General features: G+C 38.3%; 12 protein-coding genes and 1 pseudogene across 20 annotated transcripts in view; 7 read left to right on the forward strand and 6 right to left on the reverse strand.

The window, feature by feature from the left end:
• LOC127631589 (roundabout homolog 1-like) overlaps positions 1 to 115,749 on the forward strand; it is a 296,494-nt gene extending 180,745 nt beyond the window's left edge. For 2 of the 3 annotated variants that reach the window (XM_052109827.1, XM_052109828.1), the window contains 27 exons: positions 41,986 to 42,143; positions 47,331 to 47,451; positions 51,053 to 51,191; positions 51,551 to 51,678; positions 56,770 to 56,894; positions 57,546 to 57,717; positions 64,335 to 64,540; positions 67,841 to 67,922; positions 68,306 to 68,474; positions 70,382 to 70,548; positions 72,399 to 72,520; positions 73,556 to 73,790; positions 75,811 to 75,932; positions 78,712 to 78,883; positions 83,609 to 83,809; positions 87,424 to 87,450; positions 88,938 to 88,980; positions 92,790 to 92,944; positions 96,398 to 96,772; positions 98,159 to 98,269; positions 100,887 to 101,019; positions 101,706 to 101,939; positions 102,256 to 102,728; positions 103,819 to 103,986; positions 112,292 to 112,522; positions 114,149 to 114,360; positions 114,515 to 115,749. In XM_052109827.1, coding sequence (XP_051965787.1) covers positions 41,986 to 42,143; positions 47,331 to 47,451; positions 51,053 to 51,191; positions 51,551 to 51,678; positions 56,770 to 56,894; positions 57,546 to 57,717; positions 64,335 to 64,540; positions 67,841 to 67,922; positions 68,306 to 68,474; positions 70,382 to 70,548; positions 72,399 to 72,520; positions 73,556 to 73,790; positions 75,811 to 75,932; positions 78,712 to 78,883; positions 83,609 to 83,809; positions 87,424 to 87,450; positions 88,938 to 88,980; positions 92,790 to 92,944; positions 96,398 to 96,772; positions 98,159 to 98,269; positions 100,887 to 101,019; positions 101,706 to 101,939; positions 102,256 to 102,728; positions 103,819 to 103,986; positions 112,292 to 112,522; positions 114,149 to 114,360; positions 114,515 to 114,529 — 4,496 coding nt within the window. In that variant the 3' untranslated portion in view covers positions 114,530 to 115,749. The remainder of the gene's footprint in view (positions 1 to 41,985; positions 42,144 to 47,330; positions 47,452 to 51,052; positions 51,192 to 51,550; positions 51,679 to 56,769; positions 56,895 to 57,545; positions 57,718 to 64,334; positions 64,541 to 67,840; positions 67,923 to 68,305; positions 68,475 to 70,381; positions 70,549 to 72,398; positions 72,521 to 73,555; positions 73,791 to 75,810; positions 75,933 to 78,711; positions 78,884 to 83,608; positions 83,810 to 87,423; positions 87,451 to 88,937; positions 88,981 to 92,789; positions 92,945 to 96,397; positions 96,773 to 98,158; positions 98,270 to 100,886; positions 101,020 to 101,705; positions 101,940 to 102,255; positions 102,729 to 103,818; positions 103,987 to 112,291; positions 112,523 to 114,148; positions 114,361 to 114,514) is intronic. The other variant, XM_052109829.1, reaches the window with a different exon arrangement.
• A 26,347-nt stretch (positions 115,750 to 142,096) lies between these two features.
• Positions 142,097 to 697,859, reverse strand: LOC127631839 (roundabout homolog 2-like). 2 transcript variants are annotated; one of them, XM_052110210.1, is made up of 33 exons: positions 697,757 to 697,859; positions 693,970 to 694,044; positions 691,210 to 691,341; positions 358,294 to 358,620; positions 230,139 to 230,296; positions 229,590 to 229,710; positions 228,933 to 229,071; positions 221,191 to 221,327; positions 219,417 to 219,428; positions 216,064 to 216,188; positions 214,547 to 214,718; positions 209,144 to 209,349; positions 204,284 to 204,365; positions 203,991 to 204,156; positions 203,395 to 203,561; positions 202,624 to 202,745; positions 201,438 to 201,669; positions 195,712 to 195,836; positions 194,889 to 195,060; positions 191,191 to 191,379; positions 190,891 to 190,917; positions 185,426 to 185,468; positions 173,175 to 173,299; positions 170,305 to 170,580; positions 168,925 to 169,050; positions 160,967 to 161,126; positions 158,902 to 159,165; positions 156,821 to 157,029; positions 149,261 to 149,446; positions 148,012 to 148,170; positions 147,265 to 147,528; positions 144,631 to 144,825; positions 142,097 to 143,607 (listed from the first exon to the last, which is right to left on the reverse strand). In XM_052110210.1, coding segments are annotated over exons 3-33 (4,806 nt in total). In that variant the 5' UTR covers positions 691,328 to 691,341; positions 693,970 to 694,044; positions 697,757 to 697,859; the 3' UTR covers positions 142,097 to 143,605. The 2 variants fall into 2 exon arrangements, with proteins under 2 accessions (XP_051966170.1, XP_051966171.1); XM_052110211.1 differs by lacking the exon at positions 149,261 to 149,446.
• Positions 697,860 to 701,155: 3,296 nt separating this feature from the next.
• Positions 701,156 to 713,383, forward strand: LOC127631708 (short transient receptor potential channel 2-like). Its single transcript, XM_052109961.1, has 13 exons — positions 701,156 to 701,170; positions 701,939 to 702,631; positions 705,345 to 705,548; positions 705,983 to 706,147; positions 706,719 to 706,893; positions 708,476 to 708,676; positions 710,441 to 710,603; positions 710,691 to 710,783; positions 710,866 to 711,058; positions 711,194 to 711,321; positions 711,439 to 711,508; positions 711,578 to 711,710; positions 713,016 to 713,383. The coding sequence occupies exons 1-13, from the start codon at positions 701,156 to 701,158 to the stop codon at positions 713,381 to 713,383; spliced, it is 2,601 nt and encodes an 866-aa protein (XP_051965921.1).
• Positions 713,384 to 717,681: 4,298 nt separating this feature from the next.
• LOC127631709 (protein sel-1 homolog 3-like) lies at positions 717,682 to 724,604 on the reverse strand (annotated as a pseudogene).
• Positions 724,318 to 782,556, reverse strand: LOC127631840 (stromal interaction molecule 1-like). Of its 3 annotated transcripts, XM_052110214.1 has the most exons (14): positions 782,274 to 782,556; positions 780,772 to 780,902; positions 769,421 to 769,551; positions 761,520 to 761,634; positions 755,462 to 755,573; positions 755,075 to 755,190; positions 746,990 to 747,167; positions 737,619 to 737,796; positions 733,565 to 733,732; positions 733,057 to 733,157; positions 732,399 to 732,628; positions 731,164 to 731,244; positions 729,788 to 730,166; positions 724,318 to 727,483 (listed from the first exon to the last, which is right to left on the reverse strand). In XM_052110214.1, the coding sequence occupies exons 2-14, from the start codon at positions 780,890 to 780,892 to the stop codon at positions 726,961 to 726,963; spliced, it is 2,433 nt and encodes an 810-aa protein (XP_051966174.1). In that variant the 5' UTR covers positions 780,893 to 780,902; positions 782,274 to 782,556; the 3' UTR covers positions 724,318 to 726,960. The 3 variants fall into 3 exon arrangements, with proteins under 3 accessions (XP_051966174.1, XP_051966173.1, XP_051966172.1); XM_052110213.1 differs by lacking the exon at positions 731,164 to 731,244 and having other exon boundaries at positions 730,103 to 730,166; XM_052110212.1 differs by lacking the exon at positions 731,164 to 731,244.
• Positions 782,557 to 796,697: 14,141 nt separating this feature from the next.
• rhoga (ras homolog family member Ga) lies at positions 796,698 to 798,524 on the forward strand. Its single transcript, XM_052110228.1, has 2 exons — positions 796,698 to 796,829; positions 797,574 to 798,524. Exon 2 carries the CDS (start codon positions 797,595 to 797,597, stop codon positions 798,174 to 798,176), a length of 582 nt encoding a protein of 193 aa, XP_051966188.1. The 5' UTR covers positions 796,698 to 796,829; positions 797,574 to 797,594; the 3' UTR covers positions 798,177 to 798,524.
• Positions 798,525 to 802,143: 3,619 nt separating this feature from the next.
• chrna10a (cholinergic receptor, nicotinic, alpha 10a) lies at positions 802,144 to 809,597 on the forward strand. Its single transcript, XM_052110216.1, has 6 exons — positions 802,144 to 802,261; positions 804,625 to 804,770; positions 805,763 to 805,917; positions 806,600 to 807,132; positions 808,906 to 809,130; positions 809,365 to 809,597. The coding sequence occupies exons 1-6, from the start codon at positions 802,213 to 802,215 to the stop codon at positions 809,595 to 809,597; spliced, it is 1,341 nt and encodes a 446-aa protein (XP_051966176.1). The 5' UTR covers positions 802,144 to 802,212.
• Positions 809,598 to 812,630: 3,033 nt separating this feature from the next.
• LOC127631844 (sialic acid-binding Ig-like lectin 14) lies at positions 812,631 to 819,248 on the forward strand. Of its 2 annotated transcripts, XM_052110217.1 has the most exons (8): positions 812,631 to 812,655; positions 812,749 to 812,828; positions 813,366 to 813,734; positions 814,108 to 814,398; positions 815,210 to 815,335; positions 816,412 to 816,556; positions 816,685 to 816,739; positions 817,240 to 819,248. In XM_052110217.1, exons 2-8 carry the CDS (start codon positions 812,771 to 812,773, stop codon positions 817,423 to 817,425), a joined length of 1,230 nt encoding a protein of 409 aa, XP_051966177.1. In that variant the 5' UTR covers positions 812,631 to 812,655; positions 812,749 to 812,770; the 3' UTR covers positions 817,426 to 819,248. The 2 variants fall into 2 exon arrangements, with proteins under 2 accessions (XP_051966177.1, XP_051966179.1); XM_052110219.1 differs by lacking the exon at positions 815,210 to 815,335.
• A 2,306-nt stretch (positions 819,249 to 821,554) lies between these two features.
• LOC127631851 (40S ribosomal protein S5-like) lies at positions 821,555 to 825,950 on the reverse strand. Its single transcript, XM_052110227.1, has 6 exons — positions 825,905 to 825,950; positions 825,291 to 825,398; positions 823,590 to 823,799; positions 822,059 to 822,187; positions 821,802 to 821,900; positions 821,555 to 821,671 (listed from the first exon to the last, which is right to left on the reverse strand). The coding sequence occupies exons 2-6, from the start codon at positions 825,396 to 825,398 to the stop codon at positions 821,603 to 821,605; spliced, it is 615 nt and encodes a 204-aa protein (XP_051966187.1). The 5' UTR covers positions 825,905 to 825,950; the 3' UTR covers positions 821,555 to 821,602.
• A 3,043-nt stretch (positions 825,951 to 828,993) lies between these two features.
• Positions 828,994 to 839,894, forward strand: LOC127631846 (calcium-binding protein 39-like). Of its 2 annotated transcripts, XM_052110222.1 has the most exons (10): positions 828,994 to 829,147; positions 833,919 to 833,984; positions 834,069 to 834,225; positions 834,312 to 834,476; positions 835,723 to 835,841; positions 836,431 to 836,599; positions 836,730 to 836,789; positions 837,049 to 837,114; positions 837,415 to 837,558; positions 838,691 to 839,893. In XM_052110222.1, the coding sequence occupies exons 3-10, from the start codon at positions 834,112 to 834,114 to the stop codon at positions 838,877 to 838,879; spliced, it is 1,026 nt and encodes a 341-aa protein (XP_051966182.1). In that variant the 5' UTR covers positions 828,994 to 829,147; positions 833,919 to 833,984; positions 834,069 to 834,111; the 3' UTR covers positions 838,880 to 839,893. The 2 variants fall into 2 exon arrangements, with proteins under 2 accessions (XP_051966182.1, XP_051966183.1); XM_052110223.1 differs by lacking the exon at positions 837,049 to 837,114 and having other exon boundaries at positions 838,691 to 839,894.
• Positions 839,895 to 842,122: 2,228 nt separating this feature from the next.
• Positions 842,123 to 852,853, forward strand: LOC127631848 (integral membrane protein 2C-like). Its single transcript, XM_052110225.1, has 6 exons — positions 842,123 to 842,729; positions 847,800 to 847,943; positions 848,089 to 848,277; positions 850,226 to 850,336; positions 850,431 to 850,581; positions 851,897 to 852,853. The coding sequence occupies exons 1-6, from the start codon at positions 842,634 to 842,636 to the stop codon at positions 851,986 to 851,988; spliced, it is 783 nt and encodes a 260-aa protein (XP_051966185.1). The 5' UTR covers positions 842,123 to 842,633; the 3' UTR covers positions 851,989 to 852,853.
• A 3,094-nt stretch (positions 852,854 to 855,947) lies between these two features.
• Positions 855,948 to 857,725, reverse strand: LOC127631847 (lysophosphatidic acid receptor 4-like). The gene has a single exon (XM_052110224.1). It carries the CDS (start codon positions 857,617 to 857,619, stop codon positions 856,678 to 856,680), a length of 942 nt encoding a protein of 313 aa, XP_051966184.1. The 5' UTR covers positions 857,620 to 857,725; the 3' UTR covers positions 855,948 to 856,677.
• Positions 857,726 to 857,966: 241 nt separating this feature from the next.
• LOC127631845 (lysophosphatidic acid receptor 6-like) lies at positions 857,967 to 869,298 on the reverse strand. 2 transcript variants are annotated; one of them, XM_052110221.1, is made up of 2 exons: positions 869,101 to 869,298; positions 857,967 to 863,194 (listed from the first exon to the last, which is right to left on the reverse strand). In XM_052110221.1, exons 1-2 carry the CDS (start codon positions 869,129 to 869,131, stop codon positions 862,191 to 862,193), a joined length of 1,035 nt encoding a protein of 344 aa, XP_051966181.1. In that variant the 5' UTR covers positions 869,132 to 869,298; the 3' UTR covers positions 857,967 to 862,190. The 2 variants fall into 2 exon arrangements, with proteins under 2 accessions (XP_051966181.1, XP_051966180.1); XM_052110220.1 differs by having other exon boundaries at positions 857,967 to 863,197.
• Positions 869,299 to 870,000: the final 702 nt, after the last annotated feature.

Below are 870,000 nucleotides of genomic sequence, written 5' to 3' on the forward strand. Positions count from 1 at the left end.
GAACAATGGTGGATTCATAACCAAGCTTGCTGTCTTGTTTTCTTGAAAAGCTTTGCAAGAAAATGACTGAAGTGTGCTGTCAACACCTGTGAGCAAGAATGATTATTATCCTTCTTAATTTCCTCTTTGTTTGATGGTTTGTACATCAATGTCACATCAACAGGTTTTTTTTTTTATTTCTTCACGGCAGGCTCCTCCAGGGTTCCTGGAGGGTTACGGTTTACAAGAACAGCTGAGAGAGAAAAAAAGATTTTTGAGTGACAGATGGAACATTCTGATCATGTTTGCAACATTGTAATGGCTTTTTAATTCCTTGTTAACTTCCTGTTCGGTGTTCGTAAAATGCAGCAGCTCCTTCATTCAAACATAACCTTGACACCAAACACACTTATTTCTCTCGTCTTTCCCCTGCTAAATAATAATAACAAAAGCCTAAACCTGGCTAGGATTGTTTGGTGGTCTTAACTGGTCTCCCAGCCTGGTCAAGCTGGTGTGCAGCTGGTCTAGATGGGAGGCTAGGGGGTCAAGCTTGATGGATGATGCGATGGTAGCCATAGTGCACCAGTAAACTCACCATTCGTTAGTGGAGAAGAGATTGATTGAGCCAATTAATGGATGGGGATTAATAGGAGGCCAAGATTGAGGGCATTTGGCCAGGACACCAGGGTTACACCCCTATTCTTTTATGAAAAGTGCCCTTTCAAGTCAGGAGCTCAGTTTAACATTATACTGCAAAAAGCACCATTTGGGTACAATGTCCCCATCACTATACTAGGGCATTCGGGCCTACAAAGACTACAGAGTGAGCACCCACTGCTGGCCTCACTAATACCTCTTCCAGCAGCAACCTTAGCTTTCCCCAGGAAGTCTGCCATTCAGGTACTGACTAGACTCAACCCTGCTTAGCTTCAGTGGGTAACCAGTCTAGAGCTGCAGGATAATATGGTATAGTTGACACACATTCTTCATCTGAAGCTCTCTTGTAGATGAAATGAGATGAACAATTTTCGTTCAAAAAAATGTGACTTTCAAAATGATAAAATTACATTGGACATTCCTAAAAAATTATAAGTGGTTAAAATGATTTTCCTGATATTATGTAGGTATCCTTTGCCAGCATATAACAATGAAGACCACTCCTAACAGCTCAAGTAATCTGTTTATGCAATATCTCATGCTAGTAATGAAACATTGATTAGACAAAGATCACCACATTGATTTTGGCTCACAGAGACTTACCATATTCATCGCAGATGGATTCTACACTGACAGTATAGATGGAGATCTGTTGTCCTTTTCTATTTTGTTTGTCCAAAAAAACAATTCTTGTTTTTGCTTATTTTGATTGCAGCATTGTCAGAGTAGTTTTGTATGGCTTGAATTTTCAGAAATGTATCTTTTTATGACTAACATATAAAGGTACAGACAGTATAATTTCTCAGCACTGAATTATGATTCTATGCTTTACAATCGCTGTTTGACTGCTGTTTGAAGCCTCATGAATCTCACAGATTGTTTCATCTATCAGCAAATTATAAAACTCATTTCCAAGATTGTTGGTTCATGCACAATCTCTTATCTTTCACTTTCACTTACTTAAAACCAGCCTAATATAGTTAACTGGTCATAGCTGGTCTTCTGTCACGGTCAGGCGAGTCTTGTTTGCTGGATTTAGAGGGAATTTTGTCATTTGTAAGCTGATCAGGCTTGAAAACCAGCTGGCCAACTGACTAAACCAGTTAAAGACCAGCTTGGCCAGGCCAGTAGACCAGCCAAAGACCAGTTAAGCCAGATAAGAACCAGCTTGGCCATGTCAGGAGACTAGATAGACCAGCTGAGGAAAAGCCTTTCCAGGTCAGGAGATCAGCTAAACCAGCCAAAGACTAGTTAGACCAGCGCAGAATGAGCTTGGCCATGCCAGGAGACCAGATTGACCGGCCGAAGATTAGTTAGACCAGCTGAGGATGAGTATGCCAGACCAGGAGACCTGCTAGACCAGCTCAGGAACCAGCTAGTCCAACTGAAGACCAGTTGGGCCTGCTGAGGATGAGCTTGGTCAGTCCAGGAGACCTGCTAGACCAGCCAAAGACCAGCTGAGGATGAGCTTGGTCATGCTGCAAAACTAACTGAGACTAGTTTGACAATTCTGGGAGACAATCTTAAACCAGCTAAGAACACCAAATGATCTTAAACTGGATTAAGATTTTTTGTTTGTTTTCCCAGCTGGGTCTTGTTCTTTTTCAGCATTTTAATTTGTTATTTTGCCTTGGATATAGTCAATCTAGTATTTTCTCTCTTTGAAAAAAGAAGACATTAGGCCATTATATGGTCTGCAAGAGTAGCTTTGAGACGAGTAGGCAGACGCGGTTTGCTGAGTGCTACCAGAGATCGGAATGAGCCAAGAAAGAAGGCAGGGTGGAGGGGCCAAGTAAGGAATGGGATAGACAGGAAGAGGTAGGAAGAAATAGAGCAGCACAGATGCATTATGCGTGCTTGCTGACACACTAAAGATGTGGTCGTCACAGCTGGTGTAGCCGTGCGTCGCAGGAAATGCGCCCTACAGCGGACTGCACACAGTTCATCAAATACATTCTGATCTTGATTTCTCTTTCCTCTCTCCTTGTGCACTAGGGTTGTCATGATATCAATACTAGTGCAATTTCATGATTACTTTTTCAATGCAAATATAAAGAGACAAATTCCAAGCAATTGGAACAAATTAAAATAATCTACTAAAGTTATATTGTCTAGAGCAGTGAATTAATAGTGTCTATACTTCAAGATCTCACCAAGACAGGCATTTTGGTCAAATTTAGAAGTGTATTTGACTATTCAGGCCCATATTAATGAATTTTAACATCAACTTCATACTAAAGTACCGGTACTTTTAATGTCCCCGCCGTGTAGGAAAATGGTAACATTACAGCATACCAAAGTGATATGCTGTTCTATTCATTTAACGTCATATCTTGTCTTAGAAGACTTTGACGTGCTCTCTGACATGAAACATCAGTTTTCCGCCATACAATCTGTTTAGTATTCCCAGGCAGTTGTTGATTGGTTGACCTGAAACCATTAAAGAAGGGGGGCAGTGCTGATTAGCTTGGCCTTTCGTCATCGACTTTTAATTCTGACATTGACATTCTAAAAATTGCATCTCCTCGCGGTTCGTCGTAACACCATCGTCCAATCGCATGACTCTTTGGTGACAGACCATCAATAACGGCAAAGCACTGATCTGGCACTAAGAATTCTCCCAGGTCAAGGGCGGGTTACCTTGTGGCCTTATTCAGCTTACCTACAAATAATGATACATTAAGAAGCAAAAGGAACCTAATAAGAGGACATGCATTAAAAGCCAGTCGCTCAATGAAGGGCAACCAAGGACACACCCTGCCTAGAGATTCCACACAGGAGTGGCTATTAAACAAAGGTCAGAGGTCAAAGTGAGTGTGTGGTGGGGCATTGGTGTTAATTGTGTGGCGTTGAAGAGTTATCTGCAGTGTACTGCAGCTGTTGGGTATAAACTTTGGCCTTCAGAGCAGGCAGCATACTAGTACATGACAGGTGTTTCTCGAATGTAGGACCCCATCTCGAGGATAGAGATCTCATGGATTGTTTTTTTCTTTAGAGATGATTTAAATGTTTTGATGAATTTTTTGTGGATATTTAATTGATAAAACGCATTGCTCCATCTATACAATTTGATTTGGATGAGCCACGTTCAAAGTCATTGTAAAATTGATTATATATATACACACTTGTGTCCGCACATCATAGTCTTTATTCTTTTGCAGAGTGAATGATCTTTGATGGGTATGTAATTGTACAACTTTAAACTTCTGGTTCAAGTACATATTTCCCCATAAAAAAAGCAAAACCCTTAACCATAGTACAACCCCAATTCCCAAAAATGTGAGACAGTTTGAAAAATGCTAATAAAAACAAAAATGAGTGATTTGTAAATTATATTCACTCTTTGTGAAAGCACTACAACTACAAAGTTTTACCTTGTGATTTTTATAGTTTTTTGAAAATGTACAGTCATTTCAAATCAGATGATTGCAACACACTCCAAAATAGTTGAGACGGGCAATATAAGACCAATGACAATTTGACAAGTTGAAAAACAAGGCAATGTGAAACAGGAGATGTTAAACAGGTGAGGCGATTGTGTCATAGTAGTGTATGAGGAGCCTCCAAAAATAGCCTAGTCCTTCAAGAGCAAGGATCGTTCAACACTTGTCAATTTGCCAACAGATGCTTAAGCAAGTAATCTAGCCCTTTGAGAACAATGTTCCCCAAAGAAGGATTGGAAGGATTTTGGGCATTTCACCCTCTACAGTGCACAATATAGTTAAAAGATTCAAGGAATCTGGTCAAATATCTGTGCGTAACAGGCAAGACGAAAACCACTTCTGAATGCGTGTGATCTCTGATCCCTCAGACGTCCCTGTCTTAAAAAAACATCATTCATCTGTAATGTATATCATGAATATGGCTTGGGATTACTTTAGTACACCTTTGTTAGTCCACACCACTCACCACTGCATCCACAGATGCAAGTTAAAACTTTACTATGCCAAGCAGAAGCCATACATCAACACTGTCCAGAAGCACTGCTGACTTCTCTGGGCTCGGTCTCATCTTAGATGGAAAGTAGATCAGTAGCACTGTTTTTTGTCTGAAGAGTCCACATTTCAAAAAGTTTTTGAAAAATAAAGCCTTTGTGTTTTCCAGGCCAAAGAGGAAAAGGGTCATCCAAGCTGTTATTAGCATCAGGTCCAAAAGACTGAGTCTGTATGGCCAGGGGTGTGTCTGAGCCCATGACATGGGTAACTCGCACATCTGTGAGAACACCACAAATGCAGACAGATATGTGCAACATGTACTACCATACAGCACCGTCTTTTCCAGGGACGTCCCCTGCATTTTCCAGCAGGACATCTTCAAACCATATACTGCCTGGATTACTAGTGCATGGCTGTGTAAGCAGAGAGTGTGGGTGCTTGACTGGCCTGCCTGCAGTCTTGACCTGTCTCCAATTGCGGATGTGTGGCTCATTATGAAGCACACCATATGGCAACGAAGAACCCGTACAATTGTGGAGCTGGAGAACTGCATTATGCATGAATGGGGGAAAATTCCACTTTCTAAACTTAAACTTGTGTCTTCAGTGACCAATTACTTAATAATTTTTATTAGTAGAAATGGTGATGTATCACAGTGGTAAACACTCGACTGTCCCAACTTTTTTGTAGAGGGTTGCTGAAATGACTGTACATTTAAAGAAAAACAATGAAATTCACAGGGTAAAATATTATTTATTGTGTAGTTGTAGTGATTTCAATATAGCAAAGGGTGAAAATGGTTTACAAATCACAAATTTTTCTTTTTATTTGCATTTTTCATACTGTCCCTTTTTTAAATTGGGGGTTGTAAATCACTGTAATGCATCGACTCTTGCAAATTGCTTTATTTCTGAATACCTAATTACATTCCTTGACACGATCTTGAACTCAATGGCACCGAAAATGTCACAACTGGTTCCAAACATTCCTAGTTGTCAAATCGAGATGGATTTCACAAATTTTCAGTAACATTGTTTTTTTTAAGGATTCATTGGAGGTTTTTTGGTTAGCAAAAAAACTTGGCTTTCAGCAGCACAAAGCCAGGATCTGATCACTGCTTATTTCCTGGCCTGGAGTGACTCCTATGCCAATTTTTGGTCTCCTGAGAGAAGGAAAAGTGAAGGCTGTTGCTTATAAACTCGGTCTGCATAGAGTACATAGTCTCCATTTCTGCGGTGGTTGAAATCACAGACTCTGACTGCAGGCAATGAATCGCAGAGCGCTTCCTCTGTTTGAAAATGTTACATGATACAGTTTGGAAGCAAAAGGCTTCAATTAGTCTCAATGTGAACACAATGTTTGGCATTCAATAGGTGATCCACGAGTAATGATTCTTTCAAAAGAACAAAAACTGAACTATAGATTTGGTGACATGGTGTGCGATTTGGGAGGGGTTTTTATTGTATTTCTTCTGTTTGAAGAAGTGCATTTCCTGGAAGGTTTGTAGCATATGTGAATGCCATTGTGTGGCTATTATAGAAAGGTGTGTTTGTGTAAAGTATATGAGTGTGGGTGAGTCACTGGAATTAAAAGCACTTAGTAGGTCGCAGACTGTTAGATAACTATTTGTTAAACAATTATCACACAAAGACTCTTTATGCATGAGGGCAAGTCAAGACTGCCAGGAATTTTTTTCTTTTTTTTTCTTGATGTCTGCTCTACTTTCAGTTTACATAATTAAGAGAGATGCATTGGATTTGAATACGGCACCTGAGCTTTTTCAAAAAGGCCCTCTCAGCAAACCAATAGCAGCGGCGATGATTGATGCACCTAATTAGATCATTGATTAATACAGAACATTAGCCATATTTGCAATTAGAGGAGGTGGAAGGTTTTAGAATAGGACGAAGAATGTCTCATCGTTTGGTTCAGATTGGCGAACCTTTTTTCTTGTCAGATGAGCTGGAAATGGAAACCCTCTGTATATTTCACTACAAAGTCAAAAGAAAAAAAAAGGAATTATATTTTGCATAAACTGAAGCCTATTTAAGACCATTATGAAGGTTTATTTATTTATTTATTTATTTGCACATTGTGCTGTTATTGTCATAAATAATGGTCTTGAAATGTTCTTTTCACAAAATCTCATTTCTAAGAATTTATTTTAATATTGAGGTGAAATATTACACATTTCTAGGCAGGCTTCATGCGATTAACTCTAGTTTCAAAATACTTCTTCAAATCTCTTTATCATACTTGCCATCTTTGTTTAGTTCTGGAGATAATTATGGCAAAACTTGCTGTGGGATGTTTAATGAGAAGATGACTGATAGAACTGAATGAGGCCATTAAAAAGAAATGCTATGCCCTGTTTATTTAAAAAAAATATATATATATATTTCTCAGACCGATCCACATGCTTTCAGGAATGTGACTTTTTAAACTCATGGAAGATGGAACTGGTGAAAAGCAGAAAAATGCAGATGTGTATTCCATAGAGAAGGAAAGTTGCTGGATGGTTTTCATCTCTCTGTGACTGAATATTCTGGTTCATTGCTCCAAATTAGACTCCTCTACCAGGCACATTTGTTTGTTTGAGTTGACCTGTGAAATTTCCCTGCCTCTTCCACCAAGTGGCATGTCATTAAAACCAACAAATCTGGCCCTGGTTTTGGCTCCTATCCAAAAACAATGGGACTCTCTGCCAAAAATAGCCATGCCACTTGGTAACTATTTATCAAAAAAGTATTGAGGAATGCAAGATAGATATAATTCACTTATACAGTGATGTGGTGTTTTTATTTTTTTATGTTCTATAAATATGGTACACTGTAAAATTATTTTCCAGTAAAATATCTAAGCATCCTGAAAAATTAGAGATGCAAAATTTGATATGAAAGCATGACTTAATAGAATTTGTCTTGAATTCATAAATTTTTCGTACCCCTTTTGGCGAAAAAGCAGTTTGCCGTTTTCTTATTTTAAGCATAAAACTCACATATTTTTGTGTCATTTATGCTTAAAACAAGAAAATTCATTTATTCAATATGTATTCTATTAAAATAAGTCTTAATGTCTTGCATTCTTGTAAATGTATCTAGTTTTATTCATACAAAAATAATAAAAAATACAGAATTTTTGTAGTGTGTAGGTTATTTACATGCTCCATATTCCGACAAATATGAAACTGTAAGACGTCCTTTGTGGGCAGCACATCCAGTTATTTTAGCATTGGTCCTGTTTGGAATTATTCATACTGTATTTCCAAAAGGAGAATCAGCATATTTCGTACATTCATCTTCTGCAGTAAAAACAGAGCAAGCCTCATCCGTCACAATAGACAGATTTTGTGCAGTAAATGAGCATGAGGAAAGACCCAGACTTCAACGAGACTACGTGCAGTGCTGACAGAATGGTGTTTGTTTCCGTTAAGGGTCAGTTCTTGGGTGGAATCTTCTAGAATGCGATGCTCTTGACCTCTTGTGTTTGGCATAGATGGCTGCAGACTAAGTGATGATGTCATAATGTCATATAGAACTGTTCTATTACAAACACGCTGCATGCCTGAGTGCACATGATTATGAGATATGCAAAACAATCCAACTGGTGGGTGGAGGTGCTATTTCCCACTAAAACACACGCACACACCTGAAATTTTCCTTTGTATACAGTGGCGCTGTTCCAAAGCCTAGTGACCTACCTTGCTGTATAATGCCTATTTATGCTGTTGCTTTATAAGGTAGCATCCTAACTTAAATGGAACCTCACAAGTGACCAATTTGGAATGCACTAAAATAAAATCGTGGCTAGCGTTAGACCATTCATACAGTAAGTTCACCCAACACTGCTGTGCAAACCTCAGACAACTGTTTGCATTCCTTTAGGATTTGTTATAGTTTACTTTAGCTTTCCTTTCGCCGAGCAGCGGGCGGCAGACATATCTACCCCATTGTGTCGGGGCAACAGGGGCCAGTTTGTGATAGTCGCTCAATTAACTCCTGTTTGCAGAGGGAGTGGAGGTGGGTTCGAAGAGGTCTCCTACATCGTTAGGGAGTAGACCCGAGAACAAGCCTCGAAATGAAAGAAAAATAAGCACACATTTCAGGAGGACAATGTCCAATCCTCCAAGCCAGATGTGTGTATCTGTCTTCACCCTGATTGTCATTGTCTTAGACAATCACTTGTATCAAGGTGCTCCCACAAGATAGCAGTAGCATTTTGTGTGGAGTAAGGGGTGCGGGGGGTTGGGTGGGGTGGTGTTGATGTTTGGGCAGAGTGAATGGTGACTGACAGTCATCAGTGTTTCCGGTCTAAACAACCTACTCCAGTATCACAAAGTCATTTTGTAATCCAGATGTAGAGTATCAGTGAATAAGCGCTTAGGTCAATTCTTGTCATTGTCACATTTAAACATGGAACAAATGAGGTCATGGTCCAAGGAGGCTCTCTAGAAACAAGTTTCTCCTTGGAGAGGTAAGATGGATCTGCCCTGCACTGACTCCCGTCCAAAGGCTCAAATATCTCAGATCAAAGATTAAAGCCAATGAAGTACTCCAAGAAAAGTGTGTGGCCTCCTTTTAGGAATATAAACCCAGGCATGACCTCAGTGCTTGTAGCTCCCAGAGCAGCGACACAGCCGCTGCAGCGATCACCTGCTGCGGTGCATTGAGAGGCGAAGCATGTGTTACCTTACGATTTGTTAAAAAAACACAGGACACCAAAACTGGTCTCTATTTTAAAACAGTTCTCAAATATCATTTGATCAAAAGTTACTCAAATTACATTTGTACAATTGTAGATTTGGATCGAGTGTACTTTATAAGATACCACAGTTGTAGCTCAATCTGAGCTCCAATGGAGCGCAGTTCTAAGCTAACAAATATTTTGTTGAGAGCAGTCCACTGACTAACAAAACCAGACCTATAGGTTCCGGAAGTTTTCTTTGTTCTTGTGGGAATTGATTTTGAAACTATAACTTATTAACCTTTTGAGAAAGAACTACCGCAAGATCCGAGGTTGTTCATTGATGGTGCATGCTTCTCTTGAAGCTAACAGTCCACATCATTTTAATTTCAATAAAAAATAATAATGTTTAATAGCAGAATTTATGTGCTACATTAACCATGATCCTGAAGAGAACCAATCTACCAATCACAGAATTGTGGCAAACAAAATGCACCAAAAGAGCTCTGCAGCGACCTCCGACTCGTATGACACATTGTGAATGATGCGATCGAACTGGTCTCGCTGCATTCTAAAGCTACTGGTTTGTATTTGTCTGAATATTTTGCAATAACTTTAAAACATCTTGTTTATATACTTATAATGCTTTTTTTTTATTTTTCTATAGTTTTTAATCCACTTACCTCATTCACAATGAAAAGTTTTTCAAACAATGTTTTTATTATTATTAGTTTGTAATGGTATGATGTTTTTTTCATGGCTTGGGCAGTGGTGGCTCAGTGGTTGAGACTCAGGGTTACTGACCAGAAGGGGGTTCAAGCGCCAGCACCACCAAGATGCCACTGTTGGGCCCCTTGAGTAAGGCACTTAACTCCATGTTGCTCCGGGGGGATTGTCCCTGTAATAAGTGCACTCTGTCAGTTGCTTTGGATAAAAGCGTCTGCCAAATGCATAAATGTAAAATTTAACTGTTTTAGGTCCCACTTTATTTTAGCTGTCTATAACTCCTGTGTAATTACATTACAATACATACAAGATATTGTATTTATTGTGTACTTAGATGTTGTTCTGCATAATTCTCACACAATTGACATTTGCTGCTACTGAGGTTGAGTTACTCTACGGGTAGGTTTATGGGTAAAGGGGGGTTTGTGTTAAGGTCGGGATAGTTTCAGGGTTAGGGATAGGGCAAGGGTTAAGATAACTACAAATGAAGATACACAACTATAGTAATTTAATGCATACTTACATTTCATACTTGAAGCATGCATCAACATGTATGTTCATAATAAGCTAATTGTATTATAATGCATTGTATGAAAAACAGATGTACATAGTAGTTAAAGGTTATTCGTTTTTATGATGGATTTTTATGGTGGAAAAGAATTCCAGGCAGCTGAAAAATTTAGTGGGCACTTTTGCACTCTATACCAAATCTCAGAATATATTAAAGCCCCTATTATGCATTTTCAGATTGCATTTCAGTTGGTTCGTTTGTAAAAATCAAACCTTGGCAGCTGTTTTAAAGTAGCCTGCTGGAAATCTGCAGACTAGGCAAACTTGGACATAATTAAATATCATTTGATAACCATAACTTTGTACAATTTTGCAAATTACTGTTTTATAAAAACATTAGAAAATATCATTGCAAGTCCTGCAAAAAGTCTGGCATAAGTTAAAGTGAAACTGAGCTTCAATTGGTTGCATTTCCTTTTTTCTATAACCTTTTACAACGCCAGCTGGTTTTATTTTCATTCATTTAACCATATTCATTCTGATATTTTAGTATCACACCAACAGATTGCATTTCACCCCAGTCAAGTGGAACACAGACCATAGGGTCAAATGAAGCTGTAACTACATTCACACACAACACACACTAATTAAGAGCAACTGCTGGTATGCATTTGAAATGCCAGCAAGAAATTTAGGGAAACATAGGGACTTTGGATGCTAAGCAGTGATGCTCCATTTAGAGTGAATCGGGTTAAAGGATGCCTGAAATCACTCATTTTCTCTCCTCTGTCTCTCTCCCTCACTAATGCTTTATCTGCATCTCTAGCCTGCTACAAATAATGCCTGAGTATCTCTTTAACATTGAGCTCTTAATGGATGGACTGAATGGAAGTGAAGGTGCAATAAAGAGGGGAATAAGTGAATAAAAGAGTGAGGGCTGTTAACCAAATGGTTGATGGGGAAAGGGGTCAGTGAAGGAATGGAGGGGTTGATTTCCTCAGATAGATCCGTATGGCCCACAAACCCATGTAGGGTCACTTGATCGGGTACACATTATGCGAACAGACATATGCCAATTGTTTGAATCAGTTTAATCACTTCCTGACTGGGGTGTGTGTGTGTGTGTGTGTGTGTATGTATATATATATATATATATATATATATATATATATATATATATATATATACACATTTAATTAAAAAACATGATATAATATATAATATTAAAATATTTATTTTATAAATAAAAATGTTACATTTGAGTTTTTTATATTTATTATTATCAATGATGATAATAATAATTGTTCAGATTTTTTATTATTATGTAAACACAATTGTTCTGGAATAATTTGTAATTTGTTATATTATGGCTACAAACAGAGATATTTATGAAGACAAAAGAGACATTTGGAAATGGGATCAGGTGGAAACATTAAACATTAAATTAATCACAAACAGTTTTGTATGTTTGCACGACAACAAAGTGAGCTATGACATTAAAAGAGAACATAATAAGGAAGTTTATGATGTATTTCAGCTGGTACACAGATATACACACACACAAACACAGCTGTTTGGCACAAACACGCCGACACATGGTAGAATATAAACAAATGCATGCCATTGTGATTCAAGGACACCCTTGGTCTTTTCCGCCCATTCCATCAGACCGAATCAAACCTCACTGTGAGCCAGTGACCAGATTCATGGTTGTATTCCATGAAAGAGTGTCACAGGTTTTCTTTGTGATCAGGCAGGAATGCACACATGCTGATATGGAGTTGTTTCCCCATTGGGTATTTGCACCTGGATGTGAAGTTTAATTGGTGCAACATCCTCCCTTCTGGATATTTCAAACAACCCCAAAGATTTTCAAATACACAAAGAACAACAAGAATTGTGAAACTAATTTTTTGCATTTTCTTTATACAGTGTGAGTGGTGTCATGATGCTGGCTGTATGCCATGGCAATTCAATGTTATTGCTAATTTGTTCTGAGTGATTTTAGTGTGTTGTCATGCAGCTACTAGGATGTTCTTGGTGGTTGTGAGGCCATAAACCTTATTCACGCTAGCGCCATCTTTGATTTTTAACATAAATGGCAACGAGGCTGCGAGGGATTGCCATCTCTTCAATGGCACAAATGGTATAAAGCTGTATAAAGCTCTTAGATCACATCTGATTTTCCAGAACTCATGTTGTCTGGAGTTTTTTGTATTCTGAATGTTCTTCAGAATACAAAACATTTTATATAAATGTTTTTTTTTTCAATATTTTGTCTGCAGAACGATGCAAATACACTTTAAACTGCAGTACCACCAGTGAAGAGAGACTGCGAGTATATGCCTCACAGCCTCGTTGTCATTCCCATCAAAAATCAAGGATGGTGCTGCTGTGAATAAGTTCTATTGCTAGGAGGCTGTTGGGTTGCTCTGGGTTTTGTCTGGAAATTGCTTGGGTTCTGCTTTTAATGCAAGTCTATGTTTTTCTTTTTTCATTGTCTACCAAGTCTGATATTTTAGAAAAGTAATAGAACACTTCTTCTTAACAAGCCACATTATTTCAAATATTATCCATGTCCATAGCACAAACTGTGAAGGACGAATTACATGCTAAAGTTTAATACTTCTAGTTAAGGGTATTCAATGGTGTTGCTTGTCTTAGGCGTCCTTGGGTGTTGTTGAACACATGCATGCGATGAACTGCTTCCAGCCATATATGGTCACAAAAATAAACAAGAACAGGTGTGAGAGAGAACAAAATATTGACACAAATGGCTCCTCTGTATCACTCCCATGATAGATGTACGCACGATAACACATGACCCAACCCAATTAAAGTACCTCTGATCAACACACACAAACACATTGTGCACACAACTGTCATTTCTCTTGGCTTAATAGAACCAATTACTGTGTGAAACACTTGCAACACAAAGCGTTATGTCGAGCTCATTGAAATGGTAATTCAGTTGTTTTTAATGGCTATGCTTCATAATGAATTAGGCGTGAATTAATTCTACCCAAATTACATGGCTTGGTGGATTATGCTAATTTCAGATCTTGGGCGGAGATGGAAAGTGAGAGTGAAACGGAAGTGATAGATTTGATCAAATCAGATGGACTTTATTTAGTGTCTGCAAAGTTTTTGGTAAATCTTCGCTTGACTATCAAGTTTACAGGTTTTACTGTATAATTGGTTAAAGGAACGTTCCGAGTTCAATACAAGTTTTGCGCAATCAACAGCATAATGTTGGTTACCACAGAAAATCATTTCAACTCGTCCCGCCTTAATAAATAAATAAAAGAGCAAAAATCTTGGTTTCAGTTGACATTTACAATGGAAGTGAATGGGTCCATAAACGATAAAATACACAATGTTTTAAAAGGATAGCCACAAGGCGTAAACAGTAAATGTGTTTGTCATTTCAGAGATAAAATCCCTAAGCAATCTCATCAGTATAAAGTTATATCCAATATTACAACTTCGTCGCCAAGATGACGAAACGCTGTTAAATCATGTAAGCAATTTTACCACACTAAAGTCACGAAGATCATAGATGTTATCACGCTAAAATAATATTAGCATGCTTAATGTTTTCAACTTGTGGCTCTGCTTTTGAAACAGTCTGTATTTTATGTTTGTGGATTAGCCCCATTCACTTCCATTGTAAGTGCTTTACTGTAACAACATTTTTTTTTTTTTCTGTGGTTATCAACAATGTTCTACAAATACTGTCATTTGAGTTTAACTTCTACTGAACCTAGACAATTTATTTAATAAACCTCACTAGCAAAAACATGACAAAAGTACCATGTACCATAGTACACAATGGTTTTTGGACATGTGCCTTGGTAAAACCATAGTGTTTATTTATTTTTCAAATTTCAAAATTATTATTATTTTTCAAATTTCAAAATAAAAAAACTAACTTTTTTTTCACATTTTGAAATATCTGAAATAAATAGTTGACCCCAAAATGAAAATTCTCTCATCATCAAATCATCACCCTCATGCCATCCTTTCATCTGCAGAACAAAAACTTTTTTTTTCTTCCCATTACATTTTTGGAAGAACATTTCAGCTCTGTAGGTCCATAAAATGCAAGTGAATGGGTGGCACATTTTAAAAACTAAAAAGCACATATAGCCATCATGGAAGTAATCTATACAGCTCCAGTGGATTAATTCATGTCTTCTGAAGCGAAACGCTTGGTGTGTGTATGAAACATTTTTTCTAAAGTGTCTGTCATGCAGCCTGTCTTGTGACGTAAGTGTGTTGTCAACAGAGGAGCATAGATTATCATGCATAGATGCTCATTCGGCTGGTTTGGATACGTCAACAGCGACACCATCTTTGAACAGTAAAAAAGGAGAGCTGTTTGAATCGGTTTGAATTCAAGTAAATGGAGGCGATGTCTCAGACCGAGATCCTTGCTCAGACCACTACATAAACTGCTTTTGTGTGGAAACAGTATTGCGGTCCATAGAAAGAGCTGCTAATAAGGGATCTAGATATGAATAACTATGCATAGGAGGCTTACACACTAAAGTTTTAACTCACATACAAACATCAAGCTGGCCAGAAGCGAACATTTTTAGTAAAATGTTTTAATCTATTTCTTACACACACCTAGCGTTTCACTTCAGAAGAAATTAATTAATCCACTGGAGTCGAATGGATTACTTTTATGATGGCTATATGTGCTTTTTGGAGCTTTAACTAATTGGCACCCATTCTCTTGCATTTGGGGGAAACAGCCTTCAAAGCCCATAGCAGTCCAAATATATGTCCTCAGTATTCTAGCAGTTCTAACACTCACTACCCTGCAGACTTGTTTGACATGACTAATAAGTCCTTAGTGGTCCTCCCTACATGTGCACTTGACAGTGACCAGAGCAGCTCTTGACTGACTCCATCCAGATCTTCAGATCCAGTTCACAGGGAGGAATAGAGATTATTTCTTCAGTAGAGCACAAGAGGAGATGTAACACAGAATGTTAACCTCAGTCAACATTCACTTTCACTGTATATTTTCCATACAATGAATGTGAATAGTGACTGGGACTAACATTCTGGCTGACATCTTCTTTTGTGTTCCATACAGGTTTAGAACTACACAAGAGTGAGTATATGATGACAGAATTGAAATTTTCGCGTGAACTATCCCTTTATCCACGTTACTGTTAAGTGAAGTTCATCACTGCCCAGAGGAGCAGCAATAGTGGAGAGTTGAAACAGGAAAAAGAAAGCATTCCTGAGCGGAGGAGAGTACAGATCGGATGACACAGGGAGAGAATTGGGGCTTGTGGTGACACCCGCAGTCATGGGTGTTGGGTTCCAAGCCTGGGAAACAATGACTCTGGCATCTGTCTGGCGTGGGGGATTCAGAACACCGATGGATTGTGTGCTCAAGCCGGTGCTGAGGATGACCGTTTGCTGCATCGGAATGTCTTTAATGTAATCTGGTATATCCACCTCTCACCCTCCGCTGCTCATGTGAAACCTCAGAGTCTCTTTAATTAAGAAGTTTACACAAAACAACCTCTCACGCTGCCTCAGTTAAACACGAGGGCTCTTAGGCACGGGGAGGATGCTGGGAAGACGTTCAGAGGAGGTGAAAGCTAGAAGATGCTCTGCCGATTTGGCCACCTCTGTTGGGCAGATGTAGTTACAATGTGTGTAGTTACAACAAGGCGGTAGTTGGAATGTCTATGCTAACAGCCATTCTTTTGCAAGAGTGCTGTATAAGGGTATTTGACATGAAATTTGAAGCAGTTTTCAATGCAATAATTCATCTAAAACTACTTAAAAGTATGAACAAAGTTTTCCCCCAATTATTTTGTAATTATAATGCATGCATTTTTTATAACCCTATATTAATTATGTGATGTTACAGGAGGAGAAGTTACAGGACCTACAATACATCTTACATCTTAGATTATTTAACTGGTCACATTTTTTAAGTTTTTAACCATATTTTAACACCTCTTTGCCTTTGTTTTGTCTTTTTAAATGGTGTGACACATTAATTTAAAAAGTACAAATGTCCCATGTAGTCTCTCAATTAAGATGAGGTCATAAAAGCAGCATGCATAACAATTATGGCTGTCAATCAATTAACATTTTTAATCAAATTAATTACACAGTGTCCCGATTAATTAATCGCGATTAATCGGATATACAAATATTTGCTGAGAAAACCCATCATATAACAATAATTCAATATATAATGATTATACATATTTATATCAATATATAATTATACATAGTTATCTTTAAATATTTAAAAATATATATATATATATATATATATATATATATATATATATATATATATATATATATAAATAAAAATATTCAGATAATTAAAATGCATTACATTCCTGTAGCAGAAGAGTTAATCATTAATAAGACAATACAAAAAGTGGCTTTATAATACAATGTATTGTTTACTACCATATTATTGATCACAAGTCAATCATTGGCACACAGTTCACAGTAATCCATTTCACAAGTGAATTTGTCAATCAGTTTGAGATTTATTATGAGGGCTTGTTTAAGGACCCGTCAATGTACACCTATGTCAGACATGCTTGTGTAGCGTCTCGGGTGCGTTGTGTCATAAACATAAAATGTTTAGGTCACTGTGTCAAGTTAAATATAGTTTAATACTCAATCTTTAAACACATCTTGATATCCCTTAGTTCGGATTTGCGCTCCATCAAGTGTTTTGAACGCAAGAACATAACGCATGTTTGTGTTGTTCTGCCTACTGAAGTGTTTTCTTCACTGTATAAACTGTGCGTTGCTCATACAGCTGAAATTTCACTTACTGCCCTCTGGAGTAAACAGGTGGTACTACAAGCTTGCATTTCTCAGGAATCTTCCTTATTATGGTCCGGGGGCATGAGATTAATTGCGTTAATTTTTTTAACGTGTTATTTTTTGTAAAATTAATCACACTGAATTAACTTGATAAATCGACAGCCCTAATAACAATTATAAAATAATTAGCTGAATTCTGTTTAAAACCATTTTAGATGGATGCAGTCACACTGCAAGACTTCCCATCTTTCATGAAATGGAATGGATGGAAATGCAGGCATCGAATAGGCATCTGGATTACATATGTTGTGTGCTATCAATGACTTTCTTGAAGAAAATATTTTTGTGCAGTGAGTTTATATTTAGTGTCTCTGAGTTACCAGTTTGTTCAGGCTTCTTCAGCATCTCACATTTAAAATCTTCTGACATTCTGACATGCGTTACGCAGCATTAACCATCCACCGACAAACTGCTCAATCAACATCCGATCTGTTGGGCTGGTTAATGACAGTTTGTTGGTGGTTCCTTGAGAATATTCTCTCTCAATTCCTCCTTTTACACTGATGCAGGAAGTGAGTCAATTAGAGGGCAATTGCTTTAATTTCAGGCCAATTAGATGCTTTTCCCCTCCCTGAGCTGTACTGTATCTGTGCAGATGGTATCTGTGGAGATGGAGGGAGTGAAGCACTTGGGAACGCTCCTCAAGACCAGAGAAAGACTATTGAGTATGGAAGTCCTCAATTTCAGGGAATGGACCAATGTAAACATGTAAAATGGACAATGGAGTGGGCAGATAAATAGCATTATGTTTTGTGGCCGATATATCGCAGAGGCCATTACATTTTCACCTTCGGCCGGTTTGTTTCTTGAGGGAAATGAAAGTGCAGCTCCTATCTACTTGAATGGAGAATGACCAAAATCTCCAAAACGGTTGGTCAAGATTACGATCAAAGAACATATTTCAAATAAGCAGCAAAATCTGACAACATTGGTATCATATATGGTGATTCTATATCTTGGATTACAATAAAAAACTACATTTTCCCAGCTTTTATAGCTAATGCGCATGCACATTCTTGAGTTGATTGACAAGCAATTTCTGTATCTAAAAGGTGATTGGATCTTTTACCCTCAAGGTTGTACTTCCTTACTACATCCGTTGACCACTGGCTGCAGTTGGGCATTGTAATACCCATTCATTTTAATAGAAGTGGCCCGTCTCTGCTAAATACTCTCTGGTGCAACTTCAAAGTAAAAGCGCTTCACATCAGCTAAAAGTAAATGTCTTATTCATTATGCACTGTATGTACAATTGGTTTGATTCTGTTTTTGTTTTTTTTAGAAAATGTGATTGCTAATGTGGACATGCCATCTATGGTTGCTGGACTACTGTGTGTACTGTTATTTTCTTCTTTTCTTTTTTTTTTTGCAATTTATTTGCATCCACTGATAGTGTCATTTAATGTTATGGGTGTCATATTTTTACACCTGATTTATAAAAACAATTATGGAAATCAAATGCTTGATTCTGATTTTCGCAACATGTAAATCGGGCAGTTGACTGTGATAAGCAAATTAGCTGAGCAAAGGGTCAATTTTCGTGACTTTTTTATGATCCTTGCAAATAGCTCTGTTTGTTTCTTTAAGTATGTGAAGCTGAATATATGATTTAGAACGACTGCATAAAACTGACTTTGTGACACTAAACTGATTTTAAGGTTTTACGATTTTGTAACAGACTCTCTGGAAATCGTCATCAGAGAAGTTGGATCTCTCATCCTTTGCAATTGTCTTTGAGACACGGATATGACCGTGGTCATATACACAGAGCAGGTCAATGTTCTGCTTCAGTCGTGGGTTTTGAGCCAACAGCTCAAGGGTCAATCAGTGGAACTACTCTGTTCCATCTGGCCCTCATTGAACTTGAGAACAAGAATATGGAGAAGCTTATTAGCCAATGCTAAAGCCATGTGCGGACAAGAACTCTTTTGAGCATCTCAAACCTCAAAAATCTGATTTTAAACATAAAACAAATTATATATATATATATGTCCCTATGACTTTGAAATAATATACTTGTTAACAGAGTAGTCACACAAGTCATGACAGATATTTTCTTTCCCAAACTTTTGCACGTCTTTGATTTGAATTGCTTGTTTCACTTCACTATCCTTCTTACATTGCTAATATGAGCCATATTGCAGTTGCTAATGGCACGTTTTATTTGCTTGCCAAAGCCTGTTTACATGCATTTGATGTTTTGCAAGTATTAAAAGAAATGTTCTCCAAAAATTTAAATTCTTTCATTAATTATTTACCATAATGTTGCCCCAAACCTGTATGATTTTCCATGGAACATAAAAGTTAATATTTTTTAAAAGGCTTCACATATTTTTGCTATAGAAAGGAAATGAACACTGAATCAGACAAAAAATAAATAAATAAAAAATCAATGAAATCATAGTAAATGTTGATATGTTTTGTGTGGTATATTCCAAGTCTTCTGAAGACGTACAATCACTTTGTGTATGAACTGATCAAAATTGAAGTCATTATGCACTCTTGAATAATAGCAAATCAATGATCAATGGCATGAATATGGCAAAACTTTAATTATATTAAGCCTCGTTGTCTCTTGTGTTATGAAGTCATGACGTTTGGTCACGAGATGCGCAAAAACCAACGTGGTTTGATACGAAACTAAAAGAAATGGATCTACACGAGTGTAAGAAATTACAAATTTAAGTCTAGTTTGACATATCGCACATGAGAAATATCATTCAGCAGGTGATATCGTACCCTTCTAAGTACTGCCCAAAATAAATGCTCTGCTGCTTGAGCAAGTATGTCTCTTTACCTACATGTAAGTTTTTTTTAATTAATGTTATCCCGCATTCATCTCGCTGACTTATTAAATGTTTCCTCCATTACTCTAGTTATTGCAGTAAAAAAAGAAAACATTGCAGGTCAGGAAATTACTTTTACATGTTTTTTTTTTATCTTACATGTCTCTCACTCTTTCTCTACTGTAGACCCATCATCAAAGTTCGATGATGGAGTAGGTTGAATTTCTGACCACATCAGCCCAAAAGGAAACAGATCTAAAGATGCTGATGAATCCCAGACTGCTCCAGGACTCTGTAATATAATGGAGGTTTGAATGAGCAGTGCTGACGGGTAATATGTGGACTTCCATAGCACAAGCAGACAAATAGTGTTTGTGTTTGCTTGAGCGTTGAAATTGAAGGGCTGTGATCTCAGGGAGACGGGTGGTCTTACTGTGCGGCGCTCAGAACAAAGTGAAGTTGTCAGTCGGTAACCAGCAGAGAGATGACATACACTAATAACTGTCAACAGAGTTCAAAAATTGAGCTACGCACGCAGAACTCTTAAACACCATTATAGTGCTTCGTGACTTGACACCAAATTTGTGTGTCGCAGTGTATCATTTTGGAACAAAAAGTGTCAAAAGGTTTGACAAAACATGAGGAAAGAGTTGGAAACAAAGGATTCTTGAAGTTATGAGGTCTGAGAGTGTGCTATGGAATTCTTAGAGCCCTGATGAAAGATCAGGATTTTATACACACTTTTTACACATTGTAGTATTTCTAGTCTCTGCTTAGACAGAGATCTCTCAACTGATCAAAAATGTTTGGTTTTCTGATGCAAAATCCAGCTTAAGCTAGTATCTGTGTTTTGGAGCTATTATATAGTTTCTTGTTGGTCCAAGCTGGTAATTTGCTGGTCGACCACCTACCATGTTACAAAACCAGCCTCACCACATTAACAGTACTGGAACACAAACAAGAGATACAAAATAAATTTGGATTAAGGACATAGGGAGAGAAAATTATGATGGATATCTAATTTTTGGGTGATTTATCCCTTTAAGATGCTATGCCCAGTTGGTAGCTGGGTTGTTGCCGAATCTGATCCAAGATGGTCTACCATCTTAGAATGGCTAATGACCTGCTTTTACCAGCTAGAAACCAGCTACCAGATCAAACTGGATTTACAAACAGGGAAGGTTCAGGTTGTTAGGTTGCCTCTATCGTTCTGCCCCATCAGATGTGGAGACCATTGAAACCACTTTTCATTTCATGTCCTTAATGCAGACAATTCTGGGTGGTCAAAACAGCATACAGTACGAACGAGGCAATGATGAGTCTGCCATTTTAGTCGATTAATGCACAGCTTATGCATAATCAAAAACCATAGCTCTTTATAATAAAATTGTTCATGGTTGGGCAACGTTAAAGAGGGAAAGGTTGGAAGCAACACGAGTAAATCCTACTCTGGGGGCGACGCCATGGAAATGCAGTGCATTCGGTGATCCCGATCCAAGACAAACAGAAGTTAAGTCATCTTCAATTTGCTGTCCTGCTAAGAGAAGTACGCTAGCTAGCCAACACAAACAACACTGCCTGTGACCTCTGGTGCCTGTTATTTTTAGCCAGTTCCATTTTTTATAGCCCCTGTTAATCAGCCTCAAAATCAAGTAAAATATATTTACGTTGCCTCCGTGAGTTATGTATTTTGTAGTGTGAAGTCCAAAGAGGCAGTCCAAAGTGGTGCTCCAAAAGTTGGTGATCGAGCTAGTTTCTCCAAAATATGAATTTAAGAGTTTAAAAGTTGTCAAGTTATCACAAAATGTAGGAAAGAATTGGAAAAAAAGGATTATCGACAAAACTAGTTCAGAGCGCGTGGCAGGCACTCCAAAATATTGCTTTAGAAGTTGTTGATTGAACTAACAGACATGGGGTTTGAAATATGAAAATAAATGTTGAAAAGGAGGTTGAGTTATCACTGCAGTTAGGGAGAGGAAATGACACTGACATTGAAGAGGTTCCTAAACAATACTTTAAAGATGGTGAGATGGTATTTTAGTCCATTTGACATGAGAGCTGTGGCAGAAGGGAGGATTTTCAGGGAATAATGCGTAAGTTAGTGTTTGGAATTTAGATTTTTAGAAAGTTTGACCAAACTAGTACACGTGACCGCCAAAATACGAAAGTAAATGTCGAAAAGGAGATTGAATTATCTGCTTCAATGTCAACTTCAACTATAACAACTACAATTTCGATGTGTTCAATTCATGATGCTGTTGTATGGCTTTAGAAAATCATGAATTTAGTATTTCAGGTTTGAAAATCAAGTTGCAAAAGAATTCAATGAAACTAAAACACGTGTCGTCAAAAATACGAACATTTTAAACGTAAAGGAGGTTGAGTTATCAACTTCAATTTCGACTTGATGACATGATCTGATAACAGTTTTAATTTCGGTCTGTTCGTTACTCAAAGCTTTTTTTCAGCCTTTTAGTGTTCAAAGTTCATAAATGGCACCTCAAAAGTTGTCGACCAAACTAGTGCATGTGACTTTAAATAAAAGTCAAAAGTCTACACTGCGGTAGCTGCTTGACATTGTTAAGCCCTTCTTGAAGAGGTTCCTAAAGTTAGTGAACAATACAATAAAGAGAATTACGACTTCTGTTTTGACTTCAGAAAACTTGAAAAATAGCATAGAAATTTCAAAAATGATGCTGCAAAAGTTACTTGTACACTAGTACACATAAAAATATGGAAATAAAAGTTGAAAAGTAGGTTGAGGTATTACTGCGGTCATGTCGCTTGATCGGTGTATCATTTTGGGTCCCCGATTGAAGAGGCCTCTAAAGTTCAACAATACATTAAAGACCTTGCTCGCTGTTGAAAATTTGCCATCTCACGTAGTCTGTGGTTGACCGTCCTCTCCCGTGACCTCAAAAACGTCTCAAAAGCATTCCCCGCTCAAAGGCTGAGATGAAACCACACGATTGTGTCTGAATGATGGTGGAGAGGTTCTGAGGGCCTATTCACTCAGCTATTCACACATCAAAGGTGAACGTCAATGGGCCGCTTCGTATTGTCATGCCCTTTTGTACTGTGCAGGTGTGCTGCTTTTCTGCTGCAGATGTAGAGCTCCAACTCTGGGCTTTACAAGAGGAACATCGAGAACGTTGCCCCCATGGAACGTTGTTATTTTGCCCACATTTGCTTGACTGCAGGGTTGGGTTTAGTCTTACTTTGTCTTAGTGTAGAGATAGTGGATGTTGAATCTGCCCTGCTCGAGCATGTCTTGTCACATCCTCTAGGCCAAAAGACGAGTCTAAGACCGGAATACAATGTAGCGTTTTAGGTCACTGATGCATTATCAGTTATTTGTTGTCATATTTTGGTGCATCTTTTTGAGTTTCTACATGAAACAGTTGGATCCTTGAACTGTGTTTTGGTCTCAGGCGAAATTGTGGTCTAATCTTTGCAGTGTGTGGAACGCGGAGAGCGTTTATCTCTACTCTTATCACACCGTTTGTTCTATCTGCACTGTGTGTTGACTGAAGGGCCCTTTGGTGTAACTGTCTTTGGGTGGCTCTTCATTTGACTGTAAAATTAGCTATGAAAAATTCTAAATACAAAGAACTTCCTGTCCAGCTATCTCCCTGGCATAATTTCTAAAGCAGTATTTTGTATTGAGGAGCATTTTTTGTTTTTTCTTTAAGCATAAATTTGTTTTATCTGAAAATAAAATCAGATTATTTTGATAATAATCTGATAATTATGCTTCTGAAGTAAAATTATATTGTTTTAAAAATGTTTAGACGTTTCTACTGGAAAAGAAGTCAGACATACTGGTTAAGAAATTGATTTTTGCAGTTAAAGTGGACATGTTTTCTCCAATATAACCGACTAATTATTTTTTAATAATCTAAATTATTTTGTCCCTTCAGTTGATAAATCCGTACTCAAGACTGTCGACAGCATACTTACAGTACATCATCTGCTGCTGCAAATAGCCTACTACTTTTAGCAGTCGCTCAGTCCTTGTAGCCTGGCATTTGTGCTATTGAAAGTGGTAGGGTGATCTAGAGGTCTTCCACTTTAAGACCCCAGAACCACCTGCACAATGATGATCCAGCATGCAAAAACAATCATGCACATCTACATTCAGCCATGCTGATACATAGTAGCTATAGCCAGCTTCTAAAGAATTTCAAGTGCAAACAATGCAAGCAAACCATCAATAATAATAATAATAATAAAAATGGTTAAGCCGCACTATTCTGGGGATTAACGTGAGTATAAAGCTTGTTGGATGTTTTTGTAACTCGTTACAGAAAGGGCTTGCAATCTCTTGCCTTGAGCATCTTTTATATTACCAGTTTTTAGCCTGACCCGGACCTCAGTAGAGCTAAAAAGCGGTCAATATGGAAGATATTTAAATGTGCCCATGCCTCAGTAATACTGTTTAATAAAACAGCCAAACTTGAAGAGAAAAATGAATTAATTCGAGATACAGCCTATTCTTTGAATACAAGTCTTAATATCTTACGCAATTGCTTCTTAAGTAAATGATTTATCTAATCAGCCAATTGTGTGGCAGCAGTGTAGTATAGAAAATCATACAGACAAGGGTCAGGAGCTTCAGTAAATGTTCACATCAACCATCAGAATGGGGAAAAATGTGATCTCAATGATTTGGCACCATGGCACGATTGCTGGTTTAGGTATTTCTGTAACTGCTGATCTCCAGGGATTTTCATACACAACAGTTTCTAGTGTAGGGGTTCTCAACGTGGGCATTCAAAGGATGCCAGGGGGCACTGAGAGCAAATTAGTAGAGAGGTATTAGAGTGCGTTAGGTTACAAATACGTTGGGGGGGGGTTATCAGACATAATAATCAAATCTATCGTCAAGTTCCTCTTTGAATTAAAACATTTATCTAGACTTGGAGTATATCAGTTGGTTCTCAATTAAAGTGGTTGGTATGCATTTTTACCATGGTTCATCTGAATTTGAAGTCTAGTGACGCATCTCAAGTATCTGGATTGGCAGCATTAAATACACAGGAGGAGGTACAACCTCGGCTAATGCACCTGTATGGCTCTGTAGATGGATACGACTCAATAGACAGATTAGCACGAGCGCAAAGCTCTTAAAGCTCGAGCTCTTATACTCACAGCTTTGTTGAGAATCAGTGAGAAGCATGGCACGAGAAGCAGAAACCATTTGAATTCGGCACAGAATTCTTCATCACCACCCTTGAATTTACTATAGTAACACTTACTGTACTTTATGCAGAAATAGATTCATAATACATACTATCATATCAATATTTTGATTAATTACTGAGGTAAGGGAATGAAGTAAGGGGGCGTTCATCAAAAAAGGTTGAGAACCACTGCTGTAGAGTTTATTCAGAATGGTGCAAAAAATAAAGAACATCCAGTGAGTGGCAGTTTTGTGGTCGGAAATGTCTTTTTGGTGAGAGAGGTCAACAGAGAATGGCCAGATTGGTTTGAACTGACAAAGTCTACAGTAACTCAGATAACCACTCTGTACAATTGTAGTGAGAAGAATAACATCTCAGAATGCTGTTCTGAGATGCGGATTGGCACTCTTTTGTCAGTACGAAGGGGACCTACACAATATTAGGCAGGTTGTTTTAATGTTATGGTTGGTCAGTGTGTGTGTGTATATATATATATATATATATATATATGTTATTGATAAAACAAGACAAAAATACTGATTAAGACAATAAAATACAACATTTTACAGTGAAGGAACTAGGCAGCCTCAACTACATAAATTATAGGAATATTCTAGAATTTAGTAGTTCTGCATTTTGGCATTTTTCTTTAGTGCCTGTGGGAAAAACATCATAGATCATATGGCAGAATGTCTTTGCAATGTCAACAGTAGCAAAGACCGCCATAAAACAAAAAGAGGAGAAATATATTGCTTTCTTCAATGGCAGATTCTGAAATGACCAGTTAAGTACAGTTAAGTACAGTCTTGCAGCAGTGTTTTGCTTTTTTCAGTGCTTTGGGATCCAGGGTTATTATTTTAATTTATACGACAACGAAAACTTGGATTGAAGCTATTGATTTAAAAAGTTAACTTGAAAAAAAAAAAAAAGTAACTTGCAAAGTAAAGGGGAAATGACAACAAAATAAAAGTGCAAACACAGTGGTTGAAATTTGACAAAAAACAAATAGTCAAATTCGTTACCATCGATCTTCATATGACGACATATTTATTTATTTATTGGAAGCATATTTGAAAGTTTATACCAGTTCTTCTAGATTCTTCTAGGTATCTTAAGTTCAAAAGTAAAAATGTGTCTAATGTGTCATAAGGAACAATTCAAGACTGAAACTTAAATATAAAACTGAAAATATAAAATAAATTGAAAATAGTATTTAAATAATGCAATTTTGGAAAAAATAATAATTTCAGAAAACATTAAAGTAACATTCATAACAGCTTGGCTTTCTGTTCAATCTGGTTATCACCAGAATTAAATTATGTTAGTCTCTCATTCTTAGCTCTTCAAAAGCAATTGCTCCCATTTTTTGTCTTTTGTCAGGAATGCTTACTATGCTACCAGCACTGCAGTTTCCATCTTTCCTCAATTTCCACATTGCTTTGTCTTTCTCTCTCTCTCGCTGTCTTATTCTTCCTTTTGGAGTTTTAGATCCTTCTTAAATAGGGGGTTATGAGCGTTGTTTCATCTTCCCCTGTCTCATCTGGTAGATGTTAGCGGCCATGTGGAAGCAATTGGGCAGAGGACCCAAGCTGATCAGAGAAAGATGTGCCCCACTGGATCTACTGGTGCACATGTTTGAATCCCAGGACCCTTATTTGCTCTGTCTCGCTTTCTTGAACATTCCTAATCCAATCGTTCTCTCATTCCCTCTCCAATTACCCCATCTCTCTCTCCTGTTTTTCCTTTCTGTCTTTGTTGGAGGAGTACTAACAAGTTTTGGTGGGGATGTTTAGTAAAATTGCTTGTGGAAGCAGCTGTGATTTCCGAACTGTCTGACAAATTGTTTCGGACAATGATAGTCATGTCATATGAACTGGTTTTAAAGGGATTGTTCACCCTAAAATGAACATTCCGTCATTATTGGCTTTTCTCTCACTCACTTTGTCACTCTCTCTCTCTCTCTCTCTCTCTCTCTCTCTCCGTTTGTCTGACAGTGCTTTATAACTGTAAAACAGCATGTATTGTGTTTCCTCATGTGACTGACGTAATCGCAATGTCTCATCTTATTCAGTACATTACTGTCACTCTCTCTCGAACACACACACACACACACACACACACACACACACACACACACACACACACACACACAAAATCAGCACAGAAAATTAAACAAAAAATTCCATCTGCAATTTCTGCTGACAAAACGCTCTTAAACCAGCCTAAGTTGGTTTGATGGTCTTAGGTGGCCACCAGGCTGGTTTCCATTGTTGAACTGCCCTTGTTTGATGGTTTCTGTTGGTTGGGGGCTGGCTGATCAGCTGAACACCAGGTTTGATAGGCTAGGACACCACCTAGACCAGCCTAAACCAGAAAACCACCCTAGACTGGTTTAAAATGGTCTTTCCAGCATGGTCATCACTCACTACTTTATATTCTCCCTGTGCATCCATCACCATTATTTTACTAGTAACAATCCAAACTTTTTTTTTGATAATTTGGTGTCTTTTTAATAAAACCCAACTGGTTGATGTTCTTAAAGCCCCGGCACACACACACACACACACACACACACTGAAGTGCTTCTTTGTTTTTTGCTCGGAGCCAAAAAGAAATTTGAAACAGCTGAGCAACGATGTGCTGTTTGCGAACATTCAGACACCGGCCACGCCGCTGGGGGGTATGAGTAAAACAGCATATCACACAACACAGTGTACGTATATGCACTTAAATTATATGAGCAAATTTGATTCCTATTGTAGACTCATTTAAAAAAGAAATCACAGGACATGTTCTTGGAAAATGTCTATATACGAACGATCGTACAGATGTAGGTATATTTGCAGTTTGCTAATAACTCTCCGTCTGTGTGTTTATGTTGACTGATCCTAACACAGTGAATGGGAATTAGCTGTCGGCCTCAAAGTAGATGGACCCCCAGGTCACACCTACCAATTATGTGGACCAATGGCAGTAAGAAGGTGTTTAGCAGCCGGTACAAAGTTTTCCTGAAGATGTGTGCTGTGAACGGTTATGAACTACCAAAAATAACTCAACAGATTTTGTTCTAAATAACGTCACACTTTTTCGTTCTGCGATTTTGCATAAAATGTGCCTGGGCCTTTAAGGTACTTGAGATATTTCTACTGTTAAAAGAAGAACCAACAAAACAAAGTTTAAGATAAACAAACCTTTTAAAACAGCACCAATTCTCCTAGGTACACCTGGACACAGTTATTCTTGGTTGTTGGCAGATAGGATGTTCCAAGCTTCTTGGAGAATTCACCACAGTTATTTTATCTATTTTGGCTGTTTCAATTGCTCCTGTCTCTTCATGTAATCTCAGACTGATCGATGTTCAACGGGGGGCTTTGTGGGAGCCATGCCATCTCTTGCAGAGCACCCTGTTCTTCTATTCTAATCTGTTCTATTTGCAAAAGTAATGTTTGGGAGTCTAAAATGTATTTTCCCTACTGACACAGTAAAGCTGAAGATATAAATAACCATCTTAAGACAAATGTTTTTGTGAAACATCTTAAGTGCCTAAATCTTTTGCACAGTACTGTATGTACTCAACTTACCACCGTCCCCATCTCCAGACCTGCATCTCCAGGGTTTTTCATTGAGAAACCAGAAATGGCATTATTCTAGATCGGACAAACCGACAAAAGACAAGTCAGCCAGAATATCCCCACTGCTATGGGCCATTTGATTTACATATGTGTAAGTATTTATGTTCTTTTTCGTGGATTTATGAAGATGTGCTTGGTGTTTATGGCTTTGGCAATGCCTTCTGGCTCCCACTAAAGGGAAATACATATCTATATCTGTGATGATGACACCAGTACACAGACCAAATATCAACTCCAGCTGTTGGGCTTTCTTTGCAGGGTCTCACTTTCTCTCTGGCTCTCACATACTCGCACACACACACACACACACACACACACACATATATTGTGTAATAGTTGCTCTGTGTTGTAAATATGTGGAGATTGTTGCCAAAGACTTCTAGCATTTAAGTCCTCACTCGATTTTTGTCTATTTGTTTATGCATGAAAATCAGACTGTTTATGCAAGTGGCAAATCACAATTTTGGTGAAAAGCATAGGAATAAAGCTTAAGATCAAGCCAATAAACAATACAATTTTCTTCCAAATAAAGGAAAACCAAACAAAGGGTCGGTTGTGCCAGTCTGACTCGTGTCTACACCATTATCTTTACCACAGAGCAAAACGTCCAGAGTAGTACATTGTGTATGTGTCAGTATGAAGACCTGAGGCTGCTAGGTTAGTAGGGGTTTATGTTATGGCCCTGGGGGCTGATGTGTACACTATGGAAGCAGGGCTACTTGCGGGACCCTAACCAATAGAATAGAAAAATAATTGCTTGCATGAACAATAGTAGGCCTATGCTTTTGCACTGGCATTAACTTCTATTTGTTATTGTACATTGGTAACACTTACAGTAAGGTTCTATATTTTTACAATCTGTTTTTACAGCAAATATTAATGTTAGTTAATGTGTTTATGTGTATATGTTAAAATTAGTAAATGAACTAACAATGAACAAATGTATTTTTATTAACTTACATTCACATAAGATGTATAAATACTGTTATACTGTAATATTTACAGTATTATATATATATATATATATATATATATATATATATATATATATATATATATATATATACTGTATACATTTGTACATGACATTTGTGCATTAATTAATGCATTAATTAATGTGGTCTGTTTCTCACCCAAAAGTGATCATATAACTTCAGAAGACATGGATTAAATCACTTGCCTGTACTATATGTTATTTTTGTAGCTTGACAGTTTTGGACCCCATAGACTTGCATTGTATGGACAAACACATCATAATGTCTTTCAAAAAGATATTTGCTCATACTAAAGGTTAGGGTTTTGTTTTTTCAAAACTTCATCAAGTAACCCATCCTTCTCCATTTGTGCTATTACATTTCTAAGCAATAACCCATAACATCCTAGCAACCACATAGCAACACCCTGGCAACACCCTAGTATTGTGGCGGGGACTTTTGCATTCGTGAGAACCTTTAAATTAACAGATTTTCTTCATCCAATGTAAAAATCTTGATTAGTTTCAGACCGTGCAATTTGCAAATTTAAGCCATTATTCAGCTGTTGTCCATGGTGGAAATTTACCCACGTCGCTACATGAGAACCTGTCAAACGCTCGGCTGCACTGCTCTTGACAAGCCATTTTAAAAATATCGCACAATAAACAACACGCCTCTCAAGTGGCCCAAAATGATTTTTTAGACAGTGAATTTGAAAGCTTTTTTATTTTTACAGCAGCATTTGAACACACTCCCCGTGGCACTTCTCTTAATGACAGCATCAGCCGTGCACTCTGGGAAATGTGACAAAGGCTTTATCAAATTAATATTAAATGTCATGTTTTGCTTGCCTCTGTGGTTCAAAGGAAAAGCAATTGGTGACGATGATTACGTGTGTTGTTTCCAAAATATGTGAAGTGTATGATGTTAGTATAATAATAATGCTGAAATTCATATTAACATTTTATGGTATGGAGGCTGTAGACAGCATAACCCAAACCTTAAAGGAATAATTCACCCCAAAATGAAAATTATGTAATTTACTAATCCTCATAATTCCAAATACTACCACCAGGAATGTGTATTAAAAAGCAAATAGGGTCATTGATTCCATGTTGTGCTGTATTGTCATGTGAAATAAAGTATGTGACCCTAAAGTGTTAGTAAACCCCTGCCACTCTTTGAGTACCTACGAACAACTCTAACCATGTTAATAAACAGGGAGTGTGAATAGGCTCTCTGTCTGCTGCGCTTTCAGGGTCTCCTGTCTAAATGTGGTGGGGGACTTTTCAATAGCTGTTTCCTCTTAGGTCCTCTTCCACTAAACGTGACAAATTAGCCCTTCTCTTAGTGCGCCACCCTAAAATAACAGGTCACTAAAATATGTTGAGTTCTATTAATCAAGCAAGACCTGCTCCATTAGATTTCAACTTGACCATTGTTTGGGATTTTGACCCACTTTTTTTATTTGTTGTTATTGGAGTAAGTTTTATTTTCAGTGCATTCAGGTCTAGCGGACTTAAACAAAATAAAGGGGCTATATAAACATATCTGACCATTTAGCAAAATGCTGTCATCATTTATTCCCCATCATGTCATTTCAAACCTGTATGATTTACTTTCTTTTGCAGAACACAAAACAAATAGTTGTAAGCTGGGTGTCCCGATTGCCGTTTTCAATACACTGACAGTTAAATTGACTCACATTAAAGGTTGAAAAAGGAACCAAAAGTAACATAAATCTAGTCCATGCCACTCTTGCATCATATTCCAAGTCTTCTGAAGGCATACGCTATGTTTTGGTGTGAAAAAGCAGAAATTTTGACTTGCTGAGTGAAAACAGCACTTTTTTCTGTCAGTTTTGCTTACTTTTTACTCATGAACGTCCAAAATAGAGCTATGGCATAAGGAAAGATTTTCACGGTAAAATAACCATTTATAATTATAGTTAATATATCTTCAGGGTACTTGGAATATGAAGCACAAGCTGCATGGATTACTTTTATGACACTTTTTCCTTTTATGCCGTAGTTAAATCCCATGGGCAGCTGTGGCTCAGTTGGTAGAGAGGGTCGGCCGCTAATCGCAGGCGTTGGCGGTTCGATTCCCGGCCCACATGACTCCACATGCCGAAGTGTCCTTGGGCAAGACACTGAACCCCAAGTTGCTCCCAATGGCAGGCTATTGCCTTGCATGGCAGCTCTGCCGCCATTGGCGTATGAGTGTGTGTGTGAATGGGTGATTGGGACACAGTGTAAAGCGCTTTGGTAACGTATAAGGTTAAAAAAAGTGCTATATAAGTGCAGATCATTTACCATTTTACCAACTACGATTTGTATTGAAATCAGTGAACTAAACATTCTTATAACTCCTTGATTGGAACAACATGGGGGTGAGTGAATGAAACAATTTTCATTTTTGGGTAAACTATTCCTTTAACGATGTTTGTCTCTTATTCGTTCTTGGAGCTAGTTTGGTCGAATTTCAGACAATTCCGGTCTAACAGACTTACAAAAGTCGCCTATATACTTTAAGACAGCTTTAGCAGCAGTTGCATTTAAAGTTCACTGAAACAACATTTGTGGCTTATTCATCTGATTATTGATAATGTCTTAATGTTTATATCTCTTGATTAGAGCTTCCTCTTTTTTCCTATGACCCCATCTGTTCTAAAAACTGCCCAGTTGTCTGTGTTAGGAAAAGTTCAGAGAAATCAATTTTTTTGTTCCACCAAATGTATTTTCTTTTCTCTGTTAACACTCTTTAGCTGTGAAAATCACTCCCAAATGAGTATTAAGAGCTTCTAAATCACTGCGCTGAAATACACTACATGTCCTGTACTGTGTCTACCAGCCCTTAAAAAAACAGGTCATTGGGTAATTGAATAGTTCGGGGAGGATTTGTCCTTCATCAGCGGCAAGCAAAGCATATGGCAGTAAAATCATGTGCCTGCTGTTTCATTTCCACAGGCCCCCTCAAGGCTAACAGGCCGTAGATGAGTTGAAAAGATCCCTTTCTTTCCACACACACACAGAGGCACATCAGAGAAAGAGTTGATCTTAAAGGTCATTGAGAGAGAGATAGGGTCTTTAAGTAGTTTGTAACAGTTCTGTTAAGGCTCTTTTCGAGTGCCGCTCTGGTATCTCTGCTGAGAATATCAGCATGAATTTACATGCTGGCCCCTTGTGGGTTTTTCTTGTTAATGTTGGTTTGATGCTGGTCTAGCTTGTGAATTAGCAAAATTGTCTTGTCATGCTAGTTGAGCAAGGAATTCTTGATGTTGTTAAAGGAATAGTTCACCCAAAAATGGAACACACTCCCCATGATTTTCTGACCCTCATGACATTCGAAACCCATATGACTTTTGTTTTTCCTACATGAAACACAAACGGAGATATGTTTAATAGAATGTCCAAGCTGCTCTTTTCCGTACAATGGAGGTGAATGGCTGTCAAGCTAAATTTCCATGGCAAGATTTTCAGTGAATAACAGCTTAAATGTGTCTGTTCCTATCTTAAAGCCGTCAGAAGACTTGGAGTATGGTGAATGAGCCATATTGAACAGCCATATGCCTTTTTAGGGCTTGACAGTCACTGGTCACCATTCACTTTCATTGTGTGGAAGAGCACAGTGTGAACATTATTCAAAGCTTCTGCTATTGTGTTACACTGAAGAAATATTATCAATTCGGGTTCAGAATGACATGAAGGTAAGTAAAAGATGCCTATATTTTTGGTGTTTCTTCACTTTCATTTCCAAGGGGGTTCATTTCCCCCTCTTTCTATCGTTTTTGTTATCTGAAGGACTCATTAAAACTGAATTGGAAACTCTTAGTCAGGCCTTATTTTTCTTTTTATGTATAGACTTTGTTGTTTTTCCCTTGTCCCATACCCATATTTTAAAGGACTTTGAAAATCCATGGTTTAATAATGACTGTTCAATCGAGCTGTAATTTTGGCAAATTACACAAAACGTGTGAATATATTATTTAATTGTGTGCATTTAGGAGTCATAATTAGTGGTCGACCGATATGGGTTTTTTAATGGCCGATATCCAGAAAGCAGAGTGGCCGATAGCCCGAGACTATGCCGATGTATCACACAACTTAATATAATATAAAATTGCAACAAAAATTCTAAACTCTTACCGTGCGTTCAGAGGCGACGAGAGCGTCAAATCGACCGGAAGTCATTCATTTTCTATGACAGCCAGTGTCTCTCGGTGGCGAGAAGCAGCGCAGCGAGTCTTGGGCGGTGTGGGCATCAGAGGAAAGTTCAAGTGCAGCCAACATTATGGTAATGAGCTTTGATGCGGTTCAGCTGCAACCTAATGGAATATAGAAGTGCTCCTCTCTAGCGAAGTCTAGAGAACACAACCGTGTAAACTTTGGTTCCCACCAAACAATAGTTCCGAAGACAAAATGGAAGAGAAACTGATTATTGATGTGGCGGGTTTTCCCGTAATATTTGATCTGTACCCGTTTGCCTACAGGGATATAAATAAAATTAAAAAAACGATGTGTGGACAAAGGTGTTTGAAATTGTTGGTGTGCCAGGTGAGTTGATGAAATGGATATTATGGTTTCTATAATATTATATAATAATATATTAAGATATGCTACTTGTGATATGTCGTCAAAAAGATACCGGTCGACATGTCTGGATATTTTGTGGCCCCTTTAAATATAGTTCACGAAACCAAGCATTCTCAACGAACATTGCCGCCTATTTCAAATACGTCAGAGCGAAATTTCGATAGCGTTGTTGGCAGGGTATCCAGAGTGAATTTTGACGCTCTCGCCGCCTCTGGTCTGAACGCACGGTTACTTAGTAAAGTAAATTTTGTAAAAAATTATCTTTAAATAAATAAGATTGTATTTTAAATAATAGATAGCATTTTTTTCTGATTTCTGTTTAGTCATAACATTTGAGTAATTTCTGCATGAAGAACGTGTTAATATAACAGCAAGAAGGAAATAACAGCACACACAGTAGACTAGCAACCATGGATGGCATATGTATCATGTATGATGGCAATCACATTTTCTCACAAATGACCGAATCAAATCAGTTGAACATACAGTACACAGTGAATATGGCATTACTTATAGCGCACGTGAACCGTGCAGATCCAGGAGTGCAGCAGCAATCTACTGAGAGTTTAAACAGCATGGATCGTCTGCTTGGATTGTTAAGGACTGACCGTCATGATTTGTGAATTATTAGAGGGACTTTAGATCCTGATCCAGAGGTTTGGTTCTGGCTGATCTAATTTGCACTTCAGAGGAATATATTAGAGTGCATTATCATCGAGGTTCGTGAATTACATCTGTTTAAACGAGATATCCACATATTTTCAGATGGTATAAGATATCAATTGTACTGATATTTGCCTTTTTATCAATAAACAAGAACATTTTAAGTTACAGGAAATTACTGAGGAGAGGCGGATCAAAAACACTTTAGAGGGAGAAATATGAGAGCTCCACAGGATGCTGGATTTGCTCAATTTTGTGAGGTTTGTGTATTACATCTGTTTAAATGAGGTATCAGCAGACGGTATACAACATCAGTTTTATTGATATTTGCCTTTTTAATCATTAGACAAGACCGTTAAGAGAAACAGGGAACTGTTGAGGAGAGAGAGGGAGAATGAAACAGGCAAGCACATTAACATTTTGAGCCAAATGCATCTATCGCTGCTCTGATATATGGACCGTTTATGAGACTGTGTTGCACAACGGTCTATTGTTAGTAGCACGATGGCACATAACAATAAAATGAACTGTGATTGGTTGTTCACATGTCTCATGTGTCTCCTTTACATGCAAGCATGTGATGTTTGGCACCCTCGCGGCCTTAAGAAACAAATCGGCCAAATGGGAAAATTGATCTGCCGATGTCGATAATTTTAATAAACAGAATATCGGCCGATTATCTGTCTATGTGCCACTAGTCATAATAATGTAGCTATGAAATTTGCCTTAGAAAGACCAAGTAGTTGGCCATCACCACGGAATTCTATACAACACAATAATGAATTTATAATGTGCTGGACGTGACAATGTTTTCTATGACTTTCTGGGAAAAAAATTGGGGAAAAAATTACAATAATCTCCTTGGGTGCATGCACAGTACATACACTTCTTGACATTGTTAATAGACATCTTTTAAAACTTTACTTTCTAGAAATACACAGAGCTAAAAGTGCTGAAAGTTGAAGAAACACCCAATTTGTCTTAACTATTCCTTTAACTTAGTATGCAAGATTCTTTCATCTGGTTTTCTGTCGTAGTGTACCCACTTATGAAGTTCATTGTTGCCATTCGCATAACGTCTGTTTATTTCTGCATAGTTGAAATGTACTGCAATATTTACCCCATTGCCAGATGCCTCACATACTCAAACTCACAATGAAATCCTTCTTGATTTCAAGTGAAAGATGATGATATTGGCACTGACATAGATTGGTCCCTGCTTTCGTTCTTTAACTCTGAGATCATGCATCATGTCTCGTCTCATTAGACACCTTATCCTTGACCGTGCTGCCACACAAGCAAGGGTTAACGGACCATAGCTGAAGGCCTTCCTTTGAAGTTGAGACTTTTGGAGCTCACCAAGACAGGAATATCAGCTGCAGAGAGCGAAATAAAGAGCAAAAGGTGTAAACCCCAGCAGACGCTGCAGCTCCAGGCAGGGCAAGTGTCTTGTGAATGCGCTAGCATTGCAGAAGTACCTCAGGGTTGAATGCTACCTCTGGACACCCCACCCCCTCCCTTCTACTGTGAGCTCTTTGCTGCAAATGAGAGCTGAGTATCGACCCATTCCTGGACACTCAAGGCAGGTACTATATAGTATGTCAGAGCTCTAGTATGCATTTCCAGAGGCTACTCATGGTCCACACCAACCTTGGAGAATCTTCAGACAGCAAAGAGGGTTTGGGATTCAGGCATTGATGAATGAGGAGTAGACTTGTGATGGTTTGGTAGATGGAGCAAACAAATGGAAGGAAGGGGAGAATGGAAAAGACATTTGGTGAAATGGAAGAAGGATATGGGAGGACTCCTGATTGCGTAAATTTTATTGACAAGATGTTTGGCTAGCAAGCAGTTTGAACATTAAAAGTGATCTTGCAGATTGGTCAAAGGCACTAATGAACACGCACACACGCACTCTTTTTGGTAGCAAAAAGTACCATGACACTACTATGTTTTTTGGACATGGTGCCATGGTAATACAAAATTTTTTGGACACCCCCAGACTGGACACTATATATAAATATATTTTTTTCTCACACCATTTGGTAAAATAAGGTTCTTTATCAGCATGTTTTGTTCCATGAAGAACTTTTAAAATCCATGAAACCATTTCAAAAAAGGCTCTTTGAAGTGGGGAAAAGGGCTTATAAGAACCTTTTATTGAAAGGTTCCTTTGGCAATCAATAAGTGTTCTTCTATGGCATCCCTGCGAAACACCCATTTTGTAACCTTTATTTTCAAGTGTGTGTATATATATCTTTTTCTTTTTTGCAGTGTATAAAGTTAATGGCGAGAGCATAGCTCAGATAATTTGGTCTTGGACATATTTTATGTGAAATATTTGAGGTATAGTGAAATCAAGTTTGTTGAAGTTGTTTTCATGATGTTTTGAGCCACCCGGCTTTTTACACACATGCATTTACAAAGAAACAACACACATATATATTGCACAAAACTAGAGGAAAATATACAAAAAATAAGAATAAACTAAAAAACAATGACATGAAAAGGGGTGGATATCAATGTCTGGATATCAAAATTTGGGCTTTTAGGTGCTAACATGTCTATCATGATGGTAATGCCGTGGAATTCTACAAAGTACTTTGGAATGTAATAATGAACTAAATTAATGCATACTGTAATCATAAAGTACCATGGTGTTATCTTCTAATTATACCATCACAGTACTTTTTGTAAGATGCAACATCTAATTCGCTTTTTTGTTCTGGTCTCCATTCTTCAAAACGGTTTCCTTTAGCAGATGGTCTCAAGTGTTGGACAAGCAGCCATTGGCATGATTCCAGTTTCATCTGCCCTGCAATGGCGTGTTGACCTGGGTTGCAGGGAGCCTTCTAAATGAGGTCTCTCTATAATTTGTCATCCCTCATTTTTGTATTATGTTTAGCAGGCACCATTTGGACAGATGATCCACGCAGAGAGGGAATGAGTGTTGGCGTACAACGGGTTCACATCTGGGAGCAATTGCATTCATATGTGCATTGTTCCTGTGGAACTGTTCTCTCCAACCTGCTGTTCGCTTTCTCATTTGTGTTTCACCAAATATTCTCACGATTCCGTAATTTCGGCCAGTGATATTTAACTTTGTGTGTGATGCTCATGCTCATGCACAAATGCAAGATGGGGATTCTTGCATTGATTCCTTTTTTTTAAACAGGTAGAAAAAGGGATGATCATAGTGGTTAAGGTCATGAGTTTGATTCTAAGGAAACATGCACTTTTCAAATGGATAGCTTAAATGCACTGTTAGTCACTTTGGATAAAAGCATCTACCAGATGCATAAATGTAAATGTAAGTTAACACATTTTCCCTTTTTTTCTGTCATTACCCTTGGTTGCTTTACAAGGGTGACTAAAATCCTGGTGAAAAATGGCCCACAGTCTCAGCACAGCTCCCTGCGTCTTTGCCAGCTCCTGGTTTCAATGTGCTTTTTTTAGCAAATCTCCAGTTCCCCAATGGCTCCAGTAAAACACTCCAGAAACCCTCAGTGGTGGCTCAGCAAAATCCATTTCATTTCCGCCCACCAGAGCTCATACGATCATACCTCTGTAGCTGCTGTGTGGTATTAAATATTAATTTTCATTAATGTCGTAGGTATATCAGCGGAAGTCTCATTTTAATTTGACACAACCACATCTGTTTCTAATTTCTACCTGGCATAAAGTTTGCAAAGTTCTGCAGACTGAACGGCCACTGTTGGGTTGCCATGTTTTGATGCCAATGCAGTAACTACATCTTCTGCAGAGGCTGTCCATAATTCAAGTACATACGTGTTGTATGCTTTCCACGCACAAGCAGATGCATTTAAGCTCCAGGGCCTTTCAAAAGTGCTCATCCAAAAACAATATGGCCTGTATTTTATAATCAGTCCCAAAATGAAGTCATATTACATTATGTTTTTGTTTATGTTGAAATTGTATCCATGTCAGTGCATGTTACACTTTGTCTTAAGGTTAATGAAAAGTGCTTGGCTTCAGTGCTTACCATTGTGTTGTCTTACTCACTGGCTTTCTTCTAAAACCTAGTCAGCTGCATAGGCAATACTTTAAGGCAACATGTGTTCTCTTGCTACACAGTCTATTCCAAAAGGTTGGCAGCGGCATTAATACAATGCATTGAACTCTAAACCTATTCCAGGTTTCGGAAGAAGCGATAGACATGTTTATTATAAATATGCGTTTAATTCATTCAATACCGAAAAATAGTCATTGAAAATAGTAATTGTACAAATTAATACCAATTTCACTCAATATTTGTATTTTCAATGTATTTTTCTATTCAGTAGAGTTTCATTCCGCTAGCCTAACAACATGCTAATGCCAAACTTGAGTCAAGTTGCCTGTGCGCTTTGCACGAGGAGCGTTATTTGTATCACGCACAAGTTGCTGCCGATGTAGTGCTCTAAATTGGTCACTTCTGAGGTTCCATATCAAATAGGATGGTGACTCAAGGGCCTTTCACACTAAACACATCCTTGCAGTAAAAAAAAAAAAAAATAGCAGAACGCAGGTATTTTGATATGCATATTTAACAGTTCAAGTTCTTATTAACATGACACGGTGTCTAAAAAAGCATGGTACTCCTGCACAAGATGCTAAAAGAACAGCGAGACAGTGCAATGGTCAAAGACTTCCGTATAGTACATATGCATAGGAAAACAATAGAAAAACAGTGAGGTAAAGTACACCAAAAAATACATTTGGTGTAGGCTGTGGAGAGTTAGACAGCTCACTTGGAACAAACCCCTCTCTCTCTATCTCTCTCTCTCTCTCTCTATTTGATGCACTCCAGTGGTTTATTTTATTGCCAGGACCTCATTTTGTAGACACATGTTCAGAGCAAGAGACTTATGCACACATCCTCCCCCACAAAGCCCTGTTAAAAAGAGTGAATGTTATCAAGTTTCTCAGCTTAAGAGTTCAATTAAAATTGAGGGCTCGTTTCACACAACTGTGCAAACTCCATCCCAGATTGTTGGTACTGCGTGAAAACCAGCATCCCTGGTGGTACACAGACAGTATCCAGTGATATTCTAATGTGTACGTGTGGTGTGCCTGCATAATTATGTTGGTCAAGGAAAACTAGAGGCTTGTTGAAATACTTGGCTGGAAGAAACAAATTGCTTGAGAGATGTTATAGAGAAAAGATGGAGAGAAATGGAAAAAGAGAGTGAGAGATTATAGAATAATTAATATTGTATAAATAATTTCCATTTAACTCACAGTTACTTTGCTGAAAAAAAAACACAGGTTAAACCAAGCTAAAGGTGTTTGCTGGTCTTAGCTGGTTTAAGCTGGTCTTCAGTTAGTCTAGTTGGTCTCTCAGTCTAATAGTGCTGAAACCCCCTCTAAAACCATCAAAATAGACCAGCCTAACTAGCTTGACCAGGGTGGGACACCAGTGAACCACTAAAGGCTGGTTTAAGGTTGTTTAGAAGTTAAAGACAGTAGGGGTATGGTCTGGCTGGTCTGAACCAGTGTAAACTAGTTTAGCTGGTTTTTCCATCCTGGCCAAGCTGACAAATGCCCAAAGACCCTCTAAAAACAGAAAACAGACCACCTTAAACAGCTTGGCCAGGCTGTAAGACCAGCTTTCTACTTCAGGCTGATTTAAGCTGTTGTTGTTTTTTTCTTCTTTAGGGAATCACCTTTCTTGGACTTTTCAGAGGGGTGAAAGGGGGATTTTTACCTGCTGTGACATTACAAGCAGGAGAAACTGGAATCATATGGCCAATTAAGTGCTTAAGGTCTTAAAGGAATTTGGAGGCCGTCAGAAGTTCAGGTTACCTTGAGCATCCCGCTTTGATCTAATGCTGAGGTTAACTGCGCCGACAGTAACATGTTGAGGGGCGTGAGAGCTGAGAGAAGTGTGCATTTGTCGACTTAAACATAACTTTGGAAAAGGGCAGAAATATTGGGATCTGGTTAACTCAGACATCTCTCTCTGTTTATTATAGTACCATTATGAGCCTCTGACACACTGAACTGTGGCACTTGTCCAGGTAACTAGACTCAATATTTCTCATGTGAAACGAAAGGTAGACTCGACTCAGAGTTGATTGCGATAGTGTTAGCATGTTGCTAAGCTAACAACACAATACTCTAATAAACAATTAAATATATAGCACACAAATAATGGGTAAAATAGTCAAGTTGCTATGTTTCACCAAATGTGCTTTTCCCATGTCAGATGTATATAGTATAATGGAAAGCTTTCAGACTAATCTATTGTGTTGATGTGATGTATGTACAGCAGCCTACATGATACTGAAAGGAATGTTGTCTCAGATTAATAGGATTACTTTAAGCAAATCTGTCACAGTTCAAGATAACTGGGTTGACTGACTTGAATCTGAATTACGTTAGACATTATTGCACACTTCAACATGAAGATCAGGAGACTGGTTGGTGGTTTGGATGAATGTGCAATCTTTGCTGCTGACTAGCATTCCACATTAATATCACTTACATGTTGAGATGCCAGCGTAACAAGGTCTACTCAACAGAAAGAGAGCTTCCATGTTTCATGTTTCGAACTCTTTTGTGGGTTTTTAGCTAATGTAAACAGATGTGTTAGGCTTAATCGTTGTATGTTTGAAATAGATTAGAGGTGCTTTGCGCCAGGCAAGAGAAGAAATATGTTCCTCTGGTGGTAAGTAATTTGTTATTGCTCGAATGGTTTCCTGTTTGAGAATCTGCCGTCTTAGGGAAATGCTGTGCATGTGTTTAATACCATTTTCTTTTTCTCTTTTTCAGTTCTCCGTGATGACTTCAGACAGAACCCTGTGGATGTAATGGTGGCGGCGGGTGAGCCGGCGGTCATGGAGTGCCAGCCGCCCCGTGGGCACCCAGAACCGACCATCTCCTGGAAAAAAGATGGAGTCACCATAGACGACAGAGATGAAAGGATTACGGTAAGAATGACATTTGAGTGTAGTACCAGCTTAGACTAGCATGAATATCTATGCTGGTCCAAGTGTAGCAATCATCATGTTTGGAAAGTCCTCTTTCTGGTTGGAATCTGGTGACCACCCAATCAGTTGTCATTTTGGATAAAAGCGTCAGCTTAATTAATTCATGTAAATGTAAAGATAGACCGTTCTATATGATGGGATCAGAAGTGTTCTGATCCCATCATAATTCTGGACTTCTTTAAGTAAACCAATATATTCCAACTAACCATTACTAATGAAGGCGCACTGATTTGTTGTCTAATAAACGACACAGCACCACATAGAAGGAAGTACCCTCATTTAATGCGTGTGGATAACAATTGCTTCTGCTGCATTTTTCAAGCAAATGAAGGTCGATTAGGGCTATTGCCCTAACAGTGTTTAAACTGTGTCGTGGCCAAAGACTCTGTCAAGGAAAATTAATAGAGCCCACTCATTTGATTGGAAAGACATTTGGGAATGAAAGTTTGCCTTTGCAAGTCGAAAACTCGCCACTGATTTAATGCAGTCTTTAAACCAGGGGCACAAATTAGTTTTTTCTAATTAAATGTGGGGGAAATTAAGTAACAGAATCAATCAGCTCTCTTTTGTCATTTAAAGAGTGACTTTTTCTATGCACAGCGCTGCTCCTTTTCCATTTGTCTAATTCGTTGCGAATAAAGCTAAAGGTGGTTTTGGAGCTGTTATTTTTAATCAGACTGTTTGCAGCAGTTTTTGGGAATACAAATTTAGCATTTAGTGGCTAAAAAGGAAATTATAATGAGTTACGCATTCCAAGGTTTGGACAACGTTTTATCGTGCAGTCACACTAGACTTTGTGTTCCATTCACTTCCATTCAAGCACAAAGTAGAATCAAGTACATGCAATGTTGATTCCTCTTTCAATGCATTCCAAGTTCAGGTTTGGTGAATACTGACCTGCAAATTCACATATTGTCACATAATTGATGTTTGATTCTGGGTTCAATACAAGTTAAGTTCAATCGACAGCATTTGTAGCATAATATTGATTACAACAAAAAATAATTTTTGGCTTGTCTCTCCATTTCTTTAAAAAAGCAAAAATCTTGTTTGCAATGAGGCACTTACAGTGGAAGTTAATGGGGGCCAATTTTTGAACATTAATATAGCCACAAGACATAAACAATATGCATGTAAACATGATTTTAGTGCAAGAACATCACTTACTAACCTTTTCTGTGTAAATTAATAGCCAATTTTACAACTTTGTTGCCATGATGATGTAATGTCAACAAACCTTAAAATGACTATTAAAATGACAATTTAAACAACTTTACAGCTCAAATAATACAGGAGAATGAACAGTATTTTTTAACAGCATTTAATCATTTTGGTTAATTTTAATGAATGGAAATACAATTGTTCATTGCTAATTCATGTTAGTTCATAATGCAGGGCTGTCAATCCCTAAAATTTTTAATCGAATTAATTACATGGTGTCCCAATTAATTAATTGTAATATTACCATAAATAGATTTCCTCACAAAATGATATTCAAAACTAATATGCCTTGAAACATTGGATCAACTACGGATAGCTGCATACAATAATGAGCATCAGCACACTTATTATGCATTTGCTTTGAGCGCCACAGATATCTCTGAATTAAAAAGCGCCAATTTCGCCATTAATTGCTTTTCAATAGTAATTTCTGCAGTCTGCTCAATAATTAACTGGGGCTCACAGTTTGTATTGTCTTCTTGCTGTTTGTTCGGCATTTGTACATGATTATCTGGCCTACTGAATTACTTCACACAGCAAGCACCATACTAGCACTTCTGCTCAACAACTGTTGTCAAACAAAACAAGACAAAAGGCATGTGGATACGGCAATCTCCCAACGCTCCGATTGATTGCATCCTCGACGGCCTTCCTGCTGTTACCAGAGAATGGAGAGAATGAGGGTGCTTTCATTGACGCTGGATGGACAGTAAAGGGATCACGCCTTGATGGAACTCAAAATATTAGTTTGTGTGTATGAGACTTGAAGGATGTGAAGAAGAGTTAGTATGCTAGTGTCTAGTAGAGTTCTGTTGGATGTTACTGGTTGTGTAGAATAACCAATAGATAGTATATTTGGTCCCTGGTTCAATCCCCACAGCCACCACCATTGTGTCCTTGAGCAAGGCTCTTAACTCCAGGTTGCTCCAGGGGATTGTCCCTGTAATAAGGGCTCTGTAAGTCGCTTTGGATAAAAGCATCTGCCAAATGCATAAATGTAAATGTAAATGTATATCTCCCAAGCTAGGCAACATTTCTAAGCATCATTTAGGCATGCTTTTGGCCTAAAGGCTGCCAAAAGTAGGCATCACAATTATACCTTATTAAGGGGCGTTCACACTGACAGCGATTTTATCATGGAGGTCCCTCAATCACAAACATTCATTAAAAATGATTGACTTCTGGACATTCTTTGCTGTAGCAAATTTTGTCTGTGTGAACGGCACTTAAAATACCACTTTTGGTCATAATTTAAGTAAGCATGTATCTTTTATTGGCAAGGCAGTCTCAGAATGCATTGCAATATGTACAGGGAGCATTTTCATCCAAGATGGCGGATGGAGTCGATTTTAAATATATATTTTATTTGGGATGCCCACTAAAATAAATGTTGATAGAAAATTATTCCATCTAAGAAAAATACACTCTTTCACCCAATATGCGTGTGTTCAATGGATTTGTGTAGATGTTGAGCGAACAGAATTTTTTTTAATTATATCATAATTTACCCTCATGTCAATCCAAACCCATATGACTATTCTTCTTGGATAGAATAATACAAAGTATATATCACAGACTGTCCTCTCAACACCTTGACAGTGGATAGTGACTCACTTTAAAGCTTTAAAAAGGACCCCAAAAAAGTCATATGTGTTTAGAATGACAGGAGGGTGAGAAATGATGACATCATTTTCATATTTGGGTGAACTATTCTTTTAAATGAAAGAACTTAGTTCAACTACTTGAGATTATGGACTTCATTAATGGAGTTTCCAATCAGTCATTTATGAGATTCCATTTCAGATTGAATGCTGCCAATGTAAACAGAAGTCAGCACACCAGTTCTCTAGAACAGAGCTATTGTGTTTCTCCAAAGTTTTAACTTTTCTGAAGCACATTCTCAATTTTCCTCTGTATTCGTTTCCTCTAAACATACACAAACGCACTTAACGTGTGACCTGACCTTGTCTGCTTTGTGTGTCTCGTGCCATTTCAGCCGTTAAGCTCTCCCTCAAACAAATAGTAACATAATGACACTTCAAACCCTCTCCAACACCACAGGGTGTCTTAAATAAACTCGGCCTCCTTCCTCTCCCCTCCACCCCACTCCTTGGTTTAAAGACTCTTTTCCACCATTAATATTTAGTAGAGGTGACGGGGCTCAAGAATGCTTCAGAAGATCGTAGAACGTGTCCGGATAGGAAGTGCTGGAGATGTCCCATGAGACACTGATGGAGACCTGTGGAAGATTTTGTTTTGATGTTCGCTGAGGTTTAAATGCCTTTTAAATGTAGATCTGGACAAAAAACAAATCTGGACAATCAGGGCAACTCTCAATTTACACCTTTGAGTCTGTGTGAGCTGATGAGAAATGAAAAATATATATCTGTCTATCTATCCATCCATCTGATTGCCTGTTGTTTGTTTGTTCATTCATTCAGTCATATCTGTCTGCCTGCCTGCCTGATGTTTGTTCATATCTGTCTATAGTTTATTAATTTGTTCATTGATTTGTTCATACAGTATCTATGTGTCTACGTGTCATACTGTATCTATTTTCTCATATCTATGTTCGTTTGTTCAGTCATTTGATCAATCATTTTATCATTATTTCATTATTTCTACTCATCTATCTACCAGTTAAATACTTATTTTCCCATTAAAATTACATTTAATTTCTTAATTTTTTTGTTCTTTTTTATCTTCTTTACTGACAATTTATGTACACTTTTTATATTTTACATATGTCCTTTGTGCACATGACCTAGAGAGTGTAATATCTGTAACTAATTTGTGAATTATGGGCTTTACAGCTAATATATGTTTGTTACACCTCTGGTCTTTATCTGAGACTCTGTTTACACATTCCACATATTAACACACTGCTGGATTCAACATTGTCAGTGAATGATAACCAATGAGACATGACATGCTCTGCCATAAAGTGAACCCACATGTTGACCTGTTTAAGTGCAGGCATGTAGGGGGCCGTAGGAGAGCTGCCACATTCTGCTCCCCATCATTGACTCTCACCGTGTGGTCTCCTAATGCATGGATCAGATATGTTGAGCATGCATGTGTGTGTGTGTGTGCGTTGCGTGTGCGTGTGTGCATGTGTGCGTTTGCATGTGCGTGTGCGTGTGTGCGTGTGAGTGTGAGTGTGATCTGTTGATATGACAAAGGCCCCCCTGGCCTGTAATCAAATCCTTGGGAAAATATAAGCTCACCTGTATAGCCGATGCACACATTCACACACATTGACGTGTATTCATATATGGATCTAGATATGCATGTACTGCAGGTATTTCAAGGGTTGTTGACAGGGGAGATAATGGGAATGACATTTGACAAGGGGGGCCACTCTTAAAGAATAGATGTCCAAAACATACAATAGATGACAAAAACGAGTCATATTTCTGCTAAAAATCAATATTTGATATAAAAAATACTTATTTTTTTTAGAACCAATAAGAATTGTTGTATTTTTGCAATATTTTCATGACAAATAAGCCCACAACTCATTCTCATTACTGTGAAATAAATGGGAAATAAATTATATAATGATTCATATATTGTTTTATTTATTCATTATTTAGTATTTATTCATAATGGTGTTATTGATTGTTCTTTCTTTAATTCATGCTGATATAAACACTATATCTGCATTGTAAAGAGAATCTAATGACACTATTGAAAACAACAAAACAAAATATATCTATATATATTCTTTTGATTTCAGGGTGAAATGTAACCTGGACATGGTGTTCAATAAAAAGTGAAAGTATCTAGTACAAAAGTTTCCTCGTTAAATTTGAACTCAGTTATTAAATGTAAATATTTTGAAAAAGTGAATATAGAATGACTATAATTTATTAATTTAACTCTCTAATCTTTTCTTTCTTTTAGATACGAGGTGGAAAACTAATGATTACGAATACCAGGAAGACAGACGCGGGAAAATACGTTTGCGTGGGAACCAACATGATGGGCGAACGAGAGAGTGAGATTGCAGAGTTGACTGTTCTCGGTACGTATTGACTAAGTGTCACTTCTTCTGAAAAAATGTTACATATATGCAAAATTCTTTTAAATGTATGGATTTTACCTCGTCAGATAACTAATTGGCAAAAACATGGGCATATGATTTGTCTTCATCCAGACATGCATGTATACAGTTGAAGTCAGACATTTACATACACTTAAGTTGAAGTCATTAAAACTCATATTTTAACCACTCCACAGATTTCATATTAGCAAACTATAGTTTTGGAAAGTATTTTACGATATCTACTTTGTGCATGGCATGAGTAATTTTTCCAAAATTTGTTTACAGACAGATTGTTAGACTTTTAATTGACTGTATCATAATTCCAGTTGGTCAGAAGTTTACATACACTAAGTTAACTGTGTCTTTAAGCAGATTGGAAAATTCCAGAAAATGATGTCAAGCCTTTAGCCAATTAGCTTCTGATAGGCTAATTGGAGTCAATTGGAGGTGTACCTTTGGATGTATTTTAAGGCCTACCTTCAAACTCAGTGCCTCTTTGCTTGACATCATTGGAAAATCAAAAGAAATCATCCAAGACCTCAGAAAAATATTTTTTGGACCTCCACAAGTCTGGTTCATCCTTGGCAGCAATTTCTAAATGCCTGAAAGTACCACATTCATCTGTACAAACAATAGTACGCAAGTATAAACACCATGGGACCACGCAGCTATCATTCTGCTCAGGAAGGAGACACATTCAGTCTCCTAGAGATTAGCTTAGTTTGGTGAGAAAAGTGCAAATCAATCCCAGAACAACAGCAAAGGACCTTGTGAAGATGCTGGAGGAAACAGGTATACAAGTATCTATATCCACAGTAACACAAGTCCTATATCGACATAACTTGAAAGGCTGCTCAGCAAGGAAGAAGCCACTGCTCCAAAACCACCATTAAAAAAAGCCAGACTTCAGTTTGCAAGTGCACATGGGACAAAGATCTTACTTTTTGGAGAAATTTCCTCTGGTCTGATGAAACAAAAATTGGTCCTGGAGTGCTAAGGGGGAGAGATTGAAACTGCACCCGGCTGATGCTCTGTTGGGGGGCACTCGTCCCTTGAGCACGTGCCCTTGTTGTAGCTAGATTATAACGTGATGGCGTGATTTTGATATATCGATTATCAAAATAATAATTTGTTGCAGCCCTAGTAGCTATCACAAAGCCCTGACCTCAATCTGATAGAAATTGTGTGGGCAGAACTAAAAAAGCGTGTGCGAGCAAGGAGGCCTACAAACCTGACTCAGTTACACCAGTTCTGTCTGGAGGAATGGGCCAAGCTTGTGGAAGGCTACCCAAAATGTTTGACCCAAGTTAAACAATTTTAAGGCAATGTTACCAAATACAGCAAAGTGTATGTAAACTTCTGACCCACTGGGAATGTGATGAAAGAAATAAAAGCAGAAATAAATAATTCTCTCTACTATTATTCTGACATATTCTTAAAATAAAGTAGTGATCCTAACTGAACTAAGACAGGGAATGTTTTCTACGATTAAATATCTGGAATTGTGAAAAACTGATTTTAAATGTGTTTGGCTAAGGTGTATGTAAACTTCTGACTTCAACTGTATATGATCAGGTTCCCACACAAACCCTTTGTGCATTTGTAAACACATGCAGATGGATTCACTTAAGTACACACAAACACATCGTATGAAGTGTTTGTTTATGGACAGCGAAAGAGAGAATCCAGATGTTTCAAGTTTGTGTGCATAGCTGTAGGACGACTCAAGCGTGTCATTGACCCTGTTAGGACACATGTACCCATAAACCTTATTTTTTTTGCTCATTAAACAAATACCAGCTCACACCTCACACTTCATACATCCTTCATTCAAAAACACACACATACTCGCATAGAAATATACATTCATTTGTGATCCTCAAACTTACCATATCAGTTTGCATCATGCAACATCAGAATTTTGTTCTAAGAGTGAAAAAAGGCTGTGACAGTTCCTCCTCAATCTTCGTAATTGGGGATTTTATACAGTATATATCATATACAGCATATAATATACAGAATGTTTATTTACAACTGGCTGTATATTGTATGTAAAATATATACGCATCATCATCATCAATATCTTTATTCAATGTTTTGACTGTTTTAGCAAATCTTACCAACAATACCAAGTAGCAAATCATGATTCACAGTTGTGGCATAAGATAAAGAGTATTGACTGTTTAAAATAAGGGACGAGCACTTCTATGTGCCCCGGCCAACTTCCTGTTTCAATATAAATTACATCAACACAGGAAAGAAAAGGGGCCTTAATAATGTATCCTCACATCAATGAGTAAGATAATATCAATATTATATAATCTTAATAAACAGATCTAAGCAGAAGCTTGCTTTAGAGTTAGATGCATGCACTTATAGGCTCTAAAGAGGTCTAGCTGAGGGAAGAATGAAAGGCAGATTGTTTGTTAGAGGAAAGCCACTAAATGTCCCTCATGTAGCTGTTATGAAAGAGTGAAAGAGAAAGTGAGAGGAGAAAGAATAAATAAAGGTCAATTGGTGAGATGTTGCGTTCAGTAAGTGCCTAACTAGCCAATCAGATTAGAGTTGGGCAATGACCTGTAAAGATCTATTGCATGTCATGTGTTTCCTAATAACAAGGCTGTCAATCGATCAAAAATGTAACATATGTAAGACATGCTGAATAATTAATTAAATTAATGGTGAATTATTGCATGTACAAATATTTACTTATGAAAATCCCCCAAAGTCAACAAAGGCCAATAACCGGCCTGTTGTTCAGAGCAATTTATTTTGCAATTGAGTTTCACCTAAAATGTGTGGATTCAATCCAACATTTTTTGTTTCTTTGGTCATTGCAGTTCACACCATTAGACTTAAGATCATCCTTAAGATGTCACATCTTTGTACTACATTAAAGGGATCGTTCCCCCAAAAATAAAAACTCTCTCAACATTTTACTCACCCTCATGCCATCCCAGATGTGTATGAATTTCTTTCTTCTGCTAAACACAAATTAAGATTTTTAGAATATAATTTCAGCTCTGAAGGTCCATACAATGCAAGTGAATGGTGACCAAACCTTTGAAGCAAAAAAAGCACATAAAGGCAGCATACAAGTAATCCATAAGACTCCAGTGGTTAAATCAATGTCTTCAGAAGTCATATGATAACTGTGGGTGAGAAACAGATTCATGTTTAAGTCCTTTTTTAGTTAATATCTTCGCTTTCACTTTCACATTCTCCTTTTGTTTTTGTCGATTCGCATTCTTTGTGCATATCACATCCTATTGTCCAGGAAGACTCATATTGATTTGTTTCTCACCACACCTATCATATCACTTCTGAAGACATGGATTTAACCACTGGAGTCATATAGATTACTTTTATGCTGCCTTTATATGCATTTTGGAACTTTTGGCCACCATTCACTTGCATTGTGTGTGCCAGAGCTGAAATATTCTTCTAAAAAGGATTCATTTGTGTTCAGCAGAAGAAAGAAATTTACATGCATCTGGGATGGCATGAGGGTGAGTAAATCTCTTTAAGCATATTGCTCTACTAATAATATTTGTGGTTTTATATTTGTGTGCGTGTGAAGAGAGGCCCAGTTTCTTGAGGAAGCCGAACAGTCAGTCTGTGCTGGTGGATCAGATCGTTGAGTTCAGGTGTGAGGCTCATGGAGACCCCGTGCCCACCATTCGCTGGAGGAAAGAGGATGGAGAACTGCCCAAGGCACGGTACGTACACTGCATGTTTGTGTGCACACAGTGGAACCTTCATAAACCTACTAAATAATGCCTTAATATGATTTTATTGCAGCTTTAGGAATGCAGAAAGTATTGTAGGTTAAGGATGGGGATTGTAGTTTGTACGCTTGCTAATATGTGCATTAAGAATAATGATCAAGTCGTTACTTGTTCAGACGTTTTTATCTGGTGTTCAATGAATTGGGTGAAAAAGCCTCCTAGACTTTCTTAGAAAGAGGGACTCCAGCCATATCTATGGGACGGTTCTCATACTGCAATCACAATGTTGCCTGTCAGGAGTTAGTGAGACTCTTGAGGAACCTCTGTTTGTGTATGTTGTGTGTTGTCAGGCATGAGATCTGGGAGGATCACACTCTCAAACTGAAGAGACTGACATCAGGAGACGCTGGTACTTACACCTGTCAGGCCGAGAACATGATGGGGAAGACAGAGGCCAGCGCCACCCTCACAGTCCACGGTAAGGACACCTTGTACTCTCATCTATCATACTGCATTTGATAAGCTGATACTGTAAATGTCCACCAGCAGTTTTCTTTAATTTGAAGTTGCAAATGTCTTTCATAGATGGATATTTGTGTCTGTCTTTTGGACCACTTCTTCACAGCTGTTAGTTTCGATACGTTTAGGGGTTTGACAGGTTGTCACGTTGTTTTACCCGAGTGGATCCTTGATTTTGAATATCCCTCCATAACTCTGGTGGAACTAGAGAACTGCAGCATGGACAGCCTGAATCTCTTCTTTTTTTTTGTTTACGCAATCTTAGATTTTTACTGAATGTTATCTCAAAATGTACAGCTTTTCATTAAAAAAATTCCATCAAATTAAATTGTGTAATGTTTAACAAAATTAAATTAATAAAATGTTATTGTATTTGTAAAGATTAGTCCATTCAGTTTGATGATGTTTTCTTATAGAATTTAAATGTGTAAACCTTAAAAATAATAATAATAATAATTGAGTGTAAAATATAGGTATTATAATGAAATTTAATTTAATTTCATTGATTTGAACCTCATTCCAGATTTTATTGTTTTAAGTCAATTAAAATAATGTTAACAAAATCAATTTGTGAAATGTCTGATAAAATTAATTATTAACTATTTATTATTATATTAACATATATATATATATATATATATATATATATATATATATATATATATATATATATATAAATAAAAAAACAATAATACTTATATAATTATTATTATTTATTTATTTTTATATAATATATATATATATATATTTATTAATATAATAATAAATAATTAATAATTAATTTTATCTGACATTTCAAAAATTGATTTTGTTAACATTATTTTAATTGACTTAAAACAATAAAATCTGGATATTTAAAATAAATAAATCAATAACAATAATACTTATATTATAATAATTTTATATATATATATAAATTTGGACACACCTACTTATTCTTTTTTATTTTCCATATTTTACAATAATAGTTGATCCATTAAAACTAAGAAATAACACAAATGAAAATCCAATTGATTTATTACATAAAAGACAGTTATCCATTAATAGGAACAATTCATATTTGTTTGCAAAACTACAAATCAAAATTAATATAAAAAGTGAACAGAAATTCAGTCAAGTGGGTACAAAGTTTTGTTCATATAACTATACATCAGGACACACCCCTTTTACTCATGAAGTAAATTCAGGCACCTTTGTTTTTCTTCTTTTTTTTCACTTTAAGCTTGAGTCACTTGAGTTAAATTTCACACTCTTTGAGCTCAAGTCTTCAGAGAACAATGTCCACATTGTGTCCTGACACCCCTGAGCAATTTTCCCCATCGTCTCTCTCCTTCCCAAATCTGCGTATTGCTTTTACTCATTTTACTGCATATAGAAATGACTGAATTATTGTTGTGCAGTACATTTATGTTTGCCCGGCATTGAACTTTGAATCCAGACTTATAAACAAGTCTACTTCAATAATCCATCTATTCAGTGAAGAGATTATATCTAAATATTCTGTTGGCACAGATTTGATCTTCGAATGGCAGAAGAATGATATTTATCAAACATGTTTGCACTAGGAAATAACACTTTTACAGAACGTCTTTTGTCTCAGTAGTGTTTTTGGTGAACAAGACATACAAGGGCTTTGTCTCAAAACCTAGTAAGAATTTTTGCTTGAACTGTCTTTTAAGGCCCAGAAATGCTGTCTAGGTAGGCGTCTGACTATGACACGGCCATGAAAACACACATATACTCTACACATTCAAGTATTTTAGAATTAGAGTCAGTTCTCTCTTAAAAGGCCATGAAAAGATAATGCTGGCTGCAAACGAGGCCTCTCAGCTTGTGATTTAGTCATTAGTATTGATGTATTTGAGGAGAGTGCTAGAATGCGCAGCGAGTCCCAGGAGTAGCTGTGCTAATGGGCCATGGAAACCAAGTAGAGTGGGAGCTGAAACCATTGCCAAAAGAGAAAACCGTGCCAGGCGAGTTCTCTGTACCCAGCTGCTCACGATTCAGAAATATACCTCCTTTTCTCTCACTCGCTTTGTGCCACTCTGTCCATCTACTTCAACAGCCACAAAGTCATTGTGTTAAAATAATGTGAAATCAAAATTGACCCTTTTAGCTTTCTTTAGAAATGCCCCTGGTGTCAGTGCTCATTATTCTAAAGAAGAAAGAAAAAATCAAAAGAAAAAAGTTTTCAGAATATTTTATAAAAATGTAATAACTTACTCTGAAACAACGTGTCTGCTGGCTTAAGAATAGTTCACCTAAAAATGTAAATTCTGTCATCAGTTCATCACTCTCATGTTGTTCCAAACCCATATATGACTGTCTCTCTTCTGCACAACACATAAGATTTTTTCATTAATATCACATGCCTTCTTTTCAATACAATGGCAATGGAAAGTGGCTCACTTTAAAGGTTAAAAAGACCTATAAGTATCATAAAAGTAGTCCATTCCACTTACTGTATGTGTCATATTCCAAGTCTTCTGAAGGCATGCAATACGTTTTGGTGACATCTAAAAATGTAAGTATTTTTTTGGTGTGAAATTCTGATGTCTGCTGCACATTCATGAGTGCATTAGAGAAGCCCGTTCACAGTTGTAGCAATAAAAGTTGTGTTGTTTTTAGTACCAAACAACATGAGAGTGAGTAAATTATGACCACATTTTCATTTTGGGTTAACTGTTCCTTTAAATAAGGCCATGAGGTTAAAGGAATATGCCAATGGGTAAAATCAAGTGGTGTTGTATTTTAAGTCAATATGATGCATTATCAGGGCATCCAATGTGAAAAAATGTGGGACTTGATTTATTCCATCAGTAATGTGAACAGATAAATCGTTCAAAAAGAAACGTCTAGTGAGAAATAAAAATTTCGAACATGATCATACTTTCATTTAATTTGAGGCTTTCACTCATTACTCATTTTTACTCATAAAATGCTGCTGTAAAGTGTTTCTTACATTTTTGAGAATATGTTTGTTTCTTTAAAACCGTCCAGACCCCAGGTCCCTTCGTTCACCTCATAAAATCGATGGCCAGACTAAAGGAACAATACCTCCATTCATGCATCTTGCTCAGTTCCACAATTTAAGACTGTGACATAATTGTTTCTTTGTATATTTGAATTCTTAACACCATATACTCCAACCCACATGGTATTTCCAATGTGTGCTTGTGCATGCCACACCTTATGTTTGTTTTTAAATGTTTTTATTTCCATATACATCACTGCACTGATTTTGTTGAACGTGCATATCCTGTCATTTTTGCCTCATGTTTTGTCTGGTTTATTTGCATCTGTGTTTTAGCATTCTTCTATTTTTTTTTCCTCTTTCAGTTGTGTCTGGTAAGTTGCAAATGTCACCCGTCACCATTTTTGCTGCATTGACAGCAACAGGAAGTTGTCAGAACCACCATTCATCCACCTTCCATCCTTCCACCAATCAGCACACTTGTCTGCGCTGTCACCGGCAACAGTGACAGCACAGCTGGCCTGGGTAAAACTAATGCTTGTTCTTTGAGCGTACAAGGTAACATCACAAATTGCTTCCTTTTATTGCTTTGTGCATCACTTGCATTTAATTCCCTCTTTATACAGATGGGTCCCCCTTCCACCTTCCTTATTATTTAAAAGTGGAATAAGGATAAAAAATGCACATGTGCAAATGTGATTCAATGTAGCATATCAACTGTTACATTTATATATATATATATATATATATATATAGATATATATATATATACTGCTATATATATATATATATATATATCTACATATAGATAGATTAAAACTGCTATTATGCAGTATATATATATATATATATATATATATATATATATATATATCTCAGGTCCTGTGAACAATCCCGCTGACCTGCACCTTGCCCTTTCAATTCGATCACTACTTAATGTCTCTGAACACATTACATCAGTATATGATTTTAAACATTTAAGATTGGTTTATTGTTATACTGACACTCTAATGGAGGATGTGGTGCTCCCCATCAAATAATGGCCACACTTTCTGTCACATTATATCAACATATTCATCCTTAACACAAGCTAAAAAGGCTCAGAGCCTTTATGGATGTGTTGTGTCAAACAACAAGGGCCCTTGTGATATCCGTGCATCTGCTCTGAGATGGAGTTTGTCATTGAGATACATAAAAATCAGCATCCCACACGACTCCGGTGCCATATCAGAGTGTCAGTTCAGGACAGATGTCCCAAATGTATCCCCCATATCCATATAAATGTTATTGCTTTGTGTCCTTGCACATGCAAATGAAGTGAACGCAGGGGTCGTGCATTTTTTTTTTTCAGTGTACGTCTGTTTTTATACTCTGCAATACATGCACATCTCCCTCCCTGCCATTAAAGATGACTATGACTTATGGTTTTATCACCTCCTGTTAATGTAATGATTAAGGCCTGAGCTGTCAGCCTTCCCTCATATTTTCAGTAATGCTCACACAATGGAAGTCTATGGGGCAAGGCATTGCACCGAAAAGTACATTGAAATTTCAAAATTATAGCATAAAGCCTTAAAGCTGAAGTATGTAATTTCTGTGACACTAGCGCCACCAAACGGAATTGCAAAATCCCCCAATAGCTCCAAACATACATTTTTCATATGCCACAGAAAGAAAATTAACCTATGAATGGCTTACTAATAGTTACATAGTTAATAGAAAAAGTTACATATATCAGCTTTAAATACGATACGCATGAGACTAGCTTGTGTGCAAAATTATAACCAATTTGTCAAATTCTGTCATGACCATGTAAAGCCGGTAAGCCAGGTAGCGTTCACCCTATATACGGGAGGACTGTATACATGGAGAAAATCCACCCATAGGATTTGCGATGATAACACACAACCAGAGTTCATCTGCTTAGAAAGTAGCTCCCCTTTTTACTTGTTTTGAAGACAGTACATTCCTTTAAAAAGACTTTTGGAAGGTTCATTCAGTATAACAGTGATTGTTGTGACTGTATTGTCACAGAGCCGGCAGTAATTGATGTTTGTTTAACTCATTGTCCTGCAGTTCCTCCAGTGTTTGTGGTCAGACCCAGGAATCAGGTGGCCGGGATGGGACGCACCGTGACTTTTCAGTGTGAAGCAACAGGAAGTCCTCAGCCTGCCATCTTTTGGCAGAAAGAAGGCAGTCAGGTAAGAAAGATGTGTTTCCTGAACATTCTTTTATAAGAACGTGTAATATGCATCACACTCTACCCCATTAAAGTCAGCCAAATAAATACACACACACACAGACACACAACTCTAGCAGGCCCTAAATACACTGCAGCTCTGTAACACACTTTACTTTGTGATTGTTTGATCACATGGCAATATTATTTATCACGTAGTATGCTTTTTCAGGGGCCAATTTATTAATTTATTTTGTATTCGTTCAGGATTTACTACATACTGTTTGAAAAGAAACTTGATGCAAAGCATGCTTAGCAACCTTTATAACGATACAGTGATAATGACAAAGAAGCAAAATGCAGCGCAACAAATACAACAGAATGCAGGTGCCCCGAGATGCATATTTAATAGTTGAAGTTCTTTTTAACATTTAAATATAGATATGTCATCTAAAATAACACAGTGGTCCTGCTAGAGATGCTAGCATATATTTACATAGGAAAACAATACATTTTTATTTATAAAATTTGTTGCCTGGGACAATTATATGGTCAATTATATCGTTAGATGTCATTATACTAAAATATGCTATGATTGACAAATTTAGAATCAAGCATTCAAGAGAGCTATGTAATAAATGTGTGTATTTCATTCTTCATCTCGTTCCTCCAGAACCTGCTGTTCTCCTCCCAGCCACCACCTCCATCCAGTCGTTTCTCCGTTTCTCAGACGGGTGATCTGACCATCACGGCGGTCGAGCGTTCAGATGGAGGCTACTACAGCTGTCAGGCTCTGAACATCGCTGGAAGTGTAATCACAAAAGTCCTGCTTGAGGTTACAGATGGTGAGACAGAGTCAGAATCTAAATGTTTACCTGAATCCATAATTTTGCACCAAAAAAATTATAATATATATATATATATATATATATATATATATATATACAGGTGAAACTCGAAAAATTAGAATATCGTGCAAAAGTTCATTAATTTCAGTAATTCAACTAAAAGGTGAAACTAATATATTATATAGACTCATTACAAGCAAAGTAAGATATTTCAAGCCTTTATTTGATATAATTTTGATGATTATGGCTTACAGCTTATGAAAACCCCAAATTCAGAATCTCAGAAAATTAGAATATTGTGAAAAGGTTCAGTATTGTAGGCTCAAAGTGTCACACTCTAATCAGCTAAACACCTGCAAAGGGTTCCTGAGCCTTTAAATGGTCTCTCAGTCTGGTTCAGTTGAATTCACAATCATGGGGAAGACTGCTGACCTGACAGTTGTGCAGAAAACCATCATTGACACCCTCCACAAGGAGGGAAAGCCTCAAAAGGTAATTGCAAAAGAAGTTGGATGTTCTCAAAGTGCTGTATCAAAGCACATTAATAGAAAGTTAAGTGGAAGGGAAAAGTGTGGAAGAAAAAGGTGCACAAGCAGCAGGGATGACCGTAGCCTGGAGAGGATTGTCAGGAAAAGGCCATTCAAATGTGTGGGGAGTTTCACAAGGAGTGGACTGAGGCTGGAGTTACTGCATCAAGAGCCACCACACACAGACGGGTCCTGGACATGGGCTTCAAATGTCAAACGTCTTACCTGGGCTAAAGAAAAAAAGAACTGGTCTGTTGCTCAGTGGTCCAAAGTCCTCTTTTCTGATGAGAGCAAATTTTGCATCTCATTTGGAAACCAAGGTCCCAGAGTCTGGAGGAAGAATGGAGAGGCACACAATCCAAGATGCTTGAAGTCCAGTGTGAAGTTTCCACAGTCTGTGTTGGTTTGGGGAGCCATGTCATCGGCTGGTGTTGGTCCACTGTGCTTTATTAAGTCCAGAGTCAACGCAGCCGTCTACCGGGACATTTTAGAGCACTTCATGCTTCCTTCAGCAGACAAGCTTTATGGAGATGCTGACTTCATTTTCCAGCAGGACTTGGCACCTGCCCACACTGCCAAAAGTACCAAAACCTGGTTCAATGACCATGGTATTACTGTGCTTGATTGGCCAGCAAACTCGCTTGACCTGAACCCCATAGAGAATCTATGGGGCATTGCCAAGAGAAAGATGAGAGACATGAGACCAAACAATGCAGAAGAGCTGAAGGCCGCTATTGAAGCATCTTGGTCTTCCATAACACCTCAGCAGTGCCACAGGCTGATAGCATCCATGCCACGCCGCATTGAGGCAGTAATTAATGCAAAAGGGGCCCAAACCAAGTACTGAGTACATATGCATGATTATACTTTTCAGAGGGCCGACATTTCTGTATTTAAAATCCTTTTTTTTATTGATTTCATGTAATATTCTAATTTTCTGAGATTCTGAATTTGGGGTTTTCATAAGCTGTAAGCCATAATCATCAAAATTATATCAAATAAAGGCTTGAAATATCTTACTTTGCTTGTAATGAGTCTATATAATATATTAGTTTCACCTTTTAAGTTGAATTACTGAAATTAATGAACTTTTGCACGATATTCTAATTTTTCGAGTTTCACCTGTATATATATATATACACACACACATGTTTTAATAATACTTTAATAATTACTTTACAATGTTTACTTAATTGAGAGAGTGCAATGTTTACCTACATGCTATTGTTTCATTTATTTATTTGTAATTACTATTATATTAAACAATACATTAACCCTTTCATACGTACCGTCACACATATGTGATGGTTAATAACTTGGCCCTGCAGAATAGCGTCACACATACTTTCGTGCCGACACAGGCTATGCTGGTCAAGCGTCTGTTATTTATATTTGCTCAAACAGTTACTCATACAGTCTTTTAAAACACATAATAAGTTTATTTTATGTACATGCATCCAACTCGTCACCAAAGTACCACGATAAAAAGTTTATAGCTCTTATACGCATAGTCAATACATCAAACACAGTCTTCCTCCAAAGTGTGCTGCCATTTGTTTACATTAGTAGCGTTTGTCATTCGTCAAACAAACAGCTGCTCAAAGAGTCTTTTCAAGCACATGATGTTTATTTTATGAAACAAACAGGCAAATTGTCACCAAAGAACCACAATAACGGTTCTCAGCTTGTATATGCACAGCCATCATATCTAAACGCAATCATCCCATGCACACAAACAGCAGCTCATTCACACAAACAGCAGCTCAAACATCCTTTTCAGGCATATAATACATTTGTTTTCAGAAAGAGACATCCAAACTATCACATAAACATTACGATAACAGTTTAAAACTTGTATACTCACAGATGCTGATCGAGTGTGATTATCCATGCATGCAGCCAAGTCTGTTTACATTAGTGCTTGACACCCACACACACACACACCCACACACACACAATGTTCATCTATAAAAACAAAATAAATAAAACAAAACAGTACAGCAGACATAACCCATTTGTTCACATGTTTACAATATTATATGCATTTTTTTTATGACAATAAAAAAAAAAAAAATACTCGTCTACGCTCTGCCCCCCTCTACTGGCTGTGCAGTGTCATGTGCAAAAATAACTCACTCCAGGGGGCACTGCAGAGGAATTTAGACCCTACTCATGAAAAGGTTAAAGGAATGTGTATCGTATATTAGCATAAATTTTGCTTTGATATTGAAATTGGTGTTGAGAATTATGACGTTTCACAGTAACGGTATTGAATTTTGACATACTTTTCTATTCTGTAAGTGTTGTGAAATGTACAAAATGCTAATATTTTCATCTTGCAAAACAACCTGTAAGCAAATACATTGAGTGCCATTAAGGCTTAACTCTACAAACTCTTAACATAGAATTGAACAAAATTTCATTAATGAGCAGGTACACCAACAATCCGTCTTCAAAACCATGTTTTTGCCTTACCCTGATTCACTAAGCCTATAATAATTATTTATATTTTAGTGCTGTCGGGATGGATTTGACGGGAAATTGCATACTTCTGTCAGTCATCCATGCGTGTTTACGTCATGTCCATAAAATAAATAAAAGAACTTCCAGCTACCTGGAACCGAGATTATTCTGCAAGCAATAATGTAAAGAGACAGAGCCTTTAATAAAATACAAATCAACATCGGCTTGGCTTTTTCAGAGGTATAGAATGGTAGTTCATTAGATAGCGTTAGCCACTCTAAGGGGGCATGGATTGTGGTACTACAGTGTTTGATTTCATTTTCGAGGAAGGACAACTGGGAAAAAAAAAATAACTTTAACTACCTTAGTCTATTTGTCTGCCAGCTAAGTTAAAACCTTGTGCGACCCTGTGGCCTCATGCGAGGACTCGTTATTTTGGATTCGCTTTATGTAACACATAATTTAAATTAATTTAAACCCATTACATACTGTTCAGGACACTCTAAAGTGTCATAAACTTCTGATGCACGGAGTCACGTGACGAAATACCATGCGATGCGATTTTGGTGCTTCTGTGGGCGCAGCGCCAAGAAAAGTGCCTCTGGTAAGAAATCTCTTCAAACGTCTTACTGAAACCTGTTAGAGAGTTCCTAGTTCTCTAGTTGATATGCTATATAAACATTTAGTTAATTTTTCGCACTTTGGCACGCTGATAAACATGAAGTACTCGGATGAGTGCTATGGAGCGGTTTTCTGACAGACGTTCCAAAAACATGTTTGTTATTTTAAAAACTTTTCACATTAACAAATCTGTGGGTCTTTACGCTTTATTTGAATATAAATTTAGTTATATTTATTTTGATCACTGTACAATATGGTTCTATTCATTAACATTAGTAAATGCATCTATAACGTCTCAAAAACATTCGTCTCAAAGTAATCAACACTCAAATATACAATTTGATGAAAAAAAAAAAAAACGGACATTCTATAGCTTGGTATTACTTAAAATTTAAGTCCTGCTGTCCACATATGTGGACATCAATATTTAGTAAAACTATTTGATGCAGAATTATTTTATTTTTGCATGTTTATTAGGTGCTACTATTTACAAATAATGTGTATTTGTAAATGTGGCATTGTGTTATTGTTTGTGGCATTCGCTCTGATAAGCTGATCACCTATAACTAGGGTTGTTTCGATACCAATATTTTTATTTCGGTATGATACCAGCTCTGGTACCTCGGTATCGATACTATAATCAACATATAAAAAGCTTCAGATTTTTGATAAAATTACACTGAAAATTACTTAAGAACTGCATAAAGTAATGACATTTTATACGAAAACTCACTGTAAATACCTTTCCACAAAACTAGTGTAGGAAAGGCCAGAAAAGTCTGCAGATTCCATACAGAACGAGACAAAGAGAATGAGATGTGCAAAGTAATAACAGTTATTTTAACGACAATCTGCCCTCTGGCCTTCCCTCTTACTGCGGGCACGAGATCGTAATTACAGGTCATGGCTACGATGATTCACTAATTACAACAGCATCCATGCAAGGCCACAACTCTGCGTGTACGAGTGTGCAAGTGTCATCTGATAAATAATTCATCCTTTCAATGGTCCTCACAAAAAGTGTTGTAGGGCTTTGAAAATGTGCAGTAGTAGCGCTTATACAAATTGAAGTCGTAAAATTGGCTTCTAACGGTGCCGAACACAATCATGTGGAAGTAAACATGTATCGTTTACTACAATCAGACGGCCTGGGCCTGCTTTTAGAGAGAAGAGGCCGCAGTGGGGGATGATTTTAATAGACGAGGGGCATTTCAGCCCGATTTTTATTGTGGTGATGATAGCTGGGATTGGGAGGGAATGGTTAGAGCGAGGGAGAGGAGTATAGTGGTGTTGGTATTAATTGCTCGTCTCTACTTTGGCTTCATTCATGCTGTTGACTGATTAGAAAATTGCTTCCAGTTGAAAAAATTGGATTCCGTCTCTCTCTTGTTCTGAAAACATGTATTCAGCTCGTTTACTGCCAGAAATTCCACTCTCATATTTTTTTTCTTCTTGGTTACATTTAGTTTTATTTCTGTTCTTCATTCTCTTTACCTCTGACCCTCTGGGCATTTGCTTTGGTGTGACTATTCTATTTTGAATATGGGATGAGGTCATTTTTATTATAGTTATTATAATGATATTAGTCGGCTTGAGATGTTGCACACTCGCTCTCTATTTATCTGTCTCTCTCTCTTTGCCTATCCCCCCCCCCCCCATTGACCCTAGGTGGCGCTATAATATGCACTGCATTTTCGTGAATATCTTCGCAACGGTATATGGTCTAGAATAATTTTTCTTTTCCTTATTCCTCTGATTCATTTGATTCACTTTTTATCAGGGGCAAAGTAACTTCATCACAAAGTACTCTAGTTACTTTGTAGGTATGGTGTATGCAGACTTACAAGGATTAGCCAAACAAAACGCAAATCTCTTTCTTTTCCATCTGACATTTTCAATTTTCCAAATAACTTTTTCCAACTACTAGAATTTTTGCATGTATCATCTAGAGATTTTTAAATCAAAAAGTTATCAAATTAATTTTGATTTGTCAAATCGTTCAGAAGAAAAAGGTTGATAAGTTAATTTGGGCCAAGGACAAATTATTTGGAATTGGAATTGGATTTGGATTTTGCTATGTTGCACCAAATCTCAGCCTCAGACTGCACACCCACACTCTGTGCACTAACCTAACTTGCTGTAGTCAAAGGTCTGGCTACGCATGACTATGTTTAACCTAACAAAAAGTATGGCGGAAAATAAAAATAGATTTGGAAAGGAAAAGGATTTTTAATATCCTTTCTGTTGATAAAAAACAACAAAAAATAAACATGAATTCTAATCACACATAGCACAGATGCACTAAAAAAACTTTTGTTAATATGTGCTCATTGGATGAACTGCTGGTAGTCTTAAAGAGACAGTACCATGTTAGCTCTTATTCTACATTTCAATGTAAGTACTTGTAAATAGTACAAATGATGCATGTAAACATGTACTAAAACATATGTATGCAATATATTATTTGCAATTTAAGACATAATATTTATTATTTTGGAATACATATAATTTTTATATTTTTAAAAAGCTAAAATGTGACCAAAATTATGAAAAACTAATGATAATATACAATTTGTAAAAAATAATATCTTGCAGTAAGGAGGCCCCCTGTATAATTATCAGCATTAGCTGTGAGACACCTCCTTTCATTTGTAGGTGACATGACAATATAATGAAAATATACCAAAATCAATCAGAATTGAATCGGAATTGAATCTGGAAATCTTTAGCAATACACAACCTTAATGGCTATTGCTAAAAAGATGACAATAAATCATACCAATATTGATTGCTTAATATCAATCAATATTAATGATAATGTTAAATTATATTTAGTCTTTTTAAATCTTTGATTTAGAGCATTACTGATCATTTTCTCCACTTTCTCAAACTGTGTGGTCGTTGATAATTGCAGCTTGTAGCTTTATTATTATATATCTCTCTGTCTCTTTCTATCTCTTTCTATTGTCTGTTTCTCTCTCCCTCTCTCTCTCTCTCTCTCAGTTATCTCAGACCGACCTCCACCAATTGTCCGCCAGGGTCCCACCAACCAGACCGTGGCCGTAGACGGAACAGTAGTCCTGGGATGCCAAGCCACCGGCACCCCGACTCCCACCATCCTGTGGAGGAAAGATGGAGTTCTGGTGTCCACCCACGACTCTCGACTCAAACAACTCGACACGGGATCTCTGCAGATCCGTTACGCTAAGGTACAGTGACCCAGGGAGGTCAAAATCTCCTCTGTGACAACTTCATCAAAGCCTGACATATTTATCACAAAGCTAAGCTTACAGAGGACATGACTTTTGGATCATGGGAAAGTTTTCCTTTAGTGGATTTATAGCTTTGTAACTCCACTCATTACGTATTAAAAACCCTCATTTATTGAGGTTTGAACATACGTTTGCTCGGTGCACCAGGGCTGATGCTGGTTTTCTGCAGACTTGTTCTCGTAAAATACGGTTTTCCTTAGAAACAGATTTTTATAGTATTTTCCATTCCAAGCACGTCACGTAGAACAACATTTTACAGGGAATCGTGAGCAGTTATGTGCTGCTGATCTCAAACCTTGCGCCTTTGCAGCTTTTATTAATATTTAATTTATAGAGGTTTTTGAAAGGAGAGTGCTTTGTTGGATGTGGTTAGTCTTAGTGCTGGATACATTTGTTTGGGCTGAAGTTGGCAGACAGCAGCGGTTTTATCTGTTTTCGGGCATTGAGCTTTTTCAATTCTAATATATAAGGAAGCACAGCAGGTATTTTTACAGAGAGAATTAAAAAACCAGACAGCTACCCTTGCTGTGCATGTTTGGAAACCATTGCCAAAAATTTACAATATATTAGATGCAAGTTTGTTGCAAATAAGTAGCTTTCGTAAGGGTCGCTCAAATTTGTGTATCTGAATACAAAATATAAACTATGATAAAAATGTGACATTTTGTCTCTGTAAAAGCCTTGTGAACTGCATTGCGGTCTACTGCCTTATACAACAGCATCCCAACTGAAATGGATCCTCATAAGGATCCAACAAAACCTAAAGCTTTCTTTCGAAAACACAAAATTCCGTGTTTGCTGGGGCCTGGGTAGCTCAGCAGGTAAAGACGCTGACTACCACACATGGAGTCGCAAGTTCGAATCCAGTGCGTGCTGAGTGACTCCAGCCAGGTCTCCTAAGCAACCAATTGGCCCGGTTGCTAGGATGCGTAGAGTCACATTGGGGTAACCTCATTGTGGTCACTATAACGTGGTTCTCGCTCTCGGTGGGGTGCGTGGTGAGTTGTGGGTGGATGCCGCAGAGAATAGCGTGAAGCCTCCACACGCACTACGTCTCCACGGTAATGCGCTCAACAAGCCACGTGATAAGATGCGCTGATTGACTGTCTCAGACGAGGAGGCAACTGAGATTCATCCTCTGTAACCCGAATTGAGGCGAGTCACTACACCACGAGGACCTAGAGCACATTGGGTATTGGGCATGCCAAATTTGGGAGAAAAATAAATAAATAAAACCATGTTTGCTGTGGACAACTACTAAGTGACCAATTTGGAATGCTGTACATAAGCATAGAAAACAAAGGGGGTGTCTCAATCAGCTCCCTATGTTGTGAAACAGTGTATTGGGAACATGAATTCGGGCACTGATCCACCAAGCATTGGGATACTTATCACTTATCACAATTACCAGCGACACAACATCGCTGTATAAATTGGAGTGGTGGTGGCGTAGTGGGCTAATGCACACAACTGTTAATCAGAAGGTCATTGGTTTGAGCCCCACAGTCACCACCATTGTGTCCTTGAGCAAGGCACTTAACTCCAGGTTGCAGGGGATTGTCCCTGTAATAAGTGCACTGAAAGTCACTTTGGATAAAAGCGTCTGCCAAATGCATAAATGTAAATGTAAATGACACTATCATGTGTTTTCAGTGTAGATGTTATAACGTACAGTGTTATCGTGAAAGAGAATGAAATAAATATACAAAAGGGTATTTAAAAGATTGTTTCACTTTCATGAACATTATGGATGAAGATCAATCTCTTTTAAAGAGAAAATAAAGTTTTGACATCATATAGTTACACTTGTGCTCATCTTGAATGACTTCAGAAGACCTGGCTCCATTTGCAGTAAGGGGACATAGTGAGCAATGATGCTCCCTGGTTTTTACGGTGCATTGTGGGAATTTTTAGGGAGCAATTGTATGTTTTATGTGCATTAATTAGTCAACACTAGGGGTTTCTAATACAGATGCTGAGGGAATGACAGTGAAATTCCCATCTTTATCTCATCTGACTGCCATTATCCACCTCTCTCTTTTTTGGTTGGTGGATATATAAAAGTCCTTTTTTCTTTTGCTTATGTAGCAAATGGGAACGCAAAAAAAATATTTGCTGTAGTCTCTCATTTGCCGCTATAGAAGTTAACCACACTATAGTTTCCTACCACTTTCCAAACCTAATTATGCTTTCCTAATTATGCTGTTTACGTTTTTGGAACAGCCTTTCCCTCGGGAGAGCTCCTATGATGCCTACTCGCTAGGTTACTGAACAGAGCGTTTATTTGCATTTTAATAAAGTCAATTAATTGTTTAACATCCGCAATGATTGTAGAGTAATTATATTACCTTTGTGATCTGTGTGTATTTGTGTATAGCACACTGTCGTACATGCTAACCTTTCATCCGTCACTACGCCACAAACATCATCTCACACACACCGCCAGACACTCAGAGTTCAGAGAGCTGTCAGTCAGCATGCAGCTTTTGATGTGTGAACACACACTCCAGCTGTCACCCCCCGTCAACCGTGCAGAGTTACACACACCCTGCCAGAGAGAATGGAGGAGGGGAGGGGGATTGTTTCCTGTTACAGCACACAAACATGAACGTAGGGTCCCCCTGCACAGGGGTCAAAGGTCCCTGCCATGTGGGCTGTCAGAAAACGTCTCTAATTAACATAGACGTCTCACTTGAGGACATCTCAGGTTTTTCATAGTAACATTGTGGAGAGATAAAGTGGAACAGGGAGATGCAGCTCTATCTGTGGCACTTCGGGCGATCTACATTAATGAACACACACTCACGGCAGTAGCTGAAGACAGACCGTCTATTAATGAAGACTTTCATTCCTGCGTATGTAAACTGAGTGACGGATCGGCTGAAGTGCTCTTTTTGCCTGCTTTTTTCCCTTCATATTTGAATATTAGCATATGCTCAAGCTACAACTATTCGTTTGCATTGGGAAGAATTCTCTGGCAGGCGATTTGTTGTTCCTTTCCCTGTTGTTCTAAAATCTGAAAGAACGAAAATGAGCTAACGCTCTTAAAATTACAACTACCAGATGAAAATGCAAACAACAAATAGACATTTCTGTGTTGTACATGCAATGTATGTACAGTATGTGTGTTCAATGACAGCAGAGCTTCAAAGATTTGTCTGAATGCAGGATAATCGTTCTTAATATATGCGTATTTGTGTGAATTTGCATTTATAGAGATTTTTTCCTTTCTTTCAGCTGGGAGACACTGGGATCTACACTTGCACCGCGTCCACCCCCAGTGGAGAGGCGTCATGGAAGGCTTACCTGGAGGTGCAAGGTACAACTGAGAAACACTAAAATAAAAGACAGTAGACAGGAGGTGTGAAAGAATAGGCGACAGGAAATTAAGTTTGAAATTAACCTTCGTCTGGCTGTAATTGGAATTTATTGCTCATTAATGCAAATTTAAGCCAGCCATGCAAAGTTTTTGAATACACTGCATAAATGTTTTCCAGTAAATATATCCAAACATCCAAAAATAAACCTATTTCAAAGTATGTTTTAGATCAAATAAGTCTTAAAATCTTATGACGTCTTGTTGGTTTTTGTATTATTTTGATATTTTTTAGTGGACTGATTTTGAAAATTATTTTTGCACTCCAAAAATAGGTGAAAGTTCAAATGAACCAGAAAGATTGTGTTTGTATGGCTTTGTTGCAGAGTTTGGTGCGCCGGTGCAGCCCGGCAGACCCACAGATCCAAACCTGATCCCCAGTGCCCCTTTCAAACCAGAGGTCACGGATGTCAGTCGCACTTCTGTGTCTCTGTCCTGGAAGCCCAACCTCAATGCCGGGGCCACTCCCACCTCTTATGTAATAGAGGCCTTCAGGTGAAATCACACAAACATTCATACATACAGACATGTTTTTTTTTTATTCCTAGTGTAGATGATCTACTGACAACTGTGGTATTTAACTGGTTTTGCTTCAGGATTATACACTGGTGGCCAGAAGTTTAGAATAATGTACAGATTTTGTGGTTTCGGAAGGAAATTAGTACTTTAATTCACTAAAGTGGCATTCAACTGATCACAAAGTATATACAGGACATTACTGATGTAAACAACAGCACCATCACTATTTGAAAAAAGTCTAGACAGACCAACACCTTATCCCTTAGTAATCATGCTAAATTACCAATATGGTACTAGAAAAATCACTTGCCATTATATCAACAGTTGAAAGCTGTTTGGTTCGATAAATGAAGCTTAACATTGTCTTTGTGTTTGTTTTTGAGCTGCCACAGTATGCAATAGACTGGCATGTCTTGAGGTCAATATTAGGTAAAAAATTGCCCAAAAGAAACAGCTTTCTCTAGAAAGTTGTCAGTCAATCATTGTTTTGAGGAATGAAGGCTATACAATTCTTGAAATTGCCAAAAAACTGAAGATTTCATACAAAGGTGTACACTACAGTCTTCAAAGACAAAGAACAACTGGCTCTAACAAGGACAGAAAGAGATGTGGAAGACCAGATGTACAACTAAACAAGAGGATAAGTACATCAGAGTCTCTAGTTTGAGAAATAGACGCCTCACATGTCCTCCGCTGACAGCTTCATTGAATTCTACCCGCTCAACACCAGTTTCATGTACAACAGTAAAGAGAAGACTCAGGGGTGCAGACCTTATGGGAAGAATTGCAAAGAAAAAGCCACTTTTGAAACAAAAAACAAAAAGAACAGACATTGGACAACAGATAATTGGAAAAGAGTGTTATGGATTTTAACCCCATTGAGCTTTTGTGGGATCAGCTAGACTGTAAGGGGCATGAGAAGTGCCCCACAAGACAGCCACATCTATGGCAAGTGCTACAGGAAGTGTGGGGTGAAATGTCACCTGAGTATCTGGACAACCTGACAGCTATAATGCCAAAGATCTGCAAAGCTGTCATTGCTGCATGTGGAGGATTTTTTGATGAGACCTCTTTGAAATAGTGTAAGAGGTTCTGAAATTTGTTTTTAAATTGTAATAGTAATTTCTCACATTATTAATGTCCTGAGTATACATTTTGATCAGTTGAATGCCACTTTGGTGAATAAAAGTACCAATTTCTTTCCTTAAGAGCATAATCTGTACATTATTCCAAACTTTTGGCCGTCAGTGTACATTGGACATCAATTGGCAACACAATATAGTAACAAAACGGTTTAAAAAAATCCTTCAACTCATACATGAAATTCACATATTAGCATAAAGTCCACACGCCCAGAAATATGCAAGATTAGTTTCATGATTTTTAAGGAATACTGGCAATCTTGTTAATGTATAACCGAAAGCAAAATTGGAACAAACACCTGGCATGATGTTGTGTTAGTATTAGTCATATCACCAGTGACCAATGAATTGGTGCAAAAAATAACTTTGAATGGCCTCTGTCAACAAACCAAAAGCATTTTCTCCTCCCTTTAAAAGTTGAAAAGCATATTTATTTTGCTATCCTATCTATACACAATTAAATGATCAGTTACATTTTATTAATAACATTTAGCCTAACTTTTTTCTCCTGCTGTCTGCAACTTTATCAGAACATACTTGTGAACGATGTGTGGGTTGTAACCCACCATTTGAGAACCACTATTTTAATAAATGTGTTTAAATACATTTGACAAGCTGTATTTTGCGGTAAACTGATTGTTTGAATAAATAATGATTATAATGATGATATTTTGTCAAATTTGCACCACAGTAATGTGCAGCATAAATTCTTAAGTTTGATGTGTATGGTGTGGATGACAGCCATGCGGCGGGCAGCAGCTGGCAGACACTTGCAAATCACATAAAGACGGAGAGTTTTGTTCTGAAGGGGCTCAAGCCCAGTGCCGTCTACCTGTTCATGGTGAGAGCGGCGAATGCATATGGCCTGAGTGACCCAAGCCCCATCAGTGACGCTGTCAAGACACAAGGTCAGTTCACCTTTGACCTCAAACCAGTGTTTCCTGTCATGCGGATTATCTGTTCCTCTTGTTAGAATGACAAAACTGCAACTGAATGAATTTATTCCTCTTTTTACGGTATGAACCTGATTGTATTTGAGTCCGTCCTATAGGAAAGATCTTTTTAATATCTCAGTTGTTTCTCCTAGACAACACTGGGTTTTTGCTTAAAGCCTGTTAACATGTACCCCCATTTTGAACTCAAACCCAAGAAATCGCTTGCAGTTAAAATGTATTGCAGTTTATGAACCCTCTACACTGCAGCTTCAGAAGAGTTCTCAACAATGTCTCAAACTATTCTCAAGATTGCCAAGATACCAAAGTCTGCAATCAAAAGTCAATTTAATTTCAATATGAACTCAAAATATTTCTTATCAAATTCTTATATGCAATCCACATTAATTTTATAGCTATTCTCTCTTAAGCCCAAGACGATCGCAAGGCTGTCAAAGTATTCTCCATATGACTGTGCGCACTTACACGGGCATTTCACGCATGCGTGCTACGACTGCTATGAGACATGGGACTATTTCTCTTCAGGAGTTTAGACCCATAAAGATGTCTTTATAGTCCTTCGGACTCAAGTTATACAAATGCAAATATCTCCTGACCTCTTCGTACACACTTTCTTAATGTGCACATCCACTGTTGTGGTTTTTCCTTTGTCTCCGGCTGTTTACATCTTCTAGAGTTTCTTCGCGACAACAATGGCTCAAATGTGAGTGTTGCCACCTTGTGAACCCACTAATTAGTGCAAGTAATTCCTGGTGCATTCTGCACTTTCAAAGACGCACGTTAGAAAAACCGTGTGCTCGAGCACTCTGCTGATGATGAGATTTGCGTCACGCGTCCTGTACGTGATTGTGCGAAGTATACTTTGGGCTTTAATGTATGCCAACTATTGACTCCAGCATGATCTTATAAATATTGAGCGACCGTGGCAACATTTTGCAATGGGGGCAGAAGCAAGTAAAATGGGTTCGTAATCAGAAAAAGTTTTTAAGGTGAATATTTCAAGCTTTTAATGAGTAAAGTGTACCTTCCTAACCTTAAACTTTAACCTAAACCAAACCAGTAGTGATCTAACATAGAATGAGAGGTAAACAAAACAGACACTTAACAATGCCTAAACCTAACCAATAGTGTACAAAAACAAAATGAGAAGCAATCGCGTTACTTTGCGTCGCTTCTATGACACTTTTGTCTTATGTGTCAGTTTGCGTGCTTGGCTGGTCTCGAACCGTGGACTTCCAAGACCAAAGTCCAACACCGCAGAAGCTAATCGCATTGAAATAAGTGTGTAAATGTTGGTGAGTCTGTTAGAAAAGCTTTGAAATGTATAATTTTTCAAATGATGCGTTATAGTAAAAGTGTTTCGATATCATAGCATAGCAGTGTACAAGTAGTAGAGCGAAACACTATGTGTTTATAAAGTCATAATCAGTCGTTATAGTCATGATTTGTGAAAGTGAATAAAATGCACTGTTGGTGTAGTGCCTCTAGTGTTCATTTTGGCAGGAAACTGCAACTTAACCTAGAACACGGCATGTAAAAGTCAGTTTGCAAAAATGTTGTTACAGTATTGTTAATTTTACGAGACTAGTTTGATCGAGTCATTTGTCTCTATTTTTATTTATCCTATGGAATTTTAGGAGAAACTTATAAAATTAAGGTGGTGCCCCATTAAGTCATTAAGTTTATGTGTTTATAGGAATGTCTAATGCATATTTTCTCTGTGTGTGTGTGTGTGTGTGTGTGTGTGTGTGTGTGTGTGTGTGTGTGTGTGTGTGTGTGTGTGTGTGTGTTTGTTTGATAAGCAGACATCCCACCAACGAGTCAGGGTGTGGAGCATGGGCAGATCCAGCGGGAACTGGGGGATGTTGTCATTCACCTCCACAATCCCACAATCCTCTCCTCATCTTCTGTCAGAGTACAGTGGACAGTGAGTGCCGCTACATTTCTTACAAGTGCTTGCAAGACAAAAAGACAAAGAATACCGATTTGTTTCTCTGTAACATTTTGGGCCGTTTGTACTTGCATGCATGTTTAAAGGGATAGTTCACCCAAATATTTAAATGCTGTAACATTTACTCGACTTCATGCTGCTCTAAACCTGTATGGCTTACTTTTTTATGCGGAAAACAGTTTTTTAATTACTATCCTGGTCTGTCTATTCAATACAATGGCATTTGTTGTTGACTCACTTCAAAGCTTAAAAAAAACTCCCAAAAGTATCATAAAAGCAGACCATGCAGCTAGTGCATCATATTCCAAGTCTTCTTAAGGCAAACTATAGGTTTTAGTGAGAAACAACCCCAATTTTAAGACATTTTTCAGTACAAATCTGTCTGGATGCCCACTAAAGCTAAGCAGGGTTGAGCCTGGCCAGTACCTGGATGGGAGACCTCCTGGGAAAACCAAGGTTGCTGCTGGAAGTGGTATTAGGGAGGCCAGCAGGGGGTGCTCACCCTATGGTCTGTGTGGGTCCTAATGCCCCAGTATAGTGACGGGGACACTATACTGTAAAAAGGCACCGTCCTTCGGATGAGATGTTAAACCGAGGTCCTGACTCTCTGTGGTCGTAAAGAGTAGGGGTGTAACCCCGGTGTCCTGGCCAAATTCCCCCCATTGGCCCCTATCTATCATGGCCTTGTATTAATCTCCATCCCTGAATTGGCTACATCACTCTACTCTCTCCTCCCCACCAATAGCTGGTGTGTGGTGGGCGTTCTGGTGCACTATGGCTGCCGTTGCATCATCCGTATGCTATGTAAAGCACTTTGAGTGCCTAGAAAAGCGCTATATAAATATAAGGAATTATTATTATTATTATTATTATTAAAAATCTCATTATTTTTGCCATTCTGTTTGGTGACGCTACTGGCAGAGAAATTACACCCTTCAGCTTTACACTGCTCAGCTTCAAAAGTCTTTGCTGCTGTATGGTTCCTAAAGTTTGTTGTCAACTTGCCCTCAGGTGGAGCAGCAGTCGCAGTACATTCAGGGTTATAAGGTGATGTCCCGGCCGTCCCTGGAGGGTGGTCAGCAGCATGTGGAATGGGCCGTGCTTGAGGTTCGAATCCCAGGGGAGCACAGCGCAGTCGTCACGCAGCTCAGGAAGGGCGTGACCTATGAGTTCAAAGTGCGACCTTTCTTCAACGAGTTCCAAGGCACTGACAGCGATATCAAAGTGGGCAAGACCCTCGAAGAAGGTAAGGAGAGCTTTCATTTGTTTACATTATTGATAATTTTTTTAATTTTTGTGTCTTCATTGTCATTATACAATGTGCCCACATGTTTGTCCAAACGTTTGACTGGTTGTGGATGCAATATTACTGGGTATGTTTATTTGATCTGACAAAAGACACTTCTTCATAATGCTCCTGCATTCAGACGTTCATATTTATGTTAACATGTGGTCTGCGGCCCACAAGGGAGGAAAAAGCAGGCTTTTAAAAAGCTCCATGAAAGCCAAGCAGCCAACAAGAAGCCAAAATCGAAAGCTCAAACAACCACTGTGCTAATTGTTCTGAGGGAGTGGCCGTCTGTGCCTCTGGAAAATGGCATGGATTTGGTTTGCTCCCAGAATTCCTGGCTTTATGTGTGTGTGCGTGTGTGTGTGCCCGCATGAGGGTGTGCAAGGTTTTGTGTTTGAAAGACGAATTGAAATGCAGAATGCCGGAGACAGAAAACACAAAACAAATGTTGCACTCCAGGGCTTTCTTTTAACGTTCATTTTTGAATTAAGTGGATAATGGTTATTAAAAGTGAAGTACAGTGACAGCATTCTGAGCTAAAGTATCAGATTGGTTCTGCTGGCAGCTGGCACTTAGACGGCCGGATCGTGCAGCTTGGCAGTCTTCCCTCATTATTTAAGTGCACTGACACTGCTGAGTGTTATACTATTAAAATGAGTACTTACATGTGTTGCTGAGAACTCAAACATGCTAATACGCAAATGATTCACAAGATGAAATGTTTACATATATTTACATTATATGTGCACACTTATATAAGTAAATAATAAATAGTGTTTTAATATATTTATGTGTGTGCACATACATGCATATTGTAAGGTATGTTTAACCTGTGCATATACACATATGTCCACGTATACACACATACTGTATGCAAAATGTTAGGTGTGTAAAATTTTTTAAATGTGCACACACACATATGCTCATGCAGACACATTATACAGATACAGTACAGATACATGCACACTATGTGTGTGGGTTGTTAACACATAAGGTTGTTCAAGATGATAAAAATGAGAAATCTTAAAAAATCTAGTTTAAAATGTGTGTCAGTTTTATAGAAATGTAATGTATATATCGGTTTTAAAAATTTTAGAAAAAAAAAACCCCAAATAAAACAGCATTTTCTGCAAAACATTTTTTAAAAACTATTATTTAACTTTGTTAAATTTCATGTAGTGTAACCATCAGTAAAATGTATTAAAACGGTTTCATTATTTATTTATTTATTTATTTATTTATTTTTATTTTCCTTTAATTTCAAAAAAGTTTTCAAACATATATTTTTTTTCAAACAATTATTATAATTTTTTTTACAAATATAATACATTTTTAAGTCGTGAATTTCAAGAAGTTTGTTTAAGGTTATATGACCTGAACAAATTGTGTCCTAATAAATACATACAAAAATCATAAAAAATTCTAAATATCAAGAGGGTCTAATGTGGTCCTCTTTGTGTGTGTTTTTATCTCACAACAATATAATGGCTGCTTGCATGTTTGTTATACCACATGACTTTGAGATGGTCAATAATTTTTTTTTGACCAATAATTAATATTGAAAATTTTCTAAATAAATAATAATTACACATGATTAGTCCAGTACATCTATACCATTTTTTTTATTTATTTATTTTTTTTTTACAATAATTTCAGCTTTTAGTGAATTGTACTTATAATGTATTATTTTAATTAATTCATTAATTTATTACTTTGGATGGATACTTTGTTTTTTACTTCAAGCCCCAGAGAAAATATAAAAATAACTTTGAACTCAGAAACTGAAAACATCATTATTCAAGTCATTGTTTTTGTGAATTGTATTTTAATAGCTTAATCAATCTAGACAAAAAATGTACATTTATATATGCGCACATGTGCATTCATAATGTAAGCACACATATATACTGTAATACACCTGCATATTGTAAGGTGTGTGTGTAACATGCTTTTCTGGGCGTGTCTCTTATCGCAGCACCCAGTGCAGCTCCCAGGGGGGTCACCGTAACGGGAAGCGGAGACAACGGCACAGCCATCCTGGTAACCTGGCATTCGCCCCCAGAGGAGGAGCAGAACGGCGTGGTGCATGAGTATAAGGTACGAACGAGAGAGAGAGAGAGAGAGAGAGAGAGAGAGAGAGAGAGAGAGAGAGAGAGACCAACAGAATGTGCAAACAAAAAATAGAATGAAGGATGGAAGTAAATGAAGGAAACAGGAAGAGGCGATTAAATTCACTCAGTGAGACTCCGCCATGAGCTGGTGAATGAATTCAGAGTGTTGAGTGGTTTGATTTTCATTGAAGTAAATTGAGATGTGGTGAAATGCTGCCACCTGGTGGCCTCTGTAGGGAGCTACTTCACGTCAGTACAGACAGATGTGCTTTTGTTTTGGGAATGAGTAACATTTGTAAGTTTGTTTTGTAACAATGTGTCACATTGACCTCATTTACTTGTTATTGTTCTTTATTTATATTTTACAAGAGTCAGACATTGTTAAGACCATGCTGATTTCAGACAAACTCTTGTTTTGACTGACAACGTGGCAAAACATTCCCTCATAAATATGCAACCTTATTTTTCACATTCAGTTTATGATTTCAGTTCTGATCACTTCAATTTAAATCTTAAATGTCATTTTGATTTAGTCCCTTTTGTGTATAATTTGCATGTGCAGCCGTACCTAATCGTACGTGCAGCAAATATAATGAGGGCAACAATTTCCAATTGACAGTTTCCATTCTCTCTATTTACTCTTGTGACTTGTGTCTTTATGTGCTATTCATATATATCATTGTGTTTGCAAGAATGTTTGAGTGATATTTGTGCATTTTTATACTTTGTATGTTTTGTGTCTGCTTTGCATTACATTGCATGATTATTATTATGATTATTATGATTATTATTGACTTAAGTGCAATGGCATGCCTGCTATTATTGTTATGACTTGTCTTGTTTCAGATGAAATCTTATATTTGGCTTGTTAGCAATGTGCCAAATCATTCCCTTACAAACATAATAATTTTCTTAAATGTTTCTTCATTTTTGTTCTTCTCTTGCTATAATTTCAGTTTTAATCTTAAACTAAATGTTTATGTAGACACTTCGTATTTTGCATTTGTATTTCAACATAATTGTACATTGTAACTATTATTTCCTAGCAACCTTCCATTCTTTGGCTTTATTCGCTTTGTGTCTGCAAGACTTTGTGCTTCATTTCTAAGCAAGATAACATTGCTCATCTCATATGGTATTCCTCTCAGGTACTACACTTTTAATAGGTTTGGGGTGTTTCATCATTTGGTTCGTAGGGAGTGGGTAACGGGAACTGGCACGGTTTGCGTTAAGTCCCATTTCATTTTCCAGGTAAATGTTTTCAGGCAATGGAAGGGAAGGTGGTGAATAATTTCATGCTTGTTAAATTGGGTGGAGAAGTGATTTTTCCGCTAATCACTGTTCTTGTACACTTATCATTTTGCCCCATTATGCCTCAGGAGAGGTTTAGAATATACAGAACGTCTCTCTCTCTACCCACAATTAAATTTTTTTCCCCTGCAAAGCCTTTGGGGAATGTCTGAATCTGGTTAGCGTTTAACGAAAAAGGGGATGTCAGCATTGGGAAATTATGCAAAAAATAAATATATTATTTTGGTTAAATTTTATTGTGAAGCGTTTGCCTTATTCGATGCTAGATCTGTGTGCTGACCCTGTAAGCGGAATTTGGCAGCCAGAAAGGAAGCTATATCACATTTCACCGCAGCGAATGGGCCCCCTGCCGGGCCTGCGATTGTGTTAGGTTGAGGTTATGTGATCCAAGCTCCGGTCACGCACAGGGTCTCGCGCACACATTGACGCTCACTTTGGCAGTGCATCTGGCTGAGGTTCCCGAGAGGAGGAAACAGACCAGCGATCACTATACACAATGAAAACAAAGATAACTGAATTTTCATGTCAGGAAAAAACAATGGAATTATGATGGAATGAAGATGGAATTATTTTATAGAATATTCAATATATATAGAATAATGGTTCCAGCAATTCAGTAAGAGAACTTTTGTTTTTGTGATGCAAAGGATCACTCCACTAAGTGTTAACAAAATATTACTGAGTGTGCCTTTAAATTAAAGGGATAGTTCAGTCAAAAATGAAAATTCTCTCATCGTTTACTTGCCCTCATTCCATCCCAGATGTGTATGGCTTTCTTTCTCCAGCAGAACACAAAGAAAGATGTTTAGATGAATATTTCAGCTCTGTTGGTCCTCACAATGCAAGTGAATGGTGAGTAGACCTTTAAAGCTACAAAAATCGAATTAAGGCAGCATAAAAGTAATTCAAAAGACTCCAGTGGTTAAATCCAGAATGTGAAAGTTTAAGTGGAGCTTGATAGTAAAACAATTACTTAAATATTGATCTGTTTCTCAGCCACACCTATCATATAGCCTCTGAAGACATGGATTTAACCACTGAAATCTTATGGAATAACATTATGCTGCCTTTATGTGATTTTTTTGAACTTCAAAATGTTGGCACCCATTCACTTGCATTGTGAGGACCTACAGAGCTAAAATATTCTTCTAAAACCCTTAATTTTTGGGTGAACTATCCTTTAAAGTTCCATTTATTATGACAAAAATGGAATTGAATGTAATGAAAATAATTTGGTTCCAGTATATTTTTGTTGGTCTTATATATATATATATATATAACACACATATATAAATAAGAGCCTGTTCTTAATCACCATTCTAAGAATTCAAAAGGGATTTTCAGCAACAAAAATTGCATTCGTTTTGTTATTGCTCTTTCAGTTATTCAGTATTACTTATTGATTTGCCAAACACTTGTTTTCATCAAGTATCCTAACTTTTTGCTGTCCTCAGATCTGGTGTCTTGGAAATGAAAGCCGATACCACATTAACCGCACAGTGGACGGTTCTACATTCTCGGTTGTCATTTCGGGCCTGGTCGCTGGGGTCCCATACAGGTTAGAGGTGGCCGCTAGCACAGGGGGAGGTCCCGGGGTGAAGAGCGAAACCACATCCTTCCAGCTGGGTGAGTTCAATGGCTTTCTCCAAAATACCAGACAGCGTTTGACCTGACACAGCTGTTATTTCAGACCTATGCCCAATGAAGAATTAAATATAAAAGCTGAATTATTTTGATCACTGGAAGGGTTTGCGATAATAGCCATCATTTGAGTCTTTACTTCAAACTAGGTGATATTAAAGGGCACCTATTATGCCCCTTTTCACAAGATGTCATTTAAATCTTTGGTGTCCCCCCAAATGTGTCTGTGAAGTTTCAGCTCAAAAGACCCAACAGATCATTTATTATACAATGTTGAAAATGACAATTTTTGGGTAAGAATAAAAACAAGCTGTTTTTGTGTGTGTGTCTTTAAATGCAAATGAGCTGGTGCTCCCTGCCCCGTTTCCAGAATAGGGTGGAGTTTTTACATCTCTGCTTTGGATAACTAGACATCATAAGCTTATGACTGACAGCGAAAATATGTTTGAACAGAATCAGACACTGATGAGGGAGAGACTCGGTCAGAAGTAACAACTTTGAGAATGAACCAGGAAGTTTCCGAATGGTTATTTGATAAATGTATTTATTTGTGGTAGAGTTTTTTCGGCAGTTTTGCAACGATGGATGAGCAACACAAACACACAAATACTGTTACAAAGTTCGCTATGTGCTATAACAAAACAACACACACAAACAAACATGTCCGTCAACAGTTGTGGGCGGGCCTGTACAAGTGGTCACTTTGTACAGAATCAGCAAACGGCTTGTTCTGAGACAGTGCTTATGATTAATGAGGATTAAACAAAAAGGACTGTGTGTATTTTTATCATTATTGGGTGGTTGTGCACACACACTGCCAACACACACTTATGTTCAAACACCATGTAAAAGTGAATTTTGCATAATAGGTACACTTTAACAAAGTTGTTTATTGCATTATGAGTAATTTTATATCACAGTAGCCATAAAAAATACAGGTGTTTTTGCTGGAAATTAAATATAAACAATTGCCTGTATATTAAATACTAAATTGGTATTTAATACTGTAATACCAATTTTAAAGACTGATACAAGTAACAAGTACCTTCCAAGTTCCGGGTTCAAAATAAGGTTAGCACAACTGACGGCATTTGTTGCATTATGTTGATTACCACAATAAATAAATAAATAAATGTATTAACTCATCCCTCCCTTTCTAAAAAAAAAAGAAAAGAGCAAAAATCAAGGTTACAGTGAGGCACTTACAATGGAAGTGAATGGAACCAATTTTTGGAGGGAAATGTGAAGCTTATACTTCTGTAAAATTGGTGCATTATTTGAGCTGTAAAGTTGTTTAAATCATCGTTTTTATGGTCGTTTCACGGTTTTAGACGTTACATGGCAATGAAGTTGTAAAATTGGATGGAAAAGGTTAGTTATCACACTAAAATAGTGTCAAACACGTATTGTTTACATCTTTGACTATATGATTTAAAGTATTTTAACGGTTATGGATTGGCCCCATTTCCTTCAATTGTAAGTAGGGCTGGGACGGTTACCGCATTACCGCAATACCGCGGTCACGTGACTCCAACCGTCACCGCAAAAAAACAAAAAAAACATTGGCCTGCACATGTGTGCACGTTGTGTCTAATGACATGGATTCGTTGTGTCTAATGACATGGATTCATTGATTCTAATGATATGGATTATGTCTAATGATATTAGCCTACATGGATTAAAGGTTTTCTAAACAAAACTTATCAAAATATGGAGCAAATCCGACCTTTCGCGAGTTGGGGAGTGCAATGTTCCATGACACATAATAACATTCCATTTGTATTAGAGATGCGCGGATGGGCTATTATTATTTAATCCGCAACCGCATCACAAAACTCATCTGTCCGCACCAACGTTTTTGATACATTTTCAAAACCGCATCCGCGGCGCTGACTGTTTTAAGGTCTGAGCGATGCAAGGCGCTGCTGCCGCGAGGCTAGAAAGCTCTTGGCTGTTCTAGAAAGGAGACTGATCCAATGCAGCAAAGATATTTTAAAGGCTAAAGTCCCTAGTAGGCTATAGCCTATTGGCTATGTTGTATCCCCAGAATATCAGCAGTGAAGTCCGTCTTCTCTGATCCAATGTAATGTATTTAATGCGGTTTACCGCTATACCGCGGGAATATCTTGCTTTTCAACCGCGGTTAGAAAAAATCCATACCGCCCCAGCCCTAATTGTAAGTACCTAACTCAATGTCACATGACAATCAAAGTGACATTAATGACTTGATTAAAGTCAGTCAGTTGATGCAGAAAATTGAAATATTACTTTGAAGTTCTGGTGGTTGCAAAAAGAAAGAGAGCAACTCTTAGAAACAGTAGATGTTCTTAAGATTCACTGATTGTTGTTGTAGCTACACTGCAGTGATATTTAGACTTTATTAAGAAAGAAAAAATGGTTTGGACTGTAACCATACATATAGCTGGAGATCAGTAGATTTGCTGGCAGTCTGTTTGCCCCTGTGCAGCGTGGGTTGACAGATCTGCATCCATTAACCATGGCTGATTCCCCCGCTGAGTGTGTTTCTGTGGCCTTGCAGACGCCGTAAGCAGAGGACGCTGGTCTTAAAAGCATTTGTCACACAGTGGGCTTTCTTGCATCTCTGCAGTCTACACACCTGTTCTGCTCTGGCCTCTCAGTGGACTTTCTGTCACAACCAAACAACAAACAAACTTCTGAGGGAGGAAGTACAGAGACACATCACAGACAGAATAGACAGGCTAAAAATGGAAGAGTAGAGTATGAATAAAGGGAAGAGGAGGTGGAAGAGGGTAGAGGTGGTAAAGGCTTCTTTTCCACTCTTTTTTTATTAAATGAACATGAAAGAGTTGTATTTACATTGTTTCCAAACAAGATATATCATAAGATTCCATCGATAAGCAATTTGTTTGTCCTCACTGAATGTGATCTGTTGCTCAATGCATATTTGATGTTTAATCAGGAATTTGCACCGGCACGATGCCGGAGTAATAGAAAACAGACAGTTGACAGAATGTTCTAATGCTTGTTGTGATCGTGGCTGATTAGGCCAAAAACTAGAACATAAACTTGTATCAAGTGTTACTTTATCAGTGTTAATATTTTTCATTTTTACATGCACCAACATAACACATAGTAACAAACAGCAATATTTCTTAAAATATAAAAAAATATATTTGACTAAAACATTTGAACATTTGTAAAAATGCCACATGGAGACATCCATAAAGGTACACAAATCGAGTTTTGAATATAATCTCTGAAAATGAAATTTTGAACTGATAAACAGAAATTAATTAAAATTGTAAAAACATCTCTGACTTAACGCTCTCATGTTTGTGAGTCGCAAGGCAATGATGAATCATAAAACTAGTCTAACGGCCTTTGGAAATCGAGTGGAATTGAAATCATTGCTGTCTTGATGTTGCTTAGTTTTTACATTGTCAAGAATGGGGCGGCTGTGGCTCAGGTGGTAGAGCGGGTCACCCATTAATCGCAGGGTTGGTCCCAAGTTGCTCCCAATGGCAGGCTAGTGCCTTGCATGGCAGCTCTTCGGCCACTGTTGTGTGAATGTGAATGTGTGTGAGAATGGGTGATTGGGACACAGTGTAAAGCACTTTGGTAACCTCTAAGGTTAAAAAAGCACTATAAAAGTGCAGACCATTGCCATTTACCAAGAAAGGCATTGCGAATATATAGCGAATATTCACTACATCACCCCTAAAGGAAGTTTTGGGAAGCCTGTTTGCCACCCACATGAAACAGAAGGGGGTGGGGGGGTGAAGAATGAAAAAAAGAAGACAAGAAATAAGTCAACAGAAAGACATTCCTTTTGAGGGACAACCGAAGCTCTCTTTAATGTTTACAGTTCTTCCACACAGCCTTCTCTCATTCATAATACATTTTCATAAAATATAGAAACAGAGCTCTCTTTTTACTTTGTATTCAACTCTTATTCCAGTTCATTGTTTGAGACGTTAATTAGCATAACTCGCTACATTAATCATACTGTATATACGACTTATTATAGCAGAAATAAACAGCTCTGAGCAAAACAGTGTTTTGATCGCACCGTTTCTGCCAAGGACTCGATACCTCAAACTGTGTGGCTGTAGCAAGCTAGCAATGATGGGCAGATGAAGATGATGATGATGTGAAGAACCCAAGTGCAGTTTATTACAGTGGCATCCAAACGTAAAACATAAACCTGGACTGGACTTGACTTGACTTGACTTGACTTGAAATGACATTACACCAACAATACCTGACCAAACACAATGGCAAACATGAGAGTTTAAATATACAGACATTGGGTAAAACAATAACAAGAAAACCAATCACAAGACTGAACTAATAATAAGACAATTAAACATAAACCAATGGCATAACAGAGCTGATAATGAGTTAACAAGACAATAAACCAATGGAAACAAGACACATGAACATGGAGGGAAACAGGATATCACATGACCAGGAAACAGGAACTAAACATTTAAAATAAAAGACATGAACAAAAACACATTTAACCGTGATAGTGGCCTGTTGAGGAGAAGTGTGCTAAAACATATGTCACAAGTGCTGTGACTTTTTCACTAATCTGAATTAAAATTTTCATCTGGCGGATAGGAAAATGTGAAATCAATATGGTTGAAAACATCAAAATCAAGAGTATATGAGAAGAATATTTCGACTCTTATCTCATATGTACTTCTGTTCACGTCTTTGTCGCAGACTCTTCAGGCCGAATTGTTTCGCCGCTGGATGTGGAAAACACGATTTCTCAGCAGATCTCAGATGTGGTTCGGCAGCCGGCGTTCATCGCGGGCATTGGTGCGGCATGTTGGATTATTCTCATGGTCTTCAGTATATGGCTGTACCGTCACCGTAAGAAGAGGAACGGCCTCAGCAGCAGCTATGCTGGTATCCGCAAAGGTCAGTGTATGTACAGTACGTTTCTACTGGGAACAAAAGTGAACATGAAATAAAAATATACCCTATTTACTTTCTTAATACACTTGTTCTAATTGTATGATTTGTCATTGCACATTATAAAAAAAAAAAAAGGTTTTGTAAACATGCATTAAAATGCAATAACTTGCTCTGCTCTGAAATGTCTTTTCTTTTGCCGCTGACATTACCAGGGCTGTGAAGGCTATTTCTTAATGTAAACCAATAGCCAAATAGCGATAAAGACATTGTTTAAAGTAAAGCAGATTTTGTAGGTCATTGTAAAATATTGACAATGGTAAGCACAGTAATTTAATATTGGTTAAATAATAAAGGTTACGGCAAAGGTTCCATACATTTTTGGGGGAACTATCCCTTTGAGGGAAAAAAATGTGTTGCAGCTACGTTTCATATTGACTTTAAAGACTATGTGGAAAGGGTTGGGAATTATATATATTTTTTTGCTGTGCAATGGTGATAATTTAAATGAAACATCATGTATGAGTTGAGTAGCAGGTTAGTCACAAAATTATACACTGGCGGCCAAAAGTTTGTAATAATGTACAGATGATGCTGTTTTGGAAGGAAATTGGTACTTTAATTCACCAAAGTGGCATTCAACTGATCACAAAGTACAGTCGGGACATTACTGATGTAAAAAAACAGCACCATCACTATTTGAAAAATGTCATTTTTGATCAGATCTAGACAGGCCCCATTTCCAGCAGCCATCACTCCAATAACTTATCCTTGAGTGATCGTGCTAAATTACTAATTTGGTACTAGAAAATCACTTGGTTCATTAAATGAAGCTTCTTTGTGTTTGTTTTTGAGTTACCACAGTATGCAATAGACTGTACTATATTCTGTACATAATTCCAAACTTTTGGCCACCATTGTATATTGGTTACATCTTCTCTTGTTGTACAGTCACCAAACAGCTATAATAGCCTGAATGCAGTTCAGTCTTTGAAGTGTCTCTGATTTAAAGTTTTGACCTGAGCTTTACAGCTGCTTGTGTTTGCACTTTGTAGTCCCAGGTTTAATCCAAAATATCAGGGCCTTTTATTAAACCTAGTGGGAGAATACTGTAGGATTTTGTAATATGTCCCATTTTCCTAAATTAGATGAGTCTGAATGACCCTTGCCTTCAGGGTCACTGCCATAGAATTCCGTATTTGTTTCCAAGTTTCAAACCGCAGTTTCCTCTTTTGACCCCAATGAATCACAGCTGAGCCATGCCAGTCAGAATTCAGAGCCATGTTTGCTTTCATTCACTTTTCTCATTTTTACTTGAAGAGTTGGTGAACAGAACAATGGCGTTTTGTCTGATGTGTGCTAGCTAGCATGACTCAAGGACCTGAAGCAAATGGAATGTTCGTTGGCATGAATCTGAATGGAAAAGATCCAAGCTATTCATTAGCGTTAGCATTCAAAGACTGGCTGGGCCTCATTGAAGCTAATTGTACATGTCGACCGCAGGAGCACATAGAAAAACTAAATGAATATGTACATTTTTCAAGGTTGAGAGGATCTGAATTCATTTAGCAGGAAGACTCGTCAACTCAACAAACACACAAAATTGATAGGCGGCTTGTTTAGTTCGCATAAACGTCAGTGCCTACCAAACGACCGTACTTATAATCATGAATGATTAGTTATTTGTGTTCATTATAAAAGATAAGTTATAAAACCCAAATCAACATCGGCTTGGCTTTTCAAAGGCGGCGACAACTGAAAGAATTTAAAAGCAACCCATAGATTGCTTTTTTCTTACTCAACAGGCAAGATATTTTATTGCTATGGTTTATGTATAGTTGTGTAATCACACACACACACACACACACACACACACACACACACACACACACACACACACACACACACAGTAGTTCATTGTAGTGAAAAACAATAATTATTTTGTAATCGGTGCAGAACAATTCTCTTGCTAGCACACGTGTCTATTTGTCTTTATAACGGCAATAATTTATATAAATAAATCCTTTAGTCCTAGGCTTGCAAGGACATGTGAGTCTTGAAATGATGTTGACCACTGGTTGGAAACAATGACAATCTATAAATTAGTTACTTCAGTGGTCTATTTGACCAGAATATCCTGCAGGTATAAAAACTTCACAACAGTTATTTCAAAACATCAATGTTTCCAATAAGTCAAAACAACAGCATAAGATATGGCAGTTGCCTGCTCAGATGACATGTTTCCAGATATCAGTCTTTTCCTTTCTTTCGTTATTTATTTGTCAATTCGCTCTGATGAGATTTCCTGTATCCATGTGTACAGCGGTGCCTCGAACCGCATTCATCCATGCAGAGGAGCAGAGCCGAAGCACAACCAAAACAATGACACATGCAGTTTTATTTTTTAACCACTAGAGTGCCAAAAGTTACATAGTGTAGCTTTAATTTAAAACACATTCTCTGAAAACAAGCCTTATTGAGTTATTGACACAATTTTGTTTAATTTTAGGGATATTTATTTATTTACTTTTCTGGAAAACAAGACAAAAATAATGATTAAGCAAACATTTTTTTGCACTGTAGATAGCTAAGTAACGGTGTGTTTGTATGTATTGGAAGGGTATTCAATTGCCTACAGCAGCGAGATCATCTCCAGACGTCTCCTTACCAGCCCTGCCAGTCATTTAGTTTCCTCCAAGATTTGATTTATTTATCGGCCATCGCATTATTATTTTTCCATGCAGCATTTGGCCCGCCGAGCGTCAATATACTTTGATTCAAAATCTACTTGTGCACGGGAAAAATCATCAAAACTCCTCAATCTATTAGATACATCTTTTCTCAAAGCACCGCCGATAAATGTGACATTTTAAAGGGATGACGGCAGCTAACAATTTTAAACTGTGTTTTCCCATAAATAGACAAAAATAAGAAGGTGAAGATAGCAGGTGTTGAATTCTGATGTTTCGGGTGTAACAGCCCCAAATAAAACAATCTGCAGGCAACTATTGAAACTGAAATGAACTAGTCAAGGCAAAAAGGAGATAAATACTCCCTTATACATTCATATATATTTGAACATCTTTTATGTTGCTAAAAAGTCAATGGGTTATATATATATATATATATAACTACAATTATATAATTATGAGCTAAATCTGTATGTTAATTGTGAAGTAAAGGTTTGGACGCGTCATTTGTTTTGAACCAGCAACGGCAGATTATGATCCACCACGTAATAAAGTAGTTCCATGCACAAATGTGTTTTTATGACCGTACTCAGTTTTTCCTAATTTGTTTTAAATGTACTTGTTCATTGAATTGTTGTATATAAGCAATATCACACTCGCAATCGTGCTATATGGCCCTAAATCAGCACTGCTGTGATTACCTACGGCACTGTTCTGAATAATTGGTAACAGATGTGTTACATTAGACAGTGTAAAATATAATGAATTACAACTGCCTTTTGAAAACTTCTTATAAGGACTGTTTTTATGCATAAAAATGTACGTTTAATGCACTGTACTGATATTATGAATTATTAATGTTTTGAATCATGATTAGGAATTTGAATATCATGAATAATTAATGTTCTTTTTTGTCTCTTTGTTCTGCAGTGCCCTCCTTCACCTTCACACCCACAGGTAATCAACCTTCCTCACTGCATTCAACACCCATAATACTACAGTACCTAGAATGTGCCCCTTTCCCATTCTCATTCATTATATGGAAAAGAGCGGCCAGGATATTATTCAGAAATTCACCTTTTCTGTTCCACAGAAGAAAGAGAGTCATACGGATTTTAAATAAAACATGAAAATGATTACATTTAAATGTTTGTGTGAACAGCTGAATGACACCAGGAACAGTGTGAGAGGTACAGTCTCTCTCTTTAAAAATACATCTTCCACCACAAGAAAGGAACCTTTAAACCAGTCTGAGGTTTACAAGGATAATCAAAGAGAACTTTAGCAAGTCACACAAAGTCATCTGCATAAAAAGACGTAAAATGTTTAAAGTGGAGAGTGCTTGACTAAAGAGGGCTTTTAGAACTGGCAGAGGAGTTGATCAAAGCTCCAGCGCCTCCCTAACGCCTCGGCCTGGAATGGAAGAGGTTACATCAGAAGGCTTGTGACCAATTAGACACATTGAAGAGAAGACCCGTCCCAGCATGTTGATTGGGTTTGAACCTGAGTTTAACATACCAGTGAATGACAAAGAGGCCATTTCATATATTCATTCTTTCACACACAATGCAATAGTCACAATAGTAAATGTTTCTGATGCCACTGTTGACTCGCTTTTCAGCGGTTTTTATCAAAGCGAATAGAGAAGGGAGGGGTGGGAAGGATTGTTAGAGAGAGAGAGAGAGCATGGGTTACTTTTTTCTCCTTGTTTTCAGTTGTAAAAGAAGAAAAAAAATGCAGGAAATGCTTAAATACTTATTTTACTGTCCTCTCTAAGAGTGTGTATGTGTGTGTATATATTTATCACTTTGTGGGGACCAAATGTCCCCATAAGTATAGTAAAACCTGAAATGTTTGTAAAAATGCAGAAAGTTTTATGTGAGGGTTAGGTTTAGGTTTAGGGGATAGAATATAAAGTTTGTACAGTATAAAAACCATTATGTCTATGGAAAGTCCCCATAAAACATGGAAACCCAAAGAGTGTGTGTGTGTGTGTGTGTGTGTGTGTGTGTGTGTGTGTGTCACCCCCCCACATTTCTGGTCAAAATGTTAGTGAATGAGTAGTTCATCCAAAAATTAAAATGTTGTCACTATTTACTCACCTGTATGTTGTTCCAAATCTGTATGACTTTCTTTTGTGAAACACAAAGGAGGTGTGTTTTATATATATAATACAACAGTGACCTGGGACTGTCAACTTCCAAAAAAAACACCATAAAAGCATCATAGAACTAGTTTGTATGACTCGTGTGCTATATTCTATGTCTTCTGAAGCCCGACGATTGCATTGTGTGAGGAACAGACTGAAATTGTAATAATTATTAGCTGAATATCTTCAAATCTCATTTGCCCTTGCACATATTTAAATAACGTAACAGTGATACATTGTTACATTTATTTATTTAGTTTTTTTCTTTATGAATATACTTTTATTTGTTCTACAGTGTCCTATCAGAGAGGAGGCGAGGCTGTGAGCAGTGCTGGAAGGTGAGATGTTACAAAAATACACATTTAGTTATTTAACACCTTAAAATATTCATGTTTATTATCAACCACTAAAATCCACATGGAGGTGTGTACTTTCAGTGTAGTTTCATTTTATAGACACTAGAGGGCGTTTTTGCCTTTGCAATGATGCTTTGGATGTTGTGCACTGAGACAGAGCCCTGCAGAACCCCAAATGAGACAAAAGCCCTCCGTTTCGACCCTGTTAATGAAATATTTTGTGACATTGTACCACTTTTAACAAATTACAACAAATTACTCTGGAATGTATGTATTTGTGTGTGTGTGTGTGTGTGTGGGGGGTTGTCTTCCATGTTTTGAAGTCTGCCTTTTCATTACCTACTGCTTTGCCCTTGACTACAGGAATGATTTGAGCATTTTTGGAGCTAAAAGGCTCTGTTAGGTCATGTTAGAAAGAGGCAGATGCTGCTGCAGGAATACAGCAAGAGAAGAAGCCGTTTACGGTACTTCGAAGAATCACATTGAAGATTCATTGCACAAAATGTTGGCTTTGATGAGATTTTTGTCTTTGATGCCCATCCCAGGGAAAAAAATCTGCACTTCCTCTTTTTTTTAATCACTCTAGTTCAGGTTTCTAATGTGAAGAAAACATCTAAAACGTTACAGGGCTTAATAATAAGGATGCCCTTGTTGTGAGAGTATATTGGGCAAGTTGATGCAACTTGTTTCAAAGACCTTACATTCATTGATGTGTTTTAATAACCTCCAAACTTTAACATTAAGTTATCTGTGATGTTTTGAATGTTGTTTTGCAAATTCTGCAGTCGTGAAAATGTCACCAAGGTAACATTATCCAGCTGGTTGGCATAAATGAGGTTTTGTCGGAATTGCGATGGTGACTTGTGAGTTTTGGTAACATCAGTTAGAACGGGATGAAAAATTATAAATTAAACCATTTAGTATAAATAAATGTATAGTAAATGTATAATTAAACCTCAGAAAAAAATCCACAAAACAAACAACATTAAGTTGTTCTTCAAAGCTGTTTTACATTTTTTACTTTTGATCTTTCTCTATGTCTGAATGTGTTGGGTGCTCTGACATCACAATTCGTGAGAGCCTTCTCCCATGCACCGAACACTGCGTGACTGTTGCAACATATTTGCAAAATAAAATAATGCGGTTCATTACACATCTCAGGACAGTTCCGAAGTGAAATGTCCACTGTGGGGCGCTAAAAGGGAGTGAAATGTTATCCGAACAGATGAGGTTTTTAAGGTTAGTGTTCTATTGAGATTTAAATCAACAAAACCAAACTTCCTACCCTAAACCTTAAACCTAAGCCTGACCGATAGTGTCATAAAAAGCAAATGTAACATGAAAAACCCAATTTCTGAAGAAAACATGTAATTTTGTGGTGCTACTATGACACTTTCAGCTCAAGTGTCGACTTGTCTGCTCTTCAGGTCCTTTGTATCACATATGCAACACTATCAGTTGAGCTGCCGTGCAATTTGATCACACTCGAACAAGCTTGTAAATGTAGTTGGTTATGTAATGCAAATGCTAAAATGAGTCATATGTAGAGTAAAAGTGTTTATATGTCATAAGACAGTATTGTTTGAGGAACAGAGCATAAAGTACAACCCCCATTCTGAAAAGTTGGGACCGTATGAAAAATGCTAATAAAAACATAAAGGAGGTATTTGTAAATTATATTCACCCTTTGCTATATTGAAAGCACCACAACTACACATTATATGATTGTTATATGAGCTTCTCCAGCTCTTGAGGTAACAGTAACAGTGACTGTAAAACACTGGCATGTTTTTTTCTTCAGCAATGGCTCGGTTGATTTGTATTGTTCTTTCCAGGCTGGAACAGAAATGTTCACTGGCATTTGGGTAATACACACAGAGATCTAACGGTCATGTAGCCTCGGGGAAACGGTGTCATCCGCCATGAGCAAGTCAAGCAAACTCAATCCATTTAGCACAGATACATCATTATGCCCAGAGAGATGCACTGAAATAGAAGAGGAGGGTGCTTCGTGTTCAATGAAATTGTGTAATGCAGACCATTGTCACAAGAGATTTGTTGTTAGAACATCTAGTTCCCATTTCTCTTAAGCCATGGACACAACAGGCTTTGAGAATACAAAATGATTTATTATTATGTGAAATATGTATTTTGTGTTACGTTTCGATCTTCTATTGGTCAACATTTTCTCTTCATTCAGATTTGCATGTCAAAGTCAAGTTGAACTTTTGTTCATAGTGAAATACAGAATTTCTTCACATGAGCTTGTATTTCCAGTCTCCCACGCTTGGATATGTTTGAGCAGGAGTGAATGGAGCGCAGAGTGTAATGTGATCGCACCTTTAAATTAAATTTTCCACTTATTTCTAAATTCCAAACGAAACTGTAGCTGTGACTGAATGATCAGCACACGTGCTCTAACACATTGGGCTGTGGTTAAGGTTATTTTTTGGTCTTGCATGGCCCAAGGGCACAAGCCTTTTTAGAGAACCCTTCTTTTCATAATTTTAAATTACAGCGAAAATTACAGCAAATATGATACACAATGTTTGGTGGCTCCTGTTACACTCTCTTTTCAAGTTAAAGGGCCAACGACCTTTGGCATGTAAGTTTCACATGTTTATGGCACCATCTAGTGGTTATTTGTGAAAAACAGTGGATTCAATGTTTATATCGGTCCATTTAAAATGGTGGCAGACTTGCTTGAAAAATAACTTTTACGTTGGGATAAAATACAGCCGAATTTAATATAGTAAAAGTAACAGTGATAATTGTTATTGATATTTTAAGAGTGGTGGTGGTGTAGTGGTCTAAAGCACATAACTGGTAATCAGAAGGTTGCTGGTTCGATCCCCACAGCCACCACCATTGTGTCCTTGAGCAAGGCTCCAGGTTGCTCCGGGGGGATTGTCCCTGTAATAAGGGCACTGTAAGTTGCTTTGGATAAAAACATCTGCCAATTGCATAAATGTAAATGTAAATATATATATATATATATATATATATATATATATATATATATATATATATATATATATATATATATATATATTTTATTTAATTGAAAAAGTCAGTTGAATTTACATGTATCAAATATGATACAACAGGCTTTTGAGATATCTCTCAATTACCTTTACATTTCATTCATGGCCCCAAAAATAAATAAATAAAAATCACAGAGCTTTGAAAATTCACACGTATACTTTTTATAAGATATATTTAAAGTGTGAACTAATATTTCTGTGTATTTTCATACATGCAGCCTGCTCTGTCATTATAAAGATCTCATTATTTTACATTACAAGCTATTATGATGTCATCTTACCATAAGTTCCTGATACCCATCGAAAACGTCCTCTGATAATACCCCAAGATTTACCACTGTAGTATGTATGGGCTAAGAAAAATTCAATAACAAATGTCCTATACAAAAATGAATTGCTGGGCCTCAAGGGGATAATGACCTTTTAAAGCCTAATGCACCAAATATGGTACATAAAATATTTTAATAGTTTGTCTAGTGGTACTAAAAACAGTTTACTATTCAAAAATTATAATTTTCTTACAATTCATATGCCAGGCTTTACAGGGTTAAAAACAGTCCCGCTTTAAAACCAAGTCTCGAGACCCCTGCATTTTGTTTTATTATAGGAGATCTATAGAATATGATTTGAACCGAGCATGGACACTTCTGATCTTCACCATGGGACCCTCTTGGACACTGTGCCTTTTGTGTTTACCCTTTCCATGTTGAAATATGTAATACATCAGATTGTATGTGTGTTTTTCAGGCCTGGTTTGTTGAATATAGGTGAGCCAGCCACTCAGCCCTGGCTAGCGGACACCTGGCCAAACAGCTGCTCCAATCACAACGACTGCTCCATCAACTGCTGCACCGGCAGCAATGGCAACAGCGACAGCAACCTGGCCACCTACAGTCGCCCAGGTGAGTGTGTCTATGATTAGTGTGTTATTTCGTACAAAGACGTAACACTGTGTTCCATTCAAAGTCAGACGTTGAAAGTTCCTATTTGTTATCACCGACATCCATACATAACATTTCGTAAAATCCTCTCAACAAAGTGTCATGATTTAGTGTCAAAGTGTCAAAGTGTCATTGATGTCATGTTTAGGGGTTTAGGGATATGAACATGTGTACATGTTTTGTGCTGCGGAGATAAATGCTACCTCAAATTGTGTGGATTGTAGAGAATAGAAAAAAAGTCCCCCTGAAGTGCCTTGAAATACATTTCCTTTTGAAGTTGGGATGGGACTTGTCGATAAGCACATGCATTTTTTTAAAAACAGCCAATCGCAGCCCCCAGCAACGCAACACACACCTGATGCTTCTCATGTCAGAGAGAGCTGGTGTTCAGCCGGGGAAGCGATCTACCGAAGTCTGACCGCTTTTACGCTGACTTAATTTGAGGACCAAAAGATTATCTAACTGATCTTTTTCTACATAAACCAATCAGTCAATCAGTTCACCTATGCCTAGAAATAGCCCTGACATCAGTGCAGATGACAATGAGAAACAAGCGAAATATCACAATATCGATGTTTTAAATCATATTACACTAAACATAAAGAATAAACAACACTTACTCGTGCTGTACATCCCAAGAAACCTCAGAACCTGCATTAAACATATAAATAAACTCCAGCAAGTTTCCTTGCATCGGACTCCCTCGTTGGCATGTCCCATTCAGCAGAGATCAATCATATGCCCTATTCCCTTCAAGGGCAGTTACCCTCCACTGTAAGAGCTTTGCAGGGCTGAAAGGTGATAACTGTCATTTACAACTAAATGTTTAAGTGACTCTTATTGGAAAATTTGTTTGGAACAATCCTCAGCATGGATTGTGCTTCCTTCATAGTGCCCTGAGAAGTGATGACAGCCAGACACGTTGATTAGATGTTGGGGGAGGGTACGTTCTTGTTCTAGAAAGCATTTGATTGGACAAAATGAATGCAGTTATTTGTTACTCATACATTTTTCTGGGTTTGTTTAGCTGGAAGATAGAGACTGCGGATTATAAATGCTTATATCTTTGGAAAACAAATATTGTCTAATAGTTCAAGCTAATAGATATGAACTAAAAGCAGCTAAATTATTTTAAACAATAACTTGTCTAATTAGTTACAACTGGCAAACAATAAGCGGGTAAAAAAAACCATAGACTTAAACACATAAGCATAATAGTATTGTGGCAGCGTATTTTGCACGGCAAGCGCAAACATCATAGACCTGCTTTTCTGTAATTTCCTTTCAGGTTTTCAACTTGGAAGTCTGACATTTTCTTTCCAAGTTGGAGGTTGAAAATATCGTCTTTGTCAGTTGAATGGAACACAGCATAAGTATTGTATTTTTTTTGTTTAGTTTTTTGTCAAAGACAACTGCATATGTGAGTTGTTTGATTGTATATGTTTTTGGATAAATATTGCATAAGCCCTGCAGGCCATATTCCAGCCAATCCAATCAGGAATGGAATGGTATGGAAACTGATTTCCATACAACCAACAGAACACTTGAATGCAGTTTCTCCTAAGTGCTCACTCATTCATTAAACCGGGAGCAGTTACAGAGGTCAGAATAGACCTGAGAGAGAGCGAGAGAGAGGAAACTGAAAGAAAGGCAGTGATGGAGCACCTCCAGATGGCATTAGTTAAGGCATCAGCAAGTTACTTTGAAAACAAAAGAAGCCAGGTTGACTCAAGAGTCCCAGGATACACAAAGACTTACACACTGAAAGTGACAAAGTGGTGGCAATATACACTGTCACCCCATTCTCACACAGTCACTACGAATAGCTTTTGTTCTGAGATATCAGCTGGTGAGACTAAGCTTTTGGCTAAGAGAATTTCATTCATAAAAGAACGCTTAAATGTATTCAGTACCTTTATGAAATGCATTTCTTTTGAAGCTATGAAATGAGATGCCATATTCACAGTTAGACCAAAGGGTTAGGCATTATGTTTGGACATACCATGAAGATTTTTGGATGAGGCTTCAAAACAGCTTTGCTTTACCTTTGATATTCTTGTTTATGGGTGTGTGTTTTCACTAACACTAGATTTTATCGATGTCGCCTTCTTTAAAGAAGGAATGAAAGATAAATGTTGAGTGGTTCTCATGGCATGATGTTTTGAAAAGCTTGACAGCCGCTTGCCTGGTGTGCCAAATACTAATAAATCTCCAGGATATTAACCGGATCAGTACCCACAGGGCTTCTCAGGAAAGACGACTTAGTTTGTCTCATTTCGGAGAATCTTTTATCATTGATACGTCAACCTTTGAAGCGCAGAGCCGTTCCTTCTTATAGAAACATGAGCTACACAACATCCATCCAATGGCAGGCCGTGGTATTTACTCGCCAAGCTGCTTGCTCAGATCCTGTGGAGGATTTGAATATTTTATGAGCCATGGAAAATAGGATCTGTCAGAGGATGGTCTTTCACAGCATTCCTCGTTTCGGAGGGTTTTGATTCGGACGTGTTAGAACATCTTGCTTGATGAGGCGGGCTGCCTTTCTTGTGGCTGCTCAGGAAACTCAAAGAGACACGCTTGGCTTATGTCATTGGCGAGAGAATGAAGCTGTTGAAATAAAAGAAAAATCATACAGTGTGAGCACTTAGAAGTTTTAGCGAGAGTTTTATCTTCGTTTTTGAGTTTGAAAGTAGTCCAAGTGATCCCAGAATTTGTGGTTTCCAGTGTTTCCATTATGTTTTGATTTTAGCATGTGTGTCTCCCGAATACATCATTCTCTTTTAAATGCAGGCATGGTAATTCGCATATTTTTAAACCAATCTAGTGTCAACCATAATGTCTTTGCTCATCGCCTACCTTCTTAGTTTCAGTAAATGTTCCCTTGTTTAAATCCACCTTAGTTTGACCAATGTTTTGAACACTTTGTTCTAAAACCTAGTGAGCTGCCTGCAGAGGCTGCATTTTAAGGCATCATATGTGTGCTCCCAAAATGAGTGATATTTGAAGTTACTTAGTTTTGACCAAATTGTAAAGCAGCATTACAATCTCCCATGCAGAGTGCCATTTCTTTGGCTCTCAAAGTTGCTGCCTATGTAGGGTGTTCCAAAGTGGTTCCATGACTTTAGGATGCTGCTTTAGAATATAGGCAGTGAGGTTCCTCACTAGGTTTTGGAACAGAGCTTCAGAATCAGATTGACTTCAGAATTGCCCACAAGCTTGGATTGCCAATGCAAAAATTCAGCCAACTAGCATCAGTTACCCTGACAAGTGCATTGACTTAGAGGACATCTTAAAAATCTAGCCACATGTGATAAGATCAGCATTATACAAGTCACAATCAAGACTCTTTGCCCAGATTTATCAGTAGATCATTTGGCTGTCAAAATGTCTTATGCCTCTTCTATCGTCCAGCCGACTGCATCGCCAACTACAGCAACCAGATGGACAATAAGGCCAGCAATCTCCTGGCTCCAGACACGGGTCTCTACAGTGACATAGACCTTTCTAACAAGATCAATGATATGAAGACATTCAACAGCCCCAACCTGAAGGACGGGCGTTTTGTGGGGCCCGGTGGTCAACCTACGCCCTATGCCACCACCCAACTCATTCAGTCCAGCCTGGCCAACAACAATGTAAACAGCAACAGCGTAGGAAGTGGAGGAGGAAGTGCCGATCTCAACGAGAAACAGAGTTGGAAGGGCAGCCAGGGAACACCTCAGAAACAGTCTGACATTAATGCACCTCTTCAGTACAACGTCATGGAACAAAACAAACTGAATAAGGGTGAGTTTGTGAAGTTACTTGAGGTCTGGGGGTGGGAATCAGAAGGCACCTGGTGATACGACATTGTATCAATATCTTGGTTGTGTTATGATACAACTGTGATTCTTTGTTTAGTGTGTTGCAATCTTTTACTCCCTTTTTCTTTTTATCTTTGGACTTAGGTGCTTAGAGCAACACATGCTAAACGTCCAGTTTCACTTCGTTGTAGAGCCATACAATTAGCATAGGGCATAGCCATGTCCGAGTCTGTAATTTGATTAGAGCGTGTTTATTTATACACAAAAAACACTTGCAGCGAATCTGTGTGGACTATCTGACATTCTTACAAATAAAGGGGAGACTTAAATATTTGTTAGATTCTTAGCTTGTTACGAATTAAAATTTTGGCCATATAGAAATAATTGTGTTTGTTGACCTAATGTTGTAGTACGTTGCACTGCCACATTTCCTGGCAGAATGTTGGTCAATTTAATATTTCAATAATAATAATGTGAAAAATGTATTGATTTTACAAAGAATCATAAAAATATTGATTTGTAAGCATTTTGATACAAAATCACAATAATTTCAAACATCCAGGGTTTTTTCCCCCACATCTAGCAAAGACTATATTTCAAACCCTCCAAAGAAACACCCCAAAAACTTTCTTTGTAGTTTTTCATTGTAGTTTCCAGTAAGAAAGTTTGTTAAGAATCCCATGTTTGGTCAGCTTTCCTTTGTTAACTACAAAGGTGCATTGCCAAATTGCTATTCTTCTCTTCTTGCTGTGCTATAGTCATTTCATATCCAGACAATAATAATAGTGTTACATTATGTTCATTTGTAATAGCCTATCTGGCATCCTTACTAGTGCCCTTTAAATTTCTCACCTCTTTTTACGTTTTACCTCTTGTTACGGCCTGCTCGTATTGCACATCTTTGTAATTCTACTCTACACACTGCTTGTAAACTTTATCCATATTTATAGCTGTTGTTTTAGTGTTTGGGCAGCAATGAAGGTAAAATGGAGGTTGAGAAGTGTTGGATGTCTCCATAAAGTGTGAAATCAGAGATAGTATATTACTGTACAAATAAGGGGGATGTAACTCAAGCTCAAAGCTTTCTATTATCTGTTGCTTCATGTTTTGCTACTTAAAAAGGCCATTGGGTTTTGCTTTTTGACTTTACTTGCATGAATCTTACTGCATGTGGGTGTGATATTTCACACTTGGTAGTCAATTGAAACCAGTCACAAACAAATCATAACAGCTTGTGACTAAACCCTCTTGTAACCTTTAATTCACTGTCAGATGTTCCACTCTGAAACTTTCTGTTCTAAATTGTATGCTTTTATAAAAACCTTTTATTTGTCTATTTCACAAAAATGTCTTGTCTGTAAACCTTTAGACCACTACCGAGGTGAGGGCCATATCTCGGTCACCATCCCCTATAACCAGGCTCAGGACACCCACACCGGAGGCACCTACAGCAGCTCGGACAGGGGGAGCAGCACCTCTGGTAAATATCAGTCAGTCTGTCTGTCTGTCTGCAATATCTTTCTACCTGTCTGTCTATCTGTCTGTCTGTCCGCAATATCTATCTGTCTGTCTGCTCTATCTATCTATCTGCAATATCTGTCTACCTGTCTGTCTATCTGTCTGTCTGTCAGCAGTATCTATCTGTCTGTCTGCTCTATCTATCTATCTATCTGTCTGTCTGTCTGCAATATCTATCTCTGTCTGTCTATCTGTCTGCAAAAATCTGTCTGTCCGCAATATCTATCTGTCTGTCTGTGCAATATTTTTCTATCTGTCTGTCTGTCTGCAAATATCTGTCTGTCCGCAATATCTATCTGTCTGTCTGCTCTATCTATCTATCTGTCTGTCTGTCTGTCTGCAATATATATATCTGTCTGTCTATATTAGACCTCTCCAAATGATCCAGAATGCAACAGCACGTCTGGTCTTTAATGAACCTAAGAGAGCACATGTTACACCACTCCTTGTCTCTCTCCACTGGCTGCCGGTTCATGCACGTATTAAATTCAAGGCCCTGATGCTGGCATATAAAACAGTCACTGGGTCTGCTCCAGCATACCTAAAAACATTTATGCAGAGCTACGTTCCCACCAGAAGCCTGCGGTCGGCTAAGGAACATCGCCTTGTTGTACCAAAACAAAGAGGCACCAAAACACTTTCCCGGACTTTCAGTTTCATCATACCACGGTGGTGGAATGACCTTCCCAACTCAATCCGGGAAGCTAACTCACTCTCTATCTTCAAAAAACGGCTAAAAACACATCTTTTCCAAAAGCACTTAACCGGTCACAAAAAAAAAAAATTTAAAAAAAAAAATTACATTTTTTGTTGCACTTAAATCTGTTTTGTATACTATTCTGATGATAGTGAAACTTTGTAGTATGGCACTTTTTGTACCACTGTCTCCCTAAGATGATTCGCTGATGTTTTCCTCTTTTGTAAGTCGCTTTGGATAAAAGCATCTGCCAAATGAATAAATGTAAAATGTAAATGTCTGCAAAAATCTGTCTGTCCGCAATATCTATCTGTCTGTCTGTGCAATATTTATCTATCTATCTGTCTATCTATCTATCTGCAATATCTGTCTGTCTGTCTGCAATAGCTATCTATCTGTCTGTCTGACTGCAATAGCTATCTATCTGTCTCTCTCTGTCTGTCTGTCTGTCTGCAATATCTGTCTGTCTGACTGCAATTTCTATCTGTCTGTCTGACTGCAATATCTATCTATCTATCTATCTATCTATCTATCTATCTATCTATCTATCTATCTGACTGTCTGTCTGCAAATATCTGTCTGTTTGTCTGTAATATATATATGTCTGTCTGCAATATCTATCTATCTGTCTGTCTGTAATATCTGTCTGTCTGTCTGTAATATCTATCTATCTGTCTGTCTGCAATATCTGTCTGTCTGCAATATCTATCTATCTGTCTGTCTGTAATATCTGTCTGTCTGTCTGTAATATCTATCTATCTGTCTGTCTGCAATATCTGTCTGTCTGCAATATCTATCTATCTCTCTCTCTCTGTCTGTCTGCAATATCTGTCTGTCTGACTGCAATTTCTATCTGTCTGTCTGACTGCAATATCTATCTATCTATCTATCTATCTGACTGTCTGTCTGCAAATATCTGTCTGTCTGTCTGTAATATCTGTCTGTCTGTAATATCTATCTATCTGTCTGTCTGCAATATCTATCTATCTGTCTGTCTGTCTGTCTGTCTGTCAGGACATTCACAAATCGCTTCCTCATTGTCACGAAACTCATGGGAACAAAGAGAATAATTTGTGTTAAACAAAAGAGCTGATTCTTTCTTCTCACAATTTCTGAGGTACACAGCTGCATATCTTAAAAACTGAGCAACAATCACTTCCTAATTCCAGCAGTTAAAACCATGTTCCCTGCAGATCTTTCTGATTTTGGGGGGTTATCCCCCTTCTTTTTGTGATTCGCCACACCGTCATTAATTACTCTGGCTTTCATCCATCTGACTCAAAGAAAGGGGGGTATAATGTTGTCAGAAAGCTGGTGTTTCTTGCGGGACAAAGATAAATGAGCCCCATTTTGCGGTGTATGCAAGGCTGCCGGCGTATTGAATCATATCTATTTTTGTAATGTATTTGAAGTTCAGGTAATTAAAGCAAGGGGCCGAGTGCATGGTGGTCCTCACAGCTCATTGACTCTGAATTTTAATTTGTCTGTTAATTGGCCTCCGATGTTTCTGCTTTAATGTCCTCTCTCTCTCTCTGCCTGTCTTGGCAATGGAGTTTCGTCTTTGAAAAATTACAAATTCTTTTGACGGAGAGAGCGACGTTAATTACAAATAGAGAGATGCGCATAAGCCTTTTAAACCACATAAATTATGGTGTGGGTGTCATTAATGTCACTTCTCCTGAGTGTAAAAGTGTCACTTATTTCACACATGCATCAAGCTCAACAAACAAACAACCTAAAAACCAAACAAACTAGGGGTTATTAAACATTTTAGTTAGCAATAAAATTAATTGATGAATTTTGAATATATGGGCTGAGAGTTGCTATAGCTGTTTTGTTTATGTGTGCACTGACTGTTTTTATGTTGCTTGTTACCTTATAGGAAGTCAAGGACAGAAAAAAGGGGGGCGAACATCTAAACAGGCCAAACAAAACACAATGAATTGGACTGAACTACTGCCTCCTCCAGTTAATCCACCACCATGTCAGGAATACACCCTACCGATGGACGACAGGTGAGGTTACACATATACAGGTTTGTACACATAGTGTGTATACCTATAGTGCACATATTATATTATGATTATCATCTGTACCTTACTTAATTCCTTTTAGAGGGAGAAACTACAAAAAATTTGATAAAGGTGATGTGTGAAATTTTTTTCAGTGTTAAAATACTTTCTCGTAAACCACCTTAATATGACAACTATAAATAATCCATTTGTAGGTTGATATTCCCAAATAAGTGTAACATTGTGTCGATGTGGAACTATCAAAACACTGGTTTGTTTGTTTGAGCATCAAGACCAGCCCAACATAGCAACATTGACTCAACCAATAGCTTGAGACTATCTGTTTGCCCCAACCAATGAAAGATGGGGGGAGTGTTCAGGAAACCGGTTTTGGCAAATACACTGGATATTGGTGCAGAAAATACACACTTCACCTTGCAAAATGTTCTTTAGACTACTACTAAATAATATAGTATATAACAATATAACAGTATAATATAGAATTGAGTCTACTACTAAATATAATATATTGCCAATATCGGTTACAAACTGATAATCTGTATTATTATTATATATAGTATTATAAAATATGATATATCTACTACTATATAAAAACATATGTGATTAGTATGAAACATCTTATGCTTGACATTCACTGATCTAAGTTTTGGTCCTGTCCATCTTTTCAGCTATGACACAGATCTCCAGTGCCCCCTCCCGCCCTCTCGGATGTACCTGCAGCCTGACGAGCTAGAGGAGGAAGAGGTGGAGATGGAACGGGGACCCACGCCACCCGTGAGAGGAGCGGCCTCCTCCCCTGCCGCTGTGTCCTATAGTCACCAGTCCACCGCGACCCTCACCCCATCGCCGCAGGAAGAGATGCAGCCCATGCTGCAGGACCCAGATGGTCTACATGAGCGCAGGTACGCCAATGTTTGCTTTGTAGCGACAGCAGGAGGGTTATTTACATAAGGTAAATGTTGACCTCCCAAATTGTAGACTACATTTCTTGATGACTAGTCAAAATTTGTCATGCAAGCTGCAAACAGCAGCATGGATGTAAGTTTTAATCTCAGATGTAGGTTTAAATCTCTCAATACTTGATCAAGTAACTATCTCCACTTTCTACAACTCTGTGAACAGATTAGCAATGTATATTTTCATCCGTTTATAGTTTCCTCATCATGTTTTTTATTGAATTTTTTATCATTGAAATTACTGTATCTTTCTCTCTTTTAGACGGCTCTTGGTAAGCCCTCCGCCTCCGCCACGCCCCCTTTCCCCTCCGCACACGTACGGCTACATCTCCAGTCCCCTTGGTTTGGACACGGATGGCCTGGAGGAAGAGGAGGAAGAGGAAGAAGGTGACGAGATGGATGCAGAGGTGGCTCGGGTCCACCAGCACCACACCCACCCGCACCAGCAGCATTTAGCCCAGCAGAGGGCTCTATTGCGGGGGCTCGAGCAGACCCCGGCCTCCAGCACCTGTGATCTGGAGAGCTCCGTCACAGGGTCCATGATTAACGGCTGGGGCTCGGCTTCAGAGGAAGATAACGCTTCATCGGGTCGATCTAGCGCCATTAGCTCATCGGATGGGTCTTTTTTCACAGATGCTGATTTCGCCCAGGCAGTGGCGGCTGCGGCCGAGTATGCTGGGCTACGAGTGGCAAAACATTCTGGGAAAGGCCATCATCAGCTGCCAGTCTCTGGAGGTATTGGAAATACATTTTCACAATTTTAAGGTTTAAAATGAAATATCCTGGGTTATTTTCAACTTGGAAAAAAAAAATATATATATATATTTATAACAAACTATCAAACTGTAAAATGTTTGATTACTTCTACGTCCTCATTTTAAGCAGTATGTCTGTACTTTTTTATGTTAAATACACTACTTGTGCTTATGCTCTTTAAAGGTGTCATGACATGCCTTTTTTATTATTTTAATATGTTCCTTGAGGTTCACTTATGATATTAATAAAGTTTTTTGCACAAGAAAGCAGTCATATATTTGTCAAATATTATGATTTTCCACCCTCATTCTGACCCTCTGTCAGAAACACTCAGTTTTGGTGCTGCTTCTCCTTTAACGCCCGTTTCACACATACTCTGCATGCGGTGCGTATTGCGGTGCGTATACGGTACAGGAGCAGCACGCGCTATAGTGCTATAGAAACGATCGCTGCACTGCTGTATACGCACCGCAACTGGAACGGATCGACGGACTGCATCCGCGTGCAGTTTGAAAGCTCTAACCTGTTAACATGGGCACAGAAAAAAATACGCACCGCATATGCACTGCAAATGGAGTATGTGTGAAACGGGTGTAAGACTTGACAGTAAACCCTCACTGTTATGATTGGCTCTCTGCTCTTGACTGACCTGCTCTCTCCTTGCCATCACACTGCTCACCATTACTGAGTGGGGCTACGGAAGTGATGAGGTAAGGTACAGTAGGTTTTAATGTGTTGGTGTGGAGTTGGTCAGATGCATTGTCTACCACAGTGTGACATCACAATGTGGAGGAAGTAGAGAACAAGTCAAATTGGAAGCTTGGGTTAGGGGCATAATAGGTTTTATTTTCTGTTAATTACAGGAAAATGTTATAACATCCATTGAGACTTCATTTTGAAAGTTCCACTAAGCCTATTAAAGCGATTTCATATTTACCTAAATAAACACTAATGACTTTTGTTTTCTTGAACAGATTAAGAATATAAAACAGTGGCTGGTTCAATTTGTATTCAGATCTGCAGCTTTTGATTGGGTTAAACTAAGCAAAACCTCTGTCCTCTAATATAGCAGCAGCACGGAAATACCAAAACCTCCCTCCGGGACACCGTCCAGGCAGCCCAGTGTCCACAGACAGCAATGTTAGTGCAACTCCAGGTCAGAGGAGGCCCTTAAAGAGACAGAAACAACATCCAGCTGCTCAGACAGGTTACCAGCGCAGAGAGGTCTACACAGAAGGTACGTCAACTGAAGAAAGAGAAAGAGTATGATTATTGTAGAGGAGAGGTTTGCGATTACTTTTCTACTTGGTGAACAATAAAATTGGTGAAACAAATAAGGGTTTAAAGCCATATCTTGTGACCAGAATATTATAGATACTTATAGATATCTGATTTTGAAGTCTAGCGACGCATCTGAAGTATCTGGTTTAGCAGCGTCAAATACACAGGCGGAGGCACAACCTCGGCTAATGCACCTGTATGGCTCTTTAGATGGATACGGCTCAATGGACAGAACATCATATCAATACTTCAGCTCTATTCAATTTATCATATGGGAGTGAGGGAATATAATAATGTTTTGATACAACTTATAAAGATTACAATTTTGTATTAATAGTTTTTACATGTGTTTAGAGTAGGTCTACTGTTTTTAATTACAAAAGTGCCATAGTTTGTTTTATAGAAATCATGTTACATCTTACCATGGTAGTGAAGAAGATCCATGCTTCCATGTGTTAACTATGGTCTTGTTACAAATACCACTGTTAAAACTATAAAAAATAAATAATTAATAAATTAACATTTTCATCGAAGTTGCATCGAGCAAATTAAATAAATAACACAAATATGGAGTTTTGGTGTAAGGGAATGAAGTAGGGGTCGTTCATCAAAGAAAGGCTGAGAGCCACTGGTCTAGCGCATGCTAGACAGATGCATTCCTAGTGAACGGCCCCCCCTGAGATGGAGATCTTTGGCAGTAGTGGATTGACTATGTCTTGCTCTCTTATCAGCGTTTCGCTGCATAAGCATTAGGTACGTACATAGAATTGTATTTAATGAAAAACAATCTGGTACTGCAGGTATTATAAAGCTTGAGTCTGTGGCAGTAGGCTACTATGGCACCTGTATAGGTACTGCGTGAACAAGTTAACACAGAACCGTCTTTTGAAGCACTTCTTTTCCTGTTTTTACATTTGATTTGAGGACATAAATTGGCTAAATCGTTTGACTTTATAATTTTACACACATTTATTAACAGCCAGTTATGTTCTTTGCGATAAACAATCTCTAGACCAGTGCCGAGTGGTTTATATTGATTTGTTGCGCCCTCTTGTGGACATAGGAGAGAACGTCGATTTAAAAATCAGAATTCTTGGAGATTTTTACCACAACCTGGAATAATTTATTTTCTCCGAATTTGGAATGCCCAATTCCCACTACTTAGTAGGTCCTCGTGTTGGCATGATTACCTCAATCCGGGTGGCAGAGGACACGTCTCAGTTGCATCTTTGAGTCCGTCAATTCGTGCATCTTATCACGTGGCTACCCGTGCTACCCGTGCATCTTATCACGTGGCTACCCGTGCATCTTATAACGAGGAAGCTCATGCTACTCTACGCGATCCACACACAACTTACCATGCACCCCATTGAGAGCGATAACCACTAATCGCATCCACGAGGAGGTTACCCCATGTGAGGCCAATTTGGTTATTTGGTCGCCAATTTAGGAGACCTGGCTGGAGTCACTCAGCACGCCCTGGATTCGACCTCGCGACTCCAGGGGCGGTAGTCAGCGTCAATACTCGCTGAGCTACCCAGGTCCCCCTATTGGAATTCTATTTGAATATTCCAATTCAAATAGAATTGGAATATTGGAAATATTTCAGTGAAAAATTCAAATTTACATTCTCAGCCCTGTTGAAAGCAGTAGAATGTGTTATTGTAAAAGTGTTTTGATATCATAGCATAGCAGTGTGTGAGTAATAGAGGGGAAAAGTATAAAGTCATAATCAGCCACTCTATTCATAATTTGTGTAAAAATGAATAAAACATATAGTTGGTGTAGTGCCTCTAGTGTTTATTTCACCAGTAAACTGCAAAGGAACATACAACGTGGCATGTAAAATTCAGTTTGCAAAATTGTAGTTTTAGTCATGTTAATTCTATGAGACTAGGTTGTGCAAAACACACACACACACACACACACACACACACACACACACACACATACATCAGCATACCACATTGCCAACACCCCCGCATGTACCGGACATTTAATCAGCAGATATATTGAGCAGGATCATAAAGACAGAGAGAGGATGGAGGAGTCAGTCTCGTGGGACTATACTGTCCAGCTTCAGTGTGTCATGAGGAACGATTGCTGCTCCAGTCTCTAATGAAATTGCAGCAGGTGCCAATGCCTTCAGAAAGGTCATTTTATGAGTATGTGTGTGTAGGGATGAGAATCAAAAGGAATTTAAATGAAGTTCACCCAAAAATACAAATTCTGTCATCATTTAATCATCCTCATGTTTTTCCAAATCTGTTTGTGACTTACTTTCTTCCGTGGAACACAAAATTAGATGTTAGACCAAAAGTTACAGCCTCAGTCTCCATTCACAATCATTGTGTGGAAAATAATGCAATGAAAATGAATAGTGACTGAGACAAACATTCAGTTTTTTAAAACATTTACAGTATGTGTAATTTGCAAGTTGAAATGGAAAAGCAAGTGTTCACACAAACACACACACATCCAAACTTTTATAATCCCACACTCTCTCTGCACACACTCTCATCTGCTGTGTCTCATTGCTGTCTTTGTGTGTTTACAGTAAGATTTAATATCAGACACACACAGACCTCGGCCAGCTCTATCAGATCAACTAGCCCCTCTCATCTGTCCTTCCCCCCCACCCCCCCGTAATCTCTTCCTCCTCTTCTAATCTCCTCATCGCTCCCTCTCTCCCCTCATCTTTGTTCGCTGTGGGCCACTGAAGACACCCAGATTGATCTGTCTGTGTCAGCTCGAGTTTCTGTTGAATGAGTGATTTGATTTGATAGGCCTACGTTACACTGTGGGAGGTAAATGCAGTTTTTTACATGGTGAAAAAGAGAAATGTTGTCTTTAGACACACAAACACACTCGAAACGAAATGATGTTGAAACACAGATTGCCTACCAACCCCCAAATACCAGGCATCAAACACACACCCCGCCCCCGTCTCTGTTAATTTTGCTCTTGTTTGCTCAGTGCTTTTGGTGACACCAGGCTTACTATCTCGTCCTCCTCCAGCTCTTCTCCAGAAGGCCCCATTAACCTTTCATCTGTCTCCACTTCTGTCTGGAGAGAGAAAAGCCAGCCTTTATCCATCCATGGTCCTCCCCCTTTTTCTTAGTTTTCTTCTATGTAAATGTAATTGAGGATTTAAGGACAACTCTTTGTAATTTGGGATTCTGAAAGATGCTGGCTGGAGGTTTTTCCATTACAAGCATTTGTTACAGGGGTGCTTCTTTAACTTTAGGGATTTTCTTGTCACAGGGGAGGCTTTTTATTCAGATTTTAATTTCTTTTTTATTATTATTATATGTAGGTTACATACAAACTGACTTCATTCCATCATTTATTTTTTGGTACTTTTCAAATGCCTTTTACGTTCAGATTTCACCGTTTTAGCCTTTCAATATTAAACTATGAAAATCAAATCTAAAAAAGAAATTCAAATGATTGCATCCATTATAAAAGTACTGATTTATTACATTTTTAAAAGCCATGATAATCTAAACAGCATAAAATTATCAAGCATTTTTTTATATTTGTGTAAAAATGATTCGTCAATTAAAAAAAAAAAAAAAAAAAGTCGTCCGACAGTTGTGGTGTGATTTCCAACACGCCAAACAATTTTGCACCTGAAAGATTTATTTCAAAAGTTTGTTTACTCGTTAACAAAGTCAGCAAACGTATTTGTGAAGAGCATGCTTAAAATGAAATATGAGAAAATTGGTAAAACTTAAATATCACCTGTAGGAAGTCAAATGGAAGACTGCAACACTGGCTTAAAAATAGGATCTCAAAAAGGCACAGGTGCTTAATGCAGAGTGGGCCCACTTACAACATCGAAAACCCAAGGTTTATTGGCAGACGAGATGCCTGTGGCCCAATAAAGCAATTTTGTCTATCATTGTGCAAAATATATATATATTTTTTTTATTTAAACATAGCGACCAGAGCATTTGTTTAGGCATCATTTCTAATCAGGCTGTTATTTTGTCAAATATTTCATTGTGTATTTAGAATACATAAAAAGTTAGTTATAAAATTAGCCTTAGTAAGACAAATGAGTCGAACATTTTATTTCAGAAATAATAAAAATGTAAAGTCATTTCCACCACAGAATTATAATAAACAATTGCTGGAAATTACACTGTGGTGGGAATTTCCATGACTTTCAGAAAAAAAATAAAAAAAGACATATCTACTGTTATGCATGTACATATGCTGTTGGACACACCCTCACAAAAAATTGTGAGGGTGTGAAAATGTTTCTATTGAGTGCTTAAATTACCCAAAGGTGAAGAAACACCCCCAAATGTTTAATTTTTTTTACAAACATCAAATAATTTGTAAAAAGGTTGACCAGGAATACAATAAGGCTAAGTGGTTAACGATACAGAAAGATATAATTGTTAAAATATTAATGGAAACAAAAGCTAAGAACAAGAATCAACACAAGACTTGTCGCCTGCTGCAGAAGGAAGAAACAGGAAACTATTCCCTGAGAAACAGATGGAAGCTCGTCCTGAGTCGCCGCTACATTTCTACAGCACCTCCAGCCATAAAGTCTCCTCATACAGTGTTGAGGAGGGAAAAGTAATAGCACACCTCCTCAAGCTGTGAGGTCTTATTTCTAAGATGTCTCAGGAAATATCTCTGACCTTCATGTATGTAGCACGGGACAAGTTAGGGGCTGCAAAGATTAGAACAGAACGCAGGTGTCTCGAGCTGCATTTTTAAAAGTTATTTTAAACCACCAATAGTACCAGAAAATACCAGAAAACATTAATAAACAGCATTCAACATTTGTTTTTTGTCACGCCATAAAAGAAAAAAAATATATAAATGGAGAATAAATACATCTTTTTCAATGTTTTATTTTACTGAAAATTATAGAACATGCGTTCTTGATGCAGAGGAACAAATTGAACAGAAAGAAAGAATCATTTTTAAAAGTTTAAATTGTTTTAAAGTTGACAGAGTCTGAAAACGTGGCACTCCTGCGTAAGTTGTTAAAAAAAATGCAAGATGCGGCGCAAATGTCAAAGATGTCCATCTATGGCAGGTTTACCGACATTTTGTGTTTGGTGTGAACAGCCCCTTATGTTATTAAGTTTAATACATAAAAGAATAGTTCACCCAAAAATGAAAATTCTCTCATCATCTACTCACCCTAAGCCATCCCAGATGTGTATGACTTTCTTTCTTCTGCAGAACACAAATTAAAGTTTTTGGAAGAATATCTCAGCTCTGTAGGTCCATACAATGCAAGTAAATGGGTGCCAACATTCTGAAACTCCAAAATCCACATAAAGGAGCATAAAAGTAATTAATAAGACTTCAGTGGTTAAATCCATGTGTTCAAACATTATATTATAGATATTGATCTGAGAAACATAAATTCTCCTCCCTGCCTAGTAGGGGGCAATATGCAAGGATGTAAATAACCAAAAATACAAGAAGAATGATAAAATGAAAGTAAAAAAAAGACTTAAATATTGATCTGTTTCTCAGCCACTTATAATATCGCTTCAGAAGATATAGATTTAACACCAAGTCGTCTGGAGTACTTTTATGTTGCCCTTATGTGGATTTTGGAGCTTCAAAATTTTGGCACCCATTCACTTGCATTGTATGGACCTACAGAGCTGAGAAATACTTCTAAAAATGTTTGATTGTGTTCAGCAGAAGAAAGAAAGTCATACACATCTGGGATGGTAAATGAGAAGAGAATTTTCATTTTTGGGTGAACTATTCCTTTAAGGTTAGGGGTTTGTTAAAAACCCTAAACTTCAGTATAAGCAAACAGAAGATGTAAGAAGAATGTAAATATGACACTGCCTTGCAAGCGCTGTACTCATGTTATGGAGAGTGTTTTGAAACTACCATCTCATTTCAAGTAATGGACAATTTCATAAATGACTGATGCATTTCCAAAGATTTGTACACATAAAAATCCAACAATAAAAACACTGTCATTCAGAATACACCTTAGCAGGAAGGACAGGTTTTACCCTACTAGGGATTTCACGGCAACATGGGAAACTACTCACACAAATGAGGACAGTACCGGTGAGCTGCTGTATAATGCAGACCTCATCGTAAATCTGACTGCTTCTTTCTCCTCCTGTGAAACGCATCTCTCTCATCCTGCCATCGATCCACCGCAAGACTCAACCAGGGTTATAAAAACCGTCCCTGTCCACGATCGACTGACCCCTCTCGTATTTTACTGAGTGTCAGGGCAGCGATGAAAGTGTGCTAAGCTCTTCCCCACAAAACGAGGCACGCGCTCAGTGAAGACGTTTAGTCTGCTGTGACCTTGAATGTGTAAAAATGTTGACGCAGCATCCAACGATTGTTTTAGCAGTTTTTTCTTTTGTTTTTTTGCATTAACTGATCAACAAGCTTCTTGAGGCTGCCGGAGGGTGTTAATGGAATAGGTCACCCAAAAAATTTACAATTCTCTCATCATTTACTCTCCCTCATGCCATCACTGATGCGTATGACATTCTTTCTTCTGCAGAACTCAAATGAAGATTTTTGAAGAATATTTCAGCTCTGTAGGTCCATACAATACAAGTGAATGGGTGCCAACATTTTTAAGCTCCAAAATCCACATAAGGGCAACCTAAAAGTACTCCAGACGACTCTGGTGGTTAAATCCATATCTTCTGAAGCGATATCATGTGAAGTGGCTGATAAACAGATCAATATTTAAGTCTTTTACTCTAAATTCTCCTCTCTGCTCAGTCAATCTCTTCTTGTGTTTTTGGTAATTCACATTCTTCATGCATATCACCCCCTACTGGGCAGGGAGGATAATTTATGGTAAAAAAAGAAAAAGAAAATCTTGTATATTGATCTGTTTCTCGCCCACACCTATCATATCGTGTCTGAGCACATGGATTTAACCACTGGAGTCTTATGAATTACATTCCCCCATTCACTTACAATGTGAGGACCTACAGAGCTGAAATATTCTTCTAAAAATCATAATTTGTGTTCTGCAGAAGAAAAGTCATACACATCTGGGATGCCAGGAGGCATCCCAGATGTGGGTGAACTATCCCTTTTTGAACTATCATTTTTGGGTGAACTATCCCTTTAAGTGACAAAAAGTTACTATGTGTAGCAGAAAATTATGGGTTTATAGCACAAGTGTTGGGAAACTACAGTGAAATTCAAAAAGAGGAGCATTTATGACACAAAAACAATGGGGCTCTCAATTAGGTTGACAGAATTTGAACAGATCAATTGTTGCTAAATACACCAATAAAAGTTTACATTACACAGATTGATAACTGTAGACCAATTATATGCTTATGGTCAATGATACAGAAATAAAATAATGTATTGTAAAAGAATATTATAATTTTTTTTAGTAAATATTATTTTATTTTTAAATGTATATTTTTCAAAAATGATATAAAATATATTATTTTTGTCTAATCATTGCTTTACTCATCCACCACAATAATGTAATCGATTTTAATTATCTGAATTATAATATTTATCAAATAAATGTTACATTTTCTAGCTAATTTAGCTCATTATTAAAAAAGCTTTATTGTTTTGAAAACAGCTGAACTGCTGTCTTGCTACTCAAAAATGCAGTTTAGTTAGTAGCGGCACTAGTTTGAGTTGGTTACTCCTCATTACTGGTAGTTCTATGTACAGTATATTGAATCAAAAATAAAACATTTGTTATTTGGAGTTTGTGAATCAGGTCTGGCCTGTACAAGTGTAAATGATCCATCACGCACATCGCTCGGAAGACATTTGTGTTTTGACAGTATTTAACAAGAATAACAATTGTAAACAACCTTGAATAACTTGCAGGGGAAGTGTGTAGACATCGAGTGACAGTGATGAACCGTCATTCACAGTTTCACGACTGACTCGTGATGCCTCAGTGGGAAGGAGTTCCCGCATGCAGCTGTTTGGAGGTTTGCGACGCAACGGCACAGCTGTGTTTCCATGGCACCTTCTGGGTGCCAGACAAATGAGTTCTGGTGTCAATTAGCACTGTGTCTGGTTCTGAAGGACACGAGTCTGTGTGAATATAGTACATTGCGGGCTAGCAAAACGTTCATTTGAAATGTTTACAATAAATGCTAGCATCAGTACATTGATACAAGGTATTGTCAAACGTACGTACACAAGTCAACAGAAAAATACTTTAAATGTGTAATCTTTTCAATGTTAAAATACTACAAAAATTACACTCGTCACCTTTAACGTCCCATCTCGTTTCCTTACAGACCTGCCTCCTCCTCCCATTCCTCCCCCAGCCATGCTGAAGTCACCTACACACCCAGCTAAAATAATCCCTGAGGGCCCACGAGGGGCCATGTCCCCCATATCCAGTTCTGCTGATGTCAAGGACAGGCGAACGGAACGGCGAGAGGCCCAGGACTTACAGAGGGGTCAGAGAACAGGCAAAAGCAGCAAACAAGAATCCGGTGCTGCTGCGAAGAGCCGCCAACACCCAGGTACTGAGCAACATTTTTGATATGCAGAATGAACTGCAAGTAAGCCAATTGGAGATTGATTTTACTGAAAAGTTTAACACTGTGGCGCTACCAAAACAGTTTGTATGCGTGACCCAATTAGTCTGACACAGCAACGTTTGCTCAACCAATACTGTTTGTACAACGGAAGACGAGAGTTATTATTTTTGTAATTCCATTAGGTGATGCTACTGGCGCTGGAATTACACCCTTTAGTTTTAAAGTAAATAAGGTAAATAATTACGGTTGGCAATCAAGAACCTTTTTTTATTAATTTAAACTTTAAAAACCCTGAAAACCTTGTGTGACTGCGGTGTGCATTTTCGATTACCCTTTTGATTTGGAACTAGTAGCACCTAAAAAACTAGCAAAAAAAAGGTAGCTGGGTAGCTCAGCGAGTATTGACGCTGACCACCACTCCTGGAGTCACGAGTTCGAATCCAGGGTGTGCTGAGTGACTCTAGATAGGTCTCCTAAGCAACCAAATTGGCCTGGTTGCTAGGGAGGGTAGAGTCACATGGAGTAACCTCCTTGTGGTAATAATTAGAGGCTCTCAATGGGGCGCGTGGTAAGTTGTGCGTGGATCGCAGAGAGTAGCATGAGCCTCCACATGCTGTGAGTCTCTGTGGTGTCATGCACAGCGAGCCTTGTGATAAGATGCAAAGACTGATGTTCTCAGAAGCGGAGAGGCAACTGAGACTTGTCCTCAGCCACCCGATTGAGGTGAGTAATCGCACCACCACGATGACCTAGTAAGTAGTGGGAATTGGCCATGCCAAAATTGTGGAGAAAAGGGGAGAAAATTAGAAGAAGAAAAAAATTCTAGAGCAAATATTTTTCCTAAAAATGTATGTCCACAACATGTTTGGCAGTGATTGGATCATGCTGGTCATTCCTTTTAATCAGAATTATTTATTTTATTATGTCGTTTTTGAGATGTTACAGACATTACAGCTGATTATCTATAACGCTGAATAAATAATTCTAATTATATGTAATGGCCAGCATCATCAAATCACTGCCAACCATGCTAAAATATCATTTTACATTGTACAATTCTGAATCTATGTATTTATTATCATTGTCCCACGTCTGCCAAACATGTTGAGTGGTCCAAAAATCATCTGAAGCCTGAAACTGAACTTTTGGTTGGATTTTAGGAGTGAATGCACTTGGTTGCATAGAAAGCTATTGGATGCACCCTTGCTCCCCATTTAGTGAATGACCTCCAGTGTGCTGTCTGTCTGCACTAGGAATGCATTTACTAATGTTAGTGAATAGAACTTTATTATACAGTGATTAAAAAAAAATATATATATATATATATATACACACACACATAAATGTATATTAAAATTAAGTGAAATGATCCACAGATGTCTTCTAGTTGAAAATTATTCAAAATAGCCAAAATGTTTTTTCAACTTTTGAGGGAAAATGGTCACAAAATGTTAACAGTTTTATGTGTATTAAATATCCGTGAGATGTAAATCATGGTTGTAAAAAAGACTGGTTGTTCAAGTATTTGGTAATCTTTTAAATAAGTTAATAAACGGTGTAATAAACAAAAATGGTAATTTAATTTTGTCTGTTATGTTTCTCTCTTAGGCTCGGAGGAAATTCTACCTTATAGTCGTCCCTCTTTCCCAGCAGTCCACAGTTCTCGTGGAGAAAGGGACCCTAGTTCCTCTAGTTCACTGTCCTCTCGGGGGTCCGGCGGGCGGCGACGAGGAGAGGGGCCTCCAGGGGCCCGCAGAAACCCTGCAGACTTTGGGCTGAACACCACAGGAGCCTTCCAGATAGGAGGGGACGAACTTGAGGTATGTCTCCCATTTTTATGACACACCCAACAGCCCAAAATGTCTGGAAAAGAGATGCCAGAGCTATCCATTTTATAATATACCTAACATATCCATTTACTGGCTGTGTGTGCATGATGTCGACAGTGATGCTAAAATATATGTTTCTTTTCAGATGGTGGAGAGCTGAAGATGATCAAAAAGATTTTGCTGTCCAAATTTTTCCAGCAACCATCTTCAAGCGCAGTTTGACCATCTTGACTGTCTTCTGCTGAAAACTACCGAGCCTGACTTACACCACATTTGGAAAACTGACCAACCATTAAATACATTTCTTCACCTTAATTTCAATGTGCATTTAAAGAAGAAAAAAATAATGCTGAAAATAAAAAAAGAAGGGTACGTTCGAGGGGCTAAAACTGTTTTGATTGTTTAATTCCAATGCAATATGTTGCGTCTGTAGCCCCAGAAACTGATTATGGGTTTGTTCACCTTGGTAAGAAGGTTGTCAGTCAACTGTTACTGTAATGAAACTTCTGGCACAAAGAGACTGACTGACATGTACATACACGTGTATACATATCTAACTGTCTTTTATAATCCATTGTGGTACATTAAATTTGTCTTCCTTGGCTTATTTGAATCATTTTAAATTTCTATTACGCCAGTTAATATAATTTTTTATAGCCTCCATCCTGGTTGTAAATTGTCATAGTGTTTAAATGCCCCAGGAAAAGTGCCACATTCTGAGAGTTAATGTTTGTTTGTTATTGTTTTTTGTAATGCACTGTTATTCTTTTATTGTCATTGTCAATGTTTGTTGTTATTTGTTTGACTTTGGTTTTAAAAGCACAATCACTAAACTTTATTTTGAATCATGTTATTGATTTAACCTTTTTGTCTTGCGCGAGGAGAGCGAGCACTCGGTACGACAAAAGGCCTCGTTAAACCTGTCGATGTAGGGTTTTGAGAAAGAAAAAAAATGGATAAGCTGTTTACAAAGGAGTGAATGAATGGAAACGAATCCCTGCATCCCTACCTTCCGTTTCTTTTCCAGATTCTCATTCCAGCTCAAGATATCCTGTGAAATGAAATAAATGAGATTAATGCAGGGATTTTATGTTTACGAGAGTATTGGTCCATCTCTGCACTTTCGTTCAAAAAAAGAAAACGTTTTTTCGACTGACGTATGCACTTAAAGAGACATTTGAGAACAGGAAGTGAGTGTCGGTTTGAGAATCTGGAGCGGTTGTGATTGGCTGGCTGAAGGCCCACCTTTCTAAGGTTGGTCGTGTCAGTCACGCACTAAAATGGCTGAGGATGTGAGTGTTATTTCATTAGACATCTGCAAGTATTTGTTTCTTAAAACAAAAAAGCATATAAAAATGAAGAAAAATAAATAAATCAAAATTCTGAAACTGACTTTGTGTTTTTATTTTTATATGCATCTTTAGATACAAATATTGTGATTGATCTTAATACATGAACCCTAACCCAAGCAATAACCACATATTTGAAATACTATTGATGGATATATGTTGTTACCTTTTACATACTTTTATTGTCTGCATTCTTCTGGAAATCTATGTACCTAATTTACCAAACCAATGTTTAGCTAATAGAAATTGCAATAGTTTGTGTAAAAGAGAAAAACTTCAATATTTAATAAATATTTCAATAAAAATAAGACTGTGGCGCTAGTAACTAGTAGCACCTAATAAACAATAAAAAAATACAATAATAATATAATAAACACATTTTCTAGAGCAAATATTTTTCCTACAAAAGTATGTCTACATATGTGGACACATGTTAGAAATGTAACTTATTTTCATCCTAACTCCATATAAACATCTGAAAGCAACATTTTCAGCTTTTGCATGAAATCATTAATTCTCAATGTGAAAATGCACAGTAAATATATAGGAATGCATTTACTAATGTTAATGAATAGAACAGTATTGTACAGTGATTACAAAATAAAACAATAACAAAAGGTACATTAAAATGAAGCGAAATGACCCACAGATATTTTAATTGTTGAAAAATGATTAAAAATAACTGGGTTTTTTTCAACCTTTGAGGGAATGCGGTTTTAATTTCCACATATGTGGACTTCATTTTTATCAGCACGCTGACACGCAAAACATAAATTGATTTTTTTAAAGCGGCATATCAAATGAAACTAGAGACACTGCAACCAAACAGATAAAAAAAAAACAAAAAGTGGTTTCTTACCACAGGCACTTTTGTTGGGTATGCGCCTGTAGTCTGAAGTTTAATCCTTAAATGACCATGTAGAGTCTTGTGAACAGTATTCAGTAGGTCTTAATTCTTTTAAATTATGCATTGCGTATAGCTAAGCCAAAATACAATGCATACACATGTGGACATTGGGTTGCACAAAGTTAAACGCAGTAGTTAATCCTTGCCCTAATGTGTGCCAGTGTGGTTTTATTGTGTTCACAAGATTCATTACAAAAATATTATATTTAAGTTAAAACTATAATTATAAAATAAATTCCAAGAACAGTCTAATAATTGATTAACAGCTAGGTTTTGGTGGCAGTGGTGGCTCAGCGGTTAAGGCTCTGGGTTACTGATCAGAAGGTCAGGGGTTCAAGCCCCAACACCACCAAGACACCGCTGTTGGGCCCTTGAGCAAGACCCTTGAACCTATCTGCTCCAGGCAGCCGTATCATGGCTGACCCTGCACTCTGAACCCAGCTTAGCTTAGCTGGGATATGTGAAAAATAAATCATTTCACCATGTATATGCATAAATGTATGTATAATGTGTGACAATTGATCAATAAAATTAAAGCTATCCAGAATACTTCATTCTGATTGGTCAATGGCACCATCTAGCAGTCTGATATCTCTGAGTAACAACCGCACATTCATGTGTCAGACCGCTCATCCGGGTATTGTGAGCCATCTTTCCTGCTTCTCAGATAACTGTGCGATGTCTACAAGTGAGCTAATTGAAATAATTTCAACTCAAATCAATGTTTCATGTGCATTTAATTATCTATTTTGGCATGTAATCTTTTAATAATATACATAATAGGACTGAAATGATTAGTTGACAATAATATTTACGTAACATTTAACATAACATGAGAACAAATTAAACTCTAATGATGACGCGAGAGAGCCGCACTGCGGTTCGCCCCTGACTGACGAGAGGAAGAAAACAGCTCACTGTCCAGATGCACTCTAAACTTTCCAAACAGCTTCAGGTGATGTAGAGTGCAAAGTATGAGTGAATTATAATGCAAAAATACAAAATAAGTAAATATGCTGAATCAAAACGTGTTGAGTGTTTTTAAAGGAAACACCCTGACATTACATCTTTAATGCAATTATATTTAATGCGTTATAGCTTTAATAAAGTTCAAATAATATGGAAGCATGTTGTGTAATTAACTACAAACTCCTAAACTGTGATTTCTCTGTGCGGTCAGCGCCTCTTCTATGAGTTGTGCGAATGTCCCGATCTAAGGGGGAAGAGTTTGAAACTGTTCTTATTGTGAAGAAAATTGGCAATAAGCAGCCTTATTAATAAGAGAGAGTTTGTTTTTTTTGTGAGATAAAGATGAATCGAAGTGAACAGAAAGGTGAGAGAGGAAGTCTTTGCCTCATTATACACAAAATACGTTTTTGATTTGTTCATTTTTTTGGCTTGTTTTCCAATTTAAATATCTAAAACTTCTTTAAAACAATGTACATTTACTTTAGGAGCTATACTGCAGAAGCAATATCTAAAAAAGCCTTTAAAAAATGCATTCAGCTGAGAAGCAGCATATAAGATATTTACACTTTAAATACATCTTGAATACAAGTATACTCTATATTAGGGTTAAGCCTAATATAGTAACAGCTAAGGTTTGGGTTGACTAACATTAAAGTTAAGGTAAGGTGAAGTCTTATTTTTTATTTAATACTAGGGTTTAGAAAACAAGCATTTTTGACATTGTTACAGAAACAAGCCCGTGACAACTAGTTCTGGTCTCACTTGCATGCTGCATATTTAAATTCAGTCATATATTGGGATATACAGACACTAATATGTCAAATAAACTAATTTTCCTGTGCATCTGCCAGGCATCTTGGTCTCTGACAGAAAACAAGAGCATTTCCCTACAGGTGTTCCCCAATTAAGCACCTTTTAAATGAGAACAAATTTGGAGCAACGGAGAGCTTCCCCTCTGGCTCTATCCATCATTTTAATGAGCTAAGATGTGTATGCTGCTCACAGGTTATTAAAGGTAGTATACATAGATACACACAGAGACTGTGCTTTTGATGGAATGAATATATGTGAGCCAGAGATGTGACCATACATCATGGTCAATATTATAAAAAAAACACACCTGGTGACTCTGCAAGACCATTCTGTCCATCTTTGCTTAAAAAATAAAATAAAGCTCTCTACACTGAATTCAGGCCAAGAAGGGAAGTGGTTTTAATTTATTTGAAACCAGCAAGTGGTTGACTACAAAATGCAACCTTTCTTTTCCTTTCTTTATTTTAATAAAACACTAGTAAAGGCAGTAGAAAATGTTTTTGTTTTTCTTTCCTTCTCAACCTTCTTTTCTTTTTCTTCATTGCTTTACTCATTTCTTCCATACCATTACCTACCCTCCTTCTGCTATAACCTTTTCTCCATCCTTCCCACTTTCCTTCCAACATTCCTTCCCTCCTGCTTTTTCTTTGCTCATTACTTCCTTCATAAAGCACATATACATTCAGTGCTCTCTCTCTATTGTATTAATGTGTAGAGTTTAACCTAATATCCTTTGTTAGGATATTCATGTCTTACTTTTCACCCAAACTTGTTTAATTAACCCCACACATATAACGGGAGGTAATTAAGAGTAACAGCTGTATGCTGTCAGGAAATGCGTCCTCCTGTCTGGTGCTGCCCACAGGAGACCCGTGTAGACTCTATCCACCTGCTCACTGCCACCCTTATTCAGTCTGATTACAGCGATGGGAGAACCCTTATCTTCCTTCCATTTCATTTGGAACATCTTCTCTAGAAAAGACAGGATTTTAATTTGTGGAATAATTTATTTTTCTTTCTTCCTCATCTTCTCTCCCCTTCTTCCTTCATTTCTTCCTTGCTTCCCTTTCTTTCTTTCTTTCTTCCTTCCATCCCCCTTCCTCTTCTTCCCACCCATTCTTCCTTCCATCTATCCCCTTTCTTTTCCTCCTTCCTTCAAACCCTATTCTCTTTCCGTCCTCTCTTCCTTCCCTCCTTCCGTCCTTAAAATTCTGTTCTCTTCCTTTTATCTTAAATTCCTAGCTTTTTTCCATTCCCTCCATCCATCCTTCATCCACTTTCTTCTTCCTTCATAGCCTTTTCTCTTTCTTTCTTTCTTTCCTTCCCACCTCCTATTTTCCTTCCCTTTCCTCTTGCATTCCTAGCTTCTTTCCTTCAATCCATCCATCCTTGATTTCCTTCTCTTTCATCCTTCCTTCAAAACCTTTACTACTCACTCACTCACTCACTCACTCACTCACTAATGCTAAAAGTGGTAATTCTTAAAATAACTGCTCATCACCCTGGAAAAAATTAGCAGAAATTGGTAAATCAACTCATTAAATTCAATAAACTGACTGCCTGAAATCTGTCTCTCAGCTTTGGCATCACTTCTGCCCCGAGTCTCTCATCGAACCAAAATTCCTCTTTTTTAATAACTCCATTTTAATAAGTCCTTACAGTGCTCAGCTCAGCAGAACTCACTCCATCCGTGCTCAGACCTCACAATTAACCTGAAATAACTTCACCTCTCCTACCAGCTCTTCCCCATAGTCATTCCAGCACACCTCACATGCTGACGTAACCCAACACAGACAGTTTTTCATCAACTTTATTATTAATTCTCATCAATTATGTTATACGGCCCCATATCTCTGCACTCTCGTTCATCAGGATGATGCTAAGTCAATTTTATGCAACCATTGCTCTGCCAAATTATAACGCTGTAACGTGCCAAACCGGCAGAGATCGACAGGAAATTTGTCATAGTGCCCATCGTTCTGGCCAATTTCTGAATAAATGCGAGAAGCCGCAGTTAACAGTTGCTGACAAAGACATTCTCTGCCATCAAAAAGATAAATGAACACATGAATTATGTGTTGAGATGTCTTCATAACGGCTGAGTAAAAGGAACGACGTGCCATGCTGATAAATGGTAAGATTCCTCAAAGACCTACAATGCCACATGTTAGCAGTTAGAACTTTAAGTGAACCTTTGAAATTTTACATTACTTTACATAAACAGCTTAACGGTGCAGTTGGTATTGTCGTAAAAGCAGCAGGTTACACCATGTCTAGCGTTTTTAGGCACAAGCAATGCGTCTTTTTACACTGAGTGCAGAAACTGCTGTGTTACATGAAAACAAACACATTAAATCAGGAGATTTTCAATGTTAATGTATGATTATGTGGGCAGCATACAAATTAAGCAATCTGCAAAATGTCATGTCACTTCTCAAAGTTGGGTAGGATAAAACTCAGATTAACATGTTAGAGATGTTAGGATGCTGATATTGTTTTCCACTTTATCACATCACACTTGGATAGGTCAAAGATTTACTGTACACTTAAAATTCACCCATCTACGTACAGTGCAGAAAACATAATTCATGGATTAACCACTGCAATCCTTCATTTGATTCTCTATTCATACATTATGAAAATTGATGGGTTTACCTCTAAGTATTCATTTTTAATTATGGAATAAAGCAAAAGCAGCCAATTCAAAAACTCACCTGAGTCTTTAATCACAGGTTATTGATGGTAGTATCCATAGATACAGAGTCTTTAATCACTTTGCTTTGTTTAGAGTTCAACAGCAACATACCTTAACTTTGAAAATTACCAAGCTAAAATGCAACGATGATTGACCATGTCCAAACAACATTTGAAGATGTCCGTGGATGAACAATCGGGCTAAATTGAAATGTTTTCGTAGTTAACTGACCCGCTGAGCAGACACACTGTGATTGGAGCATGATGAATGATATGAGGTGAAGATGCGGGTGAGTGGTCAGGATTGGCTTTTGTGAGCAAAGACAGATGACTGAGGTTTCTTTCTCAATTAGTCTGTTGCTCAACCTGCCTGAAAAAACTTTCCCTATGTCCCATGCAAAACAGAACTTTTGAAGGGATTTGGGACCACCCTTAGCTCTTTCACCATATCCTCTTCAAACTGACACACTACAGATAGACAACTTCTTACAAAAACCCTTTGACGTCACATAATATAACTTTCACAATTCTTCTCGACACCTTTTTCTGCTTGCTCCCTTACAGAGACAAAAACTTACAATATCAGTGACCCTCATCACAAACATCACCACAAAGCAGAACTGAAATCCTGACGTCCCCCTCCGGTGGTCTCTGTTTATATTCACTGCTTGCTGATTAAGTGTTCTCTTCACTCCAATATGTCAACGCATTGAACACCACTTCATGTGCCGACGGCAGTATCCGTCAAATGAATAGTTCAAACAAAAACAAAACTTCATTAGTTAATCACCCTTATGATGTTCCAAAAACATATAACTTTCTTCCATGGAAAACCAAAGGTGAATTCCAAATAGACAAAAAAAAAGTGGACAAAATACATAATAAAAGTGGTTCATATGACTTGTGGGCTATACTTGAGTATTAAAAATTGAAATGTGTATGGATAACTTTTAAGATACTTTTGGGGTTCTTTTGCATCTTTCTTAAAGCTTGAAACCTAAAGTCCCCATATTGTATGCCTTTTGTACATACACCACAAAAGAAAAAAGAAAAAGCAAAATGAACAAAAAGCACAGGAGTAGAAGAGCCTGACACCACATGGTGATGGGTTTGCTCTAGTTTTGCTGTCAGGGAATAGATTGGATAAATCCATCTTCATTAGGCTGAAGGGACAATGAGGTATAGGGAAGGTACATGTGTGCATGCATATAGGTGTGCAAATGTGTCTACAGAGTGTGCAACATATTCTGATAAACATGTCATATACATGTAAACTAAAGTTGGGAACTTTTTCAGAACAGGTTCCATAAAAACTAAATAAATACCAGCAAAACATACAGTGCAACCAGTGTAGTCTGATTACTGAACAAATGATTCTTATGATTTGATTCTTTTGAATCTACACCGCAAAACATACAGCGCAACCAGTGTAGTCTGATTACTGAACAAATGATTCTTATGAGTTGATTCTTTTGAATCTACACCCGAAAACATACAGCGCATCCAGTGTAGTCTGATTACTGAACAAATGATTCTTATGATTTGATTCTTTTGAATCTACACCGCAAAACATACAGCGCAACCAGTGTAGTCTGATTACTGAACAAATGATTCTTATGAGTTGATTCTTTTGAATCTACACCCAAAAACATACAGCGCATCCAGTGTAGTCTGATTACTGAACAAATGATTCTTATGATTTGATTCTTTTGAATCACATCGCAAAACATACAGCGCAACCAGTGTAGTCTGATTACTGAAAAAATGATTCTTATGAGTCGATTCTTTTGAATCTACACCCAAAACATACAGCGCAACCAGTGTAATCTGATTACTGAACAAATTATTGTTAGGAGTCGATTCTTTTGATTCTACACCCCAAAACATACAGCGCAACCAGTGTAGTCTGATTACTGAACGAATGATTCTTATGAATCGGTTCTTTTGAATCTATAGCCCAAAACATACAGCGCAACCAGTGTAGTCTGATTACTGAACGAATGATTCTTATGAGTTGGTTCTTTTGAATCTACACTCCAAAACATACAGCGCAACCAGTATAGTCTGATTACTGAACAAATGATTCTTATGAGTCGGTTCTTTTGAATCTACACCCAAAACATACAGTGCAACCAGTGTAGTCTGATTACTGAACAAATTATTGTTAGGAGTCGATTCTTTTGATTCTACACCCCAAAACATACAGCGCAACCAGTGAAGTCTGATTACTGAACAAATGATTCTTATGAATAAGTTCTTTTGAATCTACACTCCAAAACATACAGCGCAACCAGTGTAGTCTGATTACTGAATTAATGATTCTTATGAATTGGTTCTTTTGAATCTATAGCCCAAAACATACAGCGCAACCAGTGTAGTCTGATTACTGAACAAATGATTCTTATGAATAAGTTCTTTTGAATCTACACTCCAAAACATACAGCGCAACCAGTGTAGTCTGATTACTGAATTAATGATTCTTATGAATAAGTTCTTTTGAATCTACACTCCAAAACATACAGTGCAACCAGTGTAGTCTGATTACTGAACAAATTATTGTTAGGAGTCGATTCTTTTGATTCTACACCCCAAAACATACAGCGCAACCAGTGAAGTCTGATTACTGAACAAATGATTCTTATGAATAAGTTCTTTTGAATCTACACTCCAAAACATACAGCGCAACCAGTGTAGTCTGATTACTGAATTAATGATTCTTATGAATTGGTTCTTTTGAATCTATAGCCCAAAACATACGACGCAACACATGCTTGAGCCCTGTTATAAAGTTCCTCTAAGAATGCAATTCTGTAGTGCTCGCTCTATATAAACAAGCACACGCTGTAATTGTCCAGCAGGGGACAATGTCAGAACTAACAGGCTCTTCTCTGATAATGTGGATATTCTGATATTCCTGGTAAAAAAAAAAAAACTTGAAAATTGAGTGATTAGTAAAGTGGTGAGCTGAAAGGAAAAAATACACTGTAATCTGCACTACTAATGTCTTAGTTTTGTTACATCTATTATAATTGCACTTTTCCTTTTATTATTATTTATGTTTGTATAAAATAAGAGGCTCTTAAGTTTTGTTTTGTATTTTCGTTGAAGAAATATAAATGAGCCTTCACAATAAGTTTAATAATTGTTGCCCAAACTACCGTAAATCATTTATAGAAAGATTCTTTGATTTCCCTGCTGTACCGTAACCGTACCGAAACGTGACCCCAAATCCGAAGTACATACCGAACCATGACTTTTGTGTACCGTTGCAGACCTAATCTACACCACAAAACATACAGTGCAACCAGAGTAGCGCAATTCCTGAGCAAATTACTCTTATGCATCTGTTATTTTGAATATACACTGTAAAACATACAGCACTTCCTTCCTAACAAATGACTTTCATCAGCCGGATCTTTCAGTGACTCAAAAACGTACTAATCCGCAAGTCATTCATTTCATCATGTCTGATATATCATGCAATTGAAATGAACCAAGAATTCAGAATAATTCCTCAATGGTTGTTTATATGACAAAATGTACTGTAGTTAAAAATAAACATTGAGTTTTGTTGAAATAAGTGAATTACAAAGTCTGTGTAAGCAAATCATTTGCAAGAATCTGTTCTGTTAAAATATTAAATGATCTCATAATTTGGAAACAGACTGCTGAGGGCATTATATGCAATAAGAATTGCTTTTCTTACTAAAAAATATTACTTCCTCCAAAGATATAAAAAATAACATTTATACTCAAGTCATAAGCTTTCTTTTACAAAATAGTAAAACTTGGAAAACAATGCTACTGTATACAATATATCTTACTTTTAACAAGCAATGTATGTGCTCTAAATTAATCATACTTGACAATATTCTATTGTACACTTAAGTGCAACTGAGAACAGACAACAGGCAGCCGTATGTGTGTGTGCACAGTGGCATGACATTACACAGATTTCTGTGCTTGTTTAGTGCAGTATTTGTAGTAGGGATGCTACAGTAATCCAAGTTCAAGATTTCTCTGTCAGATAAAGAGGGTAACATCAGTGGGTTCACTGCAATAACGATTATCTCCAGTCTTAAGCTCTCAAAAAAAGACAACAGTAGGTCTTCTGGGGATTACTGAGATGATCTCAATATGTTCTCACGTTTAACAGATTTCAAATCTCACCCTCAAGAAATTCCAAACATGTAGGCTGGATCACAAAAGGAGAAATCTTGCATCATGATGAATCTTTACGCACTCGTTTACATACAAGACAGTTCATGGTGACCATATCTGTCAAGCTGCAAAAAAAAAACAACAAAAAAAAAAAACATATGACTAACTTGCTCAAGGGTTCATATTGAATACATCTGAATATAAATTTAAAATATCTTTACAAACTATAAACATCAACCAAATTGAAGTCAAATTTCATGATACATTCCTGACCTAGCAAAAAGGGAATGCAATTGACGGAAACCACTAATAGTGAGTGACGCATCCCACTATTGAGTTTTTAGCATTATCAGCAAACACTGTGAACATAGAGGGTCTCATTTTTGACATCAAAATGTATTCGGGTGTAAAGCCACACAATTGCTTTCAGATTATAATACTGTCATACACACCTATACTTTCACAATATATTCTCACAGTTGCATTATCAGCAGACATGCCCTTCGTTTGTGTTTTTTTAATTAGGGACTGCGGTGTACAGACTCAATTGAGATAATCTCCTCTTTTCGGTCTGAGATGGGGGGAAGCCGAGCATGAAAGTAATTGGCGACTGGAACACAAATTGGATGGTAACGGGATGTGGTTTTTATTCCTTCGAGGCAAAATTTGCACATCCATTAGAACAATGCTGTTCATTGCACATTTCCAAAACATTTTATTACTCACACATGTATTTGTTTACAATCAAATGCTTAGCAGGTTTAGTGATAAAAGCCTATGTGAAGGGGTTATAAACCAGCGATAATATTAAACACATTGGCTGCGTGTAAGTGCAGGTGTATTTATGATTGTTTTACAATGTGATATAACAAATGTATGTTCTGTCAGGGGTTGAATGAAACAAAGTTCAAGTCGCTTCAGGACATAAAGAGCTTTAGGATAATGCGACAGGAAACACTGAACACATCAACCATAATGTTATATGTACATTGCATTCATTTCATTTACACTTTTTTAAAGAATTACCATCAAAATAGGGTTAGATTATCCATCCATCCATCCATCCATCGTCAACCGCTTATCCTGTGTACAGGGTCGCGGGGGGCTGGAGCCTATCCCAGCTAACATTGGGCGAAAGGCGGGGGGGGTTAGATTATGTTTGGCAAAAAAAATTCAAAAATGGAAACTGATAAAAATAAATATTTTAACTACATAAATTATTAACCGGTGAAGTATTTACGTAAATATTTGTTGTAAAAATTGCACAATTAAGAATACTATCTTCTGGGGCCTGGGCAGCTCAGTGAGTAAAGACGCTGACCTGGAGTTTGCGAGTTCAAATCCCAGGGTGTGCTGAGTGACTCCAGTCAGGTCTCTTAAGCAACCAAATTGGCCCGGTTGCTAGGGAGGGTAGAGTCACGCGGGGTAACCTCCTCGTAGTCATCATAATGTGGTTCTCTCTAGTTGTGGTGCGTGGCGAGTTGTGCATGGATGCCGCGGAGAATAGCGTGAAACCTCCTCACACACTAGGTCTCCGCGGTAACGTGCTCAACATGCCACGTGATAAGATAAGAGGGTTGCAGAGGCAACTGAGATTCGTCCTCCACCACCCGGATTGGGGTCACTATGCCACCACATGGACTTAGAGCACATTCTGAATTGGGCATTCCAAATAAATCTACCATTTTTTTTTTTAAAGAAATACTATCTTGTGCTATTAAATGAAGAACTGTGCATGCAAAACAAAAAATGTAAGTGTTTAAATGTTTTTATGTGTTTAAAATAAGTCTGTGGATTTAACGTGTTAATTTCGCACTAATAATTCTATGAAAAATAATGCACTCTAAAAATGTACGCAAATAATCATGCCTCCGACCTGCACGTAAATTCCCTAATTATGATTCATGTCTAATTGTAAGGTTCCGACAATCGGAGCTTGATGTACCACCTTGATGCAGAAGGGGGCAGTCAGTGCGCCAGCTGTACAGGCAATACGCATTGTATATTAGAGGTCCTTGCATCAAACCAACGAGCATACAGACAGACAGCATACAGCATACAGCCTTCCACAGATGCCATTTTGCACTCAAAGACAGCTGAACAGAGCACAACAGAATGAAGGGATTTCGAGACACGATTTTCAAAGTTTCAAACGATGTTTAACTTAATGTATCAACCTAAAAATACAGCACTAATGACTAGAGGTACTGAAAACTAGTGCTATGTGACGCACCCAAAGTTAGATGCGTGATGAGTACATAGACCAAGAATTATACAGAACATACAACATTTATTAAACTCTATATTTAAAGTCATTACTTTCTAAATTATCTTTATTTGGGGGCCTTTCTCAGTAAATATCCATATGCGATTGATGTGAGTAATTAATTTGCACATCATGTAATTAATTTGATTAACAGTGATGCTTCTGGAGGAGTGCATTCATTTAGTTCCACCAAAAGCAGTGTAAATGGTTGCTTGCCTCATTGTTTTGAGAGTCCCTGCAGCATCTCAACTAAATTTCTCATGCTCCTCTTGACTGCTTTTTTTATTATTCCAGTCATCTCACTTCCTGCTTCTATAAAACAGAGTTAAAAACAATGACATAATACACACATATCCATTACCAGCAAACATATTTTGGAAATGACATCATAAGGCTTTACAAAAGCCACTCAGGAAGCCTCAGATTCACCTAGATTTGACCCAGAGGAACCATAACACTCAGCCATACAATAAATGAACTTTATCATCTTAAGGAAATGGATAGTAAGCATGAGGACATTGAATCCTTAATTGCTTCATTGTGTAGCGGAAATGATTCAATCAAATATCTCATACTGGAGGTAGAGACTGAACATTTCAAAAGTATTCTGCTAGAAATTCATTTTTGCCAATCCAAGCCTCGACCCGCACAATTCAACTGGATTTGTTTCTGTTTGGCCCTCAGGAGAACATCAGCCTCAGTAGATGTTGCATTAAATTGGAAACAAATAAATAAGAAAATAACTGAAATGTGTTGCCTCCAGATTTTGGAGACATTGTTTAAAATATTGCACATCTGTAGATGGAATAATTGCATACAGACCAAAAGTTTGCCAACTAAATTAGGCGTTGTTATGGATTTATGAACGCAATTTCAAGCTGATTGAATTGCACCCCCGTTTAAACTCCTTGAAAGAGTGTTTTGTATACAGACACGCTTTGCGCCTCAGGTAAAACGTTCTCAGTTACCAGAAACGACATTCCACACGAGGATATGTCAACACTTGAACAGATTGTGAGATTAAATAAAGATATTGCACAGTAGGGGGAAATAATGTGACAAGAAACATAGGAGAGGAGAGGAGGTCATCCCTGCCACATATATATATATATGTGTGTGTGTGTGTGTGTGTGTGTGTGTGTGCGCGTGTGTGATATATAATATACACACACACATGTTGTGTTTCCATGTTTTATGGGGACTTTCCATAGACATAATGGTTTTTATACTGTACAAACTTTATATTCTATCCCCTAAACCTAACCCTACCCCTAAACCTAACCCTCACAGAAAACTTTCTGCATTTTTACATTTTCAAAAAACATAATTTAGTATGATTTATAAGCTGTTTTCCTCATGGGGACTGACAAAATGTCCCCACAAGGTCAAAAATTTCGGGTTTTACTATCCTTATGGGGACATTTGGTACCCAAAAAGTGATAAATACACGCTCTCACACACACACACACACACACACACACACACACACACACATATATATTATATGTTAACTGACTAAAAGTTTTGCGATACTCAGTTAACTACATTTTGTTGTGGTGTATCAATAGTTCAGCTATTTCGACAATAACATAGTTGTTTCCAGGAGTAGCGGTATAAAACGCTATGTTGCTGTTTTTATGTTACATTGTTTAGTACGCTGAGCTGCCTTGAGCATTAATCAAACGTGCTCAACAGCATCGCCCTCTTCATTGTGGGAGGTCCAAAACATTCAAGTGAATCGGTTCTTTCGGACAGCGCATGTAAATGAATCGGTGACAATACACGATTCGCCATTTCTCAGCGTTGGGAAGTCTGATTCATTTTAGTGAATCGGTTCGTTTGGACGGTTCATGTAAATTAAAAGGTTAAAATAAACAATTTACCAATTCACAGAGCTGTGAAAGCGCAATTCATTTCAGAGAGTTGGTTGGGCGAATGGTTCATATAAATGAAGAAGTTGAAATAAAAGATTCACAGATTCGCAGAAGTCACTGGGTCTTTCTTTTTTCTTTTTTAAGCGAAATATGAAATATCAGCTGTTTATCGCTGTTACTGTTTCCGACTCAGTTGTATAAAAGGTTTTTTTAGTTTAGTTGTATTTAGAGTACATCTATTTATGTTCAATGTACAATTTAATAAGCTGTATTTTGTTGTATTTACAGTAGTTGGTTATAAACGTATATGCTATCACCCTAATTGAGATCAGTTTTATTGACTGTAGGCTATAGTTTTGATACTTTAAGTTACATGTATCTTAGCTTGCAACTGTTTCAAAGTTGCTTCCCGAACATTGCTCATTTAGTTTCAAAACTTGTACTGTTATTTAAACAAAAGGAGATATATTTAGAAGAATTTTCACACAGCTCTTTTTCATATAACAGTGATTCAATGACCATGGCCTGCTAACCTTAAAAAAGGAAAAAAATAATCACCATAAAAGTGGCCAACACAACTCTCGTTATATTCCAAGTCTTCTGAAACCATACGATAGTTTTGTGTGAGGAGCCTACCAAAATTGTTCTTCAATGAAAATCATCCCCTCCACTCTTAAAGTAATAGTTCACCCAACAATGAAAATTATCTCATTTTATTATGTTATTAATTATCATTTACTCACTCTCATTCTGTTCCAGATTTCTTTAACTTTCTTAAATCTATGTCTTCAAATGCAATAAGATATGTGTGGGTGAGAAATAGATCAATATTTAACTCCTTTTTTAACTATAAATCTCCACTTTCATTCTCACATTATTCTTGTTTTTGGTTTTGGGCAGGGAGGGAGGACAATTTATAGAAAAAATTTATTATTTAATTATTTTTTCTCACACACACATATCGTATTGCTTCTGAAGATATAGGTTTAACAACTGGAGTTGTATGGGTTGCTTTTATGCTGCATTTATGCTCTTTTTGGAGCTTCAGAATTTTGGTACCCATTCACTTGCCTTGTATGGACCAACAAAAGCTGACATATGCTTCTAAAGATCTTTGTGTTCAGCAGAAGAAAGAAAGTCATACACATCTGGGATGGCATGAGGGTGAGTAAATGATGAGAGAATTTTCATTTTTGGGTGAACTATCCCTTTAAGTCCCATTCTCAAATCCATATAACACAAAGCGGTCATATATTTTCAAAAGACTTGGAATATAGGGTGAATATAGTCATATGGTCATTTTTATTTATTTATTTATTTGTAGCTTGACAGATGGTCACTTTTGTGAAATGTTATGTTCCACAGGAAAAAACAAACAAACAAAAAAACAGCATACTGGTTCAGAATGACATAAGGGTGACTAAATAATGACAGAATTTTCCATTTTGGTTGGATTATTCCTTTAATATGTTGCCATATCTTTTTGTTAATTTGCTGCTTCAGTGAAACGATACATGGAAAGCGCCATGTCTAATAACTTCAGCCGCATTCTCACACTAAAAATGCCTCTGAGTCACATGCTCAGGTGCCACTCAAATTATAAAAAATAACCTCCACTATCATGCGTCCCTAAATCAGAGATTTCTACCAGACATACATGACATGATTGTGCTCGGTGAACTGAAGCTCTCACTGTCTGAAGGGAAAATTGATGAGAGAGTCATCTTGTTGCTCCTGTTCATTTGAACTTTGAGACTGAAACCCGGGTGTACAGCTCACATTTATGCTTTTTTTTCTTCTTCTCCAAGATACAAAGTAAGATAAGGCAAACTCAGTGTCATTTTTAATCTCCAGTTTTTAAGTATGGTTTCTGGAAATAGGAGGATGTTTGGCATGTCTGGCTTTTCAGACTAGTTGAAGTGCCATTATGTCACTAGCATCTCCAAAGAATTTTGCAATAATAATGTTTTCGAACAGGTTTCCTGATCGATTCCACCATCTGTATTTTTAACATTTAAACAATTACACAATCACACACGTCACGAGCCGACCGGTTGCAAGCCAAAACCCCAAAAAGTTTACATATATATAATTTTTACATATTACATATGCTGATCCTGACCCGAAACCTTACAGTCTTACGGGTCCTGACGTGCTCGAGCAGACCTCTGGATCACAACAGTGACTCCATATTCATGACATTTTTACTGGCCTTACTTCATCAAACATGTTTGTTTGTAAACTTGTATGTCATTAAAGCTGGTCAAACATTCAAATTTAATGTATGCTTATTTGTTATTTTGGCTGTGCCTTGCCTATATCAATAAAAGTATTTGTTCAGTATTGGATTTTACAGATTAGGTTAGGGAAAATATACATTTGAAGACTTATTGAAGGAATAATTCACACATTTGTGTCATAATTCACTCACTTGATAACTTTTGTCATCATTAACCTTAACTCTAACTCTAACTAATCTTATTTACTCACTCTCATGTTGTTCCAAATACGTATGTTGTTATTTTTTTTTTGTAATATGTTTTATGCAACACAAAAGGATCATTTTTGGAGTATATTTATGTAACTCTTTTACTTTCAGCATCAGTTCATTCATTGTGACCACAGCTTTCAAGCTCTAAAAAGGCCAAAAGAACAAAAAAATAACACCATTAAAGCACAATAAAAGTTCATTCATACAGCTAGAAAAGTAGTTAATGTTCTATATTTGAAGTCATCTACAATATATTTGTGTGAGAAACAGACCAGAATTTCGATCATTATTCTCTGATAATCTTCCCCTCTTCACCACTGAAGCATTTTTTGCCGCCTGGTCTCATGGACATTTCGTGACTTTGGCAACATTTTTGAATGTTACATTTATATAATGCTTTTCTGACACTACACACAAAGCACTTTACATGGTGAACAGGGGACTCTCCTCAACCACCACAAGTTATATATATTACATGCAATTGCGTGCCTTATTACATGTTTGGCTGCAGTTTCCCAGTACTGTAGAAATATCCAGCAGGGGGCGCCAAAAGCGAGTGAAATGGTGTCGTAACCACACAAGGTTTTAAGCTGATTATTAGCTGGAGGTTTTAATGAGTAAAATACCTATCAAACCTAAAACTTTAATCTAAACTTAAATAATAGTGTTCAAAAAGCAAATGATAGGTAACCAAAACAGACATCCTTACTCTTAACCAACACCTACACCTAACAGATAGTGTCCTAAAATAAAATAATTTTGTGAAGCAACCATGTCATCTCATGTTGCTTCTATGACACTCTCGTCTCACATGTCAGCTTGAGTGATTGGCTGGTTTTGAAAACCGCAGAATCCAAAGTCCAAAACTATCAGGTGAGCTACCTGAAGATTATCACATTGGAGTGTAAATGTAGATGAGTCTGTATGAGTCTGCTGCATTAGAGTAAAAGTGTTCCGATATCATAACAATGTGAGAGTAATAGTGCGAAAAATAAATATTTATAAAGTCATAATCAGCACTTGTACTCGAGATTTGTGAGAACGTGAATTCTATCAGGAAGATTCGCAGACTTGAGTGAAATTTAAGATTACATTTATTTGATGAATATAAAACAGAAAAGTAATGTCTCTCTTCTGCCCCTTCTGGCAGTATGGAGAATTTGTACTCAGATCCGTCATATCCTGCCGCAGGGGCGAGGAGCCTACCTCTGGGCAGAACGGGACTCAACTGGTGGTGGTGGGGTGGTGGAGGTTGCCGTGTTAGCACACTGAAACAGCAATGTGCACAGTTGTTATAGCGCCACTAGTGTTCATTTCACCAGGAAACTGTGGCGAAACATAGAACAAGACACTTAAAAGTTAGTTTGCAAAAATTAAGTTATAGTAAAGTTCATATGTAAGGTATTTTTGTCACTTTACAGCTTAGCACAGTTTTAAACTCAATGCAACTTTAATATTTTAAGTCAAATATCTCAAGTCAAGTCAAGTCAAGTGGTTTTTATTGTCATTCAACCATATACAGTTAGTACAGTACACAGTGAAACGAGACAACGTTCCTCCAGGTCCATGGTACTACATAAAACAACACAGGACAAACACAGAACCACATGAGACTACAGACTAAATAACATTCCTGTATAAAATACCTATATATACCTATGTACCTATATAAAGTGCAAGTGCAAACATGTGCAAAAAGTACGGGACAGTACAATATATTACAAAAAAATTAACAGGACAATAGGCACAGTGAGAGACAGTGCAGCACCGACCAGTACACCGTAGTGCAAAAAGATGAGTTTCTAAAAATGCCAAATGTAAACATAACATACTATGAGATAGTGTTCTATGCACATAGCAGTTATTGAGGTAGCAGCCAGGTATAAAGTGACAATAATTAAAGTGCAACTCAGGACACATGTGTGTGTGTCAGTCCAGTCTCTGAGTATTGAGGAGTCTGATGTTTGGGGGAAGAAGCTGTTACACAGTCTGGCCATGAGGGCCCGAATGCTTCGGTACCTCTTGCCAGACGGCAGGAGGGTGAGGAGTTTGTGTGAGGGGTTGTGTGGGGTCATCTACAATGCTGGTTTGCGGATGCAGTGTTTTTTTGTAAATGTCTTTGATGGAGGGAAGAGAGACCCCGATGATCTTCTCAGCTGTCCTCACTATCCTCTGTAGGGCTTTGCGGTCCGAAGCAGTGCAAGTCCCAAACCAGGCAGTGATGCAGCTGCTCAGGATGCTCTCAATAATCCCTCTATAGAATGTAGTGAGGATGGGGGGTGGGAGATGTGCTTTCCTCAGCCTTTGAAGAAAGTAGAGACGCTGCTGGACTTTCTTGGTAATAGAGCTGGTGTTGAGGGACCAGGTGAGGTTCTCCGCCAGGTGAAGACCAAGGAATTTGGTGCTCTTGACGATCTCCACAGAGGAGCTGTCGATGTTCAGCGGAGAGCAGTCACTCTGTGCTCTCCTATGGTTGAAATCTCCGGCGACAATAAACAGTCTGTCAGGATGAGCGTTCTACAGTTTGCTCATAGCCACATACAGTTCACAGGGCACTTCCACAAGCTTTAGCGCTGGGGGGAATGTAAACTCCGGTTATAATAACAGTGGTGAACTCCTGTGGTAAATAAAAAGGTCTTCATCTAACAGTCACAAGCTCCACCAGCGATGATCAGTAACTAGAGACTAGCATAGAGTAACTGCACCATTCCATGTTGATGTAAACACACAAGCTACCACCGCGAGTTTTACCGCACAGAGCTGCCTTTCTGCCGGCACGAAACAAGGCTAACGAACAATTCACCTTTCTTCTTCTATTAGGGTGTTTGGGAAATATTTATAATTGAACTATTTGTCATAATGGTTCAATATCCTTTATCAATAATTAATTTCATTCAGTTAGAAATTTCACATAGGCCCACCGTAGCTTTATAATTATCAGTCACAACGAATGAACTCACAAATAATTTTAAACACCAGAATAAAGAAAATCGCCTATTGTCTTGAGGCTGACTGTGGGCTGCTCCTTTGTTTCCTGCCTCATTGTTACCCTTTAATTAATTAATTTATTAATGAGCCAATGAGTCGTGGGGGTGGGCGGCGCCTCCCTCGGTGCGACTGTGCACACATTGTTAATCTGGGCCATTCCCATTAGCCAGGTCACCCGGGGTCATGCTCAAACAATTACAGCTTGATTAAGAGATGTTCATCAGGAAATCCCACCTGAAGATAGGCCAGACAGTTAGACATCTCTGACCAAACCCGTTTGCCTTTCTCTACCCTCAGATCCCTCAGAACAGTTGAAGGTGCAGGTGAAAACGAGTTTGAGGTTAGATAAATGGCTATTCTATTGGTTCCTAGTAAGGACAGGTAACAGTGGTTGACTAGATCAGATGAGACTAGATTACATTCAGCTTTATTGTCATTGTGCAATGCACAAGACAAATACACAACCAAAGAAGTAGCATCCAGAAGTGCAAGTATAGCATATAAAAAAATTATGGTAAAGAACAATTAACAAATGAGGGAAAATTGCAGTGATAATAATAATAATAATAATAATAATAATAATAATAATAATAAATAATGTAGAGACATAAAGCACAAAAAGAATATACAGTCTGCAATGGTGCATAACTCCAAAGTGGTGGCGTAGTGGGCTAAAGCATATAACTGGTAATCAGAAGGTTGATGGTTCGATCCCCACAGCCACCACCATTGTGTCCTTGAGCAAGGCACTTAACTCCAGGTTGCTCCGGGGGGGATTGTCCCTGTAATAAGTGCACTGTAAGTCGCTTTGGATAAAAGCATCTGCCAAATGCATAAATGAAAATGTAAGTGGTGTTCTGGATTGTGCTGTGAGGATCTGTATAGATGCACTTCTTTGATTTAAATAATGCAGTGGTAATATGTTAAGAAGTAATTGTTCTGTATTCAGATGATGGAAATTTTATGAATTCAGTTAATTAGACATTTTTCAGATTATAAAATTAAATAAAAAAAACAGAATTTGGAAAATAATTTAACTAATTTCATAGGGCCTTAATTCAACCTACTGACTAGTTGATTTTGAGAATGTGTCATTTTATACATCCCTAGGTTTTGGTTGAATGGAAGTTATTTTCCATAGAGTTCCTTCAGTTCCTTCATTCAGTCTGAAGATAATGTCATGGCCACTACAAGATTGGCCTTTTGGCTCTTTTACTCTGACAAAAGAAAAAGAGCTCCAGCAAGGGTTTATGCAATTACAGCACTTTAGACTTCAGCTAACCGTAGGAGGAATGCTTATAAAGATGGCAATGATCTGACATAGAGAGCTCTGTGGATCTGACTCTATGAAAAGATGGGTGAGCTGAAAGATGATAAGTAAACCCAGACCTTGGAGTGAAAAGTGAAATGAAAAGAAAGGACCTCATTTGAAGGAATCTACTGACAAAATGAAGGAAATCTAGAACAAACAGGAGAACTAAGATTTAGAAATAGAAAAAAAAAATATTATTATTAAATGATATTATTGCAATACAGGTGATGTGTGGTCTCAATTTATTATGTTATATTTATTATTATATGTTATGGTCCTAAATGAATGGTGAGCAAAGCCAAGAAAAAAAAAACAGAACTGTAATTTTTTAATAAATATATAATGTCTTGATATCCAACAGAAATTAGTTTCCCAGTTAAATGATAACAACATTACAATTGAGGAAGTGACAAAAAAGGCTAATGAAGGAGAGAGAGAAAGAGAAAGAGAGAAAGCAAAGGGGGTAGAAATGCTAATTTTCTATGTCTGTTCCGAGCAGCTGGTTTTGGTATGGATGACATGAATGATGAATTATGTTGTACTGGTTCCACTGGCCTCTCTGATTCCATTCCTCGAGACAGAGAGAGAGAGAGAGAGAGAGAGAGAGAGAGAGAGAGAGAGAGAAAGAGCTAAGAAAGAGTGTAGATAAAAAACAGCAAAGCAAGAGCATCCAGGGATGTTTCCTTTAATTAAACTGCATACCAGCACATCACCAGCAACCAGAAATGGTGGCAAAACACACATTTATCTGCTAGCAGTCACAGGAAACAAAGAAATTGACAAAGCATATTAAACCAATATGGTATGAGAATAAAGTGACTAGCCATGGCTAAAGGGTGTTTTAAGGCCTCGGCAGTCATACTAACGTTTTTATAGTATTTAAAAAAAGTATTTAACTCATATTTAAAGTAACTTATATGCAGTGTAATTTGTCATGTTTACATTCTGCATTCAGTGCACTAATGAAATTACTGTACATGTTATGTGTGACCGTAATATGTGCCGGATATGCAAAGGTGGGTGTTTAATATATGGGTGTTATTGGTCAGAATATAAACAAAAGAACAATTATTTGTTTTGTAGACTAATTAAAAACAAAAGCAAATTCATGACATATTCTTGGAAATTTCTCTACGTGAATAACCATATAGATGTAAACAGCTTGCAAGTAACTCTGCACATCAGCATGTTCAATATGACTGATCCTTAGTTCACACCTACCGATGACGTGGACCAAAGGCAGTAAGGTGTTTAGCAGACCGTACAACGTTTTCCTGAAAGTTAGCACCGGCGAGCTGTTATGAACCACCGAAATGAACGCAAAAGCACATTTGTTTTGGACACATATTGTTCTAGATGATGTCATACCCATTTGTTCTACGATTTTGTATGTAAGTAGGCTATGCCAGGCCTTTAATTGGCATGACGTACAGCAGGGGGACTGTATTCACAATATAGCACTGCCTTCAGGGGCTTATAGCTTTTATAACACAATAACTTAACCATACAATTTTTTGGCATTAAAGATTTCCATTAAAACATTATCTTAGTGAATAAATTCATTATGTGCCTTCCGCTCAAACAGTGGTTCTCAACTGGTTGTTCTAATACAGGACAGTTGGGAAAAGGCAACGCTAAATGTAAATAATAAAATGCAACTATATGATTGTGCATACAGTAGTTTAGATTGCAAAACAAATAGGCTTATCTTTTTTTGGTTGAATTTTTCTTAAAGGGAGGAAAAACTGCTTCTCATATCTAATTGTTAATATCAAAGGTTGTGTGTCCAATCAAACTCTATGGTATTTTGCAGTAAATTCAACTGTCACTTTGTTTAATGCAGCCAAGGTAGATACTAACATGGACTGTTTGCTGATTATATTCTAACTTAATTCAGTTTTTAATTCAGGATTTTAAAATTGAATTTAAAAGGTGTCCTGAATGGTGTGCAATCTTTGATTTCTTTATGTTGCAGCTCTAGAGGGCAATCGTTTCCCAAATAAACTAAAATGAGAGAAGAAAATGGGGGGAAATACATTTAAGCGAAGCAGGTGAAAAATGAGAAGGAAAAAGCATGAAATTGGAGGAGAGCGGAAAAGTTGCTTTACTGGCAAAATAAACGGGTTTTTCATTATTTTTCAGCCTTGCAGGCATACAGGAGGCAGCAGTGTGTGTGTGTGTGGTTTACTTAGAGGGTCAGAGTGCTGAAAAATACAAGTCATAAACACAAACACAATCATTTTACTTTGAACACAAAGCCTGGGTAATGTTTTGCATGCTCTGTATATATCAAGATAGGCTGTAAAAAGACTATTATATTAGTGATTTTACCATAAACAAAAGGTATATCTCATTTTATTATATGAAACCTCTTAAATAGGATTGTGAATTGAGAAACGGTTGAATTTTTCCGACTTTGAATCAGAACCAGAGCAGTAACGTTCCTTACAATTCCCATGCCCCAAACTCTATTTTCTCTTTATATCCACATCACTCTTTGGAAAGAGACATAACCCAAGAAAAATGATCATTTTCATTAAGAAATGATGTTGTATAAAGACTAGGAATTCTTTAATTATCATTAAACCTTTCAGTTTTCATAGCTTTAATCTATATTTCTGGCAAAATATGTTTAAGCTATCTATCTATATATATATATATATATATATATATATATATATATATATATATATATATAGAAAAAGTAGCAGAGACAGATTTTGGCTGATCTGGCTTTTTTTTCAAGTGCATGTCCCATCTCTGTACAGGATTGATGACTTTTGTCATAATTTTTACACTTATCATTCTTCACAAATCTAGCTGGTTCAGCCCATGACAAAAACAAAAAAACAAAGATTCAGTGTTAAAGCTGAAGTGTGTGATTTTTAAAATACTTTCTCCTTTCCCAGCTAAATATGCAAAGACAACTATAAGTATGCCATTCATATGATGATTTCCCCGAAAATGTAAACACTGGTGCAATTAAAACGGTGCCCTGTTTGAGCAGGACTTTGACCAGCCCGACAGCGACATTGGCTTAACCAATGGCACGAGTTTGGGGTGGGGCTATCTGTTTGTTGACCAACGGCAGACTGGAGAATGTTCACAAAACAATATATTTCTTTAATGTAAATGTATGTGGTGTAGTTCTAGTGGGAAGACTAGCAGCTGTACATTATCGCACCATAAGCGGGTTAATTCCCAGCCAATCACATGTAAGCCATTGCTTTATAAGTCTGCTCACAATCTATCACATTACTGTTTCAGTGTGCTAACATGGCAACCTCCACCACCCCACCACCACCAGTTGAGTCCCGTTCTGCATGGGGGTAGGCTCCTCGCCCCTGCCTCCTATCTCCAGCAGGATATGACGGTTCCAAGTACAACTTCTCCGCACTGCCAGACGGGGCTTACGCCAAAGAGAGAAATTACTTTTCTGTTTTATATTCATCAAATAAATGTAATATTAAATCTCACTCAAGTCTGCGAGTCTTCCTGAAAGAATTGGAGTTACTAAATCTAGAGTGCCACAGAAGAATTAGTGGCGTAGAGCGTGTAATCATCTTTAAGTTGCTGCATGTGTAAAAGAAGGAAAACACATTTTATATTCCACAAAGCTTTTTGCATTTTTCACAATATACCTTTATTATCTTAATAAATACAAAAAAACAACAACACTGTGATGTTCAAAGAAACAAGTATTAAAAAAGACACTAAAATGCATTAGACATAAGAAATATCAATATTAATTTTGGTATGTTCTGTAAGTGACATCTTTGTCTTATGGACATTTAGTGTACCGGCACGTTTTCAGATGGAATAGAGAAGAAATGGAAATCCACTGTCGACAGGGCCAAAAAGGAAGAGAGCATAGCAATTTATCATGTACAAGGGGTGGAAAAACATCTCAATGGCGAACATGGAATGAACTCTCTTTACGTGAGGATGCATATGAATATATACATTTATATACACCCACATTAACACCACCGATATAAGATGTAAAATCACCTGAGATACTCGTTCGCACCTCATTATTCCAAAACAGCTGGACACTAGCATTGAAACGATGTCAATTGCAGGAGGAAAATTGACGTGAACATGTCAGAATGACGGCACGCTCGGTCATGTCTGAGCTGTCTGCAGTGACGTTATAGATAAACCAAGACCGAAAAGAACAAAATAAAACAGTCATTTCACCAGTAACTCCTGAAGATTCCATAGTAAAAAATATCCTTTTATGAGCAGCCTTTTGTATATTTTGTTTTCAGGATATATTTATATTTGTATAATTTCACCAAGCAAAAAGAACCAAAATGGACGTCAAAAGAAATAATCGCATTATTTGAAAAAAACAAAACTGTGGTCGTAAACGTTGACTTGATGTGTATGTAGTCTGTGCACTGCAAAATTTATTTTCTTAATCAGTAATTTTGTCTCGTTTTCAAGTAAAATCATTTAAACATCCCAAAAAAAGTTGAATTTACACGAGAAGCTATTTGTGATAAACTTGTTTTCCAAGCTTATTTTTTATTACCCCATTGACAATTTGTTTTAAGCATAAAACTCACTAACTTTTACTAGATTTACATTTACGTAAAATAAGAAAAAGCAAAACAATGTGACAGTGGGGTAAGAAAAGTATCTTGAATATTTTGTGCAATTTTGCTTCTGATGTGAATGTATCTTGATAAGGAGATTTAGATATTTTTACAAAAAAATAAATAAACAAAAATACTGACTTTTTTTTTGTTGAAGTGTAGTGAAGGTCTGAAACAGTGGAAACTGGAGGTTTGCTCCTTCACACACACTTCACCCAATATGGATGTGATCGACATTTTACAGCACACTGATGATGTGGAAAAACAACAAAAAATTTGCTTTAGCTATAATATGAGACAAAAAATCTGTCAAAGTCAAATGCGACATTGAGCACAAAGCGTAATGTAATTGGCTTTTGCTTGATATAGTCATTTTGAGGCTTCTCTTTGTGGAAACAGGACTAATCTGAATCAAAATACTGAAGTGTGTGGAATCAAATCTGACCAAGCGTTTATGGATCCGAGTGATTCAGTGCTCTGTATAGGCAAAGTAGAACTTGAAAAGGAAAACAAGGATTTTGGACATTGTCAGAAATATAAAAAAATTAAATATATTAAGTGCTAAAACAAAATGTAGTACTTGACTCTCCACTCGTAATCTGAAACGCAGATTCTCATGACAAGCACTGGATTTAACGTCAACAAAACCTCTAGAGTAAGGTGGAAACTTTACAAGAAGGCAGGGGCGTTGTAGTCTTGTTCATATGGCTTTTAAATTGCTCATGTTTCAAGTGCTTGTACTGTAATTTTGAGTAGAGACCAATACTAAAAAATTATTCTGAAAAGATTTCTAAAAAAAAGCCAATGAGAAACTTACTTTATCCTCCAAACTTTAGCCATGTTGGTGTCTATTAAAGGTGCTGTAAGCAATTTCCTTATTGGAATATCACACATAAAATATCCTCGGGAGACCACACTAGTGTCTGTGACAGCCCTAGACATTGTAAACAGCAAAAAAGGGTCAGGGGGTGTGGCCCACAATTTTTTGGCCAATCAGAAATCTTATAAAGCAAAAATGCTTTCTGGCTATGAATCACACTGTCCATTCTGGATTACTGATGATAGGGTCGGCTAACATGGCTTTGGGGGACATCGTTTTGGAAATAAGGGATGACATTGTTGCAAAATGTCAGAAGTTAGCAAAGAAGCAAAATCCCTTACAGCACCTTTAATTTTGCTATGCTCAGATAGAAAGAAGCTTGCAGTACATGTATATATATATATATATATATATATATATATATATATATATATATATATATATATATATCAATTATAATAATATTAAAAGAATCAGCCTGGCATGTAAACAAACTATGCAAGCAACAAACAAAGAGAAGCAGGAGTGGGGAGAAGCAAAGTTTGTTACCATTTGTCCAGTGTAGATAAAGAGATAGTTCACCCAAAAATGAACATTCTGTCATCATTTACTCAACCTCAACAACATGAGGGTGAGTTAAAAATCACAGAAAAGTAAGTGCAGTGTAGTTCTAGCGGGAAGTCTAGCAGCTGTTCATCATCGCACCATTAGCTGGGTAATTCCCAGGTCATTGCTTTAAATGTCTGCTCACAATCTACCACATTACTGTTTCAGTGTGCTAACACAGCAACCTCCACCACCCCACCACCACCAGTTGAGTCCTGTCCAGCACAGTGGTAGGCTCCTCGCCCCTGCCTCCTATCTCTGGCAGGATATGACGGTTCCGAGTACAACTTCTTCGGATCGCCAGATGGGGTTTATGCCAAAGAGAGACATTACTTTTCTGTTTTATATTCATCAAATAAATGTAATCTTAAATTTCACTGAAGTCTGCGAGTCTTCCTGATAGAACTGTCATTTTTGGGTGAAATATTCCCACAAAGAAATCTGGTCTAAAAACATTCCAATTGGACTAAGTGGACTGGATTTGTGATAATTAAAAAGATCTAGAAGGGGCAGTAGGATCTGTTCAAAATAGGACCACTTAGGATACATTTCCCTGCAAACTTTTTCTCAACCCATCTGTGACTATTTTGCCCATCTGCAGATTGGAGTGTGTCAAGTTCCTCTACTGTAAACTAAGAGGAATCCTACTGTGAAAGTTCATAACTTACATTTCCATATCATCAGAACTGCAAGTCATAACGCCAGCATAGGTGCAGGCATATCTTAATATCTCTCTGTACACAGTTATATATTTTTTTTTATCTCTAGTTACAGTACAGAAACTCCCCTTCCTTACCTCCAATTCTTCAGGTCAGCAGGAGCTATGGTTTTGTGCTTATCACCAAAATTGCAGTGCAAACGAAAATAATTAATTATAATAATTATTATAACGACAACAATTAATTCATGAGAAATATTAACAAATGATGGATGTCAACATAATTTCTATGGCACCACAGCCCATCAATTCACATATCGTACAAACGACCAACAGCGTAAGAGGGAGGAGAGCGGAAACAGAACTCGGCTTGCATAGCAATGCAATAACAATAATGTCATTTTCAATCTCCGACGTCAAGAATATATTTACAGGAAATTAGATTCCCTTTTCGTAAGTTCACCAAAGTCGGGTGACTTAGACGGCCTTCCATTTCCTGACATTTTACTTTTTTCGTGAATGAATAGTTTAAGGAGGAAGGTGAGGGATGTTGTGGAACTTGTGGGTTGCATGTCCATCTTTACAACACATTTACAGATTGTTGTTTTCATATTTTTTATCATTTTTTTCCTTCTTCCTTTTGAGCTTCACAAGTCCATTGCACCAATCAGGTGAGGCATTTCCAGAGCAGATAAAGGCATTCTTCAGTTTCCATCAAAAAGGCTCACTCTGTGAATAATAAAATAGAGAACACAACCAGTCAGTATTGGAATATGAAATGAATTAGAATTTGGTGTGCTAAACAAATCTTTTAGTTACATTTTAAAACTATGTAATAACACTTTAATAAACCAAATCAAACAAACAAATTTTTTTACAAATAAACCATAAAATGTATTATTGCATAGTTTCTCAGTTATATAACCTCTTTGATGCTTTATATGCAATTTTGGGGGCAACATGTAAGAGTAAGACATGTTATTACAAGTCTACAAGTTAGGTAACATTTTTAATTTGAACTTACATCATTATTTCCATTAAAAAGGAATGATTTAACGTTATCAGTTCCATTTATTAGCAGTAATGCATTTGTGCATTTCTAAGTTTAAACTTAAAAGCGATGCATCCACGCACGCACGCACGCGCGCACGCACGCACACAAGTCATGAGATGTTGCTTCAATATATCCACATAATTTTCCTTCCTCGTGATGCAATCTATTTTGTAATGTGCATCAGTCCCTCCTGCACCCATGTGCACTTGCAAACTGTAGTCTGGCTTTTTTATGGTGGTTTCTGAGCATTGGCTTCTTACTTGCTGAGCAGCCTTTAAGGTTATGTCGATATAGGACTCGTTTTACTGTGGATATAGATACTTGTCTACATGTTTCCTCCAGCATCTTCACAAGGTCCTTTGCTGTTGTTTTGGGATTGATTTGCACTTTTTACACCAAACTACGTTCATCTCTAGGAGACAGAACGCTTCTCCCTTAGTGGTATGATGGCTGTGTGATTCCATGGTGTTTATACTTGTGTACAAATGTTCGTACAGATGAAAAAGATGAAACACAATCACACACACACAATTTATATGGGTAAATATGTTCGTGTGTGTGTGTGTGTGTGTGTGTGTGTTTATATGAAATCTATACAATACTGTATATGAAACATGAAAAACAAAAGCATTTGAATTAGACATCTGGACATTGTATCTATTTTTGTCTGTTTATTACATAAAGAATGGTAGACTTACATAACTCTCCAGAGTACTGCATGTTGGTCCCCATATAACTGCTGTCTGACTGCTCCATGGTGGAGCGCTGGTGCTGACCCCTTGACCCCTCTCCTTTACGAGGACCCGTTGACCCTTTCGAGGAGGCTGTCCCAGATGAGCTGTGGCCACCAGGGGAAGGGAACGAGGGTTTGTTGTATGGCAATATGACCTCTTCTGAAAGACATATGAATATCAAGACCATATATTTAGTCCTGTTATCAGACATTTTGGAGAAATGTTAATAAGGTGAATATTATAAAATGAATAGTTCTGACTCTAAATTCTGATATAAAGAATCACTTTCAAAGCCATGGTACAATAACTAATGAACTATATTACTTTTTGGAAGAATTGTTTATTATGTGCATTCTTTTTACGAGTAATAAATGTAACTTTTTATTGAATACTGGTGTCTTTTATTATACATTATTGCTGTTGCCACCATTTTATTAAAGCAATAAGCCACTCGAGTCCTTGCGTTACAGTAATTTTACCATGGTCAAAGTTTTAGACACTCGCACCTTGCATTGTGCCAAAGAACACCCCTTATCCATGGTAAAATCGTTTTAATGCACGCCTCTCGTGGCTTATTGCTTTATTTATTTATTTATTTTATTTATTTATGTATATTTTTATTTATTTAATTTATTTATTTATGTATTTTTTATTTATTTAATTTATTTTTTGGCTTTTTCAAGGTTGGAATATATGCATAATTGGTTTGTGTCTGGTACAAAGTTGGCCAACTCTTGCCAGTTCTAACCAAAACTTACAAATTAGCAATATGTTCAGACAGCTAAATGTTTCTCCAAACCCAAGTTTAAGGTGAAAATGAAGACAGCGAGCATCTGTGGCTTCAACCAGAAGGGTTGCCAGATCCTGCTCTGTATCCCCTTTGTGACAGATTCAGGCCTGGTTATCTGTATTTCGTTTGGGCTGGAAACTCAGAACCCTGGATCCTAATGATCAGACAGGCACAGATGGAGCCAGGCTTCATTGCGGCATGTGTGTGTATACAGTGAAAAATTAGGGCTGGAGCGATTAGGGTACATCTGTGCAGCTAAGTGTGCCTCCTGTCTGCTGGTTTCTGGAGAAGGCTGGTGTTGGCCATGGAAGTGCCCACTAAGAGGGGGAGACAAGGCAATCTGTTTGCTTCAGACTGGCCTCCTTACAGCAGGGCCAGTAAATGAATGCCAAGGGTCCACAGCTGGCACTGTCAAACATCTGCCTCTGGTGACCACGATAGCAAGATAATATTTTACAGACCTACTCTACCTAAATTAAGAGAGTGTTTACTGTGCCAGGCTGATTTGTCTAATTTGGACAATATGTACACATGTAAGATTGTTTTCCTATTTCACAAAATCTTATTTAACTATGTGCTATTTAAGAAAACCACGAGGGCTTTCCTGATGGCCATCTGTAGACTTAGATTAGCAAACATTTTCATGACTTGTTGATTCATGTTTTGGTTCTGATCAAGCTGGTAAACCAGTATAGCCAAGGGTTCACTAGAAAAACAAAAGAAGTTGGTTGACCAATGAAGTTTTCCCGTGGACAAGCTAGATTAGTGTCAACAACAGCATAACTAAATTGAAGTTATTTGGCCATGAAAATCAAGCTGGACATGCTAGCTTATTAGGGACATAAGTCAAATTTAGTTGAAGTTGACCAGATAAGTATTGTTGGTTATACTAGCTCATTGGGTACACCAGCAAAACTTAATTGATGAGGTTGGTTGACCAGGGAAGTCTTGCTGATCAAACTAGCTTGGAAGGGTTACCAGAAAAGCTTAGTTGGTAAAGTTTGTTGACCGAGGATGTCATGCTGTTAAAACTAGCTTTTTGGGGTTACCAGCAAAACATGGCTGGTCAATTTGGTTGATCAAGGAAGTCAAGCTGGTCAAACTAGCTTAGTGTGAACACCAGCAAAACTTAGTTGGTTGACCAAAGAAGTCTTCCCGTGGACAAGCTGGCTTAGTGTGGACAAAAGCATAACTAAGTTGAAGTTGTTTGACCATGAAAATCTATCTGGACAAGCTAGCTTAGTAGGGACATAAGCAAAATTAGTTTGTTGAACAAGGAAGTTAGGTCAAACTAGCTTAGGTGTGGTTACAAGAAAAGCTTAGTTGGTAAAGTTGGTTGAACAGGGAAGTCTTGCTGGTTAAACTAGCTTGGAAGGGATACCAGAAAATCTTAGTTGGTGAAGTTTGTTGACCAAGGATGTCCTGCTGGTCAAACTAGATTTGTGTGGTTACCAGCTAAACAAAGCTGGTCAAGTTGGTTGATCAAGGATGTCATGCTGGTCAAATTAGCTTAGTGTTAACAACTTAGTTTGTGAAGTTTGTTAACCAAGGAGGTTTTGCTGGTCAAACTAGCTTAGTGGGACATGGGCAAAACTTAGTTTGTAAAGTTGGTTAATTATGGATTATATTTGGTCGAGCTAGCTTTGTGGAAACACCAGCATCCAAAACACAACACATGCTATTTTTTTTTTTAGCAAGGTATATTCTGATGTCTGCTTTTCCCATGTATATGAGTGCACCATGAGTGCAAGGGTTCAACAGTGTTAGAGGTCTGTCACAAGAACTTGATAAATAAACATTCGTCCTACCTGAAACAGGACCATTTTTCTGTCCTCTTCTACTGTCCTCTCCTCGCTCTATGGACTCCAGTCTGTCCTGTGCTTGCCGGTGATGCTCCAGTGAGGTTCTTGCCTGCCGGTCCAATGAGCTCTTCATCTCCTCCAGGCCCATCATGGGCTGCCTCTCAAGCGAGGAGGCCTTCCGATCAGAGGGGTTGGGCATGTTATTTGCACTCCTCACCCCCGGGACTCGTGGTGTCTGGAAGGGTGGAGGCTCTGGTGGTGGGGGCAAGTCTAGGATACAAACAGAGAAGTGTAAGTTAGCTGCCATTCAACAGATACAACATACACTTTTTAGCATATTAATTTTCCATGTACAGTATGTCTTTTGTATCTTCTTTTGAATACATTTCTGAGTTCATCCTCTTCATGTTTTGGGATATAATATAATATAATTCTGCCTTTCAACAAATAGGCTAGGTTAGGACTTCAGTGATTAAATGTCACATCACATAATTAATATTAATGAGAAAATCAAATAAGCATTCTGATTGTTTTTACGTCCCTGGCAAAAAGTATTTACTTATGACCCTATCTGTCTCCTTAAATTAATGTTTACCACCATATTAATCCAGTCACTTTTGCATTAATGTTTCTCTACACCTGGTCAAGTCCTTTTTTGGTCTTTAAAAGGGATCTAAACCAAACCGTTGTACTACTGACTCAATCAAGTTTTGGTATCATCTGCTCATTTAAAACTGGATCAAACATTCTCACCATCAGCGCTGGCATCCCGGCGGTGTGGGGCAGTGCCAGGGCCTTTGTGTTTGCGGGTGGGCCTTGCCATCCGCTGATGACCCAGGCTGTGGGTGCCCACCGTGCTTCCATCTGTGGAGAACGGGCTGGCAGGACGATGTCTTTGAGGAAGACCTTTATCTGCAGGAAGTGAAAGAGAGAACCATGGTTACAGATTAGCCTGTAATGCTATTGAAATTCACAGAGATGACAAATTATTCTTGAAAGTGAAGTATTTCAAGATGCTGAGAGGGAAGGTGGATAGCTTGTTAGTTTGATTCAGAAGCAGCAGGACAAAATTCTGTTGAAAAGCCTGTTGGAGAAAACATGACTCAGAGAAGATGATTGTGGAATTGAAGTGGAAAAGGCCCAAAAAGTCAAGATGAATATGGAGGCGTTTATTGTCAGAGAAAAAATCACAAATGAGATCTCTTGAATATCTCACTAGTTTCTCCTAGAAAGCAACGCAAGTCTTTTTTTGCTTAAATCTTCAGCTTCTCAGATACTTTTTCTGAGAATGTGAGTTGTCAATGCCACATGCATCTCCTCTAGAGTTTCAGAAGAGATCTCGACAATGTCTCAAACTGTGCTCAAATTTGCCAAGATACTATTTTTTGCTCATCCAATTCTTCCAAAACCAAATTATCTGAGCTATGCTAACTGCATACATTTTAAAGGTCTATAGTCTTAACGTACTGTATGTCAACAATTGTCTTATTTGTGTCTATTTTTATTTCTTCTTAGGAATTTTAACCTTAAAAAAAATGTATACTTTAATGAAACATAACTAAGAACTCCAATTAGTTTCATGGACTAGGAAAGAGTAACATCTAAACAATAAAATAATCCTCTTGAACAAAAAACCCCCAAGTCAAACTGGAAGGGCTTAACAAAAGAATGTGAAGACACTAGCGCATGATATGTTCCCAGTTAATTCATTCACTTAGACCACAAACTGAGTAATTTTTTGAAAGCATAGGGCTGAAACTCTGCGAAGTGAAAACAGCCATCACCGAAACCAACCAAGTCCATAAGATGTTAGTATCTGCACCATGCTGCTTTCAAAAACCCTTCAGTTGAAAAGCAAGAATTCTCCAGTGTAAAATCAGAGAACAGCCACAGAAACAGCCACAGAGGGAAAAGAAGCATCATTCCATTAAAAGTGAACCATTTTCCAGTCAGAAAACTCCAGACTTCTCGACTCAAATTCCTCCTTTTCCTCCAAACCGACCTCTTTTGCTTAAGCTGGTGCCGTCCAGACGGTAGCCAGCCTTGTCTGCGGCCGCCACTAGAGCTTGCGCAAAGCTGCAATGGGTGAAGAGCGAGCCGTCAGAGGAGCTGGCGGCACTTGACCTTCGGCTGGAGAAGTTTCGGTCATCTTCCTCTGAAGCCGAACCCCAGCTATTCACCATGGAGCCTGGAGGGGAGCGGCGGCGTTAGAATGAACAGGGTTGCCAAATCCAGTAAAATCCAGAAAAAAATAGGATTCACTGAGATTTTACTTAATAATTAAAAGCTAATGAGGCTTTTATGAGGGCAATTTCAGATACAGGATGAATGAATTAACAGAATATAATTGGGGGTTTAGTTGTGTGCTGGGACAGATTAGCCTCTTATCTGAATATGGTTGTGTTGAATAATAATAATGAACATAATAGCACAGGTGTGTTATATTTGATTAGAAATGACTCAGCCACCTTCATAATTATTATGGACCTTTACATTTATTATGAAAAACTGAGTATTCACAGTGGACAAAACAAAAAGGCAAAGCAAAGCAAAACAAAACCACAAAACCAAAGCGCACAAAAATAAAAACAAACAAAACAAAATCAAAACAAAACAAAAAGGCAAAGCAAAGCAAAACAAAATCCACAAAACAAAACCTCAAAACCAAAGCGCACAAAAAAAAACAAACAAAATAAAATCAAAACAAAACAAAAAGGCAAAGCAAAACAAAATCCACAAAACAAAAGCGCACACAAAAAACAAAACTAAAAAAAACTAAAAAAACCAAAGCAAACATTACCAAAAATAAAATTTTGGCTTGGGTCAATGAATCAGTGTCACACTACAGTATGTAAATAATTTATTGTCTGAAACTTTATGGTTTAATTTTATTTAAAATCTTTCTTGGTTCATTAATCTGAGCCAGTCGATTTTTCATCCTCCACAAAATTTCACCACACAGCCAGCCAACTGACTACAGATCAACGGCGACCTCACTTCCTTTTGATTGCTCTGATGGCATGGAACAGATGCACCTGCACATGGCCTCAGGTGAAGCGGCTGATATATTTATATATTACACGGCAACATGCAGCATGATCAAAGCAACCACACGGTTTCATACTGTTCCTCTTCTTTGGCACTTGTCAAAATCATGGCATCGGCTTTTTTGATTGATGGCAAGCAGGACAAACATCCTCAGGGAGTTCATGTGAGATGATGGGACTATTGTTTAATGATTTGGAAGTAAAGTTGAGATTACAGTGCATCTTGCCTGTTGTGTTTCTAGATTCAGCCCTGCGAAGGCAAATACATTTAAAGATTTAATGTGAAGCTAATACATTTCTGGCAATAGATTTATCTCACGTATTGTTTATGGTAATGTGTGTAATTTTTCTATGCTATAATATTATTCCAGTTTAAAATGTTAAGTCATTTATAAGTAAGCCATTAATAGGTTGCATTTCCAAAAAAGTGTTAACACTGTGGCTCTGTGGCACTATCAAATCATTGCTGTTTATTTTTAGTAGCCTGCAACATTCCTGTAGACTCAACCAATGGCTATTTTCCAACCAGTAACATATTTGTAATTCAGTTTGGAGCAACTAATGATGCAGAAATGACACACTGCACATTTTAAAACTTTTTTATGCATCCAGGTTTTATTTAGATAATGCATGGAATATTTGTACTTTTAAAAATGTATTTGCTGAACTGTTTGGGCCACTTAACACATTTGTTATTGAAAAGGTTAAAAGATATGCACTTTCCATATATAAATTCATATAAATTGTCTCTTCCAACTTTTAATTTCCTCAGAAACTGCATATAGCTTTGTTTCACTTAAAAAAATGTCCTCGGAACTGTCTCTCAGGAAAACAAAAGTCTGAATATAATGAACTGATTGTGCTGGTAGAGGCAGAGGCGGGTATAGAGCTCCACATCAGAGGGGACAGCTCCTGCAGAATACCTGAACTACGCCTCAGCACCTCCTGCATCCTCCTCTCCTCCAGAGACAATATCCTCTCTAACAATCAGCCAGCTAAAACAGATCCTCAGAAATACTAAGCTTTCAATGTGCACAGTATAATAACACTGGAAGCTGTGAAACACCAACAAATCCACAGCCAAAATCAATTTTGGAAGGCGTTCACAAACCATACTCTGTTTATACAACGTGGTGTACCATGAAGCAAACTTCCCACAAATTGTTGCTAATTTGGAGTTGGCAGTGGCAAATAGCAAATGTTTGAAGCAAGAAAACTGTAGCTACTGTAAATATGGAGCTAATCCAAAAAACTGACATGATTTTTCAACATTTCATGGACAAGGACCACCTTTGTAAGCCAATCTTGGTTATTTTTAATATAAATTTTGCAATATGTTATCTCATGATACTGTATTGATATTCACATGCTAAGAAATTATATTTCTGTTACATTTTACACATTTATATTTTTGGAAAAATAAGAAATGGAACACCTATTTGGCCTAGGCCACCTGAGCAAAATGTAACTTCAAAACAAGTCTATGAGCATGTTTACATGCACGATCTAACACAGGTTATGCTTAATAAACCAACAATGTGCGTGGTCATGTAAACAGCTTAAATGTTTTTCTTTTAGCCCGTTTTCTGTTTGCCCATTACCCCAAATTCACATGGTATTTAACTAGGGATGTGCACGAGTAGTCAAATATTAAAATACTCTAATACTAAAAATATTTTTTTTTGCTTTGCTGGCCATATATACAGTGAGATGCATCCTGAACACACAAACTAAAGCTGGCAGTTATAACAGAATGCACTGGGTGGCGCTGTTGAGTGTGGACACATTTGTTGACAAACGGTTCTGTCAGTACGTTCAGATGGACACCAGAAAAGCGGGTTATGGTGAGAATGTGGCTAACTGTGAGAAAGCTGGGTTCCTGTTTAAATGTTATGGATAAACGGTGTACACTTTACTCTCGTATGTGTGCAGCTCGTCAGAAAGCAGCGTCCCCGTAGCAACGTAATACCCGCGACGCTTCTGTAAACAACAAACATGGCATCTGAGAAAGACTATGCTAGCTGAGGTAAGGGACATTCCATCATTTAAACTGGTGTGTATAAATGAGTGTGGTTGTTTTATACTTGTTTTTCTCAACAAAAACATAACATGAGAAACAATATAAACATGATAAATATTATATGCCTAGTGTTTATACTTGTCCTGTATGTTAACTGCGTCAGTCTACTTCATTAGCGGTTACTTTTTTGTCGCTTTGCGTGAGTTTAAATGCTTTCATTCTATTACTTTTTTGTTTAAATATAAATAAAACAAATAATTAAATAAAAACACCTTTTTAATGGTGACGCAACCTTTATGACTAAAATTTTTACATTATTTTACAATGGCTCTCTCTCATTAATTACCTTCATTTAAATAATAGAATATTAGAATATTCGTTTTTTTATGAGCTTAAATATTCAAATACCAAATTATTGATGAATGCCCATCCCTACATTTAATCATCTTTACCAATATTTTTACTGGCTTATCCAATGTGCCCAAGTGTTGCGCACATGACTCTATACATTTTGACCTAAAAAGCAGAGATTAATTAGATGATTTCCAGTCTCTAGTAAACATGGTTTTCTTGCATTATCAGATTTTTTTTAATAAGCTGAATTTTGGTTATCAGTGTATTGATGTACATGTAAACGCGCTCTATAACTTGTTTCACTTGTAAGGATGTTGTACAGATCTTAGGGACAGCTAGAATGCTAGGGGGAAAAGTACACTATTCCCTTACATTATTACCTACTCTACTTTTATGGCTCAATGATGAAGTAAAGCAGGAAGTTTATCACATGTTGCGCAAAGCACTAATGAAAATGAATCGTAAAAGATTGCAATATCACAGTTTTGAACCGCAACACAATAAATATAACATTGAAAGAAAAATTGCAATATTACCCAGATATCGACATAATATTATATCACCAGGTCCCTGTTGATTCCCACCTGTAGATCCTATTTTCCTTTCCCCAATCAGACTCTATTAATTTCATTAATCCACAGTTAATATTCATGGCTGGTTACGCAGGACCATAAAGCTTGACCAACATCCTACAGCCATTAAAGCTGATTTACACTGCTCTGAGCCCTCATCTGCATATCATTAAACATCATAATCATTCCCCTTGACGAATGGGCGGAGACATCCGCCTCAGGACACGTGACCTCGCTTGCTGCAGCCGGAGCTAGGGTTTATGGGAGCAGGGAGGACTAGGACAGTGAGCTCACCACTCAAATTAGAACACTCATAAAAAACTGCTACTCTTACATACTCACCAATCTTCTGAGGGTTGTGTATGCAATAAATAATTAAACATGAAGAAAAAAAACATTCATCTTTAATTCAGTGATCAGTACCTCAACTTTTTAAAATGTTTGTATGTTACAGTAAACGACCCAAAAGTGTATTCTCTCGTATTCTCTCAAAACAACAATAAACAATGTTCTACTCTTCTTAACATTTTATTAAAACAAAGATACATTATAAAAGTTACGTTTGTTAAGACAATCTTGGATGAAATTTGAATATAAAATAGGTCTTAAGTACTTTTAATACTTATTAAAAGTATATTTAGGGTCATATATCTATCTGTTATATATACATACTGTATATCTAAAGCCTGATTTATAGTATAAAGAAGCCAAACTTTTTTCTCCCGGACGAACTAAAGCACCCAAGGCGTTCGAAGCCGGCGTTTATACGATGCGCAACTTTGTTTTAAAATTAGTTTGTGGTGCCTGGGTAGCTCAGCGAGTATTGATGCTGACTACCAACCCTGGAGTCACAAGTTCGAATCCAGGGTGTGCTGAATGACTCTAGCCAGGTCTCCTTAGCAACCAAATTGTCCCAGTTGCTAGGGAGGGTAGAGTAACATGGGATAACCTCCTTGTGGTCGCGATTAGTGGTTCTTGCACAACTTACCACGCGCCCCACTGAGGGCATGGATCGCGGAGTGTACCATGAGCCTCCACATGCTGTGAGTCTCCGTAGTGTCATGCACTGCGAGCCACGTGATAAGATGCACAGACTGACGGTCTCAGAAGCAGAGAGGCAACTGAGACTTGTCCTCTGCCACCCCGATTGTGGTGAGTAACCGCACCACCACGAGGACCTACCAAGTTGTGGGAATTGGGCATTCCAAATTGGGAGAAAAGGGGATATATAATAAATAAATAATTACCCGTTAATTTAGGGTCATGTCACAGTGTTTAACATACTGTTAAAGCCACAAGTAAAGCCAATAATGCAGGTTTTTCTCTTTGTGGACCGCCGATTTTAGTGTTGTGTAGCTTCTTTGCTTTAATAAACTTGGTAAGGCCCCATCCACTTTTAAAAACTCCAATCTGTCTATACTCATTTGATGTGGCCACACTGTCTTTGTAGTGTTTGTGTTGCAAATCTTGTACTAAAGTATACTTCCACACCATCTCTGAGAGACTTAAGAAAGTTATCCATTTTAACAACAGTAACCTAGGTAACAACACCTCAGCTGGCACACGCGATTGTAAATATAAAACGTTACGTCCAAACCCATGATTACCGTAACCAATCATCAATGTTCTTTGACCAGCAAATTCTCCTAGGTCAAGAAGTTCAGAGATGAAATGTGAACAGGACAAATATTACCAAATAAACACTTTGTTAGAACATAAACGTCACTGCATTTCGTCATCATTTGTAGGTGAACTAAGCGAAGCCTGTTCACCCAGTACATATAAATTAGCCTTCAGGGATCGTATTCTGTTTGAGGTCACTCTATTTGTGTCCTCTGTTGACCTCTGCATTTCTTCTCTTTGCTCAGAAATTGTTGATGTACAATTGTGAATCCAGGAATGGTTTCTGAATAACCCCATCAAAGGGGCAACAAGATCAGATAGAACTGGTTTCAGACATACAAAAGGATGCAAATCAGTCATGCACAATGATAATGCATGGAAGATCACTGTCCAATTTGAACACAGTCCTGAGGTAAAATGGAAAAAAAGAGGACTCTTAGTTTTCAACCCTGCAATGTCATACCCTTCACGTGTCCTGTATGACAGACGGCCCATAAAACCCTTTCAATATGTTGTAAAATGGAAATGGTGCCTCCTGTCTTGAATGGGGGAATGGAGCCATGAACGTGACATTTATTCAAACTCTTCATGGGAAAAATGGGCATCAAGGTCTGTGATTGGGTGAAATAATTTTATAACATCTGTGTATATTATGTATGTGTATGTACAGTAAAGTGTGTATATAACCTGAGAGGATATCGAATGGGGTCCAAAAGTCAGGTGCATCTATTTTGTGTTTATACAATTTTGCAATAATATCAATTAATACTAAATTAATTAACACAATTAAGTATGTAATTATCTAAATTATTTCTAATTAATTATATCAATATATCTTTTATTAAATTAATAAATGTTTTAGCAGATATTAGCAGATTAACACTGAGTGAATATAAAAAGCATGAATTTTCAATGTGGACTCATTATTTGATGTTCATTTATCCTTAGGGGCGTAGGTGACTCAAATGTTCAGTGTATCCCCAAATGCCTGAGCAAACTAGATTTAAATGCTGCTATATTCAAGTGAGGTGGAAATAAACACCCCGCACACACATAATGACAAAATGATGTAGCTGTTTACACACAGGCAGTGGGCGAATCACAGTATTTCACAGTGTCTTTCTCAGTAGGCAAACAAAGCTGCCACATGTTGTTCACATGTGAATAAACCATGAATGTTTTTTTTGCTGTTTTTTTGTAAACATCAGCAATACAATCTCAAAGTGCATACTGGACTCAAAATATACTGCTTTGAGATTAGAAACTGTTACTGACATTTTATCTTATCTTTGCGCTGCACATGCGTTTGCATTGCAATTTGATATGAGGACAGATCATATCGTTTGTAGAATTGCACCAAATGCACTGTATTATAATTAAAAAAATTTAAAAACATTTTTATAATTATATTTTTCCCCTTTGTCCATACACGAATCCTGCTATGAATTAAAAAGATAAAAATCCCAGATTATTAGAACAACCGTTATATAACATGCAAATGAATTGGAGTGAATGCATAGGGAAAAAATTTATCTGCATTGACCATCTAACAGTGCTCCAAACCGAATGAAGTTTCAAGGTGCACTCAGTATATATTTTGAAGTATATAAGTTTTACCCCTAAAGAAATCAATTAAGGTTTAAAAAATATATTTCAAATCATAACCACTCACATGAGATGAAGAATCTCATGATACATAAAATCAGTAACCTAATAAAAGCTGTTTTGCACTGCATTGCATCCACACCACTAGGTGTCAGTGCAACTCTGAGAGGAATATCGCACTGGCCAGCTCATCATAAATAATCTTTAAAATAGGTCTTTTTGCTCTTTTAAAGAACAATGAAATGTTCAACATGTAAAATAATTAGTTATATAATTTGCTATTCGTTATTCCAGCTTTGAATTATTGGTTGTGTATGACGATAACCAAAAAATACGCTTACCCGTAACCGAGCTGTCCAAGTTGTCTATGCTGGAGCCTGGCGTGTGTTCGATGCCCCTAATTGGTGGTGACATCTCGTATCCTTCGTCCTCCTCATCGTCGTCATCTTCATCAGGGATGTCTGTCTCGATATCAGACACTAGGGTGCTGGAGACGTAGCCCACGGGCGGCGCTGGGGCCTGGGGCGGGTAAGACCCACTCTGCATGTGCCTGCACAGAATTCCAAACGTCAGACACAAACATAGCATGCTTTTCATAGCATGCATAAGCAAGTGAGCGTTTCAAGAGATGTCAACAGTAGACAAAGGGTGTCAATGAGCGACAAGCCTAAATAAAAGAGAAATGCGTGGGGTGTGCACACTGTCAGGTGAAATTTGGTAGTCCTAGAACATTCCTTGTCATGTCTCCAATGAATCAGAACAATTCGGCTAATTCAGGAGCACTACAGTTTGCATGCTAACACAATGACCTGCTAATTGCAGCTTGAAGAGGATAGAATGGCTACGACCACAGGCATGTCTTTGCTGTGGCTGCCACCCACTAGACAGCTAGGTTCGATTACAGCCCGACTGTGTCTATATATATATATATATATGTGTGTGTGTGTGTGTATTGGTGTGTTTGTGTAGCGCTGTTGCTTTGAAGTGGTCTATGACAGGATTTGGATAAAATTATGGGCTCTTCCCAGTTGTCAAAAACACATTGTGAGCTACGTACTTATTATGGAGGTAACATGACATATTTCTCCTGACAAGAGAAGCCTGTTCCCTCAGTGCCGACTGTAATAAGTGTAAGTCGGTTTCTTCGAAAAGACAGGCTAAAGCTTGGGCTTAGCAAGGGGGCTTTACGAAAAACACAGTTTGGGGTGGATGACTGAACAATTGTTTTGATTTTTAATTCAGCTACATTTAGTTGTATTCGATTTGAATATGCAGAGGGAGGGACAATGTGTCCCTTATTTTTCTTTGTCCTATCCCAATTAAACTACAGAAAACTACAGTGTCCTCTAAACATTTTGAATACGTAAGGACACTTTAACATTTATCAATGCCTTTGTATTATTTGACACAATTTCAAGCCAAGTGGCATTTGTTTTAAATACATATTGAACTAATACATTTTAAGCAACATTTTTACTGTTTTTTTCGGTGATAAACTTGATAATAAAAGACATATATTGTTCAAAATTAAGACAAAACGTATTGGAACACGTCGACCGTTAAAGGAATATTCCGGGTTCAGTACAAGTACAGCTCAATCGACAGCAGTTGCCACAAAAATGAATTTAATTTCCTCCGTTTCTTTAATAAAAGCCCAAATCTGGGTTCCAGTGAGGCACTTATAATGGAAGTCAATGGTGGCCAATTTTTGAACATTGAAATACTCACTTTTTCAAATGTATAGCCAGAAGACATAAATAAAGAATATGCATGTAAACATGATTTTAGTGTGATAAAATCACTTAGTAATCTTTTCCGTGTAAAGTTATAGCCAATTTTACAACTTCGTTACCATGACGATTTAATGTCAATAAATCCTAAAACGGCTGTAAAAATTATGATTCAAAGCACTTTACAGCTCAATTAATACATACGTTTTAACAGAAAAAAATAAAATAAAATAATGTAATGTAAAAAAAAGATTATATGCTTCACATATCTGCCTTTAAACCCACCAAAAATTGCCCCATTCACTTCCATTGTAAGCGCCTCACTGTAACCTTGATTTTTTCTTTTTTAAAGAATTCAAAATAAATCTTTGTGGTAATCAACATTATACTACAGATGCTGTTGATTGAATTTAACTTGTGTTGAACCCAGAATATTATTTATTGTGATGAACTACAGTACACCTGTTGTTACTCTGCTAGGGCACCTGTGTGAACTTGAGGGGAACTGACTTCATACATCAACAAAAAAATCACCCTTAAAGTCATTAAAATTTATTGCAAAAATGGGTCAGTTAGTTAGTTAGTTCTGAGAAAGGCTCTAGCCTTATTTGTTAGTTGGGGCAGTTGGAGGTAGTAGAAGATCTTGGGAAATCTATTTGGAAACTGATGCTTTAAGTTCAAGAGTATCTTACCAAATCTGTTTGGCCATGTCCAGCTGGTAAGCACGGGTTAGTTCATCAAGGTGGGCCTGGAGCATGGGCTGTATTTCCTCACGTGGAGAGGGGCTCAGTGTGGCTGTGGACTGTTTGCCAAATGACACAGCTGCAGGCGAAGAGGCAATGCCCCGGATGGGAGGAGTGGGCACCCGTTCTTCTTCTTCCTCCAGCTCATCATCTAAACCCTGGTGCAAGTACGTCTGCACAGGCAATGGTGGGCCCCAGCCATCACTATCATAGCTGGAACATATGAGGATGGAAGAAAAATTCAACCAAAGAAGGACCGAAGACGGATCCCTTTTGCACTTCATTACTAATAAAAATTGCTTACTATACAAAAAACGAAACAAAATCCATTTAACACCTGGTGGTAATAGTGAAACGTTAATGCAATACGAGCAAACAGCATAATTTACACAGACAAGAGGTGTGTTTGCAATGAGAAAAACTTTAAAAAACTTTAATCGAAATACTCTCAATGCAGTGCTATTTTACCTAGTTACACAGGATTGTGGGTGGTTAGGGAATAAGACCCATGTTTTAGAGTTAAAATACCATGTGCAAAACAGCCAAAACTGTTACACGGCAAAAATAATATTTAATACAGGCAGTTGAGGCAGAATGACTGCATTTTTTATTTCCCTGAACTGTGCTTATACTTGGTGAAATAATACATGTCATAAAGCCAATGTTCATTAGAGGAATTTGTCAGTGCACATCTCATAGGACATAACAGTTTTAATCTAAGCCATTAAAGACAGTGGTGAGATTTACAGTGCAGGAGACTCCTCATTTGCCAGAGAGCCTATTAAGGCAGATGACTCTCCGAGATGGAAATTAACGGGGTTGAAAGGCAAGCACACCTCTCAAGGCAAGACATTTAATTTGTTTCACTACTTTCATGTTTTCTTGTAACTGTACAGATGGGCTGATGCTCGTATCACACCAGGGTGCGGTGCCGTCAGAGGCGAAAGTGCATTAAAAGATGCTGAGCATGAACAGTTTGTCAAATCCAGTTTTAATACTATCGCACACTGGCAGGAACATCCCATCTATTGATAATAAACAATAAATGAATCACTCAGTAGTACTGTGGCTTGATGAACTCTCTGAGGAATAAATATATGCCACTAGCTGATTTTGGCTAGTACTGGCTAGTACTGGCTGGTAAGAACAAGTTGCTGAATAAATCCATATGGACATCATCTTTAAAACCACCATTTGCATCATTGATTCAGGAAATCCAATGTTTAATTACATGGGTCATCATCTCGAGATATTATAAACATGACCAATGAATTTGCAATTTGCAATTATAATTGGGGAGAGTGGGGTAAGATGTGTCACATCCTTAATCTAGCAAACCGTGTGCAATTTTTGTCACGTGACCATATTTTTAGAAAGGGGAAATCACATACATTTGCATGTGATTGAAAGATCCACATAAGAAAAGTAATGCACATTTATATTTTTTATCCTAAAAACAGTAACGTATCCAGGTAAAAATATATACAATATGCTTTTTGGTAAATTGCCATTGCATAGAATCAAGTACATTTTTGGTTAAAGATTTTCCATGAACAAATGAAGCATTTTCCCCAAAATGGTAGCTGTGGGGTAAAGTGTGCCAGTGGCTCGACAAGTATTGATAGTGATCTTTATATCTAAATACCATCAATAATATTACAAAATGTTGAAAATGGTTTTGCCACATTAAAATATGTTAAATATTAAACCTTTTCCCAGCTGGATATCAGATATTTCAGATATTCCCCAATGACTCATCTTACCCCTTCACATGACACAGTTTACCCCTAACATTGGGCAATTTGTGTCACTGGACTGCTTGTTTTTATTGGCCCTATTTCTATTGCCCTGTCATATAGATGTTCTTCCCTCTAATTTCAGTTTATTTAATCAAAATTCTAATTCAGTGTTTTAGTTTGACATCTTTCTTATATTTTGTCAAACGTGGCACAGCTTACCCCACTCTCCTCTATCGACTGCATATATAAGTTTGTATAACTGGTTGGGTCCATACCCTCCTCCATTATGGTGTTCTGATGTGTAGTGGTCCATCTCTGTGCCCGGAAGAGGGTGGACAGGAGGGGGTGGCAGGGGGACGTTAGCCCAGCTGGATCCGTTCATCTTGGAGGGCTTGGCGTTTGCTTTGGTCTTCTTTTTCTTACCGCCTTTCCCACCTACAACAGCAAGAGTGGAAGGGATCTGTTAAAGTTAGAACACAGAATAGGCATTGCCATGTGTCATGATTAGCATGTTTTCGCCTTACAAGAACATTGATTCATTCACTACATGTTCCTGAAATTCTTTATGCTAATGGAAGGCTTTTGAAATGCAACTGTCAAACTCAATTGCACACATTTTCGCATTTCGATGTACATGTCTGCTGCTCCTGAAATAGTTGTTCTTTCTAAATTCACTGCACACAACTGCTTTCAATATGTTCCTGAGCTTGACACAACCATAAAAGCAATCTCAAGGCTGCATGGTGAAAAGGAACTGTTTACAGCATGTCAACGGCTGAAATGCTTCAGGGTGTAACAGAGCGCGGAAACACAGAATGAAAAATGACTTTATAGACCTTCACCATACTCTTTTACCATGATTGCATCACATGTAACTTGGAGGAATGTCTTTGCTCGCGACTTCGGAAAGTATGCCCTTCATTTTCTTTAAACAAAGAAAAAAGTACAGAGAAAGACAAAGAAATGAGTGAAACTGTTCGGGAAGCTACTTTGAAACTGCGACTTGGCAAGCTAATCATAATTTAAAGTAGTTAAACAACAGTGAAGCAACTATAAATGTATTTATGGTGTGTTCATGTCATGTCAGAATTACTGCAATTACGAGATAGCAACTTGTAGGTTCTACTCGAAGCAATTCACGTCCTCATAACACCAAAACAGCTTTGTTTTTGATTACAGCTAAATGTTCATCACCAAATTAATTCCTTAATTGAGAGTGGTGAGTGGTGAGTGGTGGTGGCGTAGTGGGCTAAAGCACATAACTGTTAATCAGAAGGTTGCTGGTTTGATCCCCATGGCCACCACCATCATGTCCTTGAGCAAAGCACTTAACTCCAGGTTACTCCGGGGGGATTGTCCCTGTAATAAGTGCACTGTAAGTCACTTTGGATAAAAGCGTCTGCCAAATGCATAAAGGTAAAATGTAAATTCACCTCTATATGTTCTTGGAAAAAGTTGAAGAACTAAATATATGCTCCAGGCATCAATGGTATGCTGCCATATTGGTTATTTTTACATGAATCAACGAGTTACGAGTTCTAGGAAGACGTGAATGCTTTTGGTAATTCCAACATGACAGGAATGCACCAATTGTTACACTACAAGTTACTGACAAAAAGTAGATTAAACTAGATTAAAGCTGTTTAAGGGGGTGATATCTTTTTAGATATATAACGATCCTTTGACAGTAACGCTTTACAATAAGTTTGTATACATAAACATTAGTGAATACATTAGGTATCATTAATTAACAGTGGACAATGATTATATAGGTAAACATTTAATCCAATAATGTAGTGATTTTGTCACTCTACACAGCAATTTGTTGAGAAATGTGCAAAACAGGTTGACATTAAATATTTACATTTATGCATTTGGCAGACGCTTTTCCAAAGCAACTTACAGAGCTCTTATTACAGGGACAATCCCCCCGGAGCAACATGGAGTTAAGTGCCTTGCTCAAGGACACAATGGTGGTGACTGTGGAGATCGAACCAGCAACCTTCTGATTACCAGTTATGTGCTGTAGACCACTACACCACCACCACTCCATATATATAATATAATATAATGATGTAGTCTTTTTGCCGCGCAACGCCGCTATTTGTTGAAAAAATGTAGCTTGTTTCTGAAAATCAAGTCATTTTTATTTGTATAGCGCTTATCACAACAATCATCATTCAAAGCAGCTTTACAGAAACTTACATTGTAACAGGAAAAGCTACAATATTATGAAAACAGCTGAACTACAGTCACATTACTGAAAAATGCAGTTATAAGCGAACTAATATTCCTTAGTTACTACACCCTAAAACTAGTCCAGCATCCGAGGGCATGAGAATACATTTGTTGAGACCACTATCTCTTTGGGTGGAAAATTTGGCAAACTGTACACTTAACCAAAAATAATAGCAACTTGATCACGCTCCAGTGCGGTGTTGTAGGTATCATTGTAATTGATCACCCTTCTGTCATGATTTCATTTACAAAACCATCTAAATGTAACAGCCATCAAAGACAAATTAAGACATTTAGGGACTAGGAAGTGATGTATATGTGTGTCCTCCGCCAGCGGCATGCAGAGGCGGCAGGATTCATTACTGTAAATTATTAATGGTGCCGCTGGCAATTTCTACATGACCAGTGCATTTCGGTGTTTTGCCAGATCCTTCCACGACTTAAGCCAGGCATAAAATAGCTGAGGCTGATGGAGCTAGACACACAGCCAAATGGAAATGGGGGGGAAAAAAACCGTACGTCTGTTGTATGGGATCCTATCTGCCATCTCCTGCCTCTCTCTGCCAATGGCCTCTAATCGCCCCTGCCACCGCAAAATGTTCAGATTCAGGCAGCCCTGCACCCTGTGGCTTCAAGCATCGTGTTATTTAAAATGATGCCAAGACTTTGACATGGCTATAAATGAAATCCAAAAAACTCCACATTAGCATTGGGGATGCTACTTTGAAAGTAGCTTTTAAAGCTACAAGCTTCAGTCAAGCTATGCTTTTGATATCTCTTATTAGGTATAAAAAATAAAAAATTCTCTATCGTTTATTTTTTTTAAATAACTATCTGTATCTTTGTGGTACAAAAGCAAAGCAGGTTTTTAAATGCATGAAGTATTACAGCATTCATGAAAGCATTAAACTTGAACAGATACATTTACGCTAAATACAACTACAAAAAAATCTAGATTACAGCCTAATTTCTAATGTATTGATTAATTTTTTTTTTTATCAATTAAACTGATTCACTAGGATGTATCAGACTTTCCAAAGCTACAAATGAGTGAGGAGAGTGTGCTCGATTAGTACCTCAGTCCGTTCACTTTTAAAGGTAAAAAAAAAAACGTACTGGAAAAGCGAAACTGTTTGTAGTGTTGGGTATCGATACAGATTTCACGTTTTGATTCGGATGCAGAAGCTCTTGATTCAATTCTAATTTTGAAACAATTTAATTTGATTCTGATTCATTTTGGTATATTTCAGTTATAATGCCATTTTTTCCTAGCTAATGCTGTAAATTATTCTAGGAACTTGGTACATGAAATTATATATTTTTTTTTAAATCCTCAACAGGGCCCAAACTGCGCTATTCAATTGCTATTTTAACAGTTATAATAATATATGACCAAAGTACATTTTAGAGTAAAAGTAAAATCAATTTCAGGATTGTTCAAATGAAGATCATGATTAATCGGAAAAATCTATATTTCTATGCATCCCTACTGTTTTTAAAATTGAAAAACATTCCTGGGGTTACTAGCGTTGCCACTCTCCAACACTGATCCAAGTTCAGGGCTTGTTGTGGGCGATCAAATGATGGCCTGCCCTGAATCTTGGCCAAAGCAGAGAAGAGAAAGAGAGAGAGAGAGAGAGAGAGAAAGCGAGAGAAAGACAGGAAGAGGACTGTAACTATGCGCTGCTTAAGGCAGATTTGTCATACGGCGGCTGACGTTTATGATACTCTCGGCAGCGGGCCTATTAGAGAACGTTCTTATCGCAGGAAATTCTCGCTGACGGTGCGCTATTGTTCCAGCTAGCGAGGGAGAGCAAAAAGCATTAGGAGTCTTGTGGAAGAATGGAAGTGTCAAACGAAGATGAATAAAGCATGCTAGTAATAAAAAAATAACAACAGGCTGGAGGCAGTAGTGGCTGGAGTGGATGTGTAGTGAGGGGAAGTAATTGGGTTTTCTAATCGTTCCTCAGGGTGATGCTGGGCTTCAACCAATAAGTGGAGAGATGGTGTGATCGCTCAATCAATCCCTCACTTCCTCTTTCCCTCTCTCTTCCACCCGCTGTTTGTCGAGGAGAGGGCATCAATAATGTAAACGAGTCTCTGTTGAGGAGCCCGAAGAGGTCTTGAAATTACGAATGTATGAAATGCGAGGAAAAGAGAGAGACTGGTTGCCGTTGGGCGGCAGTGACTCGACTGACAAATATGAGGTCGTTTCCTGAACTAGGCCATGAGTGCACTGAAAAATGGCCTTGGATTAAGTCTAAATACTGGTTGAAAGTCTCTTCACGTCCTGATAGAAATCAATAATTTAAGTGGTCTAAATATAAAAAAATATACATATCTTCTGTGGAAGGGACAGGACTAAAAGATGATCGACCAATCATTGCATTCGGTCTGAATGTAATGATAGGATGTCCTTCCTGTCTGTCAATCTATATTTGCATACCGCCAGACAATCACACGTCATCAGCGCGGGTTCCTTGACGCTGTGCAGAGCGAGCGTGAGAATTCCGTTCATTATTATTGTACTGTCTAACCTGTGAATGAGACATGAGGTAATCTGAAACCGTTGCTATCGATTCCACCAACTCATCTCTACTCCTTGCGCTTAGACTCTGCTATGTGTGTGTGTGTTCATGTGTGATAGAGGAGGCGTAGCTTTGGAGACACCTCTGAAGCGAGGGTGGACTCTATGCTTTCAAAGCTAGCTTGCTAACCGCTAGCCTCTCTGGATTACACACCCTAGCTTTAAGGCAAGTCAGGTCAGTCAACAGCCATATTTGTAGTCTACTTTTAATCTACTTCTGTATTCTAATCTACTTCTACTTATTTTAAATCTTCAAAACTGTTGGTCAATGTTACATTCAAAAAAGGTACTTTTCAGGCTGGTACACCTAGTGCACAAACAAGTTCTCAAGTAAAACATTAATAAAAAAAATAGACCATTGGCTAACTGCAAAACACGAATTTCAACATTGTGATGCCTCGATCTAAAATACAATTGCCTCTTTTAATTGAAAAGCCAGATTACAGTTAACCATATTTAGTTTAATGATTCCTCCCATTCATATTCTTTCAAGTAGCCTGTCTCATCCTTATAATGTCTATATTGTGTATTTTGTAGAATGGTGAAAGAGCTAGGCAGGTTTCGGAGATTGAGATGAATATTTCATAACTCTGGCTGAGTAAAGTGCCACGGCATATGATCTTTATTAACACGTCAGCGAGAGTTTGCTCATCTCTGATCTGTTCTGTCTTGTACAATGAATTATGGTCTTTTTTTATGGTCTGGTGAATAGATAGTTTAATAACAGTATTCAAACATAATTGCTATTTAATACTCATAACAAAGACTTTGTTTGACTCGTGTTTTTCAGATTTAGAGACAAAATTATATTACCGTTTAACAGTTGTTTGATTAAGTGCCATTGCCTTCTGAAGTGTAGGATGGTAGACCAATTTAAAAAGTCCCAACTGCAAAACTTTCCCAATAATTTCATTTCTGGGATATACAATGAGGAAATATTTTGGAATTACTTTGGATTGGAGCCCAAAATTACTCACTGAAAACACATTAAGTGCATATGCTAGATTGGAAACAATCCAGTAAAACTTTCTTTTTGACCTTATTTGACCTTTCTATAAAAAAAATGCAAATGCACTCCTCTCCTATCCTTCATCCTATCCTCTCTGCCCTTCTTTTAAAGTCCAAAAAGATTCTTTAATTTTCCTCCTCCACTAGGAAGAGGCTATCAAACTTTCATTTATTGAGATGGAAAATCCAATAAGGGAAGCGAATAGATATGAAGGCCATTTTTTCCTCAAAGAAAGTTTTAAGAAAACATAACACATTGCATTGAACTTCAGATATGTAATTCCTGTGTAATTTGTCTGCATGTATAAAACAGTTTTATGTTAATCGAGTTATTAAAATCAGACCCACCTACAATGCCAAAGTTTATGAACTTAAACATTTCATTACATCTTCTAAATGTTATATGCAACTGAACAAGGTCTGATTGATTTAGTTTGGTGAACCGATCTCACTCTTGTACAAAAACCCTGGCCTGATGGAGGTTGATTTGTTTGACCTAAATCTTCCCTTGGAGTCCTAATTGTCATCCATCACACACTTGAGCCACATCCTTGAGATCTTCCATCTAATGTCTGATGCTTTGTTGAATTACTGCACAGTTAAAGTGTTGGCATATAACTTGATAAGAGGCACATACTGTATACAGCGAGACGAGAGGATGGGGTCGTCTCTGTGTCCTATAAACGACATTGTAATTTTCAGTACATGAATTTTATTGTAGCTTGTTACCATAAGAGGAAGGAATGGGGAAAAAAGCGAGAATCGTTTCAAATCAACTCACTCATGTGTGGTGTATCTGTGTGTTTGTGCTCAAAAAGCAATAGTAAATGTATCTTGCAACTTGCATTTAAATTAACACTCTGGCTTCATAAACACAAGGTTAACGACTATGTTAAAAGATACTGAACTGAATAACATCTTGAGCAAACTGGTGAAACTAAATGCAGAATATCACAGTTTGACCAGATATTGTCATGCACCGTTCTCCTTTGTGTAAGTTGAGGAACCCAAGCATGGGATAGGAAGGCATTAAATTAAATTAATTCAAACTCCTCATTATTTTGTCAATTGTGCAGTAAAATATGGTGATTAAGGTACAAAATATCCAATCAACTGGCTAAAAAAAGTAATCAATCTATTAGCAATCAACCAGCAAATCAATTAACTCCTAAAAATCTTCAAACCTGTCTATGTCTTAGGTCTTAAAGTTAACATAAACTTAACTTTTTTATTGCATGTTCCTAGTCTTATTGTGAATGATTTGCTCCCATATTGGGTGGATTTGCTGTTGATTTGCTGTTGTTCTTGTTATCCCATATGAGTACAAGAATAAAAAATGCATTTTGTAATCCATCAAAATGTAATAACTGCATTGTTTTTGCACACTAATGCACACTTTTCATGAAATACAATAGAAGCAAAAAGCTTCTTAAAATTACGGAAGTAAAATGGGTTGTGAACTGTGATTCATGTTGACTTTAACTTTTCTACACTTGAAAATCTATTGATTACGGAAACAAAATGGGCTCAACATTTCCTGTTGACATTAAACTCAACTTTTCAACACTTGAAAATCTGTTCAATTACAGAAGCAAAATGGGTTGCGAATTGTGTTTCATGTTGCCTTCAATCTCAACTTTTCCACACTCTAAATCTTTTTGATTATGGAAACAAAATGGGTTGCGAACTGCAATTCATGCTGACATTAAACAACTTTTCTACACTCGAAAATCGGTTTAATTATGGAAACAAAATGGGCTGAGAAGTGCATTTCCTGATGACTTTAAACTCAACTTTTTACACTTGAAAATATGTTAAATTACGGGAATAAAAATGGGTTTCAAAATGGGTTGCAAACTTTTCTACACTTGATCATAGGTTAAGATTATGGGAGCAAAATGGGATGCAAACTACATTTTATGTTGACTGTTAACAAAGTAGTTACACTTCAAAATAAGTTAGAATTAACATGTGTTGTGAAATGCCTTTCATGTGGACTTTAAATTTAGGTTGTCTACAATAAACCTGGTGTGTTAAAACATCTTCATGAAAATTCTTTAGAACCACATTTAATCTTCTATCCATCACATACTGACTGGTGTTGCTTTAGATACCCCCCACCCCACACACACACACACACACAGATAAATAGAACTTTTCAAAGCCATAACACAATGGATGCAAATGGATAATGTTACCTCCAGAAGAGTTCACAGCTAAGGAACACATAGTTATTCAACAATAATATTCAGAGTATCTGCAAAAACCAGCTGCCAGAGTATCATATATATACCAAGGTTAGTGGAGGTAAAAGGGGAAGGGTGGGCTGAAGGAAAGATGGTGGGTGTTGGTGGTGGTGGGGGGGGTTAACTGCTGATCCTAGATCTGTGAGATACCAACCTGACAGGCTGTTGCTCCGATCTGAGCTGTTGTGGGAGCTGGTGGTGCTGAAATCCTGTGATTGGTTGTGGGGCATTCTATTAGACAATCCATCAGCCAATCGGTAGTCAGGAATGAAAAGGAGTGCTAGTGGAGGCGAAGGGCAAAAAAGTGGCATCAGGTGCAGGGCAAGATGGCACAAGCTCATGCAAGGACGTGCAGTAAGAGCGACAAGCAAAGCATTGATCACACGCAAGCATACCCATATGGCTGTGTTCGAAACCAAAGGCAGCTCTATTGTATATAGGTGCCTTTCTAAAGGACTGTTCAGTCCAACACATTTTGGCATCCGTCGGCAGTTTTTCTAATGTTTTTCAATGTAAACATGTGCCAGACCGACATCTTTGTCATAGCACTGTGTCGGACTGTACACTGTTTTTTCAGTGTCTCACAAAAGAGAACCGTGTTTTTAGATGCTGTGGCATATTAAAAAGAACATACACTTTTAAAAAACATATCTTGAAACTCCTGATTTCTGTTCTAATCATTGTGCTGCATCTAGATTTGGTAAGCGCAAGAAAGCGTTCAGTTTAAATGGCCCCTAAGGACACTGGTTTCAGACAAAGGCAGCATTTTTTCAGGTTTTCAGGCACAGCAGAAGTCTTTAAAAATGCTATTATTTTCACTTCTTCCTTGTTGGAATCGTGTGAACAATGCAGACTCATTACTTGATTTAGCTCTTAATCACTTTAAAATATCTCATTATGTCAAGTGTCTTGGCAAAGTGTCACGTTCAGAGGTTAACAATGCACATTAGTGCTAATTTTCCTGGAATTAATTCTATTTGTTGCAAAGTTAAACAGATCATGGAAACATTTATTCATGTGATTTACAGTCATTTCAGAGGTTGAGGTTTATTCAAGTCCAAATGAAAGTGGAAATGGGTTTTAATTGTGTTATAGAAAGTCTTCAATTTATCATTCTGTTAAACTATGGAGAATAAGTCCATTAATATGGATAGTAGTACTTTTTCGATTAAAGTAGCCAAGTACATTTATTTAAAAGCTTTTCAAAAAGATTAAATCTCGTATAATGACGTTACATTCATTTAGCCTGAAGACAATTTGAATAATTGGTCTGAAACACATTTAAGAGTCATGGATTTTGTTAAGGGCTGAATAATACACATTCTTACAGTTCTTGTATGTCAAAAAAATGCAACATTAGTTCGATGTCGGTCAAATTAACATTGATACACACCCCAGGCAATCTGCAGAAATAGAGAAATTGGCTTTGTTTCAAAAGACAGGAGATTTTGTACTGCTGATGGCTTTTTAGAAGCGCGACACACACACACACACACACACACACACGAACCCCTGGCCCTTCATCCTGACTCACTGTTGTTGCAGGAGTTCTTGTCTGGCAGCGAATAACCCAAGCTGGCCATCTCCTGTTTGGCCTGCAGGGAGGTCTTCCATTGGGCTTCGGGTAGATCGACGGCAAGTTCGTGAATGCTGCTGGAATGGAGGATCTGGGTGGTGGCATAGGGTGTCGCCTGGGAGGCGGGGCTTGGGCTGCCGAAGCCCCCTTTGGTGGTGAAATCGATGCTGCTGTAAATGGCTCCATCGGAAAGCATGGTGCCCGTCTTATCTGCCTGGGCACTGGGCATCACATCTGAGTGGCATACAAAGAGATTGATTTGAGATTAATAAATTGTTGAAGAAGAAGTTGGCATGGACCACTTTATACTTTGTGTTCCATTTACTTCCATTAATTTGCATCCGAACGCGGAAGACTGGAAATGCAAATTCATATGACGAGAAGACGTGACCAAAAGAAAATTAAAATGTCACACATTGACCTCAATACAAAGAATACATATTTTAAAGTTGCATTTATTTGTCGTTGCAGGAAAGTGACATGATGGTATATTATAACATTTTGAATAGAATAGAATTTGTTCTTTGTGATGTACTGTGTATTTATTAAAAATTACAAGACCTTGTGCATGACATCACACCCTGTCCATTGTGGTGTCCGATGTAAATTCACATGCTTAAAGCCTAGGATGATTGTGGTTTAACATTGGGCACCAAGGCCTGGAAGTATTTTTAGCACAAATGACATGCATGACCAGCTTTAAAGTCAATATCAAATCCAAATTGACCCTCTTCACATTCTTTATCCACATAAAATTTTGAAATCAAAACAACGCTCCATTTTCATCTGATGTCACAAATCCCTCTTACTTCTTTATTCACTCTTATCCAATCACCTTGCTTCTTGCAACATTTCTTGTAAGTATGAAACACCCACTTTTCACAATTAAATTCCCGATGGAGAAAATCAAGCACCGGCCTACAATTTTTCTTGTAGAATGTACAACTTTTTTACTTAGAAATAACTAATATTACTTCAAAAATTTGGATGTGAATAGGGTTTAACGTTGACTTCAACAAAGATTTAAAAATGAAACAAAATAATGCGTTTTTACAAACTCCTCCAGACAAGTCTGAAATATTTTACTGTAAAGCGTTGTACCATGCGACAGTTTTCTCGTTTTTGTTATAAAAGAAAATAATACGCAATGTCACATTTTAACCCATTCGAACATGTGCGAATGTATCGTTTTCGTCAACGAGGAGTGCTGATGTCTGATTTGGTATTACGAAATCTTGATCATTCGAACTTAAGCAGGTTGCCATTGACAAGTAGTCATGATCGTGGCAGATGCTGGTCCGATCTATAAAACATGAGAAGATATTATAATGTTTGCTACAAATTCTTTGGTAGTGGGGGCAAATGACCAGTCAAGGAAATTACGATAGTTTTGCAGCACGACTTATCCTGTGATAAATATTTAGAGTAATAAAAGTAAATCATTATATTATTTTATTGGCAATGCATTTAAATTGTAGAGGTAAATAATAAAAATAGTAATAAATAATAATAAAATTAACAATAAAACATTTTCCAGCATCCTCTGTGTGCTAATACATTTTAATTTGTGCTGATCATTTTTTGTTGTTGTTATTTTTACTATACTTAAGCTAGGTCAAATTATTAGCTGTTTGGATACCAAATAATTCAGTCATCTTTTTAAAGAATGATGACAATTTGGTATCGGACTGTGTCAATAGTTGTGGTCCAAACATGTTTTTGCACATTCTTTTTAACTTTTTTGCTGTTTATTCACACTGGACTTAAACAAGTCTTAACTTTTTTCCCTTTCTCCTCCCCAAGACTGGTACTACTCTCTTTTCTTTGTACTTTTGGAGGAGGAATGAATCTATAACTCTGCATGTGTGTGTGTGTGTGTGTGTGTACTCAGGGGGAAATGATATACAGTGGCTGCATCTACACCACTCAAGCATTGCCTGTCCTTCACGACTCACTGCTCGGCTACCATCTTTTCCTCACACCCCCAACGCTCTCTCTCTCTCTCTTTCTCTCTCTCTCTCTCGCTTTTCTTCTCTGCTATCGTCCCATCCTCTGTGTGACAGCAGGATGCGGTTGGTGATATAGTTCTGTCGCCAGTGCATGATGAATAAATGTGTGTCCAAATACGGAAGAGGCAATCCACATACAGGTGTACATCACCAAAGCAATCTGAATGAATCATTCTCCAGAAATACCCTTCCGGTCAAAAGTTTGGACACGCTTGACTGAATTTATGCTTCTCATGACACGTGATGTAATTGTCGTCAATGTAAAAATAGTTTATTTATCACAGCTTAATACACAGAAATTATGCGGAAAATATGCAGAAATTCATGAAATGAGTTTAACAGACAAACAAACAAAACTACGTATATATATACTGTATATGTATTTATTTACATTGAAGAACATAAAAAGTTGGATCGATTTTTCCGATAACTTGTCAAAATAAAGAATAAGTGTGTCCAAAATAGTTTTGATAACTTGCTATAGTAAAGAATGAGTAAGTGTGTCCAAACTTGTAGTGTATGATGGGAGCTTTTGACTGGTCTCTTAATAAAATCTCTTGCTTAATCTAATTTGTATTCAAATTTCAGCTTCAAGCATTCTTTCACTATCATTTTCTGCAACACATAAAAATAAGTGTGGATGAAGTCACTCTTGACTTGACTGATTCTGAGACCCTTCCCTGCTTCCCTGAAAGTTAATTTCAAGATTAGATTACATTTATAACCACATCTAAAATCAATTTTGGCAATTCAGTCCTAAAGTCCTAAATCTAAGTCCATTCCTAGACAATGCAGTAATGTGTCTTGTGGTAGATTCACCTCCATGGCTGAAGTTGAGGTCATTGGGTCCTCCAGAACTGCTGTTCACGGGCAGACTGGTGGTCGGCCAGGAGTCTGCAAGCCACGGGTACCCTGAATCGCTGGCATTGAGTAGACCGGGACGACTGTGGGAAAATACAGGATGCATGTGAGACTTCTCTTTATGTATCCCTTCACCATGCAGACGATCTCATAATGTACTGTGATGAGCTTGGTGCAAAAATAAATAAATCCAAGATGTCGGATGAAGCAAAGGAATTTTCTAAATTAAATTCCATTCAATGCTGAAAACTTTTTTTCCCCAAAATGTGTGTGTGCTATGCGGATTTATGCTCAGAGTATTGTGTCTTTCCTCTCACGTCACCTGTATTGATGAAATCAGTAGCGAGACGAGTCTACAGCATGCGGTGTGTAAAGAGTGGTATTTGAATGACGCGCGGAGTAGCTACATACAGTATGTAAAGTAATCCAAATCGGTCTCTTATGAGGCTTCATTTAAGTTAGGATGCTGCCATGGAAGACAGCTGCCTATGAAAGCAGGAGACAGCAAGGCAGCTCACTGGGTTTTGGAACAGACCTGATATCATCTACAACATCTCGTCTTTAATTTGAATACCACAGAAAAATCTGTTGCCACTTCTAAGTATCACTTTATTGGAAAATGAACCGACGTTTATCTTGTATGTCTAAAGTACCCCACCCCCTCTAGGACGCCTGTGGTGACACACATAAATGTATGTGGAACATTTCTTAAATTGAAAATAAAAATAATGCAAAATATGGTTCCACTGCCAGTAATGAAAATGTTAATTAATTAATTAATTTATTTCACTTGCCATTGGTAGGTGTAGCAAAATTAGTATTTTGGACCCTGCCCAAAGAAATATGAATATAGAATTGATTGGGCTCTTTGAGGTGTGAAAACAACAGGAACTTGATCGCATTATAACCAAAATGGTAAAATACATCAGAACAAAACTTTCCCTAAAAGTGCATCTGCAATGTAAAAGATATAACTCAATGAAAGCATATAATGAATGTCTGGTCTCGATATGTCACAATGTAAGATTTTCAGACAGGATTGAGAAGTAATGAATAAAACACATGACAGTGGTCTGTAGGGAGTCCAAATAAAGCCATAAATGCAAACAGATGGCTGTGTGTGTGTGTGTGTGTGTGTGTGTGTGTGTGTGTGTGTGTGTGTGTGTGTGCGAGGAGTACAAACACAAGCGTGCATCATCCTTATGGATCAGTCTTATGGATTTTCTTTTCCTCTTCTTGTTTCAAGCATGAATCTTACAAAGTTTAGGGAGGTTTATGATCCAACTTTTCCCAACAGTGTAAGAAAAATTAATTTAATTCAACACATATTCTCTTATATTCTCATATTATCTTACACAATTTTACTTCTCAAGTAAATTTATCTTGTTTAAAGAACGTTTAGATGTTTTTTTCAAGACAAAAGAAAAACAAGACAAAAATAGATAAATACAATTATTTTGATACATTCTTTGTCATATCTATCTGCATTGGAATAAACACAAACCTAATACCCTTCTGTGCACACACACACACACATACACACACACACACACACACACACACACACACACACACACACACACACACACACATGTTGTGTTTCCATGTTTTATGGGGACTTTCCATAGACGTAATGGTTTTTATACTGTACAAACTTTATATTCTATCCCCTAAACCTAACCCTACCCCTAAACCTAACCCTCACAGAAAACCTTCTGCATTTTTAAATTTTCAAAAAACATAATTTAGTATGATTTATAAGCTGTTTTCCTCATGGGGACCGACAAAATGTCCCCACAAGGTCAAAAATTTCGGGTTTTACTATCCTTATGGGGACATTTGGTCCCCACAAAGTGATAAATACACACTCACACACACACACACACACACACACACACACACACAATGCATTAGGGTGGTTTAGGTCCTATTTATCAGACCGCTACTACTTTGTATGTGTAAATAAGGAATTGTCAAATCAAACAAAAGTTAAGTATGGAGTGTCACAGGGATCAGTTTTAGGGCCACTGCTTTTCTCCTTATACATGCTTCACCTGGGAGATATTATCAGGAATCATGGAATATGTTTCCACTGTTTTGCAGATGATACCCAACTTTATATTTCTTCTTAACCTCCAAAAAATTCACAATTCTCCAAATTAGCAGAGTGTATCAATGAAATCAAAGACTAGATGGCCAGAAACAAAGATACTAATTATTTGACAAAAAACCTCTAAAAATAAGCTGCTAAAATATAATTTGACTCTCGATGGATGTACTGCTATGTTATCTTCTACAGCAAAGAACTTAAGTGTTATATTTGATACCATTCAAATGTACAATGTTTGTAGAACAGCATTCTTCCACCTCAGAAATATTGCTAAGTTACGACACAGGCTCTCTGTTGTTGATGCCGTTCATGACCTCAAGACTAGATTATTGTAGTGCATTACTGGGAGGATGTCCAGCAAGATCAATAAATAAACTCCAATTGGTTCAAAATGCAGCAGCTAGAGTGCTTACGAGAACAAAGAAATATGATCATATTAGCCCCATTTTATCATCATTACATTGGCTACCTGTTAAATTCTGTATTCATTATAAAATTCAGTTAACTGCATACAAAGCTTTGAATGGTCTAGCTCCGCAGTACTTAAGTGACCATCTGACATGCTATATTCCATCACGTTCATTACGATCACAAAATTCTGGCTTGTTAATAATTCCAATATCAAAATCCACAAAAGGAGGTAGATCCTTTCATATTTGGCTCCTAAACTATGGAATAGTCTCCCTAACATTGTTCGGGATGCAGACACACTCACTGAGTTTAAGTCTAGACTAAAGACTCATCTATTTAGCCAGGCATACACCTGATTTATCCATCAACTCACAGTTAGACTGCTTTAGTTAGATCTGCGGGAACCAGAAACATCCATCATGATCTATAAATCTGCATAAAATTGAATGGCATCTAAACTAATATTATTCTGTTTGTTTCCAAGCTCAGGATAACCTCATATCCTGAGGTTACCAGAACCAGTTGGATCCAGCTCCATTCCTGCTTGGTGTTGGACTCCACTGCTACGTGTCCAGACATCACTTCAGTCTTTTGACTTCAGAGGATGAACTGATGCCAGCTCCAACTGTAAGACATCTGATACTTTATATGCCACTGCCAGAACCTTGGATTTAGGATAGACCCCACCTAAATGGCCTGCCGGTTGAACTGGGACGCACCTCATTGATGTATGCCTGCATCAACTTTGTCTATTGATGGACTACACTCTTATAATGGAATACATAGACTATCATTTAAAAGCCTTCATCTGCCAACTAACAAAGGACAATTGCATCTATGTGAACTTCTGCAGTTAATCTAGGATGGGCTTCAAGACATTAGTCATTAAACTTACTTTATTCACTTACTTATATATTATTTTATCATCATTTTAGTTTTTTTAACACTGGACCATAATGCTTACTTAATTTAAACATGTTGAAATGACTTGCACTGTACACAGATAACTAATATTGTCATTATATTCATGATGTCAGCCAGAGGGGAACTGGCCCACACAGTGAGTCTGGTTTCTCCCAAGGTTACTTTTCTCCATGAACCAACATCTTATGGAGTTTTGTGTTCCTTGCCACAGTCGCCTTCAGCTTGCTCACTGGGGTTATAATACAATTATTATTTAATAATTTAATTTGTATACACAATTTACAATCATATAACAGTTTCATCTTTTTTGTTAAAGCATGATTTCCTGTAAAGCTGCTTTGAAACGATGTGTGTTGTGAAAAGTGTGACTTGACTTGTCACACACATGAATGAAAATCGGCTACTATTGTCTGGATAAAACCCAACTCCTGTGTTGTGTGATACACTCCTCCAGATCTGACAATTGTCTGTGTACGACCCAACACATAGTAGGTTTAATTTAACAGGTGATGTGTCTCCTACGGGTGTGTGTGTGTGGGGCGTAAAGGCGCCATTAATACGCTAACCTGTCATGGGTGAGTGCTGCGGCCCATTACGACCACTTTACTGTGCAATCACCTCTCCAATGCTCGTTGCCATTGGCAACAGACGCCGAAAAGAGCTTGTGTTCCAACCTCCCAGTTGTATTTTCCCCTATTACTTCATTTGTGCTGCTAAAATGACTTTTCACACTGCCACTGTAAAAATGGCTGTTATTTCTCAGAAAGAAAGAGCTGTTGGTTGTGGAAGGTTGGGAATGTAACAATAGAAGAATGGAGAATGAGTGGAAAGATGGATGAAGCGTTCAAGGATTGCTCAGGAATTATTTTCTCTCTTTTTTACTTTTTTTCTTCGCCCCACTCTCTCTGTGTTTGCTTTTATCAGTGTTAGAGGGGCAATTTGTATTCATGGTCATGAAAACAGAACAAAACCAAAGCAAACCAGAGCATTCAAATAAACTCAAACAGACAGGCACAAAGCAAGTGCCCTTTAAAGTAAACATAACATCTAACTTTACCACATTTACTTTCTTAATGTTCATGATTAATCTGTGCACGTAAAATAATAATAATAATAATATATATATTCATTATTATTATTTCATCAAATTACTTGTTTTTACAAACTGAGGTATAAGTATGTGGTGTAGATAGTAGCATTTATCCAAAGCAAAGTTCAGTCCATTCAAAATAAACATTGATTCAAACCTATTACATTAGCATTGCTAGTGCCATACTCAACCAGTTGAGCTACAGGAACAAACTTTAATTGTAAGGCAGACATATTGAGCGTCCTGATGTCTCCCATTCATTTTTAACATAAGTAACTGCTTATATGGTTTCTGGCACAAATAATTGGTTCCAAAGATTCAAGTGTAGATGTGTATCAAGACAGACCAGCTTTCTTTGTCTCATTTCTCTCCTCCCCTCTGAGTGGAGGTATATTTGCCCTGAGGTGGCTTGTCTCCCTCTGACTCTGGCAGCAGTGTGAGGTTTTTGAAGCCTGGGTCAATATGCCTGTAATGGCAGTGTAGCAGCCAGTCGCTTTCTAAGCCACAGGTTTTAATAAGACGCAGTGCAGCCCGAATGGAAGGTGGCAGGTTGAGGAGGCAGGGGTCCTGACAGACTAAGCACCCCTGATGTGGCAGTTGAATGCCAAAACAGGCCTTCAGGGGGGGGGAGGGCAATTCAATTTGATGACTCCACCTCAGGATACATTCACTTCTTATAGGGTTTAATATCGAGGACTTGGCAACCTCCCCCTTTACTGTTGCTTTTTTCTTGTATCTGTCTGAAATATCAATACATTTTCCCTAAACATTACATTTGTGTTTTTTCTGTTGTTTGACTCCACAGATTCACTCTTTAGGTTATTATTTTTCTGTTATTTTGCCTGATTTATCATTGCTCGATATTATGAAGAAAAAACATGCTTGTTTCATAATATGTAATAAAAATTGTATTACTTTCTCTGCCTCTGAAGCGGCATTTCTTCCAGGGTGTGTGGTCGGGACAAAAAATAATAGCCAATAATAACATATTCTAAAATGTAATGATCCAATCTAAGCCAGTAGATAAAATGAAGCCCCACCCTAAATCTTTTTCTTGTTGAATATTACGATTCGCTTAAAAAATACATCATATTTCAGAAGTTAAATGTGTTGTGAATGTTATTGTATGTGTTCTTTAAACTCTCCCTGTACAAATAACTTTTATTTGTTTGAGTTATTTGTTTACTATTTTATTATATTATCCCAATTTAAATAAAGTGATAGAGCCAGGGAAAAATAGATGCTGGTTTCTCTTGTAAACTACTACACGCATACACACTTTAACATCACACATACATATTCTTTCAGCCAGCCCTCTCGGGGATCATTTGTAAGTGCGGGTGATGATGATGTTGACTGTGGTAACGGCAGCGCTGTCCTTGCATTCATCTTCCCCCGTGCAAGATGATTAGATTGAGAGATATCGCTTGAGCGGGCATATTTCTGCCCTGAAAATCACCAGGAGAGGGGCCAGGGGCCTCATCCCATCCCTGACATCCTGCACTGAATCCCTCTCGACCGACAGTAAGAAGACGAGATAGATTTGATTTGGCTCCATTTTTCCCTGCCACGCTCCCAGACACACATGCGACAGTGAAATACAACCTCGCAGCCCGTCTGTGAGGATCGCCGTAAACAAGCCGAGTGAGCAATATTAATCCCAATCCTCCTTCATAAATCAGGCGTGTTTTACAGGCCCACACACCCTCCAACGCAACATCAGAGAAAGAGTGGCCTGAAAGCCTGCACATCAAATTACACTTAGGATATGTTAAAACATGCATTTCCTTTTATATTTACATTGGCTGGTGAATGCTGTCACTTAGTTTGAGTATGGTAAAAATATAATTTAAAACCAAAATGCCCATATAAACACAAATGTCTGCATGTGTATAATAATGGAGGGAAAGAAATAAAGAAAAGAAATTGGGAAGAATGGAAGGAAGGAGGGAGGAAGAGAAGAGAAGAGAAGAAAGAATGGGCAGAGGAAGGAAGGAAGGAAAGAAAGAAAGAAGGAAGGGTGCAGGAATGAAGGAAAGAAAAGACAAAGGAAGTAATTAAGGAAGGTAGGGCAGAAGAAAGGAAGGAAGAGAAGAAACATTGGGCAGAGGAAGGAAAGATGGAAGGAAAGAAAGATAGAAAGAAAGAAGGAATGAAGGGTGCAGGAAGGAAGGAAAGAAAAGACAAAGGAAGTAATGATGGATGGTAGGACAGAAGAAAAGAAGGAAGGAGGAAGGAAGAGAAGAAAGAATGGGCAGAGGAAGGAAGGAAAGACAGAAGTAAAGAAAGAAAGAACGAATGAAGGAAAATAGGACAGAAGAAAGGAAGGAAGGAGGGAGGAAGAGAAGAAAGAATGGACAGAGGAAGGAAGGAAAAATGGAAGGAAAGAAAGAAAGAAAGAAGGAATGAAGGAAGGTAGGATAGAAGAAAGGAAGGAAGGAAGGAAGGAGGGAGGAAGAGAAGAAAGAATGGGCAGAGGAAGGAAGTAAAGAAAGAAAGAAGGAAGGAAGGGTGCAGGAAGGAAGGAAAGAAAAGACAAAGGAAGTAATGAAGGAAGGTAGGACAGAAGAAAGAAAGGAAGGAGGAAGGAAGAGAAGAAAGATTGGGCAGAGGAAGGACGGAAAGATGGAAAGAAAGAAGGAATGAAGGAAGGTAGGACAGAAGATAGGAAGTAAGGAGGGAGGAAGAGAAGAAAGAATGGGCAGACGAAGGAAAGATGGAAGGAAAGAAAGCTAGAAAGAAAGAAGGAATGAAGGGTGCAGGAAGGAAGGAAGGAAAGAAAAGACAACGGAAGTAATGAAGGAATGTAGGACAGAAGAAAGGAAGGAATGAGGGAGGAAGGAAAGACAGAAGGAAAGAAAAATAGAAAGAAAGAAGGAAGGGTGCAGGAAGGAAGGAAAGAAAAGACAAGACAATGGAAGTAATGAAGGATGGTAGGACGGAAGAAAGGAGGAAGGAAGAGAAGAAAGAATGGGCAGAGGAAGGAAGGAAAGACAGAAGTAAAGAAAGAAAGAAGGAATGAAGGAAGGTAGGACAGAAGGAAGGAGGGAGGAAGAGAAGAAAGAATGGGCAGAGGAAGGAAGTAAAGAAAGAAAGAAGGAAGGAAGGGTGCAGGAAGGAAGGAAAGAAAAGACAAAGGAAGTAATGAAGGAAGGTAGGACAGAAGAAAGGAAGGAAGGAGGAAGGAAGAGAAGAAAGAATGGGCAGAGGAAGGAAGGAAAGAAGGAACGAAGGAAGGTAGGACAGAAGATAGGAAGGAAGGAGGGAGGAAGAGAAGAAAGAATGGGCAGAGGAAGGAAGGAAAGATAGAAAGAAAGATGGAATGAAGGAAGGTAGGACAGAAAAAAGGAAGGAAGGAGGGAGGAAGAGAAGAAAGAATGGGCAGAGGAAGGAAAGATGGAAGGAAAGAAAGATAGAAAGAAAGAAGGAATGAAGGGTGCAGGAAGGAAGGAAGGAAAGAAAAGACAAAGGACGTGATGAAGGAAGATAGGACAGAAGAAAGGAAGGAATGAGGGAAGAATAGAAGATACTGTTGAGTGAAAAGAAAAACATTGCACTGGGTAAGGCAAATAAAGTGACATGATAAGTTTCCATCAGTTCCAGGCCTGACCAATATGCCGCCTATTCATCTTCCATGAATCATTTATTATGTGATCGATTTAGCATAGTAGCTCAGCATGAGCAATTTGGCAGCATCCAATGAGAAGCTGAAGAAACAGACGTGGCCTCATTTGCTATTGTCTATTTAATGCAATAAACAAAGACTGTAACAAATTAACACATTCTACCCCGTTCGCCCATCAGTTCTATAGGAAGATCGGTCACTGGGATTTTTCCAGAAGAGCAGATAAATCCATTATCCAATGCATATATATATATATATATATATATATATATATATACACACACACACGCACACACACAGTATATTTAAGAATTTCCTTCTTATGTCAAATCTACAGGGATAAGTGCTTATCGACTAGTCTCATGGGTGCTATAGGAAAAGACAAGGTATCACTATTACAAAAATGTAATTGGATGTCCTCTTTGATTAGATAGGAGACCCCTGGGATCTAAAATGGAATCATCAAATGAATTGTGAGTAGAACTTCACTTGAGCAGAAAATCTTTCAGAGGCAATCAGGTGATAGTGTCTACTGCTCATGACACCTTCAGGGGCTTTAATTCACTCTACTGAAACACCTTTATCTATAGATACAGCAACAGACAAAAAGAAGAGGTAAACGTGTGCCCTCTCAGAATTTTGAGCGAACACTGCATGAAAAGAGTAAAAACTGGAAAAATGTAGGAATAGTAAACTTCAAGTTTGCCAGACACAGCCAAGTAACATAAAAACATTAACAGCCACAAAAAGCCACATACCTCAATTCAGCATGTACAGGGAACCGCGAAGGTCAGTGTAAATTTACAGCTAAAATTTGGCTGGTTGTGACGACTGATGGCAGCCCTGCTAAGACGGCCTTTTATACTGTAAGTTAATGACGCAATTGTGCAACCTGATCTCATAGTGAAAACGTGACTCTATATACATTTTTGCCAAAATTGTTCGGTATGTCTCCAGGAACATTTCCCATCAGTTTCCAGGTGAAATAAACTCTAGAGGTGCTACAACTGTGTGCTTTATTCACTTTCAGTCAAATCATGACTTTAATGGCTGATTATGACTTTATAAATACTTATTTGTCTCTCTGTTACTCAGAACCTGCTATTTTATGATATCCACACACTTTTACTCAAACACATCTTTTTAAAACAATACATTTGAATGTATTACGAGTATTACAGACTCGCATATAATATATACACTTTTCCCAAATAAATGAGCTTGTGCGGTAACTCACCTCATAGGGTGTTGGACTTAGAGTCGGAGGACCGTGGTCCACCCATGAACTCAAGCTGATACATGTCAATACAGAGTCATAGAAGTGACACAGAATGATGTGTTTGCTTCAGAATATTTGGTTTTTCATTTCACTTCTGCATTTTAAAACACTAATGGTTACATTTAGGCATTGATGAGGTAAGGATGACAGTTTTAAACGTCTCATTTATATTTTTAAACACTATTGATTAGGTTCAGGCAAAGGTTTTAGGTTAGGGAGGTATGTAAAAAAAATTTATATCCAAAATTCACCTCAAAACCGCGTCTGAATACGACACTATTTTACTTGCTTTTGGCGCCCCCAGCTGGACATTTCACTGTAAACCTGCAGCCAAACGTGATATTCAGCACGTTCATTTTGAATTGCACAAATGTAGTCATGTTCACGTAAATTTCATGAGACCAGGCTGCAATTGTGAGTGGAAGGTGTTAGGTGACTGCTGTGTTTTCAGAGCACAGGGGAAGGCAAATAACTGAATAACTGAAAGTTTGGCTTATAGTAGGCCAACTACTAGTTGAACAACTAGTAGTTGGCCAATAAAAAACTAAATAACTAGTGAACTACATTACTGTACAGACAAACATGCTAAAATAAACACACGGAATGTACCAATTGAAAACAAATTTCTCCCAAATTTGGAATGCCCAATTCCCAATGCGCTCTAAGTCCTTGTAGTGGCGTAGTGACTCACCTCAATCAGGGTGGTGGAGGACGAACCTCAGTTGCCTCCTCGTCTGAGACCGTCAATCCGCGCATCTTATCACATGGCTTGTTTAGCACATTACCGTGGAGACGTAGCGCATGTGGAGGCTTCATGCTATTCTCCGCGGCATTTCACCACACACCCCACCGAGGGCGAGAACCACATTATAACGACCATGAGGAGGTTAACCCAACGTGATTCTACCCACCCTAGCAACCGGGCCAATTGGTTGCTTAGGAAACCTGTCTGGAGTCACTCAGCACACCCGGGATTCGAACGTCTTTGCTATTTAGATTGAATTATTATTGTACAAAATAAAATTGTTCATCTAATCTAATCTAATCTGCTGTGACATAAATTAAGTTGACTGTCAAGTTCAACTTCAATCTTGCTTGTTTAAAAAAAAAAAAAATCATTATTAAAATTACATCTTAAAATGTTTACATTTGGTCAGGATTTAAACCCCAGTTTCCATACTTGCTAATTGAAAACACAATATCTCAGCTGGATTAGTAAGTTATTAAGTATTTTAGGGTGGGACTGCCACTCTTGCCCCTCAGAATATATATATATTCATGACACCCCTGAGAAGAGGTGTAGGCAAGCAGAATTATTGTAAAAAGCTCCACTCTCTGCATTTGGCCTGTCAGGTATGATAAAAGACTCTAAGACAAGAGCTCCCTTTTCGACCGATTCTTGCAATCCAGTGGGTAACTGGTGTCATTCAAACAAACCTGTCCTATTCTTTTTGCCCCCCTCTAAAAAAACGAAGCACAAACCTGCCAGTAGATTCCGGAAGGGTTAGCCTAGCTTCTCCCTGGGGTAATTATATTTACATTATTACACATGCTCATATTCCATATGCCCAGCTGAGGTGACAGGCAAATTTATCACCGTGGGGGTCCGCATATGCAGTGGGGATGGGGGGGGGGACTGACAAATGATGAAATAAAACCTCTCTCTGCTTAAATTGTTCCTGCTAATTCTTTTTGGGGGTGAGATTTATGAGAGGCTAGCCGCCCGTGAAGGGATATATGCAGAGATTTGTGTGCATACTTGCAAGTGTCTAGTGTGCGTTTGTTTGAAGGTATGCAGGGTACACAAACAGGCAGAGCTCATTTTTGCATCCATCAGTCACATGGTGATATTAGAACCAGCTTGACGCATGATTTAACGGAGAGATGCCATCCAGACTCACTGTCGGTACTTTCAAATATGATAAAACTGTGTGATCATGGGGAACGGAACATAACGGAACATTTTTTCCACAAATTACGACTGTCCCTCAGTGCCATCATTTCCACCAGAACCAAAAATGCTAGCTATGAAATTAACCTTAACAAGACAAAGAAGTCCAAAAACGTATATTGTAATTCCCATTAGCATATGTATTCATGTTTTTAATCACAGAATGTGATCAAACAAAACAAATAATTTGAGATGTGATGGAAATGACATATGTTGGTTCAGAAAAATGACAGATAAATTAATACATTGGTATATCCACTGTTGGACACTGTTAGACATTGTTAGCAGACAAATGACATAAACAAGAGAGTTTGAGAAGTGTATTTTAATGCAGTTTATTTTCTAAAAGTCCAGAAGGTCAAACATGCCAATTGTTGAAGAAACACCCTTGTGTTACATGGCATGCAAAATTTTTTCCAAATTGACGGACTCTACTGTGACTTTTAGAAGGTTAATCAAGCTGTTGACCCGCCAGAAACGGTTGTGTGCACCCACAAGTAATCTCATGGAAATCTACGAAAAAAACATTTTATTTCTCCCATCTGCAACGTCTCTTAAGATGAATTTCTAGCAGTGCAGAGATGGTGCGAACCTGTTAAAAGTAGAGTGCGGGGCGGAAGATGACTGCCTTGTAGAGGATAATGGTTTTGATGACCTTACAGGGGTTGATGGACAGAATATGAATGAGGTTTGGAATTGAGGAGCCGGTCTTTGAAGGTTAAAGGCAAGTGATTGGCACAAAGATAATAACCGGGGATGTTTTTTGGCACTTCGAGGAAAAACAAGGGAAAACAAGAGAGTGGATGACAGGAATCTTACCTCCCGTTGCTCATCAAGCCTCCATCAACACGCTGGAACGTCACTGGGTTCAGGAAGAGGATAAAAAACAGAGAGAGAGAGAGAGAGAGAGAGAGCTAAGTATGCAACATCATAACAAAATCATAACAAAAATGCACATTTTTGACCGTTCAGATGGATAATTCTTGTAAATCTGCTACAGCACAAAAATAACTAAATGTTTACATTTCTGAAGATAATGTGAGTGGTGCTTGCCTTTGCAAAACTCGCCGCCACAATGGTATGCAGTTGCTGAGGTGTTCTGAGTGGTTGTCAGCAAGTTGTTATGAGATTGCTAGGGTTGCTAGGTTGGTTCCTAAGTGGTAAATAGGTTGTTTATGGGGGGCTGCTTTATTTCCCAGTTCAAAAGAGCCCAACTCTAAGTCTCTTTGACATTTTGGTCCCTAGAAATAATGTTGTTCCCTCCTACAATGGGTACTGGAATTTTTTCTGTCCATTTTTTGTCCACCAGGCAAAAAAAAAAAATGGATGTAAGAGTATGTTTGTCCGTTAATAATAAGTAATAGCATATCTCTCTACAAAGAGCCTTATATTTTGAGGTGTCTTTCATGTCTGTAGAACAAATGTGTGGGGTTGATAAAAGAGGTCTAAAGGTAATTGAGGCTACAAGAGTCCAAAATGAATAAAATCCCATCAGTTTATTGTGCAATCAAAATCCCAATTATATATATAATGAAAATTTGGTGCATAACGCATGCCTTTTAACTATAAACAAGCTTGGAACACACATACATATTTTGAGATGATGACCTACATTCAATAGATTAAAACTATTGCCAACTATTGGCATAGATTTTTGCAGATAACCGATAGTTCCAAAAAGAGCAAAGAAACCCAAAAACAAAACAACAACAACAACTATATATCGGCCTACTACTAGCTGATAAGGAAATGAAATGTTTTATTAATCAATCTTTGTAATCTTATACAAGAGACTAAATTGCCTAGAGCATAACGAGTAAATAAACAGGCACAATAGATTTTTCAGTTAATATCTAAGCATATTGTCCTTTTTTCCCTCTTTTCTTTCTCTGCCTTTTTCTTGTTCATGTACTTGTGGCTACATGAAAAAGGGGAAGTGGTTTGAAAAGGAAAGGGTACAAAAGAAACATTGAAAGGATGGATTAATGATGAAAGGTGTGTTAAGAACCTTAGTCAGTTGTCCATATTTTATCCAAAAGCTACTTCAAGTGGCTTAAAATGGAATCTACAGACTTTATAGTTTCGCATTTTCTGCGCTGATATTGGGGGATGTAAAGGGATTAATGGAAAGGAGGAGGTGAGAACCGGCTTGATGATATAAATCATATTTTAATTATAAACTGAACCAAAAATACAAACACACACACTGGTGCCGGGCAGCTGCACGTAAATCTCTCTCTCTCTGTCACACTGCTATCTCCAATCGGCCCTTATCCCTCTCAGACTAATCAGCCTGATTAGGGGCTGGGTGTGCGGAATCACGACCCGGCCTCGATCTCTGCCCTGCCACATTCATCCCACTTTCTCTCAGGTGGTGGTGGTGGGGGTGCATGCCTTTCGCCCTGTCTGCCGGCAGGTCATTCCTGTCTACGTGGACCATAGGAGGGAAACAAAAATAAAAGGCCAACACTGAGCGGCAGTGGGAGAGGAGAGAGAGAGAAAAATAAACACTTACTCCGTAGCTTGGTCCTCTTCCACTCCTCCACCCTCTAATGGATGAAAGCCGCGCATCCCCGGGCGGATCGGAGGCAGTCCTCCGGCCCCTGGTGGACGGAATGCCCCACCGCGTTTTTGGTGGACGGTAGGGGTCTCCCCCTCCTCCCCTCGCGGTCGGTGACCATTTCTCCGCTTCCAGGTGGCCGGGCTCCTCCGTCCTCCGACGGATGGCCGTGGCTGCTCCTTTGGGGTGGATGGTAGCGGCGAGCCCTCTACCTTCCCGGGTTTCAGCGCCAGTGTAAAGGGATTGATGGAAAGGAGGAGGCAAGGACTGGCTTGACGATATAAATTATATTTTAATTATAATCTGATCCAAAAAGACAAACACACACAGGTGCCAGGCAGCTGCCCGTAAATCTCTCTCTCTGTCGCACTGCCGCTCCAGTCGGCCCTTATTCCTCTCGGGCTAATCAGCCTGATTAGGGGCTGGGTGTGCGGAATCACAACCCGGCCCCGCCCTCCGCCCTGCCACAACATGGTAAAATATGTTTTGGTAAAATGCACCTGAAGATGCACTTCAATTTGAGGCTGAACGCATTATCAAGTTAGTCAAAATACTTCTAAAGAAAAGTAAACAAGACGGATAATGTGCAGAACGTGACGGGACAATGATGCAAGTTTTAATTTTGTAAAAATGTGCCCCCACTTCCTCCTTGCTGGGCTTGAACCAAAAACCAACATTACATTGTATCTAATCCAGTCACAATGTAACATATTTCTAATAGCAATTAATTTGACTGTTCAGACTGCATGTAAAAATGCTGCGAAGTGTAACACATTTATGATGTTTAATATAAAGTACAGTTATGTGCAGCAGGATTTTGGAGAAATGAAATATTGCAATACAACAGAAATATAATCACACCTAGCACTTCTAAATATAGTCACTTTGCGACAATAAGCAACTTAGGAATGGAGAATCTAAACTGGGGTTTTTCATTCCCTTTTATCCAGCAAGTAGCAAATGCTCTGACCAGAGTGACACTCAATCTGTTTACACAGAGATTTGCAGAGAATCTGAATTAGATTTGTGACATTTTCGTCTCCACTGTTAATAATCCATCACCTCTTTTAACAAACAGACAGTTCAAACATTAAACTTGATGGACACTAACCAGGGGTGGTCTTTTCTATGAGCACAATGTTTGTTGAGATTTTTTGCATTCATGTCTAGTTCCAGAAACTGGCATTTCAGTAAATTGAAAACAAACACTAAAGGTGTTTTCTCTCCCCAAGGGACTCTTTTTATGTGTCACTATGTGTGTGCGCAGGTTTGTTAAGTGCCTATCTACAATAGGACACATTGCTGACTCTTTGATGTGCCCGTGGACTGGCACTGGTCGGCTTTAGGCTTGGCTCCAGATAAGCACTCTCTCCAATATGAAAACTGATTACTCCTCTTTAATAAGCATTTACTGCGGCACGACAAAATCAGCGTATAAAAATACCATCAAATCTTCCTTCCTGCCTGAGCAGAATTTAATTTAGCCTTGTGGTGATGACAGCTTTAAGAGAGAAGAGGAATGAATATGTTTGTTAGCGTGTTTGTGTGAACAGGTGCATTTGGATTGCGCATTTACCACTTATAGACATCGTCAACACCCCCCGGCCTCGATTAAATACAATACTGCAAAAGCAGAGATGCATATCTTAAATGTCATCTCCTTTCAGAACAGAAACGCCTTGACACTAATGTCTAATTTTTTTTAGAAACCATCCGCTTTATTTGTTCTATAAACCCTGAAATGCTGGAGCGTTCACAAGATTTGCAGTGAACCGTATTAATAAGCCAAAGACAAATTGGCTGCAGGAAAAAGCAAATACACAAATCTCCGGTTAGATTCAGAAGCTTCTCGTTCTATAAAAGAAACAACCTTCTGCAAGCATGGACCAATGTTGCTGCAAAAGTACCTATACACACATGATATGGCATGTTGGTACTGAGCCAAAACAAAGGTCAGAAATGAACCAGGGCTCAGGTTCATTTGCCACTGAAATGGACAAAAATGCCCCCAAAATTGAAAATGTGGGGGGAAATTGTTTTAAATTAATTTTATAACACCTAATGTCATTTTATTTCATATTTAATTACATTTTATTTTATTTATTGCCTCTTAATGGAAAAGTTTTTCTGACACTGCTCTGAACAGTGCACTTATCTGCTTAGCACATGGTCACTGGGAAACCGTGCAAGATGTGCTCCTCTGGGACTAGAGAACCCTGAAGCCCACTGAAGCAGTGGAGATGAGGGACCACTGGAGTGCATTAAAATGGGGAGAGCGGGGGATATCTAGGCCATAAAACCTGAACACCTGTCTACCACGGTCTTATCTTCAAGGGAGAAATAAGAGAAAGTGGAGTACAGAGGTGTCTGCTTTAGCTGGGAGACTGATTTCATTGGTAATGAAGTTTGGAGCGAAACCCTCTAAAATGATAAAAGCGCACCTCAATCCACATACAATCCCCAAGAGACATGAGGTGAACCTGGGCTAGCTGAGGGATTTTTTTTCTTTTTCTGTTATCAATACAGTGTGTGATTGTGGCCGACCGTTCAAATAGATCAGGTCATCGCTGGTTAACCTCTGTAGGCCTGTGAATCTCCTTTATGTCACACACCTTGCAGATAAACCAACCACTGAATTCCAAACATTTCTAAAGCTATTGTTAAAATGAGTAGAAAAATCAATGGTGGCAAGACCATTATTTAGAACTGGGTGGTATTTGGTGTGATGGTACAAATATGGTTTGCAACCCAGAATTTTGCCAATAACTATTTAAGAAATTGTATCAAATAAGATAACCCCCAGAAAACATATATACCACCAAATATTTTGCTTCAAATTTTCACATTGGACTCGAGTAGCTTGCCAACCCTTAAAACAGTGTTTTAATACAAATTAATTAGCAGTGTTATTTCTTTAATGATATTAATAAACCAAAATACCATAAAGTTCGATTTGACACATGGCCTTGGATTAAAAACAAAATAAGCATTTTCTACTCCATTTTAAAAGTTGATAAGAAATGTAGTTTGCTGTCCTAACTACACACAATTATATAGCTTGTTGCACTGTATTATTTTGCATTTAACATTGTTTTTTCCCTGCTGTCCGTGATCCAATTAGAACAGACCTGCAATCCATTTCTGAGCTGCTATCAAATAGTTAAGAACCATTGATTTAGACAGCCATGTAAGTTTGTTCAAGCGTTTAATAACAAAGGCAGGAATCAAGAATAATGAAGGAAAACTTAGATATAGAAAAACTAAAAAGACATTTGCGACACCTGCGCAAACCGAGACACCCAAAAGGGTGGAGAAAAGAAAAGGTACATGAAGATGACGAGTAAACGACAAGAAAGAAACTATGGCAGCACAGATGACACCGCTCAAACAAACGGCCTTAAAAAAGAACAAAGAAACACAAGCCTAAGTGGAGAACCCACCTGCCTCTGTTAAGCACCAGAGTTAGTACTGACACATTCAATTATCTGACCTTATCAAATAGCTTCACAAGTATACTTTTCTGTGTTGACATGAGCCAAAAGTTACATTCATGTTATATATACAGTATATCAGGAATTGTGCATCTAATGCAAAGTGGAATTCATCTGAAGACTAGCTAGATTAAATCATAGAAAGCTAGACACTAGATTGTGAGCAGGAAATCAAGGTAAAGTGCAGAAAGTAGGAAATGGGGGTTCATAAAGATGGGACAAATGAACAGTACCTGCAGGAGTGAAGGTGAACGACTGAACTGCAAAACAAGAAGACAGAGAAGAGTGTGTGTTAAAAGGCCTGCAGTGCTCACTCGTGCTGTGGAAGCTTGTTTGTGTGTCTGCTTCTTTGCAGGTGAATGATTATTTTAATGCGTGTTTGTGTTGTGCCGAGTCAGAACAGCAAAGCAGCAGCCGGCGGAATCAAGGAATGTGACAAGACAGGCAGTCTAACACAGAAGACACACAAACACACTTAAAAAGAACTGAAACGAGATTGTGTTTCTGTAGCTGTAAGTGGAGTTTGTCTCTACCTGCGTAATTGCTCAGACCCTTCCTCTTCTTCCTCCTCCAGTAGAGCCAGATGCTGAAGCCCATGAGAATGACCCAGCATGCCCCTCCGATACCCGCGATGAAGGCGGGCTGCTTCACCACGTCTGTGATCTGCTCCGTTATGCTATTATTCCTGTTGCCGCTCAAGATGACATCCCGAAAGTCCTTACCTACATGAGATACATACAGTACTCTTTTTTTAGTACATAGACCATTATGGGTAGATTTTGTGTCTAGTTTAATTGCACAATGAAAACATTTGTGCTCCAGCAAACAGCATCACAAAAGCATTTAATCAACTCAACTAGAGCGTTAAAAGCACATCACTTTAATGTTTAGCATCACTTCAGTGAGCAGCAGTGTTGGGGAAGCTACTTTAAACAGTAGGTTACTACAGTTAAGCATGCCACATTATTACTATAGCAGAACCATGGGTCATTTAAACAAATAAGATGACATCATTAAATGTAACATACATTTATTCCTAATAGACACTAATAATACTAGGAAACACATATTTAAAATAATTGATTTATAGTGATAAACAGCAGCAATTACCAAAAAAAAAAAACCTTCAAAACAGAAGGCAAAATCCCTTTAAGGCTGTGTGGGGCACAAGTGAATCAGCGAATCATTTATGCAAAGTAGTTGCATAAATGAACCATCTGAATGAACCAACTGAATGAACCAACTTCTCGATGCAAAATATAAGGGATTCGTTTTATCAGTGCATTTAAATCAACTGCCTAAATCTGTATTATGTATACATATGTATACATCTAGGTGAAGTATGTTTGATTACACCCTCGCATCCATTTATATATTATAATATTTGTATTAATTTTAAAATTCAGTTAACTACATACAAAGCTTTGAATGGTCTAGCTCCGCAGTACTTAAGTGACTTTCTACCACACTATATTCCATCACGTTCATTACGATCACAAACTTCTGGCCTGTTAATAGTTCCTAGAATAACAAAATCCACAAAAGGAGGAAGATACTTTTCATATTTGGGTCCTAAACTATGGAAATGTCTCCCTAACATTGTTCGGGATGCAGACACACTCACTGAGTTTAAGTCTAGACCAGTGATTCCCAAACTGTGGTCCGGTACTCCAGGTGGTCCGTGGAAAGGCAAAATAAAATATAAAAGAATATTTTTTTACCTTAATTTTACCAGGAAATTCCCATAAATAAAAACTAAAAAGAAAATGTAGGCCTATATTGATATAAAATTTTAATTAAATTGTCAAGTTATTGTGCTTATACTAAAATGAGCTAGTGGCGCTCGGCCGTGACGTTCAAGTTCAGTGCCGTTAGAACCACAATATGGATCGGTGGATAGAAACAGGTTCTCTGAAGAGAAAAGAGGCAACCAATAAAGAGATTCACAGTGAGTCGGAGGCATCTACGAGCCAGATTCCAAATAAAAAAACTAAGAAAAGTAGGGTGAAGAGAAAATACTGACGAAAGCTACTTAGCATTAGGTTTCAGCTACACCGTTCCCGAAGACGAGCCGTTGCCCGTTTGCGTTTGTTGCTACGAGGCACTGGCTAACGAGAGCATGAAACCATCAAATCTTCGCCGGCATCTGGAAACCAAGCATGGGGAATTTAAGTCCAAGCCAGTCGAAGTTTTTCAAAAGCAAGCTCCAGGAATACCGCACAAGCAAAAAAGTTATAGAATCGACATCTGCAGGTGGTGCTATTGCTAAAGCAGTGGAAGTCTCGTACCGGGTGTCCCGAATCATAGTAAAAAAAGGGATGCCACATACACTCGGGGAGGAGGTGGTGCTACCAGCAATTAAAGAGACTGTGGGTATCATGCTGGGTGACAAAGCACGAAAGCAAATGGACTTGATTCCATTATCAGACAACACTGTGCAGCGCAGAATCGAGGAGATGGCCAGCAATGTGAACGACCAGCTAATATCGCGGATCAAAGCCAGTCGATATTTTGCTCTTCAGCTGGACGAATCCACTGACATAGCGAACCTCGCCAACCTGCTCGCCTACGTAAGGTTTGTTTGTTTTTAATATAGGCCTATATTAGACAGACAGATGATAAAAAGAGGAAGGGAAAGATGTGGAGGGGGACAAAGGGGGATATTAGCCTACGTTCATATCGGGCTAGCAAATAGACTCCAATGGCTTTTCCTTTTGACAACTTTTATTTTTATTTTTAACCTGGAGTAGGCCTACTGTGTTTTCATTAAATGTGTATTTTGTAAAAAAAAAAAAATGTGTGTGCAGTAAACGTTCTTTTAACAAGCCTGTTGTACTGATGTGATGACCAGTTATAGTTTTAGTGCTAGTAAGCCTATTTAGAGGTGCGGATTAATTCAGGTAGGACTGTGTGTAGACATATTTTATTATGTGTATTATGAGGTGGTCCGCGAAAATTCTTGATTAGAAATAGTGGTCCCCACACACAAAAAGTTTGAAAACCCCTGGTCTAGACTAAAGACTCATCTATTTAGCCAGGCATACACCTAATTTATCCATTAACTCACAGTTAGACTGCTTTAGTTAGATCTGCTGGAACCAGAAACCAGAAATATTGATCATGATCTATAACTCTGCAATAAATTGAATGCCATTTATTTTTATTTGTATCCCTGTCTCAACCTCGGGACTCCTATCTGGACTCCACTGCTACGTGTCGCTGTGTGATAATGACTGAATGAAGCCGGTGCCAGCCAAACATCACTTCAGTCTATTACAATGGACTTCAGAGGATGAACTGATGCCAACTCCAACCATAAGACATGGGATACTTCATATGCCATTGTCTGAACCTTGGATTTAGGATAGACCTCACCGAAATTACTGGCCAGGTTGAACTGCGATGCACCTCACTGATCTCTATCTGAATCACCTTGGTCTATTGATGGACTACACTCTTATAATGGAATACATAGACTATCAATTGCCAACAAAAGCCTTCATCAGCCAATTAACAAGGACAATTGCATCTATGTGAACTTCTGCAGTTAATCCAGGATGAACTTCAAAGACATAAATCAAATACAATCTAGATTTGATTGGATACCAACATGTTAGTCTTTGATATTATTGGTTAATAGAATGTTTCCCCGCCCATATGGCCTTGCTTACATCATCAGACTAGTAAAGTCATTTCGGAAGAAAAGAAAGCTATTATATTTTGAAGAAAAAACATTAAAATACTTGTTTAGAATAACATGTACTGACGAATCTTGCACAATAACACCAGGGAGAGTTATTTACAAAAAAAATAGATATACATTTTGTCTTTCGTTTATTATTTTGAGGTTCTGCCTTGTATTGCTTCAAAATATGGTAGTATACACACAAGCCACAGTCTTGATAAACAGCTATCAGCCTCTGGCTGTGCGTGAAGATGAATAGTGAGCTTGACATTTGGGAATAAGGGCATGTCACTGGCCAAATCATCACTTATGGGTCAAACCAGTCACAACCTGCAACAAATCACATAACTCATAATCTATACACCCAAAGCATTGGGGAAAAAATAGATCAGTGGCCTTGACTGTGATTTAATATTCATTTTGGTGACTGCAATTAAAGTGGCCCAATGAATAGCTATCATTTAGGGCATCTTTGACAATCACCACAAAATGGCAGAAAGAATGGGACAGAAAAGGAAAATCTCATGGCCTCAATGCATCTCTTACCTATAATAATGGGTTGTGGTTCACTCTTCACCCCCACTCCTGCACTGGTGCTGGCGGCCACCTCCACCCTATACAGGACCCCTGCCTGTAGACCTCCGACCACCACTGAACGAATGGCTGCATCCACCGTCTTATTTACATGGAAACGGGTCTCATTCCCTAAACACCAGATCTGAGAGAAAGAGAATTTAAAATTGTGATAAAAGATAAGAAGCCACACTGTTGCTGTCTGTATGAACATTTGTTCATTATGCTCCAATAATACAGGTTATAAAATGACATACTACACAGTATATGTCTTTAAATAAAGTGCCATAATACTTAACAAATACATAGAAAAGTCATCTCTTTTTTATGTAACCTAGTGAGGTGCCTACATAGGCGGCATTCTTCCAAGGTAGCATCCTAAGTGAAATGGAATCTCATTAAATTTAGAAATTTCTACAAAGGCAGCACCTCTCTCAATTTTAATAGCACTTCTCATGCAAACTGCACAGGAGAATCAATTCTGAATTAACTCTAAATGTATTTCAATAGAGTTTTGCATTAGCATATTGCTAACCTACTGCTATGATTCTTTAATAAGCATAAAAATACACAGCACACACAAATATTGGGTAAAATAGTCCCAATATAATGAAATACAAGTATATTGACATGTTCACTGAGCTTCTTTTCTGCAAAGATACATGTGATGTTGCCCGAAGTATCTTTGCATTTCACACTGCCAAGCTTTTAAGAACAGCCCACACATCAGGAATGTGCCTATGATGCCTATATAGGCAGCTCACTAGGTTTTGGAACAGAGCTTTTTAATGTTTACCTTATATTCTTGGATGATGCCGTTCTGATGTTCCGCTAGAGGAGGGTCCCAGGAGATACTGATAGATGTGCTGTTCTGATTGCCAACTGTTAGTATGGTCACCTGCTGAGGAGGGGCACTCGGTGCTGGGAAAGAGAGAACCAGAAAAAAGAGAGAGATTTACATGTAGTCTTAGGGGCCATCCAGACTAAATGTATTTTTGTGCTACAAAAAGCAAAACACAGCCCAACGTACAGAACAGAATGCATTTATCTCGACACATGTTTTTAAAAGGTGAAGTTCTTTAAAAAAAATGCTGCTCTCCTGTGCAAAAAGCTGAAAGATTTTCAGTCAAACAATCAAAGATGCCTAGCATGTCTGATGCATTCTGCCTTTCAATCATTTTGAGTGTTCTCCTAGAATTGTAGTTGCAGTGACTTTTAATGCGTCTTAATACCAATTTGATGCCATGTTGCTCATAATAGTTTTCAGTTAAGGGTGCTATTTTGCTGCTGTTGTTTTAGACAAACATCTGCTTGATGTCGGTTTCAATAAAGCTTCTTTGGTATGTTGGGGTGTAGATTTTTGGATAGAGGGGGCGTGCCTAATCCAACGGCTCAGTTTGTGGAAATTCTAGACCGCCTAAAATCGCATACAGCACCTTTAAGGATTGCTAGCCGATTGCTCGGGTGCTCAGAGTTCATTGCTAGGGTATTCTGAGTGGTTGTTATGTGTTTTTAGACGGTTGTTAGGGTGTTGCTATGTGATTGCTGAGGTGCTCTGAGTTGTTTCTATGGCATTGATAGTGTATTCTGGGTGGTTGAAGGGACGTTGCTGGATGGTTGCTTGGGGGTTAATCTACGGTTGCTGAGATGCTCTGAGTGATTGCTATGACATTGCTAGTGTGTTCTGAGTGGTTACTATGGTGTTGCTATGCAGTTGCTTAGGTGCCTTGAGTGGTTGGTATGACATCACTGAGTAGTTGCTAGGGCATTGCTGGAAAGATATATGAAGTTCAGTCCCACTGTAACAACATGAGATTTGGATCAAGAGTGTAATGGATTCATGGTGAGGGTTCGAACCTTTAACTTTTTGGTAACTAGTGCAAATCTGTAACCACTGATCCAAACCACCCCCATCTGTTTCCCTTTTGGTTGATAGGCAAACTATTTATGTACATCACTCACCATGCACAAAGACACGTGCCTTCTCATTATGTATCCTCTGAAAGAGTCTGTTGTAAGCCGCTGTGGTACATTGAGCACTCAATGTGTGTGTTGAGCTTTAGAACATAAGGCAGGTGGCCAAGCCTGACACAACACTCCCGCACATTTCACTACGATTTCAAATCCTGGCCCTAAAATATATTTACTGATAGACAATGAGATGGTGAGCCACACGAACCACTCTGCTTTCTTGGCAAATCGCTCTTGACAAGCATGTGAGTTGCTGAGCTCGGAGGAATGAGCCAGGGAATTTGAGGAACTATGGTTGACAGGATACCAAAATTTCAGTTGTCGATAGCAATTCCAGTGAAATTTCACAATTGTCGGAATCAACTTCAATACAACAGCAAAAAATAAAACTAATTTAAATCAATGGCATATGAAGAATTTCTCAATTAAGTAAATATTACTTAAAGTTAAAGTTAATTATTCAAGTAAACAGTTAGTAATAACCAATAGAAAAACAAATTGAGGATCTTTTTTAAATTTTTGTATTGACTTGGTTCTAACTCAAGTTATTTTTTATTTATTTATTTATTTATTTTAAAGAATCGATCGAAAAGAAAAAGTAGAGAATTTTCCACTGGGTAAACATATTGACAGCCACAAGTCACTCAATATCGGCCAGTTGTAAATGGAAGAGACTGCTTTGTTTTTGGCTGAAAGTACAGCTTGTGATATTGTGGCGAGACCCTGGGCCTCAGTTTTATTAACCCCATCAGAGCCACTCTAATTGAGACACCAGAACTCCGACAAAAAGGAATGAAATAAATAATATGGGGCTGTCGTGAAATATATATATATATATATATATATATATATATATATATATATATATATATATATATTTTTTTTTTAATGTTTTTCTCACTTCTGTGTTGGCAGACTGAGGTGCTGCAACTCTGCAGAATACTGACAGCTCAATTACTATAAACAGTGCTTACTCGCTCTCTCCCTCTCGTTTCTTTCTGTGCCCCCTGATCCCTGCATAAATGGCACACATCCGATAGCTGCACTCATCGCTCACACTGGGTGGCTCATTTGAATCCCCAAAAGGCCTGACAGGACAAACGACAGCTTGACTTCATCAAACATCTGGAGCTGAACAGAAATAAAAGACCATTCGGCTGTTTCAATTTCGCTAATGTGCGTAGCGTTAACTCAGCACATCGCAGGTGACAAAATCCCTCCCATAACAGTGCAGCCAATGTCATTAAAAGTTAATGCAGCAAATCATTTAGAAGCTTATCAATATGCACATTTGAGGCAAACAATACATATTCCTCATTTGTGGTGCGGTGGTGCAGGCGATGCTAATAGCACCATTAGCAATGTGATGTACAGCTACGAGAATGTGACCTCTGTTTCACAGTCGCTACTGTAGCCTGGAGGAGAACACAGAGGAAAATAACACTCTCTTATTTAAACACGCTACTATTGAGACTGGATGCGGATGACAGGGCTGTAGCATATGCTGAATATGAAGAAATGCTATGTTGGCGATAATGACGATAAGGAAAAGGTTTCAGTGGAAATGCTGATTATTGACCATAAAATGGATTAAGATGACATACGATATTTTCTGAAAGTGTCTGTTTCACCTTTTCAACCTCTATTTAAAAAAAATAATTTTACATAATAATAATAATAATAATAATGCACATTTTCAACCAAAGAGCTACAATAAATACAGACCAGAGTGACTAAAATTGACCATGAAAACAACAGCAAAACAGGGTAAACCAGCCTAAGGCATTAACCAGCGTAAAACAATCTAAGGTTCCCTGTCAAAAAGGAAACAAGCCCAAGTTGGTTTCTTCGTTGGTTTAGCTGCCTCGTATCCTATTATAAAAACAACCTTAAGCTGGTTTTAATATTTTTTTTTTTCTTTCCTGGCCAAGCTGAGAGACAAACTGAAACACCAGCTAAACCAGCATAAAAACATCTTGGCCAGGCTGACTGACCAACTAAAAGCAACTAAGACAAAATAGTTACCGTTCCTTCTGTAAAACCATAATAACAAATTTGGTTATCATAATTAATTTCTTTAAGGGAAAAAGGGTGAAATCTTTGCTAGAGTTAGATAAAATGCAAATACTTTTCCAACGCTGCCTTGGAAAAGCAGGAGAGAAAAGAAAAAAGAAACAGAAACAGGGAGCTCTAGAGGGATGCTGTAATTGTCTAATCAGACAATGGCCAATAAATCATCCACTTCTTTTATTTTGACAAATGCTCTCAACTACCACGTAGAGTAAAACATGAAACAAAAGGGGGCTATCTCAGCTCGTCTGCCCCATGACGCTGCTCTGCCAGGGGACCCAATGTTTTGTCTTGCACTGGTAATGGCCCTGACATGCAGGTGTAAGGTGTGAAGACAGAGCAGTGGGGCTTCAGGAGACAGAGCTGGTGCTGTGTTGCGGAGATACGACTCTCTGTGGACAAATGAGCCTTTCATAGTGCTAAGAGTTTTAATCAGGAACCTTCTGTGCTAGTGTTCTAGTGTGTGTGTGTGTGTGTGTGTGTGTGTGTGTGTGTGTGTGTGTGTGTGTGTGTATGTGTGAGCGTGTATTTATCACTTTGTGGGGACCAAATGTCCCCATAAGGATAGTAAAACCCGAAATGTTTGACCTTGTGGGGACATTTTGTCGGTCCCCATGAGGAAAACAGCTTATAAATCATACTAAATGATGTTTTTTGAAAATGTAAAAATGCAGAAAGTTTTCTGTGAGGGTTAGGTTTAGGGGTAGGGTTAGGTTTAGGGGATAGAATATAAAGTTTGTACAGTATAAAAACCATTATGTCTATGGAAAGTCCCCATAAAACATGGAAACACAACATGTGTGTGTGTGTGTGTGTGTGTGTGTGAATTTATGTCTTGAAAGTTCCATCTGCCATTTAAAGCACTCTCAAAAATTCATTTTTTTGTACAAGATTTATGTGTAGCTGCATCCATCATTCACACCAGGGAAAACAACTCAAAGCTTTACTGTGAATCCTAGACATGGTCATATGTGACTCAACATTAAGTAACAAGCTATCTGTCTGAGCCCCCATGGGTTATATGCAGGGTCCAAAGTTAACACAAATTTAACAATATATAGCATGAATAATATAAACAATATATATTATATATTATATAGGAGTGGTGGTGGCATAGTGGGCTAAAGCACATAACTGTTAATCAGAAGGTCGCTGGTTCGATCCCCACGGCCACCACCATTGTGTCCTTGAGCAAGGCACTTAACTCCAGGTTATATATATATATATATATATATATATATATATATATATATATATATATATACACTGGCGGCCAAAATTTTGGAATTATGTACAGATTTAGCTGTTTTGGAAGGAAATTGATTATTCGGTACTAGATAATCACTTGCCATTATATCAAACACAGTTGAAAGCTATTCGGTTCATTAAATTAATCTTAACATTGTCTTTGTGTTTGTTTTTGAGTTGCAACAGTATGCAATAGACTGGCATATCTTAAGGTCAATATTAGGTAAAAAATGGCAAAATAGAAACAGCTTTCTCTAGACACTCGTCAGTCAATCATTGTTTTGAGGAATGAAGGCTATACAATGCTTGAAATTCCCAAAAGGTGTACACTACAGTCTTCAAAGACAAAGGATAACCAGCTCTAACAAGGACAGAAAGAGACGTGGAAGGCCAGATTTTGAGCGCACATATTTTAATTATTTAGTTAAGTTACATGTGCAGATTTACCGAAATGCAGTAGAATAAATGGCAAGAGTGAGTCTGTATATATTTACAGAAGACCATGGCGGAAAAGAAGGAGCATGATTAAGTTTGTTCGTATCACATGAGCAGGAATACTTTATGGAGCATTAGACCTCTATGGAGCATTTCAACTTTAAAAACATTTATATAAAACATTTTTTAATAAAGGCTTAAATAATTTCCTTAATCGGTGATGTGGATATGTGACCAACACTAGAGGATTTACGAGCCCCACTGTAATATCATCACTTCAGAGGTCAGGAATTCAACATCGCATTCAGGTTGGATATGAATGCATGAATGGGAATTCTTAAGCGTGAATCATGTTAAAGTGTAGCAAAGACATTACAAGAAGTGGAAAATGTATATGATAAAGTTTGTAAGTTAATGTTAATCTTGACAAGCTTAAGACGTGCACAATAAACGGAGACCGCAAACGGAATGGAGACCACGGCCATCCGATTTTCGTCTGTAATGTTCTTTAACACTTGCTTACATGCACTAGACAGACATCTTTGACCGTTTTCTAGTATCTTAAGCCATGAGCGCCGCCTTTTTAAAATAGCGTGTCATGTATAAACAGCTTTTTTTTTTTTTTAAATGAAAGAGACGTGTGAATTCTGTTGAACCTCAACTAACTGCTTTAGAATGCGAGGACGTGTCCTGAGCAAACACCACCCTAAGAAGTAAAACAAATCAATTACAAAACTCTGTGACTTTTAAGTCAAACTCTTATTTCTTTTATCTAATCAAAGAAATCCATGTATGTACCTTCCTCAGTTGTTCTGGCTGTTCGAGACTCACTGTCCATGCCCTGGAACTCATTGAAGTAGGGACGGACTTTGATCTCATAGACAATGCCTTGCTTCAGTGCAGAGAGCACAACGCTCCTCTCAGAGGGGATCTTTACATCCTGGCTCTGCCACGGCCCAGGGGAGGAAAGCCCTGACATCTGCCTGTACAAAACCCTGTAGCCCTGGATGAACTGAGACTGACGGTCCACCTGATGAGGTAAGAAAGTGCAAATAAGACTCAAAAGAGGACAAACAGGAAGAGAGGATGACAGGACTGCATGATTCAGACAAAATGTAAATAAAATACTACTAAAAACTATCATGAAAGCAACCAGCTGCAAAGAAATAAACACGTTTAAATACAAATACACACAAAACATGCTTATGCACACTCATGCTCATAAACATCAACAGAAATCACGTCAACATAAAGATCAAAGAAGAAACACAATTAACAATTCATAGAAGTAAACAAGACTCCTCATTCGTTGAAAGCCTCTGCTGTTTTATTCTGTAATTTGGCTGAGAAAAGTTGTATTTACAGAGTGAAAGAACGTTCATAACTCACATTAATGTCTACTTAACACCAGAGTCTGGCTTTCAGAGTGAGATATTAAACATCTGCTTTTCCTTCCTACACGTGGTGTAAATCAGCCCGATGGGCTTCCTTCCTAAGCTTTTTAACTTCCATTAATTGAATGATTCAGGATCATAAAAGCTTTCTTGACACAACCCATGTTTACAGCCAGAGTGCTGGTGCATCGAGAGACTGTGTGGGTTGTTGATTTATGGATTATTCATATGAGAAAAATACCTCTGAAACAGTCTATCCGCCATTTAGACTCAACAGATAGACGCTTATATTCGTCACCGTAATGACTGTTGATAGCAATCATTAATATACCGCAGGAGAGTGCTTACGAACTAATGTGACACAGGCAAAGCTATAAAACCTCAATTGTAATGCAATTCAACACACAACAAACACATTGAGAGAAATCATATCAATGCTGGAAGACTGCGGTAGGAAAAGGCAAAGGCATGCAAGAACTCTTTTGAGTTTGTTTGTTTGTTTTAACTCTAGTTAATGCTAATGCTTGGGTCTCTTTGGGCAAATCACAGTTAATGTGCTCCAACCTCTGTCCAATCACAGAGGGTCTTACCGTCCATGTGACCTGTATGGTGGTGGGGCTGAGGACCACAGGGTTGTGTAGCCTCACAATAACCTCTCCCAGCTCCTTCTGTACATGTCTGTGATCCACACCCTGAGCTGGGGGACTTATATCTGTCAAGAGAGTAACACAAGCCAATGCCATTAACTCTTATAGTGCATTGACAATGCTAAATCACAGATCAGTACAACATAATCCCTTAAATGCAATTTAATCCTCTAAAAGAAGACAACGAGGAGTCATTCTCATTGACTCAGTAGCAGAAAACAAAGCTTCATCTCAACCTGTGAGGTTACATCCACCCAGGGTTCAAGAATAACTCACCCCTAATGAACATATGGAGGGCTCTGTAGCACCTTAATCGAATCTTTTATCCAGTTCAAGGCTGGTCTTTTTTTTTCTTTAGTGATCATTAAGGTACCAGCCAGGGCACTAACTCAATTATACACTCCAAAAGTAGATGTTTGCTCTACATTATACTCTGTCACTGGAACTAATGAGCTTGTGGGACCATCAGGCCATTTGGTACCTACACTAGGCTTCTTTTTCCATGAACAAAAGCCACAATTTGAAGAATATTGACTTTAATTCATTGATATTGACTTTAAAGAAGCACCAGGTCAGAATTCTGATAATTAGGCTTTCAAACCATAAAAAACATTGCCATAGAGCTACAATGTAATTTTTTTTTAAAGGAAATCAGTCAATGAATACTTTACTTATAGCTGTTTCTGCATATTAAGCTGTGAAATGTCAGAATACCTTGAGTGCGGACGGGTTCGGACATTGGGCTGGGGTCACTCAGACCCTGGATATTGACAGCTCGCACCATAAACAGGTAGATGGTGTTGGGTCGGAGGCCTTTAATGGTGTACTGTGTGGTCTTCACGTGATCAGCCACAGTCTGCCAGCTGTTGCTCACTGATTGGCTGCATGAGAATGAGGCAGAATGATGTTACGTATGTTTGTAATGTCTTTATAGACAATGGTCAAAGAGGACATCTTATTTAATTCTGACGCTGATAATGTTTTCAGGGACATACGTACAGTCCATTCATCTTGTATTAATATCCTAGGTCATGACTACAGATTTTTTGTCAACTTCAAATTTGTGGAAAGACCAATTGTTTTGTTGGCTTATGGTATGACATTTTGACTGGACTATACTTCAATCCCTCCCAGGCTTTTTGTGATAAAAATTGAAAACAGCATCTTCACTGACTGAAGTCTTTTTTTGCTTTGCGTGAGAAGTTGACCAATTTTTTTAATTAATCTTGTGTGAAGAAAAGTTTAAGTCAAATCAAAAAGTTTTCATCGAAGATTCTGTCAAAAACAATGTAATGCTATAAAATGTATACCTGAAAGCTTCAATAATATAAGACGAGATGGGTGACACTCCAGGGAGGCCAGGTTGCCAGGACAACGACACACTGTTTTTAGTGACATCGGTAACTTGAGGTTTGGACGGGGGACCTGGGAGCTCATTCTCATCTCTGACTTTATCCACCACAAGACTACCAGACTCTGAAGAATATAAGAATAGAGTTATAAGCACATCAGGAGTTATCACTTTTCCCAGAAATAATAATGACTGTAAATTTACAGTCAGTCAGAGTGTGGTTTTGAAAATTGCACATAAGTGCGAAAGTACCTTTGACTTCCAAGAAAGCACTCCACGATGTTTCCCCACTGGAACTCGCTGCCACGCAGGTGTAGATACCAGAATCAGTGAGCTGAAAGAAAAAGAGAGGGTTATTATCAGAGTTTTTATGGTAAACTAAAACCAAGAAAAGTACTGATTGACTTAAAAACATTAACATAAACTGAAATGAAATAATGAAAGCTAAGTAAAAGAATAACTAAAACTACATTTAAATATTTTGCTTGAAACTTTATTGATTTTGCAACATTTAAGCATCATCACACTGGCATTTTCCACAGCCAAAAACATCCAAAAACACTCAGTAGTACATAATACTTTGGAAACTATAGCGTTAGGAAACACAAAATAGAGTTTTTAACGTGGCCTAGAACTAAACTAAAATCAGTGGTTGAATGACCAAAAAACAAATAGTTGTTTCTTATTTATCAATATTTTTATTGATACTTATTTTTAAATACATTTTGGAATATTCTGTGTATATATACACTCACCTAAAGGATTATTAGGAACACCTGTTCAATTTCTCATTAATGCAATTATCTAATCAACCAATCACATGGCAGTTGCTTCAATGCATTTAGGGGGTGTGGTCCTGGTCAAGACAATCTCCTGAACTCCAAACTGAATGTCAGAATGGGAAAGAAAGGTGATTTAAGCAATTTTGAGCGTGGCATGGTTGTTGGTGCCAGACGGGCCGGTCTGAGTATTTCACAATCTGCTCAGTTACTGGGATTTTTCACGCACAACCATTTCTAGGGTTTACAAAAAATGGTGTGAAAAGGGAAAAACATCCAGTATGCGGCAGTCCTGTGGGCGAAAATGCCTTGTTGATGCTAGAGGTCAGAGGAGAATGGGCCGACTGATTCAAGCTGATAGAAGAGCAACTTTGCCTGAAATAACCACTCGTTACAACCGAGGTATGCAGCAAAGCATTTGTGAAGCCACAACACGCACAACCTTGAGGCGGATGGGCTACAACAGCAGAAGACCCCACAGGGTACCACTCATCTCCACTACAAATAGGAAAAAGAGGCTACAATTACAAAAAATGGACAGTTGAAGACTGGAAAAATGTTGCCTGGTCTGATGAGTCTCGATTTCTGTTGAGACACTCAGATGGTAGAGTCAGAATTTGGCATAAACAGAATGAGAACATGGATCCATCATGCCTTGTTACCACTGTGCAGGCTGGTGGTGGTGGTGTAATGGTGTGGGGGATGTTTTCTTGGCACACTTTAGGCCCCTTAGTGCCAATTGGGCATCGTTTAAATGCCACGGCCTACCTGAGCATTGTTTCTGACCATGTCCATCCCTTTATGGCCACCATGTACCCATCCTCTGATGGCTACTTCAAGCAGGATAATGCACCATGTCACAAAGCTCGAATCATTTCAAATTGGTTTCTTGAACATAACAATGAGTTCACTGTACTAAAATGGCCCCCACAGTCACCAGATCTCAACCCAATAGAGCATCTTTGGGATGTGGTGGAACAGGAGCTTCGTGCCCTGGATGTGCATCCCACAAATCTCCATCAACTGCAAGATGCTATCCTATCAATATGGGCCAACATTTCTAAAGAATGCTTTCAGCACCTTGTTGAATCAATGCCACGTAGAATTAAGGCAGTTCTGAAGGCGAAAGGGGGTCAAACACAGTATTAGTATGGTGTTCCTAATAATCCTTTAGGTGAGTGTATATGTAGTGTATATATATATATATACAATGACTGCCAAAAGTTTGGAATTATGTACAGATTTTGCTGTTTTGGAAGGAAATTGGTACTTTAATTCACCAAAGTGGCATTCAACTGATCACAATGTATAGTCAGGACATTACTGATGTAAAAAAACAGCACCATCACTAATGACTAAAGTCATTTTTTATCAAATCTAGATGGGCCCCATTTCCAGCAGCCATCACTCCAACAACTTATCCTTGAGTAATCATGCTAAATTGCTAATTTGCTACAAGAAAATCCCTTGCCATTATATCAAACACAACTGAAAGCTATTAGGTTCGTTAAATGAAGCTTAACATTGTCTTTGTGTTTGTTTTTGAAAAACTAAACAGATATCTGATTAAATTAAATCTAAATTAAAACCATAGCTAATACGAAACTGAAATTTAAAGGTGAAAAATGTAATTTCTGCATTACTAACATCACTAAACAAAATTGCAAAAATATGTTTGTTTCCTAAAACGTTTCCAAAACAATCAAATCGTCTGCCTGTCGGTCAAACAGATAGTCCCGGCACAAACTCATGCCATTGGTTGAGCTACTGTTGGGATGCTCAAACAAACAGAGCACTGTTTTGATAGAGCCACAATGTTCAGGGAAAACAACATATTAATGGTTTACTTATAGTTGTCTTTGCATATTAAACTGGGATAGGAATAATAAAAAAATAGTATTACAATAAAAACTAATATAGAAAAAGCAAAAACTGTCGAATAACTCTTGAATCTGGAAGCATTGAAAATTCAGTGAACAGCAAATCAATTTTATCTGCGGTTAAAGCATACAAACCCAATCGTTCCCTTTGATGGAAATACAAACATTGAGGCACGTCCAGTTTAGCTTAAGTGCTGACACTAATGCCAGCTTTTACCCTTGCTGGCAAATTCACAGACCTAACCGCAAAGTGAGGCAGACTAATTCATTTAAAGGGGCAGTTGCTAAAACCCTGGACTGATGACAGCTAGCGTATCCCCCTATACACACACCTTTCCGGGACCTTCTCCCAGTTGTTCTTTCATCAGAGTGCCTTGCCTCCATTTATTAGATAAAATGTCAGAGGTGGGCAGCACTGTCATCCGTAATGGCTATTCCACACTGGTAGGGCAGACTTCGGGACTTCAAATTTAATATGGCACTCAAAGTGGGTTTGTTTGTGTATGTGTGTGTGTGTGTGTGTGTGTGTGTGTGTGTGTGTGTGTGTGTGTGTGTGTGTGTGTGTGTGTGTGTGGGGTTGGGTGGTTTAAGAGGAAATGTTTTTTAGGTGACAAACTGGTAATTACAAGCCTATTATGCTACAAATGTGGTTTATAAGGACAATTCTAGTGTCCCCAATAATTCAAATCGCTTAAAAATCATACTAAACAATGTTTTTTAGAACATGTAAAAATACAGAAAGTTTTTTGTGAGGATTAGGTTTAGGGTTAGGGGACAGAATCTATAGTTCGTACAGTATAAAAATGATTATGTCTATGTAGAGTCCTCATAAGGATAGCCACACCAACATGTGTGTGTGTGTGCGCGCGTGTGTGTGTGTGTGTGTGTGTGGCTGGAGAACGTCAGGTCTTCCATAAATGATTCTTGGGAGAGCTGTCGTATCCTTAAGTGATAGAATCAAACAATTTACCAAAATCAATATTTCCCATTCATCCCCGTAATGCAATATGATTCCCTCTGCCCATCTCTGTTATGTCTTACCAATATCTGATTGAATTCTGCTAAGCCTATACCTCACACTTACACACAGATGGGTTCTGGCAGCTGGGAGTCACACACACATACACACACCCTTGGAAAGACAATGACAGACACACATCTGGACATAGAGCTTGTGCCTTCTACTATGTATATTGATAGTGGCCAATATTAGTGCCTTTTAAATAATTTTTACATTTTAAATTATTAAAAAAAATAATGATGTGTCTGATATTGGAAAGGGACAATACTGAGGCTTATTCAGCTCAAACAATATACTCTTTTCAGTACTTTATATAATAAATATATATATATACCTGTATATTATCTATTTATATATATCAGTGGCAGATTCTCAGGGCCAGCATAGCCTTCTCTGCTGGCGTAACATGCCAAAAAAATTATATAATATAGCTTCAAGTTCCTCTGTGTCCACATCACTGAGGAACTCACATGATCCGTCCACACTGAGGCCGTTGTGAATAAGGCTCACCAGTGCCTCTTCTTCCTGAGACAGTTTGTAATGAACCACCACATCCTCACACGGTTCTACACCAGCACCGTAGAGAGTATCCTGACAAGCTGCAAGCCCTGCAAATGGTTGTGTGAACTGCCAGACACATCATCGGAGGTGAGCTTCCCTCCAGGACATCTATACCAGGCGGTGTCTGATAAAAGCTCAGAGGATCATCGGAGACTCCAGCCACCCGAGCCATGGGCTGCTCTCACTGCTACTATCAGGCAGACGGAATCTCAGCATAATGACCCGCACCAGCTGACTACATGACAGCTTCTTCCCCCAAGCAATCAGACTTTTGAAGTCTTGATCGATCACAATAATTATATCAGCACCGCACTTTATTAGCCTCAGACTGGAGTCACATGTTAGACATCTCTTAATAACAGAGATGTTATTTTTTTTATGACATAATGTATGATGCCCAAAGGCATTATTCATTGTGAAACTTTTGCATGAATCACACTGAAGGCCTAGACTTAAAATGCACGGCCCACCACTGATATATAAATATATTATATATATATATATATATATATATATATATATATAGAGAGAGAGAGAGAGAGAGAGAGAGAGAGAGAGAGAGAGAGAGAGAGATAGATAGAGAGAGAGAAAGAGAGATAGATAGATAGATAGATAGATAGAGAGAGAGAGAGAGAGAGAGAGAGAGAGAGAGAGAGAGATAACACCCAAACTTCCATTGTGTTATTTCTTGGTTTTGATGACTTAAACTTTAGTCTAAAATGTGGGAAATAGCAGTAATGAAGAAAATTAGGTGTTTCCGAACTTTTGATTGTTAGTTTAGATTTTTGCTAGATTTAAACTATGAACTATTGGTCCAAATTTCTATAAACATAAATTATTCATAAAATGAAATATTAATGTTTAGGATTACCCGTAAGCCTTTGATCTGCAGGCTGCCCAGGTCTTGCAGGGACATACGCGGGTCTTTCCCCAGAAGACTGACGCTGTCTTTTAGCCAGCTGATGGTGGGCACAGGCTCCCCGGATGCATGGCACCTGAGAAGAGCCACACTGTCCACACCCAGAGTTTGGTTAGCTGGACCCTGTCGGATGATGGGGGGCGGACGATCGGTCAACACTGAAAGAGAATAAGAAAAATAATTAAAGGAACGTTCCGAGTTCAAAGGAAGTTAAGCACAATCGACAGTATTTGTGGCGTAATGTTGATTTTCCATAAACAAATAATTTTTCTCATCCCTTGTTTATTAAAAAAGAAAACAATTTGGTTACAGTAAGGTACTTACAATGGAATTGAATGGGGCCATTACATCAACACTAAAAATACACAGTTTCACTATTATAGCCTTCAGGCACTATGTTGTCTTGACAATGAAGATGCAATATCAGACATATATTAACACAGATAATGTTAGTAAGTGACTTTTATAACACTAAAAGACTTGTCCATCTAAACAAATTAATTCTCAACATATTATTACATTATGAATTTTACAGCTTTCTGTTGTGTTATCCATTTGTTTTAGCATAGGACAACAAGAGCATGTTCATCATTAAAAGTGTCTGGAAGCATTAACATTGTTAGTGCAGTGTCACGTGTGGCACAGAAAGCTAGAGGAAGCCATGATTTCCCTATTCCTGGATGTAACAGGGTTACACGCACATTTTGTGGTTGCACCACAGGGCAGCTTCTACCCCCAAAACATTTTTGGAAAATGGGAAAAATGCTGAGTCTTTGCTTCTCGAGATCACTGATGTGGCAGAGAGGTGGTTTTGAAGCTTCCATTTAGTGCTTGTGTTCCTTCATTTAGGAACCAGAGCTTGAGTAAATTTTAATGCATTACCATACATCCGAGTGTGGTTGGGAAAAATGCCTCATGCTGGTTGCAAGAAAGTTTCTCTGAGGGCATAGTGATGGACTCATAAACTGTTTCTTAAAACTATGGAACCACCATAGTACAATGGATTATTTGCTCTGTGTCGTTTGACTTGGGTCAAAATGGTCACCCTTTTCTGGGTGACCATGAAAAGATTTGCATCCATAAATTCAAGGAATGCTGCTTAGTTCAAAACAAGTAAACCAAAAGATAACCACAGAAATTAATTTAGATTTGTCTTTTTTTTTTTTTTAAACAAAGTTAGTGTTTAATGTAATGCACATACAGTACAATTACATTTTATTGGGAAATGCATTGCACTGGGATGAACGTTAAAAGGCACACTTTTGAAAATACCCATACATAAATATGATATATGGCCTTTTACGAACATATATACACCAATCAGCCACAACATTAAAACCTCCTGCCTAATATTGTGTAGATTCCCATCGTGCAATAGCATTCTGAGATGTTATGCTTCTCGCCACAATTGTACAGAGCGGTTATCTGAGTTACCAACACATTCTCACACCCCAACTCGTCACATACGGACGCTCGGGCAGGACCCCTTGGCGTCGCTTATTGACGCCGGGTGTACCTTTGGCGTCGTTTTACGACGCGTCCGGTTTGGAAACATAAAAAACCGGTTGGAGGGCCATTGTAGCGTATTCCTTTTGATTTTTATTGATCGCGGAGGAGTTACTGTAGACCTTGTCACTTCGAATCAGTCTGGCCATTCTCCACTGACCTCTCAAACCAGCCCGTCTGACACCAACAATCATGCCATGGTCCAAATCACTGAGATCACATTTTTTCCCCATTCTGATGGTTGATGTGAACATAAAATGAAGCTCCTGACCTATATCTGCATGATTTTATGGATTGCACTGCTGCCAGATTATTGGCTGATTAGATAATCGCATGGATGACAGTTGGTGCCAGATGGGCTGATTTTAGTATTTCTGTAACTGCTGATCTCCTGGGATTTTCACGCACAACAGTCTCTAGAATTTACTCTGAATGGTCAATTAAATCCCTAAAAAGTAAGAGAGTCATTGCATGCTTTTAGAACTTAGCGAATGATGGGCATTAGGATACTGAAGAAATCTGCAGAATATTCTGTGGGTGAAGATTCCGCACAGATCTAGTGATAATTTCTGATGAGTGGGAATCCAATGACCCTGAAGAAGCTCTAACCATTTATTCCTCTGACTAATAATAATACAATAATAACATGTGTGTGCTGTCCCCATGCCTCTCTGAGGACACATTAATTAGCAGGTGTGGAACAATGAGAAAAAGCCAGAGGGTGCTAATTACGGTCTGCACCTCTAATTCTTAAATACAGCTTCAAACAAAGCATCTTCCATCCCTCTCTCTCTCTCTCTCTCTCTCTCTCTCTCTCTGCTGTGCGTTAGAATTTGTCACATTCTGTATAAAGGATGGTATTTTGACTTTCCAAATCTCCATCTGAATGCCTCATTTTGGTTCAGGGATGAAGAGGTGCCATCCTAATTCATCAACGAGGATTACCCTGTGCCAAGGTTAAACCTCAGAGTGCTTTGCCTGTGCATCCATCAAGCCAGAGTAAGCCCCAGAGATGCATGAGCAGACTCATTGAGTCTGACGAAGCATAATGGCTGTATTTGGATTAAAACTGCATCCTCTGGTGGAATGAGTCTTTCAGTCTTTAACTATATTAATCTGTTGCATTTCCACTAGAATGGGCCGAAGTTCTTTCAAATCGGCCAGATCTCAGCTCAGCTTATAGGACACACAGATGAGGCGGACGTTTCAGAGAGTTCCCATTGGTTTCTTAACAATCCTACAGAAAACAGTTAAGAAAAGGCCAGTTCAAATAAAGATATGTTCTCAACTAATGTTCATATTCATGTAATTGAATGAATTGCTCTGCCTTCGATTTTCATTTCTGGCTAACATCACAAAGACCGCTTGGTTTGAAAACAACCCCTCCTCATCAATTCACTTTTCTCAAAATTGTATATTAAATGTTTCTCACAACCTGATTTACTCGTAAACACATCAGATTGCTGAAGTAAAATGAATCGTGAATGGCATTTCACATTGACTTTAAAGATCTGGGCTATTAACTGAAAGGTTGTTTGAAACCTGCAAGGGTCCATCATCGTTGCGCCCTTGAGCGAAACACTCAACCTCAGGTTACTTCAGGTGCACTAAACCTGTAATAGGTGTACTGTAAATCAATTTGGATAAAACGCATCTGCCAGATGACTGTTTATTTATTAATGAAACCAAAAACAAAGAGTGTATTGTAAGTGTAAAAGATTTCAACTGTGGTTGATTTAACCTGAGTGTCCACTTAGGCTGGTGGGTACGCGTTGTGTGTTTAATAACTATGTGATTCGTGTGTGTCAGTCTGACATGATGGAGTGCTGTTCAGCTCAGAGGAGAGCTGCGGACAGCGTGAAGGCCTTGATACCGTCTGGCACCAAATATTTTTCATCAAATCTCTCCTTGAACCTGTCCAGTGCTCTCGCCACCTCAATAGCCACTAAATCACTCTCTTCCTACAGTGCATGTGTGGCCATGACCTCCGTCTCTCATCACTTCCTGTCACCCTCCAAAACACTTCTCGAATGCTCCATTCTGAGACAGAATTGTTTGGTGGCATTGTCCATGAATAGAGTACAAAATAAGTTTTTCCCCCTTTTTCAAAAGATGTTCAGAAAACTCCCAACATCCTCAAGGGAGTTTTATTTTTTATATTTAATGTTTGTGAGGTTTGCCATTTTTGCAACCCTATTACCAACATTTGGGAGAATTGAATACAGTTTATAACACTGATTTGTTATACAGTTTATGTATCAAGAAAAAAATATTAAAAATAAATAAAATAAATGCCAGAATTGGTAACAAAAGTACGTTTTACTGGCTTAAAAGTAAGATTTAAAATATGTCTATCACTCAAAAGGGGCTTGCTAGTTTGGGACCAAATGCTGCTTTGAAGTTACTGAAAACTTGTATTTCCCATATATTAAAGAACATGTTGATCATTGATGTTTGATAATTTGTTCTTACAAATACTTTGGAGCTATTAATTGGTAACATGGTTGAATAGTTAAGCATGACAAATGCCTTTAATTCTAACGTTTCTGTAAAAATTGGGAAACGTAGTGAACTTATTTAATTGCACTCCCACCATGCTGCATGAATGGTCAAAATGATGTTACTTTAAAAAAGTAATGGAACACCAATGTGCACCCTATTCATGGAAAACATCTGCTCGGGTTTGGGTAAAATGTTGAAGACGAGATTTCATAATTTGTATATTTTGCTGTCAACTACAGCAGCTGTCACCTTGTAAAAGATTTACATTTTACTCTTAGACTGAAGATGGAGTTTGAAAGTTCACACAAACAGATTTTTTGCTTCTTACTCCTTTAAAAAAAAAAATATATATATATATATATATATATATATATATATATATATATATTTTTTTTAACACTCTTACACAACTTTCAACACACTATTGTTGCCAAAGACATTTTTCCATCATCAGTATCTGAAGTTTTCAAGGACACTTGTTCTCTCTCCCTTCTCAATCTAAAATGAAGTTTTCCTGCTGTCGGAAGAAGTTCACAGAGACGTGTTCCTGTTATATTCAAACACGAGCAGAATTCAGGGTCGTCAGGCTTGCTAGTTATTGCACATAGCGCGGCTGAATCAATGCAGCATGGAGAGAGCTCAAGGCCAGATTCCAATTCAGCTCTTAATGTGGATCTAAAGGCAACTGAAGTGGTTTTCTTATTACAATTATCTTTCTACCAGTGGTTTTGTGTAGGGGAATCGAGGACTTTGTTTGTGAAGGATATAAAAATTGTAGGCTAACTTTTGATTGAGAGAAAATGAAAGAGAGCTGAAAGGGAGGGTGGGATGAGAGAGAGAGAGAGAGAGAGAGAGAGAGAGAGAGGGGGTAATAAATAGCCTTATTCAGTTAAACATAACCAGTTAAAAAAAATACATTAATTGTATTAATTAATAATCAGGGAGGGTTTGGAAAATACAACAACAACAACAACAACATATTAGCAAAAAATCACTGGTAGGGTTTAATTAGCTAATTTTAATAGATATTTACTGTATATATAATTAAAATATATACTGTAAATTTTACAGTAGGAACTGAAATTAACATATGAAACACATATTATAATGTGAATATTATAATATTTAATATATATAATATTATAATGAAAAATAACATTTGTGGCTGCAGGATGATCTTTAAGAAGGAGCTGAAATGCACCATAAAACCAGATATAGCGAAGACAAACAAATAACAAAACAGTTCTGGAACTATAACCCAAAAAGCACAGAAGAAACATTGGCTAACCAAGAACCACTTCCACATTCCCGAAGCCCCGTCGCGCTCCGGTCTGCCCCACTGCTTACCATCTGTGACTTCAAGCTGGGCTTTGGCCAGGATGCTGCCTGCGACTGTCAGGGCCTGGCAGATATAGTACCCTGCGTCGGCCCGCTGGACTGCGGTGATGGTGAGATCTCCACTGGGCGACACAGAGAATCGACTGTTGGGTTGCTGCGGTTGATTTGGAAACAGTAGGTTCTACACAAACGAAGCAAAGACAAAAAAGTATTTAGGAGAAATTTGCTTGGAAACTGCAGTTCTTGAATTGTTTGGGCCAAGCTGTTATCTCTTTTAATCAAAGCTCTCTAGAGATGACATTCTTGTATTAGAGCAAGCAAATTATCACAGTATAATCAACACTTTCCTAAAGGAATTAAGACGGCTTTACTTTCATTTTGAAAATTGCTTGACACAATTGCTCACCGCCGAAAGAGCTTATGCTAACAGTTACGCTAACCCTGACTGTGTATCCCTGACTGCAAGTATCCATAGTGTCTAAATGACTTCCATAATTGCTCTGGGCTGCGTTGTTTACTCACTATGTCTGACATGGCTTTTGTGTTTGAAATGAAATCTGTTGTAAAGGGAGGCAGCCAGAAGATTCAAAAATAATGAACCACCAGCGGTCGTTTAGACCATTTGCTAATTACAGGAGATAACGAGAGGGGTTCATTAACGGCCTTCATCAACTGAGGCCTCACATCCACCTCAAGGTTTTATATCCTGGAGATCTCGCCACCCATCCTTTAATTTTTTCTAATTCTCTCACTCTCTCTTTTTGAGATGAGTCCTCATAGGTGACCAACAAAAAAACGAAAGGCATTAGCCGGATTCAGTTACCACGTAATGACTTTAATGCTCCAAATTCTGCTCCAAATGATGTTATTTTTTTCTTTCTTTCTGGCTGTCTTTTTTATTTTAATTAGCCTCTCACAAATGATAGATGCCGGGTCCATTATCCTCAAGTGTGTCAGAGAGGCTTTTTCTCAGCCCTCATAACTCAATAACTGCTTTAATTTTGCCTTTTGCTAAATACATTCATATTTTACTTAAAGGTGAAATGTGTAATGTTCTCAATGTTAAAACACTTTCTCGTATCTCAGCATATTTTGCAGTTACAAGCCAGGTTCAAACCCTCATTTCACACATAATAAACTCAACTCTGTGTGCAAATCAATAAGCCATAGTTCCAACAACTATTTAAATGTGATTTAGGGGTGGGCGATATATGCAACAAAAAAAAATTCGGTAAATAAAAATATACTGTATATTACGACATGCACATTTTCACATTTGAAGTGATTCAAAACCTAAGAAACAATAATGAAAGTTTCCAAGACCAAAGTAATTGTAGACCTGATATGTCCATTGCAATGAAACTTTATCAATTAGATAATTAATTATCGAGGTAACGTTTTATAAATTTTATCTCTTCAGCATGTGCAATACTCTAAAAATGTCTACCATTGAACACATGTCAACCAGTAAATCGATTTAAACTGTATATCGCCCATCCCTAATGTGATGTGTAGGGCATTTTTACCTGGCTGCCCTCTTTCTGCCAGAAGACCGCCGGCTGCGGGTTCCCTTTTGTCTCACAGGGGAAGGTGGCGGTGCGTCCCTGTGCCACAATCTGGTCTCGCGGCCTGATCACGAACTGCGGAGCGGCTGAGTCAAGAACCGAAAACATGAATGTTACACTACCACCGAAACACACACTCTCAGATACAAAAAACACACTGACACACACACGCTAATCACTGGCAGTCATAGGAAATGTCAGGCACCCACAGGCAATGGCTGCCAAGGACACTGAGACAGAGCTTCCATGCATCAGCCCATTTCTGACAGTATTCAACCTCTCAGTTTATCTGTTTGCTTTGACCACAAACAGCAAGGAGGAACAGCAACAGGAAGCCATTCATCCAGGTGAGGCCATGGTTGGCAGTACCGAATGAATGACAAACAGCTTTCAGGCATGGTCACAACATCAGAGGGAGGGGTGGATTCATTCCGATTAGGACACATGGAAGAGAAGCTACAGTATGTGAGGACACCACACCCTGAACCTGCACAGAAACTATCACCTGTTGTAAATGATAACAGAATTTTCACTTTTGAGTAAACTAACCCTTTAAATGGCCTACTCTATCCATTTGAAGAACATGAAGTAGCTCATACTCCATATTGAACCTTGCCATTGTTATCTTATTGCAAACTGTAAAATACAAGCAAACACCGCAAGCTGGACACGGTTGGAAAACGTCAAACATGTTTCTATTGAAATGGAAGTCATCCAGCCAACTGGGTCAAGTTCTCACAGAATAAGATTTTCATTTCGCTTTATGCGTCACACTTTGCCAAGTATTTTAACCTCTCAAGTCACACAGCACAGAAACCCAGCTAACATTCATGCAGAGCAAATTCAAATAAACCAATTAAAAGTACCATCTTCCTTACTTTCCCTGTCTAACCTGACCTTAAAATGACATCAAAATTCAGAAAGAGAGATCCAAACTTTCCCCTTGACATTGAGTCACCTATACTTTCTCCTTAATGAGAAGGTTAGGGCACCAATAGTCAAAAAAAGTTGGTTTCTCTGAGACTTCAAAGGCAAGAAATGGCAGCAGGAGCATGTGAGAAGATAAAATGCTATTCCAGAGCAGTAGCACTTACTGAAACATTAACAGTTGGGTTTAAATGATATCGCTAAGGTCTTTTTATTGAAAACATTTTGTATTTTTTTTGCTGACCTATATAAAAGATAGATTTGCTTCTGTTAGCAACTCTGGACTACAACCCTACAATCAATCATTTAAGCCAAAAAAGCAAACACAGTATGTACTACTATTAAAAAAATTATACTTTGCAGTCATGAGGTACAAAACATGTTGAGATATTGGACCAAAAACAACAACCATCATGAAAATTGATAATTTTGTTGTTGTGTTAGTTTTAAACTGGCAGCCACAACAATAAATCTAGTCGCAGGACTCCAAGCAGTTCAGTTCTTTAGTGGGGGAACCATTACTCATGGTACGCCTATCTACAGAAGAAAGGGGACTGACCGCAAAAAACATTTTGCCCTCTATTTCGATCTCTAAATGAGCCCCGGTACAGTTGGTGCAGCTGGCAACTGTGGACAAGGAAAGTCTGAAAGTGTTTGTGATTTATGTGGCTGATCCCTCTTTTGTCAGGCTGTACTTGACTAAGGCTGACACATTCGGGCAAGTTACAGATGGTGGCAGATTTACAGGCTTCCCAATCTGGGCATGCGGTGGCATGGGCACTTCTGTGAGTTTGGGCGTCACACTAAGGCTTTAAATCACAGTTTGGCCCAGTTTCATTCTGCTCTAGAGCTTTCTTGCACAAGGCACGAAAGATGGCTATTTACTGATGCCACTCACTCAAAGTGACTGCTTAATGACTTGGACACACCACTTCATCATGCAGTTGAGTGTTAAAGCCCTCTTTGGCTGGCATTGTGGGAAAGGGTGAAAACACACACTCACATACACATACACAGACCTAAGTGGCTATTTTAGTGATATTTTAACTTCTCATATACACAATGGTTTTCACACCAAGATAATAATATTCACTATAACCAACACCTTTCCCTTCGAATGCCCTATTAAGTCGGTTCTTGACAAGATTTGCCATATTTGAGGGACATTTTTAAACATTTGGCCCTGACAGGAATTGACAAACCTGTGCAGACACTAAGGCCCCAAGCATTTTTGTTACAAGCAGGGTTATAATGAGAAGAACAAATCTTGTCTTAAATAAACTGTGATTAATTACATTCTTGTATGTTCTTTATGTCCAATCAATGGGATTTTTCATTGGATAAAATCTGCTGGGTGGATGCAGCTTTCTGAGAACTGAATGGCTGGGCAGCTCCTATATTCCATTAATGACTGATAACATCTGTCCTGTGTTAAGGAAAGTTCACAACTAAACAAATCCAAGAGCTGTATGTAAACACTAGCAAACATATATGAGAACAGGAAACACACGTGTTCTCTCTCAGATGGAAAAAGCATCAGGAACTGATATGAGAAAATGAAGACCCTCTGAAGTATTTGATTAAAAAAAAAAACACATACTGATTATTCATAATATTAAAAACTCAGGAATTTTTAACTCTGTCCATGGCAAAATGTATGTCTTTATAGATGGCTGTGCTAGTTTTAAGGGGAAAATGCTGTATTACAATCAGTGGATGCCACAAATCTTTGAGCAAAACACACTCAAATGCACAAACACACACACACACACACACACACACAAACACACAAATGTTGGTCTACCTATCATTATGAGGACTTTCCATAGACATAATTATTTTTATACTGTACGAACTATAGATTCTATACCCTAAACCTAACACAACCCCTAAACCAAACCCTCACAAAAAACATTCTGCATTTTTTAATTTTTATAAAACATAGTTTAATATGTTTTGTAAGCTATTTAAATTATGGGGACACTATAAATGTCCTCACAAACTACATTTATAGCATAATAACCTTGTAATTACCAGTTTGTAACCTAAAGAATTGTCCTCGTAAACCACATAAACATGCCCCCCCACACACACACACACACACACTTAATAAGCAATATTGGCAGAACTATCAAGATACAGCCTTTTAAAAGAGGTAGTTAGTACATCCACAGGTTAGAAAGGTATCTGGTGCTACACTAAACAGTACCTGAGAAAGTACATAAGCATGGGAAAGGGAGTAATGAAACATCATTATGAACCACAACAAGGTTAGTTCAAGAGTTGAGCCACTGCTGTGCATGTGTGTGCAGCAGGAAAGGAGGACGAAGCACAGAAGGCAGAGGGAAAACATGCATTATGGAGGAGTGACTGTGATGGGTACTTACCAACAGGGCGGGCTGAAGACACAACAATGGTGGAGTGAAAAAAAAAATATTCAGAAAATGAACAAAATACAGACACACAAACAGAAAAGACAAACAAAGAAGAAAGTGAAAAGGAAAACAAGTAAGAACAAAATAAATCAAATTCAGAATGAACAATGGTAATGTGTTTTTGGGCATATCATTTCAGCACAGTGTTGGTGGTAGAGACAGATTTCACAGCAGAGATGCAAGGAGAAGTGGAGATAACATTCACATTGCATAGTTCCCTACACCTTTCACTTGAATCTCTTAAAATGAGCAATTCTAATCTGGATAATCACCACCTTGTGGCCATGTAAGACATAATCTTTTTTTATCGTGTCAGCAATGTATTGAGTTTTTGCTGATTATTGGTTTTGCTGATGTATTGGTTTTGCTGAGAAAAACAAAACCAATAGTTCTATGCTCTTTCCTCCTTGACAGGTGACTCTTTCCATAAGAGGTCATTACATTTGGGGGCTTGTCCGGGATACAATTCGAGCACTCTACTATGAAATCTGTTTCACCTGCATTAATGAAGTCTATATATACACAGCCCTCGGCAAGGAAGTTGAACCAGCAAGACAGAATTTGTGAGCAATATTGACGGAATGGTTGAGAGAGAGAGAGAGAGATAGAGAGAGAGAAGGATCGAAAGAAACCAGCTGACAAAGAAATGCACCGTTCATATTTAATGCAGTAGTTCAGCTGTCGAGGGGGTTGATGCCATATTGACATTGAGGAGCAATCACGCTCAGCGCTGTCCTCTCTTTTCTTCATTCTCTCTCTCCTTCTCTCAAAAGCAAGCCTTTGTATAATCCCTCCACTCTGCATCTCCACACATCCCTTCATGGCTGAACTCTGCCAGCTTGTAAATCCCACTTTTAAAAGGGCTGAAAATTGACGTTGGTTCCCATTGGTGGTATCTGCCCCCTCATGAAGGCCACCAAAACCCCCCTGTGAGATTTTAAAGCCCTCCATGGAGCATCTAAGCAGTTTGATTTAATGTGGTGAGGAGAGAAGGTAAATGGAGAAGAGGTAGAAGGCGAAAGAGGGAGATTACTGTGGGAGGAAATAAAATTATTAACATTGCCCAACCGGGCTGGGCTTTGCGAGGTTGGTCTGCACCAGTAAACTGTGAAATAGTTTTGCTGGTTTGGGCTCCAGAGCCATGGTGGAACAGTAGAGATAATGTGTATGTGCAGAGGGGGGTTGGTGGCCTCCATTCTAGGGGGTGTAAATAATAAAAAGGAATCTTGCTCAGGGCAAGATCAACCCCCACTTAAATTACACTTCAGGAGTTCATTTGCGGCCCATCAGGAGTTTATCTCACTATGTTAGGCAGAGACTAACCCAAAACACATTATGGTTGATTTCCAGTTAAGGGAAGCCTTACAATAGTCAAATAGCCCAGATCAGCACAAAAACAATGTTGGGTCTCTGTATGACACTAATGTTAGGTTTTGTTTCCTTCTCGAGGAAAAGTAAATGAAATATAGATTAGTAACTCTCTCAATAGTGGGCAAATTACCAAATATATGCTTCTGATTCATATGAAAGGCAGGGTTAGGGTTAACCCTGCCTTTCATCTAACCTTAACCCTAACCTAACCCTAACGTTTTGAAAATCTAACATTTTGAAGCTTCAAACGTTGTGACGTTTGGCTCCCTCTTGTATGCCACCAAACCCCTAGTGTAGTTTTGAAGATGTAAGCAGTGTGATTTAACCTGCATAGGGGTCTCGGACATTCACTGACCTCTAACCGTGAGGGTGGCGGATGCCTCCATTTTGCCCACTCGGTTCTCGGCCACACAGGTGAAGGTTCCTTCATCCCCGGCTACTGCCTTCTTTATCCTCAGCAAAAAGTCCTCCTTGTCATATTTAATATCATACCTGAAATACATATGAACAGAAGATTGTACCAAATTACATATAGAGAAAGTGGGGTTGAACATTAATAATCTGGTATTCTTTTCATTTAAACCTGGAAACAAACAAAGCGTTATTGTTTTGGGAAGAAAATGTTAACTCCACCATTCGAAAGGTCAGATTTACTTGCTTCCATTGAAGCACATAAAATGCTTTTTGGCACATTTACAAATCATGCTGGGATAACATCAGGTTTTACACAAACTTTTGAAGTCTATGCCAGCTCAAGTGCATGCTGTCATTTAAGCAAAACAGTGACACACCAAATTCAAATAACATTTTGAACTCAACATTTTACTCAAATTGTCCTGCTGACAGTATAATTTAAAATAGAACTGGACACTGTATCGAATTAGAAAAATGTAAATCAAAAGCATTTTCAAAAGTGGACTCAGACTTTTGAACCCCACTGTATTATATGAGTAATTTCATCCCATGGAGTAAGAAAACAAATGGGCACCAGCTCACATTTCATCCATGGTCAATGTTTAAATAAGCAGCAAATGTGGAACCATGACACTTGTGTGCCCATTAAAATTGAGAGTGCATCATAGCAGAGGTTATTTAGAATTCCAGATGAGATAAATCTAGTATATTCAGAGGCACAGTAAAGAAAAAGCTAAGACAGCGCAATATCAATTATTCAACAATGACACACTCTACAGAGAAGGAGGAGGCTTTCAACTGGAACCACAGATGCTTCCAATATTTATGAGACATCCAATGCATCCGTGTGTTGTGTGTGTGTGTGTGTGTGTGTGTGTTTCTGTATGTATGAGAAGGAGGAGTATCTCCAAGCTAATCATAGAGACAGGCCGATTCCAGGTCAGAGAGGGATCTGAGATGTTGAATCCAGTCTTATTGATCTCCACCTCTCTGGCAGTTCCCTGGTACTTCAGGAGGACAATGTACTGGAGACTGACAGCCAAAGGTGAGGAGCTGTGCGTGAATGTGTGTGCTTGAGGTGAAAGTGTGGTTGAGAAGTTGACAGGCCTTGCAGATTGGTCTTCTTTATAGTATGTTGCTTTAATTGGGATTTCTTGTGTATGTAGGAGCTGTGTCATGGCAGTATTTGTCTGACAGCTAGACAACACTCTGTCTACTGTCTGTCACTTGAGATCCACCTTTCCACCAGAAACAGGGCTGAGAAAACATTTGGCAAAGTCGACAGGATGATCCCTGATGCTGGCTACCAATAAAACCATCACCATTATTAAATATGTTGCCACAGAAATTGTGGCATTCTTAATGTGTGAGTCACTTTGGACAAAAGCTACAGCTTGACATTTAAAGGAATGCTCAGAGTTCAATAAAAGGTCAATTCATTTGACAGCATTTGTGGCACATTGCTGATTATCACAGCAAATAATTTAGACTCATCCTTCTTTTATAAAAAAAAAAAAGCATTTACAGTGGAGGTGAAGGGTCAATAAACCAGTCAAGCAGTCAATAAACGTAATCATCATATGTGTTGACATGGTTTTAGTGTGATAAAATTGCAGACAAACATTATCTGTATATAGTTACATGTATATCCATTACCTGGATTAAAGGGTTTTGTTGCCATGACAACAAAATTGTAATATTGGATACAACTTTACAGTAATTTGTTATTTGCCAGTTGGCTGCAGGTGGTTTTTGGTGGAGGGATATGCTAATTTGAGAGAGAAATTGATTGAACAAATAATTTAAAAATGCAAGGTGAGACAGCGTTTATCTATTATGTCACCTGCAGCTGGAACCAGGTCCTAGAAGAGGTCAGGTGTGGCCCAACAATAGCCACATTTAAATCCAGACCGAAAACACACGTTTAACTGTGCATTTATTCACTGAGCACTGTGCACAGTGAATAAATGTATTATTTTTCTTTTTTATAAATGTTTTTATTTTTGTATTTATTACTTTGGTAACACTTTCTATTAAGCCCAAATGTATAATGTATAGTAAAGGCATTATACATGCAATATACTGCATTCATGTCTCATAACTTCTCCTATTCATATATTTACATAATAGTATAATGCATTATAAAACAAGCAACATCCGATTTTAATGCTTTAATGAGGTAATATAGTTCATTCTATAAGTGTTGTATAGAGTAAACAGTCAATAGACTTTATGACATGATCATATTATAAGTGGTCTTTGCCTGCTTTAAGTTACAAAAGCAATATCTTCTTATAAACAGCAATGACATAAACTTTTAACCTAAAATGCATTTCAAGTCAAACATGAAATGCATTTTTCTGATCAATTTTAACCTTGAAGCTTTACAAGAGTTTTTTGTAATATCTCAAAATGTACACTGAATGTGTGTTATTTTGTATTTTGTGCATGGGTAATGTATATAATTTCTAGCATGACTTGAAATGTCTTATAGCCACTTAAAAATATATTATGGATGTTTATAAAAAGACATTGCGTTTATCACTTTACTTAAAGCATAACTATTACATATATCACAATTACAGTATATACAGTATAATACATTATAACTTCTGCAGATAAAATTGGATGTTGCTTGAGTTAAAATGCATTTTACTCTAAGGTATAACTATGAATAGGTAAGTATTATAATGCATTATAAATGTGGTTACAATAAGTTATTAAAAGTAATAACATGTTATAAGGTGTATTATGAGTCATTACTAATGCATTATAATGCCTTTACAATGCATTATAAATATGGGCTTCATAGAAAGTGCTACCATTACTTTTTATTCTTGTTTATTTGTTCTTAATTGGTTTTGAAATGTATTAAATCTTGTATTTTCTTTATTATTTTTATGTAAAGCACTATCAATTGCCATAATGCATGAAATCTGCTATTTAAATAAACTTGCCTTGCCTTGAACAAATATCTGTGTAGTTATCATGAGTCATCAATATTTTTGCTCTGTTTTCACTAAAGAGAAAGACATTATATTTTAAGTCTGTATATCTGCTTAAATATTTTAGGAGTGCACTAGCATACAGGCTTCATGGACTAAAAAGCCATAAAACTCCAATTTATATTTTTAAGGACTTTTATTGGTTTTGCCCTCCTGCTTGATATGAGCTCTGAAGAAATTCACAAATGTTTGCTGCTGTCAAATCGCCAGTGCGGTTCACATTTGGTAGGTGTAAGATACAAACTCATTAACTCCTCAAACTAGCACCACGCCATTTGGAACAGACTTTCACGGAAACGCTGAGCTCCAAAGTACAAATTAACTAGGAAAAGACACTCAGAGCTGTGTCTGCAAATGTTTACACCCCAAATCTGTCAGCAATACACCCCACATAATTTGCATATGCATGCTTTTTAGAGGCCAACAGAGTGTACTGTACTCCTCAGCATTGCCTTTTTCCATGTGAAATTGCATTCTGTTGCTAATAGAGAACAGATTCTGCTCTCAGAGGAAGCACAGCGATAGAGCTACTGTTAATCTGTGTGTCTGTGTGTATGTGGCAGTGGCTTGTTTTATGCAATATTTAGTGTTAGTGGTTCAAAATCTGATTTGCATTTGTTTATGTGGTTTCATTAGTCTCTCTCTCCCTCTTTCAGTCTCCAATCACGCCATACTTTGCCGAAGGCTCTGTCAGTAAGCTATTTGATACATTGGTGTATTTAGTTCTGCAGTCATTCTCCTAATGCTTTCATTCAAACATTATTAGCTTTATTCCAGTTAACCTGACTTTCCCTTACAGAAGTTGCCACTTGCAACTGTAGAGAAGGTTTAAAGAAAGTTCCACTGCTCTTTTTCTATGCAATGAAAGCATACTGTGACCAAGGGCTGTCAAGCTCCAATATGAACAAAAAACTAGGACTGACCTAAACCTTAACCCTGACCTAACACTTAAGCCTAAATATGATTTGAAAGCTATGGCCGAGGGAAGCATTTTCAGTGAAGATGGGTTTAGAACAATATCATAGTAAATGGCACAGGTTTCCTTTTTAGGAAAAAACAAAGCAAATGTATAAATGTATATATATTTCACAGAGCAAAGGCTTTGCATGCAGACAAAGCATAAAACCATTTTTTTTACCTGTATCTTCTAAAATGTGTCACTCCCCATTGTCACTCCCCCTAATAAAATGACGTGTGACGAGTTAATGTGTAGCGCCACTTCTAAGCAAATACTTATCTGGGTGGCGCGCTTCTCTGTGTGATTGTATAACCTGAAGGTCAACTGGTTTCCAACCCGTTATCTACCAAATATGCAAGCTCTTTGAAGTCAGACATCTACATAATCAGTATAGAGAGAGGGAGAACGAGAAAAAGAGAGAGAATACAAGTGATTTTGCTCGACGGGCGATGGCTGAGAATGTCAAAATTAAAATAATCTGCTTCTTTAGAGTCAGGAAAAAAAAAAGTCCACCAGACATGTGTTTTGTCTAGTCTGGGACTTGTGCTAATTACGTTCCACATTGCTGTGAGTAATTTAATTATTAGATTGTCATTGTTTCTTTCTCTAAACCTAATTAATTTCTTGATATGCTTCTCAGAAAGAAAAGAGAAGAACCGTGTTGAATTATTACCTGACAGATAGTGATTGCACTGCTCGCTTGAATTAATTACTATGTGTGTTTTAGCTGACAGCTGAATAATGTAGATTAATCTAATTGTTTCTTACAAAACTAATAAACCAAAAAAACTCTTCACTCAAAAGTGCGAAACCTTCATTGACAACATTTGCAATCTGAAGAAAAGGAACATGGGAAAGTAATTATATCTTAATATTATGAAGTTGTACAGTTTCACAAACACAATATAGGATTGGAAAATAATAATAATGGATGACGTCAATTAACTAACAATGAAGTATTGTTAAAATATTAAAGGAACAGTTTAACCAAAAAAGTTTGAATATGCGTTGGTTGAAATATTTCATTCCGTTTCTCACAAAAAACTGTCACCCAATTTTGGGTGAACTCCTCATTTAGAAAGTATTGATCGAAAATAAACAAGGGGTGTGTTTCCCGTACAATTACGTAACTTGCTGTGTAACCACCACAGTACGATGCATTGATGGAGAAATTAACCAGCTATCACAGCGGTTTCCCGAAACTGTAGTAGCACATCCATCGGTCGAACCATGTGGGTTCATCAACATAGAGCTGTCGTTGATGCCCCGTTGATTACTCAGGGGGTGAACTTATAACTAAATACTAAATTATACTAATTAATTTAAACATATAGAACCCTCAGTGAAGACAAATGATGTCCACACAGCAAACTAACAAGAAACTATGCTTCTGACCACAAGTAAAAAGCTTTAGTTCCAAATATTCGTTGGAGCTACAGTTTCGGGAAACACCAAATCGTTGAACTATGTTGGTAACAATGGAACATGTGACCATAGATGGCTAACGATGCCTTTAGGAAACAAACCCCTGATTTGTTCTAGAGCTCACATAACAATCCAATATACTCTGAATAGGAGTAGTCTGAAATCTGTGCAGATATGGAGGATGTGGGAAAGGTACACAGAAATGGAGCAGTTTATTTTGGCTGTGTGTGCTTGTATGAGTTCGTGGCCTGGTGACCCGTACCATATCAGAGACAGGGGCAAACAAGCAAAGCATGATAGCACTCAAAAACCCAGCCGCTGCCTGCATCCTTATCTGTCGACTGAAGACACACACAGGCATGTTTGGAGCAGTCTATCTTTGATGCTGTTTTGATTCAATGACTGCTGATCTCTCAGACGTCAGAACTCTCTTCTTACTGTATATACTGTATATCATCACCGATCCAACGGAGACCTGGAGAGGCCTTCAAGCCACAGTGTATCGCACCTACTGTGAAATGTGGTGGAGGATCGGTGATGATCTGGGGGTGATTCTGCAAGGCTGGAATCGGGCTGAACCTTCTTTGTGAAGGACGCAGCAACGGTCAAGGTTATCCTGGAAGAAAACTAGCTTCCTTCTGTTCCCCAACTCTGAGGATTTGTTTTCTAGCAAGACAATGCTTCATGAAACACAGCCAGGCCAATCAAGTTGTGGATGGAGGACCATCAGATCCAGACCCTGTCATGGCCAGCCCAATCTCCGGACCTGAACCCCATTGAAAACCTTTGGAATGTGATCAAGAGGAAGATGGATGGCTCAAGCCATCAACAAAAGCCGAGCTGCTTCAATTTTTGCACTAAGAGTGGCATAAAGTCACTCAACGGCAATGTGAAAGACTGGTAGAGAGCATGCCAAGATGCATAAAAGCTGTGATTGAAATTCAGGGTTATTCCACCAAATATTGTTTCCTGAACTCTTCCTAAGTTAAAAAATTAGTATTGTGTTGTTTAAAAATGAATATGAACTTGTTTTCTTTGCAATATTCGAGCACTGAAAGTACTGCATCTTTTGTTATTTTGACCAGTTGTCATTTTCTGCAAATAAATGCTCTAAATGACCATATTTCTATTTGGAATTTGGGAGAAATGCTGTCAGAAGTATTTAAATGTTTCTCAAACAAATACCTATAAATAGTAAATCCAGAGAAACTGATCATTTTGGTCTGGTCTCTTCATTATTTCCAGAGTTATATATATTCCTTCATTAAATACATTAAGTACACAGTCTTGTACCTTTGTCATTTTGTCTGATTTTCAAATATCTTTTTTATTTGTATACAACTTTGAAATGGTGCAATTCACCACAGAGCAGGCAGGTTTGGTTCATGGCTCAGAATTATTTTATTAAGGATTTTGTGAAATACTTATGGGAAAAAAAATGATAAAAAAATAATGGGAAAAACGTACTGTGCAAAGTTTTTGTCACATGAACTCATCATGTTGGATTTAGGTATCATCTTAATAAAGAAGAAACGGCTATTTTGCGTTTTTTGTTCAATGATATGCATAAATGTTTTAACCATTGTCAGTTTGATCAAATAATTAGAAAAAAAAGTGCTTTGTTATAAACAACACATTTTTGTCAATCAATTGTCATTGAATTTTGTGTAGTAGGTCATCTGGGTATTATATGCATACAGAAAAAAGGGATACTGTGCATACATACTATATACTGCAAAAATAGTATGTTAGTATGCTATTCCAAACTAAGACTAAATGTTGAAAAAAAATTATTGTTTCCTTCTTAACTTGTCTTTCATCACTGAATTCGGTCCTAAATGTATTGCTTTTGACACAATGTATCTGGTACATGACTCATTTTTATTTTTTTTTTGTACTGCCTGAAGGGTGATCTTTGTCAAATACTGTTTTCATCATTTACTTCTCTCTCTCTTTATCACCACCAGAGTTTGAATGAAGAGGCCTGAGGCTATGTGACTTCTCTTTTTCCATGCCAGAACCTCACCTGCATTGGTCCACCTGCAATCTCACCTGAATATCTGTTAGCTCACCTGTTTTTACCTAAGGGCCTCAGCACGGAGAAAAAAAAAGCCTACCATTGAGGCCCATTGTGCAGCTCAAGCATATATTATCAGCAGGAGGGCCCCAGGACAGAGTTTTCTTCAAATGGACTTCAGCATGGGAATCAACACTTATGTCACAGGCTGCTTGAAAAGAGGGTTGAACTAATGCTTTTGATTGGCAGATGTTTCTGCCAGCATGTCCCTGTCTCACCTCCCGCGGGGGACGTCACTGTCATCTTTTTTCCAGCGAACGGAGGGCGGCGGGTCTCCTTGCACCTGACAGCGAAATTCCACTGCCTCCTCCTCCAGAACCACCTGGTTAATGGGGCGCCGTAGAAATGTTGGCCTCTCTAGAAAAGACACACAGATGAGAAAAGTACATAAGAATGACTCTTTCGGGTCCCCTTTTTCACCCAATTTGGAATGCCCAGTTCCCAATGCGCTTTTAAGTCCTCGTGGTCTCGTAGTGACTTGCCTCCATCCGGGTGGCAGAGGACGAATCCCAGCTGCCTCCACATCTGAGACCGTCAACTCACACATCTTATCACGTGGCTTGTTGAGCACGTTGCCACGGAGACATGATGCATGTGGAGGCTTCTGCAGCATCCACGCGCCCCACTGAGAATGAACCACATTATAGCAACCACGAGGAAGTTACCCCATGTGACTCTACACTCCCTAGCAACCGGGCCAATTTGGTTGCTTAGGAGACCTGGCTGGAGTCGCTCAGCACACCCTGGGATTCGAACTAGCTAACTTCAAGGGTGGTAGCCAGCGTCTTTACCACTGAGCTACCCAGGCCCCCGTCGTGACCCAGTGCTGACTCAATCAGACAAAAAATAAGACAAAGATCACAGATGATGCATACCAAACACGGTGACCTGGGCTGTCTCGCTGTCCCTCTCACCGACCATGTTGGTGCCCACGCAAATATACATGCCAGCATCACTCTTTCTCGTGTTTGAGATCATCAGCTTCCCACCACGGATCTGAAGAGGAATGCCACAACATTACATCAGTGCTACACATCCATCCATCCGTCCATCCGTCCGTCCTTCCGCCCGCCCGCCTCTCTCTCTCTCTCTACTCTCTCTCTCTCTCTATATATATATATATATATATATATATATATATATATATATATATATATATATATATATATATACACATTTATCTATCCATTGTTCATCTATTGTTTAAATTATCAATCTATCTATACATAGTTTAAACTATCTATCATCCATCCATCCATCGTTTAATTCACCTATCATCCATCTACCGTATCATTCATCCATCCATGCATGAAACACTTGTTGGCATTGCGTTTGACTTGTCTTTACTAGTTTAGTTTGGAAACATTTAGAAGTTGAAAAACGACTGTGTGTCTTATGTGTTTTACCCTTTATACGGTTCTCACCTTAATCCTGTCATCCTTCTCATCGATCCTGACTTTGTCTTTCTTCCAGTAGATGGTGGGTTCTGGGTGTCCACGAGGGGGGACACACTCCAAGATGGCTGGTTCTCCAGCGGCTACCACCACGTCTGTGGGGTTCTGTCTGAAATCATCTCGTAATACTGAGAGAGAAAGAGAAAAAGAGGAAAAGAGAGAGAATTAGCTACTCATACATTCACTCGTTCTTTAAACCATTTGCAAATTTAGTCATGCTTACAATCCCTGAGGCACACATAAATGTTCTTTTATGCTGAAACAGATGTCATTTCATTAAATCCTCTAAACTGCTAACACGCTCCAACAGCGTTTGAATGCTCGCTTACATCTAACAGGGGTGTGGAAAGACACCTGTTTGAAAGTCGCGCTAAGTATTTTAAGGTCACGGTGATGACAGACGGCATAAATCTTGCTGTGTGTGAAGGCAGCCATCTGCAGGAGTGTGTGCTTGTGAGTTTAATTTGATGGGGTGACTAAAAGAAAAACTTAATTGGACAATGGGGTTCCCAATCGAGAGAGAAGAACAAACAGAGAGAGAGAGATAGATTATGCCCTTCAGCTTTCTGTCACTCATATGCATTCAGTAGAGGAACACACACACATAGTCGGTGGGTGTGTGGCTAAATCTGTGCAAACTAATCACCCCTGCTCACCAATTCATCTCTACATCTATAACTAATAGCAATGAACCCAATACCGTAAAACATTCATAAGGTCACCTCATTATCAGCAATAAATAAATACAATGAATTTATCAATAACCTGTATGCAACATCTTCACATCTTAAACCCATCGTATTAATAAATAAATACTGTACAGCCTGATCTCATTAATATACATAGCTATATGTACATTTATATTTGTAACATTTAAACATATGTTATACATGTTTGTACGTTTGGATAGAAACTAAAACGTACAATATGGATGTTTGAAAGCATCTAAAACGTAGACATTTGTACATATTTACAGCTTTGGAAACCTCTAAACATAACCATATTTCAACAATATAAAAACACGTAACAAGTAGATTAACAGTATCAATAATGTTTGTTACAATATATTAATTTACATATATTTTAGAGCCGCTAATCCCACACCTAATCATAAACCTAACCATAACCATTTATTAAGCATATATAAAACAAGTAACAGTCAGATAAATGTAATCACAATAATGTATTTAGAAAAATGGCAAAATTCAGAACAAAAGTAGTCCAAAGGGAGATGCGCTGCATCCGATGTGCTCACTGATGTCATACAATAGCATTGTGTGAGTTGGAGAGTAGAATTAAAATGATTAATTGCTGTAAATCTTCTCCTGATGCACTCGCAGAATACAGCATGATGCAAATGGCCACGTGACACTTGAGAGCCAATGAGCATTCGACATCACTGACGTAAAACCGCTTGTCTTAATGCTTGAGGCAGAAATTTTTTAATGAAACCAACGTGGGTTGACGGTTACAGCGGGCCCGACGGCGCTATCCGGATAAATTCAAACAGCACATAGACACTTGTAGGTTTCTATAGGTGTTAATACGTAAAATGATGACATTTAGATGTACATCAGTACATCAATATTGTACGTTTCAGAGTCTAGTCAAATGTAAATAGTAAATGGTCTGCACTTATATAGCGCCTTTTTAACCTTAACGGTATTCAAAGCACTTTACACTATGACTCATTCACCCATTCACACACACATTCACACACGCAAGGTGCTAATCTGCCATTGGCTATGGGTGACCTGGGCATGGGGTTCAGTGTCTTGCCCAAGGACACTTCAGCATGTGGAGTCGTGTGGGCTGGGATTCGAACCACCAACCCTGCGAGTAGTGGCCGACCATCTGAGCCACAGCCGCCCCAAATGTAAGAGAATGTACGTTTGCTAAAACCAAACTTTACGTAAGAATACATACGAATGAGATCGCATTGTACTGTAGCATTGACTTAGCATAAGTGAGATAAAATTAGGTATTCGTCAAACGGTCTTGTGTTAAACGATAACCATTTACACAGCAGTAAAATTTGTGACTTTAAAGTAACTCAATAAAAATAATTAAAGATATATATATATATATATATATATATATATATATATATATATATATATATATGTATAGTTATAACTCTGAAATCTGATTGGATGAGCTACATTCGAGGCAGCTGTAAAATCGCCGAAACACAGTATACAAACCTGTGACTGCACTTCAATTGAATTGTGTATTTATTAATTGCACCAAATTTATTTATATCTACAATATTACCTATGGTCAGGCTAATTACTTATATTAACTCCCATACATCATTGCTAATATAAACACCCAATATGCTTTTCTATACATATGTAAATATGCTTATCCCACCAACAGATTCATCTGATTGGTCCACTGTTTTAAAGCTGACATTGATTCCCTGTGCTTTGCTTTAACATTTTTACTATTTTTTACTTGACACAGCCTTAGTCACCATTTGTTTTCATTGTACAGATAAAAAACGCAATGTAGGTGAATGGTGACTGAGGCTTGTAGCAGCCAATAATGTAATAACTACCTTTAATGTAATAACTGGCAATATCGTAACAACATTTTGAACAACTTTTTGCCCATAATGTAATAAGTTCATTATTGGCCGGGTTTATAAAAAAATTATAAAACATTTATTACATTATTGGCAGTTATTACATTAACGGTAGTTATTACATTATTGGCTGCTACAAGCCCCAGTACCTGACATTCTGCCTAACATTACCATTTGTGTTTAATGGAAGAAGGAAAGCCATATGGGTTTGGAACGACAAGAGGGTGAGAATATAATGAAATAATTTTCATTTCAGAAGACCTATACTTTTACATTTTGGTCAAAGAGTAAATTATTTTTAAGCATTCATTTAAACAAAGTGAAAACAGTGAAAGAGTAACACTGTAAAATAACTGTTGTGTGTCAAATTTCTAAACATCATGACTTTCTCTGGCCTCAGGGCGTGTTCAGACATCCAGTATGCATAATTACATTTTCATTCCTGCCTCAACTTTCAACTTACTTCCATCTCTCTCTCTCTCTCTCTCTCTCTCTCTCTCTCTCTCTCTATCTCTCTCTCTGGGAGTGATGTGCCTCTGCGATCTTCCATCATTAATATTTATATACCTGTATTTCTCCTCTCCCTCCCCCGCATGCGGGCAAGTGCAGCATCTGCCTGTCAGGCTGCAGGCTAAAGGAGAACCTTATCTGTAGAATATTCCTTTACCACCCGCTCCATCGCTCCTGCTCTTCCTTCAGGAGGATTGGTGGTGGAGGTGGGGAACGGGTGTTGTGGGCTGAATTGGCAACTCTGAAGCCTTTTTGGCGAGATTTCAATATTTTTGCCGTCAAGTCGAAGGTTTGCAGTGAGCGTACCATTTATTTAGAATTATAAAAAAGTAAAGGGTTGTTTTTCAATTAACTTTTGTGCATTGTGTTTGGTACATGCAAAAGCATGCTATATACTAATATACATACACTGTATATATATATATATATTAGGGCTGCAACGGTACACAAAATTCACAGTTTGGAGTGTAGGCTTCCAAATTGTTCCAAACTGCAGAGGAACAAATCTTATCAAGATAACTACGTGATAACACAAACACACCTATGGAAGATATGTCTGAATGCTTAATATGCTAATTTGTGCATATGAATCTATTTATGTTTACCCATCATGCACTATGGTGCTGGAGTTTGTGTCTGTACCAGAGGCAGAAAGGTCAAAACATACTGTGGTTTTACAGCACTGCGCTGGCCTGGAGCAATATCACACTACTACTGCACTTTATAACAACATACTGAGTGTGTGTGTGAGAGACGGGAGGTACAGAAAAAATGAGAGAGTCTGCAAATAGATGAGTGTTTTCCCAGCATGCTATAAGCAGTGATAGCATTTCATTTGAGTGCCTCTCGAAAGCATATGCCACAGTTGATGCCGTTTGTGATGTGGCTCTTGCATGAAAGAGTGTAAATATGTCACTTTGAGAGAAATATCCCATTTTTTTCGTCTCTGCACTGCCCCTGGCTCTGTGTGTATGAGTGTGTGTGCATGTGAGTATCAGGCTAGTGAAATCTGAAAAATGTGCCACAGTCCGTTGTGGGTAAAAAAGGTGCTCCATTTGTTTGAAGGGTGTATCAGTTCTCAAATGAGTTAGAGCCCCATTGACCCCTGTAAACCCCATCTACACACTGCAAATAAAGCCTTCCAGTCACACACACACACACACACACACACACACACACACACACACACACACACACACACACACACACGCTGTCTAAAGATACATTTCTTGCCTCATCATCATCATCATTACCCTCCTCCTCATCCTCCCTGCGGTCTAAATGCAAGTGCTGACAGCTGCGCAAACAATGTCGCCCATATCCTTCAGGCACACACACACTATTGCCACTCATATAATATCCACAGATAATCTCAGACCCAGAACTTCTGACTACCTGGTCATGTGCAAACATGTTTATTTTACTCTCCAAGTAGTGATAGAAAGTATGCGTGTGTGTGTGTGTGTGTGTGTGTGTGTGTGTGTGTGTGTGTGTGAGTCTTAAAGAGCTACAAATTTAAGTTTTATAGCTTTAAGTCCATGTCTGTAAGCTCTGAGACCGTCTACATGCTATTGTACACCTAAGAGGTTAACAAAACACATTTTACGCAGACATACAAATCAAAAATGTATGGTCTTCCGCTTCCAGGAAAACGGACCAAAAATATTGATGACTCATCTTGCACTAAGAGGTTTATATGCATGTTTGTCCAATTAAATGCCCACTAGAATGGGAATGGGAAGAAATACTAAGTAGAAAGTCATGTTTCACCACTGTGACATAAATTAAAAGCCTATTTGGCGCTTATGAGAAAGGGCAAACCCTCTGATAAGTCCTGCTTTAACTTCCTCATTCAATAGGAAATAAGTCTTTAAGGATAGTAAAACCGGACAAATCCACGATTGTGTGGACTGTTAGAAAACAGCTCCATAATAGGACTAAATAATGTCCTGATAGCACACAAAAATGATAAAGGTTTAGGGTTAGGGTGTAGTCATTATAATTAGGTCAATATCTGAGCTAAAATACATTTAAGAATGTAGAATTTAAAGGAAGGTTCCTATCATGAAACTGTGCACACTCCTGATGACCAAAAGCATATCCCCTTTAAAGGCCACACCTCAGTTGTTGGTGTACAAGATCGCTGCTTGCCGACCCGCTAATGACTTCTGCCACATGCTAAAGCCTCCAACTGGACCCTTGTCTCTAGAACACAAGCTCATCTCAAAACAATATAATTGTCTCTTAATGAACCTCTCTGCTCGCTCCCATGTCCTCTACATGCACTTTGAAAATTCAATTAATGCGAGCTTTATGGTAATGTATAGCTCATTAAAATGTTAGTTAAAAACGTATACAGATTTGCTTGTTGGAATAATTGCTTCATTACTGCGATATTGTTGAAAAGAAAAGACAAAAATGAGGAAGACTGAGAAAACGAGAGAGGGATGAGGAGAAAATGACATAAAAAAGACACAGATGACTTTCCAAATGCTTAATTGTGATTGAAATCAGCCGGCATTTGCATAATAAACACATGCACTGTGCGGGTAATTTTCATTGACTTAGTAGCCTAATTAAACACCCATCCATAACTAAACAAGAATTTCTCCCAAAATCATTAAGGGAGGCAATTCTGTGTCATAAGAGATACCAACTGTGTCCGTCTTCCTGTGTGAGACTGTTGCTTTGAAAGACATCTTGACTGGCTGTGAAGCATGGAGCATCAGTGGGTGCTAATACAACACTAATGTGTGTGTGTATATACAGTACAGTATGTGTGTAAAACCCAAGTTCTTGAAAAATATTTTCTCAAAGTTGGCCTACATTTACTGCTGAGTCTCATGATTTGGTGCTTTAGAATGCAAAGAACACACAACAGAGCTGCATGCAACAAAACGCCACCATCAATAATTGTTATTTGAGTTGTTAATATTTACTTTACGTCTGGTTATTCTGCTTTTCATATCTTGAGCCCAAATGGAAGCATTCCAGGCCTATAAAACCCTGCTAGAAAACAGCACAAGTTGTGTTTTAACTAGCTTAACTAGCTAGACTAATTTGTACAACCACTACTAGATAGATATTCTCTGTGAATATTTAGTTTTGTTTAGAAATATGTCAGATCAAGGAAGTAAAATGGGTTATGAATGGTATTTCATGGTGACTTTTATCTAGCTTAACCAGCAAGACTACCCTGTTCAACTAGCATCATTCTGCTTAATTGGGCTAAATTAAATGTACAGAAGGAAGAGCGTCTAGATTTAGCCTTGAAGTACACCAGCAAAGTTTTGCTGGTTAACTGGATGGCTATGCTAGTCCAGCACAGGCATTTTCCAGGCTGGACCAGCATGGAAATTCTGCTAGTGTTTTTAGCAGAAAACAGCAGGAACCCCACACTTCACAGATCGTCAACCACATCAAAAGCCACCCACGTGTTCCGGAGAACGTTCCAGGAACCCAACGGTGAGCCTGATCCACCGTAATGAACGACTCCTGAGTTTTGAAGCCTCTGCGACGTGGTGAGAAACCAGCTCCAACGAAAGCTTGATCAAAAGCCAAGCCACTGTCCTCGGGAGCTCACATCTTCTCTTTCTACACGGTTTGGATTCACACAGACTTCCAAAGCAAAGACAGCAAGCTAGCAAGAGAAAGAGATTAATACACTGAAGGCTGCTCCTAATTTCAGAGATATCAAAGATCTCCAAGGGCTGTTGAAGGCAGTGTCTATTTTTATGTGGCAGAGGAAAACCTGCAGATGGCTTTCCTGAGATCTCCCTCTGTAGTTTCCCCCTTTCTGCTCAATTCGTTCTCCTGCTCTTTAATTAGATTGTCAAGATGTGGAACGTCACTATGGCCCTGAGGGGAACTCTTTCGCAGAATAAGAGACATGGTCAATTTATACTTTTAGATATATATATATATATATATATTTTTGAGGGTCAGAAGTAATTTTAGCACAGCTGCCTTTTGGATTTTCCCTGTGCCTGCGTGGTCTTAGCAGAGAGCGCTTTGCTAAAGATGAGTGGGGTTTAGACAGGATATGGCTTGAAATCAATCTCTCATCTCTCTCTCTCTCTCTCTCTCTCTCTCTCTCTCTCTTTTCCTTTTAAATGTTCTCTTCATCCCTAAATACACAAAATTTAGCACTAGATGCTATGAAGACAAAAATATAAGGAGAAGCATAACACTTTTCTGAACTAGGCACAATTCCAGAAGTTTCCAATCACAAAAAGGGTCTATTCTATATGTTGTGCTTACGAACACCCTTTAATCGTGGTAAAATCACTACAATGCATAGCTTTGAGTGGCTTATTGCTTTCATAAAACGCTGGCAACAGCACTGACAAAATACACAAATTGTCAATTAAGTCTGAAATGAATCAATTTTAATTTGCAGCAACATGCAGAATTAATGCAGAATGTGCAGTCACAGGTGTGTATCATTTAATGATATTTAGTATTTTACAATGTATTCGAACACAGTTTATCCAGTCAGATTTCACAGTCAGTATAGTTATCTGTTCTATAATTGCTATTTATAATACAATTGTGTGGAACAGGATTTTTGACCAATGAGATTTCAGTGTGGGTGGGGCAGCATTTGCCACAGAATATAAACCATTGACCAACAAAATATGGTTGCCAACTTTTGGCTAATATGAGAAAAAGGGTTCCCCTTGAGTATTTTAAAGCTTAAATACAGGACAATAGGTGTCCCATATGGGATGTCTTCTTTTTGGCCAAAATATGGGGCATCCCTACTAGTACGGGACAGTTGTCAATCCTACGACAAGCTGTTAGCCCATGTAATATTTATGCAACTCCTCTGAAACAAACTCCCACCAAAACTCATGCAATGTGTTTTGGTGGGACTCATTCATGCAGAAGTGATGCATGGTGATGCAAAATCTGCTGGGTGTGACATTAGCCAGCTGCAGTGCAAAAACGTTTGAACGCACACACATACACAGAGAGCATTTCAATACACTAACCACAGGAGACACACTTATACAGTTCTTATCAACGTACATCTTGTAATATTGTTAAAGGACCATTCCAGAAGATTCTGAGTGTGATTCTGGGCTCTGCACCAATGACATTGCAGGCATGACCTTAGAAAAGTGAGTCTCATGGCGGAGCTCCATGAGGAGGCCTAGCGTAGGTGATCAACAGAGAACACTTTCACTTGCAACACATGTGCACACAACATGCATGCATGTACAAAGACAGAATGGTAGAAAGAGGAATATCTGTCTCTGTGCTGATTGCCGTCAAATATCTCTAATGCTTTGCATCAGTTAATTGAACTGGATGGTAGTTTGGGAAAAAGGTGTCTCATTTCAACAGTGTCCCTCATTTAATTAAACTCTCTGCTGGAGACGCAGTAGTAATGAACTAGCGCTGTGCTGCTGAGTGAGTGCAAATGTGTGTGTCGTTTCTGACAACTCGCAATGGCATTAGTCTTTTGACTCTGTATCTGTCTATCCTTTTATTTAATCTTTTCTTTGCAGACTGTTACACCTATTTAAGTATACTTTGTACTGACCAAGTATGTGAGAAAGAGAATGAATAAGAGAGAAAAAAGAAAAAAGGGGGTATGATTTATTGATGTTTTTTGATTTATTATGGATCTTAACAGGAGATGAAGAGTGAAAATTACACTGGATATGCTAATGACCTTTACAGAAGTCTGTGCCATGAATAGATTGAAAGAGATGTGTGGGTGGCTGAAAAAGTGAGTTTAAAGAGGAAACGTGATACATAAAAATGTTGTGCATCTTTCTGCAGTCGTTTGCGGTTGGTTGAATGTTTGTCTGTGTGTGTTGCTTCACAGGACAAGATTAATGGCCCTTCAGATTAAATGAACCAAACTAAAAGAGAAAAAGAAAACAGAGAGTGTGTATGCGTACCCTGTACAACTAAACACTTGAAATAAATTAATTAGTACATTTGCAAGCTCAGCATTTCTGCAACATTAGGCACCACTCATCAAACTCACACACACGCACACACACACACACACACACACACACACACTCATGTTGTGTTTCCATGTTTTCTGGGGACTTTCCATAGACATAATGGTTTTTATGCTGTACAAACTTTATATTCTATCCCCTAAACCTAACCCTACCCCTAAACCTAACCCTCACAGAAAACTTTCTGCATTTTTACATTTTCAAAAAACATAATTTAGTATGATTTATAAGCTGTTTTCCTCATGGGGACCGACAAAATGTCCCCACAAGGTCAAAAATTTCGGGTTTTACTATCCTTATGGGGACATTTGGTCCCCACAAAGTGATAAATACATGCTCACACATACACACACACACACACACACACACACACACACACACACACACACACACACACACACACACAGTTGTGTTTCCATGTTTATGGGGACTTTCCATAGACATAATGGTTTTATACTGTACAAACTTTATATTCTATCCCTAAACCTAACCCTACCCTAAACCTAACCCTCACAGAAAACTTTCTGCATTTTACATTTTCAAAAACATAATTTAGTATGATTTATAAGCTGTTTTCCTCATGGGGACCACAAAATGTCCCCAAGGTCAAACATTTCGGGTTTTACTATCCTTATGGGGACATTTGGTCCCCACAAAGTGATAAATACACGCTCACACTCTCACACACACACACACACACAAACACATTTCATATGGAAAACAGAATAAGAAAAAGATAGAGCTATACCACTTGTTTTGTATCATTTTCCGACCAGGAATCGAAGTGGACAGTATTCAATGGAACAGAGGACCGCCAATCTGTTCACTGTACTGGGAATTATTTATGTGTACCAAAAGTAGACCAAAATTCTAACTAACAGCATTAAATCTGGTGCATAATATAGCTTAAAACGTCCATAAACTATTCACTCAGATATCAAGGGCCCATTTGACTGACATGTTAAACCATAAACAGTATATATAATATATATATATATATATATATATATATATATATATATATATATATATAGGAATGTAGGCTAATTATGACTAAATGTGTGTATATATATATATATATACACACATTTAGTCATTAATTAGGCCTACGTTTCCTTAAATGCATTAAAAGGGTTAGTTCATCCAAAAATAAAAATGCTATCATGATTTAATCACTCTCCTGGCATCCCAGGAGTATGACTTTCTATCTTCTGCAGAACACAAATTAAGATTTTTAGAAGAATATTTCAGCTCTGCAGGTCCATACAAAGCAAGTGAATAGGTGCCAAGATTTTGAACATTCTCTGACATTCACATAAAGGCAGCATAAAAGTAATCCATATGACACCAGCGGTTCAATCCATGTGTTCAGACATGATATGATGTGTGGGTAAGAAACAGATAAATATTAAATCATATTTGGTCATAAATTCTCCTCCCTGCCCAGTAGGGGGCGATATGCAATAACAATGTGAAGGAAGGTTTTCTTCTCACCCACTATCTTCATTTGAGTTCAGCATAAGAAAGAAAGTCATACACATCTGGGATGGCATTAAGGTGAGCAAATGATGAGAGAATTTTCATTTTTGGGTGAACTAACCCTTAAAGTAACATTCTGTGAAAATTGTCCAAGTTATTGTACTCAAATGCATGTGCAATCAAATTAACAAAAGTTAGGATAGACGTAATCCAAAAGTAATCCAAAAATAATCAGATTAGATTATGAAAAATTTGTAGATTGTTATTATCTATAATTTCAGTCATATAATTTGTAATCAGTACTTGATTACAATTTCAGTGTAATCTACCCAGCATTACCAGTGACCCGTTCCATTCTATACAGTCTCTAGCTTAATAAATTGAGGGTATTTTCCATTTCAAACACTGTTTCAAATAAAAGACTAAAGTGTAGTTGAAAGAATGAATGTTATTCTGTATGTGAGAACACAACCAAGCTTGTGCAAACCTGCAGATATTGGCACATCACACACACTTGCACAGCATACAACACCTGCTGCATCCATAAAAAACAAATAGCAAACTAAAGAAAAGAAAACGAGGTTTGATTCTGTATTTTGCCATTTCTTTAATTTCTTAGCGATAAATGGAATGCTCTCTCTACAAATGAATGTGGGCCTGAATTGCTCAACAATACGCAGCAAATCAATGCATGAAGACAAAAAAAACCATACATCAGCATACGACCCACTCTTGGTGTTAATTGCATCATAGTCTGCAGGAGGTAATTGTGTTTGTCGATGCTGCAATTGGTTGGCTTCCACAAAGCAGTGGCAACGAATCGTCTAACACTTTCACAAGGGGGCCTGGTCTTTATATAAAGCAATGGATCACGTTTCAAAATGTGTTTTATGGGGAAAACCCATCAGCCAGATCTGACACAATGGTTGAATTAGTTTTAGATGTGAAATGGCCCCCCTATGGTGCCACAACACATTTGCCTGGAAGTACGTCCAGCTATATTTTCATGCAAATGTGGCACACTACTTTCCACAGGTTTGCATGCATTCCTCTCTCAGTAAAAGGATTAATTACTGTATTTAGCAGACTTGATATATTAGTACTTGCTATTTCTTCAGTCTTAAAATCAATAGCTCAACCAAACATGAAGATTTGCTCTCTTTCATGGCATCTCGGATTGGGTGAACTATTCCTTTAAGGTCGTTCCAAAATGGGCAAAAATTTTTAAATAAAATAAAATAACAAATATGTAAACTAAATTTAAGCAACCACCCAATGAGAGCCCCTGCCGAGCCATGCATGCCATTCTGCAAATAAGTCGAAATGCTTATTTTGTGTTTTTGGAATCCATATTATAATTAAATGGCAGAGCCAATTCAGTTAGTGGCCTACTATAGAAAGCTATTAACATCAGCAACTAAAAAAAACACTGCATAAATACAATTTTACCCACTGTTAGTGATAATTTAATGAACCCAGACTACTGCTAGAGTCTAAAAAAGCGATGAAGGTTCGGAATGGTTTGGACAGTAAAATTCAGTGTAGCTCAGAATCCATGAAAAGACAAGAGTAAACGAATATACTTATCTTTCTTCTCTTTTAAACTACAAGAAGTTACAGCGGCCACGGTGAGACCGGCAGACCCGACAATCGTTATCTGCTGATGAGGCTCTGTTTTACTGTCATTACTTTTCATCATCGTCTCATTGTCTTCCTGCACTAATGACCTCCATGACTGCAGCTGACAGAGTGAACGGTCAGAGATCACGAAAAAGAGGTGGGGCATTCGGTGAGAAAAGAAAAGTCCTTCCGTGGATAATGTGAATAGTTCAGAGTCCCTTTAGGAACTGTATGAACTACAATTGGAATGCATGTTATAAAATACACTCTGTTACTCTACTTCAGTAACAGACCGACCTATCAGGCAAGGTGATTAAATGGCACTTATTTGACCATTTAGTATATCCCAATACACAGTATACACAGCATACATATACATCATCATTTACTCACATTCTTGTGATTTAAACCCATCTGACTTTTACAAGGGAAAACAAAAGGAAATGGCATAATTTTAGTCTTGAATAGTGACTAAGTCTGACATTCTGCCTAGTATGCCTTTTTTTACATTCAACAGTTAATTCTTACAAGTCATTTGCTATGATTACATTGTATTGTTTATACATGTGCACTGTATCGCCCATTGGCCATCTTATCTCTATATATAGATATCAGCATCAGCCATTTCAAATCCCATTACCATCAAACAGAGACATTTGTGAGATATCTTGCTTGAAACCCAATCTTTGTAAAGGCCTAAAAAAATTATTGAATATGAAGATCAAAGGTCAAAGTGAGACACTTGTTGTCTGATTGTTTCCAGGTCTTTGCATGGCAAGCATGATGTAATAACATTTTAAATTGCCAGTTTTAACACCAGAAAGGGGGCCATTGAGGTGACGTTTAGTAGGGCAACCTAGAAAATAAAATTTTATGGAAACACAGAGCCACACAACCATACAATTGTTCTGGCTGGTCTCCCCAAGACTTTTATGAAACTTTGAGAGTTTGAGAAGGCCAGTGGGAGAGTTAAGTAAAAGACAAGAGACACAACCACACATTCAAGTTAGAAAATAGGCAGACATGTGCACAAGCCGTGAGCCACCAGCCCCTGGTTCCCCAGGGTAATGAATCTCCATCGCTGGACTGCAGACCGCGGTAAAACCCAATTAGTGTCAGTGTGTTATCTACTGCTCACAGATATCCAGATAACCCTCAACATAATGCATCAGAGCGAGAACCATGTGTCCCAGCAGACAGAGCAGTAGGCCGATAAAAAACAGCCACCGTTCCACACCTGACCTCTAATTCCTAAAACCTTAGTTTCGGACGTTAAATGTGCCTCTCACAGAGCAGCCATGACAAATTCATCATTCCTTGCTGGGAATCTCAGAAAGGATTGGCACAGCAACTCTAAAGCACGTAATCATATTGAGAAAACGTTTTCCTTTTTATTAAGCTTATGTCAAAGTCAGCAGAATGTATGTAGCTCCCGTTTTTTAATGCATCAGTCAGACGTATCCTGAGACGGGAGACTGCGGATGTCGGAAAACATACTCGCATTCCTTCCGCTTCAAATGCCTTGGTTTCTGATGGAAACATGAAAGAGCAAAGGGGCAGATGTGTGGCAATCGTTCCTTCTCTGACTCATATCTCTTCATCTCACTGCAGAAGTGAGCATGGCTCCTACCTTACTTCTATCACTCGAAAAAAGAGTGAGATAAAGAATTGAAGAGAAGAGGGTTCAGATTTTTTCCACAAATCTGGTGTTTAAAGGTGGATATCAGTGATGGATGAGGCTGTCGAGCTCCAGGCCTCAAACCCACACCTCTACAAGAGTGTGTAACCTTCTCCACTAGGTTCACCTAAACTAAACCAGACATCAAACAGAGTTGCATCAGAAACTGCTACTTATTGCTGCATTGTTACTCATTACATTTTCAGAAAATAACTAGTTTTAGTTAGTAGATATATTTTGGAACATGGTCGCTGGTTTCTAGCAACTATGGGTGGAAAGAGTATTGAAAAATCCTGTAAATTACTGTAAATTACCAAAAAATGTAGTGTGAGTAAATTATAAGTACTAGTCCTAAAAACAACTCAAGTAAGAGTAAAGAGTAGCTCATTTAAAAGTACTCATGAGTAGTGAGTATTGAGTACTGAGTTGCGAAAGCTATGCCCCATTATTATAATAAACACTGTATGCTGCAATTTAAAAATGTAGCACAAATACCATAAATTTACATTCCCTTTTATGGCTGTTTGCCAGAAAGAATACAAAATCGAGGTATTTTATATTTATTTTTGACTGCCAACTTTTAAAATACATCACCTCTGCTTCTGAGACTATCAGTCTGCGCATCTTATCATGTGGCTAGCTGTGCATGACACCGCGGAGACTCAAAGCATGTGGAAGCTCATGCTATTCGCCGCGATCCACGCATAAATTACCACGTGCCCCATTGAGAGCGAGAACCACTAATCACAACCATGAAGAAGTTACTCCACATGACACTACCCTCCCTAGCAGCTGGGCCAATTTGGTTGCTTAGGAGACCAGACTAGAGTCACTCAGCACACCCTGGATTCAACTCGTGACTCCAGGGGTGGTAGTCAGTGTCAATACTTGCTGAGCTACCCAGACCATTTAAAATTGTAATGTATTAAAAAATTATTTAAAAATCAATTTACTGTATGTGTAGGGTCTAAAATGGCCTTAATGCTGACAAATGGTGCATGTAAAACGTGTTCAAAACAATACAAGGAATGTAAAAAATGCTAAAAAATCAGGGTCACTTGGTGTGACATGTCTCGCACAATAGAGGAGGTAGGGCGTGGGAGGAAAAGTTGTTTGGGGCAACATCGGGCTTTAAAGGAATAAAATAAAACTTACAATTCTCTTATCATTTACCTTTATGCCATCCTGAATGTGTATGACTTTCTCTTTTCAGCAGAACACAAATTAAGATATTTAGAAGAAAACCTCAACCAAGATATATAAAAAATAAAAAATATTTAAGTCAATTTTATTATAAATCCTCCTCCCTGCTCAGTCAATCTTCACTTTTACTTTCACATTCTTCATGCATCACCCCCTACTGGGCATAAGAATTTCTAGCAAACAAGGACTTTAAATATTGATCTGTTTCTCATCATATATCTTTTTGAAGTCATAGATTTAATCACTGGAGTTCTATGGATTTATTTTAAGCTGCCTTTATATGCTTTATGGAGCGTCAACATTTTGGCACCCATTTACTTACCTATTGACTTGCAGAGCTGAAATATTTTCCTAAAAATCTTAATTTGTGTTCTACAGAAGAAAGAAAGTCATCTGGGATGGCATGAGAGAGAGTAAAATGAGATCATTAAAATTTTTAGGTGAACTATTCCTTTAAGTGGTACATGGGGGACCACATTGTACTCCTTTTGAGATACAATGAACCACATAGATTTAATTATTGTAGCTATCTTTTAAGCCCAGAAATAGTTGTGTTCTCATTCTAATCTAATGCATGATGCACAATTTTCTATTATTTGTGACTAATAGGACTATTCTGCCCGAAGTATTGCTCTACAAAGGTTGATACTTTTTTATCAGGCATTAGAAAAAACTTGATAAAGTTTAAAATTACATTCCTGGTAATTTATTATACAAATTAACACACATTCTACATCAGGGGTCGGTATAATTAAAAACCTAACAATATTATTCATATATATTATTAATATTAAAATGCCACTGTTTTATTATATTAAATTAATACTTTTAAAGCTACACACCAAGATGGGCACTGCGGAATTATGAAGTGTATTTGATCGTTAGGCGCGTACGCAATAGCGGTCTCGGAACACACACACATGTAAAGCGCAGCAACAAACATAACACTGGGTTCACACATCTTTATCAGCACACTTGGTTGTGATTGGTTAATGTTGTGTCTCTACTGTGCACATATATACACAGAATGGCAAACGGTCCTGTGTTCTGACAATCTGTGCTACCTGTTCAGGATGTGCTACCAGGTAGCACACGACTGGGAGGCACGGGAAAACCCGTCGGTATGTACTAGAACAGCATGAAATGTGTTAAAATCCTAAGTAGCACATCTTGTCAGGCAAAAAATACCTATCAGGATGTGCTACCGGCATAACTATCAGATAGTGTGATATGATGCGAGTCTGTACTAAGCCCTAATCCTGCTCCAACCCCAACCCTAAAACTATACGAATATAGTGTTGGTACACATCCTGATAGGTATCATATGTTATTAGGACACTGGCATTTTATTAATTCTTTCCTTAAAAAAACATTTTTTGAGTTTACTTGCATGCAGGAATATATATGTAGTGTACTATCGGTTTGATTTGAATAACAGTAATGTTGAATAATAGTAAATGATGATATCTGGCTTGAGCAAGCTAAACTCACATGACACGATCGAGCAATTGTCCATTTTCAATGTGAAAAGACCTTTCAGGTGTTGAACTAATGTTTGAGGCATAGTCCACATCCACAACAGTTGCCGCCAGATCTATAGCTGCCGTTCCAATTTTCTATGCGTGTTTTGATTTGACGGGAGTCGCGAGACTCTCGTAGCCAATCACGTTGATGGATAAAAATAGAATCAGGACAGGGAAGTCACAGAGGGAGGGAAAATAGTGCCATAAAAGTACAGTTACAGCACTTAAAATAAAAGTATACCATTTTAAACTACATAAAAATAAGTACAATTTCTGGTATAAACTACTTAAAGTATTTGTTTTAGAGTATTTGTAATTTGTTACTTTACACCCCTGCTAGCATTAAACCACCTACTAACTTAAAAACATGCAGTTTGTTTAAAAAAATAAAGTTTCACACAACAAGAAACGTTTAAAAAAAAATACGTGATGTCAAAAACAGCAACTATACTTTGCTTCCCGAGGGTGGAATTGAACACTGAATGGCAGTGAAGGGTGGAAGTCGAGATCTATTGTGTTGGCGGAAAAGTAATTTATTCCGCAATGCCATTTCCCAAAACCATTTTCTTGCATTTTCAAGCCTGTCTAATGTCTTGAATGACTGCACTCTGAGAGAAAGTGGGATATGAAGTTTGATTTTTCATAACAACCATTTGAATGGAGTAGAGGCGGAACCAAAAGCAAAAAATCCATCTTCGAAATCTGAAGGGTGAAGAGTGGTAGTGGTGGTGGTGGTGATGGGGCTTGGGGGGGTGGGGTTCTTTCTTTAAATTCAGAGATTGCCTCAACCCAACCGTGACACTTTTACATGGCCCTGCCTCAGTCTATGCGTGGGCTCCTTAACAGAAATAGGACCAGAAATTTAACACGAGTGTAAAAAAAAGTCCCTCGTTTCCGTAGCGTGGCGCCAATGAAGCGATGAAGCAAGTTTAATCAATCTTCAAAGATGGCTATTATTATTCAGGCTTGATTTAGACTGAACAGAGGCAAAACAGAGGCTTTACATTTTCAGAGCCCAGGCACTTTTGATAGCCACTGACCCGAACAAGGCCCCGGTTCATCCGCTGAATAATTAATGTTATAAAAACGGTTCCGGTCTTGGAAGGGATGGGGGTGACATTTCAGAGCTGGTGGGAGAGTGAGTGAAGGAGATGAAAGGGAGTCCTAGAAACCTGTGACCCAAGCGTGATGGCTCCCTGACAGCCACCCCATTAGTATTCTCGGCATGGGCGGCTATGGAGGCAGGTAATTGTGACATGTTTTACATCAATACGGTCCCAGAAGAGGCTCCGCAGCAAGCTGAGCATGCCACAGTGAAGAGTTATGCACTCGCTCACTCGGAGTATCCCATTTTACCCCACACTTTAAAACACCCAACCATTACACCGGCAAATTCCAGCTTTGAATTTTGATCCGAATAAGGTCGCTCGAGTCGTCCGAGAGAATTTGTGGTTAAAGGAAGCTTTTGGGGCTTTCAAACACACAGAGATTTCCATAATCAGTTCATGGCTCAGGATGTTTTGTAAACGCGGGTTAGATTAATGCCTGCAATTACCTAGGATAAATCTAAATAGGATGCCATGCTGTGGAGCTGGACATGAGAGACAGACATCGATCTGAACGTAGATTACACTGAGAGAGTTTTTGTAGGCAGATTCAACAGCTTCTTTAATGGAATACATCCTATGCATTAACATTCCTAGCTCTGTCTCATTTATATGGACACCTCTCCATCAATCGAGTCTTATTCTAAGCTTATACGAGCAGAAAAACTTGATCGGAAAAACTAATTAAACTAAAACTAAACTAAAATTAAGACGTAGAATGAAAACCCTAAATCCTAACCTTAACGAAAACTAAATTGCAAGATGAACATAAAATGTATAAATTCAAAACTATAATAACCATAATACAGATTAAGATTAAGCACTCAGAGAAGAATTGACACCAATGTTTAGCTGCATTGCATGTAACCAAAGAAAGATACACCTCCCCTCAGTTAAAGCGATGGCCTCTTCTGCCAGATCACTCTGCAGCAAGTCTGCAATTTATTGTCAGGCCAACACAATTCACCTTGCATTAACAGAGCCCACTCAGGCCTGCCTTCAATTAACATGAGGCAATCAATTAGCCAGGGGAGCAGGCAGCCTGTGGCCACAGACGCTAGAGACAAGAGATGAGCATGTGTGCGTGTGTGTTGGAAGGAAGTGCTCAGATCTAGGCAGTGAAGTGGTCGTAACAGATCATAACTCTCTTGCCCTGTACCTCCTGTACACACTCTCTTTGATTCTGAAGTGGGGTGCCCTTCCCTATAAAGCCCCTCAAATGAAGATGAGCATAAGTTCTATAAGTTCTGCGGTGGTGCCATGGTATATCTACACTATAGTTCTGAATCATCACCAAATTCATATACTATGGCATTTACATGGTACTCCAAGGTACAAAGAACACCACAGTATTACCTTGGTGCCATGTACAAAAATCATAGCCATATCATGGTACTTTGCTACAAGTGTCATTTCCACCTGTTTATTTCTCCCTTTTTTGTCTACCTTTACATCTATTTCTGAGATGTTAATCACTGTACCTGGCCATGTGTCGTGGAGACCCTTGTGACCTGAAGTGAAACACAAGCTCCTCTCTGCCACACACACACACACACACACACACACACACACACACACACACACACACACACATACAAACTGTCGATGCGCTCTGCACCAGCCTGTCAGACGCGATCAATACATCATTCCTTCTGTAACGAGCCAGCGTCTCTCCACCTCTCCCTCTCCTTTTTCCATCTCATGATTATTCCTCCGCTCTTCTCCTTCCCTATCGATCCGACGTTCCATCTCTGGCCCAGTGTAAGGCACACCACAATTAGAGCGCCTTCTAATCTTCACTGCTGTCTCGCTCACGTTCACTGCCTTCCATTATGTATGAAATAAAACCCTCCTCACCAAAGCTAATGAAATCAAACAGGATTCAGAGGTATTAAGTCACTTAAGCACTCGACAGGAGGGAGTGAGAGCAGATCTTGATGGAGCTTGATAGATTCCAGATATCCGTTAAAGTTCAGCATGTGTTTTCATATGGTGAACTGGCCGCAAATTGTGAATGTCATGTGACTGATCACTCTGGGTCAGCAGGAATATAATAGCATATTGTAGTATAGTATAGTATCGTATATTATAGTACAGCATAGTACAGTATAGTATCGTATAGCATGATATGATATGGTATAGTGCACTATAGTTTGTATAGTACATTATAGTATAGTATGTGTGATATGGTATGGTATAGTGTAGTTCAGTACAATATAGTATAATTTAGAATAGTATAGAATAGACTGGTAAAGTACAATATATAGTATAGTATAGTATAGTATAGTATAGTGTAGTATAATGTAGTACAGTGTAGTACAGTATAGTAGAGTACAATATAGTATCGTATAGCATGATATGATACGGTATAGTGCACTATAGTTTGTATAGTACATTATAGTATAGTATGGTGTGATATGGTATGGTATAGTGTAGTTCAGTACAATATAGTATGATTTAGAATAGTATAGAATAGACTGGTCAAGTACAATATATAGTATAGTATAATGTAGTATATTATAGTAAAGTATCGTATAGCATGTAGTACAGTACAATATAGTATGATTTAGAATAGTATAGAATAGACTGGTCAAGTACAATATATAGTATAGTATAATGTAGTATATTATAGTAAAGTATCGTATAGCATGTAGTACAGTACAATATAGTATGATTTAGAATAGTATAGAATAGACTGGTCAAGTACAATATATAGTAGTATAGTGTAGTATAGTATAGTGTAGTGTAGTGTAGTAGTGTAGTGTAGTACAGTATAGTAGAGTACAGTATAGTATCGTATAGCATGCTAAGATATGGTATAGTGCACGATAGTTTGTATAGTACATTTTAGTATAGTATAGTGTGATATGGTATGGTATAGTGTAGTATAGTATAGTGTAGTGTAGATTAGTGTAGTGTAGTACAGTATGGTGTAGTATAGTGTAGTATAGTATATTGTAGTATAGTGTAGTATAGTGTAGTTTAGTATAGTGTAGTGTAGTATAGTGTAGAAAGAAACAGAATAATAGAATAGAATAGTGTATTGTATTGAACACACTAGAAATGACTTTTTCTATTGCTCAATAACAGGAAGCACTAGAGGAGCTCTGTCTAATGAAAGCTAAACGGTGATGAGCTTCTCTTGTAATTGGATCTTATTTGGCAGGCGACGACTTTATGGCACTTTCAGCATTGGATCCGTCAGCTATTTTTAACAGCCATGTAATGAAATCATATTTTGCCAAATCATCCATTAAAAATGTCAATAATCAAAGACTAAAGTTGAGTATTTAAGATTTCTTATTTCTAATGTGAAATCTATATTGGCATTTCTGCACCATTATCTGCACCAAACAACCTACACATGGCTTACTTATAGTTGTCTGAGTAAGTCATTACCTTGGCTGTCAATAGTTGTCATCAAAACTAAGAATCTTCAATTAGAACAGCCTTTACTGTACATCAGGAGTGCACATATGATACAAAATATACTGTGGGCAGCTCACTAGGTTTTGGAACAGACCTAACATTAGCTGAGGGGGAACTCAAAGACAGCAAATCTGGGCCTGTTTTGTTTGGCTCATTTAGCATCAATGGACTCCTTCCTCTACATTTCTAAGAGTGATCACAAAGGCGTAGGAGAATGAGTTTTACTAAGGAATATCTTCCAAACTATATTTTATTGTTCTAATGTGCTTCTGAGTTTGGATAATGGCACTTTTTTATTATTTGGATTCCACTGAATAGCACATGTGACTTTATTTGATTTGAGTGCTTGTGAATATCTGCTATCTCTGAAAATGAAGGTTGGCAGTCCAATATAAATGCATAACCAAACAGACAGTAAACATGGGGAAAAAGCTTTTAAATGTTTAAGCAGAGTGACAGGGGAGCAGTAGATACTAACTGTCTGAGTGGAGAGAAAGAAAGCAAGTGAGAAAGCCAAAACATCGTAAACATCTCTTTCTAGCCTTTGAGAGGGATTTTGAGTCAATTTACGTTTCATAAGAAAAAGCTAGCGTTAACAACAACATAATCATCATCCAACAAAGAAACAGACTTACAGTATATAATACATAAAAATAATGGCACATTTTAAGCCCAAACTAAAACTATAGCAAAGACTACAGTGAAATGCAAAACCTAGTGAGCTTCCTAGTGAGCTACTGCCTACAGAGGCAGCTGGCTTTTAAAGGCCAAAGTACACCTCAGTTTTCCATGTACCATTATATCTCACGCACAATGCAGGAATGCAAATGACATCAGCAAAGTGTACACATGCTATCCCCTTGCAGCCTAGTTTTTCTAGACACATGGACAATCCGCGTCTTTGTGAGCATCGGCAGTCGTGGTGTGCATGAGTTGAACGCATGATAGCACAAGATGAAATAGTAAGCTGAAAAATTTTGTATACCCTAACCTTAAAGGGCCTTTCATACCCAATGTGTTCTTGCACATACAAACATAAAAACTTTGAAGCAGCACAAAGAAAACAGAACGCATTTGTCTCGAGACACTTTTTTAAGAGTTGATGTTATTTTTGATTTGACACAATGTCTAAAAACGTGGTGTTTCTGCATGAGACACTGAAGAAAAAAGTAAGAAGCATCAAAACATTCAAAAACATCTGTTTACAAAAAGCACATATGGACGCAAACATGCATCCGGTGTGAAAGTCTCCTATGGCAGCATCATAACAGAAATGTAACCTCATAAGTGACTGTAACAGTATAAAGATGGGCAACGAGAAGGCGGGAACCAGCTGAATATTAAACATAAACTTTAATGAAATAAATGTACTTAAAACAACATAAAACATAAGGACACAGACACACATGCAGCACGGTCAAGTGCGTCTCTCTCTCTAACGGCATCTCCGGCTGCCCCTTATCTCGCTCCATCACGGCCTGGCCATGCCCTCCTCCTCATAACACTCCTGCCCCATCATGTGATTATCACATGCTCCATCACAGCCCGGCCACACCCTCCTCCTCGTCACACTCCTCCCCCGTCCAATTCAGGCTGAGGCACCACCGGTCTGACACAAGCAACCCCCCCCATCTCTGGGTGGGAGATGCTGCCCTTCCAGTCGTTCTGTCAGCTGCCTCCTGTGAACCTGGAGGCGCATCCCTCCTCCCTCACGGGTTTCGGCACCACTGTTACAGTATAAGAATGGGCAAGGAGGAGGCGGGAACCAGCTGAACAATAAACATATATTTTAATGATATAAATGAACTTAAAACAACATAAAACATAAGGACACAGACACACATGCAGCGCGGCCACATTTGTCTCTCTCTCTAACCGGCATCTCTGACTGTCCCTTATATCGCTCTCCCGCTGATCAGCTGATTCAGCGCCGGCCGTGCTCCATCAAGGCCTGGCCATGCCCTCCTCCTCGTAACAGTCCTGCCCCCATCACATGCTCATCAGGCGCTCCATCACGTCAAATGAACTTAAAACAACATAAAACAGGACACATACTCTCTCTCTAACCGGCATCTCCGACTGTCCCTTATCTCGCTCTCCTGCTGATCTCGCTCTCCCTCAGCTCCATCACAGCTGGCCATGCCCTCCTCCTTGTCACAGTGACTGATTTAGAACACACTAAATAGGGTGTTAAACTGAAATCGTCTTCTTGGGGACCATAAAGAAAACAGCTTAATAAACATACTAAATAATGTCTTAATAAAAATGTATAAATGCAGAACTGTTTCTGTTAAGTTCAGGTTGAGGGATAGAAAATATAATTAGCTCAGAATAAAAACAAAGGAAGTCAATGGAAAGTCCCCACCATAATAGAAAAACAAACGTCTGTGTGTGTTTGTGTATGTTTGAAGGAGCAGTTGATCAGAGACAGCCTGCCATGTCACGCTGGCTAATCCTTGCAATAAGGTCTGTGCTGAGTGAGATGGCACAGCGGAGTGCTATAGACGACCCTTTAGCATGCTGTCTACACATCAGGGGTGCCTCAGAGGTGCGCACACACATATGACACGTTCATAATTAGTTGAAAAGCCATCATTGATGTTTTGTCCACATATTAAACCATACAATATAAAAAGTAATGATTTTATTCATTAATATTTTTCCACGCCCAATGCACAATATGATCAGGGATATTAATTAAGGTAAATAGGGTCAATTTTGATTTATCTTGAAAACATATATGTCATAATACCTAGTCAGTTACAGAATGACCGATAGCTTAATCATCACTACAACTAATGCCACTGATCCTCTGAAATCAATTGTGACTCACTTTAAATGAACAAACTGTGGGCAACTGCCAAACCATTGTTTAGAGAGGCCTTATAATAAATAGTTTACTGGAATCCAAGACACTAAACAATCTGAACTTGGGCCAAATAATGCATTCAGATGAAAGGACAAAGGCGAACAGATTTGCTTTTGTGTGCATGTGTTTGCAATGTCATTGCATTATGGCTCAAACTACTGCCAAATTTAGGTGTTCTGTAGGTCAGCGGGATTTGACAGTACATGGTCAAGAATTTGATTCTGCATTTGTGTATTTGCATGAAATATAGCAACTTTTTAATTAAAAAAAACATAATTTATATTTATTTCACTTCTGTCAAATTAAGAAAATATCATATTGTGTCAGGCCTTTAGAGCATTTGCTGCCATCTGGTGGAACAAAATAAATAAAACATGACATGAAATAACACTCAAAGCCAGTAGGTGGCTTCAGTGATCCACTGATTTAGATGGGTCTACTCCAGGGGTACTCAATTAAAGTTCCAAGAGGTCCGATCTCTACATTTCCTTTCCAGCAAAGGTCTGGATAGCATGTAGCTTACATGGTGTCAGTAGTTTTATGGCTAGGAAATAATGTATCTTATTTTTAATCTGCCAATTGAGTACCCCTGGCCTAGTGTCTATGTAACTCAATGTTGAAACTAACTTTTCACAAGTTATGAATTTGGAAATATACTTACACATTATTAAAGACTATTATTTGTCAAATATTAGCTTTAGCTTTTTATTTTTATTTATTATTTTTGACTTGCATTACAGCTTCACGAACACATTTATTTGTACGTGTGTGTGTGTGTGTGTGTGTGTGTGAGCGTGTATTTATCACTTTGTGGGGACCAAATGTCCCCATAAGGATAGTAAAACCCGAAATGTTTCACCTTGTGGGGACATTTTGTTGGTCCCCATGAGGAAAACAGTTTATAAATCATACTAAATTATGTTTTTTGAAAATGTAAAAATGCAGAAAGTTTTATGTGAGGGTTAGGTTTAGGGTTAGGGGATAGAATATAAAGTTTGTACAGTATAAAAACCATTATGTCTATGGAAAGTCCCCATAAAACATGGAAACACAACATGTGTGTGTGTGTGTGTGTGTGTGTGTGTGTGTGTGTGTGTGTGTGAGCATGTATTTATCACTTTGTGGGGACCAAATGTCCCCATAAGGATAGTAAAACCTGAAATTTTTGACCTTGTGGGGACATTTTGTCGGTCCCCATGAGGAAAACAGCTTATAAATCACACTAAATTATGTTTTTTGAAAATGTAAAAATGCAGAAAGTTTTCTGTGAGGGTTAGGTTTAGGGGTAGGGTTAGGTTTAGGGATAGAATATAAAGTTTGTACAGTATAAAAACCATTATGTCTATGGAAAGTCCCCATAAAACATGGAAACACAACATGTGTGTGTGTGTGTGTGTGTGTGTGTGTGCGTTTTGTATTGTGGATGTGGTAGAGTCTCACCCCATCATTTCTGTTTTTGTGTGTTAAACATTGTGGCTGATTGACTGATTTTATTTGATAAATAAAATAAAAAAATCTCCATGTTATTAATTTCCTATGAGGGTCAAATTTGACCTCGAACAGTAAGAGTGTCACTTTTGTTGTTGTTGCAACCACTTAGACTCATTAAATCAAGTCAATGTGTGTGTGTGTGTGTGTGTGTGTGTGTGTGTGTGTGTGTGTGTGTGTGTGTGTGTGTGTGTCACAAAGCCTTGTACTGTTGCGATGAAGGGAACCATTTTTTTATTTAAAAAATAAAACTGTCAAAAGGGTAAAAATGACCCCAACAGTAACGGAGGGTTAAGTCCAACATCAAAATGTCTGAATACTGTTGCATTAGATACCAAACATGAAATGAAATGGCATCTGTAATCAAATGCTGCTAGACCTTTTCTCACTTTTAACTTTTAACCAACTGGTGTCAACGTGGGTTTAAGTGGATGAAAAGTATTAAGTCATTTCACCTCAAGTTTACACAGGTGTAACAGAGTAACCACAGCTGTAGTTCATCACATCCCAGTAACTACGAACATGTTCCACTAACATTTGTGAAAAGCATGTTTGTTCTCTATTTAGTTAAAATAAATGGCACTTGATTTTATATTTTGTAGCACAATTAAGTTTGACTTAAGCGTCCAAATACTTTTTTGGGCCTCTGTATGATTCAGGCCAAAATGTTTTCGAATAGGGCAAAGGTGGGGTGAATAAGCTGACAGACTTACACTGCAGGACGTTACACTTACTCTACTGTTTCACTGACAGCCATGCTGCTGAGTGACTGGTAGAAAAACCAGGCCTGGCCTGTAATACAACACACACTCTCAAGAGACGGCAAAAGTATTTGAACACAAACACACTAGAATACTTCCACACAGACACACAGACACACACACTGGTCTATAGTGTTGACAGGCCCATTAATGGGGCCCCTCTCTGGGATTCCATGACCTCGAACTGATGTGAAATATACTGGCCTTCAGAGTTCTGACAGTGAGATTTACACTGTAAACACACACATATTTACATATTCCACACACCGACTGGGAACAATGGAGTCTGTTCCTTGATTTCATGTGTCAATTGCCAAAAAGGCACACCATGACAATAATCAAATGGTTAAATTAAAACCTAACGTTGATGAAAATAATAACCAGAGTGTGTCGCAGTGACTAACCTATTTCTTGCAAGTTCTTTGAGACAAAGTATAAAGTAAATATTTTAAAGGAATAGTTCAGCCAAAACTGAAGATTCTCTCATTATTCACTAACCCTGATGCCATCCCAAATGAGTATGACTGTCTTTCTTCAGCAGAACACAAATTAAGATTTTTGAAGCTCTGTAGGTCCTTATAAAGTAAATAAACGGGTGCCATCAGGCTGCTGGATTTTGACAGTGAAAAAGGTATTTACGTAGCATAAAATCGATAGTTTGGCGTGAGAAACAAATCGATATTTAACACATTATGCCACCTAGTGTTTGAAATGACCCAACTCTTGCATGACGTTCGTTCCTCGGTTGTATACAAAGCACACGATTCCGACTTCTCGTGTGAACGAGCCATAGCGCTTACATCACTGATGTGTCGACTTCTGGCAGGAAACGATAAGTTAATAAATTGATTACTTTTATGCTGCCTAAATATGCCTTTTGGACCATCAAATAGCCAGCAGCCTGATGGCACTCGTTTACTTACATTATAAGAGAGAGCTTTTTTCTAAAAAAATCTTAATTTATGTTCTGCTGAAGAAATACAGTTATACATATCTGGGATGATATCAGGGTAAATTAATTTTTATTTTTTCTCTGTTCAATCACAGAAATTGCAAAACTTTCAATTGATTACTTACATTTTGTATCTATTCACAACCCTAGTAGATGTAAAACATCCATGACATACAGAGATTAACAAGTATGACTTGATAATTCCAATAAAGATACAGATCACTTGACTAAAACACAAATGTCATGATGCAATAAAACTACATTTAATGTTGCCATAAAACTATCTGATATGTTGTCAGAGAACAACATCTTATGCTGTCATACAACTACACCTGATCACGTAACAGAACTACTTCTGATGTAATCAGGTCTGGACTGGGAAGATATATCAGCCCGGGATTTTACATAGCAACTGGCCTAAAAGTTGTTGAGCGGGGTGGGGGAGGTTGTGGAGTGCTGCATATCACTGCGCCGTTTTGTGGTCCGTTCTGCATAACGCGGCGGCTCATTTAAGCTTATCGCGACCCATTGATTGGCCCCAAAGTGCATCGGCCCACCGGGAAATTGCATGATATGCCAAATTACCAGTACAGCCCTGGATGTAATTAAACTAAATCACATCATGTAACTGAACTACATCACACTAAGTCATAGAACTGTGGCCAGTGATCTTTTAGAATTACCTCTGATGTCATTAAACTACATTGAACGGCATCACTGAACTGCATCTGGATGTAAAAGAACATGACATCATATTACAATGTCTGATGATGCCATAGAACTTCAAAACGTCTGGGATGAAATGAGGGACAAAATGTTTTCATGAGGGGTGACCAAGAGGTCACTGAGATTATAAGGTCAGCTGGGCATTTACCCAGACAAAACTCCCCTCTACTAGACACAGATGAAGACAAATAGGAATCACCTCCATATTGCTTATGTAGCCTGAGGAAGTCGGTTGTGTTACAGGGGTGGATGCATCCTAAACGATGACATGCCCCCCTCCCCCCCAAAAGATGGACTGACTGCAAAGTCAATCCATCCTGACCTTAAGGTCAAAGGTTGTGCCACCAGGCAGCAGAAGGGACAAGGTTGCTATCTCAACCACATCTGCTTATCTGGACAGATTGTCCTGTCCTCATAGAGACAAGAAAGGGATGGCGATCAAAGCTAATGGCTGTCAATTAGCAGCATTTACGTTTTTTTGTGCTCATCCAGAAGGACACTACTGCAGCGGGAGAGGGACATATATATATATACACACCCATTGAAGTCAGAAGTTTACATACACTTTAGCCAAATAAATTTAAACTCAGTGTTTCACAGTTCCTGACATTTAATGGTAGAAAACATTCCCTGTCTTAGGTCAGTAAGATCATTACTTTATTTTAAGAATGTGAAATGTCAGAATAATAGTAGATAGAATATTTATTTCAGCTTTTATTTCTTTCATCACATTCCCATTGGGTCAGAAGTTTACATACACTTTGTTAGTATTTGGTAGCATTGCCTTTATATTGTTTTGGGTCAAACGTTTTGGGTAGCCTTCCACAAGCTGCAGGAATTTTGTCCCAATCCTCCAGATAGAAATTCTGCCCACAAATTTTCTATTGGATTGATGTCAAGGCTTTCTGATGCCCACTCCAATACCTTGACTTTGTTGTTTTTAAGCCATTTTGCCACAACTTTGGAGGTATGCTTGGGGTCACTGTCCATTTGGAAGACCCATTTAGGACAAGCTTAAACTTCCTTGCTGATGTCTTGAGATGTTGCTTCAATACATCCACATAATTTTCCTTCCTCATGATGCCTTCCTCATGCTTCTACCCCAAAGCTTCACGGTTAGGATGGTGTTCTTCTATATCTCTAGGAGACAGAATGTGTCTCCTTCCTGAGTGGTATGATGGCTGCGTGGTCCCATGGTGTTTATACTTTCGCACTACTGTTTATACAGATGAACGTGGTACTTTCAGGCATTTGGAAATTGCTCCCAAGGATGAACCAGACTTGTGGAGGTCCACAATTGTTTTTCTGAGGTCTTGACTGATTTGTTTTGATTTTCCCATGATGTCAAGCAAGGAGACACAGAGTTGAAGGTAGGCCTTAAAATACATACACAGGTACACCTCCAGTTGATCAGAAGCTAATTGGCTATTTGCCTAAAGGCTTGACATAATTTTCTGGAATTTTCCGTGCTGCTTAAAGGCACAGTTAACTTGTGTAAGTGTATGTAAACATCTGACCCACTGAAATTGTGATATAGTCAATTAAAAGTTCAACAATATGTATGTAAACAATTGTTGGAAAATCACTTGTGTCATGTGATTTCTATCTAAAGATGGATGGATGGATAGATAGTTGAGAACATGCTGACATCAAAGCAAAATGGAAAAAAAAAATGTTCACCTTAAAATTGTTATGCTGATAATATAATTTGTACTGAAAATTGTGCATTGAAATAGAAAAATGCAACATAGAAGCATTTTCACATGTGGTCTTAAACTTTTGAACCTCACTAAATAGCTTAAACAAATTCGGCTAATATGCATTTTGGGGTGTAATATTTCACATTTGCTATATTTAGGTTTGAGTGAGAGCAATAACATTTCCAAGACAATTTAGACCCCTCGATATATACATAACAACTCAGAAACAGCAAAAAATTGACAGTTTAAGATGGAGCAATCTGGCCCTTTGTCCACCTCTCAACATTATACATCCTGGTTTTGCATGTGTTAAAAGTGAAAAAAGTGGAGAAAAATATGGGTTGGGAGCATAATCCCTGGAAGGATTTGAGAGGGTAATGCAGGCGAGTGCTGTGCTCTTTGGCCTGTAGAATCAGCTAAAGAGAGATCGATCAAGATGCTGGGTGAATATCTAATCAGAGAACGGGTTTACTTTTGCACCATATCCCAGAGCCAGGGCCTAGGCATCAGTACAACACGTTAGAGATGGAATTATTCAACAGTTTTACCTCTTTAACATTTCAATGACTGTGGAAAATCATTATATTGAGAGAATTGGAGGTTGAAAAAAATAAACAGCGCAACGGAACGATTTCAGCTGTGGTCCATGACCTTTAGGCTGTTGAACTTTTTGTTTGTTTGTTTGTTATTTTTATTTTATTTACTTATACTTCAAAAACAGGAGTTCATTAATTCAAAGGACGAAAACACAGTGACAAATCACATCATTCATTCTCCATGACTGATCATTTGGCATGATAAAATTTGGGGGATTTCTGGTGTGATCAAGTCAAATAGGTACCTGGGGTGTCAGGCTGTTGCTTTATGAGTATAACTGTCTCTAGTACTCACACTGAGGTGGTAAGTGATGACTGGCTGAAATAAAGGGGGGACTTAATATTTGGGCGTTGTATGAAATTCTCTGCTGCCAACCCTGTCATTTACTACCTTAGCATCAGACAGAGAGAGAGAAATATTATTATTTTGTGTGTGACTGAGTGTGCAATATGAACATGTGTGTTTGAAATATAAAGATGTGCAAACATTTTTATAGCACAAACCAAAATCAACAAAGCAAAACAAGTCAAACAATAAATAATTATTTCTAAGTGCATATTATTAGCTTCACCTTCCTACCTCAGCTATAATTAGCCAATAAACCTGTAAGCGACCAAAAGGTAACATTTTTTCCCATTTGTTTTCTTTCTCTCCCCATATTGATTGCACCCTGTGCTCAAGATATCAATCTGTTTGCTTTGAAAAGCCTGGTAAAACAAAGCGGGTGGCACAAAGGACTCTGTATCAAACGACAGTAAGAAGGTTTATCTAGCGCTGCCATGAGGGAATGTTGAAGATGATCTAGCTTGAAAAAAGACACTTATTCTTCTGAAATGCTAGCCTGAACCTAATCCAGTCTAATACCCACTGCGATAGGACAAAAAGCTTCAAACTGACACTTTGAAGATGCCATTTACTTCAAAAACCAAGTGTTTTGTTTGTGCTTTGTCACTTAGTTCAAACGTTTTTATCTTTTTTTACAAAGTATTCTATCAGTCCAGGCGAATTCCATGTACATGCCCACCTTCCCATGTCCCCTATCTACCCTTTATTCTTTCTCTATCCATCCATCCATCCATCCATCCATCCATCCATCCATCTATCTCCACATATTTTATCTATCTATCCATCCATCCATCCATCTGTTCTGCCATCTGTCCATCCATCCATCTGTCCATTTTCACCCCATCATCTATCCATCTATTCATGCTTCTATCCATCTGTTCTGTCATCCATCCAATCATCCATCCATCCTACTCCCAAACCATCCATCCATTCATCCATATATGTTTCTCCTCAGCAGTCTGTCCTTCCATCCATCCATCCATGTTTCACCCCATCTGTCCATCTATCTGTTCTGTTGTCAATCAATCCAAACATCTAACTCACAAACCATCCATCCATCCATTCTTCTCCTCAGCAGTCTGTCTGCCATTCCATCCATCCATTCATCCATCCATTCATCCATCCATCCATCCACCCATTCATCCATCCATCCATCCATCCATCCATCCATCCATTCATCCATCCAACCATCCATCCATTCATCCATATATGTTTCTCCTCAGCAGTCTGTCCTTTCATCCATCCATCCATGTTTCACCCCATCTGTCCATCTATCTGTTCTGTTGTCAATCAATCCAAACATCTAACTCACAAACCATTCATCCATCCATTCTTCTCCTCAGCAGTCTGTCTGCCATTCCATCCATCCATTCATCCATCTATCCATCCATCCATCCATCCATCCATCCATCCATCCATTCATCCATCCATCCATCTTTCCATCCGTTTCTTTCTCATTTTTATCCCTCTTTCCACAATCATCTTCAATCAGTCTTCTTGATTTTCCCTCCTTGAACTGTAACTGTGAAAACCTGTCTTTCCACCTCTTTAAACACCTTCGATCCATCATGATGGGAGGTCTGGACAAAACTGCCCCAAAACCAGCCACCAACTCGCCCCACCACTCCAACACCCAAATCATCAGTCATCAGTATGAAGTATTGCAGAGATTAGGTGGGTCTATTTGGGCCACAATAGTCTTTCTCATTCTCACTAACTCCCTCGGCCCCAGGTGACGGGGCTAAATACTGTTGTCTCTAGGCAGGGGAAGTGAATCACCTCTCCATTTATTTCATAAATGAGTCCTGTCTGCCTGTTTGATTCAATCTGAGAAAGGCTAGGCTTTTTCATTAGTTTTTCACAAACTGAGAAATGGCAAGGTTTTTTGCAAGTGAGGAGACCAAAATCCATCACGAGGCTTGGAGTGAAGAAGCTTTATTTTTATGTTTAGTTTTTATGTTGAATCCTAAATATGTTTCTGTACATATACATTATGCATATATCAAAGAATATTTTGGGTTCATTAGACATGCAACAAATGACATTAACACCAAAAAGATGGCACATAAATGAAACTCTAGCCCACCAAATCATATCATATAAAAAATAAATAAAACACAGTTAGGCTCCAAAACGTCTTGTGCTGCCAATGTAGACAGCATTGTTAGGCATTCTCATGACATGAAGGGTGTTCCAAAAGATAGCCTCAAGTGTACTGCTTTCAAAGCTAACTTATTTATTACTATTATTGATTATTATTATGAACAAATCCATTCAAGTTGGATCCAAACTTTCTCTTATGAGGTTTTTAGTCAATTACAGTCTTTAATGGCAGCTGCCTATGTAGTCAGTAGACAGCAAGGCAGCTCACCATGATTTGAGTCTTAAGGTGCATCCCAAACTGCGCACTTCTGCACCATACTACATCATTGTGTAGTGTAAGTAGTGTGAGTAGTATGTTTTCATGGAAAATTCAACAAAAATGTGTACTTTTAAGTACCCGGATGATGCACTTTTTCAACCGTCAAAACGGAGTGTGGAATGTTGGACACTTTGTGCACTCAGAGCTTGCGGTTTGCCATACATAGTGGAAGGGGTGGAGATAACTGGCTGCGTTGCTGATCTGACAAAACAGTGGTAAATAATGAAGAATGTAGCAGCTAGTGAAACTTCTGTGAAGACCATGGTAAATGGTCTGCACTTATATAGCACCTTTTTAACCTCACCGGTATTCAAAGCGCTTTACACTGTGACTCATTCACCCATTCACACACACACTCATACACCAATGGCGTCAGAGCTGCTATGTAATGTGCTAGCCTGCCATTGGGAGCAACTTGGTGTAAGTGTCTTGCCCAAGGACACTTCGGCATGTGGGCCAGGATTCGAACCACCAACCCTGCGTTTAGTGGCCGATCCGCTCTACCACCTGAGCCACAGCCGCCCCCAATCCATCACTGTGTGAACCGAGGTCCACTAATGCGCTAAAGCTAGTGGCAACACATCATGTGCGTTTGAAACATCACTTCCATCAGCTGTTAAATGGCGAATATTTCCATGTAGCAACAAAGTGTTAAGTGTTCCATTTGGGACAATACTACACTTGAAAATTCATACACTACACGATTAAGTGTATATTTGGTAAGTGCATAACGTATTGTGTGTCATTTGGGTCACAGCTTTAGTGACCGTATAAAGACTGGATAAAACTAGAGGAAATATAGGAATATGATATTTCAATGTGACATTGTGGCTTCCTGTGTGTTTACAACACATGCAGTTGCCAAGCAAAGCACTGTGTCCCCAGGAAAAGCCACCAGTTCATGTCCTTTGAGAGTGACCTAATTAATGTTTGGAGAGCTGTAACGAGGGGCGTTCATGTGACGAGATGGGTGGAGCTGTTGCCTGGGGAGCAATCACTCCTGTTTCACACCTGATGCTTCTGTTATCTTGAATGTTTATGAGTTTGTTTATCTACATCAATCATAATATTAATGTGATAAATCCATAATATTCTAAAATTCTCAAATGAGTTTGACACCTCTCTTCTACACTGATTTATGAAAACAGCTAAAGCAACACAGCCAAAACAAAGATGGAGAATATATATATATATATATATATATATATATATATATATATATATATATATATAAAAGAGGCACAAAGTCTTCTTTTCTTCATAGCAGTCTGCTTTGGATCTAGTCCTCTTCCTGTAAGTCCCTCCATCTGCCAAAATACACAGCACACTCTCTCAAAACCCTGTGCACCAACCCCCAAATCCTGATCAAACAAACACAGCACCACAGAGCGAGAACGAGAGAGACTGGGAAGGACAAATAGGGAGGACATGAAGGGCACATCAGGATTATTCAGGCCTCTCCACACCTTATTAGGCAATATGTTCTAATTAATTGAATTGTGGTCCGGTTGGTACACTGTGCAGCTCCGCTGCAGCACATTTCTCATTAGCGTAGAAGCCCTGCTTCTTCACCAAATGAACAATAACAGCACTCTCCAACACAAACGCCATCAGGGACACGACGCTTGAGGGCCCCGTGCTGTAATTGTAAAAGTGCAGGGTTATTGTAAAATATATATATATATATATATATATTTTGTTTTTATTTTCAATTTGGTTTTGGTTTCATTCATTTTCACTCTATGACTGTTTTATACTATTTTTCTGTGTTTTGTCATTTCAGTTTAGTTTTCATTTTCCAGTGAATTTAGTTTTTATTTAGTGCTTTAGCTTTCAAAGAAATATAGACTTCATCCATCAGAAGGCAAGGAAATGTCTTGCTCTCCTTAAGAAATTGAGAACTTTTAACATTAGTACAAATACCTTAAACATGGTTTATAGATCAATTATTGAAAGCTCTCTAACATTTAATATTGTCTCATGATATGGAAATCTTAGTTCAACAAAAGAACAAACGATTGCATAGTTATTAACCAGGCAAGTAAGCTCATAGAACATAAAGAATTTACACCCCAGGACTAATTTTCTTATTTCATGGAAAAAGGCAGTTGAGATATTTAAGGACCATACTCATCCCCTTCACTCTACTTGTGAGATGCTCCCATCTGGCCGTAGACTTAAAATTGGCCTATTGCCAGAAAAAATATCTAAAAATGTTTTTGTTCCAGTGGCATTGGTAATTTTAAATAGGACTATTTTTAAATGGAGTCATTATTATTATTAAAGGTTTAGTTCACCCAAAAATGAAAATGAACCCATAATTTACTCACGCTCAATCCATCCTAGTTGTATATGACTTTCTTCTTTCAGCCAAACACAATCAGAGATATATTAAAATATATCCTGACTCTTCCAAGCTTTATAATCGGAATGAATGGTACCTTAGATTTTGAAGCCCAAAAAAGCACATCCATCCATCAAAAAATAATCCATACAGCTCCAACTATAACCTCTGGCTTCCGGTAACGGCCGTCCGTGCATTCACGAGAGAGTAGAGTTCCAGCATATGATGTAGGCGTAGTGTAAGCTCTGGTGAGAAGTGACAAACGTGGAAGCACAGAGGATAGAGAAGTCAGTAATTATAGTTTATAAAGTTATACATTTGGATATTTTTCTCACAAAAACGCATTACTTCACTTCAGAAGGCCTTTATTAACACCCTGAAGCCGTGTGGATTACTTTTTTGTTGGATGGATGTGCTTTTTTGGGCTTCAAAATCTAAGGTACCATTCACTCACATTATAAAGCTTGGAAGAGCCAGGATATTTTTTAATATAACTCTGATTGTGTTTGGCTGAAAGAAGAAAGTCATATACACCTAGGATGGCTTAAGTGTGAGTAAATTATGGGATAATATTCATATTTGGGTGAATTTAAGGATGATGGTTGGCATCATGATATTATTCTAAACTTCTGTTGTATAATTAACTTATAAAATATTATTTTGTGATGCTTGGAAATAATTGTTGTTAACTTAATTTATACACATGTCATCTATGTGTACCTACGCTTGTAAGAAATGTGTGGGTTTTGTGTGTGTATCTGTATTATGTTTGTCATCTTTTTATGCTAGTGTCAAAGACAAATTTCTGTTCTGAGAAATTGATTGGATAAAAAAGTTCAAACTAACTAAACTAAACTAAACTAAACTAAACTAAACTAGTATTTTAGGGCTGCAATACTAACACATATTACAGATATGATTAATATATGCTTAGTGTCTTGTATTATTGTGTTTGCATATTATCTTGCATTGTCATGTTTAATGAAGGTGTGTTGTAAAGTTTAAAATATACTGTGTACCAAAAACTAATGCATTTGTGGTCTTTTTATTTGAGTTAGTTAGAAGTCATGAAAATATATTTAAATGAATTTCCTTCTTTTTTTCTCTTATTCTTAAGTTAGTTATATTTCAGTTATTGTTTTTTTTTTTTTTTTTTTAGATTTTAATAAAGAGGTTTGGTGTTCATCATAAAAAGACAATACATTTAATGTATTTAGCTTTTATTACTATTTCATTTTCATGATGGCTTTGTTTTCATGCTATGGCTATGTACGTTTTAGTTATTTTTCTAGTTTCAATTTAGATTTATAGTTAATTTCTTTTTTAATTAATTTTTTAACATATTTTAGGGCTGCCATAATGACAGAAATAATTTAAACAACATGCTTAATGCTCGTTTTATTGATATAACCTATTGCCATTGTCATGTTTAAAATGGCAGATTGTAAAGTGTGACGAGGAGGAGGGTGGGGCACTCATGGTCTGGCCCTGCCCTCCTTCTCGTCACATAAAGCTTAGCCTAATTTTTGCTCATAGTTTTTTTTTTTTTTTTTTTTTGAGTCAAGATAATGTAGTACTATTTTTTAGATAAAATACTAATTAATTAGCATTACTATTTTTCAAATATGTTAGTTTTATTTCAGTTAATTACATGTTTTCTTTTAGTTTCCATTAACAACAATAACACAGGTTTAAGTGGTGTCGCGGTCATCTTAAAAAAAGGCAATAAAGAAGCATCAGACGAAAAATGCATGTTTCTCTTAAAGTTCAGCAGGGGAAAAGTCAACAAAGTCTAAGAGAGTTCGCTGCCGGAATTTGATTGAGCAAGGAAAGGAAGTGGGGTTTGTATTTATTTTTGAGAGAGCACAAAAGATCTTAACAGGAATCGAATGGAAAACAGAAACGGTTCCATTAAGCTGAGGTGTGCGAGAGCTCTCCCAGCGTGTGAAAGACACATCTTGACGCTCAGCCAACCACTGCGTGGAAGGATTTTCCTCCTCATTTACTCGCCTTTCTCTCTCTCGCTCGTTGGTTACTGCTGTTTGCACTGCCAACAATCTAAACTGTGAATCTGTCGTGGCCCAGAATACTATGATGAACAATTATCTTCTCTTGCTGTGAGTCAGATTATTTATGGCTAGCACGGCATGTTGCCATACTGTACCATACAGAAAAGGAAAGCTGTAGAAGATGAAATGAGCTGGACATCTCATAAATAGACACAACATTGTGTCTGAACGTTCAAAACGAAGGAATCTCACGTCTTGACAGTTGAAATCAAATGATGACAGCAATACAACTTTGTAATAATAAATAAACGTTTTGCAAATGTGTTGATTCATGCTGGTTTAGGTTATACTTTCATTGCATCTTTTTCCATACAGTGGGGACTGGGGCTAACATGGATAAAATATACCTTTAACACAAACATACATACTGTTGCTGGCTAACTTGGAGTCACCATTGGGAAAAGAGTCCCATTTAACAATGTTGTGCTTTTAGACAGGCCATTAGGAATACAAAGTACTTCAGCTGGCTTCATGTCCTACACAAGCTCGATCGAGAGAGAGAGAGAGAGAGAGAGAGAGAGAGAGAGATTATAGATTATATACTGTATGCAAAGTCCACATGTAAAACACAGAGGAGAGGAGATCAGTCATTTCCAGACACTTTCAGTTATTCAACAATATCCAGGGTGGATATTTTGAGGTTAGTGTTCTCTGTTGAACTCCTCAGTTAGTGCACTTCAAAGCCCCCACAAAAGTCAGAAGGCATGCAAACCGCAGGTGCAAACAAACATGGCATGTCCTGGCAGACATGCAGTAATTAACACGCTGCTTTTAAACAGGGTTCTGCCAGTCACACATGAGTTTTCACACTTTGAATTATCCTTAAAACATTAAAATAGCTGGACAGCTTTTGGGTTGAAATGCTGCACGTTGTTACAACACTGTCGTAAATGTGAAATTGGGGTGTGTTCCATTCGTTCCATTCGTAAAGTTCATAATCATACCTCAAAATCCAGGTTTCCCATTCTTGCTGATCTCTCACCAAAACTCCTGATATACTTTAAAATGGTACCATTAAGGGCAGTATATTCTACAGTGTCCCCAAAAGTAGTTGGACACTTAATCCACACTTAAAAAATGTCTGAATGTTATTGTATTAGACAACAAAAAGTCAAATCAAGTGGCATTTATTAAAAACACAAACAAACACTATTTTCAAGAAGAAGAAAAAAATAAGTTTGATGGGTGTCAAATGATAAAACAATAAATAGCTATATAGTTATATAGTATATAGTATCACAATGAGGGCAAAATATTTTTGGACAATTTCAGGTTTCATTTTATTGAAATTTGTTCTTAGTCAATGAGATGAACAACACTTACGGTTACTCTTGGCACCTGCAAAGTAAATAAAAGACATTAAAATGCCATTGGGACCAACTGGTTAAAAGAACTTTAAAAAAAGATGGTTCAGAAAAGTGAAGCATAATTTGTTTGAATATGCCACCTGTTTTTTAAATTCATGAAACACTGTGAATAGTGATTTCTACAAAATCAACTACAAGATAATATGCATAAAAAATGTGTGAGTGCACCTTTAAGTAGTAAAATGCTAGTGTGACCCACTCGTTATCATGGTGTAAACACATAAACACCTGTGTCAGAGTGAAATAAACACATCAAGCTAAATTAATGTCAATCACACTTAATACTGTGGAGGAACATAAATCACAACTGTTCTTAGAAGAACACACACACATACTAGCAATCATACTTCATATGGACATATAGTTGTGCAGGTTCTGATACCAGATAAGTGTGTGTGTGTGTGTGTGTGTGCGTGCATGCATGTGTTTGTGTGTGTGTGCATGTGTGTGTGCATTTGTATGTGTGTTTGTGTTTGTTTGTGTGTGTGTGCATGTATTTGTGTGTTTGTGTGCATGTGTTTGTGTGTGTGTGTGTGTGTGTGTGTGTGTGTGTGTTTGTTTGTTTGTGTGAACATGTGTTTGTGTGTGTGTGTTGTGTGTGCATGTGTATGTGTGTGTGTTTTTTTGAGTGTGTGTTTGTGTTTGTGTGTGAGTTTGTGTGTGTGTGTGAGTTTGTGTGTGTTTGAGTGTGTGTTTATGTGTTTGTGTGTGTGTGTGTGTGTGCACGTGTTTTTTTGTGTGTGTGTGTGTTTGTGTGAACATGTGTTTGTGTGTGTGTGCATGTGTTTGTGTGGCTGTGTTTGTGTGTGCGCGTGTGTGTGTGTGTGCATGTGTGTGTGCATTTGTATGTGTGTTTGTGTGTGTGTGTGTGTGTGTGTGTGTGTGTGCGTGTGTGTTTGTTTATTTGTGTGTTTGTGTGAACATGTGTTTGTGTGTGTGTTTGTGTGTGCATGTGTATGTGTGTGTGTTTTTTTGAGTGTGTGTTTGTGTGTGTGTGTGTGTGTGTGTGTGTGTGTGTGTGTGCGTGTTTTTGTGATTTACGAGGACAATTTTGTAAGTAACAAATTAGTAATTACAAGGGTATTATGCTATAAATGTGATTTATGAGGACATTTCTAGTGTCCCCATAATTCAAATCGCTTAAAAATCATACTAAACAATGTTTTAGTGAAAATGTAAAAATGCAGAAGGTTTTCTGTGAGGGTTAGGTTTAGGGGTTGTGTTAGGTTTAGAGGATAGAATCTATAGTTTGTACAGTATAAAAGTCATTATGTCTATGGAAAGTCCTCATAATGATAGGTAGACCAACAAGTGTGTGCGTGTGTGTTTGTGTGTGTGTGCATGTGTTTGTGTGGCTGTGTTTTTTGTGTGCGTGTGTGCGTGTGTGAGTGTTTGTGTGTGTGTGTGTGTTTGGTTATGTGTGTGTGCGTTTGTGTGAACATGTGTTTGTGTGTGCGTGTATTTTTGTGTGTGTTTGTTTGTTTGTGTGTGTGTGTGTTTGTGTGAAAATGTGTTTGTGTGTGTGTCTTTGTTTGTGTGTTTGTGCATTTGTTTGTGTGTGTGTGTGTGTGTGTGTGTGTGTGTGTATGTTTGTGTGTGTATGTGTGTGTGTAAACTGAGAACACAGAAGACCCTCAGCAACTGTTATCAGACTGCTGAATAAATGCTAAAGTGTGTGTCTCAATCATCCCTGGTAATCCATGGCAACGACCCTGAAGAAAGATAAGTCCCTGTGTGGGGAGAATGCTTTGTTAAGAGAAAGAGGGAGGACAAGACAAGAGGACTTGACCTTAAAATCTTGCATTTTTTTCTTACTAAGGGGCTCCAGAAAATACTTTGAGCTCATTCTAAGGTTATGTGACTTCCTAATGTTTTTTTTCTTCTATACAGTGAAAGTGAATGGTGACTGAGGCTAAATCAAAATAATGCCATTAGGGTATAGAATGACATTAGGTTGAGGAAATGATACCTTTATGAAACAACCAAATGTATTTTACATTCAGTCAACTTATCCTCTCACATAAACGCAATGCAATATGGGAATGTGGAGAGAATCCATCACTGTCATCTTTACAAGACCAAAAATTAGAGGCTGTTAACAGCCACTTCTCACCGAGACGTGTGTTTGACAGCAGGTCAAAAAGAAAGATCTGTTAGATTCAAAGTCATATAGCAATGACACATCCATTAAGCTGAGTTCAAGCAACTGAAGAATCCATGGCTAAAATCAGCCAGTAAAAGTCCGTGTGAAGCTCACTAAAGTGTTTGTTCAGTCTAAATATGTTCTCATACGTAAAAACAAATGTTTGGGTCACTGTGTCAAACTAAACCTTCATCTGTTTCCACCTTACCAAGAAAAATCTATGAAACAGTGTCATTCAACCTGTTCCTTTTAACCGAGACGGGTCCATTTAAGCCAATTAGACCCACTCTTGTCCTTTATCCGTTCCCTCCATCTCTCTCAAGTCTTTAGTCATCCCAGCAGGCCTTAAACACACACACCAGACCTCTCCGAACAAATATTAACTCCACATACTCACAGCGATAGAGTGGGTGTTTTTTTTTTTTTCACATTTAGGAAATCCTGTTAAGAGCTTTGGACAAAAGTGTACCTGTTTATTTATCTTTCTCTCTCTCTCTGTTTAGTTTCGTGGTCGGACGTTATTTTCATTGAAATCTCCCCAAACCGACAGAGTGAAAGAGTGCAGATATTGATGTTTTGATTTTGAGCACCATATGTTGCTTATAAGGATGTGAGAGCTGGACATTTCACAATTATTCTGAGAGTTAATATTTGCAGAAAAATCCACTGTAATCCCATTAAAGCTAAAACCAACTGAAGCTTATGCTAATCAAAGTGAAAAAGTGATTATTATGATGGTTTATGTTCCTAAATAACTGACTATGACACTCTGTAAATATGAATGATCAAAAGAATGAACTGCTATACACTGGTAAGAAATAAAGCAAGGTAAAGGACATGCTGCTTTTGGTTTGTGGAAGTGTGTGTGTTATATTTACAATACTCACCTGTGGATGTAGAGAGGTAGACAACATCAGATCACACACACAGGCATAACAGAGACCCAGAAAAAAGAAGAAAAGAGAGAGAACATTTTATGAATAGATATGATTTTAAAACATGTATATATTCCCAGTATATACTATATATATATATATATATATATATATAACCAGAATTTGTTTTTTTTAATATAATTAACCAAAACATTTATCAAAGACATTATATATGCGCACACACACACAAAATCTGCAATTTGGGAGATCCCGTGTTCTGAACTTTATACCAGGAAGTAATCATGTTTGCATAATCAGTGACGAGGCTACATTTTTACTTTTTCTGATGGTTAGGTTTAGGTTTGGGGTTTGGGTTGGGGTTTATAGTTGATAAAATATGCATTCCTCTTCATTGTATTACAGCTGAAAATTACTAGCTCCACAACGCGCTTTTGGCGCACCTCTGTGGACAATACACCTGAAAAATAGAGCTCACGCATGCCCTTACCACTTTGGCCACCGGGGGCAGTGTTTCACATTTCAGAAAGAACAGACCCATTTTAGTTTAAGAAATGTAAACTATATTATATATTTGTAATATTTTATATATATATATATAAAAAAAAAAAGTGTCATCTACATAATTCCCATTCTTTCATTTGTGTTGTTTCATAGTTTTGATGACAACATTAACCTGTCTGAGTTAACTGAGTGAAAACAGCTTGCAGCAGTTTTTTTGGAGGTGAGTCACAACCTGAGAAGGCTGACCTTAAATCCAAATGTGCAAACACCCATTAACATCTTAATTTACACACACAAACACACACACTTGCAGTCTTCGTCCAGTTCTCACACAAACAGCTGCAAGTACTTCAACCTCTGACTGGAGGAGAAATTCATTCTCTCTTGACCATCCCTCTGAGCTTCACTTTGCCTGGTGGGTGTTTTACAGTTCAATATTATTATTTCATTTCTCCAGCAAAGAAAAACAAACCATATTCATCTGTGGATGCATCAGCCTCTAGGCTAAAGCACAACATTTGAATAGAGGTCATTAAAGCACGAGTGTGTGTGTGTGTTTGACATACTTGAACTTCTATTACCCTGAATTCCAAATGATCACAGTACAACACTGATTCAGAGCACACACACACACACACACACACACACACACACACACACACATAGACTCTTCATAGACATAATAATTTTTATACTGTACGAACTATAGATTCTATCACCTAACCCTAACACTACCCCAAAACCTAATCCTCACAAAAAACTTTTCAAAAAATAATGGAGACACTAGAAATGTCCTCAGAAACCACATTTATAGCCTTATGTACTTGTAATAACCAGTTTGTAGCCTAAAACATAAGTCCTTGTAAACCACTCAAACCCTCCCACACACACAAACACACACACACACACACACACACACACACACACACACACACACACACACACACACACACACACACACACACACACCCACACAGTTACATATCCTTCATTAAAACAAAGTAACACAACTAGAGCAAACCAGATAGCTTTTTGTCTCTAAGCATTCTGTTCGGAGTGACTAAATTAGTTCGTCAATGTCCCCAAAATGTCACCAGTAATCAAGGGAAAGAGACTTCATAAGTGGCGGCATTAAAGATACATCCAGAAGGCAATGACTGCAGCACAGATAAATGAACTGCATCTTTAAATCCTACAGCAGAAATCTCCGTTCTTTGTGCAGATGATGATTGGAGCATTAAGGCACCTGCTCGAAAATGATTCAGGCAGATTTGCAGACGCCCCTCTGAACGAGCGGCAAGTGGTTGAGATGATCACGTCTCGTATAAAGTCACTGGATGGATTTTTAAAATACAGTATATTCAGTATAATACAGTTGAATTCTAAGTACATATGGTGTGATTAAAGATGGTTTGACATACTTGAACTTCTAATACTCTGAATTCCAAATGAGTATAACTATTATTGTATAATAATTTTTTGCATGAAGTAATCAAAGTCTATTTTAAGGAGCATAATGCATTTTTGTTTGTGTGTGTGTTACAACATCATTGTCATAACAATTAAACACACTGTCCCTCAAAAATACCCACTACTGTAATGCTTATGGATTTTTACTTTTAAGTTTCTTGTCATTTCCATAATTCTTCTCAATGTTGATTTTCATAACTGGTATATACAGTATATATATATATATATATATATATATATATATATATATATATATATATATATATATATATATATATATATATATACATATTACACATGTATATATAATATATACCTGTATATCAGGGATGGAAATCACCATTGAGAATATATATATATGTCATGAAAAGCTTGTTAAAATGCAAAAACGTCCTATAGATAAGCTTCATTTTCACTTATCAAATGTCTTATTTGATCTTTTGATTTTGGGGCAAATTATGACCTGGACATGTTCCTGACAAGTTTTGGGAGATTCATCCGGAAATATTATTAAACAGGTGTGTGTGTGTGTGTGTGTGTGTATATATATATATATATATATATAGATAGATATATATATATATATATATATATATATATATATATATATATATATATATATATACAGAATATCTGAGAAACAAGACTTGTGATTGGATGTCATAGATATCAACCGGCCACATTGTTATACCTGTAAATGCAATTATATCAGAAACATTAAAATACACAAATATCAGAATATTAGTCAACAGACAGTATAGAAGCAACCTGCACAAAAGGCACAATGTGATCTTGCCACCTAAATCAGTCGTATTGTAGACTAGAAAAGTCCACTACTCTGTAAGTGCATGTATCTAGTGTCAAGATGTAGTTGTTTTGTTTAGGCTGCCACATGGCATAAATCGGAAACAAACAGGATGTTGGAGCAAACAAAATCGCTCAGGAAGGGATACTGTTGCTTAGCATGACAAAAAAAAAACAGAATGAGAGAAAGATGGCAAATAAAGACAAGACAACCAATAACTAATCACATTCGATTCATATTGCAAACTTATGAATAAGCCCAAACTAGTGATACAACACTACTGCTGAAGAGTTCTGTCCATATCGACTATAAATAAAAACATTTAAGAACCATTTGATTCCCTACCCTTAAATCAAGACTATCAAGAGTTCACTCCAATGGTTCCTAAAAAGTTATTTAAATCTGGAGCTGAACTCAAAATGAAGCAGCGCTATTTGACAAACGATATTGGCTGAACGCAGAGAAAGACAGCTCATGAGAAGAGTTAATCATACATGCAGCACACGTCAGACGGACGATTGGGAGTCTACACCACACTTACTTCAACCGTGCAAACATTACTTGAAATATTAATCTCTGAAGCTAAATCGTCAGCATAAAACAGATTTCTGTGGGGGTGGCAGAAATTGTGCACAGTGGACCGATGCTGAAAAACATGGGAACGATGCATTCAAATACATTTTTAGAAACCCTATTTTTTTTTTAACTTGAACAACATCAAGTGACCCCAATGAAGTGCAGTAATTCTATGTGATGTAATCTGCATCACTCTGTTCCATTTCCTTGTTGATTATTTCCATCTCCTTGGCAACACGGCCCACTTCAGGCAGGCTTTGACCATGCTCTGACTGGGATTGGGTGTTTGTTTTGGAACAGGGTTGGTAATAATTCAATATGCAGATGCCAATTTCAGACCAGTAATAATTACTTCCTCTTTGTTCTCTGATGTTATTTCTGTGTCACCGCTGGCCAGGACTGTATGTTGCTGACTTGGCCCAAGGGGGAGAACTCAGCCTGGCTGTGGTTCCTGGCCAAGGGCCCCTGAGGACTGGAAGCCAAAATCTCAACCTCATGGTGCATTAGTTTTGAACAGAGCAATGCACTACTCTCTTTGTTGTCTCCTGTTTGCAGACATTGTGTTCCTTCCGTCTTCTTATATAATGGGTGTTTTCCCCAGACTCTACAATTTCTTGTCTGCCTCTATGAGTTATTTTTCAGTGGATGATAAACCTCAGAAGATCTGTGTTGTGAGACACAGGTGTGTGTATGTGTGATCATTGATAAAGCAAAAGCAAATGTGAGTGAACAAGAGGACGGGGCTTGAGTGAACAAGGTTAAATGCTGCCTTCAATTCCTACTGGGAAGTTCATACTTATGAGAATATAACATCATCAGGTCCTTGGAGTGGTGGTGGCGTAGTGGGCTAATGCACATAACCGTTAATCAGAAGGCCGCTGGTTCAATCCCCACAGCCACCACCATTGTGTCCTTGAGCAAGGCACTTAACTCCAGGTTGCACCAGGGGGGATTGTCCCTAAAATAAGTGCACTGTAATTCGCTACAGTTACTGTAAATGTAGTTGTCCTTGGGTATAACATGCAAGTAAAGGCAGACGTGGAGTTTCTGGTGCCCCCAGTTACATGCGTATAAGGAGCAGCAGTACTGGTTATTGACATGAATGGTATGTTAAAATATGTGGCTAAAATGGGCAAAAAATTCCCATACACTTACACTGAAGGAAGGACAAAACCCTGGCAACTACCCAAAACACCCTTGCATTGTGGTGGTTACTTGCATGCATTTTATATAGCAAATGTAAAAATCAAAGTAGATTTGTCTTTACATTCAAGACAAGTGCATGTAAATCCTATGCATCTGAAACTCTCAACAAAACAGCACTGGATGGTTTAAACAGCAACAGAGCAATTAAATGAACTTCAAGGCCACTTATTGATTCTTTAATGTTGCCATGCTGTGAAACTCTAAAAGCACGGAGGCTTTCAAACTGCACTTATAAACAAGCATGCAGACAGACCCTTGAAAAGCATTCACATGTGTGTGAACAAGGAAGAACACAGAATTATCATTCCAAGTCACTCCACATCTGTTAGAACAGGAACTAGACCTGTCTAGATCTTTGACCAGATGATATTTATTGATGTCCCATATCTACCTCTACCATTCCTTCTAACTTCTTCAGAACATTCCCACAAATAATAAATTGCTCTGCCTATGAAACAACTTTCCTTTTATGCTGACATCACAAATCCCTCTTACTTTTGAACCCTTCCCCTCCAATCACCTGGTTCCATTTTGGTACTGTATGTAACAAACGATTTTTCCCAATCTGTTAATTTCCGATGGATAAAATCATGTACCGTCTTATATTGTTTTTGAATATTCCATTTCACAAAAAAAAAAAAAAAGTTTGAATACAGAAGTAAATTGGGTTGCAAACAAAATTTCATCCTGACTTGTCCATTAATAGAGCATTTTTTTTGCCATTGTTTTTATATAAAAGCAATTATAAGGACTTAAAACTGTTGTTGCATGGAATAGCAATAGCGTTTTTTCTTTTTTATTATTTACCAAAATATTGTGTAGAATTTACTGTAGGTTTACATTTAGGAATGATTCCCAGGTCAAAACCCAGCAGTGAAATGAATTCCCTCTTATGGATAGGGGTATCAGGGGATTTTGTTTCTGTGGTGATAAAACTCCTCTCGCCGCATGGCATGAAGGCAAGGCTCCAGCAACCCTGCAATTACACATAAGCCTTTGCTGTGTCGCTCTGGTCTACGGACCTTCAAGTGAGTCTTGCTAAGTGCTCAGAGCTCAGGACCTGGCAGAAGTCAGAATACGGTACAATTACAGGGCTGCGGACCATTGGCCTGCTTCACCAAAATACCAACTATCCTCTACCCTCTCCTCCACCCCATTCTGCCCACATGGCATCCAGCTGGGTAAGATGGTAACGGGTGCACTTGAACCTCATATCTGTAACTCGTAGAGTGGAGGAGACTTTGAGAAAACAGACAGGAAGTAGAAAAGACAAGGGACAAGAGAGTTGTGTAGCAATGCTGAGTCTGGAAAAACTGGAAATTCATTATGACTGCCTGAATTAAAATATGAACTTTCATAAAAATGATTTGATTCAGGAACATAACAATACAATACATAACAAAACAATACATCTGTATGTGTGTGTGTATATATATATATATATACATTTTATGTCATCTTTGTCACTTTTGGTGCAATTCTTGCTAGGAGCCGTAGTAATTGTCTGACCCTGCATCTATAAAACATACTAGTTAAATACTAGCAACTGAAAACAAACAGAAATTAGCAACAATATTTCAGCTTTTCAGTAAATTAGTCATCACCTGGGAATAAGTTTCCATAATGGAAGTTTTTCAGTTCAGTTTTATGGTAACAAAGGTTAAATGTATGGTAGTTGGAGAAGTAACATCGTAAAATATATGGTATTTTGGCAGACCTATGGTTACCATGGTAATTTTTTGTAAACACTCAAAATAATAATAATAATAAAAATGCAAAATTCTCTCTGCATATATTTAAGCAATTACTGTATGTTTGTGAAGACTAAATTAATTTCAACACTGATCGCATTTTGTTTCGAGGTGACAGTGTTTTATTTCCCTGTCCAGAGGGAACATTTTTCCTCCAGAATGTAAACACACTCCAGATGCCTTGTGCTTTTCCAGTGTAAATAAAAAGGGCTATCAAAGTGGACATTTCCTCCATTCCCGACCATTTGCCTAATCCCCGATGAGCCACTAGTGAAAGGAATACATTATGTGTGTGTAACCTAGCAGGTGGTGTGTTATAAGTGTGTGTGTACTATAGTGGGGTGATGTGGGGGGGGGGGGGGTTCATGTGCAATTGCTTTGCTGGCATATGTGCATCTGTATGTGTACATGTGTGTGTGCATTTGTTTTTGTCAATGCTATTATGAATGGGAACTAGAATGAAATGTCCATTAATTGAAATAAAAGTGGAAACTATTACAAAAACAACTCCCAAACTAACTAAAATAAAAATGACAATGGATCATTTGGTTTTAGTTTTTGATATGCAGTGTATAATAAAATTTGAAACCTTTACAACCCACTTTCATTAAACATGAAATTGCCACTAGATATCGCTAACACTAGGTGGCCCTGTGAATTTTAATGTCAGTTGTCAGTTTCCAAATGCCATAGAGGAAAACACCATCTAGTGCAGATGAGAGGTGTAAACTTAGCTAAATCAATGCATTTTCAAATGAATACATAACAGTGCGGACATGGCCTATAATAAGCACTGAATTTAGCTTTTAACTTTTTTTTCTCCACTTTTCTCCCCAATTTGGAATGCCCAATTCCCAATGCATTCTAAGTCGTCTCCAGGGGTGGTAGTCAGAGTCTTTACTCGCTGAGCTACCCAGGCCCTGAAAAAATTAAACTTGAATACAGTGGGGAAAAATAGGATAATAATCACAGAGCGAAAACGGATGAAATCTAAAGTAAAATTGAATAGACATCTAAAAGGCAATATTGAAATAAAATAGATAAAAATGTAATTAAAAAAGCTCTACTATCCCGCTGATTGCGTGTACATGCACATGCTGTTTTGAAAGTCAACACGCTGTACACAGACCTTGTTATTGGTGTCGTAATGATATACGAGTGCAATTTTGCTGTGAAAGCATGAATGTCTGTGGGTAAATGTAGTGGTATTTAAAAAATCTTTGCAAAGTGCATATCTTTTATGAGCATGTGTGCATGAGTGTGCGCGAGCATTTAAAAGCGTATTAGAGTGGCTCTTTCTACCCCTGGGGAGTTGACCGAGACTCTTGATGCAGCTTATGGCGGAGGATTATTTCATCCAGTCTGCTCTAATAACAGATAAATGCTTCCCACTGCTCAGGCGAGCTGAGGACCCACTCACTCCTGCCTCTGAGGACCACAGGAGATCAGACTTTCCTATAAACACACCAGACACACCGTTTCACACATTCTATGACAGGGAATATTCCTCAAGCGAATATGGGCGTCTTAAGAAGCAGCGACATCCATTTTTCTTATTTCTTCATTACTGGAATAAAATCCTCTTACTATAAGAGGGCAGAGTGGAGAAGTGTGTCTGGTATAAATCAACAGTCTACACAAAACATTTTTTTATTATGTTAAAGGTAAAACTGCTTAAACTCGTAAAATGGTTTAATCAATTCAGTTTCCTATTGTAAAAGGAAGCTGGGGCGGGATATATTGAAGGAGCTTGACATTTTGTTAAAAAATAGCCAATAACCTTTAGTTTTCATCACATTCCAGCAATACCACAAAAAAAGATCCTTGTGTTAACCTTATGCTCCACAAAATCTAGCGTGCAGCCATCTCGAAAATGGTATATAGGTGGTATATAGGTGGTATATAATGGTATATAGGTGGTATATAGGTGGTATAGGTGGTATATAATGGTATATAAAATTGTATATATGTACCTGTGGTATTGATGTCTAAGTGTAATTAGCTAGCGAAGCGGATTTACAGGTTGTAGAGTTGCCAAAATTTATCAAGAGCATTTTAAAGTGTCCAAGGGATGTCATAACAACTGGAAGCAGAGTGGGAAGATTTTAAAACAAGAATATTTCATTCATAAATACAACCAAAAATTCCAAAAATGTTCATTCATCATTTGAGACTTACCAACAATTTGGAAATGGATATCATGAACATGAGCTTGGATTATTTTAGTAAACCTTTGTTAGTCAACACTCGCCGCTGCAAAGCAGAAGCCATACATCAACACTGTCCAAAAGAGCTGCTGACTTATTTGGGCTCGGTCTCATCTTAGATGGAAAGTAGAACAGTGGAACCGTGTTTTTTGGTCCAATGAGTCCACATTTCAAATAGTTTTTGAAAAACACAGTCATTGTGTTCTCCGTGCCAAAGAGGAAAAGGAATATCCAAGCTGTTATCAACGTTAGGTCAAAAAGCCAGTGTCTGTATGGGCCAGGGGTGTGTCAGTGCCCATGACATGGGTAACTCGCACATCTGTGAGGGCACCATTAATGCAGACAGATATGTAACGATTTTGGAGCAGCATATACTGCCATCCAGCACTGTCTTTTCAGGGACGTTCTGGCATTTTCAGTAGGACAACTTCAAACCACATACTGGCCAAATAAGCAGTGTGTGTGTGAGTGTGTGCTAGACTGGCCTGCCTGCATTCCCGACCATCTCCATTTGAGAATGTGTGGTGTATTATGAAACACAATACGGCAACGAAGACCCCATACAATTGTGCAGCTGAAGACCTGCATAATGGATGAATGGGGGAAAATTTCAATTTTACAAACAAAAACTTGTGTCTTCAGTGAATAAATGCTTAATAAGTGGTATTGCAAGAAATGGTGATGCTTCACAATGGTAAACACTAAACTTTAAAAAGAAAACAATGAAATTCACAAAGTATAATATCATATGATGTTTAGTTGTAGTGCTTTCAATATAGCAAAGGGTGAATATAATTTACAAATACCTCATTTTTGTTTTTATTATAATTTACATACTGTCCCAACTTTTTCGAATTGGGGTTGAACACAAGATCCTACCTTCAAGCTATGGGCATACTGATATGCCTCTGGTCTCATTAAATTCCAAGAGACAACACAAAGTCATTAAAAATATCACTTCTTCTGACATTCACCCTTCGTGTTTAAGTTATTCATTTTAATCGACTCTTCTCAGTATCTTCAATACAAACAGGAAGTTAGATAACAAAATTCAGAAGCGCAAAGCTCTGAAAAGGGGCGGGCTGAATAAGGTAAATAGCATCAGGCTCCAAAACCCTGTTAGGTTCTATATAGATTGTGTAGTGTTATAAGGGATAGTTCATCCCAAAATGAAACATCATACAGGCTTGGAACAACATAAGGGTGATTAAATGATAACTGATGTTCATATTTGGGTAAACTATTCCTTAAAGTGTGTGCGGTGGAGGAGTTTACCCTCATTTAATCAACAAGGGAAAGGATAATGCTGAGAGAACAGGCTTTTTATATGCAAAATAAGAACATGACGTGCAGCTAACTCAGGACTTTTGCCATAACTCTGTGAAGACAGATCTGACTCTGCGGTGTGTCAGAGACATCTAAAAATGCAGTATAGATTACAGTCAGAGCCATCCAATTCTGCCTCCACCTTTAGCAGGTCTCAGCTATTTCATGTTCACAAACTGACAGGCCTTTAGGCCTTGGGCAAAAAGAGGTCCATCGGCAGCTTGTTAAACAGTGAGCAGAGAGTCAAACTGGGGCAGCTCATCAAATCCAGTCACTGGCTTTACATTAGTCCAGTGGATGTCTGCCAGCCCAAGGCAGGGGAAAAGAAATGCATATACTCAGTTCTTGCAAGTGCAGAATTGGTCTGTCTAATGCTTACAGAACCAATTTTAATGCTAGAAATGAATTCTAAACTGGACGTGCCAAGTCAACAGAAACATTCTTTTTGTCCCTAGGCTTTGGTCAAGAAATCACACACTGTTATGATCCTGAAGTTGTACTAGTGCCATATGATGTGATAATGCTACAGTTTGTGACCTGCTCCAACTTTTCACACCACAAACCTAACCTACTCACATGTCACACAACCTGATAATACCATGATAAGTGACTTGCTACAACTTTCCAAGCTAGTAAGTCCTAACATCACTGAAACATTTAAAGATAAACCTTAACAAAGAGTGTATAGTGCTATAGAAAACAAAACAAATTCGCCCGTGATGTGGCACAATAACTGTCGGTTACCTCCTGCTAGTAAGAGGGAGATTTCATTACTTTCTGGCTAAAGATCTTGGCAGAGGCAATAAATACTCACACAGAGGAGATGAAAAGTAAAAGAGAGAAATATAGAAAACTCATTGGCTGACATCCAGGGCCTCTACTTTGCTGTTCTTCACAATCTTGCCTGAACGCTTGACATGGCAGCCCGCCAGCAAGAGCGTTATCATTCCACCTCCCCTTTCCTCTCATTCTTCCTTTTGTGTTATTCTTGTATTTTCTTTTCTCTTCTATTGTTTTCTTTCTTTCTCTCAATCAGCTGTGTTCACTGAACCATGTTCACCGCTACAGAAGTCTTCTATCAAGCCAACAGTTTAATCTGTCTCAATTAAATGGTTTGATCTGATCCAGAACCAGCTGGGTTTTGAATAAAGCACTTATGGCACTTTTCCACTGCATGTTACGGTTCGACTCGCCTCAACTCTACTCGCTTTACATTTCTGAGCTTGCATTACCACTGCAGTTTAGTGCCCCTCAACATGGGTGGGATTATAGGATAATTGTCATAGTTGAGCCGCCTCTACTGCCGTGACATCATCTTAAACATGAAACAAACTGACCAAAACAATAACACAACCACTGGCTGTTAGCTACTAGCTCATTGTGCTGCATAAAGCAGTTGTTTGCATGGTGATTTTACACAAGTGTAACAGTTAAATAGGCCTGGTTGTTTTAGAAGCAAGCTTCCAGTAGCTGGTCAACTAAATAAAGTGAAGCTCACAAGCAGAGTATAGAGTTAACTTAACAAAACGTACCATCTCCATCGTGGCTGAGTCCAGGGCACTCTCCCTCCCATTGCTTGCCGGTTTAGATAGTGTCCATTTGGTCGAACCACTTCCACTTTTCTTTGATGGTTCTGTAGTCAATTTTAAGTTTTTTTTTACTTTTCTCTACACTGTTGGTAGGTCAAGTGGTAGCCATGTGCGGCAAACAGCTGAGACACTTCCTGAGAGACATTTTCTTTTCGCTCATCACTAACGAGTGGACCGTCTGCACCTCGTTTATTGACCATGGTGTGGTTTTGCACACAGCCATTTCTTTTTTCACAATTCGAAAGTCTCGTGAACAAATGATACTGTTATCGCTGTTACTAACTTTAAAACTAGCGGTTGATGTCGCTTGTCGGAAATCCAGTGATGCTAGTAGTGACGATTCTCCCTGACCAATCAGTGAGCTGCAGGATTTTGACGTCACATTTTGTATCGGCTCGGCTCGCTTGGAACCTCGACCGAGGTGGTACTAAAAAAAAGTATCAAGTACCAGGTACTAGCCACAGTGGAAAACCCAACAAAAGCGGGCAGAGTAGAGTTGAGTGGAGTTGTACCATGCAGTGGAAAAGCCCCATTAACTATCACTTAACACACCATTGAAGTTCTTCGAAAAGTGCAAGGCATAAAACAAAGAGCTTTGCTAAAGTATAGCACCATTTCGATATTGGTTCTTTTGAAGAACTGGGAGCCGGTGAATCTTGAATATGAATCAGAGATAACACTATTTACCATGTACTGTATGTTGGGACTCCCAAAAAAACTGCATGGTCAGTTTGAATGGATGATCAAATTGAATTGGTCTCTCCAAAGATAAAAGTGACACAATAATACACAATAAATCTTTAAAACATATTGCAAAGTTACGCATCATTAGAAAAAGTCTTGTAAATTTGAAATGAAGAAGTATACAACCAAATTCGATTTCCAAAAGCACAACTGAACTCACCTGAAATTCTTATTAGTAAACAATGGGTGTCTATGTCAGACTGTTTTGGAGCAAAATTTTATCTCCACTTTTGTTGCATGAAACTCTTTCTACCCATCCCCACTGAAATCAATAGATTTGCAACATTCTCTAGCCTGTAAGAATCCTTAAAGTGGACACTGAAAGTATATATAAGTTTAATATATATATATATATATATATATATATATATATATATATATATATATATTGGCCTTTAGGAACAGTAAGAGACAGGAAATGATCGGGATAAGTGAATATTGCAAGCCGGATTTGAATCCACATCGATCACATAAGCATTAAGGCTCAATTTGTCTGACAGCATGCATTAACCACTAGGTTATGTCTCTGACCAAAATCAGTTTTAATGAGGCTGAAATAGTGGTGTAGAATACAGAGGGCCCCTAACTAAGCAAGTTTGACTGACAGGAGGAGACAAAGAGGCTCATCTCTGGGCATCTCTTTGTGAGCCAGATGACAGGTAATTAGCCTGAGCTCTGTTGCTCGGTGCTGGTGGAAGTCACAGACAATTCCACCCTCATATGAGGCTGGCAAGATCACTGGCACGCACTGGGCATCTGTCGGCCAATGGCAAGAAGGAGCGTCTGGTGCTTATCTGCACAGGATTTGGGAGAGAGAAGGAGAAATGGAGCAGCGGAGTTTGGAGGGTTTGGGTGAAAAAACAGAAAGAAAGAAAAAAGAAAGAGAAATAAATAACAGCATGATGGGAAAAGAAAAATGAAGAACACAGACAAAGAAGAGCAAGAACACACTGATATGATTAAAAGAGCAAGAACATATGATTAAAACACTCCTACAGATCCAGACAGAATGATCAAGATTCATCTTTTATCCTGGCTTGGGGCAACAACCCACAATCCCTTCCCACTCCAGCGGGAGTTTGAAGAGCCCTGGCCCATCTGAGCAAGGAACAGATCATGGGGCCAGAAGCAGATAGGTTAATCAGCCTCCCAGACATTGCCTCTGATTAGAGAATTACGCCCCATCCACCATTTATCACACTGAGGCCTGGCGCTCAGACCTGCAGGCAGTAGATGAACTGAGAAGGGGGTATCAATACCTCCCCTGTCCCAGGAGGGGTAGACACTGAAGAGAAGGAACAGTAGAGAAAGAGGAGGCAGCAGGTGCAATGGAATCCGGCTCTTATTGCATTATGCATGCCAGCAACAGTGAGACCAATGGTTGAATGATGATAGATGCACCCATGGTACGCCAAGAGGGGTGGAAGAGGAGAGGGGAACAAGGGATGGGGCAGGAGAAGAGAGAAAAGTTGGGAGGTGGGATTCATTGGTAAAATAGCCCAGAGCTGAGGTTTAAGGTTTAAGAACGTAATCATGGGATCATTTTAATCAGATGTTCTTCTCTGTCAGAGTAGCGTTAACGCAAAATACTCTACTTAGAAATAGGATACATTTAATTTTTGTATAGTTTATAGACTTTTTAAATAGTTTATAGACTTTTTAGATTACATTATTGTAGTCAATGATATTGACACTTACTTTCTTTGTCACATTTGTTCTCTCTTATTCTACAAATGAGCATCTTTAACCAACTGTGTCTAGATAATTTAGTGTGTGACACAGATGGTGGGGTCAACTCTGATTACATTGAGAGATTTATTATGAAATACTGACAACGAAGCCAAAGAGAGAGAGACTGAGAGAGAGACAGAGAATACCTCTTCCCCCTACTAAGCAGCGTAATAACCTCCTAAATCAACATTTGACATGTCCAAGGTAGACACAGAAGCTGTGCTGGCCAATATATGAGGTCCAATATAAAAGTTCTCCTCTGCCTCTAATCTCATTGCTTTTGTTTGACAATCCTCCATATGAAGTTCTGTCCATGTGACCTTCCTCCACCCCTGCGGAGGTCTTCGTACTCCCAAGGGACCCCCATCCCATCCCATTTGCCCCTCCTCTCTTCAGCTCTCGCCCTGACACCGGTTGCAAATGGGGCCTGCTTCTGAAGGCGCGCCACCGGCTACAAGAGGATGCCGAGACCCCTTCTGTTGCATCCTGGTTAAATATGCACATGTTTTGCCGAGTGAGAGGCAGATGAGCAGGGCTCTTTGTACTCTGTAAACAGTACAGATGATGTTAACTGTCTCTGGGCTAATCCGCTAGACTCCAGCTGCCCGCCTGGATCCATTAGGGCTGTCGGGCCGGGGTCAGAACACAGAACCCAGACACGGAGAATGGATGTGAGCAATCTGCACTGAGGAGAAAATGAGAAGAGGGATGATTCTGCTAGCTTTTGGGGTCTATCAAGGCCAGACGTTTAGCATATTGCATCGCTAGTGGGTTGAAATGGATGTTTTTCTAGTTGCAGGCAAGAAACCAAAATGACTATTCTCTACAAACTTCTTCATATAAAAAATCATATCATGATGATCCATTGTTTTTAATTGTAGACAAGATTTTAAATCATAATAATAATAATAATAATCGTCTGAATAAAGAACAATTTACTCAAGTTTTCAAAACCTCTTACCCTAAGAATTATATCAACATAAACTCATACACCAGCCCCCACATTTTTAATTTTTTAGGCATTTTTGTCATATTTGGTCTAATTTTTGGTGTCATTTTTGCCACAAGCCCCTGTTAATTTATGACTCTGCTCATGTCACATCAGATTAAATGAATGCAAGCAAGCATTACTTTATGAAAATTCGAATTTCAGAAGATGTTACAACATCACCCAAGTCAGTGGTGGTGTAGTGACTGACCTCAATCCGGGTGGCGGAGGACGAATCTCAGTTGCCTCCGTGTCTGAGACCGTCAATCCTCGCATCTCATCATGTAGCTTATTGAGCGCATTACCGGGGAGACCTAGTGCGTGTGGAGGCTTCACGCTATTCTCCACGGCATCCATGCACAACTCACCACACACCCCACCAAGAGTGAGAACTGCATTATGGCGACCACGAGGAGGTTAACCCAACGTGACTCTACCCACCTTAGCAACCGCGCCAATTGGTTGCTTAGGAAGCCTGACTAAAGTCACTCAGAACTTGCGCCTCCAGGTGTTGTAGTCAGCGTCTTTACTTGCTGAGCTTCCCAGGCCCCCTCACCCAAGTCATAGTTAAATATTATAGAGTATTATATATACAAATCTATTGCTTTCCCGTGAATAGATTCTGGGCTTCATTGGTGTATTTTATGAATGGGAGTTTCGGACACAAAAGATAGATGTAACAACAACAGCACACACACACTGCCCCACCCAAGTTGAGAGTGTTTTCAACAGTACAAAGACCTGAATGGTGAGTCGTTCCCCTGAGTTTAGAGGCCAAGAGACCAGAGACTGAATAGAGGAATGGAGGAGCCCCACACAACAGGGCTTTTAATTAGTGTAGCACACACTGAATAATAATGAGCACTAATTACCTGTGCATGACACCGGCCATACGGTGAAAGAGAGAGAGACATGCATGAGCGTGGGACAATGGTATGACACCAACTGTGAGAGGCTATGGACCAAGTGAATAATAGCTTGATGAAATATCTATCAAGCTATTAAGCATAAATTCAAAGCAAAACAACATAAATTCAATCAAAAACAAAACATTTTTGGTACATGTTGTGAAATATGGATTATGCAATTCTGACAAAAGTGATTGCTATTGTGATGGTGTCTAAGTGGAAAAGGAGATGAGAAATGTAAAAATAGTGAAAGCTAGTGCCAGTCTCTCCATCTCTCTTTCTCTTGTTCTCCCCAGCTCTCTTGGGTCTAACTGCTCCACTGGGCACTTCCAGCGGCTGAGGGAGAGGACTTGACATGACAGCTTTCTCCTCTGGAAAAAAAAAATTCACCCTCCTTTCCCTCTAATAACACATCTCACCACAATCACAGCCCATCCTGTTCAGCCTTAATTACACTGAAAATTCAATTCTGCCATCACAAATTTATGATCATAGAACCAAACCATAACTTCGTATAAACATTATGTAAATACAAACAACAAAGGTTTCATTTTAAAATAAAATTTTACTTTAGTCTGAAATATTATATTAATTACTAGCTGTCTGTCTATCCATCCATCCATCCATCAATCCATCCATCCATCCATCTGTACATACAATATATATATATATATATATATATATATATATATATATATATATATATATATATATATATATATATATATATATCCATTTATCATCCATCCATCTATCTATGCATCAATCCGTCCTTTCATCCATCCATCCATCCATCCATCCATCCATCCTCTGTCCTTCAGTCCATCCGACCATCTGTCCAACCATCCATTCACCTATCTATCTATCTATCTATCTATCTATCTATCTATCTATCTATCTATCTATCTATCTATCTATCTATCTATCTATCTATCTATCTATCTATCTATCTATCTATCTATCCTCCAGTCCATCTGATCCATCCATCCATCCATCCATCCATCCATCCATCTATCTATCTATCTATCTATCCGTCCTCCAGTCCATCCGTCCTTCAGTCATCCGACGATCCATCCATCCATCATTCATTCATCCATCCATCCATCCATCCATCCATCCATCCATCCATCCATCCATCTATCCATCCATCCATCCATCCATCCATCCATCCATCCATCCATCCATCCATCCATCCATCCATCCATCCATCCTCCAGTCCATCCGACGATCCGTCCATCCATCTATCCATCTATCCATCTATCCATCTATCCATCTATCTATCTATCTATCTATCTATCTATCTATCTATCTATCTATCTATCTATCCGTCCTCCAGTCCATCTATCCTTCAGTCATCTGACGATCCATCCATCATCATTCATTCATCCATCCATCCATCCATCTATCTATATATCTATCTATCTATCCGTCCTCCAGTCCACCCATCCTTCTAGTCTATCTGATCTATCCATCCATCTATCTATCTATCTATCTATCTATCTATCTATCTATCTATCTATCTATCTATCTATCTATCTATCTATCTATCTATCCGTCCTTCAGTCCATCCGACGATCCATCCAATCATCCATCATTCATCTATCTATCCATCAATCCATCCTCCATCTTTCATTCCATCCGACCATCCATCCATCTATTTATCTATCTATCTTTAGTAATTTATTTAATAAGATTGCTCTTTATAGTGTGATTACCCATAATCACGTGGAAATAAAATGTGCCAAAGACAGCTTGCATAACCAAGTCACTTAATGTAATTAATCAACCCTCATGTAATTACTTCACATAATATCAATCTGTGATGTTTTTGTGGGTCAGCATGGTCTCAGTGTATGTGTGTGTGTGTGTATGTGGGCGGGGTTAAGCTCAGAGCAACTAAAGCTTTTAGATGTTTCAGTAATCATCCCACACTGCTCCCGCCTCCTCCTCCTCTTTGACGAAAACATGTCAGCACACGCAAACAACCAACAGAGCAACAACTGTCACAAATACACACACACACACACATGCGCATGCATGGCATGCACTCACGAAAGCACACACACGCACAGAGAGAGAGAGAGATAAATGAACACACACGCAAGGAGATTTTTATTTTAGGCTCTCTGGTGTGGCGGGGACCTGGTAAGCATATTGCCATTAGGCAGAACAGCTTGGTGAGAGGTGGGCTAATGTCTCTGAGGTTCATCTTAAGAGCTCTGCTGTAGCCCTCTGGAGTGTCATTTATTTACTACACAATGACGGTCCTCACACACATGCAAATGCAGACACACACACACACACACACACACACACACACACCAAATAACATATTTTAAAAACAGAGCAAGTGTGCCTGAAAAAGACAGGCATGAATGCAAATGTTGGTGTTTGTAATGAAAATCTTGGGGAAATTTGACATATCATGTGATGTATCTAATTAGACATATATAACTGGAGGAGGCGAAATGTAATATTTCAAGAAACAGCCAAATAAAAACTCACATTGGACGACCACTAATCAAAATATTGGGAGGGCATCTGTTCCTCAATGTTTATGGTGGTACGGCCCTGACTAAAGTCAAAATGGTGATTAAAAATGGTGGAAAAGTCATAATGGCATAACATCACAGCTCCATAACTATCTATTTTCACTAACACATCTATATTCATTTCAACTTAAAATCTTGATGTTGGTAAAAAAAAAAAAAAGCTTATATACATGAACTACCACTGTACACATGGACACACGTGCACATGCAGTGAGACAGATGTTTGTTTTGCCGGATTAGATTGAAGACTGAATATTGGAGCAAACTACATTTCCCTACGTTCCCCTGCTGCTCAGGGGCACCCAAATAATGTTAACTAAATTCTCACTGCATGAGAGGGAACGCAAGAGGAGGTATGCATTTGTCATTGATTACAGTGTTGTTCTATCTCTCTCTCTCTCTCTCTCTCTGCATTTGGGGTAAATGGGGCTGAAGGACTGTCTGGGTGGTCTAAATGGAAAGCAATCAGAAAAAGGCTGGGAAGGGTGCTTTTAGGTGTGTGAGCATCTGTGTGTGCGCCTCTATGTTCCTGGCAGATGAACAATAGTCTGTGAGGGTCTCGAAAAACAAGGCTCCGCTGTTCCCCATTTTATTTCTTTTCTCCTCTCTTTTGCCTTCTTGAACTGAAGTTTGCCCTTATTTGGGGACTTCACCGTATCCTCCTGCTTTTGTCATCTTTTCATCGCCAAGAGAAAGAGAAAAAAAAACATCCTCCTTTTGTCTGTGACATGTTGTTGGAAAATCGTGCATGAGACGAATGCTGAGTACAGATATTCTAGAATTGGACATGAGGGGTGAAAGACAATGTTTGTTCAATGAGAATCTAATGTTTGATGCATGGTTTTAACCAAATTTATGAAAAATCACAGCATCACGCTTTTATTGGCGTCTAAACCAACTAACTAAAGTACTGGGTAACATTAAAAAAAATTATGTAATTGTTATTCAAGCAGTATTACATACATTTTTCTCAAGTACTGGGAAAATGTACTTGAAAGTATTTAATGTTTTCAATGATATTAAATACTGCTCCTTGGTAAGACATTGAAATGGCTCTTGAAATAATTCTCCATTCAACAGTTTTCAAATCACTTAAACAAAAGTTTCTTCAGTGAACATGAAATGTCATTCTTCTTTTGAATGGACAAATTCCCCCTATTGGCCCTTCTCAATCATGGCCTCCTAATAATCCCCATCCATTAATTGGCCCTATCACTCGACTCTCTCCTCTCCACCAATAGCTGGTGTGTGATGAGCGTACTGGTGCACTATGGCTGCCGTCGAATCATCCAGGTGGATGCTGCACACTGGTGGTGATTGAGGAGAGTCCCCTAAACACTGTGTAAATCACTTCATAATGCAACTTCATTCATTCACAACCAATTTTACTTTAGTAATCTGACATATTTCTGAGTGAAGCAAGACATTCAATTTATGAATTATGAATCAGTAATGTCAGGTGGCATTTTTTATCCATTGACAACTAATTATATTTTGAAAATTGGGTTTTGAAAACGAAGGGTTGAAAAAGCAAGAGGGACTCGTGACATCATACGAGATGGTTGTTTCAAAGGAGGAGCATGTTTTTACATGAAGATCTGGTCAACCGGTGGCAACTGAGAAAAGCATGACAAATCTCTTTTGTGATGGGGACTAAAATAAGCATGTCTAGATTATTTTGAGAGATACGTCAACAAACGCAGGCGTACGCTAGAGCGGAGGTCTGTAAAGAGTGAGGAGCTACAAAAGGGCTGGGATTATTTATGAGGTACTGTAAAAACAGCACTTAATTACAGTGTTTTGAGCTTTATAAATGACAGCCTGGTGAAGTGGAGTGCTATAATTAAGGCAGGAGAAGCAGAGGATGACGGAAGACGAGAAAGAGAGCAGCTCTGTGGAGATCTGAGCTCTGATGTGGGCCCTTGATGTGGTGGGGGAACCAGGGGCTGGAACATAGCCAATATAGGGTGAATTACTGCTCAGGGTGCCCATGAGGAAGTGTGTGTGTATGAAGACACACTGCAGGACATGTTAGGGGACCCTAAATACTCCAGCAAGGTATACCATTATAGATTAGAGATTGATTGATCAGACAATGAATCGACAGATAGAAAGATAGAGAGAAAGATTAAATATACTATAGAAAGAACAATAGAATGATACAGCCATAGATAGAATGCTGGAACGATAGACAGACAGACAGACAGAATGATAAATAGAAAGTTAGACAGAAGGATAAATAGAATGATAGATAGATAGATAGATAGATAGATAGATAGATAGACAGACAGACAGACAGACAGACAGACAGACAGACAGACAGATAGATAAGCCACAGCCACATAAATGCTTCAAGGGAGGTCATATACCTGACCTTTGGACAATCAAATTCACTCACACACAGCATGGACGTAAACAGATGATTTGAATCTGACCAGTCTCCTTCACTAATGCATATAGATGATAGAAAGTGCATTATGGCAGGCTAGTGGCTTGACCTCTGAACTTAGGGACACTGCCCCAGGGCAATGGGACATCAGTGGGGCCCCCTCTTTGCCCTAGCGAGCTACAGTTTGCATGTCCTTTAGGACACTGTTAGATGAACTAATGACAGGCCCATATTGAGCTGTCCTATCCTCCGCACAGTACGCTAAGACCCAGTTTAAATTAATGGACAGCACTCACAGTGCAATCAATAACAGTGTCTGACAAAAGAGCCGCCAATCTAGTGCTTTTAGAAGGGCTTTCATTCACACAATGCAGGATGCACCAATCCATGAGTGTGTGTACATTTCACTATACTTATGAGATACAAGTTTCAAAAACTTGAAGATGGTATTCGCAAGAAAAAAAAAAAGGTTTCAAAAGGGCTAACTAATATCCGCTTTAACACATACAGGTCTTGCTGTAAATTTAACAGCATTTTTTTAGTTGGTTTAAAGGTGTGTGTGAACAGGACTTGTTGTTGAAATGCCTGCAAATATGCTCCAGCAATTTTCAGGATTAAGATTGCCAGGTAAGTTGTGTATTGATGTTTTGTGTGTCAAAGTGCAAGTGGCCGTGGGTGGGAGTGTTTGCGCTATCTGTGGATTTATGCACGCAAACTCTGGGAGTATTGTATGTTGATAAAGTATAAAAAAAGCTCAATTTGCTATTTTCCTTAGAAACTATCTATTTAGGATGCCCCTCTGGGTACGACTACTGTCAGCTAGAACAGGAAACTGAGGCTGCAGTGGGCACAGGCTCACCATAAATGGATGGAAGACGATTGGGAAAACATCACCTCTGATGAATCTTGATTTCTGCTGCAACGTGCAGATGGATGGTCCACTGCAGCCTCAGTTTTCTGTTCTTGGCTGACAGAAATGGAACCCAACGTGGTCTTCTGCTGTTGTAGCCCATCCGCCTCCAAGTTCGACATGTAGGTGCTATTATGCTCACTACAACAAGAGGGGTTTTCTGAATTACCTTAGCCATTCTCGAACCAGTCTGGCCATTCTCTGTTGAACTCTGTCATCAACAAGGTGTCTCCATCTGTAGAACTGTCACTCAATGGTTGTTTTTTGTTTTTGCCACCATTCTGAGTAAACACTAGAGACTGTTGTGTGTGAAAATCCCAGGAGATCAACAGTTACAGAAATACTCAAACCAGCACATCTGGCAACAACAATCAACCACGGTTGAAATCACTGAGATCACAGTATTTCCCCATTCTGATGGTTAATGTGAACATTAACTGACCCGTATCTGCATGATGTTATGCATTGCACTACTGCCACACGATTGGCTGATTAGACAATAACATGAATCAGTACATGTACAGGTGTTCCTAATAAAGTGGCCGGTGAGTATATACTGCATCTACTCTATATGTATGTATACAAAAGTTTTATTGAAAATAAATCTATATACATTGCATTTTCATTTTGTCACTTATTTAATAAATAAAACATAGCAGGATTAGAGTTATGGTCAGTGTAAGCACATTGTAATTAATGGACAGTAACAGAAGTTAGCTTCATTTACAAACAACAGAAATAAGTGCCGTATATCGCAAGTATACTGTATGCACATACATATATGTGTGTGTATGAGAAAGGAAGCATTTTTTTTATTATACTTTCTTTGGTTGTCTTTCTGTATTTGCTCTGTTTTTTGTTTATGTCTCCTGTGAGAATGGACTGGTCATCAGGGAGGCCATAACTGCTCATCTAAGACTTCATCACTTTACACCTCGAGCTCTTACAGACACACACACAACCAGACAGACAGAAAACCTCCTACAACACAAACAATTACTCACCTATACTGTGCAAAGAGAATAAAAACACATGAAGGGATGCCTCAACAAGCCAAATGAACATTTTCACAACATTGTTGATGCATGTAGAACTAAATATCAGTTGTGATACTCCTTGACTAACTGTACTTTAATTACACTCTTTTCTAGTGGTACAAAAATGACTCTTCACACGTCACCTTTAAATCCATTCAATAAAATCAATTTTCTTCATTATCAGTGATGACAAATGTAAAAAGTGCACAACTTCTATGCGGGCCTATTTGAAATGGCATTATAACTATACAGCATCTATAACAGGTGTTATAAAATAAACTGCCTGTAATGTGTGTTTATTTAAACTCAGCCTTCGGGAGACAGGCAGACAGAGAGACAGAAGTGGTGTGTGATCATTATGGGATGTGTGGTGGCATGCGGGTGACAGGAATGTGCCGTTGGCCTTATGCTGAATTCCTAATGGTGTGTGTGTATGTGTGTGCAGGGACAGACAGATGCCAGCATCAGGATCACGTAGGACACAACCCCACATTTGCTCCTGGACACACACACACACACACACACACACACACACACACACACACACACTCACTCATTAGGTGGGCTGACAGCACCCATTCTGTCCTCATCATTAAAGCATGTAAATGTCCCTGTCACTCTCTCTCACACACACATCAATGTACACACGCAACAAACACACATGCATCCCTCAGGGGTGCACACATATGCTCTCCTGGAGATGTCTTGGGTGAGAATTTGTCCCTAATTAACCCACCTTGTGTGGGTGGAATGGGGCAGGAAGAGCCCTCCTAACAAACAGCGTGCGGTCAGTCAGCCATCACAATGCTTGTGTTTGCAAATGTGGACGAGCTTGTGTGTATAAATGAAGATGGAACAATGGTATAGTTCTGGAAAGCGAAGTTCTGCTCGATTCGATAAAGTCTGCTAGTTTAAGAAGGCTTCTGATTCTGAGCATGCACGACTGGTAATAACATAGATTTGCATTTCCTGAAGCAAATGCCAGTGCATACTCACCTGTAAGAGTCACATTGGAATGAGGTGGATGGCAACAGCATGAGGGAGAAAAAGAAAAAGAGATAATATCAATTAGACAACACCACACAAACCCACATTTCACTACATTAACAAATAGTTGTTTCCTGGGACCGGAAACGTTCACACAGGAAACATCTTTCACAATCATTGCATGGAGAATAAGAAATGTGATAAATGTGTATGGTGACTGAGGCTAACATTCTGCCTTACATCTCCTGTTGGGAGTTTGGAATAACATAAGGGTAATAAATGGTAATTGTCATTTTTGTGTGAACTGTCTCTTTCAGAAAAGGAGCTATAGTGTGTCTGTGGCATATCTAGCAAACGGTATTCAGAATTCAGTGAGCACCGTCTGATATGGTTTGCTCAGAAGAGCTTAAACTGATTTTGATCTGAGCACTAAATTCCAACACACTCTCAACAAGAGGCATGGATATGAGGTTACACTACTAGAGGCATAGAGAGAGAGATGGTTAATGTAAATGTATGAGGAGCAGTTCAGTGCTGAATGAAGCAGGTGCTCTAACGCATGCAAATCCATGTCTACATGAGCTTTATAAAAAGCCTGCTGAGACCTTATCAAGCACTGATTTGGGAGTTTGTTGGAGTGTGTGTGTGTGTGTGTGTGTGTGTGTGTGTGTGTGTGTGTGTATGAGAGAGAGAGAGAGAGAGAGAGAGAGAGAGTTTGCACCATGATAAATGCGATGGAATAGGTCCACCGCGTATGTCAATAGGTAGATTTGTGTTATTGGCGTATGTGCGTTGTGTTTATATGCCAACATGGTGAAAATATTTTTTACCCTAAATCCCTTGTTAAACTCTGGATTCAACAAAATGTATTGATATGATATAAAAAAAACTTTACATTACATTAACTTTATATATATATATATATGCACATACACATTTATACCCATTTATGCAATTAAAAAGCATACAAAATATATTTACTGTATAAATATATAATTATAATTTTTTCTGACATACAGTATGTAAAATAATAGTATGTTAAGCCAAGTCATTTTTATTTGAATAGCGCTTTTCACAACACACATCGTTACAAAGCAGCTTTACAGAATATGATGCCTTTTAAGTCTTTATTGTGCAGTTTAAATGAATAACGTGATTGTACATTAGATCTTAAAAATATTATTTTTCTTTAGTGCCCCAGTGAGCAAGCCAAAAGCGACTGTGGCTAGGAACACAAAACTCTCTCTATATGCAACTGGGTTTTGTAATCACACTTTTGATTATTTCACAGGGTAGGTTCATTTTTTTAAATCCAATTCCTGCATAGCCTCATACCTTAAAGTTTTGGCAACAAAAACCCTTTTAAACATTTTCCGTTTTTGCTCAGGAAAAAAATACAATTCATTGAACACTCATTGACCTTTTGCAACATCTTGCCCCAATAAATGGAACCTGCCATTAAACCAGTAGAATATGTTACATACGAACATTAAGGGGAGATGCATCCCCGTAAACCCCCAATCACAAGCACCAAAACTAATTCTATGCCTCTCTTTACATCTACACCTGTAATAAACAGCCTATGTATGTTTTCAGCAAAATTGTGAGAAGTACAACAGTTATGAGGCATGCAATGATTCATAAAAGTACAAAACAAATGTATTTAAAAATTTTTAACATTAATAAATGGTATATATTAAAGACATTTAAAAAAACATGCGATAACCTTCCCCAATGCAAATGTGACAACATGCCCCAACCTGACTGATTAAAAAAGTGATTTGTCCTTAGAACACATATAAAGTTAAACTTATAACTTTCAGTAAAAATCTGTCTTTATTATATACATCATTGCCTGAATTTATGCCGGTGTGGTTTGATTATGTTAGCTTGTTAACCTAGGAGTTATACCAAAAATATGATGACAGCCCTTATGACAACTAGCCCAAGTCTCCCTCATATACTGCATATAACTCAGTATATAATTACACTGCATACTGCCTCATTGCTATAAAACACAATGGATTCACACCTGAAGACACATGCTCATGTCTTTCTAGGAATGATAAACAAGTTAATGATGCTCAGCACTATAGACCAAACCCCTGCCAACAAGCCTGCTGAAAACCAACCATGACAAAGCATTCCATATTAGTCTAACATCAACTATGTGTCAAGAACTTTTTAAACACTGGCTTAACTGTGTAATCATTCACAGATTGTACACAAGTGTGTATTTATGGAAGACTAGCCTATTAATGGCACCACAAACACAGACACAGCTCAGGCAGGGTGCTGAAAGCCAAACGGACCGGCGCTGGGCCCCACGCGGACACCCGACAGAAGCTGTCAGCACGGCATCTCAAACTAACAGCCTCGGACAGAAACTCGATGGCCTTGGAGAGCGGCGGCGCTGTGCTAATGACATTATCTGCATATTAGCCCGAACTCTCAGAAATAGCCGACTCTCTCTCTGTATTAACCCTTCCCTCTCTATTCAATCAATATCGGCAGTTCAGTCAATGACATGAATGGATATGAAGGACAAGATGCATCTGATGAGGGAATGCATTGACCTTCCTCTATTTCCACAGTGACCTACTTCAAACAGGAGAAAGGACAGGGATATGAAAAGGGAAGACGATATGGATGGATGGATAGGTGGAATTAATGAATAAATAGAAAGCCAGGGTGCATTTTTATGACAGCAGGGGATTCCCAAGGAAAACGATCTGAAATTCAGCCTTATATTAAACTAAAATTGAGAGGAACCAGCAAAGAACCACCTCTCGGCCAATCAGATGCCAACAGTAATTGCTTTGGACAAACATAAGCGCCTTTAGTAATAATTACAGGGTTGGCAGCTCTTATTGGTATTATCTTCTTTAATTGCGCTAAGCTTGAGGAATTTCAAAGAATTCAAGAGGGATTTAGAAGTTGTTTGCTGCTTGAAGACAAAAGCTCAAGCTAAAGTACATATCGCTAAATCCAAACAGATTAGCATCAGGTTGTGAGTAAACATGGAAAAGTCTGGACTGTGTTGAATAGATTGCAAAAGTTGGCTTCTGTAAATAAAATCCCATACATTTTCTTAGTAGAGATCGATTTTTTTACAGTAACATATAAACCTTTCTAGACAGACCTACCTTGAGCTCAGAGGTTGCTAAGTAATGATTCTGTAAAAGATAAAAATGTGTGTAATTTGAACATAATAATAATCAAAAAAAAATTGTGTTTAATTGAAATTTGCAGTAAAGAAATGCACTTGGGCTATTCAATTAAAGTTCCAAGAGGTCCGATCTCTCCATTTCCTTCCCAGCAAAGGTCAGGATAATAATAACTTAATTGTTGTCAGTAGACAGTATGGCTATGAAACACACACACACACACACACACACACACACACACACACACACACACACACACACACACACACTTTTTATATACAGAATACATACCTATGTATGGGACATCCATCCATCCATCCATCCATCCATCCATCCATCGTCAACCGCTTATCCTGTGTACAGGGTCGCGGGGGGCTGGAGCCTATCCCAGCTAACATTGGGCGAAAGGCGGGGGACACCCTGGACAGGTCGCCAGTCCATCGCAGGGCCACACATAGACAGACATACACTCACACTCACCTCCACATCCACATCCACACCTAGGGCAATTGTTTTGGAGACACCAATTAACCTAGCCTGCATGTCTTTTGGATGGTGGGAGGAAGCCGGAGTACCCGGAGAGAACCCACGCAGACACGGGGAGAATATGTATGGGACATATATAAACAAAATACTGTATGGTGGTTCACGGGTGTCACCTGAAAGCAACTGAATAAAATGTAATTCTGAAAGGACATTTGCACCATAAAAATACTGTTTGCTATATATATATATATATATATATATATATAGGCCATAGGTATAAATAGGCTGACTATGAAATAAAGGAAATGTTCTCAACAGCAGAGAACTCTACTAGGATAACTAGTCATTTCTAAGTTTCGGTTGTCTTTTTTTGCCATCCATGCCTGAGATGATGACATGTTTGATTAATTGTCACAAATTTAGAACAAAATGTAGAAAAAAAAACATTATAGGCGCCATGTTAACATGTCCTTTCAAAAATCTGTTTTAGTCATATATCAGACAGATAAAAATAGTTTCACTTGGCTTCATTATTGTTTTCTGCAATTTGTTTAGGCGAAAGATGCTAGTATACATCTATTTTGCTGCTACTTTTAAAATAACCGCACCTGCAACTGTACTTACTAGGGTTTATGCAGCACCTTATGTCTATAGCAGGGAGAGAGAGAGCCAACGTGTGCTGAGCGGGAATAAAGTGCGTTCGGCAGTAAAGAAAAATATTAATTAGCGTGGTGTGTACAGCTCTGTATTTTTGACACATTGTTCACTTGTGCAACCATTGTCAAGATGCCACGTGGTCTGGATGAAACCAAGCTAGGGTCCGGTCCCGGACCATGGTCCACTAATTGGTGACCACTGAACTACACAATCCATAATCCTGAAGAGTGATTCACCAATTAGAGAAGTTGCTGTTACCATGGAAATAAAAATGATGCCAAAAGACTCAGCAGTCACTGCAAATGATGACAATAGAGTTGGCCTCCCTACAATCTCCTTAAATAAATTTTATATATTTGAATATTGGAAATGTATTGTTGAATATTGAATATACAGCATATATCGAATATTTGCAATAAACTAAAAAAAAATATATATATATATATATATATATATATATATATATATATATATATACACACACACAGTTAACAACAGTTAGTTCCGGTCCTCGATATCTGATTGGACGAGAGACATTCCATAAGCACTGATGGTCTGACACGTGTATCACGCCGCTTGTGTTCGTGCCGTTCTAAACTAAAGTGTTAGAGCAGTGCAGATCTGTTAAGAGCTATGGTTTGTCTTTTCTTTTTTTTTACATTGCATATGTTAGCCAGCAGGTGGTGGCAAAAGATTATTTTTGTGTGATATGAGCCAGTTAGGTGATATGAAGTGAATCCACATCAGCTAATGTTTACATAAAACTGCCCTTCCTTATTGCTTGTATTACTACTACACTACTAAATCTAGGAAATAACTTTAAACGGCTTTAAACGAATAACTTGCGGCTCATCACAGCTGATGACACAACAGACTGATTAATTACAAAATGGGCGTTGATTAAAATGGTGGAGGACATTTAGGTTCCTATAGTGATCGACTCTTGCACACCGGCTACCGTGAAATAGGGAGAAATACCTCTGCTTGGACATTATTTTTCCACTGAGAAAGCTGATCTTCAGAAAGCTGACAGCATCTCTGCTTGGGAGAGGCAACAGGTGATTGCACACACTCCATCTCTCTCTCTCACACACACACACACACACATCCATCCTTGTTTATCCAATAACTTGTTTGAAACAGCACAAGCCATGATACTATTTATGAAGTGACATTATTAAATTACTAACAAAAGCTTGGACTCATCATTTGTTTTGAACCAGCAACGGCAGATTCTGATCCGTCACGTAAGAAAGTAGTTCCATGCACAAATGCGTTTTTTATGACCATACTCAGTTTTCTTCATTTTAAATGTTTTTTCTTGTTCATTGAACTGTTGTATATAAGCAATATCACACTCGCAATCATGCGTTATGGCCCTAAATCAGCACTGCTGTGATAACCTACGGCAATCGGCCTGTGACCGAATCACAACAGTGCTGATGTAGGGCCATATCACACCCTTGCTTGTGTGATATTGCTTAAATATATATATATATATATATATATATATATATATATATATATATATATATAAGCAATATCACACAAGTAATAGTGTGATATGGCCCTACATCAGCAGTACATATACCTACATATCTACATATACAGTACTGTGTAAAGTCTTTACATAAGATGTATCACAATGTGTCTTTAGATCGTTAGTTATATCTTCAGCTTGATATGTTGATATATATATATATATATATATATATATATATATATATATATATATATATATATATATACTTATAATAAATGGCTAGAATTCAATAGTTTTTTATTATACCTTCATTTATTATTAGAATATGTAATTTGTAATGCTTAATGAATGAAAGCGTAGTTCATTCCCTGATTAAAGAGTGCAATTACACAGTCTTGTTCCTTTGTCTTTTTATTTGATTTTCAAATGCTTAAAGAAATTTTGGAATGGCATTCAACTCTTTATTGAAGATTTGTTTGAAAGCTCTATGGAGGAAATGTATGGAAAAATACTTTTGGGCAGTAACTAGTACACTTTATTTGAGAAAACAATTTTGGACTAGAGATTCCACGTGTCTCGGTTAAAATGATTAGAGAATTGTTGATAGCAAAGCCTGCAGTTTCCTCTGAATATTTGATTCTCACTCTCTCTCCCTCTTGTTCTCTATTGACCTTGAATAACTCCTTGGTTGGGCTTTTTGCTGTAGGAATGTCAGCAAGAAATAAAATATCTGTCTGAAGTTGAATGAAGGGGAAGAGATGGGAGACGAGAATAAAAGAGAGAGAGAGATTGCCTATTCAAGCACAATCCCACCATAGGAGTCCTGGAACTGAAAACTGGATTCCAGCCCAAAAGAACTGCTTTATCATTTGTCGATAGTGAAAGTATTTCCTATGCAATCCACACACATTTTTTAAATGACTTTGAATTCATAAAGGACATTTGAAATTGCAAAGCAGCTCTCCATATTTAGATTAAATGCCATTGGGTTGTACAACACGTTCATAATACATACTGTACATGTAGAGATCAGGTTTTAAACTAAAGATAAAGGTCAGGAATGAGGCAGAGAATGGCAGAGCTCGAAAACAATTCAATTTTTAGCATTTCTGATTCACTCCAGTGGCTCAACTAGTAAATTACTGCACCAACAGCTGCAAGGTCATGGGTTTGTGAAAAGTTGCGAAAGCCTCTGCCAAATGCATAAATGTTTCACTTGCTCACGTCATTGAAAGATATGATCTGTGACTCTACGACACCAATCATTAAAATGTTTTTTGATGTAAATGTGTTTGTGTGGATGTAATGACTATGTATATATTTATTTATGTAGTATTGCCAAAATCTACGGTAACTCATATAACCTCTCTGTAAAATTGTGGTGAGAAGAAAAGAATCTCAGAATGCTATTTTGAAATGTGGCTTGATGCTGTTTTGGAGGCACGAGGGGGACCTACACAATATTAGACAGGTGGATTTAATGTTGTGGCTGATGTGTATGTTTGTAGAGACTGAACAACCACTCTAGAAGAGGATGTTGACGATGGGAAAGCCATTTAATGCTGTTAGCTTAGCTAACTTAGCTGTTGCCTTTCAAAATATTAGATTAAAATCTGGGATGTGACAGCTGTGCGTCACTCATCTGGTTTGATAAGCAAGAAGTCATAAAGGATCAGAAATGTAATGTGACAACGCTTTACTTTGTCAGAACTGAATTGCTACTTTCATATGGTGGAATAAAAAAATACAAAAATAATAATAATATCAAAAAACCACTGAGCAAATAGCTCTTTACATTGTTGCATGCAATGTTAAATTCTCTTTCTGTGAAAACCAGAGAATCGGTAATTAACATTCCCTCCAAGCCATCGTTCCAATAACTCCACAGTAATGAAAGTTGAAGATAAAGACCAGAATGGTCTTCTTTTTGTTCTTTTAATTTGCTCTTTCTTTCTTTAATTTTTTTATTTGAAGGTCTCCATTAAAATTCTTTCAGAGAATGCCAGAGTATTTTACCTGTCACAATATGAAAATGAGCATGACTTCCGTCCAGAAGACAGAAGAAATATTTGTATGGCTTCATTCTGGAGGGTCCTGTACAGACTTCAGGCTTATTGGAAAAAATAGAATAATAAAAATGCAGTTCCAGCGGTCAGTTTCTTTCTTCTAGGGACCGTGACCAATTGGCTATGTCTTAAAAAAAAGCAGAGAGGCTTGTGAGGGGGTCGTGGTTGGTTGAGCAGCAATGCAGGAGACAGGGGTGCAAGAATGGCCTGTCAACTTCAGGTGAAGGCTGCATCTCAGACCCTTCAACCTCCTCCCAGAAAACGTGACCTTTGTGATTTCAGTAGACGACAGGTTGCAAAAATGCGTTGGAACTCATAATTGCTCAAGGAATGAGATGCAATAGGCAGTCATTGGTTTCAAACAGGATGCGTTCGGTGTTTCAATTCCCTCCCCCTACCGCTCTAGAGATTGACGTCCTTCAAGGTACGCCATGGTCTAATCTTCAAACACTGAGTGCGTGTGTTTCCATTAGCAAAGTGTGTCTTCGCCCCATCCAGGGACCTGCTCATGAACCAAACCCTGTCTCTCTCTTTCTCTCTGGAGATGGGGAGGTTAATATTACATTTGCGAGACACGTTCTCCATTTTTTATTTATTGAAAGGCAGTCATGCGTGAGAGAGTGCCAGCATGCTGGGCCACTGGATTAGCTGACCCTCACTAGACACTTCATATCATTCGCCCGTCTCCACGCCCGGCCCCCAAAACTGCATGTCACACAGGGTGACAAACAGAGGTGAGAGGTTGAACTGTTTTAGTCGTCCCTGACATTGTCTTCCTTTCCATCAGAATAGATGGCTTTCGACCAATCAAAAAAATATGTCAATAGGGTAAAAAAAACAAGCTTAATTCACAGGGAAACCACGCTTATTTGTCTTACCCCTTTGTCAAATGTATCTTGCTTTAAGGATGTATAAATATTTTTACTGGCCAAACAATTGCTGCCTTCAGTTACCAAAAAGATCAAGCTGGATGTTACACAAACATACGATTCGGACATGCCTTCACTGCCATGTTGCCTGTCTACCTCTATGGTCTGACTATGAGGGCAGCATTTGTCAGCAGCCAAAGAAATCACAAAATGGAAACGCTCCTTTATCCACCCCTCTGCCCTTTGTTGACATTACCTGAGAAAATTACAGTAACAACCTCTTCTCTCTTTCCTGTGGTGATTCTGAGGGCCATCAGCTCCCCGGAGAGCTGGCCACAACAGCCAAAAGAGGTGAAACAGGCACGCCCATTCGAAGGGGAAAGGAAGAGGACAATAAGAAAGTGGGCAGAGAAATGGACAGCTTGAATCTTCAAAAACAGAGATAAAGAGGATGGTTTGAAAAGCAGAGCGTACCACAGACCTTTGGTGAACCGTGTCTTAATTTTAAAATGATGAGAGAAAACAAGAGAAACAGAAGGTTGGAGGAGATGAAAAAGCTTGCCTGAGACTCAGAGCCATCCTTCAACAGGATTTATAACGAGGAATAAAGCGTGACAAAAAAAACCTTGGAGGACTGCAGGAACCCAAGGTCTCTCAGACCACAAGAACACTTAATCAGGTGCCATAACCGTCCACTCTTCTCCAGGACAAATAGAGGACAGCACTTTGACCAGAGGGGAGAACAAACAACACATGTGCCAAGTTGAAGGGCTATTTCACCTAAACATTCTGTCTACATTTACTTACCATCATTGAAACTAACATCATGACATGAAGTTGCATTTATGCCCAATCTGTTTTTTCTTTGTTTCTCACAAAACCAGACACATTTACAGAGAATGCTTTAGGGTTCAAACACTGTTTTCTCTTTGTGCCAATTACGGCTTGTTTTTTGCTTAGCATTAGCATGTGAATCAAGGGGAATCATGGGGGAGCGCAATCGGTTCAGTCAGCCCTGTCCGGCTGCACTTTAATCCGCATGCAGGAATTGCATTTAGATGCTGGTGTGACCTGGGGTTTTATCCACTTACTGTTATTAATTCGGCTGTTCTCAGAGGGGGCTGCTGTGGACATGCATGTGTGTGTGTGTGTGTGTGTGTGTGTGTGTGTGTGTGTGTGTGTGTGTGTGTGTGTGTGTGTGTGTGTGTGTTTGTTGGCGGGCTGTGAGTTTCACATGCAGCCCAGCGGATCCGCTCACAGACTCTAATTGATTTATGGCGGGAGAATGCACTTCTGATAAGGCATTGTTTTATAATCAGGCAGTGTAGGGACAGATGTCTGGACCTGGCTAGGTTTAATGGATGAGAGAATGAAGGGTAGGAGATGGAAGAGGAGGGTAAACAGCATGTCCTTCATTCTTTTACTCCTGAATTTTATGTTCATCGCATCAGTGACAGAGGACAGAGTTAACATGCGAAACAGGTCTGAATTTCACAGTAAATCCAAACACTATTACTCTCCATTTTGGGGTAAATACAGGCACCCAATTTTGCAGAATTCACAGCTAGGAGTTGGCAGTATGACCAATGTAAGATATAGAGCTTGGACGTTTTTATAAACAAATTATTGTGAAACCCCAACCCAAAAAGATCTCTCTATGGAGCAGGAACCCTGGAGCCTGCAGTCTTCTACAGCAGCACAAACAGGGAAATAGAGACTCTTTTCCAATTAGGCCTTTGTGTTCAGTGTGGTGGTGTGATTATCATGTAATTTTTTATGCTTTTCTCTGTCTCTTACTCCGTCTTAACGCTTGGCCTAAAGCTCCAGACTGACAACAACATGACACGGGCAGCTAGACAACCCAAGAGAAAACACACACACACACACACACACACACACACACACACACATAGAGGAGTAACATTAAAAAGTAGAATATTAATATTTTTTAAAAGGTTTAGTTTTTTTTTTAATATTTGAATGTAGTGATACCAAAAAGTATTTGGAAAAAGTGATAGCATAGTTTAATAGCAATAGTTTATATTAGTATTTACTGTATTCTGTATATACAGTATTGTACTGAATGCAAAGCACACTATCACAATTGGTTGAGTCACTGGCACAGTTTACCCCACAGCCAAAAAAAATTCGAATCACACTTAATTTAATAATACATGACTAATCTTTGAACAAAACAGTTTATGGTTTTAAGTGATCCTCACTTTTTTAATGTGCACCTCTAAATCACAAGCACAATTACAAGTAAAATGGGCTATATACTGTATGTGGTCTAGTCTACACTTTATGCTTTCTTTCTATATACTTTATATGGTCACATGAAAAATAGTATGCACAGTTTGCTAGATTAATGGTGTGACAACTTACCCACTGACACATCTTACCCTACTATACCCTACACTTGAGAAGCACACACAAAGACAGATTCCCGCAGTAGAACACGAAAGACCCCCATTACCAAGGAGGGAAAACAATCACAACCGCCTATCAAACAATGCACCTTGATTTCTATTCATCTGTCAAAGGCAGGCAGACGTCTCACATTCCTAATGCGAGAGACTGAAGTTATTCTGACAGCGTGGAGGAGGAAAGACTTCTGTTAAAGCTCCTGAATGCAAAACAGATGACACGCACTTGATATGCAGGCAATATTCCAGATGTCTGACTCTTAATAGGGGGTAAATGGAAATCAATCTTGTCTTTTCACCCACCAACCAATCACAGGTCTTTGTTATTATATAGAGACACTTTTGACTGAAAAAATCTCGAGCATGTTATCAGCTCCCCCATGTCTTTAACATAACTATCCAGATGTATAAAGATTAAACATACATTGTGTGTTAATGTGGGACATTCTTTAGAGGAAATAGGACACGGACAATCTTACTATCCCAAAAAAAAAGCGCAATTAAAATTACGATACTCATCGCAGTGAAAAGTGTCAGTCATCGCATTCAGCACAGTAAGACATCCGCCAACACTGTTAATGAAATGGTGGGATTTGCTGATGAAAAACATGAGCTTTTGTGGTTTGACATCAAAGAGACAGCTGTCTGGAATAGGCGTAAAAAGTGAAATCTGCTGTCAAAATCTAAATTATTAAATAAAAGATTTAAATATTACATGAACACAATGAATAAAACACCAAATATTTTTCTTAATTACTTAATGTCAGTTAACAAGCCGTCAATAAATTACATTTTCCAAACATGATGCTATGTTTATAAAAGGTCAATCACAGCATGTGTTTTTCTCTGTTCAGTCAGAAGGAAATATCACAGGAAAAAAAGTGACAACGATTCTACTAATAGAAACTGACACGACATGCAACTTCTTGCCACCAGAGACATCAGTGCAAATTAGCAGCATTTTTTTTCTCTTCCATTAGGGAAACAGTGAAGTAATAAAGTAACACCTCCCCTTAATGTCTTCATCTTCCCCGAGACCACACAGCCCACCAGTTCCACCATGACCGGTGCCTCTCACAAACAATTGAAGATGGGATCAGCCATTGTGGCAATAACTCCAGATAATATGTCCCTAGTTACTGTAGGTTCATAGCTGGATTTCCAGCGAACACTCAGGCTCTGAAATTGGAACATTTGAAAAGGCTACTGAGAAATGAGAATGACAAGTCAAGAGGCATAGGTACCCGAGTACTTGGAAATACCAGCTGGCAGTAAAGATTGAACATAAAAAACAGCATAACAATAATTGAGTTTAATTTCAACTTTAAAACATTTTAAAATGATCATAATCTATATTTAAATCATTTTTAATTGATACATTTTGTTTGGGTGGTGTCGAGATTAGACAACAATTTTATGCTCTTATGTCACAATGATCAAATTCTAGTAACAACTATAAAAAAAATTCAACTTTAAATAATTTCACAATAATCAAAATCCAGGCTAACTATATACAAACATGTCGAAAAGATTGTTATTTAAAATTTTGTGATTGTTACATTATATTCGATGGTACCTTGCAATTAGACAGTAATTTATGTAAACACTGTACATGGGAACATTCAGTCAAATATTTTCAAAGTAAAACTATTTGGGCCTGAGTAGCTCAGCGAATAAAGACTCTGACTACCACCCCTGGAGTTGTGAGTTCGAATCTAGGGTGTGCTGAGTGACTCCAGCCAGGTCTCCTAAGCAACCAAATTGGCCCACTTGTTAGTGAGGGTGGAGTCACAAGGAGTAAACAACTCGTGGTCGCCATAATGTGGATCTCGTTCTCGGTGGGCTGCGTGGTGAGTTGTGCGTGGATGCTGCTGGAGAATAGCGTGAAGCCTCCACATGCACAATATCTCTGTGGTAACGTGCTCAACAAGTCACATGATAAGATGTGTTGATTGACTCTCTCAGATGTGGAGGCAGCTGAGATTCGTCCTCTGCCACTCGGATTGAGGCAAATCACTACACCACCATGAGAATTTTAAATTTTTTAAAAGTTTAACTATTCATAACTTGACATACCATTTTAAAACTGGGGTGCTCATTTCAAGAGATGCTGAAAAGAACAGCAAGGCACAATTCTATTGCTAGTAATGTCCATTTGATGCATGTTTAAAAAGACTAAAAATCTAAAATCAAATCCCCTCTACTCTGCATTAATTTCTCTGATGGCATGGCGATCTGGAGTCAGTCAAAAGTTAACCAATTCATATGTAGGATCTAATTAGAGCTCACAGCTCTGTCTATTAAGTGTGCACCGGCAAATATAGCAAAGGATCATGGGAGTTGAAGTCCAGTTGGGAGCGTATGCTGTGTGTTGGCAGATGAGTGAGCCCAGACTCGCTCGACTAAAGGATTGTGATCACACAGCTGTTGATAGCAGTATTATCTCCCCAGCTGCTGGCCACGGCCTACTACTGACAGGAGAGCATGACCCCACCTTCATGCTCACTGATCCAAGTAATTAACCCCCACAAGCACACATACACACACATGCTCAAAAACAGGCATTCCATTCCAAAAAACACCTGCACTGAGAGCCCATTCCTGCATTGCAGCAGGAATAACCACTGGAGTCTGAGTAAGCAGACATGTTCAGGTTCACTTTGTTTAGATTTAACATCTAGATATTATTGTAAAACAAAGGATAAAACCCTTTTTTAAACACCATTGATTTAAATTAAAATGAGTCGTTAGAGGAGATCTACAGGAATCTCTCACTCTTGAAGTATCCCTTATTTAGATGAGGAGAATATGTAGCAAGAAAAGGCTCGAGCGGAGAAAAGCAACTAAATGCTAAATGCAGCCTGTCCCCTGCAGGGCAGAAGAAACCTTCAATCTTGCCTGTACTGTCATCAGGAAAGCTGGGCTTGTAATAAGAGCTATCCTCAATAAAGACAGACCCTTTTTTTCTTCACACTCCTTTCTGGAATCCCTCACTTCTTGTAGAGGGTGCAGGCAAAGAGGCCCTGATGACCAGCAATTTCACAGTCGACAGCAGTTGAAAGAAAGAAAGAAAGAAAGAAAGAAAGAAGGTTCTGTAATACACTGGGAAAACTTAAAATGATTTGGACGGCCCAGAGAATTGTGGCTATGAACAGGAAGTGGACAATCTTTCAGATATCCTGAAACACGGTATCCATGCCTGGAGCAGGTTTACTGTATTAAGTGTATTAAAATACAGTAAACCTGCTCCAGGCGTGGATATCTTGTCTTTAAAATCATAGCTGAACATGCAAATTATATTTCTATCATTAAACACAATATCACTGAGATTTTTCTTGCAGTCACCCAAGCATAAAATGTGACCTTTACATTCTGGTGACATCTGGATAAAGCTTCAAAAGCTTTCTAGAATTACACCCCATTGGTGTTTTCTTCTAGTGTCAGCAAATTCAAATCTGCATTCGAACAGGAGACCCTTCCCTCACAACATCTGCTACACTCCTGCACCTTCCGGCTGCTGCTGACACTGTGCCAGGGGCTTGATCTCAGTCCTTCTACTTGATAACCAATGACCTGGACCACCCCCATACCTTACCTTCTCCCCGAGGGGCTGCGTCAGCTGTGGGATGGGGTTGGGATGGAGGAAACTGTAGTATCAATGACAGTGGAAACAGCCTTATAATGGCATGGATTAATGATGAGAAATAGGGCGTCATCCTACGAGTTCCCGAACATTAATCACAATGGAGGCCACTGCCAACTGGTGGATCTTAGACCCTGTCTGACCCCAAGTGCTGGATCAGTGTGAACCCACTCAAACTGCTACTACTACTGCATTTGTTTCCGCTGGTTCACCCTCTCCAGCTGTGCCACTGGGAGTGGTACATGATCCCAGGTCAAGCGCCTAAAATAGCAAGGATACGGTTACACTATGTAGACGCATATGCCCTGGTCACTCACTGCATGCTATGCTCAATGTTCTCGGTTGGGCCTGGTCAGACAAAACGTTGGTAGGAGCTCTCTTTGAAGACACTCTTTCTCATTTTTTCTCACAGTAATATTCTTTGTAAAAAAGATGAGTGTTATTTGAGAGTGATTATGTGAGAGAAAGAAGATACAAGAGAGCGAGAATTGGGTGAGAGTTGCAGCCATTTTCCCATGCCCAGACAAATAAGCATCCCTAAAAGCCGAACGTATGCCTACATTTTCCATCTCCTTCAGCCGTGGTTGAAACAGTCTTTGTCCGCATGTCCCATTCCAAAGGTAAGAAGTGCTTTTCAATGCACACCAGGGATGAACCCTGCACATTACAGGAGCCTCCCACTGACTGCCAGACATAGAGACAGGCCCATTAGGACACTTTCAGACAGGAGAGAGGTCTTGATAACTATCCATTTTTAGGACCTAAAGTGTTTCCAAATTACCTCTTAATGACTGTCCTGACTGATGCAACCGTAAGTAGTTAAGGGATCAATAATGGGTTTGGGTTATGTTTGAGAGGAAAACATAGCAAAGGTGACATTAAGACTGAGCAGATGTTTTGAGGGTGAATTTATTCAAATGTTTCCATCTGCTATTCTGTGGAAATCTCTCTAAATTATATTCATTAACCCCTGAGTGAGCTTAGTCATAGTCCTGTGCATTTCAGGAATAAGATCACATTTGAAGGCCAGAAGATCCTCTGGTGCATATTCAGTATGGAATGCTTAACAGCTAACAGCTATTAGTCACCTCACTATGACCCCAGCCAAGGGACTGTCTACCTACTAGCCTGTCTGCTGTCTATCTGCCCGTGTACCTGACAGTCTCCCTAACTAAGACTGAGACTTTATTAAATTCTGCTTTGGTTTGCAAGGACTATTTCATTAGGCAATAAGTAGAATTCACCTCTAGCTTTATGTAAATTACTTTCTCCTAGTGGTTAAGGACTCCAATCAACCTTTTCTTTAGGTGTTGCTGAAATTAGTCAACTAGTCCAGTTGTAATCACTGAAATGTTACACTTAAAGGTAACTGTCTCCTTACGGGCAGCAATACATGGCATCTACAAAAGAGGCACAGACAATGTGTTACCCATCACTGCAAGCCACATGGTAAGTGAATCTAAACAAAAATGTTTTCAGTTTCATTAATAGACAAGGGAATGTGAGTCATAGGCAGATATTGGCAGGAGGCCTAGAAGAGTGAGGTTTAAGTAGGAAAGCAATTAGGAGCACCGCACCATAAGGCCTGCAGGTGTGTAACACAGTGATATGGACTGAGGAGTAACCATTTCTCAACCTCCTCAACACCCACATCTCTTTCGTCTGGACCACAATGGCAAATAGCCTCCCTACCAACATCTGAATCTGGCAACTTGTGAAAGGTTTTTCTGGACCTGCGTGTAGTAGGGTTGGGGTGGAAAAGAAGCAGACAGATAGCGGGTTAAATGGGGGGCTTGTAATTCATCAAATCAAGCATGGAGAATGGATGAGAAAAGAAAATCGAGTGTATGCAATTTCGCAGGGCAAAGTCGTTTAGAGTAATGACGTGAACTCTCCAGGCTGCTCCAACTGGCAGGCAATTAAGATTAATTAAGTGTTTGCTGGGGCTATTTGTGATATGGATTGCACCTTTTATTATGGCTAAAGGCCCACATTAATAGGTTATATGGCATCATTATTTAGGAACTGTTTATTTACAACACATGACGAATGATGTGAGATAAACGAAAGAACAGGTTTGGAATAAGCCAGCGGTGAAAGAAAGAGAAATTTTCACTGCTGGCCATGATATAGGATCTGTGAAATGACTGTGACTTTACTACCAAATAAACAAACACGAAATATTTAGATGAACAAAACCTATAACAGAGGAATGGAATGTTTAGGCTTAAAGGATAGTAAACCCAAAACTGATGTCAGAATGTTTGTTTTTTTTTGGCTGAAATATCACTTTAAAACAATAATATACAACTCAGCAGGGATATGGAGGGTGAGGCGTAGAGGGTAAATGGAACAAGAGGGAGAGGATGGCATCATGCTGGGCATCTGTGATGACACAGTGATACAGAAATCACATCCTACTCCGTCAGCACTTCCCAGCATGGGTCCCTGAGCTCCTACAGTCCTTCTCCACTTGCCTGCAGATCTGTGTGTGTGCACCAAGGTGTGAACATGCATAAAGATGTGCAGGTCCTTGCACTTGACACCATATTGAGACCTGAGCATGCTGGAGGGGTCGTAAGGGGACGTTGCCAAAAAGGGCATCTCTCTGGCATGACATGCACATTGTTACGAGTGACATTTATCCCTGTCACTGTCAAATGTAAGGGCGTGTGTGCACTGCAACTTACCCTCTATTTAACACATTCAGCCCAAAGTAGCACACATTCCACACATATACGGTCTATGAATATAGGCATAACAATAAAAAAAGCAAAGGGTTTGAAGAAAAAATACACATAGGGGCTACTATAAACTGTTTCTGTGCTACACTCTCCTATCCTTTCACTTAGAGCTACACCATGCTGCTGATCTCAGCATTCTCTTTCTCTTTTCGCCCCGGCTTTTTGAAAATGTGTGCTAAGCTCAGGCTGGTAACAGCCCCATAGAAATCTCCCCAAAAGCAGTTTAAGCTATACTACACTTATCTGTAATTTATTGGACCTGCAGATTTTGTTAATTGTACATGACTGGTAGATCATGCAATTCAAGTTGAGAAGTACTTTCATTGTCTCAAATTAGCTAAACATGAGCTCCATTTTAAGAGATTTCCTTGCTGGAAAAAAAGTTTATTTCCACTTTCATTTTTGTTTACAAAATCTTAAACTTTCACAGAGATAAGAGTGATTTCTCAGGACACATATTTCAGAAATAAATGTCAGGTAGTAGAATCATTTTATGAATGGTATTTTAAAAACCCTGCAGCACCTTTAACCTAACCATGCAAACAAAGTCATGCTAACATGCTTGCTAACATGCTACGATGCTTAGCTCTGAGGCTCAGGTTGGTTCTCAGGGAGAACAATGCAAGTGTTTTTACAGTCACTCCAACATTGTCCCTCTCTCCATCACCTGCCTGGCTCTGAAGCCACTTTAATTAGCGGAGAGTAATCTAATGTTTGGAGATTAGCGAGAGGAAAGACACAGTAGCGTAGATAACCAAACACGACACACTGGAGAGATGCTAAAGCCTGCCATCCTTACAAACAAATGAGCACATTTGTATTTAACGAGTTGATGACTGAGCGAAGAGGGAGAGAGATAGAGAGAGAGAGAGAGAGAGAGAGAGACAAAGAGTGCTGGCTAATTTACAATTCCCCCAAAAACAGAGGGTCCAGTCCAGAGAGAGAGGCAGACGGATGTCTTCATTGACTTGAACAGACAGTGCAGTGCAGTAATTAGCAACTAAGCTTCTCTTATCAGCTCTGTGCTGCTGTCAATAGCAACTTCAGTCACAACGACAACCAAACAGAGTTCCACACACACACGATAACCTGCTGTATGTATTTAATCCTAAGAAGATAAAGATGGGGTCTATGTTGCGTAATGCATAGACGCACATAAATGCACAAAAAATTATTTTTATAATTAATTTTACAGGCACCAAATGTGGGATGAATTATGTCAAACATCAGAAGCCCCTTTCACATATGCTACCTGGCAAATTGCAGTAAAATGCTTGGATATCCTTTACTGGTAAATGGACCACATCTGCTATTCATACAAGCAACGGTTTCTATTTTTATTTTTCTGTTTTGCGACCATTCACACATCAGCACCAAAAAGCCATTAAACTCTGAGATGTAGTTAGTTATTATAGCAGTCGACAAATTTCATTGCGGTTTCTAAAGAATCCCTGACAGAATCCCAGACAGAATCTAAAATTAGCATTTATACGACTGGTCTGTTGAATGCTTGATCTGATTGTTTGACAGATATTATGAGGTGTGCAATAATTTTCCATTAAATGCACGGCTATGAAGTAGTTCAAGGTGTTAAACGCATAACGGTTCCATTTCACTTCAGCAAATTATTTCAGTTATTTCAGAGCCGTACAGACTACCACAGTAAAATAACCAATTAATACAAAGACATTGGCAAAGTACATTGGATAAGAATGACAAACAATGTCTATAATAACAAGTTTATATTCATATAATAATATCAAGGTTACTCCGCTGCACGTCGTGGCCACATTACCACCTCGGGGTGTGCATTATTTTTCAATAATTCAATGGTCCGTCATCAATTATTCCTTACATATAACACACTTACAGATTATGTCAATTGGTACAGACAAAAACTTGGCATCACACACTAAACGACTGTGGATCACTTCAGCTGTCATGTCAATCCGATCCAATCACAAACTCACGTGGAATCACATGCCCCTGTTCTAAGAGACGCATGACAGATGTCAACAATCATGGAAGCACGGGAGTGCTGTCGTTGATGTGGCTGGTACTCTGTTCCGAGTACCAATAGAAATGGACTGAGTGTATCTGAGTGTGGTCTTGGGTGGAGAGTGGAGACTGCAACACTAATTGAAAGTGATTGGCATTAAATGTTTTCTTCACATTGAGCTCTTGTTTGCCATCTCCATTTCTTCGTGGTTCAGTGTTGTGGTCATGCGTAGTCAATTTCCACAGGTTGCTCACTGTATAACTTCATATTTGAGTCGTGGAGCATCAGACACTACGTTCATTTCTCTATTCCTCTATAATCAGCTCTAAAATATCAAATGTGTTTATATCCTCTGACTAAATGGAATAATTTCACTATGTGTCCAATTTGATGACATTATTTAGACTCCGTTAATCTTCCAACTCCGTTCACACATAGCATAAAAACTAAACTCTTCGGGTAATATTACTACTTCTCATTCAGGATAGCCAGTGTAAAGTTTACCAGTATTTTCCAACAGTAACAGAGTTCACCCATGACCTCTAAACTGAAAATTACTGGTAATTTACTGGTAAAGAAATGTTTACATACTTTGCCGAAGCATCTGTGAAGCACGCAATCTTAAAAACATTGCATTCTATTTTGAAGTTAAGATGAATAGCAGTTTGCAACTATTTTTACTTCTGTAATACCTTCCAAACATCTTAAAAAAACCAGGGGCTGTATTACTAAAACAATCAAACTCTAGAATATTTTCTGTTAGTAACAATTGATCTCAGATCTTAACTTCAATGAATATTCCAGGTTCAATACAAGTTAAGCTCAATCAACGGCATTTGTGACATAATATTGATTATATAACAAGAGTTAATTTTGACTTGCCCATCCATTTCTCTAGAGTGAGGAAACATGCAGGTAGAATCACTCTGGACCCCACACACTCTGGACTGCCCACTCCCTCTTTGAACCCTCTGGACAGTGCCTCACTGCAAAATCGATTTTTGCTTCTTTTTTTTTAAGAAAAGGAGGTAAGAGTCTAAATGTATTTGTGTGGTAATCAACATTATGCCACAAATGCTGTCAAATGAGCTTAACTTGTCTTGAACACGAAATATTCCTTTAAGACATAAGATATAAGATATATTTTGAATCATGAACATCTTGAAAACATCTCCTGAATGTCGCTTCAGCATCTGATAGGGAATATCTTAGCGATGTATTGCAGATGAGCAAAGATTCTAAAAATAATATCTTTCATCTAAGGTAAGCTCGTATGTGCCCATGTGCAAATGAAAAATGTGCAGCTTCTGACAGGATGGCCAGGACAGCGGCAGTGCAGTCTTCCCTCAGGGGAGTTACTGGTGTCAGGCATCTCATGGTCCAGAGCCCTGGGGCTTTCAATAGAGGACACAGCCAATCAATACCTAAACCTTTTCAGCAGAGACAGTGTTCATTAGCCAACAGAAGATCTAATGAGCAACCACCTTCTCACACTTAGCAAAGAAAGACAGAAGACAATCCAAAGGGGTTTGGAAAGATGTAGAGCTTGTGCAAGGTTTACAACTAATGTATCAATGGCAAAAACAAATAGAAACATCTTAAAAATCCAAATCACATATACAAGGATAAGAGAGATTTGTTTCCTGGAATATTATGCTGACTTTTGCCCATTGTCAATATGCTTTACTCTGGGGGCGAGGTGTGTGTTATACACTAAAGCAGTAACCGACTGTAATAATTTAAAGGTGCTGTAAGCGATGCTTTCACGTGACTGAGACGTTGACTTAGCCATGCCCCCTCATTCCAAATACCCACCCTCCAAAGATAATTTTGAGACCAAAACCAAGCAAAAGAGCAGCATTGTTTGTTTCAGTGGCTGTCACTTTCAACAGTGGCACAATAGCATCCTCAACTGACAAACATTATGAATCATAGCCTCCACTTCAAATACAACTCTATAGGAACGAGCAAAATGATTTACAGGTGAAAAGCATAAATGTTTGTGGTCCATAGACACATTTTTATTTGCTATTTGCAAATCAGTGTTGTAGTACTCGACATCGGTCTTGGTCTTGTGACCGGAACTATTTGAAAGTCTCTGTCTTGTCTTGGAATAGATTGCATGTTTACTCTGTGTGGTCTAGGTCTCAGACAAAGACGACTCATGATTTTATGTCAAGGCCACAACTGCGGGGATATTACTAAATTGCCTGTGCATTGTCTGATTTATTTGTTAATAGCATTACTGTGACTGGATATAAAACTTCCTGCTTCAAATGGAAGCAATAACTTGACTCATTTGTATTTTAAATTTTCGTTACTGTTAACGGCTGTCACCCCTCCCCGCCCCCCTTCAGATGCACTCCAAGAAAGTGAATGCGAGAGACAGGAGAAGAATCTGTGGCTGAGAGGTGTCGGCCAAATCTTCTGTAATACAATGTGGCTACCTAAACCAGTGTTTCCAAACCACTGTGACCAGGAGTGTGCCGTGAAAGATTGTCAGGTGTGCCATGGAAAATGATCAAATTCCTCAAAATAAATTAAGTATACTTTGTTTTCAGTATTTCAGTGAAGGTATATAGACGGAAGATGGTTGCCAATTCAGTATATTTTCCATAACAAAGTATTTTATGCAACCAGTTTTAATATTTTGTCCATCATAACATGTTCTAACAAACTCTAGTCCACTGCCAAATGCAACTCCTGACATGCCCACAAAATTATGCTTCATCATCATCACACTTGTAGTAAAAACATTCAGTCAGTGAACTGAATGAATGAATAGAATGCAACAGGTGTATTGTTTTATTCAAAGACTATACTGTGCATAAATAAACAGCTTTTAGAGTTACAGATGTTATGAACAGATGTGGCTTACTTGTTGCATTTCTCTCATGAAACATAAAAAGAATATGAGAAACTGTTATATACGATTTCTAAAAAAGACAGTGATACGATATGTAGATTCTGAGGTACTGTAATCTTCATGAAGCGCGTTTGACATTTGAATCTGTGAATGGAGACTGGGCGGCTGCTCCTGGGTCCTAATGCCTGCCGGTTGCAACCTCTGTCAGTACGACTTATTCCGGGGTTTTCTCGCTATCAAAAACGCGATTTTGACCCTGTGAGACTTATAGTCAGATGTGACTTTATTTCCGGAAAATACAGTAAATATATAAATAAATAAAAAATATATTTTTTGCAAGAATTAATTTGGAAGGACAAATCTGCAAATTGGAAAATACACAAATTTGTTGGTTTTTCATTATCCAATTAGCGCTCTTGGTATCTGTGACCTCATTATACAGCATACCGTACCGATGTTACTTGCATTTTTTGCATAGCCGAATTTCAAACATTATGAGTTCACGCTACAAAACAGACAGAAAACATGGACAAGTTTTTGAACAGGAAAACTATCGCGATGGTTATGTGGTTACAAAATAAGAGTCCTTGTAATCATAACAGGGATTAACTGTGGCAGAGGTCAACTGAGCGACATCAACCTTTATGACATGACAAATTCTGCTTCATGATACTTATATAATAATACTGACTCGATACCCAACCAATGGTACAGCAACTTGGTGACCTCTAGAAATTGTAAATCACACATTTAAGGTTACTCTGTTTTTCCTCTTTCTTCAGGAAGGAAGTTAATTTTTAGATAATCAATTTTATGAAGATTTTTTAAGAACAACAAAATACCAGGGGGCAAACTTCAATGGATTGGGCATTGCTTATGTTGAGTACAGTAGGTAACTAATGGTGGCTTTGTTTTAGTTAAGACTCAGGGTGCAGGAAGATGCTTTGTTGCTTAATGTTCCAGCCTTTGATGAGGCTAATTATGCTGTGCACAGAGCCTGTGGACCAGAGCATTCATTATGCATCCACTACCCTTTTATGAGTCCCAGAGCACCACACAGAAACAGGGCCCACAGCCCAGTGCTGTCCCCACAGACAGAGCACCGCTACAGGGCTACAACACTGCCGTCTACCCCTACTGCCCCTGGAGCTCCACATCAAACTAAATAATGCCATGATACTTACGCAAATGCATGCAGAGAACACACACACACACACACACACACACACACACACACACACACACACACACACACACACACACACACACACACACACACAACCATGCACATTTCTAAGCAGTTATTTAGGAATTCAGCTCTCAGTTCAGACAAGACTCCTTAGGCTGAAAAAAATGGCTCTTGGAAAACATGTTTATGTTTATGATTAAAAAAGTTTTAAAATCTTCCAATGGAACAAGACAAAATACATATATATTCAATGTATTCAATGAAAACAAGTCTTGTTTGTTTCTCAGGTGATTTTATATGTTTTTTAGGAAAACAAGACAGAGACACTTACTAATACTAGGGTCCAAAGGTCTAAAACAATTAATTTAATTAAAACCTGGAAATACACATCATGTTTGAGGATTTTAAAACATTTAAACAACATATTATAACATAAAATAAGGAAGGAATATGTAGGATTCTGCTCTGTTTCTAGGTCACTCGTCAAATATACAGTAAAAAAAAAATATACAAATAAGTGTGACCTTGACTATGTTAACTCTCCACAAAAGGTCAGATTTTCTTTAAAATGTCTCCAATATCAATAACATTCACTGGCAATAGCGTGGATCAGATTTGATCAAATACATTAATGTAAAATGCAAATGTTTGTTTTAAATTAGAAAAAAACAACCACTAGTTGTCTCAGACATTTGGACCCCAATTTATAAAATCTGCAGCTAAAACAAGCTAAAACAGCTAAAAAAATGCATATCAGGTGTTGAAAGTGTTGCATTGTAAGATCATTCGTTTTTGGTGCATCATTGACTGGAGATTGTTGGAGTCAATTTGCCAATAAAGACATTGATTATCTATAGTGTTCTGCCACAAAAAATTGCCCAGACTAAGTTGAAATTGAAGAGAAAGTCTCTTAGGAGCTGATACAGTCCATTGCACTGACAAGAGGAATTTAGAGTTAATTCATTTTAGAATAAACAGAATGTCAACTCTAACCCTGCATGTCAACATACGAGAATTAAGACGAGAACATGAAATACAGTTTGAAATCAATTTTACTTCCTTTATATGATTCCTTTCTTAAGTGAAAAGGGATATTAGACTAGCACAAATGTAGGGCGGGGCTTTATTTCATCCACCGGGAGTTGATTGGATCGTGAAAAGCGGGTATTACACACCAGAATGGAGTCAGATTCTTGGAGGGGAGGAGTTAAAAAGTTACTGGGATTTGTGATGTCATGCAAGAATTTAATGAGGGAGAGTGGGTCCCTTTGTTTCAGATTGGGGGGGTAGCTATTGCTGTGTAGCTGTTGCATAGACTCAACAGGGTGGGCATTTGGTGGGGTGTGTGTCATAATGGTTATGGGTCTCTTAGTAATTTCACAGATACTCTGATCTGCCTCATGTGGCTTCATATTTTGTTTTGTTTTTTTGCACTCCTATTCACTGCTGCTGAATTTTAAGAATAAAAAAATTAAGATTTTTCCCAAGTTGTAAGAAAAAAACACAAACATACTAAACAGACAGCACATCTTTCTTCTATTAAGGCAATGCAAGTTGATCGTAGAGACCATTGGCACCAAGACTGGCACCATTGGTTTTTGGGAAACACAGACCAGATATTTTATTTAAATCAATCAAAAAGACTATAAATCAATCAAAAAGACTTAAGTTATTGGTTTTATTAGCCCTATCCTAGTACATATTAAAAACTACAGTATATACAATATATCCAAAGACAATAAATAGAAAACACACCTTTCTATTGCACTGTCTTCGCTGGCAATGCATCGGCAAATGAACAATGTCACTAGCGTAGTTTAATACACAAACAAATTACTCTTGCAAATTCGTCTTTTTAAATTAATTGTTCAAAAAGACTCACAATTTATCGGTTTGAATCAATCTAATGAATTACTTGCTGATTTTGTTTGAGTAGATCTGAAATAACATCTGACTCAGTGTAGCTAGAGTTACAAAATGCTATAGGAAACACACACATCTTAAACGAACTGTACATATTTCAAATTAAATCTTAAACTGCCAGACTCTGACCGGTGGTGGTGGGCTAAAGCACATAACTGTTAATCAGAAGGTTGCTGGTTCGATCCCCACAGCCCTCACCATTGTGTCCTTGAGCAAGGCACTTAACTCCAGGTTGCTCGGGGGGGATTGTCTCTGTAATAAGTGCACTGTAAGTCGCTTTGGATAAAAGCGTCTACCAAATGCAAAAATGTAAATGAAGAGTGTCATGTATCATAAAAATGTTGATGAGGAACCCAGATGAAATACTATCCACTTTACTCAGAGTTTGTTTAAACTAAGTTTAAACTTATCTAGCTAGCTGCTTAATCCCGCTTTGTGACATAGGCCACAGGAGGAAGATTTTTGTATTTATTCATATATTCTCTTCTTGTTTTGCAAGAGGGGGATGAGGCAGAGCTAGAGACAGTTTGGGGGATGGGGACAGGAAGATAGCTATCGTGTGGGACTTGATTTAGGATTCGTCTGCCATCTTGCCTGTAGTAATAATTAGCCTAAAATGGAAAGTGAATGTAGATGATGGAGATCATAAGCAAAAGCACTTATGAGATTGGATTTTGTAGTATCCGATATGGACAATTTATAGGGTATTTATTTTTCTCTTCCTCAACCAAAGCCGCTGACAAAAAAATGTGCGTTCACTGTTGCACTCTAAACGCATGCACATACGTGCACAACACCTCTGGCACCATAGCTGGACAAACATCTGTGCTTTCAAAACAACCTCTCCAAAGTGATTTCATTGGCCTTCATCATCCACATAAAAGCCCAGATGTCAAACACTGAGATCCTAACATCTGCTCCATAAACATCCCCATGATGTCTCCATAACATCTCCCCTGAACGTCCTTCCACCAGTTTGAACACTGAACTCATCTCTGCATTTTCTAGCTGCCAGGGCATCTGCATTCAGAAGAGGTGCCATCCAGCTTAGACTGCAATGCCACTTGTCCGTCTGTGCTGCCCATCTGTAAATGGGGTAACACTCCCTCCTGTTTCACACACAAACACACTTTATCACATGGGGAGGAAGGGATTCCGCTGGCATGATTGGCATTGCACTGAATGTGGTGCCAGACGCACACAATGCGATGATATTCCTGAAAACCAGCACGTGCCTATCTGACGGATTTCCAAAGATTCTACATGCCCTGTAAATCAACCCGTGCAAGAGGGAATTAACATGCACGTGCTAATTTATGAATCTGTAGGGTTAATAGGCGGAGCTCCATGCTCATTTATTAATATGTAGGAGTTAATCGGCAGAGCTCTGTGGTAATTGTGTGCTGGATTCAATTCATGTCTCTGTATTTGAATCATTAAGCGAGTTTGGCATCTCAAATGGACAATGAATTAAGACAAAATGATGATTCCCAGTGGCTGCTAGAAAGCTTGAAAACTGGTACAAAGGCAGCTGTGTACTCATTTAAAAGTGTCCCCGAATGGCATTTGCAATTGGAGCATTTGGTTTATGGACATATCATGTATACATTTCATTGTCTTTGATGTTTGTAGGTACAAGAGCTCAATGATAGCGTTCTCATGTCTGGACACAAGTGCACTTGCAAAACCAGACTCGCCGGGCCAAGAATATAAGGCACTTCAGAATTTAGCAACTAAGTGGATCTGAGATTACCTACAATCTTTTTATGTGTGATTTACCTCATTTTGCGATTTCCATCGTTTCACATTTTTGTGAGTGAAAATCTGAAAATGAATGAAGATAGAAGACAAGAACAAAGAGATCTAGTCTAGTGCAAACCTTTACACAACAGAGAAGTGTCTAAAAATTAGGCAATAAAAATCGGTATCAACTATACAAGATCAATTAAGCTAACATACACATTGACATAACAGTTGTGTTTTTTCTTCATATATACAAGTTTCTTAGGTATTCTTAATTAATCGGCTTAATCTCATATTTGGCCAAGATAAAACAAGACATACAGGTGTCATTACAACAGAAAATCTCTTCTAATACAGCATGTCATTTTGCTTCCTTGGAATCACTTGTATATCCTTCTGGAAATCAATTCATCCATCTAAATTGCATTTTAATCACTCTGATTCTCCCTTACCCCCTCCCAGAGAATCAATTTACCAAAAAAAACGTTTACACTTTTAAATACTTTTGAACTAGTTCACACTATTCTTTTGCTGCCCCGTATGTTTTGGCATTTGCTTTAGGAAATGCAAATCCATTTTGACTGTTGACTATTTCCATTTCGATTAATGAATCAAATTATGCCACACACAATGAAAAACAATGCTGCAATACAGACTGTCTTCAGCTGCTTTGTTCATGACAACATTTCTCTAAAAAAGATGCAGTACTTTCAGTGCTCGAATAATGCAAAGAAAACAAGTTCATATTCATATTTAAACAACACAATACTAATGTTTTAACTTAGCAATATTTGGTGGAATAACCCTGATTTTCAATCACAGCTTTTAAGCATCTTGGCATGCTCTCTACCAGTCTTTCACATTGCTGTTGGGTAACTTTATGCCACTCCTGGCACAAAAATTCAAGCAGATGGACAATGTTTTTTGACTTTGTTTGATGGCTTGAGCCATCCATCTTCCTCCTGATCACATTCCAAAGGTTTTCAATGGGGGTCAGGAGCTCTGGAGGGTCTCAATCCAGTGGTTATCCATCCACACCTTGATTGACCTGGCTGTGTGGCATGGAGTATTGTCCTGCTGGAAAAACAATCCTCAGAGTCAGGGAACATTGTCAGAGAAGAAGGAAGCAAGTTTTCTTCCAGGATAACCTTGAATGTGGCTTGATTCATGCGTCCTTCACAAAGAAAAATCCGCCCGATTCCAGCCTTGCTGAAGCACCCCGAGATCATCACCGATCTTCCACCTGTTTGTCTAATGGTTACACAGAGACCTGGAGAGGCCTACAAACCATAGTGTCTCACACCTACTGTAAAATGTGGTGGAGGATCGGTGATGATCTGTGGGTGCTTCAGCAAGGCTGGAATCGGGCAGATTTTTCTTTGTGAAGAACGCACGAATCAAGGTTGTCCTGGAAGAAAACTAGCTTCCTTCTGCTCTGACAAAGTTCCCCAACTCTGATGATTGTTTTTTAAAGTAGGAATATATATATATATTATATATATACACACTGCATATATAAACTTGTTATTGTACGATGGCAATGCCTACATTCCCTCATAAATTAGTTATGTTATCTGTGTCAACATCAATTGCTCTGTTAGTTATCCACTTTCAATCACTTGAGTGATGTGAGTCAAAGGATGGTGAGAGAATGATGAGAAGGAAAAGAAATATCCCTGTATACCACCCTGCCGCTTTCAGCATGTCTCTAATGAGCATTTCACCTGCAGAACACAATTCATATTGTTTAATTGATCCCCTCATCAATCATTTAAAGACCCAATATCTGGCACTTTTAATCTTCACAGAACTCTAATCATAACCAAGGCTCACGCATGCTCACCATTCATGGAGAATAATCTTGCCTAGCCAGACTTTTGACCAGCAGCATAAAGTCTGGTCCATATTTGAGATTATTCTAGGTAAGTACTACTCATTTAGACAGGAAGAGACTGTCTGATTGACATGTAATTCAACCAATCCCAGTTCATTTTGTTTATACGTGCAGCTTGCGGACTGGTAAATCTGAAATATATGATATCACAATAACAGACTGCCATTGAAAAGCATATTCAAAATATGGTGCAGCAGCTTCCATGAACGTTTATACAGTAAAAACAAACACAATTATTATGAATCCGGCACTTTTTAATGATTAAAACCATAAGGAGCCTAAAGTAGAATGAGGTGTATGTTTAAACACTCTGTGGTCAACTGTCTTTTCCTCGACATGTAGTCTGTCCTCTCCATGTCAGCTTCACATAACTAAAGGCCCCGCTAATGAAGGTTTACTAATTGATTGAGGAGAAAACAGCATATTACTCACGGAATGATGGCGGGATCCAGGGGCGAGCGGGACAGTTTGTCAATGTCCACTGTTTTCTCATTTTGCATTCAATGGTAAACACCATTACAGTCGAATGACGTGTAAACATGTTGAGAAACTCAGATCAAACTTGCAAAATAATCAAAAATGCCACCGTTTGAAACCAATCCTGACATGAAAACCTGCTAAACATGTATGAAGAAAATTGTCCTTCACCATGACCAACAAAGAGGCTTTTTACAAGTTATTAACAGAGAAATTGAAAGCAATTCATTCGGAAAGCGAAAGGGAATGAGAGCGGCAGTCATAGGCCTACCATTGTCTTTCACAAGCAGTCGCTCGCTGACCTGTTTTTCCGCACAAAGCCGCTAATGTAAAAGCAGCTAACATGCGTGGGTAGGCGCTGCCTTTGATTAACTAATTATCAGACATTATTATCAAGACTAAACAGAATCCATTATGTGCTGGTCTGCTGGAGAAATCTGCTCATTTCCCTCAGGGACGACACATGGCCCTCCCCGCTGCTCGATCGCTAGCGTTACACACATACTTCTCCTATCAAATCTATAACAACTAATTCCTTTCTTTAATAAGCCTCTAATTGACTTTTGCTGGTCGAGGACAATAAGCAACTTAAGGTCAGTTTTAGTTTTTTCTGATGATCGTACACATTCACATAGCTATCTAAATGACAGTTTCACATTGACTTCTTTTGTGCTTAAATAAAGCTAATTATAATTACCATAGATTAAACTGAACCCAAAACTTCATCTTAAACATTTAGCATTTTTAGAAGTGAATAGAGAATTATTTCACTCATTTTGCCCTTTTAAAGATGTCCCCAAATGTCTCAAAGCAAAAAAAATTAAAAGTTTCCTAATCAGAATATGTGTCAATAAAATACTTGAATAAATTAATTAATGCAAAATTGAATAATATAATACGATTTTTTTGTTACTTTTATGCTTAAAATAAGAAAATAAAATAGTTTGCCAATATGACAATTCATATAAAATTTCAATTCAGAGACATTTTAATATCTTAATATATTATTCAGTTTTGTTTCTCATAAATGATCAGATATTTTTGGTTTAATTTAATTTAGTCAGATTTGGAGAACATTTTGCAAAGTGCTCTGTAGGCCAAAATCACCTTTTCACTGTTAAAATTTTATAATATTTCATTTTGGAGTTTTAAACCAATAACCCTTTGATTCCTTGACGGTTAACCTTGAATTAACCACTAAGCAAAACCAGTTTTAAGAGTCATTTTTAGACTAAATTAATATTTATATGTGATATATGAGATTAAGGATCTGACATTGCAAATCCAGTCGAATCAAAGCACCCTTTCCTGCCAAAGCATCACACAAATGATTGTCCCCAAGCACGCTGGAATGGTGGAAACATAGTCAGGGACGGATGGCAGTTTCATCAAATTATGACTTCAGGGGAATGAGGACAGGTCTGCGCTATCAGTGATGATTAAAAACAGAAACGGCTTAAATCACTGATTCAAACAGAGACAAGTGTAACACTGTCCTAATCAGATGCAACACAGTAAAGCAACAAGGAACAAAGTATCTAATGTACAGTATCAAATGGAAAGTGTACCTAACCTTTGTTTAAGCATTGGAAACTTGCATTGCATGTGATCAAAGTACCACATATATGATAGTACACAATGCAAATACAAACTCAAGCACAAAAACAGAAAAACGTATGCATCTGTGCAAAAGTGTGTGGTCTTTCCTTAATAAAATCACACATGGCACAAAAACTCAATCGGACACAAACTCCCTCACCCTTTGTCTATGGGTATGGTTAAATGACAGGCAGTGCAATTTATTGGGCAGTATGTGTGCAAGACCATGTTCTGCTTTTCAGACCCCAGCTGTCGTGCTACATCACAGCAGGTAGAAGCAGGAGGGAGGAGAACTCGCATGGAGGAGAGACAAGGAAAGGTAGAAAGAGTAGACCTCTATTACCTCTAATTGAGTCCTGTGGGCCATGCCTCCTCAGATCAGAGACCTTGTTACAGGAATCCGGTTTCATGCTTTCCTAACAATGGGATTTGGGAGAAAGGGATTTATTGTCCTGGGGGACACTCTCCTAATATCACTCCGATACTCCCCCTCCGCACTCCTCTTATGTTTGTTATTCCTTTTTTTCCTCCCCGATGTCGTTCCTGCGATTTAAATCCAATCATTTCAACAGGATAAACACTGGTTGTTAGCCTGTTAACGGCACGGGATGAGATATAGAAACAAGGGCTTAGATAAACGCAGGGGACCTCACATACGAAGAGAAAAGCATCAAGACGATTCAGAAAACGAGAACTGATCTTGTTAAGTCAATATCCATACATTTAAGACTTCTGAAACTGTTTGATATCTAAAGGAGGTTGTAGGTATTATCAAACTTATTTCCGAGTGAAACAGAGAATTCAATAAAACAAATTCCTGGACTTGATTTTATTCATCAGAATTTGACTGGACTGTGAAAAGCGGGTGTAACAAATTAGAATGGGAAGGATTTGTGATTTCAACGAAAAGGAAAGTAATTTCAAAGGTGAATGATTTCAACGTTTTTCCCTTTGGAATTATTGTGCACTGAAAGAGATGGGTAGAGTAGCCAAAAACTGTACACAATTATTTGAAAAAAATAAAATAAATACTCAAGTACAAGTAAAAGTACTAACATTAATAATTGAGTAAGAGTAAGAAAGTATCCAAGTATTGCTCAGAAATGAGTAACTCGTTACTCTCACAAATGACATAATGGACGTTAACTCCCTTATATTCATTACATAATACACATTTAACATGTATTACAGAATTATTATTGTTATTCTGTCAGGATTCATCATTATGTTGTTCAAAACCCATATTAATTGCTTTCTTCCATGCAACACAATAAGGATATATTAGACAGAACGTTTGCCTGAGTCACTATATATTTTCAGTGAATTAGTATTTTTATATATATATATATATATATATATATATATATATATATATATATATATCAATATATATTGAAAGTGAATGGTGACCGAGACTGTCAGTCTCTAACGTTCAGTCTAACATCTTTTGTGTTCCACAGAATACAGAAGGTCACATGGGTTTGGAACAAAATCAGGGTTGGGAAATGATGTCAGAATATTAAATTATGGCTGAGCTATCACTTTAAAATGATCTCATCATTTACTCACCCTCCTTCCATCGCAGATGTGTATGACTTCCTTTCTTCTGCAGAACACAAATTAAATCCATATCTTCAGAAGTGATATGAAAGGTGTGGATGAGAAACAGATCAATATTTGTCATTTTCTGCTAGACATTCTTCTCCCTGCCCTGCAGGGGGCGATATGTGAATCACTAAAAACACAAGAAGAATGTGAAAGTGATCCGTTTCTCTGTTTCTTATCCACACATTCTCATATCACATCGCTTCTGAAGATATTGATTTAACCACTGGAGATTTATGGATTACTTTTATGCTGACTTGTTTTATTTTTTAAGATAAAAATATTGCCACCCATTCACTTGCATTTTATGGGCATATATTGTGCCATATTTGTTAATTTGTGTTTAGCATATGAAAGAAAGTCATGAACATCTGTGAAATAATGATGAGAGAATTGTAATTTTTAGGTGAACTACCCCTTTATGGGCTCTTGTCAGATCTGAATGAATTTGTCAATAAGAGAGGTTTGAACACCTTTCTAGTAATTATTAGAGTGAAAATGTGAAAATGTCCCACAGGGACATTATATATAATGATGCAATATAAACCAAAGCAAGATTATGATATAGCTTTTGCTATACAGTTTAAAGTGTCGAAAAAATTTAGATCATTACTTCTGTACAGTAGTACTGCCGCTCTCTAGATGCAGAGTACACAACCTACATAGGGAACTACCTTGGTCACGGAACACATGCTGTGTCTGAAATCGCCCTCTATCCACTATTTTGGGTGTCCGCCATTTCGTAGGAGTGTCTGAATTCTGAGTGAGCCACTCGTTCCCTACTTTTGTTCACTCATTTTCCACAATGCACTCTAATTTTGAGTGTACATTCGACGTACACTCGACAATGGTTAATTGCCCATAATCCACCATGGGAAAGACTTACGAGCTAGGAGTTTACTGCTTCCTATGTATTAAATGTATCTTTTTGACAAATCATTACTTGATTAACATAATAACATATAGAGAGGCAAAACATACGGATACATTTTAAAATGTACTCTTTATTTATATTTATACAGAATTTTTCCATTAAGGGAGCCCCCGGCCTGGGGGAAATGTCCCTGGTCTTATTTTGCACAATTACTTAAAAACAACAAACAATAGGGTGGCATGGGTGGGGAAAGGTTATTTTACCCAATAATATCACGTATAGTAACAAGGACAGTATTAAGTCCCATATTTTTAAATATGTCACGTAATAATTGTCAAATGTTATTTTATGTTGTCTTAAAATATTTCACATGCTAATGCAAATTATCTCAACAGATCCTTCTCTTGAACAAATGTCTGAAATATTAGAATATTGCATCTAATCTCTGTTTTCGTGTCAAAGACCTTCCTGCAGGATACAACAAGATACAACGATAATAGCCCTAACTATTTTCCTTGCTCCATCAAATTAAACAAAATGGGAATGTGCAGTCTATTAGTTTCCTAGGTAGTAGAATCACCTGCAGCTCCATCATGGATATTCCTTAAACACAGGTACACGAATAACAAGGGAGAGAGGCTGGTGTGGTCTATGCTTTTGAAGAACTGCTGGAAAAAAAACAGTTTTTAATGCTTCGCAGTCTGGTGATGAAAGCATTCATTTTGTAATCAGTCTCAATGAGACTTTTAGGAGTCTGTGTGTGTATCTGTGCATGCTTTGTTGAGCAGAAAGGAAATGGCCATATGTTTTTAAAGAGCTGAGTTGAATGACAGACACACAAAGCTGTTTCTGAGGCCACAAGAAAAAAATGGCTCTGTTCCAAAACCTACTGAGCTGCCTCAATGTCTGACTACATAGGTATCTTCCTTCTAAGGCCACGTCTACACTAATCCATTTATGTCTGAAAGCTCAGTTTTTATTTTTCTAACAACATTGTTTACCAAAATATGCGGTTATGTAGAGTGTTTTCATAAATCTCTGTTTTCGGAGGATGAAAATGCAGTTTCAGTGTGGATAAAAGGTGTAAAAGTAACAAAATTACTTCTTTTAAACAAAAACACAAGTGTGGACAGAAAACAAGCAGCAAAGAAAACCTCAAAAGTGAGAATCAAGAACACCCTACACATTGGCAAAAAAATCCACACATCTTAAAGATAGCGATCCTCAAGCAAAGTGCATGGGAAACTCAACTCACAGTTGAATTCAATTTATCATAAAATTTATCATACAGCAAACAGCATGATACACTAATAAGCATAGAGATATCTTGAATTGATTTATATTGTAATGCCTTTTGGAATTGCCTTCACTGTATACATGTATACCTGTAATAGTGCCTTATAATTTGGCCAAAAGATGGTATCTTAGGGTGCTTTCACACTGGCTGTTTAGTTTAAAACAGAGCACGGTTCACATAAAAAATTGGTAATGTAAAAGCTGTCATGCGGACCGGGGTGCACACTGCGGTACCGAGCCCAGGACTACCTGTAGGATTTGGTCTGAGTTCGGTTGTAATGGAACTTTAGCGTGATTCGAGTGAATGTGAAAGCAACTCAGACTCGGGTGGGCACTTAGTAAAGTAACACGACATCATTAGTTTCGACAAATAATGAGGATCCACACATTCCTGAAAGTTCCAAAAAAATAATGACACCACAATGACATTCAAGTACAATCAACACTATAAATACTGTCTGTCTGTTTGACTATCTATCTATACACCTTATAAATACTATATAAATATTATTATAGGTTATAAATATAGGGTATAATAGGAGATGACAGTGGCGATAACTTCACCTTGGACACAAGCTTGAGTAAGCGGGAAGTGTAAACAAAGATGCAAATGAATTCCTTGCAGTCAGTTGTCTCTTAAATGCCATTTGCGAGCTGCAGCAAGCCGCCTTCCCCTGGACATCTGATGAGTTACCCCATGAAGCGCACATATATGCAGTTGTCGTTCACTCTGCTGTGCATAATGGCAGTGTGTTCACCATGCGTGTTTGTTATGACGTAAGATGAACGCAAATAGACCGGGGTTCGATATAAACAAGTGAGTGTGAAGCCAGACCTACGCAGCGGGGGGCAACGGGAACAATCGCACTCGGAATCGTACCACAGCAAAAATGCCCAGTGTGAAAGCCCCCTTAGAGGGCAACATAAGTATTCTGCTTGTACCTTTTGGAGCAGTCCTCACATCTGTAGTGCATCTATAATGGCTTAAAATACTGGCTACATGGGCAACTCACTAGGTTTTGGAACAGAGACATTAAGTCTCTCTCTCTCTCTCTCTCTCTCTCTCTCTCTCTCTCTCTCTCTCTCTCTCTCTCTCTCTCAATCACACACACACACACACACACACACACACACACACACACACACACACACACACATCCACAGTAAACACAAGAATTTAAAGTGAGTCATGAACACTCAAGTGTTCATATATCAAAGGGATGGGACTTGTGATAACACAGTGACCAAACACACACACACACACACACACACCAGAAGAGGTTGTAATCACTACATGCAAAATACTTGGAGACACTGAGACAGACAGAGTAATGTGACAGGACAAGAGACACACGGAGGGATAAGAAAGATGAAAAGAAGAAAGACATGGTGAACAGCTGTTCCAGTGTGTCTGTGATTGTGTCGTTCGTATAGATGGTTTTAAATTGCTGTTACGAACCATTCAAAAACACACACACACACACACGCACACACACTGTGGGAGACAAACTCTTTAGACAGAGACTAAGTCTATCCACCTGATGCCACACTGTAGTCCCTTGTGTGAGCATGTGTGTGTTTGTTTGTAAATGAGAAGATAGACAAAGAGCAGACAAAGCTCACCACAGGAGAACTCTACACTTTCTCTCTCACACACACACACACACACACACACACACACACACACACACACACACACACACACACACACACACACACACACACACACACATGTTGTGTTTCCATGTTTTATGGGGACTTTCCATAGACATAATGGTTTTTATACTGTACAAACTTTATATTCTATCCCCTAAACCTAACCCTACCCCTAAACCTAACCCTCACAGAAAACATTCTGCATTTTTACATTTTCAAAAAACATAATTTAGTATGATTTATAAGCTGTTTTCCTCATGGGGACCGACAAAATGTCCCCACAAGGTCAAAAATTTCAGGTTTTACTATCCTTATGGGGACATTTGGTCCCCACAAAGTGATAAATACACGCTCACACATACACACACACACACACACACACACACACACACACACACACACACACACACACACACACACACACACACACACACACACACTGCCAATGCTGGACACAGCGGTTAGCTTCTGAAATCTTGTTTTAAAGGGATAGTTCACCCAAAAAGTATAATTCCGTTATCATTTACAAATAATTTATGTTCCGAACCTGTATTTCATTTCTTCAGTGGAAAATGTTCAAAAGCTGCTCTTTTCCGTACAACAAAAATGAATGGGGATGGGGCAATCGAGCTCCAAACATGACATAAAAACACCAAAGAAGTACTTAAGCCATGCCACACCAGGTTTTGAAGTCAATGATGTAAAATTGTCATTGTTTTCTTTCAGTCTGTTTCTTAAACACAGTTATCGTATGACTTAATTGGACTTAAGATATATCACGCATATTAAAATTGACTAAGTTTATTGTGCTTTTCTTGTCATATTGGAGCTTGAAAGCCGTAGTCCCCATTTGTTTTCGCTCAGTACGTATTCAAGCACTACAAAAGTTGGATTTCAGTTGGATTAAGACAATAATTTTTGTCTTTTTGAAATGTGATGTTAACGCTCTAATCTGACTGAAAATGTGCATTTTTTGCAAAGTCGGACAAACAGATTTAGATAATGCAATTGCATGTATTTACTGTATGTTAATTGGACCAACACTGGCTTCAGCGTTGTGTGCATGCTACGACAGACATTTCATCAACAGATGTCCTTCCTTCAAGTATTGGATTACACATTGTGTCATGTATACTTGGACAAAACAATGAAATAAAAAAATGAAGGATGTAGCTTGACTACACAAAAAACTGATTGCAAGGAAAACGACAGCTTTGATATTCTTCTAAATATCTTCGTTTGAGTTCCATGTAAGAAACTATGGGTTTGGAATGACATGAGGGTGAATAAATACAGAATTCTTTTTTTTCTGATTAACTATCCCTTTAAACCCACTGCAGTTCGTTATACACAAAACGCACACACAAAATAAGAGGCGCTGCAATTAACAACACCTGTTCAAATCACTGTCTATTCAGGACCTTTTCAACTGCCATACAAGCAATAACTGGCTTCTCCAGAGTGTAATAAAAAAAGATTTGTTTTGGAACTATGAGTGTGTGATAGTGTTTAACCACAAAGCACACACCAACCAAATTAACTCAACTGAATATTGCAGTAAAAGAATGTAGGTCACAAGGAAGAAAGATCCAACAATGGGGAACAGGCAATGTTCAATAAAACCACACAAGCACACACACGCATATACGCATGCACACACACACACACACACACACACACACACACACACACACACAAACTCACACTTGCCTGGCAGCCACCTCTGGGGCCTTATAAACAAACTACAGTGATGGAGTGGTAATGAGAGCGGAGAGAGAGTGATGTGACAGCCTGTCCTCAAGATACGGAAGTGTTTCTACTCTGCACAATGTAATTATGAGACTTTAGGCGACATATCTGCACATTTCAGCACACTTTGCAATATTAATGGACAGGCAGAGCAATCACACAAATAAATATATATTAAACACATAATTCAGTCTTTACGGGTTTCAAAGCATCCGTCATGTAGATTTAGCTATGATCATTTCTGCCTCTACTTTCCTTACACAATCTCCCTTTCGACACAAGAATTATAATAGCAGATTTAAAAAAAGAAAAATCATAAAATATGTCATGTTTTACAAAACTCATGGCCATGATGCTAGGATGTTGTAAATGGTTGCCAGGGCTTTGTTATATGGTTGCTAAGGAGGTCGCTAGGTGGTTGATTAGTGACCCAAGATAAAAGAGCACATCTCATGTCTCTATGATATTCTGGTCCCTGGATATGACACAGACACCTTCAATACAAGTCTGTGGGATTCTTTTTTTTTACCCATTTAATCGTCTTTAAAATTCTCTCTCTTTTTACATTATCTGTTCAAAGACATCAGTTTAGGACCTCAGAAGCCAGCAGATTTGTTTTGCCATTCAGCAGAATATGAGGGGTGTGTGTGTGTGTGTGTGTGTGTGTGTGTGTGTGTGTGTGTGTGTGTACGTGTGTGTGTGTGTGTGTGTGTGTGTGTGTGTGTGTGTGTGTGTGTGTACATATTCTTATGCAGATGCAAAATAAATATGCAGGTATTAGTTCTGGCTTTGTAGCCAATCAGCATAAGCTCCTTTAGTTCAAGCAGCCAAACAAACCCATTTGACACTGTTCACCACACACACACACACACACACACACACACACACACACACACATTGGTGCAGCTATTCTTATGAGGACTCTCCATATACATAATGATTTTCATACTGTACGAACTAACCCTACCCCTATTTTTACATTTTCCAAAAAAGCATTGTTTAGAATGGGTTTTTTTAAGCGATTATAATTATGGGGGACACTAGAAATGTCCTTATAAACCACATTTATATTCTAATACACTTGTAATAACCAGTTTGTAACCTAAAATGTTTTCCTTGTATACCACCAGAACCAGACCCCCCCCCCCCCACACACACACTGTACAGCCAGGGACATGCATACAAATGCAACTTAATGGAAGTGCTAATGTGGAAATTTCCATATATACAGAAATAAACACACACGGTTGCATTACACAATACATACACATAGAGGCTTACAGATCATGTGACATAAACACACTTGCAGATGTATTGTAAACAAACATGTACATGAAAATGCAGAGATGTTACTATGGTACACAAACACACATTTTAGTGTAAAGAGCCCATTAAATAGTTGATGTTTTTGTTCAAGTGTTCAGTATTTTCCATTAAAACAGAAATTTAGCAGCATACATTTCAAGGGGCAGCTTTCTTTTTATTTTATTTGCTAATGCTAGTCAGAGTCAAGTGGAAATTAGCATAAGGGGCATACTCATTCTAGAGAGCATTTTATTGGACAAAACATATATGCTGTTGAGTACAAGATGAGTCATCACTATTTCTGGTTCATTGTCCCTTAAGATAAAGATTTTTAAATATAAATCTGCTAAAAGTTAGTTTCGTCAACTTTTAGGAAGATGCTAGCATATAACCAGCCTCAGAGCTAACAGACATGGACTAAAAGCTGCAAAATGCTAATTCTGACTCCACAGGGTCTTTTAGAGAATGACAAATAGTTTGCTAAAGTGATGTTAGTAAGGTTTTAGAAGCCTAGACTGAGAGATGTGTGTGTTAGTATGTTTATTATAAGTAATGACAGTTCACCTATGTGACCAACATGAGAGTCTTCACTTTTATTACCAGTCCTCTCTGAGGGGAACAGACCCCTAAACAACCCCTGGATCAATCAATACAATTATCCTCACATTATAGTCGCATCAAGCAGATTATTATTAAATCATTCTACCCATCTACGTGTCATTTTCATATCTATTTATCTGTTCATTTTCGTCAGCCCTGCTGACTCCATATTTTATTTCTGTGCAGTTATATTTCATGCATTTACCTCAATTAAGTCACAATAAATACCCTCAATGCCCTGCAAAACATGACACTACATGTTTAGAAAAATGTACTTTCCCTTTAAACAGATTTGTTATCTGTTTTATATTTGTATTTAAAGCTATCATGTGAATCAATAAGGACTTATATGGTGTTTTTCGTCATTTACAAAGCCCTTGTCACCATCCACTTTCATTGCATAGAAAAGAGCAGTCCTGACAATCTATTTGTCCTCCTTTCATGTTCCATGAAGAAAAATAAAATGTTTTTTATTTCTTTCAGAAAACATGAGGGTGAGTAAAAGATGATATAATTTTCATTTTCAAAGAGAGAGAGAGAGAAAGAGAGAGAAAGAGAGAGAGATGGCCAGCAAAAATGAACAGGGTGAGCATGACCCTTTATGCCCCTAGGGTGTTGACCCGCCCTAATTAGGCATAAAGTGACAGTGTGCCGGTGTGTTCCTGACAAAACCGGACCGGACTGAATGCTAATGGCTCCAGCACCCCTATATCCCCTGTTCTTCCACAATAACCCACTGTGCACAGGGGGGAGGCGTTTGACTCTGACAGTGATGTCATGGTCGGCCAAGTCGCTGACATTTGAGCCTGTCAAGAGTTGCCACAGTGATCTGGCAAATCTATTGACCCCTTCTGGCCCCACGCGGATTGGAGACTCGGTGTGGTGTGGCATGGTGTTTATGTGTGTGTGTGGGGTGTGAGACGGGTTGTGGCGGGCACCAGGTTGCAAACTCTAAGGGCACTATGTTGATGCATCCATTAACGAAGCAAAGACGCCAGCTACTGGCAGCACTAGCACTGACCGCACTGGTGTAAAAGACAACAAGCACACAGCATCTTCTTGCACAAACACACACACATACTGTATAATGTAGTCACCTACACAGCCAAAAACTCAAGTATCAAAAATAAGGATAGTTCGGGGCCAGACTGAAAAAGTTTCAGGAGAGTTGACAGAACTTGTCCTATCAGGCCAGCTAGCCAGCTGGTTGAAATTGCAAGAAAGAATTCTTATAGTGTTGGAAGCATCGTTTAGAATGGGTTAAAAAATGATAAAGTAATGCTTTGCTCCATATGACATCATTTATTGTGTTCATTATGTTAATGGCAGTTAACTTCCATTTTACCATATAGCAGTAAAATGGCCCTGCCGATATTACACATTACAAACACAATATTTTTTGGGGGTTGTGAAATAAAAAAATACATAAACTTATTGCATTATTTATGTTTTTTTTTTTTATTTGGAAAGAAAATAACAATATACTAATATTACTAATCCTCCTCCTACTACTACTCCTGCTAATAATAATAAATAATTTAATAATGATAATAAATATATATTTTACATCAATATATATATATATATATATATATATATATATATATATATATATATATATATATATATATATACACACACACACACACACACACACACAAACATACTGTATACATAATGGGAATAAACTAAAACAATAAATATACATTGCTAAAAAAAGAAAGTTATCCTTTTTAGAGGCCATTGAAAAATTATGGGCAAGTGAACTTCTAGCATGGCCTGGCATGCCAAAAAAATAAATAAAAAATCAACAGCACAAAAAAAACAGTAGTGTAAAGCCCTGCACGCCTTCTCTCTATTTCCTGTTTGTGGCAGAGTTCAGGGCAGGAATACAGCCGACTGGAAACAGGCACCACAGCTGTCAGCTTCAGTAAGATCAGTGCACACTTATCCGTCCTGACTGATTACTCTCAGCTGACTGGCTGCCCTTAACTAAGCCCCGCCCCCAGTCTCACTCCAATTCGTTCTCTTAGCTGTCAGTCATCTATTTCTCATGAATCACTACAAGTTGGGGTCCAAAACTAAAGACAACTGTGTGTCATTTATACATCACTACTGTCACCAAACAGAAAAATGCTTTCAAACTTGTTTTTTCAGATAGTGAATAGATAGTTCCGCCCCAAACACACAGTATTGGTTGAGCCAATGTTGCTGTGTCAGGGCTTGTTGGGATGCTCAAACAAATAGAGAAATAATTTGATTGCACTTTTCAGGGAAATCAACCTAGGAATGGCATACTTATAGTTGTCTCTGCATTTTACTGTGATAGGAACAAAAGGGGGACTAAATTCACCATATAGATTTAACCATTCCATGATAATCAAATACTTTCGACTCCGCCTGTGATGCTGAGTTATTTGCAGATTGCTTACACTTATCCGGCACTTTCTGCCCAGCATGAGGTTTCTGCGGAGAAGCAGCGGGGATCGGGTTCCGCATCGGGCCAACGTCTGTCACTCCAGGCTGGCTGTCTCCACTTCCCCTGATCCAAGAAGATTCACCCGAGCCACGGGTGTCTGGAGTATCATCTCTCCAAGCAGCTGAGACCCAAAGAATCGCTTCCACTCTGGGGTGAGGCGATGACAGGAGAGAATGATGGAGGGAAGGGAGGTGGAGACTACTTCTCAGCAGGGGGGTGGGGGTGGGGCTCAGCCAGCCTGACGGCTGCCAGTCAAGGAAAGTTAATGACAGTACAATGCTGGCACCATCCCCTCCTCACGCTTCCTCGGAACTCCCTGCCAGAGCTTCCGAAAGCACCTGGCCCTGGAAGGAAGTGTGTGGAGTGGAAAAGAGGTATGTCGGAGCGCAGATTTTGCCTGAGGTATCATTGTGTTTGTGGGCTGGGGATATTCATGATAATCAACACCCTGGTTGGCACCATCGGGTGAGTTGGAGATTCACTGTATTTTTCCAACATCCCCCTCAAATCACATCCTTAATCTAGTCAAGTGACTTATTTAAGCGTTTGGGCAACATGGGGCTAATTTCATTAGCTGCCTGCCATGGCTCTGCTACCTGATTTGTGTGTGCCTAGAAGAGGAGGGGTCTGGTTCAGAGATTGAGGAGGAATGGTTATCATCTGTGGACCGTTAGCACCACAGCAATTAAAAGAGGGGGATGAAAGGGAGGGAGGGGTGCCAGAAAAGAGGGAATGTCATAGGAGAAAAGGTGAGATGAAGGTTCGGGTGTTAGCTCATAGCAGATCGCGACACAGATTTAAGGTTTAAGTAAAAATATATCGTTGACTATATCGGTATCGGCCAATATATGTTTTATATTTTTGATTATTATTATCAGCTTGATTAAGCCAATATTAGAAGTCAATAAAATAATGGCTAATGTTTTTTAACTCAATTTATGCTCTGATATTTGGCAATATTGAGATTATCGGAATCTGCCGATAACTCAAAGTATTATTCCCCCCTTTGGTCAGTTCCAAAATATATAATCAACAACATTTTAGTAGTAAAAATTGAAAAAGTTTGAGCAAAATATGCAAATAAGTGAAACATTTTTTTAATCTAATTTGCTATCAATAAATTATGCTTAACAATATATTTAAATTGTATCGGTATTAAGTGAACAAATGAATAATATCAGCAAATATTTATTGGTTATCAGAAATTGTAAAGAAGCTATCAGCTATCGCAATAAAACTTTCAATTAATCCCTAGTTTAAATGGATTTCATCTGTCCTTTTTCTTTACAGCACAAAAGCAATCTAATGTTCAAGATGCCTGAATTCCACTGTATCACCCACAAACAGACTTCCACCGTCCCTCAAGTCTATTAGCGAAAGAGTTCAATACCTGGTCAATCAATAGCCCATCGGAGGTCATTTCCAGGGAATGACCCGCTATCTTTTCCTCCGTTAAAGAGGGCCTGCTATCACCCCGACACACTGGACTCTGAGACCCCTCAATGACTGTCCATTCAGAGAGGGGCCAATCTGAAACCGGCTTACCATACAACACATGCTTTACACTGCAGAGATAAGCATTGTGTTTAGGATTAGAGGCTCAGCTCCAGGAAATCATTATCGGCCTATACTCATTTCTCTCGTCCGGTTCACAGACTCTAAATTCTGTGAGGCTGTTCGATGTGGTTTTATACAGTACTGAAGGCCTGAGTTATTGTATTGGGTTAGACATTAAGAACTAAGACTTGTCATTTCGTTGTTATCTGCCTGCTGGGAGAGCACTGTGGTTTATTAATATTATAATTTGGCACGCTGTGAATTTCCTTATGGAAAAATGTTTACAATTTGATTTGAATAGATCCTGGATAAAATGCGTATGTAAGCCTAAATCTGAATTAATGTGAGTTTGTTTGTGTGGCAGCATCTCAAATAAACGTTTGAGTAAGTGACTGTGTGTCTCTCTAGCAGAATTATAGGGACCATATGTTGTCATTGTCCATATGTCTCCACCTGAATTACAGGGTCTATACAGTATTTTTGCATGTGTGTGAATATCCCGTTGAATTACAGTGTCTATAAGTGTGTAATTATTAGTGCTTACGGCACTCTAATTGCAGACTGCTTTTCTAGAGTGTGGCATGCCTTCCTGCAGTGCTTATTTGTCATCCCTGCCATGCTGCTTTAAACAGCCAAATCAATATTCATTTTTATGTATCAGTGGTGATTTATTTGTCTCTAGGTAAAACACTCTGCTGCAATCTTCAAAAATAAATGGACAAGGAAGAACGAAGCAAACGGAATTCTGAAGTGAGCGTTTAAAGCGCAGCAATTATCCTGCTCCATGTAGTGATGCAGGTATGGTGCATTATGGGCATTTTTCGTCTCTCATTTAGGTCACCTGCACATAAGATATCAGGGACTGACTACTGTATAACATCTTAAAACTACTGTATATATATATATATATATATAAATAAGTAAGAGAGAGAGAGAGAGAGAGAGAGAGAGAGAGAGAGAGAGCAATATGGGCTATTTATACACAAAACACTCAAAAGGTGATCACTCACTGTCATTTTCTTTCATTTCCTGTGTAGGTCAGTAATCTGATATTAGACTCCGACTCTCCACCCCAACACATACGCGTTAGAATGAAACACTGCACTGATCTCAAAACACAACAAAGCCACAACTATGTGTCAAATTAATGTATTTAACCCTGGATAACAGTGTGGCAGACAAATTAAAGTGATTGATCAGGACAATTTAGAGCTTTCATTTTAGAAAGCATCTCTGGGTCTGTCAGGCACTATACATTAGGACATAACGGATGAAAAGTGGCCCCCCTGCATGGCCAGCCCCTCTGGGTGGCAATGGCTGAATATTGGATACTTTGATCAAGTTAGCATCATGAAAAATGTGTCTGATTATTCTCATAAAGGTTCAGCTTTTGTGCTTAGAGCTCAGCCACTGCAGGGAAAAATACACCAGTGGAAACCCATGAATAAAAACTTGCTATGAAAATATTGTGGAGGAAAAAACCATGAGGAAGTAGACCTTAACATTGAAATTCACATTCATGAATGCTCTAGGTGCAAACACACATATGTAAAGATGTGGTACACAGGGGCTAGTTGTCTCACTTTTTACTCCAGTAAATATATCTCAGGGTATGTTTATTTTTGAAAGTCAATTTCTGTGTAACCACAAACTCTGAATTCTTGGCAACAAAAATGCTATTAAATATTTCTTCAGTTTTAGCCCAGGACAATGAATCTGACAATCTGACTTTAGTTGCCCATTCATTTGGACTGTTGAGGGATTCTGAAGAAATTTTGAAGGCCTGAGGGGGTGGAGCTCAAACTCACATGCTGCTTTGTCTTCGGGCCTGTGACTTGTGAAACAGCTGTCACGCTTCACTTGTAAGCATCAAGGAATACATTCTGACTGGATAAACTTTAAATTGTTCTCTATTTGTTTGTATATTAATTAAGAGTGGATAGCAATAAAAATACATAGGCAAAAAGGTGATTGTTTATTAAATTATTTATTAATTTGGCATGTTAGTCCAACTGAGAAGGCTTTGCTGGCCCTGAGAATTCAGCACTATATATATATATATATATATATAAAGAGTGTTTAAGGGTTTTCAACATCTTGAAACCAACATACAAAACCTGCTAGAGAGGGGAAAAAAAAAAAACATTTGTGCAATGTAAAAGCATAGTTCACCCAAAGTAGAACACGCACACAAAAAAAATGTTTTAGAAACATATCTCAGCTCTGTAGGTCCATACAATCAAAGTGAATGGTGCTCAGACCATTGTAGCTCCAAAAATCACATAAAGGAAACATCAAATTAATCCATAAGACTCCACTGTTTAAATCCATATCTTCAGAAGTGATATGAATGGAGTTGTCTGGGTGAGAAACAGAACAATATTTAAGTCCTTTTTTACTCTAAATCTTCACTTTAACTTTCACTTTCAGATGTGTAAGTGAAACTAAACAGGCATCACAAGTGACTTTCAGATGTAAAACTGAAAGTGAACCTGAAGATTTAGATCTGTTTCTCACCCACACCTGTTTTATTGCTCCTGAAGATTCCACTGGAGTCAATGGATTACTTCTGTGTTTCCTTTGTGTGATTTTTGGAGCTTCAAAGTTCTGGCCACCATTCACTTGCATTATAGACCTACAGAGCTGAGATATTCTTCAAAAAATCTTTATTTGTGTTCTGCTGAAGAAAGAAAGTCATACGCATCTGTGATGGCATGGGGGTAAGTAAATGATCAGAGAAATGTAATTTTTGGGTGAACTATCCCTTTAACTTTTGACTTCAAATCTTATACTTAATAAGATATAGCCCTTGTGACAAACTCTCTGTGTGACAACAAGCCCCAGTCTCAACTTTAAGTTATGGTATGCACGCACACACACACACAGATCCACTGACATACAAACACCTCCAAATAATAGTTTTGCCCTGAATGGTGTAGAGCAGCGAAGAGCAGTCTGTAGATAAGACTCTGCTTTACATTTTAATGGAGCTGTTCTGATTTCTATGCACATGGCCTTTAGCCACACTACAATGTGTTTGTGTGTGTGTGTGTGTTTGACATATACCAAGCCAATCCATGTGTCCCTCTGTCTCTCACTCTCAAGTTTAAAAGTGTGTGTGTGTGTGTGTGTGTGTGTGTGTGTGTGTGCGTGTGTTGTGTGTGTGTGTGTGTGTGTGTGTGTGTGTTTTTACGTATACCAAGCCAATCCATGTGTCCCTCTGTCTCGCACTCTCAAGTTTAAAAATGTGTGTGTGTGTGCGTGTGTGTGTGTGTGTGTGTTTTTACGTATACCAAGCCAATCCATGTGTCCCTCTGTCTCTCACGCTCAAGTTTAAAAGTGTGTGTGTGTGTGTGGTGTGTGTGCATGTGTGTGCATGTGTGTGTGTGTTTGTGTGCGCGTGTGTGTGTGTGTGACATATACCAAGCCAATCCATGTGTCCCTCTGTCTCTCACTCTCAAGTTTAAAAGTGTGTGTGTGTGTGTGTGTGTGTGTGTGTGTGTGTGTGTGTGTGCACGCATGTCTATCAGTCCATCTGTTTGTCTCAATAGCAAGAGAAAAACCTTGGCACATAAATAAGAAATCACACTTTGTCTAAATAAACTCAATATTCACACAATTCTGATGCAGAAACATTGACCTAACATTATACAGTACACTGCATAAACTCAATTTCTTCATGATTTTTACTTGTTTTCAAATAAAAATAACTAAACATCATTAAATCAAGCTACATTTACTTTAGAAGCAAAATAGCCTATGTTAATAAGACCTAATTTCAGTGAATATATCATAAAATATTTTTTTGCCATTTCTAAGTGGACTAGGTGGAAATAAGTGTCGAGTATGGCCCTGTTAAAGTAAGTAATCATGCAAAGCAATTAATACATACTAGGCAATTACAAAACACAATTGATAAAGTAGTAAATATAAGGGCAGAGGTCTTCACTACTGACAAATGTTCTCATTGACATCGACCCATGGACTGCAGTGCAGACAGAACGTCCAGTGGCCGCCTCCAGCTGTTCTTTAGATCATACTCATAAACTCTTAACCCTTGTGAAGGACCCCACACCGCTTATCAATTTCAAACACCAGCAGGAAGGAGATGAGGGATGGAGAGAGCTCAGATTTCACCACCCTACACACACACTGCAGCACAGGAAGCTTAGGTTAACCCCCATCCTCTGCAGCAGTCCAGGGTGGCAGTAAGACTCGCACTCCCAGAGTAAGAAGAGTCAAACTCAATAACTGCACAGATAACACCACACGGTCACAACAGCAGCGGACGCACTATTACTCCTGCACAGGAAGTACAGAGGAAAGCGGCACACAGTGAGGGTATTGCAGTGTCACAACCTAAGGGCTTGTTCCCACTGCAGATGCCATAACTACTCTATTCTGGTTGCAAAAGTCATCTTTCTCTATTGACGTACATTCAAAAGTATTCAACCTAGTCTCATAGAATCACGCTACTATAAATACATTTTTGCAAATTGATTTTAGTGTGGCTCGTTGTACATTTTGCGGCAGTTTCCTGGTGAAATGAACACTAGAGGCGCTATCGCGAGTAAGGAGACAGATTATAAGTTCATAAACCCTTTTCGCTGTGTTCCTCACACAATGCTATCTTATGACATCAAACCAATTTTAATTGAGAGTCGCGTCATGCCATGAGGGGGTCGGACGTGTAAACGGCGAGCTCTGTGCACTTTGCTCATTTTTAATTCTTTGTATGTCATAAACCGGTGTGATTTGATACAACCTGCTACATAACTGTTTTATGAAGTCAACATGTCAAAGAATTCAAAATCCTTGGTCTCTGGAGACATTAAAAGACACATACATGCTCAAGCTGATACCCCAGACAAGGCTGCACACCAGGGACTCAATTTGGATGGTGCAGCAGGACAAATTAAATGCCAACTGTCCAGTATGTCTATAATGCTGGTGAAGGTTGTGGCGGACTTGGAGGATCTTCCTGTAATACGTCGATTGATTAATGCAATGGAGGCAAAATTCACTGAGTTGGAAACAAGAATCGGGGACATCAAGAATTAAAACGATTATCTGGAGTCATCAGAGAGGGAATTAGCTGCTAATCCGCTAGTGACAATGTCCGAATTGTTGGAATTCCTGAGCATGAGGAGGGCAGAGATGTGGTGAAATTCCTAGACAAGCTTTTCCTGATTCTGCACGACATAACAGGCCATAAGCTAGAAATCGAGTGTGCTCACAGGGACCCGGTTCAGAGATCTGCTGAGGAAGAGAGGCCCTGATCAATTCTGGCCAAATTTCAGAGATCATCCGATAAAGATCACGTGATCAAGGCATTCGTGGAAAAACAACAGCATTTTCTTGTTCCCAGAATTTGCGAATTCGACAAGAGAGAAACGTGACCAATTAAAGGAATGCAAGAAACTCTTACATAACCGGAAGATCGCTTTTGCACTGATGTAGCCATCCAAATTGAGAAAAGATACTAAGGATGGCTGCAAAATATTTACATGCCCACAGCAAGCATTGTCTTTTGTAGAGACAATGGGGTGAGTAAGCAATTTGGTGTTTCTCAAGTTGCCCCCAAGTGAGCTTGGCTCACTGAACATTCCCTTGACTGTCTGAGGAAGCTGGGCGTCATTTTGTTTCTTTTTGTGCTGGCTCCACCTAGTGGCTGGAGTTTTTTTTGTGTAGTAACACTCCTTTAAGAAACTCTTGCATCGGCGGAGGATCACATTTGCACTGATGTCTCTGAACAAATTGAAAATAGATACTAAGGATGGCCGCAAAATATTTACATGCCCATAACAAGCGATGTCTTTCATAAAATCAACGGACTGAGGAAGTCACAGTGTGTTGCTCCCAAGTGAACTTGACGCACTGAACATTCACTTGACTGTCTGAGGAAACTGGGCATCTTTCTTGTTTCTTTTTTTGCTGGAATAACACTTCTTTGGGACAGTTGTGGATGTATCTGCTTGTTCTTTGTGCTTATGCCTCCTATTGGCTAGACTTTGTTTTGTGGAGTACTGTTTGCAGTACATTGGAAGGATTATGTCATCTGCTGCGCTCATGAACAGCCATCTCACTGAACATTCGTTTGACTGTCCGAGGAAACTGAACGGCATTTGTTTTCTTCTTGTGTGCTGGTTCAGCTGGAATTTGTTTTGTGGAGGAGCACACCTTCAACGCAGTTTTGTGTATGAATCTGCAAGTTCTTTGTGTTATTCTGCCTATTGGCTGCAGTTTGTTTTATAGATTATTTTCAATTATGTAATTCTGTCTCACCAAATGTGTACAGAAGCACCTGACTTGAGCGATCTGACAGCAAAGTTGTCACGGGGGATCTCGTAGGCGTACAGGGACTGTTTGAGTTTCGAGGGATGGACGCCGGCTGGTGCTGTCGAGCGCAGGGTTAATGCGGACGTATTTCTTTTTTCTGTTTATTTTGTTCGGGGGAAGTTCGGGATTTGACTGATGCACTAATTTTCTCTGGCACTCTTGCTGATGTGTTATTGTGTATATATATATATATATATATATATATATATATATATATATATATATATATATATATATATATACTGCTTTTTAATATAGTATATTATAGTCCAGTGACTATAGTATATCCAGTGACTGATTTTTTTTTTACTCTTAAAAGCACGAAATGTATGTGTTTTTCCTGTCTGCTGCATTTGACATCAACTTTGCCAAGGACTTGTGCATGTGTGGAATCTTTTGGTGTATTTTTGTTGTTGGGATGTAATTATCCTGTGGCTCCAGAGTTATGGCATTTATGGCTCAGGTGACTGGCTCTAAAATCAAGCACTCATGAGCAAAGATGACACAACCATGTTGCTCACTTACAGGGGTTCACATGCCAGTCAAGCAAATGCCATTGGGATGAAAGGAAATGCTAACACTATCTTTTTGAAGGTATTCCAGTGGCAAAATGGCAGTTTCACTCCTGCTTTTCTGGAAACAGCTGATGTCATATTTCTGGCAAGATAACTTCGAGTGGCCAGCCTGATTGATTTGCATGTGTGTGTGTGTGTGTGTGTGTGTGTGTGTGTGTGTGTTGTAAGCGTACAGAGTTCAAAAACACACCATCCATCAGAGGAACTTGGAAGCATTCTCTGATGATGACACCCAATAACGCACATGGTACTAACATACTGTTTGTGTGAGTGAGAAAGAGTTGCACCATCAGCACTCAGCACCAGCGCTTTTTTGTTGAGAAAATAATTGATTGATCGCTTCAACAGAGAGCTGAATCAATTTCCTCTGTCCTCATTTCAGGGCAAAGCAGAATTTGAGCCCTTACATGCGTGCACACACACATATGATGGATTGCAGGCCTTGGTGGGGGTCCCAGGGGACTCTGCTTCAGGGTTACAGCAGACAACGGTGGCAGAATTGTAGGGTGTGGGGTATCTTGTCTATGTAAAGCACTGAATGTTAATAAATTACGATGGAGTCTGCATGGAGCTAGACATTGGGGGTTCAGAGGGGTCTTTAGGGGTCATCGGATCCAATCACAGTCTGAGCAGTCAGAATGTGGCGACCTCCTAGAAATCAACCCCATTGTCAGATGTTTATTTTCCACATAACACTACAGGAAGGAACCATTGAGGAACCTCTAGCAGGTAAACTTTTGCTGCAGGACAGGTGTATAAACATGTCTGCTGAGGTTTGGGAATGCAAATGAAAGGATTGGAGTCAATAGTCTAGACTTTGATTGGATTTAAATGACCAATTGGAATGATTCGACATAGCTTCTGGCTCTTTGTGATAGCAGGCAATCATGTAATGGAGTTTTAAGTAGTTTAGGGTCATAGATACTAGACTGAATCAATGTTACACATGCAAACACACACAAACATAAGCACATGTAAAAACAAACACATACAAATAGCCACAAACAGATGTGATCTAATTTACGCACAAATGGCCAACACAAACACAAATCAAGGCATCTCAAGAAAATCAAGGTCTGAAAAATGAGAGAAAAACAAAAGATCTGTTCTGTAAATTTTTGCATTACTGCAATGACATTCAGATCAAGTACAAGACCTGACTAGTCTGGACAAAACAAACTGAACAAAGCAGAAACATTTGTTTGCTGAAAAAAAAAAAAAGATTAAATCCTTCCTGCTAATCCATGATGGCCATCTGATCATAATGGATTTCTATGTAAATCTGTTCCATTGTACATGAAAGCCACTGAGAGCGGCAGTGCAGATTTCTGTTAAGATCTATCTATTATTTTATGCTATTCTGATATAAATGGGGAGAAAGTACAATAAATAAATAAATCTCACGAAAACATGTCCAGGTCACATATCACCACACAATCAAAAAAGAAAGAAGAAAGATATGATATTATGTCTATAGAAAATAAAGTAAATTTTTTAGGAACACTTTTTTTGTGTGAAATTATTTGTGACAATTAAGCACATTCCTCACCCTCGCAATGGTGAAGTGTACCAGTCCGTCCTGCAGCAAAGCACCCCCACGACATGATGCTGCCACCCCCATGCTTCACGGATGGGATGGTTTTCTTCGGCTTGCAGGCCTCACCCTTTATCCACCAAACATAACAACGGTGATTTTGGCCAAAAAGTTACTATTTTGTTACATTAGACCAGAGGACATTTCTCCAAAAAGTGAGATCTTTGTCCCCATGTGCACTTGCAAACTGTTTTCTGGCTTTTTTTATGGCAGCTTTGGAGCAGTTGCTTCTTCCTTGCTGAGCAGGCTTTCAAGTAATGTCGATCTAGGACTCATATCACTGTGGATATAGATACTCGTCTACCTGTTTCCTCCAGCATCTTTACATGGTCCTTTGCTGTTGTTCTGGGATTGATTTGCACTTTTCGCACCAAACTATGTTAATTTCTAGGAGACAGAATGTGTCTCCTTCCTGAGCAGTATGATGGCTGCGTGGTCCCATGGTGTTTATACGTGTGTACTATTATAGAGATGAACGTGGCTAGTTTATTTTAGATTTTCCCATGATGTCAAGCAAAGAGGCACTGAGTTTGAAGGTAGGCCTAAAAATACATCCACAGGTACACCTCCAATTCAGTAAACCTCCTTTCAGAAGCTAATTGGCTAATTGTCTAAAGGCTTGACATAATTTTCTGGAATTTTACAAGCTACTTAAAGGCACAGTTAACTTAGTGTATGTAAACTTCTGACCCAATGGAATGATGATATAGTCTGTCTGTAAAAAATCAGTGATTTAGACTGTGGCATGATTGTTGGTGCCAGGGGGGCTTATTTGAGTATTTCTGAAACTTCTGATCTCCTGGGATTTTCACACACAACAGTCTCTAGAATTTACTCCGAATGGTGCAAAAAAACAAAAAACATCCAGTGAGGGGCAGTTCTGTGGACATAAATGCCTTGTTGATGAGAGAGGTCAACGGAGAATGGCAAGGCTGGTTCGAACAGACAAAGTCTACGTAAACTCAGATAACAGTTCTTTACAATTGTGGTGATAAGAATAGCATCTCAGAATGCTATTTTGAGATGCAGGTTGCCGTTGATTTGGTGGCACGAGGGGGACCTACACAATAATAGGCAGATGGTTTTAATGTTGTGGCTGGTTGGTGTATCTATCTATCTATCTATCTATCTATATAAATATATATATATATATATATATTACATATATATATATATATATATATATATATATATATATATATATATATATATATATATATATATATATATATATATATATTACATATATTATATATTATTTTTATATATATACATATCCCAAACCCAATGGTTTTGAAACTGAAATATAATTAATTATTGCTTTATTTAAATTTCTGGGTGAAATTCTATATGAACCAAACATGTTTTTGACTGGTTTCATGAGATTAGAGACCTAGACATTGACAAATCGCTTAATATCATCTAGCCATTGAAGTGAGCGATTAGTCACACACACCAAGATATGACAGTAAAATAATCTCAAAATCTGCATGTGTCCATCTCATTGCAGCAAAATGTGTGTGTGTGTGTGTGTGTGTGTAACCTAACATATGGCAGATAAGAGGTTGCTCTTTATGGTGTTGCATCTGACTCCAGCATTGCAGATATACACCGTTGACACATTCAATCAGGGATTTTATTCCTTTCTCCTTTATCATAGACTAGAGATCCATCCTACCTCCACCTCTCTGCCCGCACCTCTCCCTCCCTCTCGCTTATCAGAGGCGAACATTCCCTGTGGGCTGTGGATGCTTCCTGACACCCGCCTGCTTTCAACTTAATCACCAACCCCTAGAACCTGCAGCTTCCATAGCTAGTATCCAAGGATAACACGGAGCAAGCATGGGTCAGAGGACGCTGACACTGGCATTTACAATCTTTCAGGAGAGAAAGAGTGTATGTGAGTGTGTTTGATTAATTTAGTCTCTCTCTCTCTCTCTCTCTCTCTCTCTCACTCACACACACACACACACACACACACACACACACTGTAATGTCTGTAATGACTCAATTGTCTGTAATGAAAATCGTAATGACCTCAGATGATACATAAAAGCCAAACAGATTGCTCCTGCTATAACTGTGTGTTAAATTCAAAGATGTGTTATATTCCTGGAGAAAGCCATCCACTGGCATTGCCATTCATTTAAAAAGTAGTGAAATAAGTATTCTGGAGCTGCAGAAAAGTTACATCATAAGAATGCTAATTGGTTGATGACACTACAAGAACAAGCACAGTCACAGGCCCTTGACTAGCCATATATTAAAACTCTTTGCTCCAGGCTAGGTCATGTGCTGTGACATCAGAGGCTCTAAACATGGAAAAATAAGCATATTTCATGCTGTTAAGAGCCCTCTGAACAATTGAGGACAGGTAAATCATTTACTATGATAAAATGAAGTCTTTATGATTTATATGTTCCTTGAAAAAACATTTATTTTGCCAGAATACATGGCTAATTTGTATGGTCGTCAATAGAGAAGCAGGCTTTTGCCTGCATAATGGTGTAGTCACCGCATCTGCTTGCAGGGCTAACTGCCAAAACTAACAAGCCAAAACCTTGTCCAATCAGATTCATCTTCGTTTATTAAAGTTTACTGAAGCTGGACACATGGTCAAACAGCTTCAGGTGCATCCCAGACACTTTCCACAAGAAATCGCAATTTTTCCACTAATTACTTCATTTTACCACTTCCAAAGTCCGTGTAACAGTGCGCTAATTGCTGAAGTGCCACATTGGAGCTCATTGAAAGAACACTTTCAAACATGCCAACCAAACCCATGTTGGTGGCCTTTTAACAAACCAGCCACAACATCTGTTTCCATGGTCTCTCATTTGCATAATTTTAAAGGTTACAAATGAACGCAAAAGCACTTTTATGCTAAGACGCAAAATCACTCACTGTAATTAGCGCAGACTATTACAAACACATACGCAAACTTTCTGACCAGTTCACACTGCCATGCTCAATTAATAGCCCCATGTTCAACAAGCTTGTTGCCCCCAGCCTTTTAATACTCACAACCCTTTGCACCCGAGAAAAGATACAGGCGGCCAATTAACATTTTCCTGAATGACTGTTCGCCCCAGGTGTGGCCTGTCATGCGGGGCCCGTACATAGGCCCAACCAGTGATTTCAACGCTTTGGCAAATTTATTCAAAGCAGGGTTTGCCTGTGTCTAACATACTCTTCACAATGATTTATGAACTCACTCATTGACCCAGTTTATCCCGATAAAGAAAAGAGAGAGATAGAGAGAGCTAGAAACAGGCAGTAAAAACTAACAATAAAAGAACAACATATCACTCTGAGAAACGTGAAGTGCCACAGGGATCGAAAAGAGAAAGAGAGACTGGTCATCACGGGGAATTTGAACTAGATACAGTGGAATTAAGGTTAATATAAGAGAATGGGTGATTCACATACAATCACATACACTTTGCATACTATAGGTCCCATAGCTATAGTATGCAAAATTGGGATTAGAACACCTTAAACTATAGTACGTTGAAAATGGAACACAACAGTGCCCGCACTCTGTTCAGCCATCTTGGTTCGGGAAGTATTTTTCCCATTGATTTTCTCCTTAGGAATATCATGATATCCAAACCTACCAGTGTTGAGGTGAATCACAAGATTACAAGCTTTGGTACATGACTGCATCCTTAATGTTTTTCATGAGATCATGAACTACAATCTCTCAAAGCATTACAAATGATGCAATCGAACGAAGAATCAAAAACAATGGAAAAATATAAAACTATTCATTTTAATTTTTGATTGTCAGTATGTAAACTATATATTTAAATGTTATTGCAGAACATTCAGATACTGTATATGCAATTATATTAGAAGTTTAGGAGTGTAGGGGGACTGATTTATCTTTGTTTTGTTTCTTGTATACTTTTTTAGTGTGTGATGGCTTCAACAGAAGTATAGGCCATCGATGAACAATCTCTGACCTCACGGTAGGTCTGCCTTTAAAGGTATATAAATCACCATTAAAATGTATTATATTATGGAGAAAAAAATAAATGAATAAAAATTTAGATTTTTACTTCCGGAACCAGACTGTTGCGCACTATATTTAGCAATAGGTGCCTGGATGGTAGACTATCCATCTGTTAAGTTTGCATCCATCTGCACTCACAAAATTGTGACACCTGTCAAAAAATTAAGAAAATTTCCTTCCGATGCATGTTCATTTATTCACTTTTTTTTCCTAATTTGATGATGCTTTTAGCTACCAATAAGATTATAAAACTCTCAGCTCGCTTCAGTACATTTTACCATGTTTAAATCCCATTTGAATTAGTGCAGATACTCAAAAAGTGTGCAGATTCTGAATGACTTGGAAATGAGGTCATATGAAACAAAGAACTGTTTCGGAAAAATAATAGCTTGACTGAAAGTGCCTTTTTAATACATTTTAACACGCATCAGATTAATCAAAACGCAACAGAACTAGCTCTTTTCACACCATCTCTTTCAACTCTACAGGACACAAACATCCACAACCAGATCTGTGTATTACCTTTGTTGCATTACTAATAGTAAATTGTTAAAGACTAGCATTTGAGATAATCCCACTTCAGTGGACACCTCCCTAATCTGCCCTGTTATTAATAATACAACGAGCTCTTTTCAAAGGCTCTGTTTCCTGCTGCCCAGCTTGAGGTCTCTCAGATCGGGCGGCTCCAGTGGTCCACGGCGAAACGCCTGCCTGCAATCTGTTTCAACAGAGCCATTAAATCTACTTGCGGGGGTGCGTTTTGACCTTGCGCAAGAGAGAGAGAGAGTAAGGGATGTATAATGCGTCGGAATAACAAACTAAACTAAATTTTCAAATTTTTCCAACAAGTAGCTATGTTGCGTAACCCAGTACTACATTGCAGTTTTCATGTTTTTTTGTACCTTTGGAAAGGATGATTTGTTTTCATTTGAATTGTTTGTAAAAGGGATTCATGATTTAAGTGTCTGCTCAGCATTTTAACTATACTGTACAGCATTTAGCTTAATACTGCTGTCTGTTATCACTATGTTTTTAACGCAACTTGTCTTTTTGGTTGTATATAGTATAGATGTAGGCCTATGTGTTTGAATTTATTGCAGTTATGCTAATCGAGATTTATTCACTCATTCAAAAACACCTTTTTTGCTTTTCTGTTCTAGGTTAATGCTGCTCTGATAATTATACATCAAGTAATCTGACAAAAGATATTCCTACTTAAATAACATCAAAGAAGCTTGCTTCTTTTTGTTAATAGCTTGTATTGAAGCTAACTGCTTTTTCAGAAGACTAGCTTTTTCGTTATTTGGACTACTTAAAATTAGAAGAAGCTTGAAGCTTAGCAAGTCACAGTTTTCAAGTAGCTTCCCAACACTGTATTGCTAAATGAAACTACAGATGAAAAAGTATTTAATTTGCAGCCTGTTTTGAAACCTCTATTACGAATGCTGCAAAATAGTCTATATTGTTCAAAGCATTTTTTAGCTTGTCACACGCTAAAGGCCAGCTGTTTGTTTTGGAGGTATCCTTTTTCTTCGTATGCATGTCTGGGACTATTTTATATAGATCAGATATACACAGCTGGCCATAAAATCAACATTTACTTCTTGAAAAACCAGCACCACTTCACAATATTTTCTACGACATGACAGATGAAACATATTTTGTTTGGAGCTATACAAGAGCTGCATTGGTTTAGATTGGCTCCACTTCTGTGATCTCCCACCAGTAAAGAGAAGTGTTATGCGTGGAAATTGTTTAACATAACACAACTAAGTGTTATTTCTTGCTGTAGCTTGAGTATCCACTGTCCCGCTGACATTTGTGACCCTTGGCCTCTCACCTGATGGTCGTAAAACATCCTACAGCTCATTTAAAGTCTTCCATTGGACTTAGACTTAGAGCTGTGCTATAAATGTAAAGAGGAATGGAAAACGAATTGGGGGTTAAAAAGTAAGATCAGGAAGAGGAAAAAAAGAGGAATAATCGGGGACTTCATCAATTTTTCATGAATTTTCATTTAGGCGAGGAGACCCCTCTTAGTGCGATCGATAGATCAAGCTGCTGTCACACAGTTAGCACCTGGGGGCCGCCACCAATGCCTTAGAAGAACCGAGAGAGGATCAGAGAATCTCCTCCCCTCTGCCAGCTACACGATTGAATCTAAACACACACATTTAAAGGAATAGTTCACACCAAATCTTTGTGACCAATCGTCATTGACATAAAATCTGGATTGACACATTTAAAGGCGCCACATATTAGGATGGGTAAATAATAAGTTCATTTTCATTTTTGGGTTAAATAGCTCTTTAACCCTAATCACCTTTGTACAAAATATTATCAATTGCAGATGAAAAATAGAACATGTATTAACAAATATTGAATTCAAAACCTTCCTACAATTGCTACCTATAAAGTTACCCTTTCCAACAACTAAACACACATATCATCTCTGCATTTCTACCCTTTAACCCACATCATCGTCCTGTATCATCAATTACAGGTTAAAAATAGAAAATGCAGCAGCATTCACATTTTTACTGGCTCTCAAAACCGTCCCACAATCCCTTCCTCTAGAGTTTCAGCCAAACACGCATACCCTCTCATTACTGCATCGGGTCTTGGCGGCAACACACAGTCAATTTAGTTATCCAGTCATTCAATATTTATCATCATATCCTTATTTCATGATGGATTGCCCCTATTTTCATAACAATGCGTAAGAGAGGCCACTGTATTGATCACCTTGGGGTTGAAACAGACTTTAAGATAGCAGTTCACTTAGACTGCAGGTCTAGACTACAAATCCAACAGAGCAAAACCAATACTCCTTAATCCCTAATGACTTCTGCCTTAGAATATTGGCAAAGCAAGTGCAGTCAGCTTTTATGTAGCAATAAGACAAAAAAAAGGACCAAAAAGCAGCTTTGGATGTTAGAATGCATTAACTAAATCACAAATATTGCAACGTTCCAATAGCAACGATGTAGTAACAGATGTAACGCCTAATAGCAATGGTATTAAACAGACTATTAACAATATATCAAACAGATGTACAGTTAAAATAGTAAAAATATAGCATTTTCCCGGTGGGCCGACGCACTTTGGGGGCGATCAGGGGCGGAATGGCTATCAGGAGAACTGTACGGGCCGGTGGGCCGGCTGAGAAATGGGCAGAATGGGCTGCGATAATCTGAAATGAGCCAATACGTTATGCAGAATTGGCCACAAAACTGCGCTGCTATATACTTAAGGGGGCAACTACACTCACCTAAAGGATTATTAGGAACACCTGTTCAATTTCTCATTAATGCAATTATCTAATCAACCAATCACATGGCAGTTGCTTCAATGCATTTAGGGGTGTGGTCCTGGTCAAGACAATCTCCTGAACTCCAAACTGAATGTCAGAATGGGAAAGAAATGTGATTTAAGCAAGTTTGAGCGTGGCATGGTTGTTGGTGCCAGACGGGCCGGTCTGAGTATTTCACAATCTGCTCAGTTACTGGGATTTTCACGCACAACCATTTCTAGGGTTTACAAAGAATGGTGTGAAAAGGGAAAAACATCCAGTATGCGGCAGTCCTGTGGCTGAAAATGCCTTGTTGATGCTAGAGGTCAGAGGAGAATGGGCCGATTGATTCAAGCTGATAGAAGAGCAACTTTGCCTGAAATAACCACTCGTTACAACCGAGGTATGCAGCAAAGCATTTGTGAAGCCACAACACACACAAAATTGAGGCGGATGGGCTACAACAGCAGAAGACCCCACCGGGTACCACTCATCTCCACTACAAATAGGAAAAAGAGGCTACAATTTGCAAGAGCTCACCAAAATTGGACAGTTGAAGACTGGAAAAATGTTGCCTGGTCTGATGAGTCTCGATTTCTGTTGAGACATTCAGATGGTAGAGTCAGAATTTGGCGTAAACAGAATGAGAACATGGATCCATCATGCCTTGTTACCACTGTGCAGGCTGGTGGTGGTGTAATGGTGTGGGGGATGTTTTCTTGGCACAATTTAGGCCCCTTAGTGCCAATTGGGCATCGTTTAAATGCCACGGCCTACCTGAGCATTGTTTCTGACCATGTCCATCCCTTTATGGCCACCATGTACCCATCCTCTGATGGCTACTTCCAGCAGGATAATGCACCATGTCACAAAGCTCGAATCATTTCAAATTGGTTTCTTGAACATGACAATGAGTTCACTGTACTAAAATGGCCCCCACAGTCACCAGATCTCAACCAAATAGAGCATCTTTGGGATGTGGTGGAACGGGAGCTTCGTGCCCTGGATGTGCATCCCACAAATCTCCATCAACTGCAAGATGCTATCCTATCAATATGGGCCAACATTTCTAAAGAATGCTTTCAGCACCTTGTTGAATCAATGCCACGTAGAATTAAGGCAGTTCTGAAGGCGAAAGGGGGTCAAACACAGTATTAGTATGGTGTTCCTAATAATCCTTTAGGTGAGTGTATATGCAGAATAGAGACCAACCCCTAGCTCAACAAAAATTGGGCTAGATTCTATGTGAAATCTATGGCTAATTTCTCTTCCTAGTCCACCCCTGAATATAGCAAACATGTCTCATTAAATAGTAATGATATATCAAACAGACTTACTTTTCAAATAGTAACAACATAGCAAACAGACCTTTAAAACAGGAATGATATAGCAAAAAGATGTACCATAAAAATAGCAACAAAATAGCAAACAGATCTAGTGTTAAAATAATGACAATACAGCAAAAAGACATACCATTATAAAAGCACAGATATAACAAACAGATGTACTTAAAATAGTTACAATATATCAAACAGACCTACCAATAAAATAGCAAAAGTTTAGCAAACAGACCTGCTGTTAAAACAGTAATGATATAGCAGACCTAGCATTAAAATAGCATTATAAAATGGATAGTTCTAGTTGTGGATACTGATTGGTCAAAACAGCATTGCAGCTGTTGTTATATCGTAACAGCTACAATGTGAAACACTGGTTCACCTACAGTAGCTACTGTGTATATCACTGTGCAGCACCAATAGAATAACGTTCTGTAATTGTTTACCTTCCAGAGACTATATTGTCTTGTGGAAAGATCAAGCTTAGCAAAAAATGCTTATATCAAAATGTGTGTCCATATTATTTTACTGAACACTGCACGATGCGCCAAGCATGCACAATATCGCATGACCTCATGTACTTTATTGCTTAATTATATGTACAGTTTTAGAACTGGCTGAATAAAAATAAATACAAAAAAACACAGGTGAGCTGTCACTCATGCTGGTCTCAGATTGGCTTGAAATTTTGACCACAGGGGACATGTCCTATCAGAATATGTTAGTCAACTTAACAGAGACACATCTTCAAAGCCAAACCCATCTACAGGTTGCCAATAAGTCCCCCTCCCAGATATGGACTACCCGTGTCGAGAGTCGACACCCTACCTTCTACTTATCCAAGTCTGTTGTTCCACCTTCCTTTGTCATACATTCTCATTTCTGTTGCTGTGTTAAATGAAAAGCTAAAAGTTTGGCAGATTGTTCTGAAACAGCTTGACAAATAAATCTAATATTTGTAAAAAAAGAAAAACATATGTAGAGCTAATTCAACTCTGGAGCCATATGCAAAATACTTCCTCTCTTTTATTTTGGATGAAGTAAATCTGTCTCTTTCCAAAATCCTTCAGATGCAATACCAAAATCACCAATATCAGCTAAGTTCCCTCATGTAAACACTAAAAGGAGACTGCAGAAGTCCACACTTACATGCTACTTCCAATGATGCATTGCGACTGACTGCTTCTCCCAAGTAGTTGCGTGCCACACAAACATACGCCCCCTCATCTGGTTTGCTGCGACGGCCGTGTACAATACGCAAGAAGAAGAGTGAGCCAGTGGGTAGGAGCATCCGGTGTGATCGAGGGTCATCTTTGTCGGTTTCAACTCGTTCTCCATCCTTGTACCACTCCACGGTGGGGGTGGGCCGCCCTTCCGCCTTGCAGTTTAGGGTGGCGGGCTCTCCCTTGGATACGATCAGATCAGAGGGGTGTTCAACGATGCGGGGCGGGGAGTCTTCTTGCCGCAGACGAGATCCTGGGAGAAGGCAGAAAGCAAGAGACATCAGTACTGACATAACAGTCATTTTCAAGCTCCTATGAGACAATGTCTCATTACGGTTGCAAGGTTACACATTTCTGTAGAGATCATGAGCTTTAGCAGGACTGAAAACAAATAGACACTTTTAGTATCAGCCCCCGGAAACCAACACAAATTAACACTCACCATTGGAGTCACTTCAATGTTTGAACCTTTGAAAAAAGTCAACACGAAATGATGTTCGCAAGCCATTTTACTTCCGTAATGTGACATATTTTTGAGTGAAGTAGAATATTCAATCAGTAAAAAATGCAGGGTGGGACTTGATTTTATCTATCAGGACATGGTTGGATAATGAAAAGTCGGTATTACAGACATGAATGCGAATATTATGTCAGCAAAAAACAAAAGTTGTTTCAGAGGAAGTGCAAGTAACTATTTTTCAATGAAAAATTACAAAGGCAAACATTTTTTATATATTTTGTATAAACATGCAATGATAAACCATTCATAATAAGACCAGGAATAAAGAGGGTCAGTTTTGATTTCTTGTACACTTTAAACCTTAAACGTATATTTGAAGGATATTTTTTCTGAAGTATGCACTCTAAATATTATTGTCATACAAATAAATGCATCCATAAACAATGCTTTCCTTATCTTGTCAGTTGTACATCAAGCATTCAAACATGGCATTTCCGTCAAAAACACAACACGGCTCTCATATACAGCACACTAATTTAGGGTGCCACATAGTGAGCTGGCGAGCCATTGGGGACTTGCCCTCCATGACAGAAGGGTTCAGGAGTTTAGACTCACACTGTGTTAAAATGCTAATCCCCTCAATGTTTCCCTGCATGGCCCAGCCTTTGGTATGGATAACGCTAGCAGCCCTTGCTAGGAGTCTGGCTCTTATGATAATAGCTTGTGGAAAGAGCAGTGTGAGCCTTAACCCTAGAGATAAGGAGCCAGAGGCCACCCTAAATTTACATCACTAAGGCACGGGCCAACGAAAGACAAAAGTGGCCCCTGATCCCCCCACAAAACCCAGCCAGAAAGCGAGGCTAAGCCCAATCTCTAGCACTGCAATCAGATACTGTTAGCTTTAAATGCTTCAATAGCACATGGCTAGCGTGGCGACACCCTTGCGATTATTAATGCTGATTTTCCACTTCTTTCACGGATTTGAATCGGTTAACTCTTGGAGTGACTTTCCAAACTACAAGGGGGAAGGAGGTATGGTTTTAGCATGTGCATGTTGAAAATAGTAAGGAATCGGTTTAATTTTTGTGTTATCATGTCAGGTTTTGCTATGCCTGGAGGGGGGGGGTGTAATACCTAAAAAACTAAAAAGTTTGGTGTGAATACGCTAAAGCATTGTGGAGATTTAGCCTCACATTCTCTACATCAAATTGGTTTGCATGTTATTCGACAACCGTCTGACTAATCAACTTGAATTCCATAAGTTTTGTCTGTCTGGTCTGAAGATGATCTGTTTTTATTTTATGGCAATGGGACGAACAGTCTAGGATAAGTTCGAAAAAGAAGGTTTTTCGAAAAATTCTAAATGGCAGAAACATTTTTAAGATGGAAAATGACAACAATCGATTCGTTTCGAGTCAAGGAATCAGAGGAAAAAGGAGATTTTTTCAAAATGTATTACAAATTTGCTCCAATTAATGTTCAGACTGTCCTCTATCTTTGTACCAAATTTCACAACTTCCCCAGATACGGTTCTATGGGCTTCCATAGACTCAATGGCGGAAGAAGAAGAAGAAGAAGAAGACTAACGATTACAATAGGTGCCTATGCATTTTCAGTGCTTGGCCCCTAAGAATAAAAGGTTTGCTGGTCTTAGCTGGTTTAAGAGGGCTTAGCTGGTCTCCCAGTCCAGTCAAACTGGTCTTTAGCTGGTCTTGCTGCTCTCCCTGTCTGGCCAAACTTGCTGAATAAACAGCTTCCAGCCTAAGGTGGTTTTCTGTTCTTAGCTGGTTTAAGCTCGTCATCCAGCCAGGCAAGTCTTCTTGGCTTAACAAGGAGGTCAGCTAACCACATTAGTCTGGTTCGTCTTTTTAAGCAAGGGTAATATTTACAGTTAGCATTATTTAAGAACACAACTCATTGTAAGGTCCCTACAATAAACACAAAAGCATGTCTAGACATCTGCTTTTATCAGTAAAACAGAAGCATATGTTGGGTTATTATGATTGTTGACGGAATATAAAGACTATCCAGCTACAGCTATAAATGACTATATAACAATGAACGAATGTTGTTTAGAAGGAAAAACTAGCTTTCATTAGCCTTTAAAGTTAGCATATGGCATTGCTAGTGGCTAAACCTCCCATTAGAGCAGTATGATACCATGCTCAGCACAGCTCTGTTTGTTTGTACAACATAAAACAGCTGGTCACTCGCTGTATGTTCATCACAAACCACCGCAGAGCGCAGTATGGACCTCCTACCCTACAAGAGCTACAGCATCAGCTAGCGAGAGCTGAAGGTGGCCGCGTCCTCTCCAGGGACAGCAGGTGTGCAGTGTTGATGTACAAGGGTTCACTGCAGAGCTAAGCTCTTTCATCTGCTGATGTATGAAAGGGAACTGCAGTGCAATGCTGAAGAGTGTTTGTTTACAGTGTTTAGGGCATCGCTAAATTAGAGAACCACACTGTTAGTTCATACTGCTGGGACCAGGACACAACTTATTGGACAAACAAGCTCATCTGCTAGTATGCAAACAGGTTACATTTTGTATTTGCACTTTTGCTAAATTGATATGCTAATGTGCAAAACCAAGCCCTCATGCTAATGTTGGCAATATTTTGCCAGGAAAAATTATTTTGTGGACTGCTTTTTTTTCAAAGTGAACTTGAAGTAATTTTGATAGTACAATCATAATGTGAAGGGAACACTAACGACTGCAGGACTGTGACCCAAAATTTTGGATAACATCAGGCTAAGACTCAAAATTGAACAGCAGTCTGTGGGTATAATCAAACTAAGTGATGTGGGACTGTCGATTTTGAAAAAATTAAAAAATTAAATTCTCCAAATTTGTCTCAGATGTCAAATTGTGGACACAATTGTACAACAGTGTGAACCCAGCTTTAGTGTCTTTCCAATGTTGATTTTTTTCCACGGTGCTGTACTTACTCTATAGACCATATTCAAACTAGCACTATCTTTGATTTTTAATGGGAATGACAAAGAGGCTGTGAGGGATAGACTTACAGTCTCTTCAATGGGCTGTACTGCAGTTTAAAGTGTTTTTGGATTGTTCTGCGGACAAAACATCGATAAAATATCTGTCCAAGAACATTCAGAATTTTGCAGATACACTAATTGCTTTTCACCTTTTTTTCTTTGTCTGCCGTTTGCACTTGTTTCTGATTGGCTGCTTCAGTCTGAATCCCCAAAGGAGGGCCAATCAGAAACAAGTTCCTTTTTTGACATTATTAGTGACTAAATGACCCACTAATTAACATTATGACATTGATAAATGGAGGAGGCTGAGATATGGAGATGATTTGAGGAACTCTTTCCACCAAGAATACATGCAAATACATTAACTGATATCTCAAAGGTGCATCTGTATAGCCTCCAATCGACAGCCAATGGCGGAAACTTTCAAATGATGGAGGTGATGACATTTGTTCTTGTCTTGCAATACAGTTTTTATTCGTCTAATTTCTTTTAATCCAATTTGTATTCCAACCTGCAAACTCTAATCGTCTGAACCTTGAGGCGCCATCTGTTAGCTGTACTTTTTTGATGCTTTTTGTTTTTATCCAGGGAAAAATGTTGCTGATGCTTTTGCAATTGTGCTTTTCCCTGTTAAAGACCCATGAAATGGTATGATGCAATTTCTTGACATTTCAAAGGGCTTGTCACTTTTCTGAAATAGACAAAAGCCATTAGTTTATGTCAGAGTCATGAACTATAATTTGGTACTTGCTTTTGCTAATCAGAGGAAGGTGGTGTAAGAGGGAGGGAACATTGTTATTTGAATTGTATTGGACAACATTTTTTATAAACCCTTGAGTGCAAGATAATGTCATCAATAGTTTTGGCCCATTTTACCAGAAGAAAAAGACTTGTGAATTTGGTAAACCTTTGGAGAATACTAGCCTACAGACAACCTGAAAGTTCAAACAGACATGGACTTAAAAAGCCATAAAAATGATTTTGGGACATTAAGGGAATGGATTGGTGGATGAAAACACATAGGATACAGCAATACTTTTGAAGTAATTATCTTCAAATCACAAAAATATTATTTATTTTTTCTTCTAAATTATACATAAAATCATTGTTGCAGTGTGTTTTGGTTCACACATACATGTCAGCAAACCCACAAATACACTTGCAGATGTGGCATATCGAAATGAAAGAATAATTTCTCATATATTTTCATCCATCAGCGGACAACGCCACTGGCAAAGTCAGTTTAGGTCCTTCCCTTTTCTCTCCCTTTTTCAATCTATCACTTTTTGTTTTCCTCTCTTGCTCACTCTCTCTGCTACCCTCTCTTAATGCGATCATTGCTTGTTGCACAATCAAGTGCTCTCGGCCGCTTGGTAGAGTGCTCTTTACTATTTCTCTGAGCGCACACCATTCAAAGACACATTTCCTCTTTCCTAAGACACCCCCCCCCCCCCCACCACCACACCCAGCCAGCTCACACACACACACACATGGGTGTTTATGCATATGCACACACAAATTCACACAAATGCTACTCTGACTAAGAAGTTCATATACATGGAAACCTCTTACAACAATTTACAAAGAGGATGTCAAACCAAACATGTGGTAAATAGGATATGCTGTATTTAAAAGAAAAGAAGAAAATTAAATCATGTAAGCAGATAACATTTTAGTCGTGCAATTAATTGTCACTTAAAGTCTGGTTCTCTCCCTTACCCTCCCTCTCCTCCTCTCTGTACACAGCCTATAAAATTGGTCGAGGAGGAGGATGTGGTTTCTATGGATGAGAGAAGCTTGAGGGAGTGAACTGTCATGTTAGTCATTGTTTACAGGCTGGTTAAGAACAATAGCCATCATGCAGAACCTCCCCTGGTATCCTGCATGGGTAGAAAACTAATTTCATCCTTTTACATCTTGTCCTTCCAATTGAAGTCAATATGTAATTCAAATTTACCCTATTTTAGTTTTGTGATTTTTTTATCAAACTGCAACAACTTACTGTAATGAACGATAATGAGACTAACAGACCCAAGAGCAGAGGAACAGTTCAAAGGAATTATTAACAATAAAAATGAGCAGTCATTGGGTTGAGGAATGTAGAAAATCCCGACACTGGCTGCAGAAGCGTGAAGTGATCTCCAATGGTGTGCACATTGCAATCGCGCAAGGGTCAATCTGTGAAGAGTGTGCTCATAGGATGGGTGTGTGCATTTTGGAAGTCAGGAACAGATTTATAGGATCTTCCATTGAAGCTAGTGAGATGCAGAACAACGACCATCACAGATGAGCGAACTTAACTCCCGACATGCGGGCAGAGATGAGGTAACCTCTGTGGAAGACCAACTGAGACGCAGCAACACACACGAAGGCTACCACACACCCGACACGTGGGCAACCAACAGATACACGAGATAGGACCAACTAGGCAGAGAGAGTGATGTTAGAACTCAACATCAAACAACAATCTAGCAAAGACACTGAGAACACGACGGGCTCAAGAAGGGAGTGAAATAGATGTGAACAGTTGTTGCTCGGCACGCTAATCAGTGGCATGATTCGCGTTCCTCCGGGAACAATCAATATTCCAAAGGAAATGCCGATCATGCATGTCGGCCATGCCTGCGAGATATGAGGGAGAGAAAATGATAAAAACATACAGTACAACTCACTGGATCCGTGACACTTAGACTATGTCTGAATTTACTTACATTCTCAGATGACATCATCAATCCCTCTTACATTTTTTTAGCACATGCCGATCTTCTCTGTAATGCCATTTTGAATGGATGAAATCTCCTAGGTTTTTCAAACTTAGAATCTCCTGAGACAATTTCTCCTGAGAAAAGGACCTCAGTAATCTCACATATGCTGCCATTAGAGTTACATAATAGATCTCAATAATGTCAAAGAAATTAGCTCATATTTGCCAAGACACAAATGTATGCCATCAAAAGTCAGAGATTTCAAAAATAATTTTAATATTTTATCTGAGCTATGTGATCCACATTAATTCTATATCTCTATACTATATATACTCTATATCTCTATGACTGTATGCTAACCATTGTCTCATTAATTTCCATTTTTTCTTCTCCTAAAGGGAATTTTGATGAAACATCAGAGGCAATGTTGATAAATGAAACATAATTGAGAACTTCATGAATGTCTATGTAAGTAAGGAACTTAACTTAAACTAAAAGAACAAAATTAGCAATAAAAGTCGCTTTCTTCTGACTACATCTGGCCATGTATGCCACCTCCACCACCCTTCTGTTGGCTCTGCCATGTATTTTTTCATGTGCAATGCAGAAGGTTGCAGAGCTTTGATGATCTTTTTAGTAATTATTTTTATGAGTTCCCCCGAGATTCATCAGTCCACCAATCAAATCAATAGCCAGAGCTGCTACCCACCCACTGCAGCAAGACCAGAGAGCTCCCGGAGGACACATCAGTTATTCTCTTGTGTGTATGTAGGGGGGGTGTTGGTTGTGGGGCAGCCTCCCAAAGGTGTTCTAATTACACAGTTCCATTAGCAATAAATAAAGTCGAGATCGAGGTCAGCGTTTGATGAATGGCATTATCTCATGGTTTTGATTTGGATTATGGTTAATTGAATTAGTATGTGCCTGAAGGAATTTAGATTTTGGCGAATGTTGTTGTAGATAATCGTTTATGGGTTGCTAATGCTGAGAATAGATGACCCCCCCCCCCCCCCCATCCGCCACCTTTTGATTGACTATTTATGACATATTTGCCTTAGACGTATAGGACAGCAAACAGCAGAAAGTGTAGGGTCGAAAAAGGGGGAATGGAATTGAGACTTTTTTTGCTCGGTACAAGGGACAATGCCGGTGTGAAATTTTATACCACGTAAAAGGGGGAAAGATATTTTGAATGGCAGTTCTAATATCAAAACAATAGCCTAGTAGTGGGCTAAAGCACATAACTGTAAATCAGAAGGTTGCTGGTTCGATCCCCACAGCCACAATCATTGTGTCCTTGAGCAAGACACTTAACTCCAGGTTGGGGATTGTCCCTGTAATATTTTCCACCTGTTGTCATAAATGGATACTTGCATGACGGTAAGTCATATTTTAAATTGAATTTTTAGTTTAGTTTGAAGTGCAATTTGGATTTAGAAATGTCTTTGGTTTAAGTTTTTCATTTCAATGCAAAATCACTAAAGCATACTATTACCTGATTCCACAGTTGGGTGGTTGATGATATGATTGGATATTGTGATATTTGTTTTTTCAATAAACATATTGTGAAATTATTTCTTCCATATCGGCAGCCCAAGGAGGGAACACAGCAAATGTATTCACACACATTCAAAGTCATTACCCTTCCGAAGCAGCTAAACTGGTTCCTGGGATGAAAGGTAATAAAACACCAACATTAAACCCGCAACAACCCACAATAAGTAATGTATTTGCCTGGACAACAAAATACCCAACTGGTAGCCCATGATTTAGAGAATGCACGGATGAGGTAGGTTTGTTGCCAAAGAGATGTTGCCCTTCACAACTGTTGAAAAGCCATCTTTCAAAAAGTTGAACAACACACATTTTAATTTTCAATTTAATTTACATTTTTAGTTCAAAGTTTGAAATCAAGCTGCCATGCGTTATTTTGTAGGATAATGCTTAACAAAAATTACCCCATAGTACCACTTAGCGTCCAATCAGCAGTAATACTGGTGTTAGTCAGTTTGAACATAAACGTGGCAAGTCTAATGTGTATCTGACAAACTTGGAAATCAGCACAGATCACAGCTGTGTTTTATGGTGGCCCTTTAACCCTAACCCTGATACAGTTTAAAATTCAATTCCAGGCAACTGGAAGTTCTCTCTCTCGTGCTCTGAGATGAATATCTTCACTCTGGCTAGTCTGACAGGGACTCATTCATCATGTCATCAGTGCAGTATATATATATATATATATATATATATATATATATATATATATATATATATATATATATATATACACTGGCAGCCAAAGGCTTGGAATAATGTACAGATTTTGCTGTTTTGGGAAATTGGTACTTTAATTCACCAAAGTGGCATTCAACTGATCACAAAGTATAGTCAGGACTTTACTGATGTAAAAAAACAGCAGCCATCACTCCAACACCTTATCCTTGAGTATTCATGCTAAACTGATAATTTGGTACTAGAAAATCACTTGCCATTATATCTAAAACTGCGGGAAGCTATTTGGTTCATTAAATGAAGCTTAACATTGTCTTTGTGTTTGTTTTTGAATTGCCACAGTATGCACTAGACTGGCATGTCTAAAGGTCAATATTAGGTCAAAAATGGCAAAAAAGAAAGAGCTTTCTCTAGAAACCTGTCAGTCAATCATTGTTTTGAGGAATGAAGGCTGTACAATGCTTGAAACTGCCAAAAAACTTAAGATTTCATACAAAGGTGTATACTACAGTCTTCAAAGACAAAGGACAACTGGCTCTAACAAGGACAGAAAGAGATGTGGAAGACCAGATGTACAACTAAACAAGAGGATAAGTACATCAGAGTCTCTAGTTTGAGAAATAGACACCTCACATGTCCTCCGCTGACAGCTTCATTGAATTCTACCCGCTCAACACCAGTTTCATGTACAACAGTAAAGAGAAGACTCAGGGGTGCAGACCTTATGGGAAGAACTGCAAATAAAAAGCCACTTTTGAAACAGAAAATCAAAAAGAAAAGGTTCGAGTGGGCAAAGAAACACGGACATTGGACAACAGATTATTGGAAAAGAGTGTTATGGATTTTAACCCCATTGAGATTTTGTGGGATCAGCTAGTCTGTAAGGTGAGTGAGAAATGCCCGACAAGACAGCCACATCTATGGCAAGTGCTACAGGAAGTGTGAGGTGAAATGTCACCTGAGTATCTGGACAAACTGATAGCTAGAATGCCAAGGATCTGCAAAGCTGTCATTGCTGCATGTGGAGGATTTTTTGATGAAAAAAAAGTTCTGACCATTTTTTGTAATAGTAATTTCTCATGTTATTAATATCCTGACTATACATTGCAATCAGTTGAATGCCACTTTGGTGAATAAAAGTACCAATTTCTTTCCATAAGAAACATATTCTTTCCATAACCTTCCCTCCAGCATCCTTCAGAGGTCTGGGCATAGTCTTACTTCAGCCAGAATTAAAAATAGAAATCACGTGGTTTTGAATTCATATTTCTGTAAAAAAAGAACAGATGGGTCATGATGGTCGACTGCTCAATAAGTCGTTCATAAAATGACTAGTTTAAATATATATATCGATGGTCTTGAAAACTCTTTAAAATACTGCATATGACAGAAACAAAACAACAACCTTGGTGCACCTGAGCACTGAAAAACATATGAAAACAAACATGAGAAAGCCTGATAATTCCAGGAATCATATATGCTGAAAAAACTAAAACAAAAAAGCTTCCCAGATATTGCCTTCTTCTGTACTTCTCTGTCTTTTACACACACTCAGTGAGTTATTGACTTTGTATCAGTGTACGCTTCTTGAGTCTGCTCCCGCAGTGAGGTATATATAGACTCAACTGCAGGAATGAGGATTTAATAATCAACAAAAATGGCTTTGAACTGTAGGGTTCAAGAGTCCACATTGGAAATCTGGGATTCAAAATCGAATTTTAAATATGGAAGGTTTTACATTCAAATATGAATCAAATACTAATCAAATTAACAATTTTGTGACAAAGGAAACATTCAACTCCCTTGTACAAAAAGTAAAATTTCCTTGCTTCCATTGAAGCACACCATCAGGACATTATTTGTCAAACCTTTGAGAAGATAGATGGAAGGCGTGTAAGACAATATTCCAGAATCCGAGGAGGGCACCAACCCTCATCAACACCCTTCCCAGCACCTAAAGCCTCTTCTTTTTTCTTTTGGCTTCCCATCAAGTATCTTGGTTTCTCTAAGGTTCATGAATGGATGAAAGGAATCTAAAGTCTGACTCTTCGGAGTTGGGAATGTCCTGTTTTCAAGGATGTTGGGTTGTGAGATACTGACCTAAATGGACTCTACTCCAACACCTGGTGCAGTCTCTTTCTGCACATCAAAAGACTCAGAAATACTCAGTAAAATAACAGTCCACCAAACTGTGGATTCTAACATTCATACAATTTAATTCCATTCCGTTATATTCCAAAGCTAAATTAAATTCCCAAATTGCTTCCAAATTCAATTAAATTCAATCCATATCATAAATCTATTCCAAATTCACTCCAATTCAAATCCCCAAACCCAAAAATCTTATCCAATTTCAATCGCAAACCTATTCAATTTACTGTAATTATATATCCAAATCAATTCTAAGTCTAAATTCAATTTAACTAAACTCAGTTATGTTCACAAGTCTTTTGAAAGTAAGAATATCTTAGATGTATACATCCATTTCTTTGTTTCTCTAGTTGAAAGCCCTTGTAAGCACACACTTTAGTACATATTTATCCGACATCTAAATAAAATTGCAAATACAGATTTTCTTGTAAAACAACATGGATCAAGCCCTTTTAAATTGGCTCTTGTAGATTCAAGTTTGTTTGAATTTTTGTAAATGTTGTGGTGCAGGGCCTTTTATAATTCCTGTGTTTGCATACATGTACTAACATCAGAGCTATAGGGCGTGCACACACACACACACACACACACACACACACACACACACACACACACACACACACACACACACACACACACACACACACACACACACACACACAAGCTCTCACACACACACACACACACACACACACACACACACAAGCTCTCACACACACACATGCTTGCACAAACACACAGACACATAGGTATTCTCCAGCATACCTGATCTATTCTTTACGTCCTAGAGACGTTCTCTGAACAGTTCTAGCAGAGAAGGCTTTGAGGAGTGACATGAATAGCGGTACAATTGTCTTCCTTCATACAGTAATGTCTTTACCTTTCACCCTCATGACCCAAGAGTCAGACAAATTCAATAGAGGGAAAAATAAATAAGCCCTTTATTGAGTTCAACTGTGGCCGCCCACTTTTTCTGTGGCCTAGGTTCAGAAAGTATGTTTTTTTTTTCATTCATTTTACAAACATTCTCAAAAAGGAGTTTTAAGCCATAAACCAAAAAAACATGCTCTGAGATCACAATATTACAAACATTTATTTGCAGCTAAAAAAATTATATGAATATCAGAAACAAAGAGAAAGAAAGAATGAAAGAAAGAAAGCTATAAGTGGCCACATTTGTCATTTAAGTTGAGAGATGGCTGTTTTATTTAAGTTTTAAGTGGCCGCTGCTGAACACATCGGTATGTCACTGACTGGGCTACAGGTTTAGTGAAAGATAGCGTGTGCCTGGAATGCAAGTTAATGAAAAGGTTGAGCCCAGGGATCAGCCTGAGTCTGTCTTAGTAAGAAAAATCATGTACATAGGTACAATGAGGTTTATTAAAGTCTCATTTCATAGAAGTCTTAATCAGAATATCTCTGCAGATGGCACAGAAAAGAGGTTTCAAGTTTAAATCAGAAAGGGTTCTCCTCTACATGAAGAATGTTACATTTACAGTTGGATCCAAAGGTCTAAACTTATACTGAAAATCTGGAATTCATAATCTAATTCTAAGGTCTCAGACTTTTGACACCACTGCCTATAGTATTAGTATAGACCTCATTCACGCTAGCGCCATCTTTGATTTTTAATAGGAATGACTGTACTGTAGTTTAAAGTGTTTTGGGGTTGTTCTGTGGACAACACGTTGATAGAATATTTGTCCAAGAACATTCAGTACACAAAGAACTCCCAACAACATGAGTTGTGAAATATCATTCATGCCTCGTTGTCATTCCCATTAAAAATCAAAGATGGCGGTAGCGTGAATATGGTCTATGGGCTAAAACAAGGGTAGACAATAGTGCAATTAGTTAACAAGAAAATTCAAGTTTAGATGTTGTTTTCGGATTGTCTAATGGATAAACAAATATTTTATGTTACAGAGAAGTTAAAGTAGAAGAAAAGCTGACGCTTGACACCATGCTGTAACTCTGTCTTTCCAAGGATCATCCATGTGGAAGTATTCAACTAATGCCTCTCATTCGAAGTTTCATGTTCCATGTAGATACGACTAACGACACAACATGTTGTCAACCAGGTCGAATTCATGATGGATGCACACCTATCAAATTTACACTGAGCGGGAGGGGTGACCACCTCAGCTATGTGTTTGAAAGGTCATTTATAGACTCAGGTAACCAACAAAACTCATCGCCAACCCTAACATGGACTTTGGCCTTCGAAACCAAACACTGATTTCAAGCATTGTTTGCTAACAGAAAACATACTATTTATCCAGATGTGTTGGCGAGTCAAATCTAAATTTACTGTACAATCAAAAATGCAAACCTGAAAGAATCTGAACCAGCAATCCTGAATCACAACCTAAATTATTCTAATTTGTGACTCTAACATTTTTGACTCTAAACCCAAAATAATTCTAAACCAACAATCCCGAAAGTGAACCTAACTGAATCTGAAACTTTGATCCCAAATCTAAACCTACAATACTAATTTTTAAAATGACTGAATTTAAGCCTATAATCTTGCATTTAATCCAGATCCAACATAAACCTACACTATTATATCTAAACTTAAATTAATGCAAAACTATGATCCAATTTCTAAACCTGCCTCAATATTATCCCACACAGTACATCTATGAAAAAATCCGGGAAAATCATCTCAGATTAACTTTCTCTGTGAAAATCAAAAGGCCCTGTCGCTTGCACGCAGCGGGTGGTCTGAAGTGCAGTGTCAGCGCGTGCCATGATGCATGAGAGTGAAGGTGGCAATGTGGAGGATTTTATACACTGCCCTGCTCCTCTCTGCATTACTGCCCTGCACTGCTCCTCTTTGCATTACTGCCCTGCACTGCTCCTCTCTGCATTACTGCCCTGACGGGCTTGAAAGATGCGAATTGGAGTGCCAGCCAGTCTCTCTATCTTCAGCTGCTCTGTTGCGACTCATCCATTTTCATGACCAGCAGAGCTGCTTTTAATCTCACTGTCTTCTCCGCAGTCTCTTATGAATGAGAAGTCCCGTGCCGAGTGGAAAACAGCAGCACTGGGACTTGATTATTTTCAAAAATAGCGTTAGCAGAATTTCATTTAAATTCTTTACCTGCAGTTTAAGCCTGTGTGTGCGCATTCTTATCTGTTTGTGTTATTTTGAATCATTCAGCCTTGACACAGATCCCTTCTTATCTAAGAGTTGCCAAGACAATGGAACAAGGGCAAGGTGAAGCCAATGGATGAAAGAGCAAATTTCTCTTTCTCAAACATGACTTTGTGGACCGAAGAGTGAGTGGCTTGTACAAACTGTATTCGGTAGAGTCTGTTGAATGTCAAATTGAGAGGGTGAGAGAGATAAAGGCCATGCTATATCTCCAAAGAACAACCTCAAGCCTTATATATTGTCCTGAATGCTTATCGCATCGTAGTTTCCTTTCTAACTGGCAGTCTGGGTTTGGGCAGTAGTAGTCTTAGCTTAAAGTGTGCAATAATGACATCGAAGAGTTTTAACAAACGCAAGGGCAAAATTGGGCCACGTAAGGATTTCAAACTGTCACACCAAGTCATTTTCCAGTTCATAACACAAAAACTCCACCAACGAAAGAAGTCTCATGGCACTGCATCTTCTATCTAGAAAATGTCATAGGCATGCTTGACTGAGAACGAGCCAAGCAGATGAAAACTCTTTGCCCCCCCAACCCCCTCTTTCTGACTCTAATGTATCTAATCTCCTGACTGTGAACTGCTTGTGACATTTCCATTGAAAGAAACCTCAAAAACATGGCTCGCATAGAGCACTGTGCACATTGCCCAATCAACAGCAAACCAATTGCACATTTACAGCTGTTCTGGGTGTGAATCAACTAAACACTACCCTCAACAGAAACTGTAATCTAGCAAAATACATCTTTGTCACACTTTCTCAGACTGAAGGAATCTCTGTAGCATTTGTTGTGTGTGGACTGGAGAGAGTAAATATCCATTACAAGGCAAATTTGGATGCCTCTCAATGAATGAAGAGAGAGGTTTAGACTGTTTTAAGGCCAATAGCATCACCAAATGGAATCGCAAACAAATAAATTGCAAAGAAACTTCCAATGGTCATAAAAATAGATAGTCCCACCTCAAACTCATGAAATTGGTTGAGCCAATGATGCTCTCTCAGGCTGGTCGGGATTCTCAAAAAACAGCAACATTTTGATAGTGTAACAATTTTTACACTTTTTGGGGAATTCAACCTACAAATGGCTTGCTTACAGATGTCTCTGAATTTTTAAGGGATAGTTCAACAAATTCTGTCATCATTTAATTTGAAGCAAGAAAGTTATACAGGTTTGGAACAAGAGGTTGAGAATATTTTCACAGTAAAACAATGTTTTAAAGTAAAAAAGAGATTTGATGAAGTATTTTAACATGGAAAGAAATTAAACATGTCACCTATAAGTGAAGCATAGAAGCGTTATATAATCCTATCTGAAGTGTAGCCAACATCCCTCACTGAGATACTTGATGCACTTACTAGCGTATACTACAACAATGTCAGCAAAGTACTTGCATGCTGACCCTCATTTTAAACCTCATTATAGATTCTCTACACCATCCTCACTCTCTTGCTCATCATCTTCTATCTCGCTCCAGCTATCTGTCACATTCTCTCCCATCCTTGTTTTAATCTGAGCGCTAAACTGAGAAACACAGTTCCACATCTTAACGCACGCACACACATACACGAATACACCCTGACTCCAATGTGGCTGCTTTGTGGTTTCAGATGTGTACGCATCATTACCGCAGGCTTCTCAAAAATTAGCCACAATTACAACAGCGATGCATTACAGCCCGACCAACTAATGCAGAACAATCCCATTTAAACCCTAAGTAGAGCTTTTTGACATCTCATCCACAACAACCCCAGATTAGCCCAACCTCGCAACCATGAGTTTATGTGTAGATAACATTCAATTATGCTGAGGATGTTCGTGTGACTGCTACACTATCAAACACACTACAAATTTGAGCAAATCGAACACCAGAGAGTCTGCTGGTGTTGGAAATGCAAATAAAAAAAAAAATGTTTCTTATACAAATCAATGAGATTGAATGGAAAACAAATGGACACATCTGCTTTCAGATTTGTGACTTGAGAAAAAGAATCCAATAATCCCCATAATTCTCATCAAGAGTTTCAAAACAGATCTCAATGTCTCAAACAGTGCTCAGATTTGCAAAGAAACTAGAATCTGCAATACAATGTAGGAGATCTCAATAAGAACTCATTTATCATCCAATTCCTCCAGGACTACAGTATCTAAGCTATGCTATCTACATTTGGCCCCATTCATGAGACACAAACATAATTGAATTTAACCAATTTTGAGGGTTTTATGAACAATTTACACATATCCATTCTGTTTCATGAATGAGTCCCATTGATTGTATTGCATCTATATTCTCTTACTGAATGTCAACAACTGTCAAAAGTGGTTGTAAATGTATTTCACCCCAAAAAATTTAAAGAAACATCTGAGACAAAGTTCATTATTTTCCCAAAACATATCTTAGAACTACAATGGTCTCCTGAGCTTTAAAAGAACATCGGATCAATACATTTAAAAGTAAATAAAAAATGATGGAGCATGGAGCTAGCAGACGGAAGGGCACTCAGATGTATAACATGAATTAGCTTTGGATGAAAACATCTACCAAATGTGCAAATGTAAACACAGCTCTAGTTTGTCTTTTATCCTCATCACACACTCAAATGATGCATTGACAGATTGATGCAAACATATTTAACTACAGTTTTTCCATTTGATCTCATTTTTGAGTCCTACAGTTGCAGATACACACACACATGCTGGTTTGGGTTCAGTTTTTCCTGACAGTGCAGAAGTAAAACCTCAGACTGCAGAAAGATAGAGTGATGTTGTCAAAACTGGCTCATAAGGGACCACTGACAATGTGCATGTCTTTTCACCTCCACCAGGGGAGCTTGGGAGTGGAGAATCATTCTCTGCTCTCACTTTTCAACACACCACTGAGAGCTCAGAACTAGACTGTAGGACCGGACCCCAGATAATAAAGAAAAACTATGTTGAGGGGATATGAGGACAGCAACTTTTAACTTAAAGTAATAATGCTGCTTCAAGGACAAAATACTGCAGCTTAGTGGAAGTATTCTTGAAAGTCAACATGAAATTATGTTCACAACCCATTCTACTTCATTTTTGGAGTGTAACGGAATATTCAACGAGAAAAAATGCAAGGTGGGACTTGATTTATTCCAATGGGAATTGATTGGACCGTGAAGAAGTGGGCGTTACATACCAAAATGGAGGAAGATAGTTGGAGGAAAGGGGTTGAAAAAAGCAAGGATTCGTGATGGGAAGTTGTTTCTGAGGCAACACATATTCATAACACAAACACAAATATATCTTATAAGATTAATGATCTAGTCAACAAGAATGAACAGCCTTATTTTATGAAAATGACATGACTGTGGTGACATTTTTACAAAATAAATTAAAAGGTTCTTTACATATTTCGCAGCAGTTCTGAGGTGAAATGTCCACTGTGTGGCTCTTAAAGAGAGTTAAATTCTCTCCCAAACAGATAAGGTTTTGAAGGTTAATGCTCTATTGACTTTTAAAAACATACCACCCAACCTAAACCTAAACCTTATCAACAGTGTCATAAAAAGCAAATGTGAGGTAAACACAATCGCTGATGCAACCAAGAATCTGCCATGTTACTCATGATTGAGTCAAAGGGAATACAAATCATTGTTATTTTAGTGCCTCTAGTGTTCATTTTACCAGGCAAGTGTTGTGATATGTATAACATGCCTTGTTTGTAGGTATAGTAATGTGTTTCTATGAGACCAGGTTGGCCATTACAGTTGGTAATACAGTCCAATGGCTGGATTTCAACATTAACATTATTGCATTTGGCAGATGCTTTTTATCCAAAGTGAGTTACAGTGCATTCAAAGTTCACATTTAATGAGTTTGTGTGTTTCCTGGTAATTGGACCCAGGACCTTTGCATTGCTAGTGCCATGCTCTACCAGTTGATCTACATGAACCACTTGGGTTTTAGGCATTATAAAAACAAATAAGCATTGTATAAAGAAGAACCAGAGATTCTCCACAACTTTTTTGGTTCTCACCCACTTTAAGCCCTAAAATTCTCATTCTCACCCCTCCCTTCACTGACCAACATTAATCACCTCTGACTGCAGCCATTCAAGCTCAGGACAGCTTTGTTACAAACACTGCCTTTTCTCAATACATCTCTCCAGCTTTTTTTTTTGGTTTTGTTTTTGTCTGCCTGTTGAGACCTTCTCAAGACCAGACTCCTCCTTCAACTAGAACGCCCGGATTAGCTCACGCACGCTGACGGACAGCGAAAGAGGAGGGTTGACGGGGCAAATGGTTTGCTGGGTGATTCACAAGCATCCAGACCTACCACCCCTCTCCCTCCAAAAAACTAAGAGCCATGCCTTCAGCCAGTGCCTGGCAACCGACAGCTGGGGCGACACAGAAATGGGGCGAGACAGAGAGTTTGAGTTAAATTGGGCGAGACTAGCAGGCTCCATGCTAGATACACGGACACAAAAACAGAGAAAACAGAAGTGAAGGCAGTAGCCTGAATCAGCCCCTCATCAGTCACTTTAACATCACCTTATTCTCTGTAAAGAGCCAGAACAAAACCAGAGCAAACACTGTTAAGTGTGAAACGGCCCTTTCAGACAAAGACGCTCTTGACATAGCTAATGTAATGTGTATGTGACTGTCTTGTATGGACTATTCACTCGCATTAGGGAATAAAAGGACCCCAAACAGTACACACGACCCAAATACTACCCAGGTTTGCTATATATAAACAAAAATACACTACAAGGAAGGGTAGTTGACAAGAAATGTCAAGTTTCTGTAGTGTCCAGCAGTGTGACGTGCTATAATTAATCAAAAAGTAATGCATTTTAAATATTTCTCTCCAATACTTATACAAATATTATGCAGGCAGTTTTATTATTTCATTATAACCAAGAGACTACATGCAAAATTTTTACTTTTAATAATGAATCTGTCACACCACAGAACCATTTAAATTGAACTAGAAGGCAAAAGGGTGATTAAAAGTGGTGACATTTTTTTTTTTAATTGTTAGCAGTTACAGCACCTAAAAAATACACTTTTCCTTAAACGCATACAAAATGTTTAACTTTGCATAATTGATACAATTAAATACTTAATATTATGTTACATCTAAATAAACCCACCATATGTTTATAACCAATAGTCTGCTGTAACTCCAACTAACAATATTAGGAGAATTCTTTGGGGAATGAAAGTAAAATGATACGGCAAGTTTTTATGCTGGTTGCCCACATGTGATTCTTGTTTGGGGTGAATATGTGCAATCATTGTACCCTGCCTTGCGGACCCACAGCAGGTGTCACACCTCATTCCGAGATGCATATGTGAGGTACCTGCTATGAAAAGCTAGTGGGTATACCTAGCCACACTGCTTTTTAACACTAGACCAATGCATATGAATAAGACCAGATGTTTTCAACACAATTCATGTCCAACTACACCAGATTAAAAAAAATTCTACACCTAAGAGAATCTCTTAATGTCAAATACTGTAAAGCCTTACAGAAAAATGACAGTGTGTTTGACGTAAAAATGCCAAACACAATATCCAAATACTCCTCAATTTTCAAATAAAGTACATAGCCTAGATATATGCATACATGTATCCATAAAGAGTGACATCAAAGAAATCAGGTCTGATTCAAAAAGTGTAATACAATCTCAGAGAACTTCAGCATTTCCAAAAAGACAAAACTCGTATTTCATCATAACTCATCATCATCATATTTCAAGAAATAAAGTAACTCACCATCCACTTGGTTAAAGTACAATAATCCACAGAGTAAAAGGTGCATTAGAGGGGTCATTCTGTCCACATAGTCCACATCCACACCTCGATTCTCAAACACTGGAGAAGTGTCTCCTCGTTAAGTGTCTGGAGTATTTCTCTGCTCTTTTAGTAGCTGCTCAAATCCAGCTGAAATCTCAGTGTATTTACGGGGCTCATGATGTCTTTCTGAATGTAGAATCAGATCCACGCACACGGGTGAGGGAAAAACTACTGTCTCTCCACCCGTGGGTTATACCATGCCAGTCTTATGGCTGTTTATTTATTGCTCTAACAGATATAAAGCCACTAGAACCGAGTCGGAATGAGCGGTGATGACGCGCAAAAGCGCACAGATGTGTCCAAATGAAACGCGTGGCGATCGCTTAATTTTGCGTACTCCGGTTCCCTCAGGATCTTCTTCGGCACCACGCTTTCCACGCTCTTCTCTGCAGTTCAAATTGTTAAGATGTTTTCGCTTTGCACTACAATCTAAATGCCGTCTTAGGAAAGCCCGTGAGCCCGCACCCAAAGTTCTGCTGCGCGCTGTTAATACAATGTAAATCGGTCGGGGTGGCGCTAGCCCCGTGCGATTGCTCTGTGCGACTACAGCAGAGTGAATGCGAACAGCCTTGGGTATGGCAAGAGCTCCGCAGCGCTCCTACAGCTCCATAACTGACACCCCTATGCGCACAGCTCCCAGGCCGAGCCAAGACTGACGCTCATACTGAAGGAGGAAACTGGGAGGGGGAGGAGGATGCTGTGGAGAGATGTGGCTGGGGAGCGCTCAAAGGTTCACTCCGATCCTCGCTCACAGCTTTTCTTGGTGTTACCCACAAAGTCGACCCACAGTGCCACACGGAGAGCACCGCACCAGCGCATCAGGTCACGGAGCAAAGGGACAATACGACCACCAATATTTGAATACAAGATAATTTGATGTGGGATTTGGATAGATAGATAGATAGATAGATAGATAGATAGATAGATAGATAGATAGATAGATAGATAGATAGATAGATAGATAGATAGATAGATAGATAGATAGATAGATAGATAGATAATAACGTATTGTTAGTCTTTGGATTCTATATTTCAGCCTTTTTTATTGCATAGTGGAGGTGCACTGGCAATTATTGTAGCCTATAATTGACTTCATTAAAATTTGATGTGCTAGCCTGCATTAACGGAGAATATTGGGGTGAAGCACACAAATCTAATTTCCTGAGACATAATTAACTTACCCACTGACATTAAAAAGTAGTTTTGGAGGGAAATGTGCTTGGCACAGCTTTGCATTATTAAAAACAAATAAATGCTGTTTTTCATAACCTTCAACTTCTGTTATTTAAGTTCATTTGGCCAGGGGTGCCTTTTTGAAAATTGAATTCAAGATTGAGTGTCAGACAGGGTGAATAAATGCTGTAAAATGTGGCACAGCCCGACTGAACAGGGGCAATGGCTTGTTGTCTGTATCTCTCCATCGGAGCGTGAACACACTGAATGCAGCCTGACTGCCACAATGATTTGCGTTGACGAGTCTTTAGCGCCCTCTTAAGGTTACAATACACAAGGCCGAATCAAACAAAGGCATCTGAGCATTCCTTGTACTTCCAAATTTTGGCCCATTTGTAAGTGTATCGACCCTGAATAAAGAGAAGGTATGACGTAAAACAAAGAAGAAATATTTAAGATTATGCACTGTTTCTATGTCACTAATTAAACTGAAACTGAACATGTTAAGTACTATGTAAAATATACATACATACATACATACATTAAAGGTTGCATTTCCTTGCTTCCACTGAGTCATAAAAGATTGAAAACTTGTGGAGTTCAGGCTTTCATTAAAGCAGACCATAAACTACAAAATTCTGTATATATATATATATATATATATATATATATATGTATATATATATATATATATATATATATATTTTTTTTTTTTTTAAAGAAGCATTTTCACAAGTGATCTCTATATTTTTTATGTTGACTGAGCCTGATGAAAATTTACCATGATAGAGTACTTGCATTGTCCTCAGAATGTGGCATTTGTAGTAATAGCATATAAACTGCAGTTAAATCATGGACGGCTCATCATTGCCATCGTTAGATAAATATAACTCGAAAATATACAGTATGGTTTGTATGGTAAATATGGTGAAAAAAAATGTGGCCAAAAAATGTCTTTGAAACATCCATACTTGTAATACAAATGAAACAGATTTTCTCACTCTCCTAATAAATTAGAATATGAATCCACAAAATGTTTACTAAAATACCTTAGTTCCTACAGTTAGATTTCAGTAAAGCATAGCCTACTCTATTCCCCATCAGTGTGCTGAGAAAACACATAAACCACACTGTGAATGACTAAGAGTGAGAAATATTTTCCAAAAATGCCTCAGCGTGCATCATGTCTGACTCATTCTAGGTCTAATTACAAATGTGTCGATTAACTGAATTGAGCCATAACAGAGTTCATTTCAGACCTATATAGAGATTGACTATGAATAAAAGAAGCTTTGAATTTGATGTGAAACCATGAATCAATAGCAGTCAACCTGAGGCTGCGAGGCCGATAAAAGCAGACCTGTAAAATCATCAAACAAGGCCCTGGGTCCTCAGAAGTGTGCTTGGACTTGTGCAGGCAGCACAGCGGCCGGAATCCCTGCTGGGATCCCCCCCAATTTCTGACATAAAAGCAAAATAAAAGCCTTTCTATGGAAATCGTTCAAAAACAGACACTTAAAAACAAATATCTGTTCTTGTCTCGTCCCCTTCTTGCAGTCTCTCTCACACACCGAACGCCTGCTGTGTCTCACATACATCTTTGCTGTGTCATCACAGTGCTTCTTTTAAAAGAGAGTTCTCAGTAGGTACATAATGATAGCTTTGACTCTGAAGCATTTTCCACCTCCTCTATTTGTTTGTGTGGTGGCCTGTTGGGGCTTGTCATGGTTTGTGCTGCTGTAACATTTAGTTTGCGGTGAGTGCTGTCAACGAGCCTGACTTAGCGATCTGTTGTGATAGTTTCAGCATGTGAGCCACACGGTCAATGAGAATTCATTATTCCTTTGTTATGCCCAACAGATAGATATGCATGTAGCTGCTTTAAAATGAAGTGCAAATGAATTGCATGTGATGTGGGTCACAATTGCATAGGGCATTAAAAGGCTCAAAGTTTGTATATATGGTGGATGCCTGATAGAGTCTTCATCAAAAAACAAGATTCAGTAGCTTCAAAAATATTATTTTTGTTGCTGGTGCTTGCTAATGTGTACATAGGGAACAGAACAAATCCCTAAAACTCGTTCATTCACCATTTGTTCCCTAGAAACACAATATACCTGAAATTGTGTGATTCGTTAAGGAGAGGTGTGCTATTACTTTCTAAACAATTAGACTCAGGATTTTACCTGGCAGATGATAAAATGGGCAACAAATTTCAAATGGACTTACATTGAAGCCACATCTATAAACAAGAATATAATAAAGACTCTTTTTGAGGGATTAAGAGACTGGTGAGTCTCTTTTATGAGACTCTGTTGACTTGGGCTAGTTAGCAACCACCTAGCAACATGCTAAAGTCTACTCAGAACACTTTAGCCACCACATGGCAAAGTTCTGGTAGCCAACCAGAACATTGTTTGCTAATCTTAACTAGTTTAATCTGGTTTCCCACTAGGAATGTGCACGAGTAGTCGAATATTTGAATATTCGTTCTGCTATAATTATTAGAATAGTAAAAATACTATTTAAAGTTTTGCTTTGCTGGCCATATATACAGTGAGATGCATGTTAAATCCTGAACACACAAACTAAAACTGGCAGAATGCACTTGGTGGCGCTGTTGAGTGCGGACACAAGTTGATCACTTCTGTTGAGCAAACGGTTCTGTCAGTATGTTCAGATGGACACCAGAAAAGCGGGTTATGGTGAGAATGTGGCTAACTGTGAGAAAACTGGGTTCCTGTTTAAATGTTCTGGATAAGCTGTATACACTTTACTCTCGTATATGTGCAGCTCATCAGAAAGCAGCGTCCCCATAGAAATGTAATCCCTGCCACGCTTCTGTAAACAACATGGCATCCGAGAAAGACTATGCTAGCTGAGGTAAGGGACATTCCATCATTTAAACTGGTGTGTATAAATTAGTATATTTTTATAGTTCCTCAACAAAAACATGTCATGAGATACAATATAAACATGATAAGTATTATATGCTGAGTGTTTATACTCGTCCTGTGAGTTAACTGAGCCAGTCTACTTCATTAGCGGTTACTTTTTCTTCGCTTTGCGTGAGTATATATATGTATATATATATAAACACAGGACATGATATAAGCTTGTTTTGATTATAATTAGAAGCTTGTTTTTTTTATGGTGACGCAACCTTTATGACTAAAAAATTATTTTACAATGTCTGTAATATTTTTATGCACAAATCAGCGAGATGTGAAAAGTTGAAAACAATATAAAGAGAAATAAAAATGTTGCTATATGGATGGAGCACAGTAGACAGATGTATGGGGGAAAAGAACATGAAACAATATTTATGTCTGAGCCACATTCTATTCTCAATGTGTTTGGCAGTATTTATGTGTTGTAAACTGATCTAAAGTATAGTAGACCCATGTGGCATCTCATTGAGAATGCTGTTCTATGCATCCATAAACAACGCATGTCTCTTCTTTACGGCTAGATGAAGGAACTCAATTTCTCCCCTCATATCTCCACCACAAATATGCACGTATCTCTGTTCTAAATCTATACACTGTATCCCTGTACCTCGGAAGGTATATGCGTCCTTGAAGGGTGCTAAATATTGGCTGGGAATATGGATTTATTTTAATTAAATTTAGGACATGTTTACCCAAGCCTGCGAGACAGTGGGGTTAGGGTGCACGCATGAAGTGTTAAGTAAGAGTACAGGATTCGCATAATGTTTGACCAATGAATTTCCCAACATGATTACATGGAAAATCGACATGCTGCTTCCAAAGTTCATGTACCCTGAAATTAACCCCAATTAGCTGAATTTTGACAACAGCATCTCCATCAGACAATTTTTTATCAATTCAAGTTTATACACATTTCCCTCTAGCGCTACTGATCTCTGAGACGTGGATTCTGGTCTAGTGGGAACCAGGAAGTAATTGTGTTCACCACTGTTGATATGATTTGTAGGCTGCATTTTCACTCTAAAATTATATATTTACTCCACTGACGGTTAGGTTTAGGGTTAGAGCTTGGGATAAGGGTAGACTTAATAAAATATGCATTCCTGTTGACTCTATAACATAATTTAAAACAAAATTTCAACTTGCTTTAAGTGCCACTCTGTGGAAAATTTGAGACATGCATCTCTGCAGAACAAAAATAGGCGTTTTCCAATCAGTGGGCATTTTCAAACCGGGATGGGCATTTTTCAACCACTTTACATGATTTGCCTACTACATTAAAATTCCCAACTTTCAGTGGATAGTTCAGAACACCCATCCTGGTTCAGAAATACCCACTGATTACTACATTGAGAATACCTCCTTTCATTGGATTGTTAAAAATTAGTTTAATTGGATTGTTAAAAATGAGACATCCAATTTTGCTAGACAAAGACCAATTATAGCAGCAAAACTTCCGGCCTACTATCGACTGATCAAACTAGAATTTCCATGAATTTACCAGTCATTAGTTATAACTGGTGAAGGACTTTGCAAAATCATGTGGTTTAATGATTCCCTTATATTCCCGGTTTTCCATAACCGTGACAAAAATTAAACATTAATGTAATTCAGTGTCTGTTGAATTCAAATGCACACCATACATACATTTCTACATATCCTTTGTCTCCTGCAAATTTATTAAACAGTTTTGGTTTTCACCCATTTTGGAAAATTCCGCAAATTGTCCCCCACACAATCAGTGAGGAAATTGTCTGTTGGGCTTCTAATATTTCAATGTGTTTATAAGGTTTATGACTGAAAGCTTCCACATTCATTTCTACCCTTGGTCAGCCAATCAAATCAATGTAGCATAAAACAAAATGAAATGTATTACACATTCTCCTTACATGGAACGTTCAAAATGTAAATTACCTTAACAAAGGCTTTCAAAAGAGCTTAAAAGCAGCAAAATTACAGCATGCAGTCAATCACTAGAAATAACAGAGATTAACATTCATATGGTTGAATAAAACCTTTACCATTACAAGCTTTCATCTGAGCCCTATGGAAGGCAAACACATTCATGTACGTGAACAAACCCGCCTCCAACATCAAATTATCCCTCCTCTCCTTCCATCCCTCCATCATCTCCCCTGCCAACAATGGCAGAGTCACCACCCGTGCTCCACAACATGCTCCAATCCTTCGTTTGTTTCCATCTAAACCAATCACGCGCCTATTGCTGTCAACTCATTTGGCCAATTATGTGTGTGTAATCTGATCAAACCCAATCATCTATCAGGAGCCTTCCTGGGTTTTTGTCTGTGAACCATCTGGTGAGATATCATGTACCAAAAAAGGTCAGATCATTCTGTTCCTGATGGACTTGACTTTTGTCTGTTTTTGACATTGACATGAAGAGACCTGGGAGAAGATTCATTTAATCACAGTGGTATTCAGGTGGAGGCAAGCAAGGTTTCCTGAAAAAAAGTGAATAGCAGAATCGAGTGGTTATTGTGGAAATACCAAACATCACATAAGTTAGGTACAGTTTTCTGGTGAACAACTCTGGTTTGGTCATAAGGTCAGCAGTTATTTAAGGTCTAAATGAGTTAAATGACCACACAGTCTTGCCAATAATCATTAAAGAGGTTTTCAAGGCAACCGTGCAGGCAATCATACCTCTAAATCAATTTCCTCTAAAACAGCTTTGGACGTGGCTGGGACTTTCTTGAAAGTTGTATCCCTTGGATTTCCCAGGATTTCCAGAGAAACCTTGGTTTTACAGTAAATCAAGTGTAGCGTCAGTTCATGTGAGTCAAGCTCGCAATCAGCTGACGCTCAGCTGATCATGACATGTATCAACACAATTCAGATGCTTACCAGAGCAGTCCTATTTAAGTCCTCGATTTATTCATTGACTTAGCTGCCTTTCCATTGCATGGATGCAAGGTGCCCTTAACACCCTCCTCCATTCCCAGCTCCACCATGTATGGCAGCTTTGCTTTGTAGTTTCCTCTACATCTGTCTTTTGTTCTGTGTTCTAAGACTACAATTGTTTGCCAGTTTGGAATTCATATCTTCAATGTGTTGTTGTGCCTTGTTCTTGATTTACCAACTTGATATACAGTATTTGCCGTTGTATAAGTGTCCATTTAATATATTATGCAATGAAGGATCATAATACATTGCCAAAATTGTCAGAATGTAAAGAAAATTATAATAATTTTTTAATGATTCTGTAGGATCTGCTAGATGGTGTAATACAGTCAGAAATGCATATTTTATAAACCATATGCCTCAACCCAAACCCCAACCCTAGACCTAAATGTCAGTGGAGTAAAAATGTAATCTTAGAGGGAAAATGCAACCTCCAAATCATGCTCACCAGTTTATGTAAACGCAATTACTTCCTGGTTTCCGTGGGACCAAACTTGTTTTTCTGCCATGCGCTGCTAGCGCAACACCCTAGTTAGTATCAGTATCAGTAGTGCCACCAAAAAAAAAAAAAAGATAAACACATTTGAATCAATGCAAAAATGTTTGATGGGAGATGACACTTGTCAGGGACTTGGCAGAATGGGGTCGATGTCAGGGTACCAGAACGCTCGGTAGCAACTTGTTGACAAAGCAAGAGATTATAAAAACATTGTACCAAAGTTGTTTTGTACCAAAACCTATTGAAAAAAGTATTTTTATGCTATTATTGTTAGCTAAGCAACATAAATTATAGTCAGAAGTTTATATACACCTTAGCCAAATACAGTTAATCTCAGTTTTTCAAAATTCTTGACATTTAATCGTCTTACGACAGCTAGGATCACAACTTTATTTTAAGAATGTGAAATGTCAGAATAATAGTAGAGAGAATTATATATTTCAGCTTTTATTTATGTCATCACATTGCCAGTGGGCCAGAATTACATACACTTTGTTAGTATTTGGTAGCATTGCCTTTAAATGGTTTAACTTGGGTCAAAGATTTTGGATAGCCTTCCACAAGCTTCTCATAATAAGTTGCTGGAATTTTGGCCCATTCCTCCAGACAGAACTGGTGTAACTGAATCAGGTTTGTAGACCTCCTTGCTCGCATCACGCTTTTTCAGTTCTGCCCACACATGTTCTATCGGATTGATGTCAGAGCTTTGTGATGGCCACTCCAATACCTTGACTTTGTTGTCCTTAAGCCATTTTGCCACAACTTTGGAGGTATGCTTGGGGTCATTGTCCATTTGGAAGACCCATTTGCAATGAGCTTTAACTTCATGGCTGATATCTTGAGATGTTGCTTCAGTATATCCACATAATTTTCCTTCTTCATGATGCCATCTATTTTGTGAAGTGCACCAGTCCTTCCTGCAGCAAAGCACCCCCACAACATGATGCTGCCACCCCCATGCTTCACGGTTGGGATGGTGTTCTTCAGCTTACAAGAATCATCCTTTTTCTTCCAAACATAACAATGGTCATTATGGCCAAAAAAAGATCTGTGTCCCCATGTGCACTTGCAAACTGTATACGAGTCTTATATACTGTAAATACATAGAACTGTATATGAGTCATATATCACATAACCACAAAAAAGCCAGACAATTTTTTATGGCAGTTTTGGAGCATTGACTTCTTCCTTGCTGAACAGCCTTTCAGGTTGTGTTGATATAAGACTTGTTTTGCTGTGGATATAGATACTTGTATACCTATTTCCTCCAGCATCTTCACACGGTCCATTGCTGTTGTTCTGGGATTGATTTTCACTTTTTGCAACAAACTATGTTCATCACAAGGAGATTTTTCTGAGGTCTTTACTGATTCTTTTTGATTTTCCCATGATGTCAAGCAAAGAGGCAATACGTTTGAAGGTAGGCCTTAAAATACATCCACAGGTACACCTCCAGTTCAGTACACCTCCTATCAGAAGCTAATTGGCTAATTGTCTAAAGGCTTGACTTCATTTTCTGGAATTTCCCAAGCTGCTTAAAGGCACAGTTAACTTCTGTAAACTTCTGACTCACTGAAATTGTGATATAGTCAATTAAAAGTAAACAGTCTGTCTTTAAACATTTGTTGGAAAAATTACTTGTGTCATGCACAAAGTAGATATCCTAAATTACTTGCCAAAACTATAGTTTGCTAATATGAAATCTGTAGAGTTTTAATGACCTCAACCTAAGTGTATGTAAACGTCTGACTCCAACTGTACAGTACTAATGACAAACTCTACAAACTCTGTGAGTACAGCACTGTGTATGATGCATGGTAGCTGCCAAGTAAGAGCCTTCCAAATCAGCCACTAATGAGGTTTCAGTTAGGATGTAATGTCTTTTTAGGCAGTAGACCCCTACTGAAACGTCAGACTAACAATATTTCTTGGTCTTAGCTGGTTGAAGCTGGTCTACCTAGTCTCCCTGTCCTGTAGGGACAGCAAGGCAATTCGCAAAACTTTGGAACTCAGCTGGATCAAAGCTAGTTTTCACTATTAATACAACATACTAAAAGCCCTCTCGTTATTCCATTACTCTCTACATCTAACTGAACTATGTGATCAAACACATCACTTAAGTGGTTCACTTTATTTACTAGCTAGCAATAGAACAATGGAAACGCTGGGTCCCTTGACTCAAATGACGACCTCTCCAGTCCAATCACCCTGATTAGCACACGTTTCCATCGCAGCAGATATCTATGATGCAACTCTAGTGTTTACACATGCAAATCGAGTGCTGCACAGCCGATTTTGTCATTAGCAATAATTAGCATGGAGGTGGCTGCCAATCACTACTGCAGGTGCACGGTTGTTGTGTTTGTGTCACGGATGTTACGCTATTCTCTGGGCATGCTTGTAGCTTTCAAAACGGACTGAAATGGTGGTGTTGATGAAAATAATCCCGTTTTTTAATTTACAGCTATAGACGTTGAGATATCTCCTGAGACTGTTTAGCCCAGAGATGGACAGTATATACAGTATATAATATATATATATATATATATATATATATATATATATATATATATATATATATATAGTCATAACGTAAAAAAATATATATCCTGACCATTCAATTATTTGTATTCATTTTGCATAATGTTTTTATTAAAAGCTAAATATATGATGATAATTATTATTATTATTATTATCGTCATCATAAAATAAAATTGCCTTGACTGGATTTGACTAATAAAATTTGTATTTGTGTTTTGCACTTGTTAAGCAGTAATTCTAGACCCAGTTCATTCTTCTTCGTTCTGAAAAGGTACAGATTGTGAAACAATTCCCCAGCTCTCTTAAAGAGCAACATGCAGGTTGAATTTATAACTGAATTAATACTTTATATTGTCTGCTGAGGTCTTTTAAAAACACATATGTAGAAATTACTAATGAAATCTCATTTGATGTAGAGATTTTGATGAAAATGTGCTAGGCTCTGGAATACGCCTTTCCCGCTATAGCAACGCGTCATATGACGTAGGGCGAGGCAAATAAAAGAGCTCGCGGTCAGTTCTCTCATTGTTGGGTGTTGATGTAGTTAGAGCAGTAGTGAGAGACAGAAAGTTTTAGATCGAGTTTTAGAGAAGCCATAATGGTAAATTATTGTGTTTGTGCTGGTTGCACGAATTCCAGCCTGTCAGGACATCGTGTCCATCATTTTCCTTCTAGGAAAAACGAGGCTTTTCGGTCTTGGGTGCGTTTTGTGCAGGTGAAGAGAGCAGACTTCACTGCCGCGTCTGTTACCACACACTCGGTCGTTTGTGGCGCACATTTCACTCCGGAGAATTATCGACCTGGAGATTTGTTGGAGTCTCGGATGGGATTTCGGAGTAAGGACCACGTGAGGCTGATTACTGATGCTGTTCCCTCGGTGCACTCGATGGAATCAAGTCCACCGTCAAAGTTTACACCGGATTTTGGCGCAGGCGGGACTGGAGGACCAAGTGCTAACGTTAGCAGACATTCTGTGCAACGAAAACGAGCACTTAGCAGAGTAAGTCTTACTTTTAATTATTTTAACTCTTAATTTGTGTAATTTCGTAATAATAATAGTATAATATTTTTATATAATATATTTTTTATAATATTAAATATTTAATATTTATTTAGTATAATAATACAGAGAGAGGGAGAGAGACTGAGCTTTAGGACAGGTTGTCGTAACGTAATTGTCTGCCTTCTGAAATGAATTTAGTAGTTTGCACAATGCTATATCTATTGGCAGGAAGCTAGCCCAACTCTCCCGTTTCCCCCGCATTTCAATTCAAACTGTTCTCCCGCCGCCCTCCCGTCTGATTTTGTATCCCCGTATGCTAACGTTATACTCTCCAGTAAATTGCAAGGTCCAAATGTATTACTCAATATGTAGAAATTTATTGCATAACACCAAGGTACTAGCCCTACAGTAGATGAACCAGCGTTAGCCACGGTGCTAACTTACATTAACTCACCAAGTCACTTGCCCTATTCGCCAATGGTTTTCTTGACACCACAACTCTACTTCTCTCCTCTGCCCATTGTTCCTCCCCCTGATCTCCCCCTGGCTTCTATCTCGCCTAGGAGGCTCATAATTATAGGCCTGTGGGCCATCATAGGCATGTTCGTCCACACCGGAGAACTCGGTTTCTTCATTCGCATCCATTGTAACCTGAGCTTGAGCTTGACCAGACTCCCTCGGCCATCGTCACTTCCGGTTAATGCTTTATAGACGCGGAAGTTATTTTATCACAATTTATTTCAAAATATTGTTAATGGCTAAATATATATTACTCCAGTTCAGAAAATCTAGTTGTTTTATCATCAACATACACTATGATATATAGGGGTGTCCAACCTGCATGTTGCTCTTTAAATCTTTGTCCCTTAACAAACCAAAAACATTCATCAAAACTGCTGGAATTGAAAGACGCAGAGTGACAGGCTGTGACTGAGATAAAAACAATGGCGCAGGGGTAATTTGGGGATTTAATTCATCCCAGTGAGTGAAGGTTTAGATATTTAATTGTGTGGCAGGTCAGGGAGGTACAGAGGACCTCATCAGTCACGGTCAGGTGTGAAAGCTGAACAGGGAACAGTTTAGTGGACATCCTTCATGCAACTGCCGTATCCTCTCTCTGCCTCCAAGCACCCGAATTTGGATGATTAGGGGTGGGTGGCCAGTGGGCATGGGGGTGTTGGGGGCTTTGAGTTTGATTAATGTAGGTGTCAGAGGTGTGGTACCACCTTTAAAACCCCCATTAGCATGGGTAATGACACCTGGGTCTGGCAGAGAGTGGCTTCCTAAAGCACAATGTCAACAGGCATGGCATGATTCCTCCTTATGATCTTCCCAGCCCCCATGTTATCAGGCCCCCCAACTTATTAATGGCTCCAGCCTGACACCGATTTGAAATTAAGCTGTGCTTTGCAATACAAGCACTAACTCATAGATACACATATGTACATATGCATGTACACCTATGGAAGTAACAAAGAAATATGTACATATTCATAAAACATACTTGACTACACAACAGAATTGTAAATGAGAATGCTCTGACAAATCTTTTATGAACAAATGCAAACTATGCAAAGACATGCATGTGCATACAGTACCAGTCAGTGTTGTAGTACAGGAGTCCAGGAGCTGGTTGCATAAAACTGTTTTAGACTGGTCTTACAAGTTAGTTGTGTAAAATGTTGGTCTTAGCTTTTCTTGTCAGTTGCATAAAAACTTAGATTGTTACAATTAAGACCAAAATGTAAGACGGCACACCCCTACGCAAACATTTATTTACATTCTATGCTGCCATGGAAAATAAGTGTCAGCTGAGCCAGAGGGGCTTTCAGATGAGGGCTAAAAGGGGCTTCAGTAGATACTTTGTTGAAGATTTGACTTCTACAATGGTAACACAAATACTATGTAATTGTGTATAATAAGTGGTTATTATTATTATTATTGTCTGGGTTAAAATCACTAAATTTGTTCATTACAATTGATTTTGAAGCACTGTATTCCTATAATAAGCAAATATTTCAGACGAATGTAAACTGTGTTGAGCTGGTATAGCGAGTGAGAACACCAGAGTTTGAGGAATCAACTCACCATTTGGTTGGTGCTGCATAATACATGGTTAAAGTCATACTGTAAGAACGATATTCTGATTGGTATTTTTTCAAAATATACTATTGAGTATGTTGTTTGTTTGATTGTAATTCATGCTGAAAAATTAAGTGCAATTTTGAAAACTAGTTAAATGAGCAGTTAAATAAATTGCTTTGAATTTCATTCCATTTTAATTCTACTTCTTTAAATTTAAATACCAATTCTGAAACACGCATCCTAACTTAAAGGGATAGTTCACCCAAAAAAGACAATTCAGTCATTGTTTACTCAGCCCTGTATTGTTATAACCCCATAGAACTTACTTTCTTTTTCTTAACACAAAGGGAGAAATTGTGAAAAAAATAGTGCTCAGTAATGACCCTTGCTCTCCTCTGCTCAAACAGCCTCTGCTCGTGTAAAGGGGCATTCAAGCAATAACTCGTTTTGTTTATCTAAAACAGGTCCACCACAACGATAGAAACAACAGAACACAACACAGCCACATGCAAACCGGAGAACAGAGCTTAATAAATATGTATGATGAGTATGTGGTCAGAGAATAGATGCATTTCTATGCCCAGCCTCATTTGTTTGAAACAAAGTACTCAATCAAACTGAGAGATAGATGTAATTTTCTCAGCCAAAATCAAGTAGTTTTAACCAGCTAGTAAGATACAGGCTTCAATATATTGTACTGTTAAGAGAAAGGTGCCAGTTCATAGCGGGTGGTGTTTCCCGCCGTGATGGCGATGCCGAAAATAGAAACCAAGTGATCGACAGCACATTCAAATCACAGCTGGTTAGGACAAAAACTCTGATTAACATTGAAAATATAAATTTTATGATGTGTCATTTGTGGTCAGGTTAGGACATGGTGTGACTGTAGCTGCCTTCAGCCTCCTCTGTCTATCTCTCTCAGTTTGATTTAGAAACTTTGTCAAACGTTTTTCAAATAAATAAGGCTGGGCACAGAAATGCATCTATTCTCCAACTACATATTCATCAGACATATTTATTAAGTTCTGTTCTCTGGTTTGTTTGCAATTGTGTTGTGTTCTGTTGTTTCTATCACTGTGGAATCACTGTAAATAAAGGTAACAAGTTTTCACTTGAACAGCCTATTTTCTGAGCGGAGGCTGTTTGAGCTTGCTCTTGTGCAGTCTCATGAACGCGCAGAGGAGAGCAACGGTCGGTCAACCGGTGAAGAGGTGGTTACCATAAACCGCCATTGTATGACATCACTGTGCACAAAAGTTTTTCACAATTTCTCCCTTTGTGTTAAGAAAAAGAAAGAAAGTAAAATGGGGTTATAACAACGCAGGGATGAGTAAACAATGACTGGATTTCATTTTGGGGTGAAATATCCCTTTAATTAAAAACCCAAGAATTGTTTTGAAATTTAAAAAGCATTCTCAATAGTGAACAGCGCACAAGCCTGGAACAGAACACTAAAGGACTAAAATTAGATTCCCACTGGGGTGGAAACAAAGATGACAGAATTTGGCAACTGAATAATTTCCATCTCTCTCTGTTCTTTCTGAACAACTGCGGAGTAAATAAACTGCAGGAGAAAGATTGAAGAACTTGTATAGCCACAGTTGCAGCGCAAATAGAAATCCAGTTATAAAAGAGAGTTTACCAAAAAATAAATACAAAAATAATTCTTAAAGCAGGCATTTTCCTGAGCATAGATAATTTATAGGTGAACTTTCCCCAATCTAAAATTAATATTCATAGACAACTATAAGTAAGCCATTCATAAGTTGCTTTTCCTGAAAAGTGTAAACACTGTGGCTCTATCAAAATATTGCTCTGTTTATTCGAGTATCACAAACATCCTGAGACAGCAATTTTGGCTCAACCAATGGTGTGAGTTTGGGTCTGGGACTGTACCAACAATGAAATGAGGGAGTGTTTGGTAAACCAGTTTTAAAATAGGCATTATTTCATTTAATTAATTTAATTATTTCCATTTGGTGCTGGTAGTGGTGCAGGAATTACACACCGTGCCTTTAATTAATGCTAATTATTTTTCCTTTAAAAAATATGACTTATAATAAACTGTATTTAGAGTTCAATCAAATTCCATTCAATACAGAACCATTGTCTCTAAATAAAGAACACAAACTTTCAGATAAAACAACTAAAATCTATAGAGATCTGTAAACTGGATAGAATCTCTTCAAACTAGCTCTGGAAACCTCAGCCCAAGGGTTCTACTGGGGCTGCTTTTCTCATTTAAGAGAGGTGGAGAAGGATTTGTTACTAGCAGAGTTGGAACTCACAGACCACACGTCCTCACATCTGGTTTTCTCTCAATAAATCTGAGCAGAAGTACTATCGATAAAAAGGATGAAGGATTCCCGTGGAGAAGACAGTGCAGAGACAATTCAGAGAGTGTCTGAGAGTGGTTTCACAGTACAACTATTGTGTTCTCCTGTAGGGAGCATCTTAAAAACAAAAAACAAAACATAACTGTGCTTCAGTCAAATGCATTGACTCAAGAGGGACTATATATCAGGGGAGTTATTGCACAAAACTAACAACAACGAAACCCAGTCTTATATTTTGGAGGCAAGCTACTACCATCTGTAGATTCTACATAGAACACAAAGCTTTTGTTTTTTACTTTTAAAGGGATAGTTCCCAAAAAATTTTAATGATCATTTACTCACCCATATGTAGTTTCAACCCCATCTTTTCCATATAATGACTGTGAAAGGGTACTGGGGCTGTCATTTATGTGATATATTCCTAGCCTTCTGAAGACATATGGTAGCTTGTGTTAGTAACGGATTGAAAATTGTGATTCAATGAAAATGCATTTGTTTGGTCATAGGATGAATTTTGTAGTCCATTTCTGAGGGAAAATGTCAGTGAATAACTACATACATATCACTATGCCCCTCACACAAGCTATCGTATGGCATCCGAAAACCTGTATCACTCAAAACTCATATGGACCACATTTATGATACTTTATGGTGCTTCTTAGCCATTTTGGAGCTTGACAGACCCGGTCCTCATTCACTTTTACTATATTCAATGAAGCAGCCAGGATATTCTTAAAAACATTAAAAATAAAATATGTGTTCAAAGACACCAAGTCATTTAGGTTACGAACAAGAGGGTTAGTAAATTCTAACATAATTTTTTGGATAAACTACTTCTTTAAGGTTGCACAGTGCATGATAGAAATGTGGTTATCCAAAAATAGTTTCTGAAAGCATTTCTACCTCTGCAGACTTCAATCAACCACACTGCATCCTGGAGAGACACGGAAATAATGTAGATTGCCCTGTTAAAGACAGATGGTACCACCCATCCACCTGCCTAGAATACCCTAGAGACCCTTCGGTTGCTGTGCGATCTCCGTAGCGACAAGACAACCACCAGTGCTTGGCAGCCCAGGTGAGGACGGTGGGTCCTGAGATGAAACGCAACATAAATAACAAAGACTTTACGGATTTCCCCAATTACTGTTTTCTGTAGGGAAATCCCAATTTCAGACTCCGACTCTAAGCTAATGAGATGCTTCCACACATAGCAGCCATACCTCAGTGAAATGGCATGGAAACGCTCCAAAAGACCTCACAGGAAAACATGGCAACATACAGGATGAAGAAAAGTAAAACCTGTGGAAACTTGAAGGATCTGAGAATTTGACTTTGACACAAACATTTGTCAGGGTTTAAATAAAACAAAACAAAGACAAACTTTTTAAATATAATGACAAAAACAACCAATGAATAGAAAAGAAAATATATAATTCAGCAAATAGAACACAATTCCAATTCCAGCAATAATAATAATAATAATAATAATAATAAAACAGAACAAATTAACTCATTGTAACAGCAATTAATTCAGCAACAGTAGGTTGAAAGTTCTTTGGCTGAAATCGGTCTGTCCTTACCGAAATTTAAATCACTGCACCCCAGTGGCCAAAGCTGGAAGTGTTGTGGAATGTGTGGGCACGTGCGAGCTTTATTTTTAGTTGTAAATTATGTAATAAAGTCAACAGGAAAGCATATTTTATTAACTCTACCCCCTAATCCAAACCCCAACCCAAAGCCTAACCATCTGTGGAGTAAAAGAAATATTTTAGAGTGAAAAGGCAATCTCCGAATCACAGTCACCATTGTTTCTGTGAACGCGATTACTTCCTGGTCCTGATCTTTGAGGTTGCTTGCCCAACAGGCAGTAAGGTGATCATGTATCACAAATCTATGCAAAAAAAGTCTGATGGGGATGGCACGTGTCAGTAATTCATCAGAATGGGACGAATTTCAGTATACATGAATGTCCAGGAAGAAATATGTTGATTTCGTCAATAAATATAATAATTAGAATAATTATTTATTCATCCCAACAGGAAATACACTTATAAGAAATTAGTTTTTGTGTTGATGTTATGTTTTCGAAGCCTTCCTGTGTATATATAATTAAAAAAATACTGTGGTGGTACAGTCCAGTGATGGTAACATCCAGGCACTTTTTTGATACAAACAGTGGTACTTAATGACTGCCATATTCATATACTGTACCAGTGTATTTATATGGTGCTCCAAGGTACTTCAAAGAATATTATGGTAGCTACTGTATTACCACAGTACTTTCACCAAAGGATCATGCACATTACATACAAGAACATGTATTCAGAAAGTAAACAGGGTCATGTTGACTTTAAGAGACTGTTGTTCACTTCATTTACACAGTGTACAGATAGATAGGCCATGTAGGCCTGCGCACAGCTTGACGGAATCATCCAGATTAGCTGGCCTTCAAACCCTCACCCTGGGACCAGAATGGAGCAGCTTCAAACATTCATCTTATTTTCATCCACAGTACTCGTTTTATGTATCTCTCACCCTCTCTCCCTTTTTAAGCTCCCTGGAGTCAGGATGTGCCGCCCTTCCCCCAGTCCCTAAATGTCAACAAGGGAGTCAAGCTCTTGTCTGGGAGCTGTTTGTGATTTATGAGGGAGATGTTTGCCCTCTTTTGCTGGAAGTTCAGCATTCTTCAGGATAAGACTCAGGCGAGACATCCCTCTATCACAACCGTACACAAGATTAGCGCTAGCTGACTGCAAACGTCTTAACAGTGCTAAGCTAGAATCTTGCGAGGGTGCCCGCTCATATTTTTGAGAGAATTTATTGGCCTATGACAGCTAATCTAAAAGTTCCCTTTAACATTTTAAATATCAAAAAGATGATTAGTGACATAGAACTGCATAATAATAAATATGCAGTTTATTAACTGGATAATCGTAAATATATTTCTTCTTCACTTTAGGTCAATATATTACGTCAAAATCATAAAACCTCTTTTTAGGTTTAAAAGAAAAATTAGACATTTAAATCCCATATTTCCAATGTGAACAGGTAAAAAAAAGTATTTATTATTTTTATAAATCTTAAAAAAGCCTATTATGGTTTGCTGGTTTTGGGTGGTTTAAGCTGGTCTCTAGGCCTGACAAGCTGAAAAGTGCTCTAGTTCAAGCCAGCTGACCATCCAGACCAGGCTGGGAGACTAAGTTTAAGCAGTTTTTTCCAACAGGACTGCCTTATGGAGAAATGTGGGAGTTCAACATCTGGATATTTGCCTCCACCCTATCCAAAAATAACCACAGTCCTCATCACACCATTAACTGTCCCATGGAAGCAATTCGCATTGTGGGGGGTGGACGCAGGACACTATGAAGGCAAGCTGTTTTCCACCTGTGATGTGGGCTGGGAAGAACAGAGCGGCTTTATTACCCTTCTGGCTGTAATGACAGAGAGGAGAGGGGCAGTGCCTGCTGGGTAATTGTGCCATAATTCACACCTGAGTAACAAGGGAATTCCCACAGGTGAGGTGCAGCGTCTGGCCAGGGCCGTCCCAGCTGTCTGCCTCAAACAGGTATGCCGTGCCACACCGCCGTCAACTGCTATAAAAAAATATTTCAGCCCTCAGAAAAACCCCAAGCCCTTCCAAATCCAGACAGACTGCGCGTAATTTCAACCACAGCGGGACGTTAAATTGAGTCGCAAAAGAAATTCGGTCATCATGAGTCACACACCTTCTTTCAAGACTCACATACATACAAACCATCTGGATCCTAATTCAAACCTGATACCATTTGAAAAAAGAATGCAATCATCAGTGTTGGGGAGTAACTTACTAAAAGTTAGCATAACAGTGGCTCAGGAGCTTTCAGAGTGGTTCTCATTAACAAGCAAATTTTTCCTAAAAAGCAGCAATGTTGCGTGACAAAACACTATATATATTTTGTAAAATATAAATACTACAAATATGTAATATATATATATATATATAGATAGCTATACATATACTCTTATTCATGTGATTATCTAATCAGCCAATCATGCAGATATGGGTCAGGAGATTCAGCTAATGTTCACATCAACTATCAGAATGGGGAAAAATGTGATCTCAGTGATTTGGACCGTGACGTGATTGTTGGTGCCAGACAGGCTGGTTTGAGTATTTCTGGAACTGCTGATCTCCTGAAATTGTCATGTGCAACAGTCTCTAGAGTGTATAGAGAATGGTGTGAAAAACAAACAAATAAAACAACCACCAATGAGCGGCAGTTCTGTGGACGAAAATGTTGATGGCTTAGGTTAATGGAAAATGGCCAGACCGGGCTACAACAGCAGAAGGCCACATTGGGTTCAACTTCTGTCAGCCAAGAACTGAGAACTGAGGCTGCAGTTGGCCTACCATTTGTGCACCTCAGCAGAAATCCAGATTTGTAAGATCTGTCAATGTTTTTCCAATCGTCTCCTGTCCAGTTATATATACACTATGTACCAAATTTTTTGTTTGTGGTATCTTAAATTATTATAAAAAATACTCCTTAATAGTGATCCTGTTTTTATGCCATATACTACTCTGGTTGCCAAAACAAATGATATATAAATAAAATTATTTATTTATTACTTAAGTGTAGTTAGTTACAAAACAGTAGTTTTATTACTTAAGTGTAGTTAGTTACAAAACAGTAGCTTTATTACTTAAGTGTAGTTAGTTACAAAACAGTAGCATTATTACTTAAGTATAGTTAGTTACAAAACAGTAGCTTTATTATTTAAGTGTAGTTAGTTACAAAACAGTAGCTTTTGGTGTATGTAATTACTTTTTCAAAAGAGTAGCTATGCTGAATGTTGGCTGTACGTGTAGCTTGACAAGTAACAGTTCAAAAGCATTTTCCCCAACACTGGCAACCACAATGCCCTATTTTAGTGCATTTTTGCATTCAGATCCCCCAGAATCCATAAATCAATTCTTCCTTTATGCCTTCATGTCTGTATTTTTGATGAATCAGCTTTCTCTTTCCAGTGCCTAGTGGAGCAGCCGCTCATTAACGAGACACCTTTCCATGGAGAACCACAGGCCTATAGACTCCGGCATCTGTTGCCCGGCTCGGCCCAGATAACAGAACACCAGCCGGAGCTTCTGGCAGGTCTCGCAAACACAGAGGCCCAATGAGTGATGGCCAGTAAGCGCTAATGAGTGAGAAACGAGTGCGAGCGAGATAATGGCAAGAGGGAGAGAGCTAGACAGCACCAGGAGGTGGAAAAAAATTTGAGTGTGGGAGAAGTGGGTGAAAGAGCCTCCCCCATCTTCCTCACGTCTTATCGGGTTGGGCCGTTGACGAGCCGTTCTACTGCCGGAGTCGAGCCAAAGCCATCGTTCAAATCCTTTTGAGCATGTAAGCCTTCTTTAAAAACCACTTTCTCCTAATTACACGCCGGTTGCAGAAACCGCAGGGCCTCTGACTGGAGGCCAAAGATCTGAGAGGAGACTCGTAACACAAATAAACACTTGCAACTATCTGTGAGCCTTCAAATGGACGGGAGAAATGACAGAGACAAAGAGGAAAAAATGAAAAGGGATTGAAAAGAACTAAAACACAACAAACTGAAGGGGAATTTCAGCATGGATGAATTGCACCCATTTACTGTATTATTTATTTGCACGCACTGTCTGATTCATATTCATTCTGGTATTGGTACATCCCTAATTTCTATGAACTGTAATGAAAAAGGTGCATGCATTAACCAATTTGCACACTGCACACTACCCTGATTCAGTATTGCATGAAAACACCTTTACAAATGCTGGCGTTCTTGTAAAAATAATACACTGTAACCAGTCTAAGATGGTTTGCTGGTATTAGATGGTCTACAAGTTTGCTGGGTTTTGGGGCTTAAGAAACCAGCTAGACCTTCTTTTTAATCAGCAAAATGAGTGGCTGTTTAAACTGGGTTGCTGGTGGTAAGTGAATGAGACAGGTTTCTGCTGAAATATAGTGCACTAAAGTGCTACAGTGTCAGTGCAGGCAGATACACATAGGAGGGATGTAAGGAGAATGACTCAGACAAACAAAGAGAGAAACATGTCATATGGTTGATGGATCAGCCTCTCAATCTATACAATCAAAGGGAAGCAAAGCTCCACTTTAGTACTCCAGGGTAATTAAGGGGCTTAATTGTTGTCAATTCCATTGAGAATGCTAATGAGGGTCTGGAGCCCATCCCAATTTGTGACCTGTTCGTCCAACCAGACTGCCCTACTGTAAAAAGAAAGAAAGAAAGAAAGAAAAGGCCAAAACCAGCCTTAGATGTCTGGATGGTCTTAGCTGGTTTAAGGTGATCTTTCAGGCTGGTCAGTTGGGTCAGAGGCATTTTCAACTAAACCCAACAACTTTTTATTATAGGATATATAGGTTATAGGATGGTTTAAGAGCTGAGGTTTTCTTTCTCCAATCTTTCAGTTTCCATCACTTATTCGTAATTTATCTCCCTAGGTCACGTTATACTTTTGCATTTCATACCAATTTGTCTTTCGCTCTTACTTTCCCTCATACATACTTTTCTCCACCCATTTGCTATCGTCTGCCACATTCCTTGTCTGCAACTCCCTTCATTTCTTCATTCAAAAGACACAAAAAAAAAACTCTCCCACTCTCTCTGCAGCTGAAAATCTTCAGAGCTTCAAGGACTTTATCTCTGTCCTTCAGCTCTTCCATCCGCTCTATCTCTCTCTCAAATATCTTGATGAGAATATACATACTCTTGCTTATTGAGCAGAAGAGCTCTAGCCCCCTCAGACTAACTCATGGTTCAAACAACAGGCGGATAAACGCTGAGAGGGGAAGCGTTTCGATAAAATATGAGGCATGTAAATGTGGAGTAAAAGAGGGTCATTAGTCTTGCCTCAAGTTGAAAAACAGACTGAACGGCACTTCATATGGGAGAACAATTACCTCAGAAGAACCACGATCTGCATAAAATTGACTTGTGCCCTTTGATTTTTGTGAGAGTATCTGAAAAACATTTGGGTTTGTGTTGATAAATAGAATGACATCAATCTCTTTGATTAATGTTGAGTAGACAAGTACAAAAAAAGAAAAACAATAAAAGACTATATAGAACCAGGCTTGTTCATCATCTTGCAAGGGCCCTGGACTCAGGTCTTTGGAGGTCCCATGCAAACCATGCTACAGCTAGTGGCATACCCTATATCATACCCCAATTTTCTTATGTATACTTCATTCGATTTACACTAAACCCTGCTGAGAAAACCAGTTTTAAGCAACCTAATATGGTTTGCTGGTCTAATATGATGGTTTTAAAGGGTTTTGCCAAGTTAAGGTAAGCCAAATAGGCAAAGTTGGACAATATTAACCTACTTGAAGCAGATCACTACTAAATGGAGACAAGAAGGTCAGTGCTATTGAGTGTAGGTCTGGTTTTGTATACAGTACGGCCTTGGAAGCCTGAAGGACAAAATACCTTTATGATAGCAGTGCAAAAGATGATGCATGGTTTTGTTCCCTCCTGTTTGTCTTAGATATGAACAGGAAATTTAGAAGGAGGGAAGGGGTGAGACAGAGGGGGGGTGTCCATCCATGCTAAGCATAATTCCTCTTAGGACCCCTTCTCCATTACCCCTCAACTATGCACTGTTTTGGACTAGGGCCCAGATCCAAACCCATTACCGCTCATCTCCTCCCCTCCACTCATCTGTGGATTGGCTCCAATCACGACTGGGGAAAATGATATTCCAACTTGAGCACATTACAGTGTCTGATATTTGTCCTTCACTGAGAGCTTTCACCCACACACACACACATACAGGGTGAATCCAATTTAAAAACTAAAGCGCACATAGAGGCAAACACTGTTGGGATGTATACGGAGGTTGGAATCAAGAAAGGCACATCACGTCTACTATGATCTCTACATTTGGTCGGTTATTGAAAGCAGCATAGATGCATTCTTAACAACCATGGATATCCTACAATCTGATGTGTCAATATATAAAGAAAATTTTATAAACAATGTCCATTTTTCTAACTTATGATTCCATTTCTACTGAAAATAAGGCTTTGTAGTCATTACATTTTCACTTGGTTATTTGTAGGGGATGTGTTTAGGAAACCTGCTTGATAAATCATTATTTTTGCAATTCTGCTTGGTGCCACTAGTTACAACTTTCTTTAAGTGCCAGGATTTTTTTTTATTATAAATAAATCATTATGATTATAAAGTCTTATTGTTTAGAGAATAATCTCATAATAGTCATTTTATCAGTAGCAGATCCTGGCATAGGCGATATAGGTAGGCGCCTAGGGCGGCAAAGATCTCTGGGGTGGCATGACAGGGTACCTGATCGATTGCCCCTGCTCAGAGCTTCCAAGATCGCAATGGGAGAAAGGTGCCCCAAATCGTGCCATCCCGTCCCCACACAGAGCTTGCAAGATCGAAATGAATGAAAGGTGTGTGTATATGTATATATATATATATATATATATATATATATATATATATATATATATATATACACTTCATGTCTATATTCATTGTCTAGTTATACCCAAAAATGCAAATTCTCACATCAGTAACTCACCCTCATGCCATTCCAGAAACATGGCTTTCTTTCTTTTTCAGAATGCAAATGAAGATTTTTAGAAGAATATGTCAGCTCTGTAGGTCCTTACAATGCAAGTGAATCTTGGCCAGAAACTTGAAGCTCCAAAAAGCACATAAAGGCAGAATTAATGTAGTCCACAAGACTCCAGTGGTTAAATCTATGTCTTTAGAAGTGATATGATTACACCTATCATATCACAAGGGTGAGAAATAGATCGATAATCCCTTTTTACTCTAAACCTCCACTTACACTTTCAGATCTGTAAGTGAAACTAAACAGGCATCACATGTGACTTGGAGATATAGAGTAACAAATTTACTTAAATATTGATCTGTTTCTCACCCGCCCCTATTATGTCACTTATGAAGACATGGATTTAACCACTGGAGTCTTATGGACTACTTTTATGCTGCCTTTATGTGATTTTTGTAGCTTCAAAGTTCTAACCAATATTTACTTGCATGGTATGGACCTACAAAGCTGAGATATTCTTCTAAAGATTTTCCATTTGTGTTCAGCAGAAGAAATAATGTCATACACATCTGGGATGTCATGAGGGTGATTAAATTATTATAGAATTGCGATTTTGGGGTGAACTAACCCTGAACACATATTTTGTGTTAAAGCATAGTTCTGTAAAAAAGTTGTTAACATAGTAAAGTCAAAATTATATAAGAATAACATCGTAACATTGTGAGATTAAAGGAGTAGTATTTTGAGAATATAGTAAATATTACAAGAATAAATGAGAATAAAGTAGTACTGTTATGAGAATAATGTTGTAATGTTAAGAGAACAAAGTCATAAACTAGGAGTGTCTCTGATTTTGCTTACAGGGCAAAGCGTCTAATAGTACAGGACTACAACAACTTAAAAGGGCCAAAGAGGAACAGTAATGGACTTGTAATTGTCCATTCCTGTAGGAATGAAAGAAACATGGCACTGGGGTTAACCTGCCCCCCCGGTCATCACTGACCCTCATAAAAATCAACACATTTGATAGTGGGTGGATTTCTCTGAGCTCCAGTGACCCGGGATAAGACCCTCTGACGTTGCTTACAGCCCACCTGTGACCCAATGCCTCTGGGCTACAAATCACCCTCTATCCAGTCCCAATCCCTCCACAGACTGTATGGATCTGATGAAACCCGGTCCTGAAAGTCAGACATAAAGCTCCCCCAGGGCACAATACCACCCCCATCAACATCCCTGATTCCCAAAAACCCCCCATTCTATCAGTAATTGTTGCCTTATGAGCATCCACGGCAACAAATTCCACTAACTAATGTCCTGTATTGATTCTGAACCCTCGAAATGTCGCACATATCCACATCAGAGCATTGGGGTGAGGGGGTTTCTAAAGTACGCAATAAAGAGAAGCAGGAAAGCAAGAGATACAATTTGGCACCTTCAGCCCTAATCCAGTCAAGAGGAACATTGCACAGGCTGAGGAATATGCCTGACCTATTCAATCGGTTTCATTAGTGACTGCTGAAGAAGCACTTTTCACCAGATCTCTGAGGGGCCATTACAGAACAGTGGAAACATGTGCATAACTGCAGCGTATCTTAGCAAAGAGCCACAAAACATTACGACCTGCATGGAAGCCTTCATTTAGCCACAGCTCGCACATGCATAGGGCTATCATGAAATCACTACATTTACAAGTAGTTATAATACTGTCAGTTTGAAAAAAACTAAATCACAACACAGGCAAGTAACGAAATGCATGAGAATTGGTTTGGACGATATATCAAATATTAGCAATACATTTGCAATGATTTTGCTGGCAATGTAAAATGAAGCAATATTGTAATGATTTGAATGTGCTTTTTATTTGTCCATTAAATTATAATATATATAATCGAATTACTTTTGCAATCCTATCTTGCCTCGCGACTCACAAGTTTGCAATTTCATAGCAAATATGTAAATATCCAGATATGTATTTGGTTTCGTCCAATATATTTCAGCAGTAGCAAAAACAGTGTTGGCATTGTTCATTTTAATTCATCAATGTGGCAGGGCGGAGGGCGGGCCGGGTCGTGATCGGGTGTGTAGGATCACGACCGCCCCGCCTCTGCCCTGCCACACAGTTCAAACTGTCGGTTTCAATAAATCAATTCAAAACTTTGATACAGCAATTCATTTGCATCAACATTCAAAATGAGTATGCAAGTCAATAGTCAATAAATGTCATTATTTTATGTATTAAAATGTTTAATAATACATTAAATATGGCAGTTTTTTTATGATGTGCTGTTATATTGAAAAGATATGAAATATTACACTTTCTTGTGCTAATCTAAGTAATTTAGTGTGGAAAACATGCCTAGATTATTTTAAACTTGAATATTAATATGTTTTGGTACTAAACATATTAATATCCGAGGCTTTAATGTCTGTTTAGTCAAAATGATTGGATAAAAGAAATTTCAGAGCGCAAAGTACGCAAATGTAGAGCTATGTATAGAATATCAAAAAGCTGAAAAATAAAGGGTGCTCAAATATCCCCTTACGTTCAAAAACACTTCCAGCTTCTGCTGCTGGGAGCACTGCTTTAAATTTCGGTATGCACAGGCCGAGTTTAGCCCAAGAAAAGTCAACCTTTTTTTGAATTTTTCTGAATTCACTGTGAGTTTAGCCTAAAAGAAAGCTGTAGACAATTAAAGTTGGTAAGTTGTATAAGGACACAAATAATTGGTGACGTAAGCATATCTATGGCATATTTGAGGCATTATTGTAGCTACACATGAGCTACATGGATGCCTTGATTTAGCCATAGCTTGTAAATACTGCACAAATCATGATCATTAAAATGCTGCATTCACATGTAGTTATGAAAATGAGTCAAAAAACAGAACTGCCACAAAATGTCCTCTTAAACATTCAGTCATAAAACTTGCTAATGGAAATTTTAGAAGCAGAAATGGCTTGATGAATTACAAATGGAGAGATGGGTGGAAATACACAGTCAAAATGAATTTCCGTGCTCCGAAATATCAATGCAGTATTTGGTAATTACAAGGCAAGACTTTGACCTGTAGTGAATAAACAACATACAATCTTCAAGAGGAAACATAAAACATAAAAACATCTACACAGCTTCATTAATAGTTTAATATACTAATTATCATCCCATTTATGCTTTATGAGAACATTATGAATGTCGCTTTGTGGTGCACACCAACATCTTTCAATGCTTTGCTTCAATAAACCCAAACTTTTAGAATATAAATTTCATACTGTTACTTGATCCAAAGCCTGAACTCTTCTGTACTTATTGCTTCACAAGATTTTGTCAATATTGCAGGCCTTCAACACTCACAAATATTCTCAGTTCACAGAAAACTTCAAATAAACAGAACCACATTCTCAACACACAGAAAAGGCTTTGGCTTTCTCTACATTGATCCTACACTCATCTACTCATCTACGCCATCTCAGCAGCCTAATTGGTCCCTCTGCAGCCTTATGCAATCCAGGTGTAAGGTAAAGTAGTGCACCGCTAACCCAGTCAAATAACAAAATAGCTAGGTATAGTTTGGGCAAGTGCATTTGGTATACAGTGCACACCGAAACAAGGATGTAGACACTTAGTGTTGGGAAGTTGGATAAGGACACAATATTGAAATGAAAGGCCAGTTCTGTTGTGAAAACCACATAAAAGCACCAAGCATCTTGGGTATAACATGCAAATATAGCGACTTACTTTATAGGGAGCACATTTGCCAAGGTTTTGCAGTCTCCCACTGCCTACTTGCAGGACCATTCTGGCAAAGCGGAAATTTCACAACCGAAAAAGTCTCCATTGGCCTTGTTATTATGTAATTGATCTATTTATTCATGCAAAAGGGATTCTGGCAGTAGACTACAACTTGAGTTTATAACAGTGTGACAGGACTTCATGACTGCCTCTAGTCTGAAAACAGTTTATAATATATATATATACTGTATCTATCATCAGTGCAAGACACAAAAAAGCACCTAAAGGACTCTCAGACTCTCAAACTCTCTGGTCGTATGAAACTTCAAACTCTGCAATTTCAAGCATCATGTATGGAGGAAACCAGGCACCGCTCATCACCTGCGCAATGCCATCCCAACGATGAAGCATGGTGGGGGTGTGTTTTTTAGCAGCAGGAACTGGGGGACTGGTAAGGGTTGAAGGAAAGTCTGCAGCAAAATATAGAAATGTCCTTAATGAAAACCTGGTCCAGAGCACTCAGGACCTCAGACTTCACCTTCCAACAGGACAATGACACTAAGCACACAGCCAAGACAATGCAAGAGTAGCTTACGGACAACTCTATGAATGCCCTTGAGTGGCCCAGCAGAGCCCAGACTTGAACCCACATGAACATCTCTGTAGAGACCTGAAAATAGCTGTCCACCGAAGGTTCCCATCCAACCTGCCAAAGCTTGAGAGGATCTGCAGAAAATAATGGCAGAAAATCACCAAATACAGGTGCGCAAAGCTTTTTGCATCATACCCAAATAGACTTGAGGCTGTAATTGCTGCAACTAAGTATTAAGTACTTCAACTAAGTACTGAGTTAAGGGTCTGGATACCATGTCAATGTGATATTTCACATACTTTGTAATACATTTTTAAGGTTATCAAATATCTGGTTTTTGCTTTGTCATAATGGGGTATGGAGTGTAGACTGAAGTGATTTTTTTTTTTTTAAAGCATTTTAGCATAAGGCTGCAACATAACAAAATGTCAATAAAATTAAGGGTATATACTTTCTGAATGCACTGTATATATATATATATATATATATATATATATATATATATATATATATATATATTATACAAGAATACAATTATTTTCATGATTTCTGTTTTATTATTAATATATAGGACCAATCATTGGACTGCATTTATGCCAGAGACTATTTATTTATTAGATGAGCCACTTCTATTAAAATGAATGGGAGAAATTGGAACGCCCAACCAAGGAGCTCTAGTGCCCAACGGTCAATGGATGTAGAAAGGAAGTCCCACCTTACAAGTAAAAGAGCCAATCACCTTTTAGATACAGACATCGCCAACGTGCATGCGTATTAGCTATACAAGCTGGGAAAATGTTGCCTTTTAGTGTAATATGAGTATGATACCAGTGTTGTCAGATCTGACTGCTGATTTAAAATGTGTCATTTAAACATTAGCTTGGCCAGCTTTCGGTGTTCACCCATTAGTTCACCCCAGGTAATTTCTCCTACTCACCCATAATCCTGGATTGATGATGCCAAGACATATGAAAGGATTGATGGAGAGAATATGGCACTGGTTGTGTGTGGCTCGCCGTCTGATCCCTGTCTTTTAGTTTGTCTATTTTAATGTGTCTTTTGTTCTTTTTATTCCAAGTTGTCTCGGCATTTATAGTATATGACCATTAAATGCTGTTGGATCTCCAGGTTTTTACCAATGAGACAATTAAACAAGTTCAGAGAGACCAACAATACTCTCCTCCTCCCTTCCTGGTATCTCTACCTGCATGTTTGCGCCGCCCTCCATGCTCTCTACTTGGGAAAAGAGGGCACAAATATATATATATATATATATTATACAAGAATACAATTATTTTCATGATTTCTGTTTTATCAATAATATATAGGACCAATCATTGGACTGCATTTATGCCAGAGACTATTTATTTATTAGATGAGCCACTTCTATTAAAATGAATGGGAGAAATTGGAACGCCCAACCAAGGAGCTCTAGTGCCCAACGGTCAATGGATGTAGAAAGGAAGTCCCACCTTACAAGTAAAAGAGCCAATCACCTTTTAGATATAGACATCGCCAACGTGCATGCGTATTAGCAATACAAGCTGGGAAAATGTTGCCTTTTAGTGTAATATGAGTATGATACCAGTGTTGTCAGATTTGACTGCTGATTTAAAATGTGTCATTTAAACATTAGCTTGGCCAGCTTTCGGTGTTCACCCATTAGTTCACCCCAGGTAATTTCTCCTACTCACCCATAATCCTGGATTGATGATGCCAAGACATATGAAAGGGTTGATGGAGAGAATATGGCACTGGTTGTGTGTGGCTCGCCGTCTGATCCCTGTCTTTTAGTTTGTCTATTTTAATGTGTCTTTTGTTCTTTTTATTCCAAGTTGTCTCGGCATTTATAGTATATGACCATTAAATGCTGTTGGATCTCCAGGTTTTTACCAATGAGACAATTAAACAAGTTCAGAGAGACCAACAATACTCTCCTCCTCCCTTCCTGGTATCTCTACCTGCATGTTTGCGCCGCCCTCCATGCTCTCTACTTGGGAAAAGAGGGCACAAATGACAAGGAAGGTGGGGAGGTGCTGCCGTTAAACTCAAACTCCTGGTGTAATCAAACACGGAGGTCCATCCTTGTTTGGTTTTTCCTACTCGTGATGTGGATTATAAACGTTTTATCAACTACCGTTCCTCAGATCCAGATGTTATCCAGATATCCAGATGCTCTATGAATATAATCATTTTTCCTCCTACCTATGATCAACGGCCCCGGCACCGCTCGTGTTGTCTTCGCCGTGGCGGTGTGTGTGTGCCTTCTCCGCTTGTCCGCTGTGCCGGACCTTACAGTCGACTGATGTCCCAGTGTCGGTAAGGATGGCTTTGATCAATTTGACATCAATGGTAAATAAAACTTGTATTCTTAATGACTTCTTCACTTCACGTGCCTTAGACTTCCTATTTGTCACTGAAACGCGGCTTACTACAGGGGATTTGAGCCCTTTTTCAGAACTACTACTTGCTAATTGCAAATTTTTCAATTACCCATGAGCTGCGAGACAGGGTGGAGGGCTAGCCTCTATTTTCAAAGACAATTTCTCATGTCAGCTTTTAACGAAGATGCATATAACTGTTTTGAGTTACAACTCCTGGTTCTGGGCTATGTCAATCCCTTGGTGATTGCGCTGGTATATCTACCCATGAAACCTCACTGAAGACTTTCTCACTGAATTTTACTGACAAAATGTAAGTGACATTTTGCCTAAGTTTGTATTGTGTTGGCTCATGGTCTCTCTGTGCTGGACATTGAGTTGGGTGATTACAGGTTCTGAGATCATAAACCCATATTATTTACTGTTCCTGTGTCATCTCCTGCTGTCAAATCCTACAAACCCGCCTGTTTGACTCGGAGACTGTCCTCTTCCACCAGTGCTACTTTCTCTTCAATGTTTGTTTAACTCCTATCTCTCAGATAGGTCCTTCGAGGTAGCCTGGAGAGGTGAGGTATCCAAGCCACATCAGTTACTTACTGGGGTACCTCAGGGATCAGTGCTTGGGCCACTTCTCTTCTCCATATACACAGCATCACTAGGACCCATCATTCAGTCACATGGTTTCTCTTACCACTGCTACGCTGATGACATGCATCTCTACTTGTCTTTCCAGCCCAACGACACCCACAGTGACTGCTCGAATCGCTGCCTGTCTGGCAGACATCTCGGCCTGGATGAAGGAACACCACCTGCAACTCAACCCAGCCAAGACCGAACTCCTTGTCTTTCCAGCCAACCCTGCTGTTGAACATAACATCACCGTGCAGCTGGGTGCAACTACAGAAAGACTGCAAGATCATGTAGATTTACACAGGAATATAATACCTTTCCTCTCTGTACATGCCACACAACTGCTTGTTCAGTCACTTCTCATAATTAGACTGGACTACTGTAATGCTCTCATTGCAGGCCTTCCTTCATGTGCAGTTAGACCTCTGCAAATGATCCAGAATGCAGCAGCACATCTGGTCTTTAATGAACCAAAGAGAGCACATGTTACACCACTCTTTTTCTCTCTCCACTGAATGCCGGTTGATGCACGTATTAAATTCAAGGTCCTGATGCTGGGATACAAAACAGTCACTGGGTCTGCTCCAGCATACCTAAAATCTGCTAAGGAACATTGCCTTGTCGTACCAAAACAAAGAGGCACCAAAACACTTTCCACGTTGGTGGAATGACATTCCCAACTCCATCCGTGAAGCTGACTCACTCTCCATCTTAAAAAAACAGCTAAAAACACATCTTTTCCAAGAGTCCAAGAGACCAGTCACTAAAAAAAATTATAAATAAATATATTAATAATTCTTGCACTTAAATCTGTTTTTTATACTATTCTGATGCTAATGAAACTCTGATGTAGTATGGCACTTTTCGTACCATTGTCGCCTTAAGATGATTCGCTTATGTTTTCCTCTTTTGTAAGTTGCTTTGGATAAAAGCATCTGCCAAATGAATAAATGTAAAGGCTTGCAGAAGGGCTGAAAGAAGATGGAAGAAAGACTCCAGATCTCATATGAAATGTTAAAGGACTCCCTATCTCAGTATCAGAAAGCAGTCAGATTGTCTAAGTCTATGTACTTATCTGATCTTATTGATAAAAATTGTTGCAGACCTAGAACTGTTTTCAATACTATAAATGCTGCTGTGAATCCACCTATTTGTAATTATCCTTCTGAGTCTACAGATACGTGTGAAAGGTTCTGTCAATTCTTTGTTGATAAGATAAGGGAAATTAGTCAAAATATTAGTCCAACATCCTATGATCCTGCTGTGTTTACACTGTATTGGTAATTTTAGCCATTTCAATTCGGTTTCCTTTATATTTTTACTGGAGATTGTTAAACAACTTAAGCCTACGGGGTCTCCATGCGGGGTCTCCATGCCCCCCACGTTTTCTTAAACAAGTTTTTGATGTGGTTGGGCTCACTCTTCTAGTTTTTATCAATAGGTGCCTGGAATCAGGAAATGTACATAACCGTTTGAAACATGCTACTGTTAAACTCCTTTTAAAAAAATCAGAATCTGGATTCTATAATATTAACTAATTTTAGGCCCATCTCTAATATTTTGTAAATTCATTAAAATTATGGAAAAATGATTCTTCACCTAATGCAGAACTTTCTGGTTGATAACAAGGTCTTTGATATATTTCAATCAGGTTTTAGAAAACGTAATTCGACTGAGACAGCACTTTTAAATTATGTCTTTATAGCCACTGATTCTGGTGACTCGGTTGTCCTGGTTATTTTAGATTTAAGTGCTGCATTCGATACAGTGGACCATGATAACCTTTCTTGGTTGGAGCATGCTGTGGGCATTAGGTGAACTGCCCTTAGTTGTTTCCAATCATATCTCTTTAAATAGAATAGAAGTTTTACAGTAAACATATTAAAATTCCAATCAAGGGTAGCTCCCCGGATGTGTGGGGTCCCCCAAGGCTCTATTTTGGCCCCCATACAGTTTTCTCTTTATACACTTCCCTTAGGCTCAATTTAAAAAAAAAAAAACATGGCTTAAATTATCACTGCTATGCAGATGATACACAAATGTATCTGCCCCTGCAAGATAAAAATGTCTTAGACTCTCTCGATGCCTGTCTGTCTGATATTATGGCCTGGATGTCTTTAAGTTTCTTAAATTTAAATGAAAGTCAAACTGAAATCATTGTGTTTGGCTCTTCAGAAGCCCCCAAAACCTCTCATTTAAATGTTGGTGTCTTATCGTCTTTGGTTAAAACTTGTGTGAAAAATTTGGGGGTCTTTTTTGATAGTGCCCTTAAATTTGACAAGTAATTTAACTCTCCAGTTTTTATCAACTAAGAGTACTTGCTAAAGTGAAGTCCTTTCTGTCCATCAAGCACTTCAAAACAGCGATACATGCTTTTATCACCTTGTGGCAGTGGGGGCGTGGTCAAGTGTCCGTCTGGAGAGAGAAAGAGCGGTAAGGGCGCTTACACCTGAGCTAAATTATGCCTAACAGCTGTTTCTGATTACAGTGAACACGGGGAGAGTGGCATAAGAGGGCGACATAGCCAGCAGTTAGGGAGTGAGAGACCAGGAAGCCGACAGTGCATACATGTTGTTTTTGTTTGTATAAAGTGAAGAAAATAAACCAACCTCAAATCTGCTTTGCTGCCTCCTGAATCCTCCATTGCCCGAAAGAAGAGTGTAACACACCTCTAGACTGGACTATTGTAATTCCCTATATTTGTGAATAAACAATTCTTCCATACCTAGATTATAGTGTGAGACTTTTAACGGGTGTCTGTAAAAGTGAGCACATTACTCCTTTATCAGTGTTTTTACATTGGCTTCCTGTCTGTTCTAGAATTGATTTTAAAGTGCTCTTGCTTGTATTTAAATCCTTAAATGGCCGAGCCCCTGCCTACCTCTCCGACCTTTTGTGTGTACAACATCCAGGAAGAGTTCTAAGGTCCGCCAACAAGAGTTTATAAACTGTTCCTAAGTCGAAGCTAAAATCTAGGGGTGATCGAGCGTCACTTTGAAAGACTTTGAAAAGGCCTAGAAAGACTTTGATTTATGCTGCCTCATTGACAGCCTTTGAAAAGAAAAAACAACGACAACAAAAACTTATTTCTGATTATTTGTTTTATCTGACATGTTGAAATATGAAACTACGGAAGGCAGTAAATCCAAATATAATAGTAATAATTATTATTATTTAATAAAATTAAAATATTATAATTGCAATATTTCTTAAAAGTGCTGAAAAACATTGTTACTGGTTTGAAAATGGAAATGATCCTTTTTCCGATTGCAACTGAAACTATTCTGGATCCTTAATGGGATGGTAAATGGTCTGCACTTATATGGCGCTTTTTTGTAACCTTAGAGCTTACCAAAGCGCTTTACGCTGTGTCCCATGCAATCACCCATTCACACACACCAATGGTGGCAGAGATGCATTGCAAGGTGCTAGCCTGCCATTGGGAGCAACTTGGGGTTCAGTGTCTTGCCCAAGGACACTTCGGCATGTTGAGTCATGTATCGAACCACCAACCCTGCGATTAGCAGCCGACCTGCTCTACCACCTGTGTCACAGCTGGTCAGTGGAACAAAAGGGAGAATGTTAGGGCCTCAGTCGCCATTCACTTTTGTGACAGAACATTGTGTTTAAAATCTCCTTTTGTGTTCCATGAAGGAAAGAAAGTCACGTGGTTTAGAAATACATCAGGAAGAGTAAATCCAAATTTTTGGGTGAACTATTTCTTTCAGGAAACAGCATCACTGGGAATTCCCATTCCTGAAGCCGAGGTTGCTAATCTTACACTTATCATTGAAGGAATATGTAAATTAGCAGGTGGGAATGTTGCAAAAAAAGAGAGGCAAGTCACAGTAATTCTCAGAGGAGCAGAACCTAGCTCTTTAGAACAGACAGGAAACACGGGACAGATTTTCAGAACGGTTAGCACATCACAAAAGACTACAGTGCAGCTGGGGCAATTAAATAAGGCTGCTAATTTGGTCATTTACATAAGAAATCATTACACTGTCATCAAATCAGTTTTCTGGCACCTTCCCTATTTCTTTCTCTCACCCTCTTTCTGTGCCTGAGCTTTCATACTCATTTCTCTATTCAACCGAGTTCAAGAACTGCTAAAGGAAAAAACTAAAGCTCTCTTGGCAGACGTTACAGCCCATCTCAATATCTCAATACCCCACTTTGAGACAGATTACTGGTCGATTTAAAACTCTTGACAATGTTTGTGATTTGCAGCTGCTAAGAAGACTGAAGAATATTCCTTCTCTCAGTGAATTCCTTGTGCTAAACCCTTTCCATACTTATTTTCCCTTTTGAGTTTAATTAGCTGTGTTTGCTCAGGCAACCAATGGTATTACTATTGCTCATACTTGGGATTAGAGTTCTGCAAAACACCTACAGTGACCCTATAGTCAAGTTACTTTGATGCATAATACAACTTGACTGTTGCGTTTTTAATTATGCCACACAGCCACAGTGTTTACACTCTTGGGGAAATCGTCTATCTACATTGAAAGCTAGATACAAGAAAGTACATAGAAAATACATCAATAAAATAAAATACATGGTTTTATGAAACCATCTAGATGTAAAGTAAAACATAATGTGGCATGCCTAAGAATTTCTGGAACTTTAAATGTGATCGATTCTTTGGGGTGTTCTGAATCAAGATTGAAACATAATCTAAAATATAGGAGAAAAAAGAGAAACAAAATGATATCTTCAGTTGTCTACTAGAAACATCTGTTGCTGGTAAGATGTGTGTGCTGTCAGACTTCGTGAGGTTGGAATGAATTCAGCACAGTTTTATTTTCACTTTGTTTTTTCCAACTCCTTTTTTGCCTTTCTGTCATAACACCTAAAATATCTGAACAGACAGTCATTATCTAACTGCCTCTGGGATCCAGTAGCGGTCTAACACTCAGATAATGACATATTTAAAACCTAGAGAGCTACCTACTATTTGTAGTCAGCATTTTAAGGCATCACATAAATACTCTCCGGCCTACTAAGACACCTTGTTTGGCAAACTTTTTAGGCAGCATTGTGTATCTTTCACAGTGAAGACAATGCAGGTAGGTATCATTAAGTGAAAAGAAAATCCATAATGGCAGACGAAACCTGAAATGTTGAAAATGAAATACTTATATTTCATTCAATACTGAAAAACATTTCTAAAAATAGTTCAATTTAAATCAAATTAGACTATTTTGCACAATCTCTGTGGGTGTTATGTGTTTTTATGTTATGCGTCATTAGCTTGGCAACATGCTAATGTAGAACTCTACTGAAGTCAAGTAACTCCAGAATCGTGATTTTGTGTAGGCACGCATAGTTGTAAGAAGAAGGTGCAACATAACTGATGGCCACTATATGGCATTATTTCCCATTTGGATTACCTTTTATGGTCAGTAGTTCCTGTTCCCATTAGTTTGTCAATCATCACGCACACCTGTGTATAATTTTGAGCTTATTTGTCTCTCTGTTTACGATATCTTGGTATTGTTTCATTGCTCAGTCTTGAGTTTGCATTCCTTATGCTTTGCTAGTGCTTATGTAAGGTTTCGCTTCATTAAAATACATTTGAGTTATATATCTCTGTGATTTATCTGCCTGTATTTGGGTCCAGCTTCTCCAGGACTGTGAATTAGCTCAGTGTTTAGAGAAACAGTTCAAGACCAGTGTTTCACCTAACCCTACAGCAAGACTGAGCCAAGAAAATGGACCCAGCAGCGGTTTCTCGGATGCAAGATGTAATGGACAGACATGAAGCAACACTTCAGCATATTCTGACCAATCTGCGAAGCCTTGGTGAAGCCATTCGACAGACGTAACAGACTTTTCTGAGTCAACTCAGCAAAGACAAAAAGCTTCCAGTTCACAGACTCCACCTCAGGCATCCTCCCAAGCCCCACAGAGCCCTCCACGGCTCCTAAAGTAGATCTGCAACTACCAGTCCCTGACAGTTATGATGGAGATCCTGTTAAGTGCTGAGACTTCTTGACTCGGTATCCCCTTGCTGTAGAGCTTCAAGCAACAAAGATTTCTGATGATTGGGCCAAGGTGGTTTACATAATTTCCCTGCTCACTGGGAGAGCAATATCTTGGGCCACTGAAGTGTGGGAAAAGCAGGACTCAATGTGCTCCAAAGTAACTGCCTTCAATCAAAATTTAAAGAGAGTGTTCGACCATCCTCTCCAAGGTCAAGATGCCTCTGTCCGTCTCCTTAATCTGCACCAAGGAAGTCACACTGTGGCTGAATATACCAATGAGTTCCAGACTTTGGCCACAGAGAGTGGATGGAATGATGAAGCCTTGTCTTCAGCTTTTTACCAAGGGCTGTTGAGTTAGCTAAAAGATGAGTTGCTGTTAGAGATCCCATCAAGGATACAGGAAAACTTACTGCATTAGCCATCTGCCTTGACAACCACTTGAGAGAGAGGAAGAGGGAACGACAGGGTGAGCAATCTCAAACCTGGTGCTTACAAAGGGCCACTCTGCAGAACCAGATCCTAACCTCCATAGTCTCTGCACCAACAATCCAAGATGAACCCATGCAGCTTGGGAGGGCCCGGCTATCCAGCAGAGAACGTGAGCAACGCATGGCAAATGCTGTCTTTACTGTGCTTAATCAGGTAATTTCTGTGCATTCTGTCCTGAGATGTTGGGGGAAGCCAAAGTTCATCCAAAGACTTTTGATAGCTCTACGGTTCCTCCCAGACCTGTGCTTCCTAGTGTCCTGATAAATGTATTTATTCTGGGGTGAGTAGAAACATACCCTTTCAGCCATTGGTACCGGGCCAGCAGGAACTTTCTTGGATATTCATCTGGCACAACAGCTAAAGATACCATTTATTAAGGTGAAATTTTCTTTGAAAGTTACTGCATTAGACAGAAGGCAGAGTCCATGAGACATTCACCATGTGACCGCTCCCCTACACATGTGCATTTGTGAACACCTAAAGAGGCTCTCCTTCCACCTCATCCACTCCCCAGAATTTTCACTTATTCTTGGTTTCCATGGTATGACACAATCCCTCATCAGTCATATAACTGTGCAACAGACCTTTTACTGGTTAACTGCCCTCCAAGAGGAAGACTTTTATCACTTTTAGCACCAGAAAGGAATGCCATGGAGGATTATATCAAAGATTCTCTCACCGCTAGTTTCATCTGTCCCTCCACATCTCTCTGCTAGTGCCAGTTTCTTTGTTGGCAAGAAAGATGGGGTCTAAGGCCATGTAATGACAACAGGGGTTTAAACAAGATCACCATCAAGAACCTCTTCCCCTAATGACAACTGCTCTTGAGCTTCTTCAAGGTTCCACCATATTTACCAAATTGGATCTTCGCAGTGCCTACAACCTGGTCCATATTTGACAGGGACATGAATGGAAGACTGCCATCATAACATCGATAGGCCACTATGAGTATCTGGTAATGCCATTTGGATTGGTAAAGTTCCCTGCAGTCTTCCAGTCTTTAGCGATGTTCTCGGGGAGATGCTCAACATGTTCACATTTGTATACCTCAATGACATCCTCATCTTCTAAAAAAAACCTCCAAGAACACATTCAACATGTCCACCAGGTCCTTCACCAGCTCCTGAGTTACAATCTTTTCATCAAATTTGAAAAAAAGTGAATCTCACTTTTCCACTGTCTCTACCTTGGGGTTCATCATTTCTAGTGGTCAGGTTCAGATGCACCCAAATAAGGTTAATAATGTCAGAGAATGGCCCCAACCAACATCAGTCAAAGAAGTTCAGTGTTTACTTTGATTTGACAATTTTTACAGGAATTTCATCAGGAATTTCAGTACCATTGCTGCTCTGCTCAGTGTCATGACTAAGGGTTTTCCCAAAATGATTCAGTGAAAGACAGAGTGTTGTGTAGACAGAGTGTTGAAACTGATTGAGAGCGAGTTATTATTGTTAGTGAATAATTGTGGTTATATACTTGGTTTGTACTAATTTTAATTAGTGATCCATTATCCTAATAACGTTGATTCCTCTGATTTTGTCCTAATCTATCTGTTTGCCTGTTTGTACTTTAATTGTGGCAAGAGAGTTGCCCTTGAGTGTAAATATTGTAAATGGTATATATAAAAATTCCTTTATCACCAAAGCAGTAGCGGTTGGGTTCCTTTTTCTCCTGTTTTGTGTACAGTCAGGAAGTTAGGGAAGACCAATGTATTTTATTTAATTTTTGCCTGAGGTAATTGTTTTGATCTTGGTTTAGCCAGTGGCAGTTTGTGTTTATTATTTTGGCCCAGGCTCAACCCTGAAGAGTTGCATAATTTGTATCTGTGATGCATTAGAGCTAAAACTAAAACAAGGAAATGGTTAAAAACAGTTTTCTGAACTCTTTATTTATGTTACCTCCCTGACCCCAGAATGGTCGTAACACATTCAAGAAGAGGTTAAATTCCAGACATACTAGGTGAGCTCTGTTTAAATGTTTTGACTTTTTCTATCTTACAGACAAGGTATCAAGAATGGGAAGCCAGATGCCCTTTCAAGACAGAGCAGGAGAAGCATGCTGAACCCATATTGTCACCATCTAAAGTGGCAGCACCCATTTGGTGGGACATTAAAACAACTGTTCAGAAGGCTCAAAGACATCAACCTGACCCAGGTAATGGTCCTTCAAGCCACCTTTTTGTCCCTAACACTGTTCGTTCTAGTGTATTGTAGTGTGAACACTCATCACGTAGGGATATGAACTTTGGATTTCATCAAGGTGTTTCTGGGGTCCCACAATGGAAAGACACAAGATCATTCATCCCAGCTAGTCTGAGTGTGTGCTCAAAACAAGGAATCAATAGCCCTTCCACAAGGTATGTCACATCTCCTATATCTTTTGTTACATCCCCTCATGTCCTTAGTCTCATATCTCTATAGACTTTGTTGCTGTACTATCACAGAAGGAAATGTGGTTGTCATGGAAATAGTAGACCATTTTTCTAAAGCATGTCACTTTGTTCATCTACCCAAAATCTCATCTGCCCAAGAGACTGCTCAATTAGTTTAAAGACATGTATTCAGATTACACGGTCTTCCCACAGACATTTTCTTTGATCGTGGTTCACAGTTTACTTCCAGGTATTGAAAGGCCTTCTGCTGGTTGATTGGGGCTTCTACCAGCCTGTCATCTGGTTTCCACCCACAGTCTAATCACAGATGGATAGAGTGAAACAGGAGATGGAGAGAATTCTGAGGTGCCTGGCTTTGTCCAATCCATCCACAGAGTATGCTCCAAACACCCTTCATCAGACTTCCATAGGTATGTCCTGATTTGAATCTTAGTATGGTTATCAACCACCTCTGCTCCCAGAACAGGCTGGAGTACCATCAGTAGAACGGTTGACCCAGCAATGCAGATGAACCTGGTGGAGGGACTGAGCAGCTCTCCAAATAGCCCAACTTCAACAACAGCATCAGGCTAACCGCCGCACTGGCTGAAACCATATCTCTGCATCCTGGGCAACGGGTATGGCTGTCGACAAAGGACAACCCTCTTAAGGTGGAATGTAGAAAACTGGCCCCTCGATTCATCAGCCCCTTTAAGATTCTTCGCAGAATAAATCCTGTCACCTATAAGCATCAGTTACCACGGTCACTGAGGATCCATCCCACCTTCCACATTTCATGACTGAAGCCCTTGCTATGTAATCCCCTGTCTCCCACTGTTAAACCTCCACCAGCTCATTGGATCATTCAGGAGCAACCAGCATACACTGTTTGATGCATCTTAAATTCTCGGCAGGTACAAGAAAGACTACAATATTTGGTGGACTGGAAGGGCTATGTACCTGAACGTCAGATGAGGTCATGGAAGAAGACCCAGATGCAACATGACTGGAGGCATTATTATTTCTCATTTGGGTCTCAATTCTTTTATAGTCTGTAGTTCCTGTTCTCATTAGTATCCAATCATCATGCACACCTGTGTTTAATTTTGAGCTGGTTTGTCTCTCTAATTAAGTTAACTTGGTTTTGTGTTTCATTGCTCAGTCTTGAGATTGCATTCCTTGTACTTTGCTAGTGCTTATGTAAAGTTTATCTTTTCTGTTCATTAAAATAAATTTTAGTTATCTATCTCTCTGATTTACCTGCCTGCGTTTGGGTCCAAATTCTCCAGGACTGTGAGTTAGCTAAGTGGTTAGAGAAATAGTCTCGTAATCTTCAGACCTAGGTTCAAAACCCATGTTTTACCTAACCCACGTTACAGCAGTTGACACTGCCTGAATGTACAACATTCAAAATTAGTCACTTTTAAGGTTACATCTCAGATAAGGGCTTGTAAAGGGATCAATGGAAAGGAGGAGGCGAGAACCGGCTTGACAATATAAATAATAGTTTTAATGACAAACTTAAAAGACAAACACACATATGACGGACATGTCCGTAAACGATCTCTCTCTCTCACACGATCCTCTGCAGTCGACCTTTATACCTCTTGGAGGCTTGATTAGCCTAATACGGGACTGGGTGTGTAGGATCACGACCCGGCCCCGCCCTCCGACCTGCCACAGGGCTTTTCACACCGAATGCCTCCTTGCGCTATAAAAATCTAGATGCATTGCAGTGACTTGAGCAGAACACAGGTGCCTACGATAGATGTCTTTAACAATATGTTTTTAAAAGTTGGACTGTAGCATTCAAAGATGTCAGTGTAGGACGTGTTTACATGAGAAAACAATTGAAAAGCAGTAACGAATGCAAAAAACAAAACAAAAAATACGTGGTCTGTGTGAACGGCCCCTGAGAATGCTCTCCAAGATGAAAGCAGTCAATGTACGCAGTAGATAGCAATGCAGATTGAAGTTCACTTATTTAGTCAATCGTTTGTGAATTAGAGTAGCTGTATCACTTAAATCTACAGCATTTTGAAACTCTTTGGTATTGAAAGCTAATTACAAGCCAATAAAAAGTCAGTCAAGTACACTGGGTTCCTCAGGAGCATTTTTTTTATGTGAAAGGTGGCATACTAGAAAGGTCTACCTTTTATATTAAAGTACAAAACCAGGAGGGACTTTAATTGTGAATAAAACTAGCAATTAAAAAATTATGCTTCACAATGCTCATATAAACAGGACCTTCTGGATAATTCACAGATGAGTCTCGCCTTAATGCCTTCCTTCCTTCCAGGTTATTACGACTGATAGTTTGCACTCTGCTTGGGGGGTGGGCAAACACTGATTGTGTGTGGGTGCACTGCTACTCGCGAGTCCTGGGTCAACCACGCCATTCGTTTCCTTTTACAACACATGCACATCTATGCAGCAGCACTGGCCTTGAGATTTTACTGTGGGCTGTTAATGTTATGGATATAAAAACTGAAAAAGGTCATTTTGGCACTAAGGATACAGCAAGGTATTTCAGAGCTGGTGGCTTTATATCTCTGTGGTGTAATGGGGGAATGTAAAATGAAGCTCAAAATGGTGTGGATGTATTTCAGTGTTATAGCTGCCTGCATACATGGAAGCTGGTCAGTAAGTTGTATCTGTAAACAACCAGAGTCCATGTCTCTGTTTGGACTTAATAAAATGTAATGGCAGAAACATACTCCTCCTCACAGCTGAGCAATGTCCCTCTAATTTTTGTCCTTGCTGAGCAAAACCACTACATACTGTGTGTTATTTAATGTGAAATGGATAATGATATATACTGGTGGTCAAAAGATTTTGCTCTTATTGAAAGAAATTGGTAATAATATTCACCAAAGTGGCATTCAACTGATCACAATGTATAGTCAGGACATTAATAACATGAAAAATTACTATTACAATTTGAAAAATATATACTTCAAAGAGTTGGCAGTCTCAACATCCTCCACATGCAGCAATGCCAGCTTTGCAGATCTTTGGCATTATAGCTGTCAGGTTGTCCAGATACTCAGGTGACATTTCACCCCACAATTCCTGTAGCACTTGCCATAGATGTAGTTGTTTTAGTCAGGGACTTCTCATGCCCCTTACAGTCTAGCTGATCCCACAAATGCTCAATGGTGTTAAAATCCATAACACTCTTTTCCAATTATCTGTTGTCCAATGTCTGTTCTTTTTGTTTATCTGTTTCAAAAGTGGCATTTGCTTTGTAATGGCATGAAACTGGTGTTGAGTGGGTAGAATTCAAGGAAGCTGTCATCTGAGGACATGTGAGGCATCTATATCAGACTCTGATGTACTTATCCTCTTGTTTAGTTGTACATCTGGTCTTCCACATCTCTTTCGGTCCCAGAGCCAGTTGTCCTTTGTCTTTGAATACTGTAGTGTACACCTTTGTATGAAATCTTCAGTTTTTTTGGCAATTTCAAGCATTGTACAGCCTTCATTCCTCAAAACAATGATTTAGAACGAGTTTCTAGAGTAAGCTGATTCTTTTTTGCTATTTTTGACCTAATATTGACCTCAAGATATGCCAGTCTATTGCATACGGTGGCAACTCAAAAACAAACACAAAGACAATGTTAAGCTTCATTTAATGAACCAAATAGCTTTCAACTATGTCTGATGTAATGGTAAGTGATTTTCTAGTACTAAATTAGTAATTTAGCATGATTACTCAAGGAGAAGGCTAGGTAGCATAAGGTAATATTTCATGTTTTATAATATTTTGTATAACATATAACAAGTGAACTGTCTTTAACATAAAAATGATACGTATGTATATAAATACATTATAATTGTAAAATAATATTTATAACATTTGTGTATGTAAAAAATTTAGATAACTAAATTTGATGTGTTATACAAAATACAAAAAACATAAAATATATTTGATTAAATCATATGTCATTGAAAATAAATAATGCTATTTAGAGCCCCTTTTTTACTGTTGAAAAACAAAAACAAATTTAATCCTTTTGCTAATTAAATTTCCATTAATTGTAAACCCCATTCCATGGACATCCTAAGAATAGATTTTTTTCTTCTTATTGTTTTTTCAAGTTATAGACAAGTCTCAAGTGAATGTTTCTCAAAAAATATTTCAGCAGCTAAAAATGCCTCTTTGTGAGTGCAATCATCAACCTTATTCGGTCAAAAGGAGCAGGATCCCTGTAGCAGGCACACTGCAATGTTGAAGTGACATTTCTGCTGCTAGAATGAATCAACCACCTACAATCTGAGGGTTGTACCATCCTAGGATGAAGATGGTTGGGGTGACTGATGATTTGAATGATCTGAATCGATGCATCGATCCAATGACCAATGATCCAATGTTATCGATACAATGCGTAAATATCGATGTAGACATTTTTTTTAAGATGTACCTTACTTCTGTACCTAGAAGTATTTTAATACTCTAATGTCAGCCACATTCTTACGCATTTCCGTCAGCTGATGAAGCAACCTTATTATGTGACTTTATTTTTTTATGTTATTTATGTGTATATTTCTTTTCAACATCTGAAGTATCTTATTTTGTTGTGGATGTCCCAATGTGGATACAGAGAGCTGAATAAAATAATCAAATTATATTTTGATTGCATTTGAAGAAAAAAACAATTTTATAGATTGTGTAAAATAGGCACATAATATCAGAACATCGATCACAGGCCCGTGAATCGAATCGTATCGCGGTAGACTTTGAAATATTGGCAAATATCGGATCGTAGGCTAAGAGAATCGATACAAGATTGTATCGTGATGAAATGTCCAATTTACAACCTTAGCAGATGGCAATATAATTCACCTGGATCATCCTCATTAAATATCAAGAAACAAGGTGTGAACATTGATTACTTAATCTAATTAAATATTTCCTAAAGCCTCAGCAAGGCTACGACCTGCATTTTGAATGGTACAGTTATAACCAATATCTATTGTAGAAGAACCTTGAAGGGTAAGAGTACTTTTGTCAAACAAATTTCTCCAGGTTCACTATGCCCAAACCAAATCCAACCACACCTGCTGTGGGTACTCATCTGTGAAGCAGTAATGGAATGACCCGAAATGTTCCACTAATGTAGTAGTAATGGCCCACTATCCTCCAAATCGCAAAAGCCCACAGCAAAAACGAGTGCAAAATGGATGGTTGCAGTTCTAACAAAGAAGATCTGTTGCTGTGCACTTTAATGATTTCTGGAGGTGAGTATTTCTTCTAAACATACAGTGAAAGAAAAAAGGGTCCGGTTATAATAAGGTCCATTGTTTGGAGAATACTTATTGATTTTTATGGTAACTGCATGTGTGGGCCTGGGCTCTGCTCTTCTGGAGCTCGGCAGAGGTAAAGTGAGCCATTTAGAAGCAGTGAGTGCCTTTTGGGTTATAGTTTTTTTGGGGGGGCTTTTTTTTCTACTGTAGTCTGTTGCCTACTAAAAAAAGCAACTCTAATTTAACCACATCTTTCAGTAGCATGCTACTTTTTCCAACAATTAGTGTTATAGTGTGAAAAAATGCTAATTTGCAAATCAGTTTTAAGAACGATGTGTTGGTTCTCAAATATTTCTTGACCAAACATGTCGAATGAGAATGAGATTTTAGAACTAAATTTAATCTGTTCATCACACAAAGGTACCATATGGCTTTAGAACAATTGGAAGTCCTTTTGGAGTACAAAAAAGTACAAAACAAAGCAAACAGTGAAAAACACAGCTGGTTGGTCCAATCTGCCACATCCCACTCATGACGCCAACCTGAGAGTGCCTCCACTAACCAAAAGATGTCTTAATAATAGAACTGCTAATTCCCTTTCTCCTCAATCAATTCATTCTAGTATTTAAATATAAACTATAATGATGAGATTTAATTGCTGCAAAAGCCTCCCAAATCGATTTGCCTCATTTTCTACGACTCTGCACATTGCTGAAGAAAATAACAGTGTTTAAGAAGAAGCATCTCACATACCTGACAAAGATCTTGACTAATCATAATTAAAGGGAAGTGCATTTATTGTCCTGATAGCGATTGTGCCATTGTAGCAGTTATATTGCTATTGTCAGTGCTAATTGGGTTAGCGTGGAGTAATGCGCATTTAAAGCTGTGATTATTAGAACTAGCTTTATTTGTTTCCTTATATTACTGAAACAACTTGGAGTGAAATCTCCAATGGGATTAGTACTTAAAGTGAATTTAAAAGAACACAATCTGACAGAGCCCCCAGACTGAAGCCCAATGGCTCTTCAGACACACAATCACATAAGCACACACAAAGCAATGGACCCTAAAAAATAACCTGATTTAATATAAATATGGTATTGCTGGATATAGATAAACTGCTAAAAATATATATATTGTATATCTAATCACATAGGCAAATTGTTTTACTTGTTTGAGGCAAACCTCATGAAGTTTAGTTAGATTTACAGTATGCTAACCATTGAAAACAAGAAAAAATGCCAATGTGGAAAGAACAATAAATTAAACTAAAGAGATATTCTCTGAAATCAAGTCTAAAAGGAATGTTTTGGATTCAATACATGTTAAGCTTAATTGGCGAGTCAAAATGATTTTTGTGATTATCAACAATATGGCACAAATGCTGTTGATTTATCTTAACTTGTATTAAACCCGGAACATTCCTTTAATATTTTGAAGACAGTTTAAGTTGATGTTGATGATGATCAATTAGTAGTCATTATACAAACATATTTTACCTCTGAATGCTGCGACTGACCAATCAGTGAGCTGTATAATTATAGCTGTTATCCTTAGTTGTATTGCAATAAGGTATGTCCGATAGTATGCCAAAAAGTAACTATTTAAAATGATATCATAAAAATAAAAAATGGTTAATCTTTACATTCAATAAAATTTTTTCCTGTTTCATCTCTTTTCAATTGCTCAGTTAATAAAAGAAGCCAGCCTGCTGTAGGTCAAGAGGTTACTGATACTGACAACACCTCATACAGTTTCAGGAAATTCCAGATCACCTTGTCTTCAATGTCAACAAACTGAGCTTTCACCTCTCTAACATTGAGTACACACTGACTCCAAGAGAGAGGTGGCGGTGCTGAACTCCCGACAGAACGAATCCATGGCTGAACAGGCCCCTTTCTCTTCACCTAAAGATACAAACTATACAAGCTTCATAGTTGCTTTCAGAAGTGCAGTATAGAAAAATAGGAACGGGAGAGGGTAATAAATGGACCTTCCTTGCTCTGGAAATAGGATGTCACTGATAGCACACATTTCCAGCAAATAACTAGGCCATTTTATTTATTTTTTTTACAAATGGCAGTAAAAAACAAAACAAAAACATGTTGTGTGCGAATTGAAAGAAGTCGATTAATTCAAAATCGCTATGATGCATTCATGATGCTATGAGTGCTGTAGCATATTTCACTCTCAAAAAAAAAAAAAAAGACATTTGTTTGCAGGGAAATCAATATGGCTGATATGTTGGTTTGGTATGGGTGTCTGGGATTTGATCTGGATGTGTGTGTGTGTAGGCTGGTTTGGGTGGTTTACGTGGAAATTTTTAGGTTACAAACTTGTAATTACAAGGGTATTATGCTACAAATGTGGTTTATGAGGACATTTCTAGTGTTCCCATTATTCAAATCGCTTAAAAACATTCTAAACTATGTTTTTTTGAAAATGTAATAATGCAGAAAGATTTTTGTCAGGGTTAGGTTTAGGGGTAGGGATAGGGGATATAATCTATAGTTCATACAGTATAAAAAGACATAGTTACTAATGTTGCTGCAGCGGCGTTGGGTGTAACAACAATGTAGATGTGCATTTTTTCATGCGGACGACCTTGGTTCAAATGAGCCTTTTGTCAACCTTTTTCGATCCTGTCTCCACCATTTAAAACTACATATAATAATAAATTAAAAATAAATATAAAAGGTTGATTTGGTCATAGTGAAGGAAAATTAACCCTTGTTTTACTATAACAATATTATTGTAACCATGTTTTTTGGCAGAAGCCATAGTTTTAATACAATTATCCATGGTGTTACTACAGTAATGTTAATATAGTAACCATGTTTAATTATGTGGTTACTATGATTTTACTTTGAAAAACTATGGTGATACTATGGTTAGTGTAGTAAATCCATGGTTAATTTTTGTAAGGGAAGGTTGGGGATAGGTTTAGGATTGATGTAGGGTGTTTGTGGAACTCTAAATAAACATAATAACCACTCCAATGATGTCCCTGTACTGTATTTTAGTATTTAATAAGGGGACCAAATAGTATTTGCCACTATTTGCACTTAGTGCACGCAGTGCAAATAGCATGCTTTTTGTTGCTATTTACACTTAGTATAAATTGCATCTGTACTATTTGCACTTAGTCCAAATAGCCTCTGCCTTAAATTTATGTTGTTAGATAATTGTAGAAGAAAAATCTAAATTATTCAGATGAAAACACTTATTTTTATTGTTGTTCTAAACCTGTATGACTCTCTGTCATCCTTGCAACACAAAAGATGATGTTAGACAGAATGACAGCCTCAGTCATCATTCGCTCATCTTTATTTTTTTCTTACAATGAAAGTGAATCACTGCAGCTAGAACACTGCTGTGGAATGCAGCTTCTATTTGAGTTATAAAGCAAGCAGAGCTATGAAGATGGATGGACAGAGAGATGGGCAGGCACTTTGATAGCACCTAGAGTCCCCAATAGCAATAATTGATTAATCATGAATTTTTAATGTGCTATAATTGGATAAACAGAAGGGCCACAACTCATTGGAACTCAATTATTCATTATGCATCCCTTTCATTTTTATGGCAGTGGATCAGGGATGGTTTAATAGGTTCTGGTACACATTTCTTTCTCTCCAAGCTCTCTTTATTATGCTGTTGTGAGTAAATATGCAGCTGTAGATGCATGCTGAACAAAGCACTATCAAAATGCACTGGATTTAACACAAATGCCCCATCCACAGGGAATGTGCCATTGTTTTAAGATTAGATCACAGGTGAAAATTATATGTATTTTTCTTTATTTAATATTTTAATTTTATGCTATGTTAAGGTATTGTGATGTGGAGGAGGGCGTTGCCGCGCTGTGAGGGTGCATGGTCAGCGCTGAGTCACCTAATCAGTGGGAGAAAGTGATAAAGGGGAGCCAGAGACACCAGTTAGAGAGAGAGTGACACACACATATGGCCGCTGTTTGTGTTTTTGCATCTATGTGTTTTATGTTGTTTTAAGTTGAGTTTATTAGTTGAGTCATAAAAATTTACATTGACTGTTTTGCCAGTTCCTGTCTCCTCTTTGCCCATCCCTTGCCTGTTACATTGGTGCTGAAACCCGGTATGGTGGAGGGATGTGCTGTCGTGGAGTCCTTGCCACTGCCGTCCGCCAGGGGACCGGGAGTCGGAGAAACCGCTGTCATCTGCCAAGAAGGGGAGGATCGTTACTGTCCACCAGTGGTTGAAGGACTCACTGGTGTCCACCAGGGGAGGAGTGTCTGTCATCCGCCAGAGGGTAGAGGAGTGGCTGAGGACCAGGCGACGGCATGTCCGAGGACCAGCAAGCAAGTTTTTCTCTCTCTCTCCTCTCGCTCTTTCCCTCTCCCCATCTCACCCAGCACTCCAGAGAGGTGGGAAAACCTGCTGGCAGAAGGATGGCCGGAAGGGCAAGACCTCCCCTCCATGAAGGGAGGGGAGAATGTTAAGTTAGAGGCTTCCCCAGCTTGAATCTTGTGCTGGAGGAGTGTGATGAGGAGGAGGGTAGTTTATGAATTATTTATTCATAAACTCAGCAAAAAAAGAAATGTCCTCTCACTTTCAACTGCTTTTATTTTCAGCAAATGAACATGTATAAATATTTGTATGAACATAAAAAGATTCAACAACTAAGACATAAACTGAACAAGTTTCACAGACATGTGACTAACAGAAATGGAATAATGTGTCCCTGAACAAAATCAAAAGTAACAGTCAGTATCTGGTGTGGCCACCAGCTGCATTAAGTACTGCAGTGCATCTCCTCCTCATGGACTGCACCAGATTTGCCAGTTCTTGCTGTGAGATGTTACCCCACTCTTCCACCAAGGCACATGCAAGTTCCTGGACATTTCTGGGGGAATGGCCCTAGCCCTCACCCTCCGATCCAACAGGTCCCAGACGTGCACAATGGGATTGAGATCTGGGCTCTTCGCTGGCCATGGCAAAACACTGACATTCCTATCTTGCAGTAAATTATGCACAAAACGAGCAGTATGGCATACTGGAGGATCAAGTCAGGATGAGCCTGCAGGAAGGGTACCACATGAGGGAGGAGGATGTCTTATCTGTAACACACAGCATTGAGATTTCCTGCAATGACAACAAGGTCAGTCCGATTATGCTTTGACCGCCCCAGACCATGATGGACCCTCCACCTCCAAATCAATCCCACTCCAGAGTACAGGCCTCATGGAATGCTCATTCCTTCGACAATAGACGTGAGTCCGACCATCACCCCTGGTGTAACAAAATAGTGACTCTTTAGTAAAGAGCACTTTTTGCCAGTCCTGGCTGCTCCAACGAAGGTGGGTTTGAGCCCATAGGTGACGTTGTTGCTGGTGATGTCTGGTAAGGACCTGCCTTACAACAGGCCTACAAGCCCTCAGTCCAGCCTCTCTCAGCCTATTGCAGACAGTCTGAGCACTGATGGAGGGATTGTGCGTTCCTGGTGTAACTCGGGCAGTTGTTGTTGCCATACTGTACCCATCCTGTGCAGGAGTTGCTACACATGGTCTGCCACTGCGAGGACCATCAGCTGTCCTTCCTGTCTCCCTGTAGTGCTGTCTTAGGCATCTTACAGTATGGACATTGCAATTTATTGCACTGGCCACATCAGCAGTCCTCATGCCTCCACGCAGCATGCCTAAGGCACGTGCACGCAGATGAGCAGGGACTCTGGGCATCTTTCTTTTGGTGTTTTTCAGAGTCAGTAGAAAGGTCTCTTTAGTGTCCCAAGTTTTACCATATGTAAGCTGTTAGAGTCTTCACGACTGTTCTACAGGTGCATGTTCATTAATTGTTTATGGTTCATTGAACAAGCATGGAAATCATAGTTTAAACCCTATACAATAAAGACCTGTTTTTTGTATGTTTACCAAATTATCTTTAAACTACAGTGTTCTGAAGAAGGGATGTTTCTTTTTTGCTGAGTTTAGTTTATTAATCAACATTAACCTAAAGTTCATAAAGCATTAACTAATGTTAACATACAATTTTTTCTTTAAAAATGTATTAGAATATGTTGAAATGCACATCAACCAAGATTCATAAGTTCTGTGTTGTTTATTGTTAGTTCATTTTAACTAATGTAGTTAACTAATTTTCACAAATACAACCTTATGGTTAAGTGCTATATTATGTTATGTTATAATATGTTATGTTATGTGTTATGTCAAAGTTTTCTATGACTACGTGAACCATGTTGGATATATTCCATACTGTGGCCATGTGGGCATGGCCGAGAGTTGTCTGTGGATGGGCGGGAGCCGGGTAAACAATCCACATAAGCTTTTATTGCACACACTTTTTAGTCTAATACACTCTGTTTGCTTGTCTCTCTCCTCCTCCTGTGGTTTGGATTGCCCTTTTATCCCTCTCTAGCTCACACTGCAACCCAAAACAGCTGTTAGATGTGATTTCCCACAGGTGTCAATCCTTACCATTCTTCCTCTCCCAGCCTCGCTCTCCACAGATGTTGCTCGGCAACACCCACATCACGACAAATATATTGCACTCCAATGTATTTCAATCATAATAATAATAAAAAAAATGCCGGTACTATGGTACACATCCAAAAAAGAAAAATGGTCATATAATTGTAACTTTTGGCAGTGAACCTGAGTGTAACTACATTTAATCCTGAGTATGGGCTGATATTTCTGGTTCTGGTATTTGAAAGGACTGGAGACTGTGTAGTATTGGAACAAGACCCTGGTTCTGGTTCTGAGCCCTCACCCAATCTTCATGTCTGGTCCCAGGGGCCTTCAGAGGAATGTGTGGCCCAGGTTTTGGCACAGAGGGACTTGGCAATGGAGCCACAGGCAAGGCTACAATCATTAACACTGTTCAATTTGCCCGTAACAGCTTTTCTCCGTCCCAGCCCCTCAGTTTCGTCTCCTGCCTGGCTGCCTGCAGTCCCATAGCTCACGGTGCCTGTAATTAATCCATTCATCTCCCATAGCCTGGATCAATGTGCCCTGACACTGAGACATTACTGAACCAAACACTGTCTGCACATTGTACACCCTCAAAATTATCCAATCAGTCCCTCATGTTTGCTGCATGCAATAAAACATGTGCATGTAAAGAAACAAGAGTCAAAACTAACATATTTGTACATACAGTATAATATAGTGACCATATTGATTGCTGGCCTGGAGGTTTTTCATAAACAGTTTTACAGTGATTTCTTTTTTTTTTCTCTCTCTCTGCTTGGAAATGTAGCCACAGCAGGACTCAAAAAATTATGATTGTGCCTACTGTATGTTCCAACAATCTTACATTTGTCAATCATTTACATGTGTTTTTATATCTTGCAAGCCTAAACATTATATATATATATATATATATACACATATACGTTCCGGTCCTCAAATCTGATTGGATGAGAGATGTTCCATGAGCACTGTTGGTCTGACACCATCAGCACTCCGTCGCTTCACTGTATGTGTGTATCACTCCGCTTGTGTTCCTGCCATTCTAAACTAAAGTGTAAGAGTAGTGCATATCTGTTAGGAGTTACTGTCTTCATTTTTGAAATTACATATGTTAGCCAGCAGGTGGTGGCAAAAGATAATTTTTGTGTGTAATATGAGCCAGATGGTGACGTAAAGTGAATACGTTAGTCATCTGTTAGCTTGTATTACCACTACATTACTTAAGCTAGGACATTGTTTTAAACGGCTTTAAATGAACAATTTCAGGATTAAGGCTGATCGCAGCTGAGAGACACAACAGAATGTTTGATAACAGGACTCAAGGTGCTTACCGAAGTTTTCACATTGGATACATACTGTTTAAAATGGCAGAGGACATCGCTGTTTCTATAGTGAATGACATTTGTACACCGGCTACCATGCAATAGGGAGAAATACCCCCGCTTGGACGCTATTTTTCCACTGAGAAAGCTGACCTTCAGAACACTGACAGCATCTCTGCTTGGGAGTGGCAACAGGTGATCACACACGCTCCATCTCTCTCTCTCTCTCTCTCTCTCTCACACACACACACACACACAGAGACAGAGACAAAGACACGCACACACCCATCAATCCATACTTGTTTATCCAATCACTTATTCGAAACAGCACAAGCCGTGATACTATTTCTAAAGTGATCTTTTTGAATTACTAATAAAGGCTTGAAAGCATCATTTGTTTTGAACCAGCAACATCAGGTTCTGATCTGTCACGTAAGAAAGTAGTTCCATGCACAAATGCGTTTTTATGACCGTACTCAGTTTTTCCAAAAAATTTTCAATTTACATATTCATTGAACTGTTGTATATAAGCAACATCACACTCGCAATCCTGCTACAGTATATGGCCCTAAATCAGCACTGCTGTAATACCTACGGCACTCGTCCTGCGGCCGAATCACAGCAGTGCTGATGTTGGGCCATATCGCACTCCTGCTTATGTGATATTACTTAAATATATATATATATATATATTGAATTTTTTTTCAAATTGTGCTGATTTGGTAACGTTATTTAGCAGACTAACAAAGATGAGGTTTTGTTGAAATTGCAAGAGTGTACAAATAGGGCTCTCCTGATGATTATTCAGGGGAAAGGGGCTATTAAAATGTTTTTTGGCTTGCAATTGATTTATATTACATGATCTCATTATAGTGAGAGAGGCAAAATGTCTGTCTATATTCAAACAGAGTGCCATGAACTCTCTTTCACATGAACAGTGGTCCTGTCATTACCCGACCACTCTAAATCCCTCTCCGTGCACTGCCACGAAAGATCAATAAGTAATTTTGGGGGGGCTGATTAGTTTGCAGAGGTTAGGGAGAAGCCACCCGCCTTTTTTCCTGAGGATATAATCATGCCCTAAAAATCAGCCTTATCGGCAAGCATAATGATAGGAATTGATGAATGACATGATGCTATGATGCAAGATTGGTGGCAGGCACAAATTGGGAGTATTTTGGGCAAAGCCAGATGTGTGAGGAAAAAAGTTCATAAACACCTACTTTTCGCCCTGTTCTTCACACAATGCTATCTAATGACATATACACACTTTATGACTTGTAAGGAGATACATTTGAATGTTTGTATCAAATAATGAACTACATTTACTGTACAAGCTTGTTTGAGGACGATCAAATTGTGTGGTAGCTCAATTCATAGAGTGTTACACTTGCAATGCAAAGGACCGGGATACAAGCCCTAAAGAGTCGATATGTGAGCCAAAAATGTTATAGAAGCACCACAAAATGACATGGTTGCTTCAGCAGTTGTGTTTTCATTTCACATTTGGCTTGTTATCACTATCGGTTAGGTTTAAGTTTAAGGTTTTGGCTAGGGAGTTAGGTTTTGTTGATTAAAAACTTGAAAGAGCATTAACCATAAAAACATTTTACTCACTTTTAGCATCACACAGTGGACAGTTCACCTCGGTAATGCTGTGATACAAGAACGATAGCTTGTAGCATCATTTTGCAAAAATGTCGCCACAGTCTCGAAATTTTCATGAGATCAGGCTGCTTTTTAAATACTTTCACAATATCAAACTATTTCTACTTTTGAAAGATGTCCGGCACAGAAATTGGCTGCCAAATGGCAAAAACATTCTCACTCAGACAAGTTTTACAGAACTTCTCATAGGAATTTCTAAAATGAGCTCATTAAATGTACTGTAATTGATTTTAGTATTCTGGAATTTTCACGAGACTGAGCCATTGAATTAGCCACGCCCCCTCTTTCTAAAACCACGCCCTTAAAAGATAATGTTGAGACTGAAATCGAGCAGCAGAGCATCAATGTGTGTTCCCATGGCTGCCAAATACAACGGTATCACAATAACATCCTCAACTGACAAAGTGGCATTAAACCTCAATGATCTACTTCAGCTACATCATTATGAGAATGCGTGAAATGATTGACAGGCACGTAGCATCAGAGATCCATTTTAAGGACACATTTGTGTTTGCTGTTTACAGAGTCCAGTGCTTTCACAAAGACTGATATCTCAGGACATTTATTTCATCAATATCTTACAGGGAGTAGGACAATTTTTTGCATAACTTTCCATAAAACAAATCTCTTCTAGCACCTTTAAGTGGTTAAAATGTAATAGATTTTATTAGTGCAGTAAAACTTTTAAGTAAAATTACACAGTAATGTAACAAACCTGCTGAGACTGCAAATCAAAATCACAAAATCACCAAAGTGTCCTTTGGTAGCGACTGCAACTGACAGTAGAGCATGTGAACAGAAATGTTGCTAACGTTTCTACAACATACTCACACTGATACTGCTAATTGTTTAGTTACCATCGCCTCTACTATGAAAGAGCAAACACTTTCCTAGCAATACAGAAGATGGCAGAGGCGGGATTTGTCCGAATAATTTTTAAAGGGACAGTTCACTCAAAAATGAAAATTATGTCAATTATATACTTGTTCGAAACCTGTAAGTCTTGATGAAAGTGAACGTTGCCCATGGCTGTGCCTGGTCCCCATCCACTTTCATTGAAAGCAAAAGAGCAGCTTGGACATTTTGCATAATATATATCCTTTAGTGTTCCACAGAAGAAATCAAGGGAACAACATTATGGTGAATAAACAATGTCATAATTTAAATTTTAGGGGGCTGAGGGTCAATTTAAGATCAACATAGCTCAAATTCACAACTGTAAAGGCCAATATAAAGGCAAATCTGCAAAGGGAAAATAAAGAAGCCATTTACAAGATGTTATTCCCTGGTGAGGACGGTAGTAATTCCGCAGTCTGTTGCCCTCAGAAAGACTAATGGCCATGCTGAAGATTTGAGGGCAACATTAAGTAAATATATGACTCTCTTTAAACATGAATGGTGTTGCTACGGCAACAGTGCCGTACGGAACAGTTGACGTGGGGAAATCTGGTGGAGTGCTGTGAGTGGATGCGGTTGCAAACGCGTTTTTGAAAAATATCAGTACGTCTCCTCCTGAGAGGTTTAAATTAGTGGCACGGACGATGTTTGTGCTTTTTCCACAGGAGGTAAGATGGATGTGAAAGAATTTGGGTGACATGGAGATATTAAAGAGTGAATTGCTCTACTGATTCTGTTTTTTACACTGGGCGATTGAGAGAAAGAGAAAGAGAAAAGACCATTTGAAAGGAAAAGTTCACCCCTCAAACATTTTGGAAATTATGTTTGGTTTGCTTTTGGTTTGATGTTTGGAGTGTAACACTTGGATGCATAGGGAAGCTATAGGATGTTCTCTTGCTCTCTGTTTAGTGAGTGACAACCTTCAGTGTGCTGTTAGTCTGCATTGGTCTCAGAACAGTTCGAAATGAACCTTATTTTCACCCTAACTCATTCATATTCCAAATTGAATGGTGACTGAGACTGACATTCTGTCTAAAATCTCCTTTTGTGTTCAACGGAAGGGTTTAAAACAATATGAGGGTGAGTAAATCATGACAGAATTTCATTTTTGGGTGAACTATCCCTTTAAACCTGAGGGTGATATTCTCATCCAAATAAACAGCACCCGGTGGTGTTATCATACACACGTGTTTGTGCTCAACATTGCAGAAAATTACAAAGGGTAATTTTCAAAATAGCACTTGTGCTGTATCTAATGGGCCTCATCTTAGGAGGGTTCATAAGCAGAAATTTTGTTCTCTAATAATAATGTCACTGGTTAGTAACTTACTCAATAAATTATACAACACAAGCTTTCTTTCCACTGCTAACCGCGTCTCACGCAAGACCCTGGGGTTCAAATAAACCCTCATTCTTGTTTTACAATATTTTAGAGGAGAGTGCAAAGTGAGTTTTGCATGATATTCTGTCACTATGGCCATATTATGAGTCCAAAAGAACTCCTGAGGGTCATATAAAGTTCCACCCTGTAAATTCTTATGGACAAGAGGGAGGTGCGACCGTTCCGAAGGCCTGTTTGCGTGTATGTGTGTGTGTGTGTGTGTGTGTGTGTGTGTGTGTGTGTGTGTGTGAAGATACCATTATTCCCTCTCTCTTTGGCAAAGATTGATTAACAGCCCAGCCATAAATGGTCAGTTGCACCAAAGCATGAGACGAAAATGAATTTCACCCCCACATTCAGAAATATAACATACCCTCATTCTGCCGCAAAGCCTCCCTGGACCGTACGGCAGTGAAAACTTCAGTCTGTCCATCAATTACGGCTCTGCGGAGCAGACAGGAATACGAAAAAAGGTGCAGGTTTTATTTCAAGAGATGAGACTATGCATGTTCTTGGCAGCCAGTAAAATGTTTCAGAGGAAGGGCTCCCTCTAGTGTAAAATATACAGAACTGACTTTACAATTGAGTCTGGTGTGCACAGACAGCAGACTACTCTAATGTAGTGTCTGTTGCAGAAAATAAAACCTTTCATTCCATGTTTTGTTCTATTCAATATTTAAATAGATTAAATGAATAGTTTCTCACCATTTATTCATCATTTATTAAATTAAAGGTACATACTTTTTCTATAGACAACGAATAATTTACTTAAAGAAACTGCTATCTTTTAATGTCCACAACAAAATGCTTCAGATGTTTTATTGTGCTTTTATTGAAAGTGTTTTGGCATTTTGTATAATTTGCTGGTTTGGAAACACAGTCAGAAAAATGGTAACAACGGCCAGTAAACTGTTAGGGATTATGTTTCCAAGTATGGAATGTATCTACAGAAAGAGAGTGATAAACAAGGCAAATTACATTGTGGGTGACAAATGGCATCCCCTTGCCTATTCATTTGAACTGTTACCATCTGTTTGACGATACTGCCCTCCCCAATTTACTAAAAACAGATCCAAATGATCATTTGTTCCCCAAACCATTAAGTTTTTAAATGGGTAATGCAAAAACAGATAGGATGTCCATCTGGTCATAGTTTGTTCTTAATTTGATCTTAATTTGTTGCAAGGTGCACTGTAAGTGTGTAAGTGAATGTCCATTGATGACTAGTTGTGATGAAATACCATGTGACTATGCTGCAAACACAATTTCCCTACGGGGACAAATAAAGTCTAACTAAACGTTGTTGTGACTATAACCAAAGTCTTTCTAGCAAGTCAGTCCACTGTCGGACATCTTTGGAACACTCTCAGGAGGCTATTTCCTGTCAAACCAGTGCAGCTCCTATCTACTTAAATGGAGAAAGACCTAAATTAAACTATGAAAGAACATTTTTCAAATCAGCAAAAAAAATCTGACATTACTGGTATTGTAAATTGTGATTCTTTGCCTCATATTACACTAAAAAACAAAATTACAGTTTATACAGTTTGTATAGCTAATACGCATGCACGTTCTAGAGTTGATTGACAGATGATGTCTGTATCTAAAAGGTGATTTTTATCTGTAAGGCAGGACATCCTTTCTACATCCTTAGACCGTTGGGTGCTCAGAGCTCCTTGGTTGAGCGTTCCAATTTCTCCTATTCTATACATTTAATAGAAATCTCTGCTAAATATTCTCTGGTATAACTCCAGAAGTAATAAAGTTATCTTAATTTCCTCTTATGTTATGTGTGATAATTGTATACTTAATGTATCAATGTACTTAGAGGGCTTGTATGTGAGGAGATAGTTATGGAGAGCTAAATGTTGGTATGAATGTGAAGTATTATGTGATATATAATGTAACCCGTTGTCTGTATTCATGTTTGTTCCTAGGACCCCCTCGAAAAGGAGATGGTACATCTCAAGGGGCTATCCTTCAAATAAATAAATTTCAAAATAAATTTCAAATCTTAGATTTTAGTTCATAACAAACTTTCCTTTTGGTATGCTCATGGGCCTTATGTGGTTAAATCTATGGGACACTCAATGTGGCTCCATACGGAAATTGTTACATTTCACATTTTCAATGGTAAATAAACAATTGGGTCAGTGAAATGTGAAACATACTGTATATTTTTGGGTGCAGTAGCATTTTCTTGATGTTGCATATGCTGCCGCCAGTCATACCTATAAAAAATAATGTTGTCTAGATATGCAGTGGTATATGCCGTATGTGGTCTGAAGATTTTGTCCATGAGGCGCTGAAACGTAGCCGGGGCCCCGAACAAACCGAGTCATGAAATGGTGTAATCCGAACGGAGTACAAAAAGTTTTTTTTCTCTGGATATTGGAGTTAAAAGGATCTGCCAATAACCCTTTGTCAAGTCCAGCATCAAGTAAAATTGAGCCGCGCTCAACCAATCGAGTAACTTGTCAATTTGCGGCATTGGGTAAGCGTCACATTTGGACACCACATTCATTTTCTGGAAGTCCACACAGATCCGTACTGACTCATCACTTTTAGGAACCAGACCTTCCGGGCTGGACCAATCACTGTGCGACTCTTGTATTATGCCCATCTCAATCATTGCTTCTAATTCTTTCTGAACAAACTTTTTTTTCAGGGTGGTCTCAATATGGTGCTCTACGAGGTTTGTGGGACTGGGAAGGGGTGAGAACATGTCAGTGAATTCTGCTTGCAGCCAGACTATGTCTGTAAGCTGCGACGGTGAGATGTGGTCTCCACAAGGGACCAGAGTGAATGGATTTGGATTGGGAGTCACCTCCGGCCTGAGCTCTGTCCTCTCTGGAACTACAGTCGCCAAGGCTACAGGCATCGCCTCTCTCCATGGTTTGAGGAGGTTGAGGTGGTTGATTTGATGTACCTTACCCTATCTGTTCACATAACCTCATAATCGAGATATCCAACTAGTCGTGTGACCTCAAAGGGTCCTTGCCAATTGGCAAGCAATTTTGAGCTCGAAGTGGCAGCAATACATGCACTCTATCTCGCTGTGTGAATTCACATAGTCGAGTGCCCCTGTCGTACAGTCTCCCTTGACGTTCTTGCGCTTGAAGCAAATTCTCTTGTGTTACCTGCCCCAAAATATGGAGTTTTGCTCTAAGATCAAAATCGTATTAAATTTGGTTCTTACTATTTGAAGGTCCTTCCTCCCAAGCTTCCTGTATGACATTGAGAATGCCAAGTGGCCAACGCCCATACAGTAGCTCGAATGGGGGAAACCCTGTGGAGGCTTACAGGTCCTCTCATACTGCAAACAACAGGAGTTCTAGCCACTTATCCCAATTTTTTGCATCTTTGTGCACAAACTTACGAATCACGTTTTCGACCAACCCTTTGGTTTTCGGGTGGTAAACACTGGTGCGAATTGATTTAATGTCTAGTAATTCATATAGTTTGCGAAGTGTACGTAACATGAATGTTGTGCCTTGGTCAGTGAGGATTTCCATAGTAATTTTGAAGAGTGCCTCCGCAACACCATGTGCAGAGATGTTGGGTAGAGGCACTGCTTGCGGATATCGCATTGCATAGTCCACCAGAACTGATACAAAATGATGGCAGCGTGCAGTCCACTCTAATGGTTGGACAAGGTCCATGGCCTTTCTCTCGAAGGGGACCTCAATCAGCGGTAGAGGGTACAATGGTGTTTCTGGGGTGGCCGGTGGATTCACCAACTGATATTCACGGGATGCCGAACACTATTTGCTTATGTCCCCATGAATGCCCAGCCAAAATAAATGGGCCATTATACAGTTTAAAGTCTTTTCGTGACCTATGTGGCCAGTCATTGGGTTATGATGAGCCACCTGGAAGAGTGTTTCCCAATGACGTTTTGGTACTAATAGCTGAGTTGTGTTTTCTTTGGTCTGAGTGTCCTGCATCACTCAATAAAACTGCTCTTTAATAATGGAAAAGTACGGATATGTGAGTGTGACATTAGGCTGGAGCTACTGACCATCAATTACTTTCATCTGGTCAAAGGCGTGCTTGAGGGACTCAACATGCAATTGTTCCAGGGGGAAATCCCCCTCAGGGAAGCCCCTGAATATGGGAATAAGGGGACCCCTACACACCATACACACAGACATTACCCTCACCCATTTATACTAACCCAATGCCCCGCCTTGCACCAAGCCATCCACCAAATCCGCCAAAGCTTGATGTGTATCCCCTTTAACTCTTACAGGTGTCAAATACGCCCCTGCCCAATTGGGGGCAGCCAGCAGAGCATCAGAGATCTGGATAAGTGTCCCCACCTCCATCACCGGACATTGATCCTGGTAGTGCCCGGCTTTCCCACAGCTCTGACAGACTGGCCCAGGCTTTCCTTCCATACTTATGGGGTGGTTTCGCCAACCTGGGGAGGAGTGCGGAGGTACAGACAAGGGGAGGGGTCCCCATAACCAGGTAAGTGGTTTGTGCATTTTGGGCACCTCATTTCTCTGAGGCAGAATTGCATTCATTCATATTTCATGTTGTTTCAGCAGTATTTTGGATTCATCTCATTGTCAGTCATCCGTGTATAATGTACAAGCTTCCTCCATTAGACGGATGAACAGAACAAAGATGCAGAGACAGTGAACTCACTTAATCAAACAACAACTGTATCGTCTTTTTTTTTATCGAGAAATCAAGATTTTGCTAAACATATTGCAAATGCTAAAGTTAGACACGTTGTTAAATCCACCAAAAGGCTGAATAAGGAAGAGAAAAATTATTAATAGCGGTTGTCTTTATACCACTCCTGATCTGAGCTGCATGTGTGTGGTGCGCTCCAAATGTACATGGCAGTTTAACAATACGGAGACTGATATAAAAGACGGCGATAATATTTCCAGTACAATTGTACATAGTGTGATTGTAGCTCAGCTTCATCCATCATGCAGGTATACACCAGCCTAAGATCATAACTGGCCTCAGCATGCACATGTTGATGAACGTTCTCCTTTCTTTTATTTTTACCCATAATACAGCGTTAGTTATGTGACAATTATGGGCGCTTCGTTTCAAATCATGGAGAGGCTATATATGGGAGAATCAAACTTCCGCCATTTCTTTTGCCATGATGATTCAGATAGATTGGTAATTATTGCTTTGTTCTGCATCTAAAGACTACATTTGAATTCATAAATGATTTCATATTGCTGCGCTGCTTTGTGTGAATCACTAGAGGGGGTATCTCTATCTGCAGGGTTATGAATATCCACACAAATTGTCTGATATACAATCAGTACTTTCTAGATAAACTTGATAATTTATAGATATTGATTTCTAGATAATTTTCTAGATAGACTTGGTTTAGATAAAATCATTACCTACACTGGCTAAGAATTATTTTGCCATTTTTTTTATTCTATTATTTCTGTACATCTGGGCTTATTAGATATTGAAATATTTAACTTTTACCCTCTGTTGACGACTTCCCCCTTTGGTGCATTTTCAAATTTTTCTTGCACACCTTTGTTTCCTATAATGGAAAGAACTTGTATTTCCCTAACCAGGTTGCCTCTAATAAAGAACATACAATTTGAATCATGTTAGAGAACATTTAAAAGTTAAAAAAATGTAATCGTCCATAAGTTTGATAAACATTTAGATGTAATTTTGTTGCTATATCTCCAAGGCCTACGTCACATATATCTGAAAACACTTCACAACCTCTTTCATTGTTATGAATTGGGCGACACTGAATTTTGTTAATGAAATACTCAAACCAGCATGTCTGGCACCAAAAATTATGCCACGGTCTACATCACTGAGATCAATGTTTTTACCCATTCTGATGGTTGATGTGAAAATTAACTGAAGAGCCTGACCCGTATCTGCATTATTTTATGCATTGCATTGCTTCCACATGATTGGCTGATTAGATAATCACATGAATAAGTAAATGTACAGATGTTCCTAATAAAGTGGTCTCTGAGTGTGTGTGTGTGTGTGTGTGTGTGTGTGTGTGTGTGTGTGTGTGTGTGTGTGTGTGTGTGTGTGTGTGTATATACAGGTTTGGAGAGCAACGGAATAAATGTAATGAGATTACGTATTTAAAATTCTAAATATAAGTAACAGTATTCCACTTAGAATAAAGTTGTATTCAAAATGTTTTTTGATTACTGAAGAGATTACTTTGCATTTTATTTTATTTAGTCTTTTCAGATGGAAACATTTATACATATAAATGATGCGATCCAAAGTGCATTTGAACAGCGGTGAAACACTTTCTTATGATGTGTCACATTCATATGCGCAGACGGAGAAGTACGTTTGAAGTAAGTTTGGAGTAGAAGAAATATAAATAAACCTTGTGTAAATTGTCAGCTTTATGCTAAGCTAAAATGCTATTACCAGCCATTTTACATGCACTTAAAGGCACAGTCATATTTTCTTTATCAATAAAATTCACGTTGCATCATAATTTCTTATTTTCTAGTAAGACTTTTAATATTAGGGCAAAAATCATATTCTTGATAATAACTTTTGTATTGTTTTCCTGTTTAAAATACCTAAAAATCCTTAAAACAAGATAAATTAGATTGATCTTGTTTTAGAAACAGCAATGCATAAGATATTTAGGTTTTTCAGAGAATGTGTTTCTAACATGTGTATTTTGTCTTACTGTACTGGAAGAGTTATTATAGTCAAAACAAGCGAAAAAATCAACCAGTGCTGAAGAAGTAATCCAAAGTATTTAGAATACATTACTGACCTTGAGTAATCTAACAAAATACATTACAATTACATTTTACAGCATGTTTATACTGTATATATATATGTGTGTGTGTGTGTGTGTGTGTGTGTGTGTGTGTGTGTGTGTGTGTGTGTGTGCGCGTGTGTGTGTGTGTTTGTGTGAATACATTTCCAGTCCTCTCAATATTGTTAAAGTAAACAGTCAATGAGATGCTGACCACAATCCATGACGATTAAAAGAGGGTTTTTTACAGTAAATGCATGGCAGTAAATGTATTTATTGTTTTCAAATAACAAGTACTGATGAATCAATTCCAAAATGACCAGGAGTGTGCATTAAGTAAGTAAAGAGGGTCAGTTTTGAAGTCATGTTGACTTAAGTACTAAATAACTAACCATACCATACTGTCTACTGTAAAATATTAATATATTATTCTATTATATATGACATACATGCTTGTGTGTACAAAAGATTTTGGTTATCTGTTAAATTGATTATGAATCCCATTGGCCAGTTTGTAGAAGGCCACCCTTCACTCCATCCTTTTTCTATACCCAACCCGGTTTTACAAGCAACAGTCCGATTGCAGTCATTAGAGAGCAACCTGCCCCATAAAGCCCACTCAGAGAGAGCTCATTGAGGGGTAAAATGACAGAACTACATTTCCACACCTCTGCTTTAAAGAAGGGATATTCAAAGGGCCATTAAGGAAAAATGAAATGAGCGTCTTGGGTCCATCCCTCCGAGATTAGCCATCTTTCTCTTCCATCTGTGCAAACGAATCCTTCTTTCCATTCCTTCACTAACATGTTCTGTCACACATACTCCATCAAGGGAGATCGCTGTGACAAACAGGATTTCTCAGTCCATAATCCACTATTCTCACAGCCAATTAGCAGGGTTAATTAGCTGCGTGAGTGCCAAGTGTCGCCAAAGTGGGCGAGGTTCTCCGTACTGTAGAGTTCTGGCTCTTTTGTATTTCCATTTGGAGTTCATTTAAGGTTTGTATGCATATTTGCTTGCTTTTCATAAAAGCGTAGTGTCCATTAAAAAATTGGTTTGTCTTGCGTTTTCTATCTACTCTTCTATCTATGTTATTTGCATACATACAGTACTTCTGCTCATACATTTAATAACCCTTGCAAGATGTTTATAATACAAATAAAATGTAACAGACTGATCTACAGTCAGAAAGGCATTATCACAAAATATCCCAAAAGGGTGGTCAAGATACAGGTCTTGTAACACCCTGAAGGGACTTATTTTGCAATTATGACTGGCTTACTGAACATTCTCCAGCTTATTACATGGACACTTACAAAATAAATAATTATATGGACATGAAATTATTATCAATGTTTATTATGAGATGAAAGAGAGAGTCTCCAGAAACAGTTCAATTCAACCTCTGCTTTTGTGCAACCTAGTCTCACAGTATGAATGTTACTATTTGGTGAGTTTGGGGTTCGCTGTGCTTTTCTGCATATCGCAGCACCGTTTTGTGGTCCGTTCTGCATAACGCGGTGGCTCATTTTAGCACATATCGCTGCCGACCCACCGGCCCGCTCGGTTCTCCCGATGGCCAGTCCGCCCCTGATTGGCCACAAAGTGCGTCGGCCCACCGGGAAAATGCCCGGTATGCCAGATTACAAGTCCAGCCATGGGTTTAGGTGTTGGTGTAGAGTAAGGATGTCTGTTTTGTTTACATCCCATTTGCTTTTAAGATACTATTGGTTAGGTATACACATGTGAGCTCCAGTTTCTAGGTAAAATCTCCACTGAATTGTGCCAAAAAGAGAGTTGTATGAATGCATATTTGATTAACTGTACCTCTTAACCAAACTCCAACTTTAAACCTAACCGTTAGTGGAGTACAAATTAAACTTTAGGGTGATCTCTGAATCATGCACACCATTTTTTATGTGACCGCAATTACTTCCTGGTTCTCATAGAACCAGAACCTGTCACAAATTTTCCTTAAAACAAAAACATGGTAGAAACTAATGTTCAGATTTCCGAACACAGATTGCAAATTCTCTGACTGACTTCAGGTGCAATATAACTATATAACACTTTATTAGTGTGTGCGGTTCTACTCGTTCAAACAACCAAGTATTGTAATAACTTAAATATACAAAGTAAATGTGTTCTGAAACAAAGGGGGTCTACAAATTTAGTGGATCTAACCTGAACATGTTGGGGGGATGTGTTTGCACAAAGAAAGCTGCTCATTGTCTGTGTACTGTATGGAAAAGGAGCAGGATCTTGTCATTACAGAGAAGAGTTTGGCCTTTGACGGACAGGTGTAATCCCTGCATGCATTCTGCCATGAGCATTGGCCATTGAGTCCACCTCTATCCCAGCTCACCTTGCCCTTTGGTTCTCACAGGCTAAATGGCAACTATAAACATGACAAGCCATCAAAACAATGACAAAGCAACTGACAAAGGCAGACCACTCTCCCTGCACAATGTGCTGTCCCTGAGAGGCAAGATTATCAAAACATCACGGACAAAATCCTTTGTGTGCTTTTGTATGAATGTGAATGTGTGTGGTTTCAGCCTCCCAGATGCCCCTAATTGTTTTCTTATTAGTATTGAGAAAATTCATTAAAATTAGACAGTTTACTATCATTTTCATTTCACAAATAAAAGCAATCAGAAGAGGGAACAGTTGCCCTTCTGATAGGACTGTAATATTGGTCCTGATGTTGCACCTATCGCAGGTTGGCACCGGTTCCAACCCGAAAGCGGATCGTCATGGCCCTGTTCAAGCTGGCAACCTGCACCAAGTAGTGGCGGAAACCTTCTGTCTCAGTATAAGGACCATCAATCGATGTGTCTATGCTGTGTGCACAACTATTAAAGAAAAACTGATGGTGTAATATCAGGGTTTACATATGATACATTCCTGATATTCAATATTTTGAACAATCGTCTAATCAAAAGCATCGCCATCACAACTGCATTATGTCCCGCATATTTCTCCAGCAACTTTTAATGACCAACTGAACTTGATTATCAACTCAAATTTAATATAGCTTAAAAATGCAAATTTATATTTTCTGAAGAAGCAGTAAATGCGATCTGAGGTAAAGAGGGTTAGCATTTTTATATTTAAATGTTTTAAAATGTTCAAAAGCTTGTTTTCTGAAAGTGAACTCAGCATCGGAAAAATAGTTCTGATATTTTATAGTCTTGAAAAAAGTGCAGAACATTCTAAGAATCATTAATTTGTTCAATGTGCACAAGATATTTGTATTGGCACTCCTGGAAGTGTCACGTTTGCAGATCGGCTCTATTTGCCATAAAGATTTATCCAAAATCACATACAATAAATTGGCTTTCAATACCGCCGTCATGATTAACACAGGCTAACTATTGGGGCAAACTCTGTCATGTGCTACCACATTTTTGCGTTAATGCCAATTTTATCGACAAAAAGTGTTTCCAAACCATTTTTTCGCGACATTTGATGTATCGACATCAAAATGAGTTTATGTGCTTGAGTTAAACGGAAAAATATTATGTCGACATTTGTGACATTTTAGCGATAATGTGCGTTTCTATCAGCTTTATTTTGATGCGCTAAAACTTTTATTGCAAAAAATCCTTGGATAGAAAGTTAGTTATTGACATCCGAGAGAAAAAGTCTTATAGACATATTGCAGACGGGCTAACAATTTAAAAAAAGTGCAATATTCGTGCCAGCGAAGTCGGCGTGGGTGGGAGTGTTTGCGCTATCTGTGGGTGTATGCACGCAACTGTGGGTGTATGCACGCAAACTGTGGGTGTATTGTACAGTATATTAACGAAGTTGCGCAAAGCGCAATTTTCTTTTTTCCTGAGAAATAGGTCATTGCGCTAAGATGTTTCAAAAGCAGGTCTGTTTTCAGAGCAAAATTTAAACTCACTTCCTGAATTTGTTTATATTTTGGAGATTTCACCAGTACTCCAAACTCTGAAAATATTGCGAAATAATATAGTCCCTGACAATCAATGTATGAGATTTGTGTCAACTATCTATTTTTCAATTATTATTATTATTATTATGTTTATATTTACAATTGTTTTTATGATCTAATAAAATTTTTCAAAAAGTGAAATGTGTTCTGATAAATCACTGTTAACACTAGCCATGATATGTGTGTCAGTAGATCAGAATGATTAATAATACTTACATTCTCTATAATTTAATGGAGCATACATCCAAATCCTGATGAGAACCACATTTTCCATGTGTATAAAAGGAGCATGTTTCTAGTCCTCTAATTCACATACAACGCATTTACACTGCCAACTTCGTATGAATGTGCCGTCTTAGTTTATATCACTGTTGCCTGAAAGGGAATAGACTATATAATAAGACGCAGACGAAGCAATAACCGGAGAAGAACCTCAGAATTAAAATGCACTTGACTATTAGATTTGACTCATGCTTGCAAGAAAAACCAAAACTCCATGGCCATGCCCATTGACTTTGCATCTAGGACATATGGCATAGTGCTGTGCTTAACGCTCTTAAAATAGGGCACATAGTGTTAGGGGGTAAAATCACCAAACCTAAGCATGACATTTTTTTTTAATACCAAACACCACTAACTTACATGTATGCGTTTATCAGAGGCTTTTATCCACAACGACTTACACTGCAATCAATTAAAAGTTTTATAAGTATGTTTTCCCTTGGAATTGAACCAATGACCTTGACATTGCAAGCACCATATTCTACCAGTACACTTATAAGGAAGAAGAAATAAGACTCAAGTCTTTTTCCACCTAGCAACACCACACATTCTCTTCCACCTCTCAGACTCCAGGAGTTTTCCAGCAAACGAAGGCAAAATCTTCTTGCGAAAGGTCCCTCTGCCTTCGTTCCAGACGTATTACATTTCTGCTCATCTAATCTATGTCATGCACAATAAGACCCACAGCAGATAGGGGCTACATTTCTTGCTGCTCCCATTCACACCAGGGCCTTATCAGGCTGCAAACACATTTCAGAAGTGAGTAGACCTGGCCTGCTGATTCCAGGCTTGTGTTGGCTTTAGCCGAGCTTAGACGATCAGGCAACTTCCGAGTTTCCACTACCACCTAACATGCGCACACACACACACACACGCACGCACACACACAAAAAGAGTATTTGCCCAAGGCTGTGTCAGGAGTTATTAAACTTTAATCTGGGTAAGAAGAGCATATTTCTGCAATGAATTATAGATGACACAGGTTACAGTCCCTGCGTGACCCCTGCTTTCCCCACAAAGATCAAACGAGGTGGCTTTTTTAATAAACTGTATTATATGCTAAGCGCCAGGGCCGCTGCCACCCAAGATGGAGTTTCAAATAATAGAAAAGGAATTTGAGGTCCTGAAATGGAGAGACTATAAGCCTAAAGTAAATTATAGCTGCTTCTGTCCGGGTATTAATACCTGTCTGGGAGTGTGTGTTCGACCATATTTACTGGATTGCACGGGTTTCAGTTGCACATTATTTCTCAAGTATTGAAGATGATACGGTCCACATCTGGTCAATGCTTAAGTGTGTTTACGTGTGAGTTTATGTGTGCAAAAGGCATGGGTGGTTTCGCACATAGCCCTGTTTGAATTCTCTTCGTTCGGTATTATTTCGCTCCGTCAACTGACACCGAAAGGCCAGGAGAAACATCCTTTATCCATAAAACACAACAACTTCCCCTTTTATAGTGAATAGTAACAAAACGTAGTTGATCTGGTAACTGGCTGATTCATTTCACACTAAATGATGAAAAGCTTATAAAACTGTGACAATTTTAGATGGCATTGCATAAATTTAGTCAACTTTAAAGGTAAAGCATGACATTTCTGTGACACCAACACCAACTAACAAAATAGGAAAACTTATGACACAAAGGCCACAGTTTTGTTTTGTTTTTACTTTTTAACTTAACCTTTCCTGTAAACTTTGATTACTGGATAAGGATAAAGTTAATAATTCAATTAAATAATTCAGATCGATTTGTGAACCACTTGAATGTTTTGTAGAAAAAGAACCGGCTCAAAAGAGTGACTGGCATACTCGCAAGTCATAGCGATGGCTGGTATGTCTGATTTACTTACAAAAGAGCAATATTTAAACAATTAAATCATTTAGAGCAGGCCATAACTAGAAAAATGCCTATTCATTGTAAAAATTTCCATTAAGTTTTTCATGACCTTACGTTTTAATTAAAGGAATATTCAGTGTTAAGTTAAAGTTAAGCTCAATCGTCAACATGTTGATTAGCTCAAAAAATTATTTCCACTTGACCCTCCTTTTCTTTAAAAAAAAAAAAAAAAAGTCAAGGTTACAGTGAGTCACTTACAAAGGAAGTGAATGGGGCCAATTTATAGAGAGTTTATAGGCAGAAATGTGAAGCTTAAATTGTTATAAACACACTTACACACTTACTTCTGCTGTTAAAACACATGTACGTATTATTTGAGCTGTAAAGTTGTTTCAATTATAATTTTTTCAGCATTACATCATCAGCGAAACAAAGTTTTGAAATTGGATATAAACTTACACAGAAAAGATTAGTAAGTGTTTTTTTTTTCAAAATAAAATCAGATTTACACACATATTGCTTATGTCTAGTGGCTATACTTTTGAAACAGCAAGAATGTAAATGTTTATGGATTGGCCCTATTCACTTCCATTGTCAGCGCCTCAATGTTAATCAACATTATGCCACAAAAGCTGTTGATTGAGCTTAACTTGTATTGAACCCTGAATATTAATTTTATATCTCTGATTTTTTTAAGCTTGTGCAACTATATTTGCAATTTTTAAATTTCCTGAAAATCTGATAACACCAGATTTCCATGACTGAGGAAACCCCGAAGACTGAATACTAACAAGAATCTTTGGCCTTTTTGGGATTCTGCATGCTTTATCCATGCATTCATTATTTTTGCAATTCCTTAGAAATGACACTTTTAATATTTCCCAATAGTTTCCAATCAAAACATTTCCACAATAAACAGCTCATTGGGGGAGACAAGAACCAATCATACAACAACAACAACAGTGGTCTATTTACGAAGCATCTGTTTGTCTTATATACCTCACAGTGATGTCCTTCTTCCCTTAAGTCACTCACCAGCGAGAATAACCAAACACAAATATAAGCCATGTGAAAAATGATCACCAGTGGTTCTTGAATGCGTTCAACATTGAGGTTTTCTTTCCTGCAGGTTTGGTCAAATAGACTTCCATAAAATCTACTGCAAATTGCTCTTTGATGAGAATGTCAGCTGGTCTGAGCAATGGTATATCGCTCGACCCTGCAGTCCAGCACACAGCTATAAAAGGGGCAGGAAACAGAAACATAGGGAGAATTCTGAGGCCGTAAGTCTTCCTGACACTAACTAGGCACAGGTCACTGTGTGCTGCTAAGAGAGTCACATTCCTCTTCCTGCTTACAAGGAGGAATGACTAGAGGTGAGTGTGGCTTGCTTTTGTGGGATTTCTAATTCTTGGATCGAAAATGGGCAAGGAAATATGCTGAGCAGGAAATATGATTCATTATACAGCGGAGCTTCTACTTGTTGAAATGGGGTCTTCCTCTAAATCTGTAAACTATTCAGATGCCCTACAAAACAATTTGGACAAATTTAGAGACTTGCATTACACTTAACCCTTCTATTCTGTAAGAAAATTTCAAACAACCAATTTTTTATTTTATTTTTTTTCCGGGTCAAAAAGGGTCCTGTATAGAGTACAGTCAAATATACTGCACCTTCCTTTTGATTATAACAAATGAACATTTCCAGAGGCAAGCAACCATCTTGCAACCATTTGGTAATGCCCTATCAACACCTTAGCAAACCCCTATTAACATCCCAATACACTGCACTGCATACATATAAACAAGTATAGTAGAAAGGTAAAGGTGTCATGCATTGAGAAATCACATTTTCCTTGATCTTTTGACATATAAGAGGTCATAGTACTATAAAAACATACTGTAAGTTTTAGAACACATTTTTTAGTCGAAAAAAGGCTTTATTGAGACCATTATTCTTAAACAACTTGTTTTCTACTTCCTCGTCTGTATTACGTAATAGCGATGAATACATCAGCACAAGTCTGCCTCTGCATAAACAGGTCAACGCCTACATCATCGCCTCTTTGGCACGCCCACAGGTTAGTGGTTAGAGCAGTGATAAGAGTTGGCACAGCAGGGACATCTCTCAATGGCCAGTCTGCCCCTGATTGGCCCAAAAGTGCATCGGCCCACCGGGAAAATGGTATGCCAGATTACCAGTCCAGCCCTAAACTATAAATTACTCATAATTTGAAGTCAAGTTCATCTATTGAAAACGTTTTACAACCAGCTACTAACGAAAGGAAGCTTACTACATTAAAGCTTCTTAAGGTGAAAATATCTTTGTAATTAAACCAATTCATTACCATGAAAACTATTAGAGTTACTGGTCTCGGTATGGTTCTTTGCAATATTGGCCTTGATAGTACTTGGTATAGGATAAAAATAAAAAAGTGGTATGGTCGAAAACTTTGACTACTTTCCTTTGACTGTTTTCTCAGTTATATAAAGAGATTTTATAGGCAAGACATGACCTCTTTAAATATACTAAGAAAACAAAAAATAAAAATGTGACAAAGAGGAGGGCGTGGCCGGGCTGAGAGGATTCGTGCCCGGTGCTGAGTTGAGATAAAAGGAGGAGCCGGGGATGCCAGAGAGATAGAGACGCACGCAGCAGTGTTTTGTGTGCGTGCTTTTCTTTATGTTAAGTCTTTGTCAGTGTTTATTAAAGTCTTTTTGATTGTTAATCCAGTTCCTGCTTCCTCCTTTCCCGATGAAAGATAGGCTTGTCTGCCACAAAAGTAAAAAACCCCATCAAAACCCAAGTGAACATGTTAGTCTTTTGGATCAGCTGTCTCAACAACAGCTTGAGAATCTTCCTGCCACGAAAGTCTAAAATCACCTACCAGTGGAAGCACAATCAAGGCTTTCCCAGGAAACAAAAAATGTCTTTTTTTTTTCAAACATGTAATGTGAAACAGCTTGAATGCTTGGATTAGGATGGTTGAGGCAAAACAACGTGGAAGACAGACAGTAATTACGCAGTGAGAGGTGGATTGTTGCGATGTAGTATGCCAGAAGTGAACATGTGTGCATGACCCGAGGTGAGCCTGACACAGGTTATCAGATTAGCAAGAGTAGCGCTGTAGCATGTAAACCCAGCGAGAGACTGCCTGACTAGCATCATTATCTAAAGTACTTATTTCACTACAAATCCAGCATGCTGCTTGCACAGCGGAGAGTGTAATCTGTCTCTCGCTATTTAGATCATACAAAATAGGCCATTTATAGAGTTTTATGCAAGGCAGTTGGGAGAAAACAACACCTACAGAATATTTCATGGATGTCAGATTCATCTCATCAGTGGCCTTAATGGGATATTTAGTGACCTTAGAATAACGTGACAAATGCAATACACATTTCAGTGATGTTGGATGCTAGATACAATTTCCAGGTAGATGATAATAAGAACGTGTACATTCTAGCCTCTAGAAATGAGTTTAAAAAATGGAATCAAAACCCATGGTTTTTACTGGTTTTGCTTCAAGTCCTAGATTTTCCCAAAATGGTTAACCGTCCAAAAGTAAACAAAAATGTCCTCAAGGGGAGCCTGGGTAGCTCAGCAAGTAAAGACACTAACTACCACACCTGAAGTCGGGAGTTCGAATCCAGGGCATGCTGAGTGATTCCAGCCAGGTCTCCTAAGCAACCAAATTGGCCCTGTTGCTAGGGAGGGTAGAGTCACATGGGGTAACCTCCTCTTGATCACTATAATGTGGTTCTCCCTCTCGGTGAGGTGCGTGGTATGTTGTGTGTAGATGCCGCGAAGAATAGCGTGTAGCCTCCACTATGTCTCCACGGTAACGCGCTCAACAAGCCATGTGATATGATGCGTGGCCTGGCGGTCTCAGATGCGGAGGCAACTGAGATTCCTGCTCCGCCACCCAGATTGAGGCGAGTCTCTGCACCACCACGAGGACTTAGAGCACATTGAGAATTGGTCATTCCAAATTGGGGAGAATTTTTTTATATATATATATAATTATAAATGTCCTCAAAATCAAACACTGAAAATTATTAATATTACTAAATTAATAGCAATATTAACAGCATAGGCCGAACAACAATTGCTAAATTATTACTATGAAATAGGCCATATCCACACTATTCTGTTTTTGTTTGAAAACGCATTGATTTTGGTAAGTTTACACCTCTCATCCTCACTGAAACAACTTTTTCTTAACCAAAATATTTGAAAGCGCTCTCCATAACCACATACTTTGGAAAATGAGGACGTTAGGAAACTGAAAATGGAGGTTTCAAGTGGATTAGTATGGGTTTTAGGAAACATTTTACATAGATTTTCCCCTGCAAAAGAAAGGATCTACTGGTTGAAACCGTCCAGTTGAGAACCACTGATCTAAACAACAGTAAAAGTGACTGGGGGGACGGTAACAGCGTAGGGATTCTGAAGTAGTAAGGCCCATTTTCTTTTATTCTGATACCTCTTTGTATCAGGGCAAGGGTCTGCAGAACAAGGAAGGTTCTGACCTACACCCGTGCACAGTGAAGCCAACACAACCCAAGCGGCAGTAATTGGTTCAGATGGAAGACCCTTGAGTGTGTGAAATCTGTGATGCACGGGGTCACTCTGTATCTCCTTATAGCTCCTCCTGAAGAAAGTACAGGTCCCGCATGAGTCATTATAGGAACACCAATTGCCAGAGCATCCATGACCTCTTTCCAGCTCAATTCATCACACTAGTCAGATTATCATTATGGTAACTACGGTAACCTTTAAGGGTAACATTTTGAACATAAAAAACCCAATGTTTTCTCAGTCTGACCAGCTGAAAAGCACCCAAAACCCTTCTAAACCAGCACTGGGTAGGCCTTTTTTTTTTTTCAGCCGGGTCCTCTGATTTTATGAGCATTCAAGGCACAGAGTTTCCCAAGCAGTTACTGTATTAGCATAGTTTGGGGAGGGACGAATGGAAAAATTAAACAAGGCAACAAATTAATTTGATGTCGCATTAGCTGACAGGAGAGAGTCATTTATCAAATGATTGTATGAAAGATAACATGAGATACAGTCTTCATTTATAGCTTGTGTGAGAAGTAGCACAGTTAGCATTTGCATACTGAGTGTTTGACAGAAACATACTATCCCTCTCCATAGGGAGAGAAATTATGACTCTTCTACAAATTAGAAGCAGGCACAGCTAACCATTGACATTGCTACTGCATTTGGATTTATTATCGCACCACAGACCACATCATAACTGATGCCTTCAATTCCCAAGGAGTCACTGAGGAATTTACAAGGTAGGGAATGCTAATAAGATGAGAACACGATCTGGAGACAAATCGTCTCAACAATTTAATTGGAAAATGAGTTCGATCAGGAAGACTCGCAGACTTGTGTGAAATTTAAGATGACATATATTTGATGAATATAAAACAGAAATGTAATGTCTCTCTTTGGCGTAAGCCCCATCTGGCGGTCTGAAAAAGTTGTACTCGGAACATCATATCCTGCCGGAGATAGGAGGCAGGGGCGAGGAGCCTATCCCCATGCAGGATGGGACTCAACTGGTGGTGGTGGGGTGGTGGAGGTTGCCATGTTAGCACACTGAAACAGCAATGTGATAGATTGTGAGCAGACATATAAAGCAATGGCATACATGTGATTGGCTGGGAGTTACCTAGCTAATGGTAAGATGATGTACAGCTGCTAGTCTTCCCACTAGAACTACACTGCGCTTACATTTATAACGTTTTGCTGCTCTCAGCAGAAATGAGAGACAGCAGGGCTGTGGGAACCAAGGGTGTTCTAATGTCAAGCACACACTTTGAGACCAGCTTGTTGACCTGTGCAGATTCACAGACTCAAAGTTCCTCGTCTTCTGTCATGTCTTGGAATGGAGTTTCAAAAGTATAGCCACAAGACAAAATGTATTTGCATGTAAACATGATTTTAGTGTGATAAAATCATTAACATACCACATTCACTTTCATTGTCCCCACTCACTTCTATTGTAAGTGCCTCACTGTAATCTGGATTTTTGCTTTTTTTTTTAAGAAAAGAAGAAACATTATGCCACAAATACTGTCATTTGAGCTTAACTTGTTTTGAACGCAGAACATTCCTTTAATTCGGGACCTGCATTGCATTGATGATACTGTATGTATTTGATTCACTAAAAAGAGCCGGCTCATTAGGATCATTTGTTCAGGAAACGGACTACACTGGTTGCGCGGTGTGCTTTGCACTGTAGACTCAAAAGAACCAGGTCAATACAGTCATTTGTTTGAAAACTGAACTACACTGGTGACACTGTACATGTATGTTTTTGATTCTCTAAAAATAACCGGCTCATAAGAGTAATTTTTTTAGAGAAATTATTTATTTAGTAAATGGAAAATTACATTTATTATTTCACTGGTTGTGTACCAAAGCTTAAGCTTGGGATACAACTAGTCAATAAATCTTAATTAGAGAGCAATAATGAAGTTTAGTGCTATACACAAACACAAAAATAAATTTCCTATATGAAAGCTGCATTGATCTGAGCCTATAAGGTCATTACACCAGACCTTGGCGCATAGCTCAGCCACATTACCAAAAACAGAGTCGGCCCCAAATCTCATTATGCTCTCATTACCAGCCAAGGCCTTGGCCTGCATCTCAAACTGTTCATTTAGACTATATTCCTAGCCAAAGATTAGCCCCCAATATCAGCAGCAGCCTCCTGCAGGTGTGGGGGCAGGGAGAATTGACCCTTAGTATTGGCGACCAATGGAGGCTAAATTAAACAGAGGCAAAAAAGAGCAGAGATCACACGCTACTCCTGGCAACGAGACAATCTGATAGCACAGTGAAGCTTGTTTGCTGTAATGGTGCCATAAGCATTCAGGAACTGAAAGACAATTTGACTTACCTTAATGAGCCAGGATGGTGTTGCACGAAGAGGCAAGCAGAGAGAGAAGAGAAAGATAAGAGATGATTAGATTATTTTTGCATATTGGGAGTATTAGAGGTCATGCAACTATAATGTCATGATATAGACATCAAGAAACAGATGTAAGGCACTCAGAAAAGAAATGAAATAGTGTGCTTCATTCTTTCTGTATTCCAAAACTCAACTGGTTCTTCTGTTCAGAGAATTCTAAATACACAGAATCAAATGCGACTAACCAAATAATTGGATAACAAGTAAATATATACCTATCAACTTTCAAAAATAGTTGATTCAAAAGCAAAAATATGGGTTACAGTAAGGCACTTGCAATGTAAGTGAATGGGGCAAATCCGAAAATGTTAATTTACTTGTTTCAAAAGTATTGCCAATGTGGTATTGCTTGCTAACCTTAAAGCTCTAAAACGACTGTAAAAAGGAAAATGTAAACACATAATACACAATTATTATTATTATTATTATTATTATTATTTTTTACAGAAGTATTGAAGTAAGTGCTTTTATAAAATTATAAGCTTCAAATTTCTAACCACCATAGATTTTCCTGGTTCACCTCCATTGCAAGTGCCATTTTAATCAACATTACGCCACACATGCCATCAATTGAACTTAACTTGTAATGAACCCCGAATATATCTTTAATGCCACATTTACTCGTGTATCTGTGTAATTGGTTGAGTCACTAACTCATAACAACTACTTGACAACATTCCATTGATTCTTCAGTAAATCAGCCTAGTGTGGGTGACACTAATGTTTCACTAGCAAATAGACTGTCAGACATCAAAACCTAAAGCCTACAGCATCTTAAAGGAATTGTTTTCCCAAAAATGAAAGTTCTGTCATTAATTTTTCATCCTCATGTCTTTCAAAACCAGTATGACTTTCTGGTTTTGACTCAGAAGAAGGTTATTATTTACTGTGGCAGAATGCCGAAGCTACTATGAAATACTTGAAATATAGAGCAGAGGTCATACAGACAAGTTTTATGATGGTTCTTCGGTGCTCCCTTATAATTGTGGAGCTTGATAGCCCCTGGTAACCATTCACTTTCATGGGTAGACGAAAGCTGCTCAGATATTCTGCTAAGCATCTCCTTTTCTGTTCTACAGAAGAAAGAATGTCATACAAGTCTGGAATGACATGAGGGTGAGTAAATGATAAAAGAATTTACATTTTTGGGCGAGCTATTACTTAAACTCCAATCTGAACTACAAAACAACACTGGGGAATAAGGTTTGCAACATTGAAACAAACAATCCGCCTTTCCCTCATTCCCAGCTGATCATAATTCCATTTTTACGACTCCCAACAATCTGTTAGCGGGAGTTGGTCTACTCTAATGAGATGTCATTTGATTTAGAGCTGTGAGAGTAACAGGCAGAGTTCGGAGGCAAAGAGCCATTCCTCTGTGCCTCAATGGTCCGACTGCCAATAGAAATCAATGCAGTCGATACAGTTATTAATACAGTCCTGCGCCGCAAGAGCGGGCGAACGAAACGGATGACATTAAGCTAGATTGATCCGAAGGGAAATGGATTTCATAAAGCGCTTGAATGAAGTCATTATACAAGGGACAATGGAGCTCTATTTACAAGCCTGAGTATGAGCATTTGTTTCATTTGACAGCACTCTACGATATTTCATCAAATGGCACGACACACGGCTAGCAACAACACCTGACTCATCCAATGACAGCGATTAAGATAAACCCATCTATCTATCTATCTATCTATCTATCTATCTATCTATCTATCCATCCATCCATCCATCCATCATCCATACATCCATCCATCATTCTATTTATCCTTCTGTCTGTCTGTCTATCGTTCCGGCATTCTAACTATAGCTTTATCATTCTATTGTTCTTTCTACAGTATATTTCATCTTTCTCTCTGTCGTTCTATCTGTCGATTCATTGTCTGATCAATCAATCCATCTATCATCCATCCGTTATTCCATCCATCCTTCCATCCATCTATCTATCTATCCATCCTTCTGTCTATCTTTCTATTTATCCTTCTGTCTGTCTGTCTGTCTGTCTGTCGTTCCAGCATTCTATCTATAGCTTTATAATTCTGTTGTTCTTTCTACAGTATATTTAATCTTTCTCTCTATTGTTCTATCTGTCGATTCATTGTCTGATCAATCAATCCATCTATCATCCAGCCGTCATTTCATCCATCCATCCGTCATTTCATCTATCTATCTATCTATCTATCTATCTATCTATCTATCTATCTATCTATCTATCTATCTATCTATCTATCTATCTATCTATCGTATGTCATTCTGCTTATTTTTTTTTTTAAGAATGTTTCAATAATTTTACTGGAAAACTAAAATACTCAATAGGATTATTTTTTTTCAGTGTGTTAAAGGATGCATACTGGTTAGTACATTTTCATGTAAATCATTTTCCTCACATTAATGAGGGTCAGATCATTCACAATTAAAATGGTGCAGTTCCCAATAAAAGTGTATTTACTTGCATTTTACACATAGCACATGTTATTTTTGGACCCTAAAGATAAGTGAAAACAAAAATCTCCCATATACTCCCATAAACACGTGTATTGAATGGACATCAATGTCAGAGACACAATGGACGTCAATATCTGCTGGGGGTTTGAGGTGAGAACAATCCAACTACATTTCAACTGCTGCAAACTCTCCATTTAATTAACAGCAGAGCTTTGGGATCCCAGCCTGCCTTTGTGCAAGATTAAATACATGCCACAAATGGCTATTGTTCTCATATGTACTTACACAAGAGATGTTCATATCTCTGAGCGTTCACTGCCCAGTTAAATGTCATTACAGGGAGACCAACGTGTTACATTTAAATACTAATGAAATGACAATGGTGAACAGCTCGCAGGCATGCAGGAAAAAGACAAATGTGGTTTGATTTAGTGAATGACAAAAGCTTATATTTACATAGTCTACCAAATAATGAAACAATATGCCTGGAGAGTCAAATAAGCTCTGATAAAACCCAATGCTTTGTCTCACGTCATCTGGGACGGGACCAGGTCACTTGCTCTGGGGTGCAAGGGCTTTTGTCTCAAATGAATATTCTTTGGGCCAATGCAAAAGACAATAAACTTTAATATGAGAGTATGCATATTTGTCTGTAGGGTGTGAGGCTATTTAACTAACCTCAGAGAATAAGAGGGGTCAGCCATCTAATAAGGACTGCCTATAGTCATTAAATTGCATTTAGGTTTATTGAGTATAAGCATGAGCTCTCCAATATTGCACACAAGGGGACCCACCTGGTCTAAAAAAAATGATTTTTATTTTTTTGCCACAATTTTAATATCTTCCTTAGCTTGGGGATTTATTTTTAAAGTGCAAAACTAATTTAGCATCATGCATTAAACATGTGTATACAGGAAGTCACTGCAGAATATTGTTGTGGTTTTAGTATTTCAGAATATGTATTTAGAGAGCTCTGAAAAGCCACACACACCTGTTCAAAACCAAACACTAAATTCACATATCCATACAGTATGTAGCCTTGTGTCGCCAGACTTTTGACTAGAGGCATAAAATCTGGTCTGTGTTAGAACTTATTCTAGCCAAGAACCGTCCATTTAGACAGCCAACTACATTTATTTATTTTTTACGTGTATTTATTTATCTTTTACCCATTTTTTAAATTTATAATACCAAAATAAAAGACCAAATATTCAGCGGGATGCTGAAGCAACAGTGAGACGCGGTGCAACAGTCAAAGACATTCATACAGCATGTGTTTACATAGGAAAACAATGGGAAAACAGAACAGACATGCACAAAAACACATTCAGTGTGAACAGCCCCTAGCTCATCTGTTTGCGCATGTCTGTGAGAGATAGCGAGTGCTTGAAACAAGTTTGTTTGGCCTGTTTAGTTTGTCCTAAATAACAAAGCCGACCAGAACCCGAAGTCCTATTAAAAAACTGACCCGATCCTGGCCCTAAACCCATTGGGTTCTCGTGTCCCTTTGAGCCTCGGTTGGGTTGCAGACCTCTACCAAGCCAATGCCCTGAGGCCCAGTGCCACCCTATGCTAACGCTCACTTACTCCACTTTATCAGAATTGTATCCCTTTTTTGACTTCAAAGAGCGTTTGAAGTGTGCGTGCCACTTTGAAGACCACACGGCGGCACACACAACAGCCTCCAGCGCCCCACAGTCCTCAGAGATGTGTCATTAGGATATTCAGTTTCAATTTAAGGCCAGATTAGCAAGCCGACATATTAATGTCCAAGCCTGGCCACGGAAAGCTGGATTTATCTCATATAGATGGTTCCAAATAAATGTAACAGGATTATATTCACAGTAACTCATGCTTACAGCTAAGCTGGTATGAAAACATGTTCAAAACTTTGTTCATGACTGTGTATTGTCATATTTTGTGGTCTTACGATGAAAACCACTCCAATGCATTTCCAAAAAAAAAACTTGATGTTGATTTAACAAATAGTTTTCAGAAAAAAAGGTAGTGACTGGGGCAAGTTGTCACACTTTGAACCCAATAACAGGGCATGTTGTTGCACTATATGGGGTAAGTTGTCCCAGTAAAACATGTCATTAAAAAGTATTTTATAGACTTTCAGCCAAATGTAAACAGTTAAACAATAATGGAACTAAAATCATTAAAGAGCAAAAATCTAAACAGTAACACAAAAATAGTAAACAATTATCACAAACTAATATTACTATTAATAAATTGGACAAATGTATAATAGTTCAATTATATGTAGTCATTATTATATAGTTGATCTTTGTCTGAATGTATTCCAGTGTGGTTCAGTTGTGTTTAATTGTTTACCAAACAAGTATTACAAAAAGTGATATTGAAAGTTTAGTTTGGAGGACATAATTCACTCAAGTTGATTCTTTAACCTGAATGACTGAGATATATTCACCTGTTCAACATACACTGATCTGTGGAGCCACTCGTAACTTAACATTGAAAAAAAAGTAACTCTAACCTCAGCTATGAATCATTACTTTAATTATAAATCAGCTTCAGAGATATTTAAATGGAGATAAAATAGACATGGACAAAACCTTTCTCCTTTTTAATAAGTGTGTCCTCCTCAAGAGCACTGTTAATCATTCTTTAATTAACATGTTGATTGGGGAAGAGAGCACACAGCCTCCTCTCTCTCTCTCTCCCTCTCTTCCTCTGTCTCTCTCTCTCTGTATTTTACACAAACACAGAATGTAGATAGACTTCTAAGTTTATCTAAAGAGGCTGCTGCCTAAACTTGCATTTCAGGTTGACTGAACAGCAAACGGCACAATATAAAAAAAGATATAATAATAAAATAATAATATTATTATCATTATTATGATCTTTGAACAATAATCATAATAATCATAATAAAAGATAAAAGTGTGATAGAACATATATCAATGAATAAGCTTTACATCAACTATAAAAATTTGTAACTCAAAGTTTTGGTCCCAGTGGCGGAGCTAAGGGGTGGCCAGGGGTGTTTAGTGAGTGTGTGATAGTGTTGGGGAGTAGAAGTAACTGAAAGTAGTGATGCTAATAATTATATATATGTTCAGTACCATGACATTCACTCACAACAGTGTTTGAGATTTTTCAATAACAAGCAGGGCTCAACACTAAGGATTTTTCTACTGGCCTGGTCGGGCCAGGTGTTCCCATTTCTTACTTGCCCTGCCAAAATTTTCACTGGTCCCAACAAAAAAATTAAAAACAACTCTTAATACCACCATGGCTTTACAAAATGTGTCTGAAGCTAAATACGTTTTAAATATATTACGTTTTAAGACAATTTCCCCCAAAATTGTTTCACATTTATAATTTGCAAGATATAATTTATACCTTATGTAACCCCATATCAGTGCTTTACAGATATAAATTCATCATATTAACCTCTATTAACATTTGATTGTTGGCTTAATGTAATAAAACACATAAATCCCTGTGAGAGGAGACTTGCTACTAAGTCAGTTGGGACGTGTAATATACAGCAGGTAGATATTAGGCCTAGTGTGGCAATAAACATGAAATGAGGCAACCCAAACAAGACCAAAATTGACTGATACACAAAGCACAGAAAGAAAATACATGTACAATACAGAAATGAGAAATGAATCAGGTGTGTTATGAAAAGTTATGAAGTAGACTATTTTAAATAGTCATCTTCACCCTGCAGCTAAACAGCTTATAATAGCCATAGTGATTTTGCTTCTATTCATATCAAACTCCATCAGCATGTAGAATTAATGTTGACATTTTGAAACATAATTAAATGTATAGCCTACTTACATTTTAGATACTGAGCAGCTCAGATTTCCAGCCACATGTATAACCGAGGTTTAACCAAGTTTATTACATGTCATTTACCGCATTTCATTCAAGGTGAAATAATGAGAGACAAAGCTTGTTTGTTTGTTTTTTACAGTGGGAACAAAACTTGTGCTCGGTCTGTCCATTTACGAGAGCGCATGCACGTTAATCATTGTCTACACTGCACGGAGAGATGAGAGAGAAATGCATGGAGAGAGATGGATTTCCAATCTTATAGAAATGAGCTGCTGATTTCTTGTGTGGATTACTAATTTTCAATAATATGTTAAGACAAAAAAATTTGGGAATTTTGCACACTGTAACATAGAATGTGTGTGTGGATGCTTAAAAAGCTGCTTAAGACGTGCAATCCCGCTCCAATCCTGCAATTTTCTACATATTGGTAATTGATGCTGCTAAGACACTTGGAAAAGTGTGAGGACAGTTCTAGAAGAGCCCGCTCTGTGTCTGCACGCTGTTGTGCACTTATGTGACTCTACATTGGCGTGTCCTGGATATTATGCGCTTGTGCGTGTTTGCGAACTAAATATAATTGTACTCGCTTGTCTCTGAGGGATCGGTTAGAAGAATGTGTTCGCTCTATGTAATTTTTGTGCTCTCTCGCTTGTTTTCTGCTTACACAATTGTTATAAAATCAGCAATGGCCCAATCAGGATCTTGCAACTGGCCCGAATCTCTCTCACACTGGCCTCGGGCATTCGGGCAGTCCTTACTGTTGAGCCAAGACAAGCTACTTTTTCCATTAAATAGAAATTGATAAAAGTAAAAAACAAACAATATATTTATGAAAAAATAATTCATAAATATATGTTATGTTTCTAAAGCTGTAACTACGTCAAAATGTTTTTGTTATGGATGCTGTCAATACATCCATATACTATATAAACCTATCAGCCACAACATTAAAACCACCTGCCAAATACTGTGTAGGTCCCCCTCGTGCCACCAAATCAGTGCCAACCCGCATCTCAGAATAGTATTCAGAGATTACATTCTTCTCACAACAATTGTACAGAGCGGTTATATGAGTTATTCTAGACAGTTTGAACCAGTCTGGCCATTCTCTGTTGACCTCTCTCATCAACAAGGCATTTCTATCCACAGAAAATCCACTCACTGGATGTTTTCTGTTTTCGGCACCATTCTAGAGACTGTTGTGCATGAAAATCCCAGGAGATCAGCAGTTACAGAAATACTCAAACCAGCACATCTGGCACCAAAAATCATCCAGATACGGGTCAGGATCAATCATCAGAATTGGGAAAAAATTTGATTTCTGTGATTTGGACCATGGTATGATTGTTGGTGCCAAATGGGCTGGTTTTAGTATTTCTGGAACTGCTGATCTCCTGGGATTTTCACCCTCTATCTAGAATTAAAAAAATCTAGTGACGGTCAGTTCTGTGGACAGAAATGACTTCTTGATGAGAGAGGTCAACAGAGAATGGACAGACTGGTTCGAACTGACAAAATCTATGGTAACTCAGATAACCACTCTGTACAATTGTGGTGAGAAGAATATAATATCAGAATGCTATTCTGAGATGCAGGTTGGCGCTGTTTTGGAAGCAAGAGGGGGACCTACACGATATTGGGCAGGTGGTTTTAAGTTATTTTAATTAATTTTATTTATGTATTTTTTTTAATCTATTTTGCTTCAAAACAAAGTTTGTAATGTTGTGATTCACCTCGGGCCTGGCTGGTTTGGTTACTGGCCTTAGAACTCTTTTATGAAATCCCTATATATATTTTATTTTATTTTTTTAAATAATAATGAGAACAAATTGTTAACTTTGTTCCCTAACCCAAATTATAAGCAACAGTAAAATCGATGTTCCTTAGCAAACACCAGTAATAAATCATTTCTTTATCAAAAGGCAATGTCATTTTCCTATAACAAAATAATGCTACTCTTTTCTATTTTTGACAGATATTTTCTTTGTTGACATATATTTTTGATGATAGAGAGGATAAAAATATGGACTGCTTTTAATTAACAGTAGGATGACAAATTAATGTTATTGGATTCTTTCCATCATTGAAATATTCCTGGACATGCAGTCCAGATTTTATTTCATAAATCAAATCTAGAATATTACATTTGATCTCAATGTAGCCTTTGGGTACCAAGTCGACTGGTTTTACATTATTATAAAGTTAATATACTGTATATACTCAACACACACACACACACACACACACACACACACACAAACACATGCACACACACCCAAAAGGCATATAAGTAGGCTATATTATATATAAACTAATATGTGCTGGATGAATTATTTAAAAACCTGGAGGAATAAATGGCCTCGGTTATCAAAACAGACTTAATCTGAGTCAATGTGAATCAGTCTCAGAGGCATTTGGTGATACCTTTCCATTCTTTGTTCCTTGTGAATAATGTCTATTTATCAAACACTGTTGACATCAAATATTATATCAGCCTCAAAGTAAAAACAAATACAAAAACAAAACAACAACAACAACATTAATGTTCACTCTATAAGGGTTCATGAGGTTAGCTTCTGCCAGAGGCTAGTTCAACTGACATCAAGTATAATCTTCAAAGAGAGCCCAAAGGTGAAAGGCTAAATTTAGCACTCACAGCTATCAATTAGTGTTGTTGTAAATAAATAGCATAAAAAATATATATTTTAATGGCTTTTCTCCACATTTAAAGAATTACATACATTTTTGGTCTGTTCTTCTATTTTGGAATTTTGGTTATAAAAACACAATATATGTGTATATATATATATATATATATATATATATATATATATATATATATATACACACACACAAGCAAGACTGTGATATTACTCTACATCAGCACAGGTCATAAAAACGCATTTGTGCATGGAACTACTATATTACGCGACCGATCAGAATCTGCCATTGCTGGTTCAAAACAAATGATGCGTCCAAACCTCCGTTAGTAATTCAAAATGTTCACTTCAGAAATAGTATCAGGGCTTGTGCTGTTCTGAACAAGTTATTGGATAAACAAGGAAAGACGAATGGATGTGTGTGTCTGTGTGTGTGTGTGTGTGTGTGTGTGTGTGTAGAGAGAGAGAGAGAGAGAGAGAGAGAGAGAGAGAGAGGGATGGAGCATGTGCGATCACCTGTTGCCACACCCAAGCAGAGATGCTGTCAGCTTTCTGAAGGTCAGCTTTCTCAGTGGAATATAGATGGACAAGTGGGGTATTCCTCCCTATTTCAGGGTAGCCGGTGTGCAAATGTCATTCACTATAGAAACAGCGATGTCCTCCACCATTTTAAACAGTATGTATCCAATGTGGAAACTCACAGAGCACTGTTCTATGTAAACAATGAATAACGGATTCACTTTACGTCACCATCTGGCTCATATTACACACAGAAATGATCTTTTGCCACCACCTACTGGCTAACATATGTAATTTCAAAAATGAAAACAGTAACTCCTAACACATATGCACTACACTTACACAGCACGAACACAAGCACAAGCAGAGTGATACACATAGTGAGTGCTGTGATACACACAGTGAGTGCATCTGAGTGCTGATGCTGTCAGACCATCAGTGCTCATGGAACGTCTCTCGTCCAATCAGATTTGAGGACCGGAACTAACTGTGGTATACATATATATATATATATATATATATATATATAAAAGAGGTAGAACGTTGTTTACTCTTATTTCTTGTCAAGGTTCAAGGCAAACCAGAAATAAGACTAAAAACCCATGTAAGCTCCAGTTTTCCACTGCCTCTGATTCGAGAAGCCTTCAGGCTAATACTCCAATGCTAATGATGCTAAAATACACAAACATTTTCCAGTGGTGAACGTGCTTCACCGTAATTGTGAGCTGCAGCTATGCTACACAACAGACACGCCATCAATCACAGCATTGAGCTCCTAAAACCAGCACTTGTAGACTGTATTTTTTCCCACTGGTGGTCTGAAGCCGCCCCACGCATTCAAAGACCAACACATCACGGCAAGCCTCCCCACAGTCCTCTCTGCATGCTTGTGGAGCGCCACGTACATCCACATTCTAAAAAAAACAGAAATTCCAGTCCCTGATTAGAGCTAATGCCTTTCAGATGGTTTGCTCTTCCTCGGCCCGTATCGTGCGGCTAATCCAGACCGACTAGTGAGTGGTTTTCCCAGTCTGAGGGAACAGGGAGCCTGAGGGTGCATCTCCATCCACTCCAGACCTGAGTGTCTTTTTTCAGAAATGTGGAAATAACTGCTTCAAACAACAGGTCTGTATTGTAATATAATCTGTGGATTTGTTATAAATAATAGCAGGGCTGGGAATTGCCACAGACCTCCTGATTCGATATTACAACAATATTTCCTGGCTGATTCGATATGTACTGCAATATTGTAATTCTGTAATTATTGCGATTTGATGTTTTGATATAAAAACTTTTATATCTTTTTGTTATCTCCTTTTTCTCAGAAAGAAATGTCTACTAAAGAACAGTTGTGTCTAAAATGCAACTGTTTTGCTCTGTAATATATAACTAGCAGGTAAAATGTAGGGATGTGCAAAACTACCAATCGACCAATCAGTGCATTGTCTGGACTAGTTAGTGCAAATGAACCCATGAATAAGTTTGCATTATGTCCGTTTGTATTCAACAAATTAATATATACATACAGTATATCATTTAACTTATCAAACTAATTTTGTTATTTTAGAATCTGAAATATATCATATATTACCATAGGCTATTACTATTATCATAATGATAATTTTGCAACATACAAATGGAGGCTAAAGAGTAAACTTCTGAAGAGCCATTTCTGATGCTGTACTGAATAATGACACACATGACAATTCACCTGCAGTCCCCATGTTGTTGCATGTTATTTGCATATGCATCCTGAGAAAGTCTGAGATCTTATGCAGCATTTTCATAGACAGCTCTATTCTGACAAATAAGTGCAAATAAACTGAACAAAAAAAGCAAATCAAACATGTGCATCACCGGCAATTCTTTTGTTTGTTCTTCAAAATATAATCAGGTGTGTTTCCTCAAGCACGCGTCTTTGTGTCTAGCAGCTTTTCTTGGGTGGCCATGGCCACCATGGACCGAAACCTGGCCACCCATTTGCAATTGCCATTTTGAAACTATTCAAAAACTTCTACTGACCTTAAAGATAAAATGTAATGCAGTGGTTCTCAACTGTTTTTGTATAATTGGGTGTTTCTTCAATCCCAGCCACTTTTAGCACTTGGGATTGCTGGAAACTCTTGTTCAAACACTTTTCATCACTATTGTTTTATCTATTTCTATTTTACTTTGTTTTTTATTTGTATTTATTTATCATTATTATTATTTTTTATCACTATTATTATTATTATATATGTTTATTTCACTCTTTGTTTAGATTATTATTGTTTAAGCATGTAATAATTTTTATTTTTAATAGATTTTCATAGTTTAATACTAAAAAAGGCATTTGAAAAGTATTCAAAATAAACGATTAAGCCATATATTTAATATTTTTGTATTTATTTATTTATGTAAAGTATTTTAATTGCATAAAACTACCCAAATTAGTTGAAACACCCAGTACCAGAGTTGCTTATTTTACAAAAGTATGCAAAACATATCCTTAACATCAAACCATTAATATTATCATGAACTGGATTGGATCAACAATATGCAAAATTATTAACATGACATGAAATGTACAAATTTAATAAAAAAAAAATATTTAATTAAAATAAATAAATAAAAGCTTTGTGATTTACTAGCTAAATGCATGGAACAAACACCCCAGAAAACACAGAACGTTCCACTAACGTTAGATTAGGCCTATTTGGTTTTTATTTTATGGAAACAATTTCTAACATTCTACAAACATTCTTTTTAGGTTAAATTATTTGTTAACAACCATAAACTAACATTCCCAGAATGTTCTGGAACACTAAATCTGGTTGGGAATAAACAAGAAAAAAGTCTCACACACTGCTGCGTGTGAATAGTATACAATTTAAGTTTTGGTCATGTGACCTTCGTCAGGTATTTAAAAGCAAAGAGTGGATCATGGGCAATATATATAAATATATATATATATACCTCTCATGATTTGAATACTGTAGTTTATATGGATGCACAGCCTTTCATGTCAACCAAGGTTTTATTTTGCTATGCACAATTATATGGTTAGTTGCATTTAGTTTTTTCCTGCTGTACGTGACCCTACAGGAACAGTCCTGAAATTGTGTGCTTTTGACCCACCAGTTGAGAACAACTTATGTAGTGCACTCTGCCAGCCAATAAAAAATGAGTATGACATTGCTGGAGTTACAAGTGAAAAAATAAATAAAAAATTGCATAATAATATGTCTAAATAAAGATGTCATGATTTTATCTAAATGTGTATTTTTCAGGCTGGTTTTCCCACACAACACAAGAAACACAGTCCGAATGGAGGATTCCCAAAATTGGTCATCCTTTGTCTTGTGTGTCAGACACTTCTGAGAAATAATTGCTTTTAGGAATGAATTATTTGGTACAGTGGGTGATCTACTGTATATATTTTTGAAATTCATTTTTCCACTCAAACGCAGCCGAGTATTTAAAAAAAGACAAATGGTTGGAGTTCAATAAATGATTATGAGACTTTTGCACACAGTATTTCAGCACAAACAATCTGCATTTTAATGACTAACCACCGGCAAATGCATTTTAGAGATGTTTAGCAGAATGTCAAGTCAGTCACCATTCACTTTCATTGTGTATTTCACTGCCTAACATCTCCTTTTGTGTTCCATGGAAGAACTACAGTCATATATAGGGGTTGAGAATAGAAGTGTGAATCTTCACTGGCCTCACGATTCGATTTGATTATGATTCAAAGGGTAACGATTCGATTATGAAACGATTTAAACTGAATTCAGAATCAATTCAGATTATTTTGAGAATCGATTCAGAATCGTCTGAGTATGAATCGCGATGCATCGCTGAAATGTTTTTTTCTCCCACCCCTAGTTGAGAACAACATGAGGGTGAGAAATCTATGACAAAATTATAATATTTGGTAAACTATCCCTTTAGGGTAATAGGTCATCCCTGTATCATCAATACAAAAATGATGGTGGGTCAGAGGTCAGAGGTCATGGAAAACAAAGCAAGGTGGAAAGATGTGACTGCAGATGACTGCGAAAGATTTGTGCAAGCCGAACTAAAACAAAGCGAGCGGTTTGAGAGTGACCTCAAGCATAAACTCGTGGAAACAAAAGGCATCGACTGTAATTGAACATCTGGCCTTGAAAATCTCTCTGACCGGCTCAGTGGAGAGTCCCTGACCTGGAAGGACAGTCCTCGATCCTCTGCCCAGCCTTCGTTAACCATATCAAATTGCTTTTTGCAATTAGCCCCCTGATTTCAGTCCTGATGTGTTAACAGAATTATTCATCTTTCCCAGAGCCCAGTGGTTCGCTCGGTCACCCTCTGGTCAGTTGGCCTGTGGCCTGGACCGCGCGAGCCAACAGGAAGATGATTGTCTGGGTCCATCATCCCCGGCACAAGGGGGGTTAATTGACCAGCTGTGGAGGAACAAGCAGGTCACCATGGCATGGATATGAAACTAAACTTTAGAGTGTCACTTTTGAGAGACTTTGGGCCTGTTACAAAGTATCTCTATTGTAAACTAAATCACCTGGTTATAAACACCTGGTCCCTTATCAGGCTTATCAGGTCCTTATCCCAGAGGGATAAAGGCCGATTGCGGACAGTGGTGCGAAGAGAGATAATTTATGGACATGACATAAGCCCCCCCTTTCCCTGGGGGAGGGCGTGCCCTAAGCCCCATCTGCCGGCAGGTCATCCCTGTCTACCTGGATGAGGGAGGGGACAAGGGGAGGGAAACAGAAATATTAAAAATGGGGGGTACTTCCTGTAACAATTTAGTACCCCCGCTCCAGGCGGTCAGCCTCCGTGTTTAAGCGGCCGGTAGGGTACTTCTCCGCCCCTGGCAGCGGCACTGACTGCTCCAGGCGGTCGATTAGGTGCCCCTTCTCCTCTAGCGGCTGCTCCGTTGGGGTGGATGGTAGTGGCAAGAACTCTACTACGGCATATCCCTCCTCCTTCCCGGATTTCGGCACCAGTGTAAAGCAGTTCTATGGAATGGAGGAGGCGAGAACCGGCCTGGCGATATAAACAATATTTTAATGATTAACTTAAACAAAAGACAAACACACGGACATGTCTGTAAACTATCTTTCGCGAGTCGCACCACCGTCCGCAATCAGCCTTCATCCCTCTCGGAGGCTTAATTAGCCTGATAAGGGACCGTGTGTGTATAATCAAAAAATAAATGATTTAAAGAAATTATATATTCACTGTTTCAAACATATATTACTTTCTTTGTTACAGTATTTGAAACACAAAAGGAGATGTGTAATGAAGATCGCCATCTGTCTTTTCAATGCAACGGCAGTGAATAAAGCCTGAGAACAGAATCAAAAGATTTGCCTCACTGAGGGTGAATCAAAATCACAACCATTAATCTTTTGTAACCAGCCTGATCTCATGAAATTTACATGATCATTGCAACATTTTTGCAAAACCAAAATTACATGCCACATTACACATTCGGCTGCAGTTTCCAAGTGGAATGTCCAGCGGGGGGCACCAAAAACAAGTGAAATGGTATGGTAATCACACGGGGTTTGTAAGATGGATGTTTTAATGAGTAAAACGTACTTCCCTAACCAAAACCTTACCTAAACCTAACCAATAGTGTACGGAAAGATAAATAAGAGGTGAACAAAACAGATATCCTTACCCATAACCAATGCCTATACCTAACCGATAGTGTTTTAAAAGCAAATTCTACACGAAAAGCAACTTTTTCTGAAGCAACCATGTTATTTGATGTTGATTCTATGTCACTTTGGTTTTACATTCTCTTTGGATTTAAGTGGCCTTGGCTGGACTTGAACCACAGCCCATCTGAATTCAAAGTCCAACACTCTATGGCTGTTGTACTCATAATAGGCTGTTGTACTCATGATTTGAGTGAAAGTGAATAAAACGCACAGTTGTTTAAGCGCATCTACTGTTCATTTCACCAGGAAACTGCAGCGAAACGTAGAAAGTTGCACGTAAAAGTCAGCTTGCAAAAACGTAGCTATAGTAACGTTCACTCTATGAGACTAGGTTAGTTGTAACTGCAATTGGTCAATGGCCACAGCAGAAATCATGCTAATGTCTAAAAATGTAAATCTCGCAAAATGTGGTTCTGCTACATTGCAGTAATGAGTATTTACTGAACGTATGGGTTCAGTGTTTATGTGGTATGACAGCTGTAGCACTGAAAGAAAGACTCAGCAGAAGTTTAGCCAGGAAATGCTTCATCTCCTCACTGGGTTTGTTGGACTCAGAAAGGCGAGGCGAGAGCATCTGCTAAATTGGTCTCTCATTTTTTTTTAAGATAAGAAGAGAGGAGGCTAGTACTCATCAGAGAGGATATTACACGTAGAAGAGCTTTGGCCTTGTAAAACCTATCACTTTGAAACAAAAAGACGTTTTGGAGGTGTGATGTTTGTTCTGGAATATGCTTTAAAACGATAATTCACCTTAGAATGAAAATTCTATCACCATTTGCTCACCCTCATGTTTTTCCAAATCAATACTTTCTTCCGTTAAACACAGAATGAGATGTTCAGCAGAATGACAGCCCCATTCACCATTTATTAAATGGAAAAAATATGAAGGTGACTGGTGACAGTTAAAAAAAGATAGAAAGTCGTAGAATTTTGTAAAAATGACGAATGATTTTTGGGTGAATTACCCTTTTTGTTACGGGGTTAACCGAAGATGCATGTGCATAACACACACAACGCAGAGATGCATGCTAAACAAATGCTGCGGCCCTGCCAATGGATCCTAAATGGGAAATAGAGTTTACAGCAGTAGGACCATCTGGCTAGGCCGAGCGCTGTTGAAATCAGCCATAAATTAGGCGAGCAGCAAAATTGAAAGCAATGTGAATATGAGGTGAGGGAGCGCTCCCTCTGTTTCTGTGTAATTTAGTCAATTTTATCAAAGCTGATGTTTTTCGTTGATGGACTCATTGTCAGGCAGATATTGATAATGGAATCTCAATATCGCACACTCTCTCTCTCTCTCTCTCTCTCTCTCACTACTGTAGGCCATCTATAATACAACACAAATGGGAAAATAAGCAAACACAAACAACTGACATAAATACTAATATGCTGGTGCCTCCTAAGGCCTAGACATCTGTCACTCATTAAAATATGCCATCTAATAGCAGAATCAGAAGTGGGCACATCATTTTTACAGAAAGGTCTTAGTTTGACACAAGTCAAATTAGGAATGAAGGTGATACCCTTGTCACCCAGCTCAACAGGCCCTGTTTACATCTGATATTAATATCCATCTAAGATATCAGCAATAAATGCAGTTGTAAACGGCGACCAAAACTTTTTGTGATTTAACCACTTAAACCACATTTGGAGGAGGTTAGAAATGCATGTGATCGCATTTGTATTGTAAATGCTAATATTGTAGGTCCTGACGCATTCCAGCGAGCAATGCAGCACCACCTATTCACTTGTCAATAAAAATAAGGTGAGGGTTTTACCCTTTCCTGGTTTTGTGCACCTTTAAAATAAAAAAGAAATATTCTGTTCAGTAAAAAACAGCCATTTGGCTAAAATAACAATCAGCATTCTGCTTGAATTATCATGTTTCTGGCGAGATTAATATTCAAGTATTTTTTCAGAGCCACAGCTACTGTTATCTTTTATTTCTATACCTTTAATTTTTTTATCTGTTATGTTTTCACCACACAGTGATATACTGACATAGTAAGGGATGTATGCCATCATGAAATCTCAGAACCTAACTATGACATACTGTAATCCAATCACAAGTAGACACAGGAGACCAGAGTTATTATTGTTATTGAAAAATGTAACAAATTCAATCATTCAGTAACTGTAAAAAAAGAAAAGAAAATAACATAGTTGGGGGAAAAAACTGAAACTGAGTTAAAAAAATAAACTGAATCCTTTTTCATGACTTAAAGACCTCAAAATAATACACACAAAAACACTGTATTGTTTATACAGTATATATATATACACACACACACACACACACATGCATTTATACTGTATATATAAACACACACACACACCACACATATTTATAATGTATGTATGTATGTATGTATATACATACACACACACACACACACACACACTAGTTATACTGTATATATATATATATATATATACATACATACATACAGTATACAGTGTATCACATCAGTATATCATGTGAGCAGGATGTTATTAACATGTTTAAACAGTGCAAAATACACAATGAGAAACAACAATCTCAAACACATAAAAAAATTGCTTTAAAGATTGTCGCAAATTCCTGTATGTCAATATAGATACTATCTAATATGTTGATATCCTTGTAAAAGACCTATATAACATAAAAAACATGTTGAATGCAGAGGAACCTTGTCTGTGAAAGAACAATATTTAACCCCCAAAATAGCCGAAGCTCTCAAAGTACCCAATCCCAGTAGAGACAGAGTTGCAGCACCTAACGCAATAACGCTCTCTCATATGCACACATGCACCCCCAGCATACTCAGCCTTTAATCTCCTGTGCAGGCCAAATTGTGTTCCCACAAACTAGATTTAGTCAGGAATCTGATTTCCTTCCTCTGATGTGCACACAGAAGCGTGTGCTGTATATATCTGCACAAAGTGTGAGAGCAAGAATGCATGCAGGTGTAATGACATCCATGTGCTTATGCGTGTATGCGTGTGTCTAATTGGCAGGCTTCTTAATGACAGTGTACATTGTGATGATAAATACATGCATACAGTGTTGCAGAGGGCACAAACCCCACTGAGAGAACCACAAGGAAGAGGAAGTGTGATCAGAGAGTGTACCCGATGCATCTGTCTGTTTTCACCCTCATTTTATTGCCTATTTTTAGCTTAAAGAGATAGCGCACCCAAAAATGTTAATGTAGACATCATTTACTCACACTCATGTTGTTCAAAACCCATAAGGCTTTCTTTCTGTGGAACACGAAAGGAGGTGTTTGGCAGAATGTTAGCCTATTGCTTAACAAAATCTCATTTTGTGTTCACTTGGTTTGGAACAACAAAAATGAGTATAGGCACGTCCACACTAATGTGTTTTGTTTAGTTTGAAAATGTATTTATTTCGCTACATTTACGCCTCTCATCCACACAGGAATGGCACTTACCTCCAAATAAGACAAATATGCACATCATACATTACATCGCATCCAAATAATAATAACAATTGACATATTTAAAACACGCCCACACACAAAACCAAAACCAAGGAGGTCTAATACCTGGAAGAAGCTCTCGAATAATTTTTGCGATCTAAATGTTGCTTGCAATAATTTGTTTTGTTAGGGTACATGGTTACTTTTCAAAACCTAAATTGACATTGAGTGCTCCCACCAGCCTAATTTAGACTTAGAAATCTCTTGACCTTTCTATAACAATGCAAAATGCACTTCCCAATTTACTTGAAGTGAAAATCAGTCCTCCTTTCCAGCTGACTCGTCAGACAGATCTGGCACTCTTCGCTTTCAAATTACATACATACAGCGTGATTGCATCACTAAAGGCCAGCTAGAAGGCCTCAACTGGGACATATCCTAAAGACCACACCCACCAAGAACAAAAAGATTTATCTGATTGGATGATGAATCTGACAATCTGACTTTAGATGCCTATTCACGGCAGTGTTGAGGGATTCTGCAAACATTCTGAAGGCCTGAGGGGGTGGAGCTCAGACTCACGTGCTCTGCTTTGGGCGTGCGATTTGTGAACCAGTCATCTCACTTCGCTTGAAAAGACCAAGGAATAAATTCTGACTGGATAAACTATCATTGTTTGCTATTCGTTTTTAGATGAATTAGGACTGGAAAGCATTTGAATGTGAGTAGGCAAAAAGGTGAATGAGAATAAAAGGAGGAATAAATATTTCTTTATAAGACATTGATTAAGCCAACAGAGAAGGCTTTGCTGGCCCTGAGAATTCGCCACTGCTGCATACCGTGGAAGACAATGACGCTAGGACACTGAAAACTGAGTTTTCAAGTGAAAATGGATTAGTGTGGATGTGGCCTGAATATGGTTTGTTCATGTAATGACAGAATTAATTTAATTACATGTTTAATTACAATTGTAAAAAGTAACCAAGTCTTTGCTGAACTCGTAATTACAAGTTATAAACTTAGAATTCTATAAAAAAACACAAAATGAGATGTTAGGCAGAATGTTAGCCTCAGTCGCCATTCACTTTCATTATATGTTGTTAAAGACATAAAAAACAGATACTGTAGGCTTTAGGATGCTCTCTCTCTTTCTCTCTCTCTCTCACACACACCATGGCTGCTTCCAAAAGCACTTGGCAACATGTGTCATGTTGTCTTGAGTCATTGATGCTATTGACAAATGCAGTTCCATCAAAGCAGGGAGTAAACAGCCTCTAACGCCGGGCAACATGTCCAATTAAAACGGCTCGTCTAAAGCTTTTCCCTGCCACTGGGCTGACCTTTGCCCAAACTCTTGTCATGTGACTGTTGATCTAAAACAAGATCGTTTCAGATTAACTAATCAATCCAAAACAAAACGGAGTAAACAACACACGTTTGTCCGCTCTTGAGGATCCAAACATATTTCTAGCCACCCATATTGCATTTGGATGGTGAAGAGACAGTGCTTGGAAATGTACATGTTACACATGTATTGGTATAAGTAAATCTAAATGTCATAAATGCATGCCGTTTTTAGGACACAACGGCTCTGTGCCAAAGGGCTGCCTAGAAAGCACTACAACAACACACTATTTGATGTTTTACATTGTACATTGAATTACTTTATTTAAATTCACATTTCAGATCACATGTTTGTAACATGCTCCAAAAAAGGTGGGACAGTCGATGTTTACCATTGTGTGACAGCACCATTTCTTCTAATAACACTTAAGTGTTTGGGCACTGTAAACACAAGTTTGTTAAGTTTAAAAAGACCAATTGCCCCATTCATTCGTTATGCAGGTCTTCAGCATTATGAAGCAACTATACAGAGCCTTCGTTGATGTATTTTGTGCTTCATAATGCGCCACACTTTCTCAAATGAAGACCGGTCAGGACTGCAGGACTCTTGAGAGAGTGCACTTGAAATGTGGACACTTCAGACCACAAAACACGATTCCACTGTTCTACGTTCCATCTTAGATAAAACCGAGCACAGAGAAGTCGGTGGCACTTCTAGATAGTGATGACGTATGGCTTCTGCTTTGCATAGTAAGCCTTAACTTGCATCTGTGGATGCAGTGGTGAATGGTGTTGACTGACAAGGTTTACACAAGTATTCCTGAACCCATGTCATGATATCCATTACAGACGAATTACGTTTTTTATGACATTGTCATCTGTAGGATCGGAGATCACATGCATTCAGAAGTGGTTTTCGTCTTGCCTGTTACGCACCAAGATTTGACCAGATTCCTTGAATCTTTTAACTATATTGTGCACTGTAGAGTGTGAAATGCCCAAATCCTCCAAATTTGCCTTTGGGGAGCATTATTCTCAAAGTGCTGGATTATTTGCTGAAGCATATTTTGGCAAAATTGACATTTCCTTGCTTTTCAAGGACTAGGCTTTTTATGGAGGCTCTGGTAACACTTTAGAATAATGGTCCATAGTTAACAAGTAGCTATGCAGGAAGTACTAGGTAGTACTGCATTAACACCGAACTTAATACTATTAACTAATATGGAAGCAATATTAACTAAGCAGTAAGTAATAAGTAATTTAGTACAAAGGTAGTTCCTTGGTAGGTATTTGATTATTACTAAAGAAATATATCCTCATTGAGAACTACTTGTGAACTAAGAAATAATAACCAATTAATTGCTAATCACAAAAGTAACATGTCTAAAAGTGAACAATTGTGGGGGTATGGTCATCATGGTCATAACATTTCAGAAGCATGTGCCTCAATTGGGTTCTTTGTGGAAACCAGTTTATGAATATTATCTCCCCCCAAATACATTAGCTACAGGTTGAGATTGTGACTACTACTCTTGCCAAAGGATGGACGTATGTTCTCTGTTTATTTCAAACTTAAACATAGAATAATACTAATAATGATATATTTTTTTAAATCTTAAATAATTAGGAAGTGATGTTGACACTCTCATGATTGGATTAGTTCACTATTATGAGCTCTATTGAGTGTCAGTTCAATATATCTCAGACTCCAAAGACCTACCTTTATGTTACAGTAGCTGCCTGAGGAGGACTTCTCTTTAGGATATGAATATAAACATTGATGTTCTCTTGTCAAAAACAATTTGCATCTTTAATGAAGAAATTGGCTGCATTTATGTTGTGATAAGCGCAAAACCACATCTTCCAGATTACAGTGTTTGTTATAGTGCCTCACAGAACCTGTACAGTATGAGTCAAATATAAAATTAAATAACTTGGGTAACACTTTAGAATAATGGTCCGTAGTTAACAAGTAGCTATGCAGGAAGTAATAGGTAGTGCTGCATTATTCACAAGTAGTTCTCAATGAGGATATATTTCTTTAGTAATAATCAAATACCTACCAAGGAACTACCTTTGTACTAAATTACCTATTACTTACTGCTTAGTTAATATTGCTTCCATATTAGTTAATAGTATTAAGTTCGGTGTTAATGCAGTACTACCTATTACTTCCTGCATAGCTACTTGTTAACTATGGACCATTATTCTAAAGTGTTTCCAATCTTTATATACTATACACGATTACCTCACATGTCCAGGGTTGGGAGGGTTACTTTTGAAATGTATTACACTACAGATTACAGAATACATGCAATAAAATGTAATTTGTAACATATTTCAATAGATTACTCAAGATCAGTAACATATTCTAAATACTTTGGATTACTTCTTCAGCACTGGTAGATTTTTGCCCTAATATCAAAGGTCTTACTAGAAAAAAAGAAATTATGATCCAATGTGAATTTCCTTGCTAAAAAAATATGATCGTGTCTGGTAACATGTGCATGTAAAATGGCTAGAAATAGCATTTTAGCTTAGCGTAAAGCTGACAATTTACACAAGGTTTATTTCTATTTCTTCTGCTCCAAACTTACTTCAAACATACTTCTCTGTCTGCTCGTATGAATGTAACACATCATAAGAAAGTGTTTCACCGCTGTTCAAATGCACTTTGGATCACATCATTTATATGTATAAATGTTTTCCATCTGAATGGACTAAATATTAAATGAAACAAATGACAATAAAATGTAAAGTAATCTCGTCAGTATTAAAAAAACTGTTGATTAGGTAAAATCAGGTCGAAGTATGGCATTTTGCATACAGTACAAGATTTTTGGGAATTGGGGTTGTAGTTCAAAATAATTATAAATTGACAATTGCACGCAATATTTGTATGTGCTGTGTATTTTTTGGTTATTAGAGTATTGAGTTGGTAGCTTAGCAACATGTCAGCAACAAATTCTGTTGAAATCAATTGTGAGTCCAGTCTCCCATGCGCTTTGCGTTTGGAGCGCTGTTTGCAGGGGCATAGATTTCGGGGTGCATTTATACCATGATCAATGGAAACATGGGAAATGCTTCATGCTGCGGCCTGTGAAGGTATGGCAGAATGGATCCATCTGCCGTTTTAAATTATTACCACACCATTAAAATTTCATCTGTGCTAAATGTCTCCCATTTCTTAATTATGAGACTCAAAGCAGTGTCTGATAACATGCTGCACTGCAAAATAATACATAAATGAATAGAACTTTCAAATGTAATATCTTATCTGTTGATTTCCAGAAAAAAATACTGTAAATATCCTTGTACTTGTACATGCACTTTAAATTGAATTTACTTAGTTCACCCAGAAACCATATGGAGATGTTAGTCCCAGTCACCATTTACTTTTATTATATGGAAAAGGTGCAATGAAAGTGAATGCTGACTGAGTCTGTCATTCTGCCTAATATCTCCTTGTGTGTGTGTGTGTGTGTGTGTGTATATATATATATATGTATAGAGAGAGAGAGAGAGAGAGAGAGAGAGAGAGAGAGAGAGAGAGAGAGAGAGATATTACAGAATATATTATGATGGTATTTCTTAAAATATTCCTATACATATAAATTAAATAGTAATATTATAATGTATTAACCCAATGGCAATAAGACTAAATAATACATTTATTTATTTTGGTTTATGCCTGAAACAAGAAAGAAAAACATGTAACATGAACAAAGGAAGGTAGATAAGGAAGAAACCCTGCACAAAAGCAAGTGTTACAGTGTAATCTGTCCTAAAACCAATCCAGCTCTTATTATGTACATGTTTGCTTCCCCCTGGTGGTAGGCAGGAGCTTCACATCTGTGGTTTAGTCTGTTTTTCAAAGGCTCCCCAAATAAAAGCTCTGTTACAGCACCTGGCGTGGTTCATAGCCTATGGCTCCGACTGCAGTTCATCTGTTGAAAAGAATTTCTGTATTGGCACCAAGGCCTGAACTAACAGACACGTTGACCAGCTGCATTTTGATAGGATTTAGAAGGTCATCAAAGCAAAGGCCTTTGCAAAAGCAACGCAGATGCTGTCCTCTCTCCGTCTCTCCCCACACAGTGACACACACACTCCTTCTTTCTCAGTAGCATCAATCAAAATGGCTGCTCCAGTAGGAGAAGATAATGGCTTTATTTGTCATGCCAACCGCAGGTTTTTGGCTGTGACACCCATTAGCCGTGATGTCTTTATCAGGGAAAGTGACAGAAGCCCAGCAACTCCTTTCTCGTCCATGTGGAACATTGCCAGCCAATTAAGCGCCACCGCTTTGCCTTCGACGAATGCCATAACGAGGGACAGCTTGTGCATTAGACCAACTGCACCCGCGCAAAAGCTAATCACGCTAAAGTGGTCCAGTAAACATGTTAGCATAAAAGTCAGAGGGACATACAAAATAATTTCACATCCAGTACGTCTGTTCAGACTAGATTAGTCTTTGAAATGAACCGGGGCCCTGATTTCAGCCCACCCTACAGCATATTTTGAGATGCAAAACCAATAGCCAGTCAAACAGGTAGATGGGATTTTATTTATATGGCAACATACAGGCCAGCTGTGGTCATGATTAAATTTCAGTGCATTTTACTGGTGAAAATAATGTGTCAGCAGAAAGAATGTAACTAATGATAGTTCTACAGTACATATTAAGTAAAAGCAGCATGGTACTGTATACATTTACATGTATTGTACTTTATCCAAAAACACCTAAAGCCTGGTCTACCTCAGCTGAAATGTCTTGTATTTGTTATGTAGCATATAGTACTATGTATAAGTGGTGGCATTAGCATCTAGTGATGTGCCACAAGTCAATGGGTTGCCTGAATTAGGGGTTTTCATAAACGGGTCCAGGGACATTGAAATCAATAATTGAAAGCATGTTCATCATAGAAGAGTTGTATTCAAGTAGCCTAATTGATTTGAGTGAATTGCATTTTTTATGTATTTTTATGTACCCTAGGTGTATATGACTTCCTTCTTTCAGCCAAACACAATCTGAGTTATATAAAAAAATATATTGGCTCTTTCAAGCTTTATGATTGGAAATACCATTATTAATGGTACCTATAGATTTAGGTAACGGCCGTCTGCGTATTCACTGGCTTCCTCTATCCTCTGCGCTTTCACGTTCGTCACTTCTCACCAGAGCTTGTGCTACAACTTCGTCATACGCCGGAACTCTGCTCTCTCATGCCATATGGATTACTTTTTTGATGGAAAGATGTGCTTTTTTGGGCTTCAAAATCTAAGGTACCATTCACTCCCATTATAAAGCTTGGAAAAGCCAGGATATTTTTTAATATTACTCCGATTGTCTTTGGCTGAAAGAAGAAAGTCATATACAACTAGGATGGCTTGAGCGTGAGTAAATTATGGGATCATTTTCATTTTTGGGTGAACTAACCCTTCAAAGGGTCATGAAACCCTCTGTTTCATCACAGTTCAGTTCTCACCATTTTCAAAAAAGCCAGGAACAGTGGGCGTGGTCAGCAACGGAGTGGAGAAAGGGGATGAACACCACAACATCTATCTGATCCAGACAGCTTTATTTCACCTTGATTGTGATAAACTGCATAAATAAATTCTACACTGATTTATAAGCTTACAATAATATGTTGATTCGCACATACTGTTTAAGCACTTAGATTGGTTAACACACTCACATTAAGGATGGATCGATAGCATTTGTGACTATCTAAGACCATCAGTGTAAACCACGCATCAAACGAGCCCCAGTCCACCTCATTGCATATTTCGACACTCTCACATTTATAAATATGTGATGCGTGAACATTTAGAAGGTTTCACCATTGACTGAAAGCCAATCCCTTTATCAGCATCGCGGGAAATTGAGCAGCCTTGAACATTGATGGCCTGGGATCAATTCACTCACTGAAGGACCACTTGAGAGTTTGAAGCGCTCGTCTAATGAGCCTATCACGTGGTGTCATAAATATTCATGAGTTGTAGTTCAAAATAATTATAAATTGACGATTGCACCCAATATTTGTGTGTGCTGTGTATTTTTTTGGTTATTAGAGTATTGTGTTGGTAGCTTAGCAAAATGTTAGCAACAAACTATGTTGAAATCAATCGTGAGTCCAATCTTTGGATGAGGCAATGCAGTCTCATGAATAATTATGAGACATTGATGATGCGATGATGCACTATAGTGTGTAAAAACATTTGTGATGTGTATCACTTCCTGTGACGTTGACTTTTGATGTTGATTTTAAAATTAGGTTTAGTGTTTCATGACACTTTAAGGAATAATTAGTCTGATTTTGGGTTTACCTGACCCTGATTGGGTTTGCGCCTCTTGGGGAGCCTTATATGAGATGAATTCTTATGTTCAAAACCAACTTGACTGTGTGCAGTGGAATGGAACAGAAAACAGGTCTCAAGACGCATTTTTAAAAGTGGAAATATTTGTAACTTGACAGTTTGAAACATGTAGCTCATGGCGTGAGGTGCTCAAAAAACACAACAGCCAAAGATGGTTGTTTGCATATGTATGGTGGTGGTGGCAGTGATTTAAAAGGGAGTGAATCTAAAGACGCAACTTTTCAGAGAATGTTTTATCATACAAATTGTCTAACAGCTAAAGCTCCTAAAACAGCATGCTGTGAGAAATTAGGAAAAGTGGCAACAGAAACAAATTTAATACTGAAAACAAAATCAACAGTCAGGTTGTAGGACTATTACTCGACTATTTGATCATTGCAACCTATCCGTATATTGACAGTATAACTTTGGGCTTGCTGGGAGGTTTATGAATGAATTAAATACTCTAAAAATAAGACATGATTCTCTGGAATGTTTACTGGAGATGGAAGAGATTGAGGCGTGGTTATTTACTCTCCCGGGGGTCTATTTCATCAAGTCTGTGGACATCAATTTGTTTAGCTTTGCTGGGGATAAAAAGCAAAGAGGCTAACGATTAAGATCTGCCATGGAGTAGGAGAGAGAAATACGATTTGGCCGACCTCTTATGGATGAAAAGAAAATAATAAATTCCTTCAATCGTGTAAAGAGTGCATTTCCACAGAGATGGCCCCCAAGGCAAAGCAGAGGAAAAGCAGGCAAGGTGGAGGCAAAGACTCTAAATCCTGTTACCTGCTGCCTGTGCACCTTCAGGGAAATACAGATATGTATAATATACATAACCCATTTGTCTAAGATTGATGTAATTTCATCATACAATATGATGCTATTCTATAAATGTTCCAGGTTCAATGCAAGTTCAGCTCATCTGGCAATATATGTATCATAAAGTCCCTTATTTGTTGTTGCTTTTTTTTAAGAAACAAATGACAAAACTTCAGCCATGAAGCTCTATGTGGGGCAATCTGATGGTTCTTTGAACTTGTTATCTGTTAGTCAAGTGGCTAGCTCACATACATGTTAAGCCGAACGGCTTGCATGGTGTAAGCTGATTGGTCTTTTGATGTAATTGTGTAGCCAATCAACATTTTAATTACTCAGTTTTGCAGATAAGCTGATTTCACTGCAGCGGGTTGCAAGTGTTTTTCTCTGAAAATTATATTTGCTCAGGTGGTTGCTGGGACTTTTCTTCTATCAGCTTGCAAGGTAAGGTCTGCTTTTGTCCATGAAACATTTCAAGCTAGGCTTACCTTGTTAAAGACATTTAACAATGTACTGTAAGGCATAGCCAAAACTGTTTGCCACACATCACTAACTTACACCATTAGATTAAATAAATTCACACATAGTTAGTCTTAAGTCAGTAGTTAAATGAGGGGCTTTAAAGCTTGGGGCTTTCCTGGTCCAGGTGCATATTATGGGTTAGGTCACCAGCCGTTTAAGCCATTTGGCCAAGCAGTCCCAGGCACACATAGAAATTTAGTTCACAAATTTTAAGCCATTTGGCTAATGGCCAAGGCACACCTAGCTAGCACACACTAGGTGCACATGGCTGTGCGGAGCATCGTAACTCAAGCATTGGTGATCAATCTGCTTGTTTAAGAGAATGTGTTTTTTTGCAACTTCCCTGCATTGTTGAGGGATTGTTTGCATGTCTATTTGTGCAGCAGCATGTCCTATATCAGGGGTTCTCAATGGGGCGGTATTAGTAGAGAGGGGGCATTAGGTTACAAATGGGGGTATTTATCAGTTATGCTAATCAAATATATCATCAAGTTCCTGTTTGCATTAAAAGGCCTATCCATTATACAGGTAAATATGCATTTGTACCAAGGTTCATCTGATTCTGAAGTCTAGCTACATATCTGAAGTATCTAGTTTAGCAACATCAAATAGACAGGTGATGTCACAACCTCTGCTAATGCACCTGTGTGGCTCTGTAGGTGGATATGGCTCAATGGACAGAGCAGTACGAGTGCAAAGCAGGTGTGTTTTTACTCACAGACCAGTCTTGAGCTCTTAAACGTGCAAATCAATGCGGTGCTGCGAGAACCACTGAGAAGCATGTCACGAGACGTGGAAACCATTTGAATTCGGCACAGAATTCTACATCACCAACCTTCATTTAATATCTCCACACTCTTACTGTATGTCAAAAATCATCTCATTTGTGTCTATTTCTATTTTTTATAAGAAGTTATGAGAAACATCTGAGACAAGTAGATACTTTAATTGAATGCAAATGAGAATTCCATAGGTTTTCCAGACTACGATAGAGCAACGTCTGAGTAATACAATTTTCCTCTGGGCACAAATAAACATATGCAGAGTATCTAAGACAAACAATCACTTCCATTCCGCTGTCATATCAACATTATTTAGAGCTGAGCAATAGTGAGAAATGCCCCAGATATGATCAGAGACCTGTTCATATAACCACATGCATTTACATTTTGCATTTTAACAAGGTATGATGTGAATGATTAATTACCAGTGCTCGTGAAAATGTCCATAAATAGTTATTTTGATATTTTATGATGATGCGAATGGTCTCTGCCTAAGCAAAACTTGTTTTCTGGTGGTTGCTAAAGTGTTATATTTGCATTGTAGCATATTTAGGGCATGCTATGCAGTTGTCAAGGTGATCTCTGCTGTGTGTTTGCTACAGTATGTGGTTGCCAGGTTGTTACTATGCTGTTGTTAAGTAGTTTTCTGTGTTTTTAGCACATAGCTCTGCAGTTTACATGGTGTTCTGGGTTGTTGCTTATTGGCCCAAATGAAAAGAGCCCACCCCCACAAGTTTCTGTTCTGGTCACTAATATGACTCAACTCTCTCCTTCAATGTTCCAATTTTAATGGACTGTGGTGTTCATTTACGCTCATCCCATAAATATTATCATTCTGATTAGACTTGAATGGACCATTAAAGGGATAGTTCTTTTAATTTTCTTACTCTTATTCGATCCAAGATGTGTATGACTTTTATTTTGTTTGTGCAGAACACACACACACAAACACACACACACACACACACACACACACAAATGACTTTCAGAAGAATATCGCTGTTATGTAGGTCAATTCAATGTAAGTGAATGGTGGACAGAACTTTGAAGCTCAAAAAAAGCACATAAATGCAGCATAAGAGTAATCCATAAGACTCCAGTGGTTTCAGCCAATGTCTTCTGAATAGATCCAACTAGTTTTAGGTGAGAATAGTCCAAAATATAACTCCTTTTTCAACTATACACCTTTACATTAGCGGCCTCCTTGGCGATAAGGATTTCAAGCTCAATTACACTTCCTCTAGTGCCATCCAGGGCTCTGCGCATGCATCAAGCACTAGAAAGTGAAATCAAACTTGAAATCATGATCATGCCTAGAGATTGTAATGCAAGATATTCAGTGAAAATGAGTTACAATTTGGTTTGTTCTCACCCAAAACGAACTAAATTGCTTCAGAGGACATTGATTTAACCACTGTAGTAGTATGGAGAACTTTATGCTCCCTTAATCTGCTTTTTGTAGCTTGAAATGTCTGGCCACCATTCACTTGCATTAAATTGACCTATAAAGCTGAACTATTCATCTAAAAATCTTTGTATGTGTTCTGCAGACGAAAGAAAGTCAAACACATTTGGGATGGCATGAGGGTGAGTAAATGATGAGCACCACCAATCAAATAGGTTTCCATGGGTTTAATGCAATCTTCTGTAATGCATGCAATGTAATTTTGATACTTAAGTACATTTAATATCAGTTACTTTATTACTTTTACTTAAGTCAGTTTCCATGAAGGTTACTTTACTTTCACTCAAGTATGACAAATGGATACTTTATACAACTCTGTTCCATTCTAAGTGTGATACTGTAACCGTGATTTATGTGAGTCAAAATGATGTTCTGTAGTAGTCAACATTATACCGCTAAAGCTGTTTATAGGGCTGAATCCAAAATGTCCCTTTAAGAATCGTATTTAAAAAGCTATAAATGATGATCCCAGGCATCTGAATAAAATTTCAACCTTGATATTTTGTAGGACAGCTCATTCTCGGCAGTTTGAGTTTCTGTCAAGCATATTAAAAGGGCGTTTTTGAGAATGGCACAGTCATGAAAACATCAGGCCGAGCGGGCCCATTAATCACGTTATTTTTGGACAAGTGCTCACATTTTTCCTGGCGGAACACAGTCTGTGGCGTGAGGAGAAGCTGGCATTTAGCTGGAGGCCGTTAGCAGCTGTAAAGTGAGCTTGCAACACCGTGTGCACCGGCACGCCGTACTTGGATAATTAACTCCCCATCTAACACATTAGACAACTGTTAGATCTCACAATTAGGACAAATCAGCATAGAACTGCAAATATGGCGGTGCGCAGATGCTGCTCGGAAGCTGCACAAGTAGAGGAACAAGAAATATTACCACAGTGTTGAGCTTTACAAACAGGCCAGATGAAACACATCACTTGTGATAAATTATAGCACATTTCAAAAGCTGAATTTCAAGATTTTTGTTGTTGTTGTTTTTTTTGCATTATTTGTCACAGGGACCCATTAAATAAGCATTAATCTGCTTAAGTGGTGCAAACAACACTTAATTTTTAAGTATCTTTATGTGTTAAACAGCCATAAAAAAACAAACTTAACTGAGTTAAGGTATGCATCCTCTGTTGAATTAAATGGAGCCTCAGTTACAGATTTCTCTCTAAATCCAGAGGTTCAACAACATTTACATAATTATTGTCTGTTTACCGGGAGCCATTTCTCCTCCCATCCCCTGCTCATGTTATTTATATTACTCAGTATTTGCAGTTGCTGCTGATAGATGGCAGACGCCCGGCCATGGGCTGATCATATCTGGGGCATTTCTCACTATTGCTCAGCTCTAAATAATGTTGATATGACAGCGGAATGGAAGTGATTGTTTGTCTTAGATACTCTGCATATGTTTATTTGTGCCCAGAGGAAAATTGTATTAGTCAGACGTTGCTCTATCGTAGCCTGGAAAACCTATGGAATTCTCATTTGCATTAAATTAAAGGATCTACTTGTCTCAGATGTTTCTCCTAACTTCTTATAAAAAATAGAAATAGACACAAATGAGATTTTGATGTACAGTAAGAGTGTGGAGATATTAAATGAATGTGGAAAGCTCAGATAATTTGAAGGGAAATGATCAAGTTCATATGGAAATCTCTGAATTTTATACATTGGCAAATTCAAGCAGAGTTTGTAACAGTGTTGGTATATTCTCTGAACCTCTAAAAGAAACATGAGAGATTATTGGGGACTTTTGCTTATGAAAAAGCAGGAGACTTAAGCAAGAGTTGCCATTTGCTGTCTAGGAAAACCAATTGAGATACTAAACATGAAATGCTGTTCACAATACAGTTGATTTTTATTATCTGGCATATGAGTGAAAAGAGAAAGAAAAATCTTGGCTGAAACATGGGGAATTGATTGGGTCATTAAAATGAATATGGGTTTTTGTCAACTATGTCCCAGGGCTTGATTTATATTCAAACAAATAGTGTTCTACTTTTCTCTTTTTGTAATATGAAGGTCATATCTAAGCTGAATTTAAAACTCCAGGCCTTCATTATATATTTTTGAAATACTTTGCAAATGCCTTATGTATTTACTGTTTAGCCTTGTCCCAGACACAGGTGTTCAATGTTAAAGTATATAAAACAGATGAAATGTTTAAAACTGATAATATAATCGAAGAATTAAAAAATACACAATTTCAATCTTTTTTGTGTGAAAATCATTTCTGTCAATGATTCATAACATTGACAACTGTTCCACGTCATTTTACCACACAAAACCATTTTTCCACAATAAAGTTTATACTTTATTGTATATAATAAAGTATATTTATATGTGTAATTATTATTATTTTTTTCAAAAGTTAGTGTTCTTTTTTGAAAAAGTATCAGTGAAGCGAATGCTTGAGATGAAATTTAAGACAAGTGATGTTTGAAGAATACAAAGAAAAATCAAGGTAAATATCACTTGTGAGCAGAGTATTTTTCTATCAGGAAGACTCGCAGATTTTAGTGAAGTTTTAGATTACATTTATTTGATGAATTTAAAACAGAAATGTAATGTCTCTCTTTGGTGTAAGCCCTGTCTGGCAGTCCGAAGTTGTTGTAATCAGAACCATCAGATCCTGCAGGAGATTGAGGCAGGGGCGAGGAGCCTACCCCCTTGTAGGATGGGACTCGACTGGTGGTGGTGGGGTGGTGGAGGTTGCCGTGTTAGCACACAGAAACAGCAATGTGATAGATTGTGAGCAGACATATAAAGCAATGGCTTACATGTGATTGGCTAAGAGTTACCTAGCTAATGGTGTGACGATGTACAGCTGCTAGTCATCCCACTAGAACTACGCTGCACTTACATTGAATGGCCGTAATTTCCAATCAAGCAGTAATTTTGTCGAATTAAGCAAAAAGTGTGTCAATATTATTCAATCGTGTGTATTTATGATACATAAAATGTTAGCTATGAAATCAGCCTTAGCAAGACAAAAGAGGTTAAAGAAAATTTAAATAATAATAATAAATAAAAGAAAAAGTTTAATTCTATTAAACACAGCTGTGTTTGAGTGTTTGTGAATTTGAGCTGTGGTGGGAATTTCCATGATTTAAAAATAAAAAAATTTTTTTAAACAAATTGCATAAATCTCCTGTTATGCATGTGCACTGTTGGACAACGTTAGTATATAAATAAATAAAAAACAGAGAGTATATATAAAAAAAAAATAACAAGACTTAATTTGTAGCAGTCCACCGTGCTAAAAGTGCCCAAATTGATGAAACACCCATATCAATACAGTGCACTGAGAAAGTAAATAGGGTCAAGTTTTTATATCACATTGACTTTAATGGATCTCATTTGTGATTGTTCATGTGTGAGAGTGAAAAATACTGACTGAGTGTAAGTGTCAGATGAAAGGTAAGAGAGAGGGATAGAGTTGGGAGAGAGCATTTACACATTACATGTGGCTTTACATAAACTCACTGCCAGTCTCAAGAGTATCTTGAGGGAATGCTGTTGATAATCTCTCATATCTGTATTATATAGGGCATGTGTCTGTCTCTAATATTAAAATCTTCAGTATTGGCTAATGATTGATCTTCTATCCAAGCTCGTTATTTACATTAGCACCTCAATTACTCAACACACATTGCCCCGGGGCACAATAAAGCTCCCACGCAGCAGGAAATATCATCAGCCCACTTTCTCTAATGTAATATATGTTTCCAAACAAATGGCACACGATACACTAAATGCCCATCTCCCTGTGTGCATTGCATGTGATTTTCTCTCTCTCAATGAAATAGATTGCAATCATTTTTTTTCCCACAATGTCTAATGTGTCATTTGCACAATGTCATTAAATGGTAAGAAACTGACGTGAGCTGAGGTTAACGTACCCTCCTACTCAACCTGATGCCTTTAGGGTCTAAAACAAGTGCAGTAATTCAGGTGTGGGCAACTGTAGTAGCTTTGCGTCCATGCAATCATGATGACCTTGCTGCCTACTACCTAGATAGGCAGCTGCCTTCAAGGCAACATAGTAACTGTAACAGAACTATAGAGTCAGGCAAAGTTGTAAAGGTTCTATGGCCCCATCCTGTGGTGTATCTTAGTCTAAATGTCTTTTGCTTCAAATAACTCTCTCTCTCTCTCTCTCTCTCTCTCTCTCTCTCTCAATACCTTCCATACTCATTATTTGGGACAGAAACAGAGAAAACAGTCAGACAGAAAGAAAATGAGAGTTGGAAAATTCAGTAGTTTCCCTGAATTCGTTCCCACACAGTAAGATTTATCGAGCCAGCTGAGTTGAATATGTCACTGTAATGCATACCAGCTAATATCCCAGTCCACACTGCACTGCACAGCATTAGGGCAGGCGTGAATACATTTGGCTGGTTACAGCCCTTGCTAATCAATCAACCGCACATGGAGGGTGTTTCTTGTTCAAAGAGCCCCACTTCGTTCTCATTACATCCACAACTCATACATTAGAAATTTTTTTTACGATACTAAATCCATGGTTTACTCCTTCCAAGGCTCGTGAAACTGAAAATACACAGTCAGGATATTAGTCAGGGGAGAGATTTGGAAAAACACACCTTTGAATGAGAAGCTTAGGTTGACGTATGTGTATCGTGTGGATAGGGAAAAAAGTAATTTGGAATTGAAGTGCATATTTGCACGTGCCTAACAAAACAGCTACACGGCAAATACACATTTCGATACAAGAGGAAGACGAGGTGGCATGAATAAAATTATATTTATTGTCAACATGTTTTTTTGGGCTACATAAGCAAGAAACAAAGAAATGGCAAAAATGGGTTTTGTTTGTGTCTGTATTTTCCCAACACAGACACATTACTAGCACGAGAAACCTGAAATCACCCTGGAAAAACAGATATATCCACATCACCCGGGGCAGATGTTGTTTTTGACAGTTTCTAAACAAAATAATGCTGCTGTCAAAATATTAGGTTCGTGGGTGGTTGCTTGGAGGTTGTTATGGTTGGTTACAAAATGGTTAACCAAAGTGCCCACCTCCAAGTCTTTATGATAATCTGATATTCTCCTATAAGCATATCAGAGTATATCATTCATAATGTATAGGTTCATATTGAAAGACATATATATATATATATATATATATATATTCATTCTTTTCATATTTGTATTCAATATTCTCATAACTTCATGCATTTGTGTAGATGCAGTTATGCCACCTCTGTGCAGCTTTTAGCATAAATGCAACTGCAGATCTAGCTTGTGCCACCTTTGCAGAGTAAAGATGGCCTCAGTCACCACTTATTTTCAATGCATCTTTTTGTTTAACATTCAATGAAAGCGAATTGTGACAGAGACTTACAGGACATGAGAGTGAGTAAATTATGACATAATTTTCACTTTTGTTCGAATAATCCCTTTAAAAACTGCTTTTATATTCACAGCACCATTAACGAAGAAGATCAGATGGTTACAGAACGCTTCTAGAAGGAAATGGATTCCCTGAGAACACATGAATGAAAGACAAGACTTCAGATGGTGAATCTGAGAAAATATCTGTCTAAAAATAATATAAAAAATGAGAGCTGTGTTACACAATACCTTGCGGGTTTCAAACATCCTTGTACAGCACAACAGCCGAAGACCTTTCCAGAAAACTGGACTGTGATGTGACACAATTTGTATTCGTAGTGCTGCCGGTGCAACTTCAATTAACATTCAACAACCAAGGTAGTTTACCTTACCTCACTGGAAAAACTAGGACACTACACTTATCCACACTTAGTTCTGTTACACACACACTTTTACAATTTTCGAGGAATCTTGTCAGGCCTGTCTCCAAGGCTGATGTTTCTATGGCAGCCCATGCTAAAGTCCTTAAACGCTTTAAGCAGCTTATAAACTTCGGAGGAAATAAACTTCTATATCCCTCCACAGATTTATAAGCCTTTTAAATCCAGTATAGTTTGATGTACAACCCACATGTTACTAATATCTAAACTGATTACACTGAAAAATCTGCACATTGCAATTTTATATCCTTTAAACGATCCAGTCGTTCATCAATTAAATGTCTGTCATATAATTTGATTTTATGTTTTTTATATGTATGTATTTTACTGGTTGTCATGCATAAATTGGTGGTGTAACACACGATTACAGTCACAGCTAACTGGAAAAGACATTTGGTTCTTCATATGTGCAGAAAGTTCCGCCGAAAAATACGTTGCTAATTGCATTTGTCGCTGAATTGTAATAGGCTTTGGTAAATCAAATGCTTGCTTGAAACTGGAAACTTTCCAAAATAATATTTAATTGAAGTGGACACATCAATGCAGATTTAACCCTTTAATCCTAGTGATTTCATAGTTTATATATAAAAATGTTATGTTGACCCTCAGTAGAAAACATCAGTCTTCACGCCGCTGTTGTTTCGGTGCTTCTTCATCAAAGGGACAGAAGAGACAAACATTTGCTCAAATACACAGATGTAGTTGACACTGTTGAGCAATTTCAATCAAAGCAAACTCCTGGTCTAAACCGATATCCTGAAGCAAATCCTTGAAAAGTACACCATATGTACTAAGCAGCAGTCGGAAAAGTGACACAGAGGACAAACAACGTCAGTGACTTTGAAACAGACAAATTGCTCTCTAGTGCTTCAATGGAGTGAAATAATCCTTTTCTAAAGGCTGTATTCATTCCTACGTGTATTGCACACAGATGGGTATAGATTTATTTTTTCTGTCAGCATAATACACTGAAATATCGACCATGTCAAACTAGGCGTTTGAAGGAGGTCGTTTTTGTGATGGACCCATTTCAAACCTACCAGCTTTTGCTTTTACCAAAAGAAGATTTCTTAAAATGCAGCATTCTAGCAAAACATGCTATGTCTATGATGGCTTAAAAAGTGGCCTACATTGACAGCTCACTAGCTTTTGGAACAGAGCCAATGTTTTCAGCTATAAAATGCTTCACTCTTTCTAAAATTCCTCAGAATTCTGGCACTATCACCTTCCCCCAAATCATAGCAATAATCCTTGCATGAATCTCTCAGTCAATTATGGCTATCTGGTGGGGATTACAGAAGAGATGGCAGCTCATACTCTATCTGCTGAATTTGTGATATAGAGGGAGCAAGAGATGAGAGGAAAGGAAGGAAGGAGAAGAAAGGAAGGAAGGAATAGAGAAGAAAATGAAAAAAGATAGTAAAAGGATGGACTAAGGAATGAATGGAAAAAAAATAAAAAAGGGAGGAAGACAGACAGAAAGAAAAAAGAAAAAGAAAGAAAGAAGGGAAGGAAGGAAGAAAGAAAGAATGAAAGAAAGAGAGAAAGAAAAAGGAAGGAATGGAAAATAAGCATGAAGGAAGGAAGGAAGGAAGGAAAAAAGAATAAAGGGAGGAAGGAAGTAAGGATGAAAGAAAGAAAGAAAGAAAAATGAAGGAATGGGAAATAAGCATTAAGGGAGGAAGGAAGGAATGAGAGAAAGGAAGGAAGGAATAGAGAAGAAAATGAAAAAAGATAGTAAAAGGATGGACTAAGGAATGAATGGAAAAAAATAAAAAAGGGAGGAAGAAAGACATAAAGATAAAAGAAAAAGAAAGAAAGGGGGAAGGAAGGAAGAAAGAAAGAGAAAGAAAGAAAGAAAAAGGAAGGAATGGAAAATAAGCATGAAGGAAGGAAGGAAGGAAAAGAATAATAAAGGGAGGAAGGAAGTAAGAAAGAAAGACAGGGGAAGGAAGGAAGGAAGAAAGAATGAAAGAAAGAGAGAAAGAAAAAGGAAGGAATGGAAAATAAGCATAAAGGGAGGAAGGAATGGAAGAAAGAAAGAAAAAGAAAGGAATGGAAAATAAGCATATAGGGAGGAAGGAAGGAAGGAAAAAAAATAAAGGGAGGAAGGAAGTAAGGATGAAAGAAAGAAAGAAAGAAAGAAAGAAAGAAAAAGGAAGGAATGGGAAATAAGCATTAAGGGAGGAAGAAAGGAATGAGAGAAAGGAAGGAAGGAATAGAGAAGAAACTGAAAAAAGTTAGTAAAAGGATGGACTAAGGAATGAATGGAAAAAAATTAAAAAGGGAGGAAGAAAGACAAAAAGAAAAAGAAAGAAAGGGGGAAGGAAGGAAGGAAGAAAGAAAGAATGAAAGAAAGAGAAAGAAAAAGGAAGGAATGGAAAATAAGCATGAAGGGAGGAAGGAAAAGAAGAATAAAGGGAGGAAGGAAGGAAGTAAGAAAGAAAGAAAAAGGAAGGAATGGAAAATAAGCATGAAGGGAGGAAGGAAAAGAAGAATAAAGGGAGGAAGGAAGGAAGTAAGAAAGAAAGAAAAAGGAAGGAATGGAAAATAAGCATGAAGGGAGGAAGGAAAAGAAGAATAAAGGAAGTAAGAAAGAAAGAAAAAGGAAGGAATGGAAAATAAGCATGAAGGGAGGAAGGAAAAGAAGAATAAAGGGAGGAAGGAAGGAAGTAAGAAAGAAAGAAAAAGGAAGGAATGGAAAATAAGCATGAAGGAAGGAAGGAAAAGAAGAATAAAGGAAGGAAGTAAGAAAGAAAGAAAAAGGAAGGAATGGAAAATAAGCATAAATGGAGGAAGGAAGGAAGGAAAAGAAGAATAAAGGGAGGAAGGAAGTAAGGAAAAGAAGAATAAAGGGAGGAAGTAAGAAAGAAAGAAAGAAAGAAAGAAAGAAAGAAAAGAAAGAAAAGGAAGGAAGGAAAGGATGACAAATAAAAGCCCAAAAAGCCTGTCAGCCCTCAGCAGAGCTGTCATGCATGCAGGGCCCTGCAGACACATCCAGAGGGTGTGTTAGTGTGTGTGTTGTGTTACTAGGAGGGGGCTGAGTTGAGATCCAGCCCTGGACCGCTTTACTTTGCAACTAAGAGGAGATGTAGATGAAAGAGAGGACAGGACAGTGACAGGTGTGACGTGTTTCAGAGCACAGGGTCAACATTTCCAGAGCCCCTGAGAATAATATCCAGCACAAATAGACAACTTAGATGAAATGACAGAAAGCTGCAAAGACATTGAACAAAAGGCAAGACACACTCACACTTTTTGGGGTGTAACCAACTACAAGCAGCAACGCCAGCAATGCTACTAACTTAACCATCATTGTATATGTCTGAATCAACTACAATAAGTTACGGTACCAGCTGTATATTTTTTACTGCTTTTTACTTTTTACAGTGTATGATAAGCAACCTAAGCTGAATTAATTACAGAAAAGTCTGTGACAAAGAAGAAAAAAGAAGTATGAAGTATTTCAATACACTTGTCACCTCATAAGTGCTGCAATTATGTGCAGCAGCAGCGGAGATTACAGAACAAAAATATGCTACTCTATTTTATATCTGACCTAAAAGGAGCGGACAAGGCTCCTTTTATTGTGCTGGAAAAGGATGAGCCTGCACACACGGAAGCAAGGTGACACAGACACACCTAAACACTGTAAATAATAAGTGGAAGGAGACCTGGGTGGCATGCTATGAACTCCCCTTTCTGAGGGCCTGGGTTTGTCATTCTGCACACTTCTGCTTTCAAAACTCGGACTCCTTGTCTCCTCAGCGGGAGAATGTCTCCCGTGTCGTCTCAAACTCCAAAAGCAGAGTGTCTTGGACACTCTGTTCAGCATGCATGGCGGTGGGGGTAGAGGAGTTAGCCTGCCGAGAGTAGACATTCTTCTCCCTCTCAGTTTCTGAGGGGATACATACCACTTTGCCGTCAGCTTGAGTTCTGGAGAATTGTTTTGTGTGACCCTTCAACATACAAACACACAGTCACTCACTAGAAGCCAGCCACAGAGGTAAAGTGTAAATTTGCAGAAATCAGTGGAGTTTGCTGATAACAGAACAACAGTGTTTGGCTTAATCAGTCCATAAAAGCAGTAGCTCTTTTCTGCCACAGTAGTACACCTAATTCTATACTGAAATTACAAGAAACGCTGGGCACCAAAATATATTATTATTTGGAGTCTGGTCCCCAACATGGGATGATGGTGTGCTGGTGTCCCAATCAGGCTTCTTAAATAGCTTAACCAGCTTGACAAATCTAGGTCAACCAGCTTCACCAGAAAGACCATGCTGGTCAAAAAACTCCACCAGAAAGACCATGATGTTGTCTAGTATCAATAGAAAGACCAGGCTGGTCAAAAAACTCCACCAGAAAGACCATGATGTTGTCTAGTATCAATAGAAAGACCAGGCTGGTCAAAAAACTCCACCAGAAAGACCATGATGTTGACTAGTATCAATAGAAAGACCAGGCTGGTCAAAAAACTCCACCAGAAAGACCATGATGTTGTCTAGTATCAATAGAAAGACCAGGCTGGTCAAAAAACTCCACCAGAAAGACCATGATGTTGACTAGTATCAATAGAAAGACCAGGCTGGTCAAAAAACTCCACCAGAAAGACCATGATGGTTGACTAGTATCAATAGAAAGACCAGGCTGCTAGACAAGCTTCACATGGTCAACCAGCTTCACCAGAAAGCCCATGCTAGTCAACAAGCTTCACCAGAAAGATCAAGATGTTTGAATAGTATCAACAGAATGACCAGGCTAGTCGACAAGCTTCACCACAAAGATCATCATGGCAAACCAGCTTCACCAGAAACAGCATTATGGCTGACCAATATCACCAGAAAGATCATGCTGGTCAACATTCTTCACCAGAAAGACCATTATGGTAGACTAATATCACCAGAGAGACAATGATGGTTGACTAGTATCACTAGAAACCAAATTTTGGTCAGGCTACAACAGAAAGACCATAATGGTCAACCAGCTTCACAAGAAAAAACATGCTGATTGACAAATTCCACCAGTAAGACCAGGCTGATCAACAAGCTTCACTAGAGACCATAATGGTTAGGCCTAAATCACATCACCAGAAGGATCATAATGATCGACAAGCTACACTAGTAAGACCAGGCTGGTCAACATGCTTCAACAAAAAGTTTTGCAGGGGAACAGCACGTCTATCTAGTCCAGCTCAAAACCAGCATGACTCAGCCTGTATGCTAACATACAGTAAGCTTCTCATAGCAGGGGAATTTTGCACACATTCACACTACAGAACGTATCTACTCCTCAAAGCTATAGTTATGGATTGAAGTTTATATTTACAAAGATTGAACCTAGTGCTCAACTGAACAAGTTGAATTGGATTTGAAAACACTTTCGGAAATGGGCTCCATGCGTTTTCAGCTTTCCAACAATAAAGGCCCAAAGCTGTCAATCCTATGTCCATCTCTCTCCTCTCTTCTGGCTGTAATTTTGAGACTTGTATTGGACATAACTGCCACTTGAGGGGTACTTGGCACCCAGCATTCTTGTCTCGACTGAGGTCATGTTTAAAACCCATTGAGTCAATAGGCTGTGCCCAGCAGCAGGGCTCCATTATAGGAGACATCTTTAAACAAGGGTGTAATCATTCCATGCGTAGTCAGCTTGATGGCCTCTTGTGGCTGTTGAAGTTGGTGCAGTGGGGGGCACAGGCACAAACGGCCCCTTCCTGCTTGACTTTACAAGTCAAGTGTTATTGCTGTAATAAGCAGCTAGGTTTCCGGGTTTCCAGTCGATGGCTGGAGGGAATGTTTTATCTGCCAGTGACCTACAATCTTCTCCTACCTTAGTTGGGGAAGGCACTATATTTATTTGACTCAATGAAAATGAGCCGGTTAAGGATAGACTTATAGTCTGTTTTATAGGCAGTGTCTTAAATTTCACAACCCATGTTTTCACAACTCGCAGTTTCTACTGTTAAACAATTCAAAAGGGTTTTCTTTGTTGACATGCCACAAATCCAGTGGATAAATATTGTATTTAACCCATACAATGCAAAAACATTAAAAAACACAATCATAGTAAGGCAAAGAAACCCAGATAAAAGATGGCTGTAACTTTGTCTGCTAGTGACACTGGCAGAAATTCAATGCAGAAAAGAGGTCAATAAGCAAATGTCAAGATTTTATGATGTAACCTTCGCATGATGGCAGCATAGCATTCTCTGAAGCAGAAGAAATGCGACATGTGAAGACTCGTGACATGTATGTATGACATGATTTATTGATGGCTGAAAAAAAATAAAGCGGTCCTGTAACAGTTGTCAGCAGATGAAGGTTTACCCCCCCAACCCACCACTCCCCATTTAAAGTCCATATTGTGTTGAACCATGGTCATAGCCAAACATATACTGTACCTTCACATAACTGAATAGCAAAAAGTGAACTGAAAACATTTATTCTTTAGTAAATATTACTTGCTTTTATTACTCATGTTATTACTGAAAACCCCTAAAAATTAGAATGAAGCATATTTCTCATCCCAAACCGTTTGTACTGCAGACATGAATGATACATCAAATCATGCAATTTGTTGCAGAGAGATGTGCTACTACTTTTCTAAGCGATCAGATCATTGGAACATGATAAAACAGGTGAACCATTTCCATAGGCTTACATTGAAGGAGGGACTCAAGCCTTGTCTAAGGGCTTAGGGATGGGGCCTTTTGACTTGGGCCAGTGAGTCAAAAGAACCCATAACACCCTAGCATCATGGTGGTGAGTTTTGAATGAGCAAAAGCCACTCACATTTTCTTCAGAAGTTACAGTACTGTCTAATTATCAAAAATGTATAGCATTAAGGCATAGATGTTGAGGCTCAAAAAGCAACTTCCATATACCGTGTATCTGGTATACTTCTTTTCTCATTAACCTAAATAAATTAAGGCAGAAATCAGCATAAAACTCATCTATTTTTATTTTCTCAAAGGGCACACACACAGGCAAAATGCATCATATCATGTTTAATTACCTTGTTTGTTGTCTGAAAATGTATTACCCTTTAAATTAGATATATTTTGTCTTCTTACACAAGATGATTTGACAAAACCTGTCATATTCAATATTGCTACATACGCTGGCAGTTTTGCTTGTTTTCTTGTTTTGTGGTGTCATTTTACAATGTGTATCTCTATGTTGACTGCACAACAGATTTCATTTTCTTCCAACAATGTTTTTCTTTTTGTTGAAGTGAGTGGCAGAGTTATCCCTGAAGGGAAAAGAAGTCCTTAAACTCAACAGGATGTTTATATAATGGAGACAGCACCTGTCCTGTCCCAGCCACTCGTTACTAAGAACAGCAGCAGTGCATTCTGGGTAGAGGCAAGATCTTGTACCACTGAGGTAGCATTCTGCCACCAAAACATAGCGGAAACCATTAAAAAGGAGGAAAACTGTGTGGTGTACGTGTGTGTCCAGACACCTTTGACATTTTGACAACCAATCAGAAACACTAACATTCCTCATAACACAGAATTCACTCAACTCAGAGGGAGAAGCAGATGCCAATCATACACAATATGTCAGTCAAACACGCTGGCACCCACACACACAAGTTGGTTTCATTATATTTGTAACCCGCACAAGAAGAGACAGTCACAATGTCGAATACAAAACAGCTTTATTAAACACAAAGCGTGCAAAGTACAAAAAAGGGCAAATCCAGTGAAGAGGCGTCAAAGGGGAGCGTGATGTCGGAGCCGGGGAATCAAGAGGAAGGAAGGGGCAAATCCGGGAGAGAGTGGTCAACGAGAGCGGGAGGTCGAGCCGGAAAACAGTTAACAACTATGGCGTAGAACAAGACGGGACTAGCGGGATCAACGACAGGGGAACAAGGGAGCTGGCAAGCTAAGGGGTAAACAAGAGGAGTATCAGAACTAGGCGAGACTAGCGGGGGCAAGGACACGGAAACTAAATACAATAACCAACCCCGTGAAACGGATGTGCTGTGGTATTTATAGGGGAAGGTGCAGGTGTAAACCATGACAGGTGATGAGACGAGTGCAGGTGAAACTAATGTGCAGGAGTGCAGATGACGCGAGTGCAGGTGGTCATAATGTTCTGGGGGATTGGAAACGCGTGAGAAACTAGAGGACAGGAGATAACCTACGAGCATGTGAGCGAGTAGGAGCAAAGTGGGCGTGAGGGCTCGAGCGAGCAAAAAGAGCGTGAAAAGCTCGAGGGGGCGGAGCGAGGGAGTGAGGTCGAGGGAGTGAGTGTGTGTGTGACGAAGCGTGGATGGGGCAGAGGAGCGGGGTTCGTGACAGTACTCCCCCCTCTAAAACGGACGGCTCCTGACGGCCGCTCGGCTGCGAGGAAGTCCCAACAAACAAAAAACCCTGAACAGACAACCCACAAAACACACAAACAAAATTGAGGGCAGTCCAAGGGGCACAGAGGGAAATGAGACAGTCCAAGGGGTCAAAGGGCAGTTTCAAGGCAAGGTCAGGGGGAACATAGCGGACAGGCGGGTGGTCGGGAGATCTAGGGGGCAGCCGTAGGGCAGAGACAGGGTCAGGGGGTCTGGAAGGTGACTGAAGGACAGGGACTGGGTCCGGGGGTCTGGAAGGTGACCACCGGACAGGAATAGGGTCCGGAGGCCAGGGAAGAGGCCACAGGACAGGGAGAGGGTCAGGAAGTCCGGGCTGAGCCGTGAAAGGCGGTGCCATCAGAGGCGGCACTGTAGGCGGCTCTGGAGGTGGGGCCGAAGGAGGCTTTAGGGGCGAAGGCCTGAAAGGCTCTGGAGGTGGAGCCGAAGGAGGCTTTAAAGGGGGAAGGCCTGGAAGGCTCAGGAGGTGGAGCCAATGGAGGTGGCGCCGTGGGAGGTCCCCGAGGCGACGACCTGGCAGGCTCTGTAGTCTCGGGGGGTAGAGCCGTAGGAGGCCCGAGAGGCGGAGCCATAGAAAGCTCTGGAGTCTTTGGGAGCAGAGCCGTGAGGGGCTCGGGAGGTGGAGCCGTGGGAGGCTCTGGAGGGGGAGCCATAGGAGGCTCGGGAGGCGGAGCCATAGGAGGCTCGGGAGGCGGAGCCGTAGGAGGCTCGAGAGGCGGAGCCATAGGAGGCTCGGGAGGTGGAGCCGTAGGAAGCTCTGGAGTCTCTGGGAGTAGAGCCGTGAGAGGCTCGGGGAAAAAGGTTGTGGAAGACTCGAGAGGCTCTAGAGGTGGGGCCCTGGAAGGCTCGAGAGGCTCGAGGGGGGAGCCATGAAAGACTCAAGAGACGGAGCCCCGAGAGGCTCGGGAGAAGGAGGAGCCCTGGAAGACTCGAGAGACGAAGCCCTGAGAGGCTTGGAAGGGGGTGGAGCCCTGAAAGACTCGAGAGGAGAAGCCCTGAGAGGCTTGAGGGGAGGAGGAGCCCTGAGAGACTCGAGAGGGGAAGCCCTGAGAGGCTTGAGAGGGGAGGAGCCCTGAGAGACTCGAGAGGCAGCTGAGAGGCTTGAGGGGTGGAGCCATGAAAGACTCGAGGGACGGAGCCGTGAGAGGCTTGAGGGGTGGAGCCATGAAAGACTCGAGGGACGGAGCCCTGAGAGGCTCGAGGGGAGGAGGAGCCCTGAGAGACTCGAGAGGCAAAGCCGTGAGAGGCTTAAGGGGTGGAGCCATGAAAGACTCGAGGGACGGAGCCCTGAGAGGCTCGAGGGGTGGAGCCATGAAAGACTCAAGGGATGGAGCCCTGAGAGGCTCGAGGGGAGGAGGAGCCCTGAAAGACTCGAGAGGGGAAGCCCTGAGAGGCTTGAGGGGGGGAGGAGCCCTGAGAGACTCGGGAGGAGAAGCCCTGAGAGGCTTGGGAGGGGGAGCCCTGAAAGACTCGAGAGGAGAAGCCCTGAGAGGCTCGAGAGGAGGAGCCCTGGGAGGCTTGGGAGGAGGGCCTTGGAAGGCTCGAGAAACTTGAAAGGCAGAACCCTGAGGGGCTTGGGAGGTAGAGCTCTGGGAGGCTCGAGAGGAGGAGCCTTAGGATTCTCGAGAGGAAGAGCCCTGGGAGGCTTGAGAGGAGCCCTGGGAGGCTTGGGAGGAGGAGCCTTGGGAGACTCGAGAGGCGGAGGCCGTGAGGGCTCTGAGGGGCGAGCAGAGGCTGGCAGAGCCGTGGAAGACTCTGAGGGCGGAGCAGAGGCTGGCAGAGCCGTGGAAGACTCTGAGGGCGGAGCAGAACCCGGCAGAGCCGTGGAAGACTCTGGGGCGGAGCAGAACCCGGCAGAGCCGTGGAAGACTCTGGGGGCGGAGCAGAACCCGGCAGAGCCGTGGAAGACTCTGGGGGCGGAGCAGAACCCGGCAGAGCCGTGGAAGACTCTGAGGGCAGAGCAGAACCCGGCAGAGCCGTGGAAGACTCTGAGGGTGGAGCAGAGGTCGGTAGAGCTGTGGAAGACTCTGAGGGAACCTCTGCGGTCTTGAGCACAAGACGAAACTGGGGAGAAGGGGCCCTCTTCCTTCTCTTGCGTCCTCGGCCAACAGGGATGTGGCCATGGGGACGGTCGAGGCTACAGGCGCTGGCTCGCCGACCATGGCGGGCATGGGCGCTAGCTCGTTGGCCGTGGCAGGCATGGGCGCTGGCTCGTTGGCCGTGGCGGGCATGGGCGCTGACTCTCTGGCCGTGGCGGGCATGGGCGTTGACTCGCTGGCCGTGCCAGGCTTCGAGACTGGGGCCCTGTCAGGCTTCGGGGCTAGGGCCGTGTCAGGCTTCGGGACTGGGGCAGTGACAGGCCTCGGGACTGGGGCCGTGACAGGCCTCGGGACTGGGGCCGTGTCAGGCTTCGGGACTAGGGCCGTGTAAGGCTTCGGGGCTAGGGCCGTGACAGGCTTCGGGACTAGGGCCGTGACAGGCTTCGGGACTGGGGCCGTGACAGGCTTCGGGACTGGGGCCGTGACAGGCTTCGGGACTGGGGCCGTGACAGGCCTTGGGACTGGGGCCGTGTCAGGCTTCGGGGCTAGGGCCATGTAAGGCTTTGGGGCTAGGGCCGTGTAAGCCGCATGAGGGAGAAATAGCACACCGTTTTTTTCGCAGCTTCTTTGTCTTTTCTGAATTTGTTGTGGTTTATTATCATGCAGGAAGACACTGACATAGTAACTGATGTATGTAGTCATGAAACAGAGTCTCTCCCATCCAAATCCGGTCAGAAGTGGTCAAATAGGACACATTTAAACAACCAGGTGTAAACAGCAATTTGTCTAACCTGACCACATGTGATCTGATCACCCGAGACACATCGTAATAGCAGGTGGAAACATGGTTTAGATGGCACTGCCAATGTAGGCAGTAGAGAGTAAGGGTGTGTTCACACTTGTAGTTCGGTTCTCTTGGTCCTCTTGGTCCAGACCAAAAAGAAAATGATACATTTAGTCCTGGTTCGCTTAGTGTTCACACTGGCATTTTTAACACCGAACCTAACGATACAAAACCAAAGGCATCAGGAAAGAGTCACAACCTGCTTGGACAGGTTTTATGATGTATATTTTCTGACGGAACTTGCAGATTATCCAAAACAATGCTGGCTGCTGGGTGAACTATGCACGTTATATTTATATATGTATATATGGTGGCATTTTTACCAGCTGAGAACAAAAGAAGAGCTAATAAAATGTGTAAAGGAGACAAAACAGTGCCAGGAATTCCTCTATTGCACACACACACAAACAAAGATATGCTGTAAGGACGGCTGACGGTGGTTCCGACACCTGTACCAAACTATAATGGGCAACATAGCTCCTATGATGAGAAGAACCAGGTATGCTTGAGGTTAGTATTAGGCAAATTACTTCCTGTTTTAGGTCCATTTAGACGTCTTTGCTCCAAGTTGCATTCATATATCAATCAAATAGCACCAGAGTTCATTTGGAAGCAGACCGAGATCCGCTTGTTTGGTGCGCACCAAGGTTCGGGTGACAGCGTTCACACTTGTTCAAATTAACAGCACTAACAGAGCAATCGCACCAGAGTTCGTTTTAATCGAACCAAACCTGCCGAGTGTGAACACTCGCTAAGGTAGCTCACTAGGTTCTGAAAGCGAGATATTGTATCACACTACTGTTTGTTTTCCTGTCACCAGGTTTCAGATCAGCTGTTTCAAAATCATATTTGTGAAAAAGATGTTTTGGGCTCCTGCATGTATTTACATAATTTCTTCTTTTTTTTGGCCTTATGCATGTCAGCCTTTTAATTCCTTATATCAGCCCTAAATGACAAATGCGCCAAGGGGAGAATGAGAATCAGCCATACAGCAAAAACCACAGAGTCTTAGTATCAGCTAAACGAACATGCATTGAGTGGAAAATTACAGAGCCAGCATACAGCATGCTTAAATGTAACAGTACGTTTGGAAGACAGGTTTGTGTATGTGTGTGTGTGTGTGTGTGATGGAGGAAAGAGAAGGAAAGTAGAAATGCAAACGCATAGCATATAAGTACTGTAAATTGTATTCCGCTCCGGTGCTCATTAAAGGCAGGTCTGAGCCGTAGAAATAAACGGATAATGTATAGTTTGTCAAAACAAACTGTTATTGCAGGTAGGGCTGAGTGTTTATGTTGTGCATTCAGGGCAGTGGAAAGAGTTGTTTTCCTGCAATGGAACACAAATCACAGCATGAGCACAACAAGTTAATGTATGTGTATAGTTTTTTGTTGCCCGCTGGTCCCCTTGTGTGTTCGTTTATTTGTGTGCCTGAGTTTTTTGTGTGTTCCTGTGAAGTATCAAAGGAACTTGCAAAGGCAGGAATATAACACAGCCCCACCCAGTCCACAGCGCTCTCACACTGGTAGATAAGGAAATCTGGGTCAAGCATAAGTTATGGAAAGTGCTGGAAGATCTTGCCTCTTCCAAAACAGATGAGATGAGTGGTGGCACAAGGGATACCAGTCGCTGTTGAAATATAGATGCTTTAGGACCACAGTCTATAGTCACTACAGATCTGTGCTTGGATGCATAGCGTGAGTAATGTTATAAACACCCTTATGTTGTTTACAAACACATATTACTTTTTATTTCTTCTGCGGTAAACTGAAATAATGTTAGACAGGATATTATGGATTAATAGCCTCAGTTACCATTCACTTTCATTGCTTCTTTTTTTCATACAATGAAAGTGAACGCTGACATAATGCATATTCTGCCAAACATCTCCTTTTCTGACCCATTGAAAAAAGAAAGTCTTTTAAAATGTCTTAAAGGCCTAATACAGTTTGAAGGGACAGAAAAGGGAAGGTGACTTTAGTAACCTTGTCAAAGGGTAAATACGTAGCTATTTATGTTAGGTGCAAAAGTAATTAAATAAAGATACTAATGCAATCATAATGTAGAACAACACTACTGACTTTTCTAATTTCTGCTAGAAAATCAGTTAGCCCCGACAGCAAGCCATGTTTCTGTGAAATGAACACGCTTTTTTTTCCTCCAACCGTTGCCCTAATTAATCCAATAATCCAAACCTCCCCACTTCCTTTCCTTTGCATGTAAATATAATTTTTTTTCCAGGTGCCGGGTCCTGCTTTGGGGCCACAATAATCCCAGAGCCAGCTTTAATATTTCATAGAAGTGTACAGCCATAAAACTAGAGCTGACAATTTAATTAGATGCCAATGTCTTTGATAAATAGCATCGGGAGGTATGCATCTAATCTCACATTTAACAGTGAAATCAATATCTGCATAAATCATTCAGGGCCTGAGTCATTACCAAGTGGTGTGAGGTAGAGGAGTGCAAAATGTATATTTAATAGGAGAGCTGACATGAAAACAAGCAAAGGGGAGGAAGGGCGAGGAGAGCAAAGAGGACTAGGCTCGTTCCCACCCTGCAACAGGGTGCAATTTATTCTCTGTTCAGGTTAGGTTCGTTTGGTGGTGTAATTTGACATCAGGCAAGCGTAAATTCTGCTAACTTGTTTGTTCAGGGAGCTCTTTAAGCGACTGCTCTTTGGCAAATTAAATTTGCAGTGCAGCACTGTCACAATAGGACACATACACATGAACACAAGGAAACAAAGTGCAATCTGGGACGGAATTCAATAGGTGTTTCAAATATGGAGAGTTATGCAAATAACTACTGCCTTGGCCTGGATGAAATTAGCAGTTGCAATGGTATACTTCATAAATCTTTGAGCAAATGAAACCATCATCCAGTTTTCTACTGGTCTGATACTGGAAAACTGGTTACAACCTCAGGAATAGTATTTTGCATCTCGTTCATGACGCCAACATGTTTCTCAGCACAATTCCCCTTCAATCTGGCCCAAAAATGCTTACAACGCCAGTGCTGTATTTAAATCGGCTAAGTAAGTCAGTTTATCCAAAAGCTCTCCAAAGCTAGATTTGAGCTTAGACAGAACGGATAACCGAGTGAAAAAATACTCCATTCATCCGGAGTGATTCTTACTCAGCCCTTTACCTCTCTCCTCCCCGCTGTGGTTGGATTTACATTTCTATGAGGAAGAATGCATACTAAAGCATCGGATGAGTGCACCGCCACAGTTGAACATCTTGGCCAGTTGTTACTGGGGCTCGTTCTTTAGTGAAATATTAAAGGGAGCCCAGAGCCCAGCCACTGTATGGATGTGCAACACCTGGCCCAGCTGGGTTTCAGTTAGAGGGAGGAAATATATTACTCAAGGATGTGGCAATCCTTTTGTCTATGTTATTTTTGTGGCTCTTTGTTTACTTGAAGGAGGTCTTGCAGAGGAGTGGTAGAATAATGACGAAGAAAGGATTTTGTCCAGGTTGCCAGGGAAGGTTTAAGTCAACATAGAATCAAAATGTACCGTCTGATATGTTCCTAGCTCAACTCTGAGACAACTTTCTTTCTAAAACAAATCCCTCTTACTTTTGTCGCCCTCTTTTCACAATCCATGAGTAGACTTCCCTTTTCAAGTCCTTCCATGGAATGATACCTGATTTCTTCAGTACCAAGCTGGGTGTCAGATCCAGAAACCATGGATTACACAACCGACACAGTGCTTGTCCTTACAGACACTGACATTCCAATTCAACTGGGAGCAATATCATTAACCGAGGGAAATAAGGAGAAATTAAGAGGTTTAAAATGGCACTTAATTCATTTATTTATTGCACATAAAAGCATCTTTGTGGAAATGAAAGACAGTCGGTGACAGCAGGGAGAGTACATTCGGCGATGACGTCTACTCCACCATTCATCGCATTAATTAGAAATCCAACTGTTTTTGTCATAAACACCCTGAGCATTAATCTCCAACCCCTCAACACCACCCAGCTGTTCATTCAGTTATTACTGTAAGTTTGAGGGGGTATTCGACATGGGAGGCATGCAACTACATTTGACCCCATAATTCAACCCACACTTCACCACCGCAGCCTAGGAAAGAATCTTTCAAAGGTGCTTTCTAATTTCTTGTTAATTTGTCATGCTTTCTTCCAGTTTAATTAAAAGTAACACATCAAATTCGATGTTAGACGGGTGGGTATTAACATGATGACCGATAATGTACACTGCCAAATAGGGCCTGGCTTCCACAGAAAAAAAATCGGTAATCTCTGTGGGTTTCTAGTAAGCACGCATAGCGTCAGGGCTTAGACTTAATCCCCCCTGCCAGTCATAAGAATGCATTTTCCTAATTGCCTTTCAAGTTTAGCAAAATTAGTACCTGCGTAAATCAAATCAAGATGCTATGGTGAGAACAAAAGAGGGAATGTTACTGCCATAGATCCGCTTGAGGACTCATTTATTCCAGCGTGGTAGACGAGTTCTCATAGATGACGGAAAAAGAGCTCTGGGGCAGGAAGTAAGAATGTGAGGGAATTTTGGAAGGACTTTGTGGAAGAAGTAGTTCTCCTCTTTTTCCATACAGAAAAAAACTGGGTCTGATTCGCTAATAATCGTGTACAAGTTGCATACTTTTAGCATATAGCTTGGCAATATAGCGAAATATATTTGAAATGTCCCTTGATATCATTAGGAAATGCTATTAAAACATCCGTCTTCTCGCTCTCATATAATGTTATGAATATTATATATTGTATATTTCATAATATTTTATATAATAATTCAATGTATTTCAAGCCAGCAGAGATGTCATTACTCCATGCGTCTGCTGATAGAATTGATGATGTTCATCTTGTTTATGGGCTGCGGTTGGAGATACAAACTCATGCATAGTTAAACATTTGGTGCAGCATGCAGAGCAATCGTTTGCAATGGGTTCAAATAGACATTTATTGGCCAAATAACAGCATGCTGACTTTCTCTGGATGACCAGATTGATAATGACAGATTGAGATGTGAGTTTGGACAGCAGGGCTAATCAGCTTACTGAGCTTGTGCGTAGAGAGGGACCTTTCTGGAACAATTAGTAGGCCAGCGGAAATTACTTTGGTTTACACATCTTTTGTTCTCACACACAAGTTTTATGAGGATAAGATGGAATTTTTAACTGAGTTTGAAAACACTGAAAAAGGATATGTAATGATAACAAGCAATATAATAGTTTTGTTATATATCCTTTAATTTGCCTGATGCATGTTCATCGAGTTAATTTTACACAATACATTCTCAAATAATGTTTGATCCAAGGACACTTTGTGGTGATAGGCTTACCACACATTGTATTACCCAGGTCCTCAAACTATCTTTTCTAATGCCATCAAAACTGAATCTATAGTGAATGATTTGTAAGCTGATGCATTTAATGTCTTCAAAATTAATTTTTTACTCTCTATTTTTTCCCTTTCAGCTTTTTATTTAACAGCTGTTTTAAAAATAAGAACGAGTCACATTACATAAACCGGCCTTTTACATGTATATCGCGGTGCCGTTTTGTGGTCCATTCTGCATAAAGCGGCGGCTCATTTTAGCTTATCGCGGCCCATTCGGCCCGTTTCGCGGCCGACCCACCGGCCCGTTCAGTTCTCCCAATGGCCAGTCCGCCCCTGATCGGCCCCACCGGGAAAATGCATCGGCCCACCGGGCCCACCGGGAAAATGCCCAGTATCCCAGATTACCAGTCCAGCCCTGGCTATGTGCGTGGGTTTGTGAAAGAATTTCAGGATCGTAGTTTCATTCGGGCACAAATGATCCTGTGTTTGATACAGCTGGTCTGCAAACAGTCGTGTTTGTTCACTTTAGTGTATGCACTTAACTTGCGTCTTTGTTTCTACATCTGCCTTTGGCGAGCACCACTGCTCTGCCGTGATTTAAACTGAACTCAGAACCGATTCTGATTCTTTTGAGAATCGATTCAGAATCGTTTGAGTATGAATCGCAATACATCGCTCTACATACAAGCACCACACAATTATGTGGTTGCTTCAGCAATTGTGTTTTTCATCTCATGTTTGCTTTCTATAACACTATTGGTTAGGTTAATGTTGAAGGTTTAGTTAACATTTCAAACTTGCTACAGCATTAACCTGAACATTCTCATCTGTTTGAGATACCGTTTAACTCGCTTTTAGAGCAGCACAGCTGACATTCCACAAGCAGTTTGGGCTTAACTAAACAAAGTGAGAAAAAATCTGTACTTCTCTTTCATCGTGTGTGGATGACAATCATATGCAAACTGTGTAAAAATAGAAGACAATCACAGTTTGACAGACACTTATAGTTCAGGGCCATTTGCATCCACCTCTATTCTTGCTGGTCCTCCGAGCAGTTTGTGGAACTCACTCTCCCCGTCTACTTATCATGCTTTACAGCTCAGCATCCCATCATCATCCCCATGGCAACAACTTCAGCTGCTTATCCTAATCACTTGAAGTTAACCTTGATATGAAAACGTTCCCAGGGGACCACTCACGCCATTGTGTCAGCTTCTGAAGGCAAGCTCTTCCAATAATAACCATAAAAGACATCACTGCCTGAATGTGAGTGCGAGAGAGGCCAGAGGATAAATAAGAGAGAGAGAGAGAGAGAGAGAGAGAGAGACTCAATTAGATAGAACATTTTAAAAAGGCTATGAGAGTTGCTGTCCAAGGTGCTGAAATATAGCAGCACAGCTACAACGCCAATAGAACTTTGCTTTAAAGAATAGTTCACCTAAAATTATATTAACTCACCCTCATGCCGCTCCAAATGCTATATGAATGCTATATTCTGATACTTCAGAAGCCATATGATAGCTTTGTGTGATGAAGAAACCAAAATTTCAGTTGTAATGTTCTTAAAATCTTAGTCCCTCTAAGTCCATGGCTGCATTTCTCAAATCTAATTCTCCATTTCACATATTCAAACTGTCAAGTCACATGCACTTATGAGAAACAATGGTGTTGTGGCATCAAAGGTGTCAATCCTGTCTCAATGTGTGACATCTGAACATGATCTCAAATGACATTTCAGAGCTTTAGAGGAGATAAACAAATTATCAGTGACAAATGACATTAATTTCTGGCCTGATTCTCACACTCTAGCTATCAAATGACTTCAGAAGACTTTAAATATAGCATATGAGTCATATAAACTATATGGTTATTTTAGGGTGGTTAACTGTCCCTTTAGGAGCTTGTCAAATCCTATGGAAGAGCAATGTAAAGATTCTTGAAAATCTTTATATTTGTGTTCCACTGAAACAAAATGGCATATATTTGGAACAACATGAGGGTGAATAAAAAATAACAAAAAAAGAGTGATACATTTCGGATAACCTGTTCATTTAAGTAACATTTTAAAAGAACATTTTCGTTTGAACCAAAATTATGTCTGTGTGGAAGGTTTTTCTTCCTTTTAGACCAAACGAAAAGGAGGATCTCTGAAATCTACTAAACTGCAATTCAACCCAGAGTTATACAAACCATTCTTTGAAAAACTCACAGGAAGGCATTTACCCACAGGCGACCTCTTTGCCAGAAAGCAGGCGCTGAATTAATTAATTCTGCTGTGATTGAACACATTTAACAGCCAAGGAGTTTTTGTGTTTAGCCGAATCAGACATGCACTGCTCCATCTCACTTGTTAGTTCAAGGGCCTGAATTTTTGAAGTTAATAACATTGACGAGTCAATTAATCCTCTTAAAAGGTGTACGGCAGCTTACATAAAAGCAGACAATTTCATCCCAAAATTAGTGACCTTCTGTCAAATCCACCCATGTTTTCATAAACGTGTCAAATAAATATCGTCCCCTACTCTCACTCACTTTCTCAGGGTCCTTCAATGTTTCGGGTAGCAAATGATTGCAAATGCAAAACAAGACATCTCTTCAGCAATTAATGCTTCACGAAAGAAGTCACAGACACAATGTTCCTTTAAAGACCCTCATTAGCCATCTCCCTCTGAGGCTTTGACACTATCAATTATTATTAGCCGAGTAAACAGTGTGCTAATAATGATCAAGTGCATTAATCACATGCAATAAAAAGAACGGAACTTCACACATGTCAGTTAGGAACATTTAAATTCACACCCCAAGACACGAACTGCCAGTACAATTGCTTAAAAAGCATTTTCAGTTTCTGCTATGACAACATCTTGTCTTTTTTTGTTTACATTTTTTTATAGACCATGTAATATTCCAAAATGTCGACTTAATATTTTCATCAGATAGCTGCTATTGCCTCCAGCACTAAAGTGGATGAAAATGTTGAAGGCTGGAACACTTGAAATGGGAATGAGTGGAACATTTAAAAAAAAAAAAAAAAAAGAAAAGAAAAAAAAGCCTTCAGTCAAATAGGAAAAAAAATATTAACATTGGACTTAATGCTTGAGTGCATTGGAATATTGCTTTTTAGTTTATGGGGGTGTTTTGTCGGGGGTCATCGAACACGTTTAAAAATCACCACTGGGAGAAGATTAGCCTGGATGAAAAAAGATTGAGGTAACCTGGCTCCGTTTTTATGTGGCCCTCGGGCTGGCAGCCCAGCTAATTACGAGTGACCCGGAGTGCATTGGGAGTTCTGCTCACCTTTGGCCCCCCTTTCCTCCATTAAAACCAATGATGCAAGGCCTGGATGGACTTTACCAAGAGAAGTAGACACACTCACTTACACAGAGGCAGGCCAATGACTCCTGGAATGATTTAGGGGAGGCCGGTCCAGGGCTAGTTGTCAGACATCTTTACTCAAGTAAATAGGTAGAGTAGGTTTGTTTTAAAAAGTCCATTTGTAAAGAGGCATATAGAGAAAATGTGCATTTGTGCAATTGGACTTTTGATTCAAAGCCTTAGTTACTGAGATATAGCCCTTGTAACTCACCGCATCTCATGTCCCCTATAAATGCGTTATGTATATAAAAGAATGATATAGAAAACTATAAAAGAAATGCAAACTGAACTTTAAAGGTAACTGTATTTTTATAATAACATTTTTATAATTTTTCTAGCTAATATTTAAAAGAAAAGAATCTGGTCAATAACTGCTTAGACAGATAAACTTTTAATACTTTTTTTCGGTAAAACCGACTGTTTATTATTACATATTCTGTTTCTACTCATTCTTTAGAGAAACTGACACTTTAGACATCATTAAGTGCCTGCCGTCTGATGCAAAGAGAGAGTGGAGCAGACCTGGGATGAAGGCTTTACATCAGTGAATGTGTTCCAGAAAAGTGTCCTGTCGATACCGGCAGTCCATAAAGCTGTGGATTATACACCCACTTAAACGACTGCATAGAACACAGTTTTAATCCTGTTTTTGTAACACCCACTTCACTGCGCTCTAGTCCTGACAAGACTTTCCAAACCACAGGGTCAAAACAGTAGCTGACAGGCTTTTTTAGTTTCCCTCTGTCCAGCTGTTATCGTAGAAAAATCCTATGATCATCACAAACAAATCCAGTGTTAAGTGGTATGTTATATACTCAATAGAAAACCACAGGGTAGGATAATTGTTTTTTTTACAAAAGAAGAATAAACAAACAGCAGGCATGGCCACAGGCATTTAAATAAACTGTAACTGATTTCGCATGAGGATAAACAAAATCCATGGCTCTGTTCCATTACCTAATAAGCTCCCTTCATAGACAGTATTGTAAGGTGTAGTAAAAACTTTCGGTTTTCAAGCTTTTTTGCCTCCTTTTTATAGAAAATAATATATTTGAGTAAATATTGCACAAAATAAGTGTTTATTTCACTTTAGAAATTCTGTGCATATCTGATTTGCTGTTGTTAAATTGTACTTGGTTTGGGTTTTTATCAAAATTTGGGGCGGCTGTGGCTGTGTCAGGTGGTAGAGTGGGTCAGCCACTAATCACAGGGTTGGTGGTTCAATTCCCAGCCCACACGACTCCACATGCCAAAGTGTTTTTGGGCAAGACACTGAACCCCAATGGCAGGGCCTTTCAATTGTTCCCAATGGCAGGCTAACACCTTGCATGGCAGCTCTGCCGTCATTGGTGTGTGAGTGTGTGAATGGGTAAATGAGTCACAGTGTAAAGTGATTTTTAATACCGCTAAGGTTATTATCAGTATATAATGGCAGACCATGTACCATTTTACCATTTAAACCAAGACCAAATTGTCCAACATTAACCCCTAGAACTTTTTAAAGCAAAGTTTTCCAAACTTGTTACAGACCATGAGGAATAGTGTGCTATGTCTTTTCTAACTGATCGCACTAATAGTCCTCACACAGCGGACGATCAAAACTTTAAAAATCCCATAAGTTGTGTCCCAAACTGCATACTTCCATGTCATTTTGTAGTGTTAATAGTGTGAGTAGTATGCTACAATGAAAATGCAACAAAAAGAAGTGTACTAATAAGTACCTGGATGATGCACTTTTTCAACTGCCAAAACGAAGGGTCATACAGTATGTAGTAGAAGGGCTGGAATTACCTGGATGTGTTGCTGGTCTGAACAAACAATTGTAAATAATGGAAAATGTAGCAACTTGTGAAACTTCAGTTAAGACAACACCTTACAAATGTAAGTTAAATGCTTTATCATCACGCAACACTGTGTGAATATGTATGTAGTTTGAGAAATAAGCATAAACCACCGCTCGCCAAATTGATGCCCTACGTGGGGGGTGGGGTGGGGTGGGGTGGGTGGGTTGGGTGTGTAACGTATACTTATACTTGAATAACGTATAATGTGCGAGTAAGGGCAGCCGGTGGACTTTCTGGTGCCCTCCTAAGGTAAAATGGTTCCCCCCTAGGGAGTTGGTGCCCTACGCAGACTGCGTAGTATATGTATAGGGAGCGGCGGTACTGGAAACAAGTGTCGAACTATTGTTGGCTAATGCTAAAGGCTAAAGCTAGGGGCAACACATCGCATGCGTTTGAAATGTCACATCAGTTAGCTGTTAAACGGCGAATGCTTCTATTTAGTAATTTTAAGTTAATTTAAGTTTTCCATTTGGCAAGATACTACACTTTGAAAATGCATACATTATATGGCTGAGTGCATTGTGTATAGACCATTTCAAGGAATGTTTGTCAGTATATAAGGAAGTGAAGTCTTTGCCCCGTGTACATTTCCTGCTAGTTGTCAAAAGCATTAAAAACAACAGTGGATGGCACTTTATTCATAGTGACTTTAATACTATTAATGTTTCTAAAGTTATCATGATTGCAATAGAATGTGATTTTTAAAATGTGGACCCTGTAGTTTGGTGGCTGGATGGTCCCTAGATGACTAGATGGTCCCTAAAAGTCAACAATATCTGCAGAATCTGAAAAGTTCTCAGAGTAGCTGGAGTAGTAAACTGAGCTAGCACAGAAGAAATAGACAAGAAAAGTATTTTTATAATTAAAAAAATGAAACCCTTACCTTGTCCGCTGGTCATGCAGACAGCTTCATTGAACGGTTTCATGGATTATAATATGAGCGATCCAATATTCACAAAATTTCCGCTGAGGAAATAATTGTGAGTATCTGATCTGCGATACAATTTAATTGCCTCTCTAGACGCTTGGTATCAAATCAGTAGATGCATAGCATCAACAACACATCTGAATAAGTCACTTGAGATAAACTTTGGATGATCTTTGAGAAAATGTGAAACTCAGAGCCGGATTTAACATGATCTGGTAATGATATCGGAAATGATTCAGGGTCAGTAGCTTTCTAATTCCTTTGTTATGGTTTACATACAAAAATTAAAATGTAAACAAACCCACACAAGGCATTTGATTTGCTTTAAGTTGCTCTCTCTCTCTCTCTCTCTCTCTCTCTCTCTCTCTCTCTCTCTCTAACTCTCACACACACACACACATACTCTCTCTCTCTCTAACTCTCTCACACACACACACACACATACTCTCTCTCTCTCTCTCTCTCTCTAACTCCCTCACACACACACACATACTCTCTCTCTCTCTCTCTCTAACTCTCACATGCACACACACACATACACTTACTCATGTTTTCTGTCAGTCATAATAAGAAACAACACAGCTGCAATCATCACAAAAATATTGGTCATGCACAAGATGGTCTCTGAGTATCTTGGCTCCAAAAAAAGCACCAATAAACAGTAATAAAACAATTGCAATATGGATGTAATAAGAGACAGAAATATGAGTCAGCTGGCCCTCTGGGTGCTGACCTGTTTTCCTCGCCTCTAAAACAGAGGGCAGGGGACAAATTATCAATAATATATATAAACCGTCTATTTCACCACAGACTGCAGCACTTCCAGACTTAGAACAAGGTTTCATTAAAGTTGCATTATTTGGTCTCATACTCACAGGCTGAAAATGTGAACATCCCAAAAAATTTGGTAATTAAAATAACACTTCTTAAGACAAATGTCAGTGTTTGCAAGGTAGCAAAAGATACGTGTTAAAGTTTTAGGTTTTAAGTTTAGGTCTTACACTTTGTTTCTGTGCATTGGAAATGCTGCATAAGAGTATGCAAATATTCTGATGAAAGCAATCACTGAATGCTACATATTAAATGCTGAGTTCGAGATCATCTCCTTTTGTGTTTTACAGTAAAACAAAAAGCCATACAGGTTTGCAACAACATGTGGGTGATTAAGTGAAATTTCCCTTTAAATCTGAAATTACACATATCTGTGTGTGTGTGTGTGTGTGTGTGTGTGTGTGTGTGTGTGTGTGTGTGTGTGTGTGTGTGTGTGTGTGTGTGTGAGCGTGTATTTATCACTTTGTGGGGACCAAATGTCCCCATAAGGATAGTAAAACCCGAAATTTTTGACCTTGTGGGGACATTTTGTCGGTCCCCATGAGGAAAACAGCTTATAAATCATACTAAATTATGTTTTTTGAAAATGTAAAAATGCAGAAAGTTTTCTGTGAGGGTTAGGTTTAGGGGTAGGGTTAGGTTTAGGGGATGTGTGTGTGTGTTTTACATTGCATGGTGTGGTGGACAGGTGGTAAAATTCATGGTGTTTAAACATTCAAGCATATATGAGAATGTGTGCTGCACCGGAGACAGATGGTACATTTATTCTTATGTAACCATGAATCTGTGAGAGTATGTGTGTGTGGGCAACACAGAATGGAGAAACAATGTAATCAGCACTATAAAGAAAGCAATACAAGACAGGAAGTGAGCACGAGAGGCAGCTGATTGTACAGTTTCACCACTTTCATCCAGCAAAGAACCAAATATCACTGTCAATGATAGTTAGTTTCATATAGCAATTGGGACAACAACAAAAAATTGGTAAATTATACATGGATATACCTACATCAGAACATGAAGGTATACATGGCATACATTAGTATATATCAATATAAATCTCCAACACATTTTTTCCATTTTACTTTACTATATCTACAGTAATACAACATGTTACATGCTACAGTAATAGAAAACATGGTATATGTTTTTGATTATTGCAGTTGCTTTTGCAACGATGATGGCACTATGACATGAGCCACAATAATAATAATAATAATAATAATACAATAAAATTAAAACTTGAGGGTTGCGTGATGAGTGCTTTTATTTTATTTATTCTACAAAATGCAAAAAGGTTATTTTTAGGGTTAAAGTTAGGATTAATCTATAACAATTAGAATTAACTTTATAGAACAACCTATATTTGTCTATGATATGTCCCCATTTAAAAAGATAAGTTAACTTGTATTTCTTTGAGATACTCTGTGAGAACTCAAGCTGTGTTCAGCTCTGTGATCTTTCTTTCTTTCACTGTAAAATCAATAGAGACTGTACATCATCACATAAAACTAAAGTGAGTTTTTAAGTGTGTCAGTACCAAACTATCTTCCTTTTCCACAGTGGAGACTCTATATATAGACTATTGTTTAAAGTGTGCTTTTAATACATGAACACAAAGTCCTACAGTCACTTTTATTTACAGAAATACACAGTGGCCCAAAAAAGTTTTTGGACACTTGCGATACACTTAAAACTGAATGTATGTCCTTGCATTAGATAACAAAATATCAAACGAAGTGGCATTTATTTAAATGAGAGACAGCAGATGCTCACTTTTCAAGCAAAACATTCACAAAATAAGTTTATGTTTTAAATGTGAAAAAAACAACAACAGTAGATACAAGTATAACAGTTCAAAATGACAGTAAATTGCAATAATGGCAGCAAAATGTGAAGTTAGTTTTGAGAAAAGGTCTTGCATCATTTGTTTGTAGATAAATCTTGGTTAAATACTTTGTTTCGAATGCAATGACTTTCATATATATTTAACTGTTTTCTGCATCCATATGTGGAACAGACTATAGGCTGTAAAAAAAGATGGACGACGCCCCTTCGCTCTTTTCCATTGGTGAGAACTGAAGCCACCAGTGTCCCTAAATGGCGCTGACATCTTGGGACTTGAGGCTGCGCAGTTGCGATTTCAGGACCAGACCTGCGCAGTAGTGAGCAGGAATTAAAGCCGCGAAATCAAGGCCCCGCCCTCTCACTGAATCAATCGCAAGCACACGCCCCTGCACTTTTGACTTATGATGGTGTAAAATAATTAATTATAGAAATTTAGATATTAAATTTAAAGCTCCAATCTCCTCAGTCCTCCGAAGATCCCGAAAAAAAGTCAGTTGGTGCTTCAGTGACTACTTCGCTCAGAGAACCTGTCAATCAAAGCTGTCAATCATGATGTCACAGCACCGTTTTTATAGCACCAAATAACTAACTAAAAACAAACTTATTTTGAAAACAAACACTTGATCATCAACGTGATGAAACTACAGTAAATGACAGAAACTATCTTTGGAAAAAAGATTATGTGAAGTGTAATTTAATTATTTAGTTGGTCTCATGTCCCATTGAATAACATGGGGAGGCGGGGTTAAGACCTATACTAGGACCAGTCACCGGGGGGCGATCGAGACGTTTTGGCTTCACTTTTGAGGGCTTGTGCGGCACACTTGGAACAGACTAAATGTAGGTTGTTATCCACTGTCATCTGATCTTCCCATTCCATCAAATCTCATTCTCCATTTCACATTTTCGAACTGGCATGTCGTGTTACGGCATACAAGAATCTATGGCATTTTAAGGTTACTTGCATTCAGATTTTTTCATTTGAATATGGACGTAAAAAAGATGTCAGAGCTTCGGTGAAGGTGAAGATTATCAGTGAATTAAGACTTTGATTTTGGTTTGTTCTTCACCCAATCATATACCTTTTTTGGAGCTTGACAGAGATGGTCACTATAAAAAAATGCTGTAAAATATAATAATAATAATAATAAAAAAAAAACGTATTTTGTGTTTCACAGAGAAAAGAAATAAGAGCATGCAGGTTTGGAACGATGACATGCATTTTCATTTTTGCCTGCACTATTCCTTTAAATGTCCAAATACTGTTCTTTTAGGGCCACTGTATGTGCAGCAAAACAACACAAATTTTCTTCATGTATGACTCCTTTCTCTCTCGCACACACAAAGGACCTTTCAAAAGGCTCCGGGTGACATTCTCATCTCACATCCTTTTAAATTATCTGCTCATCAATAATGCACAGGCCTTTATTTCTCTGAATCTGAAGCCCTATATCACCATCAGTCTGTATTCTCACCTCATACTAAGCGAGAACAATTACCCCTCCATTCACACTGCACCATCTCAGATCCATTTTTCCTCCCTTACTCTCATTTATTTCACTCCTTCCATTTATCCATACAGTAATCTGCCTTTCGAAGCATGACAAGACAAATCATAGCTGTTCCGTCACTCTGCAAAGAGAAGAAATAAAACAGTGGAAACATAGCAGACTTTTGACTTTCTGCATCATGTCTGGTCCAGTTCGCAGCATTTTCTGGCCAATAACTGCCTAGAACCAAGAACCAGCCACTATCAGTTTTGATTTTATGTGCCATTTAGAGGCAGATTCATCCAGTGGCATACAGCCAATCTTGCAGCTATAACTCAGGAAAGAAGTGGAATATACAGTGACTGACTTCTAAAAACCTTTGCACCATGACAATCTGAAACCCTCCAGCCAATCAGTTATGAGCCAATCAGATCGCTGTTTTTGAGTACAGGATCCATAGGCATCCCTTAGCAATGAAATGAAAGACAATCCTTCGAACAACAAATGATAAACATTATGTATGCTTGAAATTAATACTGCCTTGAGAACTGTGCAAATGAGGCAGAAAAGATTGCCAAATTCAAGGACTTTTCAAATAAATTATAGTAAGAGACTAAATGAGTCAACACAGGGGACTGTGAGTGGGAGTGACTGTACGTAACCACAGGTGGCCTGACCTCTCTTTCCTTATAAATTCACTCTTGTTTCACCAAGTGAGTCCCAAGCTCCCAAAACAACAGCTCTCCAAGCGCTGCTCTGAGATCAGTTTCCTCCCATAATGTTTAACATCAGCCTTATTACGAGTTAAAACAGAAAACTGTTCTTGGATCAGTATCTCAGGGCATTTTCTCTGGGATGCTGACATCCATCAGTGGCTGCATGATTTATAGAGGTAATATAAAGTTAATTCACAGCACAGTGGCCTGCTGTTTTTCACCGTTTGCGCCCCTGTCAACAACCATGACGCAAGCAGAAAACTCCATGATTGTATTCGAACCTCTGCTCAAGACAGCTAGCCACAAAGCACAGGGTTTGGAAATGTGTTTTACATGGGGATACATTAAGGGGTCAAGTTTTGGCAGTTTAAAGCTAGTCCCTGCTGGTAGATGCCATAACTGCACCAAAGGCATGTTTCTCCATTCATGCCCATTCAACTAGCCAGGTATATACTGACAAATGTGCATTTTTGCAAGTATTAAATCACAAATATTTAATTATAGAAAACATTTGATCAGTAACACCATAAACATGAATGATAAAAATAGTGCTGTTACACTTCAATTTGAGCACCGCTTATCCAATCAGATCATTGGACTGAAACAATGGACTGTTGTTTAATAAATTCTTCTTTGCATTATCAGTATTATTCATTATCATTAAGGCTGTCAATTTAACACATTAATTCAGTGTGGTTAATTATTTACAAAATAAACTTGTTAAAAAATGTAAGTATTTAATCATGTTCCTGGACTGTAATAAGAAATGTTACTTCAACAGGAAGGATTTAAGCGTGAAGTTCTCAACATTTTCAGCAGGGGGCAGTAAGCGAAACTCCAGACATAAGAGCCATTTTTGTGCTTGTGGCATGTGTGAGAGTGAGATATGCGGGTGAGAATGTGCGTATAAAATGTGTGAGCATGTGTAACTCTTGAGGAAAAGAGCACAGTGCAGGGCAGATGTTTGAGAGCATTGCTAATGCACAAACTGTGCCTGTAGTGATAATAGTTTTAACAGTTTTTAATGCTGACAGAGGTCAAGGGGACAATATATGAAGAAGAGGAAACTTCAGATAGTGTGGAAGAATAGAGGGAGACACAAATAAAAGAAGGAAGTTAGAAGGAAAGATCATAAATCAAGGCTGTGTATTTGAGTCTGTCTCTCAGTATGTATGACTATTTACAGATCTTCTGCCACTGGAAAGTGAATTTATGCTAAAGTAGAATTTAATATCTCAGAATTCAGAGTTAGACTAGAAAAGTGTCTAAACTAGGCCTGCCGATTTAACACGTTATTTAATATTATTTTTTTAACTATTTATTTTATTTATTTAACTTAATTAAATAAAATTGATCTTGTTACCTGACCTCAAGAACAAAACTATTGAAGAAAAAAAACTTACTAGACCGAAAGCAAGAACAAATTGTGTGTGAACGACCACTCCATTTCATTTGGATAGATTTGCGAGCTTAATTGCAATATATGGATTGTTGTGGACTGTAGACAGGGCTGAACTGGTAATCTGCCATACCGGGCATTTTCCCGGTGGGCCGACGCACTTTGGGGCCGATCAGGGTCGGACTGGCAATCGGGAGAACCGAGCGGGCTGGTGGGTCGCCCACGCTAAAATGAGCCGTGATAAGCTAAAATGACCAAAAAAAACGGCGCTGCAACATGCAGAAAAGGACAGTGAATAGCAACATACTTAACAACTTTTTTAACAGTTGCTATGTAAAATACCAGGTTGATTTCTCTTCCTAGTCCAGCACTGACTATAGGCAAGTGATGGTTATATTCAATGATATGAAATGAAAACAAACAATGTATAGACTTCTAAATAAGGATGGGACAATTCCATTTTTCTTCCGATGCGATTCCAATACCTGAACTATCAGTATCGGCTGATCCCGATCTCGAACAAATACTAGGGATGTGCACGAGTAGTCGAATATTCGTTCTGCAATAATTATTCGAATAGCAAAAATACTATTCAAATTTACAGTGAGATGTATGTTATATCCTGAACACACAAACTAAAACTGGCAGTTATAACAGAATGCACTGGGTGGCGCTGTTGAGTGCGGACACAAGTTGATCGCATCTGTTGAGCAAACGGTTCTGTCAGTATGTTCAGATGGACACCAGAAAAGCGGGTTATGGTGAGAATGTGGCTAACTGTGAGAAAGCTGGGTTCCTGTTTAAATGTTATGGATAAGCGGTGTACACTTTACTCTCGTATATGTGCAGCTCGTCAGAAAGCAGCGTCCCCGTAGCAACGTAATCCCCACGACGCTTCTGTAAACAACAAACATGGCACCTGAGAAAGACTATGCAAGCTGAGGTAAGGGACATTCCATCATTTAAACTGGTGTGTATAAATGAGTATAGTTTACGGAGCATGTGGATATGCTCGTTTTTCTCAACAAAAACATGACATGAGAAACAATATAAACATGATAACTATTATATGCCTAGTGTTTATACTTGTCCTGTATGTTAACTGCGTCAGTCTACTTCTTTAGCGGTTTCTTTTTCTTCGCTTTGCGTGAGCTTAAATGCTTTCATTTTATTCTTTTTTTGTTTTCACACATTGCTTGTTTAAATATAATTAAAAAAAAACAGGACATGATATAAGCTTGTTTTGAATATGATTACAAGCTTGTTTTTTTTAATGGTGAACCTTTATGACTAAAATAATAATTGTACATGTCTCTTTCTCATTAATTGCCTTCATTTAAATAATAGATTATTAGAATATTCGTTTTTAATGAGCTTAAATATTAAAATGTTAAAATATCAAATTATTGATGAATGCCCATCCCTATCCAATACCAGTGTTGTTTTTCTTAATGAGTTTAGAACATCTATAATTCACCACGCAGAACTGATTGGGAGTACTTTTTGTGTAAAGAAACAAAAACCTCTAACTATACATTATTTATACATTATTATAAAATAGGAAAACAAAAACAATTGCATAATACCATTTGCAAAACTTTATTGTTAACTAGTCTGCAGGATGCAGCAGCAAAAATAACAGTAATTCCAGTGAAAGTCTTCAGTCGAAAAGAAGCCAGTTTCTTTACACATATTAACTTGTATCTGGACTTGTAAATGGTTTCAGATCTCTCTCTCTCTCTCTCTCTCTCTCTCTCTCTCTCTCTCTCTCTCTCTCTCTCTGTTATTTATTTAATTATTTCATTTTAGTTTTATTAGTATGTCAATTCACTTTTCAATCACACAGTCATTTTTGGTACCCAATGTTTTTTTTTTTGTCTAATTTCTAACAATAATAATAATAATCATCATTTTACATTACATTGGTAATACATTTCAGTTGCAATTTCTTAAGGCTTTTATTTTGAATGGCGTTGAGCGCTCAAGAAGTCTGTGTTTGAGTGTTTGTTTGTATGCTAATTCACAGTAGTGTAATACGCTTCTTATTCAACATCTGGCAAAATGCTTGTCCGGTGCCGTTCTCAATGCATGTTATAGGCGGACTGAACTATTGATCATCTACATCTGAGATGGAGTTTGAGTGGAGAAACACATCATGAGCCTCTGCGCGTGTTTATGTGTGTGTGTGTCATCAGAACGCGTTCGTTCAGTAAAGTGTGGTGCCAGAGCCTACTTAGCTGTGCATGTTGACTGTATATTTATTATTAAACACAGACTTTTGCAATTCAAAAAGCTTTTGGATGACTGTAAGAGCCTGAATAAAATGCACGAGTTATATGGACTAATTTATTTATGTAAATATAATTTATTTATGTAATTGTTTGAGCTTGACTGTAACTTCAATGACCAACATGCGGTATTGGATTTGGATTGGGCTCGTCGGATCGATACCTGATCAAGGTAAAAACGTCAGTATCGGACACGATACCGATCCAGATAATGTCTATTCGATTATTTTCTCGTTAGTCACAAAAGGGTCTTTTATTACCAAATATTGATATATGTGATTAGTATTGATTAAAAATGTATAACCTTTTTATTCACTTAAACAGTTTGCCTCCTAGTCAATAACACATTTCCAGTCCTCTGATTATCCATCAGGCAGCTGTGTAACTATAATCCAACAAAAGCCAAGGGAAATAGCTGGACTTATTGCTGAATTTGCATAGAGAGTCAGAGTTTTGAAATTAACCTAACTAATTGCTCAAATTGCACTAAAAGGTTCCATCTATTGTCAAAATTAGTATGTTCATTAGTGGCACTGAAAATGATTGCAATAAACAGCGTGACTGTGCCAGTAATCATTAACAAGATGTCACTCTGCTCCTGTTTTCATCAAGTAACCATATCAAAAAGATATGAAAGACACATCTTTTGAGACTACATAGTGAGGTGTGAGGCTCCCGAGGTGCCACAAGTGTCCAGACACGATTAGTTTACTGACCAAAAGGGCTTATTTTGAACTGATGTCCAACCTCTGAAGATAGTTTAAAGGGATTTAAACATTCATCATTTACTCACCCTCTTGTTGTTCCAATCAATATGACTTTATTTAATCTGTGGAATATGAAAGGAATAGTTTAAAATGTCCAAGCTGCTATCTGCCATAAAATTTAAGTGGAAACATCCTAAAAAGGACAAAAAAGCACCTTAAAAGCATAATAAACTAGTCTTTACAACTTGTGCGCTATATTTCAAGTCTTCTGAAGCCATATGATAGCTTTTTTGGGGAACAGAATGAAAGTTATGATGCACTAAAAAGCTTGCCTTGATCTCTTTTCACTGTCAATGTATGGACATTAGCAGCTTGGACATTCTGCTATAAATATATTCTTTTATATGTTCCACAGAAGAAAGAAAAAAAGGTTTGGAAGACGTAACGGTGAGCTAATGAAGACAGAATTTTCATTTTGGGTGAACGTTAAGTCTCTGCTGCTTAACAAATGCAAATCTGTTCAACAGAGATTCTCTTTAAGTGCCTTTAAAATAGATCTCTTTGCCCTGCAGTTCAAATCTAACTTTGTTAGCAAGCATACATTCCATCAGTGATATATTCAGAGAAAAGGCAATGATGCACACAAACATTATACGGTACATACACACAAACACAATGTGTGAAGATAAAGAAAAGGCCCCTGGCTCCTGAAATATAGAAACCAGAGAATAGAAGTCATCTATAAAAGTTCAACATGAGGGATGTGGTTTGCTGGAGAATGTAATGGAAACAATGAAAGCCTTACTCAGGCATACAGAAGAAACAGGCAGATAAACACACCGAGAAAATTGTGATTTTTGAGTTTAGACATTTGAATGTAAGTGGTTGCACATAATTGATTAATTTAGATAATTTCTATATATTACTCAAAAAAGATTTATGTCAAGTAATCTGAAACTAGATTTTGTCATGTTTAATGTACTTTAACAGGATGCAGATGTGGAAGTGACTAGATCTAGAATTCTCATTGTTCAATGAGAATGTTTTTATTTTACTGCATATATACATATCTGATTATTAACAAAATTCAACTTAGAGCGTTTTTTCATCATCAGTCCAAACAGTTCTCGTTGCGGAACTCTGCCGTTCCATACCGGTCCAGGCTAGTTGTTATGGTTTCAGCTTCTTTTCGCACTAATAAGGATGTGAAATAAGGATTAAGCCCCATTCACACTACTATGAAGAACTTTGAATACTATGAAGTCGGTAGCGGGCGTTCCTACCGATGTCCTCTCATGATATTGGTGGACTGCACGTCTGGCCATAGTAGCTTTTGAAATGCTGATTACAGATGATACTGCTGGTCAAACTAAGATATCATCCTAATTTAACAAGGAATCCGTTCTCTTGCCTCTACAAATTAACATTCTGCAAGGGAGAGTGTTTTATACAACCTGCAGCAGTGCTCGTTGCATCATATCATTAAACAAGATGAACAATCTATTAAAATATAAATGAAACTCACTCAGAATGCCAACAGTACCTGACACTGTTTTCCATGCATCATTGTTTTATTACATCCATTCATGTGGTTACAGACAAATGATATAGAGCAGTGAAATCCCTCACAACATTCTAACTTCTCTGTCTTGCCTGAGCTCTAATTGTAAATGGCATCTTGTCGATTGTCGCTCTGTGATGCTTGCGGTGTGAACTAGAGCTTTGGAATGGACAGACTGGTCAAGTGAACAATCGTGAGTTGCCATGACACTGAAGGCATTCGTCCAGCACGGTTCTCTGTCCTAAATACAGTAAGTTTGCTGTACTGAGACTTCATGGCCAGAAACGGTTTGTAATTGTAAATGATACTGAAACCGTACTCTGAACCGTATGGACTAGTAATTTAAAGGAGACCTATTATGCCCCTTTTTACAAGATGTAATATAAGTCTCAGGTGTCCCAAAAAATGTGTCTTAAGTTTCAACTAAAAATACCCCATGGATAATTTATTATATCATGTTGTAAATTCCTCTTTTTGAGTGGAATATAATTTGCGCTGTTTTCATGTGTGTGTCTCTTTAAATGCAAATGAGCTGCTGCTCCCCGCCCCCGACATAGCTCTGGTCTCAGTGAATACAATCAGAGACAATGCTAACTTTAGCTGCATTAGCCGTGGAATCAGCTAACAAGCACATTCGGAAAGGCGATTTGCAAACATTCACAAAATATAAAGTGCGATACTTACATCTTCAGGATATAAAGCTGGAACACGAACGGTTGGTACTGATCCATGCTTGAGAATCAAATTGTATTGACACTCATTCACAAAGCAGTCCGGTGTAAAATGAGCAAGGAAAGTATTATTTACTTCATGGTTACACCACATGACATTTTCAATATTGTTAAATGATTATTTTTATTTAATGCTATAAATGTTATTTACATTCCTTTCTGCCATTACTTCCCTGGCCTACTTAATTAAATATTCAGGTGAAAGAGCCAATGGTCATTACTACTGATCTGAAGCAACTTAATTTTTTTAGTTTGACTTAAATTAATTGACTTAGGTTTGTTCGAAACACAGATCATATTTTTAACCTGCCTATTACTATTTAGTAACATGAAAAACATTTAAAATTAATCAGAGCAAAAGTTGATAGCATAACATTTACTTGGGGCTAAATTCATTATTTTCTGTGTAATCTGTGAATTGGCACTACTGAAAAGCTTGCAAGGCTGCGTAAACAAACACTCAATCTTGCACCCGATAAATACACGTACACACAGTGCCGAAATGCCATCCGCAATAATCGCTCTCTTGTGCCACCTCGCATATCAGTCCTTATTTGCAATTAAAGAGTTGATGACAATCACTTCAGAGGCACTCTAATTCAGCAGCTGTCTCGCTACAACACGCCACCATTTAGCTGCTGATGAATCGGCTGACTTATCTGTGTGTGTTCACCAGATGAAAGGCCTATTCTTCCACCCCCCACCCATCGTGTTTGTTCCTTGTTTATCGACTGACATCCGGTTTGCACACACCAAAGTTGGAATTGTTGAGGTTCAAACAAAATTAATTCTCTGCTAATTACGCACAATTTTTCATCTCCACTAGTCGATTCCGCTCCCCACAGCTTAAACATGCATGTATTTGCATATTAATGAGAGCTGTCCCTTCGTGGTCCATGAATAACTAGTTGGTGCTGAGCTGGTTGTCCTATTTCCAGAGTTTGTTAGAAAGCGGTATGCAGACAATGTAGGTATGCCTCTAGGGGTAGTTGCTCTAGGGTAAACACACAGAATGGCATTAGACTGAGAGCTAAATGTGGGCGTCTCTTGACAGGGAAGAGTGTTGGTGTCAGAATACATCAAAGGTTAGCATGACGTGCCTACTACGGAGAGAGAAATGAGCATGCTGTGCACTTAGGGTAAACAAGTACACACACTTTCTTCAAAAATGTACTGTTTGTGATTCTCATTTAAATCATATCAGATATCAAGAATGTACTATAAAGAAAGTACAGGTAGAGAGTTGAAAACATATATCAGCTAAGCAGAATTAAGATAGCTTAGTAGATTCTCAGAATTTGAAAAGTTTTATATTCAGAAGAAATCAGTCAAAATATAAAAATAAATAAAATACTTCAACTTCTTTTGCGACTTGATTACTTGACTTTATCCATAGAACACATACATTATGTCCCACTCTAGAATGCATTATCAGGTCAAAAAGGCAATGTAATGCATATTCTAGCATATTTAAATGCATAAAAAAAAATACATAAATATTCCTATACATTTTAATGATACCTTGGATTGTGTTTGTGTGTTACTACATGAATCTTACTATTTGCTTTCTTACTATTTTATTTTTCTGTTTTTAAATGGCAAGCTAAATGTCTAAACAATAAGGTTCACATGATCAAAGATACCTTAAAGCAGGGCTACTCAACTACAGAAAGGTCAGGGGCCACAAAGCTGGATCCCTGTATCCTCGAGAGCCACACTTCACATTTTTATGACCTATTATCTAACTTCTGAAGACTTAGATTTAACCACTGGAGTCGTATGGATTATTTTATGAGGTCTTTATGTGTAAATGATGAGAACATTTTCTTTATTGGGTGAACTATCCCTTTTAGTAATTATTTTAAACATAAAGGGTGTAACAGTTCAATTTTCTTATATAGATCAGTTCTGTCGTCACTGTGATTGTCAACTAACAAACACCACGAGTGTTCAACATCACATACACCAGAGATGTGTTAAAAACAAGAGCCATTATATAATATCCATTATTAGCACCAAAAGTCCTTCAGTGAAGTCAAAACGATATTTTTCGCCCCCCTTAATGCCGAAGTAGATCACTAAAAAGCATTTGCATGAAGGCTTCTCAATGCCCTCAATGCAGGAAGAACTGTTATTTTTCTTTAAATACTGTTGTCCTGACAAGTATATAGTATATCTGATGAGCTATGAGATTGGACTGATTCGCACAGTGATGAGTGACTCAAGCAAGATTTAGAGCGCGCAAGTATGATGGATGAGCACGCATGTACTGTATATGAATGTGTGCAGTCCGACCGCCGCTCTCATAACATCAGCCATGCTCAGATAGTAATTGTTTGTTTTATTTATAAAATAAATTTTTGCAGTCTTCCGGCCCCTGGTGGACGGAATGCCCTGCTGTGTTCTCGGGAAACAGAAGGGGTCTCCCCTGCCCCTGGCAGCGGTTCTCCTGCTCCAGGCGGTCGGCCAGGAGACCCTTCTCCCTTCGTGGTCGGCGGCCATTCATCCACGCTCAGGAGGCCGGGTTCCTCCGTCCTCCGGCGGATGGTCGCGGCTGCTCCATTTGGGTGGATGGTAGTGGCGAGGACTCTACATGACACATCCCTCCTCCTTCCCGGATTTTGGCACCAGTGTAAATGGATTCATGGAAAGGAGGAGGTGAGAACCGGCCTGACAATATAAATAATAGTTTAATGAACTTGAAGGTGTCGGACAGCTGCCTGTAAATCTCTCTCTCTGTCCCACTGCAGTCTCCAGTCGGCCTTTATCCCTCTCTGAGGCATGATTAGCCTGATAAGGGGCCAGGTGTGTAGCATCATGACCCGGCCCCACCCTCCACCCTGTCACAATCATATATTCACCCTCATAGGAGGTTGTTCCAAAACCATATAACTTTCTTTCATCTGTGAAACACAAAGTTGATATTAGGCAGAATGTTAGACTCAGTCCCCATTAAAGGTGCTATATGTAATATTTGTACTGTAGGCCTACTAAATCATAAAAATTACCATAATATGTCATTAGAGAATTAGAAAACAAAAAATTAAAACTAGCTTCTCTGATAACAATGCTACAGCCAGTTTATTCTACTTTGAAGTTTCCATTCCTGGGCTGGAATTTCGGTTTATGTTTTGGCCCGTGTGATCCCGCCCACTGCTCACTCACCAGTAGCATTTAGACACCACCGGGTTGCCAGATTTGAACAAGTTTGCAGGCAAACAACACTGTGTGCTGAAGCCATGGAAGTCACCAAACCAAATGGATCAGAGATAACAGATTCCCTCTGACCTAAAAAGCCTTGTCATCCATCTAATAACCAGAGGCGTAGTAAAACAAGGATAACTATTTGATATGCCTTTGGAAGATAGAGACAGCTTAAAGTCCAGAAATCCTTTCAAACGGATCCTGTTGCATATCCATTCTGGCAACCTGCAGTTGCAGCTTCGAGTCTGGGGCGGGGCAGACAACTCTCCAATAGTTTGAATTTGGACTGCAGTACCCATTTTAAATGCTTCTTGTCAGTTTAACATATAGCACCTTTAATTTCATAATGTGGAAAAAAAATATGTAATTATCTAAATCATTTTGGGGTGAACTATACCTTAAATTGAGGAGTTCCTGGAATGTAAAATGAAAACTTAATCTGGAAATAATTAGCAAAAAAAAAAAAGTTTTACACTTTTAGAGTTAAACATCTCTAATGCAAAAGCAAGAGTTGATTGTCATTATTCTGAGAACCTGATGTCAAAAGCTTTATAGCTACACAAAAGCTTGAATTGTTTCAGAGTAGCAATAATAAGGCATGATGGGAAATATTGTAATTGTTTGAATCAAAAGGCAAAATCATGTAAGAACATACTGTGTGAAAATCTGCAGATATTCTCTCGTGATTCTATAATGTAACACCGAACACAAATTCTAATCAAGGTAAAGCCAATTTATTAACCTGACTATTATTAATGGTGACCTATGCAACTAATGAACCCAATGCTGTCTTCAGCCCTTTTACCGGCCATCCTTTTGTGAGTCTGTGTGCATCTTTAAAACGATGTGCTTGTATCCACGCTAGATGTGCTTACCATTGAGCAAGTAATAAAAAATATCATAGCAGGTTAATGTGGATTGTAATATGCATACGCTGTGATGGAGGTTGTTAGATACTTAATGCTTTTAGAAAAAGGTGACAACAGCACTATAATAAAATACACCAATGTTCAATAAAGACTTGCGTTTACTATTGATAATTATTGGAATAAACATACAGTATGTTCCACCAAGTAGTGTATATGATTCATTATCCTTACAGTAGGCTGTTTATGGTTGCCTAGCAACATAGCAACATGCCACATTAATACCAGGGGTGGGCAAAATTCAGAATTTGGGAATTGGCTTTGGAATTTGGATTGAATTGGCATCTTCTCACAGGAAGTTGAATTGGAATAAGAAGAGGGATTTACTGAACTGCAATACAAAGAAATTCAACACAGTCAGTCAATAGAGGAATTTCAAGATGTTTCAATGCAGTGCACATTTTGTGACAAACAGTTTCATACATTAAGTGCAAATAAATATGGAGTGGTGGTGGTGTAGTGGTCTAAGCACATAACTGGTAATCTGGTAATCAGAAGGATTCTGGTTTGAGCCCCACAGCCACCACCATTGTGTCCTTGAGCAAGGCACTTAACTCCAGGTTGCTCTGGGGGATTGTCCCTGTAATAAGGGCTCTGTAAGTCACTTTGGATAAAAGTGTCTGCCAAATGCATAAATGAAAATGTAAGACAGAACAGATTTAAGTTAGCCATACAGCTCTAAGAATTTCTACCATATATATTTATTTTACTTAGATAACATAATAAAATAAAGTTGTAAACATTTCATATGAGTAATTTGTAATATATTTAGATAATTTGAACACTATGGTAAAATTATTTATCTATCTATTTTTTATTTAATTTTTTTATTAAAAAAAATTATAAAATATATTGTAATAAATTTAAGAGGACATTCCAAACAATGTCTATTAATATTATTTAATGTTTTGGAATGTAATATATATAATTTATTTGTATAGCGCATTTCACAGCAGGCTTTGTTTCAAAGCAGCTGTTTAGGAAATTACACTGTACCATAAAATTAATGGATATAATTCCAATATTAGTTATTTATGTTTAGAACAATTAGTGGTTAAAATTAGTAGATTAAGTAAGTGTTGTGGGTCAGTGGTAAAAAAAAACATTTTCATTTCATTTTAATTCCTTAAATGTAAATTTAAATTGCAATTCTGCAGCCAGTTTTCTCCCTTAATTCAAATTAAGGAATTTAATTGGAATTGAATTAGCATCCTCAATTAAATTCCGAATGGCGCACAACCCTGAATTATGTAAAATGTGTGATCTCAGGTGTCCGTTTGTGGTCATTGTACAATAGTTTCCAATGTGGCTCATCCAATCACAATTTAGAGTTAGAACTATCCATTTGTATATTTTTTCTCCATTGAAGAACATTCAAAAGGACTTTTTTATTCCGCTATTGTGACAGCCTTGGGACTGAGCACGTTATTGTGGCAGTGCCATCAGCCAATCAGCATTGTCAGGATGTCATTTTCCTACAATACCAGAGTCACATGGCATTTACCACTCAGGTGACTGGCTCAAAATAATAACTTATATCCAAGTCGCAAACTTCTGGGGTGGTGGGGGTGAGCGTGTTCACGTGCTTTGCCAAGCAATTGCCATAAAGATGAATGGGAATGCTAACAGATAGCTCTCTCCAGGCATTACAGACCTCCATGGTTCACCTCCATCACACTGCAAGATTTAGCAAAGTAATTCATATAGGGTCCACTTATAAAATGGACCAGGCTGACACCAAAAACATGAGTGGTTATAAACACGAATGAGCCTGGCACTAAGGTACAAGCAGAGGACTAAAGCTGTGCCACTTCAATTGCTTTCGCAACCATTAGTCAGCACAGAACAGCTCTGTCGCAAGGACAGATCAAAAACAAACTCATTTTTACAACACCTGCCTGCTCTGGACTGTATGACAGCACAGACCGACATCATGTTCAAAAGTTCATTAAATACTGAAAGACACATGGCAAACACACATGGCTGATATCATTAGACAGTGTGTCTTGTGTCAACTCACTGCAGATAAATACAGTCCCACCTCTTTCGACAGCTAAATTACACAGTTGTGTTAATTCACCCCCAAAATTCAGGTAGTGAAAAATGCATTTGCATGAAATTATGCACCTATACGTACAGTATGGCTAATTATATTTATCAGCCAATTATTGACCAGATTAATACGTTCAGCATATCGATCATAAAAGCATAAAACACCTAATATGAAAAACCAATTGATAGAATTAATTACATAAATTTAAGTTTTCTTAAAAAGTGTGTAACAAAGAAACACCTGCCAAAATAAATGAAACTCAGAAAGGTAAAGCATATGCATGATTTAAATCTTCTATGTATGTAAAATGTGAGTTCTTTTGTTTAGAACGGCAAAATTAGAAGAGCAACAATGTTTTAGAAGTGCAAAATAACCATTTCCCCATCAACTGTCATGTAAACCATATTTGTTTAAATCTTATTTTCCTTTAGATCTCTTTATCTTTGATTTATCTTTCATTGTGGCTCTCTTATTTTTATTTATTTATTTATGTATTCAAATTTGTTTGATCCAATCCATGTTCAATAGAAATTATTTACTGTTAGAAAGAAGAAGAATAAAGCTTTGCACATTTTTAAAGCATTCCCTAGGCAAAACTTTGATGTCAATTTTGTGGTGTGTAAGTGTTAAAATGAAGGGTATTGGCCTATTTATTTTGATAAAAAGTGAAAATTCTGTCTATATTTACTGACCCTGATGTCTTTCCAAATCCATATTTTGTTGGATTTTTACTAAGTGGGATAATGTTGAAAAATCCCATTACTCATTATGAATGTACACATATAAAGTAATTTTTGAAGGCCTCTTTAAATAAGGGGATCTGCTAAATGCCTTAAATGTAATTATTACACAGGTCTCTGGAATACATGATTCTGATTGGTCAATAGCCCCATCTAGCAGTCTGATATTTCTGAATAACAACTGCACATACAAAGATTAAGATGTACCAAACCAGTCATCCGGGTATTGCGAGTCATCTTTCCTATTTCTCAGCTCACTGTGTGATCTCTGCAAGTAAGTTAATAAAATAATGTTTCATGCCCATTAGTATTGTATTTGGCAGATAGTTTTGTAATAAACTGGATATTGAACAGTCAGCCAGTCATCATTAACAAAAGAAACACCAACAGAACTCCTGTTGGGGGTTATTTTGTGATAACAAATGGCTGACTAACATTATCCCTTACAAATCTAATGCTTTAGTCCAATTCCTTTACAACTATTCAGTTTTATTGTATATTTACATTTACATTTATGCATTTGGTAGACGCTTTTATCCAAAGCAACTTACAGTGCACTTATTACAGGGACAATCCCCCCAGAGCAACCTGGAGTTAAGTGTCTTGCTCAAGGACACAATGGTGGTGACTGTGGGGATCAAACCTACAACCTTCTGATTACCAGTTATGTGCTTTAGCCCACTACGCCACCACCACTCATATAATCTAGAGTGCATTGCTCTTTTTATCAAAAGAAAACTAATGTTTTGTAAAAATTACTCATATGTGCACAACTTAGAAACTATCTCAGACTCATTTCACCAGATAGCACAAGAGTCGTATGGGTGGCTTTTTTAGTCTTTTTATACAGATTTTTGTCATTTTGGAAGCTTGACAGCTCCAGTTTCCATTCACTTAGATAGGAAAAGAGCAGCCAGGTCATTTTTCAAAATATCATGTTTTCCATGTAAGAAAATCCCTTGGTTTGGAACAAAATGAGGGTGAATGAATGATGACAGAATTTTCATATTTGGTGAAATATTACTTATTTAAATATAGACACAGCCAAACACTCGCTTGGAAAAAAAGACCTCATAAATGTTCTCATTAAGTTTGCAGACACCAGAGCGGCAAGCTATACTAAAGGTTATGAAAGAGCAAAAAATCCATCTCTTGTGTGACTTTAGCCGACTTCCTTCATAGTAAGTTAGGTCTCTACTGCACAGAAAACCTTTAAGAACCTTTAAGCTAAGGGGCTAAACTCAATTAAGGCAATAGTAAATGAATAATTAGACGAAGCCTGAATTTAAGGAGACACTTGGCAGAATTAATGCATGTTACATGCTCACCATTAAAAAGCGTTTTGATGCGATCCTTGGATAGAGATGAAAAGATGAGGAAGCTATATTTTACCATTCCAATCACCGCTAATGACAAAACATGAATATCTTTGATAGGGGCCTTGTGGAGAAATCTGCATTTTCTCCTTTTTACTTCTTAATTGATAAATAAATCTTGGTAAAATAGTTGATGATAAAACACATCTTGAAGGCTACAAGAGCTCATAACAAACCTCATTAAAAGCTCGTTAAGAAGTCTGAAATTCATGATGCAAAACTAAAAACTTCAGAAATGTACGACTGATACATTGAAGCTTGAAATCTCCATTATTTAATATTACATTTAAAGGGAGGGAACGGGTATCAATAAAATACAGCTTGGGGCTTAAAATATATTGCACGTTTGAACGTTCATTGCTCTTTGACTTTTCTAAACAGACTTTCTTAAAATCAATAGCTTTTTGCTTCCTAAATGGTCCCTGTATAACTAATATATATATATATATATATATATATATATATATATATATATATATATATATATATATATATATATATATATATATATATATGTGTATGTATGTATAACAGAAAATAAGTTAAAGTCAAGAGCCTTTTGAGGTGTAATTAAAGTTTGAATTCACCAAGCAATCACAAAAGGAGATGCAAGGCAGTAAGTTAGGTCTCAGACACCATTCACTTTCATTGCATCTTTAGTCCATACAATAAAAATGAATGGAGACTGAGGCTGTCAATCTGCCTAATATCTCCTTTTTTGTTTCATGGAAGTGGTTTATATTGACATGAGAATCCGCAAATTATGACAGAATGTTAGCGTAAACTGTCTCTTTAAACCGGTGGAAACGTGGGTCAGCCAAACACCAGCTTGGCACCAGTGCCATTCTAGTGGAAAAGGGGCAAAAGAGAAGAGAGACAGTCCCACATTCAGGTCTCTCTTCAGGGGGCCGTTCAATTCTGGTCATCCCCCTCCACTAGAGCCTAAACACTAATCTAACTATCATCTTCCTCCCAGCACAGCTCAGTTTGGCTCTAATCTCTCGGGCAATGTGCTCCACAATGAGCTAATATCATTCGACACACTCAAACCCCCAACACACACACACACACACATGGACGGTGTAATATGTGTTTGGAGAGGGTGGGCAAACTACTCAAACACACTCTGAATTAGGATCAAGAATTTGAGAGCAGGATTAGCCCAATGAGAACATCTAATCTTCAGCAGTCATCAAGATTAACGGGGTAATGATATGTGGGTTTAAAAAGAGATAGATAAATACACAAATTTAAACATAAATTCCAGATGAATTTATGAAATGATTGTAGTAAAGTGTTCCAATACTTTCATCACTCGATTTAAAAAATAAATATGTGCAAATATTAAATTAACTGCACATCCTTTGGATAAATAAAATGATGAAGAAAGACTAAAATCCCATTAAAATTAACAAAACTTCTTAAGATAAATGTGGGACAAAAGCAACTCAGTAGTGAACTATTCTTCGATTGTATGTGTTATCGAACATTTTATATGTTTAATGATATTCATTTTTAATAGTGAATGTGTAAGTAGCTAATATGAAGAAACAATGTAAAAAAGAAAGTAATTTTTCATAACATCATTTTTAAAAGTTCTGAAAACACTTAATTTAAAGAAAACACTACCAAAAACTAAAGAAATTAAAACAGGGACTACATCAAAATGTATTGTTATGTTCAGTCCAAATTAGATTGATTAAATTATAATGAACAATTCTATTAAAAATAGCAAAGTTTTATAAAAACGTTTGTGATCAGTTTTAGGTCAGTTTGTAAAAAGTACCCCATTTAATTTGACTGATTAAATTATCGAAAAAGTAATCACATTACTAATTACTTTTCTTTTGATAGAGAAAAAAGTGCAAAAACTTTCTTTTATAAGAAAAGTTCCTTTTTTTTTTTTTACAGACCCAAAATACCAATCAAAATACATTGGGACTGGCACAAAAGCAAAACAATGTGAAAAAATAAGTAAATAAATATAAATATACACCCTTCATTAAATGAAATAAAAATAGGCAGTCACAAACATCACTGGAACTCTAAATCAAAGCAAAGCTCCGTTGGCTGCATTTCGTTCCACATACACCTACTTTCCTTGTTGATGTTGTTTTGTGCACGCTGCTCCGAAAGAAAACTGTACCCAGAGGGAATGTTTAGTTCCACTGGTGAGGGCATATTCGCATAAAAATATATATATTTTCCCAAAACTAGGACATCGCCTCTTGGCAAGCAATGATATGAAAGCTCACTGCTTAGTACACTAAACTGCTCGAAGTCGTGATAAATCTGGCCTATTCAAGCTCCCTTGAATGAGATTTTTGACAAGGTCATAAGCAGATGACACAAGCCGATAGGAGAGCAGCCCGGGTTGATGGAAACAGACTCTCTGTGTCTGGGGTTGTCTGGAACTTCGCCATGATCACGTTTAATCATCATGACCTCTCTCTCCACAAACCTATTCTCAACAGGGCTGAGATGAGACCACAGATAGATGAGAAAGAGATCGTTTCAAATGCTAGGAAGAGAGAAAAGAGATGGGGGAGAGAGAGAGAGAGAGAGAGAGAGAGAGAAGGAAGACTGGCCACTCATATGTCTAATTGCATGATCACAATTTTGTTCAGCTTTAAGAATATAATATAAATGTTATAACCAATTTTTGCATGTTGGAAATACATCAGCTTGCCTTCTATTCATGTTTCATGACATTTTAATATTTTGTTTATATTATATGATAAAATATTAAATAGTAGTTATGGAGAATTGTCTTCTCAAAGCACAAACGTTCAAACCAATTCCCACTTTTTCTAGAATTACTCAGCCATTCTTCCATCAACCAATCATATCGCTCCTCCCACCACTTCTAATGCCAACCCACACTTATACATTGGAAAAAAAAGTCTCCATGACTTCTGAGAGGCAATTATGGATGAATATAAAACTGTCACCCATGTCATCAAAACAAAAGCGTGACCTCATTACCGTGCCAAAAGTTTTAATGCCTCTCAATTTAAACATCACAGACGACTCCTAAATTACATATTTTTGCTTATGGTGCCATCGGAGGCAGAAATGGTTTGAATAGATTTCTGTAATATCAAACTTGATGCAAATATGTCGAATTTGAAGCTCTGAGGAGAAGTCAGCACCACTGGAATGGGATTTTTGTAGATTTTTTGATAAAAGATGTCTGCTTATTACCTAAAAGGATAGCTCATCCAACATAAATTCTATATTCATTTACTTACCTTCATGTTGTTTAAAACTTGCATTGACTAACATTGAGCTAACAATGCCTATGATCTCCTTTTGTGTTCCAGTCAATGGGGCGGCTGTGTCTCAGGTGGTAGAGCGGGTTGTCCACTAATCAGCAGGGTTGGTGGTTCGATTCCCGGCCCACACGACTCCACATGCCGAAGTGTCCTTGGGCAAGACCCTGAAGCCCAAGTTGCTCCCAATGGCTGGCTAGCGCATTGCATGACAGCAGTGTGTGTGAATGGGTGAATGATATGCAGTGTAAAGCACTTTGAAAACCGCTAAGGTTAAAAATGCGCTATATAAGTGCAGACCATTTAAATGATGACAGAATTTGTATTTTTGGGTGAAATATACATTTTATTATTCGTAAATCTCAACAGCTGAAATCATCTGCTTACAAGTTACTTTAAAACATCTTTTTTTTCCCAAACGTAATCACAATATTTCAACTCTATTACTATGTTATTAATATATAATAGCTCATTAATAAACAACAATTGTACAAATATCAAGTTTACTCTTGGTTCGTGAAATATAGCTCATTGGTGATTATTTAGACATCAAGACGCCTCAAGAAAACTGAAATACGTTTGCCATTCCAGAGGTCTGTCCTCACATAACATCTCTCCCTGAATTTGTATGCAATACATTGTGAGTTCAGGCCGATCCCTAATGATCCCTGCTCAGCATCTGCCTGCTTTCACACCACAGTCTCTGTTTAGATGGTTGCGGCGCAACAGACCCAAGCAGGCTGCATTTGCATTCAATGGGCAGGAGGTTCTGCTTCAAAGCCATAATGAAGTGTGACAACATTTAACAGTTAGGCAGGATCAGTTGATCTGCGTCATTTCCAACTCTACCTGACAGGTGACGTTTGGCTTTCATTACACCTAATGTCCAGGCAGACATGTGAGACAACGGGTGGCTGGGGAGAGTGATTTGAGCTTCACGCAAGACAAATTCAATTCCAGGTAAGCCCTTGCATGGGTGAGTGGCACGCGAGACACTCCGGGCATGTAGTTTTGGAGTGATGGACCATGGGCGAATGCCAAGCTGTGTTCGAGAGCATAATGTTTATATACCTCAGTCATCTAAGGTAGTGTCTGAATCACCCATACCGGGCCATGGTAGCTGACAAACAGAATATTGTTTTCACAGTTTAATCACAGCCATGCTAATAATCAAGGACAACCGCACATATTGCTTTTATACAACAGCTCTGTAAACAAGAAGCTAATATATACTATACAACAGTTAGTTCTGGTCCTCAAATCTGATTGGATGAGATACGTTCCATCAGAACTGATGTCTGAGAACGTCAGCACTCGGACTCTTCACTGTTTGTATCACTCCACTTGTGTTTGTGGCATTCTAAACTAAAGTGTAAGAGCAGCGCAGATGTGTAAAAGAACTACAGTATGTGTGCCATTTCATTTTTCCCAGAATTATAATAAGTGGGATAATAAGCAGTCAGGCAGTCATTTCTGCCTTATACACAGCAAAAGGTTAATCAGAAATTAGAGGTGTAAATCTGCAATCTCTTCTCACATAATAACATAATTTCGATGCAAATCAATATTTCATGTCCATTTATTTATAAATCTGGTAAGCCGTGTAATAAGCTAGATGATCTAATAAACTCTTCAGGGTGATACAAAAAACAATCCGTTTTGGGGTCCTGATCACCCGGCCGGGGTTTATAACGTGATGACTGGCTGATTGTACATTATCTCTTACTTAACATTTCTATAAACACAGTATTGCTGATTAACAAAAATATTTCTAAATGGAGCTAAAGAAGTATAAAGTGTTTCGTTTTGACTGGTGGAATATTCTAATAAACATAACAATGAATAGCACACACAGATATGGGATAAAATAGTCTTTTTTTTTTATTAAGATTCCAAATCAGTCACTTATCAAATCAGTCCTTCTCAGTTTGCTACCAATGTAGGCAGTAGACATCAAGGCTACTCATTAGGTTTTGGAAAAGAGCCTATCTCTCTATCCTTGAATGATGTCACAGTGTAGTTTCTATCTCTGCTCTCTGAACAGTCCTGTTTAACAACAAACACACTTCTGGGTCGGCTGTTGACCCTGGTTTCATCCGTTCGGTTAGCTCTTAAATTACTCTCAGTAAGCACCCCGTCCCTGTAGCACACTCAGAGTCATTATGCCATTCAGAACATGAGGGTGAGGGTTCGTGTGCTTGATGTGTGTGTGTGTGTGTAATAAGTATACGCTGTAATTGAAAAAGTGTCATTAAAGGTGTCTCCTAGCAAGTATATATCCTTAAGTGTTGAATATTGATGATGGTAAGTGTGGGGCATGCTGTTAATGTATCTATGTGTGTGCGTGTGAAGCACCCAGGCCCCTTGTATCCTCTCCACCTTAGATTACCTCTCATTGGCAGCGGAAAGCTAATCACAGGTCTGTCAGAGTCAGCATCCTGGGAGCATTTCAAGATGAACAATCCCTGACCTGCTCACTTCAGCTGATTTTGCCCATGTGAGAGACACACACACACACACACCGCACTGGTGAACAGATACTTGTAAAAACGACTATAGCACTGTATACCCCAGCATTTCTTACATAAAATTAGGCTTCATAGATGTAGTTTAACGATACAAAGCAATCAATGGTGGTTAATAACATAATAATCCACTTAAAGTGTACCTATTATGCAAAATTCACTTTTACATGTTTGAACATAAATGTGTTGGCAATGTGTGTGCACAACCACCCTATAATGATAAAAATACACACAGTCCTTTTTGTTTAATCCTCATTAATCATAAGCACTGTCTCAGAACAAGCCGTTTGCTGATTCTGTACAAAGTGACCACTTGTACAGGCCCCGCCCACAACTGTTGACGGACACTGCCGACAGACATGTTTGTTTGTGTGTGTTGTTTCATTATAGCACATAGCGAACTTTGTAACAGTATTTGTGTGTTTGTGTTGCTCATCCATCGTTGCAAAACTGCCGAAAAAACTCTACCACAAATAAATACATTTATCAAATAACCATTCGGAAACTTCCTGGTTCATTCTCAAAGTTGTTACTTCTGACCGAGTCTCTCCCTCATCAGTGTCTGATTCTGTTCAAACATATTTTCGCTGTCAGTCATAAGCTTATGATGTCTAGTTATCCAAAGCAGAGATGTAAAAACTCCACCCTATTCTGGAAACGGGGCGGGGAGCACCAGCTCATTTGCATTTAAAGACACACACACAAAAACCGCTTGTTTTTATTCTTACCCAAAAATTTTCATTTTCAACATGGTATAATAAATGATCTGTTGGGTCTTTCTTTTCACAGACACATTCTGGGGACACCAAAGATTTAAATTATATCTTGTGAAAAGGGGCATAATAGGTACCCTTTAAGGCTGCAAGGTATTTTACCAAAGCAAGGGGTGTTTAGGCAAAATGCAAAGTTCAGACTTTTTGACAAGTAAAATAATTAATAAGCCTAACTGTAGTTTATTTATGGTTGTGGCAATGTAACAGTTGCAGGTTTTATGAATAGTTTAACTTGGTGCACAAATATGGGCTTAATCTTATACAGTACATTGGACCCAAAAATTATCTGGACACTTTTCCTCGACAAAACAAAAACAAAAAAGTAGTACACTTTAGGAATGATTTTAAATTATGAAATATACATATACAATCATCTGTACTTACATGAGTATGAAGACTCCAGTCATTTCAGTAAAACACTGTTAAAATCTACATGGAAAGGGTCCTCTCATGGGGGCTGCCATTTTGAGATCACATGACCAAGCAAATAAAACTCACTTAATCTTATTAACCTCCCTTTTTTGGGACACTTTCGCTTATGGATTAAATGAATCATGGCTGACTGAATTTCTTCAATGTTATCAGTAACTGAAAGATATTGTGTTTTGTTTACTGAATTTTCAAGTTTATGAGTGTTATTAATAATTATCAGTATTCATAATCATTTAGTAGCATTATTGATAATTTGTATTACATTATTACACTAATGCTTTTACGTTTAATATGCATGCTTAAGTCTAAGGCAAGTCAATCTTTATATACGTTTTTATGTAAGTCATATATAAGTTGCAAACATTTGTATGGTTTGGATGTAAAAACACATATAGATGTGTTTTGAATTATGGGGGTAATATGAGATAATTTTAAACAATGGAAGGATGTGTGTTATTTTCTTCCTATGAATTTACTTAAATATGCCCTGTACAGTTAACTTCATCAGAGCAAGATTGAGAATAACCAAGCAATATGAGAAGACCACCATATGAAACCTTTCTCCAATTGAAAGTTTACTTTCTCTCCTATGTCTGGTAACTTAAAATAATTAATACATTTGCTATTTATTGGCAAGCAACTGGTGTTTGGCTCCGTGACTTCACAACGGGGAAAAATACATAAATGTAATGTCTTCAGTTTGAATGATACTGCATCCATACCCCTAGGTGTCACTGGCCCCTTTCACACATACAGCCTTTTCAGAAAATGTACTGCTTTTTTCAAGTTTGAAGTCATGTGTGAACACAGCCTTTTTGAAAATACTGGTAAATTTTTCTCTGGCAATTTCCCTTAATAAGAAGTTGTATCATTTACTATTAATTTCCATACTGATGGTATGTGTGAACAACACATGCGGTACATTTACCAGTGAATGCTACCCAATGATTTTCCAGTAATATATATATATATATATATTGTATATAGTTGAAAAGTATTATAATTGAATTTGATTAAAGCTGTGCATTATGTATTTGATTAAACACAATTTGATCATAACATTTAATTGAAACATTTAAACTAAATCTTAAAACAGAAAAGGCATAATTTGTATCTATAAGCCTTTATGCAGTTCTTTTGTCTATAATCAAAAACTGGATTTTTTTTTTTTTATCAAAGTATCAAATTAGTATTGTACCGAAGCCAAAATGTTGTTATCGGATCAACCCTATTCCATAGTGAAAATAATTTTGTAAAAATGTAGGAATAGTAATGAGACCAGGTGTGAAAAACAGTGCAAAAACATGTTCAGCCCCTTAAATGTCCAAATAATTTATGGGGTCAATGTATACAAGGTCTTTAGTGTGCATTTATCAGCTATTTTACAACAGCTTTACACATTGCTCATCCAATCTGATTTTAGAGCCAGAACTACGCATTATTGTTGACAATAACAATCTAAATAAGGTCGACAAAACCAATTTAAAATGTTTACTGGCTAGTAACTGTTGCATTGTAGTTTTGCAGTGAAGTTTACACATTTGTTTCTTCTTTTAAATATTCTCTTTCCTATCCAAAAGGGCTTTAATTTTCCATCATGTTGTCTACTCGTGTTTTTGTTTATTTTGCCCCAGGCACAAGGATCTCCCTACCCTCAGGTGGAGGATTAGTCTTGGTGGGCATCCAGCTCGCCCCTGGTACCCTATGCACGTGCCACCTCTTTCAAGTCTGTCCCTTTGCAAGCTGTTCCTGGACCATGCAGCACTGCCCTATGTTTTGCCCCCTACTGTGTTCATTTATCTCCATACACTCCTCTGACAGCCCCTGGTCTTAAGCTAGCATTGCAGGCAACCACTTTCCCCAGCCAAATCCACTGCGGTCCTTCCATCTGTTTGGCCCTGGCCGTGGGCATCTGCTGAAGGCCATTGTTGGGTACCGTCATGTGCTGGGCCAAAAGACCCCCAAGGGAACCACTGTTGTCCTATGTGTACATATGAGGTTGTGTGAGTTTGCCCCTGGCATGAGCTTAAAGAAGCCGTGGCAGGTCTTGGCCCCAGTCAGGGTCTTTGTTCTGGAGCTGTTCGGAAGCAGGCATGCTGTGAAGCCCCACGCTGCCCTGGCAGAGTGGTTGGAGTGCCCTCCTGAAACGGAGTTGACATTGGGTCAACACACAGTCGATCTGCAAGAGGAACTGAGCATGACTCAGAGACAGAAGGAGTTTGGAGACCACCACATAAAAAAACCATCAGGAATTGTTTAATCTTCCATGTATGGTGTTCTTCCATCTTATTGACTGCACACTTCACAAACTCGAGCCGCAGCTGACACTGTGTACTGTGGAAATGTGGGAGAACATAAAATCCCTCACGAGAGTCAAGAGAAACAAGAATGATGCTCTGTTTCCTGAAAGTGGCAAGTAAATACATTTTTAAAGGCCCCCATATAATAGGAGTGTTGTGGCTTTTCGTCAGTGTCTGCGAGTTTTGTAGCTGTCTATAAGTCAGTGCAATCTATAAAGTTTACAAAAGAAATGTTTAGCTGATATACATTGTTTACAGTTACAACTTTACAGTCTTTTGCTTCAGGGAAAATGGACCAAAAAGTTACTAGTCTTGTTTAATTACATAAAAGTGACGTCGGTAAGTTTAAAGGTTGGTGTTTACATTTTTTTTTTTTAGAAAGGATGGCATTTATTATACAATTTCTCCATATAAAGCCTAGGCTTTATTCAAGCGGTCAAACCTGCATCTGCATCTGCATCTGCCTGCAACACCTTTGTCTATTGATGGACTACACTCTTGAAATGGAATACATAGACAATCATAGACAACTAACAAAGGACAATTGCACCTATGTGAACTTGTCACGATTCACTGTTGTCTGCACTGTGTTTTGCCTCTGTCATCTGTTCCCCATGGACTACACGTCCCATAATTCCCTGCCCTCATCACTTCACAGCCTCGTCAGCCCGGAGGAGACTAATGAGTAGATGAAACACAGGTGAGGACAATAGAAGACAGCTGCAAGTGATGAGGGCAGGGAATTATGGGAAGTGTAGTCCATGGGGAACAGATGACAGAGGCAAAACACAGGGCAGACAACAGTGAATCGTGACAGAACTTCTGCAGTTAATCCAGGATAGGCTTCAAAGATATTAGTCATTCATCTTACCATTCATTAAAAAAAAATCTTTTTTAAACGCTGACCCTTAACACTTACTTAATTTACAAATTGTATACCATGACTTGCAATATACATAAGTAATATTGGCATTATATTCATGATGTCAGCCAGAGGGGAACTGGCCCACACAGTGAGTCTGGTTTCACCCAAGGTTACTTTTCTCCATGAACCAACATCTTACAGAGTTTCGTGTTCCTTGCCACAGTCGCTTTCAGCTTGCTCACTGGGGTTATAAATGCAATTATTATTTAATTTGTGTACACAATTTACAATCATATTTAATCAAACTACACAATGATCACTCTAAGACATTATAGATATTACAGTTTCATCTTTTTTGTTAATGCATGATGTTCTGTAAAGCTGCTTTGAACGATGTGTGTTGTGAAAAGCGCTATACAAATAAAAATGTGTTGACTTGACTTGATTGAAAAGCTCCCTTTACACAATGCATCTTCTAGCCTAAAGTCAATCATGCATGACCCTTGATAATGAATTGATTCAAATGTAATTGATTTTAAATGGAAAACTATGAAAGTGGCGCAGCAACATTTTTAGCAGCCCGCTGAGTTGTAGCTGGGCAATGCCAATAAATGCCGAGTGACAGCTGTGTAATTCATACATACAAAGAAAACAATATTTCTAATTTTGTGAGGCTGTGTCATCTGCCAGACATGTCTGTTTTGCAACACCCTTCAGTAGCTTTAGATAAAACATTTTTTATCTAAATAAAAATATACACTCAAGGAATCAATTTTGTGACCTTTGAGGCATCGTTATCATATTTAATTGGCACTAGAGCAACCGTGCATGTGGCTGGACGGCAGATCACGTAGCATGCACAGCAGGGATAGCCAATGTAAAGATCAAGGCACAACCATGAACTAAAGTTCAACACACACAATCGCACACTGTTTCAACCGTTCCCTACTGTTGCACATCAGTGGATGACAGTCAAAGAATCCTTCAGTACCTGTTCCCTGCTATGCATTCTGCCACTGCACATTAATATTTCATTAGGTAATTAAAGCCAGCAAGCAGCCCAAAACCTCACATGCCATTACACCATTAATGACAATGCAGAGAGATAGAGATAAACTGCTTTAAATCTATCTATCTATCTATCTATCTATCTATCTATCTATCTATCTATCTATCTATCTATCTATAAATATATAAATATTTATAGATAGATAAGATTAGACAATTATCATTATCAAAAGGGTAATCGTATACATTAAACTGAATGCTAGGGATGGGCGATCAGTTAATTTTCGATATATCACAAACCAAAGCCATTAAAAATCATATTGAGGCAATACTCAACATTTAGAAATTTTAAACATTGTTTTCTGTTCATGTGATCATAAATGAAATTACCTGTCAAAACATCATAATCTCTCTATTGCTTGATTTTACCCTTACTGCACTTTTTTCCGACACTGTTTTACAGGGTTCACACAAGGTCTTTGAAGTGCTTGAATTTAGCTCTTAACAATTGAAGTACTGGAATACCTGGAAAATCACCTTGTTTTGTTGAAAAGTTCTTGAGATTAAAATGGACAATTTCTTCTGTGTAATTTGTGTCCATCAAAGATGAGATCCCTCACTATATTTTCGTTGAATAATGTGACTTTTAATATCCTTCCTGTTCTGTACAGCCAGATAAAAACTTAAGTCATTTTTACAACAATAACTTCAATAACAAAATAGACAGAGAAGAATATGAGAAGCCTTCAGCTTATCGTCTTCCTCAGGATGTGTGTTCTGTCAATTTGCCTTTCATATCTTTTCCTGTTTTATTCCTGGCATTTCTTACATATCAAGTTTTCTTTTGTTTGGAAGCATTGTATAATTGACAATGTTAGCTCCCAAATCATGAAAGATTAATGTATGGAGGATGCATAATTAAGCAGTTTAATTCCTCTCTCTCTCTCTCTCTCTCTCTCTCAATCTCCTTCACTCTCTCCTTCCTCTTTTCCGTCCCCCATCCCCTTTTATTCTGGTTTGAAGATAATGGGAACAGACAGGGGCCTTTCATCTGAGCAATGGAATAATCTGAAAGTGGAGTTGTCTGTTTGGCTAAAACAAACCATCTCAAGTGTATTTGAGAGGGAGGAGTGTGTATGTGAGTGCGTGATAATGTGTATGAAGATAATTTACAAACAAAGTAAACAAAATCCAAAAAGCCAAGAAAACTGAAGTGCAATGTAATTCACCAACAACTGTCCAGCAACAACCTGCTGAGACAAGACCATAATAGCAAAATAAGAGGCCACAAACAAACACTTTGTTAGAATTAAGTCTACTTGAAATCAGAAAGTTCTGACAGCATTTACTTTTTTAATGCATGTTATTATTATTGGTCTTATTCTCCATGATTCATTGTTGCAGGCTATTTCAAATAATATATATATATATATATATATATATTATATACTGTATATAGAGGTACTTTGAGCATCCAAACCAGCCTGCAACAGCAACACTGGCTCAATGGCATGAGTTTGGGGCGGGGCAATCTGTTCTCAACCAATGGAGACAGAGGAGTTTTCAGCAAACCTGCTTGAAAACATTTGCAATTCCATTTGGTGAAACTAATGCCGGAGAATTACACACTTCAACTTTAAACCCTACAAAAAACAATGGCTATAAAACACATTTTTAAAAACATATTAGCATAAACAATTCATACACAAAGTATTATTTGTAAACAGTGTCATACAGTCAGCATAAAGCACACCCTTTCCCAACAATGCCTAATTTTCACTTTGCATGTAAACTTTACTGCCGTTATTACTGGCTTATAACATGTGTGCAAGTGTTGTTCACAAAGCTGTTTACATTTTAAAGTCAAAAGCAGATAACTATAAGTCTCATGAAGTTGTAGGTTCCTTACATTGTTGGTTTTTTTAATAACCTGTTTTTTGATAGTTATGACTCATAACTTGAGCTTCTTGCTGTGAATGTCACGATCAGTGTCGGCTGGAAGAGGCGGCTGTTAAATTTACTGCTGCTGTTTCTGCCTCTCAAATCCACAGATTGCCGAGAATGAGATTTTAGAGCTGATTGACACAAAAAAGTTATCGTATGGCTTTAAAAGACAATGACTTAGTGCACAAGTTGTATGGACTACTTTGGGGCTTCTATGGAATTTTATGGAAAAGAGCTGCATGAAGATTTGTCCAAAAAACTCCTCCTTTAGTGTTACTACACTACAGATGGGTGAGCAAATAATGACAGAAGGTTCATTTTTTACAAAGTTTCTTCTCCGATTACAGGCACTATCATAATCATAAATAATAATGAATTACAAATTGCTTACAAAATCCTTACTCTACAAACATTCAGTGTAGCAGAGATGCCTTTGAGCATTGCAAACAACCATGTGGGTGTTTTAAGTCCTTGGTAATATTTGAATCTATGTAATTGTAATATGTTGCCTGAAAAACAAACAAAAAAAGATTTGGACATGTCTGTATCAAAAATGAGCATGTCTTGCAAATTCTTCTACCCTGGGAGAATAAACACAGACATGGCGTTACTACTGAGGCATAAGCAAAAGGTTTTTGTCCCACATTAATTAGAACCCAGAGGAGGACGAGGAGAAACTGAGATACTGCACGAACGAAAGTGTGAGGAAGCTAAGCTGGAAGGTAAATAAAAGCACAAGATCTTTTAATGAAGACTCAAAATATCTCAAATGAATAGTTTACACAAAAATGAAAATTATGTCATTATTTACTCATTATCATGTTGTTCCAAAACCACACTCTGCTTTTTTTTTTAAATGTTAGGCAGAATGTTACCATTCACTTATGATGTATGTAAAAAGATGCAATGAATGTGAATGGTGACAGACAAGTAACATCTTTGGTGTTCCACGGAGAAAAGATCATATGGGTTTGGAACAACATGTTCCTTTAAAAATATCCCTTTAAAAAGATTAGGAGGTTTTCTAGCCCTCAAATCTTCAATCAGCCTAGAATATGGATCCAATCAGATTAGTATCTTCTAATACTGTTAAAAACAATAATCCACCCTATGGAAGTTGAGATGACTGTCATGCCAACATCAAAAGAATCAAATGCATCTTAAATATGATTATCAGCGCTAAATTTACTCTTAAAAATCTAATTTGTCCTATTTCCTTTTAAATATTTTAGCAGAACCAATCAGAGCATACAACAAGATTCTACACGGTGACCCGCTTGATCTCGCAGAGGCGGGGCTTCCCTTAAGACAACATCGTGAACATGTAATTAAGGTCAGCATTATGCACACTGAGACTGTTTCTCTACTAATTATCACCTTTAGATGTCACAGGCGTTCTCATGCACACCCACGCCCATGAAAAGATCTCACACCATACTATTAATCGCATCAACTAACATGCCTTGACATCCTGCTGATTTAACTGTCTATGAAGTTTAAGAACGAATAAGTATGCAAAGAGGAAGCACTTATGGAATGACTTAATCCCAAACATTTGAATTTCCAATCTGCACCACAAAACTGAAGCCACAGAGTTGAGCTTTATGCAGATATACTACCAGTCAAATATTAGGACACTTGATTGAAATTGTTTTTCATGATCTTAAAAACCGTTTGATCTTCAGACTTATGCTTAAATACTTTAAATTAGTCGTGTAAATAAATAAAAGCTGTGCCTAGATATGAACTTCTTAACAAAACTTTAACAATCAGATTGGACCAGATAGTGATGGAAAAGCAGCATCAAGTGCCCTACATACATGGGAACTCCTTCAATACTGTTTATAAAGCATCTCAGGATGCACTTTAGGAAGTTAGTTGAGAGAATGGCCAAAGTGTGCAGACTTCTAAGAAGTAAGGATTGTGTTAACCATTTTGATCTGATACCAAGTGTTATTTGATTTATGAGGATAAATGGCTAATATTAGCAACTTAAAATTAGTTTTTAAAGAAATATTTTTTCCCAAAATGTACAGGGCTAAATGGTTTTCTTTATCATTTATTAATCACAATCAAATTTTCAAAAACAGATTTAACAGATTTAAATGAAATAAATTCATAAAAAAAGAGCTGTGATGTAACACTCTTACTGCTTGTGTCTTTAAAATGTATTTGTTTATATTGTTCATTTTGTTTCACTCTGAATCTTATGAAATGCAACCGTTTATATGGTAAATATATACATCAAAATAACTACTTAAGTAAAAATCTTTAGTATCGAAATTTTTAAGTCAGCATCAAGCCAATATGAAGTGTTGATACCAAAGGATCGATCCGCCCATTCCTAAGGCAATTGGTGGATACGCTGAAGAAGTTAAAATAAAACATTTATAATGCCTTTACTATTTTATTAAAATCTGGAAAATAGTAATCCAGAAAGAATAAGTATATGTGCCCAAACTTTTTACTTTGGTAGTGTAAGTCTACAAGACAACCTTTCAATCACCAAAGAGTTTTCAACAATGGAAAACCCTCAAACAGTTAGTCTAGGTTGTGAACTTCCCTTGACTGCAGGAGAAGGCGGGGGATAAAGCGAGGAGCAGAGCTGCTGTCAGGAGGGAGACGCAGAGAGAGACGAAGTAGGTGATGTCTGATTGTAGTTTTGGAGAATTTCTGACTCCAAGACTCAACTAATTCCTGCAATTTACCAGCTGTGATCCTTGGAGAATTTTTGGCCACTCAAACCATTCTCCTCACCGTGCGTGGAAACAATATTGACACACGTCCTTTTTCAGGTGGAAATGGGTATTTTCAATGCTTTAGCTATTTTCTTATAGCCACTTAACATGTTGTGACTAAAAAAAAATCCAAAATAAATCAAAACTGTGTTTTATTTTAGCATCCTCAAAGTGGCCACACTTTGCCTAGATTTGACAGAAATGTACTCTTGGCATTTTCTCAACCAACTTATTGAGGTATCAGAAAAAGAGATGCTTTATTTACTGAAGGAATTCCCATCTATATTCTGGGCACTTACTGGCTGCTTTTCTTAATTATTCGGTCCAAGTCATACATTTAAAAAAAGTTTTATAATTAAATAAATGTATGTGTTGCCACAATTATATTTTTGTCTACAAATCTAATTTCAAACATTTAAGCATACACCTTCAAATCAAAAAGGATTTTAAAATCAGAAGAAACATTTCAGGCAATTGACCCCAAACTTTTGAGCGGTTGTATATATATATATAAGATGCTAAGATATATGGTTTTCCCTTCTTAGTGTGAAGGGCTAAATGGAGATTGGGTCTCTGCAATTTACTGTCCTCTGGCAATTAACTAGGAGGATTTTGAATGCTTTTTGAAAATGAGTGAGATAAGAGACCGAGGTCCCAGTGTCTGCTTTAGCTTTTCTGCCCAAACCCTGGCTGCAGGCTGGAAGAGATAGCAGGAACTCTGTTAGTTTCCGTGGGCCTAGCTAGAGAGAACGCATGGTGAAGATCCACAGATAATACAAGCTGCCAATCACAGTGAGAGAAGATGTGGAAATCTTAAGTGAAAACTACGAGAGGGACATCAAGTAGAATTAAGACAGAATGAAATTCAGTTTCAGGGAAAGCCAAAAAAGCTGTTCTAAGCTGAACAACTGCAGATGTATCTTTGCCCTTGATATTGATGTTGTACAACGATTTAATATGCTGGTGTAACATGTAGCAGCCAGTTAAGTAACAAAATGCTTTTTTTTTTTTTTTTGGCTTACTAAATCGTTCACCCAAAATAAATATTTACTAAGCTCTTTTCCATAAAACAGTAGTTTATATTGAACAAATATTTCAAGCTGCAAAAGTAAAATAAATAAATAAAATACAATAAAAAATGTGTCCTTATTACTTGTGTGCTTCTTAAGTCACACGGTAGCTTTGTGTGAGAAACAGACGAAACTTTGAGTCATTATTCACTAAAAATCTTCCCTTTCACCAAACTCTGAAATTTCATTTACATACATGTCAGAATAAAAAATGATCTATCAATGTGTTGCACCAGGTTATACCAAATAGCACACAAGTCATATGGACTGCATTTATGTAAGTAAATAATGTTTAAAACTAACAAATAAACTGCAAATAATATTAGAAATGCATCTTAATACCGTGATTCCTTAATACTGTGGTATTTATTGTGACGGTATCATACCGTGTAAATCTCAAACCATTAGACATCTAGAGTGGATGTGGCCTTAATCACCAATGATGGCAATATTCCATATGCAATTAAAATAGGCATTAAAATACACAATGTAATCTGTAAAAATCAGATATGATAAAGAGAAAATACTATGATACACCAAACCATGCCTGTATAACCTTTCACATTTTTAGCAATCCTCAAACTCACCACATTTCATTTTTATTAGCTACACCTCATTGATGGGTCATGGACACATTTCCCACTGTCCCCACAATTCAACAGAAGCAAGGATGCAACAGCAGCTAGAGGGGTGCATTGATCTGTCTAAATCCTTTCCCAGCACACCCCTCCTTAAACCACTAACAGTCTATGAAGGATGATACCTTCAAACTACAAAAAAGGATCTTTAGAAAAGTGTTTCTTTCTTCAATAAAACAACCGCTTGTTTGGAACCAAACCAGCCTCACCCCTTAGAATCCAAGGAGAATTGTTTTGAGAATTGTCTTTCATTTGAGACGACACCACACTTTTCATACACAATACGACCGTATGCATAAGCATAGTGTAAGTGCACAATGTAGAGTGTGTCATTTGGGACACAGCTTTCACATTTAATCACCAATGTTGGCGAGATTTCGATTTTCTATTATGTTTTTTAAATAAAGCTACACTATGTAACTTTTGGCCTTTTAGCGGTTGAAGCATAGAACTACAAGTTACTTGTGGAGGCAGACTATTTTGGTAATTACGTCAGTCGGGATTTGGCTCTGGTCTGCTATTCTGCGCGGATGAATCTGATGGAGTACCAGTGTAACCATGGATACAGATGATCAACTTATCAGAGCGAACTTGAACCCTCACCTCAAAAAAATTAAATAAAAATAATGAATGGAAGAAAAAAGACAGATATCCAGAAAACAGCAGGTAAGTAGCACATTTTCCGCTGTTGTTTTGACTTATTGAAAACAATTGTTTTAAAATAAATAACGTTATAAAAGTTGGGCAATGATGACATTATGATTGCTAGTCATATCAAATGAAAGGAAACGTTGGATATTTTAACTTAGCTATCAGGCACATAGACCAAGGTAGTAACTGGTTTAAAGATTGGCGTTGTTACCAGCATAAAGTTAAAAATGTTCCCATTGTCCTTCCTTGAAAATGATACTGAAGGCACTGCAGTACCACGATCCATAATAAAATGCCCTATTTGAGTGGCTAACGCTATCTAAAAAACTTCCGGGCCAAGAGACGGTCCAATAAAACAGTCCTGACATGTTCCTTAATTTTATTGGACCAATAAAATATCTTAGGAAAAACTCAATTTTAAATCCGTTCTATGAGTTGTCGCCACCTATGTAAAAGCCAAGCCGACGTTTTGTTTTATAATGGGCTCTGACGCTTTCCATGTTTGTTTGCAGACTCTTCTCGATTTTAAGGTTACTTTATTTTGAAAATGGTTGATTCCCCAGAGGGTTAAAATGGTAAATGGTTTGCACTTATATAGCGCCTTTTTAACCTTAGCGGTATTCAAAGAGCTTTACACTGCGTCTCATTCACCCATTCCCTCACACATTCACACACCAATGACGGCAGAGATGCCATGCAAGGTGTTAGCCTGCCATTGGGAGCAACAAGCGGTTGCCTTCTTGAATGATCCATGGTCAGTGTTGCTAAAAAAATGCTGACATAGTGTACCTTTAAAGGGGTCATATAATGGTACATGCACTTTTTCAAGTTGATTGTACTGAAATGTGTGTTGGCTGTGCCTGTACACAACCATCCTATTATGATAAAAATCCATCCAGTGTTTTTGTTTTAATCTCCTTATATATTTTCCCCTGCCTCAAATCGACGAGCCGTTCGTCGGCCTCAGGTTGTTGACAGCAGTGTTTCAACACAGACTCGCCGTGGCAGCTGTCAATCATAGTCCGTCATCATTGTTGATACACTGGAGCAGAATGGCCCTAAGCGATTGTGGTGTTCTGTTCTTCGGTGTAATAACGAACACAGCAGTCATTTTGATGTTCCTAAATCTGAACCGCTGAAGACGCAGTGGCTGAGTTTTGTTTACGATGGGAATATTCCCCACGAGCAATGTCAATGCATTCATGTTTGCGCGAATCATTTTTCACCAGACTGCTTTATAAGCGAGGGTCAGTATAAAGCTGGTTTTGCTAAGAAGCTGCTGAAAAAAGATTCGGTACCAACTATTTATATTCCCTCTGCACCTCCAGAAGAAGTAAGTGTAACGTTTTATTAACCTTTATATTAATCTTTGCAAATCGCTTGCACGCTTCACAATGAATGTGGCTAATGTTTACACTCAGGGTACATTACGGCATGTTTTCCATAACGTTACGACGTTCTCAATATAATTCATAATCCCACGTTTATAATGAACAACGCGTTATGGTTATTGTGTTATTAAAAACTGTGTACGCAGGTGTTACAGTTAACATGGTAACACTAAGTTACACCTGGTTTACTTGTATGTTACTGATTAAGAAGTAAGGTCAAAAAAACAGTTATAACTGCATGAAGATGAATGGTAACACAATACTGGCAAAATACTGTTTACATCTTGCAAATGCATATGATTCAAGACTATTAATACTCTAATTGATGTTATCTGATCACTTATTTTTGCTTTCGTATAGGCAAAATGGAGAGGCGGGGTGACCAAAGCTCATTATCATTTAAAGTCATATGCACTGAAACGGCGTGCTGAAAACAGAGCTGTTTTTGAGCAGGTAAAATTTGTGTTTTCTTAAAATACTAATGAGAATTATTAATACAAGTATATTACAAAGTTTTCATTTAGACCCTAAAGATTCATATTAACTTGTACAAAAATGGCATTATATGACCCCTTTAAATAATTGTGCAGCCCTAAAATCTACTTATAACTCATACAATACTAAAAAATTACTGAAAACAGATCTAGTTTAATCTAATTAAATATTAACTATTTTATCCAATATATGTGTGTTATATGTTTTTTCTGCGCTTTGGGTAAGGAGCATTATTTGTAAGACAACACAGAGTTTTTCCCTATGTACTGTAGTTTGCCAAAACGGTCATTTATGAGGTTCCATCTGGGTTTGAAGACAGCTGCCAAAGTAGGAAGTAGACAGCAAGGCAGCTAACTAAGTTTTGGAACAGAGCCTTTTTCTACCTGCCCAGCAATGTCTGTTTTCATCTCTCTCACTAGCCCTCTGGAGCCAATTTTACTGCAATGAAATATAGAGATAAAGCCAACCCCTGCCTGCTCTTATCTACAGTCTCTATGTTTCAGCTGTGTTTGTGGGTGATGTGAAGGAACCCTATGTTTTCAAGGACCAGTCAGATAAACCTGACTGCAAGATGAAGATCAAGAGCAATGATTCTCAGGATAGGGGCACAGAGACAAAAAACAAAAACAAAAAACCACCATCCGTCTCCCCTCACTTTCTGCCCCGAGGGTGCTAGCAGGCTGTCATGAGACAGGGCGACAGCAGGGAGGTATGATGACAAACTCCAAAGCGAAAAGAAACAGGGGTGACAAAGAAAGAAGTGTTTTCTTCTTCTTGATTGAAGCGGTCCCATCGAGTTCCCCAGACTAACACACGCTGCTTCCTTTTGCCTTGTGCACTTAAACATGCACACTATAGCTTTGAATTATTTACCACCAGGTATCCTTTCCTTAAACTCTGAGTGGCTGCCTTGGCTTTTATGATGCACTTTTTCCATTTTTTTACCCGTAACACCAGGAAGAGGGGGTTGGGAAGACAGAGAAACAAGTCGCTCGTCTTCCTGTTAGCATGTACTCAGTGTGCATCTCCCACCATGTATGGTGCGACTTTAATCATACGTGTAACAAAGCATGCTGTTTGATGCAACCATCACCTTTCATTCTCTGACATGCGACTCCTGCAATGTTTGGCTAAATCATTGTCTTGCATTTGCAGAGGTCTGGTTTTATGGCTTAATCAAATGGCTAGTGTGACAGTAATGAGACTGTCCATGTACCAATATCTACAGTATATGTATAATGTTTACTCTCTGCATACATTACTCGATGCTGAACATATCAAACCTTGGCATCACAGTAACTACCATACAAGCCATTTTGTCTGGGACAGGTACAGTATATTAAAAGCTTTATTTCTAGTTATTGCTAGGTTATTGGATGGCAGCAGTAGATTATCTGGTGTTTCCATTTGAGTTTTATTACACAAGATGCCTCGCTAGGCTGCAAACTATTACACACAACAAAAGATCATCCTGACCCATTAGCTTTCACAGTTCGACAAATGCATGAGGTCTAGCCTTGAGCGCTATATTGTCATCAGTGGATGTTCTACTCGACAAGTTCCACTGATTCCAAGATGCATACCATCAATAACAACAATGCAGCATCAATGAGGCAAGGCTAGATGAAGACATCACTTGCGATCGGCCCATATTTCATGAGATTCATTACCCAATACGCTGTGTAACACACTAATTGCTTGTTGCCTCATTACAAATTCGCTTTGATAACGTAGAGATTTTGTCTCCATTAATTAACTGTTGTTCAGTGCATTATTCAGACTATCCCAAGTAGGGGAGAAGAAACTTGGCCCTCTCTCAAAACACCCGGCTGAGTGATTGCGGTGCAAATGGGACCATCATGGGGTTCTGCTTTGCACAATGCCAGTCAGCAACTAGCCATGCACAATCGAGACTCGGGCTGCCCATCAAAATGTGGTGAGGCTGTTTTCAGCCTAGGCTGTTCCTGAGTAGAGTTACACCTCTCCTAAGCTGGTCCTTATGAGAACTGACAGGCTCCTTCGGCTTTTCACGGCACCTCGGAGACCCTGATTTTCCTTGTAAGTGTGTGCAGTCAGTAGGTTCAGTGATTTTGTGCAAACTGTGCTAGGAAAAGCATCCCTTCTTATTACCCGCTCATCAGCAGCTATTTACTATGCCTCAAACTTCAGAGAGGGCTTGACTTCTCCAATATCCCTGGTGCTCAGAGAAATACAGGATAAATATATACATCAAATACAGTATGCCATCTTCAAAAGCATCCATTCTCGTTTCCTGCTCATCAGCAAGTATTTGCAATGTGCAGGCTTTGGCGAGAGCTTGACTTCTCAAGATCCCTACTGCAAAATGAGGATAAACATACAGTATACATCAAATACAGCTTGAGAGCTTGGATGATTTATCGCATATCTTGTTGCGACATTAGACCTGTGAATACTGTCTAATTAAGATTTGATAAGTCACCTGTCAAATCAAATTGTTTTTACGCAAATTTGAGACAAAAACAAGTGTTAATATTGTCAACGAAATTACTGACAAAAATATGATTTGACTCAGTGGAATACGAGACAAAAGATATGTGTCATGATGAAAATTCAACTCTTGTTATTATCTACAATACTGCAAAATATTACCAATGAACTAACAATGTTTTTAAAAGAAGAAATTGCTAATTCAGATGATCCAATCATAGTATTAGCAGATTTTTCTGCTTGAGCTGAGGTGAAACACCTAAACACCAGTAAACTGAAGGGCTTATTTAGGTAGGAGTGGTGGTGGTGTAGTGGGCTATAGAACTAAACTGGTAATCAGAAGGTCACTGGTTCGATCCCCACAGCCTCCACCATTGTGTCCTTAACTCCAGGGGGGATTGTCCCTGTAATATCATCTTTGGATAAAAGCGTCTGCCAAATGCATAAATGTAAATTTACTAGCCAGTTAATCATCTTCCTCAAATGTATATAGGCTACATAAGATTAATCACCTATATCAACAATATAGATATAATATTATAACATACTGTACATCTGCACATCGTTGAAGTGAACACATATCTGAACTTAAACCATAATGTATATGCCAATCAGAATGCGTTTCTCGCAGCCATTGCCGTCATAATGCGCTTTACACATAGCAAAATCCTAAACAGTCTCTAAAACACAGACAATTAATAACACTGAAGTGTAGTCTCTTAATTTTAGACCCGTCCTTTTGAAATGCTGACAAAATTTTAAGGACATTTTCGTCAAAAGACAAAAATGATAACTAAATCAATAAACTGTGTAAAAGTTAATACTTATAAAGTGTCCTAAAACTGCTCATTACTTGTTGTAATTTTTTCACAATTTTTAATCACCTTTTGCCTTCACTATTTCATCATCCAGTTGTGTGACAAATGCATTTTTTGAAAGTACTCATGAAAGTACAAATATTCCATGTAGTGTCAAATATTCCATGCATGTTTATTAACAATAGAATTGGAACACCGTTATATATTTTAACTACCCAAATATACAAATATACAAATATGAAAAATGGAAATACAGAGTTGTCTTGCAATGCATGTTTTAAAGCAATTCTAGCTTTGCAAAACTGAATTTATCTTTATCTATGTTTTCTGGTAATTGGGTTTCTCAGCACAGCTTATTTTTTCTATTCAAAGTGACACAAAAATCAAATAAATAAATAAATTAAAAACTTGAGCTCAGGACCATCCTTTAAGTACAATTCAATGGAAACAAGGACTCTCCTTTAGGATCGCCATAATCTCATGTTTAAAGGGGAAGTATGTAATGCTTTCATGTAGGGCTGAGTGATAAAACGGTATCGGTATTTATTGACGGTACACCTTTATCGATAACGATATAAAAATTGTTCGATATAACGCTCGACAGTTTCATATAAATGCATTCAAATGTAAATAGACATGGAGTTTGCTTGTGTGAACAACCCTCCAGCATGCGCCGTCCCTGGATCATAAACAGCCTATCATATGGCTTGATAAAGGAGTGTGCTACGAGTGACAAGCAAACAGCCAATTACAAGTTGCGTTGCTGTGGGGTGTGGTTGTGCCATCGCCATGTGACATCAGAACACACGAACACATGCGAAAATGACTGCCGTGCCTGCCGGCGATGAGGAGATTATGAATAAAACAAAAAAGGACATGTCACCTCGACAGTGTGGCAGTTTTTTGGTTTCTTTATGTCTGACCAACATCAGAACACCGTTATGTGTAAGCTTTGGAAAAAACAAAAAAACGTCCCGGCCAAGTACGGAAACACAAACAACTAATTATGGAATCACTTTAACCGCTTCCACCCTTTGGAATATGCAGCATGTCGACAACAATGCCTTATGAGAAATCCTCCAAACTTTTGGCCGCCAGTGTATATATGTATATAAATAGCAATAGGGGCATGCTACTCTCTTCCAAAAAATTTTTTTAAAGTGTATGATGTTTTCAAAAATCTAGTGTGTTGCCAACAAGTGCAGCATTTTAAGGAATCATAGGCGTGCTCCTAACACAAAGTCTGTTCTAAAGGTACCTTCTTTTGGCCAAATGCAACATTGTGAGGCCAAACTAACCTATGAAGAACATTGCAATTCATTCACACAAGCATCCATATCAATAAGACTTAGAAGGCAGCTGCCTGTGTAGGCATTAGTCAAACAAGGCAACTCAATAGGTTAGGAACAGAGCCAGAACATGTGAAAATTCATCCTGACAACTCCATCTAAAGGCTTGGTTCTTGGTTAATTAGTTATGGATAAATCACATCACAACCTGCATGTACAGTCACAATATATAGTTACAGTAGATCAAATTTGCTGTACTAAATGTACATGAAATGCAAGATTTACAGTCTTAATTTCATCAGGTTCAGAACAAAATAACAGCCTGAGCAATTAACTGTGTGCCACAGTCCTTGAACATGAGAAATCAAAGAGTTATGCGTCTTGTTTCATGGATTAATTTAAATTATTACATTTAAATTGCATTTTTACTGCCTGGTTTAAATGAGGCGTCAGTATGTAATTCTGATACAAAGTAGGTTCTTGCACAAAACAAATAGAGAAGTGACAATAAAGTGCCTCTAAATCTGGAATGAACAAATATGGATCAAACTGCATATCTGAATAATAAAAAAATCCATTAACTCTACTTGATGCTCTGTAAAAATTGATGTATGACTCTCTGACCATTGCATTGATACATTATATATCATCTGGGAATCAAACTGTTTGCATATCTCAAAGCCCACGGCAAAGACCGATGCATTTTCAGACAGAGCTGTCATGATCTTATAGAAGGAAAAATGTCTGGGTCATATTTCAAAATCAAAAGAAATTTTCTTAAAAAAAGAGAGGGCTATTTTCAGAACCATTAAGATGAATAAATAACTCATAATTAGGGTAGAACATAATAATTTAGCTTTATAATTTGTTTGTTTTTTCAGCTACAATAAAGATAATTGGGGAAAGTGTGCTTAATTGTCATGAAAATAAAAGTCAAAAATCAAGCAAAAAAATCTAAATGGTCATAACAACAAGCTTCATATGCCTTTAGAAAAGACTTGAGCTATTTTTATTGTTATTTTTTGGAATAAATCATAAACCGGTCATGCTCGGCAGGTTTCATAAGGCTCACCCTGGAATTACTTTTACAACTTGCTTTGTAGATAACAAACAAGAATAAAAGGAAGCATATTCACACTGGCTATGAAGAAACCACCATAGCGCTTTATATTATTACCATTTATTTTCTGTTTTTGAGTTTATAATTCCACTGAGGCATGCTGACCTGTGAAAATATGTTATGTTTAATTTCACACTCTCATTCGCAGCGTGTGACTCTATATTCATTTGAATGCAGATCACATTACAGCATGTTACTGAAATTACTTTGAGTGGACTAACCTGTGCTGTCTTTAAAACACTGCTGAGCTGAAAGGCACTAAAACAGCAACTCAGTGGCGCTTGAGTAAATGAGGCCAACGTGTGGGAATATTTTATGAGTGAAGAAGCGGGCACCTGACGAGAATCGCTGGGATGTTTGGTGGGGGAGGGGGGGTGTACTGTAATTGCCTTTGCTTCAAGTGCTAATGTCTCTGAACCTCCAAAACAGCAGTTGACATGAGACACTGCTCATTTCAAAGCCCCCGTCAGACGCAATGCCTCAATCAAACAGCAACTTCATTTCATTCAAACTGTTTGAAAACTCGCCACAGACAGGCCTCAGGAGTATACAGCACTCACGTACAACAGAGCCACATGTAATGATTTACATTCTTTTTATAGAGTTAATTTGCTGATGTGGTGTCTCAATTTAAATACCAATTGGTTTGATTTGTTTTTTAATCTAATACAATGAAATTCATACATTTTAAGCATGTCATAATGTCCAAATCGTTCTGTGTTTATATGTAAACAAGCTATGCCAGCTGCTACCCGTTTGTTTGTTAATTGTATGCATGCAAAGTTACAAAAGCTTTCAAATGTGTGCAGTGTTTTGACAAGCATGTAAAATATTTGACATGTTGTCTACCTAAAATAGAACTGCAATTATATAACGATATCACACTGCCACTCATCCAACAATGCTGTAAACTTCAGCATGGACTTCTTGTATATTGAACACTAAAGAACACATTTAAGTAAGGGATAATGTAAAGTTAAGTCAGGACCCCTGAATACGAAACAAATAAATCAATGGAAATGTATTGTTAGTATTCGTTTGAGTTTATTATTTTATTATGCAAGAGAAAGACAGCGCAGAGTGATATGAAACACATGAAACCAGCACAGCTATTTAGGAAATCGGTATTGGAGCAACAGATAATTATTCGTTTATTGGTCATTATACATATACGGCTGTAAATTTGACTGAAGAATATTATGTTTGCTGGAAGCTACTTTTGAACTGTAGCTTGTAGCTTTAAATTATCTACATCTACTTTAAAGTAGTTATCTTGGCTTGAATAACACATTGAGCTGATTAGGGTTTTTTCCAAAATCCCTAAACCAAGATCGAAATTTCTGACTATTTCACCTCCTAGAGCCACCAAACTCAGTACAGACCTTCAGAATATTCTGGAATAGTGTGCTATGACATTACTAACTGATTCACTACAATTAAGGTTTTCGCACAGTGGATGATGAACAATTCCAAAGACATAGACCACACCCACACAAATCCGTTTTCGTCTGAATTTTTTTATTTATTTATTTTCAAGTCGTCATCGCTTTCCAGACTATGCACTAATGATTTTAATAATGGTTTTAAAGTCATTTTCGGTGGAGGAAAACTTTTTTTATTGTGGATGGGAGGCGTAAAAGTAGCTAAATCAATGTTTTCAAACCAAAACTGTGTGGGTGAGGTCATACGCAGCATTAATATCGTGTAGGAATTTCTGCACTTACGAGATGGCGGCTCTTGGATTCTACTCAAAGCTGTTCTTGGACCTCGGAAGTTATTTGTTTCCATGGCAACACTCATAATGCCAAAGCGGCATTTTCACTAAATGAATGATTTTAATTCACCTCTATATGTTCTTGCAAAATGTTTAAGAACAAAGAAAGTGCTGCATGTAAAAATGGCTTATAAAATGGCATATCAAGCTGAAATATGGGTTCACTGCCTTAAACTTACCATAAACGTGCTTTAAGCTGCTGCCATATTGGTTCATTTAAATGACGTCACAACTGTCAAGTCAGAGTTTTCATAGATTTCAGAGTTTTCAACATGTAATTACGAGTTCTATGAAGACGTGAACTCTTTTTCAAAAAGTCGGAATCTCGTTTTTAAAGGTAGTTCATTGACGGAACGTTCAAAAGTGTAGACTATTCAAACTATGTCAAAAAATAAAATAAGAAAAAAACAAACCCACACAAGGTCTTTTAAAGCCATTTTAAACTTTCGGACAAGCTTTGACAAGCTAACATCAACGTCTGTTTTGAGAACCTACTTAATCTGCTTAACTGGTAATTTCACTTATTACACAGCTACTTATTCGAAAAAGTGGCAGATTTCTGGGAAAAAACAATACTATTTTGAAAACAGCTGAACTACTGCTATCTACAACAAAATGTTATTTTAGTTGCTACTACTAAGGATGTAACGGTTTATTATGGCATGATGTATTACAGTTAAAAATGTGACAATGTGCATCATGAAAATTTGACTTTTTATTATTATTATTTTAACATCTATTCGATCCAATACGTGCAACATCCTACGCCTATGTAAAGGGTCGGTCACACTAGGCTTTGAGCATGCAAATTTTTTTTAGACGACGCAACAGACCAAGCTAGGCTATGATGACACGCGGGAGGGTTTCTGGTTTTAGTAAATAACACTTCACAAACAACAAATAATATTATAGTAATAATATAAAAATATGCTGTCTACTCACTTTCCGGCAACAATAAAAACACGCAGCTTTGAAATATGTATATTTATTTGATTGAGCCATGAGGTCAGTGTGACGTTTCGATCTTCTATTGGTCCCCTCGTCCTCTTGTCGTGCAGACTAGCAGGTCAGAGTTCACCGAACTTTGGCATGCAGAGCCGTACGACATTTCTTCACATGATCTTGTGTTTCCGGTCTTTTTATCAATTATCTGATAAGCATTCACTTCATTTACAGTAAATATGTATTTTCGAAAATAATATTTAGATGTAATCAGAGACAGTATTATCTGTATTTTCTGTATGCAGAATTATTAGCTAATAGTTCCATTTGTTGTCACCATTGTCCTGTTCTGAGTTGATTTTTAGTCCCAGCACATCTCTGATGGATCATTTAGCACTTTTAAGAACAGTACTTTTAGCTAAATGAGAGGAACTGTTTTGTAATTGTTTATAATAATTATAATAACAAAAGAAAACTTTTAATCTTCTTGATTCAGGATTAGTTTATAGAATCGTGATCCGTACTTTGAGTTCAGTGTTGTGATGTGAACCCAACCAAATCGTGAGATGAGTGAGTTGTTACACCCTTAGCTACTACTGCTACTTTTTGTTGGTTGCTGCCAAAACTGGCAGTTTCTCTCTCTTGAAAAACACCACGTCTGAACACTCACAACAGGTGAAAAGCCCTTGACACCTGTGAACTAGAAACTCATTCTGGGTTAAACTGCTTAGGGAGAGTACAAAAAAGCGAGAGAGGTAAGATCTGTGACATTTAAGGTACTGTGAAGGTGAGGTTGCTGCGAGCGGCCAGCATGAGTGACTGCTGATAAACACACCGGCCAGCCTGCAGTGCTGCCTCACTCACTAATCCTAACGAAGCCTTTCACAGTCGTGTCCCACCTGCCACTACAATCCCAATCACCTCAACTCCATCCACCCTGTTGAAAATCACACTTTCACCATCAGAGTCAACGCGAAATATGTTCGCAACCTATTTAACTTCCATAATCTGATGAGTAAAACACAACAGTCAACGAGAGACAAATGATTTTATCCATTAAGAACTGAATGTGTTGTGAAAAGAAATAGGGGAGGTGACTCAATTAAGCCCACCCAAAAAAAAAAAGTCTTCCAGTAAAGTGAGCATTATATCAAATCTTAATCTCTCATGTTATGTTTGACAAAACTGACAAAATTAAGTTGTTATATTTGATTGCAAATGTGAAAAGTCCGGAGTGGGTTAATAAGAAACATGTGTACCGTTTAAGTGTTCTTAAAGAGCCGCTATGCTTTTATAAAAACATTTTTTTTTCACATTTTACGAAATAAACACAGTTTAGATTTAGACCTCAAACATCATAACCATTAATTAAATATGTAATTTCTGAATCCAGCAAGCTTTAATCGTGTTTAGACAGTCCTTACGATTTTTCCTCAGCCTATTCATTTTCTCCCTGCAATGAAAACTGTAATTCAGTATGGAGAGTTGACAATAAATTCAGTTAGCAATGTTTTAATGGGTTATTTGCTCAGTGGGCTTTTTGGGAACAAAAGAGGACAATGTAAAATAAACCTCAATAATTTATAGTAGAGTCAAGCTAAATACACATATACATATATATATATATATGTTTGTTTTTTCTTCATTATTAAAAAACACTATATTTTACAATGTAGAGTTTGTTTTTGGTGTAAAAAAAACATTTTTTTTAAAGCTTTTAAACTATGAGCAAACAAGCTTTTCAAAGGCACTTCACAAAGCCCACATGAAAAGAAAGCTTTATTTATGGATTACAATTACAGTCAGAACACTAACGCTTGTTTGAGCTCAAGAAGCTTCAAAATATTTTCATTTCATGTGGTTATCAGCAGGTTTTATTCAGTTTTTCTTTTTCTTTTACAACATATAACTTTGTGACCATCAGCTCCAGATATTCATGAAATCCATTTTTTCAAATACAAAGTATTGCTGTTCAATACAAAGAAAATAAATCATATCAAGTTGCAATCTATTTATTCATCTCTTAATTTTATATATATATTTTTAATCATTTCTCACCCAGTTTGTTCATCTAACTCCTAAAAAACACATTTTTTTGTTTTGTTTAGGTTATCGAACACAGTGAAGTTGTTTACAGGGGTAAACCTGCCCCTTCATAAGCAACTTCAAAAATGGCCTCCAAACAGTGGTAGCACATGGTCCTGAATAACTCAAGAACGAAACGTTTAGTTGGCTCCAAATACAACATAAAATGATCCCAACTGTAACGTCGCTAAATGAAGTGACGGTGACATGAAGAACCCAAGTGCAGTTTATTTAAACAAAACGTGAACTCCAAAACTATAAACGTGAACTAAACTTAAACATAAACTTGACTTACTTGGCATGGCATGAACAAAAGACAAAGATACATTCACATACATCAATACAAGACAAGGACAATGGTAAACATGAGGGCTTAAATACATGACATGGGTAACAAGACAACCAATGAACAAACAGAATTGCATAACAACATAAATTATGCAATAAACAGCATAAACCAATTACATGAAAGAACCAATAACAAGACTAAGAACCAATGACAACACATATTTCTCTTGCTTTCTGTCTTTTTCATATTTCACAATAAGTCCGTAAGTGGGTTTATTTGGTAGGTGGGCTTAATAGGGTCATTTCCCCTAATAAAAGTGGAAAGGTATTACATATATTTTGTTGGGGCCAGCTCCAACCAATTATAGAGGTGGAGAGTGTTTGGGAAACCTTTATTTTATAATTACTATTATTAAGATATTATTTTTCCAATTTCATTTGTGATGCTAGTGGTACAAAAATTACACACTTCACCCATTAAGTCTTAAACACACTTTTTTTTAAAGTTTTGTTTTCTGTTGAAACAAATGTGTCCTCCTTCACTTTCTGAGGTGCGTTTAAACTGATCCTGGGGCAACCTTTTTATTTTGGGTTTTTGTATGTATTTGTATGTGCCCAAAGCACAAAAGGAACTTCCAACAAACAAGACATCCATCAACTTGACAGACAAAACTAATTACACACGGAAGAGAACCTTAATGTGTCACCCGGGCTAATGGTGTCAAGGCAGGTTGCGCGTGTACCTGCGCTTTCCGCTGCATCTGTTCATCCTCTCAGACTGCTTTTAGACTCATGGATTACAAATTTGCAACTAACCACAAGCCATTGCAGTAGGCACAGCAAGCAAAAGCACTTCAGATGCACTTGACATTAGGACATGACACACTGTTTCTTTTTTGTGTGCATTCAGCCCTTTTGTAAGACACCAAGGATGATTGCAAAAATAGTTTGCGGAGGCTGTTGCTTCAAAGCTATACATTTAAAATGACTCTCTTTTTTTTCCATCACAAGAAGTCATTTAGACATTTATAACAAAGTTTACCCACAAATGAAAATGTTCTCATCATTTACTCACTCTCATGCCATCCCAGATGTGTAGGACTTTCTTTCTTCTGCAGAACACAAATTAAGATTTTTAGAAGAATATCTTAGCCTTCACTTTCAAATTGTGGAAAGTAAAAAAGGACATAAATATTGATCTGTTTCTCACCCACACGTATCATATCGCTTCTGAAGATATGGATTTAACCACTGGAGTCTTATGGATTAGATTTATGTGGCCTTTAAGTGGTTTTTGGAACTTCAAATGTCTGGTCACTATTCACTTGCATTGTAAGGACCAACAGAGCTTAGATATTCTCCTAAAAATATTTGTTTGTGTTCTGCACAATTGTACTTGTGAACCAATACTTAGTTTGGTTTGCACAGTGCCAACGAATAATCGTGATCTATAAGCATTCCACCACACAACCAGGCCAATGGGATTGTGGAGTGGATGGATGGATACTGTGGTCTTCTTAAAGCCAATAAAAGTGTAATTACATGCTTTCGGCTTTGGTGACAATGCACGGGGGTGGTAACAGTCACCAGTGTTGGGAAGAGGCAGGAAGGATTACCATCACCCAGCCTCTAGCTCTGCTTATAGGCCCTGTCACTTCAGAGGGGGTCACCTTGAATGCAGCCTTACAATTTTACCAGTCATTAAGCACTAAATCCAGACTCCACGCACACCTTCCTCGTCATCGCTCAAAACTGACAAGGCCGTCACATTAGAGCCGCAGCGCCACTGAGCATCTCCCGCTAGCGAGCTAGACAGTCAGAGACACAGGGTGAGGTGTCTGCGTTGCTAAGCTGAGCTAAGGAGTGTTCTGTAGCTAACTCTGTTTGACATAATAGCCTTGTGTACTCAGCTCCAGGTTTAACTGTACTGCTTAAATCCTGCCGAGCAGATTAGCGTCCTGAGTTTCAAAACAAGCCCCATTTATTATAATTTAGGCAATGAAATAGACATTTCAAGATCAGTGTCTAACGCAGTGTTTGAATTGCATCAGTTCTTGCAATATATTCATTTAGAAACATACTTTTTTTACTTTTGGATAATAAAATGCAACATTTTACATTTAGGGGTACAACAGCATCTCACTGGAGCAATACCATCAAATATTCAACCACTGTAACTACTTTGTACCCTGTGGGTACAAGTGAGATACAAATACAATCTGGTTGACATGTAAAGGGTACAGAGGGTGTACCTTTGAGGGAACTGCCCCAGTGACAACCCGTTGTACCCCTAAAGGTACAATCTTTGATCTCTTTTTCTATGGATCTAATGGGGCTCCTTTAAAGGAATCATTTACCCAAAAATTTAAATTATCTCATAATTTACTCACCCGCATGCCATTACAAATGTCTTTCTTTCTTCAGCAGAACACAAACAAAGATTTTCATTTTTGTCCTTTTTGGACCTTCTGAGTTCCGGTCACCATTCACTTGCATTGTGAGGGTCAACGGAGTAGAAATATTCTTCTAAAAATCTTCATTTGTGTTTTGCAGATAAAAAGAGAGTAAATGACGATTGAATTTTCATTTTTGGGTCTACTTTAACTCTTAAGCCAGGACACATTATTTTGCCGGTGATTTTGCCATAGGAGACAAATTCTGTAAAATACTTTGCTTGATTTCTCTTGTCGTAGGGCACAATTGGCATTCTTCTTCTCATGAAATCTGACAAGAAAATGCCCTGGTCACATTTAACCCCAAATCAATACAAAATAAATAAATCATATTTTTCAAAAAGTAAATTTAGGACCTACATTTAGAACCACTACAGGATACATAGCCACATTTTAACCCCCAATTCTCATTAATAAAAGTGAATCCAGATGTTTTACTGTTCCCATTGTTTTCAATGATGGTTCTCATTACTGTAACAAAGTCATGTATTTACAGTATAACATTTGTTATACATTTGATTGTTTAAAAAATGTAAATAGGCATAAACTGATTTAATGAAAGGCAGTACCAAAGGAGTACTACTATGATGTATAAAAACTTCACCATTTAAATAAATGGCATTTTGTTTGTCATGTTGTGGTAATGAGGATATCATGTTGGCCATCTTTTTTCAAATTGCCAAAATGAGTATTTGGGTGTCATCAACTATCATGACAATAATATCACAATGGGGAAAAAAAAACTGAATGGCCCTAAAAACAGGCTTCATTTTTATATGCAATTTTGATTTATTTATTTTGAATTTTGGAGTAAAATAGGACAAGGATATTTTCTTGAGAGTTTTTGTGAGAATCACCGAATCGCTTAGTATGGCATGTTCACCGATGGCCATTTGATTGCCTTTGCGATGAATCTTGTCATTCAATAAAGTTTTGGCTGTCATAAATTTAGTGTCACGTTCCTGCAGTGTGACTGCTCCTACGATGGCCAGATGTACAGTCAATCAGGACAGTACCGAACATGGCACAGGATGTGAAGATCTCTCTACAATTAGGCTATATCAGACAGACTGACTAGAATAATTTGGAAAGGTCCGTAAAAAATCAAACAGTATGCTCCCGGTTTTATGGGGGATCCGGGGCCCAATCAGCAACTCCTTAATTCAAACACTATTGTCAAGTCTCATACTCAGCAATACTTTATTTATTTTTCTTCATTCAGCCAGCAGGTACTCTCCACAAAAATATATGTTGACATAGTTAAAGGTATGTGTTGATGTTGCTTACTTAATATTCCTTGTGTTCAATATCTAAAGCGCCGAGCCTTACATACTCAGCAATAGAGAGATATTTTTCAGGCCAGATAAAGCGTCCATGATAAATTGGACAATAAACACTCTAATCTAATATGGCAGACGTGCGCAGGAGGCTAATGGGCTGGTGAATATGAGTATGGTGTACACAGGGACGTCTCCCTTGAGAAGGCTAGCTCAGGATTAGTACAGCACCACAGTTAGCACCATTAAGCCCAGACAGTCATTCTACGAGGAGAATTCTTTCATTAATTCTGATCTGGGATCAGTAGGTAACAAAAACTGATTTGCTGCTGGTTTTGTAGGGAGTAGTTCAGCCAAAATGGAACATTCAGTCATTATTTACTTGACGTTATGTCCTAAATAATTTACTTTCATTTGTGGGGCACAAAAGTAGTTATTTTAAAGAAATAGACCTTTTATATACAACAACATACCCTAGTAACCATGGCTGTAAAGATCCAGAAAGTACAAATAAACACCATAAAATCACCATAAAAGTCCATGCGACTTATTTATGAACTACATATAGCGCAGACATAAGACTTCTGAAGCCATAGATTATCAACCTATAGACTATTCAGACCTTCACTGAAATCTCATTTGCAAACGGATTTAAATAATAATACAAAAATTATCCATCAACAAAGTGCACCCAAAGAAAACCTTTTCAGAGCTTGAAAACTGTGGTAACTGTGAATTTTCATTGGACTGTAAAGATTTAGGTAAACATTCTTCAAATTTTCTCACTTTGTTTTTCAGGGAAAATGGTCAATAGGTCAATAATGACAAAATTATCATTTTTTTATTGAACAAGTATATTTCTTTTAAAGATCAAACTCTAGATAGAAATATATAATGTGACAGTTATATTTAGATCTAATAGCTATATTTAGAGAATTCCTTTGGATTATTTTTGGATGTAGGAATTGAAAAAAAAAACTGGATGAAGGCGCAGCAGAACTGTTTCAAACACAAGAAAAGAGACAAAAAGATCTCTTCAACAAAGCACTTTAAACCTGTATTTATTTATTTCAATTATTGTGATGAATTTAGCCTTTACTCTGCCACATCAATGCAATGCTAGTTTTCTTCGTCAAGCTAAAGTTTTGTGATACTGCTAACTTCCACCAAGCCTAATCGTCCTTCTAAGTTGAGTGCTGACTTCAACAGAAATGTTTCCTGGAATGTGTGTATCATGTGAGTGTTATATAACATTCAACATCCTGGTTATACAATTTCTTGGGGCAGATTTTTTTTAAATGAAATTCATTAGCCTGGTGCAGCAGTTCCCTTGAGCGCATGAAAGCTTTCAATAAAATAAATTTTGACTGCACAATACCCAAAATAATCTCTTTAATACCAGAGGTGTGTTGACTGTTTTGCTTTTAACTGGTAAAAAGTTTTATACCCTAGCGAGTCTTTCCTTTCTTTACTTGAGAAGAAACAATGAATTTAACTATGAATTTCAATCAATTTCTTAACAAAGGGAAGTGTGAAATGACCACATTTTATGAATGTGATTTTGTATGTATTTTTTAATTTCAGAAGTTACTTCAAGTCTACAGATTAGCATTAATTCAGTCCCAAATTGCCAAACTACAGTATAAAACCATGATAAATCCCCTTGAAAGCAATGTAAGATAATATAACATATCAAATATTAATGATAATAGGTCATCTTCATTTATCAATGTGACCACAGATAGCCTGAAGTTATTTTATCATTATAGTCTATTAGTGCGTAAATGAAGGTCTTAAGGGTTAATGAAGAGTGAATACGTTTAGTTAATAATGCAGAAATATCATACAATAGATAGGACTACCTTTGGGTCATGACATTGAGATAAAACTAGATTTATCTCTGTATTTCTTCCTATCTTTATAGTATGGTCAAATTAGATAGGATGCTACTACAGTTAGCTTATTTTTTTATTATGTTCACTCAGGCTATTTCATATTCACTCTCACTTTCTGCCACAAATTCATCCATCACTTTGTTAAAGCTAGTCAAATTTGGCAGATGGTAACATGGACAGGTTGTGTTACGTGCACACATCCTAAAAACAAAGATTCAAACTACACACGGTAAAAGAAAATGCGACCCAGACCACATTACGGGATTACTTCCAATTAAATTCAAAAGTTATTTAGAAACCAAACACTTACTATAACAACTAGCAACTATTAAGAACAAGTAAAACCAAATAAATGTTGCTATTCCCATGGCCTGACAGACCTGTTAATAATTTAGCAATTGTTAGGCCTATACAGTTCATCATATTATGAATCATTGTTGATGCCCAATGTAAAATATGCATCCTGAAGCAAAACCAGTTAAGATCTGGTGATCTAGGAGAATATGATGACAACAATGGAAATGTACTTTAAGCTGTCCTGTCAAAATTGCATTCCCTGTTTGATGCATACTGATCCCTCCAAGTCCAATTTCCCCCAGTTGTACACATCTTTATTCTGGGCCTGGTCTGTTCAGTGTCCCACCATTGCTTCCCAAATTTTATTGGATGAGACAGCAACAGAGCATTTGGAGGAAGAACAGACCACACCAACTGCAATAACAATGTATAATTTAATCCAAGGCTGTGTTCCGACCCTCTGTAGACCTTCAGCCACTCCTACTCGAGCCTTTGCATTATTCAAGCTAATGGTGATCCTGAAATAGAAAAACAGCTTCTTATCTCTTCAAAGTTTTATAGTGTAGAGCATTCTAAGAGTAGAGAGGGAGGTGCACGATGCAAAAAACGGAGCGAGTGACATGTTTGCTCTAATGGATACTGAAGGATGTTTTTGGCCTAGAGAGCGCCAGCCTCCATGCCGACGGTGGTAGAATTCCATTGGATGGGAAAGTGACATAATTCCTTGAGGGATCTTCTCGTGGTCTTTGTCCAACAAGAGCTGGTGAAGTTGCAGCCTTATGACATGATTTGGGTTGTGACATCATTTGAGGAACTATGAAGTGGGTCATTGGATGTTGTTGATGCTGTAGGGGCCATTTTGTTAATGGGATCATGAAGAAGGGATTACTTTTTGGATCCAAGTCTTAGACACATCAAAATAATGACTAGATTTCTTTCACTACCCAGTCTAACTTAAATATCAAATTAATTAATACTGTGATAGAAGACTTTGGTCATATTACCCACATGTAGTCTGTTGGTAGCGCAAAATGGAGTCTAAAGCAATGTGGCTACACAAACTTCTCAGTTCTACAGTACAGCAAAGAGAGATCACACTTGATTAGACCAGTAGTCTGACCATCTGTGGGACCATCACCCTGGACAATCCAACAGATCAGAAACAAACTGGTCAATTGGTGCATTCATTATTGTTCATATGGAAAAGTTTAAAATTAGACCGAAATTCATATTATCAAACATGAAAATACAAGCTTTTATCAGAGTTTTATCAGAGGAATCAGATTTCTTAATGTTTGAAAGACCCTATGGAGGTTTCCACATTTGAGTCTTCTTTACATCTGTGCTTGCTTGAACGTTATTTTTCCACTGTGCAGGCTTTTTCAAGCGCAGGATAGCCGCCTCAGCGGACCATGTCGACGTGTTAATTTTGCACATCAAAATATTTATGCTTTTGAGTAAGTAGCCTAGAAAATTATTTTCAACGAGGTGGCGACTGATTAATGGGTTAAATTATCTTTTATTCTGTGCGTTTGAGTTCTGTGTCTTTTTTCTACGGGGGGAAACGGCAGCATGCCTCAGATCCTCGGCGGCAGGCAGTGACATCTCCGTTCCTGGGCGGATGGCTGGTAGTGGCGAGGACTCCACGACACCACATCCCTCCTCCTTCCCAGGCTTCAGCGGGAACTGGCTGAACTCTCAATATAATAGTTGAATGAAAACCTCACTTATACCTCTCCTCAGCTGATTATCCTGATTGGGGGCCAGGCGTGCGTAGTCATGGCCCGGCCACACCCTCCTCCTCATCACAGACTGGCATTCTAGAAATGTCTAGTTTATTGGTGTCCATTGCAAACAGTGATTTGTCAAGACCCAATCCCTCCATGCAATGTAATATGGGTATGCAGCAGCTCTCCTGCTGAAATCAGTTGGTCCAGATAAAAGACTTTGTAAAATCTGTAATCGGAAAGCTGCTGTTCTGCTTTGTAAATGAATGAGTCCATGTCCCCCTTCATCCTTTGGCAAGTAAAGCACACTCTGTGGCAATCAATGCAGTTTATCCCCAAAAAAGTCTACAAGATCTGCCTGGATTCCTGCTAAGAGATTTGGATGAGGATCCACACAGGCCAGCTTATGCCAGAGCGATGATGCCACCAGGTTATTAACAATTAGTGCTTGGCCTCTATATGACATATTAGGTAACAACCATTTTCATTTTCCTAATCAAACTCTCACTTTTTCAATAACCCCCACCCAGTTCTTTAATACAGTAATTTCATCTCCCAAATTTTTTACAAAGTATTTAATACCCAATTCTTGTTCCAATTCACTTTAGCAGAGGAATTCATATTAAAATCTACAATTAATTTCAATAAACAACATTCCAGACAAGAAACAACATTGTCGAAAACCCCTTAGAGCTTTAAAAGGAGAGCATAAGCCACCATTTATTTTAAGTATATTCTCAACATCACTATACAGAACCATGACCTAATCAATCAATTATTTTATTATATATATATATATATATATATATATATATATATATATATATATATATATATATATATGAATGTATATTTAGCCCCTTTTGTCCCAATTTGGAATGCCCAATTCCCACTATTTAGTAGGTCCTCGTGGTGGCGCAGTAACTCACCTCAATGCGGTTGGTGGAGGACAAGTCTCAGCTGCCTCCTCTTCTGAAACCGTCAATCCTTGCATCTTATCACATGGCTCGTCATGCATGACACCACGGAAACTCAGCATGTGGAGGCTCATGCTACTCTACACAATCCATGCACAACTTACCATGTGCTCCATTGAGAGTGAGAACCACAACTCGCGACTCGGTTATGTGACTTTACCCTCCCTAGCAACTGGGCCAATTTGGTAGCTTAGGAGACCTGGCTGGAGTCACTCAGCACACCCTGGATTCGAACTCGCAACTCCAGGGGTGGTAGTCAGCGTCAAAACTCACTGAGCTACCCAGGCCCCCCATCAATAAAATCATGGCAAAAACAAAAACCTGTTAAAACTCTCCACAAATGGGGGGCCTGGGTAGTGCAGCAAGTAAAGACACTGACTACCACACTTGGAGTCTCAAGTTTGAATCCAGGGCATGCTGAGTGACTTCAGCCAGGCTTCCTAAGCAACCAATTGGACAGGTTTCTAGGGTGGGTAGAGTCACGTTGGGTTAACCTCCTCATGGTCGCTATAATGTGGTTCTTGCGCTCGGTGGGGCACGTGGTGAGTTGTGTTGGATGCCGCAGAGAATAGCTTGGGCCTCCACACACGCTACGTCTCCGCTGTAACGCGCTCGAAAACCATGTGATAAGATGAATGGATTGATGGTCTCAGACACGGAGGCAAATGAGATTAGTCCTCCATCACCCAGAATGAGGCGAGTCACTACACCACCACAAGGACTTAGAGCGCATTGGAAATTGGGCATTCCAAATTGGGGAGAAAGGGGGAGAGGAAAAACAATTTCACAAATGAGGGTGCTCAATTCGATCAAATGCCTTCTCTTGATCTAATCTAAATCTAAATCAAACCAGCAGCCAAATTGAATAACTTGGAAACATCTAGTATATCCCGTACCAAAGAAATATTATAAAAAATGGACCTACTGGGCACACGGTAGGTCTGATCTGGATCATTTACATTTATGCATTTGGCAGACGCTTATCCAAAGCGACTTACCTTATTACAGCACCAGCCCTTATTACAGGGACAATCCCCCCGGAGCAACCTGGAGTTAAGTGCCTTGCTCAAGGACACAATGGTGGTGGCTGTGGGGATCAAACCAGCGACCGTCTGATTACCAGATTACCAGTTATGTGCTTTAGACCACTACACCACCACCACTCAAATAGGTTAGCTGATCCAATACTTCAGCTAACCTATTTGCCAAAATTAGAAAGCGGTTTATAGTCGCTGCAAAGGAGAGCGACAGGAAGCCAGCACTTGATGTATGTTAAATCACCCTTTTTTGAAAGGAGAGTGAGGACCGCTCTATGGCAGCTCAATGGCAGCTGCCCTCCAGCTAAACTTTTGTTGAGCACCAAGATCAAATCCTCCCCCATCACATCCCAGAAGGACTTATAGAAATCGACTGGAACCCCATAAATTCCAGGTGCTTTCCCTGACTCCATGCCTTGGAGGGCCTTATGCAATTCTTTCAGTCTCACAACGCCACTGAGTTCTGCATTTGTTTCTTCCAAAACATGGGGTAAATAAAAAAAAAATAAAAACATTATTACTGTGCTTCTGTAAAGATGTTTGTAAAAACAAAGATCTCTCTTCCTAATATCTGTTTGGTCAGACAACATTCCTCCAGCCTCTGAACGCAAGGCATGAATAAACCTTTTATGACCATTATTTTTCTTTAAAATGAAGAAATATTTGGTTGGTGCATCCAACTGGTTTACACACAAAAAGCGTGATTGTACCAAAGACCCCTGTGCTTTTATTCCCAGCAGGTCAGACAATTGAATCTTTTTTGTTGAAAGTGTTTCCAAATAATTTATATCTCCCGTGGATGTAATTAACTCTTACTACTTTACTATTTTGGTCTCTAAAATGTTCATAGATCATGACATCTCTTTAGTGACATTGAGAGTATACTGCTGACACAATTGTCTAATCTGCATCTTACAAAAATCCCACCATTGTTGAATAGAGCGAAAGGTCGTTTTTTTTTGGCATTAAAATTATTTAAAAATAAAAACTTAAAAGAATACAAAAAAGGAATATCACTCAACAATGAAGTATTAAAATGCCACTATGCACTTTTTAGTTTGACGAAACTTACAATAAAGGAAGCCTGCACCATACAGTGGTCTGAAAAATCTATTTGAGTAATACAACATCTTCTAAAAATATTAAGAAACCATAAATCCTATCAAGTCTTGCTGATGACCTAATACTATCACAGTTATGAAACCAGGTGTACTTTCTATTACTTCCATTGCCATGTCTCCAGATATCGCTTAGATCATGTGTATTGATTGTATTCTGTCTTTTTTCTTTTTTTTTACAATTTCTTTCCCCATTCAATTTCAATGTTGCCACTTGAACTTCACTCTTAACATTTGAAAAAATTAAATAAACACAACTTTAAAGGTAAGAACAGACCATTATCCCTTATTTGATTATGCTTTTTCACTGCCATTATCGTTCATTTCAATGATAAGTTTTCTCAAAAAAAAAAAAAGATAGTTTGTGAAACACACCTCAGCTATCATTTACATTTACATTTATGCATTTGGCAGACGCTTTTATCCAAAGCGACTTACAGTGCACTTATTACAGAGACAATCCCCCTGGAGCAACCTGGAGTTAAGTGCCTTGCTCAAGGACACAATGGTGGTGGCTGTGGGGATCAAACCAGCATCCTTCTGATTACCAGATTACCAGTTATGGTGCTTAGACAACTACACCACCACCACTCTTTATCAAGCACCTGTTTCGAGTCAGGGAAGTATTCATTAACACGTGCCCCTCTCCTATTCTTGGTTGATCTAAGAAACAGTTTAATATCGTCCACAACATAATTCTGATTCGAGCACTCTGAGTTCCCTCTCTGAGAGAACGTGACACTAGAGTCAGATAATTCACTATCTGTGTCATCTTGTTCATCCATCTCTTCTCCATCTGATTCCTTCACTAGTCTTGAGTCATAGACCTTATCACTTTTATTAATTTCAAGGGAACTTTAAACACCTCCATTATATGCCATCATCACCAATAATAGTTCTTAACATCAGCTTTAGTTCGGCATGTTTGAACATCTCTCACACATTCCAAAGACTGAGCCCTATTCTTCAAACTCTCTGCATTATCAGGTGATTCTGTGTGCTTTGTACCTGTGTTCATTTTGTCTATCAAGGTCATCCTGGCCTCAGCTGACTTACTCATGGCCAGCTCCTCTCCGCATGACTCCGCAGCAGGCTCCACTTCGGTCGTGTCCACCCTAGACGGCTCTACCGCGAGCAATGCAGTACTGTTATCCTCTCCATCTTCCCCATCATTTTTACTCTCTGCTGTAACATTCGTAAATTCTTTATCTCTGTCAGGACAATTTCAGACTAAATGTCCCCTTTTCTCTCAACTAAAGCACTTCATCTTCTCTGTGGTAGCAAAGACAATATAGTCAAACCCATTTATACAAAAATGAAATGCCATATCTAGTTCAGCATCGTCTTTGACTACCATATATGCAAATCTTCTGAAAGAAACGACATGCTTCTAAAGAGGGAACTTGCCACCAATTGAGATCTTTTAATCAGGGAAACCAATTTACAATGACGAGAAAGAGCCTTTATTAAGATATCGTCACTAATAAATGGCAGAGAATTGGAAAAGGTAACTTTCTTTGATGGCATAGAAAGTGGAAGAACAGGAGTGAACACTTCGTCAATGACAATACCATGTTCTACTAAATCATTAGCGTTTTCAACTGTGTTAAGGAAAACAACAGTGGCATTGTTCACTTGGCCCAAAAATACAGAATAATCTCACAAATCCAACCAAGCAGTGAACACAATTCAACCGAAATCACAAAAAGTAAAAATAGAAAGTATAAATTTAGAAGGTATAAAATTGAACAATAGCCACAGCTCACGCTCACACTCACCATGCTCCGCCCTCTCACTCCCAGCATGCACTCAGAGAGAGAGAGAGAGAGAGAGAGAGAGAGAGAAAGACATACTGTAGAAGGAGAATGGTAAGGAATGTAAGCTAGAGGTGAGAGGGTCTTAGGCTGTAAAATCTATGTCCTCCCATCCATCAGCCTGTGCTGTCATCTAAATGGCATAAAACATCCCATAAAACACTGTTACTGTTGGGAACGCTCCCCACTGCATTTAGACAGCAGCTTCATTAGGAAAAGTGAGACGGAAATGGCAGCGATCACAGGAAGGGCCAGTGCGGGGCAGATGTGCTCCGCTCATAAAGTCCAATCTGGACAAATATTTCATCCCCGCTGTCCATCAAGATCCCAAATAGAAACTAGCATGGTGTTTTCTATGATGAAATACCTCCTACAGCAGATCTGAGCATGTACTATTTGTCTAGAGACACAAGACATCCAGATAAGATTGCGACAGTCCAGATTTTACAGGCCATTTTCAGAGTTACAGACTAACAGTCAGGATGCAGTAGAAGAAAGTCGAAGTAGAAGAAGAAGAGCTTAAAAACAACTGAACCTACTTACTTATGGAAATCAGATGTTTATGATAAAAATGTACAGTATTTCAGCTCTTAACTTCGTGCAATGAATTACAACAAAAACATCAACTTAAATCACAAAAGGCTGGATTGCAACATAGGTTTATACACAATGAACACACACAATGGAATTTCCTCATTTAAAATGGAATACTTTGCATCAGGCCCATGGTGCACATGCTCTAAACTCATTGGAGTCCAGGTGCTCAAAAGGGCAATGTGGATTTGAGTCCTCTTTGTATCCACTACTGCATCAATTCAATTAAAAAGTGGCAAAAGACACCCTAATATATATAAATAAAAAGATGAACCTGTTTCCCCCAAAGCTTCAGAAAGAGAACATAATTCATTTTTATCAAAATTCTCATTTCTTTTGGAGTGTGTAGGTGACTCTGCAGGCACGTATGAGTGTATCAGCCCCCCATAGTCCAACACACTTCAGCTTCCCGGAGAGACGTTATTAGCCATTATGAAAGCAGCGGTCTGGTTGGGGGCGCTCTGTCGTGATGTTGCGACATTTAAGGCGAGGGGAGAGAATAACAGAATGTGCCATTGTTGCGCGGCACAATGCGAGCATCTTGTAAAGCAGACTGTTCAGGGGAACAGAAAAATTATTCTTCTCTCGTGCACAGTTGGTATCACTTGTCTCGCAGGCACATAATGGAGCACAGGCCCACGTGAGTGTCTGAAATCCAATTCCACACAAGCAGCAAGTTGTGAGAATGGTTAATTGCTTCTCCTATTCTGGCCGCTCTGAAAATCTGTTCACCCAGGATCCCCAAGACATAGCAGATATTATCGTTAACTAAAACTCAATGAAAAAAATTTGTGTTAAATGAACACTAGAGGCGCTACAACATCGACTTTTATTGCCTTTTCAACAAACCACAAGCAAAGCTGTAGATTATTATATCATATACACTTACTATTTGCCCTGCTCCTGACACAATGCTATCTTATGAAATATAAACACTTTTACTCTAGTATAGGGCATGACTTGTCAGGCGATACACTTTATTATTTGCATTACATAACCAGCTATATTTACAAGCTTGTTTCAACACAATAAAATTGTGCCGTAGCTCAATTGTATTTTAATTTAACAATTGCTTTTTGACCTTATCGGTTAGGTTTAGGTTTAAGTTTAAGGTTGGGAGGTAGGATTTGTTGATTTAAAAACTTAAAAGCATAAATCTTGAAACCTTTAACTTTCTGGGAGTACATTTAACTCACTTTTAGCACCTCACATATGACATTTCACCTCAGAAATGTTGCAGTATGTATAATGAACCACGTAATATAATTTTGCAAAAATGTGGCCACAGTCATTTAATTTTCAAGCGATCAGAATGAACAATTTCATTACACAAAAACTATTTAAAATAAATAATGACCATAATTACTGTACATATTAGTTCTTGATACACAGTATATCATAAAATTTGACACCTTTACAATCTTCATTGTAAATTAAAATGCCAATAGATAGCGACAACACTTTACAGCCCTAAGAATTTTTATGCAATTTAAATTTTTACAATAATTTAATATAATATTTTTTTTTATACAATAAAAAAATATATTTCGAAAGCGTGAAATATAGCCCTGGTGCAAATAATGATAGATACTAATTGCTCCTTGGTGCAAATAGTGTCAAATACTATTTGCACCCATATTAAAATACTAACATACAGTATGGGCATGACTGCAGTGTGTTTATTGTGTAAGAGTCCCATAGACACACTACATTAACCAAATCACTGGAAAGAAATCAACATTTATATTCAATTTGATCTATTATTTTAAGTAGTCTTAAAGGAAATATTAAGAGTGGAAACAGGAAATCGGATGGGAAAAAGAGTGGGACAACACACGGAATCGAACCGCGGTTGCAAGGGCAACACTAAACAATTACACAGCATCTTTACTCCCCACGCCACTGGAGCCACATCTTTGTTTAGTTTGTCATATATTTCTGTGATTCCACCAGACTATTGGGGTGCAAATAGCTGCACTGTGTGACAGATGCTATTTATACCAGGGTTCAAATAGACACATTTTAATTATAGTTTTGTTTAGTTTGAAATGTCATTTGAATTACAGATTTTTTCATGTTCCAATAACATAATTTTTAAAGCAAAATCGACTGGTAGAATTGCAGTGCATGCAAAGAAAACAAAACAAACAAACAGCCTAAACTGGAAGGCAAATACAATACTAGCCATGATTTGTGTCACTTGATCAATATGATTAATATACTTACATTCTATATAATTTAACAGAGCCTACATTAAAATCTTGACAAGAACCACATTTTACATGCATCTAAAAGGAGTATGTCACTATCATAGAAATATGCCTGACATTCAACAAGGAAGCAGTCAGTACACAAAAGAATGTTATTCCACATATTTATTCTTCTAATTTATTGCATATAGAAATTAATTTACACTACCAACTTCTTATGAATTGTCTTTGGTTCTATTTCTAGTGCATGAAATTAACTGTATACAGTAATAGGACGCAGATGGTGGAATAACCGGAGAAGAACCTTAGAATTAAATTGCACTTGACCCAGCCCATTTGCTCTTTGCACATGCAATTTCACCAAACCCACTTGTGCCTAGACTTCGCACATGCTTGCAAGAAAATACCAAAACTGCATAGACATGCCCATTAACCTTGTACTTATGATTTAACGTAAATTGCAGCGCTTAGCACTAGCGCACTTAAAACAGGGCCCCGCATCAGAGAATAGCAGAAAGGATTGCAAATTTGGATCCATAAGCAAGCTACTTCTTTTCTCATTAGTCTCAAGGCAGCAGCTTGCATGACTTGAAAGAAGGTGCTTCTTAGCCACATGCAGATGGAAACCCTAAAGGGAGAATTACACTTCTGAGCTTTGGGTTTATGTTCATTTTCATGGACTGAACTGTCGTGATGGAACCAGACAGTCAAGCACATTAGAATTCAGCTCCATTTCTGAGGTTGTGTCAAACGACTCCACACAGCGGGCGGTCTGCATGTCTTCATGCAGTCCGGCATCTGCCATATAGAGGAACAGCATTTCAGGGGTTCAGCAACCATGAATAATGGGACAGGGAAATAATATCTGGTGAAAGATGCAATGGTGCATATTTTCAGGTCTGAGTTTAAAGGTAATGTTGGGTTATGGCAAGGACATCTATGGTAACTAGAGAGAGGTCAGTTATACATTTTTCTAAACTCCTAACCATCAGTGTTAAAGTCCTGCAATTAATTCAGAACAGCTTCACATAAAGACTCAAAGTTCAAACTTGTTTTTGTAGATAATTTCAGCCTTTCCTTTTTTTTTATAATCTAACAAAGTTTGAGTGTAACCACCAGCAATGACAAAATCATAATATTTGCACATTGGAATAGAGTAGTGATCTATTTGGATACTGGATTGTGATTGGTCTTATCTCACTTTCATATACATTTGTAATTTAGTTTGTTTATTTCTTGCAAAAATTCTACTTTTGAATGGCTGTCAATGAAGAAACAGATACAATGTTGATATTACAAGTTCTACCAGTAGAGGTTAACTGCTGAACCTACCCAGTCAAACTCAGTCTGAACCCTTGGGTTATGGTCTGAAACAGATGGAGGGTGGCATTGAATGAGTTCGGTTTGCCCTCTAAATACCACAGCCCTCAGGTGGCCCAGGAGAATAAACTTCTATTAGGATTGAGAGATTGACTGGCACATTCAAATTTAGTGAGAGCATAGCTGTGTGAGTGTGTGTGTGTGTTATGTTATTTTATGTAATGTCTATGGAGAGAACAAGAGATCAAGAGAGAGCAAAAGATAGTGCAGAGGTCCAGCTTGGCCCCTGAGAATTCCCTGCTATCAGAAAATTCCATGGTGACAGTCACATTTAAATACATGAGGGAGACGACATGCTTGAATTTCATTTCAGATAACCTGGGTGACAGTGGAAGGACAATCAAAGGCACAGACTTGGAGAAAAAGTACGCTAATAGGGATCAGGGTCGCATGAGTTGGTCCACACACTTCCCATTCAATGCTTTCAAAAGCACTGAAACAAAGTATGAAAATATTCAATGTGCAGAGAATCACACAAGGATATTTTAAACTTATCACTTTAATAAAAAGTCTTAATGTGGCACAGAATTACTGAAATGCTTTTACTTTGCCTTGGCTATCTTATCAGCCCTAAATGATTAGCACTTTGAAATGATTTTGCAAGTTAAGTGTGTTATTTCTGTGCTACTAGTGTCACCAAATGTAATAAAATTTTTTAAAAAAATGCAGTTTTCCCAAACACAACCCCCATCTTCCATTGGTTCCAAAAACAATGTCTTGAAAGCACCACTGAGTTTACACTTTTGGGGGAAATAAACCTACAAATGGCTTACTAAAAGTTGTCTTTGTATATTAAGCTGGGATCTAATAATTTTTTTAGAAACATTACCAATAAATAAATCACTACTTTAAAGCTGACTGAAAAAATAGATAACTAATTCTGGTGAAATTGCATTGCAAATCAATTGAAAACATATTGAGGAAATACAAGAAGCTTAACCATTAATGTATGCAAAGGAAATTCGAAATACACTTCCTACACCATCTACAATTCAGTAACAGGACTTATGCTAAAAATATAAGCCATTTTAATCCAATGACGATTGTGTGGTATATAGCACAACTGAAGAGTAAACACTGTTACTTGGCAAATACTGGTACGCACACATGCATGTTGGCACACTAGAACCAGGAATTGTTGTAAACGATGATAATAACAGTGTAGCAACAAATATTCATCCATGCTAGGCTGATCTTCTCATATCCACAGGTAAAATTACACCTTTTCATGTATGTCATGAAGGGGTAATTGGCCGTTCTGTGTCATCTTCACAGAGCGAAAAGCTGGAGCCAAATCTTCGAAACTGTTTAGAATGTGCCCTAATTGCTGCATGGAAAGCCAATGCCCTCTATCTCACCAGAGGCCAAAGATTACAAGGATATTATGATATTTATTTCCCTCTGAAATACATACAGTATAACCATATTTAGAATGTATAGAGGCTAATAGTGTCTGAATTTCAAATCAGAAATGGTCTTAAACAGGAGGGAGGGGGATCAGGTTGCACAAAGCCACAGTGCTGGCACTTCCACGAAAGCTGCTCAAGGAAAACATAATTGATCTCTACAAAACATCAGCTGACATCAGCTTCATAATGTGTTATCACCAAATAAAACTGAAATGAATGGTACTGCTGCAAAAAAGTATATTAACACTGAATTAAAAGTCAACATTCTACGCAGTTCGCAACCCATTTTATTTCTGTAATCTGATGTTTACGCGAGTGAAAGAGGATATTCAAAGAAAGATTATGTAGGGTGAGACTGGACTTAATTCATTAGGTATTGATTGGATTGTGATATGTTGCATTGTGTAAAGAAATTGAGCCAAGTGCTTGGAGTGGCTGGATTAAAGTAGAGGGATTCGTTATTCGCCAGATTCGCCGAAAAGGAAAGTTGTTTCAGAGGCACAGTAAGTTGACAAAAAGAAGACAAACAGCCTATTTTATTGGAATAATGTGCACTGAGCAACCATGCACAATATAACTAGAAAAAGTGCATTAAGTAAACAGTTAATTTTGACTGCATGTTTACTTTTAGGACCTTTTAGGAGTTTGATAAAGTAGTATATTTCACTTAAAGCATTTTCCGCCTAAAATATGTCTGGAACAGAAGTGCAAATCTGTCTGAGAAGACCCCTGAGTCAAATTTCAACCATTCAACTAGACAACACTCAACAAGGAGTGAGTCAGCTTTGAAGTCCATCTGACACCTGTTAAACACATGAGGTGCCAGAAGAATACACCCACTAGCACCATCGCGGCATGAAACGATCCGAGTAAAACAAGGCTGGCAGCCGTAGGAACAGCGACTGGAGTTGAGGGTTTAGATTCAACAGGGAAGATGAGGAACAGCCATTGCGGGGTGTACTTGTTCGATAAAGGCACGCAGGAGCTGTGACTCTTTGAAGCCACGAGTCTGCAACGCCCATGGGGTTCAGATGTGCATCAATGCGCCTCTGCCAGGACCGGCCATTATGATTACCGCTCTTCCTTTAATCCCACAAAGGGGATTCGATGCTGCCTGAGAAGGGGGGGGGGGCATCTCACTTGGATTAGTGGTCAATCATTAACACTTTCCCACAGCCTGGTAAAACAAGACTTTATCCTGAAATCACAGCACAGACACAGGAAGAGTGGCTATGGTTTTACACACTCACACATATTTATACACACAGGATCACAGTCATGGGTGCACTTGCTTGCTTCCTTTTTCCTTTGGCTTCCTCCCCCCTTCCTTGGCTCTCTATTTCCCTGTGTCTATTTCCAAGAGCCCAATAAAGACAGAGCACAGAGGAAGTGAAATTATATCAGAGTGGTGGGAAAGCTTTTAGCTGAGTAGCGTCTGCACACAAATCGGAGAAACATAGTGCTGAAGAGTCAACAGGACCTGTTTTCACAGGATTGTAAATGCAACACAAACTGTATTATAAACAAAATCAAGACATTTTACAGATTCAGTAAAGGGGAAAAAAATAACTGCACATGTCAAAATAAAAGCTTATTTATTGATTAACATGACGATAAATAAGCTTACATTTTGAGTTGTGTTTTATGTATGATTTCTTCATATACTGAATTTATGCAATAACTTGCACCTCCAAAGGTGTGTTTACTCAATTTAATTTTCAAAGGAACAATATCAGTTAAGTGTGTGCAGAATAAGCCCGCTGTGTAGGCATTTCAATCTAACCTGTAAGTAGGCTATAAACCTATGCTCTTGTTAAATAGTTTTCGTTTTATATTTTATGATTTCTCTCGAAACAAGATTAGCATATCTTTCATCTTGATTGACGCACACACATATGACACTGGCTGAGGAGATGATGATTTTAAGCTAGAACTTTGATTATGGTGCAAAAGCGAATTTCAGATGTTTTTCAGATATTGTAATTCTAAATCAAAATATCCCAAACAGAATAGATATTCAGATTTTTTTTAATTTCCTGTTGCCATGCAGGCTCGCTTATTTTACATGACAGGATAAAATAGAGCAATTTGTGTTCATTTGACTTCCGATGTTTAGGTGGAACGTTACGTTAAGCGGTAGCTGTCTCACTATTTTCTATAGTGAAATGTATATAACGTTCGTGCTCCATCTGTTTAAATTAGTGTTTTCATGGATATGTTTGTTTGTTTGTTTGTCGTGCTTCATTGAGTTTTAACTAGTTTTATATATGATTTTTTTTTTTTTATAATATATACGATGTGGTGAAGATGACATAACACCCCAGTTAAGAACACAATCAGAACAGACCTCCAAACCACTGCTCTCCAAAAAAGAAATTTCAAAACGAATCATCATGACATGAAATTAATAGACCAGTGTCATGCTTATACATCTAAAGGATGAACTTCACCTGTACTATAAAAAAGCATTGTTCGTAAGTGTCCCCTGAGTGGACGTTTCATGCTTCAAATACTGTCCTGACACTCGCAGTTCAGCATACACACACACCCAACCAGCTGAACAATCAGCAAAGACCTCACAGTAGAAAATGTGCCAAGTTACTACAGTGAAGTCCAACACTCCAAACTTACCACCTTTATTCCATCTGCCCTTATTCCTGCCCTGGAGGGACTGATGGGGAGCGTCCAGGAAGACCAGCAAAAACAAGGTGATTCTCCAGGGAGAGAGTAGGAGTCCAGAGGTCCTGAAGAACATCTCCAAAGGTCTGGAAGTGGGCTGAAGGTGAAGGTCCTTCACCTGCCCGTGTGTCTGCTCTGCGGAGCACGGGGGGCGCAAGGAGCCTGATGCGTACGTCCGGTCATCGGTCACAGTTCAGAAGCAGGCGTGGAGTGTGCGTGTGTGTTTGCCACACTTCCTAAAGCTTCTCAGTCAAGCTCCATCATATACCGAACGTGAGCCTTCATCATCCGAGGGTGAGTGAGAAGCCCAGCGCAGCTCAGTCTACCCTGCTCAGAGGCACACACGCTCTGAGCCGATACATGCGCACGGATGCATGCACACACATACACACACGCTGCTGTGCTGCCACCGCTGCCCAAAGCCGTTGCGTCTGCTCTTTTCCAGATCTGCTCTTTTGCAGATGCTGAGTGGATCTGTCCCTGTCCACAGAGGGAAATCTCCCACACGGTGTGCCTCTCCTCTCGTTCACTTGTTCTTCCACTCTGCGCGCCAGCAAAGCTTCCCAGCACGTGTTCGTCCGTGTGGAGGAGTTTCCAGAGAGGGGAGGCAGGAGGTGGGGGGAAATTATAGCGTAACATGCACCATGGGTCACAAGGGATACACCAGGAGAGAGATGCGTTGTAGTGACAGTGCTAATCCTGGAGCTCTGATCATAGCAGATGTAAAAGCAGTGGAAGCGGAGCAGCTCTTTAAACACTCATAACCCTCTCAGCAACTCTCTCTGAGTGAGCGGAGAGAAAAAGACTGAGAACTCCTGGAGGATGAGAGAAAGACGAGATAAGAAGAGGGGGAGAAGGAGTGATGTTAGACCCTGCCGAAGTCAGCAGGTTTGCTTAAACACCTCAGTTGTCACCTCAGCTTGGGGAAAGTTAGAGGCATTTAACACCCTCTGGGGGCACTCATGCAAATGAAGACTGCCTGAGACTTCAAAGAGACTCAATCAGTCATAAAATGCTTACGTTGAAAACTGTTATTTTTACCAAGAGGACGAAATCTCGCTGGACTTGGGGTTTAGAGTGTGCAAGACCTGTCTGAGATTTATCATCATTTGGTGAGGATAAAAGCGTGTAAATAACGCCTGTAGCGGCAGCAGTGCCATTAGTGACAACTTGGCTGACATTTACAGCAAACAATGACATAGGAAACATTTCCTGTCATCTACATTAATAAATTACGATTAACAATGAGTGGCAGATTACCTTCCTTCTACACTGCAGTGAATCTATAAACCAGGTGATTGTGTGTGTTTACTGTCAATCAAAACGCCTTGACTTGTACATTAACCCAACTACTCTCCAACAGGCTCTGTGTCATATGAATTAAAAATGCTTGTAAAAAAAAGTTGTAAAAAAAAAAGCTCAAAAAGTACATTTTCTTTACAGAGAAGGTGGTACTAATTGCATTAGGGATGTCTTTTGGTATCTACACAAATACTATATGGCCATTATATGGCAAAAATTTTGTTGATTCCATGTTTTAGTCTTTTCAAACAAAGGAGTTCAATAGCATATTAGTTTTTGTCTATTGACTATTTTGCCTATACCAAATTTTGGTCCATTATCCACAGTTTTCCTGACTAACCAATGGATACCGCCATGATGATTCTAGATTCGGTCTCCATAAGAAACTACCACTACGAAAGTTCCAGATGAAGAACAAAAACCACCAAGTGTTAATAGGGGTAAAACAATTGTTCAACCTCACTTGTGCAGTTGTTGGCTCGCATAACACAAAGTAATTAATGATATCACATAACTAGCCTAACCTCGGTTCATACAGGTAGTTTCACGTCATCCACTCACTACTTAAACTTTGACTAGTGAGGCATGACTCTCATCAGTAAAAGTATCAGTGCTATGAAGCTACATGCACAAGTTTAATGCACTAAACATCACATTATCCACTAAGAACATTTGCCAAAGCTCATGAAAACACTGGAGGCGGAAAAAAGAAAACAGGCCTCCATTAAGAAGCATGAAACACTTAATAAAAATAACATAAATATACCATTCATTCTTACTGCTTAGCTCATACTTTGTTTACCCTGAAAACACTTCTCATTGTGGCATTGAACCTTGATACATAAATGATTCACTGAGTGTGAAAAGCTGTTTCTCTTTGACTTCTTTTGAATGCCAGTGTGTCCATGTTCTTTTTTTGAATGTTAGTGACTCTGTGTTTGTCATGACCACAAGGATGTAAACACAGACTATGTTCATTTAATGCTCCACATTGCATCATGCCTAAGAACCCCAATAAAAATCACATGAACACATGGCTAGGGCTGCAACAAACAATTATTATGGTAATCGATTAATCAACGATTATTCAAACAATTATTCGACTATTCAGCGATTATTGCAATGATTAATCATTAGCTCTTAACCGATTATTCAGTTTGTGCCCCAAAATAAATGTTGCATTAAACATAATGAGGACAAAATCATCTTTTAAGAATACCTCTAAATGACATTCACTGAATTAAATGGAAAAAATAAATTGTATTAAGTTTAACTGAGTAAAGAAATTTACTGCAACAAATCCTGTTTTTATAAAGTGTTTTTTTTTTTTGTCTTGTTTTCCATTTAAAATGGTCTAAAAATCCCTAAAACAAGATACATTTACCGCAACATATAAGATATTTAGACTTGCTTTAACAGAATGTATATTAAATATAAGTGTATTTTGTATATACGTGTATTTTTTCACTTGGTTATACTTCTGCGAGTGCAGTAAAGAAAAGATATCCTTATATTCAAGATCTATTCTCTAAAAGCATGTCTAAATATTTTTAAATATTTCTATTTTTAATAATATATTCAACATTCTCAGATAACATTTTTTTCTTCTGCAAAATAGCTGCTAAAGAAAATGTACATTATTTAAAGGAGTTTTAGATATTTATATTGGAAAAAAATCCAAAACAAAAACAAATCAAAAATGTATTTTGTTGCAGTGTATAATGGGGTGAAGAGTTCCTCCTCTCACCTTTCTGTTCACTTCAATCAATCTTTAACTCAAAAAAAATAAAACTCTCTCTTATTAATAAAGCTGTGTATTGCCAATTTTCTTCACGATAAGAAATGAGTGACATATATTATGATTCAATAAGTCACGAGCCATCACGTTATAATCTAGTTGCATTAAGCGTGCGCGCTCAAGGGATGAGCGTCCCCGTGACAGAGTGTGCATCAGCCGGGTACAGTTTCAATGACATTCGTGCAACTCATAAAAGAGGCGCTGACCGAACAGAAAAATGCCAGTTTCGGAGTTTGTAGTTATTTACATGATCTGCTTCCGTATTATTTGAACTTTAATAAAGCTATAACACATTAAATATAACTGCATTAAAGATGTAACGCTGAGGTGTTTCCTTTAGAGAGCTCCAGATCCGCATATTCCACAACGAGAGTGCTTCTGTGTTTACTTATTTTGTATTTTTTACAATTCCTTCATACTTTGTGATCTACATCACCTGAAGCTGTGAAAGTTTAGAGTGCATCTGGACTGTGAGCTGTGTAATTCTTCCTCTCCTCAGTCAGGCACGAACTGAAGTGCTCCTCTCATGCGTCATTGTTAGTTTCATTTCTGATCTCATGTTACGTTAAATGAGATCAAATCTCGTGGCTTATTGTGTTAACTTATGTAAGAATGGAATTATGAATGATTTACATATCGAGGCCCATTACGTGGAATCAGAATTGACATCAAAATCATCATAACTGAATTCCTATTTTTTCTCTGTTCCTAATAAACACCATAGTCTCCATGTCGTAATGAAAGAGATATTCTGTGTTTAATACAAGATATGCTCAATTGACAGCACTTGTGGCAAAATGTATAGTATTTCCTTTTCTTTAAAAAAAAAAGTAAAGTGAGGAACTCTGTAAATACTCACAGTTTCAAAAGTATAGCCACAAAACTAGGACTGGGCATTAGAATTACATTGATATTTATATAAATATGAACAAAAAATCAATATCGATGATAAACTTTTGAGAAATTTTCAATATTTTCCTCCGTCCTCCGGCTGCTCCTTTCGGGTGGATGGTAGCGGCGAGAACTCCACTACGGTGCATTCCTCTTCCTTCCCAGGTTTCGGCACCAGTGTAAATGGATTAATGGAAAGGAGGAGGCGAGAACCGGCTTGAGAATATAAATAATATTTTAATAAGAAACATAAACAAAAAGACAAACACAAAAAGGTGTCGGACAGCTGTCCGTAAATCTCTATCTCTGTTGCACTGCCGTCTTCGGTCGGCCCTTATCCCTCTCGAGGGCTAACTAGCCTGATTAGGGGCCGAGTGTGTGGAATCACGACCCGGCCCCACCCTCCGCCCTGCCAGACTTGTAAAGAAACCAGAATATTCCTTTAAGTCCCCCATTATTTTCTATTAGAAAGTGAAAATCTGTATGAAACTACATAGAATCCTTCAAAGGGTCAAACCCTCAAATGTGCAACTGGAACTATCGGTAAACATACTTACACATGCAAACACACTCATGTCAACTTTCATGCAAATCAAATGAAGAAGCCCGGTGCCATAATTAAATCCTCAGTTCTGGGAAAGAGCATCTGTTCCTAATGCAAACATGCAGTAAAACTGAAATGAAGACAGATAAATCCAGTCCAGAGACACAAAACCTGCCTTAATTAAGACAAACTAGTCTGCAGGCTAATTCCAAAAAAAGATCACTTTTGTGGCAACAGTGAATCACTGAAGAGCCAAACCATTATGAAGTTCATAGGGTCTCCGTGGCAACACCTGAGCCTGTGACCACTTGCATGAATGAGAGCTAAAACTAGTGCTAAGTGTACTGACTTGACCACATACATTTGAATGCCTTTAAATCAGCTCTGCTATTGGCTGCTGTGAACAATATATCTATAAATTAATTAAATCCCTGGTATGTGTTTTGTGTGTGTGTGTGTGTGTGTGTGTGTGTGTGTGTGTGTGTGTGTGTGTGTGTGTGTGTATGTGTGTGTGTGTGTGTGTGTGTGTGTGTGTGTGTGTGTGTGTGTGAGCGTGTATTTATCACTTTGTGGGTACCAAATGTCCCCATAAGGATAGTAAAACCTGAAATTGTTGACCTTGTGGGGACATTTTGTAGAGAGGAAAACAGCTTATAAATCATACTAAATTATGTTTTTTGAAAATGTAAAAATGCAGAAAGTTTTCTGTGAGGGTTAGGTTTAGGGGTAGGGTTAGGTTTAGGGGATAGAATATAAAGTTTGTACAGTATAAAAACTATTATGTCTATGGAAAGTCCCCATAAAACATGGAAACACAACATGTGTGTGTGTGTGTGTGTGTGTGTTACGACTGTAAAGCTGAAGGCTGTCTTTCAGCTGTAGGGACTCTTCAGTAGAATTTCTCAGAAACCACTGCACCTGTATAGCACTGTGAACTTTAGCAACACACTAAACATGGGAAAGATTGCATAAGAATTTGTTCACATTGGCATGCTTTAGATTTCACTTTAGGACTGCCTAAGAGTGCTGTAAATTATTCTAATGTCATATTTCACAATTAAATTACATACTGTATAATTGAGTCTCATTCACTAACTATGCATAAGCACATAATTGTGGTATAACTTGTACGCATCACGCAGATATCATGACTCAATAATTTTACACTTAATTATGCTAAATTTACAACACAATTTGGAACCAACTCAAACCAGACACAAAAATCACAGACTCATAGCAAACTTGGAATATGCAAGTGATCCTACTGTACCATAAATATTTTTTTCAGAGAAACAAATATATATAGAGTACCCTGCAAAAGATGTTTCACAAAAACATTTGTCTTAAGATGGTTATTTATGTTTTCAGTTTTAGTGTGTCAATAGGAAAAATAAATGTTAGACTCTAGGGCTGCCCCCTGATAGTCGACCAAACGTTGTCGATGAGAAGAGCCTTGGTCGACCAAGTTTTGATTGGTCGGTTGGTCGCAGGAAATAAAAACTCTGCAGGAAATCAATGAACACCAGTGTTACCGCTGGTTGGACGCTAGGTGTTACTATGGGGTAATTTCGTTAAGCAGGGTTAGGGTTAAGCCTACAGTACACAATAAACCAAGACACCTTGATTTCAAACTTTGAACTTTTTATTTATTTTAACTAAAAGTTCAAATGAAACTGGAAAAAAATTTATGAATATCCTTGCTTTAGTGATTTTGCATTGAAAATGTAATTAATATATTTAAAAAAAAAAACGTAAATTCAAATTGCACTCCGAACTTAACGAAAAAACAATTTAAATAACGAAGTGATAAAAGAATAATATATATATACACCTTTCCATTCACCGTCAGTCAATAATCCGTCTTAACATTATGGCGGAAAATTACTTACACAAATGAAGGCATACATCAATTATAAATGTAAACATAATAATTATAATAATGATAATAACCACTGAAATATAAATCGTGGTTCGAGGTGAATGTGTTTGTGTCATTTTATGTTTTAATCACAGATGTACAGGCTGCAGAGTCGGTCACAATGAACTGCTCTGTGGAAATAAAGTGAACTGAACTCAAAGCACCTCCTGATCTGAGATATCTGAGGTCATTTGTAGCACTTATAAATGATACTGTTCTTGCAAAACAAAATAAAAAACAAAAAAAATAAGAAACAAAGAAAGAGTGAGAACCGTTTACATGCGTGTGTTCCACGAGACTACACACCTCCGTACAAACATACATGCTCATAGACGGCTTTATGTCGTAATAATATAACACAGTGTGTTTCAAGTGCATGTCTATGACTCTACGGGCAAATTATTTGTAATATTAATTTGATAATAATAGCCTAATAATAATAATTATTATTATTATTTAATAGATTAATGGGAAAAAGAGCCAAATATCATCTTGACATTGTCAAAGGCATCAGCTATTGGCGATCACTCTGACCATCGTTGATCCCCGAGATCATCGTCTGCCGGCACAACCCTAATGTGCATTTCTCTCTATAAATTAACTAAATGTTCAGACAGTCTCTTTGCTGGTTTTTCCGACACATTCAAAATCGTTCCCGCTTTTGCCGGTGTCGCTGTGGCTTGCTTCATGCGTGCGCTTGTAAAATGTATATTTTAAAGGCTCATTATTACGGTTTAGTATTTCTCTGTAATGTAGAACAGTGTTAGCAATATTACTGATAACAGTCTTTCTCAGTCCTGGAACTTATGATGCCCCACAAAACATGCGACTAGTCGACTAATGGCTTAAATTAACTCCTAATGGTCGACTAGGAAAATCTTTGGTCGGGGGTAGCCCTATTAGACTCCCAAACATTTCTTTTGCAAATAGAATAGAATAGAAGAACAGGGAACCCTTCAACAGATGGCATGGTCCCCACAGATCCCCTCCACTGAATATCGAGTTAGTCTGGGATTACAAAAAGATACAGAAGCAATTGAGACAGCCGAAATAGATAGAAGAACTGTGGCAAACAGCTTGGAACATCCTATCTGACAACAACCAAGAAAAACTGTGTCCAGGTGTACCTAGGAGAATTGGTGCTGTATTGAAGGCAAAAGTGGTCACACCAAATATTGATTTAGCTTTATGACATTAAGTGATAAATGAAAACTATTTATGGCATTATTTTCTATCCTCACTAAGGAACATTTTTCCCAAGTGCCTAAAACTTTTGCCCAGTACTGTATATATATATATATATATATATATATATATATATATATATATATATATATATATATATATATATGTATAGCTTAATATACAATGTGTGATAGGTTCTGCATACAAATCCAGTGGATAATGTGTAGTCTAGGCCAGTGGTTCTCAACCAGTGGGCTAAGGCCCACTTTGGGGCCTCAGCAAACTTCCAAGGGGGCCTCAAAACTTCTTAAAATTATTTAAAATAAGTTAGTAAGCTATAATATAATTATCAAACTAGATTTAATACATCTAAAATTGTCCTAAACAATGTTTTTATTGACAAACATGTCGTTTTTTAAAACTTCTGGAATAAAAACATTATTTTGATGTAGTTACATTCAGAATATCTGTTCATTATGTAAGGATTTGCCTTTAGAGAATGATGAATGGCAGTACAGTTGAAACAGGTGTAACAATGTTTACATGGGAAAGGAAGAGGCGGGAACTGGCTGAACAGTCCAAATAATATTTAATGAAACAAAAAGTCACACAAACGCACACACGGTAGCTGCATGTGGCTCTCTCTCTCGAACTGCCGCATCCCGCTGCACTTATCCCTCTCCTCGGCTGATTAGCCCGATTGGGGGCTGGGCGTGCATAGTCATGGCCTGGCCCCGCCCTCCTCATTACAACAGGTAATAGGTGAAAGCCCTTATAGACCATTCAGACTTAAACATGCCATAGTTAAATGCGGACCATGTTGTTCGGTGGCTGGATGCTCCCTGGATGACTGGAACTAACAGAAATTAAAGTGTTTAGATCTCCACAAATGGACCCATGAACCACTGCAGTCAGGGCTGGACTGCTGATCAGGCATACCAGGCATTTTCTCGGTGGGCCGACGCACTTTGGGGCCGATCAAGGGAGGACTGGCCTTCTGGAGAACCGAGGGCCGAATGGGCCACGATTGTCACACCACGGTCTGTCCAGCAGAGGGGAACCTAGAGCACAAGTCCTTCCACAACTTCCTCCTAATTTCCTGTTCATTATTAGCTCAATGATATCACCTGTGCCTGGTTTGTTAGAGTGTGTGTGTGTGTGTGTGTGTGTGTGTGTGTGTGTGTGTGTGTGTATGTGTATATATAAGACCTGCTTTTGTTTGTATCTTTGCTCAGTCTTGAAGTTCTTTTGCTTAGGCAGATCTTTTGTAATAACAACCTACTTTTGATTACATTGACAGACGTTCTCCCATATCTTTTGACCTTCTTGTTTGGGAAGTTTGATCTATGCTTTTGGACATGTTTTGCCAGCATCAAGCTATTGAGGATCTGTACTTTCTTCAGCCCTGCTTTTGATGATTGATCTTTTGTGTTTATTCAAGAAGAACATTAAGACAGTTTGTTTTCCCCAAGTCCTGCCTCTTGTGATTCTCTGCAATTTGGGTCTACACAACTCCATATTATAGCGGTTAGTGCTCTGGGTTGCCAGCAGCACACTCTGTGTTCGAGCCCCGGTCGTGACAGTGATAAGCTAAAATGAGCAGCCGTGTTATGCAGAACAGACTACAAAATGGTGCTGCGATATGCAGAAAAGGACAGTGAACATGTCCCTGTCTCTCTCACATAGACACTCAGTATCAATTACACATCTATACAAATCATTTTAGGTAAACGTTTTGAAGTTATTGGAGAAAATATGCTCAGAAACTTCATTATAGGATCCAGTAATGATGCCTGAAATGCTTCAGGGTCGGTAGCATTCTAATTCCTTTGTAATTGCTTAATTTCTTGAAATGGTCCATATGGTAGGTGTTTTGGGTGTATATCATGCTTATTACTAACTGTGACTAAACACTTCCTTATTTAGAATAATCTGGATTCATTATCATTAGAAAGAGGGTAAGAACACATTTATTATAAGCACCTGTTGTGAATCTGTTCGACAACTTTTTATACGAAATCATTAAAGAATGAAACCCATTGTCATTATGTCAGTTTCCTCTCAGCACTGCCTAGTTATGTGAACAATTCTAATGTCATTTCCACAATCATATTTCCAAACCGGAGTCTTCACACACACACACACACACATCATATCTGACAAAAGCTAATGCTATCAAAAGCCAAGGCCTTTTGATGTGAGGACAAAGTCTATGGCAAAGCCAATGAAAAGCGGCATAAATTCTCTCAGCACACTCTGTAATTTAAAGAAAAGTGATTGTCTGATAAACGAAGTCTCATTTGCATAAGCTGCTAATTATTGCTTCAGTAAAGCCCAAGATGGAATATGAAGATCTCAGGATGAGAAAAGTAGAAACATTATAAATAAAAACTAATTTCCTTGGTGCTAACACACTTAAGAGCACTTATGATGCAGATATAATGGCAGTGAGGTCTTGTGTAACATTAACGCATTGAGCAGCATAAATCTTGTGAGGAACGACACAGTTAGGATTGTGTTGTGAATGACAACTTCACCAAGGGCCTATTAGCCTAAACTGTATGTGGTAGAGGATTTTCAATTGTGAACGACTCAGTATTTTTGAAAGAATCTTTAAAGGAATAGTTCACAAATTATGTTTTGATTTATTTTTCTCAAGTCTTTGCAGATTTGCATTCATGTACATTGGTGGCCAAAAGTTTGGAATAATGTACAGATTTATGGAAAGAAACTGGTACTTTTATTCACTAAAGTGGCATTTAACTGATCACAATGTATAGTCAGGACATTAATAACGTGAAAAATTACTATTACAGTTTTTCTTAAACTACTTCAAAGCATTCTCATCATAAAATCCTCCACCTGCAGCAATGACAGCTTTGCAGATCCTTGGAATTCCAGCTGTCAGTTTGTCCAGATACTCAGGTGACATTTCACCTCACACTTCCTGTAGCACCATAGATGTGGCTGTCTTGTCGGGCACTTTTCACGCCCCTTGCAGTCTAGCTGATCCCACAAAAGCTCAATGGGGTTAAGATCCATAACACTCTTTTTCATTTATCTGTTGTCCAATGTCTGTGTTTCTTTGCCCACTCTAACCTTTTCTTTTTGGTTTTCTGTTCAAAAGTGGCTTTTTCTTTGCAGTTCTTCCCATAAGGTCTGCACCCCTGAGTCTTCTCTTTACTGTTGTACATGAAACTGGTGTTGAACGTGTAGAATTCAATGAAGCGGTCAGCGGAGGACATGTGAGGCATCTATTGCTCAAACTAGAGACTCTGATGTACTTACCCTCTTGTTTAGTTGTACATCTGGTCTTCCACATCTCTTTCTGTCCTTGTTAGAGCCAGTTGTCCTTTGTCTTTGAAGACTGTAATGTACACCTTTGTATGAAATCTTCAGTTTTTTGGCAATTTCAAGTATATCCTAAAAACAATGATTGACTGACGAGTTTCTATAGAAAGCAGTTTCTTTTTTTGCCATTTTTAACCTAATATTGACCTTAAGACATTTTATTGTATACTGTGGCAGCTCAAAAACAAACACAAAGACAATGTTAAGCTTCATTTAACAAACCAATAGCTTTTGTGTTTGATATAATGGCAAGTGATTTTCTAGTACCAAATTAGTAATTTAGCATGATTACTCAAGGATAAGTTGTTGGAGTGATGTCTGCTGGAAATGGGGCCTGTCTAGATTTGATCAAAAAGGACTTTTTAAAATAGTGATGGTGCTGTTTTTTTACATCAGTAATGTCCCGACTGTACTTTGTGATCAGTTGAATGCCACATTGGTGAATTAAAGTACCAATTTCCTTCCGAAACAGCAAAATCCAAACTTTTGTCTACCAGTGTACATTTTAATAAAGCAAAATAAGACTTGTGTTTGTGTATTGAATGAATGATTCAATGACACATAATCCTCAAAAAGACACTCACTAGGTACAACCTTGTGGCGATACGGAAAAAAATCCATACCGTCTCTTTCACTTTTCCAAATGGACGGAAACCAATTAGGAAGTAAGAAAGAAATTATATAAAAGAGAGAGAGAGAGAGAAGCGGAAACCTTCCTGACCTGAAAACCTTCAATTTGTGAGTATAGATTGAAGACCATATTTTATGTGCTATTGTGGGTATTGGACTGCATTCATTTTGTGTATCGGTGGTTTATGAGCTATTTAACAGGAAACTGAAATTGATTTATTTTTTGACAAGTAAAAACTTGTCTGGGGCCCAAACAATTTGACTCAAGTTACCAGTTATTAATTCTTTGAATTTATTTGGGACAGCCACCGTTACATTCTACTGTAACTGACAGAACAGGGTATCCGCGAGGGTCTTGAAAAGTATTAATAGGTGATAAATCAATTTTGGGAAAATTTAGACCCTTAAAAAGTATTAAAAATTCTTATCACGGCTTTATAAAGTCTTAAATTTTGAAAGTATTTTTTCTGAATTAGCTGTCCAACAGTTTGAGTCCCAAAAACATCGTAAAAGTGTGTGAATTTAGTCATTTTTATTAAAAAAACGAACAGGTACATAAAAAACTAGGCTATTGTGGGTGTGTTCGTAAATTGCCTCTGAGAGCACCAGAGCGGGCAGGCGGGCGGAAGTTCAAAAGCACAATGTACGCTCTGGCGTTCCCAGTGCATATTACAACGCACCGAAATGTTTTAAGAGAAGGTTGGTGAACTCATGAACAGAATGGGGAAGTGCAAATTTGCAGCGTCCTGGATGGAAATGCCGGACTTCAAAGAGTGGCTGCAGCCAGTCGAGGGGAATGTCAGGGAGGCATATTGTACATTATGCAAGAAAAAAATAAGTATTGTGTCAATGGGCATTAACTCGTTAAAGTCCCACATGTGTTGTGCTAGCCACAAAGCCGCTGCTAGCCGCCGAGAGCGGCAGCTCTCCATCGCTAGCTTCTGTGGTAATCGCGTTGCACCACCACAACCTAGTGCCAACGTCGTTACACCACCGGCAGTCGCACCTGAAGCTACAGCTACGACCGGGCTGTCTCTGCTTCCTCATCTTCTGCAGCCGACATCAGAGTGGCTCTGGGCGGCACAGCAACACTGCGTGCTGAGGTGTTGTGGTGTCTCCACACAGCGGAGAAACACCATTCACTGAACTCAAACGGCAGAGGGGAAATCTGGGACATTAATGGCACAACTGATCATGAAGTCCAACATCCTCAGAAGACGTAGTAAAGAAAAACGGAACGAATTGGTCCAAACTGAGAAGCTGCTGGGAACAAAATCAGAAGAACTGAGGCACATGTCAGCATGATTGTTGTTGAGGGTGGAGCAAAGTTTTGTTTTGTTTTTTAATAAACTTTGCTTTGATTTACTATCCCAGCCTATTTGATTTTTTTTGTATCAGAGTGGTCTATAGTCTTTTAGTTCTCACAAACTAAAACTGTTAAGTTAAAAGTATCACTGATGTAAATGGTTACAGCTTGAAGTGGCGGTGAGGTATTAAAAAATATTGAGAAGTTCTTGAAAAAGTCTTGAAAAGGTATTAAAATTAACGTCAAGATTCCTGCATATACCCTGCAGAATGAGTCACTAAATATATCAGTGAACAAATTCACTGGGATAAATCAAAATCCCCATCACTGGAATGTACTTGGGTCTATTCAGACTGATCTGAACATTTCAAAAGCAAGTGGCACCAAAAGAGTGGCACCAAAAGCAAGTTGTAAGTTGTTTTCAGATGTAAATTTTGTTATACCTTTTATTGTATATTATATGCCCTAACCCAAAACCCAACCCAAATCATAACTGTCAGTGGAGTACAAATGAAATCTTAAAGAGAAAATTCAACTTGTGGATCAAACTTAAGCGGCAACATTGATTATGTGAAAGCGATTACTTCTTATTATTCATGGGACCAGAACCCTGTGTCTCTGAGGCTGCCATGTATGTGTAGCATCACAGAAAAAGTTAAACTCATTCAAATTGATGTAAAAAGGTCTAACGGGAGATGCCGCTTGTCAGTAATTCGGCAGAATGGGGTCCATGTCAGGGTTTCAAAATATTTGGTAGCAATATGTTGAGTTCCAGAGTGATCATGTTGGTATGTTACCCAAACATATTTTACCTCTTTATTTCACCATTGAAGAACAAATGAAGAGAAAGAGGTAAGTCATGTGGAGTATGATAGATAGACAGGGGAGGCACAGTTACTGGGAAGTTGTACCTGGCCTCTATGTTTGAACGGTGGGGAAATAGAGAGACTCTGAACCTTGGATCCATGTTGGGGAGAGCCTGACGTCTTATCACCCCCAGACAAGAGCCCCCCGGATAAACACTGGCCGAACGGGAGTGGGGTGCTGAGCGGTGATAAGCAGAGGACGTTTGGTAAAGCAAAACACGAAAGGAAGGCGAGAGGAGGAAAAGATATAGAGAGAAATGGTGTGAATAAGTCCTGGGAAGAGAGTGCCAACAGTGCTAGTTTTGCCAGGAATGCCTTTCCAGTGCTGTACGGCTAAACCTCTTTTTGCACATAGACATTCACCAGAAGCAGCCAATGTAGGTTATCAAAGGCACAAGTGTGTGTGTCGGGGTTTCTTCAACTAAAGGACCTTTTTGCAACAGGTTGATTTTTATTAAATCAAATTTTCCTTTATGTTATATGTAGGTCACATTAAAGCTGACTTGGAAACATTTTAATAGGCCTTCATCATTTATTTTTGGTACTTTTAAAATAGATTATATGTGTCGTTTTTAACTACTGTCCCAGACACAGACTTTAAATTTTAAACAAAAAAAAATCCATTTGAATAAATAAAATGTATTAAATGTTTAATAAAAACTATACAAATCTAAACAAAGAGTTACATATTTATATGTAATGTGTGAAATTGATTTCTATTAATTTCCAACATCACTTGTGAGCAGCATATTTTTGTTGGATGTCATTTCCAATTAAGGTATGATTTGGCCAAATTATGCCAAAATTCTGAAAATCTAATTGTGTGCATTTAGGATACACAAAATGTTACTTACCTCAAAGACAACAGTAATTATATTATGGAAAAAAATTTGAGATGTGGTGGAAATGACACTGTAGTAGGAATTTTCATGACTTTCTGAGAAAAAAATAAAGACATAAATCCAGCCTGACCTTATGATATTACGTGACCATGAAAAAAAATTTGCAATTCAAAATGCACTACAGGTTTGGATGCGGTTTTCTAGTGAAATGTCCAGCTGGGGGTGGGAGTTGAATTTTAGATGGATGTTTTAATGATTAAAACATACCTCCCTAAACTAAAACTATTAGCCTAAACCTAACCAAGTGTCATAAATTGTTAAATGAGACATTAAAAATGACAACCTTACTCAAAAACACCTAAACCTAACAGAGAATGTTTTCAAATGCAGAAGCTAAATGAAAAGCACATTTTCTGAAGCAACCACATAATTCTTTGTCGCTTCTATGACACTGTCGTCTAGTGTCAGGTTGTGTTCTTAAACCGTTGTTCTCAGAGTCCAAAGATCAATGCTCTATGACGTGAGCTACAGTGCAAACGCATTCTAAGCAAGCTAATCAAGCTAATTGGAATAAATGTATACATGTAGGAGGGTCTGTAATGCAAGCGTTAAAATGTATAATCTTTCAAATGATGCATTAGAGTAAAAGTGGGTTGATATCATTACATAACAGTGTGTGAGTAACAGAGACAAAAATTAAGAATTTAAAAAGTCATTATCAGCCGTTGAAGTCGTGAGATTAAAACACAGTTGTTGTGGCACCTCTAGTGTTTTCACACTCTTTTAACAAGACTTCACTTTCTAGAATTCCACCATGTTAAACGTGCACAAAATTGAACAAGAAGTATAGAAAAGACTAAAGGGAAAGCCAAAGTCCTTTTCTCCCAAGGCAAGGCCTGGCTCTTGATGGCTCACCATGAAATGTGCTTCAAACACAGAAAGCAGCACCGAGCCATAAAATATCCCCTGATGGCAATCTGCCTCTTTTGTAACTAGTTTTTTAGCTCGGGCAACTGCTCTACAAGATACTAGCTAATCTATTCTCCCTCTGTCTCTATAATCCAAACATCCGTCACTGCTTTTTCTACTCGTATGACTGAAGCATGGTTTGCAAATCCGTACCGGACCCAATTTGGTTGTTTGTCTTTGTATAGATGACTGTTATGCAGCACTGAAATAATAATAATTCTCCAGCATTATACCATCTGGCTTTCGATTAACATTCCAATTAGAATTCTCCGCAATCAGAGCAACTTCCGACGCAGGAACTAACAACAGCTTTGACAACAGCTATTTGCCTGAAGTACCCCAGCTTATGAATTTGAATCCTACAAATGGACTTGTTCTTATACATTGCTAAAACTGGCAAACTCAACTTTGGAAACAAACTGCCTGGATTTCCAAAGCAGCCCAGGGCCCTTTGAAACATGACAAGAAATGTATTTCAGCACAAATTGAAGAAGTTGTGTTGAACAATGGCTGAACTGAAATTCAAACTACACTCTGACTTGTTTAGCCAAGAGCTCAAGAAGGAACAATACTGCTTGTGCCTAACTAAGTCGCTCAGTCTTAATGGGTTATGCAAATCAGTATTTACAGTAGCTTTCATATACTGTCATATTGAGCGAGCTTTGGTCCATGTTGCTTTTTGTTACAAGGTAGAGCAATTTTTATGATTACATCCTTTGGATCAAATATTCATATCAGATATTTGCTGACAAAAAAACTTACATCAGCCTTAGATGATTTGCTGGTGTAAGCTGGTTTAAGCTGGTGTTCAGCTGGTTTCCCCAAGTTGCTCAAACTCCTTTTAAACCAGCAAACCAGACCAGCCTCAGCAGGAATGGAATACTTGCTATAAACTACTAGTACTGTACACAGCTTTTATTATTATCATTATTATAAATGAAGCGGTATGCATTATGCAACAATAAACATTTCAAACATTAGTATGTTACATAGTTGTCATATGACATCATTACAACATATCCAGTATCCATACCACAAATTAGTAAGAGCAGTATGGTAGTACACTACTCCAAACATGAACTGACCGACAGGTGACACTGCCAAAGTGTGTGTGTGTGTGTGTGTGTGTGTGTGTGTGTGTGTGTGTGTGTGTGTGTGTGTGTGTGTGTGTGTGTGTGTAGAGAGAGTGAGTGAAAGCGAGATATGTTCCTACCACCTGACACTCTAATGCCGCAAACGTGGAAATCTGTCAACAGAGCTTGCTGTGACACCTGGTATCATCGCAAAACAGAAAAATACATTGAATACCTAGAAGAGGATTTTACTACCACTGCATGGCTTCAACAGCCAGTCCACATTAATAAGGCATCAAATCCACAATAAAATATGGACTACTGCTCTTGCAGCTGTCCATAACTGACATGAGTGGAAGAGACACCAGCACATTAGCTTGCTACTTGCTGTAGTGCAAATACAGTATACCTATATTCAGTGGCGTAACTTGGATCTTGTGGGCCCCTGTGCAAAGAAAACTTGATGGGGCCCCCTGCTACCCCCACCCACTCGTAGCCTACAAGAATTAACTTAAAATTTGTTTGCACAATATTGTTACTAAATGTCTCAAAAAATGTGATACTCTCAAGGCACCTTTTCAGAAATTATGAGAAATATCTTATTTATCTTAAACCACTTTCTTAAATTATTAAAATTGAATTCCACAAATGAGTTGTGCTATTTATTCTGAAAGGCTGTATTTTATTAAAAAAAAAAGAAAAAGAAAAAAAAAACATTTAAAATGAAAACATTTATACCAGTAATCCAGCTGATCATGGCCATGTTTTGGGGGCTAGATTAATTTAGTCAATTTCTTTATGACACTATAATCCGCTTTCACCTGAACAAAACGACTTCAGTTTACCTGACATCACAGACATAGTTTGCTTGATCAGCTGAGATGCCCAATAATCACTGTTGCTTAATGCTCCTTCTCAGCACAACTCTCTCCGCTTTGTACTATAATTAAATATATTATGTCTTTGACCGTGACACTGCATCATCGATACTCGGCAGCTCTTTACTCACACAATGCAGGGTAGAGATGATGGTTTCTCGGGGACGGAGAAGTGAGTTCGGGACTGCAGAGACTAATGAGGTCAGAAGAACGACACTGGCTCAGCAAAAGTCGAGCAAAAAATGCAGAGAATTGTTGAATGTATACCTTAAAATTAGTCCTTTCTAATTAAATATTCCAGTTAGTGTTACAGTAAGATGTTATGTTAATAATAAACAATAATTTATAAGTTTTTAGATAAAAGAAAAAAATGTCACCATGGGTGAGATGCATAGTGTGTAGTGCAGCTATACAAAGCAGTTCCTATTCATATGATTTCTGCATGTATTGTATGTTGACAAAACTGTAGACAAATTTAAATTTTAAGGTAGGGCCTGGTCATCACGGGCCCCCTTATAACACGAGACCCAGTGCAGCTGCCCTGCCAACACTGCTGTTAGTTACGCCACTGCCTATATTGTACACAATGGCTTTGTTTGGAAATCTAACTGCTAGCGAGCTTCTTATGTAGACAGTATTTTTGGGGTATCAAGGGCATGCTAAGGCACAAAGGCTATTCTGAACTGTAGGCAGCAATGCACTGCCTTCTAAGATACCTTCTTGTGACTGTTTACATTGTGACTGCAGATGAAGCGAGAAAAATATACTTGTATTTATTCAAATCGCATTTTGTATAATTTAATTCAACAGTAAATATTTACCCAATATTTGTGTTTGCTATGTATTTTTATGCCTATTAAGTATTGCATTGTTAGCTTAGCAAAACAAAACTCTGTTAGCATAAATTGAGTCTACCGTGCGCTTTACTTTAGCGAGGTTGTTTTTGAGCCAAATCAGTCACTAATGAGGCTGCACTTCAGTTAGGATGTTGCCGTAGAAGGTGTGACAGCAGTCTCCTCTTTGGCGAACTTATAACTAAAGATTTTCACATTAATCAAAAGAATTATCATATAATATAATGACTGCTGTCAAAAATATTAAACATTGGTCCAGTCAGCAGAACCAAAAAATCAGAGCATAAACAAATATTCCTTAATATCAGTGTCAAATATGATCTTCCCTGTACAATTTCAGAATCTTGTCATCTCTCTATCCACACTGATCTTTTTACTTCCTCCTTTTTTTTATTTGTATTATTACAGGGACAATCCCCCCGGAGCAACCTGGAGTTAAGTGCCTTGCTCAAGGACACAATGGTGGTGACTATGGGGATCGAACCGACAACCTTATGCTTAACATTTTTGTGCTTTAGCCCACAATGCCACCACCACTCCCACTTACTTAAATATAAATATATATATAAGTAAATTGCGTTAATGAGCTTGCACAGTATTTTTATCGTGGGCACTTAAAAATACTGGGAATACTTCTAGATACCTTATTATCCGATTTGTTTAGATTTTTAGAATTAACCAGTTAAAATGTATAACACTGCGTGTATGCTGTTTAAAAATGCGGTCAGATTTTCACATTGATCTAACAAAAATGGCAGACGGGCTGAATGAAAATGCAAATTCACTCTCTGACAGTAGGTGGCGCTTATGCAGCAGAAATATAGCTGTTACCCTGGTAACGCCTGTACACAAACCAGCCCTGTCCATATAAACAATACTTTATTATGTGGCGGTAAGATGAAAAGAAAATGCCATCGAAACTTTTTTGAAGACAGTCTATGAGAGCACTTGGATTTTGTCACGAGTCATTCTGTATATTTTATACTACTTGTCATGTTTAAAATAAAGTGTTGAGACTGCAAATCTGACTGTTATGTTTTTATATTGCCAACAAAGGGTTATGATATATTTTTGACTGTTGACAAGGTTCAGAAAAGGCGCACACACATTTAGATGCACAATATCAACCTTGTCGCTCTACAAAACATGAGATTAATCGTGAATAATTTTAATTTACTGACAACCCTCAAACATTTGAACAGTAATTTTACATATTAATCTTTCTGGATAATGAAATGATAACAAAATGATTTACTTTCCTTTTCTTGTGGTTTTTGAGATGTCTGATGAAATTCGAGGTTGTGGTGGTTGTATCAGGTATTTTTGTGTTGCATATTTTCCTACTTTTTTATTCACACAGTCCAATTTGAAATCTTTATATCCAAATGAGATTATTTTGACAACTCGACAATACTCTTTCATTTTGGCGTGTTGTGAGCGCAGCGTTTACTGCGCAGATGCAGATCAGTGGTGCTGGCAGGCTTACATTTTTGCAGATTAATTAATTGATGTTGTTGGGGGGGTAGTTATTTCTAAAAGGGAGGGGGACATGTTCCCCCCAGTTAAAATGCTTACAATGCCCCTGATAAAACCTCATGTTCCTTGTTCGTCTTTCAAACCTCTCCCTTTTAGAAGATCCCCAGAGCCAACTAGATTTAGTGCAATGCTCGCCTTTCTATGCATGGGTCCGTAGATGTGATTATAAACAAGAAAAGAAGTTATTCAATCCAATTCTGCAGTGCTTGTTAAAGGCACAGTTACACCAAAGCCATAAATCTCTTTGCTATCAGAAGTTTGGTCCGTACAGAAGAGCCGGCACTGGGAGTGGCAGGCAGGCCATCGGCGGCATTCGAGAGGCAATAAGAATCAGAATGAGTTAGTGATAGCTGTCGTAAAAAATGGCAGGATGTCTATTTACAGTCGGCAGTAAAACTGCCGCTGGAGCAATTTATGGGCACACTTGGCCCACGACGCCAAGCCCTCTTTTGCCAAGGGCACACCAATACCATCCACACTACATTAGTCTACATCTACAGATGGATGTTATGTCTGACTGCGAATTGGAAGAGTGGACGATGAGCATGAAAAATTAAGCATGAAGTGGGCGGTGCTGGACAACCATTTTCTTTGGCACATTGAGTTTGTGTACTGTTATGTGGATGCCTCCTACATGGTTGTACATCTTGTATCACAGAAAAAAATATTTCAGATCTTGTCTACAATAATATATATATATATATATATATATATATATATATATATATATATATATATATATATATATATATTTAAACAAGCACTGCTGTGATTCGGCTGCAGGCACGAGGTCGCAGGCCGAGTGCCGTAGGTAATCACAGCAGTGCTGATATCTGTTCATTGAACTGTTGCTTATATAGAACAGTTCAATGAACAAGTATATTTAAAACATCTGGAAAAACTATAAAAAACTATAAAATAGTATCATGGCTTGTTCTGTTTTGAACAAGTAATTGTACAGACAAAAATGGTCTTTTGCCACCACCTGCTGGCTAACATATGTAATGTAATGTGAAAAGACACACATACAGTAGCTCTTAACACATATGCACTGCTTTTACACTTAAGCTTAGCATGAACAAAAGCGGAATGATACACACAGTGAAGCGTTAGTGAAACACAATTGTGCTGATGCTGTCAGACCATCAGTGCTCATGGAACGTCTCTCATCCAAACAGATTTGTGGACCGGAACTAACTGTTGTGTGTGTGTATATATATATATATATATATATATATATATATATATACATACATACACACACACCAATCGGAGTAAATTCTAGAGACTGTTGTCAGCAGTTACAGAAATACTCAAATCAGCCCATCTGGCACCAACAATCATCCATGCGATTTATCTAATCAGTCAATCATGTGGCAGCATTGCAATGCATAAAATCATGCAGAAACGGGCCAGGAGCTTCAGTTAATGTTCATATCATATGATCTCTGTGATTTGGACTGTGGCATGAAAGTTGGTGCCAGATGGGCTGGTTTGAGTATTTCTGTAACTGCTGATATCCTGGGATTTTAACACACAACAGTCTCTAGAATTTACTACAAATGGTGCCAAAAACAAAAAACATCCAGTGTGCGGCAGTTCTGCGGACAGAAATGCCTTGTTGATCAGAGAGGTCAACAGAGAATGGCCAGACTGCTCCAAATTGACAAAGTCTACGATAACTCAGATAACCACTCTGTACAATTGTGGTGAGAAGAACAGCATCTCAGAATGCTATTCTGTGACGTGGGTTGGTGCTGATTTGGCGGCACGAGGGGTACCTACCCATAGGCTGGTGGTTTAATGTTGTGGCTGATCAGTATATATATATATATATATATATATATATATATATATATATATATATATATATACTGTATATGTACACTGAACAATATGAGAAAATCCAGGTTGACTGATTTACTAAATCTAAAATCTTAATTACAAAATTGTCATCTTATAAACTCTTTTTTGATTAATGGATTTATCTAAAATATGTTCTCTACTAGATTACATTATGTAGGGTAAATGTGAACCAATGAACCATGTTTAACAACAATGCAAAAAATGTACTTAATTAAAATGAGCTAATCTAACCCTATTCGTGAACATTTTGTCACCACAGTTTCATTGCATTCAGTATACTTAAATGTTTTAAATGGAAGTTTACTTAATCCATTTGTGTTTGGACTAGAGCAGGGTTTGGAACTCTACGAGGGTGAGTAAATTATGACAATATAAAAAAATTTGATTGAGCTATCTATTTAAATAAAGCAACCTTGGTATGTCCAGACAAAATTGCTCGATGCCATGTGGTTATTCCTATTTTTTTAATCCAAGGAATAAAAACTTTACAAATTAAAGGTACATCATTTTCATTGAATTATTACTTCTTTTAATTTGAAACTTGATGGATGCAAAACAAAATATACAATTATTCATAACAAATAAATAGGAATCACACACATAATAATGGCTTACTTATAATTTTCTCTGCACAAACTTGGATAAGAGCAAGTATTTTATCATTATTAAAAATTCCACTCTTCAGCTTTGATAAAAATAAGTTCTTACTTGTCTTTACTTATTTGGGACACATCCCGAATTGCATTTTGACCTTACTCCCATAATTCTTTACTGCTCTCACATGTAAATAATGTAAAGCAATTCTGCTTATTGATATCCATGCAAAAATCTCTACCGTTGACTCATTTGTTGCACAATTTACAGTGTACCGTAATATCGCCACAACCCTGAGTGTGTGTGTTAGTAGCTTATCCCCTCCACCTTCACACCCTTCAAACACTCTTCTTGTCAGGATGGCACCACCCACAGTAAAGAGTTATTAACACCTTGACCGCACCTTTAGATAATGGCAGAAAATATGCTTTGAGTTATATGCTGTGTATTTCAGCCTCTCAGCTCCTGTGTCGGCTCCATCTCTTTGAGTTATGCTATTGATTTAAGAGCTCTGATCTTGAGCTAGGCCAAGATGAAGCTGGTGTGGCCAGTGGAGAAGGAGAATACTCATGGCAAACTTAAAATTTTTTAGAGCTCATCTGGTTTCAAGACCCAGAGTTTATACTGGATGTCATGTGGTGACCCAACAAAGTACCAAAATTGTTTATTGTACAAAATATAAAAATGTCCTTTATGCTAAAACCAAACATTTAAATGTACTATAATTTGGTTTCTAATTTGTTTCTAATGGTCTCTTGATTATCAATGGTTTGATATGGCTTTTTGGCTTTTTATGACTTTACATTTTGGAAAACTGAATTTAAGAAATGTTAAGACTTTTTAAGGATCGCCGGGAACCCTGCATAGCCAGTCCATGTTAGCATCTGTCTAATTTTTGGCTAGTTTCTACCAAGCGTCCGATGATTTTGCGTAAAAATATCATAGAGTTTGATTGGACGGACAGCCTTTAAGTGTTTTCTACTCCCTTTGAAAAGTTGTAAGGTACTTTTGCTATCTTAATGATGCACAATTAAACTGTTGCCTCTTGAGAACAAGGTGCTTTTTGATCTGCTAAAGGATAGTTATAAGAAATAAGGATGGTGAGTAAGAGCAAGAGACACCAAGTAGAAGAGAAAGTGAGAGATTCTCAGATTTGAATACTTTGTGATGTGACGTGATCACCATCTCTGTGGACAATTAGATCATACACTACATTACTTTAACTGTGAACAAATCAATGTCCGTTGAGAATAAGGCTATTATCATGTAAACAAACTCAAAAAGGAGTTTTATTTAGGGTTGCAAATTTTAAGATAGACATCATTAAATCATAACAATAATAAACTGTAAATGGTATACAGCTTGAAACTCAAAAAATAAAAATGTTCTTCAATTAAAGCCTTATTTATACTAAGGGTACGTTTACACGACAACAATGTACTATAGTTTTTCCTATGCATTTTTTAAAAGTTTTGTATACTGTTGACAACGCTGTCAAAACGATCCCCGTTCACACAGATCCAGGAAAACGACGTATGTAAAAGAGCCATGCGCTGAGCCGTGTACGTGATCCGCTGATACAGGAGCGAGCAGGTATTCCTACGTGCAGAACGACCAACTGTATCAGGCTGCACGTATCCTTCCCCAATGCCCCATTTAAGCCATCAGGATTCCTTATCGTTACCCTGGAGGGGGGAACAAGGTGACGGCCGCCAACATGGGAACGGGCCAGCCTGGCTGGGCCTCTTTTCTCTCTATGTTTCTCGCATAGAGCAACTACGGTCGGGGCCCTTACACGCATTGAGGGAAGGGGGTCTTAGCCCTTATTAGGGCGGAGAAGACCCTGCGGAGGCCACACCTACCCGGGAGGGGAGGCAAATTTTGAGTGGCAAATACATCGCATGGCCTATACTTAGGTCTTATGTGGAACAGTAGTGCGGTGGTAGATCCAGCCTCGCAGAGGGGGGAAGCATACAGCACGGCACCCGAGGCAGCTGTAACTGCCTAAGGAAAACACGGAGTCAACTCTCGTGAGGGGACAGAACCGTGGTTTTACACACAGGGGGAGTCCGAACAGGAGGCCTTACCTGTGGGGCACCTATACCAGTACAGGGTAGCTAGTGGTACCCGCAGTGGTTTGGGTCGGCAAGTTCCTCCGCAGAACTGCGACCCACGAGGGATAGGGAGGGGTCAACCAGTGTCCCAAACCTGGGATCTCCTGGGAAAGAAGGCGCACTGTTTCCCCTGGTTAGGGGGAAGGGCGCTGGGTGCAAGCAATTCACCCGGTCAGATCGTGGACGTGCCACCGAGTTCTACGGGCTCGGTACCTGAGAGAACACGGGACGATACTGACTCAACTCGGAGATTGTAGAATCTCGCAAAAGTGTTAGTTGTTGCCCAGCCCGCTGCTCTACAAATGTCTGCTAGGGCAATGCCCCTAGCCAGTGCCCACGAGGATGCAACACTCCTGGTGGAGTGGGCTCGGACCCGCAAAGGGGGGGGGCACGGCCTGGGTGTGATGAGCCAGGGAAATGGCATCGACAACCCAGTGGGCGAGTCTCTGTTTGGAGACAGCATTCCCTTTCTGCTGTCCCCCAAAGCAGACGAAGAGCTGCTCAGAGCGTCTGGTGCTCTGTGTGCGGTCCAGGTAAATACGTAAGGCACGTACTGGACACAGCAGTGAAAGGGCTGGGTCTGCCTCCTTCTGGGGCAGCGCTTGCAGGTTTACCACCTGATCCCTGAAGGGTGTGGTAGGAACCTTGGGCACATAGCCCGGTCGCGGTCTTAGGATCACGAAAGTGTCCGCCGGACCGAACTCCAGGCAAGCGTCGCTAACAGAGAACGCATGCAGGTCCCTGACCCTCTTGATGGAAGCAAGCACGATCAGCAGGGCGGTCTTGAGAGAGAGGGCCCGGAGTCCAACTGAGTCAAGCGGCTCGAAGGGGGGTCTCCGGAGTCCCATAAGGACGACCGAGAGATCCCAGGAGGGAAACAGGTTAGGCCGGGAGGGAGTCATCATCCGGGCACCTTTTAGGAACCTGAAGATTAAGTCGTGCTTACCAAGAGACTTGCCGTCTACCGTGTCGTGGTGGGCCGCGATAGTGGCAACATACACCTTGAGGGTGGAGGGGGACAGCCTCCTCTCCAGCCTCTCCTGAAGAAACACGAGCACTGACCTAACTGCGCACTTCTGCGGGTCTTCGGCTCGGGAAGAACACCAGTCCGCGAACAGACGCCACTTCAGGGCGTAAAGATGCCTGGTCGAAGGGGCTCTGGCTTGGTTAATAGTGTCTATGACGGCCGAAGGTAGGCCGGCTAGATCCTCCGCTTCCCGTCCAGGGACCAGACGTAGAGATTCCAGAGGTCTGGATGTGGATGCCAGAGCGTGCCCCGTCCCTGAGAAAGAAGGTCCTTCCTCAGGGGAATTCGCCAGAGAGGGGCTGTCATGAGGAGCGTGAGATCCGAAAACCACGTCCGGTTGGGTCAGTAGGGGGCCACCAGAGTGACTTGCTCCTTGTCCTCCCTGACCTTGCATAGCACCTGTGCAAGAAGGCTCACTGGAGGAAAAGCGTACTTGCGCAGCCCCGCAGGCCAGCTGTGCGCCAGAGCATCTGTCCCAAGGGGAGCCTCTGTGAGGGCATACCAGAGCGGACAGTGGGAGGTTTCCTGGGAGGCAAACAGGTCTACCTGGGCCTTGCCGAACCTGTCCCAAATCAGCTGGACCGATTGGGGGTGGAGCCTCCACTCTCCGCCGGGCAAGTTTTGCCTTGACAGCGCATCCGCTATCACATTGAGGTTGCCGGGGATGTGAGTGGCGCGCAGTGACTCCAGTCGCTGCTGACTCCAAAGGAGGAGACGACGGGCGAGCTGTGACATGTGGAGGGAGCGTACTCCGCCATGGCGGTTTATGTAGGCCACCACCGTGGTGCTGTCTGTCCTGACTAGCACATGCTTGCCACGAATCAACGGAAGAAATTTCTTCAGGGCAAGAAAAATGGCCAGCAGCTCTAGGCAGTTGATGTGCCAGCGCAGTGGGCCTCGGTTCCACTGGCCTGCGGCTGCGTGCCCGTTGCACACGGCGCCCCAACCCAATTTGGAGGCGTCGGTTGTAACCGGAACACGACGGGACACCTGCTGCAAGGGTACTCCTGCACGTAGAAAGCAGAGGTCTGTCCAGGGTTTGAAGGTTTGGCGGCAGGTGGGGGTAACTTCCACGCCATGCGTGCTGTGGTGCCATGCTCGTCTCGGGACTCGAGTCTGGAGCCAATGCTGAAGTGGTCTCATATGCATCAACCCCAGTGGCGCGGCCGCCGCAGAGGATGCCATATGCCCCAGGAGCCGTTGGAAACGTTTCAAAGGGACCACGGTGCCTGGTTCGAAAGAAGCGAGGCATTCCAGCACTGACTGAGCACGCTCGTTGGAGAGACGTGCTGTCATTGAGACTGAGTCTAACTCCAAACCGAGAAAAGAGATGCTCTGGACCGGGGTGAGCTTGCTCTTTCCCAGTTGACCTGAAACCCTAAACGGCCGAGGTGCTCGAGCACCTGGTCTCTGTGTGTGCATAGTAATTCCTGCGAGGAGGCCAAAATGAGCCAATCGTCGAGGTAATTGAGTATGCGTATGCCCGCTCCTCGTAGCGGGGCAAGAGCTGCCTCTGCGACCTTCGTGAAGACGCGAGGGGACAGAGACAGGCCGAAGGGGAGGACCTTGTACTGATACGCCTGGCCGTCGAACGCGAACCATAGAAAGTGTCGATGTCGAGGGCGAATTGAGACGTGGAAGTACGCATCCTTCAGGTCTACCGCTGCGAACCAATCTAGATGCTGGATGCCAGATAGAATTTGTTTCTGGGTAAGCATTTTGAACGGGAGTTTGGACAAGGTCCGATTGAAAACTCGCAGGTCCAAGATCGGTCGTATGCCGCCGCCTTTCTTGGGTACAACGAAGTAAGGGCTGTAGAAACCCTTCTTCGTTTCGGTCAGAGGGACAGGTTCTATCGCGTCCTTGATTAGAAGGGAGGCGATTTCCTCGCACAGGGAGTGGGCATGTTCGCCGTGCACTGCGGAGGAACGAACGCCCACGAAGGGGGCGGAGACCTGGCAAACTGAATTGCATAACCGAGTCGGATGGTCCGGTGCAGCCACCGTGACGAGCTGGGCAGTGAAAGCCATGCCTCTAAGCTCCGTGCTAGGGACACCAAGGGGACGAGTATTTTGGACATACCCGGCGGGGCTTCGCAGCGGTGCAGAACGGGTAACGCGGCGTCGGGAGGCGCTGTGGCGTCCCGAGGCTCTGGTGCTGAGAATAAACTCAAAGCACTTACCTTGTTCCGCGCTCCCGGCAGGGGGCGGGTTCGTGACTGAGGAGGAGGTCTGATGCTGGCGTCCTCTGGACTCGTCTGAACCGGCCAGCCGGGGAACAGTCGTGGGGCTGAGGGCGGAAGCACCGCATCCTGGGCGCCAAGACTGTTGAGGCCTGAAAGCAAAGTGCCGTGAGAACAGCATTTGCGGGCCATGTGACCCAGAGATAAAGGAAATAGCTCTTTTATTGAGAATTTGGGTACCGCAGCCCCCGTCAGGGGGTGCGTCAAATGAAAAAACAAAAGATTCTCCTCCTACAACCTTACCACCTCTTACCACCTCCGGAGCTAACTTCTCGTCCTCTGGGTCCGCTGTCTCAGGGATGCTTGGGAGCCTTCCGGGTCCTCGAAGGGGTCCGTGAGGCAGGGGGCGTACGCTTCCTGTGGTATGCTCGACGCCGGGGCTGAGAGCTGGACCCAGGTTGGGGCGGAGCAGAAGTTCTTCTGGCCACGGGAGGACGCCCTCGGCGAGCAGGTGGGGCCTGGGCCGTGGCGGCAAGCTTGCGGCGTGGCATGATATGCAAAATGGCCTCCGTCTGCTTCTTCACCAGGGAGAACTGCTGGGCAAAGTCCTCAACGGTGTCGCCGAAGAGGCCGAACTGGGAGACAGGGGCATTGAGGAAGCGAGTCTTGTCAGCTTCACGCATCTCAACCAAGTCCAGCCATTGCTGACGTGGCGCGTCCGGTAGCGCTGTAGGCCTTCACGGTGAGCGAGGATGTTGCTCTACAGGACCGGGAAGGGAGTACAGGGCGGCCCCGCCAGGTGGTAGTGCTTCCGGGACATAAGTGGAGCGCAACAGCTCTATCCACCTGGGGGATCTCCGTGTACCCGTGGCGCGCTCCGCCGTGGAGGGTGGCGAGGGCGGATGAGCAGGTGGCGGTGCGACGAGTGGAGAGGAGTGCTCTCCACGAAGACGTCAGCTCATCATGCACCTCCGGGAAGAAAGGAACCGGGGCGAGGCTGTGAGCGGCGACCAATCGTCCACCCGTGATGGCTGTGGGGAGGATGGAGGGTTCCAATCCAGGCCCACGCTGTTGGCTGCCCGGGAAAGCATATCGGACATCTGTGCGTCGGCCTCCTCCTGGGCGTGCAAGCCCGAAGGCGGCAGCCCAGAGGAGCCCTCAGCATCAGAGCCCATGCCCTCCGATGTCGCGGCGAACTCATCTGCTTCCATCGCAAGATGGTATGCAGACTGGCTGTGAGGCGAGTCGCCGCCACCTCGAGCGGGGACGGGAGTCAACGAGTGGGCCGTGGGCGGCATCGTCAGCCGCATCGTCCTCAATCCCGTGGGAAGAAGGAGCGACGCGGGGGGCGGCTGGAGTGGCTTGCTTACGGTTGTAAGCAAGCCGCGACCGCAACGTTGTCATGGTCATGTTCTCGCAATGAGAACATGAACCATCCACAAACGCAGCCTCAGTGTGATCACTGCCCAGACACACGAGACAACGCCTGTGGCCGTCGGAAGCGGAGAGTACTCTACCGCATCCAGGAACAACACAGGGGCGGAAAGGCATCTTTATAAAGACGCGTCCTTAAAAGGATGTTCAACGCCGCTGTGTTTTTTGCTCTTTTAGAGGAAATTACTCTTTTAAATAAAATCACTCTTTTATGAATGAAAGAACTCGTGAGAGATCTTTCTTATCTGCAACTGTCGATGCGCTCAGGGGCAGGAAGTGCACAGCCGTGCAAACAGGAGAAAGCTGATGTTGTGTGCCGTAGAATCCAACAGCATGCAGCAGAGGATAGCAGGAACTCGGTGTGTAAAACGCAGCAGTCTGCAAACACGACCATCGGCTCCGAAGAAATTTTCTGAATGAACTCCCGTATTTGCGCCGCTTAAATACCCGTATGTCCGGGGGCGGGACATGCAAATACTGGTTGCCAACTCTCATTGGCCTTTTTTCATAGTTCAGAGGTGAATATCGTCGCTCAAGAGAGACCCCTAGTGTTGCTTCTCTGACACAACGTGGAGAGAGCGACAGAAGGGGAACTGGTAATCAGAAGGTCGCTGGTTCGATCCCCACAGCCACCACCATTGTGTCCTTGAGCAAGACACTTAATCCAAGTTTCTCCGGGTGGATTGTCCCTGTAATAAGTGCTCTGTAAGTCGCTTTGGATAAAAGGGTCTGCCAAATACATAAATGTAAATGTTCCAACTGAGCTACAGCTGCCCCTCAAGGGACATTTTTCAGTAAATAATTTATATTTCGATTCATACATCACACAAAACAGTTTAAAAAAAAAAAAAAAAAAAGCATGACAAATAAAGGTGATATAATTTGATTAATAACTTTAATTAATGAATTGATCTCTCATTAATTATGGTTATATGGACAATATAAGTAGAAAAACCTCCACCCTGCAACAATCCTCTCTCTTCATGAAATGGCACGCCTAAACCCCACAATCTGACAGTAATCACAAACACCTTCAATTTAACACACTAGACCGGAACAGCCTCCCTGCATACTGAACTTTATCTGCAAGGCTCCCTGTGGAAAATATTGCCACGCTACATGCTGTGTTTACACAAATGACATATAGCCATGTTTTTCTTCTCTGTTAAATAGCAGCTCATCCAGACGGTACACATTCAGCAAATCAAACAACTACCATTTGTATAACCTTACGGCCCTCTGACCTCTCTTTGTAAATGGGTCAAGTGCTGACTGAACCCAGTAGTCGCCTTACTGTTTTTAAAGGTCAGAACCTTGTTTTGACCAAATATAATTTATTTTTTCATTGCATATATCACTTTGAAAGGAGACTATGAGTGAAAACATTGAACTGTGAATTGTCACTAATAGGCTACTTTCACAATGCATACCAACATGGCAAGTTCTGATATTCTGCTTTTCAGCATAACATTAAATGCGCACACAATCACTGCTGCGTGCGTCTCTCTCTCCGGCAGGTTTGGACTGCCCTTTTATCCCTCTCCAGCTCTCACTGCAACACAAAGCAGCTGTTAGAGACGATTTCCCACAGGTGTCAATCCTTATCACTGTTCCTCTCCCGGCCTCACTCTCCACAGGCGTCGCTCGGCCACACCCACTTCACCACACTGGGCCTTTTAAATATGGACTTAATCATCAACTGATATTTTGACTCATCCACTACAGGGGCGGTCACACTACACTGCTCCATTCACTCCCATTCAAATGCATCCGAATGCAGCAGAGCGAAAACGTAAGCTCATGCGATAAACATTCGTACTACGCTACGTGCCAAAGTTCAAGCTTGATGACTAGAGGATGCGCAACCAATAGGAGACTGAAACGTCACACTCTGACCACTTGGCTCAAGTCAAAGGATACATATTTCAAATGTGCACGATTTATTGTTGCTGGAAAGTAAGCAAGCAATATATTTTTAAAAAATGTAATAAAATATAATTTGTTATTTGTGATTCTTTATTTACTTAGACCAGAAGTTCTCCCACGTGACATCATTTCCTGGTTCACAGTGTTCTCAAAGCCTAGTGTGAACACCCCCTATTTTGTCCTGTCTTTTTACATTTACTTTAATTCAAATGATCAGCACTACACAAATTAGGTTGTGACTACACAAATGTCCACAATTATATGTTTTCCTTTGAAAATGCATCTTTTTCTATCGTTTTAGTGTTCCGTGTTTTTGACAGCGAAAACTGAGCTTTTCAGAAAAGCTCTCCCAAACGATTAAGTATTTGTTGTCATGTGACGCGGTATGCAATACATTTCAAAGCAATCAAGATGGCGGCCCATGTTTTAGCAGCATTGTTGTGCCTCATATCCACTTTGATGGCGTAAATGGTACTTTGTACAACCTTAACATTGCATTCCTTCAAAGGCGAAGTGTACTCAAAATTGTTGTGAAACGCCAGGATAATTGCGTTTTCATACGTTCTGTTGTGGACAAGGAACTTTTCAAAAAGATTTGAAAACGGCAGTGTGGACGGAGAACGTTTTGAAAACGGCGTTTTCAAATTTCTCCCGATATATGTGGACGTACCCTTCATGGATTTGGTAACTTTATTTGTTTTGTAACAATCAAGAACATATTTAAAATAAGGCCAAAACCACACTAATCCGTTTTTGTTTGAAAACTCTGTTTTCAGTTTCCTATTGTCATAATTTTCCAAAATGACATAGTAATGGAGAACATTTTTAAGATTAAGATTCAACTTTATTGTCATTGTGCAAAGTACAGGTACAGAGCCAATTAAATGCAGTTGTTTTTGCATATCCCAACTAAGCTGGGGTCAGAACACAGGGTCAGCCATGAAACAGCACCCCTGGGGCAGATAGGGTCAAGGGCCTTGCTCAAGGGCCCAACAGTGGTATCTTGGCAGTGCTGGGGCTTGAACCCCTGACCTTTCAGTCAGTAACCCAGAGCCTTAACCGCTGAGCCACCACTGGCCCGAAAAGCCCTTTAAGTTTGGATGGCATAAACGTAATGAAATCAATGTGTTTTCAAACAAACATGTACTAGTCTGGAAGTAACCTAAGACGAGAATCAGATGCTGTTTATCAGTTCTATTCTCTTCTACTTTCAGAGCTTTTATTTTCCAGTTTTCAGCTTCCATTTTTCATGCACATTTTGCTAAATAATGCTGCTAAAACCTTTTTTTATTTATTTTTCCCCTGTCAGATCAGTGGCTTTGTGTCTATTTTCTGTTAAATCTGTTCAGGACGTTGCTTTTGAAGCCTTTCCTGGAATAAATTAATAAACAAACAGAGAGTTTTAGCTGAATAGACAGCCATGGATTTGTCATTTGCACTCAAAGGGAATCAGACGGGTAATGACAAAAAATGCAAACACAGATCTAAGCTGTCACTCTATTTGTGTTGTGCTATTACTGTGTTTGAGTGAAACTCTGGCAGCAGCATCCCTAAATAACAAAATTATCATTTATAGAGAATATCTGAAAAATCTTGTAGATGAAAGCAGACAGGTGCACCCACTTTTCTTTGATCCAATCCTTTCTTGATGGATATAATTAAGTTCCACCCCACATAGTCAGATTATATTCTTTCTTCTGTGGAACACAAAAAAGAGATCTTAGGAAAAATGTTAGGCCTCAGTCACCATTCATTTTCACTGTATGAAAAATAATGAATGTGAATGGTGACTGAGAATAACATTCTGCCTAACATCTCCTTATGTGTTGTGTATGAAATATGGGTTTGGAAAAAACGAGGGTAAGTAAATGTTGACAGGATTTTCTTTTTAGATGAACTATCCATTTAAATCATTTTCATGCAGTTCTAGATTTATCAGTCATATGGCATTTATGATTCTGCTGATTGCTTTAAAAAATGTTACACATCAAGCAAAGATGGCAGCATCCAAGTCGTGTATTTCTGGAGATGCATGTGCCAGCTAAGCAATTACCATTGAGATGAAAAGAAATGCAGACAGGACTCTTTTTCCAGGTATACTAAAAAAACAAGTTAAGGACAAGATAAGAACAGTTAATGGCTCTCCAGCACAGCTAGCCAAATGTTTGCATTCAGCCATCAGCAACTTTATCCATAATTGAAAGGCATTACAAAGAACACTTAATTGCTTATAGAGAGACTACATCAACCTAAAAAGGCGGTCCAGTCCTCCTCATTTGGCTTGGAGGAGTTCACCTGAGCGCAGAGCACTAATTAAAGCCCATGTCTGCGCTGAAGGTCATCTGCTCCTCAGACAAACACACTCCACGCTCCATCTCACTGACTCAATTAACAGGCCTGTCTAATAACTTCCTGTGGTCCCTCCTTGCCATTGCAGTCTGTACCTCTCAAGCATTTTCTCACTTTTTTTCTAATTTCTGCCTGTCCTTCTTTCTCAGCAACTAGAGTGAGAACTCCATTACAACACACGGTGGTCTGCTAAATGACCAGGCTTTCTCGTTTCTTAACGAGTATGCAGAAAGCAGATTTGTAGAACATAATGGTAATGAAGTTTTGCAGGTGCTGGTAGCTGTGAAAGGAACCACATGGTTCCAGGGTAATGAAACCTGAATTTTTAAGACACCGTAAGTGAGCTTGATGCCACATTAAATTAAAAACGAAGAGATGAAATGAGGTGAACATGTTTTTCCATTTAGTCTCTTCGTGTTTTGATCAAACAGCTTAACGTGAAAACGGTAAGAAGTTCTGGTTTTGTGAATCTGTTTGTATCTCATTACTTCGTACCTACACTTATTAAAAGACTTATATCAAATATCATTAAGGGACCTTGATAAACCTTGTAATGTAAAATTATGACTTTCATTGAGCACATCTACATGCAAGATCTTAATTAGCTTAATTAGCAGTCATGTAAACACCTTCATCAGTTTTCCTAGATCGGGTGAGGTCATAAAAGATTTAAGCACAAATGATTGACACATGTTGATTTTTGCCCATTACCTCAATTTCGTTTTTCATTTACCACTGTTTGTACTGACTCAATGTGCGCAAATATTAAACGTGGTTTTCTTACATTGTAGTGTTTATGGAATAAGTTGATAGGGTAACACTTTATTTTACGTAGTCCTTGATACAGAGTAATTACTTAGTTAATTACTTATTAATAAATGTTGTAATTACATGTACCAAAATGTAATTAAAATGTAACTAAGTTATGGTACAGCCTGTACTTACAGATTGTAATTACACACATGTAATAGGCAGCTACTGTTACACATATGTAACAAGCCGAGTCTGTTACATACGTGTTACAAACTTGGTACACTGTAATTATGTAAGAAAGTACTTAGTACCACACAATGTAACAAGAAGTACTTAAATATATTAGGCTACTAAGGTCTGCAGTTACACATGGCAAATATGTACGTTTTGTAGCATTACATGTATGTAACATAAAATAAACTGTATCAAGATTGTACTTGAGTGCAATTCATGTGTATCTACATACCTTATCCATCTTAAATAACCCACTAGTTCACCGCTAAAATACATGCATTAGCTTCTTTATTACATTAAAATTACAGAAAATTACACAGGTATAAGCTACGTAAAATAAAGTGTATCAAGACTGTACTTAAGTGGACTTCATGTGTATCTACATACCTTGTCCATATCTACCTTAGTTTGAATTAACTCACTAGTTTACAGCTTAAATACATGCATTAGCTTCTTTATTACATTAAAATTACAGAAAAATACACAGGTATAAGCCACGTAAAATAAAGTGTATCAAGACTGTACTTAAGTGGACTTCATGTGTATCTACATACCTTGTCCATATGTACCTTAGTCTGAATTAACTCTCTAGTTCACAGCTTAAATACATGCATTAGCTTCCTAATTATATTGCTAATTATATGTTGTATTTGAAGGGGGAAAATACATTTACAATTTGACTTGTCATTTTGATAATGTCACCTTTTGTGTGCAGGCAGGTGGATGGAAAGGGTAACCACATCAATTCAACTCTACACTATTGAGTTAAAATACAGTATTCTGTAATTGTAATGTAGTTGGGAAGCTACTGCTTGTATTTATGCTGTGAACTAGTGAGTTTACCCAAACTAAGGTACATATGGACAAGGTATGTAGATACACATGAAGTCCACTTAAGTACAGTCTTGATACACTTTATTTTACGTAGCTTATACCTGCGTAATATTCTGTAGTTGCAATGTAATTTGGAAGCTAATGCATGTATTTAAGCTGTGAACTAGAGAGTTAATTCAAACTAAGGTACATATGGATAATGTATGTAGATGCACATGAAGTCCACTTAAGTACACTTTATTTTACGTAGCTTATACCTGTGTAATTTTCTGTAATTTTAATGTAATAAAGAAGCTAATGCATGTATTTTAGCGGTAAACTAGTGGGTTATTTAAGATGGATAAGGTATGTAGATACACATGAATTGAACTCAAGTACAATCTTGATACACTTTATTTTATGTTACATACATGTAATGCTACAAAACGTACACATTTGCCATGTGTAACTGCAGACCTTAGTAGCCTAATATATTTAAGTACTTCTTGTTACATTGTGTGGTACTAAGTACTTTCTTACATAATTACAGTGTACCAAGTTTGTAACACGTATGTAACAGACTCGGCTTGTTACATATGTGTAACAGTAGCTGCCTATTACATGTGTGTAATTACAATCTGTAAGTACAGGCTGTACCATAACTTAGTTACATGTTAATTACATTTTGGTACATGTAATTACAACGTTTATTACTAAGTAATTAACTAAGTAATTACTCTGTATCAAGGACTACGTAAAATAAAGTGTTACCGTTGATAGTTATCAGCATATTGATGTGCATGTAAACGCACTCATTGACAATTTTTTATTTTTTTTGGTCTTTACAGTGCGTAGATTTCATCGATCCAGATTCAAAATGAATTCTCCACAAACAGTTTTTTTTTTAGCTTGATTCATGGTAGGCCTATAGCAGTCTGATTGTATGTTCAAATGTAAACAGTGTATGATTGAAAGCGAAATTGTAGCTCTGGATTTCATGTTTAATATCTCAAAATGTTGTTAATGAAATAATTATTTGGTTGTGTTATAGTGCAGCCATTCTAGCCAGTCCAATATGCCAAATTGTCTTTACTAACCCAGTAATACTAACCACAGTCACTATGCCTAGGCTAGACCATAAGATCATCTCTAAGTTTCATTGGCTTAAGTAAATCTCCATAAGAAAGCATCTGTAGATGAGGGCCAGTTTGGCACCAAACGATGCTCCCACTACTTCCATTAGCACTATCAACTTCCTCGATTACATCAGGCAACATACTAACTCGGGCACCGCCTGGGCTTCTAAGCTCTTGCTGGCAGCGTCTGGCATCCAGGCAAGCTCTATCAGCCCTGGCACCCACACCTGACACCTCAATAACCCTCCTGATCACGGCAAATCCAATAAGCATAATAAGGTAGTCAATAGGTAATTTATGGTCCCATAACAGGCTGGAAATATGGCTTCTCAGGGATTAGGAGGAGAGAGGCAGCACTCAGAGTGGAGTCATATGGATCTTAATGAAATATTTCTACTCTTTCTCTCTCCCTCGCTCTCAGAAAATAGGATTGCTTTTCATGTTAGGCAGTGAAATGCTTCTGGATGCATATGCCAATGTGGCTGAAGAAGTCTTTTCTTTGACTATTTTTTATTTTTACACTGTTTTTGCAATGTGCAAAATTGGACAGTTTGCAAGTGCACATGGGGACAAATACATCTTACTTTTCGGAAAGATGTCCTTTTGGTCTAATGAAACAAAAATTGAACTGTTTGGCCATAATTACCATCGTTATGTTTGGATGAAAAAGGGTGAGTCTTGAAGAACATCATCCCAACCGTGAAGCATGGGGGTGGCAGCATCATGTTGTGGGGGTGCTTTGCTGCAGGAGGGACTGGTGCACTTCACAAAATAGATGGATCTAAATAGATCTCAAGACATCAGCCAGGAAGTTAAAGCTTGTTCGCAAATGGGTCTTCTAAATGGACAAATGTGGGCAGAACTGAAAAAGCGTGTGCGAGCAAGGAGGCCTACAAACCTTACTCAGTTACACCAGTTCTGTCTGGAGGAATGGGACAAAATTCCAGCAACTTATTGTGAGAAGCTTGTGGAAGGCTAACCAAAACGTTTGACCCAAGTTAAATAACTTAAAGGCAAGGCAACCAAATACTAACAAAGCGTATGTAAACTTCTGACCCACTGGGAATTAGAGGTGGGGAAAAAATTGTTTCAGCGATGCATCGCGATTCATACACAAACAATTCTGAATCGATTCTGAGTTCAGTTTAAATCACGATAGAGCAGTGGCACATGCCAAAGACAGATGTAGAAACAAAGATGCAAGTTAAGTGCATACACTAAAGTCAAGTGAACAAACACGACTGTTTGCAGCCCAGCTGTATCAAACACATGATCATTTGTGCCCAAATGAATCTACAAAACCGAAATTTTTCACAAACCCACGCTCATAGCAATGGAAGAGTCTTCATGGTAACAACCCAACAAACAACATGAAAGATGGAGCTCACACCCATTATTGCACTGATTTGCACACAACAGGGGAAAACACAGAAGAAAATAATGACGAGGCAGCGGTTCGGGAGATGCTGGTGATGTTTTCGTTTAATTCTATTTATTTCCCCTGATGCCTTTCTCTACTCTTGCGCGCTCTCCATTTCATTGGCTTTTGCTTTATTGCCGGTCACTCGCTTGTCGGGACAGTGGGCACACCTGATGATAAAGGTTTAAATCCATAGTAGCTTTTGCAACAGGGTCGTACGATCTTCTACTCGCAGAGCAAACAGATGGAATAGTGCATCGAGATGCTTGATACATTCTGAAGCAACAGCTGCGCTATTCAAACCACGTTACTATCACCTGTGCAGGTGAGGAGAGAAGCTGCACTCTCATAGAAGCAGAAATATCTGTCATCTTGGACCAGCAACTTCCAGTTGTGGTTAAAAATGAAAATGAATAGCATGGCATAGATTAATTTAAATAATAAATAAATGCTATTAAAGGATTTACAATGCTTAAACAAAAAGAAAATTATGATGTTTCAGTAATATTATTCAGTGTGTTTTGATGGAGAAACAATAGTTTTTTCATGTGCTTCTAAGAGATTCTAAAATGTTCTAAAGAAAGAAATTGAAAACTATAGAACCATTTATTAAATCATGTGGATGTTCCATGTTTTGTTCACAGCTCATACTGAATGTAAAAGGCCAGTTTATGTAATGTGACTTGTTCTGATTTTTTAAAACATCTGTTAAATAAAAAGCTGAAAGGGAAAATATAGAGAGTAAAAAATTAATTATGAATAAACTGAAAAAAAAAGAAAGATATTGAAGGACAAGATGCAACAAGAATCAATTTATAATCAAATCGTTACCCTTTGAATCGGAATCGAATCATGAGGCCAGTGAAGATTCACACCTCTTTTGGGAATGTGTATATATATATATATATATATATATATATATATATACACACACACACACAGTACTGTGCAAATGTTTTAGGCACTTAAGATGTTTCACAAAAACATTTGTCTTAAGATGGTTATTTATATCTTCAGCTTTACTGTGTCAGTAGGGAAAATACATTTTAGACTCCCAAACATTACTTTTGCAAATAGAACAGATTAGAATATAAGAACAGGGTGCTCTGCAAGAGATGGCATGGCTCCCACAAAGCCCCCCGTTGAACATCGATCAGTCTGAGATTAAATGAAGTGAAAGAAGCAATTGAGACCACCTAAATAGAAGAACTGTGGTGAATTCTCCAAGAAGCTTGGAACATCCTATCTGCCAACAACCAAGAATAACTGTGTCCAGGTGTACCTAGGAGAATCGGTGCTGTTTTAACCCAAAAGGCAAAGGTGGACACACCAAATATTGATTTAGCTTTTTTATGTTTACTGGACTTTGTAATTGATAAATGAAAACTATTTATGTCCTTATTTTTGAAGACATCCTCACTGCAATGTTCCCAAGTGCCTAAAACTTTTGCATTGTACTATATACAGTATGTATATATATATATATATATATATGAGGAACCCGGGCATTGGTTACAATAGTAGGGAACACTTGCCACAGGCAGAGTGTATCAGCACTGAATTTATGCAGCAAATACGTCCATCAGGGAGAGACAGACTGAGTCTCAGTCAATGGTATGAGACCCAAGAACACCTTTTGAAATTTCAGCTGGTTAACAAGTTTCCTCCAGCTTGTGGTGCAGGGTAACAGGGGTGAAATGCTTCAATCATAAGGGCAGGTGAAAGTGTGGAGAGATGGTAGAGGGACCACATTTGACATTCGCCTGATTTAGGGCTTGTGGAATTTTTAGATTTAATAAACTGTCCAGCCCCTGAAAATAGGAAATCTTTGCAGTTAATAAATATGGCAAAAGCTAAAATAAATTCATGGCAGAGCACCATTAATTTCTCCACCAACTGGGGAGAGTTGACGGCTTAGGGTGTTGGGGCTGGTCTGAAAGACATCAGGGGAAAGGCTGTATTTATGTGTAAGGCAAAGACCCACGGTAAAACATGCCTTGGATAGTAGCTGTCACTGGGTCTCTTGCGTTTGTTTCAGGATGAAAATGAATCCATTGGAGATAACAAATGGCCTGCCGTACACCACCAGCCACCAGGGTGAGGCGGCCGTACACCCATGTGTGTCTGTGTATGATGTATGTTCATTTTCAGTTGAGTCCTGCTGCATTGCTCACTCCTGTTAACATCGTCTACTACGGTCAATAATCAACTCCCGTCGGTCCATATTCCACTGTGCTTTTGACACGCATCAAGTCCCACGCTGGGAGCACAAGCTTCAGAGGAAAGGAAAGTTAATGTGTTTGATAAAATACACATCTAAACCAGAAGACCAGTGGCATATTGCGATATATCGATCGGCCATGACTGATTCTCAGAAGAGAATCTGACATGGATCAATTTTGCATTAAGAATGTATGTTCTTGAGTCGTACCGAGCAGTCTTGATACAGAGATCCATTTATTAACAGGGGTAATTGAAGTATAGCAGTAAGTAACAAGGAAACGTACCTTATCAGCAAAGCACTGAACGATATCTGCTTTGCCCAGATAGTTGCAAAAAGTGAGGGAGAGTGGAGGCGAAAGCGAAGCAGATGAGATGATAGCAAACCCTAGGTCATGGGGTCAGGGATGCTTGGATAATGACTGAGAAAGGGTGGGCACGGGTCAGGCTTCATCGAGGTTAAAGGATCTTTTTGATAAAGCTGCTTTTAATGATGCTTGGACACTTGCATGCACAAACCCGAGTGTTAACAGAGATGCTGGTCAATCAATATAAGTGAACTTTGAGGAAAGAGAAACATATGAAATTGGATGTTTAACATATGTGTTGAATGACATTTTAAAAACGCACATGCATACTGGATTCAAATCAATAGATGTATGTCATTCTATGCATGATATAAGACTTCACTATTATATAAGGCTTCAGGACCCAGATTTCACAATGGATTGGCGAACTAACACAGCACCAACCATTTTTAATTGTGCAAACTTTTTTTTAAATATTGCCATGAACTGCAAACTAATGTGTTTTGAATTTTGAATTACTAATATACTAAACACATTGTGTCTGGTACAAACCATGTTTATCCTCGTTGCAAGTGAACCTCGTTTTTAATGTAGTCTGGGCTGCATTTTCTTTTACTTTGTATTTTTCATTTTTTTTGGCCATGTAAGCATTAGCATCTGGCAAATAAGTCTAGCTTCTTCCAAGTTACAGACAAATTCGCACCTAAATACGATAAATGAGTTTAACAGGGTGAACAGCTTTTAACATCAACAACAAAATTGAAAAGTCTGTTTAATTTTATGTCTAAGCACGATTATATTGTTAGTTTAATTTTAGCATTGTTTTTTCCCTGTGGCCCTTCCAGTTGAGAACCACTGATGTAAGATGCATAATGTGAAATAATACAACAACAATCGTCATTGGAATGTTATAATTCTTGTTATATTTCAGCAGGCTATTCAATGATGATCAATGATCTGCCTTCAGGGAAATCTAGCAGGACTTGTGACAACTTGTTATTGCTGATGGGACAGGTCTTCCAATTGATGCCTATGATAAAATATTGTGAGCATTACAGCTTTTGACCTCCAGGCTAACCCCACTGACCCTCCTTTATCCTCTCTTGTATATCTGGCTGCTGAGGGGCAGGAAGGGGCAGTCATAAGCTTTAAAACTGGGGTGGGCCTGTGTCCCATGGGTGCCCATATAAATATAGACAGGCGAGAATTTAGTGAGGGCCGTTTGGACCGTAACAATGAGGAACTGCAAAAGACATCCATACTGACCCATTTGAAGGGGTAAGGCTGTGGGTTGAGTGCTGGTAAGGTGTCTATTAGGAAGACTGACAGTCCAATCAGATCAGCGTTAATCACTAACGAACAAGTCATTAATCAGGGAAAGTGTCAGGACTAACGATCAGACAACCGGGAGCAGGAAAATGTACTTCCATTAATAATTTGGAGCTTTTCCAACGAGTGAGTTTAAAAGTTGAGCAGTCACAGTTCTGCCGAGGTGGCTCAGAAGTTTCCGGGAATTTCCACTCGATGCAGCAAATTTGCAGGCGGCGTTTGAAGAATATGAGGCGTCACTGACTTAAAGAGAAGTTGAAATGGGGCCGATCCCGTTTCATGTGATTCATGTAGTGCGTCATGAATTAAAGTATGAATTGGCTTGCTTAAGCTCCCTTGAAGTCATAAGAATTTTTTTCTGTTGCACGCCTGTAAACCAGCTTGAAATATCTGCATTGATACAGCGCCTTCACTACAAATACAAATAAATGATATGGTAATATTTGTAGAGGAGAAGATATCATTTCAGCGTCTGTAGTGGTTTAATTCACATCTTGGTTTGTTTAGTTGCATTTGCTAATCAAATAGGTGCATATGTATGCGCACAGAGACACCCATACGTGCAAACCCACACACGTGCATTTATTAACATCAGTCTGCTTTTACACACCATGTACTATATGCATAAACACACACAATCGCACCTTACCATCCTGTTTTTCTACCCACACAAACACACACTTATCATTGGAATGTTAAACGTATCAGTAACATGTAATTCCCACATAAACGCTCTGACACGCCAATAAAAACTTAAAAGGTCACTATAGCGCAATGTACACAAGTGTTCCTCACAATGTATGAAAGGCAAGCAGGTTTGTCTTCTTCAGCTGAAGTGATTTGTCTAGCCAGACCCATACAAGGACATTTAACATTTCAGTCCAGATAGGGGGAATTGATTACCCAGCAATATATACATGGCCAAGAGAGATTGCCTGTGTGGAATCTTAAAAAGGTTTTTCACTGGCATGCAAAACTTGAGATTGGAATAGTTTGTTGTCGTATTGCACCGTGGACAGAAAGCCTGATGCCGTGTCCTAACCAGACATGTGATTTGTCTGTCCACACTAAACACAAAACTGTTGTGGGATGTAACACAATAACAGCCAGTCAGGAAATATTTCATTATATATGGGATTTTGGACCAATGAGAGAGTACATGGATGGCACTGATAACCAATGGGGTGGCACAAAAATATAAACCAAGCAATTGAAAAAATATCTTGTTATTCACTGCTGCTGATGAGGACAAAAACAAATTTATATGGAAGAGATAGCTGTTATTGTTAATCAATTTAGTGCGCTTTTTGAAAAGAAATGGTAAAAGACATTGAAACATTTTTAATTCAATATTTTATATTTAACATTTTTGCTGAAGAAAATGTGAGTGGTGCTTGGCCATGCAGAACTCACCACCATGATGCTACATTTCCATTTATGCATTTGGCAGACGCTTTTATCCAAAGCGACTTACGAGCCCTTATTACGGGGACAATCCCCCCGGAGCAACCTGGAGGTAAGTGCCTTGCTCAAGGACACAATGGTGGTGGCCGTGGGGATCAAACCAGCAAGCTTCTGATTAACAGTTATGTGCTTTAGCTCACTACGCCACCACCACTCATAGGGTTAGGCTTGTTGCCAAGGTATTGCTCCAAAACCTTTAGCGAGCATCCTTCGGAGGCAGCATTTAAAGGCATCATATGTGTAGCCCCAACGCAAAGGCTGTTCGAAAAGGTAAGTATCTTAATTATGCTGCCTTCTAAGATATCTAATTTCGGCCCAATTCTAAGGTAGCATCATATGCATCCTTCCCCGGATAGTTGATCCCAGAATGCACCGTGATGAGCTCCGCAGATCAATACATCCAAAATAGCGGACAAAGCAAGATACATTTTTTATAAATATACATATAATCTATTCAATACTGAAAAGTAGCGATAAATAACAGTTTAATATGATGCAAAACCGACTCTTTGTTTGGCATCTTGCTGGCTGACGTTTTCAGATGGTCCCTTATGAGTCTTTTTAGTGTGTTGTCATATAGTTGCAGGGGGTTTTGTGAGTGGCTTTTAGTGTGTTGCTATGCAGTTGCTAGGGTGTTCTGATTGGCTTTTAGTGCATTGCTATCTTGGGGTGTTCCAAGGGATTTTAGTGTATTGCTATGCAGTTGCTGGGGTGTTCGGAGTGGTTGCTAGGTGGTTGCTCACTGGCCCAATTTAAGTCATGGCTCTTCTAAACCTATGGGATTTTTTTCACCGGTTTTATCATCTACCAGGTGAAAATTGTAAGTCTGATTGCTAAGAAACTTAATAGCACATCTTCAACAAGCAGCACGATTTGAGGTTTCATTCATGCTCATAGTTCCTTAACTTAAATACTTTTGTATAAAGTTATAGATTACTCAAAAAATTAAAATTCTGTTAATAATTACCCAACCTCATAATGTCCTAAATCCATCTGAATTTCTTTGTTTCATGGAAAACAAAGGAGATGTTAGGTGGTATTTTGGTATCAGTCACCATTCACTTTCATTTCATATTTTTTCAAACAATGAAAGTGAATGGTGACTGAGGCTGTCATTCTACCTAACATCACCTTTTGTATTCTGAAGAATGAATAAAGTCATACCGGATTGGAATGACAAGCGGTTAAGTAAATAATGTCAGAATTGTTATTTTTTTGGTTAACTATTCCTTTAACAAAAATGGTGACCAGCCCAAATTTACTGCACAAAGGAATTCTCTTTTGGATGTTACAATTTGCCAGTTCAATTTTCAGCATTGAGGTGAAGGACAACAAGAGTGCAAGTCACTGCAGGGTGCAAATGGTCGAGCTTCATTTAGTGGCTTCATTTAAGAGCTCATCAGTGATTTGATGTGAATGCAGAGTGAAGGCTGACTGGTGCTACTGGCCATGCTAATGCTAGAGTTGATTTGGGCTCTATTTGTTCTCTTGATGAACTCTTGTGTTAATGTGTGAGCAGCTCTGTCGTCCAATCAGCAGGGCTGGCTCTCTCCATCAGAATCTAATCCTCCACACACAGCTGCTCCTGTGAGATTAACACACCTCGAAAACGCCATCGTTCCCCATACGCCAACAAATATGGGTTTCATCCAGCCAGAATCATGGCTGAAATGAATAAATTAGAGGACGAGATTAATGCTTGTTTGTTGTTTTCTTTAACCCCCTTTTTGCTGTTGGCAGGCGTGCTGAAGAATTGTAAGAATATATATATATGTTTTATTTTTTTTGTGAAGTGCTATCGGGTCTCACTGTTCTAGTACTGGAAGGGCATATGAAAATGTGGATTCCTAAGGGTGTTTGGAAAGAGCATGCTTTGATTGATTTCAAAGGCGAGGAAGGGTGGATGCTCTTATTTTTTTTGGCAGCATAAATGTGCAATGACTGGTTCCATTTGAAGGTGGCATTTCGAAGGTTAATTTCCCAAAGTGTAAACACTAACACAGCTCAACCAATGGTTTGGGGCAGTACTGTTGGTTTGGCCAACCAATGGCAGAAGGGTGGGGGGGAGTGTTCGGGAAACCTTATTGAAGACTGGCACACTTCACCTTTTACACATTCCTTACGTTGATGAGGCGGTCTGAGGTTATTTGGAGGCTTCATGGGACGCAAAGACAAAAATGTTCACACAATTTCAGTTTTCAATTAAAATGTTCTTATTTGTATCGCAATATGTGATTGAATGTACTATACTCTAAAGTGCACAAGGATCAAGGTTATCTCAAATAATTATGCAATAATCATGACAGGCTTACTTGGGGCGGCTGTGGCTCAGGTTGTAGAGCAGGGCTTCTGCCAATCGCAGGGTTGGTGGTTCGATTCCCAGATGACAAGACACTGAACCCCAAGTTGCTCCCAATGGCAGGCTAGCACCTTGCATGGCAGCTCTGCCACCATTGGTGTATGAGTGTGTGAATGGGTGATTTTGACCTCCTAAGGTTAAAAAAAGCGCTATATAAGTCTAGACCATTTAGCAACAGCAAAGGATATTGAACACTAGAGCTGGGAAAATTTGAATTGATTCCAATTCATACGCTTTCGATCCGATATGTTTTGTTTAGATTCTGATTCATTTGTGTATATTTCAGTTCTAATGTCATTTTGCTTACACGTGAATTACATTTTCCCTCTGCTAATGCTGTAAATTATACAGGGTACCTTCTAACTTTATACATTATGAATATATTCATTTTAAATTCAATATTTATATGAAATTATAACAGATATCTGTAATAATCCACACAACCAAAATTAAAGTTATCTTTGAAGTAAAAGTAAAATAAATATCGATCTTGTGATTTTAAGGTTTCAATATCAGGATCGTTCATTATTTATTTTTACCTTGACCTATTGAAAATTAGATATGTAAAAATAATATTTTCAGTCTGTCTCACCATGAAATGTGTTGACGGATGGATATTTATACTTTTTTTCTGCAAAGACTAAAGTAATAACTTATCTGTTTAACACTTTGGCAAAAAACCTTTTGTGAAAGCTAATAAATATTTGAATGTTCTCGCATTACTCACAGTACGTTCTTCTTTGGATTAAATGCTTTCGGCTCTCAAAGGTCCAGTATTGCAGGGGCATATAAAAAATGTGGATTTCTCAGCGTGTTTAGAAAGTGCATGCTTCAATTTCAAAGAAGACTGGAGAGAAAACGTATTCTTTGGGTAGCATAAATGTGCGATGACAGGTTCCGTGCTTGCCTGTACCTTCCCTCACTACTATGAGCTGCTGAGAGTAAACAGAGGCTAATCAATTCCCCATCATGCCCCATAGATCACTGTCCAACGCTGAAGACGTGGCTGGACTGTTTATGGACTCTGATGTGCCAAAAGATTATTGCTCTTGTTGTACCTAAGGCTTTATTTCATGCCACTGCCAGGTAAAGTGGGGGAAACAAATTGTCCACACACTAAAAAAATTATTACTGAAGTGTGACTCAAGATGGTCGCAAGAGGAGGAAACGAAAAATGTGAACTATTTTGCAGTGTTAGTGTAAGTCCTTTTGATAGCTGTAAGGAAAACGGCAAGTCAAAAAGCATTGTAGAGAAAGACGATACATTAGCACAGACCGACTTAGCGTTTACTGCTTAAGCAGTGTGACTGATTCATTATGTTTTTGCAGGGATCATGAATATGTTCTATACCATAAATGAACTTTATGCCCCTGTGGTGAACTTTCATGAAAAATAACAAGGCCATATATTTGGTGTTAACATATCACCCTAAAACACAACAATTAATCAATGCAAGTTCACATACAGGCAGCTGTGATAAATTACTGTGACATGAGGTCACTGAAGAAAATGAAAACACACAGCATCAAAGGTATACAAAAAATATATAAATAAAAGCGCAAACAACACACTGTGAAATCAAAATTATATTTGGCCTCAAAAAGTGTTCGGACACTGAAGGGGATAGTTCAACAATATTCTGTCATCATTTACTCACCCATATGTCATTCCAAACCTATGGCATTCTTTCTTCCATGGAACACATACGAAGATGTTTAGCAGAATGTTAGGGACTGATATGTTTGGCTTGGAAATTGTGCTTGTGCTATCTTTAAAATCAAAGACACTTGGTTTGATATTTTGTAATCTACGGCTTATGTGGCTAAATATTTTAGGGAGTCACTTTAAACCATAAAGCATTATTTTTACATTTAAATGAAGGTCATAAATTTTCCAAAAAGAAGAAAACCAGTCAGCTTATTATTTACATAAAATTTTTAAAAAGCAGTGTTTCCAATCAACTAGGTTTGTGTGACTTTCTAACGAGGTGTCGGTCACAGAGTTGAGCTTAATATAATTATACTGAAACTTTGAAAATGCTGATGACTTAGCAATTTAGCGTGTTTAGAGATGGAGGGCAGGTCGACCCTCTGAATCAAATATGGAATATGACAATGTCTCTCTGAAGAGTGAAGCAAACTGTCGTGAAAAGAAAAGTAACAACTGCAGGATTTTGATTTTATATGACCTTCCGTCAGTTTAGAGTCTTTGAAGCAAATGTGATGAATATGAAATCTTACTAAAATAATCATTTAAAAAAATTGTTTATTTTTGAATGCTTGGAGCAATAAATTCCAAACTTGACCATATGGGATAGCATAATGGAGTATCAAATATGGGATTCCAAATTCTCTTTTTGTGTTCCACTGGAAATCATAATCGCACACATGGTTTGGAACAGCAGGGCAATGTTAAATGACAGATTGTTCATTTTTGGTGAACTTTGACTTTAAGACTGCTTAAGCATGACTGTGAGGGAGAAAATACTTTTCATTCAAACCAAACCACAATAAATGTTCTGTCAGCAGCTACAGAATTAAATATTCTCCCAGAGAACTAAATTAGATCTTGTGGGTGTTTATTTACCAGTGCTGATTTTATAGTGTATAACCACATACTGAGAAAACAAGGTTTGTCCTAAATATGTCAACACTGAAAGTGAGTAGGTTTGGGAACCAAGAACTGGTTCTTGTTCAGAACCGATTCCATTCTTTAAAAAAATACTGGAATCGTATGATCTTCGTGACTTTCGGTTTCATTAACGGTTCTCCAGTGTGCAATTTTCCACCAGTGTGGCTGAAACACCATCCTCAAATACTCTGACACTGACTCTACAGCCTAAAAACACACAGTTCTACCCATGTATTTAATTCCCAATCGAACGAGTCTCGAGCCAGATCTTTTAACAGTGGAAAACATATGCGCTTCTGGTACAGTTCGATTCCTGAAATAATTACTCATTTTTAAATAATCCTTTAACAAAAAGTACTAAAAGAATTACTGGACTCGTTACTGGAACCGTTAAGGAACCGGAATCATTAAGAGGAATCGGAACCGGAATAGTAAAATTCCTTACGATTCCCAACCCTAAAAGTGAGTCTTGTTAATACCTTGATAATAGATTCAGTATGACATGTTAATTTAACAATGCATCTCTACAACATTGTTTATAAATGCTTTCAGCTTAAAATCAATATTAAATCCTGTTCATCACGTAAGTGTAAGCATAGATTGAGAGCAGTGGCGGCTGCTGGTCTTTCAAAGAGGGGAAGCTCATTTTCGGCCTACATTATAAACTTATTTACCCTATTTTTTGCACTAAATCAATCTTAGGTGTTGATCTGCCCTGCTGTTTAATTCAAATTTTTTCCTCGTAAGGAAGACTTTCAAATGGCTTCGCCAAAATCAGGTCGACAATATTAGCACCGTCTGCCATCGTGCGCAGTTTCACCCGTACGACGCTAGCCTAGCCTACTGTATGAATGAATGAACGAACGAACGAACGAACGAACGAACGAACGAACGCTCTAAAACAAAATATATTAAACTTGGTAAAACTGAAACAAGGAATGTGGTGTATAATTGTGTGAAATGTATTATGCAAATTGACTAGCAATTTCGCCAAACAAATATAAAGAAATAGGTTGCAGCAGTTTGTCTTTCGACTACACTTGAGAAATCCGCGATGGGACTGAGCGCGAAATAGCTTCAGTGACTTCTTATAGTACAGATTCGCTGTCAATCAAAAGGAGATGCAGTCTTTCGACAGATCCTCCAATCATCACGCGGAAGCCCGGAGTCCGGGCCAGCCCACTCCTCATTCACCCCCAGAGACGCTGAGCATCCGTGGGCGGACATAATCGCAGCATTTATCCAATGACCGTCTATTTTCGAGCACTGAAAAAACTGTTCAGAGCAGCCCCATTGAAGTCAATGGACGCTCGGCTTCAACAGGGAAATGCACTGACGCTACGGGAATGTATGAGAAGTAAATCAAGTCAGCCGACCTGCTGTATGTAATGTAGCTGATTCTGAACGAACTCGTCTTCGAGATGAACGTGTTCTAACGCATTTTTAGTCAATAAATTGTTTACACAATAGTACATATTTGACCATTATTTTTTTGACATTATAGGGGAAGCTGAGCTTCCCTTGCAGTCTTAAAGAAATCCCCACTGATTGAGAGACTCGCAGCTGTAGATCATCACACCATTATCTAGTTAGCCACTAGCCAATCATATATCAGCCACTGCTTTAAAAGTCTGCTTAAAATCTACCACTTTGCTGTTTCAGTGTGCTAACACGGCAACCAGTTGAGTCCCGTCCTGCATGGGGGTAGGCTCCTCGCCCCCTGCCTCCTATCTCCAGCAGTATCTGATGGTTCGAGTTGCAATTTCATCAGACCACCAGATGGGGCTTAAGCCAAAAAATAAATAAAAAATGTTTTCACTATTATTTCATCAAATAAATGTCACATCAACTTTACATAAGTCTGCGAGTCTTTCTATAGAACCCATTTTCCCAACGTAATCTGACATATTCAGTTGTTTTGTTTTGTTTTTCTTTTGAATACTATTTGTGTTTTTGGAACATTTATGTTTGATTTATGATTGGAAAGTAGTCTTGAGCTGTGAAAAGGTACTACATAGATACAAATTATTATTATTTATTATCGAATGTTTGAACATCCCATCCTACCCAACTAATGCTCAACCAATGGCTTGAGTTTGGGTTGGTTTATTTACACTATAGTTAATATCCTATAGATTTATATTATATATGTATACCATAGATATATATATTATGAATGATTTATCCTATAAATAATAATTTATTTATATAGATGTATTTATAGTATATAATTATTTATTTTATTTTTACTACATAATTAATTAAAAAAATGTATAAATGTATGGGTTTACTACTATGTATTTATTTATGATTGGAAATAAAACATATTTGTATATAGATTTATCAAAAATAAATAATAATAAAGATATGGTTCACCCAAAAAATGACAAAAGTTATTCAAGTTTAGTATACAGTGCCAGAGTTTGGAGTGCCACAGTGATCAGTTTTAGGGCCTCTGCTTTTCTCCCTATATATGCTTCCCCTGGGAGACATTGTCAGGAAACATGTAATTAGTTTTTACTGTAATGCCAACATTACACAACGTTATATTAAACCCGACGAAATTTCACAATTTTCAAAATGAATTTTAATTAAAATTAAGAGCGTATAAATGATATCAAAGAGTGAATGGCTAGAAATGTACCGCTACTCAATTCAGATTATTAGAATAAGTACTAATTATTGGAACAAATACCTGAAAAAAATAAGGTGCTAAAATATAATCTGACTCTTGATGGATGTATGGTAACGTCAACTTCAACAGCAAAAAATGTAGGTGTTACATTTGATAGCAATCTAAACTTTTAAAAACAAATTTCCAATATTTGTGGAACTGCATTATTCTACCTCAGAAATATTGCTAAGTTACGACACATTATCAGTTTCTGATGCCTGAAACACGAATGTATGCATTCGTGAGCTCAAGACTAGATTATTGTAATGCATTACTAGGTGGAAGTCCTGCAGGTTTGATAAATAAACTTCAGTTGGTTCAAAATGCAGCAGCGAGATTGCTAATTAGAACCAAGAAATATGATCATATCAGCCCAATTTTATCGGCATTACATTGGAACCTGTTAAGATTCGTATTTGAATGGTCTAGCTCCAAAGTACTTGAGTGACCATCGGTCATGCTATATTCCAATGCCTGTTAACAATATCGAGAATATCAAAATCCACAAAAGTAGGGAGATCATTTTCATATTTTGCTCCTAAACTCTGGAACAGTCTTCCTGGCAGTGTTCAGAACTCAGACACACTCTCCATTTAAGTCTAGACTAAATACTTATCTAGTCAACCAGGCATACACCTAATTTATCCCTCAATTCATAGCTATGCTGCATTAGTTAGGTCTGCCAGAACCAAAAACATTTATCTTATTCTTTAACCCTGCCTTAAATTAAATGGCATCTACGCTGTCTAAAGCCTGCCAGATCCATCTCTGGTCCTAACCGAAGTCCGATTCCAACACTCACTGAGTGATGATGACCAACTGCAGTATGTGCCAGCCAGACTTTACTTCAGTCTACTAAGACTTCACAGAGGATGAATTGATGCAAACTCAAAGACATGTGATTCTTAATGAGCCACTGTCTGAAACATGGGCTCAGGATAGAGATCACCAAAATTACCTGCCATAAGCTTCAAGCTGCACTGCGATGCTCCTCACTGAATGATACCTATATCAACTTTGTCAATGGAGGCACAACACTCTCTTAAACAACATAGAAAATGAACTAACCACTAACAAAAGCCTTCATGGGCCAAAATCAAAGGACAATGCATCTACGTGTATTTCCTCAGTTAATTCGGGATGACTTCAAGGACATTAACACTGAAACCTATAATTCATAAAAATAATTTTGTTTAATAATTGATAGGGGCCTGGGTAGCTCAGCGAGTATTGACGCTGACTACCACCCCTGGAGTCGTGAGTTAACACGTGCGGAGTCTCCGCGATGTCATGCACAACGAGCCACGTGATAACATTTACATTTATGCATTTGGCAGACGCTTTTATCCAAAGCAACTCACAGTGCAAATATTACAGGGACAATCCCCCCGGAACAACCTGGAGTTAAGTGACTTGCTCAAGGGCACAATGGTGGTGGCCGTTGTTCAAACCAGCGACCTTCTGATTAACAGCCCTGTGCTTTAGCCACTACGCCACCACCACTCCATGATGGTGATAAGATGTGTGGATTGACTGTCTCGGAAGCGGAGGCAACTGAGACTTGTCCTCCGCCACCCAGATTGAGGTGAGTAACAGCGCCAACCACAAGGACCTACTAAGTAGTGGGAATTTGGCATTCCAAATTGGGGAGATGAAATAACAAAATAAATAACTGACCCACAAAACTTACTTAGTTTAATAATTTTAACCACTAATAGTTCTAAACATAAATAACTAATTTTCAAGCATCAGCAGTGATGCAGAGAATAAGAGAGGCTCAGGACCCAATCGCAGAGTTCACAAAAACAGGAATTTATTTACACAGAGCATAAAAGGCAAAAATAAACAAACTCCCACGAGGGGGAAAACACATAACCCAGACAGGGAAAAGATCAATCCAGGCTGGGGCAGGGGAAACAGGCTGCAGGACCGACTGGACCGGGTAAGGGCAGGGAATAAACATAAACACAAACCAACCAACAGGTACCGATCAACAGACAAGACTGACTGGATAGCACATGACCGTCCAAATACACAAGAAGAACTGGCACTGGACAGCACACACGAGGAGACTACAAAAGGGAGAAAAAATCAACAGTTTAACAAGACAGGGGAGGTGAGACTAATGAACTAATAATGGGCAAACAAGGACACGAGGTGATACAGAAACAAAACAAAGCCACGTGCTCTCACAAGACAACGAAACACCTGAATGGCATGAGAGCACATCGTCAAGAAAATAAGGCAATAAACGCTCATGCCAACCGACAAAAACAGACGACAACTGTCTGAATTGATATGTGTATCGCATCACCAGGGGTCTTCTGATACTGAGCGCATAATTGACACACACAACATTAACCCTGCGCCAGCTGCAGAGAGATGGTACATTACAGCACGAGTACAGAACCCTCTCCAAATTAACTGTGAATTATGAAAAGGAGATAGTGAGGAGGAGGGAGAATGACAGCGGAGAAGGACAGAGAAGGGCTGCCAGTGCCGCTTTAGACGGTGTTAGGAAACACAGACTGACAGGTGGACCCGGGAGAATTGATCAGCCTGGATCCAGCTGTCAGAGGAAGAGCTCATCTGGCACGAGCTGAGTCAAACCACATGTCAAACAGTCCGAAGGAGAGGAGAGTTACATATGTGCAGGCTCATACAGCTGTGTCCCTCACCTTTACATACACTGTTTCACTCATTACTGTAAACTTGCTCTCCCTAGAGTTAAAGTAAAAAGCTGCTAATGTCTGATGAGATGTGAAGGATTCTGGGTTCCAACAATCCTGAAAATATCAATGAATTTTACAATTGTGTTTCCCTGGCATGGATAAGACATGGAAATTTGTAAGCGAATTAATAAATTGATAGAATCGGTTTATAAATTGGTTCAACAATTGTTAATTTGCAAACCATATGAATCAAAATTATCCTTATTCAGTAATTATAAATGACTACGACGGTCATGGAAATTTATTGGACAAAAAGTGTGGGAAACCTGCTGATTTTGTCAGTGATTTGGTGGATATATTGTTGTACCAGCCTCTCTGCTGGGCTACTCAATCTGTCATGAAGGCAGGTGTGCATTTGGTGGGAACAAAATATGTCACCAGTGCTGATAGGATGTCAACCACCATAATCCTGATTTCCTACTAGACTGTGGACATTTCTTAAAAGCATGTCATTTTATTCACTTTAATATAATTCCATTTGACTATGGTAATAATTACACATCTTGATTTTGAAAGAAATCATTCATTAATTTAAAGGGCTGTCATATGTGCCCCTTAGGTTTAACCACTGCAATTAATCAAGCATGCCAACATCTTTCACACCATACACACCAAAAAAAATTATATTTCTGTATTATCAATAACCTACAAGATAACAAGGCAAAAAAAACAGTCTGTGTTACCACAGGGCATCGGGTTGGGGGAGTGGGTCAGTAGTATTTCACAAAATACAATTAAGTCCTTGTAAAAGAGGGGAAAGAAGACAGATTTTTATTCATCTAAACAGATGATCATAAACAGGCGGTTTTGAGTAGAAAATGAACTTAAGACTTCACAAAACAAGATGTTAACAGCTGTAACAACAAAATCAACTATAAAAATGGTGTACTTAAACTTGAAAAACCAATAGTGAAACCAAGCTCATTAATTATTCAAGTCCGATGCATGCTGGGAACACCAGCTTTGAAAAGTTACATTAAATGTACTTGTTGTGACCAGTAAAATTTGCATATAAATTGCAGATGCATGATAACGCACTGTAAAGATATCAAACAATCATAAACAACCTTTACTTACAGTATAAGCTAGATCATTCATTTTACATGTTGGAATTGAGTGCAACTATAGAATTGAATTAGAATGTAAGTTATTTTATTTTACTTCATATATAAGTTCATGCTTAAACTTACTTATTTAAAGCAGAAAGTACTTAATCTTTTGTGCAAAATCTTTTTTTTCAGTGTGGGTGTTTTACAAGATTTCATCACGATTATGATTGTTGTTTTTGGAAGTGACTGTTTTTCTCATGTATGCAGCTGAATCCTACCTCATTTCCTTTACATCAATACTGTGAAAGAACTTCACTGATGATAACACCTTAAGATGGAATCATGTAACTCCACACAAAGGGATGTGAAATACAATCCTTCTGAAATCAGTGGATTTTGATACAATAGTACACACGAGCTGAGATAGGATGACTTTGCTTCTCTCTTCCCTCTTCTGTCTCCCTCTCTCACTCTATCTTTCAGTGTTGCTGACCCACCAGGGGGCCGTGCCAGAGATGAGAGAGACTAAATTAAAGCTTTACTCATGCCAGGGGCAAAGAGTGTGATGAATTGCTCACCTGGAGAAATCCACTGAAACCCTGCCAGTAAACATGTAACAATGACTGGTCTGATGTTACATTTTAGTTTCCTTCTATCAGTCTATCTCTTCCTAGTATGCATTACTCACAAAAGTACAGGCAGTGAGTCATTGCTGCGCAAATATTTTTTTTTCCCAGATACAACGGAAAAGGCGGAGCACAGATTTTGGGGCAGATTGTCCAAGTGACAAGCTTGAATCCGTGACTGTAGTGAAGTAAATTAGCCGATAAATTAAGCCATCATTCGTTATTACATTAAACAAACATTTCCCCCAAAAATGATATCACTGCTTACTCGCCCCAATGTCGTTCCAAACCCATTTGCTTGTTCTGACATCACTGTTGGAACAAACTCAATCACTAAAAAATAACAATCACTACAAACACATTTTTGGTATTTGTCCATGCAAAACTGGCCACCACGATTCTAGTAAGTTCTTGATGGTTGCTAAGGATTAGCTAAGTTGTTGCTAGGGTGTTTGTTCTGAATCTGTTCTGAGTGTTTTTAGTACATTGCTCTGTAATTACTAAGGTGATGTCCTGAAGTCATTGTTGGAAAAAATCGGCTCAAGTTTTTCCACCCCTGAGAGGAAATGGTATGTACATTTAAATGAACTATGGTAACACAAACATACCAACTTTAATGAGATTTGGGAGAAAGATGGATTTTGCTATCAAACAGCAGCTGGAGACTTGACCTCTTGGTCAATACAGCATCTCCCTCAGGAGAAGGACAATTGTGGTCATAATTAGCTTACTAATGAACAATAAACAATTTCTAACTAATGATTTTTTTAATCTCACCACCATTGGAGAGCTGAGGCATGTCTTGGTAACCTGGAATGTCAAGACACCTGAGGAAAAAACTTAAATGAAGTAACTTTCGGGAATGCCTCTGGGTAATTAGCCAGAATGTGCAGAACATCAGCCTCAGAAAGCCAATGCGGCGAAGGAAAGTAATGAAGCAGTGTGTGATTGTTGTACTTTTTGCACGTCCAAAAACCTCACACAAGCCTTAATCGCCACACTGCAGCTTCTCACACTCAAACGGCACCACGGCATATGGAGGCGCATTATTCTGATAGTCTCCCCAAAGTGTTTGTGTGTGGATGTGTGCACATAAGCAACCAAAAGTGTGTACTGTCACGTGTGGATGTGTCCATGTGTGAAATTGATTCGTTATACAGGCGACCAGATCGCTTGTATCAGGCTGTTACAGAGGGACAGTAGAAAGCAGGCCAATCCTCTCAACAGAAACATTCAGGAACAGGCTGTTTTCAACAGATATATACACACTCACACACTCGCTCATAGTCAGCACATTTGCTCTGCTGTTTACGGTCCTGTGCGACGTCCAGGCTACAATACAGGCCAATTAAAAAAAGGCAGAGAACATGTCTGGACTCCACACACAGCATTTCTAGAAGAGGGGCAGAGCAATCTGCTGTCATAACTACAACACCAGAACTCTCAGTTGTCACAGTTACATCAAGGGTATACTCAGCAGATCTTCTGGTGTGGAACTCAGTTCATATGCTGCATAAACAACTCTTCTACTGACAAAAAAATGACTAAAAAAACACTGTAGAAAAGAAATGTAATGAAATATTGATTATTGATGGTCACGGCATCAATATATTACCATAAGCCAACATTTTTAGAAGCCTAATTTGTGTGCTTCAAAATTCACTGGTAGGTGGACTTCCATTTAATTTAGACTGGTGTAATAGCTTTGTGAGACCACAAGGGAGTGATATAACATTTACCGTACTTAATACTGAAGGATGATGCAGTGCAAGTGGCAGTCCAAAGTAGTGAATCTAGTCACCATACACAAAGGTTTTTGTACTCCTTCAAGAATTAACAAAGTGACATTGATGTGTTTGCAGGTTAGTATATGAGACTGGTGTAACTGCGCAAACTGAACGATTAGAAATGGCAATATTTATTATGAAATTTGTCTGTATGTAGCCTTGAACTGGTTCCATTCAAGCTGTCAAACCACAAAAAGATATTGTAATTAAAAATACATCGTGTAAGCGAGTTGCGTTCAGTGACGCTGCAGAAATTTGAGCAACTTTTAGAGTCATAGCTGGGCACCTTATTTATATCTGGGAAAATGCTAATATACTATATATATAAATAATCATTGGGAATATTTATTATCGATGCATCAATTCCCAAAAAGGCATCCATCCCAAGCCTACTGTCTTGCAACAGACAAAACCCCAAAAAGATATTATGAAAGTACATATTTTGATGGAATAGTCTAGGTTGGCTATAATGCATTGATTGCTAGGATTGTGGAATATGGTAAATTAAGAAAATCTGGTCTTTCGGTAGAAACATAAAGAGTTTTAGCCATAAGCCCCCTGCTGAAAAAAATAGGCTAAAATAATTTGCTGGTATGTTTACAAGATTTAAAGGGGTTTTTGGGCACTAATCAAGATGTCCTTCTTGTAGACTAGCCTATTGCCTAGCTAAACACTAGCTTGACCAGGCTGGAAGACTAACTAAACCAACTGAAGACCAGCTTGAAGGGGCTGGGAGACCCACTTAAACTATGTAATGTAAGACGAGCTTAAATCAGTTTAGACCAGCAAAGATGGCGTATGAAAGACAGGCAATGTCTGTCAAATGCTGCATGCTTCTATCCTGTTGCATATATATATATATATATATATATATATATATATATATATGATGATCATTATATTTAATTTGAATATAACAGAGCAGTTTCCCTTTCAATTGTGTAAGATTACAAGGCCAAAAATCCATATTCGTAACTAACGTTTGATTCCAACAGCGAAGGTGAGACAGGCAGAGAGAGGAGGTGTTTTGTACTGCCAGATACTCCATCACCACATTCTCCCCAAAAAGTAAATTATCACAATTTATCAAAAGCACAACGTACGCTAATAGGCTAATTTGTCTGTTTACGGGCTTCAGCAAACAAACACGCAGATCATTTGTATCCATAACCAAATGTGTGCCTATGATTTTACTTATTGATATGGACTTCCCAACAGCAACGGTAATTAAGGTGAGGCCACGCACTCATTACTGGGCACTGATGAGGGTGAGTCGTCATTTACGGGCTTGGGTTGGCACTGCAGGCTGCATGCCATGGGGGGTTCGACCCCGGCTCTAATGACTTTAGAAGGATATGTGGGTGTTTTCATTTTGCAGTCAGCATGGAAGGACAGCTTTCGACAGATGTGCCGTCCATTAGAGCAGCTTCACTTCCTCGCTCTAGCTCTCCTGTCCGCATGTCCCTCCTCTCAAATCAAGCCTGTCTTCCAAGCTGTCTAAGGGAATGTCAAGGTAAAATTATGCCAGCATGTAAACACTGCACTCGGAGTGGAATGACATTATGCAAGACGAATCTTTGGCATCTCATAATCCTTGCATGTTTACAAGATAAAAGAAAGTTACATTTTTACATTAGAATCCCTTTTGAAGTGATTCAGACCATTTTTGCAGTCGATCTGTTAGATGCCAAGCTTTGAGTGATGCTTGTTTGCAGGGATGGGCAATACCACCTCTTTTTGATCATACACCAAGCACTATTAATGCCAATATCTCTGATATCAGTACTAATACCAATACCTCTATAAATGGAAAGTTCTTGTGATTTATGTAGACAATAGGGATGACAATCAAACGAATTACTCTGAATTCTTTGCTTATTTAAGTTGATGTGACATGATGAAATGAATGACTTAAAGGTTCATTACGTTTTTGATTCACTATAAAGTACCAGATGATAAAAGTTAATCATTCGGTAGGAAGCAATGTATGTTTTACGGTGTAGATTTAAAAGAACCATCTCATAAGAATAATTTATTCCGAAATCAGGTTACATTGGTTGAACTGTCCAGTATGTTTAGCGCCATAGTTTAAAAAGAACCAACAAAAATCTTTAATTCGGGAATCGGGCTACACTGGTCGTGCTGCATGTTTTGCACTTTGTCTTTAGCAGTGTTGTAGTGCCACTGAGTGGTAGCAGGAAATTCTGTCAGAGTAATTTAGCACTGTGTTGAGCCCGCATTGGCAGAATAATGCACGTTTTAAAGAACCTTAACTGAACCGAAATTCATAAAAATGGTCCAGTATTTAAAAAGAACTGGAACCAGCTCTGAATGAGAACTGGTTCTCGGTTCTCAACCCTAGAAGAAAAAAAAATTGTTTTACATTTATTAACAACACGTCTAGAAGATTTATCTTCTAAAACCTATTAGCCTGTAAAAAAGTAACATTTAGATGTATCATTATTTAGTGTGAAATAACTGCAGGTAATGCTTTTCAAACTAAATAAATTACAAAATCATTAGTATTCATTATCATATAATTAGTATATATGTTTCAAGACTTTATCTGCCCAGCCCTACTCGTTAGCAACAATGTTTAAATTGTATTTGCTAAAATAAACAAATCCTTCTGTAAGGATTTAAATGGTAAATGGTCTGCACTTATATAGCACCTTTTTAACCTTAATTCAAAGCGCGTTACTCTGTGTCTCATTCACCCATTCACACACCAATGACGGCAGAGCTGCCATGGAAGGTGCTAGCCTGCCATTGGGAGCAACTTGGTGTTCAGTGTCTTGCCCAAGGACAATTCGGCATGTGGAGTCGTGTGGGCCGGGAATTGAACCACCAACCCTGCAATTAGTGGGCCACCCGCTCTACAACCTGAGCCACAGCCCAACAATTATACAATTTTAAGCCTAATCGCAATCTCAAATTAAGCACAAATGATTACAAAAATGGAAATAACTAGCCCACCATGCAGTCATCAACTCTACACCTGCCCTCTTATCAATTTTTCTAATACACCTTAGGGGTGGCTGTGGCTCAGTTGGTAGAGTGGGTCGCCACTAATCGCAGTGTTGGTGGTTCAAATCCTGGCCAACACAACTCCACATATCAAAGTGTCCTTGGGCAAGACACTGAACTCCAAGTTGCTCCCAATGGCTGGCTAGCACCTTGCATGGCAGCTCTGCTGTCATTGGTGTATGAATGTGTGTGTGAATGGGTGAATCAGTCACATTGTAAAGTGCTTTGAATACTGTTAAGGTTAAAAAGGTGCTATATAAGTGCAGACCATTAACCTTCTGTTCATATATTGTTTTCTAATGTGCAAATGTGGTTATTTTCACTGACATTACCAAACAGAGGGAGGGAATGTAGCCAACACATAAAAACTGTTTTTTAACATTCCCTGAAGAATTGTTAGTTGTGCTTGACTGTACAAACTTTCCACCATGATGCTAGGGTGTTGCTTTGTGGTTGCTATGGTGTCCTGAGTGGTTGCTATGGTGTTCTGGGTGGTCTCTAAGTGGATAATAATGATGTCTATGCATTTTTACCTGCTTTATTGTCAACAATTGTAAATTAGATAACTTAAAACAGTAATAGTACACCTCTCCATAGTGTTAGATATCTGTAAAACAAGCATTGTACATTAAAAACATTTTGTCGCGCTACACCACTAATCGTTGGAAAAAGTAGTTGCATTACAGCTGAACTATTGTCACAGTACTGAACAAAGCAGTTAAATTAGTAGCATTGCTCATTTTAGTTATTTACTACCCAATACTGGATCTTAAGGCAGGTGCAAACTGTACGATTCTGCCATTTGAGACAAATTTCGGGAATCCTAAAGGACTTCTCTCGTCGCAGGGCAAAATCAGCAATCTTACAAAGTTCAGTGTAACTTGGTAAATGGTCTGCACTTATATAGCACCTTTTTAAGCCTTTACAGTATTCAAAGCACTTTACACTGTGACTCATTCACCCATTCACACACCAATGGCAGCAGAGCTGCTATGTAAGGTGCTAGCCTGCCATTGGGAGCAACTTGGGGTTCATTGTCTTGCCCAAGGACACTTCGGCATGTGGAGTTGTGGGGGCCAGGATTCAAACCACCAACCCTGCGATTAGTGGCCGACCCACTCTACCAACTGAGCCACAGCCGCCGACATGTTCGCAGATGGAAATTTAGCATCACAGCCGTATAGTGTTACTGCTATTACGATGGCCAGATGAGACATTCAACTCCTCTCTTGCTCCCGAAAGAAACCTGCTCTGCGTTTGCACCATAGTAACATTTGTGCCCAGTTATCACTCTACTCAAGCACTTTCAATGTTTTTTATTCTTTTCATTTTATATCAAATGTTTGAATAAATAAATGAGCAGAAAATACTTGGAGAAAAGTGTAACACGTCAGCAATATGAAAATAATTAAATAAATACAGAGTTTAGGCTACAAAATTAAAATAAAGAAATTATTGTATTTTTAAAAAAAAAGTCTACATTTATCATGCATTTTCTTTACAACGCTATTTTAATGACTATTTTACTTTTAATAAATTTACTCAAAACGTCTGTTAACTTCTTTAGTTAAGATTCGTATCACTCCAATTTCATTTATAAATAAAATGAAATAGAAAGACTGAATAATTTATACTGATTAAGTATTTATGAGATATTTAAATCCAAATCAGCAAATCCAGTTGGATACAATTATAGAAATCTATGTCATGTTTATGCATCATCCATAGGGTATTTGCAATATTTGCGTGATATAACATCAGACTATTTGAATTTCCAAAATTTTGCTTGGCCTATAGGTTACTAATCTAAAAGAGGAGAAAGACGTAGTATAACCCACCTTTTTTGTTTTCTCCAATGTGAACAGAGAACATGAATATTTGCATTTGGTAGCTCATTATTACTGTAGGCTACCTCCCGCACTCACCTTCATTCTCAACAAGCTGTCTTATTATGTGCCTATTTGACAAAATCCATATTTCTTGTAAATGTTACCCTATGCTCGTGATGGAGTGGTATTGGAGCAACGGAAATGCTGATGTCCTTACTTCCTGAGAGAGAAACCAAATGCTCCTCCGTGGTGGCCAAATCCGCCGTTTTGCTTATTTACACTCCCGTACGTGGGCCACGTTCACTGATCAGGACGCCTGGGTCCACAGCCAGCTACGATATGCATCGTGCAGTCTGACATAATGTCGCACAGTGTGCCATGGCGATATCAATGCGTTCATACAATCGTAAAGGACTATTATAAATCGTACAGTGTGCACACGCCTTTAGCGAGACTCTGGTAACACATAAAAATGGGAGACATAAAGATATGTTTGTGTACTGAAAGAAAGCCTACAGCCTGCTCATTTGAAAGGACAAATGATCTGTCAGAGTGTAAAGCATGTAGATAAAATGGACAGTCTGTGAATGAAAAAAATATTTTGTGGCCTTTTGCCCTCAACTAGACAGCTCTGATATTCTGAATCGTCTGCTTTCTTTCCAATGCCCTCTTCTGCTCTTTCTTCAACAATCTCTCCTTCCTCACATCTGTGAAAGACAGCAGAGATCCCTCCCTTGCTCCCCTTCTCTTTTGTGTGAAATATGAGTGAGGATCAATCCATGTCACAAGGCAAAGAATTACGAGAGAGACGGTTTCCTCCTTATGACCTGTATTGGTTAACCTCTTGCTCCCCAAGCTCTGGGTTCTAAAAGACAGCTGAGGGTGTGTGTGTGTGTGTGTGTGTGTGTGTGTGTGTGTGTGTGTGTGTGTGTGTGTGTGTGTGTGTGTGTGTGTGTATGATCCATGTCATTTCTGACACATTTCAAGCAGAAGCAGACTTGCATGTACTTTGATAGTGTGTATCGTCTATTTGTTTGATGCTGCAGTAACAACCTCTTTTCATCAACCCACTGTATATCTGAAGGCTACACCTGCAAACATGAAAATCTGCATGCATTTTCACCCAATTTTACTTTACCTTTATAATGTAATGGAATAGTTTACCCAAAAATTACAATTCTGCCAGATTTTAATCACATTCTTTTCAATGTTCTCTCTTCCATTGTACAGAAAAGCAGATGTTTAGCAGAATGTCCATGGCGTTCTTTAACATACAGCAATAGCATATAGTGAAATGCACCATAAAAGTTGTCCATAAGATTTGTGCACTATAACTTGTGAAGCCATATGATAGCTTTGTCAGGCCCTGGTCATTATAAGCTTTCATTGTATGGGAAAGAACAGCCTGGATAATCTGCAATAAACATCTAATTTTGTGTTGTACAGAAGAAAGTCAGTCAGAGGGTAAATAATGACATCATTTTCAATTTAGGGTGAATTATACCTTTGAACAACAGTACATACTGCTATTTTGACAGTAAGTACTATTAATATTTCAATACTCAGACACCAGAAATACTGAATTAATTTAGTAATGTTCAGAACATTATTCAAAGTGTATACCTTGTAAACATTAATGACTTAACTAGTGCAGCATTTCTCTCTTTTTAATTTTTTTTTGGTAACAGCAACCCTTGGAAATTAAAATGTATTTGCATGCCCCAACCCCATAATCTGATAAATAAAAAAAAAGAAGAATGTTTAAAAAAATTCCAGTAACTCTTGCAAATGAACAATGAAGTGTTGTTTTAAAAATACAATGAAAATTGTGTGTTCTTTCAGTTTTCAATGTTTTGCTTAAAAAATGAAAAATTGCACTCTTCATTTAAATAGTTTTTTTTTAACTGTTAGTCGCTAGGCCTGTATTGTTCTGCTGTTTTCTCTATACTTTCTGTGATATGAAAAATAAAACATTTTAATTACACTGTAGAAAAAAAATCTAAAAATTTTAATGGGAAAAAAATGGAAAAATAGTATTGATTTAAAAAATACTAAAAAAATAAAAAACAGGCAGTTACCGTAACATATTTGGTAAAAAAAAAAAAAAAAAGATAATACATTTAACAAGAAAATACATGTCATTTTACAGTATATTTTACAGTACTTGTTTTTTTTTTAGAAGTAAACAGTTTGATTTTGATTTTACAGTATAATTGCATTGAAAAACAATAATGCATGTGTGACCCATAACATTTCATTATATGTAACATTTCATTATATGTAACATTTCATTATATGTTATGGAAATATGTTTCTCCATCATTTTTATGTCAGTTATTAACACTGGGGGGAGAATTTAAAACATGCACACAAAAAAAAAAAAAAAAAAAAAAATCATATTATACAAAATAAATAAGGCATCATGTGCTCTGTTGTTTTTTTTTTTAGACATAAACTGAACATTTGCCTACCAACAAAATAATTAGGCATGATACTGAATGGACTAAAAAAAACAAATATACAAACACAAATGTACGAGTAAACAAAGAGAAGTGGCAGCATGCAGGGAAAAAATGTGAAAGCCTACATACAACTTTAAAAAAGTCACAATGATGCCTAACCAACTAGTATTCCCATGAAATAATAGGACAATAATGAGTTTAATAATTTCAGAGGCTAAACACTGTATAAAAACAAATACTTGGCAAGCATAAGAATAACAATAGCCTAATTAATTTTGGCATACCTTTTCACACATCTTTATTTTGTTGAGGGGGCTACTTATGAGTTGAAGGCGTCAGAACTTCCAGAGATGACAACAAGAGTGAAAGGAGATTTGGCACCTCAGCTTTAATTTTCCACAACAGTGAAGCAGTGCATTTAAGCGGTTTGTTCTGTATATCAGGACTAGAGTGGCATTTTGAGGTCTTTAGTCTCTTTTTAATGCTTGGGTCATATCTCACAGTGAGTCTGAATATTTCCAAGGCATGAGGTTCCAAGGTTAAGGAATAACTTTCTGTAAAGCTGCTTTGGAAAGATGAATACCTTAAAAAGCGCTCTACAAATGTAATGACTTATTATATTTGTTCCTATGTTCCTAATCATTTTCTCTGTGCCTCTGAGGTGAGATCTCCCATTTTGTGCACATCATGACAATCTACAGTACCAATCCGACCAATTCTGTTGTCTTTGGCTGTTATAATGCTCACACTTACAGGCAGACTGCCATGCTAATGATGTTTCTAGAGGAGTTGGTTGACTGTCAAACTCTAAAAGCACATAAAAACACTAGAAAAGTCATCTACGTCAACCGCTGCATTCAAGACTTCTGAAGCCAAACGACAGCTTTGTTTCAGGAACAGAACAGACCGAAATCATCCCCTTTATTTTAATATGGCGCACATGCGACATCGTCATTGTTTACATACACAAGCACAACGCAGTGAGTGCACAGACGCAAAGGGGGCACCATTCGCAGCATCCGTCACCCTATTCTCCCCCGTCTATGTATCAGGAAGAGCACATTTAAACACATTCAGCAGGAGACGCTGATATAAACAAGGAGACGGTGCGCAATAGTGAAAGCCTTCCGTGCAGTGTATGTTCATTAAATAACCGTACCCCCCAAACTACCCAGTGGAACAGTCAGCCAATAGGCCCTAAAGTACCTTAATGCACCAATGAGCACCTCTGACACCATATAAGGAGAAAAAGGAAAAGAAAATGTCTACAAACTATATTGGCAGTCTTACCCTACACTATATGAATCACTGAACTAGGGGTGACAAAGGATTTGTCAAAGGTTTTGAAATGTATCTACACAACCATAGCCGGTATTCGTCGATAGTTTGCACACTCCACACTGCCTGAAATGAAGTTGACTGTGCATGTTGTGAACTTGGAAGTCAAAGCTCACTATAACTTGATCTTACTCTAGCTAGGAGAGCTTGACAAGCAATCAAGTTTAGTAAACCGTAGAATGTTGGCCCTTGCTTTAGTATGTTGCCTAAACTTACTGAACCTTCAGGATGTGTGACAAGACTTCTCTGCCTGCTGTTTCCATAACATATTAAAGTCAGTCTTCTCTCTCACTCTCTGTCTTTCATTCTGCACGACCTGCCCCAATCAATAGCTCGCTAAAAATGCTATTTCCATCTACAAGTCTGGGGAGGCCACATATCATTCTAGCTCTTCTACGGCAACAGATGACAAATCGGGGCCCGCTGTCAGCTGGTGATATTGACTACGAGTGAAAATGTGATCATTTTGTATTAACGTGCCTCCCCAGTACCCTGTTCTGTCAGGCCGAGCCAGGGAAATTAATGCCTTCATATTGCACTTAAGAAAAATATAGAGCCCCTGCTCATTCGCCACCTCCCGACAAAGAGGTGCATGCCACTCACAGCCTGGTAATGACTTTCAAAAGGGGCATATGATCCCAGGAATTAGATTAAAGTCATTATTTAACATGAAGGCTTTTTTTTCCTTGTGCTTGAATCCTCCCTCCCCGCCTTTTCAGCCTATTTATTACTAGTGGAGACATTGTTTAAATGAAGCACAAGATTTGGCATTTCAAATTTCATTTTTTGCCAATTACACTTATAGTGCTGAATGGGAGTTGACAAAAGGGGCGCCAGGGAGAGCTTTGTATGATTGGATCTGAGTGCTATTATAAAATATATTGTTTAGCTCAATGAAGGTGAGGCTAGGAATTGTTTGAAACACACTTATAGCTGAGCATGTGATGATTTTCAGATATATCACCTAAACAGAATTTGTTTCCACAGCCATAATGTGAAGTCGGTTCAGACAAAAATGGAAAATTGTCATTGTTTACTTATTATGTCGTTTAAAACCCGTATGCTGTAACTTTCTCATTAAAGACAATTTACACCGATTTTTGAGATAAGGGACAAAAAAACTATTTTTTTAACAGGTTTTTATGAATAAAAAATTAAAAACTTTTTTTTCTCAAGAATCACATTTATTCATTTCATAACTTACATTTAACTTTCATTTGTGTCAACTCCGTCAGACACACCAAAAATCATGCTATTTTAATTTTATCCATCCAACAAGAATGTAAAGTCTTTAATTATGTAATAATGGTGTTCTCTAAAGAAGTTAACTGATAAAAATACATTCTTTAAAAAGAAATCTGACCTTTTTTATCATACTATTCTGGAAATTCTGACAGATTTGAACAAATTGAATAATTTCCATCTTAACAATGTGTTGTTCATTGGAGACATTTTCTCCTCTGTTAAAGCTGACTAAAATCTAAACTAAAATGGCAAAATTTATTTTTTAATTAATTTATAAATTTTTTACAGAAATGATCACAATGAGATGATGGAGTTGACATGTTAAACATTATTTGTTTAAAATATAAATAAATATCAAACTTACCATCCTACGTGTCCTACTGTTGCATCCACCGGGAGTAGGAAGTGGGAATGGGGTACTGACCATGACATTGTCTGATTTATTCAAGATTTTAAAGAAAATCTGACAGTGTTGATGCAAAGTCAGGACACAACTTTAATTTACACATCTTTTTTATGGAAAATATCATTTAAAATTTACTTTATGTATTGTTTGATATCTTACAGACCCCCACCTTTGATTTCATATTTATATTTATGAATTTGTAGCATTTTTAAACACTTTGTTTGGCAGTTTAACATTGTGACCTCTTCCTGAGGACAGGTTAAGTTACATGTGCTTCCAAGTATAGAACAGGCATTTAAAAAAATTCTAATGGAATTGTTTAAAAATATAAGTAATGATTACCCCGAGTATACACATTTCCTTTAGATTGAACTTTTTCAGTATTTTTATTAGCATGAATTTCTTGATTTTTAACATAGTGGGTCATATTTTATCCCTTTTCTCAAGAATCAGTGTTTAAGCAGATGTTTAAAGAGTTTTCATGCCACTCTTTTCCAATCGACAAAAAGCTCCAAAAAAGGTTATATAGAAATAAATAAAATAATAAATAGAAAATTAAAATCAAGAAAATCTCCCCCTCCATTGCCGCTCTAAAATCTCATTCTCCTTCCTGCACATTTGAACTGGCCTGTCACATTCGATGATGACACACAGGTCATTAACCAGTAGGGTTTTTTTTTGAGATTATAACATTTTGAAATCTTTTAAAAATCTAGTTTAAAACATTTCAAGTTCTTAGAAATGTCATCTTTGTGTCCATGTTGGTTTTATACATTTTAAAAGACATTTTAAATGTTCTACAAAATAATTATTTAAAGCCATAACATTTACATATATGCATTAGGCAGACGCTTTTATCCAAAGTTACTTACAAAGCCCTTATTAGGGACAATCCCCTTGGAGCAACCTGGAGTTAAGTGCCTTGCTCAAGGACACAATGGTGGTACCTGTGGGGTTCGAACCGACAACCTTCTGCTTAACAGGTTAGTGCTTTAGCCCACCACCACAAAAAATGTCATAAAAGAGTGGTGTACCATCAAAATAAAAGGTATCCAAATACTTTCCTTGCACCCTGAATACACATGAGAGTACACCACTTAATTATTCATTAAAAATATTAATTATTAATGAAAATATTTTTTGACAAATATGATGTTTTGAGTCACAAACATCAAGAAGTTTTCTTACTCCACTTGACCTGAACAATTGTATCTTTCATAAAAAACTAAAAATATTTGATATGTATAAATATCAGTTATGAGTGTCCAAAAGGGTCCTCTGTGTCTTATACTTTTCACATGAAAACAAAATGCCTTTTGAAAAATATTTTCAGATATTTCAGTTCATAAGACTTTTTTACTGTCTCCACATGGTTAAAGTCCCAGAAAAATGTCAACCAAATAAAGATAGTGATTAAGAATAAGTTTTTTGCAGTGACACATTTGAATAATATACACATACCATTTTTTGTCTTCTTACCCAAATCAACATAAATGCTGTATTTATGATGCCGAAAGATGCAGTAAGGGTGCAAGAGCGACTATAGAATCTATAGCATTAGCTCACTTGACAGGCAGATTTAGAGAGCTGCAGACCAATTCTAACCACTTTCCCTTGTCTAGTGTGACAGTGTTCAGTACTGTCGCATAATTTTTGCCTGCAGTCAGAGTCGCAGAACAAACCTATGCATCCCCTGTCCACAGACTCCGTTCTCTAGAGATGCCTGCCATGATTAAGCATTGCTCCCTTGAGAATAAAAAAAGAACCTGTGGTCCTAAGTTATGAGGTGAGATTTTTTCCTTCCTAATGAATCCTCAACAAGCTTTCCACAATACTTAAAGTCCACAAGAAGCATATTCCTGGGAGCAGGGCGACGGGACCACATGAACAGGTGGCACAAACCGCAGTCTGGAATATAGTGTTTTTTTTCTGCTGGTCATGGCTGCGTTTCCCAAAAGCATCGCAAGCTTAAATTGATCGTAGAGACCATTGGCGCCAATGGCTTCTGCGATCTACTTAGGCTTACGATGCTTTTGGGAAACGCAGCCCTGGCCTGCGTAAAGCTCATAAAATGGCTAGCTTAGTATACAACTTGAATGAATAATAAATGGACAGCTGATAATATACACAATAATTGTTTGGTTGCATAAAAGATGCACTTATGAAAAATAAATGGACCGGCTCATTTGCTGCTGAAAATTCTTTTTATTTTTTGTCGGTTCTCAAAGATTTTTGGCCAATGTTAATGCGGTTTCACTGTAATTTAATTGGTTCACTCCAAAAATGTTAATTATGTAATTATTTACTCAGTCTCATGTTGTTCCAAAACTGTTTCATTTCCATTCTTCTATAAAACACAACAGGAGAATGTGATTCATGTTGCAAAAATAATTTGTAGTACACAGATTTGTTTATTATGTTATTTATAGTACACACAATGCTGTTCGAGTATATAGGCACACTGTTTGCAGGAGCGTGAAAGCCTTATTACAGTATGTATGTGTGTGTGTGTGTGTAGTGTGTGTGTGTGTGTGTGTGTGTGTGTGTGAATGAGAGTTTATGTGCAATGCCCCAAGAGCAACAGAGTATATCAAGCTAAAGGCTATTTCACCCAGACCTTTTCAAAGGGTCACAGTGGCAACACAGTCATCAAGGCTCAGCTCACACTCACGCAGTTCCCGCGGTCACGCAACACAGATGTCACAGCGCACCTCCATTCTCAATTTTCTCCACACTGTCGACAAGTGAGAACGGCTCTCCAATATGCTACAAATCAGCCACTGGAGGTGAATTAAACTCAGCAGAGACAGTGAAGGAAAGTCCAGTGCCTTTCAGATGTCAAGCTGCTGAGGTGTCGGGTAATAAAAAGCGATATCCCACAATAGTGTTTCTAAGAGTGACTGAACTGTAATGAACTCGGTTCAGCTGACGTTTGGAACTCATAAATTTAATGGAAAGGTTTAGGGATATATTTTGAGCTTTAATACAATGAATCTAAAAGAAATCATGAATTATATTATATAATAATGTTACTGTTTTGATAATGCGTATGTCCTTTTGGAAGAGCTGGTACAGTATAATCAAAACAACCAAATTTCAGAAATTCCCTTGCTGGAATTTTTTATTCCATTACTATTTTGTCTGAAGAGAGAGAGACAAAAATAATCCATTAATTTGCAGAGGTTGGTCAAAATGACTAGTTTTGCCAATAATTTTGTAGCAAAAATGTACTATAAAAAGGCGCACCATTCCTTATTTTATTTTTACAAAGAGATAGGTAGGTCTATTACTAAAATAAGATGGCATCAGCACCCAATGGTGTGCAAATGTCTCCAACACTTGGAAAAAAACACTTTTAGTGCATACGACTCAAGGAGTATGAAAGATATCTTAATATCCTTTTAGTTTACAGTTCAGAACAACTTTCCTTTTGGTATTTTTATATTTAAGGACCAATTTGGTTAAACTCAAGAGATATGGTGCTCTCATATGGGTGTATTTTTATTTTACTCTTTTTTTTTTTTATCTATAATTTTGCCCCAAAATCATAGGTTTTGGGGCAAAAGCCTATGTTGTGTTTTGGACTCGGATATGCTGATGTCCCTACCAGGTTACTTAACTAGTTTAGCCAGCAAGCCTCCCTCAGTCAACCAGCGTCATCAGAAATGCAATGCAAGGTTAACAGCATTTTATTGCTGAAGAAAAAATGCTGGTCAACCAACTAGACCAACACCAAACCAGCATGGAATTTCACACTGGTCCAAGCTGTTCTTTGAGCAAGTCTTCAATCCACAGAAATACATATAGTCACTGCACGTATGCATGCATATAACATCTTCATGAATATTTTACAAAGTCAAGAAAGAGATTATAAAATAGTTAAGATATAAAAGAGGAAGAAATATAAAAGGGCGACATACCACATATTAAGTCATTCTGAAATTCAGAATTGAAGTCATAACATTCAGTTTGTGTGTGCGCGTATGCGTGAATGTTCAATCATAACAAAATGTGTTGAGTGGTGTTTTGGTCCAGCGTGTGCCACTAAAGAAAGACTAATTAAACAATCATTGTAAAGTTGTCCCTTTGGAGCCCTGTGTCTGCTGTCCCGTTGACATTGTCACGCCAGTCATCTTAGTCTCCACCACAAAGCAACTCTCCACACACTGGATTCAGAGAGAGGCTTTACCCATAAGCCCCTGCCCTCTGCCCATCTCCACAGAAAGGAGAAAAGAAAATAGACATCAAAGCAGGAAGCCTTGAGAGCATACGACTGAGAGAGTCAGCTTCACAGTAATTTACCGTTTGGTTTCACAGACACAGAGAGCTATCTGCACTGTGAATTATGAAATGCTGCCTCAAAGACAAAGACGTGTTAAGATTGGATGACAAATGTGCCAGCCGTAAATTTTAAATGGATGCTGTGTAAGCAGTAATGTGTAATGATGACTGAATGAATATAGCAAGGTGAATCTGTGGGACTTCAGGTTACCTCAATGACTGTTAGCAGTTAGGTTTAGCATAAACTGAATATACACTACAGAGGAGCATGATAGGAAATTACCCTTACTACGTGCTTATTATTTGCCTTACTTACGTGCTTATTATAAACTAAATGTTCACCCAAACATGCTCAATTTTACATTACATCTCACCTTATGTCATTCCAAATCTGCATGACTTTGGTAGCCTCAGTCACCATTCACTATAATTGTATGGGAAAAAATATACACTGAAAGTAAATGGTGACTGTAAACATGTTGAGAGTTGAATTACTTGCTTCAACTAACTCGCCTGGTCTATTTTCATTTTAAAACGTATAAATCTTCTCCCCTTTTCTTCACTTCTAATCAATATTAGCATCATTTACTGTGGGAATATTTCTAAAATAGAGAAGCAATAAAGCGACAATAGAAGCAACAGTCTGGTTCCAGAGTAGAAATTCCATTAATTTTTTCCAAAGAGGAATTAATGGTTAATGTTATATTAAACTTTTAAAGAAAGACCTACCATGAAGCTCCAAGGTTGTTAATCAATGGTATATGCTCCTAATAAATAAAGAAAAAGAGAATTTATTTAACCAAAAACAAAATCAAACATGAAAAACCCCATAGGGGAAAATAATCCAGGCATGTACCCTCTGAAGCTGGGCAGGGGAAGAGGCACTGGAACAGGACTGACAGGAATCAACTGGACCAAAACAGGAACTAGGGAAAACTAAACTGGCATACACATGATACAAAACAAACTGGTACTGGACATCACACAAGGAGACTAAAATAGGGAGAGAAATCAAACAGATTAACAGACAGGACAGGTGTGACTAATGAACTAATAATAGGCAAACAAGGAGGCGGGTTATGACACAAGACTGAGAGACACGTGGCAATACAGAAACAAAACAAAACCACGTGCTCTCACAACACACAGACACCTGAATGGCATGAGCGCACATCACCAAGACAATAAGCCAACACATGCTGATGTCTACCGACACATAAGACGAGATAATGCATGGTCACACTAGAAAAAGCGTGAGCGTACATCGCGAGGCAACAAAACAAGACAGCATACCTGTGCAAAAGTTCGGCCACAAATAAACATGACACCTCAGACTCAACTGATCAAACCTCAGCACAACACAAAGACAGACCATGACCTGGGCATGCCGCACAAATCGAGCGCAATGCAAAGCGAGTCCGCGGTCATGAGAGACAGGCACAAAAGTGCATGCCGCCAAGATGGCATAAGCGCAATGCACTCACGTCAATAAAAGACAAAACATGGAGCATGTGTCCGGATCCTGACACCAAAACGGAAACCGAACCAGACAGGGAAGTCAGGATCGAGACACCATGCTCCGGACATGAAACACAAGACCGACCGAAGAGCGCATGGCAGGGAAAAGCCGTATGCTCGCATAAAGACAGAAAACAAAACAAGACAGACAGGACCATGACACAACCGTCCACTTCCATGATATATCCAAGTTGGTCTCCCTACACTACAAGCTACTTGTAGGTCACGTTCACACAGCAGCAGGGGACTGAATTTGGGAGTGAATTTCAAGGGGGGATGCCGTCCACAGGCGCTTTGCCCTCCTAGGCTGTGGTGCCCTCTGGAGAAAGTAGTTTTATTATAATGTATAAATTGTTTTTGCTGACGCTTTTTATCCACAGCGTCAAAGCTATTTATACAGTATACGATGAATAGTGCAACACTCTCTGCTTAAATTTTTGTGTTGTTGTTGTTTGTGTAAACATGCGCTAGATGGCCATCTTTGTATGTTGCGTTGCATCTGTTTCTCAGGGTTAGTAATCAGGAGTGATATGGGGGAAGTAAAGAGGGGTCCTGAGTGAGTCGAAGACAAATGCTGTGGTATGGACTTGGTTAAAAAGCCACTGTTAGTGAATCTCGGACATTTCCAGCAGTTATGTTCGGTACATACGGTTACGTTGACACACAGTTTTGTTATTTACGAGAGTGATAACTGCATTCTCTAACCAAACTGACATATGTACATTTTCAGGATTTTCAGCAAACCTGTGTTGTGTGAACAGAACTATAGGCCAACTGGACAACTAGTTTTCAGTCCCGACATTTAATGAGAGCCATGCTGCATTGTATATGTGCGTGTCTCATGTTAATCATGAGGGATTTTTTTAACTCATGGAGAAGGAGACATTAGCTGTGTGTCATCCAAAGTTCCAGATGCTGTTTTCTACCGGAGCTGCTCACTGGTGCAAGCAACGCGACACAAATGCTGTGCTCTGCACTCGGTTTGAAAGCATTTAAAGTCACTGTCTGTTAATTATGATCTGATAAATTAACTCATGCCTCAATTTGACTTGTGTATTAAATAATACAGCATCAATTGATATAAGACATGAATGTGTTATGGAAGTTACAATCTTCAAAATTCACATTAGTCACTGTCACTATGGTTACAGGTGTTAGAATAAAGGCTTGACTTTGGTTGTTCGTTCATACAGCATTCAAATATTTCAAGCCTTAACCCTACATGTAAGTCAATGCAGTTGCGAATTCCATACACAGACTGTGTTTATAATGTTGTGATTCATCCAGTAGCTGGTTGGTCTGGTTGATGGATGAGAACTTATGAAATCCCTATGGAGAATAATACATGGGTAAAAAAACTTCTGGAACAAGATGACTGAAAAAGCGGATGCACTCTATAAATGGTAAATGGTCTGCACTTATATAGTGCCTTTTTAACCTTAACGGTATTCAAAGCGCTTTACACTGTGACTCATTCACCCATTCACACACACATTCATACACCAATGGTGGCAGAGCTGCCAAGCAAGGTGCTAGCCTGCCATTGGGGGCAACTTGGGGTTCAGTGTCTTGCCCAAGGACACTTCGGCATGTGGAGTCGTGTGGGCCGGGATTTGAACCACCAAACCTGCGATTTGTGGCCAACCCAGTCTACCAAATGAGCCACAGCTACCCCACAAGTCAAATTTAATTATCCACAAATTACTGATTTCTTTCACTCAACACCCCCTTGAATAATGCATCAGTGGTGGAGATCACATTGTAATGCAAGGTGCAAATACAATCCAGCTAAAAATATTGAGATACTATTTGGATAAAAAAAAAAAATTGATCCAAAATGGGCCAGTGTGTCTTAAACAGCACTGAAGAGCCCAACATCAAATGGACTGACAATCTTTCAGTCTTGCCAAAAATGTCCATTTGTGTGAATTGACCTGTTAGTCTTGAATACCCCCAAAAACATGCTATAATATCCCCATCCTAGTAAAGTAGAGACCAAAGATCAGTCATTGTCAAGCAAAGCTTTCCTGTCCCTTAGCAGGAAATGCTTAACTCACATGCTTAGCTGAGCACACAGTATCCAAAACATTTGTCAACAAGCACTCTGTGACAGATGTATGTATTACATGCATTCTCGCAAAGCATCCATAAGATTTGAATAGCAGGTCAGATGGAAAAATAAACCTAACCCCAGAAAAAGGTCTGCTGTTGGCACGCAGGAGTGGAATTTAATGAAAGTTTGTGAGCAAATGGCCTGAGCATTGCCACACCCTGGTATGTGTCATTGTGTGGCAGACACATGCGGCAAAACTGCTGGAACTGGAAACAGAGGACGAAAAAGAGAGAAAAGCGGAGGGAGGAAGGGAGATACGGTGTGGTGAAAGAACAGCTCACTCTCTCGCTCAACTCAGGATGGATGTTTCCCATCATGCAGCTCAATCACCCACCCAATGATTCATTTCACAGACACTTTGGTAATTATAGGAGTCAGCTCTTCACCTCCGGGGAAAAGAGAATGAGGGAGTGAGTTAGTGAGGCTTTGTTGCAAAACCTAGTGAGCTTCCTACATAGGCAGCATTCAAAGATTTGAGCAGATTTGAACTTTGTCTACATGACATGTTGAGATGCAACATATCTCCACTAAGTATCTCCACTGCATGTCATCTCAGAACGCTCACCAACGAGCATGACGCTACACATCAACAACAGTAAAAATTTAAATAAAACGAGTTAAAATAAAAACATAAAATAAATTCCTATTTTGACTGAAATCCACTTGTAATCAAATAAAACTGGCATTGCTTATTTAAGAACAGTGAAATATTGCTGACTACCACCCTCTCAGTGGGGCACGTGGTGAGATGTGCCCAAATGCCGCGGAGAATAGCATGGGCCTCCACACGCGCTACATCTTCGCTGTAATGTGCTCAACAAGACATGTGATAAGACACGGACTGACGTCTCAGACGCGGAGGTAACTGAGATTCATCCTCCGCCACCCGGATTGAGGTGAGTCACTACGCCACCACAGTGAAATATGTTTTGCATAATTTTAGTATTACTAACTGCATATTCATTTGGTTTAGGGGTGATATACCAGTTAAATCGATATACCGGTACAAATGTTTGAACCAATTTAAATTTTAGTCTCGTTTCAATCACATTTCTATCACAGTTATCCAAACACTGGTAGGGAAAGTGCATTCCATTCAGAGCAACCCAAATTATCATAATATTATAATTTAATTATTATACTTATGCATCATAAGTTACATAATGCATTATTTCTGCATTTAAAAAAACTTTATCTCACAGTCTTGGATAAGAGTACTCTCTTTTGTTTTTGTTACATTTAGTTTTTAATTATATTAGTATTTATTTAATTTTATATATTCATTCAGTTTTTCATTATTATTATTGTATTTTTGTTTAATTATTATTTTTAATGAATGTGGCAGGGCGGAGGGCGGGGCCGGGTGCGGGTGCGTAGGATCACGACCCGGCCCCGCCCTCCGCCCTGCCACATTCCTCCCTCGTTCTCTCAGGCTGGGGAGCCCCAGCCGTCTGCCGGCAGGTCATCCCCATCTATCTGGACGAGGGAGGGGACAAGGGGAGGGAAACAGAAATAATTAAAATGGGGGGTACTTCCTGAAACAGTGTATTACCCCCCAAAAAACTGTAAAATTTAAAAGAGGGAAAAGGCCAATGCAGAGCGACAGTGAGAGAGAGAGAGAGAGAGAGAGAGAGGAGAGAGAGATGAAAAAAAAAAATAAAACTCTTACTCGTCAGTTCTCCGATACGTCGCAGCTTGTTCCTCGGCCACTCCTCCACCCTCTATCGGACGGCAGCCACGCCTCTCCGGGCGGATCCGAGGCAGTCCTCCAGCCCCTGGCGGACGGAACACCCCGCCGCGTTCTTGGGGAACAGAAGGGGTCTCCCCCGCCCCTGGCAGCGGTTCTCTCGCTCCAGGTGGTCGGCTAGGAGCCCCTTCTCCCCTCGCGGTCGGTGGCCATCGTCCTCGTTCAGGCGGCTGGGCTCCTCGTCCCCCAGCAGATGGCCACGGCTGCTCCGTTGGGGTGGACGGTAGTGGTGAGAGCTCTACTACGGCGTATCCCTCCTCCTTCCCGGGTTTTGGCACCAGTGTAAAGGTATTCAATGGAAAGGAGGAGGCGAGAACCGGCTTTTCAGTATAAATAATATTTTAATGAGAAACTTAAAAGACAACATAAACACACACATGACGGACATGTCCGCTAACGATCTCTCGATCCTGCACGACCCCCTGCAGTCAGCCTTTAACCCTCACAGAGGCATAATTAGCCTAATACGGGACCGGGTGCGTAGGATCACGACCCGGCCCCGCCCTCCGCCCTGCCACAATGAATTAAATACAATTAAATATTTATTTATTCATGTTTTTTATTTCAATGGACATAACATGTCTACTATTACTTTGGACATTGTTTTCAATTAAAAGTGACATTTGTTTCAAGTGAATTTACTTTTTTTTTTACTTCCCATAAAATGTGTATATTGTGATATGTCATTGTCAGCCCAAAATTGTAAGAATATTGCTATATAAATGTTTGCTCATAGTAAAACACTAAAGCCGATTTAAACAAGAACAAAAACACCACAAAGCTGGCATTGATGCAAAATCTCCAAACCAGCAAACCAAAAAGTATTGTTTAAAATAACAATAATAATAATTTATGCAATATTTGTGTGTTCTACTTATTCTTTATGCTTATTAAAGTATCTCATTGTTAGATTAGCATCATGGCAATGCAAAACAATTGAAAATCAATCAACATAATCAAACAGGAATTCGTATTGTTGCTATCGAATGTTCCATTCCCCTCACAACGTCTCCATTATGCCAAGTTACTGACAAGGGGCATCTCCCATCAGATATTTTTGCATCAGTTCAAGCGTGTTTGCCTGTTGCGCAACCATTTAAAAAACCCTTCTCACTTTGAGCACTGGGGGCACATACAGAGTTTAACTCAATAAAAGTCAACCTACTGTGTCCAAATTCAATATGAGATCAGTCTTAATAATTTGTGAGTCGAGTCTTCAGTATGTGTGTGATGCACAAAGTTTCTGCCTATGTAGATACTGCAGTTACTAGTAAGTAGTTGGAGAGGAAAGCGAAATAGACAAGTGTGGATGAATGATAGTGGGATAAGTGACATACAGAAGTGAGAAAGTGAGAGTGTGAAGGAGAGGATAAAAGGACACTGAACAGCACAGATGTTCTGATGATGTAGATGACAACATGTTGAAAGGCGTGCTTGGCGAATTCAAACAAACAATGATTAGTTTTTTTTTTTTTTTTTTAATGCTGACCTTGTTGTGGTCATTAGAATGATAGAGAGCCATTTTTCACTTCAGCTTGTGTGAGTGTAAAATCCACATCAAAATAATTACTGAGAGGGTGAAGGGAGTAAAATGACAGATGAGGAAACAGAGAGACAAAAGAAAAGAGGGAAATAGCAAAAGACGTGAGGGCAAAAAATGTGTGTGTGACAATGGACAGAGTGGTATGAAGCGGAGCTGCTCTGAGGGACAGTGAACTGAGACTATTTCAAGTGCAAAAGCTCCTCCTGTTGGCCAGACATATAATTGTTTCTGAGTGCTGAGAATCAGTGTCAGATATTAACTTTATTTAATTATTTATTTATGTTTTAATGCAGAGTTAAAGGGTTAGTTCACCCAAAAATGAAAATGATCCCATAATTTACTCACCCTCAAGCCATCCTTGTTGTATATGACTTTCTTCTTTCAGCCAAACACAATCAGAGTTATATTAAAAAATATCCTGGCTCTTCCAAGCTTTATAATGTGAGTGAATGGTACCTTCGAAGCCCACAAAAGTGCATCCATCCATCAAAAAAGTAAACCTTATGGCTCCAAAGGGGTTAATAAAGGCCTTCTGAATTGAACCGATGCATTTTTGTTAGAAAAATATCCATATTTATAACTTTATAAACTATAATCACTGGCTTCCGGTAATGGTCGTCTGCGCGTTCACGAGAGAGTCGAGTTCCGGCATATGACGTAAGCGTAGGGTAAGCTCCGGTGAGAAGTGACGAACGCGGATGCACAGAGGATAGAGGATGTTGGCACGAGTAGTGCAGAATACTCATTTATTATTATTTCTTAAAAATGCAGTGATTGTGATTAATATTTGAAAAACTTTTGACTACCAAATTAAAGTCATATGGTGTAACCAACATTGTAGGTAGCCATTTTGTTGTCATGTGACAATAAATAAATTAGAAACCTAAAACTCCTTTTGCGAAACCAGCATGGACTCAAAGATTACATTTCTATGAACTTGACACTTGTCTTCAACAATTTTTTTTTTAAATATTTCTAATTGTATCACCTCAAACAACCTTATTTGTCCATGGTCCTAATATAGCTCTACACTGTCTATTGTCACAACTTTGATTATTGAGTTATTGGGAGGGTTTTCAGAGCTGATGTATTTTCCTTTCCTTTTTAGCTCTATATTCAATTATACTCATCTGTAGGACAACAAATACAGATATCTGACAGTTGCAGGTCACTACAGTTTCTGCAGATGAAATATAGGCCTAGAAAATAATATTATAAAATATGTCAGAAAAGAAAATATATTGAAAATATTCAAAGCCTATTTGACACTTTTACTTAAAAACATTTCCTAACCCCTGGTTAAATGGATAGTACCTGATAGTATCAGCAGCACCTGGGAAAGTGTGAACGAGTACTAGTCAGGTGAAATCACTCTATCATTCTGATTGGATTATAAGAGAAGACTGATTGCTATAAAAGGAGGAAAGACGTGCTTCCAATCATTGTGTTCTTGTTCGCAATGGTTACCTCTAAAGAAAGACGTGCAGCCATCATCACTTTGCATCAAAATGGCCTCACATGCAAGGAAATTGCTGTAAAGAATATTGCACCTGAAAGAACCATTTATTGGATCATCAAGAACTTCAAGGAGAGAGGTTCAACTGCAGTGAAGAAGGCTTCAGGACGTCCCATAGTGTCCAGCAAGCACCATGACTGTCTCCTCCTGAGAAGTCAGCTACGGTATCGTGTCACCACCAGTGCAGAGCTCAATATTGGCAGCAGGTTGGTGAGAGTGCATCTGCAAGCACAGTCAGGTGAAGACCTTTGGATACTGGCCTTGTGTCAAGAAGGGCAGCAAAGAAGCCACTTCTCTCCAAGAAAAACATCAAGGACAGACTGAAATTCTGCAGGAAGTACAAGGATTGGACAGCAGAAGACTGGTGCAAAGATATTTTCTCTGATGAAGCCCCCTTCCGACTGTTGGAAAATCTGGAAAATTGATAGTCCAGAGAAGAAAAGGTGAATGCTACCATGAGTCCTGTGTCATGCCAACAGTGAAGCATCCTAAGACCATCCATGTGTGGGGTTGCTTTTCATCCAAGGGAGTGGGCTCTCTCACAATTCTGCCCAAAAACACTGCCATGAATAAAGAATGGCATCAAAATGTTCTGCTAGAGCAACTACTCCCACAATCCAGGAGCAATTTGGTAATGATCTGTGCATTTTCCAGCATGATGGACCACCATGTCACAAGGAAAGAGTGATAATGAAGTGGCTCGGAGATCATTACATTGAAATTTTGGATCTGTGGCCAGGTAACTCCCTGGATCTTAATCCCATAGAGAACCTGTGGTCAATCCTCAAAAGGCGAGTGGGCAAGCAGAAGCCCACTAATTGTGATCAACTCTGAGCACTAATAAGGCAAGAATGGATCGCCATCAGTCAGGATTTGGCCCAGAAGCTGATATCCAGCATGCCAGGGCGAATTGCAGAGGTTATGAAGAGTAAATATGAACACTGTAAATATTGACTCTTTGCATATATTGATTTGTTTTTGCCAATAAAAGCCTTTAAAACTCATGAAATGCTTATCATTGTTTTCCAGTATACCATAGAAACATGTGAAAAAATTATCTACAAATACTGAAGCAGCAAACTTTGCAAAACACACCATTTATCTCACTGCCAATACTTTTAGCCACGGCTGTATATATACATGTAATGTAATATTACTTTTACTTACATGGAATGCAGAAAGATTATACAGAATATTATCCATGCAAATACTCTAAAGTAATTGGTGATAGATGTTTTCATTCCAGCCGAACATCTACTTTTGTGTTACACAGAAGAAAGTAAACATGGTGGTGAGTAAATATTTGTGTGAACTATCCCTTTAATTTCGGACCCTGCTGTGAACAATATATATATATATGATGCATACAGTATATGCATTTAATCTCTGTTTACAGAAATGTTGTTTCTAATCATCTTACATGTGCAGCAGCAATATAAAAACTCTGAACTGCTCCTTATCACAGTGGTAATAAATGGTTTGAAAATGCAATTACAAGTTTAGAGAGCACCCAACACAAACATAAAGAGAAAAGAGTGGAAGTTAGGGAAGGTTTCACTTCTTTCATAAACCCTGCAATTATCTCATGATGTTTACCAATATGAGCAGAAGAATGAGTTCACCCGACACTCTATCGGCTACGATGGCAGAGAATAATTACCATGTTTTTTAAACTGTGCTGCAAGCCGGCTGCAGCTTTTGTGTGCAAACGCGAGCGAGGCGTAAAAGGCGGCCATTGATTTTGCTGCTGTTTCGCTGTCAAACAGGCAAAATATTCATGTTGTGGGGGTGTTGGGGGATTGTTAAAATGTATCTGATAACGCCGGCCAACTAATTCAGTTCATTGGACTGTTTAGTCATTGATTGTACTGCCACAAAGAAAACAAGAAACCCATTAAGGCAGAAACGCCCCATTCACTGGCCTTACAAAGTGCATCACGGATTCACAGTCCAGACACTCCATTTGTATTAGTTTTACCAGCTGCCATACATGACGAGGTTAGTAGGGCCACTTTTCCTGCATCTGCGGTGCTAAAGACCTGCATAGCAAACTAGTGTTTGGCCGCTATGCCATCGGTAGTATAAATACCTTATATAATTTAGCTGAGTTGTGAGCTTGTGAATTGTAGGAGACAGTCTGGATGCTGCAAAATAATATATTGACAATAAATAGTCAACAACGTTCTATTGCATTGTCCTCATTGACTGCATGCAAAAATGAATAAACTGTGAGGTAACTGGTTTATTGGTGCAGATCTCTGAAATTAATCAGGTCAACTGAGTGATAAATCAGACCGAATCAAACAAAGTTTTCATCGGTTTGAATCATGGACTGAATCGGTCAGACAAATTACTTCCTCACTGAATCGGCTCGGATGATTCACTCGTTCACTGAACATGATTATGTCTGACTTGAAATGAGGCAAGAACCGTTACTGGGTTATGTGTGCTTTTTTTAAAAAAAATGTTAAAAACAGGAACTAAAATGGTTCAAAGAACGAAAACGAAAAACAAAAACAAACAGATTTATTTGCAGAATGTAACCGAAAACGGGAACAAAATCCCTTTAAATTGTTCCGGAGTGAAAATGTTATATTTAAATGCTGGTAACCAGTTAATAACCGGTTAATTTTTTTTTTCCAATAATCTCTTCAAGAAGCCAAACGGTATATAACAGTACATTTTCAGAATTACGCCACTTCTTGTTGCACGAAAAAATGCTTCTCTCTTGCGCTTTGATACTGAAAGAAAAAGAATCAAAGTTGAAAAAAACTAATAATAATCTTTTGACCCACAAAAGGTTACTTACTGATTGTTCATATGTATATGTGTAGATGAACACATGTATTAAAATCAAAACATAAAAATATGTTGGGGAAAAAATCCTCCTGCAGGAATCACTGTAGCAAACAATACAAATGCAATACAGATACAAACTAGCTTTCCAACAATAAACTATACAAACATGCCACCAAATGTAAAAAAGCTACAGTTTGCCAATTTGGAACATTCAATGGCATGTAGTAGAGCTCACTATATAAATAGCCATATACTTTAAAGCACTCTGGTGAAAAATATGATACTGAGAATGCAGAAGTGCGAAAAAATAAGTCAAACAAATTATAGCATTACTGTTTTGTGTAACCAAAACCTTCTCTCTCACTCGCTTTTGCATTCAGGTTGTATACATCTATATTTTTGTGACTCTGGGCACTTTGAGCATAAACATGAAGCTTTGTTAGATATTTCCAAGGCCGCAGCGAGCAGGTGCAGGGCCATTGTGGCAGCCGCAATTTATTGCCCATTCCTGCGCTGCAGAACACATTCAGCAATATGCCGGAAAGATTAATCCATCAAAAAATACACACTCGCAAAGTAACAAACACACTAATGCAACAGCAAAACAATTTACAAATGTAGCTAGCAGAACACAGCAATTCAGGCTGTAAAAAGACCCATTTTAGTAGTTTCAATTCATTTAATTAGTGCTTACGCCATCTGAAATGAAAGCTTACCACTGTACATCAATGGCAGGGTTGCTCAAGGTCTTCGAAAATCAACGTTTTTTTGTGTGTGTGTAGAGGGCCACAGCTGGTCAATGAACTAGGAGAGCGGTAAATTGAAGTTAGCGTAATCTCTAACTTTCGAGACACATTGCTCCCATGAGGATAGTTGGACTGAGTGCTGAAGCAGATGCACCCAATACAATTGCATTTTCATCTGATCAACTGCATGATAAAACTGCCCCTATTCCAATGTAGCCAATAGAATGCTTAGGTTGGAAGCTATTAGTTTTTATTTGCTCAGGTTATTTAGCAGGACTGCATTGCTAAACAGTGCACTGGCCTATAATTGGGTCACCATGTAATAAGCAATAGATTTACATATACATTAAATGGCCTTATATAGGTATGAGCAGGGACCAATATTTACTAGAGCCCCTTAGAGAGAATATATTTTCTGAAATTGTTTTGAGTTCCCCAAGCAATAGTTTTGCATTCCTTCACAACAGCTTTATCCATCCCTTACCAAAATTAACCATGGTTTTAGTTACCAGTTTAACTATGGTAATTGTATTAAATCCACATTAACAACAAAGTTTACCATAGTTTAACCACAGAAACTTTATTTTAACCATGATATTTGTAGTAAAACTATAGTAATATAGTAACTCCATGGTTAATTTTTGTAAGGGCATTGGTATTAGTAGGAACCATGTTTTTGTACCACAAATGAACCATGGTGTTACTAGTAAAACTGTTGTAACCATTTTTTTGGTTGAATGATTAGGCTTTTTATTACCATGTTTGGTTTTTCCAAGGTTTTACTACAAATATAATGGTTCAAATATTGTTACTGTAGTAAAACCATAGTAAATTGTTTGGTAGTGGTTTTCCTACAAGTACCATAGTTTAACTACTTTAGTAAAACCATGGTAAATTTTGTGGTTGCTATGGTTTTACTAAAAATACGGTAGTTAAACTATGATTGTTGTAAACCATGGTTAAGCTATTTCATGAAAATACAAAATAATTGCGATTGAATTCAAAATGTATTGCTAGGGAACACAAAACTTATTGTTAGGAGAATGTAAGTTCCCTAGACTACAATGTAGTGAGGGAACGCCCCCTGCCTTTAAGGGGCTCCGTAGAAATGTGATACCGATAAATGTTTTTATACTGAAAATGAAAATGTGCTCTCTGTTTTCGTATTTTCTATATTCCTCAGACTGTTCAACAAAACATGAGAAGAACCTCCGATCCAGCCCATTAGCATGTTGCGAGCGAGATGTCTTCAAACCCACTTGTGCCTAGACTTACTGCAAGCTTGCACGAAAACACCAAAACTTCATGGCCATGCCCACTGACTTTAAGCATATGATTTATGACATAGTGATACACTTATGGCACTTTTCCACTGCACGTTAAGGTTCGACTCGCCTACTTTTCTGAGCTTGCATTTCCACTGCAGTTTAGTGCCCCTCAACATGGGTGGGATTATAGGCTGATTGTCATAGTTGCGCCACTTCTACTGCTGTGACATCATCTTAAACACGACACAAATTTACCAAAACAATAACACAACCGCTAACTGTTAGCAACTAGCTCATTGTGCTGCAAAAAGCAGTTGTTGCATGGTGATTTTACACAAGTGTAACAGTTAAATTGGCCTGGTTGTTTTAGAAGCAAGCTTCCAGTTGCTGGTCAACTAAATAAAGTGAAGCTCTCAAGCAGAGTATAGAGTTAACTTAACAAAACGTACCATCCTCCTTCGTGGCTGAGTCCAGGGCACTCTCCCTCCCATTGCTCGCTGGTTTAGATAGCATCCATTTGGTCGAACCAGTTCAACTTTTCCTTGATGGTTCTGTAGTCCCTTAAGGTTTTTTTTTTTTTTTACTTTCCCCTACACTGTTGGTAGGTCCAATGGTAGCCATGTGCAGCCAACAGCTGAGACACTTCCTGAGAGACTTTTGCGTTTCGCTCATCGCTAACGAGTGAACCATCTGCACCTCGTTTTTGACCACGGTTTTGCGCACAGCCATTTCTTTTTTCAAAATTCAAAAGTCGCGTAAACAAATGATACCGTTATCGCTGTTGCTAACTTTAAAACTAACGGGTTGATGTCTCGTGTTGGAAATCCAGTGACGCTAGTAGTGATGATTCTCCCTGAACAATCAGTGAGCTGCAGGATTTTGATGTCACATTTAGTATCGGCTCGGCTTGCTTGGAACCTCGACCGAGGTGGTACTAAAAAAATATCAGGTACTATCCACAGTGTAAAAACCCCAAAAAGTAGAGTTGAGTCGAGTTGTACCGTGCAGTGGAAAAGCCCCATTAGCGCTAGCACTCTTAAAATAGGGTCTAATATTTTTAACTATTAAGTAAAACAAATGTAAAATATATATTTACAATATAAAAAAATATTGCAAAAAATAAACATAATACATATATATAATATAATATATATTTTATATAACTAATATTTATTCTGTCCTTATAACAGTAGGGTTATTTAACTGGGTAATTTAGTAGGGTTATTTAGCTTTCTTGCATATTAGTGACAAACAGCGCAGCACAGTTGAATTACTTACATCAGAACATTAATTAGGATCAGAGTATCGTAATTACAGACTTACAGTATGTCAAGAATTTTGTTATAGGTCCCAGTAAATTTACCGGCCAACTATATTTTATTTAATCACCCAAATGCCATTTTTACTCGCATTTGGCGCTCTGGTAATTTGGTATTTTGAATATGGGCCCGGCCCTCAAACAGGACACATTCTTATGTTCAAAAACATCCATATTTGAGACAAGTTTTTGAAAATTGAACTTCTGTTAACTTAATTCAGCATTGTAAAATGTCACACAAATGGTCAAATATGTCTGTCTAATGCATGTTTACCATGTCAAACAATTAACAAACAAGAGCACGCCCTGTTTGAATGACCCTTATTAGTATAACATTTTCTGAAAGTGGGCAGAAACAGTGCCCATTTCAGATGATGACGTGCTCTGCCTTTTCAAGCAGAACAACTTAAGAGTCTGGACTAAACAGACCGCATTAACAGCATGTCATAAATTCTGCTGTGCATTTCCTGGGCCTCCAAAAGCTACAGGCAGACACTGATCGGTTGTTCTTGTTGACGCCTCCGTGAGGCTCAGATCACCCAGGGGCTTATGGCTGGGCAGAATGGCAAACAAGCCAGTAGATTTATGAGACCTGTGTACATACTGATAGATGAGATAAAAATGCAAGCTTCAGGGTAGCACCGTAGCAAATCACAGATGCGTGACGACAACACAAATATTTCTGAAAAAAGCTTTTGTCCATTGGGGTTTTTGAAGTGGAAGTCCAGGTGTGTGGAAGCTCAGTGGGAAGTGGTTTGTAGCTCTCAGTTTCCCTTCATTCTTCATCTGTTTGTCTCTGAATTTGTGGTGAAAGCTATTTTTCCAAAAAAAGAATGAAGCAAAAACTTTGTAACGAAGATCAATTGCAAATACTGGCAGTGAATTACACACAAAGACAGATTATTCTGGAAGAAGTTGTTCAGCTTGGAATTTACACTGTAGGTCTAATTGTTTCAGAGGTCAACATTTTCTTAGGGAGTCAGAGTAGTGCATGAGATTGGCTTTCTGAAAGAGCATTTGCTTTGCCACAGATTTACCCAGGATTAAATTATGCTCTGTCTATAAGTTTTTCCATTCCTCAAGGGCATAATCAAAAGTCAGAGAACCTGATTATAACATTTCTGAGACATTGTAAGCTGTCTAGAAACAGAATAAGAACTCTTTTTAATGTTTAAAATGCCAGAGTTAAAGTAAAGGTCATTCTGTCAAAACTGAAATAGTTCAGCAGAAACCTTCAAAAACATAATCAATATTACATTAGAATGGCTTGATCAAGTTTCATCACTTTCAGAGATAGATCTTCCACAAAATGAAAATTCTGTCATTGTTTACTCACCCTCATTTTGCTCCAAACCTGCATGTCTGTCTTTGTTCTGTGGAATACAAAATGAGATGTTTCACTTTCCTTGCTTTTTTTTTTCATGCTATGAAAGCGATTGGTGGCTGAAACTGAACAATCTGTCAAACATCTCCTTTTGTGTTCCGTGGAAAAAAAGAAAAACATATGTGTTGGTGACGCTGGGTAAATGATATTCATTTTTGAATGAACTATTTCTTTACATGTCTTCCTAGTTTTCAGCTGCATCTATGAAGGTCCAGGACTTCATCAGTACACAAACCCCAGTGCGTGAGGCACACCAGCGGTTGAGGTCCAGTTGTTTTGGTCTAGCACAAGGCTAAAGGCAGACATGGGAGGGTGGGGTATCGACAGGCAGAGCAGCAGGCAGACAGACATGATGTACAGCCCGGCATAATCAGTTCTCAGGCTCATTAATCTACAGCCAGTGCAATTCTTGATGAGAGAGTGATGAGTGGGGAAAACAGTTCCTCTCCAATGTCACCCTGAACGAGCTGTGGCTTCCTGAAAGGAGCGGCGGAACAGGCTTCTGGATCAGTGCTGTTCGACACATTTCGAGGGCATCAAGACCAGAGCCGGAGAGTTGGGTATTTTGGAGCTGAGAGGGCAATTAGCTTTCTCTATGTAAAAATTTTATTCCAGTGGTTTTCAATTGGTGGGTCATGACCCAGGTCTGTTCTGATTGGGTAAACAATGGTAACTGCAAATAATAAATTACCAACCTCTCATAGAGTCAAGCTACTATACCTACACTACCAGACATAATTTTGGGGTCACTTACCTGAAATGTTTCACATGATCTAGAAAATTTATTGATCTGAAGGCGTATGCTTAAATGTTTGAAATTAGTTTTGTAGACAAAAATATAATTGTGCCAGCATATTTATTTATTTAATTATAAAACTAAAATGTAATAAAAAAAAAAAGTTTTTGAAATTGATGACTTAGACCAAATAATAAAGAAAAGCAGCCAATAAGTGCCCAACATAGATGGGAACTCCTTCAATACTGTTTAAAAAGCATCCCAGGGTGATATATCAAGAATTTGTTTGAGAAATGTCAAGAGTACATGTCTGCAAAATCTAGGCAAAGGGGGATTACTTTGAAGATGCTCAAATATAACACAGTTTTGATTTATTTTGGATTTTGTTTAGTCACAACATAATTCCCAAAGTTCCATTTATGTTATTCCAAAGTTTTAATGACTTTACCATTATTATAAAATGTGAAAAAAAAAATTTGAATAAAGAATAAGTGTTTCAAAACTTTTGACCGGTAGTATGTTTTTGCTAAATGCTTTTTGCATGGCTCGTTGTACATATCGTTGCAGTTTCCTGGTGAAATGAACACTAGAGGCACTACAACAATTACCTTTATTCAATATTAAGAGGGTGTGACTTCTTTTTAATGCTGCATTTTATACTCTGGGAGAGTGAAATTAAAAACTTGCCACTTAAATTATAACCCTGCCCATTATTTACATTCATGCATTTAGCAGATGCTTTTATCCAAAGCGACTTACAGAGCATTTATTACAGGGACAATCCCCCCAGAGCAACCTGGAGTTAAGTGCCTTGCTCAAGGACACAATGGTGGTGGCTGTGGGGTACGAACCTACAACCTTCTGCTTAACAGTTTAGTGCTTTAGCCCACTACACCACTGCCACAATTATGAATATTTAGCTGTTATCAATATGTAGCTGTGTAGTAAGGACTTCCCACACAGAGGTCAACTGCTAAACCAAGCAACTTCCTATTTGTCAATGAGCCGAATTCGCCTGTCAAAGTTCACCAAACTTAAACTCCACATGAAACCTACAATCGAAAATTCTTTGCCACCACAATTCCATCAAGTGAAATTAACAATCTCGCAGATTCCCATTGAGATGACTGTATTTCGCCAGCGGAATTTCGCCGTGTGAAGGTAAATATGACCGTGCCTTTAGGCTACTTTTCAGCCTCTTCTTCACACAATGGGTCTGTTCCAAAACTTATTGAGCTCTAATGAGCATAAATACACACAGCACACACATTTTGGGTAAAATAGTAGTTTTGTATCATTAAACTGTAATCTATCTATATTTTCCATTATTTAATGGATTATAAGTATATTTATGATCTAAAATTAACTCGCTTCGTCCACCATCTTGCAATTATTTTTCCATCAAACGTATCACGGTGCATTCTGGGATCGCCTACCTGAGGAAGGATCCATAAGATGCTACCTTAGAATTTGGCAAAAACTAAGTATCTTAGAAGGTAGCATACTCAAGATACCTACCTTTTGGAACAGCCTTCGCGATGGGAGCACACCTATGATGTCTTCAATTCTGCCTTCTGGCGGACGCTCACTAGGTTTTGGAACAGACCCAATGACATCAAAACACTAACTACAGCATTTGACTAGACTATGCAATGGGATCCAAACACCACAAATCATCCAAAAATGATGACGTTTGCAAGAGCACGGTTTACTTTTGTATGATAAACAATTTTGAAACTGTGTTGGGTCGTCTAATATATACAGTATATTATACAGGTGAAACTCGAAAAATTAGAATATTGTGCAAAAGTTCATTAATTTCAGTAATTCAACTTAAAAGGTGAAACTAATATATTATATAGACTCATTACAAGCAAAGTAAGATATTTCAAGCCTTTATTTGATATAATTTTGATGATAATGGCTTACAGCTTATGAAAACCCCAAATTCAGAATCTCAGAAAATTAGAATATTACATGAAATCAATAAAAAAAAGGATTTTAAATACAGAAATGTCGGCCCTCTGAAAAGTATAATCATGCATATGTACTCAGTACTTGGTTTGGGCCCCTTTTGCATTAATTACTGCCTCAGTGCGGCGTGGCATGGATGCTATCAGCCTGTGGCACTGCTGAGGTGTTATGGAAGACCAAGATGCTTCAATAGTGGCCTTCAGCTCTTCTGCATTGTTTGGTCTCATGTCTCTCATCTTTCTCTTGGCAATGCCCCATAGATTCTCTATGGGGTTCAGGTCAGGCGAGTTTGCTGGCCAATCAAGCACAGTAATACCATGGTCATTGAACCAGGTTTTGGTACTTTTGGCAGTGTGGGCAGGTGCCAAGTCCTGCTGGAAAATTAAGTCAGCATCTCCATAAAGCTTGTCTGCTGAAGGAAGCATGAAGTGCTCTAAAATGTCCCGGTAGACGGCTGCGTTGACTCTGGACTTAATAAAGCACAATGGACCAACACCAGCCGATGACATGGCTCCCCAAACCAACACAGACTGTGGAAACTTCACACTGGACTTCAAGCATCTTGGATTGTGTGCCTCTCCATTCTTCCTCCAGACTCTGGGACCTTGGTTTCCAAATGAGATGCAAAATTTGCTCTCATCAGAAAAGAGGACTTTGGACCACTGAGCAACAGACCAGTTCTTTTTTCTTTAGCCCAGGTAAGACGTTTGACATTTGAAGCCCATGTCCAGGACCCGTCTGTGTGTGGTGGCTCTTGATGCAGTAACTCCAGCCTCAGTCCACTCCTTGTGAAGCTCCCCCACACATCTTAATGGCCTTTTCCTGACAATCCTCTCCAGGCTACGGTCATCCCTGCTGCTTGTGCACCTTTTTCTTCCACACTTTTCCCTTCCACTTAACTTTCTATTAATGTGCTTTGATACAGCACTTTGAGAACATCCAACTTCTTTTGCAATTACCTTTTGAGGCTTTCCCTCCTTGTGGAGGGTGTCAATGATGGTTTTCTGCACAACTGTCAGGTCAGCAGTCTTCCCCATGATTGTGAATTCAACTGAACCAGACTGAAAGACCATTTAAAGGCTCAGGAACCCTTTGCAGGTGTTTAGCTGATTAGAGTGTGACACTTTGAGCCTACAATACTGAACCTTTTCACAATATTATAATTTTCTGAGATTCTGAATTTGGGGTTTTCATAAGCTGTAAGCCATAATCATCAAAATTATATCAAATAAAGGCTTGAAATATCTTACTTTGCTTGTAATGAGTCTATATAATATATTAGTTTCACCTTTTATGTTGAATTACTGAAATTAATGAACTTTTGCACGATATTCTAATTTTTCGAGTTTCACCTGTAGATCCTAAAGATAAACCAGTTGAGAACCACTAATTTATTCTGTTTGGAAACAGAAAGTAGGAAAAATACAACACAGGTCTATGATCATCTACTGTATATTTACAAAAAAATTGTCTTTTTTAACTTGTGAGCATTGAGTGGATCCATGACATTTTTTACGGTACATTACAGTGTGAAACACAAATTCAGTTGCTTGATTGTCACAGCTTTCATCCGTCTTGCCGCCTGACCTGACAAAAAGCTCATTTATGATCATGAATCAAAGTGAAAGGTCAGATTTTTCACAATAATAATGGCTACATTGCCTCTAATCTTGGGGAAGAGAGTCATTAGCCTGTAAGGTGCTCCAGAAGGCTGAACATGAGGGTGGGGGGACGTCTCACACAAGTCCCTGTGGAGATCGGGTATCTCCGGGGAAGGACAGGGCAGCATTCAGACGCACACTCTAAAGGCTAAAGGTCGTACTTGAGCTTTTCTTGTGTAATTGTAACATCTCCCGGAGGGCGAGTCACATCAACAATGGCCTGCTCCATTATACTTCTGTGTTTATTCTCAGGAAAGGACGTGAGCGCCAATCGAAGCTCCCACATTAGATTTAACCAGTACGTTTTGGGTCAAGAGGGAAGCCACTGTTTCATTAGGAGTGAGATTCCATTTGAAACTCAGTGTCAAAAAGCAATTGCATCTCCAATGAACGAGCCATCAAATTATGAGAAAGTGGGAAAATTGCATGGCCACAGGGGTCTAAAGCAAGAGCTTTGAGAGCGCAATTACCTAAATAATATTCTCTTTCGGTGCAATATGGAATTGTCTCTGTTGATGTGAAAAGTTCACATTAACCATCAGCCATTTTGTTTTCCAAAGTCATCAAAAACAAGTATTACGCCAACAGCTTTCCTTTTCCTTCAAGTGAGCACACACTCTGTTCTCTTCATTTATATGGAAATGACGATCATCAACATTCCTGTTTTTTTATTATAATTTGTTTTTTTAAAGCTGGAATAGCCAGGCGTGAGAGATGGGAGTCAATGGGGCTTGCAGCGGGATGCCAAGGTCCACTGGGTCACGCTCTCGTGTGTTCGCAAGCTTCCGTAATGTTTCATGAGCTCTGCAAGTGACAAGGCAATGCAACAAACAAGATTTGCTGTCTGTATCATGTGCCGCCTTTTCGGTTCAATGACAACAAGGTCATCCCCACTGTGAAATAAGGGCCGACTTCTTCAACGACAGGTCCAAACGGTAGCTCGTAAATGTGGCCATGAAGTCATTTGAAGCTAGACTGGGTTATGTTTCTCGCAGTATGTCTACCTTATGAAGTCTGGTAGTGACAGACAAGCCCCGTTACACTCCGATCCATATATCATTCAGAAAATGAAAGCTTGAGCACAGGCAATTTCAGAAGGGGCTAAATTCAGTGTGGTGAGTTTGAAATGAGAGCTGAAAAATAGAACTTTGAAAAAATAGTGACCCTGTTAAAAAAGTGGGGGCACAGTAGTTACATTGGGATAAGAATATTTTTGTGTGTATTTATCATATACTGTAGTAGTTACTTGGCATGAAAAGGTTAAGTATGTGTTTGAGAGGGTTTTGGGCATTTTTTAGCTACCAATATGCTTTACATGAAATTGTTACTGTGCATACGTTTTACTGACTGTGCTTTGTCTGCGTTTGTGTCATATGTTCTTGAGCAAATCGGGACAATAGTGCCACTTAGTGTTATAAATTGGAGTCACACAAATGCATGTGGCCTGCAGCAAGTATTGACTTCATGTAGAGTAATTTTAGTTTATTAATAACTCACCCTGATGTCATTTCAAACTTGCATGCCGTTAATTTTTTATAGTATTGTAGTAACAATAACTTTAGTAACTATGGTATTTTTCAGCCAGGTAACTTTTGTAAAGAGTCCCTGCTGAAAAAAAGCAATTTAAATCCTCACAGAAATTGTAATGGTTTTGCTGGTTATAAAGGGTGGGCCTCTACTGTTTTGGCTTATTGGTTGCATGTTATGTATAGTGGATAATATTAGGGACCAATACATAACTGTAATAGACACTAATACAAACCAATAAATCCTAAAGAAATATGGCCTAACACACAACAAACCACATTTAGTAATGGTTTCAATAGTTACAAGCTGATGGTTCATAATGGTATTTGTAGTGCAAAGCATTCAAATTTCTATATTTTGTTTTTCACCATGGATGACCGGCTTAATTTAAGCTCATCTTTATCAAAACATAATTTGTTTTTCAATAGTGATTAGTTTATATATTAATAGGGTTGGGAGGGTTACTTTTTATATGTATTCTACTAAAGATTACAGAATACATGCTGTAAAATGTAATTTGTAATGTATTTCATTAGATTACTCAAGGTCAGTATTCTAAATACTTTGGATTACTTCTTCAGCACTGGTTGATTTTTTCACTTGTTTTTACTATAAAAACAGTAAGACAAAATACACATGTTAAAAACTCATTCTCTGAAAAACCTAAATATCTTATTCATTGTTTTTTCTAAAACAACATAAATCTAATTTATCTCGTTTTAAGGATTTTTAGATATTTTTACAGGAAAACAATACAAAAATTATTATCAAGAATATGATTTTTGCCCTAATATTAAAGGTCTTACTAGAAAAAATAAATTATGATCCAGTGTGAATTTTCTTTATATAAAATATGACCGTGTCTGGTAACATGTGCATGTAAAATGGCTAGAAATAGCATTTTAGCTTAGCGTAAATCTGACAATTTACACAAGGTTTATTTCTATTTCTTCTGCTCCAAACTTACTTCAAACGTACTTCTCTGTCTGCTTGTTTGAATGTACCACATCATAAGAAAGTGTTTCACCGCTGTTCAAATGCACTTTGGATCACACCATTTATATGTATAAATGTTTTCCATCTGAAAGGACTAAAAATTAAATGAAACAAATGACAATAAAATGCAACGTAATCTCTTCTTGGAGGAGGTGGAGATTCAGAAATGACATTTTCAAGCCTGCCCTTATAAAAATTTACCATGGTGACACAGTTTGTGCTAAAATACTGACAGCTATTGTTACTACAGTACAATTGTGGAAACTTGGTATTAGCTTCTACTGTCATAAAAAATAATAAGCTAAAATCACACAAAGTTTTGGAAGAATATTATGAAAGCTTTAGGTCCATTTTGCAGAATATTGTTTGTGATATACACTCTTTTATTCATGGGGAGAGCACAGACATTATGTACTGCATACACAGATGGTCCTCTCAGAAGGTCTGCTCACCCATGAGAAAGGCACATTATATAACCACTGATTGGCATGAATAAGTTGGCCTGTAATGGGCATGACAGGTTTTAAGCATTTGTTGTTTCACACACAGATTGCCACTAGAGGGCCTCAGATGCTTAAACTTCCTGTTAATCCAGTTGCTATAAATAAGCTCAATAAACATTACATTCCTGAAAATTACTCAAAATATTTACAAATTAATATTCAATAAAAAGTGTGTATATATATATATATATATATATATTATATATACACACACACAAACACACACACATACATACATACATACATACATATATACTGTATATAACTCCAAAATTTTGAACTGGGTTCTCAGGACAAGTATATTTTTTATAAATGTCAGGAAGAAACCAGTTGTCACATTTATATTGGGCAACATTAGGCTTTAAATATTGTAATTCTATGTAATTTATGAATTACAGTTGCTGTTGGACAAAACAATGCCTTGCTATTTTTGTCCATTTACTTATAGATTGTTGCCGTTTCATTAATTGTTTAAAGTTTTATCTGTTTAATTTCTTTCCGAATACCATATTATAGGCTATTTAACGGCAGGCTCTTACCCCATATAGTATAACAATATGTAAATCACATATTGTTATGCATATGTGATTTACATGATTTACATAAGATACAGTTCGATGAACTGTATCTTATTTTCATGGGTAATATTGGTGAAAAGATTCATAGTATTTTTGTAGCCAAGACTTTAATGTATGTGGCTATACAAAAACTGTCTATCTAAAATACTATACCCTAAGGAAATACACTCAAGTAAAAAGTGCAACAACTAACCCCTGTCTTCCCCATACAGGACTACTGTATGATCATGTACAATTCAAAAACTATTTCCATGCTTTTTTAACTAATTATTAGATGTACCTCATGTTTTAAGGCATAGTTCATCCCTCAATCTTTGTTCACTTACATTTTATGTGGGGAAATAAATGTAATGAAAGTGAATAGTGACTCTGGCTAACATTCTGCTTACATCTTTGTGACGAGGAGGAGGGTGTGGCCAGGCTGAATCAGCTGATCAGCAGGAGAGTGAGATAAAGGGGAGCCGGAGGTGCCAGTTCTCGAGAGAGAGAGAGATGCAAGCGGCCGCGCTGCATGTGTGTGTCTGTGTTTGTTTATGTTTTATGTTGTTTTAAGTTCATTTATATCAATAAACATTTATGTTGACTGTTCAGCCGGTTCCCACCTCCTCCTTGCCCATCCTTGAATTGTTACAATGGTGCCGAAACCCGGGAGGGAGGAGGAATGTGTTATCGCGGAGTCCTCGCCGCTGCCATCCACCAGGGGAGCAGCAGTGGCCATCTGTCTGGGGACAGAGGGGTCGCTGCCAGCCACCGAGAGCCAGGGGAACCACTGCCATCCACCGGAGAAGAGGAGCAGTGATTCCATCCACCAGTGGCCGGAGGACTCGCTGCCATCCACCAGGGGAGGAGCAAGCTGGTGTCCGCCAGAGGACTGAGGAGCAGTTGAGGACCAGGTGACAGCACGTCCGGGAGCTGGCAAGCAAGTTCTTCTCTCTCTCTCTCTCTCTCTCTCTCTCTCTCTCTCTGTCTGTATCTCCGCTCACCCTTTCCCTCTCCCCAAGCCTCCCCTCATCTCTCCCCCAGGTTCACTGGAGTCGGGGTGGACCACCTGCTGATAGAACGGCCGGAAGGGCAGCGTCTGTTCTCCAGAGGTGGCCTGAATTGGGTGTTGAGGAGGGCGTGGCCTGGCCATGCACGGCCGGTGCTAGATCAGCGGGAGAGTGAGATAAAGGGGAGCCGGAGGCATCAGTTCGAGAGAGAGAGAGAAGCGGCCAAGCTGCATGTGTGTCTGTGTTTGTTTATGTTTTATGTTGTTCAGACTGTTCAGTCGATTCCCGCCGCCTCCTTGCCCATCGTCCTTGCCCGTTTCTTTTTGTCTTCAACGTAATAAAGTAAGTCATACAGATTTGGAACAACGTGAGGGTGAGTAAAGGATGCCAGAATTAACTTTTTTGGGTGAACTATCCCTATAAGGTCTTTAAATGCTTTAAAGTTTTTGTAGAATAGGTGGAAGAGCAAGGAGCCATCTGAAAGGCAAAGACAACATGAGGTGAATACTGAACGACTGTCCATTGCAGAAGGAGCGATTCTTCTTCATTGTTTCTTCCAGTCGTGTCTTGACACCTGCCCACTGAGAGTATGAAAAACACAGCAGCTAATAGAATCAATCTGGATGACAACTTGTACTCTGTGACGCAGGAGCTTAAAAACATTGCCTGCCCTTTGCCAAGACGTACTTGTTCTCCAGGCCTTTCTATCCATTTATTCTCAGTAATTACCAAAACACAAACACTATTAGTGCGGTAGCGGGCGGTGGCTTGTCACAGCTGGACCCTAAGAGCTGACTGCAACAGAGAGCTCAATGTTTCTGGAATATTTCACTAGGTTAAATCGTACTATTTGAGCTTAAATATTGGTTGATTTTGAAGATCAATTCATTCTTAATAATAAAAACAAGATGTTTGCATTTTCATGGTGCTTTCCTGTGCAAAAACCTGCTAATTGGCCAATACCAAGTAACAAATTAAGTCTATAAAATGAATTATCTGCTGCTGCTTTCAAACTGGCGCGACTCGCCGTTTTAGAATATGACTGAGAGTCATAGTTTTTAAATCCTTAGTGGTGGGGGAGATTCACAGTGATTAACGGCTTAAATTTCATTCTGTTCCTCACACAAAGCTATCATACTGCTTCAGAAGACTTGGAATATAGCACACAATATAATCTGCTTTATTGGAGCTTTTTGTCCATTTTTGTCACTATGAATTGCTGTTGTGTGTGAAGAACTGTGTAAAGGAACTGGAATGAGGGTGAATAACCAATTATATTTTGAATACTGAATACTGAATTACAATCTGTAGGAAAACTATTCTTTTAAAACCAAATCAAGCTATATTAAATAGATCATGCTCCAACTACAGATGACCAGTTATCATCTGAAAATCTCCTGGAGATTTCTCATGCGTTCATTTGATATGACTCATGGCCCACCGAGGAAGTCTGGGATCTGAGCAGAGAGAACAACAAATAGCCATTTGTGATGATAAACAGACTTTTTCCAGCCCCTATCCTTTTATTGTGAGTAAAAGATTTTTAAGTTGAGATGAATTGGCATTGCAAAGCCATCAGAACACCAGACATGGAGGCATGTCTCTGTCTGGCATTAATATCTCGAGAGCACTACACTTTACAAATTGACCCGTGCAGTACGATAAACGCGAGTTTTTCACTCCGCTTTGTTTTGAATTGCTATTGCTCAGCAGTTCCTCTCTTGAAAATCCATCAGCATTCCATTTATCTCAGAAAGATGGCACAGGCCACCGGCTAATGGTCGACTGTGAACCATTTCCGTGATGAATCTTCAAAATCATTTGAAGATGAGTAAAAGTCTGCTTAGAGGTTTTGCTTTGCAGCAGAAATAGCAATCTTTTACACATACCTCATGCCAACATAGAACAATATGCTGCATGGCAGACAGAAGTAATGGCTTGGTACTTCAATGACAGTACATTTAGTTTTATTTGCGCAAGTGCATTATAGGACCTTTTATAATCAATTCATATCCAAATTGTATTACTTTATGTTTAAACTTTTCAAATGCTTATATCATAGATTTAATGCATTCTATGTGACTTATTAATGTGTTATATATTTCATAACGTGGCCTTAAAACAGTCGTTCAGATGGATTAATTCATAGACATCATTATTCCATTTTTTTTAAGCTTGTCGCAGCCAAACTTTTAGGTCACACCGCTCCCACATCTGTCAAAGAGAGCTGGAAATTAGGACATTCACACCACAAAAAAGCACCCTTCATGTAAAGTCATTTTTGTTCCACAATAGCAGTGTGGCAGAGAAAGTCGATTCTTCATGAGGACTCATTTAGCACAATTCCAAAACCCATCGAGGCTCCTGCAGTAGCCTTTGCGTCTACAGGAACTACAGAGCTGGGATATTCTTCTATAAATCTTTCTGCAGAAAGAATTCTGCAGAAGACAGACTGTCATACACATCTGGGATGGCATGAGGGTGAGAAAATAATGAAAGAATTTTCATTTTTGGGTGAACTAACCCTTTAAGATTATGAGAGAGGTTTTGGACGACAGGTCTTGGAGCTTAAGGTTATTGTGTCAGGTATATACTAGCAGACACCTCACCTTGAAAGGCAGTTTTTATGGCAGACGTGAGGGTTCAGATTCCCCAAAGGGGCTGAGAAACAGATGGAACAGTGTCATGAGCACAGCGGTGCTGTCACCTTTTATAGCTCACTAACTCCAGTTAAAGCTCTGAATACGCTATATTAAAGAGTCTTCTGAAGCCATACGATAGCTTTTATTTAGACTCATTGTATGAGTTTGGAACGACATGAGAGTGAGTAATTGATGACAGAATAGTCATTTTGCTAAGATGTAAATATACATACAATAAGTAAATATACACTCACCTAAAGGATTATTAGGAACACCTGTTCAATTTCTCATTAATGCAATTATCTAAACAACCAATCACACGGCAGTTGCTTCAATGCATTTAGGGGTGTGGTCCTGGTCAAGACAATCTCCTGAACTCCAAACTGAAGGTCAGAATGGGAAAGAAAGGTGATTTAAGCAATTTTGAGCGTGGCATGGTTGTTGGTGCCAGACGGGCCGGTCTGAGTATTTCACAATCTGCTCAGTTACTGGGATTTTCAGGGGTAAAGTACATGTGGCATTACTTACCCCTAACATTTTTGGTGAACAGCAGTGGCCTGTTTTAAGAATAAAGGTTCTAAAAAGAGTTTTCAAAGCAGAAAAAAGAACCTTTACAACTGGTTCCAGGTTCCATGGATGTTAAAGTTTCTTCATGGAACCATATATGCTGATAAAGAACCTGTATTATTATGAGTGTGTTGCAGGTCTGCCTCTCTGGACCCCCAGCTCATCCAGGCAGTAAATGACTACTGACAGCTATACAGATGGCCTTGTGTGCATATATAAACAACAACTGGCTTATCAAGGTACCGTAAACACCAGGAGCAGCTGGCTACTGTATACCTGAGAATGACCACCCCAGGGAAGAATAAGGAAATAGAAGTAACCAAAATGTGGATGTGTGTCTTTCAAAATATTGCAATATTATACTTTAAAATATTATATCCATAATCAAATGCCTGGAATTTTTAATTTTACATAAATTAATCACATTATTTGGGACTGAGACCAAGTGTGTGAAAAAGACCAACTCAGAAACTGTGCGTGTGTGTGTGTGTGTGTGTGTGTGTGTGTGTGTGTGTGTGTGTGTGTGTGTGTGTGTGTGTGTGTGTGTGTGTGTGTGTGTCTCACCCAGGGACCTGGAGAGACAATGCATCTGGTGAGACAGCTGTTAGGGGTGTAGCGGTGTATACTGATGGTAGATAGGAAAGATAAATCACAAGTTATGCAGCATTGCAGAAAAACCTGAGTGCAGGTACCCAGACACTGTCAAGAAACATGCTAGTAATCAGTGACATTATCTAAACAACACAGCTACACCAGCCTAAATGTGTCTGACTGGCCAAGTAGTTACAGCTGCAGGCCAGAATTTGACACTAAATGAAAAAATTAAAACCAGACTTAAGTAAGTTCTGACATGCCATTGGTTAATCAGAATTAGTGGCTAAGGCAACCATCCCTAATTTTAGTGCGTTCACGTCATTTTGGAATTGGGTTATTATGACATTTGGACTTACAAAGCCATTTACATCTTCGTAGACCTCGTAATTACAAGTTGTAAACTTGGTCTACTATGAAAGCTCCACCTTGACAGGCGAGTCGTGACATCACATACCATGACATCAAGAACAAGTATGTTGGGGCCTGGGTAGCTCAGCAAGTATTGACGCTGGCTACCACCCCTGGAGTTCGCTAGTTCGAATTCCAGGGGTGCTGAGTGATTCCAGCCAGGTCTCCTAAGCAACCAAATTGGCCTGGTTGCTAGGGAGGGTAGAGTCACATGGGGTAACCTCCTCGTGGTCACTATAACATGGTTTGTTCTCGGTGGAGCGCGAGGTGAGTTGAGCATGGATGCCGCGGTGGATGGAATGAAGCCTCCACATGCGCTATGTCTCCGTGGCAACATGCTTAACAAGCCACGTGATAAGATGTGTGGGTTGACGTTCTCAGACGTGGAGGCTGCTGGGATTTGTCCTCTGCTACCCAGATTGAGGCGAATCACTATGCAACCACGAGGACTTAAAAGCACATTGGAAATTGGGCATTCAAAATTGATAGAAAAAGTTACAAATAAAATGAACCAGTATGTCAGCGGCATCAACAGTTAAAGGTAGCGATCACATATTACTGTTATGCCATTTTATTGTGCCATTGTTACCTGGAGTGCTTTCTTTGTTCTTCAACATTAATTAATTAATGTAGTGATGAAGATTTTGTGTAGTCTGTTATCACCCAGTTTCTCACTGGGAAGCAACGTTGTCAACATTGTAACATTGTCTTAAGAATAATTGAAAAATCTAGTTGTTATTGGGATTTAACATACTGGTTCCAATTTTTTTGTTTGCCTGAGAAGTTGAGTGGTAACTGGTGACTGTTTTTAGAAAGGATTAAAAGTTTAGAATATGATTAGCTATGAGGATTTTAAAGGTCTCAATCCAATTTAAACTTCAAAGACAGACAAATAGGTGGGGAAAATGGTTGATTATTATGTTTCCTGGATGCCCTTAAAGAACCAAACAAATACATTGGCTGTTTTGTGAATACTAAAAAACACATTTGTTGTTGTTAGTTTTCTGTTGTTTTTTATATATATATATATATATATATATATATATATATATATATATATATATATATATATATATATATATATATATATATATATATATATATATATATTTATTTATTTATTTTTTTTTATTTAAATATGAAGTTGGTTTATTTAAATATTGAAAGTCTTGCAGTTAAATTTTTTAAACATCAAATGAGCTTTATCCTAGACAGCATTTTATTGGACAAACATTTGGATACTATGTGCAATATAAGTCACCAATATTTTTGTTCCATTTTCCTGGAAGAGTAACATTTTAAATGTGTATCTGCTAAAAGTTTATTTTGTGCACCTTTAAGGATACACTAGCATATGATGGTCTCAAAGCTAAAATAAAAGCCAAAAAACTCTCAATTTGAATTAATTAGGGTCTTATCTTGTGCAAACAAACAGATATTGCAATATGTAAAACATCCAACCCTCATCTACAGAATTTGTGATTTTCATCACGTCAAAGTATGGTACAGCCTTCTCTGTCTACCGCCAGCAGATAAAGAATCAAAACCCCCGGCATGTTATCCATGCTGAAGACCGCAAGCAGAAATCATCTCCACTGACCCAACGTCAAACACGAGGGGCGTTCCATTCTCGTCTTCAGCAAAGAGCTGCAACCTGACACAGAGGCACAGTGGAGCCAGAGAGCCCAGGTAACGAAGATGGATGTCCTGTAATGCAGTTAGTCTGCGGGTACTGCGGAGAAAGCAATCCGGTCATGGCTGAACATTCCAGAGCAAAACATAAACCAGACTTGAAACTCCAAAATCAGGCATGACATGTGAGATTTAGCATCAGATTGATTGCTGATGTCCTTAAAAGTTATAAACAAAAGAGGAAACATGGTTTTCCAGGATAATGGAGCAATAATAAGGTTTCGAAACTCTTTTCCAAAAAGCCATAAAAAATGATTTAGTCTTACTCGACCCTTTCAGATATTATAAAGTTTCTTTGGGAAAGCAACCTTTCTGTCATTATTTACACACCCCTATGCTGTTCTTCTTTCCATGGCACACAAAGAAGCTAATACAAAGGATTTTCTTTTCCAACCAATGATGGTTTATACTGATCTGTGAAGCTCCAAAAAGGACCAAAGAACACCATAAATGAACCATAAATGTACTCCATGCAGCGTGTTCACTATAATTCGAGTATGAGGAACAGAGGTTGTTATTCTGTCTAAGCTATCATTTGGCTTCAGAAGACTTGGAATATAGCACAAAAGTAATTTGGACTACTTAAAAAAAATTAAACTTTTTTGTCCTTTTTGGAGCTTGGCAACTTTAAACCACACTCAAAAAAAACATCATATGGATTCGGAATGATATTTTAAACTACATCAAGGAACTATTTCTTTATGTGAAACTCAAGCAGACTGCATCCTTTATACTGTACAATAAGTTAGTCCCTCTAAACCATGAGCTCTTATTGACAGTCTTAAAGCTCTGCTTTTTGTAGAAAAGTGTGAAACTACGGCAACAGACAAAATTCTACAGCAAATGTACTTTTTGAATAATAATGCTTCCTAATCCATTGAGCTAAAAACTTAAATTTACTGACATCGCAGAGCAACACAGGCCAGATATTTGATCTCATAGGAGAAAGCGGAACAGAAAAATCATTACACGGCAGACAAGTTCTTTTATGAGTCACCTCGCACCAAAAATAAACCCTCAGACACGCATCACAAACTACCAACGCAACCCAATGTCAGCTTTGTCAAATAACTCTGTCCAGTGAAGCTTCACTGAATCCCAAAGGATTTGTTATGTTATGTTGGACTTGTTCATCTATTTCTGTCTCACTCATTCATTCAAGCTTGTCTCTATCGCCATCCCCCATATTTTACTTTGGCATATGCCACAGATGAGTTCCATTAATCAGTCCTCACTCCTATGAGAACTGAATGTTAAACCCTCATGCCGTTACAACTACCTGCCCAGACTGCAAAGAGTCATTTTCATCAGCAATAAGTATTTTAGTATTTTTTCCCCCCTTTCAATTAAGTTCATTTTTCTTACCTCATTGGCAAAAACCTGTTTTAAGCAAAACAAGACTTGTCATTTTGTATCTCAAGTAAATGTATCTTGTTATAAAGGAATGTTTTAGGTTCAGTACAAGCTACACTCAATGTACATAATTTGTTGATTGAATGTTGATTACCACAAAAAAACGAAATGTAAAAAATGTACTTTGTCTTGTACCTCATAAATAAAATAAATAAATTAAAAAAAAGCAGAAATGTCAGTTACAGTAAGGCACTTAATATTAAAGTAAATGGGGCCAGTCCATTAACAATAAAATACCCACTGTTTCAAAAGTATAGCCTCAAGCAATGTCACAATAGTGCAGTGAAATCTCAGTTTTAAATAGTTTTGTTGTGATAAAATCACAGACTTTAACAACTTATGTTGTCATGGACACGAAATTGTAACATTCAATGTAACTTAACACAGATTAGGTTAGTAGGCGATTTTATCACACTAAAATCATATTAAAACTCATGATGTTTACATGTTATGCCTATACTTTTGAGACAGTAAATTATTTTTGATGTTGTAATCAACATTATATCACAACTACTGTCAATTCAGCGTAACTTGTAGAACCTGCAATATTCCTTTAAACAGGTTTAGATATCTTTACTGTTAAACAAAGACAAAAATGATGATTAAGAAAATGACTTTCTCCGGTGTAGTTACAAATAAATGCATGCCTGCTATTAACCTTGAAGATGAGAGCAGTACTTGGCAACTTGGCAATGAAGGGAACAGGAGAACTTCTCAAATTGTTTTCAGTCTGAGCAGCATGAGTAAATGTGTTTGCGTGAGTGCGCGTGTGCGTGTGTGCGCGTGTGCGTGTGTGCGCGTGTGGCAGTTCCCGGCTCCGCTATAAATAAGCTTGGCTGCTGGAGAGGTGGTAGTCTGCAGAGGAACTGACAGTAGAGGGCAACACGGCCTTGTCTCCATGGGAGATGGAAATTAAAACTGGACGCAAACCCGAAGTGTGCAACCTCACGGCAGCTATACTTGTGAAAGTGATAAATGTGTTTTGGCCTGGAGTAGATTTTGAAGTGTCACTAAGTAATTTGAAGAGATTCATTCACAAAACTTTCTCAGATACAGCAGGTATACTGTCAAACCAACAAGTTGGAACAATATTCTGGGATAGCAGCAGCCATGTTGATCAATTATTATTGATGTAAAAAATAAACTAATATGAGCTATTGTACTCACAATAGAAACTGCAGCACTGTTAATGAATCTAGGATACATTCTTCCAAATATGTGAAAGTTCTGACCTAGAGCCATCAAACCATACTCATGTTCTGTAAAATGTTGCATGAATGTGTGATAATGCAAGAAATTAATACAGATTATGAAAGAATTATAAAAGCTTTGAAACAAGCTTTTTGAATTGCAAGATGTAATTAAAATCTTTGGTGTCTCCAGAATGTGTCTGTGAAATTTCAGCTCAAAATACCCAACAAATTTATTATAATTATTATATTATGTTGAAAATTCAAATTTTTGGGTGGGAATAAAAATGAGCTGTTTGCAACGATGGATGAGCAACACACACACACAAATACTGTTACAATGTGCGCTATGCCTAACAACAAAACAACACACACAAACAAACACGTCCGTCAACAGTCGTGGGCGGGGCCTGAACAAAGTGACGTCACTTTGTACAGAATCAGCAAATGGCTTGTTCTGAGACAGTGCTTATGATTAATGAGGATTAAACAAAAAGGACTGTGTGTATTTTTATCATTATAGGGGGGTTGTTCACACACACTGCCAACACATATTTATGTTCAAACACCATGTAAAAGTGAAGTTTTCCATAATAGGTTTTAAGCATGTTCCTGTGGACACCATAAGGATTTCAATAAGTTTCCTTCCTTAAATAAAAATAGAGATAATGTTAAAAACAACAATTTCAACCGCACTCTTCTGTGCGCTAATACATTTATGTTTGTGCTAATTAGATTTAAGTTCACCTAAAAAAGCAAGCCTAAAGCCCTGTCAATAGGGGTGACTCTATGTGGATATCCAGAGTTTAATGCTGTGTTTAATTCAACTTGGAGGGTCAGAATTCCCACATTCCTACAGTATTTTAGAAAAGAACTAATTGCAGTAGAACATAACATGACGTCAGAAATTTGAAACTCTTCAAATCCACAATGCAAGTGTATGACATCAGGTATACATGGCGGCACCCAGGGTAGCAAGAGATTGGAAATTCAGACTTCCAGAGCCCGAAAAAAATGCCCACCTATACACAACATCAAAACAACCTTAAACAGAGCACCAGTCTTCCCAATGAATCTGACTGAACTTTTCACAAAAGTACAAGCACACTCTGGCTACATTCAGACGACTCAAAGATGCTGTTCAAACAAGAGTATTTTTTAAGAAACAAAAGCCTTATAAATTGGAAATATTTGCTCTTACCTTGTCCTTGAGCGTCCACTGAGTCTATGAACAGGATCCACATGAGGAAGATAATGAGGAGGCGTGAAGGCCCAGCTAGGACGGCAGTACATCTCGCTCTGTTTGTGTTAGCTGCCATGACACCATTGGTTACTGTCAGGCAGAAAATAATAAAGATAAATTATCAAATTCTGTGTGGTCCAGATACATATGTGTAAGTTAAGCATACTTAATGAAACATAATGGCCATGACACTGATCTAACTATTTGGGTTACTTCTGTTAAAAATTATATTCCAAGCAGTACATTGACTTGACAATATGATCAATAATGTGCATAAAGAAGGGTGAACATTTTTTCATTATTATTATTATTATTATTATTATTATTTTTAAGGCTTATTCATTAAGTTTGTCATGTGTATTTTGTTGATTCATGTTTTTCATGTCTTTTATTTTGAAAACTTTAGTTCCTGTTTCATGTCATGTGATTTCATGTTTCCCCGCCATGTTCATGTGTCTTGTTTTTTATTGGTTGATTGCCTTGTTATCTTGTTTTGAGTTCTCAGTGTTCATTGGCTCCCTCATCATTGTTTTACCACTTGACCATGTATTAAAGCCAGTCATGTTTACCATTGTTCTTTGTCAGCTATTGTGTTTGGTAACGTTATCATGTCAAGTCATGTCAAGTCATGTCAAGTCAAGTCAAGTCAAGTCAAGTCATGTCAAATCATGTCAAGTCAAGTCAAGTCATGTCAAGTCAAGTCAAGTCATGTCAAGTCAAATCATGTCAAGTCATGTCAAGTCAAGTCATGTCAAGTCATGTCAAGTCATGTCAAGTCAAGTCAAGTCATGTCAAGTCAAGTCAAGTCATGTCAAGTCAAGTCAAGTCATGTCAAGTCATGTCATGTCATGTCAAGTCATGTCAAGTCATGTCATGTCAAGTCAAGTCAAGTCATGTCAAGTCATGTCAAGTCAAGTCATGTCAAGTCAAGTCATGTCAAGTCATGTCATGTCATGTCAAGTCATGTCAAGTCATGTCATGTCAAGTCATGTCAAGTCATGTCAAGTCAAGTCATGTCAAGTCAAGTCAAGTCAAGTCATGTCAAGTCAAGTCATGTCAAGTCATGTCAAGTCATGTCATGTCAAGTCATGTCAAGTCATGTCAAGTCAAGTCATGTTAAGTCAAGTCAAGTTCACGTTTATAGTTATGTTTTTTTGGATATCACTTTTTTTTAAATAAACTCCACTTGGGTTCATCTTTACTTCATTGTCTTTATCATTGCCAGCCATGTTACAAAGTTCATATTTCAAGTACTAAAAAAAGGGTAAGTTCCTTCCTGTGTTGTGGCCACATTGTGTCATGTCTCAAAATTAAAAAGCCACACATTTTTGAATGTTACAGAAACTCATTACAAAACAAAATACTCATTTATCTAAATATTTTCTCATTGAAAAGACACAGGCATCATAACATAACCATCTTGATATGGTCTGATACTTCAAAACATTATTCAATAAGACACAACCAATATGTGATTATTTCAATATATAAAGACTAATTTAGAAAGCCAAATACTATTTATCAGTGGTGACATTCCTGCCATGCAAGACAAAGCCAGGCTTTATTTTTAATTCACTGAGAGTAGACGACTGCTGTGAAATATATCTCATGGTCTGGAATGCCCCACTCATTAAACACAAAGCTTTTATGAACCAACAATTCATCAAATTTTAATGATATGTTTGTAGAGGCGCATTCAGGCCTAAAATTTATGGAGTTACCATTACACTTAATGAAGTATTATGTGCCTATGATGCCGATGAATAAAAATGCCTGGCTGACATGGAGTGTGGTTTAAGTGAAGAAATGGCAGAACTTGCAGCTGAGAATTATTGCTCAGTACAGTATGACATGGAGGTTATACATTCCTAGCTGTCAGATGAGGCAGTCCATACTATATCCAACATTTAAGCATGTTCAAATTATTACATTTATTGCCATTATTGTGAATAAAAGTCATGCAATTGCATGCATATCATGCAATAACTTATTTCCATTTTTAGTATTCTAAAACAGGAGCATCAAGCTCATTTTAAGTTGAGGGCCAGGTTGAAATCCACGTCACCTTGTAAGGGCTGAATTGATTTAGTTGCTCAACAGTGGTGCACCCATGCAGAGGGAATGATCAACACCAAGGACATAATATTAAAGATTGGGGAGGACCTCATTTAAAAGTAAAATGGAATGTTTTTCATGCATTTTAACATGATTTTACAGAGATTAAATCACTCCCAAACCTTATCTGTGTATAGTTTAATATTACCTTTGTTGCCATTAGGATATAAAAGCGCTACTCCCTGCAATCCATTTTATCACAACAAAATCATGTAGAACATACATTTTATCACACTCTAATTATTTTAACATATACAGAGTTTACATACATCCTGTGGCTTTACTTTTGAAACAGAGTGTACATTGTACTTCCATTGTAAGTGCCTTACTTCAAACACTTTTTTAACAATCAATGAATAAATAATATGCTAAAAAAGCTGTTGATTAAGTCTAACTTGTACCAGGAACATTTCTTTAAGAATTGAGCCACCAAATGATGCAGTTTCAGTTGAAAAGTGCAAAGTCTCACGTATTTGTGATATTTAAATGCTGCTCTTGCCCTGTAAAATGTTTTCAGCATTATTTTATTAACATCTTTATATACATCCAATTAAATTGTCCCAACTGCAATAGCCAAAAAAGAATATTATGAACATATCATACTGCTATAATGGGTGGGGTGTCCTCAAATCATCCCGTGGACCAGATTGGACCTCTCCAGAGGCTGGTGTCACCACTCTGCAAAAACAAAAAATTTAGTTCCTTCCTTCCATTGATTTCCTTTCCATGCATCAGTTATGCTGTTGTGGGAACTAGTCCGTCCTCTAGCAGTCTGATCTGTCTGTCGGCCTCTGGACTGATCCAATATTCTCTCTTTCACAGATACCCAGTCTGAGACCGTCAGTCCAGTGACCAGTGATGTATAATGCCAGACTTGTTTCACTTTGCCATCACTCACTCTTACACCTCTCAACAGGCTTTCCATAGAGCAAGGGGTAAATAAAATCAATAAACTTCCATTTTACAATGCAACTATTGAACTCTCCATCAATAGCTCCTTGGCTGGAATTAAAAGCCCAGGCATTTGCATAGACAGCTGAATCACCTTGCACTGTAGAGAATGGAGAAAGAAATTGAGTCTTGCACTGTTGTAAAGTAGCTGAAATTTACACAATGGAGGCATGGTACATCTGACAAACTGGCAAATTGTACCGGCAAAATACTAAATGTGAATAACAAAATAGGGGGAATTCACAGTTAGACCACTTATTCCTTAACCACCCTTAATCTAGTATTTCAGCGCAATTAGCCCTAAAATACAGCTGCGTCTTTAGTATTTAAATTAAATCATTGTCGTTCTTTTCCACTCCTTTCTATGTAAAATAGGCTCATAATTGATTGCATTTTATTCATAAAACTCTGTGCTATTTGCAATCAACATTGTGCTACCCATGAAAAGCAGGTGGTGAGCTAAATTGTATTTAAAATAGATGTTTGTGTACATTATCTATTAATCATGGCAGCAGTAAATAAATAATAACCAAATGATGGAGAGAAGAGTTAAAACTGGCACATATCCAGGTGCATTGGGTTGTCAAGTGCACTGTCTGCATGTTAAAGAGTTGATTTAGGTATCTGGATCACAGCAGTGTAGGGAGGGTGCAGAGTCCCAGCAAACTGTACCAGAGGGCAGTGGTCTGCTGCATCCTCTGCTATATAGTGCTCAGAGCTGGCCCACGAGATCAGAATTTAATGGGCGCATTTAATGCATCCTTATTGAATCTCTCTTATTGAATCCCACCCCCAATTGTGTTTGGTGTCACTTGTGGCATAGATATTACAAACTTCAACATTAAAATCATCAGTAGTGCAACCCATCAGAGAAACTCTGCAACTCAACCAGTACAGTCAATACAGCTTAACCCATTTAGTTTCAAACCTACTCCTTCATTGATAAAGCAGGCACCACAAAGATGCGTAATTCCCATGATCAATATCTCCATCCACTTTCGGCCACAATTCAGCCTAGATCACGGTGGTCAGTGATTTTTGCTCAGAGGCCATGGCAGTGTTGGACACAGGCCCAGCGGGACGACTACAGCCAGGCGCCTGAATTCCTGTCACCCAACACCCCTCCCTCCTTCTGTCTGCTAGATCAACATGTGCCGTGGCTCTCAAACACAACAACCTGTTTGAGATTAGCCATCAAATGGCCTGTTTTGCATAACACCAGCCTTAGATGCAGTCTAATGAGATTTGAAATCATTGGGTTATTCTCTGCTTGGAACGTCAAAATGAAAAAGTCATGCATTCAGTTGCGCACACTGGAGCCTGTAAGAACAGCGGTAAAGGTGTTTAAATGCAATGCCAAATCAGAGTAATGGTCAAAAATATATGTCGGTATATATCGGTGCTTAAACCATTTATTACCTTACCCCAATAAAGGAAAACCATTTAAGATGTTTACATGACTTTTACATGATGCACTCATTGACTTCAAAAGAGCCTATAAGCAGGTCCAGGTGGAATCTATGTGTAAAACTCCCGCAGAATTGCTTTGAGCTAGCGTATAGTACACTCAAATCCATTTCATACATTTTACAATTTTAGTCCCTTCCCTTCTGATTTTCCCTAAAAATAAAATAAAAAAAAATGCAGAAAATGCAAAAACAGTCTGCAGATTTTGACTGGGCCAAAGTGTGAATCTAATGAAAACATGTCCAGCCAAAATTTCCCCCCAAACATGAAACATCAAAAGGAAAAAAATTATTATAATTTTCATAATGCAAATAAAGCCTATGATTTTGAGGATCATTTCGATTTATGCCTTTTCATGAAAATTGTGCACATTTCCCCCAAATTTTATTACCATAATGTGTCATTTTTGAAATTCCAATTTTTCCAAATGTGATACTCATTATATTTTATATTACATTATATTATATATATATATTACTACAATAGTAGAAGATATTAGTAGTTAGTAATAATAGTAGTAATAGTAGTTTGGACAATTACATTCTGTCCAAAACAGACAAAGGTATCTCCTTCATGTTGACCATAGGTCTTTACCAGCCACCATGTCAACGAACAAGAGCACCTTTGTCAATCACTTGGTTTTTTATTTTCTGAAGTGTTGTGCTATGTCGCCCTGCTGACTGTGAACTCTCATTGGTCCAAAATTCCACTCTTCATAACAATTCATTAAACATCTTATAGTATATACTGATTGGTTGTGATTGTGCCACGTCGCGCAGCAGTTATGCATTCATTGTGGAAAGACAAATAGCTTGTCGTTGGAATCTTATCGCATCAGGTTAGGACACGGCGTGAAAGGCACCCACAATTACACTGCTTTTATCTTGTCATGTCAGGATACATCTAAGTAGGTGTCAGCAGGGAGCTGTCCATGGTCCTGAATGGTGGTGGATTAGTTCACACTCTGGAGGTGTGGATTCTAAAGACGCGCTGTCCATCGGACTGTCAGAATGTAATTATATGGGAGTCTCAACGTGCCAAGAATAATTTTTTTTTTTAAAACAGTCGAGGTCTTCGAGGGCAAGTGTGCCACCGTGGATTTCAGCAAACAAGTCAGCAAACTCTCCAGTGCATGGCAGGCCAACTCACAGCACAGTTATACGCCTCACTCAGTGGAGAGGAGCGCTTAGATGGTGATGTTGACACAAACCAATTACATTCTCCTCTGTGATCTGCTTCACATAGAGCGAGCAGTCTTTTATCATTAAACACTATTTTGAATGGGTGTAATTACATTAGGCACTGCAAGAAATTTTAAATATGAAAAATAATGATATGTTATTTCAATTGTAAAGTATTTATTTATTATGGTAGTATTTGCTGATTTCAATAAAAATCTTTACATAACAGTATTTGCTTTTAGAGTTTTACAGTAAAAATATCTAAATGACTCTAAATGACAATCTAATGAAACCAAGTATTAAGACAAAAGGAATTACAAATAAACTCAAAGTGATATGCCCAGATGCATTACAGTAAAGTGAATTTAGGGGGATTTTCATGCAAAAAAAAAGTCACAATGAAAAAGTGTGTGTTACATTCCCACTTTGGATCCAGGTGGTTGGAGGGGAGGGTTTGAAAAGTAAGGGAGATGTGTGACGTCAACTGAAACTAAAAAAAGAGATTGCATTTTGATTTGATTACAAAGACAAATGTTTTAATTTAGAGTCATGCACAATAAGACCAGGAATGTGCATTTAAGAAAGTATTGGGTCAGTTTTTATCTCACATTGAGCTTGATACCAAGCAATAGGAAACTCTTGACAGATTACAAATAGTATGAATTACACATAATATCCACTCAAAAGTACACTCATTAGCAATGCAAGACTATAAATGTGACAACCCTGAATCCACATTAACATGCATGTATCCGGACACACAGATAAGCTTCCTCTCTTGTCTGGCTTACCTTTATTGGTAGGCACCTTCAAACCAACGCTGTATTTTCAATGTATTTCCCGCACTTGAGGAACGCTGCTCTCTAAATTCTCTGTGTACGGCTGACGACTGGCTAAGCACTCTGCCTTCCTCCCAAGCTCATCCCATCTGCAAAGCGAGCAAGAGACAGAGAGAGAGAGAATGGAAGAAAGTCAACAAGGGAGACAGACAGAGAGAGAGAGAGAGAGAGAGAGAGAGAGCATGAGAGAAAAGACAGAGTAAAAGAGGAGAGAGATTGTTTCAATAATGCAGATTGTCATAAGAAAGGTGCATTCCTGGTAATCCAATAGAAGTGAAGTAAAAGCTTCTGTCATTTCAACAGACTTAATGAAAGCAATTTGATTAGATTCCCCATCATCTGCACGGCTTCCTTCACAGTCATTGTTTCGGAGTTGTGCCTGCCTGTCTAGCTCTCAAATTAACTTGCCTTTAATGGATTTAAAGGGATATTTCACACAAAAAGTGGACTTTCCAAGCTGGTCTTTTCCATACAATGAAAGTGGATGGGGAAAAGGGGTTGCCAAAGAGCAGCTTGGATATTCTTCTATAAATAACTCCTTTTGTGTTCCATGAAAGAACGAAAATCTAAGAGGGTTGGAATAATGGAGAGCCATACCTAGAGAAATACTATTCCTCAAGTGAAATAATACTGTACACCTTTATACTGGTAATTTGCAGGGTTGTGCAAAACTCAAAACATAAGATCTGGCTCTCTTTCAACTCATTACGAATTGAGAATTGGAATTAGAATTGCAAAAACAAATGCCTACATCATGAAAATTGTCCAATTATAATAGGCTATGCAGAAAAAGGGGGCAAAGTTGAAATAGTTTGAACTTTGTGTACCAGTTTACAATGTATGCCCAACACGGGGTATCACTATAGCAGATGCTTTGCTCAACAAAGTTCAATGCATTCTCTATGGCTCCTCCACTTTACCTTCCTTGAAATGCTACATTAATCAAAAGCAAAGTAATTACTCCCAATTTAAGAAGTGCAACAACACTCCTAAATCGATTTCTACAACAAGTCCAAGAGCTGAAATTCATGTTTGTACATGTCTCATATTGTTTGTGCATACAGTACATTTGTCATCATTACATTCCAAACAAGACTGATGGTAGAACAATGCAAGTAAATGTAAACCAATTAGTTACAGCATCAATTGTATTAAACCATTTCTCAAATGACTGGAATAAACATACTGTGAATTGTTAACAACAGTTAGGATGACCATTTGTAAAATTCCTTTGGATGATATTTAAATTTGGTGTTAAAGGTGTTTTCCAATGATAAAATACATCTATTACATCTTAATATGCAGAGACATCTATAAGCAAGCCATTTGTAGGTTGATCTACCAAAAAGTGTAAACACTGTGGCTCTGTGGCACTTTCAAATCATTGCTCTGTTGGGGCCTGTGTAGCTCAGTGAGTAAAGATGCTGACTACTACACCTGGAGTCATGAGTTCGAATCCAGGGCATGCTGAGTGATCCCAGCCTGGTCTCCCAGGGTAGAATCACACAGGGTAACATCCTTGTGGTCGCAATAATGTGGTTTGCTCACGGTGGGACACATAGTGAATTGTGTGTGGATGCCCCGGAGTATAGCGTGAACATGCGCTACGTCTCCGCGGTAACGCACTCAACAAGCCACGTGATAAGATGCGCGGATTGACAGTCTCAAATGCAGATGCAAGTGAGATTCTTCCTCCGATACCCGGTTTGAGGTGAGCCACCATGAGGACTTACTGAACATAGTGGGAATTGGGCATTCCAAATTGGAGAGAAAAAGGGAGAAAAATAGCCCCCCCCCCAAAAAAAACACTGCTCAGTTTTTTTGAGCCTCTTCACCAAACCGACACAGCAACATTGGCTTAACAACATATAGAGAGTCACAATCAACTCGCAACATAATTAAAAACATCTCCTTTTGTGTTCTGCTGAAAAAAGAAAGTCATATGGGTTAGGGACAAAATGAGAAAATAATGACAGATTTATATTTTTCAGTGAACTATCCCTATAAATCTAACCGTATGAGAAAAAAAAACACGTCTCAGCCATGCAGAGAAGGACTACGGTCTAAATCGTGTTACCTCATAGTGTCTAAACTAATGTGATGGACAGTTGAGTAATAATTTGCGAAAGGATTACTGCAAGTGCATGTTTTTGATATTATCAGCAGATTTAAACATCGAGTGGATTGTCCCACCGTCAGCGGTTGATAAATGACCACTCATTAGAATTGCAAAGGCGGAGCGGGGCGACACTGTCAGTTGCAGTCGCAATGCATGATTCCAAACGAGGTTTGACAGGGCCACCCGACTCCATCGGGGTAATTCATTTGCCACATTCTAAAGGACGTAGGGCGTACTTCTCTAAATTAAGCTGGTAAAGAAGTGGCAAAAGGTCATGATCAATTGATTATCATGGCAACTGAGATGTCTGACTCTTTATTGACTAATGCTCTTGTTTATGTGGTTTAAAAGAAACCCTTTTCATGCTAATCAATTCCAGATAAGTTGCAGCTTCAAGTTTGACAAGTTACTAAGTAATTGTGCAAATACTTGCATTGTGGTGAAAGGCAAATAAACCATAATGCTGTCTTGCACTATAGAGGAAATTGGGGCAATTTTTAATCTAGTGAATATTTCTCAGGTTAGGTTTATTTTTAAAATCAGTTCCTATACAGACACATAACATTAGGTCTTAGCTACAAAAAATTATTAAAATAATCTGAACATTTCCAACCTTCTACCAAACAAAAAAGATACAGTTAATTGAACTATAGTTGTGTATGGGGTAAACTGCCACGGTGGGAACTTATACTGAAAAACTTTGGACAGAATTTAATCTCTACCCAGAGGTTGGCATCAGCCCCAGTTACTCACAAAACAACAATCTGTAGTTCTTTAAAACAAATTAAACAGCACATTAATATGTTATTAGGAAAGAATATGCTAATGTGCTGTCTAATTGTTAGCAGTTGTTGGAATTAACAGCATTCTCATTCAGTATAAATGCTCACACAAAGTACAAGAGTATAATCTGAATAGTAATTATCCAAATGAAATGTAACAGTGCTGTGTTTTAATGAGTGCTCTCCTTTGGGAATTTTCTGTTATTTGTGCTGAGTGGGTGGTACAGGCTAATTCCCAGAACAAGATGATACATCAGAAGACACAAAAACAAGGATAGCACATCTAGGAGGTCTAGGAGGGGACAACCATAGTGTTTCTTTCAGTAACTCTAATAACATCTCAAGCCAAGATGTAAGAGTTGTTCTTTGTTTTTGATTTTTTGTTTGTTTTTTCTTTTGACATCTTTCTCCAAAGAAGTTCCTTGATTTGAGGTGATCTACTAAAAAAGTATGGAAAACCTTACGGTGAGTTTTAACTTAACATATTTATGGGTGGGAGAAAAGAGTCACTTTTTGTGAATTTTGTTTTTTAACATGAGTTTTCAATTGTCTGTACCATAGGATGATTTTAAAGAAAGAAATACCCCATAACAAAACAATAATTCTACAAGAGCTTTAAAGGATAGATTATAATGGCTTTTTTTAATAAAGTGTAATTATAAAAACTTTTGCCTAATTTGAAAGAAACCAAGAGAATGTTTCCAAAACCGTCTTTATCTGCCGGCCATCAGAATGTAAGTTTAAGGTCAGAAATATGATTCATTCTTAATTGAAACTAGTCAAAATTTCCCTTATTGAAAAATCACCCATTTGTTGTTTCAGTATTGATTTAGACCTAAAATACAGAGCTTTTATTATAGAAGAACATGGCTAATGCAACCTATCTTGTCAGCCCAAAAAGTTGGAGTCTTTGTTCCTCCCAAGGTTTCTTCCGCATCTACAAAACATGTCAGGGATTTTTGACTTGCCATTGTCGTTGTTCACTTTTTTCTGTAAAACACTTTTGGAACAATATGTTTTGTAAAAGGGGCTATAAAACTGAACTGATTTAAACTGAATACTGACCAAAAATACTGGGGAGAAAAGCCAAATGAGTCATTAAAATTACAGTACTAAAATCTAAACATCAGGTATATTACTAGATTGAGTTATTGTAGGGGTCTTGAGGTTATTTCACCTGAAGTGAAAGTTTGATTGGTGTTTTGTATGTATTTTGTGTCCTGTCTCATGCAGTCAGATCAATGGCGGGAGATCGTGAACAAGAAGCTTCACTTTCCACCAGAGTTGATTCCTGCAATCCAAGAGGGGAACAATGCAATGGTGGGCAGTCTCCTTTCATTGGGTGATGGGATCATCCGTCAACTGGATGAGTCTGAGGATCGACTATGGAGGGAAGCGTTGAACCTCTCCATCCGACTGGGCAGCGAAGAAATTATGAATTCCCTTCTACTGGGTGTTAAATTTGACTTCCGTCAGATCCACGAAGCCCTACTAGTGGCCGTCGACACCAATCAACCTAGAGTCGTCAAACAGCTTCTGGACCGCCTGGATCAAGAGAAAGGCAACAAGATGGACGTGCGCTCCTTCAGTATGGCCATCTTCGACCACTCCATTGACGATTCTCAGTTTGCTCCTGGAGTGACACCACTAACTTTGGCCTGCCAGAAAGACCTGTATGAGATAGTTACGATGTTGACCCAGCGAGGCCACGATATTCCTCTCCCTCACGCTATTTCATGTGCATGCTTGGAGTGTCGTAATGCCCGTCAGTACGATTTGCTCAAGTTCTCGCTGTCCCGCATAAACACTTACAGAGGCATCGCAAGTCGCGCCTACCTGTCGATCACCTCAGAGGACGCCATGCTCAGTGCGTTCCACCTCAGTCAAGAGCTGCGCAAACTTTCCAAGAAAGAACCAGAATTCAAGGTGAGCATAAGATTCAGACTCAATGACTAGCATTAAAAAAAATCTATTAATTTATGTAAAACATAAGAAATTATGATGAAATCATTGAAAAAACAGAAACATAGGTTATGTTTGAAATAATAGGGGTTCTTGGGGCCTGGGTAGCTCAGCGAGTATTGATGCTGACTACCACCCCGAGAGTTGCGAGTACGAATCCAGGATGTGCTGAGTGACCAAATTGTCCGGTTGCTAGGGAGGGTTGAGTCACATGGGGTAACCTCCTTGTGGTCGCGATTAGTGGTTCTCGCTCTTAATGGGGCACGTGGTATGTTGTGTGTGGATCGCAGAGAGTAGCATGAGCCTCCACATGCTGTGAGTCTCCGCAGTGTCATGCATAGCGAGCCTTGTGATAAGATGCGCAGATTGACGGTCTCAGAAGAGACTTGTCCTCCGCCACCCCGATTGAGGTGAGTAACCGCGCAACCACGAGGACCTACTAAGTAGTGGGAATTGAGCATTCCAAATTTGGGAGAAAAGAGGATAAAAAAAGAAGGTTCTTAAACGTTCTCAGCACAGGATAAAAATATGACATTTTGTGGTTACCTGTGACCCACAATTCCAAATCGTGCAATATTCTGTATTAGCTATATCCGTTAGGCTAATTTAAACACTATGTATGACTAAAACAATTGTGATATAGACAGACTCTTAAAAATCAATACTTTTATTTCCATTTCAGTGTCCTCAAAGCATTATGTTTTGTAACTCCAACAAATATGTATAATGGCAACCATAGATTCTGCCAAAAATATCATAGTTACTGTTAATAACCTAAAAATATATCATTAAAAATTGTGGCAACTTGGTATTAGTGAGGAAAATACAGAAAGATTCTGAAAGCCTATTACTCAGTATTAATTTGAAGGTTTATGGAAACAACTTAATTTTTTTTTTTGGTATTTTGACAGAAACTTTGGTTACCAAGGTAAATTGATCCAATACTCACAGTACTTTTGTGAATAGCAGTTTCATCTGGCAGGATAAGATCAATGGATTTGCGTCAAGTTGACAATTATTCATCATAGTCTTTCTGTTTTTAGGATTGAACTATGAAAAATTACACACAACAGTAGAGAGTGAATGTTTAAAAGCAACTCACTTATCCCACTTTGATAGACAGTATTTACGTATTCACCGTAACAGTTAAAAACAAAACTCCTGACTTACTTTTCCATGCTTGAATAACTACTTTACACCTATTTTGCGAAATAATTTTCATGCCTTTATCTCGAGCTGCGGGTGCAGCGTGAGGAGATCTTAAACTTACATTTACATTCATGCATTTGGCAGACGCTTTTATCCAAAGCGACTTACAGTGCACTTATTACAGGGACAATCCCCCTGGAGTTAAGTGGCTTGCTCAAGGACACAATGGTGGTGGCTGTAGGATCGAACCTGCGACCTTCTGATCACCAGTTATGTGCTTTAGCCCAATACGCCACCACCATTTGTTTTAAATAATAAGTGGCTAAAAGGCGGCAACATAAAAAAATTATCTCCACTTTTATTGAATCAAATTAAGCCGTCTTTGAAGTACATTCTTCATAACAAATCTATTCCCACCACTCAATAAAATTTTTTTTTTTATGCAACCCAAGAGACTGGGTTGGTTTTATGGGGGCCTCCTCCTCCACCACCTGCAACAGGGTGGCTTTTTACCCCACACATTGTCCTTTCACTTATTAGAACAGCACCATCACTAATTAGGGGGAAAAAAATAAGTAAATAAGGCATTTTTGGTCAAATCTAGACAGGTCCCATTTCCAGCAGACATCACTCCAACACCTTATCCTTGAATAACCTTGTCTTTGTGTTTGTTTTTGAGTTGCCACAGTATGCAAATAGACTGGCATATCTTAAGGTCAAAAAAAAAAAAAAAGAAACAGCTTTCTCTAGAAACTCATCAGTTAATCATTGCTTTGAGGAATGAAGGCTATACAATTCTTGAAATTGCCAAAAAACTGAAGATTTCATACAAAGGTTTACATTACAGTCTTCAAAGACAAAGGACAACTGACTCTAACAAGAACAGAAAGAGATGCGGAAGGGCAGATGTACAACTAAACAAGAGGATAAGTACATCAGAGTCTCTAGTTTGAGAAATAGATGCCTCAAATTTCCTCCGCTGACAGCTTCATTGAATTCTACACGCTCAACACCCGTTTCATGTACAACAGTAAAGAGAAGACTCAGGGGTGCAGGCCTTATGGAAGAATTGCAAAGAAAAAGCTACTTTTGAAACAGAAAATCAAAAAGAACAGACATTGGACAACAGATAATTGGGAAAGAGTGTTATGGATTTTAACCCCATTGAGATTTTGTGGGATCAGCTAGACTGTAAGGTGCATGAGAAGTGCCCAAGACAGCCACATGTATGGCAAATGCTGCAGGAAGTGTGGTGTGAAATGTCACCTGAGTATCTGGACAGATAGAATGCCAAATATCTGCAAATCTGTCATTGCTGCACGTGGATGATTATTTGATGAGAGCTCAATGAAGTAGTTTAGTAAATTCTGAAAAAAAAAATCTAATTGTAATAGAAATTTCTCACATTATTAATGTCCTGACTATATATTGTGATTAGTTGAATGCCACTTTGGTGAATAATTTTTGCCCCATAATGTACACGATATCACTATAACTCTTATTATATTTTATGCTTCCTGATGTTTAGCCCCAGTACCTGGCTTTGGAAGAGCTTTGCCAAGAGTTTGCTGTCGAGCTTCTTGGAATGTGCCGGAACCAGATTGAGGTCTCCACCATTCTGAACAGTGCTGAGGGAGACAGTGAGGATGAAGAACTGGATGAACAGGCGTTTGAGGAAGGCATTCCCAACCTTGCTAGTCTTCGTCTGGCTGTCAACTACAATCAAAAGCAGGTAGATCTGAAATGTGATAAAAGATGTGTATCTAGGTCTTAGAGTCTGTACTGAAGAAATAGTGAACCCAAAAACAGAAAAAATAACAGCTTATGTTTTTGAAATGACATGAGGCTTTATAAATAATGACAGAATTTAGAGTTTAACTTTTCCTTTATGCCTTTTTTATAACTGACAAATGATATTCGCTTCAGCCAAAGTTGTGTTTTAAAACAGAATATGTCTAAATCTAATGAAACTGGTCACTGAAGTTCAGCTAACACACTGTCTTAGACCGCTCATGCAGTTTGATGGATTTGAGGAGAACCACAGGTCATGTAAACGTCATTTTTTAACGGCACTCAGTCGTTTGACCCATGCGTTGTTGCCGTATGGGATGCCTGATTGATTGACAGTTGGCCATGAGGACTGACTGCTTACTCTCCCTCTTCTAGTTTGTGACTCATCCCATCTGCCAACAAGTGCTCTCCTCCATTTGGTGCGGTAGCCTCTCGGGTTGGCGGGGGAGCCGAACTGCCTGGAAACTGCTGGTGTCTTTGGGGATTTTCATTACCATGCCAATCCTGTGTGTCATTTACTGGATCGCTCCAAAGTCCAGGGTTAGTTTGAGACACCTGTTGTCCTGGGATTTGCTATTATTGTTAGCATAGTGGCTGCAAATTATATTATTTCAAGGTGACTTGTGATTTTGCGCACACAGTTTTGCTGTCCATCTTTGGATGAAACAAATAGTCCCATCCCAAACTCATGCCATTGGTTGAGCCAATGTTGCTGTGTCGGGTCTGTGGTCTATATTCTCAAACAAACAGAGCAATTATCTGATAGCACCACAGAGCCACAGCATTTACACTGTGGGGAATATCTGCTAAAGGGTCAACTTACACTAACACATAGATGGATTCAGAGGAAATAGAGATAAAATCCACAAAACACCCATTTTACTTTCATAGGGCCTCTGTTATCAAAATATAATTACACACATCTTCATTAAATAACATGATAATGGCCAAATGATCAGCAACATGAATGGCTGAAATAAATTGCAAGGCCTGGCACTGGTGCATCTCTATTAGCAACTGATTTATTCTACATAAAGCTTTCCAGGTTTGAAGCATTTGGTGTGTTCAAAAATTTAAATGCATATGCTTAATATCTGTATTGTTCTGGCAGCTGGGTAAAATGTTGAAGGTTCCCGTAATTAAGTTCCTTTTACACTCGGCTTCGTACATGTGGTTCCTCATCACCCTCTTGGCTGAGTCGATCTTCATGGAGATCTACCGCACTGATTTCGCCTCCCGAAAACAGAACATTCTCCATAACTCTCTCCACATGATATGGGTTGTGGGTAGGTTTCCCTGCCAACTAAATTTCCATAGAAAAGTCATTTAAGGCTTTGAGTTCTAACCATAATTGCCTGTGGTTAATGTTGATTGAGTAATGTAATCAATAAATACACTGCAAAAACAGTATGTCTTAAACAGTATTTCAGTTTAGTTTTCGAGTAAAAATATTTTAAATCAAATCCTTGGAACATGCTCAAAACAAAATGTATTTTGTCTAGTTTTGCATTTGTTTTAATGAACTTGTTTTCAAAGAATATATCTTGAAATATTTTTTTTTCCTAACAATATATTATTCCATTTAATTTCTTGGTTTAAGCATTATGAAAAATAAACTTAATTCAAGATATACAGTGATGGGAAAAAGTATTTGCCCCCTTTCGTGATTTGTTCTATTTTTGTGTATTTTTCATACTGAATTTCTTTAGATCTTTAGACGAGATATTACATAAAACAAAGGCAACCTGAGTAAACACAATACAGTTTTCAAATATATATATATTTTTTATTGAAGAAAAAAAGTTATCCAACACCTATATCACCCATGTGAAAAATAACTCCCCTCTTAAACTCAATAGTTGGATGTGCCACCTTTAACAGCAACAACTGCAACCAATTACTTCCGATAACTGGAGATCAGTCTTTCACAACGCTGTGGTGGAATTGTGGCCCACTCTTTGTAGAAATGCTTTAGTTCAGCCACATTGGAGGGTTTGAGCATGAACGACCTGTTTAAGGTCCTGCCACAGCATCTCAATGGAGTTCAAGATAGGACTTTGACTAGGCCACTCCAAAACTTTAATTTTGCTTCTTTTGAGCCAATCAGATGTGGACTTACTCCTATGCTTCGGATAATTGTCTCCTTGCTGCATAATCCAGTTGCGCTTGAGCTTCAACTCACGGACGGATGACCGGATGTCCTTCTTTAGGATTTTATGGTAAAGCAGAATTCATGTTTCCCTCAATTATTGTAAGTCACCCAGGCCCTAAAGCAGCAAAGCATCTCCACACCATCACGCTACCACCACCATTGCATTTTGCTTCAATAAATTGCATTATCATATAAAAACTGTATTTTGTGTTTACTCAGATTGCCAGATTTTGTTTGGATTTTTGAAACAATTTAGCATGAGATATACACAAAAACAGAATAAATCAGTTTTATTCACAGCACTGTCTTCTCTGAAAACTAGTCTTACTATATTTTAAATGATAGACAATTCAATCCTTATTTACAGAATTGTCTTATTAACTTTGAGAGTCCAAATACATAACAGTAAAAATAACAAAACATTTATAAAACAAGATATATTTACTTGATAAATAAGCATAAATCTAACAAAAGTTTGAGAGGTATATGCTTAAAACAAGAAAACATTTGCCAGTGGGGTAAGAAAAATAAACTTCATTCAAGATATAATATCCGAACACAAGTCTTATTATATCTCACAATTTTGCTTCTTAGGTAAATTTATCTTGATTTAAAGATGTCTACATATTTTTCCTGAAATAAACAAGACAAAAAGAACGACTATGAAAATACATCTTAACATTATTGTTTTAATATTTTTCCTGTTGCTTCAAAAGGTTTCTTCTGGTTTGAGTGTAAGGAAGTCTGGATTGAGGGTTTGAAAAGTTACTTTCTGGATTTGTGGAATGTTTTGGATATGATGGTGCTTAGCATGTATCTGGCTTCCTTCGCACTGCGTGTTCTTATCATGCTAAAGGGTTATTTCCTATGTCAAGACGCCAGCGCTCAAGACCAGTGTGACTACTTCACTAACTCAGGTGATTCCTAAAATATGTTGATGAATTAAAATATTCACATTTCAATAAATTCATAAATATTGTGTATAATATATTTCATATTAATGAAGTGGTCCTGCTTGAAAAACAAATGAAAATGATTATTATTTACAAATAACTATTTAATTACATAATAAATATTCTGTAAGCATGTGTTTCTCAATCCTGGTCCACACTGTAAAAACAATCCTGTTGTTTTTACAAAACAAATCTGGCAGCTGTGGTTGCCAGAATAATTATGTAAAAGATACAGTTAAAATGTAAACCACTTTACAGAACAACCTGTACATTTTAAAGTTTAAAATGGTTGTAATTTACACGCTGGCACTGTAAAAAAAATAAAAAAAAATAATACAAATTCTGTTAAATTTACAGTAAACAAAATCATATACATGCCTTCTGAAACTGTAAAAATCTGTTGTTTACTTTATAAGGTATTTTTTTAATCACCATAGTAACTACAGAAGGGCACATGATGACATCATCAATAGAAGCTCTTCCAGGAGCAATGACCGCCAACAACAGAGTTTTTGAGTTTTTTTTTTCTCAAACTCAAAGCGCTTTACATAGTATAGGGGGGAATCTCCTCAACCACCACCAGTGTGCAGCATCCACCTGGATGATGCGACGGCAGCCATAGTCGGCAACCAGAACACCCACCACACACCAGCTATTAGTGGAGAGGAGATGGTAGGGTGATGTAGCCAATTCAGGGATGGAGATTATTAGGAGGCCATGATAGATAGGGGGGCCAATTTGGCCAGGACACCAGGGTTAAACCCCTACTCTTTACAAGAAAGTGCCCTAGGGATTTTTAATGAGGTGCTTTATTACAGTATAGTGTCCCCATCACTATACTGGGGCATTAGGACCCACCCAGACCATAGGGTGAGCACCCCCCCCTGCTGGCCTCCCAAATACCTCTTCCAGCAGCAAACTTGGTTTTCCCCAGGAGGTCTCCCATCCAGGTACTGGTCAGGCTCAACCCTGCTTAGCTTTAGTGGGCAACCAGGCAATAGCCGCAGGGTGATATGGCAGCAGACAAACCAATAGGTATATAGAGACAGTGCTCAGAGTTATGCACACAAACACTAAACACCATCATGGTAACACATATGAGATTTAAATAATGCAGTAAACATTAACTAAACTACTTCAAATATAACACAGAACACCCCTGTGTACGTAACTGATATTACAAATATGATGAAACATAACTATTCCCATAAAATATAATTAAATGTAATTTTCACACATTTTTTACTGTAATTTTAACAATAATTTACTGTAAAAAGTACATGTACTCTCGTTTTTTTTTACCATTAATTATACAGGAAAATCTTACTTTTTACATTTAAGTAATTACATTTCTACATCATTTTGTAAAAATGAAACCTACATAAAAACTACTGTATTGTCTTTTAACATATATTTAAAAAATTTACTGTATATTTTACAGTTAATATTTGTTAATCAACTAACATGTTATTTCTGTAGTATTTCTACAGTATTTTACTGTTAAAATTACTTAATTTTTTTTACAGTGCAGCACTGCTTATTTTGGATGTTACCCTTATCTGACACATCTTTTGGGGGAATTTTGTGTAGAATATAAGTTCAAATTTTCAGAGTGAAAAAGATATTGTAGCTTTTAAAGAAACAATGAACGGGCCTATTCAGGCCTAAGTTTGTTTGTTTTTTTTGCCAGACATCTGGACTTATCCACTGTGTGTTACCTCTAAACAGTGCGAGAGGACTGGAAACAGGAGGATCCTCAGTTGATTGCAGAAACACTCTTTGCTGTGACGAGTATGCTCAGTTTCACACGTCTCGCCTACATTCTGCCAGCGCACGAATCCCTGGGAACTCTGCAGATCTCCATGGGAAGAATGATCGATAACATGATGAGGTCTAGTCTTTGGCTTTGATCTTTGGTTGGACTTTTGGATTCCAATATATTGCAAAGAAAACATTACCATTGACATTTCCTCAACAGGTTCATGTTCATCCTCATGATTATTGGAACAGCATTTCTGTGTGGAATAAACAACATATATGTCCCATATGTTGCGTCTCCACATCTCGGCAGGTGAGAAAGAAACATAAAGAAATGAAGGTCACTTGACCCAGAAGACACACTTTAAAACTATTTGTTTTTGTATCCATTTTAGATTCAATGAAACATTTAACTTCCTCTTTTGGACCATGTTTGGAATGGCGAACCAAGAATATGTGGACATGCACGATTACGTTTTGGCTGAGTTTGTGGGAAGGATCTTCTATGGGATATTTACACTCCTCATTGTGATAGTGCTGTTGAACATGCTCATTGCCATGATCTCCAATTCGTTTCAAAAGATTGAGGTGAGAAGTGTGGTGTCATATGAAGAATGATCATAAAGGACTTGAGGATCATTGCTTAGTTTGAGCCATCTATACTTTTGTAGATAATTTTTCTTTTGCATGTACCTGCATGTTCATTGTGCTTCTTTCTCACAGGACGATGCGGATGTTGAGTGGAAGTTTGCACGCTCAAAACTCTACCTCAGTTACTTCAGGGAGGGTCTCACTATGCCTGCTCCATTTAATATCATCCCGTCTCCAAAGGCTCTTTTTTATATCTTGAGGTAGTAATACTCAATACCCTTGTCTCTCAACCAGTGTAATTGAACTCTTTGTTGTTTTGACCTCAGGGTTTAAAACAACATTTTTGGACCCAATTTCTTTCTCTTCTTTATGTGTAGAGGCATCTGCCAAAAGATTTGCTGCTGCTGTAACAAGAAAACCCCAGAATATCCTCCCATCACCTCTGTGGTGAGTATCAGCTGGGTGTCTCCACATTTCTTGGTTAAATTGATGAGGTGTTTTTCATATTTCTATTAGTCTAACAACACCCTGAATAGCAGTGGAGGTCAAGGTGAGGGCAGAGTGCCATACCGCCTGCAGGTCACCAAAGCTCTAGTGCACCGCTACATCGAAGCTGCACGCAGAGAATATGAAGAGAGCAAGCGTAAAGGTAGGTCATTTGCGCTATATCTCTCTGTCCTGATCCAAAAAAGCATAATGCAGTAATTCACTTATAAAGTCAATATGAGTGACATATATAGCTTAGAAAATGGGAGATTCAAAACACCATTCAGGTTGTGCACCATTCAGAATTGAATTGAGAATGCCATTTACAGTCCAATTAAATGAATTAATTTGATTCAAATTAGAATTGAGCTATCAAGCAGGATTCAAATTGTAATACAGTTTTGAATTTAAGGGCAAAACAAATTCAGAGTGTCTATTTGCATCCTGGTGTAATATGTCCTAGGAAATATTAATACTACTTCAAATAATAGATAAACATTTATATAAATGTTGATTTCATCAAAGTGATTTGGTTATGGTGAATGTCGGGGAGTGCAGAGAAGGGTTTGATCTGGAGACGGGGTCTCGTTCCTGCGTGAAACCATGGTTACTGTAGTAAAACAAAGTAATTTTTTCTAAGGTATGGTTAGGGTTAGGGCTAGAGGTCAATGTAGTGTGTCTGTGGGACTCTTAATAAACACAATAAACACAATGCAGTAATGTCCATACTGTATGTTAGTTAATATGGGTGCAAATAGTATCTGACACTATGTGCACCAGGGTGTAAATAGCATATTCCATTCTTTGCACCAGGGTGCCAATAGCATCTGCCATAAAATCTAAGTACAATTAAAATAAAAATATTGTTTTGTTGTAATACATTTCATTCATCAGTAGGAATTACCCATTTCCCAAGTGTTATCACACATGCAGAATATGGGGTATTTCAAGAATTTGTAAAAACATGATATTAATCATTATTATTATTTTTTTGATGATTAATTTTTCATGAATTTCATGAATTGAAAGTGAGCCAATAAATTTTGCCTGACCCTGCTGTTAGGTTAAATGTCTAATTAAGCGAGTGGTTGACCTTCCTGGATAACTGCATCCCACAATGCAATGCACTTTAATTGACCTTTCCAGTATAAAAGAACCAGAAGTAATATTGACTAAAAACATTTTTTATCTCTTTTTTTTATTCATTATTTGATCCGATTTCCAAAATTCTAGATTTAAAAATGCAAAATAGCAGTTTTTATTGCTAAAATGGTAACTGGACGTTACTTACATGCAACATACTAAAGTTACTAGCATGCTATTGTTCGAAAAGTTTATCTTGGTATTGTGCCTACTGTTTCAAATACCATTTTTAAGGAAAAGTGGGCAGTATACAGTATATTCTGCACAATATTTAGTATGTAGTAAGCAAGTATTCAATTCCGAATTTCACTATTGTGATGCTCAGATGTGGGGAACAGAATTACGGAGCTGAATAAAGTTGTGGGTCGACTGCACACCGAAATGAAGGACTTCCACCAGAAGCTGCAGTGGAGACGCAAGAGCAAGCCAGACCAGGCCAACATTCTTGGCAAATACATCATGGGAGCAAAGAACAACTTCCGTGACTTTGATAAAAATGAGGCAATGGAGTGTCAAAATACAGGTCTGCGAATCAATTTGTACCCCACAGTGGAGGATGATGGGAGGGAAAGAGAAATCAAAGCAGGAGGGATGGTCTCAGAGGAGAGGGAGGAGACAGAGTCCGAAGGCCCTGTGGAGCCCGTTCCAGGAGGAGAAACAGCTTTTGAGACTGCTAGCTCTCCCGCTGTATGAAAGACAAACACTATAGACTAGCGTCGCAGCATATAGGCTTTCACTGAAAACTGCCATTATGAATTTTCTAGATACATTTATAGCATTTTAAATTATCAATAAATAATTAAAACTATTTGACATAGTCAGGATTATTATGTAATTTGTATCATAAATGCCAGCTGAACTGCAATATCTTATAAAAGATAGATCATTTAATGAGATTTAGATGACGTCAAACTTGTGAAATAGATAAATACAGTACATATGGATGTTTTCACAGTACATATGGATATTAGAGTCTTAAATGGAAATTAAATGTAAAGATTAAATTCAGAACAAGTTTAATGCATTTGCTATTTTTGCAGTCTTAAACATTTAGTTCATTTTGACAATTTGTACTACTATGTGCACTTTTTATAGGGGTGAATCTCATGAAACCTGTCAAGAACTTGTCCCAGTCATATTTAAAAAAAAAAAAAAAAAAAAAAATGTTTTTGCTAAAGAATATGAAGCCTATTTCTTGGAACATAAAATTTTATGCATTTTGACATTTTCATGACAATAACCTTAATAAAATAAATATCTCTCTTACTACAGTAATGTGAAAAAACAATTATTCAAATGTACATAAATATACAACAGTTAGTTCCGGTCCTCGAATCTGATTGGACGAGAGATGTTCTGTGAGCACTGATGGTCTGACAGCAATTACCTACAGCACTCGGCCTGCGGCCAAATCACAGCAGTGCTGATATAGGGCCATATCGCACTCTTGCTCGTGTGATATTGCTTAATTGTAGAACTTTAATACTGCCTTTATGCTAATTCAATAAAAAAAAATCATTGTATTAATAATTTGTTTTACCCTTATACCGTAAAATATTATTGAGAATGAGATTTACAAAGAAAAAAACTGAAAAGTAATACAACACTGTCATAAAATAAGCTTCTATTTTTTCCTTAACGAAAAAATATAATTTCTTTTTATTTTTAGTTGAATCTTTAATTTCATGAGATTTAACTATATGCTGTCACAAACTAAAACAAAACAAAAAATAATAACAACGCACATACCTTTTGATATTTTTTATCAAAATCATCACCGTGCCATAATCATCATGTCACATAGGCTACAGTAATTATATAAAAGCCAGTCAGGGAGAAAGAGTATTCAGGATGATTGAGGGATTAAAATAGTGCCTAGTCCAGCATATTCCCTGAACGATTTATTAAAATCATGTTTAATAAAATATCCTGAGAGCACAAAAGAGCACAAATACACAAAATTTATAATATTATGTAAGATTAGCGTCCCCAGACGACGATTCAACACATGAAACAGTGCGGTGCACTCCCTGTATCTGGAGATTAGCAAGCTTTTCAGTGTCCTTTTAATTAACCGTGAGTTGCAGTGTGTGTTCCCAGGGTACCATGTGTGATCGGGGCACATCACAGCTTTCTGTGCACCTGCTGTTTGCATCATTCCACACAGAAGCCCAGGGAGTCCTCACACTCTTTCATTAGACAGAGACAGAGTGGCCCCAACGGGACACCGTACCTCCAAGAGAGGGAAAAATGAGTTTGTCTTGAGACACAGAAGTGGTACTGCCTGAACTCTCTGAAGAAATTGCATTTCAGAAACAAGAGGCCAAGAACAGTACTGGGAATTAATTTATTAATAACTACTTTATTGTGAAGAACAATATATTTTTCTCCTATTTTTTATTATTATTTTGAACACTTAAATCATATTTGACCATTTTATTTATTTATGTATAGTCTGTATTGAATGCTTTCAAAGTCTGCCTCTTAATAAAAGCTAATTAAAATAAATGCATGTTTTTTTAAGTATCCTAATAGCATTTCACAGTTTAAGGGATAGATCATTCAAAAACATTACAACCCTCACCCTCGTGTCTTTCCAAACCTGTATGCTGTTATATGGAGCACACAAGAAGTAATCTTAAAGAAGCTTCACTTAAATAATTCCCTAATTTTAGTCTGTTCATCACACAAAGCATTACTCAGAATGTAGAGCATGAGTCACATTTTTGTGGTGTTTCTGGTCTTTTTAAAGCTTGACAGTCATAACTATGTAAAATAGTTCATTGCATGAAAAAGGGAAAGAACGAAAATCATACAGGTTTGGAACCACATGGGGATAAGTAAGTAATGACAAAACATGTTTGCATGAATTATTCCTTTAAATTTTCTCATAGTCATGTTTTCATAGAGAAATGACACAAAATGACAATACTAGCGCTACGTCTCTTGCTAACATGCTCAACATACCACGTGATAAGATGCACGGATTGAGATTCGTCCTCCGCCACCCGGATTGAGGCGAGTCACTACACCACCACGAGGACATAGAACGCATTGGGAATTGGGCATTCCAAAATGAGGAGAAAAGGGGGAAAAAAATAGAAATAAAAGAAAAAAAGTGAACAGGAAAGGAACAAGAAAGAAAAAGAAAAAATGAAAGTTGCATGACTAAAGATTATTCAATTACATTTCCAGCTCATTCAAGATTGAAATTAGTCTAGCTAAGAGAAGAAGGTCTTTGTCGTCACAGTTACCTGTGGTTCATTCTCGAGAGCTGCTTGTTTGTACATTTCTCCTGCATAAGAAACCTCTTTCCTGCCTAAAGCCTGTCCTCCATAGGACATATCTCCCATTCGGATCAATGCTGAGAGGGAAACAAATATCCATCAGCACTCACAGAGACTGCAGCTCACAGCTGCAGGGAGCATGAGAATCAACAACAGGATGCAGAGTCAAACCTCAGGTGCCCTTCAAGCTTTGGGCATTTCAGGTAAGTCATGAATGACTGCCACCCTACACCACACGCTGGGTTACATTCAACAATATTTTTTATTCTACTGCATGACACATTCTTTCATTCACTTTTACCTGTCCATATCATAGATCACCCAATAATGGAAATGTTATAATCATTCCATCACCCTTATCCCAATCCAACCCAGTATTCTTTTAATCTGTGAAACCCAAAATGAGACGTTAGACAGAATGACTGACTCTAAAAGGTAGTCCTTGCATCTCGTTTTCATAGCTACGGCAGAGGGGTGGACTTAAAATGTAAACAAAGACTTATGGTGCTTTTTGAAGTTTGGTAGTATAAATTACTATCCACTTTTCATGTATGTTAAACACTCTACCTAACGTTTTTAATTTTTGATAGAACTATTCCTTTAATCACAGCCATATTTGCCATAAGGAGCATGATCTTGGGCCTGTTTTAACATGTTATAGAATATTAACGTGCACAGAGTCGCCAGTCCTGGATGCAGAGAGCCCTGTAATGGAGAAATCATCTGTCAAAGCCAATCAAGTGAATATATTCATCTGAATGTAGAGCAAGTGTTTAGACGAGACTCACAGAGTTGAGTTCGCACAGGTACGCCACATTAAACTGAGCGACTTCTAATCCACTCTCTGCTGCACTGAGATAATAAATCAAAGCCATTATCCTGCAACAATGAGAGAGAGAGAGAGAGAGAGAGAGAGAGAGAGACGAGACAGACAGACAGACCGACCGACCTTTGCATCATCCTAATATAAATATGAAGAATTTTAATTTTAATATTATCAGGACTAATCTAGTCAGATCGGATTAGAGCTATGGATGCCGTAAAATACTTTAGTGGATTTCAAGTATTTGAGACTAGACAGCATGTGACTGTTGAAGTAAAACATATGTGCTCAAAATGAGAACCGGGACTTTTCCCGAAGGGCCGAATGGGCCGCGATAAGTTGAAATGCGTATAATTTTTCCTCTTTCCAATCTTGTTTATTTATTGTAATTTATACTGTGCGTGGTGTGTAAATTGTCATAAAATGTTCATTATTGTCTGTAATGTATACTCTTTTCAATCTTAAACAAGCATATAATCACAACATATTCTTTAGAGTTACATACAGCCATACAGACGTCATATACTTACAGAACAGCATCTGCTGGACGCCGGGCCACTTGGCCAGGGATCCCATGAATCCATACTTCAGCTAATTCAATGCCACCATTCATATGTCCTCTCTGGGCTGACTTCAGGAAGTAAACTGCCTTAAACCGATAATACAGCAAAACTAGAAGTTATAGCAAGTATGAAATCACAAATCCATATAGAGTATGTGCAAATTCAATAATGTGTTTAAAAGGCTTTTATCATGCCTGGTCTGCAGTGTGTCTAGGATAGAGGCCCTGTGAATGGAAAACTCCCAGATTCATGGCAGCATCAGGGTGACCCTTGGCATCAGCCTCTTCCTACAGATGTACGGCCTTCTCATAATCTTTCTCAAACTGCTTCTAGTATCATCCCAGAGCAGTGATATCCAGAACAAACCCCTGCAAGACAGAGATACAAAAACATCATACAAATGTCTCTGATGTCTAGCAGCTTGACTGGTACAGTTCTATCAGATATTCTACAGTGATGTGGATTGCATACTTCTCATTTAACTTTGAGCTATTAAAGCCAAAAACAATTATTTCTGTCTATTAAAAAACTTTATTTATAAAATTGTAGCAATAAGCTCAAGTGGCAGATGCACATCATAATAACACAAAATACTGTTCAAAACCAGGGGGACTAGCCATCGAGAGAACCGGGACTTTTCCCAAAGGGCCGGCCACGATAAGCTGAAATGGGCCGCCTCATTATGCAAAACGGGTCCCAAAACGGCACCACGATATGCTGAAGGAGGCAGCAATATACAGAAAAGAACATTTACATTAACATTACATTTATGCATTTGGCAGACGCTTTTATCCAAAGCGACTTACAGTGCACTTATTACAGGGACAATCCCCCCGGAGCAACCTGGAGTTAAGGGTCTTGCTCAAGGGCCCAACAGTGGCATCTTGGTGGTGCTGGGGATTGAACCCCCGACCTTCTGGTCAGTAACCCAGTAACCCTGAGCCTCAACCACTGAGCCACTGTGAACAGCGACCCGATTTCTCTTCCCAGTCCGCCCGTCCACAACCCAATTCATTTGATGTATTTTTTTATACTAAACCAAAAAAATTATTACTTCAATCTTCATTCGTAGTTGTGGCTACAGTAGGGAAGGGGTCGAAAATAAGAGCGCTTGGTGACCTTAACTGAAATAAAAAATAATTTCAGAGGCAGGGCAAGTTATTATACTTTAATAACAGATTATAAAGAACACTCAATCCAATTTTATTTTTACTTTATTTTAATTTTTTTGCCTATTTTTAAGGTATACGTATTTGAATATAATAACAAAATGACATAACATTTCATTGTGTAGTGTTAAAAAAAAATACATTTTAAATTATTATTTTTTATTTTTTTTATTTTTTTTTAAATAAAGAAAGTTTTTATTATTATTATTATTATTATTATTAAAGTTTACTCAATTCAATGTGATGGAATTTTATTGTCAAATAGAAATGTGTAATATAACCGGGAGATTTTATTTCATGTTGAGTTTGAAGTATGAATAAAGACAATATAAAATAAAGACAAATATCACCAAAATAACTTTTTTAATACAACACCTGTTCTCTTGCTTTCTTCAGAAATGTAACAGCCCTTTTCACATCTTGTGGAACTCATCGGCCCTATTCATGCAAGAAATTAATAATCAGTAAACCACCTGATCTGCCATTTGAAATGCCAACACACTTCATATTTGCAAGAGTGCACTCTACTGGCCAGAAATATCACATAATTCATGTTCACTACCAGTAAGTTTGGACCCAAATAATCCTTCTTTATTTGTACTATTTTCCATATTTACGAATAATACTATGTCATCTAAGTCATTGAAACTACTGTATAAAATAAGACCAAATTAAGTATGAAAATCACATAGTGTGTCCAAAGAAATTGGACACTGAGATGCTTTTAAAATAGTATTGAAGGACATTTATTTATGCAGGACATTTGTTGGCTGCTCTAACTAAGCTATTTTGAACATGTTTCTTTTTTTTTCTTTTTTTTAAACAAATTAATATTTATATTTGTCCACAACACTAATTTCAGCATAAGTAATCAGATCAATAGTTTTTTAAGATCACGAGAGAAAAAATTAAGTCAATTATGCACAAACTTTTGACTGGTAGTGTAAGTAGTAATCTCAATCATTTTTGTCATATTCATGTATATTTGATCAGAAATTATGAATACTCTAACTGTAACGAGCAAAATGGCATAGTCTTTCATGGAGATAGGATCACGCAATTTGGTACTTAATGTTTCATTAAAATGCAACAGCTCGCTCTGCCCCTAAAATGCATGTTGACTTTTAAAGACTGTCCGAGTTGTCACTGTCATTTTCAAACATGCTCTCGGGACAAGCGAATTAACTCAACAAAAGTCTACTGAGAAAATGAACATTCAGTTTGCAGTCTGCATTTGAAATGCAAACCTGAGTCATATCTAGGAGACCTATTAAAACTCATTAAAGTGAAGCTCATATTGCATTATGAGTTTCACATTGCTCAATACTAATATTTCAGAAATAATTAGACAAGAAAAATGTAATACGAACTTAAAAGCCCCATAGTTCATGTCTATTAGCTTTGAAGCCATCTATATTCTAGTATACACCCTAAAAGTTGACAAAATGAACTTTTAGGCCATATATGCATATAAAATTCACGTCGTTCTCTTCGAAACTTTTGTCCAATAAAATACTCTCTAGAAAGACACCCCTCCCCCTAATAACACCTGACTATGACTAGCAACAATAAGTATCAAATCAGATTTATGGCTGACATCAACTAAAGCCTGTTGGCTATTTTAAAAAGAGATGAGCCCTTTGATATGTGGCTCAGGTGGTAGAGCGGGTTGTCCACTAATCGCAGGGTTGGCGGTTCCATTCCCGGCCCACATGACTCCACATGCCGAAGTGTCCTTGGGCAAGACACTGAACCCCAAGTTGCTCCCAATGGCAGGCTAGCGCCTTGCATGGCAGCTCTGCTGTCATTGGTGTGTGAATGGGTGAATGAGATGCAGTGTAAAGTGCTTTGAATACCACTAAGGTTAAAAAGGCGCTATACAGTATAAGTGCAGACCATTAACAATATGCCCCACCCCAATGTTTTTAGGAACAGAATCAGTTTATAATCACTTGATGCTCTTACTTGCTGTGGGGTTGGTTTCTTCTGATCTAAGCTGGTTTGTCTCGCAATGTTGATGTAATAGGCATAAGAGAGGTCACGGTCAGGGGTCACCGATATGGTGCATGTGCCCGAGACGCAGCAGGGCCAGTCTCAAGTCCCTCTGATCTGCCAGTAGGGACAGCAGCCAAGCCTGCAGTGCCATGGATGAGACTACATTTCAAACTGCTAATTCATTCTTTGATTTATAATACAGCATGGCTTATCCAATGTCCACAAAGATAAGATTACATATTGCACACGCTAAGGTCTAGCACTTCCTACTTTTTTGGTATTGAAAAACAATTATAATAATCGATTTTCCCCCTTTGAAAATCCACTTTTTCAGAAATTCTCATTGTGTTTATCAGAAAGTAAATAACTAAATAAAAATGACATTTTCCATTTTTGAGTGGCCGAGTAACCTTTAAGTGCTTAAACCTTCAGTTACACACAAACATACCTTGTACGGCTGCCTCTTGACTGCAAACCCACTGCTGTAGAGCACAGCAGACAGATGTAGTGCTCTGTAGTCTCCTAAAAAGCTTGACTGTAAGGCAAAATAAGGCATCAGCCTGTTCATAAACAGCTTACGCAGCACCAGAGAATACAACTTTCTGCCCACCACTGCAGCATCCACTCTGCCTACGAAAGAGATCACAATATGCAGAAATTACAAATATGTAACATAATTGCCATCTTCAATTACATCAGCTGTATAAATGCACTGCATAATGTATAATACCATATTTCTGTGACAGGAGCTTGGTAAATGTGCAACTTGATGGCTGTAAGTATTTTTCAGCGATTCGAAGAATGTAAACTCTTCTGTTGAGTTTGATGAACTGTAATTCAGTACAAGCTCTGTGTATGTGTCCAAAGAGCTGTCTAGATATAAATAGTCATATAAAATATATATAAATATTTATTCTCTGAAGGAAATAACAGTGCTTAAAAGGAAGCAAAAGAATAGTGTTGACGGTTTTAGGTTCTGAGTAAATAAATGTTCTGTCGACTTCACATCATCATCATATTGTCACTGTGTAGTGTAAATAGTTCAATGCAAAGAAGACAAGACCAAACACTATTTAGTTACATTTTGAATGATGAACATTCAAGCAATGTGAGTTCACATTTTCAACCTTTAAAGGGGTCATGACATGTATTTTTTATAATTTGAATGTTACTTGAGGTTCATTTATAAAATTAGTAAAGTTTTTTGCACACACACACACAAAAAACATGATAATTTTCCACCTTCATTTGAACCCTCTGCCAGAAACACTCGGTTATGTTGCTGCTTCTCCTTTAAGACTTGATGAGTAAACGCCCACTTTTGTGATTGGCTCTCTACTCTTGACTGACCTGCTCTCACCTCATGCCATCTCACTGCTCACCGCTACTGGGCAGTGCTATGGAAGTAATAAAGTACGCGTTGATGTGTAGTTGTGGAGGCGATCAGATGCAAATATCTACCACAGTGTGACATCACAATGTGGAGGAAGTAGAGAATGAGTTGTTTTGGCAGCTTGGCTTAAACAAATGCTCTTTTTGCAGAAGGATTATTATTTATAGTAAAATGGCCTCTTTTATGTCAAAAGTTAAAGGAAATTTGATCACTCATGTCATGACCCTTTTAAAGGCGCTGTATGTGATTTTAGCTCTTCTGGAACTTCCGCCAGATTTAGCTGTTCAATTAGACACGCCCCCTCTTTTCAAAACCCCACCATCCAAAGACAGCTGTCCAACCATGAGCGTTTCACAGGAGCAGGACATTGTACCGGAACTTAAACGAGCAGACAGGACTGTCCTGTTAACATACACAATAACTGACAGGCAGAAAGTCTTTTGATTGGCTGAACAAACGATCTGGCCTCAGTCCGTGGATATCTTTTTCGACGCTTTTATGGAGCCTAGGGCTGTTACAGAGACAGGTGTGATATTTATAGCACCTGTTTAAATTATATCTGACAAGTAATATAAAAATATATAGGCAGAGTAATTCAAGTAATTCAGTTTAATACTTACGTTTATGGGCTAAGAACAAACCCGAACCAGAATGTTGAAAGAATATCAGTATACCGTTGCCTTGCAAGCGCTGTAAAAAATATGTTTGGTCTATTGCTCTCTAGTGGACACTGGATGTGTTTTACATGAGATTCTCTGTAAAGCGGATGAGGAAAAGTTCTGATTTGAATTTCCTACAGGATTGGAACCATCCAGGTATATTAACCTTTGATATTACATGAGGAAGGTGAATCTCAGCCTGTGAAAATGTTTGTTTAGTCCATATTAATGCTGCAGATTGTTCTAGACTCAGTATCATGCCCTTTCACACTACATCAATGTTGCTTTTGCTCAGACAAACAGTCCTGAATGCACAAAATGATTAAAGTCAACATGAAATCAAACATGACCCTATTTACTTAATGTATGGTCTTATTGTTTATGACTCAATGGTGCACACTATTACAAGTAACAAAATGTTATACTTGTTTGTCAAGACGATGTAATGTCAACAAACCCTAAAACGACTGAAAAAATCTAAACCACTTTACAGCTCAAATAATACATTCATTTTATCAGAAGAATTAATGCAAGTGATTTTATAAAATTATAAGCTTCACATTTCTGCCTTCAAATCCTCCAACAATTTAGTGCCTCAAATATTCCTTTAAGTGATTATGGATCTGAAAGTGCAAGGTTTCATATCTCACCTGGTCATCTGGGAGCCCCTGGGTGCGATAGTATGTAGTCGGCCCGTAATATCCTTCAATGCCACTCGTAAATTTACAACCACCAATCACAAAATAACCTTGCGTGTCATCCAGCTTCAGGTTAATTTTAAACCTGCCCAAAACATTCAAGCCCTCTTATGTAAACAGAAAACTGTAAGGTGAAACTTAAGCTTTAAACAATATGAAGACTCTTGCATGGGCTCAGCTTTCTTAATAAATTGCTGATGTCTAAAATGTGTGTGAAATGCATAAAAAAACATCAATATACTGTAACCAAAATGCTAAACTTTTTTAGTGCTAGACCTTTTTCCATTAAAAAAAATTATTTCTTTGGTTAAAGTCACACAAAATTCACCCCCCTAAGTCAAAAAACGTAAAAGTGACTACAGAACCATCAAGGAAAAGTGGAAGTTGTTCGACCAAATGGACGCCTATCTAAACAGGCGAGCAATGGGAGGGAGAGTGCCCTGGACTCAGCCACGATGGAGATGGTACGTTTTGTTAAGTTAACTCTATACTCTGCTTGAGAGCTTCACTTTATTTAGTTGACCAGCAACTGGAAGCTTGCTTCTAAAACAACCAGGCCAATTTAATTGTTACACTTGTGTAAAATCACCATGCAACAACTGCTTTATGCAGCACAATGAGCTAGCTGCTAACAGCTAGCGGTTGCGTTACTGTTTTGGACAGTTTGTGTCCGTGTTTAAAATGTCACGGCAGTAGAGGCGGCTCAACTATGACAATCAGCCTATAATCCCACCCACGCTGATGAGGCACTAAACTGTAGTGGAAATGTAAACTCATAAAAGTAAAGCAAGTAGAGTTGAGGCGAGTCAAACCGTAATGTATGTATACACTATTTAGGCCTACAATTAAATTAACAATTTTCATGTAATACAATTTTTTGTACTGTCTTTAATATTTGCTAATCACCTAAATAACAAAAAAAAGATTGCCCCCTCAAAATTGGAATAACTTTATGCAATTTTATTTATTCTTTAGTTCGATTTAATATAATTTTATAGTTCTCACATATATGAATGGCAACAAAACAACGGAAATCTGTTTTCTTTTAAAACCTTTTTTTATTGCTTTCATGCAGGAGTGCCATCAATTTTGAAGACTACAGATTTGAACATTACAGAAGATACACATTTTTTTCTGTTTTCCCACCTCTCGCTGTACTGTACATTATAGGCATAAACAACTCAAACAGAGAAGTGAACAGGAAAAGATCTAAAGGGAGACAGTGTGTAAAACAGCCCCCCATCTTTTCCCATCCGTTGTTGAGAACATGCATCAACACAGTGAAGTGCAGTTTACTGGACCGGACCGACACGCCGCACACCGACATAAAAGAGCTTCTTCGTGCAAAAGTGGCACAGATGAAACAAATACATCTGACCAACAGTTCTGGTAAATCTGGTAAAGACTGATTGGTTAATATACATTTGAATATGGTCCTTTACCATCATTCACAAAAAAATCGACAGAGAATCATATTTCGTGCTGCATTGCTTAGGTTTGACTCCAGATTAGTTGATTTTAAAACTCGTAGGTAGAAGCCAATGAAATGCATAGAGCAATATCTCACCCAGTTAATAAGTTAAAGGAATGGTTCACCAAAAAATAAAAATTCTGTCTGTTTAGACAAGCCACTTTTATAAAGCATGATACACATAGTTTCAAAGTAATGTAACTATAATGTCTTAAATGTTTAAAATACATTAAAATACTTTTTTTGTTTTCATCAGTGGAACACAAAAGGTGAACTTTTGAATTCACCACCAAAGTATCATGAAACTGATCCACAAGCCTATGAAAGCGATTGTGCGGGTAACTTAAGTCGTCAAAATCGAAGTCATTATTCAGCCCCAGCTTTCTATGGCGCATTCGTTAGAAGTCATGAGTGTAGCAATGCCCGATTTGTGGAAGAAAAGTTCTGACTATCTATATCTTTTACAAACCGGTCTGAATGCTTTGTTCATAAATCTGATCCGGTTCTCAAGTACAGCAGAGCCAATAATCCATTCAATTTGAAGTTTGACAACCTAAGCCCTCATTCACTTTATATGGAAAAGAGCTGCAAGAATATTCTATATTAAACCACATAAAGAGGAGCACATAATGACATTTGTGGGTGAACTATTCCTTTACTGCAGAACCAAACCTAAAAAAATTTTTAAAATCCCCTTACTCTTTATATGCAAAATATGCTTGTGCGTTTTACTGCTCTTTGATAAAGATTAATTTATCTTGGGGAACATCATGTAAATCATAAGAACAGAAACTGGTCTCCAATCTCTGTAAATGTATACAGTGGTTAAACCCTAAAAGTCTGACCACTTAAAAGCAAACCACTCCATTATAACATAAATAGTATGTGGCCTAGCCTGCTTTCACTCAAACAGCACTCAAAATCAAAGATTACGCTTTCTGTGGGACAAAACATATGCCATATTTTTTTAAAACAGTTGAAAAAGTTTGAAGTAAACATTTACCAGTTAAAGTTTATCAATGCACTCTTTTACAGATGACTTCAGAAGAACTAATTCTCTAATGCAATTTTTCAGTCATTCCACCAGAATTTGGACAATGTATCCAAAACAATCTGTAAGTATTTAAGACCAATTAAAGTATTTCAAAGTCTTAGATCTGTGCTCTTATGAAGAAGAAATTTTAACTTGCAGAAGTGTATACATTTTATGTACAGAGGCTTTGGCTTGCCATTTTAAACAAAGCTGACAAACTGTTCTTAAGACCTCTTAAAGCTGTAATAATATATCATTTGCATTTTTTAAATGGGGTCTCTATATAGGGTCTCCAATGTCAATGGAAACAGTCAATGAATGAGGCCACAATTTTACAGTAAATGTTTAAAACAAAAAAAACATCACATCAGAACTTTCATGTGCATATGCATAAACCACCTTGTATTGTCTCAATGATTTGGAATGATCTACACAAAATTTGTAATCGATTAATTCCACCACATCCCAGAAATCCCTGAAGCCTTGGAGATACGTTCAGTGTCTTGATTTGCGTAAACATGTTTGTGTTTCCAGCATGTCCTCACAATTAGTTTTTTTTTACAAAACCAACACATTAACATTCAGAATAGTGCAACATATTTTAGGGGAGTTTCATACAATAGTTCAGCCCTTGTACAGTTTTCTCACCACTGATGAACACTGAAGAGTACCATTAAATGTCCAGTCGACGATTTGTTTTAACTTGAAAGACAAAGGAGAGTTTGTGATGGTAGAAACAAAAGAACCAGGATATTTTGTTTAAGCAAAGGGGAACAAGAACCAAGCAAGCATCTAGAAGCATTCAAAGTTCAATCAAACAAAGGCTTAGACATGCAAACAGATACGGATTATACAAGGAAAGAAAAGTCCATCAGGTGGAAGAATCCTTTGAAAGTCTGGCACTGGCTCCTGCTGAATAAATTATCTGATACAGTCCCAAAAAAATATACTCAAACCCATTCCCACTAGTGATTCATTCCCACCCTTCCTAAAAATCCATGCTGTTGTTCCTCTGAAAATACAATTCCTCTAAAAAAGACAAAATGTTCCCACAAAGACCTTGAAAAGGAATTTGGTTGTGCCAACTTCTGACCAGGAGGAGGAAAAAAAAAATCTAAACATTCATTGTAACAACAAAAGTAGGGAGGGAAAAAAAAAATAACAGTAGTCCAGGTTTTCTTATTTCTTCTGTTTCTTGAAGATCTTGAAGGTGTGTTTCTTGCGACTGGAAGCAGAGTCAGTATCTTCACATATGGAACCGCAGTCCTCCTCTAGGGGGCTCTTTTTTGAGGAGATCTGAGGGATGCGGCTTCCTACCTTGCCCCCAATCAGTCCAGTGGGGGAAGGAGTGTCGGGTTCAGTGGAGTTGGGGCTAAGGGAATGTGAGGATTCTGACATGGACATCACCATCTGCGAGACATGGATCTCGCTCATGCTGGCGGATTTCTCAATGCCGTACACCTTTTTCATTAAAATGGGGCTATCAGAACCTCCATCCAGAGAGGCACCCCCATCTGGGATTCGGTTGCCTCCGTTGGGAGTGTGCGAATGGGAGGGGGCACCCTCCTCGGAGCGTGAGTGGGGGCCGTGTAAAAGGGAGGTGGGCTTTATAGGGAAGCCTTTGGAGCTGTAGGAAAGGCGTAGCTGCTCACCAGTCTGGGATATACATAAGGAGGAATCAGAGTCGGAGCGGTTCAGGTCCCTATGAAAGAAATGGCCAAGTTAGATTTGGGAGAACACACTTGAGATATCAGATCAGTCCAACAATTCACATTCTATATAACCAAGACACATGTAATGGTTTCCAAGAATCTAATAAACATTAGGTTTGCAGCTACTTGAACTCACCATGGAGTTGAACAACACAGTGAAATCATGAACAAGCTAACATAGGACTACAAAAGTCATCTAAAAGCACATGTCAGGCCTCAACTACCCAAAACCTGAAAAGCAAAATACACACCCACGCACGCACACACGCACTTCAGTGGGCATGCAGGTATGAAAATGATTAAATATAAGAGGCAAAGGGTGCAAGGATCAATGATGCATTTAGATCAGAAAGAAAATGGCCTCCAAGTTACAAGCTATATAAAGAAAACGTCATGTCTAGATGATAACCCTCAAAGAGTCTTGTGAAAATCACATGTAACATTCATATATATGCAAGCGTGTCTACAAAGTAGATTAGTTTAATTAGGTGTCCCACTCTTGATTTACTGATCAGCAAGACTTGCCAGCTGCAGTCAGGGGAGAAGTTGAAAAGAGAGCCTTCAAGCTTAACACTTTAGTGCTTCCAGTCACATGCAAAACCTACATCAGATTGTAGACAATCATGGAATTCAGATAGACAGATGCTTGAACTTTACATACTGTATAATAACCAGAAACATTATTCATTGAAAAGATTGTGCTGCTTATAATAATGACTGCTGTGTGTTCAATAAAGTCCAATAAAAGCCTTTATTATTTTAATACCAATAAAGTATTTGTAATCATTTTAATGTTTATGTATAAACACGATATTGCTATGACAAACACAAAATTAAATTATATAAACATGATGTACGTTTTTGCCGAACTGGAGGTGTAAGAATAAACGCCTTGGTATTGGCATACTAACATACATTTCTGCCATAGACTGACAAAGCATGATTGCGAACGCAGCCCATGAAACACACGTCACCGTTGTCACATTGCAAGTCTGGCCAAACACAAATAAGCTGTGTCAGCATCAGAACTTTTGTAGCCGCTCGGGAGTAACTTCAGCAGCTGAGCCATACAGCTGTTCTCAAATAGCTCTTGTGGTACTTTGATGGCATTTGTCATGGTGATGGCATCAGAAATCAGACAAAATGTCTAACCGAGAAGCACTGCTTCAAGTTTGGCAAGATAAGTCTGCTCAGCGCTGCATGAAGTCGAACACAACTGACTTCAATATGCATGGTGCAATGCCTCTGATGTGGGGGTCTCTTGACCAATGAGAATATCAGAGTGGTGGGTCTTGTCCTTTTAGAAATGCTGTTTGCAGTATTCCCACCAACTTGAGCCTTTACTAATGAGCTGATGAGTAGAATCAGGTGTGTTAGATTAGGGAGACATCAAATCTGTGTGGTGTTGGGGATACTCCAGGACCAGGATTGGGAAACACTAATAGTGTGTAGAAGCAGTAAGCCTGGTAGTGGCACATTTGAATCTGGCAAAAGTTAGGCAGAACAAGGTTTACCATCTAGACCAGGATTACTCATTCCTACACCAGGAGAGCCACCTTCATACAGATCATTTCCAAATCTGTCTGTTATTTTCAAGTAAACCTGAGGACCTTGATTAGTTGTTCAGGTGAGTTTAGAAGAGTTGGAACTAAATTCTGCAGAAAAGTGGTTATTTAGAAGGAACTCTCCATCTGGGTCTTGTGATATTCGTATTTGCAGCCACTAAGTGGGGCTAGGGTTTCCAAACAAACACAATAAACAAAGTATGAATGTTGCATGCGACTCAAGGTTTTACACAGATCAAGGGTTCTGTACTGTACTAATGGTAATGAGGTAATGAGTTGAATCAGGTGTGTTTGATGTATCCAAAATATGCAGAGTTGGAGATATTCCAGTACCAGGATTGGGAAACCCTGCACTGCACCCTAACCTAATGTGTATCTTGCAAGAGTTTTACAGAATGAGGTTATCACACAGACCTGAGTTTCCCCAACCCTGTTCCAGGAGGCCCCCCCAACACACATATTGGATGTCTCCCTTATCTGACAGACCCATTTCAGGTCTTGGAACATGGAGACATCAGAAACAGGTTTGGGAATAACTGATCTAGACACAACAGTCATGAAGACAGCATTGCATTGTAGCCAATAACAGAAGCAGAAACAAAACTCTAAAACACTAAAAGGTGTGAAGTGTTTGAGGTAAAAGTGGTGTTTTAAGTGTTTCTGATAAAATCCCAAACTCATGCAAGGTGAGCAGCACCAAATGACAAGCACACCAGAATAAAGCGATACCCATAGTTGCCGCAGCTCTGTGGGCTTTCATCAGAGGGGATGTCTGGGATGGTGTCCAAGGGCTGGAAATATGAAGAGTGATAGTGGGTTGCATGAGGGACGGGAACGAAGGAGGAGTGGGGAGTGTGGGATGCAGAGGTGGAGTAGATGGAGGGATGGGACATGGCCGAGGAAAGTGGAGGCAGCCCCAATGAGTCTGAAGAGAACTGCCCAAATGATTGGCTGCGCGTCTGACGTAGTGCTCCCCTTGACCAGGATGAGTACGAGCAACCCTCCCCTTCTTGCCCACCAGGCAAAAGACAGGTATCTACCAACCTCTGCGAGCCAAGAGCCAGCTGTGGGTCCATGTGGCGTTGGCGGAGTGACATCATACTGGGAGCTGTAGGAGCAAAAAACAACACTGTCATTCAGAGCCGCAATACAGAGCAGGAAGAAACTGAAATAACATGTTAGGTGAAGGTTTGCAGGCTGGATAACGTGAAGCAGGAAACTCAGGTGAGACTCCGGTGCTAGGACAGAAAAAAGGTGCAGGATCAACAGCTTTTAACAAAAACTGACAAAAGGGAAGTTGAAGACAAGCTCTGACCCTAAATAATGATTCATGCATCACTTTATATTCTCGTTTCTATGAGAGTTCTCATGAATGAGAATTGCTTAATGCTGCTGTAAGATCCAAGAGATTAATTATTAGCTACACTAGGAGTGTTCATGAAACTTGGTTTGGAAAACAAAATGTTTAAAAGTTGACCTGAATCCAATTACACACAATATTCTCTTTATTACAATAGTAAAGTGATTTTGAAAATAATAATAATAATAATAATAATTAAAAGGTGCCCTCAGAAATCCTATCTGTCTCTATGACAGTCCTTGACTCTGTAAACAGCTAAAAAGATTCAGACAGCTGGCCCACACACAGAAACATTCTCTGCCTGTGAATCATTTCGTGTATTCAGGTTGGCTGATATTTCTTTGGAGAGCAGGGATTTGGTGAAAGGGTGAAGGCGCTTTAGCAAAACCATTACAAATTGCTCGTAGCACCTTGAAATAAAAATGATTAAAAAACGACAAAAGGTTTAACTTAAGAATCGTCCCAAGTTTAAAGAAAACCAGACAGTGTGTAAATACCTTCATAGATTTTTAAAAACAGACAAAGAGAGATATCAGCCATTTCAGAGTAAGCCATTTTCACAGCCGTGGACAACAGCAAGATTGTGAGATGTGGAAACCGTGTGCACTGGCAGTGATTTACTCTGTCCAGCATCCCCTTGCAGTGGCTAGAGTGATGGGTGGCATACCACTTGAAAAGACGTTCAGGGAAAACAAGAGGAAGTGAGAGGAGTGACTTGGGAAAAGGGTATGGTATTGTATCCCACCAGAGTATTTCCAAAATGACTGGCAGTCCGAACTCAAAGACCAAACATCAATCGCTCGACGGCCCATAAGCCAGGCAGCATCTAGAAGGGGTAAGGTGCAATGGGAGGGTGCGACTGTAAATATCTTAACTACAAACATAGTGCTACAGAACATATGATTACAATCATGTTGAAACTTCTCCAATTGAAACAATTAATGATTTGTGTAAATCTTGAGGCAACTTGTCAGTAGACGTTCGGGTTCTTGGGCCCGTTTCACAGTTTTGCGCATATGTATTTATTTTGCATAGCTGAAAAGTAGCTACAAAAAGAATTGTGGCACTCTTGTCTATTTGCTGTGCACTGAGTGTTGAACATAAAACAGTTTAAAAATGCAGTTTACAATGACCCACTCCCATTTTTAAATTTATAGACTATATCAAAAAGGAAATAACCCAGAAATCCTGCTATTATCTGCAGTTGAGTTAAGCAGCAGAATCGATGTCAGTGTTAAGGCTGCATGTGTGCCAGCTGTTGAAGTTATGCAGCAGTGCCACCTGCGCACTGCTTAAACGAGCTGTGCAAAACAGGCCTTCGATTTTATGGGGTTTTGTTATCTGTTGTTGGTTCATAGCTGAAAATAATTTTTCTTGGAACAGCAATTCTATTCAATCTTATAGAAAGAGATCAGCTTAAGAAATCAGAAATACAAATATCAAACTTAAATACAGATTACCTAATGATCACTGATTTTATTTAATGCTTTGCACTAGGGAAGAACTAATCTGATGGCTTATTTGAGCTAGCATTACAAAATAATTTCACACACTCAGAGAAAGCATTAGTTCAAAATATTAGACTTCAGAGTTTCATCTGCCCTCAAATCGTGACTTATTTCTTCTAGCCTCTCCATCAAATTCAATACAACAAAACAAATTTGTACAAACCTATATATACACATATTATTATACTTATATTTTTAAATGCCCTTTCCAAAACATATGACAGCAAGGCATAGTGAAGATCTTCCTTCTCTCCTTGAAGTAATACAGACCGATTATGGAGAAGAAATAAAAAAATATTCCAACAGAAACACACTATGCAAACATTCTCAGTGCATGCAGCCATTTATGACAGCACTTGCTCATGGCAGTACTACAAAGCATTAAACGAGGGGGTTTTGGATTTGGTCAAGAGGCCCGTAACATTCCTGGGCTGACTCTTGTCAGGCCACTAGCTGTCCGGCGGGCCCTTACATTGCAGGGTTCCTGGTGCCACTATGTCCTCGTCCATGTCATCCATGTCATCGGACATGAAGTGCTGGGGTGTACCACGGCCGCCCATGAAGCTGGGGTCCAGGTTGAGGGAGGATGCCAGAGAGGGCAGGCCTGGGTTATTGACCACCGTGAAGCCCGTCAATATTTCGATCTGCTGCCAGCGGTGGAGTCTCTCTCTCAAAGCTGCTGTGACCTCACCCAGAGCTTGTCTAGAGAAAGGGAGAAGAAAACTGGGATGTAAGACCTAATAGCCAAAAGGAATGCGTTTACAGGATTAAAAAACTAAAAACAAAATTTTATAGAAAATGCACTCACAAAGGGTGATTTCTAGCTAATAAAATGAGCTGAGCACCACAGAAAAATTCTATTCACTATAGAAATGTAAGATTTTTCTTTTTATAAGATTTACTTTCCATGAATTTTAAAGACCTTATTAGGCTCAATTTACTTACTTTGTTATTTAGCTGAACTGATTACTACTACTACACCACCCCTCCCCAAAAATGTATAGCATCTCGGACCACAGAGGTTGCAATTCTAAGAAGCCATGTCAAGATACAAGAAGTTTTAACTTTAGTTTTGGGTGTTCTTTTTCCCACAAAGAGGAACGCATCATGACATGTCTGGGGGAACTCACTTAGCTGAAAGTATTTTGGTGTCTACATCATCCAGTGAAGAGCTGTGTGCCACATGGAACGTCCCAAACATAGTATTTCTCTTCTTCTTGATCTTTTCAGCCTAAACAAACCACTCACATTAACACATTTTAATTATTTATCTTTTACATTAAACATATTCTGCCATTATAAAGATGGCAACTTGATAGATATTGCTTTTTTCAACATTTAAACCATACTGCAACTTTCTAAACAAACAGTATTTTTGTTGTTGTTGTTTATATGTAAACAAAGGTTCTAGCATCCTAGTTTAACTGTATGGTATACAACAATAAATATATGGTTAATTATTAGAAAATCCATAATAGAGTCTAAATATGAAAAATAAATATTTAAAACTATAATATTTGATACAAAAACCAAGCATCTCTCATCAAATTGTATCACTCAACATTAGTTAGCAAATGCTTTCCATATTGTTCTGACTTGCTATTTTCTTAAGGAATGAATGTGTCAAACACGGCTCACCCCCTCTTTGGCCACCTGCAGCTGTCTCTCAGCGTTCTGCTTCTTGATATTGTAGTACTGTATCTCCACCTCATGGGTGAGCTGTAGCCATTTCTGCAGAGCTTCAGGAGGAGACCAGCAGCTGCGAGACTCCAACTCCTTCTCTGCTTTCTTTAGAGCCATTCGTACCTGCAGAGGGTGCCAGAGAGATCACATCAGACCTTAGCAAAACTCACAGGCAGAGTATGTGAGTGGAGCGCCAAAAAAACATTATAAATGACCAGAACAAAAACAAAACATTAAATTAAATCAAATTATTAAATTACCAAAAACAATTAAAATAATTTTAGGCCTATGCATTATTGCCTATTATTTTCTATTATTGCACATATTTTAATTAAACTTGTCCTACAAATCTGCGAACGAAAAAAATTAATACATTCTCAGACTGTTCTACACTTTTTTTAATTTTTTTATCAAAACTAGGTAAGATGTCTCATGTAGTTCACTTTTACAAATACTAGCGTTTGAAATGTTAAAGATTTTTAAATCTTACTCGCATTTGTGAGCTTCATCTGCCAATGCATCACGCATAAATTAGCCTACGGTACTAAAATTAATTTAGATGGCAATCACTTAAAGTCAAACTACGTAATATTAACATTAGTTCAGTTGGTGTTTTGTGTTGTTAAAAGTTCAATTCTATTTAATGCGGGAAATGATAGCCTACAGTTTAGATCGAGATGCATTTGATTAGAATGTTCATATGATGATTCAAAATATTTCATAGGGGATATCCGTGAATTATTAGGGTTATATCAGAAATTCCATCGTGCCAATAGTATTTATCACTGTATAACATGTGGTGAATTATTGCATTAAGGTCCGTTAACAGGTGTTTTGTCCATGATTGAGCATTAGTGGAGCACTCTTGGAGCAAGAAGAAAAAAAGGATTCTCCGATTTTTTTAAAAACCAGCTCCTCGCTCCAGGCAAAATCATGCCACTCCACTCCTTGCTCCACTCACATACTCTGCTCACAGGTCTGAGTTCAGATGGAACAGCTTTAACATCAGACATATAAAGAAAACGGTGTTCTAGGATCAGTCACTCGACCAACTTATGATTTTAGAATGTGAGAGGCAAAAACATTTTCTAAATAATATCTCTAAGAAGTTTAAAGGGTTGTTCAAACTGAAATCATCCGAAGACATAGACGTTATTGACAGCAGCACCATCTTTGATTTTTGACTGGAATGACAACGAGGCTGAGAGGGACAGATCTACAGTCTCTTCAATAGGCTGTACTGCAGTTTTAAAGCATTTTTGGATTGTTCCACAGACAAATCATTGAAAAATATATTTTCAAGAACATTCAGTTGACAAAAAACTCCAGACAACATGAGTTGTGGAAAATCAGATGTGATCTAGGAGCTTTATGCAGCTTTATACTGTTTGTGCCATTGAAGAGATGGTGAGGCGAGTCTATCCCCCACAGCCTCGTTTCCATTCACATTAAAAATAAAAAATGGTGCTAACGTGAATAAGGTCTATAACATTGTTTATTTTCAGTCAGTGACCAACCTGAATGAAGATATCACCAGAGATATGTGTTGGTCACAGAAAGTATTAAATATATCCCTCTTGTTTTGAGCGATTGATGCAAAACGTTTCACTGAACAGTTCATATCTGTTTTCAATATACTCCAATAAATGTTGACAATTTACAAATTGTAAATTGCTGTCAGTAATTTCAAAATGTCCATATAGTCTAATGCATATAAAAGAGTTGAAAAAAACTTTTATGCTGTAATGAGAAAGCTTGCAAGGTAGTAATTAACCTTGTAACCGCTAGCATTTAGCCCCTAATTTGCATATGTAATCATACCAATTAGCTCATTTAGATGACCCCACGAATGACTCATTTTGGCAAACTAATGAGAATTAACAAGCTAAACTACAACACCTGAAACATTTCACCCAAGAATGATGCAGATTTATCAGCCACAGTTAAGCACTCCAATATGACCTTACTATGATAAACGCAATTAATGAACTCCTCCATAATAGTTTGAAGTAAACAAACCTTGTTCAAAAATGTGCAGGGGGCGAGGAACCCACAAATAGGCAAAATGAGCTGCCTTCCTATCTATTGCCTACCCAGGCAACTGCAGTCTAAAAGGCTCAAAGTGTAGTCTTTTGAAAATGAATGACGCATTCGATGCATGACAGCTTCATGATACTCAAGAGTACGAAGAGACGAAGGCTATCCATTTGTGGAGAAAATCTGGTCCACACAAGGACAGCCCGTGCAAACCGCACTGGTGATGAAATTTGTGACACACACACACACACACACACACACACACACACACACACACACACACACACACACACACACACACACACACACACACACACACACACACACACACACACACACACACACACACACACCTCATTCCGATTAGCAACACGGACAACCAAAGTTTATTTGGCTTTAAGGCAACATCCTAACTGAAACACAAAGCACATGGATACAGTGTCAAATAACTGTACATGTACTGTTGTTAACTTGCCAAAATATTTCATGTCAACTATCCCTTAACATATATGCAAGTTATATATGAAGTTAAATTCCATCACAGCAGGAACCGTTTTGGATTCAAAGCTTGTTACAATTCCCTGATCTGGTCTAGAAACCATATCCGGTGAAGAGACTTCCCTACAAAGATACAACTTTTTTTGAAGCATTAAAATGCTCCCTTATGCAACAGCACTGCGGTAATTACACCATTAAAAGTAGGCCATAGTGTGGTGGTGCTCTGGACACTGTGCTGGGGGACCCATAAGGTGTGTGTGGTGGCACATGGAATTCCCATTAGTAGTAGTTTGTAAAGGGATTCCTCGAACCTCAGGATTGGATTGATTGCAGAATAATGTCACATGTATTCACTTCCATAAGGGGGACGACATGTTTCCTTTATGTCAAAACATTACATCTGAAATGAGATACAGAGTATGTGTCTGCTACATGCAGTGAACTCTGATTGCATCTCCAGAAAATGTATTCCTGTACTGATAAGAACGTTTAAGATCATCTTACAAGTCACTACTACCAACTTCCCACACAATCGTAAACATTTTCAGTCTAAACTTTGATTGTACCCTAAAGCTGCAGTCACATCAGACTTTCAGATGCATTTGAATGGGAGTGAATGGAGTGTGAAGTGCAGTGTGACCAATGCTTAAACGATTAGTTCACCCAGAAATGATAATCCCAGACCAAAATATAACTATAAACTATAAACCTTGACATGAGCTGTCTCCTTGGCGATCATGAATTCAAGCTCAGTTACACTTCCTATAACGCCATCTAGCACTCAGCGCATGCGTCAAGCACCAGTAAGAGTAATCGAGCTTGAAATCATGATTGTGCCCAGGGACTGCATGAGCAAGGATGCACAGAGAAAAAGTAAGCTATTTTTTGGTTTGTTCTCACCCAAAACCAATTGGATCGCTTTAGAAGACATTGAATACATAGAAGATATTGGAGTGGTGGTGGTGTAGTGGGCTAAAGCACATAACTGGTAATAAGAAGGTTGCTGGTTCGATCCCCACAGCCACCACCACCAAGCGTCTGCCAAATGTATAAATGTAAAATGTAAATTAACCTTTATGCTACATATACGTGTTTTTGGGAGCTTGAACATTTGGTCACCATTCACTTGAATTGTACGGACAAACAGACAACTTATCTCTATCAAAATATCTTAATTTGTGTTCCACGGAAGAAAGGAAGTCATTCAAGTTTGAGACAGCATAAGAGTGAGTAAACTATGAGAGAATTATGACTTTTGGGTGAACTATTCCATTAAGTAAAATCACGCAGCTTGTTGAGAAGAGGTGCGCTATTACTTGCGCTATCAGACTAACATTGTTGCCTGGCGCGGACAATGAAATGGGCAAAAAAGTTCCACAGAGCACTTTTCAAAAAGGACTTCATGTACAGTACATCTAAGAACAGAGTATCACAGAGATTTCAGCCGGCCATTTGTACATCTCTGTACTATTACCTGCTCGAGCTCCTCCTCTGCGTACTTCTGTCGGCTCAGCTCATTGACGGTTCCCTCACGGAGCTCCTTCAGTCTCTGGGCTTCCTGCTTGGCGGCGTTGATCTCATCCCTCAACTTCTGCTCCAAGTTTACCTTCTCCACCTCCACGGAGCGATGCTCCTCCTGAGCGATCTGAAGCCTGTGTAGAAAACCACACAGTTACACAAACTCAAGACAGAAAAACGACACGGTTACGTAGAACCAATAGAAAAATAAGTGGATAGTAGGGGTTCAGAACCATGTAGTTATGCCATTTTAAATAGCCAATAGCCATTAGTTAACATCATAGCTCAGGAAAACAAATGTTTTTATACTTCAATGCATACAAGATGCATTGTCAATATATTTGGTCCAGTTTCCTTAAAGAGTGGCTTTTCTGTAATATCCCGCATCTGCTAAAGGTTTTTTGTCAACTTTTGATTAAAAATAGTTGCATCTCCTGAAACCAACCCTGTACTTGGGTTTTCTGGAAAGAGAGAGAAAAAAAACCTCAAGATTAGGACACAACATAATCCTTTGTTCATACACATGTATTTTCTAATGTCTGTGAGTATGTCTGTGTGGGCACTTGGTGCAGAAAACTTCTTTGATAAACCCCATTTGCAAAACCCTGTTTGCAAAAAGCTACCGTTAGGAGGAGGAATGGGCCTTCAAGTGTCTTACATCATGATGAGCACAGAGGGCGGAGGAAAACACTGTGACTGCCTGAGTTATGACGAGATTAAGGATTTTTCCTGGCAGCTGTGAGGAACATTGGGGCCCCTGATTAACTCAGTCATGCCCATTTAAATCCCAACATGATTCTTCCCTTAAAGGAAAGGGCTTTGCATGTCTGTGAGCTCAACTCAAGGCATATCATATGACAAAGTTCAGAGGACACTGGAGTGACTCAGATCACATGTGATTATGAACTGGCCCTATTCACTTCCATTGTAAGTGCCTCACTGTAACCACAATTTCTCCTTTTTAAATAGAGGGAGAAGTCCAAAATTATTTTTGTGGTAATTAACATTATGCCACATATGCTGTCGATTGAGCTTAACATGGGAGCATTCCTTCATGTCCTGCCCATGTAGTATCACTGATGGCCAGCAGAGGGTAGAGAGAGCTTTACGGTTGACCTGACAGGAGGAGGAAACCAGTGGATGTGTAAGGTGATCTGAACTTGGAGCCAAGATTGAAAAAGTACTCAACCCTGACTTCTGCCATTCACAGACCGCCAAGACTTGCAACACAGTAATCGTACCTCAATCCTACAATCCATTTCCATTTTTATGCATTTAGCTCAATATTGATTTAGCTCAACCTCTTCGTACAAACAAAATACTCAAAATTCCTCCCCTTGAAACAACACATTCCTTTGTGTTGGCGTAAGCACCAACGACAAAAGAAAACAAAAACGCAAAGAAACTGGCAACAGTAGGCTGGATGACATACAATGATTAATACAACTTTGTTTCTCATTCTGTCTCACAAACAATGTGCAATTGTAGCCTCAGATAAACGAGGTCACAGTTCACCGTTTCATGCATTTGAAGAACATTTTCTCTCTAGACTGACTTTACAAAAGAGACATCTCCAAAAGATACGAGAGTTGAACTAGACATAAATAAAATGACATTGTTTGCATTCAGAACTGGTAAGTCAAACTAAATTTTAATAGCCTATGGTGTTTGCCAGAGACACTATTGCTCATATTTGGAGCAGAAGATACGAACAACCCCCTAAACGCGGTGTATAACTCGTCCTGCACTGTTTGTGCTACCAATATGAATTATGCCTCAAATAGGGCAGCTTCAAGAGAAGCTATTATGTTATTAATCAATTGCAGTGATGAATTCTCAGGGCCAGCAAAGCCTTCTCTGCTGGCCTAACATACCAAATAAATACATATTTTTCATCCTTTCATTCTCAATCACCTTTTTGCAGATGTATTTTTAATTGCTTTCCACTCTTAATTAATCTACAAACAAATAGAGAAAAACAAAAAATTTATCCAGAGTGCCAGTTACAAGTGAAGCGTGACAACTTTTTCACAAATTGTATGCCCAAACCCCATCAGGCATACAGAATTCCCAGAGAATTCCTCAACAGTCCAAATGAATGGGCAACTAAAGTCAGAATGTCAGATTCATCAGCCAATCAGATTGATTTATTTGTTCTTGGTGGGTGTGATCTTTAGGATATGTCCCGGTCGAGGCCTTCTAGCTTGCCTTTTGTGACGCAATCATGCTTTAAATGATGTAAATAATTTGAAAGCGAAGAGCACGAGATCTTGCCGATGAGTCGGCTGTCATCACTGCTGTTATTGCCGTTGAGAAAGAGATCCTTATGGATTTACAAACCGGAGATGTTCTAGATTACCATGTGATTGCTTAATGTATTAATCATGAAAGGAAGACTGATTTTCACTTCAAATTGGTAAATGCTTTTTGCATTGTTATAGCAACATCAGGAGTTTTCGAGGTGTAAATTAGGCTGCTTGAGCATTCAGTGTCGGATAAAGTTTTGAAAAGTAGTGCTGCATTCCATTCAACTCAGAATGTCGGATTTTACAACTTCTTTCTAGGAAAAGTGCAATGGAATGCATCTTGAAGTCAGAATTACAACTTGTAGGCTCGTGCAGAAATTAACACCAATTTTGCCGAGATACTGGGGCATGACGTCACACGAACATGTGGAAACTCAGGAAGATATACAAAGTAAGTAAATATTGATAAATGAGTTTGTTTCCACATTACATGATATTAAAGCTTGTTTAACAAACATCTGCAGCATTGCTGATGAAAATCTCTTTTGATAATCGTACACCTGAAGCACAAATGCTAGCGCTGCAGCATTGTTTATCAGTTGGCTTGCTAGGAGATATCTCTAATGAGAGTCAACGGAAGCGTTGCAGTTCCGAATATCTGGGAATGGAATGCATTTATGGTCGGAGATATCTAGTAGGAATATCCCACATCCAACTTGAATGGAAGGCAGCATAACAGTGTACCTGAACCCTGACGAAACAAAATTTACTGCAAGCAGCATTTAAATGGTCTGCACTTATATAACTCCATTCATTAACCTTAGGAGGTTACCAAAGCACTTTACACTGTGTCCCCATTCACACTCATGCAAGGTGCTAACCTGCCATTGGGAGCACCTTGGGGTTCAGTGTCTTGCCCAAGGACACTTCATCATGTGGAGTCAAGTGGACCGGGAATCGAACCGCCAAACCTGCAATTAGCGGCCGACCAGCTCTACTACCTGAGCCACAGCCGGGCACTTAAATCGCAAATATTATTAGATAGATTTTTCCATGTATTATAGAAAAATTATGATTTTTGAATGCATGTTCGGGAGACACAAAATTTCACAATACAGTCATGCTGCAGTTAAAATTAGGCTTGCCTAAAGTGTCATTTCAAGTTCTGGCTTTCGTGTGTGCACATGTATTTGTTTTAAATGTCAGTTGGTATTATTAGTTATCTGCAACATAATGTATGATGCCCAAAGGCATAGGGTGTCTTATTCATTGTGAAACTGTGTTTTCTTAATGGCATGAATCACACTGAAGGCCTAGAATTTTAATGCACGGCCCACCACTGATCAATTGGAATTGGGCCAGTATGTAACCACCTAGGATACTGTAAGGCGGGTGCCAATGTGTTTGCATTCAAAGGCAAAGAGATGATCTTTGAGAAAATCAACAAATGAACTTTCTCACAATTAGCAACTCTTCCTGAGGCATCACACCCCACTGAGCGAAGACTGTAAAATCACACCTCTTTGTTGCCCTTCCACATCTGTCCCATTCTCTCCCCTCTCCTCATCATCCATTCCCCTTCAGCCCAGAATCACCTCAAACTCACTTAAGATCTGTATGTAACAAAAGACCATATCTGATGTATACAAATAATGTAACTTTTGTAACATGTTTGGTATCATTTAAAATGTCTCTGTGCGTCTGGTATAGTGTTTTGTCCCCAGGTTTATAAAACTTAATGACAACAAAGTTATAAGGTCTTTGCGAATTACTGAATAACTCTGGAGGTCTATCCCCCTCCTTGAAGGTTTAACACCAGGAAGCCAAGAACCCTTTCACCCCTAAATTCTCATTGATCAAAGGATAATACCATTTGGCACACAATGTGTATTCTTTCTGGATATTTAAGGAAGGCTGGCCCAGAGCTCAAGGTTCTCTGTAGCCAGATGATCCCACACCTCAATGTGTGTAACTGTAATAATAGGAATCTGCATTCAGATTTCCCATGCTTTGCAATTACATGTACTTTTCTCAACTGCCAGGTATGTTCTTTAACTTGTGTTTTAAATCCTACCTGGCAAATAAATTGTTACTTTTTTTATTTATTCTGTATTCCTCTGAAATCATTTATATCAATACTGGGTCTTTAAAATAGGAGAAACTGCTCTGGAGGAACCAAGCAGGAGAATCCCATTTTAAGAATCATTTCTATCATAACTGAAGCTTTAATGTAGGAGGAAGCCACTTAAAGACTATCAGTTTGAATCTCATTAGAAACTGATCAAAAGGTAAATGAATAGAAGAGGATTCAGAGTAATCAATAACTTAAATGATTAAAATAAAAGAATAATCAGAAAGAATTTAGAGCTTTAATCTAAATCAGAGGTCAACTTAAAATTGGAGTCAGATTAATATAAAATTGGAGTCAGATAAAATTAATAATGGGATGAATTTGTAAAGTGCAAATTATTAACAATAATTGCTTTACTTCAGTGCTCAGAAAAGACAGAACAACACAGAGACCTTCAAGGGGCAAATCTATATATTTTTAGCAGTTTTGCCTGCCATTTTACAATACCAAGCAACTGCATTGCAAAATATGAACCATTCAAAACACCTTAGCAACCATATAGCAACATCCTTGCAAATTTTGCAATGGCAAGCCCCACAGCATTTTCTTCAGAAAATATAGTTCAATTCTAAATAGTTCAGCATAAAGAGCAGCTTACATTAGGCCTCGTTTCTGAGTGAATGGACAGGGAACGGATCACTCAAGTGGTGGTTTGGCAGAGTATGCAAGGACGTTTGTCTGGTGAGAAATGCATCATAACACCTACACAGGAAACTGCTGGATGGCCTGACTCAACTGCTGTGGCTATGACAAAGCCTTCACATGCAAATGGTGAAAAAAATGCCTACGTACTGGAGAGAGAAAAAAAAAAAAAGTCTATTAACTTCATGAAGCAAGCCTACATCAAAAGAAATACACAAGTTTTAGCAAACGCATCATGCCGTCAAACTTGACATCTTGATTGCAGTAATACAAAATGCTGTTAAAATTGTAAGAGATACCAAAAAGATAATACAAATGATGTTAATAAAAATTATATAAAATATATAAAAATTATAGTTTAAAACATGTCAAGTTCTTAGAAGTGTAATCCTTGCATTCATGTTGGTTCATTTGAATTGAATACATTTACTTTTCAATTATCTCTGGACAGTTACACCACTTTTAAATTTTTTGAATTTACACATGTTGATGAGTATTATTTATGCACTGGTGGCAAATGTTTGGAATAATGTACATATTTTGCTCTTATGGAAAGAAATTGGTACTTTTATTCACCAAAGTGGCATTTAACTGATCACAATGTATAGTCAGGACATTAATAATGTGAGAAATTACAATTGGAAACAAAATTTCAGAACAACTTAAACTACTTCAAAGAGTTCTTTTCAAAAAATCCTCCACCTGCAGCAATGACAGCTTTGCAGATCTTTGGCATTATAGCTGTCAGGTTGTCCAGATACTCAGGTGACATTTCACCTCACACTTCCTGTAGCAACTTGTCACATCGGGCACTTCTCACACACCTTGCAATCGAACTGATCCCACAAAAGCTCAAATGGGGTTAAGATCCAATTCTTTTCCAATTATCTGTTGTCCAATGTCTGTGTTTCTTTGCCCACTCTAACCTTTTCTTTTTGTTTTACTGTTTCAAAAGTGGCTTTTTCTTTGCAATTCTTCCCATTAAGCCCTGCACCCCTGAGAACATGAAACTGGTGTAGAGCGTGTAGAATTCAATGAAGCTGTCAGTGGAGGACATGTGAGGTGTCTATTTCTCAAACTAGAGACTCTGATGTACTTATCCTTTTGTGTGGTTGTACACCCGCCCTTCCACATCTCTTTCGGTCCTTGTTAGAGCCAGTTGTCTTTGACTGACGAGTTTGTAGAGAAAGTTGCTTCTATTTTGCCATTTTTTACGTAATATTGACCTGAAGACATGCCAGTCTATTGCATACTGTGGCAATTCAAAAACAAACACAAAGAAAATGTGAAGCTTCATTTAACGAACCAAACAGCTTTCAACTGTGTTTGATATAATGGCAAGTGATTTTCTAGTACCAAATTAGTAATTTAGCACGATTACTCAAGGATAAGGTGTTGGACTGATGGCTGCAGGAAATGGGGCCCGTCTAGATTTGATAAACATTATTTATCAAATAGTGATGGTGCTGTTTTTTTACATCAGTAATGTCCTGACTATACATTGTGATCAGTTGAATGCCACTTTGGTGAATTAAAGTACCAATTTCCTTCTGAAACAGCAAAATCTGTACATTATTCCAAGCTTTTGGCTGCCAGATGCTGACACACACACGTATACTATTATTAGAACGATTATTGCAACAATTAATCATTAGTTCTTATCAGACTATTCAGCTTGTTACCAGAGTAAAAATGTTGTATTAAACGTGCTTACTAACAATAAACAGGACAAAATCATCTTTTAAAAATACCTCTAAATGACATTAACTGAATTGAAGAAAAAAAACAAAAAAGAAAAAAAAAGTGTGATCAAGTGTTTTTATCCAGTTTTCCATTTAAAATGGTCTAAAAATCCTTAAAACAAGAGTATTTTTCACATGTTTATATTTCCGCCAATGCATCAAAGTCAAAATATATTTATATTCAAGATCTATTCTCTAACCCAGTTGCATCAGAACACAACATGCTGGACGTCCTCAGCTGCAACACACACTCTGCATAGTTTCCACCACCCCATCCCCTTCACGCGCACACACACTTCATATGGACCTCTCCACATACACACACAAGCCTGTGTCTTTGTCTCAAAGGTGACAGACTATGTGTCAGTGTGAGGACTTTGACAGGAAGCCAGCAGAAGACATTTGGTATTAAAGGGGATACGAACATTATCCAAGCCGTTCTCACATTTTAAAAGACATTTGGCTTACTCCTAACATTTTCATTATAGATGGATTGCATGTAACACCCTTGAGTATTTTTCCACTTCAATGCAGGACACAAAGCTGTATGAGATGTATTGGCTCCCCATAATATATGTAATAGGTGTCTCGTACAATACTTTTTCATTTCTGACAAAATACTGGACATTCCATTTAATACGGGACAGCTGGGCATATCTAATGATAAAGTAGAATAAAAGTGTTGAGCTGATTTGGTGCTCTCTGCCTCATTTTATGCACATCCCTCCGTCCCTCTCTCTGTCACTAAAAACAGATGTCCTCTCTCACAGTTTCACTCATGCATGCCCCATTTCCTTTCTATCAGAAGGGCAAAAACACAAGCTTACTAAACACTGTAAACTTGATACCAGCCTGATATTTAAGTTCATAGGCACTCCTTTCTGACAGCGACTGCAAATCATATGTAATGCTATCCTCACTTTATGAGATCCTGTACAGAATACATACATCATGTCTATGTGAGTGTTCTTTCCTTTATGCAAGACAAAACCACTGCAAAGCTCATCTGGAGGTTCAGATTACGTCATTTCAAAACAAAAACGTGCACAATTTTTCATGTAAGACTTTGATGAAAAAATCTACATTTTCGATATAATAAACATAATTCAATAAAGTTATATGATATAAATTGACAGGTAACAGTATTTTCATGCTGATAAAAATGAGTGTCCCCCTAGTGCCCATTCCAAAATCTACCAAAAAGCCTTGTCAATCGAAAATTAACAACTTCTTTATTCACATAGTTCAAATGTAGTAAACTTTGTGACTAATATGGCAAACATTCTGTGTTTAACCCTCCAATTGTCTTAGGGTCATTATTGACCCAGAACAGGTAAATAACACATAATTACTGTATAGTTTGAATTACTCTACTGGGACAAATTGTTGTGACTTTGTCAAAACCATTAAAACAAACACATGCACATCTCCACACAAAATGTAGAGTGTATATTTTTCATTTTTAACAATTGGCAAATAAGTTTACTCACATGATTTTATATGACTGGGTACAATGGGGTTAGGTAGGGTGCACCGATCAGGAAAATTGAGGCCGGTAACTATCCAGCCTCAACTTTTTTTAATACCAAGTTCGGCCGATACCGATTCCAAATTTTTTTTTAAAGTGCCCTTTGTCGTACCACATTGTCATGCATCAAGGGCTGAGAAAGCACTCACTAAAGTAGCTCTGTATGTGTGATTCCCTGCATGCTGCAAAAAGATTGGCCCTGATTCTAGGCACAATCGGCCAGTCGCCAATCACAGACTTAAAGACGAAGATCGGCCGATATTCGATCGGTGGCCGATCGCTCGGTGCACCCCTAGGGTTAGGTGGATATAATTTTCTCATAAAACATTAGAATGACTATTGCAGCACCTTCCTTAACCCCTGTAACATTGCAACAAATTGTTTGACATTAGCGGGAAGGAATGGATTTGTTGTGATGGACATGCAAATAGGGCCCATTTTGACTGCTGGAAAAGGCAATAGAGATTAATTTGTGAAATAGGCATGTACTAAAGTTGTAACTAAAATGCCCACAGAATACATCAGATATGGCTGTAATATAGTTAAGATATAACATGCCAAAATTTATTGAAATAATCAAATAATCAATATTGGCTAATATTTGTCAACTTTTTAAACTTTTTTTTTTTTTTTATATATATAATTGTTACTCCATTAATATTCAGTGCATTTCATTGCCCCCAATCATTATCCACTTAGAACCACAATAAAAACAGATTTTTAAGGAGTGTCTTTTGTTCAGTTTTTTACATTTTGAATTGTTTTCATACATGTAAAAATGACCCAAAAAGGACAAAAGGAGGGTGCAGTTCCTTAAGACAATACTAGAGTTAAAATATGTAATGTGTATATTGGCATTATAACAACAATCAGTCACCATGCTCTTGGTATCGGCCATTGAAAACCCCATATTGGTTGACCACTCGTTGCAGAACTATCTGCGATTAAATGGTTCTAATTCATCACTGCAGACTTAGACTTGCCCAAGACTTGCATGGTTTAGAAAATCTTAAAAAAACACAGAGAAGAGGCTCTCACTTCTGCTGGAGGTCATCAAGGCTCTGTTCCGCCCTTTGGAGGCTTTCAAGGTCTTGCATCATCTTCTTCATGTGGTCTTTAGAGGAGCGGTTCTGGATGTAAGCAAACCAGCAGCCTCCTATACCGATGACTATAGACACGACCAGCATAAAGTCCTTCAGATGGTTATGTCTGTTCACTGTGTGAGAGAGAAAGAGAGAAACCAATAAATATTAAAGTACGAACGCACCGATACCACTTTTTCTCTCCCGACCCGATTCAGTCACCTTAACTCTCGGTTTGGCCGATTTCGATCCTGATCCGATACCTGTGCTGTTTTTGTCTTAATGAATATCTATACTGTGTAGAATTTATTACGGGTACTATTTAAAATGTAAATAAACAACAAACCTCTAACTACACAATTTGTTATTGAATAGAGAAACCAAAAACCAATTACATAAAAACATGGGTGGACTATTAAGAAAAACTTTAGTTTACTAGCCTACTAGATAATGCAGCTACAAAATTAACAGTAATTACAGTGAAAGTCTTCAATAGAAAAGCAACAATTTTTCAATTTGTATCTGGACTATTTAATGAAATTAATTAAAAATGCATAATTTATAATTAATTACATGTTTGAATTTGATCATCCAATAGTAATCTATTTCAGTCATATATTCTTTACTTTAAAACTCTCAGACTTTTATTTTGGCAGAACACTCCAGAAAGACTCGATTGTTGGTATGTAGGCTGGTACACAGTTGTTAAATTGGCTTCTCATTCAACATCTGGCTGAAAGCTATCGTATGTCTTAAAGACACTTTGATTTAAATTCATGAGTCATATGGACTACTATAATGGTACTTTTATGGTTCTTTTATGTCATTTTTGGAGTGTCAGGGCCTATACCAATCCAGGTATCGGATCAGTGCATCCCTATATTAAAGCAGACAAAGCAAATAGTAATTTAGCAGACTACATTTCCATTAATGCATTTGGCAGACGCTTTTATCCAAAGCAACTTACAGTGCACTTATTACAGGGACAATTCCCCCGGAGCAACCTGGAGTTAAGTGCCTTTCTCAAGGACACAATGGTGGTGGCCGTGGGGATCGAACAGCGACCTTCTGATTAACAGTTATGTGCTTTAATCCACTACGCCACCACCACTCCACTACTTTAACCAAAGTATGTTAAAGGGATAGTTCCAAACATGTATGACTTTCTTTTTTGCACAGATCACAAAAGGGAGATGTTAGACAGAATGTAAGAGAATGATAGCCTCGGTCACCATTCACTTTCAATGCTTTTGTCCATGCAATGCGAGTGAATGGTTGCAGAGATTCCAACTAACATCTCTTTTTGTGTTCCACTGAAGAAAGGAAGTCATACAGGTTTGAAATGACGTGAATATTGATTACAGATCTTATAAAATCCCATCACAGACCATCGTTTTGACAATTACAGCAGTCCCATAATGCTATGAGCATGACAGGACATTTAGTGTATGCAGTTTTTCAGTTTCACTTGAAAAATAAAATGTTCAAAACTCATTCCGTGAATCACAAAATGGACAGGATTTGGTGCAGTTAAACCTGGATTTCAAATCTACACCCATAAAAAGCTCCAGTAATGAGATCACAACTCACACCAGAGAACAAAAGAAACCCATCCCAAACTCTTCAATCAACACATTATATGCAAAGTGAATGATCTCAGTGGTGTTTTTGTACAAACATGTACGACACCTCAAACTGTGTGGCTTGAAGTGATTAGATAATAGAACATGTGATAAGATCCAATCTATAGGGGTGCATTTTTATATGATTTGGGGGGGGGGCAGACCACGTAATGTCGGACAAGGCTAATTTTATGTAAAGCAAATTAAGCTGAATGTCATTAAAGGTAAAGTTCATGTAATATTATGGTTACATTTACTTCTGTTGATGACTGTGGTCATAGTACTGCAAAACTTACCACTATTGTGCCACTGGGCAAAAAAACACCCTAACAACAGCCCCAGGGACAGCACACAATTCTGACCCTGGCTGACTCAATGCCTTACTCTTTCTGTACTTCTCTGTGATTAAATATAAATTAGTCTGTGTTGAGAGATGGAAAATAATTCTCTTCTCAACTCTTATTCCTTAAGGAGCACAGCAGGCTGTCTTAGAATAAAATAGTTGGTTTGAATCAGCTTGAAAGCTTTGATAAACAAAAGCTAACATACTCTTATAAGCATTAAAAAAAACATAGCAAATACTAGGTAAAACAGTCATTACTTTTCAGATTTGAATAATCAATGGGTGTGTCTCAATCACCTAGTTAAGCTGTCAGGGCACTTATCAGGATGTTGGCACTGAAACATTTGTTCCCTAGATATTCCCAGAATGCACCATAAAAAAAAAAAAGAGGGTGCATCGTTTACCAGAAACAATGTCTTGTAATGTCTTTTATCCATAATTACCATGCAAGTTTTATAAAATACCATGAAACCTTTATATTTGCATTTCTATGTAATTTATCTCTCATAATAACAATGTGCATTTTAATATGCTGTGCATTTTCGTTGTACAATGTCATTAATACAGTGATGTTTCTGATTAATAACAACTGTGTTTAAATGCATGACCTCGTTATCATGTTGCAGGTGATTGAATCATAAGTGTCCCAAGGTTCAGTGGATGAACACCATGACCAGAGCCCAAATTCTATTAACTGATTCACAACATACGGGGCAAGGGAGCTGATTGAGACACACCCAATAATTATCATACTTTGAGCACCATCGTTGATAATTTTTTCATCTCTGAGCTTGAAACATTATAGGATTGCCTAAAGCGAAGGGTACTCGCGATACTGTCGCGATAGTGGCCATAATTTGTATAGTAACATTATAATCGGACTTAAGCATTCTATCCTAACTTCTATGGCTAAAGAATGCACGGTTTCCTCTATGCATTTATATGTAAGCACTGCTGAAAATTGGTTTAATAATATTCTTGACACAACATCACACATGCTCCATCTGTTCAGAGAAGGTCACGGACAGCAGGAAAAGAACAATGCCATAGTTCTTTCACCATTTAAATATTTTTGGCAACCGCCCCAGTGCAATTTCGGACCTAAATATGCTTCTCGTCTGCTACGTGATGTTTTCAGGCAAGTTTGGCATGATTCATTATGGAACCACTAGCGCCAATTATCTGATCTGCTCACAGGAGCACACGCATCAGGCAGGCGGGCTTCCCTTGATATCGTGGCACAGACCACAAAACTGATGCAACCCATTTGAATTGTAATGAGAATTGTTGAATGCTCTATGGAGAAAACCAAACCTCTCAAACAGTAGACAGCCCTGACATGCTGAACAGCACTGAGGAGGAAAAGAGTAACACTGTGCCATGCACCAAAATAAAGGGTGCATCATCCTTGCTAATATTGATCACAATTTTACAGTATTTACAGTAACTGAGATTTTGACAATGATGTCAAGGCCTCATATTAAATAATGTATTAGGTAGAATCTTTTAGACCTTATTTCTATTACAACTATCGCAGTTGTAGTTAAAATTTCTAAATGTGTTTAGGCTTCTATTTTTTTATTATTATTTTAGAAACATTATAGATACAATGACTAAACCACAGTAATGATGAGCCATCCTTATACTTGAAAACCATGAACAAAACTAGGCAAGATACAAAATTATATACAGGTTACGTTTTTTTACGAATGTCCAATGTAAAATTTGGTTTCCGAAGCAAAATCATTTGAGAACCACTGGTGTAGCGATTCAGCAGCGCTGATAGTTGTTAAATAGGTTTATGTTAATAAAAATAGTGCACGTTATTTTTTGCATTGGGGCATTTCATTGTTTGGCAGTTATTACTACAGCTATCTGAGCATCTATAACACTTCAAGTGTCAAAAGCTCACAGTTAATAAGCACACACAGGACGAAACAAACATGAATAACCCATCTCAAATTATTCTAAGGTTGTTTAAAGCTATTCCTCCACCGACACGCATCAAGCTTTTCCTTAGGGGAAACACTGAAATGTATCTTAGAAGTCAGCATACTTATGTACTGTATACTAACATTGGTGCACTACTTTTTGAAACACTCTTTATGTCAGAAATGCAGATGAATCCTTAAGATGCTGCCCATGTAGGCATCTAACTAGGTTTTGGAACAAAGCTAGTGTCCCCCCAGATAGCACACGTACATCTCCGAGATGTCGGTTTAAGAGCGTTTCATCTGGAAAGCATCACAATCTAATTAGCATCTGCTAAACATCTATAAAAAGATCAGCTTTACAAACATTCTAAATCTTAAACATCTCAAAAGGCATCTGCTGAATGTCTCTTGACATCCGAGAAAAGATGTCTTACAGACATATTGCAGATGTAAACACACACATCAAAGAGACGTTTAGGTGATATACGTGTGCTATCAGGGCCTAGAGCACGTGCAGACCAAGAACTGCCACCAAAATAAAAACATTTGTTTTTGACAAATTGTCATTCAAATGCTGTTGTAAAGCAAAGCAGCATGGGCTTTTGAAATCTGTCGGATATGCCAGCTATTTAACAAGGATAAGACAAGAGGATATACAAGCTGTGTTTCTGACTTATATATTGTCCCAAGGTAGCAGGGGAGTTGAAGCCAGTGTTTGTTGATGGGCAGGGTGGTGTTGAGCTGTCACATGCAGACTTCACCTTATCCCCGGTTTCCTGCAGCTGGACCTCTTCAGAGTGCACTTACACAATGATATCTGCCACACACAGACAGCCTGCCCTGTGACTCTCTATTAAGACTTCTAACAGAGGAGTCATAAAGATAGGAGACGTTTTAGAAGCAGCAGTTCCCTAATTATTCTGTAATTGGTAGAGCATGGCTCTGGTGATGTCAAGGTCATGGTTTAATTCCCAGGGAATGCAAACTGATATAATCTACTTACAATGCATTGTTAGGGGCCGTTAAGATCAAAGGTGTTCTTGCATGTCCGTGTATATGGCCCCTAAGTCACTGGGGGAGTCTGTATGAAAATCAAAACGGACCCTACTTAATTAGTCCACATTCATGGTCTTACTGTGCATGACTAATCATTCAATTGCAATCTTTTATCAAAATGAAATAACTTGATCTGCCTCTGGAAAACTTTCCTTTACGTCTAAATTCACAAATCCCGGTTACTTTTCAACCCCTCTACTCCATTCCTGGCTCACAATCCAATCAAATTCCAAAGTCCTCTTACATTTTCTCATTGATTATCCTGTTTCACTTGGGAATACATCACATAACATGTAATATGGGTAGCAGGCATTGTTCACGTTGACTTTATATGAGGACACAATTCTACACTTTTGAAGATTTTTTTCCCCTCTTTAAGTCCATAATGTTAGTCAAGGTTTCTTGCACCGAAAACAGTTAAAGTAGTTTTGTATGACCATTTACTATTGTTTTAATAAATAGATTGGGAGGACTAATAAAAAGCTGGAGTATGCCTACAAAGTTTCTCACTCATCTAATTTTGTTTTCGGTTATATCTACATCAAAAAAGTTTGCATTAATCTCACCCTGATTCTTTCACAATTCACTATCCTGGAGCTATACATTTAAAATATGTGTAGGCACATTATCTCAATAAAAAGGATGACATGGCACATAGACAATAAAAACAACCCTCAGTCCTGATATAGCATTTGAAATAGCCTTCTGAAAATACGCCCCTAAAGCATTTATAATGCACCGTCACATTCCTAACATGTCAAAAACCCTCATTCCAGTTCTGACATAATTTATAGAGAACCAATCTTCCTTAAAACAAAACTTTAGGCATGTGAACCAAACAGTTATGTTAGCAATGTGTTCTGGGCCGTGCTGCAAATCAAATTACATCACAGCATTAATGTACTAGCCGTGACGTGCTATTCACAATAGATACCACCGTCAGTGTGATAAGAACATTTAGGGACCCAGTAAAGACATGCGTGACTAAAGAGCGCACACTTGCACTCACTGAACCCGTTTCCAGGTCAAGGCAAATTCTTCAGATAACCCACCCAGGAATGCAACAGATTGTGTGTATTCAACAAGGTTATGGTGAATAAGGAAGAATGGCCTGATTTGTCTACCAACCCTGACTTGATGGTGCTTTCACAATGGCAGTTTCGTTCGAAACAGAGAACAGTTTGCATTAAATATTGGTAATGTGAAAGCTGTCATGCGGACCAGGGTGCACACCGTGGTACAGAACCAGAGATTGCCTGTACTAGGAGGTGGTCTGATTTCGATTGCAATGGAACTTTAGCGTGATTCATGTGAAAGCAACTCAGACTCTGATGCACACTCGTTCAGGTAGTAAAGTTACCTGCGCATGTGATTAAGCCGTTGACGACATCATTAGTTTAGATAACGCACGATAACACATTCCTGAAAGTCCCAAAAAATAATGACACCACAATGACATACAAGTACAATCAACACTATAAATACTGTCTGTCTGTCTGTCTGTCTGTCTATACACCTTATAAATACTATTATAGGAAATAAATATAGGGTATAATAGGAGATGACAGTGGCGATAACTTCACCTTGGACACGAGCGGGAGTAAGCGGGAAGTGTAAACAAAGATGCAAATAAATTCCTTGCAGTCAGTTTTCTGGCATTTGCGAGCTGCAGTAAGCCGCCTTCCCCTGGACATCTGATGAGTTACGCCATGAAGCGCACATATATGCAGTTGTCGTTCACTCTGCTGTGCATAATGGCACCAAAATAAATAAAAGTATGAGTCGCGTTGTGTTCACCATGCGTGTTTGTTATGACATAAGATGAACGCAAATGGACCAGGGTTTGATAGAACCAAGAGAGTGTGAAGTCAGACCAACGCTGCAGGGGGCACCAGGAACAATCGCACTCGGAATCGGACCGCAGCAAACATGCCCAGTGTGAAAGGCCACTTAGACTGTCTGCGTATTTTCAAAAGAGCCACCCAATCAGACAAAAAGTGGCCATTTGATTGACAAACATATAATTAGAAGCTTATTTTTTTCATGGTGAATCAACATTTATGATAAAATACAATGCAATGTCTCTGTCGTTAATTACCTTCATTTAAATAATATAATATTCTAATATGAATTTTTTATGAGCTTAAATATTCAAATACCAAATTATTGATGAATGCCCATCCCTACTGCATACTAGGGCTGAAACAATTAGTCGACATAATTGACAACGTCGCCAAAAAAAATTGTCGACAATTAAAAAAAAAAAATGGACAAATATTTGTATGATCTCATTTAACATAACATGAGATTACATTAAACTAATGATGATGCATGAGAGTATCACTGCAGTTCAGCCTGACCGAGGAGAGGAAGAAAACGGCTCACAGTTCAGATGCACTCTAAACTTTCCAAATAGTTTCAGGTGATGTCAATCGCAAAGTATGAGGGAATTATAATGCGCAAAGGTCCCGATTTAAGGGGGAGAGATTGAAACTGTACCCGGCTGATGAACACGCTGTCATGGGGATGCTCATCCCTTTAGCACACATGCTTAATGCTTAAAAGAGAAGTCGGCATATGTTCAGACATGTAAAAACAAAATAAACTTCTCATTTATGCAAAACCGAAGTCAACAGTGGCAAGGTTTAGAGCAGATTAAACAACAAGATCATCATGCCATAATCATCATATTTCTGGCTATAAACTAGACCCATTACACAAAGTCGCAACCGAAAACAGTAAAAAAAAAAAAATAAATAAATATCTATTGTACAAAAGTAAAGAAAAATCTCCTTGAATATCAAACGTTGAAATTGATCAATATTACCATGAACTGCATAGCTGCAATTATACTCAGTTTACTACACAAAACTGCACTGTATAATTTCATGTTACTTTCTCTCTGCTTTCTGCGACCCTATCAGAACAGACATGCAACCCATTTTTGGGGCACTACCCCCAGACTTTATCTCCATCAACATTTAAATATTCATGCCTGACAGATTTGGGGTAGTTACATTTCTAGATTTACATCTTCCCATCAATTTTGCAATGTTCTTTGCTCTAATAGTAAAAACGTCACTCACTCATAGGAGCTCCAAACAGAACCGTGTCCAAAGCTTTGAGCTGTAGTTTCTGAACATGACTCCTATCCAGAATCTTCAACACTGTTTGTGTCAGAGTGGCGTTCTTCACAGCCAAACTACAAGAGGGGAAAAAAATATAGAAGCATGAATGCAGCAGATGGATACTGAATAAGAAGACAAAACTTCTTCAACAGAGCCAAAGCTGTATTACAAAACAAGTTTAAAGTAAAATTTTAGCAGCGGTAAACAATGTGTTGTGTTTTGCCTCCACACTCTGACCACAAAAACACAACCAGCATTTCACTGGCTAATAGATTTTACATTCTGAGCCTTGTCCACCTCTTCCTTTCAACGACTAGTCTTCCTGTTAATTGGCCTGTTACTCACCGGGACATGGCGGTACCATTGAAATTCATCTTGCGGAAAGCTTCTACATATTGTGGCACCTCAACGTAGTCGACAATCCAATTCACGACTTCATCCACTGTCCAGTTATACACTATGGAAACAAACAAAAACAGGGCTATATTAGGGCCAACTTTATAAACACTTCATCATGCATCAAAATGTATTTACTGCTAAATCAGCAAGCTGATTTCAACAAGTTAATAAATGCACTGTAATAAAATGGTTGACCAAAGGTGGGTGGTTTTGCTTTAAATGCTTGAGTATACTAATGGAGTTTCGTATTTAATTTAATAAGAATCGTGACAGTTAAAAACAGACTTTAATAAAAACAAAACGTTACATCAGAGGCCTGCTGGGAATAGCACTGTGTGACTAAGAGGGTGAATCTCACGAAACCAGTAAAAACTTGTTCAGGGCATTTTCACAGCATATTCTGAAACTACAACATAGGAGAAAATTACATCTATTTGTAATGCCATTAAGATTATTATTATTATGGCATTTTCACAACAATTAATTATATGTCTCCCTAAATTCTCATCACTATACAACTAATTTATTCTCATTACTATAATGTGAAAAAAGTAATTTCATTTTATTTATATCGTAACATTTATACATCATGGTAGTATTAGGAACACTTCACAATTAAGTTCTATTTGTTAATGGTTTAGAAAATGCATGAGATATGAGCAAACAGTTAATTTATTTTTACAGCATTTATTCATCTTTGTCAATGTTTACTTATAAAGATACAATTATTCTTTGTTATTTCTAATACATTAAATAATGTTAACATATTCGACTTATTTTTTTTAAAGTATGTATGTTGAAATGAACATTAATCAAGATTAATAAGTGCTGAAATAGTAATGGCTATTGTTCGTTAATTTCAACAAATGTAGTTAAATAGTAACGAATACAACATTATTGAACATGGTTACAAAATTATTTTTTGTACTGCCTTAACTTTATGCTAACTTTCTTTTTTTATATATTGCATAACAATATTTTCCCACAATACACACACCAGTTAGTTCCGACCCTCGAATCTGATTGGACGAGAGACATTCCATGAGCACTGATGGTCTGACACCATCAGCACTCTGACTCTTCACTGTGTGTATCACGCCGCTTGTGTTCATGCCATTCTAAACTAAAGTGTAAGAGCAGTGCAGATCTGTTAAGAGCTATGGTTTGTCTTTTTTTTTTTTACATTACATATGTTAGCCAGCAGGTGGTGGCAAAAGATCATCTTTGTGTGTAATATGAGCCAGTTGGTGACGTGAATTAAATCCGCATCAGCTAATTTTTAAATAAAACAGCTCTTCCTGTTCGCTTGTAGTATTACTACACTACTAAAGCTAGGAAATAGCTTTAAACGGCTTTAAACAAACAACTTCAGCATTACAGCTCGTCACAACTGAGAGACACAGCATACTGAATAATTACACAATGGGTGCGGTTTAAAATGGCGGAAGACATTGAGGTTTCTATAGTGATCAACTCTTGCCCACCAGCTACCAAGACATAGGGAGAAATACCCCCGTTTGGACACTATTTTTCCAATGAGAAAGTGGACCTTCAGAAAGCTGACAGCATCTCTGCTTGGGTGTGGCAACAGGTGATCGCTACATTACTAACAACAATAATAATAAATAATCCAAAGCTTCATTATCTTAATGCAAACATTTTAACTTTTTTTCTATACATTTTTATGGTCAAATTTGACCTGAAAATATTTTGAAAAGTTTCACAGATGTGTGTCATGTTCTGATTCTAACTTCAAACAGCGTGCAGTATTTTAGATCTTAGAAAGTCCTCCATAAGTGTACAAGTTCATGACATATTGTCACGTCTATCCTGTTCCACTCCTGGAGGATGACCTCCCTCGAGTACTGTGACGTTTAATGGGGAGTGATGCTTGATTTGCACCTCACAGCTGCTCAAATATGTTGAGTGACATACTATGTTATTGGTCCATAGGAATGCAGCAGTGGCTTTGGAATAATGTTTAGGGTCATTGTCATGGTCATGGTAAAAAAGTGCCCGACAGCTCAGGGTGGGGAGAGAGGGTCGCATCTTCTCTTTAAAAATTTTGCAGAACATATGTGAATTCATGATGCCATTGATGTAGTACAATTCCCACCCATCTTCAGCACTCATGAATACCCACAGAATAACTTTACCACCACTGTACATCACTGTGGGTACATTTACTCATGTCTTAATGTGCAAGATGAAACATTCACTCCAGTTTGGCTTCTCAAATCTTGGAGTGCTTGGCAATTCTTAGCAAAAATCACTCATCATGTGGTGAAAGCTTACAGTGATGGTCTGAACATTTCAGGAATCTTGTCACAAGTCAATCCTTTTTGAATTTCTGTGTCACTACGGTGTTTTGACTCAATAACTGTGACATGTTAATGCTCTTGTACCATTGTCCCACTCTGTCCAATTTTCTTTCATCACACTGGACAATTCTCTCCCATGTGGTCCATTTGTGGTCAGCATAGAGTCTGAGAGTGATTCAATAGGTTAAGTAACACATTTACACTAACCAATTACATCTATTGGAGCGTGTGATGATTCAAGAGTAATCTGGTGATCAATGTCCCTCAAATAGCACCAGAAAACATTGTATTACATTTTATATTATAACTACTAATGGGTCTACTCATTTTACAACATGGCCATTTACCATTTTGATAAAGTAATTTATTCTTGTTTAGTATCGACATGTGTCATTAGTATCATTATATATGAGTGGTGGTGGAGCAGAGGGATAAAACACTGAACTGGTAGGCAGAAGGTTGTCGGTTTGATCCCCACAGCCACCACCATTGTGTCCTTGAGCATTATGATGATTATGGCATGATGATCTTGTTGTTTAATCTGCTCTAAACCTTGCCACTGTTGACTTCGGTTTTGCATGGGGAGATTGTGGATAAAAGCATCTGGCAAATGCATAAATGTAAATATATAAACACCAAATATGTCTCTTTTGTAAAGATAAAGAGCTGAATCTATTAGGTTTCTGAGCGGGTGTACTCATTTATGCTATGTACTGCATGTTATTCTTTAAAGAAAATAATAAGAAAAGTAACTAGTTAATGTAAAGTGCTGAATGACAGCTGGCATAATAAAAACCTGTGGAGTATAAATCTTACACCAGTATAAATAACAGGGAGTGACAGACCGACATACCACCTTTGAAAAGAGACAAACCCTGCCAGATCTCAATGAAAACAGTGTAAGGGTAGGTCTCGCTACCTTGACCAAACTCTGGCACAGTGTGTGAGTGTGTGTGTGTTAACAGTTAATATTCTGGGACAGATCAGTTTTCACAGCCTTGATTCTTCAGCTTTGCTTTGAGAAAGAGCTGCAATGCAGGATAAAACAGACCAGAGAGAGACATAAAAAGAAAGAGAGAGAGAGAGGGGAGGGGGAGATAGATAGCCAGCTTTGAAGGTGTGTGCTATGCACCAGGGATGACAAAAGTGCTGATACTTTGATAGAGATGTTTCTTTTTAACTCTAGAAACGAACATGAACACAAAGTTGGTCCAAAAAAAAAAAAATGAAACAACTGATTTTATTGCACATGACTTAAAACAATTATTGTTTTTAAATGTGCTATAAATATAAAAGTGACTGACTTGATTTAAAAATACTTGGATACATGCCATTGTTATAATTTTATTTGCTTATGTTCATTTATTTTAATAAAAGAATAATGTGTTCAATAGCATATTAGTTTTTAATGTCTAATTACAACTGGTATCAAGAATCAAGAAATTTCACAGTATGTCAATTTTCTGAATGGCCAGATACGGGAATACTTGAATGAAATTTGCATTTAAGAGATGATGTCTGGATGCCACTTTTACTAAAGCTGTGCGTTGGAAAGCAGGTTGAGAGTTCTGGAAAGGATGTGGAGTTTATCTGGATTTGAAGGTGTTGAAAGCAGCTGATATGGCTTCTTAAGTGTTCACTTGTTCCGTCAAGAGACCTTTTTGAAACCCTGTTATCACTAAACAGAAGTACCATGTGATGTGTCAGTACCATCAAATGGTTTTGATTTATACCCCGGTACTAAATAATTTCCATATTTTAAGTATTTAAGTATTTTAAATAATTCCATGGCATGATACCATGTACAAATATGTGTATTGCCATGCTACTTAATGTAATAGAAAACAATATAAATAAAAGTAATTCATGAACATGATGTTTACCCTGTAAAGTCTGACATATGAAAATTCACATTTTTGACATTCAACTGTTTTTGTGCCATCAGACAAAATATAAAAGGTCATAAATATTATATAAATCGATAAAATATTTTTAAATGTCATGTATCATATTTGATACATTAGGCTATCATCCTCCTGAGGCCTAGCTATTTGTTTTTGTATAGGACATTTATTTATTGAAGTTGTTCTTAGCCCATTCATGCTACAGTGGTAAATCTTGGGGTATTATCAGAGGTCTCCCTGGGCTTTTCAGAGATGCCAAATGTTTGAGAGTTTGGCCATGACAACTTCCTCTACTTGGTCTATAAATATGGACTGAAATGCATCACAGTTCAATTCAGCACATCAAGTACAATATGACATTTAAAAAAAAAGATAAATTGTAAAATTGTGCTTTTATTATGACGTGGATTTTTTGCCAGATAAACAGTTCGCATCATGGCCCAGTGTGATCACTGAAGACTTTTAAAGTCACGTCTGAAATCTCAGCTCTTTACGCTGGCCTTTGAGTCTGACAAATTAAATGCAGGACACAGATTTAGAGTGTTTGTATTTTGCACTACAGGTGTTTGTGTATGTGGTAATTTTAAAATGTTATGTTTTACATTTTATTATTGTGAAGCACTTTGGTCAACTCGGTTGTTTTATATGCAATATAAATAAATCGGAGTTGAGATTAAAGCACAAATGCTGATTTTAATTATATAAATAGATATTTTATATGTGCGGTGTGGTTCACAATGGATAAGTGCTCTGCTCTGTCATCTCATACAACTCAAATGATTCTCAAAGTCTGTGGAGTTTCTAGTGGATGAGTGGTCGGATTTAAAAGTACACAGCTCATCCAAACTAAGATTGCAGCTTTTAGCGGTTTAATAAATCACACTAGGACATGTCACGATTTTAATTCAATTTATTGTCCATTTCAGTGTACAAGAAGTAACAGAACAAGGGTTCAAAATAAGCCTGTGAGCATTTTAAAGCTGTCGTGTGTCAGTCAACTGTGAGCTGGTACCGGATACAGTTGGTACTCGGTACAACCCGTACTGCAGAAATACTGGTATCGTTACTTCTTTTTTATTTTAGTATCAACTTGGTACCAAAGTACTGGTACTTTTGACAACACTACCTTGTAAATGTAAAATGAGATCTTTATAATGACAGAGCAGGCTGCATATATGAAAATACACAGAAATATTAGTTTGCACTTTAAATATATCTTATAAAAAGATCATTTCAATGCTCTGTGATTATTATTTTTTAAAGTGGACATGAATGGAATTTCAATGGTGATTGAGAGATACCTAAAAAGCCTATTGTATCATATTTGATGCATGTAATTTCAACATGCTTTTTCAATAAAATAATATACAAAACATTTTCCAAGCACAAGTTGCTTATATTCAGCAAATACTCATTTTAAAATATCAGTAACAATATAAAACATTTCGGTTACTTTTACATTATTAAAATAAGCTGTCATTTATCCCAACATACAAGTTATTTAAAAATAGTGGCGGTCTTCCCCAATAAATTGATCGATATATAAACATTGCAACCACTTTTTTCATAAATAACCACTAGATGGTGCCACAAACATGTGAAACTTACATATGGCATAATAGGGTAAAAAAAAAAAGAGCCGAAAAAGTGTTAAGTCAGCAAAAATAGTTGTGCAAGCATCTGACTGCAATAGCAAAGGTCATCATTGTCAAAACGGACTATGAAATGCTGCTTTTTAAGTTCATGGCTCATTAGTCATTATGGAAAAGATGTGCCAACCTTCCGAACTCTTCCAAGCATTCCACAGGTCCTCCACGCTGATGAACTGGTCGTCGCCATGGAAACTGTTGTGCTTGGCTTTAGGGTCATGGTAATTGAGGTCCTCTCTTAAAAACTGTTGGATAAAAGGGAACAAAATTTAATCTAAATGTTATTAGCAGCTCAAGGATACATGTGCATGCAACAAAAGACCTTGTGTATAGGTCTTTTTAGCTAATGAAGATTGAGATCCTCTCAGACTAGTGAAGGTGTTAACAGCTCTTTCAGGTTTTTCTCTTAAAAAAAAAAAGACCTTGATATAAAGGTGTGTAAAAGATTTTCCATCAGTTCTTACACTGCCTGGCCAAAAAAAAAACATTGCCATTTGGATTTAAAGCAGTGTTATTATCAGGGGTTGCTTCAATTGGTCCGGTCTAGGGTCAGCAACTTTATGCGGCAATACAATTAATTCAGCTTACTACCTGAATGACCAGGTTATCCCTTCAATTTATTTTTTTTCTTCCCTGGCGGCACGAGCATATTCCAGGATGACAATGCTAAGATTCATCAGGCCCAAATTGTGCAAGAGTGGTTCAGAGAGCATGAGGAATCATTTTCAAACATGAATTGGCCACCACAGAGTCCTGACCTTAACTCCATTAATAGTCTTTTGGATGTGCTGGAGAAGACTTTACGGAGTGGTTGGACTCTCCTGTCGTAAATACAAAATCTCGGCCAAAAATTAATGCAACTCTGGATGGAAATAAATGTTGTGACATTGCATAAGGTTGTCGAAACAATGCCATGACGAATGCGCACCGTAATCAAAGCTACAGGCGGTCCAATGAAATATTACAGTATGCATGGTTTGTTTTTTTTGGCCAGGTAGTGTATATGCAACTTGAATAGACACCCAAAAACAAGTCATCATTTGTGTCATACTTTACTTACTCCAAATGTCATTCCAACATCGTATGCAGTAATTTAGTCCTATGACAGTTCATAGAGACCACAGCTGTCAAGCTCCAAAAACAACAAAAAAACCACTTGTAAAGCACCATAACAGTAGTCCATATAACTAGCATATAGATATTCCAAGTCTTTTTTTTTCCATTTTATTGTTGAAAATTTACATAATTTTTGGGTGAACTATTACTTTAACATAAACTTGATAAGGATGAGAATTAAAAAGAAAGCAATAAAAGGCAACTATTTTTGAAAGGGGGAGCTGTTTCTCTGAGAAAATTAGAGTTTATTTGACCTCCGTGAGCAGATGACCAGAAGTTAATTTAATGACAATAAACTGTTTACCTCAGAGAATGTCCAACAGAGAGACGATTAAATCAATGGACAGAGTTCAACTGTATGTAGCACTGTTTTGAGTTTTCTGGATCTATTAATACCGTTGAGTGTTTTTAAACATCCAGTGGGCAAAGGCCCTGTTTGCTCAGACACAGCAGATAGTAAAAACGATTACACAACATAACAAAACAGAAGGTTAGAGCGCAGATCACAGGATATTTAAGACACTAAAGAGCTTCAAACTGTGGTTTTGTAAATATTAGACTGAAACCATTAACACCTGCTTTTCCTATATAGATTGTAAATTTTAACTGTAAAGAAAACCCTTGTCTTAATAGCAGCCCATGTGGCTGCTTTTAAAAAAAAACAGGAATAGAAGTTATGACTAAAATATTCATTTTAGCGGTATTTCTCACAATGCATAACTGCAATTTGCACTGGCGGCCAAAATTTGGAATAATGTACAGATTTTGCGGTTGCGGAATTAAATTGATACATTTATTCACCAAAGTGGCATTCAACTGATCACAATGTATAGTCAGGACATTACTGATGTTAAAACAGCACCATCACTATTTGAAAAAAATAAGTCATTTTTTATCAAATCTAGTCAGGCCCCATTTCCAGCAGCCATCACTTTAACACCTTATCCTTGAGTAATCATGCTAAATTGCTAATTTGGTACTAGAAAAATCACTTGCCATTATATCAAACACTGCTGAAAGATATTTGGTTCATTAAATTAAGCTTCACATTGTCTTTGTGTTTGTTTATGGAGTTGCCACAGTATGCAATAGAGTGGCATGTCTTAAGGTCAATATTAGGTAAAAAAAAAAATGGCAACAAAAAAAAACCGCTTTCCCTAGAAACTCGTCAGTCAATCATTGTTTTGAGGAATGAAGGCTATACAATGCTTGAAATTTGAGACACAGAAAAAGTTAGTTAGCTATCATGTTTTCATGCATATAGTCTTGTGACTATACTTTTGAAACAGTGATTATTTTCTTTAATTTTAAAAATAAATATTTTCATAATGTTCAAAATTCAGTTCCCAGGGCCAGTGCTAGGATGTGATCTTTGCAGAAGCATTTTGAACTTTAGGGTGGGAAATAGGTTCTCTCTTTGTCTGACAGGGAGTGGGGGTCGTTTCACAGTCTGACTTAGATGGGGGTTGGTGTAAGCATATTTTCATATGCAAGCAAAATTGACATTATAATTACCGGATGCAAGTGTTTAACATGTCAAAACTAAACTACTCCCATTATAAATTAACAAAACTATCTACACTAGAAGTGCCCATCTGCGATGCAGTTTGCAGATTAAGCTACGGGTTTCTGCTTTGTAAAATTTTTAGCAACCCTAGTGGCTGATATAACTGATATATCGATTCGAAACACTGACAGATGCTTTGCTTTTTCCAACAAAATATCTAATGTGCACACTGCTTGACATTATGTCAAAGCTGCAATAATTAAAATGACAATTTCACTGGAAACGCCGTCACCATTACTGCACTGAAGAGAAAATGAGACAAGCTTTTCACACAGTGAAAACACAGTCCTGAAAACATTGATGCCGAGACATTCTTCAACATGCCAACTCGAAGACAAGTGTTGATTAAGATGGGCAAGGGTCTGTTCGTACTGTGTGGTAACCAATGCTGAGACAACTAGTTCTGTTTTCAAATCAGTTACATGCAGCACAACCATATTTATCAGTTAAATTGCATGTTTTTATCTGTCTGAGACTGCATGCTATCAAAGTCTTAATTTTGAGATGTGGCTCAATAATAGATTAGAGAAACGAAGACAAAATTCCAGGAACCAAAGATGTGGCTGCCATTGCATCGGATTAGCAATTATGCTGCTTAGGGTAGAGTGCATGCAGCACGCCTACACAACATATTGCTAAACTGAAAGGAAGCCAAGAAGGGCGCATACATTTACAAAATGATATCCAACATGCACCAATGAGCCTGGTGACTGTGGGTTTCCTTGGGCAAAGACCCAATGGTTTCAAGTAACAAAAAATATATATAACAATAAAATGGTACAAGAACCATCAAATAATAGTAAAAAACGAAAACAATAAATAGCTGCTTTGTACTCATTTTCTAATGTTGCTCAAAGCTAGCTGCCATTTATATGTTATTTACTTAAATGTTTCTGCTTCTTGGCCAGTGGAACTGGGAACCACTCTCAGAACTGGCATGTTTCCACTGACTTGAGGTGAACGATGTTGTAACTGACCATGTTGCTATATAACCCATCAACAAAAGGACCTGTAATAATTGTAAATAAAACATGCAACTTTCTGCAACTTGACATTCATAGGAATGGATGTCCATCAACTGAACAAGCACAGCATTGCCGTTTTCAGTGTAGATGGCTGCACGGAGTAAAAGGGAAGCAATCTAGTTTTGCGCAAAGCTGTTATGTGTTAGCCTTGCAAGACTGAGCTGTAGCTTAAAAAACTTGGTGACAACAGTATCCTGTAGATCTTTGTAAAAAATATAGATTTTGATTAACCTTGTTCTTTATTTGAACGATCCTGATATGACTGAGCCTGATAGAGTTCGGAATTTAACCTAATCAAGCCCTTGTGAATCGGAATCAAATAAATCTGGAAATCTGTATCAATACCCAGCCCTATTATCCCACCTATTACCAGTTATTGTTTTGATACCATTTAAGGGGCCAGTGTGGAGCCAACTTTTCTGGTCCAGAACCAACTTTTCTGCTGTGGAGACAAACAAACCAGTTTCAGACTGGGCACAAGCACCCTGCTGGTGGAAAAGAGGCTAAAGTGATTGTGGCTAGGCTAACAAAAGGTTGGAGACAGGTAATGTCATCCTAGGAACGGAGCTAAACCATGTGCAGATATGGATGATAACTAGGGGTGGGTAAAAATAATTGATTTTCCGATGCATCGCGATCTTCATCTCAATATCGATTCTTAAATCCCAAGATCGATCTTTTACTCTATGCGCAACCCCCAGTACAATGCAAGGAAATCACTCGCACTTGCAACCAAATTTCACGCTATGTGGCTAAAACGGATATATTGGCAACTGGCTGGTAAATGTTTAGATATCACTCCCCAGTGATTGTGTAGTATAGTGGTGGAGGATTCAGCAGCGAAATCCTTACACTGCTTGCTGAGAGTAAAAGATGTTCCATGTAATACATGTCCAAAGACAAGATCCATGCAACTGATTTTGAATTGAATAATGTCTCTTTTAATACCCTTTCTGTTCTCTACAGTCAGTTGTTGATCAAAAACAAACAAAAAAAATTACAATTTAATTATAATCATGCATAGCACAGATGAGATAAAGCTGTTTGAGTTTCTCTCGTTAACATAAACTCATCTACAGATGCTCTTTACAGAACAGCTGGTTTTAGCATGTGTTCAATAAATTAAATGTAAATGGTACAAATTATTCAACTTAACAATAAAAATGTTATTCATTGATTGAACACATGATTTGTTCATTTTTATAAAGCCAAAATGTGACCAAAATAATGGAAAACCAATAAAATATCATTACATATATAAAATTAGATAGGTAAAATTAATAATTTTGTAATATACCTAGCAAAAAGGTCCCCTGTATAATTAACAGTATTAGCTGGAAAAATAATGTCTTTCACATGTAAGCAAAAGAGACATAACTGAAATATACCTATATGAATTGACATCGAAATCAAATTGAGAGTTTGATTCCTACTGGTAACAGTTGACAATAGAAGAAAGAATTGCTAGTTTTCAAGGCTGTATTTCATATCGTGGTGCCCCTATTGACCATTTGTCCATAACTGTAGGCTGCTTAGAGTTGTATCACCTCACTTCCTGGAGGGTACATTTCTAAAAGATGAGGGGTTTACAGCCTGGCGAACTACCTAAACTTGTGCAAATAACACTAACTGGTCTCCTAGCTTGCCCAGCTCAAAAATGGCCGAAACCCCTGTGTAACCAAAAAAGACCAGTCTTACCAGCTTGATAAGATTAAGGCTTGTTTAAGCTGCTTTTTGTTTTCTTAAGGAACCCCAAGAGCACATGATTTAATAAAACCAACAATGACACAGGCTTCTCCACTGTCACATAGACTGAGAAAATCCACTTTGTACTTAAGCATAACATCTTATAATCTGCAGGAATATTCACACTCAAATTTAAAAGCTCTGTTCACACATACAGTGGACTAATTTCATAAAAATGGTCTCAATTCAAGATAACCGCCTATATTTTCAAAAATGATTGCAATAATTAATAAATAACTGTGTACGTTTACAATTTTATGGAAAAAAAACAATTCTTAAAAACATTCATCTTTGTCTAAAGTTTAAAAGCATTCCATTTCAGTTCTGTGTCCTGTGTTCAAGCAAAACCTCTTATTTTATTACACTGGATGGCAGCAAATACTAGAAAACTTTTTTTTTCTCAATGACTTTCCATCCCATTATACTGATTTGAAATGTAGGTGGTGCTCGAATGCATTTTAGCACTTTTTTTGAAGTGCTGAGAGCTTCCACACTGTTTTGTTGAATATCTTGTCTCAGCCCAATCTAGGTGATCTCCATTCTGGGATTCTCCGCTTTCCAATGACTTGTAACATTTCACCTTCAATAGATGGTAACCTATTTTGCTGATGATTTGTTTCTCATAGTTTTTCTAACAGATTTCATATTCTGTATATTCAAAAACATTGACACAACATTGGATTATTCACCCAAGCAAGCTAAGAAATAAGTAAACAAGAAATGTATTAAACTCATTTTAAAGCTAACAACCCAAGTTAAGATTTGATTATAAGTATTAGGCTGTTTGGGGCTTACAGATCAGTGGTCAGCACAAAGAGACATTTGCATTTTATGCCTTGTCAAAATAAAATTTCACTATGTGATACTTTTGACAATAATTCAAACTGTGTTATGATGGCAACAAAATAAACTATAGAGTCACCTTCCTGAGAATGAGAGCTTTCATTTGTTATATGATTTGTCTATTTTAGTGCTAATTCATATTCATCAAAAACAAACTTCAGGTGGTGCAAATTTGCCAGATTTTTTCAGGACTTTTGTTATTTTATGCAACTTCTCTCAAAAGTTAAGATTCTAAGATGTGTTCACACTTGGCAGTTTTGGTTCGATTAAAACGAACTCTGGTGCGATTGCTCTGTTAGTGCGGTTCATTTGAACAAGTGTGAACTCTGCCATCCAGACCTTAGTGCGCACCAAACAAGCGGACTGAGACCGCCTGAATAATGGGTCTCGGTCCACTTCCAAACGAACTCTGGTGCAGTTCTGTTGATTAATGAATGCTACATGGACCAAAGACGCCTAAACAGACCAAAAACAGTAAGTAATTTGCCTAATACTGACCTCAAGCATACCTCCTGGTTCTTCTCACCATAGGAGCTATGTTTCCCACTATAGTTTGGTACAGGCTTCGGAACCACCATCAGCCATCCTTGAAGCATATCTTTGTTTGTGTGTACAACGGAGGAATTCCTGGTGCAGTTTTGACTCCTTTTACACATTTTATTAGCTCTTCGTTTGTTCTCAGCTGGTAAAAATACCACCATATATACATATATAAATCCAACGAGCGAATTTATCCCAGTAGGCAGCATTGTTTCGGATGTTCGGCAAGTTCTGTCGCAAAATATACATCATAAAAGCGGTCCAATCAGGTCGTGACTTTTACCTGATGCGATTTGTTTTGTATCTTTAGGTTTGGTGTTAAAAATGCCAGTGTGAACACTAAGTGAACCAGGATTAATGTATCATTTTCTTTTTTGGTCCAGACTAAGAGGACCAAGAGAACCGAACTACAAGTGTGAACACACCCTTAGTTTTCAAACGATACCCAACTTATCCATCCAGGGACTTTAGTGTTTTAAGTGATAATGTAGCCATATAGAACCTCCTCACCGAATTTAAGAGGTTAAACTGCCCAGACCACTGGAAAGAGCACAAGACAGAATGAATTAACAAAATTTAATTATTTACAAGCATCCATTAAAAGTAAAGGATCCTGGAAGTTAAAAGGATAGTGAACTTGTGATCCATGAGCAATCTTGCGACTGTACTGCTTGTAAAATGAACTGTGGAATCTTAATCTTATTTTTTTGGGCAAAATAGAACAAAATATCCCTGCTGGGAAAAAAAAAAAAAAAAAAGCCTAAACCAGCTAAGCTAGTGTGCTGGTCTGAGGGTTGTCTCCTAGGCTGGTCTGGTTTTCTGGTTTCACTTGACAGCTGGTCAGGATGAAAGGCCAATTGACCGATGTGCTAAACCAGCTAAACACCAACTTGGCCAAGCTGGAAGACCAGCTAGAACAGATTAAACCAGCTAAACACAGAAAACCATCTTCGACTGGTTTAAGCCTTTTTTTTTTTGCCTTTGGTTAAAAGCATCAGGCTGCCTGTCAGCATGTTATTCATTTTCCTTCAGTCTGACATGAACATTTCCTTTCTATAAGAAAAATTTATCAACTGTTTAATCAACTACCCCAAGTTTGGGGTTAGATAGAAGAGGACAATTGTTAATCAAATGCCCAAATATTGTAAAAACAGCTTAGTAACAACTTTGAAGCTAGAAAAGAAAATCACTGACCCCATCAGTCTCTGCAACATCCACATTTCCATTGGCGTCGTCATCCATTTGTTTGTGAATGCTGCGGATGGCCTCAAAACTAAGGATGGCATTCTCATCCTGGCAAAGGGGTTTGTCAAAGCGGCAAAGCTCTACAGGAAAGAGACAGAAACAGTGAGTTATTAAAACAAAATAGGTCAGCAAACCACCCAAGTTATTACTCAGGGACACAGCGGCCAATGTGGGTTTCGAATGTGCAACCTTTTGGTTTCCAGTAAAACTCATTAACCACTAGACCATCACAATCCCCTAGAGGTTAAATTAGGAAGGAGAAGTCGAGCTTATAACAAATTTCTGACCCACATTACAAAAGAAAGCAATGAAAGTACGCCGCCACTTTGGAAATGATGAGAAGACAATACAGCCCGTTACATTAGTGATCACTGCTTTGACTGTCCGAGGCCACTCAGCACTCTTTAATAAGAATATCAATGCTAATGAGGATTGTCTGCCTCTGCAGTGAGGACCAGGTCCAATTTCAAATTTCCGAAGTCCTTCTAAAAGCCCTCCTCAAAATCCCATTCCGCCTGTGGAGGTTTCCAGCGCAAACTATGAGAGAGGATAAATATAGACCAGGAGGTGGTATTAACTAAAACTAGCTGACAACTATTTTTAGTCTGTAAATCTGTACAGCTGTTAGGTTACCACAGAAGAGGTTACAAAGGCCTGGAATGGTCTGTTAATACTTTTTCTGGGCAGAGAAAGAAACAGAAGTAGGGGCATTCTATAAAACAGGCTGACTTAACCGGATCACTTTAAACAATTAAAAGAAACTATTCATTAAAAACATTACGCATCAACAGCGCCAACCATCATTGGCATGAAACGACAAGATCTGGGCAGGTCCATTGTTGCCCAAGGCAGGCAAAGGAAAGTCAGATTACTGTCAAACATGGCAAAACAGAAAATAAAGTGAAAAAAAGAAGAAACTTCAACTCATCCTTAAAGTGTTCACTTCTTGAAAGGATGATGTCAGAAAAGTTGTTTTATTTATGGAATAGTTCATTAATTTAAAAAGGAAAATATTATGGAAACAGGATTGATAAATAACCCAAAGACACATCTTCAATTATTTTTAATAAGACCTTACATCAAAACAATATACTGGGAGAGTATAGAAAATGTTTGGCGTAATTTTGAAATATCTGGTTTTCATCTAAATGCATATTTGCTGATATAACAAAGAGAAATTGAAACACAGAGGTAGGGACAGGAAGAAACTGAAGAAAAAAAAAGATAAACAAAATAAACACTAGACTTCTGTTAATTTGCCAAGCAAAAACTCTACATATAGTCACATTGTAAAAGTTGCCATTTTTCATAGTTTAATAACCCGTCAACTCAGAAGCACCTGTCAAAGACACCCACAAGAAAAAAGAACCTTGGGATGTCATATAGAAACCAGAGATTCTACTCTCACAGCACTGCAAGAGCTGAGACAGAAGTCTTAAGGATATCTATAGTAAAGTCCTCCTTAGGGGTTGGTAGGTATTTGGGGATGGGGTGGGGAGGCTGGCAAATAGACTTTAAGAAAAATCAAATCTAGTTTCTGAAATGTATCACTTACCAAACAGAATGAACTACAACTTTTGAGGACATTAAATACACCCTCTAATAAAGCAGTCTGAGGAATGCAAAACAAACTGAGCAAACCCAAAAATATATGCAATATCCAAAGAAATTAAGCAATATTATATATTGCACAGCTACTTCAATAAATAAATGGGTCTGAGTTTGAGTTACATTTTTTTTTTTTACTATCATAAGAAACAGACCACAGAGGGATATGAAATGCATAAAATTAGCACAGCTTTGAAGGAAATCGGTTGCTTGGGACAACGGTCAATAACCTTATAACAAAATAAACCCTGACAGGGTGATCAGGACTATTTTTGCAATACTGACTGTACATTATCCCACATAATACACAGCTAATTACTAAATAAAGAAATTAACAAAGTCCATAGAATATGGAACTAGCAGTGCATCTAAGATTGGGTTTCAAAAGTCAAATACTATACATCATTTAGCGGTCATTAAAAAAAAAAAAAAAAAAAAAAACTATTTACAGAAAAATGCATACAGATCTCACTGTGAATTCGGCAACAGTAGGTTGGAAATTCTCCTGTGCGTATCCAAGTTCCAGCCACTGCCCCCAGTGGCCGAAGCTGGAAGTGTTGTTGGATGAATGACAACGTGTGCACTCCAGTTACCTGGTGAAATGACCACAAAGTGGCAGCAAAAGCGAGATGTAAAAGGAGTTGAAAACGCATCTTTAGAATCACGCCGACTAGTGATTTTTTGAATGCGATTACTTCTTGGTTTCCGTCGAACCAGAACCTGCATTTCTCCAGTGTCTTTGAAGCTGTATCAGTAGCGCCACAGGAAAAAGGTAAATATACAGTACTTAAATGAATGCAAAAATGTCTGAATGGAGACGCTTGTCAGTAACTGGAACAATCACTAGCAACCGACCAATCAGAATGAAGTATTCCAGAGGTGTAACTGCCCTGACATTGGGGATAACACTATCGCCCTGCCACACTAACGATCAAACATATATTAAGTATATACAATGGAACAGTGGGTTAGCAATGCATTAGCCAAACATCTGGGTTTGAGTACTTGCATAGACTATATTTCTGGCCTTAAGGTACCAAGTGATGTTATACATGTCAAATACGTCTTGCATAAAGAGCTATTTTTGTAACATGAACAAAACTTAGACCAAAAGCACTGCCATAATTACTGGTTATATCGCTGAACCCTGTTTAGATACAGCGAGTCATGTTTCTGGTCACATTATGTAATAATTAATTCTCCTGACAACGATTTTAATAGCACAGCTAATCAAGAACAGTGTCGATAAGCAAACCTTCACATTAACTTAATCACATTAATGGTTTTCCCTTACGTGTTAGGACATGAATGCTTGCGTCTCAAATGGGCAGAACAGGGGACAAGAAGCATCAAGTTTCTTTCGGTTTATCTGCCGTTATATAACTGAAAGGAGATGAGGGGCCTGTTGTCTCTAAGGGCCCGTTAAGGATGAGCGCATCAACTGTAGCTAATGAAACACTCGCCTCCAGTAGGGCTGAAAACAAAACCAGGCACTCTGTGGAGCATAACCCTCAGCCTCATGAGACACTAGGCTCTCTCTGTGTTGTTCTCTTAGGACCTGACACACAGGAAGTTCCAAAGCTCAAGGGCTATAGAGGTGTGGCGGTCAATGATCATCTTCACTGAAGCTTGAGAGTTTTTGGTCACAGGGATGATGTTGTGGCGCACAAAATACATGTAGAGGTTTTAAAAGTAGGGCTGCATGATTATGACAACTCATAATTGTCAATTATTTCCCTTGATATTGTAATTGGAATTAATTTAGATTAATACACTACACCTTAAAATACTTATTGTGTGGAGCATCTGCACGCCATATACTTTATGTAAGCTGCGAATCCTAAACGAGCCAAGAACGGTTTCTAAAAGACTTTAGCTGTTTTATCAGTAAATGAAGACCCAAGTGAAGGGCCTAATTGTCAGCTTCGCGTTGGCTCTCTTAGAAGTATGAAATAGAACTGAACTGTTATTCAAATTTTGAATTATACACAAAAGCAGGCAACAGACTTGTTTCTGATTGGTTATAATGCTCCACCGCTGCACATATAAATAGGAATGTAATTCGCCAGTTTCATCATGATACGATCTTGTATCGATCCTCTTAGCCATCGATCCGATGTTTGTCGATACCTCAAAGTCTGCCACGATATGATTTCGATTCGGGCCTGCGGTTGATTTTACGATATTATGTGCCTATTCTACACAATCAATACAATTTATAATTTAAAAAATGCAACCAAAATAATAATTTAATATTTTATTGAGCTCTCTGAAAAATGCAAATCCAAAATCCACATTGGGACATCTACAACAAAATAAGGTACTTCAGTGTGTATATATCTCAAAATCACATAAAAGTGATTATCAATAGTTTGATGACAGCTCATTGACTTGTGGACTGTGGTAAACACTACTGTAACAATGTCATTTCTACAATAGTCAAGCAAGTATTTCAATCCAAAATACTTATACCCATGAAAGGAGATTATGCGATCAGAGTTTTTTTCTTCCATGGTTGTGTTGAAAAATTAAGTTACAGTTTACAGCAATAAATGTTAGTAAGGGTGTTAAGTAAGGATTTTAAGATGTGAAAAGTCTTGTAATTGATGTTGGTGCAACAAGGCAGGCGTTTCCTCGCTCCCTCTTCAGCGCTGTTCAGAATATCTAATCTCTTTAGCCATTTGGCATGGTCGAATTGCTCCAAATCGCTTTAAAAGTGAAAATACTCATATAGAATTCAATTGTGTTGCATGCGCCATCATATTAAAGGATGCCTGATTTAAATTGCATCTGTGAACTGCTCCGCGCTATCCTGTCACTGGGGCTCGCAGCCCTGTTGACACGCTCACACATGGATAGAGCAGAGTGCAACTTCAATCTCACTGTGCACGTCCATGGCCCACATGAGAAGCATATTTAGAGCTTAAAGCAAAATGTATTTCATAAGGTAGCTGCATCGCATAACAGAAACGTGTACGGATATGGCTGGCATTAGAGCATAAAATAATATGAATAGTTGGTTAATGATTGATTATCGTTACACCCTACATATAAACACCTTAAATAGAACATTTTATCCATCATGATTAGACCTACATGGTCTGATATAATTGAAACTTTTCACTATTAGTTAATTGTGGCAGCTGTAATTATAATCTTGATTGTTCATTTGATTCGTTGTGTAGCACAATATCAAAGCGTACTCTTGTAAATCACTGAAATATTGACAAGAAATATGTATTAAAATGGGATCTGTGCAACAGTCTTTAAAGGTGCAATGTGTAAATTCTGAGCCACTATAGCATCACCAAAAGAAATGGACCCTTTCCACATTTCCAGGTTTGAATGTGGAAGTAAACTATAGCGGAGTAAAACTTTGTGGGAAAGGGAGAACGAAGCAAATTAAATTTTGCTTTCCCACTTGGTTCAACAGGAAAGGAAAAATCCACAACTGTATTACCACAACTTATAAACTAGTGGTGCACCGATCTGGAAATTTGAGGCCAATGTGATCACTGATTTATTTTAACACAGAGATTGTCCGATACCGATCCGACACCGATTTTTCTTTTTAAAGTGCCCTTTACAACATTTTTACAAGTTATATGCTGCAGTTATATGTGTCACACACTGTAAAATTACATTCAATTTACATTAATTATGAAATGCTAACATTTATTTGAGATATATATATATATTACAAGCTCTAAAACCGCTTTAGTGAGAAATTATTAGTACTGTATCTATGATTTGTTTACAGTCTTTGGCATTTTGTTGCAACACAAATCACAATTTATTAAGCAACTGCATAAAATAATGCACTGTGCCATTATTGAAGGTTAAACTGTTAGTGACACTATGACTAATAAAATTGCTTATTCATTAGAGCATTAGTTTTTGTGTTTGCTGCAATAAAAACAAAGAGATCGGACCTGAAACTAGACACGATCACGATTTAGATCAGCACCCATTAAACCAAATGATAATGTTATATACACTGCTAAATAAGGTGTTAACTCATCATCACAGGATGTGAAAAGGGCCCATTGCAATTATGACTATTTTCAAACTGGTTTTACAGAACACCATTCCTTTCTGCTAATTAAAATATCTTTAATTTGAAATTGGAATGCCAATAATTAGGTTTCCAAAAAAAAAAATAAAAACTACATTGTACAACAACTTTGTGTGTTGACTATTCCCACCTAAATAACATTTGAGAACAGAAGCAAAGCCATAGAAACACATAAATGTTAAGTACAGCATCTTGCTTAAAAACACAACTCAAGAAAAATGAATGGGAAGGGAGAATACAAATAAATAAATCAATTAAAAAAAACAAAACAGGAAATGTCCCAAACCCACACTTGCTTGAAAGCTTGTGAAATTAACTTGAAGGCCAAACTGACCAAATTTCCCATGTGTCTGTTAATCTAAGAATTGGAAAAAACATAAAACCCCATCATCTATGACACTTTTCCAGTCTTTATCTCTTTAAAAACATCTATGTAAAATTTAAATTTAGACAAACTAGAGTAGGGACTCCGTACGGGTAAATTCAGGGCAACATTGTGTCTGAATAAGGGTGAGACTGTGCAACAGTCTGGTTTGACCTGTAGCCAGATGTTGTAGTATCGCTTAATGACTTGGCTATGTTCCAGTTCAAGAAATCCTTACAGCACACTGTGGTCACTGTGGCTTGGCTTCGAAGTCATTATTTTGCAGTCAAAATTATATGATTCAGTAACATAACACAGAAATACAAGCACACTAGAAGGCTAAGGCAATCATTTTAAAGGCCAACTTTTGTGTCTTCAAGCTTCAATTACGCTCAGCCCATTCAAGCAGAACATGTTTGATGACGAACAAGTCCAAGATTGGTGCACATATACTAACAGCAGCTTTATATAAACGCCATTTGCATTAAGAAAATTGTTCACTTAAAGGAATAGTTCACCCAAAAATGTAAATTCTTTCATTATTCACTTACCCTAATACCATACAAGATGTGCATGTCTGTCTATCTTCAGCAGAACACAAATTTAGGTTTTTAGAAAAATGTTGAAGCTCATCAGGCTGCTGGCTATTTGATGGTCCAAAAGGCATATTTAGGCCTAAAAGTAATCCACATGATTACTCAAAGTCACTTAATGTCTTCTGAAGCAAACAGATTACAAAAGAAACAAATCAATAATTAAAACTTTATTAACTTAAAAAAATGCTTCCTGCCAGCAGTCGACGCATCAGCGACGTAAGCGCTATGCCTCGTTCACACATGAGAAGTCGGAAGCGCACACTTTGTATACAATAGATGGATGAACGTCACGTGAGAGTTAGTAATGATTAAGTTAAAAACATTTAAAGAAGTTAAAAGCTTTTTAATTATCGATTTCTTTCTTACACCAGCTTCAGAAGGCATTACTTGATTGACTGGTGTTGTGTGGATTACTTTTATGCTGCCTAAATATGCCTTTAAATAGCCAACAGCCTGATGGCACCCATTTACTTACATTGTAAGGACCTACAGAGCTTAAACATTTTTCTAAAAATCTTAACTTGTGTTCTACTGAAGAAAAACAGTCATACACATCTGGGATGGTATCAGGGTATGTGAATAATGAGATCATTTTCATGTTTGGGTGAACTATTCCTTTAACGTCTGTGCTGTGCTCCATAAATAAGCTATGGCAAACGGTCCCAACCATGAACCCAGGGAAGAAATAGGTGGTTTATGACTATTAGGGTTGGGAATAACGAAATGGTTCTGATTTTTTATGACAATTGGTTATTTTAACAATTCTGGAACATCTGTGGAATACTGTTATAAATGATATGATACACGCATCAGGGCGACCTTAAACTTTCATGAAAATCAGTGTGCATATTCAGTTTAGAAGCCAAACTTATTAAAAGGCCATTACCATTTTTGCACCTGTCTGTAGGAGTAACGATACACTCGTCTCACGATTCGGTTCAATTCACCATACTGAATTCCCAATTTAATATTCTCATGATATTTTAAACAAAGCTTAAATCAAGAAAAGCTAAGATACATTTTTTTATCATTATTACTTTTAGTGTAACTGATGTAGTTCTGCAAACTGTTATGTTATTCCTTTTTATTGATTAAAAACATTAGCAACGTTTCGATCTAAATGATCTTTGTTGCTGTTGTTTTTAACAAATAAAAGGGACTAATATAACCAGTGTGCGGATCTACTTCTTCAGTTATATTTTATTGCTTTTTACCTTTAAAAGCCACTATTGTTCTGCAGAGACCTATACTTCATTTTTTCAGCGTCTCGCAAATAAGACACCTATTTAGACGACTTGTAAACACCTTAAAAGATGCCCGTGTTCTGTTATATTCTTTGCGCTCCATCTAACGAAAGAACGTGTTCGGGAATCAGAAACAGAACTGTTAAAGGAATAGTTCACCCAAAAATGTGCTGATAATTCAGGCCATCCCAGATGTATCAGAGTTTCTTTCTTTATCAAAACAGAATGTAAGATTTTTAGGATTTCATTTCAAGCCTCCTCCTTTAAACAATGCAAGTGAATATAATTTTTTTTGTCCAAAATGCATATTTAGGGTGCATCAAAATAATCCACACAACTCCAGTCGACAAATAAAGTTCTTCTGAACCCAAACAATTGATTATTTTTTTGATATTGATTAATGTCGACTAATCGTTTCAGCCCTATCGACAACGTTGACAATAAAATATTTTGGTTGTCTAAAAGTCGTCTGGCGAGAGGAGAAAATCATCAAACACAATAACCTTGCAACCCACGCTAGATTTAATTGCTAGATGTGGGTTGTCATCAATAGCATGGAGGTGATTTGGTTTTGAATGGTCAGATGCAAGTCAAAAGATGCCAATCTTCAAACTGTGCCAAAAATTGGTTATAGTCAAAAGCAGCTCAACAACCAATCGGTTTCACCATCTAACTACCACCACACTGAATATGAGGAATATTCGCGGAGACGCTCATCACTAGCGCACGCTTGCTGCAGCTAAATTTTGTTTATAGTGATTGATCGTGACATAGTGAATTATAATATGAGTGTCACGGTTTGTATCTTATGGTGAAGAAAATCTGTGATATGCAGCTCTTTAAATAAGGAAGAGTTTTTAGTGAGTTAAAAATGGATCGATATCAAGAAAGGTGAGAGGGTGTAGTCTTAGCCCATTATACAATGCAACATTTTTTTTTAAAGAAATTTGTCTTTTTTGGTTCGTTATAAATATCTAATATAAATATCTAAAACTCCTTATTTACATTCACTTTAGCAGCTATACTGCAGAAGAAAAAAAATTATTGGAGAATTTTGAATATAAGATTTTATTAATTTTAATATTTAAATATCAAAAAATCTAACAAGATATGTTCACCTGAGAAGCAGCATGTAAGATATTTAGACTTGCTTTTAGAGCAAATATCTTGAATATGAGAATATTTGTTCTTTACTGCAGTGGCAGAAGTATGCACTTATACATATCAAATACATATCAAAATACATATCAAAATACACTTATATTTAAGATACATTCTCTTAAAGCAAGTCTAAATATCTTATATGTTTCTTCTCAAGTAAATGTCTCTTGTTTTAAGGATTTTTAGACAATGTTAAATGGAAAACAATTGAAAACACTTGATAACAATAGGATTTTTTGAAATGTTTAATTAAACAATAAAAATCATAGTTTTTCCTCTTTAATTCAGTGAATGTCATTTAGAGGTATTTTTAAAAGATGATTGTCCTCTTTATTGTTAGTAAGCACGTTTAATACAACCTTTTAAGTCAGGCACAAGCTGAATAGACGGTTAAGAGTTAATGATTAATCATTGCAATAATAGCGGAAGTCGAATAATCGTTCTAATAATTGTTAGATTAGTCGATTATAAAAATAATTGTTAGTTGCAGCCCTAGCTTCCGTACATCTGTGCACTCATGAGAGGGATGATGTAAGTTCGTTGGTAAGGTCACTCGTCACGTGGAGGCGGCGTCAAGAAGCATTGTTCACAAGAGGAGCGCTACACAATAGTTTATCATCTTTGCGGTAGATTTGTTTAAGTGTGTTGTTCAAAAGTGTTTGGTGTGTGTATCCTGGATGCTTCAACCTTCAGAAATCCCAAAGAAAATGCACAGAGGGAAAAATATAAACTTTTCATAGATTGCCTATAGATGATCATGAGCGATTGAAGCTCTGGCTTATCATGCTGAACATGGATATCAGTACACCCCTACATTCTCTCAAATATTGGAGGCTGTGCAGTTAACATTTTACCCCTGAGGATTTCAGACCATCGAAAGAAGCAAAGGGTCGATATCTAAATTCATCGGCTGTGCCCGTGCTGTTTTTCCTGCAAACTCAGGTATGTGTGAAAATTGTCAAATAGCCTACATATTTCTGCTAAAGAAAAAGCACAAGTAGAAAATGCAATGGCATTGCTACGAAATAAAGGATGGTTATTTACTGCAGTAATGTTGTTGTTTTGTTTTTTCATCATTATTGAAAGGATTTTTTATTTTATTTATTTATTTCTGTGTATGGGTGTGTGTGTCTGTGTCTTCCTATTATTTACAACGTATCAAACTGTATGATGGCTGTTTTATTAGAATTTTGAGGATCCATCTTAGCCATCTCTTCTCTCCTAAAATCAAAATCCTATGACATCTGTGTTTGAAATAGTTTTGGACTGTTTTGAGATGTAAACAATGCTTCTTGATCTGTGGTCTGTGCAAGTTTCTCTTGTAAACAATGATGCGCTTCCTGCCTCCAAGCATGACCTTGCCAATGAGCTTACGTCATCATCTCATGAGTGTGCATCACAGCGATGTACGAAAGCGAGCATTTGTGGTTAGAAAGTATACAAGTATTGTTTAGTTTCAAAAAATAATCAATCGTTTGGGTTCAGAAGAAATGTATTTGTTGGCTGGAGTTGTGTGGATTATTATGATGCACCCTAAATATACATTTTGTACCATCAAAAAATGGAGTACATTAATTTGCATTGTTTAAAGGAGTAGGCCTGAAATAAAATCCTTAAAATCTTAAATTCTATTTTGATGAAGAAAGAAACACAGATACATCTTGAATGGCCTAATGGTGAGTAAATTATCAGCAAATTTTCATTTTTGGGAGAACTATTCCTTTAAATACCTCTCAATTCCTATCATTAGTGGCTGTCGGAGAAGCCCACTAAGAGTAGAAACCAAAACACAAAAAAACACAAAACCAATTACGCACATTTAATGGAAGATTCACACCAAAGTCAAAACAGAGTTTTGCTACTCCACTAAAGCTGTTGCACACATTCGTTAAGCACAGGCATCAGAGCAAGACTCAACAGATCCCAATCATCTCTTGGAATCTACACGGTTGACCTCTAAGGAATAGCTACCTTAGAACAGACATTCAGAAAGTAATCGTACACGCAATGACGCGCTAGGCACCTTTATTTGACACGCTGCCAAAGTGCAGCCTAACCCAAAACAGAGCTTAACAGAGAACGCATTCCCATCCTATTCTCAGCCGGTCCATATTTAGATCCCCATACAATTTCTAAATAAGACTACAGCACTGTTACGGAAAGCTCTAATGCACAGAAATTTGGAGCACATCTTTCTTGTTGAAAGGGATCGTCACCTCTTGTTTATGATGGCATTGCAAGGGCATACTCACCTGACACACCGTTGTCCACTGATTGGGGGTCTGTGCTAACTTGAACAGGCTTGTCTGCTCGACATTCCCACAAGAAGCATATACACACCATCCAGAAAGTCAACAGTTTGTTGAGCTCCATATTGGGACAGCTGGTTTGGCATGAGAGAGAAAGAGAGAGATCTTGTCACCTTCTACTCAACACATCTACAATGGTATACATCCTTCCATGTAAACTATTACTATAATATTATATATTTCTATATTCTATTGTCTTACAGTGCATAATATTTAAGCAATATCACACGAGCAAGAGTGCGATATGGCCCTACATCAGCACTGCTGTGATTCGGCCGCAGGCCGAGGGCTATATGTAATCACAGCAGTGCTGATATACAACAATTATATACAACAATTAAATAAAATAAAAAATGCATTCTTTTCTACAGAACACTTAAGACTGGAAGTACTGTTAATTTTGCTGCTACATTATCCAGTAGACTAGTAAACAATAAAGTTCTTCTTAATAGTTTGTACATTTATATTGAAAAAATGTGTAGTTAAAGGTTTGTGTTTCTTTACATATAATTAGCATCTCTCAGTGAGGTATATATATTCTAAACTGATGAGAAAAACAACACTGGTATTGGATCGGTATCGGCCGATACTGAGATTTCAGATATCGATCGGTGCATCCCTAGTTTAGAACGGCACGAACACAAGCGGAGTGATACACAAAGTGAAGCGTCGGAGTGCTGATGGTGTCAGACCAACAGTGCTCATGGAACGTCTCTCGTCCAATCAGATTCCAGGACCGGAACTAACTGTTGTATATACTATATTATATCACTGTAGATTTGTTTATGTACCTACAACAATTTCCACTGGCCTTGCTGTGTGGCAATAAAATAGTTTCTTCACTACTCTATTCTATTCAGAACTAAAAAGTACAGTATGTTATAACTGCCCCAAGTATACCCTCCTTAACTATCTAATTGTTTAAACACTTAAGTGGAAACTATGCATTGCAACAAAGTCAATTTGGCAATATTGCACCATCATGCAACCCTTGCTCACATATATTGGCCATCTGAAAGGTTTATGGACAGGACATGTATCGTTAGTCTACACTGCTCTTTCATATGATGGCTACAGAGAGAATTTCCTCATTAAAATCTTAATAATTAGTATATTAACCCACGTTGTTAAACATCCAGGTGTGACTCTAGGTGGTTTAAAAGCACATCTCGACTAGTTTGAGTCACGTTGCTCGTGTTTGCTTAAGGAAACTCACCAACCAAACATTAGACACACATACGCCAAACCATAACAAATCACACTGAAATATCATTATGTTTCATGCAGTTTCATGCGCACCTGGCTTTGTGGCAACACGAGGCCACTAGCACCCACCTTTTCCCGTTTCTTAACACCCAAACCCATCGCTGAAAGGCTATGCATGGTATAACATTCTTAAAAAGACAAAGGCAAACGTTAAATCGTTTAAAAATGCGATCCACTACCTCGGATTCTCGTCTGGAGCGTCTGACTGATTGAGATTCAACTCAAAGGTTCGTCTTCAGCGGCTCATCTCTCCTCCCATGAGACTCCATGGAGGCCATTCATTGAACCATTAACAAAAACAAACGACTACAGTCCAGGGAGCTGTTCTGTACAAGCTCCCTGCCCGCCGAAGAGGGAATAGGGCAGGTGTACGGTGGTTTCCCCGTTCTCTATCAGAGGCAGGCCGTTTCTGCTGTGCGTCCTCCTCGATTCACACCGGGTTCGCTCTCGCTGTCTGGCTGAAGTGCGACGCATGCGTAGTTACCGGCTCTTCCAGACTGCACACAGTTGCACATCCAATCTCTTTGCCTGATAACTAAACTGCTTTTAAACTATCTGCCCCAAAAAAAACAAAAAAAAAAACAGCTCACGTGACAGCATTAAACCAAAGATAAATGTGTATACAAAATACAAAAAAATAAACATAATTTATTTAACTGATTTAGAAACGGATGCTAAACAGCATTTGATGAACAGCATTTAAATAAATATTTAGCAACAAAGAAATTCTACACATTGCTGCACAGGGAATAAATCAGTGAACCCTATTTTTCATTGACATTATTTAATTTACTCGTAATTTAAAGGTGTTAAACTACAGTCAAGCTTTCCCCTTTTGAAAATGTAGTTCGCTGCGCTACATGCTAACAAAGAGTACAGTGACTGAAATCTACATTAAAGCTGATTTTAGGAGAAATGTTTTTAGATAAGCCTACATAGTCTAACTGCATGGTTTATTTTTACAGTCAGAGTATTAACTATCTGCCCTAGTGCACACACAAAACAATAGAGATATCTCAGTTAGGGTGGCAGTATTAGATCACTATTATCAAATGTTCAGGGGCGTAGAAATCATTTCAAAAGTGAGGGGGACATAATGATTTGCGCAACACACACATAAATATATAAGATATATTTTTAAGGCTCTCAAATGATTAAACAGTTTTACTGAATTCATTACATGATTGACCAGTGAATTTTAAACTCAAATTGCACACAAAAAAGTCAATGCTTTTTTTGTTTACATTAACCAATGGGAAAAACTGATTTGCTAAAATTAACCAGACTTCACATCTCTATTCTGGAAGAGCATGTTTAATTATTTCTACTATATCACACACTCTGTTTTTAAGTATGCAGGGCATTCAGTATTTGATCCAGTAGGCTAACTGGTATAAAACCAATAAAGACGCATTGGCTGTATGGTTGGACACCCACATCTGTTGTCTAGTGCTTTCCTGTCTTTTGTTTTGTTTAGTTTTTTTGTTTTTTTGTTCTCACTCAAGAATATCTATTCTCACCCCCTTGTACTGTGCAACTGTGAAAGGACTACTCTGCTGACTAGTGGCCTGGCAATGACATGGCAACACGTAACTCTAAATGGACCATTTAAATGGAACAGTTTAAATTGGACTTTTGTACATTTGCATTTTAAGACTTCGTAAAGGCAACATATGTGATGTATACGAGCAAGTACCATCAATCAAACTGAGGGGGGACAAGAGAATTGTACAACTGAGATTAATATTACACTATACTGAAGAAATCACTGATGAATATGCAAGATGTATTAAAAGTTGGGACAATATGAAAAATGCTAATAAAACAAAAAATAGTAATTTGTAAATTATATTCACCCTTTGCTATATTAAAAGCTCTACAACTAAACATTATATGATGTTTTACTTTGAGAATTAAATTATATATATATTTTTAAATGTACAGTAATTTCAAATCAGATGATTACAACACACTCCAAAAATTTGGGATAGTCGAGAGTTTACCACTATGTAACATCATAATTCCTTCTAATAAGACTTATTAAGCATTTGGGCACTAAAGATACAATTTTGTTAAGTTTAGAAAGTGGCCTATGTCTTGGAACGTTCCCATTAAGTCTTCTTCGTTTTTGAGTCACTGACCTCCTCAGTTCACTAGGCTGCGCTCATTTCCTCCTACAGTCCTTAGTGCAACCACTCAGGCACATTTAAAGCAACTACTTTGGCACATTTCTATTATTTAGAAAACTTTTCAGAATTTATTTGACTCTTTTGGATCATGCATGGTGAGTTATACCTCTCTCTGTGGCATTTCTATTCATATTTTGATATTTTACATTAACTGATTTGATGCCCCCTGACAGTAAGTAGCACAGTCTTGACTTGCAGTCTTAGTTTCTTTGAAAAAGGGAACTGTTTCCACCACCAGAAGAGTCATTTTAGGCCCATAAATGGTATTTTGTATAGTTTCTCAATATCAGATAATCCATTGACTTTAGTTTCACACTCAGAAGTGCATAACTGCAAAATGGACATGTTATTTTAATTTTACTACTTTCAGTAGTTTTGTTCAATAGGCTCTTTATTTAGTTCTTGAAACTAAAGAGAGTGCATTATTTGATCTACAAAGTCTAAAGTCTCCAACATATAAAAGGCATTGACTGAAAATATTGCATTGTTTCTGAAGAATTTAGGCTACAAACGCACCCTTATGAGATAGACTACTTCCCCACCACAACTTCATGCTCTGCAGAACGGTTCTTCTCAGAAAGATATAAATAAAGGTCACTGACAACCCAGTACTGTTTTGTGGGAGTAAGGGCATTCACTTGTAGAGATACACACGTGATAATCTGACACAAACATAACTTGCGCAATCATGATAGTTGTTATGAATACCCTGTCTTGTTTCACTGTTGCCCTTTTGTTTACCATTGTTGTCACTTTTGCACCGCTTAGTTTTCACTTTAGTCCCTTATGTAACTCCATAGTCCTTGTTAGCCTTCGTGTTCACTGTTCATTGTTTACACCTGCCCTTGTTAATTTGCCTTTGGTTTCTGTTAATCACCTTGTTATCTTGTTTGAGTTCTGTTCTTTCATTGGCCACCTATCCCATGTTTGTGTATTTATACCCCGTGTCTTTGTTCAGTCTTTGTCAATCGTTGTTTGATGTTAGCCTGATGTGTGCGTCTCTCCCTTGTTCCCTGTTTGTCTCTACCGTGGTTACCTTAACTAGTTTATGTTTCTTTTCCCCATCGTGGGTTGTTCTTTTGTTCATTTTGTGTTTTCTGATTAAATAAACTCAAACTGCGTTTGGATCCGCATCTCCTCGTCAGCCTCGTTATTCAAACGTTACAGAACGATTGACCACACAATGGATCCAGCAGTTTTTCGGGCGAACTATGAACTGCTCAGCCTGAAGCAAGGGGACCGACCTATAGAAGACCACATCCACGACTTTCTGGTTCTGGCAAACGTTTCAGACTTCCCTAATTTCTCCCTGGTGGTCTTCTTCCGAGGCAACCTGAGTGATGGGCTGAAGGAGCGGCTGCCACCGCCAACGCGCGACTGGACGCTCCGCGCGTTCGTTGAGGAGACCCTACAGATCTGCGGTTCTCCCTTAACAGTGGACATCCTCGAGGAGAACCCCGTAGCGCCTCCCGCAGTATTGACCCTCCATTCACCCGTGGTTCGTCCCTTCACGCCAGTCAACGAGCCAGCGCGGTCCTCTTCGTCTGCCCGGAGGAGGAGGAGAAGACAGGCTTCCGCCTCCCGGCCCACGCCTGCCCCGGTCTGCGAGCCAGAGCCCACGCCTGCCCCGGTGAGCGAGCCAGCTGCCACGCATGTCACAGTGAGCGAACCAGCACCTACGGCCTCTATCGTCAGCAAGCCTGAGCCCTCGTCAACCGCGGTCAGCGAGCCTGAGCCCTTGCCAGCCACGGTCAGCGAACCTGAAGCCACGCCGACCAGGAACAACATCCCAGCTTCGCCAGTCGCATCAGCCCGGAGGAAGAGGAGAAAGGGAGAGGTCTCTGCACTCCAGCCACCGCCTGCCACAGCCCCATGCTCTGAACCCCCCTTGGCTCTGCCCTCAGTGCCCAGCGAACCCAAGCCGGCGCTTACCACGGCAACCCAGCCAGTGCCTGTAGCCTCGGACGTCAGTGAGCCAGCGCCTGTGGCCTCGGACGTCAGTGAGCCAGCGCCTGTGGCCTCGGACGTCAGTGAGCCAGCGCCTGTGGCCTCGGACGTCCGTGAGCCAGCGCCTGTGGCCTCGGACGTCCGTGAGCCAGCGCCTGTGGCCTCGGACGTCCGTGAGCCAGCGCCTGTGGCCTCGGACGTCCGTGAGCCAGCGCCTGTGGCCTCGACGTCCGTGAGCAGCGCCTGGCTCGGACGTCCGTGAGCCAGCGCCTGTGGCCTCGGACGTCCGTGAGCCAGCGCCTGTGGCCTCGGACGTCCGTGAGCCAGCGCCTGTGGCCTCGGACGTCCGTGAGCCAGCGCCTGCAGCCTCGACCGTCAAAGAGCCAGCGCCAGTAACCGTGACCGCCCAAGAGCCAGCGCCAGTGGTCGTGCCCATCCTAGAGCCAGCACCTCTAGGGTCTTCCAGGGCTCCTCCTCCCGAGCTTTCCAGAGCTCCGCCATCCGAGTTTCCAGAGCTCCGCCATCCGAGTTTCCAGAGCTCCGCCTCCCGAGCTTTCCAGAGCTCCGCTCTCCGAGCTTCCCAGAGCTCCGCCTCTCAAGCCCCTCGGGCCTTCCAGGGCTCCGCCCCCTCAAGTCTCTCGAGTCTTCCAGGACTCCGTCTCTCAAGCCTCCCAAGCTTTCCAGAGCTCCGCCCCCTGAGCTCCCCAGAACTCCGCCTCTCAAGCCTTCCAGGGCTCCGCCCCTCAAGTCTCTCGTCTTCCAGGACTCCGCCCCTCAAGCCTCTCGAGCCTGCCAGGGCTCCGCCTCCTGAACCTCTCGAGCCTGCCAGGGCTCCGCCTCCTGAACCTCTCGAGCCTGCCAGGGCTCCGCCCCTCAAGCCTCTCGAGCCTTCCAGGGCTCCCCCCCCCGAGCCTCCTACGGCTCCGCCCCCAGAGCCTCTTGAGCCTCCTACGGCTCCGCCCCCAGAGCCTCTCGAGCCTCCTGCAGCTCCGCCTATGGGGCCTCCTGCGGTTCCACCCCCAGAGCCTTCTACGGCTCCGACTCCAGAGCCTCCGATTGCTCCGCCTCTTGATCCACTCAAGCCTTTGACGGCTCCGCCCCCAGAGCCTCTTGAGCCTCCTACGGCTCCACCTCTCGAGCCACTCAAGCCTTCGACGGCTCCGCCCTCAGAGCCTCCTATGGCTCCGCCACCGAGCCTCCTCCGGCACCGCCTCTCAAGCCACTCAAGCCTTTGGCGGCTCCACCCTCAGAGCCTCCAGAGTCTTCCTGGTCTGCTCTCCTAGAGCCTCCCACGGTGCCGCCTACCTCGGCTCCGCCTCCTGAGCCTCTTTCAGCTCCACCTCCTGAGCCTCCCGAGCCTCTCCCGGCTCCACCTCCATTGGCTCCGTCTTCAGAGTCTTCTTCGCCCTCGCCACCTTCGGCTCCACCTCCAGTGGCTCCGCCTTCTGAGCCTTCTACACCATCGCCTCCCTTGGCTCCGCCCAACACTGTTCTGCCTCCTGACCTGCCCAAGGCCTTACCACCTGAGTCTGCCATGGCCCTGCCTAAGCCTCCTTTGGCCTCCTAAGTCTCTATGGCTCGCCGAAGTCCTCCTTGGCTCCGCCTCACACGGCTCTGCCAGCCTCTGTCCTGTGGCCTCTTCCCAGACCTCCTGTCCCAGTCCTGTGGCCTCTTCCCAGGCCCCCTGACCCAGTCCCTGTCCATTGGCCTCCTCCCAGGCCTCCTGCACCTACCCTTCCCCGGTGGCCAGCTCCCAGACCATCGAAACCTGTCCCTGCCCGGTCGATACCACCCCGGTCTCCTAAACCTGTCCCTTTGTGCCCCCATGGACTGCTTAATTGTCCCTTGTGCCCCCGTGGACTGTCTCATCTCCCTTTGTGCCCCCGTGGACTGTCTCATTTCCCCTCGTGGCCCCCCCGGACTTCCTGCCTGCCCTCTGTGCCCCTTGGACTGCCTCCCTTGTTCTTGTGCCCCCCCTGGTCTGCCTGTCTGCCCCCGCTGCCACCATTTTGTTCTCTGTGGGTTTTTTGTCTTTTGTCTTTTAGGATCGTCTGGAAGCCGATCCTTTGAGGGGGGGGGGGCTCTGTTATGAATACCCTGTCTTGTTTCACTGTTGCCCTTTTGTTTACCATTGTTGTCACTTTTGCACCTCTTAGTTTTCACTTTAGTCCCTTATGTAACTCCATAGTCCTTGTTAGCGTTCGTGTTCACTGTTCATTTTTTACACCTGCCCTTGTTAATTTGCCTTTGGTTTCTGTTAATCACCTTGTAATCTTCTGTTTGAACAGAAAAGAGTTCTGTTCTTTCATTGGCCACCTATCCCATCTTTGTGTATTTATACCCCGTGTCTTTGTCAATCGTTGTTTGATGTTAGCCTGATGTGTGCTTCTCTCCCTTGTTCCCTGTTTGTCTCTACCGTGGTTACCTTAACTAGTTTGTTTCTTTTCCCCATCGTGGGTTGTTCTTTTGTTCATTTTGTGTTTTCTGATTAAATAAACTCAAACTGCGTTTGGATCCTCGTCAGCCTCGTTATTCAAACGTTACAATAGTCTATTAGATTGGCATGGCTCCTGGGTATATTGTTGCTGGTGGTGCCATTTATTTTGTTTTATCAGTGTTGGAATTACTGCCATTTTTAAATTTTTATAAAACAAACATCAAACTAATATTAATGATGCAGTGGAATCAGAATTCGAGTTTTGTGGGATATAGTCCATATCTATTAGCTTTGCGCCCTTCTACATGCTAGTATACATCTAAAGGTTCACAAAAATAAACTTCTATAAACACTTTTAAAATTATTTTTTCTTTCTTAAGAAAATGATCCACAAATATTGATGACTGAACCTGCACTAAACAAATTGTGGTCCAATCAAATGCACTCTAAAATGAGAATATCGCTCTTGCAAGTAGTAAATCATGGTTAATGGCTGTGATGTAGTAAGTAAAGACTCTATTTAAGGAAATTATTCTATTTATGAAAATGATTAATGTCTCATCCCAACTTTACATTGTTTGTTTCCATTGGCCTAAGGGGAAAAGCACGCAGCCATCTTAAAAGTTTTAGAACTTCTGTGAGGTGTTTGCTATAATAGATTTCTATGGTGTTGATGTCAAAGCATGGTTAGCTAGCGAAGTGGATTTACAGGTTACCAAGCTGCAAAATATATCATTAGTAGTTTAGGATTATGAATTAGCTGGTACGTCCAGGAAGAAATTTGGTCAAAATGAATACGTTCTTTTCGGAATACATATTGTCCCCATATTTTAACACACACATGTTGGTGCAGCTATCATTATGAGGACTCTCCATAGACATAATTATTTTTATACTGTACAAACTATAGATTCTATCCCCTAACCCTACCCCTCACAAAAAAAATGTTTTTAAGCGATTTCAATTACTAAACTAGAAATGTCCTCATAAACCACATTTATTGCATAATAACCTTGTAATTACCAGTTTGTATCCTAAAAAAAGTCCTCGTAAACCACTTAAACCTGACCACACACACACACACACACTGTATACTTGCACACATACTGTATATAGCCAGTATGTAAAAGTATACATTTTGTTTTAGATTACATTTACACCATTTTCATAAAAAATTCAAGTTTTTTTAATGTGGGTTGACAAATAAATTTTTAAAAGTACAAATGTATTTTTTTTTCTTTAATGTCTTGAAATTGCATGTACTATTATAATACGAGTTGTCAATGTTTGTAATTTTATATCAGCTTCACATTTTAACACAAAGTATTCAAAACATTGGATCCTTTTAAATAAAACTCCACATTTAAATTGATAGTTCACCCAAAATGAAAATTCTCTAATCATTTACTCACCCTCATGTTATCCCAGGTGTGTATGACTTTATTTCTTCAGCAGAACACATTTGAAGAAAAATAGTGAGATTATGTCCGTAATATTCCAACATGAATTTGTCAAACGAGAACCACGTGAATTCAGCGCCCACGTGAATGTGTATACCGAAAACAGATCAATCTTTAAGTTCTTTTTGCTAGACATTCTTCTCCCTGTACTGTAGGGGGCGATATGCATGGAGAATGTGGATTACCAAAACACAAGAAGAAAAATGTGAAAGTTAAAGTTAAAGTGGAGATTTACTGAGCAGGGAGGAGAATTTATAGGGGAAAAAAGGTCTTAAACATTGATCTGTTTCTTACCCACACCTATCCACTTTTGTAGACATTGATGGGAGTCTTGTGAATTACTTTTATGCTGATTTATGTGATTTGTGGAGCTTCAGAAATTTGCCACCCATTCACTTGCATTATATGGACCAAAAGAGCTGAGATATTCTTCTACAATTCTTAATTTGAGTTCAGCAGATGAGAAAGACATACACATATGGCATGAGGGTGAGTAAATGATGAGAGAACTTTCAGTTTTGGGTGACTATTACTTTAAGTGCTTGTATCATGAAAAACATACAATGTGTCATACTACTGAATGTAATATGGATGTAATGTAATCTGCAAGGTCCAATTTACCTCCATTGGTGTCAGGAAATTAACTTTAACATTGACGGTAAAACACCTCACTTGGCTTTTCATGTAGTAGAGGAGTGGTGTAGCCTCACACCAGTGGTCTTTACAAACACTCAGTAGCTCAATGCATTCTGGCCACTGATAATTCAATGTTCACAATGTCTAAGAAGAAGTACCTCCAACATGACCAGGCAAGAGTGTGTGGAGATTGACAGCATAAGGCATGCATTTTCTTTGCTGCTGTCAATCCTGAGTCTTTTCTGAAGCAATGAAAAGCTGTATGATGAGTCATCATTTAGCAGCAAAAGTTTAGGACAGCATGGTATATCAATTTCAAGAATGTCCTTTAAAGTCGCAGATACCTGTACCCAAAACGTATTTACTTCAGGGCAGTCCCAGAACATATGCTTATAAGTGCTATGGAGCCCCCAGAACATAAATTACAATCAGAAGAAGTGGATAGTTTCATTAAATAATGTTTTCTGGGGTGAGATGCATCCTGTGAACCAATTTGTAATGAATTAATTGTAGGTAAGTGTTGCATCCCAGCAAATATCACCATTATTGGCATCTGTGCTTGGACCACATATACCTCTATGCCAGATGTCCAATATAGGTAGTTGTTTATTGGAGGCTTCCAAAAACTACAACATTTAGAGATGATACCATACCCTTTGTACATCCTTTTTCTTTTAGCACTGAGTGCAATGTGAGAGAAGGGATAGTAGTACCCCATGGACCTCCATCAACTCACATGGTGGATCTCAAGCACATATAAAAGAAAAAGGAGGTCTCTGCAAGTTATATTCTGTACGCAAGTCATTAAATATCCGTAAACGATCTTTCCCCCATTTGTCGGCTAAAACATGAATACCTCTATCGCTCCAATTAGAAAAAACAATGGGTTGGTTATTCATGAGAAGACTATAATTGTGGAATAACGGCGAGTGAGTATGCCATGTCAAATCATTGTTCGAGAACTTTGATGCAGCGCATCAGATTGAGAGAAGGTATGATATTATTGGGGCTAAGTGCCTCTTTATGCTCTTTAAAGGAATATTACAGTATATTAAATCTTGTAATCTATGAGGTAGCTGCATATTAAGTTCAACTGGTTGCTAAGAGACAGGATTGAACCATACTGTGAGAGATCACAAAATAAATAGAGTAACTGATCATATTTAACAACGGCTGTCCCAGTTCTTCCCATAATGATATAGCTCTGGAAGAATTCCAACCCAATCCCTCTTCTTCGTGGCTATAAGAGCAACTTTAATTCCTCTAGTGAAATTGGAGCATTCCGATATGCTGCTTCCTCATCAGAGAGATATGGAAGAGTGAGATCCTGAAGAAAGCTATTACATGCCGAATCCATGATTAAACCATACTGTGAGAGATCACAAAATAAATGCCCTAATGATAAAATGTAAAGTTTGGTAATTCAAGACCACCAGCTTTCTCGTTGCGCTGCATAGTTGTAGATTTTACACAAGCAGGTTTGCCATTCCATATGAATTTAGAAGCCAATGCTTGAATTTTAGTCCAGTAATCCGTGGGTGGCAAATGTGGTATCATAGAGGAGATCAAATTAATGCAACGCAAAACATCCATTTTAATGAGAGCAATTCAGGCTTGTACTGATAATGATAGCGCAGACCAACAAGTCAGATCCATATCTATGCGATTATATATTCTTTGAAAATTTCTTAAAGCTATTATGTGTAGCAATGGAAAAATCTCCACTCCTAGATACCTAAAACTAGATACTATCAGTATGCATGTAGGAAGCGTAGACTGAAAAGATGAGTTATTTAAATACATCAGTGCAGATAATCATATAACCAGAGAGTGAACTAAAATAATTAAAAGTAGAAAGAACATGTGGAATTGAATTAGCTGTATCAATGACATATAATAAACTACCATCTGCATATAGAGATATCCGATATGAAGTGTTACAAAAAGTAATGTGTCTCACCATGATGTGTTGGCAGATTTTCTGAGCAAGAGGCTCAAGGTAGAGGGCAAACAAAAGTGTAGAATGAGGGCACCCTTGATGAGTCCCGTGCGAAATAGAAAACTGTGATGAGCAAATCCCTCCTGTCATGACCACTGCAGAAGGATTAGCCTATACAACTTTGATCATATTAATATGCTTGCTACCTAGCCAGTGGTATTGCCACTCAAGCCCGTCAAAGGACTTTTCAGCATCTAAATACAGTGTAGCACATGGCGAACCATTTCCACTAACAGCGTGAATGATATGTAGTAGCCGACATACACTGACAAATGCCAAGCATGATTTAATAAAACCGGTCTGATCATTTTGTACCAGCTTAGTCATAAAAATGTCTAAACAGCAGGCTAGAAATTTAGCATACAATTTGACTATCAGTATTTAAAAGAGACAACGGTCTATGATTCCCACAATTAGTTATGTCTTTGTCAGGCTTAGGCAGCAGGGTTATAATGGCCATATTAGCATTGTTATTAAAATAACCCTCACGAATAGAGTAACTGATCATATTTTACAATGGCTGTCCCAGTTCTTCCTAAAAACTAAGATATAGCTCTGGAGGAATCCCATCCCATCCCATCCCAGTGACTTCCACTTCTTCATGGCAATAAGAGCTACCTTTAATTCCTCTAGTGAAATTAGAGCATTCAGAGATGCTGCCTTCTCATCAGAGAGATATGGTCTCTCTGAGAGATCCTGAAGAAAGCTATTACATGCCGACTCATTAAAGATATTAATGCCCTTGGGTTCACTTATCAAGCCATCGGGAGTTTACATTTCCATAATATTTTAATAGTTTTCATTATTCTTCAAACTAAGAGCTAGGAGAGGACTTGGTTTAGCCCTGTTGAAATAATAAGTTCTCCTAGTTTTGTGCATCAACAACTAAGCTCTATGCCGTAACGAGGAATTGAGTTCTGCGCATGTCAGTATTAAAGGCGGAGTGAGCTGTTCTTGAGAATGTTGATATTTGAGTATAATATCACCCCTCCCTTCAGTGCTCCTTCAGAAGCTATTGTATTAAAATGGCATACTCCACCATTAGTTCTTGTTGGAAACTCACAAAGTATGAATTCTGATGAAGTCCCTCTAGTCTGTTTAATTTTGTCTCGAGAGTACATATTTCTCTTAATCTGGTTTTATTTATTTAGATGAGCTGCAATCCCATATGCAACACTTTATAGCATCCCAGAGAAAACGAGGATGATCCACCGAACTGACATTCACCTCTATAAACCACCTTAATTTCTCGTTAGACTAAAGTCTTTATTTTGTAACAGTGTAACAGCAGAAACAAGAGAGAGTTTAGCTGAGACTACACTGTGATCAAATAGAGGACATGGCCTTATTACAACACTGTATTTCTGAATATGGATCAGAAGGAATGAGAACATAATCCAGTCTAGAATAACTTTTATGTCTGAAGGAATAGAATATGTACTGTCTCATAGTAGTATGAAGAGTGCAATATACATCAATTAAGCTAAAATTTGACATAAATTTACACAGAGCAGTAGTAAATAAGGACTGTGATGGATAGTTTTTCAAACAGGAATGGTCAAGGGATGCATCAACTACAGCATACATGTCAGCACCGATTATAAGGAAACAATCCTGGATTCATAATTAAGTTGTCGTTAAAGCAGGAACACATTTTTGTTGAAACTGAGATGGAGCGTAAATTGAAAGAAAAGCAAAATTCCGACCCGATGCATATGCTTTTATGTATGACACTCTATCATCCTCACAGCTATACCTTTCCAAGATGTTAAAAGAAAGTCTTCGTTTCAACATGACAAGTGAACCCTGAGATTTACTGTCTAATGAAGTTGATGCAGCCATTTAATAATATTTGTATGAGAACCTCGGGACATCTGGTTTCCTAAAAAGTGACTCTTGAATAAGTGCCAGGTCAAGACAGGCAACATGCTTAATGAGACCATTCAATCCATTCACATTCCAGCTAATTATATATTACTGTTGCCATTTTTTATCCAAAATTATTGACCAACACGGGTCCATACCATCGAAAAAGCATAACACAATGAACTGAACCTTCAAACAGCATATAATGCTACAGAAGGAGAAATGCTACAGAAGGACACCCAACTTCCCACAAAAATAAGAAAACATTGGAACTCAGTGGTTGAGGCTCAGGATTACTGACCAGAAGGTCAGGGGTTCAAGCCCCAGCACCACCAAGACGCCACTGTTGGGCCCTTGAGCAAGACCCTTAACTGCCTATTTGCTCCAGGGGCGCCGTATCATGGCTGACCCTGCACTTTGACCCCAGATTAGCTGGGATATGTGAAAACTAATACATTTCCCTGTATATATGCAACAACAACAAAAACTGTGTGTATAATATGTGACCAAAATAAAGGATTCTTCGTCAACGTGGCCCTGAGAAATTTGGCAGACACCATAGAACCACTTTTGCCCTACCCATAATTATTCAAATTAATAATAAATTCAACAATAGTTTGCCAAATAGCCGTTTACCGTCATACATGTCAGTCTATGTTAACATTATGCTTCCATATAACAACTGACCCGGAAATCTCTGTTAAGGCATCTGGAATACTGTTATATGAGCTGTGTCGCTTTGCCCTTCTTCACTCTCCTGTGTGACCCACTGAAGCCACTCAGAAAGTCCTCAGAAAGACTTATAGGTGTGTTGTGTCAAACCTTGAGTCAGTTTAAGTTGTGCCAGGTAGATCAAAAAGGTCTGATAGCCCATTTTCTGTGATTTGCTGGTGACTTCCATGAAGATGGTGACGGTACTGTAATCCGTGGTAAATCTGATGTCTTTCTTGTAGAATTGAGTGGAAATTTTGTAGCTGCCCTGAGAATTCGATCACGGCCGGTAAAACACAGCATCTTCATGATGACTGTTCGAGACCTGCCAGTGTTGTTGGGGGGTCCAATGCGGTGAGCTCTCATAATCTCCAGGTTTACGTCGGTCAGCGAAGGAAACCATACTGGCAAAGACATTGAGAGAAAAAGAAAGAAAGAAAGTCATACACATCTGGAATAAATGATGAGAGAATTTTCATTTTTGGCTGAATATATTTGAATGATATAATAAACGGTGTGTATCAAAAACTTTAATTAATTTGTGGTCATTTCTATTTAATTTTGGATAAGTAATTAAGTATTTTAGTTTAGTTAAATTATTATTATTTTTTTTTTTTTCAGTTTTTATTTTTATTTTAGTCAACAAAAATCTTCTAATTTAGTTTCTGTTAATGTTTCATTAACTGTAGCCTATCATTTAACATTCCAGATTGTTTTAAAAATGATATATATATTTTATTACAACATACAGCTTTTGGCATTTTACTGTTGAATTTTTACAAATTACATTTTTCAAATATGTAAAGGTAATAACAAGTCATCCTGCAGAGAAGCTGTTGCACCCCCTTCAGGTTTGTTTTGAAATTCACACATTTCACATCCATGTAGGCTCTGAAACTAGTGAATCTAGGATACATTTCATCCTAAAATTGAAACAAAAAAATAATACAATGTATTTTCCATAAAAAAATGAAGTCTGTTTTCAGGACCATTAAAGGGTTATTTTCCATTGTGACATTATTTTCCGGACAATTGCGCAAAGAAAATGTTTTAATGAAATTCTTCAACTCATATTATTCTCAATGGTGATTTTCAATAGATTTGCATTACTGTAAAAAAATATTAAAATGTAAATTTAGAGTGAAATAGAGTATTGCAGTATTTTATACATTAATTTTTCTTTTTTTTTACTGTAATTGGGGATGCACTGAGGGGACTGTGCAAGATGTTTTTAATGGTGAAATGTTATGACTGCAGTGACATGCGTGAAAAGTATTTCTTTTTGACACACCATTGCTTTGCTTTATGGCCTAGATCATTTTTGAACTTCCCCACAAGGTCTTTGGCTTTTTGTGTCACTGACTTCCTCACAGAGCACTAGGCTGTGCTCACTTCCTCCTACAGTCCCCAGTGCAACTGTACTTAGGAAGAGTTTAATTCAGACTACTAAGAATTAAGAATTGCCTGGACTCTCTTTTGGATTATGCACGGTGAGTTATACCTCTCCCTAACCTCTCTCTTAATTTATCATTTTAGATTTCAGAGGCTTTATTTATACCTTATGCTCTACTTCAAGCTCATTACGTGCTTTCATTATGACACCAGATTTAATCTCTGCTGTGCTTCTTGTTTGAAAATTTGAAAGGAGAATGCGGTGATGTCATAAAGGCACAATGACATCCATTTTAAAATGTGCCATTTGATAGTCGAATGAGTTCCATCTGTCTTTTTATATTTATATTATGTCTTTATTATTTCTCTCCTGAGAATAAGCTTATTTGCCTATAGTTTAATGTATTATTTCTAAGTAATAATAACTTACAGAAGTCGTCATTTTATCCTACCTCCCAGGAATTCATCAATTAAGGTGTCATGTGAGCTAATTGTTTTCACAATTATTATTTTTTATTATTAAAAAAAAAGTTGGAATTATTACCCCTATTTTACATACTGTATGTTCTTATTTGTATTTCCCTGTTTCTTGGATATATATATATATATAGTATAAAACATGTGTGCTATATATATATATATATAGTTTACGCAACTATGATGGTCTTCTTGAATGTTTCATTTCGTTTTTTTTTATTAGTATTGCCGTTACTTCATCACTGAAATCAAAATTGTAGTTTTGTGGCTTGACGGGCCATTTCAAGAGGTCTTTAATTAACTGTTTTTGACTTACAGTTTTTGTTATGAATGTCAGAGTGTTAATGCCTTTTTGTTCTTTTTAGATATTTAAGGCTGAAGAAAGGATGACTATGCGAAACATTAAGTGTGTTGTGGTCGGAGATGGTGCAGTGGGGAAGACCTGCCTCCTGATTTCCTTCACCACCAATGCCTTTCCTAAAGAATACGTTCCCACTGTTTTTGACAACTACAGCGCACAGTTGACTGTAGACTCTAAACTCATCAGCTTGAACTTGTGGGACACAGCAGGACAGGAGGAGTACGACCGTCTGCGGACCCTTTCCTACCCGCAGACCAACGTCTTTGTCATCTGCTTCTGTGTGACAAGCCCCACCTCCTACGAGAATGTCAAGCTAAAGTGGCACCCTGAGGTGACAGAACATTGCCCTAAAGTACCCATCCTGCTGGTGGGGACTAAAAAGGATCTGAGAGATGATCCGGAGGTTCTGAAGAAGCTAAAGGAGAAGAGCCTCTCTCCTCTCACCCAGCAACAAGGTGTGGCGTTGGCACGACAGATTCAGGCCACTAAATACCTGGAGTGCTCAGCTCTCAGTCAGGACGGGGTGAAGGAAGTGTTTACAGAAGCAGTTCGTGCTTTTATCAACCCCGCTCCACCAGCATCCAAGAAAACATGTGTGCTACTTTAAATGTACTGAAACCTGCAAATGTTGTAGGCCTATATTTTTTTTAATCAAGTTTATTGTAGGTTATGTTGTCCATTGTAATAAAAGAAAACAAACTTTTACTTTACTTTGTTGGATTTTGTTCTTGGGGAAGGAAAGGAAGAGTTTGCCCAAAAATGAAAATTCTGTCAATATTTATTCAACACAAAAGGAGATATATTGAAGAATCCTTAAGCAACTTTTTCTATATAATCACTGTCAAGCTATTTATTATTTGTGGTTATCTATCTGTCTGTCTATTTGTACATCCATCACTCAGGGGCGGAGCCAGGAGTTTTTCAAAGGGGTAGCCAGGCAGGGGCAAGCGATCAGTCTGTGGTGGCACAGAAATGTTCGGGTAGCATTTTTATATCATTGGACTGTGGGGGTGGGTTTACAATGGATACAATGACACCTGGGACAGAGAGGTGGGTGACCTTGGTGTGCGCACATGTTAAGTTTGTACATTTGTACAGAGATGATTAAAGAAATAAATTGTGCCAAAAAAGTACCAAAAGAATGACTAAAACAGCAACTCGCGAGTGGGGTGGCCAGGCTTCGGTCCATGGTGGCCACAGCCACCCCTAGCTCCGCCACTGCTCTTTCTGTCTTTTCTGTCTATCCGTCCATCCCTCTTTCTGTCTGTCTCTCTGTCTGTCCGTCCTGTATTACAGTGGCAAGTTAACAACATTAAGAGTATACAAACTTACAATGATGTCATGTAATGCTGAACAAAACAAGGGCATTTAGTCTGTGCCATTTCTACGCATTTTGTTTATCTGAGCCAATTCAAACGGTCACTTTCACATAGGCCAAGACTTTCATAGTATTGAATATTTTCTGTGTGAAATGCTGACTGTGTACTTTCCTGCTCACATTAATAAAAAAGAAGGAACCTTTCATGCAAATCTGTGCTTTACGCACTTACCTCACAATTACAAAACATGATACTCATGAGTTTCGGGTTCAGTTTTTTATTTTCTCTGCAGGTTTCTGTGATGATTTTGTGGCTGCTTATGAGGCAATTTTCGTTCTTTCCATTTTCATTCTTTTGTGCTGATTTTAGCACAAAAGAATCCTGAGCTATTTCTGTTGCCATTTTCAGCAAGCAGTTTTACTTCTTGGTATGGCTGAAACTGTGAAAATAGAATAGAATAGAATAGAATAGAATAGAATAGAATAGACTAGAATAGAATAGAATAGAATAGACTAGAATAGAATAGAATAGAATAGAATAGAATAGAATAGAATAGAATAGAATAGAATGTGTGTATTAGAGAAAGTCAGGTTAGGGCAAGTTGTCACATTTGAAATGTTTTAAGTTGTCATGTTGTATATGTGTTTTGTTTTTTATATGTAATTTAATATAATTTCCTAATTGCACTTTCAGTTGGCCAAAACATTCATTTGATATTTTGAATACTTCCTTTAAAAAAATGTGTTTCAATAATTGCTTTGTTTCATTACTATTATTTACATTTTTACATTTTGCTGAAAAAGTCTATAAAAGGCCATTTAATGGCAGGTTCTAACTGTAACAACTTCCCTCATACAGGGTGACAATATGCCCCGCTGTTGGCAACATATTATTCTATAAGTGAGCAGTAGATTTGGTCCCATATCTCTCAGAGTGCATTTGCAAGTAAAATGTTTTGAAAGAAAAATGTCCTAGACTCACATGAGACTGCTGCGGTCATCCAAATACTGCTCTTCATTCACTTACTACAAATACAAATACTGCAAGCCAAATTTGACAGTGAAATCCATGTTATGTCCCTTAGCAAGCAAATTTGGAGCTGCGTTGGACTTCATTGTGTTTAATTAAATACAAAATACTAAGTAACAAAATACATGTAACGCGAATACGTATTAAAAATACAACATATAAGTAACTGTATTCCACTACAATTAACATTTAAATCATTGGTATTAAGAATTAGACTACTAAAGAAATTACTTTGTATTTTATTGTCATTTGTTTTGTTTAATATTATTCCTTTCAGATGGAAAACATTTATACATATAAATGATGCGATCCAAAGTGCATTTGAACAGCGGTGAAACACTTTCTTATGATGTGTTACATTCATACAAGCAGACAGAGAAGTACGTTTGAAGTAAGTTTGGAGCACAAGAAATAGAAATAAACCTTGTGTAAATTGTCAGCTTTACGCTAAGCTAAAATGCTATTTCTAGCCATTTTACATGCACATGTTACCAGACACGATCATATTTTATATAAAGAAACTTCACATTGGATCATAATTTATTTTTTCTAGTAAGACTTTTAATATTAGGTCATAAATCTTATTCTTGATAATAATTTTTGTATTGTTTTCCTGTAAAAATCCTTAAAACAAGATAAATTAGATTGATCTTGTTTTAGAAACAGCAATGCATGAGATATTTAGGTTTTTCAGAGAATGTGTTTTTAACATATGTATTTTGTCTTACTGTACTGGAAGAGTTATTATAGTAAAAACAAGTGAAAAAATCAACCAGTGCTGAAGAAGTAATCCAAAGTATTTAGAATATGTTACTGACCTTGAGTAATCTAATGAAATACGTTACAAATTACATTTTATAGCATGTATTCTGTAATCTGTAGTGTAATACATTTCAAAAGTAACCCTGCCAACCCTGGCCGTTTTTTGCTACATGAATGGGATTTCTCTAATAGTGTTTTAGTTTGCATATTTCGCTCAGATTACAAAAACTGAAATGTATTTGATGTGTTTCACTTCTTTTTTTTTTAACCAGTTTGAGATGAGTGGAGATTGATCATTAGTCTACTAGATATAGTTAATAATTAACATTTACATTTACATTTATGCATTTGGCTTTTATCCAAAGCAACTTACAGTGCACTTATTACAGGGACAATCCCCCCAGAGCAACCTGGAGTTAAGTGCCTTGCTCAAGGACACAATGGTGGGGGCTGTGGGGATCGAACCAGCAACCTTCTGATTAACAGTTATGTGCTTTAGACCGCTACACCACCACAATAATTGATAATTAAATTAGGGTAATTTAATTTAAATTAAAAAAATCAAAGATCTCCTGAAATTAAATTATTTGAATGATAAATATTAGATAGCATATTGTGATTCTTTACATTTCTTGTATGTATGTATCTAGTATCATGCATAAGGTACATTCTTTTTTCTCACATCATTTCCACATGATTATTGGGTAAACCTCAGTTTTTTGGGGGTAATTCTGCAGTCTTAAGCTGCATATGTGCAAATACTGCCACCCTGTGGACATAGTTTGAAAGCACCTCAGAATAAACTCAAAATATATATTTCTATTACTGTAAGAAATTAATAGAATTAAATATGAATTTGTTTTCAAAATAAAATGTAATTAATTTTTTTACTAAAGATGTTAAAATGAATAAAAAATTAATATAATAATAATATAATAAAAATGTAAAAATAAAAAATAAAATAAAAGTGAGCGCCTCTCTGATCACCAGAAGAATTGAAAAGAATGTTTCAAAGGACATACATAACAGGTTATGCATTATGAATTCATGAAGTAAGTGGCAAAGACAAACAAAGACTGGACAGACATTTCTGCACTACAAAATCAAAACGCAGTAACTAAGCCGTCACTGAAACTAAGAGAAATGGCTTCAAAGGTTTTTGATTGTCCAACCAAATGTAGATTATAAATTGTCACTCTGTTTTCTCTGAACCTGCACATTGTTGAGTCAATCTGTCTTTCACTAAATAGACCAGATTTCATTTCATTTTGACTAAATGTTTTTGCAGGGCATAGCACTGTTTTGTCGTTCACCAGTAATATGATGTCTAACACTGTAATGCATGTAATGGATTACACATGTGCACTGTTTTGGGGATTAAACAGTTCAGTGTCTCTGTGTTTGCTTGACTTTCTTACAGCATCTGTAGCAGCTGTTCTCTGATGGAGAGGACTGGATTTGGAATGAATTGCACATCTATTCACCCGTTAACCAACCCTGTTCTTCAATGAAGTGATTTACGAAATAACTGCCATGAACGCGCAATATTTTGCCCTGTTTCTCCTCTGCTGGATTTCACCAGGTAACGCATGCTTTCTTTTCTAAATATAGGCTTAATACAGGCTTCCAGTGTGCTGTTGTTATTTGCTTTGGTCACTTGTAAGTGTGTTTGAAAGCCAGTAAAACAGTAGGCCTTCTTGAATGTTTAAGCAAATTTATACTGTATATAGAACAGATCTATATGTCCAATGTTTGATCAGAAAAATAGAGTGTGAAAATGGTGTGCAGGATGCACTGCTGATTGAAAAATACATTATTTGATATTAATGTAGTGATTCAAAGCTGTTTTTGCCTGATCTAGTTTTTCGTTTTTTTTTAAGGTTTGTCATCTGGGGTCTGTCTTTGTTCCAGCATGATAATCCTGTGACTTTTCTTTAATGCTTTTACTGAAACAGCAAAGCAGTGATGAACATCTGGCAAAGCCCAGATCCAGATTGCAAGAAACACCATTAGATAAGAAAACCATTAGTGACTATGCAAAAAAGAAAAAGTGTATTCTTAAAAGTCAACATGAAGTCAAAACTGAACATATTTTGACCATATGAACATATAGAGTGGTGGTGGTGTAGCGGTCTAAAGCACATAACTGTTAATCAGAAGGTCTCTGGTTCGATCCCCACAGCCACCACCATTGTGTCCTTGAGCAAGGCACTTAACTCCAGGTTGCTCGGGGGGGATTGTCCCTGTAATAAGTGCACTGTAAGTCGCTTTGGCTAAAAGCGTCTGCCAAATGCATAAATGTAAATATTTACTTGCTATTGCTAGTAGGGTTGCCAAGTGTTTGCCACATGAATACGGGACGCTTGAGCATTTTGAGTGCTTTTGCAGGTTCCTTTTGACCAAAATACATGTTGGTAATCCTAATTACTAGTCAGAATTGGTGTTTTTAGGTGAACGGACATTTTTATTCCAAAAAGCATTATATTGGGGGAAAAATGCATGAGTCATTAATATTTCAGCTGGCATATTACCAGAAGGGAAACTATGAAATGTAAATGCAATGACCTGCTTAAAGTCAAAGGCCATTTTTCTAATGTTAAAATAATTCTCCTATTATATAACTTTAATATGCATAGACTACTAAAACAGCAAGCCATTCAAAAGTTGATTGATTCCACCCAAAATTTGTAATTAAAACCCAACCAGCCTGATAGCATCCAGGATATCTGCCGACTCTTTAATGGGAGATTTATCTCTTCTGTTGTATAGCATCAGATTAGTAATCTGACAGGAAATCCCTTTCACTCACTCCTTTACGATGAGCCATCTGTCATGTGCTTGTTATCTGTGTCCAGATCTATGGATTGTGTTTCTGAGCCATCTAATCCAACAGCACAAAAGCATATCAAACAACTTCACCACAAACATTTAAGCAATGTAAGCGATAGTTCACCCAAACATCAAAATGTTGTCTGCATTTACTCACCCACATGTTGTTTCAAACCTGTATGACTTTCTATGTTTTTCTGTGGAACACAAAAGGAGAAGCATTATGACATAGCATGGAAAAACATGCAGTGAACGTAAATGGCGACTGAGGCTGTCATTTAGCTTAACACCTCCTAAAACCTTCTTTTCGCAAAATGGGTTATTGACAGGTTAGTGTGCATTCTTTAATTGTTGGCATAAGCGCTTACACTCGAAATGTGATGTGGACACATGCTTTTCTTGTTACCTCCGGATGTGGATTAAAGAATTCAAAAATGAAAATTCTCTCATCATTTACTCACCCTCATGCTATCACAGAAGTGTATGACTTTCTTTCTTCAGCAGAACACAAATTAGGATTTTTAGAAAAATATCTCTGCTCTGTTGATCCATACAATGCAAGTGAATGATAACCAGAACTCCCAAAAAGGACGTAAAGGCAGTTTAAAGTCATCAATAAGACTCCAGTGGTTAAATCCATATCTTCTGAAGCAATATGATAGGTGTGGATAAGAAAAAGATCAATATTTAAGTCTTTTTTTAATATATTTTCTTTTAAACTTTCACTTTTACATTCATATTCAGCCACCTACTGGTTGGGGCTGGCCAAATGTGTAGATTTATAATTAAAGGACTTAAATATTGATCCGTTTCTCACTCACATATATTATTTCGGTTCAGAAGATATGGATTTACTAATAAGGTTTTATGTATTACTCTTATACTGCCTATAAGTCCTATTTGGACCTTCTGAGCCCTGGTCACCATTCACTTGCATTGTGAGGACCATCAGAGCTGAGATATTCTTCCAAAAATGTGCGTTTGAGTTCTGTATCCAGATCACAAGGATGTTGGACCCTGTTTGTTTAGTGCTGTCCAATTTATAATACTTCACCTGCGATGAACGTTCATACCAGATGTAAATGGAACGTATATTTCTCACTGTCTATGTTCCAGTCTGCCGAGGAGCCAATGGGATATATGCCCAGAGACTGCTCAGTGATTTATTCAGCAACTACACCAGTGCATTGAGACCAGTGGAGGACACAGAAGACATCCTTAATGTCACACTACAGATCACCCTCTCACAGATCATTGACATGGTAATCTACCTTATAATACACATAACTACTCCCTGACAGGAAATGAGCTCAAAATATTGACGTTTTGAATTCGCTAAGTTGCTAACAACCCTGTTGATAATAAAAACAGCATAAACCAGATAAGGTGGTTTGCTTGTCTTAGCTGGTTTAAGCTGGTCTCCCCAGTCTGTCCTGCTGACAAGTGTCTGAAACCACTCATAAACCAGCAAAACAGACCAGCAGGAAAATGCATCTAAATAAGCTAGCATTATGAATACTGTGCCATAAATATTAAGGTGATCTGAGATCACAATGCCAAAGTGTGTTTTACATTATTTTAAATAGTTTGTTTACTGAATATCTGGTATATATGATCTGTTTTAATAGATTAGTAGTCCATGTAATTAGTTGAGGCAGAGTGAACATATTCTAGGATTTAGGACCCCTGCCCTTTAGATAAGAATCTTCCAATTAAATTGACCAAACAAAAAATTTAGGGAAGTTGATGTGGTATTAGATTGACTTTGTTTATGTTCGGAATAGCATACTAGCAGACTTCTGTTACAATTGCTGCAGTATATAATAGTTACAGTATACTGAGCACAGTTTGCTCATATTATTTATCTATAGAATATCCAGATTACCTACAGTACTAAATTTGCCAAATTTTGCAGCATATGACAAGCTTACTGGGTGGAAAACTATTTGATACAAATTTGCAAAATTTGTACACAAAAATGCAAAAATTATTCTTTTTATTTTCCAAGATGAACTCCACTCACTGAATTAAACATGCACTGCATGCATGAAGTCATGTAATAACCTTGTAGCATACTAATGTTTGAAACATGTATCATGGAATAATACCTACTGTAAAAAATACACAATAATAATAATAAAATAGTGGGCAGCATGCAGTTTATATAACATAGTATTCAATCAGTAGTAGGCTAGAATTCCATTCAGTTATTAAATTCTAATGCTTGCTGGGACCGTGTCCCCTTCTGTTTCAGGACGAGCGTAACCAGATTCTGACTGCGTATCTATGGATACGGCAGGTGTGGATTGACACGTATCTCACCTGGAATAAAGATGACTATGACGGACTTGATACCATCCGTATACCTAGTAGTTATGTATGGAGACCAGATATAGTCCTATATAACAAGTAGGTCGGATTGGTATCGGGTTTGTATTTCTCACTTTCGCTCTTCCCACTTACGCCATATGGAGGCACAAGCTGAACACCAAATAAAGCTACTTGTCATTGAGTGTTCAGAGAAATGCATGTTTCTGTTTTTTATGACTATAAATGATACTTTTCATTATATTCCATGTCTTCTGAAGTCATACAATAGCTTTGTGAGATTAGACCGAAACCACAATGTCCATACTAACAGGTTTTCATTTAAAAGCGCATCCATTTAGCTACTTTTTCTCCTGTCATCCGCTCTAGAAAGAAAGTTCTCTCCATTACCACACACTTTGGAAGATGGTGACGTTAAAAAATGAAAAAAGTGTTTTTAAATGAAAACGGATTAGTGTGAATGAGGCCACAGTTTTGTTGAAGATTGTCTGTGAATAGCAACTTATTTCAGTCTGTTTGCACAAAGCGATCATGTAGTTTCAGAAATTTGGGCAAACTATTCCTTTAGGGACTTGAGTTACAGTAATGTGTTAGAAAAGAAAACATAAAACACAGAAACAAATGAGCTGATCTTGTGCCTTCAGAATCCATTCTTGACCAATTTGCCCCCCCACAAAAAGAAAGAAGAAGTATATGTACATTGGATATTAACCATCCCATTTCGGTCGACCACTACTCTGGTGACATATTCTTTTTCTTTCAGTGCTGATGACCACTTCACTAGCACTATGGACACCAATGTGGTCATTCGCCACGATGGCCAGATCATGTGGGATGCTCCAGCCATCACCAAAAGCTCCTGCAAGGTGGATGTCTCCTTTTTTCCCTTTGACGCCCAACAATGTCGTCTGACCTACGGGTCCTGGACCTACAACGGGAACCAACTGAACATTCAGAATGCAATGGACAGTGCAGATCTTGCTGACTTGGTTGATAATGTGGAATGGGAGGTGCTGGGAATGCCAGCCAAGAGAAACGTCATTCTGTACGGCTGCTGTGCAGATCCATATCCAGATGTGACGTACACTCTGAAACTGAAGAGAAGGGCTTCATTTTACGTGTTCAACTTGCTCATTCCTTGTGTGATGATCTCATTCCTGTCTCCGCTGGGCTTCTATCTGCCAGCAGACTCTGGGGAGAAGGTGTCACTGGGTGTTACTGTAATGTTGGCCCTCACCGTCTTTCAGCTGCTGGTAGCTGAGATTATGCCTCCTTCTGAGAATGTACCTCTTATAGGTGAGTTACATCTGCTTGTTAAAATATATATATGGTTACGTATTGGGAAAAAGCCACAGTTGTGTGCCAGAGTTGAATAGAGAATACCTTTTAAATAATAATTACACTTCATTCAGTTGAGCTAATTAACAGAATTGAAGCATGCAGAATTGTAATTTGAATCACTAAAGAAATTGTGATAAATGAACTGCATAGCAGTGATTGTGTATTAAATCGAAATGCTGTCACTCACGTTCATCACCGTTTCAATGATTGGCCATTTGTTACGTGGTTCAACCTGCTATTGTCTGAGAGCTCGACCAGTCATCATAGAGAGAGGCCGGGCTTCTAGGCAGGATAAAAATAGATTGATTGAAAGCCCACTGTCCAATCAACAATCAGATCATTTCCCTTATGCAAATAGCACTCATGAAGCTCATGATGCATGGCATCTGGGTAAGACTCAAAATGTCCAATGAACATTGATCTTTTGCTCCACTGAATTCAATGGGACACGCCTCTGCCGAATCCTGTTGAAGCGCGGCTTCAGTGGGGCTCTACGGGATGTGCGTACGCAAACTCCGAGGGACATAATCATCAGTGTTGGGTGTAATGCATTACTAAGTAATTGATAACTGTAATTAAATTACTTTTCCATTAGAAAAGTAAAGTAAGTGATTGCTCTTGATTTAATTACAGTTTCTTCTGATGTAATTGTGTTAAATACTTTATAGACTATAGAACAATTCTATATAAAACAATAGTGAATTTAAAATCTAAATTAATTAACTAATGTTAAAATATACGTTTTCTAATTTCACACTGCCCCCTTAAATTCTTTGGCCAGTTCATGAATAATTTACTTGATTTTATATGATTTATTTGAAAGAATTAAAAGAACAGTTTCATGTCTATCCTTGTGTTTTTAAATCTGGTCGAGGTTGAAAAGAGTTTTAGTAATAAGTAATGCAATTATTTTTTATACAATCAGACAGAGTAATTAGTAAAGTAATCTAATTACACTGTAGAAGATGTAACTAGTAATTAGAAATTATTAACTTTTTTAAAGTAACTTACCTAACACTGATTATCATGCAGATAACATCACCTGAACGAACGTTGTGAAAGTGTTGTATGCTGTTGCGCACTGTTGTTACCTTAAATATTGAACTGGGACAATTTCTGTAACATGGAGAGTTTATGTGCAATTTGATAACAGTCATTGTGCAATTAAGGGAAATGTTAAGGGAAGACATGCTTCCCCTGTTGTCTTAAAGAAATCACCACCGCTGTAGATGTATCCTACTTTTTAGGAATTCATAATATATGTTTTATTTGTGAATTAGGTTACCCATAAACATCATACACACAAAATAAACAGACTAATTTCACAGCTAACATTTTATGTATCCCAAATTTGCACAATTAAATACAATTTTCTCACTTTTTTCATAATTGGCAAAATTACAGCATGATTGGAAATTACAATTATAAATGAAAATGTCATTACATTTGAACTATAATGTACAGTTGTGGAAGAACACAAAATGTTCTAACTTATCTTTAAAAGTCTTCAAAGTGGAGCCAACCATTAATATTTATCAATAGATATGTAATAATCAAAAGTTATGAAATGTGACAACATTTATTTTAAATGTATCTGGAAACAATGTGGTGGTGACCAACTATTACAGACTTTTCAAATACATGAGTTTCTACATTTAATTTTTATCTACACATTCACTACACATATTTACAATAAATCTTCTGAACCTTCTCTTTTACTTTCTCAAGGAAAATACTACATAGCGACAATGACTATGATAACTGCATCCACTGCCCTCACCATATTTATAATGAATATACATCACTGTGGCCCAGAGGCCCGACCCGTCCCGAACTGGGCCAAAAAATTCATCCTGGAGTATCTTGCCAGGATTTGCTTTGTCTATGAAGTTGGTGAGAACTGCATGACCGTACAACCAGAAAAAAACGATCCTCACTCCCAAAAGCCACCCGACTCCAACTGCAACATGAATGGCCAAGCCGGGAAAGACGACTTAGTGTTCAAATTTGAGAGAAGTCAAGATGGCGTCTCTCCAAAGCTTCTTGAGGACAAAGAAGGCACGTCTCAGATCATGAGCCCAGCGTACTCACTAGGAAATCGCCCCACATGCCAATATGGCGTGTGGAAGGAGGGCGTGTTCATTAGCATGGATGGCGCCGATGGGGTAGCGGAGGCCGGTAAGGCTACAGGAAGAGGAGAGGACCATGATGCTAGGCATAAACCTCAGTGCATATGTGAGCAGCAGCTTCTTTTGAGGAATATCGAGTATGTTGCAAACTGTTACCGTGACCAGAGAGCTACAGCAAGAAGAACTGGGGAGTGGAAAAAAGTGGCCAAGGTTCTGGACCGATTCTTCATGTGGATGTTTTTCATTATGGTCTTCTTCATGAGTCTGCTCATAATGGGGAAAGCTATCTGAGATAGAAATATAATGTGTTGATCATGCCTTAGAATTCAAGACACTTAGGCCTGTTTCATACTGTAAGCGTAAGCAGCGCATATCTATTTCAGAGCTCATAGTAACAGGTTGCAGCATTTCCATAGAAAAAACAACAAAAAAATGAGAGCTCATAAATTTGTCAATTCTTTCTCCGAGACAACAGTGAGATTAAATGGCGAGCATATGGAGTCTCCTGCTTCTCATATATTTTTCCTTAGAAAAGACTCTCATGTAATCTCATGTGTCTCCTTGAGAGTTTCATAAAAGATCTCAACAAAGTCCCAAACTATGCTGATATATGCAGAGGCCAGAGATTTCAGTATGAACTCATGTCTACTTATATAAATTATACAAATTCTCTGAGGACCTGTTGCAGTTATGCAGCAGTGACACTTATATACTGCTTAAGTACACAGTGTGAAACTGGCCTTATGTGATACTATATTTGTTAAACGGTAGTGTGAGAAACTAATGAACTAACATGAATTAACCACGAACAATAAAAAAACATTAACAAAGATGAGTAAATGCTGTAAAATAATAAAAGAAAATACATTCGCCATTGTAAGTTCATGATACCTATTGCATTTACTAATGTTAACAAATGGAATCTGATTGTAAAGTGTCACCAATGTATTTACATGCACGAATAAGTAAGATTTCAATATGCTGCAAACATTTTGTAACTTCCACTTTATTGTTCACTAAAGCTTTAGCATGGTATTGTATATAGTCCCCAATCCTGTCCTCTCCTCTAAGCAACATGGCTGAAGCAGAGGCATTAAAAACCAGATAACAGATGTTCTGCTTTGTTGACTGTCACATTTTCTCTCCACATGTCTCTCTGCACTTGACCTTGAGGGATTAACCTTCCTTTCATTTATAGCACTCACAAATGAATTCAACCAATACTTAACAAGCAGTGGAGCCAATCTCTTTCTGAGCGTGTGCATGTCTGTATTTAAATCCTTTGATGGCTAGTGTCAACTCATACTTTGATCAGTCGAGTTTGACAATCTCACATAACCAGAGACTATGTGACTACGTTATGAAGTCTGGTCTGTATGTTCTTCATTTTAGCCAGCATTCTCCACCACTGTGGCAGGATGAATGAGGCACAGACAGACAATTCACAAGTGCACGGTCTCATAAGGGGGTGTTTTATTGTGATTGTAGCAATAGAGAGGTTTAACACTTAATAGTGTGAGGTGTCTTCGGTGCAGGGGCGGAGTGAGGGTGCTGTGATGTCTGTGTCCATGAGTTTTGTGTGTAGTGAAGCTTTTCCCAGAGTCTGCACTGCGATTGGCGCTCACTCGTCGCTGGAGCCTTGAATTTAAAAGAGACAGAGAAGAGGATTAGTGACATTCTCTGGAGTCGTCGGTCACTGTCTTCCTCTTCCTCTGGCGTTTAAATCCTCTCCAGTAGGTTGATCGCAGGTGAGGCCGATCAGCGTCTGCTTTCCAGGATTTATTGGGTAATGGGCTCCAATTCCAACATCCCTTCAAGATCTATAAAAAGCCCTTATCATCAGCGTTAGGTGCATAAATATTAGCCAAAATCAACCTTTGCCCCTGAATTTCGGCTAAAACAATAATGACTCTTCCTAATTTATCTTTACACTTTTTGAGACATTTGAATTGTAGATGTTTAATTAATGTAATGACTCCCCTGCTCTTACATGAGCCAGCACAAGTAAAAATGTCCACCCCATATCTTCCCAAATTTTTCAGCTTCCTGCAGGGAAAGATGCACTTCTTGAAAAAACACTATATCACATTTCATACGCTTAAGAAAAGAAATAACCTTCCTTCATTATGGGGTTCCCCAATGCAAAAGTTTCTTGAAGGTGTGTTATTCCACAAAACAGACCCCAGCCGCTATGCGGAACCAGCACAAAAAGAGACAAAAATCTTCCTCGGACGGTCAAGTGAATGTTCAGTGAGTCAATCTCACTTGGCTGCAATGTGAGAAACACACCATGACTTCCGTCCATTGATTTTATGAAAGACATTGCTTGTTGTGGGCATGTACTTATTTTGCGGCCATCCTTACTATCTATTCTCAATTTGGTCGGGAGCATCAGTGCAAAAGCGACCTTGATGTAAGAGTTTCTAGCATTCCTTGAATCGATCTCACTTGCAAATTCTGGGAACAAGAAAATGCTTTGGTTCTTCCAAGAAAGCCTTCCTTTACTCTTGGCCTCGCATAACACGAGATCTTCCACTCAGAAATTTGGCCAGAATTGATCGGGCCTGTCACCCTCAGTGGATCTCTGAGCCGGAACTCTGTGAACTCTGGAATTTCACCATATCTTGGCCAGTTTTTCCCAAATGCACTGCAAATCTGCCTTGGTCGCTAGCGGATTAGCAGCTAATTCCCTCTCCGATGACTCCAGATAATCTTTCTGTTTCTTGACATCCCCCAATCTTGTAACCAACTCTGTAATTTAGTCTCCATGGAAGTAATCGATCGACGTATTACAGCAAGATCCTCCAAGTCTGCTACGACCTTTGCCAGCATTGCCAACATGCTGGATAGTTGACGCTGAATCTTTCCCGCCACACGTCCAAACCGAGTCCCTGGTCTGCGACCTGTCAGGGGTGTCAGTTTGAGCACCTAAGTGTCTTTTAATGTCTCCAGAGCCCGAGGATTTTGAATTCTTTGACATATTGACCTCACAGAACAGTTATGGAACAGGGTGTTTCGAATCTCACCGGTTTATGACACAAAAGAATGAAAAACTAGCGTGTGGAGCTCACTGTTCACACATCCGGCCCTCGCATAGCATCACGCGACTCCATCCCCTCCTTTGTATTTATATTCATCATTATGTTTGTCATTCACAACAAGCCCCTAGCCACCCACCCTATGCTCCCCTCCACCCCCACCCCATTTGTGCAAACTCATTTTGTGAAGTCACTTCAGTGAGGAAGTGACACAATAGAGGAAGCCTGAACTTTCATAAGTCTTCATCTCTAGTTCTTATAATTAAAGCTTCCAGGAGTAGAGTGAGTGAAGGGTTCGACTTGAGAAAAGGGTGAGATGGTCTCTTTTATTAATGCTATCCATTTGATGGAATCCTAGAATGTGTTTGCTTAGAAACGCTCAAGTAATGTACTTTTTTGTGCAGATTGGTGGAAAACACATTTCAAATGGATTTCATCTCAAGCTGCGTATTTCTATTATTGATGATGTTAAATATGAGCGCAGGTATGTCATTTTATATAGTAATGTTCTTTTCAATAATGTTTTTCATCAACAATGCATTTCTGCATTAACTGTACATTAGACATATCAAAAAGAAAATGTTGTGTTTCCAAAAAGTATTTAGACACTTGATAGGCACTTTAAAATGTATGAATGTTATTACATTATATAACAAAATATTTAAAATAGTGCCATGATTTTATTTTTAAGAATGTTAGCACAAACGCACTTCCCAAACAAAACGTTTCACTAAAAGAAGTTTGTTAAGTTTGAAATGATAAACCTATACATTACAATACAATACACTGTTCAAAATTAAGACATTAAGTATTTGGTGAAGCTAGATAATATGACTTATTTTAGTTGTGCCCACCATAGACTGTACTAATTAATACAATAGTGTGGCAGGGAGGAAGGCAGGGGCGGGTCGTGATGCTGCACACCCGGCCCCTAATCAGGCTTATCAAGCCACAATTAGCTATGCACATGTTCATGGTAAAGCTTTGAGGTCTTGTTTCTTTTATTCTTGTTTTATTCAAGGCCAAAACAACAAGTGGCACATCACTTTCAATCCACAGGAGATTACTGCAGTTCCAGGATTATGTGCTCTCATTTCATGTAACTTCACTTATCCAGACCAAGCAAAACCTGTTCAGAAGATCCTGTTGTATGCATGTAATAAAAATGGATGTAATAAGGAAATTTTCAACTTCAATAAAAACAGTAGAAGATACAAACAGAGTGAAGCAGGACAGATTGAGATGCTTGAAACTGATCCTCACAAAAACAATTGCAGCATCATTATGAAAGATATAAATGTCACAGATGAAGGTGAATATGCTTTCAGAGTGGAAGGGAGTAATGGACAGAAAATCACATATCCTACGAGGTTTAAAGTTGCCATTCAAGGTAACGCTTATGTCTGTCAAATTTTAAATTGTACTGTTTTTTTACCATCTCTGTTTTTCTATTGTTAGTGTGATGCTAAAATTGTACCAGATAATCTTCAGAATGCCCATTCTGAAGAGTTTATGGTATCTGAAAGACTATTTAATGCATGCTAGCCACGCGATATGAGCACTGAATGCTTTGCTTTGCATCTCAGCATTAAAAATAACAGAGCCAACAAGAATGATTTAATATGCTGATTCCTCAAAGAAATAATAAAAAACTGTATATATTATTACAAGATGTACAAATCTACAGATATTAAAACTACAGTGATCCTCTAGCTCCTCGGTGGCAATGACAGTCCACTATCTGATTGTACGTCCCATTGCAGAAAAGCCCATAATGGATATTCCCCCTCTCAGACAAGGAGAGCCGGCTGGTTTGAACTGTTCAGCTCCTTTTCCCTGCCTTGAATCTCCCCCTGATATCACATGGTGGGCCAGGATAAAAGGGGAACCTGCAATCAAACTGAAAGATAACATCACACTGACCACTTTTAAAAGCCATTACCTCTCAACTTTGGCCTTAACCCCATCCTCCAAACTGCATAATGCCACTGTTGAATGTTACGTGACCTACGGACACATAGACATCAGTACCCATAGAACCCTAGAAGTGATGTGTAAGTTTACTTTTATAACTCAGTTCATTTATTAACCATTTACTTACCCTCATGTCGTTACGGACATGTATGACTTACTTTCTTCCATATTACACAAAGGAAGATGTTAGGCAGAATGTTAGTCTCTTGCAGTCAGCATTTACTTTAATTGTATGGAAAAATATAAAAAAGATGCAACAAAAGTGAATGGTGACTGAGGCTATTGTTCTGCAACATCCATCCTTCGCCCTTGTGTAGAGTTTTGATGAAACCACAAACTGTTTTGTTGATAATTTAATGTCATAGTCTTGTGACATCAGAGTTATGAATTAAGATGTGTCCATAAATGTGCAATATTGTTTGTAGCAATATTACACACAGACACTTCAAAGATCTGGTTCAGTTCATGATGGCTCTGTTCCAAGACCTAGTGTGCTGCCTTGCTGTCTACTCCCTACATAAGCAGCTGCCTTCTAAGGCAGCATCCTAAGTGCAATGCAACCGCATAAACAAATCAAATATATTTAAAAGTTCTCTCACTTTGTCCACCATCATTTCACTGAGCTTGTCGCAATGTAAGATGGATCAAATTTGGCCAAAAGTATGTGTATCTTAGGAAAAAGCGTACTCATGTAGCATATCAATTGGAACCAGCTTTTGTGTTTGGAGCAAGTTTTAAAATGCTGCCTAAGTAGGCAGCTCATTAGGTTTTGCAACAGAGCCTGTGTGACTTACAGATGTCTAAAGTAATGTGTTAGTGAAGCAGAGTGTGTTACTCACATAATCTGCTCCCTAGGACCAATTCTAAAATCAGATATTCATCATGTCCTAGATTTTACAAATGAATCGAAAATAAACAGGACAATCAGTCAAATAGGCCCAGAGATCTACAGTACTGTTGGTGAAAATTTGACTAAGAGAGCTGAAAAGCTGCTGAAGGACACCAGAGAAACTAAACGTGAGCTGTTATACTGTTACACTTACATAGTAAATTAAGATTTCTACCTTTAAGGTGTGCATTTCGCAATAACATAAGTCAAACGTAATGAGCGAAATACAACAGACAAATCTAACCATAATTATCTCGAGTTTTTGTAGATGAATTTGGACATATGTCTGGATCATTATAATTCATTATTTTCCTTGTTGGTCCTAAAACAACATTCCTATTAACAATATAATCAGATTTTGGGGGTGATTATGGCAGACTGATCTCACAGTGAAATGGGAAACAGTAGTCTGCCTTTTCTTTAGCCAAGATCGGTCAGTGCTATCTGAAATGTGCAACACTGCCCCTATTGGCCACTGTATTACAGCTGTACAGGCTGTGATACAGTGAAGAGGAATGCATATCTTATAAACTGTACCTGGCAACCCATCCCAAATGCCAAACCTAAACCATCAGTGAAGTAAAACTGTAATGTTAGAGGGAAAAATGCAACATTTGAATCGTGGTTGTCACTGATAATGAGAACGTGATAACTTCCTGGTTTCATCACTGGATCTGATGTATAAATTCTCTTAATGCACCATAAGGAGGAGAGGGCAGAGGACGGAGGAAGCTTACTAAGAAAGCACAGGAGCATACTATGCGGAAGCACGCATACATTCTCCTCCCACTTCACATCTGACACATGGTTTCACCTTGTTTCACCATGTTAAATAAAGCATAATTGTCACATACTTTAACGGTGTATCTTTAATTACTTGGTTTTATCATGAAAATATGAAGTGACGCGTGAGTGAGCAGGATATACCATTTTACATTTTACTGGAACTCTTGGAAACAACATGCCGACTTCATGTGTAATCTTGTTGGTTTAGGGTCACGGTTAGGGCTTGCTCTGGTTGGTTATGGAACATTCTTACCAGCCTATCATTTTGATTTTAGGGGTAGTTTATGGTTAAGGTTAAGCTTGGAGCGGTCACGGTTTTCTTCATAAAGAAATGTATCCAGAAACAAGCCTTACTTAGCCAATCATGGTCACCCTGATTTCAGAACAATGGATTCATTTTCACTATCTTCTCTTTTAGATGGAAATACCAGCTCTGTGGTTCAAGGTACTGAAACTTTTCTAAAGAAATTGGGCCTCTCAAAGATACTCACATTTTTGGCAGGAATGGCATGTTCAGCTGTCATCTTCTCAGTAACACTGTGTTGTTGGGTGTCTTGCCACAGGTATTGTCTACTTGTTGTTTATATGTTTACATATCTTTAACTCTTTGTTCTCCTTATAACCGATACCGTTTTTTAATATTTAACGCTGTTTTCTTTGATTTATATCATCCCCTGAATATCTTGTCCAGAGTAAAAAAACATAAAGGGCTGACTGCAAACCCCGACACTGGAGTTAATTTGGAGGTAGGTACAAGATATGACTAATAAGATAGATCAAATTACTAGGATCAATGAAATTTGCAACTGCAATTTTTAGAGGGTAGAAAGAAAGTCAGTTGGGTTTGGAACAACATGATGACCGAATTTTCATTTTTGGGTGAACTATCGCTTTAAACATGGAAAATGTCTAGAACAAGCCTGCAGATTACGTTTTGGCCTGCTAATTAATGAATGTTTTATGTATCAATTGAAAAACACCCCTTGTGCTGCCATTTAAGGTATGCTATCATTTTCGTTGTATAGCACATTAATGTTATGTAAAAGATTAAGGATGTGCTCTGTATGTATCAGACAGTGCAGACAGATGTAGGTCAGACTGGAGCCAATGAACACACACCTCTTCATGGCCAGTTAGATTCAGGGAACTCAGATTAAGCTGCAAAGGTGTAGCAGAGGAGGAAGAAACAGCTGTGGCTGAAGTAGAAGAGGTCACCTATGCTAATAATGACTACTCCCTTCCACAGAAGAAACTAGCTGAGGAGGAAGAGAGGGAACCAACGGATATGGAATATACTGAGATCAACCGGGACAGACGAGGAAATGGAAAGAGATGTGAAGATGATCAGACTGAAATGTCAAATGGAGAAACAGAAGACCAGAAACAGAAGGGAGAGGAGATTTATTCCAATGTACTTTTTGTTGAATCCTGAAAAGGAGACTAGAGCGGCAAGAGGATGTACCCATTCAAGACTTTGTGCATTATTTCAATTTGCAAGACAATGTTTTTAAATGACCTTAGTTCAGATATTTAAGGTGAGAAAATGTGGAAATGTAAGTGTTTATTTGCATCTATTTTTAAAACAGTAGAAAGTGTCTTCAACAGAAAGGTCCGTTTATCTTTTTTCATTGTACAAGTATCAATTGTTGGTGATACATTGCAACATGATATGAAAGGTTGCATACTTACTGATTTAGTGTTGCATTATTTGTACATTACCTTTTGAACGTTTCCTGTTGCATCATGCACGTTTTCACAAGGCTTGTAAGATCTCAGATGTATATTTAAGGAAGTGTTAAGTTTCAGCAATTGCTTACATTTTTGTGTAACTTAAAAAGTTTCTGAACTCTCATGATAATCCATCCCATTTTTTTTTTAAATAGCTTTAACTAGCACTTATACATATACAACATTTAGAAAAGTGTCTGATCGCACTTTTCAAAATCATGATGCAGCCAATAACCTACAAACAAGTAAGTCTTAAAAAATGCCTAAACTAAACCTATGCTAACTTAATTCAGCGGACTCGATGCATGAGTTAACGGACTACGATAATGGCCTACTCAGACAACACATTGTTTCCTAGAGCTTGCAGAAAATACTCAAAACAGACACAAGCAGCGTATCTATCAATCACAAATAATACAGTTGTATTCAATTAGATGTGATTGTCCAGGATTTGCCAACTGACAGTTATGCATCTTCATCTACCATAGCGCGATTGAGCAGCAGCTGTCGGAGTGACATTACCTCCCCTCAGGGAATGATTAGCTAGAGGAGGAGCTGTCGATTAAGAACTAGTGGACCAATGGGGACGCAAAAAGCCCCCTGATTTACATGGAACTCTACTCTCAAATTTTGGAAAATCAAAGTGCAGAACTTGGAAACAAATGTAAAGAAAAATACAGCGTAAGCGTACAAACAAATGAAAATATGAGAAGAATTGTCAGAGAGCACAAAAACAGTAATATAACCAAGGAAAATATGATTTTGTTTGCAGTTCTGAAGACTTTGCTTTTTTGTTTATGGTGTTTTTGTAGCATATTTTAAATATTTTTGATCCATGCTTGTTATTTTTTGATCTTTGCTAATTATTATGATCTGCGCTTTTTATTTATTTTAGATTTTTTTTTTTCATCTCCACTTTTATATTATTATTATTTACATGTATTATTTTTGGATCCGTGACCGCAATACTTTTGACGGGATTTTGATCCCATTTACTTTGCCTGGATGACGAATCTCTGCAGCGACTGGCACGGCAGATGTGTCTTGATGCAGCCAAACTGAAGGCTCTGAGGACCTGTGCTCTATCTATGGAGATAAGCAAAATGAAGTTAAAAGATGGCTTGCAGAAGCTGAGAAGGAAACTAGTAGCACAACCACCAGACTTGTGGAGCTGGCCATGCCGAGACACGCTAGGTCTGTAAGCCGGTCTTTCACTGTCATGCTGTAGGCTCTCAACAATAATATTGATGAAATGGGTGCTGATGCTGAGAAGGTGGTTGCAATGGTAACAGGACAGCAACAATAGAAATTAGCTTTGGCTTTCACAGTATTGATGAACTATACACTATGAAGTTTGCTCAAAGCACAAACTTACAACATGCTCTTTATGATTCATGATTTAACTATTGTATTACCTTAAAGAAAAGAAAATGGAAATGAATTAATGGCTACTAAAATTAAGTTTCATTATAGTTTTTAAATGATGAACTACCATAAATATTAATTTGTCATGTATGTGCATAAAATACCTAAATTAAAAGTTGTTTTACTGTATAAGAATCCTTCTTTTGCTTTTCCACTCTCAGAACCTTGTTACTACTAATGCTAAAATTGAAAAGCTCACTTTCCAACTACTAATGACTGAAAACCCTGAGGCAGATCAAAAGTGCATGCTATGTAATCATTGAATGTAAATACATTTATAACTACGGCAAAAACTGTATTTAACTTAATATATTTCAATTAAACCGAGACTTTGCAGAATGTGCCCTGCAGGTGACTTTTCCACCGTGTTCAGAACAGAAAACTGCTATGCAGGTCTTACTGTATGCGCACTGTGGACACAGTGAACTGTCTGCAACTCTTATGCAAAGACAAACGGCCAAGCTTGCTAAAATGTCCAGTATAGAACAGAGCACACTAGGTACTGTATCCCACAACACAATGCGCTTGACCTTCCATTTCAAGTGTAATGAACGATAAACAAGTAATAAAAGCTACATTTACCAACATCTTCACTTATCTGTTGGAACTGTGGTTTACATTTTTGGATTAAAAATGCAAAATAACCATTTCTGGTTCCAAGATTACTGGCCACCACTGACCGAAAAATCAACTATGTGGTTTATCATTGCACAATGCATTCTTTCACACACCTTTTTAAAGAACAGCCAGAATATTAGTACCATGCTGTGTTTAGCAAACTAATAGTGCTGTGAAAAAGTATTTGCCCCCATCCTGATGTCTTCTGTTGTTGTGTATATGTCATACTAAACTGTTTAAAAATTAAAACAAAATCTAACATAAAATAATGGCAATCTGAGTAAACACAAAATACAGTTTTTAAATGATAATGTTATTTATTGAAGCAAAACTGATATCCAATACGAACTGGGCCTGTGTGAAACGTATTTGGCCCTTAGTTCCTAAATTCCAAAATCTATGAAAAAGCATTTATAATGGGGTTCCTCTGGACTAGACACACCAAGGCCTGATTACTGCAAGACCTGTTAAATCAAATCAACACATAAATAGAGCTTTTTCAGCAGCATGAAGTTGGCTAAAAGGTCTCACCAAGTAGCACACTATGCCATGGTCGAAAGACATTCCAGAAATGATAAGGAAAAGGGTGAAGTACATCAGTATGGGAAGGGTTGCAAAGCTATTTCAAAGGCTCTGGGACTCCAAAGAACCACAGTGAGAGCCATTATTATCCAAATGGAGAAAACTTGGCACAGTAGTGAAAATTCCCAGAAGAGGCAAAACTTCCAAAATTCCAAGAGCACAGCGACGACTCATCCAGGAAGTCACAAAAAAGCCAAGGACAGCATTATCACTATCAGAAAGACACTGGTCTTTATTGGCATCCATGAAAGCGTTGCAAGAGAAAAATCACAGCTAATCCAGAAGCACATTAAGGCTCATATGAATTTTGCCAAAACACACCTTGATGATCCTCAAAGCTCTTGGGAGAATGTTCTGTCGACTGATGAACTGAAAGTTAATCTGTTTGTAAGACATGGGTCCTGTTTCATCTGGCATAAATCAACCAGAGAATACCACAAAAATAACATCATATCTAAAGTCAAGCATGGTGATGGTAGTGTTATGGTGTAAGGATGCTTTGCTGTTTTAGGGCCAGGATGACTTGCAATAATTGAGGCAAACATGAATTCTGCTCTCTAACAGAAAATCTAAACGAGAACGTCTGGTCATCAGTCCATGAGCTGAAGCTCAAGTGCATCTGGATTATGCAGCAAGACAGTGATTCAAAGCATAGAAGTCCACATCTGAATGGCTCAAAAGGTTGAGTGTCCTAGCCAAAGTCCTAACTTGAACCTGATTGAGATGCTGTGGAAGGACCTCAACCAGGCAGTTCATGATCAAACCCGCCAATGTGGCTGAACTAAAGCAGTTCTGCAAAGAATGGGCGACAATTCCACCACATCATTGAGTAAGACTGACCTCAAGTTATCGGAAGCATTTGGTTGCAGTTGTTGCTGCTAAAGGTGGCACAATTAGCTATAAGTTTAAGAGTGCAGTTTGTTTTTCACATAGGTGATATAGGTGTTAAATAACTTTTTTACTTCAATAATATGTTGCCTTCGTTTTATGTTATATCTCGTTTGTAGATTAAAAAATACACACAAAAAAAAGCAGGAAGGGACAAATACTTTTTCACTGCACTTAATTCCAGACATGGCCATACTGTATGTCCACAGGCACAGTATACAAGACAACTGCTCTTAACGCAGGTGACATCAGCACAATGACTGTTTTACTTAGATTAACTATCAGCTTTTCCTTTGTAATATAAACACAAGGGAAAAACATAAGTTCCATTCTTCCTTTATTGTGATCCAATTTATACAAAATGTATATTAGCGGTTAGATTTGGCCACTCTCTCCAGCTCATCCTTCTTTTTGATGGCGTAAGAGTTGGAGGAACCCTACAATAAAAATAAAGAACCACTTAGTAATTTAGCAATCATCATGTAGCATAAAGCATATGATTCACAGAGGATGATCAATCACTGTGCATGTGTTGGCAACATAAGTAAAATGCTCTAGCCATCTCACCTTGGCAGCATTGATGAGCTCATCAGCGAGACACTCTGCAATGGTTTTGATGTTCCTGAAAGCAGCTTCTCTTGCGCCAGTGCAGAGCAGCCAGATGGCCTAAAACCAAAACAGAACCCATAAGCATCCACTTTATCACAAATATGAACAAAAACTTCTCAGTTTTGCTGTGATATATCAACTTAGTAAGAGGCTTAATAAGACTTAAAAAAAAAAAAAAAAAAGAAAAATATGTCTCCTAGGTTGAAAAATCAGACCTGGTTGACCCTGCGCAGAGGGGACACATCAACAGCCTGTCTCCTCACGGTTCCAGCACGTCCGATACGAGTGGAGTCCTCACGAGGTCCGCTGTTGATGATGGCGTTCACCAGGACCTGCAAGGGGTTCTGAGAGGAGGAAAGATGATCTCAGTCCAATTTGACAGTCTCAACTTCATTATGCAAGGTAAACAGATTTAATTTCTTGGTGCAGTTGCTTGAATAAAATGTCTCCAGTAATGTTCACATTTGTCCGTTTCACAATCCTCAGGGCTTTAACCTGTTGATAACGCACCGCCTTTTTGAGCACAAACCATGAAAATGACATACCAAAACTTAAATGGTTTTATTTACTGGACACTTTGGAGTATGGACATAGTTGTAGTATCTTTTGAAAGAAGACACTTTGGGCTTTATTTCCCAAGTTTCAGAATTAATATATGTTGTTATTCTTTAAAGTTTGAGAAGCTGAAGTTTATAGTAATGGAAATATTTTGTATTTTTATAATATAAAAACAATAATAAAAGTGCCAAGACAACCCAGAAATACAATGTTCTCAAAGCCACGAGTCTGAAGAAGTTATGTTCAAATTTGAAGATGATCTAACAAAAAAATGAGGTTCCTGCAGCTTTATTCTCTGTAAAATCGCTGGAAGCATCCAGAGTCAAATTAACTTGCACTGACTGGCTATTATGTATAAAACTATGCCGCATTTATAAAAATAGACTTTGGAGACACATTCATTTTGTTTACATGACTCTAATATATAAGATAATATACAGTTTTACAACATGAATGCTGCTCAGATTGCATAATTTGTTGAAGAACAATGACGAAGGCTAATTCTTTCAGGTGAGATCTCATGTAAACAATGGAGAATTTACCAATATTTCCCAGATTGATCACTTTTATGGACAAAAAGTGCTACTGGATGTTTTTCAATGAATTGACCCAAGTGTGGCGAACTGGATTCATCTGGCGATCTCATTTTCATAACAAAGGTATGAAGTCCCGTTTTGATATTGCATGTTTTCATTTGTACTCCTGGCACAAATACCTAAATTGCTGTTTCTGAAGCATTTCTATTGTGAAACAGAGACGATCAATGTTGAACCCTTAGACCTTTGAAAAGATGTATAATTAGTTAACATTAATTACATTTATAGACAATAAATTATATACTAAATGTAAGCAGTGACGTCACTACTGTGTGCGGGGGTTTTGTGTATCAACAGGTTAAAGGAATATAAATGGCAATTGTCATTCAACCTCATGTTGTTCCCAACCCATATGACTATTTTTTGGGAACACGAAATGAGATGCTAGGTAGTATTGCCGGTCTCAATTCATTTTTATTGTATGGGAAAATAGATGCAATGAAAGTGAATGTTTGGTGTTCCACAGGTTAGTTAAATGGATATTAAATGACATTTATTTTTGGGTGAAACGTCCCTTTACGTGATCTCCCATGTGTCAATGTAAACTAGGTCAATGGCAGTGCTCCAAATGTTAAATAAATGTTGTGCTCACCTCGCCAGTGAGCAGGTGGATGATCTCAAAGGAGTGTTTTACGATGCGGACGGTGAGCAGTTTCTTGCCATTGTTGCGTCCGTGCATCATCATTGAGTTTGTGACGCGCTCCACAATGGGACACTGAGCCTTACGGAAACGCTTGGCTGCATACCTGCCGCTGGAGTGGGGTAGGTACTTGGCATATTTCTCTTTTACAGCAATGTAGTCCTGTCAACAGAGACATGTTGATCTGAATGTTGGGCAAATAAATGGCAAATTGATAAAAACCACAACAAAAGCATGTTCAGGTACCTGTAATTCAAATTACCATAATGCATCCAGTAATGTTGTGTAATTTAAATTATTCTCAATGGTAATCTGTCATATAACTGTAGTATCATACAATCATACTTTCACCATAAAAATACACTATAATGAATTTAAAACAGCTTAAATTACTGGCAGTACAACAAATGTTACCATAATGCACATTACAATTTAACCCTTGTGTGACTTGAGGGACATTTTTGCCTTTTTCAATTTATTTTTTCCCATCATTTTGGCTGTGTTCATGCCAACGGCATACATTTTGCCAAAAGTGTGTATATTTTTGGGTGAATTTTGGAATTTCAACCTCAGATCCAATAATACACTGTGTACACAAAATAGTTACACTCAGGACCTTAAGGACAAAAATGTCTCCATTGAAACCGCAAAATTTTATCCCAGTGCCATTAAAGCATAAAATCACGAATTCTATGATATTATGCTTTCATTCCGGAGCACTGGCTTCAAAATTTACATTTGTAATATTATCCACCAGATAGCACAATTTCTCTCATATTTAGCTTATGGAGCATATACATGCTTTTTCCTATTTTCTGTTAGGAAAATTTAATAAATGATGCTTCTAAAATTGTGTGAGTGTGTAGGTATGTCAGAGTGTGTTTTGTATGCGTGTATTGAGAAATGTGTGTGTGTGTGTGTGTGTGTGTGAAAAAACAACAGTAGCATTATATAGGCAAACTGGCATTTAAAGGGTTAAAATCCTAAAAAAAAAAAAAAAAAAAAATTTATGAATATTTGGTAGTTGTTATCAGGACTGATGTTGGCTAAAAAAAATCAAAGTCAGTGAAAATGGAAAATAATATATGACATTTTTATGGCAGTTTTTTAACGTGGACAGTTTTGTCCTCTAAGGTACTGAGTTATTTTTATTATTATTGACACTACTCAAAAAATAATACTGACATATCCCAGACTGTGATAATCCCAAAAAAAAGAAAGAAATTCCCCTTAGCATTTAGTATACGGAAAATTAATAATTTTCCCCCCATAAAAAAACAAGAGGATTACGTAAACAAGCTGGCATTTAAAGGGTTAAATTCCTCAAAATGAATGAATATTTGTAAGTTATGATCAGAACTGATGTTGGTTAAAATATTCTCATTTAAATTGGAAAATAATAATATATTACGGCAGTTTTTGAATTTTATTTATTCTAAAACAATTAGCATTTTCTTTAAGCAACATCTAATTCACTTCTTTTGATTTTGGGATGAAATTCACATTCTTAATAGGTCTTATGACATTCAAACCAAAAATGTATTGTGCCCGAATGATCAAACTCCCTTGTAACGAAATCACAGTGGTGTGTCTCTGACATAAAAACAGCATCAAGCAAGAAAATAACAGACAGGTGAGTACCCTTGATCATACCTGCAGGGAGATGTCATTGATTTGCACATCATCTGTGCTCCATTTGCCAAAGAGTTTGATTTCTGGTGTCTCTGCAACAGCTGGTGCAGCCTCCCAATCCTCAGCCATCTATCAGAGAAAATATATAATAAAATAAAGGAGGGTCAGAATTCACGTTGTCAAACTTGCAAAATCCTAAGAATAGTTTTATTTAACATGGCTTCAGCCTAAACCTAAAAAGTACAGCCAAAAGTTAAAGACATTCATAAAAATACATGAATTCAAGTAAATCCAAGGCAACAGAAAGGGTTTTATTCCAACACATTTTATACAAAGTAATTCTAACATGAGAGGTGAATTAAACTACGATGACGGGTTTAATAACAATAAATCAACATATTCTATTCGCTTTTACACGATTGTTATGGGAGTGTGTGGGACCGGGTGATCTTTTCTAATGGAGGTGATGCGAATTCATGGACCGCTTGAGGAAAATGTTCAAAAATACTCTTCTGAAAGGTTTTACATGACAAAAGCTGGTAATATACGGTAAAGAACTCTTAACTGTGTGATTTCAGTATTTTGAGGAACGTGGAGAGGATATCAACTCTTTTAAACATGTTTTTGTTTGTTACCTTGTTAGAGTGTGTGTGTATGGCGCACTCGGGCAGGCGGAAAGGAAGAACGACACGTGGGTAGTAAAAAAAACACTTCCGCTTTGCTCAATCTACGTCCGTCTTGAAGTCTGCGTTTGTCAATGAACATTTAAAGAGAACTAGCGCCATCTGCCTTTGAGCAATGTGTTTGAACGTTTTAAAATACTGTATGTTCTACTTTTAAAGGTCCCCAAATTAAATCAAATGCTATCTTTAAAAAAAATTTTAAAAAAATATAAATATATATATATATATATATATATATATATATATATATATATATATATATTATATATATATATATATATATATATAATAAAATAAATATGTTTAAGATGTGTTTATGTTCTTTATGGCTTTGGCTTCTTTCCATATTTAACGCATTGTTTATATTATTAACTTTATTAAATTTTAACCAAATTCTGTGCTGCCAAACCACAATATAAATTTGCGTTGGTGTTTTATAGTTTTATAAAATTTTATTTAAATTATCTTTAATTATAATCTTCTGTCATCAGTGATTGGGTGCTGATACAGTTTATAGTTCAGCCAATAGAGGGAGGTATAGCCTGCACTATTTTGAATTTGACACAAACTTTAGTACATATTACACAGAAATGCTTCATTTTAGGAATGTTCACCCAAAAAAGAAAATTCTCCCATCGTTTATTCACCCTCATGCCATCCCAGACACTAATGGCTTTCTTTCTTCTGTGGAACACAAATTAAGATTTTTAGAAGAATATTTCAGCTCTGTAGGTCCATACAATGCAAGTGAATGATGACCAAAATTTCGAATCTCCAAGAAGCACATAAAGGCAGCATAAAATGTATCCACAAGACACCAGTGGGTAAATCCATGTCTTCAGAAGACCTCAGTGTCAGTTAAAGGAGAGAACATAGGGAAAGAAGAGTTGCATACTGGAGCCAGGTGTTTGACAGGGTGTGGTGCAGTGAATGTATTGCTGATGGCTGTAACCTTATCAGTAAAAAATGTGGCGAATATATCTGCTGTCAGTGATGTGTCAGGTGGTGGAGGGGGAGGGCAGAGATACCTTTTAACATGTCACACTCACAGCCTGAGAGACAGTGGGTGAATATGTTATATGTGTTTTACCCCAGTGTCACCCTAATGTTCACCACAGTGACCCTCAGTTTATGTGTGTATATTAATCAATATGTCAGTGGTCTTCAGCAGTACTGATCTTGTTTTTGTATTTATTTTTATTATTTATTTGTATATTTGTTAAATTGTTCAACTACATTTAGTTATAGATTACGATGTAGTGCTGTTTTTATACAGCCTCTGCTTTGGCAATATTGTATTGTATACAGTCATGCCAAAAATGCCACTTTGAAATTGAATTTGAAAGAAAGAAAGAAAGAAAGAAAGAAAGAAAGAAAGAAAGAAAGAAAGAAGAGAGCATCTTACTTGTGTTTGGAATCACAAACATTCTTTATTTGAACATTCCGTCAATGTAATGTAGTCTAGGGTATTTTAACTTAAATTATGACTTCACAGGGCTTTTTTGATAGGAGAATAATAATGGTAGCCAAGCTGTAAGGTCGTTCCAAAAGGAATTTACAATGAAATGACCAAATGACCACTATTTTTGAGCCCCAAAGCACCTTTCAGCCCTTCAAAGCTCTCACAATGGAGGGTAAAGCCTCTAAAGGAAATAGGGAATATGGATGATCACTTCTAAATGGAACACACCATAATTCAAATGAGTTAGAAAAGATATGGCAGTGTGAGCTAGAACTACCTAAACTATTTGCCAAGTTTCACCAAACCCATGCATAGATGCTGTAGGTGCCCATTTGTTAAATTCTACAATATTTAAAGTGTTTTATTAAGTTAAAATATTTCATAATACATTATTGCCCGTTTAAATATATGCACATGAAAAAATGTAATGCACGTTTTGTCACATTCTAATTGTTTTTATGCGTAATTTGTAGTATTTACAAGTATTTACGTTGAGTTAGCGGCATGTATAACATGTTAAAATGGTACTGTCTCTTTAAGAACAGTTCAGCTATTGTTTCGGATGAGCGGTTTCTTTACCACATCCGTGCTGTGTTTGAATAAATCTGATTGTGAAAAACAGAACGGGTATTTAAAGGGAATTAAATCAATGAACATGTATTTCGCATGGATCTCAACTAGATAATTGGACCATTGGTAACCTAAAAGGAATTTTGCCCGGGAACCCATGCTGGTCATAATCCGCCCCTGCTGCTTAGTGCCATTATACAGACCAAATTATGTTTGTCTTCCATTCAGCCTATAAAAGCCTAAGTAAAAAAAAAAAATAAAAAATTACATTTTGCATTTCCAAATACATATTTGGAAAATATGTATATATATATATTTATCTTTTTTTATTTATTTCAGTTTACTTGCTGCCAAAATACCATAGTAACAGTTATTGTTACCGCTCTACAAATTAAAATGGCATCTCCTTCAAACAGTGTAAAGCTTTCAGGATTATTCTTAATTTAATGTTTATATTTTTTATTAAAAGAATTATAATTGTATTTAATTCATTCAGTGCCAGTGGTGGCTGCTGCTGAATACAGCAGTTGTATTGAAGCAGGCCTTACCATTTTTTAAAGGGATAGTTTAAAAATAAATTTTTTACTACAAATTCTCCTCCCTGCATGGGATATGCACAAATAAGGTGTGTGTGTGTGTGTGTGTGTGTGTGTGTGTGTGTGTGTGTGTGTGTGTGTGTGTGTGTGTGTGTGTGTGTGTGTGTGTGTGTGTGTGTGTGTGTGTAAAAATAAAAAAGTGGCATTATGTAAACATTAAAGGCAAAAATCCTAAAAATGAATGAAATATTTAGTCGTTATGTTATGATCAGGACTGATGTTGGTTAAAAATAATTTCACTCAATGAAAGTGGAAAATAATATTAATATATAATATTATTATATTATTATAATAATATAATATTATTATGGCGGTTTTTTGTGTATATATAATTATTATTATTTTATTTTTTCTTACCTCGCCCAGCGTTTGGGACTTTTATTTTGAAATCACACTGGATGTGGTTTGCGGAAGTCCTCGCAGGCGTTCGTGTAGTGGTGACTGAAGCCTGATGAAAACACACACACCCACTTAAAAAAAAAAACATTACAAATAACACACTAAACTATACTTTTTCAGGATTTACACCGGCATTCGCAAGACAAGAACGAAGGAGACCCAAATAAGGTATGATATTGTTTATTTCCTTCTGCTGTATTTTGTTGCTTTAAAACTTGTTAAGTGCATACAGAGGCCCATCAGAGCTATCATTCATATACCCACTGCATCTGATGTTAGATGTGCATTTAGACTGCATATATTTTGTGTTTTGTAGCGTCTTCATTAAAAGATTTGTGGCCTGATTTATCTAAATTCATCACATCATTGCGCAAAAGAGAAAGACTGAGCCTCTAAATTTAGTGAGCAGCCTAGCTAGACAGCTTTTTGGGCATCATAGATACGTTTAACATTTACAGTCAGCATTTTTGGGCATTATATAATGATATTGTCAAAAATGCTGCCTGGGTTAGGATGAGAGAGTTCAAGTAATGCACACAAACGCATAGATTGTTGAGCAAGCGCAATTATAGGGTATATAACACTTATAGATATGAGCTGTTGGCTCAGCACAATAACAGAAATGTAGATGTACCATTCATGAAACATAAAACTTTTTGACGATTAGTCTGCTCTATTGCAGATACTGAAAATGTGTGGGCATGTATACTTTGGATTTTGACAATCTGGAAGTGTTCAAAGCTGTCTTAAATTGTTCAAAAGTATGATTTAGGAAATGCATGGTTGTTGTTTTGGTTTATTACCTGAATTGTCCTCCATACACTATATGTTGATTGGTCTGTGAATATTGATTGTTTCAGTTAGGGCACACAGATACTGTGTGCAATTGACCAGTAATTTACAGACGTATATCAGCAAGGCTGCAGTTTTTTTTTTTTTTTTTAAAGATCATTGGCATCCATTGATTACTGTTAATGCTTCTAAAAAAGTCTTGGTGACAGAAGCTTCCAGTGCACAAACATTACAGCAACAAGACAGAGATAATAATACAAATAAAAAGTGAAGAGAAAGTAAAGTATTTATAGAAATGCACAATAGGGCTATATATATATATATATATATATAAAAATACTGCACCTGAAAGAACCATTTACTGGATCATCATGAACTTCAAGGAGAGAGGTTCAACTGCAGTGAACAAGGCTTCAGGATGTCTCCGAGTGTCCAGCAAGTGCCAGGACCGTCAGGAGCTACAGTATCGTGTCACCACCAGTGCAGAGCTTGCTCATTATTGGCAGTAGGTTGGTGTGAGTGCATCTGCAGGGATTATATTGACTCTTTGCATATATATTTAATATTTTTGCCAATAAAAGCCGTTAAAACGTATGAAATTCTTCTCATTGTTTTCCAGTATACCATAGAAACATGTGAAGAAAAAAATCTACAAATACTGAAGCAGCAAATTTAGCAAAACACAAAATGTATGTCACTGCCAATACTTTTGGCCATGGCTGTCTAATATATATATATATATATATGCGCACAGTATACAAATACAAATCTGTTATATACAGAAGCAAGGGAATGTAATGACAGAAGAGTTATGGTATGTTGGATAAATAAGCTGTGTATTGCACATAATTATTGCTCAGTGGGGCAGATTCAACTGTTCATGAGATGGATAGCCTGAGGGGAAAAAACTGTTCCTGAGACTGACGGTTCTGATGCTCAGTGCTCCGTAGCACCTGCCAAAAGGCAACTGTTCAGAAAGGTAGTGGAATGGGTGAGTGGGATCCAGAGTGATTTTTCCAGTCATTTCCTCACTCTGAGAGTGTACAGTTCTTGAAGGGATAGCAGGAGGCAACCAATAATCCGAAATGTCCTTTGTAGTCTTCTGAAATCTGATTCCGTAGCTGCACCAAACCAGACAGTTATTGAAGTGCAGAGGACAGACTCAGTGACTGCTGAGTAGAACCGTATCAGCAGCGCCTGTGGCAGGCTGAACTTCCTCAACTGCCGAATGAAGTACAACCCCTGCTGGGCCTTTTCACAATCAATGTGGGTCTCCCACTTCAGGCCCTGTGAGATGATAGTGCCCAGGAACCTGAATGACTCTGCTGCCACAGTGCTGTTTAGAATGGTGAGGGGGGTTAATGTTGGGCCTAAAGACAACAATCATCTCCACTGTTTTGTGCGTGTTCAGCTGCACACCTCCTTGGGGGGCACCAGTGCTGATTGAACAGGTGCTGGAAGTGAATTTCCCATGTCTCACTAGCTGCTGCTTGTCCGTCAGAAAGCTGGTGATCCACTGTAGATGGTGATAGACATGGGGAACAGAGAGTTGGTGTAATTTGTTCTGGAGTATAGCTGGGATGATGGTGATGAAAGACGAACTGAAGTCCACAAAAAGGATCCTTGCATATGTCCCCAGTCTGTCCAGATGTTGTTGGATATGATGCAATCCCATATTGTCTGCATCATCTACATACCTGTTTGCTCAATAAGGATATTGAAGGGGATCTAGAAAGGGTCCAGTGATGTCCTTACGGTGGGCCAACACCAGTCTCTCAAATGAATTCATGACCACAGACTTCAGAGCGATGGGTCTGTAGTCATTAAGTCCTGTGGTTTTTGGTTTGGGAAGGATGATTGTGCATTTGAAGTAGCATGGGACTTCACACTGCTCCAGTGATCTATTGAAGATCAGTGTGAAGATGGGGGCCAGCTGGTTAGCACAGGATTTTAGACAAGTGGGTGAAACCCCATATGGGCCCTGTCATTTCCTTGTCTTTTGTTTTTGGAAGACACGGCACACCTCCTCTTCACAGATCTTAAGTGCAGGTTGAGTAGCAGGAGGGGGATTGCAGGAGGTGTTGATGTTTGTGTGAAGTGTAGGTCAGAGTGGGTATGGGGTTTGAGATTGGGCCTTTTAAATCTACAGTAGAACACATTCAGGTCATTAGCCAGTTATTGTTCCACTACAGTGTTGGGGGTAGGAGTCCTGTAGTTAGTAAATTGTTTCAGACCACTCCCAACTGATGCAGGGACGATAGCTGAAAACTTTTTTCTTTTGCCCCAGCTTATCAAAATAGCTAAAGCTTATCATAATAGCTGAAGTCAATAGGTTGAAGTCATTAAAACTAATTTTTTAATCACTCCACAGATTTAATATTAGCAAACCATAAATTGCCATGTCGCTTAGGATATCTAATTTGTGCATTACATGTGTAATTTTTCCAACAATTGTTTACAGACAGATTGTTTCACTTTTAATTGACTATATCATAATTCCAGTGAGTCAGAAGTTTATATGCACTAAGTTAACGGTGCCTTTAAGCAGCTTCAGAAATTCCAGAAAATTATATAAAGCCTTTAGACAATTAGACAATTAGCTTCTGATATGAGGTGTGCTGAATTGGAGGTGTACCTGTGGATGTATTTTAAGGCCTACCTTCAAACTCTGTGCCTTTTTGCTTGATATCATGGACAAATCAAAAGAAATCATGAGACCAAAGAAGGCGTTTGTAACACCAGATAATTTCCTCCAATATAATACCATGGCATTGGGCTGCGAAATGCTCCTGCAACATTTCAACATCTCATAAATATCGTATTAGCAGGTGTACCCAACTGCAGTGCATATTTAGATGACATGGTTGTATATTCATCAGAATGGGATGAACATGTGTGTCTTTTGAGAATGGTGTTTGAAAGATTTGCAGCAGCTTCTCTAACCCTCAGTTTAGCAAAATGTGAGTTTGGGCAAGCTACTGTAACATATGGTAAGGAAGTTGGTCAGGGTGGCTGATCAGAGTGATGCATAACTGACCACATGCAATCATTGCAACTCTAGCAAGGTGAATATTTAGACATATCCCTTTGCATATAACTGCAGGCAAGGCAGCTGTCTTAGTGAGCCATTGCATCTGTTTGGGTATAGATTTGCATTAGGGGGAGACATGGCGAGTGTGCTCACCAGGTCAAGGAATTGGCTACCTTGCACAAAGCTGCATGGTGATTTATCGGGTGGACGTATGGTACTGTGATGCCTGGATCCCAACTGCTTTGTGTACTGTTCAAGGCATATGTGATGTGTGCAACTGTAGATACCAAGGCCCCAAAAAGTTTTTGGACACTCATCACACATCTCCCTCAGTTTAATATGCTGGGGGAACTATATTTCACTGAAACGTATAAACTAATCAGAACATTGCCTTGTTTGTTTGAGCATCCTAACTGGTCCGACACAGCTGGCTCAACCAACGGCATGAGTTTGAGGTGGGAATACCTGTTTTCCTACCAGTTGCAGACTGGGAGAGTGTTCAAGAAACAGTTGGTTTGAAATGGTCATTATTTTATGCCATTGTTTGACACCCCTGTGTGCGTGCATCTTAAAGAAGAAAAAAATCTGTAATCATTCACTCAACCTCATGTTGTTCCAAACCCTCATGACTTCTGTGAGACACAAAAGAAGATATCAGGCAGAATGAAAGCCTCAAGTCACCATTCACTTTCATTGTATATTTTTTTTCCTTGCTATGACAGTGAATGGGACTGATGTTGTAATAGTACCTAACATCTTTTGTGTTCCACAGAAGAAAGAAATATTAATGAGGATGAGTAAATGATGACAGGATTTTCTCTTTTGGGTGAACTATCCCTTTAAATGTCAATCTTTATACTGAGTCAGTGTGCATTCTTGAGCAAGGGGCCAAGGGTCTGTAGTGCATTACTATTATAGACGTGTGTGTGTGTGTGTGTGTGTGTGTGTGTGTGTGTGTGTGTGTTTTACCTGTTGTTTAGATAGGATGTGGTTGATAATGACGATCATGTATATTGCCAGGTTTGATCAGGTGTGAGGTGAGCATTGTTTTTGTGAAGATGTTTTCAGAAAGTGTTTGACTTTTATCAACTGATCTATTTCCTTCTTCCTTTTCAGTTTCGTCTTGAATTCTAATGAAGTCAAAGTTGCTCTGAAATTTAGAGCAGTGCTGTTTCATCATAGGTACAACTCCTTTGTTTGTTCTATCTTCGGTTGAAACAGTCATTTTTCTCACAAATTTCCACAAGTCTTGTGTTTCCTGTTCAGTTTCAGGCTCTCTGCTACCTGGTTATCCTGGTGACGTGTTGGTATGCCATTCCCTTTCGGTAAGTCTCACAAGTGTCCGGCAGACATTGTGAAGAACCTGAAGGACAACATGACCCTTTTGGAGAAACAGGACATCTCGGATAAGAAGGCTGAGAAGGTACTACACACGTGTTTGGGATTATGCTGTAAAATATATCCAGTGATAAATGGTTTGTGAAATCAATTAATGAGGTGTGTTTGTAGGCCTCTGAGGAGGTGTCCAAATCTCTGCTGGCAATGAAGGAGATTCTTTACGGCACTAATGAGAAGGAGCCGCAGACAGAAGCCGTGGCTCAGCTCGCTCAAGAGCTTTACAACAGCGGTCTGCTCAGTACACTCATCACAGACCTGCAACTCATTGACTTTGAGGTGCATACTGTATTGTATATGTAGTCAGTAGACTAGACCTGAAATCCCTTAACAATATACTGTTATTATCACATAGACCGTGTCTAAAAAAACTGCGGTGCTCCTGTGCGAGGAGCTAAAACACAAGGAGGAACAGCGCAACGTTAAAAGACATCCGTCAAGTGCAAGTTTAAATAGAAAGAATATAAAAAATATCAGGTAAACTACCATTGATATATGGGCTTTTGAACATTAAGTGTTATAGTGCCAGCTATTGTCCGATCTCCACCAAATTTTGCATGCTTCTTCAGAATCGCATCGCAAATGCTATAGGCTTTTGGGCCATGCCCATATTTTTTGATCACCCCTTTATAGCCTTGCCAAATACAAAGTAACCTTTTTTAAATATATAATTATTAAGCTAGGGACTTTAATTAGTTTTTGATGAGGTTGACTGAAAACCCCATGACTAATTCTCAGGTGTTTTTTTTTTTTAAATAATCTAAAATATTTGATAAATGATTGAATCAAAATTGATCTGAATGAAGAGATCTATCATATGATATGAATAACATGTACCTGTGTGAAACACCGTTGAATATACAACCATTTACATGCATGTAAAACGAGAGGGTGCCTCCCAGTACCAATTTTTTAAACATTTTGCACAGACGTCTGGGGCAAAGAGTTACATTTCCAATCTTCCTTTTTTAACCTTGTCTAATACCTGCTGAAAGTGGATTGGTCGATTGTGGCCATGTTTTTTAAGATGTGATTGCCCTGATAGAGTTTGATGGCACCCCTGGACAAAGACACTGTCTGCTAAATTTCAAGTCGATTGGACCAGCAGTCCTATAGTTTGAGCTATTTTTAGGTTTATCATTGGTATTGCGCTACTGAGGTGTGGAATTGTTTTCATGTGTCCTCAGATAGGACCCATACATAAGTGTCCCAAATTTGGTGAAAATATCTTGTTTCTGTTTAAGAGTTATAACCAAATAAGTAAAGGTGGCCACACCCACTTACTGTAAATTTTGCCATGCCAATGCAATGTTGAATCGAAAGTTCAATTTTCTGGCACTGGTTTGGCAAACGGCCCAGGACTACTTTGGGAAAGTAAATGTAGCAAAAAAATCCAATATGGCGGAAAGATGTTCATGACAGAAATGAAATCATATCCAATTCCCATCTTAGTAAACATCTATGTGCCTGTATTATGAGACTCTGACAACCTCAGTAACTAATCTGTGTATCATTTGTTTTTTAGGGCAAGAAAGATGTGGCGCAAATCTTTAACAATATTCTGAGACGTCAGATCGGCACACGGACACCCACTGTGGAATACCTGTGTACTCAACAGAACATACTGTTCATGCTGCTTAAAGGGTGAGATGCACAAATATGTTCACAATTACATGTAATTATTTTGAAGACATTTAATTTTTAACTCGCACTTGTTATTTTAGATTAATTCATATCTAACCATTTAATACTGAATATCTCAAAGAAACGTTTGTCAGTTTAGTTACATAAGCTCTTATTTTGTTCCTTATTTCCTGCGGCTCGTGGTTAGATCAATCTCAATTTAAGGCCACGTCCACATTAATAAGTTTACTTTTGAAAATGCACTAATGCTACGTTTGCGCCTCTCATCCACATGGGAATGTCTTTTTCCTCCCCCGTAATCGAAGACTTTTGAAAACTCGCTTCATATCCGTATACTTTGGAAAACAGTTGACGTTGCGAAACCGAAAACAGTTTTTAAACGAAAATGGTTTAGTGTCTGCATGGCCTAAGAGATCAAAGGCTTCCTTTTGGTGACTAATATATATGATCTCAGATCACTACTTAGTTTTAAGATGTCTTGTAAGTCAGCAATAATGATGGTTACATCTAATCCTACATCAGCCCTATCAGCTTTAAGTCTGCATCTGATTTTCGATTGAGGCCTTCTCCTCTGAATATGCTCTTGTAGATACGAGTCTTCCGATATCGCTCTGAACTGTGGGATAATGCTGAGGGAATGCATACGGCACGAGCCGCTGGGCAAGATCACCCTCTGTTCCGAACAATTCTACGATTTCTTCAGATACGTTGAGATGTCCACCTTCGACATCGCCTCAGATGCATTCGCTACTTTTAAAGTTAGCATATTTACATAAACGTACAAGGCTTTTGTGAGTTTGTTTTGTCTGGCTGGCATCTTTGATCATTGAGACTTCATATTCGCTGTATAATTATTTTATCTGACACATTTGTTTGGTTTTCTTCCAGGATTTGTTGACGAGACACAAAATGCTCAGCGCCGAGTTTCTGGAACAGCACTATGATAGAGTGAGTCATCGGGCTCTTCTGTCATTGATTCAGTTTCCAGCATTGTCTGTTGTCATTGGCTCAGTTGTCAGTCATTTTGCACTGCAGTCGTTTCAACTCATTCTTTTGTCCTTGAATGTTTTGACTGTGAAAATCAGTGCATTATGAAAAACTCTTTACAAAGTAACAGAAAGTAATTTGAAATTTCCCCAAACACAAATTCATTCTCAAACTAATGCATACATTTATTTACCCTATGACTCAATCTTAACTGCTTTAGTTCTTTAGTGAATATGAGAAACTTCTTCACTCAGAAAACTACGTCACCAAGAGGCAGTCACTGAAGGTGAGAAACAGGCTAATATGTGTGTGTATGGTTTCAGTGGTATGATCCATTTTTAAGTGAGCTCTGCCCCTTGGTTATTGTTGCTTGTTCAGACTGCCTCATTGGGAATAATTAGAGATTTACTTTTCAGGGTTTATTTTAAGATTTGGAAAAGAAGAGACTGCATGTATCCTGTCTGGGTCCCTTGGGTCACTATTATAAGCCTTGTATTGGTCTTATAATGTGATTTTATGGTTTTTATTTGTAGATTGCACGATTACACCAGATGTGACGTGTTTTATGTTTTTTTTCTTCTTGTAGCTTTTGGGAGAGCTGCTTTTGGACAGGCACAACTTCACTATAATGACGAAGTATGTAAGCAAACCAGAAAACCTCAAACTCATGATGAATTTACTGAGAGACAAAAGCCGCAACATTCAGTTTGAGGCCTTCCATGTCTTTAAGGTACCAACACACTAACGCATAGATTTATGCTCATGCGCACCATCTTTTGTGTTCTGTCATTATTTAATTATCTTAAAGACGCCATGGAATTGCTTCTTTTGTGTTCTTTCTGTGTTGATGTATTTCCCATTTCGGCAGGACATATAAAATGGCGCATCCCTCTTTTTTTTTTTTTTTTTTTTTTTTAAGCCAAAAAATGCCTTTAGTATACATCACTGTAATGATTTTATTATTTGTTTTTACTAGTCAGAGGTAGGTTTTTTTTTTTAATTATTATTGGACAAAAAATTGAATGGTGCAAAATTTGTTATTTTAAAATATTATGCAAATTTTTTTTCCTGGGTGATAAAGATTATACATTTTAAATGGGTAAATCAGTTTAAAGTTAATTTTGTAAATTTTAAGGAGCAAACTAGCATGAAGATGGCCTCAAAACCAATAAAGCTGTTCAACCACAATGTCAGTTTGTGTGCAAACCCGGAAGGCTGATTCATCTCGGGATTTTCCTGTGGGTTTTTAGAACAGGGATTTTTGAATTACAAGTAAAATAATATTTGTGGTAAACATTACTTGAAAAGATTTTCATGTTTTGTTCTAAACCTAAATTACAGTCATACCTCAGTCGTGTATTTTAAACCTGTTGTGTCTTTTAAAAATGCATGTTGGTAACCCGTTGCAAAATAAGGACTACAACCGTTATCTATTTTGTAAAGTCAGCTCAGATGCTGATAGTAGTTGTAGTACTTAAGTAGCATAGTGATAGCAACATGCATTTTACAAACACAATAGCTTCAAAATTAGTTATGACTGTGTAGCATTTATGTTCTAGAACAAATCGTGAAAGTCTCAAGTAATTTTAACCACAGGCTTTATTTGACTAAAAATGGGAAAACCATGGCTTGAAAATGCTAATTGTCTTCTGGGTTTTTGTACTACAACCTTTTATACAACTCTATAGACATGGACTAAAAGCCTTAAAAGTCCAACTTTTTAATTCCATGTATTTATGTCTTAATTTAGTTTTCCCTTTAATAAGTGTAGTCCTTATTCAAAACACAAGCTTCGTCACATTTTATAATAACACTCTAAGTGGTGTGATAAAAATAAGCCCTGCATTTCTCTGTTCATTCAGGTGTTTGTGGCCAATCCGAACAAGACACAGCCCATCCTCGACATCTTGCTGAAGAACCAGATCAAACTAATAGAGTTCCTAAGCAAGTTCCAGAACGACCGCACCGAGGATGAGCAATTCGGTGACGAAAAGAACTATCTAATCAAACAAATCAGTGACCTCAAGAGGCCGACCCCGCAGGATGCCTGAAAATTATAAAGAAAGTCAAATAAAAGCAAAGGGAATGTCTAGACAATGTTTTGGCAACGTCTGGACAACGTTTTGGCTCTCTGCAGCAACAAGCATGTTTTAACAGATTTGTGTTTTGCTGGAAATGCTAAATGCCTTTTGAGCTCAGTAGGTGACAAAATTTGATGATTATTATCTTTGAAAGATATTTGAAAATTAGAGTAAATGTGTTTAATCTGTGGGTTTGTTGATGGTTAGTGTAGCAGCTATGCTGTCACAGCTGTTGACTCCAACATTAAGTTTGGTGTCCTAGAAACTACCGGTAATGTAAAATCTTTCTGTGGTTATGACCTCAAATTTTGTATCCTAACTACTGTAGCTCTCTGTAGAATTACACAACACCCTAGTATATCCAGTAGTCCCTTTTTGGCTGTATGTTTGGTTGATTAACTCAACCCTTTTTTTTTGACAAGTTGAGGTCATAGGCCAATCTATTGAAAATGTGTACAGGTTGCATTTCAGCAAATTAAAAGAAACAAATATATATATTTTTGCAATAGAAAAATATAGCTTATTTAGGGACCTCCAGGATTTCATTTTTTCTTTTGTGCAGTGAGATGTTATTTTCAAGGCAATTAAGCACATTTCCCCATTATTTCCCCTCATCATGAAATGCATCCCAATGTCTGGAATTTCCCTTTATTCTCATTATAGATTTTCATAACTATAATACAGTATTATTGTTTTTTCTAATACTTTAAAAAAAATACTATAATGCTTTAAATTATTGTAGTGAAATTAAAGGTTGTAATACAAATACTAACATGAGATATGAATGTTTTATATACAATATATTATTTACAATTTAAATAAAATATTATTCTTATTTGCATTAGAGTAATTTATGAATATTATACCTCATGTATAAATTAATTGGATGGGGGAAATGTGCTTAAGTGTCATGACAATAATGTCATAATGCAACATGTTTTAATGGTCCTGGACAGGTGTGTGTGTGTGTGTGTGTATGTATGTATGTGTATGTGTGTGTGTGTATATATATATATATACACACACACACACACTACCGGTCAAAGGTTTTGAAACACTTATTCTTTATTTAAAAAAAAAAAAAAAACATTTTTGTCACATTTTATAATAATAGTAAAGTCATCAAAACTATGGAATAACATAAATGGAACTTTGGGAATTATGTTGTGACTAAACAAAATCCAAAATAAATCAAAACTGTGTTATACTTTTTAGTATCTTAATAGTAGTCTTAACTTAATTTGCAGACATGTACTCTTGACATTTTCTCAACCAACTTCTTGAGGTTTCACCCTGGGATGCTTTTTAAACCGTATCGAATGAGTTCCCATCTAAGCTGGGCACTTATTGGCTGCTTTTCTTTATTATTTGGTCCACGTCATCAATAAAAATAAAAAAAATGTGTTTTATAATTAATAAATGAATATCGTGGCACAATTATATTTTTGTCTACAAAACTAATTTCAAACATTTAAGCATACACCTTCAGATCAACAGATTTTTAAGATCATGAGAAATATTTCAATCAAGTGTTTCAAAACTTCACCTCTTGTACACACATTTATATGCAGTTTAAGTCAGAGGTTTACGTTCAACTTAGCCAAATACATTTAAACTCAGGTTTTCATAATTCCAGACATTTAATCGTAGAAAACATTCCCTGGCTTAGGTCAGTCAGGATCACTACTTTATTTGAAGAATGTGAAATGTCAGAATAATTGTGGAGAATTATTTATTTCAGCTTTTATTTCTTTCTTCACATTCTCAGTGGGTCAAAAGTTTACATACACTTGTGAGTGTCTGGTAGCATTGCCTTTAAATTGTTTGAAAATTTCAAAAAAAACTTTGGTCAAATATTTTGGGTAGCCTTCCACAAGCTTCTCACAATAGTTCCTGGAATTTTGGCCCATTCCTCCAGACAGAACTGGTGTAACTGAATCAGGTTTGTAGGCCTCCATGCTCGCATACGCCTTTTCAGTTCTGCCCACAAATGTTATATCGGGTTGATGTCAGGGCTTTGTGATGGCCACTCCAAAACCTTGACTTTGTTTCCTTAAGCCATTTTGCCACAATTTTGGAGGTAAGCTTTGGGTAAGCTTTAACTTCCTGGCTGATGTCTTGAAATGTTGCTGATGTCTTGAAATTATTTCCACATCAATTTCCTTCCTCATGATGTCATCTATTTTGTGAAGTGCAGCAGTCCCTCCTGCAACAAAGCACCCCCGCAACAAAGCACCCCCACAACATGATGCCCATGCTTTACGGATTGGATGGTGTTCTTCGGCTTGCAAGCCTCACCCTTTTTCTCTCTAAACATTACGATGGTCATTATGGCCAAACAGTTCAAATTTTAATTTAAAAAAAGTTTAATTGGACCAGAGGACATTTATCCAAGAAGTAAGATCTCTGTCCCCATGTGCACTTGCAAACTGTAGTCTGGCTTTTTTATGGCAGTTTTGGAGCAGTGGCTTCTTCCTTGCTGAGCAGCCTTTCAGAATATATATCGATATTGGACTTGTCTTATATAGATACTTGTGTACCTGTTTCCTCCAGCATCTTCACAAGGTCCTTTGCTTTTTTTTGATTTGCATTTTTCACACCAAATTGCGATCATCTCTAGTTGACAGAATGCATCTACTTCATGAGCAGTATAATGGCTGTGTGGTCCCATGGTGTTTATACTTGTGTACTATTGTTTGTACAGATGAACGTGGTACCTTCAGGCAGTTGGAAATTGCTCCCAAGGATGAACCCGACTTGTGGAGGTCCACAATTGTTTTCTGAGTTCTTGGCTGATTTCTTTTGATTTTCTCATGATGTCAAGCAAAGAGGCAAATAGTTTGAAGGTAGGCCTTAAAATACATCCACAGGTACACCTCCAATTCAGTACACCACCTGTCAGAAGCTAATTCTGTAAAGGCATGACATAATTTTCTGGGATTTTCCAAGCTGTTTAAAGACACAGTTAACTTCTGTAAACTTCTGACTCACTGAAATTGTGATATAGTCAATTAAAAGTCAAACAATCTGTCTGTGACCAATTGTTGGAAAAATGGTTGTGTCATGCACAAAGTAGATGTCCTAAACGACTTGCCAAAACTATAGTTTGCTAATAATTAAATCTGTGGAGTGGTACAAAAATAGTAGTTTCACAATAGTATTTGTTACCATAATATCCAAATAAAAAATAAAAATAGCAATGGTTACAATAGACATGGCTAATAGAATGTTTCTATAGTAAAACCATGGTTAAATTACATATGGAAAATTATAGCCTTTATCTCTATATCTAACCTGGGTATAGATATTAGGGTATCTAATGCCTGGGTATGACATCAACGTGATCGCGCGTATCACTTCACTGTGATTTTAATAGCGTTTTATTATACGTATTTTTTTTTTTAACATGGTAATATACAGTATATCGAAGAACGATGGCATTACTATCTGATACCATCAATCCACCATGTTACCGCCACAGTACGTTATTAAAGGCTTTAAGACTATGTTTATAAAAGACACTGTGCACAAAGCATGAGCGCGCTTGCTCATTTTAGGTCGCGCGCATTATCCCAGTCGCGAGCGTTGTTACTTTAAGAGCGTTTTTATTCACATACACATATTTTTATATATATAATACATTTATCCTGTGCATTGTAACATAGACCAACGTCATAAAGCCAAAAGTACAAAGTTAGGCAGGAACGTTTATTTTCCCCGCATCATGGTGAAGATCAGCTTTCAGCCCATCGCTGGACAAAAACCAGATAAAGAAGAGATTAATGGAGATAAAACTCAAATATTCATACCGCATCCACACGTAAGTTTCGCTGTTCGTGTGCATCATCGAACATGTCAAAAGACATTTGCAGTTGAAACGAAACAAGGAAAGGGTTAGAGGGAAACGTAACATTTGTGGTAAACCATCTATCACGTCATTAGGGCGATGCTCCGTCAATGCTTGTTAATTTATTTATGGCTGTTTTGCATGGAAATAGTGTTACCTTATGGTTTCATAACAAGAGGTCATGGATGCTGCAGCACCTGCATCGTCAATTGCATGACATTTCTGTCTCTGCCATTTAATGTGGAATTTAGGCTATGTATAATATTTATGCATTTATTGTCAAATTGTAATGCATGTATATTGAAAAGATACAGTATATAAAATTAAATGTCAATAAATAGCTAATACAGTAAATTGCTCCCATTTAATTATGAAGTGCTGTGGTGCTTTGGTAAACATCATGGATGAAACAGACTGCATATAAAATAGACTGAAACATCTAACCCTTTTTAATTAATTTTATTGACTGCATGGATTATGTCAAACGTGGAGCAGAAGATAAAATGTGACATGGTGCAGCATGTGTTTTTGAGTCTATGTAATGCACACACACTCAAACACTCAAATCCATCATAGACAAAATGGCAGATGGCTACGGTGAGGAGAAATGACTTCTGTCAGCTTTAGATGCTTTGTCCTGGGACTAAAAGGTGTGTGTGGTCAGGTTTTGATGTTTTGTGGGGACCATATGACCTCCCATTATTGACCATTACAAAAGCAGCTTAATAAAGGGACAAAATCATGTATTAAATAAAATGTAAAAAGGTGTCTGTAAGGGTTAGATACTGTTTTTTGATTATGGTTTTCAACTGGCTTTGTTTCAGTACCCAGATTTACATTGGACATCAAGAGGTGAAACAACACCGTACCAAAATTGTTTATGATACAGAAGTAAACAAAAATATCCTTCACTGAAATGTATTGATATTAGCCTACCATGAACTACATTTGCCCAAAAATGTACAAAAACATTAACAATTGAAAATTTTGTAAATGTATAAACAACAGCAGAAGTCTGATATACAAGCCTAGCACATGAAACAAATATTATATTAATGCCATATTACCAAGTGTCAAGTTCATTTGGGCCAAAATATTTGAGTTTGATTGGACCCACAGCTTTGACATCAACAATAAAGATACAGAAATTGTTTTCTCCCGTAAAATTGATAAGCCTGTTTATTTTGCTATGCATAACTATATTATTAGTTACATTTTATTATTTGCATTTAGCATTGTTTTTTCTGTGACCCTATCAGAACAGACTAGCGACCCACTGGGTCACAGCATAGTATAATTTGCTTTATATGAAAACAACAGTAGTGAATTGAAGTTCCCACCATGATATCAAAACAAATTTGTGTATGCAATAAGAATGAGGCCAACTTAGGGCATTATTAGGGCACTACCTTGTAGTTTGCAGATGGGTTGCAAGACAGTGGGCGTTATTAGTCTTTGGCTATCAGCATCTCACATCTACTAATGTCTGCTGTAGTATGAGCATACTGAATAATCCATTCTTGGCTGAAAAAGTGAATGTAGTGCAGATTGTAGCACGTTTCACAGTGTGTGGGTGATTGTACTGGAAATGGCATGGTTTATTTAGGACGTGATGAATTCATTACTGCTGTGTGTGTGTGTGTGTGTGTGTGTGTGTGTGTGTGTGGGTCAGGTTTTGCTCTCTTGGTTGGACTAAATGTCCCCACAAAGGCAGTACAACCAGAAATGACCTACTTTGTGGGCACCTGTGGGAGGTCCTCCTGATGAAAACAGGAGGACTGCAAACTGCAGTGGGTCTAGTGAGGGGGGCATAGTATATAGGTATATATAGGTATTTTATATAGGTATTTTATTTTGTTGTGTAGTCTCATGTGGTCCTGTGTTGGTCCTTTGTTGTTTTTATGTAGCACCATGGTCCTGGAGGAACGTTGTCTCGTTTTGCTGTGTACTGTACTAACTGTATATGGTTGAAACGACAATAAAAACCACTTGACTTGACTTGACTTTATTTAGAGATTAAATACGCCGCTGCTGTTTCAGCCTTCAAAGCCCCACATCAACAATACATTAAAAGACAAAAACTGTTGGGCATTAACATGAATATAATGTTAACATTACGGAGCCTAATTGTATGCTACATTATTCTTAACAAGACTAGTCGACTACTCTTTCAAACAACCAACTGACTAGTCGATTATGAAAATGTATAGTCTTTAGTGGTGGTGATTTTTGATTCATTTTAGTGACCCAGTTCTTTTGATTCCATTCACCCAAAAGATTTGTTCATTGACCAGTTCTTCAAGTTACACCTTTGCGCCTCTAGATGGGGCCAAATTACCATCTTTTAAGTAATTGCATTGAACCAAAAGCAGTCATTCATGACCAGAACAAGTCTAAATATCTTTAATTAAAATTTGCTGTCTACAATTCTACCAAGAGACTTCAGCATAGTGTTTAAGCATCATAATTGTTTCCCATCAAATCACAATTAAAGCATATCTATCAGTAGATTAGTCTAGGGCATGCACATGCATATGGTGTATGCCCACCTATCTTTCTTAGGATTTTGCCTATGCTCACCTGAAATAAGTGATGATATGTATGGCCGCCAGAACAACAAGTAGGCTTTTGACCCTGAACTTTTTCAATCTACTAAAGCGATGCCGCAGCACCGTTAAGTGAATTGTGTATATATGTATGTATCTATATATATATATATATATAGAGAGAGAGAGAGAGAGAGAGAGAGAGAAATTTAACTTATGCATTATCATTGGGTCTTTCATAAATTCACAGTATACCCACCTCTTCAGACACTACTACACCACTGATATCTAACACCCTCATCAGCAGCCCACTTAATTAAGTTTGAACTGGTTTTACTTTCTTACTTAGTGGATATAGTCCTACACATGAAGCCTGCCCAATGTTCCCTAGATATTGCTGCCCCTCACCTCCTTATTCAGGTTCTGGATGCTGTCATTTTAAGTCTACTGTCAATAGTTAACTGAAGTTTACTAAATGGTACCGTGCTATCCTGTTTTAAACATGCTGTGGTGCAACCTCCTCCTAAAAAGCCCAATCTTGATCTAACAGTATTAAATAATTATCATCTAATTTCAAAACTGCCCTTTTTATCAAAAATCCTAGAGAAGGTTGTTTATCATCAGCTCTCTACTTTTTAAAATGGAAATGGTATTTTTGATACATTTCAATCTGGTTTTAGAGCACAACACAGCACAGAGTCTGCCCTCCTCAAAGTGACTAATGACCTGTTGCTGGCGGTTGATTTGGGCTATTGTGCGATTCTAGTCCTTCTTGATCTTAGTGCCGCTTTCGACACCATAGATCATGGAATTCTGCTGTAGCGTTTAAGACGGTGGGCAGGGAATTAAGGGACTGCACTTGAATGGTTTTCCTCCTATCTTAAAGGGAGATATTTCTCTGTTGAATTGGGAAAAGTTACCTTCTCTTCTGCACCCATTCGTACAGCGGGTCGAACCAATGACATGCTACCTCACAGCTCACACTCAAATGCTATTGACTCATGATATAGTCAGTCTTTACAGGCATGTAAAACCACCGATGCAGAGCGTATGGAGTTAAATGAGAACGATTCTCTCACTTAAAAGATTTGTTAAAAGAAAAAGTTTCATTCAAGACCGAAATATCACTATTAGTTTTGAACATCCCTAGCTTCGTTTTCCCTGCAAGGGAAGCGTATAGTGGTTTATACCGCCAAGCTCCAAAAAGGACACATAAAATTTGTCCATATGATGCATATTCTATTTTCCCAGCCCAAAATCTCATTTGCAGTTGCACTTTTCAAAATTGCTGTGTCGCGATCAGTGACACTCGAGAACCAATGCCGTTGCAGTCAATGATGTCAAACCTGGTGCAAGGCATCTAAAAATTACACATTAAAATTAAACACATGTGCAGATGAGATGAGACCTCACTTAAAAACATATTTTAGCTTATTTTTAAGATTTAGGCATTTCATTTATAACAAAATAAAAAAAAAATTTAATTGTGTAACATTTAACAAAATTGAATTAATAAATTCTAAAAGGTCCGTGTATCATCCGATCATTCGATTATTCCATTTAATCTGGCAAACCAAAAACGAAATAACGAATCAATGTTTTGTTTTTCTGTTTTTCTGTATGAACCAAATATGAAAATTTTCGTTCGTTTGATTGCTTTCAGCTCGAAACGGAAATATAATAAACAAGGAAACCAAAACGAAATAATGGGTCGAATATACGTTGTCTTTATTTTTCTTTATTTGTTTTCCTATTTCCCACGGTGGATTCAATTCTGTTTCGCATGCATGCAGTGGATAGTTTCAAAGGAGTAGGTCGCTGAGCGCCAAAAGCGTAGGGTTCGGTCCCAGTTGGTCAAACTTTCCAGTTCAAATGGCACTCGAACCATACATGTCTTTTATTGAGGACATGTTTATGAATGGAATGCCATATCATGAGATCTCAGTAAAGATGCAAGAAATGGGTGTCCAGCGTGGAAGCTCTGAGATCAGCATCCGGAGACTACTTGCCTATGGGATCAATTCCATGCCACATATATTTGCAAAAATATAAAGTATTGCAAAATAAAATAACGTTTTGCAAAACAAAAAAAGTATTGAGCAAAAAAAATTTTTTTTTTAAAAACAAAAATTAAGTATCACAAACGTAAAATAAAGTATCGAGAGAAAAATAGAAAGTTTTGCAAACAAAAATAAAGAATTGCAAAATATAAATAAAATATAACAAAAACCAAGATATAATTAGTATGAGTAGTCCATACAACTCATAATCTTGAGTTGTATGGACTACTTTTATGATACTTTTATGGTACTTTTTTGACAGTATGAATCACCATCTAATTTCATTATAAAGAAAACAAGCTTGGACACTCTGCCTAACATCTCCATTTTGTTTCACGGAAGAAAGAAAATACAATGAGAGTGCACGACATGAGGGTGAGTAAATGTTGATAATCCCCACAATGATATATAAACAATGTTGTGTGTATGTGTTGTAGGTGGAAGAGGAGCTGGTCTTGCCTGTCGGTCGGAAACGCTCCTCTTTGAGTGAACTCTGCTGTCTGACAACTGCACTGATTGTCTTCACCTGCAGTCTGATCTACGCATCAATATATATCTACCGATACTACATCATTCCTCAGGTTGCATGCGTAACATATGCTACAACAAATGCACTACACTTTGCAGATATTACACTTGAGGTTTATGGATGCTGTATCACTACAAATGTGCTGATGTGATGGTATAATGTTGATAATGCAGTTGCTTTATGTGACGGATTTGCAGGTTCCAGATCAAAGTCGGTTCCACTGCCGTGTGGTCTATGAGGACTCTGTGTCGGCTCCACTGCGAGGGTCTCACGAGCTGGAGGAAAACGTGGGGATTTACCTGAAGGAAAACTATGAGCAAATCAGTGTGCCTGTGCCCGACTTCAGCAACACAGACCCTGCTGACATAATTCATGATTTCCACAGGGTAACGCACTTAAAACAATTCTGACCCATTGCATTCCCAGAGGGTCTGAAGTTTACATACACTTTGTTAGTATTTAGTAGCATCGCCTTTAAATTGTTTAACTTAGGTCAAATATTTTGGGTAGCCTTCCACAAGCTTCTCACAACAAGTTTCTGGAATTTTTACCCATTCTTCCAGACAGAACTGGTGTAACTGAGTCAGGTTTGTAGGCCTCCTTGCTTGCATATGCTTTTTCAGTTCCGCCCACAAATCGGATTGATGTCAGGGCTATGTGATGGCCACTCCAATACCTTGACTTTGTTGTCCTTAGGCCATTTTGCCACAACTTTGGAGGTATGTTGGGGTCATTGTCCATTTGGAAGACCCATTTGCAATGAGCTTAATCTCCTGGCTGATATCATGAGATGTTGCTTCAATATATCCACATCATTTTTCTTCCTCATGATGCCATCTATTTTGTGAAGTGCAGCAGTCCCTCCTGCAACAAAGCACCCCCACAACATGAACAGTGTTCTTGGGCTTGCAAGCCTTACCTTTTTTCCTCCAAACATAATGATGGTAATTATGGACAAACAGTTAAAATTTTGTTTCATCAGACCAGAGGACATTTATCAAAACAAAAATATGATCTTTGTCCCAATGTGAACATGCAAACTGTAGTCTGGCTTTTTTATGGTGGTTTCGGAGCAGTGACTCCTTCCTTGCTGAACAGCCTTTCAGGTTATTTTGATATAAGACTCATTTTACTGTGGATATAGATACTGTTTCCTCCAGCATCTTCACAAGGTCCTTTACTGTTGTTCTGGGATTGTTTTGCACTTTTCGCCCCAAACTTCGTTAATCTGTAGGAGACAGAATGCGTCTCCTTTCTGAGCAGTATAATGGCTGTGTGGTCCCATGGTGTTTATACTTGCGTACTATTGTTTGTACAGATGAACGTGGTACATTCAGGCATTTGGAAATTGCTCCCAAGGATGAACCAGACTTGTGGAGATCCATAATTTTTTTTCTGAGGTCTTTGCAGATTTCTTTTGATTTTCCCATGATGTCAAGCACTAAGTTTGAAGGTAGGCCTTAAAATACATCCACTGGAACGCCTCCAATTCAGTACACTTCCTATCAGAAGCTAATTGTCTAAAACATTTACATTTACATTTATGCATTTGGCAGACACTTTTATCCAAAGCGACTTACAGAGCCCTTATTACAGGGACAATCCCCCCGGAGCAACCTGGAGTGAAGTGCCTTGCTCAAGGACACAATGGTGGTGACTGTGGGGATCGAACCAGCAACCTTCTGATTACCAGTTTACCAGTTATGTGGTTTAGACCACTACACCACCACTCACAAAAAACACTGTGATATAGTCAATTAAAAGTGAAACAATTTGTCTGTGACCAGTTGTTGGAGAAATGACTTCCACAAATTCCTAAATGTCCTAAATGACTTGCCAAACTATACTTTGCTAATATTAAATCTGTGGAGTGGTTTAAAAATGAGTTTGAATGACTTCAACCTAAGTGTATATAAACTTATGTCTTCTGACTGTACATATGAAGTAGTTTCACTTTTGCACATAAGTAAAATTTCCCCTACCACATATTCTGTCACGCACACCTTGTTGAAAGTTCAGCAGAGTTGTGGTTTATCTGCTGGTCCTCAGCAAAGAGATGCTGATGTGCTTGTGTTTAAGGCAAAATGTCCTTTCTAATATAACGAAACATGTAAAAAAAACAAAAATAGCGTGGACATTTTCATTGGTCCTCTCTAGATAAAAATCATTTATAATGTTTTCCTTTAAATCCACTGATATCTATAGGTTTGTGTGAGGATTAGTTGTAGGGTTAGTGAATAGTGAATATCACCTTCATATAAAAAAATATTACGTTTATGAGATGTCTTTACTAATATAGTGAAAGCAACATCTTGAATGTGCTTGGGTTTTTAGGGTCTGACGGCCTACCATGATATCGCCTTAGACAAGTGTTATGTCATCGAGCTCAATGCCAGTGTGGTAATGCCACCTCGTAACCTCTGGGAACTACTCATCAACGTCAAGGTACTTACATTGTGGTTGTGTATAATGGCAGTTCAAACCTGAATCATTTTTATTATTTGAGGTTATTGTCTTTTTTTACTCTCTCTCTTGGTAGAAAGGGACTTACCTTCCCCAGACGTACATTGTCCAAGAAGAAATGGTTGTGACTGGCCGTGTTAATAACATGCATCAGCTCGGACGGTTTATTTACCGTCTGTGTAATGGTAAAGATACGTACAGGCTCCGCCGTCGCACCTCTCGCCGTCGTAAGTTTACACTTTTTTCTTACCACAACCAAATCATCCTCTTTAATGTTGAAAGTATTGGACAAACTTTTTTCAATGGGAAATGACAAAATCTAGAGAGCAGTGTGGCCGATATTATGCTTCTAAATTAATTTGCCCTTAAACAGTACATAAGAAATATGATGGTCAGATAGCCACTTCATATCTAAGCAGGCAGTACTCAACTTGATGCCGTCAAAATTCTGGTTTGCAACACTAAATGACTTAATGGGAAAAGTTATTATCCAATGCTGATAGTTAAAAAAAAAATAAGTAAATTTAAATGGATTAATTTGTCTATATATTGGTTGATCACTACTTAAAATTAGCTACATTCAAAGACACTAAATGACCAAATGGTAAAGTTATCAGTCGATGCTGATAATTAAAAAAAAAAAAAATAATAATAATTTTTTTTTATAATAATTATCTTTCGTATATTATTGGTCATAGTTATATTCAAAGACAATATACGACCAAATGGGAAACGTTTTCATCCGATGCTGATACTTAAAAACATAATTAAAAAAATACTAAATATAAACCGATTTAAATTGCCGAAAGTAGACACTTAATGTCCAAATGGGAAAAGTTGTCATCAATGCTGGTAATTCAAATAAATAAATAAATATGAACCAATTTAACTGACAAGATATCGGATGACTACTACTTAAAAGTAATTACCAAATGTAAAACGTTATCTGATTAAAATGCTGATTAAAAATAAATGAATAAAACTCTAAATATAAACCTATTTATCGGTCCATATATTGACAGACCACTACTTAAAAGTACTTGCATTCAAAGATAATGAATGACCAAATGGGAAAGTTATCATCCGATGCTGATAAAAAAATAAATAAAAAGAAAATGAAAAAAATACAAAATATAATCTGATTTATCGGTCGATATAGTGGTTGAAGTGGTTACGTTCACATTCACTTCATGACCAAATGGGAAAAGTTGTCATCCGATGCTTAAATTTTTTTTTAAATACTAAACATAAACCGATTGATCGGTCAATATATCGGTTGACCACTACTTAAAAGTAGTTGAATTTAAAGACACTAAAGGACCAAATGGTCTTTCGATGCTGATAAATAAAATAAAAACCAAAAAACTATAAATATAAACCCATTTATCAATCGATATCGGTTGAGCATTACTTCAAAGTAGTTACTTCCAAAGATAACTTTTTTTAATCTATAAGTGTTTATACAATATTTCCTGATGTGAATCATATTTTTATTTACTTGATTTGTTTTTGTCTGAAATTTTTTAAATTGTCTCCTGGTAGGTATCAACAGGCGTGCGGTGCAGAACTGTCACAGCATCCGTCACTTTGAGAACACGTTTGTGGTGGAGACCGTGATTTGTGAGACCCCATAGGCTGCTTGTGCCTTTGCTCCTCCCATTTCTGATGAGATCACAGTTGTTGGTCTCAGTAGCCACACCCACTTTGAAAATCACCCACTTTACCTCTGACCACTCTTTTTGTATTTCTCTCTCTCTCCCTCTTTCATTACACCTGTTCCCTTAAATGTGTCGAATATTTGCAATAATGATCATTCTCAAAAGAGTGCATCTTAAATCCAAACATGGTAGCATCTGATTAAATGGGAATTAAGCTCAGAGTGTGAGTGTATGTGTGTTTACACCCATGCCTGCATGCTTGTACCTGTATGTGGCTGGCTATTTGTGCTTTGTCAATTTCCTCTTTGCTTTTTTGTATATTTGTGTGCTGTTAGATCTAAACTCTTCACTCATTTGTTCTCAACTGGTGGATCGTGACTCAGATATGGGTTGCACTTAAAACTTAACTGATTCTAGTGCTAGTAAAAGCGTCACATGCCTCATTACATTTATCATAAATGTTCACATACTCTACTATCTCAATATCCAGTTCACTATAATGTCATTATATCACTTCCTGTGACACTTCCTCTTTCCTTCTTTCTTTCACCCCCTCTTTGTATCTATCTGCATGCTTTTTAAGAGAACACACACATCATTTTCAGTATTTTCTTATCTTATGAACAAAGCCTTAGGCCAGATTCATGCCCTGGACTAATGTATACAATCTCTAAATATATTTGTGTTTATGTGTGTGGGTGTTGAAGTTACCAGATCTTGTTTAGTTGGGTGATGCAAACATGCAAATAAACCAATTAATCTAATTGTCGCTGAGCATCTTTTTTTTCTATTTCAAAACGTCGACAGCATGGGCGTTCATCCATTCAGCCAACCACATCTTTATGAAAACACCCTTTTTTGGGTTAAAAAATTATTGCACAATTATGAGAAACCCAATTGAAGTTGCATAACTGCTTCTGTTGACATATAGAGTGACCCCAAAAAGTACAATATTTGTACACTTTAGCCACATTCTAATGGGCTAATAGTTCCCCAAAAAATTTGAACTATTTAATAATTTACTCATGTCACTCCAAACTCGTATACTGTTATTTTTACTGTGGAGAATTTGTTTTTTTTTTTAAAGAATTTTTACAATTTTCTTACCGTCCGCCACAATCCATCTGTGGTTGTTAGCTCACGACTCACCAGTGTCCAGATTGAAAAATGGCACATAAAAATCTTTGACACCAAAGTGACATTGATTTTCCCATATCTTCTAAACAAATGTTAAAATGCATTTCTGAATACGGACACTGGCTAGACTAGTTGACTTCACTTAATTGATTTAGTAAACATGTTTCCTCAGTTGAATTGGGTAATGGCATCTCCAAAACATGTGCAATTAAGTTCAATTAACTTGGTGTTCATATAGAATTAACTTAACTATTTAAGTTAAGGTAACTAGATGCAAATAGACTGAACTCAGATTTGCTGTTCAAATATTGTTGTTTCTACTTAATAATTGTTGTTGAATTGACTCAAATTTAAGTCAGTCATTAAATAAATTTGATTCTCCACTGAAATGCATATAAACCTGTATTTCAGTTGCACATGCACAAGGTGAACAGGGTCCAATTTGACCAAAGGGGACATAGATCCCCCTAATCATGTCATCACACGAATCAACTACTTGCAACACAACAACATTATACTACAAAAGGGTAGTATTAACTATTTAAATGCCCCTCGTGTTCCATTTTAAGATAAATTTGTTCAATGAACATACAGTATATATTTGAGTTATGAGCCCAAAACTTGACATTGCAAGTACAGTAGTGTTTACTTAAGACAACTTGATTTTTTTATGGTGCATTTAATTAGTGATAACATTATAAGCACATTATTTTCTATTAGTTTATCCTAAACACATTTTCAATGCTGCTTTCTGCTGACACACATTTTACATTTACATGCATTTGGCAGACGCTTTTATCCAAAGCGACTTACAGAGCCCTTATTACAGGGACAATCCCCCCAGAGCAACCTGGAGTTCAGTGCCTGCCTCAAGGACACAATGGTGGCGGCTGTGGGGATCGAACCAGTGACCTTCTGATTACCAGTTTACCAGTTATGTGGTTTAGACCACCACCACCACACACACATATGAATCTGTATTAATTGTAGTCATTTAACCCTAACCCTTTGCTACTCAAAGAGATCCAACTAATACTCTTTTTGGGTTATAAAAATGGTTTAAAGCATGTCACATTGTTCTGTACATAAAAATCTTGAAATTCAGAGCTTGGAGTTCAAAGAACAGAATTAGCTAATTGTGTTTAAAGAATAAAAGATGACAGTAACAAGTTGATGGAAGATTATATTACATATTATACCGTTTTATCAATGTTTGATTAATGTGACAAACCTATCTGATAACACCTGATCAATCATTTGAAAGTTTTGTGTTCTGGATAACTAGTATTATAGTGAAGATTAAAATATATAAACTGTAAACTGTTTGTAACAAAGCAACATTGTTTCTTATGAAAAGCTGTTCAACAATAGTTCACCCAAAAATCAAAGTCTTGTTTATATGGTGTGTTTATGTCCTTTTTGGAACTTGGCAATATAAATTACCATCCACTCTCATTGTATGGAAAAGAGCAGTTCAGATATTCTGCTTAACTTCTATGTGATTGGTACAACATGTGGATGTATAAGATGTGGATTCATTTTTGAACTATTTCTAATAAATCAACTGCAAACAAATATTATTGTATTGATGAGGATAAAGACATTGACAGCTGTTACAGTTTGAATTGATCTTCAAATGTTATGATGCCAGCATTCCTTGTACCTTATTGAAGATTGAATAGGGTGAAGGTCCCTATTGATTAATTAACTGGACCCCAGACATAATGTAAACATTTTTGTGACCCAGATTAATGTGCTTTGACGACAAATGGCTCTCATAATTTTCAATCTTCTCTTCTTCATTCATCATTTCCATTGTACTGAGAAACAAATTAAATAAATATAACAGGGCTAGAAACGTAGGTTCTCGGAAACAGATGGTAATGTGTTGCAACACGTGTCTTAGTCAGGGGTACCTGAGTGCAAGTTCCTCTTAATTGTTTTTAGAATTGAACATGGGGGGGCAATGCTTTTAAAGTTAAATTATTTATTTCTGCACAAAAACAATAGTAAATTTCCTCTGTGCATCTGAAAATTGAAATACATTGCAATGTAATGTCCTCCCTTTAGGAAAATCTGTTTGCGGGTCATGGCAAGTATGCATTTAATTTGAAGAGAACATAATGTCACACCTTGGTAACAGGAAGTGGCAAACAAAAAGGTTTTTTGGGTTGCAGCATACAACGTGGCTTCCTACAACCACATAACGTACATCTCCAAGACATCTGCTAAAGAGATCATTGCCTGGGAAGCATCATGTTCAAATTATTGCATACAAACATCTAATTAACAAGAGCAGATTCATTTATATTCTCAATCATAATTAATCAATGTATTACAGATGAGCAAACGTTCTAAAAATAGCATCTTCCAGATTACAACGCACACAGATTACTGGACAATGTAGGGTACAAATGGAATAAATGTCCTCTTGGGGTAAAAAGCAAATTGAATAGTGTTTCTCCCAAAACACTAAATAGCAACAAAAACTACCACAGCACTTTCCTAAACACCTGCTTGTCACTACACACTGAAAAATGTTCCTGGTGCATGAGATCATTGCATGTAGTCTAAAGGTTGATTTTGAGGAAGTTTGATCTAATATTAACAATTTTTTTCAATGTTGCAAAATGTATGTAGCTAATAAAAATCCCTGAAATTATCACATTTATTTTGAGATAAAATATTCATTTGTTATTTTCAGTTTTGTTGAAGGTGACTAAACGAAAAGCTTTTTAAGTAACTGTCCAATATGTAAAAAGAGAGTATTTGTGGGAAAAGCTCCCAAATTTGCAGGGTCTAACGGCCTCCATAACATAACACACTGTTTTTCTGAAGTGGGGGTATAGATTTAGTATGAAACATTAAAAAAATAGGCTCACATTAACTGATCACAATGGAGATTCACAAGAGCTTTATTATTTTAGAGCAGTGAAATTAAAGAAAAAGGCAAAAAATGTATGAACATCCAACCTGAGTTGCAATCAACATAAATGGTAAGTGTCTGCACGCTGATTTATGGCTCCAAAAGTACTTTATTGGCCTACACTTTTCGTGCTTTCATATCACTGTGGTTCACAAGTTTTGACTGATGAAGACCTAATGGTGGAAAGGTTGCAAGCAAGTGTAAGCCAATAAAATATTTTTGAAGAAGTAAATCAGAGTGAGGACACATTATTTTTCAGAGCAGTGAAATTTCCATGACTTTTGAGATGGTATTATTTTCAGGAGTTTTCCAGACATGTGTGACATTTCCAGTTTAGATAGATAGATAGATAGATAGATAGATAGATAGATAGATAGATAGATAGATAGATAGATAGATAGATAGATAGCTTAGAAAAGTAGCATATATACAGTAGGCTATATCTAACAGTAATATGTCTTGTTTTAGTTAAATGTTTAGTTTAACTAAAAACTGTGCCGTCTTTCTCTAAAATAAATACTACTTTGGATTGATATTTTATCATGCAATGACATACATGTAATGTGTGGCCTCCATCGAGTGCCCCAACCTTTAGAGAACAGTCACAACCTGTCCTGGGACCTGCTGAGCGATTGAGAGGCCGCATCTGTTTGTATTTTGCCTTTGTCCTGCCAGAAAGAGTCCAGGGAGAAATAGTAAATAAGTGGATCCAGACAGCAATTGATGCTAGCTAGGCAGATAAACGCGCGTAAAACCTCGCCGTTATTTTTATCATTCAACGTCAAGAGTTGTAATGTAAACGGCAGGAAAAACACAATAAACACCAACATGTTGACAACAAAAATAAGCATCACGCTCATTTTGTTGTTAACTTTTGTCGCGTCTCCACTGGGACGCTTCCTCAGCACAACTATGACCATGACCGTGGATACGATGTTGACCACCAGGAGAATCAACAGAAATATCGCCTGTCCGAGCCCGGTGATTCGTGAGCCCTTGGCGGCTACTTGGAACTCGAAACAGGGCAAGTGGTGATGATGGCACGCTTTCAGTGCACTGTAGAGATTTACACCCTCCGGGATGCATAGGATGGTAATGAGGATCCATACAAGCGAGCTGCACTTGCAGGCGAAAGCAGAGGTGCGCAGTGACCGAGAGCGCAAAGGGAAGACCAGGGCGAGCAGCCGGTCCACGCTGATTAAAGTGATGAAAATGCAGCTCGTTCTGATGTTGATGCGAAACAGCAAGATGGCAGTGGTACATGTGCCCGCTCCAAACGGCCAATTGAGCGTTGCGTAAAAGTAGACGCGCAGTGGCAAAGAGAGCGCAAGCAGCAGGTCCGATGCGGCGAGGTTGATCATGAGCACGGCGCCCGGTGACCGGAGCCCGTGCCGGCGCAATAGGATCCACAGGGATATCGCATTTAGTGGCAGACCCACGACCAGCACCAATCCGTACACGACAGCCGACACCAGAAGCCGGAATGAATCTGACTTCCATTCGGAATCATCAATGCAAGTGCTGTTTGTCAAGTTATCGTACATGTTCCTGAAAGTGTTGCGCGTCCAAAAGTAGCCAACCTTAAACACAGTAAATTCTATCTTGGATTTCAAAACGTCACTGGGTGGATTTTAAGTACCCAGATATAAATAAGACGATTGAAGAGATTTAGGTAAATGAGAGGGAAACTCTCCACCCCTTCACAGTTCTTCGCATAGGTCATCGATGGTTCACATTTTTTACGATGCTTGAAAACGTCATCACAGACAGAAATATGTCTTCCCCTGGTTTATATGTTACTGCTCAAAGGTCACTCGATGCATTTGTGTGTGAGATTACAACTTGAAAAAGAAAATGGAAAATATGAAACTAATTCATCTCATCTGGTGCACGTGTTGTAACACAAAGACTTTATTGCAATAAATAACATGACTATCAAACAGACAGACACAGATAAAATGGGACATCAGAAGTAGCCTATATGTTGTGAACATCTTTAAACTAGTGATAGAAGTCCAAAATTGGTCATGTTGTGATTATTTGACCGGATTTGGTTGGACCCCACTATGTAAGTTCCAAATCTTCTCAAAAACACTCTTAAGAGATGACAACATGTTCTGTTTCCCTTTTTTATGTGTTTTGAATAAATAGCATTTTATTTATCAAATATCTGGACACAATTTCAGCAATAGACCTTATTCAGAGTAGCGCCATTTTCTTTTTCCCCCCTTTTTTTTGGACGAGAATGAAAACGAGGCTGTGAGGGACAGTTTGGGACAGTTGGAAACATTCTCTACCCAAAGTACATGAACACAGAATCAAGCTTGAGTAAAAAGTGGCTATGCAACTTTTGTGTGTTATTCTTTTCCAAAGCAATAACACACAAGTCAGACCACAATGCAAGTAAGCGTTGCATTTTCAACGCTGCCACAAGGGGCACTATAACTGATATTTTGTGAACTGTCCACATATACAGTGAGCTTTCTCTTTCAAATCAACTACTGCCCACTGCTGAGCAAGTAAGGTAAAGTCAATATTTTTATAGCAACTTTTTTGAATAATAACATATCCAGATTAACTGCACAGTATTTGAAAGCAACTCTATCGCCCCCTTGAGGACATAGGTTTGTTGTGCCGGAATGTTCAACCAGACCATGTTGGCAATGCGTTGGCCAAGCACTCGCATATGCGTATGCAAGTGATTTATGATAATTCAGCTGAAGAATCATTGAAAAAATAAAATAAAAATAAGACAAAAAACTCCAAGTTGGAGTTTCAAGTTGTGGAAATTAGATGTGATCTAGGACCTTTATTCAGCTTTTTAAAGTGCATGTTATTAAAGAGACTGTGGGCCCTATTTTAAGAGCGCATAAGCACAAAGTCAGTGGGCACGGCCATGAAGTTTTAGTATATTCATGCAAGCATGCGCTAAGTCTAGCCGCAAGTTGGTTTGGTGAAAGTTTTGTGCGCAAAGCGCTAATTGGCTGGATCAATTATAATTGAATTCTGAGGTTCTTCTCCGGTTTTTCCGCCGTATGCATCCTATTATACAGTACATTTTCTGTCAAGCACCAGTGATATAAAGACATGACATTCATAAGAAGTTGGTTGTGTAAATGGACTGTATGCAATTAATTAAAATAATAGAAATATGGACTTACATTCTTTTGTGAATTAACTGCGTCCTTGTTGAATGTCAGGCATTTTGTCAATGACAGTGACACGTTCCTTTATATACATAGAAATGTGATGCTCATCAAGATTTGGATGTACGCTCTATTAAATTATAAAAAATAATAATTATTATTAATCATTTTCATCTACTGACACATCAGTTATGTCTAGTATTAACAGTGATTGTGTCGGCATGCACTTCACATCTACCGGTTGATTTTGAAAAACTAAATTTGTTAATTTAAACAGTAAAAAAATAACCCAAAAATATTTCTAAATTCAGATTACACTTCAAACAAGGCAAAAAGATAATCAAAATATCGAAGTGGGCAAAAAAAAACATTTGACCCTCTCTTACTTCTTCCACAGGCCCTTTTGCAGTGACTTAAAATCACTCTACAACAACAGGTGGAAAAATACAAATTTTATCATAAATACAATTGTAAATATAAACATAATAATTGAAAATAAACCATGACCTAAAGATACAAATCTCACAACATTTTGTTTAGTAAAATGGCTACAATTGTGATAGTCAGGGACATCATTTGATATTCCACTATGTTTTCACAGATTGGACATGGACTTTATTATGATCTGCTGGTAGAATCTCCAAACCTCAAATGCAGGAACTGGTTTTAGAGGTGGTTTTAAAACATCTAATCGCAATGAGCTGTTTCTCAGGACAATAGCAAATTGCGCTTCACGCCACTTCATTAACATACATTACACCCACAGTTTGCTGGCATACACCCACTCACGTCCACTTGTGCTTTGCGCTGGCACAAAAATTTAACTTCGAATGAACACTCTCATGCAAACTGGATAAAATGTAGCGTTGTTGCATGTAGCGCTGTGCTTTGCACACTCAAGAAAATAGAGCCCTGTAAGTCTATCCATCACATCTTTGCTATCATTCCCATCCAAAATTAAAAATGGTGCTACTCTGAATGCAGTCTATTTATTGTGTGCGTCTCATTTGCATTTGTAATAGAAAAAACTTGTGGTGCTATTAAAAAAAGTATGTTTTGACAGACCTGTCAAATTTCACAGAACTGACAGTAACAGGGGCGGCTGTGGCTCAGTTGGTAGAGCGGGTCGGCCCCTAATCGCAGGGTTGGTGGTTCCAATCCTGGCCCACATGTCGAAGTGTCCTTGGGCAAGACACTGAACTGCAAGTTGCTCCCAATGGCAGGCTAGCACCTTACATAGCTGCTCTGCCACCATTGGTGTATGAATGTGTGTGTGAATGGGTGAATGAGATGCAGTGTAAAGCACTATGAATACCGTTAAGGCTTAAAAAGGTGCTATATAAGTGCAGACCATTTTACAATTTTTTTAACACTGACTCAAAATTAGAAACAACTTGCTCACTGCTCCATCAATTTAATCTAAAACTACGTGGTTAATGTTTTGACTCATATGAGTTTTGAGGAAGACATGTATGAGTTGAAACAAGATTAAAATGGAGCATTGAGCAAGTGTGCAATTTTTTTCTATTGTTGAGTCAGTGTTGCTGTCAGTTCTGTAAAATTTGACAGGTCTGTCAAAACTAACTTTTTAATAGCACCACAGAGACAGTGTTCACAGTTTTCGAGAAAATTACCCTACAAATGGCTTACAGTTGTCTCTTCATATTAACCTGGGATAAGAGTAAGTATTTCAACAGAATAAGTTACACACTTCAGCTTTAAATCAGGCATTAAACACAATGTCCTATAGATTTCACTATTTCCAACATATTAAAAAAACATCCAGCAAAAATACATAGACGAACTCTCCGCTGCATTTATATCAGATTTCTACACGCATCACACATACACACAAAATAAGATGTAATTGCTTCTGCTTTAATCTAATAAACTGTTTCTTCAATCCATTGTAGGAGGATAGCATTAAAGTTAAACATTTATTTTAAAATGACACTGTCTGCTTTGTGTTCTAGTTTATGTGACCTATAAACCTGTTGTTGGCTAACAGCCTTTTCTTAGACAGAAAGCCTTGATGAAAGGGTGGTCTCTGGTGGTGAGATAAGGAACATGCGATTTTGTTTAATTAATGGGCCCAAACTAATTCTATGAAGAAACAGTTCCTCAGCTAAAAGCCTTGTGCTAGGCTAGGCCTATATGATCTAACTATCAACGTAGACAAGCAGAGGTATCTAAATGGCTTACAAAAAATACTGAGCTGGACAACGCCGAATCACAGTTCTTAGTCAGTTACCACTAGTTATAGGTATTGTAAAAATCCACTCGAAATGTTGCATATCACAAATGAGCACTTATAGCTTAGACTATCTGAAATGTAAATGCAACATACATAAATTTGACATTAAACAGGGCTGCCAACTTTTGAATTCAGCTCGGCGTGAGAGTTGTTGTGCGAGAGGAGAGTGAGAGGCGTTGTGCTGCTGTTTCCCCCCTGATTGATCTGGAAAACACGCTGCTGCTGCCTGCTCTGTCTTGTCTGTCTGTTCGCTTTTATTGTCCTCTTTGCTCCATGACGTTTTCACTGCATGAGAAAAGAGGTGTGTGGTGTGAGAGTGTAAGAACAGTGTCAATTGCGTGACTCTCACTCTCAATGCATGAGAGTTGGCAGCCCTGCTAAACATGTTCAGATGAAAAAGAAATGCTTCATAACCCACAGCAAACAAAAACATTTGCTTGCAAACCTGAAAAATCAGTTTCACAAACAGTCATTACATTCAACTAGCTCTCATTATATTCCACTTTTTTTGGAGCCCCAAAATTAGCCAACTGAGCTGTATACATGTGACATAAAGGCTCAATACTGAGCATGCACTCCATCCACCTGCATTTTTCTATGTATCAGTCCACTGTCCTTCTTTGCTGTGTTACCCTAGGATTGATCCATAAGAGTAATCTCCCTTGTATTTGGATCTTCGTTTCTGACATGGCTTGATAGTTTTTGAGTAGGTCATTTATGTAAAACCAGTGTCCACACATATTTCCGTATTCTCAGTGGCTTTGGATGTACAGTTACACATTTCCTCAAATGTATGAGTCTTTGATTCTGGTATCCGTAACTCTCTTACGTGTACAGCCATTCTCCTTTCTTGTTGTGCCGACTGCAGGTTCTCTTTAAGAATGAAATAGTAACATGCACCATCTGCCAAGCAATTCACATTACTAATACAAATGCTTATGTGAATAAAGTAGCGTAGCTGATCTATGGTGTCTGAGTCCCAATCATGCCTCTTTGCATGGAAGTACATCAGCGCCGCAACGTGGTAAGGGATGAAGCATGTGAGGAAGACCACCAGGTTGCTGAGGACGATCTTTACACTCTTGTTGTTGCGTAGTTTGGCATCACCAGGGTTGCGTGCCCTCAGATCACGCAAGATCTGCACCAAGCGCACAGAACAGAACACCATCACCATGGTGCTGCTGCAAAAAACAGTCTCCATAGCTGCCAGAATACCACTTTTTGTCCAGGTACTATCTGAGAAGTTCTGAAAACAGTAAGATTTGTTAGTGTGGTTACCGGGGTTATCGTGGAGTTTGTAGATGGGGGTACTGCTTATGAAAACCACCAACCAAATGAACAGACACAGAAGCACTGCCTTGCGTGGAGATCGCAAACGGCGGGAGGCGAATGGAAACTGGAGAGCAATGTAGCGGTCCACGGCGATGCACACGCTCAGCATTATACTGCCGTAGATGTTGACGTAGAGCAGGCTCTCCAGCAAAGAGCAGAAGATAGGGCCGAGGGTCCATTCATTCTCATAAGCGTGTATTTTAAAGGGCAGAGAGAGCATCAGCAGGCTGTCATTTATTATCAGGTTGGTGAGGTAAACCGTGGATTCACTCCAGCGTCGAACACTGAAGTAGAGCTGCCACAGAGCGCCAAGGTTCAAAGGGAGACCAGCAACCAGAATGGGGATATACACGCACCACTGGATCCAGCACACCCAGTCACAAATGTCTGCTTGTTAACAAGAGGGTGAAAGCGAAAGAGAGAGAAAGAGATTAATTTTAAGGAATAGTTTACCCCAAAAATAAAATGTTGTCATCATTTACTCGTGTCATTCCAAGTGTACTTCCACATAATCAAACTTGGAAAGATGTGATATATAGTTGTATGACTCAACTAGGGTTGCAGTGGCATACTGGTTTCACGGTATACCATGGAATGATGATGTTTCCATACATTGTGCATTTGCTTATCTACGGTATTGAGAAAAAAATGCAACCAGATGGAGAATCTCACCTCCGCATGCGCAACTCCTTTCTTCCAGTCAGACTTGTCAGCTTGTGCCACACACACACACACACACACACACACACACACACACACACACACCCACGCAGCGGAGAAAATGCCAGAGAGAAGCGAGGCGAGGGGTCTGACATAAGTGAGTGTGTATGTGTGTGAGTTAAAGCAGTGTTTCTCAACTGGTGGGTCATGATCCAAATGTGGGTCGCAGGTCTATTTTGATTGGGTCGCGGACAGCAGGGAAAGAACAATGCCATGGTTCTCCCATTGAGGATATTTTGGCAGCCGCCCAAGTAATAGCCTATTTAGGACTGCCGAGGCAGTTTTAATGATAATCTCACAATCAGCTAAAGGCTTCTCATTAGCACTTTCGCACGAGTGTAACGGAACCAGCTCGCGATCATGATCTACTCTTCTCTCTGGCGCGTTCGTTCAACAACCGGGCTTCCCTCAATATTGCGGAGGGCAAACCTCAAAACTGATGTGACCAATTTCAATTCTAGTGAGACTTTTCTAGTTTAAAGCGTTACGGAGGAAGTCAGGAGGAAAAGAGCAACACTTAAGTTATTTTTTTTTATATATATATCATCACCTTTGCAAAATTGTTTCACGATTTTACATGAGTAAAAGTAACTGTTATATTTTGACAAAATGTTATAGTTTCATATGAAATAATCTAAAAGGTAGAATCTATTAGACCTCATTTTATATCAACAATGGCAGTTCAAAATGTGTTTCAGCTAGTATTTATTTTTCATAAACACTATAATTTATTATTATTATTACTATTATTTAAAACTAGCTACACTTACCTAACCATTATAATAAGGAGCCTTTCCTCCTGTGTAAAATGTATGATCTGTTTGAATTATGTTTGAAATTAGGAAACAAATGGGATAAAATTGGGCACATATAAGTAAAAATGTTCTTAAATTTTTAAAAGGGGGGAGAGAAAACTTCCTGTAGATTTTGATGTTGACATCAACAACAAAAATAATACCATGATATATTTTCTGAGACGGTTCTCGTACCATGAAAATCTCATATCGTTGCAACCCTAAACTGAAGTTGAGTCTTGATATCCCATATTTTTTATTTATTTTCTTCCATTTTCTCCCCAATTTGGAATGCCCAATACCCAATGTATTATTAGTCCTCGTGGTGGTGTAGTGACTCGCCTTAGTCCCGGTGGCGGAGGACAAATCTCAGTTGCCTCCATGTCTGAGACTATCAATCCGCGCATCTTATCACGTGGCTTGTTGAGCGCGTTACTGCGGAGACATAGCACATGTGGAGGCTCACGCTATTCTCCGCGGCATCTACGCAAAACTCACCACACGCCCCACCGACAGCGAGAACCACACATTATAGCGACCACGAGGAGGTTACCCCATGTGACTCTACCCACCCTAGTAAACGGGCCAATTTGGTTGCTTAGGAGACCTGGCTGGAGACACTCAGCACGCCCTGGATTCGAACTCACAACTCCAGGGGTGGTAGTCAGCGTCAATACTCGCTGAGCTAGATATGCCATATTTTAATAAATGCAGCTATATATGAGATTTGAGAACTACTGTGGATTTTTTTTTTAAATATGCCACCAATAGACATGTTGCATTAGGTATGGCCTCAATGACATTTGATCATTAGAGGCAAGCGAAAGCCACTAATGTTTGATGGCATAGGCATCGGTGCCATATTTGGTTTGAGAGCTATGGCTGAGGGAAAGATTTTCAGTGAAATTTTGGCCTGGTCCTTACACAAAGCTATTGTAGAGCTTCAGAAGCACAAGCCTTATGGACTATGGACTGAACGCATCCTTGTATTTAAAAGAATTTAGACACAACAGCACCACAAGCAAAGCAGAACTGAAGTGACTCAAGACATGTTTTTAACAGTTGAAGTTTTCTTTAACTTGACACAGCACCTGACAATGTGGCACTTCTGCACAAAACAAACAAAACAAAAAAACAGATACACTGTAGTGGGCAAAGCCGTCAGTCTAGTCCATGTTGTGAATGGCGGCCTCTAATAGACTTCTTATGTGTTTTTTCAGCATCCATCCCATTCACTGCTGTTGTATGGTAAAGAACAGTGTAAACATTCTGTCAAACATCTCTTTTTTTTTGTCCAAAGAAAGAAAGAAGGTCATATTTGTTTGGAACAACATCAGGGAGAGTAAATGATGACAGAATTTTATTTTTTAGGTGATATATCATATATTACCATTAAAAATCAAAGAGTGTGAATAAGGTCTATGTGGGTAACTTTAAGATGTATGATTGTAATAGACTTTTTTGTTTATTATTGATCAATACGTGGAGTTAATTTTATAAAGCCTACTTCAGTATCTGGGTAAGTTGTAACACTAGTTGGTGTAATTTGTAATAGTAAGTGAAAAAAGCCCAATATTGAGCCTGCATATTGTTTGTATTGAAACGGCTTTCGTGAACAAACATGCCTGTGTGTGTATGTGTGGGAGTATTGTGTCATAGTAGTGATACGTGCAACTGATATGCAAACTTTCTGACCTTAAAATGTACAATAACTAACCTATCAAATGTTTTACCTCATTAGGAGTCAAGATCAGGTCTTTACTAGCATAAAAAACAAACATAACAATACAATTCTTATGCCTCCACTGAAGACTTCTGGCCTGCATGGGACTACCCACTTGTGCCTTTCTCCTTCTGCTAAGTTTTACTTCACCTCCTTATGATGTTTTACCCACCTCACTGATTTTCTCTGTCTGACTTCAACTAAGCCTCAAAATGCCTTCTGAAACACAACTGTCTTTCCTTGTGTAGACAAAGTGTAGACATGCTAAGCAAATCAGGTTTTTTTGGTCGTAAAATACACAGTGTTGATTACACAGCTATGGAACTGCACATGTGATATCAGGAACAAATTATATACATTGGTATGTAAAATACATGACGACATGCTTGCCGGAACTAGTGCCGGAACTAACACTGTTTCAATACTCCCTGCATGGTCTTCCCTAAATAATAATACAGAGCTATAAATGTATGAATATTTATATGAATTTGCATTAGCAGTGAAATACATAATGCATATTGCTATATCTATAATGTTGTTCTTTATTATACAGGTCAATCAAAAGTGATTTTGAAAAATTATGCTCTATGAGTACCAACCCTTAACTAAAGATGATGCTCTTATCATGCTTTTAATCTAAAACAAACAATATATAAAATTACATGTAACTATTCGTAGGCTGGAACTAACCACATCCTTATTTGGTTAAATTTTTTAAATATTTATTTCCAATCATGATGAGTATGTAAATATGGCTTTGAACTCCTATTTAGAAATGTTTAAAACACTGATTCTTATCTTGGTCTAACCAAAGTTACTGTCAATCGGATAAACCTTTGCTAAATTGTGACCTGAGATGGCTAGCCGAGACACAAATCGCTGGAATTTTCTGATCATATCAACAGTGTACAGTGTAAGACAGAAGTTCACATACACTTAGGTTGAAGCCATTAAAATTTATTTTTTAACAACTCCACATATTTAGTATTAGCAAATGATAGTTTGGCAAGTCTTTTACGATATCTACTTTGTACATGACACAAGTAATTTTTCCAACAATAGTTTACAGACAGATTGTTTCACTTTTAGTTGACTATATCACAATTCCAGTGGGTCAGAAGTTTACATACACTAAGTTAACTGTGCCTTTAAGCAGCTTGGGAAAATCTAAAAAATGATGTTAAGCTTTTAGACAATTAACCAATTAGATTCTAATAGGAGGTGTACTGAATTGGAGGTGTACCTGTGGATGTATTTTAAGGCCTACCTTCAAACTCAGTGCCTATTTGCTTGACATCATGGTAAAATCAAAAGAAATCAGCAAAAACCTCAGAAAAAAATTATGGATCTCCACAAGTCTGGTTCATCCTTGGGAGCAATTTCCAAATGCCTGAAGGTACCACGTTCATCTGTACAAACAATAGTATGCACGTATAAACGACATGGGACCACGCAGCCATCATACCACTTAGGAGACGCATTTGATGTAGTTTGAAGCAAAAAAATGCAAATTAATCCCAAAACAACAGCAAAGGACCTTCTGAAGATGCTGGAGGAAACAGGTAGACAAGTATCTATATCCACAATAAAACAAGTCCTATATCGACATAACCTGAAAGGCTGCTCAGCAAGGAAGAAGCCACTGCCCCAAAACTGCCATAAAAAAAGCCAGACAACAGTTTGCAAGTGCACATGGGGACAGAGATCTTACTTTTTGGATAAATGTCCTCTGGTCTAATGAAACAAATATTGAACTATTTGGACATAATGGCCATCATTATGTGTGGAGGTAAAAGGGTGAGGCTTACAAGCCCAAGAACACTGTCCCAACCGTGAAGCATCATGTTGTGGGGGTGCTTTGCTGCAGGAGGGACTGGTCCACTTCACAAAATAGATGACTGTGGAGCAGAGGGGGGCGGGGCTGGGTCGGAATATCACGCGACCGGTCCCCAATCGGCCTGATGAGGCACGCGAGGGATAAAGGCGGCCGGTGACGATGGTTCGAGAGAGAGAGAATTATGGGCATGTCCGTCATGTGTGTGTTTGTTCATGCTTTTGGTTTGAGTTTAATTAAATATCATTTATGTTGACAAGCCGGTTCTCGCCTCCTCCTTGCCCATCCTTTAACTGTGTTACAATGACATCATGAGAAAGGAAAATTATGTGGATATATTGAAGCAACATCTCAAGACATCAGCCAGGAAGTTAAAGCACATTGCAAATGGGTCTTCCAAATGGACAATGACCCCAAGCATCCCTCCAGAGTTGTGGCAAAATGGCTTAAGGACAACAAAGTCAAGGTACTGGAGTGGACATTACAAAACCCTGCCCTCAATCCGATTGAACATTTGTGGGCAGAACTGAAAAAGTGTGTGCGAGCAAGGAGACCTACAAACCTGATTCAGTTACACCAGTTCTGTCTGGAGGAATGGGACAAAATTCCAGGAACTTATTGTGAGAAGCTTGTGGAAGGCTATCCAAAATATTTGACCCAAGATAAACAATTTAAAGGCAATGCTACCAAATACTAACAAAGTGTATGTAAACTTCAGAACCACTGAGAATGTGATGAAAGAAATAAAAGCCGAAATAAATAATTATCTCCACTATTATTCTGACATTTCACATTCTTAAAATAAAGTAGTGATCCTAACTGACCTAAGACAGGGAATGTTTTCTACTATTAAATGAAAATTCAAATGTGTGGTTTCCTCTGGGTTTTTTATCTCAATTTATTTATACTTTCACTCAGATAGATAGATAGACAGACAGACAGACAGACAGACAGACAGATAGACAGATAGATAGATAGATAGATAGATAGATAGATAGATAGATAGATCATGTGTGCCATCATTTATATTTTGAAAATATAAAAAAATCGTTTGGTCAGAATCAGAATCGATCAAAAGCAATCGGCTTCACAGAGCTTGAAACACATTCGCAATTCATTAATCACGATCGAAAAGTAACGAAAGTAACTGTATTTTGGCGGTAACTGTGGTTTACATTGTACATTTTTGAAAGCCATAATGAAAATAAAATTAGCTACTTACTAGGTGAGTTGGAGCTCATTCCCACGTCCATTAACAAGTTTTATCACTTGCGTCTGCTGTTCTCCAACCTCTTATCCAGACTTGATCGGAAGCATTACATCCTATTACAAAGACCAGCTATTCTTGAAATATGTTTTTCAAGCGTTTCGTCTCGGAGGGTGTTCTGTTTCCGCTCAAATTCACCTTCAAACAGACAAAAGAGAAACTGCTGTCACCTACACGAAGGACGCGCCTCTGCAGCGCACACACGGCACGTTTGTGGTGGGGTTAGTCAAATGAGATGGCCTATTTCCAGTTTTACAGTGCACATTATCAGACATCAAATCATTGGTTTGGGTTTCCTCCTCTGATATATTTCGTTATATAACCTAATTCAAATACCTCTTAAATTAGACTCATTATTTGTGAATTTGATCGTCCAAAATGAATTTTTGCTATAACTCTTGTGAACAATAAAACCTATTGTTGTGACAACTGTCCATACATAGTGACGACACACACACGGCTATGTTGTGTTAATAAAAATAAAAAATTCTCTCATCTTTTACTCACCCTCATGGCATCTCAGACGTGTGTGACTTTCTTTCTTTTGCTAAACACAAACGAAGCTTTTCAGTTGGTCCATACAATGTAGGTGAAGGGTGGCCAGATCTTTGAAGCTTCAAAAATCACATAAAGGCAGCATAAACGTAATCCATATGACTCCAGTGGTTAATTCCTTGTATTCAGAAGTGATATGATATGTGTTGGTGAGAAATAGATCAACATTTAAAGATGAAATATGTCATTTTTTCAGTGTTAAAACTTAAAATACTTTCTTCTAACCCAGCTTTATATGCATAGACAATAATAAGTAAGCCATTCATAGATGAATAAAAGGCTAAATAAAAATGTCTATGT

The sequence above is a fragment of the Xyrauchen texanus genome, chromosome 38, assembly GCF_025860055.1.
Source record: "Xyrauchen texanus isolate HMW12.3.18 chromosome 38, RBS_HiC_50CHRs, whole genome shotgun sequence".
Classification (NCBI taxonomy): Eukaryota; Metazoa; Chordata; class Actinopteri; order Cypriniformes; family Catostomidae; genus Xyrauchen; species Xyrauchen texanus.

What these genes read in the sequence shown, in the direction of transcription:
- LOC127631851 (XM_052110227.1), bottom strand. Translation starts at nt 825,398, where the DNA reads ATGGCTGAGGATTGGGAGGCTGCACCAGCTGTTGCAGAGACACCAGAA. An exon ending in TCAATGACATCTCCCTGCAG is followed by an intron (nt 823,800 to 825,290) that starts GTATGATCAAGG and finishes CTCTGTTGACAG; the next exon opens with GACTACATTGCTGTAAAAGA. An exon ending in CTCTGCGCAGGGTCAACCAG is followed by an intron (nt 821,901 to 822,058) that starts GTCTGATTTTTC and finishes TTTTGGTTTTAG; the next exon opens with GCCATCTGGCTGCTCTGCAC.
- chrna10a (XM_052110216.1), top strand. Translation starts at nt 802,213, where the DNA reads ATGAACGCGCAATATTTTGCCCTGTTTCTCCTCTGCTGGATTTCACCA. An exon ending in CCTCTGCTGGATTTCACCAG is followed by an intron (nt 802,262 to 804,624) that starts GTAACGCATGCT and finishes TCTATGTTCCAG; the next exon opens with TCTGCCGAGGAGCCAATGGG. An exon ending in TCTCACAGATCATTGACATG is followed by an intron (nt 804,771 to 805,762) that starts GTAATCTACCTT and finishes CTTCTGTTTCAG; the next exon opens with GACGAGCGTAACCAGATTCT.
- LOC127631708 (XM_052109961.1), top strand. An exon ending in CCACATGATATGGGTTGTGG is followed by an intron (nt 706,894 to 708,475) that starts GTAGGTTTCCCT and finishes TTGCTTCAAAAG; the next exon opens with GTTTCTTCTGGTTTGAGTGT. An exon ending in TGAAGAGAGCAAGCGTAAAG is followed by an intron (nt 711,711 to 713,015) that starts GTAGGTCATTTG and finishes TGTGATGCTCAG; the next exon opens with ATGTGGGGAACAGAATTACG.
- LOC127631840 (XM_052110214.1), bottom strand. Translation starts at nt 780,892, where the DNA reads ATGGAGCTCAACAAACTGTTGACTTTCTGGATGGTGTGTATATGCTTC. An exon ending in CTTGATGACCTCCAGCAGAA is followed by an intron (nt 737,797 to 746,989) that starts GTGAGAGCCTCT and finishes TTTTCTACACAG; the next exon opens with GCTTCAGATCGCTCAGGAGG. An exon ending in TGCAGGTGGCCAAAGAGGGG is followed by an intron (nt 733,158 to 733,564) that starts GTGAGCCGTGTT and finishes TGGTTTGTTTAG; the next exon opens with GCTGAAAAGATCAAGAAGAA.
- LOC127631847 (XM_052110224.1), bottom strand. Translation starts at nt 857,619, where the DNA reads ATGTACGATAACTTGACAAACAGCACTTGCATTGATGATTCCGAATGG.
- rhoga (XM_052110228.1), top strand. Translation starts at nt 797,595, where the DNA reads ATGACTATGCGAAACATTAAGTGTGTTGTGGTCGGAGATGGTGCAGTG.
- LOC127631839 (XM_052110210.1), bottom strand. Translation starts at nt 691,327, where the DNA reads ATGGCAGCTAACACAAACAGAGCGAGATGTACTGCCGTCCTAGCTGGG. An exon ending in AGCCAGAACAACTGAGGAAG is followed by an intron (nt 195,837 to 201,437) that starts GTACATACATGG and finishes TCTCTTTCCCAG; the next exon opens with CACCGAGTGCCCCTCCTCAG. An exon ending in CCGGGATGCCAGCGCTGATG is followed by an intron (nt 147,529 to 148,011) that starts GTGAGAATGTTT and finishes TTTGTATCCTAG; the next exon opens with ACTTGCCCCCACCACCAGAG.
- LOC127631845 (XM_052110220.1), bottom strand. Translation starts at nt 869,131, where the DNA reads ATGGACGTGGGAATGAGCTCCAACTCACCTA. An exon ending in AATGAGCTCCAACTCACCTA is followed by an intron (nt 863,198 to 869,100) that starts GTAAGTAGCTAA and finishes CTTGTTAACAAG; the next exon opens with CAGACATTTGTGACTGGGTG.
- LOC127631846 (XM_052110222.1), top strand. Translation starts at nt 834,112, where the DNA reads ATGCCATTCCCTTTCGGTAAGTCTCACAAGTGTCCGGCAGACATTGTG. An exon ending in CGGATAAGAAGGCTGAGAAG is followed by an intron (nt 834,226 to 834,311) that starts GTACTACACACG and finishes GTGTGTTTGTAG; the next exon opens with GCCTCTGAGGAGGTGTCCAA. An exon ending in ATGCATTCGCTACTTTTAAA is followed by an intron (nt 836,600 to 836,729) that starts GTTAGCATATTT and finishes GTTTTCTTCCAG; the next exon opens with GATTTGTTGACGAGACACAA.
- LOC127631844 (XM_052110217.1), top strand. Translation starts at nt 812,771, where the DNA reads ATGGATTTCATCTCAAGCTGCGTATTTCTATTATTGATGATGTTAAAT. An exon ending in GTTTAAAGTTGCCATTCAAG is followed by an intron (nt 813,735 to 814,107) that starts GTAACGCTTATG and finishes GTCCCATTGCAG; the next exon opens with AAAAGCCCATAATGGATATT. An exon ending in ACACTGGAGTTAATTTGGAG is followed by an intron (nt 816,740 to 817,239) that starts GTAGGTACAAGA and finishes TCCCTTCCACAG; the next exon opens with AAGAAACTAGCTGAGGAGGA.
- LOC127631848 (XM_052110225.1), top strand. Translation starts at nt 842,634, where the DNA reads ATGGTGAAGATCAGCTTTCAGCCCATCGCTGGACAAAAACCAGATAAA. An exon ending in TATTCATACCGCATCCACAC is followed by an intron (nt 842,730 to 847,799) that starts GTAAGTTTCGCT and finishes TATGTGTTGTAG; the next exon opens with GTGGAAGAGGAGCTGGTCTT. An exon ending in CCGTCGCACCTCTCGCCGTC is followed by an intron (nt 850,582 to 851,896) that starts GTAAGTTTACAC and finishes GTCTCCTGGTAG; the next exon opens with GTATCAACAGGCGTGCGGTG.